Source organism: Schistocerca nitens, chromosome 3 (genome assembly GCF_023898315.1).
Source record: "Schistocerca nitens isolate TAMUIC-IGC-003100 chromosome 3, iqSchNite1.1, whole genome shotgun sequence".
NCBI lineage: Eukaryota > Metazoa > Arthropoda > Insecta > Orthoptera > Acrididae > Schistocerca > Schistocerca nitens.
In genome coordinates, this window is record NC_064616.1 from 789,868,405 (window position 1) to 790,840,596 (window position 972,192).

General features: G+C 43.2%; 1 protein-coding gene and 1 non-coding gene across 3 annotated transcripts; both read left to right on the forward strand.

Moving 5' to 3' along the window:
• Positions 1-232,065: 232,065 nt before the first annotated feature.
• Positions 232,066-823,755, forward strand: LOC126248805 (uncharacterized). 2 transcript variants are annotated; one of them, XM_049950200.1, is made up of 15 exons: positions 232,066-232,451; positions 504,007-504,116; positions 571,916-572,030; positions 639,287-639,366; positions 640,753-640,865; positions 739,645-739,859; positions 743,935-744,043; positions 744,474-744,568; positions 744,652-744,715; positions 749,677-749,755; positions 761,056-761,241; positions 770,509-770,653; positions 786,360-786,504; positions 789,936-790,019; positions 822,069-823,755. In XM_049950200.1, the coding sequence occupies exons 1-15, from the start codon at positions 232,321-232,323 to the stop codon at positions 822,204-822,206; spliced, it is 1,809 nt and encodes a 602-aa protein (XP_049806157.1). In that variant the 5' UTR covers positions 232,066-232,320; the 3' UTR covers positions 822,207-823,755. The 2 variants fall into 2 exon arrangements, with proteins under 2 accessions (XP_049806157.1, XP_049806158.1); XM_049950201.1 differs by having other exon boundaries at positions 761,056-761,154.
• On the forward strand, positions 569,228-569,301 carry Trnas-cga (transfer RNA serine (anticodon CGA)). Its single transcript has one exon. It is a non-coding gene; the product is annotated as a tRNA-Ser (tRNA).
• Positions 823,756-972,192: the final 148,437 nt, after the last annotated feature.

Sequence of the window (972,192 nt, forward strand, 5' to 3'; positions counted from 1 at the left end):
TGTTGACAGACAAAGCTTGTTGTTTACCGAGCTCTGTTAGCCAGCGTGTATCTTCCTATAAGTATTGTGTAACGTTGCAATTATGTGGACGAGTTATTCGTCCCCCTAGGGTTGAAACAAAGGAGATCTGAATGCGCTTACTCAGTTGATTGCGAGTGGGTGGGATGACGACGCCACACTGGAAGCTGATGCGCAGCGGCAAGGAGAGCGTGGCTGGAAATGGGTAAATCCCGATACAAGAAACGTATGTTTAACCCTGTAAGGCTATTGGTGGGTCTCCCCGACCCTGACTTGTGTGAGCGATTCGTTTTCGTTAGGTTCACAACACTGCACACGAGCAGCGTTCTCTGTAACTTCCTACCTTCCTCGCTGTGTCATTCGTTCGTCAAGTGACGGCGGAAGTCCACTGTCTAGGAGTGCTCGTAGCGTGTTTGAGTCTGTCAGACCAACCATAAAAAGTAGGTAAGTACTTGCAGGAGATATGGAACCCAGAGTAGCAACGATGGTATCTTTTGTCCCAACACAAATACGTTTGTAGCACACATTCAAATTTCTGAATCAGCCTATTTATTTCGCACGAGGGCTATAATGGATGTAACAGAAGATCTGTGTAACGATGCACAGCGAAATGAAATCGTTAGTGACGAATCAGGTGGCGAAGGTGGAGACTTAGACGTCAAACTATATACTGAACACGATTCGGAAAGCGACGAAAGTGGGATGACAGTGATAGATACAGAACAATAAGAAATATTTTGTTGGTACGGACAAAAGTACTGGAAATTTGGGGTAAGATCCTATGGGACCATACTGTTAAGGTCATCGGTCCCTAGGCTTACACACTACTTAATCTAACATAAACTAATTTACGCTAACGACAACACACACACTCATGCCCGAGGGAGGACTCGAACGTCCGACGGGGGTAGCCGCGCGAGCTGTGGCAAAGGCCTCCTAGACAGCACGGCTACCCCGCCCGGTACAAGCGTACTAAACTGATGAAAGACATGCGTACTCCTCGTACCAGAACGAAGTCGCATAATATTGTGTCACATATTCCTGGTGTGAGGGGAATGGTAAAGAATATAAGAACAGATGTAGATATATGGCGGCTGCTTTTCTCGGATGAAATAAAGGATGAAGTAGTGATACATACTAACCAATGTATCGAATCCGCTAAGTCGAGATACTCTTCGTTCTCAGACCTTCATTCATGAGACAGATAAAGGTGAAACTGGAGCATTTTTTCGTCTGTTGTATTTGTGTGGAATCTACAAGGTTGGTAGGGTTAATTTAGAAGAACTATGGGACAGAGATGGAATAGAATTGGAATTATTATACTCTACAATGATCCTACAGAGATTCAGGTTTCTGGCTCAGTGTCTGATATTTGACGATACGTCAACGGAGTCCGACAGGCGAAAAGCGGATAAATTGGCTCCTATACTAAATTTATTTGATTTGTTCACCAAAAACTGCAAAGCACAGTATTCTCTTGGAGAATATGTCACTGTGGAAGAAATAGTTGTCAAATTTCGAGGGCGATGTAGTTTTCGAATGTACATTCCTTCCAAACCTGGAAAATATGGAATAAAAGTGTTCAATCTAGCCGATGCAGGAGCGGCGTACACGTCAAATTTGGAAGTCTTTTTAGGTGACCTGCAAGATGGACCGTATAGGTTGAGTAATCGTGCAGCTGATGTCGTCAAAAGGTTGTGTAATCATATTTCCGAAACATCAAGAAACATAAAGATGGATAACTGGTTTACGACATATGAAATGTCCCTGTCACTTCTGAAAGACAATAAATTGACACTTTTGGAACATTAAGGAAGAACAAGACGGAAATTCCCCAGAATTCGTGAATACAAGAGGTAGAAATGCTTTCAAAAGTATCTTTCGCTTTCAGAAGACGTGCACATTAGTGAGTTATGTACAAAAGAAATACAGGTAGCTACTTCCAATGAGTACTATGCACCATGATAAAAAAATAGATGCAACAACTGGGGAAGAAATGAAGCCGGAGATGATAACTCTGTGTAATGCTACTAAGGGTGAGGTAGATCTAGTAGATCAGATGTGCGCCACCTATGACGTAACAAGAACAACTAGAAGGTGGTCGTTGGCCTTATTCTTTTGCTTACTGAATTTAGCAGGCATAAATAGTCTCGCCATCTTCAGAGCTAACAACCAGAGGGAGACCAAGAGGAGAGACTTTCTGAAAGGCTCTTGTCAGAGGTCATATACCACACATGGCTGACAGTAAGCATATCAAACGACCTCGTAAAAGATCTGTCAACAGGCTGGCGGGGGTCGAACAGCAAGACGATGGGAGTGTGAACCAGCGTACGGTGCCTAAGAGAGGACGCTGCTATGGGTGTCAAGATAGCAAAACGCAATATATTTGTTACAAATGGTCCACGTTTCTGTGTCTCAAAAAAAAAAAACAGTCAAGTTTAATTTGTAAAGACTGCATGTAGTGGCCTGGTGTAGTAAAACTACATGTGGAAACAGAACGTTCAAAAGAGATTGTGAGACTCTCCGTTTACTTACAACGTCTTCAAACATGTTTTCTACTCGTCTGTTCATACCTAAGTTTGTTTTTCGCAGCTCTCATTGTTCTACTTTGTGTGCTATGACACACGACAGTCACATTGTGTAACCATTTTTGGTCTGTACGGTATGTAAATGTTAGAATCACTGTCTAATTTGATTACGTAGTAATAAAGGACAACAATTTACTCAAACTCAAAGCAAAACGTGTTTGTTTACTTCATCTACACAACATACGTGAATGTGAAGCCCTTTTGTTCTCCCTATCCTTAACAAATCAGACTGATACACAGGTCGGGTCTGTGAGACCCCTCGTAGCAACGGTGGTACAAACGAACACATTAGCAACGCAGGGTTAAGAGTACAGACAATGCTCCAAGAAATGGTGGACTGCCAAACAAGCGAACAGATGGCATCTTACAGGTCTTCAAAATCTATAATAATTCACGGTCAAGTATTGGAGAAAATCTTAATACTTCTGCAAACTCAGTTAAATTGAGGTGCATCCAATGGGACAACACCTTAATACTATATAAATTAATATTTCACAGTGAACAAACTTTTCACGATGAACATCTGAATTAACAACTTTTAAACACTTCATGCCATTTCCACAAATGAGGTCTCAAATCATAGCATTGTGCGGTAGTTAGCTACCCTGAAAGCGACTGACTTTTATCTGTTTTTATTTATTGACCTATGATATCTATTATATCTTTTTATTAAGCAAATGTTTGTCAGAACATCGTATCCTCCACAATTAAACAGCTAATTAATACAGCATGAATATCTCATATTTTGTCATATTCGTGGATTTATTTAAAGGGCAGTGTACTATTTTCCCAGTAACTTTTTGAAATATTAATTACAACTGATAATAGAAAAGAACGGTAATTTAAGAAATGTTCAGGCGCACGTGTTGGCTGATACCACTTTTGTGAAAGATTGCCAGAAGACTCTTCAGAAAAGCAGGCCTAAATAATTGTTTAAACAATATTGAACGACAGTCTGTTGTCATTTATCGTGAGCGCACTCGTGCAAGAATACTGCCTTACGTATTTGTGGACAAACCTCTATTTGTATTTTTGTCAATGGTATGTGTGTGACCGAATGTTAATAACATCTCTTTACTTAAATGTTGTTATAATAAATTATTTTAGTCTACAAAATGGTCAAGTTGAGTCAAATGATGTCTGCAGAACTTGAGGGCGATGTATTTTTGGTGGGAATGGCCTTCATCCAGTGGAAAATACTAAGTAAGTAAAGTGCAGAGGGACACTTTTTCGAGTGAAGATTCAGGGCAATTTTACGGGAGTACTGTAGCGAGGCAGAGCTGCCGCTGGTAACGAGTGATGTTCGATCGTGGAGGTATCGATTCTGGGCGGCGAGTGGCTCCTATCATACTTTAACTTCTGAAGGGACTTTATATTTCGAGAGATTTGAATGAGCTCCAGAATGCGACTATTAACTTTTTCCGCTTGTACTACAGCACTGAAGATAGTGTATGAGTTACTTTTCTTTGTATTACGTGTCTTAATCCGTAAATCATCGTGTTGAGATTTGAACTGTCTTGAACTGGTGAATACTTCGTGTATTGCGATTGCGAAATGGATTTATTTTTGGCCTATCTTTGCTTACAGTTTAGTTTAGGGACTTTTTTACCCTTCTAGGAACACTCTCAGTGTAACTTAAGTGCAGTTGATAAAGGTATTTTCTGTGTGTATTTTAAATGTATTGCGGAGGACCATTTCTCGTTTACGCGATCCGTCTTTCTTTAATCAACATTGTTCAACAAAATTCTCTATCGTCTACATCAATTAGAGACGTTAGAATTGAACCATTGTTATTAAATTATTCATTAACTTTTATTTTGTGTTTCTGTGTATTTTATTAACTCGCATTTCTAGCCGATGCATAGACTATTTGACTGCAGAATCACAGATACAGGTTGTTATTTACAGCGAGTTAGCTGTGGAGCATGAGAGCATACGTGCGAGGAGCAACCCGATGACTGCATCGAACTGTTCTTCCTGAACAGAGCGTGTATAGGCCAAGTTTTCAATGTACGATTAATGGCAGGTAAAGATGCAACTGGTTTGCTCGTATGGGATGTTGTTTAGAAAAACAGCTCATCAATAGAAAACCGTTATTACCGCCGCAAGTGCGTGCTGCGAAGGCTGGTTTGTTTCAAGGTGCGCACACAAACTGAGCCGTCGCCAGTCCCTGTAGTAATTATCACATCGCATACCATTTTTGTACGACTGCAACAACGCTCGCGAGAAACTGGTGCGTTTGCAACTAGGAGGGTTGTTTATGTTACTCCACGGAGGCGCAGCACTCTAGACTTCACGTAAACGTGAACCCAACAACGAGCACTCTACATATTGCCCATGCTACGTACATCTCATTATCTCCAATGCGTGCGTCCCGTGAAGTGGTAAGTTTGCGAGTGATACGATCTCGAAACATAGTTTACATCTAAGCGGTACATGAAGTCCACTCTACAACACCTAGAAGACTCTAACATAAATCGTAGAACTACCTGCACGTACTGAAAATATGCATAGCTTCAAGAACAGGTTGTATCAGCGCTCCAACAGCAGAACGCAGATTGGTGTGCTTCAAGTGTACAGGTCAACTCGAGAATCATGTATGAGTTATACGTTTGTTCACATTTGGTACAGTGAGTCAGAACTTTGTGGAACCTCTTCAGTGGCGATGGGTCAGTAGTCTGCAGTGCTTTTTCTTATTGTGTTTTAATCCTTTTCCACAGGCTTTTGGCACTGTACGAGATAAGCAGCTTGTAGAGAAATTGGGTGATTATGGAATATCGCGCCAGTTATGTGACTGGATTCGTGATTTCCTATCACAGTTCTTAGTAACTGACGAAAAGTCATCAAGTAAAAAACAAGTGATTTCTGGTGTTTCCCAAGGTAGTATCATCGGCGCTCTGCTGGTCCTTATCTATATAATAGATTTAGGAGACAATCTGAGCAGCCATCTTAGGTTGTTTGCAGATGACGCAGTCGTTTAACGTCTAGTAAAGTCAACAGAAGATCAAAACGAATTGCAAAACGATTTAGAAAAGATATCTGAATGGTGCGATATTTGGCAATTGACCCTAAATAATGAAAAGTGTGAGGTCATCCACATAAGTGCTAAAACGAATCCGTTAAACTTGGGTTACACGATAAATCAGTCTAATTTAAAGGCTGTAAATTCGACTAAATACCTAGGACTTCCAGTTACGAACAATTTAAATCGGAAAGAACCCTCTGCCAGGCACTTGAGTGTGATTTGCAGAGTATTCATGTAGATGGAAATATAGGTGTAAAAGCAGATTTGTTGTATACAGTGTTTTTGTGCAATTTGTAAAAAAATTTACAGTTAATCAGGAAAGTTCGATTACACTATTCATTTGCACCACATGAAGCACAAAACACACACACACACACACACACACACACTTTCGGCTGGCATCACGGCCTTGTCGATGTTCCCGCCATTCTATTGAATTTTTCGTGTCGTCTTCCTGACACGTCTCAAAAGCGTTGAATCATCACCTCACCACAATGAATCAGATGTTGAGCTCCATAAAATCGAAAGAGGTTAAAATCATCTGTCACAGTGCTTGTTAATAAACAACAGATTAGGTAACCGAATCTGGAAACAGTCTCTACAAGACAACAGAAGGTATGAAGAATGTATTCTCAGAAAGATATAGCACTAATGCAAATGAAAAGAAACCCAAAATCATTTTATTTAGTAGAGTTCTAATAGCAGCAAACATACGTCTGTAAGGAGAGAATCTGAAGCAAGTAACTAGCTTTAAAAATCTGTTTAGTAGAATAACACAGGATAATATGAGAGGACTTCAAGAGGTAAGTTACACACCATTATGGCACACCAAGTGTGTTCTATCGAATGCTGCACTACACTTCAAAGTGACACAAACAGATGACACTGCTGTTCAACACAGTCACCAAGTCTCTCTAAACAATAGTTGACACGTTCTGCCATTCGTTCCGTTCCTCGAGGCTCAAATCCGATCCTTGGTCATGGAGCCATTCTAGAACCTTTGTGTAAACGTTATCATCGTTGAAAACTCTGCGATTGATGGGTAACAGTTCCTCGATTGCCTGTACATTGTCGCTGTGGTCGACGTCGATGGACTTCCTTCGTGACCAGCACCGAACACGTTGACACATTTTGTTACGACATTGCTTTCAGTTCACACCTCGCCACAATTTCACAGTGAATCTGTATGTAATTTAGACGTTTTGTACAAAAACCGCAAGTCAGCATGGCAGGAGTTCAGACTACAGCGCCTGGAAGTATGGAGGGCTGGGGTAAGAATAATAGCAACCACAAAAATAAAATTCGACGTAATTTGCTACAGCCTGATGGAACAATTCAGGGCAGTGCAGAAGAGAGAGGAAAAATAGTCCATCATAAAATTGCGAACTGTCAGAGTTAGTTGGTAGAAGAAATTATTCCTCATATCATTCTGAGTATGTCTCCACCCTAGCCATGGAGTTAGGCCATTATATGATGACAGGCACTAATATTCCTAAGGAGTTCAAAGAGAATAAATACGACAGATATTGGAAGAGGTCGTGATACGTCTTCACCACAGCACATGTCGGTAAGTGGGAAGATGTGACTGAACAAGCAAGATGGTGCAGTCCATTAGGTTAAAGATCTTGCGATTGTGGAGGTAAGTAGTGGAACAGAGTATGTTCTATACCACTCTCCATTGTTGCCAAATTTATTCAAGATGGCGGATCCAAGATGGCGGCGATAGATATGGCTTGTCCTGCCTCCACTAACCTAAGTCATCCAACCACCACCTCTTCCAAGGAATTTGTGGGAAAAGGACTCAGACTGTGCTGGATAGGATGGACCCAAGTTTTTATTTTGCGAGAAGTCTTTATTTAAACAATTTGGGGCAGTACCATCATCCAGTGTGTTCACCATGAGGTCCAGAGTCCAACTGATCTATTACACAGCACTGCCACCAGAGGGCACCATCGTCCCTCCCGTAATGTAATCCCAGATGGTGGTCTGGGGTGGGGGTTAAAGTGGCAGGAACCAATAGGAAACCTTAATCCAGTCATGTGTTGGACTTTAGCCAGTAGAATGGCGGTATCTGGTAATGTCATTGGAGGGGATAATAGGGCAGGCTCAGCAGCTCTGGGACCTCAGTCTTGCTCAGTCAGCCAGCAGCAGCAGAAGAAGAAGAAAAAGAAGAACCATGAAGTGTCAACTGCAGTCGCCCTGCAGAACAGGAAGAAACGGAAAAGTAAGTATCCCACATCACATCTTTGTCTGTGGTTAGCATTGTTAATATTATTATTGGTTGTTTTCGCATCTTGGTCCATATCTAATGCTTCCTCGTCTTTGTTCAGTAGTAGCCGATGACGCATCCAAGCCCCCAGGGTCGAGCGCCAACATGCCGATCTCTGCTGTGTACAGACCAGTAGCAACCTCGGCTGCCATCTTGTCGAGACCTGCACCGACCTTTGGTTCTGTGGCAGCAACAACCTCCAGCATGTCTGAACCTGTAGCGGCCACGTGGGATCTTGTAACGCACATAGCCCACTTGCTGGAATAGGACAAGGAGCTGCTGTTGTCTGTCCCACTCTACGATTTGTGCGATGGGGACATGCGATCTGCCCTCAACACATTGAACGCTTCTGGTGGTCCCAAACAACAGCAAGATGGAGGACAGTGCTGGTCACCAACATACGACCCATCCCAGCAGAACATCCCTATGCTAGTGCAGCCACAGAGTGCAGATGCTGTGCATAAGAAGGCATCGAGAGTGCCCATGCTTTTCAGTTCCACATACAGTTTAATTCCCAGTGGAACAAAACGTGTAAACGTTGGTACAGAAGCACAACATGTCTGGGGATTGCATGCGAGAATAGAAATTGAAAATGAGTCGAAGGGTCTTAAAGTGCCAGTTTCCGAGTTCGACTGTGGACGAAATATGTCGTGCAGAGCGCTACATCAATCAGCAGATGACTACAGACTATTATCCAAATCGTTCTTCCCCAGACATTCGCCTTACTGGAGTGACACCACATATAGCAGTGCATGATGACTGCGCACTATGTGTGAAATCGGGTGACAATTGTGTTTATCTAAAGCTAGCATCAATTATGAAGTTATACGATCTGGATACTGCTTTACGTCTTGCTTTGGAGAGACTGATCTGTTGGTTCTCGATAATACACTTTGCATACAATGATGTAGTAAACTTCCTACGTGTGCATAGTGTACATGTTGATGATTTGAAGCAGTACCTTTGTTTGCACATGAACGCTGAATCGCATGAGAAACAGATTAAATGTGCTTGTGAAAAACCTGAGTAGTGTGAGGCTGAGTGGCTTGAGGGAGATATGCGCGGAATTTACTGCATGTCAAATAGCTTTCTTTGGGAAATACTGTACAGGTGCGACGAAGAAGATAAAATAAAAGTCTGATGATTTTCTTGAAATACTGCATCTTATGTATGATTTTACAAACGGTCTTCGTGTTTTATTTCGTACCTCTCTCATTATAGACAAAGTAGTACGCTTTTTAATATCCTTATTATTTTTCAATGCTACACCTATAATGATGCATCGGCAGACAATTACCCCAAACATGGCCTCACCAGTTATTAACATAATGAATGATCAAGTTATTCTTCATATAGGTAAGAAAAGGGGTTCGCTACGCTTTCAACTACCTAGTTTCAACTACTTTTCAAGATCATCCAACCACTCACTTCCACATCCGAAATACAGCACATAGATCGATGTACGTAGGAAATGTCAGAATTTTTGGTAGGTTAGCGAATAAGACAGGTATATATCCTCTTACAAGATATTTATTAACTTTTTCATATACATTTACACACAGAAAACAATTCTTCCTTATTTTTGTTAAGTGTAGATTTAATAATATCCAATTTAATTTTTAACTTATAACTTGAATCCACATCTGAATCATCTATCTCTTTCTCCAACTAGTAGTTTGACAAATACAGAGAAAGTATATGCTTGAATTCTAATACATATCTAATTTTCTTCCTGTAAAATACTTGTTTTATGGCTTTAACTATTAGCTCTGTTCCTTCCTACAGTTCTTTTAGGCGAGAGCATTCGGGGATTTTAATTTTTCCTCGTATATTCTACATGACGCTATAGTTAAAGCGTCCCACGTCTTCCTATGTGTATGTCGGTAACTCTTCTGCTCCAGTCTTGCGGGATTTCTTTATAGAACGTTAAGTTCACAACTTTTGCAGACGAGTGTCCATTAAATGTAGTTATTCCATCAGCTTTAAACTCGGCAAATGGCTGTTCTATTGCTAGGTGGACATCGGGCAGCTGGCCACACTTGGATAGAATATAACCATCCTTTTCAAGCCGATCCAAATGGGAATAGGGCTTAATAAACACATTTTTCGTGTATCCCTGAATATAGTAAACGCTCTCGATTCCAGTGATTTTGGCCAGCACTCCAACACGTGACCAGTTTCCATGGCTGTTTAATGTAAATGCAAATATTTTGTATTCCCCCTTCCATATTTTTTCATACAGAATGTTTAAATCCTTACGTAAACCTGGCCTGCACATCGGCAATAGCTTCTTCCTTTTCCAATTGTAGCTTATATTCTTCCTTTATGGCAGTTGTCTTCTCCATATATTCCAGTTTCCTTTTCTTTACTTCGAGGTCCTCCATTTCCAGTTTTCGTTTCCGTACACTTAATACATTAATTGTACTTAAAGGAGTAATTTCTTTACTGAGGAACGGTTAAGTCTGTTTGATACATATGTCCTTTTTCTTAAGACTTGGAGTATAACGTTATCTGTAGGAACCAGTCCCAATTCGGAGATATCTATATCGGACGGTATTATGGAGAGCAGTGTTCTAGATTGAGAAAAATAAGTTTCTCCTGTTTTAACACTTTTGTTTTGTACTAATATTGTCTTTGTAGGGATCTGTGTTAAGAACCTCTACGTAGTTTACAGGTACATCATTAAAACTATATGCAGGCAGTGCATAACTTATAAGTTATTCTCGGTCTTGAGAGTCCGGCAGACTTACTTGCACATCAGTCAATTTTCGGGAGTTCTTATTACCCCAGTAGACACATTGCAGAACGTTGTTAAACACCACACAGCAACTGTTCTGTAAATTATCAGTTAGTTGACACCAAATGGACGCAATTGGCACAGAGTAAAGTGGAGCACATTGTAAATACTGCTTGTTGGTGTCTAATAAACTTCATTAGCTTTGCACTAGGTCGAACATAGGATCCATTGTGTAGTCGTATATAGTAGCCTCCAGCCTGCTAATGTCACGCTCCTTAGCCAAAGAAGACGTAAAAGTTTCCCGTAGTCGCGTGTCTGGAGACATTATAAAGTCTGTAAGATGGTTACCGATAACTTTGTTTACTCCTGGACTTGTGATTTGACGTATAAATTTGTTGTATACCTTTACTCTATAATTGGAGCTCATCCACGTTCCAGCTGTCTTATCGTTGTCCACAATCATATTGCTGCTTCCCTGATGGTCTCCTTCCATGCACAAGTCGTTGGTTGATATTAGGTAGTCGCGCATCTCCATTTTATTAATAAATTCCGGCAAAGTCTTGCGTTATGTCTAAATCCGAAAGGTAATAATCATATACAAGTAGCTGCTGCAATATTCCACGCAACTCTTCCATTAAAACATCTAATTTAACGTTGGCTAGTTCCACTTTATATGATATAGCCGCAGGATTTTTATATTTGTTCGAAATGGTTTCCAGTGCTTCCTCGCCGATTTTATCCAATATTCCTCTTGCTGTCACACTGTCGCTTCCATGTAGGAGAAATGCTAGTTTCACCTTGTCACCATGTCTTGCAGTGACGAACTTGGAGAATTTAGCACGTAGATAATAGTTAAATGAGCCACACGTCTCATTCTTTAACATTATAGATCGTCCCTCCTCTAACTGCTCCTGACAGTCCCCTTGATCACAGGTTTTAGCTACCATAATGTTATCGCAAAACGGTTCTGTAATAGGAGTATGCACATTAAAATTCTTCTTACTAAGGAGAAGTTAGTGGAGCTTTTATAGTTCGTAATTTTTCTCTTTTGGATGGTACAGAATAACGATGATAGAATTCTGGGGTGATAGACATGAATGCGTCCTGAGGGACGTGAATCTGCTTCGGACTGCAGTATCTGTATGCAGCAGCAAAATCTTCGTCCCTCTCCCAGTTCCCGTACTGTCCTTTACACTAGCTCATGTTGCAGGAGCCGGCTTCGTTTGGCGCTGATATTACACGTCAAGCATAGTTGGTGGAGCTACGACAACATGTTCCCGTTGCCATCGAATGGTCAAAACATAGTCCTGTCGCAGATTCGCAGAAGAGCCTCTGTGAAGTTTGGAAGCTAGGAGACGACATACTGGCAGAATTGAAGCTGTGAGGACAGGTCGTGAGTCGTGTTTGGGTAGCTCAGATGGTACAGGACTTTCCCGCGAATGGCAAACGTCCCGAGTTCGAGTCTCGGTCCGACACACAATTTTAATCTGCCAGCAAGTTTCTTATAAGGTATGTGTTTGTGTCCCGACATGTGCAAGGGAAATGACTATGTCCAGTCGTAACGAAGGTATAGATTTGATGTGGAATACTGTGATAGCAAAGGGAAGCGTATGTCAAGTCATAATAATGGTACAGATATTTCTATTTCCAGAGCCACAGCCGTCAGCAGGGTGTATTTCCGATACTTCACTCATTGTTGGGTGTCGTTCAATTGAGTCCGAAATCGTAACATTTACTTGTAAGTATAGCGATCAGATATTCCTAGGACGATTCTGTCTAGGGCTGCGTGGCGCGTCAGCGCTGGCCTGTGGCGGGAATGATTCACGTTTCCGGCTAACGGTAGGAGCTGTCCGAATGCAGAGGTCTATTGGGATGCAGGAACGTAGCTGACTTAACCGTGTCGTCCTCTAGACGGCCGAATAGCGAACTACTACTTAGTATGTGTTGGATAGCTTTCGTGATCGCGTGGAAATTTGAGAAGATTCAGCATGGATGTGTGTTTGCACTGGAGCATTCTTCCCTCCAATGTAAATTATCTGGTTGACTGCTTCTTCACATTTGCCATCTTTATTTGGTTGAGAGAACATCGCTTGTGGTGTGCACATCTAGCAGGTGAAAGACGGATGGAAGACACAATTGCTCGTTCTCTAGGCATGAGAAACGCCTTGTGAATTATAGGGATGGTTTGGGACCTATTATATCACCGACATCGGTATTCGCGAGTGGAAATATCAGTTTCCTTTGTTCTTTTCGTGGTTTCAAGTAAGGGTTTTCGCAGACGAGATCAGTTTCTAGTTACTCAGCGGTTTACAACACGTTGCACATTGCTAAGGTTTCGGGTTTCTAGAGAAATAATTTCCGGTCAATATCTTCGAAATTATATTGCGCAAGCGATACTACTAAGCAAACGATATTGCTATGTTCTTGATATCGAGAAGTATCGCGAAAATGGTGTGATTACGTATGTTCTTGTAATCCCAGAGTCTGTAGATGGGTGTGGAAAGCAAGCAAGCAAGCAGATTGGGGCCAGAAACAATAACGCATTTGTGCTGATTAAAACTGATCTCGACTTCGTAAAACAGTTCTGAGAGTGACTTCGGTCAGCTGAGGGCGCTCTGGCTATGTGTCAAAGGCGAACGGCTTGTGACTGTTGGTTGTGGTGGATGACCACCTGACCTTGTGGGAAAATATCTACTGCTGCAAGGAGTATATACGGTGCATATGCTTATGCTGTATGTCTTCGTGGTATATGTACGAGTGTTTGGCGATCGACAGCTATATGAATGATGTAAAAGGGGCGATTTTGTATGGCGCAGGATACAAATTGTTTGTTTACTACATTGACATGGTATGCAGTGATATACTGCTGGGTTGGAGATGGGTTTCACGCTCTAATATTCAAGCTTCCATCCTCAGTGGCAGGGCAGTGTAAATGAGCAACAGTCTTTCCATATTTGACGATCTGTAGGCCACTTTGCAATGTTTAATTGTCAGTGCAATATGGCTATCTGTACAAAATAGTTGTTTGCCACTGAAAGTCTCGTCTGCAGAAAAGAAAAGGCAGACAGTGCTTACACACCAGCAGCATCAGCAGTGTGGCAGGTAAATTCAGTAACAGCCAATCATAATGTTCCATTCATTCACAAGATGTCCTTTGTGCCAGGACATAGGAGCCTTTACATAGCAGTGAGAACATTTCAGAGATGTTTGTTGAAAGCGGGACTTAACGATTTCCAGGAAGGATAACGTGTGATGGACGGGCTGCCTCGTTAGGACCATCAGGAAGAATGCAATTGGTGTTATTCTGAGCTATTTTCGTAAACAGCTCCTGTTAGGGCAATTCCATGCAGACAAGCTGAGGCATCACGAGGGAGGTAAATGCGTGCACAGCTTGATGCAGCCCGTATGTCCCATTAGGATAGCGAGGGAGAAAGCAGTCGATATTATTCTGGGAAGCATTGGAACAGATTTCAATAGCGTAACCTGTGACATCAGCATCCATAGGTAGAGAGGTTTCGCACCAGCAATGGTAAACACATGCATGCGGCCCAGAAGGTGACTTAGCGCTTATTTACATAGACATGTGTCATCAGTGTAACACCTGAAGAACCCTAACTACAGACGCAACTGTCACCTGCTGGCTGCGGGCTGCAAAGCGCCTGCGTGGTGTCGGTGGCGTTACATTTCTGCACGCTGGAACAATTCGCTAATACGTGATGGTTGATGCTAGTTCGAAAGCGTTTTTTACATGCACTGAGTGTTTGTGCACAGCATTATTTTCGGCTGTTTAAGCGTTGTGAGCGTGTTTTGCAGAACCTTGTACTTGCACTATTTTGACAATTTACGAGTTGTTTGCATGTCTGCACAACAGTGTACTGCATTATTTCGGTGATTTAAGAGTTGTTTGCGTGTCTGTACATCAGTGTACTGCAGTATTTTGGTAACTTACGAGTTGTTTGCATGTCTGTATGCTGTGTATTGTGACCCCAAGCATGCCAGGGCGAGTGTTTTGTATCATTGTAATAAATATACTATGCCAGATCCATCCCTAAATAAATTGCTTGAAAATAAAGTACACTCATTCCTCTCTCCAGCAGCCCAGCACAGGCTGACTCATTTTCCCGCCATTTTTCTCCCAGACTGTCATCGGGTGAAAGCGCACTCTGGTGGCAGTACTGTGTACTAGGTCAGGTGGACTCCAGACCTTGTGGATGGCAGTACTGCCTCAAATTCTTTAAATAAAGGCTGCCTGCAAAATAAAGACTTATATACATACTATCCAGCAAAGGCTGAGTCCTTTTCCCTCCAGTCCCTAAGAAGAGGTGGTGGTCGGATGACTTAGGTTAGTGGAGGTAGCCCAACTGACCTATTTTCCTGATAATTTCTTAGATTACTGGAGGTAGCCACGGTGTGTTGCATTGTCCTGATGGAATTTGATCTTCCCACCATTTTCGGGGAGAGGGGAGGGGAGGGGGGGAGGGGAGGGGGCTAGGTTAGTGGTGATAGTCCAGTTGACATATCTTCCTGCCAAAACCTGAACTACCGTCTTGACATCATTACAATGTTCCCATATTTATCACCGCCATCTTGGATCTGCATCTTGAATAAATTTGGCAACAATGGAGAGTGGGGTAGAACACACGCTGTTCTACTATTGAGGTATGTTGTTCATACTTGTCGATGCCACACATCCACTATTCCAATTATTATTTGCATTCTCAAGAAGTTTTCACTTCCTTATACCATTTAGCTCAAATGGAACATCTGGTGCCTGGATCTAGTATAGTCTGTATAGTTGTATGCAGTTGACTATTATAGTACACAAAGGTTAGAGAATTGGCAAGTGCAGTTCATTAATGCTGTTGTTGTCATTGTGGAACTTAAATCCCGCTCAACAATTAGCATGGGAACCCAGAAACTAATCTATCAGTAGAGTCAGCACAAGGTTGAACATTTTAGTCACAACACAATGTGAGAAACATTATTAAATATATACACATAAAATTATGAACACTGTTACTTCCAGACCTGCATAAACTGCAATACAAAGATAAACAATATTATTTCACATCATTCACATAAGAACAACATTAGTTACATTTTGAAAAACCATATATCATCATAGAAAACTATCGGTCTCACATAGAGGACTGCGTAACAACGAGAGTACCCACATGAGAATGACACATGTATAAGACAACAACTAATAGATACATACACTGAAGCTCGAAAGGAACTGGTATAGGCATGTGTTTTCAAATACAGAGATATGTAAACAGGCGGAATACGGCGCTGCGGTCGGCAACGCCTATATAAGACAAGTGTCTGGCACAGTTGTTAGATCCTTTATTGCTGCTATAAGTGAGTTTGAACGTGATGTTATAGTCGGCGCACGAGCGATGGCACACAGTATCTCCGAGGTAGCTATGAAGTGGGGATTTTCCCATACCACCATTTCACGAATGTACCGTGAATATCAAGAATCCGATAAAAGATCAAACCTCCGACATCGCTATGGCCGGAAAAAGAACTGCAAAAACGGGACCAACGACGACTGAAGAGAATCGTTCGACGTGATAGAAGTGAAACGCTTCCTCAAATTTCTGCAGATTTCAGCGCTAGGCCACCAAGAAGTCTTAGAGTGCGAACCATTCAACGAAACATCATCGATATGGGCTTTCTGAGCAGAAGATACACTAGTGTACCCTTGATGACTTCACGACACAAAGCTTTACACCTCGCCTGGGCCCATCGAGACCGACATTGGACTGTTGATGACCGGAAACATGTTGTCTGACCGAACGAGTCTCGTTTCATATTGTACTGAGCAGATGGACGTGTGCGGGTACGGAGACATCGTCATGAATCGATGAATCCTGCATGTCAGCAGGGGACTCTTCAAGCTGGTGGAGGCTCTGTAGTATTGGGGCGTATGCAGTTGGAGTGATATTGGACCACTGATACGTCTAGATACTACTCTGACAGGTGACACGTATGTAAGTATCCTGTCTGATCACCTGCATCCATTCGTGTCCATTGTGCACTCCAATGGACTTAGGCAATTCCACCAGGACAATGCGACACCCCAAACGTCCAGAATTGCTACAGAGTGGGTCCAGGAACACTCTTCCGAGCTTAAACACTTCCACTGGTCATCAAACTCCCCAGACATGAACATTACTGAGCATATCTGGGATACCTTGCAACGTGTTGATCAGAAGAGATTTTCAACCCCTCGTACTCTTACGGATTTATGAGCAACCCTGCAGGATTCATGGTGTCAGTTCCCTCCAGCACTACTTCAGACATCAATCGAGTCCATGCCACGTCGTGTTGCACCACTTCTGCATGCTCGCGGAAGCACTGCACGATATTAGACAGGTGTACCAGTTTCTTTGACTCTGGAACAGACTTTTACACAAGCTTTTTTAAAAATTTGATTAGCATTTTCATTTTTTTATTAGAAACTTTATTTTACTTTCAAGGCAATACTTACTCTTCAGTTTCGTATCAGACCCAAAATATTATTGCGGATTTTGACTATGGAACAAACTTTTACACAAACTATTTTTAAAATTTGATCGGTATCTACAGTTTTTTGTTAGAAACTTTATTTTGCTTTCAAGGCAATACTTACTTTTCAGTTTTATATCAGACCCAAAATATTATTGAGGATTTTACTTTCAGTTCATGTACAGGAAAAATAATTAGGAATAATTTTTATTTTTCAACAGATAGGTGCCTTCAGTTGCATTAATTTTTATGCTGTTCAACAAAATAACACAATATTACTTACAGTAAGAATAAACTTTTTTATTGGCCGTTTATTATTTCAGGCAGCCCATTCTATCTTTATTTACAAACTTTCTTTTACCAAGAAAAGACTTGGCTGCCCATTGAAATTTTTGGTAGTCTATTTGAAACACCCTTTCCTGATCAATTCGCTTAGCAAGAAATTATGCTGCCCATTTCACATATTGGCAGTCCATTTTATTAAGCTTCTGCTCATTATCCAGTGCAGCCTTTTAGTATGTTCAAATGGCTCTGAGCACTATGGGACTCAACTGCTGTGGTCATCAGTCCCCTAGATCTTAGAACTACTTAAACCTAACTAACCTAAGGACATCACACACATCCATGCCCGAGGCAGGATTCGAACCTGCGACCGTAGCAGTCGCACGGTTCCGGACTGCGCGCCTAGAACCGCGAGACCACCGCGGCCGGCTTTTAGTATGTCATTTCAATCTTTTGGAATGACGATTTCATTTTATATACAGTTATATAGTTAAGAATCTGAAACTTATAGGCATATATTAGCATACTATAACAGTAAGTCTTCACAACAGTATAATATCTGCTACAAAATACATTTTGTAACAATGAACGTATCATAATTCATTACATATTACTCACGATATCTTTTCGAACAGTGATTCTTTCTATTCTGCTCTGTGGACATATAGTTACAAGTCGACTATATTACAAACACCTATGAGCTTCTCTGATTTTTGATGTACAGATAATACGCGTTAGTGTAAGCAGGTCCTTCCACTTCCAATTGGCCGTTATAAATATATCTATATTTGAAAATTACATGATTTAATGCAGAAGATTTTTCATGGGTTTCCACTAGAGCAAAATCCCCGATTCTGAAGTAGGTAAATTTGAGGTTCTTAACATGCCTCTCAGATATGACCCGCTTTTTGCTTCATCATGTCCCTCAATAATTCCTTCTTTCGGTCCAGTCCCACGTCTACACAGGGTGGATATTCTGAGGTCTCTTATACTATGCTTTTACTTTTACTATGTAGCAAAATCTGTTCTAGTGTAAAGCCCGTGTATACATGGTGTAGGTCATTCATGACAACTTCAAACTCTGAAAGCATTCAAGCGGACTACTTACTGGGTGGGAAGTGGAAACATATTTTACTTGGACATTGCACTGCTTCATACCTTCTTTCCAGATCTTTGAAATAAACTGGGGCCCATTATCTGATGGCACTGACTTAGATTTTCCTGTGGTTTTGAAGTATTCTACCATCCGATTGAATAATGCTTAAGCTGTGTTCTTCTTAATAGGAAGAAGTTTTATAAATTTTGAAAATACTACTAAAATATATGTAGAATTTCTAGAAAATTCTGGGAGGAGGCCATACAAAATCCATGGACAGTAAGTCCAATGTATCTTCCAGTACGTTGTTTTGCATAGGACTGTGATTTGTTCGATGCACTACCTTCACACTTTGGCAAATGTCACACGACTTTATATGGCTGGGTACTTTTTTTGGCCATGTTACTGATTATTGCTATTACACTTGAAATCTGTTCTACACGTTTTTTCGGTCCAGTGTCCTAATGCAAGGTGAAATTGATCTATCACTTCAGTCTCGAACTGAAATGGCCAGCATAGTTTCCAGTCCTTCATATCCAAATTTTTTTTCGTTTATACAAAACATCTCTAAAGACTTTGCAATTTGTGGATAATTTACCCTAGCAATACTAACTTTTAGTGATTTCCAAACTTTATCTTCATTTCGGTAACGTCTCATGTTCTTATAAAACTGTTAAAAATTCCTTTTCCCAGGCACTTCTTTAATGAACCTCATTTGGGAAGAACCATTCATTAGTTTCTTTTGGCACATACTTTAGATCTTGTGGAAATCTAGGTAAGGCTTCCGATACGTAATTATGGCCACGCGGTTAGAGGCGTCATGCTACGGATTGCGCTGCCCCTTCCGCCGGAGGTTCGAGTCCTCCCTCGGGTATGGGTGTATGTGTTGTTGTTAGGATGAGTTAGTTTAAGTTACCTTAAGTAGTGTGTAAGTCTAGGACCGATGACTTGAGCAGTTTGGTCCCTTAGGAATTCACACACATTTGAACATTTTTGAAGGTAATTATGAGTCCTTTGATACAACAGATCTATTAACCGAACTGTGTAAGATACGGGTTAATCTGCCAGTTAATAGGCTGCAATCTTTCAGAAATATTAGTGCTTTATGGTGTCTTTGTCCTCACAAATAATTTCGGAATTTTTTCAAACCCCTTTCTCTGATATGGTGTAATTTCTTTAGTATTTACTTAAGGTTCTCATACGCGAAGGCTATTGTTTTGTGACATGATTTTTCTGTACTAATGGTTTCTTGGAAAATTTCAACCCCTATTCTGTATGCACTGCTGTCTGCACTCATGAGAAAGGGTTCAACTAATGCGGGATGGTGTAAAACATTTTTTCTCATTAGTTTACTTTCTAGTTTTTCGAACTCATTCTGACATTTTTTGACCAAATAAAAGCACTATTATTTAAAAGCAGGTTGTTTAAATAAATAAACAAACAAACAGCGTCTGAACAGGTCTTGAAGACCCAACGGTACCTACGAGCCTCCATGTCACCCACAGCCCTTAGGCTTCACCGGATGCGGATATGGAGGGGCATGTGGTGAGCACACCACTCTCCCGGCTGTTGTCAGTTTTCGTGACCGACGTCGCTACTTTTCAATCAAGCAGCTCCTCAATTGACTCCGCAAGGACTGAGTGCAGTCTGGTTGCCAACAGCACTTGGCAGACTCATCCAAGTGCAAGCCAAGTCCAGCTGCGCTTAACTTCGGTGACTGGACGGGAACCAGTGTTATCACTCTGGCAAGGCCGTTCGTAGTTTGTTTAAATGGGTACTGTTAAATGCTTGCCACTTTGCAAATCTGCGATAAAATCCGCAAAGACTAAGGAAAGCCTTAAGTTGCTTTTTGTTCTTGAGTGGAGGGCATTTTTCAGTATCATATAATTTTTATTGGTCCTTGGCAGTCCCAGAAGTGTCAATGAAACGTCCCAGGAATTTTATCCCTATTTTAAAAAATTCACTTTTTTGAAGTTTTAATTTGTTCCCCCTGTTTAACTATTTGCAGCGGTATTACCATTCTTCTGTAAGTCATCCACATATATTGTCAATCTAGTACTTAGCTCCCGTTCTTGCAACGTCTCATCTAAATTTTCGCGTCAGTCTACTTATCTTTTGACAATGTTGTTTAAAGTTCGTGCCTCAGTTACCACTAGCGCGCCCCCATCTTTCTTATTTACAATAATGAGAGGACTATGATATTCACTATTGATTGGTTCATTTACCCCTATTCAACCATTTTATCTCTTTCTGCCTTCACAGCTTGTGTTTTAGACAAGGGAATCGAATGAGGTCTCACGAAATATGGCTCGTGTGCCATTGCGTCGATCCGGTACTCGAAGTTCTTAACTAGTCCAGGTTTGTCCGAAAATAGATCCTGGTTTCTTTCTAATAGACTGAACAGTTCAGATTTTTGTTCTGGTGTAAGTTCCTGTAGGTTCTGATTTCTTTAATATCATCCTCGTTCTAAACGTCATCAAATAAGCTTGTATCATGGTACATTGCAGAAATACTAGACAACTCTTCATCCTCAGGGTCAGTTTATAATTAGCGTCTAGTGAAATTTCAGTTTTTCAAACCCTACTTCCAAATTATCGGATTTACCGTTAATTTTGACAGTTTCTTTACTACAGTCAATAATTACTTTTCCTGTATCGAACCAATCCCTCCCCAAAATTATTTCAGTTATCAGGTCTGGAGCGACCAGAAAATCTTGTTCACATTCTCGTCCTTTAATGTTGAATTCTGTCTTACTTAAGGTAGGACTTACTTGAAAACTGTTTTCCTCCAAAACGAACCCAGATTAGACCAACGTCTATAACAAAGCCATAGATTACTCTAGGAATAAAGGTATATGTAAGGCAAAAAGAGAACTATAGCTATTATTCAGAAACAGCTCTGATGTAAATGTTATAGATCATTACAAAACATACTGCAAAATATTGAAGATAGTATTTCAGACATCAAAGCAAATGCACTACGAGGAAAGGATAGTCACATCAGATAACACAATAAAGACAATATGAGATATAATGAAGAAAGAGACTGGTAGAACCAGAGATAAAGAGGAGCACAGAGCACTAAGAATAAATGATACACGTGTAACAGATGTGTGCAGTGGTGCTGCTCTTTTCGATAAGCACTTCATAATTGTTACTGAAATGATGTGGTTGTTAGGGTCAGTAGATGCTGCCATGGAATACCTCATACCAGCCACTACAAATAACTACAATAATATGAATATGACCCTCACAACATCAGTAGACGTAATGTCCCTATAAAATTCTTAAAATAAAAAAAATCTAGTTGCTATGATAATAGATCAGCAAAGTTGATTCAACAGTGTGCCTCTGAATTTGGTGACATTTTATGTTATTTGTGTAACCAGTCTTTTATCAGTGGAGTATTTCCTGAGTGGTTGAAATATGGTGAAGTTAAGTTCTTGTATAAGAAAGGAGATGAAGGAATACTATGAAACTTCTGTCCTATTTCACTTTTGCCCTCATTCTGACAAATTTTAGGAAAGATAATATACAGTCGCCTTCTTAACCATCTGACTACAAATAAAATATTATCCAAGTCAAAATTCGGATCTCTAAAGGTTTTCGATATTGAGAAGGCTATCTACACATACAGTGATAATGTATGTGTTAGACAATAAATTACACACTACTGGCATATTTTGTGATCTGTCAAAGGCATTTGACTGTGTAAATTACAATATCCTTGTAAGTAAATTAAAATGTCATGGAGTAAAAGAAAATCCTGAAAAACTGTTCAAATCCCAATCTCCAACAGAAAAGGAAGGGTGTCAGTAGGAAAGAGACGTGTATTAAGCTATCAGGCATCATCCAACTGGTAACCAACAAAATGCGGTGCCCCCCAAGGTTTCATCTTAGTCCCTTACTTTGTCTTGTGCATATCGATGTCCTTTTATCAGTAACATTACCAGATGCCAAAATTATTTTGTTTGCAGATGATACAAACATTGCATTAGATAGTAAATCGAGTATAGCCTTAGAAAGGTTGGCTAATGAAGTTCTCATGGACATTAATAAATGGTTTCTAGTCAATTATGTCACTAAACCTTGAAAAAACATACTATATGCAGTTCAGAACTTGTAAAAGGTTTCCTGTCAGTATGTGCCTAAAGCATGACGACAGACGGATGAGAATTCAAAAGGGAATTGTAATCTAATGTCATAAATTTCGGTAGGAATGATGGTTTCTTTAACTGTTCTACTGACGGAGTTATTTTTCTGCCCATAATAATCTTACTCGACCAAAAGATTATTCCAAGACATGTTGTTCAACTGCAGATCACATACATGTCGAGGTGTATTTTGGTTTTCAGATATCAAAGTATTTCTTGAACTGAATCCGTCGTTGGCTAGGTACCGTATCTTCCGGAGGTAATTTCTTTTTTGTTGTGTGTTTATCTCTAGTTCGTGTTTTGAAATTGCTACTACTGGTGGTACAAAACAACATTTCGTCACGTATTCCTCGGTTTCTGTTACTTCGACATAATCTTCATCCGAACTGTCTTCTCTGTCTCCTTCTTCTAGGTCAGTGTTCCGTTCTAACAGAAACGCTTTTCTTAAACAGATGTTAATCTCTTCATCTGATCTTCTGTCCAGTCTTTAAAACTCAGATTCACCGTTTTCTCCTAATATTGTTAGTTCTTTTCTTTCTTTCACATCTTCATCTGACCTGTCAACTCCATCGGCATCTAATTACGTTTAATTTTACTTCCTATTTTTTTTAGTCTTCGTGTACCTCAATAATTCATCAACAGTCGTCTTCATCTACTTCTTACTGACAGTAGTTCGTTCTGCTGGTGATTCGTTTTTCAGGGATACTTTGCGATCGACACAGTGGGTTTCATCGTATTCCATTCCCCCTCATTGCGAGACCGATGACCTCGCAGTTTGGTCTCTTCCCACAAAACAACCCAACCCCCCTCCCCCTCACAGCGACAGTATTTCTTCTCTTACTGTTAATTTCAGCTCGTGCGGCGCACTTTTCCTCACTATGTACTACCTGTTTACCAACTGCTGATCGCGAACGTCACGCGGCACTAAATACTTTCATTTTTACCTTGCTATCGAGACACATCCTCTTCTGAACGTCCCTTTTGCTCCTTTCACTATCACCTAACCTTCTGGTCGCGTAATTTCTTTTGAAATCCTCCCAATCGCACTGTTTTAGCCCCTGTTCACACCAACATGTAATCCCTGACAACTCATTTTCGCAAACTGAGTTAACATTTAAGCTGTTGTCGGTGCTTCCTTTCTCGCCCGCCAAAATGTTCATGTTTTCTCTTGCTACGGAGTCGTTATCTGCCACAGTGGGTTCATTGCATTCTGCTGTGACGCCATTATTCAGATCTGCTGCCGTAACTCAGCTTACACAAGGAAAGCTGATTGATCTGATTTATTCGTTACTGGTGGGCGCTCTGTCCGGCAGCTATAGTGTTTGCCTCATCGCCTGCCTGCCGTGACTCATTCCGTAGCACTCCTGTCGCTTTACTTTCAGAGGTCTTCGCTGTTTCGTAGTCGCTCTCTCGTGTGCTTAAAAGATTCCGTCTACGCCGGAACTGATTCTTGCGTTTGGTGTGTAAAAATCTGTCCACGTTAGCTTGGCGTGCAACATACGCGGTCCTCAGTTTTCCGCGTACTTGCTGTCGTGGTAAAGTCGCGATGCAAATCCTCTACCGCGAACTGCTGAAGTCCCTCGATCTCTGCTCCTACCTCGCTGAGCCATATTAATTCGATATTTATCGTCTTCATTTTGTTCACTATCATCTTGATTATATAGTTGTTGTTACTTTAACTACAATCACTTCTACATCTCCACTGATCTTCATCCTCTACCCTTTCTAGAAATACTTTTATGGTTGCTTTCAACGCATGTCTTCTAATCCTCCAGAAGTTTTTACCATACCTCCCAAACAATCTCGGATTCGGCTCGTCCGTTTCTTAAATGTGTCAATTTTCAGTACCAGGATTCGCAGAAATCTTTCATGGAGATTGTGCCCGTATTGTCATACAATCTGGCCATTCTGAATTCTCGTCATAAACAATCTCGCTTTTGTTCTGATCAGTACTCCCCGGCCCGGTAAACTTTTGTGTTAATTGGTTATACGTTAATCCTTTTCTGATCTGTCCAATGTTTCGGAAAAATCCTTTCGTAGTTTTTCGGTAAATCTAGTGGTTCCAGCCAGTATGTCTTTGGGCAGTGTCAAAGCTTTCTTCGGCACCTAACAGTTTACTATAAAGAACTGTGTCAGACGCATAACTGGGCTTGCCCCTAATTTTGTGTTCAAGCTCACAAATTTTGCCTTGAATTTGTGAAGCGTTTTGATCATGCTTCTGTTTGAAGTTAGTTACTTGTTTACCTAGTGCCTTTCCAGAATCAGATACTGAACTTACTCTGCCGTATTTTCATATTCTGATTCTACCCCGTGTGTTGCGATTGGTTCTTTCTCTGTTTGTGGCGAACTGAACATATCAACCTATTCATTCTCATAATTAGTACCATCCACGACATCTGTCTCATTTATTCCGTCCTTTAGTCCCTGTTTTCTTTACGACAGGCACATATCTCAATTTGGTCGTTTACATATGCGTGATATTCCACGTAAGCCAACTGCCAATCTGTGAATACGTTTCGGTAACTGCTATCGGGCTCCATGATGCTCCTCGGTACTCCCTGTACTTCCTCGTTCCGTTCGCTTTGATCTACTACTGCTTTTGTTTCCATATTAATACTGAATATGAATTACAATTTACTTTATAATCTCCCGTAATACTTGCTATTGTTTGTTTTATTGAAATTACTGCAAGTTCGTGTCGCTGGACATTTAATGTTCGTAATATGCTTGTTTCGCGCTTAGTACATATAATTCAGCGTGATTTGGTGCATCCCAAACTACAGAAAGTCTTGTCCCGTCATGATAAGTGTAACATTCTTTCCCAATGGTAATAATAGTCCTGTCATGAAAAAAGCCAAGTATAACACTACCCATTATTATTAAATAATTGATAATCATACTTCTGTGAAAAGATTAATTTGACCGTGATCGATCGTAGTGGAAAAGTGTCGGAGTGCTTTAATTTCTCGAAACAATACTATTGAAAGGAAGCAATAGCAGACCGAATAGGATTCTAATCAAGGTTCTATTAATTATAAGTAAACTGCAATTACGTAAAAGAAAAAAGTCGCCAGCCCAATTACAAAAAGTTGTACTAAGTAATACCACAGTTCATAAAAGAAAGAATACTATTGGGATTAACATTGTAGCCGGCCGGAGTGGCCGTGCGGTTCTAGGCGCTACAGTCTGGAGCCGAGCGACCGCTACGGTCGCAGGTTCGAATCCTGCCTCGGGCATGGGTGTGTGTCATGTCCTTAGGCTAGTTAGGTTTAGTTAGTTCTAAGTTCTAGACGACTTATGACCTCAGAAGTTAAGTCCCATAGTGTTCAGAGCCATTAACATTGTATTGTGTTGTATGTTAACCGGGGACCTAGAAACGACGGAGAGGCTCCGTCCCCGCCGCAGCCGCAGTGGTCCACCACCCCACGACGATTACCGCAGTCCACTTCACCCCTCCACCGCCCCACATAGATCCCAGGGGCGGCCACGGTGGTCTAGCGGTTCTAGGCGCTCAGTCCGGAACCGCGATACTGCTACGGTCGCAGGTTCGAATCCTGCCTCGGGCATGGATGTGTGTGATGTAGTTAGGTTTAAGTAGTTCTAAGTTCTAGGGGACTGATGACCACAGATGTTAAGTCCCATAGTGCTCAGAGCCATTTGAACCATTTTTAGATCCCAGGGTTATTGTGCGTTTCGGCCCCCGGTGGACCCCCCAGGGAACGTCTCACACCAGACGAGTGTAACCCCTATGTTTGCGTGGTAGAGTAATGGTGGTGTACGCGTACGTGGAGAACTTGTTTGCGCAGCAATCACCGATATAGTGTAACTGAGGCAGAATAAGGGGAACCAGCCCGCATTCGCCGAGGCAGACGGAAAACCACCTAAAAACCATCCACAGACTGGCCGGTTCACCGGACCTCGACACAAATCCGCCGGGCGGATTCGTGCCGGGGACCAGGCGCTCCTTCCCGCCCGGAAAGCCGTGCGTTAGACCGCACGGCCAACGGGGCGGGAGGGATTAACATTACTCGACACTGAAATTCTGTTTTTCAAATAATATATCAAGGAGTAGTGCAATTTATAAAAAAAATGGAACAGTATCCGGAATGAAACTTTCACCCTGCAGGAGAGTGGGAGCGCACGGATGTGAAACTCCGTGGCAGATTAAAACTGTCTGACGGACGGAGACTCGAACTCGGGACCTTTGCTTTTCAGAGGCAAATGCTGTACCAACTGGGCTACCCAAGCACAACTGATGACCCCTCCTTACAATTTTACGTCCGCAAGTACCTCGTCTCCTACTTCTGTAAATATGGCTCTGAGCACTATGGGACTCAACTGCTGAGGTCATTAGTCCCCTAGAACTTAGAACTAGTTAAACCTAACTAACCTAAGGACATCACACACATCCATGCCCGAGGCAGGATTCGAACCTGCGACCGTAGCGGTCTCGCGGTTCCAGACTGCAGCGCCAGAACCGCGCGGCCACTTCGGCCGGCTACTTCTGTAAATATTGAAAGGTACTAAACGAGGTACGGGCGGATGTAAAATTGTGAGGACGGGTCGTAATCGTGCTCGGGTAGCTCAATTGGTAGAGCATTTGTCCGCGAAAGGCAACTGTCACGAGTCTGAGTCTCGGTCCAGCACGCAGTTTGAACCTGACAGGAAGTTTCAATTCAACAGTAGTCTCGCTTAAAGAATATCAATTGTTTTTGCTACAACTGACTCTCAGTGCTTCTTCCAATCTGCATATTAAAGCATAAAGCCAATGATCTTCACAGGTAAGTGATTACTAATGGTGGAGCAATGTTAACTTGGACAGGAAGCCCTTTTATCAGCTTCATTATTTGAAACTATTGTCATTGATATTGTTTTCAGGTAATTACATTCTCTGTTCCTATTATTATTTGCATTCTCAAGGAGCATTCAGTTCCTCACTATTTAGCACAAATGGAACACGTGGTACCTGGATCTAGTATAGTTTGAATAGTTGTAACCAGTTGCTTATTACAGCACACAAACGTTAAGAACTCGCAGGTGCCCTTCATTAATGCCGTAGCTGTAATATGGAACTTAAATCTGGCTCAACAATTAGCGTGGGGACTCAGAAACTAATCTATCAGTAGACTCGGATCAAGGTTGAAAGTTTTAGTCAAACACAATATGAGAAACACTATCAACTATATACACCCGAAATCATGAACACTTTTACCTTCAAATCTCAACAATAATTAATCCTTATGTTGACTCTTCAAAGTGTGCTATCCAGTAACTATTACGAATCATCACGGTTCTTCAGGTAACTGTAATAACATACAGAGGTTTCAAAAAGAACAATCTTTAAGCTGAACATCTTAAATCTTTTCTTGGCTATTGGAACCTGGTGAAACCTTAACTATCCTTTTATGAAAAATACGTGGAGTCCTTCAAAACTTAGGCTCACGGTACTACTCCACACCGTTTACATACTCTAATGAAAGTTTACTAAAATGACTTTTCAGCTCAATAAAATAGGATATTCGAAAATATTATAGCACTTGGTATTGGACTCTTTTTAGATAAAATACGGAAGCTCAACACAAAGTTTAAGAAACACAATCTTGTAATTGAAAAAGTAAATGCGTAACTGGTCCATGCAATTATTCAGTATTCAACTGATAATTTGAGATGAAGGTGGTGGCAGTGTCGATCTTCTGTGGCTATTTAAAAAAGGAGACAAAAGTGTCCATTGCTCTTGCTGTGTAAAAAGCTACGAAAATTGTCCTCTTAGCGGCATATTTTAGTAGTACAGAGCTAACCCTTGTATGCCATGAGTAATAAACCAAATTACTTCCACATTCGAGGCTGTATTACATAATCTTGCTGTTCTTGCCTCGTTCAGTTCACAAGATGCGAACACTTTGCCTGCCAACTAAAACTTGCCACAAAGGAGATTTTCAGTTCGACCACCAAATCTACCTTTTTTGTTTCCGCCAAGCCAGCTTCGTTACGGAAGGACTTCCCTCCGAGTTTTATATGATTACAAACCTACTTTCCATGTGTGTAAGCCAATATTACAAGTAAAGTTATAACATTTCCATTCCTTTACATAATTATTTTTAAAATTACATCCATACGTTAATAACATTGCCATAAACTGACATAAGTAATGAATCAAACATTTACAGAGATTTCATATCAAAGAGCTTAGTGATACAGAAGTCACATTAAGTAAAAACAGACAAACAATTTTGATAAGAGAAATATAGGTAATATCGGTAGTAGAGTTACAAATGGATTTCAAGAATAATTTAAGAAATATTTGTCAGTTTCTTGTAGCGAAATATACACAGCAGAGACATAAAGCACACGAAATATTTTTGGAGCACTTCATTTTTCGTTCTTAATTGCAGGGACAAAGCTATAAGACAGACTGTAAAATTAGTAGTTTATGTCAAGGATAGAGTTATTCTGGTTATGTGGATGTCTTGAAATAACGTATTGCGGTGTAGTGCCTACCTGGCAGCTGACTGTTTCAGACACCAATATAGTAATGTTTGATAACCAGAAATTAGTAAATAATCATTAATCACGTCGGGAAGAGTGTTGTACGTAGAGTATAATGTACGTAGGAACACATGGTGTTTCCTAGCCGGTGTTTCAATCTAGTGAGCGTCTAACAAGCTCCGACATCCAAAATTTCTTTCTCAGTATTGCGTTGCATAGTCCTAGTTACTGACACCAATAGTGGGGTCATAACGTAAGCAATTATGGAGCCTTTACGAAGTCTGTTGCAAAAGTGATAACGTTTTTATTTTCCATGTACATGTTTAGTCCTTGTCTTATTCAAAATACTCCCCCAACCTCCCTCTCCCCCCAAAAAAGAAAAAAAGTACACCTTTCCCGTCAGCAATGCCATTTCGCTATGCAGTCCTAGAAAGTTTGTTTTGGAATGACATCAATGTTGTGGAAACGGTGTCGTTTCAACTCTGAAATTAATGTCTTAAACAAGGAAAAAAACACATGGAGCGACAACAGAGAAATTGAGTACTGAGGGATTTTGACACAAAATTTGCGAATTCGTAAAGCTGATTGAGCACTATGTTAACATGGTGTGAGAATCATTACTTTTCTGTAGTCTTAGATACAGAACGACCGAAGTTTCACTAGGATGTCTGTGCAACACAAAGAAGGGTGCCATATTATCATCCAGGAGAGAAATCACAAATGGCAGGCATCGGTCATGGCTCCATGTCTGTTTTTCCTCTACGTTAATGACAAAATGAGTCCGTTTTGTAGTTGATAGAAGCATTGCTGTCAAGCCGATCAAAGACGTATCCACAAAGAAAATAGTAAAAGAAGTTTTTGTTGAAGTTATTACCTAGTTTTATAAAAGCTGACAAACTTTACACTTCGAAAAAACACAGTTCATCCCGATTTAAACTGTCCAAAATAACCCACCTATTACGAACGTCTCCCCCCCCCTCCCCCGCCCCATCAACCATAGACCTTGTCGTTGGTGGGGAGGCTTGCGTGCCTCAGCGATACAGATAGCCGTGGCGTAGGTGCAACCACAACGGAGGAGTATCTGTTGAGAGGCCAGACAAACGTGTGGTTCCTGAAGAGGGGCAGCAGCCTTTCCAGTAGTTGCAGGGGCAATAGTCTGGATGACTGACTGATCTGGCCTTGTAACACTAACCAAAACGGCCTTGCAGTGCTGGTACTGCGAACGGCTGAAAGCAAGGGAAAACTACAGCCGTCATTTTTCCCGAGGGCATACAGCTTTAGTGTATGTTTAAATGATGATGGCGTCCTCTTGGGTAAAATATTACGGAGGTAAAATAGTCCCCCATTCGGATCTCCTGGCGGGGACTACTCAGGAGGACGTCGTTATCGGGAGAAACAAAACTGGCGTTATGCGGATCGGAGCGTGGAATGTCGGATCCCTTAATCGGGCAGGTAGGTTAGAAAATTTAAAACGGGAAAGGAATAGGTTAAAGTTAGATATAGTGGTAATTAGCGAAGTTCGGTGGCAGGAGGAACAAGACTTTTGGCCAGGTGATACAGGGTTGTAAATACAAAATCAAATAGGGCTACTGCAGGAGTAGGTTTAATAATGAACAAAAAATATAGGAGTGCGGGTAAGCTACCACAAATAGCATAGTGAAGGCATTATTGTGGCCAAGATAGACACGAAGCCCATGCCTACTATAGTAGTACAAGTTTATATGCCAACTAGCTCTGCAGATGACGAACAAATTGAAGAAATTTATGATGAGATAAAAGAAATTATTCAGATAGTGAAGGGACACGAAAATTTAATAGTCATGGGTGACTGGAATTCGGTAGTAGGAAAAGGAAGAGAAGGAAACGTAGTAAGTGAATATGGATTGGGGGTAAGATGGTGGTTGTTGGGATGTTTAAGGGGGACTATGGGGGTAAGAAATGAAAGAGGAAGCCGCCTGGTAGAATTTTTCACAGAGCATAACTTAATCATAGCTAACACTTGGCTCAAGAATCATAAAAGAAGGTTGTATACATGGAAGAAGCCTGGAGATACTGATAGGTTTCAGATAGATAATAAAATGGTAAGACAGAGATTTAGGAACCAGGTTTTAAATTGTAAGACATTTCCAGGGGCAGATGTGGACTCTGACCACAATCTATTGGTTATTAACTGTAGATTAAAACTGAAGAAACTGCAAAAAGGTGTGAATTTAAGGAGATGGGACCTGGATGAACTGTAAGAACCAGACGTTGTACAGAGTTTCAGAGAGAGCATAAGGGAACAATTGGCAAGAGTGGGGGCAAGAAATACAGTATAAGAAGAATTGGTAGCTTTGAGGGATGAAGTAGTGAAGGCAGCAGAGGATCAAATAGGTAAAAAGACGAGGGCTAGTAGAAATCCTTTGGTGACAGAAGAAATATTGAATTTAATTGATGAAAGGAAAAAATATAAAAATGCATTAAATGATGCAGGCAAAAAGAAATACAAACGTCTCCAAAATGAGATCGACAGGAAGTGCAAAATGGCTAAGCAGGGATGGCTAGAGGAGAGATGTAAGGATGTAGAGGCTTATCTCACTAGGGATAAGATAGATACTGCCTACAGGAAAATTAATGAGACCTTTGGAGAAAAGAGAACCACTTGTATGAATATCAAGATCTCAGATGGAAACCCAGTTTCAAGCAAAGAAGGGTAAGCAGAATGGTGGAAGGAGTATATAGAGGGTCTATGCAAGGGCGAGGTACTTGAGGTCAATATTATGGAAATGGAAGAGGATGTAGATGAAGATGAAATAGGAGATATGATACTGCGTGAAGAGTTTGACAGAGGACTGAAAGACCTAAGTCGAAACAAGGCCCCGGGAGTAGACAACATTCCATTAGAACTACTGACAGCCTTTGGAGAGACAGTCCTGACAAAACTCAACCATCTCGTGAGCAAGATGTATGAGACAGGCGAAATACCCGTAGACTTCAAGAAGAATATAATAATTCCAATCCCAAAGAAAGCGGGTGTTGAAAGATGTGAAAATTACCGATTGAATAAGTCACAGCTGCAAAATACTAACGCGAATTCTTTACAGACGAATGAAAAAACTGGTACAAGCCGATCTCGGGGAATATCAGTATGGATTCCGTAGAAATATTGGAACACATGAGGCAATACTGACCCTACGACTTATCTTAGAAGCTAGATTAAGAAAGGCAAACCTACGTTTCTAGCATTTGTAGACTTAGAGAAAGCTTTTGACAATGTTGACTGGAATACTCTCTTTTAAATTCTGAAGGTGGCAGGGGTAAAATACAGGGAGCGAAAGGTTATTTACAATTTGTACAGAAACCAGATGGCACTTAAAAGAGTCGAGGGGCATGAAAGGGAAGCAGTGGTTGGGAAGGGAGTGTGACATGGTTGTAGCCTCTCCCCGATGTTATTCAATCTGTATATTGAGCAAGTAATAAAGGAAACAAAAGAAAAATTCGGAGTAGGTATTAAAATCCATGGAGAACAAATAAAAACTTTAAGGTTCACCGATGACGTTGCACTTCTCAAAAATGGTTCAAATGGCTCTGAGCACTATGGGACTTAACAGCTGTGGTCATCAGTCCCCTAGAACCTAGAACTACTTAAACCTAACTAACCTATGGACATCACACACATCCACGCCCGAGGCAGGATTCGAACCTGCGACCGTAGCAGTCGCGCGGTTCCGGACTGCACGCCTAGAACCCCGAGACCACCGCGGCCGGCGTTGCAGTTCTGGCTGCCGCTGTTGCTCTGCGCTGCCATCGGCCGCCCCAGCGACCTCTGTCGGAAGCCGCAAGCAAAAATGCGCGTCCGTGTAGGCGCGTGACTATCCTCCCATTGTCAACAGAAAATTTATGTCGCTGTCGAATCGTCATCCGTCGTATGACCAATAGTACTCCTCTCTGCTCGATGCGACTAGTAGGAAAGTGTGAGCATCATATCCGTAACTCACAAGACTTTATTTGTCGGCTCAAGAACTTACGACTCGCACCATCAGATATACTCGTAAGCTTTGGCGTATTCTCACTTTTTACTCGAGTACCATTGCTGGAATCGTTGTTGCTCATTAGCGAGAAGCTGGATAGGGAACTTTTAGACTTATTCCAACATGTGCTCATCTCGACGTACTTTTTAATTAATGGACAATATTTTGAACAGACTGACGGCGTCGCAATGGGTAGTCCCCTGTCACCAATTGTGGCTAATCTTTTCATGGAAGACTTCGAGGAGAGAGCACTCCAGACGTCGGATTTGAAACCTACGTGTTTTTGGCGATATGTGGACGACACCTTTGTTATCTGGCCTCACGGCACTGCATCGCTGAATGTATTTCTTGAGCATCTTAACTCGCTTCATCCCAACATCAAGTTCACTATGGAGATGGAGAAAAACGGCGAACTTCCATTCCTGGACGTGTTGGTACGGAGAAAAGAAGATGGCACATTAGGTCACGCTGTGTACCGTAAACCAACACACACGGACTTATACACTCCTGGAAATGGAAAAAAGAACACATTGACACCGGTGTGTCAGACCCACCATACTTGCTCCGGACACTGCGAGAGGGCTGTACAAGCAATGATCACACGCACGGCACAGCGGACACACCAGGAACCGCGGTGTTGGCCGTCGAATGGCGCTAGCTGCGCAGCATTTGTGCACCGCCGCCGTCAGTGTCAGCCAGTTTGCCGTGGCATACGGAGCTCCATCGCAGTCTTTAACACTGGTAGCATGCCGCGACAGCGTGGACGTGAACCGTATGTGCAGTTGACGGACTTTGAGCGAGGGCGTATAGTGGGCATGCGGGAGGCCGGGTGGACGTACCGCCGAATTGCTCAACACGTGGGGCGTGAGGTCTCCACAGTACATCGATGTTGTCGCCAGTGGTCGGCGGAAGGTGCACGTGCCCGTCGACCTGGGACCGGACCGCAGCGACGCACGGATGCACGATAAGACCGTAGGATCCTACGCAGTGCCGTAGGGGACCGCACCGCCACTTCCCAGCAAATTAGGGACACTGTTGCTCCTGGGGTATCGGCGAGGACCATTCGCAACCGTCTCCATGAAGCTGGGCTACGGTCCCGCACACCGTTAGGCCGTCTTCCGCTCACGCCCCAACATCGTGCAGCCCGCCTCCAGTGGTGTCGCGACAGGCGTGAATGGAGGGACGAATGGAGACGTGTCGTCTTCAGCGATGAGAGTCGCTTCTGCCTTGGTGCCATTGATGGTCGTATGCGTGTTTGGCGCCGTGCAGGTGAGCGCCACAATCAGGACTGCATACGACCGAGGCACACAGGGCCAACACCCGGCATCATGGTGTGGGGAGCGATCTCCTACACTGGCTGTACACCACTGGTGATCGTCGAGGGGACACTGAATAGTTCACGGTACATCCAAACCGTCATCGAACCCATCATTCTGTCATTCCTAGACCGGCAAGGGAACTTGCTGTTCCAACAGGACAATGCACGTCCGCATGTATCCCGTGCCACCCAACGTGCTCTAGAAGGTGTAAGTCAACTACCCTGGCCAGCAAGATCTCCGGATCTGTCCCCCATTGAGCATGTTTGGGACTGGATGAAGCGTCGTCTCACGCGGTCTGCACGTCCAGCACGAACGCTGGTCCAACTGAGGCGCCAGGTGGAAATGGCATGGCAAGCCGTTCCACAGGACTACATCCAGCATCTCTACGATCGTCTCCATGGGAGAATAGCAGCCTGCATTGCTGCGAAAGGTGGATATACACTGTACTAGTGCCGACATTGTGCATGCTCTGTTGCCTGTGTCTATGTGCCTGTGGTTCTGTCAGTGTGATCATGTGATGTATCTGACCCCAGGAATGTGTCAATAAAGTTTCCCCTTCCTGGGACAATGAATTCAAGGTGTTCTTATTTCAATTTCCAGGAGTGTATTTACAGGCCACCAGCTGTCACCATCCTTCGCAACAAAGTGGCGTACTTAGGACGTTGTTTCACAGAGCACGAGCCATATCAGACTCAGACAGCTTATCCAATGAGCTACTCCATCTGCGTACCACTTTCCAAAAAAATGGATACTCCTAACGGGAGATTCGCTGTGCCTTACATCCGAAGCGGGTTACCCAACGTGAGGAACTGGAAGAAGGCGAAGAACAAAGGAGAATGGCCATCTTGCCATACATCGGCGGTGTCTCTTCAAAAATAGGAAGATTATTGAAGAGGCATAAAGTTCAATGTGTCTTTCGTCGGCCGACAAAACTCAGAGCTCTCTTGGGCTCATCTAAGGACAGCCTTGACCTGAGAAGATCCGGTGCTTACGAGATTCCTTGTAGCTGCGGCATGTAGTACATCGGACAAACTTGTTGCGCTGTAGAAGAGAGATGTACTGAACACCGACTCTACACTCGTCTGGAGCAACCAGAGAAGTCTGCAGTGGCCGAGCATTGTCTCAGTACCGGCCATTCTATGAATTATCAACACACCAAAATTCTCGCATCGATGAGTTCGTACTGGGACAGTGTTATTAAGGAAGCAACGGAAATACGTTGCTCGACGAATCTTGTAAACAGAGATATGGGCTTTCAGCTCAGTACAGCTTGGGATCCAGCAGTGCCCATATTGTAGTCGCATCGAGCAGTGAGGAGTACTATAGGTCATACGACGAATGAAGATTCGCCAGAAACATAAATTTTCTGTTGACAACGGGAGGATAGTCACGCGCCTACGCGGACGCGCATGTTTGCTTGCGGCTTCCGACAGAGGTCGTTGGGGCGGCCGATGGCAGCGCAGAGCAGCAGCGGCAGCCTCCGCGCGTGCGCCGAAATCTTTGGTTCTTCATCTGGCAGGTGGCGTTGCTGTCCTTCCAGCTATCGGTTGATATCGTCGCTATTGGCCATCGAATTTGGCGCCTCCACGCATGCGCCCTTCCTGCCTAAGACTGGCATAAATAGGAGGCTCTGGTCGTGCCTTGGCACCTCCTTCTGCCTCCATGATTTCTACCTCACCATTTATGGCCGTCCTATCCACCTCACTCCTACCCTCAAATACCTTGGCCTCACACTCGACCGCCACCTCACCTGGACTCCCCATCTCCTTACCATCCAAAACAAAGCTCACAACCGCCTCCGCCTCCTGAAACTCCTGTCCGGCCGGACGTAGGGTCTGCATCCTTACACCATCCTTCACACCTACAAATCCATGATCCGCCCCATCCTTTGTTATGCCAGCATCGCTTGGATTTCCGCTCCTCCCCGGTTCTATAAAGCCCTCCAAATCCTCAAACGCCATGCACTCCGCCTCGCCTTCCGCAATCGCCTTCCGTCCCCCACGCGCATCCTCTACGACCTCATCCCCTTCCCCCACCTTCTCCTTTTCCTTGAACACATCCGCACACTATATATTGTCCGCCGCCTTGATCCCACTGACCCCCTGGTGTCTCCCTTTCTCTCCACTCCCAACCAGTTGCCGCGCCTTTACCGTTGTGTCCCTCCCTCTCTCCATCTCCACACCCTCCATCTCCTTTCCCAACACAACTTCCACCATCTACCCCTCCCGGATGATGAGCTTCGCTCTGACTTCTACCCTTCCTACCAACTCTTCCTGCCTCCTCCTCAGGGCTCTCTCTCCTCCCCCTCCCTCCTCCTGAGCGGCTTTCCCCTCCTACTCCCCATCCATCTCTTGTGCCTCCTTTTAGTGTCTCTGCACTCCCTCCTGCCCTGTCTTCCCTTTTCCTCTCCCGCCCCACGTGTCTCCTGCCTCTTCGTGAACCCACGGTTGCCCCTCCTCTCTTCATCCCGCCGCTTCCTCAGCTGCCCCATGTTCTCCCCTCCTTTTCCATCCTGTCTGACCTTTCCCTCGGCAGGTCCCACCTGGTAGTTTTACTCTTCGTCGTGTGTGCTCGAAGTGGGTTTTAAGTGTGTTGTTTCGGAGTGTTTTTAATACTGTGGCCAACTTTTAACCTGTGCATTCGCATTCAGTGTCTTCTCTGTGTTTCAAGAATCGCCAACTGTGTTTTTTAACTTTCTGGTGACTTTTTTTTAACTGTCCCCCATGAACGTCTACATGTCCATGTCTTTTTATCTCTATTTTCTCCCCTTACTCTGTTTTATGTTCCCCTTTTTTATCTCCTTATGTATATATCATTTTATTCTTGTTTTAGTTTGCGTGTCTCTCGGCTGAAGAGCGGCGGATTGTGCCGCTGACAGCCCTCCCCTGCCCATATGGGGCAGGGGAATGAAATCACAACAAAGAAAAAAACAAAAAAAACGTGCCTTGGCAGTGTGTTTATCGCACCTGAAGATGTCGGCCAGTTGCGCTGATGGAATATTGTGGAGTTTTCACTATGACATCCGACGTCTCGCCCGAGAACCAAATATACAAATGTTCTCATGACGCTGCTAAACCATCCGGATGGAGTCCGCTTTGAGCATGTATGTGTATTTTCAAAAACACTGTTTTACCCTAAATACAGACTATTACAGGAGATTCTGCAGGATGTAGATGGTGTGACATACACGACATTCAGTGAGAGCAGTGATATCTCTCCACCGCAAAAAGTAAAGCCAAACACAGTGTTCATATTTAACTATGTTGCTATGGAAAACCAAGATCAAATTAGGCGATATTTCTGTTTCGGCCGCCACGTAACTGTTGATATATTTTATCTGAGTCAGACATATTCTAGAATCCCAAAACAGCTGGTGAGGGATAATGCAAACCTAATTATAACCTTCAAATAGGACAATCTGAATTTAAGCCGCATTTACCAGGCTCATGTAGGAACCGACATGTCATTCAATTATTTTGTAAAGATATGTGCAGATTGCTGGAATCAATCACAGTATGGGTTTCTCGTTATTGATAAAACAAGAAAACTGAATGATGCCAGGCACAGATGGAACTTTCAGGAGTTCCTATATATATAGCCACACAAAGAGGTGAGTACATCAGTATACGCATCACCGTGGATAAATTCGCACGCATGCCGGGAGCTCAGTTTGATAGAATGGGTGTACATAGAGAAAACATTCGTTTGTACGTGGACGCAAAAATTCAAGCTCTCGAACATAAAGTTGGAGGTGTGCGCAAGGAACTAGAGACGTATTGTCAAACCCCCCTGAGACTGAACAATACACTGAATGATCTGGTTAATGCAATCAAGAAGAAAGTAAACAGTTTAACAGAAGGGGCAATAGCTGTGTTTGACAACGGGACATTGTACGAAGGGGTTAACGCAATTGAAAAGAAAATAGGCAACTTAACTGAAGCGAAAATAGAAGGGGGAGCAGCATAAGAAGAAGAGCAGATATATAAAACATCACACTGCACGGTAGTCCGATCATTATACACCGACATGTTGACTTATCATAAAGTCATCGAGGCGCGAAAGGCCGCGCGCAAGAAATTACGGTTGCTGAGGTTAGGGCATTTGAAGCGGGAGCAGACACTGCGAGAAACATTTAAACCAGTTGCTGAATCTCTCGATGAACTCTCAGTGAAATTCCTCAACGACGACGATGACGCTATTGCCGATTTCATTAACCGTCACAGCGACACTAGGATAGACAAAACCTTCGCTGTCAGTGGTGAGAAACCATACGTATTGGGCACACAGCCTTTAACTTTCAATGAAAATCGATACAGTTCGATGATACACAATTTCAAAGAACACCCGGTCTACTGAACCTTATTTTCCTAAGACCCACAGAAACTGTATATTATTCTCCTAAAGATCTAGAAATGTATCGTGAAATATGGCTTTTAATTGATCTGCATAAGAATGCAAAAAGTCGAAGCAATGTGAAATACAAATCCATTATAAGACCTATTTTGGATGGTGAAAAAAAATAGCAGTGGTGGTGGTACTGACATTCAGCATAAAAGTGTGAGCAATCGACTCCCGCAGTATATACATTACGACGACCCCAATGAGCTCATTGACCGGCTACGACTGCTCATGGCATCAGCTGCCACTCGTAATACAGCTCATTCGAATGAAGTTGTTTCAATAATTTCTGAGCTCAGAGAGAGAGGCATCATCGATTAAGTATGGAGACTGTAGTTCGAGAATTGCATAAACCAGCACGGAAAACATACCTTCGAAGATATGTCATGATTAAAGGTTTGGACGACCTGTGGCAGGCTGACCTTGTCGACATGAGGGATTATTCACGTATGAATAACGGATTTAAATGTACTTTAATGGTCATTGATACTTATTCTAAATATGCCTGAGCATTACCCCCGACGACGAAAACAGGGAAGGAGATCTCGCATGTGTTTGATGGATTGCTGCAGACGGAGACGAATCGAAGTCCAGACAACCTACAAACAGATCACGGCGGTGAGTTTTACAATAGATATTTGAAGACTATGATGGAGCAGTATGGAGTACATCACTACTCGACGTTCACCCACCTGAAGGCCAGTGTCGTGGAACGTCCGAACAGAACAGTGAGAGCCCAGTTGTGGATACTATTCAATCGTGGTGGCTCATGCAAATGGACGATATCCTCCCGCAAATAATTGCACAGTGTAATCGAACCAAATATCGCACAATAAAAATGAGACCAATCGATGTTTGTGATAATAGACTTCCAGACACCTTATACAATCGTATTAAAATGTTAGATCCGCGCAGACGGTGATTTAGTACGTATTTCAAAACACAAGACAGCAATTCAGAAGTCATAAATGCCAAACTGGTCAACCGAGATATTCAGTTTCCAAAGGGCAGAGAACGAATCCTAGAAACTACCTGTTGAAGGACAGCAGTGTTACTGATACTGCAGGATGCTTTCACACACAAGAGCTACAGATGTGTATCTCGTAGAGAGGGTCATACTGAGTCGAGGGAATGGAGCGTTGGTTAAACGGCTTGGTTTTCCCGCATCGCAAAACAGCTGGATCAACGCTGACGATTTGTTATACAACCGGGAGCGCAGACCACAAGCACCTCAGTAGCATAAGACGCTTTAGAGAGGAGGAAGCGGTATTCTCGATAAACAACCGCACGAATTACACATTCCTGGATATAACTAGTGTGGACCTGGAACAAAACTTCAAAAACGATTGGCACACGGTGATAAGGGAATAAATATTCTCGATGAATCGTGTATGGAACACGACATCGCTTACGCAGCAAATAAAGATCGTCACACCGCCGATCGAATTTTAACTGATAAAGCTAAGGCAATTTGTGCGAGAAAGGGTACTGGTATAGGTCAACACACTGCAGCATTTGCAGGTGAAAAAGCTGTGCGTCGTAAAGTTACATTGGGCTTGGGTATGAAGAAGTTAAGCCAAGTTATGAGCACTGCACGTAGGGCGCTAAGAAAGAAGATGAAAACCAAAGTGTGCATGAAAAAATGTATCCTAACAGCGTTTCATGCAGCTAAAAGCGCCCTGAAGCAGAAAGGAGCGAGAAAAGAAAGATCGATTAAACCACCCAGGGTTCTACCAATACCCAAGACGTCGGGTGAATTATTCCCTTCCTCATTCCTGCCTTAGCTGGTCTCTCAGCTGTTAGTTCACTGGCTAGGGGTGCTGCGGCTATTGCCAGGACAGTCAAGAATGCACAAAGCTCTCAGGAGCAACTGCAGGAGACACAAAGACATAACCGCATGATGGAGGCAGCAGCCATCGTAAAAGAGCTATACTTGAAACCATACAAGAAAGGACTAGGTCTCTTCATAAGCAAAAGAAAGCCCTCTAGCAGTCCTACTAGACAGGGCGCTTACAAATATAGATCTGCGTACGTTTGTTACGAAGAAATTCAACATTCCGAGATTCTTATGTGTGTTTATATGGAATACATAACCAAAAACTATGTGAAAATCATGAGAACGCGGAATTGTGAATCTGGATGTAGCAGGAGGACCTGTAACTCACTGGATAGCATTTGTTAAAAAAAGGAATACAAATAACGTCTACTATTTCGACTCATTCGGCGACCTGCAACCCCCAGAAGAATTACAACGAGACTGCTCAGGCAGAAGACTTGTGTTCCACAATTTTCGATGCTACCAGGACTTTAATATATTCCTGTGTTGTCATCTATGCATCATGTTCCTTCTGACTTTTACGAATGATATATAAGGCCGGGTATTAAGCACCCATTCACCTGTCGATGTTCAGATGCAGTGTCTTACACTCTGACTTTAAAAGAACGATCGTATGTACTACGTGCGAATTACTTCCCACCGATTGATATAAACATTGGAATTGGAGCATCGCGGTGATTGGACTGGAGGCATAAAACACCATCCCAAATATCACAGAGGCTAACAATAAACTGCAACTGGAAATTAATGGTGAAGAAGAAATTGTAGAAACTGAACCTGGTGCATAAGATATTGACAGTTTAAACGAAGTTTTAAAATAATCTGGAAAATCACACTTAAATCTTAAATAAAGACGGTGAATCCTTCGATTGAATTTAAGCAGAAAGAGTCAATAGGCCCGCTACTGGGTTTCACAAACGGACAGGTTTTGAAGACCGATGCCAAAAAATTTTACAAATCTGATCAGACAGTGGATATTATCCCTGTCAGTACCATCCGTGTTGAGTGTAACATTGCAACGAACTCATATCACGATAATAGATTGATTCATTCAGTTTGCGGATTTTTCTCATCAGTTGGAAAAGGGAATAAGATCGTTGAGACTCCTACCGCGGCTATATACCTTCCATTCACAGTTCAGACATTGGACCATCTAGAGCTGCGTATTGTGTATCAGAATAACCAACTTGTTGACTTTCGTGGTGAGGAAATCATTGTACGATTACATCTACGACAACATGAGCGTAAGGTATAAAACAAGCGCATGCAGCGCACAGCATAGAACTTCGCAGCAGAACCGCAAGGTGAGATAACACGTGCGAACTACGAGTTTCTTAAATCAGTACCTCGCAATGACGTCGTCGCTCGGTAGAACTCATCCACTAGCATATGACTAGCGAATAAGCCAGGAATACTTCTCGCATAAACCTTATGCTACAACCACATTTAACAAGAACGATGAAATTAGGATTATCATCCAGCATCAAGATGCTTTAACTCTTCCATGCAAGAGTTTCATATATTTGGATGGATCCTTTAAGTAAAAGGATGGTAGTCATACAGTGGGATCAAGGCTTACACCTAATCTTTGGGATTCCTGTTCCAGGAAATACGTTATGAACTTAAAGGCGTAGAGAGTGATCCTACACGTAATGTCGGCACAACATCAACACTTAAAACATGCACTATGTGATCAAAAGTATTCGGACACCACAAAAACATACGTTTTTCATATTAGGTACACTGTGCTGCCATCTACTGCCACGTACTCCATATCAGCGACCTTAGTAGCGATTAGACAACGTGAGAAAGCAGAATGGGATGCTCCGCGGAACTCAAGGACTTTGAATGTGGTCAGGTGTTTGGGTGTCACTTGTGTCATACGTCTGTACGCGAGATTTCCACACTCATAAACATCCCTAGGTCCACTGTGTCTGATCTGATAGTGAAGCGCAAACGTCAAGGGACACATACAGCACAAAAGCGTACAGGCTGACCTCGTCTGTTGACTTACAGAGACCACCGACAGTTGAAGAGGGTCGTAATGTGTAATAGTCAGACATCTATCCAGTACATCACACAGGAATTCCAAACTGCATCAGAATCCCCTGAGAGTACTATGACAGTTAGTCGGGAGGTGAGAAAACTTGGATTTCATGGCCGAGCAGCTGCTCATGAGCCACCCATCACGCCGGTAAATGCCAAACGACACCTCGCTTGGTGTAAGATGTTAATCTTGTAGAACACCTTTGGGGTGTTTTGGAACGCCTACTTAGTGCCAGCCCTCACCTCCTCAGTGCAGCACTCCGTGAAGAATGGGCTGCCATTCCCCAAGAAACCTTCCAGCACCTAATTGAACGTATGCCTGCGAGAGTGGAAGCTTTCATCAAGGCTAAGGGCGGGCCAGAACCATATTGAATTCCAGCATTACCGATTGAGGGCGCCACACACTTGTAAGTCATTTTCAGCCACGTGTCCGGATACTTTTGGTCACATAGTATATGTCTCATCATCACCCTCAGATTTGAATGGCTTAGAAAATGCAGGATGGTTCATAGACGAGCCTGTGGGCAGAACAGCAGAAGAGTACCGCCGATTTACTGCATGCATACCTCTAAAAACTCTTATGGGGTACTTTGAGGACATGCAGGGAATTATTATTTTTGTATCCCGCCTGGGAGGCGGCGTGTTGGTCTGCTCCTGAAAATTGTAAGGTTGGCTGAATGAAGGAAGCGAATAGGACCAGGTTACATAACTTTGCAATGAGCTACAAAGTGTGCCGGCCGTCTGCTCCTGATGAAGAGGTGCAGAATCTGCAGCGGACCTCGTAGATCTGCACAGCACCGACTAGAGGGCGCTGTCATCGGTGTCTGTCGTAGTGCCAACCTAATAACTTTACTACGAAGTGGCATCGTTGCTATCGATACCACAATTATGAAAGCTAAACAGGAGGTTATTCTGGTATGGAGCGCAACAGGTAGCAACTCATACATTCAAAGAGCTCAAGAGGAGAATCAGATCATCGTCAGTAAAATTATATGGAAAATGCTGCACATCACTGTGGCAGACAAGGAGTGTTTGAAGCTTTTAAAAGTTCTGAAGCGTTCAGTGAATTCGAAAGTAAAATTCTATGTACCGACTTGACAGAAAATCCTAGGAAGTTCTGGTCTTACGTTAAATCAGTAAGTGGATCGAAACAGCATATCGAGACACTCTGGGATGATGATGGCATTGAAACAGAGGATGACACGCGTAAAACTGAAATACTAAACACCTATTTCCAAAGCTGTTTCACAGAGGAAGACCACACTGCAGTTCCATCTCTAAATCCTCGCACGAACGAAAAAATGGCTAACATCGAAATAAGTGTCCAAGGAATAGAGAAGCAACTGAAATCACTCAACAGAGGAAAGTCCACTGGACCTGACGGGATACCAATTCGATTCTACACAGAGTACGCGAAAGAACGTGCCCCCCTTCTAACAGCCGTGTACCGCAAGTCTCTAGAGGAACGGAAGGTTCCAAATGATTTGAAAAGAGCACAGGTAGTCCCAGTTTTCAAGAAGGGTCGTCGAGCAGATGCGCAAAAGTATAGGCCTATATCTCCGACGTCGATCTGTTGTAGAATTTTAGGACGTGTCTTTTGCTCGCGTATCATATCATTTCTGGAAACCAAGAATCTACTCTGCAGGAATTAACATGGATTCCGGAAACAGCGATCGTGTGGGACCCAACACGCTTTATTTATTCATGAGACCCAGAAAATATTAGATACAGGCTCCCAGGTAGATGCCATTTTCCTTGACTTCTGGAAGGGGTTCGATACAGTTCGGCACTGTCGCCTGATAAACAAAGTAAGAGCCTACGGAATATCAGACCAGCTGTGTGGCTGAATTGGAGAGTTTTTAGCAAACAGAACACAGCATGTTGTTCTCAATGGAGAGACGTCTACAGACGTTAAAGTAACCTCTGGCGTGCCACAGGGGAGTGTTATGGGACCACTGATTTTCACAATATATATAAATGACCTAGTAGATAGTGTCGGAAGTTCCATGCGGCTTTTCGCGGATGACGCTGTAGTACACAGAGAAGTTGGAGCATTAGAAAATTGCAGCGAAATGGAGGAAGATCTGCAGCGGATAAGCACTTGGTGCAGGGAGTGGCAACTGACCCTTAACATAGACAAATGTAATGTATTGCGAATACATAGAAAGAAGGATCCTTTATTGTATGATTATATGATAGCGGAACAAACACTGGTAGCAGTTACTTCTGTAAAATATCTGGGAGTATGCGTACGGAACGATTTGAAGTGGAATGATCATATAAAATTAATTGTTGGTAAGGCGGGTGCCAGGTTGAAATTCATTGGGAGAGTCCTTAGAAAATGTAGTCCATCAACAACGGAGGTGGCTTACAAAACACTCGTTCGACCTATACTTGACTATTGCTCATCAGTGTGGGATCCGTACAAGATCGGGTTGACGGAGGAGATAGAGAAGATCCAAAGAAGAGCGGCGCGTTTCGTCACAGGGTTATTTGGCAAGCGTGATAGCGCTACGGAGATGTTTAGCAAACTCAGGTGGTAGACTCTTCAAGAAAGGCGCTCTGCATCGCGGTGTAGCTTGCTGTCCAGGTTTCGAGAGAGTGCGTTTCTGGATGTGGTATCAAATATATTGCTTCCCCCTACTTATACCTCCCGAGGAGATCACGAATGTAAAATTAGAGAGATTCGAGCGCGCACGGAGGCTTTTCGGCTGTCGTTCTTCCCGCGAACCATACGCGAGTGGAACAGGAAAGGGAGGTAATGACAGTGGCACGTAAAATGCCCTCCGCCACACATCGTTGGGTGGCTTGCGGAGTATAAATATAGATGTAGATATGCCATTAACGTTCCGCTCATGGGAGGCTTTTGAGTACCCGGTGCTACCGACAGCGAGAAGACAAATATGGGCTATTAAAACTTCAGTGCAGCTGGAAAGACCAAGATTCGTCATACTTGCATTCCAGACCAATAGAAAGGGGAATTTAGCAAATGATTCCATCGTATTTGACAACTGTAATTTAACGAATGCCAGAGTCTACTTGAATTTCGAATTCTCTCCGTATGACAGTTTACTGCTAGAGTGCGATCGTGATGTATACAGTCTAGCACTCGACATGTATGCAAGGTTCAGTGCTTCTTACTGTGAAGTTGTTGAAGAGGAAGGATGCCTACTTAGTCCACGGAAATTCAGGGAGCTGATAAACTGTTCTAAGCAGAATGAGACAGTTAAATCAGGTCCATTAAATGTACGAATCGAATTTGAATCTTCATCAAATTTCCCAGAACACACTGCAGCGTATACTCTAATTCTACATGACCGTGTGATTAACTATTGCCCACATACTGGTGTTGTGCAGCGTGCTGTATAAATGATGAAGTGCTGTAGCACGCCCAGAGCATTTCACAATGACAACTTGCACTGTGAACGTCGTTGCCGTCATTCATGGTTTCTATAATGATGAGTGTAGACAATTCGCATTTAAATATGTTGCACTCATAGCACACGCAGAAGATGCTGGTATAATACAGACATTCCCAGCAAAAATTGCTTCGTCAAGGCCTTTCAAGAATGTGAACTGTGCTAAAACATGGAGGAGTGCAAAGTGGCTGACACGTTTCTTTCATGGACTCCACTGGGACTATCCTGGTATACCTTATAAAGAAATGATGACGTCACTTCGAATATTCGATCATCCTCAGACCATCATCTACATCAAAGGCGAGGTGAAAATGGTTCAAATAGCTCTGAGCACCATGGGACTTAATATCTGAGGTCAGCAGTCCCTAGAACTTAGAGCTACTTAAACCTAACTAACCTAAAGACATCACACACATCCATGCCCGAGGCAGGATTCGAACCTGCGACCGTAGCAGACCATCCAGACTGAAGCACCTAGAACCGCTCAGCCACCGCGGCCGGCAGGTGAGGTGAAGATCGCATGGATTCAGCGAATCTTGCAGTTTGCATCTATTCAAGACCTGGAATTCTACGGGTGCCCTGCCATCCATAAGCTTAAGAAGAAGAAGATGTGTGAAAAGACTGTTGTGTCTGCTTATGAAAATATAAACTTACTTTTAAGTTGGATTAATGAAAATAAATGAATTTTTTACCTCACATTCTGTGTTTTTCTTTCTTTCTACCTAGCTCCTACTTAGACAGTACGTAGCTTTGTACAGATCCTATGTCTGTGGCTTTGTTCACACACAGGAGATATAATTTCAGCCAGGTTTGTTACATGTCTTTGGAAGCGGACACGAATATGCTCCGCCTGTTCCCAAAAACCTATACGTGCAGCATGACATATACATTGCACATTTTTAATTTTTTTAATAACTTTTTATAATTTTTTTTCCTATTACATTCTGCTTATAAAGTCGTGCCTAGATATTTTGATACTTATTTAGGGAAAAAAAACAGAATATATTTACACACAGGCATACATATTGACACAGACGTCCACACTCAAACTCACTCACAAGCATACCCACTGACGCACATAATCACTTACACATTCAGGCACACCATACACCAACCATACAATATTTAAACTATGATAAAAGAGCCATACTATTAGCTACAAGCCCTCACTCAGCCAGTCACTCACTCACTCACTCTCTCATACACATCGTTGGAGTCCCCCACCCCCTTTCGCCCTTCAAGTACATAGTGTGAGTACGGGAGGGTTTCGATCCCGTCATCACAAATGGCTCTTTTATCGTCATGAGGTGACAATCCGACTTCAGATTGCAGCACAGTGTACACCTAGTGACCTCGCAAACGAATACTAGGTTGCTATAGCAAATACGGAGGTTGTGGCGGAGCACCGCGAACTCCACCGTTCAGTCACTGCACACTGCAAGTAGTCAAAAAACAAAACAAAAAAAAAAAATGTTCAAATGGCTCTGAGCACTATGGGACTTAACGTCTATGGTCATCAGTCCCCTAGAACTTAGAACTACTTAAACCTAACTAACCTAAGGACAACACACAACACCCAGACATCACGAGGCAGAGAAAATCCCTGACACCGCCGGTAATCGAACCCGGGAACCCGGGCGCGGGATGCAAGTAGTCTTTGACCGTTAGGTCACGTGTTGCCGCACGTTGCACATCCTTATCCCGCCTCTGGGTGGCTCCATCTATTGTACGATATGCAAACATTTTGGATCTTACACCCACGAACTCCACAATCGGCAATCCATCCGCCTCATCTTTCATTAAGCCGATAACCGTCTTGTTATGAGGAACAATACCGTAACGATTATCGGCTGCATATCCCAATGTGTCGAATTCATTACCGTGACACCTAATTACTTCATATGGATCGCAGTTCTTCACCCAGTAGATGAAGCTATCTGTATCCATATAAAGTAACTTTGGCTCCACGAAATGAGTTTTAGCGAACTCATAGTGGAAACTGAACATGTGGAGTTGGGAGATGTCCAGTATACACATACTTAAATATATTGGTTTCGTAAACTACTGAAATCTTCGACATCTCCACAGCAACAAAGTTCTCATTTAAAATAGTGACCTGCTTAAAATTTTGTGTGGCGAATCAGTTTCTTACACCCCAACGCCCATCCAAATCGGTCCTAATCAAAATATCGCGTTCATTTCTCACATTCTGCATGGTTTTACCGAAAATGGAATTGTTCATTAATTTGTAAAAGTCTTTTTCAAAATCACTAGTCGCAACCGCCCTCTTTTCGGTTTTTAATTCAAAAACTCCTTCAACAACGGGGACTGATGGAAGGAAATAGCCCAGGTGATTCTACCTAGCTCCATCCCTAAGCTGATACACTGGTGGAGATTACGATAATTAATTACATACCTCTTCTTGTGTCCAACAGTGGTCATCAGTTTAGGGATAGTGCTTCCTCATGGAACTTGTTGCTCAGGACTTAACGCTAAGTCGCTTGTCATTTCATGCAAACTAACAGGGTATATGAGGTCTGCCTTCACCACATACTGTACATCAGAATCTGCCGCCAGGCCCAATATTTTTACACCTAACCCCTCTAATTCGCTTTTAGGCACCCATTGAATCCCACCAACTGGCAATGGCTGCATCATGGCGTGTCCGCATAAGTTATTCACATTAAAATATAGAATATAACTTGAATGGAGAGACGCGTCAAGCCCGGCACCGATACGTAGATTATTTGTCTTGGTGTGTCTATGGACACACTGGCAAAGTGCTCCATAGATCCCGCGCTCAAGGAAAAGAAGCATATCAGTATCAGTCAAAAGTTCGATGCTGCGCCTCGTTTTCTTGACCACTGCATCCCAGAACAACCCAGGTGCCGTTTAATAGAAGGCGGGGTCCAGAGAGTATGTGGCCATACATACACTCCGGAACTTTTCAAAAACATCCACAAGAAAGTGCCCGTTGGTGTCCATGTCTTGTCTTGCGTATTCACCCAAATTCGGAATGTTGAATTCCCACCGGAAATTCACGGCGTGCTCATAATCTGCACTAGTTATGGCATCGCCTGTGAGAGTACTGGAAAATGCAGAATTGTCGGGTAGCCTGGTTTTGTTAGGTTTTGCCATACTATCCACAGACTCATATGGGAAAACCCCTTCCTAGTCACAAGTTGAAACTCTTCCTTGTAGGGAAATGCAGCATGAGTGATATGCATATCCTTCCGCGGTAGAGTTTCAACGAGTTTCAGGAGTGGCGCCTGCATAAAACGTAGCGTATCAAGGAAGCGGAGAGTAATTTTTGGCGTCATTCATTTGGAGAATGAAATATACTTCTCAACACTCTCAAGCAGGACACTGACCTGATTTTTCTCCCAACCAAAATTAACGAATTGACATCATACCCACTTAAGTTATGGAAAAACGGGTATGTGTCGTGGTAACTGATACTTCAAATTGCACGCATTGTGAGCTGCACCACGGAACTTCCCCATTAGATGACAATGATCTCTATGTGGAGTTTCAGCTTTTCTCTCTAACGACAGCCCACAAATATGACAGTTAACCGCATCACTGTATAATTTTTTATTCTCTTCCAATTCGGTCATGGGGATGTTGGTGCTGTAAAGCCTATCAACATCCCATGAGAGTTTTTCAAGCTCAGTGAGCAACCAAACAGCAGGATTATCCCCGACATAAGATTCATAGCGGTTTAGACTTGAATCATATGAACATGGAATTTGGTACGCCTCCGCATGCGGTACGGGAATAGGTACAAGGAGACATTCGAAGTCTGCATATACGCCAAACGGACATCGCTCATGGTGGTAAGCATTCTTGAATTTAATGAACTTGTTTTCTTCTGTAGGCTAACAACACATACCGGTTCCTTGGATTCACAGTCAAAAAATGGTTCAAATGGCTCTAAGCACTATGGGACTTAACATCTGAGGTCATCAATCCCCTAGAATTAGCACTACTTAAACCTAACTAGCCTAAGGACATCACACACTTCCATGCCCGAGGCAGGATTCGAACCTGCGACCGCAGCAGTCGCGTGGTTCGAGACCGAAACGCCTAGAACAGCTCGGCCACCGCTGCCAGCTGATTCAAAGTCCTCCCGATGGCTTTTTAAATACTTTTCTTCTGAAAAGTTATTTAGACACCTGAAGCAAATGTGTTTTTTATGTTCATGTTTCGACAATTGGCTGCAAAGGAGGCGGGACATGTCTTTGATCCAAACCTTCAGAGAAGAAGATCACGCTCACCTGCATATTTCGAAAACAGAATGGTCCAGTGATACTATGCTTGTCCTACTCATCTGGCTTGCTTACCTGTTTCTTCTTCAGGCCATAAACATTAACCGATATTCCGAGGATTTTGTGCCTCAAATGTTGGTATGTCCTGAATCGTTATGGGGAATTCGATACCATCAAAGTTATAACATCCACGAATGTTAAGACCTATTCCGTATCGAGATGTGCGCTCTGGATGCTGTTTAATTTTTCTTTCACAAGCCAGGAATGACCATGTAAAACAAGCGTTATCTTTTTCATTTTCAATGTTAATGCAAGTCCACTTCTTCATAATAGCCTCACGAAGTTTGATATAACTAGACTATCCACTTCATGGATCACAGACATGAATATGGATATCGAGGGGTGGTATTTGGCTGAGTGCTTTAGCTGACCCTCTTATTTCCATCTCGGAATCTCGGGCCAGTATAGCACACAAGGTGGATTCACGATACCACTCGGTGATTGATACACCCCGAGATACAACGCCATTATCACCCTAGATGTAGTGTAAGGTTTTCTCATCAGCAGCCCCCTGCTGTTTGGGTGGGTGAGTCATCTCGCAGCAGAGCGCTGCATTACCTTTAATGGCAATATATCTCTGATCGTCTAGGTCTTTCAGGAGTTCTGCCTCTAGCAGGTGAGGCACGCTTCTAGAAACCTGAGTGTGTCACGACATCCCCCATCCGGATTCTCAATTCTACTAGAAGAGATACGCACCTCAAATGCCCTAGCAACCGCCTAGTATTCTAGAGAGGTCATGACACCGCTAATCTGATGTCCTTCACTATCAGGACGGAATAGTGTACTACCGCTAGCCACAGGTTCATTATCATTAATACTATAGCTAGGTGACGGCTGTGTCCAGCTGGTGGATGAGGGCGCTGGGGATGTGGCGTCTTCGGGGGGAGGGGTATGTGCCATGGCACACATACCTTTCATTGCCAGCGAGGTCGAGCTGCCAGAGCGTGAGTAATAGGAGGCGGTGCCGACAACCTCCTGTGGGAAAACCTAGGCTGCGGCGATGGCACTCCTTGATGCTCCTGCATATTGGAGCCTTCACCATCGCCAGCCTGGAGGGGGAGGGGGAGGGGGGAGATCGTAGCTCTGACTGAACCACACAAGGACGCCAGATGGAATGTACTGGTTCAGGAGTGGGCACTGCAGCAGCCGCTGCTGCTGCAGCCACCCGTGTGGCAACAAGCACGGTGGTGGACACCGCTCGGGTGTGTGTGTGACACCCACCGCCACAACCACTGCTCTAGGTGCACGTGCCACAGCAAGCTCTTGTCGTGGCAGTGTTGGTGTCATCTCTGTAACATGCGAATAATGCGAAAAAATGAAGCACTATGCTCAGGATTATTTAAAAATATGTGCTGTAAACAAACAATGATAGTTAAGTAAATCAATAATAATCATATGCTTAAACGATGACAGTCACATTATAATCACTTTTTACATTCTGGGTTCCAGGATTTAGCAGTTCAGTCGATCTTTCTGGTAGCTCTCCCACCCAGTCAAATATCTCCATCTCCGGTTCGAGAAGGGAGAGATCGCACTGTTTTCAGCAGCCACCATCTCACGCACCGACTCAAGTATCTCACCCTCACTGGAATTGTTGTTGTTGTTGCGGAGCCAACGATCCATCTCACGGAAGTCGCTTACGACAAGGTATTTATTATTAGAAACAACAACAAAAATTTGTTCTGGATTTGACTACAGTGAGATATTGATTATAACTACGAAAAAATTTAATAAATAAGTAAAAAGTTCATACCAGATGGAAGTGATGACTCCTACTCATCATTCTCGGCGCACACACCTATGAGACTCCCATTTTCCTCTTGAGCAGTAGTAACATCTACAACAACGAATAATATAAACCTCACACAACCATATATGATGAAAAAAAGTTTAATGGCAATATATTACAGCTGTACTTACTTTCTTGCTGCATTTCAGACTCCAGCGGCAGTAGCCCAACGTACATCACCTGCTGATCTAATGCTGCAACACTTGTTACGATCTGAATACATCAAAAGCTGTTTTCTGAACATGTAAACTACAACACAGAATTTGGAGATGTACTTACATGATGCTAGTACAAGCTCTTCCGCTTGATGGGGAGTTTCAGCTTCCAGCTGCTGCTCTAAAGCTAGAACAACGACAGAAACGTTACAATACAAGCATGTAGCACAACCTCTTCTGCTTGCTCGAGACTACAGCTTCCAGCTGGTGTTCTAAGTCCATCAACATTTTGGGAATGAATGCTGTAATAGTAAGAAAAAAGAACTTTTATAACCACTTGTTACGAAAATGTATCACGATCTCGAAAAATTTTTAATACTTTCCTATGAAATTTTATAACTGTCGCAATTTGAACTCATAATTTTTTTATGAACACTTACATGGCAATTGACCCAAGTTTGGCCGTTTCCCACCACCATTGCTGCTCGCATCACTGCTGGCTGAGCGTTTCATGGTGCAGGAATCATACTGCCACAACGATGCACTGTCTAAGACTGATGACGATTTTGGTGGAGGTTGGGCTTTATGTAGCTTCAGACTCCACCCTCTAATTTGTAGAGAACCAATAGGAACTCAGACTGCCATACCAGCAAGTTATAGCTTGCCTTCTTTTTTTCTTCAAGTAGGCTTGGTGCAGCTGTTTCAGGAAAATATCACATCTATGGGGGGGTGGGAAGGGGGGGAGGAAAGAAAGACCTGAGACAAACATCCTATGTTTGCTGACAAGTGGATGAAAAACTGGATGCAACTGCTAACTTTAGAACAACACTCTTTGTTCATTCTGAGACAAATGGACATTCTGACAGGCCCAATGCCAGCTGCATCCCTCAAAATAAATGGTGCTGTTTTCCTTACAACAGAGCTGTGGGGGAAGATGCTAAGTTTGCGATCTTTTTCTTCTTGGTGCAGCAGTTGCTGTGGGAGACAAATAAAATTCTGTGAAACAAGTAGAGGCCCCTTTCCGAAAACATCCTGTGTTTGCCGGCAAGTGGATGGAAAATTGGATGCAGCAGCTAGCTTTAGAAAAACACTCTTTGTTCAGTCTGAAACAGATGGAGAGTCTGACATAGCAAATGCCAGCTGCATCCCTCGAAATATATGTTGCTGTTTTCCTTATGACATAGCTGTGGGGGAAGACGCTAACCTTCGAAACCGGTAATGACCAACGAAGCACGCCTTGAGAGCGGAATTGTGTGCCGATTTCAGCTGCTGGCTGCCGCCCCACTGACGGAGGCAGACAAGTGGTCATCAGTAGACCGCTGGACACGTGGCCCAGCGGCGCCTGAGAGTTACGAGGTCGCGTGGCGTGGCGCCTTTCATGTCAAAAGGCCTGTAGCTAATCAGGGTGCGGCCGGCAGTGGGCCGCCTCCCTGGTGACCAGCAAGGGACTCCTACAGGGGGGAAGGGTGGCTGGCGGCTGCACGGAAGCTACAATGGCGAAGTCCCTACAAGAGGCGACGGCGGACATGTGCGAGCCCCGCAATGCACCGCCGAGCATCTTAATGACTTTACTACTGCAATATACGAAGCGATGGAGTGATCGGAAGTTAAACAAGAACACCAGTGTCCTAGGAAATGCAAATTATGCCCTTCTCAGAGCATAATTCTTATGCTCCGATTTCCCGTTCCCTCAGCTGTTTTTTTTTTTTCGATTCCTACCACCTACTTCCGTTTTATAAACAATTTCCATCCATAATTTATGTTAATACACTCCTGGAAATGGAAAAAAGAACACATTGACTCCGGTGTGTCAGACCCACCATACTTGCTCCGGACACTGCGAGAGGGCTGTACAAGCAATGATCACACGCACGGCACAGCGGACACACCAGGAACCGCGGTGTTGGCCGTCGAATGGCGCTAGCTGCGCAGCATTTGTGCACCGCCGCCGTCAGTGTCAGCCAGTTTGCCGTGGCATACGGAGCTCCATCGCAGTCTGTAACACTGGTAGCATGCCGCGACAGCGTGGACGTGAACCGTATGTGCAGTTGACGGACTTTGAGCGAGGGCGTATAGTGGGCATGCGGGAGGCCGGGTGGACGTACCGCCGAATTGCTCAACACGTGGGGCGTGAGGTCTCCACAGTACATCGATGTTGTCGCCAGTGGTCGGCGGAAGGTGCACGTGCCCGTCGACCTGCGACCGGACCGCAGCGACGCACGGATGCACGCCAAGACCGTAGGATCCTACGCAGTGCCGTAGGGGACCGCACCGCCACTTCCCAGCAAATTAGGGACACTGTTGCTCCTGGGGTATCGGCGAGGACCATTCGCAACCGTCTCCATGAAGCTGGGCTACGGTCCCGCACACCGTTAGGCCGTCTTCCGCTCACGCCCCAACATGGTGCAGCCCGCCTCCAGTGGTGTCGCGACAGGCGTGAATGGAGGGACGAATGGAGACGTGTCGTCTTCAGCGATGAGAGTCGCTTCTGCCTTGATGCCAATGATGGTCGTATGCGTGTTTGGCGCCGTGCAGGTGAGCGCCACAATCAGGACTGCATACGACCGAGGCACACAGGGCCAACACCCGGCATCATGGTGTGGGGAGCGATCTCCTACACTGGCCGTACACCACTGGTGATCGTCGAGGGGACACTGAATAGTGCACGGTACATCCAAACCGTCATCGAACCCATCGTTCTACCATTCCCAGACCGGCAAGGGAACTTGCTGTTCCAACAGGACAATGCACGTCCGCATGTATCCCGTGCCACCCAACGTGCTCTAGAAGGTGTAAGTCAACTACCCTGGCCAGCAAGATCTCCGGATCTGTCCCCCATTGAGCATGTTTGGGACTGGATGAAGCGTCGTCTCACGCGGTCTGCACGTCCAGCACGAACGCTGGTCCAACTGAGGCGCCAGGTGGAAATGGCATGGCAAGCCGTTCCACAGGACTACATCCAGCATCTCTACGATCGTCTCCATGGGAGAATAGCAGCCTGCATTGCTGCGAAAGGTGGATATACACTGTACTAGTGCTGACATTGTGCATGCTCTGTTGCCTGTGTCTATGTGCCTGTGGTTCTGTCAGTGTGATCATGTGATGTATCTGACCCCAGGAATGTGTCAATAAAGTTTCCCCTTCCTGGGACAATGAATTCACGGTGTTCTTATTTCAATTTCCAGGAGTGTATTATGTCCTCTGAACTTACAATTGATTTGTACAGCGAAAATTCGGAGTTGCAGCCAAATTTCGAAATTCTCTCCAAAATTCGAAATTCTCACCAATAGGGTAGATTGGGGAGGGTGGGTGAGGGAGGGGAACGATGTAGGTGGGGGCGATGGTGATTAATTGATCAATTTAATTAATTTGCATATCAATTTGATATCAGAAGTGGAGTGACGCCACCACTACCCTACTATTTCTCTCCCGATTGAATGAGAACAAGCTGGCGTAACAAATATTCCCGTATTTCTCAAAAAAGAAACAGACAGTAGCATGGTTCAAATGGCTCTGAGCAGTATGGGACTTAACATCTGTGGTCATCAGTCCCCTAGAACTTAGAACTACTGAAACCCAACTAACCTAAGGACATCACACACATCCATGCCCGAGGCAGGATTCGAACCTGCGACCGTAGCGGTCACGCGGTTCCAGACTGAAGCGCCTAGAACCGCACGGCCACACCGGCCGGCAGTAGCATGGATTACATAAATAAGACAAGACCTAGAAAGAAACATCATGAAAAATTCGGATGTAACAGAAAGAAACTTATTTAATAATAAAATACTAAATTTAGAACAATTTCGAGGTAGAAGAAATAAGAAATCGGGAACAACAGGGACAGAAGAGAGGAAAAGACAACATGGGGAGAAGATGAAGTTCTGCAAAAATAGGAAACAGCAAACAAAGATGAGGATTTGACGTTGTTATGTGATTCTAGCTGGTCAACACGAAGATAAAGAAGAAATGTACACGCAGACTGAGTGCGTCCCTGAAACCTCCTGGGAGCACTGAGACTCCATCTAGAAGCCTTAGGCTTTCGGGGGCAAGCGCTCTACCGTGCGACATACACAGGCACGATATAGTACATAAAAGGAAACAATGCAACTTTTACTTCTTTCTTAATTTATATTCTTCTTATCATGAGTAAAAGTATGAATGTATGTTATTAAGTAATCCTTTGTATCGATATCCAACAAGCAACGATCTTTTCTCAAAAAAACGAGACAGTAGAGGAATGTTCGGAGAGGAAACTCCTTCACGTTTTTAGTCGCTTGTTCCACAGGAGGAGATAGACGTCAGTATGTGTGTATGACTGTCTAGTAATTGCATTTTCAGTGAATAACTGTTTGAGATAATTCCAAACGTGGTTATAACTGTTATAATGCAATATAGATTTACCACATATTTTCCGCTTTATGTTGCATGTTTCCTTTTCTAGCGAAAGGTGTCTCAGGGAGGATAACGTACATTGTTCTAAAGCCAAAAGACCGATCGCATATTTTGTCTTGTTGTTTGAGCATTTCATTTCAGTTAAAACCTGCCTCTTTTATTACGAAATCCGAAATAGTATTGATACTGCTATTTGAGGTGGAAATGAAGTCAAGACTTTTCATAGCCAACCCGCTTATTGAACAACTGTACGTTCTGAAAACAGCCACGGCCTCGTACTATCGGCGATCAGCAAGAAACGTTTTTTATTTTTCAGAAGTTGAATCAGAACCAGACAGGTCATTTAGTAATTAAATGCTGAAATTTAAACTCAATCCGTCCAGCTATCGCTTCTGTGATGTTTTCTTTGGACAGCAAACCTTTACTTATGAACTGCATACCATTGCACAAAGGATGCAACACAATGGCAACCGCAACCGACGATTTAAAATATGCTACATGTTTTATGAACTGTTACTCTTGTACAAATATGCATGACAAATTACTTCTTTGATGCAGGTAATACATTGATGCGATACCTGACCACAAGAAAGCTAATGTAAAAGGCAGAAAAAGAAAAAGAAAGCTCTATAAAATTATAAATACTTATATGGGCCCAAAACATACTAAAAACACAGTCAAATAGCAGAACCTGTCAGCATATCAAGCAACAGTTTTCAGGTATAAAGATTTTTCGGTTGCTTCTTAACATTAGATATCACGAATCTTGAAGTTTATCGAAAAATTGTCATATTCCATCATAAATAATATCAATTTGAAGACTGCAAATATTAGTTACAAACATTATTAGACTCACAATTCGTAAGATCAAGATGGTCGATGCTACTTATATTTTAGTTAACATGTCGGTGTGACACCACTTTTTTTTTAAGATTGCAGCAAATTTCTTCTCGCTAAACAATTTGCCAACTGTAGTATCTATACACATGCTATTGCAAGCAAGGTGAGTGGTTCAAATGGCTCTGAGCACTATGGGACTTAACATCTGAGGTCATCAGTCTCCTAGAACTTACAACTACTTAAACCTAACTATCCTAAGGACATCACATACACATCCATGCCCGAGGCAGGATTCGAACCTGCGACCGTAACGGTCGCGCGGTTCCAGACTGAAGCGCCTAGAACCACTCTGTCACTGCGGCCGGCTCAAGGTGCGTGAACTTAAGTCTAGAGTATATTTTGAGGTATGACTAATATGAGTAAAATTGGTAAAAGAGAAATCATGGAACTTACATTCATAGTTCAGCCCCCAGAAAATGTCGAAAATGCCAATGTGGAGGAGCCGGATGCCGAAATTGTAGACGCAGCCACCATTGAAGTTGAGGCAAAAATTCATACAGGCCCTGTAGAAGCTGTTTCGAAACAATCACACGTGGCTCCAGATTATTTGTCTTCACGATTTGAAAAACTAGAAAAAAATTACGAAAAATATTTTCGAGCTTATGGCCAAAAGCCTTGAGAGTAAAATAAATTCGCGTGACAAACAACAGTCCGACCAACTGAAAAATAATTTTGAGCAGGCACAGCAAGCAAGTGTTCAGATAAAAAATAATTTAGGGCTTATGGGGCAGAATCCTGACAATAAAACTGATGCACGAATAAAACAGAATTTCAAGAAAGTAACGAAACAATAATCCGAACAAATAAGAGGTGCCCTTAATCACATCGCGAAAGAGCAGTCAGAACAACCTGCCGCAAATTTCATAACAACTAGTACCAACATAAATACGTTAAAAGAAGCATACCACTCAGCATCACAGACATTGCAACAATTACTGGGTGAAGTAGGTGCAATGAAAAGAGCAGGCCTATATGAAAACGACCAACAGAAAATAAAATTTGTAGTGGCACATATAAATAGCGAGGGAGTACTTTGGGCAAGGGACGTAGCCAAGAAATGCACTTGTACGTAATTCGAAAAGGCTTTCCTAAATCAATACTGGTCCGTGTGAATTAAGCATAGATTACAAAAACAAGTCTATAAGTTTTTTTTTTCTTTATTGTGATTTTAATACCCGTACAAAAACAGGTAGGCTGGCAGCAGCACATTACGCCGCTCTTCAGCCCAAGAGTGAACAATGATAAAACAGAGAAGACACATGAGTTTGAACAATCGGCGGCAGTAACATAAAAAAACATGAAGCCGTTCACACTCAATGACAATCCACACTACAAACTGTTGACACGACGCACAAGCGCTGATGATTTCGATGGTACACGTGAACGATGGAGCGTGACGGTGAACACTGAACACAAAACAGACGGCACACACGAGAAACGGATGGCGATGATCTCTGGCGCGCGAATGTCCACGTAACGTGTGCGTGTCCAGGGACCTGCCAAGAGGGGAAGAGGGAGAGGGGGGGAGAGGGGAGAGCAAGGATGCCAATGGCAGAGGAGATGGGAGGAGGAGTAGAGGGACGGGGGTAGGGGAAGCCCGGGGGAGGAGTGGGAAGAAAGGGTGGTGGGAGCGAAGGAGGAGAGAAGGGAGGGAGGGTGCCCAAAGGAAAAAACATAGGAAGTGGGAGGGGAGGATCAAAGTTGATAGGAGGGGTAGACAGAGGGGAAGAGGGCATCATCAGGGAGGGGGAGCTGGCGGAAGCCACCTTGAGAGAGGGTAAGGAGGGTGGAGAGGTGGAGAGAAAGTGGGACGTGGGAATACAGGCGCAGCACCGGGCAGGGGTGGGAGAGAATGGGTGAGACAAGCGGGTGAGGAGGATCGAGTTTACGGGAGGTGTAGAGGATCCATATCTGTTCGAGGAAAAGGAGGAGGTGGGGGAACGGAATTAGGTCGTACAGGATCCGTGTGGGGGAGGCGGATGCGATAGGTGAGGCGGAGAGCATGGCGTTCAAGGATCTGAAGGGATTTGTAAAAGGTAGGGGGGCGGAGATCCAGGCCGGATGGGCATAACAGAGGATAGGGCGGATGAGGGATTTATAGGTGTGGAGTATGGTCGAGGGTTCCAGACCCCACGTACGGCCGGAAAGGAGCTTGAATAGACAGAGGCGGGTGCGTGGCTTGGCTTAGATTGTCCGGAGATGGGGGGTCAAGGAGAGGCGACGGTCGAGGGTGACGCCAAGGTACTTAAGGGTGGGGGTGAGGGCGATAGGACGGCCATAGATGGTTGGATAGAAATCGAGGAGGCGGAAGGAAGGGGTGGTTTTGCCTACAATGATCGCCTGGGTTTTGGAGGGATTGACCTTAAGCAACCACTGGTTGCACCAAGCGGTGAACCAGTCAAGATGGGATTGGAGAAGGTGTACAAGTCTATAAGCTAGAGCCTTACAATACAAACAACGCAACCTCCGAAATTTTTTTTTTCCTTTATTGATTTTCAATTCCCCCCAAAGGGGGCAGGCTGGCAGCAGCTTAGTGCGCTGCTCTACAGCCTACAGACTTTTATTTTAAAAACGGAAGAAAAAAAGAAACAAGAAAAACAGGCGATAAAACGGTGACGTAAAGTGTAAAATGGCGGAAAAATGCAGAAAGTTGAAACAGAAAGCAAAAGGGGTTGGCAATGTTAATAAAAGACGCAGGAATCAGACAAGTAACATAGTACACATGCAATTAGAAAACACGACGACAGTCTGGTTTCTGTTCACAAGAGATAAAAAGCACACCCAGCGACAGTATGATGGCCGTTCGCAACACTTCCAAAAAACACAACACGGAACACTCACTGTAAAACACTCACTGTAAAACACTGCACGAAAAGGGCGGCACAAAGATGACACTCCCGAGCCAAAGGCAGATGGGGGGGGGGGGACCTGGAGAAGGGACAAGAACAAGGAGGAAGGAAAAAACGAAAAGGGGGGGGGACCAAGGAGGGAAAGGACTAATGAAGGGGGAGAGGGGCAGGGCAGACGCGAGAGGGAATGAGAGGAGGCAGAGGAGGGAAATGCAAAAGGATTCGGGGAAGAGAAGGGGGCAGAGAGAGGAGAGGTGGGGAAAAAGAGGATGGAAGGGGGGGAGAGGGAGCCCAGGAAAAGGACAGAGGAAAGGAGGGGGAGTGAGGATCAGAGTTGATAGGAGGGATAAATGGAGGGAGAGAGGGCATCATCCGGGAGGGGGAGTTGATGGAAGCCACCTTGGGAAAGGAGATGAAGGGTTTAGAGATGGAGGGTAGTGGGGACACAACAGTGAAGACTTGGCAGGGGGCGGGGATAGGAGAGGAGAGGAGCAACCAGGGGGTGAGGGGGATCAAGGCGGCGGGAGGTGTAGAGGATGCGGATATGTTCAGGGAATAGGAAATAGGAGCAGATAGGGGAAAGGAATGAGATCATAGAGGATCCGCGTGGGGGACAGGAGGCGTATACAGAAGGCGAGGCGGAGTGCATGACGCTCAAGGATCTGGAGGGACTTATAGAATTTTGGGGGGGGGGGCAGATATCCAGGCAGGACTGGCATAACAGAGGATGGGACGGATTAAGGATTTGTAGGTGTGGAGGATGGTAGAGGGGTGCAACCCCCATGTCCGGCCAGAGAGGAGTTTGAGGAGTCGGAGGCGGTTGTGGGCTTTGGATTGGATGGAGCGGAGATGAGGAATCCAGGTGAGGTGACGGTTAGTGGTGAGGCCAAGGTAGGTGAGGGTGGGGGTGAGGCGGACAGGACAGGTGCAGACAGTAAGGGAGAAATCCAGGAGCCAGAAGGAGCGAGTGGTATGACCTACAATGATTGCCTGGGTCTTGGAAGGATTGATTTTCAGGAGCCACTGGTTACACCATGCAGCAAAAAGGTCAAGGTGATTCTGGAGAAGGCGTTGGGACCGTTGGAGGGTAGGAGCGAGGGCGAGGAATGCGGTGTCATCAGCATATTGCAAGAGGTATACTGGAGGGGGGGGGGTTGGGGCATATCTGCCGTGTACAGGAGGTAGAGGAGAGGGGAGAGGACAGAGCCCTGGGGCACACCTGCAGAGGGGTAGAAGGTGTGGGAATTGGCAATATGGATGGTAACATAGGAGGGGCGGTGGGAGAGGAAGGAGGCCATCAGACGGATGTAGTTGATAGGAAGGGCGTAGGTTTGGAGTTTAAACAGGAGACCGGGATGCCAGACACGGTCGTAGGCCTTTTCAAGGTCAAGGGAGACAAAAATGGTGGAGCGACGGGAGTTAAGCTGGAGGGAGAGGAGATGAGTGAGGAGGAGGAGTTGGTTATCAGCAGAGAAGGAAGGTCGAAAGCCACATTGGGTGTTGGGGAGGAGGTGGTTTTGGCGGAGGTGGTGATGGATGCGCTGGGAAAGGATGGATTCCAAGAGCTTGCTGAACACCGATGTGAGACAGATAGGACGATAGGAAAAGGCATCAGATGGAGGCTTGTTGGGTTTGGAGAACATCAGGATACGGGAGGTTTTCCACAGGTCGGGATAGAAGGCAGTGGCAAGGATGACATTGTAGATGGTGGAAAGGACTGAAAGGAAGGAGGGAGGGCAGTGTTTGAGGTGGCGGTAGTTAATGCAGTCATGGCTGGGAGCAGTGTTGCGTTTAGTGCGGAGTGTGAGGCTGATGTCCTGTGTAGTGATGGGAGTGTTAAGTTCAGATGGTGGTGTGTGGCCCAAGTACTGGAAGCTAGGAGCAAGGGGAGGAACAGAGGTATTCGTACTGTCCATGACGTCAGGGAAGAGGGAATACTCAAAGTGGGGATCATCTGGGATGGAAAAAATATCGGAGGTGTGAGAGGCAAAGTGGTTGGCCTTACTGAGGTTGTCAGGAAAGGGACGGTCATTAAGGAGGAGAGGGTACTAGGGGGTGGGGCGGTTCCCAGTAAGGCGGTGGCAAGCAGACCAATACTTGGAAGAGTTTATGGGGAGTGTGGTGTTGAGTTGTGTACATGTCTGGCGCCAGGCACGGTGTTTCTTCGCAGTAAGCAGGTTGCAGATGTGTTGCTGTAATTGCCGGTGGCGGGTAAGTGTATCCCTGTCATGAGTGCGGAGAAAAGAGCGGTAGAGGCGGTGGGACTCTCGGAGGAGAAGGACGGCCTGTGGAGGCAGGGTGGGGCGGTGAGGATGGATGGCTTTGGTGGGGATATGGGTGGCGACAGCGTCAGACAAGGTCTGGTGCAGGAAGGCAGCAGTGCGAGAGATGTCATCAGGAGATTGGAGGATAAGGTCGTGGCCATCAACCTGGGTGTGAATGGAGTCCCGGTAGGCATCCCAGTTGGCACAGGAGTAATCATGGACAAGTTTAGGAGGGACGTCGGGGCGAGGAGCGTTGCGGGGATGGCGACCATTAGAGACAGTGAGGAGAACAGGAGCATGGTCACTGCAAATGAGGTCAAGGACATCTGTGGTGATGCGCCCAAGGAGGTTGGGAGAGGCAAGGACCACATCGGGAGTGGTGTTGGATTCGGGTCGAGTGTGCTGAGGCAGGGGAGCCAGGTATCCCTGGAGGGTGGTGAGAAACTGATGCCACCGCTGGAGGTCGGCAGGATCACGGCTGTGGATATTGAGGTCGGCGGCAATCGCGTAGGTGGAGAAGGTGCGGTCAATGTGGGCCAGGAAATCGTACGGGATGGGGGTGCGAGGGCGGACATAAATGGTGGCACAGGTGATGGTAAGGGTGGGGAAGAAGAGGCTGAGGGTGAGATGCTCGGCGGGATTGTTAAGGAGAGGTTGGGGCCGGTCAGGGAGGTGCTTGAGGTGGCCTATAGCAACTCCGCCATGCGCCAGAGGGTACAGGTTATCGGTGCAGTGAAGGGTGTAAGGAGCCATGGAGATGGAGATACGGGGTTGAAGGAAGGTTTCATTTAGGACGAAGGCATCCACGCGGTGCTGACGGAGGGTGTGGAGGAAGAGGAGTTTGTGGGTGGGCAGGGAGCGAATGTTGTGGTACAGGATACGGTAGGGTTGTTGTACCATGGGAGGGGAGAGTTAGACGAGGGAGGTGAGGGGGGTGAAGGTGAAGTGGGCCTGGTTGTGGGAGTATGTGGCATAGGTGGTAAGATGGAAGATGGAACGGGCAACGAGGGTGATTTGGGAAAGGGTGTGGGAGCGCTGGAAGCGGTGGATGTTTTGGAGCCTCCAAAAATATTTTGAGCTCTATTTAAATGAAACTCTGTTCTGGGATGAACCGATGACAAAGAAAGATGTGAGTATGTTGGTGACGTCCGAGCTACTAGCGCACGTCAAGGAGAAACTCATACATGTGCAGAAAGATAACGTGGAACATTTCATGTCATTCCTGGACTCTGTTACATCTACTAATACATGAAGACACGACGGGCAGTTCCGGCAACGGTGGTGGAGCGCTAGCGACATCTAGAAAGGGGAACAGTAACCACCGCTGTAACGAGGGCTGGTGCGGCAACGGCGGGCAATCCCACGTCTGACCTGTAATCATTAACAACATCCCACATAGTAATAACTGTGGTGTCACCGCCAGACACCACACTTTCTAGGTGGTAGCCTTTAAATCGGCCGCGGTCCGTTAGTATACGTCGGACCCGCGTGTCGCCACTATCAGTGATTGCAGACCGAGCGCCGCCACACGGCAGGTCTAGAGAGACTTACTAGCACTCGCCCCAGTTGTACAGCCGACTTTGCTAGCGATGGTTCACTGACAAATTACGCTCTCATTTGCCGAGACGATAGTTAGCATAGCCTTCAGCTACGTCATTTGCTACGACCTAGCAAGGCGCCATTATCATTTGCTATTTATCTTGTGATGCATGTACCGTCAGACCGATATTCACCAATTATGGATTAAAGTTAAGTATTCCAGAAGCTACGTACTTTTTTACTAGACTCAACTCCTTTAACTGTTCCAGACCTCACGCCAGCCTGCGTGAGCTTAAACGCGTTCCTTTCGGCTATCTCATAGTGGCTTGGCTGTCTTGCCAAGTCACAACAATAACAATCCCTATTATGATAACAGAAGGAGGAATGATAATCGGTGGAGCGAAGGCTACAATGGCAATGGCAATCCATGGGGAAACAGTAATCAAAACTAGCAAAACTAGCGAGGAAGCGCTTGGAGTCAAAACAGACGAACAGGTAATACTCTACCCCACGCGAATCAAACAAATAACTACAGAAGCAGGCAAAACAACAAGCCAAAATTGTCACCACCTAATAACTCAGACTGGTCGCAGCGAATAATCACAACAAAACTATCCAGTCAGAATAGTGGAGATGACAAACGAACAGCCGACACTACACCCAGACGAGTCAACAATTACAGCAGGCACGGCTTAGCCCCCAAGTACGTACCGAGAAATGGTGTGGGAGCAGTAGACAGGACCACATTATAACAGTGGTGACCTGGATATTTGAGATGAATTGTGCAATGACATCGGCTCATGCTATGAACACATGAAAGATCTAGTACAAGCAGCTGCGAGTGCAATCGTAGAAGAATTTTTCACTGTCATAATAACTGATTAAGGCCCTATGGTCAATGTTACACATAGCAATCTTTTTTAGATCAGTCAGAAAGTGTGTATACCAACATTAACCGTACAAAACTGCAGTATTTAAGACGCTATTGGCGCTAAATCGCAAATTGTAAAATGACAAGCACAGGTTAAGTTAATGATAGCTAATGGAGCAACAAGTTGCACATTCCTAACACTAAGGGTCCTAACTGTTAGCTGCATAAATGGGATAGAATTCTTGAGAGAAAGGACCAGTGTAATAGACCTTTCTCGTGCTGTATTGATTTTAAATATTGATGGAAAAGTAATCGTTGTAGAACTATTAAGGACAAAAACACGAAATGACACATCGTGAGGGTAAGAGGAAAAATGAAAATTTTGGGCTGTATATTAAATGCGACAGTTCTCGTGGTCTTCACTGGGGGTGATAAATTCAGCTTCCCTTTCCCGTGCGCATTAGTAATAAAAATAATGAAATAAAATTTCTCCTGATGCTATTAACCAGTAAGACAATTAATCACTAGGAATTTTTCAAATGCAAATTGCGTGAAATAACGCCCCGCAACTACAATGTTTCAGTGTACACTAACAAAAGTTTATTGTCTTTAAAATGTTCAAATAAATTCAAAGACGTGAAACTAACATTTCAGTCAGTGGTTAAATGCGACTCGAGTCACCAATATAATGGCAGGTAAGCTCGCTATGTTGTTGTGGTCTTCAGTGCACAAACAGATGTGATACAACCCTTCATGCTGCTCTATCCTGTGCAAGCTTCTTCATCTCCGAGTAACTACTGTAACCCACATCCTTCTGAATCTGCTTAATGTATTCGTCTCTTCGTCTCTCTCTGCGGTTTTAACCCTCCACGCCGCCCTCCAGTACTATGTTGGTGATCCCTTGATGCCTCAGAACATGTGCTACCAACCGATCCCTTCTTCTAGTCAAGTTGTGCCACAAATTCCTCTTCTCCCTAATTCTATTCAGTACTTCCTCATTAGTTGCGTGATCTGGCCATCTAATCCTCAACATCCTTCTGTAGCACAATATTTCGAAAGTTACTATTCTCTTCTTGTCTAAACTAGTTATCGTCAATGTTTCATTTACATACATGGCTGCACTCCATACAAATACTTTCAGAAACGACTTTCTGACACTTAAATGTATACGCGCTGTTAACAAATTTCTCATCTTCAGAAACGCTTTTCTTGCCGTTTACAGTCTACATTTTATATCCTCTCTACTTCGACCATCATCAGTTATTTTGCTCCCCAAATATCAAAACTCATTTACTACTTTAAGCGTCTCATTTCCTAATCTAATTCCCTCAGCATCACCCGATGTAATTCGACTACATTCCATTATCCTCGTTTTGCTTTTGTTGATGTTCATCTCATATCCTCCTTTCAAGACACAGTCCATTCCGTTCAACTGCTCTTCCAGGTCCTTTGCTGTCTCTAACAGAATTACAATGTCATCGGCAAACCGCAAAGCTTTTATTTCTTCTCCATGAATTTTAATTCCTACTCCAAATTTTTCTTTTGTTTCCTTTACTGCTTGCTCAATATACAGATTGAATAACATCGGGAATAGGCTACAACCCTGCCTCACTCCCTTCCCAACCAGTGCTTCCCTTTCATGCCCCTCGACTCCTATAACTGCCATCTGGTTTCTGTACAAATTGTAAATAGCCTTTCGCTCCCTGTATTTTACTCCTGCCACCTTAAGAATTTGAAAGAGAGTATTCCAGTCAACTTTGTCAAAAGCCTACTCTAAGTCTACAAATCCCAGAAATGTAGGTTTGCCTTTCCTCAATCTATCTTCTAAGATAGGTAGTAGGGTCAGTATTGCCTCACATGTTCCAACATTTCTACGAAATGCAAACTGATCCTCCCCAACGTCGGCTTCTACAAGTTTTTCTATACGTCTGTAAACAATTCATGTTATTATTTTGCAGCTGTGACCTATTAAACTGATACTTCGGTAATTTTCACACCTGTGTACACCTTCTTTCTTTGGGATTTCATTTATTATATTCTTCTTGAAGTCTAAGGGTATTTCGCCTGTCTCATACATCTCGTTCAGCAGATGGTAGAGTATTGTAAAGGTTGTCTATCCAAAGGTCTCTTTAATTTTCTTGTAGGCAGTATTTATCTTACCCCTAGTGATATATGCTTCTACATCCTTACATTTGTCCTCTAGCCATTGTAAGGTGTTAGGCAAATCCAACACCTTCCATGAAAACCCTGACATGATAAGCAAATCCAGTAGTATGTCACATAGCTCCGAATATATCGTGACATTAAATTAACAAAAGTAATACGAGTAACGAGTGAGCAAATGGAATACCACAGACTAACACAAGAATGCCTAAATGCATGTCATACCTTCCCACTGTGGGACAGACGCAGCTCCGAGGGGAGAAACGAGAACAGAAGCCGAGAGCAGAACCGTGTTAAACTGGAAGGCCCTACGATAAGGGACGGGCGGACACCCACGTCGCCAGCTAACCGCTAGGACCACACCACCCGCAACTTTTAGCGTGAGACCTTTTCACGTCTCTGTTACGTCAAGACCACCCCCTAGCCAATGTTAAAAGCTAGAGCCCTCCAGAAGAACAGTATAGATCTTACAATAACACAAAAGGGCTACACCACCCGCAAGTTTTAGCGTGAGACTTTTTCGCTTCTCTGTTACGTTAGGACCACCCCCCATGTTAAAAGATAGAGCCCTCCAAAAGAACAGTATAGATGTTACTATAACGCTAAAAGGACCACACCAGCTGCAAGTTTTAGCGTGAGACTTTTTCACATCTCTGTTACGTTGCAAACTTTAAACAACATTGCCCCACCACGAAAAGTATAACGTTTCTCATTGGATAGACAGAATTTTTGTAGGCGGAGCTTAAGGTTAACATTGAGACCCTGATTGGTCAGATGAAAACACATCCAGATAGTTTTTTTTAAACCAACTTCGGTAAATTGTAGTAAGGAGAAGTTAGGACTAGAGTTACTTCCGAGACGGCGAAGTGAGCGGAGCTGTGCTGGCTGCCGCCCCCTGACGAACACTGACAAGGTAATGAACGCACGCAATGCCGCATTTTTGAGCGCATAAGGCTCCACTCAGAACTGCGGAAGTCTCATCTGTTACATCCCATTTTTGCGTAATACTAGTGTCGATCGTCAATTAAAGCTCATGGTGTTCACATTTGCCACTTGAAGTAAAAAGACCATTTTGATAGTTTTCTCTTTTGTGAAACTTAATTTAAACCTAGATTATAGATGTGATATGGCATAGGTCATCCTTCGATCCATTGTAGAACTTGGAAACCCATTCAGGGAATATTCGTTCACATTTTTGTTGAACGCAGTCGGTTTTTACCATCCTGTATTAAAACATTTCCTTTTATCAATAGTGCAATTTATAAACAATGTTTTGTGAGTAGAATAAAATTTCCAATGGTAAACTTAACTGCTTTTTCGACGTTATTTTACCAGTTAACTAAAAATAGGAAAGCCTTCAACCCCTTCCACTAAATTTAGTTAGTATTAAGATTCTTTTACAGGGAGTGCAGTGGAGCTGACGCTGAAATCATTAAGTATTTGGTTATATCATCGCTAGTCTCACTGAACTCTTCTGAATTCTACATGTCATGTGTGGTCTGGCGTCTCCTTACCAGCAACAGGTCCCAGGTTCAAACTAGTCAATTCCCTAAAAAACACGCTCAGAGCGTCGTTGCGCGAAAGTGGTAGGGAGACACAATATAGAACAAACAGACACCACGCAGAATGTTTAGACCATCCCTGGTTAGCAAATTTTCACTTCCTGTCGATCTCACTTTTGACATGTTTGTATTCCTTTTTGCCTGCTTCATTTAGTGCATTTTTATATTTTCTCCTTTCATTAAATTAGTTCAATATCTCTTCTGTTACCCAAGGATTTCTACTAGTCCTCGTCTTTTTACCTACTTGATCTTGTGCTGCCTTCACTACTTCATCCCTCAAAGCTACCCATTCTTCTTCTAATGTATTTCTTTCCCCCATTCTTGTCAATTGTTCCATTATGCTCTCCCTGAAACTCTGTACAATCTCTGGTTCTTTCAGTTTATCCAGGTCCCATCTTCTTAAATTCCCACCTTTTTGCAGTTTCTTCAGTTTTAATCTACAGTTCATAACCAATAGACTGTGGTCAGAGTCCACATCTGTCCCTGGAAATGTCTTACAATTTAAAACCTGGTTCCTAAATCTCTGTCTTACTATTATATAATCTATCTGAAACCTGTCAGTATCTCCAGGCTTCTTCCATGTATACAACCTTCTTTTATGATTCTTGAACCAAGTGTTAGCTATGATTAAGTTGTGCTCTGTGCAAAATTCCACCAGGCGGCTTCCTCTTTCATTTCTTACCCTCAATCCATATTCACCTACTACGTTTCCTTCTCTCCCTTTTCCTACTTTCGAATTCCAGTCACCCATGACTATTAAATCTTCGTCTCCATTCACTATCTGAATAATTTCTTTTATTTCTTCATACATTTCTTCAATTTCTTCGTCATCTGCAGAGCTAGTTGGCATATAGACTTGTACTACTGTCATAGGCGTGGGCTTCGTGTCTATCTTGGCCACAATAATGCGTTCGCTGTGCTGTTTGTAGTAGCTTACCCGCACTCCTATTTTTTTAATCATTATTAAACCTACTCCTGCATTACCCCTATTTTATTTTGTATTTATAACCCTGTATTCACCTGACCAAAAGTCTTGTTCCTCCTGCCACCGAACTTCACTAATTCCCGCTATATCCAACTTCAACCTATCCATTTCCCTTTTTAAATTTTCTAACCTACCTGCCCGATTAAGGGATCTGACATTCCACGCTCCGATCCGTAGAACGTCAGTTTTCTTTCTCCCGATAACGACGTCCTCCTGAGTAGTCCCCACCCGGAGATCCGAATGGGGGACTATCTTACCTCCGGAATATTTTGCCCAAGAGGACGCCATCATCATTTATCCATACAGTAAAGCTGCATGCCCTCGGGAAAAATTACGGCCGTAGTTTCCCCTTGCTTTCAGCCGTTCGCAGTACCAGCACTGCAAGGCCGTTTTGGTTAGTGTTACAAGGCCAGATCAGTCAATCATCCAGACTGTTCCCCTGCAACTACTGAAACGGCTGCTGCCCCTCTTCAGGAGCCACACGTTTGTCTGGCCTCTCAACAGATAGCCCTCCGTTGTGGTAGCACCTACGGTACGGGTATCTGTATCGCTGAGGAACGCAAGCCTCCCCACTAGCGGCCCCCATGGGGGGAGGGGGTGGGGGGAAGCTCGCTATATAAAATTTAGTAAACTGAAAAACTGCTGGAAAACATTATCTACGTTCACTGCAAATCATTAAAGGGGAATAAACCGCAGACTAGCCCGCACCTAATTAGATGCAAACCGACACACTACGCTAAATTCTAAGTGCCGATTTGTGGGAAAAATCATCAGAATCCCTCTCAGGCAAAACTAAGACGAAGTCCAACTTTAGTGTTCAGAACCGGAATCTTAAACCCACATCCCACGAGTATCACAAGTCTAGACGATCACTTGGCAGAAAATTATGACATCTGACTAACCCCAACTACTGGACCACCCCGTAAAACAATTCCTAAGGCGTATGTGGCTGGAATCACCGCCCAGCCTAACCTAGATATTGTTTCAACGAGCTCTCACACAACACTCCCTGATCAGCACAGGAGCAGCCCCAACCAGGTCTGCCACATGATGGTAGCCGATGTCGTTATATAGCCTCGGTCTACCTCCCCCGTATACGTCACTCAGTGACGGGTCGCTGTTCCACTAGCCTCACTTATACATCTTTTGGTACAGAGTACTTCCGAATGATCTGACTCCGTCATTAGCTGTGTGCTGAAATTCAAGTCTAAAGTGACATATGACATTAAGCTGTACATGTATCAGTCCGCCCAATGATTGAAGTTGAATAATTGCAAGCTTCGTTGCAATTCTCAAAAAGAGTTCTTTCGCCTTGTGCCGTTAAACATTGTTACAAGTATTAATTTGGCACCACTTCCGTGCCGGAATTTTACTGCACTACTCAGAATTTACATATCCATAATAGTTCATTAGTTATGAACTAAACTAATCAAAATTATAAACAGACAAAAGAAAATTACAAATCTCAAAAACTAAAAGTGGCAAATTGTGTGTTACGACCGCCGCCAACGCATACTGCCTTGCTGTATGTGTACTTGTTTTGCGGTAGATTTTATATCAGTCTTCAGATAATTCCAATTAAATTGTGTCTCACTGATGAATTAATTACGCTGTAACTCTTGTGTATGTACCAGTCGAAAAGTTTTGTCGAGAGCTACAATTTGATTGCCAGATCTTCATTGTACATTTATTATTATTATTATTGTTATTATTATTGCTACCTTATGTGCGTATGGACCCTGTCGGATCACGCGTTACATTTATGATTCTCCTTTCTAATAGCCCATATAGCTTTCATTCTTTCGCTAAGTGCTTTCTTCCTTTCTTCTGACCACTTGGTCTCTGATATTTTAGCGACTTCATTCTCTGGTTTTACTACCCATCTATTTATCTTTTGACGGTAATTTTTCCTGTCTATTATGTCCGATGTTCCTATCGGTGACTTTTCCAAGTCATATTTGACTTCTTCTAGCTATCGAATGTTCCTCAGTTTTGCAGTGTATGTCAAAATCTTGTGAGTTAGCCTTGAAGATGGGAGTCTATGAATGTGTCCATAGAATTTCAGCCCTCGTTTCCTGATATCTGCGGCAAGGCTGGACAGTTCTTCTGTTGCTTTGCGCGATTTGAGTCTATATCCCTCTTCTGTTTTATCTGGTCCCAGCATTTTCCTCTTGATCTTTCTTTCCTCCTTCAAGATGTTCCCCAGATGGCCTTTTCTAGGCGCTTTAGTCCGGAACCGCGCTGCTGCCACGGTCGCAGGTTCGAATCCTGCCTCGGGCATGGATGTGTGTGATGTCCTTAGGTTAGTTAGGTTTAAGTAGTTGTAAGTTCAGGGGGACTGATGACCTAAGATGTTAAGTCCCATAGTGCTTAGAGCCATTTTAAACATTTTTTACGCCTTTTCTAGAACCAAGGTTTCGCTCACGTACAGCCCTTCAGTTTTAATCACTGTATTATAATGTTTGATCTTTGTGTGAATGGACACATATGTAGATTTCACACGTTCTCCCATATGCTCGTTTGAGCTTTTGTAACCGAACTTTCTGTGCTTCCTTTTCTATCCATGTCGGGTCTATGATCTCACCGATATATTTGAAGTGTGTTCAGTTCCTGAATGTCGAATTTAGTGCAAATGAACTTGGTCTTCTCGAATGAAATTTGTAGTCCAGTTTACTCAGCGCATTCATTGAGGACTTCAATCTGTTTGATCGCAGGCCGCTAGTATCGCTAGGTCGTCTGCGAAAGCTAAACAACTGACCTTGATGTCATGATTTTTTCGTTCGAGTTGAATGGGTTTCCAGTGGTCCTGGGTTTTCAATTCTTTCTCCAATTCTCGGATGACTTTACCCACAATTAGGTTCAAGAGCAGTGGTGACAATCCATCACCTTGTCGCACACCGGTCTTTATTCCATAGAGCTCTGACAATTCGCCCATGAATCTCACTTTTGACTTCGTGCCCGTGAGTATTTCCTTGATGAGTCTCAATGTCTTTCGATCAAGTCCTTGTTCTTTTAAGATGTTAAAGAGTGACTGTCGATTGACCGTATCACATGCCTTCTTGAAGTCGACGAACATACAGATGATTGAAGAGCTTTCAATAGCATCTTAAAATTGAAAATTTGTTCTAGAATTTTGTAGGTGATTTCAAGGAGATAAATCCCTCTGTAGTTATTGACATCTGCTCTGTCACCTTTCTTGTGTAACGGATGGATGAGTGCACAGTTCCATTCTTCAGGTACCTTTTCCGTTTGCCAAATGTCTATGACGATTTGTGCGAGCTCCTCAAGTGTATTTGGACCTATGTTCTTCAATAGTTCTGCAATTACACCCTCTTCTAGAGATGCCCTGTTATTCTTGAATCTGAAGATGTGTCTGTGGATTTCTTCTTTGGTAGGTGGTGGAGATTCTGGATTTACTTGTGCGGGACTCTCTTTGGGCCATCTTGATGTGCGCTCCTTACAGTTGAGTAGCTCTGAGATATATCGAGCCAATTCTCTACAATTATCTCGGTTGGTCAGCGCGGTTTTGTCGTCTGGTTTTCGGAAACATAAGTTGTGAGGGGTGTATCATCGAATCCTCCCTGTGAACGTCCTGTAAAAGTCTCGAGCATTGTGATCGTGGAAGTCTTTTTCTATCGAGTCCAACTGGTCCTTCATGTGCCCGCTCTTTGTTTGTCTGATAATTTTTGAGGCTTCCTTTCAGGTCTGCAGATAATGTTGTTAGTCTCCAGTGACTTCTTAGACTTACACTTCTCGATAGCACTCTTTCGTTCTTCCAGTGCTTCTTCACATGTGGAGTCCCACCACGGGTGTTTCGTATTTGTCTGCAATGGTACTGCCTCTTTGGCTCTCTTGATATCTTGTTACGGATTTGATCTTTTTGGTGTCGAATTTTTGAAGATGAGTTTTCTTGTGGTGGATTCTTTTCGGAGTAAATCTCACTTTGATCCGCACTGGATAGTGGTCAGAGTCAATGTTGGCTCCTCTTCGGACCTGCACGTCATGAATTTCCTTCTGTGAAGGGTGTGTGATGGCCACGTGGTCGATCTTATATTCTCCGAGAGACTGTATAGGTGATCTCCAAATCTTCTGTTTTCGAGGATGTTTCCTCAGGGAGGTGGACATCATTTTCAGATTGTTCTGTTGGCACAGTTTAATGAGTCTCATGCCATTCTTGTTGGTGAATTTATGGACCAGGAATATGCCTACTGTCTTTTGATATTCCTTTTTCTCTGTCAATCTGGGCATTGAAGTCGGCTAGTAATATCTTCGTGTCTTCTTTGGGGACTAATGCCATAATCTTGTCGAGTTTAGATCAGAACTGCTCTACTTTCTGCAGATCTCTCTTATTTTCAATGTTCGTGGGTGCATGTACATTAGTTAGTGAGTATTTGTTGTTTGCACGTTTTATGCGCATTGTCATTAGTCTATTATTTATGGGAGTGACTTCTGTAATCGAATCAACTATGCTCTTATGAACGACAAATGCCTATTCGTTTGTCTGCTTTACTTTTGAAGATATGGTAATTATCATAGTCTAGTGAGTTTTCATTTGTAAAGCGTGTTTCCTGAAGAGCTAGTATCTGTACCTTTTGTCGATCTAATTCTGATGTTAAAAGGTGTAGTTTACCTGATTGTCGTAAGGTGTTGCTGTTGAAGGTCCCGCTATAAGTGGGTCTCTTTGGTGGTAGTTTGCCAGAAAACTCCGACTTTCTCTGTGATCGTGGTAGCCCCAGGTCCCCCAAAATCCGAAGACCTAGTTGCCGTCCGTTGACGGGTGGACTGGTTACCACCTGAGGTAATTCTGTTGTTACTCTTACGAATCATAATTGCTCGTAATCTAAGATTTGGCTAGTGTTCCCACTGGGAGTTTAGGACCAGGGATTGCTAGTTCCTGGAACTTAAGGTGTGCAGCCGTACCTACTAGGTAAACAGACGCTGACCACTTTGCCGCTCAATCCAAGTCAGACGCAAAGTGGATTTTACTTTCGGTTCTTCCGCCCTCTCTGCCATTGTGACATATGTCCTCTTCTGCCATTGAAGCCGTCGACCATTTTCTATTCACCAAGTTGATCCGCAGGTGCTTATTTGGCTAGGCCTTATTCACACCTGTCCTGCATATCTACAGGAGATTCCCCTATCAGCTATTGGGACGCGCCGTGTCGGGGTTGAGGGCCCCCATCCCAGTTTCTCACGTAGGGTTACGTCTAGCTCTTAATCAGTTCGGAGCAAAACCCCCAAGCAAGCTAACCAGGCACGACATTGTACATAAATTAGTATAGAAACTTACTTTTGATGACTGGCAGTTACAGGAAAACTTTCCGATGCTGAATCATTTTTATATACAATGATTACAAATAATGACAAACTGCCTGTTGGCTTCAGTCTCGGGTTTTCGGACGACTTTCGTCTAATGACTTTTCTGACGTTTCGCCAGCACGAGTGGATGGCACTGTCAAAGCTACTACTAGTCGGATTGGCTACGGCTTCCCCCTGTTGCAGGTTAGAAGATCCAGCGCCCACTTACGCCCCGACATCTGATCAGCTACTTAGGTGATTTGGATTGGCCAGTTTTACACATGTGTATTTTTCTTCTTTGGTGATATTATTTTAATCCTAGATGTCTAGGAATGTTGTAATTTTAGGTGGCTCAGGTTGGTGAGTTTTGGACGCTCGTATTGATGTTAGTTCACTCCTAGATGGCTAGAGATGGGTAGTTTTATGGTTTTGGTTTTATTTTCTTAATTCGTGAAGTGGCGATGGAGGGTGGTGATGGGGTTTTAAAATTTTGGTCTTGGTCCCGGCCCAGTGATTTGATGAGGTCGTAAGGTGAGGCTTTGGACCATATGTAGGTGTTGAGTGATTTTTGGGTAATGGTTTCATACGATGGTTGGGTGTCCGAGCTGGGTTCGGATTTCCTCGTGTACCAGTTGGCGTCCAGTATCAGTCTTGGAGTTTTGTTTTGGGCTCTTTCAATTTGCTTCAGGTTTGCCTCTGCTGCCATACTCCACACTTCTGAGCCGTAGAGTATGACGGGCAGAATGGTTGTCTTCCGAAATTTTTTGGAAGTTTGTGGTAAGATCTTATGGGACCAAACTGCTGAGGTCATCGGTCCCTAAGCTTAAACACTATTTAATCTAATTTAAACTGACTTACGCTAAGGACAACACACACACCCATGCCCGAGGGAGAACTCGAACCTCCGACGGGGAGAGCCGCGCGAACCGTGACAGGACGGCCCAGACCGCAGGGCTACCCCGCGTGCCCCGGAGTTTTAATTTTGCTGCAATGGAGAGTCCTCTACCTTTGAACTGTGGGTATAGCTGGAAGAGACGTCCATATCCCTTATTGCTTGCTTGTTTTGTATGTTGTTTGTTGTTGATCATAAAGTTTGAGTCGGCCGTATGTGGTGGTGCTTTTCCATGCAATCTCTTGGTCTGTTGTTCTCAGGTTGACGATGGGCGGCTTTCTTTTTGTTGTGAATACTATGGCTTGGCATTTGTCGAGGTTATTTTTATCTTTCAGACGTTGCACCGTTTTACTACTTCCTTCAGGTGTCGTAGGAGTCTGAGAGCTATACAGCTGATGTTGCGCCAGCTATGATACCGCGCCGTGTCATCGGCGTAGACTGCTATATATCGCCCAGGCGCCTTTGGTAGATCGCTTGTGAAGTTGAAATATAAGAAGGGACCTAACGCACAGTCCTGTGACACTCCTGCCTCGATGGTCTTGACTGAGCAGTCCGCTCCATCCACTGAAGAGTAAAATTTTCTTCCTGACAGAAAGGATCTTATCATCTTCAGGATGCTGAGTGGACAGCTTTGTTGCGACATCTTGTATAATAGGCCTCCATGCCAGACACGGTCGAACGATTTCTCGATCTCCAGGAAAATTGCTGCTATGCTGTTTCCTTGTTGTCGTTGCTTACATATGTGCTCTACCAGGCGAGTGGCTTGCTGTGTGGTGCTATGACCAGCACGAAAACCGAATTGCTCGGGGGTTAGGATGTTATTTGTTTTGAGGAATTGTTGTAAGGGTACATGGATGAGGCATTCAAGGAGTTTGGGAAGGTGACTTAGAAGGGAGATGGGCCTGTAATTTTGCAGAAATAGACGGTTTTGCCAGATTTGGCAATGGAGATGACTCTTGCTACCTTCCAGGCTAAAGGGAAGTAGTTAAGTTTCAGACAACAGTTAAGGGTGGTTGTGAGATGCTATATAGCGGAGGGCGGTAGGTTTTTCATGAGAGGTGGTTTAATATGGCCGGGGCTGAGGATTTTGCTTTGCTGATTCGTCTGATAAGAGCACTGATTGTTCTCTCACTTGCTACAGTGAAGGAGGTGTCAAGTCTGTTTCGCGATGTTTGAGCTAGGTGGCATTGTACCTCTCTCTCAGTGCGATCTATTTTCTCTTCGTTTTCGTTGTCGTCGATGTTATTTTCCCGGACTCTACATTCTAACGCACCTGCCATGGCGTTCGCCTTTTCTGCTGGGGTGTAGATGATGCCGTTCTCACCATGTTGGGGATTTATAATTCGTTAGGGTTGCCGCCGAACCTTCACAATCCCCCAGAACAGTTGTGGGTTGTTTTCCTCCCGTTCCAGGCTTCTCTGCCAGCGGGTATTGCGAAGGAGCTGTGTTCTCGCGTATATTTGCCTTGCCATGCGATTCGTGGCTCTCCTGTCCTGTGGATCTCGGTATAGTTGCCACAGTTTGCGGACCCGTTTCTTGTCCGTTATCAGCTGAACCAGGTCTGGTGGCTAGTCATCTCGCCTCAGGTCATATGTGAACTTGACGGTGGCTGAAACATCCGTGAATAATGTTCGTAAAAGTTTCAATTTTGTTATCTATATCCATCTTAGGGGCATTTCTAGGGCGTGTTCTGGGATGTGGGTCTCGATTAACTGTTTATAGCAATCCCAGTTTGTGTGGAAGGTTACTCTTTTCCTTGGCTCTGGGCCACTTTGGTCTTCAGCAAACTGGATTGTGGTCCGAGTCCAGTGAGTTGGTTTCATCTGTTAATGCAGCTAGGTCTACGTTCTTTTTAAGGTAGATATCGAGGATATCGGATCTACATATGCTGTCATAGGGGAAGGTGGGTTGGTTCGTCAGAAGCAATTATTTCCACAGCTGGATGGTCGTTCAGATACTTTAAGAGGGTTCTTCCGTTGGTTCCGTTGGTCTGTGTGGCGTGGGAACCCTATATTTTTTGTACGGAATTTAGGTCCCCCCCCCCCCCCCAATGATGACTCTGTGACTTGCGTTTAACAGGTTGTCCAGTTCCGCACTGGAGATCTTCTTATTGGAAGGGTAGTATACTGAAATGAGGTATGTAAGTTGTTTAAAGGCGCTGCAGTCTGGAACCGCAAGACCGCTACGGTCGCAGGTTCGAATCCTGCCTCGGGCATGGATGTTTGTGATGTCCTTAGGTTAGTTAGGTTTAACTAGTTCTAAGTTCTAGGGGACTAATGACCTCAGCAGTTGAGTCCCATAGTGCTCAGAGCCATTTTGTAAGTTGTTTATTGACTATAATTTCGACTTCAGCATGCAGTAGTTGCGGTAGGGCTATTTGTCTAAGGGATAAATGTCTTTCGACAAGTATTGCCATCCCACCGTGTCTGCGGCGGTCAGTTCTATATATTGCGTAATTTATTATGCTGAATTTGTCTGCAGGAGTGCGGTGTGTTTCTTGGATAAGTCCGACATCGATGCCTTGTGCTTCTAAGGAACAGCTCTAGTTCATGTTTTTGGTTTAGGATGCCGTTTGCATTCCACGTGGTGATTTTTAAGTGTCTGTTTTTCGGTTCCACTGGAGAATATGGGAAGAATGGTGGTAGTGAAGATCGTGTTTTTGGTGAGCATGTCTGGTGCTGGTAGGATTTGGGTGAAAGCGTCCTTTAGCTTCTTGGTTAGGGTTACTAGGAGGACGTTTAAAGAGAGGAGATAAACTCCCATATTTGTTGGAGGATTGGTTTTTGTTTCTCTTTTTGGTTGTCGATTGTAGCAGCTGGATCAGTGACACATTGTTGGGTTGCTGTCTGTGCAGGTTGGGGTGCAGACAGTGGAACTCTCTGGTATGTGGTTGCAACTGGTTGCTCAGATGTATTCAGTGCAGGATGAGCGAAAGGCGTCAATGTGGAGTTTTGTGGTACTTCTGCCGCAACAGCTGTCACTGAGGAGGACTGGGATACGGATTTTTCTGGTTGTGGCACGACTGGTTATTGTATCTGGAAGTTCTTGGGAGGAGCTGGAGCTTGTGGAGCTGGTTCTGCTGTGGGAGTGGGGTTGGTTTGCACCGGTGCCTTTGTGGGGATGACTGAGGACGACTGTTTCGCTGTCGATGGGTTTGGTTTTGCTTTCGCTCTTTGTGTGTTTGGCCGAATTTGCGGAGGAGTTTTGACCACTTGGGCCGTGGTTCTGGCCGGGTATATTTGCGGAAGCGACTGGTGGGTGTCTTCAGCAGAAGCTGTAACAGAGAGTATGGGTTTGCGGCGGGGCGGGGTTGGCGGGTCTCTTTTTGTAATTTATTTAATGTCCACCTACCTCAGTATAGTGTCCATTCACCACCCGTTGCTCTTCATTCGTAGGTACTATGTAGACGATGAAAAAAAAACAGCGTTGTTCTAAATTATAAAAGCTCCTATACCACATTTGAAAACAAACAGATCATATTTATCATAGTTATTTAGTTTCTTAGGTGAGATGAATAAATGATCTTATTACACTCCACACAGAGCAGTTCTCACGGTCCACACACCGCGACGGGTGGCATTATGATGCCAGCAGACGACTACACAATGGCCGGGGCTGGAGGCTTCATTGCCAGCCTCCAATACAGCTTGACCCAACGGAATAAAACTTACTGCAAAACTCTGCAGCTGTGTAAATATCTGCGACATTACGGGTTGATCTGCAAAGCTGTTGGTGTTGGCGGAGATGCTGGTTCTCTTGGAGTGGTCGATGGGTGGCCAGGTGGTGGGGTGGGATTATTCGACACTGGAGCAGCAGGGATAGGCCAGGAGGGGATGGCGGTGGTGGTGCTGTTCTGATGGGGTTTGTTGTTCTCCGCTGTGGTTGGGCCTGGGTAAGTTTAATTCTCACCGGGCCGCCCATCCATGATGCTGGATGGTTTCCACTGCAGTTTTCGCACATAGCTGCGTCTTCAGGTTTCTAGGGGCATGCACTAACAAGGTGTGGGCCTGCGCTTTTAACACACCTTTGTGTCAGACTGTATTGTTTTGCACCATGCCTGAATCTCTGGCATAAGAAACACTGCGTAGGCCCTTCCGATTTCCTGTATCGCTCTACGATTACTTTCATGCAGAGGAGGTGCATGAGGTGAAATTGTTTTGTGCCTCTTCGGTATTTAGCAGGTTGACCTGATTGTTCGCCATTTCTTTCTGCGGCGCCGAGGCAACTTTTGCTGATGGTGGTTCTAGGCTTGGCCATCTGGTGTACCTCTTGGACAGGAAAACCCTTTCTTTGCAGTTCGATTTTGAAGTCGATTGTCGTCATAGGTGAAGAATTTTAATTTTTGACGCCTAAATTTCTCCTTCAGAAATTTGAAACCCTCTACGTTCGTGGCCTTATAAGTGGTGTGATCTCGCCTGTCGGAGCTACTGAGGGCTCTGGTCAGTTTGCCCTATATCTGGCCTATTAGGGTGGTGTAACTGGATGTTTCGTACACCCAGATCGGAGGAATTTTTCGTCCTCGTTTTTCGTACTGCCTCGGCGTCTGTGTAGTGTCTACGCTGGTGTTCAGCGTGTTTGTTTCGCCTGCAGGGGTTTGGGCTTCGATTTCCGTCGTACCGGCAGCATTTCCCGCCGGGGTCTCCTCTGGTTGTGGAGCTGTCTCCTGCAGTTGGCTGGATTGGGTTTCCTTTGCCACTTGAGCAGATGTCGATTTCGTCGATCTTACGGCGGTTGGGGCTGCCCAGATTTGTTTTTCGCCAACTTGCGACGCGCTGCATAGACTGATTTTCCACGAGCCTGCGGCTGTGGAAGGTTTTATACAGCGGTGAGTCATGCTTCTCATCTTCAGACGCTGAGTCTGTATCGATTACTACAAAAGCTGTTATCGGACGAGCAACTGACACTTCATGCATGGAAGATCTTTTTGATGTCTTGCGGGAAAATGGAACCGATGTGCTCCAGAGCGTCACTGAGTGGCACTTTCGTAAACAACGAAACAACATCAAAGCTGACCAGGATGTCGTTTGGTGCAGCTTTCAGTTCCTTCAGCTTCTCAATGAAATGTCCTGAGTCCTTTATGTATGTGTCGGTCTTCCCCACTTGTGGCTGGAGCAGAGAGGCCAAGTGTTTTGCCAGTTTATACGTCGGTGAGCCAGGAGCGCTAACAATCGGTCTTAGTGGAACGTTGTTCTTATGGATCTTAGGTAATCCATATAGCCGATGTGGCAGGGCTTCTGTGCTGTGCAGGTTTCTCTGTATGTCCGCAGGCAGAGAAGAGGCCTTGATAAGCTGATTCGTATTCCGTGTGATACGCTGCGTCGGATCTGCGCTTAGTTTTCGGTACGTCGTCGGATCTAATATGTCTCGGATCTTTTGTTCATAATCTTCGGTCTTCATTACGACGGTCGCATTCCCCTTATCGGCAGGCAGTACTAATATACTCTTGACAGCGTTGAGATTCTTAATAGCTTGTACCTCTTCTTTCTTCAGGTTGCAAGCTGGTGGTTTTGCTCGGCGCAGCATCCTGGCTGTTTCAGTGCGTATTTCCTCAGCCCTTTCATAAGGAAGGGTCCGAAATGCCGCTTCGGTGTTGGCAATGATGTCCTCCATAGGTATAGTTCTCGGGATGATAGCGAAATTCCCTCTTTTGTTGAAGAACAGACACTTCCTTTTCGGTCAACTGTCGTTCAGTGAGGTTGACCACTGCGCGTGACATGTCGGGAATCGCCTTGTCGGTCTGCTTCCGGCAACTTTCAAACTTTTTCTTCTGTCACTCAGTGCAGCGTTCGAGTTCGTTCTGCATGCTCCTGTGAGTGATGCTGTCGATCTTGTCCCAGTCATCTCGATGCATTCTGTTACTTAGTTGATAGAAAATGTCCAAAAGTTCCTGGTCCGTTCTTGCCAAGTCTCTCCGTGTTGTATGAATTCGTTCTCGAAGAAAAGCTCGTTCCATTTTGTCGTAGATACGATGTGCTTGGATGGTGGTGAATAGGCGCTTACATTTCAAGAACTTCAGTGTAACACCTTCATCTCGGCACCGAGACAGAAAGGCGAGATAGGACATCAATCGAGCATTCTTCTTCCGTCGCTGGTCAAGGCCTCGGTACAATCTACAAATCTTCTCCCCGTAGAGGCGTAATACAAAATTGTTAAGGCTTTCGTGGCCACTTGTTGAAAAACTGCCTATTGGCTTCTGTCTCGGGTTCTTCGGTCGACGCTCTCCTGATGATTTTACTGAAGTTTCGCCAGGACGAGTGGCTGCCATTGTCAAAGCTTCACCCTCCATTAGCGGTGGTGAACTGGAGCCCAGTTTGCGGCCGCAGACTGTATGTACCTGGCGCGCCAACGTCCGAGGGCTTCTCCGCGGTCATTTCCAGTGCGGTTCTCCTCATGCTACCTGCGACGGTCATTCGCTGCAGTACGGGAAGCGAGGATCCGTTTACCTTAAGGATTTCCTCTTTCTTGTTGGAGCTGTTCGCGTGTTTTTGTATTTCTACAGCTTCTCTGAACAAGCGGGTGTTCTACAGCCAGAACTTCCTTGTCGGCGAATTTTATCACGTCAGTAAAATCATCAGATGAACGTCGGCCGAAGAACCCGAGGCAGTTTGTCAACAAGTGGCCACGAAAGCCTTAACAATTTTGTAACACGCAACATTTTCGCAAATATGCATGCCTCAACATTTCTACAGGAGACTTGTGTCCATGCCACTTGGAGTTGCTGTTTTAGACGAAACTGAAGTACTTTTTTGCCCCTTACTGCTGTAGTGATACGCCAGCCCTGGTTTACACCTGTCAGTAACACTTTACTGTATTCTGTGCCACAACCCGCTATAGTGACCTCGCTTTGCTATAATCGTGCATTTATGTCTCAGATTAATGCATTTATTGTATGCAGTACGGCCGATTACGTCCGTCACACTGGGAATGTATGTCAGTAAGACCGTACCCGACATTTCTTTTTCGTCGAGTGTTTGACTCTGTTACACTTCTAATATAACTTGTGGAATACTCATTGCTCCTCAGAACACTTTCCAAGTGTTGCATTTCGTGTCTGAGAATCTGCGGCTCACATATTCGTCTTGCTCACGTTACGAACGTATTAACCATGCCTCTTTCCTGGCTCAGTTGGTAATTTGACAGTTTGTGCAGGTGTCGATCCGTGTTTGTCGGTTTTCCATACAAGCTGTGTCCCAGATTTTCATCATCCCTTGTGACCAGCACATCTAAAAATGGTAGTTGTTTGTCCTTTTCTATTTCCATAGTAAATTTTATCTTGGCACAGAGGCTGTTCAAGTGTCTTAGGAAGTCACCGAGCAGTTGCTCACCATGGCTCAGCACGACGAAGGTATCATTGACGTATCTCTGCTACACCTTAGCTTTATAAGGCGCCAAGTGCGGTGCCTGTGCTTCAAAATGTTCCACGCAAAGGTTCGCCACCTCTGGACTAAGAGGACTATCCATGACGACACCTTCCAACAGTTCGTAGAAGTTGCCATTACACGTGAAATAGCTCGTGGTGAGGCATGCGTGAAAGACGTTAGTGATGTCTGGAACCGATGTGCCTCAGAGAGTCAATGGGTGTCACTTACGTAAGCAAAGAGACAACATCGAAGTTGACCAGGATGTCGTTTGGTGCAAGTTTTAGCTTCTTCAGCTTCTCAATGAAATGTCCTGAATCCTTTATGTATGTGTCAGTCTTCCCCAGCTGTGGCGGCTGGAGTAGAGAGGTCAAGCGTTTTGCCAGTTTATACGTCGGTGAACCAAGAGCGCTAACAATCGGTGCTAGTGAATCTTTATTCTTATGAATCATTGGTAATTCATACAGCTGAGACATCATCACACAAACGTCGGCCAAAGAGCCCAAGACAGAAGCCAAAAGGCAGGTTGTCTTTAAGCGGCCAGAAAACCCATGTAGGAGAGGGGGAAGGGGGGGGGGGCGCAGGAGAAAAAATTCGTGTTTATATAATCTAACACAGTTTTTGGTATTTGAAAGACGATACAACCAAATTTTGCACGTGAGGTAATTATGTTATGGGCTACATTCTGGAAGATTTTCAAACATTTTTCTCAAAAAATTTGATCATGGTATTGTTAGAAATTTTTGCAACACATGCTATCACACAAGGAACATTTTCACAAAAATTACTTTGCTTACAACTTTCATATTGTGATAGGTAATTCTTAGTAATCAGATAAGCAAACGTGTGGAACAGTTTTTTTAATATCAGTTTTAGAGCTCTTACAATTTATTTTATGTGTATGAAACGAAGCAATCTCAATTTCACAGAAAAGTAAATAATTTTGACAGAAATACACTTAGAAAAAATTTGTACCACAGGAAGTTGTGTTATACTGTGAACAAAGTCTGCAGAAAATTTCACTTTTCTGTCTTTAATGGTTCATGGGAAAATGTTCCTTACACGCAAGTTCCGGGAAATGCACATAAAAGATTTTACAATGATTTACACCATAAACTAGTACCATACTGTTGACCATAACCATACATTTGGTCTTCCTGCTCTTCGTGTACCTGTCTTCTTTTTATCTGGTGTTCCTGGCGTGCACTTTTGGCTATATCCTTAACAGACAGTACAGAACGTGCAACACGCGCAGTAGCTATCTTGTTCAATAGCTTCTCAGTGAAGCAACCTGCAACAAATCCTAGTCCAGTAAGAATCCTTATTCTTCCAACGTTACCATCATTAAACACCAGACATGCATCATATGTGGCAATTTTAACAACAGTAGATGAGCTATATGTTGTTTTTGGGAATCTCTTCCAAATGAGACTGCTGAAGCTCTCATCCAGGTTTTGTGTTCAACCATGGGTACATGTTTTTAACAAATCTGGATGAGCTATAAACTGGAATGTTAGCTTTATGGTGTTTAAGACTGCTTCAGGAAGACTGTTTATGTGGATAGGTTTTGTTTTCTGCTTTTGCCTGTTTATATTTGCACGAGGATATATCACACAATTCATGTACTGGCTTCTCATCAGTTGACAACCTGTGAAAAAATATTGCCCACACTGCCTTCTGCATTGCTTTCAAATCTCGAGTGTTTTGCCTTCTTGCCTTGCCATAATATACACTCCTGGAAATTGAAATAAGAACACCGTGAATTCATTGTCCCAGGAAGGGGAAACTTTATTGACACATTCCTGGGGTCAGATACACCACATGATCACACTGACAGAACCACAGGCACATAGACACAGGCAACAGAGCATGCACAATGTCGGCACTAGTACAGTGTATATCCACCTTTCGCAGCAATGCAGGCTGCTATTCTCCCATGGAGACGATCGTAGAGATGCTGGATATAGTCCTGTGGAACGGCTTGCCATGCCATTTCCACCTGGCGCCTCAGTTGGACCAGCGTTCGTGCCGGACGTGCAGACTGCGTGAGACGACGCTTCATCCAGTCCCAAACATGCTCAATGGGGGACAGATCCGGAGATCTTGCTGGCCAGGGTAGTTGACTTACACCTTCTAGAGCACGTTGGGTGGCACGGGATACATGCGGACGTGCATTGTCCTGTTGGAACAGCAAGTTCCCTTGCCGGTCTAGGAATGGTAGAACGATGGGTTCGATGACGGTTTGGATGTACCGTGCACTATTCAGTGTCCCCTCGACGATCACCAGTGGTGTACGGCCAGTGTAGGAGATCGCTCCCCACACCATGATGCCGGGTGTTGGCCCTGTGTGCCTCGGTCGTATGCAGTCCTGATTGTGGCGCTCACGTGCACGGCGCCAAACACGCATACGACCATCATTGGCACCAAGGCAGAAGCGACTCTCATCGCTGAAGACGACACGTCTCCATTCGTCCCTCCATTCACGCCTGTCGCGACACCACTGGAGGCGGGCTGCACGATGTTGGGGCGTGAGCGGAAGACGGCCTAACGGTGTGCGGGACCGTAGCCCAGCTTCATGGAGACGGTTGCGAATGGTCCTCGCCGATACCCCAGGAGCAACAGTGTCCCTAATTTGCTGGGAAGTGGCGGTGCGGTCCCCTACGGCACTGCGTAGGATCCTACGGTCTTGGCGTGCATCCGTGCGTCGCTGCGGTCCGGTCCCAGGTCGACGGGCACGTGCACCTTCCGCCGACCACTGGCGACAACATCGATGTACTGTGGAGACCTCACGCCCCACGTGTTGAGCAATTCGGCGGTACGTCCACCCGGCCTCCCGCATGCCCAATATACGCCCTCGCTCAAAGTCCGTCAACTGCACATACGGTTCACGTCCACGCTGTCGCGGCATGCTACCAGTGTTAAAGACTGCGATGGAGCTCCGTATGCCACGGCAAACTGGCTGACACTGACGGCGGCGGTGCACAAATGCTGCGCAGCTAGCGCCATTCGACGGCCAACACCGCGGTTCCTGGTGTGTCCGCTGTGCCGTGCGTGTGATCATTGCTTGTACAGCCCTCTCGCAGTGTCCGGAGCAAGTATGGTGGGTCTGACACACCGGTGTCAATGTGTTCTTTTTTCCATTTCCAGGAGTGTATTTGCAAATTGTGGATCTCTTTGTCAGCCAGACGTTGTGGCCCACCCAGTGGCTTTCCATCTTTGAGTTTTACACCTTTTTGTTCTCATTTCAGTTTCAGAAGTCTCCCACCCCTCCCCTTCTGAATGTGAACCACACACGCTAGCTTTTCAATGTTGCAACCATTTCCATATGGCTTGCATTCTACAACAGATTTGAAAGCAATAGAATCTCCATCGCCAAGATATTTCACATAGCTAACTCCATACCTCATTTCGCTCCCATGAAATATTAATTTCATTATTGCTGGCTCTATACCACCACTAGAACCATCATAATTCTTGCTACAAATTATTTTGTGTTTTATTTGCCATTGTCTCTCTTCTTTCTTATTGTCTGTCTTCCTCTGTGCACAAATAGAGCAATATTTGGACATCACCTGCATATCCAAATCTTTTCTTGCCTCAAAACTTATAACCGATGAAAGACGATGTAGGGAGCTGTGGCCCCTTTTTATCCATGTGCTATCACATGAAAAACATAGATCTGTAGAAGGCAAAGGGTCATTTACTTCTGTCTGATTGTCTTTGTTAAATAAAACTGTCTCTTTCACTGCTGCTGACAAACTGCTATTGCATTCACTTTCCAAGGCGTTCAGAAGATGATTGTTTAGTGTCGAGTACGAGGCAGACGGAGATGGCAAATTCATTATTTCATAAAACAAATTTCTACCTTCCCTTCCAACACCAACACATCTCGCCCCATAGCAGAATCTTAAGTTGGCTTCATACACCAAATTCTTAGCAGTTTATGTTTTGAACTGAATGTCAGTTTGACAGCTGTCACAAAACAAGCGCATATTACACATAATACCATCTCTGTCATTGCTGTCATACAATCTTAAAGATTTGTTGACACAGTTACCACATGCACACGAATTTCTAATAATAGAACACATAATTTCTAAATCAATTATCCTAAAGACACCATTCATTTCGTCTTTAGTGGACTGAAAATCTACACCAGCTCCAAGTTTCTTCAGTGAACTGCTCTTCGTCTTAGCTTCACAATTATCTTCCTCCGAATTATGTAGACTCACTTGTAGAAACTGTTTATTGACAAGTAAATGGCGCGCTTCAGCCACTTTCATTAACATTTTACCACTATATTTTGGCATTTTAAACGGGAAATAATAAAAAAAGCTTGAACATAGTCGTAATTTTCACACTAACAGCAGAACTGAAATATTTAAATATCTGCAACGCAGACAATAACAGCTGCTAAAGATAGCTAGTGGAAGGCAAAGGTAACACGACGTAAACGAGTCCACAGTAGAGATGGGCAAACTGAAACACTGTTTCCAAGCAAATGAAACAGTACAATTTAATGTTTCGAAACTTTGTTTCCAAACAATGAAACAGTTTGTGTTTTGCAATAGTATAGGCCGTCACATTATATCATCTCGAGTGTCTACTGTATAAATATTGTCATAAAAACACAAATGAGGTGCGAGAGCGCCAGTCATATCGCAGAAAGTATGAAACTTTCACTTAGGCGTCTTTGCAGTTCCGTATTTCCTGTAGCAAATGCGCTGCTTTCGTATCATGTGGCTTTCATACTTTCCAGTTGGCTGAGGACAGACTTCATATGTGTGACATAACAGATTTTGCCAAACTCGTTTCCTTGTATTCTAGTGACTAATTTTGATAGGTTTTATGAGTGATAATCTGTATATGCTCTTGAAAAGGCATATCATGAGATATAATTTATTGAGAAAATGTTCTGGGAAGCGAGGCACTGAATTAACATTCATGAGTGTGCTACTCGCACTTTTCTTACAGTTAAATTTTCCATTGTTTGTCACAAAGAGCAGGATGCAATGACTGACGCACACAGATCAAAAAATTACCTGAACCGACTGGAGCATCTAGCACAGTGGTCAAGTATGGCAGTTTTTCATCAATCATCCACAAGTTATCTGGATAATCTCATATTATGTACACTTGATAGAGCTGAAAAACATGTTAAAACATTTCAAGGTAACTGAAATGCAGAGATCGGTATGTTTCCTTGAAGTGTTAAATCCAGACTAAAATTTAAAATAATTGATAAAGAGCAATGCCTTTATGATACCTATATCATGGAAGATGTGGCTCTACACCAATTACAGTTCTTGCTAAAGAAGTTTGTTTGAGATACAAGTATATGGAGTTCCCTCAAGTACTCACAGCAAACAGATGTATTATCATTTTATTATAAACTTCCCCAGGAAATCAGAGATGAAGTTAATTTGCTGTTGAAATGCAATTTTTATCACAGTATCTGAACGCCAAAAACGGAAGTATCAAAGTACCATTGTTGATTTGCCTGATGATTATTTATGATGCACAAGTATCAAGACGCCTATAGTGTAACAACCAAACATAGCACATTTACAAAAATAAGCACACAAACTTATACATTCATATATGAGATAATTATTCTCAAACACATAAATAAATAGTATACTCAAAAAAATTAAACTCACGAAATGGTGAGCAAAAATGTGTCTTCTATGTGCAACAAATTTCAAAAAAATGTACTTGTAAGGTAGCTACATGTAGGATTAAGTGGACTAGACAAAATACAGTTAAATACAAATTCAGCGCACATTGTCCAGAGAAGAGCAAAATCATTTGAAAGTTTACTGTTTCATTTCTGAGTAGATCTGCTGTACCTATTCTAAGTTGTAGTTTAGAAATATCATTTTTGATACTTTTTCGCTTGAAAGATGGGATCGTCTGCCAGTTGTTGTTTGCCCCTCCTTTGAAGATATGCGCTCACATGGAACAGAGGTGACCATAATACAAAGACGTCGTTTCATTATTTCAAACAGTCTAGGAAATAACACATGATTTTCTTTCCACCACAGCAATGGATCTTGTGACCTGTGTATCATTGGCATCTTCATATATTTATCAAGTTCGACTATACTTGCAACACGTGGATTGTCTACACTTTGGATCAAGCTACCTACAGCTTGGTCAAAATCTTGCCAGATGTTGCCACTGCTAGAGTTGAATGTGCTCACCACAACTAGTTTGGCTGGTGGTGGATTGTCTATAGAGCACCGAGTGGGTTTCTGTCGTATTGCACAGAACTTGTTAATTATGGCATCTTTTGTTTCTTTTAATCGATGCCCAGTTTTTGGAAATTCATGCTCCCTGAAGCGAGGGTCCAATAATGTTGCTTCAGAAGCAATTACTTTATCTGCAAACTTTTGAACAAGTTTAGCAATTACTGTATTTGTGGCTTCATTGCTGTGATCTGAGTTTTTCAGTCTCAGATAATGACTCTGCAAACCTTTGCTTAACAAGACAACTTCTGGCAAGGTTACATTTCTTTCGCTGCTACTTTCTGTTGTGACTTGTTCAAAAGGAGATAGTATTTCACAAGATTTTTCAATAACTGACCAGTCTTCACTGGACAGTTTTGTTTGTGAATTCACACTGAGGATGGCGAGGGTGCTTTGCAAAAGCGTGTCAAACATTTCACACGTAGAATTCCACCTCGTAGAGCAATCTTGTTTCGGTGTTAAAATAGGGAAGCCCATTCGCTTCTGAATATTGTGTAATTTCTCACGTGCTTGAGTACTTCTTTTGAAAAATTCCACTATTGACTTCACTTTGGCCCAGGTGTCTGTAATTGGTTCAAGCCTTACTTGCACAGTTAGTAGTAGTAGTAGTTTTTGAGCGACGGGTCGTAACACATCTGAAATGTGACGTCCACTGTTCAATGTGCCGTCAGTGCGAACAAGAGGTGACCGAGACGAGTAACCAATGGCACCCCATACCAACAAGCCGGAATGGCGATGACGAATACAAGCTTCCAATGTGTGATCACCGCGACGTCGCCGAACACGGATGCGACCATCTTGATGCTGGAAACAGAACTTGGATTCAGCCGAAAAAATGACGTTTTGCCATTCGTGCACCCAGGTTTGTCGTTGAGTACACCATTGCAGGCGCTCCTGTCTGTGATGCAGCGTCAAGCGTAACCGTAGCCATGGTCTCCGAGCTGATAGTCTATGCTGCTGCAAACGTCGTCGAACTGTTCGTGCAGATGGTTGTTGTCTTGCAAACGTCCCCATCTGTTGATTCAAGGATCGAGACGTGGCTGCACGATCCGTTACAGCCATGCGGATAAGATGCCTGTCATCTCGACTGCTAGTGATACGAGGCCGTAGGGATCCAGCACGGCGTTCCGTATTACCCTCCTGAACCCACCGATTCCATATTCTGTTAACAGTCATTGGACCTCGACCAAAGTGAGCAGCAATGTCGCGATATGATAAACCGCAATCGCGATAGGCTACAATCCGACCTTTATCAGAAACGTGATGGTACACATCCTCTTTACACGAGGTATCACAACAACGTTTCACCAGGCAACGCCGGTCAACTGCTGTTTGTGTATGAGAAATCGGTTGGAAACTTTCCTCATGTCAGCACGTTGTAGGTGTCGCCACCGGCGCCAACCTTGTGTGAATACTCTGAAAAGCTAATCATTTGCATATCATAGCATCTTCTTCCTGTCGGTTAAATTTCGCGTCTGTAGCACGCCATCTCCGTAGTGTAACAATTTTAATGGCCAGTAATGTAATTTAATGCCACACTGTTCACTCATATCTCACTATCAGTCACTGCACACACTAAACACACACACACACACACACACACACACACACACACACACACACAGACACACACACACTGGTGATCACTGGGCTATTTTTTGTAGTGCAACTTCCCGTTTGCTATCCTGAAAAACTGAGTCAGCATCCCTCCATAATGAGTGATATGTTGAGCTCAGAAAGAGGAAGAGGTGTTAATATTGTGCTTTGCATAGCTTGGGGGTATGTATTTCTAGAAAGGAAAAACGAAGGAAAAAACATATAGTGAAGGTGTTATGTGGAATGTTGGATATTTTATAATCATTATTATTATTATTATTATTATTATTTATTTGTATAACATTTTTTATCAAACCCCTACTCTGTTTTATCTAAGTAATCCTTCAATGTATAAAATGTATTACATAACAGGTACTACAATGGCTGACTCTGTATTTTTGACACTTTGGAAACCAAACTGTGATTCGCTTAAAAGATTGTATTTATTCAGGTAATTCATTAATCTGTCTTTCATATTTGCTTCTATTATTTTTGAGAATGCTGACAGCAGGTAAATAGGCCGGTAATTTTCTGTCTTCTGCATTACCTTTCTTAATAAAAGGTTGCCTGTTTTAAGTGCTCTGGAAATGTCCCTGATGTGAAGGATTCATTTATTATATTTGTTAAGGGGCCTTGTATAATCCCTATGCATTGTTTCAGTGCACACATTAGTACTTCATCTAAGCCTACTGACATTTTATTTTTTTAGTTTTTGAACAGTTTTATTGACTTCATTCTCTGTGGGTGGAGGTAACGTCTTTGTATTTAGTGCAACATTATTTACAGGTGTTATATTTCTTTTGGGGAATTTTTTCTGTAACTTCTCTGCAATACTTGAAAAATGCTCGTTTACATAGTTTTCTAAATGTTGTGAATCATTTATTACCTTATCCCCCTCCTTCAGCAGTATTTTATTCTGGGTTTGCTTGCCTCTCCCCGTTTCCTTTTCTATAACATCCCAGATTACTTTGCTTTTATTCTCTACATTATATATTATATTCTCATTAAATGACTTTTTTGTAGCAATCAGCACATTCCTATAGATCTTTTTGTATATATGATAGAAATTTAAGAATTTTGGGTCACTGCGAATCTTTTTCGTGGAACTGAGGTGTTTAAGTGTTTGGAGGACTTCTTAATACCTGCTGTTATCCATCTGTGTTTTGTGAGATGATACAGACATGCATACTTTTCGAAATGTATTTTCAAAGTTCAATTTAAATAATGTGGAGAATTTAGAGAATTTTATATTCACATTGGTTTCCTTATACACTTCATCCCAGCTTTGTTTTTCTAGTTCTTTTGAAAAATCTTTTATTTTGATTTCTGATAGATGTCGTTTGTGGGCTTGTAGTTTCGGGAATCTTTCGATGCCTGATTTTACTGTTGTTATTTAACAGAGATGGTCTGATAGTCCGAGATCTTTTACAGCTCATCACATTTTTCCCCGTCCATATTTGTGGCCTCATGGTCAATTACTAATGCAGTTACTGTAGTAACCCTTGTTGCACTATTGACCGATAGGGAAATGCCAAAACTTTGAAGGATGTTTATGAAGGTGCTGCTGGATTCATTTATCATATTAGTGTTGATGTTAATGTCCCCACACAGAATTATGTTGACCTTTGTACTTGAGACTTTATGTAGAACTTCTGTTAACATATTGAAAAGGGTGTCCACGTTACCACTGGGAGATCTGTACACACACATAATGATTAATTTCTTGGTGATATCAAACCCTGTTAATGCAATAGCTGATATTTCATAGTGTTTGTCATCACTTACTGTTCTGAGGTCATGACTTGATTTGAATTGTGTTCCTTTTTTGATATAAATGCATGATCCTCCGCCCGTTGAAGTAGTTCTGCAGTAAGAGTTTTCCCTTTCATATAATGATAATACTACATGTTGGATTTCTGTGTCTCTATACCAGTGCTCAGTAATACAAACTACCGTGCAGTTCAAAGATTGGAGCTAAACTTCTAATAGTTGTATTTTATTTTTTATTGGTTGCATATTTCGATGGAAGATTGTTAAGTCTGTGAAATGCCCCATGTTACTCTTTCCAATGGTTTGTTTTGTTAAGATCTGTCTTGTGAGTGGCCGGCCTCCGTGGCCGAGCGGTTCTAGGCGCTTTAGTCCGGAACCGCGCAACTGCTACGATCGCAGGTTCGAATCCTGCCTCGGGCATGGAAGTGTGTGATATCCTTAGGTTAGTTAGGTTTAAGTAGTTCTAAGTCTAGGGGGCTGATGACCTCAGATGTTAAGTCCCATAATGCTCAGAGCCATTTGAACAATTTTTTGTCTTGTGAGTGATTGTTTCAGAATTTTTTGAACCCTTGGAGATTCTCTTTAGGCAGGGGAACCTGTTGTGTAGATTTATTCTAAAAAAGACCTACTTTTCTACCTATGACAACAGGATTGGTTTGTTTGTGGGATTAAAGGGACCAGACTGCAACGGTCATCGGTCCCTATGACAACAGGAATTTGACCATGTATGGCCCGAGATCCACCCCCCATACTTTCATGAATCAGGTACCAATCGTTCCTTCCCAGTCCTGTTTAGGTGTAGGCCATGCCTAGTGAAACCCCATCTGTTGATATTCCCGGCTGGCACCGGAGAAACATGAGCAAAGTTGGCTGTCCTCAGAGGCACACCTAACCCCACATTGATTCGCCTCACAGCTCCATCAAGGTGTGGTCGATCATGACGCCGGAACAGCTCAACAAAGTGTACGATATGTCATATGTCCCATCCCTGTCCAAACTGTTTCCCACCCCACCCACTATCACTACATGGTCCTCTTTTATAAAGTCCTCACATAAAGACCCTAGGTTCTCTATCACATGACTTAGCGCTGCGTTTGGCTTGAAGATACTGGTGGCCTGGTACGCTGCCCCTAAACTTTCCTGTAACTGAGGGCCTACACCTTGCCCATGGCTACTACCTAGCAGCAGCACTTTCTTCTTCGTAACAATTTGTACATCCCTAGGCTTCTTGGCCTCAGTTGAAGTGTACTGCACATTTCCTGCTCCTCGTTCTACCTGAGGCTCTTCTTCACTGAACTATGGTAGATACCTATTTTTGGTGTTGATGATAAAACTGTCAGATCGCGTTCTCTTTCTTCCTATCCTCCTACCAGCTGCCAGTTTACAACCACCCTCCTCCCACCTATCTCCCTTGATCCTTATGAGTTCTTTCCTTGCTTCCTCCAATTGCCGGCCGCTGTGGCCGAGCGGTTCTAGGCGCTTCAGTCCGGAACCGCGCTGCTGCTATGGTCGCAGGTTCGAATCCTGCCTCGGGCGTGAATGTGTATGATTTCCTTAGGTTAGTTAGGTTTAAGTAGTTCTAAGTCTAGGGGACTGATGACCTCAGATGTTAAGTCCCGTAGTGTTTAGAGCCATTTGAACCATTCCTCCAACTGTGCCTGAAGGGCACAGATTTTCCTTTCCTGTTCCCCAGTCAAAATGTTCCTGCTGCATACTCTGCAGTTTCAGGAGAGAAGTTCTTCTTTCCTCCCAACATTCTCCTCACTGCATTCCCCCAGTGAAAATATTTCCTACAAGATTGGCAACAAAACCCTCTACTCACTACCCTATAACAGCTCCCACATTTCTCACTCATGGTCAGTTTCGGAAGAATAATTAAGATTAAAGAATGTTTTAAATTTGTCAAGGACGCTATGTGTAAACAAAACGACACTAAGGTCTTATATGCGGTGGTTGTTGTTTTTGTACTGATTTAGAGATGTAATGACAGAAGACTGAATTTGTCATTACTTTGCTTTTAGAGAATTTACGTTATCAGCCCTGTTTGGTCATGTTTTTAAACGTTTGTAACTCAGAAACTTTAGGCCTAGATCGCGTCTGTCTAAGTAGTAAACAATACGAACTGTGTTAGTTAAATACAATTTAGAGACGTTTAATTACACCTTTATTGCGACAAAATACTCTGACGAAACTAGTAGCTGTCTTTTTTAAACAAATTTTGCACTATCAAGAAAACTTGAATAGAATTTTTTGTGTTTATGTCACGAAAAATTTCGGGTTATGTCGCTATTATCGGGACTTCAGCTAAAGAACAAGTTTTTTCAAGAACAAGCTCTGCTGGAAGGCTAATATTCAGTTGTGTGACAAGAACGGACACTACAGCAAGCATATAAAACAAAGAAAATTTAAATTTGACGCTATTTCCTCTTAAATAAGTTCTCTTAGCGGACGAAGAAAATACCTGTGATCTCACTCCGCGACGATCTTGGTTTTTATGGTTTTTAAATTCAGTATATGTGCAAAACAAGGTACATGCCACCATTTGAGCATCATCATTACCTTCACCATATTAGGTACATTATCTGCAGCGCAAGCTACAATTTTATTGGTAATGCTCCAAGCTGAAGTCACATTTTGTAATTCACTGGAAATGTTTTCTGCCATATGCTTGTCACGGAATTTAAAATTACATAACAAACTTCAGATTGCAGTTTTCATTAATGAAGTGAGTAGTCACTGCGATATAATTATCATTTTTCACAGATGTCCATGCATCAATCGTAATGCAGATGTAGGATGCAGCTTGCACTGCAGTTCTTACTCGCACTAGTGTGCTGTCGAACACTTGAGAGAGTAAACTGTGGGAGGGTGTTTTCTATTGGGAGGTACATAGTTTTCATGTAATAAATAAGTTCGTCTATTTTGGCTCATTTGGATGAAGGCACTGGTCTTGATGCAAATCCGGTAATCTTTGTTTGTCTACCACACCTACCCAGAAGTGAACCGGTAGAAGTGCTGGGTATTTCTTGCACAGATAGTTCATCTTCACGCACAGGCACTGAAATGGCAGATTCCTGAACAGTTGCTGTGGAAACTGAGCTGGCTTCGTCACTGCCCATATTCATAAAAACTGGTTTCGAACGAGTTTCACTTAAATTAACTGTTGGATGCCTATGTCGCAAGTATCTGTTTAAGCAAGAAGTTGAACTACTTTTAAACGACAACACTGCCGGGCACAAGTTGCATTTAATTTTCTCAGGATTTATCTTCATAAAATAATCCCACACCTGGCTTCGTAACGCTATAGCTGAAGACAGAAGAACCAGCACGAACGGAACTGGAGGCGGGAGCAAACTGCAGAAACAACGGATATGCTACTGGATTCCCACATTTCGTTAGTATGGATAATATACACGTCCTGCTAATTTCCATGCACACAGAAGGTATCATTGTGGGGAATAGGCACATTGACTATAGACTCACAAATAAAGCCACATAATTCGAATACGTAACAAAATATAAGAGAAAAAATTTGTGTTCCCCAAGGTGTTTCGAACCATTATTATAAATCCACGATGGTTCCCAGCCCTTCCCGTTCAGCATTACACCATCAATGAACCGTCAATTAGATTGCTTGAAAGTACATCCAGTTTATGTGTATGTCTAAAAACTGCCGCACTACGCCTTTTTTAATTCCAAATGTTGTGGTTTACTTGCGTTTTTGTACATGAACAGAGAAGCGTATGTTATAAGAGATGTGTAATTTAACTGAATGTTTTTCACACTTTTATTGTTTTGAATGCGATTAGTGTGCGTTATTTTATTGTTTGTTAGTGTTTATAAAGTATGAATTACACCATTTCGGAATAGGGCAGTCAATTAGAAACGAAGCTTTATTCTCGGTTCTATGCGCTACAGTCTGGAACTGCGCGACCGCTACGGTCGCAGGTTCGAATCCTGCCTCGAGCATGGATGTGTGTGATGTCCTTAGGTTAGTTAGGTTTAAGTAGTTCTAAGTTCTAGGGGACTAATGACCTCAGAAGTTAAGTCCCATAGTGCTCAGAGCCATTTGAACCTTTTTTTAAGCTTCATGCTGTTGTGTGTTAAAAAGATTTCGACACTCTTGAAAGTGTTTTATGAAGTAGTATGTTAAACGTGTTTCAGTATCTGTGCCGTACCTGAATCTCATCCGGGACAGAGCGAAATGAAACATCACTGTTTCCATACAATTAGTGGCCAAGTCTACTCCACAGCGTTCTATACTCTACCGATGCCTTTAGAGCCGGCCGAAGTGGCCGTGCGGTTAAAGGCGCTGCAGTCTAGAACCGCAAGACCGCTACGGTCGCAGGTTCGAATCCTGCCTCGGGCATGGATGTTTGTGATGTCCTTAGGTTAGTTAGGTTTAACTAGTTCTAAGTTCTAGGGGACTAATGACCTCAGCAGTTGAGTCCCATAGTGCTCAGAGCCATTCGATGCCTTTATGACGGCAGGAAGTAATAAAACATAGCAAACAAGAAGAGTGTCGTCTAGGATATTGGGTGTGGCGCTGCGCAGTGATTGAAACAAGACGGCTTTTTTTTATCATTTGTAGTTCGAATTAATCTGTGAAAATTGGGGACAGTATTTCTAACATGCTACAGAACTATCTGTTGGCAAAATTCTTTTTGTCGCTTTTGACCAATTTTGTCTACGTCCCCCCTTAATTAACAGTTTTGTATTACAAATAACATCTGCAGGCTGACGGAATCGTGGTGCTCCCCTCTTTCCTAAGACGTATCGCCCCTCGTTGAACGGTTAACCGCTCGCTTTCGCAAAAGCGAACAATAGATAGCTGTCGTCGTGCGTTTAACGGCTGAGCTGACATCAAGTCCGTATTACTTCATCGTTAACAGATACGCAGCCAACGAACAGCAGCGATCAGCGCAGAAACAGGGCCGACACAAATTAGCGCACGGACGAACTCCGGCGCAACCGACACACACCGCGTTCAGCTTCTACGTCACGGTGCACGCGCCATTCAAACGCCTCTCGCAGCCAAAACTTCTTCTAACCGTATGTTACTGAATTTCGATGTGCTTCAGAAACAAAGCTCACTATTAATTTCAGTCACTAAATTAACTTTCAATTTTCCGGTTTTATTAATTCTTTTGCTAAATTAAGTCAGAATGTAGCGAAATTTATTACTTCTGACACTCTTTCAGATTTCACACTACACGTGTCAACCTACAGTTGCCATGCTTCTAGCGCTAATTATATGTGTAATAACCTTTCTTTTTCAGTTACTATAGTAATTGTCCGTAGGGCTGGCGACCGTAATTTCCCCCAAATCTCAAATATCTAATTACCGCTAGTTAATTGTTAACGTAACGGCCGCACATTTACTTTCTTTATAAACTTTACCCCTTTTCAAAATTAATTTCCACCAGTTTCATTTGCATTTTTCCTTTCATTTAGATGTAACCCTTTCCTCCCTCTTTACAGACAGATTAACTTCGGTGACGATTGCTTTTCCTATATTTCCATTAGGTACACGCGGTTTAATTTTTCACTGTCATTAAAGTCGATAAGTGAGGGGGAGGTTACACGTGGCTACCTGGTGACAGGACAATCTTCAGATTTGAGGTTGTTCTGGACACGAATTTTGTATTGTGCAAATCTCGTAACAAAGTACTGGTTACGAACAGGCCGTTACGTCAGCGAGAATAAGTAGTTGGAGGAATCCTAATTAGGTTTGAGATTTGTCATTTATACTGAAAATTATTAAAATGAGTGAAGGCAACAATTACCAAAATTTGGTAGACTTGGATACGGAACAATTTGTCGAACAATGGGAAACGCGCACCGCGGTACCCATTGTTCAGGGGCAGGCGGCTAGCATGAAAGACGCGACCGCCGAAACGCAACAAAGAGCAGAAATGGAATTCCAAACTTTAGAAAATGTTTCGGAATCGGAAGTGAAAATCGAATCTGAACCCCTTGATGACGAATACGGGGGGACAATTAAAGAGGAAGCCGCTACGGAAGTAAAACCGGTAGTTTCCGGGAATTTAACTGATTTATTGGATGTTTTGATTAACGACATACAGAGTCAATCGGCAGAAATTAAAGCTCAGGCTGCCAAGCAAGAAGCTCAGTCTGCCAAGCAAGAAGCTCAGTCTGAAAAAATTGAACGGAAGCTAGACAATCAGAACAAAGCTATTAATGTTGTTAACAACAATGTTGGAGTTGTTAACACAAAAGTTGATAAAATCAAAGAAGATATTGTTGTAATTAATACCGAAATCGGTAATCTTAAACAGGAAATGATAGGCGTTCAGGCGGAAATTGCGAGCATAAATACTCGTTTTAATTTCGAAATTAGTAGAATCGAGAAAAGTGTAGGAGAAGCAGTTGCTCCGATCATCGAGAATAAGGTGGCGGAACAAATTCTATTAGTGAAAAAAGAGGATCAACAGAAGGTTGAAACTTTAAAGGCTTTAGTGTTCGAAGTAGATATTAAAGTGAGGAAGCAGGCTAATACCTGCGAAGAGAAAAAGAGGGAAGTGGAAACGCTTGCGACAACCAATTGCCAAGTAATTACGAGAGTGGCGGAATCAGAAAAGAAACTTGACGAAAAACGGAGCTATGTGCCAATCTGTGCACATAGTTCGGAATTGTTGACGGAAGAGGAGCGGTTCGACCCCTTGAAAAACGGCGGTATACACGCGACGGATTTCATTAAAAATTGTGAAAGAGTTTTACCCAGATCATGGACTAATGAGAGAAAAATTAATGCGGTTATTGACGTGTTGGCTGGTGATGCCAAGCATTGGGGCTTAAACCTCAACATTACGAACCTGACTTTTGACGAGTTTAAAAATTTGTTTCTGGCTGAATACTGGTCAGAACAAAAACAACAAAGTGTCTGGCGCGAATTTTGTCGTATCGAGGCCTTTCGATGCGGACTCGCGCGGCTCGATGAAGGAGTTTTGTGAGGGCTGGATCCGCAAGTTGGAATATTTGCGTGATCGCCGCACGGAATCCGAAATAGTCGGGGAACTCTACAGGAAGCTTCTAGATGATACAAAAGGCTACATAGGAAGCAATTACAGGACAATCAATGATTTCCTGGAAAGAGTTGAGGACGAGGACAATTGGCGCAATAATCGCGATAGTGGTAGAGGCCGTGGTAACAACAACGGGTACCACAACAACAACGATAACCATGGGAATAATGCATACCGCAACCTTGGCAGCAATAACAACAGTGGTTCGGACCGTGACGACAATCGGTACAATGCAAATAATAACAGGAATGGCGGAAACCAGTATCATACTAGCGTGATACGGGCTTCGCGGAATAGTAATAACGCCAGAGGGTGTGATCAGCCGCCTCAGCAGCATCCGGGGAGCGTATCTGCTGGGACGAGACAGGGAAACCATTAGCCGCGCCGGTGATGGGCCGACCGGGCGTGGAGAATTTTTGGCGGCCCAATAACAGCAGAAAACCGAGGTGTCGTCGTTATGAAAATTCCGTATGGAATAATCAACGGCGGGAGAGTGTGCCAGTGTTAGGAGAAAGGAGTGCACCCACATGTAGTAGATCAGCTGTAGACACGGCAGTAGAAAATACATTCACTGTCAGTGAGAACAATGTAAGCAGTGTTCCGGAAATCGATTATAAAGTGGCAGCTGTAACACCCACAGCGGAACTGGAGATTGAGTTTAAGAATGATTCGCAATTGTTGAGAGAAGACCAGATGTCGGATAACACGTCCGTCATCGGGCGAGGGGATGCAGAGAGGGATGAGGTCTGGTAAAGGCAGTTCGGTCGCTTATACGACGAACTAAGAGATTATAGGGGCATGTATGGGAGAAGTGTTTATGGGGAGCGCGGGCGGGATTTGCCGCGTCTCGTCCCGCAGGAAGATAGTGTTTGTGAAGTGATAGAAAGTTCTGGCCCTAACCGGCAGACTTTACCAGAAATAGTTGATGCCAATGGGGAGCACGAGCAAGATTCGTCATGTTTCGTCCCGCAGGAGTTAGATGTTGAAGTAGTAACGGAAAGTTCTCGCCCTGACCGGCAGACTTTACCGAAAGTTATAGTGGTAGAAGTGGCCGACCCATCCGACGCAAAACTCCAGTTTAAACATTGCGAAAGTACTAAGGAGAAAGATTACGAGAATTTTAGTGATAGCCGGACACGATTGGTAGAAAAGCACGCAGATTACAGCGTGTATGAGGTTAGAGCTGACGTTATACGGTCGGACGATAGCAGTATGGGTTGCGCAGATCCAGAGGAAATAATTGCAGATACTGCTGCGCACATTCCTCCAGGTAGATTGGCAGATGAGATCAACCTGGCCAAAGAGGAATCAACGAAGGTGACAATTAGTGAATTGATAGCAAAGGCCCGCATCTCGTGGTCGTGCGGTAGCGTTCTCGCTTCCCACGCCCGGGTTCCCGGGTTCGATTCCCGGCGGGGTCAGGGATTTTCTCTGCCTCGTGATGGCTGGGTGTTGTGTGATGTCCTTAGGTTAGTTAGGTTTAAGTAGTTCTAAGTTCTAGGGGACTGATGACCATAGATGTTAAGTCCCATAGTGCTCAGAGCCATTTTGATAGCAAAGCAACACTCACTAGTTGACGAGTTATAGGAAAATGTTTCGGTATTGGAGGCGAAGCTACAGACTAAGCCTCAGGACAAACGTGTTGAAATTGAAACTGTATGTGAACAGAGGCTGAAAAAGCCGCCAGATAAGCCGGATTTAGGATCAAAGCCGGATGGTTTTTTTCTGGAATGACCTGGATATAGACGAGGATTTACTGTGGGAAAATAAAGAAACAGTCGAGGACAAGTGTAGACAGATAGTAGTGTCTGTTAATATGCACGACCTACAACTAAACGTGTTGATTGACACCGGTGCAGAATTGAGTGCTTTATCTGGGAACATATTTGAGTTACCGAAAGACAGACCTGGTATCGTAGTTATGCCAGTAACAGGAGTCAAAATTATCGGTGCTACTGAGAAGGCCAGTAAACCGGTCACAAAACAGATTTTTGTCAACTTCGAGATATGTGGGGCACGATTTGAACAAGAGTTTGTCGTCGTGCTAGACTTAACTACAGAAGTAATTACCGGGTTAGATTGGCTATTAAAGTACCGTGCAGTGATTAATAGCGAAAGCAAAACTTTGACATGTACGTCACAAGATAAAACAATGGTAGTTGGTTTTGACGAGGCAGGAGATGGTGTGCATAGGCAATACCAGCCTATACACATTGTTAACTGGCCGGATGCCATTGACGTAGGTATGAATTTGAACTACTGTAACGTGAGGAATCTCAGCACTGACAATAGTGTAGAAAGTGACTTGGAAACTATTCTAGACGGTGTGTCAAACGTAACACACGAACAAAGACGAGGCCTGTATGAAGTGATAATGAAGAATAAGAGTGTGTTTTCAGACAAACCGGGACTTGTGGAAGAAATAATCAAATTCCCTCCACAGATTGACATTAGTATTGATGTGAGAAAAGATCGTTTGCGAGAAGAAATGAAGCTAAGAGCCGATGCTCGCATACGTCGTCATGACGCTAAGGCGCGTTATGCTAAGTTTGCAATCGGGGACTTAGTACTTGTAAAGGCTCATGAGAAATCGAGCGAGATAGACAATGAAATCTCTAAATTTAAGTTTGTTTATAATGGACCATATAAAGTCATTGGTATACCTCACACAAATGCTTATTGCTTAGAGTATCCAAGCTCTGGAAAACTATTAGGTATACGGAACATTGTAGACTTAAAATTGTACCAACCTAGGATTGATTAATACCACAGAATGGCTAATTTGTACAGTGTGTAAATATAGAGTGTAAGATTTAACGATTTGCTAGACTGCCATGCTTTAGACTGACCAAGATGACATTAAAGAAGTTGTAATTAATAAGTAATTAATTTTGATGAATTGATTTGAGAGTAATGATTATTAATCAATTGAAAAATCCAAGCTGTTAGTTTAAGTTTTCAGCTGAGTCACAGTAGATTAAGGATTGTAACTAGCTGTAAGATTTCATAAATATGTGATTTACTAGTCATTGCCGATGTACTTAGACGCTGTTTTAAGTTTCAGGCTAGTACATGCGTGTGATGATGGACAGTGTTGAGTTATCCACTGTGATAGTGTTAATGGACTCCTTGAGATTACTCGGGAGTGAGTTTTTCCGAAAGAATTCAGTGAAACGGACGTTCTGGAAATGCCGTTACACAGGCGAGTGAGATCAAGCGTGCCGCACTGGCGGGCGCAACAGTACTGGCGAGGCGGAGCCGCTGTCGGCTATTGTGCCGGTCGGCATTCTTTGTACTTGCTGGTACGGAAGGCGGAGTTGTTTTTCTTCCCGGACAGCTGATGTGAAAGAATTCTGCTGCTAATATTTATGTTTTTTTTTCGATCTTCTGTATATTATTTTCTTGTTTAGCGTTAAGTAGACTCTCATGACGAGAATATTAATTATGAAAAGGTTATATAAAAATGCTTCCCCATGAACCATGGACGTTGCCGTTGGTGGGGAGGCTTGCGTGCCTCAGCGATACAGATGGCCGTACCGTAGGTGCAACCACAACGGAGGGGTATCTGTTGAGAGGCCAGACAAACATGTGGTTCCTGAAGAGGGGCAGCAGCCTTTTCAGTAGTTGCAGGGGCAACAGTCTGGATGATTGACTGATCTGGCCTTGTAACATTAACCAAAACGGCCTTGCTGTGCTGGTACTGCGAACGGCTGAAAGCAAGGGGAAACTACAGCCGTAATTTTTCCCGAGGACATGCAGCTTTACTGTATGATTAAATGATGATGGCGTCCTATTGGGTAAAATATTCCGGAGGTAAAATAGTCCCCCATTCGGGTCTCCGGGCGGGGACTACTCAAGAGGACGTTGTTATCAGGAGAAAGAAAACTGGCATTCTACGGATCGGAGCGTGGAATGTCAGATCCCTTAATCGGGCAGGTAGGTTAGAAAATTTAAAAAGGGAAATGGATAGGTTAAAGTTAGATATAGTGGGAATTAGTGAAGTTCGGTGGCAGGAGGAACAAGACTTTTGGTCAGGAGATTACAGGGTTATAAATACAAAATCAAATAGGGGTAATGCAGGAGTAGGTTTAATAATGAATAAAAAACTAGGAGTGCGGGTTAGCTACTACAAACAGCATAGTGAACGCATTATTGTGGCCAAGATAGACACAAAGCCCATGCCTACTACAGTAGTACAAGTTTATATGACAACTAGCTCTGCAGATGATGAAGAAATTGATGAAATGTATGACGAGATAAAAGAAATTATTCAGGTAGTGAAGGGAGACGAAAATTTAATAGTCATGGGTGACTGGAATTCGTCAGTAGGAAAAGGGAGAGAAGGAAACATAGTAGGTGAATATGGATTGGGGGGAAGAAATGAAAGAGGAAGCCGCCTTGTAGAATTTTGCACAGAGCATAACTTAATCATAGCTAACACTTGGTTCAAGAATCATAAAAGAAGGTTGTATACCTGGAAGAATCCTGGAGATACTAATACGTATCAGATAGATTACATAATGGTAAGACAGAGATTTAGGAACCAGGTTTTAAATTGTAAGACATTTCCAGGGGCAGATGTGGATTCTGACCACAATCTATTGGTTATGAACTGCAGATTGAAACTGAAGAAACTGCAAAAAGGTGGGAATTTAAGGAGATGGGACCTGGATAAACTGAAAGAATCAGAGGTTGTAGAGAGTTTCAGGGAGAGCATAAGGGAACAATTGACAGGAATGGGGGAAAGAAATACAGTAGAAGAAGAATGGGTAGCTCTGAGGGATGAAGTAGTGAAGGCAGCAGAGGATCAAGTAAGTAAAAAGACGAGGCTAATAGAAATCCTTGGGTAACAGAAGAAATATTGAATTTAATTGATGAAAGGAGAAAATATAAAAATGCAGTAAATGAAGCAGGCAAAAGGGAATACAAACGCCTCAAAAATGAGATCGACAGAAAGTGCAAAATGGCTAAGCATGGATGGCTAGAGGACAAATGTAAGGATGTAGAGGCTTGTCTCACTAGGGGTAAGATAGATACTGCCTACAGGAAAATTAAAGAGACCTTTGGAGAGAAGAGAACCACTTGTATGAATATCAAGAGCTCAGACGGCAACCCAGTTCTAAGCAAAGAAGGGAAGGCAGAAAGGTGGAAGGAGTATATAGAGGGTTTATACAAGGGCAATGTACTTGAGGACAGTATTATGGAAATGGAAGAGGATGTAGATGAAGATGAAATGGGAGATAAGATACTGCGTGAAGAGTTTGACAGAGCACTGAAAGACCTGAGTCGAAACAAGGCCCCGGGAGTAGACAACATTCCATTAGAACTACTGATGGCTTTGGGAGAGCCAGTCGTGACAAAACTCTACCATCTGGTGAGCAAGATGTATGAGACAGGCGAAATACCCGTAGACTTCAAGAAGAATATAATAATTCCAATACCAAAGAAAGCAGGTGTTGACAGATGTGAAAATTACCGAACTATCAGTTTAATAAGTCACAGCTGCAAAATACTAACGCAAATTCTTTACAAACGAATGGAAAAACTGGTAGAAGCGGACCTCGGGGAAGATCAGTTTGGATTCTGTAGAAGTGTTGGAACACGTGAGGCAATACTAACCTTACGACTTATCTTAGAAGAAAGATTAAGAAAAGGCAATCCTACGTTTCTAGCAATCGTAGACTTAGAGAAAGCTTTTGACAATGTTAACTGGAATACTCTCTTTCAAATTCTGAAGGTGGCAGGGTAAAATACAGGGAGCGAAAGGCTATTTACAATTTGTACAGAAACCAGATGGCAGTTATAAGAGTCGAGGGGCATGAAAGGGAAGCAGTGGTTGGGAAGGGAGTGAGACAGGTTTGTAGCCTCTCCCCGATGTTATTCAATCTGTATATTGAGCAAGCAGTAAAGGAAACAAAAGAAAAATTCGGAGTAGGTATTAAAATTCATGGAGAAGAAGTAAAAACTTTGAGGTTCGCCGATGACATTGTAATTCTGTCAGAGACAGCAAAGGACTTGGAAGAGCAGTTGAACGGAATGGACAGTGTCTTGAAAGGAGGATATAAGATGAACATCAACAAAAGCAAAACGAGGATAATGGAATGTAGTCAAATTAAATCGGGTGATGCTGAGGGGATTAGATTAGGAAATGAGCCACTTAAAGTAGTAAAGGAGTTTTGCTATTTAGGGAGTAAAATAACTGATGATGGTCGAAGTAGAGAGGATATAAAATGTAGACTGGCAATGGCAAGGAAATCGTTTCTGAAGAAGAGAAATTTGTTAACATCGAGTATAGATTTAAGTGTCAGGAAGTCGTTTCTGAAAGTATTTGTATGGAGTGTAGCCACGTATGGAAGTGAAACATGGACGATAACCAGTCGGGACAAGAAGAGAATAGAAGCTTTCGAAATGTGGTGCTACAGAAGAATGCTGAAGATAAGTTGGGTAGATCACGTAACTAATGAGGAGGTATTGAATAGGATTGGGGAGAAGAGAAGTTTGTGGCACAACTTGACTAGAAGAAGGGATCGGTTGGTAGGACATGTTTTGAGGCATCAAGGGATCACAAATTTAGCATTGGAGGGCAGTGTGGAGGGTAAAAATCGAAGAGGGAGACCAAGAGATCAATACACTTAGCAGATTCAGAAGGATGTAGGTTGCAGTAGGTACTGGGAGATGAAGAAGCTTGCACAGGATAGAGTAGCATGGAGAGCTGCATCAAACCAGTCTCAGGACTGAAGACCACAACAACAACAACATATAAAAATGTGTATTCTATGTCATTAATTTGCGTATTTCGATATACCTGTTTTTCTTGACCATGTACTCTGGTTAATTTTGTAAATAGTATTCCATTTCTTGATACTCTAAGGAATTTTGATGATTTTAGAATAGCTAAACCATTTTCTATGTTTTCTATGAATTTTAATATGTTGTCAACCTGTTTTCTTTTGTGAAGATGACAGAGTGGAATAACATTGGGAGTGTCTCCACTCAATTATTATGGTCTAAAAATTGATTTATGGCTAATTAGACGAATGCTAAATTTTGTTTATGTTTTGAGCATATGCATTTGTGCTGTTTCTTTCTTGGGACATTTTCTGATTCTGTTTAGGTTACACGAACATCCTCAGACAATGTGGGGCACGTGTAACGCCGGAAATGCATATCCTCCTATTTCCATCTATTGTACTATAAAATTTTTCCTTATTTAGTTACCTGAAGATATGACATTTCTGTGCCTTTATATATTGTAATTGTTTTACTATTTGTATATATATATTTATGCATTTATGTCGATGTATAATTGGTTTGTTTTGTAAATATTATTTGTATTTTACGCTTGGTCTTGCCTAGGGAAAACTATGCTGTCGAACGAATACATCGATAGGTCGTGTGGAGAACCAAAGCGTTTAGGATCTTTGGTAGTGTTAACTCTGCCGCGTGGAGCGCCGGCAGCGCAGAGTCTGGATGGAGCAGGGCAGTGGAGCAGGTGTGTTGTGTTACGCTCCCGCGAGTTGCCGCGCTTCCGGGGTTTGGCAGCATGTAATTGCACTCGACTTGCTATGTTAGTTTCTGACATGGTGTCGCGGACGGGAAGCGTTAGCTGGCACACATCAAGAGCCCGTTTCGGCTGGAGACCGTGTCGAGAAGAAGGCGCGCCAACATCCAGCTTCTGCAACAGCGACGTCCGACAATGAGTGACTGTCGCCACCTCCTCGATCGACGACTTCAAACCTTCAATCAACCAACAAGGAAGACTGGTAGCACGTAAAGTTTTAGAACTGTATGGCAGACCTCAGCTTTTCAAACTGTTAAATTTTTCTCACTATATTACAGCAACGTAGCATGAACCTTTGTTGCTCATTGCCCCAATTGCATTACCAAGCAGGGTCCCTTCCTTTTCCGGAATGAACCCGAGTGTCGTTGAAATTCAAACGCCAGCATTAAAGTAATATCATTCGATTTCACTGCTTTAATTTCAAAGTTCAGTTAAGGTATTCATAGCTGGCTACAATATTTAGATTACACAAGCACAAATTAAGAGTGCGAGTTTTGTTACCGTATTTTAGCTTACCCGTGACTGCAGCTCAGCTTGGTACGTACTAAATTTTACTATTGTTAATTGTTCAGAATCATTTAATTCAAGTTCAAAGTTAAATCTCTTATTTCTAAATTGCGTAGATTCAAGTAGCTTTTGAAATGATTGTTGAGGTAGCCCTAGACTAACCGTATGTTACTGAATTTCGATGTGCTTCAGAAACAAAGCTCACTATTAATTTCAGTCACTAAATTAACTTTCAATTTTCCGGTTTTATTAATTCTTTTGCTAAATTAAGTCAGAGTGTAGCGAAATTTATTACTTCTGACAAACTTTCAGTTTTCACACTACACGTGTCAACCTTCAGTTGCCATGCTTCTAGTGCTAATTATATGTGTAATTACCTTTCTTTTTCAGTTACTATAGTAATTGTCCGTAGGGCTGGCGACCGTAATTTCCCCCAAATCTCAAATATCTAATTACCGCTAGTTAATTGTTAACGTAACGGCCGCACATTTACTTTCTTTATTAACTTTACCCCTTTTCAAAATTAATTTCCACCAGTTTCATTTGCATTTTTCCCTTTCATTTAGATGTAACCCTTTCCTCCCTCTTTACCGACAGATTAACTTTGGTGACGATTGCTTTTCCCAAATTTCCATTAGGTACACGCGGTTTAATTTTTCACTGACATTAAGGTCGATAAGTGAGGGGAGGTTACATGGACTGCTGGACAGAAGAGACGTAAGTCTTTATTTTGTATGGATTGAAGTATACTGTTTATTTAAACAATTTTAGTTGTCATAGACAGTAGGTCCATCCAGTGTGTTCACCTTGAGATCTGGAATCCAACTCACCTACACTCCTGGAAATTGAAATAAGAACACCGTGAATTCATTGTCCCAGGAAGGGGAAACTTTATTGACACATTCCTGGGGTCAGATACATCACATGATCACACTGACAGAACCACAGGCACATAGACACAGGCAACAGAGCATGCACAATGTCGGCACTAGTACAGTGTATATCCACCTTTCGCAGCAATGCAGGCTGCTATTCTCCCATGGAGACGATCGTAAAGATGCTGGATGTAGTCCTGTGGAACGGCTTGCCATGCCATTTCCACCTGGCGCCTCAGTTGGACCAGCGTTCGTGCTGGACGTGCAGACCGCGTGAGACGATGCTTCATCCAATCCCAAACATGCTCAATGGGGGACAGATCCGGAGATCTTGCTGGCCAGGGTAGTTGACTTACACCTTCTAGAGCACGTTGGGTGGCACGGGATACATGCGGACGTGCATTGTCCTGTTGGAACAGCAAGTTCCCTTGCCGGTCTAGGAATGGTAGAACGATGGGTTCGATGACGGTTTGGATGTACCGTGCACTATTCAGTGTCCCCTCGACGATCACCAGTCGTGTACGGCCAGTGTAGGAGATCGCTCCCCACACCATGATGCCGGGTGTTGGCCCTATGTGCCTCGGTCGTATGCAGTCCTGATTGTGGCGCTCACCTGCAGGGCGCCAAACACGCATACGACCATCATTGGCACCAAGGCAGAAGCGACTCTCATCGCTGAAGACAACACGTCTCCATTCGTCCCTCCATTCACGCCTGTCGCGACACCACTGGAGGCGGGCTGCACGATGTTGGGGCGTGAGCGGAAGACGGCCTAACGGTGTGCGGGACCGTAGCCCAGCTTCATGGAGACGGTTGCGAATGGTCCTCGCCGATACCCCAGGAGCAACAGTGTCCCTAATTTGCTGGGAAGTGGCGGTGCGGTCCCCTACGGCACTGCGTAGGATCCTACGGTCTTGGCGTGCATCCGTGCGTCGCTGCGGTCTGGTCCCAGGTCGACGGGCACGTGCACCTTCCGCCGACCACTGGCGACAACATCGATGTACTGTGGAGACCTCACGCCCCACGTGTTGAGCAATTCGGCGGTACGTCCACCCGGCCTCCCGCATGCCCACTATACGCCCTCGCTCAAAGTCCGTCAACTGCACATACGGTTCACGTCCACGCTGTCGCGGCATGCTACCAGTGTTAAAGACTGCGATGGAGCTCCGTATGCCACGGCAAACTGGCAGACACTGACGGCGGCGGTGCACAAATGCTGCGCAGCTAGCGCCATTCGACGGCCAACACCGCCGTTCCTGGTGTGTCCGCTGTGCCGTGCGTGTGATCATTGCTTGTGCAGCCCTCTCGCAGTGTCCGGAGCAAGTATGGTGGGTCTGACACACCGGTGTCAATGTGTTCTTGTTTCCATTTCCAGGAGTGTAGTTCACACACCACCACCAGAGCGCTCTGTTGGCCCTCCACTCTCCCCTCCCCCACTCCTCCGATGATGTAATCCAAGATGGCGGTACAGGGAAAATGGCGGGAAATTCGCTTAGTCTGTGCTGAGCTTCCCAAGACGACAGATGTACCTGCTTACTGTGTACTATGTGTTCAGTGAATGAGATGAGATAAGGTATGGCAATCTGTGTGCATACATTTGCTTGACAGATATCCTGTTTACAGAGATAGTGGCAGCATGTCTTGTAATTTCACATGTCGAACACCACAGCTATACATTTGTCTGTTTCCTAGTAAGAGGCATTCTCCATTGCTGATGATCATTTTATAGAACTGATGTGAGCACAGTATAGTTTCTGAACTGTGATCGGATGTGAACAGTGGGTGCTATACACCTTCGGAAAGCTATATTGCGTGTGTATGACAAAGTGTTTTTCCTTTGGAATAGAAGGAAGTAGTTGTATCTTCTTGAAGTTTGTCACTATAGTGAGTGAGAAAGAAAATTTGCAGGGCTGATGTATATCAGATGTTGGGCATTTATATCCTGCATTAGAGTACATATGTTTATGTTGTATGATCATTCCTCTCTTAGCAGTATCTTCTTGGTGCTGACCACGGAAACTAGAAAAATACTTTAGAACTGATACCGCAGTTCTTTTATATCACTACAACACTCTCATATCTGCCATATGCCGATAAGGGGTGCTAACGTTCTAGACATGCACGCATCTCGAGGAATCTTGTGCACTTGGATGAGTGTCGTGAGTAAGACTGCGCGGAAAATTCTTCGCTGAATAGTCGTTATACACTGGGTTCCCTCTCTGTTCCTTCATGAGATGTGGCGTGTAGCAGTCTACTTCTGCTCAGCTGCAAATTAAATCGGTGATGGTGTTGCAGGGAGGGTTACTCAAAGACAATCCAAGGAGGTCTTGCAATCTCTAACTTTATCCTAACAATGCATGAATGCTCTGCAACTCCCATCCACATAGCAAATGATGGGCAATCATAATCATAAATTGCGCCGGCCGGAGTGGCCGAGCGGTTCTAGGCGGTACAGTCTGGAACCGCGCGACCGCTACGGTCGCAGGTTCGAATCCTGCCTAGGGCATGGACGTGTGTGATGTCCTTAGGTTAGTTAGGTTTAAGTAGTTCTGAGTTCTAGCGGACTGATGACCTCAGAAGTTAAGTTCCATAGTGCTCAGAGCCATTTGAACCATAATCATAAATTACATAGTATGATCGAAGTGTAGATCGGTATAGGATGCTGTCTGGTATACTTAGGTATATACACTACTGACCATTAAAATTGCTACACCATGAAGATGACGTGCTACAGACGCGAAATTTAACCGACAGGAAGAAGATGCTGTGATATGCAAATGATTAGCTTTTCAGAGCATTCACACAGTGGCGACATCTACAACGTGCTGACATGAGGAAAGTTTCCAACCGATTTCTCATACACAAACAGCAGTTGACCGGCGTTGCCTGGCAAAACGTTGTTGTGATGCCTCGTGTAAGGAGGAGAAATGCGTACCATCACATTTCCGACTTCGATAAATGTCGGATTGTAGACTATCGCGATTGCAGTTTATCGTATGGCGATATTGCTGCTCGCGTTGGTCAAGATCCAATGACTGTTAGCAGAATATGGAATCGGTGGGTTCAGGGGGGTAATATGGAACGCTGTGCTGGATCCCAACGGCCTCGTATCACTAGCAGTCGAGATGACAGGCATCTTATCCGCATGGCTGTAACGGATCGTGCAGCCACGTCTCGATCCCTGAGTCAACAGATGGGGACGTTTGCAAGACAACAACCATCTGCACGAACAGTTCGACGACGTTTGCAGCAGCATGGACTATCAGCTCGGAGACCATGGCTGCGGTTACCCTTGACGCTGCATCACAGACAGGAGCACCTGCGATGGTGTACTCAACGACGAACCTGGGTGCACGAATGGCAAAACGTCATTTTTTCGGATGCATCCAGGTTCTATTTACAGCATCCACATCTACATCTACATTTATACTCCGCAAGTCACCCAACGGTGTGTGGCGGAGGGCACTTTACGTGCCACTGTCATTGCCTCCCTTTTCTGTTCCAGTCGCGTATGGTTCGCGGGAAGAACGACTGCCAAAAAGCCTCCGTGCGCGCTCGAATCTCTCTGATTTTACGTTCGTGATCTCCTCGGGAGGTATAAGTAGGGGGAAGCAATATATCCGATACCTCATCCAGAAACGCACCCTCTCGAAACCTGGACAGCAAGCTACACCGCGATGCAGAGCGCCTCTCTTGCAGAGTCTGCCACTTGAGTTTGTTAAACATCTAAGTAACGCTATCACGCTTACCAAATAACCCTGTGACGAAACGCGCCGTTCTTCTTTGGATCTTCTCTATCTCCTCCGTCAACCCGATCTGGCACGATCCCACACTGATGAACAATACTCAAGTATAGGTCGAACGAGTGTTTTGTAAGCCACCTCCGTTGTTGATGGACTACATTTTCTAAGGACTCTCCCAATGAATCTCAACCTGGTACCCGCCTTACCAACAATTAATTTTATATGATCATTCCACTTCAAATCGTTCCGCACGCATACTCCCAGATATTTTACAGAAGTAACTGCTATCAGTGTTTGTTTCGCTATCATATAATCATACAATAAAGGATCCTTCTTTCTATGTATTCGCAATACATTACATTTGTCTATGTTAAGGGTCAGTTGCCACTCCCTGCGCCAAGTGCCTATCCGCTGCAGATCTTCCTGCATTTCGCTACAATTTTCTAATGCTGCAACTTATCTGTATACTACAGCATCATCCGCGAAAAGCCACATGGAACTTCCGACACTATCTACTAGGTCATTTATATATATTGTGAAAAGCAATGGTCCCATAACACTCCCCTGTGGCAATCCAGAGGTTACTTTAACGTCTGTAGACGTCTCTCCATTGAGAACAACATGCTGTGTTCTGTTTACTAAAAACTCTTCAATCCAGCCACACAGCTGGTCTGATATTCCGTAGGCTCTTACTTTGTTTATCAGGCGACAGTGCGGAACTGTATCGAACGCCTTCCGGAAGTCAAGGAGAATAGCATCTACCTGGGAGCCTGTATCTAATATTTTCTGGGTCTCATGAACAAATAAAGCGAGTTGGGTCTCACACGATCGCTGTTTCCGGAATCCATGTTGATTCCTACAGAGTAGATTCTGGGTTTCCAGAAACGACATGATACGCGAGCAAAAAACATGTTCTAAAATTCGACAACAGATCGACGTCGGAGATATAGGTCTATAGTTTTGCGCATCTGCTCGACGACCCTTCTTGAAGACTGGCACCATGATGGTCTCATCCGTGTTTGGCGACATCGCGGTGAATGCACATTGGAAGCGTGTATTCGACATCGCCATACTGGCGTATTACCTGGCGTGATGGTATGGGGTGCCATTGGTCACACATCTCGGTCACCTCTTGTTCGCATTGACGGTACTTTGAACAGTGGACGTTACATTTCAGATGTGTTACGACCTGTGGCTCTACCCTTCATTCGATCCCTGCAAAACCCTACATGTCAGCGGGATAATGCACGACAGCATGTTGTAGGTCCTGTACGGGCCTTTCTGGATACAGAAAATGTTCGACTGCCGCCCTGGCCAGCACATTCTCCAGATCTCTCACCAATTGAAAACGTCTGGTCAATGGTGGTCGAGCAACTGGTTAGTTACAATACGCCAGTCACTACTCTTGATGAACTGTGGTATCGTGTTGAAGCTGTATGGGCAGCTGTACCTGTACACGCCATCCAAGCTCGCTCTGCTTGACTAATTGCCCAGGCGTATCAAGGCCGTTATTACAGTCAGAGGTGGTTGTTCTGGGTACTGATTTCTATGCACCCAAATTGCGTGTAAATGTAATCATATGTCAGTTCTAGTATAATATATTTGTCCAATGAATACCCTTTTATCATCTGCATTTCTTCTTGGTGTATCAATTTTAATGGCCAGTAGTGTATATGTTTGAGAATTAATGATGAATGAATGTACTGCACAGTCATCTACCTAAGTTCAGAAAACTAGTATATGGTACTCACAAAGTGGTTTAGCGATGATACAGAAATTGGGAAGCACGCTGCTGTGTCATTGGTTGGCTTTGACATTACAGGAAAAAAGCTAGTAAAATTTCTGAATTGATCTCACTATCAACTGTGATGCTGATTACAGTACATCTACAGTGTCTTTTCAATGCTGTTGATTACCATGTAACGATTGACTGATATCACTTGTTTGAGATGGAGGGAGAGACTCTTGGTAGGAGCAACACCTTCCGGGAATGGCCAGCACCAAAGCACTGACCAGCACAACTGCAATATGAGGAATCAGTCGAAATGAAACAATGAGACATATGCTACCCCGTCACTGTGGGAGATGAGTTTAAATGTAGAGGTCATCAGTCACCTTTGGACAGCTGTTTGGAAATTCTCTGCAATGCTACAAAACTCTTCCAGTTTTCATATGTTGTAATGTGTTCCACATTTTCGTCAATAAGAAACACCATCTCTGTCTTTTATTTGAATCATCCTATGTGTTGTGGGAGCAGCAGCATAATTTACACCATGCAGTGTCTAGTTTTCTGTGAGAGCCAACGGATCGAAATGTTTTAATGTCGGTTTAGCACCTGACGCAGACGTTGAAGTCATGGTGGAAAAAACAAAATGAATGACAGTGTACAAAGCTATAGTCATACACTGCTTGGATGTGTTACAGCAGAAGAAAAACAATGTATCAAACAAGACAGGGACCCTCTCTTGTGACTGATAATCTATGGGATGTGGTTCTCCTACAGTACAAGCGATGAAACTTTACACTGGTCCATGTAAGCAACTTCAATCACTGGTCACCTGCTCCACTGGATGAATACCTGTATGTTTAATAGGATCGCCACTTATACTCAATGCCAGCACATAGACAATATTTGTTTTTCAACATATCGAAGGAGCAAGAGATGTGGTAAAATCTTATCTAGTTCTCTATCAGATTAATGAAGTTCTTATAGTTAATAGTTTTTCTCTGTTGGATAGTACAGAATAATAATGATAAAGAGAATGTTTGGGCGACAGGTATGAGTGCATCCCAGGGGACGTAGATCTCCTTCAGACTGTAGTACCTTTATGTAGTTTGGAGATGCAATGCAATGCAGTAGCAAAAATCATCATCCTTCTTCCAGTTCCTGGAACTGTTCTAACCTCGACTACCTCATGCTGCAGGAGAAAGCTTCGTTTGGCGCTGACCTTACACATTGTTCATAGTTGACAGAGCTACAACAGCATGCTCCCATATCCACCGAGTGGTCAGAACATGGTCCTGTCGCATTAACTCGACTCACCCTATTTCTCCATGGTTGCAGAAGGCAGATATAGTGCACTCCGACGTCTTCTCAGTTCAACTTAAATTACAAGATGCAGAGGGACTGTCTCAAATCATGTTGGAGTTTTACTGTATGAGGTCCTCAGAAAACGGTTTCAAGATATGAGAGTGCCATCGATATGATTCACTAGTGTCTGTGTCCACCCCCAGTAGCTGAGTGGTCAGCGCGAAAAAATGTCAATCCTGAGGGCCCAGGTTCGATTCCCAGCTGGGTCAGAGATTTTCTCCGCTCAGTGTTGTGTTGTCCTAATCATCATCATTTCATCACCATCGACGCGCAAGTCGCCGAAGTGGCGTCAAATTCAAAGACTTGCACCCGGCGAAAGGTCTACCCGACGGGAGGCCCTAGTCACACGATGACCAGTGTCTGTAATCATTAAAAGACATGTCCATAGGATCCAACGCAAGTATTTGGTTAAAGGAGAGATTAGGTTCCATGTCACCAACAACATATCTACCGGAAAGCATAACGCTATAGACCTGAAAAGCTAGTGTTCTGGTCATAGGATTTTGTACATTTTTTATGACCTCAATCTAGCATTTCATTTTTTTTAAATGATTCGTCATATAGCGCACCATCTAATGTATGTAATCATTCTCAGTCAACCATCATCCTCCATCGTCTGTAACCCATGGAATACATCGCAGAACCTCTTACATGGCATCGAGATAGAATGCGTTACAAATATTCTTCGTTAGTGTGAGAAAGAGCTCACAGCAGCATAAGGGAGTTGCAAACATGGTTCAAATGGCTCTGAGCACTATGCGACTTAACTTCTGAGGTCATCAGTCGCCTAGAACTTAGAACTAATTAAACCTAACTAACCTAAGGACATCACAGACATCCATGCCCGAGGCAGGATTCGATCCTGCGACCGTAGCGGTCGCCCGGTTCCAGACTGTAGCGCCTAGAACCGCACGGCCACTCCGGCCGGCGAAGTTGCAAATATCAGCTTCATATCACATTCCTTAGCCAGATGACTTTCCAAATTCGGTGGGAATGCTGATTTTATTACAAGCCTACATCGTCGGCGTTGGGTGGATCCACGCCTTCGGTCTTTTAATATATACCCCAGCGATCATCATCTATATTCAATTTCGTGGTATTTGCGTGGAGGACCACTTCCTTCGGAAGCAATACCATACCTCGATTTATAAAGCTCGTATAGTTTTTAAAATGCAAATGTGTTAGCGACACTTGCATGCGCCAATAGAAGCAAGTCCACTTTTTATGCAGGGTGACAGAAACATACTTGTTGCGACCGTGTTCTTAATAGCTCGTCTCTTATAAGATGTTTAAATCCTTCCACCTAGGACACACTGGTACCACTCTCAGGAAAAACAAATGAGATATGTTCATCCAACGCAAATTTTTGCTCATTATTGTTTGGTGTCACAAGCATTCAATTACTGGCAAAGCATTATACTTAGTAGTGGATGTGTGATAGATTCACTGTGATCATCAGGCTTATAAAATATGTGTTGGGGTGTAAAGTTACTATGGCCAGTGTTCTGACATGTGCAAAGTAAATGACTGTTTGTGTTTTTTCACAGTCTGTTGCGGGTTCGAAATATGTCACGAATTTGTAGATATGCAATTATTTTGATTTTCTCATCTGTGCTTGGACACCAGTGTGCTTCAAGAAGTGAAGAAAATAAAAAATAAGATTCTCAATGAGAGGGCGCTGGAGTTAGGTTAGTGGAGTTAGCCCAGTTGACCTATTTTCCCACCAAAATGTGAATTTCCCACCATGACATCAGTCTGACATTGCCACATCTATGGTCGCCATCTCGGATCCGCCATCTTGAACAAATTTGACAAAAATGCAGTGGGGCGATGCTGTCTTTGTCCCACTACTAATATTTTGTTACGTGAGACTGATTATAGCACCATTTGAGGCAGCTATACTAAGGGAAACAATCCATTTTTAAACTTTCTGTGAAGGGTAACTAATAAGTACCACAACTGGCTACAGTTACGAATGATGTGTACATGTGTACTATTCAGACTTTGTACAGCTCAGACTAGTGCTCGGTAGTAACTGGCGTATGCGAGCTTACCGTAATAGAGTGACATTTTACACACATAAATACTTTCATTTAAGTATTATTAACCTTCCACCGACAAAGTAATTTTTAGTGCAGCTTGCGATTACTAGGTGTACAGCTGTTTTTTCTATAGCCTTTTCCTGCTGAGAACTTCATTTCAGTAACTTTGAGAGGAGGTGTGCATATGAGAAGCAATTCACCACAAGGTGAGTGGAACTTTATACGCAACAGCAGTACACCGCGCCACCGCACATTATGTGCGCCTTTCATTCACTCTGATGACTTTTGCAGTATTCCACAATTTGTTCTCATTCGACAGTTCAATTAAACTCGTAGCATAGTTTACACATCTCACTCACACGAAGTAACCACTCGTAGAGATGAACTGCGAGCAATGTAAGCCCTTCATCCGGTGACAGCAAGGTCATTGCCCAGATGTCCCTTTCAGCTTGTCAGCCAACCCATGTTCTACCAAAGAAACAAACGCGACCCATTAGCTATTTGATCCTTTAATACAAAGGCGGCCCAATAGGTGAGGCTACGAAAGTCCCATCCTTGGCATGCCGAACTAACACTTTAGGACAAAGACAGGCACAAGTACAGGTGTGGTGCCGAGAGTGTGACACACACGACTGCAGTTTTGTACTTCTGATGCTGTGAGTGGTGTCTTCACACAGGAAGAACGCCGACTACAGTACTGCACAGGTCAGAGAACGGGATCTTTGCCTCAGTTAAAATACTCTCAGTGCAAACAATCATCCAAACAAGTAAACTGACACATCGGCTGTCTCTGTACAAATTTTGAATATGACAGAAAAAAGTCAAAGTACACTTTATCAAACACCAGTAAGTCTGCCAAAGATCATTAAATCCAGTGCCGCCTTTGCATACCGAGAAATAATCCAAAGGATTAACTGGAATATAATTTACCCCCACATTAAACATACATACTAAATAAACTGCCTAAAAGCATAATTTCTATCTGTATACAACTGCCTACCGACTTTTCACCAGAAAGTGAATCGCTGAAAGCGTTCAACTCGATATATTTGTCTCGGTATCTGATGTTACCATCATACTTGAAAAGAAAGTCTGTGCCTAACAAAATATTTGTACGTGGATATAGTACCATAAAAAACACATGTACATAAGTGATTCCATCCACATGCACCTCATATATGGCTCGCCTTTAATCAGCCTGCTGTGGCTGCCAGTAGTCGTCCTAATTTTCACATTGCTGAAACAATGTACAACATTTTCACTTTTAACATAATTGAAAAATGACTCTGAAACGCAAGTCCGTCGATTCCAGTGTCGACCAGGCAGTCTACAGTTGCATTATACATCACAACTTTTATTATAGGACGAACCTATTCTACGTATTCCTTCCTTGGTTCAGTCTCCACCAGTAAATTGCTCTCAGTCTCCTCGAACCAATCAATGCACGTGGTGTTAACTACAACGTCGCTAGGACACACAACATCAATATCACCATTGAATATGTCATCGAAAACAGCATGAGGTTGCGGTTATATTTCACTTAATCAGCACAATTTATTCGCCACTCTGAACTTCACGGTTGCCACCTTTATGGTAACAATTGCCTTACAAATCTGGCCTCCGCAACATAATCATCCAGCTGGAACTCATCCCCCTCTTTACTGAGCTAGTCTGTACACATATCATTAACGGTCAACAGCAACTTGCTCTTCATCACTAATGATGCTCATCCCAGCTATCTTCAGTGCTTAAATGTTAACCAAATTTGCACTCGTCAGACCCCATTGTGCCACTCACTGTGTTTTTAGCAGTATTTGCTGCAGATCCTTGCTGTTCAGTACACACAATGCTTTTTGAATGTGTCACCTCCACTTCATCTGCTGCAACACATATTTCCTTTTCCGTGTTCAGAAGGAAGTAACAGCCATGAATGTTGCAAGCATATTTCATGAAGCTCGCATTTCACTTGTCAGTCACATTTGTTTTTCATTGTGCAGCGTTTAAGGTTTGGTTAATAGTGGGACAAAGAGTGTGTCGCCCCACTCTCCATTGCTGCCAGATTTATTCAGGATGGCGGATCAAAGATGGCGGCGATATATATGGCAACGTCCCCTACCACCATCCCCTCACCTTCCCTAGAAAATGGCGGGAAGTTCTAATTCCAGCAGGACACTGCAACACACCGTGAATACCTCCAATAACATAAGATAATGGCGTGAGAAAAGGTCACTTGGGCTACCTCCACTAACCTAAGTCATCTGACCACCACATCTTCCTAGGAACTGGCAGGGAAAGGTCTCAACCTGTGCTGGATATGATGGACCCAAGTCTTTATTTTGCATGCAGTGTTTATTTACGCAGTTTGAGGCAGTAGCTCCATCGAGTGCATCCACCATGAGGTCCGGAGTCCAACTGACCTAGTACACAGTACTGCCACCAGAGGGTGCTGTCCTCCCTTCTGTGATGTAATCCAAGATGGCGGTCTGGGGGAAAATGGCGGGAACCAATAGGAACCCTTAATCCAGTCACGTGTTAGACTTCAGACAGTAGGATGGCGGTATCTGCTAACATCATTGGAGGGAATATAGCGCAAGCTCATCAGGTCTGGGACCTCCGTCTCGCTCAGTCAGCCAGCAGCAGCAGCAGAAGAAGAAGAAGAACCATGAAGTGTTAACAGCTATCGCCATCCAACACAGCCCTGCAGAACAGGAAGAAACGGAAAAGTAGCCCCTATCACATCTTTGTCTGTGGTTAGCATTATTATTATTAGCATTATTATTTTTATAGGTTGTTCTTGCGTCTTGGTCGGTATGTATTGCTTCCTTGTCTTTGTTCAGCTGTAGCCCACGACGTGTCGAAGCCCGCAGGGTCAAGCGCCAACATGTTGATCTCTGCTGTGTCTGGACCTGTAGCATCCTCGGCTGCCATCTTGTCGAGACCTGCACCGACCTCTGGACCTGTGGCAGCAACAACCTGCAGTTTGTCTGAACCTGTAGTGACCACATGGGATCCTGTAGCACACATAGCCCACTTGCTGGAGCAGGACAAGGAGCTGTTGTTGTCTGTCCCACTCATCGATTTTTGTGATGAGGACACGCAACACAATCTGCTCCCAACACATCAAATGCTGCTGGTGGTCCCAGACAATGGCAAGCTGGAGGACAGTACTTCGACTCATCCCAGCAGAACACCTCTGTGCTAGTGCAGCCACAGAATGCAGATGCTGTGGATAAGAAGGCATCATGTGTACCTATGCTTTTCAGGTCTACATACAATTTAACCCTCAGTGGAACGAAACATGTAAACATTGGTATAGAAGCACATCACGTCTGGGTCTTGCATGCGAGAATAGAAATTGAAAATGCACTTTAAAACTGGCCTCTGTGGTATCTGTATATTTAATAGACACAGCAGGAGTGGCAGCAGTGGTTTGAGGCAAGAGCCAGTGAAGAAGGGGCTATACCGCTCGGAATGCTTCGATGGCAGCACGCTACGCTATTCTGGGTAAATATTGTGAAATCTCTTTCTTCACGCTGGAGGCCGACCGCAGCTATGTTTCATTGCGCCCGCATCGGTGCATGGCGGACTTATAATTCGTATGAGCTTTTATAGTTCGTAATTTTTATCTCTTGGTCTGATTGATTTGAATGGATGTGCATCTGTAGTACTTATATCTAGTTTGTGGATGTACTACATTGCATTCATTTCCACTGGATGCTCAAAACGCGGTCCTGTTGCAGTAACTCAGCTCGATCTGTTTCTACATGGGTTGCAGAAGGTGTTGGATATGTCTTTCTCCGACTTCTGCTCAGTTCGGACTTAAATTGGAACGAGCACTTATGGAAAGCTGTAGAAATGGGTGCGACTGCAAGATGTGTAGGGTGTGATTAAAACCAGGTTGTAATTTTACTGCAGTAGACAGGTTCGAGGAAGGTGACTCGTTTAGAGATATGACAGTGCGTGAAATATGACTGACTTGTGGGTGTGAGCCTATGCAAGTATGTGTCTGAATGGACGTAATTTCTAACATATAGCCTAACGTCAGAGATCTGATTGGTTGGTTGGTTTGGGGAAGGAGACCAGACAGCGTGGTCATCGGTCTCATCGGATTAAGGAAGGATGGGGAAGGAAGTCGGCCGTGCCCTTTCAGAGGAACCATCCCGGCATTTACCTGGAGTGATTTAGGGAAATCACGGAAAACCTAAATCTGGATGGCCGGACGTGGGATTGAACCGTCGTCCTCCCGAATCCGAGTCCAGTGTCTAACCACTGCGCCACCTCGCTCGGTCAGAGATCTGAGAAGTTAGTGTATATTTTTCTTCGTACGACCTCAATCAGCACATCATCTACTACTACTGTCTGTCATTGCCTATAAGTCAGCAGATATATTGCAGAACCTCTGATATGGTCTCGAGCCCGAGTGCATTGCAAAAACTAATGAATTATCTAGTTGGGTATGGTGTGATGGAGACGCAAATAGCGCTTGCGTACCACGTTCCTTAGCCGAATCACTTTCAAAGTTCAACGATTTTATCCCTAGGCAGCATTGTTGGCTGATAATACATATTCCTACGATCTCCGTCATGGTATCTGTCCAGAAAAAACGACCTCATTCAGAGGTAATGTCGTACATCCATTCGTAATGAGGGTATAGGTTTTAACATGGATACTTGTGTGCACCTGTAGAGCCAAGACTGATTGTGACAGGAACATGAGCTAGTTGCTGCGATCGGTTTTTTTCTTTAACATCTAATTGATTGTGTGTCTCTTTCTAGGGCACAGTGGTAGGACTTGAAAGAAGAACTTAAGAGATATGCATGCCCATCACAGCTTTTCGATTAGTATTGTTTCGTATGGTAAGCAATCAGTTATTGACGAAGTAATATACTTAGTAGTATTGGTGAGTGTGTGATATGTTCGGATTTGAGCATCAAGTTTATAAAGTATGTGTGCTTTTGGAAAAGAGATGAGTATGCCCTGTTGTAGGGGGGCTAAGGATCTGACTTGGAGTACTGTTATAGCAATTGGGGGAGTATGTCCAGTTGTGAGGATGGTACAGCTATTTCCAGAGCCACTGCCGACAAGATGGTGTATTTCCGATACTTCGCTCATTCTCGAATGCTGTTCAATTGAGGGATCTATCGTAACATTTAATTTTAAGTATAATGATAAAGATATATGCGACCGGTTTTCTGGTATGATTCTGTGTATGCAAAGTCCGTGGTGGTAATGATTGACGTCTCCTGTAAACAGCAGCATCCGTGCTAATGCAGAGGCCTGTTGGATTGTAGGAATGTATATGAGTTAACTTTGCCTTTGTCTAGACGGGCAGATAGCGAACTAATACTTAGTATGTGGTGGACGGGTTCGGTGATCAAGTGGAACTTTGAGAAGATGGTCTGATTGTGATGGAGTGTTATTCCCTCCCATGTAAATTGTTCTGTTGACTGTTTGTGCACATTTCGGTTCTTTATTTAGTTGAGAGAAGATCGAATGTGGTGTGTGGAGGATACGTTTGCCTGTTCTCTAGACGTGGGAAAGACCTTAGTTGGCTTGTAAATTAAACAGCTGATTTCGAATATATTAGATCAGCGAGATCGGTATTCGCAGGTGGAAATATGATTTTTCATGTGTTTGTTTCTAGTTACTCAGTGGTCTAGAGGACGCTCCAGGTAGCTAAAGTTTCGTGTTTGTAGAGAAATGATTTCGAGTCTATATGTCGGGAAATATGTTGCGTTAGCGATCGGGAGGCTACTTCAAATGGTTCAGATGGCTCTGAGCACTATGGGACTTAACATCTGAGGTCATCAGTCCCCTAGATTTTAGAACTATTAAAACCTAACTAACCTAAGGACATCACACACATCCATGCTCGAGGCAGGATTCGAACCTGCGACCGTAGCGGTTACGCGGTTCCAAATTGAAGCGCCTCGAACCGCTCGTTCGCACCGGTCGGTTGGAGGCTACTGCTGTGTACTTGATATCGCAAAGTATAGGGAAAATGGTATAATATTATGGCGAAAATATGTGTGTTCTTGTAACCCCCGAGTCTGAAGATGTGCATAGAAAAGCGAGCAGGCAAGGAAGCAGAGGCAGTAACGCATTTGTGTCGAGGGAGGAGACGATCCCCAATTTGTAGAACAGTTAAAGAGAGTGACCTCGGATTGCTGATGTAAAAGGGGTGATTTTGTATGGTGGGGGATGTGAACTGTTTGTTTACTAGATCGACAAGGTGCTTGGTGATATATTGCTGGGATGGTGATCGGTTTCACGCTCCAATATTCTTGAGAGTCTGGTATGTGTATATATTATATTGTAAAGTTACTGTGGCTTACAGTGTGTAAATTGTGTATATTGAGAAGCACCCACATGCCTTGCTCATACTGTGGCATCAAGCAGTCAGGCCTGCAAGATGAGTGGTCTGCCAAGCGAGTGGATTCATTCTTATTTATCGAGTAACATGAACTCTAGTACTCACACTTAAGTTACAAGTTATCCTCCTATATGATTAATACGCAACGGAAACACGCATCTGACTATCAGTAATTTACAGAACTCTGACTGTACACTACGCACTGGCAATACCACATTTTCTTTTTGTCTTTTATTTAACGGCTTTTGTCAACACGTGGCCACCGCACTGAATATGAATGGCGCACACATTATAAATTCGGGACATTATGACAACATACAATTCGAAGGAAAAGTCCACCAATCTTTTTCTTTTCACTATCTTATTTATTCCGATAACTTCTCTAACCTAAACACACAAATTCTATAACCTACAACAATAACACATGAGAAATTCCGCCCAGTGGGCATGGCTTTACATTGGTGAGTCTCTACCTTATGGTCTCGTAATTATTTAACGCTACAGTGCACTTTCTGGATAGGATGGTGGATCTTTTATTATATCTCACACTTCGACTCTCACAATCATCATCACGAAACTTTCCTCCAGATCGAGCGGTACAGAAGGAACAAGCATAACCCACTAATCTTTTGAAACTACCTTGCTACTCTCCCATGCAAACCACACATACCCAAATTACATGACATACACCACACTACAATATGAAATACTGCACAGAGAATAGTCACAACATTATCACTTTCAGCTTTCCCACTTCAATTAATATTAATCCCAGTTTCACACGACACTGCCCCACTTCGTAATTCTACTTTCCTACTATGAACTCTGGAGATATATGCACGTCTTCCTGTGCAATGCAAGCCAAGTGGCGTTGCTGGATAGACGGCCGACTCACGTTGCTTCTCTCTCAGAGTTTGAATCTAGCATCACACGGAATCATATCACGCAAAGTAATATTAAGAACGTATTCATCACACACGCGAGTCCTCAACTGATACCATGGACGAGTACTTCTCTTTATCTTTTGTCTCATACACAGTTTGAGACTCACACAGTACTCACCACGTGGAAGTACTCGTCTCTAATTTCAAGTCCTGCACACGCCATTTCTTAAATATTTCAACTTATTGTACACACGCTAGTAATTCAGCTTAACTTAAGCACACGGAAGTATTTCAACTTATTGCTACACGTGGTTTCATTGTGACCGTTGGTCACTTCCGAAGATTACTACAATCCCATTAATATTACCTGCCTGACATTTAATTCTCACCACAAAAGTTCCTGAAATAGAGAAATTATTATTTCAAACTACTTTTAAATATTCCACATGCATACCATGTCTCCACTCTTTTGTCATTACGGAGCACAACTAAAACAAGTCTTAACAGCACAAGATCCAGTGGCAGAGTGCTGAAACATGGCCGTTCTTGAGGTCGTCTCGCACCTCTGCTGAAGTGGGGGAGCACCTTGCTACCGTATTGGTCAGCCACATTTCAGGCGCTCAAAGCTCAGGTAAAATTTCATCTCTTTGGTCCCACCAAAGGTCGCCAAAGGATCGTCTCAAAGATGATCATATATTCACATTCACTATCTGCGGTTAGCAGACGACCATACATTCATTCATTTCACAGATCTCACCAAACTGGATGTAGGGATTTATTTTGTGGGAGTGCACATGTGATCAATTAAATAAATAAATTGTCATTCTTTCCCACACTGGTATCCGGCTTCGCTGTATTAATTGAAATTGAGTTATTTTACAAAAAAAAATGTGTTGTTCTGACAAAAATAATGAAGTATGTTGTACCTATTTTCAATGTCGGGCGGTACTGTACCCTTTCAGTATATTGCATCATAAAGATAGTATGGTTTATGTTATGGCATGACTAGAGATGATGACTGTGTGTCCTATCATGAGGGATGTATAGATTGAGCATACTGATAACGATGAGAGTATGAGACAGAGTTTTTAAGTGGAAAATTGTATGCGTTATATATACTGAAGCACAGTCATCAAGAGGAGAGATTACGTGTACATTGATTGGTGTCAGAGTGTAGCAGCAATTGTAATATTTAATTGTAGTCAGAATGGTAAATATGTTCCTGCCTTCCAATATTCTTGTGAGTCTGGTATGTATTTGATAATGTGGAGAGAATTTTGCGGGTTTAACTGTCAATGCAATTTAGTGATCTATGTAAAATAGCCGCTGGAAGTCCGAGAAAGAATAGGTGGATGGTGCTTCGATACCGGCAGCATCAGTAATTCGGCGAGTAAATTGGATTACAGCGAATGATAATGTTGGCTTCATTAACATTCTTTGTGATGGGATATGGGAGCCTCTACATAGCTGTCCGAACATTTGCGTATGTTGAGAGCGGGACTGGTATAACGTAATTGCGTTAGGCCCACGAGGAAGACTGCATTGGACGTTATTGTGCGTTATTTTCGTACCGAGGTTCAGTTAGGGCATGAATTTCCATGCATAAAAGCTGAGAGAAGACGCAAACTAGTAAAAAAGCGCACGTTAAGTATTTCTGGGGTGCTATGGAATTTAATTGAGTTAGACTTGGTTATTATTTTAGACAGCAATGTGAACTGAGTATAAGATTGATAACGTTGCTAGATGTGTTTGCGGTGGTATGTAGCTACGCGCGGTGAAGTGTCAGTCAAACGTCACTTACGGTCCATTAGAATCGCTAAAGGGAAAGCAGGTTCTGCTATTGTGAAATGAATTCTGCAGCGTATTCGCCGGATCGCAGTTAGAGAGAGGGTAGCGGGGAATGCCCTACGCGCGTGCTTCTGCTTGGAATGCACGCTATGTAAATAAGCCCCCGCCCTGTACGGTCGCATCATACAACTTTTACCTGCTTTTGGCAGCAGCTCACGGCTGCATTCCCACCCAATCACATTAGCACGTGTGTCTAGGTGAAAACGTATTTGGATAGGAAGTTCTCAGAAATGAAGTATGAATGAGATGCCTCTGCTTGCGGGCCTGTGCATGGTTTGACAGTTGACGGCTGCGTCGACCGTACGTGCGATCGCGTGATCGTCGTTGTATAGCAGATAGGAATTTCTCATGTGTTACGTATGAATGGGGGTGCCGCCACCTCATGCTTGTGGAAGCCGAGCAGGAGCTGTGCGCGGTTTGACATCTGACGGATGCATCACTTATCGCTACCTCCTGAGTACTCTGCTGGACAGGGGGCTGTGGACTGTGCTTGCGCGTGTTGATTGCATTATTTCACGAGTGGCTCGGTAGGCCCTGCTATCCGCTATTTGTACAGTTTACGAGTACTGAGTGTTTCTACACATCAGTGTGAAGAATTATTTAGGAGCAGTTTGCTATTGTGTACTGAAATTACGAGTTGGTTGCGTGTCTGTGGGCTGTGCAACATGACCCCAGGCTCATGAGGGTGGATGTTTTGTATGAGTGTGACAGATATACTCTATCCTTAAATAATTTGTTTGAAAATAAATAGAGTGCACTCCATACGTACTCTCCCCAGCAGCCCAGAGCAGGCTGAGTCGTTTTCCCACCATTTTCAAAAAATGGCTCTGAGCACTATGGGACTTAACATCTTAGGTCATCAGTCCCCTAGAACTTAGAACTACTTAAACCTACCTAACCTAAGAACATCACACACATCCATGCCCAAGGCAGGATTCGAACCTGCGACCGTAGCAGTCCCGCGGTTCCGGACTGCAGCGCTAGAACCGCACAACCACCGCGGCCGGCCCACCATTTTCCCTCACCATCTTGGTTTACGTCACGAAAAGGACGACAGCGTCCTCTGATGGTGGTACTGAGTACTAGACCTTGTGGAGAACACACTGTTTGCCGCCATCATGGATAACTGTACTTGCGTCATCAGCTGCTGTCACGGAGGCATCCTCTGGCGGCGACGAAATGTGCTAAGACAGTTGGGGTCTGGAGCTCGTGGTGAATCCACTAGGTGGCGCCATCTTAGATTATGGTACTTGCGTCATGATGTCACTACAGCGTCCTCTAATGGCATTGATATGAACTATGTCAGTTGGGCTCTGGACTCAGTGGCGAATACACTGGGTGTTGGTACTGCCTCTAATCCTTTAAATAAAGGCTGGTGTATGATTTCGACAGTTGACGATTTGCAAACAGAGTGTTTTAGATGGATTATTATTTTGACAATTTAGGAGTTGTTTGGATATCTGGACGTAAATGCAGTGCATTGTTTATGAATGGTTGGCATGTCTATAGGTTGTGCAATGCGTTATTTTTGACGGTTTACAATTAGCAAGCGTATGTGTAAAGCCTTTTACATGAATTACGCAGGAGTAGTTTGCAGGTCCCTATGCTGTGGGGCCTGTCAGAGCGTGTGTTCTGTGATACATATACTCCATCCCTAAATAAATTGCCCCCCAAATAAATAAAGTACACTCCTCCCTCTCTCCATCAGCGTAGTGTGGGCTGGGTCCTTGTACCAGCAACCCCTAGGAAGAGGTTGCGACCTGGAGGCTAAGGTTAGTGGTAGTGAGCTTCAAATGGTTCAAATGGCTCTGAGCACTATGGGACTTAACATCTGTGGTCATCAGTCCCCTAGAACTTAGAACTACTTAAACCTAACTAACCTAAGGACATCACACACATCCATGCCCGAGGCAGGATTCGAACCTGCGACCGTAGCAGTCGCGCGGTTCCGGACTGAGCGCCTAGAGTAGTGAGCTTCGTTTGCAACAATTTTCTTAGGTTGGTGGCAAAAGCGCAAGTGACCTCTCCTTACTGCCAGAATCCAAGCTCGGTGGCAGTTCCGAGGGAGAGGTGGCGGTCTGGACCTTGAAAAGTAGTTGAAACTAGGTAGTTGCAAGTATAGTGAACGCCTTTTCTTTCCTGATTGAAATTGGTTAAATAATAAATACAAGTCCTTTTTTCCCGCCATTTTCTTTGTTTAGTAGAGACGGATTATCATGTTGGAATTTGAACTTCGCGCCATTTTCGGGGGGGGGGGGGTGTTAGGTTAGTGGAGGTAGCCCAATTGACCTTCTTCCCGCCAAAAATCAAACTTCCGGCCAAAATCCGCCATCTTGATTGACATCATTGGGTGTGTGCCTGTGACGTCACGGCCGCCATCTTCATTGACGTCACAGGGGGGGGGGGGTGTCTGTGACGTCACAGCCGCGATCTTGGATGACTTCAGAGGGAGTGTGTCTGCGACGTCACAGCCGCCATCTTGGATAACGGTACTTTGTCCTGGTACCCCTGTTGTTCCAATACTGTAGACATATATATGGATCTCCAGTATTCGCCTAAGTGCTTTAGCTGACCCTCTGACCTCCATCTCGGAAAACCGGGCCAGTATAGTACTCAAGGTGGATTTACGAAACCACTCGGCGATTGACGTGCTCTGCGTTATCACGTCATTTTCTCCCCAAAGAAAATGAAGAGTTGTCTCTTCAATACCGGAATCAAATTTGGGGGGGGGGGGGAGAGGGGTTGATAATTCGAGGCAGACCGAGCGAGGTGGCGCAGTGGTTAGACACTGGACTCGCATTCGGAAGGACGACGGTTCAATCCCGCGTCCGGCCATCCTGATTTAGGTTTTCCGTGACTTCCCTAAATCACTCCAGGCAAATGCCGGGATGGTTCCTTTGAAAGGGCACGGCCGACTTCCTTCCCCATCCTTCCCTAATCCGATGAGACCGATGACCACGCTGTCTGGTCTCCTTCCCCAAACAACCAAACCAATTCGAGGCAGGAGCTCCGTTTCCACGACAGGAAGGCGCGCCTTTACAAAACCAACAGGGTCCCGGTACCTTCCTGCCGGGTTCTCGATCCTCATGAACAAGATTCACTCCTCACAAGCGTCTGCAATCACTTAGTATTCTAACTGTGGTATGGTATCACTGAGCTGATGTCCTTCACTAAAAGGACGGGAGAGAGAACTGGCACTAGTCACAGGATCATCTATATTAGTATTAATACTATTCTGAGCCCACCCCATTGATGGTGGTGTTGGGGAGGGTATGCGGCGAGGCACACATACCTTGTGTTTACACCAATTCTGACAAGGCTCATAAGATGATAATGACGGAGGAGAATGTTGTAGTGCTACCCGGTCAGAGCGATAGGAACAGCCAGGCTGCGGCGACGGCTCCCGATACTGTTGTATACCCGACCCAGTAACTTGAGGTGTGGTGGTTCGTTGCTAGCCCCACAGACGCCAGAGCGGCGCGGTGTGCCGGGGCGGCCGCAGTGGCTTCCTGCGCGGCGAGTAGCGGCGCCCTTATTTGCGATGCGTGCTTTACGGGGCGCTGCTTTGGTGAGGAAGAAGGTTTTCGCCGATACCGGTATGCGCGCCACACTGTGTTGAAGTTGTGGAGATGTGACCGCTGTAGAAGAAGAGATAAAATAAGTACTAGTTAAGTAAACTGCTTACCGCTGCTAGCGCTGTAAAAGAAGGAATTCTAATAATCACAACGTTATAATCAGAGTAAGTAATTGCCTTTTTTGCTCTGGCTCCAGGGCATTCACTTCATCGGGCCACTCCACCACACTCTCAAAAAAGTCATCATCATCATCATGTAATAGGGCCAGATCAGAGCGCCTTTGTCTGTTCTCATCAGAATCTGGCAATTGGTCTGTCTCGCCTACAACAACAACAAACAAGATATAGAAACCGATTTGTTACTGAAAGAAACTTCCTATACTACTTCCACTACTACTAGAGACACACACAGACATAATCTTTTTTTAACACTTTCAAGTATGCTGCTCGGGCATCTCATTATTTGTTGGAGACTGTTATTGCATCTGCTGATGAATAGCCTCCAGCTGCCTGTCCAACAAATCGAACTCCTCTAGAGCTGTTCCTGTAACAGGACGAGAAATAATGTTATTTATTTTGAATGTCCAGCTGCACAGAAAGATCACATATGGATATTTTTTTCTATACTTACGTGAGTGTTGTTGTTGGTTATCCACAGCTGGAGGCTGTTCCACGTAGCATTGCTGCTGCTGCAGTGGATAATTCTTTTCAGCCCCCAGCCCTGCCTCCAGCTCGGTTTGCATTTGCATTAAGTGAGCTAGAATAAATTACAATGAAAATTATACTCACACAGCAATTCTGGATGTGAACCCAACACAGGAAGCTTGAGTTCGAGATTCTGCAGCTGTCCAGCCCCCTCCTCTCTCTCCTCACACTCCAAGACAAAATCCTAGAGTTGTACTATAACAAGAAGACGGAATTAATAAGGCGAATTTAACATGCACACTCAAAATAGAAATTACTTACTCACTTGGTAGTCCTGTCTCCAGAACTCTAAGTCTCTTGCCTCTACACTCTGAAGCATTGCTGCAGCTACCTCTCCTCATCTTGCGGAGAGAAAAGAACAAGTACACACACAGAGACAATGGAGCACACAACAAGTTGGACAGCAGCAGACTGAGGACGATGAAGGTTGGTTGTTGGTTTATATATAGACCTAGGCGACCAATGAGGGAGCTTCATTTGAATGTTCAGCTAACGAGAAGCTTTTATCGAACGTCACTATTTCTGGAAGGGCTTGATGCAACCATCGTCTCTCTCTCTCTCTCTCTCTCTCTCTCTCCAAATAGCAAGAATTCTTTTATGATTGACGGTGTTTTCGCAAGTGTGCACATACATGATGAAGGATTTTAGCGGTGAGAAGTTTACCATTTCTGAGACATATGTTGAAAGCAGGATAATACGATTTCCGGGGAGGGTAACACGTGATGCCTTGTTAGGACCATCAGGAAGAATGCGGTCGGTGTTATTCTGAGCTATTTTCGTTAACAGATCCTGTTAGGACTAGAATTTTCATTCAGACAAGCTGAAATGTCACGAAAGCTACAACAAAAGCGGCGGTTAACTATTTCTGCAGCACTTTCCAATTCCTAGAAGGGAGAAAGCATTCGATGTTATTCTGGGATACTTTCGTTAACAGGTCCTGTTAGGAGCAGAATTTTCATGCAGACAAGCTGAGACATCACTAAAGCTCTTACAAAAGCGATAGTTAACTATTTCTGCAGGACTTTAGAATTTCCAAGAGGTCGACTTGGTTCTTATGTACATACCCATCTGTCGTCAATATAACATTCAGAACCTTTTAGATGGCGAGTCGCTACCCGAATATTTTGCGGCGATGCGTGACCCACGCTGGGGAGGTAAACACACATGCACAGCTAGACGCAGTTCGCATGTCCCATTAGGATCACTAGGAACAATGCACCCTGTGCTATTTGGGAAGCGTTGGAACAGATTTTTATAGCACGACCTGTGACGTCAGTATCCACAGGTAGAGAGGTATCGTACCAGCAGTGGTAAACATGCGCGTGTGGTGCAGAAGGTGCCTTGGCTCTTATTTACATAGACATGTGATGTCTGTATAACATTCGAAGAACTATAACTGTATTACCGAAAATAGACGCGACTTTCACCCGCTGGCTGCCATTGTCAGCGGCCTGAGGGCAATAGCTCACACCCGTGTATTCGTCTGCCCAGCAGTGACCCGCGGCATCGGTGCGTGCGAGCATTGGAACAGTTCACTGATATGTCACAGTTGACGATAGTTCGAAAGCATTTTTTACATGCACTGAGTGTTTGTGCACTACATTATTTTCGACTGTTTAAGCATTGTGATCGTATTTGCAAAACGTTACACATGCATTATCTTTTGACAGTTTATGAGTTGTTTTCATGTCTGTTGCATTATTTTGTGAACAGGTGTGCAGGATGTGCAATGCATGATTTCGACAGTTGACGATTAACAAGCGTGTCTGCAGAGCGTATTACATGCATTATTTCGACAATTTATGAGTTGTCTTCGTGTCTGCACATAAGTGTACTGCATTATTTCGGTGATTTACGAGTAGTTTGCAGGTCTGTAGACTATTTACTGCGACCTCAAACATGCCAGGGTGAGTGTTTTGTATTAGTATAATTAATAAACTATGTGACATCTGTCCATAAATAAATTGCTCCAAAACTAAATAAAGTACACTCCTTCCTCTCTCCAGCAACCCAACACAGGCTGAGTCCTTTTCCTGTCATTTTTCCACCAGACCGCCATCTTGGATTATGTCACAGAAGAGACGATGACACACTCTGGTGGCAGCACTGTGTACTAGGTCAGTTGCGCTCCAGACCTCATGGTGGACACACTGGATGGAGCTACTGCCTCAAATTGTTTAAATAAACACTGCATGCAAAATAAAGACTTGGGTCCATCCTATCCAGCACAGGCTGAGTCCTTTCCCCACCAATTCCTAGGAAGAGGTGGTGGTCGGATGACTTAGGTTAGTGGAGGTAGCCTAAGTGACCTTTTTTCCCGCCATTTTCTTACGTTAGTGGAGGCAGTCATGGTGTGTTGCATTGTCCTGCTGGTTCAGATAGTTCAAATGGCTCTAAGCACTAGGGGACTTAACGTATGAGGTCATCAGCCCTATAGACTTAGAACTGCTTAAACCTAACTAACCTAAGGACATCACACACATCCATGTCCGAAGCAGGATTCTAACCTGCGACTGTAGCAGCAGCATGGTCTGGACTCAAGCGCCTAAAACCGCTCGGCCACAGCGGCCGGCTTTCCTGCTGGAATTAGAACTTCCCTCCATTTTCTGGCAGAGGGGAGGGGGTTAGGTTAGTGGAGGTAGCCCAATTGACCAATTTTCCCATCAAAACTTGAACTTGTCACCATAACGTCATTGTGACGTTACCATATCTATTGCCGCCATCTTGGATCCACCATCTTGAACAAATCTGGCAATAATGGAGAAAGGAGAATGATATGCAGCAAAGATTTTGTAGAACATATTGTGCTCAATCACAGTGAATTACCTCGAAGAGAACAGTGTATTGACACACAGTCAACGCAGATTGAGGAAACATCGCTCTTGTGAAACACAACTATCTCTTTAGACACACGGACCAAGCGAGGTGATGTAATGGTTAGCGCACTGGACTCGTATTCCGGAGGACGACGGTTCAAACCCGCGTCTGGCCATCCTGATTTAGGTTTTCCGTGATTTCCTTAAATCGCTTCAGGAAAATGTCGAGATGGTTCCTTTGAAAGGGCACAGCCGACGTCCTTCCTCATCTTTCGTTAATCCAATGGTACTGATGACATCGCTGTTTGTCCCCTCTTCTAAATCAACTAACCACACACGAAGTATTGAGTGCTATCGACAAGGGATTGCAAATTTCTGCGGTATTTCTAGATTTCCAGAAGGCTTTTGATACTGTACCTCACAAGCGGCTTGTAATCAAATTGCGTGCTTATGAAATATCGTCTCAGTTACGCGACTGGATTCGTGATTTTTGTCAGAAAGTTCAAGTTCGTAGTAATTGACGGAAAGTCATCGAGTAAAACAGAAGTGATTTATGACGTTCTCCAAGGTAGTTTTCTAGGTCCTCTGCTGTTCCTTACCTATATAATTCATTTATGAGACAATCTGGGCAACTGTCTTGGGTTGTTTGCAGAAGATGCTGTTGTTTATCGTCTAGTAAAGTCATCAGAAGATCAAAACAAATAGCAAAACGATTAGGCAAGATATCTCTATGGTGCCGAAATTGGCAATCGACCTTAAGTAATGAAAAGTATGAGGTCATCCACATAAGTGCAAAAAGAAATCCGTTACACTTAGGTTGCACGATAAACCAATCAAATTTACAGGCCGTAAATTCATCTAAATACCTAGGAGTTGCAATTACGAACAACTTAAATTGGTAAGAACACATAAAAAATTTTGTGCGGAAGGCGAACCACAGACTGCTTTTTATTGGCAGAAGACTTAGGAGATGCAACAGATCTACTGAAGGGAATGCTTCTTTCCAGTACTGCTGCGCGGTGTGGGATCCTTATCAGATAGGATTAACGGAGTACATCGACAAAGTTCAAAGAAGGGCAGCACGCTTTTTTATTATTGAGAAATAGGGGAGAGAGTTTCACGGATCTGATTCAGGATTCAGAGTGGACATCATTAAAACAAAGGCCTATTTCATTACGGGGGCATCTTCTCACGAAATTTCAATCAACTACTTTCTCCTCCGAATGCGAAAATACTTTGTTGACGCCGACCTACGTGGGGAGAAACTATCATCGTAATAAAATAAGGGAAATCAGAGCTCGCATGGAAAGATATAGGTGTTCTTTTTTCCGCGCGCTCTTCTAGGGTGGAATAATGAGAACGGCTGCTCAGATTGTCTCCAAAATCGTTTAAATAAACACTGCATGCAAAATAAAGACTTGGGTCCATCCTATCCAGCACAGGCTGAGTCCTTTCCCCACCAATTCCTAGGAAGAGGTGGTGGTCGGATGACTTAGGTTAGTGGAGGTAGCCTAAGTGACCTTTTTTCCCGCCATTTTCTTACGTTAGTGGAGGCAGTCATGGTGTGTTGCATTGTCCTGCTGGTTCAGATAGTTCAAATGGCTCTAAGCACTAGGGGACTTAACATATGAGGTCATCAGCCCTCTAGACTTAGAACTGCTTAAACCTAACTAACCTAAGGACATCACACACATCCATGTCCGAAGCAAGATTCTAACCTGCGACTGTAGCAGCAGCATGGTCTGGACTCAAGCGCCTAAAACCGCTCGGCCACAGCGGCCGGCTTTCCTGCTGGAATTAGAACTTCCCTCCATTTTCTGGGAGAGGGGAGGGGGTTAGGTTAGTGGAGGTAGCCCAATTGACCAATTTTCCCATCAAAACTTGAACTTGTCACCATAACGTCATTGTGACGTTACCATATCTATTGCCGCCATCTTGGATCCACCATCTTGAACAAATCTGGCAATAATGGAGAAAGGAGAATGATATGCAGCAAAGATTTTGTAGAACATATTGTGCTCAATCACAGTGAATTACCTCGAAGAGAACAGTGTATTGACACACAGTCAACGCAGATTGAGGAAACATCGCTCTTGTGAAACACAACTATCTCTTTAGACACACGGACCAAGCGAGGTGATGTAATGGTTAGCGCACTGGACTCGTATTCCGGAGGACGACAGTTCAAACCCGCGTCTGGCCATCCTGATTTAGGTTTTCCGTGATTTCCTTAAATCGCTTCAGGAAAATGTCGAGATGGTTCCTTTGAAAGGGCACAGCCGACGTCCTTCCTCATCTTTCGTTAATCCAATGGTACTGATGACATCGCTGTTTGTCCCCTCTTCTAAATCAACTAACCACACACGAAGTATTGAGTGCTATCGACAAGGGATTGCAAATTTCTGCGGTATTTCTAGATTTCCAGAAGGCTTTTGATACTGTACCTCACAAGCGGCTTGTAATCAAATTGCGTGCTTATGAAATATCGTCTCAGTTACGCGACTGGATTCGTGATTTTTGTCAGAAAGTTCAAGTTCGTAGTGATTGACGGAAAGTCATCGAGTAAAACAGAAGTGATTTATGACGTTCTCCAAGGTAGTTTTCTAGGTCCTCTGCTGTTCCTTACCTATATAATTCATTTATGAGACAATCTGGGCAACTGTCTTGGGTTGTTTGCAGAAGATGCTGTTGTTTATCGTCTAGTAAAGTCATCAGAAGATCAAAACAAATAGCAAAACGATTAGGCAAGATATCTCTATGGTGTCGAAATTGGCAATCGACCTTAAGTAATGAAAAGTATGAGGTCATCCACATAAGTGCAAAAAGAAATCCGTTACACTTAGGTTGCACGATAAACCAATCAAATTTACAGGCCGTAAATTCATCTATATACCTAGGAGTTGAAATTACGAACAACTTAAATTGGTAAGAACACATAAAAAATTTTGTGCGGAAGGCGAACCACAGACTGCTTTTTATTGGCAGAAGACTTAGGAGATGCAACAGATCTACTGAAGGGAATGCTTCTTTCCAGTACTGCTGCGCGGTGTGGGATCCTTATCAGATAGGATTAACGGAGTACATCGACAAAGTTCAAAGAAGGGCAGCACGCTTTTTTATTATTGAGAAATAGGGGAGAGAGTTTCACGGATTTGATTCAGGATTCAGAGTGGACATCATTAAAACAAAGGCCTATTTCATTACGGGGGCATCTTCTCACGAAATTTCAATCAACTACTTTCTCCTCCGAATGCGAAAATACTTTGTTGACGCCGACCTACGTGGGGAGAAACTATCATCGTAATAAAATAAGGGAAATCAGAGCTCGCATGGAAAGATATAGGTGTTCTTTTTTCCGCGCGCTCTTCTAGGGTGGAATAATGAGAACGGCTGCTCAGATTGTCTCCCAAATCGTTTATATAGATAAGGAACAGCAAAGGGCCTATAACACTACCTCGGGGATCGCCAGAAATCACTTCTGTTTTACTCGATGACTTTCCGTGAATTACTGCGAACTGTGACCTCTCTGACAGTATATCACAAATCCAGTCACATAACTGAGACGATATTCCATAAGCACGCAATTTCAATACGAGCCGCCTGTGTGGTACAGTGTCAAAAGACTTCCGGAATTCCAGAAATTGTCTTAGTTGTTAATAGAATTAGGAGCACTTTTATTTCGTTATTTGGAGCTGAATTTATCATCCCCAGTGAAGACAACGAGAACCATCGTATTTAATTCACAACCCAACATTTTTAGTTTTCTCCGTACTGTCGCAATTGTGGGGGCAGTTGTGGGACCTCGTCTGCTTGCCAACTAGACCCGAAGGCTAGGATTATTAGTTGTGAACCGCAACTAACTAGTTAGAGACACGTGTTCGATTGGTTTTCGTTGCGAACGCCCGTTCGTGACGGCCGTCGCCGCCTCTGGCCGCGCCGACGAACTGGCCGCAGCGCTACCACGCTCGCGCCCTCTCCACAGCGAAGCTCCGCCTCCAGTGCGCCGCCTGCACGCCGGTTCAAATGGCTCCGACGAGCACTATGGGACTTAACATCTGAGGTCATCAGTCCCATAGAACTTAGAACTACTTAAACCTATCTAACCTCAGGGCATCACACACATCCATGCCCGTGACGGGATTCGAACCTGCGACCGTAGCGGTCGCGCGGTTCCAGACTGAAGCGCCTAGAACCGCTCGGCCACACCAGCCGACCTGCACGCCGGGCAGCCATCCGCTTCACATCGGCACCAGCAGATGAAAGCAGCATTCACTATTTACTTCGTCGTTTGCAGCTCATTAGCCGTGGCTGCCGGTACCGAGCAATCACCCAGTGAGTGGGTTCAGATCCAGTACACAGCAATATGGGGAGCGCTACTTTACCCTAGGGAAATAATATTAAAATTTTCGAGGAAGCAGATGGTATATTAGCATGGGGAGAGTTATGTGCGCTTTCACAAACTATTATGCAGAAACTGGGAACAATTGATGAGATTAAAAATCGAGTTAAGGGCATCTATGAATTAAGAGACCAAAATGCAGTAGTCGAGAAAGAGTTAAAAGATCGAAATGAGGAAACCAAGAACATTTTAGAGGGGATTAACTAGCAAATTATCGATTTAGAGATAAAGCTGGCACGTCGAATTACTGCTGGCGAGAGTTATTTGTGACAGAGGATAGAGACTGCGCGGGCAGTGTTGTGCAATAAAAACACGAAAGAGACAAAATCAGTATCAGACTGCATAGGCATGTAGTTCGATGAACCCCCTGCCAGGCACTTAAATGTGATTTGCCGAGTATCCATGTAGATGTAGATGAATCACTATGAATTATCCAAATGCAAGTTACGTGAAATGACGACCCGCAACGACAGTGTTTCTGTTTTCGCTGGTAAAAATTTGCTGTCTTTAAAACGTTTGTAGCGTCGCAAGTTGTTCCAAGCGAACGTTTGTTTTAGGATAGCTTGCTGTATGTAAATTCGGGGGCTGACATCTAGCGGCGTACCCGGGAGACACACGTGCATCTGTCAATGTCGGCCGTGGGAAAGCTATTCGGTGTCTCTTACTGAACGCGTACATTCACCACCTATAAGAATCTAAATAAAGGATAGTAGTTTATGTGTAATCGCTTTCAAAATTTGTATACTGCACTTTGTTATTAATAGAAAGGTGGTGTGAAAATCTCAGCTTTATAGCGGGCATATTTTACTTTAAAGTTAGAAAAACCACACTGAAGAAAGAAAATTCATCTCGGAACATTTATGACTTGTTTTTGGTTGTCAATTGAAATACTCACCTGAAGTATCAGGGTATAGAATTATTTAATTAAAATTTAATTTAAAAATTTCAAATACCTAACAATTTTCGTAGTATGAAATCTAGAGTAACAGAGCACCCAGAAGGTCACCTGGAGTAAAATCTGTATTTATTTTATTATGTGTTATTTGAGCCTGTGAGTAAATGAGAGTGTGTATGTGGGACATTCGTCTAATAATCAATATTGCATTATATACTGTCTTAAGTGACGTGCAAGAGCTGCACAAGTCTGTCATGGGAAAATGATCCTAGGGGATTTTTACCCACTTTGCGGATGATGTATGTCTAGGTGTAATTGCTATTGTAACAGAGCAGCCAGAAGGTCACCTGGAGTAAAATCTGTATCTAAAGAATATTTCGAGAATTATTGTCTTTTCATTTTCGTTTATTAAACATTACATTACTATAACATTTTTATGTCAGATTGACGCAAATGCGTCTGTGTATAAGGACTGGTGCAGACCAATTTTGGAGCGAGTATGATCACGAGCAAGTATTCTGATTGGCAGTCAGTATTGTCAGCCAATCAGAATTGAGACGGTTCCCGCTCGTTACCTGAAAGATATATTGGGAGTGAGGCGAGCCCGCGTCTCGTGGTCGTGCGGTAGCGTTCTCGCTTCCCACGCCCGGGTTCCCGGGTTCGATTCCCGGCGGGGTCAGGGATTTTCTCTGCCTCGTGATGGCTGGGTGTTGTGTGCTGTCCTTAGGTTAGTTAGGTTTAAGTAGTTCTAGGGGACTGATGACCGTAGCAGTTAAGCCCCATAGTGCTCAGAGCCATTTGAACCATTTTTGGGAGTGAGGCTGGAAGAAGGGAGTCGCTCGCTCGTTTTTAACGCGGACGGTCATGTTACTAGCGCCAGTAAAAATAATTTGTAAGATGAATTACTTAGTGTTTGAGTTATTGGTGAGCTAAGTCAATAGCAGTTGTTGTTGAGGACTGCTTGGCGAAATATCGGAGGTTATGACTAAATCTGTTGGACAGATATTCGCGTGTGAAATATTGGCCTTCATGGAATCCGCATGACAGGTTTCATTATTCAACTACTGAGCATTTTTGACGAGCAGTTTGTTTTTTAGAAATCCACATGAAGGACCGAATGTAATAATTCATATTAGTGGCGAAATTAATGACTGTGAAAACGTTGGTTAATTTTGGTCGGGTTTGGACAGATTTCTGGCTGCTGTGCATGTGAAATGTGTGTATGAATCTTGACCTGGAAGGGAATAGCCAATAGTTTAAATGTGGACTGAATAGTACTTTTTCTTTGGTTATCAGGGATAAAATAAACATTATTGTGTGGAAATTTCGGACATTATTTTTCAGAAGCCAATCCATTTTCTGACTGCCCTATAAAATTGGATGGCAGTATTTCTACAGGATTTTATTTCATAACTAGAGTTGCGCAGCCTCAGTAATTATAGATATTAGGTGGTGTTATATATCAACGCTGCTTTTACATCATCTTGTTAGTATCTACGTTGCCGAGTTAAGGGACATTGAGCAGACGCCCTACTGAGGTAGGTGAATTTTAATTTGCGGCCTGCACAGTGATAACGACGAATAGACACGAGAAAATAAACCCCGACCCGCCGCACGTTCACATAAACTCGATGAGTCACGAAACCATCTGTTTCAGTAAGTGGTTAAATGCGACTCCAGCCATCAATATTACTGCAGATAAGCTCGCTATATAAAATTTAAAAAATATAAAATACTGCTGGAAAACATTATCTACGTTCGCTGCTAATCGTTAAGGGAGAATAAACCGCAGACTGACTCGCACCTAATTAGAGTCGAAACGACACACTACGCTAAATTCTAAGAGCGGATTTGTTGCAAAAATCGTCAGAATCCATCGCAGGTAAAATAGAGGCAAAGTCCAACGTCACTGTTCAGAACCGCAGTCTGGAACCCTCATATTCCCGTATACGTCACTTAATGAGGTTCGCAGTTTCACCAGCCACACTTACGTTTTTTCATACAGAGTACTTGTATTGTATTGTATGTTAACCGGGGACGTAGAAACGACGGAGAGGCTCCGTCCCCGCCGCAGCCGCGGTGGTCCACAACCCCACGACGACTACCGCAGTCCACTTCACCCCTCCGCCGCCCCACACCGAACCCAGGGTTATTGTGCTGAGTGTAACCCCTATGTTTGCGTCGTAGAGTAATGGTGGTGTACGCGTTCGTGGAGAACTTGTTTGCGCAGCAATCGCCGATATAGTGTAACTGAGGCGGAATAGGGGAACCAGCCCGCATTCGCCGAGGCAGATGGAAAACCGCCTAAAAACCATCCACAGACTCGCCGGTTCACCGGACCTTGACACAAATCCGCCGGGCGGATTCGTGACGGGGACCAGGCGCTCCTCCCGGCCCGGAATGTCGTGCGTTAGACTGCGCGGCCATACCGGGCGGGCTACAAAGTACTTAGTGAATGATTTGACTGCGCCATTAGCTACACGCTGAAATTTTAGTCTAAAATGAAATACACTCCTGGAAATTGAAATAAGAACACCGTGAATTCATTGTCCCAGGAAGGGGAAACTTTATTGACACATTCTTGGGGTCAGATACATCACATGATCACACTGACAGAACCACAGGCACATAGACACAGGCAACAGAGCATGCACAATGTCGGCACTAGAACAGTGTATATCCACCTTTCGCAGCAATGCGGGCTGCTATTCTCCCATGGAGACGATCGTAGAGATGCTGGATGTAGGCCTGTGGAACGGCTTGCCATGCCATTTCCACCTGGCGCCTCAGTTGGACCAGCGTTCGTGCTGGACGTGCAGACCACGTGAGACGACGCTTCATCCAGTCCCAAACATGCTCAATGGGGGACAGATCCGGAGATCTTGCTGGCCAGGGTAGTTGACTTACACCTTCTAGAGCACGTTGGGTGGCACGGGATACATGCGGACGTGCATTGTCCTGTTGGAACAGAAAGTTCCCTTGCCGGTCTAGGAATGGTAGAACGATGGGTTCGATGACGGTTTGGATGTACCGTGCACTATTCAGTGTCCCCTCGACGATCACCAGTGGTGTACGGCCAGTGTAGGAGATCGCTCCCCACACCATGATGCCGGGTGTTGGCCCTGTGTGCCTCGGTCGTATGCAGTCCTGACTGTGGCGCTCACCTGCACGGCGCCAAACACGCATACGACCATCATTGGCACCAAGGCAGAAGCGACTCTCATCGCTGAAGACGACACGTCTCCATTCGTCCCTCCATTCACGCCTGTCGCGACACCACTGGAGGCGGGCTGCACGATGTTGGGGCGTGAGCGGAAGACGGCCTAATGGTGTGCGGGACCGTAGCCCAGCTTCATGGAGACGGTTGCGAATGGTCCTCGCCGATACCCCAGGAGCAACAGTGTCCCTAATTTGCTGGGAAGTGGCGGTGCGGTCCCCTACGGCACTGCGTAGGATCCTACGGTCTTGGCGTGCATCCGTGCGTCGCTGCGGTCCGGTCCCAGGTCGACGGGCACGTGCACCTTCCGCCGACCACTGGCGACAACATCGATGTACTGTGGAGACCTCACGCCCCACGTGTTGAGCAATTCGGCGGTACGTCCACCCGGCCTCCCGCATGCCCACTATACGCCCTCGCTCAAAGTCCGTCAACTGCACATACGGTTCACGTCCACGCTGTCGCGGCATGCTACCAGTGTTAAAGACTGCGATGGAGCTCCGTATGCCACGGCAAACTGGCTGACACTGACGGCGGCGGTGCACAAATGCTGCGCAGCTAGCGCCATTCGACGGCCAACACCGCGGTTCCTGGTGTGTCCGCTGTGCCGTGCGTGTGATCATTGCTTGTACAGCCCTCTCGCAGTGTCCGGAGCAAGTATGGTGGGTCTGACACACCGGTGTCATTCCTGGTGTGTCCGCTGTGCCGTGCGTGTGATCATTGCTTGTACAGCCCTCTCGCAGTGTCCGGAGCAAGTATGGTGGGTCTGACACACCGGTGTCAATGTGTTCTTTTTTCCATTTCCAGGAGTGTATGTTATATAGAGTTGTACATGTAACAGTTTGCCCAGTAATTAAGGTCGAATAAATTGTATTACGACTTCCGCCAGTGTGTACTATGTCCCTGAATGTGTACTTGTTTTGCGGTAAATTTTATAACATTTTTCATTTTATTGCAACTAAAATGTGTCTCACTGCTAAATTAATTTTGCTATAAATCGTGTGTTTGAACCAGTCGAAACTCCTCACCGAGACCTGCAATTTCATTGCCAAATCTTCATTGTATATTAATACGTAAAGAAATTATCATACTTTTGCTGACTGGCGGTTACAGGAAAACTTCTCGATGCTTTATCTTTTTTATATACGACGATTACAAATAATATCTGCTCACTGACAGAATCGCGGTACTCCCCTCTTTCATACGACGTATCGCCCTTTGTTGCAGGATTAACCGTTTGCTTTTACGAGCGCAGACGCAAACTATAGTTAGCTGGCATCGTGCGTTCAATGGCTGAGTTGTATTATTTCAACTTTGACAGATAGGCGTGACGCAGCTGCCGCTCAAAGTCAGTAGCCGACGACCCACACACCAGAATCGCCCGTCATGGTGCGCGCGCCATTCAAACGCCGCTCGCAACCGAACCCTCTATTTCACATATAAACACAGTCCGTCGAGTCACGAGATACTGCCGAGGGAAACGGATGAAGTTAGTACAGATGAAACGACTGTATGTTAACGAAATATGGTCTCACCGCTTGAATGGTCGGAATCGTGTAAAGATAATAGTACCGTTATGGAATGAAACGAAAACCCCATTAGGAATAAGGTACAGCAATCACAGTCCCTAAACGTATCACAGGAGGAAAATCTAAAAATGGTTCAAATGGCTCTGAGCACTATGGGACTTAACATCTGAGGTCATCAATCCCCTAGTACTTAGAACTACTTAAACCTAACTAACCTAAGGACATCACACACATCCATGCCAGAGGCAGAATTCGAACCTGCAACCGTAGCAGTCGCGCGGTTCCGGACTGAAGTGCCTAGAACTGCTCGGTCACAGCGGCCGGCGAAGGAAGATCTAATCAATTTATTTAGTAAATATAGAGAAGTATTTTCAGACATACCTGGGATAATCGAGAGATACCAGGATAATACGGAAGTGATGCCACACAAGGTCTACCGTTCTTTGACATTCTGCGTTCCGTGCACAAAGCGTGAGACTGTAAAAAGAGAAGTAACGAAAATGCTTAACTTCAGGGTAACAGAACCGTCACTCTCACCATACAATAGTCCACTATTAGCAGTAGGGAAACCTAATGGACAAGTAAGCCGAGTGCTGGCTGCACGTGAGGTTAATAAAATAATCGTGCTCGTAAGAACAGGTGCAGAAATATTGGAAGAACAGAACCAGACGTTTCACGCAGTACAGTTCCTGATGAGCATCGATCTCCGTGGTTGTTATTGGCACAAATTTTTTTGATAGAAAGTTCTAGGAAATGTACTGCATTTTTGTTCGGCGGCTGAAGTTATTAATCGCGTTTTCTCCTCTACGGAATTAACGAGCGTGCAGGAGTTTTTAACACAGTCCAGGATACCGTGTTGGGTCCGAAAGTACTAAGTAAAATAACGCTTCACATGGATCATTTCCTCATTGCTATGTCTACGTGGGAGGAGCAAATGGTTCAAATGGCTCTTATCACTATGGGACTTAACATCTGAGGTCATCAGTACCCTAGAACTTACAACTACTTAAAGCTAACTAACCTAAGGACAACACACATATCCATGCCCGAGGCAGGATTCGAACCTGCGACTGTAGCGGTCTCGCGGTTCCAGACTGAAGCGCCTAGAACCGCTCGGCCACAGCGGCCGGCTGTGAGGGGCACTTGGAAGTTACAGAGAAGGTGTTGGATAAATTTCTGCGCTCTAGAGTAACTGTCAAGTTAGAAAAATACGAATTTGAAAAGGAGATATTGAAGCTTTTAGATCATATTATCTCCTCAGAAGGAGTCGTTCGAGATCCAAACAAGACTGAAGCCGGAGAACGTCAATGCCGGCCGCTGTGGCCGAGCGGCTCTAGGCGCTTCATTCCGGAACCGCGCTGCTGCTACGGTAGCAGGTTCGAATCCTGCCTCGGACGTGGATGTGTGTGCTGTCCTTAAGTTAGTTAGGTTTAAGTAGTTCTAAGTCTAGGGGACTGATGACCTCAGATGTTAAGTCTCATAATGCTTAGAGGCATTTGAACCATTTTTGAGAACGGCAATGCAACACGAAACGGAACGCGTCAACACCCCACGGGCAACGACCAGCCGTGACTGCTGCGTGTGGCGGCCACTCATGTGATCATCACCGTTAACTGCCGGGCTCACGTCACATCGGAGTCTGTACAATACGATGCCAGCATTCGATGATGTTTCCGTGTTACCGGAAAGAAGATGATATTGTTCATAACACATTAATTACCAAAGAGAGACGAAATGAACAATAAAACCACATCAGTATATACAATGAAATGTAATTACAGTGATAACTTATCTCATTGTAAACTGAAGGACATTTATGAAACATAAAGCAACTTCTTATTCACATGAAATTAAATGTAAAGGAATAATGAACTCCCCAGTAACTGTAATTAATGTTTCTTCATTGTGACAAAGAAGCATAAAATTATAGACTTTTATTATTCTATAACTATTACTCTAACAGTACATGAAGAAATATGTTGGTGTAGTGTTATTTTTCATGAATATGTTCTTTAACATAAATGTTTGTATTCCAAAATTAATGTAACGCTGGGAGTCTGAACGTTCAGATTGAGGTTTTTGCTGATCCTTTCTCAACATCCGAATGGGTGAGCGCACTAAAAACTAAATACCATTGGATCACAGCTAAATATAAATAAATTTCAGGCTACTCGAGCACATCAACAAAATGCTCAAAACATCTGCACCAAAATAACTCTGTCCATTCGCAAAAATAGGTGCAAAATAAAACGTTAAATATACTAGTATTTAGACAAAGGAACCTCATTTTATGTAATTATTCATATCTCAACCCCAGAAGTGAGGTCATGTATCATCATAACTTCTAAGATTCATGGGAGCGATGAAGTATACAGGGTGTTAAGAAAAGGTACGGCCAAACTTTTATGAAACATTCTTCACACACAAATAAAGATGTTATGTGGACATGTGTCCGGAAACGCGTAATTTCCATGTTAGAGCTCATTTTAGTTTCGTCAGTATGTACTGTACTTCCTCGATTCACCGCTAGTTGGCCCAATTGAAGGAAGGTAATGTTGACTTCGGTGTTTGTGTTGACATGCGACCCATTGCTCTACAGTACTGGCATCAAGCACATCATTACATGGCATCAACAGGTTAGTGTTCATCACGAACGTGGTTTTGCAGTCAGTGCAGTGTTTACAAATGCGGAGTTGGCAGATACCCATTTGATGTATGGATTAGCACGTGGCAATAGCCGTGGCGTGGTACGTTTGTATCGAGACAGATTTCCAGAACGAAGGTGTCCCGACAGGAAGACGTTCGAAGCAATTGATCGGCGTCTTAGGGAGCACGGAACATTCCAGCCTATAACTCGCGACTGGGGAAGACCTAGAACGACGAGGACACCTGCAATGGACGAGGCAATTCTTCGTGCAGTTGGTTCAAATGGTTCAAATGGCTCTGAGCACTATGGGACTTAACATCTGTGGTCATCAGTCCCCTAGAACTTAGAACTACTTAAATCTAACTAACCTAAGGACATCACACACATCCATGCCCGAGGCAGGATTCGAACCTGCGACCGTAGCAGTCGCGCGGTTCCGGACTGAGCGCCTAGAACCGCTAGACCACCGCGGCCGGCCCTTCGTGCAGATGACGATAACCCTAATGTCAGCGTCAGAGAAGTTGCTGCTGTACAAGGTAACGTTGACCACGTCACTGTATGGAGAGTGCTACGGGAGAACCAGTTGTTTCCGTACCATGTACATCGTGAGCAGGCACTATCAGCAGCTGATTGGCCTCCACGGGTACACTTCTGCGAATGGTTCATCCAACAATGTGTCAATCCTCATTTCAGTGCAAATGCTCTCTTTACGGATGAGGCTTCATTCCAACGTGATCAAATTGTAAATTGTCACAATCAACATGTGTGGGCTGACGAGAATCCGCACGCAATTGTGCAATCACGTCATCAACACAGATTTTCTGTGAACGTTTGGGCAGGCATTGTTGGTGATGTCTTGATTCGGCCCCATGTTCTTCCACCTACGCTCAATGGAGCACTTTATCATGATTTCATACGGGATACTCTACCTGTGCTGTTAGAACATGTGCCTTTACACGTACGACACAACATGTGGTTCATGCACGATGGAGCTCCTGCACATTTCAGTCGAAGTTTTCGTAGGCTTCTCAACAACAGATTCGGTGACCGATGGATTGGTAGAAGCGGACCAATTCCATGGCCTCCACGCTCTCCTGACCTCAACCCTCTTGACTTTCATTTATGGGGGCATTTGGAAGCTCTTGTCTACGCAACCCCGGTACCAAATGTAGAGACTCTTCGTGCTCGTATTGTGGACGACTGTGATACAATACGCCAGTCTCCAGGGCTGCATCAGCGCATCAGGGATTCCATGCGACGGAGGGTGGATGCATGTATCCTCGCTAACGGAGGACATTTTGAACATTTCCTGTAACAAAGTGTTTGAAGTCACGCTGGTACGTTCTGTTGCTGTGTGCTTCCATTCCATGATTAATGCGATTTGAAGGGAAGTAATATAATGAGCTCTAACATGGAAAGTAAGCGTTTCCGGACACATGTCCACGTAGCATATTCTCTTTCTTTGTGTGTGAGGAATGTTTCCTGAAAGTTTGGCCGTACCTTTTTGTAACACCCTGTATAGAAGAAAACGATGTAACTTTTACTTCTTTGCCGGCCGGGGTGCCCGAGTGGTCCTAGGCGCTACAGTCTGGAACCGCGCGACCGCTACGGTCGCATTTTCGAATCCTGCCTCGGGCATGGATGTGTGTGATGTCCTTAGATTAGCTAGGTTTAAGTAGTTCTAAGTTCTAGGGGACTGATGACCTCAGATGTTAAGTTCCATAGTGCTCAGAGCAATTTGAACCATTTTACTTCTTTCTTAAATCACCCTCCTGTTATCACGAATAAATATATTCGTGTAAATGGTTCAAATGGCTCTGAGCACTATGGGACGCAACTGCTGAGGTCATTAGTCCCCTAGAACTTAGAACTAGTTAAACCTAACTAACCTAAGGACATCACAAACATCCATGCCCGAGGCACGATTCGAACCTGCGACCGTAGCGGTCTTGCGGTTCCAGACTGCAGCGCCTTTAACCGCACGACCACTTCGGCCGGCCTTCGTGTAAATGTATGAATGTATGCAATGAAGTAATCCTTTGTATCTACATCCAACAAGCCACAATTTTGTATAGGAAGCTACTTCACGATTTTACTCACTCTCGCTTGTTCCACAGGCGAAGATAGATTTCAGTATGTGTGTGGCTCTCTTGTAATTGCGTTTTTCAGTGAACAATTATTTGAGATAATTCCAAACGTGGTTACAACTGTTGTAAGACCCTATAGATTTGCCACATGAATTTCTAATTATGTTGGATATTTTTTGTTCTAGCAAAAGATGTATCAGGAAGGATATCAAGAATCATGTCTCGCTGTTTGAGAATCTCATTTCAAATAGAACCTGCATCCTTTATTATGAAGTCCGAATAGTGTTACGAGGCCTGTTCAGAAAGTAAGCTCCGATTGATTGCCAAATTGAAACCACAGTGAACATCAGAAATGTTTTACTTGTAACAATTAGCTACACCTTTCAGCTACTTCTCTACGTAGTCGCCGTTCTGACTTAGACTTTTGTCATAGCGTTGTACCAACTTTTCAATAGCCTCATCATAGAAGGCAGCCGCCAGTGCTTTCCGCCAATTCTCCACGCTGGCCTACACCTCGTTGTCTGTGTCAAAATGTTGTCTTCAAAGACAGCGGTTCATGTGACCAGAGATGAAACTCAGGGGGAGACAATTGCGGACTGTATTGTGGGTAATCTCACATTTCCATTTGAAAACGATGCAGGAGCATCTTCATTGCCCCTGCAGAATGCGACTGAGAATTGTCTTGAAGAAGAAACAGCACGACAGTTATGTAATGTTAGCTGCATAGCTTCAGGCGAAATTTCTCACCAGGCCCTCGTACTTGGCGGCAGACACTATTTTCTAGACATCTTTACGCACTCACTGCGAGCTCAGAAATGAGAAGAGCGACGTGATGCTAACTGGGGTTATACTAGAGACACTACCCAACACATCTGTGCAAAGCTTTATCGGATTTTCATAGTCGTTTCCATTTCGCGACCGATCGGAGCTTACTTTCCGAACGCCCCTCGTATATTCTCATGTCAGAAAAATACACAGGTGCACAGTTAACATCATACATTCTTTGACCCAAATTTGGCAATCTGCTTTTGGGCCGGCCGGAGTGGCCGTGCGGTTCTGGGCGCTACAGTCTGGAACCGAGCGACCGCTACGGTCGCAGGTTCGAATCCTGTGTCGGGCATGAATGTGTGTGATGTCCTTAGGTTAGTTAGGTTTCATTAGTTCTAAGTTCTAGGCAACTGATGACCTCAGAAGTTAAGTCGCATAGTGCTCAGAGCCATTTGAACCAGCCATCTGCTTTTGGCAAGGCAACAGAGCGGACGCGTCCGTGTTCACCGCGTGCGGAGCGCGAGCTCGCCTTGTTTACATTCTGACGGACGTTGTATAAGTGCCGGCTTAACGTGTACGATCCATGGCGAACTGTTATCGTAAATCTACACTCCGATTTACTTTCTGCAACGATTATGCCCGTGCCAAAGCACTCGAGGTGGAGCGTTTTCTGCGAGAGGAAGTGAAGATCCCGTCGACCGATATTATCGGCATACATTTGTCGATCGTAAGCAGCACGATCTATGTTAAAATCATTAACGACGCGGCGTGCGAACGCACCATACGTGAGACCAAACAGGGGCCCCGCTTCTGCCATGATGATGGCAATGTGGGGGCGGTAACCGTCGACCACGCAGGCTTAGGTATGCGCACTATACGCATTTTCGAATTGTCATTCGAACTTCCTTCTGAGGACGTCGTCGCGGCACTCCGACCATACGGCACAGTCCACGGCCACACTGCGGAGAAGTGGGCACAGTTTTGGACATATCCTGTCCTAAATGGGGTCCGACAGGTCACCATTGACCTCTGAAGCCACGTCCCGTCCTACTTATCGGAGGGTTCCGTGCAATAATTATATACGACGGCCAGCCTCGGACCTGTTCCGGGTGCGGTAAAGAAGGCTACCTTAGATCCGAATGCCTACAGCGGCGTATTACGCAACTTCCAGCTGCCGAAGGACCACCCACCTCGCAACCTACGGTGATACAGGTGACCTACGCCGCTGCTCGAGCTTCTCCTGTCGCTTTGCAACGCCGCCCGGGCGTCACCAACGACACCACCAACGAGCCCGACCAGACACCGACGGAGAGCGCCTCGGACAGCCCGCCGCCTCGGCCGGCCATCGACGCCGCTCCGACAGATGCTGACGCAACCGGACGTTGACCCTACTCTCGGCAACACGATGGAGATCGACTCGCCCCTCGTCCCTACTGCGGCCTTCCTGCCAGAGTGACGCGACTCCCTTCCGTCGTCGGACACGGAGGGTCGCACAAGTAAACAACGTTCTCCAGAACGTCGCAATCGAAGGCGCTGCACCGTTTCCGGCCAAGAGGAGACGTTACAAGTCGAGGATGATGCAACCGTCGACCAGCACGACGCCCCAGAACCCGCTGCTGCTGACGAAGGCGTTATGGGCGCGGAGACATCCACGGGTGTGCCTGCGCCCATATGCCCGACGTCCCATACGGACGCTGAACTAATCCATGGACATATCACAGGCGACACTACACCACGCACCATTACATCATCTTCTGCAGACAAAATGGACGATACACCGGTGCCCGCTTCCACGGCGTGGTACGAGGAGGAGGTCGAGGAGCAGAATCCGTTACGGGACCCTGCGCCGTCGGGGCCGAACCACGAATCATACTTTCCTCAGAATCCCCTGCGGGCGAGTGGGATAACGTTCCACTGCGACGCCCACGCCCTTTCGCGGATGGCAGAGTGGACCTGCCTCAAGCAGTCCGCCACCTGGCCTACCGGATAGCAACCATCAACACCAACAACATCCGTTCCAGGGTAAAAATCCGCCTTATGCACGAGATGTTCTGGGCTTCTGATATTGATTTCGCCCTTCTGCAGGAAGTTCACTTGGCCAGTCTCCCGGATATCAATGGCTATACCGCCCACGCCTCCGCGAGTGATCCTAGGGGCCGCGGAGTGCCCATCTACGTCCGCCACGGGATTTCTGTGACCGACGTCGCCTTCCTTCCATCAGTTCGGGGCATGGAACGCACTGCCATGGGGACACGCATCATTAAGGTCTACGCTCCCTCAAGCACCGACCGACGGCATTAAAGGGCCCAGTTTTGGTTCAAATGGTTCAAATGGCACTTAGTACTATGGGACTTAACTTCTGAAGTCATCATTCCCCTGGAACTTAGAACTACTGAAATCTAACTAACCTAAGGACATCACATACATCCATGCCCGAGGAAGGATTCGAACCTACGACCGTGCGGTCGCGCGGTTCCAGTCTGTAGTGCCTAGAACCGTCGGCCACCCCGGCCGGCGGGGCCCAGTTTCATTCTGAGGAAATCGTCTCCTGTTTTAAGTGCGATATGAGCACTGCCTACTAGGAGGTGATTTTAACTGCGTTCTGCACCCCAAAGATCAGATTCCACACTATACTACATGCCAGGGACTACGTATAGTGGTGCGTGACCTCATGCTTCACGATACCTGGGAAGTTCAACACGGCGACCGTTCTGGCTATAACTTTCTTACCAGTCATCCCGCAAGCCGACTAGACAGGATATACGCCTCACAAACTCTTAGATCTGCGATAAGGCGCGCCGAACGCTGGCCACTGGCCTTTTCCGACCATCGCGCTTACATCTGTATTGTCCTCCTTCCGCCGCAATCTGTATGGCGCAACGGTGCGCCATGGAAACTAAATACTTCTCATCTGCATGAGCTGGCATGTCGCCAACAAGTCATTGAGACGTGGACAACCTGCGAACGACGCCTTCCCCGCTACCGGTCGACATTGACATGGTGGATGGGCTGCGCCGAACCAGCGATCCGGAGGACACTGATAAGATACGGGAAGGGCATGGCCGACAGGCATCGCAACACTGTTGACTTCTATTAAGCGATTCTCCGAGATTTGGACACTCAGCCGCCAACCCTAAACAACCAGTTGGAACGGCAAAGAACTAAAGCGAATATAATTGCGCTGTCACGCCGGAAATTGCAAGGGATGGTGATACGGACGCGGTGCCACGATAAAACGGGTTTAGAAATTCCATCCATGCATCATATAGTGACCGACGAACGACGGCGTCGTCGGCAGATCATCAGCACTCTCACTACGCCTCATGGCACGCAGGTGACCAATCAGAATGACATCGTCCACGCATTCGTCGAACACTACCGTCGCACTTATAGTGAAGAAGATGTTGAAACTGCAGCAGAAGATTCCATTTTGCATTACGTCACGCGCACCCTCTCCCACGCGGAGGCGGATGCTTTGACAGTGGCGGTCACGCGAGACGAAGTCGATAACACAATCGACAAGGGTGCAGTCAACAGATCGCCCGGCATTGACAGCTTACCGATTGAGTTTTACCGTATGTTCCGGGACCTCATGGCACCGCGGTGGACGACTATGTATCAAGAACTGATGACATCTGACCAAGCAATCCCACCCGCCTTTGCTGAGGGCATCATCATTCCGGTCCACAAACCAGCCCGTGGTTCAATGGTCACGGGTTACAGACCGCTCACCCTACTCAATACCAATTACAAGATTTTCGCTCGCTTACTGGCAATGCGGCTCCGAACAATACTTCCTCATATCCTCTCCCCAGAGCAAACGACAGACTGTCACAGGGGAATGCCACGACTTCATTGCGATGGCGGCGGCCTGCAGACTCCGTGCAGCGGTCGTCGCTATAGATTTCGACAGCGCCTTCAATAAAGTGCGCCATTGTTTCCTGTTTTCGGTGGCGGCCCGAATGGGCACCCCCCTCGGTTCCTCGACGTCCTCCGGCGTCTTTATAATAAATAGAGCCAGTTCACGTGTCCAAGTCAATGGACGTTTCGTTGGGCTGGTACCCATCTGCCGTTGCATACAGCAAGGGTACCCCCTCTCGACCCTCCTGTATGCCATTGCCCTTGAGCCCCTTATTGGGGGCTTGACGACCAAGCTCTCTGGCCTCACCCTACGCCAACACACTTTTCGCTGTCGGGAACATGCTGATGACCTCCTCCTCCTCATTGGCTCTGGCTCTGAGATTCGAGAAGTCCTCGAATTGATTACCCGTTTGGGGCTACCGCTGGCAGTGCCACGAATGTCACCAAATCTTCTGCAATGCACATTGGACGAGGCCTCCAGGAAGGTGAAGTGGCACCCCTGCCGCTTGTGCGGACTTTCCGGTATCTGGGCATTACCTTTACCCCCACGGTCTCACGCACAGCGGCAACGAATTTCCATCTCCTGTTACACCTCATCCGCAACGACGTCCGCCAGAATCTCTTGCGCCGCCAGGACACACTTCAACGCGTTGAGTTTCTTAATCGTTATGTGGCATAAAAACTGGGCCACATCACGCAATTTCTCCCTCTGCCAACTGCAACTGGGCGCAACCTTCAGGCGGCTTTTGGCTATTATCTCATGGCTGGTTCCATGTTTAAATTCCGTTATGAGATACTTACCCTGCCCCCTCCTCCCCCGGCTGTGTCTGAGTTTAAGTCGCCCATGATCGATTCTACCTCTTACCCCCGCGGATGGGAGAGCGCGCGTCGCAGATTGGGCGGATTTTATTTCTTTTTTTTCTTTTCCTTTTTCTTTTCTTTATCTTTACCCAGCATTTATATAGTTTTTTCTCTGTAGCCGAGTGTTCCACATAATTTCAGGAAATAGTGAATATTACAAAAACACAATGCAAATAGCCGCGCGGGATTAGCCGAGCGGTCTGAGGCGCTGCAGTCATGGACTGTGCGGCTGGTCTCGGCGGAGGTTCGAGTCCTCCCGCGGGCATGGGTGTGTGTGTTTGTCCTTAGGATAATTTAGGTTAAGCAGTGTGTAAGCTTAGGGACTGATGACCTTAGCAGTTAAGTCCCGTAAGATTTCACACACATTTGAACATTTGAACACAATGCAAATAAATAAACAACAACAACACCTTCCACTGCTGTTGATTCCTGTGTCTCCCACTTCCCTATGCCCCACAGGCTCGGTGGTGGTGAGGGGGCACTATGGCCAGGCCTCGGGTTTCGACCCCTGCCCGCTTTGCCCCCCGAGCCCCCACCGGTCCACTATCCTGATTTTAAAAAAAATAAAAAATAAATAAATAAAAAGAAAAAAGATCGGAAAAAATAGATAAAAAAAGTGGTCAGCGCGACAGAATGTCAATCCTAAGGGCCCGGGTTCGATTCCCGGCTGGGTCGAAGAGTTTCTCCGCTCGGAGACTGGGTGTTGTTTTGTCCTCATTATCATCATTTCATCCTCATCGACGCAAAAGCCGCCGAAGTGGCGTCAAATCGAAAGACTTGCACCCAGTGAAAAGTCTACCCGACGGGAGGCCCTAGTCACACGACATTTACATTTCATAACTTTCATCTACCCACTCCTGATCTCAGCCTATTCAAAGATTTTCCGGTCATCCATTCCTCGTCATGTCCTGCAGGCAGAGTTTCAGAAACTCTTTTCCAACCAGAGGGAAGGGAAGTCTTATCTCTCCGGAGTTCTACCGTGGCATTTTCAGCAGTGACAGTAAGTACCTTTCGATGTTCTAAAGGAACTCTCCCCTGACTTTAATCGCACCGGATGCGGTTTATGTACGTACAGGAGACGGGTTGTTTCTTGCTCCTCTTCTTCTCGTTCCTTATTCACTGCAATTTCTCTTGCAATGGGAGGTGGTGCTATTCCTGCAGCGTGATAGATCCATTCGACAGGAGTAGATTTCAAACAATCTGTCGTAATTCTACAGGTATCATTGAGAGCTACGTCTACCTGTTTGGCATGTGATGAATTATACCAAACAGGACAAGCGTACTCTGCTGCAGAATAGGTTAATGCAAGTGCTGAGATTCGGATGGTTTGACTCCACCTCTGTCATCCGGCCAGTTTTCTTGACAGATTGTTCCTGGTGGAAACTTTCAACTTGCAATTCATGCAGTGTCTCTTGAAAGTTTTTAAATGAACACACCAGCATTTGACTTGAAAGTAAGAGATCTGTCCAGCGACGCTACTAGGTATTTTGGAGTGTAGCAATGTTGTAACTCAACTCCTGACCATGCTATCATCAACTTACGAATAGCTTCCCTGTTCCTCAAATGATAATCACACACTTGAGTCTATGAGGGGTTTCGTTTAAGCTGATTTGTGCTATAGTACCTTGATAGGTCTTCAAGGGCATTCGTGAAAGTGTTCTCCACTGATTCAAAGCCTGAGCTCTGAGTGGTAAGAGCAACGTCATCAGCATACAAGAAACTCCTGTTGTTGGAGGCTATAGGTTGGTCGTTTGCATACATGTTGAATAGCGTTGGAGCCATCACGCTTCCTTGGGGAAGCCCGTTTTTCTGTAGTCTCCATCGACTGCGTTGCTCTTGAAAGTCAACGAAAAAACTCCGGTTTTGCAGAATGGCTGCGATGAACCTAGTTAGGCTAAAATCCCTGGTCATACTGTATACTTCGAGTGAAAATTAAGTTAACACTTTTCATAGTCAACCCGCCTCTCGAACAATCATACGTTCTGCAACAGGCACGGCCTGCGGTGTTCGGCAAGAATACTTATTTTACTTTTCAGAATTCACATCAGAACTAAACAAGTCATTTATTGAGTAAATTATGGAATTTAGACCCAATTAGTGTTGCTATTGCCACGGTGATGGGTTCTTTGAATGGAAAACCTTTACTTATACACTGCGTACTACAGTGCAGATTTAATTATCCTTACCTCTTGTATTTGCTATTCTCTGCCAGACAACGATACATTGTGACGACTCGCTTTACTTCTGAAAGTACTTCATCCCCAATGTCCCAAGGTTCACGGAAGTTCTCCTGCGAAACTTGCTGCAGTAGCACCCCTGGAAGAAAGGATACTACGGAGACATGACTTAGTCACAGCCTGGGGGATACTTTCCAGAATCAGTTTTTCACTACGCAGTGAGGTGTGCTGACATCAAACTTCCTGGTCGATTAAAACTGTGTATGAGCCCGAGACTCGAACTCTGAGCCTTAGAACTTCGGAACAAAGCGTTCTACTGAGTGAGCTACCAAAGCACGACTCAGGAACAGCTCTCACAGCTTTACTTCTGCCAGTACATCATTTCCTACCTTCCAAACTTCACAGAAATTCTCTGCGAAACTTGCGGGACTAGCTAGCACTCCTGGTTGAAAGGATACTGCAGAGACATGACTTAGCCACAGCCTCGGGGATTGTTTCCGGAATGAATTTTTCACTCTACAACCGAGGGTGCGCTGATACGAAACTTCAAAAAAATTGTTCAAATGGCTCTGAGCACTATGGGACTTAACCCCTAGAACTTAGAACTACTTAAACCTAATGACATCACACACATCCATGACCGAGGCAGGATTCGAACCTGCGATCGTAGCGGTCTCGCGGTTCCAGACTGTAGCGCCTAGAACCGCTCGGCCACCCGGCCGGCTACGAAACTTCCTCGCAAGCTAAAGCTGTGTGCCAGTCAGTGACTCGAATTCGGAACCTTTGCCTTTCGCTGGCAAGTGCTCTGCCAATCGACTTACTGAAGCACGGCACACGAACCACCCTCACAGTTTTACCTCCATCAGTACCTCATCTCCAACTTACCAAAATTCAAAGAAGTTCTGCTGCGAAACTTGCAGCACTACCACTCCCGCGAGAAAGAACGATGCAGCGCCACGACTTAAGCCGACCGGGCTGTCGAACGTCAACGCTGAGAGTGCCGAGTTCGACGTGCGGCTTGTTCATACGATACGTGAGACCCAACGTGATGCACGCGATCGCAACGAGCTCCAGGAGCCGTTGTCGGCTGTAGCTGGGTCTTAAATCACTCTGTTAGCGAAATGGACGGGCGTTAAATTCCTATATTAAAACTTACTTTCCTCCCTAGTCCGCCTGCTAGTCAGGTAGTATACATAAATAAAAACTTCAGTATCAGTGAAATTATTATAAGGTAAAAAGGAAAGTACCATGTCCAGTCAATAAGAACATCAACTTATAAAAATTTCCATTGCAAACAGTGCGACACAAATTTACAATAGTTCTCCACATAAGATAAGACATTATTTCATCATTCTCACTTTTAAGTAAGACCCTAAGGTCATTCTTACGAGATCACTGTTCCCACTCGGTAGCAGAATATCTGCAACATGTGAATTACAAAACTTAAAAGACAAAAGCGCAAAATATATTATTGCAAGTAGAGCAAGGTGTCCTATAGACTAAGCCAATCGATCGAACTCACTCCTCAGAAAGAGCGCACTTATATTTACCAAACATTGAATATTATGGTACATATTTACATTAAACTAAGAAGAAAGTATCAGAACCTATTAAAAACGTGAAGGTTAGGAAAAAATGTTTGAATGCAGTGGGACGTGAACCACGCGCAACACATCAGAAACTTCGTCACGAACCTGTAACACTGTTCATTGCGCTTTTTTGATGTCATTTTGCTCGTTATTGTTCGTTGCATTTATTCAGGGTGAACATCCAATGACACCCGCTCAAGTTCTTCGGTGACCATTCACTCAGTTTTTTTATCACAGAAGGCAGCTAACCTTTGACCGAACGCAATGGGCTACTGTGCTCGCTATGAGCTAACGTGAACACAACCGTTGGATGAGCTTATTTAACTTTTTACCTTGCCCTGAAAGCTTTAATCGTAGTTATATTAGTAACTGAAATTTAATTACATAAAAATGTGTACCAAGAATAATGCGTTTTTAGTTGATCTCAACATGCCATTGCCTTCAAATGGCATACTCTCATAACATGCAACTTACAACAATTCTTTTGCCACGAATATGACGTTTCTCGTCAAGTAAAGGCGGGTTTTTAAGAGCTCCTCAGTTTTCTGGTGCTCAGAAATGGCAAATATGCATCGGGCTCCAACTGAAAGACAATAAGGCGCCTCGCGAAGGGAGATGACGTGCATGTGAAGTAGGTGGCGTCCTGCTATCTCACTGGTCAACGTTCAAGCGCACGTTCAGAATATCTGACATGCTACACATTGCTCCGCACGTTCGGAAGGACTGCCCGACGTGCTATTCCACGCTATGACGTCAGAAACTTGGCACGCTCAACGCTGGAATTTGGAATGCTGACGGCCTCAGCCACAGTCTGGAGGATTGTTTCTGAATTGAATTTTTCACTCTGAGGCGGAGTGTGCACTGACATCGTATTTGTTAGCAGATTAAAACTGTATGCCACACCGAGAGTCGACTATGTGTATTCGCTTTTTGAGGGCATGTGCTGCACCATATGAGGTACCTAAGTTCAACTTAGAAACCACCCACATAATAATAGCTCCACCAGTACCTCATCTCCTACCTTCCACACATCACAAACGTTCTCCTGCAAAACTTGCAGGACTAGTATTCCCGGATGAAAGAATACTACTAAGACATGGCTTCGTCACAGCTTAGAGAAATGTTTTCAGAATGAATTGTTCACTTTGCAGAGGAGTGTGAGGTGACACCAAACTTCCTGGCAAATTAAGACCGTGTTCCAGACTGAGACTCGAGCTTAGGGCCTTAACATTTCGTGGGCAAGTGCTCTACCGATTGAGCTACCCAAGCAAGACACTTTCAAAGTTTTACTTCCGCCAGTACCCCTTCTCCTACAATGCAAGCTTCGCAGGTGTCCTCTTGCAATCGCACCAGCAATTGTGGGTGAACGATAGCTAGCCCCTGTTATATCACAAGTCGTGCCGTTCATCAAGAGACCACTATTCCGCAGTCCCATTCTTTATATGCCCCTGGGTTTCCCATTTTCGAAACAGTTGATGATTGCAGTTCAAATGGTTCAAATGGCTCTGAGCACTATGGGACTTAACATCTGAAGTCACCAGTCCTAGAACTTAGAACTACTTAAACCTAACTAACGTAAGGACATCACACACATCCATGCCCGAGGCAGGATACGAACCTGCGACCGTAGCGGTCACGCGGTTCCAGACTGTAGCACCTAGAACCGCTCGGTCACCCCTGCCGGCGATGATTGCAGTGTGCGGTGTAAAGGCTGAGTAAATCGAGAGCGTACAGACCTTCACAAAATATAAATGACGTTCCAACACTTCCCTGTGGCATTATATGGCATCAAGTTGACCTCTTAACGAATGTACTTCGCACGGTTGCGCATCAGTTCGAATTATTCTGGTCAGATAAACGGTAACAATTCCTGTTCTACGCCCTCGTAACTCATCTTGGTCATAAGAACGAGTGTATGTCCTCGGTCCGAAATCACAAACACATCCTCAGTCTGCAGTTGCAGCCCACTAATTCATGATTTTCCATTTCATCAGGTGGGGGGTGACAGTGTAACAGTAGGAATACAGGGCAGGTTACGGACGAGATAACAATCTTATTGCATCCGGAGTCATATTACACATCCAGTGTCAGGTTACGCACTTGGGCTCTTTGCTTGCTCCACTCCCTGTGCCCCTGGGAACCACCAGAAATTGATCAGGTTCACCCATGGGAATCACCCAGGCAGTTGTGTCATGTGACACAAAAATGGCAGAAACCCCCTCCCCTCTCCCCTGGATCAATGAGGATCATGCACTGCTTCCACACCTTCATCTTTTATAACTGGGATACTTCTGTGCGAGGGATTACTCTGCAGCTGGACAGCATATGGAGAAGATGTATCTATTTGTTAGTAATAACATTACATTAAGTCACGTCACCTGAGTTCCATTTGTTAATACCAATATTACGTGACACCAGCAAAGACCGCAATCAGACAGACATGTAAGTGTTCTCATTTCTACGTCTTTTTCCATATTTTTCGCAGTTTCCCCAATTTTACATACTTTCCACAATTTTCCTGTTTTATAACCAAAGTAATTAAACAGAACTTGTACAGATAGATACGTTCCTCCCTCTCTAGCTCTTAAGTGGAACATTGTACCACAAAGAATATGTAGTAGAGTATCAAGGTATTGCAGCCTACCGTTACCGAATAATACATTAGAACTGCAGTCCTCCACACATGTACACATCCCGCTAAGAATGTAAGCTGTATTCGAATTTTGGGATCCATAACCGGAAAAGTTGTCATGATCAATTCTATCTGCGCTAGTATTACTCAAGCCAGTAGAGAAATTGCTGAACGAGCTCGGTAATTTTAATAGGTCTTCTCGACAAACAATGTCTCCTATACATATTAGGAAAGAATAAGTCATCCTGTATCATTAAATTTTTCCCCAATATTCTTAACACGCCAGTAAAAATCTCTGGGAAAGGCTAAGCTTTTGACGGTTTAGGAAACCGTAAGTGACAACCATTTCGCCCAGCCTTGATTCAGTAGCGTTACCAGACCTCCAACTGTAACATATCTGACGAATGGACGATCATCCCATCCCTTTCGCACTGAGAGAGTGGGAAAATACGTTTCTACAGCATACTAATTTATTTACCAGGAATTTCCAGCAGAGCTCGGAAAAAGAACTCTGGTTTATGAGCAATAATTTCTCAACTATGTTTTACAACAGGTGGACTATGACGGAAAGAGCTCGCAGAATGGCAGATAGACCTGGACAATTCAGCTTTGATAGGAGTCCCTACCGCACCCAGCAGCGATGAGATATAGACTGGTGGGTGGCGCTCGATTTCGGCATCCCTGATGATTCAGTTACGACAGCAGCCGTGATCTACCACACAGATCTGCTGTTGAGAGAAATACACTACTGGCCATTAAAATTGCTACACCACGAAGATGAGGTGCTACAGACGCGAAATTTAACGGACAGGAACAAGACGCTGTGATATGCAAATGATTAGCTTTTAAGAGCATTCACACAAGGTTGGCGCCGGTGGCGACACCTACAACGTGCTGACACGAGGAAAGTTTCCAACCGATTTCTCATACACAAACAGCAGTTGACCGGCGTTACTTGGTGAAACATTGTTGTGGTGCCTCGTGTAAGGAGGAGAAATGCGTACCATCACGTTTCCGACTCTGATAAAGGTCGGATTGTAGCCTACCACGATTGTGGTTTATCGTCTCGCGACATTTCTGCTCGCGTTGGTCGAGGTCCAATGACTGTTAACAGAATATGGAATCAGTGTGTTCAGGAGGGTAATACGGAACGCCGTGCTGGATCCCAACGGCCTCGTATCACTAGCAGTTGAGATGACAGGCATCTTATCGGCATGGCTGTAACGGATCGTGCAGCCACGTCTCGATCCCTGACTCAACAGATGGGGACATCTGCAAGACAACTACCATCTGCACGAACAGTTCGACGACGTTTGCAGCAGCACGAACTATCAGCTCGGAGACTGTGGCTGCGGTTACCCTCGACGCTGCATCACAGACAGGAGCGCCTGCGATGGTGTACTCGACGACGAACCTGGGTGCACGAATGGCAAAACGTCACGTTTTCGGATGAATCCAGGTTCTGTTTACAGCATCGTGATGGTCGCATCCGTGTTTGGCCACATAGCGGTGAACGCACATTGGAAGCGTGTATTCGTCATCGCCATACTGGCGTATAACCCGGCGTGATGGTATAGGGGTGCCATTGGTTGCACGTCTCGGTCACCTCTTGTTCGCACTGACGGCACTTTGAACAGTCGACGTTATCTTTCAGATGTGTTACGACCCGGGGCTCTACCCTTCATTCGATCCCTGGGAAAACCTACATTTCAGCACGATAATGCACGAGCGCATGTTGCAGGACCTGTACGGGCCTTTTTGGATAGAGAAAGTGTTCGACTGCTGCCCTGGCCAGCAGATTTTCCAGATCTCTCACCAATTGAAAACGTCTGGTCAATGGTGGCCGAGCAACTGGCTCGTCGCAATACGCCAGTCACTACTCGAGATGAACTGTGGTATCGTGTTGAAGCTGCATGGGCAGCTGTACCTGTACACGCCATCCGAGCTCTGTTTGACTCAATTCCCAGACGTATCAAGGCTGTTACTATGGCCAGAGGTGGTTGTTGTGGGTGCTGATTTCTCAGGATCTATGCACCAAAATTGCGTGAAAATGTAATCACATGTCAGTTCTAGTATAATATATTTGTCCAATGAATACCTGTTTATCATCTGCATTTCTTCTTGGTGTAGCAATTTTAATGGCCAGTAGCGTATATTCCTCATGCTTTTATACAGCACTTCTCCATAATACTTACGTCATCTTTGTTGGAGTCAGTGTTAAGAATTTCTTAGCAGTTGGCCATTTAAACTGTATGCAGACAGAACATAATTAATAAGCTTTTCTCTATTTTCAGAGTCTCAGGACGGTTTAAAGCAATTTCGAGTGTTATTACTGCCTCTAGCAGACAAACTACAGCTGTTCTGAATTCATTACTTGACACCACATGGATGTAATTGGCACAGGGTACAGTGGACCACATTGTAAATATTGTTTTGTTAGAGTTCAGAACACTTAAACATACTGCACTGCGTGAAACACACGGTCCTTTCAGTAGTTGTACACTACTAGCCATTAAAATTGCTACACCAAGAAGAAATGCAGATGATAAACGGTTATTCATTGGACAAATATATTATACTAGAACTGACATGTGATCACATTTTCACGCAATTCGGGTGCATAGATCCTGAGAAATCAGTATCCAGAACAACCACCTCTGGCCGTAATAACGGCCTCGATACGTCTGGGAATTGAGTCAGACAGAGCTTGGATGGTGTGTACAGGTACAGCTGCCCATGCAGCTTCAACACGATACCACAGTTCATCAAGAGTAGTGACTGGCGTACTGTGACGAGCCAGATATTCGGCCACCATTAAACAGACGTTTTCAATTGGTGAGAGATCTGGAGAATGTGCTGGGCAGGGCAGCAGTCGAACATTTTCTGTATCCAGAAAGGCCCGTACAGGATCTGCAACATGCGCTCGTGCATTATCCTGCTGAAATGTAGGGTTTCCCAGGGATCGAATGAAGGGTAGAGCCACGGGTCGTAACACATCTGAAATGTAACGTCCACTGTTCAAAGTGCCGTCAATGCGAACAAGAGGTGACCGAGACGTGTAACCAATGGCACCCCCATACCATCACGCCGGGTGATACGCCAATATGGCGATGACGAATACACGTTTCCAATGTACGTTCACCGCGATGTCGCCAAGAACGGTGCTACCATCATGATGCTGTACACAGAACCTGGATTCATCCGAAAAAATGACGTTTTGACATTCGTGCACGCAGGTTCGTCGTTGAATACACCATCGCAGGCGCTCCTGTCTGTGATGCAGCGTCAAAGGTAACCGCAGCAGTGGTCTCCGAGCTGATAGTCCATGCTACTGCAAATGTCGTCGAACTGTTAGTGCAGATGGTTGTTGTCTTGCAAACGTCCCCATCTGTTGACTCAGGGATCGAGACGTGGCTGCACGGTCCGTTACAGCCAAGCGTATAAGATGCCTGTCATGTCAACTGCTAGTGATACGAGGCCGTTGGGATCCAGCACGGCGTTCCATATTACCCTCCTGAACCCACCGATTCCATATTCTGCTAACAGTCATTGGATCTCGACCAACGCCAGCAGCAATGTCGCGATACGGTAAACCGCAATCGCGATATGCTACAATCCGACCTTTATCAAAGTCGGAAACGTGATGGTACGCATTTCTCCTCCTTACACGAGGCATCACAACAACGTTTCACCAGGCAAAGCCGGTCAACTGCTGTTTGTGTATGAGAAATCAGTTGGAAACTTTCCTCATGTCAGCACGTTGTAGGTGTCGCCACCGGCGCCAACCTTGTGTGAATGCTCTGGAAAGCTAATCATTTGCATATCACAGCATCTTCTTCCTGTCGGTTAAATTTCGCGTCTGTAGCACGTCCTCTTCGTGGTGTAGCAATTTTAATGGCCAGTAGTGTATTTTGTAGCCTCCAGCCTAGTAATACAACGTTCTTTAGGAAGAAGGACGTAAAAGCACCTCATAATCACATTCCTGGACACTTTATATAATCTGTAAAGTGGTTACCAATAACTTTGTTTTGTGATTTCACATATAAATGTATGATATATCTTTACTCTTGAATAGGAGCTATTCCAACGGTCGTATCGTTGTCAACAGTCAAATTGCTGTTTTTCTGGCAGTCTCCATCGACGCAGAAGTCGTAGTTTGATGTTGCATAATCGGTAAATGTAGCGTCACTACTCTTTGTATATCCAGTCGTTACAGTTCCTCTCGACTGATAACCATTTCGGTATAACGATTTTTTTTCTTCTAAGTACATCTGTCACGCCATGTCTACCACTTCTTCTGTGTAAATAACAGCAAAATCCATATATTTTTTAAAAGATGATGACTATCGATTCGTCACTTGCATGTTAGTGCGGAACGTTCTAGTGAGAGTAAATCTGAGAATGCAAAGAACAACTACAACTGCTCTAGAGAGTTGTGAAAGAGAACAAATTATGCCTACCTGATATGTATAGGAGACACTGTTTGTCAAGTAGAACTATTAAAATGACCAATATCGTTCTGCAATTTGTTTACTGAGGTTGAGTAGTGCTAACTCAGATTGAATCGATCGTGAAGACGTTTGTGGTTATGGATCCTAAAATTAAAATCTAGCTAGGCGTGTAAATATTGTGTAGACTGTGATTTTAATGTATTGTGCGGTAATAGTAGGATCCAATACCTTGAAACTCTACTTAAAAGAAAAGGCTATAAGGACCTATAATGGTTTTTAAAACAACGTGCTATATGAATATAAGTTTAATACGGAAATCAATAACAAAAATTGTTATACTGGCAACCGAACAAGTGGTGGAATTCACAGTTACTCTGCCAGATGATTGAAAATCATTTTGTCTGATCCCTTCCTTTCTATAGGCCCAAGACTGGGAAACATGCTTTACTATGGCGTCGCAGCTATGGCTGGCAGAACCGTGATGTCTCCAGATGTGTTGCGATCATGTTCTTTTAACTGTTGTCCAAACTCTAGTTCACTTATAAGAGGATCATTCGATCATAATGTATCCTCCTTATTTTGTTCATAGCACAGACAGAAACATATTCATTAAGGTACCATGTTCCACTCAAGACCTGGAGAGAGAGCAACGTGTCTCTCTGAATAAGTTCTATTTCCCCTTATATTACGCTGGTAGTGAATGTTGGTTCTCAACAGTGTTTTCGAGTGTGTTGAATGATCCTACCAGTGACAAGTCCGGCATTACGCTACTGGTTTTTTTGAGAAGGAATGTGTTACAGCGACAAAAGAGTCACTGCTATGAAGTTGATTATAAAACACACTGGTTGATCACACCTCCTTTTTCTTCTTCTTCATAGGAAACAGTCTGTGAGTCTGTCTTGTGATACATCCATTGTAACGTAACACTACATACGTTGTCAGAACATTTTTTTAATGAATCCCATTACGTGGCAAATACGACACAAGTTACTAGATATTTGCCTCAGAGCGTTTTTTCCTTGTACAACCGACCTAATAAAATCTCAATGTATTGGTAGATTACTACTGCTCCTCTCAGAAGTTTCAGGCTCCTGGTTTATGTTTCGTTATTGATGACGTTGTGTAGTGGGAGCTGTAACAATATATGAGAGCTGGATCCGTGGTAGAATCTTAACGTCCAACACCTGCTGATACTGTTGTAACCAGTACTGGAATGGAGTGTTTTTGCTACTAAATAATGCTTTTTTTGTTAATAACGCTCTATGCAGCAGCTCGCAGACTTGTAATATAAATTAATTTTAGGACGTTTTTATTCTGACAGTCTCTGCTGTCTGCTTCGCATTCATCAGGCGACACGCTGGCAGATTCATCAAGCAAGCCTCTGGAGATTACCGATGGCGTGTGGGCAATGTCCGAAAGAACAGGTACCATGTTCATATACATAAAGTTTACCGGCCAATGATATTCTTCAGTGCGGATGCACTCACATTGCCCGAACTCTTACGGAAATCGGTAGATCGGCCGCTGCGAGTAATAAGTATAGTGGGCAGGGGCACTACAAATGTAGTGTGTGGACAGTAAGTTGGGAGTGTGGGTCTCGCGGGGAGCATGCCAGAGATAGGTCCCTGCAGCCGCGCTATTATGTGTGTTCTTGATGGCTCAGACGGATAGAGTGTCTGCCATGTAAGAGGAAGATCCTGGTTTTTGAGTCCCGATCGGGGCACCCATTTTCAACTGTCCCCTACGTTATTTATCAGCGCCTGTAAGCAGCTAAAGGTCTAAATTTCATTGTAATTTAAAATGTGAGTTTGGTTTTCACAAAGGTTTTGCAACAGAAAATGTTATATATGCATTCACTGATCAAATATTAAATGCTCTGGATAACTGATCATCATCCACTAGGATCTTTTGAGATCTCTCGAAGCCTTTTGACTGTGTGAACCATGAAATTCTACTAGATAAGCTTCAGTATTACGGTATGCGTGGGACAGTGCACAAATGGTTTAATTCACACTGAATTGGAACAATGCAGAAAATTAAAATAAACAGTACAGATAGTCTGCAAAAATCAGAAGAGTCCTCTACTCGGGAAGTATCAAGAATGGTGTCCCACACGGTTCTGTCTTGGGTCCTTATTGCTCGTAACATATATTAGTGACTTGCCTTTCCATATTCATGAAGATGCAAAGTTGGTTCTTTTTGAGCGTGATACAAGTATAGTAATCACATCCAACAAACAAGAATTAGCTGAGAAAACTGTAAATAATGTGTTTCAGAAAATGATTAAGGAGTTCTCTGCAAATTGACTCTCAATCAATTTTGAGAAAACACAGTATGTACAGTTCCGTACAGTAAATGGCACAACACCATTGATAAATGTAGGCTTTGAACATGAATCTCTTGCTAAGGCAGAATATTCAAAACTGATGAGAAATTGAACTGGAAGAAACACATTGATGATCTGCTGAAACGTTTAGGTTCAGCTACTTACGCTATTAGGCTTATTGCAAATTTTGGTGATAAACGTATCAGTAAATTAGCCTACTATGCCAATTGTCGTTCATTGATTTCATGTGGCATCGTATTTTGGGGTAATTCGTCATTAATAAAAAATTATTCATCGTACAAAAGCATGTAATCTTAATAATAGTTGGAGTCCACGCAGGATTACCTTTCAGACATTTATTTGAGGAACTCAGGATATTCACAGTACCTTCGTAATACATAGATTCACTTATGAAATTTGTTATTAACAACCCATCCCAACTCAAAAATAATAGCAAAACGCACAGCTGCAACATTAGAAGAAAGGTTGATTTTCACTGTTCTGGCTTAAATCTCACTTGGGCACAGAAAGGGGTGAATTATGCTGCCACAAAAATCTTGAGTCATTTACCAAACAGCATTAAAAGTCTGACAGATAGCCAACCAGCATTTGAAAACAAATTAAAAGAATTTCTGAATGACAACTCCTTCTACTCAATGGATGCATTTTAGATATGAAGCAGTAATTGTGAAAAAAGGATTATATAGAGTAACGAAAACTTATTCAACTGACACGTTCCACAATGTCGTATTCAAAATCTATGGAACAAGTATTAATATAATGTAATATCCTTAACAGCCTAGCGACAGTAATCATTTCATTTAATGTATTTAATCATTCCTGAATTATTGCAGGTTGTTATTTGCTATTGCTGCCTTATTAAGCTCACACTCTGTGAATTCTGTATCTATCTCCCTCACTATTCTAGTGTTGTTCAACACATTCTGCTCCAAATTCGTGATACGTTGGGTATGTCATCCACTGCAGTCTTCTACTTCTTACCATGTCTTGCACCATCATGTTCATTTTGCACACATCTTCTTGATTTCCTGTCCCAAACAAGGTCTTTAGAAGCTCTCTCTTGTGTTGTTCCAGCCCCTTTTTCTCTGTATCGTTGATTGCAGCATTACATCTGTTATCTGCAACAACTGCGCTCTTAGCTTTTCATAATCATTTCTCATTCATGATATTCATCATTAATTTCCGAGAAAATGGCTTTCTTTCACTCATCCTCTTCGAATGAGTCGTTTAGCCTACGAATCTCTTTCCTAACTTTCCATATCTCAAAAGTTAATCCCAGTGTCCAGTGGTGATCCGTCAGCAGAACGTCTGGTTGCTTGGAAGACACACTCTAGAGTTCAGGACTGCACTTTCTACTAGCCCTTTGATGACGAGCAGTAGCGTCAAAATTATGATCATTCTTTGAGGTGTCCCTGCTATTACTGTTACACCACCTGAGGGAAAGGAATTTCTATCAGTTCCCTCTCTCCTTCAAAGAAAAAAAAAAAAAAAAAAAAAGAAGTACCCACACAAGAACACAAATGGGTGATTTTCACATACTATACATGTAACAGCACAAAATAAAAAAAAGTAATATAATAAGGCAAATACATTGCATCAATACGTTACTATGTACAAGTAGTTTCGCGACCTCAGTGTGTAAGATGCCTTGTGCACAGTACTGCGGCACTAGTACCAGAATTTTTGGTGAGGCAACGACTGCACCATCGAATGGCTTTACTCTACTGATATGTAAAACACAAGTTTCAGTAGGTAACTGGATCTTAACATTGACTGAGGTGGTCATTTCAATGACTTGATATTCACCATTGTATTTCATTACAAATTTCTCAGTTTCACCCACTGACACCCACTAGCCAACTCTGAAATCCGGAAGCTGACTTACACATTGTCCGATACATTCTTGTCTTTCCAGAGCTTTCATATTTGCTTGTCTGACTCTTTGCCATTCTTCATGTACCATTTTTGTAAAGTCCTTTGCTGGCTCATTGTCGGTAGGTAACTTAAAGGTTGTTACATGTTGAAGGAAGATGGCATTTTCCTCCCATTGATAACTTCGTCTGGTGAGACACCGCAAGTAGTGCGGAAATTTTAATAGTACATGCCGACCAAAAACTGGACATATGTATCCCAGTCTGTATGCTGGCTGTTAATATAATGACTCATAATCTTCGATATGGTTCTACAAGCACGTTCCGATTGCCCATTTGCTTGCTGACAGAAGTGACTTGCCCGTAACTTGCGAAAACGAAGTACCTGGCACAGGTGTTTCATCAGATCACCAAAGAAGTCCCTACCCTGATTAGTTAGTAAATTTTCTGGTACGCCAAATTTACTAATGCAACAATCCACTAACGCTAAAAGAATCATAGAAGCGTGTTGGTCAGGAATTGCTGTCACAGACATAAACCCTGTAAATTAATGATCAGTTATCGTCAATATATATTTATTACCAGCTAGGGTTCTGTTCAAAGGACCCAGAACATCAAGACTTATTATTTGAAAAGTTTTTGATGCCTCCAACAACCTTTGAAGAGGATTTTTTTATGGGTAAGATTATCCTGTTGTGAGCACACTATGCAGTTTTGTATGTACTGGTCCACATCACGTTTTTCGGTTGCCCTTCCATCTATCACTCTCCGACCACCATGACCTGACAACGCATGGTTGTGTACCTGTTGCAATACTTTCTTCCTCAGTGGCAACAGAACCTCTGCGCACATTCCATACTTTGTTGAGTTGCATGGCAAGCCATGATGTATTAGGAACTGCAGGTGTGATCTAAATTCCTGACAGTCACCGTAATCTGCCAGAACTCTCTGCCAGTCGCTCACACTTTTCCCAAGTGTTTGTAGCACTAAGTCCCTGGATCTCAAGTATCCACATTTGTGTGTTTTTTCCCAGGTTTATGAATGATTTTGCAGTCGAACTCACTCAGCTTAAGAGCCCACCTCGTCAACTTGCTAGAGGGATCCTTCAAACCCAGTAGCCATTTCAGTGAAGCATGGTCGGGTACAACTTTGAATTTCTGTCCATACAGGTAACATCGAAAGTAAATGATCTCATGGATCACTGCTAAAATTTCCTTCTCAGTAGTATGGTAACTGAATCCCGCTCTATTTAGCTGTTGAGATGTTTGTGCTAAGGTTGCTCCTTAACATCTATATTCTGACTGAGAATGCAATCGAAAGCATTATTGCTAGCATCACACGAAAGGATTAATTCCTTGTCAGCATTAGGAAAAATCAGTGCCAGTCTTTGGTCAATGCTTCCTTAAATGCCTGAAAGGCACACTCACATTCCGGTGACCATTCAAATTTAACACCTTTTTTCAGCAAATGATTTAGTGGTTGAGCAATTTGTGAAAAGTTTTTCACCAATTTTCGCTAGTAGTTACAGATACCCAGAAGAGATTATAACTTTCATTGTGAGAGGGGTTGAAAATTTAGAAACTGCTGACAGCAAAGGAGGACTGGTTCATACTCTCTCTTTACCAATAACATGGCGCAAGTACTTGACCTGAGTCTGTGCAAAATTACATTTTTCAGTACTTAGCATAAGATGTGCTGCCAGTAGTGTACTGAATACTTCCTCCAGTCATACCTGTTCATTCATATCTTCCAAAATAACTATAATATCATCGAGATGTACCATACATTTTCTAGGTTTTAAGCCATGCAAAACCACATGTAGCAATCTTTTGAATATGGCTGGTACAAGGCCAAATTGCGTCCTGTGATACTGAAAATGCCCCCATGAGACCGTAAAAGTTGTATAACATCTATCCTCTGGCACTACCTGCATGTAGTGTAAACTACATATCAAATCCATTGTGTAGAAGTATTTTCATCTGCCTAAGTTATCAAGTGTTTCGGTAATGTTGGATTATGGATAGGAATTAGTGGATATATTTCTGTTCTCTACAGATGTGGCAAGAAAAAAATGGTTCAAACGGCTCTGAGCACTATGGAACTCAACTGCTGTGCTCATCAGTCCCCTAGAACTTAGAACTACTTAAACCTAACTAACCTAAGGACATCATACACATCCATGCCCGAGGCAGGATTCGAACCTGCGACCGTAGCAGTCGCACGGTTCCGGACTGCGCGCCTAGAACCGCGAGACCACCGCGGCCGGCTGATGTGGCAAGAGAAAACACTTCAAGGGAGCAGGCCTATCTCCTACACACACACACACACACACACACACACATGATTATTACTTCACAGCTTTTCATCCAAATAGATACTCAGATATACCAGACATACTGTGTTTGTTAACAGGGGATTAGTGGTATCATTTATCATCTTCATTATCAATAACAGCTGATGTCAACCATCTGTGATTGTAGATGTGTTGACAATGGTGATGACTACTGAAGACATCAGCCATAAGTATTTGAAAACTCAAGTCCATCATCCTCACATCATAGTGTTAATAATTCTTTTTGATGCCTCTTGCAGTTATTGCTGTACTCTAGAAATTGTAGTGGAGACATTTACAGCAATTATGTAATAACCAGTTATTGCCTAAATAAGGGTGTATAATTTCTTATACCTGAGAATAATTGCTAGACTTAAAACCTTAAAGCATTAAGGAACATTATTCATGTAAGTCTAATCGATGTGGGTATTAGGAAGCTGGATGCATGTTGTGAAACGGATGAGATGTAGGACAAAAGTTAGAACTAAGAGACAAATAGAGAGTTCACTAATAAATGTTTATTTCACACTTTTCATTATGATACAAAATGATTTACAATTTACATTAAGTTAATTTCATCAAAAAATATATTTTAGCTGAGATCATGAAATATAAAATTACAATAAAACTTTAAATATAAACAAAGCTTTTTTTGCATGCTGCTGCAAATACATACATATGGTGTCCATTGCCATGATGTAGAATCATGTACTGTTTTAAATTATGTATATTTCGTCAAAACGTTTTTTGCATGCTGCTGCAAATACATATATATGGTATCCACTGTTATGATGTAGAAAAAAATGGTTCAAATGGCTCTGAGCACTATGGGACTCAACTGCTGAGGTCATTAGTCCCCTAGAACTTAGAACTAGTTAAACCTAACTAACCTAAGGACATCACAAACATCCATGCCCGAGGCAGGATTCGAACCTGCGACCGTAGCGGTCTTGCGGTTCCAGACTGCAGCGCCTTTAACCGCACGGCCACTTCGGCCGGCATATGATGTAGAATCATTTACTATTTTAAATGACGTATATTTCATCAAAAAAAATCCGTTTTTAGTACAGCACATGGAATATATTACTCTGATGTGGATGCTCCGCTAGCATCGTGTAGATACCTTGGCAGATGGCACACTGGCATATCCCATTACTCATCTGTGGTCGATGAAATATTGCTTTGCTGCCCAATGGACGCTTCATTACCTTTGTGACCACATTCGTGTAAACTTCCTTCCCCAACCAAATATCACATTTAGGTTTTGTAATCGCACTGGCAGGACATATACTATTCGCAATCCTAAAAATACGAATATATACACTAATCTCTCTATAATAAATGCTCTATAATGGAAACACATGTCATTGTCACATCTGCATGACCATTTTGTCTTTTCTCTCTTAAGGTCGAATGACAGCCTATATTTCACGCCCTGATGAGGAGTTCCCTCTACCTGAGGGGTCGTTTTATAAGGATTGGTGCTGTCTGTCTGTGACTTCTTTAGCTTTTCATTGAGGCTATAATATTGGTACCATAGCGGTCTATACAATGCCATCCTAATATCAAAATAACGGTATATGCGCCTTCATACATTAGGCATTAACATATGGCGTCCATATCTGGAAAAAGGAGGTAATGCACTTACTCTACTCTAGTAAATTATATACATGTGTGTAAAGTTATGTTGCAAAACATAGTTTGAAATGAGTTGAGTGCTGCTAAGGACACATTCATCGAACAGAAAAAACTTTCATTCAGTGGTGAAAGATAGTTTGTGCATCCCATTCACAGTGCGACTATAGCACATTGATACGCTGCAATTACTTAAAAACTGATAATCGTCTTCATTCATGCTTGAGAAACGTTGTGGGAGGCAAATCTTTTTCTCTAACAGCTTCACAATTTAACCTCACTTTAATGCGTAATAACATTTTTCGCCTTTATACTAAGTAACTGTATGTCTATTGGTAGAGTAGCAAGCTTTGCAAATGGTTTCTGGAAACCAATCCCCCTGCCATTAGTATTAAGCTACTTGAGAGATGACGATGGGTTGCTATTTCAAAATATGAATATTATAATCCCCACGGTCATGCTAGAGGTGCTAAACTACACTCCTGGAAATTGAAATAAGAACACCGTGAATTCATTGTCCCAGGAAGGGGAAACTTTATTGACACATTCCTGGGGTCAGATACATCACATGATCACACTGACAGAACCACAGGCACATAGACACAGGCAACAGAGCATGCACAATGTCGGCACTAGTACAGTGTATATCCACCTTTCGCAGCAATGCAGGCTGCTATTCTCCCATGGGGACGATCGTAGAGATGCTGGATGTAGTCCTGTGGAACGGCTTGCCATGCCATTTCCACCTGGCGCCTCAGTTGGACCAGCGTTCGTGCTGGACGTGCAGACCGCGTGAGACGACGCTTCATCCAGTCCCAAACATGCTCAATGGGGGACAGATCCGGAGATCTTGCTGGCCAGGGTAGTTGACTTACACCTTCTAGAGCACGTTGGGTGGCACGGGATACATGCGGACGTGCATTGTCCTGTTGGAACAGCAAGTTCCCTTGCCGGTCTAGGAATGGTAGAATGATGGGTTCGATGACGGTTTGGATGTACCGTGCACTATTCAGTGTCCCCTCGACGATCACCAGTGGTGTACGGCCAGTGTAGGAGATCGCTCCCCACACCATGATGCCGGGTGTTGGCCCTGTGTGCCTCGGTCGTATGCAGTCCTGATTGTGGCGCTCACCTGCACAGCGCCAAACACGCATACGACCATCATTGGCACCAAGGCAGAAGCGACTCTCATCGCTGAAGACGACACGTCTCCATTCGTCCCTCCATTCACGCCTGTCGCGACACCACTGGAGGCGGGCTGCACGATGTTGGGGCGTGAGCGGAAGACGGCCGAACGGTGTGCGGGACCGTAGCCCAGCTTCATGGAGACGGTTGCGAATGGTCCTCGCCGATACCCCAGGAGCAACAGTGTCCCTAATTTGCTGGGAAGTGGCGGTGCGGTCCCCTACGGCACTGCGTAGGATCCTACGGTCTTGGCGTGCATCCGTGCGTCGCTGCGGTCCGGTCCCAGGTCGACGGGCACGTGCACCTTCCGCCGACCACTGGCGACAACATCGATGTACTGTGGAGACCTCACGCCCCACGTGTTGAGCAACTCGGCGGTACGTCCACCCGGCCTCCCGCATGCCCACTATACGCCCTCGCTCAAAGTCCGTCAACTGCACATACGGTTCACGTCCACGCTGTCGCGGCATGCTACTAAAGTGCGCGTCATATATCTTGGCGGCCGAGTTTAGGTTCGTTCTGCGCATCTGACGTCACAAAACACAGTCAGCCAATGAACAGAGAACGACGTTGCCAGTTCTCGACTGCAGTGCAGAGCACGGACGAGTGTCTTCAGTTTTAGAAACGTTCAGTCATAAATAAAGTAATAGAACAAAAGCAATGTCTTGATAGCAGACTTTCTTTTATAGAAAGTTTGGAAAAAGCATTCTTTATACCAATTGCTTCATATTCTATTAATTAATTAAACCAAACAAGCAATATGACTCCTAATTCAGGCGATAGCAAGGAAAGGTGTTTGTTTCAATCTCACGAACTGCTTTTTTGCAATAAAGAACAGCGGTAATTGTATATTTCCTATTGTACTTCGACGAAGCGTGAGTAATTCATAATCATACAAACAGTGTTTATAAGTAGTTGCATGAGGCGTTAAAGTCCGTATGGAGTTACACTGTTTGCTGAGCTGAGGTAGTGTAACGGTTAAGGTGTTTGGCTGCCAAGTGAATGGTTATGAGTTCAAACCTTGTGTGGTGCTTAATATTTTCTTTATTTAAAAACAATATTGGAGTGCCTTACTTCACGAATTTTATTCGTTTGAATGAAATTTCTAGTGCTTTGCCTCTTCATTAACTTTTTCGCTGCTGCAGACATGTGCTCCTCGCATTTTGTCATCACTGCACTTCTCGCCTGTGCAGACACATGGTGTTCCCACTGCTTTGACACACTTATCATTCGATTTCACAAAAAGAATTTGGCCAAAAAATTTGATTTTTACACGTCTTCTTGACTGATACCTTCCCCCCATAAATGACTTAATTTTGTTTTGATGCGCAGCATTAAATGTAGTAAACCATTGCACGAAATTTTGAAGAGTTTGCAATGGTTTACTATATTTAATGCTGCATAATAACTGCGTTGAACATCGAAACAAAATTAAGTCATTTATGGGGGGAAGGTATCAGTCAAGAAGATAGGTAAAAATCTAATTTTTGAGCCAAATAGTTTTTGTGGAATCGAATGATAAAGAGTGTCAAAGCAGTCGGAACACAATGTGTCTGCACAGGCGAGCAGTGCAGTGACAAAATCGCCCACAGCGCGGAATGCAGGGAGCACGTCTTTGTAGCAGCGAAAGGGTTAATGCGGCCGTGGTGGCTTTACTTCATGAACTGCGCGCTCCCCCCTAAACGTAAGCTTGCGAACTATGCTATACTATGGCGCTGCTTCTCTTGGCGCGTGCGTCGTGTGCAACTGGCAACGCAGCAATCTCCCGCGTCTAGGCGGGCATGCGCGAGCCGCCAAGATAAAAGAATTGAACTATAGTGTTAAAGACTGCGATGGAGCTCCGTATGCCACGGCAAACTGGCTGACACTGACGGCGGCGGTGCACAAATGCTGCGCAGCTAGCGCCATTCGACGGCCAACACCGCGGTTCCTGGTGTGTCCGCTGTGCCGTGCATGTGATCATTGCTTGTACAGCCCTCTCGCAGTGTCCAGAGCAAGTATGTTGGGTCTGACACACCGGTGTCAATGTGTTCTTTTTTCCATTTCCAGGAGTGTATATTAAAAAGTAGCTGCATTCGTATTCACAGGTGGACTTGCTCCTGCACCTATCACTTGTCCACTAATCACGCTGTCAAGCTGTCCTCCCGTTTATAAGACGTAAATTGCACATGCATTCTCTCTCACTGTGGAGTTATCACTGAGCTGGTCACCAAAAACGTTATTTTCTGCAGAACGCATCAGACATATTGTCAGCATATCGACCAATGTTACGTTCACACAGAAATTATTTCTACTACATATGTACAGTGTATGTCTGTGGGAACTGCTGCACAGTGCTTCTGACAAATACAGGGTGCGTCAAAAAAATGTATACACACTTTGAACTGCCATAGACAATTTATTTCCCATTCTACAAGGTTAAATATCTCTGAGAAAGTAATATTGTGTTTCTTCAACAGATGGCAGCAGTGGCAAGGAAGTAACTGCAACATGGCGGACGTGCGTTTGAGCTTTGAAGCGCGGAAGCAGATAACTAAGTGGTACTGGAAGTTTGAGAAAGTAGCTGCAGTTCGAAGGCAGTGGAGAAGTGAGTATGGTACAGAACCACCTTCAAGGTTAACAATTACACGTCTACGAGACAAATTCGAAATTCATGGAACAGTGTGTGATGTGCATAAAGGTCGATCAGGGCGACCTCGTAGAGCTACAAGTGATGATTCCACAACTGCGGTCTGGGAGCTGTCTCAGCGTTCGCCTCAAAAATCTTCAAGGCAAGCGGCACGTGAGAGTAATGTAAGTGCTAGTAGTGTGCTACGCATTCTGAAGAAAGGCAAGTTTCGTGTGTACATTCCAAGGCTGGTGCAACAGCTAAGTGACAACGATCCAGATCGAAGGTTAGAATTTTGTGAATGGGTTCAGGAGATGATGAGACGTGAACCGGGATTTATGGGTAGCATAGTTTGGTCGGATGAAGCCCAATTAAAACTCAATGGAACTGTCAATAGGCACAATTGTGTGTACTGGGCTGAAGATAATTCTGACATTACAGTTGAAAAGGCTGTGAATTTGCCTGGTGTAAATGTGTGGTGTGGTTTGTCTGCAAGGGGACTCATTGGGCCTTTCCGCTTTGAAGGCACTGTTACTGGAGAAACGTACCTAACAATGCTTGCTGACTCCATATTCCCTGCCATTCGTGCATTATATGGTAATGATGAGTTTTATTTCCAACAAGATGGCGCTTCGCCGCACTATCGTAGGGACATATGAGCATACCTGGATCACAATGCGCCAGGCCAGTGGATAGGATGCAGGGGACCAATCGAGTTTCCTGCACGCTCTCCAGACCTCATGCCACTGGATTTCTTCTTATGGGGCACAGTAAAACATGAGGTATACAAACGTAAACCACGTGACCTGGACACATTTTGGAATGAGATTCAGGTGGTGTGCGCAGAAATCTCATTCGACACTTTGGTACGATGTACGGAATCGGTAGTGACTCGTACTCAGAAATGTATTGATGCAAAAGGCCACCAGTTTGAACATTAATCACATTTGCAAAGTACATTTATTTTTCCAAATGGACTTTAAGCTTTCCATTTCCAGATATTTAACATTGTAGAATGGGAAATAAAATTTCTATGACGCTTCAATGTGTGTAAACTTTTTTGACGCACCCTGTGTTATGGTAGATTTTTACTGTAGACGTGTTGACGCTGATTCTGTGATGCATTTCCACAACAGTCGGTATATATAAATGTTGCAGATTCTGGTGAAATCAAAAGGTGTCACGCATTCCCATGACTGCATGTACTTAGTTGGAAGACGATGCCGGTAAAACAATCATGTCACAAATTTCTATACTTGCATGTAGAAAGTTTTACATTTCCGCACACCAGATTGTTGCTACACACTTATCACTGATTCTGGTGAAACTATGATGCTGTACCTTTTCAAAACTGGTGGCATGTAAGTGCACCAAAAATCGAAAGGCGCACCATCATGGTACATCTTAAGCATGGTCAACTGCAAGCGTGAGCAAGCCATTGTTGCCAACTGCGAGCCCACTGGCTCTGTGTCTCTGGACGCATGGCGAGACCTCTGTGGATATTACTTTTTTTAATCGAACCCTGTCAGTGGTATGCATTTTTACATTCTTCTAATTGTCTCATATTTACACCATACTCACAAAATCATAGTGCGCACACTTAACATACAAATGCCAGCAGCTGACCTCATTTGTCGAGATTCTTGATATACAGTACAGATCACGTAAATTAACAACACCCGAGTGTAGATTCCAACATGGCTTCTGCAGACATATTGGTGGTTGATATCTTTATTCCAAACATGTAGATATCAAGAAATAATATCTATGGAATAAAATGTATGTTAATGAAGTTCATCATACTGCATACATAGATCCATTCATGTCACATATATTGCACTCGAACACCAAAAAAAAAAAAAAAAAAAACTGTAAGTGTTCTCTGTTTTAGTTACTACATGAAAGTTTCTGTTTGGTGCTAGACCTATAGTCACACATTTAGATTCACTTGCGGCTACATTATAAGAATTGGCAAGCAACAGTACTCTGGTGGTACATAGCTGTGAAGGTAATTCTGACAACTGAGACTGCTGTGCAACACCACTTTAATACATTTTGGAGTGATGATGAGCATTGTAGCAGTATTTATGAGTAATGAGATAGGGGATATTGTATGCCACTTTTAATTTATTCAAGATGGCCTTCATTCCTCTGCACTGCTGCCCCTGCTCGCTGGTGTAGATATGGGGACATTGCACTTTTTATGTCAAATTAATTAATTAAATTTATCAATTAATTACCCACTCCCCACCCCTCACCGGCTCTCCCCTCCCCCCCCCCCCACTCCTCCTGGAAAATAATTGTTGGGAAAAATCGCCCAGTTTCTGCTGAGCAGTTGGACTGGAAGTATCTCACAACGTGAAACTGAAATCAATGTCAATTACATCGCAGAGGATATATTGTTTATTTATAAAATTCAGTTTTCAAGGGTTTGATCTCTCTATTTGGCGGGAAATGCACGTCTCTCTCTCCTGTTTATTTAATTTTGATATGCGAGTGTTCTAAAATACTTGCAAAAAATTATCGACGGGTCCAAAAGTAATTAACCCTCATGCATACTTTTTATAACATCAGCAGTCCCGCGGCATACTTTGTAGACATGTAAAGAATAGTTGTCTTTATGTTATCAAGGTAAACATGTAACCTTAGTTTAATTAAACTATGATAAAATTACCAGAATGAGAATTTCACTCTGCAGCGGAGTGTGCGCTGATATGAAACTTCCTGGCAGATTAAAACTGTGTGCCCGACCGAGACTCGAACTCGGGACCTTCGCCTTTCGCGGGGAAGTGCTCTACCATCTGAGCTACCGAAGCACGACTCACGGGCGGTACTCACAGCTTTACTTCTGCCAGTTTCTCGTCTCCTACCTACCAAACTTTACAGAAGCTCTCCTGCGAACCTTGCAGAACTAGCACTCCTGAAAGAAAGGATATAGCGGAGACATGGCTTAGTCACAGCCTGGGGGATGTTTCCATAATGTGTACCGGCCGTGAGTCGTGCTTCGGTAGCTCAGATGGTAGAGCACTTCCCCGCGAAAGGCAAAGGTCCCGAGTTCGAGTCTCGGTCGGGCACACAGTTTTAATCTGCCAGGAAGTTTCATATCAGCGCACACTCCGCTGCAGAGTGAAAATCTCATTCTGGAAACATCCCCCAGGCTGTGGCTAAGCCATGTCTCCGCTATATCCGTTCTTTCAGGAGTGCTAGTTCTGCAAGGTTCGCAGGAGAGCTTCTGTAAGGTTTGGAAGATAGGAGACGAGAAACTGGCAGAAGTAAAGCTATGAGTACCTCCCGTGAGTCGTGTTTCGGTAGCTCAGATGGTAGAGCACTTGCCCGCGAAAGGCAAAGGTCCCGAGTTCGAGTTTCGGTCGGGCACACAGTTTTAATCTGCCAGGAAGTTTCACATAATAAAATTAACTTACATGAGATAAATCACAATAATAAAATAAACTTTCATGAATCACTCTGATGCAACGTACAAGTTTTACCCCACAGTAGTGACAAACTTGAAGTAATAAACAGCCCAGCTGCATAAATTATGGCCAGCCACTTATTCAACTTGTAATTATTTCGTAGACAACTACCTCACTGTGGGATTGTGCCGCTAGCTAAGAATCAGGGTCTTTTTCTTCCATGGATCATACGTTTTTTTCTCGCCTAGGTCGCTGTTTATTTTATATTACTGCTGCTCACTTCAATGTATGACAGTACAACATAGCAGGGTATTAGCTGAAGAAATAATGGAGGAATAGGTATGGGCTCGCAGTTTTAAAGCAACCATGGAACGGCACAAAGCGATTTTATTTGCAGCTGGCGCACTTTATACATAGGCGCGCTAGCTCGAACGTTAAATACGCAAATAGATAGTTTTTCCCCGGCTGCGCGTGAAATGCAGCCACGAAATTGATGTCAACGTCGACATAAATAATCACAGCATGTAATTACACTGCTACAAATCACAATCACAGCACTAAATGTAGTCAGTCCAGAGGTGTCTGGCAAAACTGAGACAGTAAATAATACATATCGCAAAAAAGGGGTAGTTAAAAACATCGTCACAGGTGGAAACAATCACGAAAAACTGAAATGTCAAGCTTGTAGAAATTGGCGGGAAATCATACAGATCACGAAAAAACAGATAGTTAAAAACACCGTCACAGGTAGAAAAAAATCACAGGAAACTGAGCTGACAACACTCACACACATAGAAATTAACGGTAAATCATATACATCGCCAAAAAACGGTAAATGAAAACATCACAAAACACAATGCTGAAGATTACAGAAGAAAAAACATAATTCCATGCATCGTGGAACATTTTCATCTTCCACGGGAGCGGAGTGCTCCCTATGTGTTGTAAAACACAAGCTAAATTCGTAGATCCTGTGGAAGCGACGACCGCTGCACACTGCCGCCCTACGTCTGCTTGTGTCAGAGTCAAATGAGCTAATGGCATAGTTCCACACACTACCGCCAGAGGAAAGCAGCAAACGAGCTGTGGCAGCATACCGGGCTGTATGTTGATATGATTCGAGTCTTAGCCGTCACAAATCATATGTCGGAGATAATCCTGCGATTTGGCTACTCACTGAGCTCTAAAAACTTTCAAAGGAGGATGACAAGCTTTACAGCATGAACATTCCCATGACCGAGTCAATGGAGAATGATGATTTGTACAAGAGGGTAATTGATTGTCATATCTGTGGGCAACTACAAGCAGGTAAGCTACTACAAAAAGCATAGTGAACGCATTATTGTGGCCAAGATAGATACGAATCTCACGCCTACGACAGTAGTACAAGTTTATACGCCAACTAGCTCCGCAGATGACGCCGAGGTTCATGAAATGTATGATGAGATAAAAGAAATTATTCAGATAGGGAAGGGAGACGAAAATTTAATAGTCATGGGTGACTGGAATTCGACAGTAGGAAAAGGAAGAGAAGGAAACGTAGTAGGTGAATGTGGAATGGGAGTAAGGAATGAAAGAGGAAGCCGCCTGGTAGAATTTTGCACAGAGCATAGCTTAATCATAGCTAACACTTGGTTCAAGAATCATGAAAGAAGGTTGTATACATGAAAGAAGACTGGAGATACTGGAAGGTATCAGATAGATTATATAATGGTAAGACAGAGATTCAGCAACCAGGTTTTAAATTGTAAGACATTTCCAGGGGCAGATGTGGACTCTGACCATAATTTATTGGTTATGAACTGTAGGTTAAAACTGAAGAAACTGCAAAAAGGTGGTAAATTGAGGAGGTGGGACCTGGATAAACTGAAAGAACTAGAGGTTTTAGAGAGCTTCAGGGAGAGCATTAGGGAACGGTTGACAAGAATGGGTAGCTTTGACAGACGAAATAGTGAAGGTAGCAGAGGATCAAGTAGGTAAAAGGACGAGGCCTAATAGAAATCCTTGGGTAACAGAAGAGATACTGAATTTAATTGATGAAAGGAGAAAATACAAAAATGCAGTAAATGAAGCAGGCAAAAAAGAATACAAACGTCTCAAAAATGAGATCGACATGAAGAGCAAAATGGCTAAACAGGGATGGCTAGAAGACAAATGTAAGGATGTAGAGGCTTATCTCACTAGGGGTAAGATAGATACTGCCTACAGGAAAATTAAAGAGATCTTTGGAGAAAATAGAACGACTTGCATGAATATCAAGAGCTCAGATGGAAATCCAGTAATAAGCAAAGAAGGGAAAGCAGAAAGGTGGAAGGAGTATATAGAGGGTCTAAACAAGGGCGATGTTCTTGAGGGCAATATTATAGAAATGGAAGAGGATGTAGATGAAGATGAAATAGGAGATGTGATACTGCGTGAAGAGTTTGACAGAGCACTGAAAGACATAAGTCGAAACAAGGCCCCGGGAGTAGACAACATCCCATTAGAACTAATGACAGCCTTGGGAGAGCCAGGCCTAACAAAACTCTACCATCTAGTGAGCAAGATGTAGGAGACAGGCGAAATACCCTCAGACTTCAAGATGAATATAATAATTCCAATCCCAAAGAAAGCAGGTGTTGACAGATGTGAAAATTACCGAACTATCAGTTTAATAAGCCACGGCTGCAAAATACTAACACGAATTCCTTACAGACGAATGGAAAAACTGGTAGAAGCCGACCTCGGGGAAGATCAGTTTGGATTCCATAGAAATGTTGGAACACGTGAGGCAATACTGACCCTACGACTTATCTTAGAAAATAGATTAAGGAAAGGCAAACCTACATTTCTAGCATTTGTAGACTTAGAGAAAGCTTTTGACAATGTTGACTGGAATACTCTCTTTCAAATTCTGAAGGTGGCAGGGGTAAAATACAGGGAGCGAAAGGCTATTTACAATTTGTACAGAAACCAGATGGCAGTTATAAGAGTCGAGGGACATGAAAGGGAAGCAGTGATTGGGAGGGGAGTGAGACAGGGTTGTAGCCTGTCCCAGACGTTATTCAATCTGTATATTGAGCAAGCAGTAAACGAAACAAAAGAAAAATTCGTATTAGGAATTAAAATCCATGGAGAAGAAATAAAAACTTTGAGGTTCGCCGACGACATTGTAATTCTGTCAGAGACAGCAAAGGACTTGGAAGAGCAGCTGAACGGAATGGACAGTGTCTTGAGATGAGGATATACAATGATTCCAGAATGATATTGTATGATATACAATGAGCATAAATAAAAGCAAAAGAAGGATAATGGAATGTAGTCAAATTAAACCAGGTGATGCAGAGGGTATTTGATTAGGAAATGAGGGGCTTAAAGTAGTAAATGAGTTTTGCTATTCGGGGAGCAAAATAACTGATGATGGCCGAAGTAGAGAGGATATAAAATGTAGACTGGCAATGGCAAGGAAAGAGTTTCTGAAGAAGAAAAATTTGTTAACATCGAGTGTAGATTTAAGTGTCAGGAAGTCGTTTCTGAAAGTATTTGTATGGAGTGTAGCCATGTATGGAAGTGAAACGTGGACGATAAATAGTTTGGACGAGAAGAGAATAGAAGCTTTCGAAATGTGGTGCTACAGGAGAATGCTGAAGATTAGATGGGTAGATCACATAAATAATGAGGAGGCATTGAATAGAATTGTAAAGAAGAGAAATTTGCGGCACAACTTGACTAGAAGAGGGATCGGTTGGTAGGGCATATTCTGAGGCATCAAGGGATCACCAATTTAGAATTGGAGGGCAGCGTGGAGGGTAAAAATCGTAGAGGGAGACCAAGAGATGAATACACTAAACATATTCAGAAGGATGTAGGTTGTAGTAGGTACTAGGAGATGAAGAATCTTGCACAGGATAGAGTAGCATGGAGAGCTGCATCAAACCACTCTCTGCACTGAAGACCACAACAACAACAACAAGCGAATGACGCCAAGAATTACACTCTACTTCCTGGACTCATTACGTTTTATGCAAGTAACACTCCAGAAACGTGTTGAAACTCTGCCTCAGGAGGATACGCACATCACTCGAGGTGCATATTACGATGACACAAAGTGTCAGCTTGTGACAAGGAATGGGTTTTTCCATACGAATATCTGGTTTGTATGGGGAAACTCAACAAAACCAGACTACCAGTCATAACTGCATTCACCAGTAACCTTATAGGCGATGACATATCGGATGAAGGATATAAGCATGCTGCGAATGTTTGGCAGGAGTTTAACAAAATGGCTCTGAGCACTATGGGACTCAACTGCTGAGGTCATTAGTCCCCTAGAACTTAGAACTAGTTAAACCTAACTAACCTAAGGACATCACAAACATCCATGCCCGAGGCAGGATTCGAACCTGCGACCGTAGCGGTCTTGCGGTTCCAGACTGCAGCGCCTTTAACCGCACGGCCACTTCGGCCGGCAGGAGTTTAACATCTACACTTTAGGGGAGTATGTGAAACTTTATATGAACGCAGATGTGTGTTTGCTTGCTGACGTTTTTGAGAAATTCCAGATTATATGGATGACCACATATGCTCCGGATCATGTCTTTTATTACGCAGCATGTGTGTTGTCTTGGTATGCTGTGCTCAAGGAAACGAAAGTCAACATTGGACTACTGACCGATGTTGATACATTTCTTTTCTTTGAGTGCGGGATCTGAGGTGAACTTTAGCAATCTGTCTATATGCATGGCGAGGCAACTAACCCACAGATGGGTGAGTGGTTCAGTGCGTCCCTCGATTTGACGTACAACATTTACCTAGATGAGACATATGGGCACACCATGCAACAATCGCCGCCAACTGGCGAGTTTCGATGGCTATCTGAAAACGAATACGTGCGATTAGGTAGAAATATCCGAACTGTGGCAGCTGATTCTGTTGTACCGTATGTTGTGGAAGCAGACCTCAAATACCCTGTTAGTTTGCATGACGCGCACAATGATTTGCCGCTATGTCCGGAGTACAAGTTCTGCAAGGAGGCACCATCCCCAAACTGATGACAACGCTAGGGGACAAGCAGAGACACGTCATGCATTACAGAAACATTCAGCAGTTTGGCGATCGAACTGGTTAGAATCACCTATACTATCTCCTTAAAGCGGTCACCCAGTCAGTACAGAGAAGAGTGCTTCCGTGAAGAATGATTTTGAAAGACATTTTTTTTAAATTAATGAATAACGCGATTTTCGCAAGGTAATGGAAATTTTGAGAGAACACCACCAAATTCTTATTGGAACACAATTGAGTGGGCGTTGGGGCATAAGGCAATGTATTGGGAGACCAAATTTTAAATGGATGATTACCTTCAATAAGAACTTTGTTGCTGTGGAAATGGCGAACGAAGACTGTAGTAGAGTTCATGAAACCTGTCTATGTGGGGATGTGCATATTAGACCTGTCCAAAGTCTACATGTACCTATTTCATTATAAGTTTGAGAAAATTCATTTCATTGATCCAAAATTACTTTATGTGGAAACAGATAGCTTCATATATTGGGTGAAAGGATGTGACCCACATGAAGTAATGAGGTACCACGCCAGTGCATCGACACATTTTCATATGCAGCCAATATTCCTTACGGCATTGTTCCACAGAGCATGAAGGTTATCAGTCTGATGAAAGACGAGGCGAATGAGTTGCCGATTGTGGAGTTTGTGGGCCTTAGATGCAAAATATATGCACACCACACATTGGGATATGCTACCCAGAGGCGGGAAAAGGATGTGCGTTGTGTAGCAGTGTCTGAACAGTGGTGTCCATGGTTCTCCACAACAGCCACAGCATATGATACAGAAAACTACTATCCAAACACGAGGATGTGAGGTTTACTCTGTGCTGCAATCTAAAATTGGTCTGTCGCCTCATTATGATAAGTGGGTAGTCTGTGAGGAAGAACTGAAAATCTCCCATATTTACACTAATCACTTAATGAGAATGCTGTGAACGAGAGACAGTGTGAATAGTGTATGTATGCAGAACAGCGTGACCTTTTTATCGTAGTGTAAATATATGTACATACCACATGTGCTGGCATAGCTGTACAATATGTGGTCTTGTAAATACATGCACACTGTGTGTGCCACCATAGTTTCATTTTTGTAAATACATGCATTTCATGTGTACAGTGTTAGTGTAAATGCACCAAAAACTCAAAAAAATATATATCAACACCATATGCAGAATGCATTATTGTAAATTGCCTTTCAAATGAAAAAATGCATACACTTTTAACTAGTCCCTGAACATCATGTAGAGAAAATAGTTTTTAAGTTTCACCTGCTGCTAGTTATTCAAGTCTGATAAGTTTTTAGTAAAGAAATATTTAACCCCTCAGCCCATCGAGAAAATTGTGAATGTTTGCGAACAGTGCTACAGATCGAAAAATTGTGAATGTTTTCAGCCAGTTCTAGTGTGCCCCAAAATTTGTAAATGCTCAACCTTATAAAAAATGACGATCATTCCACTTGGCACCTGTGGAATGGTACATTAGCTTATTTGTTTTAGTTGTAAATATTTGTCATGTATTGTTATTTTTCTGACATGTTCCACATCCTGGAGGACCTCCTCACTACGGATCAATTGGAATGAAAGTAAATCTAATCTAATCTAATCTAAAAACCAGTGGCACCAATGGGTGGAAGGAGTGAGATGTTTTCGAGTCATAGTTATTAGCAGTAGTGACAGTGTGTAAATAAAAAAGTATTTGTGCATTGAAAAATATTATGTGAAAGAGAACCACAGTGTATCTCAAGAACAATATTGTGTCTGTGTTGTGAAAAAAAGGGATCAAATTGTAACTCAAGAACCAAATTCTATCTACATCCCTTGAAAACTGAATAAATGAAATTCGTTACCGTATGTCTTTGATGTTTTCATTTACAGAAAACCTATCAACCATCATAAAGAGTGTGCAAGACACATGTATGTCTTTAGTTTTCAACATGAATGCCATTAAGGAGGTGAAGTTTAAGATGGAGAATAACAAAATATATGTAATGGTTTCATGGGATTTCATCTACCATGCTGCACATTTTGGGTTTTAACATATTGGGTTATTGGAGAAGCTGGCATGAGATGTGTCCACTTTCAGAAACATATGGCAGACATGTCTAAAATTATTATATCACCTGTGCTCAGGGGGAACCTCAGACATAATGTATGGACAAAGTTGCATACTATATAACTATCAAAGTATGAACAAGGTGAAATCTGTAGAAAAAATTCCACAGAATGTAAGGTAAGAATTAATGTATCTCTCATCCAAATTAAAATTAATTTTACATTTTCATAAGCAGACACAATACTATTGTGATACATCTTCTTCTTTAGCTGATGGAGAGGAGGGCACCCACAGAATTCCAGGTGTTGAATAGCTGCATACTTGAAGATTCGACACATCCATGTGATCTTCTCTATCCCTTTGACTCAAATGATGCCATCTACGTGGTGAGATTATCGAAGCGAAGTTACTGTATGTTTATAGTATATACCAGGATCGTCTCAGTGAATGCCGTGGACGAAATGTGTTAACCACTTAGCAACACTCCATCTTTTAGCATACTTCATATCCTTTAAAGACTTCGGCAATGAAATGATTGCTGAAAACGTTTCTCTTACACCAGCATCTTCTGTGTATGCTATAAATGCAGCATCTTTAAATGTGAACCGTCTGTGTTTATGATTATAGAAACCTTGAATATCTGCAATGACGTTCACATTTTGAGACGCCATTGTGGAATGTTCTGGGTACGGCACAAGATCTGTCCATTTATACAGCTTGCTGCACAACACCAGCGTGTGGGCAATAGTTAATCACATCATCATGTAGAAGTAGAGCATATGCCACAGTGCATTCTGGGAAATTTGCTGAAGATTGAAATTCAGTTCATGCATCTATCAGTCCGGATTTAATTATCTCATTCTGTTTTGAGCAGTTTATTACGATGATTGGTGCCAGTTCCCTGAATTTCTGTGGCCTGAGAAGACATCCCTCTTCGACTCCCTCATAGTAAGAAGCACAGAACTTCGCATTCATGTAAAATGCTAGACTGTTTACATTTTCATCCCACTGTAGCAGCAAACTGTCATACAAATAGAATTCTGAATTCAAGTAGACTCTGGCATTAGTTAACTTACAGTTGTCACCTTCTGTGGAACCATTTGCTATATTCCCGCTTATATCAGTCTGAAATTCAAGTATGATGAATCTGTATGTCTCCAACTGAATAGTTATTTTAATAGCTCACATTTGTCTGGTTGCCGGTGGTAGGTCTGCTGGGTATTTAAGTAGCTTCCATGAACAGAAACTTAACAGCAGATATACAACAGCAGTCAGAACTTTCAAAAGATTGAAGTGCTTCTTGTCCCCTACAGTGATGTGTGGCACTTTCCACATTATTTTATTGATGATGATCTCATTCTTCTCTTGGAGTTCTTGAGTGTATGAGTTGCTACCCATCGCACTCTGTTCAAGAATAAGTTCTTGTTTAGCATTCATAATAATTCGCCGCATGGCCTCAGAGTACCCCATAAGCGTTGTGAGTGAGTAGCTTTTACCCATGTGTGTTATCGTAAATGCAAATCTGGGAATGTGAACTGACAACCTAAATGTGCTACTGAGCTCGAAGCCACATCACTTACATGAAATTAAAACGAATCATGTGTGTGTGAAAACCGAACTCATTAATAAACAAATACAGGCTGTCAATTATTGAACTATACGAAAAAAACGTACATTAGTTTCAATCTACGGCATGCACACACTTTATTCAACATCTCAATTTCACTACAGATACTCGGATTTAGGTTATGACATGTTCGATATGCCTGCCATCATTAGCGATGATATGGCGCAGACGAATATCGAAATTCTGCATGACCCGCTGAAGTGTCGAAACATCGACGCTGTGGATGACCTCCTGAATGGCTCTTTTCACTTAAGCAATTGTTTTGGGGTTATTGCTGGACACATTGCCTTTAATATAGAGCCAGCCGGGGTGGCCGAGCGGTTCTAGGCGCTACAGTCTGGAACCGCGCGGCCACTACGGTCGCAGGTTCGAATCCTGCCTCAGGCATGGATGTGTGTGATGTCCTTAGGTTAGTTAGGTTTAAGTAGTTCTAAGTTCTAGGGGACTGATGACCTTAGAAGTTAAGTCCCATAGAGCTCAGAGCCATTTGAACCATTTTTTTAAATATAGGCCTATAAAAAGGAGTCACATGTGTTCAGATCCCGAAAATATGGCAGCCAAACGAGGCCCATGGCAGTGGCCTCGGGGTACCCCAGAGCCGGAATGGTGTTCCCAAAGTGTTCTTCAAATGGTTCAAATGGCTCTGAGCACTATGGGACTCAACTGCTGTGGTTATCAGTCCCCCAGAACTTAGAACTACTTAAACCTAACTAACCTAAGAACATCACACACATCCATGCCCGAGGCAGGATTCGAACCTGCGACCGTAGCAGTCGCACGGTTCCGGACTGCGCGCCTAGAACCGCGAGACCACCGCGGCCGGCAAAGTGTTCTTCCAGGACATCAAACATTTCTCTGCTTCGATGGGGTCGAGCTCCGTGTTACATAAACCACATCTTGTCAAAATCTGGGTCACTTTGGACAGTAGGATTAAATCATCTTCCAAAACCTTCACGTATTGTTCAGTAGTCATCGTACCCTCCTATTATTCCGTGACTGGACATCACACACCACACAGTCACCCTTTGAGGGTGAAGAGACATCTCGATCGTGAAATGCGGATTCTAGTCCCTCAAATGCGCCAATTTTGCTTGTTGACGAACCCATCCAAATGAAAGTGGGCTTGCCGGCCGGAGTGACCGAGCGGTTCTAGGCGCACATAAATCTCCCCATGCCGATATACCATCTGCTTCCTCGAAAATTTTAATATTATTTCCCTAGGGTAAAGTAGCACTCCCCATATTGCTGTGTACTGGATCTGAACCCACTCACTGGGTGATTGCTCGGTACCGGCAGCCACGGCTAATGAGCTGCAAACGACGAAGTAAATAGTGAATGCTGCTTTCATCTGCTGGTGCCGATGTGAAGCGGATGGCTGCCCGGCGTGCAGGTCGGCCGGTGTGGCCGAACGGTTCTAGGCGCTTCAGTCTGGAACCGCGCGACCTCTGCGGTCGCAGGTTCGAATCCTGCCTCGGGCATGGAAGTGTGTGACGTCCTTAGGTTGGTTAGGTTTAAGTAGTTGTAAGTTCTAGGGGACTGATGACCTCAGAAGTTAAGTCGCATAGTGCTCAGAGCCATTTGAACGTGGGCTTCTTCGCTAAACCAAACCATATTCACATACTAATTCCTCGCGGCCAACCGTGCAGTATGAACTTCCTAACGCAAACCGTTCAGAAGCTACGACGATTTTATTTCGTAGAGTTCAGTAACTGTCACCCTGTAAGTAAACAAAGCAATAATGTCACGCTCAGTAGACTCGATCAGTACGAACTGTTTAAAAAAACGTAACTGTACAAAAAAACTGTAATGTTGACCTGTATAACTATGTAACCTAAAACACACGAAAATTTCTGTACTGACATATGGCCCTGTAAAATGAAGAAACTGACAGAACTTATATTGCGCAAAGGAAACGAAACAATCATGTATTATGAATCTCACCTGAAAAACGAAGAACTGGCAAAAACAGTAACACAGCAAGACTCCGCAGCAGCTAAAAACGTACTACTAAAACCTAACCACAGTTGGTCCATTGAGACTGGGTTCATCATTTTGACACAGAATGCCAATAAAACGCATGATTCAATTTTTAAGTTCTGAAAATTCAGTTAGGAGGGAACTAATAAAAAAAAACTACAGACTCTAACATGGAAATTCATCCAATCTAATAACTTCAGTGGTACAGAAAATTAATTCAGAAGATCAATCAAAAGAACGATTATAAAAAACTCGACTGTGACGTGGATGAAGTGGATCAACAATGCAAGACTACAAAAATAAAAATAAACTTTCTACCGCATCAAATAATACCTTCTTCTTCATTTTAAAACTTTTTTTATGTATGTCTGCTATCTAGTCATTGTTCTGAGTCATCATTCCTCCTTGTAATAAATCTGCAACTCACATATGGCTGGCTCTGAGCACTATGGGACTTAACATCTGCGGTCATCAGTCCCCTAGAACTTAGAACTACTTAAACCTAACTAACCTAAGGTCAACACACACATCCATGCCCGAGGCAGGATTCGAACCTGCGACCGTAGCGGTCGCGCGGTTCCAGACTGTAGAGCCTAGAACCGCTCGGCCACTCCGGCCGGCCAACTCACATATCCAAAAGTGTGCCCATGAATTACACTTTACACACAACGAACCCGCTTGGTGCACACTGCAGCTATCCACTACTGACTGTTAAGGATTCTACGACTACACAGTGCTGCCATCGCAGGCACAGATACTGTTTGTCTGACCATAATTCTTCAAATATATCATTTTCCTTTCCAAATATGACACATCCAATAACATCGTCAGAAAACAGTCAACTTACAGCAGTTGTAGAGGTATGCAGGGGGTAAACCTCTTGTACTCTCTCACTGTTCTACACACTGGCTCGTCGAACTATCCTGCATTTTCTAAACCTCCAAAAGCTGAGGGCTAGGCAGAGACACATGTTTTTAGTTTAATGCTACGCTTACATTACATGTAGTGTCAATCTGGAAGGAAAATCTGGTTTAACGACCTGTCGACATCGAGGTCACTAGAGACAGAGCACAAGCTTGGATTGTGTCAAAGATTGGAAAGAAACTCGTCTGTGCCCTTTCAAAGGAACCATCCCAGCATTTCCCCAGAGTAATTTAGAGAAATCACGGAAAACCTAAATCTGGATGGCCAGACGCAGGTTTGAACTGTCGCCCTCCCAAATGCAAGTCCAGTGTGCTAACCATTGTGCCACCTTGCTTGGTCTGTCAATCTCAACCCCATTAAGTTCATATCGTATCGCCTGAAACGGCAATGCTGAAGCATTGCATTTAAGCTTTGACTCCACTGTGGGAGAACCATCCTTTTTCCTAAATCCTGCTTCCAAATATATCAAACTCTTGCAGGGGTTGTGTGTGTGTGTGTGTGGGGGGGGGGTTAAAGTGTCTTGGTGCTGGAGGACAATCCTAATTTCGTCGTTCTGGTAAATGTGATTGATGCATAAGGTTTTTGCGAGGGTATAATTCACTCATCATATTCTACTGGGACTGTTATATTGAACGACGTCATTGCAATGCTACAGGTCCACTGATCTAAGTAACTCAGAGTTATCATGTGTTATCACCCTACAGTACTGCTGCAATGTGCTGTGCTATGGGCTGTGTGTGATGGTATTATGCATTACACCCACCCGGTCTTAGATGCAGTGATTTACTCACCACAAGAGTCAACGAGGTCATTATTCTGCTGGTCCGCAGCTCGTGGTCGTGCGGTAGCGTTCTCGCTTCCCGCGCCCGGGTTCCCGGGTTCGATTCCCGGCGGGGTCAGGGATTTTCTCTGCCTCGTGATGACTGGGTGTTGTGTGCTGTCCTTAGGTTAGTTAGGTTTAAGTAGTTCTACGTTCTAGGGGACTGATGACCGTAGATGTTAAGTCCCATAGTGCTCAGAGCCATTTGAACCTTTATTCTGGTGGGAGTCTCAACATTCTTGCAGCCCAATCCAGTTGACATGAAGAATTCGTAAACTGTATGAATTAATCTATTGTAGAGATAGTAGTTCATTGCAGTGTTACAGTCAACATGGATTGTACTGACAGGAAGTATATCCATGGTCTGATTACATCTGTAAAATTTATTAGAGTCCTTCTTCCAAACCTATCCTTTTGTGTTCTATTGAAACTATCTGGTAAGAGACAATCGTTGCATTCACAGCATTTATTTCAGATTTAAGTGTATTGATTTTTGGATATAGCTCGATTCCTTTTCTGGGCTGTTTTAAAACTCCAGCAATATCATATGTTCAAATGGTTCAAATGGCTCTGAGCACTATGGGACTCAACTGCTGTGGTCATAAGTCCCCTAGAACTTAGAACTACTTAAACTTAACTAACCTAAGGACAGCACACAACACCCAGCCATCACGAGGCAGAGAAAATCCCTGACCCCGCCGGGAATCGAACCCGGGAACCCGGGCGTGGGAAGCGAGAATGCTACCGCACGACCACGAGATGCGGGCGCAATATCATATGTACCAGGTCCTATTTTCACAACTTCTTTTCGTCTATTATTTTCCAGATTTAATTTATTGTTGGCCCCTGTGATATTCAGAATGCCGTTGTATGTCTCCATCCCGATTAGTGCAATACTTCATTCACCAATACTTAATTGGTGGGATGTAATACACACATAACACTGATGATCACGAATAGACGCTTAATAGACTTCCCTATATATCCTTCTTCATAAACGTCAGTAGGAACATGATGCACACTGACAGCGGTAGAGTAATGACCGTTCTGGGCAATTTTGTTTGTACAGGTTGCACACATTCAGGGGAAAGCATACGTTCAGGGGCAAATCTGTTGTTATGCTAAATGATTTACGACTCCCTGAGGATTTATTTAGGACCCCCTGGAGATAATCAGCCACTGTAAGAGACCCAACACCCCTGCCCCTCCTCTTCTCCTCTCCCACCCATCTGGGAAATCACCAACCCTCTCCTCTCCCATCTCCAGTACAAGCACGCTTTTGATTTCAAGTTAATTGACTATTTAATGAAACTGATAAATTAATTAATCCTTGCCCCTCTAGGAAATCCCTCATCCCTCTCCTCCCTCTCCTCACCCTACTCCCTCTCCCCTCCCAAATCTGGAAATTGGTTGTAAAAAGATCCAGTCTGTGCTGGACTGGAAGGACATAGGGTACTTTATTTTCTTTACTTTGGTTGCTACCCTGCAGGAAATTGGCGGGAAATGTTTAGTCCCTCCATTCTGCCACCCCTCCACACCACCTGGGAAAAGGGCGAGAAACGCTCAGTCATTGCTGAGCTGTTGGACTAGAAGGTGGAAGTATTACCATATCCAGCAACTGCATGTCCTAATTACATAATTACACTGCTGCAGATTAGAGGTGTTGTCTAGTTGGGAAAATTTCGTGTGTCTGCAGGGATCGACTGTGTTAGTGCACAACGCCAACACCAGAGGGTGTCCCGTGTGACCGGAGTGGTAAGAATTCGGATGTTATCAATATGTCTAATGCCAACACTTGTCATTGACCGATATTGAATCTTCTCAAATATCCACGTAAAAATCGGAGAATACTTACAACACACGCGATCACGAATGCTACCCAACACACGCTGAGTATTAGTTACGTATTGATCAGCCCAGAGGGTGACACAGTGAAGTCAACTGCATCGCTGTACCCCTCCTGACCAGTTCAGGTGGCTCAACAATGGCTCGCGCCTTAAGCCAGAAATGTCCATTTGTTCCAGCTACTGGCTATCTCCACCATGCATATGCACACCAGGCAGAGCCGTCCTGGGAAATATTAGGAATATTAGGAACTTAGCACCAATCTGGAGACATTCGCCAATGAGCGAAGTACAGGAAATATCTCCTCCTGACGACTGTGGCTATAGAAATATTAATTTCCCACATAACTCTATACCCTTCTTATGACTAGACATAACTTTCCACCTACAATCTTTCATCCTCGTTATCGATGCATTCAAATCGCAATGTTCCACATCAAATCTGTACCTTCCTTATGGCTGGACATACTTATTTTCTTTGCACATGTCATAACACTGACCACAGAAATGTTACGTTCTAACATCATAACATTCCTGAGAAGTAACGTGATTATCATTGACAGGTGTACAGCGTGTGAGGCGGCAGGTTAATAATAATGATAACAATTCGTCATAGGAAATCATGAGTTGGAAATATTGGAAGATTGTTCGCCGTCTTTTACGAGAGCCTGGAAACCATGTCTGTGGTCAGCCAGATAGTGATGGAGAATATACTGACCAAAGTTCCTAGTCTGCAAGTCCACATTCTTGTCCAGTCCACTGAAAGACATGTTTATATTCTCTATTTGCTCAGCAGGATCAGTATTATGATTATAAATGAGGATTTTGACTTCTAATTGATAGATATATTTAGCAAAGTGTCACATGCTCAGCATTGTAATATTCATTATGTCAATACTGACAATAAATCTAAACAGCACTAGGAGCAGTTCAGAGGCGACCTCTACTGTAAGTTCCTATTAAATTGTCTTTCGCCCTGACTTTTGCTCGCCACAAAAGTGGAAAATATTTGTCACCACTTGCCACGCGGATTTGTTAACATTACAGGCGGCACACTAACAGTTACTTCTGCGAAATCCAAGCGATCCAGGATGGTGTACAGTCCTCGCGAGTTCACTTTCTATTATTGCCGAAAATATGCGATTAGTAACAACCTGTCTCTGACGTCATCCGAAGCAGCGCGCACTCCGGCGTGTGACTGACGTGGATCGTGACTGGGTGCGAAGTGAAGCCTAGTCTTGCCTCTCGGGTTGTATTTATGTATGTGGCGCAGCGGACGGCCAAGGGAACATTTGCTGTCATCCACCCTATACCCACGGTTGGTTAAAATAACAGAAAAAGTTTTAGCTTGCCTACATCTAAACTTTGCCGTCTAGAATTTTCAGAATGGAACTGACAATAGCACCTGACCTCTGAACTACAACTTTAAGCGACCTTGTATTTGTTAGTATTTACATCCAGGCCTTGAAACTTGTTATAGCTCTATTATTTAATAGGTTTCATCATGTGCTGTAACCAAAACTTTCTAGCATTAATATAACAAAATACTTAATCTACTACACATAAGGACATTTTAGTTACCAATTTACTTTTCTACAAATTACTTGAAAACTATTAGAGGTAGCGCAGTGGGGTTACAAAATTAATGTTTTTGTGTTGAACTGAAACTTCATACAAATTTTCATATTTCATAGTCTAATCTTTAGCGCCATCAATTTTTCTTAAAAATGCGGATTCTGACCAAAATATGTCTTAAATCACGTTCAGACTTCTACCAGTTAATTTTGATACACATCTGCACATTATGACCAATTTTTGGGTTTCTAGCTTTATTATTTTGCGCCACTTATTTTTCTCTTAAAACGTCGTATTTAGGGAAAAATATTGACCTGATCATTCTGAGATTTGACAGTTTACAAATTAATATACTAACGCACACGCTAACAAAGCTTGGAAAAGCAATTTTAACTTTTAATTCCATTCTTAAATTATGGTGCAATACTTGTGTGCTGCGTACAGACACGTTGTGGTGACGTGGCACTAGTAGCAGTGAACTGGGGTAAGTCCCGACACACTCACTTGCCTCTGTATTTCTCCAATGATGCAGCGCTTGTTTCGCCACATGCGTCCGGAAAATTATGGTATGTTCACTGTCACACCAGCTGGGTGTTGTTATGCACGGCTTACCATAGCTTCACAGTAGCAAAACCCCCTTGCCACATTATCGTTATCACGTATTTGTTGAGTAACAGACGGGGTACTTATAATTAAGGACCTTCACGTCTTCTATTTATGTTACATACATTCTTGCGAGATAGCACACATCTGCCAGAGCAGGAATAAGTCACAGAACGCTGCTAGTTCTCTCGAGACCCCATTGCGTTCTGACAGAAGTATTCCATAGTTAGAAGGCTGTCTTGTCCTCTATCCATCACTGAATAGGTAGAGAGGCATCTGAACGAGAAAAATAGTAGACTAATTTACAGGAGGAAATTCACTACCATGCAGAGTATACGCAAACTGCACAAAGAAATTCAGAGGCATAACTCCTACAATTCATTGATACTGACTGACAGCCTATAAATATCCCCCTGTACATGTCCTAGTCCTATTTATCATATTCCTATGATGACCAGACTAGAAATATGACAGTTTAATGGAGTCAGAGTCTTCGTTGACAGCAAAGTGTCTCTTTCAAATCAAATAGCTCTGAGCACTGTGGGACTTAATATCTGTGGTCATCAGTTCCCTAGAACTTAGAACTACTTAAACCTAACTAACCTAAGGACATCACACACATCCATGCCCGAGGCAGGATTCGAACCTGTGACCGGAGCAGTCGCGCGGTTCCGGACTGAGCGCCTAGAACCGCTCGGCCACCGCGGCCGACAAAGTGTCTCTTTTCTCTCTCTCTCTCTCTCTCTCTCCCTCTCTCTCTCTCTCTCTCTCCCTCTCTCTCTCTCTCTCTCCCCTCTCTGCTTGCTATTTTTGTAACCTCTAATGAAGTGAAACTATGAACTATAAAATCTTCGCTAACGTAACTTGGTAGAGAATTTAATAAGATTTTATCACATTTCTCTTTTTCCATATATCAGAAACAAATACCACCTACGTGTTGACATCGATCATATGTGGTGATCCCATTAAATATACATGTATTACTCCACTGGAAAAGGCGGCCAGTGATCGAATTCGATTCCACTGACCTGTGTAAAGTTTTTTAGCCTGTTCTGGAGGAAGACCGTATCCCACAGATTATCAGTCACAATATTGGGTTCTTGTGTTGTTTCGTAAGCAGTTTGCTACATTGTTTTCTGTTGTAACACATAGGAGCAGTGTATGACTACAGCTGTGTACTCATCCATACGTTCTGTTTTTCTTCCATGGCTTTGAGGTCTGTGTCAGGTATTAAACCGACATTAATACATTTCCATCCACTCACTCTCACAGAAAGCTGAATGTCACATGGCGTAAACTAAGTTGCACCCACAACACGCAGAGTGGTTGAAATAAAAGACAGAGGTGGTGTCTCATCTCAAAATAAAGACACTGGAAGAGTCCGCAGCATTGTTGAACGTTTCCAAACAGCTAACCTCTACATTTAACCTCATCATCCTCAGTGATGAGGCAGCAGATATCTCAGTGTACTGTTTTTGAAGAGACCCAGAGCACTGATTCCTCATATTGGTGGTGCACATTGCAGTATGAGATTATGCTTCGGTGTCCTAAGTGGTACTTATCCTGACCCACTAATCTTTGGACATTACGTCTTTCATTTTTATGACTTACAATGCATAAGTGCATGTGGTACAAGGGGGTATTCACCAGGATTAGACCCATGAACCACAGACAGTATGCACCATCAATTGTCAGTGCCACTGTGGAGGAATGGAATGATTTTCACACAGCGAGGCAAGCATTTAAGTACCCTCATCCCTCCACATTCTTTGTTACATACTCATCAATTTTACGTATTTTCCATCAATTTTCGTAATTTTACCAGATTTCTCGTAATTTCAACGCATTGTCCTCAATTTATCAAGTTAGAAACCACCATTCTCGACGAGTTGTCACATCAACAAAACGTCTCATCGTGTCGATCTTGTAAGCTACCAGGACTGATGACCTTAGCAGTTAAGTCCCATAAGATTTCACACACATTTGAACTACTTCTTTTTTTTTTTTTTTTTTTTTTTTTTTTATATATATATAAAGTCGGATATTCAAAGATCTAGCACTCGGTCCTCTATTTCGAAACGAGGTACCCCTTCATTGAACGTATGGACTAAGGAACCTAAGCAAACTATAAGCCAACTAGTGGTGTCCATCTTTCTCGGATGTAGTTTCACAGGAACTACACATCTGTGGAATATTCATGTGAAGCAAGCTGGATTCTATCTCAGTATTATTGCAACAAGGGTGATGAAGCATAACACGAACCATATCGGTGGAGATGGATCTATGAAGAGAAGGAAGCATTTACATCTCAAGAAGACACAATTATCTAAGTGATGTGGATAGAATTTCTTTTTTTCTCAAATGTGGCGTGTGTGCCTCCAAGATGCTGTTTACCATTTCGTCGTTTATGGCTGTGGTGCAGTTACCAAACCTCATCGTCGTACCATGGAATGTTTACCATTTCGTCATTTATGGCTGTGGTGCAGTTACCAAACCTCATTGTCGTACCGTGAAATGTTCTTGTGTAAAAATTTGGCATACAATCTATATTGCAGCTTTCATGCACAACATCATAGAATACTGATAAGTGTTCTTTACAGATACAAGTTTTATGCTAATAGAATGCTATGTGGTTTATGTAGACGAATTTTGTTAGTGATAACAAGCAATCGATGTATACATGTCCACCAGCACCGTTACACCAATTTTTATTTTATATTTCAGTAGGCAGTTTGTGTGTGTGTGGGAGGGGGGGGGGAGGGGGGGGGGCGAGAGAGAGAGAGAGACAGAGAGAGAGAGTGAGTGTGTGTGTGTGTGGGGGGGGGGGGGGGGGCAACGTGTAGGCAACGTCCAAGATGGTGCACCTCAGGCAACGGACTGCAAGCGCAGGACGGCTAAAAATCTACACAAATGGAGGCCGAACTAGATCTCGTATCTCTCACGGCCAAAACGACATGCAGCGACCCCACAACAGCACTTTTAAGAGCCACACATCAACAAAAGTTATAGGACCTTGTGTATGAGCCTTACAGCAAAATATAGAAGGAACATCAAGAGATAAATGCGACTATTTGAACAAAATAGCGATAGAAAATGAAGTTGATATCATCTGCCTGCACGAAACTCATCTCGCGAGGAAACCCAGACAAGCACCCGAGCCTTAATAACCGAATATAAAGTAGTAAGCATTATACCCTCCGATACCTATGGATCAATTGTGTACGTTCGTCAAGACATACAAGAATATACGGTGACTGCAAGCTATGGGGAAGAGAACACTGAAATCATAATAACCAACCTAGCAGGAATTACAATCACAGCATTATACAAACCACTTAATGATACGTGGCGAAATCCCCCATTACCAAACGTACCTCATCCTGGAATTTATATAGCGGACTTTAAAAGCCACCATGAAATGTGGGGTTGCAGAACAAATGATGCGAATGTAGAAGCTCTTACAGCTTGGATTGAAAATCACCACCACCACCTCTCACACGATGCAAAGGACTTGAAAACCTTTCACTCTGCCCGATGGCAGACTGATACAAACCCAGATCTCTGTATTTTAACAACTGTTCAACAACACACCCCAGTACTCCACACAAAGAACGTGTTGTCACGCTTCCCTCACAGCCAACACAGACTAGTGCTCGTAGCCATCGGAATTCAGACTCCTCTAATCAGATATGTCCAAAAACCAAGGTGGAACTTCAACAAAGCCAACTGGGCGTCTTATGCGAAGGAAGTTGATAGACATCTCCGCTGGGTCCCAGCAACATTAGAAAAATACACGCTCTTTGTTGGTGTCATTATAGGAGCACCAAAACGCAATATACTACGTGGTTTCAGGAAGGAATATGTGCCCTGTTGGAACAAGGAGACGGAAGAGCTCCGCAAGAAATACGAGGCCCATGGAACCCAGAGGCACGCAACAAGGTACTCAAGTCACTTAGCAGCCGGAGGAAAGAAAGATGGTTGACAACTACCAAAGAACTGGACTTCACCCACTCAAGCCGCAAAGTGTGGTCCATGCTTAGACGACTAGGGGCACCAACACCAAAAATCAGCCAGAAACCACAGAGCACCCCATCACGGATTGCACAACACATCAAGTCACCAGTAGACAATGTCTCCCTGGACAGCAGCAGCACAAAAAGCTTACAAGAAGAGCTCAAAACTATAGATGGCTCCCTCGACGAAAGGTCACCCTTCAGCTCTCTTTTACTGACAGTGAAGTTGAGAAAGCCATAAGATGCCTAAAGCTAAGGAAAGCAGCAAGTCTGGACGTAGTGTTCCCAGAATTTATCACCCACCTTGGCAAAAATGGAAAGACATTGCTACAGAGATTCTTTACAGACTGCTTGTGCAAGGGCCAGTTACCGGCAGATTTTAAGATAGCAAAAACCCTTGCAATCCTCAAACTAGGAAAACCGAAAGACGATCCCTCAAGCTATCCACCAATTGTCCTTCTCAGTGTCCGCTACAAACTATTGGAACGGCTAATCTACAATAGGATCTACCAAACAGTTGACAGCAAAGTGCCTTCCTACCAAACAGGCTTCAGGCAAAACCGCAGCCGGTTTCCAGAAAGGGCTGAAAACTTCAGTAACATTTGTAGGTCTAACTGCTGCTTACGGCACTGTGTGGCTGGATGGACTAATGTTAAAGCTAAAGCGAACTGTTCCATGCTTAAGACTAACAACACTGTTGTCCAACATGCTGAAAAACCGATATTTCCGAATCAGGAGAAAACGAGCAACTCATATAATCTTAAGAATAGCCTACCACAATGATTTGTCCTGGCCCCACTATTGTTCAATCTGTGCATAAGTGACATGCCAGAAACTATATCTAGAAAATTTTGCTACGCTGACGATACCGCCATTGCATATCAAAGCAAGCACCTGGAAGAGGGAGAAAATGTGCTGACACAAGATCTTAGAGTACTTGGTGACTACTACAGAAATTGGAGATTGTGTTCTACCCTACGAAAACTGAAGTGACAGCTTTCCATCTCAACAATCGATTAGCAAACCAGCCACTAAATGTCACCTTCTGTAACAAATCAGTTAGAAACAACCCTCATCCTAAGTATCTTGGAATCACACTGGACCGATCACTTACATACAGGACTCACCTCATAGCACTAGCAGAAAAGTTAAAGACCAGAAACAATATTATCCGGAAACTAGCTGGAACTTCCTGCGATACACAAGCTGACACTCTCTGTACAGCGGCCTTCTCTCTTGTATATCCTGTGGCTGTCTGGTACAGGAGTGTGCATGCCAGCAAAGTTGACGTTCAGCTGAATAACACCATGAAAATTGTAACGGGCACCCTGAGATCGACCTTGGCTGTCTGCTCTCAGTAGCATCGCCCCACCACATCTGAGACGACAAGAAGCAGCAACCTGCGAACGGGAAAAGATTAATAACGTAAAGCTTTCCCAAAGACTACCCTCCCAGGAAATACTGCTCAATCCACCCTGCTCGCATCTCAAATCAAGAAAACCGTTCTGGACAGCTCGAGAACCCGAACCATTCAAGGTTTAAGATGTGTGGAATGGGACATGGAAAAGCGACACCAGCATATTTCGCTGAGGCCTCGAAGGCCCTACTTGCATACCAGACTTCCAACTACCTAGAAGAACCTGGTGTGTGCTCAACAGAATCCGATGTGGACATGGAAGTACTAAGTCCTTCACGTACAAATTGGGACTCTCAGACTCCTCGATGTGCAACTGCGGAGCAGCAGAACAGTCTGTTGAACGCATTTTAGAGGAATGTTCCAATAAATGTTTTAGTGAAGGCTGGAACGATATAATCAACGCCTCGCCAACAGCACTGGTTTGGATAACTCTCCGAATATCAGTTTGTGATATAATTAGTGGCCATAAGTCTTGTACATCCCTTTTGTTGTGTTGTTGTTGTTGTGGTCTTCAGTCCTGAGACTGGTTTGATGCAGCTCTCCATGCTACTCTATCCTGTGCAAGCTTCTTCATCTCCCAGTACCTACTGCAACCTACATCCTTCTGAATCTGCTTAGTGTATTCATCTCTTGGTCTCCCTCTACGATTTTTACCCTCCACGGTGCCCTTCAATGCTAAATTTGTGATCCCTTGATGCCTCAAAACATGTCCTACCAACCGATCCCTTCTTCTAGTCAAGTTGTGCCACAAACTTCTCTTCTCCCCAATCCTATTCAATACCTTCTCATTAGTTACGTGATCTACCCATCTAATCTTCAGCATTCTCCTGTAGCACCACATTTCGAAAGCTTCTATTCTCTTCTTGTCCAAACTAGTTATCGTCCATGTTTCACTTCCATACATGGCTACACTCCATACAAATACTTTCAGAAACGACTTCCTGACACTTAAATCTATACTCGATGTTAACAAATTTCTCTTCTTGAGAAACGCTTTCCTTGCCAGTGCCAGTCTACATTTTATATCCTCTCTACTTCGACCATCATCAGTTATTTTACTCCCTAAATAGCAAAACTCCTTTACTACTTTATGTGTCTCATTTCCTAATCTAATTCCCTCAGCATCACCCGACTTAATTTGACTACATTCCATTATCCTCGTTTTGCTTTTGTTGATGTTCATCTTATATCCTCCTTTCAAGACACTGTCCATTCCGTTCAACTGCTCTTCTAAGTCCTTTGCTGTCTCTGACAGAATTACAATGTCATCGGCGAACCTCAAAGTTTTTACTTCTTGTCCATGAATTTTGTTGTGTATAAATATTTATTTTGCATTGTGTAAATATTGCTGTAAATTGCATGTGTATTTCCATATGATAAATAAAATAAATAATAAGTGTGCCTGTGTATGTGTGTGTGTGTGTGTGTGTGTGTGTGTGTGTGTGTGTGTGTGTGTGTGCATCCATAATCAAGTAACATATTTTTCTGTATTATTATTGCAGCAGTGCTGCTCAATAAATCACAGACACTGCCACCACCACCATCAGCATTATCGCCACCAGTGCCAGATTTGCAGCTGCCACATCAGTGGGCAGTCACATTTTTTGTAGATTAATTATTGCCAGTACCCCAAGAATTAGAGCTACAGTAGCTCCAAGCATCCCTCTGGACATCTGAGGAGATTGTGAGTGATGAATTATTAGTGCTGTCACCAACAATGATGAATACAGGAGCATTTAAGACAGATGGTGATGAAAGTGAATATGATGACGATGATGATGATTACATTAAATGACTGAACGATGTCTGTTCTTTCTGACATGTCTGAAAGTACAGACACCAGGCAGAATACACAGCTGTGAAACATTATATGTAAATCAAAGGGGATCACTGCTGTCAGCTGCAGCAGGACATTATGTGGAATCAGCGGCGATGAGTGAAAATGTGTAATGGACTGGGATTAGAACCAGGATATCCTGCTTACTAGGCAGGTGCTTTAACCACTGCGCCACCTGGAGCACAGCATTATCACAAGTGGGCAGACTATCTCGGCATACCTGACAGTCGATCCACATTCCCACTGAGCGCCACCTATCCACAGTACCTGTCGATTATACTCCCGTTTGCTGCTCTGACATTCCCACAGGAGGTCAGACGTACTTGTGCATCCACTCTGAAGAAGGTGGATCCATTGCCCAGTTAGTGGCTGGGGTTGGGTTGATTTGGGGGGACGAGACCAAACTGTGAGGTCATCGGTCTCATCTGATAGGGAAGGATGGGGAAGGAAGTCGGCCGTGCCCTTTCAAAGGAATCATCCCGGAATTTGCCTCAGGCGATTTAGGGAAATCATGGAAAACCTAAATCAGGATGGCCGGACGCGGGAATGAACCGTCGACCTCCTGAATGCAAGTCAAGTATGCTAACCACTGCACCACCTCACTCGGTGGCCAGTTAGGCCAATCAATTATATGAATATGTGATGTCTGTTCTTTCAGATGTATAATTGATCCTAGCTGGGCACTGGATCCACCTTCTTCAGTGTGGATGCACAAATACATCCAACCTCCTGAGGGAATCTCAGAGTTACAAACGGGAGTATAGTGGACAGGGACTGTGGATAGGTGGTGCTCAGTGGGAATGTGGATCGCCTGTGAGCTGTGCTGAGATAGTCTGCGCAGTTGCAATAACACTGTGACACAGTGGTCAATACACCTGCCTAGTAAGCAGGAGATCCTGGGTTCGAATGTCAGTCCAGTACACAATTTTACTCATCGCTGTTGATTCCACATAACGTCCTGCTGCAGCTGACAGCAGCCATCCCCTTTAATTTGCATATGATGATGATAATGTGATTTGTATATGTAATAACTATTAATGACAACAACGATGATGCTGATGATAATAAAGAAAATTACAAGTAAAAAAAAAGTCTCAACCTTCTTTTGTGTATTCCACCACTCCTCCACTGTATGCATCATATACTGAAAGGGTACAGTACCGCCCAACATTGAAAATAGGTGCAGCATTCTTCGTTATTCTTGTCAGAACAACATATTTTTTGTAATAATAACTCAATTTCACTTAATACATCGAAGCCGGATACCAGTGTAGGAAAGAAGGACAATTTATTTATTTAATTGATCACATGTGCACTCCCACAAAATAAATCCCTACATCCAATTTGGTGAGATCTGTGAAATGAATGAATGTACGGTTGTCTGCTAACCGCAGATAGTGAATGTGCAATATATGATCATTTTTGAGACGGTCCTTTGGTCACCTTTGGTGGAACCAAAGAGATGAAATTTACCTGAGCTTTGAGCGCCTGAAAAGTGGCTGACCAATACGGTAGCAAGGTGCTCCCCCACCTCGCCGGAGGTGCGAGATGACCTGCAGAACGGCCATGTTTCAGCACTCTGGCACTGGATCTTGTGTTGGTAAGACCTGTCTTAGGTGTGCTCCGTAAAGACAAAAGAGTGGAGAGAATGGTATGCATGTGAAATAATTAAGAGTGGTTTGCAATAATTATTTCTGTATTTCAGGAATTTTTGGGGGGGAGAATTAAATGTCAGGCAGGTAATATTAAGGGGATCATAGTAATCTACCGAAGTGACGAACGGTCACAATGAAACCACGTGTAGCAATAAGTTGAAATACTTGCGAGTGCTAGTACTAAGCTGAAATACTTCCGAGTGCTAAAGTTAAGCTGAATTACTGGCGTGTGTACTATAAGTTGGAAATATTTAAGAAATGGCGTGTGCAGGACTTGAAATTAGAGACGAGCACTTCCACGTGGTGAGTACTGTGTGAGTCTGTGTATGAGACAAAGGATAAAGAGAAGTACTCGTCCAAGGTACCAGTTGAGGACTCGTGTGTGTGACGAATATGATCTTAATATTACTTTGCATGTAATGTTTCCGTGTGACACTAGATTCAAACTATAACACTCTGAGAGAGAAGCAAGGTGAGTCAGCCGTCTATCCAGCAACGCCACTTGGCTTGCATTGCACAGGAAGACGTGCATATATCCTCCAGAGTTCATAGAAGGAAAGAAAAGTTACGAAGTGGGGCAGTGTCGTGTGAAACTGGGATAAATCCTAATTGAAGTGGGAAAGCTGAAAGTGATGTGATTATAACGTTGTGACTATACTTTGTATTGTATGTTGCCAGTGTGATGGATTTCATGAAATTTAAGTATGTGTGGTTGGCATGGGAGAGTAACAAGATAGTTTCAGAGGCAGTGGGTTATGCATGTTCCTTTTTTGTACCACTCGGTCTGGAGGAAATTTTCGTGATTATGTGTGTGAGAGTCGAAGTGTGAGATATAGCAAAAGATCCACCATCCTATCCAGAAAGTGCACTGTAGCGTTAGATAATTACGAGACCATAAGATAGAGAATCACCAATGTAAAGCCATGCCCACTGGGCGAAGTTTCTCATGTGTAATTGTTGTATAAAATGTAATGGTGTGTTTAGGTTATCTTTGAATCATAATAGAATTTATCGCAATAAAAAAGATAGTGAAAGGAAAAAGAAAAAAAATGGTTCAAATGGCTCTGAGCACTATGGGACTCAACTGCTGTGGTCATCAGTCCCCTAGAACTTAGAACTACTTAAACCTAACTAACCTAAGGACATCACACACATCCATGCCCGAGGCAGGATTCGAACCTGCGACCATAGCAAAAGGAAAAAGACTGGTGGCCTTGCTATTCGAATAGTATGTAGTCATGATAACCAGAATTTATAATGTGTGCGCCATTCATATTCAGTACGACGGCCACGTGTTGATCAAAGCCGTTGGGTAAGAAAGAAAATGTGGTATTGCCAGAGCGTAATGAACAATCAGAGTTGTGTAAATTCCAAACAGTCACATGTGCGTTATCCGTTTACGTTGCGTAATATTCAAACAGGAGACTAATTTGCAGCTTAATTGTGGGTACTAGAGCTCATAGTCAGTCATTGATGTTACTCGAGAAATAAAGAATAAATCCACTCGCTTGGCAGACCACTCATCTTGCAGGCCTGACTGCTTGATGCCACAGTATGAGCAAGGCATGAGGGTGTCTCTCAATACATTAGCAGCTCTTGACTAGCGCCACTTCAGGCTGTGTCATATAGTACTTTAAACACTTTTTTTTTTAGAAAATGTGAAACTCTAGGTACACTAGCTAGCATGATATATATATATATATATATATATATATATCATCTTCGGTTTTTCTATATAAAAGACATCTAAAGCAAAAACAGTCATTATAGCTTAGTCAGTTGCTTAACCTCTTGCTGGGATGAGTGTACTCTGTTCTGTTTCATGAATCAACGCTACTGAATGAGCTATAGTGGCTCGACATCTTTGAATGATAGGATAGGACAATGGAGGTAAAATAAGAATAGTTATATAGGAAATGTTGTACACATATATTTTCAGAAATGTTTTCTGTCAATCAATTTTGTTTTGTAATTCTTCCAGACAGCTGCTTGCTATATTTTTTAAATTCAGCGTAAGTCATATTCAGCCCTATAGGTATAGCTCCATACATGAGTATTCCGTCTGTAGATTCATCATCTACTGATTTTATACATAGTTTATACTCAGCATTTTATTGACTTGTGTACAATATGAATACATACATTTATACATTAGTCTAATGCCATATTTAAAATATGTTCTCTTAAATAGTTATTTAAGTCATAGTATACACCTGTAATATATGGACATAAGGAGTTCAGTCTGTTGCGAACATTAACACGCAGTATAGATCACATAAATGAACAATATTCGTGTGTTAATTCCAATACTGCTTCTCCATACACAGATCGATGACTGATATCTTCCTTCCAAACACATTAATGTCAATAGGTGTATGGGATGGACGATATTTAATGCAGTTCACCATATTGGACAGATAGGTACATTCATGTCTACCACCAAAATATTAAGCACTTTCTTGGCAAATAATTGGCTCCTATGTTTCCAGAAATTCTGCCTCTATGTTTTTAATCTTTATGTAGGTGAGAGAAATTGACTTTCTTGCTGTGTGTGGACGCACATCATTTAATTCGATTACTACAATCACAGACAGTATCCGCGACTATATATTTATATTTTCGCGCTGTTCGGTTGCCCTGGCAGCTGAATTACACTGACGTGACATAAATCGTGATACAGCCATAGGCACATACACAGATGGCAGTACTATCACATAAATAAGGCATAAAAGGACAATGCATTTGTGGAGCTGTCATTTGTTCCTAGGTGCTTCATGTAAAAAGGTTTCGAACATGATTATGGCCACACAACGACAATTAACAGAGTTTGAACAGGTGGTAGTAGTTGGAGCTAGATGCATCGGACATTCAATTTCAGGAATCGTTAGGGAATTCAGTATTTCAAGATCCACAATTTCAAGAGTGTGCCAAGAATCTCAGATTTCAGGCATTACATCTCACCATGGACAACGCAGTGGCCGATAGTCTTAACTTAATAACCGAGAGCAGCAGCGTTTACATATAGTTGTCAGTGGTAACAGACAAGCAACACTCTGAAAATATCAATGTGGGATGCATGACCAACGAATCTTTTAGGACAGTGAGGTGATGTCTGGCGTTAATGAGTTATGACACCACATGACTGGCCTTTGCTAACAACAGATATTGCCTGTAGTGCCTCTCCTGGGCGAAGGGAATACTGTGGCCTGGTCAAATGGACCAAAGTTGTCAACAACGCACTGTGGAAGCTGGTGTTGGCTGCATAATGGTGTGGCCAGTGTTAAATGGAATGGATTGGGTCCTGTGGTCCAACTTGGAAGTTAGCAGGTTCGGTGGAGCAGTTTATTACTCTGTGAATTATTCCACCTGACAACCATTATGACTAAACCGAATTCTGGAAGGTAATATAACATGAGTGGCATACTATTATTAATGTATGAGTGCCTGTGGTTGGTTACTTGAGAGCCTTGGTGCAACACAGAATGTAGTAAATCGGGTGTCCAGCAGGCCAACGTCCACCTAAAGACCACGACCTTTATATTTCTCAAATATGTTTGGCTCCCAAAGATAGTCCTGCTCTCCTGCTCTCGATGCTGCTCACCGCAAGCAATCCTGGGAAGCAACAAATCAGCCAAGTAATATTGTAAGGAAAAAAGGTGCTGCAGATAGGTATACCTGGGTAAAGGAAGACCCTCTAAGGGCTCACCTGCAGAGGATATAATGTTTCCAAGTAGAGAAGGAATTAGCATATTTTATCAAAATATAAGAGGTATTAGAGATAAAATTTGTAAAGTGCTTGTAGATGTTGACTCTGAAATTACTGGTATATCAGAGCACCACTCAAATAATTTGACAATTCAGAGGCTTCCTTTACCAGGATACAGATTAGCAGGCTGTTTTTCAAGGAGTTCCTTGTGGGGTGGGGGAGTGGATATGTACGTAAAAAACAGTATTCCATTTGAGTCCATAGACATATCATGGCACTGCACTGAACAGATATTTGAATGTCGTGCAGGGACAGTTGAATTTAGTGAAACTAAACTTCTAATTGTTGTTTACAGGTACCCTAACTCTGACTTCATAGCATTTCTGCTCAAGCTAGAGAGGGTTCTTGATTCACTTTGTAGGAAGTACCATAAATTAATTATATGTGGAGGCTTCAATATAAATTTTGTATATCATGGTGCAAGAAAAAGGATGTTGGTAGAGCTCCTAAATTCATATGATCTGACGCAGACTGTGTTTTTTTTTCAGCTAGGGTGCAGGGGAACAGTAGCACAGCCATAGACAATATTTTTATTCATTCTTCACTACTAGATGGGCATTCTGTTAGTAAAATGGTGAGTGGCCTTTCAGACCATGATGTACAAATTTTAACACTAAAAGACTCTTGTATTCAAAAAAATGTCGCATATAATTACAAACTATGTAGGGAAGTTAATCCGACAGCAATAGAGAGTTTTTTAAACCTTGTCAAGGAACAAGAGTGGTAGGATGTTTATAGTGCTGACAATATAGATGATAAATATAATGTATACCTTAACAAATTTCTCATGCTTTTTGACAGTTGATTTCCATTAGAACGTTCTAAACGGCATACTAGTAGCAATAGGCAGCCTGGGTGGCTGACTAGTGTAATAAGGATATCATGAAGAACAAAGCGCGAATTATATCAAAATGTTAGAAGTAGTCACAATCAAGCTACAGTAGCCCATTACAAACAGTATTTAAAGGTGCTTAAAAATGTTATTAGGAAGGCAAAGAGTATGTGGTACACAAATAGAATAGCTAATTCACAAGATAAAATTAAAACCATATGGTCAGTTGCGAAGGAAGTGTCTGGTCAGCAGCACAAGACTGGCGATATAAAGTCAGTTCGCAGTAAAAATATTTCTGTTACTGATAAATCAGATACATGTTCTGTATTTAACAATCAATTTTGAGCATTGCTGATGCTTTAAATAAAAATTTAGTTTCTACAGCGAATCATATCATTTTCTTGGCAAATGCCTTTCTGAGATTGGTGTCTGAACTACTACTCTGTGATACAGACAAAAGGGAGATTGAGTCAATAATTAAATCACTGAAGACAAAGGACTCTCATGGTTATGATGGAGTGCCGAGCAGAATATTAAAGTACTGTGCTGCACATGTTAGCCATATTTGCAATTTTTCCTTTAGGAATGGTCAGTTTCCTGAACGATTAAAGTACTCAGTGTTAAGTTCACTTTATAAAAGGGAGAAAGGGATAATTTACATAATTTTAGACCTATTTCTATGCTATCAGTGTTTGGCAAAGTTATTGAAAAGGCTGTATATGTAAGGATAATTCATCATTTTACACTCCTGGAAATTGAAATAAGAACACCGTGATTTCATTGTCCCAGGAAGGGGAAACTTTATTGACACATTCCTGGGGTCAGATACATCACATGATCACACTGACAGAACCACAGGCACATAGACACAGGCAACAGAGCATGCACAATGTCGGCACTAGTACAGTGTATATCCACCTTTCGCAGCAATGCAGGCTGCTATTCTCCCATGGAGACGATCGTAGAGATGCTGGATGTAGTCCTGTGGAACGGCTTGCCATGCCATTTCCACCTGGCGCCTCAGTTGGACCAGCGTTCGTGCTGGACGTGCAGACCGCGTGAGACTACGCTTCATCCAGTCCCAAACATGCTCAATGGGGGACAGATCCGGAGATCTTGCTGGCCAGGGTAGTTGACTTACACCTTCTAGAGCACGTTGGGTGGCACGGGATACATGCGGACGTGCATTGTCCTGTTGGAACAGCAAGTTCCCTTGCCGGTCTAGGAATGGTAGAACGATGGGTTCGATGACGGTTTGGATGTACCGTGCACTATTCAGTGTCCCCTCGACGATCACCAGTGGTGTACGGCCAGTGTAGGAGATCGCTCCCCACACCATGATGCCGGGTGTTGGCCCTGTGTGCCTCGGTCGTATGCAGTCCTGATTGTGGCGCTCACCTGCACGGCGCCAAACACGCATACGACCATCATTGGCACCAAGGCAGAAGCGACTCTCATCGCTGAAGACGACACGTCTCCATTCGTCCCTCCATTCACGCCTGTCGCGACACCACTGGAGGCGGGCTGCACGATGTTGGGGCGTGAGCGGAAGACGGCCTAACGGTGTGCGGGACCGTAGCCCAGCTTCATGGAGACGGTTGCGAATGGTCCTCGCCGATACCCCAGGAGCAACAGTGTCCCTAATTTGCTGGGAAGTGGCGGTGCGGTCCCCTACGGCACTGCGTAGGATCCTACGGTCTTGGCGTGCATCCGTGCGTCGCTGCGGTCCGGTCCCAGGTCGACGGGCACGTGCACCTTCCGCCGACCACTGGCGACAACATCGATGTACTGTGGAGACCTCACGCCCCACGTGTTGAGCAATTCGGCGGTACGTCCACCCGGCCTCCCGCATGCCCACTATACGCCCTCGCTCAAAGTCCGTCAACTGCACATACGGTTCACGTCCACGCTGTCGCGGCATGCTACCAGTGTTAAAGACTGCGATGGAGCTCCGTATGCCACGGCAAACTGGCTGACACTGACGGCGGCGGTGCACAAATGCTGCGCAGCTAGCGCCATTCGACGGCCAACACCGCGGTTCCTGGTGTGTCCGCTGTGCCGTGCGTGTGATCATTGCCTGTACAGCCCTCTTGCAGTGTCCGGAGCACGTATGGTGGGTCTGACACACCGGTGTCAATGTGTTCTTTTTTCCATTTCCAGGAGTGTATATCACGCGATTTGCTATCAAAGGTACAGTTCGGCTTTAGAAGTCGTTTAACAACTGAAAATACTATATTCTCTTTTCTCTGTAAGGTACCGGATGGGTTAAACAAAATGTTTTGAACGCTAGGCATAGTTTTTATTTAACTAAGGCATTTGATTGTGTTGATCACAAAATATTGCTCCAGGAGTTGGACCATTACAGAATATGGGGAGTAGCTCACAATTGGTTCACCTCTTACTTTAGCAACAGGCAGCAAAAGGTCATTATTCACAATGTGGAGAATGGCTGTGATGTGGGGTCTGAGTGGGGCACAGTCAAGTGGGGGGTGCCCCAGGGATCAGTGTTGGAGCCACTCCTGTTCCTTATTTATATAAGTGATGTGCCCTCTTGCATTACAGGTAGCTCTAAAATATTTCTGTTTGCTGATGACACTAGCATGATGGTGAAGTATGTTGTATGCAACATTGGCTCGGTTTCAAATAGTGCAGTTCATGACCTAAGTTCATGGTTTATAGAAAATAAACTAACGCTAAATCACAATAAGACTCCGTGTTTACAGTTTCTAACACACAATTCAACAAAACTTGACGTTTTAATTTCACAGAACGGGCATATGATTAGTGAAACTGAACAGTTCAAATTTCTAGGTGTTCAGATAGATAGTAAGCTGTCGTGGAATGCCCACGTTCAGGAACTTGTTTAAAGATTTAATGCTGCCTTTTTTTACTATTCGAATAGTATCTGAAGTGAGTGATCGTTCGACACGAAAATTAGTCTACTTTGCTTATTTTCATTCGCTTATTTCGTATGGTATTATATTTTGGGATAACTCTTCCCATTCTAAAAGAAGATTTTTAGCTGAGAAACGGGCGGTTCGGGCAATAAGTGGTGTAAGTTCACGAACCTCTTGTCGACTCCTGTTCACGAGTCTGGGTATTTTGACATTGGCCTCTCAATATACATATTCCTTACTGTCATTTCTTGTTAACAATATTAGCTCATTTCCAAGAATAAGCAGCTTTCACTCAGTTAATACTCGGCAGAAATCAAACCTGCATTTGGATCGGACTTCCTTAAGTCTTGTGCAGAAAGGTGTGCAGTATACTGTGTTGTGGCGTAACAAGCTAGCTACGCCACACTGAGAAGTAGCCGGAAGGGCACGCGTCAACTCTCGCCGTCTTGCGTTAAGTCTGAAACAGGATACGTGATGAAAGCTATAAAGAAAAGAACGGAGCTTCTCGTATACTTAACTTTATTCCCTCTTGTGGTACATCGCTATGGTTAATGCAAGTGAGACTCTCTCCAGATATGGTTAACTGCGCCTTGCTAGGTCGTAGCCATGGACTTAGCTGAAGGCTATTCTAACTGTCTCTCGGCAATTGAGAGAAAGGCTTCGTACGTGTAGTCGCTAGCAATGTCGTCCGTACAACTGGGGCGAGTGCTAGTACGTCTCTCGAGACCTGCCTTGTGGTGGCGCTCGGTCTGCGATCCTGACAGTGGCGACACGCGGCTCCGACATGTACTAATGGACCGCGGCCGATTTAAGCTACCACCTAGCAAGTGTGGTGTCTGGCGGCGACACCACATACTGCTGCATCCGTTTTCAGTAAGTTAACACTCGAATTTAAAAATCTTAGCAGTAATCCACACGCTTTCAAATCGAAACTGAAGGGTTTCCTCATGGGTCACTCCTTCTGTTCTGTCGAGGAGTTCCTTGAGAGACTAAGCTGATTCTTGTTGTATTGCTGCTTGCGTGTGCTCAAACTTATGGCCTAACTTTTTTCGGATTCATAAACATTAATTCTTATCTGTTATTACTTTTATGTTGTAATTTCATGTACTGACACGTTCCATGACCTTGGAGATTTGCTCCTAAATTTTGTCCTACGGAACTTGACGTGTAATTAAAAATTAGTATAAAGCCAATAAGAACACAGACCTACAACGATAAATAAAATATAATTCAAAGGCGCAGTGTCCTCCAAAAGAGCACATGTTACAACTGCAAGGGATTGCTATTACAGTAATGTTTGGCATCGGTAGTTAATCCGAGAGCACACAAATGACAGAGTATCAGGCTAACGTCTTCCCTTATGCACCTTATGATGACACATCTCTCACTTATGTTGATAAATGATCTTCACAATGACTCAGGCTCTATCCTTCAGAGCACTGCAAAATACATTAGGCCCTTCTAGAACAATCTGTCTTCTCTTTACGTGCATAGAATTTAGATACCGGTTTCACTCAGCGTTAAACAATTAATTTTGCACTGCCACGTGGGACTTCTAATGATACAAGTACATCAAACACTCGCTCGCCAGAACATTACCACATCACACAATGAATTTACATTTGTTTAACTGCACTCGACTCTAGGGTCGTCTTGCGTATAATATAACCTTGAAGACTTATTGTAAATTCAGACTAGCGCCGAATCCTGCAAGAAATCACTAACCCATGAAAATAAGACTGCGTCTTGACCGCGATACGCAGTTTTACAGTTGTTCTAAAATTCATCACAGTTCCAATGAGACTTTGCATCACACAATAAAAATCACTGCCTCGCGTACGCATTTACTGGATTATGAAATTGCAGAATAACCTACGCTACTCAACTGCTGTTCCAGACGCTCGGAGCAGTGCCTGGAAAGCCATTTGTACTTTAAAAGTGCTTACTGACCGAATAAATTTAGCATTTCATCGGAGCGATCAGATACGGGTCTGTCCGCCATGGAAATGGAAATGAGCGTTTGGCGTCGTTGGCCGGGAGGCCCCTTACGGGGCAGGTCCGGCCGCCTTGGTGCAGGTCTTATTACATTCGACGCCACAGTGGGCGACCAGCGCGCCGGATGGGGATGAAACGATAATGAAGACAACACAACACCTAGTCCTTGAGCGGAGAAAATCCCCGACCCAGCCGGCCGCGGTGGTCTAGCGGTTCAGGCGCTCAGTCCGGAACCGCGCGACTGCTACGGTTGCAGGTTCGAATCCTGCCTCGGGCATGGATGTTTGTGATGTCCTTAGGTTAGTTAGGTTTAAGTAGTTCTAAGTTCTAGGGGACTGATGACCACAGATGTTAAGTCCCATAGTGCTCAGAGCCATTTGAACCATCCCCGACCCAGCCTGGAATCGAACCCGGGCCGCTTAGGACGGCAGTCCGTCACGCTGACCATTCAGCTATCGGGGCGGACTGTGTCCGTCATGAAGGACCTAGTCTCTCCAGAGCGAAAGCGGCAACCAAAACGAGTGCTCCATTCCAATTTATTTGTACCTCCGCGGCGAGGATTAACCGCGTCGTTACGCACTTTATAAACAAATGAAAGAAAATGGCATGTAACAGAGGAGATAGTTTTCTAAAGACCTGTCCTCAATTACGTGCTTTATATTACATTTAAAATATGTTTTTCTTAACCTGAAGGGTTAAGAACAAGTGGGACTATTTTCTCTCACCGCCGATATCTCGCAATATCGTCATCGAAGTTCTGGGCTTTCTGATACTGGAACAGTATTACTACGATCAAGTTGTTCTAAAAGGTACTAGAAACCTGTCATTTTCGTGCGCAACCAGCACTCCCATCTACACCCGGCCACGTCAACCACTGCGCCTTCCCGATCGAGACGAATCGGAGCCTTCTATACCGATCGTTCGACATGTGCTTGCCCACTGCCTCCTGCACACCCTCATTTATATTTGCTGCGATTAATAACGAAAATGTATAGATTAATAACGAAAATGTATAAATTCACCTCGCCTTATGGGTGGCGTGAATTACTTTGGTATAAATTTGGGTGAAACCCTTACATTACTGTTGTTATTTAAATTACTATTGAAGCCTCTAAATGAAAATGCAGAATTGGGACATTTCGAACAAATGATTTGGCCACTCAGATCATCCAGCGTGAATCCCATCGAAAATTTGTGGAACATAACCGAGGGGTCAATTTGCGAAGAAAATCCTGCACTGGTAAAAATTTCGCAATTCAGGATGGTTGTAGAGGCAGGCTCAGTATTTCTGCAGGGGCTTCCAACAACTTGTGATCCATGCGGCGTCAAGCTGCTGCACTATGGCAGGCAAAAGGAGGTCCGACACGATATTAGCAGGTATCCCATGACTTTTGTCACCTCAGTGTATAGGTTTTGGTGAGAAACAGTACATTGGATTCAACTAATGGGTCAGAGAACACCTGATAGTCCTGGTCAAGTGCAGTATCAGAAGTCCACTGTGCTGCTGATAAAAAAACAATAATTAGCAAAAATAATATATTACTATTATTAAATGAATAGCATTAGTAATAATAACGGATGGAGAACTTATTACTTTCGACCTTCTTCTTTTTATTCTACTGGTGAATGGCTGCTGCTAATAATCTCTGCTGGCATTTCAAACTGATCATTTTGTAACAGGGGATAGAGCTCACTTAATTGCTGTTCTAATGAAACGTAGAGGCTGACCGACATTGCTTGAGAGCTCAGGGGCAGCCCACTCTGGCGACAATGGTAAACTGTTTATATTGAGCAACGCAATGCGTGGTAAATTGTTTAAAAAGCACCACATGCAAAGTGCTTCTGCAACACATGGGACACGAGGTGGAGGCACACAGAGTATGTGTGGGACAGGGGTGCAGGACACAGAGGCACCGGACGTGGAGTGTGGGTTGATGCGAGGAGTGGCTGACCTTCACAGGGCAGTGACACGATGACGTCACAGTCTCTGTGCAGTTTTCCAGATGCAACGACGTAAGAATTCTGGGACACTGTTGCCGATGTCGGCGATGACATGCTGTGAGACAAATGGAACTGTCGAGATGAAACATAATGCATACACTACCTGATAAAAAGTATCCTGACACTCCTATGTAATCGACAAGTACATATCACGAGAGGGAGACCCGCCATTATAGATGGAGGTGGAGAATATTGTATTGTCAGTAGAGAAGAAGCAACAGCAGAATGGATCGGTCGGAAGAGTTCAGTGACCTCAAACATAATCTAGTCATTTGATGTCACCTGAGTAACAAATCCATCAGGGAAATTTCTAACCTTTTTTTCTGTCCAAGTCGATTGTCAGTGATGTAGTTATGAAGTGGATACGCGAAGGAACGACCACAGCTAAATCGAGACCACAGAGTCCACGTGCACTGACGGACTGCGACTGTCAAGCATTGCGAAGGGTGGTTGTAAGAAATAGCACATAACTGGCGGAAGGAATCACTCGTGAATTCCAAAGTGCTACCAGCAGTCCAGCTAGCACCAATGACTGACTGTAGGGAGTTAAAAAGAATGGGGTATAGCAGCTCCTCATAATCTTGAGATATCTGGAGTCACTGCTAAGCGACGTTCGAGGTGGTGTAAAGAGCGACGTCACTGGACAGTGGATGACTCGAAATGAGTGATTTGGAGTAACGACACATCCTGTATCCTGTGGCAGTCCGAGGGTATCGCACCAGCAATGGAAACACTCATGCCAAGAGGCATCTTGGGTATGGGACCAGTGTGAGCGTGCCACCCAGCATGCGTGCCTTGCAGTTCTGTAGGGGAGCAGTTTGCTGATACATCGCGCTTGACTATATTTCGATAGCATTTGTATGTGCACTGAGTGTTTGTGCAGTGCATTATTTTCGGCTGTTTAAGCGTTGTGAGTGTGTTGGTAGAGCGTTATATATGCATTATTTTGGTGATTTAGAACTAGTTCTGTAGGCTTTTCACTGCATTATTTCTAGAGTTTACAATTAGCAATCGTGTTTGCAGAGCATTATACATGCATTATTTGACAATTTACAAGTGGTTTGCGTGTCTCTACGTGAGTGTACTACATATTTCAGTGATTTATGAGTAATTTGCAGGTCTGTAGGCTGTGAATTTCGGCCTGAAGTACATCAGGGCGTGTGTTTTGTATCAGTGTAATAAATAAACTATGTGAAATCCGTCCCTAAGTAAATTGTTCCAAAATAAATAAAGTGCACTCCTTCCTCTCCAGCAGTCCAGCACAGACTGAGTCCATTTCCCATCAATTCCAAGGAAGAGGTGGTGGCTGGATGACTTAGGTTAGTGGAGGTAGCCCAATTGACCTCTTTTCCCACCAAAATTTGAACTTGCCACCATTTTGTTGGGGAGGGGGGAGGGGAAGGGGGAGAACATGGGTTACGTTTAAGGAGGTAGCACAATTGACCTATTTTGCCACCAGAATTTGAACTTCCCACCACGACGTCATTGCGATGTTGCCACATCTATCGCCGCCATATCAGATCTACCATCTCGAATAAATTTGGCAACAGTGCAGAGTGGGACCACATCCCTGTTGCACTACTACAGAGGGGGTGTTTTTCCCGATTATGGTGCCATTCCCTTACTGCCTATAAGAAAACGCTAAATACAGAACAATATGAACACATTTTACAGCCTCGGGTACTGAGTACAGTAGAGAAACAGTTCGAAGACAGTTATCGCTCGTTATCGGCATCGGCACCACAATTTACATCTATGTATACGCTCCGCACGCACAGCGGAGGGTACCTCGTACCACAACTAGTCATTTTCTTTCCCTTTCCACTCGCAAATAGAGTGCTGGAAAAATGAGCATCTATATGCCTTCGTATGAGCTCTTTGTTTCTCTTATCTTATCTCCACAATCCTTACACGACGTATATGTTGGCGGCAGCAGAATTGTTCTGCAGTCAGCTGGAAAGAACGATGCACTCTGTCACAAAGCAGCATCTACGAGGCAAAGGTTTGTGGACAATAACTTTTCGGAATTTGACTAGCCTGACCAGAGTCCCAACACGAAGCAGATGGAATAGCTTTGGGATGAGTTAGAAAGTCGACTTGCCTCCAGTCCTCACTGTCCCCACTAGTTTTGGTGTCCGTCCCGATAGCTGAATGGATAGCCAACACGGTAGCTCAGCGTGTTCGGTCAGAGGAGGGTTAGCAGCCCTCAGTAATAAAAAAACTGAGCTAATCGATCAACTATGAACTTAAACGGATGTCTTACGACGTCCGCCCCGAGCAGATGCAACGGACAATAGCGAACAGAATGAGATTTAAAAAAAAAGGTCAGCAAGACGGACTGCCGTCCTCAGGGGCCTGGGTTCGATTCCCGGGTGGGTCGGGGATTTTGACCGCTCAGGCACTGGGTGTTGTGTTGTCTACATCGTGATTTCATCCCCAACTGGCGCGCAGGTCGCCCAATGTGGCGTCGAATGTAATAAAACCTGCACCAAGGTGCCCGGACCTGCCCCGTAAGGGGCCTCCTGGCCGATGACGCCAAACGCTCGTTTCCATTTTTCTGGTTTCGGCTCTCCGCTGCCATTCTTCCCCAGATACTGAGACAGTGACCCTTGCAGAGCTGAAGCCGCACAGTGGACGCAGACCTATTGGTGTCTGCTGATAGGTGTACGGATACTTTTGATCAGATAGTGCTGTTTTCGAGTGTTTGTTCTTCTGTTTTCGAGTGTTTGTTCTCCTTTCAAAAAAAATGGTTCAAATGGCTCTGAGCACTATGGGACTCAACATCTGAGGTCATCAGTCCCCTAGAACTTAGAACTACTTAAACCTAACTAACCTAAGGACATCACACACATCCATGCCCGAGGCAGGATTCGAACCTGCGACCGTAGCGGTCTCGCGGTTCCAGACTGAAGCGCCTAGAACCGCTCGAGCACTCCAGCCGGCTGTTCTCCTTTCCTCGACGATTTGTGGCTGCCATTCGATCCTGTAAGGAGAAAAAATGTTGAACGTGTCCGAAGAAACGAGTAATCATTTTCTCGGAAGCACTTTTGTCGGTTTTACTTCAGCTTATAATTACCAGTGAAACGACTGCTGTTTATTTTACGGATATATCCGAGTTTGTATATCCGTACTCCGTGAGCCACTTTATAGTGTTTGGCAGAGTGCGTGGAAAGAACAGATGTCGGTAACCCTTCCCTGCGGGTTCGAATCTCTCTAATTATACCTTCGAGCTCTTTTCGCGAGATGTCTTTTATACAGATTGTACTTAAAAACTATGTAGGTGAAATTTCCGAGTGTTCAGAGGAGATAAAAAGGAGCACTTATATGTGCCAAAAATGTCACAGGCGCACCGCTACCGCACTAGAGGTCTACGAACGTTAGTGATGTTCAGAAACCGATCGGGGTAACGCAGGTGTTTGCACACTGAACTCGCATTCGGGAGGACGCCGGATCAATCCCGCATCGTGCCATCCTGATTTAGGTTTTTCGTGATTTCCCAAAATCGCTTAAGACAAATGCGTGGACGGTTCCTTCGAAATGGCACGGCCGCTTTCCTTTTCCATCCTTCCCTTATCCCAGCTTGTGCTCCGTCTCTAATGACCTCTTAGTCGACGGGATGTTAAACACTTACCTCCTTCGCCGATGTTCGGAAACGGTGTTCAGACTGCAGTCTGATGAATATTTATTTAGAGATGTTGCTGAAAATTTCGCCCTTTCACATCAATACACGACTTCGTATTAACACTTTGCCGTCCGGTGATACCACAGTGGTGTCGTGTGCACAGTATCGCTCAGCGGCCGGCGACACCACAGTGGTGTCGTGTGCATAGTATCGCTCAGCGGCCGGCGACACCACAGTGGTGTCGTGAGCATAGTATCGCACAGTGACCGGTGACAAAACTTCAGTATCTGTTTCCTTCTGTTGGTGTTTTGTTTAGGTAACAATAAGCTACACACGTCAACAAGTTTTTTGTTTTTATAAGTACTTGTGCACTTTCATCGTGGCAGACGAAAGAGACGATACGATTATTTACGATGAATGCGTGGACGTCTTGTCTGACGTTCCGGACGACTTGGCCGATTGGGAAGAAGACATTGGATATCAAGAAAATGAAAGTGAAGCAAAATCGTCGGAAGATAGTGAAATACGTCCAAGAAGAGTCCGGCGAACGGTTGCCAAGTGATTCGGATGAATCAGACGAAGAAGACAGACTATGATTTACTGAGGACCAATAATAAATTTGGAGGATCTCCGGGTTCACACATATTTGCCCACGATACACAGAGCGTCGTGGATATCGTAGGATTATATAATGGGAACGATCTATTTGAATATATTGGCAACGATACCAACAAGTATTACAGTCAAAATTGCAACAGAAGGAAACTGGATAAAAAAATGCCAAATTTGTCGACATTACTGGACCCGAACTTAGAAAATGGTTTGGGTTTGCTATCCTTATGGGAACTGTAAAAAAAACAAGGTCGATTATTACTGGTCAACGAATCCGTTGACAGACACACCGATATTCGCAAAACGATGTCCCGCAAGCGATTCAGACAAATATTATCATTTTTACATTTTTCCGACATTAACAATAAACCGGATAATGCCGACCGGGTTTTCAAAGTGCAATTCGTAATTCATTATTTTTCCAAAAAGTTTAAAGAAACGTTTAATCTATGTCAAAACATCTCAATTGATGGAGGAATGATACCGTGGCGTTGAAAGTTAAATTTTAAAGTTTACAATCCGTCGAAAATTACGAAATATGGCATACTCATTCGGATGCTGTGTGATGCGAGAACGTGATACATTTCCTCAATCAAGATATATTCCAGCGCTGGACAACCTTAAGCAAAAACAGTGACGGAACTATTGACACCTTCTTAGCGAAAGTGGCATCACCTCTACAGGGATAATTATTATAACAGTGTAGAATTTGCAAAGAAGTTACTTGAAAAGAAAATTCGAGTTTGGCAAAATAGAGGGTTTCCGGAAAAATTAAAGCGCGCAAAAGTCAATGTGTTTGAAGCTTGTCGTCAACGGAAAGGTGACAAGCGGCCGGCGACAAAATTAATCCGAACTAGCGCTGCCAGCGCCAAGAGAATAAATTTGTACGAGACCTGCAGACGGCAAAGTGTTAAAATTGCTTGTCTGTTCCTTTTTCCAAGGTACGGGCTGCGAGGCATTAATGTGTCCCGTCGCCTAAATACTTGGGAGTGAAATTACGAAGGGAGTTCAATAAGTAATGCGGCATTTTTTCACTCGGCAAGTTTCGGTTTAAAATGTGCGGAATATCTTATGGAACATCGTGGAATACTCCCGCTTCAGCCCCTATAGATTCGTGAAGTCCAGATAGGTGGTGGCACCGAACGTAGCCGCCAGAATGGCGTCTGTAGCGGAGGTGCGTTCTGAGCAGAGCTGTCACTGTGTCTATTTTGGTGGAAAATCAGAGCATCGCAGATATTCGTAGGTGCTCGCAGAATGTCTATGGAGACCTGGAAGTGAACAAAAGCACGGCGATTCGTTGGACGAGGCGTATGTCGTCATCGCAACGAGGTCTCGCAAATTTGTCGATATCCCCCGTGCCTGCCAACCGCACACAGCTGTGACTCCGCATTCGAGGTGATGTACAGATCACATTACTTTTTTTTTTACATTTTTAAACACTACAGAGTAGCCCACCACCTGGGTTACTAAGGTGGGCCGTGTGCTACTTAAAACAAGTGACAAGCCAGGCAGCGTTAGTCTCTTAGCCGTAATGGCTGCTTGCAAGTTAGGTTAGCTTGACAAGCCCCCATTCCGTTACCGTCCCTGCCACGTGGAGGCGGACCTTTTTCTAATGTTCCTGTCCTGGCTGTTTCTCTGTGTGTTGGTACACTCTTTGATACAGTGACTGATGTTTATATGCAAAATAATTAATAAAACGAATATAATTAATTAAGTATAAAGTAAAACAAAATAGATATAAAAATATATACACAAAAGAAAACAAAGAAGAAGAATTCTAAACTATATGGTATCTACCAAGAACCGAGTTCTCCCCGATGCAATTTTAGGGTGCAAGGCTATACATGTGCCCCACAGCTTAAACTGAGCTAGATTTTTCTACGTGAGATTATAAGTGATGTTAGAATTTCACATGAAACATAAGAGCATATTGAATATTAAGGTATAATGGTATTGATAAATTCTTGCATAAACAATCTTAGATATAGGAAGTATTCAGGTAGCTATGTTTAAACATAATTGGATTCCTCTATTCAAAACTTAAAAATTAAATTTAAGTATGAGATAACATACAAATCATCAATTGTTAGAGATAAGTGATTACCAAAGTTAGTGCAATTAATAAAAAGCATATAATTATACCTAGAATAAAAGAAAGTGAGTATAAATAGTGAGTTTTTTTTAATATGGTGTCTCCTAAAACCTGATTCTCACACATCCAATTCCTGAGTGTGGAGGATATGTATATGCCTGTAGATTGAACATAACTAGATTCCTCTATATGACATTATAAATAAGGTTCCAAATTTCACGTTAATAATAAAACAATATGAATATTAACATATAGCAATACAATTATACCTTACAGGCTATTAATCACAATTGATACCAAAGTTATCCCCAACACAAATGAAAATGCAAAAATATTGAGATAGCAGAAGGTTACACATGATCAATTCCTCTATACAAGATTTTATTTGGGACAGTAGATTACTAAAGCAGAAACAATGTTAATATGTCATAAAAGCTAGAAGTGTCTATAGTAGACAAATCAAAAATTAAGTTACATAGAAGTCTAAAATGTGATAATTCAAGTGTAAGGTTACTTAAATTAATTACAACTAAATCCAGTACATGTGGCAAGACAAGTGACAAGGTTGTGAGCCAGGAAGGGGAATCTGCATGAATGTCCAATGAAATCTCTGATCTTCTGTGAGCCAAAACTGGGAGCCTACATTATATGTCTAATGAAGAAATCATCAGTTGTGTGACACAATCACAATCGAACACCTCGCTACTGAACTGGACGCCTCTGTTGGCAGTGCTCACACACTCGTCCACCAGTTGGGATACTCAAAGAAGTGCGCCAGCTGGGTTTATCGCCGCCAAACAGAAGACCGTAAAGACCACAAAGGGCAATGATGGATGCATTCTGGGTGAAGCAGCACGTGGATGATAAAGAAGTTATTGATGCACCAAGACGTTGGTTCCTACGTTGCCCAGTCGTAGATCGCACTTTAACGTATAACACACATCTAGGAGATGTTGTTGTGGTCCTCAGTCCAGAGACTGGCTTGACGCAGCTCTCCATGCTACTCTATCCTGTGCAAGCTTCTTCATCTCCCAATACCTACTGTACCCTACATCCTTCTGATTCTGTTTAGTGTATTCATCTCTTGGTCTCCCTCTACGATTTTTACCCTCCACGCTGCCTTTCAGTACTAAATTGGTGATACCTTGATACCTCAGAATATGTCCTACCGACCGATCCCTTCTTCTAGTCAAGTTGCGTCACAAATTTTTCTCCTCCCCAATTCTATTCAATACCTCCGCATTAGTTATGTGATCTACTCATCTTCAGCATTCTTCTGTAGCACCACATTTCGAAAGCTTCTATCCGCTTCTTGTCTAAACTATTTATCGTCCACGTTTCAGTTCCATACATGGCTTCACACCATACAAATACTTTCAGAAATGGCATCCTGACACTTAAATCTATACTCGATGTTAACCAATTTCTCTTCTTCAGAAACGCTTTCCTTGCCGTTTACAGTCTACATTTTATATCCTCTCTACTTCGACCATCATCAGTTATTTTGCTCCCCAAATATTAAAACTCATTTACTACTTTAAGCGTCTCATTTCCTAATCTAGTTCCCTCAGCATCACCCGATGTAATTCGATTACATTCCATTATCATCGTTTTGCTTTTGTTGATGTTCATCTTATATCCTCCTTTCAAGACACTGTCCATTCCGTTCAGCTGCTCTTCCAGGTCCTTTGCTGTCTCTGACAGAATTACAATGTCATCGGCGAACCTCAAAGTTTTTATTTCTTCTCCATGGATTTCAATTCCTACTCCGAATTTTTCTTTTGTGTCCTTCACTGCTTGCTCAATATACAGATTGAATAACATCGGGGAGAGGCTACAAACCTGTCTCACTCCCTTCCCAACCACTGCTTCCCTTTCATGCCCCTCGACTCTTATAACTGCCATCTGGTTTCTGTACAAATTGTAAACAGCCTTTCGCTCCCAGTATTTTACCCCTGCCACCTTCAGAATTTGAAAGAGAGTATTCCAGTCAACATTGTCAAAAGCTTTCTCTAAGTCTACAAATGCTAGAAACGTAGGCTTGCCTTTCCTTAATCTATTCTCTAAGATAAGTCGTAGGGTCAGTATTGCCTCACGTGTTCCAACATTTCTACGGAATCCAAACTGATCTTCCCCGAGGTCGGCCTCTACCAGTTTTTCCATTCGTATGTAAAGAATTCGTGTTAATATTTTGCAGCCGTGGCTTATTAAACTGATAGTTCGGCAATTTTCACATCTGTCAACACCTGCTTTCCTTGGGATTGGAATTATGATATTCTTCTTCAAGTCTGAGGGTATTTCGCCTGCCTCATACATCTTGCTCACTAAATGGTAGAGTTGTGTCAGGGCTGGCTCTCCCAAGGCTATCAGTAGTTCTAATGGAATGTTGTCTACTCCCGGAGCCTTGTTTAGACTTAGGTCTTTCAGTGCTCTGTCAAACTCTTCACGCAGTATCATATCTCCCATTTCATCTTCATCTACATCCTCTTCCATTTCCATAATGTTGTCGCCAAGAACATCACCCTTTTATAGACCCTCTATGTACTCCTTCCACATTTCTGCTTTCCCTTCTATGCTAGGAGATATAAAACAGAAACTAAAACCCCCGACTGCCATCCTGTCGAAACTGACAGGAACGACAGGGGGTTATGGAGAGAGCCCAACGAGGACTTGAACACTAGCCGTTGTCCACAATGTAACTGAGTACTGTTCGCCAGTCTGTATGAAAAGTGTGCACGTAGCTTAAGTGGAAGTCCAACTGAAGGAGACAGTGTAGATTATCTCTGGAACACTCGTGTGCCTGCCTCGCCGTCCTAACAAATGCAGAGCTCCCTGAAATTAGGTGATCACAGTTGGCCACAAGAGCGTATAGAAAATCCTAGACGATAACCCAGGACCGCCTATATACCGAAACCAGGTACCTACAAACGTACTTAAATCAAGGTAACATTTACGGAAAATCGGCGAAGAACTGCGAGACTTCACTCGAAGACAGCTCGGGGTCTTAAGTGGACGCAAGAACCAAAAGCTGGTGGACGTCCACCACATAAAGGTCGACGTATTAGACCTCCCCAGGAAACTGTGGAGAATTTTGAACCGTGTCAGAACGAATTTTGGTAGATTTAAACAGCTGGTGAAGAAATAGTGCCTATCAGAAATTCCCTAATATGAGTGTGGTGAAATCCAATCGACGGATCATTGACTTGTGTGTGAATCACAGGACTGTGAGGGTAATCTCAAGGACATACACAGACTCTCCGACTCAGTCATAGAGTGCCTCCAGAATATTTATAATGTTGTATATTATAATAAGAACATGGGTAGGGAATATTGTAACTCAGTAGAGATATAAGAATCTTTTAGTTTATACGTTATGTGACGATTGCCTTTGTAAATTGCGAACGAGTCATAAACTAAATATACGACTGACATCTGCGTGCTAATGATAACGGCGGATCTTTATCTCCTCCCACAGAAAGAGGTCAGCAACATCTCTATAGAATCCAGAATGAGATTTTCACTCTGCAGCGGAGTGTGCGCTGATATGAAACTTCCTGACAGATTAAAAATGTGTGTCGGACCGAGACTCGAACCCGGGACCTTTGCCTTTCGCGGGCAAGTGCTCTACAATATTTCTTTTTATTTTTTGCTCCCTTTTTTTTCCGTTCGATATAGTTTGTTGCGTTTGGTCTGGGCAGACGTCACAAAGACATCCGTTCAAGTTGATCGTTGATTCCTTGACTCATTTTTTTATTACAGAGAGCGCGCAGCCCTCTTCTCCTACTTTCTGGCGGAAGTAAAGCTGTGAGGACGGGGCGTGAGTCGTGCTTGGGTAGCTCAGATGGTAGAGCACCTGCCCGCGAAAGACAGGTCCCGAGTTCGAGTCTCGGTCCGGCACACAGTTTTAATCTGCCAGGAAGTTTCATCTCTAAAGAATATTCTTCATGTGACAGTTCTGAACATCACTTAATGGACCCCTAATGGGGAAACGGTGCACCTGTCATGGTTTCGGCACGTGAAAATGTATCCTTTTATCCTCACTAGACACTAAAATTTTGTGCGCGTGGTTTTCTACAACACACACTCATATATATATATATATATATATATATATATATATATTTTCGGGAGGTAAACTTTAATAAATATGTATCATTTTTGCAAGATTCTACTAACATTTATCGAGAGACGTGGCCTAGTGGTTTTGTTTTTGCGAGGGGCGAATTTCAAATCCACGGCCAGCCATGCAGATCGAGGTTTTCCGTCATAACCTGTAATGGCTCCTTTGAAATGGCTCGGTCTATGTTTTTTCCCAACCTGACCTTGTGTTCCGTCCCCAATGACCACGGGACGTTAAACCCTAATCTTCCTTCTACTAAAACTAGACAGAACTATTTTCTTTTACAAAATGAACTATTTTTCAACATTTCCACGCCATTTCAAATGTTAAACAAATAAAAATATGACGAACTCTGCCACTGTAATTTAATTTGTTCACTTCAGAACTAGTTTCGGAAGACGACCTCATCAGAAGCTTTAAATTATCCACATGACTGATTTTTTTATCGCGCCTCTTATTAAGTGGATTTTACGTTAATGTCGAATAGTTACTATTTTTCGTCTGGCAGGTTAGACGCCTAAAGATGGAAACTAGTTGTAATTAGAAATTTAAACTACAGTGGTAGAGGCTAACCGTATTTTTATTTCTTATCCACTGGCTGCCACGGACCGTCACCATCCCACCCTTAAAAGGTTAGATGGTTGTTTACTTTATTAGTCTTGTCGGGCCTGCCCCTGCACGGAGACCGAAAGGTTGGGGGACCGAATGCCGGTGGGATAGAGAAATATTTCAGTCTGCCTTTAACCTAGGTTTCACGTCTCAACGACTTGATCAGTAATGACACACGGTTCACAGTCCACTTTAAGCTTTGAACTCCTTTCCCCTGTACGATTACTATGGGACGCATAAGTCGCTGAAGTGACGTCCAGTTAATTGATGTACAGTCGTGGGAGGCCAGTGAGCCACACGAAAGAACTGTTGTTTTTGTTATGAGTGGTGATACGAAGTACGGAAAATTTATATCGAGATGACCCAACTGGGGGGGGGGGGATAGGACTAAACCCTCCCGATTACTGCTTCGAAATTTTATCGTGCAACAGTTCGCTTCAGTTTGCTAGTGATAATGTTTCAACAGTCCAGTACTTCCGTGTGCAGACTAAACGATCATCAAGTACCACTCTGTACCTAATTCTTAACGACGGTTGGTGCAGCAACGTAAATATATAAATGATGACTAACTGAAACCCTCAGCTGCCGACAGGTGTTGATGATATACCTCGATGTGGACAGATGAAAATGTGTGCCCCGACCGGGACTCGAACCCGGGATCTCCTGCTTACATGGCAGACGCTCTATCCATTTTTTTTTTTTTTAATCTCATTTTGATCGCTTTTGTTTGTTGCATCTGCTCGGGGCGGACGTCGTAAGACAGCCGTTTAGGTTCGTTGTTGATCGATTAATTCAGTTTTTTTTTATTACAGAGGGCTGCTAACCCTCTGACCGAACACGCTGAGCTACCGTGCCGGCATCCATCTGAGCCACCGAGGACACAGATGAATAGCGCGACAGCAGGGACTTATCCCTTGCACGCTTCCCGTGAGACATTCCCAACTGTCCACAATTCTACAAATGTAATGTACCTAATAGACATTTGCCCATTCACTCATTACTCGCGCACGTTTTGGCGATTCCCGTAAGAGTTTGGGCAACCTGTGCGCATTCGCAGAGACGAAGGTCAATGACTGGGTAGCCTTTAACTATATATATATATATATATATATGAAGACAGTAACTGGTCTCGAAAGAACAGATTACTGTTGTTGACCGTGCAAATGTCTATAAGGTACATTACATTTGTAGAATTGTGGACAGTTGGGAATGTGAGTCTCACGGGAAGCGTGCAAGGGATAAGTCCCTGCTGTCGCGCTATTCATCTGTGTCCTCGGTGGCTCAGATGGATAGAGCGTCTGCCATGTAAGCAGGAGATCCTGGGTTCGAGTCCCGGACGGGGCACACATTTTGATCTGTCCACATCGAGGTATATCATCAACACCTGTCGGCAGCTGAGGGTTTCAGTTAGTCGTCATTTATTCCAGGGAAAAGCTGCACGGTCAACAACAGAACAGTTACTGTCTTCATATACAGGGTGTTTCAAAAATGACCGGTATATTTGAAACGGCAATAAAAACTAAATGAGCAGCGATAGAAATACACCGTTTGTTGCAATATGCTTGGGACAACAGTACATTTTCAGGCGGACAAACTTTCGAAATTACAGTAGTTACAATTTTCAACAACAGATGGCGCTGCAAGTGATGTGAAAGATATAGAAGACAACGCAGTCTGGGGGTGCGCCATTCTGTACGTCGTCTTTCTGCTGTAAGCGTGTGCTGTTCACAACGTGCAAGTGTGCTGTGGACAACATGGTTTATTCCTTAGAACAGAGGATTTTTCTGGTGTTGGAATTCCACCGCCTAGAACACAGTGTTGTTGCAACAAGACGAAGTTTTCAACGGAGGTTTAATGTAACCAAAGGACCGAAAAGCGATACAATAAAGGTTCTGTTTGAAAAATTTCAACGGACTGGGAACGTGACGGATGAACGTGCTGGAAAGGTAAGGCGACCGCGTACGGCAACCACAGAGAGCAACGCGCAGCTAGTGCAGCAGGTGATCCAACAGCGGCCTCGGGTTTCCGTTCGCCGTGTTGCAGCTGCGGTCCAAATGACGCCAACGTCCACGTATCGTCTCATGCGCCAGAGTTTACACCTCTATCCATACAAAATTCAAACGCGGCAACCCCTCAGCGCCGCTACCATTGCTGCACGAGAGACATTCGCTAACGATATAGTGCACAGGATTGATGACGGCGATATGCATGTGGGCAGCATTTGGTTTACTGACGAAGCGTATTTTTACCTGGACGGCTTCGTCAATAAACAGAACTGGCGCATATGGGGAACCGAAAAGCCCCATGTTGCAGTCCCATCGTCCCTGCATCCTCAAAAACTACTGGTCTGGGCCGCCATTTCTTCCAAAGGAATCATTGGCCCATTTTTCAGATCCGAAACGATTACTGCATCACGCTATCTGGACATTCTTCGTGAATTTGTGGCGGTACAAACTGCCTTAGACGACACTGCGAACACCTCGTGGTTTATGCAAGATGGTGCCCGGCCACATCGCACGGCCGACGTCTTTAATTTCCTGAATGAATATTTCGATGATCGTGTGATTGCTTTGGGCTATCCGAAACATACAGGAGGCGGCGTGGATTGGCCTTCCTATTCGCCAGACATGAACCCCTGTGACTTCTTTCTGTGGGGACACTTGAAAGACCAGGTGTACCGCCAGAATCCAGAAACAATTGAACAGCTGAAGCAGTACATCTCATCTGCATGCGAAGCCATTCCGCCAGACACGTTGTCAAAGGTTTCGTGTGATTTCATTCAGAGACTACGCCATATTATTGCTACGCATGGTGGATATGTGGAAAATATCGTACTATAGAGTTTCCCAGACCGCAGCGCCATCTGTTGTTGAAAATTGTAACTACTGTAATTTCGAAAGTTTGTCTGCCTGAAAATGTACTGTTGTCCCAAGCATATTGCGACAAACGGTGTATTTCTATCGCTGCTCGTTTAGTTTGTATTGCCGTTTCAAATATACCGGTCATTTTTGAAACACCCTATATATATATATATATATATATATATATATATATATATATATATATATAAGGCCGGGACAGAAATCGAAATTAAGTCCTCTGACTCGAGCGTTATTAAGCGATGCTCACAATGTCGGCGCCGATTTTTTCGGACGTTGCTCACTAGCGGCAGACAGTCGCGGTGGGGAAAAGCAAGTCAGTAAATGGTTTACGATTCTTTTCCACGCCTACGACGTGGCAGCAGCTGTGCTCGGCGCGCCTTACAAGTGACAGCAGGGTGAGTACGGCTGGGCCGTGGAAGCGGCGGGCCCCCCTCCTTCGCTCCTCTCCCCACTCCTCGCCATGACGTCATGCGCGGAGGTTGGTCTAAAAATCGCCGGTCTGCCTTGGGCAGCCGCCGGCGCGCAGCTCAGTACGCGCCGTGCCACGGTCGGGGAACATCAACAATGGCTGTAACGCGGCTTCCATACTGCGTTTCCGTTTAGAAATCCTCTGATCGCGAATTGAGAATGGCGGAATGAAAAGCTGAGGAGACTTGCTGCCTGTCCACACGGGCACTCCACACCCACAGTCTGCAACCCGTACCTTTCCGTTTCGAGGGGATGCTGCCCCATGTAGAACCACACACTGTGAATGTGGCAGTGCAGGTGTAAACAGTGGCATGGAGGTCGTGACGTCACCAAGCAGGCTGCGGGACTTGTGCGGCCGGCGGACCGCCCCGGCCTTGGCTGCCACTGGGTTGTCATGGCAACCGAACCGCAGCGTCACCCGACGGACCGCCCGAATAGCCAGGTAAGGCTTTCTTGTCCCCGACGCCAGTTACTGTGCCCAATTAGATGGTGGTCGCTGCATTACTGGGCAGCTGACTGGGTAATCGGTACCGTATTTTTATCGGTGGCGTCCCACCAGAGCAGGCGTTTCTCGTTGTAGAAAATACGAGGTGCTATCGGGAACGTCTGCCACCGGGTTTAGCGTAATTACAGGTTAGCTCTTACAGCAATATACCATTTCGAAACTTCGACCAAATGAGAGCGTAGCGGATCTTCATTTGTGATCTGTAGCCTCTGGAAGCGTATGAAATTGTAAACAAAGTAGTTACTGAGGTGTGTGTGTGTGTGTGTGTGTGTGTGTGTGTGTGTGTGTGTGTGTGTGTGTGTGTATTACTGTTTGTATTATCAATTCGGTTCGCTGTTGCAAACATAAATCTTACTTATAAATATGTGAAGTGTATTTACTGGCTAGTGTGTGTTATTGGACCCCCCCCCCTCCATAGCACTCCTTGAGACCTAGGTTCGCTTGAAAGGTGGTAATCTAGTTGAGAGTTGGCGAACTCAGCGAATGCGAATGCCAAAGGTATTGGTAATACTGTCCTGTAGTGAGCTTAATGTGTACATTCGCGCCGTATTTAAACGCACTTTTCCATATTTAACGCACTTTCCAGCATATAAATTAACACTTAAAGGTAAATTTAGAAATCTTATACTCTGATAGTCTCTTGCGATTGTATTGATCCATATTACGCGCATACGTCGTACACAAACTACGAAAAATGCGAGGGAGGCTGCTACGTAACATGTACATATTGTATAGTCGTAGAGTCTGAAATTTGAAAGCCTGTTGAAGAATAAGTTATTTTATTTATCCGTTCATGGAGCCGTGAAATTTTGCTCAGAGGACAACACAAGAGACTGTACGGCAATACAGAAAACGAAAAGGGTCGTATCACAATAACTATTTCAAAAATAGTGAAGCCACTTAGAATATGGCTGTGTTATTGCCTAAAGATGTTGCACTGAAGCAGTTGCTATTCCCACGTTCGTAAGCCATCATCACGAAGCCATTATAATACAGCAGATTTGTTCCACCGGCTGCCGGCTTTCCTTAGGCTTGGAGCAGTGAATCTTTTAAATGTTTTGATTAGTCTTGCAAAGTGGTAAAGGTTTTTAATACCGTGTATTAAGACTGCATGTCTGAGTTAATTAAGATTAATCAGTGTGTTCTCTTCATATATTTTTGACCAATCAAATCGTCAAATTATCGATACTGGGAGAGTTGATCGTTGCCGTTCTGGTCAGAAGTGTCTTTAAAGTATTTTGACATCTATTTTTTTTAATGCCAAAAGGAGTTCTTTTTCTGTGCAGTAGTATGGAAACGCTCGTATATGTACTGACTTGACGTCAGTGTTTAGAAGCTCTCGTGTGGGATATGCCGTGTGGCTGATGGGGGAGGCAGGGAAGGGAGTGCTACAGTAGCTGCGCGACAAAAATTGTGCCCTCTGTTAACGCACAGTAATTTTGACACTTAAAGATACAAAGATTTGCAAGCAGTTTCAGAAATGTTACCACCTGCAAACTTATCACCGCCTTCCAGTTCACGAGACACGATCCCTATTGAGCAACACTTGGGCTTAGTCAAGAGGCAGTGTAGCGGTGCATGCTGAACTGTTCTGAGGAGTGTTGATTCCTTGTCCGTGCCTCTGCTCCGTGTCGAAAAGTTTTATCCCAAACATTTAGTATTGATTGCAGATGATACCTTCGAACAGTGGGAGATTATTTACTGCGGTTTCTAAATTCCCGCTGACTTGTGCCTGTTCTGTATAATTAACTTAGTTTCCTTTCAGTAAGTTAAAAGTAATGGTCTACATTTCAAATTACTATGCAGTTGTATAGTACATATCATCCGAGGCTATGGTGTTTTACTTCAAATGCGTCTAGAAAAGATGCAGACATTAAAGTCGAATCGCTAACACACGTCTTCCGTTCTTTGGAAGTGGCAATGTATTTGCGGTGCTGTTGACACCTTTACACAGGGACTAAAGAGGTTGTAAAAGGCCACGTGGGACGAAGTGTTTACCACGATACGCATTCCCACCTTCCGCGGCCCCCATTTCACATAGACATTTTAATCGGAGGCTCTGAAACACTATATACCTAAATGTGGCGAGCTGCGCTATCTGAGGGACGTCAGGACTACAGAATCGATGTGCGGCACAGTCAAGGTCTGCCTTCCGATGAGAGTAGGGGCAGAGTTAGTCAGGTTGGCGCCTTGTTTTAAATAATAATTCAGAAAATAGCGGATGTTTCCGTAGATGAACTCGGGAAAAACAGCTAGTCCGGTAATCGTGGTAAATCGGTGAAGTTCGTGCTGCAGGGAAAGGTAGTAAAGGTTTCTGTGAGCTCCATGAAAAAGTTTTTGTATATGGGCTGTAGATTTCTCTGCCCGCATTGCAGCTAGAAACGTCGACTATTAAACTTATCTTCACGCATTTATAAATTGTAATTGAAAGCCTGTTAGTGTGCTTTAGAATGAGGAAGCTGCATTTGATCGAAGATTTAAACCACTTGTAATATATATATTTCAGTAATTGCCAGCATCATGTAAAAGGCTTAAACATCTGGATATTTTGGTTTAAATAGGCTCATGTGGTATACAGATGTAGTATGTCGTTTAAAGAACAAAATATTTGACTATCTGGATGAACATACATTCGCAGTCAGCAAGTTTGTTACGAACAAATATTTCGAACGCTTAGCCGAACTTGTTTAAAAATGTAGCAAACATCGACTTGATATTGCTGTATTCTTTAGTTCGTAGGCTTTTGTTAAACTCTTTTCTAATCCTGTTACTCTCAGCAGACGCATTTTAAAAAGCCACAAATTAACTAATTGAATTAAAGGCCTCCGTAACCATACGTGAATATACTTGAACTAAGCTCACTAATCCAAAGATTCAAAATTTCTCACATCTTCGAAGACCATTGCACTTGAGAGCTCCTGAGGGAACACTGTACTGTTTTATAAACACAATAGATATTTTCGTTTTTGTGTTCCACTTCTCCACAATCCTCTGCAGTGTTCGTCTACGGCACAAATAGTGCACCATTCCACCTTCCGTTTATTATAAATGAAACACAAGTTCCGACAAACTTCGTGGCAGTGCGTTCATTAGTTCAGTGGCAGTATCGCCTTTGAGTCGGATGTTGCCAGAAAAAAGGTTGACTTGGGCGCCGCTTCAGATTAGAACCGACTGTAAACGAAAATACTGATGCGGTCATTCGGTCTCCGTCAGCAGTATAAGCGCAGTTTTCTCAAAATACGAATGATCCACTGGCTCCAAGACGTGACGTACGCTTCTTTGTCTGGTCTCCCTCAAATATTATTGTGGTTTTTCCTGTTAGTAGTGCTAATTGAAGAGATTCATACCTGCAATAGTGGCAGCATTTATCACGGAAAGGTCAGTTTGTCGACAGGGAATCAGTACGGTCTCTACGTCATTTCACTTAAATGTTTGAGTTTCGTAATCACTAGCGTTTCGTTAAAATAATCTTAATTCAAATAAGGTTTACTACCCATTTCTTTGTTGGAATACGTTGTCTTGGATATTAAGATTACTGCACCCGGTATGTAAAAAAAGTGCTCTACTAGAGTTGTAGTACTGAAACAGCTGCCGCTTCTAAATTGTACGTGCTACGAGAAAACCTGTTAAAGGAACTTCGCATTCTAACAATTGCTTCTCAGTACATTTATTCCTTAACGAAGTTTGTTGCAAGTAATATCTCTTATTTCCAACTAGTAGCTCAATGCATAGTATAAATACTAAGAATAAGAACAAACCTACGTAAAGAACTATTACCTTGGTCCAAAAAGGGTCCATTATTCAGGAACACAGTCAATAAATTCCCGGCAACCATTAAAAACTTCGTTTCAGATAAAAGACAGTTTAAACAGTTTGAAAGACTGTTCTAGAGACGAATGTCGTTACTGGGACTGAGAGACCAGCTTAAGTAAAAGTGTCTGTTAGATTTCAGTTTTGACAGCACTTAGTCAAGGTAACGTATTTTGTGTGTGATAATTTTATTAAAAGTGCGTAACTATGTTTCATTCTGACAGTGTATTAATTCTGTTAATAGCAGCAGTTCCAGTGTACTGTAATGTAATCACCTATTATGACAGTCCAATCAGGGCACTGAGTATTATATTCCAATGTTTTTTTGTTATACTTATTGACTTGTTCCACGTACTTCCGAAAGCAAAAAATTGAAATTAAGTATATACTCAATAGTTAAAACAGATTTTGCGTGACTTCTGCATGTACGACTGTTTTACTGTGCTTTTTTTCATGTACTGTGCTCTGAAAATATTTTTCGAAACAGGTAAAGATTTCTGAGATGAAGTGATCGTCAGTAAAACACTAGTAAAAAATCACTTAAGGCAGTCAGATGCCTCCATTTCATCTTTGTCTGCTTTTACAGGAGAGAGAACGATATACGACAGCATAGCCAGTAACTAAAACAAAAACTCGAAGCGCTAAATCGAATTTATATTTAACGCGTCTTGCTCATTTCGCGCACACGTACTGTACATATTACGCACTCTAACAAGTATCCTCCATTAAATGCGCCTATGTTAAAAGTGTAATGAGAAATAAGATTAAATTACACGTATTAAAATAAATCAGTGAAATCAACACTCCATAGTACAGAACTTAATTCTCAGTACCTATTTTCAGAACACTGTTCCATGATAGCTAGGTATGTGGCTTTTACACTTGGTCTGGAAATATAACGCTGTGACCAGACAGTGTGTTAAAACAAATGGTCTTCTCAAAGTGTTAAAGCTTAAGAACTTAACATTGTACCAGTTGATAGCTCAATAGACCATTGTCTGTTTTTACCGTTCGTGAAAAAGCAGTGTTTTTTTAGAGATCATGTCCTGAGAAAATGCTTCCACAGTACTGGAAGAGAGAGAGATTGCACTTTAAACAATGACTGGCACCGAATCCTAAACCGGCAAATGGGAGATACCCATATTGTGTAATTACATCGTCAGTGGTAATCAATACTTTCTCAGTACGCCAGATACCTCTGTGTGACCACAAAAACAGAGGGAGGGAGGTGCAGTGGAAATGAATGTTTCCAGAAGTTTCACAATTTGTGACGAGTTTGCCAGAACGAGACTGCGATTGAGATTTTTGTAAGGTATAGTGGAAGACAGTAAAAGAAATCATAGTTTCACCGTCTGTCATATTTAAATTCAGTTCATCTTTCTTTCCCGAATTTCTACACGCGTCAGTAAGGTAAACACCTCTTAATATGCACAGACAAGCGTACAGGCAATAGGTACACTCAAACAACATCCTGGTATGAAGTAACAAGTTCATAAAGAGATATGGAATTACCAGTGATACGCTGTGTAGATGTAGACAGTTCGGTAGTAGTTTTTCCTTTGAAAATATATAATTCATGCTATCTAAGAATTGTTAATCAGATGTAACAACTAATAAGTTGGCTTCGCCTTATTTACGTATATTTTTCAGCAAGTTTTTAAAACTTTTTGTACTTAATTTATAGCCCTGGGTTTTCAGTGCATTTGGAAGATACGTGCCTCTGCATCTGTGTACAGTTCTGGCGAATAATGTAGTGTAAGTCAAAAGAAAGTCATAAGTGTGTGTGTGTGTGTGTGTGTGTGTGTGTGTGTGTGTGAGGACGACAGAATTTTAATGTAGCCCTGTTGAAGATGGTACGCGATTGCCTTCCTCAGACCTTGAAACAAGCAGAGCCAACTCGATGTGGGGCAAAACAGTAAACATGTGAACCGAATCACGACACTGCTTGGCAACAGTCACATTCAGGGTTGGCAAGAAAATAGAAAATCCTACGGTTGTCAAATATTCACCTGATTATAATCGAACACCAAGAAAAGTCAGCTAAGCGGAAAAGTTTCGCTACCACCAACCAAGGTAAACAAGAAAAAGTATCGCATGGGTTAGAATCTGTCGTCCACGAAGTTCCTTTTCCTTCGTAGATAATACAGACGCATGTGGAGTCAGGAACTTAAGTTGTTCATATAAAAATCAGAGCGTTCGAGCTGATTTGACGATGTTGTTGGCAACGATATTTTTGTAAATGGTGTCTTAGGAACAGATAATCAGGTGGCATAGCATAGGCAGGTGGGCTGTTTCACTTGCATTCCATTCCCTGATATTGTGCTGTCAAGAGCAGTCTCTCCTCCCTCCCTCCCCCGTGTAAAGTTTTCAGTATAATTCTCTGTGAAAAATCCCACCGAGAATTATATTTCTTTCACGTAATTTTTATACTGACCTTGCTCTTGCGTATAGTAAGTTTTAGCAGGATAAATTTGTCATCAGTTGTAAATAAATTTTGTCTTTACTGGTTTCGACAAATTAGTCTATCTGCAGAAGCTTAGTTTGGTAGTCAGTCAATATCTTGTTCATAGGACAATGCCACGGTATGTTCACAAGTGTACATTGCATGAGATTATTTTTAACACTGTAAATTGGCAAACGGTGTTTAAAATAACATACAATATGCAAATTTCTGAACGTACCATGGCATTGTCCTTATATGAAGATACTGTCTGCTAACCTAAGCTTCAGAAGATGACAAATTTCTCGAAATTGGTGAAGATAAAAAAAAAAATTACAACTGATGACTGCAATTTATCCTGAAAAAATACAGTTGCTGAAAATTACAGCCATGAGTAAAATAAGTATATTAAATTAATAATTACATTCCATCATAATAGAAGCAATAATTTTTGTCTTAAAATTAAAGTTTTGAAATTTCCTTGTTACCTGCCTTATATGAATAGTGCCTGCTGTCCTGAGATTTCCTAAAATGTTTTTAGTGATTCCATACCGCCTGAAACCGTTAATTAAAATATACCAACTGTGATCCAAAGTTCAATAAAAATTATTCAATAAGGTGCTTTTAGGTCCAAAGAGTTCGAGAATACCTGCCCCCAGATTGAGCTTCCATATTCTCGCATAGTATTTCCGTACTTTAAGCAGCTAGGACCAGTGTTTTGGAGAACAGAAGTCTCTTGGTCCGAACATTCTCACTTATCCTTCCTATGGTTTTGTAAATGTTAGTAACTGTAATGGTTCCTTAAATAGCGAACCTCTCTTCTACCTGTTGACGTTGATTTACATACTCCATTGAAGTTACACGAAGGGCACTTTCTCAGACAATGGAAAAAAATAAGTGGCCCGGTGAATATCGTTAATGAGCAGAACTGCCCATCACAGAAACAGTGATACAGATTGCCTCAACATGGTTATGCGTGTGCATATCCCGCATGCTCTTTCCAGTGTGTCATTACGTGTGAGAGAGGAACAGGCGAATAACGACAAAATGGCGCGTGTTCATTGTAGTATGTTACGGAAAGCACAATTATTGGAAAACATGTGCGTATCTGTTTCCACAACATTTTGACTGGAATTGTTTTTGTAAAACCTCCAAAATTTGCAGGGCGAAACTGTGGCCGAATGACGCGAAACGACCTCTGTAGCGAATGAGAAGCCTAATTATCAGAAGAGAATTCGAACTCCAGAAAATATGGCTCGATTGAAGCAAAGCCTGAAACAAAATCCGACGAAATTTCAGTGCTGTTTATCTTGGATAGTGGGAGTTAAGATATCGTCGTGTCAAAGCACCAAAGAGATATCCCTGCAGATTTTTTAATGCTGAGGTTAAGGCGTCCAGACGGACTTCCACGTGTTTTCTGTCTGTGGTTTAAATGGAGTCTAATCACGACTTTTGGTTCGTCACATTTTCATTTCTTCAGCTATTATGCGTCAGAAACACACAATCAGTACTTCGAAGAGCCTTTGCATAATCTCAGGATCGGTGTTACGTTATCCCTGTTCTGTCCAAAAAATCTTCAGGTCACAAACATCCAGGACCTGCCGATTGACCTCTACACCTCTGGAAAGACAGTTAGCTTCTTCTGGACACAGAGCAACATAACCGAGCGAAGTGGCGCAGTGGTTAGCACACTGGACTCTCGCAGTCGGGAGGACGACGGTTCAAACCCACGTCCGCCCTTCCATATTCAGGTTTTCCGTGATTCCCGAAATCGCTGGAGGCAAAATTCGGGATGGTTAATTTGAATGGGCACGGTCGATTTCCTTCTCCATGCTTTACGCAATCAGAGCTCGTGCTCAGTCTCCAATGACCTCGAGGTCGACGGAACGTTAAATCCAATCTTGCTGTCTTCTTCCGAGCCACACAGCCATTCCAGGAAATGAACACGCCGACCGTCTAGCTAAAGACGCTGCTGCAGGAGATTAATTTGACGTCGAAATACTGTGCACCGACTTACAACTTCGACGCAATATTTTGAGGCTCTAGGAATTGGAATGGTAGGTTACTACGACCCATAACAAGTTGAGAGCGATTAAAGGGTCTACTGAGGTGTGGCATATAGCTTTCCAAGCCTCTCGGGAATATGCCACAGAAATCTTACGTGATGTTAATTGACGAGGATCATTCCGTATTTTTCGGGTTAGTTTACTTGGGACAGCCTCTATGAAGCTTAATTGTCGTAGCTCGCCTGTAGTAGATCGGCCACACGAGACTTCCGAAGAGTTCCGCTCAGTGGAGCCGCGGTAGTCTTGAGGGTAGCACACGTTCATGTCCAGTGCGATCTGCAACACGCTCCCAGCTTGCCTACCTCCCTACCTCAGATGCTTGCGGATGGTGAGACAGATACTACCAAAGTGTTGAATTTCCTGAGGGGAGCGGATTTTACGACAAACTATAATACTACTCCACTACTCCACTACTCCACTACTCCGCTGCGGCGGATACTCCATGTGATACAGCAGGTTACTTCCTCCCCCTCCCCCCCCCCCCCCCCCCACCCATCTAGTTGTGCCACTAGACCCACTCGAGCAAGATGCTGTCTGGGTTATTTCTATTTTCTTGTACCTATCGTGTTAAGTCTGTCACGTCTTTTTTCAAACTCTTTTGACTCGATTGTTCAGTTCGAGCAGCCAAGTCAACACTTTATCGCTTTTTACCTTTTTACGTGTTTCTCTCACGAAATGGAGGGATTGATGACCCAGTAGTTTAGTCCTTTGAATAGCATCATAATCATCTCGGTGTTAAGTGTACAATACCCTGTGTCCGCATCGTAACAAGATTCTTTCGTCAAACTGCTAATGCTAACCGCTATATTCAGAAACTGTTTAATCCATATGTAGATAAACTTGCAGAACTGTATGGCTAACAGCGCTGTAAAGTGTGCACGAGGTGCCGATGAGGAGCGGACGATCAGCAGTAATAGTGCAATCTCTCTGCATGGGAATGTTGCCTGTGAGACATTATAGAGCCAGGTATACCCACATACGGGAAGAGCTCCAGCAGAACATTGAAAGCGTTGTTCCTGGTATCCCTCAGGCAAAATTGCTACGTACAGTTTGAGAACAGCGCAGCATTGTCAACAGTCCATTCACAGAAATCTTAAGTGATCATTAAAGAGGATCATGCCATATTTTTCGGGTCAGTTTACTTTGGACAGCCTGTATGAAGCTTAATTGTTGTAGCCACGGCTGAAGTAGCAATGTTAGTAGGTTGCAGATAAAGAAGGTTGCGCAGGATGGATTAGCGTGGAGAGCTGCTCAAACCAGTCTTCGGAGTGAAGCAGCAGCTTAGTTTTAATGCCTCATATGAACATGATTTCTTTGGCAACTGCCTGTTGCTCCATGATCATGTATAGTACTATTATACTTAAAAAAATTTCTTGTAATGTTCTCAACAGATAAGATGACCTCACCCAGCGCTGTACTGATACCTAATTTTTAAAAATATTTCACAATAAACCATACTGCTTTTATTTTTATGATTTACTATTTAGTTCTGTAGCCCAGAATCATAACTTTAAATGAAGGACGAATGTCTAAATTTTAGATCTCTTAAAGACGATATCAAAAAGTTGGAAAGAGCACTTGTGGAATGTATGGATAATTAAATCACAATGAGCTTGACATTTGGAGAAACTTGTTGATTATTATTGTCAGAATGTAGTAAAACAGGTAAGTAAACTATCGTTCGTCAAATATATTGCTCATGTTTTGTATAGTGCACAGCACAATATGTACCTTAAATGAAGGCAGTGTGTTTCCACATACTGTAATATTATTGAACATCTCATTTTTACAGCAGGTCTTTAGACATGCCCTCGGGAATTTTCTACGTACTTCCAGCTCAGTGCCGCCAAGATATCAACTACGTAAACCTGTACGATGTACTGCTAAAATATTCGAAAACTCTAAAAAAATAGCCTTTGAAGATTTCTAAGCGATGTTAACTACAAAAAATGGAGACTTTTTAGCAGAGCTGACTTTCTTCTCTTATGAACGAGAGTTTACTGGTTAGATTCTCGTTAGATACATATTTTACTTAAATTTGTATCACAATTAAGCTATTATGCGATCACAATTTTCTTTTTTTTAACTATGGTTGTAATCGGATGAAACTTAGGGCATTAGTAGTAAACTCTCATTTTATGCGAAAATGTGAAGTATATCATAGAAAATAAAATACTTCATTTCTGGAGACGACGAACAATACAAATTTAATGTTAAAAACAGTATTATTGCTTTCTTCATTTAAAAATAGAAAACTGTTTACCACATCTTAATTTATTCTGAATACTCTCTTCTTCATGGGATTAATTAAATATAAAAAGGGATGGTGGCAGAAATTACCTGGGGGAGACACACACAGGCGCATACATATAATCGTGCACATGAGTACTAACGAGAAACTCCCAGACGTCCGTACCTCAGCCGTTATCCACTAGCAAAACAGACAACTGTAACTACAGAGGAATATCACTCCTAGCAGTCACATGGAAAACTTTCCCAAGATCCTCGAACGACACGTAACGAGGCAGCTAGACAAGGATTTGAGAGATCCTGAACTCAGCAAATAAAAATCCTCAAGACCATCTTCAAATACAAGAAACGAGCCAGACAATTGGACTTGCAAAAGGCGTAAAACTCTGTGGACAACAAGGGGACAGCACCTACTCATCACATATTTCGTCAAAATTTATGGGTACACTCAAATACAAAAGAAAATACGCACCACGAAGGAATTACTAGTCTGGCGGATATCGGTAGATGCAATTATTTCTTTTTCAGTACACGTACATCGCAATTTCAGAACTGGGCGATTCATTAAAGAGAGCTTTTCAAATTGAGCTAACCAGTAATGCCATGACTCACCTCAGGCCCTTAGACAAGCGGTTATTCGGCTTGGTATTTATAGGTAGTTACTGGATGTCCTCCTGAGGCTATTGTGCCAAATTCGGTCAAACTGTCGCACTAGACCGTCAAAATCCAGATATGTTTGGAGGGTCGTGCCTGTAATGCTCCAAACTTCAATTGGGAAGGGATCCGGCGACCTTTACCAAGGCAGGGTTTGGAAAGAGCGAAGATAAGCAGTAGAAACTGTAACCGTGTGCAGGCTGGCTGTATCTCGCTTAACTCTAAGTTCAGGATGGTTTCCCGTGAAGGGCAACAAAACGAGGCGTAAAATATCGACAACTAACCACTGTGCTGAAAGGCTGCCGCGGATGGCAACCCAAGTTATCTTGCTTTGAAGAGAAATGGTTGTGCGCCGTATGGTGGGCGAGTCAGGTTAGTATCCCAACGCCGTCTGAGGCGTATGACAAGTCTTCGGTGGTCATCGGGGACCAGTTGGAAGCGGTATTCAGTTCGAAGCGGGACTCTTCACTGAAGACATGTCTATTCCAGGCAATGACATTAAAGGCCGATGACGTGTCTGGAGACGCCCTGGACAGCGGCGGGTTACCAACCTGTCGCCCGCGATACGACCCGACAGCCACTAGTGATGGTGTGGGGCGGCATTGCTTTACATAGCAAGACCCCTTTGTCATCCGCGCTGTAAGCGCAGTGTATCTTCGACGATATTCTACGTCCCAGCTTGTTGCCCTTCGTGGCACACACTGGACTCGCATTCGGCAGGACGACACTTCAATCCCGCGTCCGGCCATCCTGATTTAGGTTTCCCGTCATTTCCCTAAATCGCTCCAGGCAAATGCCGGGGTGGTTCCTTTGAAAAGGCACGGTCGACTTCCTTCCTTGTCCTTCCCTAACCCGATGAGACCGATGACCTCGCTGTCTGGTCTCCTCCCCCCAAACAACCTTTGTAGCAAACCATCGTGGGCTTAAGTTTTAAATATGATAAAGCCCGCCTGCACACAACGAGAGCTTCTACTACTTGTCTCCGTGATTGCTAAACTCTACCTAGGCCAGTAATGTCGCCGGATCTCTCCCCAGATGACAGATGCGGCTGTTTGGAGCATTATGAGCAGGGCCATACAACCATCTCGGAATTTTAGCTAAGTAACTCACCAGTTGGGCAGAATTTGGCACTATATCCGTGAGAATGTCACAACACTGTTGCAACAGAAGCTCGAAATTTAGCGTGGACTTCAATGCGGGATGCTTAAAATAGTTCTCACAACGAAAATTTGTCTCGAAACCTGGCAGAGAATAGAGAGAGATTCTGGTCGTATGTGAAGTATGCTAGGGGCAAGACACAATCATTGCCATATCTGCACGATAGCAATGGAGATACTATCGAAGACAGTGCTGCCAAAGCAGAGTTACTCAACACAGCCTTCCGAAATGCCTCCACAAAAGACGAAGTAAATATTCCGGAATTCGAATCAAGAACAGCTGCCAACATGAGTAACGTAGAAATAAATATCCTCGGAGTAGCGAAACAACTTTAATTACTTAATAAAAAGCAAGTCTCCTGGTCCGGACTGTGTACCAATTAGGTTCCTTACAGAGTATGCTGATGCTCCATACCTAACAATCATATACAACAGCTCGCTCGACGAAAGATGTGGAAACTTGCACATGTCACACCAATAATCAAGAAAGGTAGTACGAGTAATCCACTTAATTACAGGCCCATATCATTAATGTCGATATGCAGCAGGATTTTGGAACATACATTGTGTACGAACATTGTGAATTACCTCGAAGAAAGCGGACTATTTCCACAGTCAACATGAATTTAGAAAACATCGTTCTCTTGAAACACAACTAGCTCTTTACTCCCAAGAAATGTTGAGTGCTATTGACAAGGGTTTTCAAAAACCGTATTTCTGGATTTCCTGAAGGCTTTTGACACTGTACCACACAAGCGGCTTGTCAAATTTCGTGCTTATGGAATATCGTCTTATCTATGTGACTGCTGGCGTTCCCAAAGGTAGTTTTATGGGCCCTTTGCTGTTCCATATCTATATAAACGATTTGGGAGACAATCTCACCAGCTGTCATAGGTTGTTTGCAAATGACGCTGTCGGTTGACTAATAAAATCATAAGATCAAAACAAATTGCAAAACGGTTCAGAAAAGATATCTGTATTGTGCGAAAATTGGCAGTTGATCCTAAATAACGAAAAGGCCGTTTAACTTCGGTTACACGATAAATCAATCAAATCTAAAGGCCGTAAGCTCAACTAAATACCTAGGAATTACGAACAACTTAAATTGGAAGAACCACGATGTTGTGGGGAAGGCTAACCAAAGACTGCGTTTTATTGGCAGGACACTTAGAAAATGTAACAGATCTACTAAGGAGACTGCCTACACTAAGCTTGTCCGTCCTCTTTTGGAATACTTCTCCGTGGTGTGGATCCTTACCAGATAGGACTGATGGAGTACATCCAGAAAGTTAAAAGAATGGCAGCACGTTTTGTAATATCGCGTAGTAGGGGAGAGTCACTGAAATGATACGGGGTTTGGGATGGACATCATTAAAACAAAAGCTTTTCTTACCAAGTTACAATCACCAACTTTCTCCCGCGAATGCGAAAATATATTGTTGATGCCGACCTACATAGGGAGAAACGATCACCATAATAAAATAAGGGAAATCAGAGCTCGTACGGAAAGATACATGTGTTCGTTCTTTCCGCGCACTACACGAGATTGGAATAATAAGGAATTGGGAAGGTGGTTCGATGAATCCTCTGCGAGGCACTTAAATGTGATTTGCAGAATATCGATGTCGATGCAGATGTATAACAGACAACTATTAACCGAATAAGTACTTGCATAGGGGCCAGAGGGGGACCACCGCGTTATTGACATGGTCAGTTTGTGAAGATCTTTCTCTCGAATAAACCATCCAGTTTTTCTGAAATTGTAATTATTCGTTTGTCTGTACAACATATATACCGATTTCCGTCCATTTCGGATAATTGCTTCGTGGTGCGGTGTTCTTTTGTGTGTGTGTGTGTGTGTGTGTGTGTGTGTGTGTGTGTGTGTGTGTGTGTGTGTGTGTTGCAGGGCTCGGCCAGAAATGAGTGACGTTAGTGGCAGCTCCAGATGGCAAAGTGTTTAGAAAAAATATTTTGGCCGGTCGGGCAGACTGAGCTATTTATCTTAGCGTAATTTTCCAGGCAGCTGTTGAAGCAGCGGAAAGATAATTTATGGTAATCAGAGGGTTGTGGGGTCGAATCCCTATGCGGAAAATTTTACGTCTTTACATTACTTACATTGCAAATAAACAGAAATAATGATCAGTATATTTTATTTATTAACTTTCATAAAAGGGTTGAAAAGGCAACGGAAAATTTGGGATTGCAAATACATTTCCGAGAGAGATGTACCTACAGCGTCCAAGAGGACTTTCCGAGGAGGGGTTATAATTGATGCGCTCAGAACTTCGTACTCCGTACTTCTTACTCCGTTCCACTTTGACGTCTGACACCCGTCACGAACTGGACGCGAACAATAGGTTCCTGGTGCAGGTAATACTTAGTCGACCATCGGAGCTCTTTAGCTTGCTAGCTCTCGACAGAGAAAGATGAATTATTTCGAGAATATTGAGAGAATACAGTGAGAGTACTGTTTCTCTGTAGAAACTTCAAAACAGCCACGTAACTGCAAAAATGGTGTGGTTATAACGTGTGCAAAATGCTGAGAAAATTGCTGCTTCCCCTGTTTTCACAATGAATATCACGCCAGGACATGTAAATCATCAATTGTGAAGTAATAAATGTATCTAATTTTATGCACGAACTTCTCGTGTACGCCTTGCAATCCGGTTCTGGAAATTTCTAATTCCATATTTTCTTTTGCCTTTTCACGCCTTTTACGAAAATATTAAGTAATGCAATGTGTCGAGCATTATGTTTATTTGCATTTTATATAGCGTAAAAATTGAAACAAATTGCGCGTAGGGACTGAACCTCACGACTCTGATTTTCAGTCTGTACTCTTTCCGCTGCCTGGAAACTGCGGTAACATAAATGGCTCGTGTCTTGCCCAACCCGGAGCAAAAATGCTAAGTTTTTTTCCAAACACTTGGGCATCAAGAGCTCCTGCTTATCTCACTTGAATTTCTGCCCGAGCCCTGCGTACACCATAAATCTGGACGAAATGGTTGAGGCCGAGTAGGCGCGATCCCCTTGTAAGTCTCAATAGGTTGTGCAGGCCGCCCTGTAAGACACCAAAATATAAACTTACGTTTGGAGAAATATTCAGTTTCCTGGTCAGTATAAGGGTGAGGCAAGGAGATGGTATTTAGTGTATATTGATTAGCTGTGTACTGAAAAATTAGGGAATGAACCAGATCTGTCATGTAACACCGGATTAAGGATGGGGCTCAAATCAATCTAAGGCCCCATTGGCTGGAGTTAGCTCATGAGCTGAATTTACTGGCAAACTATCTGCAAGAGTCTTTTGTGCTACTTACAGCTCTGAATTTGAGTGAGAACATCCTTCGGGTGAGAACAGCTACTGAAATCGGTCGCCTGTGGCCTCTGGTCTATCGAGCACGCACTGAAGAACTGGTACGTTGATAAGCGACGAAAATTCGCCGATTTACTTAATTCGCTTTCTGTGGGAGCCGGTCTCCGGAAAGATGCGAGATACTAGATCCGACGCATGGGACTCGCTGGTGAGTGGGGCCTGAGATCGGCTCGTGTGTTGCCGGCTATGCCGCTGCTCCTCAGTTGACCACACGTGGCAGAGTGCGCCCCGTCCAGGAACCAGGAATCTAACCTGTCTCCTCCGCATAGCAGTCACATACGAAAGCGGACACGTCAATAACCTATTGATTGCATCTATAGGTGGTTCCCACCGAGATTTCTTCTGACACTTGGCTTAGTGACATATCAGTTTTGACAAAGTTAACGGATATTAAAGTGTGACACTGAAAGGTTTTTTAATTCGCCGTAGCTCAGGAACAGTTCATCGTATTAAAGGGCTCTGATAACCAATAATTCCGCTGCAGTTTTCATTAATTTGCTGTTTTTGCGCATTCAGTATCTTTGTTCTTCCGTGAAATATCACGACCAATATGGATAGTATAAAATGCTATATGCATTTCTTACAGTTAGCATGAAAGCCGCTATTTCAAGTTTGGACAGCTCGCCTAGTTTTCAGCGGTAAAGTTTTTCTCATCCATAGCCAACCCTCGTAAACGTGGCCGCTCACCCTCATTGATACCTCGTCTGACGAGGATTTCTCTTCATTGCGCCACACTTAATTGTGACTGAGAATAAAGTGTTAAATTGTTTCACACTTTTGTTGGAAATAAGTGTCCAAGGAATAGAAAAGCAACTGAAGTCACTCAACAGAGGAAAGTCCACTGGACCTGACGGGGTACCAATTAGATTCTACGCAGAGTACGCGAAAGAACTTGGCCCCCCCTTCAAACAGCCGTGTACCGCAAGTCTCCAGAGGAACGGAAGGTTCCAAATGATTGGAAAAGAGCACAGGTAGTCCCAGTTTTCAAGAAGGGTCATCGAGCAGATGCGCAAAACTGGAGGCCTATATCGCTGACATCGATCTGTTGTAGAATCTTAGAACATGTTTTTTGCTCGCGTATCATGTCATTTCTGGAAACCCAGAATCTACTCTGTAGGAATCAACATGGATTCCAGAAACAGCGATCGTGAGACACCCAACTCGCATTATTTGTTCATGAGACCCAGAAAATATTAGATACAGGCTCCCAGGTGGATGCCATTTTCCTTGACTTCCGGAAGGCGTTCGATACAGTTCGGCACTGTCGCCTGATAAACAAAATAAGAGCCTACGGAATATCAGACCAGCTGTGTGGCTGGATTGAAGAGTTTCTAGCGAACAGAACACAGCATGTTGTTCACAATGGAGAGACGTCTACAGACGTTAAAGTAACCTCTGGCGTGCCACAGGGGAGTGTTATGGGGCCATTTCTTTTCACAATATATATGTAAATGACCTAGTAGATAGTGTCGGAAGTTCTATGCGGCTTTTCGCGGATGATGCTGTAGTATACAGAGAAGTTGCACCATTAGGAAACTGCAGCGAAATGCAGGAAGATCTGCAGCGGATAGGCACTTGGTGCAGGGAGTGGCAACTGACCCTTAACGTAGACAAATGTAATGTATTTCGAATACATAGAAAGAAGGATCCTTTATTGTATGATTATATGATGGCGGAACAAACACTGGTAGCAGTTACTTCTGTAAAATATCTGGGAGTATGCGTGCGGAACGATTTGAAGTTGAGTGCTCAGATAAAATTAACTGTCGGTAAGGCGGGTGCCAGGTTGAGATTAATTGGGAGAGTCCTTAGAAAATGTAGTCCATCAACAAAGGAGATGGCTTACTAAACACTCGTTCGACCTATACTTGAGTATTGCTCATCAGTATGGGATCCGTACCAGGTCGGGTTGACGGAGGAGATAGAGAAGATCCAAAGAGCGGCGTGTTTCGTCACAGGGTTATTTGGTAAGCGTGATAGCATTACAGAGATGTTTAGCAAACTCAAGTGGCAGATTCTGCAAGAGAGGCGCTCTGCATCGCGGTGTAGCTTGCTGTCCAGGTTTCGAGAGGGTGCGTTTCTGGATGAGGTATCGATTATATTGCTTCCCCCTACTTATACCTCCCGAGGATATTACGAATGTAAAATTGGAGAGATTCGAGCGCGCACGGAGGCTTCCCGGCAGTCGTTCTTCCCGCGAACCATACGCGACTGGAACAGGAAAGGTAGGTAATGACAGTGGCACGTAAAGTGTCCTCCGCCACACCGTTGAGTGGCTTGCGGAGTATAAATGTAGATATAGATCAATGTTGCACTAAATGTTGAAAATGAGCAAAGCCAGTATCGACTAACGGGGCGCCCTGTGTTCGATAGGAAATGTGTGGCGTTTTGTGTACGTGGCTCGCCGCTGCCGTAATTGTTGCAACCGACTCCTGCTGAGAGTCCACGGGGCTACAATAAACTTGGGTTTGCCTGTAGGCCCAGAGTGAGTCGGCCGTCTCGCAGTTCTCCGTGTGTAGCGCTCAATGTTTTGCACTGCAACGCTACATACTGTTAACTGACTCAATGCGAACGTCACAGAACAACCTACCTCGAATCAGCTTTGGTGTAACGATGTTTGAAAAGCGTACTTTATCTCATTCGCTACGGACGTTTTTACATATGGTGCTCGCTCACTATGCGGTTGCTTAACGAGATAGATTTGTTAGCTCCGTCGTATCAGGTCCTACGATCTGCGCTCTGCAAACCACTGTGACGTGCATGGCAGAAGGTACTTCCCATTGAAGCACTTATGTGATATCGTCCATAGATCGCGGCGCCACCCCAACGTCGGCTACGCACGTAGATGAGACAGCCATTAGCGATGCGTCGCTGTGATCCGCAACGATCAATGGGAGAGCCTAAAGAAGAAACGTCCTCTCAGCACAGCAGTGCCCTCTATAGCGCCGTGTGTTTAAGTGCTCTGCCCCCACCTGAAGCAGTCCTCATAGACTAGGACTAAGAGTTAATAGTCTCAGATGTAATTTTCTAAATGTTGTACTTATAGAGAACGGTTTAGTGCGTAGTGATGCTTTAATAGTCAGTGACAGTTGTAAATTATCGAGCATTCCTGTGGTAAAGGATTCTATATCTTTTTATTCATTTGTGCAATTAAGTGAATTGACACGAAATGTGTTGCTAGGGCCTCCCGTCGGGTAGACCGGTCGCCTGATGCAACTGCTTTCAGATCACGCCACTTGCGTGTTGTTGATGATACGATGATGAAGAGAGCACAACACGCAGTCCTCCAGAGGAGAAACTCTCCGACCAAGCTGAGACCGAACCCAGGCCCCCTCGCATGTCATTCTGGCCGTGCTGACAACTCAGCTATCAAGGCGGACTGTCGTAGTTCCAATGAGACTTCTCCCAGAGCAATCAAAGAATCTAGTTGTGGTCGGACGATTGTAGTCACAACATAGTAGGCTCTTCCCATCCCAGCTCGGGAAGAATGACCTCTGTGTGCAAGAGGTAATGCCTCTAATATGTTCTTGGATGTCCTTAGCGTAGGGATACGTAGTATATTCCTAGATGCCTCACTTTCAACTGATGCTTGAAACTTCGTAAGCACGCTGTTGAAGCTGTTCAGCATTTCCGTGACTGTCCCGTGCTTCAAAGAAACGTGCAACCGTACTTCCCGCACATATTTCTTTACAATGAATATTCCCATGATAGTCTTGTTCGGTACTGATCACACACATTTGAGCAATATTCTAGCATGGGTCGCACGAGTGTTCTGCAACCAATCTCCGATGCGCTACCGTTCGAGATGGTATACAAACTGTGATAGAACAACAGAATTTCCACCATTGTTTTTAAATCGTCACAAACCGTAGCGTATTGTGAAGTAGCTGTCATTTTCTTGTATATATGTATATACCGTGCTCCCTAAACACTCAATGACTACACAAGTCCAAAACTTATTGTGTAACCGAGACGATACGTTAATAAATATTGCAGCCCAGGTGGAAAAATGTTGGATTCATTTAATAAAGTTGTTACCGGTGAGGATCAACACTGCTCTCTGTGTAGAGTGGCGTGGTCTCACTAGTAGAGATTAGTCTTCTCCTGCCATGACTCTACATCGCAGATAAGCCTGCACTCAATACCTCGAAACAAAATACGGTCGATAAGGGATTATGCGCGATAGTGCTCTCACAGTCCTTTATCTCTAATATTGAAACTCTGACCTGAGTTGCTAATCGAGAGAGAGAGAGATGGGCAGTTGTTTCGTAGTGGTTCGTATGGCGCGAAATAAAATGTGTGCTTCATGTATTAGCATGTGTCACTGCGAATTAGAATTCGGTTCATTTAAAGAACTGGTTGAAGCTTCGCTAGAGGTAGAGAAAACAAAGCTGTCAAAGAAGTTTGCAATGCACGTGTATGCCCTTCACACAGTCATGAGGAGACGGCTAAGGCACAAGTGTGTTCATCAGAGACAAGGGTATCGTAAGGAGTGCCCTAAGGAAGTGTGATAGCACCACCACCACCACCACCACCACCACCACCACCATTATTATTTCCTGTGTACATAAATGATTCTGTGGTGTTCGGGAAGATGTCAAAGTTGAATGACTGCAGGAGAATACAAGATTACTTCGACAAATTTTCTAGTTGGCGTAATGAATGTCAGCGAGCTCTAAAAGTATGAACGTGTAACTTATTGCGGATGAGTAGAAAAACAAACCCGCAATGTTCGGATACATCATTAGTAGTGTCCTGCTTGACACAGTCCTTTTAAATATCTGGCCGTAACGTTGCAAAGCAGTATGAAATGGACCGAGCATGTGAAGAGTGTGGTAGGGAAGGCGCAACGTCGATTTCGGTTTATTGGGATAATTTTAGGAAAGTGTGGTTCATCTTTAAATGAGACAGCATATAGGACGTTTAGTGCGACGTGTTCTTGAGAACTGCTTGAGTGTTTTGGATCCACATCAGGTCGGATTAAAGCAAGACATCGAAGCAGTTCAGAGGCAGGCTGCTAGGTTTGTTACCGGTAGGTTGTAACAGTACTCCTGGTCTAGTTTCAAAAACAGGGATCTGTGGCCAGTGTGACTTCACCAGCGAGTGGTGTCTAATACTGTCAAGTGTTTCTTGATGCCTTCCTTCTTATGCTTGGTCTTGTTAAAATTTTGGATTTGCTAATATACCGTGAATATTTTCTCCACTGAGACAGATTAAAAATGCCATTCATCAGATGTGGAACTACATACCCAATCATGTCATTTAGAGGAAATGAGTTGCCCCCTTGGTTCTGTGATCAACATTCATACTTAACATTTTCTTAAATGTAAATGAATGTGCTATTATTTATAAACATGCCTCAGCCTAGAATATTTCGTGCGTAGTAGTTCAACTTTGAAGTTCGGTAGGTCCCCACGAAACTTTGTTGACTTAAACATATTACATATACTGACTCATTAGAAGAGAGAACCAAGAAAATGAACGTAATATTTATTAATATTCTCTAAAATTCTTAAGTATTCATTAGTTGCACTTCGTCTATACTCTGATACTGCACCTCGTATGTTGCCAATTTGATACGGTGGATGCAGTAAACGATTGCAAATTTACATTCGCTGTATACTACGGAGTATCTATTGTTTTCGTTTCCTCGGTATGATTACTAATACGTCCAGTGAAGGGTTTCGCCTCTTCTTAAATAGTCTGTAATAATCGGAAAGATTTCGCCTCCTAACCTACATCTATACTCAGCAAACAAATGTGAAGTGCATGGCAAAGGTTAAGTCTCATTGCACCATTATTACATGCGTTTTACGAGTCAGTGGCCGTATATATACATAAGGTATTAGGTCAGATATTAGGGCTTTTTCCCATCCCATTCACGTAAAGAGCGCGGAAGGATGATCGCAGAATATGACTGTAACTGCAAGGAAGAAAATGAACCTGGCCATCACTGGTTCATTTTGAGGAGTGCATCGCTGTAAAATACACAGTTTGATTATTCGCCGTGTACCAAGTGGAAACACTAAAGAAAATGTTGCCATTATCACGCGTTATTGAGGCTCATACTGGCACAGGAATCTTAAATTGGGCCCAAAATACCTTGACAGATAACAAATCAAATTTTAAGTCGGAGCTGAAGTTGTTTCTTTCAGATAACCTTCTATTCTGTAGATCAATTATTAACTATTTGTGTGTATAGCACAAAACAGTTGATTTGTTGCAACATTTAAATGTTTCTCTAGCAACATGATTGTCAAAGACTAATGCTTCCATTTAAGTTCTGGTCAGTGCTGTTTCGTAGTCTGCAGCATGGAGCTATGCAAATAACTATCTTCTATACATAAGTTATTAAGTAACTGATCGTATGTCATTCCTAATTAAATCGTGTAAATTATATGCGCAACATATCTACAGAAAGAAGTCTCTAATGTTCGACGACTGAAACGCTAAAAATAAATTTGGAAACGATACATTCTTTATAAATATTCTGGAACAAGCAACACGTACTTGTAAACGAGCTTTTATTTCCATTCCATATCCGCTTTTGAATCGTTATGCCCATTCTCGGATGGCTACATTTGTTCTCGTACAGCGTCAGAATCATCAGCACGCCATACTTAATCCACTGTAGCCATCTGAAGATTGGCTTCATGTCCTCAAATCGGCCAAGTTAATCTGAGCAAGCCTCTGACAGTATTTGTCCTCCCTTCAGCAATTTTTAATTGAATAACTGCCACGATGTTAAAGATCCGGCACGGATAGCGACAGATAAAACACGCGTTCCGAACCAGAGAATTATCTTCAGCGATGCACTTCCTGTCTGTAGCATTAAATCATGTCTCGTTCTCTACACTCCCCTTAATAAAGTTTTAGTGTGTTAGCGTTTCGACCCCACAGACTTAAACTGCCAAAAAACTTGAGACGCTTTTGTATAAGCCTTATTAATCGGTGCAGTTTTGCAGCCCAGCAATCCACGCGAGCTCCCCATCTGAAATAACGGTGAGCTTGCGTTCAATAACACTGACACTACTCTCCTATTATTGATAGCAGCGGTGGGAAAGTTACCAGATTCCCAGACGCCGGATTGCACAGTACACCGGAGTCAAATTGAAAAGGAGCAGGAAGGAAGGCTTGTTACGATTAAATTAGGCCAGTCGGAGAGTTTATTCGTTGTAATCAAACTTGTGTGTGCCAGGTGTACAGCGTTTAGTGGGTTAGCTATTGCTGTCAGTTAGCTCTATAATCTGACTTACTCGAATATTGTTAACCAGCAGAACCTTCTAAAAAGGGACTAAACCCTAAGACTGATTACGTAGGTTTAGCGACACTTCTAAAAGCTCAGTAGACACACTGCTAAGCTGTGGCAACATACCTGATTGACAGCGCGCTGTGTGTAAGTTAAAATTAGGTTTTGAGTCAGTGTGTTATCTGCGGGGGCCAGACGGGGCAGCTGAGATAGGCGCCACACTGCTACTGTCACTGCACGCTCTTGCTAATGTCAATCCTGCTCGGACATGCGTTAATTGGTTTTCAAATAGTGACTATAATGGAAAAACACATTTTTCTGAACCTAAATGGCAACCAGTTAAACAGAATGTTGTTTTCGGTAGTTTTCCGAAGATATGTCTACGCGCGGAGCACCTAATTCCCGTAAATTACAATACGGGTCAAAGATCTGTGGACACGAAACCTTCACTCGATAGCATCCCCAGATGTGTTGCATTGGGTTCGGGCCAAGCGAATTTGTTGGCCGAAATATGGTGAGTTCTCTATCCTGCTACTCACATCACTGTTGCACGATTCTGATCTTGCGACAGGGACATTTAACCTACTGAAAGATGTCATCGTCGTTGGGAAGAAATTGGCATGTTAATGTGACCCCACAGGTGTTGAGGCGCCTTCGATTACTACCACACATCCCGTGGAAACTCGCTCACAGCATACGTGCTAAGATCTGTCGTTCGTCTGGATGACGGCGTATCGGGACACAACGGTAGGCGTGGCGTGACAGGAAACTTGATGTTTCTATCGAGCCACGGTCCAATGTTGATGATGCTGTGCCCACTGCAATCACAGTTGATAATGTCGACTTCGACACTGACCGCCGAAAAACTTGAGTGCACGAGCATTGTACGCTGTACTCGCATCTGCTACAAATGGCAGCTGATCCTGCTTTACAAATTGCACAGTCCAGACCTCCACGTTCTATGATGAAGCTTGAACGTCCTACCCGTTGTCGCCTATTCGTGTTTCCACGGTCTTTAAACCACTTCCCGTGTATGCTGACGACATTAGCATGCGAACAGCAGCCTTCGTTTCCGAGATACTAGTTCCCACAATCTGCCCTTAGTCAAAGTCCACTACATCCGCCTCTGCTCTGCTTACTTTCTTTAATGTGTGCGTCACCTGCCGTCACGGCCATTAAATTTCGCAGTGAGCAATGGTTATAATGTTTTGGCTCATTAAAGTAGTTCGTGTTGCTGTACTGTGAGATTCGGGAACGAATCGGGTAGAAAACAAATTTTCTGCATAACTCGACTAAAATGAGGAATATGACCGTAGGAAATAACCTGACGCGGCAGGAAATAGTGCCGTAATGAGGAAGTTTCTTTGGGAGATGGATTATAGAGGGAGACCAAGGCTGGACTTCAATAAGCAGGTTAGCGAAGTTTGTGGGTTTCTATAGAGTTTGCCGGCCGAAGTGGCCGTGCGGTTAAAGGCGCTGCAGTCTGGAACCGCGAGACCGCTACGGTCGCAGGTTCGAATCCTGCCTCGGGCATGGATGTTTGTGATGTCCTTAGGTTAGTTAGGTTTAACTAGTTCTAAGTTCTAGGGGACTAATGACCTCAGCAGTTGAGTCCCATAGTGCTCAGATCCATTTGAACCATTTCTATAGAGTTTTGCATAGGATGGACTAGCGTGCGGGGAGAGCTGCATCAAACGAGTCTTCAGTCATTATTATTACTACTGTCCAATAAGAGAGTCAGTGAGCTACCTGTTAAATAAGAATTAGTCGGAGTGTCTGTAAATTAACCTAAAAAATCGGATTTCTAGAATATGTTGCTAGTGAGTATAGTTAATTTTTTGAAACATATTGAGAAACATCGACGGTTTCCGTATCACACTGTCCCCGTTTTAAATCTTGGTTATGGTAACAGACTGATCTGTTGTGTAGCCAGAGGCCAACATTCGATCCGTACTCAACGCACTTCTCGTTATAAATACCAAAAAACTCAAAATTCAAAGCTGTATTAAACAATTTAAAAAGCTGAGTATTAGATGCGTGTTACGTACATAAAGTACGAAAAATACAAAAAGTGAACGTTTCGTAAATCACACATTTCAGTAATCCAGTATTGTAAGAAATTATTTTTTTAAGAATTTTCACCAGCCAGTAGTTCATTTCGAATGTAAATGAAGAATCATTTCCGGTTTAGTCTGTCCGAAATAGTTTATGAACTGTAATATCCGGCTCTTGTGTTAACACGCGGTATTGCAGTCTTCTACTGTTGTGATGCCATGGAATAGTTTGTGTGACGATCGCGCCGTTGTGAAGGGTGTCTTTTCCATTTCCCTTACAGAAGGCAGTATTGCCAAATCTATGAAACAGACGCATAATCGTATGTACGGAAACTTACATATTTTGCTATGTGAACATTTGTGACCGGGATTTAAATCTTAAGTAAATCAGTCATCATTTCTTATTGGCAATGTAAATCCAGCTAACACACAAATTAAAGCTATCATCTGTCATCCCCTACCTATCGTGTTCATATTGTACTTGTTCCAGAGCAACGTCATGTTGTTCACGTTGCACGGAATTATTAAATATTTAAATAAAGGCTCGTTATTGCATGTGCTGTTCTATGATTTAGCCGGTAGTGTAAATTAAGTCCGTGTCCTCCACACATAACACCCTCACGCAGTTACATTGTGGTGACCAAGCGTCGGGACGAGTAGACGATCGCAAACAATCGTAATCAACGACGCTGCTGCGTGGTGAATTCTGCAAGAGCAGTTACTTCACTCGTGTCTTACGAAAGTCGTGTTGCAAAACACACTAACTGCAATTTAAATCCCGTTGTGCCACCAGCTGCCGTATGAAACAGTCTTTGTGCTGCAAAACATCACCGTACTATATGGATGTATAATCCACATAGTGATTTCTGTCAGTAGTTTAAAACATGTAAGGTCAAATCTGCTTCTAAATTCTTTCGGTTGCCAGATACGAAAAAATAAGGTAGAACCTACGTGAGAGAAGTCATTAAACAGCTTAATTTGAAAAACACGAACTAACACCGCTCTCTTGTCAGATACCAGAAGGTACTTGTAAGGAGGCTGTACGTGCAGCCCGTGTCGTTATTTTGAATGTTTTACGGTCCTGATTCATTATCAGTGCCACAGTGTTTACCATTACAGATGTTTTCCCATCATAATTGATGAAAGAACCTGTAAATTTTTAACAGGTGAAGTGAGATTCACACGGGGAGTAATAAAATTACCATAACGCATGGGCAGATGTGAATAGACAGTCGTTCACGGAAGCAAGCCGTCAGGTTTGCTTTAGGTGTGTGTGTGTGTGTGTGTGTGTGTGTGTGTGTGTGTGTGTGTGTGACACAGCTATTGTTTTACACATTTGTGTAGGTACGTTTATATATTGTCTGAAAAATGTTGCGAATAGAATTAGTAGCAGTGAAGTAATAAATTGAAACAGTGTGGACAGTGCGGCAATTTTTCGCCCATCTCGGTGTTTGACATATCTCCTGGATTTAGGCCCACAGCGATTGTTCCCTGACAGAAAGGAACATGGGTTCTAAATTCTGTTGAAAACGGTCTATTGTTTAGGAGGATATGTGAACATACACACATGCCTACATTCTATAATATGTTCGGATTTGTGTTTAGGAGGGCTACCCGTGCAGACCGCATAGCTCATATACATCGGGGCACCGTAATATTTTCTGCCTCTCATACGACAGTACATAATCCGAACGTTTAATCAGAGATAGATTCGTAGAATAGACCCAGTGACATGGGCTCCCCGTTCACCTGCCGTGAATCCTCTTTCTGGTTACGGGTATACTTAAAAGGGAAACTGCCCATCGCCCTCCCCCTCCCCCACCCACTCATATTTAGTGGTAAGATGTCCCAATGAATAGCGCCTCATAAACCGAACACAGATAAAGCCTGAAAACAGGAAGGTGTACTGAAATGTAAAAAGAAGCAAAATTTAAACACTGAAAGGTCCAAGCTTAAGAAGTGTAATATTGAGCGGAGATGAACAGCCGTAGTGGCGTGGGTAAGTGGTCACGGTGTTGGACCATGAAGCAAACGAGCCGGGTTCGAAACACTCTCGTGCCGTTTAAATTTTTATGTTTTCACAACATTCGGTAATTGAAATGTTTCTGTAGTCTTGGCACTTTTCGTACTATACATGGGTTACAGATTGAGTCACGGGGTAAGAACACGTTATAGTCGCAAGTAAATGTGATGAATAGCGAGAGCAGGCGAGTTACCACACAGACGTCTTATAGAAAGGAAAACAACAAATAAACGGGTGTGAATTATGTTAAAAGAAAGGTATTAAAGGGTCAAAACTTACAAAACAGAAACCAAATTCAAAAAGTTATCAACTTGTTTTGACAGAGCACAGAGAAACTGTTATGGTGAATCTGTTGCGCTCATTTGTTGCTGCTTATGTGGCAAACTATTATGTTTTCATCATTTCTTTGGGAGTAATCACATTCGCACTCACACGAACACCTACATCGGGCAAGAGGCATCTCTCTCACTTAACGGGCGTACGAGTTGGGTGCGTCGGTAAGAGATTCATATCATATGACACCCGCACTGTCATTAGTCCCGCGTATGACACACCGGACATGTTTTCCGGTGGAGGATTCGGTTGACTTGTCGCGTTGTCGTCAAACGTTTGCGCTTCCCGTTCGAAAGCCACTTCCTTTCGGCTTCTAATAGAGTAGTTGTGCAGCATCGGCTGTCATTACAGGTCTCCTCCTTAAACATCGCTGTTGCAAACGGACGTTACACCACGACACAGACACAAGGCTTGGCAGTCCAACACCGTCACCACTTGGCCGCCACCACTATATTGGACTTCCCGTCTTTCTATTTTGCTTTATTTTTCACCGTTCAGTACACCTTCATATTTTCATGCTTTATCTGCGTTCAATTTTCGACGGAATGTCCACTGGGCCATCTTAGCACTAAATCTGAGACGGGGGAGGGGGAGGGGGGGGGTGCGATGGGGAGTTTCCCTTATTAGCACAACTACTGGTTTCGACTAAACGTAATTGTAAATTGTCAGATACATATATTGACAAATGGTTAGGCTTTGATGTTGAGTGGATATACGAGGGCAGTTCAATAAGTAATGCAACACATTTTATTTCTGAAACAGGGGTTGTTTTATTCAGCATTGAAATACACCAGGTTATTCCCCAATCTTTTAGCTACACAACACTATTTTTCAACGTAATCTCCATTCAGTGCTACGGCCTTACGCCACCTTGAAATGAGGGCCTGTATGCCTGCACGGTACCATTCCACTGGTCGATGTCGGAGCCAACGTCGTACTGCATCAATGACTTCATCATCCGCGTAGTGCTTCCCACGGATTGCGTCCTTCATTGGGCCAAACATATGGAAATCCGACGGTGCGAGATCGGGGCTGTAGGGTGCATGAGGAAGAACAGTCCACTGAAGTTTTTTGAGCTCCTCTCGGGTGCAAAGGCTTGTGTGAGGTCTTGCGTTGTCATGAAGAAGTAGTTCTGATTTTTGTGCCTACGAACACGCTGAAGTCGTTTCTTCAATTTCTGAAGAGTAGCACAATACACTTCAGAGTTGATTGTTTGACCATGGGGAAGGACATCGAACAGAATAACGCTTTCAGCGTCCCAGAAGACTGTAACCGTGACTTTACCGGCTGAGGGTATGGCTTTAAACTTTTTCTTGGTAGGGGAGTGGGTGTGGCGCCACTCCATTGATTGCCGTTTTGTTTCAGGTTCGAAGTGATGAACCCATGTTTCATCGCCTGTAACAATCTTTGACAAGAAATTGTCACCCTCAGCCACATGACGAGCAAGCAATTCCGCACAGATGGTTCTCCTTTGCTCTTTATGGTGTTCGGTTAGACAACGAGGGACCCAGCGGGAACAAACCTTTGAATATCCCAACTGGTGAACAATTGTGACAGCACTACCAACAGATGTCAAGTTGAGCACCGAGTTGTTTGATGGTGATCCGTCGATCATCTCGAACGAGTGTGTTCGCACGCTCCGCCATTGCAGGAGTCACAGCTGTGCACGGCCGGCCCGCACGCGGGAGATCAGTCTTGCTTGACCTTGCGGCGATGATGACACACGCTTTGCCCAACGACGCACCGTGCTTTTGTCCACTGCCAGATCACCGTAGACATTCTGCAAGCGCCTATGAATATCTGAGATGCCCTGGTTTTCCGCCAAAAGAAACTCGATCACTGCCCGTTGTTTGCAACGCACATCCGTTACAGACGCCATTTTAACAGCTCCGTACAGGGCTGCCACCTGTCGGAAGTCAATGAAACTATACGAGACGAAGCGGGAATGTTTGAAAATATTCCTCAAGAAATTTCCGGTTTTTTCAACCAAAATTGGCCGAGAAAAAAATGTGTTGCATTACTTATTGAACTGCCCTCGTATGTCGGACAGGTTAGCCAAAACTTCGGGGCTCTATTCACAGTTGGTCAAGTATTTTGGGCCTCGTACAACGTCTTGCCAATGTTAGAAGTGTGCAAAATCGCCACATGGCTGATTGCTGGGATTCAATGAAGGAAAAAAAAAGCCTGAGGATCAGATGATTTGGCGTGCAACTGCAAACAGGAGCTCGCATCCGATAGAAGTGTATTTTACTTGAAGAGATGTAAAGCCGCGATTTCGCTTGTAGATGTAATACAATTTTTGCCCGTTGACAATTGTTAGTCTTAGAGAAAGAAAATAGTAGGCTGGGCAAGAGAGTATAATAATTCCCACACATTAAAACAGCAGCGAGCAAAATCTGTGAATAAAAGTTGCTTCTGAAAGAACTATGCTTACATGAAGAATGACTTAACGTCTTGAGACAGTCTATTTAACTTTCCTCAAATGCATTCCCTTACTGTTCCTACACTGAGACTACCACGAATTATTTTGTCTTACGGCACTGTGTGTTGTCAAAATTACAAATTATACGTAAGAGAAACAAATTATAAATCAAACTGTACAAAAAACCACTTTGGCGTAACATTCCACATTCACAGCACAGCACTCCGAAGAAGACAAGATCTTAATGATTCCTTATCCTTTATACCAGCTGATGACAAGAGAACAGTTGGACAGGTACTTATGCTTTCTCAGAAAGAGTGGGCACTATTCCATCTTTTAACACATTGTCTATGACTGCTCAACCAGGAACAGTATACTTTCTCTCTGTATATTTTACTATTGTTGGGTCTGCTGACGTTTAAGTTTTTAGCCTTTACACTGGTGTGCAAAACTTACGGGAGGAAATGTCTTTCACACGATGTCATTCACGAGTAACATAGATCAATGAAAATTGGTCCATACTAAGTGTGCTGAAAAGTAATGCCTCCATATTATTTATTATTCTGTTCTCAAAATCGGTTGAGGTATTATGTCACGCACATTAGTCGGTCGATTTACCCGCTTCACTTAGACAAGTTGTAACCCTCTGCCACTACAGGGTTCCGAATTGTAGTGTGTAACAGGTTGGTGTGTAAGGTAACTATGTTGGTGGATGAGAAACCGTGTGCAGCAATAGTTTCGAAGTCGAAGAGTTCGTCCAGAAATGGAGCGCACACTCCTTCAGCATGACAGTGTCAGACCACAGAGGAGCACTGCGTCAGCGATAATCAGACACCTCCGGTTCATCCTCCATACAACCCTGACTTGGCCCCGTCCAATTTTCATCTGTTTCCAGAACTTAAGGAACACCTTCGAGGACTTCATCTTGACAGTGATGAAGCGGTGAAGATCGTGGCTCTCCCAACAAACTGGTCTCATTGAGTGAACTGTGTTAGCTGGCAGGGTGACTACGTTGAGAAATAAATGAGTAGATGTGACGGATAAAGACGCAAAATGAAAATAACATTTGTTTTATTTAAGAGTCTTAAAGAGATTTCACTTAAATTTGGATGCATTACTTATCAGTTAACCCTCATTATTAACAGCCTCAGCTGTAGCTTGCAGGGCATAGCTGTAATACTGTTCAGCTGGCCCACAGTCACATCGAGCTTACCGAGTAATGACCAGATCTGTGACTGGATTCCAGACTTACTTGCAGATAGAAACTCAACATGTCGCTCTTAACGGAACAAAATCGCCACGTGTAAAGGTAATTTCTGGATTACCCCGAGGAAGAGTGATAGAACTGTTAATGTTTCCAATGTATATAATTGCTCTACAGAAATCGTTGGAAGCTCTGACTGTTCGCTGATGATGCGGTAGCAGTTCCAGAAGACGGGGTCTGGCAATTGGACCTGAACGTAAAAAAATGTAACATATTGTTCATACATAGCAAAAGAAATCCGCTGAAGTACAACTACACTATTGATGACAAACTGCTGGAAACAGTGTCTAACGTAAAATGTCATGGTTTCTATCCAGAGCGACATTAAAGTGGAACGACCACATAAAACAGATAGTAGGAAAAGCATATGCCAGACTGAGATTCATAGGAAGAATGCTAAGGAAATGTAACGAGGCGCTTGTTCGACTGACTCCTGAGTATTGTTCATGTGTCTGGAATCCTTACCAGGATAGGATATAGGACTGGTAGGGGAGGGGGAAGAGAGAGAGAGAGAGAGAGAGAGAAAAACACCATCCAAGAGCGGCGCATTTCGCGACGGTATCGTTTAGTCGGCGCGGGAATATTACAGGGATGCTCAATCAACTCCAGTGACAAACTTAACAAGAGAGGCTTCGTGCGTCACGGAGAGGTTTACTATTCTTCCGGGAAGAGTCTGACAACATATTACTTCGTCCCACATACATCTCGCGAAATGATCGCAATGAGAAAATTGGAGAAATTAGAGCTAATACAGAGGTTTACCGACAGTTATTCTCCCCACGCGCTATTCTCGAATGGAACAGGGAAGGGGGAATTAGTCAGTGGTACGAGAAGTACCCTCCACCACACACCGTTTGGTGACATGCGGAGTATGAAGGAGATGAGTAGATGCTACCGCATCTGTCGGTTAGCCTGTTCAGGCAGCGTTTCAGACTCGTGCTGGTAATTGTAGTCAACTTCTCTTCCTACGCTTGATACAGGAGAAAGTGTATCTTCCCACACAGTTCTGCATGTTTTACCCCCTCGAGCGTGAGTGTTACCCAGTAAGAAGAGAATAGGAATACTCTCGGGTTATGAGCTGGTAAAGAATTAAGGAACCTCCACGGCGATGCTATCTAGCTAACAGTCTCAAACATCAGACCAGTTAAAAGAATTACCAGAACTACGGAGCGCAGGAAAACAGTATCTATCACTAATCGTTTCGTAAATATCTCGTAGATTCGGTAGAGCGTGCGGCCGTCGTACCAAAGGTCGCCCGTTCGATTCCCACTGGTGACAATTCTGTTCACGCATGAAGCTGTTACGTGGGAGATCATTTTCCTGACATGTAAAAGGACTTCCCGGAGTTTGTAGCAATGTTCTTCTGGCATTCTGCTTTTGCTTCTTTAGTTGAACCGTATGTACGTACTACCAGTACTACTTCTGCACGTGTCATTAAATTGTTCCTTTGTTTTTGTCTTACTACTTTCAAAGATTCAAAGAAACGAAGCGAAAGCAAACTGCCAAGAGAAAATTGCTGTAAACTCCAAACAGCCCTTTCACGTGTCATCAATATGTTGTCGCATAGAACACTTTCACGCATAATACAGTAAGAAAAAAGTCATTGGAGTTTGAACAGAGGACCCTTTGCACGTGTATCTAACGTTCTGCCAACTTCGCCATGGAAGCTATTTACATTAGTTACTGAGAGCTACGCCTTTCATGTGCTCCGTAAATCTGGCGTTACTTTTAATTAACGTTGACGCCCGTTCTTCTGGACAAAAGCACATCTCTGTCTACATAAAACGTTCGGTTCCGATATGAGTGTCTCACATCTGGAGGTTTGGTGTCAGATCCCCCCACGGTAATAAAGATGTAAAAGAGCGCGTCCGCAACAGTGATAGACTACTGTGGAATGAGATTTAAGTTGGGGTAAAAGTAATGTCGTTGGCGTAGATTGCCAGGATCTCTTAGATTGTATGTGTGGTTCGTCAAATTTTAGTCAATTGACAACCAAGATTATCTCAATCAGTTCCCACTAAATACCCATTTATTTTCGAATACGTGTAACCTGAGACACAGGTATTTAAGCACTTTAAACATCGCTGTATCGAACAGTTCTCTGTATTTCCATGTTCTCACAGTGGCTGTCTCTCTGTTTTTATTAGTGGTCAGCCAGCCACATGTACTGGTGAAGAAACTTTTAACTTGTTTCAGCTAATTTTAGTATTTTGCCACGACTGCACGAGCGTGGGGAACGTGCGTGTGGGTGTGCACGATCCCACGCCTCACTTGCCCCTTTTCATGTGTCGAGTAACCACTGTTCAGTCACCGAAGCGCCTGGAAGATGATGCTTTCATCATCTCAGCGTATCACAGTGCAGCAGCATGTGTACAAAAGTGAGGTATTTATCATTGCTAAGGTGCCACACCATTACTAGTGTGCATTTTTGCATTTTAGAAATCGGCTCGTTCCTATTATTGGCAGAAATGTCGTAGTAAATTCTGTAACTAGTGCAGTTTTACTACCAACGTGCGTGTGCGTGTGCGTGCACGTGCACCAATTGCAATCCAGTTTCAAAAGTAGTGCTTATATCTGGGAGACGTCAGTGTTATAAACACTGCATCGTTATTAGTGTGTGTGACAATGCTAGAAGATTCGAGGAGGAGAGTTACCGATACTTCTGTTCCTGTCCTTTAAATGTGGACAGGAGTGACGCAATGCGACGAAGCTGCTACATTCACCGCGGCACCTGACCGTACTGGGCACATCGGGAAACAGTTCAGCAACAAATTCAATCCTGCAGGAACACTGATGGTGGGTGAGATCTGCCGTTGCTCACAGGCAGAACAGAAATACATGTAACTCTCGAAATATGAGTGTGCGAAGTCGCTTAAAGGCTCTGAATACATGGACACTTCGCTGTCTCCCAAGTGAGACTGAGCAATGACTGCAGTGCAGAAAACATAAACTATTTCTGTGTACGAACTCATCGACTGAAAGCGATTACAGCACCATTCTCGTTATGCGATAAAATGTGACCTTGGACAGCTGCAGAGTTTACACACCATCTGTCGATAAGCCGAATTTACAAAAGTCGCACGTAATTGAAATTAACCTTCCTGATACAGGAATCAACTTGTGACCTCCAGATGTGCAGTGTCTGCTGGCAAAACGGCCTGCACTTAACTGATAACAGCAGAATAACCACCATTTCTTCATCCCAAAACAATGGTTCAAATGGCTCTGGCACTATGGGACTTAACTTCTGAGGTTATCAGTCCCCTAGAACTTAGAACTACTTAAACCTAACTAACCTAAGGACATACTCATCCATGCCCGAAGCAAGATTCGAACCTGCGACCGTAGCGGTCGCGCGGTTCCAGACTGTAGCGCCTAGAACCGCTCGGCCACTCTGGCCGGCTTCTTCATCCCAGCACCCACCTCGCTTGCACGTCACCAGGTAGCTTAGAGGAGAGTACAGCTGTCGATGCAACAACTCTCTTCCCATAAATGATGCGCCTAGCCCAGAGGAAGAATCGCTACGGCTCAAAGTTCGGACACATGCCTCGAGATGACTGGATGTTTGTGTTGTCCTCATAATTTCATCATTCACGCACGTGGCAAGATTGGACTGAGAAAAGGTTGGGAATTTGTACGGGCGCTGATAACCGCGCAGTTGAGCGCCTCACAAACCAGTCATCAGCAGCATTATCATCAAAGTGCGGACATTAATAACCAATAGAAAACGTCCTACGCAAATGTGGAGACTCGTCGACCCGTGTGTCGGTAGTGTTAAGAATCTCCTTCCTTCCACTCGCGATCGCAGTATCCACAACAGAGGGGCCACAAAAGAAACATTAGCTGAGTAGTGCCCACCCACTATCACATTGGAACAGAAACCCCCAACATGGATGATTGGCTGGGCAAACTGGACGCCGTTCAGCCAGTTGGCTGCGTTTGAACACCGTGACAGCGTAGGAATGGGTGGACTACATCTCGCGTGTGATCCATAGTGCCGCAGACCTATCCGTATCGAAGTATTTCGGTCCTCTTAGGAGGCGATCTGTCCCTTGGTGGACAGAAGAGTGCCATTCAGCCATCCGGGACAGGCGTGCGGCTCTTCGACGGTTTAAATGCCTCCCGACAGCGGACAACCTCAGTCTGTCGAATCGCGAGAGCCGAGGCTCGCCGCGTCATTAAGGAGAGCAGAAAACGGTCATGGCACGAGTTTCTGGACTCCATCGACCGTTACACTTGTTCTGCAAAAGTGTGGGAAGCCATCTGGAGGATATGTAGTAAACACAGTCGTGTATCAATTGCAGCAGTGCTGAAACAGGGGCGTCTCCAAACGACCCACAGAGACATCGCTCAGACATTGGCTGAACATTTTGCAAATTCTACAGCCGATGCAAACCAGGATCCGGCGTGTAGTCGCTACCGTGCAACGGCGGAGAGGGGCAAGTTGGACTCAAGATCAAACTGTTCTGAGGCCTATAATTCTCCTTTCTCCATGTGGGAGCTCGAATCAGCATTGTCTAAGATTCGTGATACTGCACCCGGTCACTACCAAATCTGGAACTGCATGCTTCGCCATTTGCCAGCGTTGTCAAAGGAAATCTTCCTCAAATGTTTTAATCTTACATGGCAGACAGGCAAGTTACCAGATTCGTCGAGGGAGGCGGTTCTGATACCTCTCCTGAAAACAGGAAAGGACCGTATGTCTCCAGGTAATTACAGGAGTATCGCCTTAACGAGATGCGTAGGAAGGACCCTGGAGCGAATGGTTAACCGTCGTCTGATCTGGTTGTTACAGACCAGACAACTGCTTAGCCGCTCCCAGTGTGGCTTTGGAGATTTCGGTCCATTGTCGACAACCTGGCCCTGCTGGAGGCGGCTATTCAGCATTCTTTCCTATGCAGCCACCACTGTATCAGTAATTCTTTGATATCAGTAAGGCTTGTGATACTATTTGTAGACACTGCATTCTCGCACGACTGCATCAATGGGGATTTCGTGGCCGCCTTCCCATATTCATACGGTCTTTCCTATCTCACCAGTTCTTTAGGACCCGAGTTGGTGCCTCGCCATCTGATGGATTTGAACAGGAGAATGGTGTCCCTCAGGCAAGGTGTTTCAAGTGTTACCCTCTTTGCCGTAGCCATCAACAGCATCACGTCTACGGTAAGGAGTCCTGTACAGTGCTCCATATTTGTGGACGATTTTGCTGATTTGTGTTTCTCTTCCAGTGTTGCAACAGTGAGCCGCCAGTTGCAATTTACTGTGCAGCGTTGAGAGGAGTGGGCTGCAAAGACGGGTTTTCAGTTTCCTGCGGATAAATGTGTGTTCATGTTTGTTCATTTAATCATTCTCGTCGTGTTTTTAATTTACCTGCCGTGCATATGGGGGACACCATCCTACATTTCACAACACAGTGAGGTTTCTGGACCTCATTTTTGACTCCAAATTGTCGTGGTTGCCACACGTGAGAGACCTGAAAGCCGGAACTCTGAAGGCACTGTCTTTCTGCTGGGTACCAGGGCACCAGGAAATAGGGGGAAACGAAAGGGCGGATCTTGCAGCCATGGATGCGTGCCTCGATCTTCAGTCTTTCAGTGTGCCATCCCCCTACGTGCTATGGCGTCGCTGTTGAGCTGCAGAGACTTGCGTGGTTGGAAGGACCAGTGGCTGGAAGTAATCGACAGTAAGCTCCGTGCCGTAAAGCCCACAACTAGGCCGTAGCATACTTCCTTCCAGGCACCACGTCGACGGGACGAGGTCCTCACCCGCCACAGCCCTCTGACTCGTGGTGAGAGGACCCTGCAACTTGTGGCGCACAGTATCTGTACGCCACATTAATTAGACTGCATTTGTTTCCCGACCAGCGGGCAGTGGCTGATTTGCTGACGGATCTGCAGTCTATTTTAGGCAATGATCAAACTAATGTGGTTCGCGTTTTAAAGTTTTGTGAATTGTGCAAGGCTTTTACCTAGATTTTACGGAGATAGTTTTAATATGTTCGTGGGATGACTGGCTCGCTCATATTTTACGTAAGTGGCCAGCCAGTGACATTTTCCTGTGCCTTCCTTTTCGCTCCTTTGTCGTTTAACTTCCCTCCATATTCGTTAATATGAGTAAGGGCGCTGATAACCTCGCCGTTGAGCGCCCGAAAGAAAAACACACACACACACACACACACACACACACACACACACACACACGGAGAGGGCTGACCACCATTATACCTCTCCCAAGTGCTTAACCTGACACCGGAAATCCTTAGGCGTGACATAAAGATAAAAAGTGGTTATTCTGAATTGCGGCACCAAAGCCCACTGATAACCTACTATCAAAGGTATCGAGGTAATAAAGGTAAAGTCGCACAAAGCGGTATTTTTCCATATACGTTACGTGTTATTGTCAGTCGCTGTTACGATAATGAGTGTGAACTGAATTGAAGGAGACGCGAGCTGACGGTATGGCATGTCCAGGCCGCTGCAAGCACTATCCGTTGTCTCCGTCCCACGACCTAGCATTCGCGTAAACCGAAACTCGAATGGCGTTTCACTGTATGTGTATACCGATTGACATAGTCGCCACGATTGGCAAAGTCCGTTACGGGGACAGTAAAGCGATGCACGATTTGTCTGAGTAACTGTGACATCGCACAACTGGCCGACTAAGCAAACGGGTTTCAGACGAATAAGAATGACACCGTCCTTGCGAGTTTAGTGTGCGTAGCTTCGAGACGTTATAAACAGGAGGGCCAGTTGCGTGGCACTGTTTTCTTTTCCGTCGTAAACATAAGACAGGTTTCACAAAAATTGGTCCCGTGGCAGGTAGTTGTTAGACAAAAAAAGTCAGAACGTCGGGTTGACATTCCCTGGCAGCTTGTAGCAGCCTAAATTTTCTCGCTGTGCGCCCAACGGGAAACAGTTCACAGAGGAGTCGGCTGAGTGTCTCAAACGCTTAATTGGCAACATTTTCTTTGTTAACGCGCAATGAAACCTTTCTTCCTCTTTTTGTGACTGATTAAATTATGCTGTGTTGGCTGCAGTTGGATGTCTTAACATATCTCTTTATTTTGTTTTAATTACTGTGTCCTCACCTGGGAAAATACTTTCGAATATTTCTGTATCGTAATTGACATACGAAACGTCGACAAATTTTAATCATCATTTCGAAAATATAAAGTTGTGTAATGTTTACTTTGCCGGTAGACCTATAGGTCTAGTCCTGCTACGCACTGAAATCCCCGTAGCCCACTGATAAAGTGGCGTTTTTGTTGTAGCTGCTCTAGTGACGTGCCAAGTACTGTGGCATGTACGAACAAATTACATAACTTTTTTCAAAGTGATGCTTAGTACTTTGACTATCCCTCTTACTAGTGATAGTTAAAATGACTCATATAAAGGAACATACATGGTTGGCACCACTGCCGGACTTAGTCTCTCTGGTCTCTCAGTACCACGAATTAAATTGTGAAGGGTGATAATTCGGGTAACCCCTTACCTTTTTACCATCGTGCGTTTCGATTTCTCGTACTCTAACCGTAATATATTCGCCTCTATCTGTTATGCTATAGACATGTCTTCACAGCCGAAACTCCACAGCAATGGGAACCAAATACGAGGGTTGGAACTTTAATAGTGACAACTATTTATTTACAGCTCGTACAAAATATACATGTTTCAAAGTTTCACTGACCTTCAAAGTTTCACTGACCTTCAAAGTTTCACTGACCTTCAAAGTTTCACTGACCTTCAAAGTTTCACTGACCTTCAAAGTTTCACTGACCTTCAAAGTTTCACTGACCTTCAAAGTTTCACTGACCTTCAAAGTTTCACTGACCTTCAAAGCAGTCAGCAGCATTGTGTATAACCCGTTGCCAGCGATGTGGAAGTCGTAGGATACTCTTTGCAGTGCCAGTTGTGTTGACAGTTCGAGCGGTGAGGTGTACTGTCAGACGAATTTGCAGCAGTTCTGAAGCGAATGCAATGAAGTGTTTCCTTCAGTTTAGAAATCGAGTTGAACTCACGAGGGCTTAAGTCAGGGGAGTGCAGTAGGTGGTATAGCACTTAGCAGCCCCATCAGACAAACAAATCAGTAACAGCTTGCACTGAAAGTGCTTGAGCATTGTCCTGCAAAATGGTCAGATCCTGCAGAAAGTGTCATCACTTCTGTCTCTATGCTGGTAGTAGGTTGTGCTCCAAAAATGAACAGCAGAGAGACGGAAGTGATGACACTTTCTGCAGGACCTGACCATCGTTTTGCAGGACAAAGCTTTGACTGATGGGGCTGCTAAGTGCTATACCACCTACTGCATTTCCCTGACTGAAGCCCTCGTGAATTGAACTCGATTTCTAAACTGAAGGCAAAACTTCATGGCATTCGTTTCAGAACTGCTACAAATTCGTCGGGCAATAGACCGCGCCGCTCGAACTGTCAACACAACTGGCACTGATAGGAGTATCCTACGACTTCCACATAGCTGGCAATGGGTTATACACAACGCTGGTGACTACTCTGAAGGTCAGTAAGACTTTTGAAACACGTATCTATTTTGTACGAGCTGTAAATAAATAGTTGCCACTATTAAAGTTTCAACCCTCGTACAATAAATCCCACACTACGAGAGACAATCTAATACTACATTACTAGACTGTGTGACGTCATAATAAAACTTTGACTCCAACCATCGATACTGTGCGTGTGTACCGCAGCGGTACAAAGTAAGCACCTAGAGATAGTCAACCATTTACTGAAATTACCTCAGCGAAAATGGTGTTGCCTGCAGGATAGCCCGATACGTCCGGTACGGTTTACATGTAGTGGGAGGGGGGGGGAGGGGGGGATATATCTGCTGCACCAGTCCTACCCACATATAAAGGATACTCGCTATTAATGCGCAGACAAGTTTTCCTAGCAGACATTGCAGTGTGCTGGCTTCCAGCGTCTCTCTTTGGAATTTCGTGAATGACTCGACATCACGTTAATAGCAACGATCGTACAACGATTTTCCTGTAATTAATATACGGGACATGTAGTAATATCGCACATATTAATAATATTGAAGGTTTTTTTTTTTTGTCCAGACATCGTAATAAATTATCTTTATTCCACCTCGGAGAGTGACCTGGCTGAAAATGAGATCACATATGCGTGTTTTAAAAGTACGATGGTTGGGGGAAGAGTAGGAGTAAGTTTCTGATTGGTTCAGCGAGAGAAAGGATGGCGAGAGGGAAGGGGGGGGGGGGGAGGAAGGGCAAGCCAGTCGTAGCTCGCCGACACATCTGCGGATAAATCCAACGTTTAAACGCCAAGCACTTCCCTCCCCACCACCCTTTCCCTATCGGGACCAAGTAGGAACATATTCCTCCCGCAACAAACGTGCTTTCGAAACAGTCACGGAAACCTCGCATTATCACAGCGCGACGTCACTGTAACACTGGTAAATAAATGTAGAAATACCACACATAAACGAGGCTGAGCAATGACCACAGTGCAGAGAAATCTCTTCCTACACACAGTCATAAACCCAGAGAGATAACGATAAGTGTTCAGCTATACGGTAAAATATGCAACGTTAGAGACAGAGCACAGTTTGTCGATCAACATATTCTCCAAAGATCAGTTAACCGATCACCATACGAATTCTAATGCCGAACACCACACGCAAAATGAGCGCTGGTAAATGGGTTGCACATAACCGATAACAGTGCAATCAGCACCACTTTTATGACGAGAAGCTGCACGGATCTGTCGGCGCTACAGACGTAGAAACCCAGGGGGGCGATGTGAACCTGCAGACAGCCCTGTGAATGCTGAGCGGACGACAGCCGTGCACCACCGCGGCTGCTAGTCCAGAGTTGCGGACAGCGGGGGAAGCGGCCTACGCATAGCTGATGAATTGGGGGAATCAACGACCTGCGTTTGTCGCTAGGAGTAACGGCTAAGACATTCCTTTTCCCCGCTCGCGATCCGAGCGTCCGGAAGACTGTGGCAGCCACTTCAACCGTTAGAACGAAATAAGAGAGCAGCAGCCCACACACTGGCGGCCACCTCGATAAGGATGTTAGCGTGTCACCTGTCGAACCGCGAAGCACCCGTAGGAATAAAAACGTCCTAATATTTTAATACCTGTCTGTGAGTTGCTAGATTTACTCGTACAGTCTTATTTACAAAAATGCTTCATTTAGTAGCAAAAATACACGCTAATTCTACTTGCACAGTAAGATCGTCAGGTGTCGAACGTTGTTTTATCACGAATCCACCTCTCACAATATGACTACGCCCCCGCCTACGACATTGCCGTCGATGAGGAATCTCTAATCGAGTAATATCTGAGTGAACTTAAGAGCATGACACTTATGAGAGGAACAGTAGCAGTTTTTACCTGCATAGCGAGATTTTATTAAGCCGATTGCTCTAAGTAAATAAAAACGTTCTTAGGCAAATATCCAGTAACCTGTCGTGTCCCATCGTGATGGAAACAAATAAAAATGCGTTCTGGAATCACATGTTACCTTGCAATAGATGTATCAGGAAATTGATTCGTACGCTTTCTTAAAAAGAAGGGAAAAGTTATCAACCCGTGTGTTTTATAAGGTTGCTAGTCACACTTCGTAGCAGTGAGTCTTTGAGTGCGTGTGGAAATGCTGCAACACAATCCTTACTAAGTGGAAGACTTCCCCAAAAACCAATAACATAATGGTGCACTATCTACTGGTAGGATTCAGTCAACATGCTACTTTTATGTGAGCGTAAATTGGTCAATACTCGAGCTCGCTAGCTCCCTCCCTCCATGGAAACAGCTTTGAGAACTGACAGCGTTACATAAGGGAAAATAGAAGAGATTTTCCTCTCTAGCTCTGTTTTTGAGAGTAGCACAATGTACCATAGTGTGTGTAATATTTGTTCAGAATTATACGAATATAAGCACTGGACTCTCAGTAAAATAGATTTCTGTGGAAGTACTTCTTGCGATAATTATAGACCACGTCCATAAAACCAGAGGCGGCCGAGATATCGGCTCGCGGGTCTCGGCTAGGGAACGCGTGCCAAAGTGCTAAGCTTCACTGCACGTTACCCCCACCGTCACGCCATGCTATCTGAGCGCGGGTAAGCCGGCCGCTGTGACAGAGTTTCTATGCGCTTCAGTCCGGAACCGCGCTGCTGCTACGGTCGCAGGTTCGAATCATGCCTCGGGCATGGGTGTGTGTGATGCCCTTAGGTTAGTTAGGTTTAAGTAATTCTGAGTCTAGGGGACTGACGACAGATGTTAAGTCCGATAGTGCTCAGAGCCATTTGAACTTTTTTTCCAGCACGAGTAGGGGAAAGGGGAAAAATTCGAAAGCCACGCATTTAGATGGCTGTGCAGTCGCACTGCAAACTGTTTAGTTTTATATTTCACATTTCTAAACAACGCGGGTTGCAGTGAAAACAAATGTTCACTATTATTTGATTATTTGTGACCTACTGGAGACGTATAGAATTTTTGTTTCGTACCAACTGTCTGCATACAGACACACAAAATTGCAAAGAGTTCCGCATTCGGATTACATTGTAATCGTGACTTTAGTTTCACAATCGAAGAAAGGTCTTACAAATACGTCGCTCGAAATATTGTAGCACTTTGGCAACCCCATTATGGAGACTTCGGAACTCTACCTAAGGAAAGCAAGGTAGACATCCTGGACAGTTTAAACGTAAAAAGATTTGTTATTAAAACTGGAATTACCTTGCAGACAATGTCACTTACATAGACATATGCACATGGGCGCTTTCAACTGAAACAGCAAACGGTCTTAAAGACAGCCCAGAAACAGATGTCAGATTGACACTTTCCTCAAAATCTTTATTAAAACTAGCTTTGTAATTCTTTAGACGCCACAATTCTTCAAACCTCGCGTTTTCTCTTTATCAAAATGTGCCCCTTCTACTACGCGATTTTCTTATTAAATGCATCCACATCAAATCAGACGTTACCTTGCAATATGTTGCTGCGGACAGTGTGGAGTCAAGTCCGCTTAAAATGTAAAATCTGCAATCCATTCCGAATGTTCTAACTCTGGTTGCTGAACTCGGTGTTCTTTCTAAATTGAACAGTAGAGAGTTTGAAATCTAAAAATTGTTCCAGGCATGCCCCCCCCCTCCCCTCCCCCCCGGACTTAACAAAGTTACTTTGCAGTAATATATGTACTCTTCGTACAGTTCCACTGGAGACGGTTGCAACTGACAACGGAATAATCCGTGCAACTTAAGAAATTTTACTATTAGTACAACCAATTTCTTCACGTGCTCCAGGCCTGCAAATTTAGCAGCGAGTTCTTTATGTACAGGACAACGAATCCCGTCTGTCATAGTAATTTTTTTGCTCTGTCACTCAACTAAATCTTTAAATTCCTTCTGCACGGTTTTGCAATGTCGTTTCTTAGCAAATATGCAGCGCCTGTCGTTACACGGATTTAGAATTCTCATCCCTATGTTATCTCGTCGCTATTCCTGTTAAAGGACTGCGGTGTACCAATAGAACAAGTGCGTGTAATCGATTTCCACTTTAAATAATTAAAGTAAATGAATAATAGTCTGCCGACGTCGAACACAGTGGGTAGATTATCCATATTGATAACAAAAACATATGAGTAAGGACTCCAGATGACGGCACGATCAAGCCATTACTCCTAGCGACAAACGCAGTCGTTGATTCCTCCAATTGATCAGCTATGCGTAGGCCGCTTCCCTCGCTGTCGGTGGTGCACAGCCGTCCTCTCAGCATTTCCAGGGCTGTCGACAGGCTCACGGTGGACACGTCGGCCCCGCGGTTTCTGGGTCCGTAGCGCCGACAGATGCGCGCAGCATCTAGTCATAAATGTGATGTTGATTGCACTGTTACCAGGTATGTGCAGCCCGTTTTCCAGAGCACATTGCGCGTGTGGTGTTCGGAATTGGATTTCGCATGGTGGTAGGTTAATTGGTCTTTGGAGAATATGCTTATCGGCAAACTATGCTCGATCTCCAAGGTAGCATTTTTTATCGTATAGCGAGATGGCTACCCTGATCTCTCTGGGTTTGACTTTGTATGTAGGAAGAGGGTTTTTTCTGCATTGTGGTCATTGGTCAGTCTCGTTTGTGTGTGGTGACGAATATTTCTACATAAATTTACGAGTCTTATAGTGACGTCGCGCTGTAATATTCGGAGAGTGATATGTCGGGGAAAACTGGCGGATCTAGCCCATTGCCAGAATTGTATTTTACGCTAAATTAATATCCGATACATGTGGTATAATTCACGTGTATTGGAGGTATGTCAGTTGCACCATCCTGCCCACATTTGAGGGCTGCCCACTATACAGGGTGTTACAAAAAGGCACGGCCAAACTTTCCTGAAACATTACTCATACACAAATAAAGAAAAGATGTTATGTGGACATGTCCGGAAACGCTTAATTTCCATTTTAGAGCTCATTTTAGTTTCGTCAGTGTGTTCTTCCACCTACGCTCTGTGGAGCACGTTATGATTTCATACGGGATACCTGTGCTGCTAGAACATGTGCATTACAAGTACGACACAACATGTGGTTCATGCACGATGGAGCTCCTGCACATTTCAGTCGAAGTGTTCCTACGCTTCTCAACAACAGAGTCGGTGACCGATGGATTGGTAGAGGCGGACCAATTCCATGGCCTCCACGCTCTCCTGACCTCAACCCTCGTGACTTTCATTTATGGGGGCATTTGGAAGCTCTTGTCTACGCAGCCCCGGTACCAAATGTAGCGACTCTTCGTGCTCGTATTGTGGACGGCTGTGATTCTCCAGGGCTGCATCGGGGATTCAATGCGACGGAGGGTGGATGTATGTATCCTCGCTAAAGGAGGACATTTTGAACATTTCCTGTAACACGGTGTTTGAAGTCACGCTGGTACGTTCTGTTGCTGTGTGTTTCCATTCCATGATTAATGTGATTTGAAGAGAAGTAATAAAATGAGCTCTAACATGGAAAGTAAGCGTTGCCGGACACATGTCCACATAACATATTTTCTTTCTTTGTGTGTGAGGAATGTTTCCTGAAAGTTTGGCCGTACCTTTTTGTAACAACGTGTATACGTCCAGACGAGTTTACGTAGCAAATACTTCACTGTGCTGGCTTTCCAGCGTTTCTCTTCGAGCTCTGTGGATCAGTCGGAATTACGTTAACAACAATGGTCATACTGTGATTTTCCTGTAGTTAATGTACGGGACCTGTAGTAACCTCGCATATCTTGATAATATTGAAGGGTTTGTTTTGTTTACATATCGTAATTATGTGTCTTCATTCCACCTCGGAGAACTACCGGGCTGAAAATGGGATCGCATATGGAAGTTGTAAAGGCGTGATGGTTGGATGAAGATTAGGAGTAAATTTGATTGGTCCAGCGAGAGAAAGGGTGGTGGGAGGGAAGTACTTGACGCTTACACTGTTCCCAACGGTTGTCCACAAGTGTCCACAGATTACCTCTAGTGGGTGTATTTGTCGGCAGGGTACGACGGATTGGTCTCGGCGGGCCAGTGAGAAAAGGTGGACGGGTGGGAAGGGGAGAGGATGGCGCTTAAATTGCTAGCGAATAATTCTTCTGTGACAGCCACCAGATTGGGGACAATTCCACACACTCTACCGCGCGTGGTGTAGTGTTCGGAAGACATCTGTAGCTATCCCGTTCACGACCTGGTGGAGACGATCGCTCGAGGAGTTGGATAACCTACCAGCGTCTCACTCGACTCGTTCGACATAAGAGTGCTGGGGGGAGTTCCGCGTTACCTAGGTGTTCGTTCGTACCAGTCTTTAATTCCACCGATGTTTTGTGGTCTGTTTACCGTTATAACCGCCGGCGGGGGATTTTTCTGCCAGAACTGATACTAGAGTAGTAGCAATGTCGGGCATCAAATAAGATTATACCGAAAATTTTTCGGCAATTGGATGTGTCCACGATCATAATCCAAGCACTGGTGTTCACAACTACACCCAAACACGTGGAAGTCTGAGGAGAGGGCTATCCTGCAGGCGACATGATTTTCGTTGTTGTTCCAGTTACTGGTCGACACTCCGTCTGGGTGCGTATTTCGTAGCGCTGTGCTAGACGCATATAGTAGCTTCGGTTGGAGGCATCAGAGTTTTGATATGACGTTACAAATCTTGTAATATAGTGGTGATACACTTCTCGTGGTGTGATATTTCTTACACATTATCTTCGGTTAGAAAGTGCTAGCGCTTATAGAATTTGCTATGAGGTCGCTATTTCTACCAATATGCAACGGAATGGCGGCTTAGCAGCAGCATATAATGACGTTGACGCGACGCGGTGTTGACACACAGCTCGCATTATTGGATAATTTGCATGTAATTGTGGAAAATGCGGAACAATGAGAGCAGTTAGTTGTGCTTATGTGTGGTCTCTCGAATGACGAAATACTGTATTGTTAACAAACATACCAGTTCCCGGTGGTTCCCCGAGGGGGACGTGGAGGGTTCTACTGACTCCCTTCAAACAGAGGGAATAAGAGCTCGGGTTGGTCGTGGACGTTGCGGGAAACAGTCTAGATTTTCAAAGAAACTGCGGAGGCGTACACCTCGGACGATTTAGAGAACCCCGGTAAGTCTAAACCTGGATAATGAGAGGTGACTGGAACATATCCTATGCCTAATCTAGTCACTTCTGCGTCACACCAATTAGTTATCGTACGGAAGTGGACTCTCTCAACCACTGCGCTATATAAGTAAATTGTTAGGCATTAAGTGCGAAATTACCCAACAATATCGTGTCTCCAGCCACAAAGGAAAGAAACAGCGTTACCACGGTTGAGAATATTGCACTGCCTTCGAACACAAATGCACCTTCTCAACCAGAGTGGCCTACCACTGCTTTACGTCTTCCGTCAGAGGGCTGATGTTGTTTTAAATAAAATATTTCCGTACTCTTCTGATTTTTAAGGGTTGTGTGTGTTGTCCCGACTTCACGACAAAATTACTGGGTAGAATGAGGAAACAGTTCACAGGTGAAAACTATTTCGTCATGTAATAAGCTAAGATATGCTGAAGGATGACTGGGTAGATTGTTTCAGTGCGTTGTAAAGAGACCGGTTCATACTTCTCCTTGACAGTGATAAACCACCCACAATTAACCGAATATTTTCGCTGAGAGTTGATTTATCTTTTAACGCGTATTTATTTATACAGGATGGTCAGAAACAGCTTGGAAAGCTTGTAAGGGTGTTGCAGGGTAGTCTGAGACAACTGTTAAGAAAAAAAATCAGAGTTAATTACCATGGAAGTTAGCCCATCAGGCCGTTGGGGTGAAGCGGCCCGCCAGATGGTCATTGACGACACAGACTACAGAGCCTTCTGTTCGGGTTGAGGAAACCGAAAGAAGAATACGTTCGACGACACTGTACGTGGTTGGCCGCTTGAATTTCTGCGCGCAAAGGCGTGACCGACTAACTTAAACTGTATTAAGAGAGTTTAGTTATTGTTAGTGACTCCCTTGGGCCTGGCTTGCAGAGCAAAGTGTTTCGAAGGAGGTTTTAATATCAGAAGTAGACTCGGAGTTCTTTTCCTCTGTTCTGCTGAGGTCGGTCTGCGTAGACTGCTTACTTTGGTCACGAGTACCGAAAGGTTGGGAAATGCTGCCTTAGACTACCCTAAGTGAAATCTGGCTTCGGTAATGTTCCAGATAACATTTATGCATAGAACTGTGAAAAAATTTCTACTTCTCAGATTATATACATATAGTGGGGGGAGAAACATGAAGCCTCATTTTTGTTATTATTCTCATGTTATTCATTATTTAATATCGTCAGTGTATTGTAGTTTTATTAAAGCGAAAGGAACTGCGCACCGACGTGCTTGTGGATCCGTATATATCCTTGGACTTCATCACACGTTTTTACTAGCTCACTTTCTTGTCTGTTTGTTCGTTACAAATTTTACAATTGGTGTTAAACTAACTTCCCAATTAGTGTCTTAACTTTGAACATAGCTCAGGCGTTGATGACAGTGTAATAGTATTCAGCTCCGTTGCTGTTGACGTGTGACAGAGGCCACCACTGTTGCACTTGGAATCTTCTGTGGTAACAACGGTCGATGGTTAAGTCCCTGTGTAAGTTCGATTCTCTCTAATTTTTACCTTCGGGGTTTTTTCGTGGGATAACCGTAGGGCGAAGCGATGAACTAGTTCACTCAGGCGAAGAGAAACTGAAATGATCCTGAAATTTTACCATACGCCTGTTTGAGTCTTATCAAAATGTTAGAAGTAGATGGAAAAATTTGACACCCAACTAAAAAGTGTTAAACAGGTATTTAAAGAAGAAAACGTAAATATAAAATTGCTTCTCCTAGCCCCATACAACTACCTAAGCCTAAAGTCATGAAATTTGTGCCTGTTAAATTTTAGTAGCTTACTTACAGAATCTAAAACGAAAAACGTGGGGCACGTGAAAAAACATAATAGACGTGAATACTTCACCTCTTGTTGCACCCGCCCCACGTTTTTCGTTTCAAATTCTACAAGTATTTTCATAGCGGGAAAACTCTCACTATGGGCTTCGGAATTTATCTTGTAGTAGCAATCTGTGTGAGGCTAGAATTGCTTTACACTTTTTACTGTTTTAAAAAAGTTTTATATTGAAGTTTATTTAAATAATTATTTTATTATCCGTTTTAATATATTCATAAAGAAATTTTGTGTATTATCGTTCCATACAGTCTTCAAGCAACAGACATGTGTCCACTTGCCAATGTCGCAGGATCATTGCTTACGACGAAAGATTTGCATTCTCTAAATCGTAATCAGCAACAAGTGCGCTGACAATCGTACCGTCGAGCGACCAGCAAGACACTGCGTTGACACCAGCTGCCAAATGTAAGAGGTTTTACTACTCTCTTTGAGACTTTGGGAGTGTGACGAGACACACGAGAGCCATGTGCGGCGTAATTGTCGGTAATAGCGTAATGACGGACAATATAAGACAAATGCTAGAACTGCCACTGAAGCTCTTCGGATTCCCTGGCGCCGCCGTAGTGGGTTGTTGCCCGGACGGCGTTAGTTGCTGGTGTCGGGGGTCCGCGCTTTGGCCGAACCAGATAAGATACAGCATTGGCTTTGTGATAGCGGCCGCACGCACTGCGCCGCAACAGCCCTGCCTGCGCCGCGCTTCGCGAATCACTGCTTCAAACTTACTTGAAGCTACTAAGCGTTAGGCGCTACACACCAGTCTCCTCATCGTACAATGAAGGCTTTCACTTGCTGTACTTGTTTATGCATCTTCCTTGCGCTTTTTGTTCCAAACCGTACAATCCGGAACATTCGTCGGCAACTACATGCGAGATTAGGTACGTGAGCGATGTGTAGGAGACTGTTGCATGTTCCTAGAGTCCTCACTTACTGCTGTTTATATAAGACCAGCTTTCACGTGGTACTTGCCGTCCTTTTAATATAGTCTGGCACTAGAATTTTCTCAGTATCTCTGCGACTCATACAAACATGTCACCATTCGTGCTGCCCTTTTCTTGTGCGTGCCGAATATCTCTTATTAGTATTTAGTATGGTCCCATACACTTCGTGAATGATCTAGGACAGGGCTTCCCAACATTTTCAGCTGGCGGACCCCTTCTTCAGTCGAAAATCCATGGCGGACCCCTAGTCAGTCAAAAGCACAGTAACTTTAAATTTCAGAGCGAAACCCATGGAACTGAAAGCTGTTTAATATAAGTGCTATGTTCCCAATGACCCCCCTCTCCCCTCCTCCCCCCCCCCCCTCTTGTAGTATCAATAGTCTGTGGTTTAGAGACGAATGAAAACAGTTTGAAATTAAAGTTCCAATTTGAATTCCCACTGTATCCAGACACTTACTAGTGGATTTACTCACTTTGTTCAAAACACTATAGCCTGATTAAAATTATTTGGTAATTGAAATTTCACACGCTTCCTCCAAGAGCAATCAACGTCACGTCCAAACTGTTCGCTGTTGACAAGCTGCCGCTTATGGTCTGTTCATTTCCTCTATTTGGCTACTACTGTGTAAGGAGCATGCATATTTCGTAACAGGTGTGTGTGTGTGTGTGGGGGGGGGGGGGGTGTCGTGAAATCCGAAGAAAAATGTTCAAATGTATGTGAAGTCTTCCTTTGGTCGTCCTCCCTCCTCATTCATTTCAACTGGAAACTTCCCTTGTTGTGAAGGCGATGGAGAAACTGCACCCTTCTTCAGTGATCCTGACTTCAGCCACCGATCCATGTTAGAAGTAATAAACTGGTCAAAAATCGACTTATGAAATAAATAGTGGACTGACAAAGCAAGTTTAACATTTAATGATGCATGGGACCGCATACGTGCCAGCGAGCGCGGTGATTGGTCGACAAAGCTCGCTCCGCGCATGCGTAAAAGGTTTCAACGCATTTAGCGCCGTGAGCCGGGCACAAACGAGCCCCGTATTGTTGCGAAACAGTCTATCAGAGAAGCCGCATTCTCCGGCATTACACTGTGTATACGTTCTCACTAAGGAACCGCAAAGGCTGCTTGGGGGTCACACGAAAAAAAAATAGTGATGAATTTGATTTTCACATTTTTATTCAGTAATTTTACTCATTTTACACGATTTGGTGAAAGGTGGCCGCGGACCCCCCAGAAAGAGCCGGCGGACCCCTAAGGGGTACGCGGACCACACGTTGGGAAGCCCTGATCTAGGATGTTCCGCCTGTATGGTCGTTCATCCCAACATATTGTCACACTCAGGTGCTAGTACGTGTTGACAGATATCGGTTGTCTCACCGATATTGTTGTTGTCATTGGATGTTTGTTTCTGCGTTTTGTGAACAGCGTAATATTACATTTCTAAATACTTAGAGCAAAATTTGCACCACTTCGATAAAATTTCAGTGCCTAACTGAATGCTTTTTTCACGTAGTACTTCATTATAGATAACTGTATCATCTGCAAAAATTCTGACGTAACTACTGCTATTGTTGTTTTGTCGAAAATTGGTACGGTGACACCGTGACTGTGTGAAACTGCAGGTTCATTTTGAGAACGTCAAAACTGTCGCTGTTACTAATGCTATTTATTAAGAACAAATAGCGACGTTACCGATACGCCACATCTGCAGTGTAAACTACGTTTAGTTCTAAACGTGAACAGTTGCCTGATAGTAAACCTGTAACGACGATACATTTCTAAATAAGATTATTAACAGACTGATCGCTTTTTTTCACTTTATTGTAAGAATTAACCTGTGTTAATACTATCTGCGAGGTTATTAACATGAACAGCAAAGATCACAATACACTTTCTTGGGGGCACACCTGAAATTGCTTCTACACTTGTCTGTCTCTCTTTGTGCAATATTCGCTGCTTCCTGCCTGCCCAAAAATCTTCTATACAGTTAAAAATTTAGTTTGATACCGAAACGGTCGTACAATCGATAATACGCTTACTGAGTGAGAATAGTGATACAAAATGGTGTAAGGACGTAAGTTCTCAGTACCCAATGAATAAAGGATCGCGTGACAGGGTTTTAAACGCTACTTCATGGGGAACGAATCGGAAAATACTCCTCCGCTTATACCAATCCCTGGACTATGGGGTGTCTCGTTTAGTCATCTGCACGACAGTCTATTTTACGCAGTCTCAACACAATCCAGACTGTCATTCTAGACTAGCCCAGTTATGAGTCTCTAATCAGACTGCCGAACTACCGCTGGTGTTCTCTCCTCAGCAGATACGTGTGCCAGCTATCCTCTGTGCCCAAATGCCCAACCTTCCATCATATGCGCCGTGTTTTGGTGACGCCCTTGATCACCAATACGGGGCAAGCGTCCTGGAGATCATTTTCGTACACTGCTTCGGAAGCTTAAACTGACAGTACCTGCCACGTTCCCGGTGGATGAGAGCCCTTCACCGCCTCGGCTTCGTGCAGGGTTCTGCGTTTATGTTGGACTCAGTTCGCGCCCTGAGGACGCTACTCTTGATTCGACCTATCGCTCTAAGTTTCTCGAACTTTGCACATGACTTGGAGACAGCACCTTCGTCTACACTGATGGCTCTAAGGCCGACTGAGGTATCGGATGCACCTTTGTCATTAGCGGCAAACATTTTAGATACCGGCTTCTCGAACAGTCCTCGATTCTTACTGCAGAGCCTTTCGCCCTCTGTCAGGCCACCCAGTAAAGCCGGCCGGAGTGGCAGAGCGGTTCTAGGCGCTACAGTCTGGAACCGCGCGACCGCTAAGGTCGCAGGTTCGAATCTTGCCTCGGGCATGGATGTGTGTGATGACCTTAGATTAGTTAGGTTTAAGTTGTTCTAAGTTCTAGGGGACTTGATGACCTGAGAAGTCCCATAGTGTTCAGAGCCATTTGAACCATTTGAACCACCCAGTACATCTGAAGACACAGGCTTCTCAATTGTGCTATATTGTGATTCACGCAGTGGCCTCTAGAGCCTCTGTGTGCTATACACATCATGTCACGCCTTAGTACAACGAATACAATGCCTCCATTCGCTCGCTAATGATAGAGCCAATGTGATGGTCACGTGGGTCGCTGGTCACGTCGGAGTGTTGGAGAATGAAGCTGCAGTCCGACTACCTAGGCCTTTTAGCTGTTCCGTCCCATCAGAAGATCTCTGTGTTGCAACACCTCGTCATACTTTGGTAGCGACCACCCAGGATTCCATCTATGCCCTGGAACGGTCCAGTCGTTCAGTGGTGTTTGTCTGGATCCCAGGTCATGTCTGAATCAGAGACAACGAACTTGCCGACAGGCTACGCGGAAACTGCTTATGGAGATGGGCTTCTCTCCAACTGACCTGGGTTCAGTACTACGCCGCATGGTTTTGCGGCTTTGGGAGACGGACTAGTATAATCTCAGTACGCACAACAAACTGCGTGCCATTAAGGAGACTACGAAAGTTTGGAAGACCTCCACTCGGGCCTCTCGCAGGGACTCTGTGGTTCTGTCGGCTCCGCATTGGCCACACTTGGATGACACACGGCTACCTCTTGCACCGTGCTGACCACCTCAGTTTCGGTGCGGCGCCCGGTTGACAGTGAGCCATATCTTGATAAGCTGTCCTTCTTTGGCTGCCCGGTGTCGGAATCTTGAGTTACCGCACTCATTACCATTAATTTTAGCTGACAACGCCTCATCGGCTTATTTAGTTTTACGTTTTATTCGTGACGGTGGGTTTTTTCATTCTATATAAGTTTTAGCGCATATCCTTTATCCCTTTGTGTTCTCCACTCTAATGATTTTAGGCTGGATGTTTTAATGTGTCGCGGAGTGGCCGGCTTTTCCTTTTTATTCTCGTGGTCGGCCAGCCACGGTCATCTGCTCTTGTTTCTATCTCTTCTACTTGGTTCTTGCTTCTTGCTTCTCACTGTGGTTTTCTTTTCCTGTTTTGTCCATAGTAGTGTTGGGTGTCCTCCTGTCGTTCTTCTGGTTCCTCCATTTTCCTGTTATTGTGCTGCATGTCTCCTTCCTTTCCTTCTTTCCCTTGTGTAATTATTTTACCGGGACCAAGGGACCGATGACCTCGCAGTTTGGTCCCTTCCCCCTCCCTCCTACCCCCCCAGGGGGTCCACAACTCTTTTGTGGATACGTGCGTGGCGAGCACGGGGCCCCGAGCCATTGCAGCCTTCTTTCTCTCCCGGGCTGCATTTCCTTTCCCTTCCCCTCCTTTCCCCTCCATACTCCTTTCCCCTCGCCCTCTCCTCTCTCTCTATTGGTGTCCTTGCTTATGTTGGCCCCGCTATCCTCCTGGTTCTGTTGGTTTTACTCTCCGTCTTTGTTGCGTACTTATCTCCTCTTTTTGGCATTCCTTGGTCCCCCTCTGGGGTTTGACCTCCATTCCAAAATTTCTCTTCCGTAGTGTGAGCCATTTGGGGAAGAGCACCTTACCTAGTGTCTCCGACGTGCGCCCTCCTAGTACATTCCACCTTTTCTTTCACGTCGTGGTCTGATGCTAGGGTGCATAGCCAGCACGGTAGCCAGCCCGTGTGGTGGGGTCGCTATGTACCCTTTTGGTTGAGCCCCCTGAACACACAGGGATCACACTTCTGATACCTGAGCTGTGACCTCCTCATGCATGCCTTGGAGTGGTTGCTCGTCATCCTGGAGCATCGGAACTCCCGGCAATGGCCGCCGTGCCAGACGGCCCTTGCTGTGGCTGGGTGGCGCCCGTGAGGAGAGCCCCTGATCGGAGTGGGTGGTATCAGGGCGGACGCTATGCAGATGAAACGCATACGGGTCCAAAACTCGGGCCGTTCTGCGGCCGTCTCTCTGCGTGGTACTGATTCCTCAAGTGCTGCTTCTCTTGCCCCTTCGGCCTTCCCTTCCATGGCTACCCCCTGGGAAGAGGGTCAGGCCCGTCGTCTAGGGGCAAAACCTTTCCCCCGTTATCTAGTTTGCACCAGGACTGATGGAGATACTTTCACCAGTGTCAAGCCTTTATTCTTTGTGGAACACATTGAAGACAAGTTTGGCGAAGTGGACTCCCTGAGCAAGATGCGGTCGGGTTCGTTGCTGATTAAAACTACTTCAGCTGCCCAATCTGCGGCCCTTCGTGCCTGTACCCATCTTGGCACAATTCCTGTGTCTATTACCCCTCACCAGTCTCTAAATATGGTACAAGGTGTGATTTTCCACAGGGACCTCATCCTTCAAACTGATGAGGAACTTCGGGACAATCTCGCACGGCGGGGTGTTCACTTTGTTCGGCGTGTTCAGAAGGGTCCTAAAGATAACCGTATTGATACTGGTGCCTTTATCCTGGCCTTTGAAGGGGATACCCTTCCTGAGAAAGTTAAGATTATGGTCTATCGCTGTGATGTGAAGCCGTACATCCCACCTCCTATGCGGTGTTTTAAGTGCTTGCGTTTTGGCCACATGTCTTCTCGCTGTTTCCAGGACCCTCTCTGTGGTGACTGTGGACGTCCACTCCATGAGGGGAGTCCCTGTGTTCCCCCTCCTGTATGTGTAAATTGTCGTGGTAGTCATTCTCCACGTTCACCAGATTGCCCAGTATATAAGAAAGAAAAAAAGATACAAGAGTATAAGTCCCTCGATCGTTTAAGCTACACAGAGGCCCGTAAGAAATATGCACGACTGCACCCTGTGTCCATGACATCAAGTTACGCCTTGGTTACATCTTCCCCCCTTCCCCCCCTTCCTTACCCCCATCCCGGACCCCACTCCTCCCCCCCTCCCCTGCGGCTCCCACACCTTCTCCTCTGGGTGCTGCTCCCCCTCCCCAGCCGGAGAAGTGTCCCACTCCTTCGGCGTCTGCCGGTCAAGGGCGCCTCTCCCGGGATGCCCCTTCCCGGCACCTTCCAGGTCAAAGGTCTGCTGCCGCGCGGCGACCGCGAGAGCCGCGGTCTGTCGGCCCCCAGGTCGCCCGGTCTCTTTCTGTTCCTGATCTTGCTGCAGCTGGCTCCTTTATGCCACACAGCCCTCCTCGATCTCAGCCTGAAAAGAAGAAGAAACATAAGTCCCGGGACAAAGAGCCTCTGGTGTCACCGGAGGTCCCTTCCCCGACTTCACAACTGGATTCTGACCTGTCGTTTATGGATGTCGCCCCCCTCCTTGTCTGTGACGGGTGGGGACCCGGCAGTATGACTGGATTTAGCGTGTTCAGCCCTCATTTAAACCATCGTTCTGTGGTTCTCCAATGGAATTGTAATGGCTACTATCGACACCTTCCGGAATTGAAATCCCTTCTTTCGTCCTACTCTGCAGCTTGTGTGGTTCTCCAGGAATCTCATTTTACTGATGCTCACTCACCGACCCTCCGTGGGTTCCGTGTTTTCTGTCGAAATCGGGTCGGACCCTTGCGGGCTTCTGGTGGCGTTTGTACGTTGGTCCGTACCGACATTGCTTGCACGTGGATTCCTCTCCAAACTACATTGGAAGCGGTTGCTGTTAGGGTCCACTTAGACTCTGCAGTCACCGTTTGCAATCTTTATCTCCCTTCTGAAAGGACTCTTACACCTGCTGCCTTAACCACCCTTCTTCAGCAACTTCCTCCTCCCTTCCTCCTCCTTGGGGATTTTAATGCTCATCATCCTTTGTGGGGCAGTGCCTTTCCATCTAGACGAGGTCTTCTTATAGACCAATTCATTGCAGACCACGACCTGTGCCTTCTTAATGATGGCTCCGCTACTCATTTCAGTGCCGGTCATGGTACCTTTTCTGCCATTGATCTTTCTCTTTCTTCTCCCTCTCTCCTCCCTTCATTACACTGGTCGCCACACGACGACCTTTGTGATAGTGACCATTTCCCGTTGATTATCACGCTCCCTTCGCGCTCCCCGATGGACAGGTTACCTCGTTGGTCTTTCCACCGCGCCGATTGGCCTCTATACACTGCACAGGTCGAGTTTTCTCCCTCTTTGTCGGGTTGTATTGATGACGTCCTACGTGACGTGTCTGACGCGATTGTTCGCGCTGCTAACGTTGCTGTCCCGCGCTCATCTGGACTATTTCGTCACCGGCAAGTCCCGTGGTGGAGTCCGGCCATTGCCATTGCCATTGCCATTGCCATTGCCATCCGTGATCGCCGTCGAGCTTTGCAACACTTCAAGAGGCACCCATCCGTAGCCAGCCTTACTACTTTTAAACGCCTTCGCGCTAAAGCCCGTTATTTAATCAAACGGAGCAAGCGGATATGTTGGGAACGATTCGTTTCTTCCCTTGGTTCCACTGTCCCTCTGTCACGGGTATGGGCTACACTTCGTTCTCTCCAGGGTTGCCATCGGCAGTCCACCCTACCAGGCCTTCACCTCCCAGATGGCATTTGTACGGACCCATTAGTTATCGCCGAACATCTTGCGACCCATTTTGCAGTGGCATCGGCGTCAGCCTCCTATCCCGCTGCTTTCCTTCATCAAAAACAGCAGGCTGAAGCTCTCACCTTATGTTTCACCACTTGTAAGTCAGAATCTTACAACGAACCTTTTACTGAATGGGAATTTCTTTCTGCTCTATCTTCTTCTCATGATACGGCCCCTGGCCCAGATTCCATTCATAACCAACTGCTTCAACATCTCAGTGCTCCACAACGGCAACATCTTCTTCGGGTGTTTAACCGTATCTGGCTCCAGGGTGACTTCCCTTCTCAGTGGAGGGATAGCATTGTGGTTCCTGTCCTTAAGCCTGGTAAGGACCCCCTATCTGTTGACAGCTATCGGCCAATTAGTTTGACCAATGTTGTTTGTAAGTTACTTGAACGGATGGTAGCCCGTCGGCGCACTTGGGTCCTCGAATCTCGGGATCTATTGTCCCCTTACCAGTGTGGCTTTCGAGAGGGACGATCTCCAATCGATCATTTACTTCGCTTGGAATCCGCAGTTCGGCAGGCTTTTTCCCCGCCATTTGTTTGCTGTGTTTTTTGACCTTGGCAAGGCCTATGACACGGCCTGGCGCCATCACATCTTACTAACCCTTCATCAGTGGGGTCTTCGGGGCCCACTCCCGATTTTTATCCGCCAGTTCCTGATCCATCGGTCATTCAGAGTTCAGGTTGGTACTGCTTTAAGTTCTCCATGGACCCAGGAGACGGGCATCCCACAGGGTTCTGTCTTGAATGTCCTTCTTTTCCTCATTGCTATCGATGGACTTGTGGCCTCTGTCGGTCCCTTGGTCGCCCCTGCCCTGTATGTGGATGATTTCTGCATTTGGGCTAGTTCCTCCTCGATGGTATCTGCAGAACGGCAGCTCCAGGTGGCTATATGGCGTGCCTCTGCATGGACGCTCTCACATGGGTTTCAATTCTCTCCTTTAAAATCGCGGGTGGTCCACTTCTGTCGCCGTACTACGGTCCACCCTGATCCAGAGCTCTATCTCGCTGCACAACGATTGCCTGTGGTTTCACAGTTTCGTTTCCTGGGTCTTCTTTTCGACAACAAGCTCACTTGGTTGCCCCATATCAGACTCCTGAAGGTAGGATGTTTCCGTAAACTCAATGTCCTTCGCTTCCTTGCCCACTCCTCTTGGGGTGCGGACCGTTCCCTCCTCCTCCGTCTTTATCGTGCTCTAGTTCTGTCTCGTTTGGACTATGGTTGTCAAGTTTATGGTTCAGCTGCTCCTTCCACACTGCACGTGCTGGATCCAGTCCACCATCGTGGTATCCGTTTGGCCACCGGTGCCTTCCCTACTAGCCCTGTTGATAGTCTCCTGGTTGAAGCTGGGATCCCACCCCTTTCTGTTCGGCGGTCCCAGCTTCTGGTGTCTTATGCCCTCACTATCCGTTCCTCTCCCACTCACCCCTCCTATTCTATCCTGTTCCCAGACCATGGACGTCGCCCACCCGACTCCCGCCCTCGGGCGGGTTTATCGGTTGGGCTGCGCCTTGCGTCTCTTTACCGTGATTTTCAGCTTCCTTCTTTGTCCTGTCTTCCTCGCTCCCTCCCCTCCACCCCTCCTTGGTTAGTTCCTCGGCCTCGAATTCGGATGGATCTCCGCCGCGGTCCGAAAGATTCCATCCCCCCGGTGGTGTTCCGTTCCTTTTTCCGCCAAATTTTATGGGAGTTTCGGGATGCTGTTGTTTTTTACACTGATGGCTCTAAATCTGCTGATCGTGTTGGGTATGCCTTCACGTCCTCTGTTGGAACGGAAAATCATCTGCTGCCACCTACATGTGGGGTGTTTACTGCGGAATTGATGGCAATTTCCCGGGCCCTTATCTTTATTAAACAATCCCAACACAACCGCGTTTTGTTATGTACGGACTCGATGAGTGGCCTTATTGCTATTGACCGGTGTTTTTCGCGCCATCCCTTGGTCTCTGCCATCCATGACCATCTCGCTGATATTCACCGTGCTGCTTGTTCCATTGACTTCCTATGGGTCCCTGGCCATGTGGGTATCCCGGGAAATGAGCTCGCTGATCGTTTGGCTGGGGGAGCAGTTACTTACCCCCCGTTTTCTGTAACCCCTCCTGCAGCGGATTTACGGCTTCACATCAAATCCCACTTCGCACAGTCATGGGCCAATTCTTGGGAGGCTACTCCACTGTCTAATAAACTTCGTGCAATTAAGGTGACACCAGGCCCATGGCGTTCTTCCTTTCGCCTCTCCAGAAAGGACTCGACCACACTGTGTCGTCTCCGCATTGGCCATACCAGGCACATTTTGGTTGAATGCCCCCTTCTTTTGGCTCTGCGTGCTAAGTACAGTCTCCCCCACACTTTACCTTTGATGTTGGCTGACGATTCCCGGATGGTCTCTCTGGTTCTCGGTTTCCTCCGGGAGAGTGGTTTTTATTCTCAGTTTTAAGGTTTTTACTCTCTCTGGTGTTGGGGCAGGGCGGTGAGTGTTTGGGTGTCTCCCACTGTAGGCAGTGTTCAGAGATTCCCGATTCACCTCCCTGACCGGAATCCTCTTTTCTTCCCCTTTTACTATGTTATTACCTTTTTTTTAAGGCTTGGTTAGTCTTTCTATTCCCATACGTATTTTCTGCATTATAGCAGTTGTACCTTTTAAGTCACCGGTGGTCTTAGTCACCGGTGGTCTTGCCTATGCTGCTTCAGCATAGTGTTGGGTTCGTTCTCTTGCCGACTTCCCTCATTTGTTTTTACCAATGACAACGTGACTGTCCTTTTACGTTTTTCCCTGTTTTCCGTTTTATTGTTCAGACTTTTCTGAGATGTCCCGTTAGCAGAATGGTGTATATTTGAAACAAGGGACTGATGACCTCGATGTTTGGTCCCTTAAACCTCAAACAACCAACCAACCCTCCCTCCTACCTACCTACCTACCTACCTACCTACCTACCTACCTACCTAGCTATCTACGGTTTCAGCTTCCAAAGGCGTTTGGCCGTAAGGTTCGAACGTAAAGGTTGGTAAGACTATTTGAAAATCGTCGGGCTCGGTTCGAAACATGTTAACTGACCCTCAGCGAAAATAAATGTTATTTAAAGCGCGACAGTAGACGAAAAGACACGATAACTGATCGGCGATCAGTCACTGGAATCAATCACAACCGCCGAGTACGGAATCGTTGAAGATGGAACTGCCACATAAATCTGAGCAGATGAGACTGCAGTTGATTACCAGAATTATAGTGAAGGCTGTTTCCCAAAGGGAGGTTACAGTAGCAAGTAGTTTTAGCTCAGTGAGCTGTTGACGATTGTTGTACAGTCCGTCCCCTTGTCAAATTGAGTAGCGGAAGACAGACGAGGGAGCGGGGGTCACCTCAGATTTGTGGAGTGAGGGAGAGTGTGGTGGAACTCCTGTGGAAGTCACTACAAGCGCTGTCGACTGCGTAGATCGTCGCTCTCAAAAGTCCAAAATCCCGCGTTCCAGAAATTCGAGAAATCTTTTTTCCTCGATATGCGTGCTGCGTAGTTATTACGGCGGCAGAATGAGAGAAAGAAGAGTTTACGCAGAGGCTGCCGATAATCCTCCTTCCCGCTAACCGTTCACGAATTTTGGGAAACATTCTACTGCAGTCGTAGTTTGGGGTCGCAAAATAATTCTTCCTTTCCTGGAGCTCTCGAATGCCTTTAAAGAAAACTTTATTTTAATGTCTCGAAGTCTGCGGAGTTTCGAAAGAAACTCATTAATCGTAAAAACGTTATTGATGTCTCGTCAAAGGTGTCGGCATTATTTGATTCACGAATATCGATGCAGAAAAGCTTTGTTACGTGAAAAATCCTGCTCGCCCAATTTTTTTTTTCTTTGCAGCATTTATACAAACTGTTGAGAGGACTCGTCGAGGTGCAGTAATTTCGTATTCGCGAGGAAAGGACTTGTAATACCCGTGCGGCGATCGAGGTTTAAATTTATCCTACCTAAATCAGTTGATGGAGGTCAGGCACGTTGCCTGCCCCCAGCCTCATCCAAACAGAGCTAGGTGGTCGTCGACAGGTATTTCAAGCCTCCTTCAGTCTTTATTTCGTGCATACGCCCAACTCTAAAAGCTGCTCTGTGCGGAAATGAATAAAAATTATAGCACATACCTCTAAAACTACAAAAAACGCCGATTGTTTCATTTTGAAATCAGAAAGCTAGTGCAAATACTGCGGAAAACAATTAAGATCTGCAGTTTCATTTTTGGACCTACTCTGAGACCTAACACTAACATTAAAATTTTTGTCATTTAATTCATTCATTTCCTCAATGCACCGTGGCGGCAAACATTTACATACAGTAGCTAAAAGTATCAAAACTGCTGCCGGATTTTAACTTTATACTGGATCCTCCCAAATTACTGCAAGAGGTTGGCATAAGAGGCGGCAAAAAACAGACGGATTGCGCGATAGGAGTGAGTGATGCCTGCCTCTTCGCTAACGTCTGACGTCCACAAAGCAGTGAACGCCGGCTGGTTACACCACTGTGATGTTTGCGGGGCAGAAAATAGAATACCGTAACGACTCGACTGCGCAAGTTCACAAACTAACACGTGGTACCGTTCGGCTTCTGTGTTAAAATAACACCACTCTCCTATTGCCTAATTAACAGACCAGCAGGTTTTTAAATAACACCTGTTATAAGAGAGAAAACGGTTTTCTTACTACTACGCTAACACTTGCGTTTAATGTGGTGGGAGCTGTGGGCGGAAATCGTTTACACAAGCAATGGAGCCGGGATCAATTTACAGCCCGTTGTATTACAGGGAATTTCACGGATGATGCTAGTGCTGTGGCCGGAGTCGCACGGCTTAATAGCGGGAAATCAGCCTATATTCGCCTCTCGAGCCTTTGCCACTCCTTGGGACTGTCGCAATTGTGCATCGGTTTTAGTCGAACTAGAAACGTTATGAGTGGCCTTCCATTGCAGAGAACAAACACCAATAGATTCTGTTGTCAAACACCTCGTAATACTGCCGTAGTTGTCCTGGCGGTGTGTTCTCAGGTTGTCTTACGTGATACAGTTATAAGGTACAGCTGTTAGTTCTGATGAAAGGTTGTAGTATATTGTTCACATAACTATCAAAAGTCATCGTTCGGTACAAAAAGTTCGGTATGATTATTTTTGCAGCACTGACTGCACACCACACATCATGCGGTTGCTCTCGATATAACTGCATTTCCCTACGTTCTACCTCAGTCATTCCCCATCAGAAAAAATAGCATCTCAGGATCAACCCCTCTCACTCGCAGACTAATAGCTAGTTACAATATTGATGTCGAGCAAAACGATTTGGACAGTCAGTGCACTAACGCCACTTCAAGTTCAGTCTGAGTGCTAAATAGCGCAATGCTTCAATCTCGCTTCGGCTAAAGTCGGTACACCAACTACCACAGTCGAGGAACGGTAGGGATCGCATGTAACGATCGGTGCCTGCTTTGTCAGTATTTCGTACCTCAGCCAGCTAGTTCCTATATTCCCTCCAATGATCTCTGTGTTGCTGTCTGTCAAGGGCGGTGTCCCTTTGGCGTCGCCATTGGTCCTCCCATCATGGGAAATAAGCTCAGGATTATTAAGCCTCTCCCAGCGGCTTGGACGACCTCCTCTCGGTCCTTCGCACGGGAAGAGGTCAAATGGCTCTGAGCACTACGAGACTTAACATCTTAGGTCATCGGTCCCCTAGAACTTAGAACTACTTAGACCTAACTAATCTAAGGACATCACACACTTCCATGCCCGAGGCAGGATTCGAACCTGCGACCGTAGGGGTCGCGCGGTTCCAGACTGAAGCGCCTAGAACCGCTCGGCCACACCGGCCGGCGGAAGAGGTCATTTAACTAGGTTGCGTATTGGTACTGCCTTTTTAGCCATAGGCAGTTACGTGGCACTCCCCACCACTTTGTACACATTGTGCCCAAGTTTTAACTGTCCGCCACTTCCTGACGGAATGTCCATTTTTTAACCGTTTGGGTTCGCGCTCCGAGTTAGCGGCCGTTTTAGCAAATGGTGCTCGGGCTGTCGACAGCGTTTTACTTTTCATCCTTCAAAGAAATATGGCGAAGGCCATTTAATTTTTAGTTCGAGACCTCCGTTTCTGTATGGTGTCTTTTGTAGCCGTTTCTCCATATCCCTGCTTTCAGCTGTCTTCTCTTACGTAAATTAGGATTGACGTTTAGTTCTTTAACTTCTGTCTTCATGTTCTATAACCTTGATATGGGCGCGTATGACCCCAGTTTTTGCACCCTAAAACAAAACAAATCAGTATTTGTTCCCGCGCAACGCCAGAAGACAGCGTGTAACACCCTGTAACCCGCTTAGTATCCCTCTACTGCTAGACACCAGGTCTAAGCGTACCCTAATACTGAACCATTAGGACGATAAGTCAAAGACAGTAAACATTTCTTAAATATGATCTATTGTTAACCCGCTGTACAGAGTTCCAACAACCTACCCAATGTTCAGTGCCTGTCGGCCAGCGTATACAGAAGGCTACATTGCGTGGCGTACATCTTAGTCGTAACTGAACTTCTTGCAGTCCAGGAACTAATGGAGTAGTCTGGAGAAGTGGAAATAGCTCGGAGCAAGGTTTTGTCAGTGTTACAGATGCCAAAGGCACTCAAAACTAGAGTTTGTGATAGTTGCACGATTCGTCTGGTGCAGAACATTTTCATGCTTTCCCCAGCAGACATCAGTCGTCTTTTTTCCGATTCGATTGTAGTAAATCTTGTTACCAGAGGGTGGCACCCACTAATAAAATCCCTTAAAATCAATATGACTGGATAGTGTGATTTATGACTTTAAATAAGACAAAGGCCTCTGAGTCATTAATCATGAATTTGCAATACATGATAGTATTCCTTTAGTATGCATTCATTAGTATTATACACTGTACATTAGTACGTAGTATTATACTCTATACATTAATATACATTCTTCAGAAAAGATTTCCTAAAGAGAGGCACAAACACTTAAAATTGCTTTCTAGCTTTAACAGCCGAAAACTCTGATCTCAGATCTTCAAAATTAATATTTTGTGTTGCCTAATGTTAGTCAACATGGCAAGATTATTAGCTTCGTATTACTCACTGTTAATTGTAAGTGATTTTTAATTAATATTAATTTACTGAAGTTTCTCTCACATGAAGCAACTGATACGTAAATCGTCATAAATAACTTTAAAGCGAGCATAAGATTTGCAAAAGTGTCATTAAAATCCAATTCCAAGATTAATTTCAAAAAGTCAAGACATGCCATATCAAACTGTAATATCTGCCGCTTTTAAACGTCATAAAAACCATTGAATTTTGAAACGGCTAATTTCAGCTCTTGATTGTTCGCCTACAGCAAAGTATTTGGCTGTACAACTTTGAACTGTGAGGCGACATCTTGAGTGGTTTCGATCAGGTCCCGACTTCAATACTGAATCGGCCAAGACATTCCAACATGTTATTTTAATGCACTGCTCTCAGAGTGACTCCTGTATCTGTGTCCATTTCACCAGCCGTTCGTTGCTTACGACGAATTCTTCTTTCTATTGGAATATCCTCAGATTTTTTTCACAGTAAGACGTATTGCCGCTCCTACGATATGACCTTGTTTTTGTTCAGTATAAAACCGAAGTGCCTCTAGTTTAACTGATAAAGACTCAAACCCTTACTTGGCAGTGTAATTTGAGTACGATTTACTTCTCTCAGTACATCGTCGCAAAAGTAAAGATAACAAAGAAATGTGAAATTAGATGCAGCAAGCATAAGTTTTTGTGCAGCACATTTGGTACCCAAATTTTCTTGTTGATTACACAATGTCAATTGCAGCCAAAACCCAACACACACATTTTCTGCCAATGGTTTTACTGCAGCATAATGGACACTCCAACGCGTTGTCGAGAGTCAACATATGCTATGCTGTGTTCAATAAAAACATCCCAGTAGCTAGTGGAAGCAAAAAAACGTAAAAAGGTCTCCACTGTTCCGAAAAAATGTTACACAACATTTTGTGCAAGGAATGTTGGCCACATAAATTAGTTGAACGGTCAATACATCCAACAAAAACGGCTTCAGTTTTTTCTCCTCCTCCTCCTCCTCCTCCTCCCCCTCTCGTTAATAGCTTGTACTCGTCCATATACGCCACCCAATAGACCTGCGTTGTCATACCTTGAGAACGACACATCATAGCGTCTAGACCGCCCTTTTCAAGCTTTTTAAAAGTTTAGTCACTCATATCAGCGGTGTTTTCTTCCTTTTAGAGGAGAAACTCCAAGGAATACGTTTTTACTTCCACTTTTCTGTTCCTGATTTCACAAAACGAATCACTTTAGACATCTGATCAATATGTGCAATATCAACTATACTATCAAACATAATACCAAAACTTTTAGGCGATTTAATTTCGTTGACAAGCTTAGAGTTCACGTGGTTCGCTAAAACATTGCTAAATTCATCCTGCACTTCTGGCGACAAATATGACACCTTTCGAGATTTGCCATGTTCCAAATTAAAGATATGTTCTTTAAACAGTACATAACACCTTGACAGTAGTTTCACCAGTTCTAAGGAATTGCATTTATTTGTAGAGCCTTGTCCTTCAACATGTCCACAGAATGCTAGGTTTTGTTTAGCCAGAAAGAGTTACATCCAATAAAAGATGTTTCGACTTCAGTTTTCAGTGTCCAACTATCGCAAGTCTGTCATCTATTGCTTTATGTAATTTTAGTCTCATTTCCAAAGTTTTCCACTTTCGAAGATTTTCCAGATGTTCATTTGTAGTTTCATGGTCGCCCAATTAGGATAAGTTTCCATCACGTCTGAAATCCTATCACAAATGTAAGTCTTGTATTAGTACTACTGGTGACAGCAAACAAAGGACAGCAGAAGCAGTAGAAATTATTAGCTGTTCGAGAGTAAACCATCCAAGACTGCAGAATTTTTTCACCAGTAGGCATTATATAAAACTATTTATTTGAAAGATATTGCACATCACTTTTTGTTTTTGATACGTGTCTAGGTATAGTGCCAAATGGCTCTTCCCTTTTTTTGGAAATGTTCACTTCCCTTTTTTACGACCGCAATGCGTCTACAACGAATGATTTCCTTTACCAAGGGACCCTGCAGAAAACCATTGAAACTACAGCTAAAATATGCATCACTAGTTTTAATATAAAATAAGCAACAACTGGTCAGAACACGCTTAATACGGAAATTTTTAGATGGTCCCTAGCAATGATATTAAAGCACTATCAGAATTAGGTCAGAGAGCTCAAAGTTCAGAGTTGTTTTCCTTAACAATAATGCTATGTACTAATTACTCTCCCATTTTGTAAGGTTTATGTTTTGTTCTTTGTGGCATGGCGTGTTTTTTTTTTTTCGTGGTGTGCCCGTGCCGATAAACTTGTTTTTGTTTTAGGTAATGTCGGATGTCGGAATATAAATCTCCTGGGAGGTGGAGGAGGGGGGAGGTGGAGGAGGGGGGGGGGAGGGGGGGGGAGGTGGAGGAGGGAGACAGGACCTGGGCCATAAAAAAAAGTACGGTATATTCTTCTCGCTGGGAAAGTCATCCTGACTGCTCGAAACGGGTACAAAAAGATGATTATACCGCTGTATGCGAACTTCGTCAAACTGATATTTAAATGGAGTATGAAGGAAGTCGTGGTTTAGACAAAAACAAGCAGACAAAAATAATGCAGAATTGTATTGTCAAACAATATCGCGTAGACTGCACACTTTCCTTGCTAAGGAAAGATAGAAAGATACTACTGAGGAAACTGAAATACCAAGACCTGAATTGATGTATTTCCTAACGTAGTTCATGGCTTAAATTACAACAACCTTGACTGTCAGAATACAGATCAGGAGCATTTTTCATCTGACAGCAAAATGGCCGCTAAAATGTGACTTCAGAGCACAAAAGGTGCACGTAATGTACTTGTTCCATATGCATTATAACCAGTCCATACTGAACTTAAGAGCGCTAAGTATTTCTCGGTAGGAAGCGATGCTTCATAAAAACCTATCCGTATTCTGTGCAGTATTTTGATACAGAGAATGGGATACCTAAAACGGTTTTGGATTTTTGTGGTGATCGATTTGAATCGTCCAAGGATATATTTGTAAAAATAAAAACAGTGACGGAAGAAAATTATTTAAATTGACAAATTTAACTGCTTACAGCGCGGATAACGCTTCTGTAAATTATCATGTAAACAGTTAAGTATCCAAAAAAATTACGTCAGGCAAACGATTATCACATTAAAGCAAACTGCAAATGCCATGTAATTAACAACTGCGTCAAATCCGCTCTTACAGTTTTGTCGGTAGATATCGAAACCATTGCTATAAAAACATTCAATGAGTTCCGCTTATCTTCCACAAACTCCGAGAAACTCAAAGAATGTTTCTTAATTGCAAGTTTAGAGTACAAAAACCTCCATCGTCGTGTCCCAACAAGACGGCTCTCTTTTTACCAGCTTTAGATTGTTTGCAGGAGTGCTGGCCTGCTGCAAATCACTTTTTTTTTTTTGTTGAAAGGGGAAGATGAATGCCGATAGGAGATGACGAAATTAGTATCGTAACACTGTAGGGGTCGACGAATGTAAACGGGAAGAATTTACAGAAGCGTATTTGTGCTTTGCGCTCAACGTAATATTAAGAGTTTCAAGCAGAAATTTTAGCATTGGAAAGTGGAGCATACACTACCATAGAAATAGACAGGGTAATGCAAAAACTGTTGTCACCTGAAGAACATGTTACATGACAAATTCTTGGGAAGTAATAATAGAATCACATTAAGAAATATTTCGGATAGTGAGAGAAACTTTTTTGCTTCGAAGTTGAACAGTCATTAAAGCGAGCGGTTAAGTACTTGGAAGATCGCTGATTTTTTTCTGAAAACTCGTCACATAAGCAGCTCACCGTGCTCTCTCTAAAAGCTGTGAATGTATTTACTTGGGAAGAGCTCTCCAAATTACCAGACGTGCTTAATATTTCAAATTATATTGGCAACGACGCCTTGTATACAGATTACTGTAGTCTTCGAGAAATATTTGAACATCCTCCAGAACACAAGGACATGTCAAATGACAAAATTTGTGCATTTTTTTAAACGCATCCAGAACAAACGCAAAAATTTTAAAAATATAATTTGTATTGTCAATCTCTGTAAGCAATGCTTATTGTGATCAGATATTTAGCCTGATAAAGAATTTATTCACAAAAGAGAGAAATAGAATGGCCTTTGATTTAATAAAGGCTGACTCAATAATTAGGTTGAAGTTTTGGTGCTAATTGTTTGAAATTTAAATCGTTTCTGAATTCTACGAAAGGATTCAAATGGGTAGACTCAGTAAAATCCACTTCGAAGTACTTGTGGCAACGTAAAAATTAAGTGTATGTTAAATATCTACGAAAAATTTTGTCTTTTTGTAGGCTGTTGCTTTTATAAATAAAAATACATAGATTTATAATATTTATTCCTCTCGGCAACATTTCCATAACGCCGACATTTTGAAATTTTCTCCAGATATTTTAGCGTTCCGATCAGGCAAACTTAATGGTACTCACATTTAAACGTGAGTCCTTGAATTGCGCTTACACGGATCTAGTTCAGTGAGATATTTCTACCATAGCAGATAATAGGCACGAAAACTTAGTTGCCAGTACTGTAAGACACACCGTCGATCCCCGGACGGTAGTAGTCTTTCCCTCTCTCCGCAAACTTCACTGGGGTGAGGTCAAAGTATTCTACCCATCGCCATCCAGCCACACCACTGCTAGTGATGGCTGTCTTTTGCTCAAAGATAGCACCTTCCTCACCCTAAAAGGTGGTCAGCATAAGATTCCCAGCTGATGAGTGTTACGAAGCCCTTCGGACTAGCTGCGAAGCCCTTCGGACTAGCTGCGAAGCCCTTCGGACTAGCTGCGAAGCCCTTCGGACTAGCTGCGAAGCCCTTCGGACTAGCTGCGAAGCCCTTCGGACTAGCTGCGAAGCCCTTCGGACTAGCTGCGAAGCCCTTCGGACTAGCTGCGAAGCCCTTCGGACTAGCTGCGAAGCCCTTCGGACTAGCTGCGAAGCCCTTCGGACTAGCTGCGAAGCCCTTCGGACTAGCTGCGAAGCCCTTCGGACTAGCTGCCTTACACCTACATTTATATGCTGCAAGCCACTGTCAAATGTATGGAAGAGAGTATGTCCCATTGTACCAGTGATTGATGCTTTCTTCAATTCCATTTAAGTATGCACCGCGGGAAGAATAATTCCTTAAATGCCTATTTCCGTGGTGTAATTACATTGAATCCCCAAAGAAACTGGTATAGGCACGCATATTTAAATGGAGAGAGATGTAAACAGGCAGAACACGGCGCTGTGGTCGGCAACGCCTATATAAGACAAGTGTCAGGTGCAGTCATTAGATCGGTTACTGCTGCTTCAGCGGCAGGTTATCAAGATTTAAGCGAGTTTGAACGTGGTGTTACAGTCGGCGCACGAGAGATGAGACAAAGCATCTCAGGGGTAGCGATGAAGTGGGAACTTTCCCGTACGACTATTTCACTAACATACCGTGAACATCAAGAATCCGGTAAAACATCAAATCTCAGACATCGCTGCGGCCGGAAGGAGATCCTGCAAGAACTGGACCAACGACTGAAGTGAATCGTTCAACGTGACAGAAACGCAAACCTTCCGCAAATTGTTGCAGATTTCAATACTTGGCCATCACAAGTGTCAGCGTGCGAACCATTCAACCAAACATCATGGATATGGGCTTTCGGAGCCCTTGATGACCGCACGACACAAAGTTTTACGCGTCGCCTGGGCCCGTCAACACCGACATTGGACTGTTGATGATTGGAAACGTGTTGCCTAAATGAGATTTTCACTCTGCAGCGGAGTGTGCGCTGATATGAAACTTCTGGCAGATTAAAACTGTGTGCCGGACCGAGACTCGAACTCGGGACCTTCGCCTTTCGCGGGCAAGTGCTCTACCAACTGAGCTACCCAAGAATGACTCACGCCCCGTCCTTTAAATGTCTGGTCGGACGAATCTCGTTTCAAATTGCATCGAGCGGATGGACGTGTACGGGTATGGAGACAACCTCATGGACCCTGCATGTCAGCAGGGGCCTGCTCAAGCTGGTGGAGGGTCTGTAATGGCGTGTGGAGTGTGCAGTTGGAGTGATACTGGATCCCTGATACGTCTAGATATGCCTGACAGGTGACGCGTACGTAAGGATCCTATCTGATAACCTACATCCATTCATGTCCATTGTGCATTCCGACGTCCTTCCACAATTCCAGTAGGACAATGCGACACCTCACAGGTCTAAAATTGCTACAGAGTGGCTCCACGAACATTTTTCTGAGTTCAAACACTTTCGCTGGCCACCAGACTCCCCAGACATGAACATTATTGAGTATATCTGGCAGGCCTTGCAACGTGCTGTTCAGAAAAGATCTCCACCCCTCTTACTCTTAAGGATTTATGGACAGTTCTGCAGGATTCGTGGTGTCAGTTTCCTCCAGCACTACTTCAGACATTAGTAAAGTCCATGCCACGTCGTGTTGCGGTACTTCTGCGTGCTCGCGGGGGCCCTACACGATATTAGGCTAGTGTAAAAGTTTCTTCGGCTCTTCAGTGCAGTCCATCGTATCTTGGCGATCGCTGTGGGAATGAAGTGCAAGGGATTTTAATATGAGTGCTATTCAAAAAGTATGGGACGATCAGTCGCTAAGTGGAAAGCACTGTGAAAATCCGCTGAAGATTTGCACAGATTTGTTGGGCAGTGTCTACAGTATGCCGCTCTTGTCATTTCTGAGCGCACAGTGAGCACTTAAAGATGCCTAGAAAACAGTGTCTTCTAAGTATTGGTGCCTGCCGTGAGATTTCGTCCCTCATAACGTAATTGTAGTGCATTTCTTTCTTTGTGACGGTTCTCGGCCGCACAGTGCAGGGGTAATGACGAAGCTCCTGCAGCGTTTTCGATGGGAAGAACGTAATCGCCCACCATACAGTACGGAATTGGCTGCTTCTGATTTTCATCTCTGCTCAGATGAACCGATGGGTATGAAGACATTTTGGCACAGACAGCGAGCTGCAGTCCAGCGTAGCAAATTTTCGGAAAGCACACGAAGCTGCCTTACGTGACGAGGGTCCTGCAAAGCTGATACAACGTTTCGACAGGTGTTTAAAAGTCGAAGCGGAGCCTACTTAGAGAAGTACCTGGAAGGTATCGCTAACTGTTGCATATAAAACAATTTCGATTTTCGCTGTGGCTTCCATTTCGCGACGGATTGTTCCCTGCTTTCCGAATAGTCCTCGTATTTCTAAGTTCGTCACTTAGTTTACACTCTAAACATTAATTAGGGTTCCACGAAATAGTGTGCAGCAGTCTTCGCGCGTCTGCCATTTCAGTTCCTTCAGCATCCGTGAGACACTCCCTCACGGATCGAACGAACCTGAGACCATTTGTGTCGTGCTTCTTTGTATTCGTTAAATATCCTCATTAGTCCTGTTCGGTATGGGTCTCGCACATTTGAACAATGTTCTAGAATTGGTGCCAGAGTTTTGTTTCCCGTTTCCTTTGCACTTTCATAGTATTCTACCATGAACCGCAGTATGCCACAGGTTTTGCATACGATTCATGAGGGATGGCATCATTTTAGTGGGACTCTTCGTTTCTAATTGTCTGCATTCGGTCCAGATTTAAAGCCTAGTGACGATTCATCCGAGGAACACCTCTTTGTTCGGTGTACTGCAAAAGTGGTTCACATGCAACATCTTACCACTATTTTTAATTCAGAAATCAGTAGCATTGCAGACTCTTACTGAACTGGGAGTTTAAATGTCAGTCAGTCTCGCTTGTCATTTTGTCAACATTTGCTTCAGCAGCTGCAGTTTTTTCTAGAGACCATGCGACGTGCCTGAGCAACCCGAGGAGCAGCAGCCGTAGACGTTACATACTTCGCAGACTTCAGGCTCCATTTTTAGATTTGCCCCAGGAATTTGTAGTTGGTTACGAATTTAAATAGGCTTCACGCGATCATTATACAAAGACCGCATTCCTATATATCTGTACGGTGCTGCCAGCTGGCGAACACCTGACACTCTATTAGGAATAATTCTTACCGACGCACAGCTTGATAACGGAACCTCGGATTTTTTTCGTTTATATTAGTTCTCGCTATTAAGTATGTGGTGAGTGGATTACGGATGCTTTCAAACTGCTTAAGGAACTGAGAGGTGGATCATCGAAAGCTCATTCCAAGTACGTTAGTGAAGTTAAAGAGAACCGTCGCGAATACAGGTAGATTTAACTTTTTTCCGGTGCTCGGAGTATGTTTAACCTCGTAGAAACTATCGCTAATAAAGATACAGATTTAAGATATGTTGAACAGAAGTGAGGTTACGTTCTATAAAAATAGCTGCAAATGAACGTGAATCCTGAAGTTACATAAATCAGTGACCGCAAAGTAGTTGCGTGTTTTTCGCCAGCTCGGGCAGACTATAATTGCCATAAAGATGCTCGTGAAGTGTCTGCAATCGCGAACTGAGAGAGTGGATGTAGGCTGGCGTGAACTCGCCCTCCATTCATTAACGTCGAGCATCGCAGCTGTTGTTGAGACGTTCATCAATTAGTGTCACTAGCGTAGCTAGCTGTCTGTGTAATCGCACATAAGGCTAAATACCCCTTCCATTGGCTGCGTTGAAACTAACTTCACGAGTATAACCTGAGAATTCGACAAGAAATGAAGTGGCATGCGGTACCGCTTATATTTTTCTCGTAATTCTAAAGTAATTGTTTATCTTGCTAACGTTGTCCCGTGGTCACGGTTTTGCTTTCTATTTCACGAGTCAGTAATTATTTATTTTAACTTTTTGGCCGGTGCCAATATTACCACCAGGCTTCGGTTAACAGAAGGGAGACGTTGTGTACAGCTTTTGTGAGTGGATTGTGTGCTTGTAGTTGAACTGTTCATCATTGTCTTCCAGGCGACGACTGATGACCAGCCCAGCATTCGACACTCTTAAAAATCGCTTAAAAGAATTCACTCGGGCTGGCATTCACCAAACCAAAGGGCGTTAACGCAGCGTGCAGATGAGAAAGATCAGGGTCATCTCCCTGCTGCGTGTTGAATATACAGATAGATCCTTGTTATTTCGAAAATAATTACAAATTTTTCCTCCGGCCGAGGAGCAGTAGCATGGCACAAATTGCTTTCCGGCCAGCGTGGGTTTAGTGGCTATACTAAATCACTTGAGGCGATAGCAAGGTGAAGGTAATTGCGTACCAGCTCTCTGATGGTTACCGAGACATTTCTGAAGCAATGTCGATGTGACGTAATGTTCTGACAGTCCTAAATGTACCAAGTCATTATGTCGCCTAAACAGGCAAGATACGCTAGTGCATAATGTCATAGGAATAGTTGGAAAGTTCTGTCGGTATTATTTGACAAACTTCATCAGATCATCCTACGTGTGTTAACACTTGTCCTAGGCTTTGATTCCCTGTATGCGAGCATAAAATGATCGTACGAGAAGCATCATATGCCGTTGCTACTTCGTGTAACAAGATATGAGTATTCTGTGGATTTGCACGAAATAAACACTGGTGAGCAACGGCAACGTACATGTGCGTTACTGTCGCTCGTGTTTGGTAGTGCGGCCGTATTGAGAAACGAGCAGCTTCATCTGAATTTTAGACGCTCAAAGGTTTTTGGCACCATTCCGAAGTAAATACCCTCAGGCTTTTAGAAACGAGCACGACGTAAAACATTTGATACACATTTTTACCCACCGCATTCCTGGCCATTACCCATGAGATTTGACTTCTCCATGGGTAATCCAGGAACACGGTAGAAGAGGTGGCATTTCATGTGTCACTCACGTAACCTGTCAGCGATTTCTCATTCACCGCTGTATCGACACTCTATGTAGGCTTCTCAAGCATTTCTCTTTAACTGTACGCAGGATGACGAACCGTTGGGAAAACCGGGAGAACGAGAAATTTTCAGGGACACTGAATTTACTTGAAAAGTTGGGGAAATCTCTCGCAATTCTGGAAGGCTTACGGAAGCCAGAGATAAGGGGGAGGGGGGGTTGAACTGTTCATTTAAGGAAATAAATTTCCTGAATTACTTTGTTACAAAGCACTAAGATTTTCTGTTTTGGGAACAACGGGGTTATGGAGACGCGTGTGGAAAGGGAAAAAGGGTGTTGAAATCATGTAATATTTTTTTCAGTCACGGTAACTTCAGACGTGCACACCAACCTCACGAATCTCTTATTTTCCGTGTCTTCCCATGCTTCCCATTTGTGGGGCGTCGGCGCCTTCTTTTACGAGATCCTGAAAACTATTTTTGTGGTCAGTCAAAAAGCGATGGCGAACATACTGAATGTAGTTTCCAGTCTGCAAGTCCACACTCTTGTCTTGCTCACTGAAAGAAATGTTTCTGCTCTCTTTTTATTCAGCGGAATCAGGATCTATGGTCATAAATGAAAAGTTTGAGTTCTGATTGTATTTGATAATTTCTCTTAAGACATAGTCGCCGTTGTCTCTATAAAATATTTGTTACTGTTGCAATTTCGGCCTTATGGCCATTTTCAAGTAACACTGCAAAGTTAAATTCTGTCAGAATATAAAACTGACATGAGTACATGTCGTCGTCAAAATGCAGCCTTTTGACTGTGTGAGTCCCACAAGATACGATGAGTACGACACTTACTACATCGTAATATGTTGTTAAATATATACTGAACTGTCGATGTTACCATCGTTCTAATAATCTATCACCTGACAGTGCACCTGAACCTTTGTGTGTGATAGATTATTAGAACGATGGTAACATCGACAGTTCAGTATATATTTAACAACATATTACGATGTAATAAGTGTCGTACTCATCGTATCTTGTGGGACTCACACAGTCAAAAGGCTGCATTTTGACGACGACATGTACTCATGTCAGATAGTATTATATTCTGACAGAATGTAACTTCGCAATGTTACTTGAAAATGGCCATAAGGCCGAAATTGCAATAGTAACAATAAATATTTTATACAGTCAACGGAGACTGTCTTTTAAGAAATATGACTGTGAATCCCAACCATGATAAGTTAATGGTTCCAATGGCTCTGAGCACTATGGGACTTAACATCTGTGGTCATCAGTCCCCTAGAACTTAGAACTACTTAAACCTAACTAACCTAAGGACAGCACACACATCCATGCCCGAGGCAGGATTCGAACCTGCGACCGTACCAGTCGCACGGTTCTGGACTGAGCTCCTAGAACCGCTACACCACCGCGGCCGGCGATACGTTAATGTATTTGATAACTTTCACACACGCAACATAGTAATATTCATGATTTATTATAAGAGTAATAGTGTCTCTGTCATAAACAGCAATATGAGCAGTTCAGAGGGGACCTCTTAAGTAAGTTCCCAATAAATGGTCTCTCTTCTAGACTTCTAATAAGCTAACTGCTTTCCACAATAGTGGAAAAATATCACCACTTGCCACGCAGTTTTGAGATCATTACCGGCGGCACACAAACAGTTACTTCAGCGAAATCTAAGCGATCCAGGACGCTGTACAGTCCTCGCGAGTTCACTTCCTATTCGTACCGTAAACATGCGTTTAGTTGCATTCAGGCGGTGATGTCACCCGAGGCAGCGCGTATGGTAGCTGGGTGCTAAGTGACCACGACTGCTCCGCCCACACACTTCGGAATCTTGCTGTACGTAGCACTCACCAGGCCGGTGCTTGAGTACCCGGCCGTGGTGTGGGGGAAACGCGGCAGAAACCCATCTGCAGACACTGCAAAGAGAGCAGAATAAAGTCCTCCGGCTGGTGCTTCATCTGCCTCGAGGCAGCTTGACGTCATCGCGGGAATCCCGATGCTGAAGCGACGCTTCCGTGAACCCGCGACGAGATTCTACGCGTCGACGAGGACGCTGGTCAGTGGGCTGAGAAACCAACTTGACGGCGCCCTGCCACCAGATGACCGGACCTGCTCCTGGAATAACTCGGCAGCAAGCGAAGAAGAATGCCACCAAGTGACAACCAAGAAAGCGAGCCAAAGAGAGAAACAAAGTGTTGCCTATCAGACCGTATTTACACTATTCGATCAAAAGTATCCGGACACCTGGCTGAAAATTACTTGAAAGTTCGTGGTGCCCTCCAACGGTAATGCTGGAATTGAATATGGTGTTGGCCCACCCTCAGCCTTGATGACGGCTTCCACTGTCGCAGGCATACGTTCAATCATGAGCTGGAAAGTTTCTTGAGGAATGGCAGCCCATTCTGTACGGAGTGCTCCACTGAGGAGAGGTATCGTCGTCGGTCCGTGAGGCCTGGCACGAAGACTGCGTTCAAAAACATCCCAAAGGTGTTCTATAGGATTCAGGTCAGGACTCCGTGCGGGCAAGTCCATTACAGAGATGTTACTGTCGTGTAACCACTCCGGCACAGGCCACGCATAATGAACAGGTGCTCGATCATATTGAAAGATGCAGTCGCCATCCCTGAATTGGTCGTAAACAGTGGGAAGCAAGAAGGTGCTTAAAACATCAAAACAGGCCTGTGCTGTGAGAGTGCCACGCAAAACAAGAGGTGCAAGCCTCCTCTGTGAAAAACACGACACCATATAACACCACCGCCTCCGAATTTTACTTTGGCACTACACACGCTGGCAGACGACGTACACGGGCATTCGCCATACCCACACCCTGCCATCGGATCGCCACATTGTGTACTGTGATTCGTCACAACGCTTTTCCACTGTTCGATCGTCCAATGTTTACGCTCCGTACACCAAGCGAGGCATCGTTTGACATTTACCGGCGTGATGTGTAGCTTATGAGTAGCCGCTCGACCATGAAATCAGTTTTGTCGCCTCCCGCCCAACTGTAGTACTTGCAGTGGATCTTGATACAGTTTGGAATTCCTATGTGATGATGGTCTGGATAGATGTCTGCCTATTACACATTACGAACCTCTTCAACTGTCGGCGGCCTCTGAGTCAACAGATGAGGTCGGCCTGTAAGCTTTTGTGCTGTACGTGTCCCTTCACGTTTTCGCTGCACTATCGCATAGGAAACAGTGTACCTAGGAGTGTTTAGGAGCGTGGAAATCTCGCGTACAGACGTATTACACAAGTGACACCCAGTCACCTAATCACGTTCAAAGTTCGTGAGTTCCGTGGAGCGCCTCATTCTGCTCTCTCACGATGTCTAATGACTACTGAGGTCGCTGATATGGAGTACCTGGCAGTAAGTGGCCGCTCAATGCACCTACTATGAAAAACGTGTATTTTTGTGGATGTCCGGATACTTTTGATCACATAGTGTATATACGGGCGCAGCGGACGGCCACTTTCTCGGACACACAATATTTTATAACACTATCACGCCTCAATTAAGAATCTTCCTAATTTTTGTGTGAATTTAGTCAAGTTGGTTAAAATCACAGAAAAAGATTTATATACTTATATGGATATGATGTCTGTTCTTTCGGACATGTCCCAATGAGCAGACACCATATCCATATAAGTATATAGTTCTGGCAATACCGGCCATGACCTTCCTCTTCTGTGCGGATGCACACATATTACCCGAACTCTTACGGGACTTGGTAAGAATGTCTTCCACGAGTAATGAGTGTGTTGGGTAGGGACACTACGAATGTAGTGTGTGGACATAAAAGGTGAGAATGTGGGTCTCGCGGGAGACGTGAGCGAGATAGTCCCTGCAGTCACACCATCCTCCGTGCCCTCGGTGTCTCAGATGGATAGAGCGTTTGCCATGTAATAGGAGATCCCGGGTTCGAGTCGTCTGATCTACATCTTTGAGAGACCTTGTATTGATATTTACATAAAAGCCTTGAAACTTGTTATAGCTTTATTTAATCGGTTTAATCACGTGCTGTAATCAGAACTTACTATCATTACTATAAATAATACTCAATCTACTACAAATTTAGTTTTCAGTAAACTACTCAAACTATTAGAGGTATCTCAGTGGGGTTATATAGTTACTGTTCCATATCAAAATGAAGCTTCATACAAATTTTTGGATTTCTAGCTTTGTTATTTAGCGCCACTTGCCTTTCGTAAAAATGTGGATTCAGATTAAAATTTTGTTCCGATCAAGTTGGAACTTGTAATAGTTGATTTTGACATAGATTTGCACATTCTGACCAATATTTGGCTTCCTTGCTTTATTATGTAGCGCCACTTGGTTTTTTTATTTAAAAACGTGTATTTAGGGAAAGATATTCATCCGATCACGCAGATTTGACAATTTAAACATTAATCTACTGAACCATTTGTTGACAAAGTTTGGAATAGTAGCTTTAATTTTTAATTTCAGTCTTAAATTACGGTGCAATACTTGCAGTCTCCGTACAGACGCGTTATGGTGACGTGGCGCTAGCGCAGTGAACTGGTGTAAGTCCCGACACACTCGTACGCCTCTATCTCTCAAATGATACAGCGCTTGTTTCGCCACACATTGCACCATTGAAAGTGCAACAAGGTGTAAAGCGCGCATTAGAATTACCAAAAACAATGGTGGAATTTAATTCTTTAAAAATATAACGTCCATTTTTTGTAGATCGGCCTTGTATATTCAGGCTTAGTTTCTTTTTCGCAGCGTAATGCTTAAACTCGACAAAGGCCATAGTGGGAAGAGCGTTCAGATTCGAAACACGATGCAAGAACTGCATATTATAGCTGAACATCGAATAATCACTGAAATGACGCGCCAACTCAAGTTCGTTCTGCAGTTACGAAAACTGTTAAGACAAAATTTGCTCTCATAACAAAATGGGTTCAGGGAAATTACAAACCTGAATCTCTGCATTTACTATTGCTCCGCCACTGAACGCAGACTGCGGGGTGTAGTACAAAATGTGCAGTCCTCGACTCTCACCGAGAGCTTCCGGTTTTCAGCCGCAAAGACATGCGTCACCCACTTGCTATCGGTGTCTTACTGTCCATCCACAACCAGAACTCTCTCGACGATCAGTTGCTCCATGTGGTGGAGTCTTTCGCTTTCCGCTACTGGTCTTCGATGCACAGTTGACGTGGATTCCCCATCTTTCTCAACTTGACAACATGCTGGTCACATCTTAACTCTTCATTGCCCCTCTAAGACGAGCAGGGTTGCAGACGGCTCTACACCTTTAGGGCTTCACAAAGTTTTGATCCTGTCTCGTACTGGTAATGGGAGTCAGCCATATGGCACAGAATCGCCCTTAGCGTTGCAGATGCTGGACACGATACACCATCGTGATTTTTACCTTGCGACAGGTTTCTTTCGGACCAGCCCCGTGAAAAGTCTGCTCGCTAGGACTGGAATCACTCCACTACGGATCAGGTGTCAACTTCTGCTCAACTAACCGATATATATTCACTGCTCCCCTGAGGGAGATGCAACTCCCACAACAGCAACCAGGGGTAGAGTCAAGATCGCAGTTCGAATACGTGTGTCTGCTCCGAACTCCAAATTACCCTACTGCCGGCTGTAGTCAGGGAGCAATCGTGTATGGCTCCATGGTGTGTACCACATCCTCGGACCCGCCTCGATGTATTTTTTGGACCAAGTCTCTGTCTGCACTATTTTTCGCCACCTGTTCCTGGCCGTTCGTGAATCATTTCCAGGTTCTTAAGTGCTATCCATTGACGGCTCTACAATCGACGGACAAATAAGTTTTGCCTACACACATGCAAGGTGCAGTGTACTACGACCCCTGCCAAACGGATGCAAGAATTCACTAAAGAATTGCCGGACATCGCTCGAACCCTCAGTTTCATACGCTCTCGCATTGGCGAGGCATTCTTAATTTAAAGGTATTCTCTGATGAGTATTCAGGCTATTGACCAGTGCTACCCTCGACACCCACTGGTCGTGAATATCCTGGATCTTCTTTCTGACCTCCATCGAGCTGTACGGTCGGCCGTCTTTGGACCCCACGTTTGGGATCCCAGGGAATGAACACACCAAACAGTTGGCTACCAGGATGGCGACTTGGAAGATCGTAGTCTCTACGCCACCAGTTGTCAGAGGCTCGGAACTCTAACTGCTCGCGTCACCAGTTTCTCCGAACAAAATGCAAAGGGTAAAGGATACTCAAGCGTGCGGCAGTCTCCTCTTGGTGCCGGTAATCTACCATCCTGTCCGCTTCGCAGTGGCCGTATTTGGCTGAGCCGTGGCCACATCCTATGACGCGAGGAACCACCCCACTGTGAGTGTGGCGCCCGTCTGGCGGTGGCCCACATCCTACTGCACAGCCTCACTTCGGCCGTCTTACAGCGAAACTATAAACTTGCTGACACGCTGTCTCTGGTGCTAGCAGACGGCGCCAAAGCGGGTGATAAGGTTTTGTGTTTCACCCGCGAAAGTGGTTTCTAATCATTTGTGAGGTACGGCGCGTTGGTCTCGTCGCCCACTTAAGGGACTGGAGGGGTGCTGACACGGGGCCCACAGCTGCCCTTGTTAGGTGGTCCTGCCTGGTTCCTGCCACTTCAGCCTTCCGAATTCTTCATATTCTTAAAAATCTGTCCTACTGTCTTGTCGTTGTTTTCTTTCCCGTGATTTCATCAACTTGTCCCCTTTGGTAATGGAGAGTGAGGAAACACCGGTCGGAGAGGGAGAGTGCTTCTCTTATCGCATAACATGTCCTGGGGGGCCTCCAGCTGCTTTTTGGACTCTCCCATCTTCACATTCTTACCCCTATTGCTTCCACTTGGTTCTGTCTCTTGGGTTTCTTCGTTCTCGCTTATAGTCAGGTTCATTAGGATTTCTCTTTTGTGTTCTTCCTCTGAGAGACTGTTACTGGCTTGACACACATGGGATGGACGGACTGAAACCCTTGTATTTTTCTCCCTTTAATCCTATCAGCCCAATCCAATCGTACTCGAAAAGATAGATTGGGGTTGTTCAATTAACCACCATTTTTCCCGAAATTTCTGAACCTGAAAACTTCATCTGGAGTTACCGAGGATAGTTTTGATAAAATTTAATCTCTTCACGTATGACGTTACACATACCAGGATACTGAATTATTGTCTTTCTGTTAATAAATGTCAGAATGGTAAAATGACATTTTGTTCACCTTTGTTGGACTGAAATATACAACCTGAAGTTCTCAAACTCACCGTTCACCTCATTTTAATGTTTATACATGTATTAATCACTACCAGCGTATATGTGTTACAGGCGAGAAATTTGGCAGTATAGCTCAATTTCAAAGCAGAGAGTGCACAGCTCTCTAATGCATTCAAAAGAGAATATTCAGCTAAGTACGCATGGTTACATTCCAACTGTTGTTGTCGTCTTCAGTCCGAAGACTGGTTTGATGCAGCTCTACAGGTTACTGTATCCTGTGCAAGCCTCATCATCTCCGAATAACTACTACAACCTACGTCATCCTCAATCTGCTTACTACATTCATCTCTTGGTCCCATTCACGAGATTTTTACTATATATATATATAATCACTCTCTCTCCTCACTCATTTCCCTCCAGTCCCAATTCAATTCATTACCTCCTCTGTAGTTAAGTGATCGCCCCCATCTGATCATAACATCCTTTTGTAGGATCACATTTCGAAAGCTTACATTCCCTTTTTGTCTAAGCTGTTTATCGTCCCTGTTCCACTTCATACATGGCTACAATCCATACAAATACACTCCTGGAAATGGAAAAAAGAACACATTGACACCGGACACTGCGAGAGGGCTGTACAAGCAATGATCACACGCACGGCGCAGCGGACACACCAGGAACCGCGGTGTTGGCCGTCGAATGGCGTTAGCTGCGCAGCATTTGTGCACCGCCGCCGTCAGTGTCAGCCAGTTTGCCGTGGCATACGGAGCTCCATCGCAGTCTTTAACACTGGTAGCATGCCGCGACAGCGTGGACGTGAACCGTATGTGCAGTTGACGGACTTGAGCGAGGGCGTATAGTGGGCATGCGGGAGGCCGGGTGGACGTACCGCCGAATTGCTCAACACGTGGGGCGTGAGGTCTCCACAGTACATCGATGTTGTCGCCAGTGGTCGGCGGAAGGTGCACGTGCCCGTCGACCTGGGACCGGACCGCAGCGACGCACGGATGCACGCCAAGACCGTAGGATCCTACGCAGTGCCGTAGGGGACAGCACCGCCACTTCCCAGCAAATTAGGGACACTGTTGCTCCTGGGGTATCGGCGAGGACCATTCGCAACCGTCTCCATGAAGCTGGGCTACGGTCCCGCACACCGTTAGGCCGTCTTCCGCTCACGCCCCAACATCGTGCAGCCCGCCTCCAGTGGTGTCGCGACAGGCGTGAATGGAGGGACGAATGGAGACGTGTCGTCTTCAGCGATGAGAGTCGCTTCTGCCTTGGTGCCAATGATGGTCGTATGCGTGTTTGGCGCCGTGCAGGTGAGCGCCACAATCAGGACTGCATACGACCGAGGCACACAGGGCCAACACCCGGTATCATGGTGTGGGGAGCGATCTCCTACACTGGCCGTACACCACTGGTGATCGTCGAGGGACACTGAATAGTGCACGGTACATCCAAACCGTCATCGAACCCATCGTTCTACCATTCCTAGACCGGCAAGGGAACTTGCTGTTCCAACAGGACAATGCACGTCCGCATGTATCCCGTGCCACCCAACGTGCTCTAGAAGGTGTAAGTCAACTACCCTGGCTAGCAAGATCTCCGGATCTGTCCCCCATTGAGCATGTTTGGGACTGGATGAAGCGTCGTCTCACGCGGTCTGCACGTCCAGCACGAACGCTGGTCCAACTGAGGCGCCAGGTGGAAATGGCATGGCAAGCCGTTCCACAGGACTACATCCAGCATCTCTACGATCGTCTCCATGGGAGAATAGCAGCCTGCATTGCTGCGAAAGGTGGATATACACTGTACTAGTGGCGACATTGTGCATGCTCTGTTGCCTGTGTCTATGTGCCTGTGGTTCTGTCAGTGTGATCATGTGATGTATCTGACCCCAGGAATGTGTCAATAAAGTTTCCCCTTCCTGGGACAATGAATTCACGGTGTTCTTATTTCAATTTCCAGGAGTGTACTTCCAGAAAAGCCTTCCTAAGAATTAAATCTGTATTCGATGCTACCAAATTTCTCTTATTCATGTATGCTTGCCTTGCCATTGCTAGTCTACATCTTACATCCTCCCTACTTTGGCCGTCATCAGTTATTTTGCTGCCCAAATAGCAAAAACTCACCTACTACTTTGTCTCGTTTCCTACTCTAATTCCCTTGCTACCACCTGATTTAATTCGACTACATTCCGTTATCCTTGTTTTGCTTTCGTTAATGTTCATCATATATCTTCCCTTCAAGACACTGTCCATACCATTCAAATGCAATGCTCTTCAAAGTCCTTTGCTGTCTCTGATAGACATAAAACTTCATCGGCAAACCTCAAAATTTTTCTTCTCTCGACGTTAATTCGTACTCACTTTTTCTTTGCTTTCCTCAACTGGCTGTTCCATGTACAGATTAAATAACACTGAGGATTGGCTACAGCCTTGTCTAACTCCCTTCACTACCACTGCTTCCCTTTCCTGCCCCTCGACACTTAAAACTGCCGTCTGGTTTCTGTTCAAAATGTAAGTAGCCCTGCACTCCGTGTATTTCTCTGCTACCGTCAGGATTTCAAAGACAGTATTCCAGTCAAAATTGTCAAAGTCTTTCTCTAAGGCTACAGATGCTACAAACGCTGGTTTGCCTTTCCTTAATCTATATTCTATGAGAAATCGTAGGGTCAGTATTCCTCGCGTGTTCCTAAATTTCTCAGGAATCCAAACTGATCTTCCCCGTGGTCGGCTTCTACTAGCTTTTGCATTCTTCTTCTGTAAAGAATTCGTGATAGTATTTCGAAACAGTTACTTATTAAACTGTTGCTTCGGTAATTTTAACTCCTGTCAGAAACTGATTTCTTTGGAATTTGAGTTACTATATTCTTCTTAAAATCTGAGGGTATTTCGCCTGTCCTATATATCTTGTTCACCATATGGGAGAGTTCAGTCATGGCTGGCTCTCCCAAGGCTATCAGTAGTTCTAACTGAATGTCGTCTGCTCCCGGGGCTTTGTTTCGATTTAGGTCTTCCAGTGCTCTGTCAAATTCTTCTCGAAGTATCATGGGAATCTCATATTCATCTACGTCAACTTTTCTTTCTGTAATATTGCATTCAGGTTCATCTCCCTTCTACACACCCTCGATATACTCCATCCTACTTTCAGCTTTCCTTTCTTTGCTTGGGACTGGTTTACCATCTGAGCTTTTGCTATTTATAAACCTGCTCCACTTTTCCCCAAAGGCATCTTTAATTTTCCTGTAGGCGGTTTCTATATTTCCCCTACTGAAATAAGCTTCTAAATCCTTAAGTTTGTCCTTAGCCATTCGTACTTAGCCGTTTTGCACTTCTTGCCAGTCTTATTTTTTAAACGTTCGTATTTCCATTCGCGTGCTTCATTAGCTGCGTTTTTAAATTCTTTTCATCAATTAAATTAAATATCTCTCATGTTATCTAAGGATTTCTACTAAGCCTAGTCTCTCTACCTATTTGATCTGCCTTCACTATTTCGACTATTTTTCCGAAAATATAAGTTAGGTCTTTCTGAAGGTTCCGTCTGATAAGCGGAACTGTAATGTGCAAAGTCATTAGTTGAGAGTATCTTTAATGGCAGACACCCTGCGTCACTCGTGTGTGGTCAAGCAGACGTGTGCCTTCTGTTAAGTACTGGCGATGTCACACGCAGAGTCCCTCGCCGTGCAGTGTAAACGTGGTGGCCGTCGAGTGCTGGGAAAACACTGTGACACCATCTTCATTTCACTACTGTGTAAGCACCGATTTAGACACTACGGACTCGTCCTATTTCATTTGACTCAATAGAATTTGGAAGTCAGTGCTCAGAAAAAAATTTGCTAAAGCAGTATAACCAGTTTTCAAAAACACTCGAAAAAAATTGGCTTTGACGATTTTCGAGCGCCATTAAGCACACTTTTATCGAACACTTGGAGCATTTTCATCAGAACCGTTTGTAGGACAATAAATCACGTCCTAGCTGTGTAATCTGTAAGTTATTGGTTTGGATTTCAGTAGTAAACCTTTAACTTATATTTGCATTTCTGTGTTACCAAATTGAAATGTTACCAAATTTTGAACAAGCTTTAACACAAATAACACCTTTTTATTTTTAACTACTAATAGCGAGAAAATTATTAAAATTAAATTATTCGGAGTAAATCAAAATCTGGCAGAAAATGCTAAAATTCTTATTACATAAAAATGTATATCAACAATGTATTAATCATATTATGCCCTGTTTGATTAACTTTTATTTGTAACATTTCGCCCGCCGGTGTGGCCGAGCGGTTCTAGGCGCTTCAGTCTGGAACCGTGCAAACGCTACGGTCCCAGGTTCGAATCCAGCTTCGGGCATGGATGTATGAGATGTCCTTAGGTTAGTTAGGTTTAAGTAGTTCTAAGTTCTAGGGGACTAATGACCTCAGCAGTTGAGTCCCATAGTGCTCTGAGCCATTTGAACCATTTGTAACATTTCAAGTTACTGTGAATACATGCAATTTAGTAATTAAAGTAAAGTTGTTAAATTCATTTAATATTTCAGTTTGATGAAAACTCTAAATCGTATAACAGAAAGAAAAAGTTGATACTAGCGAGAATCTAACTGGCGACTTCAGAATTAAAAGGATAGAGAGTTACCAACTCAGCTGCAGGTGGCTTATTTTAAAAGCACGAAATGTTTTGTACTTAACATCGGTCAGAAATGTTAAGTCGACATTTTTCAGTTTTTTGAGAAGTATATTGTTCAAGGAGCTAGCCATATAAGCATAAAGGAAATTGAAGAGACTCATTCGGTAAGATTCCCACTCTAGCATAATTTATTCATAACCCCTCTCGCCCCTCCTCCCTCCTCCCTGCTCTCGTCATCGTTCAGTAGCGGTAAGGAAGTACAATATAAGCTGTATTCTCGAGTACTGCTTAACTCTGCGGGATACAGAGGCGGAAGAAATGCTGCCACGATGGCAGCTCATGTGCTTAATCCACACGAAATGCTTTGGTAAATTAAACATTAGAAAGATAACATTCTTCTCATGAAACTCTGCCGATTAATTTCAAGCGTGATTGACTGCAATGGAATCTCTGTTGACGTTCTATGTTAACACTGAAATTTTTACGTTTAAATTGGGCGGAAGATCACGTTTTGTTACTTCAGTGGAGGATAGAACATACTTATTTCCATCTTCCTTCCTTCAATTTTTAACTTTCCACATAACTCATTTAATCTTAACTTTTTTTAGTCCTCATGACTAACTGCATCTGATACTCAGTCAAAGAAACGCGCAACGGATAACTATCTTCCATATTTAGCATATTAAGGGGATACAATAGAACGTCCAACTTCATCAATGGATCCTTCAGCTTACTCTTCCGCAAATACCGGATGGGGAATGAGACTAAAACCGTGGAACGGTGATATATTTTAACATATGGTCCACAAGGTTCAACAAATCGATTATTTGATCACAAATTCCAGGCAAGACAACGCCATGGAAACCATTCAGCAGAGAGTATCAGGGCCAAGTCTAAGAGGTAGAATGAGAACTGATCTACACGTGGAAGCATAGGGTACAAGGAATACAAAGAAAACACCGTGAAATTGTGGAAAAATATATCAAGCATACAAATGATCCACGGACGCTGAAGGCGTGGGCATTTACCGAGAATTTCACGAGAGACTGATTTAAATGTGATAAAGTACCAAAAATCACAAAAATACTTTAAACTGGTCAATTCTCGGAACAGCAAATAATTTGCCTAAGCAAATAAATTCCATATTATGGATTGATAGAATAACGCAGTATATTTGTACTCTGTTCACATGTGGTTGACAACGTGAATGTCAGAATGGAAAAGGCATCAATTTACAACGGAATGAGCAGACAGCCTAACCGCTGCCACTACATAACTCCTGTGTGCTCAGATGACAGAGCTAGACCTCTCTGCCTTTCTGCTTCCTCTACAACTATTTGCAAAAGTGGAGGAGCAGACGAAACTGGAGGAGCAACAGCTACTGGCTGCTCCCAGGAAAACTTACAATCGCTCGTTTGTCACGCGTTAACAGGTTGCAAGGATGTGGGAGTGATTCAGGTGCCCATTTATTTGTACCATATTAAAGAAGACATACCCACATAAACAACTAATTTCCTTCAGAGATGATAGTAGCACACAAGCAACAGATACCAGCATACAGGCAGAAATATAATAAACACTGAGCTCAAAAACTTTGGGATACCTCCTAGTATCGTATCGGACTTCGATCTGCCCGGCGTAGTTCAGCAACTTGGCGTGGCATACAATTAAGTCCTCGGAAGTCACCTGCACAAATACTGAGCCATGCTGCCTCTATACTCTTCCACAGTTGCGCAAATGTTGCCGCTGCAGGATTTTCTGCACAGACTGACCTCTCGGTTATGTCCCATAAGTTTTCGATAGTATTCATGCTGGGCGATCGGGGTGGCCAAATCATTCACTCGATTGTCCAGAATGTTCGTCAGACCAATCACAAACAATTGTGGCCTGTTGACACGGCGCATTGTCATTCATAAAAATTCCATCGTTGTTCGCGAATATGAAGTCCACGAATGGCTGCAAATGGTCTCAAAGTATCCGGATGTAACTATTTCCAGTTAATTGTCGGTTCAGTTGGACCAGAGAACCCAATCCCATTTTTAACTCGGCCCGCACCATTATGGTGCCACCACCAGCTTGCACAGTGCCTTATTGACAACTTGGGTCCATGGCTTCGTGGGGTCTGCGCCACACTCAAACCGTACCATCAGATCTTATCAACTGAAACCAGGATTCATCTGACTAGGCCACAGTTTTTCAGGCTAGGGCCCAACCGCTTCGGTCACGAGGTCAGGAGGGGCGCTGCAGGCGATGTCGTGCTGTAAGCAAAGGCACTCGGATCGCTCGTCTGCTCCGTAGCCTATTAACGCCAAATTTCGCCGCACTATTCTAACGGATTCGTTCGTCGTGCGTCCCACATTGATTTCTGCGGTAATTTCACGCAGCGGCTTCCCCCGTCGGAGGTTCGAGTCCTCCCTCGGGCATGGGTGTGTGTATCGTCCTTCGCGTAAGTTAAAGTTAGGTTAAGTAGGGTGTAAGCTTAGGGACCGATGACCTCAGTAGTTTGGTCCCATAAGACCTTACCACAAATTTACAATTTCCGCGCAGTGTTGTTTTTCTGTTAGCACTGACGACTTCACGCAAACGCTGCTTCTCTCGGTCGTTAAGTGAAGGCCGTCGGCTTTTGCTTTGTCAACGGTGAGACAGTGCCTGAAATTTCATATTTTGGGTACACGCTTATACTGTGCATCTCAGAATATTGAAATCTCTAACGTTTTCCGAAAAGGAATGTACCACGTGCCTAGCTCCAATTACCATTCAGCGTTCAAAGTATTGTAATTCCCGTCGTGCGGCCACAATCATGTTGAAAACGTTTTCTCAAGAGTACAAATGACAGCTCCACCAATGCACAGTCCTTTTATACCTTGTGCACGCAATACTACCGCGATCTAGGTAGATGCAAGCGCTATTCCCTGACTTCCGTCAATGAGTGTGGGTTTCCAGTTTCAGTATGCAGCCCCTGGAATATCCTAGTAACATTACTTTTACCGAACTGATCCCCTTTGTCCATTAGCCACCATCACGAACTAACTTCAGACTGTGTTCTTTCTTAACAGGGGCAGCAAGCCGATAGGGAGTGTCACAGTGATCACCCAACAAAATGTTAAGTCACTAAACTAGCACTGTAAATGGAACTAATCGAACACTGACGTAAGTAGTGGCATGAATCTGCCGGTAGCTTGTCTGGAATCGGCGCGGTAAGGTAGATCGACGTGCAGACGTGACAAAATAGCAGAAAGGAGCTGCCGTATTTGTATATGAAGGAAGTCGCCCGATTTGATGGTGAATTACGCAGACTGTCCAGTGTGTCTACGAGGATGAGTGTATTTCTCGTAGTCATTTTGTAGCTCTGTGTGGTATCTCGGTCATCAGAGTGACACCACCCAACTGCATCAGAAGGCAAAATGGAGAGAAGACCAATTCATCTCTAATAGCTGCAGGCAATACCTCTGGGTTGATACTGCATTAAAGTAAACCTTTGGGAGCCCTCCGTTTCTTGTGGATTCAGTTCCTAGCCGAATTGAGGCGATTGTCATGGTTAGAGGAAATGTTATCACGTGACGTCTGTTTTGTCCGGTGTTCGTACTGTATCGACAGTCCTGAGAATACTTCATTGGTGCGGTTGTCAGCAAGTAAGTTAAGAAAAAAAATTCCTCAGTACTCGCATATCAAATTTCGCATTACACTACTTCCCTAAACAGAGATGCGTCGCGTCGTTGTCGGGTTTCTTTTCGTACCGTGGTCCACTTCTGTTAAAGCTGTAACTCAGAAGCTACCTGTAAACTTAGAGGGCAGGTTTCCTCCCTGTTTCTCGGTGTACAAACAGAACCTGATTCACCGAGCTCCGCTGCTCGCCGTTTCGAGTTTCCAGCTGGAAACTGCCAGTTTGCTGTAGTTCGTGTGAAGAGAACTGAACTGTTTACCGTGACTGACACAATGCAGTGCAAAAATTAATAACGGAAGTTAATAGATACAAACAAAGGCGGGTGAACATTTACTTAGCATCTGATTTGGCAAAATAATTTTACTTAGCCGCCGCCACATGTTACGATACAGGGCTACGGAGAGAGAGAGAGAGAGAGAGAGAGAGAGAGAGAGAGAGAGAGAGAGAGAGAGAGGGGGGGGGGTGCTGGGGCTGTTAGGTCCGCCTGTTGCATGAATCACGGCTTGTATCCGGCGTGGCATGGAAAGCTTTGGCTCATTTAATACCTGTTATGTGATGAACATATGGTTGATGATCTTACATTACATTCGGAACGGATGTCCATCATGAAATGAGGTCTGACCTACCCTCCTGTTTTGATTGCGATATTGAAGCGAGCAGCCTCCAGATACCACAAGCTGACTGGCTACCAGATGTTTGGGTTCTTGCTTTATCCTGCTGGAATGTGAAGGGTCTGACAACAGGGCTTACCATTCTCGCCACATAATCTCGAGCATTCAGCCACCCTTCAACCGTTATCGTATCAGCCCTGTCGCTATATAGAATAGCTCTCTCTGCACGATATCGAGAGGTATAGGATTAGACAGTGGCCGCTTCGTATGGCCTTCCACCACGTCCTCCACAGAACACGTTAGCGCCAGACAGCCACAAGCCAGAAGCGACGAGACTCGTAGAATACTACGGAATGTAGCTGGCTCTGGCGCTACACCTGATTTGTTCGTGATGCTTCGTGGTGACACTCTGCCGTGATTTCAGCTGTTGGCATTCGTCTATTCGTCAGCCAGTCGAAAGATCCCAAGATGTTGGCGTGATGCAGACGTTCTGTAAGGACACGTGCTAATCTTCTTGCCGTCCCTTCCGTCACGGCTCGTTCTACAGTCCTCACTCTGCAGACAAGCTTCTGGTTGCTCTGTCGGTACGATCCTCCAATATCCTTCGTGCAAATGGTTCGACCTTTATCAAAGTGCGAAAAATGACCGTAAGCTGTATTTCCAGTTCTAGGCATCGTATGCTGTGGCCACCACCTGCAAAGTCCCAGTAACGTTACAAATCCAACAGCGATCATGTACTCACATCAGTCTTCATATGTAGCAGTGGTTATTTCGTGTACTGAAAACAAGCTCCTATAAGGACATTTTAAGCAAATTCCACAGGCATGTAAATATTGGGGTAAGTTCGGTAGTGTTGGTCAATACGTTCCATTTCCATCTCTGTATGTCATGCCAGAGTCAGAGGGATACGTGCCCACTCCTGCTGTAACGAGGTTAACATTCGGAAAAGTCCTCGGAGGAGGGAATGAATTCCCAAATACGACACAAACTGTAAATAACATTAAAGTCTGAAGGCTGTGTGCTCTTCTTCGTCATATTCATTAAAAGTGTCGGACTATTGCAGAAGTGAGTAGAACTATTACCGTATTGATACACAAGTGACTGCCCAGGGAGCACGGTTTGCAGCAGAGCCCCTCAATAGTATTACCGCGCTGTAACCGTGAAGGCCAAGACTTGGTTCCAGTGACATTGCATCGCACAGTGTCGCTTAACCGCCGCCATACTAAAGACAGTACAAATAGTCACCATGATAGGCTTCTGCTAGTGAGTGTACTTCTTGAACAGGTCCATTGCTAGGGATTGATGGGAGCGACAATTTGTCTAGCCAAATCACACTGTGCCGCCGCCGCCGCATTTCTATGCTCGCGACCCTGTCAACGTAATTTCGAGACAAGTTTGGCAATTACTTCATTCTGCGTAGTTATTAATGCTACAGCTTCCTGTAGATGTCTTGCATATTATTTGTGATGCCGTTGACTTGCACTTTCTGGCCACCCTCTGCTTCAAAGCCCCTCTGTCGGTAAGCTCGACTTTCGGCCACTGTTGTGCTAAGTAGAGACGATGTTTAATGTAGACCGCCGTTAGTCTACACGGATTAAGCCAACAACAGTAATGACAGTCTTCGTTACCGAGACTTCCATAAGATGAGCTCCAACAATCTCGCCTAATTTGAAATATGGAACACTAGCGGTAAGGAAGCTCCAATTCAGCAATGATGTCAAATTAAACACCCTTCGCCCGTGTAATTTCCAAACTTACATTGTTTGGCTACCATTTTCGGCGATTTACTACGCCATCTTCAGGCCCTTCACCGACGTGTAGGAAGATTCCGCATCAGTTCTGGTCAAAACAGGGGCCAGCATTCGAATACTGTTATCTGTAGATTTCTGCTTGCTGTAGGGATCACTTCAACAGTCATCTGCAGACTTCTAGATCAACAGTAGTGAACATCAGAGTTCCACAACGATCTCTGAAAAGACAGACGTCCAGAGGCCTAATTCAGCTATATACACTACTGGAAAAAAGTATTACACGCTTTTATAGGTTTCCAATTCACTCGAGATTTGCTGTCGATACAGTGCATACGTAGTACATGAAAAGATTACATTTACGGATCAGTAACAGAAGTGGTTCTGAAGTATCAGGTATCGACCCGTGCTCAAACAATATTATGTGGTGTACCCTCCAAGGGTGGCAATGTAATTGCTGTCTATGCCATCCAGTCCATCGTACGGATGGCGAGTACTGTCCTGGGATACATTATCTCACACCTGCTCGACCTGTTCACGTAGCTGTGTAGGAGTTGTCGGTTGACAAGTCGCACACGTGCTCGATTGAAGAGAACTCTGGAAATCTCGCCGGCCGAGGAAATTGCGCGTCTTGCAGGACACGTAGAGATTCACGGACAGTGTATGGGTGAGCATTATCGTGTTAGAACGACCCATCACCTTCCTGTTGCAAGATCGGTAAAGGAACGGGTCTAAATTATGTATGTACCGAGTGTTCGGTAACGTCCCATCCAGAAGCACCAAAATCGAACGAGAGTTGCAGCTGTTGCACCCCCAGACAGTAAGGCGTCGGATGGGGCCAGGGTGTCACGGAAGAATGCACTCGACGAACAGCGCTACCAGCTTTACGTCGTGACTATCACTTGCGTGCAGGAAGAATACGCTTTCAGCGCTGAAGAGGACGGCGCGCCATTCCGTGTTTCAAGTGACCTCTGATGCCACCAGTCTAGCCGTGAACGTCGATTCTGTGACACAAGCAGAAGCCAGGCTAGAGGTGTGCTTGTCCATAGTCCCACTGCTAATAAGCGATTCTCAACAGTTCGTGTTGACACTTCTGGTCTCACAAGCCGACTTATCTGTGCTGTGGTAGCTGCAAGATGTGCCACTGCTGACTTTACAATACGACGATCCTGGCGGGCGTCTGTGGTGTGTGGACGTCCAGAACCTCGTCTATAGGTGTGAGAATGTTCGCGTGACCACTGATACAGCATCATTCCACAACTGACGCAACGCGTCCAACTTGGGTTGCAATTCTCCGAAAGGACCATCCCGACACTCAGAGGGTTACAATTTGACCCCCTTTCAAACTCGTCCAGTTGGCTGTAGGAAGCACGAATGCGTCTCTGTGGCATGGCGGCTTATTTCACTTAGTTTCTACCCAACTGAGCCGTCTGGCAGTGAGCATTCCATAATAAAGGGTAGAGACAGATAGTACACGGATTTGTGTAAACTTTCGTCCGCTACGTGGCACGTATCAGTGCTTGAAAGTAGAGTACGTGATTGGTTTCTTTAACGACTTCAATTACACAGGTGTTCGTATAGTGGAATGGAAAACTTCAGGACGAGAGTAACTTCCCCATTATGCGTCACTGCGAAGTAACCTCTCTATGAAACGTGGACAGTACATAGAGAGAATTGGTACAGTATAGTACAGAAGGTAACTGAAAGAAGTACGTAATGAGACGAACAGAAATGACACTCTTATTCGAAAATGGACCGACAGTACCTTTCCCAGACGATGGCGGGAAGCTATCGTCGTTCCCATTCCCAAACCTGGAAAGGACAAACATCTCCCCTCTAGTTATCGCCCCATTTCTCTCACGAGTAGTGTCTGTAAGATTTTGGAGCGTATGGTGAATTACCGTTTAGCTTAGTGGCTGGAATCCCGCAGTCTTTTAACACCTGCCCAATGCGGATTCCGAAAGCATCGTTCTGCAGTTGACCATCTTGTTGCTCTCTCCACTTATATCATGAACAATTTTCTCCGGAAACGCCAAACAGTAGCAATATTTTTTGATCTGGAGAGAGCATACGATACCTGTTGGAGGACAGGCATCCTCCGCACACTGTTCTCTTGGGGCTTTCGAGGCCGGCTGCCCCTTTTTCTTCGCGAATTTATGGCAGAGCGCACATTTAGGGTGCGGGTGAACACTACTCGCTCCCGTACTTTCTCTCAAGAAAACGGGGTACCCCAGGGCTCCGTGCTGAGTGTTGTACTGTTTGCCATCGCTATAAATCCAATTATGGATTGTCTCCTTCCTGACGTCTCGGGCTCCCTCTTTGTGGACGATTTTGCGATCTACTACAGCTCTCAACGGACCAGCCTTCTTGAACGACGTCTTCAAGGATGTATCGATCGCCTCCACTCTTGGAGCCTCGAAACCGGCTTCCGTTTTTCTCCCAGTAAGACCGTTTGTATTAATTTTTGGCGACGTAAGGAGTTTCTTCCGCCCTCCTTACATCTAGGTCCTGTCAACCTTCCGTTTTCGGACGTCGCTAAATTCTTGGGTCTTATGTTTGACAGAAAACTGTGCTGGTCCTCCCACGTTTCCTATCTTTCGGCTCGCTGTCTGCGAACGCTCAACGCCCTCCGTGTCCTGAATGGTACCTCCTGGGGAGCGGATCGAGTGGTCCTTCTCCGCCTCTATCGCGCCTTAGTGCGCTCGAAATTGGACTATGGAAGCATCGTCTACTCCTCTGCTCGGCCGTCTATTCTTCGGCGTCTCGACTCTATCCACCACCGTGGATTACGTTTAGCGTCTGGAGCTTTTTACACTAGCCCTGTGGAAAGCCTTTATGCTGAGACTGCTGAACCTCCGCTGTCCAATCGGCGAGCGGTCCTTCTGAGCCGTTATGCTAGCCATCTGTCTTCCATGCCTGCTAATCCAGCCCACGACCCTTTTTTCGACGCCTCCTTTGATGTAGGGTATGCAGGCCGCTCCTCCTCCCTACTACCCCCGGGAGTCCGCTTCCGTCAACTGCTCCATTCTCTTTCCTTCCGCTTTCCTAAAACCTTCTTGACAACTTGGGGTACAGCACCGCCTTGGCTTCGTCCCCGGATCTGTCTGCTCCGTGATCTTTGTCAATTTCCCAAGGATGGTACGCCTTCACTTGTTTATCGTCGGGCATTTGCTGCTCTATGTGCACAAATGACAGACGCCACCTTTATTTACACCGACGGCTCGAAAACATCGTTGGGTGTAGGGAGTGCCTATATTGTTGGCGACGCCCCAAATCACTTTCGGCTTCCCGACCAGTGTTCTGTTTATACTGCGGAGCTTTTCGCTGTTCTCCAGGCTGTCCACTACATCCGCCGCCATCAGCGGATACAGTACGTAATCTGCTCAGATTCTCTCAGCTCTCTCCTCAGTCTCCAAGCTCTTTACCCTGTGCACCCTCTGATCCACCGGATTCAGGACTGCCTGCGCTTGCTCCACCTGGGGGCGTCTCGGTGGCGTTCCTCTGGCTCCCGGGACACGCTGGTATCTGTGGGAATGAGGCGGCTGATATAGCAGCCAAGGCTGCAGTTTCTCTTCCTCGGCCAGCTATTGAGTCGCTTCCCTTCACCGATCTACGGAGCGGTTTATGTCGCAAAGTTGCTCATTTATGGCATGCGCATTGGTCAACACTTCCCCGCAATAAATTGCGGGAAGTGAAAGCCCTTCCTTGCGCTTGGACCTCTTCCTCCCGAACGAGTCGTCGGGAGGAGGTAATTTTAGCTAGACTCCGGATAGGGCACTGTCGTTGTAGCCATCGGCATCTTTTAAGCGGCGATCCTCCCCCACTCTGTCCCCACTGCTCTCAGCTGTGGACGGTAAGACACCTTTTAATTGAATGCCCCTATTTTAATCCGTTACGCTCCCGTCTACAGCTATCGCCTGATCTCTCGTCGATTTTAGCAGATGACACGCGCTCAGCCGACCGCGTTCTCCAGTTTATTAGTGACAGTGAAATGACGTCAGTCATTTGAAGTTTTATGGGGGACCATCAACCCCTCTCTGTAATGGACTTTTAAGCCTTGTTTCTGCTTTTCGTGTCCAATTTTTTGAGTTTTGTTCCCATTTTTGCTGTTTTCCATTTTCAGTTTTTATTCTTTCCTCAGTCGCGGACCGGGCGCTAATTACCATAGCAGTTTTGCGCCCGAAAACCAAAATAAAATTAAAAAAAAACTCTTATTCGAAGACAGTAATTACACTAGTGTCACCGCGAATTGTTATGGTCCCCTGGGAATTAAGATGTGGGACACCGTTCCTAACAGGGTGTGAGATCGTGCATGCTCTACGTGCTCCCATATTGGCCACAAGGTTAATGAAGAGTCCTTGTTTTAGGGCTTTATTCCTCCACCACTGCGTTGACAACTGCTGAATGGTTGTCGGTTCGTCCTCAAAGACTGAGCGAGGTGGCGCAGTGGTTAGACACTTGACTCGCATTCGGGATGACGACGGTTCAATCCCGCGTCCGACCATCCTGATTCAGGTTTTCCGTGATTTCCCTAAATCGTTCCAGGCAAATGCCGGGATGGTTCCTTTGAAAGGGCACGGCCGACTTCCTTCCCCGTCCTTCCCTAATCCCATGAGACCGATGACCTCGCTGTCTGGTCTCCTTGCCCAAAACAAACAACCAACCAACATCCTCAAAGCACCCTATACGTGCTCTGTGGGAACGGGCAGACCAGTCAGATGGTCGAATATCGTCTCTTCCAAGAGATGCTGCCTCTGCGCTGTTCGATGAAGTCGCGCATTGTGATCCATTAAAATAAAGTTGTGGTTGAATGCACACCTGAAAACACACACTTGGGAACGAGTACAGTATCACAATAACGGTGATGGTGAATGTACCGTATTCATATTTGGAGATCAGTACGCCCACGCAACGTTATTCGTCCCCACACTGATTGTCGACGACCAAAACGATCATGTTCCAGTGTTCCTGGGCGCATTGTGTGTTCCCACCTGCCGCCATATGAGGGTATGCTTAGAATCACTATTCAAACTGAATCTGAAGAGCACACGACCCCCATTCCTCATTGTTCCTGACACCATCGCAAACGGTACAGTGTGTGGGGAAGGGAGGGGAGGGGGGTGTCAACGGAACAAAACGTACTGGTCGTCGGGCAGACTGTGGGCCTGTGGAGCGTGAGACTGCGTGCCTTTCAGTTCTATTAAATGTGGTTGCAACTCTCTCTCTCTCTCTCTCTCTCTCTCTCTCTCTCCCCCCCCCCTCTCCCCCCCCCCCCCTCCCTCTCTCTCTCTCTCTCTCTCTCTCTCTCTCTCTCTCTCTCTCCCTCTCTCTCTCTCTCTCTCCCCCCCCCCCTCTCCCCCCCCCCCCCCGTTAGACGTGGGTCCTTTTTTGTCAGTTGCACAATGTAGCGTCATCTGCTGCTGTAATTCACCGCACCGTGGTCGACCATTACCTCTCCTTCGGCAGTAGTGCCAGTTGCGAGCTTTCATATAAAATGAGCTGGCCCTCAAGTACGTACCCTCAGACTCATAGTTCCAATATTAAAGTTTTGGCTGGTTTCGTTGTCTAGGGGCTGGGATACGTAGTTGCCGCATTAGAGGCCAAATACTACTGAGTCCACAGTATACCCAATAAGAATACACACATGAATCAAATGGTCGAAGGTTTCTATCACTTGGTAAATGCGAATTATGAAAGTAACATATAAATGAAAGATTTCAATTAAATAAAATCTGCAGGTACTATTTTAACGTCTTTAAATGATTAAGATAGTAGTACTTTCGAGAATTCGGTATATTTCTGCAAAACACTTATTGGTGTCTATGGTCCAGCAATTAAATAAAAGTTGAATAACAGGGAAACAATAGATTCCTACAGCACGTAATTAGTTATGAAAAACACAGCTCGCGAGATATTCACTTTTAAACACACACTAAGTCTTCACTGTAGAAGCCACGGAAATCTCACCAGTATTTATATCTGCCGCGGCCACGCGCAAACCGCTCCACACTCTCTCTGCCGCGACCGAGCGTCCGTCACGCCGTCACGTCCAGCACTTCCGTGTTCTGTGCCGAACTGTCAGCACTCTTCAACCGAACTCGCTTCCATCCAGTCACCCCATTCACGAGCGCTGTGATTGGCTAGACCACTCGCGCCGTGTCTTCATTCCAGCGCACCCACACAAACATAATGAAACACCATCGAAGTACTGGATTTACATTTGAATAACTTGCAATTATATAACTATTCCTACGGCTGGACCATAAACCCGCTCTAACACACATCATTAGATACATAAACAAATTAAATAAACATCTATCAAAGGGATAGAACAAAAGATAGGCCAGTAGCCTAATATCTCTGTGCTTTCTATAACACAGTAAATATTTAACCAGTTTCTTCATGAATAGTACATATCGAATATAAACAAAGACATATATGACTAAACATACTTACAAGCATGCTGCTACCGTTTTTTCGGGCAACTATGGAGTAGTTATGGCCTAACGCGATCGATAGTAACTGGCCACTTTGACCTCCAATAACTCATGTACTATTAAAGTTACATGCCTGTAATTCATACCAATTTCGGTTTATACTAATAGCTTTCTAAAGAAACGTCGACCGACGAAATCGGATGAACGGTTTATATTTTTGGAAATTCGTTGCTGGGTATCGTAAAATTTACAGTCAGATACTAAACTTTAAACTAATAAAGATATTGAAAATCTGATTACACCATCAGAATCGTCGTGCAAATAATAATGTGCTTGTATCATGCTTCATCTGGTTGCTATTAATTTCTATACGAACTGTGAAATGTCTACCATTAAGGTTTCACAAAGTCCGCCATCTTTGGCCCTTCCGGCGCACAGCGTCACCAAGGAATTTCCAGCCACGTGCTCGATGGACCACGTGCTCCGGCCGTTGTGAGGCACCACGCGGATGCTAACGAGCTCGACCCCGCCAACTCTGAACTTAGAATATTTCCAAGGCGCCGCAACTCGCCCGTTACCTCACGCAGTGGTTCGGGACGCTCTCCGTGCACATCAAACAATGTTGTCACACTTCGTCCTCCTTCCAGTTTCCCGATGAATCTTCCACGTGCGAAGTCATTCCGATGTCGGTTCTCAGCCATGTTCTAGTGATAAAAAACACCACAGTACACCGTAACTGCTTGTTGTTTGACAGACGCTGTCACTTCCCATTATTTCGACGCGCGTCGTATTGTGGGGCCAGCCCTATTTGGCGCTATAGACACGCTGACGTCACACTGTGTGACGTCCAGTTTCCTGTTAACAGCTTAAACAATTGCCGTCCAATTTCCTCGCTGACATCTTTTTACGAAATATTCAAAAAAGTAATGTACGAAATAGTAGTCTCACATTTAAGTGGAAACAATTTGCTTAGCTTACCACAGTTCGGATTGCAGGAGGGGTGCTGGACTGAGAATGCTACTTATACATTCACTCCTCAAACAGTACAAGCCTTAAATATATATCACCAGTTGGTACAGTTTGTTCTCTTCCAAGGCGTTTGGTTTTGACTGTCTTCCAAAGAATTCAGTGGTTCTCTGAAAATTGACTATCCAAATTTTGTAAAAACACGCTACATCCAGTCATGTACAGCAAATAGTCGTGCCAACAATTGATGTTGCACATGAGCATGAGACAGTAAACAGGGCAGAATGCTCCAAATTTTTGGGTGTATATATCGATGAAATCTTGAACTGGAAAAAAATATTATTGAGCTTCTCAAACAATTAAATTGTTACTTTTGCTCTCCGTATAACTGCGAACGTTGGAAACAAACATATCAAACTCCTGACAATATTTCCATTGAATAATATCTTACGCAATAATTATCTGGGGTATGACCAAAGGTGCAACAATAGAGGAAAAATGATAATTAATAAAGACTGTTAAATCTGTCAGTAGCTCAGAAAGTAGTTCAACATGCAACAACAATAATTTTAATCATTTTCCCAATAACATACAATGTCTGACACGTAGCGAAGCAAGTTCTAAACCTAATTTAAAATCATTTCTCTTGGACAACTCCTATTCTGTTGACGAATTTCTACTTAAAATTTGTAGACCAGTCAAACAAAATAATAAAAATAAAGGAGGGTTCCATGAGTTGGACTAAAAAGTGCTCATTAATGTTAACACCAATCGTGTTCATATATACTGCAATCTCACTCGTCCCAAAAATGGTTCAAATGGCTCGAAGCACTATGCGACTTAACATCTGTCATCAGTCCCCTATAGTAAGACCTACTTAAACCTAACTAACCTAAGGACATCACATACACATCCATGCCCGAGGCAAGATTCGAACCTGCTACCGTAGCAGCAGCGCGGTTCAGGACTGAAGCGCTTAGAACCGCTCGGACAAAGTGGCCGGCGCTCGCTCGTTCCACATACATGGAACATGTAACCAGCGTGCTCCCGCCATTTACACTTCATTATCGACGAGCATTTAATATAATCTATCTTGTCCTTAAGGTTTGCAGCAGTTGGACAAAAATATGGAAACACCAAAGACCCGTGCTTTAATACTTAGTAGAAAACCCATTTGCATTCAAAACAGCTCCCAGTTGTCTCGTAATGGATAAATACAGGGCGTGTATAGTTTTCAGGGGAGTTACACCACTCTTTCTGCAAAAAGTGGTAAGACTAGGTAACGATGATTGGGGTGGTTAGCGACCACGCACCCTTCTCTCCAACGTAGACCACAAAGACTCAATAATATTGAGATAAGATAACTGAGCCTCGTGCTCACTTAACCAATCCTGGAGGACGCGAGCTCCATTAACAGGGCTTCTGTCATCCTATAACACAGCATCACCATTGGGGACAAACATTGTACCATGGAATGGACCTGATCAGCCAAAACGGTCGCATAATCCTTGGCAATAATTAGACCTTGCACCGATACCGCCGGCCATGTTTCACTCTTGCGACGTAAACTCGGCTAGAAGTTGGAAAAGATGTGGAACAATACTCTTCCCACCAAATGACTAGCTTCCGTTGCTCCATAGTCCAGGTTTTATGGCTTCGGCAGCACATTATCCGGTTACGGGCATTTGCATCACTGGCGAGTGTTTTTGGAATTGCAGCTCGCCTTGGAATTCCTTGCTTGTGGAGCTCGCTCAGCGTTTTGGTGCTGACACGCTTCTCAAGTGCGGCATTCAGCACTGCAGTGACTTTTGCGTTGTCTTCTTAATTTTCATTACAATCATCTTCAGTGAAAGTTCGTTACCATCGCTCAACATATTTCGTCCGTATTGTGACCGATCAAAGGAAGTTTCTCTGCTTTCCCTGTATACGGTATAAATCTGACACGGTGACTATTCAAACAATACACGCTTCGCCTTTCGCGGGCAACTGCTTTACCAACTGAGCTACCCAAACACGACTCACGCCCTGTCCTCACAGCTTTACTTCTGCCAGTACCTCGTCTCCTACCTTCCAAACTTTACAGGACTAGCACTCCTGAAAGAAAGGATATTGCGGAGACATGGCTTTGCCACACAGCCTGGGGGAATGTTTCCAGAATGAGATTTTCACTCTGCAGCGGAGTGTGCGCTGATATGAAACTTCCTGGCAGATTAAAACTGTGTGCTCTACCACTTGCCCGCGAGAGGCAAAGGTCCCGAGTTCGAGTCTCGGTCCGGCACACAGTTTTAAACTGCCAGGAAGTTTCGTATCAGGGTACACTCCGCTGCAGAGTGAAAATCTCATTCTGGAAACACACTTCGTCTATGTTGGTAACCGAAGCACCCACCATACGAGCACCAAGAATTCGCCATGTTCGAATTCATTTAGCTCCGACACACACACTCACACTCACTCTCTCTCTCTCTCTCTCTCTCTCTCTCTCTCTCTCTCTCTCTCTCTCTCTGTGTGTGTGTGTGTGTGTGTGTGTGTGTGTGTGTGTGTGTGTGTGTGTGTGTGTGTCGCGCCCGCCATCTTTTATTTATGTTTTTTCCGCCTTCCAGTTACGCTTTATCTGTGCTTGCAAAAGTTCTTTCCAAGCCTTTAAATGACGCCATGTCTAAAAATATCAGTTGTGAAAACGGACTGACTTCATATAGCGCTCATTAAAGCATTTGAACGCTGTCAAAATGTTCAGCAGACACGCTGTATGTCTCACTCGCATAGCCGGGTAGACGTGCAGCCGTGTTTCAATTCCCGTTAACAGGAAGAAACGGGGACGACCTCAGGACAGGCGTGCTTGCAGCTACACACTACACGCGAGTTGTGTAACTTCCGGCCGCGCTCACGTGTTTTTGCGGAACTCTGAGGAAAACCCATCTGGAGATGAGTTCAATAAGGTCGCTCGAGTGAATGACTAAAACGTTCCTGGAGAGCACTTAGCTGATGAAACGGTCAGACTTGTAACAGGTCGCTACGTCATGATGATCTCAGATCCTGCCGCGCAGGCCACCACTCTGTTCGTTTTGCACGTCACTACCGACATAATTCAGCTCAAGTGAAGCTCTCGGAACATTATTTTTCAGCACGTTACTATAACTTCTACTTCGTATTACATTTACTGCTAAGTTCAAGACGCTCGCGTCAAATATGAAGCCGTCATTTTGTTTCACAGGCCTTACCGAATGTGGAACAAGGTCACTTAATACAAGCCGGCCTTGTCGAAGACGAAAGGTTTTCTATGTTGCACAGATACTATCGGCGAGTCTGACCTTTCACAACATTTCTGCGCCTTCACGGACATCAACTTTCGCTCCCCTGTGACTCTGAAGTCAGGTGAAACTTCAGCATTAATTACCTTCGCATTTTATTGCTTCCAGAAACAGTTGCAGGTAACATACCAACGATAGCCAGATTCACCGGAAGAACTGTAAAGAAAGAAACCTCTCTTTCCGAACTTCCTCGTCAGTAACTAGTGACTTGCCAGCTACAGTCCGCTGCGTGTTAATAGATTAAGTGCACTCTTACGATGACGTCGTTAAATTCCTGTTTTGGCTGTACTTACACAGTCGAATGTAAAGTAACAGAAAAGTTACGGGAGTGCACTGCAAATCATTAACAGCAAGGTACAACAATGGTAAATTTTCTATTTAGTCCTCCTTTTCTCCCCCCTTATTTCTTAGTGTGCGTGAAAATTTCCGCAAGTCAGTCGCTAAACACTGAACATAAATTGGGCGCAGACTTGCCAGTGTAAAGTTTTATGAAGTCTCTATTTCTGTTTTACATGATAGGTATAATAATCTGATGTTAAGACCTATCGTTTGAGGCTTGACACACACGACCGCTAGCGAAATTTTGCTTCATATATCCACTGAAACAACCGGGAAAACGTATGTAGATAGTCATGATTTCCAAAGTTGTTGTTCTTACCTTCTCGAATCATCTGCAAATATGTTTTTATTATTTTTTCTTGTATTTGTTTCTAAAGAATAATTGTGGAAGAGTGATTTTTATCTGAAAAATTCTCAGCACTTTCCGGAGGCTCACTAGAGGGAAAATAAGTTCTTAGAGACAGACTAAAGACGTTCAGAGCTTCAATATGGCCGGAAGGAAGCAGCTCATATTATTGTGACGCGCTGTTTAGATTCCCCGAGTGTTACACGCATTGTCAAAGATGTTTAAGGACTGTACGCCATTATGTAACACACGGATATTTGTTCTCTTGTCGCGTGACATTTTGTAAGCTATCGATTTAATTTGACTCTGTATACTTTAAGGACTACGGACTAATTCTTTCTGTCACTGGCAGAATATACAGAACGAAGGACTGAACTGCATAGGGAAGTAACAGTCGTGGTAGAAAACTTAGGTATATTGTCTTCAGACGTCAGTATGGTATGTAGAGGTCTTCTCCCACTCAAGTTTCCAGAGGGAAATGTCTATCGCGACTAAGGAGGTTGTGGAAGCGGACGTCCACATTCCAGGACAGGCCTCTTACGTGGAGGTTACAGCCCGGCAACACGTGGCTGCAGCTTCCTCGTTTGCGGAATTCTCAACAGGAAGTACCGAAATTAGACAAACTTGCCACTCAAAATGGTAGTACGGCAACTCTGAAGGCTAAAACAGAATAAAAAGGCATAAACAATATAGTGTAACAGACAACTGCGACCATCAGATTCACAAGACTTCTAACTGAAGTGGTATTTGGTAAATATGCTAAAAAATTGCGCGTAACTTAAGGTATGCAGTACTCCCAAATTCATATTGTTGGCTTACGTTATCACCTTAATTGCAGTCAGTGGAAATGTGAACTGTCAGTGACAGAACCACAGGTGACTGGAACAGCTTGTGTCAAGGAACTAGAGAATGCGATCGCTGTGGCTTTTGATGCAGTGATGACAGCTGCAGTGAAAAACACAGAAAATAATGAGGCATGTCCACATGCTGCCCTTGACAGGTGTGAATACTGCCATCCTGCTGTGTGAGGTGACTCCCTTGTCGTTGTTGCCCCAACCATAGTTTCCTATGCGCTGCATGCTGTAAAAATCCCTTGTCTTGCTGCTATCATGTAAGAACTAGGATCGGGCTGAAACCTTGTCGACTCATTTATAGTGCCGCAGTTGGCAATATCGTGTGAATATTGATGTAGCGTTTTATATCCATGTCAAAGACAAAATATCGGTTTCAGTAACAGTTTTGACAGATGGAAGAAAGAAAAGATGAACAGGGGTGCTCCCTGTATGTTGACCCCTGTTGTTAATACGGGCTATTGATTTTAGTGTATTAGTGTGTGACCAGTTTTCGACCTTAGATTGTGCAGTGCCGTTCTGTTCCGAAACGCTTTATCAGACTCTGGAAATGTCTGTGTTTAGTTACTAACTACGGCTTTCAGAGCAGTATGCATTAGTGCGTGTGCCCCCCCCCCCCCCTCCTCTGGATGTCTCCCCACCACCATGAGCATGCGTGGGAGAAAACGTTGGTCGTAAACTGGTCGCTCTCTGTCACTGGATTCATTGATTCTGGTGAAACTAGTCGTAGCATAAGGACACGGTTTAAGCAGTCGCGCACTAGAACGCTACGCTTGGTTGCTTGGTGACGTAATCCGCACCGGGGCAGATAAAATAAGTTGCGGTGTCTTCTCCTACGTTACCCGGCCAATGACAGGAGCGCTTGTCTACCTGTGACATAAGCGCAGCTCGCACAACCAGTTACATGGAGACACCCATCTACAGGTCCTAACAGCAACTGAGGGTAGATACCAGTGTCATCAGGGAATCCTGTTATACTCAGGAGAAACACCTTACGTATGAGGTCGCAAACTCCAATCTTCAGTAAAGCTCATATGAAAAGGTTGCGATAACAATTAAGAAAGAAAAAAAATTGAAGCCTGATGGAATGTGATGGCATGCAAAACAGCCTGACGTGGAGCTTATCGCGAAAATGACTATCAGTCAAGGCGCAGCTACAGATAGTGCGATAATATGTAGGCACGGAAAAAAATCCAGAGCTGAATTTTTCCGGTGGTTCCTGGTGGTATGAACTGCAACGTGGTACACTTGATAGTTTGCTCTAAAGGAGTATGATTTTTGTACGCAAACCAGGAATCAAGCAAAAGAAAATAATTTTGAGCAGATATGGGCCAAAAGCAGAGCTCGTGCCGTTGTTGTAGTTTCGTTACGCCCATACTCGTACTCTTGGATGCTGGGTCGTAAAAATCTCTACTGTCCCTGCAAGATCACGCACACGATAAAGAATCGTGGGGTGCAGAACGCCAGCTTCTCCCAGCACAGTAGATAATTACGCAGCCAATGTACCATCCAGATCAGCAGTCGGCATAATCGTATACGAATGCGTTAAGATATTAATGTTAGTTGTTCTTGAGACCACTCTCTCGGTATCTCTAATTCATAAGGTTGCTTTCATATGCATTTCTCCTTCTAATCGCGATTGGTAGCAGTTGAAAACAAATTCCTTACCCAGGGATTGGACAAGTTTATCTCATCTACAAATTTTCGGGCCGATTCCGCAGTTTGCTGTGCATCGTCTAGTTGACGGTTTGTTTCAATTTTGTTTTAAGTCTTCCAATTCTGAAAAATTATTTGAATTTATACAACCATCCACTGCTCCCTCGAAATAACTTACCTATGTCGCGCACGATTTGATGTGCGTACCGTAGATCACTATCGTGCACACCCTGTAAATTTATCGAGCGTCCTCGAAACGCGCAAAGATCAATTTCTGTAACAAGCGCGCCTTGTCCCCCCCTCGAATATGTGTAGTTTTTCTTATGCACTACACGGACATATTGCTACGGACTTATTCGAAGTCTCTTTATAATTCTTTTTTTTACTATGCTGCAGATAATCTTCCAGTTACGTATTTATGTTCAGTATCCGCTCCGTGGACAACTATTGTCCTTTACCACGTTTCACTGGAGACGAAATTTGTGGCTTTCTGGCCAACAAGGATGATGAACTATATGCCTAGACATCTGTTTCAATATCAGTGATTCTCTAATATTTCATGTGTCACTTCTTTCTCACTCTGCGTAATTCCTTGGTTTGCTTTCTGACGAAATGCCATCTTCGGTAACTGTCGTTGTAGATATAATGAAATGTTTGCTTTGTTTGTCGTTGTCATTGCTCTGCTTTGTAGCAGCACCAGCAACGTTTTAGCACTGATGCGAATTCTCCGTCGACTAAGCAGTTAAACTACTGTCCGTTGGCTCGTGCTGTGTTCATCATTGGGTACCTTCCATCCTGCCCCCTGTTGCCATTAGCAGTCAGTATTGAGGTTGCCTGATACACAATATGTGGGGTGTCGACTGCCGTAAACATCATTATACTTTTGCAACCTCGCTCTCAAGGGATTCCTTGTCAGCATAATTGTAGCGTACTTGCGTACTGCCATTTTCGAAGTCGGAACAGAACGACAAGACAAATAAGCGACATTGCACGTGGAACATATTACTTCGTGTGTGTGTGTGTGTGTGTGTGTGTGTGTGTGTGTGTGTGTGTGTGTGTGTGTTTGATCGAATGATGAGCAGATTGCGTGTGAAAATTTTTTCGTCGTAAAAACCACTCACAGTATTCCCACTCAGTGGCTGTCTACCTGAATACGTGATAGTTTTCGCTTTATGATAACAGCATCTGACTACCCTTTTTCTGTTACAGGTGAGTCGTCCTTGCTGCTACGTCATTAACTGCGTTCAGTCGAGTTGTAAGTAATGCGCGCGCCACAGCACTAGCATTTATCTAGAATGAAGTAACTGAGCAATGCTATCTAGACGGGGTGATTCAGAAAGATCTCTCTCTCTCTCTCTCTCTCTCTCTCTCTCTCTCTCTCTCTCTCTCTCTCTCTCTAAACGAGCTGATAAACGAAGTTGTCCTCCAGTAACTCCATTAGTATCAGATCTTCGGTAGTGTGGTCCCGGCGCCAATTTTAAGAGTTTCATTTTTAATTCGGTAATCCACTTCCTTTCTTAGAGACTGTTGAAAAACATATCACAGTTTACTGTGCCCATGAACATTACGTTATTAAAAACGTTGACTTGGACTACCGTGCACTAGCGCACAGTACGGTGCTAGTCCACTTGCAGGAGTTGGCAGTAAATAAATTTGAAACAAAAAGAATACAGACATCGGTCTTTGTCAACTCTCCTCGGTTGAAGGTTTGTGTGAGTAGAATAACGGACACATTTTTTGTTTTGTTTTTAGACAAATTTACTAGAGCTGGACAAGATAAATGTGACAGCTTATTTCATTCCAAACATTCGACCAATACTCAAGAGTGTTCGCTCGAGAGTTCTACCGCAGTGCTAACAAACTGGACTCTTATTGGCAGGATGGCGGTTAAAACACCGTCCGACTATCCAGATTTGGTCTTTCTTTACGGATGCCGAGATGGTTCGTTTGCAAAAGGTACGCACGATTTATTTTGCTATCTTTCTCCAGTCCGTCTCGTGACCTCGTCGTCCGTAGGATGCTAAACCCTGGTGTTCCTTCTGCTCTCACCTTTCCTAATAAACCTTAGTCGTCCGTTCACCTTCCCTGCAACCCGTTATAGTTTCTTTTCCATTTCGCGTTTCGCAACGTTACGCGTGAATAATTTTTTTAATCTTCGGGATTGAGTCTGTTACTGTGAAATATGAACCAGAACGCAATTTAATACCGCCTCAATTCCACCCTACATAAAACGTTGCCGGAGAAATAACGTAAAGTCCAGACAAAACATCATATAACAACGGAAAAGACCCGTAGATCTTTGTAGTTTATACCATGAGTCACAAAGCAAAACTTAACTGTTAACTACTATTAAACGGCATTTTCACGAATTGTCTATTAAGATTGTCAATTATTCGATGTATTCAAAAGCTACCTGTGCAACTGCAACGAAGTACGTGTCATATCAACTTAGACGTTTCGTTTTATTGATACAAAACTTTGTTGTCTGTGGTGTGTTACCAGATTTTCCTTTAGGCCGGGTAATGTCTCCTTCCAGATTCTTGAGGTATACCTTCGTTTGGCACTATTGTTTTTACCTAATCCTACATTTATCTGCGATACCACGCATTTCTCGACTTGACGTGAAATGAGACAAAATTTAGCACGTTCACTATTTGTTTGCACTCCTCTGACTGAACAAACAGTAACGGTGCTAAATTGTTTGAAGAAATGTGCACTGTTGCAAATTAACGGAAGATCAGGTAAAACACTGCATTGCCAAGCAAAGGCCTACCTGAAAAACGTGGAAGCAGACATTTCCTGATATAAATGCAATTTGAACATAAAGAACTCCACTGACTGTTTTGTATCAATAAAACGAAACGCTTATGATAAAAATACGTACTTTCGTGCTGTTTGCACAGACGGACTTTAAATAGCTTTAATAACTGTAAAGTGACTACGAGTACCACGATCACACAAATGGGTTTTTTATTGTTTCGCGTAGGAAAAATAGAAACTTTCGCTGTGATTTAGTATCAAATGATTACTCACGCTGCACTGAACAGGGAGTCATCGGTGTATAAACAGCACAGTAAGATGCCTTCCACTAACCTCGTCTAGTCGAAATAAAACATAAATAGTCCGTCAGATGACCTCTACGCCGGCTGTACGTTAAACAAACGCAGACTGTACGAGCGTGTTAATGTAAAACGCCGATGAGAAATCTCACACGGAAAAGGCAAAGAAACTGGTACACCGGTCTAATACCGTGTAGGGCCTCCGCGAGAACGCAGAAGTGCCGCAACACGACGTGGCATGGACTCAACTAACGTCTGAAGTACGGCTGGAGAGAACTGAAACCATGAATCCTGCAGGGCTGTCCATAAATCCGTAAGAGTACGAGGGGGGTGGACATCTCTTCTGAACAATACGTTGCAGGGCATTCCAGATATGCTCAATATTGTTCATATCTGGGGAGTCTGGTGGCTTGCGGAAGTGTTTAAACTCGTAAGGTTGTTCCTGGAGCCACTCTGTAGCAATTCTGGACGCATGGAGTGTCGCATTGTCCTGGTGGAATTCGCAAAGTCCATCGGAATGCACAATGGATACGAAAGGAGCCATGTGATCAGACAGGATGCATACGTACGTGTCACCTGTCAGTCGTATCTAGACGTATCAGGGGTCCCGTATTACTCCAGCTGCACCCGCCGCACACCATTACAGAACCTCCACTAGCTTGAACAGTCCCCTGCTGGCATGCAGGATCCATGGGGTTGTCTCCATACCCGTACACGTCCATCCGCTCGATAAAATTTGAAACGAGGCGTCCGGCCAAGCAACAAGGATCCAGTCACGAACAGTCTAATGTCGGTGTTGACATGGCCAAGCGAGGTTTACAGTTTAGTGTTGTGCAGTCAAAAAGGGTAAAAGTGTGTGCCTTCGTCGCCGAAAGACTTATCGAAGATGTTTCGTTGAATGGTTTGCACGCTGACACTTGCTGATGGCCCAGCTTTGAAATCTGCAGCAGTTTGCGAAAGGGTTGCATTTCTGTCACGTTGAACGATTGTCTTCAGTCGCCGTTGGTCCCGTTTTTGCAGTATCTTTTTCCGGCGCAGCTGTGTCGGAGATTTCATGTTTTATCAGACTGCTGTTACACACGGTACACTCGTGAAATGGTCTTACAGGAAAATTCCCACTTCATCACTACCTCTGAGATGCTGTGTCCCATTTCTCGTGCGCCGACTGTAACACCACGTTCAAACTCACTTAAATTTTGATAGCCCTGGCATTGCAGCAGCAGTAACCGATCTAACTACTGCACCGGACGCTTATTGTCTTATGTACGTGTTGCCGTCTGCAGCACCGTATTCTGCCTGTTTACATATCTGTATTTGAATTTGCATGCCTATACCAGTTTCTTTGGCGCTTCAGTGTATAAAAGGGAGGCGAGGTGGCCAAGTTGAAGATTTGTGAAGCAGTATAGCCGCGTGGCCCCGGACTATTTTAGATGCGAGAGGGCAGTGGCGTAGCGGCGCACGTCTGAAACGAGGCCGTGCTTCAGGACACCAGCCTTGACACGCTTCGCGCGCGCTGCACCTCCACCTCGCCGTCCTCAACCATTAACTCTTCGTCCTCCCCATTAATTGTCTCATGACCACTTCAGGGATTCGCAGTACTGGACTGTACACGAACTGGCACATATTACGTCGGTAGGATACGCTGAAACAGCAAAGCATTGCTCGTGTGATGTTAAGGTTGCTCTTCGTGCAATAGCCTACGAACCGCGGTTGAAAGGCAACCTGCAGAGTCCACTTAAGCGTTTGGACACTGTGCCCACTAAAGGCTGTTAACGAAGGTCCGAGCATACGGAATAAATTCCTATTTGAGAATGGGACGAAGACGTGTTAAGAAATACAACCCAGTACGTTGTTACAAATGGCGAGTGTTCGTCAGACAAAGGGAATAATCAGGTGTGCCACAGGGCTGTATGATAGGACGGTTCTCGTTATCTGTATATATACCGGGTGATCAAAAAGTCAGTATAAATTTGAAAACTGAATAAATCACGAAATAATGTAGATAGAGAGGTACAAATTGACACACATGCTTGGAATGACATTGGGTTTTATTAGAACGAAAAAATACAAAAGTTCAAAAAATGTGCGACAGAATCTGATCAGAATAGCAATAATTAGCATAACAAAGTAAGACAAAGCAAAGATGATGATCTTTACAGGAAATGCTCAATATGTCCACCATCATTCCTCAACAATAGCTGTGGTCGAGGAATAATGTTCTGAACAGGCATGTCCGGAGTTCGGTGAGGCTTTGGCGTCGGATGTTGTCTTTCAGGATCCCTAGGGATGTCGGTCGATCACGATACACTTACGACTTCAGGTAACCCCAAAGCTAATAATCGGACGGACTGAGGTCTGGGGACCTGGGAGGCCAAGCATGACGAAAGTGGCGGCTGAGCACACGATCATCACCAAACGACGCGCGCAAGAGATCTTTCACGCGTCTACCAATATGGGGTGGAGCGCTATCATGCATAAACATCGTACGTTCCAGCAGGTGTTTATCAGCCAGGCTGGGGATGATGCGATTCTGTAACACGATTGTCACGCGCAGTCACTGACTTTTTGCTGTCCAGCGCTATCTGTCGGGCATTTTGTGAACTTTTTTTCATCTAATAAAACCCAATGTCATTCCAAGCATGTGTGTCAATTTTTACCTCTATCTAATATATAATATTTACTGTGGAGTACAGGAAAGCGTCGTCGTTGAATGATACAGAACAAGTTAGTAGGTATGATGGATGGCAGCTTGCTCTAAATGTGGAAAACTGTAAGTTAATGCCGATGAGTAAGAACAATGTAGTGTAATGTCCGAATACAATATTAGTGTTATGTCTCTCGATAGTTATCATTTAAATATCTAGGCTCTGAAGCAGTTCAGAGGCGTGCTATTATATTTGCTACCGGTAGGTTCGATAAAAACGCGAGTGTTACGGAAATGATACGTGAACTTCAGTGGGAATTTCTAGAGTGCACACTATATTGTGTTAGCGAAAGAAGATTGTGAAAGTGCTCTGTACAAATCGACATTCTGCAAATTAACAAATGGCTGTGAGTACTATGCGACTTAACTTCTGAGGTCATCAGTCGCTTAGAACTTAGAACTAATTAAACCTAACTAACCTAAGGACATCACACACATCAAAGGCCGAGGCAGGATTCGAACCTGCGACCGTAGCGGTCGCTCGGCTCCAGACTGCAGCGCCTAGAACCGCACGGCCACTCCGGCCGGCTGCAAATTAACAGACATTGCTAGAGGGGAAAAGGAGTGCCGCAAGAAAACCGTAGCAATGACCTGCCACAGAGTTCGGAACCTTTTGTTGGTTAGTACAGCACGTAACTAATAAGCCACTGAGGCACAACTTCAAATTGTTGTTCACCAGTAAATGTGACTTTCGTGATTTACCTACATGTGTGTACTTTTTCTGTTGGTCGGCGCACGTGCAGCTGCAGCACGTTAAGCACATGCGGGTGTTCTGTAGTCATGGCCCTGCTGTGACGCTCAACTATTTTGATACGAATTTTGTGATGACTACTGTTCAACTCTACACAGTGTCTTTTTCAGATGTTCATAATCATCCATACACTCACAGTTTACTGCAGATAGTTAATTTCCGTTTATTACTCTGCCGCTAAGTGTGTGAAATGCTTGTAATCTTCCTCAGATTAAGAGTCGATTGATCTAAAAGTTTAAGTATCGAACCGCGTCGTAATGTGAAAACCTTGCAGAAACCGTTTCGGCGGCGGTTACAGTGGCCTTCTGGTGTGCTTTAACTGTGTGGAGTCACATTTTGCCATTACTTCTCACTGAGTATGACGTTACGTCACAGTTTTCAAAAATTGTTACGATAAGTCTCGCGTGGCGGAAAGAGCGGGAGCTTTACTATAATGGGTTCCGATAGTGGAGGGAGTGCGGATCTGCTGTTGCCTATTGCGTCTTGCATTGTTTGCTGTGAGTGGTGGTCATCGGTGAATGAGGTGAGGACTCAGTTTTCCTCCTGATGGACGCAGGCACTTACTCGCGTCAAGTGTTCTCGGTGAGGGCTGTTGCACTCGGAGGGGCAAGCCTCGATGTTGTTACTTTCATGGCTTCTATGATCTTGCATTTCGTTAAACCCGGCTAGTACGCAGATTTCGTTAAATTTTTATTTCCTTGACGCAGTCTTGCTGGTGTTCGGCCACTGCACATTTCCCGTGATGCCCCAGACGAATGTAGCGGCCGTATTGCTCTACACGCGTTGCTGTTGCTCCGCCAGTCTCAACGATTTATGCTCCTCCCACTGACATTCCACCTTACACACACCTGCATTGTGTAAAGCATGTGCGGTTATAATTGAGTCTTTACCGAGAAATATTAGGGGAACAGGTACCAGCATTCGTAACTTACATTGACGTTGTGATTCTTCAGTTTCTCCCGGCGTATTTGTAGCTCGAACAGTCCACGGGTATACTGCCGTTTCATAGTGTCCAACGGGCACAATATTTCGGCGATCGGACATGTCGCCACCTGACGATGGCGACATGTCTGATGGCCGAAATATTGTGCCCGTTGAACGCTATGAACCGGCAGTATACCCGTGGACTGTTCGAGCTACATTGACGTTGTTTTCCTTGAATTAACCGCACATTATTCTGAGCTTCGGCGGCGTGGGAGTGTTTACAAGTACTACTTCAGTATTTCCGCAAAACAAAAATTAGTCTCTTTGTAATGTTACTAGGTTGTGAACTTGGCTCGATTCACAGTATTTTGCTATTCAAAGTTTACCCCTTTTCACAGCAAAATAATCTTAACTCTGAAATCTAAGTCGCACAAACGTTAATTTAAGCTTAATGGGAGTTCATTTCTTGTGCTTAACTACGATAAACTGCATTATGAAATCGGCCTTTAGTTTCCGAAATTGAATTTTCCCCCTTGTGAATTGGGACTACACAACGGACCGTGCCCCCAAGCTGTACATGCAACACAACTCCTGGAAGGCAAAAATCGAATACAGAAAACCGGTTTTGGATGTCTGTTTTTACACTTCAGATTTTGTTACCCCGATAAAATGTCATTTATCCATACGTCAGTTCACTGGCATGGGTTGTATCGGTTTACTCAGCGCCATCAAGTGAAGATAACTTACACTCCTTTTTTTATGAGTACATTTTTGTAATTGATGTCAGTGAACCCATTAGGACAATAAGAACAACTCATTTACCTTCATCAGCGTGCATAGTCTAGGTGAAGTAATATGTACCGTGTTTTATTAAATTAATTTAACAAATTCTGCACACCACATAAATTTTTCATTCGTAAAGCGCCAATACCTGACCACGTCCCCTGCCTTTCCTGCAGCGTGTGTTGCTCTGCACTTGTTTCTTCAAATAACTGCATTGTCAAATTTCCTTTCCGCACTAGGTTAATGAACCTCGTGGATACTGAAGGAAAGTCGACTGTGTATTTCCCTCTTACAGCGTAGGTTTGGGGGACAGACTCCCTCTCAAACTCCATATCGAACCCTAATACAGGCTAATAGTTTATTACACATTTTTCCGTTTGTTCTGAACTCGAAGACAGAAAACAACGCGACGTAAAGGAATTATTCGAATGGAGCGGAAATCGGTAATGTGATGTATATGTACAGAAAAAGATTACAGTTTCAGAAAAACTGAATGATTTCCTCAAGAGAGCTTCACGAATAAAGTAAATAATGCGTTGGTCCACCTCTGGCCCTTAGCAAGCTGTTATTCAGCTTGGCACTGATTGACAGATTTATCGTATGGCCTCTCGAGAGAGATCGTGCCAAATTCTGTCGAGCTGGTGCGTTAGATCGTGAAAATCCCGAGGTGATTGGAGGGTCCTGCCCATGATGCTCTAAATGTTCCCAATTGGAGTGAGATCCAGCGACCTTACTGGCCGAGTTGGGGCTTGGCGAGGTCGATGACAAGCAGTAGAAACTTTGGCCGTGTGCGAATGGGCATTATCGTGTTGAAATGTAAGCCCAGGATGGCAACACAACAGCACATAGCATATCGTCGACGTTTCGGTGCTGTAAGGGTGCCGCGGATGACAACCGAGGACGGTCCTGCTATGAAAGGAAATGATACCAGAGACCTCACTCCTGCTTCTTAGACCGTTCGGCGGGCGATAGCCCGTTGTCCCACCACTGTCCAGGGTGTCCCCGGGACACGTCTTCGCTGGTCATTGGGGCTCAATTCCAAGTGGAGGCACTAATCCTCGAGATCAGTGATGGCGTCGGTACAGTGGCCTCTGGCTCAGTAGCGCTGACAGATTTGCAGCATCTCCCTGTTTTTTCCACAACTTCAAATCACACGATGGTAAGTTATTTATAACTGAATAGGTATGGGTTTCGAAAAAAGACGATCGTGTGAAACCCAGCTCGTGCTATTAGTCCACGAGACTTAGAGGGCCATAGACACGGGTTCACAGGTGGATGCCGTATTTCTTGACTTCCGCAAGGCGTTCGATACAGTTCCCCACAGTCGTTTAATGAACAAAGTAAGAGCATATGGACAATCGGATCAATTGTGTGATTGGATAGAAGAGTTCCTAGATAACAGAACGCAGCATGTCATTCTCAATGGAGAGAAGTCTTCCGAAGTAAGAGTGATTTCAGGTGTGCCGCAGGGGAGTGTCGTAAGACCGTTGCTATTCACAATATACATAAATGACCTTGTGGATGACATCTGAAGTTCACTGAGGCTTTTTGCGGATGATACTGTGGTATATCGAGAGGTTGTAACAATGGAAAATTGTACTGAAATGCAGGAGGATCTGCAGCGAATTGACGCATTGTGCAGGCAATGGCAATTGAATCTCAATGTAGACAAGTGTAATGTGCTGCGAATACATAGAAAGAAAGTTGATCGTCGGTAAAGCAGATGCCAGACTGAGAGTCATTGGAAGAATCCTAAGGAAATGCAATCTGAAAACAAAGGAAATAGGTTACAGTACGCTTGTTCGCCCACTGCTTGAATACTGCTCAACAATGTGGGATCCGTACCAGATAGGGTTGAGAGAGAGAGAGAGAGAGAGAGAGAGAGAGAGAGAGAGAGAGAGAGAGAGAGAGATCCAACGGAGAGCAGCGTGCTTCATTACAGGATCATTTAGTAATCGCGAAAGCGTTACGGAGATATGATAAACTCCAGTGGAAGACTTTGCAGGAGAGACGTTCAGTAGCTCGGTACGGGCTTTTGTTGAAGTTTCGAGAACATACCTTCACCGAGGAGTCAAGCAGTATATTGCTCCCTCCTACGTATATGTCGCGAAGAGACCATGAGGATAAAATCAGACAGATTAGAGCCCACACAGAGGCATACCGACAATCGTTCTTTCCACAAACAATAAGACTGGAATAGAAGGGAGAACCGATAGAGGTACTCAAGGTACCCTCCGCCACACACCGTCAAGTGGCTTGCGGAGTATGGATGTAGATGTAGATATCAGCAGACGATATGAAAACTCTACACTTCTCTAAGGTCGCATTTTTTATCGTATAGTGAGAGAAGCGCTGTGACATCTGAGAGTCTATGTACCTAGTTTATTTTTGCTACACTCAGATTACTGCTCAGTCGCATTTGAGTGGGAGCGAGGACGCATACAGGTGAAGAAAATGAAGCACACTCTGACTTCTCAACCAGATTTCTGGCATCCTAGCAGTATAAAAATGTCTTCCTCAAAATTTCGTCCTGTGTATATTTCTGGCAGTAAATGGACGTTCAAGACTGACAGTCTGGCAACACTGTAACCAGGTGGACGGTAACTACCTACATCTACATACACATATATATTCCGCGAGCCACCGTACGTTCCGTGGCGGAGGGTACCCTGTACCACACCTAGCCATTTTCTTTCCTGTTCCACTCGCAAATAGAGGGAAAAAGACTACGTGTCTCCGTATGAGTCCTAATTTCTCGTATCTTCGTGCTCCTTACCGCAATGTATGTTGGTGCCAGCAGAATCATTCGGCAGTCGGCTTCAAATGCTCGGTCTCTGAATTTTCCCAGTAGTGTTCCTCCAAAAGAATGTCCCCTTCCCTCCAGTGATTTACATTTGCATTTTCCGAAACATCTCCGTGACACTTAAGTGTTGTTAGAACCTACCGGTAACAAATATGGCAGCCTGCCCCTGAATTTCTTCGATGTCCTCCTCCAGTCCGAACTGATAAGTATTCGAAACACTCCAGCAGTATTCAAGAATAGGTCACACCAGTGACCTATACGCGGTCTCCTTTTACAGATGAACCACACTTTTTCAAAGATTCTCCCAACAAACCAAAGTCGATCATTCGCCTTCCCTACCACAGTCCTCACATTGTCGTTCCATTTAATATCGCTTTTCAACGTTACGCCCAGATATTCATACGACGTGACTGTGCTCAGAAGTACACTGCTAACGCTGTATCCGAACATTACATGTTTGTTCTTCCTACTCATCCGCATTACCTTAGATTTTTCGACTTTCAGAGATGGGTGACATTTATCACACCAACTAGAAATTTTGTCTAAGTCACCTTGTATCTTCCTACAGTTACTGAACTTGTACATCTTACTGTACACCACAGCATCATCAGCAAACACTCAGATTGCTGCTCACCCCTTCCACCATATCATTCATGTACATAGAGAAAAACAGCGGTCCTATCACACCTGCCTTGGGCACTTCTGACGACACCCTTGTCTCTGACGAACACTCGCCGTGGAGAACGACGGACTGGTTTCTGTTACTTCAGAAGTTTTAAGACACTCACATAACTGTGAATTTACGATTATTGTTGTTGTCACTACCTCCGTCGGCACACGCGAGTAGTGCTGTGCAGTTGGTGCAGTAGATAGCGTTTTGGGTTAGCATGCAGGAGGTCGAGGATTAGATTCTGCGCCGAGGCGTATTTGTTTTTGCGTGCTAAATGTCTGCGTGATGATATATCTGTCCTCTTAATCGTCATGCAGCGTTTAGACTGGGTCTTCACCAAAACAATTGGAGTTGCGTACTACTAACACACATATGGAAGTCCAATCGTTTTCATTTGTCAGCTTCTTAAGAAGCCTTTTGCACGTCGTGGGCGGGAATTGCTTCGCACCACGGTATGTACTAGATTCCAAAGCTGTTTCCTGTGTATGATCCCCCAATGGTCCCATAGATTAGTACCAACTAATATTCTTGCAAAATTCAGGTCGACGTCATTTCGTTAGGACAAGCAACGTGCGTTGCAAATAATTTCCAATCTCGGTTAGCATTTGTAAGTATCACCATGGAACCACTGAACACGCATTTCAATATAGTCTCATCAGCGGATGCTGTCCAGTAAGTATCTCAATGTGTTATTATTGTCGTCGTCGTCGTCGTCGTCGTCGTCGTCGTCGTCGTCGTCGTTATCGGAAATGTCGAAACATCACGTCCATTGCCGTTAGCGAAACAGTGTAACTCGAAAAAGAACATTCCTCAATTAGCAGTGCCTGGCTGAATCATGCAGAACAGAAGCTGTAAGAGGGTGGTGCGCGTGAGAGGGAACAGCCCACTGCGACTAATGACCTATTTATGAACGAAATACGCAAATAAAAATAAATATACCTCGAACCAGAACCGAACCCTCGACCTCCTGAATGCTAACCCAGAACAATATTGTCTACAGCAGCTGCACAGCACTACTCTCATAGGCTGGCAGAGGTAGTTACCGTAATTGCGGTTATAATGTTAACATCCATTTACTGCCAAAAATGTACGGAGGACGAAATTTTGAGACCTTTTGTATTGTTGTATGTGAGGAATCGTGCTACGAAGTGAGAGTGCGTGAATTTTTATTCACCCTGTATACTTCGGATTATTTCCGCATCTATTTAGGAGTGCTGTAATGACGTCGTACATGAATATTGCGACAGTTAGTTTTTTTTTTTTTTTTTTTTCTTCAGCGAGCGCTGGCGGATCTTACAAAGTCAGTGTTCCTGCAGGATTGTTTTCACGATTCTTCTATCATCGTCGCAAACTAATGATATTGCAGGGTTTATTTGTATAAATATCGTGTTCTGGTAGGTTATGAGCAATGCCTTGGCTTTCCGCTATTAAAACCATACACATACAATGACGCGCCAAAGAAACTGGTATAGGCGTGCGTATTCAAATAGATAAATGGAACAGGCAGAATACGTCGCTTCCCACGCCCGGGTTCGATTCCCGGCGGGGTCAGGGATTTTCTCTGCCTCGTGATGGCTGGGTGTTGTGTGCTGTCCTTAGGTTAGTTAGGTTTAAGTAGTTCTAAGTTCTAGGGGACTGATGACCATAGATGTTAAGTCCCATAGTGCTCAGAGCCATTTTAGAATACGGCGCTGCGGTCGGCAACGCCTATACAAGACAAAAAGCGTCTGGCGCAGTTGTTAGATCCTTAACTGCTGCTACGATGGCAGGTTATAAAGATGAGAGTTCGAACGTGGTGTTAGTCGGCGCACGAGCGATGAGACACAGCATCTACGAGGTTGCGATGAAGTGGGGATTTTCCCGTGCGGCCTATTCACAAGTGCGCCGTGAATATCAGGAATCCGGTAAAACATCAAAACTTCGACATCGCTACGGCCGGTAAAAGATACTACAAAAACGGAACCAACGACGACTGAAGAGAATCGTTCAACGTCACAGAAATGCAACCATTTCGTAAATTGCTGCAGATTTCAAAGGTGAGGCATCAACAAGTGTCAGCGTGGAAACCATTCAACGAAACATCATCGATACGGGCTTTCGAATCGAAGACCCAGTTTTGTACCCTTCATGACTGCCAGACACGCAGCCTTACGCCTCACCTGGGCCTGTCAACATAGACATTAGACTGTTCATGGCTGGTCACAAGTTGCCTGGTCGGACGAGTCTTGGTTCAGATTGTATCGAGCGGATGGACGTGTACGGGTATGGAGACAACCTCATGAATCCATGGACGCTGCATGTCAGCAGGGGACTGTTCAAGCTGGTGGAAGCTCTGTAATGGTGTGGGACGTGTGCAGCTGGAGTGATATGGGACCCCTGACACGTCTAGATAAGAGTGACAGGTGACACGTACGTATGCATCCTGTCTGACCACCTGCATCTATTCGTGTCCACTGTGCATTCCGACGGACTTCGGCATTTCCAGCAGGACAATACGGCACTCCACACGTCCAGAATTGCTAGAGTGGCTCCAGGAACACCCTTCGGAGTTCAAACACTTTCGCTAGCCATCAGACTCCCCAGACGTGAACATTACTGAGCATATCTGGGATGCCTTGCAATGTGCTGTTCAGAAGAGAGATCCACCCCCTCGTACTCTTACAGATTTATGGATAGCCTGCAGGAGTCATGGTGTCAATTCCCTCCAGCACTACTTCAGACATTAGCAGAGTCCGTGCCACGTCGTGGTGTGGAGCTTCTGCGTGCTCGCGGGGGCCCTACACTATATTAGGCTAGTGTAAAAGTTTCTTTGGCTCTTCGTATGCAATTTCACTTTGGTAGGAATATTTTTTTAAATAGTGCAGTGTGCTTGTTATTCAGTAAGTCTTTGGAGTTCTGTGAACCATTATAAATTACGTTAATAGCGATGGCCAGACTCGAATTTTCTTGTTAATATTACGAGCCTTACAGTAATGTACATACTAGTAACAGTTCAGGGTTCATCGTGATTATAATTACGTATCTTCATTCCACCTAGGAGTGCTGCCTCTCTGAAAATGGGATTGCCCACGCTAGTTTCAAAAGCGTGAGCATTGAGAAAGGTGGGTGACCTTCATTCTGATTGGTCCAGAGGGTCAGGAAGGAAGGAATGGGGTAAGAGGGGGTGCTTGGGCACTTAAACTGTTATCAACGTTTATATGCAAAGGCGTCCACAGATTTCCTCTGAGCGTGTAGATGCCTGCGAGTTAAGACTATTTTGCGTTGGTGGGATCCTATCCTTCCCCTCCCCCCTTTTCCCGCCACGTCTGTAAATGCTAGATTTTCGTAGTAGAGCTTTTTGCCTCAAGCACTAGATCGGAAATGATTACACCTATATATAGATTAAATAATGCAATTTTTTTTCTACCATGTCTGGGGAGATGACGTGGCTAGCGTGGGGCAAGAACATGAAGCTATCTCATCGCAGCAAGGGCTTCGGTGGCAGCCTCGATAATTTGCATTCCCTACCAGGATCTCACACGACTCGCTCGACCTGCGCCTGCTGAGAGTTCTCCGTAATCTGTGTATTTGTAGCACTCTCATATTTCCACCGCCGTGTTGGAATCTGTCATTGTTACTGCGGGCGGGCGATCTCTCCGCCAGAATTGCTATAGCATCTGCGCCATTTGTGTCAGCCACCAGACACAGATTGTGTGTCTCTTTTCGGCGACTGCTAGTGCGGTGATCGCATTTATATCCTGTATGTTGGAGTCAAAGGGGTGGGCTATCCTACGGGCGACAGGCTTTTCGCTAAGATTGTCGCAGATACTGCCTTCCTCTCGAGAGGAGTATTTTGTAGTGCTGTGCTACACACACTATCTTCGGTTAGAAGAATCAGAATTTTAGTGTGTCTTTACATAGTCCGATAATGTAGTGGTGGTTTGGCAGGGGTTCATAGATTGCGGTTTGGTGTTTGTTATCCGTGTACTATCTTCGGTTAGAAACCGGTGGTGCTTAATATGACGAATGATGAACCAGCTCTGCTAGTATTATGCAGACAATGTGGCAGTTTAATGTGGGAAGGTGGTGTTCTAAACTGTTCGCATAGGAACTAGCACATTTACAACACTGCCAGCGTAGACAAAATATTGCGCCGTAGCCATTAGCGAATGCTTGTGAATTTTTCATTGCTCTGTTTTGTGTTTTGCTCGTAGTTCTCTTAGTACGAGTGTAGAGCGTAGTCTTGGCCCACGATGGGTAGCGAGTGACCCTGACAACAGCAGAAGGAATCGGCGATCCGTGTGATCGTTGAGAGTCGTCGCTTCACACGACGTAGTACGGCAGACCTGCCGGAGGGAGGAGGGCTCTTTCACTTTGAGCTGCTCCGCTCCTCTGCCTTCGGGCGGCATCTTCTCATTCGCGGCCGACTGACACACTATAATGACCGAACTCTACATCCACAGGTTAAATCTCAACAGAGGTAATATTTATAAAATTGCAAACATTTGTGGCCATATATCTCGGCTCGAAAGCTGTGCGGATGTTGTATTAAAAGCATTCAGGAGGACGACGGTTCAATCCCGTCTCCAGCCATCCTGATTTAGGTTTTCCGTGATTTCCCTAAATCGTTTCAGGCAAATGCCGGGATGGTTCCTTTAAAAGGGCACGGCCGATTTCCTTCCCAATCCTTCCCTAACCCGATCTTGCGCTCCGTCTCTAATGACCTCGTTGTTGACGGGACGTTAAACACTAACCACCACCACCACGTATTAAAAGCTTAAGTCTGCTGCCTCATCTCCTGGCTGCTCGTTTGCGTCCCTGTTAACACTTCGATTTTTGCAGATTACCAACTTCTGTACGTTAAGCTGTGTTACACCCCTGCAAGTGACACTGGGAGCTGGTGCGAGGACAGACAGAGTGAAGCACTGGTGTGTGTGAAAACAAATCCAGAGTAGAGACAGCTTCAGCGACTACTGTAAACAGATTAGTTAGACACAAAGGAACAGACTGTTCGCATTCTGAGGTACTCTTTATCGGGGCATATTGGTGCACGGCTATAGCGTCTTTCGACCTTCATGTCTTTCCACTGTGGACAGTTTCATCAAATATCTATAGATTCAGTGGCGGTGGACAAGCAGTTATCCGCGTACGAACTCTTACTCTGCCGGAAAATATGTAAGGAGTGTGACACATGTACTTGCAAACAGGTTGTCATTAATGCTTGCACTCTGAGCAGTATCCGACAAGAGAAGAATTAACATTTTTATAAAAATTAAACACGACAGTGGCACGTGGCATTTAAATGAGGGATACGACAGAGTGCTTTTATAAACTTAATGGATTTTCTTCGTGCTGGACGGCCGGTGTGGCCGAGCGGTTCTAGGCGCTTGAGTCTGGAACTGCGCGACCGCTACGGTCGCAGGTTCGAACCCTGCCTCGGGGCATGGATGGGTGTGATGTCCTTAGGTTAGTAAGGTTTAAGTAGTTCTAAGTTCTAGGGGACTGATGACCTCAGAAGTTAAGTCCCATAGTGCTCAGAGCCATTTGAACCTTCGTACTGTAGTAATGATGTGTAGCGATGGACAAGACGCTGTCAGGAGAGAGCGAGCGCCGGAGAGGGACCGGGGATCGTCCCTCGGGACGCAGACACCGACGAGTAGAACATCTTCTGTTTATTTTGTCTCTCACAGCGGCGAAAATGCACTGACAGGAAAAGCACGATCCTACACTGGCAGATGACCTATGACGTAGGTCCCGAGTTCCACTCGTTAGATTGAGAGGGTGGTAATACTGTCGAAGTGGAGTATAGTTTTGTGGAGCCACTGGAAGGAGGATGAAGAACATTGCAAAAAGAAACTATTGGCCAGCGTTGGCGGTAAATTTAATGATTGACCTGGGAAAGTTCAAGTGCACTAAAAAAAGGCCACGAGGAACTGAGTTCCTAGATTCGGGACTGAGGACTCTGTCGGCGGAGAGAAAGAAAAGATACTGAGTGAGTCTACGGATATGATACACTCGGGCTCTGTAGCCAGGAAGAGGCAGCTAGAGACGTAGCTTCAGGGGACAGATTTAGTAACCCTCCAGCTGAAGCTGTTGTGACTCGATGCCGGCCACTGCTGCATTGCAGCAACAGCACAATAGACCTGGATTGAAACGCATAGAAATTACAGAAATAGTGAGCCCTCGATTGGTTGCTAGTAGTACAGTGGGTATACGGACTGACCTTGATCTATCAGCCCGATACTAATAAGGACTTGCAGCGCACGTTACACATCTGGTGTCTTGTTGCCCACTTGGCCGACTTACATTAGAGTTCACCTCAAGTCACCCCCCCCCCCCCCCATTCCTTTCCCCTAGGAACCACCGGAAACGGATGAGTTAGCCGGGGGAACCCAGCTCCTGCCCTCCTCGCTTTCTCAACCTCGTCTCCCTTCTAAACAATAGACGATTAAGCGTCCCCTCCTTCCAACCATCACCACCATTTTTTTATATCTGGGGCTCTCGAGTGGGAGGGATTCACACTGCAGCTGAGCTGATTAGGGAGAGGATAAGCCAGTGTCTAGCTGTTGATAACAATCATGTCAAATCATGTCATTTGAGGTCTAGGCACTGGCTGTTCCCTAATAACACAATATTCCGCGATTAGAGGCATCAGCGGAAGTACCGCGTAGAGGGGTAAGTAAGTACCCTAAGGCTTTAAAAATTTTACGTTTTTTCGTATTTCTTGCAAGTGTTCCGCAATATTACGAATTTCACGCAATTAGTTCCAACTCGTTGCCCTCAACCAAGTACAGTGCATCATCATCCGGGTTCACGTATCATTGTTAAGCCATTACTACATTATTAATGTGACATCACAGTTCGTGTGTACAAAATGACCACATTAGTAGAAACGACGACATTGCATCATATTAATTACGGGGTAGAGTGTTGACATTACTCTGTTGCACGCGCATGTAACACAGTTAAGGTGTTTAGTGTACTGGCTTCTAGCAGGGTCCCGGGGGTGGCTGACAATGTAACCAGTGGTGGTCGGCATCGTCATCGCGGCGGCGGCGGCGGCGGCGGCAAACCTTATGTAGGACGACCCACCTTCCGTACACTATCTTGGACCGTACTTAGGTGAATCTGTATTGAATGTTATCCAGGATTTTTTTACAGATGAATCGGCCCCAACCGTTACCCCAGACTTCGCGCATGTGGATCCCCAAAAAATAGCCTCAGACGTAGCGCATGCTGGAGCCACACCTGATGGTATCCCTGGAAGTAGCTCGTTGTGGATCCACCATTATCAGTACTCCACACCTAACACCGGTGGGGCGACATTTCGGAAGAAACTGCGAACTCTTCCCAGGCTGCCGCCACCGTCGACGCCGCCATCTCTGCCGTTGGTGGAGGGAGGGAGAAGCCCACACACCAAATAGCTTAACTCTGCTATCTTTGTTTATAGCAAAGTAACGTCAACACTCCGGCCCCACAGCAGAGTGTTTTTTCAGGTATTAAAAAACTCAATCCACACCTGATTATTTAAGCAACAAGAGCGTAGGTATACTTGCTCATTCACATACGGAAAAAAATTTAATATCGAAAAAACTGAAAACGTCGTATCTCGATTTTACTGAATTTTTTATATTTGACATTTTTCTAACTGGTTTTCTGTATTTATGCTTCAAAGGAATCCTTTGAGTTTGAAGTCGCAAAGGCCAATGATGACAGATTACGACACCTCACATATTGTCTACTATATAAGCACAATACTTGCTGCTAATTGCAACAGGGGGCGGGATGGTACGTATCTGATAGTGAGCACAGCAGGAGGCTACAGAGCATAGATGAAAGGCGTAGTCGACGAGTAACTCACAACAGTGCCACAGTGCTAGTGGTGTCGATACAAAGCAGAGTAATGGCAACGATAAACAAAACAAGCATTGCATTATATCTAAAACAACAGTTGCTGAAGATGGGATTTCGTCAGAAAGGAACCCAAGGAATTACAGGAATTACACAGTGAGGAAGAAGTGACAGATGAAATGTTGGACAAGTCAGTGATATTGACTGGTGTCGAGCCATACAGTTAATCATCTTTGTCGGACGGGGAGCCACAAATCGCTTTTCCACAGTGAAACATGGTAAAGGATAATCTTTGTCAACGGAGCGGATACTAAACATAAATACGTACCTGGAAGATCATCTGTAGCGTAGAAAGAAAAGAATTATGAAGAGAAGAAAACAATAATGAAGAGATTTCGAATAAGTCTGTAGCAATATGAGCGTGTAGTGCATAAGAAAAACTACGGATATTCGAGGGAGGACAAGGCGCACTTGTTACAGAAACTGATCTTTGCGCGATTTCGAGGACGCTCGATAAATTTACATGGTGTGCACGACAGTGATCTTCTACGGTATGCGTATCAAATTGTGCGTGACATAGACAAGTTATTTCGAGGTAGCAGTGGATGGCTGTATAAAATCAACTAGTTGTACATAATTGGAAGACGTAAAACAAATTTCAAACAACCCGTCAACTAGACGATGCACAGCAAACTGCGAAATCTGCCCGAAAATTTGTAGATGAGATAAACTTGTCCAATCCCTCGGTAAGGAATTTGTTTTCAATTGCTACCAATCGGGATTAGAAGGGGAAATGCATATGAAAGCAATCTTATGAATTAGAGATACCGAGAGAGTTGTCTCAAGAACAACTAACATTAATATCTTAACGCATTCGTATACGATTATGCCGACTGCTGATCTGGATGGTACATTGACTGCGTAATTATCTACTGTGCTGGGAGAAGCTGGCGTTCTGCACCCCACGATTCTTTATCGTGTGCGTGATCTTGCAGGGACAGTAGAGATTATTTACGTCCCATTATCCAGGAGTAGGAAAATGGGCATAACAGAACTAAAATTGCGGCATGAGCCCTGCTTTTGGCCATTAGCTGCTCAAAATAACTTGCTTTTGCTTGATTCCTGGTTTGCGTACCAAGATACCTAGCTGAACATCCTGCACGGTCTGTAACTCCCAAGGTGTTAGTCTTCAGTCTTGATGGAGCGAACCTTTGTGATCATCAAATCGTATGGCTAGGGCCCCCCGTCGGGCCGGGTGCCGGTCTTTCAATTTGACGCCGGTTCGGCGACCTGCAGTCGGTGGTGGTGATGACAGCACAACACCCAGTCCCTAGGCGGAGAAAATTCCCCGATCCAGCCGGGAATCGAACCCGGGCCCAGAGGATAGACCGTCAGTCACGCTGACCATTCAGCGACCGGGGCCGGACAAACAGCAATTGCGAATAAGATCATTATCAGATAGTATTCGTTGCCTGACCTTGTAAGCCGAAAACCAGTTGACAAAATAAATTAGTAATGTAGGAAATCCAAAATTTGTTTTTTAAATAAGTGTGTGCTTGTATACTAAGCAGCGACGGAAGATTCCACGAAAATGGTTAGAAACACACATTCTATAGATCTGTCACATTACACAAGTGATACCTTAAACATTTTGACAGCTTTGTCACTCGTAGTAAATCTTTTTACACTGTCACCACGTGTCTGAAATTGAAGTTAGTCCGCACTAACGAAATAATATAGAAAATTAGCAAGATAGCATAACAAGTTGTAGGTGAATGAGCAAGTTTTTGGTAGCGCATTTAAGTGGGCCTTTGGAAAGCTGCCCGCTGTTCACGCAATATGCACGATCGTAAATCATCTTGAAGTAATGAGATGTCACACTCATTGAATTGTTCTTATAGTGCTGCTCGGTGTTTCAGTCGAAAAGTACCTAACTAAGAATCCAAAGGGCCTAAGTTTCGATCATCGTTAATTCCTAGGATTTTTTTACCTCTCATCCTACACTCGTTGGACATGCGGGAATGTTTGTTATTGTATAAAATCCGAATTTCTTCGTGGTTCGGAGTCCACGTTAAGCTGTAGGAACCTCTGCCACTGGCTGGATTAGTCAGTTAAAGGCAATGGCATAGGACCGAACTTAGTAAAGCACTACACTTCGGACTGATGACAGCTGGACGTTTGTCGTTAGTCAACAGAAGCAAAAATAGCTTCTGACGTACCCGAAGGTAAGTGCAATTGGCCGCTGTTGTGCTGGGCGTGGTCTGTTGCACTTGGCAGACGACACACTCGTATAGAGGCATGTGATACCGTTAAAAGATACGTGCACACACTTGCACAACATCGACTTCTGACCTCGTTAATAGAAGTCTGAAACGTCTGATACCGTTTACCTCAAATGTAGTTCGTTGCCACTTTCAGACCTTCGAACTGACTACGCTACTTTCTGAGATGGACTCTAAACCACGGTGCAGCTCGGCATTATCACATTAGTCGCAACCTCGAGGCATCTAATAGTTCCTGTCCAGAGCGATTTAAGGTGGAAGCAACACAACTGATGCTACGTGCGGGCAGATGCCGCGCTCTCCTACACGGTAAACCTCTGTTAAGACCCGCGTTCGACCAAATCTTGAATGTCCTACGACAATGTGGGACGATCACCAAGTCGCATTGAAAAAAGAAGGTTCAAGGAATAACTGATTCAGCACGGGTTTGTTTAATATCGTGAGGACGCCACGAAAATTGTCAAGAAATTGCTACGGGAGATGTTGCAAAGTTGACTTACAACCCGGGGACTGTATAAAATTGACTCCCCCTTCCGTAACAAGTAAAGAAACATCCTCGTTCCTACAATATAAGGGGTGAGTCAAGTAAGAAGTAACGCTCATTTCCTTTGGTGAACGGTTAAATATACCAAACAGATTTGTCGTAAATGATATCCAGACGCCACATAACTTTGTTGCACGGTTAAACTTCTGAATTACGTATCAATTGAGATACTGGAACACAGTTTTTAAAATGGAACACTGTACTTTTTAACAGTATTTGAAAGCTCTTACGAATAAAAGTAGAGTGATATAACTCTTCTTATCTTTTACACAAACTTTTCGCGAAAGCGCCGGACGTGTGTTAAAATTGAAAGGCGACGTGGTCGCTGTCGTATATTGCGGTTTAAACATCGCCAGTCTCCGTCATCGATCAAAGTAACGAAGTTTACCGTGGGACAGGGACGTGCAATATCGCTGCGACAGCAACAGCTGGCTCTTTCCGTTATGGATACGTTCACACGCTGCCAATTAAACGTGCGTTATTGGATTTATTTAGCTGAGTGGTAATAATCGTAACTTTTCTGCACACTTTCGCAACAAGTTAAGAACTTCCTGTCAGGGAACGCGCAACGGAGAAACAATGCAAAAAACGAAAGTCAATGAAAATCGTTAAGTTACTGACTGCACCATTTGAGAGTGTATACCGCAATAGCTTTTCAGTTTTAGCTCAGGTCCCTGATATTTTTCGGAGAGATTTAGGCTAGGCGCAAACTGATACGCATATAGCGCGTGTGGCGCGACGCAGCGGAGCGCGCTTTTTTGTAACTTCATAGGTTCAAATGGGACTGCGCAAATTGCGACACGACGCGACTAGGACGCGACACGCGCCTGCGCCAGGTCGCGCGGCGTTGTGGTTGGGGGCACAGTTTCTCGGACGCGCGTCGCCCAAGCACTGCGGAAGGGGCGAGGTGTGGAGCGGGAAGGCAGTCCTGCCATGTACTCACTTCGGCATGGCGCATATGGGCACACGAAGTATTGCCCATTTCAAAAATACAGCCTTACGATATACTGAATTTTATTGTCACTTAGTAGTGTTTGGTTTTTCGCAGTTTAAGCGCTCCATCTCTTTTTCTTTAGTAAATAAGTTTTCAGTTACATATATCTGTACATTTTTTGTTTTGTTTGTTCTTTTGTCAAGAACAATGCACAGATAACTGATGAGCCATTAGCCACTGGAATAGTATCTTCTACCTTCACAATGTGTTCAGATCGTAAGAAGGGACAGACGATTCATCGTGAGGGTAGTAAATAAGTCAGAAAGGAACATTAAAAGATCACGTGATCTAGAAGCGAGGCAGGAAAGTAAAACAAAGTTATGTACTTGCTGCCTTTTATGTTGACGCATCTCTACGATCTGTAACAAAGTGGAAAAGGCGTAATTTCCACAGGTGTCACCCCTTTGTGCTCCTGGTAAGAAGCGTCAAAGATATGAAGTACAGAAGTTTCACTATCATTAATTGGATATGGATGTAATTAGACACATTAATCTACGTACATATGGACATCACATATCCACTGCAAGCTAGAAACAGTCGAGAAGCGCTCACGAATAGCAGATTTTTTTTTTTTTAAATCGGCTCGTCGTGACGCGAAAAAAGCATTTCAGTGGTTGCATACACATTGTCAGCGTTAATAAACTAATTATACAACAGGCTACACAGATGAAGTAGTGGTCGGTATTACTCCAAAAGTATCCTGAAAGAGTGGCGATTTGATATTTAATTTCTTGAAATGTATTACTGACAGCGGTAGATCTACTTAAATGACAATGTTTTTCGAACGACGTGAACTCCTCCGCTCACAATGTACAACTAGCTAACTTCCATATTCCTGTCGCGCGCGTTGTTCACAGTTGCTGATGATACTCTGACCATGTTGTGCCATGTATCAATTGTTTACTTTTCTCAATAACAACTATTTTATTCGCGAATCACACATTGTCAGGTTCGCAAGGCGTAGGTGAATTACCAGCGTCTGACATGTGTGTGTCACTCCGCCTGAAGGGTTCGCTCGTCATTAATTTAATACTGCTCAGATGAAGAAAAGGAATAAAATCCTTTAGTAAGTTTTCATTCCAGTGGCTCAGTGTCAAAAATACGATGGGTTATGGGGGTCAACCAAAATCCAACACAATTGGCGATTTATTTGTGTGAATATCAACCTTTTTTCATTCGAAGAAGCATCAGCATTTATGAGTAACGGCCACATTTCTCTTGTTGACAGGTTTAATTGTACTTCTTTTGCCAAAACACAGTATAATTTGTACAAACTCATTTTTGCAGCAGCTAGTGTGAGAGAATTCTGAAACAGTGTCCTGTTCAACAAGTAATTGGCGACCAGATAGCTCAGTAGCTCACGAGAAACCTCATTGTGTCGGTTTGAGATTACATAAGAAATTTCATGTTTATTTTCATACCAGGAAACTCTTGGTTCACTATCTGTCGAAAACTCTAAATAATTAGTCACTGAAATGAAAAAATTAAATAGAAAGTACAACTTCTGTTATATCGCAATAAATAAAGTTCAGTGTGTTTACGAACTGGCAAAGGATTCTCCTCCTTGTGTACCATCATTCGCCAAAATATAGTTTCGATGTCTCGAGCGGTTTAGGAGATACGAGGAATGGCGTGAATATTTCATTCCTGCGGGCATGAGATCGGAAGTGAACGCGTTACATAGGATCCATTTTCTTGAGATCTGAGTCAGATAGACCTCCTCCCAAGTGTAAACGAAAATTCAATATGTTAGCTAAATTTCATGCGCAGCAACATATGGTGTAATACGCGCCAAACGCAAAACAATAGCAACCTCTATTTTTCATTGCAAACTTTCCGAATTTTGTGTAGTGTCTTAATAAAATATATTTATCACAATAAGTGTGATCATTAGCGAGGTTACGGGCATTTCGGCACGACGGTGACACACAACGCTACAAGTCAAGCAAAAATCAAATACTTTCACTGAATAGTTTATGTAAAATCGTGTGAGAAAGATTTCAGGGTGCAGGTGCTTGGGTTCTGTCTGCGCAGAACGTCGCCAGTCGGCGCGTGCGAAGTATGTGTACGCGTCGCAATATGCGCAGGACCAGTGCGACATGTGCGCGTCACACTGCAGTGTCGTGTCACGTCACACGTGCTATACGCGTCTCAATTTGCACTTAGCCTAAACGACAACATTAACATGCGTTATGTTACTGTCTTTATATTTACAAAAGCTTTCGAATGTCATTTAGCTGTGTCGTTCCATTTAAAAATACTTGCTTTAGCCTTGTTGACATTACGTGTGAGCTAACAGAACAACAAAATTACGCGCTCTGCCTAATGGTTCAAATGGCTTTGAGCACTATGGGACTTAACATCTGAGGTCATAAGTCCCCTAGAACTTAGAACTACTTAAACCTAACTAACCTAAGGACATCACACACATCCATGCCGGAGACAGGACTCGAACCTGCGACCGTAGCAGTCGCGCGGTTCCGGACTGAAGCGCCTAGAACCGCTTGGCCACCGCGGCCGGCGCTCTGCCTAATATCATGCCGAAAACACCGTTTCGCTGTTTTAAAGCTTTCACGAAATAAAAGGATTTTTAAATCTTGCGCGACTGTCACTATATGTCTAATGTAACAACTGTGACACCAAAACAAAAAGATACTTACGGAGTGTGCCCAAAGCTTTCTTCCCTTGCACTATCTATAAAGGAACAGGAAGAGGGAAAATTCAGTTCTGACATACTAAATGAACACGTAACTAACACAGATTTCACTGGTTTTTATTAATTTTTCGCCAACGGAAACGGTCTTCAGAGGACCTCTCCGCTGACGGTCATAGGTTTTTGACTGAGTTCAACACTAAGAGCTGGCCTGTGGCTGTGGCTTGGCCAGCTGCTGTTTCGTTTCGCAAGGCGCCTGCGATAGTGACGCAGTGCTAAATGGAGGCACGAATGAGCCACCGGCGCTCACACGTGTATCCAGTGTTAACTACGTTGTCACCGGCCTACTAAAGCCCTCCAGCGCTCCTCGGAGCTTTCCATCGCTTCTGCTTGCCGGCAATTATTTCTGGTTTCTGGCATCCGTATACCTTTCAGTGCCTCGATTTTAACGCTATCATAATTCGATCAGACGAAAAGTTTGGTGTCCCATGAGCGAGGGATTGGTGACCTCGCTATTTAGTCCCTTTTACATCCCCCCTCCCCTGCTCCCAAACCAAACTTCCCATCGCTCCAGTCGGCCACTCTTTGATGGAAATAAAATTTTGAGTATGCCGTACTCTAGTCCGTTGGCAGACCATCTACCTAAAAGTTATTACCTAATCGCTCCGTCCGAGTAACAGTTACTGAATGGTTGGCTTAGGAAGACAACAATAAGCACTCAGAAATTGGAAGAAATCAGACATGTACGACAGGGTTCTGTTTGGAAACACTTTTCCGACGTTCATAAAACATATTCGATTCGAATTATCATAAGTCGCAGATTTCCGCTGTGTTGCTGATCACAAAAGTATTTGATTAAAAGGTAGCACCAATTCCCTAAGTGCAGAGGCGGCTAACGATATACATTAACAGGTGGTTCGAGACAAGTGTGTTACAATTAAATTTTGAACTGATTAAATGTGCACTATCCTGTACTTCCTGTAGGAAAATAGGTTTCTAAAATAGGGCAATACAATGAGTTGTTGAGGCTATAGACAAATACCAATCTTAATAATTAGAAAACTCACTGTCCATATTACGCACATTTGTGCAATTAAAATTGCACTACATGTGACTTAGTGTTGAAGGTGATTTAAGAATGAAGAAAATAATTTGAGAGTTACGGCATCATTTTTTGAAAACTATAGTCTAAGACATGACCTTCTCAGAAGCAGTGTGTTGGTAAACTGTTCCCTGTTTTATTTCTAGAACATACTGCCGATAAGTCTTTTTAACTCTTGATTTTTGATGAGTGCTTCACAATAAACATTTGTCATTTCTCGTTACCAATTTGTTTCCTCACAAAATAATGAAAACCATAATTATTACAACACGCAAAGACATTTGGAAAGACTTAATAGGGTATACATTAGTATACACGTAGCAGTAACCTGCCAGAGCATGTTAAATACTGACAAGCCAAAACACTGAGACCACCTTTCGCATGGATTCGACAAGAGCTTCCAAGATTTTTGGAGGTACGCGGCACAGTAAGTTATAGGCGTTCCACAGGTATCCCATCGTAAGTTCGCTATTACGCTCCTCAAACCACTGTGGTGCCCCCCCTCCACCCCCCCTTTTCCAAATTCTGGCTGTGTGACACGGACAGTTAAACTGCTGCGAGCTGCTATCGCCATCTGAGAAGACACAGCGCTAAGGGATGCACAAAAATATCCACAGCTGCCATAGTGCCTTCGCTTACTACCACAGGTCACGTGAACGTCCCTCCGTAACGTAATATTGTCCCCACGGGCCAGTGTCACTGGCGCTGTGCACGTTTCGCGGAACAATACGCACGTATAACGGCGTATCTGGACGCGACCGTTGGACCTCGTGCAGCAACGAACGGTATTCATCAGGCCAAGCGGCAGGCTACCATCGATCTACGGTCACTAAAGTATTGTACATTACTGGCCATTAAAATTGCTACACCAAGAAGAAATGCAGATGATAAACGGGTATTCATTGGACAAATATATTATACTAGAACTGACATGGGCCGACCGCGGTGGTCTCGCGGTTCTAGGCGCGCAGTCCGGAACCGTGCGACTGCTACGGTCGCAGGTTCGAATCCTGCCTCGAGCATGGATGTGTGTAATGTCCTTAGGTTAGTTAGGTTTAAGTAGTTCAAAGTTCTAGGGGACTGATGACTACAGCAGTTGAGTCCCATAGTGCTCAGAGCCATTTGAACCATTTTTTGAGAACTGACATGTGATTACATTTTCACGCAATTTGGGTGCATAGATCCTGAGAAATCAGTACCCAGAATAACCACCTCTGGCCGTAATAACGACCTTGATACGCCTGGGCATTGAGTCAAACAGAGCTTGGACGGCGTGTACAGGTACAGCTGTACATGCAGCTTCTACACGATACCACAGTTCATCAAGAGTAGTGACTGGCGTATTGTGACGAGCCAGTTGCTCGGCCACCACTGACCAGACGTTTTCAATTGGTGAGAGACCATGAGAATGTGCTGGCCAGGGCAGCCGTTGAACATTTTCTGTATCCAGAAAGGCCCGTACAGGACCTGCAACATGCGGTCGTGCATTATCCTGCTGAAATGTAGGGTTTCGCAGGGATCGAATGAAGGGTAGAGCCACTGGTCATAACACACCTGAAATGTAATGTTCACTGTTCAAAGTGCCGTCAATGCGAACAAGAGGTGACAGAGACGTGTAACCAATGGCAACCCATACCACCACGCCGGGTGATACCTACGCTAGTATGGCGATGACGAATACACACTTCCAATGTGCGTTCACCGCGATGTCGCCAAACACGGATGCGACAATCATGATGCTGTAAACAGAACCTGGATGCATCCGAAAAGTGGCGTTTTGCCATTCGTGTACCCAGGTTCGTCGTTGAGTACACCATCGCAGGCGCTCCTGTCTGTGATGCAGCATCGAGGGTAACCGCAGCCACAGTCTGAGCTGATAGTCCGTGCTGCTGCAAACGTCGTCGAACTATTCGTGCAGATGGTTGTTGTCTTGCAAACGTCTCCATCTGTTGACTCCGGGATCGAGACGTGGCTGCACGATCCGTTACAGCCATGCGGATAAGATGCCTGTCATCTCGACTGCTAGTGATACGAGGCCGTTGGGATCCACCACGGCGTTCCGTATTACGCTCCTGAACCCACCGATTCCATATTCTGCCAACAGCCATTGGATCTCGACCAATGCGAACAGCTATGCCGCGATACGATAAACCGCAATCGCGATAGGCTACAATCCGGCCTTTATCAAAGTCGGAAACGTGATGGTACGCATTTCTCCTCCTTACACGAGGCATCACAACAACGTTTCACCAGGCAACGCCGGTCAACTGCTGTTGGTGTATGAGAAATCGGTTGGAAACTTTCCTCATGTCACCACCGGAGCCAACCTTGTGTGAATGCTCTGAAAAGCTAATCATTTGCACATCACAGCATCTTCTTCCTGTTTGTTAAATTTCGCGTCTGTAGCACGTCATCTTCGTGGTGTAGCAATTTTAATGGCCAGTAGTGTAACTGATGATGTCATTGGGTCAACACGGGAACACGTAACGGTCGTATCCTGCAGAGCTTCACGTTCTACAGTGTGCCCTGGGCTGTGGCTGCACCAGCATTTTCCGCTGTCGTCAAATCTGCCACAGATTTTCCGTCTATCTCGCAAAGTTCTGTGACCTACTCGTGGTTTCCTCCTCTAGCTACTTTAGATAGGTGATCACGATTGTAGCACTCCAACATTCTTCAATGTAATTTGAATCTGGTACCGGCATAAAAGGCACATTATATGTACCATTTCCACTTTCCGGCCGTGATGGACCTATTGTCGACCCGCCACCCTGCCATCCTCTCCGAATGGAGTCAGAAGCACTCAGCAGATGTGCAGACCGCTACTCTTCACTCGGGAAGCTCCTAGAGTGGCATCACGAAGCTGAGGGGATCTCCCCCTCCCCCCAAACCTCCCCTGCAAGAGAAAACAATGATTTGAAGTTCGGTCATTAGTATGAGCCATACCTGAGCACTCAGCCGAGGAGTAGGACAAAAGGCACATTATTCACTCACAGTTCGCACAGAAATAAAGTTAAGTTTCGGTGGTACATAGTACCTGTAAAGGAGAAGTAGTTAATTTACTTCGCACTTGTTTCAAGTGTTCAAAAAACAGCAAAGTGCACAACGATGGCTCGACAGCTCTTCGCCTGAAACGTAGAGATCTTTGAAATCAGTCTTTGTTTATAGAGCCACAGCAGACAGGACAACACCCTCCTGGAAACCACACAGTTTCACGGTTGGCTCTAAACAGGCCTGTGGAGATTTGGTTACCTCTGATAATTTCAGCCAGATGTAGGGACAAGGCGAAAATTTCATGGTCTCATAGTGACTGTGTTCGGGCAAAAGGTGTCAGGTTTAATTCACCACATCCAAAGTTTCTCCAGCGACTATGTTTCATCTCAGAAGTGCCGTCTAGAGGTAGGTAAATATCTCTCATTGGCCTAAAGTTTTTTCCCATCAGTTTCTTAATTACTAAAGCACCTTGGTGAGCAAATCCAGGCGTGCCTCCCCACGTTTCATTCGCCCACTTGGTCCACAACACCTACACAGTATTCCCCAATTGCCGCTTTCCTTTTGTAGTTCAACCATAAAGTATCCCCTTTGTGTCCTTGATGCACTGGCTATACCCTTTCCGGCAGCATATTCTTTGGCCCAATATTCAGAGAAATCGGCACCCATTTTACGCAATGCGTTTATAATTAATCGGTGAAAAATTTACGCCACTGCCACAGACTGTTTCATACAGTCCACCTGTAATCGCACGTCGTCCAATAGCGCAATGTGGGAACTCCGTGCGGAACTGTTTAGAAACGTACTGCTTGCTTAAATTCGGCCGTCTTTTTCTTAACTGTTGTAAATGGAGGAGTGAAGTCCTTAAAAGCTCTAAACAAATCGTTGACGAATTTCGCTCGCGTTAAATCGACCAAAACATAGCTTTATGACGACACGGTATTCCTGTTATTTTAACGACACTGGCAGAGTGCGCTTAATAAAACTATCCCGCAGAGCAGTTTTACATTTGACTTCAGTAAGCAACACGTACTACTTCCACATATATTCTCCAAAAGCCGATGTACTGAGCGTGTGGCAACGTAAAAAGAAATATCGTAATAACTGTGTAAGGCTTAAAATTGGTCATCACCCCTTTTTCGCCAGAAAGGACTTGATCCATTTCGTAATCAGAATTCATAGATTCTCAACAAGATCTCCTGAACACGTCAAACAAGCGAAAAATGGAAACATCTGTATCCGAGACAGCTTAACTTCGTTTTTCTATTACACCCATGCGGGCCACTGAGTTAGTGCGTTAACATTGAAGAAAACACGCTCTGTTGCCGTTGTAGAACTTGCAAAGCATCGCGAAACGATTATGAACAAAATTTTCTGAGTGAAATGTTAATAAAAGGCACGAAATAATACGTGAAGTTGTGTTTCATTACGGTTCTGTAAGATTGTCTGACGGAGTACGAACCCCTGTGCTCGAAACACAGCGGCGGGATAAGCCAGCGCAGCACCTGATAGATATTGTAAGTAGGTCTGGCAACAGGCACAAACGATTTACCTGTGCAGCAGCATTAGTTACTGGCAAGAGGAGGAACGTCAGGAATTGCCACCAGCGTGCACAAGAGATAGCGAGCGAGTTCAGGCGCAGATGCAGCCCAATGAAAGCTAATGAAAGCTTAACTGTAGTGTCGGATACAGATCTAGTATCTCCAGCTGTAAATTGCCATGTTAACCAGTCTGGCATTAAGCAGCCCACTCAATCTTAGCTGGATGCTAACGAATGACGCTGCGAACGCGGCTCTTCCAAACCTTTCCGCCTCTACGTCTCCACTTCAGAAACTCGGAGAACTTCCTGAGAAAGGTTACTTTTTCATTGATCATATTTTATGGTTTCATCGTGGAGTCTTGGAGTCTTGGTTAATATATACTTTCTTGCACCTGTTATAATCTAATTTTCTCTTCGGTATCTACGGTAATGGTAAGAAGAATATGCTTAGATTCTGCTTCAAAAAGACTTCCTCGAAATCTCCCCCTTTGGTCGATGCCTGAATGAATGCTAATACTTTGGGTCATGAGTAACTTCAGCTGTTCAGAAAATAAATGAAACTGTAGTAAGACACTTCCACGAGTGACGAATCTCGTATTACAAATACATCGTGTAAGTTTTCACTGATGGGCCAGATCATTATGACCACGTGTTTAATAACGTGTTGGTCCACTTTCAAAACACAATACAGCAGCGATTCTGCTTGGTACGGATTCTAAAAGTCCTCGGTAGGTTTCCAGAAGTCTGTGGCACGAGATGACTCACAGGTCACTAAATTGCCGCAAATTATTTGACGGTGGTTACGCTGGCCTTGTGCCGCGGAGAGTTATCCTGCTGGAAGATGTCGTCGCCATCAGAGCAGAGTTTAGCCGTGAAGGATACAGGTGCTCCGCAGTAATGTTCACGTAGTTTACTACTGTCATGTAGTATGCGAGTATTATCATCGGTCTCACAGAAGCCCAACTGAATGTACCCCGTAACAGAAGTCTGCTCTCACCGGCCTGCATCTGTGGCACGGTGCACGTTTCGACTAGCCATTCTCATGGATCATGGCCTATAAGGAACCAGCCGTCGACCTGGTGTAACAGGAAATGAGTTTCATTGTACAGGCGACACGTTTCTATTGGTCCACGACGAAAATGTAGTGATACTCGGCCCATTGCAATCGTAACTGACGATGTCTTAGGTCAAGACAGGAACACGTAGGTCGATGATGGGGAGTTCAATGTTCAGCAATGGTCTTCGGTGTCTGCGAAACACCTATGCCTGTACTAGCATTGTACCCTGTCGTCAGATCTGCCTACCCTGGATTACACAGTGGAGGATTCTCCAACCTTCACGTTTTGTGATGAGACGTGGACGTCCAGTACCATACGGCCTACGCGTTATTCCACCATCCTTCAATCACTTTCCATAGGTGCTCACGACAGTAGTGCGAAACAGCCGACCAGCTTCGCCGTTAGAGATTCTCCTTTCCAGCCACAGCGCCACAACAATGCGCCTTCCGTCAAAACTGCTTATATCAGTGGATTTTCGCATTAGCGACTCGCATCTTCGCTGTAATAACTGCCCATGTCTCTCTTTCGCTTACATTCATTCCCTACTGCGTCAGATGCCCTCAGGACCACCAGGAGGCAGTCAACCTCGCGGTGGACAGCTGGCACACGGTTCCCCACCCCGTCCCAACTCCGTCACCTATCCTAGCGGCGGTAATTTTGAGTTTTGGCAGGAATTTGTTTGTCCCAGGGCAGTGCTGACGTCCCACCCCACCCCCCACCTGGGAACTGGAGGGCAATTAAAAATGACAGTGCCCTTCGTGGGACTCAAACCCTTGTCCTGGGTGGTGAGCCTAAGTGCAACTCCCAACACATGGGAACTGTCCAAACACAGAAGAGGAAGGTTGTTAGTGTGCATTACTTATTTTGGTTGGGAACGTAAAGTAAATATAGCTCCTAATTATATAATTAATCATAAAGATCGATCCTAATTTCACAACTACATGCATACCGCTACACAGAGTGCCTAGAATCGCAATGTAGCTCAAAAATTAACGGTGCCATAAAACCGGTTTTGTCCTGCTGGGAATAAAAACCACACCACTCGAAATTAGTGACAGACATACCTTCTCCTACAAGCTGACGCGGTAAAAAGGGCTAGAGTGGAGGATACGATCTACATTTTCTTTAGTAGGAAATATGATCAACTGACGAAATTATGTTGGACACGGCACTCGTGTGTATTACCTGTAGGCGTACAGCTGAGAACTGTACCACTGTTTGACGCCAGAGTTCGTTACAGACACTTGCTCGACAATCACCCTGCGGTCCAGGTAATCGAAGCCAATACACGCTACCATAATTGATGGAAAGTGCTTCACTCTTTTAATTGCACATCAGTCTTGTCATGGAAAAACACAGCACTCTTAATCAACAGGTTCGGCTCGAGGCGACGGTCCAGGCATCAGCCCTTCAACACAAAAGGATGTAAAGCCAACACCCACACCGCCCCCACAAGTGCCTTTCTGCGATGGAGAACGCTTGTGAACGCATCTCTTGTAATCGAGTCTCTATTAAAAATGAACACACAATCGCGACTATAATAAACGACGTCCTTCCCCGAAAATAGATACAGTTCATTTTCTTTTAGTTTTATGAGCAAACTCGGTATAGTTTTTACGTTCGACTACAGGATACAATACGCATCTCATTATTTTTTAGACATCCACTGAAGTGGAAAAAAGGAACTACAGCACCGCCGCCATTTACAGAGGACCAGATTGCAGAAGTTGGGCTGTACCCCACCTGTACATGTCCACCCTGCGTAAAATTGAGAAAAAAATATTTTGCTGTGAAAACTACTCATCACCACAGAATGTCCTCGTTGTTTTGAAACCGTCATCGGAGTAAAGAAGAAGAGAGATATCCGTTGGGTGGAGTGAGACAGTCGTTCGTGATTATTATTCTCGTGTACGAGATACACTCCTGGAAATGGAAAAAAGAACACATTGACACCGGTGTGTCAGACCCACCATACTTGCTCCGGACACTGCGAGAGGGCTGTACAAGCAATGATCACACGCACGGCACAACGGACACACCAGGAACCGCGGTGTTGGCCGTCGAATGGCGCTAGCTGCGCAGCATTTGTGCACCGCCGCCGTCAGTGTCAGCCAGTTTGCCGTGGCATACGGAGCTCCATCGCAGTCTTTAACACTGGTAGCATGCCGCGACAGCGTGGACGTGAACCGTATGTGCAGTTGACGGACTTTGAGCGAGGGCGTAAAGTGGGCATGCGGAAGGCCGGGTGGACGTACCGCCGAATTGCTCAACACGTGGGGCGTGAGGTCTCCACAGTACATCGATGTTGTCGCCAGTGGTCGGCGGAAGGTGCACGTGCCCGTCGACCTGGGACCGGACCACAGCGACGCACGGATGCACGCCAAGACCGTAGGATCCTACGCAGTGCCGTAGGGGACCGCACCGCCACTTCCCAGCAAATTAGGGACACTGTTGCTCCTGGGGTATCGGCGAGGACCATTCGCAACCGTCTCCATGAAGCTGGGCTACGGTCCCGCACACCGTTAGGCCGTCTTCCGCTCACGCCCCAACATCGTGCAGCCCGCCTCCAGTGGTGTCGCGACAGGCGTGAATGGAGGGACGAATGGAGACGTGTCGTCTTCAGCGATGAGAGTCGCTTCTGCCTTGGTGCCAATGATGGTCGTATGCGTGTTTGGCGCCGTGCAGGTGAGCGCCACAATCAGGACTGCATACGACCGAGGCACACAGGGCCAACACCCGGCATCATGGTGTGGGGAGCGATCTCCTACACTGGCCGTACACCACTGGTGATCGTCGAGGGGACACTGAATAGTGCACGGTACATCCAAACCGTCATCGAACCCATCGTTCTACCATTCCTAGACCGGCAAGGGAACTTGCTGTTCCAACAGGACAATGCACGTCCGCATGTATCCCGTGCCACCCAACGTGCTCTAGAAGGTGTAAGTCAACTACCCTGGCCAGCAAGATCTCCGGATCTGTCCCCCATTGAGCATGTTTGGGACTGGATGAAGCGTCGTCTCACGCGGTCTGCACGTCCAGCACGAACGCTGGTCCAACTGAGGCGCCAGGTGGAAATGGCATGGCAAGCCGTTCCACAGGACTACATCCAGCATCTCTACGATCGTCTCCATGGGAGAATAGCAGCCTGCATTGCTGCGAAAGGTGGATATACACTGTACTAGTGCCGACATTGTGCATGCTCTGTTGCCTGTGTCTATGTGCCTGTGGCTGTGGCTCTGTCAGTGTGATCATGTGATGTATCTGACCCCAGGAATGTGTCAATAAAGTTTCCCCTTCCTGGGACAATGAATTCACGGTGTTCTTGTTTCAATTTCCAGGAGTGTAGAACAGCACATCAGTCAGACTGTATAGTATTGCACTGTACTCGATGAGTTCAGTCACAACCAAATGTTCTACAGATGCAATGCATATGCTCTATTTTTTGTTTGTCTATGTCCATACGTGTGTTGTGGATGGCTACAATAAAGCAGACGCAGTGCTCTCGATGGTGGATCCACCGTGCATTGTATTCGGAACGGTGTCTAGAGAATAATCCACAAAGCAGAATATCTGGGATAGGATTTGAAGGTGTATCCACCAGCGAGAGGACTGGCTGCAGGTTTCTGGCAGTCATTCAGGATACTCACATAGACATTGACATACAGAAAGTACAGCAAATGCATTGAATATGTAGAATATTTGGTTGCGAGTGACTGGGCGCATTCGAGTACAGCTTTCACCACCAGCTTTGAGGTGAAGGGTAGGTTTTGAGTACAGCTGCGACTATCTTCGAGTGGTATTGTGATTTTTTTTTCTTTTTTTTTTCCCCCTGCAAGATAACACCGGTTGTATGGCGTCGTCAATTTTTGAGCTGTGTTGCGGTTTTAGTCACTCCTTCTGTAGACGTATGCATATAGTTGTGTAAGTAGGGCTGATCTTCATGATTAATTACGTAATTGGGACCGATCGTTACTTTAATTTCCCAACCAAAATAAATAATGTACACTAACATAACTTTCCTCATCCGTGTTTGGACAGTTTCATGTGTTGGGCGTTGCACTTGGGCTGTCAAACTTACAAAATGTTAACAAGATCTTAACGATACTGGCCAACAAAGGAAAAATTCCGCTGCTGAGACATGACTTGGCGAGTGATTTATAATTTCTCCTGTGCTTTGCTTCAAAACGCACCAAGTAAGATATCTGACAGCAAGGGGCGTCAACGACGTAATATGGAAAGATTGAAAATGGCCTTTGAGCCGAAATAGGCCTATAGCCAATGAAAATAGTCACAATAATAACTGCTACACAAGGCATCGTTTTGGCTTGTTGTACACACAATGTCCTTGCAAGACATACATAACGCTGCAGGCCCAGAAAATTTTAAGATAAAGTCTCACCTTGTTTTTCGCTCCCTTGTCCTTTCTTTTTCTTCTCTCGTTCCTCCGCTTCAGCGTTTGAGGATCCACTTTTTTCTTCTTCCTTCCTGTGCGCTCCTGAAGACCGGCACACTCGTTTGACGCGTAACAGGTGACAGGGTAATGAGTAATTCCCAGCCCCAGGTCGACAGGTAGGGTTCGCACGTACTCCTGGTACAGGGCAGGCCCAGGGAGGGGTGATTGCCTGAGCTGTAACCTTCCCAAATTGCCGATTGGTCACTCTGTCAAGTGTTCGGGAGGTGTGAACAATCACTTAAGGTGGATGCGCCCCCTTGTGGAGGGGGCCCCCAATTGGAACGAGTGCGTCATTGGAGATGCTGGTAATCATGGGGATTTCCTCGCGATGAGTCAATCATCTTCCCACTCAACGTCTACAAAACGTAAACTCAATGAGGCTAATGATTCAAGGACCCTTCCTGCTGCACCATGGTTCCTTGTGGTCTCGCGTACTGAAGACGGTCAGTCCTTCGCCACGGTAATTCCGTTTATTATTCAGAAAGGTGTAGATGCAATTGCTGGCCCTGTGGAATCCTGCACTCGTTTACGGAATGGCACTGTGCATTTGGAGACGGCTTATGATTCTCAAACACAACTACTGCTCGCTTCTCCATAGTTACCCTGTTTGTATCGAGGCCCATAGGACTTAGAATTCTTCAAATGGTGTAATTTACACCAGGCTGCTCGACGATCTAACCAAGGCCGAAATACAATCTTACCTCTTCAGGGTGTCGTTGCCGTCCATCGTGTAATGAAAAAGATAGTGCAGGTGAGCACTAAGGAGGTTACTACCTCTTTCTCATCTGCACTATCTATCTCTTTCTCACCTTTGATAATGGTGCTTCCGTCCAAACTCAAAGCAGGCTATGAAATTACCACTGTCCGACCATACATTCCGAACCCGATGCGCTGCTATCAGTGTCATCATTTCAACCACACTAGAACGTTTTGTCCACACCCAGCCAAATGTCACCTGTTGTAGAGATGCATACGAGGGCAATTGTCCACCACCTCCTCCCCACTGTATCAACTGCAATGGCGGCCATACCGCCTACTCTCGGGATTGTCCAGTGTACCTTGGTGAGCAGGCTGTTAAAGAGATCCAGATAAAGGAAAAGGTGCCATATCCAATCGCTCGCAAGTTACTGGATAGTCACAAACTGTGTGTTCTCCCGGCTGGTGCCTATAGTTCTGTTCTCGTTACCCCTCGCTCCATGAAGGACACGCCCACACAGACATGCGACCTCCAATTCATCTCTGAGGTTGTGAAATCACCCAGTGTCAAGGTAGTATCGCCATCCCCTCCGTCCAGCTGTGCAACAAACCGTCAAACTCTCTCCTCAAGGGGCGAAGCCACCAGCTACACAACCGGTAGGCCGGAAAGGCCGGAGTAGTAGTCCCATGAATACATCCTCCGTCCCTCCAGCCAAACACTGTAGTCTTCATATAACCGGAAAGTCTCGAAGTAGTCCACCAAAGGCAAACAGTCTTCTCCTTCGCCACCTCGAAGATCCTCTTCGATGCTGTCGCCATGTGATACTTCAGCCCAGGCAGTCTCCGTGTCGCTGGTGCGTACCAACAACCGTTTTCCGACATGGGGCTCCACAGACCGACCGCACAAGCAAGCTGTAGCTTCTGTGGACCCCATGGAGCAGGACACTTAAGCTTCGGCTTACTAAGCCTCTCCCAGCGTCTTGGACGACCTCCTCTCAGCCCTCCCGCCCTGAGGATATTATGTTAACTCGGCTGTGTATTGGCCACTGCCTTTCTAGCCATCGTAATTTGCTAAGTGGCGCAACCCCACCACTTTGTACACATCGCGCCCAAATTTTAACTGTCCTCCACTTCCTGATGGAATGCCCTTTTTTAACCATTTACGTCCCAGCTTGGGTTTGCCGTTGATCTATCAGCAGTTTTAGCGAATGACGCGCGGGCAGTCAACCGCGTTTTACTTTTTATTCGTCGAAGCAATATGGCGAAGGCCATTTAATTTTTAGTTTTGGACCTCCGTTTCTGTTTAGTGTCTTTTTTAGCCCTTTCTCCGCGTGCCTGTTTTTTACCTGTCTCCTATTGTCTATTGGGACTGATGTATAGTCGTTTAACTCTCTGTTTTCGTGTTCTGTAGTTTTGACTTGGGCGTGTAATAACCCAGTTGGTTTTTTGCGCTCTAAAGCAAAACAATACACAACAAACGTTTACCACAAAGAGGAACTTCATGCACAGTGACTGGAGGTGAAGATCCCCACACTCGACAATTCTGTGTGTTCATCTTACCCGTCAGAAAAATGAGCTCCGTCTGTCCATAGGATGGTCCGGGGCCAGCCCTCCTGAACTTCAATCCTTGCGAGAAAGTGGCGAGCGACGTCAACACGTCGTTGAACATCCTGTGGTAGGAGCAGCTGTACGATGTGGATATTGTACCATTTAAAAATAGGTCGAAGCACCTTCCATACTGTGGACCATGGAATTTTCACACGCACTACCTGACGATCGGGAATTGCGCGCAGCGTTGTCTGCCATAGCAACAGTGATTTCATCGACCACCTGTGGTGCAACCGGTCGTCGGCCTCTTCCCGGAGCGACGCCCAGTTCTCCAGTTGATTCGAACTACCTCAGTATGGTCCACACAGCATGTGGAGACAGAGGACCCTTCCGTAATCCTTTCAGCCGGCGATATTACCGAAGTGCAGTTGCTGGATTACTGTTGTTTTGATAATAGAGCTTCCCAATTATATCGTGCTCCTTTTGTCCAAGCTCGTGTTGACAGGTCACAAAGTGCACTGAGCCGCGCGGGATTAGCCATGGACTGTGCTGCAGTCATGGACTGTGCTGCAGTCATGGACTGTGCTGCAGTCATGGACTGTGCTGCAGTCATGGACTGTGCTGCAGTCATGGACTGTGCTGCAGTCATGGACTGTGCTGCAGTCATGGACTGTGCTGCAGTCATGGACTGTGCTGCAGTCATGGACTGTGCTGCAGTCATGGACTGTGCTGCAGTCATGGACTGTGCTGCAGTCATGGACTGTGCTGCAGTCATGGACTGTGCTGCAGTCATGGACTGTGCTGCAGTCATGGACTGTGCTGCAGTCATGGACTGTGCTGCAGTCATGGACTGTGCTGCAGTCATGGACTGTGCTGCAGTCATGGACTGTGCTGCAGTCATGGACTGTGCTGCAGTCATGGACTGTGCTGCAGTCATGGACTGTGCTGCAGTCATGGACTGTGCTGCAGTCATGGACTGTGCTGCAGTCATGGACTGTGCTGCAGTCATGGACTGTGCTGCAGTCATGGACTGTGCTGCAGTCATGGACTGTGCTGCAGTCATGGACTGTGCTGCAGTCATGGACTGTGCTGCAGGTCCCAGCGGAGGTTAGAGTCCTCCCTCGGGCATGGGTGTGTGTGCTTGTCATTACGATAATTTTGGTTAAGTAGTGTGTAAGCTTAGGGACTGATGACCTTAGCAGTTAAGTCCCCTAAGATTTCACACACATTTGAACATTTTTTGAAAGTTCACTGCGACTGGTAAGGTGTGTGAGACTATGAATCTCGATGACTGATCACGGCAAGTGGTGGTCATATTTGGAACTGGATGATGGTGTTGTGACTCATGGAAATCGTTCACCCCATACCCCGGACATCAATGGTACCAAGTTCGGTATACTCTTACGTTAATTAGTTTCCGTGTTATAACGTGTTAAATAGGGAAATTTTAATTGTAACCACCCAGTAGAATGATCATTAAGAAATTGTAAATATTGTATAAAAGTGTATATAGAGAAAAGTGCGATACACAATTTCCTAAAACTGTCTTGAGTAGCTAGTTATGCATCCAACATGCAGTGGAAGTATTTTAGACCTTCTAGCTGCAAACAGGTCTGATCTTATCGATGGTGTGTGTATAGAGACAGGGATTAGTGGCTTCGTTTTCATCATTGAACTATGGTTATTGAAGTTAATAAATCAATCAAAAAGGCTTCGAGAGTATATCTGCTAGAAAGAGCAGTTTTTAGCATCCCATTTAATTCCAGTACGATGGAAGTAGAGGAATTATGGGCAAAGTTTAAACGTGTAGTAAATTGCATTCTGGAGTAGTATTCTGAGTGAGTGGGTTTAGGAGTGAAACGACCCTATGTGGTTGAATAAAAAATACGGAAAATGTTGAACAAAAGGCTGTTGCACTCTTGGTTCGAAAGAGAGCGCGCAAATGACGACAGGCAAAGTTTGCTAGAGATTAGTGCGTCTGAAACGTATCTATGTGCGAAGCATACAGCTACTACTCCCGTCGTACCTTAGCAGATCATCTTGCCGAGAACCTGAGAAGTCTGGATGGTATCCAAATTCGGTTTTGCAGAGTGTACTCCACGCTATTGGACCCTTGAGTAGTTTGTATTTATCGCGAATCTTTCGTCCAGCGCGAAGTCCCAAGCGAATGGATAAAAGCGCAGGTTGACGCCTGTATGTAAGGAGAGGAAAAGAACGGACCCGCAAAATTACGGATTCCTGAAAATATTCTCAGTTCGAATATAATAAATTTTCTCGAGGTGGAAAAGCTTCTCTCCACGAATCAACACGGTTTTAGAAAGCACCACTCACGTGAGATTGTTTGCCCTTTCCTCACATGGATGAAAGGCAACAGCTGGATTCCACATTCCTAAGATTTCCGAAAAGCGTTTGACACGGAGCACCACTGCAGACCGTTAACGAAGGTACCATCATACGTAACAGGTTCCCAGATACGTGAGTGGGTCGAAGAAGTCTTATGTAATAGGACACAGTACGTTGACCTCGGCGGCTAGTGTTCAACAAAGACAAAGGTATCGTCAGGAGCGCCCAAGGGAGGTGTCATAGGACCGCTCTTATCTATGTAGATAAATGATCTGACAGTGTGGGCTACAGTCTGCGGCTGTTGGCTGATGATGCTGTGGTGTACGGGAACCTGCCGTCGTTAAATTTCTACTTGTTATCGCAGCTAGCTCTAAATGTCGAAAAATGTAAGTTAATGCGTATGAATAGGAAAAACAATCTGCTAGTGTTAGAATACAATATTAGTCGTGTGCCACTTGATGCAGACAGGTCGATTAAAAATCTAGACGTAATATTGTGGACCGATAATTAATGGAACCAGCATGTAAAGACTATAGTGGGGAAGGCGAATCGTTGACTTCAGTTCATTAGGAGATTTGAGGAAGTGTGGTTCATCTGTAAGAGAGATGGCGTGTAGAAAACTGTGGTCCATTCTTGGGCGCTGAAAGGAGTACGTCGAAGCAATGTGGAGCCAGACGGCCAGATTTGTTACTGAGAGATTCAATGAATACGGAACTATTATGGAGATGCTTCAGGAAATCAAGTGGGAATACCTGGAGGAAGATTGTGTAGGTCATCAGAAACAGCTTTGTAAAAGAAAAAACTGTTAATACAAAACAAAAATTATTGTAACATCTTGTTTTGTAGGGCGGAAAACCACAGCCAAACTTCTACATTTTTTTCAAAGAAAATTCCGCACTGATTGTGTGAACGATTTTTATTAAATCTGCGACCGGTTTCGCACCACTTCTCGGTGCATCCTCAGGCAATCTGTACAAAAAATAGTATAATAAGAGCTCATAAAATATTCGATCCCTCAATTCTGAGGTGTAAATTAAACTTTTAAATAGCCAGTTTTTTGAATAAACAAGACAGTACTCACATACGCTATTTATAACATAGTAACATCGAACATTGAAAATTATTGTAAGGAACATTTATCGCAAAATCCAAATTACTAATAATAATCAAAGTTAAATTGTTGTATCTTAGTTATTACTTTCAAACTACCGCTATAGAATTATTGTTCATTTGTTTAACACTAACCTTTCCCCACACGCACTGACCTCCAATGAAGGAGTACACAATTCCGCTAGTAAATGAAATATTATGGCGTTTATTGGCCGGGATATCCCGTTTCGGGGCTCGGCCGCCTAGTGCAAATACTTCTAGTTGACGCCACTTCGGCGAATTGTGTCAATGGTGATGAAATGATCATTACAAACACCCAGTCCCCTGGCGGGCCCTCTTATGTGGAAGGCGGACAATTCAGCTAGCTATAAAGGATAATAAGGGGTGCTCCTATCTTATTGGTCCAGGAGAGAAAAGTTCCCGTCATTTTAATGTCTTACATTTGATACAGGGGTTTCCCACAAATTTTATATCACGAGGTCAGTATAGAGTTCAGTCACGACCCCGCACAATTACCTAAGTTGCATGGGTAGTGCAGAGTTCACCTGGTTGACCGCGATGAATAGCCCGAGGGTAGGGCAGGGGAGAGGGGCTATCTGGAATAGGTTGCATAAGTGTGTAACCTGACACCTGAAGTGTATTTATCAGTGACATCGAGATAAGAACTAGCAGTGATAACCTACTGAATATTAATTATGGCGTTTTCTTACCACCAGTCATCTGGGCTGCCTGCCCCCCTTGCCCATGCCCTCGAACCTGCACTTGATTACTACTAATAAACCTAATCCAGTTTTGCAACAACTCACTGTTTTTTTCCGTATTAGTATTGATGTATACGTTATTAGTAATGTCAAACGGCGAGAGTGATAGGTGAAATCTGACTTCCACACTGCAGGAGTTCAGTAATATTATCGGTATAAATGATGTGAATTGATTTTGTGTTCAATCATGGGTGATTGTAATAGCGTAACAATTATCATACACACTGCAGTTGCTACACATTTTGTGAAAAGTTTACTACCTTACAAATTAAAATGTTTCAGGGGTATTTTTAATTACTGCATATCCGTGAGGACACACTAACTTAAGATATGCGGAAGAAACATAAATATACCTGCTTTTTTTTGTAAATATGTATTACCTATTCTTGACTTCGAACATGGTCTGCATTCTCGAATATCTCATCACTACGGATCTTCCGAACTAAAAGTATGTCTAGTTGATTTTATCCACAACGGATGCTCTTGAACTCTGTGACTTCATTTAAAAAATTTCCAATTCCAGTTAATTTATAATAAAACATTAACGAAACGTGAAATCACAGTATTCCAGTGTGAACACATCGGATACTGAGAGTTAGTTTCTTCCACATTCATAACCTTGTAAGTGGAATTGGTGTGTGAATATAGGAATATTGTGCTTCAATTGAGGGCCTTGTAGTTAAACGCGAATTGTCATTCGGAAACTCGATGTGTATTGAACGCCAGCACTGCATGTGTAATTACATGAAGATTGGCATAAGCCTGGTTGTTTATTACGCAAGTCTGTTTCAGGGGTGACTGGTAGCAAATGTTCTTAAACGTTACCTTTTAATCTGAGCAGAGCCACTGCAGGAGGGAAAGCACAGTGTTTATAGTGATATACGCAGTTTAAATAATTAGGAGGGGGTGGGGGGGGAAAGGAGGGGATACTGTACATGTGAGCACGTCGCAGTAAAATGTATGTATTTAAGGAAACTACGGAAAAATCTTGATGTGGAAGACGACGTGGATTTGAATTGCCGTCCTCCCGAATAGGAGTCCAGTGTACTAACCACTGCGCCACCTCGCTGGGGGACCAGAGCGTAAATTTCTCAACGCATTAAAGCTAGCGGCGTTTCGGCACGAACGTGACCCCGTTCCGGACCTTCACACCACAGAATACCTAGTTCGTTTATACGTTTCGTGACGTACGCAACGCGTGGGTCCCGCGGAATTTGGAACTGGCTGTAAAGGCGGCGAGTGCAGCTGTTAAAACGCTAGCGGCAGGCAAATGTTAACTGCAGAGGTAGCAGCGGTGGGCGTAGCGCGTGGGACCTAACCTAACCTAACCTAATAGAGCGCGCCCACGGGCCGGCTCGGCCGCCTCTAAGTATGGAAATGTGGCCTCCTGCCAGCAGTTGGCGACACCACCGTTCAGCTGCACCATTCTATGTTACCAACACACGTTTGTATTCTGCAGCCAAAGTTCCGGCTTCAGGGTACACAAATTTGAATCTAGAATTTTCGTCGTAGGTTGGTGAAACAGACAGCAGCTGAATTTAACGAGAATCTGTTTCGCTGTTTCCCATTCACGGAAAATTCAGGTGAGCCTGCCAGTCGAAATTAATCGTATGATAATAAGAGAATTATATTATGAAATGTTTCGCTATTTTTGGCAGCAAAGTAACTGGCGATAAGCGAGGTGGAGGAATACAAAAACTGGACTGCTAATAGAAAGAAAAGTAACAACTAAAACAGCCTCACGCAGCAGTTCCAGTGAACCCCATAAAACCATAACTGGATCCTGAGGCTACTTTCTTATTAATTTATTTATTTTATTATTTCATTATTATTAATTTCCTAGAATCCACTATAATGGATAAGTAAATAGTCTTTCACAACAAGAAATTTGTTTACACTGAATAAGAATATGAATATGTTAGGAAGTCTTCCCTGCCGATGTTTGTCTGGAAGTGAATCGTGGACCACAGAAAGACAGCAGATGCTTTTGAGTAGGGGTGCTACGGAAGGAAACTGAATGTTAGATGAAGAGATCGAATAACTAATAAAGAGGCTTGACAGGATAGAGTACCATGGAGAGCTGCTTAAAACCAGTCTTCAGACTGCAGACAATGACACTAACGGCTTCACCACACTATAACGAAAAGCGTGGAGTGTTACGGTAAATCCCGTAGATAGCGGTTTCGCTCCTCGGTACTTAAAGGTAAGTAGTAAACAGAAAAAAAGTTAACATGTCTATGAAATATAACTTCAACTGGCATTTTTTAGCAGTTGGAGTTATTGTGGACCACGTTGTACTCTTCCATATACTGGCGTGATTTTTTGTTAGCAGAAATGTTAAACAGTTTCTTATGCACTTACGAAACGGAAAGAAAAGTTGACTCTCCGCTGTCAGCCGTGTTAAATTTAAATCCGTGTCGGGTGCAACATCATCTGTTCGTTATCCACAACCTTTACGACATATTTGACAATGGAAGGCCCGTGAAAGGCAAAGGTCCAGAGTTACAGTCTCGGTCCAGCACACATTTTTAATCTGCCAGGAAGTTTGATATCAGCGCACACTCCGCTGCGGAGTGAAAATCTCGTTATGTGACAATGGTTTACCCATACACGCAACAAAGGGGTAAAATAGTTTTTTCAGTAGATGCAAATGTCATTGTGAAAAGTAGGATGTACTAAAACGGTTTTAGCGAAGGGATATAGTTCAGGTTGGTTTCAAAAACTGTTCAGTCTGCAGTACGGTTTTACTTTTTCTTTCGGTTTAGACATACACATTTAGACGCCTGTAAGTCCAACGTTTGTTGGCCTGGGTAGTATTCCTAAGGTGAATCATTTAAAGCTCGGTCACTCTCCATAAATCTCGAGCCTTAAATGATGATTAAAAACGAGACACACGGAAGATGACACAGTTGTTGAAACACGCATAAATACAAGAAAGGAAATATTTTGTATCTTGTCGAAGACAGTTTATAAAAAAAAACTTCATTTGATTCTCAAAGATGGAAGAAAACGGTAACAGATAATTAACATTTCAGTAAAATATAAAAGAGGCCACGTCGTTGCAGGAGTACAGAAAGTAGAATAATCTTCCACCGATTGTGCGCTATTTAACATGGAGGAGGAGGGTGTTCAGCATCAGCGGAGATTTGCTAACAAATTCTCTGGCGACGTAAAGTATCATAACTAGACACTCTGGCTGAGGGAACTATGCACAACGCTAAACGAGATTGAGGACGAGTTCGGCTGATGCCCGTCATTTAGGCTCATAGTTGTTTTCGGTAGGCGAAGAGCGCAGTCCGACCCTTCCCCCCCCCCCCCCCCCCACACCCGGCGCCCCCGCCGACGCGACCTCCACTGTACAAAGATAAGATACTACGGTGCCTGTGTTCTTCTGATTACGATGCAAATTTCCTTCGCATTCACGTCCAAAGGAACTTCGCATCGTAATCAGAATAGCACAGGCACTGTAATATCGTATTCCCCTTGCCAATACCGAGCAAGCGACATTCTAGTATAACGTCTGACCTGTACGCGAATATACATAATGGATGTAGGAGTCCAGGTCGGAGACGCGTGGGTGACGACGTAGGAAATTTTGGGTCTGGCCGTGAGTCGTGCACGGATAGCCAAATGGTAAGGCGACCGCTCGCGATAAGCTAGAAATCTGGGTTCGAGTCCCGGTCCGGCACAGATTTTCACTGTAGACATTCCATTCTACAGCTGATGGTTGTCGTTATTCGAAATTGCTAATTTAATGTACTGTTCAAAGAGGCTGCATGGAAATCACCGAGCGAGGTCGCGCAGTGGTTAGCACACTGGACTCTCATTTGGGAAGACGGCGGTTCAATCCCGCGTCCGGCCATCCTGATTTAGGTTTTCCGTGTTTTCCCTAAATCGCTTGAGGCAAATGCCGGAATGTTTCCTTTGAAAGGGCACAGCCGACATCCTTCCCCAATCCAATGAGACCGAAGATCTCGCTGTTAAGTCTCTTCCACCAAATCAACCCATGGACATCATACAACCTCTAGTGCTGCCTACGGTAAAAGTTCACTCACAACTGTTTAGTTTCTGAATGTAATAACTAAATTGTGGGAAAGAAACCTTGAGATGTTCATCCATACGACTTCCGTTTCGGAATAAATCTCTTTGCTCTCGGCATTTGTAGCACAGGAAACACACACACACACACACACACACACACACACACACACACACACACACACACACACACGAGAAACAAACAATAAGTACAAAACCACACGTGTATGAAATTCCGAAATCGATCGTATATTCCCAGATCTTTGTTTACATTCGAACCATAGCCTTCTAGACATGCCTGTAGTTTGGTTCCGGGAGTTCAGTGCCTTCCACAATACACCTGTGTTAACGATCCGTAACTAACGACGGAAAAAGCGGAAGAACAAAATAATGCATCACGTGTTCTGACGCTCTTCAAACTGTACAGATGAGTGTAGCCCCTGTGCAACATTACGTTAAACCTTAATTTTAGAACGAACGAAAAATAATGCTCACAAACTATACTTCTTCGAAATCAGCGTCAGATGCTCTTTCCTATAGACCAAGAAATTTTTCAAATTTTTGGTCATTTTCACGAGCATGTCCCCTTAAAGCGTAACTGCAGTTGTGGTCCAAACACATTTATTTTGTCAAAACAACAGCAGCTGCGCAGTATCATAATTGCATTACTGCAGCTAATCCTTTAGATATGTACTGTAGAGATCTGACCCGAGTGTTACAGTCAACAAACGTTAGGTTGGTGCATAGGTTCGTAGCGTTTTTGTTTTGTATATTGGTATTTCAGTAGATAAGCGTATATTTGTCATTTTGGTTAGTAGTTCACTGTTGCTATTTGAGTCTGTATATTATCTGGAGATAGTGAGTTGAGTAGTGGATGCTAGAAAATGAAGTGTCAAGAGGGTAAATCTGAACATTTCCGACATATTATGTTTGAGTTCAGTAGGGGGACGACAGCAGCAGTGTGTGGAGGTAATCCACCGTACAGATTACGGTAAGAAAATGGTATTCTCGTTATGAGGAGGATCGTTTTGAACATCAGTGTTTCTCCACGTTCGGGAAGACCTTCGTAGTTCGAAGAAGATCGTTCAAACGCATTAATCGACAAGGATTCACGTCAGTATACTCCAGAACTGGCAAATGTGATAAACTGTAATCATTCCACCATCGTGCGACATTTACGTGCAGTGGGTAAGGTCAAAAAAGTCTGGTGTATGGGTAGCGCTCGCTATAAGCCAAAATCACAAAATTCAGCTGGTGCCCATATGTGCGTCTCTACATACTTGTCATCAATTGCCTCGTGAAAAACACCGACTATTCCCAACCTGTATCTTTACTGGTGTTTATGCTAGCATAAGGAACAGAAAGGAATGGTTGAGCCCAAACAAAGTAGCAACGCCCCGTACAAAGACCTGCAGGTATCAACGAAAGATAGTGTTACGCATCTGGTGGAATAGCGACAGTGTGCTGCACTACAGATTGCTTCCCCGAGGTGTAACCATCACTGCTGACATTTATTGTCAACAACTGGGATATCTTGCTGACTCAATCCGAGAACGACGAGCAGGAAGACTGCGAGAAGTGATCTTACTCCACCGTAACGCCCGCCCGCATCCTGCCTGACTGACAAAAGAACGCTATATAGGGGTTGGGAAGTTATTCCACACCCACCTTATTCGCCTGATGGTGCGCTCTTAAGATTTTCACCTTCCCCTCTCTGTATCGAGCAACATTCGAGGAACTTCCTTTCCAGATGAAAACGGCTCGACGAGTACTTCGCCTCAAAACCACATGACTTCTACAGTAGGCAAGTTACCCCGGCGTTGGCAGCCCTGTTAACATCTTCTACAAAAGGAATTCATCGAGTCTCACAATTTGCCGGGGCGCGTCGTTCAAACTTTGCCTAATATACTATAAAATATATGTTCGGATGGCTGTGCCGCAAGTTTTTACTGTGTGTTTCTAGTTCAAATAGGAACAGAATACGAAGCCCCCACTCCAACGACGATTCTGCGCGCGACCTTCTCAAACTTAATTGTTACAGCGCTTCCCCCCTGTAACTGTATCCAGATTTTGTAGAACTGCTTCCTGTGTCCATTTAGATCAAAAGATACGACAGTTTTAATTTTCGCTTTTCAGATTGACCTTATTCTTCTCTCGATTCTTTGAAGATTCCAGGATATGGTATACATCAAAAATTGGCAGTATTCTCTCTTCTTTGCGTGCAGTTAATTGCAGAGCACACGACACGAATGATCAGAAAAACAAACTACTTCGCAGTTACGTTCAGCATAAACTCGATCAAAAACGCACTGTCTTCTGGAACAGCTAAAGAATTGTCAAGTAAAATATGACGGGCAATAATACACAGTGGAAACCAGGGAGTGCTCAGTAAAATGGGCCAGCCTCTCCACGTATTGGCTCCGTGGTGTCACACCATGTAGCATACCTCTTGTTAAAACAGTATTTCACTATCGGAAGGTGATCAAAAAATTAGTGAACGCGCTTTAATGTTTGTAGAAATAGAGAACTTGTAGCTTTCGTAGAAACGGAAGTGGGAACGTTAACTGCTTAGAATCTCTCGGGGGGGGGGGGGGGGGGATGGGGAGGGGGGGGGAGAGGGAGGGAGGGAAAGTAAACTTTCATTCTCCTTTCTCTAGTTCTTTTACTTACGTGTTCAGCTGCATTGTTTTTCAGTTGAAACGCTGTACATTTCGAAGCCAAATTACCAGAGGTCATTTTATATGGTCACGCCTTTGCCTCTTCAAATCCGTGTCAACCAACCTTAAACTGATAGCCTCTAGTCGAAATGAGGCAGTTTTTTCCGCTCCATTCGCTTAGCAAGAACAAATACGAGGTACCGCTTGAAGCGGAAAGGTTTTCAGTGTTAGTGTTTGAATTCCTTTCAACTTCTCCGGTGAAACTTCCCGTTAATCATGAGGATATGGCACTCGGTATATGCGTCGCATAGCTTTCTGCTTCACCTGATAGCAGGAGGCTGCTGTTTGCGACGAATCTGTGCTCGTGTGGCTCTGCGTACTTCACGTTATTTATTCGATTCAGATTAGTGTAAGATACTGACGTCTGCACAGTGCAAATGTCACGCTTGTCTTTAGGTAGGTTTCTAGCATGAACTGTGCAGACGTAGTAAACATAATAAGAGTAATTGCGCAGAGGCCTTATAGATTATCATAGTGGGAATGTGTGAGAGCGGATTCGTGGGATACGTTTCCAAAAAGAAAGATGAAGTCTTAGACTGTGCCATAGTCTGGCCTATTTCTCGAAACTTGGAGCAACGAAACTGAAACCTCCCTATCGACAACAGTTTAAGTAAAAATTTGTAGCTGAAAATGTGTGTTTAATTTTTATATTAATTTTCTAAGTAATTCCATGCCAAGAAGTCTGTCATCTTTTTTCTCGGAAAATTCATGGAAGCTAACTCCAAAGTCTTAAACCGGAACTACTTAATACGAAATGGTTTAAAGAAATACTATATAATATGGAAAAGTGAAACAGCTGTCGACTAAACCGCTATACTTGACAGGGAATTTAAAATCCTCTCCAATACGTGAAATGCCATTAAACGCATATATGTTGTGGGAACTAGATTTTCTATTGCGAGAGTAGAAGATATGTTGTAGTAACTACAGAAAATATATTATTTTGTGTAAAGAAAACTTACGTTAATATGGCACGTTCCACATCATTATGAAATGTCTTATTCATGATGTATGGAACAAGTATTTATGTATGTATTTATGTATGTATAGTATGTAATCACTAACTTCACACACTGTTTACGGTCCGTGCAAAAATAGAGGGTGTTTACAAACTGCTTACAGTAGTAACATAATAGTCCATAGCGTGCAAAAGCACGAAATGAGTTGCTTCTTCAGCTATAATTTCCCCTCAGTATCCCAAAGAATAGGCCGAAAGCAGCAGTAAAAGCGCATAGAAAAAATTTGTCGAAGAAATCTGATACACCGTAGTATGGGAATGACGAGAGAAAGAAAAGTTTGAAGTATATGTAAGACCCCCAAATGGCAGTGATGATCGTAGCTGGTTTTGAACGTTGCGAGACACGTAGAGGCTGCGTAAGGGAAGTTATTCGACAGTCTCCAGTATTCCCGTGTGCTCGTGAACACTTATTTAACTGTCTGTACTTGGGAGCAAATTTACAGGCATCGTGCTTAACCCTTTGCGCGTCACATTTAGAAAAAATGGGTAAAATGTTTTTGTGATGAATATTTACTGTATAGGTTGCACATATGTCATATCCATTGCAAAAGATCTTTTGAAGCTATTGGTTAATAAATAAAATAATGATTCCAAATGGCATCATTAGAAATTACATAATAATTACTCAAAAAATGCATACATAACTGTATTGTAAACTTACCGTATTTCTTTCCATTCCCCTTGAACTACATAAAGTTGGTTCCATAACCAATAATTTCAGTCTACACAGAATAAAACTAAACACAACAGTTATTGTTCACTCACAAATGCAGTAGCACAACTCACGACGCTTCTCTGTTCTGCACTTCAAACAAACGGCGAGTCATGAAAGCAAACGCCACTGTGATCTGTCGGCCAAACTTGGCACTACGTGAAGCGATGCCAAACGGTATCATTGAAGCATTGGAAAGCTCAAAAAAGCCAGGAATACTTAATAATGCCATTCGGAATCGCAGACGCAGAAAGGGTTAATGAAGGAAGTGATTATGTGAAAAGAATATGGGGGAAGAGCGTCTAGCGGCAGGGTTCAAGAAATGCTGCGTGCAGCCGGCGACAGCTATTTCTGTGGCGTTACGTAGCAAGGCGCATCGAGCACTTGCCAAACACCTGTCGTAGTTCGGCCGCAATCAACAACACCAGGCGCGTAAGAGCCTGCCGTCACTTCAGCGCCACATTACGAAGGTTGCCGCACCTCAGATGCTAACAGAAATGACTCAGAGAGAGAGAGAGAGAGAGAGAGAGAGAGAGAGAGAGAGAGACTCTAACTCTACCCACCCCACCCCACCCCTCCACGCAAGCTCTACGTATGGTAAGAATATATTCACTCCTTCCACTTCATGCTGCGGCCACACGGATAAATTTTAGTCCTCATTACTAAGGCTTCGCCCATCACGCCTGTTAGCAAGTAGCATCAATGTAAAACGACAGCTTAAAATCTATAGCTCAATAAACACTTTAAATATTTCTTTTCACCTTTCCAAGAAGTCGGCGTGTTGAGGCATCTGAAAGAATTGTATGGTGATCTGATATCGTGGATTCATCATAAGACTATGTGGTGGTGGTGGTGGTGGTGGTGGTGGTGGTGGTGGTGGTGGTGGTATTTTTTTTTTACTTTATAATTCCTATACAGTAAAGGATAACATGATTCTGATCTATAAAATAATTCAGTAGAGATCTTATAGTTCGATGTTTAAGTTCACCAGTACAATAATAAATGGCACAGGTGATGATACAGGGACCTTGATGATACACGGGCTACACGCGAAATTTTTTTGGACGCGTGTAACCTTAATCGTGAGTTTTTCATTAGAATGTGTTGGAAAGATGGCCATGATAAGTTCTCATGAATACCCGTAAATAAAAATTGGAAAATGCGTGGAAAGTATATCTACAGCCCAACAAACTGTGAAACGGTGGCCTCGGGACAGGGAACTAAGCAATATTTCGCATGGCTGAACAACGCCATAGCTATGACTCGATGCCGTTTTTCTGAACCGTATTGTTCCCACACACCTGTAAAGTGTTTTGCACGCGCGCGGGACATTGGAAATCAGGTACTCGCTCAAGGATTCGCCCCACGCAATTACTTTTAACGATAAGCTTTCACAATTGTTACTATTCGTCCAAGATTTGCTACACGAACTCGAAATGAACCGTAGTAACAATGTAATGTGCTGTTTTTACGCGATAAAGTAGCAAGTGTGTTCCGCCTTTGCCAAAACTAGGACGACTTCAGAGTTTGAATCATTTCTATGACACAAACGAAACAGCTTTCAGTAAGTAATTAATATCTAGTAAACATATTTTCCTGAATTACAGGTTATCAAGAAATGGAGCATAAGTCTGTGCTTGGTAGAAATTCACATGCGTTCCTCACCAAGATGCAAAAGGCACTAAGACACATTGTTTTATTGGGGGGGGGGGGGCGGGCAGGGGGAGAAGTTAACACGCTTTGAAAAATAATTTTATCTATAAACTCAAAGTTACGTGCTTAAACTAAACGAAGAATATGGACATGTGCGGGCCATATTTTAGTATGGCCAATAAGAAAAAAAAAGTAGCGCAGAGTAAAGAGATCTATCAAAAAGAGTTCTTGGTTCCGATCAAAACAGGACGATCAGATAGGAAATTTTAGTACGTGTTTCGCCCCCTCCGTAATATTGAATATACGTTAAACACGTGAAATTTGCTTACAATAAAAAGGAAAATCGAAAATCTTTTGTATTTATTCTACTTAATTTAGTAACCGACTCGGAATAGCTAACTAGGTACACTCAGGAATCCCGCTGAAATCATCAGAAATCACAAATGAGTAAGCTACGTCACTGTAGGTGTACAGATATATATATATATATATATATATATATATATATATATATCTCTCTCTCTCTCTCTCTCTCTCTCTCTCTCTCTCTCTCTCTCTCTCTCTCTCTCTCTCTCGTGTGTGTGTGTGTGTCGCCCGAGCCATTGCGTTTATTGAAGTGTACGGCTCCTATTAATCAGATGCAAAGAAGTGTAGCCGCTCCTCCTTTAGCACCCGTCTGATGTGCTCGTACTTTCAAAGATAATGTCATTAGAGTGGTTAAGTAACGACTTGACGGCAATAACTCCACTGCCTGCGGGAAGTTCTGCTATCACATAATTCTTAGAGCATTTGAGAGAGATTAGTTCACGGTTTCCAGAAGCGCTCTACTCTCTTGTTTGCTAGCTCGCCTCGTAAATTATTCGCTCGAGCAACGTGCGCTTAACACGTCTGCGCTCTGACAATTTAGTTTTACAGTCTAGATGATAAGGATGGAAGTGAAAAAGTGACCTCTGGCACCAGAGAGATCGTGTCGTGTTGTATAGGCCAGCCGTTTCTGAACTGCAGCGTGCCTGCCTGCCATAGAACTCATTTTGTAGGCACACTGATGGAAAGTTACTTTCCACACAGTGCACTACGCTAAACGACGTAATTTCTTCTCGTCAACTTAATTTCTGTAGATCAGAAGAAAATAGTGTGGGAGATCATCGATAGTGTTTTAGAACCTCCCGCATAGCGTTTTTCAAATTCAGCAGGAATTAAAATTCTGGTCGTGACCGTCTTTCCTTGCTAGCCTTGAAAGTATGTACTATATCTTCATGCAGTTCAGTGTGAAATGTTAATCAGAAACTTCTGTTTTACCATCAAAACGACCTTCAGACCGTTTTATGGAACGGATAACTACAAATGAATGTTCGCGCAAGATGTAATTAAACCATTTGTACTCGTAATAGAAAATATTTTGTCATAACGTATTCTTACTCGCTTGTTAATGGTTGTTGCTGTTTTTTCATCGTAGGCTGCCCAACATCGCGGCCGTCAGCGCCCTTACGTTGACTGTATGAGAAGAGCCAACAAAATGAGGATAGCCTAAAATACAACATACACCCCCTTGTACTCTTCCTTGCATGAACACACATGACTCATCTGAACGATACAATTACGAGGAGCATTTGAAATGTTTGTGCAAAGTCCGAGAGATGGCTCCACCGGCCCGTATCGAGGTCATGTTTAGTTAGTAGCATCTTTGGAAAGAACGCACACAAAATTTCAGCCATATTGGTCTATTTCTTTGTGTTTGGCATTCGTGTGAATCAAGGAAGTCGAGTGAATGTCAAAAAATGGACGAAAAAGAATTTCGTGTTGTGATTAAACATTACTTTATGAAAGGCAAAACGCCTCAGGAGACTAAAGAGAGGCTTGATAAACATTACGGTGACTCGTCACCTTCGCTTAGAACAGTTTACAAGTGGTTTAAAAATTTTCGTAGTGACCATATGGCACAAGTGGTGCTGAACCTTCTGGACGCCCTGTCGAAATTACGACTCCAGAAATCATTGATAAAATCCATGATATGGTGATAGATGACAGAAGAGTTAAGGTGTGTGAGATTGTTAGTGCTGTGGGAATCTCGAATGAACGGACACATAATATTTTGCATAAACTTTTGGACATGAGAAAGCTATCCGCAAGATGGGTTCCGCGATTGCTCAAGCTTGACCGAAAAGGCAATCGTGTGAAGTGTTGCAAGGGTAGTTTGCAGCTGTTGAGGAAGAATCCGCACGACTTTAAGAGTCTTTTCGTCACTGTGGATGAAACATGGATACATCACTATACTTCTGAGACCAAATAACAATCTAAACAATGGCTTACCACGAGAGAATCTCCACCAAAAAAGGCGAAGACCATTCCTTCGGCTAGAAAGGTTATGGCGACTGTCTTTTGGGATCCGCAAGGGATAATCCTCATCGACTATCCGGAGAGGGGTTAAACTATTACAGGTGCATATTATTGATAGTTATTGGACCGTTTGAAAACAGAGCTGTAAGAAAAACTCCGGCGATTGGGCCGCAAAAAGTCATTTTCCATTACGACAATGCACCAGCACACACCTCAGCAGTTTAGGTCACAAAATTAATGGAAATAGGATTCCCACTCGTTTCACATCCCCATTATTCTCCAGACTTAGCTTCCTCGGACCACTATTTATTCCCCAACTTGAAGAAATGGCTGATGGGACAGAGATTTTATTCAAACGAGGAGGTGAATGCAGCAACTAATAGCTATTTTGCAGACTTGGACAATTCCTATTATTCGGAAGGGATCAACAAATTAGAACAGCGTTGGACAAAGTGGATAAGTCTAAGAGGAGACTATGTCGAAAAATAAAAAATATTTACCCGAAACATGTAAGTAGTCTCTATTTTTGCGCGGACTGTTCAAACGGATTAAATGTTAAGAGGCCTATTGTCGTCTCGCCAAATATACGACGGGACTTCAAAACTTTGGTTCCAGAGTATTATAACAAGCCAATTTTCGTTCGGTGCTGTACCAGACCCAGAAACACAGTCACTGAGTATACGTAAACAACGATCGGGAACTTCCTACCAGTCGTTCAATTCCTCGGCGATAGAAATCCGTTCTTCGAGAACATGTGTGTCGAGAGCCCCTGTGTGAACGTCCTACTCACTGTATAATCTTTCCGCCCCAATCTATCTTTCAGCTTGCCGAAAAGATGGAAACAGCATATTAGAGGTCTGGGCTTCCCTACCGGTATCGCAGTTTCACTACAGCTGGAGATTACATACTCCACACGGGAGTAAGTTTGCAGTTGCTGCGCATTTTCGCTCCCGCACTACCCGTCAGGCAGCAGAATTGTGCCTGTAGACCTCTTCGGCAGTCGTCTTTTCGTGAAACGACACGGGTAACGTGGTTTCTGAAGTACCTACGTATTTGAAACAAGAACTTGGGTGCAGTAGCTAGTGAGTTTACGGTATGTACAAAGGAGCTACTTGCTTCCAAGTTCAGGACTTAGCAAGTTAGATCAGTTCCACATTTCTAGTTTTTTTTTTAATTTATCTGGTGTACGTACTCCTCAACAGCTTTACCAACATATTCTGAAAATGCAATCAGTTTACACAGTATTGCTGAACCGAGCAAATAGCAAAACATAAAACTTGTTTCCTATCACGTAAGAACTACTCGAAGATTATAAAAAACTGCGGAGTTATTGCAGAGGAGGAATGATCAACAGTCATTGAAACATGGGCTCCAAAACGCATGCCTAAAGAGCTGTGAGTACTTTCTCAGTAGAAGTGTTTCACAGTAGCGAATGTGGAAAAAGTGTTCCTGGCTCCTACGGTATGCATTTTAGAGCCCATATTTACTAGACACTTTTGGCTTAGTCATAATCGTTGCCACAGTCCTGAACATCAACCATTCCTCACGGAAAAGTGTTTGTTTTTTTTTGTTTAGTATTTACCGTCCCTACTTCAAACGAACGCTCCTAGTGCTGTACTATAGGTTTTTCATTTTTGACATACAGTAGGAATGAAGAGCACTTCTATATATTTCTCATCATTTGTGAAAAAGAAGCTTCATTTGAAGGAGCGTACTAGTAGAAGGCTTCGAATATGGGTAACGGTTGAAATCCGTGTGTCTGTGGTCTTTTATAGTAACTGCGTAATTTAAACGTTAGGAAAAAGTTTCTTTAGCACTAAAAATACTAATATCATGAAGTTAATTGTAGTACTGTATTACATTGGAAATACCACAGAAACACAGTTTAGACTTCTTTTCATAGCGAAATTTGGCAAAGATTTGACATGTTCCGTGAATAATACTGAGTTAACTGTCTGATGATAGAGCTTGTATGACAAAATGTGGCAACTCGGGCGTGTAATCCCCGCCCCCAAATGGTAGTATAGATGGTATAAAAGAACAAAGTTAAGCATAAAACAATCATTGAAATTTATTACACAACATTGTGATAGCATTTAATGAACCAGTTTAATGCTAGATATTTAAATAGATACTCCGGAAATGACTATAATGTATGGCGGAGGGAAATTTCGGTACAAGTGATAACCCTCGCTCTTCGCAAGTGGCGCGTGGGACACAACAGTATCGGTAAGCATCGTTATTAGCTCGGATTTCACAGACTAGTTCTCGTTGTGATTATTTTTTAAAAGTATGTGGGAAGAAGTAATACATTCTTCTATCTTCTTGTAATTTATGTTCTCGGAATTAGAGTAAATTCCTCCGTGGTGCATAACGCGTCACCATATCCGTAACGCTATCGGGCTTACATCTACATGGATACTCTTCAAATCATAGTTAAGTGTCTGGCAGAGGGTTCATCGAACCACCTTCACAATTCTCTATTATTCCAATCTAGTATAGCGCGCGGAAAGAACGAATATCTATATCTTTCCGTGCGAGCTCTGGTTTCCCTTATTTTATCATGGTGATCGTTTCTCCCTATGTCGGTCGGCGTTAACGAAATATTTTAACATTCGGAGGAGAAAGTTGGTGATTGAATTTCGTGAGAAGATTCTACCGCAACGAGAAGCGCCTTTGTTTTAATGATGTCCATGCCAAATCCTGGTATCTTTTCAGTGACACTCTGTCTCCTATTTCGCGATAATACTAATCATGCTGCCCTTCTTTAATATTATTCGATGTACTCCGTCAGTCCTATCTGGTAATGATCTCACACCGCACTGCAGTATTCCAAAAGAGGACGGACAAGTGTGGTGTAGGCAGTCTCCTTAGTAAAACTGTTACATTTAAGTGTCCTGTCAATAAACCGCAGTCTTTGGGTTAGCTTTCCCCACAATGTTTTCTATGTAATTCTTCCAATTGAAGATGTTCGTAATTGTAATTCCTAGGTATTCAGTTGAATTTACGGCCTTCAGATTTCACCGATTTATCGTATAACCGAAATTTAACGGATTCCATTTAGCATCTCAGTCTTCGCCATTTAGCGTCACTTGCAAATTTTCGCACCATACGGATATCTTTTCGAAATAGTTTCGATAAACGACAGTGTCATCTGCAAACAACCTAAGACGGCTGCTCAGATTGTCTTCCAAATTGTTTATATAAATAAGGAACAGCAAAGCGCCTATAACACTACCTTGGGAAACGCCAGAAATCACTTCTGTTTTACTCGCTGATTTTCCATCAGTTACTATTAACTGTGACCCCTCTCACATGAAACCACGAATCTAGTTACCTAACTGAGACGATATTCCATAAGCACGCAATTTCACTACAGGCCGCTTGTGTGGTACAATGTGAAAAGCTTTCCGGAAATCCAGTAATACGGAATCGATTTAAATACCTTGTCAATAGCACTCAACACTTCGTGAAATAATGAGCTTGTTTCACAAGAACGATGTTCTCTGTATTCGTATTGACTGTGTCAATGGCCTGCTTTCTTAGAGGTAAATCATAATGTTCGAACACAATATATGTTCCAAAATCCTGCTGCATATAGACGTTAATGAAATGGGCCTGTAATTTAGTCGATTACTCCTACTAACTTAGGCTTCGTTTTGAATCTTCTCCTTCTGTCAATCCTACTTGTTAAGTCTCTGTCGAGCAGAGCTCGAAGTGTTTTTCGTAAGCCACTTTTGCAAGTCATTTCTGCATAAGAACAGGGTTTTCGCAAATAAGATATTTCACGGAATAGAAGCCTCCGCAAATTTAAAGTTTGCAGTCCGATCTTCGTTCTCACGTCAGTATGTGAAGAGTTCAGAACCGAATTCTGTTGTTAGCTTTAAGCTAATTCATAGCGCAGTTAGTACGGGCATTTGGTTTGAGACTGTGTTCGTTTTCAAACATAACTAATAGTAAAGGTAATGTCACAATGACATCACACACATCCATTCCAGAGGCAGGATTCGAACCTGCGACCGTAGCGGTCGCGCGGTTACAGACTGTAGCGCCTAGAACCGGTCGGCCGCTACAGCCGGCCTCATTAATGGAAATCTATTTTTTGGATCGTAAAAAGTGTATGATACAATGTAGGAAATAGAAAAGCTAGTAACAATCCTACCACAGCCAGTCAGTTTTCATTAGTCGAAAACATGGTTACACTAGAAATTGAAACCCGTCATATGTACCGAAGACTGTGCAGGCGAATGTCTACTGGTGCACCTGACACGTAACCAGGAAACCCTTGTCACGTTGGGTAGTTACACAGGGCGACTTTGGCAGATGTAGTTACATGTTCTAGAGGGTGGAGGAACTACGTGCCTCGTCAGGCTGCCCTTCGTTTGTCGGTTTGCAATTCGTAATTTTGCATCAGGCGCCTTACGTATGCCGTTCCAAGGTATGTATACTGTGCAGTTCCGTGATAATATTAATTCTGGGTACAGCACACGATCCATCAAGAGGCCACAGACCTATCTGAAGTTTCTCCTTAGTCCCGTATTAGTCATAGAAAAGACTGTTCGTAGTTCTCTCTTTATCGTATGTATCCCTTACTTGAGTTGCGGTCATTCCCTTTTCACCTCCTCGTCAGAAACCATTTTGCAAAAATCTCGCGCAATCTCGTACTCGCATACCCCTGCTCTTGCAACAGAGATTAAACTGCTAAACACCCTGTGTGAAAGCAGAAAGCGTTTGCAAATGCATCGGAAATTTACGTGGATGTAGCTCCATATAAATTTGTTCCATATACCAGTGGAAAAGCAGTAGCAGTAGCAGTAACAGTTAAGTGTGCAAAGCAAGTTTGCCCATACGCAACACAAAGGCTTGGAGGCAATGTAATATAGTCTTCCACTGTTTCCTCTGACAAATCTTTTACGGGTAAAATATACATACACATTCGTTAAACGTTATCAGTTGAGGTTAAATGAGTAAAGAGAGAAAGTTCATTGACCATCTACAAAAGATACAAGGCGTCTCGCTTTTAGAAATGTATAATTGTGGTGATAGCTCAGAATGCTGAAAGCTCGTTTTCTTAATATTTTGAAATTTTCTGTTTCGTGAACTGTCCAGCTAGCAAATACGTCTGCCCAAAACCATTCAAACTCTGCTGCAATAATGTTTTGCAGTTAGCAGGGCTGTATAAGGGAATGACAGAAAAAAAGCACTCCGTCTTCAGGCCACGAGTGGCCAACCGGGACCATCCGACCGCCGTGTCATCCGCAGAGGAGGATGCGGATAGGAGGGGCGTGGGATCAGCACACTGCTCTCCCGGTCGTTATGGTGGTATTCTTGACCGAAGCCGCTACTATTCGATCGAGTAGCTCCTCAATTGGCATCACGAGGCTGAGTGCACCCCGAAAATTGCAACAGCGCATGGAGGCTGGATGGTCACCCATCCAAGTGCCGGCCACGCCCAACAGCGCTTAACTTCGGTGATCTCACGGGAACCGGTGTATCCACAGCGGCAAGGCCGTTGCCAATGGAATGACAGACATGCCAAGGAATTCCTATGTATTAAATTACATTGGTTTGACTACGCTTTCCATGTAGGAAAACTTTAAAATATTTTATTCGTTTTTCAAAGACTCAACCAACCAATCTTAATAAACTTAAAAGCGTTGCTTTTAGAGGTCATTTGGTGAGCTCAACGCAGGTGGTGGTGGTGGTGGTGGTGGTGGTGGTCATTCCGATGACTGGTTTAATGCACTCAGCACGCACACATTGCTCTCAACTTGTGCCAGTGTTACGTCCTTCCGAAACTGCTTTCTACACTCGTCTCTTGGTCACTTTCTGAGAATTTTACCCCCCCCCCTCCACCGCTTCCCTCCAATACTAAATCAGCGGTCCCTTTAGGCTTCAGAATGTGTCCTATCAACCGAGCCCTTCTTTCAGTGAATTCTGTTCAGTACCACCTCATAAGTTACGCAACCTGTTCATCTCATCTTCAGCATTCTTCTGTAGCTCGCGGGTGGTAACATCCCAAAGATGCTCGGGCTCACATGCGGTTCCTCTTCATCGAAATGTCTTGGCTCAAACTTGTCTAGGGGCTGAATCGCACGTGTCGCATTACACTCCTTAAATTAGACGCATGTGACCCTTAGGTTAAATTGTCTGGCTGATGGCAAATTCGCGAAATTCAAATTTAATATAATAATAATAATAATAATAATAATAATAATAATAATAATAATAATAATAATAATAATAATATAGACAAAGACTAACAAAAATACTGAAAACAGAATTGACAGCAAGAAACAAGACAAAAGCTATAAATACTTATGCCATACCAATATTGACCTACTCATTTGGAGTAGTGAAATGGAGTAACACAGACCTAGAAGCACCCAATACACTTACACGCTCACAATGCCACAAATATAGAATACATCACATACATTCAGCAACAGAAAGATTCACATTAAGCAGAAAGGAAGGAGGAAGGGGATTTATCGACATAAAAAACCTACATTATGGACAGGTAGACAATTTAAGAAAATTCTTTCTAGAACGAGCAGAAACTAGCAAAATACACAAGGCAATCACTCATATAAATACATCGGCTACACCACTGCAATTTCATAACCACTTCTACAACCCTTTAGATCACATAACATCAACAGATACGAAGAAAGTAAATTGGAAAAAGAAAACACTTCATGGCAAGCACCCATATCATCTAACACAGCCACACATCGATCAAGACGCATCCAACACATGGCTAAGAAAAGGCAATATATACACTGAGACAGAAGGATTCATGATTGCAATACAGGATCAAACAATAAACACCAGGTATTACAGCAAGCATATTATTAAAGATCCCAATACCACAACAGATAAATGCAGACTTTGTAAACAACAAATAGAAACAGTAGATCACATCACAAGCGGATGTACAATACTAGCAAATACAGAATACTCGAGAAGACATGACAATGTCGCAAAAATAATACATCAACAGCTTGCCTTACAACATAAACTTATAAAACAACACGTTCCTACATACAAGTATGCACCACAAAATGTACTGGAGAATGATGAATACAAATTATACTGGAACAGAACCATTATAACAGATAAAACAACGCCACATAACAAACCTGACATCATACTCACCAATAAAAAGAAGAAATTAACACAACTAATCGAAATATCCATACCCAATACAACAAATATACAAAAGAAAACAGGAGAAAAAATTGAAAAATACATCCAACTGGCTGAGGAAGTCAGACATGTGGCATCAGGATAAAGTTGACATCATACCAATTATACTATCAACTACAGGAGTCATACCACACAATATCCACCAATACATCAATGCAATACAGCTACATCCAAACATATATATACAATTACAGAAATCCGTAATTATTGATACATGTTCAATTACCCGAAAGTTCCTAAATGCAATATAACATGTACCGTACAGCAAAAAGGAAGTGACGCTTGATAAAGGTCCGCGTCACTCTATTCTTAACCAGACTTAAAAAAAGTCTGAGAAAGTAAAGAAATAATAATAATAATATCGGGAACTTAAAGATGTAGGCCACACAGTTGCGATTTGGTTAGAATAATGTTTATTCAGAAAGCAAGCTACTAACGAAAGTGGCCGTATTTAGAGTTACTGTTTCACTAGTGCGCATATCCATTTGACACAGTTCCATCATTCACAATCTCATCGCGAAACACAAGTCCAATTATCCACCTCGATATTTACACGAAACGTTACTCTCACCAGGCGCGCGGCTGCTCACCGCTCAGAGATGAAGTCCCGCGATACCACACAACGCGAAATTTTCTAAGTCGTTTCACTTCGTAGTTGCCTAGAGACCGACTGTCCGCTTTCGCGTCTCAATCCGACCTGTACCCCTCGTGCCTAGACCAGAAGTGTCCTCTGCCGTCTCCGACCGCGTTTCCCCCGCGCCGAACATCTTCGCTCAACTCTAGGGCAGTTCCCTTTCCTGAAGTCGTCCATCTGATTGGCTACAGCTTATTCTACATTTTTTTACGTTTTAACATGATTAAATAATAAAAGCTTGACCACGTTCACGTTCTAAAAAAAGTAATAATAATATCCATTACATAATAAACGTTAAATTCTTTTACATAAAACCAGTTCAATTTCCTTCTTAGCTTTGGTGCAAGGCTACTAGCCGTGACATTCAATGTGCTGTCTTGACAAAGAACAAAAGTAACTTACGCACTAAGCTCTACAACAAATATTCTATTACCTAATGATTCAATAAGGTGTTGGATAGATAGCTCGGTGTGAAGTGTCCCTCTTACTGCCTCTCTGGTCGTATTTGTATATGGGCGCAGCGGGGAATATGTTCTATAAACAGCCATAGGCACAAGTAGCAGTATTTACATGGCCTCTATATTTGACACGTATTAATTAATACATGTCGTGTAACAATTTACAATCTTCGTAATTTTTATATGAATGGAGTTAAGCTGGCTTTAGTTACTACAGAAGTTTTAGCTCGATTGCATTTAAACTTCGCCGGCTAGAATTTTTAGAACGGAAACGACAGTGAAGCATGAGCTCTGAACTACCTTGTCCTTGTTTTTATTGTTGTTTACACTAAATTCCTGGAACTTGGTACAGCTGTATTATTTAATGAATGTAATCAAGCGATGTAATTAGAACTTTTTATCATAAAAACAAATGATACTTCATCTATTTTTAGCCGCAAGGGGTAGCCGAGCGGTCTTGGGCGCCTTGCCACGGTCCGCACGGCTTCCCCGTCCCAGGTTAGAGTCCTCCCTCGGGTGTGTGTGTGTGTGTGTGTGTGTGTGTGTGTGTGTGTGTGTGTGTGTGTGTTGTCCTTAGCGTAAGTTAGTTAGGTTAAGTAGTGTGTAAGCTTAGGGACCGATGACCTCAGCAGTTTGGTCCCATAAGACCTTGCCACTAATTTCCAAGTTTCCTAATCTATTTTGAATAAAGACATTTTTGTTCCCGATTTAGTTCTTAATAACTTGAAAACTAATAGAGTTAGCCGGCCGGAGTGACCGAGCGGTTTAGCGGCTATTGGCGCATCAGTCTGGAACCGCGCGACCGCTACGGTCGCAGGTTCGACTCCTGCTTCGGGCATGGATGTGTGTGATGTCCTTAGGTTAGTTAGGTTTAAGTAGTTGTAAGTTCTATGGGACTGATGACCTCAGAAGTTAAGTCCCATAGTGCTCAGAGCCAATAGAGCTAGCTTAGTGGAGTGACATAGTTAATGTTTTTGTATCAAACTGAAGCTACATACGAATTTTCATCGTTCCGCGTCTGATATTTAGCGCCCTCAAAATTTCGTAAAAACGCCGTTTTTGACCAAAATATTTCACCGATCAAGTTGGAACTTGTAACATTTGATTGTTACATACATTTGCACATGCTGAACATTTTTTGGCTTTCTAGCTGATTTATATAGCTCCACTTTTTTCAAATAATATATTTAGCAAAGCTCCATGTGATCATTCAGAGAGTTAAGTTTTAACATTAATATACTAAAGCATGCACTTACAAATTTTCGGTAAGTGGTTTTAATTTTTAATTTCACTCTTGCATTATGGCGCAATACTTAGTATGCTGCGCGCAGGCGCGTTGTGGTGACCTGGCGCAAGTGGAAGTGAACTTTTAAGTCCCGGCACTCGCTCGCTTCTGTATCCCCCACAATGATACAGCGCTTGTTTCGTCTCTTGATATTCATAGTGTTGCTTCTCTTTTCTCCAAAGCGTCTTTGATTTTCCTGTAGGCAATATGTGTTTGCTCTCGTTGGGTGGTTGTGGGGGAGGAGACCAGACAGCGAGTTCATCGGTCTCATCGTATTAGGGAAGGACGGGGAAGGAAGTCGGCCGTGCTCTTTCAAACGAACCATCCCGGCATTTGCCTGGAGCGATTTTAGGGAAATCACTGAAACCTAAATCAGGATGGCCGGACGCGAGATTGAACCGTCGTCCTCCCGTGCTAACCACTGCGCCACCCCGCTCGGTCCTCTTATTAACCATGCTTATACAGATTTAAATGTCATCTAGCCACCCCTGCTGAGCTATTTTGCGCTTCCCGTGTCTAATATTTTAGATGTTTGTATTGGCTTTCGCCTGTTTCATTTGCCGCATTTTCTCTTTCCGATAATTAAATTCAATATCTCTCGAAATACCAAAGGATTCATCACACTCGCCATCGAACGAAAGTTTCCGTGTAGGTAGTGTTTTCTTACGGTAGCACTCTTATGATGGTAAGACGTAACGGAGCAGAAAACATGAAAGCCGATCCACTATGATCTACTTCATTGCGAATACTAAGTGGCAGACGTAATATTAAATATTTTTGAATTAAAATTCTGTCACAAAATACATTAACTCAATTTGATCGTGTTATTAGCTGAAGAAAAACCTTAACCTGGCTGCCGCAAAGTTTCCACAATATTTTATAGCAATATACACGGTCACTTAACAAAAGAAATAATTCAGTAGCGAGCCTGGAGGACTTACAGGTCCTAAATACAGTGCTTGTTTAGCAGCAATAAATTGTAACTGTAATAAAGACAACTAGCGTCAAAGGTGGTCGAATCACAGTCGTTAAAATTCTGCTCGTCCTCGCAAATCATTTTCTAAGTATAAATGTTAGTGAATATCATCCTTAAAACTAATGGCCAACACAGATGTATGCTGGATTAGGCATTGGGCACCGCTTCCAACGTTCTGCTTGTCGTGGCACTTAACTTCCACGCTCGCTTTTCCTGCGCTGAATGGAAGAGCTGCTATCCGAAGAAGAGACACGGCACCAGACATAATTTCGTGTTCTACGATTTTTAATTTCCCGTAAAAAAATTACTCTTCTCGAACTTACCAACGACTTACCCGTATGTCCCTGAACAATAGAGGATAATCAAAATGATGCCAGTTCCTAAACAGGAAAAAGATCCAGTGTCAGTTCGCTTATTCTGCCCAAAAACCTTAATCTCACGTATCTGCGAGATTATGAATAGGATGATAAAGAATAGAGCATAATAAAGTACTTACCAATAGAAGATTTGATTTCCAGAAAAATGTTAGCACATCAGATTCACTAAACACCCTTCTTACTGACGTGCATCTGAACTTATCTGACAATATATACACGTTAGCAGCCTTTCTAGATATAAAATATCCCTATTATATTCCGACAAACTTACGTAATCTGGGTTTACCACCGAACATAATGAACTGGTAATCGCATTCACATCATCACATGATCTTACAATCAAGCACGATGTACTGACAACTGATTTCCAGAACAATCTATAAAGGTCTACCACAGAGAGATCTGTTGAGCCCTTACTTTTTACCACACATACTAGGGAGATTGGTAAAAGATAACGTTATCCTGTCACCTCTCTGCAGTATGCGGACGACATTACGATATACGCCAAGCACAAGGACCAGATCTCTGCCTTGAACTACTTAGTACGAGGTGTCGATAGTGCTAAATAGGTCACTCGAGACGGGGATGGATGACGTACCTGAGAAAGGCCCTCTGGCTGTCGACACTAGACACATGGTAGACAAAGACGCAGTTTCCTCGCAAATTAATAAACTTTTAGTATCTACTCGTGTCAAATCTATTAGTATGTGGCTAGACATTCGACTAACATAGCAAAAACGTAGCAACCAACTCCAAAATAACAGAGATAAGAGGATTAGTATTCTGAAAGCTTTATCTTGCACTGACAGGGGAGCGGACTCTAGGACTCTGTGTGTAAATAGTTAAAAGCAAGAGGGAATATGGCTATATGTTGTACGACTGCGCTTCCACGTCACGAATGAAGATTCTGAACCCTGTACAATCAGCAGCTCTACGTATTTGTGGATGCTATCGTATAATAAAGCAACACCTATATCTGTCGTGCAACCAGAACTGGCAATTCCACCCACTGGTGGTCGATATATGTTAAGGATCATATCCTCGCGTAAACATCCATTACAACGCAGTTTACCTCGATTACTACATCTGATGCAGATTGTCATACTGGTCGAAAGAACCCAAACCTCTCTTATCACTAGCATACAGTATGACGAAATCTTGAAACATCCGACAACACAATGTTAACAAAAATTTTGCGAAAGACATGTGATGTCAAGCAAACGATTTCTCTTTAAAAATTCGCTACGCTGTATTTGACGATCATATATCTAACACATCTGTAACGCCGAGAGTACTACTACTACTACTACTACTACTACTACTACTACTAATACACAGTCGAAGTTGCGTCGTAACTGGCATGAGTCATTCCAACTTGACATAGATGGTTCCAAAGTATATGTGCAGGAACTGTATTTTTTGATGATCAAAAAGAGCGGTGGAGAACTTTTCCTATTGCCTACTGAAGCGTCGAATTTAACAACGGAGTTGTACGCCATTCATCGAGCCATGCTGGATGTTACGAACTCAAATGTCACAAGGTCCTAGTATATACGGACTCCTAGAGTGCCCTATAGTCTTTTAAGAGAGTAACCGAAAGAAAAATTGTTAATCCTTTAACACTCGATATGATAATAAGTCTCAATCGAGCAAAGGAAATGCGTCAACGGATTCATCTTCAATGAATACCGGGACATGGCTGAATTGGGAGGATCAACTGGCAACTACTTCCCGTCGACGTTCCCCTACCATAAAATGACTTTGTAGACTACTCGCCAGACAAGCAAAACGGAATGGACAGAGGTAGTGAAAATAGACCGTATCAACAAAGGCATATTCTATTAGGCGATTCAGCATCAGATTCCACACCACTCTCGGTTTCTCAACTTCTCTCTCGCGAAGAGAGAAACTGTTTCTCTTAAGAAAGAACAGGTCATGTGATTACCAGTAAAACGAGACATCTGCTAAAATATTTTCTTCAAACCATGATGCGTGCCTCATTGACAAAGGCGTCGTACATCTGTTCATAGAATGTGATAAACACCATCATCCAAGAATTAGTACACTGTAAAACATATTAAAAATTAAGGACTATTTTTCTCGTAAGGTAGCTCTTTTGCCAAATGTATTTCCCATTAAATTCGTGTTTGTAAAAGGGAGCTTTGAAATTTGAAGATATCTTTAATGTTTCATTATATGTATATGTTGTTGTTGTTGTTGTCTTCAGTCCAAAGACTGATATGATGCAGCTCTCCATGCTACACCATCCTGTGCAAGCCTCTTAATCTCCGAATAACTACTGCAACCTACGTCCTTCTGAAGCTGCTTACTGTATTCATCTCTTGGTCTCCCAATACGATTTTTACCCCTCACGCTTCCCTCCAGTACTAAACTGGTGATCCCTTGCTGCTTCGGATTGTGTCCTACCAACCGATCCCCTCTTCTAGCCAGGTTGTACCAAAAATTTCTATTTTTCCCAATTCTGTTCAGTACCACCTCATTAGTTACGTGATCTACGCATCTAATCTTCGGCAGTCTTCTGTAGCACCGCATCTCGAATGCTTCTATCCTCTTCTTGTCTAAACTGTTTATCGTCCATGTTTTACTTACATACATGGCCACACTCCATACAAATACTTCCAGAAATGAGTTCCTGACGTTTAAATCTATACTCAGTGTTACAAATTTCTCTTCTTCAGAAATGCTTTCCTTGCCATTGCCAGTCTAAATTTTATATCCTCCCTTCTTCGACCATCATCAGTTATTTTGCTCCCAAAATAGCGAAAGTCATTTACTACTTTGTGTCTCATTTCCTAATCTAATTCCATCACCATCAGCTGATTTAATTTGACTGTTTCATTAACCTCGTTTTGCTTTAGTTGATCATCATCTTATGTCCTCCTCTCAACATACTGTCCATTCTGTTCAAGTAATCTTCGAAGTCTTTGCACAGAATTACAGTGTCATCGGCAAATCTAAAAGTTTTTGTTTCTTCATGCTAGACTTTAACTCCTCCAAATTTCTCGTTTGCTTTACTGCTTCCTCAATATATAGGTGGAATAACACCGGAACTGTATTTAATAATAAAACCTCGTGCGTTTTGTTGTAATAGTGTAGTCCGCATAATTTGGTTTGTCGCCTACTTATCTCGTGTAATTATATTTCAGACTCTGTAATAAAATTAGTTAAATGTCCTGTTTGTATCATTCTGTGCAATAATTGTATCTGGTGAAAGTCTCCGCCTGAAACAAAAAAAATTAAAGAAGGGGAAAAAGTGAAGTATTTCTTTCTACTTCATACAAAATGAGCATGTAAGTCAGATTGGCTGTACGTATGAAGACGAGTGTACCTTTCCCACTTTAGTAATTGCTTGTTGGAGGGTGGAGTATGTACTGGAATTAACATGTAGTGTGTGAGAGCCACTCATTCAAAATAGCGCGCAGTGTACGTATAATGATAAAGGAACGCAATGAGCAGACTTCTTCTACAAAAAGGCAGGCGTGTGACACATTCTTGAGTAGGTATTGCCACGGTGCAGTGCAGAGGCATGCTAATAGTTGACGGTAGGTTCGATGATCACCCGAGTATTTCAGAAGTCCTACGTGGACTCAAATGGGAAACACTGTTCAGAAAGTTTAGGGAACCGGAATCCGCTACAAGCTGCAAAACGATCCTACTGCCGTTTACATACATATTGCGTGAAGACCACGTATACAAGAGAAACAAGGATTCGTGTGGAATAATACAGGCAGTCTTATTTCCCTCGCTTCATTTGAGAGTGGAACAGGACGGAGAATGACTAGTAGTAATAAAAGGTACACTCCTCCATGCATCGTTACAGCTACAGAAAACTGGCTGAAGCCAGAGATAAATTCTGCCGAAATTTTTACAAAGGTACAGACGGTGTTTAGAAAGGATAGATTGCATGCAACCGGTGGTGGAGTGTTCGTCGCTGTTAGTAGTAGTTTATCCTGTAGTGAAGTAGAAGTGGATAGTTCCTGTGAACTATTATGGGTGGAGGTTACACTCAACAACCGAGCTAGGTTAATAATTGGCTCCTTTTACCGACCTCCCGACTCAGCAGCATTAGTAGCAGAACAACTGAGAGAAAATTTGGAATACATTTCACATAAATTTTCTCAGCATGTTATAGCCTTAGGTGGAGATTTCAATTTACCAGATATAGACTGGGACACTCAGATGTTTAGGACGGGTGGTAGGGACAGAGCATCGAGTGACATTATACTGACTGCACTGTCCGAAAATTACCTCGAGCAATTAAACAGAGAACTGACTAGTGGAGATAACATCTTGGACCTACTGATAACAAACATACCCGAACTTTTCGACTCTGTATGTGCAGAACAGGTAATCAGTGATCATAAGGCCGTTGCAGCATCCCTGAATATGGAAGTTAATAGGAATATAAAAAAAGGGAGGTAGGTTGATCTGTTTAGCAACAGTAATAGAAGGCAGATTTCAGACTACCTAACAGATCAAAACGAAAATTTCTGTTCCGACACTGACAATGTTGAGTGTTTATGGAAAAAGTTCAAGGCAATAGTAAAATGAGTTTTAGACAGGTACGTGCCGAGTAAAACTGTGAGGGACGGGAAAAACCCACCGTGGTACAACAACAAAGTTAGGAAACTACTGCGAAAGCAAAGAGAGCTTCACTGCAAGTTTAAACACAGCCAAAACCTCTCAGACAAACAGAATCTAAACGATGTCAAAGATAGCGTAAGGAGGGCTATGCGTGAAGCGTTCAGTGAATTCGAAAGTAAAATTCTATCTACCGACTTGACAGAAAATCTTAGGAAGTTCTGGTCTTACGTTAAATCAAGTGGCTCGAAACAGCATATCCAGACACTCCGGGATGATGATGGCATTGAAACAGAGGATGACACGCGTAAAGCTGAAATACTAAACACCGTTTTCCAAAGCTGTTTCACAGAGGAAGACCGCACTGCAGTTCCTTCTCTAAATCCTCGCACAAACGAAAAAATGGCTGACATCGAAATAAGTGTCCAAGCAATAGAAAAGCAACTGGAATCACTCAAGAGAGGAAAGTCCACTGGACCTGACGGGATACCAATTCGATTCTACACAGAGTACGCGAAAGAACTTGCCCCCCTTCTAACAGCCGTGTACCGCAAGTCTCTAGAGGAACGGAGGGTTCCAAATGATTGGAAAAGAGCACAGGTAGTCCCAGTCTTCAAGAAGGGTCGTCGAGCAGATGCGCAAAACTATAGGCCTATATCTCTGACTTCGATCTGTTGTAGAATTTTAGAACATGTTTTTTGCTCGAGTATCATGTCGTTTTTGGAAATCTACTATGTAGGAATCAACATGGATTCCGGAAACAGCTATCGTGTGAGACCCAACTCGCATTATTTGTTCATGAGACCCAGAAACTATTAGATACAGGCTCCCAGGTAGATGCTATTTTTCTTGACTTCCGGAAGGCGTTCGATACAGTTCCACACTGTCGCCTGATAAAGTAAGAGCCTATGGAATATCAGACCAGCTGTGTGGCTGGATTGAAGAGTTTTTAGCAAACAGAACACAGCATGTTGTTCTCAATGGAGAGACGTCTACAGACGTTTAAGTAACCTCTGGCGTGCCACAGGGGAGTGTTACGGGACCATTGCTTTTCACAATATATATAAATGACCTAGTAGATAGTGTTGGAAGTTCCATGCGGCTATTCGCGGATGATGCTGTAGTATACAGAGAAGTTGCAGCATTAGAAAATTCTAGCGAAATGCAGGAAGATCTGCAGTGGATAGGCACTTGGTGCAGGGAGTGGCAACTGATCCTTAACATAGATAAATGTAATGTATTGCGAATACATAGAAAGAAGGATCCTTTATTGTATGATTATATGATGGCGGAACAAACACTGGTAGCAGTTACTTCTGTAAAATATCTGGGAGTATGCGTGCGGAACGATTTGAAGTGGAATGATCATATAAAATTAATTGTTTGTAAGGCGGGTGCCAGGTTGAGATCCATTGGGAGAGTCCTTAGAAAATGTAGTCCATCAACAGAGGAGATGGCTTACTAAACACTCGTTCGACCTATACTTGAGTATTGCTCATCAGTGTGGGATCCGTACCAGATCGGGTTGACGGGGGAGATAGAGAAGATCCAAAGAAGAGCGGCGCGTTTCGTCACAGGGTTATTTGGTAACCGTGATAGCGTTACAGAGATGTTTAGCAAACTCAAGTGGCAGACTCTGCAAGAGGAGGAGGATATTGGTGTTTAACGTCCCGTCGACAACGTCATTAGAGACGGAGCACAAGCTCGGATTAGGGAAGGATGGGAAAGGAAGTCGGCCGTGCCCTTTCAAAGGAACCATCCCGGCATTTGCCTGGTGTGATCTAGGGTAATCACGGAAAACCTAAATAAGGATGGCCGGACGCGGGATTGAACCGTCGTCCTCCCGAATGCGAGTCCAGTGTGCTAACCACTGCGCCACCTCTGCAAGAGAGGCGCTCTGCATCGCGGTGTAGCTTGCTGTCCAGGTTTCGAGAGGGTGCATTTCTGGATGTATCGAATATATTGCTTCCCCCTACTTATACCTCCCGAGGAGATCACGAATGTAAAATTAGAGAGATTAGAGCGCTCACGGAGGCTTTCAGACAGTCGTTCTTCCCGCGAACCATACGCGACTGGAACAGGAAAGGGAGGTAATGACAGTGGCACGTAAAGTGCCCTCCGCCACACACCGTTGGGTGGCTTGCGGAGTATAAATGTAGATGAAGATCCTATGATGGCTTGCGGAGTACATACGTGGATAGGGTATATGAACACACACACACACACACACACACACACACACACACACACACACACACACTCAACAAGTTCGAATGAAGATCTAATTTGTCTTCATTAAAAAATAAAGTTGTTGAAAGCCTGCGACTGTGCTTCGAAGGTTTTGGTTTTAAAATGGAGGCATTTGCTACTGACTGCCAAGATTTTTATCTGTATTGCACACGAAACGTTTCTGGAAATGACACTCAGTATCCTCTTAAAACACACACGTTGAACCTAACACAGTGTGGACTTCACTATAATGCAAGCAGGTGAAAAGTATTGTTAACTAAAGTTTGTCCTATTGATGCTGAGGAAACTTACGTGGAAGTGGAAGCCTTGGATGATCGGCACCTCGAAAACTGTCACTTCAGTACTGCGCTCTCTCTCTCTTACTTTAATACCTCCAGGTCTCCTCGAGATATTTGGTAACATCTGTTCACTGATATCAGGAAAAACTTCGGAATACGGCACTAACAGACTAGTAGAAAGTGTAACAGGTGTCACCTGTCCTTTTACTATCATTCTGACGTTGCCAGCTGTATGTGGTCGATGAGAAATGCTCGGTCGGTACCGACTGGGTGAAGGTTATTCAGAGGCCGGTGCCTACCGCCGACGTACCAAAGTGTAACAATTTCCTTACCTTCTTGTACCTCATACGTAAACGCACACTGCCCTGTGATATCCTCTTCGTTAGACACTGGCTGAGAATCTAATGCTGCCGCGCACGTGGACGGACGTTAGCTAATCTCGCTCGAAAAATTTCCGAACACGCGAAATCTGACGGCGGAGAGGAAACGTCGGAACAGCTGGTCGTAAAGAAGTAAACATGGAAAGATCGGGGTACATATGGGGAATGGCACGAAAACGTAGTCACTAAACCGGTTGACGAGAGCCACAAGCTGAGAACAGGTACGACGTGATTGTCGACGGTAAAAAACTAGTCCGGCAGCGAGTCTTGACCGCTAAATCATTCCTACGGGCTGGGTAGTAGCTCGCAGCTGTTGGCGGGCCTCGCGCGCGCCGTTTAAATTTGGTGCGGCGCGCGCAACTTGGCTGCGCCGCGACTGTACGCCAAGTTCCCAGCACGTTACCTCACTGTCGGATATACACTGGTGACGTCACACGCGTACAATAGCTCGGCGCGCGCACGAGCGCGCGCGCGCTTCACCTGGGCCTGCGCCCTGGCCCTTCGCCCTTCGCCCTTCCCCCTTCGTCTCGCTTTCGCTCTGCTCTACTCTGCCCTCGCCCTCCGCTGCGCTTTATTTTTCGTTTCCCTCCTGTTCAGACTAAAGCATCTTGCAGGTTGCGCGTAGGCAAAGGTCACGCGCCACGCTCAGGTCGCTAAGGCGCAGATGTCAGTATGCTCTTCGACAATGTCAGAGTAAAAGGCAGTCACCAGCAGTGCGGAGCATGTATACCCCTGCCTTCCTCGTATCTTTGAACTGGTAATTATTGGGGTGGGGACTACAGTCTAACGTGTACTCCGAACCACCACATAAACAAAATGTCGCCAGAGGCGAAAGAAGAAATAAGTGATTGGTAAAAACCGAACGTTCTCTTTGATCCATAATTATTCACTTCACCATTGAGCCGCACTAATTTTGAGGTATTGATCGTAAGTTTACTTTGGCCAACGAGCAGCATAGAACTAATGATACAACAACAAATTTCTTTTTAAGGAAGAAACCTATTGCTTAAAATATACAAACAATACGTAGAAAGTTAAAAGCGGCTACTAAACCCATTTTTCTCCACTTCCTGGCAACTTGGACGCGTGCCCCATAAGCACAGATCAAACGGAGCACGTAATGGTACTAATTTTGGAGGTGGTGTATCCAAACAAAGCAGGAGGTACACTTCGTTACAAAAAAAATCTTCCTTCTCCCTGTTACAAATATAGCTTACTCGCCTAATATTTGCGGTCACTGCTATGAAAAACGATCTCTCGGAGCACACACACTATTTCCCCGGAAGTTTTCTTAAGTATCTCCAAAGCATATCGGTAATAACAAGCTACTCGCAGTGACATCGCTCAACCCCGAAAGAAGCCAAACATAAACTATGGAGATAGGTGACAACCATAACTTTGTACCATAAAAACTGTCACTCCATTGTTCACTCGTTCAGTTGCACTGTTCAGCTCGTGTGAAGATAATTAACATATTTTCCAATTTATAGAAACCGGAAAATACTGTACCATTAAACTTAGCGCCTTGCCAGTAAAGATAAAAATATATCACAATTTCTCGATAAAAGTGATATCAGTACAGAATTCATCTTTTTATCTGGTTTAGCAAAAGCTAAATATCCAGCTTGTTTCCATGTCAGCACTGTACACACTCTTTACAAAATTTGTATTACAGAGAATTGTAACGAGGTGTTTCTCGTGCTTTTTGTAATAGGTACTGAAGCTACTTGTCTGGATTCTCAACAAAGGTATAACAACATTTAAAAATTACTATAAAGTAATTATCACCTCATTACGTGCATCAGAAGTAAAATTTTCGTTGTAATCGACCGATCATTTACCGTTACTCAGTATTTACATTGGTGAGTGGCGACATCTGACTTCATTGTTGTTTGTGGGTGCATTGGTGTTCCGCGACTCGCCAGTTGGGCTGTTGTGGCCCCAGACGTACGCTGCGTTACGTAAACCACAACGTTGGACTGAAGACGTCGAGCCGGACATACGTACGTAGATATTGAAACACTGCCCCGCTCCATGTACTTGCCGAGTCTTCGATCTCCGCACTTATCCGCGCGTAGCATATACTTATTTAATGGCTGCCGATGTCTTAATTTTGTCATTCTTTGTCATAGAGCTGTAAGGTCTGGTCGGCGCGATGGCAAACTGCCAGGCGTACGACGTGAAGAAACACTTCCAAGGTCTCTGAATGTTTTTTGCTGTGGCTTCACTGCTTGTCCACTGCCTCCTTTGAGAACAAAAAAACTTCATTGACATTCTCGAGTAGTTGCTGTCCAAACTGTAAGTGTACGAAAGGGGCAAAAACAAATAGTTTGAAGTAATTATTTACGTCAGCTTTAAAGAACATAGGTCGGAAATTAATTACTTTTTAATTTAGCAGTAAAGCTGCAGACGACGGAAATTAGTAATTATAAGGACACGTTGACTATTTAACTATGCTGGGCGACACGGTCTTGTAATAGTGTAGTACGTCTAATAGGTTGTGGTTTACATAGATAAAGAATTAAAGGCTTCCGGTCAAGACCCTGCACGAAGTCGGCCTACATTCTTGTGCTTCAATCCTTGTGAGAGTATTTATTAAAGGAATGCTCATAGGCAACTCGGACATCCCGCAAACCCGTTTTTTTGTCCTAAATAGTCGTGCGAACAGCTACTCGTCTGTTACCTTTATTCGTCTTAGTAATTTATTGCGAAGTACCCAAGCATTTGGGAATACTTTAGTAGAGAATGGAGACAGTAGGGAATCTACAATTACGTATGACGACGGGCACATATTAGGTACTAGACGACAAAGTGTAACACCCTTGAGAGGTGGTCATAGCCCAGTAGTGGAATTAGTCTGAAACCATAAGCTTTGTTCTTATTCTTTATTAAGACGGCCTGTAGCGTAGTAATGGAGTATGCATTTTTAGCGAAGCAAGTTCCCTCGCTATTGGCTTTTAACAAAACAGAAGACACGTAGACTACTATCATCTTTCCTCCTTACCGTATTTAGTTTCTGCTGCCTCGACCAGTGTCTAAGATTCTCAGTTGACTGGTGTGGATAACCGATGATAAAATAACCAATTCAGCCTCTTTTGGCTGACTCGTTTGGAAATACAAAGTACGGCAACTGCTACTCTAGAAGCATCGAATGAATACCCGTTCGGAGAATTTATTCATTCCTACTGGCAAGGAATCGGTAGTCTCGTGTCTTTAGTCAAAACAGTTAATTTCGAACGCCGAAGGACAAGCTAGTGATTCTGAAGTTTAATCCTCCGCTATTACGTAACCTACATCATTTTCAGCCATTGCTGCAGGGTACTGTGTAACTGACTCTTACGTCCTCAATGCGGTGCGTTGCACGTGGTTTGTTGACAAACGTATCCTTCCTCATTCGAAGTCCTGTACTAATGGAGGCAAGGAACAAAGATTTTTCATTTGTCTGGGGAAGCTGCCTAGTGATGGTCATGCCGTAGGTCTGTCTATAGCCTCCGCGTACCGAGCTGTCAAACTTTCTTGGAAAATTTATAACATTTCTTTATACAAAAAGGCACCTTCTCGATGGCTAAAAACAAAAGAACAGCGAGACCTAAGAAGAAAAAATAAATATAAGATGGTGCCTAGTAAACATTGACGTTTCCGAAAAAAAGTGAATGTTACACAATGGTGACAGATGAATTCAATATATTCGTTGCATATTGCCTCGGACCTTTCAGTGGCAGTCTGCCCAATGCGTATACGTGTTGTCGTTACCTCTGATTAGCAAGGCTAGGCGGCAGTGTGGCTTGTGGCTGAGGCAAGGGAGCATTTGACTCGGCTGCGCGCTCCTGGCGAGAAATCACGCGCCACTTCATTGGCTAATTTAGAGGCAGCGAGCTGGCGGGTCGCCTGCAATAGGTCTGAGTCCTCTCGCAGTTGACCTCCGACCCGCTTGTCACTCACCACTGCTCTCTTTACTGCCGTAAAACAGCGGCTCCGGAGCAGCCTAGTTTCATCAGATTATCTCGCACTTCTACGGCGCCACGGCGAATTCTTCAGTTACCTGCCATCAGATGTGTCATTGGGTTAGTAGAGAAATAATTAAGCTCGTTATCGGTCACCGCAGTATGCTCAATTACTGTTTTTTTTCAGTTCGGTTCAGTTATTAACATAAATTACTTTCAGAAAGAGCTAAAACACATATCACACAACTCTGCGACACCCAATATCCTAAACTTGTTGACTTGCGTAGGAAAGACGTGCTTCAAAATTTTTTCCGCAGTAGTTACACTTATTGAAGTAAAAATTTCATTTTCTAAGCCTTTCGTTGCATCTTGTTAACGAACCACCTCAGTAACAGAAATTTGAAAATATTGTCTACAGGTTGCCTAATCCTGTTGTTTGTCACCAGATCTACCTCTCATTTTTTCTGCTCCTACTTAACTGTCAGTTTTTTTTTTCAGTAAGAATTTAATGTTCAATGTGCCCTTACATCTAAAATTCAAATTGGCTTGTACGTTGTGTGCCTGTCGAGTACTTCACAATTTTCTAAGCGTCACGTGTCGTGTGTTCAGCATTTGTCATCCACTTTTGGGTTCTTTCCCAACATTCGTGGTACCATGTGTCTTACATTAAATTGTCTCCGCGTCATCTACGTCGCTTCGGGTTGTAATAGGGAATTTCAGAACTTCAGAAAACTGTTGTTACAGTCCAGCACACTCTAGAACAATATAGATAACTTTTCGTGGAAGATTCATAACGCAACAAAAGTGTGTTCCTTCATGTTGAATAGGAAAAAGGTAGTCAATTTTATCAGGTTGCAAGCTGCTACTTGGGGTTAAAAGCTGATAGCAAGGCAGCAGCAGTTGTCTGTGTAAGGCGAAGGGAATCAGGATTCACAAATACGTTTGCGTTTTAAATATCGATGTATCAAACGATGCGTGCCTGTCTTCTTGCAGTAATGAAAATCATTCTTTATTCTTACGTTGTCCATATACAGAGTGATTCTTATTAACGTTTAAAAAAACCCGAAGCGACGTAGATGACGCGGAGACAATTTAATGTAAGACACATGGTACCACGAATGTTGGGAAATAACCCAAAAGTGGATGACAAATGCTGAACATATGACGTCGCCAGATGACGTACCTCGTCGCACGCGCAGCGGTTGAGGCAGTTGGTCTGTCGGACCTCGTCATCACAACACAAAAGTCTTCACGTCGGTGTTGCATCGGCCTATGTGCGCTACTGCAGCTCGTGGGGCCATACGGTTCGAGTCTTGCCTCTGGCAGGCAGTTTTCATTGTGTTAGACAGTTAAGCCTTGCCACTGAGGTAAGATTTATTATTTTATTTATTGGTCTCGCGGTCTCCGCTGGTTTATTGCAAAGTACAGTGAAACTAAAACCTACCGTATTGTGTCGCAACTAAATGAGTATTAGCTTCCGAATTGCGTCGTTACCAGTAAATTACCTATGTTTCCTATACTAAATAAAGTCTCTAAAGGAAAGGGCTAAAGAGGAAACGCAATATCAACAGCTTTTGCTTGGATACAGCGAGGACAATAGTTCCACGTTGACAACAGATGACGTTTACTAAAGGTGTTCGAAATTTGCACTGTCGGATTGAATGCAACTATTGCAGCGCTCAGTCATCCCTTCACGTATGTGCTGGAAGAGAGAGAAGAAAAAAAATAAACTACCGACGACGGTAAGATCGACAAGCCCAACCACTGCATGTGCGGCGAGGTACGTCATCTGGTGACGTTATATGTTCAACATTTGTCATTGACTGCTAGGGTACTTCCCAACATTTGCAGCCCCCATGTCTTGTATTAAGTCACTGGTCTTAGTCATGTAAATCACTTCGGCGGTTTTTTAAACGTTAATAAGGATCACCTGCTACACTGAAATTGTTAGCAGAGCACTTTGCGACTTGAAGCAGTAGAAACGGGTTACAGACGTTTTCAACTGACTGAAATTCTTAGTTATGTTAGGATTGCAGAAATCAGTTCTGGCGGGTACTCTCACTTGAAGCACACCGTCGAGTCATTTTTGACCTCGACGAAACGTTGTCTATAAGCCTTACAATCCACCCAACGAAGGCAATATAAGGGGGGAAAAATTTTATACACTGGTAGGAGGGAGTGTCACGAAAAGCGCACTAAAATCTTATCCAATGGGGGTAGAGAAAGTTGGTGAGAGGGAGGAGTTGAGTTCAAAGGTAATATTATTATGTTCTCCTCGAATAACTCAAAGTGCAACTCCTAGCAAAAATGTTCTCGTGCAGAATTACACTACATTAGGTTTCCTACAAAAAAGATAGTCTGTCTGGATTGCGGGAGTTCAGCATACGTCGGGAACACCGATGACGTTACAGATGCTGGACGCGATACACCATTGAGAGGCACGACTAGCAACGGTGCCTTTCGGACTAGTCCCCTGATCAGACTCACTGATTCCATCGTTGTGGGTTCTGCCCTAACAGCAGTTCACTGCTTATGCGTTACGCATCTGCTGCACCCGAACTACCGTCTCGTCTTTCAGATATGGAGATCCACATCCCGCAATGGCGGCCAAGTCTAGTTACAATCCCCATTCGCATCCGGTCAATTTTCCAAACTCCAGCTTTTCCCTCTACCACCTCTTCTCCGGACCCACTGGCATCCTCTTCACGATGTATTCCCCATCCACAGCTCTGTCTTCACCTATCACAAGGTCGGAAAGACTCGGCTCATTCTGAGGAGGCCCTCCACCGCCAATTCTTCATTTTCGCCACATTTCGGTATTCAGAAGTAATGTGTACCGATGGCTCGAGCTGTAATGAATTCCACTCCTCGCCTGATTGCTGCATTGATTTCATTGCAGAGTTGGTAGCTATCTGTCGTGCTCTCGAGCATCTCCGTTCTTGCAAGACGCGTCATTTCTCATTCGTAGTAACTCTCTGAGCAGTTTACACGCTCTCGATCAGTGTTACCCTCGTCATCTCTATAGCCTCGCTATCCAGGATTCCCTTTCTGCCCTCAAACGACGTGGACGCTCGGTGGTCTTTGTCCGGATCCCAGGTCACGTCGAGATCCCGGGGAATGAACTCGCCAAGCTGGAGACATTGTCTACCAGCAAGCTACTTCTAGAGTTCGGTATTTCGGAATCGGACCTCCGACAGGATTTGCAGTGCGGAATGGCCTACTCTGAGTCTTTCAACGAAACTGGGGACGATAAAGGAGACAACGAATTTGTGGAGGTTTTCTAGGTGGGTCTCTCTGGAGGACTGCGTCGCTCTTTGCTGGCTCCACATCGACAGTACTGGGCTTGCTCACGGTCGTCTCCTCTGTCGCGAGGATTCGCCTTCCTGTCACTGTGACATGCGTTCGACGACGACCCACATTTAGCCACCCTGCAGTCGATTCCTAATGTTTCTGACTCACTACCTCTGGTGTTAGTGGACGATGCCTCGTCGGCTAACCTGGGTTTTAAGATTTATTCGTGAAGAGGGTTTTTGCTCTTTGTGAGGGAGATCCTGTTTGAGGAAGGGAGCCTCTGCCTTGTCAACCCATTGAGCGTTTTGGAGGACGCCCTGTTGCCTCCTGTGCCCCAAATGAGCAGCAGCTGTGGGGGCTCGGTAGTCCGCCACGGCCCTCGCCCTACCCACTCTTATGCTCTCGTTCCCCCTTCTCGCGTGCTCTGTTTGACTTGGTGTCGTTCCTCAGTTCTCCTGTGCTTCTCTCGCCTTGCCTATGTAACTTCGCTGGGTGTTTTTGCGTGGGGCGCCTGTGGTATGTGGCGGGGGCACCAACGCAATCACACTTTCTCCTGTTCGGGGGCCTCTGGCTGCTTGCTGGGTGGGGCACCTCTCCTGCCTTTCTTCCTTTCCCCCATTTTCTCCTTCCTTGTTGTTCCTTGACCTACAGTACACGCAGGGGTCTTCAACGGTATAAAATAAATGTTTGTCTTCAAATGAAGTGGGTTAACAACAAATATTAAATGTAACACGACTAAATGTCTTAGAGACGTATTAAGAAATAGTTTCTGAGAGTGTAACAGGGTGGGGGGAGAGGTGTTAGAAATGAGTGGGAGGCATTTCGCCCGAGAACACTTCTCGACTTCCGTACTTCGTAGGTCTGCAAACAGGAGATAGAGCAGTTGATTTCCCACTCTGTATGTACTCTTCCCCCACTCCCCCCCCCTCCCCCCTCCCCCCCCCTCCCACCCGTATGTCACAAGAAACGACTAACAGGTGTTTCACGAAGTTACAGCGATCCTCCATAGCGTGGCTACTGTGAAACCTATTGGCAATGGTATTGTAGGAGCATTGTTAAGTAGTAGCTTTACTGTAGAGAAGTCTTATTGGACAGACAGACAGACAAAATAAACGTTGAGCCACAACTGCTCCTGTAGGTCTATAATCAGAAGCCGTATTCCGAAGAGCTTAGTTCATAGAATTCTACAAAATTGGAAGAGTGTGTAGTTTCGCATTTTGAGAGGTAGTGAATCACATTTGAACAATCTGCCCCCCCCCCCCCTTGCTACACTTCGGCAGGTTCGTGCTTGGCTACCACGGGGCCCCATCCTTTGCGTCCAAGTTCTAACTGTTCGCCACTTCCTGACGGAATGCCCACTTTTTAACAGTTTCCGTTCGCACTTGGGTTTGCCGTCTGAGTTATCAGCCGTTTCAGCAAATGACGCGCGGCCCGTCGATCACGTTTTACTTTTCATCTGTCAAAGCAATGTGGCGAAGGCCATTTAATTTTTAGTTTCGGACCACCTTTTCTGTATGGTGTCTTTTGTAGCCCTTTCCCCTTTCTCCACGTACTTGTTTTTAGCGGTCTTCTCTTACGTCATTTGCGACTGAGATATGTGTGGTGCAAACGCGTGAAGCAAGCAGGCAGCCATGAAAACACACACACACACACACACACACACACACACACACACACACACACACACACACACACACACACACACACACACACACACGTGTTTCCTACAGCTAACTGAGTGAGTTTGAAAGGGATCAAATTGTGACATTTCGAGTGGTGGGACAGCGTGGCCCTTTCGGAGAATCGCCACTCAGGTTGGAGATGCTGTGTCAGTTGCGGAATGATACTGGTATCAGTGGTTACGTGAACATTCATACACCTGTAGACGAGGTTCTGGATGTCCACACAGCACCCAGAATCATCGTATTGTAGGGGCAGCTATTGCACATTGTGCAGCTACCCTAGCACAGATAAGAAGGCTTGAGAGCCCAGATGTGTCAACACGAACTGTTGCGAACCGTTTATTAGCAGTGGGAGTACGGGCACGCACACCTCTAGCCCCTCTTTCACTCAAGCTGCAACATCGACATACTCGGTAAAGCCCTGCAACCGCGTGCCTCCCACGCGAGTGAGAGCGCTAATACGCTTCGCGAACGTTGGCGGAAGTTGCCGAAGATCACACACACTGACAACCTCGTGATTCCATGTACACGCAGCTGCGTGTGTGCGCACGCTATGCGCTTGGCTTAGCACTAGACTTTGCCGAAATTTATGCGAATGATGAATAACTCACACGTACAAATTACTGTTTGTTTGTGAATGACAAATATTATTCGAAACATTTTTCGCTTACTCGAATAAAAATACTAACTCGTCATCTATGAATAAATGGTGTTCAGAGTAATAGATAAATTTAAAATCAAATTGCATTTATAGCTCCAAATCTTTGCCATTTATCAAACGAACATGTTTTCAGTTCCTTGTAAATTAATTTACGGAACAACATATTTTAAATGTCTCACGAGAAACTTTGATTTACGGGGATTTACCGTTGTGACGACAAATTATAATACGTTCTACACATGCAACGCACTCCTCAGTCTTTAGCTCATAATCTTCTTGGTCATGGACAGCAATAGAAGCAAATTGACTGTTTTTAATTCGTGACGAGTTTGCTGCAATAATTGCAGTTGGTATAGAAAGGCGAAAAAAGCCTTCGAATCGTCTCTCGACACTTTAACGATACACAAGTTGCAAGTGTGCTGCAATATTACGAACTCTTTTATATACTCGAACTCAGTGTGTGTTCCGAAATTTTGAATCTTAAACCTCTTCGTAAATCAATTTTGTCATATGATGATATGATGGAGACCGTGGCTGTTGTTTGAAGAGTGTTGTTTTAGATTGTCGTGAAACTATTCGAAACCGGTAACGGTGCCCTTTGAATAAAGGAACTGAAACTAAATTTGTGGCTGGTTGCTGTCCTAACACCATCAACATTTCTCTTCGTAATTGCTTACATAGATGTCTGATCGAAAAACTATTCCATATTCTAACGGCAACCTCCCTCGAGAGTTAATCCTAAAACGCATTGTATGACTCTACGTCCAGCACCATTCCATAAACGTTTTAGGAGACTTTTAGATCAAAAGTCTGGAGATGTTAATCATTAGGATCCATTGATTTCTTGCTTGGTTCTTTCATTTAGCAGCACTAAAACAACGCACTACATAACTATATCAAAGAGACGTGCATATCCGATATTGTTAGCAAGCTAAGGAAGGTGTTGAAGACAGGGAGTTTTTGTTGGCGGCATTCTCATCGTCAGATGCTTACGTAGATCCCTTGCGCCACGTCAGCGAGACGTATTGGTAGGTGCGGAGACAGATGAAGGGGGCCGAGTCGAAGGTGTAGTAGGGCTGCAAAGCATTAGGCGCGCCGTCTGCTGCAGGCAACTGGCTCTGCGGTGCGGGTTGTGGGAAGGTTGTTTCGTGGAGATGGTATGAGGCTGCCTTAAGTGTCCTTACACTTGTCAAAGCAGCCAGGCCTTGCTTGCATCCTGAATCAAATTTCACGAGGACTTCCGACAGCTTGTAGGACCTGGGGAATTTCCAGTTACGGAAAGACGTACAATACGTCTTCGGATTTATATTCATCTTTCTCTGGCAATTTTTTGTTGTAAAACACAGCTCACTACTCTCCATCTCGTTCGGCTGGTCGGGCACGACTGTCAGGTGGCTGCTCAACCTGCTGCTTCCTAACCCAGACAGCTGAGGCCTTCCTCCCGTAAACATTTTATGTTTCAAGTAAAGCTGTAACTCAGGTTAAGCTGTTCTCACCTTGAGGGATGGGTTCAGCACTGCGTGCTTTACTAGGCATGGCGATGTATCTTTGACTTCTGAAGAGATTTAAACAGCCAGTTAGAAGGGGGTCTACATTTCGACACGTACTCTCAAATACGGTACAACTCGACTTGGCATTATTGGCATTCTTATATGTGAAACAAGCGACAAGAACAGAGATAATCGTAGGACCAACTGGAGAACGAAGCCTAAATTTTGTAGCCTGAAACTTAGCCACTGAGCCACAAAGGTAAATTTCTGGTCAAACCATTAAAAAGTTACTTACCAAGCAGAAACAACACTGAGCCAAGGGAACACACAGTAATTCTGTACATGAAGTAAACAAAGAAAATACTGTGGCATCATATATTTTTCGTTGTTTAATTTGCAGATAATTTATTGGCGTTAAATTCGTTAGAATGACCTAGTTATTCGAAAACTCATCCAGATGGAATACATTTCCAATAATACACATCTTTCGACCATTACTTTTTACATTTCTTTTCTCTTAGTGTTCATACTATGAAATGTAACGAATTCTACTAATTTATTTGCTCGATTTACTCACGAAAGCTTGCGGTGTAGCTGCATTGAAGTTTTTGTTAATTATAAACAAAGTTGACAATTACAGTCTGTTGTAACACTCCTAAACGTACAACTTTTTAATTTGTTCCGTCCCAAATACGTCCAAATTATTTCACGAAACATTTAGTTCCACAACTGAAGCATTGACCTTCAATAAGATTCAAATTGGGTTGTCACTTTAATTTTCTGTGTACTGTGGTTACACTTCATAAATCTTAGATACACAGTACACACCTGCTCAGTAGAATACATGGAAAATAGACATCCGAAAAGAAATTGTAATTCCAAATACACATGCTGCTACGTTGGGTCGAAGCTGTATAGTTAGTCTGCGTTTCCTTACACCCACGTGGCCTTGCCACGCGGCGGGTGCCTATCACTCAGTGAGTGACCGCCGCGTGATACGGAGTGAGTGAACTGCCAAACGAGCGCTACTGACACACCCCAGCTGGAAGGAGCGCGTCATCGGAGACGGTGGCAATGGTGGGGGATTTTCTGGCAATCAGCCAGTCCTTGTCTTCACAACCTACTAAATGTAAATGGAATGAGGCTAACGATTGAAATACCCTCCCAGATGTACCACGGTTCCTCGTGGATTCGTGCACTCAAGACGGTCATTCCTTTGCTACGGTAAATCAGTTGGTTATTAAGAAAGATGTTGATGCAATTGCCAGTCCTGTGAAATCCTGCTCTCGTTTACGTAATGGCACTTAGCTTTTTGAGATTACTTCTGATTCTTGAGCGTGACAACTGCCTGCAACTTCGCTCCTGCACGGCTACCCTGTTCGTGTCGAGGCCCGTCGATCGCTGAATTCTTGGTGTGGTGGTACTTGCACTACGTTGCTGTATGGTCTGACCGAAGCGGAAATACAAGCGTCCCTCTTTGATCAGGGCATTAGTGCAGTCCATCAGGTGATGGAAAATGGTAGATGCATCCTTAGTGCCCACACGCGCTCTTTTTGTCCACGTTCGATAAGTGTCGTTTGTGTCAAAATCCGAAGCAGGCTATGAGGTTAACACAGTCCTACTATATGTTCAGAGCCCGATGCGCTGCTACCAGTGTTACCACTGCAACCACACTCGAATGTCTTGTAGGGATACTCATGATGGCGGTTGTCTGCCGCCTCCTCTTCGCTACATCAATTGCAGTGGCGACCACGCGTCCTCCTCCCGAGATTGTCCCGTGTATCTCAATGAGCGGGCCATCCAGGGGAGGTGGATGAAGGAAAAAGTGTCTTACCCTGTCACTTTCAAGTTGTCATCTAGTTGGAAACCCTGTGTTGTACTGACCGACACTTGTAGTACTATTCTTGCTACCTCTCCTCCCTGAAGGACTTGGCTACACAGTCAAGCGACCTCGAATTCAGCACTGCTCTTTTAAAGTCGCCCAGTGTCCTCCTCCTCCTACAGCTGTGCAACAAGCCACCAAGCTATCCCCTCACGGGGCGAAGTCACCTGACACACAACAGGCAAGGACAGAATGAATACTCCTGCAAAGACTTTTTACGTCCCTCCAACCAACAGACATATGACTAGTCATTTGCCACCTGCAAAGGTTCTAAGATATCAAAAAAGGGAAACTCTTCTCCTTCACCGACTCGGAGATCCTCTTCAACGTTGTCGCCATATGATACCCTCATACGGCTAACCTTTGTGTGGCCGGCACGCACTGCCAACCGTTCTTCTGCCCTGGACTCTGCAGACTGACTGAGGGAGAATGCGGACGCTTCTGTAGATTGCATGAAGCAGGATCCTCCATCCTGTGTCTTCTGTAGCAGTGAGTGTTTCAAGGCTTGCCGTCGGCAGCTGCCGAGGTGGTACTCCTCCATTTTCCCTCCTCCGATCCCTCGTCGTGTCTCTACTCCAAGGGAACATTTGCGGCGTCAGATCCAAAAAGTAGGAATTAAGACTGCTCTTGGAATCGCGGTGTATGCTTGTTCTGTGCCTCCGGGAAACAAAATTGCATGCTCAGGACCACTCTGAGCTTCCGCATTTCTTGCCAGACCACTTTGCCCTTCCCTCAGAGGACAGCATTCCATTTCGTAGGGGAGTCGTGCTCCTCATCTGGGATGACGTTCATAGTCAGAACATCTCCATGACTACCCGGCTTCAAGCTGTTGCAGTCAGCATTTTCCTTCCTCACTTGACCTTCCCCCTTCGTACCATTTACATCCCTCTATCATTTGGTGTACGGCAGACTTCGTCCAGCTTATTGGGCAACTCCCTCGCACCTTTCTGCTGCTCAGTGACTTTAATGCACACCATCCCCTTTGGGGCTCTCACAGGACCTCTGAGTTGCCCTCTAGGCTGATGTTTGAAATCAATTAATCTCATTTGTCTTAATACGGGAGCACACACATTCCTTCAGACTCCACGCACACCTATTCCCATTTGAACCTCTCCTTCTGCACTACCCAGTTTGCCCATGGTCTCCAATGGCCCATTCTGTGACATGTACGCGAGCGACTATTTCCCGTACACTATCTGTTCGCTGACTCCTACCCCACCTAGGTATACACTCAAATGGCAGCTGGAGGCTTTGTTCCCCCCCTGGCGACCTTCAACGGACAACGTTTCCCCATTTGTGATGACCAGGTGGGATACCTTACAAATGTTATCCTTGTTGCTGCTGAACGTTCCACTTCTCGCACTTTCTTTTCACCGCTGTGTCGCGGTCCGTTAGTGGACTGAGGCGTGGTACGATGCACTTCGCGTGCAGAGGCGAGCTCTCCGCGTTTTTTAACCGTCACGTCATCCTATAGTGGCGATGGCGATCTGTGTTCGTTATAAATAGTCGCTTGCGTTCTTCGAGATAGCAATAAAAGCTAGCTGGATTTCATTTACTAGTTCTTCTAACATTCCGCTCCCTCTTCCGTCGTGTGGGCGCTCCGGGTCCAAGGTCCATTCCCCAATTTCCGGCCTGACTGTAGCAGATGATGTCATACTGGACTCTCTTGCTATCTCCATGTGCTGCTATTTTGCGGAGATTTCGAGCTCCATCCACAATCATCCTGCTTTCCTCCATCGGAGACGAGTGGAGGCGGCTCGGGCGAAACCCTTCTCAGAATAGTGAGTACTACAATGCCGCTTCTACTATTAGGTAGCTAGATCATGCTCGTACTTCATCCCGATTCTCCTCCTCAGTGCCGGACGTTGTTCACATTCAAATGTTTGAGCGGCTTTCTATTGCGGGCAAGCACTTTCTCCTTCATATGGACAATCTAATCAGGGCAGAGGGGACATCATCTGGACGATGGCATGAATTCACTGTCATACCCTTACCTAAGCCCGGTAAGGACAAACACCTTCCCTGTAGCTAGTGCACCATTTTTCTCACCAGCTGTGTTTGCAATGTGATGGAACGTATGATTCATGCCTGGTCGGTATGTTGGCTCGATTCTCGCAGTTTACTAAAAGCTGCACAGTGTTGTTTCCGAGCGCGCCGTTGTGCACTTGACCATCTCGTCACTTTCCATGTCATGAAGGGTTTTCTGCGGAATTATGAGACTGGCCGTGTTTTTCGATTTCGAGGAAGCCTATGACACCTGCTGGAGGACTGGTATACTCGGTACTCCATACATGTGGGGCTTCCAAGACCGCCTGCCGCTTTTCCTTCATGAATTTTTAAGAGGTAAGTGTGGGTTCGGCCTTGTCGGACCCATTTATCAAAGAAAACGGTGTGCCTCAGGGCTCTGCCCTGCGCCTTGTCATCGTCGCTATCGTCATTAAACCTATTACGGCCTCTCTCCCACCGGGTATCTCTGGCTCCCCTTTCGTTGACGATTTTGCGATCTATTGCCGTTCAGCGGCGTCTCGATCGTCTGTACTCGACAGTGGTTTTCGCTTTTCCACTGACAAAACCGTTTGTATGAATTTTTGGCGGCGCAATGGATTCTGCCACAGTTTTTACATCTTGAACCTGTTGCTCTCCCATTCGTTGAAACTACGAAATTCCTGAGGCTTATGCTCGATATGAAACTCCCTTGGTCCTCCCACGTGTCTTACCAGGACACCTACTGTACGCAGTCCCTCAATGTCCTTCGTCTCCTCAGCGGTACTGCCTGGGGAGCCGGTCGGACCACCTTCCTCAGATTCTACTGGTCCCTTGTCCGAAACTCGGCTATGGGGGTTTTGCTTATGAATCTGCACGTCCGTCCATCTTATGCCGTCCCAATACAATCCACCATCGTGAAATTCGTTTGGCCAGTGGCACCTTCTACACTAGCCCAACTGAGAGTCTGTATGCAGAAGCTGCTGAACTGAAACTATCATACCGCCGTGATTTTTCTCCTTACCAGATTGGCATGTCTGTAGTCTACTGTCCCTGGTCACATATCTTGTGCCTTTTCCTTCGAGGACTCGTCTGATAGTCAGTATGGGACGCGTCCCTCTTCTGTTACGTCCCGGAGTTAGCTTCCGGCTATTGCTCCGGATGCTTAGCTTCACGCTAACTGCCACTTTCCCAATGGGTGTGATCCTTTCAGCACTTCGGCTTCGTGCGTCGGCCAGTGTCCACCTTGGACTTCATTTGCTTCCTAAGGAGAGGATTTATAATTTTGTCATCCGCTCCGACTATCTGTGCCCTTCAGAGGCCGTGTATGTTGTACACCGTCGATCCCTTAGTGCAACGGGTCCAGTAAAGCTTTGACTTGCTCACTGTTGATGGAGCCACTGTGATTCTTACGTGCGTCCCAGGTCACGTCGGTCTGGCGCGGAACGAGGCCGCAGACGCTGCTGCCAAGGCTGCAGTCCTCGTACCTCGGCCCGCTAATTCTTACATTCCCTCCAGTGATCTGCGCGTTGCCGTCTGTCAGAAGGTGGAGTCACTCTGGCATCACCACTAATCTTCCCTTATGGGAACAAGCTCAGGGTAATTAAACCCCTGTAGTGGCGTGGCCGACCTGCAGCCCTCTCGCCCCGAGGAGACAATTTGGATAGGCTGCGTATTGGACACTGTCCTTTTAGCCCTCGCCGTTTATTAAGTGGTGATCCCCCACCACTTTGTGCTCATTTTCCTCAACTTTTGACGGTTCGCCATTTCCTGACTGAATGCTCTTTTTTCAACTACTCGTGTTCTAATTTATGTTTGTCGTCTGAGTTACCGGCCGTTTTAGCGAACGACGCGAGGGCTGTCGACTGCGTTTTACTTTTTATCCGTCGTGGTAACATGGCAAAGGGCGTTTAAGCTTCAGTTCAGGTCCTCCGTTACCTCATGGCGTATTTTATAGACCTTTCTCAAAGTCCCTATTTTTATCCGTCTTTCGTTCCGTCTATTGGGCATAATGTGTAGCAATTTTTATCTCCTTTTCCGTCTTCGTGTTGTACAGTTTTGACATGGGCGCATATGACCCTAGTTGTTTTTGCACCCTGAAACAAAGTAAACACTGACCTAATCGCAGACCTTACAGTCTGGGGGTGCGATAAGCTACAACTCTTGTTCACCTTTGGTGTTTCTGGGGGAATGCTAACCAGCTCTCGGTTCGTGCGATATGCTGTTAGACCCATTAAATTGCTGCTCTTGTAACAGGAAGGTGATGGGTTGTTCAAACACATTGCCGACACGTTGCCCGTGAGCTCATCATGCAGCAACTTCCGTGGCCAGAACGATCTCCACACTTCCCTCCAGTCGCGTTCTCAAAGGAAGACTTGATGATGGAGGCTGGAGTCAGCCTCCGCAGCAGAGACCTGTTGAATCCAAAATTTCATCTTTGGCGAGCAGTACAAAAGTAAGGGTGTCTAGCCTTTCAGGAAAGTCAGTGGTATCTTTGGCACCCGTTTATATCTGCACTTCTTTCCAGGTCAGATTTCTCAACACAGTGCAGGAATTGCACACGGAAAGACGGTCAAAACAGGTACTCACACGTACACACTTATAATACCGTATAAATACTATTAGCCTAAATGAAGTATGAGTAATCAACTGTGCATGAAATAAATTGATCAGAAACATCTACCATATCAGTCATGAGCAATGTTCCGTATAAAGTTACTGCCGCTATATTTGCAGTCCACTGAGAACTGACGTATTTCAAAAGAGTTAGTTCACGTAGGTCAAAAAGATCTCGTTGTGGAAATATATTGTGAAGATAGTTGCTGCGACAAGAGAAACCCTTACATGGTGTAATAATTCTGATTTTTTTTTTACCAGTTGCCCAGTAGCGTTTATTTTTAATAAAAAAAAGTGGTAGACTTTCCTGAAGCAATTCAATGCCTTACTTAAAAAGAAATAATGTGTGAGCGCAGAACTGTCTGTAAAGTTTGCCCCGTTGAGTACGCCCAGTGCTGCTGAAAACTGAATGTGTGGACAAGCTACGCTGAAAGAACAGTTCAGACGTAGCGGCGAGATGGCGAGGTCTCTCAGGCGGATTTGTAAAGCCCAGCAAAGGTCGCAGCGCCTCTATATTGGTCAGACCTGAGGCGTACTTGGCACTAATTGGTCAAGGCTGAAGCTGGATAATTGGCCATTGGCTGTAAGTGGCCTGTGCCCGGCGAACTCTGTGCGTTCTGTCTGCGCTCGTTTCAGGTACCACACAGAGGCCCGCACGTGGACATTTAAAGCATAGCCAAGGTCGGGTTTCGTTATACGATTAGCAAGAATCGTATCAAAATGTGGACAACATTACGTACATCAGAAATAGCCTCAAAGTGGACCTTCTTTTGGCCAGTTTACCTTGAAAAATGATAGTTTGCGCCTTGCTTGCCGCTATTGCACCGACAGTGTATTATTTAGGTTCTGGAGGCGTGCTCCGATGGCCTAAACAGTTAGGGTGAGGACTGCTGCTAGCAACAGATCACTGTTGGGGGTGCAGATTTTGTCTCTACATAATACATTATAGGTTCAGCATTTAGAAACTGATGGGTGACGTTCTGTCGCGTCATTTAGTTCATTTCTTTTGCTTATATTAATTTCATTTCTACGAATTTATTTCAGGTCTTGGGATGTCAAGAGAGTAACACTTCGCTGCGAATAGTATTAGTGTTTCTTTACAGCAAATGAAATGTACACTGAACGAGTACGAAGACCCGTTACATTAAAACAGGATTTTCAGCGGGTACTTCGCGTTTCTGCCACGACCAATCTCGTAACGTGATGTTGTTGACCTACCTAAGGCGAGGCCTAAGTGTAGTTGCACTTCCATACCACTATGATTTTTAGTAAGTACTGACGGCAGCCCATTGCATTTAGCACAGCCGACTGCTCTATCAGCCATTTTCTGCAGTTGAATTGAATGCAGTTGCTGGAATTTGTTCTAGTGAAGACTATCTCATTGACACGTGCACCCCCCCCCCCCCCCCCCAATTCATTCTCTCTCTCTCTCTCTCTCTCTCTCTCTCTCTCTCTCTCTCTCTCTCTCTCTCTCTTTATATATATATATCTCCCTCCCCCTCCTTCCCACCCCTCCTCCTCCCTCCCATAACCCCTGCCCTCCCGATTTTCCCAAATTTCTTCATAATGTTTCGCCAGTTAGTTTGATCTCAATGGAATATAAAACATAGTGCCGATAGACGAAAAGCTGTGATTTTTCTTAAAAGGTAAAGTTTACTTAAACCCATGAAATTTCTAAATCTTCGTTAAGTAGTGTCCTGTTGTTTGTAATCACTTAGATTTCTGCTGTTTAAGTAATAAAGTTATACTGGCAAAGTTTGGAAGGAAAAAAATATTACACCAGTAATTGGCATATTGAAATAGCAGTCAGTACACCGCTGAGACAATGCAAGAACTCTGGGCAGAGCCTGAGTTTACGAAACGTCCTTAATTACTGTAAATAATGGCAAGCTTCGTCCATCTCCTGACCGTCTCGTCGTGATGATGTGTGTTGAGCACTAAAACAGAACCGTGTAGAAGGTGACCAAAGAATTTGAGAGATCCAATTTTGGAATTTGCCTTTATAAAGAAAAGTTACAAAAATACGTAAGATATCTCTATGCATCTAATTCGACAGGCCAGACAGTTACCTTCGTGTTAATTAATACTTAGCTTTTTAATAAACTAACATGGTTGAGGTATAATGGAGTGTTAACCTCTGTACTCTTCCCGACCAGCCCCCCTACGGGTTCGGGGGTTAGAATAGGCCCTCGGTATTCCTGCCTGTCGTAAGAGGCGACTAAAAGGAGTCTCAACTGTTTCGGCCTTTAATGTGATGGTCCCCCTTGGGCTTGACTCCATTTTTCCAAATTCAACAGAAATACGAACCTTTTGGAGAAGGACACCTTACGTGGTGCACCATGAGTCCTCTGTGCTCTAAGACCTTGGCACTCTTTATCGTCTTGGCGTCGTCACTGCACACTCCATCCCTCATTTTGGTCATACACACCTGGTGGATTGTGTAAGTTACGCCCTTAGTGCGTCACCATCTGCACCCACGATCACTATGGACTACCCATGGCACCCAAAATCCAGCACGGTAGCCAGCCCGTTGTGGTGGGGTCGTCATGTACCCTCTAGGTTGTAGCCCCCTGACAACACAGGGATCGTACTGCCGATGCCTGAGCTGACACCTCCCCACGTAAGCCAAGGAGTAGATGCCCGTCTCTCTGGGGCATCGGGACTCCCGGCAACGGCCATCCTGCCAGGTGGCCTTTGCTGTGGCTGGGTGGCGCCCGTGGGGAGAGCCCCTGGTCGGAGTGGGTGGCATCGGGGCGGATGCCCCGCAATGAAGCGGGTGAAATCTCAATCTGGTGGTCGCCCGACCGCCAATGTCTCTAAGCGTGGTAGGGTGGAATTTAACGCTGTGACATATAACCCGAAATCGTTCCCTTCCCTAGCCACACCATGGGAGGAACGTAGGGCTGCAAACAGACAGGAGCCGTATTCGCCGCGATACCTTGTATGCAGCAGAACTGACGGGGATTCGTTTTTGGGGACTAAGCCTCTTTTCTTTGTGCACAACCTCGAAGATAAGTTTGGGGAAGTCGCGTCTCTTTCCAAAATGAGGAGCGGGGCCATTCTGATACAAGCAGCTTCCTCTGCACAGTCCCAGGCATTACTCGCCTGTGAGAAGCTCGGTGACATCTCTGTTACTGTCACTCCCCATAAGTCCTTAAATTTGGTCCAGGGGATTATTTTTCATAAAGATCTTCTGCTACAGTCTGATGACGAGCTACGTGAGAACCTGGCACGACGAGGTGCAGACTTTGTCCGTCGTGTCTTTAGGGGGCCGAAGGATAATAGGGTCGCTACCGGTGCCTTCATCCTGGCCTTTGAGGGCGACTGCTTGCCTGAGAAAGTCAAGGTCATGATCTACCGGTGCGATGTCAGGCCCTATGTCCCGCCCCCTATGCGATGCTTCCAGTGCTGGAAATTCGGACACATGTCCTCCAGGTGCACTGCCAGCCCTACGTGTCGTGATTGTGGACGACCTCCGCATCCTAAAGCTCCATGTGCTCCGCCTCCCACCTGCGTTAACTGTGGGGAGCATCATTCTCCCTGCTCACCAGACTGTGCAGTCTATCAACGAGAGCGGAAGATACAGGAAATTAAGACCTAGGACCGTTTAACTTACCAAGAGACAAAGAAGAAGCTAGAACGACTCAACCCCACACCTATGTTGAGGAGTTATGCTACCGTCACATTGCCGCCACCAGCTCCTGCAAAGACTCCCTTCTCCGTTGGCCCACAGAGAAATCAAGTAACGTCTGCCCCACCGCTGGGACAGGCCACTCTCTCTTCCACTACTCCCAAAACACCCAGTTTTGGAGCAGTGCGCCCCAAGCAACCGGGGACGTCAGTCCCCACCTCTCTGCTGGAGCGGCGACAGCCGTCTCCGGCTGCTCAGCCGGAGACGCAACAGCCTCCTCCGGCCTCACTTGTTCGGAAGGGATCCCTTGGGGGAGTCCCTTCCAAGGACTTCCACAGTGTCTCACAAGACACTAGCCAGTGGCTGAAGAAGCCACCAGCTGCTGGTCGAAGGGCTTCACGCTCTTCCTCTGTTCCTGATAATGCGTCAGGAAAGCCCTCCCAGCATGCCAACCCTCCTCCCAAAGACAAGAGAGAGAAGAGGGAGCTCTCCAAGAAGGATAAGGACCCAGTGGTTCCCGCACCACCGCTTCCTGTCAGCTCAGCCTCTGAGGATGAGGTCGAGCTCTTTGTGTCCCCTGATGACCTGGATCTCGCCGTCTCCTCAGAAACGATGGCCGTAGCGACGTCCGTCACTCAGTCGATGGCAGCATGTGACCCTGCGCAGTAATTTGCCTTTTCAGTGCCTGAATGCCCCTACAGGACACGCTTTGTACAATCCTCCAGTGGAATTGTGGCGGTTATTTTAGCCATCTACCTGAGCTACGTCAGCTTCTAAGCATAACACCTGCTTTATGCATTGCCCTCCAGGAAACCTGGTTCCCGGCAATGCGGACCCCTGTCCTCCGTTGATACAGGGGTTATTACTGCAACCGTAGCACATACAATAGTGTGTCAGGTGGAGCCTGCGTGTATGTCCTTACCTCTGTATACAGTGCTCCTGTACCCCTTCAAACATCATTGGAGGCTGTGGCTGTCCGCGTTAGGACTACCCAGGCCATAACCGTCTGCAGTGTCTATCTCCCTCCAGGTGGTACAGTCTCCCTGACCGAATTGGCTGCACTTGTCACCCAACTTCCCACGCCCTTTCTTCTCCTTGGGGATTTTAACGCTCACAATCCCCTGTGGGGTGGATCGAAGATTACTGGCCGAGGCAGAGATGTCGAGAATCTCATCTCCCAACTCGACCTCTGCCTTCTAAACACTGGCGCTGCCACGCATTTCAGTGTGGCGCATGGCACGTTCTCGGCCATAGATCTGTCGTTCTGCAGCCCAGGGCTTGTACCATCGGTCCACTGGAGAGTCCATGACGACTTGTGTGGTAGTGACCATTTTCCTGTCTTCCTTTCACTACCCCAGCTTCGATCCCATGAACGCCTGCCTAGATGGACATTTAGCAAGGCAAACTGGGAAACGTTCTCCTCTGCTGCCACTGTTGAATCTCTCCCCCACGGTACCATCGATGTGGCAGTTGAGACACTGACTGCAGCGATTGTTTCCGCTGCGGAACGTACCATTCCTCGTTCGTTAAGGTGCCCCCGGCGAAAGTCAGTGCCTTGGTGGTCTCCGGAGGTCGCTGAAGCCATTAAAGAACGTCAGCGGGCTCTTCAGCGACATAAGCGGCACCCGTCTTTGGAGAACCTCATTTTCTTCAAACGTCTCCGTGCTCAGGCACGGCGGCTCATCAAGAGGCGGAAACAGGAGTGCTGGGAGAGGTAAGTTTCCACCATTGGTTCCCGTACTTCACCCTCCCAGCTGTGATGAAGATTCGGCGCATCTTTGGATTGCAGCACTCTACAGGTGTCCCAGGGCTTACCATCAACGGGGCGCTATCCACCGATGCCGATGCAATCGCCGAGCATTTCGCACAGCACTATGTTCGGGCCTCTGCGTCGGGCAATTACCCGCCCGCGTTTCGCGCGCTAAAACGCCGGGAGGAATGCAAACGGCTTTCTTTTGCTTCTCGCCACCCTGAGGCGTAAAACACCCCATTTAGTTTGTGGGAACTCCAAAGCGCCCTGGCACAGTGCCCCGATACAGCCTCTGGGCCAGATGGCAACCACAATCGGACACCTGTCCCCGGACTGTCAGCGGTGTGTTCTTGCCATCTTCAACCGCCTGTGGGGCGATGGTGTCTTTCCGTCGCAGTGGCGAGAGTACCATCGTTCCGGTGCTGAAGCATGGTAAGGACCCACTTCATGCGGTTAGCTATCGGCCCATCAGCTTGACAAACACTCTGTGCGAGCTACTGGAACGTATGGTGAGTCGACGGCTGTGTTGGCTGCTCGAGTCTCGGGGTCTTCTGGCTCCGTGCCAGAGCGGCTTCCGTCAGGGCCGTTCCACCGCCGATACTTTGGTCTTCCTTGAGTCTGCAATCCGCACCGCTTTTTCCAGGCGCCAACACCTCGTCTCCGTCTTTTTCGATCTCTCCAGAGCATATGACACGACGTGGCGGCACCATATTCTCGCCACGTTGCATGGGTGGGGTCTCCGGGGCTCTCCCCATTTTTTATTCAGAATTTTTTTGTCTGTTCGAACACTCCGCGTTTTAATTGGCACATCCCATAGTTCACTTCATATCCAGGAGAACGGCGTTCCACAGGGCTCTGTATTGAGCGTGCCCCTTTTCCTTGTGGCCATTAATGGCCTTGCAGCAGCAGTAGGGTCGTCTGTCTCACCCACGTTATATGCTGACGATTTCTGCATCTTTTTCAGCTCCTCCACCATTGGTGTTGCAGAACGTCGGTTGCAGGGAGCCATACGCAAGGCGCAGGCGTGGGCCCTAGCCCATTGGTTTCAATTTTCTCCTGCGAAGACTTGTGTTATGCACTTTTGTCGGCGTAGAACTGCCCATCCCCACCCTGAGCTCTATCTTCAGGATGCCATGCTCAGGGTTGTTGACACCGTTTTCTGGGATTGCTGTTAGATGCCCAGCTTACTTGGCTTCCACATATTCGTCAGCTCAAGCGTCAGTGCTGGCAGCATCTGAATGCCCTCCGCTGCCTGAGCAACACAACTTGGGGTGCAGATCGTAACACGCTGCTGCAGCTCTACAAAGCCCTTGTGCTGTCCCGGCTGGATTATGGGAGTGTGGCGTATGGCTCAGCGTCGCCCTCAGCGTTGCAACTGCTGGACCCCGTTAACCACTGTGGGGTTCGACAGGCGACAGGAGCATTCAGCACCAGTCCTGTTCATAGCCTACTTGCTAAGGCTGGCGTTCCTCCGCTTCGCGTTCGGCGTCAACAACTGTTAGCCCTCTATGCTGCTCACGTCCGTTGTTCGCCCCGTTACCCTAACTACCGTCTCCTTTTCGCTAATGCAGCAGTCCATATCCCACACCGGCGGCCGCGGTCAGGCCATACAATTGGGATCCGTGTTAGGTCACTCCTTAGTGAACTCGAGTCTTTGCCTCTTCCATCTGCTTTTCAGGTCCACCCACATACACCACCTTCGTGTATTCGTCGGCCGCAACTTCGGCTGGACCTCTCACGATGGCAAAAGGATTCAGTTCCTCCTGCAGTCTTGCGCCGCCAATTTCTTGCTCTCCTCGACGCATCCCGAGACTCGGAGGCTATCTATACAGATGGCTCGATGGTTGACGGCCCTGTGGGGTACGCTTACGCTCATGCGGACTATGTAGACCAGCGCTCCTTGCAGGAAGGCTGCAGTGTTTACACCGCCGAGCTAACAGCCATTTTTCGTGCCCTTGAGCGTATTCGTACCAGCACTGGAGAGTCTTTTGTCATTTGCAGTGACTCTCTCAGTAGTCTCCAGGCTCTTGACCAGTGCTACCCACGCCATCCCATTGTTGTTGCCATCCAGGAGTCCGTTCATGCTCTTGAACAGCGGGGACGTTCGGCGGTGTTCGTATGAACCCCGGGACACGTTGGGATAGCGGGAAACTAACTCGCCGACAAGTTAGCTAAAGACGCCACCCGCAAACTGCCGTTGAAGATCGGCCTCCCTGCAACTGATCTCCGATCGGTGTTAAGCCGTCGCGTCTTTGGGATGTGGGCAGACGAATGGCGCACTCTGTCTGTACCCAACAAGCTGCGGCGAGTCAAGGAGACCACGACCATGTGGGGTTCCTCCATGCGGGCCTCTCGCAGGGATTCTGTTATTATCTGTAGGCTCCGCATTGGTCACTCTTGGCTGACGCATGGTCATCTGCTGCGTCGAGAGGACCCCCCTCATTGTCGCTGTGGTGCAACCATCACGGTGGCCCATCTGTTGTTGGAATGTCCTCTTTTAACCGCTCTCAGGCGTGCTTTTAATCTCCAGGGTGATTTATCCTCTCTTTTAGGTGACAATGTCTCTATGGCAGATCGGGTTTTAAGTTTTGTTCGCGCAAGCGGCTTTTATAGGTCCATTTAATTTTATTACATCACCCTCTTTTGAGCTGTATCTTTTAATTAGTTTTGTGTTGTAATTCGACTCCATCCTAATCTTTTCGGCTGGAGGCTTTAACGTGTTGCAGAGTGGCTGGCTCATCCTATTATTTACGTGATCAGCCAGCCACGATCCTCTGCTGTACAGTTTTAATTCTTTCTGCCTTTCTGTTCTTTGTTGTTTTTGTTGCTGTGCTCCGTTTTCCATGTTTCTTTATTATTGACCTTGGGGATTTTCTTCCCCTGGAATTTTTATCTTGTGCTTCGAATGACTAATGGATGGTTTCACTGTGCTCGGTGTGTTTATGAAACAAGGGACCGATGACCTATGCAGTTTGGTCCCTTTAATCCTCAAACCAACCAACCAACCAACCTTCCCGACCAGAAAGTGAAGCACCTGTAAGGGACATCCAAATTTCTAAGTAACTTGGCAGTACGACCGTATTTATCAGTACGACCTTGCACCCCGGGTGACGCAGGCTTCGAAAGGATGTTAGGAAGCCGTCAATTACTTCCTGAGGCGAGCTGGTCCACAGGTGTAGTGAGTTGTCCTCCATATCACGGATACTGGCAGTTGGTCGGAGCTCTCTGAGCTAGGAGGCTCCTACTGGCCACGGGAGTACCTCGACATCACACAAACAGGTGTAGCATTGTCCTCACAACTATACTCTCACCTGAGAGGTGACACGTGAATGCCGAGGATGTCGGTTGCGTACCGTCGTCCTGTGATTCCGCTCAATCACAACTGACTGTGGCCTGAAATCTTACTCGATGGCTGCCTATACGATGACTCTAGAAATAACATCGTTATGCCTCTACAAAATATTGGCAGAATGGGAGCTCTGTGCAGGTCGCCGACATAGTCGTCGACGACGGTCGTTCGGGCTAGTGTAGAAAAGCTATTTGTCGCCAAACGCAATGCGACACTACTTGTCAGCCGTCACACTTCACGGTCACAGCACTACTCCAAACGCGGCCGTTTGTGTTCGGTGTTGACAGCAGTGGTAGGGGGGGGGGGGGGGGTGATTGGTTTGCGGGGGCGCTCAACTGCACGGTCATGAGCGCCCGTACAAGGTCGAAATTTTTACGCTGTCCGATTTAGCCACTGTCACGACGACGACGATGAAATGAACACGCATCCAGTCTCCGGGCAGTAAAACTCTCCAACGCGGTCGGGAATCGAACCCGGCACTCAGTTACCCAGAGGTGTGGGATGGTGACTGCCTAGTCGGACTGCTGCTGGTCTCCGTCCAATGTTCCAGGGCTACACAGGATGTTGCGGTGTGTCCATTAGTTGTTATCGGATAACAGGCACAGACGTGAAGGGGTTACGATGCACTCGGTGCACGATACGGCAAACGTTCTTTGTCGGTAGTCGTGATCTGCCGGAACCTTAACGAAGAGTATGCCTCTCGTCACGTCCTTGTCAAGTCAAAAATTGGGCCACCGTCAAATCCGAATGTCCCACAAATCTGGATATTGCACGACTGGACCAGTTGGCCAAATCGAGACCCACAATCGCACTCTTTCCAAACCTGGTCACGAGCTGATAATACTCTCTCAAACAAGTACGCGGTATCTCTTTCAGTGATCATTTGACATTTTACACTGTTCACAATACTAAAAACTCTAATGCAATCAGGGGGCCGTTCTACCTGTCACAGACAAAAGCAACTACACTGAGATGAACAGAGATAGCGATACTCACATTTACAGACGGGGGTAGTTTCGCGTGCACACCGTATAAAAGCCAGTGCATTGGCAGGGCTGTTATTTGTCCTCGTGTGATTCGTGTGAGAAGGTTTCCGACGTAATAACGGTATTGCCGCACGACGGGAATTAAGACTTCGAATGCGGAACAGTAGTTGCAGCTAGATGCAGTGGACATTACGTGTGGGGAAATCGTTAGAGTATTCAATATTACGAGATCCACGGTGTTGAGACTGTGGAGAGAATACCAAATTTCTTGTATTACTTCTAACCACGAGTGAGGCAGTGGTTGACGGCCATCAGTTACCGACAGAGCAGCGGCGTTTGCGTGGAGTTTCCACTGCTAATAGACGAGCAGCACTGCGTGAAATAACCTCAGAAATCAATGCGCGATGTATTAGGAACGTATCAGATAGGACAGCGCGGCGAAATTTGTCGTTACTGGGTTATGACAGCAGGCGACCGACAAGCGTGCCTTCGCTAACAGTACATCGCCTGCAGCGCCTCTCCTGGGCTCGTGACAACGTCTGTTGGATCCTAGACGACTGGAAAACCGTTGCCTGGTCAGATAAGTCCCGATTTCAGCTGGTAAGACCTCGTGGTACAAGTGTAATGTGCTGCGGATACATGGAAAGAAAGATCGTTTATCATTTAGCTACAATATAGCAGGTCAGCAACTGGAAGCAGTTAATTCCATAAATTATCTGGGAGTAGGCATTAGGAGTGATTTGAAATGGAATGATCATATAAAATTGATCTTCGGTAAAGCAGACGCCAGACTGAGATTCATTGGAAGAATCCTAAGGAAATGCAATCTGAAAACAAAGAAAGTAGGTTATAGTACGGTTGTTCGCCCACTGCTTGAATTTTGCTCAGCAGTGTGGGATCCGTACCAGATAGGGTTGATAGAAGAGATAGAGAAGATCCAACGGAGAGCAGCGCGCTTCGTTACAGGATCATTTAGTAATCGCGAAAGCGGTACGGAGATGATATGATAAACTCCAGTGGAAGAATTTGCAGGAGAGACGTTCAGTAGCTCGGTACGGGCTTTTGTTGAAGTTTCGAGAACATACCTTCACTGAGGAGTCAAGCAGTATACTGCTCCCTCCTACGTATGTCGCGAAGAGACCATGAGGATAAAATCAGAGAGATTAGAGCCCACACAGAGGCATACAGACAATATTTCTTTCCACGAACAATACGAGACTGGAATAGAAGGGAGAACCGAGAGAGGTATTCAAAGTACCCTCCGCCACACACCGTCTGGTGGCTTGCAGAGTAAAATATGTAGGTGTAGATGTAGAAAGTGGCGCAGGCCACACGAAGCCACGGACCTAGGTTGTCAGCAAGCCACTGTGCAAGCTGGTGGTGGCCCTATAATCGGGTGGGCTGTATTTCGATGGAATAGACTGGATCATCGACTGGAAGTGGTTGTTTGGCTACTTTGAGATCATCTACAGCCATTCGTGGACTTAATGTTCCCAAACAACGTCATGCCACCAGGCCGAAATTCTTCGCAACTGGTTTGAAGAACGTTCTGGACATATTGAGCAGATGATGTGAATAACCCAAATCGTCCGGCACAAACCCCGTCGAACGTGTACGAGACACACAATGGCTCTGAGCACTATGGGGCTTAACATCTATGGTCATCAGTCCCCTAGAACTTAGGACTACTTAAACCTAACTAACCTAAGGACAGCACACAACACCCAGCCATCACGAGGCAGAGAAAATCCCTGACCCCGCCGGGAATCGAACCCGGGAACCCGGGCGTGGAAAGCGAGAACGCTACCGCACGACCACGAGATGCGGGCTACGAGACACAGTTGAGAGATCAGTTCGTGCACAAAATCCTGCACTGGCAACACTTCAGCAATTGTGGACGACTATAGAGGCAGTATGACTCAATATTTCTGCAGGGGACTTCCAACGACTTCTTGAGTCCATGCCACGTAGAGTTGCTGCACGACGGCGGGCAGAAGCTGATCTGACACGATATTATGACGTATCCTGTGACCTTTATCATCTCGGTGTATTTTCACCTTGGAGCTGAAACACTCATGGTAAAGCTGACTTAGAAATGTATATTGTGATACTAAAAACGCTAGTAAAAAAAGTACATCTACATGCCTACTGGTACTGGGAACGGCTAAAAGTAAGCCGAAACTACAGCCACAATTTTTCATGAGGACATGCAGCTCGGTGTGGTTACATGAACAGGCCACCATCTTGCGTGAAATATTCCGGAGGACTGGGGACTAACCAGCAGGATGTCGTTATCACGAAAAGATCAGTTGGAATTCCAGAGAAATGTGGGAATATGAGACGCAATACTGACTTCACAACGTCTCTTACAAGATAGGTTAAAGAAAGGCAAACCTAAACCTGCGTTTGCAGCATTTTTAGAAAGTTGACTGGAGTACTCCTTTTGAAATTCGTAAGGTAGCGGGGTAAGATACAGGGAGCGAAAGTCTATTTCTTGTTTCTATAAGAACGAGACGGCTAAGATTCGAGGGGTAAGAAAGGGTGGACGTTCCTGACTATTTAAGCGAGAGCGATCATTTTCTGATCGTCTTAACTTTTCTCCAGCATCATTCACCTGGACGGCCTTCCAGGTGAGCCTTTAGTAATGTGGACTGGAATGCCTTTCCCTCAGCCTCAGCTGCCATCCCAACTGCTCCACCAAACGATTACCCTAATGAACACATGTGGAGTCTGACTGACATCCTCTTGGAAGCTGCTTTGATGCTTCCTTCTTCCTCGGGTTCTCCCAAACGGAAGATTGTCCCTTGGTGGACACCTGAAATTGATGTCGTGCCCTGCAACGCTACAAACGGTATCCATCTCTCAACCACCACCTGGCCTTCAAAGTTTTACGTGCCTGGGCCGGTTATCTTCCTAAACGCCATAAGCGAATTTGTTGGCACAAAATATCACTGCCATAGGACCACATACTTGCTCTTCGCAGATATGGGCAGAGATCGCCGGCCGCGATGTCCTTGCGGTTCTAAGCACTACAGTTTGGAACCGCGAGACTGCTACAGTCGCAGGTTCGAATCCTGCCTCGGGCACGGATGTGTGTCATGTCCTTAGGTTAGTTAGGTTTAAGTAGTTCGAAGTTCTAGGGGACTGATGACTTCAGGTGTTAAGTCCCATAGTGCTCAGAGCTATTTGAATATATATATATATATTTTTTTTTTTTTGGCAGAAATCGCGCGTATTTTTTGGCCGCCATCGTCCTACAGGTCTCCCGGGAATTTCCCTGAATGGTGTTATCCTCACCAGCTCTTACACTATTGCTATTTTGCCCATATCTCAGCGTTGGTCAACTATCCACCTGCATTCCGTCTTCTCAAACACACCACCTGTAACGACTCCGTTTACGTATCTTTAGTTCTCTGCCGCCTGGATTTAGTGTGTGGAAATTTGCCAGCGCCCTCACTCTCCTCTCTAAGTCCTCGACTGGACTGGATGCACAATCAACTGCTTAAACACTAATTGGTGCCTAGCCAATGTCATATACTTGCCCATTTTAACTGTCTTTGCAGCCAGAGGGAATTATCTTCCCAATGGCGAAAAGCGTTGTATATTCAATTTTTGAAATTGGGTTAACCGTCTCCTCAGCTGTCACCTGATCAGTTTAACCAATGTTCTCTGTAAGCCAGTTGAACTTAAGGTGTCCTGAAGGCTGTATTGTATCCCTGAATCCTGGGACCTATCATTTTAGACCCAGGGTGATTACTGTCGAGGTAACTCTACTGCAGGTAATTTAGTCCACCTGAGTTCTGCTATCTGAACGTCGTATCGCCTGGTATGAACACCTTCTTGCAGTCTTCTTCGATCCGCATCAACCATATGATTGCGCAAGGCGCCAACAAATCCTTGCCACCTTACATGACTGGGGCTTCTGTGGCTCGCTATCTATTTTTATCCGGAATTTTCTTTCAGGTAGCAATTTTCAGGTACAAGTTGGTGCTCTCAATAGCATTTCCCATCTGCGGAAGATTGAGGTTCAGCAGAGTTCTGTTTTGAGTGCCCCCCCTCTTTTTAGTGACTGTCAGTGGTCTGGTGGCGGCTGCAGGGCCTACGGTGTCCCCCTCTTTGTACATTATTTTTGTTCATCCGTGACGGGCACTGATAAATGCAGACTGCAGGGAGCAATCCACAGAGAGGCTCTGACTCACGGGTTCCATTTTTCGGCTGCCAAGACCTGCGTCATGCATTTCTGTCGTCGCCATACAGTCCATCCCAATCCAGAAATGTACCTCGATGGCCAGTCCCTCATATCTTTGTCAAAGGAGCAGACATGTTGGTTGCACCTCAAAGCCCTCCGATGCCTCAGCAACACAAACTGGGCTAAGACTATTCAACTGACTCAACTGTACACTGCATTGGTCCAGTCCGATGTAGATTCTGGTAGTCTGGCCTACAGCTCAGCATTACCTTCAGCATTACAGGTCCTGGACCGATACACCAATGTGGGGTACGACTGGAAACTGGTGCCTTTTGGACGAGCCTTATAGTGCGCAACTGACACGAAAACTGTTTATCATCTTTACAGTCGTGCGAGGAGTAAACTGGGGCAGTACGTGTGATATTTCCCTAGTCAAGGAACATTTACAAATCACGGGTTTTGCTATAAAGTATTTCGACAAAAAAATTTCGAAACAGTTAGATGACACATTAATAACGCCACACAGTGGTGGTAAAAACTCGAAAGATTGTAGTTCGGTTAATTACGATAATGGCATTTCGGTTTTTGTAACACACTGTAAGATTTCAATTTATTTTGGCTGTAGACATCGATCACACGGGCAGCAATATTTATAACGGTACACAGCTAAAAAACAACGTTAACTCAAAACTGACAGAATAAGCGCAGCTTTGTGGATAGTAGGATGTAATAAGATGATCTGATTATACACTATCTGATAGAAGGTATCCCGACAGCCAGTGTAATGCGCAACCTTGCACGAGACGCGGGCACGCCAGTATAAAAGAAGGCTGTTATAAGTGGAGGGGCGGCAATTCCACAATAGGTCAGTCCAGAGAACTCGGCGACCACGGACGTGGAGTCATTGGCTGTCAGCTGAGTAACAATCCCATCACGAACATTTCGACCCTTCTAAAACTTCCAGACTCGAGTGTCGGAGATGTGATCACGAAGTGGAAACGCGAAGGAACAACCACATCTAAACAAAGACCAGGCAGATACCACGTACTGGCGAAAATTCCCTGTCGAGCACTACGGAGGATGTAAAACAAAAATCGCACTAAATCAGTGGAGGGACTCACTTGTTCGGTTGCAAAGTGCTACCGGCAGACCAGCTAGCAGAATGGCAGATTTAAAAACAATGAAGTGCAGCGGTGGAGTAGTTCCTCACAAGCCACACGTTTCTGCAGTCAGAGCTAAGCGACAGAGCGTCAGTGAATGGCCGGAAACGAGGGATTGGGAGTGACGAATCACGGTATACCGTGGAAGGGTTTGGGTTTGGCGAATGCCTCGAGACCGTTACCCCTATCACGTGAAGTGTGGACGAGATGGTGTTACGGTATGAGGGTGTTTTTTCTCGGTTAGGGTGTGTTCCGATTAACGCACTAAATGCAGGATGATACGAACATATTTTACACCATTGTGTACTGCTTGCAGTGCAGGAACCGTTCAGAGACGACGGTTACATCGGCATCACAGTGCACACAGTCATGAAGCAGCTTTTGTCAAGCAATGGTTTGTGAACAGAAACATTCGTAAAATGGACTGACCTGCACAGTGTCTCACCTGAACCAAGTGCGACACCTTTGGGATTATTTATAACTTCCAATGTGACTGCTGGGGAGACTTTCAGTGACGTATCCATATACGAAGCCAGAGAAGGCAAAGTTCGAGCGTTCGTAGAGGCATCCCGTACTATTGTACACTAATAGAGGCCTGGATACCTTGATTAGATACTGTAGTCGTTACTATATTACGTACGTCTAATCTTAGAAAGATGTGATATGGAGTAACTCGAATAAAATAATCTTTGTATAAAATATTACGGTATTTTTTAATTTACAACTGAGTGGACTTAAAGTACAATAGAATGAAATTCTCACTCTGCAGCGGAGTGTGCGATGATTTGAAACCTGTTGGCAGATTAAAACTGTGTGGCTCAGCAGTATAACTCCTGCCCGTGAAAGGCGGAGGTCCCGAGTTAGTGTCTCGGTCAGGCTCACAGTTAAATCTGCCAGGAATTTCTTAAAGCGTAGTGTTTAAATTCGTATATTGAGGTCTTTAAAGTATTTCGCTATCAAATTGTACTTTTTTTTTACATAGAATCTGTGGAGTAAGTAGATAACTTGTCGGTAGGGGAAGACCCCTCTGCAACAGTTTCCTGTATAATACTTAATTTGTTTCGTTGTACTTACATACGCGCCAGTGTTACATTACTCCAATCGGCCAAATAAGTTCGATCCTGATTAACGTCCAGAAAATAGACTACTTCTACGAGGCGTGGTTTTTAAGTAAGTACCATTTTGAAATTAAGAAAAGGTGTGCTAAGATATCTCTAATTTTATTTTTACATGAAAGCTTGTACCTTAATCTACACACTGACGCCATTACAAAAATGGCTCTGAGCACTATGGGACTTAACATCTATGGTCATCAGTCCCCTAGAACTTAGGACTACTTAAACCTAACTAACCTAAGGACAGCACACAACACCCAGCCATCACGAGGCAGAGAAAATCCCTGACCCCGCCGGGAATCGAACCCGGGAACCCGGGCGTGGGAAGCGAGAACGCTACCGCACGACCACGAGATGCGGGCTGACGCCATTACAGTCCGATTCTTCCTTGTTTACGTTGGGTACTGAGTGTTTAAGATGCCTCCGATAATCGTGAGTCCCGCCGACTGTGAAGTACGGGCTGTTTTAAGATTTCTTAGAGCTAAAGGCCTAAAAGCGATCGATATTCATCGTGAGATCTGTGCAGTTTACGGAGAAAACATTGTGAGTGAGGGAATGATAAGAAAGTGGGCGAGAGCATTTAAAGATGGCCGCAGAAATGTGCATGATGAACAACGGAGTGGGCGTCCTTTGGCCGTTAATGAAAGTTTGGTGCAGGAAGTGGACAATAAGGTGAGAGAGAACAGACGCTTTACGAATTCCTCCTTGCGGGATGACTTTCCTAATGTTTCTCGTAGTGATTTTTATGGCATCGTGACCGAGCACATGATTACCGAAAATTGCGCGCACGTTGGGTACCGAAAATGTTGACGGATGTGCACAAAACCAAACGTTGGACAGTGCACTGACTTTCCTTGAGCGGTACCACAACGACGGTGATGATTTCTTAAGCCAAATTGTTACGGGCGATGAGACATGGATAGCCTACGTCACACCAGAATCAAAGCAACAGTCCATGGAAGTTGAGCAAGGGCATCGTTTTGCTGCAAGACAATGCCCGTCCGCATGTGGCGAATCAGGCCAAAGATCTCATCTCATCAAATCTTTTCGATGGGAAACTCTAAATCATCCTCCGTACAGCCCAGATCTTGCTCCCAGTGACTACCATGTGTTCCCGCACTTAAAGAAACACCTGGGCGGTCAGCGTCTTCAAGACGATGACGAAGTCAAAACAGTGGTGAAAGAGTGGTTAACGAGTCAGGCGGCAGACTTCTATGAGGAGGGTATTCAAAAACTGGTACAACGTTATGACAAGTGCCTCAATATTGACGGAAATTATGTAGAAAAGTAGATTAAATAAGTGGCTTCGTATTATAGCCACAGTGCAGGACAGACAGCCCCCTAGGCGCCTGCTCCTAAATTCCTGATACACACGCCATTCGCGGTTTCAGTCACGTAAACAGCTTTCTCGATTGTAGATTTGAATTCAGTATGACGGATTGGTGTCGAACGGAACAGTCCTGCAATGTTCTTTGCTATTAGACTATTTTGTTATGTCCTTTTATCGACGTCAGTGTCATAAGTTAGTACCCTTGCCGAATCTCGGATTTAGTAATTTGTGCAAAACGCTGGTCCCTAGAATTGTGGCTGGAGTTGGCGTAGCGGTGCAGGGCCGTGCGAATTGCGGCGGACGGATTTAGGCGCTCTGGCCGCCCGCCAGCGCAGAAGCCGCGCTCTCACCACCACTCTGTCTCCCGCCGGCGGACAGCGAATCGCGAAATTTTACCATCGTGGGTATCCAGAATACATTTGTCGGTAAGCGAAGGGTATACGGGATGAGAAATAAGGCACCTGTGGCAGCGATAAGGGCCCAGCTGCGTATCGCGTGGAATTTGGCTTCGGATGCCACAGAAAAACATTCGTAATGGCTAGTGAGTGGCAGTTAACACGTGACCAGATGTGAGATATCTGGAGAACACTAAGGCCGCGCCAACGTTTGAGCACACGGTACCGAGTTAACTTAGCATTGCACGTACGACGAGCGATCTTGCGTTATTTCATTTAAGGACAACTTCACAGAGATCTCGAAGATAGGTTACAGCCACCGACCTTAACGCGTCAGAAGTGTAATGGCTGCTGCCAAATTGTCGGCTATGCGAAACAGAGGTAAAGTTACTGTGTACTCGATGGCACAGCCGTACTATCAAGGCAGTGCGCGATCTCCTCATGACTACGTGGTGCAGAGCCAGCCTGCTCCCACAACAATGGTAGCTGTGCTGTGCTGCTCAACATGTCGTCGCAGAGTGGCTTACTACACTTCAGAAAGTAAGCTAAACACTGACAGTGCGAGAAACTTCCAATGAATACTGCACTACGCTTCAAAGTGACACAGATAAATGACACTATTTTGCAGTTTAGTCACCAAGTCCCTGTAAACAATGGTTGTAACGTAATATTAGTCGATACCGGCCACGTCGCCGCGGTGCAGTTGTCAGTGAAAATTTCCAGGAATCTCTTCCCCCCCCCCCCTCCCAAATATCTCTTTCAATCAAAGGTACACATTAAATGCCGATTAACAACTTCTCCTTTCATTACTAGTTGAGTTGCATCGGCATCTTCAGTCCGGGTATATGGACCGTAGGTACAGTGCCAGTTGTGGTGTAAACAAATTACTATTAACAATTTTTCTCTATAGTTCAGTAGTGCAAAGGTCAGGAAATACCAAAGATAAAACAAATTAGCAGTTTATTAATATTTTGTAACAATTTTTACATTAATTTTGTAGAAGTTTTCCATTTTTCCCCACAGGTTTATTTACAAACGTAATGTAAAGTAAATATTTGTTCTTTCACGAAAGAAGGTAGTTACTAAGTACCACATTTAACAGTTTTTCTGATTGGTTTGGTCTTTCTATATGCAGGATTTACATTTTAGCAATCCGTTCCTGGTCGTTTTTCTATATACGCTGCGTGGCACGAAGTATCACTTCGAAACCCATAATTACTTCCAGCTGCGACGCACAAGTTTGAAATTTAGCTCCAAGGTGGCTACAACCAGCCTCAGTAACAGTGTGAAAACGTAGCGCCGTTCTCACTGCTCACACCCTACCTTCACTGGAGATGTGGTCCAGCAGCCAGAACGAGATCACACACCTTTAGAGTACAGTGTGGAACCAGACACCCGCACACGTTTTTTGATCTTTGGAAAAATGTACCTCCAAGGAGGTTTTCTGTATACTGGTACAGTTTTAAAGTGCCCAACAAACGTGGGGGGAGGGAGGGGGGAGGCACTGAGGGTGTTGGGTAATTGGTGGAGGGCGGGCGGGCGGGGGAAGGTCGGAAAGGGAACCATTGCTGTTTTATTCACGCATGTGTCAATGTTGCAGCCCTGTTGCCACTGGAGGGCGCAAAACGGGATAGCTTAATAACATTATCACCCTTTGCTGCTCTGGATCGCGTTCAGATTTCGTTGGAAGGTTTTGGATGGTCCGCTGTGGTGCCACACTCTACACCGGAGCAAGAATTTCGGTCGCAGTGAATCTGAAAGGGGTGCGATCACTTTAAATTGAGTTGTAGACCCACGATGTTTTTAGAGAAGAGTTGAAGCGTCCGTGGGGTGTTAGCAGTGTCAAATATTGACAAAGTTGTGCTGTTGTTCATTGCACTGTCAACTTTCGTTTTCGACCTCTAAATATGTGGGGATCAACGCCTCGAGGGAAGGGGTGGTTTCACTGACTGTCTTTCAGGCAGACATAGAAAACCGCGTTATTTCAACTCTGGGCGTCGCGGTTCTAACCTTCATCACGAAGACGTCAAAAGAAGTGGTTAAATGTAAGAGGAGCTGCAATAACCTTTCCATCGTCTGACACGTCCGCAATGGCGTTGGGTAGAATTGTGCTGCCGGCCGCGGTGGCCGTGCGGTTCTGGCGCTGCAGTCCGGAACCGCGGGACTGCTACGGTCGCAGGTTCGAATGCTGCCTCGGGCATGGATGTGTGTGCTGTCCTTAGGATAGTTAGGTTTAAGTAGTTCTAAGTTCTAGGGGACTGATGACCATAGCTGTTAAGTCCCATAGTGCTCAGAGCCATTTGAAAAAAAAACACACACACACACACACACACACACACACACACACACACACACAAGACAGAGTTGTCCCCCTAGGGGGTCCACAACTCTTTTGTGGATACGTGCGTAGCGAGCACGGGACCCCGAGCTAATGTCCCCCAGGGGGTCCACAACTCTTTTGTGGATACGTGCGTGGCGAGCACGGGGCCCCAAGCCATTGCAGCCTTCTTTCTCTCCCGGGCTGCATTTCCTTTCCCTTCCCTGCCTTTCCCCGCCATGCTCCTTTCCCCTCGCCCTCTCCTCTCCCCTCGCCCTCTCCTCTCCCTCTATTGGTGTCCTTGCTTATGTTGGCCCCCGCTATCCTCCTGGTTCTGTTGGTTTTACACTCCGGCTTTGTTGCGTAATCATCTCCTCCTTTTGGCATTCCTTGGTCCCCCTCTGGGGTTTGACCTCCATTCCAAAATTTCTGCTCCGTAGTGTGAGCCATTTGGGGAAGAGCACCTTACCTAGTGTCTCAGACGTGCGCCCTCCTAGTACATTCCACCTTTTCTTTCACGTCGTTGTCTGATGCTAGGGTGCATAGCCAGCACGGTAGCCAGCCTGTGTGGTGGGGTCGCTATGTACCCTTTTCGGTTGAGCCCCCTGAACACACAGGGATCACGCTTCTGATACCTGAGCTGTGACCACCTCATGCATGCCTTGGAGTGGTTGCTCGTCATCCTGGAGCATCGGAACTCCCGGCAATGGCCGCCGTGCCAGACGGCCCTTGCTGTGGCTGGGTGGCGCCCGTGAGGAGAGCCAATGATCGGAGTGGGTGGTATCAGGGCGGACGCTATGCAGATGAAATGCATACGGGTCCAAAACTCTGGCCGTTCTTCTGCGGCCGTCTCTCTGCGTGGAACTGATTCCTCAAGTGCTGCTTCTCTTGCCCCTTCGGCCTTCCCTTCCATGGCTACCCCCTGGGAAGAGGGTCAGGCCCGTCGTCTAGGGGCAAAACCTTTCCCCTGTTATCTAGTTTGCACTAGGACTGATGGAGATACTTTCACCAGTGTCAAACCTTTATTCTTTGTGGAACACAATGAAGACAAGTTTGGCGAAGTGGACTCCCTGAGCAAGATGCGGTCGTGTTCGTTGCTGATAAAAACTGCTTCAGCTGCCCAATCTGCGGCCCTTCGTGCCTGTACCCATCTTGGCACAATTCCTGTGTCCATTACCCCTCACCAGTCTCTAAATATGGTACAAGGTGTGATTTTTCACAGGGACCTCATCCTTCAAACTGATGAGTAACTTCGGGACAATCTCGGACGGCGGGGTGTTCACTTTGTTCGGCGTGTTCAGAAGGGTCCTAAAGATAATCGTATTGATACTGGTGCCTTTATCCTGGCCTTTGAAGGGGATACCCTTCCTGAGAAAGTTAAGATTATGGTCTATCGCTGTGATGTGAAGCCGTACATCCCACCTCCTATGAGGTGTTTTAAGTGCTTGCGTTTTGGCCACATGTCTTCTCGCTGTTCCCAGGACCCTCTCTGTGGTGACTGTGGACGTCCACTCCATGAGGGGATTCCCTGTGTTCCCCTCCTGTATGTGTAAATTGTCATGGTAGTCATTCTCCACGTTCACCAGATTGCCCAGTATATAAGAAAGAAAAAAAGATGCAGGAGTGTAAGTCCCTCGATCGTTTAAGCTACACAGAGGCCCGTAAGAAATATGCACGACTGCACCCTGTGTCCATGCCATCTAGTTACGCCTTGGTTACATCTTCACCCCTTCCTCCCACTTCCTTACCCCATCCCGGACCCCTCTCCTCCCCCCCTCCCCTGTGGCTCCCACACCTTCTTCTATGGGCGCTGTTCCCCCTCCCCAGCCGGAGAAGTGTCCCACGCCTTCGGCGTCTGCCGGTCAAGGGCGCCTCTCCCGGGATGCCCCTTCCCGGCACCTTCCAGGTCAAAAAAATGGTTCAAATGGCTCTGAGCACTATGGGACTCAACTGCTGTGGTCATTAGTCCCCTAGAACTTAGAACTACTTAAACCTAACTAACCTAAGGACATCACACACATCCATGCCCGAGGCTGGATTCGAACCTGCGACCGTAGCAGTCGCACGGTTCCGGACTGCGCGCCTAGAACCGCGAGACCACCGCGGCCGGCCTTCCCTTCCAGGTCAAAGGTCTGCTGCCGCGCGGCGCCCGCGAGAGCCGCGGTCTGTCGGCCCCCAGGTCGCCCGGTCTCTTTCTGTCCCTGATCTTGCTGCAGCTGGCTCCTTTATGCCACACAGCCCTCCTCGATCTCAGCCTGAAAAGAAGAAGAAACATAAGTCCCGGGACAAAGAGCCTCTGGTGTCACCGGAGGTCCCTTCCCCGACTTCACAACCGGATGCTGACCTGTCGTTCATGGATGTCGCCCCCTCGCTGTCGGTGACGGGTGGGGACCCGGCGGTATGACTGGATTTAGCGTGTTCAGCCCTCATTTAAACCATCGTTCTGTGGTTCTCCAATGGAATTGTAATGGATACTATCGTCACCTTCCGGAATTGTAATCCCTTCTTTCGTCCTACTCTGCAGCTTGTGTGGTTCTCCAGGAATCTCATTTTACTGATGCTCACTCACCGACCCTCCGTGGGTTCCGTGTTTTCTGTCGAAATCGGGTCGGACCCTTGCGGGCCTCTGGTGGCGTTTGTACGTTGGTCCGTACAGACATTGCTAGCACGTGGATTCCTCTCCAAACTACATTGGAAGCAGTTGCTGTTAGGGTCCACTTAGACTCTGCAGTCACAGTTCGCAATCTTCATCTCCCTCCTGACAGGACTCTTACACCTGCTGCCTTGACCACCCTTCTTCAGAAACTTCCTCCTCCCTTCCTCCTCCTTGGGGATTTTAATGCTCATCATCCTTTGTGGGGCAGTGCGTTTCCATCTAGACGAGGTCTTCTTATAGACCAATTTATTGCAGACCACGACCTGTGCCTTCTTAATGATGGCTCCCCTACTCATTTCAGTGCCGGTCATGGTACCTTTTCTGCCATTGATCTTTCTCTTTCTTCTCCCTCTCTCCTCCCTTTATTACGCTGGTCGCCACACGACGACCTTCGTGATAGTGACCATTTCCCGTTGATTATCACGCTCCCTTCCCGCTCCCCGATGGACAGGTTACCTCGTTGGTCTTTCCACCGCGCCGATTGGCCTCTATACACTGCACAGGTCGAGTTTTCTCCCTCTTTGTCGGGTTGTATTGATGACGTCCTACGTGACGTGTCTGACGCGATTGTTCGCGCTGCTAGCCTTGCTGTCCCGCGCTCATCTGGACCATTTCGTCGCCGGCAAGTCCCGTAGTGGAGTACGGCCATTGCCATTGCCATCCGTGATCGCCGTCGAGCTTTGCAACACTTTAAGAGGCACCCATCCGTAGCCAGCCTTACTACCTTTAAACGCCTTCGCGCTAAAGCCCGTTATTTAATCAAACAGAGCAAGCGGATATGTTGGAAAAGATTCGTTTCTTCCCTTGGTTCCACTGTCCCTCCGTCATGGGTATGGGGGGTATGGGCTACACTTGGCTCTCTCCAAGGTTGCCATCGGCAGTCCACCCTCCCAGGCCTTCACCTCCCAGATGGCATTTGTACGGACCCATTAGTTCTCGCAGAACATCTTGCGACCAATTTTGCAGTGGCATCAGCGTCAGCCTCCTATCCAGCTGCTTTCCTTCATCAAAAACAGCAGGCTGAAGCTCTCACCTTATGTTTCACCACTTGTAAGTCAGAATCTTACAACGAACCTTTTACTGAATGGGAATTTCTTTCTGCTCTATCTTCTTCTCATGATACGGCCCCTGGCCCAGATTCCATTCATAACCAACTGCTTCAACATCTCAGTGCTCCACAACGGCAACATCTTCTTCGGGTGTTTAACCGTATCTGGCTCCAGGGTGACTTCCCTTCTCAGTGGAGGGATAGCATTGTGGTTCCTGTCCTTAAGCCTGGTAAGGACCCCCTATCTGTTGACAGCTATCGGCCAATTAGTTTGACCAATGTTGTTTGTAAGTTACTTGAACGGATGGTAGCCCGTCGGCTCACTTGGGTCCTCGAATCTCGGGATCTATTGTCCCCTTACCAGTGTGGCTTTCGAGAGGGACGATCTCCAATCGATCATTTACTTCGCTTGGAATCCGCAGTTCGGCAGGCTTTTTCCCCGCCATTTGTTTGCTGTGTTTTTTGACCTTGGCAAGGCCTATGACACGGCCTGGCGCCATCACATCTTACTAACCCTTCATCAGTGGGGTCTTCGGGGCCCACTCCCGATTTTTATCCGCCAGTTCCTGATCCATCGGTCATTCAGAGTTCAGGTTGGTACTGCTTTAAGTTCTCCATGGACCCAGGAGACGGGCATCCCACAGGGTTCTGTCTTGAGTGTCCTTCTTTTCCTCATTGCTATCGATGGACTTGTGGCCTCTGTCGGTCCCTTGGTCGCCCCTGCCCTGTATGTGGATGATTTCTGCATTTGGGCTAGTTCCTCCTCGATGGTATCTGCAGAACGGCAGCTCCAGGTGGCTATACGGCGTGCCTCTGCATGGACGCTCTCACACGGGTTTCAATTCTCTCCTTTAAAATCGCTGGTGGTCCACTCCTGTCGCCGTACTACGATCCACCCTGATCCAGAGCTCTCTCGCTGCACAACTATTGCCTGTGGTTCCACAGTTTCGTTTCCTGGGTCTTCTTTTCGACAACAAGCTCACTTGGCTGCCCCACATCAGACTCCTGAAGGTAGGATGTTTCCGTAAACTCAATGTCCTTCGCTTCCTTGCCCACTCCTCTTGGGGTGCGGACCGTTCCCTCCTCCTCCGTCTTTATCGTGCTCTAGTTCTGTCTCGTTTGGACTATGGTTGTCAAGTTTATGGTTCAGCTGCTCGTTCCACACTGCACGTGCTGGATCCAGTCCACCATCGTGGTATCCGTTTGGCCACCAGTGCCTTCCCTACTAGCCCTGTTGATAGTCTCCTGGTTCAAGCTGGGATCCCCCCCCCCCCTTTCTGTTCGGCGGTCCCAGCTTCTGGTGTCTTACGCCCTCACTATCCGTTCTTCTCCCACTCATCCTTCCTATTCTATCCTGTTCCCAGACCATGGACGTCGCCCACCCGACTCCCGCGCTCGGGCGGGTTTACCGGTTGGGCTGCGCCTTGCGTCTCTTTACCGTGATTTTCAGCTTCCTTCTTTGTCCTGTCTTCCTCGCTTCCTCCCCTCCACCCCTCCTTGGTTAGTTCCTCGGCCTCGAATTCGGATGGATCTCCGCCGCGGTCCGAAAGATTCCATCCCCCCCGGTGGTGTTCCGTTCCTTTTTCCGCCAAATTTTATGGGAGTTTCGGGATGCTGTTGTTTTTTACACTGATGGCTCTAAATCTGCTGATCATGTTGGGTATGCCTTCACGTCCTCTGTTGGAACGGAAGATCATCTGCTGCCACCAACATGTGGGGTGTTTACTGCGGAATTGATGGCAATTTCCCGGGCCCTTACCTTTATTAAACAATCCCCACACAACCGCGTTTTGTTCTGTACAGACTCGATGAGTGGCCTTCTTGCTATTGACCACTGTCTAATAAACTTCGTGCAATTAAGGTGACACCAGGCCCATGGCGTTCTTCCTTTCGCCTCTCCCGAAAGGACTCTACCACACTGTGTCGTCTCCGCATTGGCCATACCAGGCTGACCCATGGTTTTCTTTTGCGTGATGAGCCACCCCCGCTATGTGGTTGTGGAGCCTTCCAGTCAGTGGCCCACATTTTGGTTGAATGCCCCCTTCTTTTGGCTCTGCGTGCTACGTACAGACTCCCCCACACTTTACCTGTGATGTTGGCTGACGATTCCCGGATGGTTTCTCTGGTTCTCGGTTTCCTACGGGAGAGTGGTTTTTATTCTCAGTTTTAAGGTTTTTAATCTCTCTCTGGTGTTGGGGCAGGGCGGTGAGTGTTTGGGTGTCTCCCACTGTAGGCAGTGTTCAGAGATTCCCGATCCACCTCCCTGACCGGAATCCTCTTTTCTTCCCCTTTTACTCTGTTTTTACCCTTTTTTTTAAGGCTTGGTTAGTCTTTCTATTCCCATACGTACTTTCTGCATTCTAGCAGTTGTACCTTTTAAGTCACAGGTGGTCTTGCCTATGCTGCTTCAGCATAGTGTTGGGTTCGTTCTCTTGCCGACTTCCCTCATTTGTTTTTTACCAATGACAACGTGACTGCCCTTTTACGTTTTTCCCTTTTTCCGTTTTATTGTTCTGACTTTTCTGAGACGTCCCGTTAGCAGAATGGAGTACATTTGAAACAAGGGACTGATGACCATGCTGTTTGGTCCCTTAAACCTCAAACAACCAACCAACCGAGCTAATGTGGCCCTCCTTCCTTTCCGGGCTGCATACCTTCCTTTTCCGCATCCTCCCCTCTCCCCCATCTTCGCCAGTCCTCCCCTCACCTCTGGCTCTTTCCTTCCCTTTCTCCCCCTCTGGGAGTATGGTTTGTGCCTACGTCCGGAGACGGACGCTCGTAAATGTACCGCATTCTTCGCCTTCTCTGCTTGTATGTCTTCATCCTTCCTTTGTCCTTCTCTTTTCCTTACCTCTTCTCTTTACCCTTTTCTCCACTGTGGCGTTTGAGACCTCTCCTCTTTCCTTTCTCCTTCTTTGTTTTTCCCTTTCTCTTTCTTCCTCCCTGTGCGTGTCTAAAGGCCGACCCACGCATTTTTGTGCGTAGCCGGTGACGGGGTAACGCGAAATTCACCGCCCCGGGTAGAGAGGTAGGACACGTACGTACCCCCTGGTAACGGCCAGGCCCAGGGAGGGGTGATTACCAGAGCTGATACCTTCCGAAAGTGCCGATTGGTCCCTCCGTCCATTTGTCGGGAGGTGTGACCTGAGGTGTGAACAATCACCTAAGGCGGGAGTGCCCTCAGAGAGGGCCCCCACAAGGGAGGAGCGCGCCATCGGAGACGCCGGTAATCATGGGGGATTCTTCCCCAATGGTTTCCTCACCTTCCACTATGTCTGCTCACAAGCGTAAGTTCACTGAGTCTCAGCCACAGACAGTTCTTCCATCGTTGCCACAGTTCCTTGTTGTTTCTCGGTCTGACGAAGGTCATGACTTCTCCACGGTCAACCCTTTCATTATTCAGAAAGGTGTCGACGCAATTGCAGGTCCTGTAAAGTCTTGTTCCAGATTATGGAATGGCACCCTGTTGTTAGAAACAGTCAGTGCCCTCCAGGCACAAAAATTGCTGCGTACCTCACTACTACACACCTTCCCTGTCCGGGTGGAACCGCACCGTACTTCAAATTCCTCGCGTGGAGTCGTTTATACACGCTCCCTCGATGGATTGTCTGACGAAGAAATTCAGCACTACCTGTCTGACCAGGGCGTAACGGCTGTTCATAGAGTTAGGAAAAGGGTTGACACGAACATCATTCCAACCCGCACTGTCTTATTGACATTTGACAAAGTTCAACTACCACCGAAAATCAAAGCCGGCTATGAGATAATTTCCGTTCGCCCTTACGTCCCGAACCCTACGCGTTGCTATCGGTGCCAGCGGTTCAATCACACCAGCCAGTCCTGTTCCAATCCGGCCATATGTGTTACGTGTGGCAGGGATGCCCATGAGGGTGCTTGTCCACCTCCATCCCCTCGCTGCATCAACTGTATGGGTGACCACGCCGCTTCCTCTCGAGATTGTCCCGTTTTTACGGACGAAAAGCTCATCCAGGAAATTAGAGTAAAGGAAAAGGTGTCGACCTTTGCTGCTCGAAAATTATTCGCCAGTCGACAGCCCACCGTGCCTCAGAAAGGAAAATACAGCACTGTCCTTGCTTCTCCTCGGCCAACAAAGGAGGCGGCCACGCAGACTTGCGACCTCACCTTTAGTGCCACGGTCGTCAGATCGGCCAGCGCAAAGATCGCCCGTTCAACCTCACCACTTTCGCCTGCGCACTCTCTGGCTCACCCTTCGTCGAGTTCTGCTAAATCTCGAGCCCAAAAGTCAGACACCAAGACTTCGAAAAAAGAGCATACTCGTGAAGAGTTTTTACGTACCGCAACTTCCCAACCATCGGTTCCTCCTTCATCTAAACATCATACTTCCAAGAAGGCTACAAAGAAACCCAGTTCATCTCCTTCTCCGCCAAGGTGTGTCCCATCTACAGCACCACCTGGCGGAAATCGCCCTTGGCCGTCTTCTGTGTCGCCGAGGCGCACTGCTGGCGGCCGATCAACCGGCCGATCGCTGGTGGCAGGAGCTGCTCCTGAACAACCTATGGATCAGGATCTTCTGCCTTCGGCTGAATGCTATTCCATGCTGTCGGTCGCAAGCTCTGAGCAGTCGTTGCGTTGACAGCAACTTTGGTCACATTCCTCCATTTTCTGTTCACCCTATGTCCATTATCTATTGATATATCCGCGGCATTCGAGCCAATCGGGATGAATTGTCGATCCTCTTACGATCCTACTCGCCGGTCATCTTCTGTCTTCAGGAAACAAAGCTGCGTCCCCATGACCGCTTTGTTATCCATCATTTTCAGTCCGTCCGATATGCTCCCCCCTCTGTTGAAGGCACTCCAGCCCATGGAGGACTCGTGATTCTTCTCCATGATACTCTCTATTATCACCCAATCCACTTAAACACTTCCTACCAAGCTGTCGCCGTCCGTCTTTCCCTTTCTGGATACACGTTCTCTCTGTGTACTGTATACATTCCATCGTCCACACCAATGGCACGAGCTGATCTCCTTCATCTTCTTGTTCAGCTTCCACCCCCCTATTTGCTGGTTGGGGACTTCAATGCCCACCACCCGCTTTGGGGATCTCCACATCCTTGTCCACGTGGCTTACTATTGCTAGACGTCTTCCACCGAGCGGATCTAGTTTGCCTCAACACTGGGGTCCCCACATTTTTGTCTGCCTCCACGACAAATTTATCTCATTTGGACCTTGCGGTCGGTACTGTTCCGCTAGCTCGGCGCTTCAAATGGTTCGCCCTTGATACACACTCGAGTGACAACTTTCCATGTGTCCTTAGACTGCAGCCTCAACTGCCATATATGCGCCCGCGACGCTGGAAGTTTGCCCAAGCCGATTGGACACTTTTTTCGTCTCTAGCGATATTCGATGACCGTCACTTTCCCAGCGTCGACGATGAGGTCACACATATTACCGACGTTATTCTTACAGCTGTGGAACGTTCAATACCACGCACCTCCGAATTCTCCCGGCGCCCCCCAGTTCCTTGGTGGAACGAGGCATGCCGTGATGCACTACGTGAGCGGCGACGTGCTCTCCGCGTTTTCCGCCACCATCCTACTTTGGCCAACTGTATCCGCTATAAGCAGCTCCGAGCGCGATGCCGTCGTGTCATCCGCGATAGCAAGAAGGCAAGCTGGAAATTCTTTATTAGCTCATTTAACACCTTCACTCCCTCCTCGAAAGTTTGGAGTCGTCTTCGACGGTTCTCAGGTGCGCCTAGTTTCTCCCCAATCTCTGGGCTCACTGTCGCGCATGATACATTAGTGGACCCCGTCGCAATTTCTAACCCATTGGGTCAGCACTTTGCCGAGATTTCGAGCTCTTCAAATTACCCGCCAGCGTTTCTCCCGAAGAAACGCGCAGCGGAAGTGCGACATCTTGCTTTCTCCTCTCAAAATCGCGAAAGCTACAATACTGTTTTCTCCATGCGGGAACTCAAACATGCACTCTCTTCTTCTCGCTCCTCCACCCCAGGAACGGATGGTATCCACATCCAAATGTTGCTGCAGTTATCAACCCATAGTCTGCGTTACCTCCTTCGCCTTTATACTCGAATTTGGACCGACAGTACTTTTCCCAGACGATGGCGGGATGCTGTCGTCGTTCCTGTTCCGAAACCTGGAAAGGACAAACATCTCCCCTCTAGCTATCGCCCCATTTCTCTTAAGAGTAGTGTCTGTAAGGTTTTGGAGCGTATGGTGAATTACCGTTTAGCTTGGTGGCTGGAATCCCGCAGTCTTTTAACACCTGCCCAATGCGGATTCCGAAAGCATCGTTCTGCAGTTGACCATCTTGTTGCTCTCTCCACTTATATCATGAACAATTTTCTCCGGAAACGCCAAACAGTAGCAATATTTTTTGATCTGGAGAGAGCATACGATACCTGTTGGAGGACAGGCATCCTCCGCACACTGTTCTCTTGGGGCTTTCGAGGCCGGCTGCCCCTTTTTCTTCGCGAATTTATGGCAGAGCGCACATTTAGGGTGCGGGTGAACACTACTCTCTCCCGTACTTTCTCCCAAGAAAACGGGGTACCCCAGGGCTCCGTGCTGAGTGTTGTGCTGTTTGCCATTGCCATAAATCCAATAATGGATTGTCTCCTTCCTGATGTCTCGGGCTCCCTCTTTGTGGACGATTTTGCGATCTACTACAGCTCTCAACGGACCAGCCTTCTTGAACGACGTCTTCAAGGATGTCTCGATCGCCTCCACTCTTGGAGCATCGAAACCGGCTTCCGTTTCTCACCCAGTAAGACCGTTTGTGTTAATTTTTGGCGACGTAAGGAGTTTCTTCCGCCCTCCTTACATCTAGGTCCTGTCAACCTTCCGTTTTCAGACGTCGCTAAATTCTTGGGTCTTATGTTTGACAGAAAACTGTGCTGGTCCTCCCACGTTTCCTATCTTTCGGCTCGCTGTCTGCGATCCCTCAACACCCTCCGTGTCCTGAATGGTACCTCCTGGGGAGCGGACCGAGTGGTCCTTCTCCGCCTCTATCGCGCCTTAGTGCGCTCGAAATTGGACTATGGAAGCATAGTCTTCTACTCTGCTCGGCCGTCTATTCTTCGGCGTCTCGACTGTATCCACCACCGTGGATTACGTTTAGTGTCTGGAGCTTTTTACACCAGCCCTGTGGAAAGCCTTTATGCTGATACTGCTGAACTTCCGCTGTCCAATCGGCAAGCAGTCCTTCTGAGTCGTTATGCTAGCCTTCTGTCTTCCATGCCTGCTAATCCAGCCCATGACCATTTTTTCGACGCCTCCTTTGATGTAGGGTATGCAGGCCGCCCCTCCTCCCTACTACCACCGGGAGTCCGCTTCCGTCAAATGCTCCATTCTCTTTCCTTCCGCTTTCCTAAAACCTTCTTGACAACTTGGGGTACAGCACCGCCTTGGCTCCGTCCCCGGATCTGCCTGCTCCGTGACCTTTGTCGATTTCCCAAGGATGGTACCCCTTCACTTGTTTATCGTCGGGCATTTGCTGCTCTATGTGCACAAATGACGGAAGCCACATTTATTTACACCGACGGCTCGAAAACATCGTTAGGTGTAGGGAGTGCCTATATTGTTGGCGACACCCAAAATCCCTTTCGGGTTCCCGACCAGTGTTCGGTTTATACTGCGGAGCTTTACGCTGTTCTCCAGGCTGTCCACTACATCCGCCGCCATCAGCGGATACAGTACGTAATCTGCTCAGATTCTCCCAGCTCTCTCCTCAGTCTCCAAGCTCTTTACCCTGTGCACCCTCTGGTCCACCGGATTCAGGACTGTCTGCGCTTGCTCCACCTTGGGGGGCGTCTCGGTGGCGTTCCTCTGGCTCCCGGGACACGTTGGTATCTGTGGAAATGAGGCGGCCGATATTGCAGCCAAGGCTGCAGTCTCTCTTCTTCGGCCAGCTATCCAATCGATTCCCTACGCCGATCTACGGAGCGTTTTATGTCGTCGTGTTGTTTCTTTATGGCACGCACATTGGTCGACACTTCCCCATAATAAATTGCGGGACGTGAAAGCTCTTCCTTGTGCTTGGACCTCTTCCTCCCGAACGCGTCGTCGGGAGGAGGTAATTTTAATTAGACTCCGGATAGGGCACTGTCTTTTTAGCCATCGACATCTTTTAAGCGGCGATCCTCCCCCACTCTGTCCCCACTGCTCTCAGCTGTGGACGGTAAGACACCTTTTAATTGAGTGCCCCTATTTTAATCCGTTACGCTCCCGTCTACAGCTGTCGCCTGATATATAGTCGATTTTAGCAGATGACACGCGCTCAGCCGATCGCGTTCTCGAGTTTATTAGTGCCAGTGAAATGACGTCAGTCATTTGAAACTTTTTTGGGGGACAACCAACCCCTTTCTCTAGTGGATTTTTAAGCCTTCCTTCTGCTTTTAGTTTCTCTAATTTTATGACTTTCGTTCCCATTGCTGCTGGTTTCCATTTTCGGTTTTTTACTGTTTCCTAAGTCACGGACCGGGCGCTAATGACCATAGCAGTTTTGCGCCCTAAAACCAAAACAAAAAAGTTGTTTCAATCTTCTGTCAGTCTACCACCTCCTTCCCCACTCTGTCAATCTCCTCCTGCCCTTTGCACTTACACTTGCCCCTCTTTCTCTGTCCATCTCCTCTTACCCACATTCCCTCGCCGTCAGAAAGTTATCACTCCCACCGCAATAGCAGACTGGTGGTTCTTACTCCCACAGAATTTTTTTTGTACAGACAGTAAGTAATGAGTGCAGAGTTCAGTTGAAATCGATACAGCGGTTTAGCGAAGCTTTGTACCCACGTCTTTGCCGGAGTACGCTCGTGATGCATATATTTCAGATACAATTAACATATTTAACACACATTTAGCCTGTAGCGGTAGCAAATTTCGCCCCGCAGTTCATTTTTGACGCTGCTCAACCTTTTGTGATGTCACTTCTCCTGGACAGTGTCGTATAATGATATAATTTTGCAGGTATATTCAGTGGTGTATTTGGATACTGTCTGCGAAATGTGTTAATAGCGTAGAAGTAAAAAATTAAAACATAATGCCTGGTGCTGGAGTTCTTACTGCAGAACAGCGACAATGTAGTCTTCTCTTTCAAGAATTGTAACTGTAGTGCTTTGCTATCATCAGAGACACTGTTTGTTCCAATTGCCCAAAGCATTTAAAAGTTGTTAATTTCGAGGTTTACTGTGAAAATATTAGGTCATAGTAAATTATTACCTTTGCAATTTTTAAGATATTGAAAATACTATTGTTTCATTGGATGCATCAATTTTCTGGGATTGCAGATGTATTCAGATTTGCTTTACTATTGAATTGTGATTTATTATTCAATTTCTAAGAGTTTTAAGTAGCCATATTTCAGACTGCCCTATGTGCCGCCATTACTGGTGCATATTCTGCACTCCGGCCACGTGAGCAGTTGTCCAAATTGTCCATCTCTGACCATCTTTGTACTTCAGCTCGCCTGGAAACGCCGAGCAACCTCCGCTCCCCACCAACTCGCACGTAGCCGAGCAGTACCTACCCTAGGGAGCCAAACAGCTCGCCTGAAAACGTTAAACATTAAGCCCCACCATCGAAACCAGGTATTCGTACGGAATGAGATCGTCCTTCAAACAACCTGAAACTTTGCATTACTGGCATATGCAGTTCGATGACATACGTATCCTCGTGACGCATAGTATCGGCAAGTTTATGAAGAGATGCATGCGTGAAACAAAGAAACCAGAAAGAGGAGCATTATTTTTGGCAGGATTTGCTTCGAAAATGAAATTAATTTCTCAGTAGTGTAACGAATGACTGATTTATCACCTCAGGCTGAAATCACGAAGTGCTCATCAAGGAAGCGAGCATCGTACCTGCTCAAATTGTGGAAGAGTGGTATGTGTTGTGGCAGTTGGCACTTCACGTTGCATGCATTGTGAGCTACACCACACAACTTCCGCGTTAGATGACTTGGCCTCTACATAGTGTTTCCGCTTCTCTATCCAACGGCAGCCAATTAGTCAGTCAACTGCCTCCTTGCATAATGCGGCATTCTCCTGTCATAGTAAAGCTGTTGCAAGAACTGTGATCAACTTCCCGCGCAATTTTTTCAAGGTCAGAGAGCAACCATCTTACAGGATTTCCTGAACATATGATTCGAATTTGTTGATGTTGGAGTCAGATGAGCATACAACTTGATACACAGCCTCTTATGGTATGTGACATTCCGTAAAGGTAATATGAGAGTCATAGGAGTCATCTTTGCAACATGCCGTAGGAGCTAGGAGACATTCGAAGTCAATGTATACGACTAAGGGACATTGCTCCTAGTGGTAGGCATTTTTAAAGATTAAGGAGTCTTTACGCTTGGTAGTACTTCGGCAGGTACTGGTACCTTACTCGAACAGTCAATGAAGTATTTTTCTAGTCACTAACTCTTGCTAAATGAGTTGAGGCATCTATGGCAGAAATATCGTTGATGTTCATTTCTAGATAGCTGGGAGGAAAATAGACGGGCCACGTCTTGATCCAAACGTAGTGTTATGCCCCACCCTCAGATAACAGCAACAGTCTATGTGGTTGAGGGTGTTGACAGGCTAATGCTGGAAAATGAGTCCAGCTGTTTTACGCTTTACTTGTTTCCGCACAGTTTGCTCCTTGTCACCTCCTTCTGGCTTGTCACCTCCTCCTGGCTTGTTATCGTCTACATCCAGACCCTAAACGTGAATTGAATAATCCAGGTTCTGCCTACTAAATTTTGGTGGGTCCTAGACTTTCACAGGGAATGAGATAACTTAGAAGTTACAGTTCCTAAAGACATCTGATTTTGGTATATACTCTATCCTCAGGAAAGACGCTATAATTTCTACTGTGAATCATAAGCGACTGTGCAAAGCAAAATTCACTTCCCTCAGAAGTATTCAGCATGTTAACACATGCATGTACATAAGCGATATCTTCTGGATGAGGAATAAAAGTGGACACGCGTGAAGTGTATCAAAAAGGTCTTAGTATACCTGAAGGTGTAGTACGTGACTGGGTGGCTTAGAAAGCCCTCTTTCCAGCCTTTCGGAAAAACGGCCCAGTATGACACTCCTGGTAAATGTTGACAACGACTCTGCGATTGTCACCCCACAATATCGCACTATAAGCTTCCCAGACATGAACAATGCCTTTTTCTTTACCATTATCACTACCTTCCTCTTCTTCTTCTTCTTCCTCTCTTCTTCTTCTTCCTCTCTTCTTCTTCTTCCTCTCTTCTTCTTCCTCTCTTCTTCTTCTTCTTCTTCCTCTCTTCTTCTTCCTCTCTTCTTCTTCTTCTTCTTCTTCTTCCTCTCTTCTTCTTCCTCTCTTCTTCTTCTTCTTCTTCTTCTTCCTCTCTTCTTCTTCTTCTTCTTCTTCTTCCTCTCTTCTTCTTCTTCTTCTTCTTCTTCTTCTTCCTCTCTTCTTCTTCTTCCTCTCTTCTTCTTCTTCCTCTCTTCTTCTTCTTCCTCTCTTCTTCTTCTTCCTCTCTTCTTCTTCTTCCTCTCTTCTTCTTCTTCCTCTCTTCTTCTTCTTCCTCTCTTCTTCTTCTTCCTCTCTTCTTCTTCTTCCTCTCTTCTTCTTCTTCCTCTCTTCTTCTTCTTCCTCTCTTCTTCTTCTTCTTCTTCTTCCTCTCTTCTTCTTCTTCTTCTTCCTTTCTTCTTCTTCTTCATCTCTTCTTCTTCTTCTTCTTCCTCTCTTCTTCTTCATCTCTTCTTCTTCTTCTTCTTCCTCTCTTCTTCTTCATCTCTTCTTCTTCTTCTTCTTCCTCTCTTCTTCTTCATCTCTTCTTCTTCTTCTTCTTCCTCTCTTCTTCCTCTTCTTGTGGTGGTGGTGGTGGTGGTGGTGGTGGTGGTGGTGGTGGTGGTGGTGGTACAAGTTCGCAACATAGAACTGCCTTGCACTTAATGGCGGATTACCATGACTTCATAACGTTGACCAGTTGCTTTTATGTTGTTTTAAGATTACTATATTCATATTCAGAATCGACGTATTTAGGTAATATCTAATTCTATATAGAATGTCGGTGCATGTCTGATGCCTGTAATTATACAGTATTATTTGATAACTCCAATTTTTTTAAAATAATTTGTGCAAGGTCTTGCAACACATGTTCATCCATAAGCACACCTTCAGGCACTTGACCAATGAGGACATATATTTAACGTTGATCTATGACATGGCCATAAATTTTTCATGTTTCATCTACGTGGTTTCCAGCACTTTCCTTCTGGCACGATGTGGTCCGCATGTATGGGGATGTGGTAGTTCAATCTCTGAAAACGTATTCTCATTAAAATTCAGCTCAGTGTACCAAAAAAACTACTACATTATTACAGTGAATAAACTCTTTATCCAGCGCATATGCTGTGACCAGTAACTAAATAGAATACTGGCTGCTCATAAAATTCTCTCAGTAAGTTAATACATGGAAATATTTGTTCCTGTTGAGAAACATTTTCTTACTTACGTGAAATTTGCATTATAAAATGAAACGGTTGTCAACACCTGGTGAAAGCGGAAACATACGGTTTTTCACAATATATCAAGAAAAATGTTTGCACAGGTTCAGTGGTTGATGAATCTTGTCATACTCAGTATGTCTTTTAATTCAGTTTGGCGCAGCTCAGAAACCTCTTTGATAGCTTGTTGGCTTTCGCATATGCCAAAAAGGCAGACGGGGCATAGAATGCTTCTTCCAGTATAACGGACTGGAATAGCCCCATTGCTTGCTTCAATTAATGAAATTCAGTAGTAGAGGTACACTACGTGATAAATATCCGGACACCTGGCTGAAAATGACTTAAAAGTTCGTGGCGCCCTCCATCGGTAATGGTGGAATTCAATATGGTGTTGGCCCACCCATAGCCTTGATGACAGCTTCCACTCTCGCAGACATACGTTGTCAGGTGCTGGAAGGTTTCTTCTGAGGAGAGGTATCGACGTCGGTCGGTAAGGCCTGGCACGAAGACGGCGTTCAGAAACGTCCCAAAGGTGTTACATAGGATTCAGCTCACGACTCTGTGCTCGCTGGTCCATTACAGGGATCTTATTGTCGTGTAATCACTCCGCCACAGGCCGTGCATTATGACCAGGTGTTCGATCGTGTACGAAAGGTGCAGTCGCCATCCCCGAATTTCTCTTCAGCAGTGTGAAGCAAGAAGCTGCTTAAAGCATCAATGTGACCCTGTGCTGTGATAGTGCCACGCAAAACGAGTGCAAGCCCCCTCCGTGAAAAACACGACCACACCTTAACACCACAGCCTCCGAATCTTACTGTTGGCACTACACACGCTGCCAGATGACGTTCACCGGGCATTCGCCATACCCACACCCTGCCATCGGATCGCCACATTGTGTACCGTGATTCGTTACTCCACACAACGTTTTTCCACTATTCAATCGTCCAATGTTTACGCTCCTTAGACCAAGCGAGGCGTCGTTTGGCATATATCGGCGTGATGTGTGGCTTATGAGCAGCCGCTCGACCATGAAATAAAAGTTTTTTCACTTCCCACTTGTCATAGTATTTGCAGTGGAAATTGATGCAGTTTGGAATTCCTGTGTGATGGTCTGGATAGATATCTCCCTATTACACATTACGACCCTCTTCAACTGTCGGCGGTCTGTCAGTCAACAGACGAGGTCGGCCTGTACGCTTTTGTGCTGTACAGGCCCTTCACATTTCCACTTCAGTATCACATCGGAAATAGTGGGCCTAGGGATGTTTAGAAGTGCGGAAATCTCGTGTACAGACGTATGACACATGTAACACCAAGTCACATGACCACGTTCGAAGTCCGCAAGTTCAACGGAGCACCCCTTTCTGCTCTCTCACGATGTCTCATGACTACTAAGGTCGCCGATGATTCATGTGGAACGATTGCCGACGTCGTCATGGCCGTAGGACGGGAATTAACAGCCTTCTAACACGGAATGTTACTTTGAGTTAGATTGATGGTCCATTACATTCCGGAAATGGTTAGAAAAGTCAGTATTTGGAGATTCATTGTGTCCATTGTGTCAAGGGTGTCCCGAGAATAGCAAATTTCAGGCATTAATCCTCCAAACCTACGATGAAGTGGCCGACGGCCTTCACTGAACGGCCGAGAGTAACGGCGTTGGCGCGGATTTAGCAGTGGTAAAAGTCAAGTAGCGCTGCGTGAAATAACCAGAGAAATCAATGTGTGACATACGACGAAAGTATTCATTAAGGCAGGTCGGCGAAATTTGGCTGTGGCAGCAAACGACCGACGCGAGTGCCTTCGCTAACAGCACGACATCGCCTCTCCTGGGCTCGTGACCAATCGGTTGAACCGTAGCCCACTGGAAAACATGTCGAGGCCCATCGTACGTGCAATTCTTGGCATGGTGTTAGTTGAAGTCGGTTGCATGATTGTCTGAACGAGGGAGAAAGCCAAACTTACACGTCTGATCAGAGCGTCGCTGCCATCCATTGGGTAATGGAAAACGTTGATGCAAATTTAGGGCGCGCGCACACACACTCACTCTCTCTCTCTCTCTCTCTCTCTCTCTCTCTCTCTCTCACACACACACATTTGATCGAGTAGTACTACCATCAAAGATTAAGGCAGGCTGTGAAGTCATTATGGTCCTACTGTACATTCCAAACCCCATGCGCTGCTACCAGTGTCAAAGTTCTAACCACACTAGCGTGTCCTGTCAAAACACGGCCAGATATGTTACTTCTGTTAGAGATGATAAAGGGCGATATCCCACCTCCTCTTCTCCGCTGTATCAGTTGAAATGACGACCGTGCCGCCTTATTGCCGTGAATGTCAAGTGTATCTCAATGAGCGGCCCGTCCAGGAAATCCGGGTGAGGGAGAAAATATCCTACCCTGACGCTCGCAAGTTGTTGGCAGGCAAAACCAGTGGATTTTACCATCCAGCTCTTAACGTACTGTACTCGCTATGCCTCGCTCCATGAAGGACATGGCCACGCAGAATTGCGACCTCCAGTGCAGTACTGTAGTTGTGAAATCTCCCAGTATATGGTAGCAGCCCCATCTCCTCTTACAGCTGCACAAGAAGCCACCAAATCGTCGCCCCGATGGAGAAATCATCTGCTACACAACTGGCAGGCCAGAAAGGACAACAGGAATACTCCTGCGAAGACTTTCTGCACCCCTCCAGCCATTATCATCTCAGTCTTCATCTGCTAATCGTAAAGATTCTGAGAAATCATACAAAGGCAAATGGTCTTCTCCTTCCCCAACTCGGAAATCCTCTTCAACAATGTCGTCGCGTGATACTCACCCATCCGACCTTCATTTCTCAACTTCACACAGACTTCTGTTTCTCAGCCCTGGAATCTGCAGGCTGTCACGGGGAGAATAACGACGCCTCCGTGGATTTGATGGAACTAGATCCTCCAGCCTCTGCGCCCTGTAGCAGAGTGCCTTCGAAGGCTTGCACTCGGCAGCTACCGATGCGACTACGCTTAGTTTGTTACCACCTCCCCATTCCCTGTTCTGTCTCTTCTCCAAAGGAACTTTAGCAACATTAGATGCATCAAGAAGGGATTAAGGCTCCTCTTGCAGTTGCAGCGTCAGCTTTTTTCCTGCCTCCAAGAAACAAATTGCGTCCTCGCGACCACTTTCACCTCTCGCATTTCCTTCCAGTCTGCTTTGACTTCCCCTTGAGGATGTCATTTCATCTCGAGGACGACTCGTGCTGCTCATCCAGGATTGTGACTATAACTGAACCATCTCATAGAATATTTGACTGCAAGCTGTTGCAGACCGAATTTTCCTTCATTTGACTTTTTCTGTTTGTAACATCTACATACCTCCATCATTCGCTGCCACTAGGACACACGTACACCAGCTTACTGGTCAGCTCCTTAACCCTTTTCGCTGCTTGGCGACTTCAACACCCCACCATCACAAATGGAGCTCTTGAAGAATGAGAAAAGTTCCCCCTTGGCTGACCTCAGTCGACTCAACTTGCTCTGTCTTAACACTGGAGCTCCTACGTTCCTGTCAGACTCCACGCATCCCTGTTCGCATTTGGACCTCTCATTCTGCACTGCCCAGCTTTCAGTCGTCTCGAGTGGTTCGTCCTCTGTGACACATGCTCCAGTAACCATTTCCCACTGTGTTTGCTGACTCTTATCCTATCTGCTTGTAAACGCAATTGGTAGGTTTCAAAGGCAGACTGTTGGCTTTACTCATTCCTGGCAACCTTCGACGAACAAAATTTCCCCAACACCGCCACAAAATGTTCCATACCCCTCACTGCTTGTTTTCCGCACCGTGTCTCGGACCCCTGGTAGACTGATACGCCCGCGGAGACGTGTTCTCGGAGTTTCTAACCGCCATCCTATCATGGCGAAATGTACTTATCAACAGTTGCATGCGGAATGTCGTCGCACTCTTCGGGATAACAGAAAAGCTAGGTGGATATCATTTACCAGCTCTTTCAGTAATGTCGCTCCCTTTCCCATTGGGTGGGGCAACCTCCCTCGGCTGTCGGGGTCAGAGGTCCATGCATCTCACTTCATCCCGCTCTTCCGCCCCAGGGGCGGACGATGTTCATATTAAGATATAGCAGCACCTTTCTCTTGGGGGAGGCACTTTCTCCTTCATATGCACAATCGCATATGGGCAGATGGCGCGTTTCCTGGATGCTGGCGTGAAGCAACGTTCGTACCCATACGCAAGTCCTGTAAGGAGAAATATCTTTCTTCTGCCTATCGCCTCATTTATCTCACCAGCTGCATTTGCAAGATGACAGAATGTACGATTCGTGGCTGGCTGGTACGGCGGCTCAAACCGCATTCTGCTAACCACTGCACAATGTGGATTTTGAGTCCCCGGTTCTGCAGTTGACCATCTCGTCATTTTGTCGACCCATGTCAGGAAAGGTTTTCTGCAGAAATACCAGACTGGCCGTATATTTTTATTTGGAGAAAGCCTAAAACACTTCCGTGGTCTATACATGTTGGCCTACTGAGGCCTCCTGCACCATTCCCTTCAGGAATTTTTAAAAGACATAGTTTTGAACGTATGTGTGGGTTCGGCTTTGACTTTGTCAGATACCTTTATCCAGGAAAACAAGGTGCCTTCACTGTAGCCATTTACCCTATTATTGATTGTCTCCTGCCAGGCATCTCGTGCAGTTTCCTGTGAACTTGTCTCCTCGAGCAGAGTCTTTAGCGATGTCTCGATCGCCTCCTCTCGGAGCATTGCCAATGGCTTTCACTTTACCGCTGACAAAACCGTTTGTACCTATTTCTGGCGGCGCGATGGATTTCTTCCACCGTCCTTACATCTCGGGCCTTTTGCCTGTTGCTCTTTGGTTCGCTGAAACTGCGAAATTCGTGGGGCTCGTGCGTGATAGGAGACTTTCTCGGTCCTTCTACGTGTCTTACCTGGCCGCACGCTGTACCCGATCCCTACCTGTCCTAAGCGCTACTTACTGGGAAGCGGATCAGTCCATCATCCGTTTCTACCGATCACTTGTCCGTTCGAAACTAGAGTACGGGTGTTTTGTTCATCCATCTTCACGTCCATCCATCTTAAGGTGTGTTAACACAATCAACCATCGCGGAATACGTTTGGCTACTGGCGCTTTTTACACCGAGCCCCATTGAGTGTCTGTGCTGTAGCTGCCGAATCACCGTCATACTGGCGGGATGTCGTCCTCAAGCAGATGCGGATGTCGCTTGCATGCCATGCCTGGCCACCCACACCGCGACCTCTTTTTCGATGACTCCTTCACTGCCAGTATGGGGCACGCCCTTCTTCTCTGTTCACTTTCGGCTACTGTCCTGGCAGCTTAACTTCACGTTCGTGTCTGGTGTGAACCCTTCACAGAGTTTGCTTCGTGTGGCAGTCCGTATTCATCTCGGACTTCATTCGCTTCCCGAGGAAACTACTCCATATTCGATCCATCGCTCTTAAGTTTCGCGACCTTCGCACGCGTCTTGGCGATAGCTCTGAAACAGACCTTCATCGTTGGCACCGACCATTTTCGGTATCGGCTTCCAGAACACTGCTCGATTTCCACGTTTTGAATTCACTGACGGACGAGAAGGTCGGTTCTTCTGACGACACTTTTTTTTCAGTTTTAGCTGGAAACCAACTGCAGCGATCCGTCATTAAAAGCAAGCTACAAAACCGACCTCAAAAAGGCCAGATCTGGTAAACCTTTCAGCGGTGGAGTTTATTAAAGAGTGCAATTTTGGTGCAGCATCACTCGTAACCCCATTGGAGGTACGGAAGTTTTCCGAAGTCAGTCTTTCGCTACAAACAGTAACTCGCCTCACAGAAGTCACGGCAGCGGGTGTGTACAGCCAGTTAATTGACAGTGGCAGCAAGTTCATTGCATTCTCGATTGCTTTGGACGAGTCGATCGACATTTCGGACGTGCCACAACATTCGATGTATGGTCGTAGAGTAGACAGCAATTCGCACGTGACAGAACGGTTAGGCCTGGAGCCACGGAATATACAACTTGGAGGGATCTACTTGGTGAAAACTGTTGAAGCCCTTGGAACGAATTGGGACACGTTGGTCTCAGTTACCACCGGTGGAGCGACAGCGATGCGAGGGGCCCAAAATGGGGTCGCAGCGTTGTTGTGCAATAAACTATAACGATCAACAGGCGTTTTTTACGGAATTCATTCATTCGTGTATCGAGAAGCACTTTCTGCTAAATTTTCAGGGATGGAACTCGCCATATAACTGTTGATCATAACAGTAATTCAACTATTCACACGGGTTATTACATCGTAATTTTAAACGAAGTTCGATGAAACTGCAGGAACAGTATGGAGAAATCAGTCACCAAGCCGAAGTGCGTCGGTTAAGTCGGGGGGGGGGGAGGGAGGGGGGGGCAGGAGGAGAGGCGTATCTGGAACGATTTTTTGGATTAAGAGCTTCTGTTGTTCAATGTATGGATGAAAAAGGAAAGCAGAAACCGACGTCAGAAGATACGGAATGGATGGCAAACCTCACATTTTTAGTTGACTTGACTGCACACTTGAACGCCCTCGATAAGACATCATTGCAAGGAGAGAAGCAATTAATGTCTGATTTAACGAGGAAGGTGGATTCATTTAAAATGAAAATCACGTTTTGGAAGGGACAACTTCTGAAAAAGAACACCGCCTATTTCCCTAAGCTGTCTCGTGTTAAGGAAAATGTGAATTTTTAACAATTTATTTTGGTGCTGAGAGAAAGTAACAGTTTGTAAATCGTTTTCAGGACACTGCAAACCTCGCATCTGTTTTGAAGCCATTTTCGAGACCATTTGCCGTATTAGTTGAAAGCGCCCCTATTCATTTGCATATGGAACTGATCGATGTGCAGTATAATTCCCGATTAAAAGACAAATTCTGTTACGTTAAGTGTCCAGGCCTTCTACGAAGGTTCCGCAGGGAGAGTTTCCTCATCTCCATAGTGAGGCTGCGAAAGTGATATACATGTTTGGATCAACTGAAGTATCTGAAAGATTTTTTTCGATAACGAAAGTAAATAAGTGGCGATTCCGAGGTGATCAGTGACGACCACCTGATAAACTGCTTGTGCCTGTCAGTGTCTCGACAGTTTGTAGCAGATACCAATTTTTTGTCTTCGTCGAACCAAAAATAATTATTCAATGACGGAAAATTTTGTTTTGTTTCTGATATGTTTTGGTGAGAATAGTAGACGTGGCATTGTCTGAAGAGAAATGAAAAATAATTTCTTTCCTTTTTACATTTAGTCGTTATAATTTATTCCATACCGAATGGCATGCTATAGAGACTATTTGTTTCTGCAATTTTTGCTATATCTCGTCTCAAATGTTTTAAGAATTTTACGCGGAAGTCTGTGGCTCTCACAATATTACTGAGGTGATGCAGTTATCAACTCGACTCTCTTGTACTTTTTTTCTTTTTGTTGGTATATGCTCTTGTACTAACAATCATCATAAATATAACAACCCTCTTCACGACACACAGTTTAAGTTTTTCAGTTTCCTAAGACGGCATGTTACGAAACTAAGCCTGCCTGTGTTCCGTGCGCGACGGTTGTGCCTTGTAAGCGGAGCGTTTACAGTTACCCAACGGTTCCCGCTCACAGGGTGGCGGACACGTGCAGTGAGAAGAGAGTGAGTTTCTGCCGCCCCCGTTCTAGTAACCGTGTCGATGAGTGCTGTAATGGCGTTCAGAATTGGGAACGAGGTATGCCAGTGCTGCGACATCTGCCTCGGGTTCTCTGACGTCGCTCATCCTCCGTACGGTCACAACTTCGCACGAGCCCCTATCCTCATCTGTTCGCAAAACTTAAGGAACACCTACGAGGACTTCAGTCTGATAGTGACGAAACAGTGCAAGCGGAGGTGAGTCTGTGGTTCTGTCAACAGAGTCCAAAATTCTACAGTGATGGTATCGACAAACTGGTGTTTCGCTAGGAGAAACGTTCATCGCCAGGGTGACTGTTGATAAATCAATACGTAGACATAGAGAGTAAAGATGTAGAATTTTAATAAAGTTGGTTTTATTTAAAAAGATCGAAGTTTTCACGTAAATTCGGAGTCACTACTTTCCGACGTGCCCTCGGATTTGCGTGATTTACCGTGTGAGTGAAATCTAACGGGTTTGTTTTAGTACTCGTGTGGTTGAACTATCACGTTTCGTTACTCGGAGACAGTATGGCATCGCAAATTGAAATTTCGTGGATTATTTTGTAGAATTGCCATCTCACTAGTTTCTTACAACTTCATCTCGAGAAAAACAGATTCGTGACCTAAGTGCTACGTCTGTGCTCGAGGAGGACATCACAGAATGTGTACTGTAACTTGGTGCGGCAGAATACGTGTAGGCATCTCGCATGTCCTGCATTTCCAGTACTCCCCCCGCGGGTCCAGAGGTTAAAATAGGCCCGAGGTATCCCTGCCTGTCGTAAGAGGCGACGAAAAGAAGTCTCTCACTTTTCGGCTCTAAAAGTTCAGTTCCCATGTCATGGTTTGACCTCCCACGTTCCAAATTCTACAGAAGTGCGGGCCATGTGGGGAAGGACGCCTTACGTGGTGCACGAGTTATCCATAGTGCCCCTGGATTCGATCTCCTGAACCTTCTGTCGTGGCTTCGCATCTCCACCTGCAGTCCAACTATTTGGACGAGGACACTTTCCGGGGTATGTCATATTCTTCCGTTGTCTCCTGTCCTCTTTCGCCCCTATGACAGTATTTGATTTCTATGCGCCCAATATCCAGCATGGTAGCCAATCCGTTATGGTGGGGCCGTCATGTACCCATTTAGTGGTAGCCCGCATGACAACACAGGGATCGCACTGCTGATGCCTGGGCTGTAAACTCCATTTATGCCAAGGAGTAGGACCCCCGGCAACGGCCATCGTGCCAGGTGGCCTATGCTGTGTGGCGTCCGTGGGAAGAAACCCTGATCGGAGTGGGTGGCATTATGGAGGATGACCCGCAATGAAGCAGACTAAGTCATCTCTTGCTGGTGACCGTAGGGCGCCAGCGGTCTCTAAGAAGGGCAAGAACGAGTAGAATGCTGACAGATACGATCCTAAATCGTTTCCCTCCGTCGCTACACCGTGGGAGGAATGGAGGGCTACAGAAAGAAGAGAACCATATTTGCTTCGGTATTTAGTCTGACAGAATGGACGGGGACTCCTTTCTACCTATCAAGCCTCAATTTTTTGTTGAACTTCTTCAGGGTAAGTTAGGGGAAGTGACAGCGCTGTCCAAGATGAGAAGCGGTGCAGTCTTGATTCAGACAGCATCCCCAGCCCAATCCCGGACGTTACTCGCTTGTAACTGGCTGGGTGATATTCCTGTTTCCATCACTTCCCATAGAAGCATCAACATGGTCCAGGGATTATTTTCCATTGCGACCTTATCTTGCAGTCTGACGACGAGCTCCGCGCCAATCTAGAACGGCTGGATGTTTCATTTCATCTAGCGTGCTTACAGGGGATACAAAGACAACAGGGTTGCTACCAGTGCCTTCATCTTAGCCGTTGAGAATGATTCGTTGCCTGAATAGTTCAAGGTGATGGTTTACCAAATGGCTCAAATGGCTCTGAGCACTATGGGACTTAACATCTGAGGTCATCAGTCCCCTAGAACTTAGAACTACTTAAACCTAACTAACCTAAGGATATCACACACATCCATACCCGAGGCAGGATTCGAACCTGCGACCGTAGCGGTCGCGCGGTTCCAGACTGAAGCGCCTAGAACCGCTCGGCCAGATGGTTTACCGCTGTGACGTTAAACCATACGTCCATCCCCTATGTGGTGCTTGAAGAGCTTAAAATTCGGGCACATGTCTTCCCGCTGCACTGCCAACGCCGCATGTCGAGTCTGCGGCCGTCCACTGCACCCAGATACTCCCTGTGCGCCTCCTCCCACTTGTATCAGCTGCGGAGAGCAGCACTCCCCCTGCTCGCCAGTACTCCCCCTGCTCGCCAGTACTCCCAAAGAAGTGGAAAATCATGGAGTAAAATAACCTGGACCAGTTGACTTACCAAGAGGCTAAACGTAAATTTGAAAGATTACACCCCGTTCAGGTGACGTCCACATACGCTGCAGCTACATCACCATTGCCATCACAAGTACTAGTCATACTACACTCCGTGCCTCCAGAATACATCTACTCCCTTGGTGCTAGGGGGAAAATCTCCTCCCGTTGCTCCCAAAGTGACAACTTTCCCATCTTCCTGTCACTCCCCCAACGCCATTCCCCCGACATCTATCAAGATCGGCGTTAAACAAGGCAGACTGAGAAGCTCTTACCTCTGTGTCACGGTTGAATCTCCCCCACGTGGTACCATCGATGTGGTAGTTGAGCAGGTAACTAGATCGGTTGTTTCTGCGGAGGAAAACACGATCTCTTGTTCTTTAGGGTGCCCCCGGCGAAAGTCAGTACCTTGGTGGTCGCCGGAAATCGCTGAGACAATTAAAGAGCGTCGGCGAGCTCCACAGCGACATAAACGGCACCCTTCCCTAAAGCAACTAATAGCTTTTAAACGGCTCCGTGCCCGCGTTCGCCAGCTTATAAAAAGACAGAAATAGGTTTGTTGGGAGAGGTAGGTGTCGACCATTAGGTGCCATACGTCAAGACTGGTCGAAGATCAAACGTGTTTGTGGGTACCAGACCCCGACAGATGTTACTGGCATTAACATCAATGGCGTGTTATGTACCGACGCAAGCGCAATTGCCGAGCATTTTCCTGTGCACTTTGCTCGAGCCTCCGTGGCAGAGAATTGTCCCCCAGCCTTTCGCACCCTCAAACGGCGGATGGAAGGGAAAGCCCTCTCGTTCACTGAAAGTCACAGTGAGCCCTATAATGCTCCATTTACAGAGTGAGAACTCCTCAGCGGCCTTGCACATTCTCACGACACAGCTCCTGGGCCAGATCGGATCCATAATCAGATGATCAAATATCTCTCGTCCAACTCAAATTGACATCTCGTCATCTTCAACTGGTTCTTGTGCGATGGTGCCTTTCCATCGCAATGGCGGGAGAGCATCACCATTCTTGAGCTCAAGCACGGTAAAAATCCGCTTGATGTGGATGGCTATCGGCCCATCAGCCTCACCAACGTTCTTTGTAAATTGTTACAATGTATTGGTTGTGTTGGGTCTGCCATCCGAAGAGCCTTTTCCAGATACCAACACCTGGTTGCCTTTTTTATTTATTTTTGTTATTTACGAAAAGCTTAAGACACGACTTGGCGACATATCACTGCCGCATTATGAGTGGGGTCTCAGGGGCCCACTCACAATTTTTATCCAAAATTTCCTATCGCTCCGTTCTTTCCGTGTCCAGGTTGGTGCTTCCCATAGTCTCCCCCCCCCCCCACCACCCACCCCATATCCAGGAGAAATGGGGTCCTGCAGGGCTCTGTATTGAGTGTGTCTCTATTTTTAGTGGCCATTAACGGTCTAGCAGCAGCTTTTGAGCCGTCGCTCTCCCCTTCTCTGTATGCAGAAGATTTCTGCAGTTCGTAGTGCTCCTCCAGTACTGGTGAGGTAGAGTGGCGCCTACAGGGAGCCATCCACAAGGCGCAGTCATGGGCTCTAGGCTAAGACTTCCAGTTTTCAGCCGCAAAATCGTCTGTCACGTACTTCTGTCGGCGTCGTACCGTTCATCCGGAAGCAGAACTTTACCTTAAAGATGATCAACTCACTGTAGTGGAGACACATCGATTCTTAGGGCTGATTTTCGACACGCGATTGACGTGCCTTCCTCATCTTAGTCAGCTGAAGCGGAAGTGCTGGTAGCACCTCAAAGCCCTCCGCTGCCTGAGCAACACAAACTTGGGTGCAGATCGCTCTACACTGCTGCAGCTCTACAAAGCCCTTGTTCAATCCCACCTTGACTATGGTTTATGATTCGGCGGCGCACTCAGTGTTGCGTTTACTCGACCTAGTGTCCACTGTGGCGTTCGACTAGCAACAGGAACTTTTAGGACGAACCCGCTGACCAGCGTCTTGGTGGAGGCCACAGTCCCTCCATTGAAGGTTCGGCGTGCACAACTGCTCGCCAGTCACGTTGCATAGATCTCCTGAACATCTGAATTACCACCTCCTCTTCCCATCCACAGCGGTTAATCTACCGCATCGGTGGCCCAGGTCAGGGCTTAAGATTACGGTCTATTCACGTACACCTCCATGGTGTACACCTAGGCCAGAGCTTCACCTAGACGTTTCACATGGACATAAGCACTCAGTTAACCCCGCAGCTATCTGCGATTCTTGACATGTACCGGAACTATGAAGTGGCTTACACTGATGGATCGATGGCTGATTGTCACGTTGGCTTCGCGTAAGTTCATGGAGGACATATTGAACAGCACTCCTAGCCAGAAGGCTGCAGTGTTTTCACTGCAGAGCTGGGGGCCATTTCTCGTGCTCTTGAGCGAGCACATCGGCTCATGCCCTGGCGAGTAGGTTTTTTTTTGTTTTTGTTTTTTTTTCCCTACTGACTCCTTGAGCAGCCTATACACTATTGACCAATGCTGCCCCTGCCACCCTTTGGTAGCGACCATCAAGGCGTCCGTCTATGGCCTGGAACGGGCCAATCGTTCTGTTGTGTTTGTGTGGTCCCCATGCCACGTCCGAATCCCAGGAAACGAACTTGCCAACAGGCTGGCCCAACAGGCTACACGGAAACCACTTCTGGAGATCGGCATCTCTCTAATCCACATGCGATCATTATTACGCCGCAAGGTTTTTAAACTTCGGGAAAAGGAATGGCATAATCTCAGTACACACAACAAACTGCGTTCCCTTAAGGAGACAACAAATGTGTTGAAGACGTCCAGGCGGGCCTCTCGCAGGGACTCAGTGGTTCTTTGCTGGCTCCGCATTGGCCAGACGTGGCTAACACATGGCTACCTCCTCCGTCGCGAGGACCCACCTGGGTGTCACTGTGGCTCACATATGACTGTCGTCCATATCTTGCTGGACTGCCCAGTTTTAGCCGCTCTGCGGCGGACTTTTAACTTTACCAGCACCCTACCTTCGATGTTGGGCGACAATGCCTCAACAGCAGATTTAGTTTTACGTTTTATTTGGGAGGGGGAGGGGGGGTTGTTTTACCATCTAAGGGTGGGCATTTAGCCTTCTCTCTGAGGTCACCAACCTCCCTCCAATTTAACTCTGTCGCACTTTCTTTGCCTTTGTCTGCCTTGGTGGTCGTCTTTTCCCTACATGCGTTCATCTCGGCTTGTCCTTTTGGGGTGGACATTTTAATGTGTCGCAGAGTGGCTGGTTCATCCTCTATTATTGCGATCAGCCAGGCCAGACCATATGCTCTATGGTTTTAATAACTTCTACTTTTCCTTGTGGTGTAAGTTTTCCCCATTTTTTGTTCATTCCATTAGTTTTCTTCGTAGGTGTGGTGTGGTGTCGTGTCGTGTTTTTGTACCTTGAGCCTTGCTTGCGTCAGGAAAAAGGGACTGATGACCCTGTAGTTCGGTCCATTTATACCCCAAACCAACCATTTCCAGTACAAATGGGAACAGATGCGTGTTGTGTGGTAACACACAGGTGTGAACGGATGAATGTGGAGGGTGTGTATTGTACTTCTACACTCACTGCATTCGTCACATCCGACCGTCAGTTACACAGTACCTACTTGGTGCAGCTGCACTGAAATGCTCATAATTTGCATACCCGAGCATGTAGCGACATTGCGCATGTTTCATGCCGTCAAATGCTGTTGCAATTTTAATGACGGGCATTGTATATTACGTAGGTGCAGAAGAGATATACCCAAACCTTTTCACGAAGGAACACGATTTTTCATTCTACATGCGGAACGGAGATAATCTGCGGCAATCGTGGGAAAGCACAAGATGCTACCGCCCCCTTGCCGGAGTCCTGATACCTAGCGCGGCCGCGTCGCTAGCATGTTACACACAAATACACACATTACGCTAGCGAGTTAAGGAAACATAGCTCTACACGCAGCCTTAGTAACATCTGTGGCCCATCTCCATCATGGATATAATCTATTCTGCCTTTAATATTACATATTCGCGTGTGGAGAATGATCTTACAGGTGTGTGTGTGTGTGTGTGTGTGTGTGTGTGTGTGTGTGTGTGTCAACTGTTGCCCAAGATGTAACCCGAACTGCAATGAAGATATCAGTTTTGCTTTGAGTATGAGTATTGAAGGTATGCACTTGCACTCATGCGTAGGTGTTCCATAGTCAGTTTACTGTGACGTAGCTGCGGTCACATTGATTTTCTATAAAAGCTGATTATTTATCCAAATTGCAAGATTTTCGGTAGTGAAAGTCTTCCATAAAAAAAATGGAGATAGGTACTTACACAAATTCTGGAAATTACGGATCCCATACCGTCCACCCGTACTCAAGAACGGGTTCATTGATTTCTTGTGTGTGATTGAAACTAATGTAGGATTTTTCCACTAAATCTGCGCCTGATCTTTGCTTTCCTCAATGACAGATTTATATAGCTGTTCCAGATACTTGACGACAATGGAAAAGATTGACAATTAAGTGGCAGGTGATATGGGGTGGTGGTGTCCATTTACGTGCGTTACAACGCAAGAGGGCTAACACTGATGATCGGAGTGTCGTCTTTCTAACGGCTACGTGCTCGTCCTGTCGCTACTACTGTTCGAGGTAAGGAGTTTGTCTCCATCCTGGGTTACGACTGGAGACCACGTGGATGAATGCTCAAATAACTTTGTCGGATGTTTTTGGAACTGTGGAATCGGCGATCTGTCGGCACCCTTGGTCTGGTCGAGGTGGCCAGTCGTGAGTCCCGCAGGATGCAATTGTTTAACTGAAGATATGTGAGAGCAGTGAGAAGCTCGACCCTGTCTCGCTGCTCAGTTACTTAATCCACAGGTGTAGCAAGACGTCGCGTACTCGGTCTGGTCTCGCACTCAGTACGTGACCAGGGTTTAACACAACCGTGTGAAAAAGAAAAGACGCGTACCAGAGCACCTCACAGGTGCTTAAAATGGGTATCGCTTGTTCAGTGCTGCTGTGGGTTGCCTATCTGCAGTCGCCGATGAATTAACGTCTGACACGTGCAAGAACGCCGTTGTCCTTATTGCGAATCGAAATGCGGAGAGATGTTCCTTCTACCAATGTGTGTCAGTTTCGTGAGTGTCTTCTGAAACCACGGAGAGGTTTAGAAATAAGTGTGGAGTGCGACGAATCTGGCCACAGTCGTGACTGGTATTTCGCCCTGCGCCACGGAAAGTCAGAGGACAGACTAAAGGAACTATAAAAAACAGCTGATAACATCGTGGCTTACGAGCACCCGTATCACATTTCCTTCAGGTATCGCAGTGTCCTCCTACGCTCCCGAATTAAGACCGACGCATTAAGTTGCGTTTGCTGAGAATTCTTCTGTACAGTCTCGTAACTCATCCGCAACTCAGGGAGGACGTAACCTGTTAACTGTGCACCGATTCATAGACACATTGAAAGGTTGCCCTAAGCCGAGAAACTCACCGGCAACCCGACATCCGTTGTTTTTCAGCCCTCGGGATCTCGAGAACAATCGGCAAGCAGACTTCCACAAAAGGTCGTCTCTATTTCCTAATTCGCATTGAAGACTTGTTAGATCTCCAAACGCATATATTAACGTGAGCAATTACCCCATGACCGCCTGAAATCGATGACAGTAGTAGGGAGATGGCGGCGTCAAGTCAATTTAGATATCAAATTGATACACAAATAGAGTAAATTGATCAATTAAGGGGGGGTAGGATGTCAAGCGGGAAGACTTGGAGCAGGAGAGACCCCACAGAAATTTTTAATTTCCACTGTCTATACTTTTAAAAATAAATCCATAAAACTTTGTCAGAATGACCAGGAAGGATTCAGGATTTACACTTAGTGGTGGAAGTTCAAAAATATAAGAAAATATATTTTTTTTTACTTTTGTATTTTACCTTCTGTTCACTTACCATTGGCTGCATTTGTTGCTATAGGTACACTTTTCTTCATAAGTAAGGGAGATTCTTCGATGAATTTTGCACAGCATACAAACCGTACTTACAGGTTTATGAAACTCTAGAATTTTCCCGATCTATTAAAATCTGTGGTAAAATTAAGATAATTAGCTATAAAATTTGTTTTTTTTTACATGAAGTTTAAAATGTAACAGCACATTCATTTTTTCATAAATTAAATAATTTCTAGAGTTTCATACACCTGCAAGTATAGTTTGTATGCTGTGCAAAATTCATCGAAGAATCTCTTACTTACGAAGAAACGTGTACCTATAGCAACACACGCAGCCAATAGAAGTGGAAAAAATGAACTTCCACATGTAAAAAAAGGTTACTTTTTGAACTTCTACGGCTATGATTGTGAATCCTGAATCGTTCCTGGTCATGCTGACAAAGTTTTATGAATTGATTCGTAAAAGTATAGACAGTGGACATTAAAATGTCCTGTGGTGGGTCTCCTGCTCCAAGACGGCCCGTTTGACGTCCTACCCCCTCTTAATTACTGCCCACCCCCAGCCATGCCCAACCCAGCCCCCGACCACACCCACCCACCCACCCCACCCCACCCCCAGATGACGTCACATGTTTTTCTGTCTGCACGTGGGCCCCACCCCCATCCCTCCACCCTCCCTCTCCCCCAACCTACCCTTTAGGCAGGAATTTCTTTTTCCCAGGGCTGTGCTAAGTTACGAATGATGATGAGTGCATCGAGTCGGACCCACAAACCCCATATCGTTTTCTGCAGAGGTGGATCGGTTAGAAGAGAGCTTAAATTTACAATGGCACTCTCGAAGGGTTGTTAATTTCTCATTCAGAGGTCACTAAAGATGGAATTGGGGCATACGACCAGGCCATTGTAATAGCCATATATGTCTCGTGTACAGTTCTTTCACCCCTCTCCCAATTTGGCTACGTGCGGTTTCCCACCGTGGAACTTCCAGCCTACCATTTCTGCTCAGTGTTTTTCCCGACCAAAGCCTGCCCCAGTCATTCACGATTAGCGTACGTGTTGCCACAGTCGGACAGTGTCCTCGCCTACAGCCTTCGGCAGGCCTAAGCTAGTTAAGTTCCAATGGAAGTAATTCCAACGAAGGGAAGCCGTGACTTCTCGAGACTGCTCTTCGCTACCGCGCGCACAGAACATTCGGTGAGTACACGAAATGGTTGTGCGTAAATTCCAAACGGATTGCGTGCCGAGGCCGTTTGAAAACTGCAAATGGTAGAACAGTAAAATTCTTGCCCAACTGACGAAACAGATGATCAGATTAAGAAACAAATGCATAACTGCAGGAAAAGATACCACAAAGGAAAGATAGTGTACGTATCGAAATTTTTAAAGAGGAAATATCGACATTTGGAAGATATGTTTAGATTTCGTCGCAAATATGATAATGAGAAGCACAGCACTGAATTGTGGAAAGCTATTGGGACTACCCGGATCGTGGACTAGGTCGGAGATTAGAGTGAACGAAGGCATTTTGAAATGAAATCGAGGTGATAGATTGTTGAAAATTGTGGAGTTGTTCCTGACGAAGGAAGTCCGGTTTTCGGTTGGGAAGAAACAAAGTTAGTTGTGTGTAAAAATGGAATGGTATGAACCCATTCGACAGTTCGAAACAATTCGAACAATTCTACGCAATTGACATCGGATGCACAAAACAAGAGATCAAGGTATTTCCTGTTTTATTTGCTTTGCTCTCAGACAAAAGTCAATACATGTGAAAGACTTCTTCTCTGAAGTGAAAGATATGTCTGGGTGGTCACCGAAAACCGCAGAGTTAAACTTCGAAGTGGCTACAATTAAATCTATGAAAATGATGTGCACCAGAACATCCCTTTCCGGTTGGAATTTTCACTTCACCCAATATATGTGGAAGAAATTTGGATAACTGGGACTAACGTAGGAATATAGGTATAGATAAGTTAGTGTTATGTCGTATGGGTGCTGCTTCCATCAAACAGTGTGGATGAAGCGTGGGTGCTAATAATGGAAGAAATGCCCAGTGGAGAACTGAAATCCCTGGCTTTCTTATAAAAAACATTAAGAAATTGAAATTCACAAAATAAGACAAGAAGCTGCTGCACTAATGTTGTAGAAAGCAAAACGGGTAAACGAAAAAGTAAAAATAAAAAAATTAAAATTAAACGTACCTATGTACTACGTGCATACCCAGTCTTCAGCGTGGATACAATGCGAAGGGGCGTTCTTGCAATACAACAGTGGGCAGAGCCGCCCCACTGTTGTGTGTGCCTCCGACTGTCGAAAAACCCACGCTGGGAAAGTCCACGTCAACCATAGTTTCCTGTTGACAACGTGCTGCGAACTGGATTACAAAGAAATGTGAAGAGGCAGCAACTTAGAAGTAAGATGTAATGGATATGCATGACAGTCCTCCGTTCCCGCTTAGTTCGTATTCCGCAGGACAGACTTCCTTTCCCTACCTTCCTCCTCTTCAATAGTTTCCGCCGAATCCCTTTCGTAAAATTCCTCGCGTTTGACTGGCAACTGGATTGTAGTAAGGGTTCGCGGTTTCGTGTATCTGTGGTTACAGCGGACAGTGTCGTGAATTTTTAGACGTAACTAGTAATTTTTATAACATTTATATCTATCAAATCGACACGTGGCTTGTATTTTTTAATGCACTATACTTTCCTGTGGTGCTCGAAAGAGACTTCGAAGGGGTTTTGAGCGTCATAATGTGAGTGGAAGTACTGAGATAACCGTGCCGCAGGTCACGGACACCTGCCCTGCTATGCTAAACATAACACGGGAAGTATTATTATGAGTGTCTTCCCTCCTTCACTCTGCTTGTCTGTCTTTCTGTTCCCTTCTTTTTGAGTGCTTCTCATATGTCTTCTAGAGACATTTTCAGATGCCTTTTATGTACCGAAAAAGGCCATCACAGGATCATCCCCAAATTCATAGTGGTGCTCCTGAAGCTGCCTCACAGCAAATAGGTGGTCAACTGACCTCCTAGGCGTTTGTCTGGAACCGCGTGACCGCTACGGTCGCAGGTTCGAATCTTGCCTCGGGCATGGATGTGTGTGATGTCCTTAGGGTAGTTAGGTTTAAGTAGTTCTAAGTTCTAGGGAACTGATGACCACAGATGTTAAGTCCCATAGTGCTCACAAGGGAACCTCCCCATCGCACCCCCCTCAGATTTAGTTGTAAGTTGGCACAGTGGATAGGCCTTGAAAAACTGAACACAGATCAATCGAGAAAACAGGAAGAAGTTGTGTGGAACTATGAAAAAAATTAGTAAAATATACAAACTGAGTAGTCCATGCGAAGATATGCAACATCAATGACTATAGGACTGAAGGAGCGCCGTGGTCCCGTGGTTAGCGTGAGTAGCTGTGAAATGAGAGGTCCTAGATTAAAGTCTTCCCTCGACTGAAAATTTTAGTATCTTTATTTTCGCAAATTTATGATCTGTCCGTTCGTTCATTGACGTCTCTGTTCACTGTAATATGTTTAGTGTCCGTGTTTTGCGACCGTACCGCAAAACCGTGCGATTAGTAGACGAAAGGACGTGCCCCTCCAATGGGAACCGAAAACATTTGATCGCAAGGTTATAGGTCAACCGATTCCTCCACAGGAAAACACGTCTGATATATTCTATACGACACTGGTGACGGCATGTGTGTCACATGACAGGAATATGTTGTCTAACCACCTAACTTGTACACTTGGCGAATGGGTAAAAAGATTCTTCTACGTTGCCCGATTTAGATTTTCTTGTGGATGTGATAATCACTCCCAAAAATTGATGAAAATATAAGCGTTTGTTACATAAACTGAAAATAAAAAGTTAAACTCTACACCCCAGGGTAGGTTTGAATCAAGGACCTCTCGTTCCGCAGCTGCTCACGCTAACCACGGGACCACGGCACTCCTGAGCTCGGGTGAGCCTTGATGTTGCATATCATATGTATGGACTACTCAGTTGGTATATTTTGCTTATTTTTTCATAGTTCCACACAACTTCTTCCTGTTTTCTCGATTGATCTGTGTTCAGTTTTTCAAGGCCTATCCACTGTGCCAACTTACAACTAAATCTGAGGGGGGTGCGATGGAGAGGTTCCCTTGTCAGAGCCATTTGAATCATTTGACCTCCTAGGTCCGAAGCCTTGCTGCTTCTGTCAAATGGCTCTGAGCACTATGGGACTCAACTGCTGTGGTCATAAGTCCCCTAGAACTTAGAACTACTTAAACCTAACTAACCTAAGGACATCACACACATCCATGCCCGAGGCAGGATTCGAACCTGCGACCGTAGCAGTCGCACGGTTCCGGACTGCGCGCCTAGAACCGCGAGACCACCGCGGCCGGTCCTGCTTCTGTCTGTCTGTCTGTCTGTTGTCGACCGTTGTTGAGATTCTACTGCCGGCCGCGGTGGTCTCGCGGTTCTAGGCGCGCAGTCCGGAACCGTGGGACTGCCACGGTCGCAGGTTCGAATCCTGCCTCGGGCATGGATGTATGTGATGTCCTTAGGTTAGTTAGGTTTAAGTAGTTCTAAGTTCTAGGGGACTGATAACCACAGCAGTTGAGTCCCATAGTGCTCAGAGCCATTTGAACCATTTTTTGATTCTACTCTCCACATACCTTGTCACATGTGGCTCCCCTGTAGTTTCTAAAACTATTCCCCCCCCCCCCTCTCTCTCTCTCTCTTTCTCTCTCTCTCTCTTTCTCTCTCTCTCTCTTTCTCTCTCTCATAGGGACAATTCGTGCCGTTTCCTAATCTTCTGGAGTATTCTTCTCATTCCATACCACCTAAATCACGCGGTACAGCCACTGTTTCCCTTCTTCCTATCATCTTCTCCAGTTCCATATCCATTTCTTTCCATGTAAAGTCGTGCCCCATCCCCTCCCTCCCTAGAGTGTACTTCCACCTCCTTTGGTTTATTATCCTCATCTAAGTCCGTTTGGATTTAGCAAGTGCGCAAAATACTCCTTTCACACTACCTTCACTGACTCATTGTTAACCTCTTTCTCATTTTCATCCATCATTGTTGCATCCTCTCTCAAACTTTTTCTCTTACTCTCGCCCATTTCATACAGTGCTACCTGCTGGTTTCTCCGATCATCTTTGTCTATTCTTCCACCCGCTTTCTTCTCTTACTAGTCAGTCTTATTTGCCCCTTTCTTCTTTTTCTTATACTCCTCTCTTGGTAATTTGCTACTTTCTCGGAACCACAGTCTGAAGGACTTGGTCTTCCTTCCCACTACCTCCTCGACTCTTTGATTCCACCACGGTGTCTCCTCCCACCGTTTTATGCCACTTGGCCATCTGAAAACAGCTGCTACAGATTCTACCATAGCACTCTCAAATTGTCCCCATTTCTCTTCTCCCATTATTGCTTCATCTTTAAGTAACCTTTCCCTTATAGTCTCCTCGTATTGTTCCTTGACTTCTTTTCCTCAAGTTTCCATACTTTGTCTACTTTCCTGGTTCTGTCTTCTTCCATTCTTTCATAATTTTCATGCTCATCACCAGTAGCTGTTGAACACTATCCAGTGCCTCAGATAGTAGTACCTTTATATCCGTTACAGCCCTCTTCGTTTCCCAGTCCTAGAGCATGTAACCCACCAAAGATTTCTGCTGTACCAGGTTGCTTTGTTGCTCTTTCTTCCGAAACCAGCATCGAGAGTAATGTATGCAAAACCAGGAGATTAGGTTTTTCTTGCCGCATGTTCAAATTCTGAGTATGTACGACACACTGCAGGAATACTTATTACGTTTAATATTCAGTAACTCTGAAATTTTGAAGTTTATAAATAGCTTGTGATACTTACAAATTCTTTGTTAGAAAGTCCAGGCTATAGGATGTCTGCTTGCTTTAGAGTTGGAACGGACGTGGCTTCGCATATGAGGGGTGGAAAGGCATCCGTTCACCCTCCACCACTAACGGATAACATGCTGCGATAACATTAGGAAAAGGAAAAACGTTTAGCAACACGATTATTTCCAGGTTGCTTCAGAGCGCTTTGTAATAGCACTGTGGTATAACTTCGGCTGTAATATTAGCTGTAGGGACGCCTTCATATAGGTAATCGCCCCTAAGTTGCCCACGGAAAGGGGGGGGGGGAAGGGGAAGATCACACACACCCTGCCACCCACAGAAGGTAAGCTTGGAGAACGCTTACGTAGATATGAGATACCAGTTCAGGGGCCTGATTTTGAAATCGTTAATTGTAAGAACTTAGTGCACTCACCAGTCATAACACACACGGCAAACGCAGCCTCTGTGTCACTGAAATGAAACAGCATGAGGTAAGCCACGGACAGCAGAGCGACGTCGCACTTGGTGTAGTGGGGTGTCTGGGCGATCGATGGCCGCGTGGTGTTCGCTGCGCATGCGCGTGGCTGAGGCCAGTGCAGTGGCGGTTGGCGGCGGCAGGGATGCGTCGGCTTTGGCTGCGCGCTTCCGCTTATCTTCCCGTGCTAATGCTCGTGCTACGGAGGTACAAGAATATGCCTAGTCTGTCCAGCAATGCGGTCTTCAGGTAACTTGTATTTTTGGCTCGGCCGCTTTTTAACTAACGGTAAATGTTGAAAATGTCGTGCTGGAACATCACAATGCACTTTGGAACTAAAATTTTCCGCTGGAAATCCCGTCGCACTGTTCTATATCGACCCTCTGCACCGTTAAAACAACGTCATGGAACATGAGGCTGTGTTGTTCGGGCACCAGCTATTTCGGCATGTGATAAATCGACGTATTTCGTAGCTTGTCATCATACGCTTCGCAGATAATCTTGAACCATCCATTTCGGCTATGTTCCAGAAGTAATCTTTGAATATTTTGTGCATTTCTTGTTTTAGAAACGAGCGCGGTCAGACCAATAGAGCACTCGAATGCACAGAGCAAGGCGATAATGAGACTAATGTGTTGACAAGCTTCCGTCAGTGAAATAATCTCGTCAAGTGTGCACCTTTCCAAATAATGCGCAAATAGAAGCAGGAAGCGTTTGAGAGAGAGAGAGAGAGAGAGAGAGAGAGAGAGAGAGAGAGAGAGAGAGATGGCCGTGGCGGGGCTACGGCGTGACGCGTTCTCAAATTGAAGTGTGACGCGAGCAGTCAACAAGCGTGTTGTTGCTCTGCTGGTGTTTTTTCACTGCGTAGTTAAACCACACACAGGGCGCCTGTGCTTGCGTCTTCCGCTAGTCTCACAAAGCCACTGTGTTTAATTCCACTTTAAGTGGAGTGATACGCAACAGTTCTGCTCGAACGTGTTAATTTGCTCCCTCTCTTGTACTGCACTAGTTTTTCTGTTTTTTTTTTTTAAAGCTGTTGCTGGTATATAATAGAACGTGGATCCGTGTAAAAAGTTAGGTACCGAAGTAATACGAGGAATGCTTTCTTTCCAAAAAGCATTTATTACGCACAGAATGACTGAATTGTCTAATCAGTCTCGTTGCACCTCATAGATACGTTACCAGGACGACAATTCAGATCGGCGTCTTGCCATCCTGATTTGGGTTTCCCGCGATTTCTCTAAATCGCGCCTGGCAAACGTCGGGATGATTCATTTGAAAGGGCACTGCCCACTTTCTTCCCCAGCTTGCGCAGAAACTGTAGAACTAATTGAGCTGACTTACACGTGCTATATGAAAAATATAACTAGCGCTTCTCTGGAAGCAAAAGAATCAGTGGGGTTCGAATGACTTAGGGCTACACAGTATTTCCCCCCGTTGCTAAACATAGTACTAATCAATACAGCACGCCGTAGCATGGTAGTACACATTATCGACGTACGTATAAGTAGTTTATTAATGTTATATGTGCAGTACCAACGAACTGACTGGTTCCAAGCTCCAATAAGAAAGTATCCGTTTAAAGTGCCATTAACACAACCATTATGTTTTACTCCTAACAAATACACAAATAAAAGTAATGCTATAACTAGACAACAAACAGCGTTTCTCATCGCTTTTAAATTGTTTTCAAGAAAATGAAAAAAATTGATGCGAATCAGGATCGATTATTGTTTCTTAAACAACTCTTTGGATCAGACGTTGAAAAAATTACTGAAGAACTCAGTGCTGTTGAGGAAGAAGTAGAAAAATCGAGGGGTGTTTGTTTGGCAACTGACAAACGTGGCTGGTCTTTCAGATGAAGTACGTGAGCCGCGGCATGTCCTCTTTTGAATACATTCGCATTTCTCTATTCTGTTTAAGAGAGACAATTCTTAATAGCTATTTGCGATTTTGATCTTACTGGATTTGGTGACGTTACACGGTTACATTGACAGTAATGTTCGCGCAACATCTTTGAAATAAGTCAGTTGAAGAGTGCCATTTTTCATAAAAAGCATTCTAGTGCTGTTGCGTTGTCCCAACTCTGTTACACGTCCCTAGATTTGATACAGGTGCCAAACCGTGGAGGAAGTCTCTAAAACATGGATTAGTAGATGGCGCATGGTCTTCGTGCCAAAGAGGTGCTTCTCTCTGGAGGTCAAAAAAAATTTTTTTAAATGACGAGTGGTTTTTGTCGACTACAGTTCTAAAAGTTAAAAATCTAAAACTCCAGCATGTGCGTACTTCTGTTATCAGAGATAGAACGTAATGCCTCAGTATTATTGGAACTTGGAACAAAAACTTTCGTCCTGCTATTTTTTTTTTTCGAAAACTGACATTTTTGAGACCGTGGTTGTATAATGAATGTAAATTGATACTTGCAAAAAGAAAACAAACTAGCTACTGTTAATAAAACTATTTATTTACAGACATAGCACCGTTACAGGTTTCGAACAGACAGGTTCGACTTACGGCAGGTGTAAATGTCTACATAACATCTTAGTGTTTACATTAGCTTTTTTGTCAACAAATAATATAAACAATAACAAGTATGATATAAACGTGAGCAGCCGTCTGAATAAGCCGATAACGGCGCTATTTGAGCAAGTAAATTGCATTATTAACAGTCTGTCCAGCAATGCGGTCTTCTTTGCTAGAATCAACTGGTAAGCTTTCTCATTAGCACTTAGAAACGGTCAATTTCTTGGTACGGCACTTGGAACATGGCCGTGATTTTCTGACTTCTCTTTTTGCGGTAATACGGTGAACAGCCTAATTGTGTGGTATCAGAATAGCTTCGGTGCTTTTTGGATCACACAGCTATATCGTTAGTTTTTCATTGTTCATTCTCCTGGTAAATGTCAGTTCGCAATGCGCAGCTATATGCATTGGAATTACATGGAGTGGGTTCATAGCTTTAACTGGCTCAACAATGCGTGTAAATCTTGCTTAACAAAGGCTTTCCTTACTTTCGTTCGTTTCTGTGTAACTGTAAAATATGTCGCTGCTCAAAAAGTTGTGCCCACTCACCAGAAACTTGTTTGTTCTCTTCAAACCATCCCAGGCTGGAGAGGACCTTGAAGCATGGCACTAGAAGCTCGGCCGGCCTATGTGGCCGAGCGGTTCTAGGCGCTTCAGTCTGGTACCGCGCGACCGCTACGTCGCATGTTTGAATCCTGCCTCGGGCATGGATGTGTGTGATGTCCTTAGATTGGTTAGGTTTAAGTATTTCTAAGTTCTAGGGGACTGATGACCTCAGACGTCAAGTCCCATTGTGCTCAGAGCCATTTTGAACTAGAAACTCCAGATGGAAGTACTACTTGGTACAGAGTGTATGTGCCATCTAGTAATGTTTCAAACATTTTCACCATGATTTGAAACTTGGAACAAATTTAGGGACATGCAGCAGTGCACCGAGAATACAGCACTTGGAACGACCGTTTGCCGTGCCCTCGCCCGCTAATATTAAAGTCTCCCCACTTAGCTCGGCATGCTGTCAACCAGCGAACATCTGAGGTCGCACCGTGGGCGCTGTGGCGCTAGTAGCGTGCAGTAAACCCGCGCTGAAAAGATAAGAGATAACAAAGCAAGCGGAGTAGGTTAAACATTGTGCTTCGTCGTTCCGTTCGCGAGAGATAATTACTGAGGTGTGATCAAGGAATTACGGTGGATCCTTCATTTTAAAGAGGAATGTGACCGTAGTAATTTACTATAACGAACAACTACAGAGCTTACATAAATGAGATGTGCGTTTCGTGTTTCACATGCCCTCTCCCCTACGGGGGTTCGCCACGCTTTGGCGGGTTCGTGCTTACCTACCCAGGGGGCCCAGCCTTCGCAGCATCTTTTCCCTTCGGTGCTCCGTATCTATCCTCCAGCTGTTCTTCCCCCCATCCCTTAGGGAACGTGTGTGGGGTGTTCTTGGGAATTTACTGCATTGTCTGTCGCTGACAAAAGAAGTGTCACCACTGTTTTTCGTTTTCTTTTCTATGTTTCCCTTTTCCTCTCGTTCCTCTGCTTTGGCGTCTGAGGTTCCTCATTTTCTTCTTCCTCCCTGTGCGCTCCTGAAGCCGGCCCACGCGTCTGACGCAGCCGGAACAGGTGACTGGGTAACGCGTAATTCCCAGCCCCGGGTCGGCAGGTAGGATTCGCATGGTACAGCTCAGGCCAAGGGAGGGGTGACTGCCTCAGCTGCAACCTTCCCAAATTGCCATTGGTCCCTCTGTCAGGTGTTCAGGTAGTGTTCAAATGGTTCAAATGGCTCTGAGCATTATGCGACTTAACTTCTGAGGTCATCAGTCGCCTAGAACTTAGAACTAATTAAACCTAACGAACCTAAGGACATCACACACATCCATGCCCGAGGCAGGATTCGAACCTGTGACCGTAGCGGTCGCTCGGCTCCAGACTGTAGCGCCTAGAACCGCACGGCCACTCCGGCCGGCTCAGGTGGTGTGACCTGAAGTGTGAACAATCACCTAAGGCAGCTGGGTCCCCTTGTGAAGGGGGACTCCCAGTTGGAAGGAGCACACCATCGGAGACGACAGCAATTCTGGGGGATTTTCTCGCGATGAGCCAATAATCTTGCCAATCAACGCCCACGAAACGTAAACGTAATGAGGCTAACGATTCAAAGACCCTGCCCGCTGCACCACAGTTTCTCGTGGTCTCACATACTGAAGACGGTTAGTCCTTCGCCACAGTAAATCCGTTTATTATTCAGATATGTGTTTATGCAATTGCCAGCCCTGTGAAATCCTGCTCTCGTTTACATAAAGGCACTTTACTTTTGGAGAGTACTTCTGATTCTCAAGCACAACTACTGCTCGCCGCCTCATTTCTCCGTGGCTACCCTGTTCGCGTCGAAGCCCATAGAATTCTTCCCGTGGTGTTATTTACACGAGGCTGCTAGGCGGTCTAACCAAGGCCTAAATCCAATGTTACCTCTCCGATCGGGGTGTCATAAATGATAACAGTATTGTCATGTCAGCCGCCCGATGTGGCTGAGCGGTTCTAGGCGCTACAGTCTGGCACCGCGCGACCGCTACGGTCGCAGGTTCGAATCCTGCCTCGGGCATGGATGCGTGTGACGTCCTTAGTTAGGTTTAAGTAGTTCTAAGTTCTAAGGGACTGATGACCTCGGTTAAGTCCCCATAGTGCTCAGAGCCATGGCCAGGTCCCAGGCTGTGCTGAGCTGCAAACAGCCGTCCTTGTTGATGTTTACAGAGGTTTTTATTTCAATAGCCTTTTTTATGACGTCCCAAAATCACTTCCTCATAACGACAAATGTTTCGTCGAATAGAATTCGGGATGAAAACATTGCCATATATGGCGAGGAAGAGAGCTTTTATCATTCTCTCTTCCACTGTTAAGGATATCTCGACTAGATAAGAAAACGTTATGGTTGACATAGCTACTTCAGGCTGCACCACTCGTGATCGAGCGACTGACAATCTTGTTATTTGGTCTCTTAACCTTCCAGCTTCCCCCACTCGACCAGCTAATTACTTTGGTGTACGGAGCGGACTAGTTGGGATCAGCAACTGAGGTCCAATCAATTGTTCCTCGAAGACGGCGTGGTTGAAGTGCGATACATTCAACAGGCTTCCGAGCATCTAAACCAGCGTGATTTAATCGCCGCGAAATGGCACTGCCAGAGACACGTGTACTGCTAGCAGTTGAAAGATCTGCAGCGATATGCCTATTGGTGAGATGTCAGTTTCTTTTCGCAAAAAGGGCTACGCATCAGTCCCCTTAAAGTGTGTGGTGGTCCGTCTGTGACCACCGTCACGCTTTCGCTTACCACTTCCACGTATGACGTTCTTTTTTAATCACGAGATGACAGTTTTGGACACACCCATTACTGTGGCCATAGGAGTGACACTTCGAACCGTCAAGCTGCTCGTCCGCTATCGTAAACGCTCGTATGATAAAATTTTCTCAGGCTTCCAGCCGCGTCAGATAGTTAAAATCGCACAAGCTTTCGACCGAGCACTCCTCAGTCATTGTGGAGTGGTAGAACTGCTGTGTCGCCGTGGCCGCGCCGTTACATAGCCGCACTGCTGGCGGTGACGTCACTAGTGCTCTCTTCCTCGCCATATATGGCAATGTTTTCATCCCGAATTCTATTCGACGAAACATTTGTCGTTATGAGGACGAAGTGATTTTGGGACAGCGTCATAAAAAGGCTATTGAAATAAAAACCTCTGAAAGCACCAACAAGGACGGCGGTTTGCAGCTCAGCACAGCCTGGGACCTGGCCATCCCGATGTTAAAACGGGCGCGATGGACGCCACAGATGTAAATGCATATGTGATGCAGTTATCCAGAGGTAGAGCAGAGGCACGTCCTTGTCGGAAACCGGTGATCGAGCAGAAACTGTACTTGAAGAGATAAAGTTTACAGTGGATATACTCGGTATATAACAACTTTGTACTGATAGCCATCTGCTATGAACAAGGGAGGCTTATGGGAGCGAACTATTCAGTTACACGGTAGTGAAAACTGTGATGGGAGCGAGGTTCCATTTGCCAGCCGCTATGACGGGAGCGACTCTGTTACGTGAAATACAACCACAGCTGCTTGGCCAAACGGTCACGTAGAAATATTATCCGAGCAGAACTTAACCTTCCTTAACGCCGCCTGAGAATACAGCTTGGACCATTCGTTTAGTCAGTTAATAGCCGCACAGCAAGGGTGAATCGTAGCAGAACAATTGCTGCAGCATGTAAGTCAATATAGAGATGACAGAGGTCGAGCAACTATGACCTTAAGTGTCGCAATTTCTAGCGCCATAGTGACTCCGATTTCGCTTGTGTTAGCCTTTATGTACCTGAGACGACGAGTTATTCAGAAATGTGATCCAGGAAGAATTAGAATTCCTGTAGACTGGATTCCCCGAGCGAGGGATGAGAGTAGTTTGATACGTTAAGGATTAGTTTGATAACTTTCTGGTAAATGGGAATAACTGCTATAGTAATAAGTCTACATATACTCCGCAAAGCACGCTGTGGCATAAGGCTCATCAGACCACTTTCACAATAATTCTCTATCATTCCAGTCTCGAACAGTGTGCGGAAGAAACTGACAATCTTTCCGTGCAAGCTCTGACTTATTTTATTGATGATGATCGTTTCTCCCTTTGTAGATGGGCGTCAACAACATATTTTCGCATTCGGAGAAGAAAGTTGGTGATTGAAATTCCGTCAGTAGGTTTTGCTGCAACGAAAAACGCCTTTGTTTTAATGATGTCAACCCAATAACCTGTTTCATGTCAGTGATTGCCGCCCCCCCCCCCTCCCCCATATTTCTCGATAGTACAAAACTTGCTGCTCTTCTTCGAACTTCCTCGAAATATTCCTTTAATCCTATCTGGTAAGGATCCCACACCGTGCAGTGGTACTCCAAAACAGGGCGGACAAGCGTAGCATAGCCAGTATCTTTAGTAGGTCTGTTGCATCTTCTAAGTGTTCCTCTGTAAAACGCAGTCTTTGGTTCTCCTTCCGTACAACATTTTCTATTCCAATTTAAGTTGTTCGTAATTGTAATTCCTAGGTATCTAGTTGAATTTTATGGCCTTTCGACATGGCTGATTGATCGTGTAACCGAAGTTTAACGGATTCCTTTTAGCACTCTGATGGATGACCTCTCACTTTTCATTATTTAGGGTCAGTAGCAAATTTTCACATCTATACATTCATTTACACGTTAAGTGGTAGCATTACCGGAGGGGGCAGTGCAGTGGGGCTACCCAGTCTTTGGACAAAAAATTGTCTTCAGCAAAAGTAAAGAGAAGCTGTGTGGAAGCCACCGTGGAGCGTTGTCAGCAGCCGCCAGTGTGGTGATGGGGGTCACGTGTGGGTTACAGTACCAGGCACGCAAGTGGATTTCAAAGCAAGAATGGCGCCGGATAGCGGTAACCGTGCAGCACTGTCTCCACGCCAGAGCAGGTCTCCTGTTACGGCAACATGACTGGGCATCGATTTTAGTGAAACAGAGGGGCGCTGGAGGCACATAAATAAGTCTGGATGTTAAGTCTCTCCCACGGAAGTGCAAACGCAGGAACTATGCTAGTAATGTGTACAGGCAATGCTTTACAGGGAGGGTGCAGGGGGCAGCACGAGGGAGGGGAGGGGGTGTTTCGTGTTGGACAGCATATGACGGCACACATAGAAAATAGAAATTGGACGCCATTCGCTGCCGAGCAGGATGCGCTTGGGACAGGGGGTGCTACATCCTGTAACTCGTATGGTAACACACTTAAAAGTTAGAAACTAGACACTGCCGGCTGTTGCACAGGGGTGTGAGGTGTATGTGCTGTGCACGTGGGTGGATGTGTTTCCCAGAATGACGTCGGAGATATGAGAGTGCCGATGCTGATGGCAGCGAAACAGTAAGAGTGCAACTGTCAGATGTAATATGACACAACAGGCGAGAAAGCACTGATCTCGATGTCAGCACTACTCTGACAGTGACCCACTACTAACGTTCTTCCCAAACATGAAATTCTTTGACAAACTGCCTATTGGCTTCTGTCTCGGGTTCTTCGGCCGACGTTCATCTAATGATTTTTCTGACGTTTCGCCAGCACGAGTGGCTGGCATTGTCAAAGCCTCACCCTCCATTGCCGGTGGTGAACTGGAGCCGAGCTCGCGGCCGCAGACTATATGTACCTGGCGCGCCAATGTCCGAGGGCTTCTCCGCGGTCATTTCCGGTGCGGTTCTCCTCTTGCTACCTGCGACGGTCGTTCGCTGCAGTACGGGAAGCCAGGATCCGTTTACCTTAAGGCTTTCCTCTTTCTTGTTCAAACTGTTCGCGTGTTTTTGTATTTCTACAGCTTCTCTGAACAAGCGCGTGTGATAGTGGTTCTCTACAGCCAGAACTTCCGTATCACACGCGCTTGTTCAGAGAAGCTGTAGAAATACAAAAACACGCGAACAGTTTGAACAAGAAAGAGGAAAGCCTTAAGGTCAACGGATCCTGGCTTCCCGTACTGCAGCGAACGACCGTCGCAGGTAGCAAGAGGAGAACCGCACCGGAAATGACCGCGGAGAAGCCCTCGGACGTTGGCGCGCCAGGAACATATAGTCTGCGCCCGCGAGCTCGGCTCCAGTTCACCACCGGCAATGGAGGGTGAGGCTTTGACAATGCCAGCCACTCGTGCTGGCGAAACGTCAGAAAAATCATTAGATGAACGTCGGCCGAAGAACCCGAGACAGAAGCCAATAGGCAGTTTGTCAACAAGTGGCCACGAAAGCCTCAACAATTTTGTATGAAATTCTTTAGTAAAGTTTTTCACAGTTTGGGCTGGAAAGGGTTAAGACTGTTTCACTTGTTCCTTAGCTGTTCAGTATCAGCTTGAAGTAAGCCAGAACATGGAGCTGATTATTAGAGATCGTACCCGGATCCATTTGCAGTGAAATCTCAAAGATTTTGCCATTCGCTGCTACTTTTCTTGTAACTGAAAATACCAGAAGACTCTGGATTCTGTAAGACCTACCAATAACGTCGTACCGCCAAAACGCGATGCTTTCTTCTCGTTTAAGAGAATGTAAAAACAGTTAAAAATGTGGATATAGAAAACATGTGCCTGTACCTGAATGTTACCTGCCTTCCGGGATAATACGTAAAAAAACTCGTACAAGCTTATTCTCTCTGTTCAGTACATAAGTATTGTAAAGTGGTATGTTTGGTGATTCGTAAAGAAAGTTATTCAATAGACTTGGGTATTATTTTGTAAGAAATACCTTTCAGATCCCGATCATAATACTTTTGGCTACAATCCATCTCCCTTCCTGTGTGAATTGAGAACTTGACGTTGGGAGTAGTTTCTGTTGCGTTGGCAGAGAAGGGGCAGTTGGTTGCAATCAACTCTGCATTCTATCAACTGAGCACTTATCTCTCAGCAGAAAGGTGTGTTTGATGGAGTCCTCACATAGGACAGACATAGCAGAAATCACGACGACTGAACACCCAGTCTTAAATTCTATCGTTTTCAGTTCAGCTACTGTATCGCTATTGCTAAACATTTGGTCTCGATGGTTAGATATGATACATTCGCAAGAACATAAAGACGATGGAGTGGCTGCCAATCTGTTGCAAATAAGTAATCCACTAGTCTGAGTATGGTGCATACATACCGTACAGAGGTGTGTGTGCGTGTGTGTGTGTGTGTGTGTGTGCGTGTGTGCGTGTGTGTGTGTGGGGGGGGGGGGAAGAGAGGAGGAGGAGGAGGAAGAAGAGGACGACGACTACTGGATCGACGACCTCGGTGGCATGGCGGCATTCTTGGATGAACAGGACGCGACAGCAAGAAAAAGACGAACCGACGGCCACTGTATTGTAATTCGCAGAACCCGTCCTGCTGTGGCAGTGTGGCAAGGAGCAGGCGGTACGCTTGATCCCGCAGCCTGCCCAGCGAGGAGACACGCCATACGTTTTTACAAGGTGAAAACTGGATAGCAGCACACGTGAGTAGCTTGCTCGAAATATGGCGTCAAAAACATTCGTGCTATTCGTACTCAGCAAAACCTACCACTTGGAAAATACGTCTCTCACACATCAACCTACCCTTCTCTCTCTCTCTCTCTCTCTCTCTCTCTCTCTCTCTCTCCCTCTCTCTCTCTCCCCTTCTTGTTAAAGGTAATTAAAACTACAACGGTAAGCGCCGAGAGAGTCGTTCAAAAGAATTCCGTAGATGATCCGCTCACATAGAAGAACCGTTTGGAATGAGAATCAGCGTCACTGAACCGAATATTTAGTTTACAAAACCTTTTTTGTGCTAAGCAAACTATAAAGTTGTGTAGGATAGTGGTTCATAAGGCTACTTTTTACCGTTCGTTACGTCAACGCACACACAATCACTTCGTTGGACATGCGAAGAATGTTCATCACATACGGTTTGAAACATATCTATGTGCAGTGATCGTTCTTGTATATCTGATGGATAGACACCGAAACGCGTCATGTGAGCGATAGTCATTCCTTGCCTGAACTGCTATTCGCACGTGGTAAGTGTCGTAGCTTACTTCCAAACGTAACTTCACATTTTAAACTCGCCAGTTTTGACGAGTAAGTGAAAATTAAGGAAAATGAAAGCTCTTGTTGTATTGCGTTCGGTCGTAATCGCAGACGTACTCTCAAATCTTCGAACGCTCTGCGGCTGATCGTTGCATATAAATGCTGCTGACGAAGTTGCCCTAGAAATGTAAATCTTCACTCTGCTAAAATTAAAGAAAGAAGAATACAGAGATATTTAATACGATCCACTATGTCCATCTCTAATGAAAACCGGTAAATACATTTGTGATCATGTAACTTCCCAGAGATATTACCTCTGGCTTTTATAGTTCGCTCCACTTCAGTTTCTGTTCAGATCTCTTGCTTTTCCCTACCTGTCACGAACAGAAATCAAATTGAGTAGATCCTGTATAAAGATACGATCTCAGCAACGTAGCACGATCTCGGTTTCACTATTTTCCACTGTCGTCGTAATTTGACGTAAAAAAAAAAACTGTTTTGCTAGCGAGCTCAGAACGAACTAGACAGATGGTACATTGCCGGTACCCGTATAGTCCCAATCGTTAGCTGCCTCCTGGGATGCCAGATCCTCAACAAATTAAATAAAGGCCCAAACTCGCTACTCGTCGGGCTACACTACACGTCTGCAGTTAGTGTCCACACACTAGCAGCTTTCTGTTCCGCTGTGAGCAATGACGTGTTTGGTGAGGTAGCAGACTCCAAACGTTCATTGCATGCAGTTGCACTCAGTTTTCGCTCGGAAACTGATTCAGATGGATCTGCATTTACCGCCAGCAGCAGTCGGTGCCTTCTCCTCCGTCCCTGCCAACTAGCACGTTTGTTTCACCACTGTTCTCTCCCTGTAGAAATGTCGGACAGCTCCCGTTTATACGCCAACGATTCGGGAAAGTTGCTAAACACGACAGCTCCCTTCTGCGATTGCGCCCCATTCTGCTGCGCTGATCCCATGCACTGCACTTCTCTGCTGCCACTTAAATCACGTGACCCTCTGGAACCAGTTTTACGCTATACTTTTAAGACGGTAGCTAATACTTTTGTCCGGTGATCTCGGAAAGTACTCGGTTAATTCCGTGTGCACAGACATAAATGTCAGAGATGTGATAGCCATGGCGAGCGAGTAGAGGACTGTGCCTCCCACGCAGCGGTGACGATGTCCGCACAGCCTTGGGCCGGCGGCTACCTCCGAATCCACTCCGCCGTCCAAATTAGAAACTGCGTCAACCACTTCCGTAACCAGCGTAAACAAGTTCCACGCTCCTACTTCGCCGGACAGCGTTGCTGACTCGTAAATTACTCTACATTATCGTGTAACTTCAACAGACCCGTACTACAACTTTTTGTGCGTTCTGGCGAGGGAGAAATTTAATGAATTTAAAATCGCCGTTAAAGGCGACGAAGCTAAGGAAAAATTAAGAGTGCCGTTGAGTCAGAGTTAAAAGTAACTGTGTACTTCTCATTTCAAAGCTGGTTAGGGGAACAGCATTGTACCCACTACTCGGGAAAGAAAAGAAAGGAAGGATGTAACGTCTCGTCGACCACGAAATCATTTGGAACAAAGCACAAGCTACGATGGGGGAGGAAATCGTATTGTCTTTCCAAAGGAACCACTCTAGCATTTGCGTAAAGCGATTTCAGGAAACCGCGGGGATTTACAGAGCCGCTCCCCCAAATAAGAGCGGTGGAACATAAAGTAAGTCCTTATGAGATTTTCACTCTGCAGCAGAATGTGCGCTGATATGAAACTTCGTGGCAAATTAAAATTGTGTGCCGGACCGAGACTCGAACTCGGGACCTTCGCCTTTCGCGGGCAAGAGCTCTACCATCTGAGCTACCCAAGCACGACTCACGGTCTGGCATAGTTTTAATCTGCCAGAAAGTTTAATATCAGCGCACACTCGGCTGCATATTCAAAATATCATTCTGGAAACATCCCCCAGGCTGTGGCTAAGCCATGTCTCCGCAATATCCTTTCTTCCAGGAGTGCTAGTTCTGCAAGGTTCGGAGAAGAGCTTCTGTGAAGTTTGAAAGGTAGGAGTAGTTACTGGCAGAATTGAAGCTGTGAGGGCGGGTCGTGAGATGGTAGAGCATTTGCACGCGAAAGGCGAAGGTCCCGAGTTAGAGTCTCGGTCCGGCACACAGTTTTAATTTGCCAGGAAGTTTCATATCAGCGCACACTCGGCTGCAGAGTGAAAATCTACCCCCTCCCCCCCCCCCTTCCTCCTCCATTTGCTGGTTGGGTACTTCAATGCCCACCACCCGCTTTGGGACAGTAAGCTAGCTCGGCGCTTTGAATGGTTCGCTCTAATGCACTCAAGTGACCAATTTCCATGTGTCCTTAGATTACAGCCACAACTGCCATCTATGTGCCCAAGACACTGGAAGATTTCCCAAGCCGATTGGACACTCATCTCCTCTCTAGCAACATCTGATGACTGTCAATTTCCTAGCATCGACGATCGGGTAATTCATGTTAACGGAAGTTATTTTACAGGCGCGGAACGCTCAATACGTCGTACCTCCCATTTGCCCCGGCGCCCCACAATTCCTTTCTGGAACGAGACATGCCGTGACGCAGTACGCGAGCGGAGACGTAATCTTCACGTTTTCCGCCACCACCCTACGTTGGCCAACTGTACCCACTGTAAGCAGTTACGTAGGCGATGCCGTCGCATCGTACGCGATAGCAAGAAGGCAAGCTGGGACTTATTTACCAGCTCCCTTAACACTTTAACTCCCTCATCTGTAGTTCGGAGTCTGATTAGACGGTTATCGGGCCCGTCTAGTTTCTCCCTGACCTCAGGGATAACGGTCGCGCAGAGTACCATAGTGGACCCAATTGCAATTTCGAACACTTTACCGAGATTTGGAGCTCTTCAAATTAGCCGTCAGCCTCTCTCCCGAAGAAACGAGCGGCAGAAGTGCGACCTCTTGCTTTCTCCTCTCAAAACGTGTCGAAATGTTGCTGCATTTATCATACCGTAGTCTGCGTTACGAAGGCAGATCCGCGCGGGGTGACGTGCGTGATTCAGTCTCGTGGATGATTGATTCTGGGTGGTGAACGACCGCTACAATATTCTAACTTTTAAAATGACTTCCTGTTTCGTGAAGCCTGAATGTGCTCCTTTGTAGGACTCGTAACTTTCTCCACTTCTGTTACGGAACTGAGTATAGACACAGTACGAATTACTATTCTTTATATCACGTGCGAGAATTTGTAAATCATTATTTTGAACTCTGAACTGTCTTGAGATTGTCAATATTTCGTGTACTGTGATTACGAGATGGACTTAGTTTTCTAGTATCTTCGATTACAAATTAGTTAGCAGATTTTGCTACCAATCTCGTAACGCTCACAACGTAACTACTGTATTTGATAAGTGTGTTTTCTGTCTGTATTATAACTGAATATCGTAGGACCCCTTCCAGTTTATTTGAAATGTCCTTTCTCGAATAAACGTTATTCAGCATAATTCTCAGTAGCCTACATCAATTACAGACATTAGAATAGAACCGTTTTTATTAAATTATTCATCTAAATTTTATTTTGTACTTCTGTGTATTTTATTAATTCGCAATTCCAGCCAATGGATAGACTATTTGACTGCAGAATCACTGCTACAGGTTATTTGCAGCGAATTAGTAGCGGGGCTTGAAAGCAGACGGGCGCGGCTCGACGCTATAACTACGTCCAGCTATTCCCTTTAATCAGAGTCGTGCGTAGCCAAAGTATCTGAAGTATGAACAACCACTGGTAAAGCCACAACTGGTTTGCTCGTATGGTACGCTGTTTGGAATAGCAACTAAACCAGCAGTAACCGTTAGGTACCGTCGCAGTCGGTTGCTACGTTCAAGGTATAGTTCTAATTACCCTGAATGGAAGGAAACTGCCGAGAAAATAGAAATACGGATATACGGTGTTGGACACAGTACCTACGTAAGTGCTTTGGGGAAGGTCTTTCTGCGCCACCCCTATGGCAGCACCTATATCATCATGATTCTTGTGACTGCGAAGAAAGCTTTGCTTTGTTGGTGCCAATGCTTTCTCTTCTTGTTACAGGGAAGTGTATAGCGTCTGGTATGGTCGCGTTGGCTCGACAAACCATGTTCCTTCAGAAAAAGTTCAGCAACTTTTTAACGATATGCAGCTATATCCTTCAAAATCGCAAGGTAAGTTTAACGTTTCATGAACTTCTCTAAAAACTACTGCTAAACTTATTTATAACGTAATTTCAGCATTTTCACATAAAAATATTCAGTACAAGTAAGTTAGTGATAAGCACAAAAAAAAATGCTTTTCACGCTGCACATTTTCATCCTATATTTCTAGAGCGATATTTGCACCTTTCGCAAAGACCTGATTTTTTTTCCTCAGAAAATGACCTGATATCAGTATACCTGCTTAGCGGTACAGTTTACAACAGCGTATTTCATCCGCGTATATCCATTCAACGGATTATTTAAGGCCGGGTCTAAATGTGTCTTCTTGTTTCTCATACACCCGTTGATCGGGGAAATTTGGATTATTGTTTGGTTAAACTTCTCAGTTATAGTTATTCGTACAGTATGTAGCCGTTACGAATGCAACAAATTAAGAACTCGTTTCGGAATTGATTGCGGTGGACGAAATTTCATCTTCACAACTGTTATCAGCAGGCCAGGCCTGAGGGCCGTTGTTATCAAACAACGCCATGTAAACAGCGCTTCTTTGCTTTGTGTGATAATTTGCTTTTAAGGCTATTCGTAGTTAGCCCTGGTTTTTCAAATGAGAAGTTGAATTTTATGTTGACATCTTACAGGGGATCATTTTTAGATTGATTTTGATGATCTGCTGCTTTTTCTTTTTTGAATATACGATGCATGTGGATAGCAACATTTATTTAGAGAGATCCAAATACATCGTCAGTTTATCGTAACAAGACCTCGGAGCTCTGAATTCAGAGAAATTTTATTCCACCTATGTGAATAGTTCTTCGGGGGAAAAGCTATTAAGATTCTCGCGAGGGTTGAGAAGGCCTATCACATACAACTGCGAAGTCTTCTTACACTAAATGTCATTTATTCACACGGCGAATTTACATTCCCCTGCAAAAACGATCAGTATGTTGTTGGTTTGTATTACTCCTTAGGAAGGAAAGATCCAGTTACCATCGCAGTGAATGATTACTTACTTCGCTGCTGATACCACCTTTCCGCTTGGGTGCTGAACCCACCCACTCTGTGGTTCAGCGGGCATGAACACAGTGGAGAAACGAATAACCCAGAGAACGAAATTTACTTTTGGAAGTAGCCCGAGAAAAACTAGAATACTGGCACACGAATCCTGTAAGAGTAAAGGCAACAGACGATATAGCAGCGCAAAGTGCAGTTTTGTTTTACGAAGAAGTTGATGATTCACTCTGCTACTTCATAAACAGTGTAAGCGCTCTTCCGGCTCAGAGATGGTGGTAGTTAGTGATTTCCTATCACCGCTGGTAAGATAGGAAACTGTTCTTGACAAAACCCCATGTAGGGTGTATTACATATAGGGCGTGGGACTGTGCACCAGGCTAATCTCGAAAACAAAGCCGTACACTTAACCCGCCTACGTGTAACGAAACTAACAGCGATCAGGAAAGTCCAGTTATAATATTGTGCGAGACTTGAAGTGTGTGACAAAATTAACTTTCCCGCCAAGCGTAGGGTACCTAGTACAGTACGGTTTGTGAATGCAAAGTTAAATCCGCCCAATAGAAATTTTGAAGACAGATAACCCATCTTCACCTTTTGTAGTCCTGTGTTCCTCAGTTGCGTGTAATATCACGGTATATTGATAATTTTTACTTATGGACCGTCTGACAGCAACTGAATAAAACACAATTTTAGTGCCATACGCGTTTCGCCTTTATTTTCTGTTTGAAACACTGCACCAATAGCAAAGTGAACAATCAATACATAGAAAATCTCATAGTAGAAACCGAACACATCCTTACACGTGAAGAACAACAAAATAATTGTGAAATAAACATAGGACTGACAAGAGAGCTAGTAAAAGAAGAAATAAAAGGTATAATAAAACAAACACAGCAGACACACAATAAGAACAACCAAACAGAAGCAGCTACTATGAAAAGGTTAAAACAAAAGTTAACAAACAATAACGTATTAATAACAAGAGCAGACAATGGAAATGTAACAGTACTCATGGATAAAGAGCAATACATCACAAAAACCAAGGAATACATAAACACCGACGCCATACAAAAACTGAAGTCAGATCCAACTACACGATTCCAGGCAAATGTCAAACGAACACTGAAAAACATTGAACGCACACTCACAGACAAACAGAAATACTACTTAACACAGAAAAACCCACAAGCACCAACACTCGGCAGTCAACCGAAAGTACATACAGACGGAATGCCAATGAGACTTGTTATCAACTTCAAGAAAGCCCCAACATACCGCATAGCCAAACACCTCCAAAAGTTAGTTACAAAACACTATAAAGTAGAAAACAGAACAGTGATAAACACAGGAAACCTAATAGAAAACACAGAACATACAGGTGCCACACACAGCATCACTGATTTCATTTGATATAGAAAATATGTATCCCTCCATCCCTATCACAGAAACAATAGAAATCATAGAACAAAATCTCTCATCCCACAGCAACCTCACCACAGACGCAATAAAAGAAATAACAGATATGCTCAGACTGACAACTGAACAAAACTACTTTCAGTTTGAGAAAGAATATTATCTACAAACTGATGGACTGCCCATGGGATCCCCAATATCAGGAACACTAGCAAACATTTTCATCAGTAACCTAGAAAATCAGATATTTGATAAGATAACCACAAATGAAAGTTTCAAAATCATATATTGGTACAGATACGTGGATGACATCATTTGTCTGGTAGATGAGCCAAGTGAAAAAATAGGTGAACTCCATTCAGAAATAAACAAAGCTCATCAGAACGTAAAATTCACACTTGAAAAAGAAAAAGAAATCAAATTTTCTTGACATTACAATTAAAAAAGAAAATGGAAAACATACATTTAACATCTTTAGAAAACACAGCCACAGACACAATAATACATTCCACATCCAACCACCCCCACAGCCAGAAACTTGCAGCACTAAGACACATGTTACATAGATTAAACAGAATCCCACTCAGCAAGAGAAACTATGAACAAGAAATGAGTACAATCATACAAATAGCTAGGAACAACGGGTATGACACACATGTGGTACACAGGCTCAATCAAAAAATAAAAACACAAATAAAAACAAACACAACATTTCCACAATACAAAAGAATTCACAACCTGAAAACTTACAAACACACTCAACAAACACACACACAATGACAACACCACACAGAAAAGAACTAGATGGTACACCATGACCTACACACACAAACTAACACACAGTTGCAAACATCCTAAAGAGACAGTGCTTCAAAATAGCATATAAGCCTGGGAAACCCTTCAATCACACCTAATCCAGCCAGCTACCAAGAGGGACAAATTCCAGCAATCAGGAATATATAAACTTCAATGTCAAAGTTGTGATGCAGTATACATAGGCATGACATGCAGGATTTTTGAAACAAGATACAAAGAACATATCAGATGTTGGAAGTATGAAACAAACCATTCCACATTTGCAGAGCATTTAAAACACTACAACCATCATCCTACAAACATGGAACAAGAAATGAAAATGAGAATAAGCAACCATGACAAACATCTTATACAAATGCAAGAAAACTTCCACATGAGAAAGCCATAGCAGAAAACAAACATGTGATAAATGAACAAACACACATCAGCACAGGCTCCCTACTACACTTAATAAAGAAATGGTAACATAAAAAAACTCTTCCCCCACACCATCTGGACACACACACACACACACACACACACACACACACACACACACACACACACACACACACACACCTCCCCATATACAAATGCATACACGAACAGACCATAGATACTTCAATATTTACACTCATAAGTTGGCAATAATATTCGATCTTTGGCAAAAACATTTGACAGTCGGCAACAGAAACCAAAACATTGCATTAAAACAAGCGTTCAGTGCATAGTGCTGTGGAATGTGGAAAAAGCCGCACATTGGCGTTAATAATAAGAAGAAGAACACCAAAAATGCAACAGGAGCGTAATATGTAAGAAACTGTCCACGCAACCTGTAAGTACAGTTCAAAACATTACTACTTAATAGGAAATACCAACCACCAGAACTGTTTATAACCTATAGGCACAGTGACAAAAATGTAAATAAAGTAGCTAACATATGTTCATATTCCAGGCCACTGATGCCGCCTTGCAGAAAATAAAGGCGAAACGCGTATGGCACTAAAATTGTGTTTTATTCAGTTACTGTCAGACGGTCCATAAGTAAAAATTATCAATATACCGTAACAGATAACCCATGTTTCCAGAATGAAATTTTCACTCTGCAGCGGATATTGCGCTGATCGAAAGTTCCTGTCAAACTAAAACTGCGTCCCAGACCGAGAGTCGAACTCGGGACCTTTACCTTTCGCGGGCAAGTGCTCTACCAACTGAGCTACCCAAGCACGACTCACAACCCGTTCTTTCAGCTTTACTTCCGCCAGTACCTCGTCTCCTACCTTCCAAACTTCACAGAAGCTCTCTTGCTTCTCAAACTTGCAGGAAGTTTGGAAGGTAGGAGACGAGGTACTGGCGGAAGTAAAGCTGAGAGAACGGGCTGTGAGTCGTGCTTGGGTAGCTCAGTTGATGCCGGCACGGTAGCTCAGCCCGTTCGGTCAGAGCGCTAGCTACCCTCTGTAACAAAAAAAAAAAGATTGAATGGATCAACGAAGAACCTGATTGGGTGTAATCGGACGTCAGCCCCGAACAAATTGGACGAACAATATAGAAAAAAATTAAATCAACAAAAAGTTACTAGAGCACTTGCCCGCGAAAGGTAAAGGTCCAGAGTTCGAGTCTCGGTCCGGCACACCGTTTTAATCTGCCAGGAAGTTACAGGTAACCAATTTTTTATGGAAATATGATGACTGAAGCTTCAGTTAAAAAGATTGTGCAACATGTTTAATGACGGACGAACGAATACTTAAGAGAATGATCGGTTCGACCTTCAGTTGTGACAACTCAAATCGAGGATGGAAGAAATTATACAGGATAGACATTTGATTACTGACGGACTAAGTATGCGCTTTCCTGAAATTCTTCATCAGGTTGTAGTGATCCAGGTGGGTTTCTCGACTTTCGCCCGAAGAATGTAACAAAACGTCAAATGGCAGCTGCAGTGACTTGACTTCTCTCACTCGGTACGACAATTTTATAAAGTACTTTGCTTACTGGTGAGAAGGGGCCACAAGTGCAGACCCTTCACGAACTGCGGCGCGGGTTGTGAGTCTTCACGATAACGCTCACCCACATTCTGCTGCGTTGACGTAAGGTTTGCTTCGGCAGTGCCAGGTTTTGAATGTCTACCTTATAGTGACTGTCATTTCTTCCCAGTTCTTTGTGAGTGGAAAGTACTACGGAAAGGACAAAGAAATGGAAGAAGACTGTGGTGATTGGTTGAAATAGTTCGCAGTTATGTATGCATATTGCATACCTGTTGGAAAAAACAATTTTCTTTCATTAACTCTAATGAAAATGGCTGGGCCAACAAACATTATTTATTTGTGCTTCTTTCGTTATTTCGCGTTAGAACAGTTCCATATTTAAAGTTGAATAACTATTACGATTTTTTGTTCTATTGATTTTGTTTATTTCAAACCAGTTTTCAACATATTAGGCCCTCTCCAGGAAACAACTGACTAGCTTCTGAAAAGGACACTGTTTGTTAGGTAACCAAACATTATAAGCAAAGATACACTCCTTGCGTGGAGTGTTGGGCATAAGACTTGTTTCTTAACGTTGAAATCACAATTTACACAGTGGACAATGTTAAGTACGATAAATTATTGAACTACACAATATTAAAAGTTAAACGGTTATAACGCTAAATTTTGTGAGGTCCTGACATAGACTGAGAAACTGTTAAACTGAGCACATTTTATGTTCTGCAACAAACATGACAACTATGGTATCGCAACCGTATAACCTGTAATACTGTAAGATTCTGTATTTTAGATTTATGTGTGTAATACTGTCCATCGCCTAGTTTGCTTTACGGTGTTTGGCGCACAATATAAATGAAGAGTGCTCAGTTAAACAGTTTCTCATTGTCAAGACTTCACAAAATTCAGCATTAGAAACCGTGTAACCTGTAATATTGTGTAGTTTATTTGTTGTACTTAACAACATTGATCAGTGTGTAAATTGTAATTTCAACGTAACTGATAAAAGTTCGATGCACAACACTCTATGTAAGTGGAGTGTATCTTTGCTTGTAATGTGTGAGTATTACAAACTAGTGTCCCTGTTAGAAAGCCGGCCGGAGTGGCCGTGCGGTTCTGGGCGCTGCAGTCTGGAGCCGAGCGACCGCTACGGTCGCAGGTTCGAATCCTGCCTCGGGCATGGATGTGTGTGATGTTCTTAGGTTAGTTAGGTTTAATTAGTTCTAAGTTCTAGGCGACTGATGATGACCACAGAAGTCGCATAGTGCTCAGAGCCATTTGAACCCTGTTACAAGCTAGTCGTTCGTTTCCTAAGCTGGCCTAAGAAATTTTGCAAATTTGTGGTAATGTCTGATGGGACCAAACTGCTTAGGTCATCGGTCCCTAAGTTTACACACTATTTAATTTAACTTAAACGAACTTACGCTACCGACAAACACGCTACAAACACCAATGCCCGAGGGAGGACTCGAACCTCCGTCCGGGGGAGCCGCGCGGCTGGCCTAATAAGTTAAAAACTAGACCGAAAATCAGTAACAGTGTACTTGTTATTCAACCTTAAACTTAATTTACTTACGGAATGACCCTCGTAATGTCGAGGGAGTAAGGATGTGAGCAAAGAGGGTTCGTTAAGTCAAATTCGCGATTCGCAGCTGGGCTTCCGTACAGCACTTGCAATGTCCAACACACACACACACACACACACACACACACACACACACACACACACACACACACGTGGGTATATTCTGAAAATGTTGCATTCAAACTACTCAGCTACACTTCACTTTCCTACGTGTCGATTTTCTAGTCACCATGACAGACTATTGGTAGACCATTATTGAAGTCTTAGCCTCGTATATTTCGCACAGTACTTGCTCGAGGTTCCATCTTTAGTACCAAATTAGTACTCTCTGTGAATAAATTTCGAACTATATTTCGTGCTGCTATTGGCCAGGCAGTATCGTAAAAGTGCTCTTCTAGTAACTGGCTTTCTGTTTACTATTAATTATTAGAGTACACTTTCCTGAAATAAGTCGCACGCTTTTACGCTATTGAAACCACGTTAAAATCATAGTTTCACATAACAGTAACGCCACAGTGCTTGCATACTCCAGCCGTCCAACTGCACGACATATACGCAGACATTCCTCGGCCCGGACAGCTGGAGCGTAATTGACAACACGGCTAAAAACGCGTCGACATGGCACTGTGTGCTCGCATAACTCGGAATGTCCAAAGATAAGGCTTACAACAGCAGACTAAGCAGCTTTGACTACCTATAGAGACACTAACCGGCCTAAATTTTTAGTCGGCAAACCACCGTGCAATGTGTAGGTGACGATACGTCGTTGTCCCACTTAGTCTCTTACGGTATGCAGCTATCTGCGTGAGTCAGAATTTCTGTAGGTTATACGTCGTCCGTGATTCGGCGTCTCGTGACTTTCCAGCTGGGGCCGCGGTCGGAATCGGACGTCGCACAGTATGAGGCAACAGGCTCTTTAACCAACTGCGCGAGGCAGCGCCCGCAATTTGTGACTGCAACGACAGCTGTCCGCTGTATCTGGCTCGAGCGTTTAAAATTCTTAGATTATCCCCATTAAATCGCACATATCCTCCCTTGTCCATATTCTAGTCGGGTCGTTCTGTCTGTAGTACATATATATAAAGTTTCTCGTCAAGTCACTAAGGACTTCAGCTTATAAAAAGAGCGATGCAAATTTACTGTATTCTTCCACGTCAGATAAAAATGTTTTCATCATTCTCACTTTTTTAAGGAATCGAAGTCATTCTTACTTCGAAATACATGCACATATTTATACTGAACTGGGATTGAATCTGGCAGTGATACAGAAAGCAGTCTCGCAATTCTTTGGTCTATGTTTCTTGGCATGTCGAAGAATTCGAACTAATTAACTTCTGAGAGACAGCGCACTTACGTTTAGGGTAGGCAGCGCAAAAGCACATTCTTTACACTTTTCAATTTTTCACTTGTGCTTTTCTGGTTACAAGACAGTGAAAATTGTATCCAATATACCTAGGATCGTACTTTAATATGTCATACAAACAAGTTTGAAGTTAGGATATCGTGTAAAGTTATATTTAACAATATGTTAAAAATAACGAAATTTACTCGAGGCCTGAGGCAATCATCCTATTTGTGTGGAATTTTGTCCCATAACAAAAGAAGTTATTGTAACGGACCAAAGGAGAATTAGAGTATTTGACAGGTACTGCCATTAACTTCTGTGGTGTTTTATTGTATCAAACTCATTGCCATCACGATTGTCTAAATCACCGTGCTCGTACAAGACATCGATACATGACAATAACTTACCATTAATTTAAAAACAAAACATTTTAATACAAGGGAACACATTGTACAATTATTTGGCATTTTCTTGTCACATTTCTATACAGTGTTCCCAGTACAGTCTGTTTTCCTGTTTTGTCTTCATTCTAGAATCGATGGGGTGGAAAATTAATAGAAAATTAATAGAAAACTTCGAAAACAAAGCTATGGTTGTGAAACGTGACAAAGGGAAGTCAGCCATTGTTCTGTATGTATATGAATGTATCCACAATATCTTCGTATTTCATGTACATTTTTCATAAAATCAAATTCAGAGTGACCTCACACTCCAATTTCAAGCCCATGGTAAGGAAATCACTGAAATTTTCTGAGTTCGTGTTTTCTAACTCTGATGACGTAAAGTGTTTTCGTATGAACCCGTCAGCACCAAAGATACATTCACAACGAAAGATTCATAAGTCTATTTCCCCTGTGTGTTCCAGAGTTAGCTCAAGAATACCTGCATATTTTAGTGGCAGGAAGATAAAAGAAGTAATCAGCAATTTTTATATTCATGAAAAGAACTTCTCAATTGAGAATCTCTGTGATCCTACTGAAGATATCAAAGATGTACCAGCACTAGACAGTGCCAGATATGCCGAAATGGACGTAGTAAACTGTTACACCAATTATTTGTGACAGAAACCAGATAATTAAAAACCTATTAAACACAGTTATCCAAGGCTGAGATACATGAACTCGTTGAACTGTTAGGCCTAATCATGTCACATAATTATGTTGATGACGATTATCCTGCATGATGGTACAACTGAAGAGATTGAAAACCTTCCAGTAGTATGCACAACATCAGCTTCACTGTAGAACATAAAGTAGATACAGGAAGCAATTTTCTTGAGCTTACATTTTATAATATAAACAACAAACATTCCTTTTAAATTTACCAAAAATCCTCCACGAGAGATATTGTCATAAGAAACTACTCCTGTCACCCAGTGCAACACAAAAGGGTGTTCTTCAGATTTTCACTTAATAGTATACACAAAGCCCCACTCAGTCGTCTTAAAGAACAAAGAAATCGACATTACCAAAGGAATTGCGCACAAGAATGATTACAACCCGAATATAACTTATAAACTTAACAAACTCAAAAAGAAACAATGCACACCACCTACGTCAAATTCTCAAGAACACAAACATATATAATATATATATGCTCGTATCCCTTTTATAGGAAAAGTTTCGTAGCAGGTAGCTAACCTTTTTCGTAACAGTGATATTCAGGTATCTTCCAGCACTAACAGAAAGCTACATCAGCACATCATTCATTGCAACAAGATAAATGTCTCAGCAAATCGGGTGTCTATAAACTTTTATGTGACAATTGCTCACAGTTCTACATAAACCAGACAGAAAGAAGTTTCACTATAAGATACTGGGAACACATGGATGCCTTCCAGCTAAATAATTTTGGTAGATCCACTTTCGGAACACTTCCGAAGATAATTGCCACTTAGCTACAGCCATTAAAGACAACCTGTAGATACTACACACAGTCAACAAAGGAAAGAAAATCAGTCTTCTTCAAGAGCTCGAAATTTATATCCATGGCTCCAAATCACTTCACGTAATTCTCAATGAAAAAGTTAATTTCTACACATCTTTACTGAAATACTTTAAAAACCAAAAACTTCAACTCATTGCACCTTCAAAAGCAGAAATGCTTTGGAGGAAAAAGACAAATTTAAACTTGCATAATTTTCCAGCAACTATTCTGTATTTTATAAATGACAGTGTGGGGTTTCACAATGTAACAATTTCATTCACATAATTTGTAATATCTGTTATGTATCTGTATGTGTGTAGCATCTCTGTATTTCTTTGATCTAAGCTGTTTGACGATAATCTGTTTTCCAATGTAAGCACCCTGTATGTTGTTAGCTCGTGTTATTCTGAAGTTAGTTACATCTTAAGTGCCACTACTGTATCAAAGACATAATATGGAAACACCAACAATTCGTATGGTCACTAATATACAGCTAACATGTAAAAAACGAAATATTTTTGTAAAAGAACGTGATAAATGTAATACGAAAACGATAGGGATACATCAGCTACATGTAAGTACTGTAATATTTCACAACACGTGTCGCTTATCCACTCCCACATGTTTCAAAAAAATTTGTGTCCATGTAATCATCACAGTATTTGTTTTTGATTTAAATATGGAATTTGGAAACATGTTCATGAACGTAAACCACCTGAAGAGGGGCTACAGTTCGAAACCGTTCGTGTGTTACATAGAATCACTTACTGTGAGTGGTAGCGGTTATTATTCTACAACCTATTTACATTGCAAAGTTGCTAAAAAAAAAGGTTCCATTTGTACTTCATTGAACCCCCATTGTACTTCAGATACAGATTTTCTCCAGTACCTCCAACTTAAATTATGACGAGCGATTAATCAGCGAACCCAGTCTTCCCTGCCACTTGGGTTTCTATATTAAACGGGTGGTTTGCATGGTTAACTTCGGCTAATTAACATGCTAAACGTCGGAAGTGTTTAAACGTAAGACCTTAGAACATAGAATCCACATAGATACAGGGCTCCGCGAATTCAGTTTCCTCGGTCTCAGAAAATATGTTTCGGAGACATTATGTCCAAGCCTTTTAGCTGCATTTTTTCTAATGGAAGATACATTGTTTATTAGCTTCTTAGCCCCCTGTATCGTTTTAGCCGACGACACACGGTATCAACATTACAGATTTTCTTTACCATTCCATTAGCGTACTGAGCGAGGGAGAAATGACCGGTTATTATTCTCGTGAGATGGTCTGTGGCACAGGCTTCTTCCAGTCCACATTCTCGAAAGTTAACTAACACGGTTTCGCGAGGACTCACGTAAAGATAGCAACTTACTATACCTGCCCGTAAGATCCCTAAGTTCAGAGTAATGTAATGAATACAGGTACACAGCAAGGAAATGATGTGTAGGCGTATAAAAAGTATTCTTTTCACCTTCGCGTTTTCTAAAAGGTTTGCGGTCTTTCTTATTAATGTAACAGAAGTATGTCCTGTAATATTCGATGTTATCCAGGATAAGCGGAAGCAATGGTGCGCACGGGGCGAACATTCGGATCTGCTGTTTTTACTTGTAGTGTGGCAGCTCTGCATCTTCAGTTGGGAGCTCTAATGGTGGAAGAAATGGCTCTGGGCAGTATGGGACTTAACTTCTAAGGTCGTCAGCCCCTAGAACGTAGAACTACTTAAACCTAGCTAACCTAAGGACATCACAAACATCCATGCCCGAGGCAGGATACGAACCTGCGACCGTAGCGGTCGCGCGGTTCCAGACTGTAGCGCCTAGAACCGCTCGGCCACTCTGGCCGGCAACGGTGGAAGAGTCAGCTCTGTTGTGTTAGAGGTTTCCACTCTGAAGCTTTCGAGGTATTTGACGAATTAGTTTTTTGGAACTATGGACCGAAGTATTTACCATGTAATCGATGGCTGTCTGTGCGTTATAACAAAATTCCGAAGAAATACCAATACCTCGTATGTAAGTACATAACCTAACTCACGCTCTAAGCTTAGTTGACAGCATAACAAGTTGCTATATACGGCAGCTGCTAGCCCAAGTTTAGAAATCAGCGCCACAAGTGAAGATCCATGTCCGCATGCGTACCTTTGGCCCGAAAGGTTTAGCTTTTCTTTCTTCGGTTTAAAAACTGTAGGCTTAGGTTTATTTAACATACTTAACGGATCGTAATTTTTACTTCACTATTTCACATCGAACGGATTCTGTATTAATCAGATTAGTTCAACCTTCATCTTACACGAACTACTAGAGAAAACTACTTCTATTTCCTTTCTTGTGTATTGGTGTGATCTGTATAACTTTCCATTCTGAAGATACAGATCTTTCGTCAAGCGAGTGGTTGTACGTTTGCTAAATTGGTGTTATTTCACCAGCTTACTTTGAAAGTAACCAGAATGATTTCCTTCGTGAAGTGGCTCGATTTTCAAATTTCGTATCGACTTAATACGAGAAAGGCCAGATAACCTTTGACAGCAGCGGATCGGCCTCGCAGAAGCCGGTCAAGGCGACGACCAGACCTCGTCACAGAGGTGTCCGCCGCCGGCCTCATTCTCGATAACCGCACATTACTTTACAACACCTTTCGAATAAACCGACCCACACCCAGCTTTCATCTGTTACACACTTAGATCTATACTCCCCCAAGTCACTGTACAGTTCCTTCTATTTTGCACTTCGGTATCCGAATACGTTACCTTTTCAGGAAACTTTGATGAATTTGAGTTAAAGGTCGCCTTGAGTGAGCACCTCAACTGAGCAGAAAATAATGTCCTCACGTGCAACAAGACTATGTCCTTATAAAGTTAGATTTGTACACTGTGATACGTACACGCGATCTGCCGAACCTCCGTTATTGCAATGTCATCAGACACGGCACGAGGAGCTATAAATTATTGTGTCCGTTATATGTGCAACATTGGTCTAGTTGACCATGTCAGTGCCTCATACACCCAGTATGGACGGTTGCGGCCAGACTGTGTGTGTGTGTGTGTGTGTGTGTGTGTGTGTGTGTGTGTGTGTGTGTGTGTGTGTGTGTGCGCGCGCGCGCGCCCCCTCCCCCCTCCCCCCCTCCCCCCTCCCCCCTCCCCCCTCCCCCCTCCACCCTCCACCCTCCACCCTCCACCCTCCCCCCTCCCCCCTCCCCCTCCCCTGCCCCCCCACCTTCCCCCCCTCCACACACACACACACACACACACACACACACACACACACACACACACACACACACACACTCTCTCTCTCTCTCTCTCTCTCTCTCTCTCTCCTCTGTAGTCCATTGTCCTCAGTTGAAATCTACCCGATAATAATTTGCCTTTGTTGTTCTACTTGAACTAATATAAACGCTGCTTTTTCTGCTGCAAACAGATTGCTTTTCACTATGTATGTTGTAGTTAATTCAAAGTGTCGCATCCCATATTAAATGTAAGTCTCCTTAGAAAATTTGTGTCTCATTATTATGAATATTATAAAAATGCTGTATATGGAATGCCTGGTTATACAGGGTGTAAATTCGCTAAAACTAAAACTCTCCCTCGCTCCCCATAGGGTGGGGTTTGAGAGAGAGGAATTAGTTTTACAAATGTTGACGCAAATATTTTTTTCCGCAGATTCGGACAGTTTTGTTTCGTGGTCATGAGGCCACACAACTTTTAATTATCAAACAAATCATCTGACTAGCTAACCAACTAACCAAACAGCCTACTTACTAACGAGTAAACTCATTAATTACACAACTGACTCACGAACCTAATTTTTTCATTAGATTCGGAGTAATCACTCTTGTTGTCGAAAAGTGTCACAACTGGGGGTGCTAGATTAATTTGAGTCTTTTGGTTTCGGGTGGAAAAACGTAGAAAAACGACATTCATAAAGTTACTGACTTAAATCACATTGTTCACACCTTCATTTTATTTCGGAATATCGCGGCTGTTGCGTCGTTTAGAAAAATGTTCAAATGTGTGTGAATTTCTAAGGGACCGAACTGCTGAGGTCATCGGTCCCTAGTCCTACACACTACTTAAACTAACTTACGCTAAGGAAACACACACACACACACACACACACACACACACACACACACACACACACACACATGCCCGAGGGAGGACTCGAACCTCCGGCGGGAGGGGCCGCGAAGTCCGTGACGTGGCGCCCAAGACCGTTCGGCCATTCCGCGCGGCTACGTCGTTGGCATTTTTAGAGTAATGTACGATAATAGATATCCCACTCAGCACTGATCGATTATCGATGCTCTTATCGAGCCCTTGCTGATGAGCGCCGTAATATTTCGGAGTGCCGCCGATAGGCAGCGCAGGTACGATAAAGTAGCCCTTTCTCGTAAAAAAGACTGGGCTTTAGAAATTATAAGTATTAATGTAATAAACGCACTGTATCTTTTACCCGTCTGAGCATTCAGACAGCAATACATCGTCTATCAAGATTGTCTTTTGGGCGAATTATGTTTGATTACCTTATGTGACTGCATTCGCGGCTTTTGCCCGCTACCAGTCGCGTTTGACGAGGAGTTAGTGTTGCTAGGTGGAATTTCGCCGAGCGGGCCGCTTCTCGCTCACAGAAATTTTAACCCTGCCTTTCTCGACGCCCCTTACCTTTCCACTCTGGAGATTAATAGGTGGCATATCTCATTATGAATTATCTTTCTGTGGAAGAAAAAACTGAGAGTGTACATTTATGGAGAAAGTGGGAGAAAATTTGACGATGCAGTCGCGCATTATGCGCAAAGTACGATCACGCTCCTCTTTTGTTAGAGTTATTAAACAATTTACAGCGGAATGTAGTGTGAACCAGAAAAAAAGAACCCGTGCAGCTATTGTTTGTGGAGAAAACAAACAAGTAGCAGTCCTAGCTGCTGTGGCTCATAATCCACGTGCGAGCACAAGAGAAGTATCAAGGCAATCAAGAATGTCACACATGAGTGTTTGGAAAATCCTGAAACTCCACACATTTCATCCATACCATGTATCCGTGCATCAGAAACTACATGGTGATGACTTCCAAACCCGTCTAACGTTTTGTCACTGGGAAGTTCAGCGGATGCAAACAGAAAGAGTACTTTTCTTCGATAAGGCAACATTCACAAACCACGGCGAAGGTAATCACCATAACATGCATTACTGGAGTGAACAGAACCCACACTGGATTCGAGAAGTCGACAATCAGCGACCTTCGTCAGTTAATGTTTAGTGTGGTGACATGTTAGTCTGAAGAGAAATATTTGAAGGGAAAAGAGATCGTAGTCAGAGGGGAGGATCTAAAATTAAAGATTTTGTCAATGTCAAATATGAGGGCCGAGTCTGGGCAGGTTTTCATTTAAGTTCGCAAAATTGGGGCAGAAGTGTGTGACAAGCAGTTGGAAACAGTGGATTTGGCCTGAAGAAAGGAATTTTCTTATGTACAACGAATCTGATGTAATTTGCAATTTTCAACCCTCAGTGTCCAGTAAAAAACAATTTTTCTTTGTAAAAGAACCCGAAGGCGTATTGCGCAAATGAAACGTTGTCCTCTGTTTTCTTATGTATTGGTCTATACGTTTCGTAAATACCGAAATGTGCGAACTAATTGGTTTTCCATTAATTTACTATTCAAATAAAGGGTCATAACAACTACTATAAACAATCATAATATGTGAGGTGGACCATAGTTAGAGTAACATTGGCACCTGACTAGGGTCAAATTTTTAATAATTAATATCGGGTTTGGTAATAGTTGAAAATAAAATTGTAGTAATATCAAATATTTTTTCACTTACTTGAACGCTTGCAAACAAGTAATTATATGCACACACATGCTGTCCAGACAGAATGGAAAAAGAAAAACTTTGGAAATAGGACCATAGTTACGGGAAATTATGGTACTGTTAGTGTTAATGTCATATTGGAGACTGAGAATGATGTTCTGAACAATAATGCATCCGTATTTGCTTCATTTGCAGACTAATTATTATATCTTTTACAAGCTGTATGTTTGTAAGTTGGTTCGTACCTCCAGATGCATGTGGAAAGAGCAAGCCATTAATTCTTACTTTCCCCTGCCCTTAAATTTTTAGACAGAAAGAATGCATCCAAAGAAACAGTGTCGGCATTTTAGCTGCTAAGACACACTGCAAGTATTTGAAAAAAAATTGTGAAAATTGGGAAATTGGTAGTTGGTACACCCCTGCCGTAGCTGAAGCAGAAGGCGCATGCGCAAAACAGCGGGTGCATAGCTTTGGTAAACAGTAACAGGGCACAATGGGATCGTAATTTGTAAAGTGAATTTCAGTTTCCGTTGATAGTTTTACTTGCACAATTTTCGATGTTACATTTACAACTGCCGGCCGGGATGGCCGAGCGGTTCTAGGCGCTACAGTCTGGAACCGCGCGACCGCTACGGTCGCAGGTTCGAATCCTGCCTCGGGAATGTGGATGTGTGTGTGTGTGTGTGTGTGTGTCCTTCGGTTGGTTAGGTTCAATTAGTTCTAAGTTCTAGAGAACTGATGACCTTAGGAGTAAAGTCCCATAGTGCTCAGAGCCATACATTTGCAACTCTTGTAATACCCATAATAATTGGCTGTTACTTTTATGGTATCGCTATGTGATAACAATTGAGGTGAAGATGAATTAATTTTGTTTGCTTCTTATAAGATAGCTAATAGCATTTGTCTTTGCGCAGGTTCCAGAGTTTCACAGTAATGTGGAATCGAATTGATGCATTTTCTGAAAGAGGGGTCTGTAAGTCTATGTGCCCTTACGCGCGAAATTATGTTAATGAGCGGGTAATACAGAAAACTAGGTTTTCTTTCATAATCTCGGTCGTATAGGTCAGGTAGAGTTTTCTTAATGCTTGTGTGCGCAGCATTTCTCATTCCATGTAATGTAGCTGGAACTGTTCAAATTCGCATGTATTTTTTTTTTAAATACAAAGTAGGCTGACTAACATACGAAGGACCATATACGTCATTCCGATTTTGGAAACAGAAATGCAGTAATGGTGTATTGAAGAACCTGAGACTATATTAACAGTGGTGTTTAATCCAGTGGAGCCAGAAAAAGGATACCAGGGATTTATTTAAGTTCGGGGATGATGAAAGTAGTTCGTGGTTATATAATATCCTTGAAGATAGTCACTAGCAACCATATGTTATTTAGGTAATGGACATACATGGAGGACAAGAGGAAGTAGAAGAAAAACGGTACCAGAGAAACTGTTCATCATAGTGTATGGACCACAGGACAAAGCATTGGTTTTTCATTTGTAGAGTTATATTTTGTTATCCATTTACTTCCTGCTGTTAACTGTTGTGCCTTTTTGAGGGTGCCCTGATTGTAGGTATTGTTAAAAATATTACACTCACGTATTGTGTTCTGACTGTTAAAATAACACTTGATGAAAGAAATGTTTGCTCATTATAACCTAATAACACTGATTTATGTGGAAAGGGACTTTAAATCTTAATCAGAAATATTATTTTTCTCATAAAAGGCAATGATTAAGACATCCTGTATTATGGAAAGATTCACTTATTAGTGGTATACATCCTATTAAAATATACTTGTAAATTAGAATTAAGTCGTTATTCAGACATATTGAAAGTGCTTAAACTGTCCTGTGTCAAGCAATCATTTTCTCCTATAAGCCTTTCTTCCGTAAAATGCCACAATTAATCTTTTCAACTTCGCAAAGATGAAATATGAAGTAAATAGTATGCAGTCAAAAGTCACCTACTTCCTCTAAAGACCTACAGAAGTGTTATTTATTAGTTAATTTCTTGTACATTCATTCGAATAATGTTGACATTTCGTGTTGGAACATTCGAAGATATAGGAAATAAGGACCATTCTATGAATTGAATTGTGCATCGAACGAAGATTGTTGCGCTAATTAAAGTCCAGAACAAAAACACTCAGCCCGAAGAACACATATACGGTAATAGCTTTCCGTGTTAAAAGCTGTAAATTTTTTGGGTAACTAAGGAGGGAGAAAACGCTTAAAGTTACGCTGTCTGCAAATCCAGTGTCGTTTCGTAAAATCTGAATATGAATTGTGTACATCGAATAAATATTTATAGGAAGTACAAAATTTGGGCAAAACTTAATCGCAGAAGTGTGAAAGAAAAACTATTAGAAAGATTTGGAGCTTCTTCGGGAGAGTCGCTGCACCGTTACCGAGTGAAATCTGAGACTAGGCCCTCTGAATTTCAAGTGAGGCGAACATTAGTGATTTCCAGGCGTTTTGGACTTCGTTAAACACGTCCAGAAAACCATACGGAAAAGAAATTCGCAGAAGTACAAAGATTACTTCGGGTAAACACACAGAGAACAAGTCATTAATAGGCAGTTGTTGTTGTTGTTGTTGTTGTTGTTGTTGTTGTTGTTGTTGTCTTCAGTCCTGAGACTAGTTTGAAGCAGCTCTCTATGCTACTCTATCCTGTGCAAGCTTCATCATCTCCCAGTACGTACTGCAACCTACATCCTTCTGAATCTGTTTAGTGTATTCATCTCTTGGTCTCCCTCTACGATTTTTACCCTCCACGCTGCCCTCCAATACTAAATTGGTGATCCCTTGATGCCCCAGAACATGTCCTACCAACCGATCCCTTCTTCTTGTCAAGTTGTGCCACAAACTTCTCTTCTCCCCAATCCTATTCAACACCTCATTAGTTATATGATCTACCCATCTAATCTTCAGCATTCTTCTGTAGCACCACATTTCGAAAGCTTCTATTCTCTTCTTGTCCAAACTAGTTGTCGTCCATGTTTCACTTCCATACATGGCTACACTCCATACAAATATTTTCAGAAACGACTTCCTGACACTTAAACCTACACTCGATGTTAACAAATTTCTCTTCTTCAGAAACTCTTTCCTTCCCATTGCCAGTCTACATTTGATATCTTCTCTACTTCGACCATCATCAGTTATTTTGCTCCCCAAATAGCAAAACTCCTTTACTAATTTAAGTGTCTCATTTCCTAATCTAATTCCCTCAGCGTAACCGACTTAATTCGACTACATTCTATTTTCCTCGTTTTGCTTTTGTTGATGTTCATCTTATTCCCTCGTTTCATGACACTGTCCATTCCGTTCAACTGTTCTTCCAAGTCCTTTGCTGTCTCTGACAGAATTACAATGTCATCGGCGAACCTCAAGGTTTTTATTTCTTCTCCATGAATTTTAATAGCTACTCCGAAATTTTCTTTTGTTCCCTTTATTGCTTGCTCAATATACAGATTGAATAGCATCGGGGAGAGGCTACAACCCTGTCTCACTCCCTTCCCAACCACTGCTTCCCTTTCGTGCCCCTCGACTCTTATAACTGCCATCTGGTTTCTGTACAAATTGTAAATAGCCTTTCGCCTCCTGTATTTTACCCCTGCCACCTTTAGAATTTAAAAGAGTATTCCAGTCAACATCGTCAAAAGCTTTCTCTAAGTCTACAAATGCTAGAAACGTAGGTTTGCCTTTCCTTAATCTAGCTTCTAAGATAAGTCGTAGGGTCAGTATTGCCTCACATGTTCCAATATTTCTGCGGAATCCAAACTGATCTTCCCCGAGGTCAGCTTCTACCAGTTTTTCCATTCGTCTGTAGAGAATACGCGTTAGTATTTTGCATCCGTGACTTATTAAACTGATTGTTCGGTAATTTTCACATCTGTCAGCACCTACTTTCTTTGGGATCGGAATTATTATATTCTTCTTGAAGTCTGAGGGCATTTCGCCTGTCTCATACATCTTGCTCACCAGATTGTAGACTTTTGTCAGGACTGGCTCCCCCAAGGCCGTCAGTAGTTCTAATGGAATGTTGTCTACTCCCGGGGCCTTGTTTCGACTCGGGTCTTGCAGTGCTCTGTCAAACTCTTCACGCAGTATCGTATCTCCCATTTCATCTACATCCTCTTCCATTTCCATAATATTGTCCTCAAGTACATTGCCCTTGTATAGGCCATCTATATACTCCCTCCACCTTTCTGCTTTCCCTTCTTTGCTTAGAACTGGGTTTCCATCTGAGCTCTTGGTATTCATACAAGTGGTTCTCTTTTCTCCGAAGGTCTCTTTAATTTTCCTGTAGGCTGTATCTATCTTACCCCTAGTGAGATAACCCTCTACATCCTTACATTTAGTAGTATAGACAAATTAGTAGCTTTTCGTCATCCCCTAAAATTCTGTGTATATAGCCAGTCAGTCATGGTTCCTGCAAGAACTGCGTGCAAAACCCACTTTCATTTCAGAGTCGCTTGTTCAGTCTCTGTATGCTAAGAAACATTTGTAGACAACGTTGCCAGTGATGGTCAGCGGATTACTGTTTCCGAAGCTTTATATCTGTCTTCAAGCACATCAAGGCAAGTTAGGGCCAAACATTAAAAAAAGAACTGTGCGGTTGCAAAAAATCTTGTAATTGACGTAGCAAAATCTGAAAAAAATGGGGGAGAGATTTTCAACACTACATCCGAAACGTCTTAACAGTTGCATAAAATAATTCATCGCTTTTGTTTGACCCTGACCTAGGGATAAAGACTCTTCATTGTTTACGACGACGACGAAAAGACTGTTCATATAATTCGGATTCCAGCCGGAACTAATGGTTTGATTCAGCCCCTCAATGTAGAAATTTTTCGACAGTGTAAAGCAGTTTTTCAGAAAATTGTCGGATAGCATGTCATTTCAGGTTTATCAGTGTGACAATATTGTTAAACTTCTGTTATTGATGCATTGTCAAGTTTGCATCATCACGTTTTACGAATTTAAGTACGCCTCTTATATAGAACAACGGCCATGGCCATTCCTTACTCCATCCTAATTTTGTCTAAATAAAACTTATGATTACTGTGAACTGCCTGAATCCATTAACTTTTATCAAGCGTGACTTGTGTAAGGAAAACATTTTTGTCATCAAATACACACTTCGCATTTTTGTTACTACGGGGAATAAACAAACAAGTAACTTGTGTAACAGTTACATCTGCAACAAATGGTTCAAATGGCTCTGAGCACTATGGGACTTTACTTCTGAGGTCATGAGTCCCCTAGAGCTTAGAACTACTTAAACCTAACTAACCTAAGGACATAACACACATCCATGCCCGAGGCAGGATTCGAACCTGCGACCGTAGCGGTCTCGCAGTTCCAGACTGTACCGCCTAGAACCGCTCGGCCACCCCGGCCGGCGTATCTGCAACAGTTCAACTGATTATGTGAACTGCAAATTATTAAAAAATTAACGACTGGAGAAATTTTGGTATGGGTTAAGTGCTTAAAATTCGCGTGTGTGCACTTCGGACTAGGCGCTGCTATGCGTTGCTACGTTCTCTCGATAAGATTCTCCCTGCTTATTCGCCGGATCTTGCGCTAGACAGGAAGGGCTATACAAACCACAGTTATAAGTGGTTATTAGTTGGACAAAACTGAATAACTTTAAAATCTTATTTAAATAATCGCCGTGTGCCTCAGCAGCTAAGATTTTGGTATGTTTAGGCACGTCGAATTTGACCATTCCCTTGATAGTGGCTCAGGAACGACCGTGCAGAACACGTACGTGACAGCCCACACGGCTCGCATCCGCTTTAACGCCTATGTGAACGCTCGTTTGTCTGATGTTGTCCTCAGGGTGTGCACGGTAGCGTTATATGGTGGTTCAGATGGGAATTTATCTCACTGGACAGTCTCTAGAAAATAGTCAAATTCTGGATAATCTCGTAAAGCGACTGGAGAAGCATTGATCTGTGCTGCACTCTATTGTTAGTCTGCAAATAAACGCCCTGATTGCCATACTCGTTTCTACTAGCTGCATCTGTCTTGTCAAACCCGGTTCTTCGCAGGGGCGGTAGTCTCTCATACATCACAGACAGTGGAACTATTCCTAATCACCCTTTACGACAACTTCCGGTTGCAGAACGCAGAAATCATACGTTGAAACATGAGTGAAAATGAAAGTTCAAATAAGATTCGGGGCTTCACTCTGATGTCCTGACTGTTAAGGCAATTAATCACGAAAAACCAGGAAATTTAGGTTCGAGTCGTGATGTGGAACAAATGAGTGTCAAAACAGTCATAAATCGGCTTCTCACAACGCTCACTTTTCACAAGGGTATGGCTAGTCTTTTAATATGGCTGTGGACAATCAATTGATCGTGGACAGCAACACTGTTTATTCAGACAATGAAATTCGATGAAGGGATAGTGTACGTGTAGTCGCAAAAAATTTAATTGGAATATTCGTGTGCGTCACGTATTTCCTTACAAATTCCAGAGTGATTTTTATTTATTTATTTATTCCGTGGAATAGGCCGACCGGACAAAATTTTAAAGTATGCAGTCAGCACAGTATCGACATTGGGGCGTAGCAGACAGGAGCTATTGTACACTCCTGGAAATGGAAAAAAGAACACATTGACACCGGTGTGTCAGACCCACCATACTTGCTCCGGACACTGCGAGAGGGCTGTACAAGCAATGATCACACGCACGGCACAGCGGACACACCAGGAACCGCGGTGTTGGCCGTCGAATGGCGCTAGCTGCGCAGCATTTGTGCACCGCCGCCGTCAGTGTCAGCCAGTTTGCCGTGGCATACGGAGCTCCATCGCAGTCTTTAACACTGGTAGCATGCCGCGACAGCGTGGACGTGAACCCTATGTGCAGTTGACGGACTTTGAGCGAGTGCGTATTGTGGGCATGCGGGAGGCCGGGTGGACGTACCGCCGAATTGCTCAACACGTGCGGCGTGAGGTCTCCACAGTACATCGATGTTGTCGCCAGTGGTCGGCGGAAGGTGCACGTGCCCGTCGACCTGGGACCGGACCGCAGCGACGCACGGATGCACGCCAAGACCGTAGGATCCTACGCAGTGCCGTAGGGGACCGCACCGCCACTTCCCAGCAAATTAGGGACACTGTTGCTCCTGGGGTATCGGCGAGGACCATTCGCAACCGTCTCCATGAAGCTGGGCTACGGTCCCGCACACCGTTAGGCCGTCTTCCGCTCACGCCCCAACATCGTGCAGCCCGCCTCCAGTGGTGTCGCGACAGGCGTGAATGGAGGGACGAATGGAGACGTGTCGTCTTCAGCGATGAGAGTCGCTTCTGCCTTGGTGCCAATGATGGTCGTATGCGTGTTTGGCTCCGTGCAGGTGAGCGCCACAATCAGGACTGCATACGACCGAGGCACACAGGGCCAACACCCGGCATCATGGTGTGGGGAGCGATCTCCTACACTGGCCGTACACCACTGGTGATCGTCGAGGGGACACTGAATAGTGCACGGTACATCCAAACCGTCATCGAACCCATCGTTCTACCATTCCTAGACCGGCAAGGGAACTTGCTGTTCCAACAGGACAATGCACGTCCGCATGTATCCCGTGCCACCCAACGTGCTCTAGAAGGTGTAAGTCAACTACCCTGGCCAGCAAGATCTCCGGATCTGTCCCCCATTGAGCATGTTTGGGACTGGATGAAGCGTCTCCTCACGCGGTCTGCACGTCCAGCACGAACGCTGGTCCAACTGAGGCGCCAGGTGGAAATGGCATGGCAAGCCGTTCCACAGGACTACATCCAGCATCTCTACGATCGTCTCCATGGGAGAATAGCAGCCTGCATTGCTGCGAAATGTGGATATACACTGTACTAGTGCCGACATTGTGCATGCTCTGTTGCCTGTGTCTATGTGCCTGTGGTTCTGTCAGTGTGATCATGTGATGTATCTGACCCCAGGAATGTGTCAATAAAGTTTCCCCTTCCTGGGACAATGAATTCACGGTGTTCTTATTTCAATTTCCAGAAGTGTATTTGGATGTGCCAGAGACCATAACGTCAAAGAAGTTGGCAGATTTGTTGATGTCTCATCGTGGACTGTCTAACGGGTCTAAAAATAATTGTGTGCACCACTCGTGGCCATGTAAACCGGCATAAGAAGTCTTCGTAAAAATATATAAACGCACACGGATCGCAGACGATTGTCATCTTGTCAGAGATAGTCAACAGGAATTGCTGCTGTCATTAAACACACACTCGTTTCAACCAGATTCTTCGATGACATTGGCCGGCCGCTGTGGCCGAGCGGCTCTATGCGCTTCAGTCCGGAACCGCGCTGCTGCTACGGTCGCAGGTTCGAATCCTGCCTCGGGTATGGATGTGTGTGATGTCCTTCGGTTAGTAAGGTTTGAGTAGTTTTACGTCTAGGGGACTGATGACCTCAGATGTTGTGTCCCATAGTGCTTAGAGCTATTTGAACCTTTTTTTTTTTTTGATGAGATTGTGAAAGAAACTGCACGCAGTGGACATTTGAAGCTCACTAACTATCAAAAGGTCACTGCTCGTACTGTAAGCCAAGCTGCACCTAATCGGAAAGCCAAATACACAGCAGCTGAACAGTAACTGACCAGGCACCACATTTATGCCTCTTGCAAATGATGAGCGCGCACACAGCGCATTGAGGCGCTTGACACGCAGTGTGTTGAGGATGCAATCCAGGCCACACGAACCGGCAGGTTTATTTCAACATTTTAATGCAACAAGTGTTGTCATTTCTTCTACATTTTGGCGGTAAGTGTGTTGCGGACACCAGTCTTCAGAGGTAGCGGCCGTGTTCACAGGGCTCTGCACGCATACTCCATTTTACATCGATTCGCTTGTAGAAAATACCTGGGACTATTTTGAGACGCAGCAATTTGGTAGCTCTACGGGATTGCAGTCAAAGCTGGGATTAAAAATACTTAAGTGTGTAGAGAAGCTGCGGTGACTAAAATTGTTGAACTGGAATAATTATATGAAGATGGTATCTGTTCTTTCGAACATGTCCGAAAGAACAGATATCATCTTCATATAGATAAGGCTTACCGGCCAATGATCTTCAGTGCAGATGCACTCACATTGCTCAAACACTTAGGGGAATCGGTAGGTTCACTACCGCGAGTGATGAGTATAGTGGGCAGGGGCACTACAAATGTAGTGTGTGGACAGTAAGTTGGAAGTGTGGGTCTCACGGGGAGCGTGCCAGAGATAAGTCCCTGCAGTCGCACTATCCTCTGTGTCCCAGTCGGATAGAGCGTCTGCCATGTAAGCAGGAGATCCTGGGTTAGAGTCCCGGTCGGGGCACACATTTTCAAATGTCCCCGTTGATATTTATCAACGCCTGTAAGCAGCTAATGGTCTGGATTTCATTGTAATTTCAGGAATAATTATGGTCCAAATGGGGAAAGTACCAGCGACCGTCTAGTTCTGACTCAGCGGCGTGGCCTGCGCGAGCGTTAGTGGCGCTGGGTGACCAGTCAGCTCATTCTGCTCGCGTCAAACTCCAGCTCTTGAAGGTATCGCACGCTTCGACTCGCATAATACTAACTTTTCTGGTCGAATGAGGGAGAACTTTAAGAATGATGATGTGCAAAATGGCCAAGATAATGTAACCAATTTTTGTCGTTAACTATTCCAAAAAAAAAAAAAAGAATCCATTCTGACAATCCTTAGTAGTGCTGCAACTTTTTGAACATAAGTTAGTTTATTGCCACACAACCGTGAACGTGTGTTCAGCAACATGCATCTATACTATAACGATTCTTGACTGTGGTTGAAGAAAACTTAGGAAAAGGGAATGTAACCGTGATGTCTCCACTGGTAAGTGCTTTGCGCGTTTGTACCGAGTGATGTAACCGGAGATCATATATTCATCAATTGGACTTGCTGCTCTTGTATTTGCGGCGTTTGCATAACAGGCGGACCTTATATCCAATAATGAGAAAACCGTGTGAAACAGGCAAGCTGAGAAGGACCAGTAATAAAGACACAGCTCGCTGCGTTACGCGAAAATGGGGAGAAACAGTGCTTGTAGTGGGGCGGGGGGGGGGGGGGGGGGAGGAGGAGGCGACGATAAAAAGCAACTCGACTCGCTAGCAAGTTGCATCAGGAAAAAGAGCTCTGAAACAGCCTGATATAACCTGAAAGGTTGTTGTAAGTAGTAACAGAATAATTAACAATCTGCGTGACCAGAAATTCTCATCTGGCCCCTCTTGTGTTGACACACTGTAACTTCTGGAAAGCATTAGATGCAGTTCCACACTGCCGCCTAGTAAACAAAATCCGAAATTACAGAACATCGGATCAGCTTAGTGACTGGATAGGACGTACTAACAGATGCAAATCAATAAAGTGGTGGTAATATGCCCCCCCCCCCTTAATATCCTTACAATATTTAGTTGAACTCTAGTGGTGATAGCTAGAACTAGTCTACTAGTGTCGCCACTGGCCTCTAGGAGCGCTGGAGGCAGGTCAGCACAGTGGTTGAGTGACAGTGAGGTTATATTTTTCGAGCTCCTGTTCAAAACTTTCAGAGGTATGTGAATTTCCCTTTATTAACGTGCCATTATTGGTTAATACTTACATGTAAGCACCATGCATACAACCTACAAAGTATTGGCAACAGTTTAAAATAGATTAAAAGGTGCGGTATTATTTCGTTTCTAAGTTTACACGAGTTTACAGGGTCTAGGCGACTGTAATATGGCCCCAATTGATGCTTGTAATGTGGATCCCAGGGTCTATATTATAAGCAGTCCGTGAAATGTTTTTATTATTGTTTTCAAATGTCAAGGACTAATGTGGTACCTAAACCAACCCCCAAAAGGCAGGTGTGAGATAAAAACAAAATGCGAGAGGCAGTTTCTGCTGTCGTAGGCAAAACGATGGGAGTTAAAGCATCGAAACATTTTGCTGTCCCAAAAACAACTCTGTGTTGGTATGTGTGTGATGCTAATACCTCACAGATGGCAGATGTTGAAACTAAAAAGCTTGGAAGAAAACCAGCTCTACCAGCAGCCGTAGAAAGTGAACTAGTGGCTTACTTACAGTATATGGATGCCAAATTCTATGGCTTTACCCGTATGGATGTTCGAAAAATGGCCTACCAACTTCCAGTTCGTCAGTGGATGCTCCATGAAAGCAAACCTGTTGGGCCCTGTGATATAGTCTCTCTCTTTGGCAAGGCTTAGCTCCGGTGTACAACCGGTATAAATGCAATAAATAGGTTTAGGGTAACAGAAATTTGTCCCTTATAAAGAAATATATTTCATGATAATGAATTCATAGCTGGTGAAGCAGTCCCGATTCCTGCGCCTGCCGACCAACTGAAACAACAGGAACCCGAAAAGAGAGTGCAGACTGAAGAGGGACCTTGATGCTATTGAAATTGATGTGCATGAGCATATTAAAATTGCATTTAGTGTGTCTCCAAGGGATATCCATCCCATATCTGAGAAGATGAAAAGTCTTCTCGTGGGCGGAAACCGTGTTTTGCTAGTCTTGTGACAGGATCTCCATATAACATAGAATTATAAGCTTATGTAGAAGAGAAAAAAGCTGCAGCTAATCTTCGTGGCCGTGGACGCGGACGAGGGGAAATTACCAGCTATGAAAAGGAACTTGACTTAGGATATGTCACAGCCATCTTGTTCTGGAACCCAAACCCAAACTCGTAGTAGAGGGCGTGGTGCATATGGTCGTGGAAGAGGCGTAGTAAAAATAGTCGACAGTTAAAACTTCGATTCAGCAAGAGGAAATGGACAGTGACGACTCAGATTGTTGGCGATGACGTCATGGGGCTCTCAACTGGTTCTGGTGATTCTCCATGTGAACTTCCGGTTGGTGAACTCAAGCCAGATAAAGACTCTTTGCCTATTCTGTGAGGGCCAGCCGCGGTGGTCTCGCGGTTCTAGGCGCGCAGTCCGGAACCGTGGGACTGCTACGGTCGCGGGTTCGAATCCTGCCTCGGGCATGGATGTGTGTGATGTCCTTAGGTTAGTTAGGTTTAAGTAGTTCTAAGTTCTAGGGGACTTATGACCACAGCAGTTGAGTCCCATAGTGCTCAGAGCCATTTGAACCATTTACTAAAGACAACAGAAGTATTCAGCAATGATATAAATATGGCTTTTGGAACAGACAAATGTAAGAAAAATAGCATAGTCAAGGGAAAACACACTAAGCAGGAAGATTACATATTGGATAGCCACAGCGACTGCATAGAAGCGATGGAAAAAACAGGTGCCTATAAATATCTACGATACAGACAAAAAATAGGAATAGATAATACAAATATTGAAGAAGAACTAAAAGAAAAAAATATAGACAAAAAAATACTGGAAACAGAATTGACGGCAAGAAACAAGACAAAAGCTATAAATACTTATGCTATACCAATATTGACCTACTCATTTGGAGTAGTGAAATGGAGTAACACAGACCTAGAAGCACCCAATACACTTACACGATCACAATGCCACAAATATAGAATACATCACATACATTCAGCAACAGAAAGATTCACATTAAGCAGAAAGGAAGGAGGAAGGGGATTTATCGATATAAAAAGCCCACATTATGGACAGATAGACAATTTAAGAAAATTCTTTCTAGAACGAGCAGAAACCAGCAAAATACACAAAGCAGTCGCTCATATAAATACATCGGCTACACCACTGCAATTTCATAACCACTTCAACAACCCTTTAGATCACATATCAACAGATACGAAGAAAGTAAATTGGAAAAAGAAAACGCTACATGGCAATTACCCGTATCATTTAACACAGCCACACATCGATCAAGACGCATCCAACACATGGCTAAGAAAAGGCAATATATACAGTGAGACGGAAGGATTCGTGATTGCAATACAAGATCAAACAATAAACACCAGATATTACAGCAAGCATATTATTAAAGATCCCAATACCACAACAGATAAATGCAGACTTTGCAAACAACAAATAGAAACAATAGATCACATCACAAGCGGATGTACAATACTAGCAAATACAGAATACCCCAGAAGACATGACAATGTAGCAAAAATAATACATGAACAGCTTGCCTTACAACATAAACTTATAAAACAACACGTTCCAACATACAAGTATGCAACACAAAATGTACTGGAGAATGATGAATACAAATTATACTGGAACAGAACCATTATAACAGATAAAACACCACCACATAACAAACCTGACATACTCACCAATAAAGAGAAGAAATTAACACAACTAATCGAAATATCCATACCCAATACAACAAATATACAGAAGAAAACAGGAGAAAAAATTGAAAAATACATCCAACTGGCTGAGGAAGTAAAGGACATGTGGCATCAGGATAAAGTTGACATTATACCAATTATACTATCAACCACAGGAGTCATACCACACAATATCCACCAGCACATCAATGCAATACAGCTACATCCAAACTTATATATACAACTACAGAAATCCGTAATTATTAATACATGTTCAATTACCCGAAAGTTCCTAAATGCAATATAACATATACCGTACAGTTAAAAGGAAGTCACGCTTGATAAAGGTTCGCGTCACTTTGCATTTTTGACCAGACATAACGTCTGAGAAAAGAAAGAAATAATAATAATAATAATAATAATGTCTGACATTTTAAGGAATTTAACCTATATAATGTCTTGGTTAGCTGTAAGTAGAGTATAACTATATCAATTAAGGTACTATTATTGTATTAGTGTACAATATTTTATTGAAAAACGAACTGGGGGTCCATATTACCACGACGTCCTCTACATTCGTAAAAAGGGAAGAAATCGTCACATGTGAAGATAGTTTCTGACACAAGGGAGAGCTAAAGAACGGTTATTCTTCCGTGTATATAAATGTTCTGGTGGATGGTGTCGGCAGCTTCATGTGTAGGAATGGAACAGCTCCAGAAGTGTTTCCGAAAGCAGGTAGACCTGGAGATGGCCCCACGCTTGCTGCAGCGGCTAATTGACTGAAAACATCAACTGCAACCCGGTGCTGATAAATATAGAAACTCATATTTTTGTTTCACGATACGATAGTCGATCAACTGCCACGAACAGGGAGAGTCGCGAAATGTCTAAGATTGTGGGTCTGGAGCAATTTAAAATGCTCGGCGCTTAACGTGCCGTCAGAGATGGAAAAGAAGGGGAAGGAAATAGTGTGTCCTTCTGAAAGGAACCATAAAGGTATTTTCCTTAATCATTTTAGGAAAACTTAATTTTGTGGTTGGTAAGGAGGGTCTTCAAACCTATTTCCTCTCACAGCGAAGCAGGTAAAGATACGATAACTACATTAAACTAGTTGCTGCAAATGCAGTTGTAAACTTGAGCATAGAAAGAATTCAAAGGAAATTTAATTCCCCCACGGAGGATATAACGTGCAGGACCTTAATTCGTCCGATTGTTCCACAGTACTCTCACACTGATTTCATATTTCTAGATTTCAGGGCTTTTGACACTGTTCCTTAAAAGATACATCCAATCAAATGGCGTGCGTATGGAGTATCGCATCAGCTGTGGCGAATGGATTCGTGATTTCTTGTCAGAAAGGTCGCATCCCCTGCGGTGTCGGGGGCCTTAGCGTGTTTTTTCGCATCGTGGAACAGAAGGATGGTCGGGATGTTATTATTTGTGATATACGTTCTTGAAGCTTGTTCTGAAGTGGAATGACTGGAACACTCTTGCTGCCATGCGGGACTACTCATTGCGCGAGGTGGTATGCGCAAATATGGAATAAGGGTCACGTGTGCTAACCACATAGCTTACCGTGTTTATTACGAAGGATGTGATTGTAAGCAAGTTTATGAAGAACCACTTTTGCTTTAATGTTACTGTGGACTAACGAGGAAAGTTTCTCGAGCGTCAAACTGCCTCATCCATGTGAGTCTTTCTAGAAGCGTACTGAAGGAAAAAATTTCCTAGTTTCCTGAAAAATCGGCAGATTGTCGTGACCCATTACAGTATAATGAAATGCTGCAGAATGACATCTGTTCTGCCAGTTACGAGAAGTGTTGCTGCATCGTTTAGGTCCATTGCTGACGTTGTCCTCAAATACACCACCTTCATTTTCTGTGGTAGCCTGAGATACCACTGCGTGGGGCTTCTGTCTTTCTTTCGTGTAGAAGCAGAGTGATTCTATGTCAACTATTGTCGGCTTTAATGTGGCCGTTTCCGTCGAATCTATCTCCAAAGCGTAATAAGAACGACTGTTTGACCTCGGTTTCTGTCGAATAAGTAACGGCTGCTAATTAGTGGATTGTTTTGCTGGGTGGCAAAGTGTGTCAGACTACAGGTCCAACGTTTGGTGTTATATGCTCAGTCGATCCTAGGACTGTGTGCCAGTTAGTTCCTTTCACCTACGGCAATGACTCTCAAACTAGTATGATGCTAAGTTACATCACGATTACTAGAGGTCGCCTTAACTGTAATGTCCTGCAAACTCCTTCCGTTAATCAGGCGTCGGCGAAGAGAGCAAATTTCATCTATCAGTCCAGTGCGGCTCTAACATCACCTCACGACACCACGGCCGGCTGTCTCAGCCGGCCATCCTGATTTCGGTTTTCCGTGATTTCCCTAAATCGCTTCAGGCTGATGCTGGGATGGTTCCTTTGAAAGGGCACGGCCCACTTCCTTCCCTAATCCGATGAGACCGATGCCCTCGCAGTTTGGTCTCCTCCCTAAATCAACCCACCCCCCAACCCATCGCTCTCTCCCTTTTTCCTCCGTGCACCCCGCGGAAGGCGGCCAACCCAGAATGGTGGCCCGGCGATCGGGCTGTCTCGGGCGTGGACACCAGCACGTGATCCCGCACGACGGTTTCCTCCGTCCAGCGTACACTCCGTTCACTGCTTCACAGGCTAAGAGTTTCATGCTTGCGTGTTGCTTAGCTCTTTCCGAATTGTGGGAAGAGCACTTTCAGTGACCGCTTACGCCGGTAAAATCGAATTGGGAGAAATGAATAGTCATATCGACCACCTCCAATAGCATGACGTCTGGTCAAGGGATTCTGTCATAAAACCAGCATCCAGCTGCTTTAGTTTGCAAATCGGCGATGTACCTAATGAACCTCCTGTCCATAATTTAAGCTTCTCTGGAAAAATCCTTTTTTTCCCTTAGGAGAATACTTCGTTGCTTCTGCTTTTATATCCTGAGACGTCACAAAAACCTTGCTTACCGTGCACCTGAAGCGTTACGAAATTGAAGGAAATAGATGTCCTAGTGACAATTTGCCAACAAATCGACACGAAAGATGTCATCCAGTATTAAATGTAGTTACCCAGCCGACTCGTGTGACTGGAATCTCAACATTTTTTTGGACTGGACCGACCTAAACGGACTATCGTGGTCCAGTTCTCTGTCTCAGCTTAATGCTAATTAAAACCGAAAATATTTCAGAGTTTGAGAAACAGTTGGTGATCGAAATGGAATCACTCGATACAGAATAGCTGTGGAACCACGGGAGGTAGCTTAGGCGAAACAAGCGCCGTGTCATTGTAATAGGTACCGAGGCGAGCGAGTGTGCTCGCTATTACTAGCGCCACGTCGTCATAACGCGCCTGTACTTAACGTACAAAGGATTTCACCATAATCCGAGAGTGAAATTAAAAAGGTTTCGTTCGGCAGTCCACTGCACCCACATAAAAATACACCCAGAGAGGCGTAAGAACAGAGACTTCGCATCGAGATATCAATCTGTCGGTCAGGCAACCGCTTGCGTGCGCTGTGCCTCGAGACACGAGAAAGACAGGCCGCGGCGCGTAAGTCACGAAGGTAAGCCTGAGCTTGCCTCAGGCCTGCCTTGGTGACGTATGCCTTACATGGCAGAGCTAGGCACCTACCCAAAGCGTTTCGGTAAAGTAGGTGAACTCGCGAGGACTGTACACCATCATGGATTGCTTCAATTTCACGGAAGTAACTTCTGTGCCACCCATAATGTTGACAAAACCGTGTCTCAAGTGGCGAGATTATTTTCCACTTCTGATGATATGTCATGGCGGCAGACCCTTCTACCTCGAACGTGGCGTAGAACGTGCTATTTCCAATGGAGTATTATTATTATTATTATTATTATTATTATTATTATTATAAATATTACTATATTTCGTGCATGTGAAATTTTACTGATTATGTTAACCAGTTAATAGTCAAATCTCTTATTTATAATCATCGTTGCTGATCCTTCTGAGTAAATAGCAAGTAGTAACAGGTTTTTTTAGTAAGCACAATGAGTAGTTTAGACTTGAAGATTGGAAATTATTTTCTCTATCAGCTTTCTTGCTGAGCGCAAAATGTTTTCAGTCTCTTGTAAACGGCAAATGTAGGTGTAAGCATGCACAGGCAATGTAAATGTCTCTTGGCATAACGTCATAACAAAAAAAAAGACCAGTCAGATTATTCACCCGCCGCCCCCACATAGAGTGGGAATATTTTCAAGAACAGGTTGAATTATTTCTGTTTGCCGTTAATAAATCAGCACCCCCCCCCCCCATATCTCTGGTTAGTTTACCTACTGTTCAATGGAGTTGTGACAAATACCCTTTGAGGGCTGTTGTTTATGTTTCGAAGCGCGCACAAATGTGACAGAATTCTTAGAATAAAACTTATCGGATAAGGCTAACATGAATATATAACAGTAGTATCTTCGTTACCAAATACTGATAGTGACCATTAATATTGTTTAACTGCCATGTACATACGGTTTTTTGTGTACCTGTTGGCTAAGTAGATTGAATTTAATTTCCCTCTGGTGGTCCTAATATTTTATTCTGTTTTTACAAACCCGAAATTTTATTTCCACAGTTCGTGCGTAGTCAAAGATCATTTTTACTGTAGTTATACCCACTAAGAGTATGCCTTTAAAATTTCGTCGTATTAGGCTGCATTTGGTTGGCCGGGCTGGCCGAGCGGTTCTAGGCGCTACGGTCTGGAACCGCGCGACCGCTACGGTCAGACACGAATCCTGCCTCGGGCATGGATGTGTGTGATGTCCTTAGGTTAGTTAGGTATAAATAGTTCTAAGTTCTAGGGGACTGATGTCCTCAGATGTTAAGTCCCATAGTGCTCAGAGCCATTTGAACCATTAGGCTGCATTTCTAAGTTAACTTTCTCGGCAAGTTAAAAGTTGTTCATTTGTCTAAAAGTTGTTCATTTGTCTGCGTGCAGGACTAAGTATATAAGGATAATACATATCATTTCAGTTAGTTTTCTCGCTGCAACGTATCTTCCTAGCTTATAGGCTCCATTCGTTCTGCCGTTACGATCATTTGTATGTAAAGCATCAGCCACTTTCCATCGACAGTTGCATAAACGCCTCCTCTAGATGTTTCGCTGTGTTACGGTCTGCGGTGACACACACTCCTGTCGCTCCTGCGTGTCTTCTAGTGCAATCCACTCACCTTCCAATAGATCGTCCGTCTTCCATTAGCTCATGAAATTCAACAAAGAACTTTCTTGGTCCATTATCCATCAATTCGCCTAGTTACATGTCCCATCCACTCCATTTTTTTCAATTGCGGTAGTGACTAAGTCTTCACCTATCCATTACTTTGTTTGGCTGTATGAGTGAAGGTTATTCAGCGAGCAGCGAAGAGATCCACGAAAAAAACTACTAAACTTTAGCGCATGTTAACATAACTCTGCAACGCCTTAAGTAATTCCAACACATATGATTTCCCTATGGCGAAATTTAGGTGGAAGAGGGTGACATGTAGAGTTAGCCGCACACGACACATTGTACACTGAAGCGCCAAAGAAACTGGTATACGCATGCGAACTCAAATACAGAGATACGTAAACAGGCAGAATACGGCGCTGCGGTCGGCAACGCCCATATAAGACAACTAGTGTCTGGCGCAGTTGTTTGATCGATTACTGCTGCTACAAAGGCGGGATATCAAGATTTAAGTGGGTTTGAACGTGGTGTTAAAGTCAGCGTACGAGTTACGGGACACAGCTCTCAGAGGTTGCGATGAAGTAGGGATTTTCCCGTACGACCATTTGACGAGTATACCGTGAATATCAGGAATCCGGTAGAACAACAAATCTCAGACATAGCTGCGCCGGAAAAAGATTCTGTAAGAACGGGACCAACGACGACTGAAGAGAATTGTTCAACGTGACAGAAGTGCAACCCTTCTGCAAACTGCTGCAGATTTAAGTTTTCCACAGGGAACTGTTCTTACAATCTGATGATGGGCTGCGTGCCAACTTGGTACTGTGTGTGTGTGTGTGTGTGTGTGTGTGTGTGTTTGGGGGGGGGGGGTTACACTTTCTCCATTATGTACATAGAGGGCCATAGGACAACGACAATAGGGTTGCTACCGGTGCCTTCATCTTGGTCTTTGAGGTAAGGTGAAGGTAATGGTACACAGATGCAATATGAAACTGTATTTCCTCACCCCCTCTCCTGATGCGGTGCTTAAAGTGCTTGAAATTTGGGGACATGTCATCGCGTTCAACGCTAGCCCCATCTGTAGAGATTGTGGACGAGTGCTGCATGCTAACACTCTCTGTGCACCTCCCCCACCCGTGTTAACTGTGGAAAGCACCATTCTCCATGCTCACCAGTTTTCACTGTTTTCCAGAGAAAAGAAATTAAGACCGAACAAACTGTTACCCAGAGGCTTAGAAGTAGTACGAGCAGTCACACTCGGCATGTCAGACAGTTTCATGTGCTACAGTTATGACGATGTCACCCTCTTTGGCGACGGTACTCCCGTCCATTACACTTCCTACAGTGGACCCTCAGGGCCGCTTAACGATACCTGCCGCCTGACGGTTGTGAGTTCCCTTCTTGCAGCGTCCCCCACATCTACTTTTGGCTCAATCACTTCCCACCCACCAGGGGTATTGGTCCCAACCTTCCAGCCAGAGAAAAATCTCCTTCCTCCAGCTTCTCTCGCCAGGTAGGGGTCCCTCGGGACACTTCCTTCGGAGGTTTCCGCCAGTCTACAACCGGGCACGAGCTAGTGGCTAAAGGAGCCACTTGCTGCCGGTTGCAGGGCTTTGCGATCGTCATCTTTACCTGAAACTGATTCAGAGAAACCCTGGCAATCATCAGAATCCTTTGAGGACAGAAGAGACAAGAAAGTCATCAAAGGGTGACATTACGATGATCACCACGCTACCAGGTCCCACCTGTTCCACTCCTATGGTCGAGGCAGAGCATCCAGCACCCCCTGACTCCCCAGTTCACACCACACCACACAGTGGAACCCGGAACCTATATGTGTGAACGCCACAACCCCTCAACTAATGACAGCAGGATGCCCTAAGGCATAACTTGCCCCGTTGGTCCCTTCGTCTCCTCACAGTACATCGACATTATTATTCTCCAGTGGAATTATAGCAGACTTTCAACTACCCGGTTGAGTTGCGATATCTTTTAAGCACTTCACCTGCCTTCCGCATTGCTCTTCAGGAAACTAGGTTTCCAGTAGCACAGACCTCAGCCCTCCATTGATACTGGGGATATTTTAAAAACTGTGCTATCTGTGACAAGATGTCGGGCAGTGTTTTCACGTAGGTTCTGTACAATCTATATGCCGAACTTGGGCCTGTTAATACATCTTTGGAGGCTGTGGCTGTTTGGGCAAGGGCTTTTCAGGATATTACTGTCAGCAGTGTTTACCTTCCTCCTGATGATGAAGTGTCTCAGAACATATTGTTTGCATTTGCTTCTCAACTTCCCCCACCTTTCCTAGTCTTGGGTGATTTTAATGCCCATAACCCTTTGTGGGATGGAACTATGATCAGTGGCTACTCTCAAGACCTCGAAAACTTACTGGCACAACGTGACTTCTGCCTCCTGAATACTGGTACACCCATACACTTCAGTGTGGCGCAAGGAACCTTCTCGCCCATAGACCTTTCCACCTGCACCCCTAGCCTTCTCCGATCCATCCACTGGAGGGTCCATGATGACCAGTGTGGTAGTGACCACTTCCCAATCTTCATGTCAGTCCCTGTGCGGTAGTGACTACTTCCCAACCTTTGTGACCTTCCTCAGTGTCACATCCCTGGACACCTGCCCTGATGGGCTCTCAACAGTGCTGACTGGGATGCTTTCGCCTCTGCTGTCGACCTCGGGTCCCTGCCGCATGGAGATATCAGTGAGGCAGTCAAGAATACAACTACAGCCCTTCTGTTGGCAGCTGATTCAGTTATCTCCTGTTCCGAGCGCCGCCCCGACGGAAGACATTACCATGGTGGTCCTCGAAAATTGCAAGGCCGTAAGCGACACCCATTAATGGAGCACCTTATTGCCTTTAAGTGGCTCTGTGCCCAGGTCCGCCACCTAACAAACAGACGTAAGCGAGAATGCTGGAAATGGTACGATTCAACCATCGGATACCTCTCTTTTGCAGATTTGGGCTGAGATAAGACGTCTCTGTGGATACCAGACATCTGCATGTGTATCTGGAATTACCTTCAAAGGCACTGTCTACCTGATCCAGTCGCCATCGCCGAACATTTTGCTCTGCACTATGCTCAAGCCTCGGCGTCTGAGATTTATCGACCTGCCTTTCGCGTCCCAAAACAGCTGTTGGAGTGAAAGCAATTATCTTTCACTACACGTCACCTGGAGCCATATAATACTCCATTCAGTGAGTGGGAATTCGCCAGTGTCCTAGCCCACTGCCCTGATACAGACCCTGGGCCAGACTGGATTCACAACCAAGCACGGAAGCATGAACCTGGCTTAATTTTATTTCACATATTGTGGACTATGATGCAATGTTATTTGAAAGAGGGGTGAATACCACAAACAATGAATGTGACAAGTGTGCCTCATTAGCATATAAGGAAGAGTTGCTGAAAAGCAATTCTAACTATAGTGGAGACGATGTACCGAGTTTCTGGGCTAGGAGATTTTAGATGTCGAAGGTATAATCGTATGCAGGAACTTGGTAATAGGTGTAGCGCGTAATAGACAAACTCCTATGTCAACTTAGATGATTAAATTTACTTATGATGCAATCCATATGGAGTGCGACGGGCATAAAGCTGCTGTTCTCGCTTAACAAGCGGGGGAGGGGGACGAAGTTGGTGGTTGGTCAGTTACTATCGACATCCGGTTATTTCTCTGTGCACTCGACGAATAACGAGGACCAAGTGTTAGCAACATGTGTTGAAATGTTCATTCACATCTGTACTCTGTGAATCCCTGTAACGTGTGAGGGGAAAAAGTAGTTTTTATTTCACGTATTACTGTTTTTCCCTTTCCATTCATTTATGTCAAGTGAGCTAGTCTCTCACTTACTATATTTTCACGATTTCTGTGGGGCAGATGTGAAGTATATTTGTAGTTTCCGCACTGAAAGCTGGTTTTAGCAGTTTACCAAGGAAGTTTGCATGAAACATGCTGGGTCTATCTTAGAAGACCTGCCGCCTTTTCATCATATTTGTTGGTTTTGCATCAGTCAAACCAATGAGTGTTGGTGCTCTGTGTCTTCTGTTAGTCCAGCGGATCCCTAATACATGAACATTAATTTTTCGCTACAAGGGCTGTATAATATTTTTGTAAGCGATCTCTATATTTTCCAATAGCTTAGCAATATATCGAATCCTCATGACTTCCAACTGTACCTATCTGAGTGTTCCATCTCACCTCTCCACGTTGTTACACGCAGGGACTAGGACCCAAGATCTCCTGCTTACATGGCAGACGCTCTATCCATATGAGCCACCGAGGACACAGATGAATAGCGCGACTGCAGGGACTTCAATTATCATTTACTGTAGAGAAGCTGCACCGTAATCAATGGTATCTGTTCTTTCGAGAACAGTTACTATCTTCTTATAAAATTTCATTTTGCGTGAAACGCACAGTTCTAAATTTCGTTGCATTATGGCCTAGTTGCCAGTCTCCCCAATAAGTCCATACTTTGAGTATATTTAATAGATGTCGACGTTGTATTAAATCTAAAGCTGATGAGACACCTTGGCACTTGGAAATCCAGCGTGAAGAGCGGAATCTGGGTCTCACATGATCGATGTTTTCGATATCTGTGGTGGCTTTCATAGAGGGCTTGTTACATGCATGTATATAATTATATAATCTATTTTGTTCCGTGTCTTTTCTTGATATTAATTTCACTGTCGCGGCACTGTGGCATTTGCCATATACAGGGAGTGGGAACCGTGCCAGCATTTGACTTAATTTACGGAAGATCCAAAAAATTCTAAATCAGGATGGCGGAATGAAAATCAGAGCCGCCATCCTAGCGAATAAAACAGCCGTAACCGTATTAGATTTTTCTCTAATGTACAACACCGTTTTTCGAAAAAGATATTCAATAATGTACATTTCTCACTACCAATCACGCTATAGACACGTTATTTTATAAAATAACACTGGACACATAATTAGAACCGCAGCGACGACATTTTGTTTACCGCACCATCCCATTTGCTTGCCTGAAAAATTTATTCAGCATCTCTAGTGAGTGAGGTGTTGAGCTCAGGAACAGGATAACGTGTTAGTGTTGTATTTCGGAGAGATTCGGAAGTACGTTTTTCCAGAGCAGAAAGAACATTAGTAGTGCGAAAGTGTTAAGTCATATGTCACGTTTCATTGTTTTGGTTACTGTTGTGATTTAACAGACACCTACTCCGTGGTAGCCGGCCGGGGTGGCCGAGCGGTTCTAGGCGCTACAGTCTGGAACCGCGCAACTGCTACGGTCGCAGGTTCGAATCCAGCCTCGGGCATGGATGTGTATGATGGCCTTAGGTTAGTTAGGTTTAAGTAGTTCTAAGTTCTAGGGGACTGATGACCTCAGATGTTAAGTCCCAAAGTGCTCAGAGCCATTTGAACCATTTGAACTCCGTGGTAACAGCTCTCATAGATTCCAGCCACTGCACACGGTCAGTGTTGCGTCACAGCGTAACTCTCTCCACATTCGGGGTGAAAGTACCGTACCAACAGAAAAGTCCTCTCGGACCATTCTCGGAATTGTCATACTGACCTATATACCCAGCGACACACTCGGCTGTTTTTCCACCGAACATGGGCTTGTCGAGTGTAATAAAATGTCACGATGCAAGTAATATCAGAGCACCCTGTTAACCTCAGGAAACTCCATAAAAATAGAAATCGAATAGAATCACATTCGAAAGGCTCACACGCGTTACTACAGATTGACTGTTTTCAGAGGCAAGCTACGTTCCAGGAAATCGAACTTGCACTCGGGTATATAGTTAACTGCACCAGTTTAAGCTGCAGATGTGAAACCTTGACTTCCACAGAAAACGATGTTTGAAGCTAAAATCGTGAGGAAAAATTTTAACAGCAATAATAAATGGAGGAGACAGGGCAATGATAAATTCCATAATTTATATTAAGAACCAGATATAGTAGCAAAAATTAAAGTGTGAAGACTGCGGTGGACAATGAATATCATTAGAGCGCCACCAAACAGTAGTGTGACAGCAGTCGCACACTGGAAGACGACCTGTTGGACACGCACGGAATATACAGGCTAGAGACTGAAGAACTGTGTAGGCAGAACGAAGTGGCTCCACACTCATTATACAGCGAACATGTCTTATAATAATATCTTCAAGCTGAAAGTATAATTAATGTTGTAAATAATGAATCTTAATTCGGCAATTAAAAACGACTAACGTCACTGCAGATGTTCACGAAAACATTAGCATTTGTCGTAGTCCTGCGTGCACACTCTCCACCACAAACACATGGAAGGAACCAGGTTCTGTATTTTAGAGCTCGATTAATTTGGCCAAGCCATTTACAACAGAAAATTGCTGTGGTGGTGGTCAGCGTCATGTGATCCGGCTTCTCCAGTTCGAGATACTACGAGGAAGTTGTACCCCTACAGCTAAACATCGTGACGCATAACGCTTCAGCGTGCATCTTACTCATTTTTACTAACGAACGTAGTACGCAACTAATTATTGTTCCTCCTTCCATTCACTGCATCAGTATACTTAATTATCCTATAATATTCCTGTTTAATATATCCACATCAAGCGCCTGAAAACCACTTCCCCCACCCTGCCATACCTCCTCCTCGCTTTACAATTCTCGGAATTTAACGGTGGTTTAAAACTTTTAAAATTATTATAGTTCTCTGTTAAATTACTGTAGTGAATGTAACATAAAATCTTTCGAAGTAGCTATACCTTCTGCGGATATAGACATATCTCGATAGACGAAGAGCAGGTTTCACCCGCCTATAAAACGTCGAAGTCTACCTGCTCTTACCTTACGTTACGTCGGCAACGCAACAGGAGCATAAAGTCTCCGCTAAGTCATGTGCGTTTGGTATTTCGGTATAACCGCTTAATACCTGAATAAATTTCCATACGAAAGAAAATTTTCTACAAAAATCGTATCACTCTGGAAGTACAGGAAACGCTCGAGAGCTGGTAACGCGACAGAAGCGTTGGTAGCTTCCTGTAGAATCTGCAGTTATAGGCACTGGCCTTCAGACACAATCTTCGGTTTATTAGCGTCGCGTTGGTATGGTGCGAATTCGCAACACATTGCGTTAAGAGGTTAACTTTATTTTACTAATCAGTCTGTTGATAGCTAGTGCAACACGTTTATCTGGCCGCTGGCCGTCGTTAATCCAGATCGTTTATTTTTTACATTTCTTTATTTCCTATTTTGAACAGTGAGTATACATTGACCAGATTGAAAACGGCTCCTACCATAGCACAACTGTACAACATCACAAGCTGAACTATTCGAGCAACAAATAATAAAATACTGAAAAGCATCCGCCATTTTCCTATCTTATCTCAAACTTCTTGTCATTGTTTATTTAAAGTATGCAGTAATAAAAATTTAAAATTAAGAAACCACCGCTTGGAAAAACTCGAGTGAATAATTTTAGCGCGAAATGAGCAAAAAAAAAAATTCCGAATTAAGTACGAATATAATTGGCTGAAACAAGCAGAACTGCGGAACATTGTATGCACGACAGAATACCGTAAACTTCTCGGTCACGTACGAAAATTGGCGAAATGAAGCCTGTTTCGAAAAAATGGTTGAAATGGCTCTGAGCACTATGGGACTTCATATCTGAGGTTATCTGTCCCCTAGAACTTAGAACTACTTAAACCTAACCAACCTAAGGACATGACACACATCCATGCCCGAGGCAGGACTCGAACCTGCGACCGTAGAAGTTGCGCGGATTTTGGACTGAAGTGCCTAGAACCGCTCGGTCACCGCGGCTGGCGAAGCCTGTTTCGCCGGGAAATAAATTTTCTGCGAGATGTTGTAGTACTTCCCGATAGTAGCAGTAAAACATTTTCTACTAGTAAGAAGTATAGCAACCTTTTTTCTCTGACAGTTAAATTTATAGCTAGTTACGGGTTACTTTAATTTTCTGCGTAGTCATCTATAAAGTGACAAAAGACAATGTGCAATAGTGTAACGTTAATCAACGGCTCCACCGTTACACCGGTGATGCAAGTGAAGATGCAAGGTGATGAAATCGTAAGTGATCAACTGTCATATAAAAGTCTTTCGCGCTATTTTCGTAACACAACTGATGCATAACTATCTGCATCCTATACAGGCTGTGATATACATAGTCAACCATAAGGAAGAAAACCAGCAGAAGGCATCACTGACTTCGATTTCTGGCCATCCACTGCCCCCCTCCTCCTCCTCCCCACCCCCCAAATGCTACACCAACCGCTACACTAACAAGCAATGGACACAGAGTTCTAGATTAATCTAGTTTAAGACGGTTTATTTTTAAGTAACATTTCTCTGTCTGTCTGTCTGTCTGTATGTATAAACGCCTGAAGATTAACAGAACACGTTCGAAACGCGTTGTGTTATGTTAGATTAAACATAAAGCAAAAAATAAAAAGGGACTGGAAGCAGAAGTTACAAATAAATAATCATGTATAAAGCTTTAAATGCTCGATCAAACAGCATGTAATTTTGTACAAGGTTGGCACGATACTGGTTTGGTACATGCATTGTTTCGCACATCAAAACATTTTTCGATTGTTTTAAACCACTGGTGAAGAAAATCAACGTATAAACACTGACACGATAATCAACTGTAATAATCAGTTCTTTGAATTATATCGAAACGCAGCGCTTAAAATGAAAAGCATTTCCGCAAAGCGCACGCGTTATTTTTCGCACGTAAAATCTGGCAGTGATTATTTGCACACACTTCTCATAATTACCGTAAGAATTTAGTTGTTTTTATCATTTGTATCACTTTAAACCGACGCAGCAGTTGCGATTCGCGTGAACAGGATTTCACGTGTATTTAATGTGGAACTTTAAACCGCTATCTCGTGGCAACGGATAAACGTTTCGCAAAACAACCGAACGACCATTAATTACCTGTATTTGTCTACCGTCTTACAAAATTTGAACCGAATCACACAAGTTTGACACACAGAAGGGGCGCGTGTAAGTGTTTTTGTACATAAAATTCAAACGAAGCAGAAGTTTTCAGACTGTTAAAACTTACCTTCGACCTAGGTCCAATACACCAGTGAACCAAATTTGAACCATCGGTCTCTCTTCAGTCGTCAGTTATTGAGGGGTGACTGTTTCTGCACGTAAGATACAAACGGTGCACATGCAAATGGTGCCATTAGTTGAGAGTTAACTCCAGCCCAATTACAGTTTTTTGCAAAAGGATTTAATCGACTCTCAAAATTTGCCTGGGCGCCAGCTCCAGTACGTTGTTTAAACGTTGCTTAATATACTGTAACATAATAATGGCTATAAAAATGACCGCAGGTCATGGGTGAACCAAAAAGTTTTTACCTCACGTACCTAGCTCAAATAGGAACCGAGCACCACCACCTCTCCCCCCCTCACCCAAACCGCGATTCTCCGGGCGGCCTTTTCATACATGTTTGTTACAGCGCTTCTACTATGTAACGACACTTCGTCGCTAAGACGAGAATCAATAAATTTACTTTCAGCCAAGCGCCATACCCAGATCGTGTTACCAAGTTAACAATGAACAGAGTGCCCCTTCACTTTATCGTGAAACAGTCATCAAATACTTTGGCGGTTTACTGCTAATCGGCAAAAATTCCGATGCGTTACGTAGGATGGTTAAAGGAGACTTGGTGAAAAACGTTGCTGCTCAATTTAACGGTGAGCTATTCACGAGGCTTCCACAATGCTCACACAGAGCTTTCGTATGTCGAATTAATCGCCGTTTGTTCGTCTGCAGACAGTGATTATAGTGATACTGGATAGCTGATGAGACTGCATTGAATCTGAATACATTACGATCAATAAAGTCGCAATAACACAGCTGAACAAAATAATAGTTTATGTGGAACGCCTGGCGGGGACGTGGCCGAATGCCCACGTGATGATGGCGCTCAAATAAACAACATACAACGTAGGAGTTCGGCTCTAAAGATTGCTTTGTATTTTTCAGTGCTTGGCCAACATTTATTTAAAAATAAGATGTCTTCTCGTATGTATATAAAATGCGTTTTTATTGCACTGTGACTCTTATCAGTCTATTCTTTGATTTCCCATGTTATCAGAATGACATACGATCCCAGCTAGTCCGGTTATACCAACAGGTTCCTCTATACTTAGGAAATTTTTTGGACTGCACAGTGATCCTTGTTATCATCCCTTTTATCTTGTGCCGGCCGGAGTGACCGAGCGGTTGTAGGCGCTTCAGTCTGGAGCCGCGCTACGGTCGCAGGTTCGAATCCTGCCTCGGGCATGGATGTGTGTGATGTCCTTAGGTTAGTTAGGTTCAAGTAGTTCTAAGTTCTAGGGGACTGATGACCTCAGCAGTTAAGTCCGATAGTGCTCAGAACCATTTTGAACCTTTTATCTTGTGCCATACGATGACAGCTGGCTGGTCGAAACCGTTTACAGTATTCGCAATGCTCTTAAAAAATAAAACTGGTGAATACGATAAATTAGTCGTGTAACCCCCCAAGTGTCCGGAGACAAATGTAGACGTGGCTGTGGTGGGTGGGAGCTGTCGCACGCAGCTTCCGCCGCTGCCCACGAAGCCGCCCACTCGCCACCACAACCGAACGCTGGCCTTCGTCAGCTGCCAACAGGTGAACGTCGCTCAGTGCTGTGATGGAACAGGGAGAAGTCGCAGCAGCTTGTAGGGCTGTAGCTACTTTGAGCTAGAGTGTACGGACATTGTCCTACTTAACCACAGGCACACTCCACCACTTACCAAGTTCGTAAATCCCTGAATGTCGAAGCGAAACACTAGTTAGCAGTCGTTCTCTCGATAACTTATTACATCTCCATTGTATTATTATTACCCAAGCATTTGGAACTGGTCAGGATGGGCTTATTACTCCATTGCTAGTCAATGTCGACTTCGTTTTAACACGTGGCACCGTTTTTCGCAGACCTTGCAAAAAGCAGCTTAGGTAAACTTCAGGCCAGCTTTCTTGCGCGGCGATATGAACATTCTCGTTAACACGAGTTCGTATTAATACACTGACTACCCTGTGGTTGCGGTGCCAACTGCTATGTACGGACGGTTCGATATTTGTCAAAGTATCTACACAGATCGGGTAATAGGGTCTCTAAAAGATATTTGAAGGAGGTTGAATAGTAGCATAAGTTTTCCCTCTCTTACAAGCAATATTAGGTGGGAGACGCCAGGCGGTCTTTCCTATTTGTTAATCTACGTGTCTGCTGCATACAAATCCAATTAAGTCATCAAATTCTGTGCAACGAGGGTAACTGGACGGCAACAATGTCCTGAAACGCAAATCTAGCGTGAAGCTGATGTAGCCTACATATCATCAAATGACAAACTGCTCCATCGGGGTAATGAACAGCGTCGGTTTGCATTATGTCAAAAAGGGATAAACATCCGGTACAAGAATAATTTACAAGCAGAAAATGGCTCTGAACACTATGGGACTTAACTGCTGAGGTCATCAGGTCGCTAGAACTTAGAACTACTTAAACCTAACTAAACTAAGGACATCACACACATCTATGCCCCAGGCAGGATTCGAACCTGCGACGGTAGCGGTCGCGCGGTTCGACTGTAGCGCCTAGAACCGCTCGGCCACTTACAAGCAGTACATATGCGGAAATCCAGAAGCCTTTCGCTTTTCCCGGTTAGTGTGTAGATGACTTAATAACACAAAAAATTGTTAAGGAATTTATTAATTCTGTGACGATAATAAATAAGATTTATTACGCATTCAAATCTGCGTTCCGTAAATAAATTGGAGGGGGAGTAGTACGAGGATAACAGGAAATAACTTCTATTATACTTCCCAAGTCCGAATGTGTAATCTTCTCCAAGTAATATGTTAGAGGTGATTAACAAAAAAGATAGGTCGCAGGTTGGAATTCTGCCTCGGGCATGGATGTGTGTGATGTCCTTAGGTTAGTTAGGTTTAAGTAGTTCCAAGTTCTAGGGGACTGATGACCTCAGCAGTTAAGTCCCATAGTGCTCAGAGCCATTTGAACCATTTGAAAAAAGATAGTGGCATTACCAGCCAGTTCAATCTAAATGTCTGTAAATATGAGCGTCAGGTCACATAAATTAGTCAAACGTGCTACATCATTAAGATTACAAAGTAATCAGCGGTGGTTACTTACTAGCTCAATAGGTCAACAAAGGTTTACTGGACAGAGATTAGTTTCTGCAAAAGTAGGCTTAAGATTTGATGACCGCAAATGATAGGTGTATACATTTATGTGAAGTGCACCCCAGTCTACGATGACGTACTTAACACATTCCAGTCACACCAAAGTGACGGCTGTCGTCTAGAAATCGTAACCTTTTCCAACGTCTTTGTGTGACTCCTGCTTATAACATGGAGAAATGCAAGTTACCATTTGTTTCAGAAAGACTGGCATCGATTTCAAAATCATATTCGCCCATTTCAGAATCAGATTCTTCAAGCAGCCCCAGAATTTTTTCATCGGTCAAACTGTCCCTGACATTACGATAAACATTTGCGATCGAGACAACTACGTAAGCACAATGCAACAACGAATGTGTGCGTACTAATCACGCCTGTAATGATTTTAAAGTCACGTTGCACTTTGTGGAAGCATGAATATCAATCTGGCTGTTCTCCGAGGCACTAAAACACCGAACAACTGACCTTTTAACGGCCACCGCTTGGAAACAATGTATCGTGAAGTAACAATCAGGAAAGCAAAGTTCGGAGTTCTTACAGCGCTGACTGTTCGGGACATCACAGCATACCCGTAATTTTTACAGGCAGCGCCCGGAAAGTGTGAAGGTGGCAGTTCCATAAACCCAACTATACTGGGTTGTGATACTGTAGGAAGGTAGTGAGTGTCGAATGTGGCAGCTGGTCCGGGTCGGTGTTGGGGCGTGCTGCCGCATTTGACTGTGGGAAGCGGCTTTGCGGGTTAGTCCGGTCGGGCGTGGGCTTGCGAAACTGGCCGCTGTCGTGAACTGTCGCATGTCCGCCTAAACGCGTCGCTGATTGATAGTCTTGCCCGACCCGTTGAATTTGCATTTCCACTTGCAGACAGGCTGTGGACGTCGAAGGAAGTTTTATGCCCCTTCGCAGTGTAGTAAAATCGGCTGAGCGGTGCAACTCCTTATGTTTAATAAAATTATGTGGCAGATAATATTCGCAAAATCCATACTGACAAATGCTGTAGCTTTCTATTAACACAGAGGACGCAGCTTACTAGCCTGTGATACTTCTATAATGTCCTATTAAACTGTTAAGAATGTGAATCTGTAGTTGAGTGGTGAAGTGCCAGATTACAGATGCAAACGTCTATTGTTCGATCCCCGATCAGTCCTAGGATCTTCATCTGTCACTCGTCACTTCTCTCACCTCTCGAAATGTTCGCTGATTTGCTCTGTGATTCGAAGTCCAAATTAAACTCTACCCAGCCAGTTAAAAGGGGACTTAATCAATCAATGATAGGAGGAAGGTATCGGCTGCGACATACCACCTAATAAAAAGCTGTGGTGTTGAAGCCAAACTTTCAGTTGTTGACAGCATTTTTTGCTTAAGGTAGGAAGAAATGAAATAACAGGACTTTTACTAATGTCAAGTACTTGCATATAGATAGGAATAAAATCTTTTTGGGCATTAGGCCAGGTGATTTTGAAACTGAAGTTTCGAACGTCGGCTTTCGTTTCAGAGTGACACGGTATAACGTCCCAAAAGATTTATATTTCCACTGACCGTCGAAGCATTCGCAGATGTATTGTTGCTTATAGATTTGTTTATAAAGTGAACACCATCGGAAACATTTGAATTTACAATTTGTATTTGCAGAAAAGGAAAATGTTTAAAATACATTGTCACATTTTATAGAGATGTAAAGGCTTTCAACATATTAATTTGCGAGTAATTCACTAAGTAACTGTAATACTATTTATCATTCCATTTTTCTTAATATCCTTTGCAAATTGTCACAGTTTCGAGACGATAGGGTCTACACAACGTCCACTGCAGAAAAATAATAGAATTACTGGCTTTCGGGATATGTAATTCGATAGTATAGGATAATACTTTGTTTAAATATTTCAATGACACACTGGCTATAGACGCAAAACATACAGTTAATCCACGGATCCGTCAGGTTTTTGAATATTTTGTTGAACAGCTTTTTGAATGTTGTGCTACAATAGAGCGCTAATCCCCACGAGATCGTATTAAAGGAAGGCATTGCAGCTCTTCAGACGTGTGCTGCTAGATTTGGACTGGTAGGTTCGATTAACTTGAGACTATTACGGAAATGCTCTATGAACTCAAATGGGAATCCCCGGAGGGAAGAAGACTCTCTTCTCATGAAGCAGTAAGGAGAAACTTCAGACCGACTGCAGAACGACCTTACTGCCACCAACACAAACATCTTACAACAGGAGCGGAAAGACAATGTAAGAGAAACATGGCTCACTAAAAACTGCATACACAGTCAAACCTTCCACGTAAATTTCTGTAGGATCTCAGTATAGTCAAATATTAGTTACCCATATATTGGAAGTTTCATGCAGTTACGATCCAGCGCATGAACTGAAAAAAAATGCAACTAACAACTGGTGGATGCAGTTAGCGTTGTCAGCGTCGCGGATCTTTGCCGTGTTGTGCTGCGTCCCAGTTCGTCTTACTGTTTTCTCATCATCTGTTGCAGTTAGTGCGAAGCACCTTACCCGAAGGTGGTCACTACCACCGTGGTATTTCTGTCTCAGTTCGCTTGGATTGTCACTGAACAGTTCGTGACGGAGGTCATTTATGTGCTGCTCGCGCACTGGTGAAGCGTGTGGCTTGCGTGTTCATTGCAATCACCTCCTTGTCTGAAGTTTCCCAGGCCATCGAACGAAAGAGGGTTAGCGATTATAACCAGATACATAGCCGACTGTTGAATTTTGTGTGTGCCTTAAACCGACCTGTGAACTGCTTCGTAAGATTATGGGATTTATGTTTAACGATAGTAATTCTTAAGACAAGTAAATGGTCCCTAATTCGACTCGTATGTAAATTCATAGCAATTACTCTGTCGAGCTAAAACGTAAAGTACATTTTAAGGTTCAAACTGACTTGTACACAATATAACTTCTTCCGAGATGCGATAATATTGATGGTCATTTTGGTAATGCTGAAACACCCGCGTGGTGGCAACACACACAATATTCGGCGCTCTCAGTTCCATTTTTTACTTCTTGCTCCTTACAAATACATTGACGAAACTACTTCCACAATCGTAGACTTACTTCCTCCGTTGACTGAACTCCTCAAAATCATAATCGTGCGTATATTTCTGCAAATTAGCGAAAACCGATCCACAGTGGGACGGCGCCCTGACCGTCATTAACCGTCCATCTCCGACTAAATTTCCTCTTTCGCGTGTGCCATAGTGTGAGTGATGCAACGGGTGCGAACCGGTACGTACTGGAACTTTCCAGAAGGCCAGAGATAAGATATCCATCGGAAGTAGGTGTTTGTAATCAGTTATTTAGTGAGGGTATCGACACCACGGATCGTCCACCTTTATGCAGGTAGGAATACACATACGACTGACTCAAACAAAAAGTGGAAGTTACGCGGCCCCCCCAGGGGGAATTACCAGCTTTTCGTGAGTACGTGCTCGGCTAGCACGTGACCCGTCCTTTGCAGCATTACTTCCTTTTTGTGTGCTTCAAACAGACTCTTGGACTATCTCTTACCTCAGACTTCTCTCAGATGGTCCTTACGGCGTAGAACGTACTCGGGACTCAGACCACGATTTTGGTCTTCATTTCCAGTTTCACTTCCTGCTCGATCTTCATCTTGCATCTTTGTGGTCCCCAGTATTGCGTTCGACCTACCATCTTCTCCAAATTTTACATCCTTTCGTGGGTGGTGGGTCGTAAAGTTCGTGCACGACGGGGTAGCCCCCGGACCACGCAGGGATCCCACTGTCTGTGCTTGCGCTGTACGCTCCCGTGTATGCCACAAAGTATTGGTTGGGGTGCGTGGGCTTCTTGTCAGGTAGCCGTTGCTGTGGCTGGGTGGTGCCCGTGGGGAGAGTGGGTGCCACCGTGCCGGACGGTCGACACGTGCAGCGACTTAAACTTTCTCTTGCTGGTGGTCACACGTAAAAGCTTCGTATCTGTGGCAAAGTAAGATCCCGACGCGTTTCCTTCACTGGCCACGCCTCGGGAGGAATGCGGGACTAGATGACGAGGAGAAAAATACTCCCTATCGATACATGGTCCGTACTGGGACTGACAGGGACGCGTTTTTGGGCACAGAACCTTTATTTTTTGTGGAACACATTGAAGTGAAATAAGCGGAAGCTGCAGCAGTCTCTTAAAATGAAGAGCGGTTCCCTCCCGATTAAAAACGTCATCTCCTGCCGAGTCACAGGCGCTGCTCTCTTGTGGAAAATTGGGTGACATCCCCGTGACTGTCACTCCCCACGAGTCTCTCATTACGGTGTGGGGCGCCATCTTTCGCCGTGATCTTTTTTTGCAGTCTGACAGCGAACTGCGGGCCAACTTAGAGCGACGGGGTGTGTACTTCGTCCGTAGTGTCTGTAGGGAATGGAGGGAAAACAGAGTTGCTAGCGAGGCCTTCGTCTCGGCTTTCGAGGGTGATAAGTTTCCCGAGAAGGTCGAGGTGACGTTCTACCGGTGTGACACGAAACCCTGTGTTCGACCTCCTACGAGGTGCTCCAGGTGTACGAAGTTCAGACGTACATCTTTCCGTTCCATCGCTACCCCTGATTGCGGGGGCGGTGGACGTATGCTGCGTGCGAATGTTCCTTGTGTGAGCTGTGACGAGCTGCACCCCCCTGCTCACCAGATTGCTCCATTTTTAAGCGCGAGAAGAAAATTCGGGTGTGAAAGATCCTGGATAAGCCCACGTATCGAGAGGCCAGGAAAAGGTACGAGCGTCTTAATCCCGTACAAATGACACGATCTTACACAGCAGCTACAGTGTCGCCGCCTTCTCTGTCGCCTGCTCCCCCACGCGGTCAGGGACCCTTCTCGTGCTTCCACCGCACCCACTTGGGAAGCGTTGCTTCCCCACCTGCCAGAGACACAGGTCCTCATCCCCCAGGCCGAGGCGCCTCATCGTCCTCCGGTTTCTGTAGCTAGGAAGAGGTCTGTGGTGACTTCATAAAACGACGATAGCAAGAATCTTGGGAACGGTACGTTTCCACCATTGGATGACGTACCTCTCCGTCGCAGGTACAGGGAAAGATGCTGTTATTTATACGGATCCAGACGCTGTCGCCGAACATATTTCTGAGAACTACCACCCTGCCTTTCGGCTCATTAAACAGCGGATGAAGCGAATGCGCTTATCTTTTACTACCAGCCACATGGAGCCATATAATGCTCCAGTCAGTGAATGGGAACTCTCCAGTGCCCAAGCCCATTGCCCTGATATGGTCCCAGTGCCAGACCACATCCAAAACAGAATACTGAAACACCTCTCAGTGGATTGTCAGCGTCATCTCCTTGCCCTCTTTAATAGGATCTGGAACAAACGAGAAAACGCGATAGTTCCGGTACTGAAACTGGGTAAGAACACACAGAGACAGTTATCGCCCAATCAGCCTTACCGACCTTCCCTGTAAGATCCTCGAAGGCCTGGTGAGGAAGCGGCTGTGTTGGCTCCTCGAGTCTCGGGGCCTTTTGGCTGCATCCCAACACAGTTTTCGCAAAGGCTGCTCCACTGCTTGGTTCACCCGGAGTCCACCATCCAGACGGCTTCAGCACGTTGTCAGCACCTCATTACTGTCTTTTTCGATATACAGAAGGCTTATGATACGACATAGCGTCACCACATACTTACTAAATTATATGGGTGGGGACATAAGGCTCCACTCCCGATTTTTGTCAAGAATTTGCTGTCACATTCAACGTTCCAGCTTCAAGTGGGTGCTTCATTCAGTACCCCACATCTACAAGAGAACAGGTCATGCAGGGTTCTGTACTGGGCATCCACCTCTTTCTGGTGATCATCAATGGTCTAGCAGCGGCTGTGGGTTTCAGGTATTTCCCTCCTTATACGCAAACGATTTTTGCTTTTGTTATTGCTCCTCTAGTATGGATGTTGCTCAGCTGCAGGGTACTATACAAAAGGTGCAGTCCTTAAATGTCGCCCATGACTTTCGGTTTTCAGACGCCAAGACTCCGTGTTATGCACTTTTGTCACCGTCGTTCTGCCCATCCACACCCAGTGCTTTACCTAGACGATCAACTACTTCTTGTAGTTGAGGCGCACTGCTTTTTGGTACTGGTCTTAGATTCCTCGCTGACGTGGCTTCCCCACCTTCGCCAACTTAAGTGAAAGTGCTGGCGACATATCGATACACTTCACTGCCTCAGTAAAACTAGCTGGGGTGCAAATTGCTCTACCCTTTTGCGGTTTTACAAAGCCCTGTTTCTTTCCTGTTTAGATTATGGGAGTCTTGCATATGGACCAGCATCACCCCCAGCATTGCGGACACTGGACCACATTCATCATCGTGGGGTCCTACATGCGACAGGAGTCTTCTGAAGTACCCCTGTGATCAGCTTACTAGCTGAGGCTGGATTCCCTCAATTACCTACCAGCCGTCAACAGTAGCTGCTGAATTGGGCTATACGTGCTCGTAGCTTCCCTTCTTTTCCTTAGATTAACATAAAGACGCCATTTCTCGTCTGACCGTTCCTATCCTGTATCGTTACTGTTGACTTTTTCACCAGCCAGTTGACGGCGAGCAAGCAGAGATAAATTGTCTTGACGGTTTATCGATCAAGAGTGGGAAAGTTAAAAGTTTACTAGTATACTATCAGAGGGATAAGTGCCTGAGAAAGGAGTTCCATGACAACCTCCTGGACAGTTTTGTTTCTCAAATCAACAGAGTGCGTTATCATCCAGTAGCACACGTGATTTAGTTTTGTCGATCGATTTTCTTAAACTGCGACCGAAAGTTGTCAGCTTTTCATTTCTTTTTAGTAAGCTAACGGTAAAGGCATCGTAAGTCGTCACCAGTAACAGTATTGCATAGGAATGAGCAATGAGCGACTTGATGACGTTCACGCAAAACTGCAATAATTGTCACTCCGCAGATTTTTCGTTGTTTCGAATTAGCGCATGCAGTACTCTTACACCAGACTTCTGAATCTTGCCTGTTGAATGCAAATGTCGCATGATGATTAAATGGTAATCCATCACTTATATCAGTAGTTGAGACTTAATTAATGTGGAAAATCATTCATGCCAGAACGATCATTGTTGAAACAAGAATCTCTTCTTCTGGCGCAGTTTTCCCTAAGGCGCTCGCTCCACACACAGTTCAAATCTTTCGAGCTGCCTCCTCTGCATTCACGCCTCTATTATACCGAAAGTAAATATTGTGTTGAGGATGTTACACCACATTTTTACACTTGCGCCCCCATTTTACAACACTTAACCGTAGTTCATTATTTTACAGTGTGCAAAATCCATTGCTTAAATGCAAGATAACTAGAACTTAAAGTTCGAAAATGACAGTAGACACATACACTGAGAGCGTCGCACCGCGTACACCTGCGCGGCGCCCGATTTCAGGGTAGCTGCTGCAGCGCGAGGAAACGCTCGAGCGTGAGTTATGATCGCGACGCAGCCACGAGCTATCCTGCGGAATTGTTTCTGGAAGTATTTATTACAGGTGGGTAGAATGAAGGGAATTACCTCGATGCTCAGTCAATCACAACTTCAGACGAGGGCCGAAATCCGGAAAAAAAAGATACAGTTGGACGCGAACACGCGACCGTAAAATTAGAATGCACGACGATTACCACTAGACCATGGGCTCACACAGCACGACATCTCGAAAGTAGACAACACTACTTCCTGACACTTTATTACAGTGTTGCCAGATAGTGCAGATGGCCGGACTTAGCATTGTCAGGGGCGGTCTTTTTTTTTTTTTTTTTTTTTTTTTTTTTTTTTTTTTTTTACCTTAAGTGATCGACTCGGACTTTGTCTCTGTGGCGGCCGGCTGGCGATCAGTTTTTATGTCTGACTGTACATGATGATGTCCCACTGAACCAACGCCTGAAAATGTGATTCATGTCTGACGGTGCTCCAGCACATTTTCTTTTGCGAGTGCGCAGGCTTCTAACTAGGACGTATGGTCAACGTTGGATAGGTAGAGAAGGGCTTGTGCCATAGCCTCAGGGTTCCCCAGGTTTGTGCGTCTCCCATTGATTTCTGCGTGTCGGGTCATGTCAGAAACCTGGTCTACGCTACCGAGGTCAACGCTCTTGAGGAATTACGCTTGCGGATTGAAGCAGCCTTCCAGCATTAACAGAATTCCCCAGGACTACCTGACAGGATTCGCAACTCATTACAGAGACTAGTTCTTTGTTGCATTCAGATGCATGGACAACATTTCGAACATCTACTTCAACGTTTAGAGATGCCATGTGTTCCTAGACATTGATGAACCACAACAGAAAATGTGTTGTACTTCGACAACGGTTGGTTTGTGGATCCATGTTCATTGGAGCTTTTTAGTTGCTTTTGGCCTGTTCTTTCCATGTGTGAATTGACCTACACTTCTGAAACACGCTGTAGAAGGGTGTTGAAAATCTGTGTACTGATAAGGAATGACTAATAAGATACAAATGATTTTGGTAATTATTCCAAAATTCCTTCAATTGAACCAATAGGTAATTAATTAATTTAAACGAATAAAATGCAAAAAATAAGGACTAACAAACAAATAAGTATATATGAAAAATGCACTTTGTGCTGGGCGAACAATGACAGCAGTTACGCTAAAGGTTAAAATTCCAACATTTGGCTGGGCGAAAGGGGTGCTTAGCATTAATGAACGTAATTTACAAAAGGTGTAGTAGCATAAGTTGACACAAGTCTGATATCGACACAAATATCCAATATTTGATCAATCTGAGAAGCCCCTTGAGCATATTAGAGATACTGACGTATGAAAAATAATAAAGTGCCATTTAACAAATTGAGCACTACTCAGTATTAAGACTATTGCGTTAAAACCAAACTTCAAACAGGGAAAACACGGAAGGGGCAGGTATGTCAGGCCAGATCTGAAGATCTTTTAGAATAACGGGCGCTACAGGTTAAATTAACGCCCGATTGCTGCGATATAGAAACTCAACTTACGAGGGATACCGTAACAAGCCAGGAGGCCGTAACGTCACAGAGGTTACGGTGAGACTGGAAGCGGCGCGTACACGCTATGCCCGATGAACCGGCGGGTAACAGATAACACTCCGGGACAACGTCTCCAAACGCTACCAACAGCTCAGAAGGCCGAGAGCAAACAAGCAAAAAATAATTCGTGCTTAATAATCACAGAACATATGAAAATGCTCAGACTGAGACAAGAAACTCAATGTGAGCATGGTCTCAATCCACAATCAAACATTACGTATAACGACAAGCATTCTTAAGTAAGAATTACTTAAAAGATCAACCGGTTAATCTGACAGTAGAATACAAGAAGTCAATTTACGTAATAACCAGGAAATCACACGGTAATCTGGCACATCAAGTGGCTTAAAACGTAACAGACCAATCTTGAGGGCTAACAAACAACTATAATAACTATATTTAAAACAAAAATATTAAGTATCTTGAAAGGGGCAAAATCTCACCAGAATTACTGAACTTAATAACTCAAATCTGGTAAGATTCACTGGACCGCTAGATTTTGCTTACCTCAGCCATGGGCAATTTTATATCCACTACATAAGTAAGGAAAGCAGCAAGTTTCTACACAAATGAGACTCTGTCTCGACCTCAGTGGTAACTAAACGCTAGACCATACAATAAATTTCAGTCGCAAATGACAGAATACGCAGACATTGAACAAGTCGTAATTAAAAGTACTTTTAAAACACACATATATGGCACTCAGGTAATTTCAAACGGGGGCACCAAATGGTGAATTTAACACTTGAGACATAGTGATAGGGAACCACAGGCAATCCAGAGTAGTGGTGGGGGGCAGGGAGAAACTTCAACATGGGAGCACATGCGTCAATCAAGTAACAAGTACGTTACCCCCAAGGGGCAGAACAGACGGCATCAGAAAATGAACAGCACTTCAACACCCAGATTAGCAACTATACCTGGTAAACTGGCTGTCAGTAGTAGGGTAAGGTGCGGCACGGATGAGTGTTGATATCACATTGATATGCAAGTTAATTAAATTGATCAATTACACAGTTCAACCACTCCTTGTAATAGAACATCCTATAAGATTTTACCACGTCTCTCTCTTCCAGTATATCAAAAAACAAATACTGTCTGCGTGTCAATATCGAGCGTACTATATGTAAATGTATCGCTCCACTGGAGCACGTGGCCACTTTCACAGACTTGTCTAAAGTTTCGTCGACTGTATTGTAGGAAGATCATATCCAACAGATCAGTTGCAAGATGCGGTTCCCGTATTGGTTCATAAGCAGTTCAATACATTGTTTTTTGGCTGTAACACGCCGAAGCAGGGTAACACTACAGTGTTGTACACCACCATAAACTTTGTTTTTCTACCTTGACTTCGAGGTCTGTGTCAGCTGCTAAACGGACATTAACACGTTTCGGTCAATTGTCTGTCACAGAAAGCTGAGCATCGCACAGCGTAAACTGTGCAGCTCCCACAACACAAATGTTGTAGAAACAAAACAGAGGTGATGTTCCTCATAAACAAAAATGTGGAAGACATCGACACATACGGAAACTGGAATAGTTTGCGGCATTGTTGAGCGTTTCCAACAGCTATCCGAAGGTGATGACCTATACAGTTACTCATCTTCCACAGCGACGGGGTAGCAGATATCTTGGTGTTCCGCTTTGAAGAGCATTGTTTACACATTTTGCACTTGCGTAGGTGATTACTGTTCCAGTGTTGACCATTGCCGGAGGATGCTATTCTCAACAGGGGCGGTGTAGTAGAAATCATAACATCTCATAGCTGAAAAAAGTTAAAAAAATAAAAACATGTAGAGGACATAACAGCATATGGAAATAGGATGAGTCTGCGCTCCACAGTGACAAGTAGCAGATAACCAGTGTTATGCGAAGGCTCCCTCCATCTCAACAAAGTGGTGTCAATCATTATGTGGTAATCAACAGCATACAAGTGGACGAACAGAATAAGAAAGACACTGTTGGTATGGGGTGACGTAGGATAATACACACCGCAGTTGATAGGGCGATCAATTTTAGCAATTGTACCAGTTGTTTCGTAATTTCAACGCCAGTCATTGACTCCAGAGATTGCTTCCCAATTCCTGTATCACTAAATCACCCCACCACTACTCTAAAAGTACCCTATACTAGATTGTGGATGCCAATAGATGACTGTGCAGTACGTCCATTTGGCTGTATACATAAAAGTAGACCAGTTGGTCCATAATTTCAATGACAAGGCAGAATGCTTGCCAGTTTCTGTATCACCCGTCCACTACTTTGCTGCTATCCTGTACTAGATTGCGAATGCAGATAGATGACTGTCTACTTCAAATGCCCCCATAAATGAAAGTCAAGAGGGTTGACGTCAGGAGAGCGTGGAGGCCATGGAATTGGTCACCGAATCTGCTGTTGAGAAGCGTACGAACACTTCGACTGAAATATGCAGGAGCTCCATCGTGCATGAACCACATGTTTTGTCGTACTTGTAAAGGCACATGTTCTAGCAGCATAGGTAGATTATCCCGTATGAAATCGTGATAACGTGCTCCATTGAGCGTAGGTGGAAGAACATGGAGCCCAATCAAGACATCACCAACAATGCCTGCCCAAACGTTCACACAAAATCTGTATTGATGACGTGATTGCACAATTGCGTGCGGATTCTCGTCAGCCCACACATGTTGATTGTGAAAATTTACAATTTGATCGCGTTGGAATGAAGCCTCATCCGTAAAGAGAACATTTGCACTGAAATGAAGATTGACACATTGTTGGATGAACCATTCGCAGAAGTGTACCCGTGGAGGCCAATCTGTCTAGATACAAACGTACCACGCCACGGCTATTGCCACGTGCTAATCCATACATCAAATGGGTATCTGCCAACTCCGCATTTGTAAACATTGCACTGACTGCAAAACCACGTTCGTGATGAACACTAACATGTTGAGGCTACGTACTGATGTGCTTGATGCTAGTACTGTAGAGCAATGAGTCGCATGTCAACACAAGCACCGACGTCAACATTACCTTCCTTCAATTGGGCCAACTGGCGGTGAATCGAGGAAGTACAGTACATACTGACTAAACTAAAATGAGCTCTAACATGGAAATTAAGCGTTTCCGGACACATGTCGACATAACACCTTTTCTTTATTTGTGTGTGAGGAATGTTTCCTGAAAGTTTGGCCGTACCTTTTTTGTAACACCCTGTATAGTAGCCATCAGTGTTGTGGTGATATACACTGGACTCGCATTCGGGAGGACGACGGTTCAATCCCGCGTCCGGCCATCCTGATTTAGGTTTTCCGTGATTTCCCTATATCACTCCAGGCGAATGCCGGGATGGTTCCTTTGAAAGGGCACGGCCGCCTTCCTTCCCCATCCTTCCCTAATCCGAGCTTGTGCTCCGTCTCTAATGACCTCGTTGTCGACGGGACGTTAAACACCAATATCCTCCTCCTCCTGTTGTGGTGATATGACAGATGGTTCAGAAGAAGTGTGTGGTTTATCAATGATGGAGCTCCAGACAGATGGAGTTTGAAACATGTCACGTACGTGAAACATTTCACGTACATGAGCCATATTATCAGTTCTGAAGCATTACTCCGCTGTCTGGAGTCAGTACCAGGAATGTACCGGCATGAGAGAAATGATCGCATAGCATCAGACACACTCAGATGGTTGCACGGTTCTGCACCTAAAAATGCTATATTGTTTCAGCCATACGGTTTCTAAGTATTAGTCATGTGGAATGCAACGCTTTTAGTACTGTAATGAAGGATATCTTTGTCAAACATCAGACATAAAAACAACCATTCTTCAAATCTCCTACCACAATCACTGCGGTGACAAACTTTAATAAAACTGCTTCTTTCTACACTATTCGGACGTATTAGGAAGCCATCATCAGGGTATATCTACTGCTCGAGCTGCGTATAAACCAAGTACTAAGAATTCTGGAGATTTGTGTTCTGTCTCTTAGGAAATCAATGGATTTAATACGTCTTTTTAAGTCGGAAACTTACGTTCCCACAATCACATTTCCCGCGCCAGTCGTGCTTATCATCAATTAGTAGTAGTAGTAGTAGTAGTACCGGTTTTGACGGATGGGGCTATTCTCACTCGGAAAGAGTGAAGGAAAACCGATAAGAATATTTTCAATAGCTGATACATTGAAGTACCACCCACACTCTGCTGCACGAAAATGCACACAAAGAAGCAGCAAATTGTTAAGAGGGAGCGATAAGCACCAAAATCAGTAACCAAAGGAGAAGTAACAGTCTTATTGCTGTTTACCGTAGCATCATCACAGTTGTGGTAGCATTCCTCCTGCACAGTGAAGTCCTGGTCTGAGGTTAAGTAGTTCCGCTCATGTCTACTTCGTCCCAACACCACATCTCTCGAGTACACCCCCTCTCCCCCCTCATATAGGTAAGAAACCGGTTACTATACTTTCAACCGCCTAGTTTCAACTACTTTTCAAGGTCACACACACACACACACACACACACACACACACACACACACACCACCCGAAATACGTGCACATCGATCATTGTATATGGGAAATACCTTACGATTTTTGGTAAGGTAATGAGTAAGACAAGAAAATATTCTAGTACAAAGTGTTCATTAACCTCTGCATATACATTTACCAACAGAAAACAACACTTTCCTTATTTTTGTTAGGTGTAGTTTTAATAATGCCCAGTTTTAATTTTTAAATTAAAACTTAAATCCACATCAGAATCATCTGTTTCTTTCTCCAGCCAGTAATCTGACAAATACAGAGAAGACATGTTATCTAATTACAGTATATATCTGACTTTTCGTGTAAGTTACCTCTTTTATGGCTTTAACAATTACTTCTCTTCTTTCCAGCAGTTCTTATAGAAAAAAGCTTTCAGGAATTTTAATTTTCCCATTATTTCCTTTTGTTGTAACGTTCCACATCCTCCTGGCTGTAGGCTGCCAGCTGTTCTGCTGCATATCATGTGGAATTTCGGTATATAATTTTAAGTTCACAATTTTGCAAACGAATGACCATTAAAGGACGTTATTCCGTTGATTTTAAGCTCTGCAAACGGTTATTCTGTTGCTAAGTGTATGACATGAAGCCCAGCACACTTCGATATAATGTAACCACCTTTTTTAAGCAGATCCAAGGAGAATTGGAGTCCGATAAAGATTTTTCCTGCGTCTTTTAACATAGTAGACGTGATCCAACCTGCCGTTATCGACCAGGTCTCCAACGTATGGTCACTTAACGCTGCTCATTACAGTAATTACTGTTATCTTCTATTTCCCACTCGCAGCCAGATTGCTCCAAACAGTATGTTTAAAGCCATATGTAAACCTGGCCTGTATATCCGCAATAGATTCCTCCTCCGTTTGCAGTTACATTCTTGCTTTATGGCAGTTGTCTTCACCAAATACTCAAGTTTACTTTTCTTTACTTCGACGTCCTCTATATCTAGTCTCATTTTCCACGCGCATAACACATTAACTGTCCTTATAGGTGTAATATCTTTAATGGGGAATTGTTTCAGACTGTTAAACACATTGGTTCATTTTGTTAGGACTCGTGGTATAACACTGTCTGTGTCAACCAGTCCTAATTCTGCAGTTTCTATATCTGACGGTGCTGTGGAGACCAGTGTTCTAGATTGAGAAAATGTCTCCTGCTTTAACATAATACTTCTGTACAACTTACATATCGTCTTTATTGGAGTCAGAACTACGAATCTCTACATAGTTTATAGGTACATAATTAAAACGGTATGCAGACAGAACATATCTCATGAACTCCTCTCGACCTTGAGTATCGGAAAGACTTGTACACCGGTCAATTTTCGGGTATTCGTATCACCCCAGTACACAAACTGCAGAACGTTATTGAGCGCGACACAACATTTGTTCTGTACGTAATCCGTTAATTGACGCCACTAGGAAGCATACTGTAAATACTGTTTGTTTGCCGTCTAGCATTACACGTAAACATTCTTGCACAGGGTCGAATACACGATCCATTCTGTAGTTGTGTATTGTAGCCTCCAACCTTGTAATGCGATGCTGCTTAGCCAAGGAAGACCGAAAGTTTATCGTAGTCGCATGTCTGGACACTTTATAAAATCTGTAATGTGGTTACCAATACCTTTGTTCACTCTTGGACTTGTGATCTGACACACAAATTTGTTACGTATCTTTACTGTTGGAGCTTAACCGCTAGTCAGTCTGTTTCAAATGTCTCATCGTTATCCACAATCACGTTGCTGTTTCCGTGGAGATCTCCCTCCACGCAAAAGTCGTTGGTTGATACTGAATAGTTGCGCATCGCCATTTTGTTAAATTCCGCCAAATTCTTGCGTGACATCAAAGTCCAAAAGGTAATAGTAGTCTACACGTAACTATTTGCGATACCCCAGGCAGCTCGTCCACTAGAACACCTATTTTAACGTCAACTAATTCCACTTCATATGGTATAACCACAGGATTTTTACATTTCCTCTTAATAGTTTCCAGTGGTTCCTTGCCGATTTTTTCCTGTATTCCTGTTGCTGCCACACAGTCGTTCCGGACCAGAAGAAAAGGCAGCTTCACCTTGACTCCATGTTTCGCATTAACGAAATTGGAGGATTTTGCTACGTAGATAATAGTAAATGAGGCACACATCTCCTCCTCTAACATTACAGACCGTCCGCCTCCTAATTGTTCTTGACAGTCGACCTGATCAGATTTTAACTACCATAATGTTACCACAAAACAGTTCTGTAATAAGTGTAAGCACATTTATATCTTGCTAAGTAGTGTAACACTTTCGGTGTAATTTATATTGCCAATGTCAGTAGTCAGATTACCCAGGTTCTGCTGTGGTTGGCAGGAGAGCCAACACCGTGTTACTAGGGGACGCCGAAAGGCACGCGTTTTAGCTCACGCAGCTCTGGAACAGGACAAGGAAATTAGAATTTAGAAAAACGGACGTAGCTGGTGGAATACTTAACTTTAATCCGTTAATGGTGAACGTCGCTCTTGACGGTACACGATTCACAATATCAGTAGTAACTGAACATGGCGCCTTGCTAGGTCGTAGCAAATAACGTAGCTGAAGGCTATGCTAAACTATCGTCTCGGCAAATGAGAGCGTACTTAGTGAACCATCGCTAGCAAAGTCGGCTGTACAACTGGGGCGAGTGCTATGGAGTCTCTCTAGACCTGCCGTGTGGCGGCGCTCGGTCTGCAATCACTGATAGTGGCGACACGCGGGTCCGACGTATACTAACGGACCGCGGCCGATTTAAAGGCTACCACCTAGCAAGTGTGGTGTCTGGCGGTGACACCACAGGTTCTGCTGTAACAACCACAAACCGAAGCATTCGTCTTTCGGTCTTGTCTCTCTCCCTAATAGCCGAGGGATATGTAGCACTTTGAAGGAGTTCATGTTGACACTTTCAACTATAACGGAAGCCTGATTAGTTGCCGCCTTTTATACTACAAAGATCAAATATGGTCGTATTTCCGGTCACGTGGTTTCCGGTCGTACATTCTACATAAGTTCTTGCCAGTTTGCGCTATTTTGTTTGCAGGGTGTCTGGCGAGTGCCATCCTATCCCAAACCGCATGATCCCGCTATCACAGTTGGGTACAACGCTGCACTATTCCGTCCGTCTATTTCTCTATATGACCCCTCCTGAAGCAGTGTCCGGATACAGCGCTATGCTCCAGTGTGCAAAAACTGCGCTGTACCATCCCATCGGAATCCACGTAAAGGTACAGCCCCATAGTCGACTGTGTTGATATTGCGCTGTACCATACTGTTCAAAAACAATCCCAAGTACAGCGCAGTACCACGTATTCCGGCACATCCGTAGATTCTATCCCAAACACAAGGGTGGTACTTGAGATGGGCGATCTCCCTCCCTGCACGGACACTTTATACACACAACAGCGCAATTGGGCTAGGAGTTCAGCAGCGTGTCTGACCGGAAATCATGTTACCGAAAGTGTCGCCATATTGTGTCCGTAGAATATAAAAGGAGGCCTGACGGCCGCAACTGATCAGTCTTCTGTGGTATCTGAAAGTGTCAACACGGATTCCTCTAAAGTGCTACATATGCCTTGGCTAATAGGGAGCAAGACAGACGAATGCTTCGGTTTTTTGTTGTTACAGCCAAACTTGGATAATCTGGCTACTAACACTGGCAACATGAATTACACCGAAAGTGGTATACTACTCAGCAAGAAGAATGTAAATGTGCTTACACATATTACAGAACTGTTTTGCGATAACATTATGGTGGTTAAAATCTGTGATCAGGTGGACTGCCAAGAACAATTAAAAACAGGACGGTGTGTAACGCTAAAGGAAGAGATGTGTGGCTCATTTAACTATTATCTACGTAGTAAATTCGCCAATTTCGTCACCACGTGACTGTATCAAGGCGAAGCTGCCTTTTCTCCTACATGGGATCGGCAGTGTGACAGCAAGGGGGTACGGGAACAAAATCGGCGAGGAAGCACTGGAAACTATTCCAGGAAATATAAAAACCCTATGGTAATACCAAATAAAGTGGAATTAGAGGACGTTAAAATGGATGTTCTAAAGGAAGCACTTCCTGGAATATTTCAATAGCTATGTTTAGACTACTATTACTTTTGAATCTGGACGTAATCCAAGGCTTTCCGGAATTTTCAATAAAATGGAGATGTGCGACTACTTAATACCAAACCACGAGTTCTGCATAAATGGAATGTCCACAGAAACAACGTGATTGTGGACAATGATAAGACATTTGGAAGAGACTGTCTGATGTGGTTAAGCTCCAACTGTCGAGTGAAGATATATAACACATTTACATGGCAGATCACAAGTCATGGAGTGAACAGAGATTTTGGTAACCACATAAGATTTTGTAAAGTGTCGAGACATGCGAATATGAGAAACTTTCAGGTCTTCATTGGCTAAGCAGCTTGGCATTACAAGGTTGGAGTTTACAATGCACAACTAAAGAATGGGTCTTGCATTAATTCCTGTGTAAGAGTATTTCCGTGTATTACAATCAAACAATATTTACAATGTGCACCACTTCATTCTGTGCCATATGCTTCCATGTGGCGTCAATTAACGGATAACTTACAGAACAACTGTTGCGTCGTGCTCAGTAGTGTTGTGCAGTTCGTGTACTGGGGTAATAGGAATACCAGAAAATGACAGGTGTACAAGTAAGTCTTCCTAGTTACTCAAACCGAGAAAGGTTGATCAGCTATGTTTTGTCTGCACACAGTTTTAATTATCTACCTATAAACTACTTGGAAATTCCAGAATGAGAAAGGTCCCGAGTTCGAGTCTCGGTCGGCGCACACAGTTTTAATCTGCCAGGAAGTTTCATATCAGCGCACACTCCGCTGCAGAGTGAAAATCTCATTCTGGAAACATCCCCCAGGCTGTGGCTAAGCCATGTCTCCGCAATATCCTTTCTTTCAGGAGTGCTAGTTCTGCAAGGTTCGCAGGAGAGCTTCTGTAAAGTTCGGAAGGTAGGAGACGAGGTATTGGCAGAAGTAAAGCTGTGAGTACCGGGCGTGAGTCGTGCTTCGGTAGCTCAGTTGGTAGAGCACTTGCCCGCGAAAGGCAAAGGTCCCGAGTTCGAGTCTCGGTCGGCGCACACAGTTTTAATCTGCCAGGAAGTTTCATACTTGGAAATTCTTAACTCTGACTCCAATAAAGACGAAGTGTTATGTTAAAGCAGTCTAGAAAACTGTTTTCAGTAATACCGTCAGATATAGATATTGCAGAATCAGGATTGGTTGATACAGTGTTACACCAGAAGCCCTAAAAAAATGAACCAACGTGTCGAATAGTATTAAACTATTTCCCATTAAAGATATTACACCTTTAAATACAGTTAAGGTGTTATGTGCGTCGAAAAAGAAGCTGCATATAGAGGACGTCGAAATAAAAAAAGAAAAATGGAGTATATGGAGAACACTGCTGCCATAAAGCAAGAATATAAACTGCAAGTGGAAAAGAAAGAAGCTCTTGCGGATATGCAGGCCAGGTTTACATACAGCTTTAAACATGCTGTGTGGGGAAATATGCCTACGACTGGGGAATAAAAGAGAATAGTATTTACTGTAGAGAGCAGAGGTATGTGGGCATATGATGAAGTCCTGGCTGGAAAGCCGGCTTGTGTGGCAGAGTGGTTCTAGGCGCTACAGTATGGAACCGCGCGACCGCTACGGTCGCAGGTTCGAATCCTGCCTCGGGCATGGATGTGTGTGATGTCCCTAGGTTAGTTAGGTTTAAGTAGTTGTAAGTTCTAGGGGACTGATGACCTCAGCAGTTGAGTCCCATAGTGCTCAGAGCCATTTGAACCATGTGAACCTGGCTGAAAACATCGGATTGGAGCGCGTTTACTAAGCTAAAGGACACACGAAAAATCTGTTCATCAAACTCCTTTCCTCCTTGGATTAGCTTAAAAAAGATCGTTGCATTATAACGAGGTGTGGTGGGTTTGATGCCATACACTTAGAATATTTTATTCCAGTCGCGCAGCTAATAGTTCTTGTTGTTATTCTCTTCAGTCCTGAGACTGGTTTGATGCAGCTCTCCATGCTACTCTATCCTGTGCAAGCTTCATCTCCCAGTACCTACTGCAACCTACATCCTTCTGAATCTGCTTAGCGTATTCATCTCTTGGTCTCCCTCTACAGTTTTTACCCTCCACGCTGCCCTCCAATACTAAATTGGTGATCCCTTGATGCCTCAGAACATGTCCTACCAACCGATCCCTTCTTCTAGTCAAGTTGTTCCACAAACTTCTCTTCTCCCCAATTCTATTCAACACCTGATTAGTTATGTGATCTACCCATCTGATCTTCAGCATTCTTCTGTAGCACCACATTTCGAAAGCTTCTATTCTCTTCTTGTCCAAACTGTTAATCGTCCATGTTTCACTTCCATACATGGCTACACTCCATACAAATACTTTCAGAAACGACTTCCTGACACCTAAATCTATACTCGATGTTAACAAATTTCTCTTCTTCAGAAACGATTTCCTTGCCATTGCCAGTCTACATTTTATATCCTCTCTACTTCGACCATCATCAGTTATTTTACTCCCTAAATAGCAAAACTCCTTTACTACTTTAAGTGTCTCATTTCCTAATCTAATACCCTCAGCATCACCCGACATAATTCGACTACATTCCATTATCCTCGTTTTGCTTTTGTTGATGTTCATCTTATATCCTCCTTTCAAGACACTGTCCATTCCGTTCAACTGCTCTTCCAAGTCCTTTGCTGTCTCTGACAGAATTACAATGTCATCGGCGAACCTCAAAGTTTTTACTTCTTCTCCATGAATTTTAATACCTACTCCGAATTTTTCTTTTGTTTCCTTTACTGCTTGCTGAATATACAGATTGAATAACATCGGGGATAGGCTACAACCCTGTCTCACTCCTTTCCCAACCACTGCTTCCATTTCATGCCCCTCGACTCTTATAACTGCCATCTGGTTTCTGTACAAATTGTAAATAGCCTTTCGCTCCCTGTATTTTACCCCTGCCACCTTTAGAATTTGAAAGAGAGTATTCCAGTCAACATCGTCAAAAGCTTTCTCTAAGTCTACAAATGCTAGAAACGTAGGTTTGCCTTTCCTTCATCAAGCTTCTAAGAAAAGTCGTAGGGGCAGTATTGCCTCACGTGTTCCAACATTTAAAGCTGCATGCCCTCGGGAAAAATTACGACTGTAGTTTCCCCCTTGCTTTCCACCGTTCGCAGTACAGCACAGAAAGGCCGTTTTGGTTAGTGTTAAAAGGCCAGATCAGTCAATCATCCAGACTGTTGCCCCTGCAACTACTGAAAAGGCTTCTGCGCCTCTTCAGGAACCACGCGTTTGTCTGGCCTCTCAGCAGATACCCCTCCGTTGTGGTTGCACCTACGGTACGTCTATCTGTATCGCTGAGGCACGCAAGCCTCCCCACCAACGAGAAGGTACATGGTTCATGGGGGGAGGAGTTAAACAGAAGTCTGAGATTTATGAAAATAATTTAGCACTTAACTCTTACGCCATCCTAACAAAAAGACTACAAACTCTGCCGTAGTAAAATTTCGGAGCAATAATGTTTAGCTGTGTCATTGTTAAATAATTTCCTAGTTCTAAAGCCTAATATTATAGGTAAGAGTAAAAGTATAAGATATTTCGCAGTTCTCAGATTAGCGAGTGTGTGTAATTCTGATGGCTAATTTTTTTTTCTTCTTCTGGCTTTCAGTGTACGAGATGCTTCAGTGTGCGAAGGAGTGTGCGAACAGGAGTTCGGCGTGCTACCTTACGTTCGGCGAGTTCTGCATTTTCGCTACGGAACTCAAGAGGTGCTACGAAAGAGGGTAAGAGCTTAAGTGAAACTGGCAGTTTTTGATATAACGTGCGGAACTGAGTAGTGGTGATAAAGTGGCTTTAAAAATATCACTTTTGCCCTTAGAAAACGTAAGTAACAAACATATGTTTGATAATTACGCAATGTAAGTGCTGTAATTGCCGGCCGCTGGTGGCCGAGCGGTTCTGGCGCTACAGTCTGGAACCGCGCGACCGCTACGGTCGCAGGTTCGAATCCTGCCTCGGCATGGATGTGTGTGTTGTCAAATGGCTCTGAGCACTATGGGACTCAACTGCTGTGGTCATCAGTCCCCTAGAACTTAGAACTACTTAAACCTAACTAACCTAAGGACATCACACAACACCCAGCCATCACGAGGCAGAGAAAATCCCTGACCCCGCCGGGAATCGAACCCGGGAACCCGGGCATGGGAAGCGAGAACGCTACCGCACGACCACGAGATGCGGGCTGTGTTGTCCTTAGGTTAGTTAGGTTTAAGTAGTTCTAAGTTCTAGGGGACTTATGGCCTCAGCAGTTGAGTCCCATAGTGCTCAGAGCAATTTGCTGTAATTAGGCCTACATTATTTGCATCTGCCACCCTTGGCACTTGCAATTGCGGTGGCTGCTAGCCCTGACATTTCTTGTCCGCATCCATAATTGCCAAACGACCTCTCTTCTCTCCTCCCCCCCCTTTTTTTTTAGGACTAAGTTTCCTAGCGCTCAGACTCAGAGTTAGCACGGAGCAACTGGGTGCGTGCCAGATCTTGTCTTCTGAAGAGAAGAATCGGCTCACCAAGTGAACACCCAACAATCGGACTTAGTAATTTTTTATATTTAAGTTCAGAACTCAAATATAAGTTATGCAAAGCAGTTAGACACTACTCTCAAATTCTCTAAAATTTTTCTGAGCGTCTTTAATACCCTAAAGTGATAACCAGATTTCGGCAAGCCCCGTGGCGCTGTGGTACTTAACCGCCCCACGGGCGCCCCAGTTTCGATCTCTCTCCGTGATAAACTTTTAAACGGAGGTGCATACTTTACATTCATTTCTATGAAGAGTAAAATACAGATGAAAACATTTATTTATAACGTTTTTCTTTAAATAATCTCTTAATAGTTTATGGAAGATACGACTTTATATTTTCAATGAAAACTGAATTTTGGTGTGTGATATGTAATTACAAATAAGACGACACGCCTTTTTCACCAAATACTGAAAGAGAAAAAATAATGACCGAAACGAGAAGCGAACCAGCGATTACCATTCTAGAGCACTAACGACATTTTTCCATCTTTATGCATTTTGTGCTTCACGGAAATGTTTGCAGATCGCGCCTTTTTGTTTAAAAATTCGCGACGGCTGGGACTCTAACACAGACCGGCCTCTTTCCAGATCACTCTAGCACAGAGCCACACAGTCTATCGAAGTATCGACCGTACTTTAGTGTACTAAAGCCGACCTGAAAGCTTCAAAACTTCAAATTCGATTTTCTTGAGAATTTTTGAGAGTTGCACCAATATGCTCGTGGAATTTATAACTCGAGTTGTGAACTCGAGGTACCATAAATATAAAAATTAAAAAAATTCGATAGGTGTGCTGTCTGCTTGTCGGTTGGTATTAGGAAAGAGCTAGATTTAAATTCTCCTCCGGGTATTACGATGTCGTTTCCGTGTTTTTCCTAAATCATTCTTGGCGAGTACTCGGATGTTTCCCTCAAATACGACACAAGCGATTACTACATCTCTTGTCCTATCCGAGCTTGTTATCAACAGTGCACTGAATCCTAATCTTTCTGCATTAGTCACCTAACTAGGAACTTGTAGGTGTGTATATCTCAGCACGGAAACAATTGGTTCAGTGTGTCACGTATGAATGCTAAATGTGCTCGGTTGTTAAGTTTCTAAGCTCGATAGTAGTGTAACCGAGTGATCATTGTGATACGAGTGAACATAGCACTCTACGAGCTTGCCGTAACCGTATTGTAACTTGTCTCTACATTACATAACAGTGCAGTTCGTCGAAACTTGAACAGCTCTGACAAGGATCAGGGAAGGTGATTTCCCTGAACGATAAACTTTTCAATGGCTGTAAATGTGACCCTTCTTGCTCTCCCGAAATAAGCATTCTTACAGAGAACAGTGAAATACGACGAGAATACGGTGTGATGATCGCTAGAAAATCGCCGAAATAATCTTAGGAAGGCAGTTCATTTTGAGCACCAGATGCGACGCAATGCTTCGTCTACCAGTGCTCTGCAACCTACGACCCATGCACAGTTGGTGTAATTTTCAAACACTCTAAGATGAGAAAGTCATGTTAACGGCTGGGAAAAACTTTCTTCTTGTATTAACCGACCTTTACTGATTGGCGAAACATTGAACGCTGAAATGCACTGGTTGGCAAAGTATATGATGCGCGGTGTTGCGAAGCAACGGAGACACTATACGAATAGCACTCTGACACTTCTGGATCAACCACACTGTTCCCCAAAAGACACATATCGTGATCGCTATGCCGAACTTAAAAATGGAATAAATGCACAAATCTCTCTTTGTGAGAAGTTTGTGGCGTGGAACGGTCTAATCCCGATTCGTGGACGTATGTCGGCAGTAAGGTCTTCTGGAAAAAACGAGAGTCCTCTATCACATCAGATAACCTGAATGTTATCACGCCTCCTTCAGATCTGTGATAGCAAAGTAAGCTCTGTTTCTAACATATCATTCCTGGACGCGCAGGGCTTCTTCCTGTCTGCTATTCTGGACACCAGAGGCAGTTCCATTACCCAGGGGAAGAGCGTATTGTTCAGGCTGGGATGACGGGGGCGGTCTTCCCATAGGAAGCGGCAGGAATTATGGCAGGTGTCTTCCAGCCCCTGATGGAAGCAGCACTTACGCGAGGAATGCTATTAGTGGAAAGGGAAACGGCTAATAAAATGCCTGCATACCTGCTCCTGAGGTTCACTAGCTTAAAAGGATGGATGAAAAAATTGTTTGGGAGTAATTGACCAGCATTCCATGCGCAGTACGGAATTCTGCGTGATACTCCGGTTTTGTCGGCGAGTACTGAGGCAAGGTGAGTGCAGGAGCTATTAGCTACCTGGATGGCGGGCTCTGGGCTTGGCGAGGTCTAATTGAATTCCGTTTATTCCTATGGAAATTGTATGTGGAGCTTCGTTCGTTGCGTTCACTGTTCCATGTTGAAGTTTTATATTATTTTGCCGCGCGGTTAGAGGCGCCTTGTCACGGACTGCGCGGCTCCTCCGGAGGTTCGAGTCCTCTCTCGGGCGTATATATATATGCTAAGTACACACACACATTATATGTATATATAATGTGTGTGTATGTTCTTAGCATAAGTTAAAGTTGGTTTAAGTACTATGTAAGTCTAGGGACGATGACCTCATCGGTTTGGTCCGTTAGGAAGTCACACACACACACACACACACACACACACACACACACATTTGTTGTATTATTTTCATTTGGAGCCAGGAGTTGCTAGAAACCAGCTAGAGGCGGTGGAGTGTTTACGGTTTTCCAATCTAGTGGTAGGGTTGTGGACGCTTACTCAAAGTGGTTAGCACGCTCCAAATCATTTATTGGTATAAGAGTACTGGCAATTTTAGCACTGTCTCGTGGGTCCAAGCGTCGCCGGCGACTTCTCTTTACGCATTTAGTAGTGCACCAGTGTAGAGGATTAATAGTCTAACAGTAGATATTTCAATGGAAAACTATGGAGCAATACATCGTGTTATTTGTCCTCGTGCCACACATCGCTAAGAGTACTTCGCACCACCGAAGCTACAAATGTTACATGCTGCGTAACGAATCACTTTGTGGTTATGGATCTCAGATCGGACATACACACCCAAACCAGTCATCTGACAACTGACGTGCCGCCCCCCCCCCCCCCAAGGGGGTTCTCAACTCTTTCGTATACGTGCGTGGCGAGAACATTCCTCCATGTTCCCGTGCCCCCCCCCCCCCCCCCCCCCGGAAGTACGTTTTGCGCCTACGTCCGGAGACTGACACTTGTGAACTAATGGAGTTGTTTCTCTTCTTTTATCTGTACAATGTTAAGTATTTATCCTTAATGTGTCCTTCTCCTTCCTTGATGCTTCTCCCTAACTCCTTCTCCGCTGCGACATTTGAGAATTCTTCTCTTCTCTTCTTTACTTTCCTTTTACCTCCCTTTTTCTTTCTTTCTTTCTTTCTTTCTTTCTTTCTTTCCCTGCCCTGCTAAAGGCCAGACCCAGGGAGGGGTGATTACCCGAGCTGGTATCTTCCAAACATGCCGATTCGTCCCTCCGTCCGTTTCTCGGGAGGTGACACACGAGGTGTGGACAATCACATAAGGCGGGAGTGTCCTCAGAGAGGGCCCCCACTGGGAAGGAGCGCGCCATCGGAGACGCCGGTAATCGTGGATGACAATGGTTTCTTTTACTTCTACAATTTTTGCCCACAAGAGAAACTTAGATCAGTCTCAGCCACAGAAAATTCTTCCACCAGTGCCAAAGTTCCTAGTTGTTTCTCGGTCTGACGAAGGTCAAGATTTCTCAACAGTAAACCGTTCAGTTACGCAGAAAGGTGTCGACGCAATTGCAGGTCCTGCAAAAGTCTTGTTCCCAGCTACGAAATGGTACCTTGTTAGAAACAGTCAGTGGCCTCCAGGCACAAAAACTGTTTCGAACTACACTGCTACTCACCTCCCCTGTCTGGCTGGAAGAGCACCTCGCGCGGTGTGGTTTATACGAAATTACTCGACGGATTATCAAATGAGGACATTCAAAATTACCTGTCTGATCAGGGAGTAACGGCCGTGCATCGAGTAATAAAAAGGGTCGAAAAGGAATTTGCACCGACCCACAGTCTCTTCTTGACGTTTGACAGAGTTCAAATTCCATCCAACATTAAAGTGGGATATGAGATAACCCCTTACGTCCCTACGCGTTGCTATCGGTGTCAGTGGCTTAATCATACCAGCCAGTCATGTACCTGTACGGCCAAATGCATTACGTCTGGCAGGATACCCATGAGGGTGGTAGTCAACCTCCATCCCCTCGTTGCACCACCTGTATGGGCGACCACGCTGCTTCCTCTAGAGATTGCCCTATTTTAAAAGATAAACGAATTATTCAAGAAATCAGAGTGAAGGAAAAGGTGTCTGCCTTCACTGCTCGTACGTTATTCGCCAGTGGAAAGCTCACTGTGCTCCCAGCCGGTAAATACAGCACTGTCCTCGCTTCTCCTTGACCTAATAAGGAGGTAGCCACGCAGATGTGCGATCTCACCTTTAGCGCCACAGTCGTCGGATCGGGCAGCCCAAATCAACAACCACCACCTCCCCACTGTCACCTGCTCACTCTAAGGCTCAATATTCATTGACTGGTGCTAAATCACGGTCCGCAAAATCGAACGCCTGGACTCCCAAAATAGAGCCTACTCGTGAAGATTTTTTATGTACCCAGTCCTCACAACCATCAACTCCTCCCTCATCTCAACGTCCTGCTTCCAAGAAGGCTCATAAGAAAAACAGTTACTCTCCTCCGCCGCCACGGCATGTGTCTTCCACAGCGCCACCCAGCGGTAGCCACTATCGGCCGTCTTCCGTGTCGCCAAGACGCACTGTTGGTGGCTGATCAAACAGCTGATAGCTGGCGACAGGAGCTGCCCCTGAACAACCTATAGATCAGGATCTTCCGTCTCTGGCTGAATGCCGTTCCACGCCGTCAGCCACTGGTTCTCAGCAGTCGCTGAGTTGACGGCAACTGTGGTGAGATTTTTCCTTCTTTCATCCACCATATGTCAATTATCCATTGGAATATCCGCGGAATTCGCTCCAGTCGTGTGAACTGAGGATCTTCTTAAGATACTACTCCCCGGTCATCTTCTGTCATCTTCTGTCCTCAGGAAAAAAAGCTACTTCCCCATGATTGCTTTGTCTTCCCTAATTTCCCATCAGTCTGGTTTGATCTCCCCTCTGTTGCTGGCACTTCAGCACACGGGGGACTTGAGATTCTTCTCTATGATACTGTCCATTATCACCCAATCCCCTTAAACCAATCCTTCGAAGCTGTCGCTGTACGTCTTTCCCTTTCTGGATTCACCTTCTCTCTTTGTACCATATACATTCTATCGTCCACAGCAATGGAAAGAGCCGATCTCCTTCATCTCCTTTGTCAGCTCCCATCCCCCTATTTGCTGGTTGGGGACTTCAACGCCCACCACCCCCTTTAGGAATCTATGCTTCCTTGTCAGAGCGGCCCCTTATTGATAGACCTCTTCCACCATGCGAATCTTGTTTGCCTCAACACTGGGGAACCTAAATTTTTGTCTGCCTCCACATAACCTACTGTCATTTGGATCTTTCGGTCGGTACTGTTTGGCTAGCTGGGCGCTTTGAATGGTTTGCTCTTGCTGATACACACTCGAGTGACCATTTTCCATGTGTTCTTAGATTACAGTCACAACTGCCATCTATGCATGCAAGATGGTGGAAGTTTTCCCAAGCCAATTTGACACTTTTCTCCTACCCCCTGCATGTCTGGGGGTAAGAATAGGCCAGAGGTATCCATGCCTGTCGTAACAGGCGACTAAAAGGAGTCTCACACGTTTCGGCCTTCATGTGATGGTCCTCTGTAGGGTTTGATCTCCATATTTCAAAATTTTCCCGAAGAGCGAGCCAATTGGGTAAGGGCACCTTAAATGGTGCATAGTGTCCATCGTGCATTGAGACCTTTAGCTCACTTTCTCGTCTTCACGTTGCAGTCCCGCCTGTTCTCCATTTCTTGGGCTAGGACACCTTCCTGTGTGCATTTTCCACCATGCGCTATGCAGTGTCATTTTCTGCACTGACAATGACTATGGAATTCTTTGCACCTCATATCCAGCACGGTAGCCAGTCCATTGTGGTGGGGCCACCATGTACCCTGTTCGTTGTAACAACCTGACAACACAGGGATCGCTCTGCTGATGCCTGCGCCTTTAACTCCCCACATATGCCAAGGAGTAGATGCCCGTCACCCCGGGGCATCGGGACTCCCTGCAATGGCCATCTTGCCAGGTGGCTTTTGCTGCGGCTGGTTGGCGCCTGTGGGGAGGGCCCCTGGTCCGAGTGGGTGGCATCAGGGTGGATGACATGTCACGAAGCATAGTAAGTCATTTATTGCTGGTGGTCCGCTGCCTGCAGTCTCTAAGCGGGCAAAGTGTAGCTTTAGTGCTAAGAAATATGACCCCAAGTACTTCTCCTCCCTGGCTACACCATGGGAGGAACGTCAGGCTAAGGATGGCAGTGAAGCTTATTCACCCCAGTACCTCATATGTAAGATAGTTGATGGGAATATTTCATGTCCATGTAGCTTCAGTTTTTTGTGGAGCATTTGGAGGACAAGTTTGGGGAAGGGGGGGGGGGGGGCTTGTCCAAAATGCGCTCTGGGTCAGTTTTGATAAAAACAGCATCCTCTGCCCAGTCACGGGTATTACTCACTTAGGGCAAGTTGGGGGATGTTTCCGTTACCATCACGCCTCGTAAGAGCTTAAATATGGTCCAGGGTATTATGTTCCACAGGGAAATTCTTTTACAGTCTGACGACGAGCTGCCCGCCAATTTAGAGCGCCGAGGTGTTCATTTCGTCCAGCACGTCCATCGGCGTCCGAAGGATAACCAGGTTGCCACTGATGGCTTAATCTTCGCCTTCGAGGTTGACACATTGCCCGTGAAGGTGAAGGTGAAGGTGATGGTCTACCGCTGTGACATCAACCCATATGTCGCTCGCCCGTTGCAGTGTTCAAGTGCTGGAAGTTCGGCCATAAGTCTTCCCGCTGTACTTCCAGCCGCATATGTCGAGATTGTGGACGTAAATCGCATCCCAATACCCGATGCGCCCCACCTCCCATTTGTGTCAACTGCAGAGAGCATGATTCACCCTGCTAGACTTCAGGATTTTACAGAAAGAAAGGAAAATTGTGGAACTTAAGACCCTGGACTGACTAACCTACACTGAGGCTAAGAGGAAATTTGAGCGCCTACATCCTGTGACTGACATCCTCATACACCACTCCTACGAGAGCAGTTGTCGCCCCATCAGTTCCTCGAATTCCTGTCACCTCTCAGAACTGGGAGACTACACCTGCCCCCTTGATGTTGGGGGACACTTCCCTCCCTGTCCTCTCACACCACCTAATTTTGGAGCAACACCCTCGCCCCCCCCCTCCCCCCCCCAAATCCATCGGGCATTTCAGTCCTCAGTCCTTAGCCAGATAAGTGTAAGGCTCCTTAAAACCCTCTCGATAGGAATGGGTCCTTTCGGTAACTCCCGTCCCAGGTTTCTGGTAGTGAGAAAGATGACACCTGCCAGCAGCTGAAGAGCCCAAAAGCAGCTGGTCGTTCCTGTTCCGAAACCTGGAAAGGACGAACATCTAGTCTCCAGCTATCGCCCAATCTCTCGTAAGAGTAGTGTTTGTAAGGTTTTGAAGCGTATGGTTTAACAACTGCCCAATGCGGTTTCCAAAAGCATCGTTCCACAGTTGACCATCTTGTTGCTCTCTCCACTTACATCGTGAACAATTTTCTCAGGAAACGCCAAACGGTAGCTATATTTTCGGATTTGGAGTGGGCATGCGATACATGGAGGACAGGCACCCTCTGCACACTGTTCTCTTGGGGCTTTCGAGGTCGGCTACGACTTTTCATTCGTTAATTTATGACAGAGCGCATATTTGAGGTGCGGGTGAACACCACTATATCCGATACTTTCTCCCAAGAAAATTGGGTGCCCCAGGGCTCCGTCCTAAGTATTGTACTGTTCGCCATTGCCATCCAATTATGGACTGTTCAATTGGCACTGAGCACTGTACGACTTAACTTCTGAGGTCATCAGTCGCCTTATGGACTGTCTCATTCCCGATGTCTCGAGCTCCCACTTAGTCGACGATCTTAAAATCTACTACAGCTCTCAACGGATTAGCCTTCTTGAACGACGTCTCCAAGGATGTCTCGATCGCCTCCACTCATGGAGCATTGAAACCGGCTTCCGATTTTCTTCCAGTAAGACCGTCTGTGTAAATTTTTGGTGTCGTACGGAGTTTTATCCGCCCTCCTTACATCTAGGCCTTGTCGACCTTCCGTTCGCGGACGTCGCTAAATTATTGGAACTTAAGTTTGACTGAAAATAGTGCTGGACTTCTCAGGTTTCTTATCTGTCGGCTCGCTGTCTGCAATCCATCAACACACTGCGTGTTACAAATGGTACCTCCTGGGGAGCGGACAGAGTGGTCCTCCTCCGTCTATATCGCGCCTAAGTGCGCTCGAAATTGGACTAAGGAAGCACACGGCCGTCTATTCTTTGGCGTCTAGATTCTGTCCACCACCGTGGATTGCGTTTAGCATCTGGAGCTTCTTACACTAACCCCATGGATAGCCATTACGCTTAGATTACTGAACCTCTGCTGTCTAATCTGCGAGCTGTCCTGAGTCGTAACGATAGTCATCTGTCTGCCATGCCTTTTTTTTTTCCCCTCCTTCTTCGACGCCTCCTTGGATTTAGGGTATGCAGGCAGCACTTCCTCCCTACTACTACTACTACTACTACTACTACTACTACTACTACTACTACTACCACCACCACCACCACCACCACCACCACCACCACCAGGAGTCCGCCTCCGTCAACTGCTACATTCACTTTCCTTCCGATTTCCTAAGAATTTCTTAACAAATGGAAATACGACGCCATCTTCGCTTCGCGCCAGGACCTGCCTTCTCCGTGACCTTTGTCAGCTTCCCAAGAATAGTTCCCATCGTGTGGGAACTGACCTTTATTATTAGCTCGGCTGTTCAGAATTGTGCAGCCACTTCGCTTATCTCGATTAAGGAAATTGGCCCGTCCACAGCGAGAAAGCTTCTAGACATAACACTGACCAGTGTTGTGGCTTTCCAGCAGTGAGACGCATTGCGCCTGTGGTGTTCCGGATAGCAACATTGGACAGCAGGGTGCTACCACGTCCTCTTTTCAGAAGAGATCCAGTTATGTGTATAACATGTTACCGGATGTATCCATTCGTCGAAACTTAAAAGTGAACGAAAGTTTTCCAGGATGAATTCTTCATTGCCACAGGGGCCAAGCATTTTGTATGACTGTGTGGGAATGAGTCGGGTCCGTAGTAATATGACCTCCGGTCCACACAGTCGGCAATGTGGACAGCGAGCATTTCATTTCTGACGTATTAGCACCGGTCACTGCGAAACGCCCTTTGCGCGAAAAGCTATCCGGTCCCACGAAACTACACTACTGGCTATTAAAGTTGCTACACCACGAAGATGACGTGCTACAGACGCGAAATTTAACCGCCAGGAAGATGATGCTGTGATATGCAAATTATTAGCTTTTCAGAGCATTCACACAAGGTTGGCGCCGGTGGAGACAGCTACAACGTGCTGACATGAGGAAAGTTTCCAAGCGATTTCTCATACAGAAACAGCAGTTGACGGGCGTTGCCTGGTGAAATGTTGTGTGATGCCTCGTGTAAGGAGGAGAAATGCGTACCATCACGTTTCCGACTTTGATAAAGGTCTGATTGCAGCCTATCGCGATTGCGGTTTATCGTATCACGACATTGCTGCCCGCGTTCGTCGAGATCCAATGACTGTTAGCAGAATATGGAATCGGTGGGTTCAGGAGGGTAATACGGAACGCCGTGCTGGATCCCAATGGCCTCGTATCACTAGCAGTCGAGATCTACATCTACATTTACACTCCGCAAGCCACCCAACGGTGTGTGGCGGAGGGCACTTTACGTGCCACTGTCATTACCTCCCTTTCCTGTTCCAGTCGCGTGTGGTTCGCGGGAAGAACGACTGTCTGAAAGCCTCCGTGCGCGCTCTAATCTCTCTAATTTTACATTCGTGATCTCCTCGGGAGGTATAAGTAGGGGGAAGCAATATATTCGATACCTCATCCAGAAACGCACCCTTTCGAAACCTGGCGAGCAAGCTACACCGCGATGCAGAGCGCCTCTCTTGCAGAGTCTGCCACTTGAGTTTATTAAACATCTCCGTAACGCTATCACGGTTACCAAATAACCCTGCGATGAAATGCGCCGCTCTTCTTTGGATGTTCTCTATCTCCTCCGTCAACCCGATCTGGTACGGATCCCACACTGATGAGCAATACTCAAGTATAGGTCGAACGAGTGTTTAGTAAGCAATCTCCTCTGTTGATGGACTACATTTTCTAAGGACTCTCCCAATTAATCTCAACCTGGCACCCGCCTTACCGACAGTTAATTTTATATGAGCACTGAACTTCAAATAGTTCCGCACGCATACTCCCAGATATTTTACAGAAGTAACTGCTACCAGTGTTTGTTCCGCTATCATATAATCATACAATAAAGGATCCTTCTTTCTGTGTATTCGCAATACATTACATTTGTCTATGTTAAGGGACAGTTGCCACTCCCTGCACCAAGTGCCTATCCGCTGCAGATCTTCCTGCATTTCGCTACAATTTTCTAATGCTGCAACTTCTCTGTATACTACAGCATGATCCGCGAAAAGCCGCATGGAACTTCCGACACTATCTACTAGGTCATTTATATATATTGTGAAAAGCAATGGTCCCATAACACTCCCCTGTGGCACGCCAGAGGTTACTTTAACGTCTGTAGACGTCTCTCCATTGATAACAACATGCTGTGTTCTGTTTGCTAAAAACTCTTCAATCCAGCCACACAGCTGGTCTGATATTCCGTAGGCTCTTACTTTATCAGGCGACAGTGCGGAACTGTATCGAACGGCTTCCGGAAGTCAAGAAAAACAGCATCTACGTGGGAGCCTGTATCTAATATTTTCTGGGTCTCATGAACAAATAAAGCGAGTTGGGTCTCAAACGATCGCTGTTTCCGGAATCCATGTTGATTCCTACATAGTAGATTCTGGGTTTCCAAGAACGACATGATACTCGAGCAAAAAACATGTTCTAAAATTCTACAACAGATCGAAGTCAGAGATATAGGCCTATAGTTTGGCGCATCTGCTCGACGACCCTTCTTGAAGACTGGGACTACCTGTGCTCTTTTCCAATCATTTGGAACCCTCCGTTCCTCTAGAGACTTGCGGTACACGGCTGTTAGAAGGGGGGCAAGTTCTTTCGCGTACTCTGTGTAGAATCGAATTGGTATCCCGTCAGGTCCAGTGGACTTTCCTCTGTTGAGTGATTCCAGTTGCTTTTCTATTCCTTGGACACTTATTTCGATGTCAGCCATTTTTTCGTTTGTGCGAGGATTTAGAGAAGGAACTGTAGTGCGGTCTTCCTCTGTGAAACAGCTTTGGAAAAAGGTGTTTAGTATTTCAGATTTACGCGTGTCCTCCTCTGTTTCAATGCCATCATCATCCCGGAGTGTCTGGGTATGCTGTTTCGAGCCACTTACTGATTTAACGTAAGACCAGAACTTCCTAGGATTTTCTGTCAAGTCGGTACATAGAATTTTACTTTCGAATTCACTGAACGCTTCTCGCATAGCCCTCCTTACGCTAACTTTGACATCGCTTAGCTTTTGTTTGTCTGAGGTTTTGGCTGCGTTTAAACTTGCAGTGAAGCTGTCTTTGCTTTCGCAGTAGTTTCCTAACTTCGTTGTTGTACCACGGTGGGTTTTTCCCGTCCCTCACAGTTTTACTCGGCACGTGCCTGTCTAAAACTCATTTTACTATTGCCTTGAACTTTTTCCATAAACACTCAACATCGTCAGTGTCGGAACAGAAATTTTCGTTTTGATCTGTTAGGTAGTCTGAAATCTGCCTTCTATTACTCTTGCTAAACAGATAAACCTTCCTCCCTTTTTTATATTCCTATTAACTTTCATATTCAGGGATGCTGCAACGGCCTTATGATTCCCTGTTCTGCACATACAGAGTCGAAAAGTTCGGGTCTGTTTGTTATCAGTAGGTCCAAGATGTTATCTCCACGAGTCGGTTCTCTGTTTAATTGCTCGAGGTAATTTTCGGATAGTGCACTCAGTATAATGTCACTCGATGCTCTGTCCCTACCACAGGCATCTTATCCGTATGGCTGTACCGGATAGTGCAGCCACGTCTCGATCCCTGGGGACGTTTGCAAGACAACAACCATCTGCACGAACAGTTAGAGACGTTAGCAGCAGCATGGACTATCAGCTCGGAGACCATGGCTGCGGTTACCCTTGACGCTGCATCAGACAGGAGCGCCTGCGATGGTGTACATAACGACGAACCTGGGTGCACGAATGGCAAAACGTCATTTTTTCGGATGAATCCAAGTTCTGTTTGCAGCATCATGATGGTCGCATCCGTGTTTGGCTACATCGCGATGAACGCACATTGGAAGCGTGTATTCGTCATCGCGATAGTGGCGTATCACCTGGCGTGATAGTATGGGGTGCCATTGGTTACACGTCTCGGTCACCTCTTGGTCGCATTGACGGCACTTTGAACAGTGGACTTTACATTTCAGATGTGTTACGACTCATGGCTCTACCCTCCATTCGATTCCCGAGAAACCCTACATTTCAGCAGGATAATGCACGACCGCATGTTGCAGGTCCTGTACGGGCCTTTCTGGATACAGAAAATGTTCAACGGCTGCCCTGGCCAGCACATTCTCATGGTCTCTCACCAATTGAAAACGTCTGGTCAATGGTGGCCGAGCAACTGGCTCGTCACAATATGCCAGTCACTACTCTTGTTGAACTGTGGTATCGTGTTGAAGCTGCATGTACAGCTGTACCTGTACACGCCATCCAAGCTCTGTTTGACTCAATGCCCAGGCATATTACGGCCAGAGGTGGTTGTTGTGGATACTGATTTCTCAGGATCTATGCACCCAAATTGTGTCAAAATGTAATCACATGTTAGTTCTAGTATAATATATTTGTCCAATGAATACCCGTTTATCTTCTGCATTTCTTCTTGGTGTAGAAAGTTTAATGGCCAGTAGTGTAATTGGGAGTCGAAGGCTCGTGCACCCAGACAGTGCAACTGAGAGTCTGAGACAGGTTATCTTACAGACATCCGCAAGTGCGGACAGAGTATGCCCTATCACACAGGTGCTGCGACTTGTACTCCCCGTAATTATTCTCGGCTAGTTGTGCTGGATGCCACTGGCCCTGCTACAGAGAAAACGTGGGCATGCTGCCGGCGTCGTCACCCCCCTCCCCCCGGATGTACTGTCCTGACAACTACTTCAGGGTCCCGATCACACGCTCCGTGAAGTCTCACCACCGTCTCCTAATTTTCTAGCGCCTTCCTACTCTCGGCAGTATTTTCCCGTCTAGCCATGTCCGCCAACAGCGAAAAATGGGTATGGGGCAGCCGAATAGTATTTCCTCCAGCACACACAATCCCGCCAAAACTACGCATCACGAATCTAATCCAGTCAATGCAGAATCACTTCAGCACTTCTAAAAATAAAGTCGCTTCCGCTCTGTCTCCGTTACGTTATTAATTTACCAGCGGCACGGTTTCGTGCCCAGCACTAGAGGGCCTCTGAAATTAAAACCGTATACAAGGCAAGGCCCATTACTTCAGCTCTCTGAGTTTCTTTGGAAGAGCAAGTACTGATTATCTACAAAAGCTTTGTTTCAAAACGTAGGAAATCTGCGTTCGCCGCCCTGGATTAGCCGAGCGGTCTGAGGCGCTACAGTCACGGACGGTGCGGCTGGTCGCGGCGGAGGTTTGAGTCCTGCCTCGGGCATGGGTGTGTGCGTTTGTCCTTTGGATAATTTAGGTTAAGTAGTGTGTAAGCTTAGGGACTGATGACCTTAGCAGTAAAGTCCCATAAGATTTCACACACATTTAAACATTTTGAACAAAGCTGCCCCACTGTTTGCGTGGCGATTCGTCCCAGGTCGTAAAACACACAATAGTGCTTGGCCTCATGGCTGGCACCTGAGGCCACAGTCTCCACACGCGGCAGGGAGCGCTCCCTTTCTTTTTTGTTTTTTTTTTTTCCTTGCAATTTGTCAATCCTGTCCCAAATATGCGGCACTAATCCTTTTCACACTCTCAAAGTCACCCAGAAAACAGTCATTCCAGCATAAAGTTAAAATGAAGAGTAATGAGGGTAGAAAGAGCGCTATATGTCCAGTCCCTGGGATTCGATGGCCGGCCGCAGTTACCGAGCGGTTCTAGGCGCTTCAGTCTGGAACCGCGCGACCGCTACGGTCGCAGGTTCGAATCCTGCCTCGGGCATGGATGTGTGTGATGTCCTTAGGTTTGTTCGGTTAAAGTAGTTCTACGTTCTAGGGGACTGATGATCTCAGATGTTAGGTCCCATATTGCTCAGAGCCATTTGAACCACTTGAGATTCGATATACTTTAGTAAACATTGCTCATGTAATCCACGCCTTAATTGACCTCATACAGAATGGAAAAGCGTATGAAATAGCTTGAGAGTTTCATAACATCCCCCATCCATGTAAATTCTGTTCTGTAGTTGCCCCTCTTTGAGTTGGTAGAGGAGACGTTACAAGAAAAATTCTGCAGCTCACTGTCGGAGATTCTATAGAAATATCTTCGGTTTGACCAAATGACAAGTCTTATTATGACTGATAATATCATCCCCCAACGACTCTGACATGTGAACTGCTAATTAAATGACGTATGGACAATATCACTCACTCCCAAGGAAGCAACCTAACTTTATCAGTGGACCGAACGCTGAAGGCTGGTGCTACCGAACTGTGGAAAATATAATGGCAGGGACTATTACAGTAGCAGCTGAACAAAAGACAGACTTCCCTCACAGATCAGAATCAACGTATCATGTATTTTGAATCTCTTACTCTGCCTGACATTCAATGAAGTTTCTGGCTCATTCATCAGTATAACTGAGACTAAAGGTCCACTCGTGCTCTACACCGAGCAAATATTATGGTGTTCAAAAGAGTGTTCATAATACTGTGTAAGACATATGAATAATAGATTACGTATAGTAAATATCATTAACAGGTGCGATTGATGTAAGATCACAAAGCTATCTATACTGTAATGTGTTTGTATGGTATAATCAGAAGAGCTAGTACAGTCAGTCACAAACAAGAAATATTATAAAATTCGTCCTGAGTTTGTCTAAAAGTGTTTTCAGACGTAGTAAGTAGCTAAATGAGTGTTGACTGAAGTGTTACATCTAAAATCAACATGTTAGAGTTAACAAAATTATCTTGTGTTATGTTTGGTGGCACAGTGACAATAAAAATATTCTGTCTTCAGGCCACAAGTGGCCCATCGGGACCATCCGACCGCCGTGTCATCCTCATTGAGGATGCAGATACGAGGGGCGTGTGGTCAGCACGCTGCTCTCCCCCGGTCGTTACGATGTTTTTCTTTGACCAGAGCCGCTACTAGTCGGCCGAGTAGCACCTCAATTGGCATCACGAGGCTGAGTGCACCCCGAAAAATGGCAACAGTGCACGGCGGCCCGGATGGTCAACCATCCAAGTGCCGGCCATGCTCGACAGCGCTTAACTTCGGTGATCTGACGGGACCCGATGTATCCACTGCGGCAAGGCCGTTGCCCACAATGATAATACGCAAAAAGTAAATCTCCTGTGTGGTAATTCCAATTCAGCCATCTCGCCCGCCGTCTTCATCTAGTGCTCCGCTCCCCTCTGGAGAGAGATTGCCCACACAAGGGTATATCATATCACAAACTCTCTGTACAGCAGTTATTTCCCAATAAAAGAGTACCGTGAAAAGCCAAACTGAGACGCTGCTCCTGTTATTTTCAGTTCACAAATAATTCAGATCTCTTATCACTCCATTATTATAATACCTTCAGCATTCTCAGTACTGTTCATAACTTCCTATGGTCAAAATTACTGTTTTCTGTATCTGCTGTCCACTGCAAAAAATACGACAAATTACGAAACAGTATATGCGACATCATTGTTCATTGTTGTCGCTGGTTATCAGATTGTTGCAGGATAGTGGATATCTGGGTGTTCCATATGACAACACGTATTCTTGCAGTCATCTCTCGTCCATGTCATTCTTCATTTGACAAACGACGCTGTTTGCCACCCCTAAACACCACGTGTGCTCTTGCAGCCGGCCGCGGTGGCCGAGCGGTTCTAGGCACTCTAGTCCGGAACCGCGCTGCTGCTACGGTCGCAGGTTCGAATCCTGCCTCGGGCATGGATGTGTGTGATGTCATTAGGTTAGGTTAGGTTTAAGTAGTTTTAGGTTATAGGCAACTGATGACCTCAGATGTTAAGCGCCATAGTGCGTAGAGCCATTTGAACTATGCTTCTGCAAAATAAAACACAAACAGTCGTTCACAAATAATATAAAACTCGTTCAGTCATTCTCTGACGTCAAAACGATAACATACTCATAAATCCACTAAATCATATCCAATCGCATCACTGGCGAGACATCAATACAAATTAATAAATGTCCATAAACCCAAATTGCCACTTGGTAGCTAGACAGCGATCATTATAAACTAAGAAATATAAAACGCCAATAGAAGATCAATATCTGAACTTACCCCGTACTTACAACCAGGCAAACAGCTTAACTTCACTCTTCCATTTGGACACTGCTCCTCTGCATATCTAATAGTGTGTACTTGTATGTACTCGGCAGTGGTGTATTTTCGTCTACATCTACGTCATACTCCGCAAGCCACCTAATGGTGTGTGGCGGAGGGTACTTTCGGTACCACTATCTGATCCCTCCAATCCTGTGCTTGGGAAGGATTGTCGGTAAGCATTCGTATTAGCTCTATGTTCACCTGAAGATGTGGCTGTTAGTGCCACGAAACCATTAGTGATTTAGTCATAAAAGGACTAAATACAGCCGAAGCGCTTAATGACATGACTACTCATAGTTGTGGCTGCCCTGCCTTACCAACAAGGTTGTCCGCTGAAGTGAGTATCTTTGTCTCCTGCCAACTCTTCCGTCTGGCCCACTGATGAAATTGCAGTGCATCAGCTATAATGCTTGAGTTGCCTGGCTCGTATGTGACTGTGCAGTAAGATTGTTGCAGGAGGACGCACTGCGCTAGTTTATCGTGCGTTAATTTGCCTGTCGGTGGCCAGTATACATCCAGGTCTTGCGGCCAAAGAGGAAATAATAGAACTTCTTAAACCCTAAACCACGGCTAAATCCTCGATATCGGTCACTGAGTAATTCCTTTCGCACTTCGAAAGCTCGCGACTACCAAATGCTGCTGTCTTATTCACTACTTCTGCATGTTCATCTCGTGGCATATCGTGAACTCTGATATCCATCTTCGCCGAATCAGTAGCCGTGCAAAAATATGATGATAAATCGGTATGTGACAATATTAGTGCCGTTACCAGCGCATGTTTCAGTGCCTGAAATTCTCTGCCGGTATTCGCATCCTACACCCACAGTATACTTTAGCTCATTAATGAGTGTCTCGGAACAGATAACGTGTCCATTCTGATAATTCTTTTTTTATATATAAAAATTGATGGCTCGGAGACATCCTTTTGAACCCATTCTGGTGCAGTTAGTTGCGAACTGACAGATCGCCTGTACCTTTCTCGGGGTCGATACAATCCCTTCCGATGAAACAATCTGACCTAAAAAGCCATCTTTCGTGTGCCAAAACAAGATTCCTCTTTCGCGGTTACTGGGTGTTTCCACATAGCACCGAGCAATGCTTTAGGGTTCCGTCGAGATCATTCAGTTTTTTTTTTTTTTTTTTTCCTCCAGGTAAACGGCCGTCCACGTAAAAGGTAATGTTCTTCGCTGATTCATCGAGGATATAGTTACGCCCACGAATAAACGGGCCGAACATACGTTTAGATCGAAGGGAAGTTGTCGAAATTCATAATAACCGAAAGAGAGGAAAGCCGTGGACATGCGGCAAGACTGATTCAGTTCCAGCTGCCAGAAGCTCGATCTCTGATCGATCTACGAGAAGACTTACAGCCCATTCTCAGCACAAAGTTAAAGAAGTGAAAACAAAGGAGGTTAGGAAGAGCGCAGTGTGTCCAGCCCGGGATTTCTTAAACATTGCCCGTGTAATTGGCACCATTCTCTCTCTCTCTCTCTCTCTCTCTCTCTCTCTCCCTCCCTCCCTCCCCCCTCCCTCTCTCTCCACCACCTTAATAGACATCACGTAGAATGAAAAATCATGCGAAATAACGTGCCGAGTTTCAACTGTGCCCTATCTTCTAGATTGCAAGACTGCATGATGGCCGAGCTGTCATGACCCGACTGTTGCCATGGTCAGGTGTCCCACTCTCTAAAAAATCTGGCCATAAGTTGCTAACAGAACCGCTTGCCAACCACTAAAATTGAAGACTCTAGGATAGAATTTACGAAGCAAAACTGAATGACGTCCCAGTAAGTCATCAAAGCTCAGTTCGATTCAATGCCAGCTCAGATGCTGCCAACTATGTGCGCTAAACCACCACCAGATTTAATAATGTCGTACAAGAAGTAAAATTTCATTATTTACTCTACTTCCTGTTAAATTTTTAATGGCAGGCCATGTAATTTCCGGGTTGGTGGTAGGTGGCATCCAAATCCTGCTATTTGTCACTCCATGTGCCGATCATCTGACCAACTTAAAGCTCTTTGTTTCTGCGTGTAAGGTACAACTACATGTCGTAATTCTAAAAAATTCGTGAAGCACGGACGTTTTCAAAAGACATACAGTTCTTATTATTCCACCAGAAATAAGTGTGTGTGTGTGTGTGTGTGTGTGTGTGTGTGTGTGTGTGTGTGTGTGTGTGTTCCACTGCAGTGTTTGCATGTTGGGCGTGAATTAACTTCGCTAGAGCGTTTAAATATCGGTTTCAGAGAGTTAGTTGCTTACAACGAATGGTGTATGTAATGAGCTGAGAGATTTTGTCCGCACGATGAAGCAGAGTTATTAGTAGTTGCGTACTATTTTTAAGAAAGATAGAATAAAAGCTGGCTGCTGTGGCCGAGCGGTTCTAGGTGCTCCAGTCCGGAACCGCGCTGCTGTTACGGTCGCAGGTCGCATCCTGCCTCGGGCATGGATGTGAGAGATGTCCTTGGTTTAGTTAGGTTTAAGTAGTTCTAAGTTCTAGGGGACTGATGACCTCAGATGTTAAGTCCCATAGTGCTCAGAGCAATTTGAACCATTTTAATAGAATAAAATTTCCTTCTGGATGTGCAGCAGCTGGAGGAGAAATTACAAGGGGAAATGTTAACAAATCTCAGCCACGCCAATTTATGCGTTGTGGAAAAAGTTAAAAATTCTCAACGGTGGAAAGTTATTCCACTTCAGCTTTTTAGGGGCATCAAATGACTAAAAACCTGCGAATGATTGAAGACAATTCACATTCCCTTTCACAGAATTAGTGAGTGTTCAGTCATTTACACTGTAAGAGCGGTTGAAACTGAGAGAGTGGGTATTAGCAGTTTAAAAATTAACCAGCTGCGCAGAATATTAGGTTTCTGCTATTTCATTTGATTTTTCTAATTCAGCAAATACGTTATCATATATGTATCTCTTTCCATCTGCTAAAGATAATGTTATTCTTCAGTTAAATAATAGAAATAAATAACTTCCTGTTCAGTGTAATACTCATTTCCCCTGCACTCTACACACAATCGCTCGGTCCGTATTAACCAAAATTTTTAAAAGAAAATTGCGAGTTTCAAAAAAAGTTCAGCGTTTAGTTGGGCGAATAACTATTGTGGAAGAGGAAATACGGCAACTAGAACCACATTTGAAAAATGCATATTTTATTTTTGGGAAATTGATTTACGAAAACCCAGTTACCTAATTAGTTGAAAGAATCTTACGCGAAGTATTGTCTAGACTAAATCCTCCCCTTCTGTTTTCCCCCTTTGCTCTTTATCGAAGTTCTTTGTACAATAGCGATACAGCAGCATCAGTTGCTACGTCAGGATCGGACGTCTTCGCCACGAATTTACGTCTCACTGCGAATATATATGAAACATTTTCAGCATTATGACGATACGGGTGATGGTAATAATGTTTAATCACGTCTACAAAACAGCCCTAATACACGAGGAAATCCGGCGGCCCAGTACACTAACACAGCTAGTAATAATAATAAAATGATGATAGCAATAGTAATCCTGTCGGAGGAACATCCGCAACATAAGTTGAAAATACCGCTACAGTTGTAAGGTTCTTTTACTCAGAATAATAATAATAATAATAATAATAATAATAATAATCTGGAGCAACATATGGTCAAACCCGGTACAACATAACAGTCAGGCACAGTGGATACAAGCAGAAACACACACATACAAGATGATACCACAAATGCCTGAAGTGATAATTTTGCAACATGAAGTCACCCAAGCAATTAATTCTACTCACAATTGGAAAGCCCCTGGAAATGATAAAATAGCAAATTTCTGGTTAAAGAAGTTCACCTCAACACATTCACATCTAACTAAATTATTTAAGTTACATTGCAGACCCATACACATTCCCTGATACACTTACACATGGAATAACTTATCTGAAACCTAAAGATCAAGCAGACACAGCAAACCCAGCTAAATATCGCCCCATAACATGCCTACCAACAATCTACAAAATATTAACTTCAGTCATTACACAGAAATTAATGACACATACAACACAGAACAAAATTATAAATGAAGAACAAAAAGGCTGTTGCATAGGAGCTCGAGGATATAAAGAGCAACTGATAATAGATGCAGAGGTGACATGTCAAGCTAAAACTAAACAAAGGTCGCTACACTACGCATACATTGATTACCAAAAAGCTTTTGATAGTGTACCCCACTCATGGTTGATACAAATATTGGAAATATACAAAGTAGATCCTAAATTGATACAGTCCCTAAACATAGTAATGAAAAATTGGAAAACCACACTTAATATCCAGACAAATTCAAATAATACCACATCACAGCCAATACAGATTAAGCGTGGAATATACCAAGGAGACTCATTAAGTCCTTTCTGGTTCTGCCTCGCTCTGAACTCACTATCCAACATGCTAAATAATACAAATTATGGATATAATATTATTGGAACATACCAACACAAAATCACACATTTGCTATACATGGATGATCTAAAACTACTGGCAGCAACAAATCAACAACTCAACCAATTACTAAAGATAACAGAAGTATTCAGCAATGATATAAGTATGGCTTTTGGAACAGACAAATGTAAGAAAAATAGCATAGTCAAGGGAAAACACACTAAGCAGGAAGATTACATATTGGATAGCCACAGCGACTGCATAGAAGCGATGGAAAAAACAGATGCCTATAAATATCTAGGATACAGACAAAAAATAGGAATAGATAATACAAATATTAAAGAAGAACTAAAAGAAAAATATAGACAAAGACTAACAAAAATACTGAAAACAGAATTGACAGCAAGAAACAAGACAAAAGCTATAAATACTTATGCCATACCAATATTGACCTACTCATTTGGAGTAGTGAAATGGAGTAACACAGACCTAGAAGCACTCAATACACTTACACGATCACAATGCCACAAATATAGAATACATCACATACATTCAGCAACAGAAAGATTCACGTTAAGCAGAAAGGAAGGAGGAAGGGGATTTATCGACATAAAAAACCTACATTATGGACAGGTAGACAATTTAAGAAAATTCTTTCTAGAACGAGCAGAAACTAGCAAAATACACAAGGCAATCACTCATATAAATACATCGGCTACACCACTGCAATTTCATAACCACTTCTACAACCCTTTAGATCACATAACATCAACAGATACGAAGAAAGTAAATTGGAAAAAGAAAACACTTCATGGCAAGCACCCGTATCATCTAACACAGCCACACATCGATCAAGACGCATCCAACACATGGCTAACAAAAGGCAATATATACAGTGAGACAGAAGGATTCATGATTGCAATACAGGATCAAACAATAAACACCAGGTATTACAGCAAGCATATTATTAAAGATCCCAATACCACAACAGATAAATGCAGACTTTGTAAACAACAAATAGAAACAGTAGATCACATCACAAGCGGATGTACAATACTAGCAAATACAGAATACTCGAGAAGACATGACAATGTCGCAAAAATAATACATCAACAGCTTGCCTTACAACATAAACTTTTAAAACAACAAGTTCCTACATACAAGTATGCACCACAAAATGTAGTGGAGAATGATGAATACAAATTATACTGAAACAGAACCATTATAACAGATAAAACAACACCATATAACAAACCTGACATCATACTCACCAATAAAAAGAAGAAATTAACACAACTAATCGAAATATCCATACCCAATACAACAAATATACAAAAGAAAACAGGCGAAAAAATTGAAAAATACATCCAACTGGCTGAGGAAGTCAAGGACATGTGGCATCAGGATAAAGTTGACATTATACCAATTATACTATCAGCTACAGGAGTCATACCACACAATATCCACCAGTACATCAACGCAATACAGCTACATCCAAACGTATACATACAACTACAGAAATCTGTAATTATTGATACATGTTGTTGCTCGAAAGTTCTTAAATGCAATGTAACATATACCGTACAGTTAAAAGGAAGTCACGCTTGATCAAGGTCCGCGTCACTTCCCATTTTTAACCAGGCATAACGTCTGAGAAAGGAAAGAAATAATAATAGTGACGCAGTTCAGTGATAGTGCAGCTCCTCTAGCGGTAATGTGGCACGGAATTTCCATGTGTACCAGGACTACAACCACGTACCTACAGACTAATTAATTTAATTACCTAACTTAATTTTTCGGGTGACGGCAACTTCTGAACGAGTCACGTCCATTAGGGGACATCAAACGGGAGCAGGAGAGATATTCCTGATGACGAGTAAATTTTCGACTAGTTAAGATATGTCGAATTCGTATATTCTGAATTTCCTTTTATTGAGACAGAGACCAGGCCGTTCGAGCATTTTGGAGCTCTCGGCGAGTTCTGCCGCAATAGCGAGATCTGGGAAGCTCCGGTTTAGAGGCAAGGAAATAAAGTATTTGAAAGCAGAGCGAGAGGTATGTGAGAGACAGGGATAAGGCGAGTCGTGTTGCGATCAGCGACGAACGGTGTGCGAGTGCCAAAGGGGTCAGCCACCGCGGCGTCATGCTTCGAAATAGCCGCGCAACAGCCGCACCAGGAAGCAGGTGCGCGCAAACACTGTCCAATAACAATATCGCTCAAAATAATTCCTCCTGCAGCCGCAGTGTGCGTTTCACGCGAGCACCTAGGATCCATAATGGGTACGAATGAACGACGTTAAATCTAACGTACTCGTGTTGTACACAAATAGACGCAGAGATCCGTTGCTGTTGTTGTGTAGGTTGTTTGTGAAAAATTACTGAAAACGGTAACAACATTAACGTTGGCTTATTTTCCATCGAACCTCTCTCTCTGTGAATTTAGATAGTAAACTTCTTCGTGATACGCAACGGCGCTCTTGCAGCGTCTGCCAGTGAAGTTTGTTGAGCATATCGGTAAAGCTGACGAGCCGGCTAATGATCCCGTGGCGAAACGCGCTGCTCTTCTTTGGATCTTCTCAGTTTCATACTGACGAGCAATATTAGAGTACCGGTCGACCGAGTCTTTCATAAGCTAATTTTATGTGGGCTGGGGGAGAGGAATTAAATTTCCGCGGGTCGTACAATGAATATGCCTGGCATCTGCTTTTCCTAGAAATAGTTTAAGTAGTATTTCCACTTGAGGTCGCTCCAAACAACCACTTCTAGGTACTTCTAGGTATTTATCGTCAATAGTGTTCTCGTACAGTAATGGATCTCTTTGCTTATTTATAAACAATAATACGTAAATTTATTTACGTTGGTGGTCAACTGCCAATCCCTGCAGGTCTCGCTGCATTTCGCTACAGTTGCCTAGCGTTGCATCTTCCCTACAGACAACAGCCTCATTTTATGTATTGTAAACAGCAATGGCCCCACAACACTTTCTCAGGATATTCCCCTAGTTATTCTTACATATGTAGAGTTCGTCCCATTGAGAACAAACGTATCGAGCCCCATCTGCAAGAAAGTGTCTAGTCCCTCCACTCATCTTTCTACCGCAATTAGTGGCGCATCGCGGTGTAACATCCACGAGACAGAGCTGTGGGTGCTATGACAGCTCTACAACCGTTCACAACTCGCCGATCTTGCTCACGCTTAGATGTACACACATCCAGATTGAAGCGTCCCGATGTGCTGAGCTAATCTGGGGTCACACTAAAAGTCTGCATACGTCCGCGGAGTGATCCCCAAGTAATTTTGACGCAATCTTAGGCAAAGGGATAGTGGATTGTTGTGATGTGGTGCTGTAGATCTCCACTACCAGTCTGAATATTGCTGCATGTGGGATTCGGCATACTCCTGCTGTGTCACACCTATGTATCGCGACTGATTTGTATAATAGACGTGACCAGCACCAATTTATAGAATGCGTCGTGTGGTGAGCGGAGAAGTGTGCGTGGCTTCCGTCGAGTTATCCTGTATGACAAGGCTGTTCACTAGTTGTTGCCATCATATTGTAATGGTAAGTGGTATATTACATTATTTCCACTCTGTCCACTTCTAAAATCCGTGTAAGTCGATGGCGGCATGTGTTACGAATTCTTCTATGGTATAAGAGTTGTTCTTAGGGAGAAACATCTTTAGTCTCGATTTGAAAATACCTACGGTGTTCGGCAGACATTTGACGTCGGTGGGCAGATTATCAAAGTTTATAGCTGAGCATTACACCCACGAAGTCACGGACCCGAGCCGCCAACAAGGCACCGTGTAACCTGGTGGTGGCGCCATAATGGTGTAGCCTTTGTTTACATGCAAGGAACCAAAACTGATACGAAATGATTATGTCCGGCTACTTAGATGGATCAAGTGGCTCCAAGCACTATGGGACTTACCAGCTGACGTCATCAGTCCCCTAGACTTAGAACTGCTTAACCCTAACTAACCTAAGGACATCACACACGTCCTCGCCTGAGGCAGGATTCGAACCTGCGACCGTAGCAGCAGCGCGGTTCCTGACTGAAGCGCCTAGAACCGGTCGGCCACACCGACTGGCGGCTACTTAGAGACCATCTGCAGCCATTCACGGACTTCGTTACCAAACTATGGAATTTTTATGGATGTCAGTGTGCCATGTCATTGGGCCACAATTGTTAGCGATCAATTTGATGACCAACCCACTCCAGACAGTTGGAGCGAATGGTTTGGCGACCCAGATCGCCCGACGTCAACCCCATCGAACATTTATGGGACATTGTCGAAAGGACAGTTGGTGCACAAACTCCTACACCGACAACACGTTCCAAATTACGGACAGCTGTTGCTGCAGCGTGGCCCAATATTTCTACAGCGGTCTTCCGACGACTTGAGTCCGTGCCACGTCGAGTTGCTGCACTACGCTGGGCAAAAAGATGCTAGGAGGTATCCCACGACATTTTGTCACCTCAGTGTAAACAGCTTCCTCAGAAGAGCAATCCTTTCGAGATCCAAACTGTGTTTGGCTAAGTATGTCATCATTAGTCAGGTGGGTGGCAACGCTAGAGTAGATACCACTAACATGTGCGAAGTCGCCTTTCTTATAGAGAAACGGAATAACAGCACGGTTTAATTTGTCCGGGAAAATGCCCTGAACTGATAATGTGCATCGAAACGTTTTTTCCGACACCTGGCTCTAGCGGTCGCGGTTTTCCCAGACTCCAGTAATCACAGTACATCCTTCACACATTGGCACGAGGAAGCCTCGATGCGTCTGACCGTGACCAAATGCACTGATATGGCGCGTCTTGCTATCCTGCGCAACCGAGCGTAAGTTCTCTTGTAAAACTCTGCTCTAATTTCACGATTTTTTGGAACCCAGCGACTACCGTGTCATACGGTTCTGATCGATCGTCATTGATAGATACTCTGTTCCTGTTCACAAACATTTAATTTCTTCTACGTTATATAATTACAGCTTTCATTAGTTCTCATTTTTTCTATTATGTGCAATTCTAATTAAGTACTATAACTTGTCTGATTCGAACCGTTTATCTCAGATTTGCCTTAAACACGGTTACTACTAATGTCCTAACGAACTACTAAGATTTGTTCGCGGCGTTCCAGCTCTGTAACCCTAAAACTTTCAAGCTAGTGGTTCCCTTCATTTGTGACCAGAGACAGTATAGTTCTCTACGTATCTGATTACATAACTCTTGTTGGTTCTTTGGTTAGGGCGAGTATCTTTGTTTACATCTACGTAGGTCCGATATGTTCTTACTTAGTTACCTAATGTGATCACCTCTCGGCCACGCCAAGACTTACTTGGCTACTTTACAGACCTATCTGGGTGCGTTCGATTGTACCCTTAATACAGAAATAACCCTGCCCTGTTGATAGTTACAACCAGTGCATCCCGACTAGGAACTACCTGCGGCTTCGCGCAGCAGTCTCAAAGTTCGTATGCAGCCCTAGTTCTATAAATAAGTAATCTGATACAACAAAAGAGTTAAGAGGTGTGTAATCGCCCCGCTTGGATTTTTCAATTACTTAAATTCCGTAGCCGAATGGAAATGCTGTTGACATGCCAATGAGACGAGGCTGACGAATAGGAGCCTGCATTCATCTCACATTATGTTAAGTTTTTGCCTTCTGTCGGACGAAAGGATCCCCTCGTTAGAATTAGGTTGCGGAATCTTTCCTTAAGAAACAATTTAACACTTGGTCAGTCGAAGTCTAGAGTTAACTTAGTGGCAAACAACATCTATAAATTTTATTTCTGCCGGCCAGCGTGGCCGAGCGGTTGTAGGCGCTTCAGTCTGGAACGCGCGACCTCTGCGGTCGCAGGTTCGAATCCTGTGTCGGGCATGGATGTGTGTGATGTCCTTAGGTTAATTAGGTTGTGAAGTATTTCTAAGTTCTAGGGGACTGATGTTCAGTCCCATAGTGCTCAGAGCCATTTGAACCTTTTTTTTTTTGTGGTTGGTTGCTGATGATGCTGTGATTTACGGGAAGGTTTCGAAGATGAGCGAATGTACGAGGATACGAGATGACAGACAATATTTCTGGTTGGTACGATGAATGCCAGCTAGCTGTAAATACGGAAGAGTGTAAGCTGATGCGGATGAATAGCAAAACCAAACTCGTGATGCCCGAATATAGTAACCGTGGAGTCGTGCTTGACACATTCACGTAGTTTAAAATACATGGGCGTAACGTTGCAAAGCAATATGAAACGGAAAGAGCGTGTGCGAAATGTGGTAGGAAAAGCGAATGGTCGACTTCGGTTTATTGGGAGAATTTTGGGGAAGTGTGGTTCATGTGTAAAGGAGACAGCGTATAGGACGCTTAGTGCGACCTGTTCTTGAGAACTGTTAGTGTGTTTGGGATCCGCACGTGGTCGGATTAAAGATACATATCGAAGCAGTTCAGAGGTGGGCTGCTAGATTTGTTATCAATGGGTTCGATCAGCGCGCAACAATTTCGGAGATGCTTTGGTAACTCAAATTGGATTTCTTGGAGGGAATGTGACGTTCTTTCTTAGGAACAATGTTGATAAAACTCAGAGAATCGGAATTTGAAGCTGACTGCAGAAAGATTCTGCTGCCATCAATATACATCTCGCGTAAAGACCACGAAGATAAGGTACAAGGTGTTAGGTCTCGTACGGAGACATACAGTCGTTTTTCCCTCGCTCTATTTGAGAGTGGAGCAGGAAAGAAAATGACTAGTAGTGGTACAGAGTACCCCCCTACCGCGCACCGGAGGATGGGCACCGGAGTATGTATGTGGCTACAGATGTAGCGGGAAGCGAATCTCGTATTACAGAACGTTGGTTGTTGTACAAGGTAGCTGGCTCGGAAGCTTTCCAACGTATATCATCACATTGCGTAATCTGTCCAACGATTAATGCGGGCAGACATATACGTGGGACTGGAGCTTAAGTCCTATTATCTAACCAAAATAACACATTGAAACTTAAGCAAATAATCTACAGATTTCTTTAATAAATTTGTTTTATTTCCGTCAGTGATGACAAAACTTTCGGTCGGGAATGACCATGTTGAGATTTATTTTACAAAATGCCCTATCGTACTGAAGCCCCTTATATTTGTAATGAATAGTAGCGGTATTAACGGTATGACTCCGCCGGCACTGAAGACTAGTTAACATCATATTTTAAATATAGTTTATTTTTCTGGAAGATTTCGTGATGCCTTCAGCTGCCAATTTCTTTATTTCATGTACTATTGGACAATTTTCAGCCTTAGGCCATTTTCAAGTATCTAAACCGGAAGCATTATACACAGTGAACTTGTGATTTTGATGTAGGAACAAGTCGTATCTGTAGATGTACTAGGCGCATTATAACTTGCCTTACGGATGATTTTTAGTGGTAAATTACACCACTCATGTCGTTGCTCCTATGAGTCCATGTTATGCTTACAAAATAAATCGGAGATGTTTCACACCATTTCAGGAGCATTTTACTTTCGCGCAGTTGCTGTAAAGCTCTTATATACGAGGCCCATGTTCCAGTGTACCTACTTAACACTAGGAAGATTACACTTATTTTACATAAATTTGTTAATTAACCTGCATATGCTTTTGTTCTCAATTATATTTAATTATCGTTCATATTTGGTGTAAATATGACTATATGTAATTTCTTTAAAATAACTTGTAAATATTTGTAGTTCTACTGTGGGAGCACCTCATTTCTGAACTAGTCAAAAATGAAGTGCTCCCACAATAAAAGAACAAACATTTACAAGTTATTTTAAAGAAATTACATAGTCATATTTACACCAAATATGAACGATAATTAAATGTAATTGAGAACAAAAGCATATGCAGGTTAACTGACAAATTTCTGTAAAATAATTTTAATCCTCCTCGTGTTAAGTACGTTAAAACATGGGCCTCATATACAAGCGCTTTGCAACAGCTGCTCGAAAGCAACATGATCCTGAAATAGCGTAAAACGTCTCGGATCTATTTTATAAGCAGATCGGGAAGTCATAGGAGCAGCAACATACGCGACATAACTCACCATTAAAAAATCATTCATAAAGTTAGTTATAACGCGTCTAGTATGTCTAAAAATGACTTGTTCCTACATCAAAATCACAAGTGTCACTAATGTACCCAACCTACAATGCTTCCGTTTTAGACACTTGAAAATGGCCTAATGCCGACATTGTACAATCATACATGAAATAAAGAGAATGGAGCTGAAGGCATCACGTAATCTTTCAAAACATCCATCACAGCTGCAAACCCTATCGCATTGAACATCATAGTATCTTTTATTTATTTTTATTTCATAAATCATGTTCCATAAAACCAAATTGAGGCGCAAGTCTCCATGGTTATGGAACTAGTAAATACGTGAAATCGTAACAGAAGAATAATACTAGGTAAACTGAACTGTGTATCAATTCTATGCAAACAAGCCACAAGTTCCGATAAACATAGTCAAAAAGTTGTGTAGGTTAACTGCCGTCTTCTGCAACTGTAACAAAAGTCTTAAGACAAGATGCTTTTCGCTTTATTATAAAGCATCATCAATGGTCACTGTAACACTGTGGGTTTTTTTTTCTGCTACGGTTTTGTTTGTTACGATCGTGAACAGTTCGCATTCTTTACTAAGTAGTACAATAAAGTTCTTATTCTTTTCATTACTCATCCTTTTTTTTTCTTCTGCGTTCTTGTTCGTCTTCAACTTGCATGTGTTGAGTTTTTGCACACAGCACTTTCACTGCAGTTAATATGTTCACATTTCTGTGTGGAAAGTATCACTCTCCTCTTGCCATTTCGTGTGTTTCGTTTTGCTATCGCAGGATGCGTTCGTCTTTCGCTGTTTTGGTAGTGGCGAGGGAGCGTCTGTCATCGTGTGTGTTTGTTTGTTTGTGTTACAATAGTATTATTTTGTGATGTCTATGGGAGTTGTTCTTTCTCAGCAATGTTTTATTAATTTAAATAGCGTCTGGTTGCTGGCGTTTGTCTAGTCACTTAGGTGTTTCTTCTCTGTCACTGCATTTCGAATTTGGAAGTATTCTTTTAGGTTTAGGACATGTCCTTTACTAGTACGGTAGGGTGGTGGTTCTGCAAGTGTTGATAGGCTGGTGCCACATTTCCATGTTCGTTTGCATCCCTTATACTTTATTTCGAAAGTTCTGCCTGTCTGTCCTGTCCTAGGTATAGAGCATCACAGCTGTTGAACTGAAGTTTGCAAATGCCAGATTTTTGGTAGATTACTAATAAAACGTATTGTTGAGAAAAAAAATGGCTCTGAGCACTATGGGACTCAACATCTGTGGTCATAAGTCCCCTAGAACTTAGAACTACTTAAACCTAACTAACCCAAGGACATCACACACATCCATGCCCGAGGCAGGATTCGAACCTGCGACCGTAGCAGTCGCGCGGTTCCTGACTGAGCGCCTAGAACCGCTAGACCACCGCGGCCGGCTATTGTTGAGAAAGAGCAACCGCCATAGACACCACAAAAAACGTAATATCCCATACTAGGCAATATCCTCACCCATCTCTCTCTCTCTCTCTCTCTCTCTCTCTCTCTCTCTCTCTCTCTCTCTCTCTCCCCCATACTAGGCAATATCCTCACCCATCTTTCTCTCTCTCTCTCTCTCTCTCTCTGGTCGGAAAATATGGACACTCACGCTTCACACATACTGGAACAGTGACCACTGTAGATGCTTTAGAATAAGACGGAACGCGACTGCCTTATGTGGACTTTTGTTAGAGTTGCAAAAAGACGGCAATTAACCTATACAACTTGTCTGTGCAGCTGCGGAAAAAGAGAGACCGAAAATCAACGACGACAACGTTTATGTAACCAAAAACGTAACAGAAGAATTGGCTTAATTTTTCCAGGAGTTCCTCGACAGACAAGGAGTAGTGAGCCATGAGCAAACTCTTCAGTTCAGACTTGAAAGTTCGTGGATTACTGCTAAGATTTTTGAATAGTTCTAGCAGCTGATAGAAAATAGATGCGACAGCACTGCACTCATTCAAGGAGGTGCGTTCCGAGTGCAGATGGGATTTATGCCTGGTATTAAATGCTAACTCGTGGAAATAAGCTGATACGGTTACTAACAAGAAAATCTGTATTGAGAGGCCTATGTCAGAATTCCCAGACTGCTGGACAGGGGATGACAAGAGGCTCACGAAATTAAACCACACACATATTGCTCGAACCGCGCGTTTCTGAGCCAAAAATACTTTTTGAGTCGGAAGAGTTAAACCCCCCCACCCAAAAAAAAATACCATACTCAAAGTGAAAGAAAATAACCAAAGTAGACTACTTTCCGTGTTTAACTATCACTTATTTCAGATTTTGTTATAATCTCTAAATAATCACTATCCTCACTCACTCACTCGCCATAGACTGGCCAAACCACTAAGGACAGAAATTTGAAATTTGCCGAGGGTGTTGATCTTGCACCGTAAATGTCGTTTAAGAAGGGATTTTTCGAAACTCTACCCCTAAGGGGGTGAAATAGGGGATGAACATTTTTACGAAAATATTTAGCTATATATACTGAATTTTTAAGCTATATCTGTGAAAACTGATATTTCACTTCTGAATTCGTTATAAAGAAATTTGTGTTAAGGAATGAAAGTTTGAATAGAAATATCTCCATAAGAACACAAAATGCACGATTAACAAAAATCTTGGATTCCAGCTACCCGAGTTGTTTTTTGGTCAGAAGCACACTCGGAAAAATCTTTGTGTGAAAAGTTTAGGTGTCGCAAGTTGTGTACAACGTAAAATTTCGATTGAAGAGAAAAAGACCTGTGCAGACCATACAGTAGGTGAGTGAAGCAGGTGGCCCTAAGCTAGTGGTAAATAAAGCAGCATTTAGTTTTTGAACAAGATCTCGAACATGGACTTCTCACAACAGTTTAGGAATTTGGACTGTTCAGTCTCCCTTATCACATGTCTATTCCGTATAATAAAATGCCAGTTTTGTCGAATTGTATGTTAGAAACTGTAAAAAACTGAGTCTTACTGTGATATATGACGATGCAAAGATGATTTCGTGTACATCTTGTGACGGTGGCGCTGTCGTTTCGGTATATTCCTGTAGCATTGGCTGCTGTGGGATTCAGGAAGGAGAGAAGTAGCGATGGCCGGTGGCAGGAGTCCGAAATGATCTGTACGTAACACCTTCAAATTCATGGAACACTTTGTCTGAAAATGAAAGAAACATAACTTTTTGATAGGAAGTGGCTTCCTGTGCCTCTTAAATGCAATTACACTGGCACTCTATTACTATTCACTGAATGCCGACTAAGTATCGTCTTCCTATTACTCAGTACTGATCCTCTCGAAGTCTGCGAACGAGCTGGGCCCCGACCAATGATGATGGGCGGCTGGTTAAGTCAGCGTTGACGGTCCCACTGCAGGTCCGGGGTAAGAACAGGCCCGAGGTATTCCTGCCTGTCGTGAAAGGCGACTAAAAGTTTCAACCGTTTCGGCCTTCCATGTGATGGTCCCCCTTGGGGTTTGACCTCCATTTTTCAAAATTCTACAGAAGTACGAGCCTTTTGGGGAAGGACGCCTTACGTGGTGTCTCACTAGTCCTCAGTGCACTAAGTCCTTGGCACTCAGCATTGTAACGGCGTTGTAACCACACCCACTATTCCTCAAATTGGGCCTAAACGCCTGATGGGTTGCACAAGTTCCGCCCATAGTGCGTCCCCATATGCACCTACGATCATGATGGACTTTCCATGGCACCCGACATCCAGCACGGTAGCCAGCCCGTTGTGGTGGGGTCGTCATGTACCCTCTAGGTTGTAGCCCCCTGACAACACAGGGATCGTACAGACGATACCTGAGCTGCACCCTCCCCTAGTAAGCCAAGGAGTAGATGCCCGTCTCCTTGGGGCATCAGGACTCCCGGCAACGGTCATACTGCCAGGTGGCCCTTGTTAAGGCTGGGTGGCGCCCGTGGGGAGAGCCCCTGGTCGGAGTGGGTGGTATCGGGGCGGACGTTTCGCAGATGAAACGTCAACATGTATCGGGTCGCTCTGCGACCGAGTCTTTCAAACGGAAAGGTACTGTCTCTAGTTCTGGTTCTCCTGCCCTTTCCCCCTTGGCCTCTCCCTGGGAGGAAGGACAGGCCCGCCGGCTTGGGGCGAAGTACTTCCCCCGCCATTTGGTCTGTTCTCGGACTGATGGGGGGACGTTCGCCACCTCCAAGCCCATGTTCTTTGTCCAGCACATCGAGGACATCTTCGGGGAAATCGAGGCTCTCAGTAAAATGCGTTCGGGGTCTGTTCTTATAAAGACCACCTCCGCCACTCAGTCGGCGGCGCTCCAGGCGTGCGACCGACTAGGGGACATCCCAGTGTCCATTGTCCCGCATCTGGCACTGAATAGGACGCAGGGGGTTATTTTTCATCGGGACCTCCTGCTGCAATCTGATGATGAGGAGCTCAGGGCTAACCTGGAGCGCCGAGGCGTGCATTTCGTCCAGCGAGTCCGGCGAGTCCAGCGCGGCCCCAAAGACCGTCGCACCGACACTGGGGCCTTTATCCTCGCCTGCGAGGGGGACGTTCTCCCGGAGAAGGAAAGGTGATGTGCTACCGGTGCGACGTGCGACCTTACGTCCCGCTTCCTATGCGCTGCTTTCGGTGTTTGCGCTTTGGGCACATGTCACGGTGTGAGGCTGAGCCCCTTTGTGGCGATTGTGGACGTCCTCTTCGTGAGGAACATACATGCACCCCACCACCTCGGTGCATCAATTGTCCTGGCATCCACTCGCCTAGATCTTTAGACTGCCCCGCGTATCAGATGGAGGAGATTCAAGAATTAAAAACTTTGGATCGTCTCTCTTATTCTGAGGCCAGGAAGAAATATGACTGCCTCCATCCCGTGCCGTTGAAAACTTCGTTTGCCTCAGTCGTGTCCACTCTTTCCACAGTATCCTCACCCCTATCCTGTCCCCCCTCCACCTCCTCACCCCATCTGCGGTCTATGCCTACGCCTCCCAAATCCCTCCCTTCCAAATCCTCCGCCGTCGCGGCCCCTGCCCCCTCTGCCCCAGGGGCCACCCTTCCTCCTCCTCCCCCCCACTCCGCCGCCTGAGAAGCGATCCTCTTCTCAGGCGTCCATCGGGAAAACGATCCGGACCCCGGCTTCCGAGGTCCGGCGTTCCAAAATGGACCCCGCGCGTGAGGACCTTCTTCGGGTCCAGCCCACCATCCCCATGCCACATCGGACTTCCAAGAAGAAGTCCTTATCCCCCTCTCCACCCCGGCGCGTTTCGTCTGACGCTCCATCCGCGAGTCGCTGCTCCCGGCCTTCCTCAGTTTCGCGAGGACGCTCTGCTGCCAGGCGCTCAGCTGGCCTCTCGTCGGCGAATGATCCTGCCCCTCCGCAACCCGGGAAAGCAGCCGCAGCTGGCGACGACTCGATGGAACAGGATCCGCCTCCCGCCGGTTGTAGCGTTCTCTCGAAACCTGGCTCTCCGCGGCCGTCGAGGTGACCAGCTCTTCACCCGTTTCGTTCCCCCTTTTTTCTGACTAGCTATGGCTTTGTTACATTGGAACATGAAAGGTATTCGATCTAATCGGGAGGAATTAAAACTGCTGCTCCGCCTGCACTGTCCACTCGTCCTTGGTCTCCAGGAAACCAAGTTGCGCCCAACTGACCGTATTGCTTTTACTCACAATACCTCGGAGCGGTCTGACCTCACACCTGCGGACGGTATTCCAGCTCATGGTGGGGTCATGTTGCTCGTTCGGGACGATGTCTATTACCATCCCATCCCATTGACCAGCCCACTCCAAGCAATAGCTGTCCGTTACTCTTTCTGCTTTTACTTTTTCAGTTTGTACCATGTACACTCCATCGTCATCCGCTGTTAGTCGGGCTGACATGATGCACCTGATTGTTCAGCTTCCTCCGCCGTTTTTATTGTTTGGCGACTTCAATGCCCATCATCCCCTTTGGGGCTCTCCTGCATCCTGTCAAAGAGGCTCCCTCTTGGCGGATGTCTTAAACCATCTCAATCTTGTCTGCCTCAATACTGGCGCCCCGACTTTCCTCTCGGACTCTACTCATACCTACTCCCACTTGGACCTCTCGATCTGTTCTACCACTCTTGCCCGTCGGTTCGAGTGGTATGTCCTTTCTGACACCTATTCGAGCGACCACTTCCCCTGTGTCGTTCGTCTCCTGCACCACACCCCATCCCCACGTCCTTAGAGCTGGAACATATCGAAAGCTGACTGGGGACTTTACTCCTCCCTGGCGACCTTTCCGGACCACGATTTTCTCAGTTGTGACAGTCGGGTCCAATACCTCACGGCTGTTATCGTCAATGCTGCCGAACGTTCCATTCCTCACACTACCTCTTCCCGTCGCGTTTCCGTCCCCTGGTGGAATGAGGCTTGTCGAGACGCTAGCTGTGCTCGACGACGTGCTTTGCGCACCTTTCGCCGCCATCCTGCGTTGGCGAATTGTATTGGATACCAACGACTCCGAGCGCAATGCCGTAGAGTCATCAAAGATAGCAAAAAAGCTTGTTGGGCCTCTTTCACCAGCTCCTTTAACGGTTTTGCTCCCTCTTCCGTCGTATGGGGTGGCCTGCGCCGGCTGTCGGGCATTAAGGCCCACTCCTCGGTACCTGGCCTGACTTCAGGTAATGAGGTTCTTGTTGATCCTGTGGATGTCTCCAACGCCTTCGGCCGCTTTTTCGCGGAGGTTTCAAGCTCCGCTCATTACCACCCTGCCTTCCTTCCCAGGAAAGAGGCAGAAGAGGCTCGGCGTCCTTCCTTCCACTCGCTGAATCTGGAAAATTATAATGGCCCCCTTTACTATGCGGGAACTCTAACGTGCACTTGCACTGTCCCGGTCCTCTGCTCCGGGGCCAGATGCCATTCACGTTCAGATGCTGGCCCACCTTTCTCTGGCAGGCAAAAGCTTCCTTCTTCGTACCTACAATTGCGTGTGGACCGAAGGTCAAGTCCCCATGCGTTGGCGTGACGCCGTCGTTGTTCCTATACCCAAACCCGGGAAGGATAGACACCTTCCTTCTAGTTACCGCCCCATTTCTCCTACAAGCTGTGTCTGTAAAGTGATGGAGCACATGGTTAACGCTCGGTTAGTTTGGATTCTTGAATCTCGCCGGCTACTTAACAATGTCCAATGCGGCTTTCGTCGCCGCCGCTCCGCTGTTGACCACCTTGTGACCTTGTCGACATTCATCATGAACAACTTTTTGCGAAAGCGCCAAACGGTAGCCGTGTTCTTCGGTTTGGAGAAGGCTTAGGATACCTGTTGGAGAGGAGGTATCCTCCGCACTATGCACAGGTGGGGTCTACGCGGTCGCCTGCCCCTTTTTATTGATTCCTTTTTAACAGATCGAAAATTTAGGGTATGTGTGGGTTCCGTATTGTCCGACGTCTTCCTCCAGGAGAACGGAGTGCCTCAGGGCTCCGTCTTGAGCGTAGCCCTTTTTTGCCATAGCGATCAATCCAATTATGGATTGCATTCCACCTAATGTCTCAGGCTCTCTTTTTGTCGATGACTTCGCGATCTACTGCAGTGCCCAGAGAACATGCCTCCTGGAGCGCTGCCTTCAGCGTTGTCTAGACAGCCTATACTCGTGGAGTGTGGCAAATGGCTTCCGGTTCTCTGAAGAGAAGACGGTTTGCATCAACTTTTGGCGATATATAGCGGTCCTTCCGCCATCCTTACATCTCGGTCCCGTTGTTCTCCCCTTCGTGGAAACAACTAAGTTTCTAGGGCTCACACTGGACAGGAAACTTTGCTGGTCTCCGCACGTCTCTTATTTGGCTACCCGCTGTACACGTTCCCTTAATGTCCTCAGAGTTCTTAGTGGTTCATCTTGGGGAGCGGATCGCACTGTCCTGCTTCGCTTGTATCGGTCCATAGTCTGATCAAAGCTGGATTATGGGAGCCTCGTCTATTCGTCTGCTCGGCCATCCCTCTTACGCCGTCTCAACTCCATCCACCATCGGGGGTTACGTCTTGCGAACGGAGCCTTCTACACTAGTCCTATCGAGAGTCTTTATGCTGAAGCTGCCGAATTACCATTGACCTACCGGCGCGACGTACTGCTTTGTCGGTATGCCTGCCGGCTGTTATCAATGCCCGACCACCCCTCTCATCAGTCTTTCTTCGCCGATTCTCTCGACCGTCAGTATGGGTTGTATGTGTCTGCCCTGCTACCCCCTGGAGTCAGATTTCGTCGCCTGCTTCGACAATTGGATTTTGCCCTCCCTACCACCTTCAGAGAGGGTGAGAGCCCGACACCACCTTGGCTCCAGGCTCCGGTTCATGTTTATCTCGACCTCAGCTCGCTCCCGAAGGAGGGTACTCCGGCTGCAGTGTATTGCTCACGGTTTGTCGAACTTCGTGCTCGACTTGCCGGACACACCTTTATTTACACCGATGGCTCCAAAACTGACGATGGTGTCGGCTGTGCCTTTGTCGTCGGGGCCTTCGCCTTTAAATACCGGCTCCTCGACCAGTGTTCCAGCTTTACGGCCGAGCTTTTTGCTCTACATCAGGCCGTTCAGTATGCCCGCCGCCACCGCCATTAATCGTATGTACTCTGCTCTGATTCACTCAGTGCTCTTCAGAGTCTTTGAGCTCCATATCCGGTCCATCCCTTGGTGCAACGGATCCAGCAGTCCCTCCATTCTTTTGCTGCAGATGGCTCTCCTGTCAGCTTTCTGTGGGTTCCCAGCCATGTAGGAGTGCCTGGGAATGAGGCTGCTAATGCTGCAGCCAAGGCTGCAGTCCTCCTGCCTCGGCCAGTCTCCCATTGTGTCCCGTCATCTGACGTTAGTGGGGTTGTTTGTAAGGGGCTTGTGTCGTTGTGGTGGGATACTTGGTCATCACTTCAAGGAAACAAGCTCCGGGCAGTAAAACCGTTACCAACTGCTTGGACAACCTCCTCCCGACCATCTCGGCGAGGTCCTTCTGACCAGGTTGCGGATTGGGCATTGCCGGTTTAGCCACCGCTACCTGCTCTCCGGTGACCCAGCCCCGCAGTGCCCATGTGGTCATACATTAACAGTGCGCCATGTTTTATTGTCGTGTCCCCGTTTTAGTCAATCTCGTGTTGTTCTGTCTCTGCCATCTACTTTACAGGATATGTTAGCTGATGACGCTCGAGCAGCTGCTCGTGTTCTTAGTTTCATTAATTTGACTTGTTTGTCCAAAGACATCTAACCCTTTCACTTATTTTATCTGCATCTTTGTACGAACTTTCTGGTGTCTCCCCCCCCCCCCCCCCATCCCCTTGAGTTTTACTAGATTCTATGTGCTCTAACAATTGTGACTGGGCGCTAATGATCTCAGTAGTTGAGCGCCGTTAAACCCGAAATAAAAAAAAAAACTGTCTTCCTGGAGGTGTGGCGCTGTCCGCTCTTCCCATTGGCGCGCGGGTCAGCGCCTTCTCGATGCCGCTGCGCTGGTCGGCGTGCAGTCCATGCTTTACGATTGCACGATTAGGACGTGCTGTGAAACGTATCTGAAGATGGTCATTGCTGACCGAAACCGGTAGTCTAGGGACCAAAAGTTTTTTGCTCGTCGACGGAAATAAAAGAAATGTATTCTACACTTCCTGGATCACTGTTTTAATCTGCGACTGTGTCGCAGCTTGTGAAACTATAGACTTGGGTTTCGACTCCTGTCTATGACAGATGCGAAATTCAGTGTTTTAATCTGAATTTCAGTAGATGCTCGGCGTTTAACTGTCAGACGTTCACTCGTAAAGAGCAGTTAGCTATTTCGGCAGTAACAGTTCGTCAGTGTAGTTTGGAACTGTAGCACGGGAGAATTGAGAATCCGCATCTGTGGAACTGCAGTGTGGCGGTGCACCAGCGGAATAATTTTGCATCTGCCATCGCATCGGCGAAAGCAGAAAAAAGTTGTTCGGGGACGAGTGCCGCATACGGCGGCTGCCAGATCTAGCGGTCGATGGATCTATCTCTCTAGAGGTTGCGTGACGATGACATGTCGAACTCAATGTGTTGCCAGAGCGCCCCCTCCTGATATTTGTGGCTTCTTCTCTCAGCACTGTCGCTCGGAAACTGGTCGAGAAGGACGTATATGAACTGACAGTAGTGTGAAACTTGTCTCCAGTCGCTGTCAGTTGAGACAGAGCACTGTTCTCACGCGTGTTACGCGACTGTGAGTGATGCACTATTCCTTCCAAACAAGTCCGTGATGATATACTAAAAAACCAAGAAATCGGGCTGTTTCATTCACGATGTGGTCGTGGGCCACATCCGAACACCGTATCTCCTTTTAGCCACCAGTCTGAAGAAAACACCACGTATTTGATATTCACTGGTAGCAGTAATGAAATCTTAGCTATTAACCATTTCCGCACTCACTGCGCCGGCCGGAGTGGCCGTGCGGTTCTAGTCGCTACAGTCTGGAACCGAGCGACCGCTAATGTCGCAGGTTCGAATCCTGCCTCGGGTATGGATGTGTGTGAATTCCTTAGGTTAGTTAGGTTTAATTAGTTCTAAGTTCTAGGCGACCTCAGAAGCTAATTCGCATAGTGCTCAGAGCCATTTGAACACTCACTGCAAAAGTAACAGGAGTTACCGTCCTCTTCCACCACCCCCACAAACTCGGGTCCTGGATATGCTCTCGAATGTAAGTAATTACAGAAATGTCACTACTATAAGTGTATGTTCAGGGGACGAACAACGATTACACGAAAGTTAGTCGCAAAGGTGTCGTGGAGAAACTAAAATGAGAGTGCCTTACAGCCTTGCGTGGCGTGCCAGTATACAGGTTTTAATTGGTTTTGAGACGCTTTGATACCTCCAGCAGAATGGGGGTTTGTCGTGAAGACAAATTTTAAGGGCAAGTTTATGAATGTGTGGAAGCTTCAGAAATGAGACTAGCCAGCAGCAACAGCAATATGTAATGTACAGGTCGACAGGCCGCGGGATGAAACAGCAGTCCCGCATCTGCGTGCAATATCATCCACTAGGTAACGAGCTGTCTGTCAGGTAGACAGCGTCTTAAGAATACTTCAGAGGAGGTACTTTCTCGATCACACTGTGGCAAGAGTCGAATATTGAGTGCACTATTACGAACTAAAGAGTAAGAATCAACTGACGGGCTAGAGGTAGCCACCTTTAAGAAAAAATTAAAGTCGCGCGAATCCACTGAGAGAGTCACGATGATCATATTTTGGGATGTGAAGTGTTAGTACACTTTCTCGGAGATGGGCCACGCTACGAATAGTACTCACTACGCGTAGTATTCGCTACGCGAAATGTTGGCAAGGGACACGAAATGCGGGGACCTTATCTCAGAACAGAAAGCTCTCGTACAAATGCGTATACTAAACAGTCGTACGTACAAACCGGAATTGACGCTTGAAATTTGGTGGGACGTTACAGTTGTTGTGTCGAGCTAGGGCAGTGCTGTTAACCCACTGCTTCTCGTTCACCATTAGCCCTCTCCGACTGACCAGCCGAGGACATCCTACTCTTATATGGTAGCGTAGTCCAGCGAGGTATTCACGCGAGCCGGTCAGAGTGGCCGAGCGGCTCTAGGCGCTAGTCTGGAACCGCGCGACCGCTACGGTCGCAGGTTCGAATCCTGCCTCGTGCTTGGATGTGTATGATGTCCTTGGGTTAGTTAGCTTTAAGTAGTTCGAAGTTCTGGAGGACTGATGACCACAGCAGTTACGTCCCATAGTGCTCAGAGCCATTTGAACAATTTTTTTATTCACGCGAACGTCTGTCAAGTATGTAAGAGCATTGCGTGCGGAAGGCAGAGTTCTGCGGCCCAATCCCTAGCACAACTGCTAAAGCTTCGCTGCCACCAACTCCCACCCACGCTTTTCCGTAAAACAGCGTAATAAGTAGGTTCATTAATGTGAAGTATCAGTGAAAAATATTACTTAAAGGAACTACATTGCTGAAAAATATCGTAGACAACAAATTAAATATAGTACATAAATGAGAAGTGAACTTTCTGAGAAAAAGAGAATCGAAAAATAGATCTATGCCCTATTGTTTATAGCAACTACTGTACATTTATTTTAGGATGATTTATGATAAGGGATAATTTTATTTACTCTTCATTAATTATTAATTGGAAGTAAAAGAAGAAAAGGCTACGAACGATATTCCCACGTGGGCATGACTGTCAGACACAATGAATTGTACTGTCTGTTTCGATTTTATACAAGAACTATACGGGTTAAACGTTCAGTACAGTGATTAGCAAAGAAAATTGGACTTCCGGTGCTTCACAGCTTGTGATTTTCATATGCGCTAGAATAACAAGAGATACCTAATATTTACATAAGGCCTACTTCCAGTTGTAGTAAGAAAGACGCTTGAGCAATGTCAGAGTACAAATTTATTAACACGGTGGTTCAGATTAGATGAACAGAGTGTGATTGTGAATAGGCGCAATAACTAACAACGCCTGTAATATCAGTAATCAGCCACGGGAAGCTTATTCTTGAAACATTTATTTACACAGCGCATCATACAAACCAAAACTTCGTGGTAAGAGTACTTGCTGGAGAGGCAAATAAACTACATGTTGAGATACTGCAGTAAGCGACCCTGGCGGCCATGCTTTGGAGCACGTGGCGCTCACCAGTTGTATTTCTTAGCTTGGATAAGCTTGTCGAACAAAATATTAGTTACCGCGTAAAAGAGCACACTTGGCGAATTGGAGCGCTGTAGAACTGGTAGCAGGGGTCACTTGCCTCACCACTGCTGACTTAACTTGTAACATTGGCAGTGGTGTGTGTGTGTGTGTGTGTGTGTGTGTGTGTGTGTGTGTGTGTGTGTGTGTGTGTGGAATTAGTGCTTTAGGATAGAGACTTCACAGGTTCGCAGAAAGGAGCTATCATGTTTGGACGTATCCGCAACAACACTGCGAAACAAGTTGATCTGTTGGCGGACTGTCCGTAGTCTACCACTCGCAGCCACGTAACGAGGCGCAATAACGTAGCTCGTAAAAAGATCTTAACCGTGCCGCGCAAGTGGGATAATGAGAGGACGGGTCGATCTGGACCTCGAGTGTTAGGTTACACTGATTGGGTCATCTGGTGTCAGGTTACCTACTCGGGGTACTCGGTGTACCCACTCCCACACACGGGGAACCACCGGGAATTGATAGAGGTCGCCCAGGGGAATCACCCAGGCAATTACCACCTATAACCCTCTCTCCTCCTCCCCACCCCACCCTTCTGGACCAATGAGGATCAAGCATCGCTCTTCCCTTATCATCATTATTATCTTTTGTAACTGGGTGTCTTCGTTGAGTTTAGTTCACTCAGAAACTGAGCAGTACAGGAAGAAGTTGAAGGCTCTCTCTGCTTGTTAATAACAAATTCCATTAAGCCACATCGTGGCTTGTTAATAACAATTTAATATCTCGTCATTCGAGGCACCAACAGATACCACAACTAGGCAAATATGTAAGTATGATCATTTTCCATTTTTCCACAATTTTACGCATTTTACCCAAATGGTGAGTAACGTCTTGGCCTCATATGAACACCGCGTCGCGATGTCGCATTGCAGCGTCGATGTCCCGATGCTCTCGGCTAATGATAGTGCAGCATCATCCCAATATATGTAAGCCACCACACGATTAGTGTGTGTGTGTGTGTGTGTGTGTGTGTGTGTGTGTGTGTGTGTGTGTGTGTGTGTGTGTGTGTGTGTGACCTCATATAAATGACGTCGTAGCAAATTCTGTAAGCACTACAGATTTCTACCCAAAGATACAGTATGTATAAGAAATACCATACTAAATTACCGGATTGTGTGATGTCGTAGTAAAATTATGAAGCCTCCTGTGTGTTGAACAGGTTTAAAAGATACACACCTAGAGATAAAGTCGACTAGTAACTGAAACAATCCCAGTGAAAATCGTGCAAGGCTTGGAGTATGGTCGCGGACACACCACAACCCCACGGAGGAGTTGCTGAGAGAGTTGCATTGTACGATGCGTAATCATCTTCAGCCTGGTGGCTGACAGTGGGCATCTCCCATCTCTGGTAATAACAGCAAACACGTTGGTGTAAATACCAGAGACTGCTACAAGTACACACCTGGATTACCGAGAACTCTCCAGAGCATCCACAGGTGGAACGAGTCAATTGAGATGCTAGTAAGGTGTAAAAAAACATTGAGCGTACGCAACAACCACAGAATCCCTGGCTGTGAACGAGAGACCTCAACATTCCTACCCGACACTAGCCAGACCGTCTCCCCAGGCATGGGAAAGGAATTCGCACAATTTATGTGTAATCATCTCTGACCTGGTGGCTGGCAGAAAGTCACAATAAACCTGTCGTAACTCGCGAACGTCTTTGCAGACAAACGTTGCTAGTAGTTTAAGCGCTAAGCACTCCACTCCCATCCCCTCGCCCTTTTTCTCTAGACAGATCAGAAACAAGCTCGCTCCCCCCCCCCCCCCCCCCATTCCCTCCCCTCCCCTCCGCTCCCAATCACGCTTTTACAACTTTCGTGGGCGGCTCCATTTTCAGCCACACAGCACTCCCTGGTGGAATGAAGAAAAGTGATTACAGTGTTAAACAAATTAAACTGCGCAGTGTTATTAGTATATGTGACATTAATATGAGTCCCATACATTAACCACAGGAAAATACTGTGCCATCTATATAAGCAGGACCTGCACGGCCGGCAGCCAGTCGTTGACATCACCTCTGAAGATGTTGCCTGCATTTGGCAGCGAAACGTCAGGAAGCAGTAGTTTCACAGATCGACCACGGCCTCTCAGCCCGGAAGTTTTAACTAATAAATAAGAGTATGTTCATTGTGATTAACGTAAGTCGGACTGATCCGTAGCATTCCACACTGGACAGTTACCATACTGATGTACTGTGGTATCTGCCCTGGGCGGCAGATTCAGGAGAGGCACCAAATTCATACTCTTGAAGAGAGAAAAAAATAAAAACTTGATTCACAAAGCGCCTAGCATCCAGCGCACATTGGTCTATAGTTCATTCGCATGATTTTCAAACGCATCCCAGTTGGTTTTTGAATATTTTTGAGCACATTCGAAATAGATTTCTGAACGAATTATAAGTTGATATTTGAATGAGTGCATAGTGTGTACGACGTGTCTGCTAGGGAAATCCCCTTCGCATCTAGGAATTAAAAAAAAACTTTCACACAGACAAAATGGGACGGGGATATATGATCTGAGCCGAATAAACAGTAACGGGTGAATGTCAATCGAAGTTTATGTGGTTGATGGGGTGTCCGATTGATGAGCATTGTTATAATTAATAGTGAAATCCTCAGCTTCAGACTACCAGAGTGGAAATAAACGACTAACAGGAATAACAGGTAAGAAAGATTACGAACTATCTTCTGGGTGTATCGAATAAAATGAAATTGTGACAGAAAAGTTTTGATAAAACTACACTACTAAGAGCCAGTTGTAGAGTCCCCCGTTAACAGCCACTTAAGTTCTGTTCTCGGAGTAGCGCGGAAAATGGTTGTACGAACACGTGATAACGCCTAGCAGTAGAATAAACACGTGATAAGTGAACCGATGATTATCGTAGGATGAGAAAACTTAATCGAAGAATAAGTTTGATAATGGCAAGAATAGTTACAGAATTAGTGATGACAAGATTGTTTTTTAGAACGAGGAAGGAGATGAAACTGGGATCACACACATTATATGGAAGAATATGAGAATTCCAACTTTGTATAAAAATTTTCGTATTACTACTTTTTGATCTTGTGCTTGAGAAATGGATAGGAATGAAATATGAAACTATTTCCGAACATAAAACTTTCTGATTGTAGTAGGCGTAACAGGCAATTGATATTCGATTAGTGGGACAAAGAGTGTGTCGCCACACTTTGCATTGTTGCGAAATTTATTCAACTCCCGTGCCCTCCCCTCCCCCATCTGAAAATTGACGGAAAAAGGACTGTCTGTCTGTGCTGGGCTGCTGGACAGGATGGATGTAAGTCTTTATTTTGTATGCAGTACGGTATATTATTTATTTAAACAATTTGAGTTGCCACAGACCGAGCACCAGACAGTATCACCATCCAGTGTGTTCACCTTGAGGTCCGGAGGTCAACTGACGTAGTTCACACCACCACCCCCACCAGAGGACATTGTTGGCCCCCCCCTCCCATGACGTAAGCAAAGATAGCGGCCTACGGAGAAAATGGCGGGAAATTCGTTCAGGCTGTGTCTAGCTGCTGGACTGGGAGGATAGACGTAATTTTTTACTATGTGCTGTGTGTTCGGTGCTGAAGAACGAGTAGTTTAACAGGTATATTAGCTGTAATCGTGCAGCTGAGGACTGTGTCCATAGCCACCTGCACGATGCTTGGAAAGCAATGATATTTGGTGAATGTATGAAAAAGACGAATATGCTTCATCAGATAATGAAGATGCAGCAGGATGGGGCTAAGTTACACTCCACAACTCATGCTGATAAATGTGTGTGCTGGAACTGTAGGTCATTCAATGAAAGTCCAGTCAGTCTTTCGAAGTGTAAGAGGGAAGACGTTCACCATTCTGGCACAAGCAACGCTGTGTACTTCTGAGGAAATAATGGTGATGGGCAGGGATGAATTTAATAAGTTTACTGCATGCACATACACAGCTGAGGACTGAATCCAAAACCTTCTACACAATGAGCAGAAAGAAAGGATAATGGACAAGTGTAGGGTGAATACTTTTAGACAAATAAAGGCAATGCAGTGAGATGGGGTGAAGATACATTTCAGACATAAGATGGATGCTGATGATGGAAATGCCTATCTTTTTTTGAAATCACCTAACACCGCAAATCAACTTCACCCTATCCCACATTGAACTATAGGTGTCTACGTTCAGGTTCGGAGACCATCTGACCTAGTTCACACCACCACCACCACCACCACTAGAGCAGTGTTAGCCCTCTCCACACTCTCCACTTCGATTTCCCCTCTGTAATCTAAGGTGGCGGTCCAGAAAAAAGGGTGGGAACCAATAGGAATGCTGAATCCAGTCACATCATAAGCTTTGGCCAATAGGGTGGCAGTATCTGCTGTCGTCATCAGAGGAGACATAGGGCGGGTTTAAATAGCTCAGCAGCCTCAGTCTCACTTAGTCAGCCAGCAGCAGCAGCGTAAGAAGAAGAAGAACCGTGGAGCATCAGCAGCAGACAAGATCCAGCACAGCCCTGCAGAACAGGAAGAAGCGGAAAGTAAGTATCACATATAACATCTTTGTTTATAGTTAGCATTATTATTGTTCTCCTGTCTTGGTCTGTATATGGTGCTGCCTCCTTCTGAAGCAGTAGCCTTAGACATGTCAACGCTTGCAGGGGCGAGCACTAACATGTCTACCTCTGCTGCATCAGGGGCTGCAGCAACCTCAGCCATCATCTTGTCGAGATATGCACTGACCTCTGGACTTCCAGCGCTACCAACCTTCAGCATGTCCAAACATGCAGCGATCACGTGTGATCCTGTAGCGCACATTGGCCACATGCTGGAGCAGGAGAAGAAGCTGTTACTGTCTGCCGTACTGACAGATTCGGGTGCTGAGGACACCCGGCATGTTCCCAATGCCCATAATACTGCTGATGATCCTAAACAACAGCAAGGTGGAGGTTATTATTGGTCACTGACAGCTGACCCATCCCAGCACAACATCCCTGTGATAGTGCTGGACAGAGTACAGATGCTGCTGTGGATGAGAAGGTATCAAGTGTGCTCATGCTTTTCAGTTCTTCATATAATTAAACTCGTAGTGGAACGAAACATGTAAATGTGGATATAGAAGCACATCATGACTGGGGCTTGCATATGAGGATAGAAACTGAAAATGCATGGAAGGGTGTTAAGTGCCCATTTCAAAGTTCCGCTGGGAAGAAATACGTCGTGGAGAGCGCTACATCAATCGGCAGATGACCACAGAGTATTATCCAACTCGTACTCCCCCAGGCATTGGCGTTACTGGAGTGACTTTATCGGTAACAACAGTGTTTGATGACTCTGCACTGTGTGTGAAATCGAGTAACAAGTGTCTATCTACAGCATGCCTCAGATACGAACTTAAACGATATGGATACTGACTTAAGCCTTGTATTGGAGAGACTGAGTTGGTAGTTGCCTAGCACAGAATCCACATACAATGATGTCTTACACTTTCTGCATGTGGATAGTGCACATGTTGGTGATTTTGAACAGTACATTTGCTTCTCCAAGAGCGCAGAGCCAAAAAAGAAACAGGTTAAATGTGCATGTGAAAAAAACAGAGTATTGTGAGGTGCCCATCAGGTCGAAGGAGATGTGTGCAGAATTTATTGCATATCAGAAAGCTTTATTAGGGAAATATTGTTATTGTACAGACGTAAAGAAAATGAGTCTGATGACTTCTTGAAATACTATATCCGATCTATGATATTTAAGTAAATTGTGTGTGTGTGTGTGTGTGTGTGTGTGATCTCAACCCGTGTTCGTGTTTTATTACATAATTTTTCATTATAGTCAATATTTACACATACTAATATCATTATTTTAAATGCTGCACCTATAATCATGCAGCAGCAGACAATTACCGCAAACACCTCGTCACCCGTCATTGTCAAACTGAATGATTAAGTTACTTTTCACGTGTGCGTGTGTATATAGCTCAATGCTCTGTGCAGCCAATATAGCTCATTTGGTTAACTGACGGAGCTATAGTGGCTACACATTTTATTACCATCATTAAAAGTGCGTCTTTCTATATTTGCCACTGCTTATTGGTACCTGCTGTAGTCGGTATCATGGCAGGGTGCGTGAAACATCCTTGTCACAAGGACTTCGTTGTAGGTGACTGATCCTGTGAAGAGGCAAAAGAAGACTTGAAAAAGACGACGAATGGGATACTCCTTCCTGATAATACACGAGCTATTATTGTAGGTCCATCAAATTATGGCAAGACTAATGTTCTCATGACGCTGCTAACACAAGTAGATGGAGCCTCATTTGAGCATCTTCGTGTATTTTCACAAACATTGTTTCAGCACAAGTATCAGTTACCGTGCGGTGTAATAAACGTTACATACACGACATTCAGCGAAAGCAATGATAGCCCCTCACCTGGACAAGTAAAGCCACACACTGTGTGCTTGTTTGACAAGTTTGCTGTGGAAAACCGACAAAATTCGAGAATATTTCTGTTTGTATCGTCATATACATGTATTTTATCTAAGCCAAATATATTCCAGAATCCCGAAACAGTTGCATAGGGATAATGCAAACTTCATTATAGCTTTCAAACAAGACAATCTGAATTTGACATCGTTTACCAAGCACATGTAGGAACTGACATGTAGTTCAATTATTTTGTAAAGATATGTACTAATTACTGGAATCATTCACAGTATGGGCTTCTCGTTATTGATAAAACAAGAAAACTGAATGGTGGTAGGTACAGGCGAAACTTTAAAGATGGTTCAAATGGCTCTGAGCACTATGGGACTCAACTGCTGTGGTCATTAGTCCCCTAGAACTTGGAACTACTTAAACCTAACTAACCTAAGGACAGCACACACATCCATGCCCGAGGCAGGATTCGAACCTGCGACCGTAGCAGTCGCACGGTTCCTGACTGCGCGCCTAGAACCGCGAGACCACCGCGGCCGGCGACTTTAAAGAGCTTCTATTATATATATATATATATATATATATATATATATATATATATATATATATATATAGCCGGGTAAGAGGTTAGTACATCCGTATACGCTGCAAAATCGACATATTGGCGCGCATGTCTGGCTCTCAACCCGAGAGAATGGGTGTACGTAGACAGAATATGGATGCGAAAATTCAGACTATCGTGCGTAAAGCTGGAGGTAAGCGCAGGGAGGTAGAGACGTGTTACCGGACTCGTCTGAGAATCAACACATTAAATCAAATAGTTAATGAAATCGGTAAGAAAGTAACCAATTTAACTGAAAAGGTTGAGGCTATGGAGGGAAAATAGAAGCAGAGGCTCTCGTTATTGAGGAGGAGAAGAAGCCACATAAGACGAAGAATAGCGGATATACAAAGCCTCAAGCTGCAAAGAAGTCTGATAAGTACATACAGAGATGGCAACAAAGCAGAAACCCAATCAAGCGCAGAAAGTGGTGAGAGAAATTATGGTTACTAATGTTACGGCATATGCATCGACAACCTTTAAGCAGGTTACTGACTCTGGCAGCTCTCAGAAAAACAAAACCACACGATAACGATGGTGCCATTGACGAATTCATTATCCGTCACTACCCTGGCGTCAGCAGGGGAAGACCGTACATGGTAGATACACAGCCTATAAATGTATCTGATGATACATTACAGATTGGTGATAGGCAGTTTGACAGAACACCTGACTTAATTAACCTTATTTTCCTAAGACCCGTGAAAAAACTATAAATTATTAAGTTAATGATCTGGAAATGTACCATGAAATACTGCATTCGACTGATGTACATAAGATGGCAAAAAGCCAGAACAACAAGAAGTACAGGACCATCATAGAAACCAATATTTCATGGCGAAAACAGCAACAGCGGCGATGATGGTATTGACATTGAGCATAAAGTAGTGAGCAATCTAATCCCGCAGTATATATTATGACACCCCCAACGAGCTAATAGATAGACTGCGTCTGTTCATAGCATCAGCTACTGCAGGTAATCAGGTTCATTTGTGAATGAGGTTGTTTCATAATCTCAGAGATACAGAAATAGAGAGAGAGAGGGGGGGGGGTGTTGTCATTGAATAAATATGGATAAAGTAGTTCCAGAACTGCACAAACCAACACAAAAAACATACCCTCCTAGGCACGTTAACGGTTAAATGTTTGGATTTATGGCAAGTTGGTCTTTTAGACATAAGGAAATGTACGCATGAGAAGTGGATTCAAATATATTTTAATGGTTATTGATACATATAGCAAATTTTCCTGGGCATTACCTGTTTTGTTTAAAAAAGTAGAGAAATGTCGCGGATGTGTTAGAGCGTTTGTTGCAGACAGGGACGAATCGATGCGCGGACAATCTCCAAACTAAACACGATGGAGAGTTCTACAATAGGTATTTCAAGACCATGATGCAGCAGTATGGAATAAACCACTACTCAACATTCACCTACCTGAAGGCGACTGTCGCGGAACGACTGAACAAAACAATTAAAGGTAAAATGTGGATGCGTTTTAATCTTAGCAGCTCATACAAATGGACAGATAACCTCCTAGAAACAATTGCTCAGTATATTCGAACCAAAGATAGCACAATCAAAATGAGACCAATCGGTGTTCGTGATAAAGGGCTCGTGGATACGATGTACTATTATATCAAAATCCTGGGTTAACGTAAACAGAAATTTAATATACATGATTTGATACGTATCTCAAAAAACAAGACAGCGTTAGAAAAAATCATACCTGACAAACTGGTCAACAGAGATATTTACAGTTTCCAAGGTGCAAAGAACGGGTCCTAGATCTTATATCGTGAAGGATGGGAAAGGTGAAGAAATTGCAGGTTGCTTCTACACCGAGGAGTTGCAGAAAAGCTCAGAACCGGATGTGTTTCTCGTGGAGAGTCATAAGACGTTGAGGAAATAGTGCTAGGCAAATGACTTCGTTTTCCTAAAGCACAAACAATTTGATTCATGCTAATGATTTGCTATATAATGGGGTGCACAGTCAACAGACCTCGCGACCGCTACGGTCGCAGGTTCGACTCCTGCCTCGGGCGTGGATGTGTGTGATGTCCTTAGGTTAGTTAGGTTTAAGTAGTTTTAAGTTCTAGGGAGCTGATGACCTCAGATGTTAAGTCCCATAGTGCTCAGAGCCATTTGAACCATTTGAACAGTCCAGAGTATGCAGTAGCGTAACAGGCGCGCTAGGAGAAGCATTAGAGGTGGTGGTGGTATTCTAGACAAACTGCCAGTGGAATAACACATTCAGATATACAACTACTGTAGAGCTGGGACAAAGCTTCAAAAACGCTTTGCACGGGGTGATAAGGGGATTAATCTGCTCGACGAAGACAGTCCATACTCTGCAGACAGGATTTTAGCTGATACGGCTCCGCCGATATGCAGAAGAAAGGATACTGATATGGGTCAACGCATTGCAGCATTTACAATTGATAAAAACATGCGTGGAAAAATTAAGTTGGTTTTAGGAGTGATGAATTGCAAACGAGTTATGAATGCTTCACGTTTTGCACTGAAGAAGAAGAAGAAGAAGAAGGTTACGAAAGAAATATGCTGTGTGGGATCCTTAACAGATAGGACTGGCGGAGTACATCGAAAAAGTTGAAAGAAGCGCAGCACGTTTTGTATTATCGCGAAATAGGGGAGAGTGTCACTGAAAGGATACAGGATTTGGGAAGGACATAATTAAAACAAAGGCGTTTTTTGTTGCGGAGGAATCTTCTCAAGAAATTTCAATCACCAACTTTCTGCTCCGAATGCGAAAATATTGTGTTGATGGCGACCTACATAGGGAGAAACGATCACCATGATAAAATATGGAAATCTGAGCTCGTACGGAAGGATACAGGTTTTCGTTCTTTCTGCGCAGTACGCGAGACAGGAATAATAGAGAAGTGTGTAGGTGGTTCGATAAAGCTTCTGCCAGGCACTTAAATATAATTTTCGGAGTATCCATGTAGATGTAGATTTAGATTTAGGTATTTCTGTTTGCTGATGACACTAACTTGGTAGTAAAGAATGTTTTGTGCAACATTGGCTCTGTTTGAAATAGCGCAGCTCATGACCTAAGTTGCCGGCCGGAGTGGCTGAGCGGTTCTAGGCGCTGCAGTCTGGAACCGCGCGACCCCTACGGTCCTCCCTCGGGCATGGATGTGTGTGCTGTCCTTAGGTTAGTTAGGTTTAAGTAGTTCTAAGTTGTAGGGGACTGATAACCTCAGATGTTAAGTCCCATAGTGCTCAGAGCCATTTGAACCATTTTTGAACCGTGACCTAAGTTCATGTCTTGTAGAAAATAAAATAACGCTAAATCACTGTGAGACTGTTTTTACAGTTTCTAACACACAATTCAACACAAGACGACGTTTTAATTTCACAGAATGGGCAAATGATAAATGAAACGGAACAGTTGAAATTTCTAGGTGTAGAGATAGATAGTAAACTATTGTGGGAAGCCCACGTTCAGGATCTTGTTCAGACACATAATGCTGCCATTTTTACTATTCGAACGGTATCTGAAGTAACTGATCGTTTGACACGAGAATTAGTCAACTTTACTTATTTTCATTCGCTTACTTCGTGTGGTATTATATTTTGGGGTAACTCTTCCCATTCTAAAAGGACATTTTTGGCTCGGAAACGGCCGGTTCCGACAATAACCGGTGTAAATTAACTAACCCGTTGTTGACAGCTGTTCATTAGACTGGGTATTCTGACATTGCCCTCCGCCACACACCGTTGGGTGGCTTGCGGAGTATAAATGTAGATGTATATATATAATCTTTACTGTTGTTTCTTGTTAACAATATCAGCGTATTCCGAAGAATTAGCAAAAAAAATATGGTTCAAATGGCTCCGGGCACTATGGTGGTTAACTCCTGAGGTCATCAGTCCCCTAGAACTTAGAACTACTTAAACCTAACCAACCTAAGCACATCACACACATCCATGCCCGAGGCAGGATTCGAACCTGCGACCGTAGCGGTCGCGCGGTTCCAGATTGTAGCGCCTAGAACCGCTCGGTCACTCTGGCCGGCATTTCTGGTTCATTCAACCCACTAAAAGATCAGTATAACTGAGACTAAAGGTCCACTCGTTCTCTACACAGAGCAAATATTATAGTGTTCAAAGAATTAGCAGGTTTCACTTAGTTAATACTAGGCAGAAACCCAATCTGTATTTGGATCGCGCTGCTTTAACTCTTGTGCAGAAATGTGTGCAGTATACTGCTCCATACATTTTCAATAAGCTACCACAAGATTAAAATTTTAGCAGTAAACCACCCGCTTTCAAATCTAAACTGAAGAATTTTCTCATGGATCTCTCCTCCCATTGTGTTCAGCAGTTCCTTGAAAATTAAGCTGATTCCTATGTTATATTGTTTGTTGCGTTTACTTAAACTTATGGCTTGACTTCTTTTGGGTTCATAAACATTTTATTTTACCTTTTATTAATTTTCTGTTGTAATTTCGTGTACTGTCACTTTCCATGACGTTGGAGAGTTGTTCCTCAGTTTGGCCCTACTCAACTGGATGTGTAAATAAAATCAAATGAATAAAATAAAACACTCTGAAGCAGAAGGATACGGGCAGAAGAGGAGGATCAGTAAAAGACCACAAATTCTACCAATACCCAAGAAGTCTGGTGGTCTCGCTGGCGGTGCTGCAACTATTGCTCGAACAGTCAAGAATGCGCAGAACTCCGAAGCGAAATTTCAAGAAGCAAGACGACATAACAGGAAGCCACAACCATCGAAAAGGACTATACCTGAAACCGTGCAGGAAATGGCTTGGTCTGTTCATAAACACAAAAGGCCATTAGCGGGCCTACCAGATTGACCACCCTCAATAACTGACCTTAAGTTTGTTAAATTCAACATTCCGAGATTCCGTGGTGTATTTGTGCGGGATACATTACCGAAGACTGTGTGCAAAACTGGTGAATGTGGTATTATGAATTGAGATGTTGCTGGAGGCCGGGCCATCATTTGTATTATGTGCAAATTACTTCACGCCCATTGATTTGAGCATCCATGAATGGGCAACCACTGGGTGTCATATATTATGAGAAATGCCGGTACCGTCTATAATTTCGACTCATTAAGTGACCTGCAACCGCCAGAAGAATTACAGCGATATTTCACTCTCAAAAGACGTGTTTTCCACTATTTTGGACGCTATCAGGAGTATAATACAAACCTCTGTGTGCATCTATGCATCATATTTGCCTTGATGTTTACAAGGAAGAATATACACTCCTGGAAATGGAAAAAAGAACACATTGACACCGGTGTGTCAGACCCACCATACTTGCTCCGGACACTGCGAGAGGGCTGTACAAGCAATGATCACACGCACGGCACAGCGGACACACCAGGAACCGCGGTGTTGGCCGTCGAATGGCGCTAGCTGCGCAGCATTTGTGCACCGCCGCCGTCAGTGTCAGCCAGTTTGCCGTGGCATACGGAGCTCCATTGCAGTCTTTAACACTGGTAACATGCCGCGACAGCGTGGACGTGAACCGTATGTGCAGTTGACGGACTTTGAGCGAGGGCGTATAGTGGGCATGCGGGAGGCCGGGTGGACGTACCGCCGAATTGCTCAACACGTGGGGCGTGAGGTCTCCACACTACATCGATGTTGTCGCCAGTGGTCGGCGGAAGGTGCACGTGCCCGTCGACCTGGGACCGGACCGCAGCGACGCACGGATGCACGCCAAGACCGTAGGATCCTACGCAGTGCCGTAGGGGACCGCACCGCCACTTCCCAGCAAATTAGGGACACTGTTGCTCCTGGGGTATCGGCGAGGACCATTCGCAACCGTCTCCATGAAGCTGGGCTACGGTCCCGCACACCGTTAGGCCGTCTTCCGCTCACGCCCCTACATCGTGCAGCCCGCCTCCAGTGGTGTCGCGACAGGCGTGAATGGAAGGACGAATGGAGACGTGTCGTCTTCAGCGATGAGAGTCGCTTCTGCCTTGGTGCCAATGATGGTCGTATGCGTGTTTGGCGCCGTGCAGGTGAGCGCCACAATCAGGACTGCATACGACCGAGGCACACAGGGCCAACACCCGGCATCATGGTGTGGGGAGCGATCTCCTACACTGGCCGTACACCACTGGTGATCGTCGAGGGGACACTGAATAGTGCACGGTACATCCAAACCGTCATCGAACCCATCGTTCTACCATTCCTAGACCGGCAAGGGAACTTGCTGTTCCAACAGGACAATGCACGTCCGCATGTATCCCGTGCCACCCAACGTGCTCTAGAAGGTGTAAGTCAACTACCCTGGCCAGCAAGATCTCCGGATCTGTCCCCCATTGAGCATGTTTGGGACTGGATGAAGCGTCGTCTCACGCGGTCTGCACGTCCAGCACGAACGCTGGTCCAACTGAGGCGCCAGGTGGAAATGGCATGGCAAGCCGTTCCACAGGACTACATCCAGCATCTCTACGATCGTCTCCACGGGAGAATAGCAGCCTGGATTACTGCGAAAGGGTGATATACACTGTACTAGTGCCGACATTGTGCATGCTCTGTTGCCTGTGTCTATGTGCCTGTGGTTCTGTCAGTGTGATCATGTGATGTATCTGACCCCAGGAATGTGTCAATAAAGTTTCCCCTTCCTGGGGCAATGAATTCACGGTGTTCTTATTTCAATTTCCAGGAGTGTATAAGGAGTTTTAAACGTTCCTTCATCAGTTGGTTCAGATGCAATGTCGTACACTTCGATTTTAAAAGAACCATCATTTGTATTATGTGAAAATTACTTCAGGCCAGCCGGCGGATGTGGCCGAGCGGTTCTAGGCGCTTCAGCCTGGAACCGCGCGACCGCTATGGTCGCAGTTCCGAATCCTGCCTAGGACATGGATGTGTGTGATGTCCTTAGGTTAGTTAGGTTTTAGTAGTCCTAAGTTCTAGGGGACTGATGACCACAGATGTTAAGTCCCATAGTGCTCAGAGCCATTTGAACCATACTATTTACGGATTGATCCCTTCAGTTGCAACAGGATATAAGATTGTCGAGACCACCACCAATGAATATACCTTCCAGTGACTGTTCAGACATTGGACTATATGGAGTTGCATATTGTGAATCATAGTAATCAATTTGTTGACTTTCGTGGTGAGGAAATTGTTATACAATTACATCTAATGCAGGATGGGTGTACAGTATAAAACCAGTGCATGCAATCCGTAACATTTCACTTCGCTACTGAACAGCAAAGTGATAACACATGCCAGCTAAGAGTTACCTTGAAACCTGGCAATGACGTTCCCAGTCAGTATAACCAGTCCAGCAGAGAATAAAGAGCGAATTATACGTCAGGAATAATTCTCGCAGGAACCTCATACTTCAACCTGTAACAAGGATGATCAAATTAGGATTGTCATTCAGAATCAAGACGCGCTGACCCTTCCATGCAAGACTTCCATGTATTAGGATGGATCATTCAAGAAAACCGATGGCAGCACTACAGTGGGATCCAAGCTCTCAGATAAAGCTCCAGCTTTCCCGTTTCAAGAGATGCACTGTGAAATTAGTCTGCAAGTTTACATAACATTAACCCTTAAAACATAAATCTCTGCACCACTCACGGATTTGAGTGGTTTACATAATGCAGGACGGTTCATGTACGATCTGATGAATAGAGCAGCGGCAGAAAGCAAATGATTTACTGCATGCATACCTCTAATATATGCTTAGGGCTACTTTGAGGACATGAAGCAGATTATTATGAATGATAAACAGGAATAGTGGAGCAAAGCTGGCATCAGAGCATTTTGTTGGCGCAGGTTACCTGCATGAGGGGCAGGTATGCACTCAGGGAAAACCTATTGTTCTCCTATGATTGACAGGCACTTAACCTATTGTTCCCCCTGCCCCCCCCCCCCCTCCCTCCACACCACCTCTCATGAAACCTCACCCCTCGCTGCTACAGGTACACTTTCAGGTCTGAGGTATAGGAGTAGCCCTTCTCACTCTTTCCGATTAGATTGACTACTGAATTAAATTGATCAATTAACTAACCACTTCCCCTGACCTCTCCCAGAAAATGGCAGGAAGTTCAAATTCCATCAGGACAATGAAACACACCACAGCTACCTCCATTAACCCAATAAAATGGTGGGAAAATAGGTCACTTGGGCTACCTCCACTAAGCTAACTCATCTGACCGCCACTTCTTCCTAGGAATTGGCAGTAAAAGGACTTGGCCAATGCCAGGTAGGATGGATGCAAGTCTTCATTTTACAGGCAGTCTTTATTTAAACAGTTACAGGCAGTACCTCCATCCAATGTGTCCAGCATGAGGTCCAGAGTCCAACTGACCTAATACACAGTACTGCCATGAGAGTGCGCTGTCGTCCCTTCCGTGGCGTAATCCAAGATGGCGGTATGGGGGGAAAATGGCGGGAAAATGACTCGACCTAGTGCTGCTGGAGAGAGGAAGGAGTGTACTTCATTTATTTTGGAACAATTTATTTATGGATGGATTTGACATAGTATATTTATCACACTGATGCAAAACACTCGATGTGACGTGCTTGGGGTCACACTACACAGCACACAGAGCTGCAGACCACTCGTAAATCACCGAAATAATGGACTAAATTGATGTGCAGAAAGGCAAACAATTTGTAAATTGTCAAAATAATACATCTAAAAGACTCTACAAACACGCCTGTTAATAAACTGTTGAAATCATGAACTGCACACCTGTTCACGAAATAATGCAACAGACACGAAAACAACTCGTAAATTGTCAAAATATAATGCATGTGTAATGCTATGAAAACACTCACAATGCTTAAACATCTGAAAACACTCGTGTAGGTACGAAAAGGGGTCACTATACTTTGAAGCACCTAGCTTCAACTACCTTTCAAGGTCCTCCATATTTTGGATGGAGGAAGTGGGTGATTGGATGACCTTGAAAGGTAGTTGAAACTAGGTAGTTGAAACTAGGTAGTTGAAACTAGGTAGTTGAAACTAGGTAGTTGAAACTAGGTAGTTGAAACTAGGTAGTTGAAACTAGGTAGTTGAAACTAGGTAGTTGAAACTAGGTAGTTGAAACTAGGTAGTTGAAACTAGGTAGTTGAAACTAGGTAGTTGAAACTGTAGTGACCCCCTTTTTGTACCTTTATGAACGACATGTCGGTTCATACATGAGCCTGGTAAATGTATTTTAAATCCAGATTGTCCTGTTTGAATGCTATAATTAGGTTTGCATTATCCCTTACCAGCTGTTTCAGGATTCTGGAATATGTTTGTCTCAGATAAAATACATAACAACCTTACGGCGACTGAAACAGAAGTATCGCCTAATTTGATCTCGGGTTTCCACAGCAACATCGTCAAATATGAACACTGTGTTTGGCTTTACTTCTTCTGGTGAAGGCATATCGCTGCTCTCACTGAATGTCTTGTATGTCACACCATCTACACCCTGCAGAATCTCCTGTAATAGTTATTTGGGCTGAAACTGTTCTTGAAACTACACTACGTGCTCAAAGCAGACTGCATCCGGATGTGTTAGCAGCGACTTCAGAACGTTTGTCTTGCCACAGCTGGATGGACCTCCAATTATTGCACATATCTTGCCGAGGAGGAGTGAACCATTCTTCTTCTTCTGGTCTTCTTGCGCACCATCACAGCTCCAGTCGCTTACAACAAAGTCTTGAAGCTTCACCCACCCTGCCATGATACCTACTATGTCAGGTACTGGCGTGCAATGGGTTTTTACGGAGAATTTAGTTAAATGACATAATTTTCTACTGTTCCATGTTTCCAGTGAAAATACTGGGCAATAGCTTTAGTGCTTGTAATATAATAAGAGGTAGGAAATAAAACATACATACCTGGTTATATACACTTTCTCTATTCAGTTATCATACACAGGATGCACGACATTAACTGGTTCTTTATCTTAACGCCAGTACAGAATATAGAAAATAAAGCCGCCTTGTAAGCACAGACTCAGCATGTGTTTCTCTCAAACTTGACTGGCAATACATTAGTTTTCGCCTGCACCATACTGACCCACTGTTCGAAGATGTCTACATGCACACTGTTGATACTTACGTATTCTGCAATGTCTTTATACACATCTTTAACACAAGAAAGCTATCTGTTCAGTCTTTCCAACACAATGGATAGTACCATCTGTAGATCGAAACAGTTTTGAATGGTGGAGAGCTATAGATAAATGGATGTGTTACCTGATTTCACACTGACTACAGAGTCATTGTACACTGTTCTAATGGATAGCGTTAGAGCAGCACAGCAAACGTCTGGAAGACGGCGGCTCGGGTCATACTCGGCAGTCAACTGCTGCATAATGTACGCTTTTGGACGTAAAAGTTCATTCCATTCCGCCTCCATAAACCGCACTTCAGTACTTTCAATTGCGCTCTCGATCTCTATCACAATGCGCCACTCTCTGTCTGTGGTTTCTTATATGCCAATATGTAAACGTTTCGAACCACTAACGGTTAAATTACACACTGAAGAGATCAGTGGTGCACAGGGCTTAATTGGTATCTTCTCACCCACTACATCTTCACTTTGTCAATACAGTATCACTGGAAAATTCTGTGATGGCGCGAATGATGGAGGCCAGTACCGAGCTGCGTGCTGCGTGTCTTCAGCTGACAATAACAGTTGATCGTCGTGCTCCATCAGGATGACCAGGTGCGCGACAACATCCCAGAATGCTGCCGCTGCTGCGGGTTCCGACGGGCTGGGACACGTCGCTGTTGCAGACCCCGACAGGCTGGAGGACGTCGCATCCGCTGATCCAGAAAGAAGAAAAACCGTTACAAGGGATGATAGAAGCACAAGACCCTCCACGGCAGTAAACATAGGCATTAAGCAGGGAGTACTTACTCTTCCACAGCTTCTTTGTATTCCGTTGCTGCTGCTGTGGCTGGACAGCGCTGGACGATCGCGACTGGCGCTTCATTCTGGGTGAGTGACTGCAGCTGAGTCTGCAGAGCTGCTAGGCCCGCCTTACGTCTCTTTTGTGATCGGATGCTGCGTTCCTATTGGCTACTACAAATTCCAAGCGCCTCTGGTGGTTTAATTGTGTTAGGGGGGGGGGGGGGCGCACTTAGGCTTTCCGCCCAGGAGGACCAGGGTTAGAGTCCCGGAAAGGGTATTGCCAATTTTTAATTTCGCACCAATTCCCGGGTGGGGGTGGGGGTGGGGAGGGATGTCTGCACAGCCCTGGGACAAAGAAATTCCCACCAAAATTCGAAATTCCCGCCAATAGGGTATGTTGGGGGCAGAGGGGAGGGGGAGGAGGGAGCTGGGCACACGTACAGCTTGGAAATACACGTGATGTCATCTGGGCGGCGGGGGTGGGCGTGGTCGGGGCAGAGGTGGGGGTGATTAATTGATGAATTAAATTAATTTTCATATGAATTTGATATCCAAAGTGTGCTACAAATGCCAACTTCCTACTATTCTCATTTTGGTACAGAGAGAATATGGTATCAGCAAGATAATACGGAAAATGCTTCACATAAGTGTGTTAGACGAGGATCATTGGAAACTTCCAGAAGTTCTGAATTCCGGTACATATCTATCACTAACATTCCCTCTTCGGAGGTTATCGAGTACCCAGGGCTACCGACTGCAAGAAGAACGAAATGGTCTATTAAAACTTCCCCTAAGGTGCAGATGCCCAGATTCATTGTACTTGACAACTGAAAGTTAAGTAAAGCGAGAGTTTACCTGAAATCGGAATTCTGGCCATGACAATTTATATCTTTAGTGGGATGAAAATATATACAATCTAGCATATGCTGTGTATCAGAGGTTTCGTGCTTCCTACTATGAAAGGGAGGGAGAGAGGGAGGGAGTCAACTCAGTACACGGAAGTTCAAAGAACTATCACCGATCGTTGTAATAGCCTGCTCAAAACAGAATGAGATGATTAAATCTGGACCTATACATGTACAAAATCAGTTTTAATCTTCTGCAAATTTCCCAAAACACACTGCAACGTGTGCTGTAATTCTACAAGACCGTGTGATAAACTACTGCCTGCGCATCTGTGTTGTGCAACCAGCTGTATCAACGAACATGTGCTATGCCATTCCCAGAGCATCCCACAATGGTATCTCAAGGTGTGAGCATCACTGCAGATGCTCAAGGTTTCTATGATGATAAGCGTAAACAGTTCATATATAAAGATATTGCATTTCTAGCGTACACAGATGGCTGAATAATAGGAACATTTTCAGCAAACATTGCATCATCTAGGTCTTTCAAGGATGCGACGTGTGCTAAAACACGGAAGAATGCAAAGTGGTTAACACTTTCCTACCATGGAGTTCACCGGAATTATCCTGGCATTCCTTACAAACATATGTTGACGTCAGTTCAATCATTCGACCACACGGATACCATCACCTACGTGAAGGGGAAGAAGAAAGTCTCGTGGATATGTCGAATCTTCAAGTTTACTTCCGTTCAACACCTGGAATTCTATGGGTGTCCTGCTCTCCATCAGGAAGAATATGTGTGAAAAGTGTTGCTGTGTCTGCATATGAAAACGTAAAATTACTTTTAAGTTGGATGAAATATAAATGAATTATTAAATCGTCATGTGTGTGATTTCTCTTCACTCTTTGATAGCATATTGAAAGAAACTCTAAAGAAACTGATATAGGCATGCGTATTCAAATACAGAGACAGGTAAACAGGCAGAATATGGCACTGTGGTCGGCAACACCTATATAAGACATGCAGTTGTTAGATCGGTTACTGCTGCTACAGCGGCAAGTTATCAAGATTTAAGCGAGTCTGAACGTGGTTTTACAGTCGGCACACGAGCGATGGGACACAGCATCCACAAGGTTACGATGAAGTGGGGATGTTCCCGTAGGACCGTTCTAAAAGTGTACTGTGAATATCAGGAATACGATAAAACATCCAATCGTGACATCGCGGCGGCCGGAAAAAGATCCTGCAAGAACGAGACCAACGATGACTGAAGAGAATCGTTCATCGTGACAGAAGTGCAATGCTTCCGCAAATTGCTGCAGATTTCAATGGTGGGCGGTCAGCAAGTGTCAGCGTACGAACCATTCCACGAAACATCATCGATATGGGCTTCTGCAGCTGAAGGCCCACTTGCGTACCCTTGATGACTGCACGACACAAGCCTTTACACCTCGCCTGGGCCCGTCAACACAGACATTGGATTGCTGATGACTGGAAACATGTTGCCTGGTCGGACGACTCTCGTTTCAAATTGAACTGAGCGGATGGACGTGTACAGGTATGGAGCAACTTCATGAATCCATGGATCCTGCATGTCAGCAGCGGGCTGTTCAAGCTGGTGGAGGCTCTGTAATGGTGTGGGGCGTGTGCAGCTGGAGTGATATGAGACCCCTGACACGTCTAGATAAGACTGACACGTGACACATATGCATGCATCCTGTCTGATCACCTGCATCTATTCATGTCCATTGTGCATTACGACATGCCTTGGGCAATTCCAGTAGGGCAATGCGACACCACATATGTCCAGAATTGCTACAGAGTGGCTCAAGGCACACCCTTCTGAGTTTTAACACTTCTGCTGGACACCATACTCCGCAGAAATGAACACTACTGAGTATGAAACTTCCTGGCAAATTAAAACTGTGTGCCGGACCGAGACTCGAACTCGTGACATTCGCCTTTCGCGGGCAAGTGCTCTACCAACTGAGCTACTCAAGCACGACTCACGCCCCGTCCTCACAGCTTTAATTCCGCCAGTACCTCGTCTCCTGACTACTGAGTATATCTGGGATGCCTTGCAACGTGCTGTTCAGAAAAACATCTCCACCCCTCGTACTCTTACGGATTTATGGACAGCCCTGCAGGATTCATGGCCAGTTCCCTCCAGCACTACTTCAGACGTTAGTGGAGTCCATGCCACGTCGTGCTGACGAACTTCTGCGTGCTCGCTGGGGCCCTACACGGTATTAGGCAGGTGTACCAGTTTCTTCGGCTCTTCAGTGTATAAAAACTTTGCACGGCATTCAGATACGTTTTGTCTTTCCAAATGAATAAGACTTATTTAACATTTATTGGGAGGAGAATACCACAGATTTAGAACAAAATAACACTATCGTTTATATGTACAGCAAACATCGCAGCCTCCACCACACCCCATATCACCCCAGAGTGGTCTTCCTGCAGGTGACGTGATGTTCGCTTGAGTTGTTTGTTACTTGTTGACTATATCCCTATGGTTGGAACCGTTGAAATTTCGCTGTGGCATCACAAAATTTAGTAATGTAGTATCTTTGGTTAGAAATCTGTAGTGCCTATAGAACGTGTTATGACACCATTTATGTGGTGTGACATCTTTATTTTTACCAATGTGTTCGTTTCTAAGAGATAAACGTCGATGATGCACATAAAAGCAGTGGCGTGATGGCTTAACAATGATTTATCAATTGGGAACATGCTGCATTGTGATAGGCTGAGAGCATCACGGTATAAACGAGACCCAATGCGACGTTGAGGCATTTTTGTGACGTGACGTGACGTGACGTGACGTGATGTCATGTTGACATGACATGAGGACATGACATGAGGACAGAACTCATGAAATTGGGAAAAATGTGTACAATTTTAGAAAATAGGGGGAAATACATATCTCCCTGGTTATGATGTCTTCTGGTGTCTCGAATGATGTGATACTAAATTGTTATTAACAAATATGCTTCATATGACATAACTTTAGTTTTTTATTAACTAACAGGGACAGCCTAAAAGTCTATGGTGTTCAGCTTCTGAGTGAACTATACCCACTCAACACAAGTGCCCCAGTTACAGAGAGAGAGAGAGAGAGAGAGAAAGGGGGGGGGGGGGAAGGTAGGGCCATTTTTATTTCCATTGACAGTTGCCTGGGTGATTCCCCTGGTTCCCCAGGTGAGAGGGAGTGTTGATACTGAGGAGCCCAAGTGGGTAACTTGACACGGGATATCCGTATCAGTGTAACTTGACACTCAAGGTAAAGTTCGGCCCTTACTGTCCTTACTATTCTACTCGTGCATTGTTAGAAACTTCACAGGAATTGGTGGTGCCAGTGAATGTAGGTCCATTTCGAACAGTTTCAGAGCAAACATAGCGTAGGAAACTGCATGCAACGGACATACCGAATCGGGTACCGCGCAAATCCGATTGCTCGTAGTGATGCACGAAGCTGCATATTTTCACCGTGTCTGACTTCACGGAAACGTGACGGTAGATAACTGGAGGCACGTAGTGTTGTCCGACAAGAGACTATTCTGCCTCTGTTTAAATGATGCGAAGCGTAAGTGTATCGACCGCCAAGTGAAGTTTTTAAGTCACAGTGTGAGGATGATGTATCTGTAGGTGGTTTTGTGGTGATGCGGCTGTGTGTTTCTGTACCGTGACTTTTAACCCCCTTATTCAGGTTACAGTGAACATCAACTAGATATATTTCAGCATCGTTGGTGGCCTTAACCTTGATGATGCACACCCCCACTTTCCAAGCCATATTGATACGGATGCACATATCATTTGTGGTTCGATGAAGACTCTGGCTCTCTGTAACGCGATGTCTGGCCCACTAAATAAACCAATGTTAATCTGGTAGAAATCGTTTGTGACTTAAGAACGGTGTGTGAAGTTCAGCTATCAGCATCTCTTAGTCACTTACATTGTGTGTTCAGGAAATACATTCCGCTAAAGGTAATTTGACACAACTGCACAGTTTGTAGCACAAGCAACACGTCCAGACGTGGGTTTAGAGCTTGAAAAGGCGTAAGATAACACTTGGAGACATGATATTTATCACCGATAATAGTGCATCTGTGTATGTAAGCTTATCTTTCAATGGGCGCAGTTTTACGTGAACCATTGAGAATATCTTTCAGACGAGTTTCAGCAGGAGAACATCTGCCCTACAAAGAAGCCAGCTTAAGGGCAACCATCTTTGTCACAGCTGTTAATAGCATATCTCCACGAAACGATTACCATTGCAGTGCTTCTTACTTATTGGAGATTTTTCCTCGGTGGGACTGAAATGGGGTGCACTCGGCGTACTGCCGGCAATTGAGGAGCTACTTGAGTGAGAAGCAGCGGCTCAGGTCAAGAAAGCCGGCAACGACGGGGAGATTGGTGTGCTGACGTCGGTCGATTCATACTGGCGGATCTCTGCTTTTTCCATACAGTCGCCATTTTGCTACTCCCTAAACCCTCTTGCAGTTAGGCCCACACTTTATTTGAAACAGACATTTGATATATGACAGAAGGTGACTTTACAGAGAAAAGTGACGTGCGAATTTCACCTACAACTCGAGTCATTAAACATCTTGAAGTGCTTCAACTGGGAAGATCCCATCTACTGAAGTTCTGTAAGGATTTCCTGTAGTGCCAGTTACATTATGTGTGCCAGGTGTTGTATCAGCAAATCCTCGTTGTCTGAAAATCGTACACAGATATGTCTCTAACCTACTTGGTGTCGGAGTGCGTGCACTACCTTGGCACACCCAGTTGATTATTGAAGCTTACTTAGCTAGTTAACCAAACATTCATCAGTTTATCGGGATATTCATTTTATTCTATGATCTCCACAAAAACACATACTATAATTATATATTTTAGTGTTACCTATGTGATAAAAATATTCTAGTCATTCAGTTCCTTGTTTAGCAAAATTTTATAATTAGCGTAGCGATGAACCGTGTGCTCAGCCTTAGACACCCCTCCGTAGCTAGTGTCACGGAGCGGTTAATGCCGTGCCCCCACCGAGTGGTCATACACTACTCTTGATCAATAGGAAATAGCTTGTCACATGGACTTACAGGAACAGCCCCATTTAGCAGCAGCACCTGGTGCTGGCGTAAACTTGTCCAATCTGCAGCTGCTAATATTTTGCCTGGTGGAGTGCCCGACCGTGGAAATAGGATTTTGATGGTTTGACAGTCGGTACACACAAGGCCGGAAATGTGCACAAACTGTCAGACCCTAAAGATACAGTGAATACTATGCCTTTTTATACGTATGACACGTTTTTCTAGCCAAACACTGGATAATGGTTTAAAAAGCCAAAATTAGTTGTAGATTGAAGTACTAGTCTAAATAAAGCGCAAGTGGGAAAATTACGTATTCATTTAACATTATTTATTCACTGAGAATATGTTCATAATCACTCTTGATAATTTTCAAGTTGGAATGTGAATCTCCTGTTGTATCCGAGGTAAGTGGGTGGGAGTAGTATACCGTCGCCCTTCAGGCGTGAAATTCGATGTTTATCTGCTGTAGTTATTCTGAGTGTGTCAAATCTGTGATTTGTCTTTCCCGAGGCAGACAAAAAATGGTGGTGAGAGCAATCTTTTTATGACTAAGTATGCTACAGAGTTCTGGAAACTCTGCCACACTTTTCTAGCAAATGATGTGAAATTTGATTCCTTTATTGTAGTTTTAGAAAAACTGCTATCATATCAACGACAGAGAAGTCAAGAAGTATATAACAGTTCAATTTTATTTCAGGATACCCAGGCCTGTACAACTATCCAGATTGCTGGAGAAAGATGGAGAAGATAAGAAGAGAAGGAACAGGAAAATGTCAAGTAAGCTGAAACAACTACTAAAAGTAAAGTTCATCTTAATTGCTTAATGATACTGCAAAATACACGGAGGTGACGAGTCGTGGGATACCTCCTAACATCGTGCATGCACTAAAGTCGTTAGAACTCCCCTGCACAAATATTGAGCCATGCTGCCTCTGTTGCTGTAATTGCGAAAATGTTGCCGGTGTAAGAGTTTGTACACGAACCGACCTCTCGATTACGTCCCATAAATGTATGTCGGGCGATATGGGTGGCCAAAAACATTCGCTCGAAATGTCCAGAGAGGTCTTCAACCCAGTTGCAAGCAATTGTGGCCCGGTAACATGGCGCATTGTCATCCACCAAAACTCCATTTTTGTTTGGGAACATGAAGCCCATGAACTGCTGCAAATGGTCTACATATAGCCAAACAACCATTTCCAGCCGGTGATCGTTTCGTTTGGTCCAGAGGGCCCAGGCCATTCTACGTATAAACAGCCCACATTATTATGGAGCCACTACCGGCTTGCAGAGTGCCTTGTTGGCAACCTGGGTCCATGGCTTTGTGGGTTCTGTGCTAAACTCGAACCTCTTACCAACAAAAATCAGGACTCATCTGACCAGGCCACAGTTAGTCAGTCGTCGATCGTCCAAGTCATATGGTCACGAGCCCAGCAGAGGCGCTGCAGGCACCCGCATCGGTCGTCTGCTGCCATGGCTCTTAACCAAAAATTACGCCGCTCTGCCATGACGAATACGTTCGTCGTACGTCCCACAGTGATTTCTGCGGTTCTTTCGTTGCTTCTCTGCTAGCACTGACAATTTTACACAAACGCCTCTGCTCTCGGTCGATAAGTGAAAGTCGTCGGCCACTGCGTAGTCCGCGGTGAAAGATAATGCCTGAAATTTGGTATCTTGGCACAGCCTTGACACTGTGGATCTCGGAATATTGAATTCCCGAACGATTTCCTAAATGGGAATTTCCCATGCGTCTAGATACAAATACCATTCCACGTCGAAGTCTGTTAATTCCCGTCGCGAGGCCATAATGACGTTGGAAACCTTTCCACCTGAGTACGAATGACAGGCCCACGAATGCACTGCGTGATACTACCGTTATCTGTATGTGTGTGTGCATCGCTATCCCGTGACTTCTGTCACCTTAGTGTAAACCAGTAGGTGACGTGTTGACGTCATAACTGCCTAAGTCGAGGAATCTTACGAAGTCCACACTGTGCCGTTTTATTTGTCCACAAATACTACAGCTCTAAACCTAATAATAATGTGTAAACTTTAAGCAAATGTAGCACATTCATGTTGGCTATCATAAGGAGAAGCTGGTGAATATTTTGTTCACTCAGACTTTGATTTAATACGCGACTCTAAACATCATAATTTATTTTGCAGAGGGCATTCCGAAGTATGAAGTATTTCTGGGAGGATCATGTAATCCAACTACATGGCGGCAAGACACAGCAATCCCAATGCTTAAGAGACTTGGAATCACCTATTACAATCCTGTAAGTGTGTGAACTACCGCAAACTGAGCACTGAAAGGAACTGTTTTCTCTAATACTGTAGTCTGCATGGCATTATTGTGTTTTTGTATACGGGATATACGAAGAATAAATTTGCATGTTCAGTAATAATATAAAAGATAGACTGATTGGCGGCATTTACACACAATCGGCAGTGAAATTCTTTTGATCAACTGTTGACTGCATATCCTTCAAATGGATTCGTTGTTAGATTCTGTTTTCAGAAAGGGTCATAGGATGCCCTGTTTTCTCCTGCGTTTTTCTAATAAAGTTCCACAAGATATTTTCGTAACTAACATCTTTTCCAGTGAAAGTACATAGTATTCATCCATAAAAAATTATACTTATCTAATGTTAACTCTGGATTTTTCGATGTGTTGCATTCTTAACTTCGAGTAATGTGTGTTTCCTTTGACAACGATTTTGAAAATTGATATTTCCTGTACATCTAAAAGAAGTCAGTAAGTTCTCTTTATGGTAGCGCAATGTCACTTTCAAATGACGTAGTGTATTCTAACGCACATTTATTAGCATGGTAGAATTTTTAGGTACACACGCTTTTTTTTTCTACATGTTAAATATGCACATACATACTTAAATAAAATTTTTCTCTAAAAAATATTTTTTTTTTGGTGTTGGATATGGCAACAAAGAAAATAGTTACTCCACCTTACTGTGTTTAACGGTGAAGTTATCAATGTCTTTTAATGAATGTTAAACAATAATATGTTTCGTTGGCTTCAACTGCAGAAAATTTCATTTATACAGCTTTAAAATCTTGGACTTGGCTGCATGCAGCAGCTGTAGAATAGAATCTTCATGGGGATAAAGTGAAATACAGCCAGTTAGCTGCAGAAATGAAAGGTTGATCAAAATCCCTTGACCTAGTTTTCCATTTCTTAAGAAACGTCTTCTTCAGAAGGATCAATGGTTACAACTATTACAGTTAAAATTATATAACCGTTAAAATATAGGTATACAGAAAACGTTAAAAATAACTCAATGCCATACAAGGAGTTGTTTACACATACTGGTTGCATAATGTTGTTAGTGAAAATCACTAAAATGGCTTAATAATTAAAATATTATAATATTAGAACTGTAACATAGAAACAAGGGATTTAGTGACTGCATGATATTACTGAGACCCAACATATGGCCATTTATTTGGTTATTGCCCAAAGCAATTCCTTTTTAGTCAATGAATTACGTAAACTATAAAGTAACTCAAAGTACATCATGTGTGAGTGAAGGAAAGGGGGTGGGGGAGTTAGGAGGAAAGGAAGGTGGGAAAGAGGAGGGGTAGTAAGTAAAAGTTGGTATAGTTGTCTGGAGCCGAGCGATCGCTACGGTCGCAGGTTCGAATCTTGCCTCGGGCTTGGATGTGTGTGATGTCCTTAGGTTAGTTGGGTTTAATTAGTTCTAAGTTCTAGGCGACTGATGACCTCAGAAGTTAAGTCGCATAGTGCTCAGAGCCATTTTTGTTATAGTGTTACATAATGTGCAGTCTGTACTAAAGACCAAAAGGGAATGTTATCTACAGAAAGAATAAGTGAAAGTCTAAACAGAACCATTTACATCATCAACATATTATTGGAGGTACTAGGCCTACTAATACCGAGGAAGTAGGTAAAGAAGCAAATGAGCTCTTGATTATCGCCTTCGACTCAAATCCTCTCTGTTGTTATCAAAAGTAACGACCTGAAACTGTATAGAAACTTCCTATTTTTAAGTTGCACCTGTTCATTTAAAATACAGATACTTTTCCTAGTGAAATGCTTAAAAATGTCTAATTCTTCCAACAAATATAGTCTACTCTGCAGTCTTATTTCTTATTCCGGAGTCTTCTGATTCTGTACAATATGTTACCAAGAAATTCTACTGAACGGAACTTCTTGCTCTCTCTTCATATTACTGTTACCTAAAGTTGACCATTTAGAAGCTTTTTTTTCCAATGGAGTCAACGAAACTTGGGTTATTCTCGTTATAAATTGCGATTGATATTACATTTAGTTCTTCTTGAAAACTATGCCGGGGTAAAGGCGTGCACACTGCACTTTATATTACAGAGTGAAAAAATGCAGTTTTGTGGGATTGTTGGTGGTTAGTCTCATGGAATAGCACTGTCTGTGTAGGTGGGTTTACGGAAGGTATCGAAATTAATTTTGTCTTACTGTAAAATTAGTTCCGAATCTTCTAAATCTTTCGGCTAATCAGTGTATCTGCTAAAATTCTGGCATCCCATTGCTAAGCTAAAATGAGGTTCATACATTTTACCATTGAACTGAAAGTCACTATACTTTAACACTATTTGCATTAGAATCACGAGCTCAGGTATTTGTAGTTCTTTATTAAGTCATCTAATCTGAAACATTTGTAAAAGGATTATTATTTTCAAAAACAGAAACTTCATTGATCTTAATGTGTAGAAATCTAGCCAAATTGTGATGAGCACTACTTACGTCATGAACAGTTGGGCAGACTGGGTGGCGTTTTTTTCTGTACCTTGAACTTACAACTTACGTGGGCCGCGTGGTCCGAGGCATCTAGTCACTAGTCACGGTCCGCGCGGCTCCCCTCCCCCCCCCCCCCCCCTCGTCGGATGGGGAGTGTGTGTGTGTGTGTGTGTGTGTGTGTGTGTGTGTGTCGTCCTTAGCGTCAGTTAGTTTAAGTAGTGTGTAAGTTTAGGGACCGATGACCTCAGCAGTTTGGTCAGATAAGACCTTATCACAATTTAACTTCCGTTGCTTTGGATTTATGTTTCTTTTAGCCTTTTCTTTTGGAATTCTTTAATAAGATTATTTGTTGTACCTAACTAATTTCTGACCTCTCGTTGTGATTTGGGGGTTGGGTAGTATAAATTTCAGAGATGTTATTTTCTGTTAATGTTCTAGCTACATATTCGAGGTTTTGGGCGATGGCAAGCGTATTCACTTTATCTGTTGTCTAGACCTCACCGTTTTTTAATCTTATAGTTCCTTGCTTTTTGTTGAGTGAACTTTCCGTCATTAGAAATGACTTCTAAAGCATTTCTACTCCAAAGTCACCGAAGTTATGCCAATTTAAGGTACGTAAGGATAACCACCAGATTTTTAAAGGGATAAATGGTGCTCATCACAAATTGGCTCGATTTCTACACACTAAGATCAAAGTAGTTTTTGTTTATCAACATAATTATTCTGTTAAAAATGGTGCAGATATAATAAACAATAGTAGTAGAAGGCGATTCTCTCTTTCTCTCACCTGGTTTCGTTTGATATTACAAATCTGTACACAAATGTTCCTGTAAACTGAATCTTAAAATTGTCGAAAATAATAATCGTCATAAACAATGACAGAACTACAAATATGAGTTAATGAATCTATTGCAAGTAGTGCTACAATAGTTACTTCCAGTTCAATGGTAAAATGTATGAACCACCTTTTGGCTTAGCAACGGAATCCTCGTTATCCAGAATTTGAGAAGATACGCTGATAAGCCAAAAAAACCTTATGACCACCTACTTAACTTGTTTGGAACGAAATGCATCGTTGGTCCTGCATATCATGGATCCGACAGTTTGTTGGTTGGTTGGTTTGTGGGGTTATGTGTCATTTAATTCGCCCAAATAACGGGCAGCTGATTTGCGTACACAGTGATAGCGACCAAGATGGATTCCATAGGATTTACAGCAGACGAATTCGTTCACCGAGACATCAACGTTGAGCTAACTATAATGTTGCTCAAACCGCTGTAGCATGGTCCTGGCTCAGAGACGTGGACAGTTACACTGCAGAAAGATGACGTCGGCGTCGGGGAAGACATCAAGATGAAGGGATGCAGATGGTTCGCCTGTCAGCGTGTTTTCGATTACTACGACAGGTCCAAGCAAGAGGAGAAGAATGTCACCCATAGCATAATACTGCTCCCACCAGCCTGCGTTCTTGGCGCTTCACGTTTCGAGCCGCCGTTCACCTGGATGACAGCCTTTGTGTAGACGACCATCGACCTAGTGTAGCAAAAACGTGAATCACCCGAAGAGCCGAAACGTTTCCATTGAGCGACGGTCTAATCCGGATGGTCCCGTGCCCACTGCAATCGTAACTAACGTCGCTGGATCAACATGAAAACATGTTGGGGTGGTCTGCTACGGAACTCCATGTTCGACAATGTACGATTAACGGTGTGCTCCAAAACACTTACGCGTGCACCAGCATTGTGCTCTTTGGGCAGAGACGTCACAGGTGAAGCCTCTGAACCCCACGTTCTGTGAAAAGTGTACATGGACGTATAACCATTTAGCTCTTACGGGTAGTTTCACTGTCCTCTACCTCTTTCTGCCGACGCTCAGGTTGGGCATTTGGGATTAAAGATGTTTTCAGTACGTTTTCGTAGAATTTTGACGAGGTATTTGGTAAGTGTTTATTACTATATGCTTTACCATTCTGCAACACGGTTTTATAAATTTTATTACATGAAGTTGCTTCCCTACTTCATAAATCACCATTACTCTGTAACTCGTGGGCAGTTAGAAAATTTTACAAGTAACAGAGATACAAAAGTGGGCGATTGTCAAAAAAGGTTGACTGCACCTCAACTATACGAATAATTTAGTGAAACAGTTACTGACAAACCAGTCAGAACTCGACCAACTTCTAGCTCTAGCTAAATAACATATACCAACCACAGGCATTTAAGTTTCAGTTACATATTTACTATCCATTAAATTCACACTGAATCGTCGACTGGTAGGTATCACAAATGTAAGTACAGGTGATAGCAACACACTATATAAAGTAAATAAATAAATAAAACCTGCTGGAAAACAAGCCAATGTTCACAGCTACAAATTACTGAAGTCTAACTGCAAACTGTCTCCACTAAATAACAGCCTTATCGACACACCACATCGCTGTCATAAGTTCTGATCAGTGTTGAAAGTTATCAAAATCCTTACAGTGTAACCTGAGACTAAATTCAAATCACTGCTAAATATATCGGAGTCCTAAAAAGCTGATCAGGAAAAATCACAAATCCTTCTGGACACTGAATGGAAAAATAATCGGAGCTCCAATAGCTGTCTAATAATTCTAAGCCCAACATAAAGTAGTGAGGCCAACTCGCCACCCATAAACTTTAAACTACCTCCAGTACCAACCAACCAGAACCGCCCTCCAAAACAGCCTAACACGGACAAACCTCAAGCTATATGACCACCGCCCTTATAAAGGCTCTGTGCACTCTTCCACGCTACCGGCTCCCTACTCCTAAAAAGTGTGTTCATTGACATCACATAATAACCTCACATGAGTATTGTGGTAAGGGTGGCGCCACCTGAATTTTGATATCAAATTTATATGCATAAGTAATTAAATTGATAAATTAATTACCCCATCCAACGCCCAGATGACGTCATATTTCCCCAGCCGGCACGTGGGGCCCCCTCCGTCTCCCTCACCTACCCTATTGACGGGAATTTCTAATTTTAGCGGGAAAATTAAAAAATGACGGAAAATTTAAAAAATGGCGTGAATTTCAAAAGTGGTGGACGTCCCACCCTCTCCCACAGAAATTGGCGGGAAATTGAAAATGACGGTACCCTTTCTGGGACTCGAACCACAGTCCTTCTGGATCGAAAACTACGGTGCACCACCCAACACAGGCAAAATGTCAAAGTGCTGGAGAGGAAGGTTAGGTTAGTGTAATTCGTTTATTTTAGTTGGGAAGCTGAAGTAAAGATAGGCCCTAATTACATAATTAATCATACAGATCGGTCCTAATTACATATCTATTTCCATAGCGCTACACAAGGAGCGTCAAAAATCATTATACAGCTCAAAAATTGGTGTCATTCAACTTGAGTAACCCTCCCGGAAAAAATTTCACAATATCACTCCAGACTAGTGGTAGACGTACACATACGAGACGTCTGCCACTGATCCAATAGTCAAGCAATTGGTCTAGTTCTCAGTTACACCACTAGCGTCGCTTGAAATCGGCAGTAGCCAATAGGAATGCAGCTTCTGACCACATCGGGGATGTAAGGCGGGCCCAGCAGCTCTACAGCATCAGTTGCAGTCAGTCGGTAACCGTGAAACGTGAAGAGTCAAGGAAGTGGAGCGTAATTTTTTCAAGACGTACCGGGGAAAAAACCCGTTAACAGCTGTTAGTTCGCGTACACATTGCCCTGATGTGATAGGCCGCATGTTGATCGCGATCCATTAATTCCTCTTCGGTTCTAGGTGGTTCGCGTCCGGGTTGGTGAACTAGAACTTTAAAGAATCCCCACAGGAAAAAGTCCGGTGGCGCGAGGTCTGGTGATTGCGGGGGCAAGTTACCCGGCCGTCGAAGAGTTCATTTAAATATCCGCGCATAGCGCGAGTGTTAAGTGTGGGCACCCAATCATGCTGCAACCACATGCGTAGCCATATGTACAGGGGAACATCTTACAGCAAGCCGGGTAGAATTTCTTGCAAAAAGTGAAGGTAATTTGCCCCAATAAGTCGAGGATGTAACCCACAATGCCTGGCCAAATGTCGAACGAAAATCTTTCCTGGTGTCCGTGGACGTACGTGACGTGACGTGAGGATTTCCCCTTGCCCAGTAATGAACGTTACGAGTGTTGTAAAGGCCATCCCGATGGAAGGTACACTCGTCGGTAAACAACACAATGGCGGGGAAGTCGGGATCTCGTGCAACACGTCGCAGAAACCACCGGCAAAACTCTAGCCTGTGTTCATAGTCCGCACAGGATTTAGGTCTCGGACAAGGTGGAAACTAAATGTATGCATACCGTCATCCCTCAAAACCTACCAGACTAACCGGTGGGAATGGTCCCCATATCATGTCCAATCTCTCGAGTACTTGTCGTAGGTGCTTCCTCGAAGCGCTCGAGAACAGTCTCTTCAGATGCAGCATCCCGTCGTGTTCGAGGTCTTCTAGCATCACCATGATATCCCGCTAACGAGCCTCTTTCGCCAAGTCGCCGGTGAATTGCTGTAAACGTTTGCGGGTGTGGGTGGCGTCTTGCTGGGTACCGTTTCTCATACAACCGTCGAGCTTCGTGCGCATTACCGTCTACTAGTCCTTAAACAAAAACCATATATCATCGTTTTCCAAACGAATACTGCGTCGTCCTGCTTACTGTGTGACTAAATCGCAGGTGACGTGCGTGTGCTCCGAAGCGAAGCTTACGTGTGAATGCCTCTTACGTGAGGTGGAAACCAACAGCAAGACCTATTCGACACGTGTGCGTATCACGTTAGGGCAGTGACGGGGCGAGGGACGTTGAACCGACAACCATAGCACTGCCCGTCAATCGACGAACGGCAACATGGCAATCCTACAGCCAATCGGAGCGCGTGGCGCAAAGTTTCTGTAGTAAGAAAATGGTGCGTTGTCGACCTACACAACATTAGTAATTTTGGTTCCTACTGGCATCAGCTGTCTAGCGTTAAAATTTCGTGGCACAGTTTTTCTCCACCATGCATATCTAACTTCTTCCTGTAAACTACCTCTTTTATGAAACTTCCTGGCAGATTAAAACTGTGTGCCCGACCGAGACTCGAACTCGGGACCTTTGCCTTTCGCGGGCAAGTGCTCTACCGACTGAGCTACCGAAGCACGACTCACGCCCGGTACTCACAGCTTTACTTCTGCCAGTACCTCGTCTCCTACCTTCCAAACTTGCCCGCGAAAGGCAAAGGTCCCGAGTTCGAGTCTCGGTCGGGCACACAGTTTTAATCTGCCAGGAAGTTTCATATCAGCGCACACTCCGCTGCAGAGTGAAAATCTCATTCTGGATACCTCTTTTATGACTTCAACTAGTAGTTCTGTTTCTTCCGGCAGTTCTTCTAGGCAAGAGAAATTGGTAATTTAAATTTTTCATCGTATTTCCTGCATGTGATTGTTGTAACACTCCTCATCTTCCTATGCATAGGCTGCCAGTTGTTCTGCTACACATCACGCTGAATTTCGGTATAGAATTTAAAGTTCACAATATTGCAAACGAATTGCCATTAAAGGATGTTATTCCGTTGGTTTTAAGCTCTGCAAACGGTTGTTCTGTTGTTAAGTGTATGACAAAAGCCCATCATTTTTCTGTATAATGTAACGATCTTTTTTAAGCAGATCCGAGGAGGAACGGGGTTTGGTAAACAGATTTTCCGTGCGTCCTTTAACTTAGTAAACGTGCTACAATCCGCCGTTTTCGGTCAGGACTCCATGTGGCCACTTATCATTGCTCTTTACAGTAAAGGTTATCATCTTGTATTCTCCAGTCGTAGCCAAATTTCTCCATACACTGCGTTTGAAGCCATATGTAAACATGGCGTGCACATCTGTAATAGCTTCTTTTTCTATTTGCGGGTTATAGTCTTCATTCACTCCATATATTCCAGTTTTATTTTCTTTGGTTTGATGTTCTCCAAATCCAGTTTCCTTTTCCGTGCAAATAACCCTTTGAGTGTACTTACAGGCGCAATTTCTTTAATGGTGAATGGTTCGTCTGTGTGGTACACTTACTCTTTTTCTTAGGACTTGTGGAATAACGTTGCTCGTGTCAGCCTTTCCCAATTCTGCAATATCTATATCTGACGGTATTGTCGAGAACACTGTTCTAGACTGCTTTAACATAGTCTAAGAGCACTGACGAGTGCTAGAGTCTGTCAGCTCGATTTCTTCACACACACTCTCTCTCTCTCTCTCTCTCTCTCTCTCTCTCTCTCTCCAAATACTTAACTCCCTGCACCCATCTGCGTATCACTGGATTCGTAACGACACACTCCTTCGAATGACACCGTATTCAGTACTACATAGCACGGTTTGCACTGTATGTGCGCAAATGCGAACAGTACGGTCATACTTAGCAACCGTAGCGGTTTGGTGATGTCACTAGCGGGAGCGGTGCGCTTAGTCAAAGACTACGAACTGATCCCGTGACGAGCGTGCGGTCAACGGTCGTCACAGCTTCCGGCCATCGGCCAGAGCAGACGTGCTCGCTTGCCGCCTGCCGCCCTCTCTCTCATGCCGCGGGCGTAATTCGAACGCCGCGCCCAACCAAACTGAATAACAGTACACAGGTACGCCTTGTCCTGTTACAACGTAAGAGTCATCGGCGCGACGTCAGTTCACTAGTTAAATTTGTGAAGTACTGTCTAATGACGATCAGCATTATTTGTATGATTTTTAAGTATTATGGAGGTGAATTTTATCTTTCATTGGTGTCTCATGGCTACAGTTTTAACGTACCTCCACAGCTTCGTGTAACCAGTAACTGTAAACAATTAATTGTATGGTAGAGAGTTTTCTTCTGTATACCTGCTATTTAAAATGTATACGGAATGTTTGAAAAATGTAAGGAGACTGACAATACTGCTTGTGTAGACCGGTGTGTTCATCCGTTGCAGACGCCCAGTCCGTGTTTCAGCGCCGTACAACCGTCACGTGATTCTTGAGAGCGCCATCAGTGAAGTTGTGTTTTTGTTCTGTGTTACGAAAATGGAACAGCGGAACTGGGAGCAACGTTCCGTCATAAAGTTTTGTGTTAAACTTGAAGAATACGCGAGTGTGACCTTCGAAAAGTTGAAACAGTCATATGAAGAACATTCCATGTCGATAGCTCAGGTTTTTCGCTAGGAAAAATCACTTTTGGAAGGTCGAGAACACGCTGAAGATGAACCTCCATCAGGGAGACCTTCAGCTTCATAAACAGACGAAAAAGTGTGCGTGTGCGCGCGCGCAAGGATGATAGGTGACCTATTAAACACTTTACTGTGCATCAACTTGTGACCCAAGTTTCGCACATGCGAAAGGTTTTTGCCAAAATAATGCCCAAAAACCTCACAACTGATTAGGACGACACTCGAAGATACTTGTACGTTGACCTTGAGAGGACTGCCAGTGACCTCGAAAGGTTCAGTCCTATGATGACAGATGATGAATCTTTTTTTTTTACGGCCCTGAGACAAACGGGCGAAGTGGGAGGTGCCACATGGAGACATATTATTTACTGCTAAAAGCTCGAATGAGCAAATCAAAGATCAAAACGTAGTGCATATAGAATTTGTTCCTCCAGGACAGACTTTCAATCTAGCACTCCACAAAGATGTCCTCGAAAGGCTCAGAGGAAGGGTAAATCGGGTGAGAGCGGACATTCCAGACAACTGGATGCTTCATCGTGACATACGGCCACTTCCATCACGGAATTTTTTACCTCAAAACGCATTCCTGTAGTTCCACAGCCCCTCTATTCACCCGATCTGAGATCTTGTGACTTTATTCTTTTCACGAAACTGAAAAATGTTTTAAAAGGCTGTCACTTGGGGACTATGGAGTACATTTAAAAGAATGTGACCAAGGCCCTACCAGTTAAAGCATTTCAGCGCTACTACCAATACTGCCGAAGGGGAATGTTTTTAAAAAGGGGCTGTGGTTGTTTAGAACGAATAAAAACTTTGGTAAAGAAGAAAATCAATGTCATTACTTTTCTCACAAAACTTGTATAATTTTAACTGTTTTGTGTGTAACCATTCAACCTTCTGAAGACGAAACTTTTAAAGACATCGTAACCTAGTTAAAGGTGTTTGAATGACCCCTTCATTTCTGCAATTGAATGGCTATAATTCAATTTATTCTCGCCCACATTTATGCACCCTCCTAAGATAGTGCTGTTGTGTGTGTATTCATTCTAATGGATAACTGGAATATCATGCTGCTATATTTTTATGTTGCATGTTGTACCGCAAAAATAGATTAATCTTAAGTTGTTAATGGTGTAATTTGACCCTTTGTTTTCACCTGTTAAGTGAAGACGAAATCAAAATGTCATACTTCTCCCGAAGAAGATGGTGTTCTCCATAAAGGGCACTTCAAAACTATGTCGATAAAAGCATTAAGAAAGGTCACGATATGGTACCGTGTTTAATGATCTGCTACTTAACGGTATAGGACGTGGATGATGCCACGCATATAAATTTCATATGAAAAATTAGCTGTGAAAGCTTTGAGCAAGATGGGTGCTGCATTTTGTGATTGCTGACCATTGCTAATGTGAAAATGGATATAGCAAATTTTAAAAATAAGATCCAGCAGAAGTTGTGCACTAATTTTACTGTGGAAATGACACTGACATACCACTCGATGCCAAAAATGAAACAGCAGTAAAAGTAGAATGTGGTAGCTAGGAGCCCAGCACAAAAAGGGCAAAGTTGAATTCGTCTGCTGGGTAACTTACGACCAATGTTTCTGCAAGGTGAAAGTGATCGTAATTGTTGAGTGATGTGTAAATGATACAGCAATAGCTGATGAATACTAAGCAAGTGTGTAGGTTAAAATGTTACAAAAGAGGTCTGGTTTCCAAATGTAAAAATAAATTTCTTAAAGATAATGAAAGTCTTATTGGTAGGGGTTTAAGTGAGGGATTTGAAGTAAAAGTTGTCAAAACATTCAGCCTATTCAGCTGATTTAACACCTGCTAAAAGAAATTTGTGGCTAAAATAAAATTCGAGTCTCTGATCAGGTTAAGACTGCTATATGTAGAAGTGTGCAGACCTTTCAGAATCGCAATTACAGAAGCGGAGAAACTCTTAAGTAAAATGTTGAACAAATTTCACTGACCTAAAAGGGAAGTACATTGAAAAACGATTGTTTTATACCTAATAACCTGTCTTTCAGTCGTATGATGAGTAATGTTCACGCTGCTGTGTACATGAAACATTGCCGAATGTAGGCAATTAGGTACTGTAAAATTCAAACCTAGCAAAACTTTGTGATCGTAATTAACATAGTAAGCTCAGACTACATCTTGTGGTAACAAAAGCACCACTGTCATTTTAAATGGCATTGCACCTCGTACTTTAAACTTACTCAGTGCAGTTCAGAAAGACAAGTAGGGCAATTAGTGTTGCTGTAAAGGTTTGTCACTGGCCCATACTTACTAAAAGATCATGAGGATTGTGGCCACAAGAGGATACAACAGTAATCCCATGACTATCACATCAGTGAGTCACACCTGTAATCGGCAAATTTGTTCAAACATGTGGATCTAACAATCTGTATTGATATGAAATGGAAAAAACACACAGGCTCAGTCACAAATAAAGTAGGTGGCAGAGATTAGGTACGAGAGATTAGTGACAGCACACGGGTGTGAACCATCCTAGAATTCTGCTGAAGTGTGTGACACACAGCAGGGTGTACTGGCTGTATACAAAGGAGGACAGTGCCAATTATGACAGTTTTGTTTCTCTCGTGGAAGAGCCACAGAAATGGTTAAAGTGACGTTAACAGGCCATAGAGGTAAACTGAACAACTCTCTTACAAAAGAGCAATTAGAGAAATTTGAGTCAGAAGATTTAGTTGCCTTAAGTTCACAGCCTTTCATAACCTCGTCTGATATTGTGGTGCCTAAATAGGTAACTGCTATGTAATTAACCATTGCTGAGTTGAAAGCTTTCGAAGTAAATTTCTTGATCCTTTTGTTTTCATTCTATCCTTAGCAGTTGACTATGAATTCTATTTGTGACGATGTCCTTTAAAATATGTTTGTAAAGGTTTCATTACAAGCCTCTTTTTCAAACGTTCTTGTATTTTAGCTTATGTTGTTACAAATTTCAGTAAAGCATATGCGGTTAAGTAAACTCGCCTTTTACCTTCCCTTATACTCAGATATACACCAATAGAAACATGATTAAGCGTAGTAATAACGCGTACCATGAATTACAGGGCTCATAATGCCAAGGATAAGACAGCCAATCATTGATATTTCCCACCAGACTGCTAAAAGACGCAGTCAGTGAACATCGAAAAAGTTTGTTCGTGGAAGTTAGAAAGAAGCATGGGCATTCCTGTGTCAATTCTTAAATGATACAAAGAATTTTATTCTACATATTAACATCAATTCTAGATAGTCAAATGAACAAACATTTTCACAAAAATAGCGAAAAATGAGTTCTAACTATATTACTTCTGCACATAACATTTATTACAACTTTGCCGCAATGAGTGCAGGCATTGTGGCATATTGATTTTCTAATGGAAATAGAAAATCTGGAGCAGAGAATTTGGAAAGCAGGGAACATAGCAGTATTAGAATAGCTCAGAGTATCATTAAAGAAAATAAACTTCCGTGATGTGCACCAGAACAGGCAGTATATCGAGGACCACCAACTTTTTAGTCAATTATGGAGCCATTATTCAACAACCCAGTTTTCCTTAAAGAAAAATGTCTGAATTGAATTGCAAGACACATACAATCTGGATGAGACAACACTGACCACAGTGCAGAATCCACTAAAGCATTGGCGCAGGCTCGCTGCAGAGTATCTGCCGAAGGAGCGTCACTTCTGTAGGTAGTTGCAATAACTGATCCTGGTCCCACATTGTTCGTCTTTACTAAGGTGCAATTAAATATTAGATGCGCACACTGTCCCACCTGGTTCCAGGGGTGGAGCTACAGTCTCAAGTTGAATGAACAGTGAATTATATTTACCAGTTCTACAGCACATTGTCAGCGTTTCATAGGTCCACAAAAGAACACTAAACTCTCAATTGTGGAAATGATAAAAGTCACGTAAGTGTAGCAGCAATGCCATATGTAAAAGACAATGGTATTACTTTGCTTATTCTCACACCTAACACAAACCATCAGTTTCCACTTCATCTGAGAGTTTTGCTTCTTTCAAGAAATTCCATAACTCATTGCACTGTGATCTTACTGCGAGCACGGATATGTCACAGTCCCTGATGGTGAGCTACTTGGCAGAGCGTTCCCTGTTTCCATCACAGACAGAAATATATGCAACAATTTAAGTCGTGCAGTAGGGAACCACTGAACACAGATATTTTTTAAGCTGTAGACTATCAGCCGGCTTATTTAACTAATCGACTTTTGCCAACTTAGCTTACCCAAAAAATTTGCCATCGGCTGCGGGAGTTTCTATCAAGATCACAATTGCAGATTTGAACAGTCCTCAGCCTTCTGAAGAGGTCAAGGTCAAACGTAAAAGATGTATCTCCAGAAGATATTCAGCCTCATCCCAAAGCCCCTCTTTCAGGAAAAAAAGCGAATCAAGAAAACCAAATCAATGATAATGACACACACTCCCATCGAAAGCAGTCTTGGAGAATTAGCTAGATTAACAGAAGGAAAGAAAATGAAATCTTATAGGCCTATAGGAAAATGGCCTACAAATGGAGTAAAAATTTCAAGAGAAAGGTATTTGACTAAGAAGAATCCGAAGACTCTGAAGGCTTTGACACCCGTGACGACACATTTTCAGCAGTGAGCCTTTCTTCAGGCGAAGAAAGCTTGGTGTATTCTTCAGGAAATTTCGCGATAGTGAAGATCTGGGGCGAAGATTCAACAACGTTTACATTATGTTGCTAAGATTTTGCAAGTCCTAAAAGGTGGAGCCCAAGTGTCATTTTATGCACATAAAACTGGAGCAATGAAATTTATGCAGCCACGTTAAAGAAGTATTGTAAAAAGACTGATGTATTGAAACTACCTAACCCATTTCAATTGAGATTAGATTGGTCTGCAAATATGTTGTCTTTTTCATTGTGGTTTGAGTGATTTCATGCTAGTATTAGCTAAGCATTAGCCTTTTGTAGGCTGTTATGGTTCTATAATTCGTTTCTCATTATACTGTATTCCGTAGAGTGAGTCATTGGCTACTTCGATTTGTATTTTGTATCTGAATGTATACCAGTTAATAACAATGGTTCAGTTAACCCTACTGCAGGGGGTTAAGTGGACCATGTGCAGCTATGTTATACATTATTTTGATCTCTGCTTTTGTCAATATTTAGATTAAGTCTTTAATATTTTTTCAAACATTTCTTACATAGCAAGCAAAACAGTGATGCGCCAAATATTTACTTACTGTGTAAAATAGAAAAAAAATCAAAATGTGAAAACAAGTCCAGTTAACCTAACTACTCTAACTGGCAGACGCTTGAAAACAGACATCAGCGACCCTGTGAAAGCCCTGTTACAAAATTTAGAGAACTGATGTTAAGCAAAGATTCTAGATACAGGCTATACCACAGCTCTAGATGTATCGCTTCCGTAGCGACTGCAAACACTAATTACAACGTGATCAAAGCCATTTAATCTATCAATTTTCCTTTGCTCCATACGTGAATGAAATGAGCAGAAAACTCTAATCTGTGGTACAACGTGTAGCACCCTTTACGATGCGCCGCAGTAATTTGCACATATTGTATGGAGACGAAGATGTAGATGAAAGATGTAAAATTATGCATTGATTTCGTATGTTCTTGTTTGGTGAGCGTCAGAGGAAACAACAAATCTGATTATTGTGTAAGAGTATTACTCCAATTATGGCTAGTGCCATTTTGTTTTCATACAGAGACAATATTTGAAGAATGTACAGATATTGCCATGAATTCCGTTAAAAATACATTCGTTACATTAAACGATGTCAAATGAGATCAGGTGAAGCAAATGTCTTACTGGGTGAAGTAAAACGCACGTGATAGTGTTACAGAGCAATGCAGGAATTTCAAATTGATTTATAGTTCCAAACAAATGTAAATGTGTGATTATTGATGTTAATGTACAGAACAGAAGCAGCGAGCACAAGCTGTGATGGCTCTGGCGGACATTAAGAACAAAAAGGTAACAGAATGCCAACAAACGTAATTACAGAATGTACAGCAAGAGTGACATGTGGGCGGAACATCAGTGACACACTCTGCAATTTATAGTGGAGGATTCTGGCATTAGCAACGACAGTGTCAATATCCTGAATCACAAAGATTGAGGAAAGTGAAAGATCTGTTTCCAGTTAGATGTACAAACAGACCGCTGACTAGAAGGCAACACAGATTGTCCTGTCAGATGTAACAACGAAATCTCCAGTAGCTTCCATCTTGTGGTGTTAGAGACTTTAACAATGTAATAACTGCTCGAATGGGCTCACAGGCGTTGCGTTAGGTGGTGACTTGTAAACTGTACAGTGTTTCCACGAAGCAACAGCTCATCTTGAGACTCTGGCACTTCCTGTTGTGGCTCACGAATTTATGAGCTGGTTTGCTAGACAAACGCAGATGCCATGGGGCGGGCTATAACGTCATCGTAGAAGAAGTCGTCATAAAGAGCCAATTGCTAGACACCGCATATGCGACTCTGGAAAGCCCAGCTGCAAGCAACGGATCTCGGCGTATGCGTACGCACTAGGACAATGTGTTGGTTCCCGACTAACTGCCCCGCATTTTATATTCTTAGAGGGTCTGCAGCCCCAGATCAAGCAGTCATCTGTACACAATATTTATGCGGTCCACGGTCCGCACCTTCATTTTTAATACACTGTATGTTAATCTCGCCAGAACTGATCGATGCCGTGAGTGTGGCTCCCTCGTACGCTCTCACTGCTGCCCCTAGTGCAAGTGAATATATAGGGCTGGCAAAAATGATAAATTACTATCAAGTACCACTATCGATATATTCTGCCGGTAGAATAAACATCCGTTATTATTTAATGGCAGATAAAACAGGTTCCAAATTTTGCTTAAAGGACAACCGTTGTCTGTTTATAACGCCGAGCGGTTCTAGGCGCTTCAGTCTGGAACCGCGCGACTGCTACGGTCACAGGTTCGAATCCTGCCTCGGGCATGGATGTGTGTGATGTACTTAGATTAGTTACGTTTAAGTAGTTCTAAGTCCTAGGGAACTGATGACTTCAGATGTTTAGTCCCATAGTGCTCAGAGCCATTTTATAATGTTGTCTGCAAGTCTAATTTCGAAGGCTTCGTTTAAAACCGAGTCCCAACAGCGAGATGCAGGGACAACTTGTCTTACCACCTTTTTGGCTGTGTAGCCATTGTGCTCGAACACGAGCTGAAGGTGATCCAGCTCTTGTGTCAAACACTCTGCAGCTGAGATGGCGTGCGCCCTGTTCACCAACGTCTGCAGGTCCCCAGTGCGTTGGTACGATGGATGACAGCTTGTTGCGCGCAGGTAATGGTCCGTGTGCATATGTTTTCGATAAACACTGCGTCCCATTGTCCTTTCCGTAGATCACTACGTCTAAAAGTGGAAGATTTTGTACTTGATGCTGGGATGAAGGTGATTCGTACGATCCAGGAAACGGTCCAAAACGCCCATTTCGTGTGCCCCCCGCCAACGAGTAGGAAAGTGTTGCAGGTCAGAGTCCGAGGGCACGGGGGATAGACATCCTGCACGTCTGGTGATACGATAACGCTGTAGCTCTCAGTTCCGGTGTCAGGTTACAGATAACGCTTCAAGCTTTGTTAATAAAAGGAACGTAATGAACATTACTTATATTTACTCTCCAAAGTTGAGCTACAGTTAACCTTTCACAAACACGAATTAACTCGAGAGAAAACACATACACACAATGAGTGCTCGCTGTGGCCAAGCGGTTCTAGGCGCTTCAGTCTGGAACCGCGCTGCTGTTACGGTCGCAGGTTCGTTGGTTGGTTGGTTGGTTGGTTGGTTGGTTGGTTGGTTGGTTTCGGGGAAGGAGACCAGACAGCGTGGTCATCGGTCTCATCGGATTAGGGAAGGATGGGGAAGGAAGTCGGCCGTGCCCTTTCAGAGGAACCATCCCGGCATTTGCCTGGAGTGATTTAGGGAAATCACGGAAAACCTAAATCAGGATGGCCGGACGCGGAATTGAACCGTCGTCCTCCCGAATGCGAGTCCAGTGTCTAACCACTGCGCCACCTCGCTCGGTCGCAGGTTCGTATCCTGCCTCGGGCATGGATGTGTGTGCTGTCCTTAGGTTAGTTAGGTTTAGGTAGTTCTAAGTTCTAGGGGACTGATGACCACAGCAGTTAAGTCCCATAGTACTCAGAGCCATTTGAACCATTTTTGGTAAGTCCCATAGTGCTTAGAACTATTTTTCTGGAAAACGGCCTCCACATACCTAACAATAGGTCACCAATATTTTGCCCCGATCCCCGCAACTGCCTCTAGTGAATGCTGCCTCCACCTCTGCAAGTCGCTAGGTAGCTGTTAGCAGTAGGCTCAATTTCGCTCCTCGTATAAATGAATCGTCTAGCCCGGAGAACAACTGTCGTGACCTCTCGACATGCATTGTTGGACAACAACCGCCAGAAAATGTCCTACATCAAACTGATTAGACAGGAGAATCACCGACACGTGTATCGCTACAGGTAACTGTCAAGATATTCCTCCCCATTGGCTGGGAACACTAGCACTTGACGCCGCAAGATAGACTGTCGTCTGGCAGTCGTCTACGCACGGAGATAGCGGGTTTCTGTCTGGGTGCGGCTGCCTTGCCGAACTGTGGTGCGAAGCAGTCGTAAGTGCGGCGTGCTCACTACCCTGACAGTCAAAAAATCTTTTTTTATTGCGTGTCTAAATATCAAGAATAATACAGCCGTGACATACTACTAACGGTAGCAGAGATTTCCCATGCAGCAAGGTGACACATTACTTGCGGTTCGAAGTACGTACTCCTGAGTGTATCGGACAGGTAATTCGTAATGACAGATGCGAAACCATACTCGTCTTTACATTTCTTGTGCTTTAGCTCAGCACGAATCAATCACTCTGTTGGAACAGGTGCTCTTACTACTGCAGGTATATCTCAGCATGTTGGTAAAAAGTACAGTCCAAACAATATCACAAAAAAGTATAGGATAGGAATTGCGTTTTATTTTAAACTGTATCAGAGTTACTTTTTTAAGTGTATTGTTGTGCTCCTCAGCTAGTAACTGTGTGTGTGTGTGTGTGTGTGTGTGTGTGTGTGTGTGTGTGTGTGTGTGTGTCATGAATACCCAAGGGTGAGGGATGGGTTACTGACTGCACAGTGTTACTCAGTGCACCAAAATGCATACTAATGGAGAATAATATATATTTTTTTAAATAAGGCCCAGATCCACTTTATAGCAAGAGTTAATTGCTCATTCTTCAAATAATAATGCATGACGATCAAATGTTCAACATTAAAAGCCATAGGTCTACGACAGAAGCTCGTAAGGCTGCATTCACAGTGGCACGGATAACGGTCGTCAGACGCTGTCGCTCTGACACATGCCGACAGCTTAGTCGCAATGCGTCCGATCTCCTTCGTCAGTTTGGGTCAGTGACAAGGAGGTTAGGTTAGAAAAGGCGGTTAGATTTTAACCTCCAAGGGTGTGATGGACACCTCGAGTCCTCTGTGATCGGAAACGAGTGTTGCAATATGGCGTTTGCTATTAAGAAAGATGCCGAATGCATGTAAATCAGCGATATGTCTCTAAAAAAACGTGGCGAGTACTAGACACCGTGTCGTCAGTTACTGGAATTACCAGACACGTTTTACGAATAAACGAGATGAAGCGAAAGCGCTGTGCCACGAAAGGTAAAAACGCTTTAACGCTGTGAAACCATTTTCCTTCTCCCCCACCGATTAGTGTCATGAGGAGGCGCTATCTATGAATCGAACGCGCCGGTCTCGATGTTTTTCGTATTTATACCTGTGTATTACGAAAATATGTAGTTACAATAATACATCGCATTAAGGATATATCTCAAACACGTTCTGAGTACGCTTTATTGCGCTGCAGTGGTAGGATGTGCGACTTTTGTGTATAAATGTTTCGCCAGTGAGGTTACGAGCACATAATGGTTAAGATACGTGGTGAAAGTAGATGTTGTTTCTGTTAGCGTGTGATCAGTGGTTAAAATTTTTGTGCGCGTAAGCAAGAAATATTTAATTAATGAACGATAATTTGTAGTTCCACAGCAGCTCATTTTAGTATAAAAATCCCTCCAGGGAGTCCACGACTCTTTCTTGGATACGTGCGTGGCGAGCACGGGACCCCGAGCTAATGCAGCTCTTTCCTTTCTGGGCTGCATACCTTACCTTTCCATACCCCTTCCTGTCCGCGATCCTTCCTCCCCCCCTTCCCTTCCTCTTCTCCCTTTCTTTGGGAGTATGTTTTGTGCCTACGTCTGGAGACGGATGCTTCTGACGGTAAGATGTGGTTTCTTTTCTTTTCTCTCTATACTGAAAAGTCTCTGTTCTCACTTCGTCCTTCTCCTTGATTCTTCTCTTAACCTTCTTCTCTGCTGCGGCGTTTGAAACCCCTTTTCTCCTTTCCTTTTCTTTTCTTTTCTTTGTACCTCCCTTTCTCCTTATTTCCTCCCTGTGTGTGTGTGTGTGTGTGTGTGTGTGTGTGTGTGTGTGTCTGAAGACCGACCCACGCGTTCCCACGTGTAGCCTGTGACGGGGTAACGCGTAATTTCACGCCCCAGGTAGACAAGTAGGACACGTACGTACCCCCTGTTAAAGGCCTCGGGTGATTACCCGAGCTATTACCTTCCGAACGTGCTGATTGGTCTCTCCGTCCGTTTCTTGGGAGGTGTGACCTGAGATCTGGACAATCACCTAAGACGTTAGTGCCCTCAGAGAGGGGCCCTGCTCGGAAGGAGCGCGCCATTGGAGACGCCGGCCATGGTGGCCGTGCGGTTCTAGGCACTTCAGTCCGGAACCGCGTGACTGCTACGGTCGCAGGTTCGAATCCTGCCTCGGGCATGGATGTGTGTGATGTCCTTAGGTTAGTTAGGTTTAAGTAGTTTTAAGTTCTAGGGAGCTGATGACCTCAGATGTTAAGTCCCATAGTGCTCAGAGCCATTAGCCATTAGCCATCGGAGACGCTGGTAATTATGGAAGATAGTTTCGCAGTGGTTTACTCTACTTCTACAAATTTTGCCCACAAGAGAAAGTTAGATCAGTCTCAGCCGCGGACAATTCTTCCATCAGTGCCAAAGTTCCTAGTTGTTCCTCGGTCTGACGAAGATAAAGACTTCTTCACAGTCAACCCTTTCATTATTGAGGAAGGTGTCGACGCAGTTGCAGGTCTTGTCAAGTCTTGGTCCCGGTTACGAAATGGTGCCTCCAGGCGCACAAATTGCTTCGAACTACACTGCTACACACCTTCCCTGTCTGGGTGAAAGTGCACCGTATGTTAAACTCCTCGCACGGTGTGGTTTATACGAGATTACTCGACAGATCATCAAATGAGGACATTCAAAATTACCTGTCAGATCAGGGAGTAACGGCCGTGCATCGAGTAATGAAAAGGGTCGAAAAGTAATTGGTACCGACCCCCACTTTCTTCTTGACGTTTGACAGAATTCAGCTTCCATCCAACATTAAAGTGGGGTATAAGATCGTTTCAGTTCGCCCCTACCTCGCCAAACCTACGAGTTGTATCGGTGACAGCGGTTTAATCATACCAGCCAGTCGTGTTCCAAGACGGCCAAATGCGTTATCTGCGGCAGGGATGCCGATGAAGGTGATCGTCCACCTCCATTCCCTCGTTGCATCAACTATATGGGCGACCACGCTGCTTCCTCTAGAGATGGCCCTATTTTAAAGATAAACGAATTTTTCAGGAAATCCGAGTGAAGGAAAAAGTGTCTACCTTTGCTGCTCATAAGTTATTCAGCAGTAGAAAGCCCACTGTGCCCCGAGCAGATAACTATAGCACTGTTCCTGAATCGCCTCGCCTCTCCTCGACCTACTAAGGAGGTAGCCACGCAGATTTGCCATCTCACCTTTAGCGCCACAGTCGTCAGTTCGGCCAGCGCAAAGATCGCCCGCTCAACCTCCCCACTATCACCTGCCGACTCTAAGGTTCAACGTTCATCAGCTTCTGCTAAATCATGGGCCTCAAAATCGGACGCCCAGACTTCCAAACAGGAGCCTACTCACAAAGATTTCTTACATACCCAGGCCTCACAACCATCGACTCTTCCCTCTTCTCAACGTCCTGCTTCCAAGATGGCTTATAATAAACAAAGTTCCTCTCCTTCTTCGCCACGACGTGTCTCTTTTACAGCCCCACCCAGCGGTAGCCGCCCTCGGCCATCTTCCAGTTCCAGGTCGTTGAGACGCACTTCTGGCAGACCTGGCAGCCGATCACTGGGGGCAGCAGCTGCCCCCCAAACAACCTATGGATCAGGATCTTCTGCCTTTGGCTGAATGCCGTTCCACGCTGTCGGCCGCCGGCTCTCAGCGGTCGTTGATTTGACGGCAGTCGTGATGAGATTTTTCCTTTTTCTGTTCACCCTATGTCAATTATCCATTGGAATATCTGCAGAATTCGCTCCAATCGGGATGATCTGTCGGGACCCTTACGATTCTACTCTCCAGTCGTCTCCTGCCTTCAGGAAACAAAGTTATGTCCCCACTATTGCTTTGTTTTCCCTCATTTCCAATCAGTCCGGTTTGATCTCCCCTCTGTTGATGGCACTCCGGCACACGGGGGACTTAATATTCTTCTCCATGATATTATCCATTATCACCCAATCCCCTTAAACAGTTCCTTCTAAGCTCTTGCTGGATATCTTTCCCTTTCTGGATACACCTCTCTTTGTACCATATACATTCCATTGTCCACATCAATAGCAAGAGCCAATCTCCTTGGTCGGCTCTCCCCTCCCCTCCCCTCCCCTCCCCTCCCCTCCCCTCCCCTCCCCCCCCTCCCCCCCCCATTTGCTGGTTGGTGACTTCAATGGCCACCACCCACTTTGGGGATCTCCATGTCCTTGTCCGAGAGGCTCCTTATTGATTGACCTCTTCCACCATGCGGATCTTGTTTACCTCAGTGCTTGGGAACTTTAATTTTTGTCTGCCTCTACTTCAACCTTCTCTCATTTGGACCTTTAGGTTGGTACTGTTCTGCTAGCTCGGCGCTTTGAATGGTTCGCTCTTGCTAATACACTCTCGAGTGACCATTTTCCATGTGTCCTTCGATTAGAGCCACAACTGCCATCTATGTCCCCAAGACGCTGGAAATTTTCCCAAGCCGATTGGACATTTTTATGACTGTCAGTTTCCTAGCGTCGACGATCAGGTCACTCATGTTACGAAAGTTATTCTTACAGCCGCGGAACGTTCAATACCTCGTACCTCTCCTTTGCCTTGGCGCCCCCTCCCCCCCCCCCCCCCGCCCCCACTTCCTCAGTGGAACGAGGCATGGCGTGACGCAATACGCGAGCGGAGACGTTCTCTTCGCGTTTTCCGCCACCGTCCTCAGTTGGCCAAGATACCTTAGTGGACCTAGTCGCAATTTCTAACTAATTGGGTCAACATTATGCTGAGATTTCGGGCTCTTGAAATTACCCGCCAGCCTTTCTCCCGAAGAAACGAGCAGCAGACGTGCCACCTCTTGCTTTCTCCTCTGAAAATCGCGAAAGCTGTAATACTGTTTTTCTCTGTGCGGGAACTCCAACACGCACTCTCTTCAACTCGCTCTTCCGCCCCAGGACCGGGTGGCATCCATGTCGAAATGATGCTGCATTTATCATACCGTAGTATGCGTTACCTTCTTAGTCTTTATAATCGAATTTGGACTGACGGTACCTTTCCCAGAGGATGCGGGAAGCTGTCCTCATTCCTGTTCGGAAACCTGGAAAGGACACATCTCCCCTCCAGCTATCGCCCCATCTCTCTCACGAGTAGTGTGTGTCAGGTTTTGGAGCAGATGGTAAATTGCCGTTTAGGCTGGGGTCTGAAGTCCCGAAACCTTTCAACACCTGTCCAATGCGGTTTCCGAAAGCATCGTTCCGCAGTTGACCATCTTGTTGCTCTCTCCACTTATATCACGAACAATTTTCTCAGGAAACGCCAAACGGTAGATTTATTTTTTGATCTGGAGAGAAATACGACACCTGTTGGAGGACAGGCATCCTCCGCACACTGCTCTATTGGGGCTTTGGAGGTTGGCTACCACTTTTCATTCGTGAATTTATGACCGAGCGCACATTCAAGGCGCGGGCGAACGCTACTCTCTCCCTGCTTTCTCCCAAGACAATAGTGTGCCCCCAGGGCTCCGTGCTAAGTGTTGTACTGTTTGCCATCGCCATAAATCCAATTATGGACTGTCTCCTTCCCGATGTCTCGGGCTCCCTCTGTCGACGATTTTGCAATCTACTACAGCTTTCAACGGACCAGTCTTCTTGAACGACGTCTTCAAGGATGTCCCGATCGCCTCCACTCGTGGAGCATTGAAAGCGGCTTCCGCTTTTCTCCCAGTAAGACCGTCTGTGTAAATCTTTGGCGTCGTATGGAGTTTTATTCGCCTTCCGTACGTTTAGGCCGTGTCGACCTTCCGTTCGTGGACGTCGCCAAATTCGTGGAACCTATGTTTGACAGGAAACTGTGCTGGTCTTCTCACGATTCATATCTTTCGGCTCGCTTTCTGCGACACCTCAACACCCTCCGTGTTCTGAGTAGTACCTCCTATGGAGGGGACCGAGTGGTTCACCTCCGCCTATACCGCGCCTTAGCGCGTTCGAAATTGGACTATGGAAGCATAGTTCACTCCTCTGCACGCCCGTCTATTCTTCGGCGTCTCGACTCTGTCCACCACTGTAGATTGCGTTTAGCGTCTGGAGCTTCTTACACCAACCCTGTGGAGAGCCTTAATGCTGAGGCTGCTGAGCGTCCGATGTCCAATCGACGAGCTGTCCTTCTGAATCGTTACGCTAGTCATCTGCCTTAAATGCCTGCTCATATGACCTATGCCCTTTTTTTTCGACGCATCTTCGGATTTAGGTTATGCAGGCTGCCCTTTTTCTCTGCTACCACCGGGAGTCCGCTTCTGTCAACTGCTACATTCCATTTCTTTCCAGTTTCCTAAAACTTTCTTGACCAATGGGGGTACGGCGCCACCTTGACTTAGCCCCAAGACCTGCCTTCTCCGTGACCTTTGCCAGCTTCCCAAGGATAGTACCCCCCACCCCCTGTACTTTATCGACGGACATTTGCTTCTCTGTGCAAACAAATGGAGGATGCCACATTTATTTACACCAATGGTTTAAAGGCTACATTTGGTGTTGGAGTGCCTATATTGTTGGCGGCACCCCTATTAGATTTCGGCTTGCCGACCAGTGTTAAGTTTGTGCTGTGGAGCTTTACGCTGTTCTCCAGGCTGTCCAATACATCCTTCGCCATAAGCGGATACAGTGTGTGTATATATATATATTCGGATTCGCTCATCTCTCTTCTCAACCTCCAAGCTCTTTATCCCGTCCATCCTCTGCTCCACCGGACTCGGGACTGCCTCCACATGCTCCACTTGTGGGGCGTCTCTGTGACATTCCTTTTGATCCCATGTCATGTTTGTATCCGCGGAAACGAGGCAGCCGATATAGCGGCAAAGGCTGCTGTCTCTCTCCCTCGGTCCGCTGTTAGCATGTTTCCCTTTGCCGATCTGCAGAGCGTTTTATGTTGTCGTGTTGCTTTTTTATGGCGCACACATACTGATCTGCACTTTCCGATAATAAATTACGGGACGTCAAACCTCTTCCTTGTGATGGACCTCTTCCTCTCGGTCTCGTCGTCGGGAGGAGGCAATTTGAACTACACCCCGGATAGGGCACTGTCCTTTTAGCCATCGACATTTCTTATGTGGCGATACTCCCCCGCTTAGTCCCCACTGCTCTCAATCGTGGACGGTGAGACACCTTTTACTTCAGGCCCCCTGTTGTAATCCGCAACGCGCCAGTTTACAGCTCTCGCCTGGTATAGCTTCCCTTTTAGCAGATGACACGCGCTCAGCCGATCGCATCGTTGAGTTTATCAGTGTCAGTGAGATGACATAAGTCATTTGAAACTCTATTTCTGGAGGGGAAACCCACTTTCAATAGCACTTTCTTAAGATTGCTTCCGTTTTTAGTCTACCTCCTTGAGTTTCGGTCCCATTGCAGCTCATTTGAAATTCGGTTTTTTACCTTTCATTAAGCCACAGAATGGGCGCTTATGACCGTAGCAGTTTTGCGCCCTTAAACCATAACAAAAAATTATTCTAAAAATGGTGAAAATTAATGCAATATTGGCAGCATAGTCAGATAATCAGATTCTAGTATTTGAAACTTCAGTGCTCTTCAAACACTTGGTTAGTGGATTCGAGAAAGAAAGTAACGAGATTCCTGGTGACAGTATTATTTCAGATTGAGTGTAGCTTTTAATGAAGGAAGTCCTCTATATCACAGTGTCTTTTTAGTACACATGCAGAAAGCATAGCGTCAAAACTTGGCACAGAACATTTTGTAGTTTTTGGGGTGGAAGCTTGAAGTTACGAGCTTTTAAATTAGTCTTTAGGGCATCGTAAATAGCTTCGAACATAGCACACAAAAACTTCGAAATTGGGCTTATCGGAACTTGGTAGAGGCCTGAATGTTGGAAGGATGTAATCGCCAGATGTCAAATACCGAAGGTTCACGTTTAGTTTCAGGTGAGCCGGAACTGTCTTTAATGTACCTGATTTTTTAGTAGAGTTCGAATCACATATCTAAAAGTACTCGAAATTAGCTTTTGTTATGCAAAAGTGTTTCACATACGAGTCTTTCGCTTTACGTACTCACAAGGGAACCTCCCCATCGCACTTCCCTCAGATTTAGTTATAAGTTGGCACAGTGGATAGGCATTGAAAAACTGAAAACAGATCAAATGAGAAAACAGGAAGAAGTTGTGTGGAACTGTGAAAAAATAAGCAAAATATACAAACTGAGTAGTCCATGGGAGAGATAGGAACGCAGGAGCGCCGTGATCTCTTGGTAACGTGAGTAGCTGTGGAACGAAAGGTCCTTGGTTCAAATCTTCCATCGAGTAAAAAGTTTAATTTTTTATTTTCAGTTTATGTGACAAACTCTTATGTTTTCATCATTTTTTGGGGAGTGATTATCACATCCACAAGAAAACCTAAATCGGGCAAGGTAGAAGAATCTTTTTACCCCTTCGCCAAGTGCACAAGTTAGGTGGGTCGACAACATATTCCTGTCATGTGACGCACATGCCGTCACCAGTGTCGTATAGAATATATCAGATGTGTTTTCCTGTGGAGGAATCGGTTGACCTATGACCTTGCGATCAAATGTTTTCGGTTCCCATTGGAGAGGCACGTCCTTTCGTCTACTAATCGCACGGTTTTGCGATGCGGTCGCAAAACACACACTAAACTTATTACAGTGAACAAAGACGTCAATGAACGAACGGACAGATAATAACTATGCAAAAATAAAGAAAATTTTCACTCGAGGGAAGACTTGAACCAAGGACCTCTCGTTCAGCAGCTGCTGACGCTACCACGGGACCACGACGCTCCTGAGCTCACTTTGTCCATGATGTTGCCTATGCCACCCGTGGACTACTCAGTTTGTATATTTTGCTTATTTTTTCACAGTTCCACACAACTTCTTCCTGTTGTCTCAATTGATCTGTGTTCAGTTTATCAAGGCCTATCCACTGTGCCAACTTATAACTAAATCTGAGGGGGGTGCGATGGGCAGGTTCCCTTGTCAGGATGATTATTCGTGGCGGTGAAACACAAGGTTACAAACACTATGTTTTGCTGAATTTCTTTGAAGTTATGCAGACATGAGTTAATTAAGTGTATTAGCATATGTGTGACAGAAATTTTTTCCAGTCTTCTGACTGGTTTGATGCGGCCCGCCACAACCTCTCCTGTGCCAACCTCTTCATCTCAGAGTAGCACTTGCAACGTAAGTCGTCAATTATCTGCTGGATGCATTCCAAACACTATCTTCCATTACTGTTTTTGCCCTCTACAGCTCCCTCTTGTACCATGGAAGTCATTCCCTGATGACTTAATAGATGCCCTATCGTCCTGTCCCTCCTCTATCAGTATTTTCCACATATTCCTTTCCTTTCCTCTCCGATTCTACGCAGAACCCCCTCGTTCCTTACCTTGTCAGTCCACCTAATTTTCAACATTCGCCTGTAGCACCACATCTTTTTCGTCTTTCTCTTTCGTCTCTTTCGTCTCTCTTTCGTCTCTCTTTCGTCTCTCTTTCGTCTCTCTTTCGTCTCTCTTTCGTCTCTCTTTCGTCTCTCTTTCGTCTCTCTCTCTTTCGTCTCTCTCTCTTTCGTCTCTCTCTCTTTCGTCTCTCTCTCTTTCGTCTCTCTCTCTTTCGTCTCTCTCTCTTTCGTCTCTCTCTCTTTCGTCTCTCTCTCTTTCGTCTCTCTCTCTTTCGTCTCTCTCTCTTTCGTCTCTCTCTCTTTCGTCTCTCTCTCTTTCGTCTCTCTCTCTTTCGTCTCTCTCTCTTTCGTCTCTCTCTCTTTCGTCTCTCTCTCTTTCGTCTCTCTCTCTTTCGTCTCTCTCTCTTTCGTCTCTCTCTCTTTCGTCTCTCTCTCTTTCGTCTCTCTCTCTTTCGTCTCTCTCTCTTTCGTCTCTCTCTCTTTCGTCTCTCTCTCTTTCGTCTCTCTCTCTTTCGTCTCTCTCTCTTTCGTCTCTCTCTCTTTCGTCTCTCTCTCTTTCGTCTCTCTCTCTTTCGTCTCTCTCTCTTTCGTCTCTCTCTCTTTCGTCTCTCTCTCTTTCGTCTCTCTCTCTTTCGTCTCTCTCTCTTTCGTCTCTCTCTCTTTCGTCTCTCTCTCTTTCGTCTCTCTCTCTTTCGTCTCTCTCTCTTTCGTCTCTCTCTCTCTCTCTCTCTCTCTCTCTCTCTTTCTCTCTCTCTTTCGTCTTTCTTTTTCGGGGTTGACAAATCCTACGAATGTATCGTGATTTTTCTTTCGTCTTGCGTCCTTTATCAACTGCAATGTCAGAGTTGCCTCTCTGGTGCCTTTACCTTTTCTGAAGCCAAACTGATCGTCAGCCAACACATCCTCATTTTTTCCCCATTCTTCTCCATATTATTCTTGTCAACAACTTGGATGCATGAGCTGTGAAGATGATTGTGCGATATTTCTCGCACTTGTCAGCTCTTGCAGTCTTCGGAATTACGTGGATGATATTTCTCCGAAAGTCAGATGGTATGTCGCCAGACTCATACATTCGTCACACCAACGTGAATAGTCGTTTTGTTGCCTCTGGTCGCCCCAATGATTTTACAAATGTGATGGAATATTGTCTATTCCTTCTGCCTTGTGTGTTCTCAAGTCCTCCAAAGCTCTTAAATTCTGATTCTAATACTGGCTTTCCAATCTCTTCTAAAGCGACTCCTCTTTCTTCTTCTATTACATCAAATATTCTCCCTCACAGGCCTTCAATGTGCTCTTTCCACCTATCCGTTCTCTCTCATCTGCATTTAACAGTGTAATTCCCGTTGCGCTGTTAATGTTACCACTCTTGCTTTTAATGTCATCGAAGGTTGTTTTGACTTTACTGTGCGCCGAGTCAGTCCTTCAGAACATCATTCCTTTTTCCATTTCTTCACATTTTTATGCAGCCATTTCGTCTTAGCTTCCCTGCACTTACTATTTATTTCTGTAGTACTGAATTTCCGTGAACATTTCTATACTTTCTTCTTCCATCGATCAACTGAAGTAGTTCTTCTGTTAGCCATGGTTTCTTCGCAGTTACGTTCTTTGAACTTACGTTTTTCTTCCAACTTCTATGATTGCCCTTTTTAGAGACGTCCGTTCCTCTTAAACTGAGCTATTCCTTATTGCTGTATCTGTAGCCTTAGGTATCTGTAACCTTAGAGAACTTAAAGCGTGTCTCCTCATCCCTTAGTACTTCTGTATCTCACTTCTTTGCGTGTTGGTTCTTCCTGACTAATCTCTTTAACTTCGTCCGCAGCTCGTGGTCGTGCGGTAGCGTTCTCGCTTCCCACACCAGGGTTCCCGGGTTCGATTCCCGGCGGGGTCAGGGATTTTCTCTGCCTCGTGATGACTGGTTGTTGTGTGATGTCCTTAGGTTAGTTAGGTTTAAGTAGTTCTAAGTTCTAGGGGACTGATGACCATAGATGTTAAGTCCCATAGTTCTCAGAGCCATTTGAACCATTTTCTCTTGAACTTCAGCCTACTCTTCATTACTACTACATTGTGATCTGAGTCTATATCTGCTCTTGGGTACGCCTTATATTCCTGTATCTTATTTCGGAATCTGTCTGACCATGATTTAATCCAACTGAAATCTTCCCGTACCACCCCATCTTTTCAAAGTATACCTCCTCCTCTTGTGATTCTTGAACAGAATATTCGCTATTACTATCTGAAATTTATTACACAACGCTACTAGTCTTTCTCCTCTCTCATTCCTTGTCCCAAGCCCATATTCTCCTGTAACCTTTTCATTTACACCTTCACCTACAACTGCGTTCCAGTCCCCCATGACTATTAGCTTGTCATCTTCCTTTATGCACCGTATTACCCTTTCAGTATCGTCATATACTTTCCGCATCTCTTCATCTTCAGCTAGTGACGTCGGCATGCATTCGTGGTCGAGGGGTGGTCTTTGATTAGTAATCAGAACGTCCTCGGTCCCGGGTTCGAAACCCGCCGCCGCTTAAGTTGTGATTAAATATCATCATTGGCGAAGACTTCTGGCATAAGAAGTCACCCTCATTCTGCCAACGGCGTTGTCAAAGAGGGTGGAGGAGCGGGCGGAGGTTCAGAGCACCCTCTTGCCTTTGGGATGGGAAAACTGCCCCTAAAGGCTGAAGAATCGGCAATGATTATCGGCAGGAGGGTGCAGAAGGCAATGTAAACCACTGCATTAAAGACACACAACGTGTATCCACAGCACATGTGGCCTGTATATGAAAAAGTGTCATGATGATTTCTCCATTGGCAAAAGATTTCGTAGTAGTCCCCCATTCGGATCTCCGGGAGGGGACTGCCAATGGGGAGGTGATGGTGAGAAAAAGATTCAATAACCAACGAAAGCATAACGTTCTTTGAGTCGGGGCATGAAATGTCAGAAGCTTGAACGTGGTACGGAAGCTAGAAAATCTGAAAAGGGAAATGCAAAGCCTCAGTCTACATATAGTAGGAGTCAGTGAAGTGAAACTGAAACAAGACAAGGATTTCTGGTTACATGAGTATAGGGTAATATCAACAGCAGCAGAAAACGGTATAATGGGAGTAGGATTCGTTATGAATAGAAAGGTAGTACAAAGAGTGTGTGTCAGTGAACAGTTCAGTGATAGGGATGGTCTTATCAGAAACGATAGCAAACCAACACCGGCAACGATAGTTGAGGTACACATCACCACCCTAAGCAGTAATAATAATTTGTTGGCAGCTAACGTCCACAACCCAAAAAAGATCCACCAGAGTAACTTGAAGCATAGGATATGCAATCCTTCTCACTCGAACAAATTTCTTTTTAGGTTATAATTTATACCTAAAATTTCCTACGAAGATTTTGCTATTTGGGGATTCCAATAAAACTGCGGTTTCAGAGCATAGACTCGGAACTAAATCATGTTTACGATATTTTTGTCTTCAGGATGCCAAACATTCACTCGTTCTTGGATTAAACTTACCTATTTCTGTGTCAGTATATGAGAACGTCGGTCAATTTGACCGGAGGAAACTGACTTGAATTTCACCGAGTGTCGTCCGAAGTCTGTACATTCGGGCGATGAGATCGGTGACAGTGTGCCCGTGCTCACAGTGCCGTACTGATTTGAAAAGATCAGCCGTCTTGGGCCGATGTCGGTCGTCGGCGATATCCTCAGATATCGGTGCCAATGTGGCCGCAGCCTTAAGATACTGGGCGACCCTGGTTGCCAACCGTGGCGGATGATCGCACTCAAGCCCTTGTACAGCAACAGCGGAACGGTACGAGTTTGCATTCATTTAATGTCTTCTTTAATTTAAAACCAACGTTCAGTGAATATCGGTGGTGTGTTTGCAAGCTAATGTTAACGTCTGCCCACCTTCTAATCGTAGGTGGTCTTTTGGAATCATTACAGAGCTTCTCATAGTTCCCTGATACCGTCGGTATAAGATTCTTTTTAGAAGATATCGTGGCTTTTAATTTTCATTCACTTCATGTCTTCTGCTAATTCCGTTCAATGAACGTAAGTCGTGTTGTTTTACGTCTTCTTGACGCCTGGAAGTTAGATGCAGAACTCACCGAAAGGTAAGTTTATATTGATTGTTACTTTATTACAGTTTAACTGTGTTGTAGTGCTCAGTGCTCTTTAGTTTACTGTAAGAACAGTGTCGTGTGACAAACGTGGATGTTGTCAGAGGTTAATTGGTATGAGAGAAACGAGTCAGGATTGGTGGTTGGTGTTTCACTGGTGAGAACACAGAGGGGAAGCCAAACAAATCTCGTATGAGGCTCTTCGGGGCTTAGATTATATAGTTGAGACGAGAGAATTGTGGAACAGGGAAGAAAGATATGCGCTCTTCAGGCAGTGTTAGAAATGGCATGTGTCGAATTCTGTGGGGGGAAAGAGACAATGGGAGTTGGGAAAAGGTGACAAGCAATAAGCAAAAGGACAAAACCTCAGAAATTGCTTTCCAAATTCCGGTTAGAAATCACTTTGACTTGTTACCTGAAATACGAGGAGAGCCTCTATCAGTTTTTGAGCTTAGTAAGTGCAGAAGATTCATAGGAACATCGTTAGCCCGTAAGCACACGTGGAAGGTAAAATACACTGCGCTGTACCTTCGATGCTTTGGTTGAACTGTTAAATTCTATAACTGTGACCTTCCACATACTTCACAACCAACTGTCCCTGCTTGTAACAATGTGTGAGTTCCCCAGTCTCACGCATTGTCGTTTCGATTCGAGACGTCTTCCACTGCCTGTGGGGGGGGGGGGGGGGGGGGGGGGGGGGGGGGAAAGTAATGTAAGTACTGTAGTCACTGAACTTCATGAATAGATAGCAGATCCGATCATCATAAAGGCATGGCATCTCCTATTTAGAAGATAGTGCAAACAAATACGAGATAAATAATGAGTGTGATAGTAAAAACGACCACATTTCGTAGTGTGATCGTAATACAGATACTGACCAAGGGGTAGGTAGTGATGATTTAGAGGATGCGGCAGCTGTGTCTGAAGCAAGCTATGAAGGAAAAGATGTCACTCAGCTGGAAAAAACCTGCACTCGCCAAATCTGCTGTGAGGTCCATTACTGGAGTGGAAGAGTTAGATTGTCTTCTGGAAGATGTGAAGTGTGTCCCCAGGAAAAGGACTTTCTGTAGTTTAATATGTAAGGAACATTAATTTTTAGTTTGCAAGGAATGTATCAGTTACGATTCTGATCAGATATAAAAGATAAATGCTCAAGAATACACTGTCTTAGAGATTCAGTTTTTGTCATTATGAGAAGTGAGTGTTTACATCCTAAAGGTCATTAAATACACTCCTGGAAATGGAAAAAAGAACACATTGACACCGGTGTGTCAGACCCACCATACTTGCTCCGGACACTGCGAGAGGGCTGTACAAGCAATGATCACACGCACGGCACAGTGGACACACCAGGAACCGCGGTGTTGGCCGTCGAATGGCGCTAGCTGCGCAGCATTTGTGCACCGCCGCCGTCAGTGTCAGCCAGTTTGCCGTGGCATACGGAGCTCCATCGCAGTCTTTAACACTGGTAGCATGCCGCGACAGCGTGGACGTGAACCGTATGTGCAGTTGACGGACTTTGAGCGAGGGCGTATAGTGGGCATGCGGGAGGCCGGGTGGACGTACCGCCGAATTGCTCAACACGTGGGGCGTGAGGTCTCCACAGTACATCGATGTTGTCGCCAGTGGTCGGCGGAAGGTGCACGTGCCCGTCGACCTGGGACCGGACCGCAGCGACGCACGGATGCACGCCAAGACCGTAGGATCCTACGCAGTGCCGTAGGGGACCGCACCGCCACTTCCCAGCAAATTAGGGACACTGTTGCTCCTGGGGTATCGGCGAGGACCATTCGCAACCGTCTCCATGAAGCTGGGCTACGGTCCCGCACACCGTTAGGCCGTCTTCCGCTCACGCCCCAACATCGCGCAGCCCGCCTCCAGTGGTGTCGCGACAGGCGTGAATGGAGGGACGAATGGAGACGTGTCGTCTTCAGCAATGAGAGTCGCTTCTGCCTTGGTGCCAATGATGGTCGTATGCGTGTTTGGCGCCGTGCAGGTGAGCGCCACAATCAGGACTGCATACGACCGAGGCACACAGGGCCAACACCCGGCATCATGGTGTGGGGAGCGATCTCCTACACTGGCCGTACACCACTGGTGATCGTCGAGGGGACACTGAATAGTGCACGGTACATCCAAACCGTCATCGAACCCATCGTTCTACCATTCCTAGACCGGCAAGGGAACTTGCTGTTCCAACAGGACAATGCACGTCCGCATGTATCCCGTGCCACCCAACGTGCTCTAGAAGGTGTAAGTCAACTACCCTGGCCAGCAAGATCTCCGGATCTGTCCCCCATTGAGCATGTTTGGGACTGGATGAAGCGTCGTCTCACGCGGTCTGCACGTCCAGCACGAACGCTGGTCCAACTGCGGCGCCAGGTGGAAATGGCATGGCAAGCCGTTCCACAGGACTACATCCAGCATCTCTACGATCGTCTCCATGGGAGAATAGCAGCCTGCATTGCTGCGAAAGGTGGATATACACTGTACTAGTGCCGACATTGTGCATGCTCTGTTGCCTGTGTCTATGTGCCTGTGGTTCTGTCAGTGTGATCATGTGATGTATCTGACCCCAGGAATGTGTCAATAAAGTTTCCCATTCCTGGGACAATGAATTCACGGTGTTCTTATTTCAATTTCCAGGAGTGTACATTTTGTATTTGCACATAACTGTCATCAAGGAGTATGACTGAACGGAATTTAAAATGTTTGACAAAACAAACGGTCGTCAACCCACAGTCACTAGAACACCATTTTTGAAAGATTACATAACTAGTTTTGACGCACTGAGTCGTGATTTTCAAATGCAACCGCATAGCTGGAAAACTGCATTAATAATTGCAACCACATTTGTTTCAAATATTGCCAAAAAAAAAAACTGGAACCAGTGAACTTAAGCAAAGGCTTGCTATAAATTTTTCCCAGTTTAGTCAGACAAAAAATCGGGTATGAATCACTTCTTTTACTTCCCTTCCCGTCGTGCTACGTTTGGTGGCCGTACTTTTGTATTAACACAGTACATTACAGAGGTCATTAATTTATGTTAATTGCTTATTCTGTACATTTCTGTGTAACAATGAGTAACCGACACGTCATAATAGAGGACATAGGATTATTACTTTATACTGTGGATCTAGGGATCCTCACAGTATATACGTATATTCACTTATGAAATTCGTTGTTAATAATCCAACCCAGTTCAAAAGTAATAGCAGTGCGCATAGCTATAACACCAGGAGAAAGGATGATCTTCACTATGCATGGTTAAATCTGACTTTGGCACAGAAAGGGGTAAATTATGCTGCCACTAAAGTCTTTGGTCACCTACCAAACAGCATCATAGCCTGACAGATAGCCAACTAAGATTTAAAAATAAATTAAAAGAATTTTTAGATAACTCCTTCTACTCATTGGCTGAATTTTTAGATATACATTAAGGAAAAAAACGACTTAAACATTAGTGTCATGCAGTATTTTGTGTAATGTAATATCTTGTACAGACATCTTTCATTAACCTGACACATTCCACATCATTACGAAGTGTCGTATTCATGATCTATGGAACAAGTATTAATCTAATCCAATCTGTATTTATAACAATATTTAGGTTGTCACAATGCTGCGCTGCAAGGAAACTTCTTTCTGTAAGCTGTTACAATTTGTTTGTTATGATCATGCACTCTGTCAACCGTCTTTGAAAGTTGTAAATAAATAGCAGCACCTTCTGGTTAATGTTTACGCTTCAGCAAAAGCGGTGTTCGTAGAAATTTGACAGTGGCGCCTTCTAGCGTTTGTTATTGTAAACACTATGTATATCCATGTTTGTCTTCTGTTTTCGTGGGCTACACTTACGCCCTCTAGTGATTTGATGTGCAACCAGGCAACTGAAGCGATGTCATGCTTGCAGATTAGTTTTGTGTTAGCCCTCAATGGGAGTGCATCGTCTTTGTATGATTTCATTTGCAGAACACAGTAGGATTGCGTGCTGTGTTCAAATTTTGGAGTTGCTGCACGTTTGAAGATTACAGTGAGGCAATGATAACTACTTGCCTCATGGCAGCTTCCGCCATTATGTTTGTTAAAAGCCTTTGTTTGCAAAATGATAGTTCTATGACCGCCCTATCCAACTAACTCCCACTTTGAAATACCTCGACCTCACCCTTGACCATCACCCCATCCGGACTCCCCATCTCCTTAACATCGGATGCAAAACCCACAACAGACTCCACCTCCTGAAACTCCCGTCCAGCCGGACATTGGGCTTGCACCCTTCCATCCTTCATACCTACAAATCCTCGATCCGTCCCATCCTTCGTTACGCCAGTGTTGCCTGGCTCTCAACCCCTCCCAAATTCCATAACCACCTCAAATCCTCGAACGCCTTGTACTCTGCTTCGCTTTCTGTATCCGTCTCCCATCCCCCACGAGGATCCTCTATGACTTCATCCCTTTCCCACATCTCCTGTTCCTTGAACACATCTGTATCCTCAACACAAACCGCCACCCTTACCTCCCTCTCCCCCTAGTGTCTCCATTCCTCTCCACTCCCCACCTGCTGCTACGCCCTTAGTAATGTGTCCCTGCTCTCTCCATCTCCACATGCTGTCCCAAAGGGACTTCAACGTCTCTCTGTCCCGGATGATGTGCTTCGCCCTGATATTCATCCTTCCTTCCAACTCTGACCCCCATCTCCCCCTCCCATCTTCCCTTGGGCTCCTTTCCTTCCCCTCCCCACTCTGCTATTACCTCCCTCCCCTCTGTCCTTTTCATTTTTCCTTTCCCAATCCTTGCGCTCACTCCCCATCTCCTATCCCTTGGTGTGCTACCGACTCCACCCCTTCCTGCCCTGCCCGCCCCCCCCCCCCCTCAACCGTCAACCCCCAATCTCTTTCCTCCCTCCCTCTCCGACCACCCTTCCCTTATCAGGCCCCTCAGATTTAAATGCAGTTACTTTGTCACGTTTTGGTGCTTGCTATGTGTGTAACGTCAGTGCAGTGTGTGTTCAGTGTAGTCGTTCCGTACCGTGAACGTCATTTTTAATTGTGCTATTCGTGCCGCCAGTGTTACTGTGCTTCGTATTCATTGAGTGCCATTTTGACTGTAGGTGGATTTTATGTAAACGTGCCTTGTCAAACTACTCCTTTTTTATATATTAACTCCAGTTGCTTTCCCCTTCTCATGTGTACATTTAGTCTTTTATCCCTGTATTTTACACCTGTATGTAATGTTCACCTGTGGTATTTATATAATCACCTGGCTGAATGGCGACGAATTGTACTGCTGCCAGCCCACCCCTGCCACCATGGGGCAGGGAAATGAAATGACAAAGGAAAAAAAAAATGTTCGTTGCATCACTGCAGGATATAATGCAAGAGTGTATACTATCTTTCATCCTGATGCAGTTTTCATCTACACTGCACTGAGGCGTGAAATGACTGATCAACCAAAACTTGTAATGACGCCTTGTGACTTCTTTCTGGTGCCTCTGCTTCAGTTCTCTAGTTTTAGTGTATTCTTCGTAATATTTGAAAGAAGTGGCTCCAGTTATTCATGCAGTAGGTGGAAGTTTGTGATTACTTTTGAAAATGACGACCCAGTTCGTTGAAACTAGCTACATAACCTCTTAAAAAAATTGTTTTTGTGACTGGCTTGACGAACGTTTGTGGTGTCAAATAAACATTTTAAAAATCATTAAATAAGTCTTTAAAATACTACAATGTTGTGACATAGAGTACATTCCAATTTTAAAGTTTTATTGAGTTACTTCCTTGTCTAAGTGGGGTAAAAAATACTCCACGCGTGTAGCATCTTCACTAATATACACGTGTGCGCTTACGAGTTACGGCTAGGTCGGTAGAAAAGTAGAGCAGAAAGAAGGGATAGGATGTACGCCAAAAGCTACAGGGAAAGTTAGGTGTAGAATATCAGGTTACAAACACCATGAAACCTAGTGCCAAGCATAGCCAGGTGATGGAGGACGTAGGGGCCTTGTGGACAGATTTTGACGGAGAGAACCAAGTATTTGTAGTAGGAGGAGCAGGAAACAGCCTCACTAACACTTTAAAATATAGCATTTCGCCTGTTGGCAGTGTTAACAAAGAGTTGAGCGGATTGCTTTTGACTGAAGGTCTCATATCTGTGAAATGCCTGTTGCTGAAATTGGGAGATGCGGATGCAAAAATCATTGTCTGCACCTGAATAGGAGCAGGACCATAATATATGTGTAAAAGTTTCCAGAAAAGTGAAATTAATTTCATCAGAGGGTTGAAAAAGTGGAAATTGAGCTTCTTGTATGACTAGAAGATGCGGGAAATTCTGAATTGATAGCTGTTCTCTGCCTCTCTGAACACCACGTAAACCACAGTGATGGAAAAGTCAAATAGCAATGATTGTAGACTAGGATCATTTTCGTGTAGATTTAACATGGAAAGAGGAGGAGTTGCAAGGTATGTAAAAGTTTTACACAAGGTCAAAGAATACTGACAATCAGTTTTTGTGTTGAAACTTCCTGGCGGATTACAACTGTGCGCCGGGCCGAGACGCGAACTCGGGATCTTCGCCTTTCACGGTAAGTGCTCTACTGACTGAGTCCCCATGCACGATTCACGTTTAGTCCTCACAGCTTTACTTCTGCCAGTACCTCGTCTCCTACCTTCCAGACTTGCCCGCAAAAGGTACTGCGTTTGAGTCTCGGTCCGGCACAGTTTTAATCTGCCAGGAAGTTTCATGTCTGTGCACATTCCGCTGCAGAGCGAAAATTTCATTCTGGATTTTTTTGTGTTGATCAGAACCTAGAAGCACGTGCTTGCGAGTTGTTGTTGCTGCAGAATACTTCTCTGACAACTGTAACAGTCTCAAGATCCCTCTCTGACGCTCTCAGCATATTTGAGAAATTTATATGCATTACTCAGCTACCTGTCAGACGAGAAGAAGCAGTAATTTTTGGACATTCCAGTGTAAAGTTTTAAAATGTACAGATAGAAACAATGAACTAGAATTATTATTTGGATGGTTCGGTATTATGTCAGCAGTCAATTTTTCCGACTCGGATGCAGCAAGATAATAGGAGACTGATTGATAACATTTTTACAGACAGTTCTGAAATGTGTACCCAATTGTTAATGGACTATCCGATCATGATGCATAATTAATGGAAATAAACAATATGGCTTTACGACCCTGAGTCAGATTCATACAGGACAGTGAGGCTTAACAATGAGAAAAAAATACAATGTTTTAAGAGTAAGTTAAAAGGGGTGATATACATACACAGAAATGCTAAAGTCAAATTCAGTGTGTCAGTATTTCAAAGTTGCTTTCCCCAGATAAATAAAGGAATTATATATATATATATATATATATATATATATATATATATATATATATTTTATCTCTCTCTCTCTCTCTCTCTCTCTCTCTCTCTCTCTCTCTCTCTCTCTCTCTCTCTGTGTGGTGTGTGGTGTGTGTGTGTGTGTGTGTGTGTGTGTGTTTGTGTTACCCTAAGTCGTGAAAAGAAAATTCATGCTATGTGTGATCGGCAAACGTCTCGCGTTTTCATCTGTGATAGCGTCAATATATGATCCATATGTATTGCTTTTCATTTGTGGAATTTTCACTTAACACTTTATCCAAATGCTACAACTGCAAATACTGCGACACTGAATCAGAATACGACAGCATTCGGAATCTAAATAGAAAACATAGTTTCTTCCTGCACACAGAAGTAGTGGGAGTATGACAACTTGGTCTTGTCGCTATGTCTCACCATCATTCCAATATTAAAGCATATGCAGCGGCAAACCACCTCATTAAATCGAGGACGTACAGCCCACCCCCTCTGCCGCATATTCTTATTACCCCGTCTATATAATGCTTTTTTGTATCTAAATTCGTGTGATACTATATACCTCCATCCCTCTGTACAGGATGGGGCAAATAAGTAGCCAGGACGAATGGATATGATTGGATGTGAATGTATGCGTATAACCACACCCCGTGACGCGCACACGACGTGTACGCCCGCCACACGGTCCCCACCGATTCAGATGATAGCGCCGTATGTGTCAGCGTGAGTGGAGCAGTGCAAAGTGGATGATGGTATTCACAGTGGAGCAACGGCTGTTCTTCGTGGAAAGTTACGTGACAACGAAGTCGCGGAAACGGTATAGTCAGTTGTTTGCTGAGAAGTTTCGTGGGGCCAAAGTGTCAGCAAACAGTGGCAAGCAACGCTTAGTTCGAAAATCTGTTTTGAACGAGTAAAAAAAGTCCCAAAACGTGTCGACACACCAGAAAATGTCTGTAGGCCACCATAATGCTTCAAAGTCGTACCAAATCAACGTTACGCCTGTCACAATAGACTGATATACCACGTTGATCATGTGGACGAACACTCCACCCGGAGCTGTTCTCCGGGCCACTTTCATTTGCCCCACCCCGTGTTAATAACAAATTCCATACATTTTTTCAGTGGGCCTGAGAGTGCCCTCAAAAGCTAGTGGAGATATCCGTCATTCATGAGCAGATTGTACTGCGAGTCTCTCCTATGGTAAAAACTTGTAGCTTCCTAGGAAAGTATCAGAGAGATCTCTAAACACTTTGATTTAGTGCTTATGTAACAAATTTCGACCACTTCCTTTGTATAAATAGAGATATTGTGTGTGACCATGTCTTATGCGGATTTTACCACATTTTTGACATTTTTCCATATTTTTCGATATTTTGCTATGTTCTATAGGGTGGTCAGAAAGAGTCTGAAAAACTTGTAAGCGTTTGCGGGATAAGTTGTGCCGAGAAAAATTGTTTAAAAAAAATTGATACGTTGTGCAGTTTCTGAATTAATTAGCATTGAACTTGGCCAATCAGCCCATTGCACGTACAAATTTGTGTGGCCTGCCAGATACAATTAGTGTCAATTGTTCTCACAGTGTAGATGATAGTGCATGATATTGCTCAGCCTTTGTCTCAGCTTCAGTCCTTACTACCAGCCCATGCCCAATTTTTGTCTCACTCTGCTGTTTGGTTTTAGGAAACCAAATGAAGAATGTGTTTGATGGCACTGTCTCTGGCGGGCCACTTGAATTTGTGTGTACAATGGCCTGATTGGGTAACTTTGAGGATAATTAATTCGGAAATGACATACAGAGTTCTTTACGTAAAAATTATTACCCAACACAATCTACACTGCAACACCCGTATGAGCTTTTCAGACCGTTTGTAACCTCCTGGTATATGTAAATATAAAAGTATATACGTGCTCTTATAATTAAATTATCAGGTATGGCTTGCTACTTTTACCATAGAACTGTGATATAGAGTCCTAACCCAGTCAGAGTATCTACCAACGAGACATCTTCCAAATAACACAAACTGCCAAAGCCAGCACTAAAACATCTGCACTTACATGCATTGCTGTGGTGGTTGAGTGTTGACATTATTCTTTAGTAAACATCCATTCACTGCTCAGTTATGCTATTTTGTGTAATGACTTCCTGCAGGAGCCACCACCGCCTACCCACCCACCCCACCCCACCCCACCAGACCTACAGATGCCGACCATCAGTCGATAACTTTTCGAATATGGATCCATTTGTATTGTGTTCATCTCGTAATAAACATTTACTGATCGTCCAAACGTGCTGTACAGGAGACACTGCAATTTTAGCCTTTTGATATACGTAATTCCCTAACACTAGTTTTTACCAGTACAGGTTGATATTGGACATAGTAATATTATTAAGTTTTTCCTATGATGTAACAGTACGTTATCTTTATATATGTATACAATATTATACACAGTGCTATAATATTAAACAATCACACTAATCAAATGATGATTTCATCGTTCATAACTTCCTCAATTAAATAGTAGCATTTTTCCACCAGGAGATCATAGAGTTTTCTCTTCAGTGAACCTATCTCCATGTTCAGTAGATCTCTACCCTTCAGTTTATTGTAAATTTTCATTCCCATGTACTGGAGTGTCCTTTGATAAAGTTTTAAACGATGTTGTGGACGCATGAAATTTTCTGTGTCTAGTGTTGTACATATGTTTGAAATGGTTTTCTTCAGTTAGCTCAGGATTACTATGTACAATGCAGGGCTAGTAATATTTTTAGATTCTCGAATAATGGGTAGCATTATGTGCTTGGAGGGGCAGCACACATTTTTCTAACACTTCTTCTTTGAAGGAGCAGGCTTCGTGACATGTAGCTTGAATTTCCCCAAAAAGTTAAACAATATCTAATTGTGGATTCAAAGTAACTGTGGAACACCACTTTTCTGTACCTTCTGTCTGTTACGCCAGATAATACATCCACTGCAAAGGCAAGGCTGTTTAATTTTGTATTAAATGATCCATATGTGCTTGCCAGCTTAGATTTTCGTCCAAGTTTAGCCCCAAGAACTTAATGGACTGAGCTTCATCTATAACTTGATTTTATGTACAATACTGATGTCACTGATTTTTGATTGTTTGGTTTTAAATTGTGTAAACAAGGTCTTCAAAAAGTTAAGTTTAAGGCCATTTTGTTGAAACCATGTGTCTAGTTTGTTTATTGTGTTTATAACACCATCCGGAATGTCTCCCACATTGTATTTTTCAAGGAGTACTGGAGTACCATCAGCAGACATGGCTGGCTGGGCATTGATACTAAGAGGTAAATCATTTATGTAAAAGAGAAACAATATTGGCCGTAAGATTGAGCCTTAAGGGACTTCTTGTGATATTGTATCCCACTGAGATGCATAATTTATGGTGTTAGATGTTATCATTACCCCCTTGCTTCATTTTTGTCAGATAAGACCTGAGTCACTGCAGATCATTTTGTCTGATGCCATATCTGCCTAGTTTATGAAGCATAATGGAGAGAGTCACAGAAACGAATGCCTTTGTAAGGTCACAGAAGATACCCAGTACTTTGTTGCCTTTGTCCAGTGAGGAGCAGATTTTTTCAATGACTTCATTAATAGCACTCATGGTGCTTTTCCCTTTTTGGAACCCATATTGGTTTTTAAGAATAACACCATGTTTCACAATCAAATTTGTTATCTGGAACGCGGCTATTTTTTCAAATACTTTGGATAGCACTTGTAGGATTGAGATAGGGCGGTAATTTCCCATATCATCACTTGAACCTTTTTTATGTAGTGGTTTTACCTCTACATACTTCCGCACATCAGGGAAGATGACTTGCTTAAATGGCTGATTATTAAGGACAGATGGTGTGCTATTTTATCATATACAAATGTAATTACTTTGGTGGATATTAGATCCCACCTTGCAATGTTATCTTCGGCTGAGACTTTACTAAATGTCACAAGGGGGTCACTATTCTAGTCCAGGCCATCCACATTCGGATGCTATTCCAGACTTGACACATGTGACTCCACATTCGGACTGTATCATAGGCATAACTCTGGTAAATCCATCTGAACAATATTCTGGGTGATCCACCTTTGGACATTATCCCATACTTAATATTGATGGATCCATGCCGAACAAAAAATGGTTCAAATGGCTCTGAGCACTATGCGACTTAACTTCTGAGGTCATCAGTCGCTTAGAACTACTTAAACCTAACTACCCTAAGGACATCATGCACATCCATGCCCGAGGCAGGATTCGAACCTGCGACCGTAGCGGTCGCTCGGCTCTAGACTGTAGCGCCTAGAACCGCACGGCCACTCCGGCCGGCCATGCCGAACAGTATTCAGAATGTATTACTGGTGTATTAATCTTTGGACGACCCCTCAATCCCCTGAATCTACTCCAGGCAGTAGGATTTCCACCCCTCCTCTCCCCCCGCTCCACAGGAAGCTGTCGCACGAGATAATGTACTTTTGCTATGTGTATGTGTACAACCCACAGCAATCCATGTAGGTGCATGTTTATTTTTTCTCTGCAGTTAGTGTCAAATACTAAATGCTCTGAATAACTGCACTTCACCCATTGGAATTTTGTGATCTCTCAAAGGCTTTACACTGAGTGTATTGTGAAATTATTCTGGATAAGCTAAAGTATTGTGGTATGAGTGGGACTGTGCACAAATGGTTTAATTCATATTTAACTGGAAGAATGCAGAAGGTGGACATTACCAGCACAGATAGTCTGCAAAACTCAGCAAAGTCCTCTAACTGGGGAGGTACCATGAATGGTGTCCCACAGATTTCTGTTTTGGGTCTCTTATTGTTCTTAATATACACTCCTGGAAATGGAAAAAAGAACACATTGACACCGGTGTGTCAGACCCACCATACTTGCTCCGGACACTGCGAGAGGGCTGTACAAGCTATGATCACACGCACGGCACAGCGGACACACCAGGAACCGCGGTGTTGGCCGTCGAATGGCGCTAGCTGCGCAGCATTTGTGCACCGCCGCCGTCAGTGTCAGCCAGTTTGCCGTGGCATACGGAGCTCCATCGCAGTCTTTAACACTGGTAGCATGCCGCAACAGCGTGGACGTGAACCGTATGTGCAGTTGACGGACTTTGAGCGAGGGCGTATAGTGGGCATGCGGGAGGCCGGGTGGACGTACCGCCGAATTGCTAAACACGTGGGGCGTGAGGTCTCCACAGTACATCGATGTTGTCGCCAGTGGTCGGCGGAAGGTGCACGTGCCCGTCGACCTGGGACCGGACCGCAGCGACGCACGGATGCACGCCAAGACCGTAGGATCCTACGCAGTGCCGTAGGGGACCGCACCGCCACTTCCCAGCAAATTAGGGACACTGTTGCTCCTGGGGCATCGGCGAGGACCATTCGCAACCGTCTCCTATGAAGCTGGGCTACGGTCCCGCACACCGTTAGGCCGTCTTCCGCTCACGCCCCAACATCGTGCAGCCCGCCTCCAGTGGTGTCGCGACAGGCGTGAATGGAGGGACGAATGGAGACGTGTCGTCTTCAGCGATGAGAGTCGCTTCTGCCTTGGTGCCAATGATGGTCGTATGCGTGTTTGGCGCCGTGCAGGTGAACGCCACAATCAGGACTGCATACGACCGAGGCACACAGGGCCAACACCCGGCATCATGGTGTGGGGAGCGATCTCCTACACTGGCCGTACACCACTGGTGATCGTCGAGGGGACACTGAATAGTGCACGGTACATCCAAACCGTCATCGAACCCATCGTTCTACCATTCCTAGACCGGCAAGGGAACTTGCTGTTCCAACAGGACAATGCACGTCCGCATGTATCCCGTGCCACCCAACGTGCTCTAGAAGGTGTAAGTCAACTACCCTGGCCAGCAAGATCTCCGGATCTGTCCCCCATTGAGCATGTTTGGGACTGGATGAAGCGTCGTCTCACGCGGTCTGCACGTCCAGCACGAACGCTGGTCCAACTGAGGCGCCAGGTGGAAATGGCATGGCAAGCCGTTCCACAGGACTACATCCAGCATCTCTACGATCGTCTCCATGGGAGAATAGCAGCCTGCATTGCTGTGAAAGGTGGATATACACCGTACTAGTGCCGACATTGTGCATGCTCTGTTGCCTGTGTCTATGTGCCTGTGGTTCTGTCAGTGTGATCATGTGATGTATCTGACCCCAGGAATGTGTCAATAAAGTTTCCCCTTCCTGAGACAATGAATTCACGGTGTTCTTATTTCAATTTCCAGGAGTGTAGATGAATGACTTGCCACCATGTTCATGAAAATAAATTGCTGGTTGTTTTTGCTGATAAGAGTATAGTAATCACATCCAACAAACAAGAATTAGCTGAAGAAATTGTAAATAATGTCCTTCGGAAAATTATGAAATGATTCTCTGCAAATGGACTCTCACTAATTTTTTAGAAAACACTGCATATACAGTAAATGGCATAACACTGTTGATGAAAATAGACTTCGAACATAAGTCTGTTGCTAAGGCAGACTTCAAAATTTCTGGGTGTGCGCACTGATGGGAAATTGAATGGAAGAAACACACTTGATCTGCTGAAATGTTAGAGTTCAATTACTTACGCTATTAGCATTATTGCAAATTTTGGTAATAAATGTATCAGTAAATTGGTCTACTATGCCTATTTTCATTCACTGCTTTCATATGGTGTCATATTTTGGGAAAAGTATTCACTGCAGACAGCCATTAATCAGAAGAATTCAGAGTCCTTCACAATTCATATATTTGCTATGAACTTTGTTATTAGTAACCCATCCCAATCCAAAAATAATAGTAAAGTGCATAGCTACAACCCTAGAAGAAGGGATGATCTTCACTATTGTGGGTTAAATCTACTTTAGGTGTAGAAAGAGGTGAATTATGGTGCCGTAATAGTCTCCGGTCATGTACCAAATAGCATTAAACATCTGGCAGATAGTCAATCAGCACATACAAACAAATTAAAAGTATTTCTGAATGTCAACCACTCCTACTCAATGGATGAATTTTTAGATGTGACTTACTAAAAAGAAAAAAAGTTCATCAATTGTATCATGTAAAGAAACCTTGTGTTGAACTGACACATTTCACATAATAATGAAATGTTGTATTCAATATCTTTGGAGCAAGTATGAATTTAATGTAGTGCTACAAGTTTGGCTTAACAAACAATTCAGAATCTGGTCAGTGGAATTAAAGTGATCTAGACGACCTAGACACTGATGCCATTTGCAAGATAAGTAAATTACTACTTGAAAAATGTGGCGCTTCTCTTGCAATGCAAATACATTGCCATTACAATGTTATGCACTCACATGCAGTGTCAGAGAAAGTAAACATTTTTTACTTAATTTATTAGGGGAGCCATAGACCTTTCTTTTCTGAAGTTCTAATAGTTTTCTTATTACAGATAAACATCACGAGCCTATAAATACAACTCTCATAATAAAATGTTAAGAAACAGTTGGAAGACCTTCGCTTGAGCCTGTGGAAGAAAAGACAAGCTAAGTGCTCAAAATTTATGAAGCACAGCTTTCTTTGGGGAGATACATGAAGCTGTCTGCACCCAGAATACAGAAACTGCCTGGGATACCTCACAGAGTGTCTACGGCATAATTTCAAAGAAGTTTTACAAATACATGGAAATGAAATTGTTTAGATACTAAACTACAAACACAGTTAATTTTTAATGTTTGTGTGTAATAGAAAATTGGCAAAATAAATCCCCCCAGGCAATGCCAGGTTTGTCAGCTGGTCTAAAATAAAATTCTTCAGTGACTCATTAAAAGCTGAACTACAGGGTATAGTGAAAGCAAATTGTGACTATTTTGAATCTACCATGAAGACCAACAATGAACAAGTCATCAGATTTCAGAATTAAAGTCAAGGCTGTAGGCTGGTTTAAAGGGTGTTGTTGCAAGAGTGGACACTGTTGAAAATAGGTATAGTTTTAGAAAATAAGTTCATGAAGGAAACTGCCAGTCAGTCTAAGGCAATTGAACAATTACAAACTATACAAAAAAACTAGGTGAAATAGTTGGGCATTTAGATATTGAAACAGGGGTCAGATAACTAATTAATGTAAATAGATAGGTGATATGTAAAGAAATGTAAACAATGAAAAATGTGTGTCTAAACAGTGGCATTATGTGGTCCAACTTAAGTTAAAAGTTTTCCCTGTGACTACTTTCACCCTGTTGACTTCTTACAGCATTGTAAAGATAACGTTGTGTTTTGTATGACAGAAAATTTAAAAATTAAATTTGTCACAAAATTTCTTGAAGGAGGAGCTTTCTTTCAGACAAAATTTAACTTTGCTTAGAATCAGAACAGGCTAGAATCAAGAGTGAATTTTTGAATGGTCCTATTTATAGAGAGAAGAATATTTGTATGAAGGATTTCTGTTGGATCCATCTAAAGAAATAACTACACTTGCTCAAAGGTTTTGATGAAATAACACAAACTGATGCAGGGTACAAAAAAAGGGCAGCTCGTTTTGTATTATCACGTAGTAGGGGAGAGAGTGAGGCAGATATGATACGCGAATTTGGATGGAAGTCATTACAGAAACGACGTTTTTCGTCGCGGCGAGATCTATTTACGAAATTTATTTACGAAATTTCAGTCACCAACTTTCTCTTCCGAATGCGAAAATATTTTGTTGAGCCCAACCTACATAGGTAAGAATGATCATCTAAATAAAATAAGAGAAATCAGAGCTCGAACAGAAAGGTTTAGGTGTTCGTTTTTCCCGCGCGCTGTTCGGGAGTGGAATGGTAGAGAGATAGTATGATTGTGGTTCGATGAACCCTCTGCCAAGCACTTAAATGTGAATTGCAGAGTAGTCATGTAGATGTAGACGTAGACTTATGAGAAGTTTGCCTCACAGGTTACAGTGGGATCTTGTTTCTGGGCCAGATGATTTTCTGGGTCACTTTTTGAAATTTGTTGATAAATTAGACAGGGCTCTGGAAAGAAGTACTGGACAGAACTTCAGCTAAGAAAATAATTGTCGTGGGGGATTGAATTCTGCTTCCAATAGGGCAGACTATGGGAGAACAGATTATCGGAACCATAGGCTAGAAAATCATAACAGGGCAAGAGATTATGATGGAAATGTAAGAGACAGACAGTGGGAAGGAAAAGTTGTCAATAGAATTAGAACATGGGTTAGAGGAAATGAAATTCATCCAAACTGGAACAGGATAACAAGGAAAGTACAGGAAAGCTTAAGATCGACTCAGTGAGGGCCCACAGTTTCGAAGCACAAAAATTGAGTTACTGTAGGTCACCTAATTTGAACACGAATAAAAGAGAAAAGTTGAGTAACAATAATGGGTATAGAGCATCCATTATACCTATCATATCAGTCAGAGTTCAACAAAAATTTTGGTACACTGTAAGGGCTAATGATTACTCAGAAAGTAAATGTAATCATAGAAATGCAAGAGATCCAGATATGGGTGCTGGGGCTTTACCAGAACGTTATAACTGGGCAGAAAGTGCAGTACAAGATGCAGCACAGGGAAGTAATGAGCAGAAAAGTTATGATGTGAGGAGATTATTCGAAGAGAAAAGTGGTGATTAGATGAATGTCAGTACAGGGCAGCAACAGTGTGTTGATTAGATGCTAAGGGGGGAATGTGCTGTGAATAGGGATCTTGACAGTAATTATGATGAAAATGATGATAAGTTTGTTAATAGTGAGGAAAGTGATGTCGAAGGCTGCAGAGCAGAGGGTATGGTTTGTATTGAAATAAATGTAGATGAGGCAATGAAGTAAAGTAATGATTAAGTTTATGGTATGGTTAGTAGAGATGTCAGAGACATATTGCCTATCAGTGTTCATCAGCTATTAGTCATAGAAAGGAGTGGGAAGAGAGAATGGGAAGTTTTGGATGAGATAAATTTATGAATCATCTTAGTAGGGAAAGGGGAGAATATTTTGAGATAAAAGTTGTGGGAAATACTTTGTAACATTTGTAAGGCCTCTTACCCAAACTGGCAGAGAAAACTGAAAAACCAATTAACAACTGGACAACAAACAGTAGCTTGCGTTGTGTACAGCCTAGGTTGGAAAAGATGGAAGAAATTAAGTCAGGTGTGGCTGTCAATCTGTTGAAAACTGAAAGTGAAGAACCTTACGGAAAAAGTACAACAATTTAATTTTAAATGCTGTGTTGTTTGAAAATATGAAGGGGAAAATTATTAAGTGATGAGCAGGGATGTCCATGTATAAAAGTGAGAATAGATGATAGGGGAAATAAATGCTTAATAGACACAGGAAGTGTCATTTCTGGAGCTACAGAGAAGCTTAGAGATACAATTATGAAAGGAAATAATTATGTTGAGTTATAAGTAATAGGAGTAAAAATAAATGACGCAACAGGAATACACAGCAAAACGGTAATGAATCATGTGCTATTCGCTTTTAAAATTGGAAATACGACCTTTGAACATGGGTGTCTGGTGATCGCAAAATTGTCAGAAAATTTCCCTCTTGGCATGGAGTGGGTAGTAAACGTAAATACATACATTGATTGGGATGGAAAAAGTATAATAATTACTGAATGTAAGAATAACATTACTTTTAAGATGGATGTGTGTATTGCAAACTGTGGAAATGAGTGCAACCATGTTAGAGTAATAAGAAGCTGTGAAGATAATTAACACCTTTCTGATGAAGTATTTTTAGATTCTTCATATGATCAAAACTTTGAGGAGCCTGTAAACTGTAAAGTCAGTGAAGCTTTAACTTTAAACTCCGAACAGAAAGAACTGTTAAAAGAAGCTTTGTGGAAATTGCAAGATGTATTTTGTGATAAAACAGGAAGAGTGTGATGAGTGTAAGCTACACTTCATACCTCACCAACCCTCTTTTAAGAAAACTATGTAATTCCTTTTTCAAAAATAGAAGCAGCAGAGAGAGGTATTAATAAAAAAAGTGGACTTGGCGAATTTGAGAGAATTGACAGTGAATACAACAGTCCTCTTGTAAGTGTTGCAAAATGAGCAGGTGATTTAGGCTAATTCTCGATTCATGACAGTTGAATAAGTTCCTGAAAAGAAAGAATGACTATCCGGAAAATACAGATGCACTACCACATAGATTTATTGATTTATTGATCCATTTCATCTACAGCAGCATGATGTGCAAGAGATATTCGGATTTTTATGTTATTAGCAATTTTATATATGATCATACCTTTGTACATAAAATAACACACATTAGTATATCAATGATGAACACTTAAATAAACGTTGTTGTGCGATATATAGGGAGATAATATACAAATGTTCTTCTGTATGAGACTACATTGGGTTAACATAGAAAAAATTATTTTTGTAGATATTAATTTACTGTGTAAAATAAGAATATGTTAAATATATGAGTAGCTTAGATTTGATCAACTTTTCAGCATAGTAGTTTAGACCCAGGCTATTAAATACACTGCATTTCTGTATGGTGGAAAAAGTTTTCAGTATTGTGATTTAACTTTTGGACTTACTGTGTCAGTTGCTGAATTTAGTAGAGCTTTGGATTCTGTTTTGTAGGATGAAGTAAGTTCAAAAAGATTTCCTTGTGGGTGACATTTTAATAACAGGAAAAACATGGGAAGAGCATTTTCAATTGGTAGGGGAAGTGTGTGTAAAATTAAGGAAAGGGGAAAGACACTGAAGTAAGAAAAGTGCAAGTTTGGGGTGAGTGAATTAAAATTCTTGGGGCCTATTATTTCACAACAGGGGATTACGCCAGACAAATGTAAAATTGAAGCCATTACCAAAATTTCCTGCACCAAAGAATAAAAAACAATTAGTCATTTCTTGGTTTAATAGTGCTTTATAGCAAATTTGTTGGTTACGTAATTTGTTGAAGGAAATCACTGTGTAAGATTGGAATCAGGAATGTCAACATGTGTTCAATGAAATCAAAAAGCAGTGCTGCCAAAGTCAATGTTTTTTTTTTTTTTTTTTTTTTTTTAAGTAGGGCATCGCAAAAATCTGAAAGGTCTTGGCAACATTACAGAAAATGAAATCTTGGCTATTACCTTTTGGGTCATAAACTAATTGTCTATACCAACCATAAATCATTGTCACAGACAGGAATGCAAGCTATACAACAACAGAATAACCAGATTGGCATTATTTTTTGCAACAGTTCGTCTTTCCTTGGAACATCCATGTAGTTGATGATGCTCTTTGAAGACTAGTTATGGCAGCTAATTAACAAACTAATGGTAAAGAGAAAGAGCTCAAATTGTCTATTAAAAGTAGTTAAAAGATGGGGAGAACATTTTGAAAAGTTGCAGGGATATTGGAAGAAACCAGAACCATGACAACAACTGGAAATAAGTTAATTTTTCTAGGTAAAAGTGAGGGACAAACAACAGGTTGATGTTACAAAGTACACAAAGAAATTTTATTTCGGTTACCCAAATGATGTTTAGATGACTGGAAGCTATGCTGGTCTGAAAAATTCATCGACCTATTAATCAACGATAAACATGAAAGTTTTGGACACTGGTACAGTGAAATGTATACAAAAAATACAAGAAAACATCTATTTTTAACACATTGAGAGAAGAGTAAAAAAGAGACTTGCCACCTGTGATAGACGCTAAAGAGTAATAGTTAGCAATCAAACCAGTAGAATATTGGTGCACAACATTCTTCCAAATAAAATGTTAAATCTTGCCACTGTCAATGTCTATGGGCCATTGTCATGAATGACGGGGGTTTTGCTATGTCTTTGTAATAGCTGACATATTCTCTAAGCTTATAAAATTATACCCACTCGAAAAGGCAACCAGTAAACAGATAATCTCGGAAAACACAAACTGCTATTTCACTGATGGCATTCCATTTGATAATGGCTTACAGCTTATATCCCAATCTTGGAAAGATTTTGTTGGCCGTGCTAAAATAACATATTTTAATCTCGGTTTACCACCCTTTGAGTAATCCAGCCGAGAGGTACATGAGAAATTAGGAGACTATGCAGAACATATTGTACTAAAAACTATCTAAATGGGATAGAGTATGTCAAAGATTTTGAAAAAGTTATGAACAATCCACAACACACAACATAATTTTCACCATTTGAAATTATGTACAATAAAAGTCCTGCCAACTTTACCTCAGAAAATGTAGAATACCCAGTCTGTAAAATTATCACCCCAGGAAAGGAAAGAAAGTGTTAGAGAAACCATGAGGGGAAAAAACGTGAAATAAGAAGAGGGGCATGCAGCAGAAGGTATATCACCACAGTTCGAGGTGGGATGTGTGATGTTGAAACTTCCTGGCAGATTAAAACTGTATGCCCGACCGAGACTCGAACTTCGGACCTTTGCCTTTCGCGGGCAAGTGCTCTACCATCTGAGCTACCGAAGCATGACTCACGCCCGGTACTCACAGTTTTACTTCTGCCAGTATCTCGTCTCCTACCTCCCAAACTTTACAGAAGCTCTCCTGAGAACCTTGCAGAACTAGCACTCCTGAAAGAAAGGATACTGCGGAGACATGGTTTAGCCACAGCCTAGGGGATGTTTCCAGAATGAGATTTTCACTCTGCAGCGGAGTGTGCGCTGATATGAAACTTCCTGGCAGATTAAAACTGTGTGCCCGACCGAGACTGTAACTCGGGACCTTTGCCCGCGAAAGGCAAAGGTCCCGAGTTAGTCTCGGTCGGGCACACAGTTTTAATCTGCCAAGAAGTTTCATTGCAGCGGAGTGTGCGCTGATGAGTGAAAATCTCATTCAGGTGTGATGTTATTTACAGATTATCAGAAACCTAAAATTATTACTTCTGAAGTATTTTCTTCTTTTTTTGACATTTATGCAGGCCTTTTTGAAGTACTAGAGAATTCTCATCCTAATGCATCCTAAATCTAGAAAATAATTTGCATGCTGTAATGTCTCTGAATCAAAATTTTATAACCATGATCCCTAAAACCATATTTTTCACCAGCTCAGATATTTTACAAAGTTGTCTGTCTCATACAACAAAGAATAACAACTAATTGCTGTGTTTCTTGACATGTAGTAATAAAATATTTTTTCTTCTGTGTTGTTTATAAATAAACTGCTATAGAAAAATTTGAAAGATTTTGGTTAAAAGTCAAAAAGTGCTACAATCTCATTCACGGATGCTCGTCACATCTGAAGTAATGTTTTACTTTAGATATCTACCCTTATGTTTCCACCACTATTAAAATAGGAAACTGTTATGTAGTGATTGCACCAACAGCATGGAAAATAATCTCATTTTCATAACCTTTCCTCTTCCACTGTCAAAAATTGTCCTAAGCAGTACTTCCTGGGGAGTGGATCAGACCATCCTCCTCCATTTATATCAGTCCCTTGTCCTTCCAAAACTAGACTGTGGGTGTTTCATTTATTCCTCTGCACATCTATCCATCTTACGCCATTTTAACACAATCCACCATCATGGAATATGTTTGGTCACTGGTGCCTTTTACACTGGCCTGGTTGAGTCTTTATGCAGAAGCCGCCGAACTACCACTCTCGTACCGGCATGTCGTCCTCCTCAGTGGATATGCATGCCGTTTTTCGTGTATGCCGAGCCACCCATTCTATGGCCCTCTTCCAATGGCCCCCTTGACTGCCAGTATGGAGTTACCTACTGGAATTCACTTTTGGCTACTGTTCTGACAGCTTAACTTCATACTACCTGCCATATTCCCAATGGGTGTGAACCCTACACCACCTTGGTTTCATGCCATGATCCATGTTCATCTCGGACCTCATTTGCTTCCCAAGGATCCTACTCTAAATTCAATCTGTTGCTGTAAGTTGCTCAAACTTCACATGCAACTTAGTGATAGTACCTTCATTTACACTTGTGGTTCTAAGAACAACCATGGTGTTGGGTATGCATTTGTCACTGGCATTGACCATATTCGGTATTAGCTTCCAGAACCCATCCCTTAGAGCAGGGCTTAACAACTGGCTGGTCATGAGCGGGAGTACTCGCGTCTGCTCAGGTATGTGCTCGCGAGCAGGTGCAAGGTCGCGGAGTAGGGAGGGAGGGGAAATGGGCGCGCACGGTGGAATAGGGCCGCAGCGTGCCTATTGAATTTGCGCCGACTGTGTAACGTTTAAAGTACTATGATCAGCTCTAACAGTCACTTTGCTGGTTAAGAATCTTGTCATGTCGCCGTTGTGTAGCCCCTACCGTGCTTTCGCAGTTCAACCCCCATTGGGAAGAATTGTATCAGAAAAAGATGGTGTTGCAAAATGTTCAGTATGTCACAAAACGCTGAATTCTTTTAGGAAATTTAATTTGCAGCGACATTGTATGTCGTACCACGCGAAAGACTACGGAAGTCGAAAATGTGATGGACCAGATCGTGCACAGGAAGTTATTAAACTTAAAAGGAAGCTATCCGAAGAAGATCTGGACGACGAAGAAAAATCAACTGAGGCAGCTCTCAGAGTGAGTTACAAAATTGCTTTGCTTTTAGCAAAATCCCTGCGCCACTTCTCTGATGGCGATTTAAGAAAAGAATGTTTGGTAGTTGCAGCGGAACATTTGTGTCCATCTAAAGTTGAACAGTTTCGGATTGTGCCATTATCTAACATGACCATTATGCGTCGCATACAGGACATGGAAGACGACGTCCAGAGCCAGCTTGCAAATATCTGTAAAGATTTTATGGCGTATTCTCTAGCTCTGGACGAAAGTGTTGATATCACTGGAACAGCGCAGCTTGCCATATTTATTAGAGGTGTTAATAGAGATCTTCAGGTGAGGGAGGAGCTCCTCGATGTAGTAGCCATGAAGAACACTACAACCGGAGGTGATATTTTAAGTAGTGTTGAAGAAAGTGTTGAAAATATAGAATTGTCGTGGAATTCTTTAGTTTGTGTCTACAGACGATGCACCAGCGATGACAGGGAAAAAATCAGGTTTCGTTGCGCTGTTGAAGGAGAATATGCAAAAACTGACCGTGCCGAATGAAACAAGGGGCGTTCACTGGCTGATCCACCAGGAAAACTTGAGTGCAAAGAGTATCACTCTAAAAATTTTTATGAGTGTTGTTGTTCGTACAACCAATTATATAAGGAAGCATGGGCTACAACACACGCAATTTAAAAGCTTTCTTGAGGATGTAGAAAGCCAGTATGGTAGCCTGCCTTATTACAGCGAGGTTCGCTGCCTTAGTCGTGGCGAATTATTAAATCGATTTTTTTGCCTATTAGATGAGATAAATATGTTCATGGAAATAAATAACATGCGTTTTCCTGAATTGAAAGAGCCTTCATGGAAATGTGATCTCGCGTTCTTACCAGATTTAACTAGCCATCCGAATGCTTTGAACATTTCACTACAAGGTAAAGATCTGCTAATTACTCATTTCATAGATCGAATACGAGCTTCTAAAATGAAATTGACACTTTGGGTGAGTCAGCTGGAAACAGGAAATCTAGCTCATTTTCCTAAATTATCATCTATGCAAGATGTTCACAAAGGCTGTGAACGTTATTCACATAGTTTAGTCACCCTTAAGGGAGAATTTGATCAACGCTTTCAAGATCTGACAGCACTAGACAGTGATTTTTTTATCTGTTCTCTCCATATTCAGCGAATATTGAAGAGATTCGTTCTGAGCTGCAACTAGAAATTATTGACCTGCAGTGTGACAGAGAATACAGAGACAAAGTTCAGAACAAGAAAAACATTTTGGAATTCTATACACACTTCCCTCAGGATAGATTTCCTCGTTTGCACAAACTGGCAGCTACAATAATATCAATGTTCGGTTCCACGTATGTTTGTGAACAACTGTTCTCTGCAATGAAATGTAGCAAGACGCGCCTGAGAAACGCATTGTCTGATCGAAATTTAAACTGCACGCTGCGCCTACAGCGCACAAGAACAATTACTCCGAACATAGACGCAATTGTAAAGGGCAAAAAGTACAAGATAACACTTCAGTTACACTTTTTATTGTGTAACAGTTCACAAATTAATACGAATGTAGAGGCATACACTAAGCTAATAAAATTATGTGGCACGTGTACATTCTCCTTTATTTGTTTCATTTGTCTCAGTAGTAATTCGTGAGTGATATCCCTGCAGGTGGCCGCGGATTTACATTGACTGGCGGCAGCTTTTGTGTGCCCCACGTAACTCTCCCCACTCTCCGCTCTGGTCCGGTAGTGGGGGTAGCGTGCTCGCGCTGCTCCGTGCTCGCGCCTTGCTGCTCACAGCTTGCTCCGCGAGCACGTATGTTGTGAAGCCCTACCTTAGAGCAATGGATCTAAGAGAGTATCCATTTGCTTGTTGTTGAGTAAGCCACTGTGATGTTAATGAGGGTTCCTGTTCATGTTAGCCTGACAGGAAATGAGGCTGCTGATGCTGCTGCGAAGGCTGCAGTCTTCCTACCTCTGCTTGTTAGCTCTTCTATTCCTTCAAATGATCTCCGTGTTGCCATCTGCTCACAGATGGTGCCACTTTGGCATCATCGGAGGTCTCGTGTTCACTCCGTCGCCATTTGTTGTCATGATTCCCCACTACTTTGTGCTAATTGTCATCAGCCTTTGACGGTTCCCCATTTCCTGACAGTGCATTTTTTGACTTCTAACATTCCAGTTCATGTTTACCGTCAGTTATTGGCCGTCTTAGTGAAGGATGCATGGGCTGTCAATAGAGATTTTATCCATCATAGCAGTATGGCGAAGAACATTTAATCTTTAGTTAGGGACCTTTCTCCAAGGGGAGGTCACTGTTTTTAGCTCTCTTTCGTTACAGTGATGGGGCTCAATGTATAGTCACTTTTAAATTCATTTACTTATTGTTCTAAAATTGCAGCATGGACGCTTATGACCTCAGTTGTTTCTGCGCCTATTCTGTGACAGAAAACTATGTTGTTCATTTGTAATGTAGGTTAATATCAAAAAGAAAGTTTCTAATGTTTTTGTAAGAACATAATTCTTCCATTTGTTAAGGAAGTAGTAGTTCAGGAATAGAAGTTATTATTACAAAGTAGGTAGGGGGATTACTTTTCTGTTGAAATTACATTATCTAGCAAATAGTGCCTAACCCAGCGAGGTGATTTTATTCTTTTATTTATTAAAGCACTCATCTCTCTAACTGTTCTGTACTTAATCTGTATGGAAATCAATGTAAATATTTCCTACTAAGATTATTTGAGAATATTGTGTCAAAATGTGTCCTTCAGTTGTTGTAAAAGATAAAGGGCTCCATATGTAAAGTCCACTTAAATTTTATTTCATCTTTGCTTAAAATATTCTTTGTATGTTATGTATACACCAGTTTTCTTACAAGAATGCACTTGTCAGGATCTTCATAAAATCAACATCATCAATTCGATATATTTTCTGTTGATGTGATTAACAATAACTCCAACACTGGCTTTCTTAAATATAATATATTGTTCAGCATGCAAGTCTAAAACTACCTTTTTCGTAAATGTGAACAAGGAATTATTCACAGAATGATGAATTCTAAGTAACTTAGAATAAATACAGTATCAACTCTTACTGAAAAACATTACATTTTAATCACAAAAAGGGAACCTTTCATAATTCTATTAAAAAACACACACAAAAATATGAGGGGCATTCAATCAATAATGCAACTTTTTCTTTATTTTTTTTTCAGCCACTTTCGGTTGAAAAAATACGGAATTTGTTGTGGGACATCACGGAATATTCCTGCTTCAGTCCCTGTAGTTTCATGAAGTTCGTACAGGTGGCAGCCTGTACGTAGCCTTCAAAATGGTGTCTGTAACAGAAGTGTGTTCCAAGCAGAGATTGTCATAGATTCTTTTGGTAGAAAACCAGAACAAAACAGATATCCATAGGTATTTGCAGAATGTGTGTAGGGACATGGCAGTGAACAAAAGCATGAGGGATCATTGGGCACAGCATCTGTCATCATCGCAACAAGGTCATGCAAACTTGTCAGATATCCCGTGTGCTGGCTGACCACAAGCAGCTGTGGCTCCTGTAATGTCGGAACATGTGGACATCCTCATTGGAGGTGATCAACAGGTAAAACACACACACACACACACACACACACACACACACACACACACACACACACACACACACACACCACTACATGACTGGACACCTATGTTGGTAGTGCTTACACATTTGTCCACCAGTTGGAATACACAGAGGTGTTTCCTGCTGGGTTTCTTGCTGCATGACAGAAGACTACAAAGAGGAACAAAGGACCATTTGTGCAAAATTAGTTACGCATTACGAGGCTGACAGTAACACTTTTTTTTCTGTGGGTTCATCACTTTGAACCGGGAACAATACAGAAATTCATGGAGTGGTGCCACACCACTTCTCCTCCAGAGAAAAAGTTCAGAGCCACACCCTCAGTCGGTAAAGTCATGGCAACAATCTTCTGGGACTCTGAATAGGTTATTCTGTTTGATGTCCTTCCTCATGGTGCAACAATCAATTCTGAAGTATATTGTGCTACCCTTAGAAAATGGAAGAAATGACAAATGACTTCAGTGTGTTTTTATCATTGAAACATACAAACTAACTTCTCCCTCTCCATGACAATGCAAGGACTTGCACAAGTCTGTGCACCTGACAGGAGCTCATGAAACTTCATTTGATTGGTTGTGTTGCGCCCCCCACCCCACCAGCCCCCCCCCCCCCCCCCCCCCCACGCCCCCACCCACCGTACAGCCCAGGTCTCACATACAGCTTTGCACTTCCATGTGTTTGGCCCAATGAAGGATGCACTCCATGGGGATGTTGTTGATGCTGCAAGATGTTGGCTCCGACGTTGACTGGCAGAGTTGTACTGTGTGGGCTTACAGGCCCTTCCAGTCAGGTAACATAAGGCCGCTTCACTGAAGAGAGATTGTTGCAAAATATGATTTCCTAGCCAAAAGAGTAGGGAATAATGTGGTGTTTTGGAATCTTGAATAAAAGCAACCTGCTTTCACAAAAGAAAGTGTTGCATTACTTACTGAATGTCCCTTGTATTTCATGGAACTATTTTTAGTATTGCTCAGTGTACAGTATTTGTGTCTTGTGTAAGCTGTAGAATCAAACAAAATTTCAGTATTATCAAGGTGTTCTTACGTTCAGTTAAAAATAATTTCCCATGTTCCCAAAAACATGAAAGCTAGGATATAGGAAGAAATTGATAACAATTTTTATGTTTTGATAAAACAACACCTCAGCCATTTGTCAGCACACATGTTAGATGAAAAGACTTACTTCTATACATGTCATTGTAATCTTGTTTTTTAGTAGTAGTTAATTTTCTAGGTATCCATGTGTTGTATATTCAGCATTTTCTATCTGACTATGATTTTTTTGTATGTGATCTGTAATGACTTCTTTCTGCTATAGCTGATGTGAGCATTCTTACTCAAAATATAGGTTGGATCTAAAAGATATTTTATGTTTCATAGTATACCAGGCCTCTTCCCTAATAAGCTGAATTGTGATGTACTGTCAGATGCAAAGACATCAAACTATGAGAACAACTGTAAAACGTAGGAAAATATAGAGGAAACAAGTGACATACTTAATGAAAAGAGAAAAGGACGCTTGTGATGATGAGTTCCTAACTACGCTATGTTTCTTTCTTATTTGTCCAGAATATTAAATGTGCAGTTACACCATGTGGACAACCAGTGAACTTTAACAGAAACAAAGTGTTTTTACAAAAGTTATTCTGTGTGCAAATATGCACAATTGGTAATAGTTTTATAAGTGTTTTACAAATTTTCCTCAAAATTTAATCAAAATCTAACTAAATTGAAAACCATTCTTTCAAAATCAGAAAAAGAGGGTCTCTGCATTATGTAGTGTAAGATTTATTCATATTTAAAAGCGATTTTCATCTTAAAATCATTATTTAAGCAAAATTTTCACTATGCTTTGATATTGAGAATTTTAATCAAGGAATTGATACAAATGACGTTACATATTTTTCTGTAAATTTTCATAATATTTTATGCAAAAGACTTCCATATGTTATTTTCATGTATTTTCAGTTGTTGTGATTATTGTACAAGGAAGGCCTTCCACACTTGAAAAAATTCAATATCAGTTAAGATTTACCTTTGGACAACTAATTTTCAGGTGTATTTACTAAAGTTACATTACCTGATATAATATTCTGTGTCCAACATTGTGTGCGTGTGCGTGTATTGTAATAAATACAGGCCTCACAGAACTTTCCTGAGTTACAGAAATCAAATGAAATTTTTTGTTATATATTGGTGTTCGAATATAAAGTGATGCTTTAATTTTTATTGGGGTACTATAAATAGTCAACCAATGTTTCATATAACCTAAAAGTTAACAGCTTCAACAATATTTTCAGTAACTTAAAAACTTTATCATCAACTCTTATGTTCAGTAATCCTCAAAGGCATTAATACTTGCGAAAAATATTTAATACAGTACTGGTACATGAAAACTGAAATCAGATCTAAAAACTGAAGTCACATAAGGAATGTTCTGACTAATATAATATGCTGGAAGCTTCAAGATATGGTTGCATGATTTATGTTATCCTTGATGGTGCCAATTGTCACTCATTTTCTGCTGGAAGGGTTAACATAATGTGAATTTCATTGGAGGTGTGGGTTTTAGAAAGACAATGAATCTGTTTCCAAGTATTTATGTTCATTCTGAATCTGTTCTTTCTTGTGATACTGAACTGCATTTGTGCCTGTGAACTATTTTACTTTGAGTGAGAATAAAACCACATATTCTGGAAACAAGAACTAGTGCTTTAAAATTGGCTTGACAGTCCAGGACATGATCGGTGGAATTAAAATGTTGTACATCCCTAGAAGTGGACACCATTTGCAAGTTAGGTAAAGTACTTTTTATAAAAAATGTGATGCCTCTCTTACAATCTATAACATTGTCGTTACAGTGCTGCTCTCTCATATGCAATGCCGTAGAAAGTAAACCTTTTATACTTACTGTATTACGAGAGAACTATAACAGGTAGGAAACAGTAGGATTTTTTGTTTCGATTCTAAGTGCTGTGGTATTCTTTCCTCTACACATGAGTCTAAAGTCATATGGCTTTGGAATGGTAAAAATATTTGGATGCAGTGTAAGGTGACAAGATTCCATAAACAACAAGCGATACATGTGGCTAACATATTGACACTACTACAAACAAAATGGCAAGAAGTTTGCAGATAGCATGCATTTTATCTGCACGACTTAATTAGCACGTAGTACTATTGCTTGGTGTTTCTCCTATAATTTTAAACATTTATACTGTTCTTAACAATTTTTTTTCCATATTTCTAACCAGGAGTATAAGTTGTGGGGAAGAAGATGGGGGAGGGAACAAGGAGGGAGAAAGGGGTTGGGGATGAGGAGGGAAATTTAGCTTAACGTCCTGTTGACATCGAGGTCATTAGAGACAGAGCACAAGCTTTGATTGAGTGAAGGATGGGGAAGGACATCAGCCGTGCCATTTCAAAGGAAGCATCCTGGCATTTGCATGTAGTGATTTGGGGAAATCGTGGTAAACCTAAATCTGGGTGGCTGGATGCAAGTTTGAATTGTCATCCTCCTGAATACCTACCCAGTGTGCTAACCACTGTGCCATTTCACTCGGTTGGAGATTGTTGTTCTTTCCTTAAATAAAATGATTTTCTTATCTTACACCTTTTTGTGATGAAATCGTTTGCATTGTACTTCGTGGTAAAAAGTTGAAACATTCCTGCAATACTAAAAGCACCTCTTCCAAAAGAGAATGGTCGGTTTGTTCTGCCTTCAGAGTTACAGCACAAGAAAGAAAGCGACTAGCAAGACTACGTATATGTCGTTACAAATTACCTTCTGACACCTGTTACAGTGTGTACTTCAAACTTGAAGTGATGGATTGCCTGATGTTCACCTGTCTGGGTCGATCTAATCCATAATTATCACTTGCCTAGCACATTCCAGGGATTTATTTGGATTTTCAGGTGCTTTGGTCAGAGATGTGCAACAAATAAACATTTACTGATTACAAGCACAGTTATTCTCTAGAGGGGGAGAATGGAGACTCGAGTTGCACAATTACACACTAAAGCGAGCGTCTACACACACCAAAAAAAGTTTTGAATCACCCCAGTTACCAGAACTCCTGAAGATAGACGTTGACTGTAGATAATGTATCACAGATACAGTCCCTTTTACTGTTCAGAGATGTCACTAAACCAGCCCAAAGATGTAAACAACCATGCATGAGCAGCGCCTATTAGACGGAGGGGGTGCAACAACCAATCAGTTCCAGTCATTCCACCAGGAAGGCGAAACATGGCTTATGTTGCCTATTGTTCAACCATCCCTAGATGGTCAATACCACGGTTCGATCGCGTCCGCATTGTTACTTTGTGCCAGGAAGGGTCCTCAACAAGGGAAGTGTCCAGATGTCTCGGAGTGAACCAAAGCGATGTTGTTCGGTCATGGAGGGAATACAGAGTGACGGGAACTGTCGATGACATGCCTCACTCAGGCCGCCCAAGGGCTACTACTGCAGTGGATGACCGTTACCTACGGATTATAGCTTGGAGGAACCCTGATAGCAACATCACAACGTTGAATAATGCTTCTCGTGCAGCCACAGGACGTCGTGTTATGACTCAAACTGTGCGCAATAGGCTGCGTGATGTGCAACTTCACTCCCGACGTCCATGGTGACGTCCATCTTCACCAGCACTACACCATGCAGTGCAGTACGGATGAGCTCAACATGCCGAATAGACCGTTCAGGATTGGCTTCACGTTCTCTTCACCAATGAGTGTCGCATATGCCTTCAACCAGACAATTGTCGGAGATGTGTTCGGAGGCAATCCGGTCAGGCTGAACGCCTTAGACCCACTGTCCAACGAGTGCAGAAAGGTTGAGGTTCCGTGCTGTTTCGGGGTGGCATTATGTCGGACCGACATACGTCGCTTCAGGTCATGGAAGGCGCCGTAACAGCTGTACTATACATGAATGCCATCCTCCGACTGATAGTGCAACCATATTGGCAGCATATTGTGAGGCATTCGTGCCGGCCGGAGTGGACGAGCGGTTAAAGGCGCTACAGTCTGGAACCGCACGACCGCTACGGTCCCAGGTTCGAATCCTGCTTCGGGCATGGATGTGTGTGATGTCCTTAGGTTAGTTAGATTTAAGTAGTTCTAAGTTCTAGGGGACTTATGACCACAGCAGTTGAGTCCCATAGTGCTCAGAGCCATTTGAACCATTTTTTTGAGGCATTCGTCTTCATGAACAATTCGCGCCCCCCAACGTGCACATCTTGTGAATGACTTTCTTCTGGATAACGACATCACTCGATTGGAATGGCTAGCATGTTCTCCAGATATGAACCCTATCGAACATGCCTGGGATCGATTGAAAAGGGCTGTTTGTCGATGAGGTGACCCACCAACCACTCTCGGGGATCTACGCCTAATCGCCGTTGAGTGAGACAATCTGGGCCAACAATGCATTGAGGAACTTGTGGATAGTATGCCACAACGAATACAGGCATGCATCAATGCAAGAGAACGTGCTACTGGGTATTAGAGGTACCAGTGTGTGCAGCAATCTGGACCACCACCTCTGAAGGTGTCGCTGTATGGTGGTACAACATGCAATGTGTGGTTTTCATGAGCAGTGAAAAGGGCGGAAACGATGTTTATGTTGATGGCTATTCCAATTTTTTTTGTACAGGTTCCGGAACTCTCGGAACCGACGTGATTCTAAACTTTTTTTGATGTGTGTATCTCTGTAGATTTACAAACTGCCGTGTATCTATTATAAGTTGATCACATGATCACGATGTCATTTCTAGCCATGACTCCTAAAAAAAGTTACAATACATATTGACGCTGTGAATAAAATAATTGTGTAATTTGATTGGCTGGTCCACTATGTCTTGGATTTTTGTGTAAGGTGCTGCACTAACGCTACTACATGTAACTTGGTATTTGGAAGTGTGTCAATAACATTAGCTTAATGTCAATATAGTGTCGTGAAAAATACCTACAGTTACCCATCACGTTAGAGCTAATCTATTATTATTATTATTATTATTATTATGTTTTATTATTATGTTTTATTATGTTTTATTATTATTATTATTATTATTATTATTATTATTATTATTATTGTTATTATTATTATTATCATCATCCCATACCGTGTTTCGGAAAATGATTCAACTTGTTTTTCGATGTGTGTTACGTAAAAATACCTCAGGTTATGTGATTTGCTCATCAGCCTGAGGCTCTTACTAAGTTGCATTAACAGATGTAGTATACAGATAGCAGATCAGCAATAAGCTCCGTATACTCTGTTGAAACTCACCAGAGAGTTCTGTGACGTCATCTCCAAACTCGCCATCTCAGTGTGCCCGTAGACTCGACTCGTGGTCTCTGTCACAGCCCACGCGTCATCTGAGTATGTTGTTGGGCGCAAGAGGACTTGACTCCCTCATAAAGAGAGCGAGTACACGTGTTCGCACTCGTGGCATTCGCTCTACATGTGCAACCGTTTTGAAAGAAATCTCTGCCATTCAACTATAAATTACTAATCATTTATTTCACACAATCGTGATTTTGGCTTTGTAGCCATTCTGATGTGTAGGTTGAAGTATCACAAAATGTTTAGCCTGCCTAAATGATAGAAGCAAGTTCTCTCTATGTACAGGGTAACAGTTATTGAACTACATGAAATAGGTTTGCGTTGGGACGTTTAAACTAGGCAGTTGACGACAGGGCACGATGGGAACTAGTATGCACACGCACAGTTCGGTTTAGGGACAAAGCCCACTTTCATTTGGATGGGTTCGTCGAGAAGCAAAATTGTTACATTTGAGGGACTGAGTATCCGCATTTCGCGATCGAGAAGTCCCTTCACCACCAATGGGTGACTGTGTGATGTGCAGTGTGCAGTCACGGAATAGTTGGTGCGATACTCCTCGATGGCACAGTGACTGCTGGATGGTACGTGAAGGTCTCTGAAGAGACACAGATTTCGACAAGACGTGGTTCTTGAGAGACAGAGCTCCACCCCATCGGAGGAGGAGTGTGTTCGATGTCCTGGAGGAGCGCTTTGGGAACCGCATTGTGGCTCTGGGGTACCCAGAGGCTACTGACGTGAGCCTCGACTGGCCGCCATATTCTCGGGATCTGAACACATGCGGCTCCTTTTTGTGGGGTTATATTGAAGACAAGGTGCTCAGCAACAATCCAAAAACCATTGTCGAGCTGAAAACAGTCATTCAGGAGGTCATAGACAGCATCGATGTACCGACACTTCCGCGGGTCGTGCAGAATTTCGCTATTCGTCTTCGCCACATCATCACCAATGATGGCAGGCATACCGAATATAAATCCGAATATCTGTAGTGGCGTTTACAAGTTAAATGAAGTGTGTGCTCGCCGTAGCTTGTAAATAACTTAGGTTTCTTTCCATGTAGTTCAGTAATCGTCACTTGTATACAAATGCAATGTACCAACTGCCTCACTCATTGACTCATAGCCCAGCCCAAACCACTAAAGACTGGAACTTGAAATTTGCAGAGGGTGTTGATGTTATACAGTAAGCATCGTTTAAGAATGAATCATTCGAAATTCCACACCTGAGGGGGTGAAATAGGGGATGAAAGTTTTTCAGAAAATATGTCGCTACTGAGACAATTTTGAAGCTAGGAATATGGAAATTGACGCTCGGTTTCTGTCAGTTATAAAAAATAAAAATAAAAAAATGCTAAGAGATAAAGGAGCTACAGTCATTGCTGTGAATGGGCATAGATTGAAACCAGAGGGGAGAATTGAAAAATTTGTGCCACACCAGGATTCGAACCATGTCTCCTGCTTAAAAGGCAGAGGCCGCGTCCACTGAGCCATCCGGACACAGTGGCCATACGGACTTCCCTAGCATGCCTCCCATCGGGACCAAATTTTCAACTTATCCACACGCTACGAATGTAGAACACGTTGCCTGCTATCCTCGATTACTCGCGGCATTGCGCCGATTCCCGTGTGTGTTTCAGCTGGGAGCAAAAGATGAGACGGCCAATGATCTCTTCAGTCTACATGCACACCAGGCTCGAACTCTTACAAGAATTGGCGAAGTGCCGCAAGTAATGAGAATAGTGGGCAAACTGCACTGCATTCGTAGCGTGTGAATAAGTTGAAAGTCTGGGGCAATCCGTGCAGTTGCAACGGAGACTGTGCCCGGATGGCTCAGTGGTTAGCCCCAAGGGGGTTGAAATAGGGGATGAAAATTTTTATGAAAATATTTCGTTACATTAAAAAAGAAAGCTACATCGGTGAAAACTGGTATTTCACATCTGGCTTAGATACAAAGAAATATGTTAGAGGATGGAAGTCTATATGAGGAATACATCCACAAGAACGCAAAAAGCACGATTAACAAAAACTTTGCACTCCAGTTAACAAAATTGCGTTTTGGTCAGAAGTACATTTGGAAAAGACCTAGCCTTAAAAGCCTTAATTAGCGTGAGAAGTTTAGGTGGTGTTGCAGTTCGTGCACTACATCAAAGAAAGCTATTTAACAGTCACCACAACAAATATTGCATAGAAAAAGAAATCGCTCATTAATACGTAAATTTTTCAGTGGGCCTAACATGTTTATAAAACTATTTTTGATGTAATTACTACACAAACACGAGCTAAGGAGCGGACGCTAATCTAGTATACCAATAAAAACTGATCTGTTAGCAGTGAATATTGTTGTATTTATATATACATTTATATAGATAAAACTTTTTCAAAGACTGCTATCGGTAAAGGCCATTTGATAAAGACAGTCGGTCATTTCGCCTTAGCAGTATTATTTCACACCAACAAGACCGTGTGCTCATCTTCCATACTAAAAAGAAGTCACAACTAGCCTTACGCTCCCGCATGCTTCAGGAAGAGAGAACAAGTAGACGGGTATGAAGCGACTGCAGCGCCACAATTAATCGCGAACTGCAGCCCGTTAGCACCAGCAGTGGCACCTCGATTCCTGAAGTATGTAACCCGAATATTAGATACGTACTTGCTCCATTTCTGATCCCTAATACAGAGTCCCCTCTAGACAGCAGCTTGACACTTATATTTGCGTTAACATTGGTCTGAACTCTGTCGCTACCTGCTTGTAAATTGGTCACTTGCTCACGAACGTTGCTCCATAAGTAATTTTTTTTTTTTTTTTTTTGATTGCACGCATAGGCTTACAACTCAAGCCAGTTGTGGAGGGTATCGTGTGCCACTCGCATATAGGGAGAGCTCTACTTTGGTCTTAAGCGAAATGTACATAGTCAGCTGTGAATGCCAGTTCCCTAAGATTTTCATGAAAAGAACGATGTCTTCTCTCTCACGCTCACGAAACATCTCCATAATACTAGCGTGTTGATCGAGCCTACCGGTAACAAGTCTTGCATTGTATAAGTAGTTTTCTAGTATGTTTGTAAAGAGTGTGGTAGAGCATTTCCACCAGCAACGGAAGCTTTGCTGCTACCGAGTGCAGACGGCAAGCTTAAAAACCTGGGCTTATTATAACTTTATTATGTTTCCTGTCTTTTTTTCTTGGTAGGAAGCAGTGTGTGAACCTGTCTTGTGACACAGCGATCGTAGCTTACCACTGAAACCGTATACAAAATTAATATTTAATGATCTCATCGTGGTCGTCAGACCCTCAAGTGACATCTTGCTGCACGACTTCCACTGCTAATACACTACCGGCCATTAAAATTTCTACACCACGAGGTGATGTGCTACAGATGCGAAATTTAACCGACAGGAAGAAGATCCTGTGATATGCAAATGATTAGCTTTTCAGAGCATTCACACAAGGTTGGCGCTGGTGGCGACACCTACAACGTGCTGACATGAGGAAAGTTTCCAACCGATTTCTCATACACAAACAGCAGTTGACCGGTATTGCCTGGTGAAACGTTGTTTTGGTGCTTCGTGTAAAGAGGAGAAATGTGTACCATCACGTTTCCGACTTTGATAAAGGTCGGATTGTAGCCTATCGCGATCGCGGTTTATCGTATTGCGACATTGCTGCTGGCGTTGGTCGAGATCCACTGACTGTTAGCAGAACATGGAATCGGTGGGTTCAGGAGGGTAATACGGAACGCCGTGCTGGATCCCAGTGGCCTCGTATCACTAGCAGTCGAGATGACAGGCATCTTATCCGCATGGTTGTAACGGATCGTGCAGCCACGTCTCGATCCCTGAGTCAACAGATGGGGACGTTAGCAAGACAACCATCTGCACGAACAGTTCGACGACGTTTGCAGCAGCATCGACTATCAGCTCGGAGACAATGGCTGCGGTTACCCTTGTCGCTGCATCAGACAGGAGCGCCTGCGATGGTGTACTCAACGACGAACCTGGGTGCACAAATGGCAAAACGTCATTTTTTCGGATGAATCCAGGTTCTGTTTACAGTTTCATCATGATGGTCGCATCCGTGTTTGGCGACATCGCGGTGAACGTACATTGGAAGCGTGTATTCGTCATCGCCATACTGGCGTAGGTATCACCCGGCGTGATGGTATGGGGTGCCATTTGTTACACGTCTCGGTCACCTCTTGTTCGCATTGACGTCACTTTGAACAGTGGACTTTACATTTCAGATGTGTTACGACCCGTGGCTCTATCCTTCATTCGATCCCTGCGAATCCATACATTTCAGCAGGATAATGCACGACCGCATGTTGCAGGTCCTGTACGGGCCTTTCTGGATACAGAAAATGTTAGACTGCTGTCCTGGCCAGCACATTCTCCAGATCTCTCACCAATTGAAAACGTCTGGTTAATGGTGGCCGAGCAACTGGCTCGTCACAGGACGCCAGTCACTACTCTTGATAAACTGTGGTATCGTGTAGAAGCTGCATGTACAGCTGTACCTGTACACGCCGTCCAAGCTCTGTTTGACTCAATGCCTAGGCGTATCAAGGTCGTTATTACGGCCAGAGGTGGTTATTCTGGGTACTGATTTCTCAGTATCTATGCACCCAAATTGCGTGAAAATGTAATCACATGTCAGTTCTAGTTTAATATATTCGTCCAATGAATACCCGTTTACCATCTGCATTTCATCTTGGTGTAGCAATTTTAATCGCCAGTTGTGTATCTCAGAATGTTTTTTCTTAATACAAACCACTTAAGAAATTCCTGCTGCATAGTAAAACTCTGCTACCATTAGTATTATGTCATTGCTGGTATTATTCTTGATATTTATACAGACATGTAATAAAAAGATTTTTAGACTGTCTGGGTACTGAACATGCTGCACTTATCACGGCCATTCGCACCACAGTTCGGCAGGCAGCCACACTCATACAGAGACCAACCATCGGCTTGCGTGGGGGTCTTCATCTGGCAGCGGCAACAGGGTATTTCACTGTTTACTGTAAATTGTATTAAATTGTCAATTTATGCCCCTAACATGCTTGTTTTCCTCTTGAATTTCAATAGCGTTTTGTAGAAATGGAAATGAAATCCAAATAATTTCAAAGCCCACTAAAACGCTCCATTCGAGGCATGTGATGCGTGTGATGTCGCTAGATAGCTAGCTCGCTGCTGCTACTGTCGTAACGCTTATTCACAGTGAAGTCTTGTTTTGGAATTTACGTTCCGGAAAATGGGTTATAAATGGTATGTAGCACTGTACCGTACAAATACATATGTAAAAACTCCTTAAAAGTTGTTTTTGAGCGTGCCAGAGAATGAGAATATTGGTAAAACGTTGTTGCACTGTACCAGCAATTGCCACCACTTTGATGCACGAGTTCACTGACTTAATTAAAAATGTTTCACTATGAAGTTAACAAAAACTTAAATCTGAGATATTTTCTCCAACTGTTAAATCGAAGGATAGCGTCATTTGACGAAATTAAAAACCTAGTGAAAATTGTCATTTCACCCAACACCACCTCAGTTATTTGGTAGCTCAGTTATTCGAGCGGTAGACGGTGGAATTTTGTAAGATGTCCGTAGCTCGCTGGTTCGAATCTAACCCGAAAGAATATTTTAATGTATTTGTAAAACGAGTCTACAGTCCTCTCCTAAATCAAATCACTGTTGTAAAACTTTACCACACCGGTCAGAAATAGAATATTATTATGTTTTCCTTGTTGTCGCTCACATTTGCAATCACTGTTCATACACATCACGTTCAAAAAGATTTTTTCTAGTTACTATGACCACACAGTGTGTGCTTTATTAGATTCAATGTTTTTATCTTCATGCTGTCCAGCTAGGATCCTTATTGTTTAAACTTTCGCAGTTTCATCATCAACGTACATGAAGATCAAGTAAGTCGGCTTCAGACGCTAAAGTTCGTTTACACTCACAAACATCACAGCCCTTACGTTTGTGTCACCTGAATGTTGCACAAGCTTTATATCTCTGCGTAGACCCTCATTGTCATACATCTCATTGTACTGTGGGCGTATGGCGATATCTTCAGTACTAGCAATGCTTTCCAAAAAAATGAATAGTTTGTTCGCAAAATAAATAAATTTATCCCCTCTTGTCCATTTCTCTGACTACAATTTAGGTGATGCTATATATTATACATCCCACAGTGGAAGGAACTGCTACAATCAGTTCTTGGTGTAAAACTTAAAATAGATGACCATTCCTGGATTCGAACATGTATTCTCTCAATCTGCTGTCGGATGCGTTATCCGTAGCGCCACCGAACGCGTACTGGATACAGTATCTCTGAGAGTCTTCTGCATAGGAAAGCAACACAAAGGTGTGCCAAGAATAATTTTATTTGTGCTTCGGTTCGTAGCTTTTGACTGACAGTGGACAATCTGGTTATAATATACGGACCCATTAACAAAAGTTCTAAAGTTCCATAATTTTGAGCGATTTTAAGATGGAACAGGGAAAAGAATGTCCGTTGTTGCACATATCACTGCTCTAAGTGGGTTGAGCGTAAACGCATCAACTGTCAGCGTTCGCAAAATTACTTTCTATTGTTCCTTAAAAGTTATTGCGTTTTCAATCACTAAATAGCAAAACTATTTGCAGGAAAAGTACGTAAAAACCTCGTAATTTAGAGTAACGCTCCTTGACATACATATTGCTTCGTCTAACTCCTAGTCTGTGACGTCACCAGAGAATCACCTATTAGCAGAGCGTGTTTGGTCACACGACCAGGTCTTGATATTTAATGACTTTTAAGCGTTAATTACATAAAAATTAAGATATTTTGTGAGAATATTGACCGTAAATGCTACATTCAGTCATTCACTGTTACATTTAATCAGACAAACAACAATCCGAACCAAATTTCCAGCACAGGAAAATCGCCATTTGCGAGTGTTCCAAGCCAGTCGACCTTTACGTATAGCGATACGCAGGTCGCTATTCTCCCGCCTTTTATGTAGGACGTCTTCCAGCAGTTGCTGTCCTGGCTAGGCAGTTGTCTTCACCCGAAGACTCCTGCCGCCAGGGCTTACGCCAGTCGAAAACCTGGGAGAACCCATCCCATGGAGTGGGACGGCGAAATACCTAGGGGGCACCCTAGACCGCAGGCTCACCTGGAAGCACCACATCCGTGATGATGATGTCAAAGGGAGAGCAATAGGACGCCTTCGCGCCCTGTATCGACTGCTAAACCCGCAGTCCTCATTGCCACCGCAACACGGCATCACGCTATACCTAACATTGGTCCGCCCACTTTTAAGAGTGTGTGGCCGTGGTCTGGGGGAAAGCCGCAGATGTTCACATTATTACTCTGCAGCGGATACAGAATCACGCCCTGAAGACTGCCATGCATCTTCCGAGACGCTACTGGACGCGCCAACTCTACGAGCACACCGGGATCCTGCCGCTCCGAGATAGGATCCGTGCCATCGCCAGGAAGTTCTACGAGAAAGCGGGACACTACCGCAACCAGCTCATACGAGGTCTGGCCAACAACCGCACCACAGGCCAACCACGCGTTGGCCTGACCTGCTGAGGGATTAAGTTCTATTAATCTCCCAGCAGTGTGTGTTTACTTGTTTTTTTACATGTACCCACCAGCAAGGACGAATCAAGAAAAAAGGTAATGCCTGCTCTCTCACCCCTTAGGAACCGCACGACAATTGCTGTCTAAACTGCACCACCTCGAGCCAAGGACACGCTCGCCTTTTTCGGCTTCAGCAGTTGCTCTCCGCCAATGTCTGCATGTTTAGGCCATGGCAATTCTTCACAGGGGCTACGTTTCATTTACGCAAGGAGCGCCACTATGCCTACTGCTGTATTTGCTAAGCTACTTGGTGACCTGTGGAGGTGGAAGCAGCGTTAACTAGAGGTGGTTGTGGAAATCGAGACGACATAGTGGTGATTCTACTGTTACCAGTTGTGTGCAGGTCGTTCTACCAGCAGTAATTGCACGTGTGGTGTTCACAAGTTAATTCCTGTTTGTATAAGGTAATTGTAATTATGTGCATGCCTTCGGAGAATCAGCTTACTGACTGATAGGGTGTGAATTCTGCAGATCTCTGAGATCGCGTTTTATCGTAGGCTATAGTGAGAGTGGTGCTGTGACCTCTGTCATACACGGAAATACTTCATTTATGCCGCACTGTGGCCATTGCTCAGTCTCATTTGGGTGGTGAAAGTGTATGTGTATATATATACTTAGCATTATTTCTGAATCAATTTTTATGAATCTTATAGTGATGTAATACACTAATATTGCTAAAGTTTATTTTGTGTTGTGCCCTTTTTTATTCTGCCTGGGAGGAAAGGCACATTTCGCCCACCACCAGTGTGCAGGATTGTATTTGTTGCCAATTTTTTCCGATCTGCCAGTGTGCCCCACATGTAGAAGAATACAGAAGTTTCGTCACATTGTGCCACTTTTGACTGTGTTTGATGGAGACTGCAGACTAATCTTATCAATGTGATGGACACTAAAGGACTGATAGCCCTCCTACTAGGGTTTTTCGTTGTAGTTATTTAAAAGTCCTCCAGCAGTGTCCCATACTCACTAGTAATGGAATAGTTCGTATTGTGTTGAGGTAGATTACATGGCTTTTTATTCTACCTGGGTCAACTCTCTGGTGCAATTTTTGTAATGTCCTGCAAGTTTTTATACTCACATAATATATCTTTGGTTGGAAATCAGTAAACCTCAGAATTTTGCGAAGATGTCTTGATTTTACTGTGACCTCATTAACTCTAACACCGTGCTCATTTAAACACACAAACTGACCTCACACACAGGTCATTTGAGGGGAGGAGATGAATTAGCACCAGTTTTTCTATTGCACTGTTGTATTTCTCATACATACAATAACTTTGGTCAGCAAGCAGTGAAATTTCAGTGCTTATAGAATTTTCTGTGGCATCATTAAGTTTGCAGAATATGTTGCACTGCCATTATTTCTTTCAATAGGGGAATGTATTCGGTCTTTAAAATGTACACTGTAATGTCACACGTGCACGCAACATGCACATGTGTACACAGTTATGTCTTAGTGATGATAAATAATTCAGATACTTTTGGACATGTTCACATTCTGAGTGACTGAGAGCATTGTGACAGCGATGCAACACTGAAAGCAGTGGGATGAAAATCTCATAATTGTAAAATTGTGGAAAATATGGAAAAAATGAGAGTAATTACATGTGTCTAGGTGTGGTATTTGCTAGTGCTACAAATGACAGAAAATGTGTAGTTTTAAGTTTAACTTGTTGTAAACAAATACCCACACCCTATACCTCAAGTGATGTGACTCAAAGTAATTACAGCAACATTAATTTGTTATTAACAAATAATCATGCCCAGATCCTCTATGTACTGTGCACAGCTCCAGAATGAAGCCATCCACTTGAATGCTTCTTTACAAAGCAGGAGGGGGTGCTTGACTCTTATTGGTCTGGGGGTGTGGAGGGGAAAAGTGGTGGTGGTCGTGATCAATTGCCAATGACTTAACAGAGGGAGGGGAGTGGTGTGGTAGTGGTGGTGATGACCTTGAATGTAACTAACGCAGGTGGTTAACCTGACACCAGAAGTGACCTTGAGAGATCATTATGTGTTCCCGTATGCCCACTGACAACCTACTTAGTATCAATTGCAGCGTTATAATCACTGCTAGTGCAGGTTGCCTGTCATCCTTGTCCCTGGGCCTTAACGCACAGTGCTGTCCTACAGTGACGTACATCCTAAACAGGGAGATTTAAAAAAGCCTTCCGTGGTATCCTGTCTTCAGAATCTTCCAAAACTAAATTGGAGACTATGGGGGTAAAGGACTCGCCATGGCCATCAGTTTACTCAGAATAATTATTACTGGACAAGAAAGTCTATTCTGCGCACGATGGCCGAGCTTCGTCATTTCCATGTCCAGTTTTTCATTATTCAACATTTAGAGAATTCTTAAAGAGGGACCCAAGTATTATGAGAAAACTGACAGGATGGCTGTGGGGAGCCTATTATCCCCAATAGTTGCGAATTTATGTATGGAAGATTTTGAATACAGGTCACTGAAGACAGTATTTCTGAAACCTACCTGTTTTTGGAAGTATGTTGATGATCCATTTATGGTGTAGCATCATAAAATCGATGCTTTGAACCATTTCGTAGATTTTACCCACTTTCATCCCAGCACAAAGTTCCCAATAAAAGTTGAAAGGCATGGAAAGCTTCTGTTTCTAGATGTATTAATCAGCAGAAAGGAGGATCATACGATAGGACATTGTGTTTATCAAAAACTGATACATACGGACCATTATCTGCGTGCATCAAGTTGTCATCCATCATACCAATGCACAGGGGTCCTGCAGACATTGGCAAAGAGGGTATAAATTTAAGATGTAGAGAGCTTGATCACTTTGAGCTCACATTCAAGCAGAATGGCTACACAGACAAACTGGTCGCCGTGGAGTTTGGACCTGTGCCAGAACCATGAGAAGATGCATTTAGATTGGTGGTCTCTCTTCCATATGCTGGGGGTATATCTACGAAGGCGGGAAAAATTTTAAAAAATATAAGAAGTGTATTTTGCCGGTGAGCCATGATTAGAGCACTCCTTGGTTTGGTTAAAGATGACCTAAGACTGAGAAATCCCAGTATTTATAAAATCCCTTGTCACTGTGGTATATCATATATCGACCACACAGTTCATACTAACACAGTTGTACAGAGCACCATCAGCACACGGCATAATGCACATCACTTCAGGCAGGTGGTTTACGTTCATAGTCTAGGATGTTATTGAATTTAGCACATGTTAAAGTTCAGGAGTATGTAAGAAACACACACATTTTTGGTTTCTCCAAAAAATTCCTGCCTTGAGATACAGCCCTCCAAAGATAACACTGTGAACACCATTTTGAAGATGTGAATTTAGGAAAAATTCTTAAAATGCTGTATCTCTGCAACATTTCTAGACATTTTGTTACAGTATTTTTATTTGAAAGATAATTGCCTTAAGATTACAATGGTATCCTCCGTTAGGACATATCTGTCAAAGTTCTTTTAATGTCGCCTTTTGAATTTTTTTTATAGTTTACAGAAATTTTTTCAAAAATGCCAATCCAGAAAAGTTACATTTTTTTTTCTGTTGATTAGTTGATTTACTGATTCATCATATAAATCTTTCCAGATTGTGGGATGCAGGAAACACACACACACACACACACACACACACACACACACACACTTGTCTAGCGCTGTTCACTGTGGTTTTATAGGCTGATGTGTCCTTATTGACTGGGCATGAAACATTTCCTTTTGTCTTATATCATGTTCATGGATATTAAAATTTTCATTTACATGTTTTAAATTCTAATATACACTCCTGGAAATGGAAAAAAGAACACATTGACACCGGTGTGTCAGACCCACCATACTTGCTCCGGACACTGCGAGAGGGCTGTACAAGCAATGATCACACGCACGGCACAGCGGACACACCAGGAACCGCGGTGTTGGCCGTCGAATGGCGCTAGCTGCGCAGCATTTGTGCACCGCCGCCGTCAGTGTCAGCCAGTTTGCCGTGGCATACGGAGCTCCATCGCAGTCTTTAACAATGGTAGCATGCCGCGACAGCGTGGACGTGAACCGTATGTGCAGTTGACGGACTTTGAGCGAGGGCGTATAGTGGGCATGCGGGAGGCCGGGTGGACGTACCGCCGAATTGCTCAACACGTGGGGCGTGAGGTCTCCACAGTACATCGATGTTGTCGCCAGTGGTCGGCGGAAGGTGCACGTGCCCGTCGACCTGGGACCGGACCGCAGCGACGCACGGATGCACGCCAAGACCGTAGGATCCTACGCAGTGCCGTAGGGGACCGCACCGCCACTTCCCAGCAAATTAGGGACACTGTTGCTCCTGGGGCATCGGCGAGGACCATTCGCAACCGTCTCCTATGAAGCTGGGCTACGGTCCCGCACACCGTTAGGCCGTCTTCCGCTCACGCCCCAACATCATGCAGCCCGCCTCCAGTGGTGTCGCGACAGGCGTGAATGGAGGGACGAATGGAGACGTGTCGTCTTCAGCGATGAGAGTCGCTTCTGCCTTGGTGCCAATGATGGTCGTATGCGTGTTTGGCGCCGTGCAGGTGAACGCCACAATCAGGACTGCATACGACCGAGGCACACAGGGCCAACACCCGGCATCATGGTGTGGGGAGCGATCTCCTACACTGGCCGTACACCACTGGTGATCGTCGAGGGGACACTGAATAGTGCACGGTACATCCAAACCGTCATCGAACCCATCGTTCTACCATTCCTAGACCGGCAAGGGAACTTGCTGTTCCAACAGGACAATGCACGTCCGCATGTATCCCGTGCCACCCAACGTGCTCTAGAAGGTGTAAGTCAACTACCCTGGCCAGCAAGATCTCCGGATCTGTCCCCCATTGAGCATGTTTGGGACTGGATGAAGCGTCGTCTCACGCGGTCTGCACGTCCAGCACGAACGCTGGTCCAACTGAGGCGCCAGGTGGAAATGGCATGGCAAGCCGTTCCACAGGACTACATCCAGCATCTCTACGATCGTCTCCATGGGAGAATAGCAGCCTGCATTGCTGCGAAAGGTGGATATACACTGTACTAGTGCCGACATTGTGCATGCTCTGTTGCCTGTGTCTATGTGCCTGTGGTTCTGTCAGTTTGATCATGTGATGTATCTGACCCCAGGAATGTGTCAATAAAGTTTCCCCTTCCTGGGACAATGAATTCACGGTGTTCTTATTTCAATTTCCAGGAGTGTATTTACAGATTTCTAATATATACATGCAGGGAAGAGGGAGAATTGATGACTTTTGAAAGAGGGGTTTGCAACAATCTGTCTGTCGAGCATGTTGCATGGCTCTTGCAGTTCTTTTGAGTTAAGATGATAACTGAACTACGTGGTGTATAACCCCAGAATATCATTCCATACGGTAGGATGCAGTGGAATTGGGCAAAGTAGGCAGTTCGGACAGCACCATAACTTACTTTGACAGCGCGTAAATGCAGACTGTAACATATTTTATTTAGTATTCCATTAATTTTGTTTATATATGTGTGCCATTTGAAGTTATTTTGAAGCCATAAGCCTAAAAACTTAGTTTCTGGAGTAGATGAAATTTTGTTGGAGTATGTCGCACTAGTGCAGCATGCATCACCTTTTAAACAGAAATTTAGGAATGTTATGGTTTTTTGGTGTTAATCATCAGTTTATTCCACTCAAACCATCTATTTAGCTGTTCTGTAGTCTTTTTAACAGCTGTTTGATGCTGACTTACGATATTTCCTGTAATTAGGATGCTTGTGTCATCTGCAAAAAAGTGTTTGTGACCCAGAGTTCAGGTCTAGATCCTTCATATAAAGGAGAAAGAGGACTGGCCCAAGAATGGAACCCTGAGGGACTCCTTTATTTAGAACTTCTGCCTCTGAGAAGCATGTCTTGGTGTTTTGCTTCAGTTCATGTTTTATTTTTGTTTTTTGTTTCCTGTTCAAGTATGAAGTGAACCATTGTAGTGTAGTGCCTCTAATGTCATATACTTGGAGCTTCTCCAACAGTATGTTGTGGTCCAGTATGTCAAAGGCTTTACTTAAATCTAAAAATACTAGTGGCACTTTGTTTTTTGTCTATTGCCTGCAAGGCATTTTCTATAAAATCATAGATTGCACTGGTTGTTTTATTTTTCCTGAATCCATGCTGAGAAGCAGTGAGAATTTTGTTTTTCTCTAAAAATTTCATTTACCTATTATACATTACTTTTTCTATGATTTTACGAAAGCCTGATAATATTTCTATATCTCTTTTGTCTCCTTTCTCATGGATGGGGACCACTTTAGCAATTTTTAAACTGTCTGGAAATGTAGTACTATATTCTCTGTAAAGGAAAGCTTCCCCTTGTAAGTTGGACAGGTCTTATTTTAATTTTTTTTTTTTTTACTTCAGTGGTAATGTATGTCATCACTGAAGTTGTTTCATACTAATTTCTTTGTTACAGTGTTTATTTCTATAGTCTTTGTTGCAGCTATTTCTTATCACTTTCATTGTTGGAGCTCTTTGTTGTAGTTTCTTGTCAGTTTCTTTGTCATGGTAGTTCATTGCAGGTTTCTGTATTGTAGTTCTTCAGCGCTAATTTGTTTACTGAAGAGGCTCCTAAGAAATCTGAGACCGTCCAGTGAGTTCTGTTTTTCCATGAGGAATTTGCCAGTTGACACAGTTGCAGTGTGTTTTGTGAAAAGGACTGTTAGAAATGTCTTCTGACTGGGGCCACAGGAGAGTGAAATGGGCTGACTGTTTGCATATCCATAAAAGTGATACATACTCATAAGACAAAAAAAGCCTTTGTTCAGTTTGGGAATAAGTGTTCTCATTTGAAAACTCTGTTTCAAAGTGAAGATGTTTCCAGTGAAGACTTTTTGTGTCCTAAATGTTTTAACAGAATAACAACAATGATAGTATCTGGACAAGATGAAGCCTCCCATTGTGCAGATGATGCAGATTTTGCATCAATAGAGGAAGAATTAAATTGCCTGAATCAGTCAACTACAGAGGTAGAGGTGTTAGTCCTGTTAAGAAACTGTGGCCAGTGAAGTAAAGTCATAAGCTCTATGCATCAAGAAAGCGCAGAGGTATTACTAAAGCTATGGACGAATACACTACAGTAAAAGTGGCCACACTCTTCAAAGTAGAAATTACATCTTCAGAAGAAAATGAACCAAAGCACTCTTGCACTTCTTCCCAGGAATTTTTCACAAATATCAATTCAGCTGTTTTTTTTAGATTAGATTAGATTTACTTTCATTCCAATTGATCCGTAGTGAGGAGGTCCTCCAGGATGTGGAACATGTCAGAAAAACAACAATACATGACAAATATTTACAATTAAAACAAATAAGCTAATGTACCATTCCACAGGTCCCAAGTGGAATGATCGTCATTTTTTAATGAACACTAAGAGTAATTTTACAAATACTAATGCACTGAATTTAAAATAAAGTTTTTTATTTATTTATAAGGTAATACAACTACTGTAATACTTATTTACAATGAACACATTACTGCACTGAAATGGTGCAGAAGTTAGATTATACTAAAACACACACACACACACACACACACACACACACACACACACACACACACACACACACACACACATTTTCAATGAACACATTACTGCACTGAAATTGTGCAGAAGTTATGTTGTACTTATATACAAATCAGTTGGTTTTACTAAGAAATTCATCAATGGAGTAGAAGGAGTTGGCCACCAATAAATCCTTTAGGCTTCTCTTAAACTGAATTTCATTGGTTGTTAAGATTTTTATGGCTGCTGGCAAGTTATTGAAAATGTGTGTTCCTGAATAATGCACACCTTTTTGTACAAGACTAAGTGACTTTAAATCCTTGTGAAGATTATTCTTATTTCTAGTATTGATTCCATGAATTGAGCTGTTGGTTTGAAAAAGTGATATATTTTTAATGACAAATTTCATTAAGGAATAAATATATTGGGAAGCAGTAGTTAGTATCCCTAGTTCCCTAAACAGGCTTCTGCAGGATGTTCTTGAGTTCACACCACATATAACTCTCACTGCACGTTTTTGTGCCCGGAAAACTTTAGCTTGGCTTGATGAATTACCCCAAAAAATAATCCCATATGACATTATGGAATGAAAGTAAGCATAGTATGCCAGCTTTTTCATTTTTATATCCCCTATGTCTGACAAAATTCGCATTGCAAACAGAGATTTGTTAAGACGCTTCAGCAATTCTGTGGTGTGCTCCTCCCAGTTGAATTTATTATCAAGCTGTAATCCCAAGAATTTAACACTGTCCACTTCTTCTATCTTCTTGTCATCATATGTTAGACATATACTCTTGGGACACCCCTTAAAAGTTCTGAACTGCATGTAGTGTGTTTTTTCAAAGTTTAGTGACAAAGAATTGGCTAGGAACCAGTGATTAATGTCCACAAATATTTTATTGGCTGATCTTTCTAAGACTACATTTGACTTGCTATTTATTGCAATGTTTGTATCATTGGCAAACAAAACGAACTTGGCATCTGATAATGTTACTGATGAAAGGTCATTGATATACACAAGAAAAAGTAAGGGCCCCAAAATGGAACCTTGTGGGACCCCCACATGTAATTAGTTCCCAGTTGGATGAGGCCTGATAGCTTGATACATGTCTCTTTCCTAATAACACCCTTTGTTTCCTGCCAGAGATATAAGATTTGAACCATTTTGCAGCATTTCCTGTTATACTATAATATTCTAGTTTACTTAAAAGGATATTGTGATTTACACAGTCAAATGCCTTTGACAGATCACAAAATATACCAGTTGCCTGCAATTTTTTGTCTAATGAATTAAGCACATTTTCACTGTAAGTGTAGATAGCCTTCTCAATATCAGAACCTTTTAGAAATCCAAACTGTGACTTTGACAGTATGTTATTTGAGATAAGATGGTTATAAAGACGACTGTACATTACTTTTTCGAAAATTTTTGAGAATGCTGGCAAAAGTGAAATTGGACGGAAATTTGATGCTATTTCTTTATCTCCCTTCTTAAACAGTGGCTTAACTTCAGCATATTTCAGCCATTCAGGAAATATTCCACTAATAAACGACTGGTTACACAGATAGCTTAATATGTTACTTAGCTCAGAATCACATTCTTTAATTAACTTTGTTGATATTTCATCATACCCACTAGATGTTTTTGATTTTAAAGATTTTATGATGGACATTATTTCTGTTGGGGTAGTGAGGGTCAAATTCATATTAAGGAAGTTACTTGAAATGTCTGGTCTAAGGTAATCCATAGCAGCATCTACCGAACCTGACAACCCCATCTTGTCAGTAACAGTTATAAAATGTTTGTTAAAAAGTTCTGCAACACTATACACATCTGTCACCAATGTATCATTTACTCTTAATGCTATTTGTTCCTCTTCATGCCTGGTTCTACCGGTCTCCTCCTTCACTATATCCCATATTGTCTTTATTTTGTTATCTGATATGACTATCTTTTCCTTGTAATATATTTGCTTTGATGTCCGTATTACAGTCTTCAATATTTTGCAGTATTTCTTATAATGTGCTATAGCATCAACATTGTAAATGTTTCGGAGTGACAGATACAGTTTTCTTTTTGTTTTACAAGATACCCCTATTCCTCGAGTAATCCATGGCTTCTTTGTAGACTTTGCTCTAACCTTGGTAAGTTTTGGGGGAAAGCAGTGTTCGAATAAGGTAAACACTTTATTAGCAAAAATGTTATATTTTTCATTCATGCCATGAACGCTGTAAACATCAGTCCAGTGAATGTCTCTGAGGAGTGTCCTAAAATAATCAATTTTTGGCTTACTGATTACCCTTTTGAGCTCAGATTTAACAGATTTTATATCCTGTTCAGTATTAACATTTAACAGAAGGAACTGCATGTCATGGTCTGAGAGGCCATTGACTATTGGTTTTGTAATATAATTTTGTTCATTGGACTTTTCTATAAAGATATTATCAATGGCTGTTTGTGAGCAAGTGGCTATCCTAGTGGGGAACTTTACTGTGGGAATTAAGTTGAATGATAGTGTTACTAACTCAAACAAGTTCTTATTGGGAGAGTCTTTAAGGAAATCTACATTGAAATCACCAGCAACCACTATTTCTTTGTTTTTGGTTGTTAAATGGGCCAGTACAGCTTCAAGGTGGTTGACAAACAGATTAAAGTTACCTGCAGGTGCTCGATATACACTTAACATTATGAAGGATTTTTTGTGAAATTCTAATTCTGTTGCACATGCTTCCTGTTCTAGGCAAAATTTATGAATGTCTATGTTCTTAAATTTATGACAGTTCCTGATGAATGTGGCAACTCCTCCTTTCTCCATTTCTGATCTACAAAAGTGAGATGCTAACCTAAACCCTGTAACACTTAAAAGTTCTATACCAGTGGTCACATGATGTTCAGAGAGGCAGATTATGTCAGCTGGGTTTGAAGACTCTAATTCATCTATGCATATAGTTAATTCATTAATTTTATTTCTCAGTCCTCGAATATTTTGATGCAATAAAGATAGCTGACATTTCTCATTGACTGAGTTAAGATTGGGTGGAGTTAAAATATCTGCTGACAGTTGAAAATTCTTAACCAATGGCTGTTTATGCTGATGTAATAAGCTGGAATTATGTTTTTTGATTTGATATTGTACATCCTGCGGTGAAAAGGTGCAAGTTTTAACTATTATTCCAGAAACATTTTCAAAGACAACAATTTTGAACCATGTTATATCAGTATCAGAGTACATGGTAGGCAAATCAAGAAATGTGAGGTCTGTAAAAGGAGTCTTCAGAAGACCAGATCCCTATTATGGTCATCCTGTAGAAGCAGCTAAAGTTCAAATAGTACAGACATTTTATCTGGAAGATAAATGTCTGTTCTTGCCAGAGTGCCAACAAAAAAACACTATAACTGTAACAGTTGAAAGTCAAAAAGTTGTGAAAGTGAAGAGCTACATGACTCGCAGTATTACAGAAACTTCTGCAATTTATAAGAGCAGCTTTACAACTTCACGTATTGGAAGATAAAAATTTTATGTACTACGACCTAAGCGGATAGTTCCACACCAACATTGAGATGTCTGTTTATGTGTGTATTGCACGAATTTTGAACTTTGTTTGTAAATTTGAAGAACTTACAGAAGCACATGACATATGACACTTCTGTAGGGCCTGAGACGTCGTTAGTAGGCTGCGATGTAAAGTGAGAGATTTGTTTGTTTCAAGAATGTGGTGACTGCCCTGGAAAGGGAGGACTGTCTTTACACACACTTGATCTGAAAGATGTAGCAGATAACTTTGCAAAAATTACATATGCAACATGGGAGAAAAATAAACTAATTAAGAAAACTGTTACCTCTCACAGTTTCATTGATGAACGTGGTAAGTGGTCAGTGAAAGCAGTAACACACTAGCATCTGAAGAAATTGCAACAACACATTGTAGAAGTGGAAGGGTGTGTACAAGCTGAAGAAATATGTTTAGGGCTTCGTTGTGATTTTGTGGAGAACAGGTCTGTAATTCTCCCACCAGAAGTACAAGGGTATCATTGGAGTAATGATAAAGTTTCAATTTTTACAGGAGTGCCATATTTTCAAAACAAGACCACAAGTGTTGCAGTTATAAGTGATGACACAGGACATGAATAAGCACATGCTTTTCTAGCTGTGCACAAAGTTCAACTGCAAACAGGGGCAGAGAATATCATCATTGTTTCTGATGGTGCTCCTAGTCATTTTAAAAATCATTACCAGCTGTTCGAATTGAGTAAGTCGCTTGTGCCAACTGACTGGGTGTACAGTGCTACTGGTCATGGGAATGGTTGTTGTGATAGTGTAGGAGGCCTGCTGGAGCACCATGCTACAAAACCTAATCTTTGCAGACCAAATACAGCTGTGATCCAGAATCCTGAGGATTTTGCAGGAGTGGTGAAATCTTATACATCCACAGTCCTCATTCTTTTGTCCAAAGAGGAAATCAAAGAATTCTGTGAGCAGAAAAAAGAATGGTCCAAACAAACCACTACTGTGACAGAAATTCACTTCTGGGAGCAAGGAAGAAGAAATTTCATTCATTTGGCAAACACCTCGGAAACAGCAGGATAATACTCTGTTTCACATCTTGAGACAGGGAATTTTTGTGGCGTGTGTATGACTGTGACTGGTGGATTGCAGAGACACCAGTTAAGAGTTAAATGAAAGTGTAGCGAACTTCATGCTACCACATGGACCAGTTGCTGGATATAGATTTCCAGCTGAAGGACAGCAACAAAGCAATCAGTGCTCACTTCCTGTTCACGATGTTTTGAAGGTTGTGAGTGCTCCAGTTCCTATTGGTTCAACAGGAAGGCATAACTCTACATCAAAGGAAGATACTGGAGCAGTGGAACACATTTTTAGTTCATTGACTGGCTAATATCAGTACAAAACTGAGTGCACAGAAGTTGTATAAATTGAAACCTTTAAGTCTTTGGACCTTTCACATACATTTTGCAACCTTTTAAAATGCTTTAAAACTGAGTCTTTCACTAAAACTACGTTAAATTATAAGTTTTGATTTTTATGAGCCTGTTATGTGATAATGTGGTAATAAAACAGGTTTTATGTATGGCAAAAATTTCAATTGTTTATAAAACCTGTTCAACCTAAAAGTGGAAGCTCACAGCACAATTTTCATTCAGCCAGAGGGCAGCAGACATCCTTCATTCGTTTTTTTCTTGAATATCCTGCTGATCTTAAAGGATACACTACAACATAAGTTAGAACACCATGCTCGTGGAGTTGCCCATTTCTTTTATCTGCTGTTATGAATTAGTTCAGCTTGGTTGAAATTCATTGCAAATCGGCATATTGGAGTACCTGTTCTGAACAAACAGAAAGTGGAGAGAGCTAAGCTCTGCTGATAAGCTTTCTGGATCTGAGACAGCTCTAGCCCTATAGGCGAGTTTCCATAATACACTGCTGCGTCGGGCTGGGTGATGACAGCTCATAGATAAAGGTCAGTTTGTGTAATTTTACAAATCTCTGTGATCCAAGAAGCCCTCTTCTTTTCCATGAACCATGACATCCACATTTTCCCACTTACATGGTGAAGCATATTCTCTGATGGAGGGAATTAAGATGCTCCAATAATAAAGGAAGCATTGCTGTTCCATGTGGTCATGCCATTAATGTATCCTCTAAATACCTCCAAACACATTTAGGTTTCAAAACTGCTAACTGGAAGTCTTACACAGAAAGTTTGGCTACTATGGAGACCAATAGCAACACTGTCAGTTTGCGTTAAACAAAATGAAAATCTGGTACACACATTTTTGAAAATATTTAGGGTGTCCTCTTCCACTAGTTGCAGTGAATCCACCAGAGCCTTCTTATGAACAAATGGATCGCATTGAACCTCGTGATTGTGTTGGTTGGCTAGAGATGCAGGTCTTGAGTCATCATATAAAATTTTCTGTGTTGCAGATATGGTGTTCAAATTGCACTACCAAGGGGCTCCAAAATGAAACCCAGGTTTTACTAGGTGGTATGGTGGGACTCCTATCTTACTCATAATTTGGTGTAGCAGGACTTTTCCTTGCATCTTTGGCAGGACATAAGTAGTGTTGGAACTGGTGCTCATACTCGTAAGCTCTTTCTTAGCTGGTCAGGGAACTGGCTTGATTTGAGGAGCACGGAGGTCTTTCAGTGTACTGCATCTTTTGGATCCTTCCAAAGATCATGATACTCAGTCCTGTAGTGGAGCTGCCATCTTGCCATTTGGGTTGTTGCAGGCAGAGCAGCAGCCGCATTGGCCTTGCAGCAGGTAAAATTACTATTTCCATGTCTTATCTTGGAGATCATAGTGCTTTTCTTTCCTCATTGGCAATGTTCTGCTTGGATCTGGGCATCAAAGTTATGACCCCGCAGTGCCTTATTTCTTCAGCAGTATCACTGAGAAGTTCCAAGATACTGTGCTCCATGGCACTGCTAAAATCTTTGATGTGCATAGTATTTGGAGTGGGTGCAAAATTTAGTCCCATTTCCAACACTGATATCACATTGTCACAAAGTGGTTTATCTGTGAAACTAGTTACAATGTGTCTGTATGGTATATCTTCTTGCAATTATCAGTGTGTAAGGCTTTAAAGTTTCTTGCACCATGACCCACTGCTGCAGCCAGTCTTAAAACTAGTATGTAGTCCTGTCCACTCTCCTCATAATCTGAAAAAGATTTTAATGGTAAGAGTGAAAGTTCTACCACGACTTCATGGCCTACTGAAGATAAAGAGGGAGTTCCAATTTCCTCATTGTGAGCAGTGTGAGTCCCAAAGTACTACCTAGCAAAACATTGGGCTTCACTGTTGAGCCCTTTGGTAGGCAAATGTGAACACCATATTTGTAACTCTGAAAATTTTATACAGTGACTGAAGACCATGTGCCTCGAACCAATAGACATATTAACAATTTTTTATGTTCTCTCTCTCTCTCTCTCTCTCTCTCTCTCTCTCTCTCTCTCTCTCTCTCTCTCTGTGTGTGTGTGTGTGTGTGTGTGTGTGTGTGTGTGTGTGTGTGTGTGTGTGTGTGTGTGTGTTGGATCCGCGAAAACTCATGGAAGAGGACATCCTTAATGTGTTTACCTGGAACATTTAACAACCAATACCTTGAAAAAGCTGGAAGGTATTGCTGTCAGTAGCCATCTGCCCATCTTCCATAGTAGCTAAACTGGAAGACTTTGAGGACATAGCAGTTCAGTCTGTGGTTTTGAAACCTAGAAGTTTTTTGAGATTTGTTGTCTAGACCATCTTCTTTTGGTCAGGTGGGACAGAAATTCAGGACATCTCTCTCCATCTAAGTCTCTGCTTCACCACAGAAGTGGAGAAAAATGAAGATGTCCCATTTCTGGATTTCATGGTTTGTGCAAAAGGAAAGGTCTTCTTGGGTCACAGTGTTTCATAAACTTAGACATAGTTACCTCTGCTCTGTGTTTTTCCAGAAAGAGTACCTCGTTAAACTGATTCACAATTCACGCTGACCAACAAGAATTAAATCTACAGAGCAGCCAGATGAAACAGAGAACTTAACAAGGATGGTTCTCCTATCTTACATTGGTGGTGTGTCCTTCAATTTAGCAGCATATTGAAGACATCTCGGTGTCTCTTGCACTCTCTGGTGCGAGTGCAACTGATGATGGGTTTTGTTAAAGATGAACTAGATCTAAGGAGGCCAGAATATGTAAAATCCCATGCCAGAGTGGGAAATCATAGTGTTGAGACATGATGCACTGTTGAAGAAAGATGTGATTGCTGTTGCTGAACAGTCCTGATCCACGACACGGCATGAACTATGGAGGGACAAAGATCCTCTCATCCGCTTCCACTTACTGTAATTCCATCAAAGAGAAGTGCACAAAAAATCCATAGCTAGCAACTTAAGAGACACAGCATTTGAAATTGACAAAGAATGGAAACTAGTGCTGGTGGTACAAAGGTATTGTCTGTCGCAGACCAACAAACTCAATGAGTGAACACATGTGGAGTGGAAGCCAGGAGAGTTAAAACTGGGTACCAACACTTTGCCTGTGCACGTACACTGAAGTCTGGATTTTACGGCCTTGCTTTCCTGCACTTCGTATGCTGAATCTGTGACCCATTTCCTCAGCAGGGGGTTCTGGGTGTTGATGTCCTCCATGATAATGTTATAGACCTGCCCCCTGGGCCTGAGCTTTTCTAGGAAATCAGTGTGCAGTGTGTCAAACCACAACAGCAAGCAAGAGTGGCACCTCAAATACATGCAGCTGCCGTGTGAAATATTGCGCACTTTACACAACACTGTCTGATGCAATGCTTGTAATTTTTTGCAGCAGTTTCCATCTTCTCTGCAAATAATTACCTAAGCCATGAAACCTGGTGTTACCATTACACTCCAAAGTGCAGATGACCGTCACTGATTCATATTGATGATCTCAGTGTGCAAAGCTTTGTTTGACAGTGATAGCATTATCCACAGGGAGTTCATATGTGAAGGACAAAATTGGAGCTCCTAATCTGATGAAGTTTTATAATATTCCTACGTTGTATCTAGCATTTTTGACCAGTGTTCTTATAGGGCAGGAAAGTGGAGTGTGGTCTTTAAAATGTGCCTCCAAGGAAATCCTAACCTACTGGACATTCAAAGGTATGCATTACTGATATTAAACTCCTTTTGTGGACAGTTTTTGATGCTTCGCTCTTACTGCAGAAAGCTCGTGTCAAGTGTATATTTCTTAAAGGTCGATAGAGCAGTGTATTCACATCTGTTTTCTATATTTTATGATGCAGAAATCCCTGTGAGCATTGAGGCAATCATCCCATCGACACACTAGGTTGAAGATGCCCATTTGGTAAAACATCATGTCCTGTCGTGTGAAGAATTCTGTAACTGTGTGCTGCTCATCCTCATCCAACAGGAATTTTTCGTCCTTTAAGAAGTCAAAAGCATGATAATTGCATGGGGGGGGATCAGGACTGTAGGGTAGGTGGTAGTGTGTCTCACTTGAGTTGTGTAACTTTTGCCTCTTGTGCCAGATGGTGACCAAAATGGAACTTGGCGCACCATTCCACAGTGGTGGTTTTCAACAGACTTGCTGCCCCATACGCATTCTTCACTGTCTGATGGATGTCTACCAGTGTTTGTCCTTCGATACCTGTGAAAAGAATAGCATGATGTTGGTCCTGTTTGGATACATTTGGTAATAATGTCATCATACTGCAAATTGCCTCACTTACTGCATGCACGTCGGAAAGACAAAAGTGCAATGCAAATCCCTTACCTACGTGTCAGTGCTTAAATACCCACATCGGAGTTCCAGTATGTTGCATATACACAGCAGCAACGTCCTCAAATGGAAACTTTTTCATCACCCCCTGACAGCATTCACCAGCATTCACCAAAATTTTGAGGTGCTCCTTATGTATAAAATGAAGGTACTATTTTTAAGGCATCACACACCAACGGTCCATGATAAGTCATCACATAGACATTTTGGAGTAGTCAAATAATCTTCACAAGTGAATGTTCTCTCTTAGTTACATTTGTTATACTTAAATATGCTGCTGTTCAAATGTGTAAATGGTATGTCTCTGAACTTGGTTTTGTTTTTTTAAATACTGTATATTATGTAAAGGCTGTAGTAAACATTTCAAAATTATAATGTTGATGTTCATAGTGTGAGAAACTTCAATTAATTAATTAATTAATTAATTAATTAATTAATTAATTATTCTTAATGTCACTGGTATAAAATGCACATTAAATCCACTAAAAGGAAAGATTACAAGAAACAATTTGTGTGAAAAGATGGGTTGTTTCCAAGCTGCATTTAAATTATGCATGTTATAAGAATTTCATATATAACAACTCCATAAATTTAAGAACAAAATTTGCGTTGATATTAACAGCACTAAAATCCTGCTTGTTTCATTCATAAAATGAGACTCATTTATCTAAGTTCTTTCACATTGCAGTAACCTTCTCTCAATTCAGTTGTGTCTAATACATCCAGCATGATAGGCAAAACATTTATTAACATTATATTTGTGTGTTGTGATTCTTCTTCTTGTGTTTAACCCTGAGGTTGGTTTGCAGCAGAGCGCCATTCCTCTCTTCTGTCACCTTCCTCTTCATTTCCACATACATGTTACATCCAGTATCATTCATGATCTGTTGCATGTATGAGATCCTTGGTCACCCCCACTGATTCCTTCCCTTAATAACCCCTCCTGCTATTGTTTTAATGATGCTGTTGTCTTAGTATGTACCCTAAAAGTTTCTCTCTTCTTGTTTGGATGCGTCTCCACAGAGATTTGGTTTCCTTTTCTCTTCTAAGCACCTCTTCATTTGTTACTTTGTCTCTCCAGCTTATCTTCATCATCCTTCTATAGCACCACGTCTCCAGGGCCTCTAGCCATCTTCTCTCTTCTCTTCCCATTATCAAAGTTTCACATCCATATTGGGGCCACACTCAAAACGAAAGCTTTCGTGATACGTTTCCTTATTTTCAGACTGATGTTCTTGCTGTTGAGTAAGTTCCTCCTCAGATTAAATGCAATTTTGGCCTGTTGTATTCTGATCACAATTTCTTTCCGGCTTCTACCATCCCTTGTTATTTTGCTTCCCAGGTACGTAAATTCCTCTGTCACTTCCAATTCCTCTTTTCCAACTCTCATTTTCAGAGATTCATAGTCTGCTTCAATACTGCATACCATCACTTCGGTCCTTTTCTTGTTTACTCTCACTCCATACTGATAGCATAGAATCCTTTCCATTGTTCTGAGGACTTCCTCTTACCTTCTTTTGTCTCTGTGACTATAGCAATATCATCTGCATAACGTTGCATGTCTATATTCTGTCCATTAATTTTGATCCTCCACCTCAGTAGTTTCTCAAACTTGGTCTATAACTTCCTGGAGGTAAGCGTTGAATATATAATATTATTGTTACATAATTACACCACTGGAGTTTTTCTATGTAGTTTACACATTGGGACATAATTTCAAAGTTAATTTGCTGCAGGAAGGTATCTATTTATAGTCTGTCAGTTATAATGCTCAAGTACCACTTTTAGGTGTTGAAGCTTGATAGGAAGTGAAGAAAATGGCAGATAGTTGTCTAAATATAGAGAGTAAACCTCCAGTGCTGATAAAGTAAAATACCATTGGCAACAATGACAAATGGCAGGCATGTTGATGTTCGACAGTACTTTCCAGTACTGTCACAATAATATTATAATAATTTGAAAGTTGTTAGTCAAATGTTCTGTAGTTCACATTGTTGGTATAAATTATACTGTGCAATGTAGTGTCCAATTTGCTAAAGTTTCTTGTTTGGGAATGTGTTTTCTGTATTAAAATTGAAACCTTTTAAATGAACAAGGAAAGGCATAGTAACATTGAATGCAAATGTAATAAATAGTGGTTCTGTGCACCAGATACTAGCAAATCAAGAAGACAACAGAATAGAAAATCTGTAAATCTTGAACACCCAAAGGGACATAAAAACCCTCGTGAATTAAAAAGGTGAACTTGTGTGATTAATATAGGAAAGTTAAAAGGCCATTGGGATGTAACCAGTTGTTAAGATTGTCAGAACGTCACTTGGATATAACAAAATTGAACACACATCTAGATTTACATAATCTAATACCATAATATTGTTGATCATGTAGGAGAAAATGGAAATGGCCATACTCAAAACAGTGTGGGAACTACAAAGTCTTGAGCATTAGTGAATACCACATATGAACATCTGAAGGTTGCGCTATGACTGGGAATATGAAATAAAGTTCGTAACCAGATAAACTATATATTAATCAACAAGCACTTGGGAACTTAAGTCACAAGAGCCTCTTCTTAGCCTGGAGCTGATGTACCGTCTTACCATATGCTACTTGTAGCTTCTCTACAATCAAAATTCATACAACACTAAAAACAACTCGGTGAAAGAGGATAGCTTATGTAACACTCAAACAACATGAACTGAGAAATGAAGTGAGCATGGGTGTAGATATCAACAGTAAAATATCAAGAAAGCTGTAACAAAGTATGGGAAGATACGAAAAACGTTGATAACTTAGGATTTAAAACGAGAGGGGGAGGGGGGAGGGGGGGGGAGAGGGAAGTGAGTGATGAAGTTCTGTCATTGATGGATGAATGCAAAAGTGTAGATCCCAGACAGATCAATCTAATTATAACAACATTCAGAAAGATTAGAGCAGCAGAAAATGATTGCTTACAACATGACTGTGAAGAAACTGAAAGCTTGTAAGCTTCATGTGATTTGAATTGCTAGGATATATAGAAGAAGAAATGTGTCATCGACAGAAGGAATAAAATAGTTCTTGGTGTTGTGGAGAAGGAAGAGATGTTGGAAGACTGTGCTAGGGACATCTTTCCAGATAGTGATCAAAAAGATCTAAGTTTTAGAAACAATAATCAACCAGGACCTACAATTACAAAAACAAGAAAGTGATACGAAACTTAAAAACCAACAAAACAGCAGGGACTGATCAAATTCTAGTGGAAACACTGAATCTGATAAAAAATACCAAATTTGGCAAAAACACCACCTGGATTTGGCAAAATAGACAGCAAATTTAGCAAAAAATTGCACTGAATTTGGTAAAAGCAACACTGACATTGACAAAAAAGACACTGAACTGGCAAAACCTGAAGCTGAATGTGGAATAAAACAGACAGAACTTGGCAAAAATATTGCATTTGACCAAAAACTACATATTGCTCCAATAGGACTTGTGAGGATGAGATTAAATTAATTACAGCACACACAGAGGCATTTAACGAATCATTCTTGCTGTGCTTCGTACATGAATGGAACAGGAAAAATAACCAGTACAGTGGGATGTAACCTGTATTGTACAATTCAAAATTGTTCACAGAATATAGATGTAGAACATACATAAAGATAAAATGTCACGTAGAGAAGCCCATAACACTTACATAAAACTCAAGAAAATTCTTGTTAGTACAGAGTTAGATTTAAACCTTAGAGATATTTGCAAGATACTGTATCTGGTCTGTACTTATATACAGCTCTGAAAGATGGAAACAAAATATGGTAACAGCAAAGAAGGTGAAGGGATTTGAAGTATGGATTTATGGCAAAATGCTTAAAATGCCACAGACAGCAATAATAACTAACACTAAAGTATTGTGACAAAGACACAAACAGTGAGAAGCATTAAGAATGCTTAAAAGTAGAAAAATTGCATGCCTAGGACATATCTTCCTGAACACCAAAACAATACTTCTGCAGTTTACAAGAGAATGGAATGTTAAGGATGAAAGAAGAAAAGGGCAAAGAAGAGTATATCAGTTATCAAATGCTTTAGGAGTAAAGGAGACTAATTACCGAATAGCACAAGCTCTGAGTCACTGATCACACAAAAGAGAGAGAAAACTTGCCAGCTTTTGCAATAAATCCTGTGTCAATCTAGAATATAACTACACACGTGCATGTACCAGCAGTCTGCCAGAATGAATTGCATCTGCCAAACTGTGGCCAAGAACAAAGTTTACCACACACTTGGCTAACTTGCAGCTGAGCCCAACGTACTGCAGTTACACAGCTGCATCACAACCCAGACCATTTCAATCCTTCTGTCTGCAACTGCTTCTCTGAACTGTGCAGTTTGGGGTTACCTTTGCACCACATCCTTTGCTCCTGTAACCCTCTTGGGCTCACTCTCCTTTAATCCATTGTTCCCACACCCTCTACCCAACATTTTTCCCTTCCTCTGTCCTGTCAGCCCCCCCCCTCCCCCCCCTTCCAATCCATGTCTCAATGTCATCTTCATGCTTTCATGCCCTGCTGCCCACTGTCCACAGGACCTGTGTATCACATGCCTTTCCCATGTACCTGCATACTCCTTCCTCCTTATTTCATAGCCAATAACCCTGCTGCCCCCTGCACTGCATCTCTCTCTCTCTCTCTCTCTCTCTCTCTCTCTCTCTCTCTCTCTCTCTCTCTCTCTAACAACTCGGTGCTTTCTCAACGCCCCACATTGAGAAAATCTCTGACCCAGCCATAAATCAAACCCGGTCCCCCAGCCTGGCAGGCAGGCGTGCTAATGTCTCAGCTAAGTGGTAATTATTCAGGCTATTATGGTGTTTCTAGTACAGTATTAAAATTTTGTGCTGGCTTGTGGACATTGTCAATGTCTTTGTAATTTGTTATAATTCCAGGCCCATTTTCTGGCAGAATTCATTATTGTGTAGTGACACCCAGATGTAAAAATGGAGATGATGAAGTCACCTTTAATTAGATATGTATTTCATTAACTTAAGCCATTTAAAATGGTTTGCAAATTTAACACCAAATAATTTTTCAAAGCATGACTTCTCAACTGCTGCCGAACGTCAGCTTACACAGAAAGCCGTGCGAGATCTCACAGTTGAAGGCATGGCAAAGCTGAACAATGAAAATAATTGTGTTACTTTATTTTGCAACATGACAATGCTTGTGATTTTGTTGACCACAGAATTGTATATGGCAAACTAAAACTTTACAGCATTATTGACATCCGTCTTACCTTAATAGCACAAAGTACAGGATTGCATCAATAAACTCTACCACAGGAAAAAAGCTGAACTTAAAATGGACCAGCATTAAATATGGAGTCTTGTAAGGTTCAATAGTTGGTTCATTTCGATTCGTAATCTTCCTAAATGACCTTATAATGACTGTGGAGAGCTAGCATGGATGACAGTAAAATTCTTTGCTGTCCAGCTGGACAAAAAGCTAAATTGCATTAAATTCCGAATAAATTAGTAGAGTAGCTCACTTTAGTTTCTTTTTCACTCTGAAGTATGCAAAATTCCAGTTATGTGATGATATAAAGTGGTCTCAGCACATACATAAACTGATTGTGAAGGTATTTTGCTCTCAGCGTACTGTCTTTGAAACAAATGTGTTTATCGAATGAAGTTCGAGTAAGAATTTGGAATCTTTCATGACATCACAGCAATGGGTACAGTTCTCTCCTTCACACATTCTCATTGCTCAGTTCCACTGAGTAAATTGTTTACTTTTGCATATCAAAACAGTAAGTCAGAAAAATATGCTAGCACACTAACCTCAGTTTAGAGATGTACACAATCTCATCAAAAGTATCTGGACACATGTTAGTGGACATTAATATCGGGTTCTTCCACCATTTGTGCTTCATGGCTTGAACTCTGCTGGGGACACTTTTTGAGCAAGTTGCCTGAACAACTGGAGGAATGGCAGCCCATTCTTTAAGAGCTGAAAACAAAGCAAATAGCGACCCTGGATGCTGAGGCCTGGAGTGAAATAGACATTCTGACCCATCTCAGATTATTCCAATGAATTCAGCTTGGGACTAACGGCAGGAAAGTAATTTTCAGGGAAGTTATTGTCCACAAACAATTGCCTCGAAGATACTGGTTTATGGCAGGGTGCATTGTCATGTTGATATGATTGGTCATTGTCTCCTAACTGTTCCTCCAATGTATACAGTACACAATGGTGTAAAATTTGCTCATAGCCTTCCACATCTTAAGCGTAATAAGTGGACCACATTCTAAGCATTAAAAATGTCCCCATACGTTAACACCCCTCCTCTTGTGTATTTGTGTTGGTGCTATATGTTATGGTATATAGTTTCTCGATATATATGCCAAACTGGATTGCCACAAGGTATGGCATGACTCGTCATTCCAGTTCACTCTTCTCCAGTCATCCACTGCCCAGTGGCACCATTCTTTACAGCTCCTCAAGCATCACTTGGCATTCATGGACTGCAAAAATGTCTGACTTACAAGGATCTCCTCAACCATGATGCTAACTGGACTGCTGATTGCACTATGTAACCCAACAAGTGGTTTCTTCCACAGATTTCATGTGATTTTTTTTTTTTTTACAATCGCCATCTGCAATCTCAACTGTCACCACTTGTTAGTACATGAGGTGTGCCTGTATTGGTTTATCAGCATTTGTTATTTCACGACTACATCACCAACAGTCAGTTTGGGCAGCTTTAGGAGGATTCAAATGCCACTAGTGGGTTTGTTACTCAGGTGATATCCAATGACTAATCCGCAATCAAAGTTACTTGGCTTTCCTGACTGACCTGTTCTGCTATTAATGCTTCTCTACTGACAACACAGTACTCCCCCATCTCCTTTTATACTGTAGGGCCCACAACTCATGACATCTAGTGGTCAAATCTGCATTTTACAGAGCTGTAAGGATACTATTGATCAAATAATATATCCTTCTAAGTGTATACCAAATAGAACTGAGCTTCTTACTTAGTCTGTGTGTTGAATCCACTTCATTATGAAATGTTTGTAGTCACCAAGGAATTTTAGTGTTCCATTTAATGCATCCACATTGTTTCTGACTAGTCCTACTAGATAATTTATAGTTGGTTGAAATTGCATTACATGAATCTTGGTGAAATTAAAGCTGAAACTGTTTGTTGATCAGTTTTTAGCTATTATCTGGGATGTGACTGATAGTTTTGATCCCAAGCCATTGATATGTATATATTTAATGAACAAATATTACTGTTTTCAAACAGTCGTGTATTATGAACTCTGAAAGTTGACGTGTACAGCTAAAGAGTGTGACAAATACTAAACCTTGTACTGATTCTCATTTGTGAGACCTAATTGTAGCTGAGCTTTGTTACTGTGTGCACTTTTTAGGTGTGGCCTCTTACATTCTGTTAAGAAAGTAACATTCCACCAGGGTTATGGGATTAGTATTAAAAATGTAGTCGACCAAAGGTCATTTTACAATGATATGAAGAGAGACTTCACCTAAATACAAAGAAACCAATAGTCACACAAGCATATGCATGTACACTAATTTAATGATTAGATCAATAGGACAGATATCAGACATGACAGTGTTGAAGGAACCATCCCAGCGTTTGCCTAAAGCCATTTAGGAATACCACGGAAAACCTAAATCAGATCAGGATAGCCAGAGAGAGCATGAACCTCCATCCTGCTCAATATAAGGCTAGCATCTTAAACAGTTACACTATCTCATTCAGTTACATGCACAAATACCATCACATTTTAATTTCCTACTTGGAATTCTGTGAGCCACACAGCCAGATACTTTGACAAGATGCAAACTATGCCTACAGGGTAATTTTTGTTTTCAAGGTTCCATACCTCAGCTGGTAAAAACAGAACATTTATAGGATCACTTTGTCTGTCTGCCTGTCTTTCTATAACCATTTTTCTGAGGAACAGGCAGATGTGTCAAGTTAAAATTTATGTCTCATACTAAGGGGTGTGTGGTACCATGGCAATGATCTAACTTTAAGCTTCTATGTCGGTGCAATCAAGATATGGCCATTTGTCATACATATTGATACTCACAACTCACTCATCCAAACCTATATTGTACTTCTTGTTCATCTAGACTCGTGAAAATTTGCAAGAAGCAAGGTTTCACAGTACAAGTAATGGAAAAATCCTAAAATTGTCAATTTTTAGTTATTAAATGAAAAAGATATTATTTTTTCATTTGTTATCCTGTCTGTCTGTCTGTCTGATAAGACCCCGGATCTGGTAATGTATGAAGCTGAAATTTGTCACATACTAATGTCTATGGTCCCTTTTTTGGTATGAAACATTTAAAGTGCAATCAAAAGATACACCCATTTATGTCGCATACTTGATTTTCCCAAACTTGCTCATCAAAACTCATACATTATTTCTCGTTGACCTAGAATCGTGAAATTTGGCAAGAAGCAAGGTTTCACAGCACAAGTAAGGGAAAAAATTCAGAAGTAATTAATTTGTAATTATATCACAGGAAGAGAATATGTTATTGTAATCTGTTATGAGACTGTCCCTACATCTGTCTGTTAAGACCCCTTTTTCTCAAGTATGGGTAGACATATCAAGTTGAAATTCATTTATGGTGCCTTGGCTGTGTGAGAACTTCAAGCTTCTAAATCAAGGTCATCAAGATATGGCCATTTATGTCACATATTTTGATATCTTGCCATTATCGATATTGATAACAGACAAAAGTAACAGAAAATCTTGATTCCTTGGCTGGATGAACTGTCTATATACGTAATTAAGTTGTACAGAACCCTCAGCGAGTTCATACTATTCACACATATGTGGATCTTTTATATCTGCTGCAGCTTCCATTTGTAAAGTGATGCACAGATCTTTTTTTTAGAATTTGCATGTAGTTGTTGAGTGATGATTAATTAATTGTAATTAGGACCATTCTCAAATTATTTTCATATAAAACTAACTCTGTTAGTATTAAGAAAGAAAAACCTTCATACTTACAAGAATTGCCATCTTGTAATTGCTCAGTAATTTTATGTTGAACTGGTTTAATTCTCCTGTTATCAGAATGTAAGTGCATTTACACAATGTTATCATGGCATATATTGCAATTGATAATAAGTAAGTGTGTTTTTAAGGAGACATAAAAATAAGCTGTTTCATTTAGAGGCTCAAATTGTCTCAACAGTTCCAATAATGTTCAGATGTGAAATTGCTGACAACAGACTGGTTTCACACTGTGTAAATATTTTACAAACTACAGATCTTAAGTCAATGCTCTTATGGAATATTTCGCACATATTCATGGAGGAGATGTGATAAGTTTCCTATACAAGTAAATATGCAAACTCCTTGTTACTGTCAGGAAAGTTCAGTTTTAGTATGTATGTATGTATGTATGTATGTATGTATGTATGTATGTCTCTTACAAAATGTTCTTAAATTAATTCATAGGTACTGTGCATATGTCACATTGCTTTCATCTGCAGTCCAGAATGAAAAATATTGGAATAAACTTGAAAGAAATTTCAGCTACAAAAGTCAAAAACTGAATTTTTCACAATTTGGTTGATTAGCCAATGTGTAGGGAAACATCAAAAGACTTGTTTTTGTACTTCTTTTGTAGTTTATAGTTTCATCGCTGTGTTCTATATTGTTAAGATTTATGAAGTTCTGGTGTAAATTATTTGTAGCAAGTTTCACATTGGGGCCCAGAGCTTATTGAACTGGAATACCAGGCGAAGCAAAATGCAACAGTGTTGTTCTTCGTTATTGACAACCAGACGCGGAGCATTGCATCCATCATTGAGGCAGCTCATATTTCTGGAAAAAGGCGGAAACTTATCTTGGTCATACATACCTACCAAGGACCTGGTCAGAAGATATGGGGCGAACCAATTTCGGAAGAGTAAGCAACTTTCATCACTGATAATAGTAACACTTACGAAAATTTAGTTACCATATGGTTACACAAAAGCTTCACATTTACATTCACCAAATTGCGTCTTAACATGTGGAATACTGAATTTGTGGCATATTAACAACTGTTATGTTTATTAACTATTTTTAATGGAAGAAGGAAAGGTATCAATCTGCTACTTAAGCTTAATTTTCATCTGCACAATCTGTATTAGTTGTTAGTGTGTTATTAATGTGGAAGTGCACTTGGGGATGGAAGGTGGAAGGTAAAAGTGAAATCCCTGTTCAATCAAGGGGGAGAACAAAGTGATATTATGTGGTGAAGAATAATCATCTTCAGAAAAAGTGGTTGCTGAAATGTGAAAGAAACATCAAGGGGAAGTTTATTTACTGGAATTCACAATGTTATATTAAAAATGAAAGGTTTGAAATGTTAAATTGTGGTGGCTGTCCTTAGGATCAGTTCTAGAATCAGAATTGTCAACATGAAGCCTATTATGTGAACTTAATTTATCATGGTGTCATACTGATGTGGATCTTTCTTTCTATCTGCTCTTTGATCCTGCATCTTTTGTAGTTGTAACTATGTATTTCAAGAGCCTTTACACAAAAGTTAATGTGTTTTGTCCCATACTCTAACATTACAATTTGTGATGTGAATTACCTGAAAATATTTCATAGTCACTGTCATGAACAAAGTACAGTCTCCGAAGAACCATAGTGGAAATTTTGAAAGCAAAAAAGCCAGTATGTTATATCAGTAGAAGAGTCCAAACAATGGAAAGTCCAGGATGGAATAACATATTATGAAAAAGATAGATTGCTACTCTTTACCCTTTACAGTAGAAGAGTTCAATATTCATTCTCTCTCTCTCTCTCTCTCTCTCACTCACTCACTCACTCACTCACACACACACACACACACACACACACACACACACACACACACACACACACACACACACACACACACACACACACACACAGCACCAGGACCATCGCACAACCAAAGATAACTGATGACAGAAATTAAAGGCCTTCTAACAGCACTTGACTCATGCAGTTTTGCCTTGAAAGCGACAGGGTGTGCTCCTGTCGAAATATCGGTGGTTGTAAATGTCACTTGGATCCATTTTCACAAGTTACTTGAACAGAGTTTACACTGCTTGCTTTGCTTCTTTGTCTTAGGATCATAGTGCTACACCCAGCCCTCATTATTAGGTAGCTGCAGAAGTCATCTGTATTGGTCTGATGCACCTGCCACATTTCCATGGAGCACAGCATGCAGTGGCTTCAGTCATGTTCGAAATGTCTTGTGAGACGTCAGAAACTGATTGGTAATGGATTTTTTGCTTTCTCCACTACAGCCCAGACGGGATACAATGGTCTTAAAGCAAGAGTGCCTGTACTTCTCTCATGATTCCTAGTTCTCTGTAAAGAGACAGTCTGCCACTTCATTCTTGGTGATTCGAACTTGTTTGGCCACACTGAAATGTCTGTGCCACATAATCCTTGTGTAATGTGCGTTATTGTTATTCACTTCTACCATCCCAGCATAGATTTTTGAAGTTTTGTTGCCTTTCAAATGTGGAAAACAAATTATAACATGATACTCCCATTTTTAAGTGGGCTATACCATTTGGTTTCAGCTTCTCTGCAGATGAGCTATGGTTCTGTACCTACAAACAAATTAAGTGATCAACTTAATTTTTTCAAAGTTATAATTAAAACTTCATTACTACTCATTGTGTACTTCTTTAGCGGCATTACTTGCATTGAAATACTTACAAACAACATAAAATGGAACTGTCGTGAAAGAGTCTTCAGGAATGTGGAATGAGAGACGGGCAGAATCAACCCCTGCTGGAAAGTACAATAATACCAAAACATCACTAATGCATACCTGTTCACATTGAGAATTGTGTGAATTACTTTTAGATTACTGTATATACACTGTATACACACATTAATGTGACCACCTGTCAAAAGCCTGAATAACCACGTTTTGTAGCCTGAATAACCACGTTTTGCAGTGCGAACTGCTGCAAGACATACAGGAAGAGTGTCAGTGAGGTTCTGGAAGATAATGACAAGGATGGGGAGCCATGATGACTCTCGTGATGTGGTCAGCTGTGCTAGATTTCTCGATTCATGATCCGTGAGATGAACAGCTTGATTGAGGTGGACCTGCAGATTCTCGATTTGCTTAAATCTGGGGTATTTGGGGGCCAGTGGTGTATAGTAAACTCATCCTGGCGCTCTTTGAACTGTGCATGTACACTACGAGCTGTGCAACACATTGCATTGTCTTGCTGGTAGATGCCATCGTGCCAAGAAAAAGAACTGCATGTAGGGATGGATATGGTCCCCAAGGATATAAGCATGCCCATTGTCCCTTCCAGAATGATGGCATAACCCAGAGAATTCCACAAAAGCATTCCTCAGACCATAACACTCCCTCCTGGTTGCATGGTGTATGATTTCAGACATTACATGACAACAGCTGTCTGTCCGATGGAGCATAAAATATGATTCATCTGAGAAGGCCACCTGTCGCCAATCAGTGGATATGCAGGTGTGGTATTGGCATGCAAATTCCGGCCTCCATTGCCAATGAACAGCACTTAACAAGGGTGCACGGACCAGGCACATCCTACTGATTACCATATGCGACAATGCTCTCTGAAGGAGACATTGTTGGTAGCTCCTAAGTTCATCTTGTCAGTCAGTTGCTCAACAGTCGCATGTCTGTTATCCGTACACAACTCTGCAACCGTCATTCACCCCTGCCACCTATGGTCCATTGTGCACCACAGTTGCCTCATTGCTGGTTTTGGATATGCCATTTTGCCATGCACAGTGTACTTCAACCACAGCAGCGTGAAGACAGTTTACAAACTAAGCTGTTTTGGAAATGCTTCTATCCTTGACCCAAAAGCAAACGATTACGCACTTTCAGATGTCTGATAAATTGCTCCATTTTTCCATTATGACACTGACTGCACTGTTTTTCCATGTCCCCCTGTCACACTTTGTATACCCTCCACTGCTAGTGCTGCCATCTGTGAATGGTTACTGCATGTTGATGTCGAACATAAGTGGTGGTCACATTAATGTGGCTGGACTGTGTATGTATATTACGAGGAAAAACAGGTTCTTTGAAGGAAAAAAGACACTGGTCCTCTTCCTGCTCAGTAAATATCAATAGATTTGGACTTCATATCACATTGTGAAATTCACATGGTATGTTGTGGTTTCTTGTCTGTGGATCTGTAATGTTGCTGATATATCAGACTTGAACTGTTTTGAATGTGGCGTAAGGACACAGATTGGAACAGCAGACATTACTGCAGAATTGATGATCAAGGAAGGGTGTGCAAAGTTGATCCTTGAAGTGTTAATCAATTACTGGAAGGAGGAGAACCTTATTGTTTATCAAGAACTTTTGAGGCACTTCACAATGACCCTGATTTTTCAGACTGCGTGGTTACCTGTGACGAGACCTGGGATTTTAAGTACAATCTGGAGATGCAGTGCTACAGTTGGGAGTGGCACAGATTGTTATCTCTCTTCTCCACGAAAGGCATGTGTCAACAAGTTGAAAGTGTTTTTTAATTTTTTTTACTCAGTTCTGTTGGCAGAAGCAAAGTGTCAGCTGCATCAGAAGAGATATTGCCACTGTCTGGCAGCTGTGAACCCTGCCCACATGTCTTAGTGTATAACAAAACTGTACATGCCCATGCCAAAATTCTGCTCCTTTTCTAAGATGAGAGTTCATTTTTAGTATCAGTATTGGTAATGAATCATTTGATTACAAATGAGAAACCGTTTTTTAAGTGCAGAAGTGCTACAGCTCTTGTGTGTTTGTATATTCCTTGCTCTTCTGTATATTATGCAAAATTTTCCAAATATCATCAGATTTAAAAGAGTTAAACAGTTCATTTGTGAAGGTTAAGAGTACGACATTTATTTGCATAATTTCTGTATGGGTTATGGCCATTATTTGTAATCATTTTGTGCAACTTGGATAAAACATTATTTATATGTGCATTTTTTTGTTTCAGAGAGTATGATGACCTTACTACAGGTCAAATGATGCTACAAGATCTAGTTGAACGTCAAGGAATACCAGTTTTTGAGAGTATACCAATTGCACTCAACTGCACTGCAAAAGTAAGATACAGATAACATTTTGCTTGTGAGTACATTGGCTGTTAAAACTCTAAACAAGTCCACAAAGTTAGAGAACAATTTCATGGTAGTGTGAATGCATACAATACAAATTGAAGTTTGTCAAAATTGTTGCTTACTGTGTTGCAATTTAAAGGCAAATATTATCACCTCCTGATCCAGCTCTGTATTTTCTAAGTACAGGAAATAGGTTACATTGGTCAATGGAGTAATGGGATAAGCTGTTGCGTGAGAACAGAAAACACATGGCAACCATTTTTATTTGAGAGTCAAAGGGAAATGTTGGAGGAAGGGTAAAAACTTTGTGGAGCTTAATAGTGTTTTATTATAATAGTCTGTTCCACTTATAAGATTTATTAACTTTGTGTGAATTAACAATGGTAGCCCATTTTCTTTTGAATTTCACTTCTAGGTGTTGCGGGACAACATTAGTGTGCAAGATTTAGGCTTGAATGATTTTGCTCAACCTGTCAAAATGGCCCATGTTCAGCTAGGTGACAAACTTATGTAAGTAATATCTGTAGCACAGAGAGATTGTAAGAGTAAAAGTATGTCATCACATTTATCTCAATATTTTTCTTTTGTTTCAGAAAGCTGAAAGAAGCATTCGATGCCCTAGACACTGATAATACAGGAGAGATCAGTCTGGCAGATGTAAGTTATTTCCTCCTCCTCCTCCTCCTCCTCCTCATCCTCATCCTCATCATTGTGACTGATAATTTTGCATATGGAAACATTGCAGTTGAATGAAATATACTCACCTTGCCATGAAAGACTGCTTCCGCCCACCTCCCCATTAATGTATTACTGAACCACCTTTACCTCTAGCTAGACAGCATTATTAAAGATCGAAATCAGTTCTAATTAAAATATCTTAGAGTTGTGTTTCACATTACAAGCTACAGTGTCCAACTGCATTGATTATTTGTTGTGAAAATACAAAGTAATGTATAAATGTAATTCTAATTCATTTATTAAATGAATAAACAATTACTTTATTGATTATTTGTGATTATTAACAACAGTGTGCTGAATGTTTACTGAATTTTTAAGATTACTGCCCCCAAGACACAAGTTTATAGGGTCTGTGGGTCATGAGGGCATGCAGGCATGTCGGCTGTTAAGTGTACAGTAGCTAAAGGTTTGACTTACTCCACATCCATGAGGATCATTTAAATGAGGGAACAGGCATACCAAACTAGAGATTGTGATGCAAGTTCCTATTCCAGTGACTAGCAGAGAGTTGAGAATGCCAGCCGTGTTTATGGAGTTTCAATGAAGCTCACAGTTGCAGCATTGTCTCCAGAATAGATCACAGCCCCACTGGTTCTTTGTCGACTGGAAGCCTTAAACCAGAGACTCTGAGGCTTCTGTGACAAGCTAGGCTGTGAATTCCTAGACATTACCAGGTGGCTGGTGGCTGGGAGTTGTAAGGTCCCCCTATGACCTATTGGTCATGTGTGCACTACACGTCAAAGGCAGCTGTCCAAGTAACTGGCTGCGTGTGGGGTGTACACAAAGCTTTTTTAGATTAGGTGATGCTCTACATAACAACAGCTTTGGAGAAACCCAGAAGTATCAGTTTAAAATTCAAAGAAATGCCTCCTGCAAGTGACAGTATTAAAATCCTAGTGGCTAACCACTGAGGCTTTCGCAACAAAGTGTCAGAGTTGGAAGCATTCCTTAAAAGCACTGAAGCTCACATAATATTGGGCACTGAAAGCTGGTTAAAACCTGGTCAACATGGTGAGATCTTTGGGGAAAATTTAAATGTATTACCAAAATAATAAGGAAACAGGAAATGAAAGTGGTGTATTGGTCGCAGTAAACAGGAAACTCAAACTCACTGAGACAGAAATTGAAGCTGCATGTAAGATTGTTTGGGCAAGACTCAGTATTGAGGATGGGCCCAAAATTGTAATAGGATCCTTCTATCAACCACCAGGTTCTCCTCCTGATGTAACCGAAAACTGTAGAGAGAACCTCAGTTTGCTTGTACATAAGTTTCCTAATGATACTGTAATTGTTGGAAGAGACTTACACCATCCATCAATCAATTTGGATAATTATAGTTTACACTATAGTCAACACAATCATCTTTAGAGAATTCAGCAACTGTATACAAGTAGATATTTAAGATAATTCTCTTTTATTGTTCTGTCTCAGTTGAACACTTTTTTAATTAGATTACATGTTTTGATCACTCTGGATCATATTCAGATCTAACTAATTGCATAAGCAACCTGTGCCCAGTATGTTATTCTGAGTGGAAAAGAGGGGTTGCCAATGCAATTTCTTACATCTGACAATGGTCCAGAGTGATCAAAACATGTATTAAAATTAAAAAAGTGTGCGTCTGAGATGGAATGATAAGTGAGAATTATCTTGGATATCTAATTACAGTTTTGTTACTGGTGGACAAGACAAGAAATCATGTGAATCATTGCTACATGCCTTCTATGAAAACTAGCTAGAACAAATAGTTCAGAGCCCCCACTTGTGTTGGAAATACATTAGATCTAGTGGGAACAACAGACCTGATCTCTTCGATGAAGTCAACATCAACATCGATGTCGCTGGCTGCTGTGGCCGAGCAGTTCTAGACGCTTCAGTCTGGAACAGTGTTGCTGCTACAGTCGCAGGTTCAAATCCTGCCTCGGGCATTTATGTGTGTGATGTCCTTAGGTTAGGTTGGTTTGGTTTAAGTAGCTCTAAGTCTAGAGGACTGATGACCTCAGATGTTAAGTCCCATAGTGCTTAGAGCCATTTGACCCATTTTGGCATCGACATCGGTGACCATGATGCAGTTACAGCAACAATGAATATGAAAACACTAAGAGCATCTAAAACAAGCAGAACGAGTTATATGTTCAGCAAATTAGACGGAGAAACAGTCATGTCCTATCTCAATGAGGAACTTAAACATTTAGCTCGAGACTGGAGCATGTAGAGGAACTATGGCTAAAGTCAAAAAGAATACATGACCTTGCACTGAATACATACATACCCAGTAGGAAAGTTCATAATCGTAGAGATCCTCCATGGCATACAGTCACTGTAAATAAACTTGTAAAGAAAAAGACACTACTGCATCATAGTTATAAAACAAAGCATAGGGCTATAAGAGATGATGAATGAAAGAGAGCAATGTGTGAAGCCTTCAGTGACTTCCAAGCAGAATATTGTCAATGATCTTTCACAAGAGCCCAAAGAAAGTTTGGTGATATATAAAGGCTCTTAGTGAGACCAAAGTTTGTGTCCAGTCGCACAAGGCTGCAGTGTAACTGCGAGTAGCAAAGTGAAAGCAGAAATTATTTACTCGGTTTTTAAATGTTCCTTTACAAAGGAAAACCCAGGAGTATTGATCCAATTAAATTCCTGTACCACTGAAAAGATGAATGGAATACATATTAATGTCAGTGGCACTGAGAAAAGTCTGAAATAGTTAAAATTGAAAGAGGTCCCAGGACCCCGTGGAATCCTTATCGGATTCTATACCCAATTCACAGCTTAGTTAACCCCTCTGTTAACTATAATCTGTTGTAGATCCCTTGAAGAAAAGACTGTGTCCAGTAGTTGGAAGAAATCACAAGTCATACATGTCTACAAGAAGGGTAGCAGAAGGGATCACAAAACTACCATCCAATATCTTTTACTATTTGTAGTAGAATCTCGGAATATATTCTGAGGTCAAACACACTATCTCGAACAGAACAACCTCCTCCATGCCAACCAGACAGTTTTTGAAAACATAGATCATGTGAAACCCACCTCACATTTTTTCTCACATGATAGCCTGAAAGCAGTCAACTAGATGCAGCAATTATCAATTCTCGCATAAGCTTGTGGCCGAGTATCATACCTGTGCTTATTATCAAAAATATGATCATATAGGGGAATCAGATGAAATATGTGGCAGGACTGAGGGTTTCTTGGTAGGTTGGACACAGCATGTTACCTTGGGTGGGGAGTCAACAGATGCAGAAACAACTTCAGATCTACCCGAGGAAAGAGAGTTGGGTCTGTTGCTGTTCATGTTGTATATTAATGATCTTGTGGACAATATTAATAGTTACTTCAGATTTTTCACAGATGGTGCAGTTATCTACAATGAAATACAGTCTGAACAAAGCTGTACAAATATTCTGTCAGACCTTGATAAGATTCCAAAGTGGTCCAGTCATTGGCAGCTTGCTTTAAATGTTCAAAAATATAAATAGTGCATTTCGCTGAATGAAAATATGTAGTACTATGAACGTAATAGTAGTGAGTTACAGTTGGAGTCTGTAAAGTCATCCAAATACTTGGGTATAACACTTAATAGGGACAAGTAATGGAACAATCGCATAGGCTCAGTTGTGGGTAAAGCAGGATATCAGACTTTCATTTATATTTGGAATACATGTGAAATGAAATGCAACTGGTCTACAAAGTAGATTGTGTACGTATCTCTAGTGCGACCCATCCTAGAATATTGTTAAAGTGTGTGGGATCCACACCAAATGTGACTATAAGGGGATATTGAATATAAATACAAAGAAGGGCAGCACGAATAGTCGGAGGTTTGTTTCAGCTGTGGGAGAGTGTCACTGAGATGTTGAAAGAACTGAACTGGAAGACATCTCAAAAAGAGATGGAAACTACCACAATAAAGTCTACTAAGAAAGTTTCAAGAATCGGCTGTAAATGATGACTGTACGTTTATACTACAACCCTCTGCACATTTCTCAGATAGGGATCATGATGATAAGATTATATTAATTACAGCACACACACACAGCCAATTAAACAATAATTTTTCATGCCATCCATAAGTGAATGGTACAGGTAAAAGCCCTAATAAATGGTACAGTGGGACGTGCTATTGGCCACATATTTCAGTGGTTCGCAGACCGTAGATGTAGATGTAAAATAATGGGCTAGTTTTCCAAAGACTCATTGACCGATACCTTGCAGTACTAAAGGAATAAAATAAATCCTTTATCCCATGCATTTAGGTGGCATACATCAGTTTAATTCATTTTAACTGTTTGAACCTCACATTGATGATGATTACTCCAAGCCTGACAGTTCATCTTCATTTCTTTTGCGACTGTTTGATGCACACGGTGTCTTCTCATCACTAAACAGATTGTTTACTCTGTCTGTGACTCACCTGCTTTCTATGATTTGTAAGTAAACAATACATAAGCCATCAATGTTACGTGAATAATTCTGATGGCTCCCATCCAAATTCAGTTATTTCCACCAGCACAATAACTGTAGCAACGAAGTTCTTACGATCGCCTGCCATCTGATGACTTGCCCAAATTGGCTATGTTTGTGACTAATTTAAAAAGATTGTTAGGTGACTGGCTGTAGTTTGTTCTCAAGTCAGCTGCTGTTTGTTCCTCGGTTGTGTGTGGGAAATACATAAACAATGAGGGTATTGTCATTCTCAACTAATAAACTTGCAGGCACATTTGAGAAACTTCCTCACCTCAGCCACATTTCTTAAGCTTGTTTCCCATCGTAAATCCTCTGAATCAAACTATGTACTAGTCTGGACGATATGTGGTTTTGGAGTGAATAATCAAATTTTAAGCACTTGTGTTCTGTGATTTCTAATTTTTCAGGTTTGCATGGCATTTAGGATTCTTACTGACCGAAAACTTTGTCTCTCGGACATAAGGAATATCTTGGCTACTCAGACAGGTTAGTTACTGTTTTATTATTTTACTGTTGCTATTGTACTTGATGCTAATGATGCATAGACTTAATTGTTTCACATATCAGTAACTGGAGATAAACTGATTGGTGTGTCAGTTCGATAATGTGTCATTGTCATCTTCAGTTCTGAAGAGGGGTTTGAATTCAGCTCTTCATGCTAGACTGTCCTGTACAAGTCTCATCAACTCTGAATAACTACTGTGACCTAAATCAGTTTGAGGCTGCTTACCATATCCATACCTAGGTCTCTCCCTACACCTTCTACACCCAGAGTTCCCTCCACCATTACCAAACCAAATATTCCTTCATGCCCCAGGACAGACCTATCATCTGACCTTCCCCCCACCCCCACCCCTTTTTTCCAGTTACTTGATTTACTTGTCTAGTCTTCAGCATTCTTCTGTAGTATCACATTTCAAAGGCTTCCATTCCCTTTTTGTATGAACTGCTTCTAGTCCACATTTCACTTTTGGACAGGCTACTTCACAAAACACTTCCGAACACTCAAATTTATATTAGATGTTAACAGAGTTCCCTTTCCATAAATGCTTCTACTATTCTCAGTTTATATCCTCTCCTTCTCAGTTGCTTTACTGACTGAATAGCAAAACTTGTGTTCTGCTTTTAGTGTCTCATGTACTAATCTAATCCCTGCAGCATCATCAGATTTAATTTGACTACATTCCTTTATTCTTGTTTTGCTTTTGTTGATGTTCATCTTATATCCCCTTTCAAAATACTATCCATTCCCTTCAAATGCTCTTCAAAGTCTTTTGCTGTCTCTGACAGACTTAAAATATAATTGAAAAACTTTGGAGTTTTTATTTCTTTTCCCTGAAGTTTATTTCATTTCTAAAGCCCTCCTCGGTTTCATTTTGTGCCTGCTTGATGTACAGATTGAGTAACATAAGGGGAAGACTAGAACTACTGTTTCACTTTCATTTCTGTCAACTCTTACAACTGCCATGTAGTTTCTGTAAGAGTTACAAATGACCTTTTGTTCCTTACAGTTTATCCAGGTTCCTTTAAAAACTCCAAAGAGTGTAGCTCAGTGCACATTGTCTAAAGCTTTCTCTAAATCTACAAATATTTTAAATGTTGAATGATCTTTTTTTCAACCTGTCTTCTAAGATAAGATGTGGGGTCAGTATTGCCTCTCTTTATCTTACATTTCTCTGGAACCTGAACCGATCTTCCCCAAAGTCTACTTCTAATTCTGTTTTTTCCAAAGCTATCTTAAATTTTCATGTCTGTGGCATCTGTCCTTGCCTGGTCACACCATTTTTCTGTGGTGTTATTACATTTGTCCTCCAGCCTTTTTGCATTTCCAGTCAATCACTTTTTAGACAGCTGTATTCCCTTTCACGTGCTGTATTTGCTACATTTTATATATTCACTCTGTCAATTAAATTAAATATTTCCTGTGTTATCAGAGGATTTGTACTAGGTCTTTCACCTATTATCTTCATTGAGACTAGATATGCAGCTATGATTAATAGTTTAAATGACTTAGTGCCACCTACAGCTGTCATTTTTTGTATATTGGTTGTAAGATTGTAAAATTTTGATCCTAGACCATTATCAAGTATTTTACAAAACCTTACTAATGACACATTGTGCCATACAGCTCTCTGCTCCTTTTTGCATTTAAACAGCATCCATCACTATTGTGGCTGTTGAGTGAAGGTATTGCAATTTTCAGTGTCCATTACTATGAAAGCACGTCAAAGTTCCAAAAACTACAGACCTGTGCATTTCACATCCTGTAGCCCTCCAAACACACTTTGTGGTAACACAATGTTTAATGTGAGCATATAATATAACAGTTAAGTCACCTGCACTTGCAGGCACAATAACTGTGGATAATATTTAAATATACTTGTATGGTGTAATGTGTCGTCAATCCAGTTTTTGTAAATTGATAGATAATTGTACAATTGTACTGCCAGTAAAGGAAAAATGACAGTTGCAGGAGGCAGTAAATCATTTAAATAAGTCTTTTAGCAGTGTGGTACTCTGCTACTTGCACTTTCATCTCTCAAAGCTACCAATTCATTTTCTATTGCATTCCTTTCCCCATTTGTTGTCAAGCATTGCCTAATCTCATAAACTCTCCGCAACCTCTGGTTCTTTCAATTTATCCAGTTTCTATCTCTTTAAATACTTAAGTTTTGATCAAGCGAGGTGGCACAGTGGTTAGCACACTGGACTTGCATTCGGGAGGATGACTGTTTAAACCTGCGTACGGTCATCCCGATTTAAGTTTTCCACGATTTGCCTAAATCGCTTCCGGTAGATGATGGAATGGTCCCTTTGAAAGAGTGTGGCCAACTTCATTCCCCATCCTTCCCTAATTTGATGGAACCAATAACCTCGCTCTTTGGTCCCCTCCCCAGAATGAATCAACCTTACCTTTTTGCAATTGTTTTCAGCTGTAATCTGCAGGTCATAACCAATAAAATTATGGTCAGTTCACATCTGCCTCTGGAAATATTCTGCATTTAAAGTCTGGTTTCAAAATCTCTACCTTAGCTTTTTAATTCTTAAACTGTTTACAATGATTTAATTATACTCTGGAAAATTCTGCCAGGCAACTTCCACTTTCTTTCTTTATTCCCTCCCCCCGGTCCTCTCCCCCCATTTCAGTCAGTGTTGCCCTACTAGTTTTCTGTCTCTTCCATTTCCTAGTATCAAATTCTAGTCATCCACCACGGTTAAATTTTTTCTCTCCTCTAATTACCTGAATAATTTCCTTCATATCATAATACTTTCTTTCAATCTCTTCATCTGTGGAGCTAGTTGACAAACATGTGCTACTGTTGTGTGTGTCAGCTTTGTGTTTACCATGACTATGATAATGCATTCACTATGATGTTTGTAGTAGCTTACCTGCGTTCCTGTTTTCTTACTCATCATTAAGCTTACTCCTGCATTACCCATTCTTCCCTGCCACCTCACTTTATTAAATCCCACTGCTTCTAACTTCAACCTGTCCCTTTACCTTTTTAAATTCTTTAACCTACCTACCCAGTTAAGGGCTCTAACATTGCACACTCTGCAACACATAGAATGTTTTTGTTTTTCCTACAAAGTAATCCTTGTCCAGTAAATCAAATGGGGGAACTACTTTATCTCCAGAATATATTATCCAAGAGGACACAGTCATTAACCCATACATCAGAGCTGCATGCCCTTGGGAAAAACTCTGGATGTAACTTCCCCTGCTTTCAGCTGTGCATGCCACCAGCACAGCAGGGCCATATATATTAAATATGAGAATGTAGTTTCGTCTTCACAGCATAAGTACTGAATTTTTATCTATGAGACTTCTTTACATTTCATTATTTAAACTTCAAAGTAATATTTGCAGTTGAGTTCTTCTGTTTTTATACTAAGAAATAATTCACAACTCTAAGAATTCATTTGTTTCACAAAAAAGTTTGGCATATGAGGAATGGTTTTAGATCACTTCTGAATACCCACATAATATTAATTTCCTTTTCTATGTAGATGGAAAGATAGTTGTGTACCTTTATTCCTTACTCAGTAACTCCCTTCTATACTATCATGAGAGCTGTAGAGTCTTGGTGGCAATTTTTTCTGTGTCTTGTCATAGTTGTGAATGTCACCATTTTTCTGAAAGATCTCTATGTTGTTGATCATGACTGTAATCATGAAGTGTATATACAGGGTGTCCCTCCTAAGGGTCTTCAGATGCATTTGCCAGACCAGTTTTGTACCATGAGAGCCGAGTTTCTCCTGGCATATACAGTGTTCAAATAACTTACAGGAATGCAGCTGGGTGATTTCATTGACAACCACCAATATTTCAACACATGCACACCCTGTAATTTTCAATGCAAAACTGTCTTAAAGATGACAGGTTGTGCAACTGTCTAAGTATGGGCGGTTGTCAATGAAGTCAGTTGACTGCATTCCTGTAAGTTCTTTGAACCAATTTGGCACCACTCTATCGAATGAGCATGTAAAGTTCTGCTTTAAAAGTAATTTTGTTTGTAACTGGAAACAAGATGACCCTTACTGCCAGTGTTGGACAGTGCATGAAATATCTGATGAGCAGTATTTGTTTGAGTTGACTCAAACTACATATTGCAGAAATGAAAGTGCAAATACTTACCAAAACACCAGAGAAAAATGCATATGACTCCTAGGAGGGACATCTGATATATGGCACCGAAAGTGTAAATATCTAAAATGGCTAAAAGAGACATCTGCAGGATGTTCTTAAAGTAGCCCCACACATTAATTTTGCTGCTTAGTTTTGAAGTCTGAAAAGTTTCTCAGTTTCTGCAACATTTCCTCAGTAGGTTATACCATAGGAGAGGATAGAATGGGAATGTGGCAAAAGTGTTACTTCAATTGTGGAAATGCAAAACTTAGTGAATGAATGAAGTTTATTCAGCAGCTAATAAATTTGCTCATTCCTTCTTAACCGATTGCTAATCTGGATGCGTAAGAAATTTGTATGTGCAGTTTCTACAGTTTTCCACTTTCTTAGATCCACTTCAGGAACTTGAAGTTTTTTTTTTATTTGTCACCTCGGACTACATAATATTAATTAAAATATAGAATAAGGTTATTTACTATGAATCACTTGCATGCTTTATAAGTTGCTGTATTGGCTGTAACCTTCGTTGTGGTGTTTGGCATTTTGATTAGAATAATTTTATCAGCAAGCACCACAATTTTTCCCCCCATTTTGAATTGTAACTTGTAGATAACACCCCTGTGTGAACCATGGACCTTGCCATTGGAGGGGAGGCTTAAATGCCTCAGCAATATTGATAGCCGTACTTTAGGTGCAACCCCAATGGAGGAGTATCTATTGTGGAGCCAGAAAAATGTGTGGTCCCTGAAGAGGGGCAGTAGCTTTTTGAGTAGTTGCAGGGGCAACAGTCAAGACGATTGACTGATACGGCCTTGAAGCATCAACCAAAATGGCCTTGCTCTGCTGGTACTACGAATAGCTGAATGCAAGGGGAAACTATAGCTGCAATTTTTCCTGAGAGCATGGAACACTACTGTATTGTTAAATGATGATGGCATCCTCTTGGGTAAAATATTGCAAAGGTAAAGTAGTTACCCATTTGGACCTCTGGGCAGGGACTACTCAGGAGGATATCAGCTGAAATAAAACTGGCATTCTATGGAGTGGAGTGTGGAATATCAGATCCATTAATTGGGTAGGTAGGCTGGAAAATATAAAAGGGAAATGGATAGGTTAAAGTTATAGTTTCAGCTAATGAAGTTTGGTGGAAGTAGTAACAGGACTTCTGGTCAGGAGAATACAGGGCTATGAATACAGAATCAAATAGGGGGTAATGACAGAGTAGGTTTTATAAGGAATAAAAACAAATAGGAATACAGTTCAGCTTTATGAACAGCATTGTGAACACTTTATTGTAGCCAAGGTAGATATGAAGACCAACCCACCACAGTAGTAAAAGTTTATATGAGAATTAGTTCCACAGATGGTGAAGAGATTAAAGAAATGTGTGACAAGATAAAAGAAATTATTCAGATAGTTAAGGGAGATGAAAATTTAATAGTGATGTGGGACTGGAATCGGATACTAGGAAAAGGAAGAGAAGGAAAAAAATAGTAGGTGAATATGGATGAACTGGGGGAAAGAAATGAAAGGGGAAGCCACTTGGTAGAATTTTACACAGAGCATAATGTAATCATGGTTTAAGAATTGTGAAAGAAGGTTATATATGTGGAAGAGACCTGGAGACACCAGAAGGTTTCAAATTGATTATATAATGGTTAGACAAAGATTTTGGAATCAGATTTTAAATTAAGACATTTCCATGGCCAGATGTAGACTCTGACCCAAATTTAGTGGTTATGAACATCAAAACTGAAGAAAATGCAAAAAGGTAGGAATTTAAGAAGATGGGCCCAGGATAAACTGAAAGAACCAGAGATTGTAGAGAGTTTCAGAGAAAGCATTAGGGAATGACTGACAAGAACAGCAAAAACTATAGTAGAAGAAAAAGAATGGGCAGCTTTGAGAGACAGAATAGTGAAGGCAGCAGAGGATCAAGTAGGTAAAAAGACAAGGAATAGTAGAAATCCTTGGGGTAACACAAGATATACTGAATTTTGTCGATGAAAGGTGAAAACATACAAATCCAATAAATGAAGCAGACATAAGGGGATACTAATGTCTAAAAAATGACGTTGACGGGAAGTGCAAAATGGCTAAGCACGAACGGCTAGAGAACAAATCTAATGATTTATAAGCACATATCACTAGGGGGAAAGATAGATGCCACTTACAGGAAAATTAAAGAGAAGCTTTGGAGTAATGAGAACCATCTGTATGAATATCAAAGGCTCAGATGGGAAACCAGTCCTAAGCAAAGAAGGGAAAGCTGAAAGGTGGAAGGAGTATATAGAGTGTCTGTACAATGGAAACGCTCTTGAAGGCAATATTATAGAAAGGGAAGTGGATGTAGCTGAAGATGAGATGGGAGATACGATGCTGTGAGAAGAATTTGATGTAGCTCTGAAAGATCTAAGTCGAGACAAGGCCCTAGGGGTAGACAATATTCTGTCGGAACTACTGATAGCCTTAGGAGAGCCAGACATGACAACCTTCTTCCATATGGTGTGCAAGATGTAAGAGACAAGTGAAATACTCTGACTTCAAGAATAAATTAATAATTCCAATTAAAAAGAAACAAGTTGCTAACAGGTGTGGAAACTACCGAACTATCAGTTTGGTAAGTCATGGTTGCAACATACTAACACACATTCTTTACAGAAGAATGGAAAAACAGGTGGAAGTTGACCTGGGGATGATCAGTTTGGATTTCAGAGGAATTTAGGAACATGTGATGCAATACTGAGCCTACGACTTATCTTAGAAGATAGATTAAGGAAGGGGAAACCTACATTTTTAGTATTTGTAAGCTTAGCAAAAGCTATTGACAATGTGAACTGGAATACCCTTTCAAATTCTAAAGGTGGCTGGGGTAAAGTACAGTGAGTGGAATGCCACCTACAACTTGTACAGAAACCAGACGGCAGTTAGAAGAGTCGAGGGGCATGAAAGGGAAGCAGTGGTTGAGAAGGGAGTGAGACAGGGTTGTAGCCTATCCCAGATGTTATTCAGTCTGTATATTAAGCAAGCAGTAAAGGAAACAAAAGAAAAATTTGGAGTAGGGATTAAAGTTCAGGGAGAAGAAATAAAATGTTCAGAGATTTGCTGATGACATTGTAATTCTATCAGACACAGCAAAGAACTTGAAAGAGCTTTTGAATGGTACGGACAGCATCTTGATAGGAGCATATAAGACAAGCATCAACTAAAGCAAAACAAGGATAATGGAATGTAGTCCAATTAAATTGGGCGATGCTGAGGAATTAGATTAGGAAATGACACTTAAAGTACTAGATGAGTTCTGCTATATGGGCAGCAAAGTAGCTGATGATGTCTGAAGTAGAGAGGATATGAAATGTAGACTGGCAATGGCAAGAAAAGTGTTTTTGAAGAAGAGAAATTTGTTAACATCGAGTACAGATGTCATGAACATTTGGTTACACTCAGTCATTCACAATAAATATAAATAATATTTGGTTCAGAAATAAATGAGCCAGTACTGTTAAGCAAGCATGCTCACAGTAAATGACAACAGATTGTTCTTAAATATTATTTAAACAATTATTTATGCCTTCATAACAGATGTGTCTTTTGGTAAACTTTTTTTAATTGTGGTGTCCACTATCACATGTGAATGACCACTTTTAAATTGGCACAGTTGTAATAGCATTTAAATAAAGTTACTGGAAAAATAGTAAACTAGTCTGAGAGCTTCTGTGAATTTTGGAAGGTAGGAGACAAGATACTGGTGGAAGTAAAGCTGTGAGGATGGGTCATGAGTCATGCTTGGGTAGCTCATTTGGTAGAGCACTTGCCTGTGAAAGGCAAAGGTCCCGAGTTCCAGTCTTGGTTTGGCACACAGTTTTAATGAGCCAGGAAGTTTCATATCAACGCACTCTCTGCCACAAGGTGAAAATTTCAGTCAGTAAACTAGTCATTAAATAAAACACAAGTATGACAAGATGGGGTATTGATGGTGTATTAATTAGCTCTGTAAATGGGGAGGATATGATCTTCTGATAAACATTCGCATAATTAAAAAGATGTAAAAAAAATGACATAAATCAGTAAATGAAATAGATGCAGATAAGTAGCGTTCAGGGACAAATGCTACAGTGCAATGCTGTTGTCTGAGATACCATTATGATGAAATCACATGAAGGTATTATTAGTTTTAATTCAGATGTTCATTGTAAAAATTTATATTTTCTGTGAGGTATTAACAGTTTCTATAATTTTAAATGTATTGAAATACTGTTGGGTCACTGGATGCACCTCATTTATCCGAGATCAACAATATATTCAGATTTGCATTAATATGTAACTGTGATTTAGTGTCAAACTTCAGAGTGTTAAAACTTGGCCACCTGTAAGTGTGTCTGACGTTCTGCCATTTCGTGGAGGATTTTGTGCCCTCCTAAGCAACCATCTATCGCCCAAAATTCCCAATACTGGGATTTGCCCACTCCATGTCCTTTGAAATCTGCCAGGAAGTTTCATATCAGTGCACACTCCGCTGCAGAGTGAAAATCTCATTCTGGAAACATCCCTGTCCTTTGCTGGCACTCTGGCATGTGCCTTGTCTGGGACAGTCACCTAGTCAGAAGCTGCCATGGTGTGCCTAGAGTCCTTGGATCCCACGGCGTGCCCAGAGTCCTTGGGTCTGCTAATGTTCAGCTGTACAACAAATTCATCTTGCATCATAGCAGTACTGGGTAGCTGATTAGCTCACCTAAATACGCATGATGATACAAATGTTAGAAAGTCTCTTATGAAAGTATTTGTATGGAGTGTAGCTATGTATGCAAGTGAGAAATGGATGATAAACAGTTTAGACACTGAGAGAATAGAAGCTTTTGAAATCTGGTGCTACAGCAGAATGCTGAAGATTAGATGTGTAGTTCGTGTAACTAATGAGGAGGTACTGTGTAGAACTGAGGAGAAAAGAGATTAATGGCTCAACCTGACTAGAAGAAGGGATTGGTTGGTAGGATACAATCAGTCATAAAGAGATCGCCAATTCAGTAGTCGAGGGAAGTGTGAGGGGTTAAAATTGTGAGAGGGAGACAAAGAGATGAATACAGTGAGCAGATTGATAAGGATGTAGATTGCAGTAGATACTCAGAGATGAAGAGGCTTACACAGGATAGAGTAGCGTGGAAAGCTGCTTCAAACCACTCTTTGGACTGGAAACAACAACAACAACAACAACAACAACAACAACAACAGATAATAATTAATGTAAGCTAGAAAATTGGTAACCCAAGGATTGAACCCTGGGGTCCCTACCCTTCACATTTCCTCATTGTGAATTTATTCTTAAATATGACATTGTTAAGCCAACTCTGTTACCTGTTGTGCATGTAGGTTTCTTGTAGAGCAGGCAGTTGGTCTTACATGCCATCCTGGGAGATATTCTTTAAGCAATGTTACCTTCTACGCACTTGAATGCCTTAGCAAGGTCACCGTAAATACCCACTGGAGAATCTCTGCCTCTCTCACTCTTTCTTTTCTTCCTGCTGCCCCTCCCACCACCCCCTCCCACCACCCCCTCCCACCACCCCCTCCCACCACCCCCTCCCACCACCCCCTCCCACCACCCCCTCCCACCACCCCCTCCCACCACCCACTCCCACCACCCACTCCCACCACCCACTCCCACCACCCACTCCCACCACCCACTCCCACCACCCACTCCCACCACCCACTCCCACCACCCACTCCCACCACCCACTCCCACCACCCACTCCCACCACCCACTCCCACCACCCACTCCCACCACCCACTCCCACCACCCACTCCCACCACCCACTCCCACCACCCACTCCCACCACCCACTCCCACCACCCACTCCCACCACCCACTCCCACCACCCACTCCCACCACCCACTCCCACCACCCACTCCCACCACCCACTCCCACCACCCACTCCCACCACCCACTCCCACCACCCACTCCCACCACCCACTCCCACCACCCACTCCCACCACCCACTCCCACCACCCACTCCCACCACCCACTCCCACCACCCACTCCCACCACCCACTCCCACCACCCACTCCCACCACCCACTCCCACCACCCACTCCCACCACCCACTCCCACCACCCACTCCCACCACCCACTCCCACCACCCACTCCCACCACCCACTCCCACCACCCACTCCCACCACCCACTCCCACCACCCACTCCCACCACCCACTCCCACCACCCACTCCCACCACCCACTCCCACCACCCACTCCCACCACCCACTCCCACCACCCACTCCCACTCCCACCACCCACCACCCACTCCCACCACCCACTCCCACTCCCACCACCCACTCCCACTCCCACCACCCACTCCCACTCCCACCACCCACTCCCACTCCCACCACCCACTCCCACTCCCACCACCCACTCCCACTCCCACCACCCACTCCCACTCCCACTCCCACCACCCACTCCCACTCCCACTCCCACCACCCACTCCCACTCCCACTCCCACCACCCACTCCCACTCCCACTCCCACCACCCACTCCCACTCCCACTCCCACCACCCACTCCCACTCCCACTCCCACCACCCACTCCCACTCCCACCACCCACTCCCACTCCCACCACCCACTCCCACTCCCACCACCCACTCCCACTCCCACCACCCACTCCCACTCCCACCACCCACTCCCACTCCCACCACCCACTCCCACTCCCACCACCCACTCCCACTCCCACCACCCACTCCCACTCCCACCACACACTCCCACTCCCACCACACACTCCCACTCCCACCACACACTCCCACTCCCACCACACACTCCCACTCCCACCACACACTCCCACTCCCACCACACACTCCCACCACACACTCCCCTTGGCCCATTACTCGCGATCATTATTCCACCCCTCACTCCATTACTCACCCCACTGCCCCCTTCTCCTCCTCTAACTGCCCCCTTCTCCACCCCCCTTCCTCCTCCCGTCGCACCCTCCCACCAGTGCTCCACCCATCTCTTCTCTATATGAGTAAATATGATTAATCTTATAAGCTATAGTTGGAAAGTTGAATGCTGTAGTTAAATTAACTACATAATTGATTCAATCAAGTGATTAACTGTAATTAAAAATAGTGATTGGTTACCATGGAAAAACTTACATATGGTATTTTCTTTGCAGGTTTAATAGGAGATGACGTAAAGGATGTACCCCTGGAACAAATAAAAGTAAACTTTGAGCAGTTTTGTGCTATCGTAGCAGAATTCAAGTTTTGTGAAAGTGAGGCTCAGAAACTTTGGGACTTAGTCCTAGCCAAAACCACTCGCCTTCTTCAAGCATTTGTTACTTCTGTGGTGAAATTACTAGGTATCTTTAGATATTTAGCCCCAGTGAATATGCCCATACAATAAAGACATTTCTGTTGCACACTGAAAGGAAGAAATTCTTTTCAGAAGTTTTTCCTTTGCTTTTAACAAAGACTGTGACAGTCTTTTTAGTTACATTTGGCTTTTTCTTCACTCCACGAAAGTTATTGTTTTTAGGTGTTTGGTTTTGTGCTGCAAAGGACTACAGTTCCACTTTTAATTTTATTGCTTATTTTAAAAATTTATTTTCTATTGCACCACTTACATTCTTTTTATATATAATCTCTGTTTGTCTTTGTGTGTGTGTGTGTGTGTGTGTGTGTGTGTGTGTGTGTGTGTGTGTCCATGTCCGTGTCCCATGCGCACTCACAGCACACATTAATAACAGACCTAAGGAATTTTGTTAGTAAGTGAATAAAGATCCTTTGTGATATCACATAGAATTAGTCACATTTTAGAAACTGGAAAAGACAGTGTAAAATTTTCTACACTATTATTTGTAGAGTGTACAGAGACGTAGTTTTCAGTATTTCTTAGCAGTTTAAGTGGTACTGCATGTTGTAGAATGACTGTATAATGTCAATGTCAACCTAATCAATAATGTTTAATATTAACATTGCTTGATATTTGCTAGTGAAAATTAGGTAAAATGATTATTTTCCATCCTGAGTGGCATTGTACTTGCAAATACACTAAAATGATGTTTCATAATTATCATCATCCTCTGTGACAAAGCATAACAGTAATCGTTAGCGAAATTATTCATTGGCGTTATTGTGGGAAAAGATCCTCAGGAAGTTGCGTATCCACTTGAAAGTATTTAATTCGGGTTCTGATAATAGACTGATTCTCTCATGTTTTGTTAATCAACATCTTCCATAGACTGACTGCATTTTCGCATTGCCCTTCTAATGTATCACCACCTGCCTGTGTGACAATTTCATTTCAAATCCCTACAGACTGTTACATTCAGGTATTTGTATGAGTTAACTAATTCCAGTTCTGACGCATTAGTATTGTAGTCATAGGATACTAATTATTGTTTCATTTTGTGATGCACATAATTTCTTCCTTCTGTAAATTTAAAGCAAGTTGAAAATCTGGGCAGCATTTTTAAATAATGTCAAGATCTGATTGAGCATATGTACATCATTTTCTAGAGAAATGCCTCATCTGTAAAAGTGTGAGGTTGCTGTTAATACTATCTGCAAGATCATTAATATGAAAGATGAACTGCAAGGGTCCAACCACACTTCCCTGAGGCACACCAGAAGTTAGTAGCTCTGTTAGTGACTCTAAATTCAAAATAACAGGCTTTGCCCTCCATACAAATAAATCCTCAGTCCAGTGACAGATTTCATTTTATGCTACCATATGCTTGTGCTGTTGTTAGTAAGCATTGGTGTGATACTGAGTAAAATGTTCTTCGAAAGTCAGGAATATTGCATCTACCATACTGCTTCAATCCATGGCTTTCTGGCTGTGACATGAGAAAAACGCAACTTGTGTTTTGAAGAACCACTGTTTGTGGGATGCAGCCTGGTTGCATTCTTTTAGAACATAGTCTGTGCTCAAATATGATGTTGATATTCCAAGATTCTAAAACCGGTTCTCTGAATCAATTATGCTACACTCGTGCTAAGTGCAGTGTTTTCTCAGAACTATTATTACATTTGTTGTTTTAAAGATGTTTGCAGTATATTATTGTTAAGAGGGGCTACCTCAGCAGCAAATTCTGGATACTGTCTGATATGGTTTCTCAGTGACACTAACACTGAAAGCTGTTTTACGTATCTTTGGAATGGTGCAAAAATTAAACTTGGGCAGTGCTTCTGAAACCATTTTTAAAGAAACATTTGGAAACAGTTAAGCATTTCTGCTCTTGTTTTGCTATCCTTAATATCAGTTCTCATATTATCCATATGTGTATGACAATATCTTTGGTGCCACTGACAGTTTTTATGTACACCCAGAATTCCTTGTAGTTTTGAGAGGTCTTTTGACCAGATTTGGTCGTAGTAGTAGTAGTAGTAGTAGTAGTAGTAGTAGTAGTAGTAGACGAAGGCATTGAACATTCCCATTTTATCTACCAAATGCCTTTCATCCAGAAATTTTCTTGTGTCATCAGCTTTAAGTGTCATTTTGCACATAGTACACACTAGTCACTGTTTTACTGTTTGTTTAAAGAGACTTCATGCTGTGAAGAATCCCTCACAATTAGAGTTGTTCTACCAGGTACATATTTGTCCAGTGCTTGGTCAACTGTTGTTCTAAATGTTAGCCCTAATTATTCTTCATGCTTCTCTCCAGAGATAAAGGTTCATCCTCAAGACATGACTGTACTGCCTTTTTATGTAGTTTACTGAACATGTAGATCTTCCTGCATGTTTTAGTTGCTCTCTGTACTTCAGCAATAACAGTTTCAACTGTTGTCACAGTCACTAATAAGAGTTTCATTGGGGATACTCTCATCAGATTTACTATATTTTCGCTGTGGGTAGGCTTATGAACTATATGTTACAGGTATTTTTCAGAGAAAGCGTTTAGTAATGTCACAGGATTCTTGGTCTTGCCCTCCACTCAAAAACCAAAGTCACACCGGAACTTTGCACTCACAGAAAACATGTCTGAGCTCAATCATGTGGAACTCACATATATTGAGAATTAAGTCACTACATGCTGCAAAAAGAAATAGAAGAGAAAGCAGTGATGGGAGAAAAAGCAACTTGGAACGAGTTCTACATTCAGCTATACTAATATGCTAAGAGAATGTGCAGCAGAGCCAGATGAATATAGGAATTTTTCAATGAATTGGTGAATCTCTTTACACCTACTGTACACAGAAAAGATACTGTTCGTATAATCATTGGCTTTTATTTCCTAAGATACTGTAATTGATCCATAAACATGAAAAGAGTAAGATACAAGACTGTAGAGAATAGAATAGGTAATTCTGTTATCTATTTCTGCCAAAAAAAAAAAAGAAAAAAAAGAAGAAAAGAAGCAGCTCCTGAAAAGAAAAACTAACCAGCTGTGGTGTTATGACCCTGCACTCACACTTTGTCAAATGTTTCGATAGCTAATTGCTGAATAAGTATGAAATATGTAACTATTCCCCTGAGTGCACTTCAACAGATGATTCCTTTCATTTGTCTATCCTGATATGCTCCTATTTGTACGGTGTCACAATATCAGTTGTTGACACGCCCGCATGTTGGGAAGCCACATGGTGCAATATATTGAGCTAGTGTCAATACCTCTAAAGCTCTGCAGCCTCTTTCAGTATACAGGGTGTTCGGGCTAGAGGGATACAAAAACATTTGTGTGTATTTCAGTACCTATTAAGGTTTATAACTTAATTTATCTAGCATTGTACACAGGATCTCGGACATTTTTAGGCATGTTGGTACAATTCAGTGTGGGAACCATTTGTAGCTTGACAGATATCAAAACTGTATGCATTGTTACTTTGTGCCGGGAAGGGCTCTCAACAAGGAAAGTGTCCAGGCATCTCGGAGTGAACCAAAGCGATGTTCTTCGGATATGGAGGAGATACAGACAGACAGGAACTGTCAGTGACATGCCTCTCTCAGGCCACCCAAGGGCTACTACTGCAGTGGATGACCGCTACCTATGGATTATGAATCAGAGGGACTCTGACAGAAATGCCACCATGTTGAATAATGCTTTTCATGCAGCCGCAAGAAAGACTCAAACTGAGCGCAATAGGCTGCATGATCTGCAACTTCACTCCCAATGTCCATGGTGAGGTCCATCTTTGCAACCACGTCACCATGCGTGGGCCCAACAACATGCCAAATGGGCTACTCAGGATTGGCATCATGTTCTCCTCACCAATGAGTGTCGCATATGCCTTCAACCAATCGTCAGAGACATGTTTGGAAGCAACCCAGTCAGGCTGAACACATTAGACACACTGTCCAGTGAGTGCAGCAAGGTAGAGGTTGCCTGCTGTTTTGGGGTGGAATTATGTGGGACCGACGTATGCTGCTGGTGGTCATGGACGGCGCCATAAAGGCTGTACGATACGTGAATGCCATCCTCCAACCAATAGTGAAACCATATTGGCGAGGCATTTGTCTTCATGGACGACAATTCGCGCCCCCATCGTGCACATCTTGTGAATGACTTCCTCCCAGACAGAGACATCGCTCGACTAGAGTGACCAGCATGTTCTCCAGACACGAACCCTTTTGACCATGCCTGGGTTAGCTTGAAAACGGCTGTTTATAGATGACATGACTCGCCAGCTACTCTGAGGGATCCACACTGAATCACCATTGAGGAGTGGGACAATCTGGATCAACAGTGCCTTGGTGAACTTGTGGATAGTATGCCACGACAAATACAGGTATGCATCAATGCGAGAGGATGTGGTAATGTGTATTAGACGTACCAGTGTGTACAGCAATGTGGACCACCACCTCTGAAGGTCTCTCTGTATGGTGGTACAACATGCAATGTGTCGTTTTCATGAGCAATGAAAAGTGCGGAAATGATGTTTATGTTGATCTCTCTTCCAATGTTTGGTACAGGTTCCAGAACTCTTGGAACTGAGGTGATGCAAAACTTTTTTGGTGTGTGTGTGTTTGTGTTTGTGTTTGTGTTTGTGTGTGTTATCTTCATTTACTACTTACCTAGTCTTTTGATACACACTTAAATTTGCTACAACAATCTCATTGCTGTGAACTTGGGTGTCGAAGAGTTGAGTTTATTTTGACTGCTTATGCTAGTCTTTTCTGTTTGACAAACAAGCCAATTTTCAAGTAGTTGGTGAAGGAGAGGGAGCTGTGCCAGTAAGTGAAAGTGTTTGTCTCCCAGCGTGGGAACCACTCAAAGCATATTGAAATATGGACAGCTAAGATGACTGCTCTTGTAGCTCAGCTCACTGAGTATGAAGGTGGCACATGCGTTGTTTTATGTAGATCCCTGGAATTAAATGAGAGGTACTGAGATAGTGTAGAGCTTTTAGAAGTTCCACTCAGTTGGTGGAAAACTGGTTGCATGTAAAAATTTTGTAGATTGAGGCTTTTCAATGTAACTGTTCAACAGTAGTTACATGTTACGCATGGTTAAGTGTGCCATACTGAACCCCATGATTGTTACAGCAGCAGTATTGTGACTGTCAGGTTTCAGACCACACACATGCACTTAGATATGGTATTTGAATACTATAAATAATTTTAAGGAAAACTTAGTGGGCAGCACTGAAGTAACAGTGATATTCAATGGAAGATTATGTGATGGAAAGTAATAATATGTGCCTGAGGAGCTTCTGCAGGCAGGTAATTTACCATAACACCTGACAGAGCTCCAGGTTTCATCTATCAGATTTTTAAGGTGTCTTTGGTCACTTGCACCTTGGTTGCATCCACAGTTCACAATAAAAGTAAACAGTAAAACTAATTAAGTAGATTAGGGCAGAGTAGTTTAGAGAAAAGTTCTTGAAAATTCACTGAGTTGAAATATACGATGACCCTAACATTAGTATTAAATTAAACATATTTTTACGTGATTTTGCATTAATTTTCCGAAAAGAATTTATATAAAAATACAAACTCTGCAAAATTGCTACAGATGCCAGAGGCACTTAATTTATGTAGTGTAGGCCCACAATGGAGCATATGAGTAAGTCCATATTCACTATTTTCTTCAGAGTGGTGTTTAGACACACTTTCTTGTGTCCTTCCTTTGTTCCCAAAAGATTTTTGTCTCCAACCTGGCTGCCTTTTCTTCGTCGCTAATGGAGTATTGTTTTTAACTAAATGTTTTTTTTTTTTTTTTTTTTTACTTTCTTGTATTCTTGCTCCTTAGAATTATCTCCTCTTCTGTCTTCAGTTTTTTTGTAGTGTTATTTTTAGCTCTTCAGACGAGTCATTATTAGTTGTATTTTTTCCAAGAGAATTGGAGTAGTGTTTCACTAACTTGGTTTGTGATAATAATGACATATGGCAAAAAAGGTAGTTCTAATTTTTGCATTACATTTTTAATTTAATATTAGATTACTTTGACCTATAACATTTGTGAAAAGTTATCGAACTGTGCTCAGTGGCGGTTACAGAAAACCTCGAGGAGGTGGTGCTACCTTTATTTTTACTGTAATAAAAAATAATCAAATCACGTGCAAAGTTTAAGAAAGTTTTATTTAAACTGATTATACACACACACAAGACAATGCCATCTTATAATACAAAAAAGTTACAATTGTTGTTCTCTTCCTTAAATTATGAATTCTATGTGCCTATTCTTCCTGGCAAATTGATTAATTAAGAGTCTCGTAGCAATATTTTTACTGAGAAATTACTGTGAATTACTAGTATTAATGCTTCACGATCAACTGATCACTCTCGCTCTTCACTACTGCACTTACTACCAGTAGGATTTTTTACTTATTCATTCTTCAGTCTTGATATTTCTGCTTCTGGATGTAAACCAGTTTCCTATTGGGTGAGTAGTCTGTATGTATAATTCTATGTATCAAAGGTTCTCTGTACAAGAAAACAGTTGAATATTCATGACTTTTCTTGAACAAATGCCAGACAGAATAACGTATCAAGATCACTAGAATGGCCGCGACTTTTGTTATAGGTATGTGTTAGCTATCTATGTGCCAGACAGAAACATATTTTATATGACGACGTGGACACAAATGCTGCATAGGAAAGTACAACTACTTGATAACTCGATTCAGTCGAGTCGACTGATGAAAGAAACAAACCAATAGCGTGCGGACTGACTGGCGGGGTTGGTGCAGGTGGCCAACCCTGGTGGCCGCTATAAGTAGACCTGTGAACTGTATGGACATAGGATTTCTGAAATCATGTGCATCATGAGTGAAAGTACATGAATTAGAAATGTAAATACGACTATAAAGGTATTTAATAAAGCATGCAGAGGTTCGATCAAGAGAAAAAATGCTACAGTAGGCTGTAAAAAGTCACTTTAATAAAAGAGTTTTCATAGGTGAGACATACTGTTGAGACAACTGAATTAATATGAAGTATAATTTACAGAAAATATAGGTGGTGGTTCTGGTGCTACAGAAGAATGCTGAAGATTAGATGGGTAGATCACATAACTAATGAGGAGGTATTGAATAGAATTGGGAAGAAGAGGAGTTTGTGGCACAAGTTGACTAGAAGAAGGGATCAGTTGGTAGGCCATGTTCTGAGGCATCAAGGTATCACCAATTTAGTATTGGAGGGCAGTGTGGAGTGTAAAAATCATAGTGAGACCAAGAGATGAATACACTAAGCAGATTCAGAACGAAGTAGGTTGCAGTAAGTACTGGGAGATGAAGCAGCTTGCACAGGATAGAGTAGCATGGAGAGCTGCATCAAACCAGTCTCAGGACTGCAAACCACAACAGCAACATAGGTGATGGTTCAAATGGTTAGTTTTTCAGTTAGTGCAGATGAAAAAGCAGTTCAGTGAAGTAGCAGTGTGTTGTAAATTTAGTGTAACAAATATGTCGTTCACATTTGTTTTTAAAATATAACAAATACCTCTTAAAAATTGTTCTTTAGCATTTTAACATTTTTTCCATATGTGAAATTTCAATTTCACATGTTTAGAACAATTAATTAATGAAATTGCTTCAGAAGAATTGAAATTGCCTCTGTGAAGCTGACACCCCACCCCCCAACTAGCAAAAAATTACTAGGCATTTTCACTTGTTGATGGTCCTCTAAAAATTTTGTGGAGATTTACTGGAGCGTTATCACTGTATGAAACAAACGGTTCACTTGACAGGTGATTTTAATGCAGGCACAGTCATCATAGTCGTGGTAAGCTATGAAACAATTTCATACTGTCAGTATGTTTGAAAGTATGTGATGGTCCATGATTCAAAGAGTATAGTGTTCTAAATGAAATAGAGGACTTTATAAACATCACTTACGAGCTTCTGCTTAGAGAATGTACGAAACCTCCAGTCACAGATAATCAACAAATTGAAGATTTTTTTTGGTGTGTTCATTGGTAAGGTATTTCTGCTGTGCCATGTATAATCCATCATGAAATTAATCAGCAACAATTAACACAGGGATGAGAACGATAGTGATGCTCAAAAATACAAAATTCTGAAGAAAAATTATGTAGATAATCTTGTAGTCGAAATTTCTCTCCGAAAGCATACCGTTACGAAACACTTTAGCAATCTGCCTGAGGGACTGGAAAGTGCTAAACAGTAATAATGTATTTAGATTATAGTGAAAGATACTTCTTCTCAACTGGAACATGCATACCAGTGTATCTATTGTACAAAGAATAGTCGAAATCAAGTGGGAAAATACTGCAGGTTACTTTTGCTTACTGTAAAATCAGAACAATAAATGCACATAGCAATAGAGCAATATTTGAAATATTGAACTTCATCTGCAGGATTCTAGGTCATCTTTAAAGTTAAAATATCTTGTTGTGGAAGCTAAAAATTGATGCAGATCGAGATGCTCTCCCTATCCCTGTATGATCATCGAGCAGTAGTGATTTTGCAGCAGAAATTTTGCTTATGAGGGAAGATATAATGATCAGCACTAAACATTTGATATTTTTGACCAAGTGTCTTTCAGTGAATGAACTGTCATGGTGTGGGTGGAGGAATTATAGTCATCTTTCAGAATATCATAAACAGTACCTAATGATCACTGAGCTGTTGTCGTCGATGTGAATTTAATTGCCCCTGGGTTATTTGGATGGAGAGCTGTTATATTAAATCTGTAGGCCAGCATTTACAAATGGGTCTCATAGACATTCACCTCTTTAGTCAAAATTCATGATGGTTGACTAGTCAAAATTCATGATGGTTGACAGTTTGGATAACAGTTTGCGAGAATGGTGCCGATAGCCTATTAAAATGCTTAACATAATGTAGTGTTTTTTCTCATTCATTAGTCAAATGAGAACTTAACATCCCAAGCATATTCAAACAGCTAAAGAAAAAACCTCACAAATCTAAACTGCGCTTATTCTCATTTTGTGTTAAACTGAGAGAGAATTCCATTCTGAATTCTTAGTCTGACAAAAAATGCACCAAGACTTCGTGCCTGCCTGCCTACCTGCCTGCCTACCTACCTACCTACCTACCTACCTACCTACCTACCTATTTTCATTTCATTGCTCAATCTGCACAGCTAATTGTAAGTGAATTACACACAAAGGTATTAAATTGGACCAACATATCCATTGCATATAGTAAGTCCTGTAAACAAGTAAAAATGTACTAAAATTTTTGCATTATTGGTTGCAGAGTGGGCGATGTCATCCAGGCCACTGAGGTCCCTACCTCTTGGTGCTGCTGCAAACGGTCAAAACAGTTCAGTAAGGGATGTTTACCTTGGAGGCTCATGCCATAACACAACATGGAGAGAGGATATAGCAATTCCAATGCTGAAGTAAGTACCAAAAAGTGTTACTGAGTAACTTTCTTGGCTTTTTGATCATAGGTATAATCTTGTTATTCATAAAGTACACAAATTAATGAGGTTCTTTGGACACATAAGAATATCTTTAAATTTCTTCACATCGGAATCTTCAGGTTTCAGTTCAGCTAACTGAAAAACACAATTTGTCATTTTGAATGTTTTTTGTCAATGATGGAAAAGTTTTTGGAAGAAAAAAAATAATTTTCACCTAAGTTTGTAAGATCTCTCACCTTCTTCGTCATATCTATAAGACAAATATATATATCATGCACTCAGTGTGAAATATGCCTGTGTATAGTGTTAATGTGTTACACATTTCCCAGCTCACCAAGTACTTAGTGCGGCCAAATAAATAATATGCAGTTATTACACACTATTGTGGTCAAAAATATTCTTTGCATGCAACTGAGGTATCTTTAGTGTGGCCCGTAAGTGTAGATGCTTTTTTTTTTATTTACTAGACTATTCCCTCCACCAATGTCATTGTGGACCCTCTTGCTATCTCCAACACCTTGGGCAGCCATTATACAGAAGTTTTGAGCTCTTCCAACTATCACCCTGCCTTCCTCCATTGGAAATGAGTAGAGGCAGCTTGGGCAATACCCTTCTCTTCTCCGCATCGTGAGTGCTACAATGCCGCCTTTACTATGAGGGAGCTAGATCATGCTATGTTCATCCTGATACTCTGCCCCAGGGCCAGAAACCATCCACGTTCAGATGTTGCAGCACCTTTCTCTTGCAGTAAAGCACTTCCTGCTTAACATATACAACCACATCTGGGTGGAGGGCACATTTCCTGGATGCTGGCATGAAGCCACACTCATACCTATAGCTAAGTCCGGTAAGGACAAAAACCTTCCTTCTAGCTGCCGGCCCATCTCTTCCCAGCTGTGTTTGCAAGGTGATGGAATGTATGATTCTGGTGTGGTGGCTAGAGTCTCACCATTTACTGATGAATGCACGGTGTGGATTTCGAGCACAGCATTCTGCAGTTGACCATCTTATTACTTTTTCCACCCATGTCATGAATGGTTTTCTGCAGAAATCCCAGACTGTGGGAGTGTTTTTCGATTTGGGGAAGGCCTAAGACACCTGCTGGAGTTCTGGTATCCTCCGTACTCTTTACATGTGGGGCTTCCATGGGCACCTGCCCTGTTTTCTTCGAGCATTTTTACAAAACTGAGTTTTCAAGATGCGTGTGGGATCTGTGTTGTCGGACACCTTTATCAAGGAAAATGGTGTGAATCAGGGTTCTATCCTGAGTGTCATCCTCTCTGCTATCGCCATTAACCCTATAATGGCCTGTCTCCCGCCGGGCATCTTGAGCTCTCTTTTTGTTGACGATTTTGCCGATGGTCTTTACCCCTGGAGCATCAACAATGTCTTTCACTTTTCCACTGATAAAACCTTCTGTATGAATTTCTGGTGCCAAAAATGATTTCTGCCACCATCTCTACATTTTTGGCCTGTGGCCCTTCCATTCATTGAAACTATGACGTTTCTGGGGCTCATGCTCGATAGGAAACTGTCTTGGTCCCTGCCCGCATCTCGTGGTCGTGCGGTAGCGTTCTCGCTTCCCACGCCCGGGTTCCCGGGTTCGATTCCCGGCGGGGTCAGGGATTTTCTCTGCCTCGTGATGGCTGGGTGTTGTGTGCTGTCCTTAGGTTAGTTAGGTTTAAGTAGTTCTTAGTTCTAGGGGACTGATGACCATCGATGTTAAGTCCCATAGTGCTCAGAGCCATTTGAACCATTTTTTTTTGTCTTGGTCCTCCCATGTCTCTTACCTGGCAGCCCGCTGTATGCGGTCCCTAGATTTCTTAAGTGTCCTCACTGGTACTTCCTGGGGTGCTGACAAAACCACCCTCCTCCATTTGCACTGGTCCCTCGTCCATTCAAACTCGACTATGGGTGCTTTGTTTATGCATCTGCATGCCCATCCCTCTTACGCTGTCTCAACGCTATCCACCATCATGGGGTTCGTTTGGCCACGGGTGCCTTTTACACCAGCCCGGTTGAATGTCTGTATGCTGAGGCTACTGAACTACCACTGTCCTACCACCATGAATTTCTCCTCAGCATGTATGCGTGCCGTTTGTCTGCCATGCATGGCCACCCATCCTATGCCACCTCCTTTGACGATTCCTTTGATCTTCAGTATGGTGCTCATCCCTCTTCTCTGTTACCTCCTGGAGTCCACTTTTGCCACTTACTGCGGCGGCTTAACTTCACGCTACCTGCAACGTTCCCAGTGGGTGTGAACCCTACACCACCTTGGCTTCATGAAGCGGCCCATGTTAACCTTGGCCTTTAGTCACTTCCTAAGGACACTACTCCAGCCTCGGTCTATCACCTTCAGTTTCACGACCTTTGCATGGAACTTTGCGATAATACCTTTGTATACACTGATGGCTCTCTGACTGACTGGGGGGGGGGGGGGGGGGTCAGGTGGGCCTTCATCGTTGGCACCCGTGTCTTTCAATATCTGCTTTCAGCACACTCCTCAATATTTACAGCCGAGCTCTTCACCTTGTATCAGGCCACGGAGTACATCTGGTGACACAGCCTTTCCAATTGTGTCCTGTGCTCAGACTCGCACAGTGCCCTTCAAAGTCTGTGTGAACTGTACACCGCCCATCCTTTAGTGCAGCGGGTCCATGAAACCGGTCACTTGCTCACTGTTGGTGGAGCCAGTGTCAGGTTTCTGTGGGTCCCTGGTCATGTTGGCCTGCCAGGAAACAAGGCTGCTGATGTTGCTGCCAAGGCTGCAGTCCTCGTACCTCAATCCAAGAGTACCTATATTCCCTCCGACGATCTCTGCATTGCCGTCTGTCAGGAGGTGGTGTCACTCTGGCATTGCCAATGGTACCCCCTTTGTGGAGAATAAGCTTTGGCTTATTAAGCTTCTCCCAGCGGTTTGGAGGACCTCCTCTCAGCCCTCCTGCCAGGAGGAGGTCATATTAACTAGGATGCGTATTGGGCACTGCCTTTTTAGCCATAGTCATTTGCTCAGTGTCACTCTCCCACCACTTTGTCCACATTGCGCACAAATTTTAACTGTCCAGCACTTCTTGCTGGAATGCCCCTGTAGAACCATTTATGTTCCAGCTTGGGTTTGCCGCCTGATGTACCAGCCATTTTAGTGAATGATGTGTGGTCTGTTGACTGAGTTTTACTTATTATCCACCGCAGCAGTATGGCGAAGGCCATTTCATTCTTAGTTTTGGACCACTATTACTGTGTGCTGTTTTCTTAGCCCTTTTCCACGTGCCTGTTTTCAGCTGTCTCCTGTCCTATCCATTGGGACTGACGCATCGTCATTCAACTCCATTCTGTTTTTGTGTTGTCTAGTTTTGACTTGGGCATGTATGACCCCAGCAAAACACACACACACACACACACACACACACACATACACACACACACACAACCACACACACACACACACAAAAAACAAAACAAAAATGCACTCCACAGCTTTCCCCACATATGCATTCAATATGCATAATCCATGCACCTCCCACTGTGCCTCACCCCCCCCCCCCCCTCCCAATGTCACACTCGCCACCTCATCCCAACCACATTCCAAACTCTGCACCTCTTCCTGTTCTGCTCTTTCCATCTCTTTTCCTCTGCCTCTTCCTGTCACACTCTCCTCCTCCTTTTTTGCCTGTTCACCTCATGCTCACATGTCTACTAGTCCATATCTGTCCATGTCCTCCTCCTCCTCCTCCTCCTCCTCCTCCTCCTCCTCCTCCCCCACTCCCTTTCTATCTCCCCATGCCTCGTCTATAGGCTGCCATACAAAGCAGGCTGGCACAGATGACCAATTGTACTCAAACACAACACACCTGTTGTGCAGGAAATCCTACACATCAGACGCTGAAAAAACATTTTTTTTGCTCATATCTCTGCTGCTATTGGAGCTAAGAGGCTATAAATCTCACAGTTCTGATCCTCATGAAGTTTTGTAGTTGTGGACCAAATTTGGTTGAAATCAGTGCAGCATTGAGCAGGAGATACGATACATACATACATACATACATACATACATACATACATTTACGTACATACTGCTTTTTTGGCACCATCAACTAAGACCAAAAAGGCCAAGTAGATGAAACATTTTGTGTAGTCACAAATTTTTGTACAGTAAGCAGTAGAATCATGAATAATATAGAAAAAATTCACACCTGTGAGGTGCGAGCATTGTGGTAGGGTCGGCTTGGGGCAGGAGGGTAAGTGTGCGGGGGAGGGAGGGGGGTGTTCAGACGTCACTTCTTAAATTTTTTTTCTTGGATAACTTGAAAACCACAACTACTAATGAAAATGTTCCCAATATAAAAATTGAACAGTGTTAAGTTTCCTGTGGTTCATGGTGTGGGTTCTTGTTGTCATGTCCTAGCTCATGAACCACGGGCAACGTGTGAGTGGCCAAGTAAGTGGTCCTGAGTCGTGGCCACCTTTGTGCTCAGATGGCAAAGACTATAAAATCCACCAGTTAGTACCTCAACTGTTAGGAGTGAAACTCAATGGGACCCGGGGCAAGTAAGGCTAGCAATCTGCTTCCCTGGTACTTTAAATATGATGCTTGCAATAATCAGAGCAAAATGCCTCGGACCTTTGGAGGTGACAGTGTCCCACCTCTAATTGACAAACCAGGGACTCCTAAGAATCGACTCGGCAAACGAATGGTAACGAGATGGGGAGCTGTTAATATCAATGGGGGCTACTCTGGGCAGAAGGTAGGGCTGGCAGAGGCTGCAAGTAAGATGGGGTTGGATGTTTTAGCTGTTAGTGACATTCGGGTAAGGGGTGAGAAAAAGAAGTGGGAGAATACAAGGTCTACCTGTCAGGAGTCAAAGCAGGAATAGCACAGTGGGGTGTAGGGCTTTACATCAGGAAAGAAATGGAACCCAGCGTAGTTGCAATAAGGTATGTAAACGAACAACTGATGTGGATAGATTTGACAGTGTCCAGCAAGAAAATTAGGATTGCGTCAGTATATTCGCATTGTGAAGGGACAGATCTAGATAAGATGGATAGTTTTTATGAGGCACTCAGTGATGTAGTTGTTAGAGTAAAGGACAAGGACAGTGTTCGTGTTCTGCTCATGGGTGATTTTAATGCCAGGATTGGAAATTGAACAGAAGGGTATGAAAAGGTTATGGGTAAATTTTGAGAGGATATGGAGGCCAACAGGAACGGGAAACAACTCATGGATTTCTGTGCCAGTATGGGCTTAGTAATCACAAACTTCTTTTTTAAACATAAGAACATTCACCGGTATACTTGGGAAGGCAGGGGAACCAGATCTGTCATTCACTATATAATAACAGATCAGGAATTCAGGAAGGCTGTGAGGGACACACGTGTATTCAGGGGATTCTTTGATGACACTGATCACTATTTAATCTGCAGTGAAATTGGTATTGTGAGGCTGAAAGGGCAGGAGGTCAGGTCCATATGTAGGAGGATAAGAGTGGAGAAACTTCAGGATAAGGAAATCAGGCACAAGTAAATAACAGTGATCTCAGAAAGGTACCAGTTTTGTATTGTATTGTATTGTATTTTTTATTGGTCCTGTTGTCTACATAGCAGCTTATGCATAAGACATTGGACAAGTCAAGTTATAAATATACAGGCTGAAAGTCATTTCAAAGCATACATATTTAAGGTTACAATAATACACTTTACACGTAAGTATTTATATAACACATTTCATAAATTTAAATATTCTTCAATGGAGTAAAAGCAGTGATGCTGTAAATATGACTTTAGAGATTTTTCCAAATGTATTGACCTCAGTGATAGCTTTTGTTTTCAGGCAGTTTGTTATAAAGCTTAACTCCCATGTGAAAAGTACCTTTTTGGCACAGTGCTGTGCTGATTTGAGTCATATGTAAGTTTCTGTTTTGTCTGGTAAAGTGCTCTTGTATATCACAGTTTTTTTGCAGTCTCCGGTCCTTGCCTATTACATTTAATTTAAAGAACAAAAGGGTTTCCATAATGTATACACATGGTAATGGAGGAATACCAGATTTGTTAAACAGGGGTTTACAAAAGTCTCTAGGCTTGCACCCAAACAAGATTCTAATGGCCCTTTTTTGTAGTTTAAAAGTGCTATTAGCTGTTTTAGTGTTTCCCCAGAAGGTGACCCCATATCTAAGACGAGAATGAAAGCACGCATGATATGCATTCAATACTGTTTTCTCACTACAGTATGATTTTAATGAACAAAGAAGGTAACATGTTTTGCTCAGTTCTGCATTGAGATATTCAATATGCTTATTCCATCTGATGTTACTCTGCAGCCAAAGTCCTAAGAATTTGGTTTCAGTATTGTTACCAATTGGTTATTCATTGATACAGACTGATGGGATAAACATGTCCTTGTTAGGAACATTGTGGAATTTTAGAGCAATGGTTTTCTTACTGTTTATTACAAGCTGATTACTCTGTGTCCAGCTGCTAAGTTGTTTCGTGACCGTGTTTACTGTCTGCTGTAACTGTTCATCATCGTCTCCTTTTAGTAGAATCGTGGTGTCATCTGCAAATATGATTGTTTTGTGTGTGTAAACATTTAAGCTTAGATCATTTATGTACAGAAGAAACAGAAGGGGTCCCAATACTGGTCCTTCGGGTACACCACATTTAATTTGTTTATAGTCAGATAAGTGATTAGATACAGTTTTTAGTTCAATATTTGTGTGCTTGATGCACACTGCTTGCATACGATTAGTCAGGAAGGAACTGATCCACTTGTTGGACAGACCTTGAATACCATATCTTTCTAGCTTTGATAGCAGAATTTTATGGTCCACCATGTCAAAAGCTTTTGACAAGTCAATAAAGACTCCTATTGTTTCCTGTTTTTTGTCCATCAGGTTTAGGGTGGAACTGATGTACTCATAGACAGCAGTTGTCGTTGACCTCTTATTTCTGAATCCATGTTGTTCATTACATAGGATGCTGTTTTTATTTATAAATTTCATAAGTTTCTCATACATAACTTTTTCCAGTACTTTAGAGATGCAGGAGGAATTAGTTGAATGTAGTCAATTATAGTCATTGGGAAAGGAATGGACAAGGTACAGGGACACAGTACTAGAAGTGGCTAAAGAATGTCTTGGAACAGTAGTGTATAAAGGTAGGATGAAGCAAACAGCTTGGTGGAATGACACAGTCAAGGCAGCCTGTAAAAGGAAAAAGAAGGCATATCAAAAATGGCTACATACTAGAACTCAGATAGACAGAGAAAGTTATGTTGAAGAAAGAAAGAAAGAAAGGCAAACGGATAATTGCAGCATCCAAGAAGAAATCTTGGAAACAGATTGGAGAATTTGGGTCATGCTTCTGGAAAACCATTCTGGAGTGTAATTAGCAGTCTTCAAAAGGGAGGTAAGAAGGAAATGACAAGTGTTTTGGACAGGTCAGGAAAACTGCTGGTGAATCCTGTTGATGCCTTGGGCAGATGGAGGGAATATTTTGAAGAGTTGCTCAATGTAGGTGAAAATACGATAAGTAATGTTTCAGATTTCGATGTACAATGGGATAGGAATGATGATGGAAATAGGATCACATTTGAGCAAGTGGAGAAAAGGGTCAATAGATTGCAGTTCAATAAAGCGGCTGGGGTGGATGAAATTAAGACAGAACTCATCAAATACAGTGGAATGTCAGGTCTTAAATGGCTACACAGGATAATTGAAATGGCGTGGGAGTCGGGACAGTTTCCATCAAACTGGACGAAAGCAGTAATCACATCAATCTTTAAACATGGAAACAGAAAAGATTGTAACAACTACAGAGGTATCTCTTTAATCAGCGTTGTGGGTAAAATCTTCTTAGGTATTGTTGAAAGGAAAGTGCGAGTACTAGTTGAGGACAAACTGGATTAAAATCAGTGTGGGTTTAGGCCTCTTAGAGGTTGTCAGGACCAGATCTTTAGCTTACGGCAAATAATGAAGTGTTATGAGTGGAACAGGGAATTGTATCTAGGCTTTATAGATCTAGAAAAGGCATATGACCCAATTCCTAGGAAGAAATTATTGTCCGTTCTACGAGATTATGGAATAGGAGGCAAACTTTTGCAAGCAATTAAAGGTCTTTACATAGTCAGGCAGCAGTTAGAGTTGACGTTAAACTGAGTTCGTGGTTCAGAGTAGTTTCAGGGGTAAGACAAGGCTGCAGCCTGTCTCCACTGTTGTTCATATTATTTATGGATCATATGTTGAAAACAATAGACTGGCTGGGTGAGATTAAGATATGTGAACACAAAATAAGCAATCTCGCATATTCGGATGACTTACTTGTGATGGCAGATTCGATTGAAAGTTCGCAAAGTAATATTTCAGAGCTAGATCAGAAATGTAAGGGCTGTGGTATGAAGATTAGCATCTCCAAAACGAAAGTAATGTCAGTGGGAAAGAGATATAAACGGATTGAGTGCCAAATAGGAGGAACAAAGTTAGAACAGGTGGATGGTTTCAAGTACTTAGTATGCATGTTGTCACAGGATGACAACATAGTGAAAGAACTGGAAGTGAGGTGTAGCAAAGCTAATGCAGTGAGCACTCAGCTACGATCTACTCTCTTCTTTAAGAAGGAAGTCAGTACCAAGACTAAGTTATCTGTGCACTGTTCAATCATTCGACCAACTTTGTTGTATGGGAGCGAAAGCTGGGTGGATTCAGGTTACCTTATCAATAAGGTTGAGGTTACGGATATGAAAGTAGCTAGGATGATTGCAGATACTATTAGATGGGAACAATGGCAGGAGGGTGTCCACAATGAGGAAATCAAAGAAAAACTGGGAACGAACTCTATAGATGTAGCAGTCGGGGCGAACAGGCTTAGATGGTGGGGTCATGTTACACGCATGGGAGAAGCAAGGTTACCCAAGAGACTCATGTGTTCAGCAGTAGAGGGTAGTAAGAGTCGGGGTAGACCAAGGAGAAGGTATGTGGATTCGGTTAAGAATGATTTTGAAGTAATAGGCTTAACATCAGAAGAGGCACCAATGTTAGCACTGAATAGGGGATCGAGGAGGAATTTTATAAGGGGGACTATGCTCCAGACTGAATGCTGAAAGGCATAATCAGTCTTAGATTATTATTATTATTATTATTATTATTATTATTATTTTCCTACAAAAAAGTTATAGTAATTTTTTTCTTTAGTGTCGGTTTGCTGCATAGCTTTGTAGCATTTTCCCCTAAGTTTAATAAACACATAAGATACACGTAATAGAGACTTCAGTCATCAGTAATGTGTTCTTCTTCACTATTTACAACAATCTGCCAGTGTTGGAACTATTTTTTGATTTTGGAATTGTAGAAATCACAGTGTCTTGAAATGAAGAACTTGTTGAGCCATATTTCGAGCACATTTTCATATGGAAAAGAAGTTCCTTGAAGGTTGTTTCATAGAGAGTGGAAAAGGTGAAAAATCTGAGGGTCCAAGATCAGGTGAATAAGGATGACTTCCTAACCCAACCCCTGTGCAGTGTTTTTTGTCAGTCTAGAAGAATCTGAATGGCTGTTATCATGGAGTAGCATCACTTCCTGCAGTCTTCCTGGTCATTGTTCATGGATTGCACCGGCAGGATGTCTAAGTTGTTGACAATAAATATCAGCAGTGATGATTACACTACAGGGAAGCAGTTCATAGTACACCATACCATCACTGTTCCACCAGATGCATAACAGTAACTTTTGTGGATGCATGAATGTCTTTGTACAGGGAGCTGCTACTTTGTTTGAGCTCAACCTTTCCTGTCTTTTCCTTATGTTCACACAGACACCATTTCTCATCACCAGTAATGATAGATGATAAGAATGGTTAGTGTAGTTCATAAGCCAGTTGATCACAAGCAAGCAGAGTTCCACATATGGCCACCTGTTGAATATTGTGATTTTGGCTTGGAGCATGTGGTACCTGTACACCCAATTTTAGAACCTTCCCTATCGCATGCAAATTTCACACGATGGTGGAATGATCAGTTAATAACATTTGCCAGTTCTTGAGTACACTGATGTGGACCATTGTGGATTAATGAGTTCAAACAATCCTCATCAGACCCAGAAGGTCTTCCTGAATATGCAGTCACTAATGTCAAAACACCCTCCTTACAATGAGAAAATCCTGTTCTTTCTGTGCTGTTTCCAATGGCATTATCCCCATACGCGTTGCAGATGTTTCTAGCTGCCTCGATTACTGTCACTGCTCTATTGAACTCGAACAGAAAAATGTGTTGGAAATGTTAAGATTTCTCCACTTGGCACTCATTTGTAGTGTCTATAGCTCCCCTCACTATCCCCAAATGACAAAATGACAATATATAAACTCGGATAAACAAATAAAAAGGACAATCGATAATCAAACCTGTAGCAGACTGAAGATTGAGAAGGTGATTCATCACTTCATCTACCACACTTTCACAAGAATCAATTACAGTGTGTTTAACAAAGCTACATTGATACCTAATGAATCACCGATGATGCAGTGTGCATACATGCCCAGGGTGTGGACACTCTCCACAGAGTGGATTAACACTGCATGGAATACAGATATGAGTTACAAATAATACTAATGCAACAACTGCATGTGGACAGGTTCTATGTAAATCTCTGCTCATTGTTCTGCACTGCTAGAAGAGAAATTTATTCTTAATCATACTACAGCACAATTGTAGCATTTTTCTGTGAAAGGAAACTGCCCCCACTTTTAGCAGTGTTCTCTTTTCATTTTGCAGACTGACTATATCTCCCCCAGGATTTCCTGTCCAGTCCTCTAATGGGAGTAGACTAAGTAACTTAACTGACCTCATGTTTATAAAGTGCAGTTATTTTCAGTTTATTAAATGAGTACTTATTTGCAGTTTTTAAGTGAGCTTTTACGTAAAATATATTCCTATAACTAAAGACTGAGAAGTGTATAATTTGTAGTATGATGTTGTCTGTAACCTGTATGGTATTGGTATGACAGGAATTGGTTTTGTAAATGAAGAACCTAGCTGCAGTCTGTCATTGGCAGTATATTGTAGAGCCATCTAATTGTGTTGTGGGGATTTAATGAATAAGCAGAAAGTTACTGCCTGTCTCTGACAATTACTTCTGTTACTGGTGGACTGCGTAAACCTCTTCCCTTCAGGAATTACTGGCACTTGTAGAGTTCGCTGCACCAAGTGGAGTCGGTGTCAACAGCTGCTCTGAGGTCGATACTTTGGTTCCCATTAGATCATTGAAGTTGGGCACGGCCAATACTTTGTTGGGTGACTGTACCAGTATGCTCCCTCCCTCTCCCTCCCTCCCTCTCCCTCCCTCCCTCTCCCTCCCTCCCTCCCAAGGTGTGTTCGAATATGTCTGATGGAATGGGACTTACTATGTTAAAGTCTAGAAAAGTTGTCAGCTGTAATGCATTGACTTTTGTTGATATATCTGAAGTTCCATAACTCTTAGCTAACCTACCTTTGTTGTTGGAGAAGACAATTTAAGCCTGTGGGCCTCTTCAGAAGTTGGATGAACTGAGGCTGTAGTCAGTTGACAGCTCCAGCTGTTGAATGCTTTTACATAATAGCTCACTTAACATCTGAAAATAACTACTCATTTAATAAAATAAAAAAAAACTGAACTTTATAAACAAGAGATTAGTGAAGAAATTTTGTTTCCTCACTTGACAGAACTGGACATGAAAAGCATAGTCTTTCTACAAAATGAAAAGCAAGCAGCTCTCGTGGTGCGACTTTCTGGAATAATGCTACAGCTGTTATATGCAGGATGACTAAAAATCAATTTCCCATATAGCAGTATATAACAGTGTGCAGAAATTTACGTAGATTCTGTCCATATCTGTTTCTTGCATTAGTAGTGTTAGTAACTCACATCTGCATTCCGTGTGGTGTTCACACACTTTGTAGAAAATAGACACCCCACCCCACATTTCCAGGCACTGTGTGTCCAGTGATTAATAAGGTGCACTGTAGAGGGTCGGTGTAGCTTTGTGACACACCCTGCAGTCAGTTCTTGAGATGCTGGGGGGCAATCACATGCTCCCTCTTCAGATTGCAGGCTTATAATGGAGGGTACTGCAAGAACACATTCCAGTGACATACATTCCCTAGCACTTCTATCCTCCATCTCCACGCATTCCACCCTTTTACACACCCAGAACACAATGTACCTCTAATACAACTGTTGTGCCTGTAGGTGTGGCACACACATTTAGTATTTGTTCTTAACCCACTTCATTTAACAGTAAACAGTAATTTTATATCATTATGACACTATTTTCAATAATCTATGATTTTTCAATGCCCTACAATGCAGAAACTGTTGGTCCTAGGGAAATATGGATTGGACCATTTTTGTAGGAAATTTAATATAGAAGCTAGAGTTTTCTAGTTATTCAATAAAAACATAAAGTGACCTTCAAATGTGTCCCCACCCTCACAGGTGGGGACTTTTGGTATGGTGTTTGTGATGCTCCCACCTACCACTGTACAAAAATTTACAGCTCCACTAACTTCCTTGCCACATTTATTCCTTTTAGCAGTAATATTGGTAGACTGGATTGGGATTGGTAAGATAATGTTCTAAAATACTGTGCCAAATAATTTACTCTTCTAGATAAAGGAAATATAGTGCAATCAGAAATGCAGTAGCACCATGAGAATTTTTGTCTTGATACTTTGTTATTACATCAGTAACTTGTGCATGAAATTTGTTGAAAAAATTTACTCACCAACCAATGCCCTGGCATAATTTTTTTTCCGAAGAGTGCAATTATAGCTGCATAAGAGCTAAAAGAGCATCTTGAAGGACCAGGCACCTAATCCGTAAGCTTGTGTCTGGGGAACATTTTCATGAAGAAATACTCTGAAGCTAGTTCTAGTCAGCATTGCAAATGAACTGTAAAATATTTGGGGCATGGTCACATTTAATCAGTTTTGGACGTTCTCTGCTACTTCAAAAGTGTTAATTCAATTTACTTGTGACAGATCTCACCTGTGGCTTGCATAAGGATAAAGGATACATTATTGAAGTAGCACACCTTGTAACACTTGACATACCTCCTCTCTACAGCTAATTATACAGCTGCAACAGTGCCATTAACTTAAAAAAATATTTTAGCATGTAATGTTGAAATAGGACTAGTATGCAGAATTTATAAAATACCTAGCTAGTTGTTGAAAATAACACATCAGCTTGGGTCTGCGAGAGGTTCGGGTCATAATGCAGACTATGGAATGAAACAAACATTTTTTTTTATCAGATGACCATTTTTGTCAAAAACGATAATGGTCAATGTCTTAAAGTTGGTTCACAACTGATAGAAGAATTACATCTTAACTTACAAACTGCAATTGATTGGCACTCTAGTGCACCTAGTGTTATTCTTCAAATACTTTCATAATTGTCACAGATAAATTATTTGTTACTGCCATTTTTACATATAAAGATTTTCAATGACAAATATTTGTAAAGTTTTAGTGTGATAACATGTTCCATGTGGATAACAAAAACATCTGAAATTGTGACAACTGCAACACCACAAGATGATTATCTGAAATAATCTTACTTTATTACATAATAATTGCTGCTTTATAAAAACTGTTGGCATTTTATGTTCAGACAGTGATATAAGAAGTATACAAACTGTGGATAAATATACAATTTTTATTGCTTTCATTTATAAACATTCCAATGTCAAAGTATTAGTAATTCATACATAAACAGATCTTTAAAATCATGTCAAAGGTTGTGAATATTTGAAATGTTTGAATTTTGAATGATAGACCTTGTTGCTTTCCAGACACTGTTATGGTATAAATTTCTGCATTTTACATAAAAATTACATTACATAAACATTTTTTTCTTCCTGGATCTGAAACTACTAAATTGTCTGACTCAAAGTTTCACTCTGTGTAGCTTTGTAATTGTTCATATGAAATAAGATGATGAACTTTACCTTCTGTAGGTTATTAAATAATGATTAATATGTGTTACAGAAAGGAAGTCATATATGTACAGTGACACTATAAAATACCATTATAAAATACAGTGTATCACATATTTAATTTGAAAAGTGTATCGCCTGCTTCTGTATGAATCTGGTATCGGGTATTTTATTTAGCTTACTCATCTGGCCAGTTAAATTATACATTATAAAGCATTACTTTATGCTGGGGTTGATTCAGTGCTGAACATCTTGTGACAAATACTTATTGTGGCACTATCCCATGATAACCTCAGTAGTCCTTCTACTCCATTGACGAATATTTTAATAGAAACAAATGATGTATTGTATATATTCAAAATATTAGTATTTTTATTTCAGCTTAAAAAAAAATAAAAATAAAAATAAAAAATTGACATGTTCTACATCCATGAAGATCTCCTCAGCACAGATCTATGGAACAAAAACGAATCTAACCTAATCTAGTACAATGTTTCCCACAAAGAAATTTACTTCCTAAAAATAGTTTGTATTGGCAGCAGTTTTGAAGTAACATTCCAGTACAATACAACAAATGTTGTCTGAGATCTGTGTATATGAGGAATCAATTGCCAACTTAAGTATGAAATCATTGATTGAAAACATACTGTTCATAGTCCCTTTTTGAAATTGTGAATCGGGGATGGAAAAAGGAATTCACAAGGGGCAACAATCACATTACTGCAATCATCATATCATGGAAAAAAATTGTTCACAATTACTAAATTTGGAGAGCAGTATTTACAGAATATGCCTGAATGTTTCCCTGAAGTTCTGTATTACCAGGCACCTCATAGCCAGACTTCAATATGTGCATGACACTAAAACTTTAATCTTGTACTGCATTCATTTTATGCCATTGGTGTATGAAATGGCAACACAGTTTCTCAAACGGGGAAAATTATTACAGTGAAAGATATCAATGATACAATCTGATATGACTAATTAAAAATGGGAGAATGTAAAGAGTAAACTGAAGGCTAAAAACAGGAAATAAGGTATCATTATGGTCCCTTTTTGATGGCTTAAGACTACTACTGAGAAAAAGTAACTAATGAGAATATGTGACAAAGTTTTTATTGGTCCTGTAGTACATAAATGAAACTAATCTTCAGAGGTGTTTCAATTGGTGGTGGTGGTGGTGGTGGTGGTGGTGGTGGTGGTGGTGGTAGTAGGATGAGGAGGAAGTTAGGGGCAGGGGTAGCATTGTTAAACTTACTAACAGTTCCTCAGACATGCACATCTACTTAAGTTTCAGACTTAGGATCTAAGGTGAAATGTTGCTTAAAAGATAATAAATTCGATAAAGCAGCGTGGAAAAAACACTAATTAAAACAGTTATTTTCCTGTTAACATAACAATCAGTTATAACTAACTTCCCACTAATTGTGAACATATTTACAGCTATTCAGATAGTGAAGAGACAGGTTTTACATGACACTGAAGTCAGATTGTGCATATGTAGACTCGATCTGAAATTTCTTGTCCTTGCTGAACAAAATATGTAACTCAGGTTTTGTGAGAGTAGTATGAATATTTAAAGAATATGAAGAACAATAAAAATTGTCATTAATGTGGCTAATTTTTTTTTGTAATACATTGTGTAACACGTTATGCGCTTTATTATTATTATTATTATTATTATTATTATTATTATTATTATTTTATGTTAATGTTACAGAAAGAATGGCCTAACATACCACAACCCTAAAGTTGGTCAGTGGAGTAAAAGACTCATTCCTTTGGAGGCAGCTGCTATGGACAACAGTTACGTTCTTTTGTTCATAATCTCAAATACCTCGCGTTCTGTTGCTGCTATGGCTGTGGTATGTATACATATATTCTTGTAGATATTTGTGGTTGTTGCTAATTTAATTCAGTCATTCCGCTGGATAATAATACTAATGAAAATTTTGGTAAAAGGATTTTCTGTTGTGTTCTATAAAGTGGACCTGTTCCTGTAGTAATCTTTGAAACACATTACGCAGTGTATTGGGCACTGATAACTTCACCGTTGAGTGCACATAAACCCCAAAAACACACATACATAGTGTGTATTAACATTACACTTATGCTTTTGGTTATTTGACATGGCAATGTATCTGTATATGTTAAAAATAGTGTCAACTTAATCTACGAAGTTATAGATATAAGTGCACTGTGCATAGAAGCAAAATTTGAAGCTGCAGCCATAATGTTGTCAAAACAGGAAATTATAATTGCTTCAGTATACAACCATCCCCCCTCCCCCCCCCCAAAAAATAAGAAAAAAAAAAACACTTTGAACATCTGTTTGTGGAGCTTCTGGAGAAAGTGATACTCTTGCTGCTCAAATACAAATATTACAGAATACTAATATTTGGTGATATCAATATAGACATTCGGTTTAACAATATAAAGGTTGATCACCTGCTAAATACATTAAGATCCCATAACTTCAGTAGTGTAAATGACAAATACAAAGGACAGGAAGCATGTCTAGACAACATAATATGTAAATTTCATTTAAACAAAACAGAATTACACACAATCAAGCTAGCCATGTCAGACCATGAGGGACTGTGGCTCAGACAAACTCTTAACAATAAAGTAACTGGAACTTTTACAGGTTGTAGAAAAATTGTAAGACCAATTAATCAATTAATGAGCTAAACAAGTTGACAAGTAAACTGAATTCAATAAAATGGAATAAAATAACAACCACTGGAGGTGCGAATGAATCTACCAAAAAATTTTTAAAACTGTTAACAGAAAATTTTGAGGCATGTGTCCTAAACACTGCAAGAAAATATCAAAGCAAAATCGTTACACCAAACCACAAAATATAAAAAGGTGGTAAACCCCACATCTAAGTAGAATAAGAATCATAATGCTACTCTATCATGATAGGCCCAAGCACAATAATGCTGACAAGAAAATATATATGAAAGTGAAAAGGATTTACAGGTCTGAAATCAAGGCAGCTAAGTGCAAATCAAATGATACACATATACTGAACTCAGTGAATAAATGCAAAGCTGCATGGGAAATTATTAAAACAGAAATAAACTGTTACGATAAAGTATATCAGACACAAATTCCACCTGATATTCTAAATACACATTTTGTCAGTCCTCAACCAGATAACAGCATAATGGAGAATGTGTGTAAGGCAGAGGCACTGCTGCCAGAAATGAGCAGTAAGCAGACAGACAAATTTCACTGGACTTGGTTAACTGAGATGATGATAGCTGTGCTCAGTAATTCTAGAACAGAGGGTTACTATGGTCTCTCAAATTATTTAATATATCAGAAATCAATTTGTAACATCACTGACTAAAATAATCAACAAAATTCTAAATGAAGGTAATTATCCGGAATGTTTAAAAATATCTGTAGTTAAACCAGTACATAAGAAAGGAGATACAGCATCTCCAGATAACTATCAGCCAATATCACTTATACCCATAGTATAAAAAATAATAGAATACTGCATGCATAAACAGATGAGTCAATATTTTGAACATAATGATATACTTATCTCCTCACAGTATTGTTTCAGATCCAACCTTTCTACAGTCAAAGCAGTTGAGACTATGTTAACAAAAATATACAATTGTTTTGAAAATAAAGATATTATCTGTGCAACACTGTTGGACCTCAGGAAAGCTTTTGGTATGCTCTCCCACAATATTCTCATAAAGTTCTACCATTACGGATGAGAGAGAATGCTCTACGCCTAATGCAGGCTTACTTGGACAATAGAAAACAGTCAGTTCAGGTAAATAATCAAGCGTCAGAATGTCTCCCAGTTGTACAGAGTATACCTGAAGGATCTGTTCTTTGACCTTTCCTTTTCATTATTTATATAAAGATTTACCTGCAGTTGTACCATGTGATGCAGTGATATATGCTGATGACACAACACTCATCACATGTGATACCAACCTTGAAAATGTGCAACACAGCATGGCAGCAGAAATGGAGAGATGTACTACTTTGTTTGAGGCAAATGCACTGCAGGATAATGATAGTGAGACTGAAAGCTATTGTATTCGGTCTGAATGCTCAGCTGGGATACCCACACAGTGCAGTTATGTGGCAATTTGGCATGTGTCATCTATCTGCTGTACAAGCTGAGAAGCAGTGTCAGTAAAGAACTTCTGTTATATGCATATTTTGCAGTCTTTCATTTGCACCTGATTTATGGAACACTACTGTGGGGCAACTCCATAAGCTCAAAATTAGTGTTCAAATGGCAAAAGAAGGCTATAAGGTGCATAGCAGGACTTAGCTCATATGAATCATGTTGCGATTATTTTAAAAAACTAAATATAATGACAGTGCCTGGCCTGTATATTTACAACTGCCTTGTCTTCATTAAAGAGAATCTGAGTAAATTTGACTTAAGGAGGACAGTTCATACGGTTAATATGCCAATGCTAGGCTTGCAAAGACATATAAGGGTTAAAAATAGCTTGGTCCTGTCTACTTCAACAAATTACCTGAAAACGTCTACACAGAGCCAGTAAATAAATTTAAAACTAATTTTTTTGAGGTGGATGAGAACTAAAGAAATTTACTCTGCTCAAGAGTTCTAAGAGTATGTGACAAATGACCCACTTTCCTTATGAGAACGAACAATAAATTAACTGCAAACTGTACACATGTCACAGTGTGGAACTATATTATTACTGTTTCATGTACTTACGATTAATTATCTGTTTTATTATTTATTTGTCATTCACTCAACTATGTAGTTCATTTATCTTGTAACTGATCTATTGGGAAACTTCTTGTTTTTATTGTCATTTGCATAAATACGTATTTATCCATCTTGGATTATTATATTTTAGTTAATGACATTTGTTGTAGTTTATATTATTACTATTGTGTTAACACTGATGACACCAGTTGCATGTAAATATGCTCAAAGGTGGAATAAAACATTTGTATTTATTTGTATTTGATTGTAATTTCTCCATATTGTGAAGAACTGGTTTCTGGACTATTGCTATCAAATTGAGTTACATATCAATTGAAATTGGTTCCCATTTGACAAAGGCATTAAAACTTGTTGTAAGAATGACTAAACATCATTTTTCTCGTGTTTCTAAGGGAGTATATTAACAAAATAAGTGTGTGTGTGTGTGTGTGTGTGTGTGTGTGTGTGTGTGTGTGTGTGTGTGTACTGTAGACAATAGTTGTTATTTGGTTGTGGTAGTGGTACCAGCAAGATCAATATCAATTTGGGTTGTTAATTAAAAGTTTCTTGCAGGCTGCTCACTACATTGGATTGGGCTGCAATGTTGTATTGTGTGTACAACATCTGGCAGATGACTGTGTACTGGGCAGTGACAAAGTAAGTTTTAAATGTATATTTGTGTTTCCAAGCTATTAAGATAATTAAAAGTTGTTAGAACACTATACATAGCATGGGAATCGATCAGGCTCTAGGCTGATGCCACTAAAGGAGAATGGAGATAGCAGTGAATAATTTTCGGTATTTTGTAAATGGAGAATTGGGAGAACAAATCATTCTTGCACATTAAATGTTATTTATAGATTATTCATTTTAAAGTAACCCAGTGAACAGAGTACAGTGTAAATCAGTTTAGAGAGATGGCAGTGTCACTGTGTCCGTGTCCGTCCCTCTCCCTCACTGGTAAGGAACCCTTATTGATGAATAACACTTGATAACTGGTGGAACAAGTGCCTTTTAAGCCACTTCTTTCATGTATCAGTTAGATTTTCTTAAGATACTTCCTATCAATCTGGCGTCTTCTTCCCCTGCTATTGGTTTCATGTGACTATTTCACTGTGAGTCATTCTGGATAATTATGGTAGATATTTTACAGTAGGTAATGTTTCCAGCAGTTTCTCATCAGTAGTGTAGTTGTGCAGTAGTGATTTGTTTCCATATGAATACACAATATGTTCATTTATTTATGTTCATGTTTAACTGCATTCATCAGTCCTCTGAAAGTCATTCTGCAAATTGATACCGTCACCTGGCATTGATACTTTCATACACACAACTGCATCGTCTGTGAACAGTCTTGAGGAGCAACCAACACTTTCCACTAGATCCTTTGTTGTTGTTGTTGTTGTTGTTGTTGTTGTGGTCTTCAGTCCTGAGACTGGTTTGATGCAGCTCTCCATGCTACTCTAAAATCCTTCATACAGAATGTAAACAGTAATGGCCCTATAACACTTCCTTGAGGTACTTTGGAAATTACCTTTACAGTTGTTGATTTTGTTCTATTAAGAGTGATGTGTTCAGTTCTGCCTGTATTCAATCCAGTCACAAATCTAATCTAGTTCTTGTTAAGACCATAATTTTTTCACTAAATGGCAGTGTAGGACAGTGTCAAATGCCTTCTTGAAGTAAAGGAACACAGTATCCATGTGAGTGCTGGCGGCACAGCAGACACCAACCAGTGGCTGAAGAAGCCACAGGTCGCTGGTCGACGGGCTTCGCGATCCTCTTCGGTCCCGGAGACTGACTCCAATAAGCCCTCTCAACAACGGCAACCAAAGGAACAGCGAGAGAGAACGACTTTGAAGACCCGTAAGACCAAGACACCTGCGGTGGCACCTACTCCACTGCTACCTAAAAGCTCTGCGTCTGACGATGAGGTGGAGATCCTTGCGTCTGCTGAGTACCTCAATCTCGCCGGTCCCTCAGACGCAATGGATAGCACTTGCACGGGTGCTCCATTGGAGGCAGCAGGTGACCCAGTGGCGTAATCTGCCTTCCCAGTCCCGTCACGCCTTTCTCCGCCATGGACAATACCATCCTCCAGTGGAACTGCAGCGGTTTCTTCCACCATCTAGCTGAGCTCTGCCAACTTATCAGCCTTCACCATTTCTCCTGCATTGCTCTTCAGGAAACTTGGTTTCCAGCAATCCGAACCCCCGCCCTCCGTGGCTATCGGGGTTGTTATAAGAACCGGACACCGTATGAAAGGGTGTCTGGTGGCGTCTGCCTCTATGTCCTTCACACTCTGCACAGCGAGTCTGTCCCTCTCCAAACACCTTTAGAGGCTGTCGCTGTTCGGGTGTGGACGCCACAGGCTGTTACCGTCTGCAGTCTTTACCTTCCACCGGATGGTGATGTCTCGCAGCATGTCCTGGCTGCACTGATAGCCCAATTGCCGCCATCTTTCTTGCTACTGGGCGATTCCAACGCCCATAACCCTCTGTGGGTTGGGTCAGTGGCAACAGGTCGAGGCGCCACCGTTGAGCATTTATTGTCGCAGTTCGATCTCTCGATTTTAAATGATGGTGCCTTCACACACTTCAGTGTGGCGCATGGCACATACTCCGCCATTGACCTTTCAATCTGTAGCCCTAGCCTCTTACCATCTGTCCAATGGAGTGTGCATGACAACCTGTGTGGTAGTGACCACTTTCCAATCTTTCTGTCACTACCACAGCGTCACTCTTATGGGCGCCCTAGCAGATGGGCTATGAATAAGGCTGACTTGGACTTGTTCTCCTCCACTGCCGCTATTGAGTCTCTCTCTATTGATGACATTGATGCGGAGGTTCAATCGGTCACCACCGGCATTGTTACTGCCGCCGAATCTGCCATCTGCCATTCCCCGTTCCTCTGGGTCCCCTCAGCGGCGTACTGTGCCTTGGTGGTCGCCTGAGATTGCTGCAGCGATTAAAGATCGCCGGCGGGCGCTACAGCGTCACAAGCGACATCCCTGCATTGAACACCTCATCACCTTCAAACGGCTGCGTGCGCGGGCCCGCAGCCTTATCCGCCAAAGCAAGCAGGAGTGCTGGGAGCGGTATGTGTCCACCATTGGCCTCCATGTCTCTCAATCGCAGGTCTGGACCAAGATCCGACGCCTCTATGGCTATCGGACCCCTGTCAGCGTCCCTGCGCTCTCACTGAATGGAGCAGTTTGTACAGACTCCGACGAAATTGCCAACAGCTTGGCAGAGCATTTTGCTCTTAGTTCCGCTTCTTCCAATTACCCACTGGCCTTCCGCTCCATTAAAGAGCGGATGGAACGTCGGAGCCTTTAGTTTCGCACCCACCACCCAGAATCTTACAGTGCTCCATTCAGTGAGTGGGAATTTCACAGTGCCCTAGCCGCTTGCCCTGATACCGCTCCTGGGCCAGATGGCATCCACTGTCAGATGCTGAAACACCTTTCAGTGGACTGCCAGCGGCGCCTCCTCGATCTTTACAACTGTCTTTGGGTCGAGGGGGAGTTTCCGTCGCAATGGCGGGAAAGCATTGTCATCCCCATTTTGAAACCTGGAAAGAGCCCTCTGGAGGTGGACAGCTACCGTCCCATTAGCCTCACCAACGTTCTTTGCAAGTTGCTTGGTGAGCCGGCGCTTGAATTGGGTACTGGAGTCTCGGGGCCTTCTGGCTCCGTCTCAGGGTGGGTTCCGTAAAGGCCGCTCCGCCACCGACAATCTGGCGAGCCTGGAGTCGGCCATCCATACTGCCTTTCTGCCGTTAGCACCTGGTCGCTGTCTTTTTCGACATGCAGAAGGCATACAATACAACATGGCGTCATCACATCCTTTCTACACTTCATGGATGGGGTCTTCGGGGTCCGCTGCCGCTTTTTATCTGCAATTTTCTGTCGTATCGTACCTTCCGCGTGCAAGTCGCGGCCTCATATAGTTCCTCCCATGTCCAGGAGAACGGTGTGCCACAGGGTTCTGTTTTAAGTGTCTGCCTGTTTTTAATAGCCATTAACGGGCTCGCTGCAGCCGTGGGCAATTCTGTCTCCACTTCCCTGTATGCTGACGACTTCTGCTTTTACTATAGCTCTATTGGCATTGCAGCTGCTGAACGTCAGCTACAGGGTGCAATCCGCAAGGCGCAGTCTTGGGCTGTAGCGCGTGGTTTTCAGTTTTCGGCTGCCAAGACCCGCGTTATGCATTTCTGCCGGCACCGAACAGTCCATCCTGCGCAGCGGCTTTATCTTGACAGCGAACTTCTTGCTGTGGTGGAGACCCACAGGTTTTTGGGTGTACTTTTTGGTGCCCGGTTGACTTGGCTGCCTCATATTCGGCAGCTTAAACAGGCGTGTTGGCGGCATCTCAATGCTCCGCAATGCTTGAGCCACACCAGCTGGGGTGCCGACTGATCTACCTTGTTACGGCTCTACCAGGCGTTAATCCAGTCCTGTCTGGATTATGGGAGCCTGGCTTATGGCTCCGCTTCCCCATCTGCGTTGCGGGTACTGGACCCAATACTACACAGCGGGATACGACTTGCCACTGGTGCCTTCCGCACCAGCCCTGTGGACAGTGTACTAATGGAGGCAGGTGTCCCTCCCCTGCGGTTACAGCGCCAACGTTTGCTGGCCGCTTATGCTGCCCATGTTTTTAGCTTGCCCGGGCATCCAAACTATCTTCTCCTGTTCCCGCAATCGGTCGTCCATCTGCCAGAACGTCGGCCCCGGTCTGGTTGTACGATCGCGGTCCCCATCAAAGAGCTTCTCTCCGGGCTTAGGGTTTTCACTGTTCCACCTCCTTTCCGGGCCACTTTGCGTACTCCCCCATGGTGTGTTCCTCTCCCTTGCCTTCGGCTCGACTTGGCACTGGGCCCGAAGGACTCCGTCCCTCCAGAGGCCTTCCGCCGCCGCTTTTATTCCATCCTGGCCACGTATCAGGGCTCTGGCATTGTTTAAACTGACGGTTCGATGGTTGCTGGTCGTGTCTGGTATGCGCTAACTCTAGGGGACCATTCCGAACAACGTTCCTTGCCGGATGGCTGCAGCGTTTACACTGCTGAGCTGGTTGCCATCTTTCGTGCCCTAGAGTATATCCGCTCCTGCTCAGGTGAGTCCTTTGTTATCTGTAGCGATTCCCTGAGCGGTTTATGAGCTCTCGACCAGTGTTTCCCTCGTTCTCGTCTGGTGATGGCTATCCATGAGTCCCTGCATACTCTTGCCCGTTGCGGCCGCTCTGTGGTCTTTGTGTGGACCCCCGGTCATGTCGGTATCCCGGACAATGAACGTGTTGACCGCCTGGCCAAACAGGCCACCAGTGAACCCACTCTAGACATTGGCCTTCCGGAGACTGATTTGAGGGTGGTCTTAAGCCGCAAAGTTATCTCGCTCTGGGACGCTGAATGGTGCGGTCTGACCACCCGTAACGAACTCCGTGCCATCAAGGAGACGACGACTGTGTGGCACTCCTCCTTGCGCGTCTCTCGCAAGGAGTCTGTCGTCCTATGCCGACTGCGCATTGGGCACACACGGATGACCCACGGCCACTTATTGCGCCGTGAGGACCCACCTCTATGTCGCTGCGGCTCCATTTTATCTGTGGTCCACATTTTCTTGGAGTGTCCGCTTTTAGCTGTGCTCAGGCAGACGTTCGCACTGCCTGACACGCTCCCTGCCCTTTTAACTGATGACCCTGCTATGGCTGGCTTAGTTTTAAGTTTTATTCGAGCAGGGGGTTTTTATCATTTAATGTGAGTGTTTCTGTTTTTTAGTGTTGATTCTGGCTTTTGGCCTCCGATTTTAAACTGAGTTTTTAATGTGTTCTCGGTGGTTGGCTTTTCCTTTTTTTTCTCTATGGTCGGTGTGATTTTAATTTGTTTTGTCTGATCTCTGTCGGCGTATTTCTTGTCCCGTGTCGTCTGACGTCTTTCCTGCTGTTCGTTTTTATTCTCTTTGGGTGGTTTTAATTTTTTGGACAAAGGGACCGATGACTGGTGCAGTCTGGTCCCTCTAATCCCACAAACCAACCAATAGGTAAAAAATAAGTTGAGTTTGGGGCTCAAGTAGGAGAGTGAGAATGATAACCTCAGAAAAATCATGATTTGAATTTCAGAAGAGTTGCTCAACTGTGAATGCCATTTAAATGTTAACTCGCCAAATTTTACAAACCTAGCTGGTTGGCATTTTCTGTGACCTATCTTTGGCATTTGACTGTGAGCTGCAATATTCTCCTAGAAAAACTGAGATTTTGTGGAATTGATGGCCAAGTAATGGATAATGTCATGTCTAATCAAAGGAATGCAAATAATTCACCCAATGTAATTAGGGGACAATTTTCTAACTGGGGAAAATCACTTACGGGATTCCACAAGACTCAGTGTTAGGACACTGTTGTTTCTGATACATGTAAACAACCTTCCGTCTAATATACAATAAGCAGAATTAGTTCTTTTTGCGGATGATATTAGTATTGTAATCTACACACACACACACACACACACACACACATACATACAGCAACAGAAGAAAGGATAAGTAATGTTGGGAAAAGTATTATTGAGTGGCTTTCTGCATAATGTGTCTCTCAATTTCAAAAAGATCAAACACATTAAGTTCTACACATCTGTAGGTACTACACAAATGATAACATTAAAACATGGTGAGGAAATAATAAATTGGGTGGAAATATCAAAATAACTAGATGTACATACTGATGAGAATTTAAATTGGAAGAAACAGATTTTATATGTTGCAAAATAATGTAGTTCAACCACATTTCACTTCAAATCATTGCAAATTCTGGCGCGTGCTCACCCATGATTATCTTATAGATGTCTGTTCAAGAAGTTAGGCATTTTGACAATTGCTTAACAATATATTTATCCCCTTGTGAAGTTTGTTGTAAGTAACTCACTACAGTTAAAAAGGAACAACAGTGTACATAATTAGAATGCCAGAAGGAACAAAAAAATGACATTCGTTGTTCCATGTTAAGGTTGTCTTTAGCACAAAAATGTGGTGCACTACTCTGCACCAAAATTTTTGATCACTTACCAAATTCTGTGAGATGTCTGTTCCCAAATTTAACTTCATCTCAACTGAAAAATTTTCTCCTTGACAACTCATTTTAGTCCATAGATTTTAAAATCCGTAAAAGGTAGTTCATAGGAATTACTAATTAACACTGTATTAAAATCAAAACTTGTAAATGATCAGTGTTTAGCCATATTTACATAAGAATGTGTAATGTGAATGATCTAAAGTGATACATTCCAAACCATTAAGATTAATTGTAAAAATGATCCAAGGAATGCGAAACCAACTAATTAACCAACTCGCTCACAGTTCTTCACAGAGCATGCTGTCAGTCCAGTATGAGGATAAGTTTAATGCTGGCAATCACGAGGCATATATTCCTTAAAGGAGTAATCTCTGAACTACTATTCTGGGTTGATCGGACAATGTTCCATGGAACAGTTGCAAGGCACATCATAGTGTTTGGGAACAGTTCACAAGCTATTGTTAACATAATGGTTATGAACTAGCTACAGGGTACTGTAGAACTAACATGAAGCATGGTGGTATAGCCATATATATTTGTAAGAGACTGAAATTAATAGGTGAAGCTATAGATATAAGTAGTTTCTGTACTGAAACATATTTTGAAACATGCAGCTGTATTGTTTCCAAGTATTGGTATATTAGTTGTAACTGTGTATTGTACCCCTGACCAAAATAAGGACTTGTTTGTACAGAATTTTGAAAAACTTGAAGTATTCCTCCTTAAGAAGGAAAAAGTGCAGAGTTTTCATATTCAGTGATATAAATATAGACATTAGAATTAAAAGCAAAACTGTAAACTATATACTTAAAACATTAAGAGCACTTAACTTTTGCTGCAGAAACTATACGCCCATGAGACAATGCATGTCTGGACAACATAATCAGTAATTTTCAAATAAATGAAAGTGAGAGCAACATAATTAAATTAGGCATTTCAGATCATGATGGCCTTTGGCTTAAACTTCCACTATATAATAAAATAGGAAGCTATTTGGATGAGCCAGGTAGAACAATAGGAGAGTAAATGAAAAAAGCTCTTCTATTTAAAATCCAGGTGAAAACAAATAGACTGGGATTAAGTAATCACAGAAGTTACGAAATCTAATCAGTCAACCATTAAATTCCTAGATGTAGTAGTTAAAATATTTGAAGAAACCTGCAATAAACAGTACGAAGGAACCCACAAGAGTAACACCTCCACAAAACCAAAAGAATGGAAGAATGGTACACACCACAATTAAACAAGTTAAGAACAGTTATGCTCATGTATGCTCATGTATGCTCATGTGTTATGACAGGTCTCACCATAGTTAAGCAGATACAAATATGCACAAACTAGCCAGAAAACAGGTCTGAAATAAAGACATCAAAATGCAAAGCCAATGACACATTCATACTCAGTCTGTAAAACTACTAGGGTTCCATGACTATCAAAAACTTAATTGGGAAACTCGCACAGGCATGCTATGCAAAAAACTCTCACATGTAATCTTCTTGTTATGTAAACTGCGAGGCTCTGTTAGTAGAACACTCCTACTATATGCATACTTTGCCTTCTTCCACTCTCATCTCACTTATGGGATTATACTGTGAGGAAACTGCCCAATTTCAAAGACTGTGTTTAAATGGCAAAAAAAAAAAAAAAAAGGCAATCAGATGCCTTGTAGGACTACCACCCAGAGACTCGTGCAGGCAGCATTTTAAGGAATTAAATATAATGCCCTGGCTTGTATATTTGTAGTTGCCAGATATATGCCAAAGAAAATTTAAATAACTTTGACCTTAGGATGGCAATGCATTCACAATGGAAATGGAAATACAATTGACATCCCGTTTGCCAGACTGTTGAAGATTCACTGCAGTTACTAGTATCTAGCACCCACATTTTTTAACAAATTACCCAAAAGTGTGCATACTATGCCCATGGATAAATTCAAAGTAAAAGTAGCAAAATGGATAAAAAGTAAAGTATTTTATACAGTTCAAGAATTTCAAGAGAGTGCAATAAATGATATTGAATTTTGATGGTACATTTTATGAAAGGAGTATATATTACAAAATTAGAAATATAATATTATGCAGGCAATTTGTATACACTGTATCTCTAACTTTTATTAGATGACACCGATTACATGTAAAATGTTTAAAGGTGAATAAATATGAATAATAATAATAATAATAATAATAATAATAAGGCCCGGGAAAAGAATAGGCCTCCGGTATGTTCTGCCAGTCGTAAAAGGCGACGAAAAGAACAAACCACAAATAGGGCTAACCCCCCTTTTAGTGTGATTAGTTGGTTCAGGACAGAACTAAAGAAGCCTCGGACAAGCACCGTCATGGTCGGGGACGACGCTTGAACCCTATGCCCGCCCACAATGGTAACGACACTGCTAGCCAACTGGAAAATGATTTAAATCCAAATAGAGGTGTTTTGCAGGATATGCTTCCTGCAACCACCCTAGAAGGAAAACAAAGACAGAGGATGAGATGGTCAGATGAAGTTAATCGACACCTCATGTTCTGTTATTACCAAGCAACAAACCTAGGAACCAACACAACTGGATACAGATCACAAGTATACACAACATTTATTACCAGATACCCAGAATTAAAATTTTTAACAGAACAACGACTAGCTGATCAGATCCGTGTAATAATAAAAAATACCAGGATACCCCAGTCAGAATTAGAAAACATCAAACAAGAAGTACAACAAATACTGGAACAAAATAATGTGCAATCAGAAGAAGAAGAAAATACAGTAATGGACTCAAACATCCCAGAGCAAACAAACAAAGAACAACACGCACCAATTAAACAATCAGAGGAAAACGAAATCTTAAGACAGCCACCAGAACAAGCACAAATAGAACACGAAGTGACACAGATGCTAGATATAGAAGAAAAATTTCAGCTAACATATATAGAATACAAAGACACAAATACAGACATTAGACCATTCTTGCATAGACCACCAAATAACCCACAAGTCGAAACAACAATAAAAACTATCAACACAATCATACACAACAAAATAAATGAAAACACAACTATGGAAGAGTTACAACTACTGGTTTATATAGGAGCACTCACTACACTAAATATACACACTAGACAGAGATCAGAACCAACCAACACACAGAAGAAACCCACAAAACCAGCATGGCAACACAGGCTACAGATCAGAATAGAAAAACTGAGAAAAGACATTGGACAGCTAACACAATTTATAAGAAATGAAATCTCGGAAAAAAAACGAAAAAGGTTAGGTAAAATCTCACAACAAGAAGCGACAGAGCAATTAGACGAAAAGAAGCAGAAATTACAAGCATTAGCCAAACGACTCAGAAGATACAAAAAAAGTGAAAATAGAAGGAAACAAAACCAAACATTCAACGCAAACCAAAAGAAATTTTACCAGACAATAGATAACACACACATTAAAATAAACAATCCACCAAACATAACAGACATGGAACACTTCTGGAGCAACATATGGTCAAACCCGGTACAACATAACAGGCATGCACGGTGGATACAAACAGAAACAGACACATACAAGATGATACCACAAATGCCTGAAGTGAAAATTTTGCAACATGAAGTCACCCAAGCAATTAATTCTACTCACAATTGGAAAGCCCCTGGAAATGATAAAATAGCAAATTTCTGGTTAAAGAAGTTCACCTCAACACATTCACATCTAACTAAATTATTTAACAGTTACATTGCAGACCCATACACATTCCCTGATACACTTACACATGGAATAACTTATCTGAAACCTAAAGATCAAGCAGACACAGCGAACCCAGCTAAATATCGCCCCATAACATGCCTACCAACAATATACAAAATATTAACTTCAATCATTAAACAGAAATTAATGACACATACAACACAGAACAAAATTATAAATGAAGAACAAAAAGGCTGTTGCAAAGGAGCACGAGGATGTAAAGAGCAACTGATAATAGATGCAGAGGTGACATATCAAGCTAAAACTAAACAAAGGTCGCTACACTACGCATACATTGATTACCAAAAAGCTTTTGATAGTGTACCCCACTCATGGTTACTACAAATATTGGAAATATACAAAATAGATCCTAAATTGATACAGTTCCTAAACATAGTAATGAAAAATTGGAAAACCACACTTAATATCCAAATAAATTCAAATAATATCACATCACAGCCAATACAGATTAAGCGTGGAATATACCAAGGAGACTCATTAAGTCCTTTCTGGTTCTGCCTTGCTCTGAACCCACTATCCAACATGCTAAATAATACAAATTATGGATACAATATTACTGGAACATACCCACACAAAATCACACATTTGCTATACGTGGATGATCTAAAACTACTGGCAGCAACAAATCAACAACTCAACCAATTACTAAAGATAACAGAAGTATTCAGCAATGATATAAGTATGGCTTTTGGAACAGACAAATGTAAGAAAAATAGCATAGTCAAGGGAAAACACACTAAACAAGAAGATTACATATTGGATAACCACAGCGACTGCATAGAAGCGATGGAAAAAACGGATGCCTATAAATATCTAGGATACAGACAAAAAATAGGAATAGATAATACAAATATTAAAGAAGAACTAAAAGAAAAATATAGACAAAGACTAACAAAAATACTGAAAACAGAATTGACAGCAAGAAACAAGACAAAAGCTATAAATACTTATGCCATACCAATATTGACCTACTCATTTGGAGTAGTGAAATGGAGTAACACAGACCTAGAAGCACTCAATACACTTACACGCTCACAATGCCACAAATATAGAATACATCACATACATTCAGCAACAGAAAGATTCACATTAAACAGAAAGGAAGGAGGAAGGGGATTTATCGATATAAAAAACCTACATTATGGACAGGTAGACAATTTAAGAAAATTCTTTATAGAACGAGCAGAAACTAGCAAAATACACAAAGCAATCACTCATATAAATACATCGGCTACACCACTACAATTTCATAACCACCTCTACAACCCGTTAGACCACATAACATCAACAGATACGAAGAAAGTAAATTGGAAAAAGAAAACACTTCATGGCAAGCACCCGTATCATCTAACACAGCCACACATCGATCAAGACGCATCCAACACATGGCTAAGAAAAGGCAATATATACAGTGAGACAGAAGGATTCATGATTGCAATACAGGATCAAACAATAAACACCAGGTATTACAGCAAGCATATTATTAAAGATCCTAATACCACAACAGATAAATGCAGACTTTGTAAACAACAAATAGAAACAGTAGATCACATCACAAGCGGATGTACAATACTAGCAAATACAGAATACCCCAGAAGACATGACAATGTCGCAAAAATAATACATCAACAGCTTGCCTTACAACATAAACTTTTAAAACAACAAGTTCCTACATACAAGTATGCACCACAAAATGTACTGGAGAATGATGAATACAAATTATACTGGAACAGAACCATTATAACAGATAAAACAACACCACATAACAAACCTGACATCATACTCACCAATAAAAAGAAGAAATTAACACAACTAATCGAAATATCCATACCCAATACTACAAATATACAAAAGAAAACAGGAGAAAAAATTGAAAAATACATCCAACTGGCTGAGGAAGTCAAAGACATGTGGCATCAGGATAAAGTTGACATCATACCAATTATACTATCAACTACAGGAGTCATACCACACAATATCCACCAATACATCAATGCAATACAGCTACATCCAAACATATATATACAATTACAGAAATCCGTAATTATTGATACATGTTCAATTACCCGAAAGTTCCTAAATGCAATATAACATGTACCGTACAGCAAAAAGGAAGTGACGCTTGATAAAGGTCCGCGTCACTCCATTCTTAACCAGACTTCTAAAAAGTCTGAGAAAGTAAAGAAATAATAATAATAATAATATGAATTAAAAATTGTTAGGAAATTGTCCATACTAACTTCTACAGATGCATGTGTACACACTAAGAGCAGTATAAAATTTGCAAAGAAATAGGTTTCCCAGATTATTATTATATTATATTACTGAAAGAAAATGGTCAGATAAAATTCTAATGAGCTTATTCTTGGACTTAGAGTGAAAGTATGTGCTCACTGAACTTATCATAATTGCTTAATAAGATGCAGAATGTGTTCTTCCTTGATGAAACTGTCATACGTGCACCCAAAAATGTAGACCATTTACTATCATTGCATACTACTTTTGAAAACGTTACTTTGTAATTTCTTATATCTATATATTTTAAATATCAACATAATAAGAAAAAGATCATAAAGATGACACATTGCATTGGAGACAGGCACAACGAAAAGACACACGTTAGCTTTTGGCCAAGGCCTTTGTCAGAAAAGGAAGAGGGGATGGGTAAGGGGAAGAGATAGCAGGGTACAGGTGGGGGAAGAGAAGAGTGCTGTCAAGAGTAGTGTACAGAGACTAGAATGCCAACAGGGCAGCATTGGGAGGCTGTGGTGGGGAGCAAAAAAGGAGATCAGAAGGGAAGGGAAAATATGGTTGGGTGTGTTGGCAGATGGTGGGAGGCGAGAGTAGGGAGGGAGTGGAAACTGTTGGGTTGATGGTGTGGGAATGGTAGGGTACCATAGGCCAGGATAATTCTGGTAATGGAGAATGTATTTAGGTTAGATTGGATCTAATTTTCACTCAAATTGATCCATAGTGAGGAAATCCTCCAGGATGTAGAACATGTCACAAGAACTAGAATACACAATTAATATTTACAGTCAAAAAACAAAGAAGAGTATGCTAATGTACCTTTCAGAGATCCCAAGTGGAATGGTCATCTTGGATGTGGAATATGTCAAAAAATTTTAAGACATTCTTCCATTTCATTTAAGAGGTAATAAACACTGGATATCATAATCATTTTATGACACTTAACAATGATTGTGTTACTGCACTGAGTTTGTACAGAAGACAAATTGTACTAATATTCATATTACTTTATATTAGCAAATGCGTGCTCATGTGCTGCCCCCCCCCCCCCCCCCCCCCTCCGCACACGCACCAGTGACTTAAAATCTTTGTGAAGTTATTTCTTCTTTCTGATATTGATTCCATGAATATATATATATATATATATATCTGTGTGTGTGTGTGTGTGTGTGTGTGTGTGTGTGTGTGTGTGTGTAAGATGATGTGACTTACCAAACGAAAGCACTGGCAGGTCGATACACACAAACATACACACAAAATTCTAGCTTTCGCAACCAACGGTTGCTTCGTCAGGAAAGAGGGAAAGACTACAGGATGTGGGTTTTAAGGGAGAGGGTAAGGAGTCATTCCAATCCCGGGAGCGGAAAGACTTACCTTAGGGGGGAAAAAAGGATGGGTATACACTCGCTCGCGCGCATGCACGCACACGCACATACAGACACAAGCAGTCATATTCAAAGACAAAGAGTTTGGGCAGAGATGTCAGTCGAGGCGGAAGTGCAGAGGCAAAGATGTTGTTGAATGAGGTGAGGTATGAGTGGCGGCAATTTGAAATTTGCGGAGATTGAGGCCTGGTGGGTAACGGGAAGAGAGGATATATTGAAGAGCAAGTTCCCATCTCCGGAGTTCAGATAGGTTGGTGTTAGTGGGAAGTATCCAGATAACCCGGACGGTGGTGTCTGAAAGCTGACGCAGTCCCTCAGCCCAATCCCCACCGACACCCCGCACCCCTACCTTCTACCTTCTTCCTAAAATACACAAACTCAATCATCCCGGCCGCCCCATTGTAGCTGGTTACCAAGCCCCCACAGAACGTATCTCTGCCTACGTAGATAAACATCTTCAACCCATTACATGCAGTCTCCCATCTTTCATCAAAGACACCAACCACTTTCTCCAACGCCTGGAATCCTTACCCAATCTGTTACCCCGGAAACCATCCTTGTAACCATTGATGCCACTTCCTTTTACACAAATATTCCACACGTCCAGGGCCTCGCTGCGATGGAGCACTTCCTTTCACGCCGATCACCTGCCACCCTACCTAAAACCTCTTTCCTCTTTACCTTAGCCAGCTTCATCCTGACCCACAACTTCACTTTTGAAGGCCAGACATACCAACAATTAAAGGGAACAGCCATGGGTACCAGGATGGCCCCCTCGTACGCCAACCTATTCATGGGTCGCTTAGAGGAAGCCTTCTTGGTTAACCAGGCCTGCCAACCCAAAGTTTGGTACAGATTTATTGATGACATCTTCATGATCTGGACTCACAGTGAAGAAGAACTCCAGAATTTCCTCTCCAATCTCAACTTCTTTGGTTCCATCAGATTCACCTCGTCCTACTCCAAATCCCACGCCACTTTCCTTGACGTTGACCTCCATCTGTCCAATGCCCAGCTTCACATGTCCGTCCACATCAAACCCACCAACAAGCAACAGTACCTCCATTATGACAGCTGCCACCCATTCCACATCAAACGGTCCCTTCCCTACAGTCTAGGTCTTCGTGGCAAATGAATCTGCTCCAGTCTGGAATCCCTGAACCATTACACCAACAACCTGACAACAGCTTTCGCATCCCACAACTACCCTCCCGACCTGGTACAGAAGCAAATAACCAGAGCCACTTCCTCATCCCCTCAAACCCAGAACCTCCCACAGAAGAACCACAAAAGTGCCCCACTTGTGACAGGATACTTTCCGGGACTGGACCAGACTCTGAATGTGGCTCTCCAGCAGGGATACGACTTCCTCAAATCCTGCCCTGACATGAGATACATCCTTCATGAAATCCTCCCCACTCCACCAAGAGCGTCTTCCCACCATACACCTAACCTTCGTAACCTCTTAGTTCATCCCTATGAAATCCCCAAACCACCTTCCCTACCGTCTGGCTCCTACCCTTGTAACTGCCCCCGGTGTAAAACCTGTCCCATGCACCCTCCCACCACCACCTACTCCAGTCCTGTAACCCGGAAGTTGTTCACGATCAAAGGCAGAGCCACGTGTGAAAGCACCCACGTGATTTACCGACTGACCTGCCTACACTGTAACGCATTCTATGTGGGAATGACCAGCAACAAACTGTCCATTCGCATGAATGGACACAGGCAGACAGTGTTTGTTGGAAATGAGGATCACCCTGTGGTTAAACATGTCTTGGTGCACGGCCAGCACATCTTGGCACAGTGTTACACCGTCCGGGTTATCTGGATACTTCCCACTAACACCAACCTATCCGAACTCCAGAGATTGGAACTTGCTCTTCAATATATCCTCTCTTCCCGTTACCCACCAGGCCTCAATCTCCGCTAATTTCAAGTTGCCGCAAATCATACCTCACCTCATTCAACATCATCTTTGCCTCTGCACTTCCGCCTTGACTGACATCTCTGCCCAAACACTTTGTCTTTGAATGTGTCTGCTCGTGTCTGTATGTGTCTGGATGGATATATGTGTGTGTGTGCACGCGAGTGTATACCCGTCCTTTTTTGTCCCTAAGGTAAGTCTTTCCGCTCCCAGGATTGGAATGACTCCTTACCCTCTCCCTTAAAACCCACATCCTTTCGTCTTTCCCTCTCCTTCCCTCTTTCCTGGCGAAGCGCACATATATATATGTATAGTATTTTGTAAGATAAATCCCATCTGCACAGTATAGAAAACCTGGTGGTGGAGGGGGGAAAACCAGATGGCTTTAGTAGTGAAGCAGCCATTGAGAGGAACCACATTGTGTTCAGCTGCATGTTGTGCCACACGGTAGGCTACTTTGCTCTTGGTCACAGTCTGGCAGGGGCTGTTCATCTTGATGGACAGCTGGTTGGCTGTTATACCACTGTAAAATTCTGTGCAGCTGGTATTTGACATGGCTGCTTTCACACATGGTCCAGCCACTGATGTGATGTGGTAGGATAAGCCTGTGACAGGATTGGATTAGGTAGTGGTGGGTTTGTGTGGATTGGGTAGGTCTTGCACCTGGGTTTTCCACAGGGATATGATCCCTGTGCCCAAAGGGTTAGGATTGGAAGTGATGCAGGGATGGACTAGGATGTTGTGGTTGTTAGGTGGGTAACAGGAGACCACTTTAGTGGCAGTGGGAAGGATCTTGGATAGGATGTCCCTCATTTCAGAGAATCATGATATGTAATCAAAGTCTTGATGAAGGATGTCATCCATTTGTTCCAGTCTTGGGTGGTAATGGGTGACAAAGGGGGTATTCCTTTGTAGCTGGTTGTTGGGTGTGGTGGGAGGATTGGGGGTTGTTAATGGAAATGGCATGGGAGATGCATTTATGGATTGGGTCTGTGGGATAGTGCCTGTCTGTGAAGAGCTTGGTGACACCGTAAGCATACTGAGCAAGGGAGTTCTCACCACTGCAGACACAGTCTCTCCAGGTGGCCAGGATGTACGACAGGTATTTCGGTGTGGGAGGGATGACAGCTGTCAAAATTCAGGTACTGTTGGTGGGTGGTGAATTTAATGTGGACAGAGATGTGGGTGGAGCCATGAGAGAGAAGGTGGTCAATGTGTAAGAAGGTGGTGGAATCAAAACCGAGTGTCTTGGCCCTGAGTCCAAATCATGAAGATATCACCAATGAACCTGAACCAGTCTAGGAGTTTGGCTTTTTTGGGAACAAGGAATGTTTCCGCTAAATGGCCCATAAACAGGTTGGCGTAGGAGGGTGCCATGTTGGTGCCCATGTCAAAGGCATACCCTCCTTCTCCCAGCCCCTGCAATGGAAAAACACTTTCTTGCTACTAATCCCTCCAACCAAGGCCAACCTAATCCCAACACTGAACCCTGCCTCTCCCAGTTCATATCGCCATCCAACTGTGACCATTCCTCTCTTCCAACTAACTACCCCCTGGTCACCTTACAGGAATTCCTTACCTCCAATGTGGCCTCACTGTCCTTACACAGGTCCCTTTCTCTCAAAACCAACATTCCAGCAGAAGAAAGGCAAGTGATACACAATGTAAAAACAAATCCTGGCCTAACCGTCCTACCTGCAGATGAAGGTTCCACAACTGCTGTTTGGAATTGGGTGACTCTGCCAACTATCTGACTCCTCCGCCTATAAACTGTACCAAAATGATCCCATCCAGAAGTCTAGAATAAAGCTCCAGTCCCTGCTTAAACCCTCAGGCTCTTCCCAGAACCTATCCTGTGAATCCATTTCCTTCCTCACTCTTATGACATCCTGCACACCCATCTTCTGCATGCTCCCCAAAATCTCCATTGTAGCTGGTTATTGCGCCCCAATGAAAGAATTTTCACTCTCATTTACCATCACCTCCAACCAATTGCCCATAATCTAGCCTCTCACATCAAAGATACCAACCACTTCCATCACCCACTTTCCACCAGACCCAAGCCTTTAAGGCTTGGATACCTACTCATTAATGTTGACACCACTTCCCTATATACTTACATCTTTCATGCCCTTGGTCTTACTGCTACTGAACACTACCTGTCCAAATGTCCTTCTAACTTTATCCTAACTCGCAACTACTTCTCCTTCGCAGGGAAGGTATACAGACGAATCTACAGCACAGTCATGGGCACCCGCGTGGCACCCTCCTATGCCAACCTGTTTATGGGCCATCTAGAGCAGACCTTCTCATCCTCCCAAAACACCAAACCCATAATCTGGTTTAGGTTAATTGATGACATTTTCTTGGTGTGGATTCAGGGCCAAGACATCCTATTTTCATTCCTTCAGAATCTTTCTCCCCCGCGCGACCGGTACGGTCACAGGTTCGAATCCTGCCTTGGGCATGGATGTGTGTGATGTCCTTAGGTTAGTTAGGTTTAAGTAGTTCTAAGTTCTAGGGGACTGATGACCTCAGATGTTAAGTCCTATAGTGCTCAGAGCCATTTGAACCTTCTCTCCCATCCACTTCACGTGGTCCTCCTCAACCCAGCATGCCACCTTCCTGGACATTGACCTTCTCCTCTGTCATGGTTCCATCCACACCTTTGTTGACGTTAAACCCAACAATCAACAGGAGCTGCATTCTAGACTCGATAGTTGTCATCCCTTCCACATCAAAATATCCCTCCCATGTAGCATATCTGTAGTAACAAGAACTGTCATTTACAGTATGCTGAGGGTGTCACCAAGCCCTTTAGGGAAAGCCACCATCCCTCAAACCTTGTCTGCAAACAGATCTCCTGTGCCTTGTCCACTCTCACCCCCAATCCTCCTCCCACACCCAAGAACCAGTTACAAAGGAGTACCCCCCTTAGTCAACCACTACCACCCTGAACTGGAACAAGTGAACCACATCCTTCATCGGAAATTTGGTTACCTATCATCAAGCCCTGAATTGAAGGACATCCTGACCTAGATCCTTTCCACCCCTTACAAAGTGGTGGTCCATTGCTCACATAACCTCCACAACATCCTAGTCCACCCCTATACACTCCAAATCCCAACCCCTTGGCACAAGTGTCATATTTCTGTGGAAGACTCGGGTGTAAGTCCTGCCCAATCCACAATCCCAGCACTTGCTATTCCAGTCCTGTCACTGGCTTATGCTATCCCATCAGAGGCTGAGCCACCTTTGGAAGCAGCTATGACTGTTACCAGCTTTGTTGCAAGCATTGCACAGCTTTTAATATTGGTATGACTAGCAACCAGCTGTCCATCAGGACAAATGAGCATCGTCAAACAGTGGGCAAGAGCAAAGTAGGATACCCTGTGGCACAACATACAGCTGAACATAACGTGCTTGATTTCAGGGACTGATTCAGTGCCTGATCCATCTGGATCTTTCCCTCCATCACCAGCTTTTCTGACATGGACAGTTGGTTGATATCCTCAAAACACATTCTCCACCCCTGAAATAATCCCAGCCTCAACCTATGGTAACCTGCTGTCCCCACACCTCCATTCAATGATTTCAACTTCCTCTGTTCTCTCACCTCCCCCCTATTCTCGTCTCCCATCTTCTTTGTGTGCCGCCCTGTGCCAATGCTCCTTCTTGTCTTTCCCTTCCTTCACTCCTCTCCTTTTTCACCCCCCCCCCCCCTCCTTCCCCCCAGACTGCTGCTGCTGTTCTAAGTTGCATTCTGGTCTGGGCTGCGAGTGATGGCAGTCATGACAAAGACATTGGCTGAAAGCTAATGTGTTCTTTCTGTTATGCCTATCTGCAACTCAAGATGTCATCTTTACAGTGAGTAGCAATAATGCACTGAATTTAACATTTAAAAAATGTTTTTTATTGGTGGAGTAGAAGGCCACCAATAAATCCTTCGGGCTTCTCTCAAACTGAATTTCATTGGTTGTTAAGCCTTTTATGGCTGTTGGCAAGTTATTGAAAATGTGTGTTCCTGAATAATGCACACCTTTTTGTAAAAGAGTAAGTGACCTTAAATCCTTATGAAGATTATTCTTATTTCTAGTACTGATTCCATGAACTGAGTTGTTGGTTTGAAAAAGTGATATAGTTTTAATGACAAATTTCATTAAGGAATAAATATATTGGGAAGCAGTAGGTGGTATCCCTAGTTCCCTAAATAGGCCTCTGTAGGATGTTCTCGAGTTCACACCACGTGTAAGTCAATAATCCCATATGACATTATGGAGTGAAAGTAAGCATAATATGCCAGCTTTTTCATTTTTATATCCCCTATAATTCCGTAGAAATGTTGGAACACGTGAGGCAATACTGACCTTAAGACTTATCTTGGAAGAAAGATTAAGAAAAGGCAAACCTACGTTTCTGGCATTTGTAGACTTAGAGAAAGCTTTTGACAATGTTGACTGGAATACTCTCTTTCAAATTCTGAAGGTGGCAGGGGTAAAATACAGGGAGCGAAAGGCTATTTACAATTTGTACAGAAACCAGATGGCAGTTATAAGAGTCGAGGGGCATGAAAGGGAAGCAGTGGTTGGGAAAGGAGTGAGACAGGGTTGTAGCCTCTCCCCGATGTTATTCAATCTGTATATTGAGCAAGCAGTAAAGGAAACAAAAGAAAAATTCGGAGTAGGTATTAAAATTCATGGAGAAGAAGTAAAAACTTTGAGGTTCGCCGATGACGTTGTAATTCTGTCAGAGACAGCAAAGGACTTGGAAGAGCAGTTGAACGGAATGGACAGTGTCTTGAAAGGAGGATATAAGATGAACATCAACAAAAGCAAAACGAGGATAATGGATTGTAGTCAAATTAAGTCGGGTGATGCTGAGGGAATTAGATTAGGAAATGAGATACTTAAAGTAGTAAAGGAGTTTTGCTATTTAGGGAGTAAAATAACCGATGATGGTCGAAGTAGAGAGGACATAAAATGTAGACTGGCAATGGCAAGGAAATCGTTTCTGAAGAAGAGAAATTTGTTAACATCGAGTATAGATTTAGGTGTCAGGAAGTTGTTTCTGAAAGTATTTGTATGGAGTGTAGCCATGTATGGAAGTGAGACATGGACGATAACTAGTTTGGACAAGAAGAGAATAGAAGCTTTCGAAATGTGGTGCTACAGAAGAATGCTGAAGATAAGGTGGGTAGATCACGTAACTAATGAGGAGGTATTGAATAGGATTGGGGAGAAGAGAAGTTTGTGGCACAACTTGACTAGAAGAAGGGATCGGTTGGTAGGACATGTTTTGAGGCATCAAGGGATCACAAATTTGGCATTGGAGGGCAGCATGGAGGGTAAAAATCGTAGAGGGAGACCAAGAGATCAATACACTAAGCAGATTCAGAAGGATGTAGGTTGCAGTAGGTACTGGGAGATGAAGAAGCTTGCACAGGATAGAGTAGCATGGAGAGCTGCATCAAACCAGTCTCAGGACTGAAGACCACAACAACAACAACATCCCCTATGTCTGAAAGAATTCACTTTGCAAATAGAGATTCGTTAAGATGCTTCAGCAGTGCTGTGGTGTGCTGCTCCCAGTTAAATTTATTATGAAGCTGTAATCCCAAGAATTTAACTCTGTTCACATCTTCTATTTGCTTGTCATCCTATGTTAGGCATATACTCATGGGACACTACTTAAAAGTTCTGAACTGCATGTAGTGTGTTTTCTCAACATTTAGTGACAAAGAATTGGCTAGGAACCAATTATTAATGTCCACAAATATTTTATTAGCCAATCTTTCTAAGACTACATTTGATTTGCTGTTTATTGCAATGTTTGTACCATCAGCAAACAAAACAAACTTGGTATCTGGTAATGTTATTGATGAAAGGTCATTGATATACACAAGGAAAAGTAGGGGCCCTAAGATGGAACCTTGTGGGGCCCCCACATGTAATCAATTCCTAGTTGGATGATGTCTGATAGCTTAATACATGTGTCTTTCCTAATAACACACTTTGTTTCTTGCCAGAGATACAAGATTTGAACAATTTTGCAGCATTTCCTGTTACACCATAATATTCTAATTTACTCAAAAAGATTTTGTGATTTACACAGTCAAATGCCTTCGACAGATCACAAAATATACCAGTTGCCTGCAACTTTTTGTATGATGAATTAAGCACATTTTCACTGTAAGTGTGGATAACCTTCTCAGTATGAGAACCCTTTAGTAATCTGAACTGCATCTTTGATAATATGTTGTTTGTGATGAGATGGCTATAAAGCCGATTTTACATTACCTTTACTAAAATTTTTGAGAATGCTGGCAAAAGTAAAATTGGATGGAAATTTGACGCTATTTCTTTATCTCTCTTCTTAAACAGTGGCTTAACTTCAGCATATTTCAACCATTCAGGAAATATTCCACTGATAAACGACTGGTTACACAGATAGCTTAATATGTTACTTAACTCAGAACCACATTCTTTAATTAACTTTGTTGATACTTCATCATACCCACTGGATGTTTTTGATTTTAAAGATTTTATGATGGACATTACTTCTGCTGGGGTAGTGAGGGTCAAATTCATATTATGGAAGTTTCTTGAAATGTGTGGTCTGAGGTATCCCATGGCAGCATCTACAGAATCTGACAACCCCATCTTTTCAGTAACAGTTATAAAATGTTTGTTAAAAAAGTTCTGCAACACTATACACCTATGTATCATTTACTCTTAACGCTATTTGCCTGTCTTCATGCCTGGTTCTACTGGTCTCCTCCTTCACTATATCCCATATTATCATTATTTTGCTATCTGATATGACTATCTTTTCCTTGTAATATATTTGCTTTAATATTTTGCAGTATTTCTTGTAATGTGCTATAGTGTCAACTTCAGAACTGTTTCGGATTGACATGCAGCATTCTTTTTGTTTTACAAGATACCTCTATTCCTTGAGTAATCCATGGCTTCTTCTAGATTTTGCTCTAATCTTGGTTAGTTTTGGGTGAAAACAGTGTTCAAATAAGGTAAGCACTTCATTATCAAAAGTGTTATATTTTCATTCATGCCATGAGCACTGTAAACATCACTCCAGTGAACGTCTCTGTGGAGTGCCCTAAAATAATAAAGTTTTGGCTTATTGATTACCCCCTTTAGTTCATATTTAACAGATTTTATATGCTATTCAGTATTAAGATTAACAGAAGGAACTGCATGTCGTGGACTGAGATGCCATTGAGTATTGGTTTTGTAATATAATTTTGTTCATTGGACTTTTCTATAAATGTATTATCAGTGGCTGTTTGTGAACAACTGGCTACCATAGTTGGGAACTTAACAGTAGGAATTAAGTTGAATGATCATGTTACTAACTCAGATCAGTTCTTATTGGGAGAGTCTTTAAGGAAAAGTACATGGAAGTCATCAGCAACCACTATTTCTTTGTTTTTGGTTGTTAAATGGGCCAGTACAGCTTCAAGACAGTTTATGAACAGATTAAAGTTACCTGCAGGTGCTCCATATACACATAATATTATGAAGTATTTTTTATGGAATTCTACTTTCGTTGCACATGCTTCCATATGCTGTTCTAGGCAAAATTTATGAATGTCTATGCTCTTAAATTTATGATTGCCTCTGATGAAGGGAGTCTCTCTCTCTCTCTCTCTCTCTCTCTCTCTCTCTCTCTCTCTCTCTCTCTCTCTTAGTTTGTCTACAGAAACAGTAAATTTCAATGAGTATTTTGAGTTGCACACGATGTTAATATCTTGAATATGTAAGAATGTAAAACAAAATATTGTTAATTCACATTCTTCTAAATAATTATTTTATTTTGTCAATATGCCTAAATGGAAATCATACAAAATTCATTACTACATCACATCTGTCACACAGGTTAAAAATGTAAATTGTTCATGTCATGTAGTATTGTAATAAACATGCTAAATTGTTAAAAATGTAAGTGCCGATGTGATAGTTCTTTGTCATTGCAAGAGATGAATGTTATGTGGTCAAACATAGGTCATCATCATTTGTATGACACACACATACAGGACATTTATAATATGTAATGAATCTCGTTGCATAAAACAAAACAAAAAACACAAAAAACAAAAATAGCATCTTGGTTCTTAACCCATCCCAATGTTGTGACATTGGCATTCATAACAACATTCCATGAGTCCGTTTAGTATTGTAGAATGCATTCTGTTCTTATGTGTCTGATGGATTGTTTCAGTGCACCACTGTCACAACTCGAAGTCTCTCAAATACCCCATTTATAGAGTGAGTCAGAGCACCAACAACAACAGTGTGGATTCTGTTTAATTTGACCCACAATTTCCAATGTGTTGGCAGTTCTTCTTGTTCCAGAGCTCTCTTCCTTCAGTATTACTTGTAGCAGCTGTTCAGTATACGGTAGTGGCAGGCGTCTTCAGTGAAGCCCGTTTCTTCATAAGACAAGTACATCATGATAAATGGGAAGTTCTTTATTCTCTTTTGGATTATGATAATCTCTACATAGAGTCTCAGTTCTGTGAATCTGTGGTGGGTAGATATTGCTTAGCAGGGGAAGCCAGTAGACAGGAGTTGGTATGATTGTACCAGTAATCATGTGCATCTTGTTGTTGAGCTGCGCATTGATGGGGCTGGTATGGCAGCTATTACCCCACACTGAAGTGTGATACTCTATGGTTGAAAAATACGGTGCAGGAGCCGATGTATGCAAATTCTCCATTGAAGCACCACCAGCTGTGTCACACAGCCTGTGAATGATGTTGTTAGTTTTTATCTTGGCTGAAGTGTTCCCTAGATGTTTTTAATAGGATAGTCCAGCCAAGTGTGATGCGAAGATTGCTAAGACACTTGGGGTACTTGTTGTGATGGAGAATATGGCCACCAAATTGCGCCTTGAGCTGAGTGGTTGTTTGTTTGTTTGTTTGTTTGTTTGTTTAAGGTGGAAACACACGAATCTCACTTGTACTGGTACTGGGCTTCAGTCTCCATTTCTTGAAGTATGAGTTAAGGCCACTAAGTCTTCTGTTAGTATTGCCACTGACTGACCAAGCTCTCTTGATTGATAAGCCAGGGTGATATTTTCTGAGTATGAGAATTTCCTTGAAAATGTTCTTGGAAAGTCAGAAATGTAAAGGCTGAACAGAAGCAGAGTGAGAACTGAGCCCTGTGGTAGTCCGTTATTTAATTTCCTTATTGAGCTGCTACTTTCACCCAAGCAAACTTGAAAGTATCGATTACTTATTATGTCACCAATAATAGATGCTGTTGTTTGCCATTTAATTATTTTCAGTAATTTTTGAAACATCCCTTCCCTCCAGACAGTGTTATGCTGCCGTAAGGTCGATAAAGGCCACAGTTGTTTTTAGTTTTTCCTGGAAACTAGTCTCTGTGAAAGTTGTCAGAGCTATTACCTGGTCATTGCAGCTTTGCTGAGGCCGAAATCCCTCTTGTCCTATTGGAATGTGTTCTAAAATGCACTCACCAAATCTGTTATAAGTCTCTCCAAGAGCTTATACATGCAACTAAGCAGGGAAATTGACTGAAAGTTCTGTGTCGGATCAAGTAATTTGTTGGGTTTTAATATTGCCACAATTTTTGCATATTTCAGTTTCTTGTGAAGTGTTCCTCTGTTCAAAATAATAGAGAAGAAACAAGTCAGCCGGTATTTATTTTCCCCAAGATGGCATAAAAATTCTGTATTAATATTATCACACCATGAAGAATTACCACTTTTAACCTCTGCTAAACGTACCTCTGTTTCATCTAGGATGAATGGTGAAGGGAATTTTGAATTCCTTGGAGGCAGAGCTTTTACATTTGTTAGCTCTTTTTATTCTGGGTGTATGCTGTTTATCCCTTGGTGGTATGGACATTTTTACTATATGGTTATCAATATGACTGGCTGAAATACCAGGCATCTGATCAGATTTGTTAAAGGCACCACCCAATTTACAGACCAAGCCTTCCCACTTCAGTGTTTGAAATTCAGCTTTTGTACTGTCTCAGAATAGTGCACTTTGCTGGCATTATCAAGACTATGAAGTAGTTCATGTGCAATGTCACTGTCTCCACATTTGTTAAATTATTCATATAGGTGTTCACCCCTCTCATCCCACCCTGGCATATATTCTCTGCTATAACCATGGGGAATATGTTTCTTAGTAGATGAAAGAACAGCTGCATCAAAACAGCTGTAGCTCTGGGGTTCTGGTGGAATGAGAAGAATATATTTTTCCAGGTGATCCTAAAAATACTGTCAATTTGCCTTTCTAAAATTCCATGTAGGTCATGGCACTGACTTAACCAGTGGGATGGATAAGTCAGTATTGAGAATAACAGACATGTGATGGCTATGTGGGAAGTCTGACAAGACTATTCTTGATGTAGGAATTATTTGGTCTTTACGATCATGGGAGACAAAAATGGAGGTCTGGGTTATAGCCTCTCTATCATGTAGCTGGTCTAAATGTCTCCAGATCCTTAGCATCAAAAACTAGATAAAGACTGTTGTTTTCAGCCTAATCGACAAGTGCATTACCACAGTGGTTGAGTGCACACTTCCACTGCATATGGTGGCTGTTAAAATCGCCAACATATGCTGATGGATGGACAGTAATATGCAGAACATTTGGTGGCCACTCTATATTAGGAGGGTTATAGATATTATGGATAGTGAGTTCTTCAAGCTTTATTGAAACATTGTGAATGTCATCAGCTGTATTTTGTGAGATTAAGTTTGTACGATCAGTGTTAGCTCTGATGTAAACGACACCGGTATAAGCACAGTGGTAAGTTGCACCAATAAGCTGGTAGGCATATATCCTTTCTCTTTTATAAAGATCTTCTTCATTTTATGCATGGGTTTCATGGATTAAAAACACTTCAGTGATATTACATAAAAGAAATTTTGACAGGTAACCTTGGATAATTCCTTGTAGATTTAGTTGGCAAGAAAGGACAAAGTCCCATAGTTTTGGCCATTTGTATCCATGTTTGTAACCAGGAAGTAAAATAAAGGTCTGGCTTTAGGGATGGCCTAGCTCATTTGGTGTTAGCCAGGGTGCACATGCAGTATTTTACTGTGGACACCAGTTGGATTTACACACAGGTAATATGTTCCAATACTTTATTCTATCTTTAATCTTACCCATTACAGATTTCTCATAAAACTAACAGTATCATTCTGTTACTGCTAGGTGAAAAACTGAAGTAGGTGTAACACCCATTTTGTGTATATAGTCCTGAAAATGATATCGTATGACTGAAAGATGTTGGACAATAATTAAAAAGTAGTGATGTTGTGAGTGAAGATGGAATATTACCAATAAAATAGCTGGAATGGCAAGCCATTATTAAGCAAAGAAGGAAAATCTGAAAAGTAGAAGAATATATAGAGGGTCTATATCAAGGAAACAAACTTAGGACCATGTTACAGAAAGAGAAGATATGAAGTAGGTGAAGATGAGATGGGAGATATGATCCTGCAAAAAGAATGTGACTGAGCATTGAATGATCTAAGTGAAAACATGGCCCCTGGAATAAATGACATTCCCTCGGAAATATGAGATCATTTGGTGAGGCAGACATGACAAAACTATAGCACTTGAGACGAAATGCTATCAGACATTCAGGAAGAATGTAATAATTCCAGTTCCAAAGAAGGCAGGTGGTAACAGGTGTGAATACTACTGAGCCATCAGTTTAATAAGTCATGGGACCAAATTATTGTCATGAATTGTTTCCAAGAGAATGGAAAAACTGGTAGAAACCTACCTCAGGGAAGTTCATTATGGGTTCCAGACAAATTTAGGAATGTGCGAAGCAATACTGACCCTGTGACTTATCCTTGAAGGTGAGTTGACAAAAAGCAAATCTTTGTTTATGGCAATTGTAGATTTAGAGAAAGCTTTTGAAAGTGTCGACTGCACTACACTTGCTGAAATTATGAAGAAAGCAGGGGTAAAATACAGGGAGCAAAAGTACATTTACAACTTGTACAGAAACCAGAGTGCAGTTACTGAGAGTCAAAGGACACAAAAAGGAAAGTCGTAATTTTAGAGTGAATGAGACAACATTTTAGGCTGTCCCTGATGTTTGTTGCATGTATAAATTGGGCAAGCAGTGAAGGAGACACAGGAGGGATTTCAAAAGGGAATCTAAGTTAATGGAGAAGAAATGCAAACTTTATGGTTTGCTGATTACACAATCATTCTGTCCAATGCGAATGCTATGACTGAAGTACAGAGAATATAAAATGCATGCTGGCAGTAGCAAGAAAGCATTTCTAAAAAAGAGGAATTTGTCAACATCTGATTTCAGTTCAAGAAGTGTCTTGTACAGAAGTGAAATGTGGACTGTTAACAGTTTAGACAAGAAGAGAGAAGTAGTTTTTGAAATATACTACTACCCATTAAAACTGCTACATCACAAAGATGACGTGCTACAGATGCGAAATTTAACCAACAGGAAGAAGATGCTGTGATATGCAAATGATTAGCTTTTCAGAGCATTCACACAAGGCTGGCACCGGTGGCAACATATACAACGTGCTGATGTGAGGAAAGTTTCCAACCGATTTCTCATACACAAACAGCAGTTGACCAGTGTTGCCTGGTGAAAAGTTGTTGTGATGCCTCGTGTGAGGAGGAGAAATGTGTACCATCACATTTCCGACTTTGATAAAGGTTGGATTGTAGCCTATCGCGATTGCGGTTTATCGTATCGCGACATTGCTGTTCACGTTGGTCGAGATCCAATGACTGGTAGCAGAATATGGAATCAGTGGGTTCAGGAGAGTAATACGGAATGCCGTGCTGGATCCCAGTGGCCTCGTATCCCTAGCAGTCGAGGTGACAGGCATCTTATCCACATGGCTGTAATGGATCGTGCAGCCACGTCTCGATCCCTGAGGCAACAGATGGGGACGTTCGCAAGATGACAACCATCTGCACGAACAGTTCGATGACATTTGCAGGAGCATGGACTATTAGCTCAGAGACCATGGCTGTGTTTCCCCTTGACGCTGCATCACAGATGGGAGTGCCTGCGATCGTGTTCTCAACGACAAACCTGGGTGCACGAATAGCGAAACGTCATTATTTTGGAGGAATCCAGGTTCTGTTTACAGCATCATCATGGTCACATCTGTGTTTGGTGACATCGCGGCGCATGCACATTGAAGCGTGTATTTGTCATCACCATATTGGCGTGTCACCCGGCGTGATGGTATGGGGTGCCATTGGGTACACGTGTCTGTCACCTCTTGTTTGTATTGACGGCACTTTGAACAGTGAACGTTAAGTTTCAGGTGTATTGTGACCCATGTCTCTACCTTCATTCGATCCTGCGAAACCCTACATTTCAGCAGGATAATGCACAACCGCATGTTGAAGGTCCTGTACGGGCCTTTCTGGATACAGAAAATGTTCGACTGGTGCCCTGGGCAGCACATTCTCCAGATCCCTCACCTATTGAAAACATCTGGTCAATGGTGGCCGAGCAACTGGGTCGTCACAATACGCGAGTCACTACTCTTGGTGAACTGTGGTATCGTGTTGAACCTGCATAGACAGCTGCACCTGTACATGCCATCCAAGCTCTGTTCGACTCAATGCCCAGGTGTATGAAGGCCATTATTACGGCCAGAGGTGGTTGTTCTGGGTACTAATTTCTCAGGATCTATGCACCCAGATTGCGTGAAAATGTAATCACATGTTAGTTCTAGTATAATATATTTGTCCAATGAATACCCGTTTATCATCTGCATTTCTTCTTGGTGTAGCAATTTTAATGGCCGCTAGTGTATGATGCTGTAGAAGAAAGCAGAATTTGTATGGGTAGATCAGATAACGAATGAGAAGGTATTGAGTTTAATTGGGAGAAGAATGTTTTATGGCACAAGCTGAATAAAAAAAGGGTTGGGATGATTGGACACATCTGAGACCTGATAGAATCATGAGTTTGGTAATGGAGGGAAGCCGTTGAGGGTAAAAATTGTAGAGGGAGACCAAGGCTTGAATACAGTGAAGTAGTTCAAATGGATTTAGCTTGCAGTAGTTCTGCAGATATGAAGAAGCTTGCACCAGACAGACTAGCACAGAGAGCTGCCTAAAACCAGTCGTTCGACTGAAGACCACAGAAATATCACTAATTTAAAAATTACAGCAATGGACAGCCCACGATTAAATGTCTATCGATAACTCCATTAATTTTTTCTCCCCAGCTAAGACATCCTCATGGCTGCAAAATTTTTGTTTAGTAGGACATACCGAGTCATTTACAAAACTACAAATTCCAGAAAAACTCAAATTTCTCCCTACAAAATTTCACAATTTGCATGGTAAAATATGTTGCACAAATGACAAAGAATGTTTTGCTATTTAATCCAACCAATGTACAAGGGTAATCCAGGAAGTAATGATGATTTGGCTTTAATAACGTCAAGAAATAGGTATTTTAAAGAAAAATAAATCGCTTAAAGAAATTTAAGCCTGATTTATTTTTCTAAGTAATTGATTGCATTATTTAAGATTTTTTTTCATAACTGTGTGCCAGTATGGTGGAAAAGATTGGTTTGCAGTGGTGTATTTAAGCTGCTGTCTTTGCTTGATACAGTTTCACCTTGTCAGATCTGTCAGTTACCCGTTATAAATCTTCCTGATGCATGGTCACCTTTAGGCATTGTTCTGATGGTCCAGCTACTCCATCCCATCACCGTGTATGAACTTCCTTTTCTTCTGGGCTTTGATCCTTGTTGGGTGATGCTGAGATGTTAGCTCACGACAGTTACTTCAAGCTAGTAAATAAACTCTGAACTCTCATTTGCACTTCTTTGTATTTAAATGTTTTCAAGTTGCACACAGATGTATGCCAGTGATTGTAACTCAAAATAGTTCAGCCAAATGTTAGCACATTGTGACTCATAATGTCTGATTTTTAGGCCGTACATAAGATCTCTTTTTTTAACATAAAAGTGATTCATTTGTTTTGGATTCCCGTCGACATTGTCTATGACCCTCTTACTCGGAGCCATCTGTGTCAAAGCATACATATAGCACTGGACATTGAGTGAATGCCGTACATTACGTGACTGCTCTCACACTGCCTCTGTTGTTACGGCGCACGCATCCTCCGTACAAACATGTACCAGGGCAAACAGTATCTGCTCCTTTCCTATATGCTACTTAACAAATAGCTGCTCTCATGATCACCTTTAGCTGGTACAAATACCCATAGTGGACCAGGATATTTGATGAAATGCCACGCTACACTACACTAGCTTCAGAATTTCTGTGTCACAGTTGCCTGCCATTGTCCATTAAACCAGGCCATTGTCCATTAAGCCAGTTATTCACTGTGTTCTTCAACTCAACATCAGATTCAAAATGTTTCTTATCCATAAACTTTCTGAATGTTTTAAAAAGTTTCTTGTGTAATTTGGTTCAGCAATAACATCTAATTCTTGGATAGCTGTTAGTGTCTAAGTATGATGAGTTCTATAAGTAGACAAAAAATTGGTTACTAGCAAGTATTATTGCCTATTACTGTGAAGGATTAAATTCGTATATAATACAATGTGCAGCAGAATTAAAGGACCACTTTTTGAAACACTTATTCCCACTCATTCTGACACCTAAGTTTGAAATCTGGCTTGAAGGCATATTCATCTTCCTCTGTAATGGTGCAAAAGTCTGGAATCTTGAGACACCCTTGGGCTGAACGACACTTCAAGTGCAAAAACAAAATGAGGAGTGAAATGTGGGTTGCCTTCTTTGCATGTGTTGACACCTTGCTGTTTGAAATGTCAGCAAGCCCTAGGGTGAGATTGAAGCCTGCCAAGCTTTTGCACCATTACAGAGAAAGGTTTTTGCACTTTTGAGCCAAATTTCAAACTTAAGTATTGTAATGTGTGGGAATTAAAGGGTTTCGAAAAAGTAGTCCTTTAATACCATTGCACAGTGTATAACATAGTTACTACTTAAGATATTTGAGAGAGAAATTTGCACAGCTGTTTATATGGTATGTAAATAAACAAGTGGTCATATGAGTAGAAATCTACGTTAAAGAGTGTTCTACATAAACTATGACATAACAAAAACTTTTTTGTGACTGTATGTGTTAAGAGGCTCTTAGTAGTACGAAGTAGTGTAGAAGCAGACTTGCCAACACAATGGCACATGCAAACACTCAAAGGTGTGTGTGTGTGTGTGTGTGTGTGTGTGTGTGTGTGTGTGTGTGTGTGTGTGTGTGTGTGTGTTTTTCTGTAGTTAATGATGCTGCCCTCTCTGTTTTTCCAGCTTTCAAAGCAAGCAGTGAAGGATTACAACAGAGGGCGGATGTACCTGTCTGACTTAGCCAACAGGGAAGGCGTACCTGTGTATGATTCTATTCCTGAAAGTGTAGAGTGTGTTATCCAGAAGTGCAATGCGCGATAGCACAAGCTCCAACTGCAATTTGGCAGTGTTCAAACTTCATGACAGGTGTTCCTAAGTCAACCAGTGAGCCAATTGAAAAGTGTTACCACAGTGATGCAGCTATAAAAGTGAATTGAAGAGTCTTAATTTAACAGCTATCATCCCCGAGACAGGTGTGTTGTGGTACAGTGTGCGGGTGCTCTCAGCAGAGCTGCCATTCTGCTGCAATCAGTGGGCTTCAGTAACTGTTTTGTATGTTGTGGTATTAGCCGTAACTATTTGCATCTCACAATCTGAAAATGTGTGCCATTATATTGAATTGAAGTAGTGAATATTTATTCAGAAAGAGCAAGGTGACATCACGTGGTTGAGATTTTGTGCTGTCTTGATACTATAAAAGAAGGTAGTGCTATTAATTTGATGAAACATCTCAAACTGCCATTATTCAATAATTCAAATGATTGGTGTTTCTGTGGAAACATTGTTTTCGGTTTATAGATGTCCGTACTGTGGGAAGAGATTTTATTGGTATTTTTTTAAAAAGCAGCTATTTTTAAAGTTTTTTTTTCTCTAACATCGAGCTTTAAGACAGTGACCTGCATGTTTGGGGAAAAATCTAAAGAACAAAGGATGAGTGTTAGTATGCCCACTGTCTGTACTAATACGTCAAGACACTATCCCATCATGGGGTACCTCACTGCTCACATTTTACTAATGCAGTTTCAAAATTGAGGCATCACATTTATACATCAGTATTGTTTTTGATTCTCCTTACATTTTGGTACATGCACTACTTCACTCAGTCACTTCCATACATTTCTTCCTAAAGAACTGTCTTTTAGCTTAAAACCAGATGTGCAGATTCCTAACTTGTAATAAATTATTTATTATATTTATACTTACATATTAGGGGACTAATGGTATCTACTTAATCATGTTAAACTTGAATTCTTCCTTCATTTCTTTCCTCTTTTTTTTTTTTCCTTCATTTGAATGTGAAATTTTAGCTTCGGCAGCTTGTTCTCTGGCAGTGCCTCTGTACAAACTGTTAGTGTAGCTACCTCAGGAAGACAAGTGAGTAGGATATGGAAAACATTCATGATGCTAATTAGTACTAGTGTTCCACTCTACACTTGCCCATTATTAATAGGCCAGAGAAAGTTCAGTATTTTACAGAAGTGAGTGACTTTTCAGGAACTGTGAATCATTTAATTGTTGGGATAATTGAGGGATTAAATTATTTGTGTTAATCTTAGCAGAAATTGACATCACATAGTTATGATAAGGGTTTCCCCTTTCATTAAATTTTTTATGGTTCAGATTCCTAATAATTTGACTTTAATACATTGTTAGATTCTGGTCTAGTACACTTAATTCTCTTGTATAATACAAATTTGATGATGTGTTTTGTAGTATTGGTAACTAATCAGAATCCCTATAAACTTCCCTCCAACTACAGTCAGCATGAATTTGGTTATAGTTCTGTGTGAAAGAAAGAAACTTATGTATTCAAAGTTAACTTTTATTAGAAAAACTCCTAACCCCCCCCTCCCCCCCTCCCCCCCCCCCCACCACCTTGAAACACAGTTATAAAAGGTATGTAACTGCATTGTGTGCAAGTCATATGGTCAATACATCCTAAATATTCTGCATCCAGATAAGATGGTATTATGTTGATGGAAAATATTCTGGAAGAACAGATGAATGTTGAAAGTTTTTATTCTCTGGTGACTCACCAGAAGTTACAAATTACAGTGAACAGTTTTATGTTGCAACTAATACTATTTGTTTCTCTTTATCCATTCCACACCCCTTCCCTCCCTTATCACAGTTTCCCTCTTTCCCATTTTTGTGTAGTCACCAGTAAAGCTTATAGTTGTAAATTTTTAGCTATTTTAAATGCCTGAAAATGTGTAGAATGTTGTCATTCACAAAGTACCTGACGAATATGTGAGGCAGTGTTTAAGTTAGATGTCTGTACTTACATGCAACTGCATTTATATACTTTAGTCCATGGATAACGAATGTTTGTGTGAAAATACATTTGTTTTTTAGCATATTGTTATATTTTGACATGTGATTTTCTTGTTCTTGTAGTTATACTTCCTCCCAGTCATACACAGAAATTGTTTTATGAGTTGTAAAGTTTTATATTGATTAAAAATTAATCTACAGTCTGTAAGTATTATACTCAGATATTTCTGTTAATTATAATTTTCAGAATTAATAACAGGATGCTGCTAATATTCAAACTACCTAACTACTATCATTACTTGCAGAATATGTTGATAAATTTGTACTGACATTTCTTTTTTTAAAAAAGAAAGAGTGCAAAATACTGGAGACAAATGTGGCAATGGTGGGAGGTTCCTTTAATGGTAGTGTTACCTTCAGAAGAGGAGGAATTTATGTATTCTGGTTCAGTTTGCACTTAAATATGCCACTAGGTTTTTTAAGCAACTTCAAATTGAATAAAGAATGTTGCCAGAAATGACCTAACTGTAACATATTCTGAAATTCTATTAACAGAAATCTATTTTCAATGTTAAAGTAAGATAAATCAGTATTATTACAGATTATAACTGGAAAACTAAAAAACATTTCTTGCATATTAAGTACTTGAAAGTGGAAGAACTCAGATATTCTGTTGTAAGTTAGTACTTTTCAAAAATCCTGCAATAAATATTTTATTACATCTTCTGGTACTTTCAATGAGAGACTTACACTAAGAATTATTTATGTTGCAAGATAATGTTTCTCACATAATTTATTTGCTCATTAAACTAAAGCATTTTTAATAGATTGTATAAATTTTTCTGTAAATATACTCTCTCATTTACAATAATAGTTTGTCTCCAATGTATTTATAATGTTAAGGGCTTAACAGCATTATCTTCATTCCCAGCAAGAATAACAAACTTGGCATGGAGGCAGATGGACAGAAGGAAACACAAAAACAGTATGTTAAATATTTTTTTGTGCATCAGATATCACTGCAACATTTAAGGTTACATTTGACAAGTCTTGGCTAGTTTATTGATAAACATCAATAGAAGTACTACCTTACAGTGATGTTATTGCACATTGCCTCCCGTGACCATTATTGGAAACACATGGTGACATTACAGTAAACATGTACAGTGGTGGCTATGAATCATTTCAAGACAGTTGTGCATATACTATCAAGTGTACTTATTAAATGTCACAATAGCCGACGAAAGTGACCTAATTCTAGGTGCAATTATATTGCAATTTACTAACAAATGGACAAAGTATTTTATTCAAATATGTGCCAAATTTAAAGATTTCATTTTCCAGTCTTGCCACCATGAGTGCACACAGACTTATTGTCTCAGGATTGTGATTTGAATATGCTTTGTTGTTTCAAAATGTGGTACAAATTGATACATGAAGGTAGTTACTTTTGTGCTGCGGCTTTTGTGCTACATGTACTGCATTGGATGTGCTCTGCTATTAAGGTGGAAACCCTTTGAAGTGGTCCCGGCGGGGTCAGGGATTTACTCTGCCTCGTGATGACTGGATGTTGTGTGCTGTCCTTAGGTTAGTTAGGTTTAAGTAGTTCTAAGTTCTAAGGGACTTATGACTGTAGATGTTGAGTCCCATAGTGCTCAGAGCCATTTGAACCCTTTGAAGTGGGAGCAATTCTCCCAGATGGACGCCTTATGGATTTTAGGGACCATATAAAAGAAGGTAATGTATGGAGGAGAAAGCTAGGTGAAGTGGTTCTAAGATTTGAGAGGTATAAGAGATCATAATCGTGTTGAACTTCTGGGGACCCAGCCATGAATGGTTGTAGAAAGAAGGTAGTTGACATAGTTCTGTGTTTGATCACTACTGTGCCAAAGCACTTATGAAATGTGATGATGATATCTGGGCAGCAGGAACGGAACAGGGTAGTTGCATGCATTGTGTATTCTGAATAACAACAAACAATTGCCAACGGAGTTAACACATTCCTGCTCTTGTTACTGTGCCTATCCACCACAATAAGGTGAGTGGTTATCTTTACTGATTTAATTGTTCGTATTCCACTCAGGATTTTCAATGTATGTATGAAAATGCAACTGTAACCAGATATTGCCTACAACTGAGCAGAAGAAATAAACTTGGAACACAGAAAATAATGTTCATATTAGGAATTAAAAATATAAAAATTACCACAATGTACCAAACACACAACATTCACTTACTTACCATATAAGAAGTCAACATCACAACAATATGAGTACTGGGCTATTAACATTACAAATCTTGAGTGACTGCAAACTAACAATTGCTAACTGTAAGGGCATTGGTTGTACATGGCTTTTACTGAGTGCTTCATAGTGGACACAGCTGAGCACAGATGACACTGCAAGAAGTAGCCTGAGCTCTGCTTGAGATGTAACTGCTGGAGTCTTCCCATCCTTTTTTGCACTTTTCCCCCCATAAATAGCACTTTTCCCCCCATAAATAGCACTTTCCCCCCCCCCCCCCATAAATAGCACTTTTCACCCCATAAATAGCACTTTTCCCCCCATAAATAGCACTTTTCCCCCCATAAATAGCACTTTTCCCCCCATAAATAGCACTTTCCCCCCCCCATAAATAGCACTTTTTCCCCCCCATAAATAGCACTTTTTCCCCCCCATAAATAGCACTTTTTCCCCCCCATAAATAGCACTTTTTCCCCCCCATAAATAGCACTTTTTCCCCCCATAAATAGCACTTTTTCCCCCCCATAAATAGCACTTTTTCCCCCCCATAAATAGCACTTTTTCCCCCCCCATAAATAGCACTTTTTTCCCCCCCATAAATAGCACTTTTCCCCCCCCCCATAAATAGCACTTTCCCCCCCCCCCCATAAATAGCACCTTTTCCCCCCCATAAATAGCACTTTTTCCCCCCATAAATAGCACTTTTTCCCCCCATAAATAGCACTTTTTCCCCCCATAAATAGCACTTTTTCCCCCCATAAATAGCACTTTTTCCCCCCATAAATAGCACTTTTCCCCCCCATAAATAGCACTTTTTCCCCCCATAAATAGCACTTTTTCCCCCCATAAATAGCACTTTTTCCCCCCATAAATAGCACTTTTCCCCCCCCATAAATAGCACTTTTCCCCCCCCCCATAAATAGCACTTTTCCCCCCCATAAATAGCACTTTTCCCCCCCATAAATAGCACTTTTCCCCCCCATAAATAGCACTTTTCCCCCCCATAAATAGCACTTTTCCCCCCCATAAATAGCACTTTTCCCCCCCATAAATAGCACTTTTCCCCCCCATAAATAGCACTTTTCCCCCCCATAAATAGCACTTTTCCCCCCCATAAATAGCACTTTTCCCCCCCATAAATAGCACTTTTCCCCCCCATAAATAGCACTTTTCCCCCCCATAAATAGCACTTTTCCCCCCCATAAATAGCACTTTTCCCCCCATAAATAGCACTTTTCCCCCCCATAAATAGCACTTTTCCCCCCCCCCCCATAAATAGCACTTTTCCCCCCCCCATAAATAGCACTTTTCCCCCCCCATAAATAGCACTTTCCCCCCCCCCATAAATAGCACTTTCCCCCCCCCCATAAATAGCACTTTTCCCCCCCCATAAATAGCACTTTCCCCCCCCCATAAATAGCACTTTCCCCCCCCCATAAATAGCACTTCCCCCCCCCCCATAAATAGCACTTTCCCCCCCCCCCATAAATAGCACTTTTCCCCCCCATAAATAGCACTTCCCCCCCCCCCGTAAATAGCACTTTCCCCCCCCCCCCGTGAATAGCACACTTCCCCCCCCCCCCGTGATTAGCACACTTCCCCCCCCCCCCCCCCCGTGAATAGCTCACTTTCCCCCCCCCGTGAATAGCTCACTTTCCCCCCCCGTGAATAGCGCACTTTTTGCCCCCCGTTGAATAGCGCACTTTTTGCCCCCCGTTGAATAGCGCACTTTTTGCCCCCCGTTGAATAGCGCACTTTTTGCCCCCCGTTGAATAGCGCACTTTTTGCCCCCCGTTGAATAGCGCACTTTTTGCCCCCCGTTGAATAGCGCACTTTTTGCCCCCCGTTGAATAGCGCACCTTTTGCCCCCCGTTGAATAGCGCACCTTTTGCCCCCCGTTGAATAGCGCACCTTTTGCCCCCCCGTTGAATAGCGCACCTTTTGCCCCCCCGTTGAATAGCGCACCTTTTGCCCCCCCGTTGAATAGCGCACCTTTTGCCCCCCCGTTGAATAGCGCACCTTTTGCCCCCCGTTGAATAGCGCACCTTTTGCCCCCCCGTTGAATAGCGCACCTTTTGCCCCCCCGTTGAATAGCGCACCTTTTGCCCCCCGTTGAATAGCGCACCTTTTGCCCCCCCCCCCCGTTGAATAGCGCACCTTTTGCCCCCCCCCCCCCGTTGAATAGCGCGCCTTTTGCCCCCCCCGTTGAATAGCGCACCTTTCGCGCCCCCCCCCCGTTGAATAGCGCACCTTTCGCGCCCCCCCCCCCGTTGAATAGCGCACCTTTTGCCCCCCCCCCGTTGAATAGCGCACCTTTTGCCCCCCCCCCGTTGAATAGCGCACCTTTTGGCCCCCCCCCCCCCCCCCGTTGAATAGCGCACCTTTTGCCCCCCCCCCCCCGTTGAATAGCGCACCTTTTGCCCCCCCCCCCCCGTTGAATAGCGCACCTTTTGCCCCCCCCCCCCCCGTTGAATAGCGCACCTTTTGCCCCCCCCCCCCGTTGAATAGCGCACCTTTCGCGCCCCCCGTTGAATAGCGAACCTTTCGCGCCCCCCGTTGAATAGCGCACTTTGTGCCCCCCCCCCCCCGTGAATAGCGGACTTTTTGCCCCCCCCCCCCCCCGTGAATAGCGCACTTTTTGCCCCCCCCCCCCCCCGTGAATAGCGCTCTTTTCGCCCACCCCCGTGAATAGAGCACTTTACCCCCCCCCCCCCCACAACAAATAACACTTTCCCCCCCCCACAACAAATAACACTTTCCCCCCACCCCCCCACCCCCCCATAAATAACACTTTCCTCCCACCCCCCCATAAATAACACTTTCCCCCCACCCCCCCATAAATAACACTTTCCCCCCACCCCCCCATAAATAACACTTTTCCCCCCACCCCCCCATAAATAACACTTTTCCCCCCACCCCCCCCATAAATAACACTTTCCCCCCCCCCCCATAAATAACACTTTTCCCCCCACCCCCCATAAATAACACTTTTCCCCCCACCCCCCACCATAAATAACACTTTTCCCCCCACCCCCCCATAAATAACACTTTTCCCCCCACCCCCCCATAAATAACACTTTTTTCTGATACACCATTTACCTGTTAGCATGTAACACTCACATGAAAATGTCAAGATCTTATTTAGACGTCGTTTCCCATGAATTTGTTGTTCTGATTATCAGTGTAATTGGTCTCTTTACCTGGTGTAGTTACCTATCATTAATGCCATCATAATAGAATTAGAAAATACAATTAACTGCAGTTAGTACTAAAATTCTTAACATGCAAAGCCTTTTGAGCTCATCAGCATGTTTGAAAATGGTGATTCAGTGAAGTACATAAGCAGTCTCATTTTAAATCTTGTACTTTATCAGAATCATTGTTAGATTCTTCACATCCAGTACATATTTTTGTTGCTTTAATTTTTCTGTACAATAAGATATGCCACAGTAATTAATTGGAGGAGGAGGATATTAGTGTTTTAACGTCCTGTCGACAACGAGGTCATTAGAGACGGAGCGCATGCTCGGGTGAGGAAAGGATGGGGAAGGAAATCGGCCGTGCCCTTTCAAAGTAACCATCCCGGCATTTGCCTGAAGCGATGTAGGGAAATCACGGAAAACCTAAATCAGGATGGCCGGAGACGGGATTGAACCGTCGTCCTCCCGAATGCGAGTCCAGTGTGCTAACCACTGCGCCACCTCCAGTAATTAATTAACTCACTACATTTATCCTAATTTGCAACATGGCTCTCATACATGTAAACAAGGAACACTAAATTGCGTAAGAATAATCGTGTCCATATATTTTTCTAAATTTCTAGCCAGCAACATTTCTAGAAGCCAAAAATCATATTAGTTCTGGTAGTTCATCCAAAACAGTAAAATCCAGCATAGCCAATTTTTAAAGCATGACTTAATTTACAAAGTAAGTTTAATCTTCTGCCAGTCTGTAAGTAGTTAAACATTGCCCAAAATCCACAGTTTGCAGTTCAAAAGCCCACCTATGTTGGGTGGACTCTTGGTTCTGGTTTGTACCACAGTTGTGCATATTTTATACATGAAAATATATACACCGATAACTGTGAAACTCATTAATACAGGGTGTGCTTCAAAATAGTTTACACTGTTTCAATGTCAGTGTCAATAACGTGAACAAAAAAAATTAAAATAAAAAAAAAAACCCTAAGAATTTTTGTGTCTCACATAAGGTCAGGACATCACCAATAATCTTTGACTTCCACTGGGGCAGTGACCATCACATCTCTCATGTTGTCCAGCATATGTGGCTTTGTGGCGTAGACAGTGTCCTTCAGAGTTTTTGACAGAATAGGAGTCTAACAACATTACATTGGGATTGCTGGATTGAACAGCTGGTACAGCACATTCCTGCAATGTGGTAAGATACTTCACACCCGTCACTGTTGCTTGAAAAAGAATGGCTCTGCAAGTCTTCTGACAGATGCATCACACTTAACTGATCTACATCTACATCCACATTTATACTCCGCAAGCCACCCAATGATGTGTGGCGGAGTGCACTTTATGTGCCACTGTCATTACCTCCCTTTCCTGTTCCAGTCGCATATGGTTCGCGGGAAGAACGACTGCCGGAAAGCCTCTGTGCGTGCTCGAATCTCTCTAATTTTACATTTCGTGATCTCCTCGGGAGGTATAAGTAGGGGGAAGCAATATATTAAATACCGCATGCAGAAACACACCCCCTTGAAACCTGGACAGCAAGCTACACCGCGATGCAGAGCGCCTCTCTTGCAGAGTCTGCAAGTTGATTTTGCTAAACATCTCCGTAACACTATCATGCTTACCAAATAACCGTGTGACGAAACGCATCGCTCTTCTTTGGTTCTTCTTTATCTCCTCTGTCAACCCGACCTGGTTCGGATCCCACACTGATGAGCAATACTCAAGTATAGGTCGAACAAGTGTTTTGTAAGCTACCTCCTTTGTTGATGGACTATATTTTCTAAGGACTCTTCCAGTGAATCTCAACCTGGCACCCGCCTTACCAACAATTAATTTTATATGATCATTCCACTTCAAATTGTTCCGCACGCATACTCCCAGATATTTTACAGAAGTAACTGCTACCAGTGTTTGTTCCGCTATCATATAATAATACAATAAGGGATCCTTCTTTCTATGTATTCGCAATACATTACATTTGTCTATGTTAAGGGTCAGTTGCCACTCCCTGCACCAAGTGCCTATCCACTGCAGATCTTCCTGCATTTCGCTACAATTTTCTAATGCTGCAGCTTCTCTGTATACTGCAGCATCATCCACGAAAAGCCGCATGGAACTTCCGACACTATCTAATAGGTCATTTATATATATTGTGAAAAGCAATGGTCCCATAACACTCCCCTGTGGCACGCCAGAGGTTACTTTAACGTCTGTAGACGTCTCTCCATTGAGAACAACATGCTGTGTTCTGTTTGCTAAAAATTCTTCAATCCAACCACACAGCTGGTCTGATATTCCGTAGGCTCTTGCTTTGTTTATCAGGCGACAGTGTGGAACTGTATCGAACGCCTTCCGGAAGTCAAGGAAAATAGCATCTACCTGGGATCCTGTATCTAATATTTTCTGGGTCTCATGAACAAATAAAGCGAGTTGGATCTCACACGATCGCTGTTTCCAGAGTCCATGTTAATTCCTACATAGTAGATTCTGGGTTTCCAGAACCGACATGATATGCAAGCAAAAAACATGTTCTAAAATTCTACAACAGATCAAAGTCAGAGATATAGACCTATAGTTTTGCGCATCTGCTCGACGACCCTTCTTGAAGACTGGGACTACCTGTGGTCTTTTCCAATCATTTGGAAGCTTCCGTTCCTCTAGAGACTTGCGATACACGGCTGGTAGAAGGGTGGCAAGTTCTTTCGCGTACTCGGTGTAGAATGGAATTCGTATCCCGTCAGGTCCAGTGGACTTTCCTCTGTTGAGTGATTCCAGTTGCTTTTCTATTTCTTAGACACTTATTTTGATGTCAGCCATTTTTTCATTTGTGCGAGGATTTAGAGAAGGAACTGCAGTACGGTCTTCCTCTGTGAAACAGCTTTGGAAAAAGGTGTTTAGTATTTCAGCTTTACATGTGTCATCCTGTGTTACAATGCCATCATCGTCCCGGAATGTCTGGATATGCTGTTTCGAGCCACTTACTGATTTAACGTAAGACCAGAACTTCCTAGGATTTTCTGTCAAGTCTGTACATATAATTTTTCTTTCAAATTCACTGAACACTTCACGCATAGCCCTCCTTACGCTAACTTTGACATCGTTTAGCTTCTGTTTGTCTGAGAGGTTTTGGCTGTGTTTAAACTTGCAGTGAAGCTCTCTTTGCTTTCACAGTAGTTTCCTAAGTTTGTTGTTGAACCACGGTGGGTGTTTCCCGTCCCTCACAGTTTTACTCGGCACGTACCTGTCTAAAACGCATTTTACGATTGCCTTGAACTTTTTCCATAAACACTCAACATGGTCAGTGTCTGAAAAGAAATTTTTGTTTTGATCTGTTAGGTAGTCTGAAATCTGCCTTCTATTACTCTTGCTAAACAGATAAACCTTCCTCCCTTTTTTTGTATTCCTATTAACTTCCATATTCAGGGATGCTGAAACGGCCTTACGATCACTGATTCCCTGTTCTGCACATACAGAGTCGAAAAGTTTGGGTCTGTTTGTTATCAGTAGGTCCAAGATGTTATCTCCACGAGTCGGTTCTCTGTTTAATTGCTCGAGGTAATTTTTGGGTAGTGCACTCAGTATAATGTCACTCGATGCTCTGTCCCTACCACCCGTCCTAAACATCTGAGTGTCCCAGTCTGTATCTGGTAAATTGAAATCTCCACCTAAGACTATAACATGCTGAGGAAATTTATGTGAAATGTATTCCAGATTTTCTTTCAGTTGTTCTGCCACTAATGCTGCTGAGTCGGGAGGTTGGTAAAAGGAGCCAATTATTAACCTAGCTCGGTTGTTGATTGTAACCTCCACCCATAATAATTCACAGGAACTATCCACTTCTACTTCAATACAGGATTAACTACCACCCAGGAAGATTAACAGCTCATTCTTCCATAACATGAGGATTCTCTCTCGCCCGATATACACAGTTCTGGTGCCCGATGGTTCCCTTAGTTTAAATGTCCCATCATTAGACCAAACAATGACATCAGTCAACTGTTAATAATTGCAGATCCATTCACAAAATTTGAGGTGCCTATCCAAATTATTCTCATTTGTTGCATGAAGCAACCTGTGAATGTTGGGATTCCATTTCGCTCACTTTAAAATGTGGTGAACAGTTGATTTACTTATACCTGATTCACATGCAGCTTGCCATGTAGACTTCTTTGGGGTCTAGTGAAAGCTCGTACTGTTGCATCCACCCATTTTTCGTTGCTGGCGATTTCTTCATGCCACACTGTTACTTATTCATATCGCACACATTTCCTTCCCTCTGAAATTTGTTGTGTAATATCTATGTTGCTGCATATGACTGTGGTGCAGTATAAAACTCTGGCTGCCATCATCCCTGCACTTATTTCATGTTTCCACATTTTCCACATTTTTTCTTTGTTCCAATGACAATTTTCCATCTGACTTGTTATTTTTGTGTAGTTGCTGCCAACTGAAAATACACAAAAGAGAGAAACTACTAAATGACTACACATACTAATCACAAGAGCACCATATAATCTCAATTGGACCAGTTTATTATAAAGATCTCTTCAGTTATTAAAGTTCAAACAGTGTAAACGCCTTAGTGGGGAAAATCTTTGCTAGTGTTTATAGACTTACAGTACCTGAATTTTGGAAACATTCTAATAAAATTTATTGATTGATGTGAATCTTGGAATGTCATCACTATCATCAAACTGGTGGTTGGTAGTCATGGTGATACACATTATGGACTTAATGAAAAATGCCACACTGTATTATTCTTTGAAAAACTATTGCAGTATTGTTAATATTTTCAGCCATTTTCCTTAGTTGCTAATAGTACTTCAATTATGTTTTATCATAACAATATGGAAACTCAATCTTTGGCAACTGAAATTTATTCTTGAATACGAGACATGTTTTGCCTATCTGTGTTAGACATCTTCAGCAGTCTATAATAGATATAAAATTTATGATCCAATGGGCCAGCAGTATTGAAGATGTCTCTTAGACACATTATGTAATAAAAGCCAGATTGTTGCTGTTGTAGTTCAATATTTTTATCATGGCTATCAATTTTGGCTAGATTGCCATCTTCAGAGTGTGTCATTGTCAATCTGCATTGTTTTATAATGTGGTGTAGATTTAGGACCACTATGCTATAAGCTGTTTTATGGCTTGCTGCTGCTTTTCATTGTCCTTTCTTGTAATTTTTGTTATTTGACATTTCATGACCAGATTTGACAGATTGACAAATGGCCAAAGGTGCTAGATTCTTAAAATTGCTATGGTATGTTGATGTTTTCATTTTGGGCTGTATGTATAATCTGTAACAGATATGTCTGTGGGTAATTGTGTCTATGTTATCTCTGGTTAGGAATTAAATAAAATTTCGTATGAGATGTTTAGGTTTTAAATCCATTTGTTCATTTAAAATGTCATCAGGCTGTTGTGTTATTTGTATGTAGATTTCTATATTTTCAAGTGTGTTTATTTCTTAACCCTTTTGGTAATATGTTTAAAATTTTTGTTACTAACTCCATTTGTTCTGTGTTGCAGTTATCATTCTTTAAATGGTTGAAGAAAGTAGATTGATTATTTTTACTGGTTTTTGTTTGCTCTCAATATCTTATACTGAAGTTGTGCCCTGTCTATCCTATGAAAAATTTATAGTAATCATGACTTTGATTTTTTATATGTGTGGGTTTTTGTCTAATGGTAATTTTGTTTTTCCTAGCTACCATGGCAGCAATCTGGATTTGATTACATATAAAATTATTTAATTACACTTAATTTGATGTGAGATTTGTAGTGATTCTTTTGCAGTTGGCTTAGAACTAGCTATTTCTCTGTACAATAATATGTTTGTGTTTTTTTTACTACCATTTTTTTGTGTGTCCTGTTCATGCAGCCATTAACTGTGGTTAAGGTTAGCAAAATTCCCTCATTTAATGCAACTGGTTGGCTGTCTTATTTATCTGCCATTTGTTGTCTTGTCTGTGCTAAAAGCACGTGGTATAGGTGGTTTCTTCCAGAAATATATTTTTGCTCATAACTTGTAGTGTAGAAAACTGCACATACTTGCACTCCTGTTGGCCACATGCTTTAGAACTGAATGAAGGACTGTGGAAACTTACTGAGGGATCTCTCTATCTCTCTCTCTCTCTATCTCTCTCTCTCTATCTCTCTCTCTCTCTCTCTCTCTATCTCTCTCTCTATCCATCTCTATCTATCTCTATCTATCTCTCTCTCACTCACTCACTCACTCACTCACTCACTCACTCTAACACACCATGCATCCTTTTTCCATACCTACCCAACCACCCACTCCACTCTCCCAGGATCCCTCAGACAGCTGTAAAGCATGTGACTGAGAGCAATGCAAGCATGTGCAGTTTTCTACAGAATAGGTTATGTGCACCAAAATATTTACTGGAATAAACCTATACCATATGCAGTTAGCACATAGAGGACAACAAATAGCTGCACGAACAGGACCCAAAAACAAATGTTAGTAAAAAAACATAATTGTAAATAGTTACAGCCAGATCTACACAAACTGAGAAGAAAATACTACAAATCTCACACCAAAATTTGTGTGATTAAATAATTTTATGTGTATTGTAGACCACTGAAGGTGCCGAATACACTACTGGCCATTAAAATTGCTACACCAAGAGAAATGCAGATGATAAATGGGTAGTCATTGGACAAATATATTATACTAGAACTGACATGTGATTAAATGTTCACACAATTAGGGTGCATAGATCCTGAGAAATCAGTACCCAGAACAACCACCTCTGGCCGTAATAACGGCCTTGATACGCCTGGGCATTGAGTCAAACAGAGCTTAGATGGCGTGTACAGGTACAGCTGCCCATGCAGCTTCAACACGATACCACAGTTCATCAAGAGTAGTGACTCGCATATTGTGATGAGCCAGTTGCTCGGCCACCATTGACCAGATGTTTTTAATAGGTGAGGGATCTGGAGAATGTGCTGCCCAGGGCACCAGTCGAACATTTTCTGTATACAGAAAGGTCCGTACAGGACCTTCAACATGCGGTCGTGCATTATCCTGCTGAAACGTAGGGTTTCGCAGGGATCGAATGAAGGGTAGAGCCACGGGTCGTAACACATCTGAAATGTAACGTCCACTGTACAAAGTGCCGTCAATGCCAACAAGAGGTGACAGAGACATGTAACCAATGGCACCCCCATACCATCACGCCAGGTGATACGCCAGTATGGTGATGACAAATACACGCTTCCAATGTGCATTCACCGCGATGTCGCCAAACACGTATGCGACCATCATGATGCTGTAAACAGAACCTGGATTCATCTGAAAAAATGAAGTTTTGCCATTCGTGCACCCAGGTTCGTCGTTGAGTATACCATCGCAGGCGTCCCTGTCTGTGAAGCAGCATCAAGGGTAACCGCAGCCATGGTCTCAGAGCTGATAGTCCATGCTGCTACAAACGTCGTCGAACTGTTCGTGCAGATGGTTGTTGTCTTGCAAACGTCCCCATCTGTTGACTCGGGGATCGAGACGGGGCTTCACGATCCATTACAGCGATGCGGATAAGATGCCTGTCATCTCGACTGCTAATGACAAGAGGCCGTTGGGATCCAGCACGGCATTCCGTATTACCCTCCTGGACCCACCGTTTCCATATGCTGCTAACAGTCATTGGATCTCGAACAACGTGAGCAGCAATGTTATGATACGATAAACTGCAGTTGTGATAGGCTACAGTCCGACCTTTATCAAAGTTGGAAACGTGATGGTACGCATTTCTCCTCCTTACACGAAGCATCACAACTACTTTTCACCAGGCAACACCGGTCAAATGCTCTTTGTGCATGAGAAATCGGTTGGATACTTTCCTCACATCAGCACGTTGTAGATGTTGCCACCGGTGCCAGCCTTGTGTGAATGCTCTGAAAAGCTAATCATTTGCATATCACAGCATCTTCTTCCTGTTGGTTAAATTTTGCCTCTGTAGCATGTCGTCTTCATGGTGTAGCAATTTTAATGGCCAGTAGTGTACAAATACACAGTGGTGGCTGATGTGAAAGAGCACAAGAGCACGTGAACACCATAACTTTTGATGCCTTGTGGATTTATTATTTATTTTTCTTTGAATGCTGTTACACATAACATAGATGCTGCAATTGGAAAGATATGGTACTTAAAACTACCACGCTTCTGCTTCTCCTGGCATCGGGGGTCACGAGCTCACCTTCAGTTGTGCACGCTTTGAGGAGCTTTTGTGCATGTGCAACTCGCATGGCATAATTGCTTCCAGGCCAAATACATATGGATTTGATAAACAACGTGCACGGTTCATGATGTGCACAGCTAGCCTGTGCCATTCAACTAGAAGTTTCACTGCCACCGCATGGTAGCACACTGAGGCAGACTTGCATCCCCATTTGCTGAGCATAAATCTTGCTAGATGATAGCACACACCTCAGATATTCTGATTCACTCGCCATATACTGCAGCAAAATTAAATCAGACATCAGTATACGTTAAGATTGTACTGACAGTAAATCTATTTTGCAGGTCTCGGAATGTGTTGTAGTACATTAAGTTGTGAATTTTATCATACAGTAATTCATTTTAGGCACTGAGAATCATAAGGGCCTAAAGCACATCACAGTTGATTGTGACATTGTAGCATTTATCCATGCTTCTAAAGTCTGTTCATCTTACGATGAGTCAGGCTTATCTGTGCTGTAGGCATAAATTGTATATATGAAAATTCACAAAAAGCTGTATCACTGTTTTCTCTGATACTCACTTAAATGTTGGATCAATGGCAGTGCTTTAGGCCCTTATGGATCTCAGCACCTCATTTGTATTCTAGTCACATGACCATGCTGGTAGACATCAGTACTTGATCATTTCTACAAACGGCTCTTTGTGTTTGTGGTTAGTTGTTCACTGTGCGGGAATCGCCTTCATGTAAGTGTGAACTATGTTGCACTACTTTAAATGCTAACAGAAAAGTAAAGTTGTGAGGGTGGGTAGCTCGGTTGGGAGAGAACTTGCTTGCAAAAGGCAAGAGTCCCAAATTAGATTGTAAGTTCAGCGCACAGCCCTAATCTGGCAGGAATTTCATATTGGCACACACTGTTGCACAATGAAAATCTCATTGTTGGATATGAAAAGTAAATTACCAGTAAAAGTTAATCGCAAAGGAACTAGTGCCTTCAAGAACAGATTCTTTGATTGAGAGAGTGACGAAATCAAGTAAGTATGACTAAAAGTGAACGTCTAACAAGGGAGTGTACAGTTAGCACAAGTTGTTGTGTTGGTGCAGCATAAGAATATCTGAAATGAAACCCAGAACAAAATTTATGAACTAATACATCTGTCAGAGATCTTGTACATTTGTCTAAAAAAATGGAAAAGCATGAAAACGCCAATTTACACAAAAATTTTAAATGGAGAGCTGCAAAATCTTACACATAAAGTCATTATTGCTCTAAGTTGTAATTAATTGTGTACAAAACAACAAAATTCCATAAAAACAGTTATTTATTTTGTCAAATAAGTTATGCATCTTACTATTATTAATGTTGTTATTGTTATTGGTTCTAGGTGTACAAATTTGGTGATAAACATAACTGTTATACAGCAAATGCTATTAATTTCACACTCTCAAATTTATCTGAATCTAAAAATTTTTGAGGACCCAGAGTGTATATTCACAAGTCGCCACTGCAAACAGACAAAACAAATCTGATACCAGAGTGTAAATTTCAGTTGCAAAGGACAGAAGTTTCTTAACTTTATGATAAATATAATTGCAGTTATTACAGAATTGTTTGTGAACTGTGATGTTTTTGTGTAAATATGGACTATGTGTTGTATCACTTTTGAATAATTAACTTCACCACTGGATTGTGACTGTTACGTATTGATGATGCTGATCTGGTTCAGTGAAATTTTCGTAGTTGACAAATTGGTCACTCTCATTAGCAGTCAAACTTTGTGGGGAATAAATATGTGTGTTACTGAAAAATGAATTATGCTGTTTTGTACTACTTTGAACAAAAACTATCCCACACTCATTTAGACTTCAGCTTTGCTGTGTTCGAAAGTGGTGTTACTGAGGAGAAGAACACAAGGTCAGTATTGCTACAGGCTCAGCTCCACAGTCACAAAACCCAGACTGAGAACCCATGTATGGACATTAGTGTTTCCACTAGGACATTTTCAGTTGAGTAACTTTCAGATAGCCGGCCGGAGTGGCCGAGCAGTTCTAGGCGCTACAGTCTGGAATCACGCGACCGCTACTGTTGCAGGTTCGAATCCTGCCTCGGGCATGGATGTGTGTGATGTCCTTAGGTTAGTTACGTTTAAGTAGTTCTACGTTCTAGGGGACTGATGACCTCAGCAGTTAAGTCCCATTGTGGTCAGAGCCATTTGAACATTTTTGAACTTTCAGATAATCCAAGTGTGGCCATGAGGGAGTCTTTGTTGAGGTATCCTTAATCTTCCAGATGCTGGGTCTAGAATGCATTCGTAGACTTTTGTGGTGGTGGTGGTGGTGGTGGTGGTGGTATCAGTGCTCCAATTGTCAATTGTTAATGTTTAAATTTACATACATACATTGCACCAGATGGCGTATGACAGAGGGTACCTTGTACCACTATGGGTCATTTCCTATCCCACTCCACTCACAAATGGAGTGAGGAGAAAATTACATTGTATATGCCTCTACACAAGCCCAAATTTCTCTTATCCCATCTCTGTGGTCCTCACATGAAATGTGTGTTGGTGGCAATCAAATTGTTCTGCAGTGAGCCACAAATGCTAGTTCACTAAATGTTCGCAAAAGGAAAGTCATCTACTCTCCAGGAATTACCTCTCATGTTCACCGTAATACTATCATGTTTCTCGAACCTACCAGTAACAAGTGTGACAGCACACATTAGAATTTCTTAGACAGCTTACTTACATCTATCAAATCATTGTCAATCAATCAAAATAGATGACCAACGATGATGACGTGGAGGAGGGTGGGGGTGGGGGTGGGGGTCGGGGTCGGTGTGACCCATACTCCTTGACAGAGCGTAGGGTAATGATGTGGAAGAGACACACCGCCGTACTAGGCAAGGTCCTAATGGAGGTGGTTTGCCATTGCCTTCCTCCGACCGTAATGAGGATGCATGGTGGTGGTGGTGGTGGTGGTGGTGGTGGTGGTGGTGGTGGTGGTGGTGGTAACGCACCAACACCCAGTCATCTCGATGCAGGTGAAAATCCTGCCCCCCTCCGAGAATCAAACACGGGACCTTGTGCTTGGGAAGCAAGAATGCTACTGCCAGACCACGAGCTGCGGATATCAAAATAGAGAAGTAAAAACTTCTGACTTCAGTTACACTTTCCCAGTGTGTTTGAAACTATGGCTGTAGGAGCAGTGGCACACAGGTAGTGTTACATCCAGAATGTTACCATTTTCTCGTTGTAGCAAAGGTTAAGGCATAAAGAAGCAAGTTTACCACAAAGTAAATGGTGATGGAGATTGTAAATTTACTTGTAAAATACCTTTTTGGAGGCAAAGACTGATATTTTCCCACTCACTGTCTCTTATTATGCACAAATTGTTCAGAATATTTCATCAAAATTACAGGAAAATATCTAGTGAAACTAGTAGGATAATTAAGATCCAGTCCTGGAAGTCTGTCGACTGTCACTAAGTTACCAAACACTTTCAAAATAGCATTTTGTACACAATAGTTTTCTGAGACAATACAAGTAATTTGTGAACATTTGTCTTGTTATCTTTATAACTGGAGTTTACTTAGGTAGTCAGCAACAGATTGAGTGCACCACCACTAACGTCATTCGAGGCAGGTGGACATTGTACAACAACCATGTTCACTGAACACCCATACCATTCTGATCATATAGTTGTTACTGTCATCTACTAACAATGATTACAATATAGTTGCTGCTGATGCTTTGCCAAGAAACACAGTTTCTTATGAATGAGAATTTCTCTTTGCAGTACACGTAAGACAGAGGGAATCTGAAATGGCAATAATAGTTATCAAAACGGAGCAAAGGGCAGAATTTCTGTTTATTTTCTAAAGTTGTTGGGGTTTGATCTTTCATTAATTTTTTATAGTTGCACAGTAAAGAAGCCTTTTGGCTATCAGAACATCCATATCAGAATTATCAAAGCGTAATTGCTAGAACGCTTCACTACCTAAAGTAATATTCAACAATGACTTACTGAATGAGATCTGAGCTGCTATGGCCCTTAGATGCCTGTTGCATGAACTCTGTAATGTGTTGTCAGCTGGCAGTCACTGCTGAAGGGATACTCTCCTTTGCTATATATCCTCCACACTATCATCAGTAAAATAACATAACACTGATTCTCCTTAAATAATAATCTGTGAGAAGTCGTAATGGATGAAAGTAAACAGACTGGTGGTCAAAACAATGGAGAGCTCCCTGTTTTTTTGAGATGTTTACATGTATTTTGTAAATTGATTCTTACTGAGCAAATTTTAATGTATTAATGATTATTGTACGAATGAGGGGTAATACCAATGACAAATTAACAAATGTTAATGGAAATTCAGAGCTTGTGTATATGAAATGTAAAAAAAAATATCTCTGTAACAGAACTACTTTGATTTTTCTAAAAGGGAAAAAATTATTTTTGAAGAAAGCAAAGACTTCTTCCTCTAATGTTTGACTACTGTTTTAGCTTTCGATGTACTAAGTGGTAATGTTTCCGAACTTCTATACTTTATATGCTCATGAAATAATAAAAATTTCATTCATAGTGAATTAGCAGTCTAGTAAAAAGTTGATTACTTAACTATCTACAGTAAATTGTTGATTTTTTTAGGATGGATAGGATATACAACTGTTGTATACGGACACAGGAGGAGCTGGCTACTGTTCATGAACAGCTGAGCATGCTAAGGGCTGTGATCATCCATCTTCAGGCCGCTGCCTCGGAGTGTAGTGGTAGTGGAGAGTCGGGTGCATCCCATGGTACACCCCAGGTGTTACATGTGGTCCATGCTGTCGAGACATCTTCACGAGTACTGGGCACAGTCGGGCCACCCCCTCCGCAAGGGAAGTGGCGGGTTCAATGGCATTCACGTCGCACGAGACAGAGAGTGATTGTGAAGGCTAGCTGTGTGGCATCGCCTGCTCTGCCTGTGAGTGGACATGTGGCAACTCCTTCTGTAAGGTCCGAGCAGGCACGCGGGGGGAGGGGTTTATTAGTGATTGGGAGCTCCAGTGTTAAGCGGGTGATGGAGCCCCATAGGGAAATAGTGGAAAGGTCGGGGAAGAAAGCCTGTGTTCACTCTGTCTGCTTGCTGGGGGGTCTCATCCAAGATGTGGAGGCGGCCCTGCCGGCAGCGATAGAGAGCACCCGACTGCAAATTGTTGCTCATGTTGGCACCAATGACTCCTGCCATCTGGGTTCAGAGGTCATTCTCAGTTCATACAGGTGCTTGGCGGAGTTGGTGAAGGTGGAAAGCCTCGCTCGCGAGGTGGAATCTGAGCTAACCATTTGTAGTGTCGTTCCCAGAACCGATCACGGTCCTCTGGTTTGGAGCCGAGTGGAAGGCTTAAACCAGAGGCTCAGACGATTCTGTGGAGATACGGGGTGCAAATTTCTCGACCTCCGCTATTGGGTGGAGAAATGTAGGGTCCCCCTGAATAGGTCAGGTGTGCACTACACGCAGGAAGTGGCTAAAAATGTAGCGGAGGTGGTGTGGAGTCCACATGTGGGTTGTTTAGGTTAGAGAATACCCTCCCAAGACCCAACAAGACGCCTCCTGAGACGCGACAAGGTAGCAGTAGGTAAAACACAACAGGGAATGACAATATTCAAGTGGTAATAGTAAACTGCAGGAGTGTCTATAGAAAGGTCCCAGAACTGCTCTCATTAATAAACGGTCACAATGCCCACATAGTACTAGGGATGGAAAGTTGGCTGAAACCAGATGTAAACAGTAATGAAATTCTAAACTCAGATTGGAAAGTATACCACAGAGAGAGGCTGGACAGTGAAGGGGGAGGCGTGTTTGTAGCGATAAAAAGTACAATAGTATCGAAAGAAATTGACGGAGATTTGAAATGTGAAATAATTTGGATGAAGGTCACGGTTAAAGCAGGCTCAAACACAGTAATTGGATGTGTCTATAGGCCCCCTGGCTCAGCAGCTGTTGTGGCAGAACACCTGAAGGAAAACTTGGAAAATATTTAGAGTATATTTCCCAACCATGTTATAGTTTTGGGTGGAGATTTTAATTTACCAGATATAGACAGGGAGACTCAAGTGTTTATAGCGGGTGGCAGGGACAAAGAATCCAGTGAAATTATTTTTAAGTGCACTATCTGAAAAACTACCTAGAGCAGCTAAACAGAGAACCAACTCGTGGCAATAACATATTAGACCTTCTGGTGACAAACAGACCTGAACTATTTGAAACAGTTAACGCAGAACAGGGAATCAGTGATCATAAAACAGTTACAGCATCAGTGATTTCAGCCGTAAATAGAAATATTGAAAAAGGTAGGAAGATTAGCAAAAGTGACAAAAAGCAGATTTCAGAGTACTTGACGGCTCAAGACAATAGTTTTGTCTCAAGTATAGATCATGTTGAGGATCAGTGGACAAAGTTCAAAACCATTGTACAATATGCATTAGTTGAGTACATGCCAAGCAAGATCATAAGAGATGGAAAAGAATCACCGTGTTACAACAACCATGTTAGGAAACGGCTACGGAAGCAAAGGGAACTTCACAGCAAACATAAACATAGCCAAAGCCTTGCAGACAAACAAAAATTACACGAAGCGAAATGTAGTGTGAGGAGGGCTGTGTGAGAGGCATTCAACAAATTCGAAATTAAACTTCTATGTACTGACTTGGCTGAAAATCTTAAGAAATTTTGGTCTTGTCAAAGCAGTAGGTGGATCAAAACAAAATGTCCAGACACTCTGTGACCAAAATGGTACAGAAACAGAGGATAACAGACTAAAGGCTGAAATACTAAATGTCTTTTTCCAAAGCTGTTTCACAGAGGAAGACTGCACTGTAGTTCCTTCTCTAGATTTTTGCACAGATGACAAAACAGTAGATATCGAAATAGATGACAGAGGGATAGAAAAACAATTAAAATCACTCAAGAGGAAAGGCTGCTGGACCTGATGGGATACCAGTTTGATTCCACACAGAGTACGTGAAGGAACTTGCCCCCCTCTTCTTGCAGCGGTGTACCGTAGATATCTAGAAGAGCATAGCATTTCAAAAAGATTGGGAAAGGGCACAGGTCATCCCCGTTTTCAAGAAGGAACTTCGAACAGATGTGCAGAACTATAGACCTATATCTCTAATGTCGATCAGTTGTAGAATTTTGGAACACGTATTATGTTCGAGTATAATGACTTTTCTGGAGACTAGAAATCTACTCTGTAGGAATCAGCATGGGTTTTGAAAAAGGTCATGTGAAACCCAGCTCACGCTATTCGTCCATGAGACTCAGAGAGCCATAGACACGGGTTCACAGGTAGATGCCGTATTTCTTGACTTCCGCAAGGCGTTAGATACAGTTCCCCACAGTCGTTTAATGGACAAAGTAAGAGCATATGGACTATCAGACCAGTTGTGTGATTGGATTGAAGAGTTCCTGGATAACCGAACGCAGTATGTCATTCTCAATGGAGAGAAGTCTTCAGAGGTAAGAGTGATTTCAGGTGTGCCGCAGGGGAGTGTCGTACGACAGTTGCTATTCACAGTATACATAAATGACCTTGTGAATAACATCGGAAGTTCACTGAGGCTTTTTGTGGATGATGCTGTAGTATATTGAGAGGTTATAACAATGGAAAATTGTATTGAAATGCAGGAGAATCTGCAATGAATTGACACATTGTGCAGGGAATGGCAATTGAATCTCAATGTAGACAAGTGTAATGTGTTGTGAATACATATAAAGAAAGATCCTTTATCATTTAGTTACAATGTAGCAGGTCAGCAACTGGAAGCAGTTAATTCCATAAATTATTTGGGAGTAGGCATTAGGAGTGATTTAAAATGGAATGACCATATAAAATTAATCGTCAGTAAAGTAGATGCCAGATGGAGATTCATTGGAAAAATCTTATGGAAATGCAATCTGAAAACAAAGGAAGTAGGTTACAGTACACTTGTTCGCCTACTGCTTGTATACTGCTCACCGGTGTGGGATCTGTGCCAGATAGGGTTGATAGAAGAGAGAGAGAAGATCCAACAGAGAGCAATGTGCTTCATTACAGGATCATTTAGTAATCACGAAAGCATTACCAAGATTATAGATAAACTCCAGTGGAAGACTCTGCAAGAGAGAGACTCAGTAGCTCGATGCGGGGTTTTGTTGAAGTTTCAAGAACATACCTTCACCGAGGAATCAAGCAGTATATTGCTCCCTCCTATGTACATCTCACGAAGAGACCATGAGGGTAAAAACAGAGAGATTAGAGCCCACACACAGGCATACCGACAGTCTTTCTTTCCACGAACAATACGAGACTGGAATAGAAGGGGAGCTGGTAGAGGTACTCAAGGTACTCTCCGCCACACACCATCAGGCGGCTTGAGGAGTATGGATGTATATGTAGGTAAGTATCTGCGTCTGCAAGTTATTGCAGTGAACCTTTTGATATATAGTGGAGATGCCAAGTTGCAGATAGGCACAACAAAAAGACTGGTTTTTTTTTTTTTTTTTTTTTTTTTTTGTTTTTTTTTTTTTTTTTTTTGACAAACACCCACGTGCATGCGCCCCCGCACGCGTTTTCAAACACTAATGATGCTCAATAACCATCAGAAGAACGTAACAGACAATGGCAAAAAAGGTGTAAAACAAGAGTGATTCATTATTCTAAAAGAGTTAAATCAATATATGTGAATACTGATGTGCCCTGAAAAAGTTTTACATGTGATTTGTAAAGTTTTTTTTTCCCTGCTGCAGCCAGGTAGTAGATTTGCTAATCCAGTAAACCACTGTGCAATATTGTTGACGTATCAACCGAATGCATTAGACAGATTGGATTTGCAATATCAATCATGACCGAGGTGGGTAGAACACCTAATGCTGTGACACAGCTTGACCAAAAGTGAAGTAACATTTTGTAACTTAGCGCGCTTGCATGCTACGAGGAAACTTAAACACAGCTAATTCAACTGGGCCTAGCAACCCACACTCTGGGGGGAGTGAGCTACAAAATGAAGACTATATTGGCTGAATTACTAAGTACAACTTTCTGCATTCTTTTGGTTAGATAAAACATTATTTATTGGTTGGCTCTACAATCTGTCCAATAAAACATCATTGTATCTAGGAGAATACTGTGAATCACACAGTAAAATGCCGAATAATAAGAGATTCATTAAACAACAACTAAGAGATGGGATCATAGAAACTATTGCCAGTCCCTGGAGCACAAATGTAGTTATTCTCCCAAAGAAATCTTTGGATGGAATGAGGAAATATAGGTTTTGCTGTGACTACAGGTTTCTGAATGCACAGACCATTACAGATGCTTATCCAATCCTTAACATTATGGAAACCTTTTATAACTTTGGTCGTCGTCGTTACTTTACTGCAATGGACCTCAAAAGGGCTTATAATCAGTTAGACGTAGCACTTGATGACAGTAAAAGCAAATGCAATACAGTTTAATAAAAGTGCACTTTGCTACTTTTCAGCACTTACTGGATGATTTTTTTAAGAAGGCTAAAGCCTAAAACCTGTATGAACAAATTATTATGCCATCTAAATATGTCAAAGGAGATACCAGAGCATGTGAGACAGTTGGAGGATGTGTTAAGTAGATTACAGTCAGCAAGTTTGAGGCTGAGCGTGGACAAGAACCATTGTGCATAAAATTTAACTGTCTGGGACACACAATTGGTCAATGTGGTATGCAGACTGATCCTCACCTTATAGAAGTAATTAAAACTTTTCTACCACCACGAGCAACCAAACAGATGCAGTCATTTGTTGGTCTGTGTAACTATGACCTAAATTCATATAGGAGTTTGCAAAATAAATTGCGAAATGTTTGAACAGATTACTCAAAAAGATTGCAATGATTCAATGGACACGAGTGTCAACTAGCATTCAAGACATTAGAGGAGGCATTGATTTCAAATCCAATATTGGTTTTTCCCAATTTTGAAAAGGAATTCATTCTCTGGTGTGATGCTTCCTATGAAGTGGTTGACTGTGTTTTGGGTCAGGTAGTTAATAGTCAGGAGCATCCAGCAGCATATGCTTCAAGGCAGTAAACTAAGCAGAATGCAACTACTTGACAACTGAGAAGGAACTGTCAGTGGTTGTACATAGTATCATGTATTTCAGGTGCTGCTTGGATGGTATAAGATTTAAGGTTTGGACTGATCAGGTGTCACTGAAATAGTTGCTTGGTCTAAAGATCCATCTTATAAACAAACAACTGGGCTCTCAAGCTTAGTGAATTTGATTGAGGTCATCCATACACAATGCGGGCGCATGAATGCGGGCGCATGAATGCGGGCGCATGAATGCGGGCGCATGAATTTGCAAAGTGACTATGTTGAGCACACTGGGCAAAAGTGTGTTGGAATGGCGACAAGCACAGCTGGAGGATAATGATTGTCAAGCTTTTAAGTCACAAGCACACTTTGTCGTACATCAGGATTTTTTGGGCAGATTAGTGAAATGTGGACCACGTGTCATGGTCGTGGGAGGTTTTGATAAGGGATTGTTACAATAGGCTCACAACGATGTGTTATCAGCTCATAGTGGCCTATGAGCAACAGATGTAGATGTATTGCGGGATGGTTTTGGTGGAGGAATAAGAAGTGTGACATGGAGCAGTATGTCAGAGATTGTGCACAGTGTGCAAAGAGCAGATACTTCATGTCAGAAAATCCCTTTCGAGGAGGAAACGGCACATGGAAACAAGCATGACGGTAAAAAGAAAATTGTGAGTGCAGTAAGCAATTGTTCATACCAATACTAAATATCAATTATCGATAACAAGACACCTCGTACACAGTAAATATCAGTGCGGTGAATCAGACACCAAAAAAGTCTTGAAAAATAAATATATATGAGTGAGGCTATTTTGACATCTGACAAGAACACCAGAAAATAGAATTAGTAACAGAATAATAGAGAAATTGTAAAATGGTAAGAAAAAAATGAAAGGGATCACAGAAATTTAGAAAGATGTAAGGTAATTCAAAATTTACAGTAGGTGACTTAAAAAACAAAACAGTGAAATCAAACTTTCTGCAAGAGGCATGAACCATGAACCACACTACAAATGATCAATAAATAGACTACATGAAGATTGATGATTGCTTTCAAACAAAGAAAGAAAACATCTGAAAGAACGAAGAAATGTTGTGCAGGCAGAAATAAATACCCTTTATACAATAATAAATCATGATCATCCTTGTATAGCCACTTTGTTGTTGAATTATTATTGAAAATTGCTATTGAACTGAAATGGATGTACAAATCTTTGCATAACTGCCTATAGTGATCCAATAAAGGCCATAAAATAAATAATAGTGTTAATAATAAAGGTGAGATGCAAAAAGCGATTGTTGGAAAATGATAATGTGAATAGTTCTAAATACTTAGAGCTATTTCACTCTTCTGTTCATCCACAATTCTATCACTAAGGTAATCACAATGAATGAACTGTGAACTTTACTCAAGCGAACTCACAGTAAAAGTGGTGCGAATATCATGAGCATACAACACATGAGTTACGGCTGTATTATACGGAGCATATTTGTTCACTCCATTACATCAGATTTGGTTGCTCAGCATATAGGCAAATAGCTAATAAATAAGCTAACACAATGACATGCAACAGCTTCAAATGCTATCGTCACCATAGCAATTGAAAAACAACAAAGCATATGATCTTTCATTTTTGATGTTAGATGATTACCAAGTGTAAAACATAAAATTGAATTGTAACAAAATTTATGGAAATCTATCAGTTTTCCAGTATTATGGAACATTATAAATAAGGATTATATAAATACAAAACTTAAAGGTATTCAATTTAACCAGCAGTTTGAGGAATTCAAGACTGAAGTTCTCTTGGGGATATAGATGCCAAACAGCTCAAAACCAAAATCAAAACAGTAAAAGATGTTTACCACAAGGAACTTGCGAAAATTGTTCTTTCCAAGGAAAGTGGTCAAGGAACAGACCATGCTTATACACCATAACTTGCTTTGTTCAAAAATTCGGAATTCTTTGGAGTGGTGATACCTACACGGGGAACAAAATCAAATCTGTTGAGTTCAAATTAATTATAAGCACAACTAATTTACAATTGTGTTGTTATAATTTACAGTAATTTTATATATAAGTAGATCTCGTCAAAGCAATAATGTTGTAAGCATCAGTATGTTACATATTTTGGAGACTTTAGATATCCACAAATTGTTTTCAGAACTTGACATAAAACTTATTATTAAACTTCACCCAGCGTTGTGTCAAGTGTTTAGGCTTATGTTATCAAAGTGGTTCGTTAATTCCAACTTTTTTTTTCCATTTCCAAAGTAGGGATCCTTCCTACATGAAATAGTCAGCATATTCCTGTCACACAATTTCAACTTCTCTTTGATAATTGTTGCTTCCCAAATGAGCCACTGATCGCAGACCAACTGTATGCTAACACCATGCTACTGGAATATCCCCACCACTATTGAAATCTTCTTGGTCAAAGTCTTGTGCTTGGAAATAGTTTGGCAACTTCATTCTTACCCAATTGTGTAGACCACAAGTAGCCCATATCACTTTATCAATTGTAGAAAATTTAAGTTCAATTGGCCTAAGAAATACTATAACCCATTACACATCTAGCTCTTGATAGTCTGTAATTTTTTTTTTTTCTGTATATGATAACCTGGTTCTGTTGTAAGTTTTCATTAAATTTTTTTTGCAAGGGAAAGGCATTGATGTGTCAACAGAAGTGCCGACACAGTGTGGTTTGAGGAGACCGATATGCACGCTATAAGCTCACGCAGGGAGTCTCTCGAGACCTGCCGTGTGGTGGCGCTCGGTCTGCGATCACTGACAGTGGCGACACGCGGGTCCGACATGTACTAATGGACCGCGGCCGATTTAAAGCTACCACCTAGCAAGTGTGGTGTCTGGCGGTGACACCACAGGCATCATCACCTACAATCACCAGATTTTTCTGGTATGTCAAGAGGATTATTCGGCATAGCTGTATTGAGAGTAGTCATGAAAATGACCATGAAAGTAGCTGTCCATTTCCACCCACATCTAAATACCGGAAACAGTAATCTGCATCAACCAAGGTAGATAAAATAACACTAAGTGTTCCTTTACATTCATAGTTCAAAAATGTAGAACCACTATGAAGAGAACACATTATATGGACATACTTCCCACCAATTGCTCCACAACATCCTGGGAAGTTTCACCTGCTTCCAAGGAAGAGGGGGAGGGGGTGTATGCATGGGTTGTTGCTACTGTTCTCATGCTTGTGCTGTGGTTTCCAGCGAGAGGAGGGGCATGGGTAACTCCTGCACATGACATTGGGAGCATGTGAAGCAGTGTTGCCTCTCCAGTGGTGCAGGTGCTAGAAGCGATGGTGACGACACACTGTTGTGAGTGGTGGGCACCTGTGAATGGTGGTGCAGTGGTGACATCATGTCCCAGGCACTGGTGGGGAGGGGTGAGGGAGGTCACTTATGTAGTCCGTTGGTGGTGGACCAGAGGCAACGTCTTCTGGTGATGTGTCGGACGTGGCGTCAGGGGTGGCATCAACTGGTGGCATGTTTGGGACAGCAGAGAGGAGGGTGTTGGCCTGTGTCATATCAAGTACAGTGTTGACCTGTGTCATATCGGGCACGGTGTTGATGGTGCTATGGCTGGATCATTGGCTAGTGGGGACACTATTACATAGGCCAGGTTGAGCCTGCCTCCAGTGACAGTTGTTGTGACTCTGTTCAGTCGAATGGAGAATGTCTTGTCCCTGTGTTGCAACACCAGGTGCAGGCCAGAATACTGAGGGCAGAGCATCGGTTGGTATGCATTCACCTAAAACATGAAGTGATTTGCTTACAATGAGGTCACGGTAGATGAAGGTATGGTGCACACCATGACATCGCGGAGGTGTTGGGCGCAGTTGGGCCATGTATACCTGGAACTGCTGCACAAAACCTGAGATGGTGCTGTCAGGAGGGACGGAGGTCACTTTCAAAATATCACCAGGAATGGTGAGTGGCTGCCAGTATAGCAGGTCGCCAACAGAAGTTCCCATGTAAGTTTTGTGTGTGTGATCCACAGGCCTAGAAGTACCAGGGGTTGGGCAGCAGACCATTCAGAAGAATAACATGTGAGTGGTGGAACCACTCCACCTTGCTGTTAGCTGCAGGGTGGTATGGTGGAAATTGGAGCCACAGGTGGCTGTCATAGATTGGAAGAAGGCCGAGGTGAACTAGCACCTGTGATCTCTAGTGATGACGATGCGTGGGCAACTGAAGCAGGATACTCAGGTCCAAACAAATACTGCAGCCACTGTTTCGGCTGAAATATGTGGGAGAGGGGAGGCCTCCGGCCAGTGACTAAATCTGTCAATAATTGTCAGCAGATACCGATATCCATTGATGGGAGGTAGTGGGCTCACAATGTCGAGGTTAATGTTTGTGTATTGGTGTTGTGTGGGATTTTTTGTTGGGGGGAGGGGGGGGGGGGGTGGGGAGGGAGAGGTGCCTGCAGAGGACTGAACATGCCATCCAACCTTAGCATGCTGACATGGAAAACAGGACTCGACCCAGTTGCTGCAGTCACATTGGATGCCCAGCCAGATGAAGCATTGTTTCATCAGGGTGGTAGAAGAGTAGACATCTAGGTGTGTGGGATGGATGCAGTCAAATGCTGGTTTTTGAAAGGTGGGAGGGAGGAAGGGACAGAGGCGGTCGCTGGAACTTTCAGGTTGTGAATGTTCCATGAGGATGTCACACTAGACCTTACAGTTGGAGCCAGGTATGGATCTTAGCTGGAGGTTGAGTCCAGAGTCCACTTTCCAAAAGACATGGGCCAGGTGCGGGCCCCCTCTTGACCAGGGGCCAGGTCATTAGAGTCTGAGGGTTGGGTGATGACACAGGAGCGGCTAAGGCAATCTGATACAATGTTGTCGATTCCGGCAAAATGCTGGACATCAGTAGTGAATTCTGCAGTTTGTCGAGGTGAGATCTCTTCTTTGTCTTTCCTGCACAGACCAGAGGTGAGAGGGCAATGGTCTGTGAAGATTGTAAAGATGTGTCCCTCAACTGAAGATCAGAAATAGCAGACGGCTTCATGTACTACAAGGAGCTCATGGTCCTATATGTGCCTCAGCGGCATTGTGTATCAAAGATCTAGAATGAAAAGAAGGCGAGTGGTTGCCATAAGTTGTCCATGTATTGTTGTAGGGCAGCTCTGATAGCCGTCTGGCTCTCGTCTGCCACTATTGCAAGGAGGTGTCATTGGGGTGGGGGTGGGCCAAAAGGGCCGCATTGACTAGGTCCAGTTCTGTATTTTTTTTAAGCTCTCAATCATGGCCTGGGTCCAAGGACCAGCTTGTTCCCTTTGTTTTTATCGCCACAAAGAGCTATAATAATGGGCTCTGGGTGGCAGATGGTGATGGAAAAAGTTGAGCATGCCAATGAAACACCAGAGGCCTTTGAAGGTAGTAGGGCAAGAAAAGTCTGCTACTGCCTGTACTGTCTCACTCACTGAAAAAATACGCATTTTTGCCAAGTTTAGGATCACTCCAATTTTCTGTTGGCAGGAAAAATTTTTTGCATAGGTGCTGATGATGATCCGTGGGTCTCTGGAGTAAATGAGTACATCATCTAGTTAGGCATAACATCTTTGCGTGCCCTGGAGGAAGTTGTCCAAAAATTGCTGCCATGATTATGTGGCAGCCGAATATCATGAATGTGCAGGCTGAATGTTACAAATGCACTCTCAAACAGGATGAAAGGAGTGATTATGGCTGTTTTCTCAGTGTCCTCTGGGATGTCTGGGATTTGTGTATAGGCTTTAGCTCAATATATCTTACTGAAGATAATAGCTCCCGAGATGGTCTTGTTGTAGGTCCTGAGGACTGGAACTGGATAGCTGTTGGGGATTGTGTGGGTGCTTAGTTTAGGGGAATCACCACAAGGGCACCAGGAGCCATCCTTTGTGGGGGTGAGGTGAAGAGCTAAAGCCCGTGGGCTTTTAGAAGGATGAAGTGTGCCAAAGGCAAGCAGCTCTTCGAACTCCTTTTGTGCTTGTGAGGAGGTCACCAGTGAAGGAACGATTTATGTTCCCTTCTATACTCCTAAGGGGGCACATATGCCTAAGCGGTGTGCTAGTTACGAAAAATGGCAATAAATGATGGGACATGCTGGAAGAGATGCATGGGCTGGTTCTAACACATTAACCCAAAAGCTAACAACTACAGTAACATTCAGTTTCTTAATCGAGGAGAACCCTCACTTGGGGTGGAGGCTCTGGACTGGGTGTACCATGAAGGGTTTACGGCCTTTGTTCAGCATCATCCGGTGGTGCAAGAAAATGCAATCCAATGCCATGCTTGGCAGCAAAGGGGTGCTAAAACGGCTGGGGATAGAATAGCAATAAATCCACTGGGGAGACCTGGCGTGCACTGCACTTCACTGCATGATTTGCGCTACACTGGAGGAAGTATTCCAACTGCTGATAACAGGATGATGAACCAGGTGTCCAGCATCAGGCTTTGTGCATCTGTAGTCAACTGAAGCACCTCAAGGAGACGTAGCTTGGCAAGGTGGCACGGGAAAACGTGGTAGCACTCCTCTCGTTAAGTGAACCATGACAGAACAGTGACTACAAGTGCAAAATAAGAATTCTGCTGTTCGCGCATACCCCATCAAAATGTGATGGATGATGACGTGGGTCATGTGGCGTTGTGCAGACAAGCTGCCGAGAGCATGGCCGGGGGTGTTGCCTCGTCGGAGTGGAATAAGAGACTGACCAAATGATGGTTCAGTGTGCCTTGAGTCTGGAAAGCATAGTCGTCTAAGTTCTCCCTCTGTCAGAAGTGTTGTGTGGCTGGCTTCCAGTCGACACAGCCTGTCATCTGCTGCTACAGATGGAGACAATGGAAGGATTCCCCACACATTTTTCTTTTGTTTTTTTTCTACTTTTGCATTTTTAACTATCTGTTCTATTAAGATTATTGCCAGTAACACAACAGCAGCATTTATGACTTGTTTCAATATTTTCACCCAGCTGACGGCTACTTCGTATGCTCATGTATATGACATGGGGCGACCAACACTACGAGGTGACCAAAGAAGCCAGGAACCAGTGAGTTGGGTAGGGGTAGGGGTAGGGGTAGGGGTAGGGGTAGGGGTAGGGGTGTGTCCAACTTTTGATGCTCTCATTTTGGACTAGTAACTTTGCTGTCCATTTAGAAGCAGCGTCCAAAAACACCAGGGAATAGCAAACGAATGTGCTCCATGTAATACAGCCTTTACACAGTTTACATGCATGTGGGTGAAGTATAGTGCTTTCCGACTGGCCTTCCATTCTTACTTTTCAATGGTCATTCAGTTACAACTGGGACAATGTGTTGGGGATAGTGCAAAACCCTAGGTTCATTCGAATAAATTTCCTGTGGTTCATTACCTGACCACATATAGCACTAGTTGACACCTCTGCTCTCTTTTGTAAGTAAGGTACTGTATTGTGCCTCCTACATCTTGCAGGCCATACACACAAAATTCAAGCTTTCGCAACCAATGGTTGCTTCATCAGGAAAGAGGGAAGGAGAGGGAAAGACGAAAGGATGTGGGTTTTAAGCACAAGCACAAAGGCAAACTCTTTGCCTTTACAAATATGTGGCCGGCCGGTGTGGCCGTGCGGTCTAGGCGCTTCAGTCTGGAACCGCATGACTGCTCCGGTCGCAGGTTCGAATCCTGCCTCGGGCATGAATGTGTGTGATGTCCTTAGGTTAGTTAGGTTTAAGTAGTTCTAAGTAGTTCTAAGTTCTAGGGGACTGAATGACCTTAGATGTTAAGTCCCATAGTGCTCAGAGCCATTTGACCCATTTTTTGACGTGTGTGTGTGTGTGTGTGTGTGTGTGTGTGTGTGTGTGTGTGTGTGTGTGTGTGTGTGTGTGTGTGTGTGTGTGTGTGTGTGTGTGTGTCTCCTTTTTTCCCCCTAAGGTAAGTCTTTCCGCTCCCGGGATTGGAGTGACTCCTTACCCTCTTCCTTAAAACCCACATCCTTTCATCTTTCCCTCCCTCTCCTTCCCTCTTTCCTGATGAAGCAACCATTGGTTGCGAAAGCTTGAATTTTGTGTGTATGTTTGTGTTTGTTTGTGTGTCTATCAACATGCCAGCGCTGACTGCACCAATACTACAAAGAATACATACATGACATTTAGAATTAAGTTAGTAATAGAAATAAAACAACAAATTTTCTTGTTTGTACAAGTAAATCAAGTAATTATTTAGTTCTTTGGATCATTATTTTGAAACATGTTAGTGTATAATTACTGAAATGTACAAGATGCAAACTGTAAAATGTATGAACTTTATAAAATTGTGCATAAATGTACATATGCCATATAAGAAGATGTAAATACACAAACATAAGTGCACAGCATAGTTAAGAAGCGCCCAACGGATGCTCAAGGTCATGTACCAGGGCTCCTTTACCACTTACACCATGGTTAAGTGGAGGAAGCAGTTGTAGTAACAGATAGTACTGTCATACCTTATACACAAATCACGTGGAATTAATATCACAGTGTGCATATGTCATGTAGTAGTATAGAATGTCAATTCAGATGAGACAATCTCAAAGCATTTACTGAAGCCCTCCCACTTGAAACAGCTGGGTAAAGGGACCTCTTTTGTAGTCTAAATCTTTCCTTTCATGTATAATTTTATTGTTAAGAATGTAGTAAATTTTCCCCCAAATTTTACTTTATGTATCTTGTCTCTCTTTGGTTTTTCTTTCTTAATTAACAATTTAGTCACATAAAAAACGAGTACTAAAATTCTGAAAATTGTCTAGTTTGTAGTAGCAAATGACTCACTGTAGTTACCACAATGATGGGACACTCTTTAATGTCAATTAATAAATAAACATAATTTCTTTTACATATTTAGATTATATACATGTGGTGAAAAAAAATTATCAGTTTGTCTCATTGATTTTGGTAACACAAATTTTGTTGCTGAGGACGATACACTGCAGATAATTATTACCAATGTTAATAAACAGCAATGTAATAAATGCCCAAATTTCACAAATGTGTAACAGCATAGCATGCTAATTTCAACCTATGCCACCTCCCCTCTAAAGTGAGCCAGCTTAATTTGCACATGTCATTTGTAGCAATAAGTATAGCATGTGACCCCAATTATCAGCTCTTATGATCAGATCCTTGTATGGAGAAGAGAAAATTTATTTATGACATTAGATTATACAGCTAACCAGTTGCAAATTACTGTTTGGTTCATTGACCTAGATTACACCACCTACTAAGGGTGTCTTCATCAGAATGAAAGTTTCATAAAATGTAAAATTCCATTGCAAAAAAGCAGTGGTCTGAATTTAGAGTGGCTAGGAACACATGGCAAAGTCTGGAACATTTTATTTTATTTTATTTTTGAGTTGAGCATAGCTGCTCTAAATTTGCATTTTTGCTGTGTAATTTTATGGTTTATGAAAATTTCATTCTGATAAGACGCCCATGGTAGGTGTTGAAACCTAGGTCAATGTACTAAACAGTAACTTGCAACTGGTTGGCTGTATAATCCTATGTTGAAACTAGTACACAGTTTCTGAGTAACAGCTATGTTTAAAACTGTCAAATTTATAAACTGTCAAATTTATTAATTTTGAAAGTGAAGTTAACAGGGATCCTTTTGCTTTTGGTAGCCTAGGCTTTTATGTATGCAACACGGAAAAATCCCTCAAGGGAATAAAATTACACTAGGATGTATTAAATTTTCACAAGTTTGAGATATACAGTTCCTTTAAAAGGCTCTCAGTAACCTATAACATGTTTTCTTCAACAAGAATTTTATGAGACTGAATACAAAAATCTGTGCACATGTATGCACTGACCTCTTAGGAGCAGGCCTGTTAAAGGCTTTGGAGCTAGTTGCAACCATCCACAGGCTGCAATTCGAACACCTTTCACTCAGTCACAAGTCGTGGGAACTGGGAGAATGCCTGTGTTGAATGCATTCACATGGTTGCAGCTATTGCAACTGTATCTTGAATGAGCCTCCTGTGTTGTTTCCATTCTTGAATCTGAATGTTCACACCAGAGATATTTCTACTCTATGGAAATGTCATATTGACATCTTTTTCAAAGGCCTCCAATATCTGCTAGTAACTAGCATGCTGTTTCAGGGCAATGACACATTGAAGACTTATCTCAAGCATAGTACCTTGGTACATTAAATGTCGGTTAATGATGCAACTGTGGTGAAAGTCCTCAGGAGAAGTAGTATGACCAGTTCAAACGTTTACATGTAATGTTGTCACTGTGGTCTTGTGGTTAGAGTGATAGATGTATGAAGGATGAAGAAGTGTGAAATAAGTTAAAATCTCACTGTAGCCATTTTTTAAAATCTTTCACTTTGTAACACATTGTAGGACATTAATAATAATGTAATAAACAGCTGCAACTGAAAAGTGTGCCAATGACATTTATGTTCTTCCTTGTTACAAGTAACAGTTTGCAAATATGTTGCAATTTCTGAGGTTGTTATAGTAGCATACTCATTTCAACCTATTTGTATTTGGGTAGAGTTAATCTAAAAAGAAAATAGGCCCAACTGCTTCAACCTACTTCTGAACAAGACTTTCTGTTTAGTACTACTTTCTTGCATAAGACAAATACAGCTCATTAACAGATCTTTTTCAGTGATTTGAAGCCATTCCCCACCTAGGTAATTGTTCTTACATAATGTTTTGCAATCATACACACACTGATGTAACAAAAGATCATTTACTTTTCTCTGTTCACATGTGACGATGGTGTTAATATTTTATACCTTATATACCTTAGTAAGGTGTATAATACCTCTTGTTCCTATAGTTACTTAACAGAGGTTGGCCACAGCAAATCCACAATTGTGTCAACATGGTGATGTAAAAGCTTGACCCCTGTATGGGAAACCTCAAATCCTAGGTACTCAATTGACAGCTGAAAAAATTGATGTTTGTCGAGATTGCACTTGAGACCCACAGACTGCAAAACAGAAAACAATGATCAGATATTGCTAAGGTGGTCTTCAGTAAAAGAACCCAAAACAATGATATTGTTGGGGTAACTGATGCAGCTGGGTACAGAGGCTGTCAGCTGTTCCAGAAAACACTGAAAAATTGTGGGCGCACTAGTAACACCAAAAGGTAAGTGTTGATAATGGTATAGACTGAAAGATGTATTGAAGAAGGTGCCTTGTGGCCTCATCTGAATGGAGCTGGAGGTATACTTCTGGCAAATCAACCTTGGAAAAGAAGCAGCTGCCTGATAATTTTGGGAACAACTCGTCAGGCAGGGTAGAGGGTACATGTGCATTAATTGTGATACTGAAGTCACTGCTGAGGCAAAGCTTACCCATTGGCTACTTAATAAGTGCAGTAGCCCTTTCACTGGAAGAATTTGGCCGAATGACATCCAGCGACATAAAACAGCCTAATTTGGCCTCGAAAGAGTCGTGCAATGCCACAGGCACCTGCCACGCCTGAAAACAATAAGGGTGGGCAGGGGAAAACAGAGACGAAAACTCAGAGCAGAGAGACTCCAGTTACTGATATAAAATTCGATCTGACATCAAATTTACAACATTGGCAATGGGGAAACTGAAGGTGTTAAAGGCATCTAACCTGAACAGGTGTGCGGCATGGGAATGAGCCACAACAGGGAAGGTGAGATTGTGAACAATAGATCTGTGAGAGAGAGTAGCAGAGAACTGACCTAGGACCGAAATCTGCTGTTTATTGTAGCTAACCAACTTCCTTGAAACCTGTGTGAGGGAGGGGAGCCCAAGTCCACGTATGTTTGTGTGTTTACTAAAGTCACTGCAGCTCCTATGTCCACTTGCATTTTTAGCTTTATATTAAACACATGCAAGTTGATAAACAATTTGTTTGTGGAGACATTCATTGCAGAGTTACAGTTTATGTCCATTGGTACTACTATGTCTGCCGCCTTTGATGAGGTGTTACACACCAACCCAGTGTGGTCTTTCTTTCAACACTTGGTGCAAATATCCAAATGCTCAGGGCATGCAGCATGCTTGTGTTGGATGAAGCAGTATGGGCAAGATGGAAGGGGGGCATGTGGTTGCTGTTGTGATGGCCTATTGCTTCTGTGGGCGTAACCAAAACTGCCCCTCGTGACGCCGAGTCCAAGGTTGCACTGTTGCAACGGATTCCCTGTCATCCTGGACACCTGCAGTGTGCCTAACAGGGGTTGACTGAGCAGCTTCTGATACCTGCCATCATGCAGCAATCTGATAGCCTGTGGTCTGTGACACTTCAAAGGGCTATCCTATGTGGAGCACATTCATAAGTGTCGGATTCTCACACTGAAGTGCTCGTTCATGGACTTCCATATCTGGATCTGGACAAATAACATCACTACACACTGTGTGATCAGCAGGGGATTCATTATATATAATTTCCACACAATGATGGCTCAGCCCATGTAATTCTGCAGCCCAGGCTTTTTGAGATTGGTTTGGGAATTTTGGACAGCAGTAAAATTCTACAGCCATCACAGTGACATGTGTTCTGTCACAGTAATAGGTTGAGAGAAGCTTGCAAGTTTCAGCAAATGATGAGCTGGCTGGTTCTTGTCAAAAGTGCATGTTGGCACAACAATTGACAAATGCATGGCAAAAGCCGGGAAAGAAAGAAAGAAAGCCATACACAGGTCTGCATCACCCATGCAAAAAACCTGGAAATGTTGACATAACCATGTCTCGTAGAAGTCTCAATCTTTAACTGATTCATCATTTGCCTGAAATGGTGACAATTACACTAATGGGATATTAACCTGCCACGAAGAAGCAGATGCCACCTGGGTGAGAGTGGTGGCAAGAGCTTGCTGTTTTTCCCTGAAAGCTTGCTGCTGGGCAATGACACGCTGTAGTATTTCTTCCATTGAGATGGTTATCGCGTGACTTGGCACTGACACAAACACACAGCAAAAGCATAACCCTCACTTGTCACCAAGTTTGTTACAGCAAAAACAAACACAGTTTATGGGTCTCAGTACTTTATAGAGAAACATGCAAGATAAAATGAAGTGTTGGTTGTGTGTAGCACTAAACACATTGACTGGATGACAGTAACACAGGTTACAGAATAGGCTGAGCACTCATTTGCAATCACTTAAATAATACTCTTTCTTTGGTGGCTGAGCAGAGCATGCCAGGGGGGCCAACCCAGATGACTTCTATAAAGCAGGCCTGTCATCGGTAATGAAACTTCCACAATAAGCGCAAGAGAACACTGTACACAGTACATAATATAACAATGAAAATTAGAGTGCAGTAAAGACCGTCAGCAAAAAAATATACTCCACTGTGTGAGAGGAATGCATCAGCCCCTAATAGCTACTATGCATATCTGTAATTATCATTCAGTGCATCTTAAGGAAGTACATATGGGGTGTTTACATTGATAAACAAGTCATTATAGCACCACCTCAGGCATAGGGAACAAGATCTATATAGATAGTTCATATTAAAACTTTTTTTGTTATATATAAAAATTTATAGAATGGCAGCACAAAAATATTTTCATCAATTGTAATCTTAATCTCTCTATACAAATAACCTGTACCTTATAATACCGACAGTACCATATAAATTCAAAGTACAACAAAAAGCTATTGCTCAATGCCTAGGTGAATTGACTCAGACTGTAAACATGGATAAGGATACAAATTAGTTCACTGTGTTACATAACAAAATAATATAGTCATTAGTTTAAAAATTGGGTCCTGGAGATAATTACTGTGGTGTCATGAGGTGGCTGATTGTAGTATCTGCTATGTTTATCGCCCAGTCTGAGTCTGTATGCAGCTTTCGAGTGAGCATAAGCCTGTATATTCCATACACTGTGTATGATATTTTATACAATGATCATTTTACTTTTTACTTCTACTCAGTGGCTGCCCTTGCTTGGTTGCTGCTGGAGCTGATGGTCTTTCTGTGTTTACTTTTAGCATCAGTGAACAGTCTGTTTTTCTGTGTAGGTAGTTTGAGCTTATTTATTCTTTCATCCATTCATTCATTGCTTCAAAGTAGAGAAATGAATCATAAGACTCCTCTGATAATATGCCTTGGTTTTGTATTGCATGCTGTAAATACAAACTACAATGTACTCCATCCTATTTGTCTGTTTTGTAATTGGTCAACCTGCTTATTTATTTGTAGTAATTGTATGTTGCACAAGTTCTTAAATATAGTAAAAACTATTTTTAGCAAATAGTCTTTAAGATATGTCTTAAATTTATAGTGTTCCTGTATTTTTTTGATCTATTTTGACAGTTTATTATATATTTTGACTCCTTGGTGAAACATAGTGGTTTTAGACTTTGCTTTATTCATTCTATTGAGGTACAAGCAATCTCTGTATCTGGTTTGATGATCACATATGGAGCTGTTTGCTGCATAGTGCTCATGTTTTTTGTATAAGAACTGCAGTTTGGAATACGTGTTTGCTTGGAACTCTCAGAATACCCCATGTTTTTTTTAAACAGTTCAATGCTGTGGGCCTTTTGTGATTCTTACCCATTATTCCAATAGTTTGTTTTTGCAGTTTGGACACATTTTCCACATTCTGAGTATTTTCACCCCAGAATATTGTGCCATAACTGATGTTAGAATGTATGTGTGCAAAGTATGTTGCTTTTAGCCATGAGCTATTACACACTGTGGTTGGTATTCATAGCATGCTGTGCTAATTCTTTTTCCAAGTACTCTGACATGTTCATCCCATTTTAATTGTTGATCAACTTACATACCTAAAAATTTGATGCCAGCTACATAGTCCATGGTTTTATTACATATTTTTACATTAAGAGGTACTTCACTGTTATCTGACCATTACCAGTGCCACATCATTCGCAGACTGGATAGACTGTGACTGTGTCTGTGTCTGTGTTAAAAGGTTATGATTATATAAGCATTATAATACAAAAACCAATTTGTGTAAGTATACATAATAATACAGAACAAGTTTGTGTAAAATAGTGTAGCTCTTAATGACATATAGGGGAAGAAATTCTTAACAAGTACATGTTCAACTCATATCATATGGCGATGCATTGTTTAGGGAGTCCAGTTTGCTGTTTTACTGTCAGAGAACTCATTTAAATTGTACAATGGTTTTTGGTGTAGGTTTTGTGATATCTTTCCTTGAAGTTTCACCAAGTCCAAGGACTGGCATCTTGGTTTGTTCCACTGTGTATCACTGTTTCAACTTCCTTCTGCTATTTTGTGACACACACACACACACACACACACACACACACACACACACGAGACCAGACATGCAATAAGCACCTTAACACACCACCTTTATTTAACACAGTTCAGTCTAATTAAGCCTCATCAGTCCAAAAATATGACACATGTATAATGTACTATCATTACTAATTTGGTCTATCTCAGTCATCAGTCACTGCACTCAATGCACGCGCATCACATTAAACACCTCATTCCCCCCCCCCCCCCCTTTCCCCTGCCACCATTTGGGAGAGATATGTTTTAGAGGCCTTGTCATGACAGAAGCCTGGAGCACCTTGCACCTCAGGAAAACACACTCGATATATCTGTCAGAATGGGTTAGGGGTGCCGAGGGTTGAGAGGGAACTGGCACAGGTAGCTGAGGTGGGTCAGCTGGAGATACTATTAGGCAAGGTGGCTGCTGTCTCAGTAAATGCTGGCGTCAGACTGTCAACACAGACCATGATATTTTTTCTATTTTTATTGATGAGAAAGGTCTTGTGATTGCGGAAGATCACAATGAATGGTTCAGAATAAAGAGGGGCCAATGGAGGCCTGATTGTGTCATCCTGATCCAAACTTTATCACAGTTAAAAAGGTCTTTGGGAAATGAAAACAATGAAGATCCATGCTGCAGTGGGGAAGGAGGATACAGCGAGCACATAGAAACTTGTAATTTTTGCATAAACTGTCCATATTCACCTGTTCCCCAGTCGTGCAGAGGGACGAGGCACAAAATTCACCCATGACCTTTAAGCCTTCACTGTAGACTAATTGTGCTGTAAAATGTCCAATACCCTCTTTTAATGTACTACATAGCCCTAGCAAAACTATCCACTGAAGTAGGCAAACTGTATGGATATGATAGCCCTGGCAACAGAGCAAGCAGAAATGTCAAATACTAGCAAGCCTCAGGGCACCTTGTAAATCTGTCAGTTACGGTGACAACATAATGGAACTCCTCCAAACACGAGATGGGGCCTATGATGTCAACATGAACATGAGGGGAAAGAGACCACAGAAGACGTCATGTGATGGTGTACTTTATTTTTCTGACATGGGCTGCAGCTTTGCGCCCAGCGCTAACAGTCCTTCCGTACTTCCAGCCGTACTACTTTGAAGGCCACTAACATGGCTGAAGTGTTAATGGCAGGGTGTGATGAGGTGTGCAAGACATTAAAGATGGCCCATCACCAATGAAATGGAATAAGTGGTTACAACATATTGTGAGATGTCACACCATAAGTGGCACTGAGAGCCCTGTAGTTGCACATAATCAAGTTCCAAACTGGTAGTTGCAGGACTGAGGAAAAAGGTTGCAAAAAGGTGTCTGGTTCTTGACCTATTGCAATAGTTGCGCAGTCGATGCATGACAAAGTTGCACAACTGTGCAACAAGCACTCTGCAACAACATTGTCAGACCCCAAAATATGGTTGACGTCAGTAGAATATTGAGCAATAAATTCTGAGTAACATACCTGAAGTGGGGAATTTAATTGAGAAACCCATTGAAAAAGTGAAGTTAAGGGTTTGTGTTCTGTATAGATTCTGAACTCCCATACCTTCCAAGTATTGCTAAAAATGTTTACTGGAGAGATATATAGCAAGTAGATCTTTGTCAAATGCAGTCTAATTCTTTTGCTGTGAATATAGACATTTTGAAAAGAAGGCTAGTCGCTACTAGAGATGGGCAAAACTGTTCTTTTCAGAGATCGGATCCGAACTGTTCACTCCCTGAAATGAACTAGGTCTTTTTCATGACTCACCACTCATTCACAATAGAAAATAAATGGAAGGCACATTGCCCTTTAAACTTGGTTTATTCCAGTACTATACCTGTATTTTGATCTTATTTGATCCTATTTTGAAGTAACACAGATAATGAGTAAGAATTTTGTATTGTTTATTGAAATTTCCACGATATGGCAAAGTTTTTGATTATCGATTTATTTTGCACTATCGTGGTTTTCTGGGTGATCGGAAAATTTTGTAACTTGAGATTTACATTAACAATGTATTTGGCTATAATGTATTAAAATTTCATTAACCTCGTACAAATACATCCCAAGCCATATATTTTTAAAGTGAACATTTCCTTCCTAAGAGGCCCAAAATCGCAAAATCCGTGCTACAATTAGAAAAAAAATATAAATTTGACTGTAAGACCAAAGTGCTGCATATAGCATTATGCAGAATAAAACAAGGAAAATATTGGTGTATCACATTTTGCGATACGTTTATTGGTTCGCTCGTAATTAAAGTGTAAATTCGAGTGTCCATAATAAAAATTCCTATAGTAAGAGGAGTCCTCAGGAACCTCATCTGATCAGTTTAAACAAATAAAAATAAAATAAAAACAAATGATGTATACATAACATAATTATGTAATATACACATCGGTATTAGTACGAAGAACAATATCCAGTATAGACGAACTCCGATGCAGAGGCGCTGAGTCAAGCTGGTCGAGCCGCGAGCTGTATTGCTGCGTGAGCCAAGACCGCAGAGACCAGAGTGACACCTGAGTTGCTTTGCTCAATGCTCTGGCTAGAGTTTAGAACGGTGGGGTGAGCGTTGAGCGGGCGAGTTCCGAGGGTGGGGGGAGTGGTGAGCGGCCACCAGTCACCCGCTCCGAGACAAATCGTCCGCTCTCTTGCGAGCAGGTTGTTGCAAGTAGTTCTTATGTTCTCCGCTAGGAGGCTCTGTCCTGTTGCTCGCATCAACTGCCCAGAGGGCAGGACGTGCAACTGAAACGATCGCCGACGGAGTGCGATGCTATGGTGCAGACACTGCACGCGGCAGAGGACCAATGGGGCACTGCACAATGCAGGCAGCCAAGGCAGAAGCAGGGCAGAGGCCGGCGCTGGCTGTGTTGTGTGGCGCGCAGTGTGCTCTGACCAGCAGAGGCCCCGCTGATATGCGCTCTCTCTCTCTCTCTCTCTCTCTCTCTCTCTCTCTCTGCTGTGGGAAACGTTTGGAGCTACCGTTCTTTTTTTCTGAATCACTGATTGTTCACTCCTTTGAAAGATTCAACTCTATAAAACAGTTCAGGAGCAGATCCCCCATCTCTAGTCGCTACTAAGCTCTTGATGCCTACTGCCTTAGTGCTTCTCCTACAGCTGACTGCCTCACATTCACAAAAGGTAGCACCTGAGCACCAGGGATGGTATGAACCAATAATACAGTTAGTTAGTTAGTTACATATTCCATTGCATGATAGATCATAATGATGTACAATGAGTAATTTTACATTCACAATGCAAATTAATTTTTAGATGTGGTTACATAAGGAGAAACTTTCTGTTTGTTTTCAAATTTGACTTTTCTGTCAGTCAGGCATTTGAAATCACTGGGTAAAGTGATCAAAAATTTTTGTTGCAGCATAGTGCACCCCTTTTTGTGCCAAAGACAACCTTAATATGGAGCATTACTTCTGTTATTGTAGTTATGTACATCACAGTTCCTTTCGAACTGTAATGGATAATTTACAACAAGCTTCATGAGGGAATAAATATATTGTAAAGCAGTAGGCAGAATGCCCAACACATTAAACAGATGTCTACAAGATGATGATGGATGAACACCTCATATTAGTCTTACAGCACATTTTTGCACAATGAAGACAATATTTCTTAAAGATAAGTTACCCCAGTACATAATCCCACATGACATTGTTGAAAGAAAATCTGCAAAATATGTCGACTTACTTATTTATCTCTCCCAAACCTTTACAGTGTTTCTAATTGCAAATGTGGCTGAAGTAAGTTGTTTTAATAGTTTCAAAATGTGCTTTTTCCAATTTGAATTCTCATCAATATGGACACCTAAGAATTTTGAGGTTTCACCCTATTTATTATTTCCTTGCCATATGTTACACTCATAATTAGTGTAGTACTCATAGATATGCAGAACTGAATATGTTGTCTCTTTTAAAAGTTGAGAGTGGTACTGTTCACAGAAAACCAGTCAATGTTAGTTTTAAGAACTTTGTTTACTGTTTCTTCTATTTCTTTATGTATGCTTGGATTTATTACAATACTAGGTTCACCTGCAAAAAGAACTAATTCTGCTTCTTGAGTATTAGATGGAAGATGGTTTTACATATATGAGAAATAACAGTGGACCTCTGATTGAACCATGGGGAACCCCATATATATGATTTCTCCCCAGTCAGAATTATGTTTCTGGATGATATTGGTTGAATTACTAAGTACAACTTTCTGCATTCTTTGGTTAGATATGACGTTATACATTGGTTGGCTATACCATCAATCCTGTAAAACTTCAGTTTGTTGAGGAGAACACTGTGGGTCACACAGCCTTAGATAGGGTGCAGAAAATACCATCTTGTGCTATTTTATTATTTAATGCTTATAAAATCTGGTGGGTGAACACGTAAATGGCCTTCTCAGTAGAGCAACCCTTCTGAAACCCAAACTCTGATTTGCTAAGGATATTATTGTTACTAACGTGACATCCAAGTCAAGAAACATTCTTTTCTCAAATTTTGGAAAAAGATGTCATGAAGATGGTCAGTAGTTATTAACGTTTATCACCTTTCTTAAAGTGGGGTCTGACAATGGCTTATTTCAGTCTCTCTGGAAAAATGCCTTGAGTTAGTGATTCATTGCATGTTTTGGATAAGACCAGGCATAGTATATGTGAATAAATCTTCAGTGCTCTATTGGAAACACCATCAAAATCAGAAGAGCTTTTATTTTTGAGAGAATGTATAGTTTTCTTAATTTCAGAAGGAGAAGTTAGTGATATATTCATATGATTGAATTTTATGAGTTATTTTTTCAACATACTGCTGTGATTTTTCTCTTGAGCTGTTTGTCCCTATACTTTCTACCATATTTGAGAAAAGATTATTAAATACGTTTTCTACCTGTGACTCATCATTTACAGCCCTTCCATTCAGTTCAGTAGTTATGTTATCTTGCATTGTGGGTGGTTGTCCTGTCTCTCATTTCACTGTGTTCGATATAGCCTTAAATCTGGTGGAATAACTGATTTCTGCCATTATGTGCATGTTCCTTGATTTTTTTTAATAACCTTTCTTAGTAATTCTGAGTAGTTTTTGTTGTGGGCAAGTACAGCAGATCCCTAATTGTTCTTGGCAAAACATACATTTCTCTTTCACTTTCACAAGATCCCCCCAGTAATCTGTGGTTCTTTACATGCTTTTTTGGTGCTTTTTCTTATTAGCTTATACTGAAAGCTATTTTCAAACACTGATATGAATTTACAATGGAATAGTTTAATTTTTATATAAGCATTTGGTTCATTATACATTTCATCCCAGTTATCTCTTGTAAACTATTCTTAGAAACATTTAGCCTCAAGTCATTAATTATTCTAGTTGTTTTCCATGGAGGAGTATCCATACTGTAAGGCACTGTGTTATTTATCCTAACTAACTATGAATTACAACCAGAGAGAGAGTTTTTACTGGGTAAACAATTAATTTCTGGCTTTGAGCTTCACCAAAGAAAATATTATCAATTAGGGTCCTATTTTCTTTATCCACCCATTACTGTTAATTACTAAGCTCAAATTGTGGGATCAAATTAAGGTTTTCATATCATTTCTCCTGTCAGAAACCTTTAGAAAATCTACATTAAAGTCACCACAGACTATTGACTGCTTGCTGCTGTCTGACAGATAGCACAGTAAGGAATTTAGACTCCTCAAACTATTCAAAATTTCCCTGTGTGTATCTATGTAAAGTTACAGTTAAAAGTGAACTATTTTTCAGTTTTAATTCACAAGTACACACTTCTGTGTGCTGATCACTATAAAATCTACTTGTGTCAGTGTTTTTGGACCTGTGTTCTGTCTTAATATATGTAACAACTCCTCCATTTCCCATATTAGTTCTGCACGAGTAAGCTGCTACAATGTAATCTTTTATATGTAACTTAACTAACCCCATGGTTGTCCGGTACTCAGACAGGCTTGGGATGTACATCTTTTCAGAGCTCTCTAAATTTTCCAAATGGACAACGAACTTCTCTACCTTATTACCCAATCCCCTACTGGTAATAATTTGATGAAATAAGCTAACCTTCTTTTCTATGCATTCATGAGGATTTTGTGGGGCTTTTCTGTTGTTTTCACTCCTTTCAAAACAGGGTGCCTGAAACCTGATTCTAAACCAAAAAAGTTGCCCCTCTGACACCAGTGACCACAGCGATCTTGCTCTTTGTAATGGTGGCCTCGTGTATATTATCTGCAAGAAGTTCAGCAACCTATCTTTCCCTCTCCTATTCAGATGTAAGCCATGTCTAATATATCCCCATCTTCCAATTGTAGCAACAGGAACTTCACTCATATGAGATTTCATTTCAGTCAGCAGCAGCCTGCTCAACTCAGCTAACAGCAGTGAGCAATGTTAACCCATTGCTGGTTGTGTCACTGCCGGACCTCCACACGTGTGTGTGTGTGTGTGTGTGTGTGTGTGTGTGTGTGTGTGTGTGTGTAGTTTCTACTGCTGTTTCATCCAGGCTCCACCTACTATAATATACTGATCCTCTTTGCCAAAACCCTTACACAAATCCCTATGTCCTCTGTCACTTGGGTGAGGCTAGCACTTGGCTTCGCGATATTTGTGACCTGGTACCCTGTTCCTAATTTGTGCTCTACCATCTGGCTTATGCCCCTCCCTTGGCCTCTACTTAGCAGAAAGCCTTTTCTCTTTGTACTCTCTTTTGGTATCGACCTACAGTCCCTGGCCAAATTATTAGATGCACTGTGCATTTTTGATATTATTTGTAATAATTTTTAATATTATTTGTAATGTGATTAATCAGCAAATTTATGACAGTTTTTGAGGGTACATATTACATTGTTGAGTTTTGTATCTGATATTGCTATGTGACATTGGATCGTTGACTTATTGTAGGTATCAATGTGCAGAGTACAGCGTACAGGAAAGGACCTGTTTCGTGGTGTTCTCACGTGTAACTGGTGTAATGCATTGTTCCCTTTGTTTATCAATTTCGTAATATCAACATCACAATTGATTGTTTAACAGTCAGGTATTACTAATTGTGACCTATAAAAGTGGGTAAAAGAGGGAACATTTCACCACGTAAAAAAGGTAAAAAGCTGAGGTCAAAGCCCTCGTTAATACGAAAATGTATTCCAGTCGGAAAATTTCAAGAAGGCTGGAAATGTCAGAAGCTAGCGTGAGTTGCATAAAGAAGAAAATTGATTCAAGTGAAGAATTGAGCCACAGAAGTAAGAATAAATGTGGAAGAAAACCAATTTTCACCCCAAGGTCAGAAAGATTTCTCAAAAGAATTTGCCTAGAAAACAGATTTGCAACAACAAAACAGATAAAACCTCAACTGGAAGAGGCTAATGTGAATGAATTGAACTCACTGTTCACAGAAAGTTGAAAGATATTGATTTCAAGGCCCATCAGCTTGCTAGAAAACCAAAGTTGACAGCTACAATGAAAGCAAAGTGTCTTAAGTGGGCTAAATAGTGGTGTGATAAGAATGTGGACTTCCAGAGATTGGTAATTAAACTTTAAAATTATTATTTATGATATGATATAACCTACGTACATTTATTTGTAGTATATTAATTATGTTTTTTTATTTTTATGGGTATGCTTTAGCGGTGAAAGCACGTTTGAAATTTTAACTATCAAATCTCAGTATGTGTGCTGCCGAACAGGAGAAAAATTTAATCCTGACTGCATTATTCAGACTGTAAAACATGCAACTAAGATGATGATTTCGTCTGTCATCTGTAGCAAGGGCATAGGATGTCTTCACGTGGTTAAAGGCATAATGAGGCAAGACAAGTACAAGGAAGTCCTGCAAAAACTGTTAATACCACAGCTCAGAGAATGTTTCCGAATGGGGAACCATTTATTTTTATACAGGATGGAGCTCCCTGTCACACAGGCAGGTCAATTACATCCTTTCTGAAGGAACAAAATATCCCTCTGTTAGACTGGCCGGGCAACAGTCCCGACGTGAACCTCACAGAATATGTATGGGAATTAATGAAGAGGGAAGTGGCAAAAGATGTCATCACAACAAAAACACAGCTCTTAGAGAAGATCATCCATGTGTGGTATCGTCGTCCACAAATGCAGGAGACAGTACAGTACTGCATTGACACCATGCCATGTCATATTAAGGCTCTCATTGCTGCAAAAAGTGGCTTAACAAGATATTAAAACTAATGTTTTCATTTTCACATTATTTTAATTTTTGTTGTAATTATTGAAATAAAATATTTTCAACAAATACTATGTTTTATTTATTTGTTATATAACCTTAGCTATGAAGTAGACTACACATAATCATTTTATCACAATTTATGTGTTAAAAAATAGACATAAATCAAAATTTGCTTAAAAACTGTACTGCGTCTAATAAATTGGCCAGGGACTGTACATAAGCATTTGCTTAGCATTAGCATTTGCTGAGGTCAACTTCAATGTTTCCAAGGCCTCCCTGGCAGCACTTGTTCATGGAACCTTCCTGACACTGGAGGTATGTTCACCTTTCATCAGGTCATTGTTAGTTTTTGTAATTCCCACAAGCTATGGCAGATGTCGCTGGTAATAATTCACCATTATGAAGTACCTATGTAAGTCTTGGTATGTGGTGGGAAGGTGCATATGCAAAATATCTTCCACCTTCTGAGGGGTAGGAGAAATACCATCCTTGGATGCAAGATAAACAAAAAATGCATTTGTTTTTATTAATTTTGACGCCATATGCACTCCGATGGAAGAAAACTACATGCAAATGTGACATGTGATCAATTATACTATCATAAAAAACCAACACATCATATACATAGGTAAAAATGTGGTTTAAACCATGCAGAACCTCATCCAAAAAATGCTGCCACATCTGGGCAATATTGCAGAGACCAAAAGGCATGACATTAAGTTGAAATAACCTGAAAGGCATTCTGATGGCAGTCTTATCCTTGTCTGCTTTTGCCATTGGGATTTGCATAAAGTCTTTAGTGCAGTCAATGATGGTGAATATGGATGCACCCTCCAAACAGCTTGTGAAATATAACATGTTCTGTGTTGGATAATGGTCTGGGGTGGGGCAGGAGTTCAGTCCTTTATAGTTGCCACACAAATGCCAAGAGTTGTCTTCCTTATAAATCATCTGTAATGGTGCTGCCCATGCACTGTCAGAGCAAGACACTTTTCCATCTCCCAGCATTGCTTTGATGGTGGTAGTCTCTGTGTGCAGTACATGACACTTTGTTCAGGTGTTATGCGAATGTGATGTATGGATCTGTAATTGCAGGGAATTTTTGAAGTGACAGCTGCCATTGGCTAGATGATGAGGAGGAGAGAGAGAGGTGACAGTGAGAGTGGGACTTCATCCAGAGTGCAGTCAGGTGGTGGTGTTAAACTTCGTACTTCTGACTGGGCCCCGTAAAGAGCCTTCTCTGTATCAGTAGCCTACTGCTTTAGACAACCATTACTGCCAGTCAAGATTCTTACAAAGTCCACTTCCTTTTGGAAATGCTCAGTGAAATGTTTAGTCTCTTGCTGGAAGGTAACGCAATGCTGCTGAAGTGAAGTGAAGCAAGCCCCGTGTACATGTGCAAAATGTGTAACACAGTCTTCTCGCATAATGCACATGTGTGTGGTGTGCATTCCATCGTAAGCCAAGTACAAAATGAAGAGACCATGGCATGGAAGACATTGGAGATGCAGAAATCTTCATGCCTTTTGTGCTGATGGAATGATATCTGGTGTCTGACGCTGAAGGGAGCATGGCTACAGGAGGAGATTATACAAGATGATGATAATGGAGGTCTGTAGATAATGAGAAAAATTTAAGAAAGTCAGTGCCCAGTATAGGGTCAGTAACATTGGCCCCTAAGAAATTCCACAAGGAGGGGAAAAAACCATCCTGCGGAGTTAGTGTTGTATGTCTCCATCCAAATGTCTTAATTGTAGCTTGATTTGCGGCCATTATTACAGGAACACCATAAGATTGAGCCTTATCTTTCACATCTGGTTGAACATCACTTACCTCTGACCCAGTGTCAACCAGAAAGTCCGTTCCAGATCTTTTATCCAAGACAAATAACTGTGGAGATTTGCATCTGGCAGTAACTGTAGATTATACGATTCAGGAAGGTGCTCAATAGCTTTATAATGAACTAATGTGCCTACATGCATCCATTGTCATCATTTGGGAACCCACAAGGTTGTGAAAACTGTCTACCATTGCACCCTAAGCCAGCGCATCATACACTCCTTGGGCTGTCACTGGCCACGTTGGTGTTGAGTCTTGCCAGTTCAGTAAGGATTTGTTCCTTAGGTGGTTCTGCTAGTTGCTTAGCTGAATGCTCAGTATGTGAAACGTAAGTTGATAGGCCAGATATGCACAGTTCTGGGCTGGGTACCATAACCTCCTCTATTGCTGAACATGGACTAAAAGTTTTGCCACACGCAAGTGCCACAGCATCTGCTTTCAGAGCTAATTCGTCCACTGACAGTTCAGGAAATGTGGATAAAATCCCATGAACAGCCTTTGGGAGCTGCTGCCAACAAAATAAATTTGTGAACTGGTCTGAAAGGAGCTCTAGACCTATGAAAGCATGGAGTGAGCGCAGTAGCTGAGACAGAGACTGCCCGGCACCAAAACCACTGTTCAGAATCTTCTTCAAATGAGATTCTGGAGGAACAGCAAATCACTGCAAGACAGTCTCCTGAAACACACCAAAAGAGTGGCGAGGCATAAAATCTTCAACTTGTTCGATAACGTTAGAGTCCGGCTTTGAGATGATGATGGAAAATTGGTCCGTATTTGAAGTAATGTTGTGTAATTGAGAAATGGCGTCCACTTGTGCAAACCATAACTGATGCCTCGTAGGCCAAAATGGCAGTAGCTTTGTAGTATCCAGTCTCGAAAAGGTGTTGCCTGGAGAGGCAGGAGGTGACTTGGGTGCAGTGGGTGACTTGGGTGCAGTGGGTGGCTGTTGAGAAGAACGTTTTGCCAATGTTCCTCAGTGCTCTGTCTCAGTGAGGGTGGGTGTAGTAGTCATTATGCCAGACTGTACTTAAGGCTTGGAAGAGAAATTCTACCCATTGATCATGTCGTGGTTGCTACTTTGGGGTGATGAGACACCCAAAAAGTGCTTTAACACACCTTCTTTAATCAACAACGTTCAATCTAATTACATAGAAGAGGAGCTCATATACAGCAAGACACAGCACAAGTACAGTAAGTACAAAGAACAGCCTTATCAACCCAAACATAAGACACACAGAAATGTTCACTTCTTACTACTTCATCCTGTTTCAATCATTGATCACTGCACTGGTTACACATGCCACAACTTAAATACTGTGATTTCTGTATATTACACACTTTTTTTTTACTCTTTACATGTATATTTGAAGAGCTAAGGCACTTGTGATTATAATGTCCACTATCTAAGCTCAGTGATACAGCATGAAAAGTTTCCCTGTGACATTTGTTCATGTGTATTAGAAGTCTAAACTTATTGAAAATTAGTGGTCAGCACTATTGACACAATTATTGTAGAAATGAGTTAAGAGGAAAACTTTACAACAAATAATGTTGCTTATATTGCAGTTGGTGTCAGCATCTAGGCATCTTCTGGAGTTCATAACCTTTATGAATGTAGAAATAGGCCTGAGGTTGTTTACCTATCCATTTTTTATTTCCACACCTTGAAGTTCAGTAGACATAATGTCACAAACATTTTCTACAACAGGTAAAATCACAGTGTTGATATAAAAAAACTGTGCATAGAAGTTCTTTGTTCTATATAGCAAAGAATCTCCTCAACTTTACTTTGGTACAGTTGAAAGACTAGTGACAAATTGCCTCTGTTTGGTGCCAGAACTACGGTGTATATTTGTTACGTTTTGTTGTTGAAGCATCCAGAACATTCAGTGACTCAAAGCTGTTCACATTTCTGCTTTTAATATTTCACACAAATCAAAATTAGTTTGTGTGTTTAATCCATGAGAATATTTTGAAAATAAAAGTGACAAAATCAATGAAATATTTTTCAAAAATACAGATTTTATGCCACATCATAATTTCAACATAATATAGATTGGTAAAATAAACAAATATAAGTGGCATATTTCATAAGTGACATTACATTGATTTTATAAAACAAAATTGAAAGTAAAGTTGTAATTTGTTGTGACCTTTATAGGAAGACTAATTTTTGTAGCATAACCCAGTAATGTGTAAAAAATATACACACATTTTCAACTAATTTTAAGGTTGGCAGAATTTTGCCAGACTGCTGCAACATTGCGTAAATATCCAAAAACATGAATTACATGCTATATATCCAAAAATAGGTATAACTGTTGTTGAAAGTAAAGCAGTATTGTAAGTTTCAGTAATTTGTAGAAGTTGCATAAGATTTTGTATTATTATAAGTGAGTATTTATGAACTTATATTTAATGAGTTAACATTCACTATATCTGTAGATAAAACCAGCATATTCTATTTGCACAAAAGATTTCATGCCTTTTTGGAACGTATCTGGAACACTGAAAAGATTATTCTCCAGTGATTTTCGAAGTAATATATCCTTTTCTGCAAGTTCCCTATGTAAATAGAAAAATATGGTATGCTGCATTTCATTGATGTCATTACTATACCAGACTTTAACTCTAGCTGTAGCTTCCACCATCTGTGTTTTGTGCTGTCAAGTGTACATTAGTACACATACAGGGTGGTTATAATTAAAGTTTTGCTGCTTTAGAGGGCGCCCATGAAAAATGAGTAATGGCAGGACAACAAAACTTTGTGGAAACATGCGTATGGACATACAGAAGAGAAATAACGAATAAACCATTGAAAGAAACATGTTTTAATTTCCACATGAGAGGATAACATTGGTTTGTTAATTGAATATCATATTTACATTCCACATTACAAACATCGCTCAGTACATCATGTGGCAAAAGTTGTTGAATAATGTGAAGTTTTTATGGATACCGTTTCACAACTTTTTGAAGCACTTTATGAATGGTGAACCATGGGATGTTCAGCAGTTGTGACATAGTTCACGCAATGCTTGAAGATCACACATTGTGTCCAGCATTCTCAGTCATGTCTACCAGTAACTACTTCAACAGTTTGTAGTGCAACTGGCTGTCACCCTCCCCCAGGAGTAGTTCCCAAATCTCCAGTTAATTTGAACTACAAAATCATGTGCTTCAACTCCAGTGAGGACCTCTCCATATTCCCTTAGTACATTGATATTCATGAACAGTGGCAGCTCTATTTCTGTTGTTTCAATGAAACAGCTTTACAAGTAAAGCCCTGCTCATCTTGCCTGGGTCCATGATGACTGTCTGCAAGTGTAACGCACATTGATGCTAGTGTTTCAAACCTATGTATCATAGCAATACCAGCACCTAATAGCAAGTCATGACACTAACACTACTAACAATGCAAATCCTACAGCAAAGAGTCTAAACATCATTCCTATAAAGTTGGACTCCCATATGGTAAGTAGTTTTCCATCTACACTGGCTCAAATATTGGAAGTTTAATTACCACCACCTTGTATATGTACTAACCATTTTTACAAATATTTTCAGAAGTTTGCTTGCCATTCAAGACTAACAAAAATCTTCAGGACAGTAGTCTTTCTTTTAATATTTCGGATAGAAACTCTCATTGAGTATGAATAGCGTCTTGAGAATATGTGGGGGTGTGTCTGTTGCAAGGTTGTGATGTTGAAACTCAAGTATTCAATTAGGACCAGTGATCTCAATCCAATCAGCATGTAGAACTCTTGTTCAGAGTGTACAACTGCCATGTGCCTGCAGATACCTGTCTAGGCATCGTCCACCATGTTGTAGTTAGGAAAAAAAAAAAAAGGGTGATCCGTCTATTTACTTACAAACCATACATCTTTGACTGCACCACTGTCTGATGCAGGGAACTATCAGATTTGCACAAGATCGCAGTACTTCATTAGGAGACTCCCACATAACCAGAATAATTCCTTTCATCAGATAAGGTACCAATACAATCTCTCTTGTTGTTGTGAAGTGTTCATTTTGTTTTTCTCCAGAAATCTGGAACATCCAATTTCATAGGCTCACATGGGTTTCAAATCAGGAAGTATGTTTTATTCATTCTAGGGACAGTTCCCTGCTGCCATGTTGTCGTGAAGCAAGAAATGAAATATGAAGATCTTTGGCTGTCATACTCAGACAGATGCAGTTAGACATCCAGTTTATGTATAAGCTACTGATTTGAACACACAAAAAGTCATGCATGCATATAAAGTCCATTCATGCAGAAACTCACTGGGTAACCCTAACACTTTTTGGATGATTCACGGGCTATAAAGTCTTCTACTTCAGATTGCCTTGACCACCTCACTGACTTGCTCATAATTAGTTTGAGTTCTTAAGAAAATTAACAGCTACATAAGCTGTGCAATAAAGTTAAAATTACAAAACACTGTTGCATTTAGCAGTGTCTCAAAGGTTGGAAAAAAAAATACTTTTATTGAAAGGTGGCAGTAACTGACCCACAAGTGCATGATGTTAAAACTATCAAATCAGTGAGTGATCTTAATAACTATGTAGGCTATACTTACAAGAGGAAGGCCACAGACATGACCAACTGATTTGGCTCATATTTGGTAGGTCACTTGTGTAAATCTAAAATGAAAGACACACACATCCCCATTTTTGAGAAAGCCACTCATAAAGTTCATGATGAACAACAATCAACTCTGAACTGAAATAATCATCAGATAATTGAATATTGAGCATTTCTCACCATTATATATGGGGTACACAAATGCATATTTTCCTAGAAACTGAGGAAACTTTTACAACTACAGCTTACATACCAATAACAAAAGCACCATTCCACATACATGGGGCTGGCATAGTGACCAAGGCATCTGGCTGGGAAGCAGACAATACATGTTCAATTCCCACATAGATTCTGCAGGTTCCCCCCCCCCCCCCTCCTTCAAAACTGGTAGTAATAAGAGGGCTAATAAGGTAAGTAAATCAAGACTTCTGCAAGACTTATAGCATAAGAAATCACCCTTATTCCGCCAACAGCATTGTGAAAGAGGGCAGAGGGGCAGACAGATGTTCAGGGCACTCTCTTGCCCTTGGGGTGGGAAGACTTTCCCTAAAAGGCAGAAGAATCAGCAATGATCAACAGTATGATAATGCAGATGGCAATGGAAGCCACTGAATTGAAGACACGCAATGTGTACTCACGGGACATATGGCCTGTAATTAGAAAATGTGTTGTGATGATCTTTTCATTGGCAAAAGATACTGGATTAGTCCCCCATTTGGATCTCTGGGAGGGGAATGCCAAGGGGGAAAAGACCATGAGAAAAAGATAGAATAAACAATGACAGGATAACATTTTAGAGTCAGGGCATGGAATGTCTGAATTTTGAACATAATAGGAAAGCTAGAAAATCTGAAAATGAAAATGCAAAGGCTCAATCTAGATGTAGTGGGGTCAGTGAAGTGAAGTGAAAAAGAATATAAGAATTCCTGGTCAGACAAATATACAGTAATACACTGAAGAGCCAAAGAAACTGGTGCAATTGCCTAATATTGTGTAGGGTCCCTAGTAGCACACAGAAGTGCTTCAACACGATGTGGCATGGACTCAACTAATGTCTGAAGTAGTGCTGGAGGAAACTGACACCATGAATCCTGGAGGGCTGTCCATAAATCTGTAAGAGTATGAGTGGGTGGAGATCTCTTCTGAACAGCACGTGCACGACATCCCAGATTTGCTCAATAGTGTTCCAATAGTGTTCATGTCTGGGGAGTTTGGTGGCCAATGAAGTGTTTAAACTCAAAAGAGTGCTCCTGGAGCCACTCTGTAGCAATTCTAGACATACGTGGTGTTGCTGTGTCCTGCTGGAATTTCCCAAGTCCATTGGAATGTACAAAGGACATGAATGGATGCAGGTGATCAGACAGGATGCTTACGTAGGTGTCACCTGTAGGACGTATCAGGAGTCCAATATCACTCCAACTGCACACACCCCACACCGTTACAGAGCCCCCACCAGTTTCAACAAACCCCTGCTGACATACAGGGTTCATGGTTTCATGAGGTTGTCTCCATACCCTACACATCAATAGAATTTGAAACTAAACTCGTTTGACCAGATACCATGTTTCCAGTCGAGAACAGTCCAATGTTGGTGTTGATGTGCCCAGGTAAGGCATAAAGCTTTGTCATGCAGCCATCAAGGGTACATGAGTGGACCTGGGGCCCTAAAAGCCCATATCAATGATGTTTCATTGAATGGTTCTCACGTTGACATTTGTTGATAGCCCAGCATTGAAATCTGTAGCAATTTGGGCAAGGGTTGCACTTCTTTCACGTTAAATGATTCTCTTCAATCGTCATTGGTCCTGTTCTTGCAGGATCTTTCTCTGGCCACAACACTGTCAGAGATTTGATGTTTTACTGGATTCCTGATATTCACAACAGACCCATGAAATGGTCGTACAGGAAAATAAATTCCCACTTCATCGCTACCTCTGAGATGCTGTGTCCCATCACTTGTGTGCTGACTATAACACCATCTTCAGACTCACTTAAATATTGATAACTGTGATTGTAGCACTGGTAACCAATCTAACAAAGGCACCAGACCCTTGTATATAGGTGTTGCTGGTTGCAGTGCTGTATTCTGCCTGTTTACGAGGTGCGGCTAGAAAAAAACCGGACTGATGCTGGAAAAAACATTTATTTACAATTATTTACAATTTCATGTTATCTCCTTCAATGTACTCTCCTCCTCGGTCTCTACACCGCTCCATACGAATTTTCCACTGTTCATAGCAATGCTGCAGATCATTTTCGGTAAGTCCATACATTACTTCCGTCGCTTTTTCTTTTACTGCTTCAACAGTCTCAAATCTAGTTCCTTTCAAAGCTAACTTGACTTTAGGGAAAAGAAAAAAGTCACAGGGGGCAAAATCAGGTGAGTAGGGTGGATGATCTAAGATGGGAATGTTGTGTTTTGCCAAAAACGTCTTCACTGACAACGCACTGTGAGCTGGGGCATTGTCTTGGTGAAGGATCCATGACTTTTTTTCTCCACAAATCGTTCAGTTTTCTCCGTACTCGCTCACGTAGGGTAGCCAGGACGCTAATGTAGTAATGCTGATTCACTGTTTGTCCCTCTGGTACCCAATCAATGTGCACAATCCCTTTGATGTCAAAATAAAACAATCATCATTGCCTTGAATTTCGATTTTGACATTCGTCCTTTTTTTTGTCGTGGAGAACCAGGAGTTTTCCAATGCATCGATTGGCGTTTAGTTTCGGGATCGTAAGTAAAAAACCATGATTCATCGCAAGTAATAACATTTTGTAAGAAGGTGGGATCACTTTCAATGTTTTCCAGGATGTCAGAACAAATCATTCTTCGGCGTTCCTTCTGTTCAGTTGTGAGACACTTTGGAACCATTTTTGAACACACTTTGTTCACGTTGAAACTTTCATGAAGAATCTGCCTAACACTTTCCTTGTCAACTCCTGTTAACTCAGACACTGCTCTGATTGTTAAACGGCGATCTTGTTGAACAAGTTTACCGATTTTTTCAATGTTTGCATCAGTTTTTGCTGACAATGGTCTGCCAGTGCGAGTGTCATCACTGGTGTCTTCGCGACCATCTTTAAATCGTTTAAACCACTCAAACACTTGTGTTCGTGATAAACAATCATCGCCGTACACTTGTTGTAACATTACAAACGTTTCACTTGCAGATTTTCCTAGTTTGAAACAAAATTTGATGTTAACACGCTGTTCTTTCTGTACACTCAACATTTTCCGACGCACAGACAAAACGTTAACTACTTAAAACAGATGCCACGGGCAGACTGAGTGCAGGAGGCAGATGAAACTCGAGCAGTAGGCGGAGCGAGAGTCACGTAACAGGCCACGCGACTTTCAGCCTTATTGCATTCGTTTTATTGCTTCACCAGTACTAGTCCGGTTTTTTTCTACCCACACCTCGTATATATCTCTGTATTTGAATACGCATGCCTAAAACAGTTTCTTTGGCACTTCAGTGTATCAACAGCAGCAAAAAATGATAGGACAGTGGTAGGGCACATTAAGGATAGGAAGGCAGGGCAGAGACTGAGCTACTCTGAACAGTTCAGCGATTGGGTTTTTCTCATCATATTCAACAGTAAACCAGTGCCGACAACAATAGTTCAGGTATACGTGCCTACATTGCAAGCAGCAGATGAAAAAATAAGGAAAGTAATTAAGGACACTGAACAGCCAAAAATCTAGTATTTGTGGGGGATTGGAATGTGGTTGTAGTGGAAGGAATAGAAGAAGGGGTTATGGGTTGTGGCAAGAGGAATTAGGGAGGAGAAAGACTGAGTTCTGCAATAAATTTCAGATGGTAATAGCGAATACTCTGTTCAAGAATCACAAGAGGAGGGGGGATACTTTGAAAAGACCAGGAGACATGGGAAGGTTCCAGCTGGATTACATCATGGTCAGGCAGAGATTCCAAAATCAGATATTGGATTGTAAGGCATATCCAAGTGCAGATACAGTCTCAGATCACAAGTTAGTAATGATGAAGAGTAGATTGAAGTTTATGAGAATCATTCAAAAGGATCTGTGTAAAAGGAAGTGGGATACTGAAGTACTGAGAAACAACAAGGATGTGGATACTGTGATGCGGAACATCAGAGTAAACATCTCAGCTGAAGAGGAGTCGACATCTCTAAAAAAGACAATCACAGGTATGGGACAGACAAACATAGGTTACGTGGAAGGTAACTGTGAAGAAACAATGGGTAACAGATGAATTGTTGTTGTTGTTGTTGTTGTTGTGGTCTTCAGTCCTGAGACTAGTTTGATGCAGCTCTCCATGCCATTCAGTAAAGCTGCATGCCCTCAGGAAAAATTAAGGCTGTAGTTTCCCCTTGCTTTCAGCTGTTCGCAGTACCAGCACAGCAAGGCCATTTTGGTTAGTGTTACAAGGCCAGCTCAGTCAATCATCCAGACTGTTGCCCCTGCAACTACTGAAAAGGCTGCTGCCCCTCTTCAGGAACCACATGTTTGTCTGGCCTCTCATCAGATACCCCTCCATTGTGGTTGCACCTACGGTACGGCCATCTGTATCGCTGAGGCATGCAAGCCTCCCCACCAACGGCAAGGTCCATGGTTCATGGGGGGGAGGAACAGATGAATTACTTCAATTGATTGATGAAAGAAGGCGGTATAAAATTTTCAGGGAATGACAGGACTACAGCAATATAAATCCCATAGGGGTGAAATAAATAGCAAATGCAGGGCAGCTAAGTTGGAATGACACACATATCCAACAAAATGATCAATGAGTTAGAAAATAAAACGGTAAAATATTTAGAAAAGATATTTTTATTCAAATACCGATAATGTTAAGTCGATATTGAATGTGAAAAGTCTGAAGCAGGGAAAAATCAGAAATGAGAATACTGTTTGCTATAAATAAAAGTAAATGCTTATACTGTGTTATCTATAATTCTGCTTAGAAGAAAAACTCATCTATGCACATTGACAAAATATGGAGTTAGTCATACCAAATGAAAGCTTACAAACTACAGTTGAAATAATAAAGAATTATTTTTTTAACAGGAGGTGATGACGAAAAGAATATCCATGAAGAACCACATGTGATATGAAGCTACACAAAATGTAATATTACAGGATGGATCAGGTGTAATATTATTATGCCTGACCATCTCTGAAAGAGAATACACTCATCAAGGCTGCTACCCAGGTCTGTAAATGACTAAGTTAGTAAAATCCAGTTTTCCAAACATTTACCTTAGCATGCACAACTCACATAACCTGTTTTACATCACTGTAGAATGCAGCCACAGTTTTACTCTTCAATTCTGCATGTAGTTACAGGCAAAGCAAGAGCAATTAATAGAGCCTTTTTATAGCAGGGAAAAACTGTTTATTGACATCAGTGATAGATACAGTTATAAGTATTTGTGCACTAATTGACCATAAATTATACCACAGTGTTGCTTTAGATAAGACATTATCCCTATTATAATATTTTTGATCAGACAACACTTAGCTTTGTGGAGTTGTATGAGAATTATCAAGTAACTGGTACTTAGGTCACATCATACTAAATTTCTCCTGTGTAGTTTGAGTGTGACAGTCAACAAAAATCGAGATGTCAGATACATGTAGAAAACTGAAGAGTAAACTTAATTGATATTATGATTTGAGAAACCCATAAAACCCAACATACAATATTGGCAGCTACCTATGTAGCCTTGGTCACTCAGAACCAAATAAAGAATATTGGGAGATGTGTGTCAGAAGTGAATGTTTTTAAAAAAGGGAAAGGGCTACTGGAGAACTGTTCAGACAGTGTAAACCTGACTGCTTTGCTGCATGTCCTTCTGTCTCAGAGTCTGAAGTACATACAAATGGGTTCAGCTGATGACTTGTAATGAAATGTTTACTGTTTCACACATCAGTTGCTGACTATTGCCACAGCATGCCAGACCTGAAAAATATGAATGATTACTGTGCTGGCGTAAGCTGTCGCCAGCATACTGGCTGGCAAAGATGTAGCCTGAAGATCGGAAAGTAGGTGCTGGATCAAGCAAACCTATCACAAAAGAAGCCAGAGACACACGCACAAGCAACATGCTGCAACACCCTCTCAACAGCATGTATTTAGGCCTCTGCCACTGACAAGGGGGCCTAAATCACACTCTGGTTGGCATCTGTCAGTTGATTTGCAGAGTGGCTCAGTTCACATCACAGGTTACGACATTACATACCGAACAGATTTGTGACTATAGCAAGATTACCGATATTGTCTGCAAGAGGACTGTTGCCAATGAGCTTGTACCGCAAGCATGGGCTCTATTCAAGATAAGTCAATGTTTATGTAAATAAAAAACCATATAAACCCACATGTGAATTTATGTTGTACAAAGAGGATATCAGCTACCCATAACATCATCCCCTCCCTCGTTTCCTTGTTGTACAGTGGCAATGAGGACACTACAGTGGCAACAAGGATAATTTAGTGGTGATCGCAGATAATCATCTTGGCCAAAGATTTCACTTTCTTCTCTTGCGTTTATAGCTTGCAGAGGTGATAGTGGTCAAGTGTTTTTATTTGATAATTTGTTGTTGTACTCTTGCGTGTATTCCAGGAGAGGAGCCAAATAAATAATCAGATTTCTCTTTTCAGAGGCTTTGCTTGCTTTTTGCTATAACACATTTGTGTAGACAGTGATATCCCTGCCTGCTCCACACCCTTGCCCCACACCTCAGCTGCAGATGGCCAGTGTGATGGATCTGATACAAGCTTTTCAGTTTCAGAACCAACAAACTGCTACCTTGCTGATGGCAGTACAACTACTACTGACTGCACACACTGCATCAGCTGCACAACGACAACTGACCAACCAACCAGCCCAGCAAGTGCCACCGACCAGTATACTACCATTCTGGCAATTTAATGAAACAGAAAAGGAATGGCTCGAAAACCTGCCTCAGTCCCAAGCACATTAACAAGTTCATTGTGTTAAAGGTATTGTAAAGCTAGAATACTTCCTTTTGTTTGCATGGTTCCAGTGTTCAGGTTAATACAAAAATTATTCCCAACCGTGTCTCATGATGAACTCGGCTATGATCAAGTAATCACTGCACTAACTCAATACTATGACCTGCAAGTCCAAGTAGCTGCAGCTAGATGGCAGTTCTTTTGCTTGCAGAAAAATCCGGAACAGATGTAGTACCAGTGGTACACAGAATTAACGAGCATGACCAGGAAGTTAAATTTAAGTGTGGGCGTGGCAACTTTTACAGTGATTTAATGATACAAGATGCAATAACATTCAATTTCCCAAATAGTATAATACGGGAACAGATCTTAGTTCTCTGATCCATCACTTCCCCAAGTATTGCAAATCTTAGAGCAATATATTCAGGTGCCATAGTGCCATAGTGCCATAGTTTGACCAGACCGTGATTTGTCGGGTCGAGTTGCCCTTTGCTCATGACTGTCCCAAGCAGCTACAACAAAAAGCACATACACAGTCATGTAGTCTTGTAAACAGGCCTGTGACTTTAGTGAAGTCTTGCCCAAGATGTTTTGCTCACCATAAAAGACAGGACCGCCCATCACGTAATGCAATGTGTTACATGTGTGGGAAAAAAGCCATGTCCAAGCAGTCTATGTGCAACAGCACAAAAACGCCACATTTGCCCACTTCCAGAAAAAAACAGGTTCATGCTCATCCAGTGAGTGCTGTATTTTCAAAACCTACAACAGGTTGTGACAAAAGTAAGATTAAGGTTGTGTCTCCTTCTCACCCTAGTGCTGTGCAGCAATGTTCTAACAAACTGTTTGTCTCATAATGAATTGCTGGCCATGGTGTGAACTTTCGTTAGACACAGATTCCTCAGTAACTTTGCTTAATCATGACACACATGAACAGTTAGGCTCACCATGCCTTTCTAAATCTAGAAGGCACCTCATTGCTTACAACAGACAAGAAATTAAAGTGATTGGACAGTGTAGTTTGCCTGCCACTTACAAAGCTCACACTAGGACAATGAATTTTACTGTGTTGAAATCAACAGACAGTGTGAATATATTTGGTTTAGATACCTTTGATTTGTTTTGACTTAGCATCCAAGACAATGTACTTTCAGTCTCAGCTGTTAATCAGAAAGGCAGTGTAGCTAGTTTGCTTAAAGAATTTTGTGAACTACACACATCAAAAAAAGTTTTGCATCACCTCGGTTCCCAGAACTCCTGAAGATACACTCCTGGAAATGGAAAAAAGAACACATTGACACCGGTGTGTCAGACCCACCATACTTGCTCCGGACACTGCGAGAGTGCTGTACAAGCAATGATCACACGCACGGCACAGCGGACACACCAGGAACCGCGGTGTTGGCCATCGAATGGCGCTAGCTGCGCAGCATTTGTGCACCGCCGCCGTCAGTGTCAGCCAGTTTGCCGTGGCATACGGAGCTCCATCGCAGTCTTTAACACTGGTAGCATGCCGCGACAGCGTGGACGTGAACCGTATGTGCAGTTGACGGACTTTGAGCGAGGGCGTATAGTGGGCATGCGGGAGGCCGGGTGGACGTACCGCCGAATTGCTCAACACGTGGGGCGTGAGGTCTCCACAGTACATCGATGTTGTCGCCAGTGGTCGGCGGAAGGTGCACGTGCCCGTCAACCTGGGACCGGACCGCAGTGACGCACGGATGCACGCCAAGACCGTAGGATCCTACCCAGCGCCGTAGGGGACCGCACCGCCACTTCCCAGCAAATTAGGGACACTGTTGCTCCTGGGGTATCGGTGAGGACCATTCGCAACCGTCTCCATGGAGCTGGGCTACGGTCCCGCACACCGTTAGGCCGTCTTCCGCTCACGCCCCAACATCGTGCAGCCCGCCTCCAGTGGTGTCGCGACAGGCGTGAATGGAGGGACGAATGGAGACGTGTCGTCTTCAGCGATGAGAGTCGCTTCTGCCTTGGTGCCAATGATGGTCGTATGCGTGTTTGGTGCCGTGCAGGTGAGCGCCACAATCAGGACTGCATACGACCGAGGCACACAGGGCCAACACCCGGCATCATGGTGTGGGGAGCGATCTCCTACACTGGCCGTACACCACTGGTGATCGTCGAGGGGACACTGAATAGTGCACGGTACATCCAAACCGTCATCGAACCCATCGTTCTACCATTCCTAGACCGGCAAAGGAACTTGCTGTTCCAACAGGACAATGCACGTCCGCATGTATCCCGTGCCACCCAACGTGCTCTAGAAGGTGTAAGTCAACTACCCTGGCCAGCAAGATCTCCGGATCTGTCCCCCATTGAGCATGTTTGGGACTGGATGAAGCGTCGTCTCACGCGGTCTGCACGTCCAGCACGAACGCTGGTCCAACTGAGGCGCCAGGTGGAAATGGCATGGCAAGCCATTCGACAGGACTACATCCAGCATCTCTACGATCGTCTCCATGGGAGAATAGCAGCCTGCATTGCTGTGAAAGGTGGATATACACCGTACTAGTGCCGACATTGTGCATGCTCTGTTGCCTGTGTCTATGTGCCTGTGGTTCTGTCAGTGTGATCATGTGATGTATCTGACCCCAGGAATGTGTCAATAAAGTTTCCCCTTCCTGGGACAATGAATTCACGGTGTTCTTATTTCAATTTCCAGGAGTGTAGATATTAACTGTGGATATTTTATCACAGAGACAGTCCCTTTGACTGTTCAGAAATGTCACTAAACCCACCCAAAGATGTAAACAACCATGCATGAGCAGTGCCTATTAGACTGAGGGGGTCCAACAGCCAATCAGTTCCAGTCATTCCACCAGGAAGGAGGTACACGGCTCATGTTGTCTGTAGTTCAACCATGCCTAGATGGTTAATGCCATGGTCTGATTGTGTCAGCATTGTTACTTTGTGCCAGGAAGGTCTCTCAACTAGTGAAGTGTCCAGGTGTCTCAGAGTGAACCAAAGTGGTGATGTTCCAACATGGAGGGGATACAGGAGGACAGGAACTATTGATGACATGCCTCACTCAGGCTGCCCAAGAGCTACTACTGCAGTGGATGACCGCTATCTATGGATTATGGCTTGGAGAATCCCTGGCAGCAACACCACCATTTGAATAATACTTTTCGTGCAGCCACAGGACATCGTGTTAAGACTCAAACTGTGTGCAATGGGCTGCATGATGTGCAACTTCACTCCCAATGTCCATGGCGAGGTCCATCTTTGCAACCACAACACCATGCAGCATGGTACAAGTGGGCCCAGCAACATGCCAAATGGACCGCTCAGGATTGGCATCATGTTCTCTTCACCAATGAGTGTCGCATATGCCTTCAACCAGACAATTGTCAGATATGTGTTTGGAGGCAACCCGGTCAGGCTGTACACCTTAGACACACTGTCCAGCGAGTGCAGCAAGGTGGAGGTTCCCTGCTGTTTTGGGGCAGCATTATGTGGGGCTGACGTATGTCGCTGGTGGCCATGGAACACATCATAACAGCTGTACAATACATGAATGCCATCCTCCAACTGATAGTACAACCATAGTGGCAGCAAATTGGCAAGGCATGTGGGTTAGTGGACAAAAATTCACGCTCCCATCATGCACATCTTGTGAATGACTTACCCCAGGATAATGACATTGCTTGACTAGCGTGGCTAGCATATTCTCCAGGCATGAACCCTATCAAACATGCCTGGGATATTTCCAGAATGAGATTTTCACTCTGCAGCGGAGTGTGTGCTGATATGAAACTTCCTGGCAGATTAAAACTGTGTGCCCGACCGAGACTCAAAATCGGGACCTTTGCCTTTCGCGGGCAAGTGCTCTACCATCTGAGCCACCGAAGCACGACTCATGCTCGGTACTCACAGCTTTACTTCTGCCAGTATCTCGTCTCCTACCTTCCAAACTTTACAGAAGCTCTCCTGCGAAACTTGCAGAACTAGCACTCCAGAAAGAAAGGATACTGCGGAGACATGGCTTAGCAGAAGTAAAGCTATGAGTACCGAGCACGAGTCGTGCTTCGGTAGCTCAGATGGTAGAGCACTTACCCGCGAAAGGCAACGGTCCTAAGTTTGAGTCTCGGTCAGGCACACAGTTTTAATCTGCCAGGAAGTTTCATGCCTGGGATAGATTGAAAAGGACTGTTTATGGACGATGTGACACACCAGCCACTCCGAGGGATCTATGGCAAATAGCTGTTGAGAAGTTGGACAATCTGGACCAACGGTGTCTTGATGAACTTGTGGATAGTATGCCACAATGAATACAGGCCTACATCAATGCAAGAGGACATGCTACTGGATATTAGAGGCACTGGTGTGTACAGGAATCTCAACCACCACCTCTGAAGGTCTTGCTGTATGGTGGCACAACATGCAATGTGTGGTTTTTGTGAGCAATAAAAAGGGCTGAAATGATGTTTATGTTGATCTCTATTCCAGTTTTCTGTACAGGTTCCAGAACTCTCAGAACCAAGGTGATGCAAAATTTTTTTTTATGTGTGTATTTTCAGAAGGAATGGGGAAAAGATAATAACTTTATAGTGTATGTTACAGTGAAAGGCAATGCACAGCCTAAGTTTTTCCGGGCCTGCTCCATTCCAATTGCTTTAAGAGACAAAGTTGACAGTGAATTTAAAGAATTGCAAGATAATGGTGTAATTGCTCCCATTCGGGCTAGTCAGTGGGCAAGCCCATTGGTTTTGTTGTCTAAGCCTTCTGGTCACATTTACATTTGTGTTGACAAGACTCTACAGTCAACCCACAGACAGTAGTTGACACTTATCTGTTACCTCATCTTGAGGAACTCGTGGACAGGCTTGGTGCAGGACATTACCTTTATAACATAGATTTGCATGATGCCTACTTGCAACTTCCATTGGATGAAGAATCACAGAAAGTGTTTGTTCTAATTACACATTTAGGACTGTTCAAATACTTGTGTTTGCCCTTCGGCAGTGCTTCCTCACTCTCATTTTTCAGCATTACTTGTAACAGCTGACTGCAAAAGCGCCATTTTATTTAAACTACCTCAATGATATTGTCATCTCAGGTCATACGCCAGAGGAACACATTGCCAATTTGTGTACTCTCTTTCAAGTGTTGCCAGAAGAAGGACTTAAGTGTCATCTCAAAAAGTGTGACTTTTTTTCAAATTGAGCTACAGTACTTTGCTTGCAATCTGTGATCTGCCTGTTCCTCATAGTGTGTGTGAACTGCAGCCAGTTCTAGGCAAGATGACATACTACATTCGGTTCATTCTGGATGCTGCTCAGATTGCGGCTTCATTGCATCACTTACGTCACAAAAATCTGTGGACTAAAGAAAGTCCTCACACACTTCAGAAACTCAGAAATGCTTCGCTTAGTGACAGGTGTTTAGTGCATTTTTACCCTGCCAAGCTGGTTGTTTTTCAAGTTGACGCTTCTTCTTATGGAATCGGCAATGTGCTTTTGTAGCTTTTGTCTCAAAGTTGTTAACTCAGACTCAGTGCAGTTATTCTCAAATTGAAAAAGAAGCTCTCGCTATTATGTATGGTGTGGCCAAATTCTGTCAGTTGTTGTATGGTCATATGTTCTTTTTAGTGACAGATCAGAAGCCTTTGAAGTCCCTGTTTCATCCATCAGAGGTTGTTCCTAAACACACTGCTCAAAAATTGTGACGTTGGGCTTTGTTTATTTCACAGTATGAAATAGTGTACAGACCTACTGCAAAGCCTGGCAATGCAGACGCTGTATCTCGCCTCCGATTGGCCCAGGATCATATTTTGATGCATCTGCCATATCTTGTTTCCAAATCAATGCACAGGTCTCTTAATTGCTGCAATCTGTTCTCTTGCACTACAAAAAAAAAAAAAAAAAAAAAAAAAAAAATGCACAGGCCACAGAAGCAGACCCAGATCTTAAGATTTTGTTACATTACTTTCACATGTCTTGGCCTCATTCATTGAACAGTATCCAGAACTCAACTGTGCACCAATATTTTGCACACTGGCATAACCTTTAAGTTCAACAGGGAGTGATGCTAGTTGAAAATGACAGTGGACAACAGCGTGTGCTTATTCCCAAAGCATTGAAAAAGGATGTATTGTGATTACTCCACCAAGGACATTGGGGAGTGGTTCTCACTAAACAGTTAGTGTGCCAGCACTGTACTTGGCAGGGCATGGATGCCCATATTGAACAGATGACATCACAGTGTTGCACATGCATGGAAAACCAGTCCGCTAGGCCACAGATACTCTCATCTTGGCCTAAGACTCAAGCATCATGTCAACGAGTGCACATAGACTTTGCAGGCAGACTTTTAGGAAGTTCCCATTCGCAGTGCCTATGGCTTCTACCACATCACATAGCACCATTCAAGCGGTGTCTCCATACCTTGCATGGGAGGTTTGCCAGAAGTACTTGTGTCGGACAACAGACCGCAGTTCACTTCATGTGATTTTGAACACTTTTCTGAATGAAATGGCATTCGTCATCCAACAAGTGCTCCATTTCATTCCTAGTCCAACAGAGAAGCAGAACACTTCATAAGCAGTTTTAAACAACAGATGGCCAAGCTTCGCACCACCCACTCCTGGGAGAGGCACTGAAACTCTTTCTCGCTACCTATTGCCCCCAACCATGAGACAGACCTTTACTGTGGAACTTCTGCACAGCTGCCACCATCAGATGCTGCTACACTCACTACACCCACCGCAGCGTGTGGTTCTACCAATGGTCCGCAAGTATTACTTTGCACCACATGTTCTTGTTCTTTTCAGGGTTTATGGCAACCATGGGGACTGGGAAAAAGGCGTGATCCAGGAACGCATTGGCTCTAGTGCGTACTTGATTGCAGGTCCTGATGGGTTGCATTGTCGCCACCAGAACCAACTTTGCATGTGTCATTTGCCCCGTGACTCTGCTGCTGTTCTTCCTCCAGATTCATGGACTCGCAGGACCGTGCGACCTTTGCTGCCCACTGGTATCACCAGGGCACCCCCAGGAGGATGGATGAACGATGCACTGTCCCCGCTCACCAAGCCAATGGACCTAGAAGCACCATCGCTTTCGCTGTCGTCGTCCCAGATCATGCCCTCAGGCCTGGCCGTGTGACCTGGCAGCAGTTTTCCAGAAGATGTTTGTGTTGCCTCACGAACCAGATGGTGGGGTAGAGTCAGGAGTTTGCCATCCTCCACAGTCACAGCTCCTGGTTCATCTCTGCATCCAGTGTCCTGCCTCCGTCCCTGTTGTCGTTTGCATCTTCCCTTCTATGACAATGGTGTGGCATTTTGGAGGGAGAGGAATGTGCTGGCGTAAGCTGTCGCCATCACACCAACCAGCAAAGATGTAGCATGAAGATCAATAAGTAGCCACTGGATCAAGCACACCTATCATGAGAGAGGCCAGAGACACATGCCCAAGCAACACACTGCCAATGCCCTCTTGACAGCATGTATTTACGCTGCCACCACTGACGAAAGGGCCTAACTAATACACACTACAGTTTGCATCTGTCAGTTTATTTGCAGAGTGGCTCAGTTCACATAGCAGGTTATGACAGTACATATTAACCAGATTTGTGACTATAGGAAGATTACTGATATTGTCTGCAAGAGGACTATTACCAATGAGCTTGTGCCACAAACAGGGAATCTATTCAAGATAAGTAAATATTCATGTAAATAAAGAAAAATATTAATCCAAGAGCACATTTGCGTTGTAGAAAGAGTATATTGACCACCCATAACAACATCCTCTACCGTGCTTCCTTGCAGTACAAGACTACACAATTATGGTTTCTGACTTAAATCTACTTGAGTCTACCGTATTAGCCTTATTTTGTGTTTAAATGTCTGGTCCTTCCAGCAGTATGAAATGTTAAGTAATAGGACAATGCTGGTTGTGGTGTACTTTCGATATAAAATTGACATGCCAATTAATTAAAATGTGACAGCTAATTGATTTATGACATTAAGCTATTGTTACACTTACTTTGTTATGACCCCCTGGGGATAACTTGTCCTCCTGAGAAACCCCCAAACCCCCCACCCCTCCCTTTGGGAAAAGGGGCACTTTTTAGTCATCCCTCGCCAGTTCAGTTCTGAGCCACTCTTCTCCTCCTGGGAAATCCCCCGCCCCAAACCGGCCCTCCCCGGCTCAGGTAATTCAGTTAGCATAATCTTTATTTAATCAGTTTGTAGAAGACGAGGGTCCCACACTGGTAGAGCTCACTTCTGCGTGCTCTGCTCCCACTTCCCATGATGTTATTACTACAAGGACGGCAGAATGGAATGAAGTGCGACATATGAGCCACCATTTTCGATGCTAAATACAATCGACCGCAGAACAGAAGTCAACTTCCTTTCACAACGGATACCCAGGAAACCGTCTCCGTTCTCTCTCAAGTGTCTACTTAATGTTGCAATGCTTGCGCCTCAACTCATAGAACAAGGTGAAGTATCTATACGCCTGAGGGACCTTCATTTGTTCTCATGGCCACTGAAGTAACCATGAGCCTCGGGAAAAATTCGTATAGATTTTGTGGGATCTGTTTTGAATTTCTGTTGGCTTATTGTAATTGACGCTTATTCTAAGTTTCCATATGTGTTGCATTGTCTGTCTACTTCTGTGGTAGCAACAATTTCAGTTTTGTCAAAAATTGTTTCAATGGAAGGTCTTCTGTATACATTAGTTACATTCGGTGGCCCTCAGTTCCTACCTCAGGAATTTGAAAAAAAAAAGGGGGGATTCCACCATGGCATGGCTGCTCCTTTCCACCCTATGTTGAACAGCAATTAGCACACTGGACTCGCATTTGGGAGGACGACGGTTCAATCCCGTCTCCAGCCATCCTGATTTAGGTTTTCCGTGATTTCCCTAAATCGTTTCAGGCAAATGCCAGGATGTTTCCTTTGAAAGGGCACGGTCGATTTCCTTCCCCATCCTTCCCTAACCCGAGCTTGTGCTCCGTCTCTAATGACCTCGTTGTCGACGGGACATTAAACAACACTAACCTAACCTTGAACAGCAAAGCAGAACGACTAGTATGAACTTTTAAGACTTGAATGAAAAAATACGTTTCAAATATGTCACCAGCAGTAGCTTTATTTATTTATTTATTTATTTATTGTTCCGTGGGACCACATTAAGGAGAAGTCTCCATGGTCATGGAACGAGTCAATACTTGAAATTATAACACGACTGTAGAAACAGATAAAATGAAATATAAGAAACATATTCAGGCGACAAGTCGTAAGTTTAAATAAAGAAAACCAACAATGTAACACTGGAATTTGCTTAATTTTTTTGTCCTTCCAGGAGCTCCTCGACAGAATAGAACGAGTGAGCCATGAGGAAACTCTTCAGTTTAGACTTAAAAGTGTTTGGGCTACTGCTAAGATTTTTGAGTTCTTGTGGTAGCTTATTGAAAATGGATGCAGCAGAATACTGCACTACTTTCTGCACAAGAGTCAAGGAAGTGCATTCCACATGCAGATTGGATTTCTGCCTAGTATTAACTGAGTGAAAGCTGCTAACTCTTGGGAATAAACTAATATTGCTAACAACAAACGACATTAAAGAAAATATATACTGTGAGGGCAATGTCAAAATTCCCAGACTATTGAATAGGGATCAACAAGAGGTTCTCGAACTTACACCACATATAGCTCGAACAGCCCATTTTTGAGCCAAAAATACCATTTTTGAATCAGAGGAATTACCCCAAAAAATAATACCATATGACATAAGTGTATGAAAATATGCGAAGTAGACTACTTTTCGTGTTGAAATGTCACTTATTTCAGATACTGTTCTAATGGTAAATAAAGCAGCATTTAGTTTCTGAACAAGATCCTGAACATGGGCTTTCCACAACAGCTTACTATCTATCTGAACACCTAGGAACTTGAACTGTTCCGTCTCACTTATAATATGCCCATTCTGTCTGATCAAAATATCAGTTCTTGTTGAATTGTTAGAAACTGTAAAAACTGAGTCTTACTGTGATTTAGCATCAAATTATTTTCCACAAGCCACGAACTTATTTCATGAACTACATTATTTGATAATGACTCAATATTACACACAAGATCCTTCACTACCAAGCTGGTGTCATCAGCAAACATAAATATTTATGAATTACCTGTAATACTAGAAGGCATATCATTTATATAAATAAGAAACAGCAGTGGCCCCAGCACAGACCCTTGGGGAACGCCCCACTTAACAGTGCCCCATTGGGACTGAACATCACTACCACTGTCAATATTGCGGAGAATTACCTTCTGCTTTCTGTTCTTAAAGTAAGAGGCGAACCAATTGTAAGCTACCCCCCTTACTCCATAATGGTCCAACTTCTGCAGTAATATTTTGTGGTCAACACAGTCAAAAGCCTTCGTTAAATCAAAGAAAACACCTAACGTTCGCAACCTTTTATTTAATCCATCCAAAACCTCACAGAGAAAAGAGAATATAACATTTTCAGTTGCTAAGCCATTTCTAAAACCAAACTGTACATTCGACAGCAAATTATGTGAATTTAAATGCTCCAGTAACCTTGTATATACAACCCTCTCGATAACTTTAGCAAACACCGATGGCATAGAAATAGGTCTATAATTGTCAACATTATCCCTGTCTCCCTTTTTATAAAGTGGCTTCACTACCGAGTACTTTAATTGGTCAGGAAACCGACCACTCCTAAAGGAAAAGTTACAGATATGGCTAAGTACTGGGCTAACATACATAGAACAATACTTCAGTATTCTGCTAGATACCCCGTCATACCCATGAGAGTTCTTGGTTTTTAGTGATTTAGTTATTAACTCAATCTCCCTCTTGTCAGTATCATGGAGGAGCATTTCAGGTAATAGTCTCGGAACACTTTTTTTCTACGAGTGCTATATGATTCCCTTTTGGGACTAGGTTTCTATTTAGTTCACCTGCTATATTCAGAAAGTGATTATTAAATAGTGTACATATATGCGACTTATCAGTAACACGGACATTCCCACTACGCACTGATTCTATATGCTCGACCTCTCTCTGCAGACCAGCCACTTCCTTTAGGACTGACCATATGGTTTTAATTTTATCCTGAGACTTAGCTATTCTATCTGCATACCACATACTTTTTGCCTTCCTAATAACTTTTGACCAGTTCCTCATTTCTTACAGGTTCATCCCTGATAGCGATAAGAGTCTAACAGATTTTTCACGTGGTTGTCAGCTCCAGACTCTCCTGCATCTGCTTTGGCCAATGCCAGGCCACCAGCTGGCGTCAGCACTGCAATACTTCTGGTCTCTTGCACCTGTTTGGGCTTGCGGTTTTGGCCACTGAGCAAAATGGGTCCCAGTGGTAATCGAGAGTACCTGTGGCTGACACCTCTGCATCTTTCACACAACTGAGGGGAGGGCATCGCAACACTCGACCAGCTACAACCTCAACGTGTGGCTACACACTGGGAGTGGCTCTGCTGCCCCACTTTGTGCATGTGCCTGACCTTCTCCTGAATTGTGGACAGCGCCCTCATCTTCTCCACTGCTGCTGCTGCTGCTGCTGCTGTTTTCCCAGCTGTCTTCTCTGCTGTCAGTCCCCTGTTCAGCTGAGGGGGGTATGGCAGGACCCCGGCTCCTGTGCCATTGCAGCAGGCATCTCCGCCACTGCCATCTCCATTGCAGCTGGTGCCACCTGTTCTGCTGCCTCCACCGCAACCTCCTTCTCTGGGGTCGACTACAACATGGAAATCGAAGCTGCACCAGTGTCACCTGTCCTACCGTGCAGCCTCTCTCGGGGGGGCCAACACCGCTGCTGTCTGCACTTGCGCCACTTCCGACCCCGTGCCCTGGTGGCAGCATGCCAAGTGACTCGACAACCTACGTTGACCACAAAAGAAATGGATGTGAGCACAGTTCTCACTTCTTCCAAAAGGAAGAGGAGTGCAGTAACTCCCAGTTTTGTGTGTGCTCTGCTTCACAGTTTGCGCACAAAGTTTATGCTAGATTTGACCACTAGAGGCCATCCCGCCTGCTAATGTGACAGCAGTTTTCAAATAACTTATGGGAATGCAGTTGGTAATGTCACTGACAACTACTGATATTTTGACAGAAGCACACTGTTTCATTTTCAAGGCAAAACTGCAGCTAATAAGTAAGCACTGTGCAAACCAATTGAAAACCTCAGTTTTTAGAGAAACTCCATATAGCAAAAACACACACACACACACACACACACACACACACACACACACACACACGGACTGTAAACACTAGTGCCATCACAAACCAAAGATGACTGATATCAGAAGATACTGATAGTGAAACAGGTAGCATAAACCTTGTCTCATTTTTTGACAAGTGAGAAAGACGGATTCTGTGCAGTATTTAAACAAAAACTACCATCTTTATTTATAATGTTACTTGCTAATTCAACTTAAACAGCTTCCTTAATAACACTATCCCAATAGCTGGAAATGCTTGTCAGAATCTCTGTATTGTTAAACTCCATTGGATGACCAGAGCCAAGACAATGTCCTGCAATGGTGGATTTGCTCAGCTGTTGTTAGCATGTGTGTCACTTATGCTCAGTACATCAGTCCTCCACAGTCCTGATAGTCTGGCCAACATATGATGTCACAACTGCAAGGAACGCAGTAGACACCCATGTTACACAAACCAAGATCATCCTGTACGAAACCTAGCAGGACCCTGATCATAGATAGTAGTCAAAAGACACACTTCACATATTTCCAGAAAACATGACCAGTACTGTTCAAAATTGTCCCTGCATAACGCAAAATGCCATGGGTTTTGGTGCTACCTTGGAATTATCATCACTCACCTGGTGATATGTACAGGTCATCGGCTAGAACAGCTCGCACTCGTCATGTTAGGTTTAGTGCCCCAAGGTGGATGGAGGAACTGTGTCAGTGTAAACAAATTACTGACACATGAAATACACTTTATTGTGCTGCAATACTTAAGTTGTACAGCAACTTGCTGGATGTGTTTGCAGACATGTACAATGAAACAGTGGTCTGTTAGTGCACACCGGCCGGTGTGGCCGAGCGGTTCTAGGCACTTCAGTCTAGAACCGCGCGACTGCTACGGTCGCAGGTTCGAATCCTGCCTCAGGCATGGATGTGTGTGATGTCCTTAGGTTAGTTAGGTTTAAGTAGTTCTAAGTTCTAGGGGACTGATGACCTCAGTAAACAGCTGTCCCTATGTGAAAGCTATAGGTGACACCACTTGTAGACTAAGTCTTGCAGCCTGATCGCCACTATGAACTGTAGCTAAGACCTGTGTTCCTGGAGCTCCATACTAGGACTGTCATACACCAACACCGAACGTGAACTGCCATTGTTTCTGTGGCCGCCACTTATAACAGTTTGGTTTTTGGCAGTCCATCTCATTGGTAGTGGTGTGGAGATTGCTGATGGGCCATGCTTGTGGTTGGCAGCAAACTTCAAAATGCTACCCTTGGAGCAAGTCAGAAACTGTCTCAGCCTGCCAGCTCTGGTGGCATCCATTGGCAAGGACACAAAACTCCTCCCACCTGAACCTCCTCACTGTCATCATGTAGTGTAAGTTGCTGTTATGAACGTGGGAAGAGGTGAGAATGCAGCAGGAATTGAGGGAACAGAAGCAGAGTTTCTAGCTGGTGCTGAGCCTTACTCGTGCCCAAGCATTTGTCTTGCAAATGCCCCAGAACGCCAGATGACAAATGAGGCAGAGTGCGCACATTTGCATCTGACAATGAAGCACAGTCTTCATGCTGTTGACCTGCAATGGCATCCTGATGTGGAATTAGGGCCCCTCAGTAGGCTGCAACATGGACTGGACCACCGCCAAAAGACATCTGTTGCCCACTCGGTGCTGGCTGAGGTGTTAGGTCCAGGTCCATGGGTTCAGGGCTTGATAGTGGCAATGCAGGACTGCAGGTTGCTGGATGGAGTACATGTTGCATCATCTGGCCAGCCAACGATTCTGTAAACAAGGACTCGATGGCAGGATCACGCGAATTACGAGGGTGAAGTTAGTTCTGTCGCTGCTGCTGCTGCAAACCCCTTGGACCCTGTACAAGACACATGGTTCTACACACTGATTAACAATACTGCTACACTCCCAGGTCTTCCATCTGCTGTACAATCTGAAAAAAAATTGTTGATTAGCTTTATACATTGCCCGAGTGAGTGGAGTAGCTGCCAGCTGCCATGGTAGCTGCAGCAGCTGAAGCGGTGTACAGTGGTGCTGTTCATGGAATAACTCCACTGGTGAAGGGCTATTGCACGTCTGGGAGTGGTAAGATTATAGGAAGAGCAGCAAAGCTTGTTCCCATGTGTGGTTGGTGCATAGTTTGTCCATCTACCATTTGAATGTGTGCATGAAGTGCTCAGCTCCTCCAGCATGACAAATGCCATTGGTTACACAATAGTCCTCAAATTCTTCTGACCCAAATTGAGTTCCATTGTCAGTCACTAGTAACTCTGGAAGGCTTTCAATGCAAAATATGGACTGCAAATATTGGAGAGTGCAATGTGTCGATGTCGAATTCTTGGGCATGGCAAAAGGAAACCTGCTATATTCATCAATGACAATCAGCCAACCAATGTTCCAGTAGAGTCCAGCAAAGTCCAAATGAATGTGCTACAAAAGGCACTTCAGGCTTTTTTTTAACCAAAGAAACATTAAGGATGGGTATTTTGGTGTTCTGCACAAGAATGGCATGGTGCCATCATCTGTTCTGTTTTAGCACCCATGCAGAAGCAAGTGCAGTGTCTGTGAGCTAATTGTTTTGTGTGGACCACGCTCCAGTGACCCTGGTGGATCTGAGTACATGCCTCTGGAGAACCTTTGGGATCACCACACGTGATTGTAATGAGTCAGGTCATAGCAAAATAACACCTTGAAGCATTGACAAGTCATGCCAACATGCAAAGTATCAGCCGATTGCTGGGCTAATGATTTGTTTCACTGTGTGAGGCCAACCCGTGCGGTCATAGCAGAACAAAATCTGCAAGTCCAGGTCTCCTGCCATTGCCTGGGTGACTCAAGGGGAACTGGTCCAGAGAATCTAACTTCTGTGCATCAATGTGACAACATGATGCTTCTGATGTGCCAAAGACTGCATCCACTGCCACGGGAAGAAATGAGAGCATGTCTGCACTGGAATGCTTGGGTGTTGGCCTCTAAATTATCTTGTGCTGATAATGAATGAGAAGAAGAGCCCATCGTTGTGCATTGCAGTTTGGAATAGGATTGGCCATGTTGAAAAGTGAATGCTGTGATTCGTGGTCAGTAACTATGTAGAATTTCCTTCCAGACAGGTATTGGTGAAATTTAGTTGCTCCGTAAATGATTGCAAGAGCCTCTTCTCTATCTGTGAATAATTTGTCTGAGCCTTGTTGAGCAAGTTGGAGCCAAAAGCTATTCGTCTGTCTGCAGAACCAATTCAGTGCAAAAGTGCCATCCCAATGCTATGAGGATGCATCCATGGCCAAGACAACTGGTTTTCCAGGATAAAAATGGACAAGACAACAACTGCTGAGCAAATTGTCTTTCAGTTTCTGAAGTGCAATGTTGAATTGAAGACAACAACTGCTGAGCAAATTGTCTTTCAGTTTCTGAAGTGCAATGTTGAATTCGTGGGACCACTTTCTTGTGTCAAAGACAATGTAAGGGCACTGAGATTTGGGCTGCATTAGGAATGAAGCAGATGTAGTAGGTATGCATCCCTAGTACTAATTGCAATTCAGAGACATTTCTTGGAAGCTTGAGGTCATGAATAGCCTGCAAGTGTGACTGTGTTGGATAAATGCCTTGGGAATTGATCCCATGATGTAAGTATTCAGTTTCAGTCTAGAAGAACACACACTTGTCTTTGCTACATTTGAAACCTGCCTCTGACAACACTTTGAACTGGGTATGCAAATTACTGAGGTGCTCTTTTACCATGCAGCATGATACCACAATGTCATCCAAGTAATTTGTACATGAAGGCACAGATGCAGTTAACTGTTCCACATAGCAATGAGAGATTTCTGATGCAGATGTACTACCAAAAGGCAAGCAAAGAAATTTGTAAAGTCCCATGTATGTATTAAGCACAAACAAGTCCTGTGAGTGTTCATCTGATTGAACACTACTGAGAAAACTTGAGGAACCAGCATTTGAAGTTGACTGCCAAATGATTCTACTGCCGCCAACATACATTGCACATAAGGACCACAAAGATAAGATACAAGAAATTAGGGCTCATACGAAGGCATACAGACAATTGTTTTCCTCTCGCTCTATTTCAGAGTGCAACAGGCAAGGAAATGACTAGTAGTGGTACAGAGTACCCTCTGCCACATACCGTATGATGACTTGTGGAGTACCTGTGTAGATTTAGATATAGAATCTGTAGATAGGCATAATCCAAATTGACCTTGGAGAAGTAGTGACCCGATACTATGCGGTGCATAAGCTCATCAGGCTGTGGCAGTGGGAATGAATCAACTACTGCCTGGTGATTCAATGTTGCCTTAAAATCTGCACAGATTCTCAATTTCCCTGAAGATTTCTTCATGAAAACTTATGAGGGTGTCCACAAACTGGCTGTTATGGCTGCAGTGATGCCTTTTTCTTGCCACTGTGCAAGTTCCTTTGAGGCACTTTCACGAAGTGCACATGGTCCCGTATGTTCTCTGCAAAAGAGGGACTGTACATTGTCTTTCATCATGACATGAGCATCAAAATTGGTAGCTTTACCTAAGCCCTTACCTAAAGCCCTCGGCAAACAAATCTTTAAATTCATGACACAACTGAGCAACACTGTCTTTAGAGCCAAACAAAGTAGCCACTAACACATTGTCTACAGTATGCAATCCAAACAAGTCAAACAAATCAAGGCCAAAAATATTATCAATGTCCTGCAAATGCAAAACCTGGAGTGACACAATATTTTGCAAATTCTGACAGACAGCAGGAAGACAAAAAAATCCTAATACTGGAATATCCTGTCCATTACATGCTGTCAGTGTAGTTGTTGACTTTTCTAACCTGCGTTTACCAAGCATATCATAAGTTTGGGTTTAGCAGTGACACTGAAGCACCCACGTATAACTGAAACTAAACAATTTGGCCAACAGTAACAAGGTCCACAAAAAGTTTGCTGGAGTGGCGTTGCACTGAAGAATCTACTGATTCTTCGTACTGCACAGCTTCACTGTTCTACATTAGCATTGCAGCTCAGCTCAGAATGAAAGTTTGAGTTACATGGATATTTGTTCTGAGCAGAAGTCTTTCTCACCTGGAGACATGCAGCTCAAATATGCCCATTGTATTGTATGGAACTGGGATCCTAGAAACAACGGAGAGGCTTCGTCCCTGCCATAATCCGTAGTGGCACACAACCCAACAGCAGGCAACAGCAGTCCACCCACCCACCCCACTGCCGCCCCACACCGAATCTAGATTTATTGTGTGGTTTGGCCCCCAGTGGACCCTCCCAGGAATGTCTCACACCAGATGAGTGTAACCCGAATGTTTGCGTGGTAGAGTAATTATGGCGTACGCATACGTGGAGAAAGTGTTTGCACAGCAATCGCCAACTTAGTGTAACTAAGACGGAATAAGGGGAACCAGCCTGTATTCGCCAAGTCAGATGGAAAACTGCCTTAAAAACCATCCCAGACTAGCTGGCACACTGGATCTTGAGGCTAATCTGCCAGGCGGAAGTGCTGGGGACTGGCATGCCTTCCCTCCTGGAAAGCAGTGTGTTAGACCATATGGCTAACTGAATATTCCCATACTTACCACATGCAAAACAGTTCACATTTCATGAAAGGCACCAGTCACATTTGTAGGATTTGAAACAGAGATTTCTGGCCAGGTTGTTAATGTGGCGAGCTGTGGCATACCTGACTGGGCCACTGTGTGCTTGCCTTTGAAGTGGGCAGCTTATGTTGCTGCACAATTTTATCTCTTGGAGCTGTGTCACAAATGTTGCCTGCTTGAAAACTATCAACTGCACTGTCACATGAAACTTGAAAGTCAATAATTTGCAAAACCTGTTGCATCATGGGGTCAGGATATTTCAAGATTTGTTCACAGATTCTGCTATCTGCCATGTTTTGACTTATAGCATCATGAGTCATCAAGTCACTACAATATTTTTCACACTCATACTTAAATTTTGCACTGCCTTGTGAGCCTCTGCAAATCTGTCATCCATTGCCTAAACATTTGACCTGATTGTTTCTTGAGCCTAAGAATTTAAATCTGGCAACCACCACATTGAGCTTATTGTCATAACATTTGTTCAGTGACTGAATAAACTCCTCACAGCTAACTAGTTCTGGCCTCATAGTAGGGAATAACTTTGCACAAATGCGGTAAATGGTGACACAGATGGTGAACGGAAAAAAAGACTGCTTCACAGTACCTAGAATTTTGTGAGTGGCCAAGTGTGCTTCAAATTGTGGCAAATTTTCTGACTAGTATTCCTTTTCATCTTAAAAATGTCAAAATCAAAGCAGCAACGAAGGTTGTTCTGGTTGAGGCAGTGAAATGGATGATGGAGTCTGATTCCATGCCTCAGCTGCTGCCACCTGCATTTGGATGAATCCCTTCATCAGTTCAGTAAAACAGTTCATTGACTGCATCTGTAATTGAAGAAACTGATTTGGATTGAGCCGTGGTGCCACAAGCTTTTGTGTTTGTGGTGCCTCTACTTGTGAGGCAGACAAATGAGGGGTTTGGAATAGTGGGTTTGAAATGGTAAATAAATTTTAATACATACACACAAGAAATACTAAAGCTAACTTATGAACTATGGCAGCACAGCAGTAAAATAGCAAAAATGAAGAGCACCAATCTGTAACAGAAAATTTCCACAAGTGCAAAAAGTTAACAAATGAGCAAGTGAGGAATAGCAAGTGACATAGTGAGTTTGGAATTCTTGTCCCCAGATATTGCATACAGGTCATCTGGGTAGAATGGCTTGCATGTTTCATATAAGGTTCACATGCTTTGAGGTGGATGGAAGAACTATGACAGTGAAAACAAATAACTGATACACAAATATACACTTTATTGCATTGTGATACTTAGCTTAAGTTGTACAAAATTTGTCCAATGTGCTTGCAGACAGGTACAACTGAGCAGTGACCTATCGAGGCACGCATTATGGAATACAATGTCAACAAGGCTATGTCTGTCCTGGGCTCCACACATCAATAAATGTAGTAAACACTTGTTCCTATGTGAAGGCTATCGATGACTCCACTTGTAGACTAAGTCTTGCAGACTGATCTCCACTATGAACTGTAGCTACAAACTGCAACCCAACAACCCCATACTAGAACTGTCACACGCCAACACCAAACATGAACCACTGTTGCTCCTGTGGCCACTGCTTGTCAGAACATGGTAGTCCATCTCATTAGTAGTGGCCCGTAGATTGCCGATTTCGTCACGCTTGTGGTTAGCAGCAAACTTCCTAGTGCCACCTGTGGTGCCAGTCGGAAACTGTCTCAGCATGCCAGCTCTGGTTGTGTCCATTGGTGAGGACACAACTCCTGGTGCACAGCTGGTCTATAGCACAATGCACACCCAATCTGTCGTTCACTGTAACCTTTATGAGGAAAGGTGACTTTGAGATGGGTTAACTCAGCTGACAAACTCTCGGGGTCCAAGATGACATGGGCCCTGTAAACAAAGGTATGAAATACCCCTCCGTATTAAGACAGATGGTGACAACTCTCAGCCTGCAGATACAAGTTAATGTGAGTAGGCTTTGGTTTATGGGTAGAATACTGGCAAAGTGCAATCAGTGTATGAAGGAGACTGCTTACAAATCACTCAAGCATCCAGTTCTGGATTATTGCTCAAGTGTGTGGGACCTGTACCAAATAGGACTAACAGGGGGTACTGAACATATACAGTGAAGGGCAGTATAAATGGTCACAGGTTTGACTGATCGATGGAAAGTGTCACAGAGATACTGAGGAAACTGAACTGGCAGACTCTTGAAGATATAGGATTAAGATTCTGAAGAAACTGAACTGGCAGATAGATGAATATGTCCTAAGAAAGTCTAATAACAAAGTTTCAAGAACCAGCTTTAAATGATGACTCTGGGAATATAATATAACAAGATTTTAAACATGGCTGAAACAGCAACTGTTGAAATTCTCCATGGTAAATTATTACAGCCAAACGGTTGCAGGATTAAGATTTGTGTTCGCATCAACCCTCTGTTGATAATTATGTTGTATGAATTGAGATGATGTTTTAACTACTGATGATGCCTTTGGCATGATTGTTTTATGTATCTTCACTGCAGGATGTGATTTTAGTGTATTTTACTTCTGATGAAGGTATATGTAGATATACCAAAACTGTGGTCAAGGATTTTAATAAATCTTTGTCCTGCAACTGTATGGCTGTTATCATTTACTGTGAAAAATATAATACAATCCCCTACATATCACTCACATAGCGACATGCAGATAAGATTGGAATAATTATAGCATGCACAGAGGCATTCAAACAATCATTCTTCCCACTCTCCATATGTAAGTGGAATGGAAAGAGACCCTAATAACTGGTACAATGGGACATACCCTCTGCCATACACCTTGCAGTGGTTTACAGAGTATAGATGTAGATGCAGATGTATATTAAATTAAATTAAACTAGAAAGTCTCGTTTCGGAATGTGTGGAAGCTGAATGCATGCCAGAGGATACGGACCTGGATACCCACTAGGGGTCTCTGTGCTCCAGTGCATACCTGCACCACGAGCCTCACCTAGCGAGTGTGCCACTCTCCATACCATGTGAAGTCCGCGGCCAATCGCATCTCCCATGGTCACATATTTAGGCAGCCACATGGTGCTACCCCGGTAGTCTCGTACTCACTGTAGTTCACATGTGCATCTCGGCTGTACTATCATCCTGTTCTTCATGTTGAGATACATACTGTCATTGTTGGTAGTGTTCCTGCAGTGCGTTGTCATGCCAGGTTTATCACCTGAGTTCTTGCTTGCTTGCCTCATGTTGTGTCCTGGTCAGTTGTAGTGTCTGTCATCCCCTACTTATTCATCTGCCCTATCTGTTCATAGTTAGCCATACCTCCAACGTTTCCCCTACATGGCGGTTTCACGTCTCCATTCTCTGCCGTGCAGCACTCACCGGTCGCTCGTGGCTATAACATTGGCGACGAGGTAAAAGGTTCAGTAGCATGGAGGCTAAGTTGGTCTGTCCCCTGGAGCAAAAGCAGCACCTCATGCAGCAGGAGCAGCACCAGTTAGATGTCTTACAGCAATCCTTGCAGTTGCTGATGGACACAGTCATGGCACAGGACACCCTACCTCACCAGCTCCTGGGTGTCCCAGATTCTGATGCTTCCCCACATCCGCTGTCGTTTAAGCCCTTTAATGATGCTAAGGAAGTCTGGGAAACATGCTTACATTGTCTGAAACAACATTTCACAGCATTTCAAGTCATGGATGACTCCCTATAGCGGTCGTTATTCTTGTCCTGGGCTCAACAGACACGTACTTTCTGCTCTGCAAGATGGCACTATTCTCAGACCCCGTGGCTGTCTCCTTTGACAAGATACGAGGGCTATTCCGAAAGTAAGGTCCGATCGGTCACGAAATGGAAACGACTATGAAAATCCGATAAAGCTTTGCACAGATGTGTTGGGTAGTGTCTCTAGTATAACCCCAGTTAGCATCATGTCGCTCTTCTCATTCCTGAGCTTGCAGTGAGTGCGTAAAGATGTCTAGAAAATAGTGTCTGCCGCCAAGTACGGGGGCCTGGTGAGAAATTTCCCCTGAAGCTATGCAGCTAACATTACATAACTGTCGTGCTGTTTCGTCTTCAAGACAATTCTCAGCCGCATTCTGCAGGGGCAATGAAGATGCTCCTGCATCGTTTTCAAATGGAAATGTGAGATTACCCACAATACAGCCCGTAATTGTCTCCCTCTGAGTTTCAGCTCAGGTCACATGAACCGCTGGTTATGAAGACAACATTTCGGCACAAGACAACGAGCCGTAGGCCAGCGTAGAGAATTGGCGGAGAGCACTGGCGGCTGCCTTCTATAGCGAGGGTATGGGAAAGTTGGTACAACGCTACGATACACGTCTAAGTCGGGTCGGCGACTATGGAGATAAGTAGCTGCAAGGTGTATCTAACTGTTGCAAATAAAACATTTTTGATTTTTACCGTGGTTTCCATTTCGCGACCTATCGGACCTTACTTTCGGAATAGCCCTCGTATGTGTGCTGCTGACTAACTACTATTCCCAGTGATACCATGTTGTGGCGTCTCGGCTTGAGTTCCACCAGTACCGTAAACAGCCCAGTCAGTCGTACCATTCTTGGGCCACGGACTTACTGGGTCTCAGCTACTAATACGACTTCTCTTGCACCAATCAGCATTGCAAGGCTCTGTATGTGGACTCCTTGATTCACAGTGTTGTTGTTCAACTGGTACCCAAGCCAGAGGTCTGCATGGCTGCATTGGAACTCAATAACCTCTCACTGGAAGACATTCTGTGCATAGTCCACTTCTCTGAAATTGTACAAGAAGTGAATGAGCATCTCAAGGCGAGGCCACATGTGGCAGCAGAAGAGTCCTCCCCCTGGGTGCCTCCCTCGTGGCGTCAGCGTGTACAGCCCACAGAGAGCAATGCCGACGAGACTCCTTGTCCGACGTCTCTACAGCTTCAGAGCCACCAGTTACTCCTTGTCGGCGGTCGCACGGGTCACTTCCATCTTGCTCACAGTGCTTTTCCGCCCACTCTCGTGTGGACTGTTCTCATTGCTGAAAGACGTGCATGCTCTATCAGAAAGACGGCCATCTCTGATCTGTCTGTCACAGCCACTCAACCCAGTCCTGCCCCTCACCCACGGGGCATCAAGATACCGTGCACACGCTGCAGTGAGTCATCCCACTGGACATTTTTGTTCCTCACACTCCGCATTTTTAACGTGGACGTTCATTTCCAGATCGATATGGGGGCCACTGCCTCCTTGATCAAGCTGGTGATGTATACACTCCTGGGTTCCCTGGGGCTGTCTCCCACCTCTCAGCGATTGGTCACATACGGTGACTGTTCTATCTGCCTCTGTGGGTAGTTCTTGGTACCGGCCACCTATAAACACGTTCCCTGGCTCCTGACCTTACTGGTGGTCAACCATCCCTCGGCTTCAAACCGTTTTTGACTCGATACATTCACACTGTTTGGCTTTTTGATTTCTGATGAAATTAAGGTCATATCCACTGCCATCCCTTTCCAGGGGGTCGACTGTCTCTGCTCGTCATATGGCTCTCCATTTCAGTCTGACATAGGGTGTGCTTCAGACTTCCAGGCACACATTGCTTTGCAGCCAGATGCTCAGCTGTGGTTCTTCCAGGCTCAGCCCATTCTTGTGGCCTTTCATCCAACAGTTGAGCAAGAGATCGATCAAATGCAGGCTGTTGGCATCATTGAGCCCATGAAGGCGACTGCTTGGGTGACCACGTTAGTGGTGATCAGGAAACCCAATGGCACCCTTCACCTATGTGGCTATTTCGGAGTTACAATCAATGCACAGTCCCTGGCTGAAACTTATCCCACTGCCTGGCAGACCATCTTGCCAAACTTGCGTGTGGTGAGTGCTCCTCAAAGATCAACTTGGCAGAGGCTTACCACCAATTACCCTTAGATGAGCAATCCCAGAAGATCATTGTCATCAACACGTCTTTCGTATTATATAAATACAAGTGCCTTCCATTTGGTATTTCTTTGGCGCTGTCCATTTGCCGGAGGTACCTGGAGCAGCCCACACAGCCCATCCCAGCTTGAGTCAATTTTCTCGATGACATCTTGGTCACTGGCTGTACATGCCACGAGCATTTGCGAAACCTCAGTACCTTATTTCGTGCTCTGCAGGCCGCCAGCTTATGCTGTCAGCTGGAAAAGCATAGTGTCTTTCATCGTGGGGAACTAGCTCAGTAAAGACAGCATTCATCTATCAGATCACAATGTTGCAGCCATCAATTCCCTTTCCCGCCCCAAGGATTTATCTGACCTCCAGGTTTTTTGGACAATGTTAACTACTACTACAAGTTTTTACCCCAGGCTGCTGATGTTGCACAGCCCCTCAATCATTTGCATCACAAAGGGGTGCCTTTCAACTTGACTCCTGCCTGTGATCAAGCTTTTCTCCACTTGAAAACTATCTTCAAATCCGCCCCTTGCCTGACTCCCCACCCTCAGGACCACCCCTTAGTTGTGGTGGCCAATGCTTCAGCCTATAATATTGTGGCAGTCCTGGCTCACAGGAATGATGATGGCTCAGAACAGCCCATTGGGTATGCATCCAAGACACTATCCCCAGCACAGAGGAACTATTCTCTGATTGAGAAAGAGGCTCTGGCGATCGTTTTTGCCATTCAAAAGTTTCACATCTACCTGTTTGGGATGAATTTCACTCTCCTCAATGATCAAAAACTTTTGGTCACCCTATTTGGTCCACACACACGCATCCCAGAGTGAACTTCTCAGTGTCTCCAGCACTGGGTGCTGTTCTTACACAATTACACTTACGTTATCAGAAATAAGCCCACCTCCCAACACTCCAATGCAGATGCCTTGTCACATCTCCCCTTGGGCTCTGATTTCAAGTTCGACCAGTAGGAAGTCCTCTGCTTTCTCATTGATGCAGCCTGCCAAGATACACTGGACAGATTTCCCATCATGGCTACACAGGTTGCCTCTGCTAAAAACCGGGACTCTGTTCCGTGGCAGATTCTCCACTATGTGACCCATGGATGGCCCACCTATCTGACTCGCCAGCTGAAAATTGAAATCAGGCCCTGGTGGCACCTCTCACACAGGCTCTCAGTTGTGGTGGGTGTCCTGATGGCTGCAGAGGCTGACACCCATTGAGTGACCATCCCACCTGATTTGTGCCACCGTGTCCTATGCTTGCTACACTGTGGACACTGGGGGATTTCCCATATGAAGGCACTGGCTTGCCGGCATCTGTATTGGCCCACTTGGTCTGTGGGTGCTCAGTGTGTGCGCATCACCAGACCAGCCCTTCGCAATCATTTGCTATCTGACTCGTGCCTCACTGACCCTGGGACCACATCCAACTTGATTTTGCAGGTCCATTCTTGGGATCGTTGTGGTTACTCATTGTGGATGCATACTCCAGACACCCATATGTGGTGCGAATGGTGTCCACCACGACTGATGCCACACTCACGGCCTTGGCTCAGGTTCTCATCATCGAACTCCTAACTTATACCTTGGTCTCCGATAATCACCTTGAATTCATGCCAGCCTCCTTCCCCACATTCTGTGAGGCCAATGGTATCAAACACATCTGCATCCCTCCGTTTCATCAGTCCTCCAATGGCACAGCAGAATGACTGGTCAGGACATTTAAACAAATAGCTGACAAATGTGGTCAAATCCTCTGCCACCACATCAGTCCTCAAAATATTCATGAGTACTTATCGTACCTTGCTGATTGACAGTCACAGTCCTGCCGAACTCCTCCTTGGGTGGCAACTATAGACCCTGCTTCATCTGCTGACGCCGTTGCCTTCTGAGCCCTGCTTCCACCCCTCTCAGCACTACACCCCAGGCATGGCCATGTGGGCCCACTCTTATTGTGGCAAGGCTACTTGGTCTTCCGCCACAGTAATTGTGACCCATGAGCAGTGTGTGTGGCATTGGTACATACAAGGGGCTCCAGCACCACCACCATAACCAAGTCCGGCCTCGGCCTCGTACCCCTTCGTGGCACCTCGTGTCCCCTGACCCCCACCTCCTCAAGGTGTGCACAAGGCCCTCGTGTCAGCCCCACTGATGATGGCTGCTGGCTCCCCACAGGCATGCTGGCACTCCTTCCTGCATCCACAAGGATCAGAGGTGCTGTGCGATGCCCTGCCCTCCAGTAACGTTTCGATGTATTCCATGGTCTGCCCTCTGAACCCACCACTGGCAGTCAATGGCACAGAATCTCCCTCCTTCTGTCCACCACATCACCGTCCGGGTCATTTCCATCCCTATGCACAGGTTTCAGGGGGGAGGGATCTGGTGTCAGAAGGCATGGAAATTGAATGTATGCCAGAAGAAGGTATGGACCTGGATACCCACTAGGGGTCTGTGCGCTCTAGTGTGCACCCTCACTGTGAGCCTCATTGTATGAGCGCGCCACTCTCTGTACCACATGAAGTCTGCAGCCAATCATATTTCTCGCAATCACGTATTTAGGTGGCCATGTGGTGCTTCCCTGTCAGTCTGGTACTCACCATAGTGCACATGTCCATCTCGGCTGTACTGCCTTCCAGGTCCGCGTGTTGAGATACATACTGTCATTGTTGGGAGTTTCCTGTGTTGTGTTGTCTCACCGTGTTTATCGCCTCAGTTCTTGCTTTCCCTCCTTGTGTTGTGCCCTGGTCAGTTTTAGTGTCTGTCATTCCCTACTTGTTAATCTGTCCTGTCTTTTTATTGTTAGTGATGCCTCAAGTAATTGCAGTGATGACTTACTTGGTCATCGTGCATGCAGCTAACAAAGGAAATGGAAACCAATAGAAAAGAAATGATGATGAAAGAGGAGACTATTTAAAGAAGACCCATGGACTAGCATACCATAATATTTAAAACCAGATGATGGTGCCTTATCTAGTAATTTAATGAGAATGTACAAAAGACTTTAATTATTTTCTACAGTGGACTACACCTTTTATTCTAGAGAAAGATTTGTTTCCAGGACAGTATTTCACCAAGACTTCAACTTGCCATCACATTGTGATTTCTAACCATATTCACTAATATACTCATTCAAAGTATCATATTCTGCTATTTCCATCATAGAGGCAGTACTGAAGAATTATGTTAAGGTAAGTAAGCAACATTCTATTCTGGCTTTTTTATATTCTTTCTTTAAATTTCATAAGCACAAAAGTTCTAAGCTAAAATAAAAATAGTCATTATATAGCACTCCATTTGTCACCTTAAAAATTGTTCTTTAAATTTCAAATATTGTTGGAGTTCTTCATGGTTGCTGGTAGTTCGATGAACTAATTTGTCTCATACACACAAGCAATTTTGCAGGTACTGGTATCTTCTGAAGAAAAGTTAAATTCAACATTTGATCTGTCACAAGTAGATTACTTCTTATACTTTCTCAATGCCACTTTGAACAGTGCATTTGCAAGTATGTGCTTGACAGAAGTATAAGGTGTAGGGGGGAGCTTCCTTAGTTTGTTCCGAACTTGCTCACCACACACACTCCACTTGTCTCTGGTGATAGCACCTTTTGATATATTATAGGCTTCTTTGTCCCAAGTGTTACTCTCCATTTGGTGAGCCATCCTTTTTTTATTTTTCTTGATTTTTTGTTTTGGTGTTTTTTCCTTCAATGTTCTTGGATGCGCATTTTCTTCTTCTGTAATGATTACCGTATGTTTTACGTTTCAGATTTGAAAGGACACTGAGGAGTGGAATGAAAAAAAAATAGCACTGTGCTTAGAACAATTGTAGACACAATGTATTCTTATTGTTTTCAGTATGTACATGTTCAATGTCAGAGCCACATAACTGATAGAGGATTTTTCAAGAGCACTGCTTTTCACAAAGCATTAACAGAAAATAAATAATGATTCCTCCCTCAGAATCTCTTCCCGGAAAAGAAAGTTTGAGTAGCAGGTGATGCATTTCCACTGCTCACAAACATCACGAAGCCATATGCAGGGCAGTTACCAGAGTCAGATGAGAGAATATTTGGTTATCGACTTTCTTCAGCAAGGCATATTGTTGAAAATCCATTTCCTCTGTTTTTGGAGCTTTTAGGAAGCCTATGTTGCTTAAAGTAGAGAATCCTGAAGAAATAACAAAAACCTCGACATATCAACACAACTTTTTAGGGTAGAGTACAACTTGCAGAATAATTTATTCACCTCCAACAAGTTTTGACACAGGTGACTTAGATAATGGTGCAATTGTTCTTCGAGACTGGAGAGAAGCTAGTCACAGTTATACAGGTCTAAGCAATTTAGCAAAGCTACCTCAAAGACCCTTCAGTGATGCACAGATATTTGCAAAGAGTTCAAGGAATATCTCATAATACCACAAGGAAAGGTTGAATGGCAGGACGTGTACCAATAGTACAATAGTATACGCTACAATATATTTGAATTACATATGTACTTCAATGTATATCAATTTATGCAAATAAATAGAATTATATAAATGAACTCAAACTTTTTAGTCACTTCATTCCTACAAATTTTTCATGTTGTCTGAAGTAGAATGAATTTTGAAACAACTATTACACTTATCACTTATGTATGTATATTCAAATGCATTTGGTAGAAGGTGCTATGTGTAGCGTATTTATTACAAGAATAACAATTTAAACAACTGAGGCTTTCTAAAGACAGAATAAAAATTCCTAATTTACAAATATACCTATTGATGATTTTATGACCACGGATTGGTATACCGCAGTGGTCAGTTATAAAAAAACATACAGTTACTGAAATATCAAACCACTTACAATTGAACTGTTCATTCCTGCATGTGGGTCCATCACAAAGAGAATGAATTTTTCCTTTCCATATGGGATGCTGGGCCACTTTTTTTATTCGTTACAAAGGATGATGAAATGCACTTCTCAGATTCCTAATCTTCTTCTTCACAGTACTCTTATCAAATTCGTATGTTGAACTGATGTTCTATATAACAACACTTTTTATTAGGTTATTTTTATAATTTCTTTAACATACATTTCACACCATGTCAGATTGTCTGTAGTCCTCTATCAACACCAAATACTTTTTGGTGGACCACACCATGTTTTCGAATTGAGCACTGCCACACAGAAAGTGGCACACTGAAATCCACTCGGCTCAGGAGCTACCTGTAGCATGCTGCTGTAGCTTGTGAAACGAGGCACGGTGTTGCCCCTGTTGTATGAATCACGCAACAGTGTGCATCACTGTTGCAGGGGCCACTGTCGCATGTCACAATGTTGCAAGTGGTTGCCCCAGTGTAAGTGGAGTTTCTCTGAAAATAGAGGTTTCAAATTGGCTTGCCCAGCACTTACTTGCTGCTGTTTTGTGTTGAAAATAGTGGGTGTGCTCCCGTCAAAGTATCAGCGGTTGTCGACAATGTCACCTGACTGTGTTCCCGTAAGGTATCTGAACATTGTATACACCAGGAGAAACTAAGGACTAATGACAGCAGTTGCATGTGCAACCTGCGGGCGGTGCCCCCTGTAGGAACTAATGACTATGTAGGGCAAAGCGAATGGCTCTGTTGGCCACTTGTGTATTGCTAATTGTATTGTACCTTCTCTTCCATGTGTGTGTACTGTTAGAGCAATAAATTGCTGTGTTCTTTGGTTAGAACAATAATGAAAACGTTGGTAAAGATTTCATATGGAAAGAGAATACTAAGCTGAAAATTTCAAACTTTAATAACTCTTGTCTATTGCCTCAAGTGCATTTGACTGTGAAAGTGGCTTATGGGGAACAGGTCATACAATTGTCGTTGAAGAACCTGAACACCACTTTGTGCATAAAAATCTATATTTGTTGAGAACACTGTACATAAAACACCATCACAGCTCAAGTGCCAAAATAAGACTGAAGAACAAAACTGCAGTGGCAGCACTAGTTTGAATAGTCAAAGATTTTGGTAGTCCAAGGATAGCACATTGTGTTGATACTCGATTCTGCTGGTCAATTACCACCACAGAGCCCCTCCCCCCCCCCCCCTCCCACACACACACACACACACACAAAACTCCCTAGTGCAGGGCACGAGGAGGAGAGGTGGTGATGTAGGTTGGCATGGTGCTCAGTCTGTGGTCATCTAAGATGTCCCTGTGGGGCAAAATGGCCCATGGGTGTAGGTCATGTTTCCATGTCGGTCGGCAGAGCGGGCAACTGAACTGGGAAACCGGCAATGGGCAGCCCAGCGGTGCGGGGGCATGGTGCGCTCTGAGTGGAAAGTGAATAGAAAGGTGGCCATCATCAATGGAGGCAGTAATGACTGTCTCCTCTGCATCTGGAGGGATTGCAAATGCATGGAGGAGCATGATGTGGGTGAACAAATCATCCAGTGTGCATGGAGGGGAGTGCAGGGTGAACATGTGCTTTTGTATAGCTGCAGGGAGAGGTCCTTGGTGGGAAATGATGATATGTTGACCTGGAAGACGGCAATGCAGGTGCTGTTGGATGGTGTCGGCTGGTCAGTGGGATCACTGGGGTGGGGGCAGATGGTGAGGGGAATCCTTCACATGCAGCATCACTTGTACCCACCAAGCTGGGTGGAGGACATGAGGCCATAGCATCACACGCATTGTCACCTGCACTATCAGAGCCAGAAGGAGAGCTTGGCTCATTAGGAGAACTGGGAGCAAGGGGCTGTTCAGAAGTGGGAGCAGGGTTGTCCTCCCAGTTTGCATCGTCATTGAGGTGCCAAGCTAGTATGAGACATGAGACAGACAATGTTTGTCTTTTGCTGTGGAGCAGAATGTCAAAGTTTTGCAGTGAGTAGCATAGTACTTTATGTGGGCCTGAGTGGGGAGGGGGAGGGGGATGGGGGGGGGGGTGAAGTGCAGGTCACACTATGTTGTTGTAGTCACAAACATGTAGGTCTTTGTGCACAAAGACGTGAGGGTCCATATGTGCCCTTGGCGGCGGGGGGTGTACCTGCATCTACATCTACATATATACTCTGTTAGCCACCAAGCAGTGTGTGGCGGAGGGCACAATTTGCACCAAAGTCATATTCCCCCTCCCCTGTTCCACTCATGGATCGCACGAGGGGAAAACGACTGTCTGAACACCTCAGTACAAGCTCTAATTTCCCTTTTCTTTGAATGGTGATCATTGCACAATTTGAAAGTTAGTGGTAATAATATATGCTCTACATCCTCGGCGAAGATTGGATTTCAGAATTTAGTGAGCACCCCCTTCCATTTAGCATGTTGTCTATCTGCAAGTGTGTCCCACATCAAACTTTCAATGAGATTTGTAATGCTCTCACAATGGATAAATGTACCAGTCACGAATCTTGCCGCTCTTCCTTGGACCTTCTCAATCTCTTGAATCACACACAACTGGTAAGGGTCCCATACAGACGAACCATACTCTAAGACTGGATGAACTAACATATTGTAAGCAATTTCCTTTGTTGAAGGACTGCATCGCTTCAGGATTCTACCAATAAATCACAATCTAGAGTTTACCTTGCCTGTTACTTGCGTAATCTGATCATTCCATTTGAGATCATTTCGATCAGTCACACCCAGATACTTGACAGATATTACCGCTTCCAAAGACTGGGCATTTATTTTGTACTCATACATTAATGGGGATTTTTGCCTTTGTTGTACGCAGTAGGTTACACTTACTGATATTGAGAAATAACTGCCAGTCATTACATCACACATTTATTTTCTGCAAATCCTCATTGATTTGTTCACAACTTTCATGTGATACTACTTTCCTGTAGACTACAGCATCATCAGCGAACAGTCTAATGCCACTGTCAATACCATCAATCAGATCATTTATGAAAATCGTAGAAAGCAGCTGACCTATTATGCTGCCCTGGGGCACACCTGATGTTATGCTTGTTTCTATTGAAGTCGCCCCATTCAGGATGACATACTGCTCTCTGTCTGTTAGAAAACTTTCTATTGAACCACATATGTCATCGGATGCACCATAAGCACGCACTTTTTGGAGCAAGTAACAGTGTGGAACTGAATCGAACACCTTTCAAAAGTCGAGAAATATGGCATCAACCTGGGAGCCAGTATCTAGAGCCTGTTGTATATCATGCACAAAGAGGGCCAGCTGTGTATCGCATGATCTCTGTTTCCTAAAACCGTGCTGGTTTCTGCAGATGAGCTTCTCAGAGTCGAGAAAGGTCATTATGTCTTAACACAAAATATGTTCCATGATTCTTCAACAAATCGACATCAGTGAAACTGGCCGGTAATTATGTGCATCGGATTTTCTACCCTTTTTATAGATTGCTGTGACCTGGGCCTTCTTCCAGTCCCTTGGAACTTTCCACTGTTCCAATGATCTCTGATAGATGATGGATAAGAGTGGTGCTATATTTGTAGCATAGTCAAGTTATAATCTTATGGGGATACCATCTGGGCCAGATGCCTTCCTGGCATCTAAGGATCTTAACTGTTTTACAATCCCAGATACACTAACCACTATGTCAGCCATCCTTGCGTTTGTTCGATAATTGAAAGGGGGAATGGTGCTGCAGTCCTCTACCGTAAACGAGTTTTTGAAAGCTAGGTTTAGAATTTCTGCCTTCTGTTTATCATCATCCATTGCATTACCTGTACTGTCAGCAAGAGAAGGTATTGAATTATTTGTAGCATTCACAGATTTTAAGTATGTCCAAAATTTTATGAGGTTATTTTTAGCATCTGCATATAAAATATTGCTTTCAATTTCGTTAAAAGAATCTCTCATTGACCTTTCGACAGCTGCTTTCGTTTCGCTAATTTCTGATTGTCAGTGGGGCAGTGACTATGTTTAAAATGACTGTGCAAAATTCTCTGTTTTCTTAGCAACTTCCTAACACGTTTGTTGTATGAAGGGGCGTCCTTTCCGTCCCCTATATTTTTGCTAGGCACATACTTCTCTAGCAAGTGGTGGGCAATACCTTTAAATTCCGACCAAAGATGCTCAATATCTTTGTGTCCTGCGATGAATGCTTGGAGCTGACTATGAAGATGTTCATTAATGACACTTTTATTTGCTTTCCCAAACAAGAAAACTCTATGCTGATTCTTTGCCTTTTTTTGCAACTTCCACTGACATAAAAGCCACACTCACATTCTAGATTTACTTCCTCAAAAAAAAAAAATCAGCTCTGTTTGTTGCCAAGATATCTAATATGTTCCCATCTCAAGTTGGTTTTCTAACCAGTTGCTCAAGGTTGTATGTCGAGAGCATTCCTAGAATTACTTCACACAAGTCTTCGCTTCTGCCCCCTGTGATAAACATGTAATTTTCTCAGTCAGTGGATGCCAGATTAAAGTCTCCACCTATAACTAATGGATAATTTGGATATTTATTTCCTATGTACTCAAGACTTTGCCTGAAATGTTCTGTGATGTTTGTTGTGGATGCTGGTGGTCTATAAAAACATCCTAATGGTCAATCCTAGTCTGATTGACAGCTTTATCCAGACTATTTCACAGTCTGATCCAGTATCTATCTCAACACATTTAAGCTAAATGAGTCAAAAAGCATTTGTTGTTATGAGCACAAAACACAGTTTCTTCCCTCCTATCCTTTATTAATGGTGAAATTAGATTTCGCAGTTCTTGTTGCGGTATCGAGTTTGAACCCCTGTTTTTGTAATTAGCATTAAATTGGTCCTATCCAATAGTCAGCAGGATAAAAGGGAATCAATATTAGTTCACAAGTGCAAGGAAAAATCCATTGCTAATTTAAAGCTCTGTATCAACTTACTTCTTGTTCCTGGTGTTCGATATTATGAAAATTCGCCCAATGTCTCTTTTTGTTATACAAAATAAAGCATTGGATTCAAATACATATGCATGGTACCTTAGTAAATAGAATTGATGAAGGTGCTTATATGATTATGCATGCTTTATATTTTTGTCAGATCTATCCAATAAAATTCTGTCTGAAAATTGTTCTATGACATTAGGGGAATTATTACAAAAGTACAAGAGAATACAATATTTTTAAAATGTGTTCGAATAAAACTAGGTCTATGATCAAAAGTAGGCTGTAGGAAACAGTAACAACTGCATTTATATTAATGAACTGTATATTAGTGGCCAATTTGCAATTGTAATAATAGTCACCTGGACACATTAATGTTTACTCAATGAAGTGTCGTATGTTTGGTACTTGCCTAGTGCAAAATTGTTTTTCTCTTTAGGACATTATATTGAGTGGAACAACATAAAATTCATTATTGTGAGCATTGTAAATATAAGTTTAAACCATACTGTACAGTCAATCAGGTCAAATTTTTTACCAGTCATGATAACTTTATGGTACCACTCACTATTTTTCGTTTTATGTGCTAACGGTGGCAGTTTTATCTCTAAGCTTTCTATTTTGTAATTAAATTACCATTAAGCCATCCTATTAGCTCTTCTGACTCTTTTTGCTGTGTGAATGGATTGGAAACTAAGTAACACAACTGTAAAAAGGAGACAAAGACAAAAGGCCAGAAATGAATAAAATTAACTGAATGGTTAAGTCGAGTTCCTGCAACCTTTCCCATTGCGACCAATACTCTCCTTTGGAAGGAATTCTGTACAGTTTTCCTCCCTTTTTGCCTTGAAATGAAGAGCCACAAGCATAGCATTGAGGCATTACTCTATTTAAAACTTTGAAGATACACATTTCCTATGCTCCACATGTAACGCTTGGGCCCACAATGACCGATAATGTCACATGACACGGTTTCAGCCAATCTGCCATGCAGTGGCAAACACAGGGGGAAAAGATGGCCATACTTTCCTTAATACAGAGCTTTACCGGTGTGTCCTGTGCACCCAACCAGTGGTACCTGTCCATTGAAAGGCAGGAGTCGGGGACGGCACAGTGCTACCAACTTCTGACGTAACTGAAAAACCTGGAGAACGTGAGCTGGTGGTGTCTAATGATGCTGTCTGCCTGGTTCACCAGGTGCAGCTTTTCTTGCAGGGTGGCATTATTGTGAGCCAACAGATGTAGTTGAAGATCTGACAGCAATTTTATGAGCCACAACGACCAGAGTACGAGGTGGGGGAGTTCGTTCATGGTGCCCTGAGCTTGTAAGTGGCACCGAAGTTGAGAAGAGAAATGGTCCCCTAAAGACGCTTCATGAATAATAGAGTGGATAGCTGCTGCAGAAGGCCGTGCTAATTGCTCGATGATGTGGGTTCTTGTGGTTGCGTATTTGTGCCGGCTTGGTGACGTGAACGATAGATCACTGACCAGATCCGGCTCGTCATGTAAATGGCTCGTCAAACAGATGAAGCATGCATCATCTCCCAATACGCCACAGATGTTCAGGATACTATCCACCAGAACAATCTGTGTTGTAAGGTTGTCCTTTTGAAGTTTTGGAAGCTTCGGAAACCACCAGACAGGTGGCTGCTGTAGCATCGTCAGAAGATGGCGGTAGGGGGGTGGTAGGTACCCAGAAACTGGTATACAATCTGCCTGTGGGTGTGAAATCTTATGGGACTTACAATCTGCCTGTAATGTGTCTGGCCACATGACAGACGAGGCATGGGAAAAAACCCGGTAGGTGCGGGTGTCATGGCGGCTGAGAATGTGGTTGTAAGTTCTTGACGTGGGAGTGTAACGACATGCAAGTTGGGCGGTAGTACATGCTCATGTGTCAGGCTGGCAGGAAATGTGTTTCCTGCAAATATTGTGGGGCACTGCAGCAAAGGCAGTTCTTGTTTAAGCTGCGGTACGAAGTCCAGGAACTGCTGCACATGTCAACACGTTGTGGTCTGCGTGTGCCACGGCTTGTGGACAGTACTGCTGGTTAGGTTATGTTGTGCCTGCATGGAAACACATGGACATGAAAATGCACTCAGAACCCTCAGCATCTGAACTGCTGGCGGCTCATCAGTAAAAGAGACTGTAGGTAAACTCATGGCCACTTCTGAATCGCACACCGTGTAGCGGTTCATTAGTACTACAGAACAAGAATAATGCAAAATGAGAGTAATGGAAACCGGTGTGTGGTCATATCAAAGATGTCCAGGGCACCACTATGGGTAACAGCTCATACAATCATCCTTTATGTACCTGACCACCACTCTGTTCATAAACTCTATATATTTTGAGAACACTGTATGCAACACACCATCACAACTCTAGTGCTGAAATAAGACTGAAGGACAAAACTGCAACAGTGGCACTAATTTGAATAATCAAAGATTTTTGTAGTTCAAGGATAGCACATTGCATCAATACTCGATTCTGGTGGTCGAGTACTGCCACAGGCTTAAGGTGAGGAGATTATTTTTCAGACCACATATGTCATCTTTGAAAGCTATAACAGGTGAGAACTCTGTTTTATATGAGTAACTTCATGTGTGAACTGGGTTTATGTTTAATATATGATGCAGAAGGGGTTTTATCATTTTTGAAGGTATTGAACGTGTGCTGGATGAATATGATTTGAGAACTGGTTCACTACGTTCAGAATATTTTATAATTTGGAGACAGTAGGTTTTGTATTTATGTTGAAGTATAAGAAGTTTTCTGTGAGTATTATGATGAGCTAGTTCCATATATGCTCTGATGATGATATGCTGGGGTTTTATGTGTGATTTGACGAGATACTGATGAGGTATAGAATACATCATAGTATTTTAGAGGTGAGGATTATGATGAAGTTGCTGTTTGTTAGGGAACTTTACTCTGTACTGTATTGTTTGATGATGATTTGTTGTGTCATTTATTATTTTGACATAAATAACTTCTCTGTCAACTTGGATCTAGAACTGGTTGCTTTGGGCTGCCACATGCTAACTTAATCGTTGTTTCTGTGTACTGTTCACCAGATGGCAATTTTGAAATCTTCATCAGCAAATTGCAAAGCTGACTGTGTCATCTAGCCCATCTAGGAGCAGAAATTGCGTTATTTGGTGACATCATCAACCATATTTGGGAAGGCAGTGTCAAAGAGACAGCGGTAGCGTTCTCGCTTCCCACGCCCGGGTTCCCGGGTTCGATTCCCGGCGGGGTCAGGGATTTTCTCTGCCTCGTGATGGCTGGGTGTTGTGTGCTGTCCTTAGGTTAGTTAGGTTTAAGTAGTTCTAAGTTCTAGGGGACTTACGACCACAGCAGTTGAGTCCCATAGTGCTCAGAGCCATTTGAACCATTTTGTCAAAGAGACAGCTTTTATGAACTTAGAAGCAGCTATGGATTATTTGTAGCAAGTTGTCTACCAGCAAGAGGAGATGTCTGTCTTAACACAGTTGTCACAAGCCTAAATAGTTGGGACTACAAAGTAAGTGTGATTGACCCTATGCTTGCAGTAATCATGAAACTATGAACAAACTCAGTAAGTAATCAACAATTTCCCAGCTGGTATTGAAATTATGTCTTCAGAAGAAGGGTTATTACAAAGAAAAAAATCAGATGATTTCAAAATTGTTTTCTACGGATTGGCATAAAATACGTGAAGAATTGGCACCAAATTATTCACTCAGATCCATGTGCAAAATCTGATGAAAATGTACCACTGAAACCCAAGAGATATCCAATTCCCAAATAAAAATACACACAGAAAACTATCAAAGTAAAGAGCTGGTATACCTCTGGATTAGTGAAAATAAAATGCAATGAACAACTACTAAATTGTAAAGTCAAAGCCACTGAAAAACTTTACATCTCTCCTTCCTTCTTCTGTGAAATTACTATTAAAATTCTTATAATTTTGTAAGGTGTATTCATCCAACTGCTTTTCATCTGCTGCTGCCACAAGTACTGTGTTCCTTAATGTCCACTGTAACTTGGTGTTTACATCAAGAATGACCAATTGACAAAACTCAAAAATACTGAGATGCTTACAACACTGACCTACATCTTACTTAAGCAGTTATGTGCTTCTTGCACAAAATCTAATGAGACACTGATGTAAAATGCCAACATGGCTGCCCCTTTATATATAATTCTGAACAATCCTTGGTATTGTTATGAAGGGTTTTTTTAATAAAATTGCAATTAAAACTGTTGTCTCAAAATTAATGACATATTTCAGCAGTTGCACTGGTTCTTATACAGCAAATACATATATGGATTTTCAAGCATTTAACATTCTAGAAGTGTGCAAATACTCAAAATATGAATTACACTCCTGGAAATGGAAAAAAGAACACATTGACACCGGTGTGTCAGACCCACCATACTTGCTCCGGACACTGCGAGAGGGCTGTACAAGCAATGATCACACGCACGGCACAGCGGACACACCAGGAACCGCGGTGTTGGCCGTCGAATGGCGCTAGCTGCGCAGCATTTGTGCACCGCCGCCGTCAGTGTCAGCCAGTTTGCCGTGGCATACGGTGGTCCATCGCAGTCTTTAACACTGGTAGCATGCCGCGACAGCGTGGACGTGAACCGTATGTGCAGTTGACGGACTTTGAGCGAGGGCGTATAGTGGGCATGCGGGAGGCCGGGTGGACGTACCGCCGAATTGCTCAACACGTGGGGCATGAGGTCTCCACAGTACATCGATGTTGTCGCCAGTGGTCAGCGGAAGGTGCACGTGCCCGTCGACCTGGGACCGGACCACAGCGACGCACGGATGCACGCCAAGACCGTAGGATCCTACGCAGTGCCGTAGGGGACCGCACCGCCACTTCCCAGCAAATTAGGGACACTGTTGCTCCTGGGGTATCGGCGAGGACCATTCGCAACCGTCTCCATGAAGCTGGGCTACGGTCCCGCACACCGTTAGGCCGTCTTCCGCTCACGCCCCAACATCGTGCAGCCCGCCTCCAGTGGTGTCGCGACAGGCGTGAATGGAGGGACGAATGGAGACGTGTCGTCTTCAGCGATGAGAGTCGCTTCTGCCTTGGTGCCAGTGATGGTCGTATGCGTGTTTGGCGCCGTGCAGGTGAGCGCCACAATCAGGACTGCATACGACCGAGGCACACAGGGCCAACACCCGGCATCATGGTGTGGGGAGCGATCTCCTACACTGGCCGTACACCACTGGTGATCGTCGAGGGGACACTGAATAGTGCACGGTACATCCAAACCGTCATCGAACCCATCGTTCTACCATTCCTAGACCGGCAAGGGAACATGCTGTTCCAACAGGACAATGCACGTCCGCATGTATCCCGTGCCACCCAACGTGCTCTAGAAGGTGTAAGTCAACTACCCTGGCCAGCAAGATCTTCGGATCTGTCCCCCATTGAGCATGTTTGGGACTGGATGAAGCGTCGTCTCACGCGGTCTGCACGTCCAGCACGAATGCTGGTCCAACTGAGGCGCCAGGTGGAAATGGCATGGCAAGCTGTTCCACAGGACTACATCCAGCATCTCTACGATCGTCTCCATGGGAGAATAGCAGCCTGCATTGCTGCGAAAGGTGGATATACACTGTACTAGTGCCGACATTGTGCATGCTCTGTTGCCTGTGTCTATGTGCCTGTGGTTCTGTCAGTGTGATCATGTGATGTATCTGACCCCAGGAATGTGTCAATAAAGTTTCCCCTTCCTGGGACAATGAATTCACGGTGTTCTTATTTCAATTTCCAGGAGTGTATTAACAATACTTTTACTATTTTTATAAAATGCAAAAGATGCATGGTTCAGAAAATGTTCCTACCAATTACAGGACCTATACACTTCAATACAATTATAATTTAGTAACCAGTTTCATTGCAATAATTCAACAAGCACAGATCCACCTTTTGTTTACATAAGCGATTCCTGTTAATTTCAAATTGGATCAAAAAATACGTGTTTTAAATGGGTTTCAGTGAACTGTTACGTCTCAACAACCCCCAAAAGGATTTGTGCAACTAGAAGTTGAACAAAACCTTTTCTGTCATATCTACATACCAGTACTTATTTTATATTCAATTGGATGTATTAGCAATTTATGTATGATACGAGATCAGATTTCTGCTTAATCTCCAAAATGGAATGTACACACATGTACATACATAAACTAGGTTTTCAATTAAATATGTAAGAATGTCATAAATTATGTTGTATCAGTTTCAACTGGATCAGACAAGATATTGATTAATAGCACAAAAAAAAGAGCAAGTTAATTTGCAGGATTGTCTGTAGCTTGTATTTCAGCATGAATATGAGGTAAATCTATTTCAATCAGAAAAATTATGAAATGGAAGTCAGCTGAATTGGTCTTGTTTCTGAATAATTATGTCGGTCATTAGAGAATCCAGGTTCTCCTGAGTGCAATGGAGACACTGGTGTATATAACTCTTTCTCAATACTGTTGATGCATTTTGGAACAAGTGTTAGTATCAGATACTACTGTTTTGAACAGAATTGTTCAATTCAGCAAAATTCCAACTGATCATAGGAATAGAAAAGCAACTGGAATCACTCAACAGAGGAAAGTCCACTGGACCTGACGGGATACCAATTCGATTCTACACAGAGTACGTGAAAGAACTTGCCCCCCTTCTAACAGCCATGTACCGCAAGTCTCTAGAGGAACGGAGGGTTCCAAATGATTGGAAAAGAGCACAGGTAGTCCCAGTCTTCAAGAAGGGTCGTCGAGCAGATGCGCAAAACTATAGACCTATATCTCTGACATCGATCTGTTGTAGAATTTTAGAACATGTTTTTTGCTTGAATATCATGTCGTTGCTGGAAACCCAGAATCTACTATGTAGGAATCAACATGGACTCTGGAAACAGCAATCGTGTGAGACCCAACTCGCTTTATTTGTTCATGAGACCCAGAAAATATTAGATACAGGATCCCAGGTAGATGCTATTTTCCTTGACTTCCGGAAGGCGTTCGATACAGTTCCACACTGTCGCCTGATAAACAAAGCAAGAGCCTATGGAATATCAGACCAGCTGTGTGGCTGGATTGAAGAGTTTTTAGCAAACAGAACACAGCATGTTGTTCTCAATGGAGAGACGTCTACAGATGTTAAAGTAACCTCTGGCATGCCACAGGGGAGTGTTATGGGACCATTGCTTTTCACAATATATATAAATGACCTATTAGATAGTGTCGGAAGTTCCATGCGGCTTTTCGCGGATGATGCTGTAGTATACAGAGAAGCTGCAGCATTAGAAAATTGTAGCGAAATGCAGGAAGATCTGCAGTGGATAGGCACTTGGTGCAGGGAGTGGCAACTGACCCTTAACATAGACAAATGTAATGTATTGCGAATACATAGAAAGAAGAATCTCTTATTGTATGATTATATGATAGCGGAAAAATCACTGGTAGCAGTTACTTCTGTAAAATATCTGGGAGTATGCATGCGGAACGATTTGAAGTGGAATGATCATATAAAATTAATTGTTGGTAAGGCGGGTACCAGGTTGAGATTCATTGGGAGAGTGCTTAGAAAATGTAGTCCAGCAACAAAGGAGGTGGCTTACAAAACACTCGTTCAACCTATACTTGAGTATTGCTCATCAGTGTGGGATCCGTACCAGATCGGGTTGACGGAGGAGATAGAGAAGATCCAAAGAAGAGCGGCGCGTTTCGTCACAGGGTTATTTGGTAACCGTGATAGCGTTACGGAGATGTTTAATAAACTCAAGTGGCAGACTCTGCAAGAGATCCGCTCTGCATCGCGGTGTAGCTTGCTCGCCAGGTTTCGAGAGGGTGCGTTTCTGGATGATGTATCGAATATATTGCTTCCCCCTACTTATACCTCCTGAGGAGATCACGAATTTAAAATTAGAGAGATTAGAGCGCGCACGGAGGCTTTCAGACAGTCGTTCTTCCCGCGAACCATATGCGACTGGAACAGGAAAGGGAGGTAATGACAGTGGAACGTAAAGTGCCCTCCGCCACACACCGTTGGGTGGCTTGTGAAGTATAATTGTAGATGTAGATCATATTTAAACATTTCCTGTCTTAAATCTCATTTTGCAATTTTAACTTTTTCTGTGATAACACATCACTAAAAATATATTCTTATTAACTACATGAAGTAAAATTGTAACTTTGGATTTAAAATTATATAAGAATACAAAATTCTCAAGAGCTATTGCACTAGTCTCTGCACTTTACACTAATATTCACATATATTACTGAACAATCACAGTTCCACACATTGCCATCTGGGGCTGACTAAAAGAGAATTATCCATAGAATCCACTTGGGCTACATGTGCAAATACTGATTGAGTCACAGTACATAGACTGTTACAAGTTTTTTTTTATTCATGAAATACATTATTATTATGTGGTACTGCACTTTGTAATACAAGAAATTTCTTGAAATTTGGTTCTTCAACAGTTAACATTATTTACCCTATATGCACAGAATGAAATATCTGACCAATGACCAATTTCTTTATATTTCATTTGTCAGGACTCTTTCAATACTGCTTTTCTACCTTTGAAATTAATCAAACATTAATTAATGGATTACTTAATTAACATTAATGCAACACAGTTGTTGCTCTTTCCTTCACAGTGAGTGCTAACACACAGCAAACTAAAATGTAAGTGAGTAATATATCATGACAGAATATGGTTATAAATCTATACATAATACATGTTTAAATCATTATTATCAAAAACCACCAGTACATCAAGTTGAAAACTGTATACTTGCTCTCAAATTAGCAAAAGTGTATCATCAATTATATCAAAGATTTTCTATACATGTGACATCTTTGAAACTCAGTATATTTAATAATGCAGAAAAGCTGGCTTGTTTCCCCTCCTATACAATAGGCTTTAGTCACAAAGACAAGAACTGACATGGCAAGGGCCTGAGCAATAGAGACATATGCATGTGGACACAGGGAAAGACAGCTTGGTACTCTGGTGAGAAGTAAGAAATGAAATTGATGATTCAGAGTGTTCGGCATTCCCTACAGAACGGACTTGCCACAGCTTCACCTTCCCAGTCTCTGAAAGTTAACCCCAACACTCCCTATTAACTGATTGATGAAGGGTAAACAATAGCATTCTGCTAGACAAAGTAATTGAAATATTTAAGTTTGTATTGGTTAATACAAGCATCAAATGCTAGATATAAACAGCTAACTTACAAGCAGTTCCTCTGATATATGGTTCAGATCAAACATAATTAATACATAAACATAAAAATATAGAAATAAGGTACACAAACATAATATCAAATCACTATAAGGTTCAGATCAATAAATAAACAAAGTGGAATGCCTCTTTGGCTTGATCATCCAAGTGTGAAAAATGCTCTCATTTTGAGAAGTTTATCATGCATAATTAGGTAAGATAAACTTACTAATTTTTTTTTAAATTAATAGTGTGTTTACCACAAGAAACAACATCTAATGAATATCATTTTGTCAGAATTACCAATATGTGTCATTGAGTATTCATAAACGTTCATATAATTGCTAGACACCTTAAAGTCAGGTGTGAAAAGCGACAGAGAAAAATTATATAATTATGTTTTTTGAAATTGTGAGGAGTCAAACCATAATCTATAATATTCCAGCATAACATGGACATGAGTCATCACCACATCTCACCTTACTGAGTTTATGTTTTTGTTTCACTTATGAATATGTATCATTCCTGGCCAGTATTTTCTTTCAGGAGGCAGGTCTGAGAGATACAAAATCAAGTTACAGAATTCTGGTCCACGCATCACATATGTTGTCCTTCCAATCGACAAGGCATGTGTAAAGTATAAGTTCAATGACATATTTCATGTAAGAAAATCAACTTCAAGTAATAGTGTACATAGTAGAGGTACAAGGTACTTCAAGCAGAAGAGCACGTAAATAAACAGCAGTAAGTTTGAGAATGCGTAGACAATAAATGAATACTGGCAATTATGTTACATTTAACAGTACATCAACAGTTGCCGAAGTTAAAATGGATCAAGTTAAACAGATGATTACAGTGTGCATCATATCACGCAAAGGTAGTTTCCAAGCAACTTGTATGAAATATTCCTTAGTCAAAGAAATTAAACTTCAGCAGAAAACAGTGTCCCAATATCATGTCCTAACCTACCTAAACATCCATTACACTCAAATACGCATAATCATAGTCATCAAATCAAAATTTCAAATATCAATGTATAATCCACTTCATTCCAAATCTACTACCACAACATCATCATCTCTCATAGACTTACAGAATTTCAATTCTTTCTACAGTAACATACATAGTTATTATGCCCTTATATCCATAAGAAAAATATCTCTAGTCATAATCCAACATCAGTTCATTTCAAAAATAAGTTCTCCTGTCTGCCATTTCATAGGCATGGCTTACAAAATCAGCATAAAATCTTATCACCTCTTACTACAAAAATCTTTCTTACTCTGTTATATTTTACTGGTACACAGTGGCAAACTACTGCATGTTGAGCCTTAATAAGAAAAAAAGGATATCATTTTTGAAAATACTGGTTACTAAAAAATGAAATTGGTGTTGTTTTCTTTTCCCACAGTATAAGTTAAGGGATTGGTCAAGATATAGTCTTGTGTCTCACATGTTGCACACTGCATACCCTAGGATAGTAGAAGAAACTTGACTTCTCTTACTATCTAGATAGGATAGTAGAAGAGGAGTGATTCCAGAAAATAAATATGAAGACACTGGCGGGGGCAAGGCACCATATGCCACATGGTGTATCCATGAAAGTGCCACAGATCCCCTACCTGTTAAATTTCACCACAAAATTACTGAAAAAAGTGTTTCTGGGAGGATTTTCACCCCCAGATTTTGCTTTGACTATACAGTGCACAGAATGTAGTCTCAACTATCTCAACTTCTCAAATCACTTTTTAATTCATGATGGATATAAGAATTTTAAAAAAATGTTCAAATATTCAGTCATAACAGAGATGAGAATAAATTTCTTTCTATTAGTTATTTCACTTTCACTGGGTTAAAGTATTCACCGTAGGATTTGCTGAAGTATACAGTATGATCTTGACTGTGTAATGTTAGTATGATCTTTATGACAGTAAGTTTTACATAATCTTCCAATTTCCCTCATTTAACACTCAGTAAGGTTACATTTTGGTGAATAAGATGAAATTAGTATATGTCTAATATTATATTCTTCTACAAATTCCTTCCAAAATTTTGAAGTAACCCATTGTCTGATAAAATTGCTTTTGGTATACCCACTTTAATAAAGTAGTCTTTCACAAGTTTGGTTTCTATTTTCTTGCTACATGCTTCCTTTAAAGGATAAAATTTTACATATTTTGTAAATAAATCTATAATAACAAAAATATACTGAAACCCTCCTTTAGCTTTCCCACTTAATCCTACTGTATATGAGGTATCACATTTTGTAAAAGACCCTTGTTTGTTTTGTTACTAACTTTTGTTCTTTGACATTGACACAACTAGTAAGTAAAGTCCTAACCCTCCTAGACATGTTATGAAAATATATACATTCTTGTGGGAAAAAATATCTAAAAACAAAGATGATGTGACTTACCAAACGAAAGCGCTGGCACGTCGATAGACACACAAACAAACACAAACATACACACAAAATTCAAGCTTTCGCAACAAACTGTTGCCTCATCAGGAAAGAGGGAAGGAGAGGGAAAGACAAAAGGATGTGGGTTTTAAGGGAGAGGGTAAGGAGTCATTCCAATCCCGGGAGCGGAAAGACTTACCTTAGGGGGAAAAAAGGACGGGTATACACTCGCGCGCGCGCGCACACACACACACACACACACACATATCCATCCACACATATACACACACAAGCAGACATCTCACAAGCAGACCCTCTCCCTTAAAACCCACATCCTTTTGTCTTTCCCTCTCCTTCCCTCTTTCCTGATGAGGCAACAGTTTGTTGCGAAAGCTTGAATTTTGTGTGTATGTTTGTGTTTGTTTGTGTGTGTATCGACGTGCCAGCGCTTTCATTTGGTAAGTCACATCATCTTTGTTTTTAGATATTTTTTCCCACGTGGAATGTTTCCCTCTATTATATATATATATACATTCTTGGATTTTTTTGAATACATTTCAATGCACCACAGTGTCTGAAACTTTCATGTGTATATTTTATCAAAGTATTGATGTGAGAATCTGGCCAGCAAACTTTCCATACGTCACTGTCTGGGTTGTGCCTATAAAACAGAATACCTTTGAAGACTTGGCAGTACATTTGTATCTTCTCATGACCTTTCTTCCCTAAATAAGTTTTAACAAGATTCCAATGATAATCACCATTTTGGTATCTTCTCAATTGATTACAGATTTTCCTAATTTCATTTTCTTCTTTCAGATCTTTAAAGTACATAATTTTGAAATTCTTTCCTTGACTATCATTTTCACTGTCATTTACATTTCCCACTGGCATTCTTGACAGGGCATCAGCAATTACATTTTCCTTTCCATTTTATGAAATGAACTGTATATCTAAACTGCTGTAAGAAAATTGATCACCTGGTAATCCTCCCATGATACAATTTACATTCTTGTATGTAAGTTACTGCTTTATGATCTGTATAGACTTTGACTTCATGCCCAAACAAATAATTTTTAAATTTTTTGAATCCCCATACTATTGCCAAAAGTTCCTTTTCTGTAATCATATAATTTCTCTCATGTTTTTGCAAGGTTCTACTTGCAAATGCTATAGAATGATGTTCTATTTCTCCATTAATTTTCTTTTCTTGTAACAAATGTACCCCCAAACCGTAATCACAACTGTCAGTCATGAAGCATAATGGTAATGATAAATCAGGCCTATAAAGGAATTTACTTTGTATCAACTCTTTCTTAATTTCCTCAAAAGCTAATTGACATTCATCAGACCAATCCCACACTGCATTTTTTTTCTTAATATGTTATTTAAACATGGTGCATTAAGTGTCTTGTGTTTTCACATATTTTCTATAAAAGTTCACTAATCCAAAATATGACTTCAAATCTTTTTTATTCCTTGGTTTTGGGAATTGTGCGATGGCCTCAATATTTTCTCCATTGGGCAAAATCCCTTTTTCACTTACACAATGGCCAAGAAACTTTAATTGTCTCATTGCAAATTTACATTTTTCTAATTTGAGTGTCATACTCCACTGTCTCATTTCTCTCCAATTTCCTTTAAAATTTGTGTAAGCTCTTCCCAGGTCTTGATTGATACTAAGATGTCATCCACATATATGATTAATTTTTCCAAGAGTTCTTTACCCAAAACAAAGTCTAATCCCCTAATGAATTCTGCTACAGATACATTTAAACCAAATGGTACAACACAGTACTGAACACTTTTTCCATTAAACAAAAATGCAGTGTACTTTCTAGACTCTCTCTCCAGTTCAATCTGATGAAACCCAGAAGTCAAGTCAAGGCTAGTCATACACCTTACATTTTCAAACTTGTTAAGCAGTTCATCTATACTTTCTATTTAGATGTCTTGAATCAAGAACTAATTGGATACACCCATCTTGTTTTGAAACCACCACTAATGGGTTATTGTATGAACTACAACTTCTTTCTATTATTTTTCACCTTTCCATTTTCTGAAGCTCTCTTTCCACTTCTTTTCTTTTGCAGATGGGAAGAGCATATGGTTTAATGAAGAATGGATTATGCACTTTTAATTTCAGTTTACATTGATACCCTTTTTCTCTACCAGGTTTTACATCAAATATGTTGTTATAAACCCACAAAAAATCCTTAAGTTCTCTTCTGTTCTCTACATTAAGGCTTTCAGCTTCAGACACTTTTGTAGCTACTAGTTCACTGTAAGAGTCAACACTGTTATCATTAATACAAAAGTCTTCCTCTTCCTCAGAATAATCATCACTGTTAGTCTCTTGCACCCCCCCCCCCCCCCCCTAATCAGATTACTTTGGCCATGATCTTCCATTACAATACTAGTTTCCCCATGCATTCCACTCTTTGGTTCAACAAATGTTATTTTCATGTTGGCCCAGATAAAATTTACTTTTGCCTTAACTCTCCAGTTCATACCTAATATCAAGTTTTCATTCAAATCATCAATCACTAAACATCCTAGTACAAATTGCGCAGCACTAATTTTAAATTCTAGTACTACTTTTTCCTGTTGCACCTTTTACTCTTACCCCTGTTACTGGAAATTCTGTGAAATTCTCATTATTTTTAATCCTAACTCTTAGCTTCTTTGATAATCCTGTCATTGGGCTACCTGTGTCCAAAAGACAGTTTCCTATCCAATCAGAAATCTGTACTACAACATATGGACTTCCAAGTTCTTTGCCAATTTCATTGACTTCATTTTCAAATAACAGATCCTCCTCTATACCCTGGAAATTCACCCCTTTGTCACACTAATGTATTTCTTTTACTGTTTCTACACATCCACTGATTATTTTTCTATTAGATGACTGTTTTAAATTTTCAAAACAACTTTCCTTCCCTAAATACAAATTTTGACAAATTTCATTTATGATTTTAAACCTTTGGTCACTATGGTTACAATTGTTATCATAGTCACTAACTACTTTCACTATTTTATCACTGATCAAATATTCTCTCTCATTTTCATTAATACATTCAGACACAATATCACTAACATCTACTGACAAAATTAAACTATCATGTACTTTTCTACTTGTTTCAAAATCATCACTCAAGCTTACATCAGAGTTTCCAGAATCATTCAGCATACATCATCAACCTTAACTTCTACATATACCATTCCATCCAATACTGTGAGCAATACGGTTTCATCAACCTCATCATCATCCATCAACCTCATCATCATCCATCATCATCATCATCACACTTAATATCATTCTCAACATTAAATTCATTTCCGTGGCGCAGTGGTTAGCACACTGGACTCGCATTCGGGAGGACGACGGTTCAATCCCGTCTCCGGCCATCCTGATTTAGGTTTTCCGTGATTTCCCTAAATCGTTTCAGGCAAATGCCGGGATGGTTCCTTTGAAAGGGCACGACCGATTTCCTTCCCCATCCTTCCCTAACCCGAGCTTGCGCTCCGTCTCTAATGACCTCGTTGTCAACGGGACGTTAAACACTAACCACCACCACCACCAAATTCATTTCCATCTTCACACAATTCTTCAAATACACCAATAACTTCAACACTATGATCATTCTGTTCTACCACATCATCTTTTTGCTGTTTATTGCTTACTGTCATCTTCACTTTCATTTCTAAGTACATGATAATCTGCTTCCATACATACAACACCAGTATCAGTTCTTTCACTCATTTCACAATCACTCAACATTTTCACTAAACCAACTCACGTGCTCTGTTCTCATCACTATCAGTAACTACTATTACATTACCACCATCAAAGAAATTTGTCAAAATGTTTTTCTCTATTTTAAATTCAGATTTTCTTTTCCTTTTTTTTTGTTCATCTTCGTTTTCAGATAAAAAATTCTCCAAAAATTCCCATCAAAATTCATTCTGTTCACTTCAGGTTGTCTTCTGTATACATAGTTTTGGTATGCCCTATTTGCTCTACCCCTTCCCTATCTGAAATAACCACAATGCGCTTGATTATAAGCACCATTTCTATTTGCATCACTCCGCCAGGCTCCGAAAGAGGCAGGCCTTAGTTTCCTGGACCATTCTTTCTGTTATCAAAATTGTACCATTATTTCCTTGACCTGGTCCCCACTGCCTATTTCTTGGTTCAAAATTTCTGTTCTCTGGTCTCTGCCTATCATTTCTTTCCCCATTTCGTCTGTCATCATTTCTCAATCTACTGTTCCCTTCGTACTCTCCCCTATAATTTTCATTTCTAAAATCTCCCTTCCTATACCTATGTTCAAAATGATCATTGAAAGCTCTGTTGTTTCTATTTCTACTGTCATCTTGCCTGTCATTATACCTTTCATTTCTTTCCCAGACTAAGTCTGATTTGTCAACATATCTCAAAATTTCCTCAATGGTGTTGTCAGGCCCATAGACCAGACTCCACTGTACTCTTTGTGGCAAATTTCTTTTCAAAGCATGAATTTGAATCATCTCATCTAGTGGCTTATCTAAAATCACTAATATTTTCAACTGCTGTTCACGAAATGTTTTCATTCAACCACTACCTTGCTTCATATTTGGAGTATTTAAGAATTCGGACTTGATTCTGGTTTGTCTAGTTTCCAACCAAAATTTGTTCATAAAAGCACATTCATCTTCACAAAAAGTCATGTAAGGTTTGATTGTCTGGTTAGCCCATGAGAGAACCTCACCATCCAAGAATTTTTTAATGAATTTAATTTTTAAATTGTCAGTCGTGCTACAATCAAAATTGTCTTTAATTTTAAACATGCCTTCTCCTGAAAAGGTTTTGATAATGATATTATTCCAAAATTGATTGTAGTTGCTGAAAGATTTTATACTAACAGTGTCCTCAATTTCCTGAATTTTTGAACTGAAATTTGAAATTCGCCCTAAACATGTACCTATGCCTTCTTTTAATTCTGTAAAATTATCATTTGCAATTTTGCTAAAGTTGTGTATACTTTTATCTGTCTCGGTAAATTTTTTCACAACATCTTTGTTATTTTTTTTTTAAATGCTGAAATTATGAGGTTGCAAATTTTTCAAAACTATCAGCTTTTCTTTCTACAGAATCTAACCTTTATTCAAAATTCTGCTGTTCTTGTTTTAAAGTAGAAATTTCCCCCTCTATAACTTAACATTTTTGGTATTTTTGTCTGATTGTACCCAACATTTTTCTAAGCAATCTTCGGTTCTACGTATTTGGTTCTCATGTCCATCTAATTTCTTTTCAATAGAGTCAAGTTTTTGATAGAGAGAAATTTTATGTTCATCAGTCAACTTTTTCTGTTCTTCCATTAGTTGAACTAATCTATCCAAAACAGGCTCACTTGACTTGAACCCACAAAAAGGTGAACATACACATACATTATTGTGGTCACTGTTCTCCCCAATTCTGTTGTTTCGATTAACTACATTATCATCCTGGATTTATGAGCAAATACTTGCGTCATTATCATTTATTTCCTCCCCGCTAACATTTGCACCATTCTGATTATTTATGTCAACCTCCCTGTTGTCTTCCATATTAACAAAGCTAGCATAAAATTTCCAAACAAGTAAAAAAAAAAAAAAAAAAAAAAAAAAATTGTACTTACAGTGCCTCGTTTTTGGCATTTATCATTACGTTCTTCGCATTGTAGTGCTGCTGATTACCATTTCATTGTTTTCTCCACGTAACATTCAAATACAATATAGAATTACAAACTTTTTCTGAAACAAAGTATAAGATTAATTTACAGAATCATGACATATCCCAGCTCCATTCACCATATGTGAAATTACTATTAAAATTCTTATAATTTTGTAGGGTGTACTCATCCAACAGCTTTTTATCTGCTGCTGCCACAAGCACTGTGTTCCCTTTTTTTTTCCTTGGCTTCAATCCATTTACTGATTTAACATATGACCAAAACTTCTTAGTATTTTCTGTCAAGTTGGTAGATAGATTTTTATTTTTGAATTCATTGAACATTGCATAACCCTTCTTATGCTAACTTTGGCTTAATTTAGTTTTTGTCTGTATATGAGGTTTTGGCTACATTTAAACTGCAATGAGCATCTCCTTGCTTTCATAGCAGCTTTCTTACACAGCTGTCACACCAGGGAGGGTCTTTTTGATCCCTCACAATTTTGCTCAGCAAATACCTGTCAAAATCATATTTTATGAAGCTCTTGAATTTCTTTGTTCATTGAAACTCAAGAATGTCATTACTGGAGGTGAAATTTTCATGTTTATCTGTCAGGTAATCTGAACTGTGTCTCCTGTCACTCTTACTAAACAGAAAGATCTTCCTACCTTTCTTTGTATTCCCATTGACAGGCATATTCAGATATTCAGATGTTCAGTTATGCTGTAATGGCCTTATTATCATTAATTGCCTGTTCTACTCCTAGTTGAAAATTTCAGGTCTGTTCATCACCTGCAGGTCTAGGATGTTATCTTCATGTGTTGGTTCTCTGATTAACTACTCAATGTAATTTTTGGACAATGCACTTTGAACAATTTCATCACCGTGGACAAAGCTAATGCACTAAAATTTATGCAATAAATAAATAAGTAAAACAAAAAAAATCCACAAATAGAAAGACAATGAAGTACTGCAGCTGCTGCAAAAAATGTCCTGTTAAGTGGTTATAATGCAGCAATACACAACATGTCCCTTGCAGCAAACAAGATGCACAACTTGTTATGTCCTGTAGCAATACTGTTATTATCTGTGACTGCAGCCATGAGTGTGAATGTGGAATAACCCGTAAATGAAATCAGAAGCATGAACTGATGTGGATGAACAAACAGTAGAAATGCAAATGCTCTTTCTGTGGGTCCCACCAACTACAATTTCATCCCAGAAATTTCCCTGCTGGCTCAGTCAGCTGGAGCTTTTGAAGACAGCTGTGACAACAAGTCAGGCCTCCCTTTGTCACATTTACAACAACACAGTTGTATCAACCCTCCTACAAGCCCATGGTTTCTAGCCCCCACTTGTGTGAAATCATGACCCAGCATTCTATTAGGCTTGGGAATACCGAGCAAAGGCATTCATCAAGCAGGGACCATGATACCCACTCAGGCAAAGGAGAAGTAACAACTGTTAGCCACATCCCCACCAAACACTATGCAGGCAGCAATTGTAAATATTACTTACACCAAAGAAGACAAGGAAACCTGCCCTGTAAGACACACAAATGGAGATGAAGACACCTCGGATAGTTCCGTGATGCTCTCGGAAATTAGTCATGTGGGATTGGCTGCCTGTCCCCGTCCCTGGGGAAGATGGAGAAGAGGTGTCCTAACCTATAAAAGCCTATTTTTTTTTTTTAACAGGCAGTTCCCTCAGTGTCAGTCATAGGTGTCCCGAACATGTGACAGTCAATTTCTGAACAGTAGTCGAACTTTGAATTTTGAAGTCTCACCTGTCTGCAGTTGGTATTGCCAGTAATATGCCTCTCAAAGGACTTTAGCTGTTTCTGCATTCCCTCTTCTTTTTTTGTGCTCAAAAACAGAAAATATGACAATACATAACTTAAACTAAACTCCTCCCTCACAGGCCATGAAGGCCCAAAGGTGGATGCAGATATGGAGGGGCATGTGGTCAGCACACCACTCTCACGGCCGTATGTCAGTTTCCGAGACTGGAGCTGCTACATCTCAGTCAAGTAGCTCCTCAGTTTGCCTCACGACGGCTGAGTGCAGCCTGCTTGCCAACAGTGCTCGGCAGACCGGATGGTCACCCATCCAAGTGCTAGCCCAGCCCGGCAGCACCTAACTTCTGTGATCTGACGGGAACCAGTGCTACCACTGCGGCAAGGCCATTGGCCAATACATAACTACCAAATTTCAATGATGGTTCCTTGAGTTTCCCTTTCTCCAGATCTATCCCATGTTTGTCAATTTTCAGGATTAACCTCACATTAACTCATGTCATAAAGGTACCACGAATGTTTTATCCAAATTCTCTATTTTCAAATTATTGCTGCACAGTAAATAAATATAGGCATGGATTTGTAGAATTCTTAAAAATGTTGCACAGTCACGGCTGGAAGGCAGAAGCTAAGGGGACTGATGGACACATTGGGTAGCTAGCAGTGGCAATGTTCTTATAAGAAATTGGTTCCGTGAGGCAGTTTATGATACCACTCACAGGTGAGAAAGCAGAATGGGCACACCACAGCCAAGGTAAAGTGGGTCTGAATCTTGGCACTAAACAGGTGAGGGGAGCAGGGGACTGGCCAGCCTCCGCTCTCTGGGCAAAGTCGTTCGATGGACTGCAAGCTGTCGTCTGCAAGGGCAGAGCCAGGAAGTGATCTCGTGGCCTCCCGGGTCCAAGGTAGTCCTCTATCACCAACAAAGCCACCCTGGGCAGGTGAGTGGAACTGCTGAGGTTCTGCTAAAATGAAGGATGCTGGATGTTACTCTTTGGCACTCTACGTGGTAACCACGAGTAGCACTTGAAGGAATAGCCAGCTGCACTCGGACACTCTTGTGAAGCCACAGGAACTCATGGACTTATCTTTGTTTAGAGGTAATGGTGGATATGATAATTTAGTGCCAGTGAGGTATCCATTTTTTAATTTGTCTGAGCACAATTTGCCGTGTGCCAGAGCTGTAGCAGCTACTTGTTCTGCGTGTAGGTGAACTGGTCATCTGGCTAGTACCTGTACTGATTGAAGATGTGTGGTGATTCATTGGAAGAATTAATTTGTGGTTAGAGTTTCATGTGTGGTATGGTTAAACAGCAATTTGTGTGTAGCTCCTTTTTTTCTTTATTTTTTTTCTTTCTTAAAAAACAGAATTAATTTAGGAGCAGAGTAAACAAAATGGTGGAAACATGTGCTGCAACTACTGCGGCACTGTGGATGCAGTTGCTGCTTTAACTCAGTGAGTGCAAGCGTTAACAGAGGAACTGGAGCATGAGGGGCAGAGAAATCTTATTTAGTTTATTATTTCATATAGACTTCTACACATTGATCTTGCCAAAAGCCGAGAAGTGATTCTTCTTAGTGTTTTAGCCCACTGTGGCACTCTGGGTCACTCTGGGATGCTCTCTGGGAACTCTGGGAATATCGCTCTTTTCTAGATTATGAATGTCTTATTGCCATTATGTTTGCGTTTATTGTTTATTTTTAATTTACTGATCAGTTTATATTTGCGAAGCATCCTTATTTAGCTCGTGAGATTTTTTTTTTTTTTTTTAAAGTGTACTTATTATTTTATTTACATTTCTTATCTTTTATATCTATTAATTATTCGTTTTCTATTATTTATTATCAATGTATGGGTTGCAGGGGTACTGACCCCTGGGGATGTGGGTGGGTGTTTATGCATGAGTGTCTTCACTTAGTCGCTGTAGCTGCATAAGGCGGGTGACCTTGAACGAGTTTCGCTCGGCCACCGCTAGGGCTCGCCAGAGCACGCTATAGTTTTAACTAAGCACGCTCCGCTGGAAAAAGATGTTTCCGCCCGCCATTGCGGTATATCAGGGCGCTACTTCCTGCCACGCCCAGCGAACTTCCTGCTGTGCCCAGCAATGTTCTAATTATCTGCAGGAAGTGTGACGTATGGCTCAGCTCTTATCTGTAGGCACTGGCTGCAAATATAAACTGATCAGTAAATTAAAAATAAACAATAAATGCAAACATAATGGCAATAAGACATTCATAATCTAGAAAAGAGCGATATTCCCAGAGTTCCCAGAGAGCATCCCAGAGTGACCCAGAGAGCATCCCAGAGTGCCACAGTGGGCTAAAACACTAAGAAGAATCTCTTCTCGGCTTTTGGCAAGATCAATGTGTAGAAGTCTATATGAAATTATAAACTAAGTGGCGGCCGAGCGAAACTCGTTCAAGGTCACCCGCCTTATGCAGCTGCAGCGACTAAGTGAAGACAGCCATGCATAAACATCCACCCACCTCCCCAGGGGTCAGTACCCCTTTATTATTTCATATAGACTTCTACACATTGATTTTGCCAAAAGCCGAGAAGCGATTCTTCTTAGTGTTTTAGCCCACTGGGGCACTCTGGGATGCTCTCTGGGTCACTCTGGGATGCTCTCTGGGAACATCTACATCTACATCTACATCTACATTCATACTCCGCAAGCCACCCAACGGTGTGTGGCGGAGGGCACTTTACGTGCCACTGTCATTACCTCCCTTTCCTGTTCCAGTCGCGTATGGTTCGCGGGAAGAACGACTGTCTGAAAGCCTCCGTGCGCGCTCTAATCTCTCTAATTTTACATTCGTGATCTCCTCGGGAGGTATAAGTAGGGGGAAGCAATATACTCGATACCTCATCCAGAAACGCACCCTCTCGAAACCTGGCGAGCAAGCTACACCGCGATGCAGAGCGCCTCTCTTGCAGAGTCTGCCACTTGAGTTTATTAAACATCTCCGTAACGCTATCACGGTTACCAAATAACCCTGTGACGAAACGCGCCGCTCTTCTTTGGATCTTCTCTATCTCCTCCGTCAACCCGATCTGGCACGGATCCCACACTGATGAGCAATACTCAAGTATAGGTCGAACGAGTGTTTTGTAAGCCACCTCCTTTGTTGCTGGACTACATTTTCTAAGCACTCTCCCAATGAATCTCAACCTGGTACCCGCCTTACCAACAATTAATTTTATATGATCATTCCACTTCAAATCGTTCCGCACGCATACTCCCAGATATTTTACAGAAGTAACTGCTACCAGTGTTTGTTCCGCTATCATATAATCATACAATAAAGGATCCTTCTTTCTATGTATTCGCAATACATTACATTTGTCTATGTTAAGGGACAGTTGCCACTCCCTGCACCAAGTGCCTATCCGCTGCAGATCTTCCTGCATTTCGCTACAAATTTCTAATGCTGCAACTTCTCTGTATACTACAGCATCATCCGCGAAAAGCCGCATGGAACTTCCGACACTATCTACTAGGTCATTTATATATATTGTGAAAAGCAATGGTCCCATAACACTTCCCTGTGGCACGCCAGAGGTTACCTTAACGTCTGTAGACGTCTCTCCATTGATAACAACATGCTGTGTTCTGTTTGCTAAAAAATCTTCAATCCAGCCACACAGCTGGTCTGATATTCCGTAGGCTCTTACTTTGTTTATCAGGCGACAGTGCGGAACTGTATCGAACGCCTTCCGGAAGTCAAGAAAAATAGCATCTACCCGGGAGCCTGTATCTAATATTTTCTGGGTCTCATGAACAAATAACGCGAGTTGGGTCTCACACGATCGCTGTTTCCGGAATCCATGTTGATTCCTACATAGTAGATTCTGGGTTTCCAAAAACGACATGATACTCGAGCAAAAAACATGTTCTAAAATTCTACAACAGATCGACGTCAGAGATATAGGTCTATAGTTTCGCGCATCTGCTCGACGACCCTTCTTGAAGACTGGGACTACCTGTGCTCTTTCCCAATCATTTGGAACCCTCCGTTCCTCTAGAGACTTGCGGTACACGGCTGTTAGAAGGGGGGCAAGTTCTTTCGCGTACTCTGTGTAGAATCGAATTGGTATCCTGTCAGGTCCAGTGGACTTTCCTCTGTTGAGTGATTTCAGTTGCTTTTCTATTCTCTGGGAATATCGCTCTTTTCTAGATTATGAATGTCTTATTGCCATTATGTTTGCGTTTATTATTTATTTTTAATTTGCTGATCAGTTTATATTCGCGAAGCATCCTTATTTAGCTCGTGAGATTTTTTTTTTTAAAGTGAACTTATTATTTTATTTACATTTCTTATCTTTTATATCTATTAATTATTCGTTTTCTATTATTTATTATCAATGTATGGGTTGCAGGGATACTGACCCTTGGGGAGGTGGGTGGGTGTTTATGCATGGCTGTCTTCACTTAGTCGCTGCAGCTGCATAAGGCGGGTGACCTTGAACGAGTTTCGCTCGGCCGCCGCTAGGGCTCGCCGGAGCGCTCTATAGTTTATTATTTCATATAGACTTCTACACATTGATCTTGCCAAAAGCCGAGAAGCAATTCTTCTTAGTGTTTTAGCCCACTGGGGCACTCTGGGATGCTCTCTGGGTCACTCTGGGATGCTCTCTGGGTCACTCTGGGATGCTCTCAGGGAACTCTGGGAATATCGCTCTTTTCTAGATTATGAATGTCTTATTGCCATTATGTTTGCGTTTATTGTTTATTTTTAATTTACATCACCCATCGATGTTCTAATTATCTGCAGGAAGTGTGAAGCATGGCTCAGCTCTTATCTGTAGGCACTGGCTGCTACGTCATGTTCTGACGACTTTCTGTGCTTCTATATAACGAAGCAGCAGCATTTAATTTAACACGAGGCAACTGCATGTTTTCTGACAGCCATGCAATTTACTTAATTAGTCTTGATGATTATATCTTTGGATTGATTGTATCTGCAGGAATTCCGACTCCTGGGGAGGTGGGCGGGTTATTTGTTTATTTAGTTTATTATTTCATATAGACTTCTACACATTGATCTTGCCAAAAGCCTAGAAGCGATTCTTCTTAGTGTTTTAGCCCACTGAGGCACACTGGGATGCTCTCTGGGTCAGAGTTCGAAGCTGGGGAAGTGAGACAGGTTCAGCTGTAATTGGAGTCAGATGAAAATATGTCTGGATTGAGAATGGATTCTGTTCCATGTGGCCTGACAGTGGTCACATTTATTAATCTCTTCTCAGATAAGGGAATATGTCATGATAATTTTTATTAAGGACACTAGGAATGCTATGTAAGCACATGGGGGTCACACAAAATAACGTGGCATGTTGCTAGTAAGCATTTGGCAGGGGGTGCTGAAGGTATGTTGTATAATATGACAGCTTCAGTAAAGCACAAACATACCTGGAGTGGGCTGCTGCACTGTGCCAGTGCTACTTTTTAAGGAGAAACTAAGCACTTTGTCAATGCAGCGCTACGAACTATGGAGGTGTTCTTGGATATAATCCATAAACTGAAGGCAAAGACATATTTACAGACCCAGCATGCAGAAGCTGATAGGGTTTTATTACAAGAGGCAGAAAATAGAGCAGTGGAAGTTTTTCTGCATAGTATACCCACAGACACATCATGGATGGTACGAATGGAAAATCCGGAGAACTTCCTGTCAGTTCTTAGGATCACAACACATATAGAGAAGATGGATATTGCAACAAAGCAAAGAGTGGACCAAGGAAGTTAGCAGGATTGGTGGAGCAATTTATTACTCCGAGATTTATTCCACCTGACTGCCATTATGAGTAAACTGAATGCTCGAATGTGATACAACATGAGGTACATACTATTATTAAGGTATCGATGTCAGTTGTTAGCCACTTGAGGCTCTTGATGCTACTCACTGTAAGCAAGCTTGGGAAGCAACAGATCAACCAGGTAATATTGTTATGAAAAAGGGTGTTGCAGCGAATAAAAACATGGACCTACCATTATAAATAAACTATAATTCAGAGGCAAATGTCCTCCCATAAAGCACATGTTACAACTGCAAGGGATTGCTATTTCAGTAATGTTTGACATACAAATGACAGAGTATCAGGCTAACATCTTCCCTTATGCACCTTATGGTGATAGATCTCTCATTTATCTTCATAAATGATCTTCACAATAAATCAGGCTCTATCCTTCAGAACAACAGAATATACATGAGCCCCTTCTGTAACAATCTGTCTTCCCTTTATGTACAACAAATTTAGATATTGGTTTCACTTAGAGTTAAGCAGTTAATTTTGCACTGCCACGCAGGACTTCTAATGTTGCAACTACAACAAACACTCACTCTACTGAATGTTGCCACATTACACAGTGAATTTAGATCCGTTTAACTGCACTCAACTCTATGGCCATCTTTGGTACTGTAAAACCTTGATGACTAATCGGAAATTTACACCAGTGCCGAGCCATGCAAGAAATCACTTACCCCTGATGATGAGACTGCATCTTGACAGTGTTATGTGATTCTGCCATTGTTAGATCATAACAGTTACAATGAGACTTCATATCACTTCAATCACTGCTTTGTGTAGACTTTTACTGGCATATTAAATTTTGAAATAACCTGTCACTACTCAGCTGCTATTCCAGACACTTGGAGTAGGGCCCGGAAAGCCATTTGTACTGTAAAAGTACTTACAGACCGAATAAAGTTAGTATTTCATTGGAGCAGTGAGATATGGGTCTGTCCATCAAGAAGGACACAGAGAGACTCTTCAGAGTGAAAGAGCCAACATCAAAACTAGTGCTCCTCACCACTTTATTCGTACCTCCGTGCCGATGAGTAATCACGTTGTAAGTTATTTTATAAACTAATGAAAAAAACATAGCATGTACGAGAGGAGATCGTTTTCTTATGCCCCGTACTCAATTGTGTGTTTTAGATTACATTCAAAATATATTTTTCTTAAGCTGAAGGGTTAAGAACAAGGGGGACTACTTTCTCTCAGTGCCGATGTCTCTCTACAGGAGAGGTATTTCCCCTCAGCATTCACAATCCCGCATGCTTTCTGATACCGGAATGGTATTGCTATCCTAAAATTGTTCTTGAAGGTACTAGAACCCTATCATTTTCTTGCATAACTGGCACTCCCATCTACATCCGGCCACGTCACCCAGTTTGCCTTCCTGCACAAGATGGCTCAGAGCCTTCTACACTGATCATTCAACATATGCCTGGCCTCTGCCTTCTGTATACTCTCATTTTCAATTACTTTGATTGATAACAAAAATATATTATTTCATGTCACCTTGTGGGTGGTGTGAATTACTTTGGTTTAAATTTGGGTGAAGGCCTTACAATAATTACTATTGAAGACTTTAAATAAAATTGTAAAATAGAGTCAGAATATTTATACAGTACTATGTAATATAGTTGCTATGTTACACCCCGCCTCCATTCTATTAAAAGATTCTAATCATTTAATGCAATAACCAATAAATTTGAAAATTTGCAACTATATAAACAAATATAATGAATTTTAAAGTAATAATCTACTATTTCAGTAAAATCAATTAACTGAATTTATCACTTTTCAACAATCACACCAAATCTGTTCTATTGTCACTGACTGATATTATTTGAATGTTGGTTTAATAAAATATTACAAGTATCCCTGCAATCCCTTGCTCTCAGTCTTACATAGAACTGTTAAACACAAAATATGAAAATATTATTTGTCATTTCTAAATTTGTAGATATTACTGAAGATTCAAAAAAGTAAATTCTGTTGCAACTCGTGAACCATTATGGCCACTTTGAATGAAGAAAGTCCATAGACAAATCACCTGGAAAAAATTAAAACTTTTGAACTCTCACAAACATATAAGAAGAAAATCATTTTAAGCAAACACACAACTCGTGAACTAGTTTGGCCACTGTTAAAGATAATCCACATATAAATCACCTGGAAAAATGTTTACAACTCAGTCAGTTTGGCCACTTTTCTGAAAAATGCATATATTTTTCAATAAATCATCATTAATTACAATTACAATTACCTTTGAATAACAAAATCATTTAAAACATATTTTACCACAAACTATAATCATCAAGAAAACTGTAAATCTTGCATCCTGTGCAATAAGAAAAACCTTAATTCTACATAGTCATACTTTTCAAATTTTACATCTATTTCCAACCAAAGTTTTTGATGAGATTTAATCGATGGAGCCTTTTTTTTCATTTCACCACCTTTTCTGTTTCATTATTATTATTTTTTATTATTTATTTTATGGCTTCATTGGACCACTGTAGTCAAAAATACAAGGTTATAAACAAGTTGTTACACAGGGATACAATTTGGCTCAACAATAACTTAATATGATATTTAAGTAATATAATTATTAGCGTTTATTCTTATAAGAAAGCTGTTTTGCTCTTCTGTCTGCCCAATATTTCTTCATTCTTTCAGATATTTTCTTTCTTTCTTCATTTGAGACCACTCTTCCTGTACTCCTTTTATTGATTTTCATTTGTACTCTGGTTTGCGGGTCTTGCAGTATTCTGGTTTTCTCTGTCTTGTTTTTTAGGTCATCTACTGTAATTTGGAGTTCTTTTATATCTTCCTTAATTTCTGTGATCCATTTAATGTCGCTCTTGCTATTCCACAATTTTTGTATTATTTTTTTACTAATTCTGTTGTCTGGAGTTCTCATCAGATGTCCAAAGAATGAGATGCGTTTCTTCCTGATCGTGCTCATGACTGGTTCTATTTTCTTATATACTGTTTCATTTGATGCTGTTCTCCAATGTCCATTTATTTTGTACTGTTTATTTATATGTGTCCTAATTATTCTTCTTTCTATTTTTAGTATTCTGTCAATTTCTGCTGTATTAGTTGTTTTGAAGATAGTTTCAGCTGCGTACGTTATTTCTGGTTGTGTAACTGTTTTATAGTGTTTTAATTTTGCATCTATAGATAGGCTTTTTTTGTTGTATGTAGTTTTGGTAATGTAATTTGCGTAGTTCAGTTTTTTTATTCTATTCTGCCATGATGGCTTCTCATTTAGATTGTATGTTATTATTTCGCCTAAATATTTAAATTTATCGACAATTTTGATTTCCTGTTCTCCTATTGTAATTTTGTTTGCAAGTGGTGGATCAGTTAGCATAATCTCCGTTTTTTCAAATGATATTCTAAGGCCTACTTTCTCTGCTATTTCATGTAGTGATTTCACTTGTTGCCTGGCTTCTTGAACGGTGTTGGCTAGGAGAGCAAGATCATCAGCGAATCCCAAGCAGTTTAAGCTAATATCATCTTTTGCACTTCCTATTCTTATCGTCTTTGGATTGTCCTTGTACCATTCTCTCATTATGTATTCCAGTGCACAGTTGAACAGTAATGGTGATAGGCAGTCACCTTGTCTTAAGCCTGTTTTTATGAGTAATGGTTCCGAAATTTCTCCTCTAAACTTCACTTTTGATTTGGTGTTGGTTAGGGTGAATTGTATTATTTTAATTAGTTTTGGATGGAGTCCTAGATTTCTTAAAATTTTTAATACTGAAGGTCTGTGGAGACAGTCATATGCCTTCTTAAAATCTACAAATGTTATTTCCAGAGGTTTGTTCCGTTTCTTGTAGTATGCCATAATCAATTTTAAATTAATTATCTGCTCTGCACAGCTTCTCCATGGTCTGAAACCTCCCTGATATTCCCCTGACTCCTGTTCTAATTGCTCCTTGATTCTTTCATATAGGATCTTGGATAGAATTTTGTATGTGCAATCTAGGAGAGAGATTTCTCTGTAGTTGTCTGGGTTGCTTTTAACTCCCTTTTTGTGTAGTGGGTGGATGATAGCTGTGGTCCAATGTTCGGGGAATCGTTCTGTTACCCAAATTTTTGTTAGAGCCATGTGTAAGGAGGTTTTGACTGTGTCACTTGCATATTTCCACATTTCAACAAAAACCTGATCTTCTCCACATGCCTTATAATTTTTTTGTTCTTTAAGAATTTTTTCTACTTCTTGGAAAGTTGGAGGGTCTAGTTTGTTGGGTTTGGTTTTTACTGGGGTATTTATGTTGATTTGTAAGAGTTCTTTGGGTTCCTCGCAATTCAGAAGTTTGTTAAATGCTTTTGCCATGATTTCTGCATTTTCCTTGTTACTGTGTGTCATTCTTCCATCTTCATCTTTCAGAATTAGTGTAGGGGCCTCATATTGTTGTAGTTGTTTCCCAGAGATTTTATAGTAGTTCCTGGAGTTGGTTTTATGATAATTACCTTCTATGGAGTTTATAATATCTTTATGGAATCCACTCTTGATTCTTCTAATATTTTGTGTGAATTTTTTTCTTTCACTTTTTAGGTTGATGGCATTATCTTCAGTTTTATGTGTTTGAAACTTTAACCATGCTTGGTGTCTATCTTCATGGAATTTGTCACATTCTGATGTCCACCAGGCATGTTTCCTTCGGGGGTTCAAGGGAGCTAGATTCTCTGCTTCTTTTTTAAGATTAGGCACTAGTTGTTCTAGATCATCTGTTAATTTGATGGTTTGTATTATTTGTTGGTATTTATTATTTTTATTTAGCTGATGTGGGTCAAACCTCCTTTTTATTTTATTAGTTTTTCCGGTCCTCTTCTTTAACGGAGTGAATTTGATTTTAATTTTAACTATATATTGGTCTGAGCCTGTGTCTACTCCTCTCAGTACTTTAACATTGTGGATCTCCTTATGAAAATTTTTGTGCATACAGACATGGTCTAGCTGCCACTCTCCCCCTTCCTCCAGTCTGGATGTTTCCATGTTTTAAGTTTACTTGGCTTCCTCTTAAAGTATGTTGATTTAGATATTAGGTTGTGTTCTCTGCAGAGTTCTACGAGTCTTTGACCGTTTTTGTTCGTAAATTTATGTGGACTCCATTTTCCAATTATATCTTTATATTTGCTTTCTTTTCCCAACTGAGCATTGAAATCTCCCAATAAGATTTTTACATTCTTTTTATTTACTCTATTCACAGTTTGTTCTAGAAGGTCCCAGAATTTATCTACCTCTTCCTTTGTTTTTGTTAGACAATTATTTTCATTTGTTGGGCCATGAGCATTTATTATTGTATAGGTTTTATTCATTGTTTTAAAGCTTAGAGTCGCTATTCTTGGTGATACTGCTTGGAAGTCCGTTACTGAATCTATTATTTTTATGTTTACTAAAAACCCTGTTCCGAACTGGGGACATTGTTTCATTGCCCTCGGTCCTGGTTTCCCATTATAAATTCTGTATCCTTGTGATTCGAATGGGTCCTCTGTGGTGTTTCTCATTTCTTGGATCCCTGTTATTAAAATTTTTTGTTTATTTAGTTCATCTGTGAGCTCCTTGAGTTTTCTGGTCTGAAGTAGTGAGTTTATGTTGTGTGTTGCTATCTACACTCCTGGAAATTGAAATAAGAACACCGTGAATTCATTGTCCCAGGAAGGGGAAACTTTATTGACACATTCCTGGGGTCAGATACATCACATGATCACATTGACAGAACCACAGGCACATAGACACAGGCAACAGAGCATGCACAATGTCGGCACTAGTACAGTGTATATCCACCTTTCGCAGCAATGCAGGCTGCTATTCTCCCATGGAGACGATCGTAGAGATGCTGGATGTAGTCCTGTGGAACGGCTTGCCATGCCATTTCCACCTGGCGCCTCAGTTGGACCAGCGTTCGTGCTGGACGTGCAGACCGCGTGAGACGACGCTTCATCCAGTCCCAAACATGCTCAATGGGGGACAGATCCGGAGATCTTGCTGGCCAGGGTAGTTGACTTACACCTTCTAGAGCACGTTGGGTGGCACGGGATACATGCGGACGTGCATTGTCCTGTTGGAACAGCAAGTTCCCTTGCCGGTCTAGGAATGGTAGAACAATGGGTTCGATGACGGTTTGGATGTACCGTGCACTATTCAGTGTCCCCTCGACGATCACCAGTGGTGTACGGCCAGTGTAGGAGATCGCTCCCCACACCATGATGCCGGGTGTTGGCCCTGTGTGCCTCGGTCGTATGCAGTCCTGATTGTGGCGCTCACCTGCACGGCGCCAAACACGCATATGACCATCATTGGCACCAAGGCAGAAGCGACTCTCATCACTGAAGACAACACGTCTCCATTCGTCCCTCCATTCACGCCTGTCGCAACACCACTGGAGGCGGGCTGCACGATGTTGGGGCGTGAGCGGAAGACGGCCTAACGGTGTGCGGGACCGTAGCCCAGCTTCATGGAGACGGTTGCGAATGGTCCTCGCCGATACCCCAGGAGCAAGAGTGTCCCTAATTTGCTGGGAAGTGGCGGTGCGGTCCCCTACGGCACTGCGTAGGATCCTACGGTCTTGGCGTGCATCCGTGCGTCGCTGCGGTCCGGTCCCAGGTTGACGGGCACGTGCACCTTCCGCCGACCACTGGCGACAACATCGATGTACTGTGGAGACCTCACGCCCCACATGTTGAGCAATTCGGCGGTACGTCCACCCGGCCTCCCGCATGCCCACTATACGCCCTCGCTCAACGTCCGTCAACTGCACATACGGTTCACGTCCACGCTGTCGCGGCATGCTACCAGTGTTAAAGACTGCGATGGAGCTCCGTATGCCACGGCAAACAGGCTGACACTGACGGCGGCGGTGCACAAATGCTGCGCAGCTAGCGCCATTTGACAGCCAACACCGCGGTTCCTGGTGTGTCCGCTGTGCCGTGCGTGTGATCATTGCTTGTACAGCCCTCTCGCAGTGTCCGGAGCAAGTATGGTGGGTCTGACACACCGGTGTCAATGTGTTCTTTTTTCCATTTCCAGGAGTGTAATTTATTTGCTCATGTTTAATCTTCTTTTTGTGTTTTAGTGTGCATTTTGATGGTTGCAAATGCTCCAATTCGTTGCTGTCTTCTAGTTGACTACCCACCGAATCCGATGTAGCCTTTTCCTGCCTTTTTGAGCAGGACGGTGGAATTTTTTTCCTAAAAGACATTTCCATTTTTGACTTTCGAAGGTTGTCAACCTTAGTTGGAGCAAGCTCTGATTTACAACTACGGTTGTTAACTGCAGAGGGTGTGTTTGGTCCGCGAGAGCTATTTTATTTCACTCAAGTCCGCCGGTAAACCGGTGAGGACTTCACCTATCCGCCACCTGGGACACACCACGTAGGAGTATCACCTCTCCTCCTATTATGACAGCATAGTAAGTTCTGTTTCAATTATGTTTACTTCTCAATGTTATGTCACAATCAGGTATTCACTCTTAGTTTGTTAACTCTCAGGTATTTCTCCTAACCTCCTTTAGTTTTCACATGGTTCCTAAGTTTTCTGAGTTTTGATTTACTTGGCTGCAAGCAGACAATTTTCAAAATTTATACCTCAGGACCTGATAACTACTGCACGAGTCTGTTGCACTCTTATGATTCCTTATACTTAACAACTATTTCCTACCAAGGGTGGAATTTTTACATTGCCACAGTCCTTTTTCATCCTTACTTACTACTAAGGGAAGAATTTGTCCATCTCCACAGTCTTTTGACCTATGGCCTTAACACTAATTAACTCTAAATCAGACCTTACATAAATATCCTGTCAACCTTACAAACATCATACCTTCCTAATCTCGATAACTTTCACAAATTCTATTTCTGATTTACCAAATTCCATCAGACACTTCTCACCTACTTCATAACTTTCACAAATAAATCTTCATTCTGTTTCATATAACCATATTTTTAGTTCTTCTCTGGTCTTTGTGAGGAATACCTTTGTCACGAATGCTATTGTTTCAGTCTCAATTGTGCATGTTTTAAGCTATGAATCATACAGTTCTGCCACAACTGTGAGATCTTCTAAAGTTAAAATTATTTACTTTACCATGATCAAGATATCCATTCAACACTCAACTAAACTTACATTGGCTTTTCTATATTTGTCTTTCATGTATTGATAGTGTCATTCACTTCATATTTCATTTGTGATTTAATTCCTCTGCAGCTACTTTATTATGATATCTCCCTGAACAAACTTTTATTACCTTTCGATATCCACATTTTACTTCATTTGTAATTCACCTTTATTTAACACTTCCATTTAACTTCACCTGTTGTTGTTGTTGTTGTTGTTGTGGTCTTCAGTCCTGAGACTGGTTAGATGCAGCTCTCCATGCTACCCTATCCTGGGCAAGCTTCTTCATCTCCCAGTACTTACTGCAACCTACGTCCTTCTGAATCTGCTTAGTGTATTCATCTCTTGGTCTCCCTCTATGATTTTTACCCTCCACACTGCCCTCCAATGCTAAATCTATGATCCCTTGATGCCTCAGAACATGTCCTACCAACTGGTCCCTTCTTATTGTCAAGTTGTGCCACAAATTCCTCTTCTCCCCATTTCTATTCAATACCTCCTCATTAGTTATGTGATCTACCCATCTAATCTTCAACATTCTTCTGTAGCACCACATTTCAAAAGCTTCTATTCTCTTCTTGTCCAAACTATTTATTGTCCATGTCTCACTTCCATACATGGCCACACTCCACACAAATACCTTCAGAAACGACTTCCTGACACTTAAATCCATACTCGATGTTAACAATTTTCCCTTCTTCAGAAACGCTTTCCTTGGCATTGCCAGTCTACATTTTATATCCTCCCTACTTCGATCATCATCAGTTATTTTGCTCCCCAAATAGCAAAACTCCTTTACTACTTTAAGTGTCTCATTTCCTAATCTAATTCCCTCAGCATCACTCGACTTAATTCGACTACATTCCATTATCCTTGTTTTGCTTTTGTTGATGTTCATCTTATACCCTCCTTTCAAGACACTGTCTATTCCATTCAACTGCTCTTCCAAGTCCTTTGCTGTCTCTGACAGAATTACAATGTCATTGGCGAACCTCAAAGTTTTTATTTCTTCTCCATGGATTTTAATACCTACTCAGAACTTTTCTTTTGTTTCCTTTATTGCTTGCTCAATATACAGATTGAATAACATTGGGAATATGCTACAACCCTGTCTCACTCCCTTCCCAACCATTGCTTCCCTTTCATACCCCTCGACTCTTATAACTGCCATCTGCTTTCTGTACGAATTGTAAATAGCCTTTCGCTCCCTGTATTTTACCCCTGCCACCTTCAGAATTTGAAAGAGAATATTCCAGTCAACATTGTCAAAAGCTCTCTCTAAGTCTACAAATGCTAGAAACCTAGGATTGCCTTTCCTTAATCTTTCTTCTAAGATAAGTCATAAGGTCAGTATTGCCTCCCTCACATGTTCCAGTATTTCTACGGAATCCAAACTGATCTTCCCCGAGGTCGGCTTCTACCAGTTTTTCCATTCGTCTGTAAAGAATTCGTGTTAGTATTTTGCAGCTGTGACTTATTAAACTGATAGTTCGGTAATTTTCACATCTGTCAACACCTGCCTTCTTTGGGATTGGGGCCCGCATCTCGTGGTCGTGCGGTAGCATTCTCGCTTCCCACGCCCGGGTTCCCGGGTTCGATTCCCGGCGGGGTCAGGGATTTTCTCTGCCTCGTGATGGCTGGGTGTTGTGTGCTGTCCTTAGGTTAGTTAGGTTTAAGTAGTTCTAAGTTCTAGGGGACTTATGACCACAGCAGTTGAGTCCCATAGTGCTCAGAGCCATTTGAACCATTTTTTTTGGGGTTGGGATTATTATATTCTTCTTGAAGTCTGAGGATATTTCACCTGTCTCATACATCTTGCTCATGAGATAGTAGAGTTTTGTCAGGAATGGCTCTCCCAAGGCGGTCAGTAGTTTTAATGGAATGTTGTCTACACCCGGGGTCTTGTTTCGACTTAGGTCTTTCAGTGCTCTGTCAAACTCTTCACGCAGTATCGTATCTCCCATTTCATCTTCATCTACATCCTCTTCTATTTCCATAATACTGTCCTCATGTACATCGCCCTTGTATAGACCCTCTATATACTCCTTCCACCTTTCTGCTTTCCCTTCTTTGCTTAGAATTTGGTTTCCATCTGAGCTCTTGATATTCATGCAAGTGGTTCTTTTTTCTCCAAAGGTCTTTTTCATTTTCCTGTAGGCAGTATCTATCTTACGCCTAGTGAGATAAGCCTCTACATCCTTACATTTGTCCTCTAGCCATCCCTGCTTAGCCATTTTGCACTTCCTGTCGATCTCATTTTTGAGATGTTTGTATTCCTTTTTGCCTGCTTCATTTACTGCATTTTTATATTTTCTCCTTTCATCAATTAAATTCAATATTTCTTCTGTTACCCAAGGATTTCTACTAGCCCTCGTCTTTTTACCTATTTTATCCTCTGCTGCCTTCACTACTTCATCCCTCAGAGCTACCCATTCTTCTTCTACTGTATTTCTTTCCCCCATTCACATTAGCTCTTACCATAGCTTAATAATTTTTCATGCACTTTACTCTCATTATCAAAGAGTAATCGCAAAATGTTCAATCATGAAGCAATCAATTACATTTTTGTGAGAATTGTTTGGCAACCGAGTGATCTCACGATTCGGTAACATTCCCGGGCCCTCTAGATCGCCAGATTTATCCATCTGTGATTTTTCCTTGTGGGGCTACCTCAACAGCAAAGTCTACATGACACAACCAAGAACCCTGAATGAGTTGAAACAGAGAATTCGGGATCCAATTCATAGTATCCCAGCTGAGATGTTGCAGCGGTCAATGAGGAATCTCAACAGCTGATTTCAGGAATGTATTTATACAGGAGGACGCCATCTAAAGGATGTAATTTTTAAACAATGATAAATGCCATCAAAATGGCGAAGTTGTAAGGTTTCAATTACTATGAATGCAATTTCTTTACTTCATCACTTTTCGTTTTATTGGATTGTGGAAATGTTCCTGTTTTTCTGTGTCACCCTGTACATCTCAATTCTATTTGGTTCTGCTTACAGTCTCTCAAACTGTAAGAATTTCTATAGATGAAGGGGATATGGAGAAGAGTGAAGGATGAATAATTGTATAGGAAGAAGAAAACCATTCAACACCTGGAGATGCACGACTGCCAAATCATGTATGTCACAGAAAGACTGATTTCCAATGTTTTTAGTTCTCACTACTCAGAATGTATTTCTTCAGTTCCACATTATTTCTGGTACCAAATATTTTCCTGTATTTTGGATACTTCAACCTATAAGCATTCTCATGCGGAATTTGTTCCACCACAAATGTACCACGATACACCTGTTTAAGTCTTCTTTCTGGCTACTAGACAAAACTTCAGTCTTAGCTATCTTATACTCTATTATTTCCAAAGTATCCTATTGTTCAAGTTCCTTCTGTACATTATAAATGCTTATTTCTTTTGGTCCATTATCATCCTGGAGCAGATCAATAAAGAAAAAAACCTGAGTTGTCTCTTTCACATTTGAATTGGTTTTGAAATGGCACAGCAAAATCTCGTCCTTGCACACACAGTTTCATTCTCTCCCCTTCAGAGTCCACTGAGCATTTCAATTCACTTAAAAAAATCCAGCCCTGCCAAAATTTTTACGCTCAAATTTTCAATAATTAAGAAATTATGTTCTAATATTTTTCCATCCAGCATCATGGATAACCACACTTTATATTTAATGGCTCTGTAAAATTTCCCTGTTGCACCTACAATTTTTACACCCATAACTGGCAAAACTGAAAAATTTTCTTTCTTTGGGATTGCTTCATAGAATTCTCTGGACACAGCTGACACTTCTGAACCATAATCTACAAGAATATCTGCCGTGACACCTAGTAATGGGTTTCGCATAATTCATCACATTCTCATTTGCATCATCTTCCTCCAAAAGATCATTAATTATTTCCCTTCTACTAAAATCAAAACAATTCCTTGACTCCTTATTATTGGTAACAATAGGTAAACAATGACAAAAATCGGCCAACCTGTTGTGAAGCAATAAGCTGCACAGGTTTTGTGCCTGACGCCACCCCTCTTGTGCATCCAAATTACAAAGTTCCTCGTCACTAATAATCCTCTCGGAGACAAACTCAGACTCCTCACTGCCATCTCCTTCAAAAATAAATTCCTTAACCTCTTCATAATTATTAATAAGCAATCCATTAGCTTCAATATCCTTTTCCTCGATCACACTATTATTAACACCACACACTCCATACCTCATGGCTGAAATTATTCTGTTTCCCCATCAAATTAATCCCTTTACTTACATTTCAACTTTCATTATCATTTAAATGCTGAACAGAGGTGAATTCCTCTGAATGGATGGCGAATGGATAATCGCAAAATGGATAATCGCAGGAGCAAACGATGTTTATTGCAACGAGGCCAGCACTTTCATTAAAAAGCTACTCGTATTGCTGCAGTTATTACAGCATACAAACATATTACTAACAACTGTGCCCACGAGATATGACCTGGCAGACTGGTCTTGTGTGAACAGAGAAATTCGCCTAACAAATAGTAAACTGAAACACTTTTGCACTAAGTTTACGAATGTGACACTACTCGATACAGACAGGTATGAGAGACACTGCTTCACAAAGCATGGACTACATCTAAATCAGTTTGGCAAAAATAAACTATCAGCAGACATTGGAAAAGCTTTTCATGAAATAATAGGCCTAAACAATAACGATCATGAAAGCAGACCAGTCATAGCCCTAACTAACGAGGGAAACTAGTGAGCTGGGCCAACTCTAGCAGGATTTGGTCCAATAACAAAAATCTGCAACAAGTAATTAATACACAAACGAAAGTTCACTCAAACAGCAATACAATTAAAGACAAACAAAAGTTAACAGTGTTTCATCAGAACATAAGAGGCCTATACTGCAAGCTGGATCAGTTCACAGCAAATATAGAAGACACAAAAGGTATAAACAGTGCCCACATTCTGTGTCTAACAGAACACCACATCACTGCTGGTATTCAAGTGGTCCCTATTCCTAACTATGTTTTGGCAACGTCTTATTGCAGGAACTATATGGACAAAGGAGGAGTAGCTGTATATGTAAAAAACAATGTCTTGTTCACGGCAATAGATGTACAAAGATTCTGCTTTGAGCTACATTTTGAAGTATGTGCTATAGAGGGGCCAGGCACTGTCTCCAGATTAACAGTTGTGGCAGTTTACAGGGCACCATCTGGTAATTTTAAAGTGTTTGTTAAACAATTAGATACTCTTTTGTTGTACTTAAGTAGAAAAAATAGGGGCATGGTAGTTGTTGGGGATTTTAACATAGATTTCTTGGTTAATTCTCCCTGCAAGGTGGAGTTTGAAAATCTCATGTGCACGTACAACCTTGTTCCCGTGGTTAGCTCGCCCACCAGAACCACAACCTCTTCCAGTACTCTCATTGATAACGTTTTTGTTGATCAGAGTAAAGTCAACCATATTAATATTGAAATGGTTATAAATGGTCTGTCTGACCATGACGGACAACGAGTTACTTTCAACAGCTTGGAAATTCCTCTGAGTGACACCTCACTTAGATGGAAAACAGTAAAGAAAATAAGTGAGGAAGCTATTCAAACGTTCAGATCACGTCTTCAGCATACTGACTGGACACCTGTTTATCTATCAGAAACTGCTAATTCAAAATACAATTTATTCACAAATGAGATAGCAGGTACCTTTGAAAGTGTATTTCCAAAAAAGTCATACAGAGTCCAACCTGCTAGGTCTGCAAAAAAACCATGGCTCACTAAGGGCATCATAGCTTCCTGTCAGAGAAAAAGACAACTCTACATAGCATCAAAGACTTCTAACAACCCTGCTCAGCTAAAACATTATAAACTCTACTGTAAAATTCTTGCCAAAGTAATTAAAAACTCTAAAAGTATGTGTATAGCATCTGAAATTACTAATTCTGAAAATAAAATTAAAACAATCTGGAATGTGATAAAGAGAGAAACAGGGACTGTAAACTACACCAAAGACAAAAATATTGTTTTAACTGTTGACAACTCAGAGATAACTAATAGTGAGGAAATTGCTGAAATCTTTAACCAACATTTTTTAACTGTCCCAACACAGATAGGTTGCCATGGTTCTGTATATAAAGCTGCCTGTATAATGAAAAATAATTTTCCAAAACCTTTCAGTCAAATAAGTGTGCTTCCCATTACTGCCACTGAAATCAAAAAAATCACACAGTCTTTGAAAAATAAACATTCTGCTGGTATCGACGATATTTCAAGCAAGCTGTTGAAGGCTTGCTGTAGTGAAGTGACCGAAGTTCTGTCTCACATCTGCAACACATCCATGCAACAAGGAGTGTTTCCAGACAGAATGAAATACTCTGTTGTCAGGCCCCTGTACAAAGCAGGGGATGCTACAAATGTGTCAAACTATCGCCCTATCTCTCTATTAACAACATTTTCAAAAGTCCTAGAAAAAGCTCTGTACAACAGGATTGTGGCACACCTTGGTGACCTGAACATCATTAACAGTCAGCAGTTTGGTTTTCAAAAGGGAGTTTCAATAGATAACGCAATTTTCTCATTCACAAATGATGTTCTAGAGTCTATAAACAGCAAGAGGCTGCCAACTGGTGTCTTATGCAACCTATCAAAGGCGTTTGACTGTGTAGATCACCAGATACTCTTCAAGAAGGCCTGTCATTAAGGAATTACAGGACCTGTAGGGAACCGGTTAAAATCGTACCTCGAAAATAGGAAGCAGAAGATTATTCTAGATGTTTCAGATAGTGTATCACAATATATAGTGGACTCTGAGTGGGGAATTGTGCAGCATGGAGTGCCACAGGGATCAGTGCTTGGACCCTTGCTGTTCCTCATATATGCTAATGACCTACCTTTATCCATCAATAAGCAGTGTAAATTTACAATGTTCGCTGATGATACGAACATTGTGGTGGATAATGTGTCAGCTACTGACTTAGAATCCGAGGTCAATGATATCCTTAAAGAAGTTCTGGGTTGGTTTAGTATTAACTCCCTTTCAATAAACCTGAAAAAAACCAATTTTATCCAGTTCCAGACAACCCACAAAAACCCAAAAGAAATAGTTATCACACAGAATGATCAGATGATAAAGCAAGTGTATTTATCAAAATTCCTAGGTGTATATGTGGACAGTAAGCTGAACTGGGAACATCACGTTCTACAAACACTAAAACGGCTGACGTCGGCAACATTTGCTTTACGAATTTTGTCACGCTTCAATGACATTACCATCTCAAAGTCAGCTTACTTTGGCTATTTTCATTCAGTCATGTGTTATGGCATCATCTTCTGGGTCAATACACCTGCCGCAAAGAAAATCCTCACAGCACAAAAAAGAGCAATAAGAATCATTTGTGGTGTACCCCCACGAACCTCATGTCGAAATCTTTTTAAACGACTTGAAATACTGACAGCAACATCTCAGTACATATATTCACTGATGTGCTTCATAATAAATAACCCCACTCTGTATGAAACGAATTGCCTACATCATGAACATAACACCAGAAGAAAAGAGGATTTCCACTGTGAGTTAAAGAACTTGACACTTATTCAGAAGGGGGTAAAGTACGCTGGAACAAAAATTTTCAATTCCCTACCCAAGAGCATCAAAAGTATAAGGAGTAGTACATCAGTATTTAAACGTAGCTTGAAAAATTATTTACTTGAGACCTCACTTTATTCACTAGAGGAATTCTTTCAGAGAAATAAGTAAAACCCAGATTGGAAAGATGTTTTTAAATTTTTTGACACTGTTTACTGTTAAACTAATGTAATAATGCCCTAATGTAAAAATTCCTCTTTTTCTCATTTCCATTTTTGGGTCACTTTTAAACCCAAAGTGGGAAGTTTTGATTACTGTTCAAAGTTAAAATAGATGCAATAATGCCCTAAATATGAAACTGCTATCTTCACATTTATGTTGACTAGTTTTTAAGCTAATAAGCATGACTTTTGTGCACTGTTATTAATACTATAACAATGTCTTTATTCTATGTATTTTATTATGTACATTGACAAGTTCCACATCTGAGTGACTTGCTCACATGTACAGATCTATGGAACAAGTATATAAATAAATAAAAAATAAAAATAAATAGGTTGAGCAACAGAAGCGCTGCCCCCAGCCTCCATCACACAATAACCTGGCTCGGGTATTCTGGGTTTGACTTCTGCACCTCCCCCAGCCCCCACCTCCAACATTTCAGGTTCTCTCATGGGCTGTGTATGACTTTGTGGGACCTCAGATACCTGTATTGTCTCTAGTCGATCCCACACTGAGACAACTCTTTGTTTAACTGACCATCATGAGTGTCATTGTTGTCAAAATTTCGTTTCCATGCATGCTGTGGTCCATGCCATCCTCTGCCTTTGTATGTGCACCTTGGCTGTGCGTGCAGGGTATTTACTTGTTGGTGTGTTTCCCTCAGTGACCTGACTGAGTCAGTACTGAAGATGTGGATTCTGTAATTAATTGTTTGCAACTGTTCTGAACAACTGTTAATTTTTCCGTTACTTTAGTGTCCATTTGTGAAAATTTTGTTTCCCATTCCTTTCTCATTTGCTTAGAATGCTTAATAACATGAATATCCAATTCCTTTTTCAATTTAATCATTTCCCCAGTAAGTTTAGTTTCTACCTTTTTCAGCTAACTTTTTACCTCGGACTTCACAGATTCAATATTTGCACTTACTGATTCTATATTTGCATTTACCATATTCGAGTGCTTAAGTCACTTGGTACTGACAGAAGTTGGTTATTTCTCTCTCCAGCAAGTATCTGTTCTTAAGCCTTTTGAGGATTTGAATTTTCTAGAATTCGAGGACTCTCAGCTGTAAAATTACCTGAATCATCCAGAGTCCATTCCTCCACTTCCTTCTTAATTTTAATGCTAGACTCCACTTGGCATTGTATAATTTACCAAATCATCAATACTATCATCTAGTGGCTCTTGTTTAACATCTTTAGAACTATTGGATGGTTCACCTAGCTCATCAACAGGTGAGAACCTATCCTTGTCTGCTCCACCATTCTCTCTCTCATGACAAAAATTGTTTTGAGTGAACAGAATAGTTTTCTATCACTTTGGTCCACTGCGCTGGGACGGAATGGCTGATTTTGCAGTGTGGTTGACGCATGTTACCCACCGTGCTGCATAATATTTCTGCTCTGGTGCTCTCACCTCCCCTTCCTGATGACAATGAACGGTACACTTGCAGGTCCCCTGATGTCACCTTGCTTTTCATGACATCATGTTCACCCACAAGTTGTTTCCTACGGCAGTTCTCCAAATACCGCTTCTGCTCAAGTAACGTTATACGGTGCGCGATATCTTCCATTCAGCTTCATTTGCTGTTCCGCAATTTACTTCCAATAGGAAATGATTTTATGCAATGGATCTCACCTCAGAACTCCAATAATGTCTTCAAATCCTTAATATTTACTAGTTACCTGGTGGCTAATGTAAAATTTTAAAACTTCCCAATTCATTTCACTAACCGATTTTATTTAATTTCTTTCATTGCCGGGTTTGTTCAGCACTACATCTAACATGTCACCACTGAAAATTTCTTTTGTGCTTTGGCACCATATTGGAAATTTTTCCATTTCATGGCCAATTGCATCACATTGGTAGTTTGCAGGGTCAGCGGAGCAGTTTATTACTCTGACATTTTTTCCACCTGACTACCATTATGACTAAACCAAATGATCGAATGTGGTATAACATGAGCTACACACTATTATTAAGGTATCAGTGTCAGTCGTTAGACACTTGAGGGTCTTGGTGCCACATAGATTGTATTAAATTGGGTGCGCAGCGAGCCAATGTGCACCTAACATTTGTTACATGCTGTAAGCACCACAAACAACGATCTTTATATTTCTCTAAGATGTTTGGTTCTCAAAGATAGTCCTGCTCTCCCAGTCTCGATGCTACTCACTGTAAGCAAGCTTGGGAAGCAACTGATCAAGCAAGTAATATTGTTATGAAAAAAGGTATTGCAGCAAATAAGAACATGGACTTACCATGATAAGTAAACTATAATTTAGAGGCACAATGTCCTCCCATAAAGCACGTGTTACAACTGTAAGGGCTTGCTATTTCAGTAATGTTTGACACCTGTAGTTAATCTGAAAGCATACAAATGACAGAGTATCAGGCTAACGTCGTCCCTTATGTGCCTTATGATAACACGTCTCTCATTTATGTTCATAAATTATCTTCACAATGAATCAGGCTCTATCCTTCAGAACAATGCAATATGCATTAGCCCCTTCTAGAACAATATGTCTTCTTCTTTATGTACATAGAATTTAGATACCAGTTTCAATCAGAGTTAAACAATTAATTTTGCACTGCCATGCAGGACTTCTAATGATAAAACTACAACAAACACTCACTTGCCTGAACATTACCACATTACACAATGAATTTACATTCATTTAATTGCACTCAACTCAACAGCCATCTTGCATGCAGTAAAACCTTTAATAATAATTGTAAATTCAAACCAGCACCAGGCCATGCAAGAAATCACTTACCCATGACAAAGTGGTTGCATCTTGATTGTGATATGTGGTTCTACCATTGATTTAAAGTTCATCACAGTTCCTATGAGACTTCATCTCATAGAATCAAAATCACTGCCTCGCGTAGGCTTTTACCTGGTGTATTAAATTGTGGAATAACCTGTCGCTACTCAACTGCTGTTCCAGACACTAAGAGCAGCACCTGGAAAGCCATTTGTACTGTAAAAGTACTTACTGACCAAATAAAGTTAGCATTTCATCAGAGTGGTCAGATATGGGTCTGTCCATTAAGAATGACACAGAATAACTCTCCAGAGTGAAAGAGCCAATGCCAAAACTACCGCTCCTACCACTTTATTCATACCTCCGCACCGATGAGTAATCATGTTGTTACTTATTTTATAAACTAATGAAAGAAAATAGCATGTAAGAGAAGAGACCGTTTTCTTAAGCCCTGTCCTCAATTATGTGCCTTAGATTACATTTAAAATATATTTTTCTTACACTGAAGGGTTAAGAACAAGGGGGACTATTTTCTCTCAATGCTGATGTCTCACAATATGGCCATCGAAGTTCTACAGGACATTTCCCCTCAGCATTCACAATACCGCATGCTTTCTGATACCGGAATGGTATTGCTATTCTGAAATTGTTCTAGAAGGTACTAGAACCCTATCATTTTGCTGCACAACTGGCACTAGCACCTACATCCGGCCATGTCAACCAGTTTGCCTTCCTGCGCGAGATGGCTCAGAGTCTTCTATACTGATCGTTCAATTTATGCCTGCCCACTGCCTTCTGCATACTCTGCTTTACATTTACTTTGATTAATAATGAAAATATATTAATACATGTCACCCTGTGGGTGGCGTGAATTACTTTGGTTTAAATTTGGGTGAAGCCCTTATGTTAATTATTATTGAAGCCTTTAAATAAAATTTCAAAATAGAGTGGCTATATTTATACAGTACTACATAACATAGTTGCTGCAGTATAACCACCGGATGTTCACTTCTAAAATTATGTGTTATAGAAGCGGTCAGGAGAGGCATATAGGGTAGCAATGTAGACAACCAGAGTGCTATGCGTATGGCAGAGAGGGCCACTAGGTGTCTGACTGAAGAAATAGGAAAGATGGGAAACACCAGAAAGGGAAGCAGCTATTAAGGGGAAATGGGAGGGTTTCAGCTGTTGGAAGGTAATCCTGATGGAACATAACTGTGCACAAGTTGGTGCATAGACAGAATGCTGCTTAGCAGGCTTATGGGTGGCAGGAAACAGAGATTTTTGGTAGACACAAGCGTGTACATGTCTGTTATCAGTCTGGACCTCATGGGGAAGAGGAGACTGAGGTCATCACAGTACAGGTTATGTAGGATTGGGGATAATAATGTGGAGTCATTGAGTATGGCACTACTGGAGTTCTTGGTTGGGGAAACTAAGTTCATGTGGGTTGGGAAAATTAAATTCAGTTAATTAAACGAGGTAATACTTAGGTGAAGGTTATTCAGTGATTCACAGGCTAGACTTCCTCAACAAACATCTTGCTAAGGTTACAATCTCTGGTGATGCACACTAGAACTCACTGGGACTTTGTTTCACTTGGGGAAATAGTTGCAACTGAGGCAATGGCACAAGGTTCTTCCATCATGGGGGTGAGACTGACTGAACTGTGTAAGTTTTCAGTAAAAATCAATAGCAGGATAAAATAACAACAGGTGCAGGGAAGATCGTGTGGGCTTCAATGGATACTGATTTGCTGAGAGAAACATTATATGTGGTTGAACCACTCTTAAGCAGTGGAGAGTGGGATAGTTCACATTGTTTTGTCTGCTGGAGTTTGACATGGGTGAATGACATCAGTGGGGAATGGCTGATTCAGGTTATTGCATATAACTTTGGCAGAGCAGAAGCAACTCTTTAAAAGGGTGCAGTAAAAGCCACTCTGGAAGTCTTGGAAGATGGGGACTTCTATAGATCAAATCTACAGGAAAGCTACAAGCAAACTGTCAGCATGGAACTGTTACAAGAGAACGTGGGTCACTTGCAAGACACTGATTGAAGGGCCACAGAAAACTTGTTGTTGAGGTCTAGTGATTTATTTTGTACAGGCGGAGGGTTACCAGCAACACCAGTGGCATAACATCATATACCAACACGGGATACCACACCAACTTATAGGAAGCCATATGGTTTAGCAAGGCAACTGCAACCATTAGTAGGAGAGTTTACTGAGCAACAACTATGAGATGGGATCACAGAACCAAGTGACAGCCAATGCTATATATTGGTTGTGCTGAAAAAATCAGTGGATGGAAAAAGAAATTCAGATTTTGCTGTGACTCTAGATATCTTAATGCATGAACGATTTCGGATGCTGATCCAATTCCAGACATCATAGAAACCTTGGATCAGTGTTAGTGCTTTACAATTATGGATCTCAGGAGTGGGTACTGTCAATCGGAAACGGTGCATGAGGATAAGCTGAAAACAGCATTTACAGTGGTGGGTGGCCACTTTCATTACAAGCACATGCTGTGTTGACTAAAGAATGCACTGGCAACTTTTCAGCAGTTGTTAGATGAGGCATTGAGAGGATTAAATCCTAAAACTTGTATGGTTATCTGGATAACATAACTGTCTTATCATAGAATTTACCAGAGAATGTGAAACATTTTTCCAACCCCATGAACAACTAAGCAGTTACAGTCATTCGCTGGCTTTTGTAATTATTATCGATGGTTAATGAAGGAGTTTCCAAAAATAGCTGAACCCTTCAACAAGCTACAGAGAAAGGGAATGAAGTATCATTGGTGACAGGAATGTCAAGTGGCATCTGAAAAATTTAAACAGATATTAGTTTCATATCTAGTACAGCTTTTTCTGGATTTTGAGAAAGAGCTTATCCTTTCATGTGACATTTCAAATAAAGCAGTTGGCTACGTTCTGAGATAGATAGTAGATGGTCAAGAATATCTGATAGATTCTTCTTCGAGGCAACTAAACAAGACAGAGCATTACTACTCAACAACTGACAAAGAGGTGTTGGCAGTAGTATCTGGTATTATGTATTTCTGATGTTACATGCATGGTAGGAAGTCTAAGGTAGTGACAGGCCATGCTTAATTGATGAAGATTGATTGATTTAAAACATCCACCTAATATATTAACTTGGCTGGCACTTAAGCTTAGTGAATTTGTGTATGAGGTAATCTATAAGTCAGGGAGATCTTGTGAAAATGCAGATGCATTATGTTGTGGGGTAGTGATATTGAGAATGTTATGGAGGAACATGGAAGAGTGGCAGGGGGGCACAGGCAAAGCATAAGGAGTGCCAGTCACTGAAGCCACAGCCACATTTTGTTATTCACGAGGATTTGTTGTGTAGAATGAGTTTTCCAGAAGGGAGTTTTACAGCAGGCTCATGACCATATATTGTTAGGTCATGGATGGTGACATGCAACAGATAGGCACATAGCAGAGCAGTTTTGATGGAGGAACAGGAAGTGTGATGTGGTGCACATCAGAAGTTCTCACAATCATCAATTGTTGCCATTTGAGGTGGTATACGGAAGGAAGATGCTGTCTCCCTTTGATGTTTTGACAACTAAATTAGGGCCGGACAGTGAGTCAGTAAGGAAGTATGCCAGAAGAATAAGGAAAGTTTAGAGGATTGTACAGAAGTGAAATGTGAAGGCACTAGAACAGCAGGAACAGCCAAACAGGCAAGCTGCCTCAGCACCACATGGGGTATTGGGTAATGGTCACGAATCCCTGTATGCCAAACATTGGACAATTGAACAGTGGAAAAATGTTGTGTGGAGTGACAAATCAAGTACACATTGTGGTGATATGATGGCAGGGTGTAGGTATGGCGAATGCCCAGTGAACATCATCTGCCAGAGTGTGTAGTGCCAACAGTAAAATTCGGAGGCGTTGGTGTTACAGTGTAGTCATGTTTTTCATGGAGGAGGCTCACACCCCTTGTTGTTTTGCATGGCACTAGTGTTTTCCATGGAGGGGGCTCGCACACCGTGTTGTTTTGCATGGCACTATCACAGCACAGGTATACATTGATGTTTTAAGCACCTTCTTGCTCCCCACTGTTGAAGAGCAATTCAGGGATGGTGATTGCACCTTTCAACGTGATCGAGCACCTGTTCATAATGCTTGGCCTCTGGTGGAGTGATCACATGACAATAACATCCCTGCAATGGACTGGACTGCACAGAGTCCTAACCTGAATCCTATAGAACACCTTTGGGATGTTTTGGAACGCTGACTTCGTGCCAGACCTCACTGACTGACATCAATACCTCTCCTCAATGCAGCACTCAATGAAGAACGGGTTGCCATTCCCCAAGAAACCTTCCAGCATCTGACTCAATGTATGCCTGCAGGAGTGGAAGCTGCCATCAAGGCTAAGGGTGAGCCAACACCATATTGAATTCCAGCATTACCAACGGAGGGTGCCACAAACTTGTAAGTCATTTTTAGCCAGGCTTCTAGATACTTTTGATCACATAGTGTACATAGTCTAAATTTTGAGTGCAACACGTGCAAGAAGCAAATCAATAAACACAAAATTTTGAAAATAACAACACTGCTGAAAAATGAAAACACATGAACACATTGCATAACACTGCTGAAACGTACAACATGCAAAATAAGTACATCAGCGATGCAGGTAAATCATGAAACTTTGACATAAAACACCTCTGAAAAAGTAAAAGCACACAGACATATTACATAGCACAGCTGAAAATTGTAATGCATGAACATGTGAAAACCAGCCGACATGGTATCCATCACAACTAGGCTAGCACCAGATCCCTGTTCATAGGTGTTGTACTACACCACATCTGAAACAGAGGAAACAGAAAGCCAACAGCAGAAATATTCTCTGCAAAAACAAACACAGCATAGATGAATATGAGTTAGCAGAATCCAAAGAACCCAACAATAAATAAGGGAATAGTAATCTTAGCAACTAACATATTCATTTACATTTTAGAAACACTTCTGAACAAGAAATGATTCTAACTCTGCTCTAAAAGTCATTTCTGTCTCCAGCCTCTATATGTATGTTGGCAGTGCATTATAAAGAATGACACCAAAGTGGCTCACAAGCCTTTGAGTACTGGTTGTTCTAACTTGATCTGTATGGAGGGACCCACAGTTGCAAGTATTATAAATGTGAAAACTGGAGTTGGTTTGTAGGTCACCAAGTCTACTTTTGCCATAAACAAACATTTGTATATGTACAAGGAGAGTTGCAGTCAGCAAACACAACTTTTTGAATAGGAGTTTGCAGTGAGACCTATCAGAGCAATGTGACAAGATTCGGATAGGCCTCTTCTGAAATACAAAATTTCATTTAATCGAATACTAATTTTACTCCAGAAAACCATTCCATAAGCTACAAGAGACTAGAAGTAACCAAAATAAGCCATTCTAGCACCACACGAGGAGAAAACTTTAGAAATAATTCTCTGAGCAAAACATGGAGAGCCGAGTCTCTGGAAGAGTTCAGTTATACGGTTTTCCAGTTTAAGTCTTGCTCAACATAAATTCATAAAATTTTAATGCATTGTCTCCTTTCTAACTCACTTCTGCCCAGTACCAGATGGAGAGCCTGGTTTTGATTCATCTTCCCAAATTGTATACACACTGTGTGATCAAAAGCATCCAGACACCTGACTGAAAAAGACTTACAAATCCGTGGTGCCCTCCATTGGTAATGTTGGAATTCAGTATGGTTTTGGCCCACCCGTAGCCTTGATGACAGCTTCCATTCTTTGAGGCATATGTTCAATCAAGTGATGGAAGGTTTCTTGGGAAATGGTAGCCCATTCTTCATGGAGTGCCTGCACTGAGGAGAGGTATTAATGTTAACCGGTGAGACCTGGCACAGAGTCGGCATTCCAAAACATCTCAAAGGTGTTCTATAGGATTCAGGTCAGGACTCTGTGCAGGCCAGTCCATTACAGGGATGTCATTGTCATGTAACCACTCCACCCAGGCTATAAATTATGAACAGGTACTCGATCATGTTGAAAGATGCAGTCGCCATCCCTGAATTGCTCTTCAACAGTGTGAAGCAAGAAGGTCGTTAAAACATCAATGTATGCCTGTGCTGTGATAGTGCCATGCAAAACAACAAGGGGTGCAAACCCCCTCCATGAAAAACATTACCATACTGTAACACCAACGCCTCTGAATTTTACTGTTGGCACTGCACACACTGGCAGATGACGTTCACCGGGTGTTCGCCATACCCACACTCTGCCATCGGATCGCCACACTGTGTACCGTGATTCGTCACTACACACAACATTTTTCCACTGTTCAATTATGCAATGTTTACGCTCCTTACACCAAGCAAGACGTTGTTTGGCATTTACCGACATGATGTGTGGCTTATGAGCAGCCGCTCGACCATGAAATCGAAGTTTCCTCACCTCCCGCCTAAGTATCTTAGTACTTGCAGTGGATCCTGATGCAGTTTGGAATTCCTTTGTGATGATCTGGATAGATGTCTGCCTATTATACATTATGACCCTCTTCACCTGTCAGTCAACAGACGAGGTCAGAATGTACGCTTTTGTGCTGTACGTGTCCCTTCACATTTCCACTTCACTATCACATCAGAAATAGGGAACCTAGTGATGTTTAAGAGTGTGGAAATCTCATGTACAGATGTATGACACAAGTGACACTCAATTATTTGACCTTGTTCAAAGTCGCGAGCTCTTCGGAGTGCTCCATTCTGCTCTCTCATGATGTCTAATGATTACTGAGGTCATTGATATGGAGTACCTGGCATTAGGTAGCAGCACAATGCACCTAAAATGAAAAACATATGTTTTGGGGGGCGTCTGGATACTTTTGATCACATAGTGTAGTTTGTTTGTTTTCTTCACTTTAAGGGTAAGCTTACTGGCATTGAATGCAAGGAGTTGAGCACTTGATCAGTAGTAGTGGGCAGAGATTCCTTAACATCACTCACTGTTGCAGTAGTGTCATGTGCAAACAATAGGATATATGCTGCGATTTCTGAGGCGTGTATGTCATTCATATAAACAAGGAACAGAAGGGGCCTAACACACTACCTTTGGGTACACCTGTTTTTATTTTCCTCACTTCAAATACTAATCTCATTTTATGACAAGCATGAGCTGATGTGAGGTCTACAACCCATGATCTATTTTGCAAATATTATTAAAGCCACTTGTTTTTATTCCTTTCTTCCCCATTGCTTCTAACATTCCTAAAAGAATTTCATGACAAACTGTACTGAAAGCTTTAGTAACATCAAAATTAACTCCTACAAGACTGTTGTTGTAATCCAAATGTCTAATTATTTCATCAGTGTAACCATTTATCACTGTTTATGTACTTCTACCAGTTTGAAAGCCATTCTGATTATTATTCAGTAGGCTGTAGTAATCTAAGTACTTCACATTTTTGTTTCATAAATCTCTCAATTACACTGACAGCAAAAAAAAAAAAAAAAAAAAAAAAAAAAAAAAAAAAAAAAAAAAAAAAAAAAAAAATAATAATAATAATAATAATAATAATAATAATAATAATAATAATAATAACCCCCGTGGAGGCCCGGGAAAAGAATAGGCCTCCGGTATGTTCTGCCAGTCGTAAAAGGCGACAAAAAGAACAAACCACTAATAGGGCTAACCCCCCTTTTAGTGTGATTACTTGGTTCAGGACAGAACTAAAGAAGCCTCGGACAAGCGCCGTCATGGTCGGGGACGACGCTTGAACCCTATGCCCGCCCACAATGGTAACGACACTGCTAGCCAACTGGAAAATGATTTAAATCCAAATAGAGGTGTTTTGCAGGATATGCTTCCTGCAACCACCCTAGAAGGAAAACAAAGACAGAGGATGAGATGGTCAGATGAAGTTAATCGACACCTCATGTTCTGTTATTACCAAGCAACAAACCTAGGAACCAACACAACTGGATACAGATCACAAGTACACACAACATTTATTACCAGATACCCAGAATTAAAATTTTTAACAGAACAACGACTAGCTGATCAGATCCGTGTAATAATCAAAAATAACAGGATACCCCAGTCAGAATTAGAAAACATCAAACAACAAGTACAACAAATACTAGAACAAAATAATGTGCAATCAGAAGAAGAAGAAGAAAATACAGTAATGGACTCAAACATCCCAGAGCAAACAAACAAAGAACAACACACATCAATTAAACAATCAGAGGAAAACGACATCTTAAGACAGCCACCAGAACAAGCACAAATAGAACACGAAGTGACACACATGTTAGATATAGAAGAGAAATTTCAGCTGACATATATAGAATACAAAGACACAAATACAGACATTAGACCATTCTTGCATAGACCACCAAATAACCCACAAGTCGAAACAACAATAACAACTATCAACACAATCATACACAACAAAATAAATGAAAATACAACAATGGAAGAGTTACAACTACTGGTTTATGTAGGAGCACTCACTACACTAAATATACACACTAGGCAGAGATCAGAACCAACCAACACACAGAAGAAACCCACAAAACCAGCATGGCAACACAGGCTACAGATCAGAATAGAAAAACTGAGGAAAGACATCGGACAGCTAACACAATTTATAAGAAATGAAATATCAGACAAAAAACGAAAAAGGTTAGGTAAAATCTCACAACAAGAAGCAATGGAGCAATTAGATGAAAAGAAGCAGAAGTTACAAGCATTGGCCAAACGACTTAGAAGATACAAAAAAAGTGAAAATAGAAGGAAACAAAACCAAACATTCAACACAAACCAAAAGAAATTTTACCAGACAATAGATAACACACACATAAAAATAGACAATCCACCAAACATAACAGACATGGAACACTTCTGGAGCAACATATGGTCAAACCCGGTACAACATAACAGGCATGCACGGTGGATACAAGCAGAAACAGACTCATACAAGATGATACCACAAATGCCTGAAGTGATAATTTTGCAACATGAAGTCACCCGAGCAATTAATTCTACGCACAATTGGAAAGCCCCTGGAAATGATAAAATAGCAAATTTCTGGCTAAAGAAGTTCACCTCAACACATTCACATCTAACTAAATTATTTAACAGTTACATTGCAGACCCATACACATTCCCTGATACACTTACACATGGAATAACCTATCTGAAACCTAAAGATCAAGCAGACACAGCAAACCCAGCTAAATATCGCCCCATAACATGCCTACCAACAATCTACAAAATATTAACTTCAGTCATTACACAGAAATTAATGACACATACAACACAGAACAAAATTATAAATGAAGAACAAAAAGGCTGTTGCAAAGGAGCACGAGGATGTAAAGAGCAACTGATAATAGATGCAGAGGTGACATATCAAGCTAAAACTAAACAAAGGTCACTACACTACGCATACATTGATTACCAAAAAGCTTTTGATAGTGTACCCCACTCATGGTTACTACAAATATTGGAAATATACAAAGTAGATCCTAAATTGATACAGTTCCTAAACATAGTAATGAGAAATTGGAAAACCACACTTAATATCCAAACAAACTCTAATAATATCACATCACAGCCAATACAGATTAAGCGTGGAATATACCAAGGAGACTCATTAAGTCCTTTCTGGTTCTGCCTTGCTCTGAACCCACTATCCAACATGCTAAACAATACAAATTATGGATACAATATTACTGGAACATACCCACACAAAATCACACATTTGCTATACATGGATGATCTAAAACTACTGGCAGCAACCAATCAACAACTCAACCAATTACTAAAGATAACAGAAGGATTCAGCAATGATATAAGTATGGCTTTTGGAACAGACAAATGTAAGAAAAATAGCATAGTCAAGGGAAAACACACTAAACAAGAAGATTACATATTGGATAACAGCGACTGCATAGAAGCGATGGAAAAAACGGATGCCTATAAATATCTAGGATACAGGCAAAAAATAGGAATAGATAATACAAATATTAAAGAAGAACTAAAAGAAAAATATAGACAAAGACTAACAAAAATACTGAAAACAGAACTGACAGCAAGAAACAAGACAAAAGCTATAAATACTTATGCCATACCAATATTGACCTACTCATTTGGAGTAGTGAAATGGAGTAACACAGACCTAGAAGCACTCAATACACTTACACGATCACAATGCCACAAATATAGAATACATCACATACATTCAGCAACAGAAAGATTCACATTAAGCAGAAAGGAAGG

Bases quoted from the DNA above. Each gene is read 5' to 3' on its own strand.
- LOC126248805 (XM_049950200.1), top strand. From the start codon at position 232,321: ATGGAGGTCGTGACGTCACCAAGCAGGCTGCGGGACTTGTGCGGCCGG. The intron at 739,860-743,934 runs GTAAGCAACTTT...TTTTTGTTTCAG, and splicing joins GGCGAACCAATTTCGGAAGA to AGAGTATGATGACCTTACTA. The intron at 744,716-749,676 runs GTAAGTTATTTC...CTAATTTTTCAG, and splicing joins GAGAGATCAGTCTGGCAGAT to GTTTGCATGGCATTTAGGAT.